The sequence below is a fragment of the Heloderma suspectum genome, chromosome 16, assembly GCF_057233095.1.
Source record: "Heloderma suspectum isolate Gila_16-S chromosome 16, 16-S_ref, whole genome shotgun sequence".
Taxonomy (NCBI): domain Eukaryota; kingdom Metazoa; phylum Chordata; class Lepidosauria; order Squamata; family Helodermatidae; genus Heloderma; species Heloderma suspectum.
Genome location: NC_139473.1, coordinates 5,244,043 through 6,316,880, shown reverse-complemented (window position 1 = coordinate 6,316,880; position 1,072,838 = coordinate 5,244,043). Strand labels below are relative to the sequence as shown.

Below are 1,072,838 nucleotides of genomic sequence, written 5' to 3'. Positions count from 1 at the left end.
AGGCACTCAGCATGAGAGTCCCCCTAGCCACGGCCCCAAGGAGAATCCAAAATGGCAGATGGCTGTGTTGATTCAAGCAGTTTTCATCTCCAGCAGGACGTGATACGCTAATGTATCGCCTGCCATTACAGCTGTAAATGGCGTGTTGTATGCCGTTTGCGGCCGTAAACAGCTACAATTTAGGGCAAAGTCAGTGCTTTACGGCTGGAAATGGCGTACAATTACAGCTCTATTTTCCCCACAATAGGCTAATGGCACCCGCCATTAGCGTATCACATCTTATAGCAGCGGTTCTCAACCTGTGGGTCGCGACCCCTTTGGGGGTTGAACGACCCTTTCACAGGGGTCGCCTAAGACCATCGGAAAACACATATTTCCGATTTTATTTTCAAGTCTGGCAAAGTTCTAATGATGCAGCGCGAGTGGGGTCAGCTGCTGTTGGTGTATGGGCGCCAGTTGCTTAGAAGCTCCAGGTCCTGCTCAGGCATTCCCTCCCTGGCAGGGGGGCTTGGGCGATGAGGTAATAGCCAGAGAAGAGGGGAGGGCCTGCAATTGAGGAACCGAGCCTCTGGCCTACCCAGCCGGCAAAGGAGGCGCTGGTGGCAAGAAAAGCAGCCGGTGGCGGCATCTACCGCGTTAGCCTCTTTCTGGACTGAGTCCAGGCCGAGCGGAGGGAAGAGAAGGGCCGGGGGCGGCGGCATCAGATCTTCTGCCAAGCGCGCGTGCCTATGGGAAACGCCGCGAGGCCCTCGAGTGAAGGACGAGGTGCTTGAAGAGCGCAGCTCTTCCCGCAAGCCTCGGGCGTGGGGTCGCGGCACGTAGCGCCCGCAAGCAACAGCGCCATCCCGCGCGGCCGAGAACGGGAGCTGCTCTCCGCACGAGCCAAGCTTTCTCTTCTCACCCCACGTGCGGAGCCGGCTGCTGGCTGCATGCATGCAGCCCGTGCAGGGCTTCTTGCAGGCGGGGAGGTGCCTTTCCAGCGCCCAGCTGCCGGATCCGCTTTCTCCCTGGGCGCCTCTGGAGAGCAGGTAGAGTCCGGAGCCACTTCGGAAGTATGAAGTAGCAACGAAAATAATTTTGCCGCTATGAAGTAGCAACGAAAATAATTTTATGGTTGGGGGTCACCACAACATGAGGAACTGTCTTAAAGGGTCGCGGCATTAGGAAGGTTGAGAACCACTGTCTTATAGGGAGCCGGAGAGCCGCTCCGCCAACTCCAGCAGTCGTGGCAGGGCTCCAAAGATTCAGCGGGGCCTTGAATGGCCCAAATTGCCCCTCCACGGACCCCCCCTCCGGGACCGGACAGTGGGGGGTTCGTACATTCCTAATTACAACAGGGAACAATATATTGTTGCTGGGAAAATTCGTTTCCCTCCAGGTACTGTGAGGAGTACAGCTCAGCTCAGAGGGGACAGGGAAGCCGGAGCGGGGTGGCACACGACGTCAGCACCCCTGCTAATGAAAAGATTGCCGGCACTGCCCCCCTGTGTGCCCCAACCCCACTGCACCACTGCCCCTTCCTGTTGCTGCTGCATCACCTACCCTCTCCAAACATTCAAGCAGCGACAAGAGAAGAAGGAGCTGACTGCTTGATTTCCCCGTTCCTTCTGGGCCGCCCGTGACACAGCAAAGCATTGTTTGCAGAGGATATTCTGGGAGAAAATCGTCAACGCCAGGCAGAATACTGCCATCATGAAACGAGGCAGCTGGGGCGTGGAGGGAATAGAGAGGCCAGTGGGGGGTTTTAAAAGCCCGTTTTGTCCCATTTTCGCTCCTCTGCCCACCCCCATGTCAAATCCAAGCCAAAAGGTCTCACCAGAGATCTTTTGACTCAGCCCTACTTTATGTATCAATGGGGTAGATACGTGAACAACAGGCATAGTTGCCCCTCCCTCGCATCCAGTTGGGACCCGTAACTGTCGTTGCGAGGGCCCCTGCGTTTCCTCTCCTGTCTGTCAAATAATGGTTTGAACCAGGCAAGGCTCCGGACCTCGTGAGCAAACACAACAACAGGGTTAAGCCCATCCACTCCACTGGAGATTTTTTAACACAAGTTCATGCCCGGGTCAGTTCCAAAAGTTCAATCAAAATCCAGATTAACACACACAGAAGGGATTGTTGAAGGCCCGGTGCTTCCTCACTCCCTTCGCCAATGGGGGCAAAGTTCTCGTTCCAAGGGAGGCAAAACTCCCATCTCTTCAGACAGTTTGTTCACTCCTCTATGAAGGAGAGAGAGAGAGACCCTATATTCTGAGCAGAAGCTTTGAGGGAAATCTCCAGCGGCTGGCAAGCATTAAATCAGAGCATTGCACAGCCATGGGGAAATTCCCGCTTTTTTTACAGTGTCCCTTTGAATCAAGGCTTTTGGTTGTTGTTTAAATTCCAGGCCAGAAGGGAAGCGGGGCAGGGGGTGGGGGGGATTACAGAATATGGCAATACCGGAACCTCTTCCATCTGAGTCATGAAGGAGAAAACAGTGCAATGCGGTGGCTGGGCCACAGAGGTTAGTTGTACGGGACAGGGCCGCGGCTTAGTGGCAGAGCACACACTGTGTGTGCGGAAGGTCCCGGGTTCGATCGCCAGTAGGGGAAAGTTGCCGCCTGATGAAGCAGCAGCAAGCGCCTGCCAGTCAGGGCGGGCAAGTCTGGGAAAGATGGACCAGCAGGTTGACTTGGTAGAGCGGGGGTGTCGGACCTCTTTTAGAGAAGCTCTTGGGGGCCGCATTCCAGTGGCGGGCAGGGCCAAAGGCCAAAGGGGTATGGCCAAAATGCCAGCATATTTTCGCTTGAAGCTCTAACTACCAGTCACTACGCCTTAGGAGAGGCGGTCCAACGTCCTAAAATAGGGGTGGTGTGGGGGAACCCATGTGAAAACTGGGACACCGCCAAACTATCAGCAGTCAGGGGAAAGGGGGTGAGGCAAGGAACCCGAGGCAGCTTACATAGCCCTCCTCCTCTCCATTTTTATCCCCACAACAACCCTGTGAGTTAGGTGAGGCTGAGAGTCAGGGCCTGGCCCAAAGTCACCCGGTGAGCTTCATGACCCAAAGAGCGATTAGAACTCGGGGCTCTCCAGTTCAATACTCTAACCATTACACCACACTGGCTAGGTATGGTGTCAGGGTGAGGGGGCGGGGCCTTCTGGTTCCCTTGGCTCCACCCTCTTTCCCTTGACCACCGGTTGTTTGGTGGTTTCCAGGCTCTTCATGTGGATTTTCTCCCATTCTCAAAGGTCGAAATGCCTCTCCAAAGCTGGAAGGTAAAATATTCATTCATTCGCTCATTACCTTCCTATACCACCCAATAGCCAAAGCGGGGCAGTTTACAGAGATTAAACACCTCAAAAATACAGTATTATGCATAGCATAAAAACAGTTTCGCCACAAACATAAACACAACAGACGCACGTACACATACATACACATACCCCGGTATGGTTGGTATATGCCGGTATTGTTTGGCATTTTGACCCCGCCCCTTTTCGCTTTGGACGCACCCACTTCTGGATGCAGCCCTGAGAGATCCTCCGAAATGCTATTCAGGCCTCAGGCTGAAAGAGGTTCCACACCCAGGCTTAACAGTAGGGCCAGCCATGCCGGGTGTAGGTACTCCGTATAAACTGCCCATATTTACTCTTGGTACATTAAGAACAACAGCCGCATAATGTCACTGCATTTCCATACAAAATGGGGGATCCAGGCATTCAGGGTGGCAGAAATAGACACGCGCTGTTGGGAGAAACCAGCCTCTTGGAAGAAGCCTTTTGGAAGGCCTTCTGTGGACACAGGTTTCAGAAAGCCCTTCCCAGTAGTAGCAACTGGCTGTGTGTTCCCACTCCGCACCCCACCCGACTGAGTTCAAAGAGCAAATTGTCTCATTTAACCTGGTCCTGACTGCAGAGCTTTGGGATAAAGTGGGGGTCTTCTCATAAAGTCAGGCTCAGGTTTCATGAGTGAATGTGAAATATGGCTTTGCTAAGTCTTCCCTGGTTTCTTTAATAAACACACCCATGTATTGCCCTTAAATCATATCAAAAGGCGGAATGGGGGGGGGATGTTGGGAGGGGGAATTCTTCGCTCGCAGATGGAAATGGCAAAGAAAGGTCGCCCAGCAGAGGCAACTCGAAGTTCAGATTTGCAGGATGAGGGGAAGAACTGAGAGAAAGATGATCTGGTCTCTGCGCAATGCAAGCGGAGGTGATTCAACGGACAGTGCCATGCCGGGGCCACATTTTTGAGTGCTCCCCCCGTGTATGAAAGATCCAGTCACATTTCTAGGAAGCCAAAACGGCACAGACGGGGGAACATTATGGATCTCTACTGGCAAAAAGTGGGGTGGGTGGGTTGTCTTTACAAGTTTTCAGAATTCGGGATGGGTAGAATTTTGTTTCAGCTTGTGTTCCTGACGATAGAACAGCATCCTCCTCTGCACCTGGAGGATCCGGTTAGCTTAGGGGATGCAGGGCAAGCGCTCAGCTCTCTCCTCCAGCACTTTGCTGCCGCCTCCCAACATCTGCCGCCTGAGGCGACTGCCTCACTCTGCCCCATGGTAGGGCCGGCCCTGCACCTAGCAAGGGCGCTTCAGAGGGGGAGGGAAGGAGGTCTCCGACCTCGGAAGGGGGACGCTGAACAAACGTATGGTCCCTGCCTGCGATGCTTGGCCAGGCACCGTGGGAAAGCTCCCTCCAAAGGATATGAATGTTCTCCGGCTTTGAATTTGACAACCGTACTCACAATGTTTGCTTTTATCTTGTGTGAGCTCATGATTCTCCTGCCCAGCCCCCTCTACTTATCCTATCCTGCACGCATACATACACTAGGCCTGTCAAAATGCAACCTTCATTAAGCTAGAGGGGAAACAATCAATGATACCGCTGAGTTGAAAGGCACAAATTGCAGCGGAACTACAACACGGCCAAAAGTGGCACAGGTATGTAATGCCACAAGGTTTAACTCAAGGGTGGTGACATGTCCCCCCCCCCAAATGTTGATGGTCTTCAACTCCCAGCAGTCCTAGACAACAATTTAAAAAGAAGTCAGGAATTATTTTTTTTTTAAGCTAAATTAGTAAGGGCGCAATCCGGCTATGTTGGCTAGGGAATGCTGGGAGTTGTAGGACTTCTTTCTGTCTAAATATGCATAGGATTATGCCCTAAACCAATTATATACACGTCAATCATTTATACAGATTGCGGAATTCAGCTGTTCTTGTTGTGGAATTTGGATTACCCTGACACAGAATTTTATTTTGTATTTTTCAATTGCATATAGAGTGCAGAAGTTAGACTGCTCGGGATTGCAGGATCTGTCCAACTCTCATGTAGAGGTCTCTTTTCCTCCTAACCCAGCTCTGAGCTGGAGCAAGAGCCGTCGAGGTCCTACCAAGCCGTTAGCCAAAGCCAAGAGACTCTCTTTCTGCGTTCGCCAAGCTGTTATCTCGGCCGCCTTTCCGCCTTGGGATTGTCTGCACCCAAATGTTTCCTCTTAAAAGACCATCTTCACAGCTGTGAGACATTAGGGTGAGGTGATCCAAGCTTAACGGGCGGAAACGGAACATTTTTGCAATATCTCAGAAGCGCGAAGGGGAAGCCAACAGGAAATGGAAGAAGATGGCCTTTCTTGGGTGTGAACTATCCAAAGCACCCTGATACTCCAAAGCCTTGAGAACAGCCGGGCAGAATCAGCCACTGAGCTTTGGACATGGGAGGGTGAACTGAACTGACCTGGGTCTGATACCAGGAATGCAGGTAGGGGTGTACAGATTTTGTAAAATCCATTCTGTCTGTGTTCTGCAGGTTGTCAGGCACCTTTCATTCTGTTGTCCTCCCACTGACAGAATTGGATTATTTTTAGTTTATGAATTTGTGCAATTTTACATGTGCAAAAATGCACAAATCCCCACAAAATGTACATGTTTACGCTTTAGCCTATGGGGAAAATGTGCGGTTTTGGCCTTTTTTAAAAAATGCATATTTTTCTATGACAAAATTTGCATATAATTCCCAAAGGTTAGAAAACTGGTCTGCAAGTTGGCAGAATCCGCCCAACAAGATCTTAAAACACAATAACACATTTGGAGAAGAAAAATAAACCTGAAAAACTAAAAAGCTTGGGGTAACAAAATGGTATTTTCCTGGAGCCGAAAAGACCACAACACAGGCAGCAGAAAGCCTCCCTGCAGAGGTCATTCAACAACTGGTGAGCCACCACTGAAAAAGCCCTATCCTTAGTAGCAACCTGCCTCAGCTCATTTGGTGGGAGCAGCCAGAGGAAGGCCTCTGGAGATGATCACAGGATCCGGGCAGGTATATCCAGGAGGAGACGATCCTTCGGGTGCCCTGAACCCAAGCCATTTAGGGCATTTTAGGTTAATACCAGCACTTTGAATTGGGCATGAAAACAGACTGGCAGCCTGTGCAAGTCACAAATGATTGATATGATCATATCAACCAGTCACCATATTTATCAGGCATTAGATCCCAAGCAGGAATGCATTGAGCGATGTCCTTTTGTTTGGTTCTTTGGGACTCACTGGAGACTTTTTTAAAAAAATTGATTTGGTTCTCATGGCACATGAGCTGGCAGGGGGAGGGGGTTGCAGAGCAGTGCTGTGCCTTCGCACATAGGGTGGAGAGTTACTGCTTAAAGGTGGCACAGAGCTCCTGAGACATCTGTGCTGACATCTGTTGGGGAAACAGACATGGACTCTATCCAGTGATGTTCCTGGATGGGGCAACCCCCCCCCCCACCAGACCACGCATGCACACACTGTCTCATCAAGGCTCAAGCTCCCTTTAACACCTCCCCTCGGCTAAGACAGGCTTAACGTGTGTGCAATTTCACACTCTGACTAATCTACGCAGCAGGCAAACTAATCCCGTAATAGCCAGCAGATTTAGTTGTAAATCAGGCCATCGACCCAAAAAGTCCCCAAATGGCTCAGTGTCTAAAAATACTTTATTTTATTTTATTTTAAGGAAAAAAGCACATGGCCTGTATGTGCACAAGAGAGATTTTGTTCCACTGCTAGATTTTTAGCCAAAGCTGTTTGCGAAACCTTTGCGAAACCTTACTAATCCTTTTTGTTGTTGTTGTTGTTGTGCAGAAAATCACAGCTTGAAAATTCTGCACAGGACAAAAATACCACCTGGATGCCCCATCGAAGGCAGCTTGTTGTCACAAGCAAGCAGTTTCCTTCCATCCCTATCAGTCTGAGTTGCTGCAGTGGTATGGAATGTTCACAAGCATTACAACTGCTGGAGGAGGAACAGACAGTCACAGAACATTGACAGTAAGTGCATCTGCTATGAAAACGACAGGTGGTGATTGGGTGGGATGGGGAAGCATCATAAAAGGGCAAACAGGAGGAATTCTGAGCTCTCTGTAAGAATGGGAAGCAGAAAAGCAATTGTTCTGAGTAGGCAGGGCATATGAACCATGCCAGGCTATGATGGCTAAGGAAATACTAAACCTGGTGTAGTAAATCACTGGTCTGCTTTTTGGCTCAAGGGTGGATTTAGTGGTGAACCCAAAAAGAGAGAATAATCTCAGGATACTGATAGGGTTTTATCAATAAAAAGCCCGATGCGTTTCAGCCTCTCTTTTTTTGTTAAAAGGCCTTCTTCAAGGGGCTGTAACAACAACAATAATAAAATGAAGTGTGACAATACATAAATAGAATACGTATTTTAAAAAATATATTATTAATAAGGCACATTGCAACAAGTACTGTGCATACACTGAAGTATTATAAAACCTATAAAACATTCCATGTTGCAAGCAAGGATTGTGCATACATACATTATAAAAACGTTTGCAGAGATTTTTATAACAAAAAAGGTCACCTGCTGCAATTCACTGGTGACTGAAACAAGTATACTGGCTGGGGCATGCTGGGAGTTGGAGGCCTTTTTTTCTGTCTAAACACACATAGGATTTCACCCTAAGACTCTGAGAATGTCACTGGGGGGTTGGGGATCATGGTGTGTACGATTGCACCTGATAAGAGATTTGGGGAGGAGAAGGCAATCTGGGTATGACGTGGGTGGCCAAACCAATTTGTTGGCTCTTTCCAGACTTCCAGAACTGGGCAGGCTGTCAACGGTACTTTTTGTACAGAAGTGTTTTAATATTTATGCCAACGGTTCTGTTTTGTTAACAGCAGCAGAAGTGACTATTGCCAAGAACTGGAAAAATACAGAAACCAATCACATGTAAAGAATGGCTTATTAAAATCTGGCAAATTGCACAATTATTGAAAATCAGTGAGGTCGTTAGATTGATAGAGTAGTTAGATTGGTCATTAGATTGGTCGTTAGATTGGTCGTTAGATTGGTAGACGGCTATTGGTTGGTAAACAACTATTGGTAGATGACTATTGGTTGACTATTGGTTGGTAGTTAGATCGGTAGACAAAAAGACTCCCAAATTTATGGAGGAGTGGAAACCTTTTATTGAATTTTGGAAAAATAATCATGGCATAGAAATCTATATATATTGCTGTTTTGCTACTTTTTAAATCATTGGTATTGATTTAAGATTACATATTGGAAGATATGTAAAATTTGTTCTCATGTATTTTTTAATCTATTAATGTATTTGATATTTAATTTATTCTTACACATTTATACATGGGGTTATGAGCTATTCTATTTGATACTCAGATCATTCTTAGATGTGTATATGTGGTGTTATGCTGGGTGTTTTTGTTGAGTAACTAATATAATTGAATATGTATATGTGCTGTATAATGATATGTTGTATATTGTTTTATGAATTAATAAAATAATTTTTAAAAATATTTATGCCGGGGTGGGGCCAAATCAAAAGCAAAGGGAGTGCCCTCCCCCAAATACCAGCAGATTTTACCTTTAAGCTCTTACTGCCCAGAACTAAGCCTTAGGAGAGGCATTTCAAACTTTTAGAATGGGGAAAAAATGCAGAAAAGTCTGGAAACCCCCCAATGATTGATGGTTGGGGAAAAGGGGGTGGGGCCAGGAGGGGGCATGGCCATTAGTGGGAACTTGAAACCCCAAGAAGGCCAGATTTTGCCCCCAAGCCTGAGTTTCCCCAGACCTAATCTAGGCAGTGTTTGGGGATGGATGAAGTTTTCTTTTAAAGATGCACTATGTTTTCCAATACATTTCTATATTGATCAGTGGAGCCTGGTGACTCTGATTTCAGTGGGGATGTGACTCCATTCTGGGTTTCAGTCAGAACTCTAAAGGAGCTATCCAAGGTGCTGATCCCATTTGGGGGATTGGATTCCTCACCTTGGGTAGGTCTTTTAAAGTTTCTGACTGAAACCCAGAATGGATTTACAGCCCCACCAAAATTGGAGCCACCAGCCACCACTGGTATGATTTTTTTCGTTATTAGTAATGATTATATAGTGCTTTGCCACAAGCATCACCAAGGCAGCATGCAAGCATATGACAATTCAAATAAAAACAGTCATGGATAAAAGCAATGCAACCATGTTAAAACAGCACTGGGACGGACCTTAAAAGCCCAATTGTGACTGACGTAATATTGAAATGTTAGCATCATGTCTTGAAATAAATTGCCATTGGTGTATTGCTATGACAACCTTGACCAAACAGATGCCCTCCAGATGTTTGGGACTTCAACTCCCATCACCCCAAGCAAGCATGGCCAGTGGTTATGAAGGGTGGTAGTTTTCACCCAACATCTGGAGAGCACCAATTCTTATGGTTCATTGAGTAGTGGTCAATGTTAGCCCTACATAGAGTAGACCCATTGAAATGAATGGGACTTACATAAGTCATGACTAATGTTTCATTCATTTCGATGGTTCTGCTCTGTGTAGGACTAATATTGGATAGTACCCTTTATCTTTAAACTGGATTTGAACAGGATGGAGCTTCAAATAGAGATTGTCCTCTGTAAAAGAAGACACATGGTCAGCCTATCAGTGCTGTTGATGTGTTTTCCTTTCTTTTCTTTTTTAACAATGCTGTTTTGCTCCTCTTGTTTTTGTCTTCTCATTACGTTCGTTTTTTGACTGTTCTTCGAATTTCTGTTTGCATCAAAGGTATTGAGCTTGATTTGAACAGAAAATGACAGAATATAAATGTCCTAAATATATACATCAGACTCTTACAGCTGCTGTTCTCCCCCAGGCTGAACAAGCCATCAGTGAGGGAAGTCATTAGCCTGCCCATCTGGATGTCCAGATGGATAGATGGACGGTTGTACCTACAAGTGTATGAAAAGGGCCAACCAATCAAGCACATGCTGCCACAGGATCACTTGCTTGCCAGCCCCTGGTCCTGAGCAACCAACCCAGCAGATTAGATGAGGTTTGTGTGAATTCACTTAAGCGATCATCATGATGCCATCCTAAGCATCTTTATTCAGCAGAAAGTCCCACTGACAGAAGCCAGCTTGGCTTGCTTCCGAAGGAGCAAGTTAGGGTCCCTTCCAGGGAAAGATCAAGCCCTCGAAGAGTGATCTCAAGTATGAAGGCTGCTTTGAACCCAATTTCTTGTGTGGGCAGGTAGCATACAAATGTCACTCACACACACATACACACGGGCCTAAAGAAGAATTGCCAAAAAACAGGAAATGCATCACCAGAACAGAGGACAAAAGAAGATACCAATTGGCATAAAATTAGCATCTGCTAATTTATATCTAATTGCAAATGTTGGCATTATTATTTATTTATTATTACATTTATATCCCTGCCTTTTTCCCTCTTATAAGGAACCCGAGGCGGCTCATATGGTCCTCTCCATTTTATCCTCACAACAGCCCTGTGAGGTCCGTTAGGCCGCAAGTCAATGACTGGCCCGAAGTCACCTAGTGAGCTTCGCGGACAAGTGGGGACTAGAACCCAGATCTCCCAAGCCCCAGCCTAACACTCTAACCACTACACCACACTGGCTCTCATTTTCATTATCTCGTTATCATTTTAATAGAAAATCTCTAGTCCGCCCAGAGAACATTGGTGATTGGGTGGATTAAAAATATATTAAATCAATTAATTCAATTAAATCTTACTGTAATGAGGAAGACTGTGACCAGGTGACCTGTGTGTGTGCCGGCCTAGTGAGTCCGCTGCCCAGGTGGTCACAGTTCTTTTGGCTCTTCGACTTTAAACCAGAACTGGTCAGGACAGCCCCTCAAATAGAGGACACCTTTAAAGAGAGAATGGTCCCCTGTAAAAGAGGGCACGCAGCCACCCTACGCTGCCACATCCACCCACAAGTCTCTGCGGCATGTTCAGGCTTGCTGACGGCCCGGCCCTGAAGTCCTCTGTGGGGCTGGCAGGCCGTCACCTTTGAGAACAAAGCTCTCCAACAATGCAAAGATAAGGGACAGCCCTGCAGCCTTTGATGACAACAAAGGGTCCATTGGTGAAGGGCCGTGGAGTGGCCTTATCGGTCCACCCCCCAGCATTGATTCATTGGGTAATAGCATCTATCGGGCCGCTGATTACAAAGGCAGGAGGTCGCCTTTCTCTCCTCGATTAGCCAGCTCTTGGCCTAAAGGTGTGTGATAACCCCAGCTTCTGGCGTTGCTGGAGAGGGTTATCATGGAGACAAAATGCTCATCATATATATATATATGTATGTATGTATGTATGTATGTATATCCAATAGTCAGAGATTTGCAAGGGTCCCTCCCTTGCCTTAAAAATCACAAACGTAACCTGCTTCATTGGAAGAGGTGGAGAGCAGGTCACGGGTTAGGCTCCCAGATTGCCAGCATGCCAGTTAGAGACAGCTCCTGGACGCCAGAGAATAGGACTACAGTGGGAGACCCATGTTAAGTATCACTACGAATATTAGTGGTGCTACTACAAGTAGTAAATGTTGAGCAGTGATTTTAACCATTCTAAATTGATGTGAGGTGGTAAGCATTCTAAATAGAGGTTCTGTTTTTGTTTGTTTTAACCTCCTGGATACTGAGCAGTACTGATTTAAAAAAAAAAATCCTTTTAGGTAAGAATTGGGTGCACAGTAAATGTGAAATATTACTAAGAGGAGTAGTGGTAAGATGTGGTAGTAAATGTTAAATAGGAAATGTTCAATGTTCAGTGTTAACAGTGTTACATTCCTATTGTGGGGAAATCAAGATCAGGGGCATTCCGGTTAGAGAAGGGGAAGTCCCGTGCACCAAAAGGTATATTGTGTAGGAATCTGGCTTAAGGAAAATAAATCTTGCTGCTGCTACTAGAAGTAGTGAATGTGCAATAGAAGATGTTGGTTGTTGTACATTTAAACAGCACTCCTAATGCTGTCAGCGGTGCTTCTAGTCCCTGTCGAGAATCACGAATGAATGTTTTCAGAATGATCGTGTTACCGCTAGTAAGTAATACGCTTTCAGCTAATCAGGTGGTAGAACAGGAGCGCAGAACTTCAGGCCCCAGCCCAGCCCACCGGTGTTGCCCCTTTTCCCTGGCCCTACCTCTTTTCCCTCACCCTGCTTTTGCCCACAGCTTTGCCTGCTTTTGCAGCTTCCCCCCTTCCTAAAAGGTTGAAATGCCTGTCCTAAGGCTGTAATGGTGACTGGCAGTAAGCCCCTGAAGTGAAAATAGGTGAGCGCTTTCAGCCCCGCCCCTTTTTGCCTTTGGCCCTGCCCACCACTGGCATGCGCCCCACGAGAAGTTCTCCAGGTGGAATTTAGCCCTTGGGTTGAACATGTCTGTGCTACAGGAACAAGACAGTTGTGTGTGAGAGAGGAGGGATGGGGGGGAGGAATGAAAAGGGTTAATGGCACCCATCCTGCCTTCAAATTCTTTACAGTATGTTGTTTGTTTACTTGTTTGTTTCCTTGTTCATTTTAACGTTTTCCAAACTACACAGACATGGATCCCAGGAGCAGGACACACACAAAATGACCCTTTCCCAACACAACTCTCCCCTGTCTTTTAGTTGTGTGTTTTTTAAGCCTTTGAGCCAAGGTAACCCAAATATCGCACCAAGAATTGATGAGCCCCAGAAAACAGTGTACCCTGGGTAAATGATGCAAGGAAAACACATTTGCATATATTTGCATGATTCGCATCACTCCTTCCGCTAACCTCAGTCACAGAGAAAGGTGGTCCATCTAAATCTCCTCAAAGGCAAGGAGCCAAAGCCCATAAAGGCCCTTCTTTCTGATGGCAGGAAATCGTATGAGCCCTTCACCACCTTTGGACTTTCTGAAATTGCACCAGACGTTCCCCGCACACTTTCAGCCTGGACTAGGAAGAGCGTGTGTGTGCGTTTTAAGTGGGTTTGGTGGGGGGGGTGTTTTTTCTGCACCACACTCCCAATTCCTGTACTGTGGTGGCACTTGGGTGGGGCTGTGGAGAAACAGCAACCCGGCACATCTTCTCAGCTAGTGCGCTGTTCAAAGCTTTGACTCTTTTTCCACTCAGACCTCACAGCCGCAGAACTCCAGAGTGTTGCAAAGGATTCTGGGGCAGGCTATGGGAGCGGAGAAACGTAACCCCTCCTCCTTCCCTGATCATGCCGGTGCCAACGAAGTTCAGGTGCGGCGGTCAAGCTTTCTTCCCTCACCTGTGCCCCCTCTTGCTTTCCCCGCTGTAAACTAGAGTGGTTTTGTGTCCACTCTAGTGTGGGTCAGTGGGGGTCTCTGTATGTGTCTGTGTGTCTTTTTTTCCTGGAAAACTCGGGAGGCTGTTGACAAAGGAAGACCGAGGCACAGCCTGCTCTGAGATGTGTTTGCTGTTTTCCTTCGTACCGCTGAAGACCTTCCTTTGATCTCGCTGATTCATCTACACATTTGGCCTGGAACCATGGCCCAGATGTTGCGTTCGCTCTTTCTCCAGTCTACTGGTGGGTGGCTTTGGGATTTCTCAGCTATGACACACATGCATGTGGAGAAAGAAGACGAGAGACTAAGGCGGGGTCCCAGGCCCCCTTTCAAACAAAATTTCCCCGTGAGAGGTTTGGACAATCGCCCACAGGCCTCTCTTTTGGATACAGCGGGCCAAGTTTAGAGTTCGATGCCTCAAAACACGAGCCCGAGCGGCTTGTTGCGCCCACCCGGCTTAGCAAAAAAGTTTGGCTGGCGTGTGTCGAGACATCTGTGTGAACAGGGCGCCGATCTTCCCCACTTCACACATTAAAGAGCTGCTAACATGTTGTGGTTTGTCCTGGATGGGGTCCCTTGCACATTTACTTGTGTGGTACATGGCTGGAGCTGCACTGAATCGTCACAATTGTTCACAATTTGGCAAATTTTTGCCTTGCAAATTTTGAATACAATTTCTCCCCCCCCCCAGCCTTGACATCCACATTTGGCTTTTAGGCTCGGTGGCGTCTGTGAGTTGTTTTTATTTGGGCAGGCCTCAAATCGAAAATCTCCTAAGCTCATCCATTGCCAAATGCTGTATTCCCTTGCATGTCATCTATCAGTTACTGCAAAATACTATCTTACATTGCATGTCACCTCTCCAACTTTATCGTATAACAATGGTCTCAAACATAAATAAATATAACAGGATGAAATGAAGCTCAACGCCTTTGCTCTAGACATGAGCTTTTCAGCTGCTAAACTCTGCTGAGAATGTGCCACTTCGCACGGTAGGTGTGGAATCACACGGCTGCCGTTCCGTCTGGCCTCTCTGTTGCGTTGTGTGAGCCATGAACGTCCCTGAAAATGCAACCAACACTCCCCTGCCACTCCACTGTTTATCCTCCATCACTAAACTTCCCATTAAGAAACCCCTACTGAACATCTGAAAACCTCAGGGTTCTCCAGGACACCATTTTTAAAACCCACTGGCAATGGTGCTGTCAAGTCCAGATTTAAGGGCTCCGGTGGGCAGAATGAGCAGGGGGGGGGGGGAATGCGGCAGGACTGAGACGTACTACATATGACCATCTAAAAAGCCCTCTCCACCCCCCGGTAAAACCATTAAGTCCAGCGCCTAACTGTACCACCACCCAGTGGAGAGACTCTTGAAAACGATTGTCCTTTTGCCTGCGCTGGAGATCCGAGTGCGAGGCCCGGCTTTCCCGAATTAGTTTCATCTCTCTGTCTGGCTGCATTCTCTTGATTGTTCAAGATGTTACTTCACCGTGTCAAGCACACCGTTATCATGTTGCTTCCCTCCCTGGCCTTCTTGTGAAGGGCCTCCTTGATACTTGGCCAACCATGTCAGAACACAGACGACAGCCCCGGGACATCTTGGTGGAGTGTGAAATTCACCCCTGGCCAGAATGCCAACGCAAGGCCCAGGCAACACTTACCTCCCACTTCAGCCTCCGAGATAGGGATGAAGTGGCAGGCAGACCTTAGCTTGGCCCTGTGTGCTGGGGTCACTCCTGGAAGGAGCGTGGGGCTTTGAAGCGCCGACAAATATGGGATTCTGACTCTGTCGCTACGACTCACGGAAGCTGGTGCTGGCAATGTAATCCGGGTGTTCCTGTGGGGGCGCTGCTTCCTGGATAGGCGCACCCCACGGGGGCACCGAGAGATGGTGTCAAGTGAAAGACAGTTGCTGCAAGGCTGCCATACCATGTAACGTTTTCTTTCATGGGTGGCACAAATTAAGCACGTTTTCAAGGTGGTAAGCGGGGGAAACCAGGCACCTGCTCACGCCGAGGCTTAGTGGGAACACCTAGCTAGGTGGAATACCGAAGCTGCCTCTGCTCGTTGGCCTTGTGTCGGCAGCCTGACAGAGTAAAGCGCATTCAGGGCATGAAATACTGCTGGGAGGTGTCAGGTGCTCCGGACCAAGGGTGTGTCAAGGGCTCCTTGGAGGGCTCTCAGTCTAATCCAGTAGCCAAGTCCAGACACAAACAAAGGGATTCTTTTCAAAGCTTTATTCTTCTTTTACAACTTAACAACTCTACCGTTAGCAACTAGATCTGAGCAGCAGAGTACCTATGCCCTAAGTTGGAACAGTTGGTCCCTGTTTGAAAGGGAATTACTGGCAGACCCCTGAACTTAAGGACTAGGGAGAGTCCCTCCCCTTTTCCCTTGGAGCCTCTGGGCGCAGCCGTTGTTTGCACGCCAACCGGGCACTCCGCCTCCTTTCCGCGCCCTCCATCTGGCGCCGCTCTCTGCGTCTGCGTCGCGCATCCACCAAGTCTGCTTCCCGCGCTCTGTCACTCCCAGGACTGCTATCTAAGCTAGGAATGCTGGTGGGAGGAATCTCCGTCAGCTGTTGGCCCTGGGAAAGAGGAGCGCACTCCTCTCCCAGGAGCGACTGCTCTTCCTCAGAATCAGAACTACTCTGGGATTCTATGGGCTCAGTGTCCACCCTGACAGGGTGCAAGACAATTATGGGCAGGCAAGGGAGGCAGATGTGGTAGTTTGACCGAGGAGAGGGAGAATGTGGGGGGTCTGCACCAGTCAGTGGGAAAAGATTGGCTCCTTTAATGTCACCTGACTTCCCGGACTAGGGGGAAGTGTAGGATTATGTGATGTGAATGCTCCAGCTTGAATTGGTTCTAATTCCCTCCTCTGACCAGAAGCTCTGTGCCGAAGTCCCACAGACAAGGAGACAATGGACTATGTGAGACTATGCAGCTGATGATTATGATTGGCTACAGCATCCGCCCACCCCAAACTTTTGGGGGTCAGCAGGCACCTTTGGAATTCTGAGAGCTAGTTATGGGCGCTCTCACACAATGGCTGCCATGGTGGGCGTGGTTGAACACAAAGCACTCATTTCCCAGAAGGGAAACTGGTGGGACTGAAAGAAAAGTCACTTGCCCAAGAGCCTAATGATAAGAGAGAGGCGGGGGCTGAGCTCCAACACACAAAAGCCACTCTTTCAGACCGAAGTAAAGATGGTGCCAGAGGGCAACACCTTGCTCTGCAGCATGCTGGGCCCCCAATTTAAAAAATAATCCTTTAAAAAAAAATCTGAAGAAATAAAATGAAAATCAGGAGGGGCAGAGAGTCTGGCAGGTGCCAAGAAAAGTGTCCTTAGGCACATCGGAGCCCAAGGGCATCATGTTGGAGACCTCAGGGCTCTATGGGTAGGTGTTTTGTACATGCGTATGTGCGGGGCCAGCCCTACCATGAGGCAGAGTGAGTCATTTGCCTCAGGCAGCAAATCTGGGGTGTCATAAAAGGGCAGCAAATTGTTAGTTATCTACCTTGTTGCTGTTGTATTTCTACTTCCATGGAGGGGGAGAGGTACTGGTGGGATTTTCTGCCACATGGACCCAAATAATTCTGCTAACTTTGGGTACTACGCACCTTTTGGGTGGGTGGGGGGCACCATTTGCTGCTCTGCCACAGGCAACAAAATGTCTTGGGCTGGCACTGAGTGTGTTAGTGTGCTTCTGAGCAGGAGCAGTCTATCTGAGGAGGGAGACCCCCAATGTTTCAGGTACAAGCTGCACAACCACTCTTGGCTTGCCCCAAAGCTATTTCCCCTCCCTGTTTGGGCAGGTTGTGAAGAAGTCTGAGACCCTTCCTATAACACAGAAATGACAAGTTATGATGCTGGCCAATCTATTTGTTTATTTCAAAGACGTTCCTCCTGCTTTTTCCTGGCAGCCTTAAACTTTTCACAGCAGTGAAAATATATTGTTAAGACACACACAATCACAGATAACATAAATAACATATTTTTAAAGCAGCCGCAAGAAAACGGTTGAACATCCACAGTGTGGAAGGAGAAAGAGCAGGATTTCCCGTAGCCTTGATGAAGGAGTTGATCTGAGAAGCTCTCGAAAAGCTCGGTGAAGGGAGAAGTCTTCCAATCTATTCAGGGAGAAGCTTCCATACTTTTAGAGTCATTACTGAGAAAAATTGGAAGCCTCACTGTAACAATAATAATAACAACATTATTATTATTATTATTATTATTAATAGTAATAATAACAACAATTGCAATAATAATAATAATGGCAATAATAGTAATATTTTACCACAAGTTATATCTGGAAAAAGTTGCAGTATGGTGTGCTCCTGTTCAAGGTACCAGCCAGCCAGACTCTTCTAAGATATTCCATTCCATTCCATTTCCTCTCTCTCTTCTTGAACAGTCAGCATTCGGGGGGGGGGGAGGATTGGCCCCTTAGGTTTTCTAAGGTTTTTTTCTGATTTATTTATGAATTTTTTAAAAGATGTATAACCTGCCTCTTAGGGAAAACCCTTCCAAATACATACAGCATACAACAAAATGTAAAAACCACAAAACAAAATGATATGAACACTTTTTAAAAATGATAAAATCAAATTTAACATTTAAAACTAGGTATGTGCCATATACACAATGGCCCCCAGTAGAATCTTTGGAAACAGGGTCCTTCAAATGTGCTTCAAGGACTGCAAAGTTGGGGCCTGGAGGACATCAATTGGAACAGAGTACCACAAATAGGGGGCTACCACTGAGAAGGCCCTGTTCCTTGTGCCCTCCAGCCTAATTGCTCTTAGAGGTGTGCACACAATCTGGCCCTCTGATGCTGATCTCAGAGTGCAAGCAAGTTGGTATGGGTGAACCTCTGCCAACACTGGGATTCCCCCGAACCTTCTCTTACGCCCCCTCCCGCTTCCCCATGCACAGATGGTGCCATTTTGGCTACGTAAGGAACCAGGCTTGGAGAATTTTTTTATTTATATATTTATTTCATTTCATTTCTATACCACCCAATAGCTGAAGTTCTCTCAGCAGTTCAATGAGTTCACTATTAGCATATACCAGCCTACCCCTGCACTTGGCTGGGAATAATGGGAGTTGTAGTCCAGCCCATCATGAGGGCAGCAAGTTGCAGGGGGAGGCTGGTATATACAGGATCGTTCTCCTCTCCTGTAAAAACAGCCAATGCGGCTTACAAAGTGAAGAAACACTCTCAAATATCAAAATCAAAATACCACTGACAAATCAGAAGAAACCCTAAAATGATAGCAGTACTCGGATCTCAATTCATGAAAGGAGCGAGAGAGGGCCTCCCCTTCTGAGCTCAAGGACTAGGCAGTTTTCCTGTTGGGTCCTGAGCTATTCAATCACATCCCAAGCTGACATAAGGAGGGCACAGGCTACCAAACTGGTCAAGGTGGCTTCAAGGGGCAACTGGGCTAATGTTGTACATGGACCATAGGTCAGTGGTACAGAATCTGCTTTGCATGCTGAAACTCCTAGGATCAATTCCTGTGTCTCCAGTTAAACTAAAGAGAGAGTTACTAAAGGGAAAGCTAAATGAATAGATAGGGTAAAATCCCATCTAAGTCCTACTTAGAATTAGGGATGTCGGAGAAATTTGTAACAGAAACAAATGAGTTTGGATTTCTATGAATCAGGCCGCAGACTGGTTTTTCCCAAGTCACACACACTCCACAGACTTCCAGACTGAGTTTTGTGTTTTTTCCTTTCTGGAATTTTATACAAATTTAGTTGTAGAAAAAATACCTAAAATAATAAACACCAGCCGGAAATGCACATTTCCCCCATAGGCTAAAGCATGAAAATGCGCATTTGGGGGGATTGCAAATTTGCGCAAGTGCGAATTTGTGCAATTTCAGGAAGCTGGGAAAAATCTGATTCCAGCAGACAGAACAAAAGGCACCAGGCAGTCCCCAAAACACAGACGGAACAGATTTTACCAAATCCGTACATCCCTACTTAGGGTAGACCCACTGAAATGAATGGGATGAAAAAGTTGCCAACCCACTTCATTCCGTGTGACACTTGGATTACCAAGGAACTGTGCCTAAGAATTGCAGCTTTACATCAGGAATAAACTCCATTGAACAAGGGCAGTCTTTCCCCTTCCTCCTATCCCCCAGGTGTGTTAGACTGAAGCTGGCTGGGGGATCCTGGGAGTTGTTGTCCAACACGTCTGGAGGACCCCCGGTTGGGGAGACTTAAGGGAGACTTAAGGCACGTGTCTACTCACAAGGAAGCCCCGTGGGACATTTTCCCAGGGAAGTGACTCCCAGGTCTTCAGCTTTCGCTCCAAGTCAACCGGCATGGGATCTGACGTCACTCCGGAGTGACACCTGATTCTCGTTTCCCCTCGTACGGATTCGCATTGGGGCCGGGGGTTGGATCCGGTTCGGGCCATCTGAGGCGACTTCCTCCTCCAGCTTCGCCTCGGATTGGCGTTGTCTTGATTAAACCGAACAGAACAAAGGAAGAAGGGGAAGGTGGCGCTGGGTGTTTAGACTGGAGACCAGAGGCAGCGTTGACCGCCGCCTCCCCCCCCACCCAATACAGGGGTGGGGGGAGTGACCCAGAAGGGGGGGGGGATTATCCGAGGAGAAATCGGGAGGGGGAGGTAGAAGGCTGGCATTCTAAGGGCAGGCTTAACTGGACTATGGCCCGATGCAGCCAAAGCAAAAACCCGATCCTACGCGAGTTTACTCGGAAGTAAGCCTCAGTGGGTTTACTCCAAGGCATCGATTTTGCACCGTCAAGCACGTGGAGGCCCCCGCTGATGTCAATCGCGCTTAACTCTTAAAAAGTGCTTAAATCGGGAGTGGGGAATCTGTGGACTCCAATTCCCATCATCCCTCGCCGTTGGCTGAGGCTGATGAAAGTTGCAGTCCGAGGACGTCGGGGGAAGTCACATATACCTCACTCCTGGCTCAGCTTTTGACTGGATTTGTGTCCTATTCGTTGTTACAGTCCATTTTAGAGTAGACCCACTGAAAGCAATGGGGTTTGAGTTAGTCGTAACTAACTTGCCCCATTGATTTCAACGGGTCTGCTACTCTAAATCACGACTAAAGGCATAATCTGATGCATGTTTAGACAGAAAAAAAGTCCTACAACTCCCAGCATTCCTGGCTGGGGAATGCTGGGCGTTGTGGGGCTTTTTTTCTGTCTAAACGTGCATAGGATTGCCGCCCAAGTCTGCATCAACCCAATACTGTAAACAGAGTAATATGCTTCTATGTGCATGCGTGTGCATATTTCATTATTTATACCCCACCTTTCTGTTACACACATACTTCCAGAAGGGTTTTATATTTGCAGAATAAATATATTATGCATATATAAAACCCTTCGGGAAGTATGGAAATATATAAATAATAAATATATAGTGTACCACTAATACCGAAATGCATTATATCATTTGGAGGTGCGATCCAGCTGGCTCACTCTCTTGGCATCCCGTTCCTGCCCATGGGGGGTTAAGCATAGGCTTAAATCCGCCCTCAGCCCCCGCCAGTTGACGGAAACTACAGCTGCGATCCCGTTCGCATGTGCTTGGGAGTAAGCCCCATTAAATTCAGCGGGACAGACTGCTGAGTAAACCATACATAGGACGGAGCTGTAAAGGCGCTTAACGGCGTGTCCTCTCGCCTCCTCGTCTACTTTTCCTGGTCAGGGATCGCTTGGCCAGAGTGGTCCAGGGCCTGGTAGCCTCAAGACCGGATTACTGCAATGCGCTCTCCGTGGGGCTGCCCTGAAGGCTGCTCCGGAAGCGAGCTGGTGCAGAGCGCAGCAGCTCGGCTCTTGTCGGGAGCTGCCCCTCTCCAGCATGCAGCTCCTTTGCTGGGGGAACTGCACCGGCTGCCGCTGAGCTACCGGCCGGTTTAAGGTTTGGCTGCTAGTGTATAAAGCCCTAAACAACTTGTGACGGGGTACTTGAGAGAGCAGCTTCTCCCTTATCAACCTGCGCCGTCACTGAAGGCATCAGATGGGATGATCCTGGAGGTTCGGCATGGACCTACAGAGTAGAGCCTTCAGTGTGGTGGCTCCCTTTCTGTGGAACTCCCTGCCTCTGGAGGTCAGGCAGGCACCAACATTGTGTTGTTTTTGGCACCTGCTGAAGACATCCTTATTTCAACAAGCCTTCCTTGACTGATCTGCCACAGATGTTTTTGGTTATTCTGTTGTTGTTTAAAACAAAAACCAAAACCTGTTAATATGGTGCTTTATTCCTTTTATCTTTTATTGTTCACTGGTCCTGAATCTGTTTAGATGTGGAGTGGTATATAAATATTGTAAATAAATAATAGATAAATAGATATTATATTTTATTCTTAATAATAATAAATACAATTAACAGTGTAATAATGTTGCTTAATATTTGTATTGTGTCTTATTAATAATAACGATGATGATAAATATAATTAACAGGATAATAAATGTTGCTTAACACTTGAATTGTGTCTTTTTATATTACGATTATTATTTTGTTCATAATAATAAATATGATTAATAGTATAATCTTTCACACACACATACACCCACACACACTGGAAGTGTGGGTCACCAATTCGCAAAAGGGTGGATGATATTTCCACTCATACACACCTCCTTCCCAACCCCCCCCCCTTGGTTTTCTCCTCTTTGCGCATTTAGTTCTCCGCCCCGCGGAAGTAACATACCGGAGCCCCTCGCTAGGACACCGTGCGTGTCTGCAACCATCCCACAACCCAGACGCTGCCTTTCTCTTAAAATTCGGGCACCCGGCTCTTTAGTAAGGAAGGGAGTTTATCTCCAGCTTTCTCAAAGAGGTTTACATACAATTTTCCCTTGACAAACAGTCTGGAAAAATGTGTTTATAAAGTTGTTAAACTCTGGATAAACTTCAGGGGAAGTTTGGGGGGATTCGCCCCTCTCTCTCTCATTGGCGTGTTGTTATTTTCCAGAAAGCTGGATTACTGGAAATATTTTTCTTTGAAAGACGAAAAAAAAGTCTACACAGTCGGGGAGGGGAGGGGGGGAGGGAGGGAGAGCGAGAGAAAAAACTTGGGAAACTGAACGCGGAGGGAAACTGCCAAAAAGGCTGGCTGAAACAGATTTCATCTCATGAAGAAAAGTGAATTTGCGTAGCAACCGATGTGCTGTCAATAAAATTAGCTGATGTCTTCCTTTTGCTCAGCGCAAACATTATTATTACGATTATTATACACTTATAAAGCGCCTAACATTTTCTGAGGTGTCCAGATATTAAAGATGGGACAGTCGGTGCCCGCAGGTTCACAATGTGACAGACATGATACAAAAGGGAAAAGGAACGAGGAGGGAAGAGGAACGCAAACTCTGTGAAGCCGGCTGCCCCTTCTCTGGCCGATGGATGGGGCCAGGCTGGGCTCCCTCTTGCCACGAAGACCTTTCCGGGTGGTAGCGGGAACAGCGGCCGGTGGCCGATGGCAGAGTTCGCCTCCCTTCAGCTCTTCAAAGGGCGTTTAGAGTTTGGACTTAATGGTCTTTAGATGGTAAAGTGTATCATGTCACGGCCTTCAGAATGTGATCCGCCAGCTCTCCTGCCCATCCTGCTGTGCAGAGCCCTGGACTTCTGCCCCAAAGCCCTACCCTAACGAGCCACTGACTGGCAATTGGAGCCGCGTGTTCTTTCTAGCAGGCAGGATTTACCACGAAGTCCCATTGCATACAATGCGGCTTGCTAGCTCACTCTGCACAAGACTGCAGCCTTCATTCTTCGAGCCCTCGCTTCAGTTCTTCAGTATAGTATGTCATCTTTCCTTTCTATTCTCCATCGCCTACTTCCGTGCCCCCCCCCCCGCACTTGATCTTTCTCTCCCCCTCCCTGCTGGATCTGAAATATTTTCCCAGTGTGATAAACATAATTCCTGGAGGTTTGTATATGTAGGAAGGAGGGGGTATGTCTTTCTCCCCCCCCCCAATTACATGTAATTGATGCTTATAATTTTCTGAACGCATATAGGAATGTATCCAGTGTTAGTAACGATTGATTGATTGGTTTTATGGGCCAATTCATTTTTTTTATTTAAAAATACATCTTCATCCGTTGATCCCCAGGGACTTTAGACGTGTCAAAATAATTAAACCGTTGCCAGAAACCCTAATCGTCCATACTGGGGGGGGGGGTGTTTCTAATCATGTTAATGTAACTTCTACATCTATATTTAAGGATGCGGAGCAAAGCTCTTGTGTGCAAGGCAGTCTAGCGGATGTCGGAAGAGAATGTGCTCAAAAAAAGTCCTCTTCTCTGTCAGGGCCTTGGGCAATAATTTTACAGCAGCCTTCCCTGTCCTCTATATCCATGGGACTACAACTCCCATCATCCTGAGGAGAGTTGTAGAATGCTGGGAGTTGTAGTCCCACACATATGGACAGCACCAGGTTGTAGCCCCACATATATGGAGGGCACCAGACAGACAATGAGAAGATCGCCCTGTCCTTATATATGGCAACTATTATTGTGATTATTAATTGTGATTATTAATTAAGTACTATTAAACTGTGATGGACACGTTGTAGAATAAAATAGGGGGGTGTTCCCTGTCTGAGAAGCTTTCCCATGGTGTTTTGACACAGTTGGCTGAGACAGGCTGCGAGACAAGGGCTGCAGCCTCAAGGCCCAGGTTCACACGTGCGAGTGTAACGCCACACGGCTCCTTCCTGGCTGAGTGTGGGATGACTCGATCACGGTATACCTGGCAAGCCGCAGCTCTAGTACCGGCTGCCTTTGGGTATGCGCGGAGTTTTTGAACGGATGTGAAAATCCCAGCTGTGGTGATGGTGGGATCCCAGTTAGAACCCATCCAGAGACATGCGAGTCAATTAGGAACATCGGAAGCTGCTTTATACCAGGTCAGACGATATGTCAGTTGTATTATCAACGCTGACTGGCAGAGAGAGGGGCGGGGGGGGGGTCAGATATGCCTGACCCTTTTATGGACAGGCGGCGCGGACCGAACGTAGGACCTTCCACACGCAAAGTAGGGTCTCTGCCGCTGAATCAAAGTCCCTCCTATTTGATAAGGCGCTAGTCCTCGAATAGTGAATGCGCGCGTGTGAACCAACCCAGTTCAAAGGCAGTACCCCTTTGCACGCTCAGTTGGAACCCAGCAAGGAGAAACTGCGGGGTCCGTGCAGGAGCGAACTTGGCTGGTGTCTTACTAGCTTACAGGCCTCCTGGCAAGGAAGGATTTGAACCCAAGTCTCTCTACTCCAGACCATCAAACCTCCACCACCGTGTTGTCCTGTAGAGCTCTAAGTTGACTGGGAAGTCCCGTTGAAGTCAACGGGGCTTACTCCCAAGTAAATGTGCATTAGGTATTCACACACGACCACGTGATCAAAGGAGTGCTGTCGTGCCACCGGACTCCTAAGGCCGCGATCCTAAGCATGGAAGGAAGCCTCTTCTGCGATCAACAGCGCTTACTTCGGAGTAAGGATGCTTTGGCCCCAGGCGTGGCTTCGGAAGCTGAAGAACCCTTGGCTCCCAAGAACCAGTTTCTGATATCCAAGCCGCAGTCTCAAGAACACTTTACTAAGGAGTAAGTAAGCCTGCCCCTATGAGCTTAATGAGGCTTACTTCTGAGTAAACGCAGGTGCATAGGATTGGGTCCCCGTTGGGTTCCCAGTTTAGTCATACTTAGAGTAGACCCATTGAAATCAATGAAAGTTAAGTTAGGAGGGACTAAATTAAATTCCATTCTTTTCAATGGGCCTACTCTGAAGTATGACTAAATCGGGACCCAACACACCCACGCACACAGTTAGCTGAGGGAGCCAATTGTAATCGATCTGGATTCTAGAAATCCATCAAAAGAGGCGCAAACAGCTATTCCTCCCTTTTAGCAGCCACATGTAAACGGAGTTCCGGGTTTGAACCGGTCTCCCTGTATGGGATTGGAGGTATGTATCCAGCGTCACTCCTGCAAGGGGTAAACGGAAGGGTTTTTCGACTGGACAATTTCTGGTGGGTTATTTAGTCTGTAATCCTATATTTACACTTACCTGAGAGTAAATGCCCTTGATTACCCAGTGGGCGCTTAGTGTCTGAGAAGGCGAGCGTAGGGTTTGGGCTTTAAATCTTGGGTGATCACAAGTATCTATGATAGCTTACTCGGAAGTCAGTCCAATGGGGGAGGGCCTTATTCCCCCAATGAGTGCGTTTTGGATTGGATGTCCTTCGTTTCTGGCTTCTAAAATCATCTGTACCTTTTCCTTTCCTTTTATGAAAGAAATTGTATACTTCTCTCTCTCTCCCTTTCTCTTTTAATAAATCGTTTATCTTTCACAAGTCCCTTCCTTACTTCAAAAATCTACCTTAGCATATATATTTTTTTTTCACTTCTCTCCTGAGGTCTACTTTCAGAGTAAACCTTTAATTCTAAACCTTAACTTTAAACCCCTGATGATTAGCAGCAAAAGCTAGGGACACAAACCAGTCAAAAAGATTCTTTCTCCTTTGCCGTTTTGACTGCAGTTAAATAACTTGATCTTTAAAAAAAAACCACATAATTTTAAATTAACACCCTGTTATACATCTGGACCCAGAAATAATTCCATCTGAGATTAATGGAATCTACTTTCGAGTAAGTGTGTGTCGGATCGCAGCCTTACACCGCAGTTCTAATCGTCCTAAACCTGGAAGTAACGCTGCGATCTTAACGCACTCCCACTTGGGTGTTGGGTCCCGTTGAAGTCGGCGGGTTTTTACTTCCTAGTTGGGGACACCTTTACCTTTACCTTTAATCATACATAGAATCGGCCTTTACGTCTCCGGAAATCGATGGGACTGAACATCTGATCTGAGTACATAGGCTTAATTTTCCGATGTAAAATTAGACACATGAATGTAAAACCCCGACAAAACAAATAAAATTCCAAAACTTTCCAGAAATAGCTCCAACGTGTGATCCTGATTAAGGAAAAACCTTGTCTATTTCTTCCTCTCCCACCTGAGGTGTGTTTGTCAATTTCTCCTTCCTAGTACGGTTATCAATTTCCCCCACCGTGCGCGCCGGAGGGCTAAGAGAAGCCCCCAAACCTGTTGATCCGAGCCCTAACTTCTCTGAAGCCTGTATACTTCTCCTTCGAGCCTCTCCCTTTTATTCTCCGACGATTTCTTCTCCGTCTTTCCGCGGCAAAGAAAATATCCGCGTACTTGTTTCCTTTCTTCTTGGGTTCCTCTTGAGTGAATTTGAATTCGCTTCTCTCCCTCCCCCATTCTCCTAGGATAGCCCCAATTCCACACCAGTGGTGGAGGGCAAAATGCTGGGCGGAGTGCAATGAACTTTGTAGAGACGATTAGAAATAAAGATTCCCCCACCCCCTCACACACACCTGAAAAGTGTAAGTTCCTGGGTCTTGAATTATTACCGATCTTTTAACGCGCAACCCTATACGCGTGGCTGATCAGACGTAATCACCACTGAGTTTAGTGGGGTTCACTCCCAGCTAAGTGTGTATAAGGATTGCAGGCTGATTAATCAAACAGAGTAAGTCTAGTGGTCCATAAGAAAAATGCTAAAAGGTAATATCCTTATTAGGACCAACGACATATGCGCAGAGTCATGAGCAAGTGTTCCAGTCTTCTAGCTTTCTTCTCCATCAGGTTGTTACAAAGAGCCTGTAATTCTAAGCACGCAGGCTTGCTGGAAAGTAAACCCCATTGACTTCGGTGGGGCCTGACAAGTGAGTAAATAGGCTTCGGAACTGCCCTGCAAAAAACAAATACTCATCCCGTCCACCCACCCCCAAAAGCAAGAACTTCGAATTAATTGACCCAGATCCCGCTAATCCGAAGTCTTGGTTGCTGTTAACCTTTCTTTCCTCTTCTGGTTTTTTTTTTGGGGGGGGGTCCCCCTTTGGTGATCAAACCGGTTTCCGATTGTGTGTTTTATGAGGAGCCAAGCATGTCCACCCAGCCTCCTCCCCCAAAACAAAATATATGGAGGCAAATACATCAGGTTTGAGACACCAGTTTTCACATATACACAGCACCTCCATTTTCAAAGCCAAACTAAGGGCGCAATCCTATGCATGTTTAGACAGAGAAAAGGCCCACAACTCCCAGCATGCCCCTGTCTAAACATGCATAGGATTGCGCCCTAATTTTCTTTTCTTTTCTTTTTTTACACTCACCATTGCCCTGGGTGTTTTTGAAGTGGTGAGGGTGGCTTTGAAATGGCCTACCTAATCCCTTGAGGGAGCCTCTCTCCCGAATTTCTAATCACCATTTCTCTCCTGGGTTTTGATCTGTATTGCTCTCTTGGCCACTGCACCCACACAAAGACTCCTGGCCAAGCCGTTTCTTCATTTATTTATTATTACATTTATATTCCGCCTTTCATCCAAGGAACCCAGAGCAGCTTCCTCAGTAGGTTTGGCTACACTGACTAGCCCAAAGTCACCCTGCGAGCTTCATGGCTGAATGGGGACTAGAACCCCAGTCTCAGGAGTCCCAGTCCGACACTCTAACCACTGCACCACACTGGAGAGTTTTCCTAATTTACAAAACTAAAGGGACCATGAAGATCATCAAGTCAATCCCCACCAAGTCAACTGATTAACCCTCAACGCTCCGTTTTTGAAGCTCCTCCCCTCTCTGCATGCTTGCTTCAGTGCTGAAGCCCCAGTGAAGTTGGTCCGACCTACTGGCTGCACGTGAGATACCACTTCACCAGGGCTGGGCAGACATCAGGCTTGTGGGATCTACTTTGATTCCCAAGAAGATCCACCAACTGGAGGCACAAGTGCAAAAGACATACTCTTAGTATTAAGAGGATTCTGTGTAGTAGCCAATGTTAGTCCTACTCAGACTAGACCCATTGAAATGACTGGGACTTAAGTTAGTCAGGACTAACTTATGTCCCTAAGGGAGCAATCCCACACATGTTTAGACAGAAAAACTCCTGCAACTCCCAGCATTCCCCAGCCACTGTGGCTGATTGGGGCATGCTGGGAGTTGTAGGATTGCTTTCTGTCTAAACATGATAAGATTGTGCCTAAGTCATTACTAAATTAAACCCCAGTCATTTCAATGGGTCTACTCCAAGCAAAGGGCTGGATGCACCTGATCTCAGAAGCTAAGCAGGGCCCTGGTTAGTACTTGGATGGGGGGGCCGCCTGAGAATCAGGTTTCCTACATTGAGCAAGGGGTTGGACTCAGTCTTGTAGGCCCCTTCCAACCCTATGGTTCTATGTCTGCAGCTTAAATCAGTGAAAACATTGCTTGATTGATCTAAGTTGTACTCACTTTGGATACTACCCTCTGAGCCCAGGAATTTTGCTTGAAGCACCAGCACAATCCACACCTGGTTACCCCAAGTTTTCTTAATTTCTGCAGTATAATTTAAGGCAGGCAGAGAGTCAATTTCTTGCTGCTGTTGGGAAGAAGAAATCCTTGCCCCTCTATTGCAAATCTACCTGATCTACCTTCTGCCCACCCCTCACTACACTATCAGGGTCTCAGTTTTCCATAACACCTTTCACCACCACCCCCTTCAATTCCTTCCTCAGACTCATTTTTTCCCTTAAAGGGTGGGGGGGATTTGAGAAGGACCAAAGTAGTTAGACTGCATTTGCTCCTATTTAGACCTTGTTACTTTCTTTGGACACCCTCTTTAGACTGTAAGCTTACTGGGGCAGAAAACTCCCTGGTTCTCTTGTTTGCTGTTTCTTCATTTTTATTTTGCTGTATCTTGTAAATGCTCTGATAATAAACATTGAGCTCTTTCCTCGACTCCCCCCTTTTCCAATTCTATATATTATCTTGCAAAGTTTAGAGTCTAGAGTGGCTTGAAAAGTGGGAATAAACCCCCAAAGAATAAACTGAATCTCTCTTGTCCTTTAAATTCTCTCCATGCTATCTTGTCTCTACAGGCCCTTTGATCTGAAGCCAAAAAAGAAACGGGATCACATATACATCCACATATAAACATATCTATCATGCATGCACTAACATTAGTCTGGCTGGCTGTATAATAGCTCAGTATGCTTCTGTGTGCATGTATATGAGATATTTTTATGCATATAATGCTACAATTGTGCTTGATCATCCTGTTCTCTTGAGTAACTGATTTATACATCTGTTTACTGATCAGCCACTGAAATCAACTGGACTTATTCCAGTACATCGTTTTTCAAAACCAGACAGCATCCACGGATCGTTGTTGTTGTTGTTGTTGTTTAACAGGTGGTGCTGTTCAAACTGACTTTCAGATTTGTCAGGTAAAGGGTCCATTTGGGATAGAGAAGGCTGGGGTCCTGCAGGCTGGGCTATTTCTGCAGTGAGGGAGAGAACACTCTGTACATACTCAGAGACACCCATAGATAATCTAGCTTCCTGAATTCCAGGGGCAGAAGCTTGGTGTGAAAAATAGGTTCTGGGGCTGACCAAATGCTGCTTGAAATTACGCCAAGTTAATCTGTTTTATGGACAATATCTTGACAAAAGTGCTACTTCAATATATCTTATTCCTCTCCATCACTCCCTTGAGCCTTGGCAACATGGGGGGGGGGGAAACAGTAGCACTGATAGGGACACCTTCAGGGAGCTCCCCCCATTCAAACTATATGGGGTTCGTTCCTTGGAGTGCCCACTTCTGGTTGTCAGTAGGTATTTAGAACATTTATCCACTCAATGCCCTGAAAATACCCTTTTTGCTGTGTAAAATTTATGAGCAGGCCTTTGAACCCTGCAGTATAGCCTCCCCCTTGGAAAGTCACTCCCTACTAAAAATGTGAAAGGGTGCATTTCCCCAATAAAGGGATGGATTGTATTTTAAGCCATGCCTTCCCCTCTGGACACCCTGTCTGAAATAGGTCTATTCCAGACTATAATCCGTTTAAAAACCCAAAGGGTGTGTGTGTGTTTGTTCTTCTGGGGTGGGGTGGGGTGGGGGTGGAAACACCTCTTTCCGTTCAATATGCTTTCGTGAAATGATTTGAATAACCGCAGGGATCTGGATTGTCTTCCTTTAAAAACCAGGCACTTAAAATGACCCAACTGCGATTCCCTGGATCAATCGATCAATTCATTAATGATAATATTGAGGTTTTGAATTCCTTCCCCCCACCTTGGGTTAGGGGGGGAGGAAGAATTCTTGAGGGCTCAAGCCAAAATGCTTCCAAACAGAGCTGTATAGATTTATATGTGTACAGCCTTGAAATTGGAACAGATCCACCAGATTACCACTTTTGTGAAGGCCTTTCAGTTCGTGTTGTCTTGGGTGGGGTGGGGGGGTCTTATGTAAGTAACTCTTGCACCCTTCAAAACTAGGGGGAAGAGGTGAGGAGGCTGCCAAATTAACTGTGGCACCCCAACTTTAGAAAACTTTATTTGAAGAAATTCTACTAGGATCCAGTACGACTTTAATTTTAGCTACAGTTTTTACATGCCTGCGTGTGTGAAAATGTCAATTCTGCCTGAAAACTGTGAGCTCAGTCCAACCACAGTTGAACACGTGCTTATTATGTCCTTCCCATTGAAATCCATGCAATTTCCTTCCAATCAGATCCATGCCTACTCAGAAGTAAGTTCCACTGAGTGCAATGGGCCTTATTCCCAGGTAAGTAAGGTTAAGAGTGCAACCTGGGGGCCTCACTTACCTAGGAGTTATGCCAGTTACACTCGGTGGGACTTACTCCTGGGTAAGGTTCCTTAAGAGATGGCTGTAAAAGGGATGCAAATGGGGATGGATCGTTCCTTCTATGTTCTGAAGACTGCCCCTTCCCCTATAAAAAGCACGGGAGACTGAAATATATAGCAGATCTCCAATGGCAGAGCAATGATTTACAAGTACTGTGCGCTTTTTCTGCTCTTGAGTGTGCTCAGATGGCGAGATGCCTTGGGGAGGGGCGCTCGGAAATCACGTATAACGTAGTCATAAATATATTATTACTTGTCAATTGTATATTTTATTTGTAAATCAGGAAGGGCTCTTTTCTCTCCGAACAAACCGTGGAGTCTTCCGAAAATGCACACGATCCTCTTGAGAAGGAAGATACGCGCAACGAATCGAACGTTTAGAAATAGAAATGCGCGGCAACTTCGAAGCAGGTAAAGTGGCACGGGAGACACACAGCGCAATTTTACGCATGTCTACTCCAGACATCCGCGTAACTGAGTTCTTAGGGCATTCCCTGAGGAGGGAAACTGGTTTAAGACAGCAGCCTGAATTTTGTTTTAATTTTCTGCGGAGCCCTACTACTGCAAGGGCGAGTTGGTGTATAAAAACAACTGAATAAGTAATCAACATTATTATTATTAATAATAATTTATTTATTTAGCCGAAGGTGATAACAGCATGGCACGTCAATATTATGCAGAAAATTAAACCGTGATAGCTACCATCTTAGGCAGGCTTACCTGGGTGTAAGCCCCACTGAACACAGTGGGAGTAAACCTGCATAAGATTCTCGGATTGGGATCTAAATTCACTTCCTTAAGAGGAAGCTGGTGGAGTTTACTTCTGAGCAAAGGATCGCACGCTGCGTGCAAAGGATCCCGCCTGACCACTGTCCTATTGTGCGCATTTCCTCAGCAATAAGGCAGCGTGCAAAGAATACGGGGGGGGGGGCTGCGTAGGATCCGCTCTTGCGGAACAGAATGTGAAACCGTACCACGGAGTTAAACAGAGCGCAACAACCCAAATGAAGCGGGGAGGCACTGCAAGGCATTGCAAGACAGCAGACACCGGTTATTCCCCCCCCCCTCTAAAGTTTTGCGGTTGATAACTGGGGAGCTCTGGGGCTCCCTGTCTCCCGGCTGGTCTACTCTGGGCACCATTTCCCATTCATTTCCTATGGAGCTTGAACTTGTTTGAGGAGTGGGGCGGGGGGCGGGGAGGAGTGAGGTGGACGGCAGGGACGGGGGGGGGGGTTGGTTCTTGTGAGAAATGTTATTTTCATCAATCACCCGCAATTTGGCTAAGTGGCCCGGACAGAATACCAGCAGCCCCGCTGGCTGAGGTCAGGAAGAGGAGGCAGGCTTGGAGGCGAGCAAATTGTGTGAACGAGCTTAGGAGCGCCCAGTTCCCAAATGGCTGCTGCTGTGTGTGCGTGTGCGTGTGTGTGTGTGTGTAGGCAGAAGGGGAGTAAGGAGGGGTGGGCTGTCCACCATGTGACATGAGGGAAATATGAAGGACTTTGACAGGTCTTAAACGGCCTGGCGCCAAGGCCCGAGTCTGCCGGGCTAAAAATAGACCAGGGACGAAGAGATGGAGATGGGCAGAAATGAAAGGGGGCGCATGGGGGGCGGGGAAGGGGCAGAGGAAAGCAAGCAGGGTGGGACAGGGACCTGCTGCGAGGGCTGGGCAAGGGGCGTGCCCGAAGCAGCTTTTCCCCCCAACGTTCAGACAATTTTCTGCCTGCCCCTTTGCGGGGAGGAAACGAACTCTCCTTGTTACGCATCCACTTACATAAGGTTTTGCGTACCTACTTTCTTTTAATATATATGTATCTTCCTCATCCTTCCACTGTCTTTCTTTTTTTCTTACTTTCAAAACCATACCTTCTCATAGTTTCGCTCCCTCCCTCTCTCTCACACACCCCTTTATATATTTTTTTTCCTTTAAAATTTTAAAATGTTAAACAGGCACCATTCTGTTCTAATTTTCCCACTATAATTTCTCTCTCCCCCAGTTTTTTATATCTCTGATTTTCTTTTTAATGGATACAAGGATTAGAGAGGTGTGATTACAGATTTCTCCAAAGACGCAAAATTTTGCTTTTAAATCCAGACAGGATTTTCTATCCATAATATTTTTCTTCTCATTTTCCTCTTGCGTTTCTCTTCCCTCCCCCTTTTGCAAATTACATGTGTGTGCTGGCGCGTGTATGTGTGTGTACACACACACACACACACACACAGTCTTTATTTTTACCAGGGAGGCTGTATTTTTAATGTCATTACTTTTAACTGTTGGGAGGAACAATTTTCACATTGCTTTCCCTTTTAAAAAAAAATTAAAGCTGGGAAACTCACCCTCCCGATAAGAGGTTATTTTTATTTTTTCCCTTCTCCCTCCTGAAAAATACAGAGGCTAAACTAAGGCATGAGTGAAGCAACTGAAAATAAATCTGTGCCAATTTCTCTCACACTCCCCCCCCCCTTTCAATCTTTACTAGGAAAATTGTTGGGATACGGGGGTGGGGGGAAGGGAAGGCTTGGGGGAGTGATTCTGTAAGGAAATCGCTTCTATTTCGACAAGATAAGTTATTTAAAAGATAACCAGTCCCAGAAGGTTGCAGAAGGGAGGGGGGAGGGGGGAATAGCAAGGAAATTATTAGATCAAAATGCAGTTCGGAAACCGGGAGAGGGGAGGGGGCGGTGAGTGGGATGTTCCAGCTTGTTGGTGGATTAGGGGGAAGCTTAATATAGAAAATGGTTGGAAACCGAACTTTGTGTATGCCATGGGGGGGGGGGGGATATCTTCCCCAGGTCTCAATATCTTCCCCAGGTCTCAATATCTTCCCCATTTATTAAGTTCTATCCTAGTGCCCCGATAACCGTATTCAACTTGAGGCTTAAAACAGCTTTCCCCCCCCCCGCCCCGAGATAAGCCCCCTCCCCTATTTATGTGTTATGTGTATTGTGGCAAGCCTCATCTAACATACTACAGAGAGAGAGAGGAATAAATATAAACTCGTTTACTTTGAATGCTTAATACGGTATTGTTGTTAAAAATGCACCAGGTTAAAAAAAAGTTTGTTTTTTACCCCCCCCAAAAAAAAGTTTATATTTTTTAACCAAAAAACACCCATTAAAAATAGACCAAGACATAATATAATCCTTGACTGGGCCAATTCGACTGGACATCTCAGTTTTTCGTTTATTTATTTCTCTCTCTCTCTCTCTCTCTCTCTCACACACACACACACACACACACACGTGTAACAGGCACACACTTTGAAGGAAAATAGAAAATGGGGGGGCGCAAAGGTTTTTTCCCCAAAAAAACAAAAACGTGGAGCATAACATTGCATTTTTATACCAATCACGGAAGGGTAAAGCAATTTATTAATAAAAACAAAAATCAGGAAAAGGAAATATTAAGAATTATTTACAACAGGGAAGTGAGCTTGGGGCTAATTTATATCTATGGGGCAAATGTAGAGAAAGAGATCAGAAGTCCAGTTTTCGTGTGTGTGTCCCAAGCCCCAACCCAGCGGATGAATTATATAATGAAATTCCTTCCTGATTAACATTGTGAGTCCTAATTTTCCTGTTTGCTTTCAAAACCAGATTTACAGTCCTTTAGTATCTCAGGTTGCCGTTGTTTAATCCTCCAGTTATTATTACTATTATATCCACTGAGGATCTTATCTTTTCCACTGCAGTTACTCCAAAAGAAACAGTTTAGTCTACTTTTATCAGAAAGATAGGGATGGTGGAACTCCCTCCCTAGGGAACTCTGCCATGCCCCCTCTTTAATGAGCTTCCGCCACGCATTAAAAACGTGGTTGTTCAGGCAGGCATTTGGGGTGGGTTAGGGTATTTTTAGAAATATGTTTTTAATGTAGAATTTTATTTTTTTAAACTGTTTCTATTATTGTACATCTCCCAGAGTGGCTAGGTGACCAGCCAGATGGCGATTAATAAATTTAATAAATAAAACTAAATCAATAAAAATGGTATTTCGGGGGGGAGGGGGACACTGTAGTTTTTTACTTCCCTCTGAATAAGTCCCTATGAAAATAGTGGGGCATTCTTCTGAGTAAACGCGTCTACTGGTTTACTCGTAAGTAAGAAGACGATCCAGCCAAACTGAAGCATTAACGTCCATTGATGGGGGGGCTGATTTCGGGGGCGAGGGTAGAGAATAAGCCTGCGTTAAAGTGTTTTCCGATTCAAATCAACAGAGACTTAAGGCCCTTCGCTTTGCTGGATCGGGCCCTAAGCCTACACAGAATATACCGACCCTCTTTTCTACCTTCTCTCCAAGAAACACTTTCCCGATATTTAACAATACAACTGAAATATTAATTTAGCCTGCGATCCTGAGCACAGTAAGACTCACTGAACTCGGTGAGGAAACAAGTCTAGGTCGAGCTCTTTCTTTCTTTCTTTCTTTCTAGTTTAAAAGATCCACACTTACCACCCTAGAGAATTAGGATTAAAATCTAGGACGGGTCATTGTTTGTATGTTGGGCGCGGGGGGGGGGGGGGAGTCTCAGAATCTCAGATCTCCAGGCGCTGACTGACTCTTGCTCGCACCTTTGAGAATTTTTTCCGGTTTCTTTTCTGTTTGATTTTGTTGCGGGGGGGGGGGGAGAGATCAACCCCTCCCAAAGCCTCCCATTTTCCCAACAGCAACATTCACAAATCAAGATGAAAATTGGGGAGGGGAGGGGAGAAGGCCCTCTCCTTTCTCCTCACCCCCCCCCCCCATTTTGTCAGTGGCTAAAAAAAACGTGAGTTTAAATGCCTGGGGGTAATATTGGTAATATTTTTCCAAGAAAGATGCATCTTAAAAACAAAAACAGGTGCCATCGGTATCACTGATAGCCTCTAAAGGTAACCCCCCCCCCCCCACACACACACACACACACACAAACCACTCCCGTTTTCCGTCGGTAATATTTCTTAGTCCGATGTTTTAAGGCTGCACAGCTGGGGTTTACATCTGATCTGAGTAATACAGAATTGCTCTGTATTAGAGTGCAATTATGGGGCCGTTTACCTGGGAGGAAGCCCTGTTGAACATCATGGGTCTTCCTTCCAAGTGATAAACATGCATAGGAATTGAATTGCGCAGTTGAGGGTATATAAGAGGAATGCATTTACTTCGTTTCCGGGGTTAATCGTTGTATTGTGCCAGATTTCCCCCACTTGACACCGTGAAGGGAGCCTTGGAATTTGGCAAGGGTTCTTCTCTTTCCTTACACGAAAGGCTCTCTTCTCCCCCCGCCCCCATTTTAGCATGAGGATCGGAAAGGTGAGGGGAGTGCATCAAAGAAGAACAGAGCAGGACTAGGTAACTGCGCTGGTTCTTGTCGTTTCAACTCGCCTCCCCAAAGCACACTTCTCTGGATATACCTTTCTCCAAACAGAAATATTTGAAAATAGGGCTGCCTGAGAAAGTAACCCCTGTTCCAGTTTCTTTTCTGCCATTGTCTTTGCTAAGGAGGCCTGATTTTCTCTCTCCCCGGCTGCAGCTGCAAAATGGAAATACTACAGTCCTACCTTGCAGGGAGGTTGTTGCTGCTTAGAATCTGCGACAGGATAATACAACGGAGGTGTCAATGAGGAGGGCAGAAAAGTGCGCAAATGCATTTTTGGGATGCCCAACCTGCCCTGTTCCAAATGGGCTGGGAGACACGGCCCATCAACCCCAGCCAGCACGGACTGGGGAAGATGGGAGTTGTAGTCCAACAGCTCTGAGGGCCACCGGGCTAGCAAGGCTGTTATAGCCCGTTTAGGGTGCAATCCCATGCATGTTCAGACAGAAAAAAGTCCTACAATTCCCAGCATGCCCCTGCCACCTGGCTGGGGCATGCTGGGAGTTGTAGGACTTTTTTTTTGTCTGAACATGCATGGGATTGCGCCTTTACCAACTCGGCTCCTCTACTCGGGAAGAGGACGACTTTGTGCGTTTCTCTGTGTTTCTCTGTGTATTTGTGTGCCTTTCGTCTGTGTGCGTTTTTCTCCATCTCAAACACATGCATGAACAGTGACAGAATATCCCTTCCTTTAAAATGTGTGCCTTCTGCTGGAGCCTGTTTTCTCAAATTGAAAATTAAAACACTAGGTACCGGGGTCAAGGAGACTGGCTGGCAGCCACTCCTCTGGCCCGGAGGGCTTGACTTTGAATCCCAGATGGGTACCTGTTTGCAGTGCCACCGTAGCAAACAGCAACAGCTCCTTTACCCTTGTTTGCACATCTCCCGGGGCAGAGATGTAGCGTTTTAAACAGATGCTGGGTCTAAATTGGAGCTCTACTCTGGAGCAATCATGTATATAACTGTAGATCAAGGTGTCTCCCCACTGGGTGGGAGGGAATACATGAAGGGGGCTTGTTATTTCAGGAAGCCTTCCTTGAGTGACGGGTCACGGTTTTATCAGAACTCTGTTTCTTGTTTCTTTCTTTTTAATAGTAATTATTTTAACGTGTGTTTTTCTCTCTCTTTTTATCCTATTTGTATTGTTCACCGCTCCAGAATCTGTCTAGATGTGGAGCAGTATACAAATGTTGTAAATAAATAAATAAAGCAACCCTTTCCTCGGGCTTACTTCCGAGTAGACCTGTGTAGCATTGCACTGCTGGTGTCACTTTGGACATCAGATATTCCAAAGGAATTTCAGTTCCACCACCACGAAAAACTACCCTTTGTGAGTTAAGGAATACAGTGGGGAGTATATTCCGCCTTCCTTCTTGCTTTGATTGCTAGTTCGTACCATTTATGATTGATAGCATCTTTATGATTAACTCCCCCGCCCCTCGAAATGCTAAATGCTTGACTGCAGGCTCCGCGGGGCAAGTGCTTGTCTTTGGCTTCCGTTCCTCTCTGTCTTCATGGTTCTTGCTGTAATTACGAGAGTCCCGGTCCCAATTTGGGGGAGGAGAGAAAAATTGGGGGGAGGGGGATGAATTGCGACCCTCTTCTCTTCAGGCTGCGGAGAAGCCGCAAAGGACTTGGCCGGGCGGCGCCTTGATGATCTTAGAAGCTTATTAGAGGCGGCCATCTAGGGGTCACGAAAGCGCATGAAGCGCCGGTGCGAAAAAAACACAGAGACCCGGTGGTTCCTGTGCTCATCGCGGACTCACAGATCCTGTCCCACTTGAAGTGAGGTTGGGGGGGGGGGAAGAGAGAGAAATTCCCACCGACCCCCGAGATAAGCGCCAGGCAGCCAAATTCACAAGACTTCCCATTTCTTGCTTTCTTGCAAAATTCTTTTTTGAAGAATTTGGGGCGTGGGGGTATAATTAAAAAAAAATCCTCTCTCGCCACTTTTTAACTGTGGACACTTCAAACTCCTGGCGCCAAGGGGCTCTTGACTCAACTCTACTCCCACCCCCCCAATCAGGAGAGATCTGAAAGCACACGCAAAAACATGCAACTTCCTTGTCAGACTTTTGGCTATCTATGGGGTGGGGCGATTTGCTGGGGGAAGGGGTGTGTGGAAGGAGAGAGAGGTGCTTCTCTCTTCTTCCTCCCCGCCTTCCAATAATCTCTCTCCAAACATCTTCCGAAATGATCGCCATCTCGTCTCTCGTGTCTTAAACAAATTATCTTTCCCCAGAAAAGACAAGAAAAGGCGACAACTCTTGGCAAATAGAGCCGATGAGACTTGGGAATTGGGGGGGGGGGGGGGGAGAGATCAAAGAGACCAAGCTTATTTTACTTGTTTAAATGGGGATCCATTTATTTTTCTATCTCTCTCCTCCAAGTCTTTCTTTCCCATTAAAAAAAATACAATTGTTTGGCATAATCAAAATAAAATGTTCCGGCTAGTCAATCTCAACGTTGCCCCGCGTACAAATTCCTGGTGTCACGAGTGGAAATTAGCTCTACTCATGTAATCTAGAAGGTACTGAGGAACTAACTCAGAGGCCACAATCCTATGCACACACTTACTCGGGAGTCAGCCCCATTGAGCACAGTGCGACTTTCTTTCGGGTAAACAGGCGTACCGTAACCGGTTCTATTCCTCAATTCGCTCACACCAGGAGTGAGGCAGTTTCCTTTGAAACTGAGGAGCTTCAATACTTCGCGGGTATGAGGCGAATGGTATTAAGAAGGGTAGATGGGAGCGGATACAGGCACAGCTGGGATGGGGAGAGGACCGCTGGAGTTTTTCCAGGGCCGCGATCCACCAGGCAGTTAAGCCTAGGTACCTGGAGAGTAAAGTCAGTGTTTGAGCAAGAAGAAAGGGGGGGGGGCCTTTAGGGATAATGCAGTTCCGAGTCTTTTGGGTTAGAAATTAAGAGAAAATGTCCTCTCGGTTTGTTTTTTCATCGTTGAAGAGGGAAAAACTTCTCGGTCAAATTCATCGTGTGGATTCTCTGGATTCTGCCCCCGCCACCCAAAATTCAACGTTAAGGCTGCGATCTTGCACAGGCTTGACTTCGGAGTTAAATTCAAGGGGTTTACTCCCCAGGAGAGGGGGTGGGTAACATGCAGAGGACCGGGGCTGCAAAAAACAAAAAAAAACGCACACGTGGTACCCGGTTTAAACCGCGGCTGCGTTCACACGAGCACACCCGGGTAAACGCGCGCCCGAAGCTGGCTTCCCCCTCCCTCAAAAGGACCCTCTCGGTGGCACGGATCGGCCCATCGCGGGAAACCTCCCCCGGGGTAACTTAAGGCGCGCGCGGCTGCTGTTCTCCCACTCACCCGAGGCTGCCTTTTTCGCATCGCGTCTGGTTCTCCCTCCGCGGTGACTTCCCCGCCTAGCTGGTTGAGGCTTCCATCTCTCCAGTGCCAACCGAGGCTGGTCTTAGGGAAAGAACCTCTTAAAGCGGCGATGCCCCCAGCACGCCTCCGTTTTCCAGGCGGCTCCCCCCGCGCACCCCACCCCCCAAATATTGGGAAGTCAGAGATGCAGTCCCTCGTCCAGCGAGTACCCCGCCCCGTCCACCTCCTGGGGGGGGGAGGGGGCGCCTGCTCCTTTCTGTCGTCTCCGGGTGGGCCCTACCTCCATGGGCCAGGAGCATTTGCTTTCTCTGTCTCTCTGTGTGTGTCTCTCTCCTCCCCACTTTTCCCCTTCCTTCCTGAAATTAAGGGAGGGGGGAGAGAGAACATCGCACTCGGGCTTTGGAAGACGGACTGGATGTCATAAGAAACTATAATTTGGGGGCAGGAAAGGAGAGCGGGAGAGAACAGGACGAAACCTTTGATTGGATTCAATGAAATAATTAGATGCGCCCTGTCCCAGTTTTCTGTTCCCCGCCTCTTCAAACTGTTACTCCTCGTACAAGACTGGGACGGCAGTTTTGGCCCCGGATCACTTGTGGGGGTGGGAGATCGCTGAAACAAGCTGGACACCTCATCGGATACCCTGAGGTGAAATGTTCGCAGCATCCTAAGCCTGTTTACTCAGAAGTCAGTCCCATTGTGCTCAGTAGGACTTACTCCCGAGTAAGTGTGGGAGGAGGTTGGGGTTGCCCCGGGCTCACCCCACCCCACTCCCATTGCAGCCTAAGCGACTTTCCTGGCCCTTTGCCTCGGCTTAAATCCACCCCAGATAGCGTTCCCTTGGAAGTAACCCGCAGGGATTGCAATGGACCACTGGTTTGTTACCTGAACGGCTCCCAGCCAGCCAAGCACTGGGCAGCGCGACTGCCAGAAGACGCATTATACACGCGAGGTAGAGTTGCAATGCCCTCTGAATACATGAAACCTTTACAATTTGCACTGCAAGTTCCTCGGGGCAGAGACTTGCCTACAGTTTATGCTTTTCTGCAAAACGCACACACACATCACACCGCACCGATGGTAGTGATTCATGCATTCTGCCTTTGTGGTATTTATGCTGGAAAACATCCCATGAGTATGCCTTGTACACACGCAGAGAGAACGCACGGGCAAAGTAGCAGCGGGACTCTCACGTTCATAAAACTCTCGACTCTGCTTTGACGCAGGCAGAGGGAAGATAATATTGCCTCCTTTGCATCCGTGTGACACCCATCGCTTTTACTTGCAGGTGCTCTAGGCAACCGAGCGCTATAGGTCACCATGTCGGGAGTCTGCCAGCGGCTAATAGGTCTCCTCAGGAGTAGCTGGGAGAAGCGTGCCAAACCTAGACTCCGGTGTAAAGGGACCTCTCCCTAGTCATCTTCCACGGGCAGGAAATGGGGGAAAACACGCGTGGAAAGAGACAGGCCTCGCACAGCTGGGTTCAAAACATGCACAGAGTGGCCTTGTGCATGCGGAGGGCGGGGAGCCCTTCCCCCAAAGGCAGCTCTTCAAGGCCGAAGATTACGCCACAATCGCACGGCTCCCGAAACACGCGAGTGTGGTTCCCCCGCGCCGGTCTCCGGAACAGGACGGGCCTGCCCCCACTCCCAAAGCGCTTCCCCCTGAAAAGGGGACATGTTGGCTTCCGCGGGGCGAGAGGGCTCCGTGGGTGGGCCTAGAGGCCTCCTCGTGGATGGCTAAGGCAGCTCCCCCCTCTTCTAGCGCACGGGGCCTCTCCGTCTCGGATCCAGCACCGCCACCCCCGCCCCAACTCCCCGCCTTTGCCAAGGATCGCGCCGGCTTTCTGCCCCCTTGGGCTGCGCCGTGCGCCTTGGCGCATTCCGGGGGGCTCCCTTTCTCTCTCTCCCTCGCCTGGCCGGGCTCCCTCCGGGCGCCTCTGCCAGCAGCTCCGGCGCTCGGGGGACGCTTCCTCTGCTCCTCAGCCGCCGGGAGCCCGGCCTGGAGAAGGGAGGGCTTCGGAGGCCTTGCCTCTATCATTGGTTAATATTTTATTCTGTTGACATGTTTTTTTACTGGCGATGCTTCCGACACCTTCCCACCCCCCACTCCTGTCTTCCTCTCTCCCTTCTCTTTCTCCTCCTCCTCTCCACCCCCCCCCGCAAACCCCTTTCTATCCCCTCCTTTCTCTCCCCCCGCTTTCTTTCCAGCTCCCTCCCTCACCCCAGATCTTGGCCGGACCTGTCAAAACCACGCCTATGGACATCCACAATTGGTCTGCGCCGCGTAAAATCCACAATCAAGTAGGCTTGGCAAATTAAGGGGAGGGAGAGGTGGAAACCCGCCCGGGGGGGGGGGGTGAGAGAGAGAGAGAGAGAGAGAGAGAGAAGAGGAGGGAGAAAGGAGGAGAGAGAGAGAGGTGGAGGAATCGGAGCGAGCAAAGGCACACGCGAGATAGTCCCGATTTTTTTACAGAGAGATCCAGAAGAAGACCGAAACCAGTCCAGCCCTGCGGTTCGCTTCCTTCGGCGCGATGAAGCACCCGGCTCCCGGCTCGGATTGCGGCGTCGACCCGACTCCGGAGACTCGCGATCCTTGAACCGAAGCAGGCGGTTTGGTTTCGCTTTGGTTTGGGGAAGGCGAACCAAGCTGCCCCTTTTAAAACTGCAAGGAGAGCGAGGGAAGCGAAAGATCCCCCCCTTCCCCCACGACTCTGAGATCAAGCCTGGTGTTATTTTTTTTGCTCCCCCCCTCTCTCTCTGGGGGGGTCAGGAGTTCTTTCAAGACTGCAGGGAGGGGGACGCTGGTCGGCTTTTGACTCCCCCTCCCTCCCCCCCCCAACCCTTAAGATTACAAGATCATCTTGAGTTGCTCTTTTAAAGGACATAATTTTTGAAGGCGTTAAGGATCGCCCTTGTGGGGTGTTGGGTTGTTCTGGGGTTGGTTGGTTTCAGATCTCGAGGACAGGGGCTGTATCCCCGCCGCCGCCGCCGCCGCGCTTCTCTGCTTTTCAACAAATAACAAGGACTTGCCTGCGCCTCGGAGACACCCAGAAAAATTCAGATCGTTAGGTTGTTGTGGTGCGGTGTGGGGTGTGAATGCGTGTCCCCCCCGTTCTCTTTCCTCTTGGGTCCCCCCCTTAATCGTTGCACCCCTTAAGTCACCCGAATCCGCTTTGCCCGAGGCGGGTTGAAATCGACTAAGCAGTACGGTGTCCGAACATCGAGAAGTAAAACGGGTTGAAATTGACTAGCGGCCGCCTGAGTTCGGGGTTGGGGGGGCTGAAATTGACAAGCCAAACAAGTGGCAACCTCCCCCCCCCCTCCTCCTCCCTCGGTGGAGGGATCGCTCTTTTCTCCTGGATTTGTGGATATACTGATGAGAGACCCAGCGCTCCCGGGGACTGCGATGGCTTATCACCCGTTCCACGCGCCCAGGCCGTCCGATTTCCCCATGTCTGCCTTCCTAGCGGCCGCCCAGCCTTCCTTCTTCCCGGCTTTAGCTCTTCCTCCGGCCGCCCTGACGAAACCTCTGCCGGATCCCAGCCTGGCCGGAGCCGCCGAGGCGAGTTTGCACGTCTCGGCTCTGGGGCACCACCACCAAGCGGCCCATCTGCGCTCGCTCAAGAGCTTGGAACCCGAGGAAGAGATCGAAGACGACCCGAAAGTCACCCTGGAAGCCAAAGAGCTCTGGGATCAATTTCACAAACTGGGGACAGAAATGGTGATCACCAAATCTGGAAGGTAAGGAGTGCCTCAGGTACCTACTAAACGACCAGTCCTTGTGCATAATAATAATAATAATGGTTTATAGTTAATAACAATAGTTAATAGTTTATTCAGCCGTGCAACCACTTATATCTGCCCTCGGAGGTAGGAATCAACCCTCCTCCCTCCCCCCACATGGGACATATGACCCCCCCCATTATTTTAATAAGGATGTATATTAAATGTATCCTGCAGTGTCTACCCTCCTCCCTAGGCCTTCAGCCTCACTTTCCAACCAAAACCACTTCAGATGCAATCGTATGCACACTTACCTGGGAGTAAGCCACATTGCACTCCATAGGCTAGAGATATCTAACTCAACTCCAAGGAAAGTTCTACTGAAATCAATGTGGATTTCCTGGACAAACGTTTTTGACTAGGGACTCTAGTGAATTTAAATACTAACAAATGTCTGTTCTTGGGTGTGTGTTTTTTAAAGGCTTATGGGGGGGGGGTGTTATTTGGAAGCTGCATTTTCCAGGCATCTAAAAAAATCCCACACGCACTCGCACACTTTTTTCCACTTCCTGGTTCATAATTTAAACCCCATAATCCCGGATCATATATGGTTATATATGTATTTTACTTTTTTATTTTTAAAACAACCCAATTTAACTTGTTTCTGGGTTAAATGTTTCTGGTCCATATCCTCAAAACACCCCCAGGTCATCGGAACTGGATGATTTACCTAATAATATTTTACTTTTATTTGGTTATTTTTAAGGGAAGTGTATCTTCTTAGTTTAAAAAAGGTACATTTTACCTTAAAATATCTTAAATCAATGCATGGGTGAGGGGTCCAATCCTGGACACACTTGCATGAGAGTAATTCTCACTGAATGTAGTAGAATTATTCCAGAATTAACGTGCATAGGATGAGAACCAGGCCAGAAGGCTGTTAGGATAGCTACGTCCCACTTCAAACCAGAGAGCTTTACTCATGAGTAAACCTAGGGAGGGCGGGGCTGGAAGAATACCTAAAAGTTTGGAAGGTTAGGAAATTGATTCCAGAAGCTCCTCTCTTGCCCTCCACCCAAATTCCTCAAATTAGGTGCTGTGGTTTGGGGCTGTTACATTTCTTTTATTTTCCATCTAATGTTGCCTTCAGGGAGAGCCTGCATTCGCTTCTGCCCCCTCCCCCAGATGTGAAGAGTGGACAAATCTCTCTTGAACTACTTAGAGAGACTTCCTGCAGTCTTTCTTTCTCTCCCCCTCCCACCCTCAATTTTTCCAGCAGTGCCTTCGCTCTCCTAAAGAAGAGTTTTTCCTGGTTAGATCAAGCAAAATTTGGAATTTGTAAAACAGGGTGCCGGCTCGAACTATATATTCAACGACACGACAGGCACAAATAAAACATTTTTTTTTTAAACTGCAGACGCAACTAGGTCCTAGGTCCTCTTGGACCTAACTTCCGGATTTTCAACTCCCTTTTGAACCTGGCTTTATTAATCTCGAACAAGAAATCCTTTTCTTTTTAATCTGTTCCTAAAATAAAAAAAATCTTTTCTGTGCACATTGTCAGTCCCACGCACGCTTACCTGGAAGGACTACGCATTGAAACTGATGGGACCTCGCTTGGGAGGAAACCTGCTTGTAGGATCGGGCGTTTTTAAATGGGAGAGAATGGATAGATTATTTGGCGTGTCCCTTGCCCTAAACTCCGAAGGCTTCACTTTTATAAAGCAAAATCGAAGGACTAACATTATTTCGGGGGGGGGGGTGTCTTTTTTCTTTTTTCCTTTAACGGAACCTTGATCAGTAAACATGATGTGTCCAAGGCCTCCGCCTTTTCTGTAAAGTCTCAGGTGAACAAAACTGGGTTTACTCTCGAGTAAACGCGGTTAGGCCCGGGATATATGAACCCCAGCTCAGGAGGCGGGCCTGAACCAGCGCGATCCTAGGTATGTTTACTCGGAAGTAATTCCCACGGTGTTCACTGGGACACTCTCTCCTAGGAAGTGGGTTTAAGCCTGCGATTCTATGCGCCCTTACATGGAAGCATTCTCCACTACACTCAGTAGAACTTACTCCTGAGTAAAAATGCCTTAAAAAGCGGAGGTCTTTACTCAGAGGTAAATCCCACGAAGAGTGTGCCTTAAACATGGTTTGAACACGTCTTTTTATCTCTCCCTCTCCCCCTTAAAAATAGGGGACTGAATATTGGGGGGGGGAGTAGGGCTGTATATGAACATAATCTAGCAGTTAAAACACTGGGTGGAAAAAATTATACAGAACCATAACATTTAATGGACATAACCGGACTCCTCCATGCTTCTAAGTTAAAGAAACCATTGGGGCACATGTATTTTTATTTTTTATGGTCAGGGTGAAATGATTGTGTGTGTGGCTTTTAAGGAGACGGGGAAATAAGGCTGCCCTTAAGTCACTCTCTTTCTCTGTGTGTGTGTGTGTGTCCTCTCTCTCTCTTTAATTTCCGCGTGCGATTTAGGCGAATGTTCCCCCCTTTCAAAGTGCGGGTCAGCGGCCTGGACAAGAAAGCCAAGTACATTCTGTTAATGGATATTGTGGCGGCCGATGACTGTCGCTATAAGTTTCACAACTCGCGCTGGATGGTGGCCGGAAAAGCGGATCCGGAGATGCCCAAACGCATGTACATCCACCCGGACAGCCCGGCCACGGGGGAACAGTGGATGGCCAAGCCGGTGGCTTTCCACAAACTCAAGCTCACCAACAACATCTCGGATAAGCATGGCTTTGTAAGTAGGTCCCTCTTTTCGCCTTCCCTTCCTTCCTCCGTGCCTCCTGTAGCAGGTCAAACAAAGCGCCGCGGGTCGTGTTTTCCCCCCAGCCATGTCAGATCTGTGCCCTGGGGATCCGAGGCTGCTGTCACACAATCGACACGTGTCTCTATCTTCAGATAATCTCCCCACTGGGAACCCGAGCGCGGGCAGGCAGGCAGGCGCGCAACCACACTCACCCCGGAAAGCTTTTAGAGCAGAAGTCTTGTTACTAGGGAGCTCAAGTCAGTGTCCCCATGAAAGCGGGGAGCCCTTTACTCCTGAGTAAACGCCTGGAAAGATCTGGGGCTGCTGTTCTTCCGAGGAGGACACTTCCCCTGCAGGCCAGTTCTTCTGATCCCTGGAGCCCGATGGGTCTCCAGTTCCGAGTTACGGTGCACAGGCCTGGATCCACGATGCAGATTTTCTCCTGGACCCTGGGTAATTCTGGATAATTCCCTTTTCCGACTCACCTGGTCAAGCCGTCCTTTGGAGCTTAAATGCGCAAGTGTTGTATAAATGGTGTACACTGGGCGTATAATATTTGTTTGTTTGTTTATTTATTTATTTATTTATTAAATTTCTTAATTGCCCATCTGGCCCATCACCCAGCCACTCTGGGCGATGTACAACAGTATAAACAGTTTAAAACAATAAAATTCCACATTAAAACATATATCTAAAAATGCCCTAACCCACCCCAAATACCTGCCTGAACAGCCACGTTTTCAATGCATGGGGAAAGCTCATTAAAGAGGGGGCATGGCGGAGTTCCCTAGGGAAGGAGTTCCACAGAGTGGGGGCCACCACAGAGAAGGCTCTCCCCCTCATCCTATGGCTGCCTTTGTGTGTGTGTGCGTGTACACACACTGCTGTGTGTATGTCTTTACACCTAACATATTGATTCCAACCCTGAAACCTGGTCACCTGGAAAGAGGCAAATTTTAAATGACCTGATCAGGCAGAAATCTCTACGATGCGATTTCCTGATACCAAAAGAGTGTGTGGGGGGCTCTGTTACCACTACCCGATAAATCAGAGTGCCCTTCCCTTTCTTATCAGTAGTTTAAAATCCAGAACAACACCCAGTCTACCTAGGGTCCCATACTCCTGGGGTAAAGTGGGGGAGGGAAAATGGGAAAGATCCTGGCTCTAGGCTGTGTAACCTGCACAATTGTGCATTGCTGACTTGGAAGTAAATCACCATCGATTGCAATGCAACTCTACATCTGTAGGACACAATGCTTTTCAGCCTTCTTCCGAATAGCCTGTTTCAGACAGGAGTATTAACTTGGAAAAGTAAAATCCACTTTTTATTATTATTATTATTACGATTATTATTAAATATTATTTGCCCCATTGGAACCTCTCGATGAAGGCCTCAATCCTATCCACGCTTGTCTAATTAAGATCAAGGGGATTTAATTTAGGGTAAATATGAGTAAAATCGGGAGGAGGGGGGGTTCGCTGGAAACTTGCAGGCCTTCACAACAAAGCAATGGTCCACATTTTTGCTAGGGAAAAAATCTTATGGTGTTCAGTGGCGTTTATCCCCAGGTAAGCGGATGTTTTAAAAAATGCAACCTGAATAAACGATATCTCACATCTAGGGTGAAGGTTAGTGTGGGCAGTATTTTGGATTAGTTGTTCAACGCAAAGAATCGGGTCCGCAGTTCATTCTTTGAGATCCAGAAAGCCATTTTGCAATATCAGCCACAGGGAATTCAGAGGATTTTTTATTAAAAAATCTCACAAAACAATCACCGTCAGTTTTAAGACATTTAGGCGGCAAGAAAAAAAGTCCTACAACTCCCAGCATTCCCCAGCCACCACTGATTGTAGAACTTGTTTCTGTCTCAACATGCATAGGATTGCGACTTTAGGCCCACACACACACACACACACACACACACCTAAGTTGCCTCAGAATTGCAGAAGAGGGTAGACAACCATCCTCTACTTAAAAATCTGCACGCCGAAAAACCGATTCCAGGAGAAGGTTTGCGAAACTGGACTTAAGAGAAACCGGGCTTGATCTTGCATTCTGTGTGGTCTCGAACTGGAGTCCGCATTTCCCTATTCCCGTTGGGTAGATGCAGCATTTCTATCCCCTTTTCCCTGACTTTTAGTCTGTCATTTTACCACACACACACACACACACCCAAAAAAGTGTCTAAAAGAGACCACTTTCTAATTCCCAACTGGATATTTTGTTCTGTCTCCATTTCAAAACTCATTAGGGGCTGCGATTGGCTATGAATAAATAGCCTGGCAAAATGTGTAACTCGTTTTTAGAGAAAACCACAGAAAGGTCTTGTGGCACCTTTAAAAAAGACGTAACAAATTTATTATGGCACAAGCTTTGTCGGACTGGAGTCCACTTAATAAATTTGTCTTTAAGGTGTCACAAGGCTCTTTGTGCTACAGCAACAGACTAACTTGTCTGTCCCTTTGGTCATTTTCAGTTCTTGAAATTGCCCATGTTTAAACCTTTTAGCTTGCAAGTAAATCTGTTTGCATTCCAAGCGGGACTCTTTTCAAAGTGAAATTTGGCGGCGGCGGCGGAGCGGGGGGGCGGTGAGGTTTACAAGAAGTGAGGTAATATTGTATTACTTGCATTAAGGTTGCTTACCTAAAAATAAGTCCCACTCAACTCACAGTGGGACTTACTTTTAAGTAGACGTGGATAGATAGGCTTACCATGGTACATTCCGCAAATCGGTAGGGAGAGCGGAGCTTTGGGATCTTTCGCTTTTACACGTACCCTCTAATCCGGATCGATGTCAGGGTGGAAAGCGGGGGTGGGGGTGGGGGTTTGTTTTCTCAAAGCTGAAAAAGAAAGAGATCGTAGGATTAGATGCACTGGCCCAAACCAGGTCAGGAAGAAGGCAGTGGCGTTGAATGTAATAGATTTTTTTTTAAGCCTTCATTTATTAAGATCGCTTAACTTTTGGGGGTGGAGGCAAGAGGGAAGGAGAAAGGGAGGGCGAAAATATGGGGATTATTTCCATAAATCTTGAGCTCGTTCGCTGGGTGATGAGTGACCTCTCTTTAAACTCAATTTAAGAGGTTACTGAGAGGTGGGGGGGGGGGAGAAACGGGAGGAAAAAAGAAGCGTACTGAACTTTACAGGTGTACCTGGGGCAGAAAAAGCTGGCTTGGAGACTCCAGGAAATTCTGTTACTTACAGTTCAATTCTCTCTCTGCATGTTTACTCGAAAGTAAGTCCCCCTGTGTTCCATGAGGTTTACTCCCAGGTGAGCATAAGTCTAGGTGTCCGTTAAGATATCCTTTCAGGTAGATGAGGGGGAGCTATTCTTCTGGGATACACGTTTTCAAACATAATCTGGAATGAGCAGATTACATATAGTGTGTCTGTGATATTAATACAAGGCAGGTCCACTTAAACCTATGGGAGTCCCCCTCCCCCCCATGGCTTTCCGATAGAATTCAGTGGGGCTTCCTTCTGAGTAAAGATGTATAGGCTTTCACTGTGACTTAGCCTGATATAGTCTACTGGATAGGTAGCCTGTTGTCTGGGCAGAACTGCAGTCGATATAGAAAGATTGCAGCGTCCACGTCCTATGTTGCAGGATACGTTTATATAAATAGCATTATAGGGATTGTAGATCTTATATTTATTTGGCAGCAGTGTGTGTGTGTGTGTGTGTTCCACCACCATCAAACGCCTCTACAGTAGAAGATTTTGGGCATCCTGGTACCTTTCTCTCCGATCTCCCCTCCCCCCAATAATAAATAAATAAATAAATAAAAGCGACCCCTCTTCGGTGGGCATTTCGAAGTCAGTGGTTCGCTTCGCATCGCCTTGCCATCCACACGACCCGAAAGAACTGTGTTCCTTGTTTAAATGTATGCAAAGGAGAAATAGGCGAACCACTGGATCGGGGCCTGTGTGTTAGAGAATCAACAAAATTAAACTCTCTCCCTCCACTCTTTGAACAGGGGCTGAGCAGGCGATAAAGGGAAAGTTCGACCTTTCTTTAAAAATACTAGACTCCACAGAACGTAATGCAGGAATTATTTGTAGAGTTCTTGTCAATTTCACCTTTAAGGCTGCAACCCTGTCCCCGTTTATCTGGGAGTAAGGCCCACTGGACTCAAATGGACTTACTTTTGAGTAGACACGTATAGGATTGGACATTTTGCAGTGTTAAGTCAAGTAAAAGACCTTGAACCCAACACACACACACACAGACCGACCGATAGGAGATCCTCATCCAGCAAAACTGAAACGTTTCTGAAGGTCAGTGGTTAATTTCGTTAGTGGCTGAGTTTAAGTACGTGTTTCAAACTGCTCTTTCATTTTCACCCCTACACACACACACACACACACACGCACACACACTTCTGAAACCAGTGGGATGTGCAGCCGAAGCCTACGAAGGTTTACTCAAAAGTAAAACCGTCGGAGTCCCTTTCCAGGTCAGTGTGTCTAGGAGTATAGCCTTCAATGGGCTTCCCTGGGGCTGGATCGTGTCCCCAAATTATGAAAAGTTGATGGGGGTGGAATAGGTGGGTCTTTAAAAAACAGACAAGAAAACCTCTCAGTTAAAAGGTTCACTGAGAAATTATCCAGCCACCCCCTTACACACTCGCCCAAAGGAGATGAGAGAGGGACAAGGGTACCTTAAATAACCAAGCACAGCGCAAGTATATTTTTGTAATGAGGCTGGACGTAGTACAAGCAGCCGGCATGTCCTTAAGAGGGATATTGTCTGTCTGAAATTGAATAATTTCTAAACAAATCTGCTTTTAGGATTGACGTTTTAGGCATGCAACGCAATCCACAGCGACCGCTAAAAAGTAACGGGAGATTAGTCATTCAATTAAAGAGCATGTAAATTCCACCATTAAAAAAATAATAAAAATTACCAGCCGATTTTCCTTCCTATTTCTTACTCAGATGTGAATCTCATTGCCTCTTGTCGCCCTTACTTTTTAAGGAGTTCCAGGATTTCAGCCCGATCCTCTGTGTGAGTGTGTGTCTGTGTTTATTAGCAAGTCAGCAGTTTAAGGGGGCTTACTCCCGAGTAAGAAGCTGCTGGAACTCGTATGGAGGGTAGGGGCGGTTCCTTGGTGACCATTCCTTGCACGTTTACTCGAAAGTAAGTCCCACTGAACACACTGCGACGTCGCCATCTATATTTTTTTTAACAGATAGCGTGTTGTATCTCGTTTCTGTCCGTATTGACGGGGATGTAATCGTATCCCACCACCTACGATGGAAGGCGATTTACTTCCGAGTAAAGCTACGATCCCACAAGTTCTTGCAGGGTGTGGGGAGAAGATCCTATTGACATCAGATGGGATTCCTAACTAAGCATCGTTATGAATTTTGATTTGGGGTGCGGGTGTGTCGTACTTCTTTCTTCAACGTATGTCTTTTGACTGGGACTTAAACCAGCCTTCTCCATTCCAAGATCTATTGGACTACAACTCCCACCATCCCCTGGGTGATGGGGGTTGTAGTCCAACACGCCTGGAAGGCATCAGGTTCGGGCATGGGCTGCTGTGAAGAGTTTAAATTGGGTTTGTCAGCATTGGCGGAGATGCCCTATCCAGGTTTACTCGGGAGTAAAGGAGTCCCACGGGGATTCAACGCGGCTTCCATCACTCACACTTCAAATGGGTGATTTGGCAGAGCAGCCCCCATACTACTCCTCAGAAGTAAGCCACATTCATTTCAATGAGGCTTCACTCCCAGGTAAGCTTGCAGCTTTAACAAAGAAGGGAGCAAAGCCATCTCAGACTCTGGGACTTACTTCCGAGTAAAACATGCACAGGAGGGGTTTACACGTGCTTTTAACTGAAAGGGGGATTTCACCTTACTTAGAGGAGTCCAGATCTTAAAACTGCGAGGGAGAGAAGATATGTTTTAACTCTTTTTCATAGACATTTCCCTCATAAATTGCCTCTGGGGGTCTGCTAAGGACCCCATCCTACAACCTTTACTGAGAGGGAAAGCCCCCTCGATTTGCATACGAGATATTTCTCGGTAACAACCTGAACCTCTGTTGTACTGGGCGGAGTGCCGACTTCCATTGCGCTCACAGGTGGCTAACTCTGTTTTGCGCTTCAGACTTTAAGTCGCTTCGGCGCCCTTTTTCGGATTCGGCTTAAATCCCACCTCTCCGTCTTTACTAGCTTGTGGATTATCGGACTGTATAGGATGCACCCCCACCCCTCTGACTTCCAAGTGCCCTGATTTACAGGCATGGTCATTCAGACGGGCACCCCTAATTCTTCCGAAGGTTCTTCCACGGATCCCAATGGGATTGAGTCCCGTTCAGCCTGAGCTGGGTCGCAGCTGGGAGTGATACGAGATCAGCTATTTCCCCAGGTAACCGGATCAACAGCGCCTCACCTCCAGCTCTCAGAAGGCCCATTTTATTTTATTTTCTTACGAAAAGGAGTGTGAGTCTTAAAACAAGAGCTGCCTTTTAACAGGCGTGTTTGAAGTATCGGTCCAAGTACTGGTGTACGTGTGAACACGTCGACTCTCTTAAGGAGTAAAGCACACTCGCTATTTAAGGCAAGGTCGAATTCACTGGGATTTTTCTAACCAGTAAGTCGTGTCCTCGTGCATCCTGAGCCTCGGAGAAGTTATATGATATCCATTAAAATGCGAGGTTGCCAGTTAGTTTAATCCGGCATTACCTCGGTTTAAGTGAGTTAGGGAGGTGGCTGCTAGTGAGCGCTTTCCCCCACTTCTAAGGAGAGGGCTGATATGGGTGAATTAATACCTCGCGTAATAGAGGGTACGATCCAGGTAAGGTTGAACGACTCATTCATTTCAAGGGGAGAGACTTGAGCGCTTGTTTCAATCTCTGTTGAACTTGGTGTGAATTTGCCAAATGCTTCAGTGCAATCCTTCTATACATGTGTAGTTGGGGTTTACTTTCGAGTAAACATGGACTGGATCAGACTGCGTCTTCTGGAGGGATTGCTTTAGGCTTGGTTTGGACGCTGCATTCTTAAAGTCCTTTAGTTTTGGAAGAAGTTCCATTCCGGTCAGTTGGGTTTTCTTACGAGTAATTTTGGGGGGTTAGGATCGGGGTGTTTTGACATCAGGCCGGTACAGCGAGATCCTCTGCGTGTTTCCTCAGGCGTAACTCCCACTGAAGTCAATGCAATGCCTATAGGATGAGACAAGCAAGCGCATTATTTGGAAGGAAGTTCCACTGTACATCCATAGGTTTTTACTCCCGATAAAAGAGAGTGAAGGATGAGGCGGAAGTCGTACTAAAACGGGGGGGGGGGGTCCTTACTTCAGAGTAAACTGTACTTGAATTTTGCTTGAAAGTCTCACATTTTCGTAAGTAAACAGTTTCCTAAATAAATTAGGAATACGTTAAAAAATTGAGGTGACTCCAGAGTCGTTCAAAGCAATTGAATATACAACATTTCCCCCCTGAGGTTAAGCCGCCACCCTCCAGTGCCTTTAAATCCAGATTGTTATAGCCATCGAACAGTAATGAGTTAAGACTGGCTTAATTCCCCTAACGACTTTTTTCAATATACAGATGATAAAATATATAGTTTTCTTTTGGCTTTGAAATTCACCTCCACTGTCCAAATATTCTTTGGATGGATAGCCATTTGCAACCAGATACCATGGATGTGGCTATTCGGAAATAAGCCCCAAGTAGCTTAATGGGGGCTTACTCTCAAGTAAGTGTGTATAGTGTATTAAAAGGAGTATTTATTTTATTTTTTAAAAAAGAGTTTAGGGTGTTTAAAAACCAAAGACTGGGTGTTGTAATATCCTACGTGCCTCCCTGTGAGTAAGCCCTTCTGAGATCGGTGTGTAGGGAGGGCTGGATCTTTCCCCTCTGGATCTACAAACGTGACCTTGGGTTTTATTTTCTATTGACTAAAATTCAAGTTATCCACCCCAATCCTAAACCACGTTTAAGTGGAAAGAAAACAAACAAACCCAAACTGGATTCGAGCTGAGAGTCAAATTCTAGGCAGTTTACTCGGAAAGTCAACTCGCATTGAAAGTTCAGGCTTTATTTCCATGTAATCCTACATTTATGATTTGAGTTATTCCAAGACTTATTCCAATTGCTTTCAGTTGTGGAATGGGGGAGGGGGGAAAGGAGGAATCGTTATTTATTTAGTTCTACTTTTTAATCCCCCCAATAACCGAAGTTTTCTGGGTGGTTTACAATACGTAAAAAAAAACAAAAAACAAATATAACAACAAAAACTAAAAACACAACATAATTTTAGAAGTCGTTATTTCCAGAGTAATTTATGTTAAGAGTTTTAGGTCAGTTTCCCCGTGTGTGTGTGTGTGTGTGTGTGTGTGTGTATAGACACACACACACATAGATGCCAATGAAAATAAGATGGGTTTGTTCACTGGGGATAAGTGTCATGCGTTCTGGAGGGGTGAGGGTGGCTTTACTCACCTGAAATTTTTGAGTACGATCCTAAATATGTTTACTCTGAAGTAAGAGTGCCAATGAATTTAATACTACTTACTCCCCATAGAGAAACCGTGGGCTTAGTTAGAGCCTTACTTGGAAGACACTAAGTAAATTGCCTTGTAACTTGTGAGACAAGTCTCCATTCAGCTCTGTGGAACTTACTAGAGTAAACATGTATCCTGACCAGGTTATTAAAGCATTGTGAGGGGGGAGGTCAGATAAAATGGACACTTTTGCTTTTTCAAAACCGAAATCCCACTGAGTTAAATGGGGCCAGTTAAAGTCCCCCATTGAATTAAATGGGATTTTGTGCTAATAAGAATAATAAATTGGCAGAAATGTGTCAAAGGAAATCCAGATTTCTCTTCTATAGTTTCCTTTGTTTTTGTGTGGGCCTGCTCTATATGAGAACAGGCGTTTCTTTTTGGAGGGAGGGTGGACAAAAAGCAAACAAAATTGACACTTTTGCATGGTGTCTAACAGCCTCCTAGCTTAAATAATGTCTCTCCTTCTCCACCAATAGAATAAACGTGTGAGTGAGAGAGAGAGATTATCAAATTTGAAAACTTGTTTTGAAAATAGAATACTGAATTGCAAAAAGAGAGAGAAGTCCTACTGGGTTCATTGGAAGGCACAGAGTAAATTTCCTTGAAAGCTGTGAGACAGTCTCCATTTACCTCTGTGGACAGTCTCCATTTAGCTCTCTCTCCCATGTAAGTGTTTGCAGGCTTGGAATCCTATGCACACTTACCTGGGAGTAAGTCCCTTTAAACTCAGTACTCAGTAGAAGTAACTTCTGAATAAACACCCTGCAAATCTCAGGTGCAAATTTACTCAGGTTGAGTAAACCAGGATGGCTGGTTTACTGAAGGGGCAGACCCATTTCCTTCAGTGTTCCTGCCTTGCATTCCCTGTCACCCAGAGCAATTTCCAAAATGCGCAATACCCATGCAGCTAGGGGTACAAAGCACCACACATAACCAAATTTAAGAAGATTGTGTTTAAAAACATAATGCTGGTTTCTTCTCCTAAGCCTTAGGCGACCTCATCTTAACATCCAGCAACAGCCAAGAGTAGCCCCTCTCTGAACCCATTCTAAAATATTTCTCTGCACTGCCCCCTCCCCCCCCCCAAATCCCAAAAACACAACCTGGCAAAACTCCAGGATAAAATTCTGATTATAATCTAGTTTACCTAATCCATTGTACTTCGTTCAGTGGGATTTGCAGTGGGAGCCTATGAAGTTTTACTCTGAAGCAAGGCTGGAGTTCAACAGGCCTTACTCACCGGTAAGTAAGTGTCATAGGGTCGCAGCCCTTATACTTTGATGTCATTATTATTGAAAACATATATACATTGCCTTTTTGGCAAAACGGATTTGTCACCTCTCCTTCCTCCCATTTTTTATTTCCCAAATAATTAACTATATATATAATATCAACTAGGGGAGGGAGAAAAATGTTGGGTGTGTTTACGAACACCTACGACCATGGATAATTTATTTCTTAAAGAACTAATAGGGGATTTGCAAAATGTCCGGGTTTTCTTTTGATCCCCCCCCCCCGCCCCTTCTGGCTTTTAACCATCTCTCTCTCTCTCTCTTTCTCCCTTTTCTTTCTCTGAAAATAGACCATCCTTAATTCGATGCACAAATACCAACCAAGATTCCACATAGTCCGAGCAAATGATATTCTCAAGTTACCCTACAGCACTTTCCGAACTTACGTCTTCCCCGAAACGGACTTCATAGCAGTAACTGCTTACCAAAACGACAAGGTAAGGAAGGGGGGGGGGGTAGAGGAATTTGGGGTGGGGGTGATAAGGACTGAACTTCCTTTGGTTAATTTTCTGGAAACACCAAGAACTCATCTTCGTTTAGTCGTTTTGGGAGGTTCTGGGGTCTTAAACCCGCTTGTGGCCCCCGAGAGCCTATATTCTTCATCCTCGGATTGTGATAATTTGGCTGGTGATGGGAATTAACTTTGCATGTGGTCAGAAGCACTGTCCTCTGATTTTTTCTTTTCTTTTCCGAGTTTCGGGCCTAAGGTTGCAACCCCATGCGTAGTTACCTGGGCTTACATCGATCATAGTAGGGCTTACTTTTCTAGACATTAATTAAAAATTAATTAATTTTCTAGAAATTAAAATTAATTAATTTTCCCCTCAACTCTTCTCTCCTAAGTGGCAGGTGGCAACACCAAACCTAGAAAGAGCAGCCCTGGGACAGTTCTCTAGGGGGCTCCATTGCACCCCAAATTTTGCTTGGATGCGTTGAGGAAGTCCACAAACCAAGAGATAGACTGCTTTTCCACATGGAGGCTCCACCATGGACTTACCCTCTTTGAATTTGCCTGGCTTCCACTTTTTTTTAAAGGAAGCCAAGCAATTCAAATTAAGTTCATGCCCACCCTAACTTTGCATCCCCCCCCCATTGTAACAGTGTGGCTTAGTGGTTATTCACAAGCCTTGGGTTACAAAGCTGGAGAACAGGGGTCACGTCCCCTCTTATCCATGAAGCTAATGAACTGAGTGAACTTTGGAGCTATAAAGTCTACCTTTCTGGGATGATGTGATGATAAAAGGGGGGATCAATGAATGAATTAATTATGAACAGCATAGTAATCTCTGCCTCCTAGGAGTTTACAGTCAATGTCTGGCCCGTTTCTAACAGTGCAATTCTAGGCGTGTCTACTCAGAAGTAAACCCAATAGAGTTCAGTGCGTTTTACTCCCAGGTAAATGTGTATGGGATTGTAGCCTAAAAGGTCCTTCTGAGAGTTGATAAATTCCAAAAGTTAACTTATTTCTTCTTTGGTGGGTTGGAAATATTGAACTCCACAGCCCCTTTATATTGCTAAGGGCTTTAGATAGAAGATGCGAATCAAAGTAAGGTGTGTATGTTATTTCGAGTTTGGGATACGGTGACCAAGTTTTGGGGAGATGGGGGGTAGATAAAAATTGTGGTCCAAACGAAAGAGCACAGCTGAACTATGTTGAACCACACTCACGCCCCAAATACAAGTTAATAATCCGAATGTTTTATGCACACAAGATAAACTTATTTAAACAGGGTTAACTTCCGAGTAAACATGCATGGGATCGGGCTGCAGAGATCCTATCTGTTTCCTCGGGGGTAAGTCCCGTGGTGTTCAGTAGGGCTTCCTCGCAGGGAATGTGCGTTTAGTCCTCAAATCTAAGCCTTACAGCTTAATCCGGAGGTCGGTCTCTCTCTCTCTCTCAACAGTTTCTTTTGAAACGCCACTTCACTTCCGGAGCCAGTTTATAAACCCTCCGGTTGCAAATCGGATTGAAACTAGATCGGAGCCCAGAGCGAGGGAAGGAGTTCTGGAATTTCTATTTTAACTGGTTTGGGTATCTTTATGCGGGCGGGCGGGCGCTAGTCCCTGGCAGGGAGACACACACACACCTCGTCCCAACTCACCCTCCTGCTACAACTCTTGGCTGCGGGAGGTGGAGACCTGCCTTTGAGTAATCGTTAATCGATTATGAACTTTGCCATAAACTTTACGAGGCAAACAAGCCCACCAGGATGTTCTGGGCGAGCTGTCAATTAGGCCTGGAGGCAAAAGGCCGTGGGTGGAGGCCAGCTGTGTGTGCCTGTATAAAAATATATGTCTTAAAAAGCCGGACATCTCATATTTAGAGATTTACTGCTTCTTCTGGACGTGGAAGCCTCATTTAGCTCTCTTTGCTAATAAACGTTGATTTGACCTAGCCTCCTCCATGTATTTATTTTGTAAAAAGCAATTAATAAATATAAGGAGAGGAAGCAGCGTGGACACACACAAATTTCCCTTACATGTACTAATTTATGCAGGGCAAACCGAGGTCGGACCTGACGCTTAACATTGCTTCTAAACGGGAATCTAAACCCAACATCCGCTAGAAGTTACCTTGGCTTTCCTCCTCCGCATCCTATTTCGCATCTCCGAAGTGCGTCAGATGCCCACCAGGACTTTCCCCAGTTGTGCAAATGCTGGCTTTGCTCAGCAGCACTGAGGAGAATCCGTAATGGTTCTCTTGACCACGAAGTCCTGTCGAGTTGCAGCCCTGGTCCCTCTCAGTAGGGGCGCGAGATGTGCCACGTGAGGACCATACTTCATGCGGGATAGAACGCGCTTTAAAAAAAATAAGCCACACTCCCGGTATGATAGAGCAATCCTATACATGTTTAATCTAAAGAAAATCCCATTGAGTTCGGTGATGCTTCTCTCTCTACACACACACACACACACACACACACACACCAATTAGTGAAGGTAGGATTGCAGCTCTAGAGAACTAACTGCATGTGTGAAAAGGTGACAACCGAAGTGCACATTAGAACTGTCCCATCTCCACAGGCTGTAGTCTTGGGTAAACTCGCCTGGAAGTAAATCCCAGCGAAATTTCGGATCAAGTTGTGTATATTATTTATTATATATTATTACTTATTTCGGATCAAGTTGTGTATAGGGATCTGAACGAAGGCAGAGCTGAAGGGAATTTTGCTCTGTCTGCTACCACCCCGGGCTGCTTACTAATGCCCCAAGTTCTGCTTCTTTAGCCATGAGTTCGAGTCCCCAGCGGGCTCTGCTGCCACCCTTCATTTGCACAGAAATCTGTTCAGAATACTGTGGACTTGCTTGTCCAGTCTCAGAAAGGAGCTGGTGGAACTGGAAAAGTCCAACAACAACAAAAGGGAGGGGGGAATCAAAATTATCAGGGTCCTAGAAGACTTGTCCTATAAGGAAAGGCCAAAGTATTCTGGGTTTTTACTGTTAGTTTAGGGGTGAAAAAGATGTCTAACAATGTAGTCCTAAACATATCTGCTCAAAAGTATATAATATACCTGTGAAGATAGCAGCAACTTAACTGTTTATGGCAGCTTTGCCCCCAGATATGTTAGACTAAACTCCCAGCATCTCAGGGAGTTTAGTCCATCACAACACATCTGGAGGACACCAGAGTCAAGGAAGGCTGGTTTAGGGTTTGGAGAAAGTGGATAGAGTGTCTCTCCCCACCACACTTTCTCTAATAATACTGGTGTGTTTCTGCACGTGTGTGTGAGTCAATTAAATGGATTGGCAGGAGATTGAGGAAGGACAAAGCAGAAGATGTACACCAGTTGCTGGGGAACATGGGTGGGAGGGTGCTGTTGCACTCATGACTTGTGCATGGGTTTCCCATCAACAGCTGGTTGGCCACTGTGTGAACAGAATGCTGGACTAGATGGACCCTTGGTCTGGTCCAGCACGGCTCTTCTGATGTTCCTACATTCTTAAGAGGCAGAACTAGCTGGTGGATTGGGCCCCTGGGAGAGATAGCTTTGAAAAGGAAATTCGTCAAATCCATGAGAGGAGGAGATGGCAGAGATGACCCTGCTAAAGTCATAACTAAATGGAACCTCCGTGTAGAGGCACAGTCTATCTCTGAATTTCAGATAAACCGCAAGAAATCACAGAAGGTGTCCACTTCCTTCATGCCTAGGTTGGCCGCTGAGCTGGGATGCCAAACCCAGAAGTTGGACTATTTTATTTATTTAAAGTATTTTTATGTCGCTCCTCAGCTCTGCAAAAAAGGCGCCCAGAACAGCTTGCAATAAATCAGCAAAAGACCGTCCCTGCCCTGCCTGCAGGTTTACAATCTAAGAAGCCACGACACACAAGAAAAAGGAGGTGGGGAGGGAAAAGGAAAATAAGAGCCACCAAAGCGCCGCTGGGTGGCGCTTTCGTGGTTGGTATCTGGTTTTAGATCCGTTTTCGGATTCGTTTTCTTCTCCTCCCCGTTCCCGGCATGAAATATTCCGGATCTGGCCAGAAAGTGGTCCTTTTGTGGCTACATATATGAAATTGTGGAAGAATTGTAGGGTGCGGGGGCGGGTGGAGAGAGAAAGAAAAGCAAATCGTGCATCCATTTTTAAAGCGCGTTGTCCGTGGGACATATTACTAACCCATGAATAATTGAGGGTTCTCCTGTCGCCAGAGCCCATAAAAATTGGTGTGTGTGCGTGTTTTCCCCAGCTCAGAGATAAGGAGAGCTTTTAAACAACACAGCCGCATTTTTCGTCGCCACCTTCCCTCCAGAGGGCTGTGAGAATTGGTTCTGGGGAGGAGGAGAACCGCCTCTCATTAAACCCCAATAAATAATTCAGCTCAAACCTCAGCATCATTTTTAATAAAGCCTGCGGTGTGTTAAACCGGAGGGGATTCGGAGTGCTTTTTTTTAGCCTCCCCATCTGATACGTTAAAAAAAAAAAAAAAAAAGATGCGTTGCTTTCTCATTGACTTGGAGAAGGGGGGGTCTGGGGAGGGCTAGTTTTGCAGAGAAACTATTATTGGATCTCAGAATTCCTCGTGTGTGTGTGTGTGTGTGTATCCTATAATGACATGGTTATCTTGCAGTAGAAGTGGGGAACCTGGCTCTCTAGATGTTATGGGAGTTCAAGTCCCATCAGCCCCAGCTACTATGGCCAATAGTCAGAGATGACGGGAGTTCCAGTCCCACAAAATTTGGAGGGCCAAAGTTTTTCCTACCACTGCCCTGGGAGATGTGAACTGGAAGTTTTAACACACACACAAGCACGCACAAGCAAGAATTAATCTGTGTTTAGTCATTTAGGGAGGAGGGAGCAAAGAGGTACTGGGGTCTTAAACCCACCTGTCAGCCTCATAAGCCTATATTCTCCATCCTCAGATTGTGGTAATGGAAATTGACTTTGCATGCGGTCAGAGGCACTGTCCTCTTAATTTTTTCCCTGGGTTTCTGGCCTAAGGTTGCAATCCCATGCCTAGTTACCTGAGAGTAATCCCCGCTGAACATAGTGGGGCTTACTTTTGAGTAAACTTGCGCAGGATTGTGCTGTAAAGCTGCGCTTCCAGAGTAACCCTATCCCTGTCAGTAACTCAGACGTTAATCCTAGGTGGGTGTATAAAGGACTGTAGCCTTAACCTGAGAGTAAATCCCATTTAATTCAATGGAGCTTGCTTTCTAGCAAACCATGTGAGCGGCTGGTGAGTTCTGTCACAAAGGATATGGGTGTTCTTTTTAAAAAAAAATTCTGCTCCCTGCAACCAATTTTTGTCATTTAAAACTCACCAATATCTCAAGGAAACATCTGAGTTGTTTTGTTTTTAAAGTCCCAGGGTAGTATCCAACGTTAGTCCTACTTAGAGTAGATCCATTGAAATGAATGGGACTTTAGTTAGTCATGACTAACTTCAAAGTCCCATTCATTTCAATGGGTCTACTCTAAGTAGGACTAACATTAGATACTATCCTCAGTTTCAAAGTTTTCTACCAAACAATGGGAAATATAAAGTGTTCTGGGTTAAGAACCGTACAGTGCTTAGCGCCCAGAATGAAACGATCAGGAACACCAGTTAGAAGCAAATCTAAGAATAAATGATGCTTCCCGAGCTAAACCCACCCTTCTTGAGGCCAAAGGGTAGGACAGCAGTGTCCCTCTAGTACCTTTCTTGAATTAAATTATGCTTTCTGTCTGTTTTTTGTTTGTTTATTTACATTTAGATCACCCAACTGAAAATAGACAACAACCCCTTTGCGAAAGGATTTCGAGATACCGGGAATGGGAGGCGAGAAAAAAGGTATATTAGATAAATAAATGTAAATTGGGCATACCTTTCTTAAAATCTTTCTTCCCAGAGCTCCATCTCACCTTTAGCTTATTCATTTTTCCCTGAACCTGGCGCCCGCACACCCAGGTTGGACACCCAGCTCCCACCATCTGCTGCAGGGGGTTGTAGTCAAACGCATCTGGAGGGCACCAAGTTGGAAAATGCTGGCTTGGGGAGCTTTTTTTTTATATATATATTTTTTTAAGGCTGCAACTGGAAATAGACGTCCATGTTTATCAATGGCTGCTGGTATTACTTCCAGTAAAGGAGGCACTATTCTAGGGAGGGAGGGTGCTGTTCCAGTCGTGTCCTGCTTGTGGGTTTCCCGTGGGCAGCTGGCTGGCCACTGTGTGAACAGAAGGCTGGACGAGATGGACCGTTGCTCTGACCCAGCAGGGCTCTTCTCATGTTCTTATGCTTGCTTACTTACTAGACAGTAGCCCCACTAAACACTGGGGGACTTACTTCCAAGTAAATATGCATAGGAGTGTGCTGCGGGATAATAATAGTTATGAACCTGTAGGTCAGTCCTTTTCATGTTTACCTGCTTACTATTATTATATGTGCCATCAATGTGCCCTGAGCTTTACAGTGCACAAGAGGACAGATCCCTGCCCCAGGAGTTTAACGATCTAAAATTTTACATAGGGAAAAGTGGAGGCAGGGCTAAACAGAGATACACACGTGCGCGCACACACTTGTAGTATCCAGTGTTACTAGAGTCTATGTAGAGTAGACCCATTGAAATAAATGGGACCTATGTTAGTCATGACTAATTTAAATCCCATTCATTTCAATGGGCGTACTCTACATAGGACTAACATTAGATACTACCCATAGTCTGTAAGCCAGCCTAAGCATTATATACATTGGAACCAGGAAGTGGGTCTTTTCTGTGGTGGCCCCCAATTTATGGAATGATCTCCCGCCTGTATCATGCTTTAGGCACCAATTAATGACCTATTTCTTTACCCAAGCTGAATGTGTTGCCCAGTCTATTCATTTGTAATTACGTTGTTATTTTAGACTGATTTTAATTGTTTTTATTCATGTTTTATAGCAATGTTTCTGCCAATTTTACTCATTTGGATTGTGTGTTAATGTATATTTTGTGAACCGCTTAGAGATATTTTATATCTCAGTGGCGTATGAATGTTCAGTAGCGTGTGAATTTATTAAATAAGTAATATATATGCGTGTTTTCGTTACACCTGTTTAGGTTTGGTTGTAGGGCTAGTTGCAGTAACCCCTTGAAGGAAAAGAATCCATAGATGCATATGGAGGCTGCAGGACACTTTGTCCTCTGGGCTCTTCCTTTGAAATTGACAAGCCCGGGAGGGCAAGTGTGGATCTGTTTGTGACCGTCTGTTTAAAAGTAATATAATAAAATCTGCTTTTGTCCCTGGAAAAGGAAACAGCTTACGCTGCCCTCCCTACGGATGTATGAAGACCAATGCAAACCTGACCGAGACGGAGGTGAATCCGACGCGTCTTCATGTGAACCTGCCCCTGTTCGGGATTCACTCCACTCGCCTTTGGGTACAGCCCCCAGTCCGTTGAGGGGCCACCGCAACAGCAGAGGTGAAGTTTCCATGGGACGAAAGAACCGAACTGCAGCGACCTTAAAAGGTGCTCAGGTTGCCATCCTAAACACGTCTACTCAGAAGTAAGACCCATTGAGTACAATGGATCTTACTCCCAGGTAAGTGGGCATATGATTGTAGCCTTTGGCTGCATCCTATACCCAGCTACCTAAGAGTAAGTCTCACTGAAATCAGTGGGACTTACTTCTGAGTAAACATTGATAGGATTGTGCTGTTACTGGAGAAATGAAGTCCTCTTGAATTCAGTGGAATGAATTTTGCTTCTGAGCACCATGCCTGGGTTTGCACTGCGTGGCTAAGAATGAACAAATACATCACTGGATCTCCTTTCCTAAACAGCCAGATAAAATATAAATCCGCATGTGTTGGGTGTGCGATCAGAGTAAAATATTATTTTATTTTTGCCTTTCATAGGGTTTGAGTCAGAACAAAGTGTCTACTTCTAACTAATCCCAAACCCACTTACTTCTGAGTAAATAGGTTTAGGATTGTTATTCACTTTACTCATCCAGCTAATAAAGATAGCAGCTTCAAAGAGCTATCAAAGGGAAGAAAACATCCCTACATTTAAGGGTCTAGCCTGCATACTTTTTAAAATCGGTAAATTCAATTTGCACAATATAGGCCTCTGTAAGACAAAGATAAAGGCTCCCATATTGAAATAAACAGCTTCTGCAAATCACAGGCCTGTGTGGGTTCCTTTGGATTCACTGATTAAATCTTTAGGCTGTGTGTCCAAATTTACAGACTGATGTGATGCATGTCTACTAGGAAGTAAGTCCCAGTGATATATGTACAAGTTTGCAGTCCTACGAATGCAATAATATACATAATACTCTGAAGGAAGTTTCATGGAAATCAATGCACCTTACTCCCGAGTAAACATCGTTAGGCTCAGGCTGTGAGATTAGGTGTAAATCCCACTGAATTTGTTGGGGATTACATCAGAGTAAACACTCATCCGATAGGGTTATTCACATTTTTTAAAAGAAAAAACATGTGTTGGGTGCATTTTTATCTTGAGTCAATTTTCTCTCTGCCCCAGCACCCATTTCTTAGCATCCCCAGTAGCAGATGCAATGCTTCTAACACCTTATTTTTCTTCCAATTAACTGTTTCAACGAGGACAATTTCTCCCATCAAAACAGATGGAATTTCTCCTCCAGTGAGGGGGAAAAACCCACTCCTACATGGTGCTTTGTGTTGCAAAATTATGAATTTTTAAATAAGTAAAATAAGAAACTTCCCTTCGGGATAAATAGATCCACAGGTGTCAACGTGGTTCGAGAGGCCCGTTTTATTGTGCATACACATTGGGGAGGGGGCGAACAGTATTACAGTATTTTTATAACCTCCCTCTATTTTTTCGGTAGCTTTGCTACTGAGAATGGTCAATGTTTGGGGACGAATGACCCTGTTCTCTACCGCCCTCTGGTGTCTGCTCTAAGCACACATCTCTCCTTCTCCAACCCTCTTGTTAATTTCTTTCTGGAGCATGTAAATTTCACCACCCTCTAAGCTTTAATTGTAAGGGTTAATCGACCACAACGTTAGTTGATTTATTTTATTTTACTGCTATGAATGAGCGTGATACTTTACAAAAGTCTCTTAACATAAACTAAAGAACAAAAGTTCAGGGCTCTGCCCTGGAGAACTTACAATTAATTAAATAAGGCCTTCTATCAGTAGTCTGAAGTAAGCTGACAATTAATTGATGGGGGATCCAATCCTATATACACACTTACTTGGGAGTAAGTTAATCAATGAATCCATGGTGAGCAAGCTTCCAAGTTAGTGTGTGTATAGAATTGTAGCCTCCATCATTAATTGCCGCCTTTTGAGTAGGAATGCATAGGAGTGTGCTGTAAATCGAACTTATATTGATGGGAATTTGCAATCCATGAATTCATTGATGAGCTGAAATGTTAGTCCTGCAGAGCTGTAAGTTTCAGCCCTAAACTTTAAGGCTTGTATACCTTTGAGGTGATTTGAATTCTGGGTGCGTTACTATAATAGCACAATGTGTGTCATACTGTACTCAAAAAGGAGATATTAAAGCTGGCCTTTCCTTCTAATGAGGTATGGTCAGTTCCTTGCCCTGAAGAGCTTACGATGTATTGATTGCATTAAGTCAAATTTTAATCCATGGAGATGTAAGTTAAGGGCGTGCGTATCGACTTTTGAGGTCATTTGGGTGCTGGTGTGTTTACTGTAAGGGGTGTCATATCCTGTAATTAAAAGGAAGCTATTGACAATAGCTGTTCCTCCGAACAATCAGTGGTAAGTTTGGCTTTTATTAAATTATCAGCTGTTTCTCACTGCCTTGAATACTGCAAAAACACTGCTTCTCTAGAGGTTTGGGTAAAATAAATCTCTGTGCTCTTTTATTTAACTAGAATTGTTTAAAACACAAAGTGATAAGTCAACTAAAAATAATTATTTAATCCAGCAGTGCGGAACCCGTGGACTTCCAGACTCCAATTCCCATCAGCCCAAGCCAGCAATGCTTGGTTGGGGATGATGGGAGTTGTAGTCCAGCAACATCTGGAGGGCCACAGGCTTCCTAGTCCTGCTGAATTTAATTGATTTATTTTAAAAAATGGCTTCTCTCTCCACGCAGAAGACAAAGGCAGCGATCAAGAGCTGGACAAACTCCCAGAAGGGAAAAGGCCCAGTCCCGATCCGGGAAACTGCAGCCCCCGCAGCAGCAGCAGCCCCCACTTACAAGGGGAAGAGAGGAGTAAAGAGCAAGCTGGCAAAGCCAACGAGAGCTCCAAAGACAGCAGTGAGGGGACCATTTTCAGCCCCCTGGGCTTGGAGAAAGACAAAGTTGAGGGCAGGAGGAAAGACCAGCCGTTGCAACACGAAGGCTCCAAGAAAGAGGCTCCAGGAGATTGTGCCCCTCTGGGGGGCAGCAAGGAGGCCTTTGCCCCGCTGATGGTGCAGACAGAGAGCCCACCACACCTGAGCGCTGGGCACCTGCAGAGTTTGGCTCTTTCGGGCCTCCATGGGCAACAGTTTTTCAACCCCTTAAGTGCCGGGCAGCCCTTTTTCATCCACCCAGGACAGTTTGCCATGGCCCCCGGGGCCTTCTCTGCCATGGGCATGGGACACTTGTTGGCATCCGTGGCAGGCGGCGGGAGCCTGGAAAACGGGGGGCTTTCGGCTGCGCAAGGGACCACTGGCACGGCCACCCCCTTCCCCTTCCACCTCTCCCAGCACATGTTGGCTTCTCAGGTAAGGAGGACAAGGTGACAATGGACCTTGGGAGGGGGCAAAGGAACGGGATTGACTGTCATGTGAATGACACTGCAGCAGAGCAGGGGCCAAGCTGAGGTGAGGGCAGCATTATTCCCAAATAGAGCGCATGCTTTGCGCAGAGAAGCTCACTCCCCCGTCAGTTCCAGTTAAAAGACCGAGGCAGCTGGTGATGAGAAGTCCCTTCCCTGCCTGAGACCCCAGACAGCTACTGCCGGTCAGAGTAGACAATATTGAGGTAGATGGACTGACTTGGTATTAGACAGCATCCCATGTTCCAGTGACGGTTCTATATTTGGGGGTGAAGGGGGGGCAACTCTCTGCCTCTCTGCCCCCCACTTGTGGCAGAGCACCCACACACACACATAACCAGATACATTGGCTCCAATTCATGGCACACAGCTGCCGATTGGCATGTGTGATTTTCTCCTTCCCTCCTCCGACAATGTCATTAGAAGGTTATCTGCCCTGCTCTCTGCCCCACCAGCCCCAAGGATAACCACTCGCTATTTCTAGTCTGGGGCAGTATAGCTAGGGCTGACAGCAGCAGCCCGGGAGGCATTGACTTGAGAGGTTAAGCCCCATGGAACACAGAGGGGTTACTTCTGACTAAACGCACGTAAAGGCAGCCTGGGTGAAACTGAGCTGTGAGCCAGGGAGGTGTCCAGTTGAGAACTCATTCTTGCCAGCCATTCAGACTGGGCCTCAACTCCTCTGTCTGCCATATGGGTACAAATTATAGTGACCTTCCATAGGTGGTTGTAGGAAGGTTTACAGATGGAAGTAAAGTGTCCATAGTTCTGTTCAAGAGGTTATAACTATTGGAGATTGACCTGGGCACTTCAACTGGGGTGTTTCCAACCTTCTACCTCCAAGTTGATAGGTCTCCCAAAGGAACCCTCCACCTGGGAAAATATCCTAACGCGTATATCAGAAAGATGAGGCTGGAACACCAGAAGGAGCGAAGTTGGGACTGCGTCTCGGGCAGGCTGACATGGTGTTTGCTTTTGAGAGTTTATGCACTTTGGTTTAAAATAATAATAACAACAACAACAACAACAATTGGCAGTCATGTGGCCAACATTAGTTGGAAATCATTGACTTTAGCGAACAGTGTTTTATCCATTCAGATTAGATTCCAAAACAGAAGGCCCAGGAGGCAGTTTACTTCTCCCAGGCTGAGTTTTGTGTTTTTTGTTATTGCAATGTAGTGTTTCAACTGGAGGGGGAGGAACAGTGTGGCAGGAAGGGGGTGCCAGTGAGCAGAGAAGTCCCCATCAACAATTTCGGGCTCCTGATCAGCTCAAAATTAGCCCTACTTGATGTCATTTGTGGAAAGTAAAGATTCTCTCTAGGCAAGGTGACTTTTGTGAATGGGAAGAGGGCATGTGTGTGTTTTCTGCCTCGTAACCCATTGATGCAGCTTTCCACAAACTGGTGTCCCCCACATGTATTGGACTGCAATTCCTATCATTCCCATATATGGCACAACATGGCCAATGGTCAGAAATGCTGGGATTTGTCATCCAAAATGTTTGGAAGGCACCAAGTCGGGGAAGGCTGGGCTACAGTGTTGGACTAGGACAGCGCTGAAGAGGCCCCACGTTCAAGTCCCCACTTGGCTGCAAAAGTCATAGGGTGGACTTGAGCCAGTCACCTATCTCACAGGGTTGTTGTGATAAAATAAGGTGGAAATGTACACCCCTGTGAGCTCCTTGGAGGAAAGATAGGGTATAAATGTAATAAAAATATAATAAAAATATTGTATTTATTTATTGCATTTCTATACCGCCCAACAGCCAAAGCTCTCTGGGCAGTTCACAACAATTAAAACCACAACATGCATAATAAAATACAATATAAAATGTAAAAACTTAAAGCTACAATATAAAAGTACAAACCAAGATAAAACCTAGCAGCAAAACAGAGGTTTATAATACTATAATAGATTTACACAGCAGAGCTGAAAGACTAAAATGCCTGGGAAAATAAAAAGTTCTTCACCTGGTGCTGGAAAGAGATGATGACCATCATCGCCTGCCACACACAGCCCATTTAATTATAGATCTGCTTCTCTCATTTCTCCCCTTGCTTTCTCCTGATCTCTTTCCATAATCTCCACCATCTTTCTACATAACCCTCTTTCATTTTCCATCTCACAAACAAAATAATTAAAAAAGAAAATGACAATTGAGCCCTTAGTGCATGTAATTCACCTTCCGTTGCCCCGCCGCCCTGTTTTCAGACCCTACCCACTCATTGAAGACCAATGTTCAGAACATGGGGAATTTTGACAGCAATCCTGAAACAATAATAATGTTTAAAGAGCAACCCTTGAACCCATGTTTCACTTTCAGTCAGAAGCCATTTATTTCAGAGGCATTCACACAGTCTACCATGTGAACGTGAGAAAGCCTGTTCTTGGATCAGACCGAAGGGCAATTTAGTTCTCCATCTAACTAAACCAAACAGACATCTCCCGGAATAAGTTGGCCATTAAATATAAATCACCAACAAAAGAGGAAACGCATCACCAAAGAAGAGGATGAAAGAGGACAGTGCTTATAAACTGTGCCTATGCTAATTTATATGTATTGATGCAAATTTGTAAATGATAATTATAACTTAAATAGAAATACAGATCATCTTACCATAGCATGGAAGCCTGTGACCAGGTGACGTGTGTGTGGGTCTACCTGTTAGGTACTAACTATGGGTGGGCAACAGGTCTTATGGTTTTTCAGCTTTAAACTGGGATTGGACAGCCATTCAAATAGAGGGCACCTATAAATAGAGGGTGGTCCTCTGTTAAAGAGGACACATGGCCACCCTGTAAGGAAACCCATACCCAGAACATGTGGCTGGGCTGGAGAACATGAGTAGAGGATGCTCTTGCGTTCTTGTCCTGCTTGTCATCTTCCCATTGGGTCATCAGATTGGCCACTGTGGGAACAGAATGCTGGATGAGAGAGACCTGGAGTTAGGTTGTTTGGTAGCTTCCTGTGGTTGAGTGCATCATATAAGTACACCAGAATGCCTCTTTTCATCCACATTCTCCCCAACTGTGCATTAAACAGATAATATTATCTCACCATATCATTAAGGATGTGAGGGTCTGTTTGGTGGTGGTTTTCTTTTTTTAACTTTATGGACTCAGAATAAAGATTTAATTTGTATTCCTCCATTCCTCCGCCCCTTCCACGTTATCCTCTGTAGAGCCCTGTGCAGATGTCCTGACTGGCTTGAAGCTTCCCAGTGAGCTGAACAGGGATTTGAACTCAGGTTTCCCCAAAAGTACAGGCTTCTCCACACAAGGCTTTTTATCCCGCAACTTACTGGGGTTTCTGCTTCCAGATTCTTTGCAGGATTAAGATTGGCTCCTTACATGGGCTGACACAGGCTTTTTTCTGGGACTTCCTTTGTCTGCAAGTTCCACATGTTTCATTATACAGCCACTAGATGGTGCTGTGTTATAGGGGAACTGTGCAATTTCACACGGCCATTAAAGCGGATTAATATTTATTAGTGCATTATCCCCAATCTTTTTAAAACTGGGGTAAAGGTAGAAAGCACAGGAGATGCCCTAGAGGTTGATGCCATCGTGTCAAGGACCTGCAAACTTCTGTGAGTGACCAGTCACGAGCATGCAATAAAAGCCTCATGTAGAAATGCTGTATATCAGACACTTTCCCTAGGAGACTGTGCTAGAGAGATGAATTTGTATTTGTCTTTTGTGGGGGTAAGAGGTAGCTTTTGTCTGTGCCATACTCCTTACTACCCTGATTGTGACAAGGAGGACACGTCTGAATGAAATGAAAGACTATGTTTTGACAACAACACCCAGAATTCCTGACCATGTTGGCTGGGAGTTGAAGTGCAAACATCTGGAGGGCAGCAAGTTAGGGAGAGCTGTCTGCATTCCGTTCCACTGATAAACAGTTTTTACTGTTAGAAATGCTCTCCTAACATTTAGCGGAAATCAGCTTCCCTGCAATGTTGACCTGTTCGTTCTAGTCCTGCCCTCTGGAGCAGCAGAGAACAAGACTGCTCTGCCTTTTGTGTGACAGTGTGTGTGTGTTTTTCTGGTGTGGTATCCAGAGTTGCATTGACAGAATTGTTGTTGTTAACAACAACAACAACAACAATAGTATTATTTTGTTTTGCTGGTATGGTATCCAGAGTTGTTACCAGAGGCAAGGGGGGGGGGCAAACTACAAAAGCGTGCAGCTAAAATTACAACAAAAATATACCAGCCTATTGTGCTTAAAGCTCTCCCTGCCAGGAACTAAGCTTCAGGAGAGGCACTTCAACCTTTTAGAATTGAAGGACAGGGGCGACTTCACAAAAGCGGGGAAGCCACCAAAGGACCTGTGGCGGTCGAGGGAAAGGGACCATGGGGAAAGGGGTGTGGCCTTCAGTAGACCCCTAGGGGGATTGGGATGCCAGAAGGGCCAAATACCGGCCCCCCGAGCCCTGAGGTTCCCACGCCTGGCTTAAGGGATAGAAAGATCAGCGCGCATTAGCAGAGTGCAGGCTTTATATGTTCAAGGGTCCCAGGTTCAATTCCCGGTATCTGCAGTTAACAGGGAATGGGGGAAACCTCTGTGTGCATGTCTGAGGACCTGGAAAGTGACCATAGTGAGCTCGCTGGGCGAACAGCCTGACCTGGTATAATGTAGATTTTGGGGATGAGACAGGAGTGGCACGGCACAGGTATTTGGAGGGAGTTCGATCTTGGTTTCTTTAAAGCCACTGGGGTGGCTAGAGAAAGTCAGGATTCTTTTCCCCAGCTCAAGGGCACAACATTTTATTCTGAGGGTTGGGCTGTGCTGTTGGCCAAACCTCAGTTGAGTCTTCACCCATCTGTTTTAACGTTTTCTTGCCACTCTTCACCACCAAAGGCTCTTCACAGAGCCGTGTGCATAAAATGATACAAACAATATAATCAACTAGCGACAATAACATGAGACAGAGACATAAAAGCTATAAAACCAGCAACCATAAACCCAGCAAACCAAAAACATCGATCAATCCATTTAAAATCAATCTAGATTGAATTAAATTTGCAGTTTTCTAAATACTCCTCCAGTGCCCAGGAAACGGGGAACATTTTAATTTGGCACCAAAAAGAATACCAAGTCGGTGCCAATCGGATCTCCCTTGGGACAATACTTGGCTAGATGAACCAATGAGCCGATAGGATAAAGCAGCTTCATAAGGAACACTGGGAGGGGGAAGGGAGCTACCCCCCCCCCCATTCCTTGGGAACTGGAAGACCTATCAGTGAAGGCTGGTGGCTCTAATGTCAGTGGGGTGGTGAATCCGCTCCAGGTTTCAGTCAGAACGCTAAAAGAGCTATGGCTCCTTTAGCGTTCTGACTGGTTCTGAGTGAAACCCGGAGCGAATTCAGAGCCACCAGCTTCCACCAGCCAAAAAGTTTCTAGACCTTATGGATACGAAGAAACCCTTAATGCAGGCTTCTGGCAACCCGGCGCCCTCCAGATCTGTTGGATTACAAACACGATCACCCTCAGCCAGCAGTGTGTGGGGATGATGGGGTTTGTAGTCCAACACATCTGGAGAGACTTCAAACCCTGGGGTTGGGTGAAGGCTGCTCTAGAGTATATGACAAGCAGATGCAGGATGTAAATAGTTCCTCTTTTCCTTGGCCTAGGATTTGCGTGTGTCTGTGTGTTAGTGCAGCAAAAACAGAGCTCGAGATCCAGTATTGTACGTATAGGATAAATGTCTAACTAGCCAAATAATAAGCCCAGCTTGAGTTGGCATCCGTTGATAGGCCATACTATGTGCTTTGATTTCACACCCAATTTTGTCATCGCTTTATTTATTTATTTGTGATATTTATATACAGCTAAATATAATAAAAGCCCTAAGCAGTTCTCATATAAATATTAAAATCACATTTAAAATACAATATTAAAAACAATTCCAATTCCAATGAAAGCAATATGAGGAGCAGTAGGAAGGAGCAGCGTGACGAATTTAATTACAGCCCGGGGAAAGCCTGGGTGAACAAGTGTGTTTTAGGAGGCATTTGAAAGATGTCGCGTCTTCTGCCTCCCGAACTGCACGAGGGAGGGTTTTCTCAAAGCGTGGGTGCCACTGCTGAGAAGGCCTGCCATGCGGGTATCGCATGGCCACATCCCGTTAATTTCAGAATGGTCAGCGAGGCCTCCTCTGACAATCCGAGAGGTCGCCTGGGTATGTCTAAGGGAAGGTGGTCTGCTGGGTATCCTGGTCCCAAGTTGCTCAGGGCTTTGCATGACAATAACATAACCTTATATGTGGCTCGGTCGAATTTTGTGGCAGCAACAGCATAGAAAAAGTTTCTCAGCCACAGGCAGGCACTGCTGTGAATCCCTTGGTACGTAGCATATCCAGTGATCAAAGTGGGTGAAGTTCTTTCTTCATTTTCCTGGAACTCCCATAGTATCCAGCCACAGTTCTATGCAACACAGCCAAAATGCTTTTCCAGGTCAGTTCTCTGTACCTCTGTCCCAGCCTTCTCCAACAACCTGTTGCCCTCCAGGTGTTTTGGTCTACAACTCCAAGCACCATCATCCATTCTGGTGGGGGCTGATGGGAATCGAAGTCCAAAACATCTGGAGGACCCCAGGTTGGGAACGGTTGCTCGAGCCTGCATCTCTGTCTATGCCCACTCTTTTTCATCGCTGGATGGGCCGGCTTGCACAAGCGATGGCACATTGCCAGCTGACAATGACAAACCAATACGGTTCCAGATGCCAAGAGCTGTGGGCAGAATTAAGGGGCCGAGTGTCCTCTTTTGCAGGGAACACTCCTCTATTGCAAGGGATGACCAGAGAATTGCCCTTTATTCAAAGGTATCCTCTATCTGAAGGGCTATCCTGCCCAATTTGATGTAAAGCTAGAGAACCCTAAAAAGTGTTACCCATCCACAGTTAGCACCTGGACAACTGACTTAACTGGCCAGCACAAATATGTTGCCTGGGCTGTGGCTCAGTGGGTAGAGCACCTCCTTGCATGCAGAAGATTCTAGGTTCATTCCTCAGCATCTCCAGGTAGGGCCAGAAGAACTCCTCCTGGAGACCCACTGCTGCCAGTCAGTGTTGACAATACTGGCCTAGATGGGCTGATGGGCTGACTCAGTATAAGGCATCTTCCTATGTTCCAGCTTTCCTATTTACATTATTTTTATTTACTATTTATTATTACATTTATGGGCCGCGGTGGCTTAGTGGTTAAGACGCTGAACTGCAAACTGGAAGGTCAGCAGGTCAACAGTTCGAGACCCAAGTGCCGCGTGACGGAGTGAGCTCCTGTCTTCAGTCCCAGCTCCCGCCAACCTAGCAGTTCGAAAGCAAGAAATTGCAAGTAGATAAATAGGTACCGCCTCGGCGGGAAAGGTAACAGCGTTCCGTGCCGGCCACATGACCACGGAAGCGTCTTCGGACAGCGCTGGCTCTTCGGCTTAGAAATGGGGATGAGCACCGCACCCTAGAGTCGAACACAACTGGTTGGGGACACCTTTTTACCTTTTTATTACATTTATATCCCTGCCTTTCCCCCCTCTCTCGCAAGGAACCCAAAGTGGCTCACATAGCCCTCCTCCTCTCCATATTATCCTCACAACAACTCTGTCAGGTAGGCTGGGCTGAGAGCCAGTGACGGGCCCAAAGTCACCCGGGGAGCTTCATGCCTGAGTGGGGACTAGAACCCAGATCTCTCAAGTCCCAGTCCAACACTCTTAACCACTACACCATGCTGGCTCTCATTGTAATTAAATTATAATAATTATGTATACATATAAATTACCCTATGCACATTTTATGCAAATTGGTTATGCGTTTTTTTGGTTATGCATTTCCTTGTTAGGGGCGATTCGGAAGCACAGTTTCTGTGTGGGTGCAGAAGGGTTATTACACCTGACGTCCAGCCACGTTGCCCCTCTGCAATCCCTTGCGTCCCACGCCCAGTCACTCCACTCGCCTACCGTCGGCTTCTATGTTGGTCCAGCGCCAGTCAAACGCTTTGCTTTTTTTCTTGGTTTGCCCAGACACCCTTGCGTGCAGAGCAAGGCTGCTGAACCTCTTCTAGCCTGGAGGTCACATCTATTTTTTGGAGAAACTCGGGGTGGGGGATGCACACTCCAGTGGTTGGCAGGATGGAAGACAAAAGGGGCGTGAGCCGAAAGCAAAAGGCGGGTTCAAAAATACCAAAACATAACAAAAACACCAGGATAAATTCTTCTTCACACTCCTACTGCCAGGAACTAAGCTTTAGGAGAACCATTTCAAACTTTTATTCTCATTTGTTTTTAATTCTTATATTTATATCCCACCTTTCTTGCATCATGGAACTCAAGGGGGCTACATGGAGTTCCCAGGGGGTCTCCCCTCCAAGCATTGACCAGACGCAGACCTGCTTAGCTTCAGCAAGGTGGCCGCCTCATGTGCCTTCAGACTATGGCCTGAGACATAGAACAAGGGAAAGCTGTGCAAAAGCCGGGAAAACTCCAAGTGATTGCCAGTTGTGGGAGACGGGGGGGGGGGTGGCCAGGGGAAGGAGTGTGGCCACGAGGTTTAGTACCCCGAGGTACAGAGGTGTGAGTTATATTATTGTTATAGATTTAACTGTTCTATCAAATTGTACTCCCGTTTTTCACTACATCCTGTGACTTGAATGTTCTCTGAATTACATAATACTTCTTGTTCTTCCGTTATTTTATGGATGCTGTGTTAGTAGGCCTGTACATGCCTACGAAGAAGTAAGGATCGCACCCTAAGAGTTTTATATTTGAAGGGTGGCATAAACATCTTTCTAAATTAAGACTAGAGCCCTATACACTCTTAACCTGGGAGTAAGACTCAGTGGGTCTTACTTCTGAGTAGGCCCGCATAAGATTGCTCTTTTAAGCAACGTTTGCTATCTAGACAGGAGTTTCTTCTGCCTGGGATGGAAGGGTAGCAGCGTTGTGCCCTTTTATGTTTAGGCAACAGAGGGATGGGAATGCAATTTAGCCACAGCCGTTTCTAGTCCATATGAAGGGGTTGAGGAAAAGTTAGCTGCTCTTTCTGTTGAAAATATATTAGGAAAAGCATATGGCTGTCCTTTATCATATATGTTATTGTATAGAATTTTTCAAAGACAAACCTCCGCAGTGTCAGTGTGTGAAAAGGTTACCTGAAATGGCAGTTTTCATATGCTTGTGAACAAACGTACTGCATGATCCCATTTCATGTCTTTTGCTTAAAAAAAAAAAATAAACAGCTGTCGGGAGTGGGCAAACAGGATCAGGACAATGGCACATGGGGAGGGAGTTTAACCCTCCTCCCCACTGTAATTCCAGTGAAAATCTCCTCTCTCCTCTAAGCTGGTATTTCCCCCCCACCCCGATCTCCACACGCAAAGAAGTTAAGCTGCTATTGGTGCTAATAGTCCCACCCCCAGGGGATTGAAGGAAGACCTCTAAGACAGGGGTGGACAACTTCTGAGGGTTGGGGGCAGATTGATTCCCCCCAGGGCCACACCCCTGTCCCCTGCTGCTGTTCTGCCAAAAATCCAGCTGGAATTTGGTGCCAGAGTGGCAGCAAAAAAATGGGGTCACTTTACTTTTTAGCTGATCTAAGACAACCAATGACCATGTTGGCTGTGAATAATGGGAATCATAGAATAGTAGGGTTGGAAGGGGCCTATAAGACTATCGGGTCCAACCCCCTGCTCAATGCAGGAGTCCAAGTCAGAGCATCCCTGACAAATGGCTGTCCAGCCTCGTCTTGAATGCCTCCAGTGTGGGAGAGCCCACCACCTCCCTAGGTCATGGGTTCCATTGTCATATTGCTCTAACAGTCAGGAAGTTTTTCCTGATGTTCAGCCGGAATCTGGCTTCCCGTCACTTGAGCCCATTATTCCGTGTCCTGCACTCTGGGATGATCAAGAAGAGATCCTGGCCTTCCTCTCTGTGACAACCTTTCAAGTACTTGAAGAGCGCTATCCTGTCTCCCCTCAGTCTTTTCTTCTCAAGGCTAAACATGCCCAGTTCTTTCAGTCTCTCCTCATAGGGCTTTGTTTCCAGTCCCCTGATCATCTTTGTTGCCCTCCTCTGAACTCGCTCCATCTTGTCTGCATCCTTCTTAAAGTGTGGTGCCCGGAACTGGACACAGTACTCCAGATGAGGCCTAACCAATGGGAGTTGTAGTCTAACACATCTCTGTGGAAATCGGTGAGGAGGGGCATTCCATCCCACATGCTGAGCCCATTCAGGGCAACATCAGTTATTTGTCAAGTCAGTTGCAACTGTCTTGTAATTTGTGCTGCCAATGCCTGCCGAGGCCTTTGTGCTCTTCAGGAACTGGCATCTTGTTCCACAGAATGGAATCCTTACCTCCCCTTAATATTCAGTGGGCCGGTTTGCACGATCATGGCAGCCCACCGTGGCTGATTTACAATGACTGCCCACCTGCACCACAACCCACCGTGGCTTAAATAAGCCACGGTAGCTTGCGGCATGTGCAGGTGGTCATTTTGAATATTCAGCCCCTGGTGGCGGGTTGCCGTGGTTTGTCATGTTGTCCAAACCCAGGAGGCAGGGGTTGTTTGACAGTTAAACAACCCTGAAAGAACCCTACAACAGACCATGGGTTAAATAAGCCGCGGTGAGCTTTGGTGATCGTACAAACTGGCCCAGTGTATCTTCTCTGCTTAACGTCGGGAGAAATGGTAACAGGAGGGAATTTTGGATCCAGTTCCTAACCCATTCTCCCCCAACCTGGTGTCCTCCAGATATGTTGGACTGCAACACCCTCGATGCCCAGCCAGCACAGAGCTAAGCTGGTCCTTGATTTGGTCAGTGCCTAGATGGGCAATTTACCTTGACATCCATCATGGCAGAGTGGGCAGATCTGGTTAGCGCCAAGATGGATAGATTTTCTCAGTGCCTGGATGGATAGATGGATTGTGAACTGGTCAGTGCTTAGATGGGTAACCCACCTTGAGACCCGTCATGGCAGAAAGGGTGGTTCTCAATGTGGTGGTGGTCGTGGTGATGATGATAATTCATTAGACGTGTGCCTGCTAGAAAAAGTCAAAACTGGTTAGAAGATGGTCATCCTAGCTTCCTGTAATTCTTTGTTTGGGTCCCTGTTTCTTCTTAATTCCATTGCTGGTGCTTCTGTAGCTGTGGAATCTCAGGTCTTCCTTTGTTGTTCTCGTTTCAGGGAATCCCGGTGCCAGCTTTTGGCGGACTCTTTCCTTACCCGTACACCTACATGGCGGCGGCCGCTGCCGCCGCTTCTGCCATGCCAGCAACTAGTGCCGCCGCCGCCGCCAGCTCGTTATCCCGGAACCCCTTTCTGAGCAACGCCCGTCCTCGCCTGCGGTTCAGCCCTTACCAGATCCCGGTTGCCATCCCGCCCAGCACCAACCTTCTCACCACTGGTTTGACCACCAGCTTGAACGCGGGCTCAGAAGGCTCCAAGCCCAGCAGCAGCCGGGAATCCAGCCCCCTCTCGGATCTCCCTGTTCACAAATCCAGCGGCCAACGGGTGTCTTTGTCCCCCAAGGGCTCCTTAAAGGATTCCATCAATGAACTCCAGAACATCCAAAGACTGGTTAGCGGCTTAGAGAGCCAGCGAGAAGTCTCTCCTGGCCGGGAGTCCCCCAAGTGACTGGGCACGGAGACGGTCCCTAGAAACAGGGCGAGACGATGCCGGGGAGAAGATGTGTACAGCACAGTATAAATATTTATTTTTTAAAGAGGAGTGGGGTTTTAGGAGGGGGCAGGGGAGAGTTAAGGAAAAAGACTACCAGGTCTGAGGCCTACAAGGGTCGCTGGGATGGAACAACAACTGAAGGAGAGCACACTACAGCCCAGCAGTATAACTTGGTGGGGAAAGTATGGGATAACACTGTCGCTAACCCCGGGTTCTGGAGCTCACTCTTTCCCCTGTCCCCAGTTACACACATTTCCTGGCCTTGATTCTAGTGGAATATATAGAGACAGCCCTGAATTCTTCTCGTCCACTTCTTTGGCTTGAACAAGATTGAGGCCCCAACAAGATTCTCTGTAGTATACTAATAAACTTATGGATGGATGATCTAGGCCATCATGGCGGAAGATGATGCTAAAGGCCACCTACGTTTATCTCCATTTGTTTCTAAATCAACACTGTCGGAAAGGCATTTTGCTATTTTTTTTCTTTTCTTTTTTGGCTTATCCGGATGAACTCTCAAAATGTGGACACTGCTTGGGTCCTGTTATCTAAAGCAAGGAGAGTGGGGGAAGACTTTTTTTTTTTTTCCAAACTACAAACTCCAGCAGATTGAACATGGGATGTTCGTTTGAGACAATATATACGAGAAAAGCAAAACTTTTAGAGCCAACGTCCATCTACCCACCACTCTTGGAAGGCCATAAGGAAATGAACCAAACAACCCAAACTTTCAGAATTGGTACAGTCCGTGTGACTTTCTCTCTTTCTTTCTCTTTTGGACTCTCCCTGTGTACCAGGAAAAAAAAAAGGAAAAAGAAACCTAATATTTATGGATTAAATGGTAATTTGTGTAAATAAGCTATACGAATCCCCAAATATGCAAAAATTGGTATTAATTTATTTAGAATTGTACATTGGAGTGTACATAATTAGAGTTTAACTCATCACATTTAATTGTTCTTTTTTCATTTTAAGTGAGCATACATATTGTAAATGAAGTCCTATTTAGCTCTTTGTGAATGGAAGAAAATATTGGTTTTCTTTTGACTTTTTGCGTCTAAACAAAAAACAAAAAAAAATTGTTTATCCCACCTGTTCGAAGACAATCATGTGCCATCAACACCACTTTTAGGACATGAGGAAAAGGAAGCGAAACAACGTTGAATCCTTTTCAAGGGACTTTACAGGGGACACCATCCCTCTTCCCAATATATCATCACTGAAATAGCAATTCAATACTAAGTGAATGAATGAAAGAAAGAAAATCTCTTTTACAGTGTGGGGTATACAAATATATATATATGCAGGAATAAACCTCAGGTTTTTATTTTTCACTCCAGAACAACAAAGGGGAGAACGCCCCACCACAAACATTTAAAACTAAACTAAAATTTAAAATATCACCTGGACAGTGTGCTATATATTGTTTTAATTTTTTTTTTTTAAGAGATGATTAGAAATGTGCTGGTTATTCGGGTATCTATCTGTTCAATTTTTTTGATGAGTCCTCTCACATCTTTCAATAAAAAATATTCAAAGAACACTTTTCTCTGGTTTTCTACTTTTTCTTTGAACATATGAAGCAGACTAATGGAAGCAGTCCAGCCATGGTGGCCAAGTGTCCTCTTTTACAGAGGACAGTCCTCTATCTGAAAGGCTGCCAGAGGACTGGCCTCTATATAAAGCAGGGGGTCAGAACCTCTTTCAGTCCCAGGGTTTAATTTCTTTTTATTTATTCAGTTTGTATGCTGCCCAACAGCTGAAGCTGTTAGGACATGAGGAAAAGGAGGGAAACAATGTCGAATCCTTTTCAAGGGACTCTACAGGGGACACCATTCCCCATCCCAATATATAATCATTCAAATAGCAATTCAATATCAGTGCTGAAATTCTGTTTCAGAGAAGCTCTTGTTTGCTGCATTCTACTGGCCGGGGGGGGGGGGGGCAAAAGCAGGCAGGGCAAATATACCCCAAATCCCAGCGTATTTGGTCTTGAAGCTCTTCCTGCCACTAGTGCAACCTTAGGAGAGGCATTTCAGTGTTTTTAGAATGGGGAATGAACACTCCACAAAAGCCAGGGAACTACCAAACCATCGGTGGCTGGCGAAAAGAGGGCAGGAGCCTTCTGGGAAACTCTGGAGGGCTGGATTGGGAACCCCTCGACAGTCACATTCGAGTCCCAGTCCTGAGGTTCTGAACTCTTGAATTGAAGGCATCCTCTGCTTCAGTGGGGGCTTTGATGTCAGTGGGGTGGCAAATCCGCTCTGGGTTTTGGTCAGATCTCTAAACGAGCTAGCCAAGGCACGGGAGTTCTGATTGAAACGCGGGGCGGATTCACCGCCCCACTGACATCGGAGCCACCAGCCTCCACTGCTTCATTTGAAGCCCTGTTGTCCAATTCCGGCTGAAAGTTAAAGACCCAGAAGAACCATTGCCCGTCCACAATCAGCGCCAGTACCGCAGACTGAACAGGGAAGGGCACACACAGATCACCCACTCACAGTCTTCTGCACTATGGTGAGAGGTACGGCATATTTCTATTTAAATTCGAATACTCCCCCCCCAAATTTGCATCCACGCATATAAATTAGCAGATGTCCATTTTATTTATTTATTTATTTACAATATTTGTATACCACTCCGTATTGAGAACAGATTTCACAGCAGCGAACACAAGAGATGAAACAGGAAAAGGATAAAACGATTAAAACGCCAGATTAAAATTATGCTATAAAACATTTTATAGCATTTTAATTTTATGCAAATCAGTGCCCTCTTTTGACCTCTTTTTTTGGGTGACGCATTTCCTCTTTTTTGCCATTTTGGAAGTCTAGCTTCTTCCCGCAGTGCCAATGCGATGCCTCTGGGAAGCCCACAAGCGGGACATCAGAGCAATTATTTATTTATTTATTTATTTCTATACCGCCCAATAGCTGGAGCTCTCTGGGCAGTTTACAAAGATTAAAAACATCAAAATTACAATATACAGAGATTAAAAACCATTTGCATAAAAAACACATGAACAGACAATATACACAAAAGAAACATATATCTAAAACAACTTGAAACAAACCATCTCAAAAACAACCATAATCATAAGACATTCCAGGATCGATTAAACACTTACCATATACTGTCGGATGCCTGGGAGAAGAGAAAGGTCTTAACCTGGTGCCGAAAAGATAACAATGTTGGCGCCAGACAGGCCTCATCAGGGAGATCATTCCATAATTTGGAATAGCCCCCGCCCCAGCCCCGACATACACGCAGTTGTCTGCCCCAGCATATGTTACTCAATGTACACAGACATACATCCTCATCTAGTATTACTGAAATCAAAAGTTGTCACTCTTGACAACTTCACGCGCCAGGGCCATTTTAGTTGGTACTGGGGCTGTTAAGTCTTACAAACCAAGGCAATCCTCACAGTAGCTGGTGGGGGCCGGGGGATGAATGTTCCCAGCAACAATGGATTGTTCCCTGTTGTAATGCCAAGTATTTGGGGGTGGCTTGGCCTTGAAGACGCTTAACTTTGCAAAACACTTGCTCCTGGTGGACATGAAAATGGCTAGAATTGGATTATTGATATGGGTCAACACAGTTGCCTACATTTTTGGACTCTCCTTGGGGGTGCGGCAATGTGGAATGTCACGATGAGTGTCTGCATCTCAAAATTTACCACTGTACCACTGTTCCTGGATATGTATCCCTTTGCCACTTTCCACGGAAACCATGTGCTGTTTCCTTAGCTTTTCTCAAGCACAATGTTCAGTGGGGCAACAAGGTCATTTTAGACCCTGGACTTAGTGGTTTTGTAGCAGCAAGGGGGAGGCATTTAGATTGTGGATTACTTCAGTTGTGAAGTAGGGATGTCGGAGAAATCCGCAACGGAATCAACTGAGTTTGGATTTCTTTAATCTGACTCACAGATTCCACAGTGGACTGGATTTTCCCGTGTTGCCCAGATTACATCAATTTGCAGACTGTTTTTTGTTTTTTATCTTTCCGGAATTCTACACAAATTTAGGGTGCAATCCTATCGCCTATAGGTGGCTAGATGGCCATAGGATAGGTCGGTTCCTGGGAACTGACCTCCACCCCCTCCCGCTCTGCTTCGTAGGCAGCGTGGAACGGCCCCACACTCTGCGCTCAGAAGAGGGGCACGGAGTGGCAAAAACAGGGTGTTCCTGGGGGCGTGTTGGGGCAGGGAAGTCGGGAATGCCAGTACAACACATCCTACGTGTCGTCTGTCTGCCGCTTCCCACACTCCGTGCTTCTCCTGCCCTGCATTGGATAGGCAGTTGCCTCCAAGTTCGGAGGCGGCCGCCTATCCCAATAGTCTTAGAAAAGCACATTAAAAAAATACCATCTGAAAATGTGCATTTCTCCCATAGGCTAAAGCATGAAAATGTGCAGTTTGGGCCAGGATTTCCACATTTTGGGGGGACTTATGCATTTTGGGGGGATTTCCACATTTTTGCAAGGTGAATTGCGCAAAGGTGAATTTGCGCAAATTTGGGGAACTGGGAAAAATCCGATACTATCAATGAGCGGATGATGGATCGAAAGGCACCTAACAATCCATGAAATGTAGACGGAACGGATTTTACAAAATTCATGCATTCCTTTCGTGACGCACACACCGAACATTTCTCTCCCCCTCCACCCTTCCCATGCCATTCCATGTTTTAAAACTGTTTCCACACTCCTAATACAGTAGAACAACAACAACACTGTTTGCCAACCCAGATCAAAAAAATAAAATAAATACTCTGCGCAGTTTTGCATTTTAAACGCACTTAAATCATGGCACCATCATGACTATAAGAATCAAATGGAGTTTGCTTCTGCACCCGATACTCTCTGGGTAATCATTTGGGTGAGGGCCCTAACGGCACCACTGAAAACTTTCTACCCCAAGACCTTGCTATTCCATTAGCCAGAACGGAAATATGGATTATTGGGACCAAGCTGGGCTCAAAAAAGCTGGTCTCTGCAGGCTTACCTGTTTAGCCTTGCTGGCATCCTGAGTCAACGGAGAGCTCATCCTGGACCACACACCCAAATAAATCTTGCCACCTTTTGAAGATTTTTTTTTTAACTGCCCCTGTTGGTGTGTCCTTAACACTAGCCCAGTACAAGAAAACAAAGCTAGTAACACTTTTTCCTGGCACAGACACACACGGAGGGAGAGCTGGGAAACCTTGAGCTGTGTGGATTTTCCATGCCAGGCTGCTTGTTGAGAAAGCAAGTAGGATTGCAACCTGCTCCTTTGCTCTAAATAGTCTTTTAGCCATTTGTAATCCACTCAGAGGATGTTGCTTATTGCATGGAGTAAAAATACAATACATAAGTTTTTTCCCCATTTTGAGAGGTTGAAATGCCTCTTCTAAATCTTAATTACTGGCACGAAGAAGCTGTCAGCTAAAATAGGCTGGTGTTTTGACCCCGACGCTTTTGCCCTTGGCACCGCCCACCACTGGAAGGCAGCCCCCGAGAGCGTCTTCAAAACGGAATTCGGCCCACGGGCTGAAAGAGGTTCAACACCCCTGTCGTAAGCAGCCCGACCCTGCGTTCACAGGTTCACTTATGAGTTACAGCAATCAAATGTCCTGTCGGGGGCCCGTAACCTGATGGGGAGGCCAGGGGTGATGGTGGCGGGTGGAATCGAGGATCGGTGTAGATAGATGGTGGAGTCTGAATGCAAAGGATGGCACGCCCACCCAGCAAGGCTAATTTGTCACACTTCAATCGGGTGTTTAAGGGAGCATCCCAAAAAGCTCCCTTGGGCGCACTACACTGCCTAAGACAAGCCCGGCTTTGGGTTTGAGGATGCGTGCAGCAAGGGATCTCCTGGTGGGCCCCTCCGGCGCTAGTGCCCCTCCCCTGTGGCGGAATTACCTGGTTGCAGCAGCAGCAGCAGTCAAAAGTAGTCCTCTTATCCACGCTGGGCAGCTGCCATTTTATTTTCCTACAGTGCCCCGACCCAGATCGCTCCAGGGCGTTGTGGGGCGTTTTTAATGGCATCCCCAGATCTCCATTGGCCGCCAGCAATTTTAATTTCCCACAGTTCCCTGGATCGAGGCTACATCCAGACCATTACGGGAAATTAGAATTAGTGCCAAGGGGGAAATGGCAAGCTGGACAGGTGGCACAGCTGGGTCCCTGGTGTCGAGGACACTGGCTGCTGCCGTCTGGGGATGATGGCAGTTGTAGTCTGACACATCCGGAGGGCAGCAGCTTAGGGAGGCTGACTCTGTGACAGCTTTTCTCTGTGAGGAGGCATACAGGCCATGGCCAGGGATGATGGGGTTTGTAGTCCAACACATCCGGAGGGCAGCGGGTTGGGGGGGTGTTGGATACATTGACTCTGTGGCAGCTTTTCTTCGTGAGCAGGCATACAGGGCACCTGGCTACAGCTGGAGCTGGGGATGATGGGATTTGTCATCTGTGTCTGGAGGGGCACAGGTTGCAGAGGGGCTGCTGTGCACCACCCTTTTCCCAATATGTCTCCTTCTGGACGTGTTGGCCTACATCCTTTGCCACTGGTCCTGCTGCCTGGGCATGCATGATGGGAGTTGCAGACCAAGAGATCTGGAGGGCTTGGGATTGGGGAAAGCTGCCAAAGAGACTGCCCCCTTTACTAGAGACAGTGGGGACATGTGCTAAAGATTGTCCACGAACAGATCCCCTCTGGCTGAGTTGCTTGAGCAGGCACAGAACTCCTCCAACCAGAAAGTTTTTTTCTTTACTGGGCACGTGCAGAGTTCTTGGTGTATAAATCCCTCCAGAGGTCACACATTTATTCTGCGAAGTGGGTTGCTGGTCATGCCCTCGGACATCACGCTGAAGTGAGAGTAGGCACTGCAGGGGCAGGAGGAGCGGGCTGCAAGCCAAATGTCGGCTGTGCCATCGTGCCGGAGGCCCCTTGCAAAATGGCGCTGGGCACCCTCGTTAAGGAGCCCATGTCCACGCGGTTCTCTTTTCATTCAGGGATGGCAATTGAAACGCACTCGGTGCGCTTGCATTCGGTACCCAGGAGAATGGCACGCACCCACCTGCAATGCCAGTGCACTTGTGGTCTGAATGCAAAGACATGTGCTATGACATGGGCCCCCAGCCTGACTGTATTTCCCACGGCCCCAGATCTGTTCCCCAAAGACCCAGGTATCCGTTTGTATCATGGGAAGGTTTATTTTCTCAGCTTAACTGCCGTGCAGGGCGCAATCTTCAGGGGGGATTTCAGCTCCAGAGGGAAGGGCAGACCCCACCTTCCCACATGTAGCATCGCCCCCCACACCTCCCCTGCCTGTCAATTAAGCTCAGAAAATATCTATCGGTGCCAATGTGAGATTTTTCCTAAGCCATGAAGTGAGATGGGGTGGATTTCCAGGGAGATCACAGGGGGGAGGGCTAACCTCCCTTCCCTGTGCACTGTGGGAGGCCCATATCCCCCCTCTGTGTGGCAATGGAGCTTAGAAAACAATGCCCCATTTATACCAGGGGAAAGTTTGAGCCCCTGGCTATGGCTGCTTGTGCATTTTCACGAAAAGCAAAAATGGATTTTTCTTTTCCCTGGCAACTGCCTGCTTGTGGACCTCTGGAGCATTGTCAGTGGTGAGGGATGAGGGGAGCTGTAGGCCAAACTATCTGTAGGGCCAAGAGCTGCCCAGTCCCTGACCTCTGGGAAGCTCATGAGCAAGGTATAAGAGCTCTCTCTCTGGACTTTTGTGCAGTGAGCCTGATGCTCTAAAACATGCTGCCTCGCCGCATCGCGGTTCCCTCTTAACTATAAAGGCCTGCAGCTGTTTATAGGTCTGCGAATTTGTATCACTCTTCTTTAAAGCCATCTGAGCTAGTGACAACTCACAAATCTTGTAGCAGTGAGTTCCAAAAGTTAAGCGTGTGCCATGTGAAGGTGGCACGAATAATTTTGCTTTAAATAAACAGAGGTCTTTTCCCTCTTCTCTCAATATCATCGGTACCTAAAAGACACTGCTCTTTCTCTTTTTGTAATTTAGGTTGCAATCCTAAACCCACTTACTTGGGGCTCCCCTCTGTGTAGACATGGATAGGATTGTACTGTTAACCATTCAACAAGGTGGCTTTGATCTTTACTGGAATACACCCACCCTCCAGTAAAATCCCTTTTCCTCCCTCGCCCCACTGAAATTCAAAATGGCATAATTGGTTTCCATTAAAAAAAGAAATGAGAAATGTCTCATTTTTGCCTCTGTTCAAACAGGTCACCGAGGTTTTTGTACTGTTTCAAAAACCTGTATAACCTGTTTGATTCGAAGAGACAATGGGACAAACGAAATACATGTTTCAGAAGCAGGGCCCCTCTCAAACCACTCCCAGCTCTCTTACAGCTCATAGTTTCTTCCTCCCGCAAACGTTTGGCATTGTTTCCGCTTTTTAATTCACAGACTGATTCAGATTCACGTTGGTGGTTCTGGTGCTTTAAAAAAAAAAAAAACCCCAATAAGAAATCATGGGGAATTTATGAATATAAAGAGTTTGCCTCTTTTCTTCCAAACTTGGGAGTCTTTTTTTTTTCTATTGTTGTTTCTTCTCTTGCTTTGGTAAGACTATTCCCCCCCCTTTTTAACAAAAAAATAAAAATAAAAATATGTTTGTTATTATTTTCAATTAGGGGATGTGTAGGAAGTCTGCTATAAATCCCGGTGGGTCTGCATTTCATTTTGATCAGGAAAGATTAAAATGCTTCAATTCACATCGACATCCGCTTTGCATTACAAAGATATAGCGAAAAAGGCGAAAGGGTGGGGAGGGGGGAAATAGATTGATTTAAAGCGACAGCAACAGAAAAGCTCTCCAGCTAGAGGGGGGGCCGGTCGCAGGGGTTTGCTGTATTTAAGCAAAACAACAATAACAACAAACAACTTAAAGCCCTCACAGCCCATAAAATCTTCCATTCCGTTCCTTTTGATTCTCGTTGCCAACATAAACTGTTTCCCTTTGAATATGATCTTTTGCCTTAATTATGTTTGCAAAATATGCTTCCCATCCTTGGAGAAAGGAAGCTTTTTATTGGTTTTTTGGCTTGCTGAACCTTCTGGAGTTTATCTCCCGGTGGCTCCTTGGAACAATGTGTATACATTACATATATATATACACACACACATTTCTCCTTGAAATGTTTGCTGGGATAGGATATCCCATAGGGTGCACACACATACCTGGGAGGAAGTACGAATGAATTCAACGGGGCTTACGTCTGAGCTAACATGGCTAAGATCACACCACGAATTCAGAGCGAGCGGGGCGTTCTCATGAGAGAACATGCCGTTAGGATCGTGCCGCATGAGGGGAAACAGTGTGTCCACCAATCCCTGGTTCAGACTCAGCCTTGAACTCAGTAGTGGCCTCAGTCTTTCCCATCTGCAAAATGGGTATAATAATGCCGTTCGACCTTACACAGCAGTGGTAATGATTACTGATTGAGGATTGACACTGAATTGATTTTTTAAAAAATTTGGAGCAACTTGGGGGTACTCCTTGATCCATCATTGTTGCTGGAGGCCGAAGTGGCCACGGCAGCTCGGAAGGCCTTTTACCAGCTTCAGCTGGATCGCCAACTACGGCCTCTCCTGGTCAGGGATAGCTTGGCCACAGTGGTACAGGCGCTGGTAACCTCTAGACTGGATTACTGCAATGCGCTCTCTGTGGGGCTGCCCTGAAGGCTGCTCTGGAAGCTGGAGCTGGTGCAGAACGCAACAGCTTGGCTCTTGTCGGGAGCTGTCCCTTTCCAGCATGTAACGTCTTTGCTGAGGGAACTGCACCGGCTGCCTATTAACTACCAGTCCGGGTTTAAGGTTTAGTACTAGTGTACAAAGACCTAAACAACTTGGGACCAGGGTACGTGAGGGAGCGCCTTCTCCCTTACCAACCTGCCCTGTCACGAGGTCATCGGAGGACTTGCTCCTGGTGGTTCCACATGGACCTATGGCCCGATGGGAGTCCACCAGGAGAAGTGCCTTCAGCGTGGTGGCCCCCTGTCATTGCAATTCCCTGCCCCTGGAGGTCAGGCAGGCACCAACACCGCGTTGCTTCTGGCACCCCCTGAAAACAGCACTGTTCTAGGAGGCATTCCTTAATTGACCAGTCACGGTTTTCATTGGCGTTGTGTTTTTTTAAGCAAGCATAATTTTAATGTGGTGTTCTAATCTTTTTATTCTTTTACTGTTTTATTTCTTGTGTCCACCACTCCGAAATCTGTTCTAGATACGGAGCGGTACATAAATATTGTAAATAAATAAATAAAGAGTGCTCCTGATTAATCAGAGAGTAAATTTATGTGTGTGTGTGTGTGTGTAGATACATAGATATATTTGTAATGGAAGTACATATCAAGTCATTTATTTATTGTAAAACCATTTCTACTCTGTCTTTTGGGTCACCTTCAAAGGATACCACCTCAGAAAGTATTAGGTATGTATGATTTATTCATTACATGTATCACTCACCCTTGCTCAGATGAGCTCAGGTTGGTATATATGGCTATTTCTCCTCCCATCTTATCCCCACAACCTGGGAAATGTTTGCCACCTTGTTTTAAAACCAGTCCGAAGATGTCTTAATTCTAGCAACAGCGCCAATGACGCATAATGCACAATAAGTGGTTTTAAAACTCTGAAGAACAATGTAAATACCACATGCGCACAACCCGTTTCTGGGCCTTTTATGCCAGTACAGACAGAAATTCAACCGGTAAAGCCTTCTTGGAGTGGGGACAGTTTTCATTTGCTGAATTTCAGCTTTATTTATTTTGTTTTGTTATTTATTACATTTATACCCCCACTTTCTTTCCTCTTGCAAGGAACGCAGGCCGGCAGTAGGTTACCATACTCACATGGTCCTCCTCCAATCCTTTTTATCCTCTCAACACCCCTGTGTTTGGCTGAGAGTCACTGGCCCAAAGGCACCCAGTGAGCTCCATGGCTGGGTGGGGATTTGAACCCGGATCTCTCGAGTGCCAGTCCAACACTCTAACCACTGCACCATGCTGCCTCTCTTCTTAGCTGCTAATGGCACAGGAGCAGAGGCAGTAAAAAAAGATGGCTTATGTACTGGAAATATAAGATTGCTTTTTTGGAGGGGGAACAAATAAAAAATGTGTGTGCACAGAATGCATGTGCACACACACAGATTTTATTTATTTATTTAAAATGATTCTGAGGCTGCCTTAAAATGATTTTTAGTATTCTTTCAGTATTCTTTTTGGTATTATTTTTAGTATTCTTTTAGTATTAGGGTGAGTATTCTTTTAGTATTCTTTTATTCTTTTTAGTATTCTTTAGTATTCTTAGTATTCCGGTATTCTTAGGCTGCCTTAAAATGATTTTTAGGCTGCCTTAAGAGTAGAACCCTCTCAAGGCGGTATACAAGATAAAAATGATACATAAACATGTCAAGAACAAATAGAAAAACAATAAATAAATATTCAATTAAATACTATAAATACACGATAACAAATCACACCATATATATATATATATATATACACACACACACACACACACACATATACATATACACATATATACACACATACACACATACATATATATACACACACACACATATATGAAGTAGGAAGGATAATGGTCACCCAGTTAGGAGATGACCCATTAACTGTACTCTTTATTTAGCTCAGTGGGAAAGCTGTCTCCTTAAGGGGCACTAAAGGCCAGAAGTTGATTCTCCCATAGCGTTTGGTGGCTGGTGGCTACTAGCTATGAACAGGGACCCAATGCTGGTCTTACAAGCCAGCGCTGTTGGTGTATACTCATAAGTAAGCAGAGAATACTGAGATGCTATTAAAGGTGCAATCCTATGCAAGTTTAGACAGAAAATAGCTGAGCGTTGTAGGATTTTTTCTGTGTAAACATGCATAAGATTGTGGCCTAAGGCTGCAATCCTGTGCCCAGTTACTTGGGAGTAAGCCCTGTTGAACTCAATGAGATTTACTTTTGGGTAGAAATGTATAGGATTGCACTATACATTCCTCAGCATTTTTTTTTAACTCACCAGGAAACCAAGCCCCTTGTGAAATGTCCTGCTGTTCAAGAAAGTGGAGCGAATCAATGCTATTTTAAAAAATGAACATGCACATACACAAAGAGACAGGGAAAACTACAACTGGAGTAAACAAGCCATAACATTACACATACACACACACCCAAGACTTTAATTCCACGCAACACAATTCTCTCCTTTCTCTCGCAATGGGTGCAAAGGGTGTCCACAAAGGCTTGGATAACCATCATAGGTCTGTGCATGCAGGGGAGCCATCTAGGAGCCGTGTTCCCAAATTGGGCAGTCACTGAGCGGACGTTAACAAGCTGCTAGCCTATGAATTATCTATCCAATTAGCACATTTTGAAGGGGGGGTGGTCAAAATCGTTCATTAGCATTGGTAATTTATAATTGGTACCATTGGTAATTGGTAAAACTCTTTAATGAGCTTCTGCCACGCACTGAAAACTTGGTTATTCAGGCAGGCATTTGGGGTGGGTTAGGGTACTTTTAAATAATGTTTTAATGTATAATTTTACTGTTCTAAATTGTACCATTGTGCATTGCCCAGAGTGGCCGGGTGACCAGCCAGATGGGCGATTAAGAAATTTAATAAATAAATAAATGAATGAATGAATGATACAGGAGGGGTGGTGGGAATATTTTTAAGAAGCTGTAGGAGGAGAGTTCCTTTCTTCACCCCTCATTAAACTGTGAAATAAAAAGGTTAATGGTATCGTGTCTCCCGCCCCAAGAGGTGCATCCAACACCATCCAGCTGAAAAGATGGGTACTTGGTTTACATAAGCTGAAATCCTATGCATGTTTGGACAGAAAAATGTCCTACAACTCCCAGCATGCCCCAGCCAGCCATGCTGGCTGGGGCATGTTGGGAGCTGTAGGACTTTTTTTTTGTCCAAACTTACATAGGATTACACCCTTTAAGATCCTATGCTCCCAGCAACTCATAACTGCGTGTCTCCTTGAGCATCACTGGAGGTTTTCCTCTGGCTGCTGCACATTAAAGCAACTGTAAAGGCTGCCTTTTTAAAAACCAATCAGGAAGTGAGGCGTGTGGCTACCAGGAAGAGGGTCTTTTCTGCTGTGGCACCCTGGCTGTGGAATGAGCTCCCTAGAGAGGTTCGTCTGGCACCTACATTGTATTCCTTCCGGCACCAGGTGAAGACTTTTTTATTCTCCCAGGCATTTTAGCATCCTGGTCTTTTAGCTTTGATTTTAAATCTGTATTTTAAATCTCTGCATTGCTGCTAGGTTGTCATATTGCGGTTTAAATGCTTTCATATTTTATGTTGTTTTATCCTGCGCTTTTTGGTTTTAATTTTTGTGAACCACCCAGAGAGCTTCGGCAATTGGGCAGTATAGAAATGAAATGAAATACTGTAAATAAATATATATTCAGGCTAAAATCCTATACATGTTTAACCCTCGCTGAATTCCCTGGGTGGGGTATGGATTATTTTAAATCAAAGAGGTATGGAATTGAGGGGAATTTACCCCACACACTCTTGTCAGTTTTTTTCTAAGCCATCTAACTTCCAGTATTGGGGGCGGGGGATGGATTGGGGGCACCCTCCTCCCCACCATGATGGTGGTAAATTTATTATCATCAGTGTTGTTGCTGTTGTTGTCATTAAGAGCCTAAGAAGAGCCCTGCTGGATCAGACCAAGGGTCCACCAGTCCAGCATTTTGTTTGCACAGTGGCCAACCAGCTGCCCATGGGAAGCCCAGAACCAGGACATGAGTGCAACAGCACCTTCCTGCCCATGTTCCCCAGCAACTGGTGTGCATAGACATACAGCCTCTGATCTTGGAGACAGCACATAGCCATCCGGACTATTAGCCATTGACAGCCTGCTCCTCCAAGAATGTGTCCAGTCCACTTTAAAAGGATAAAAAGAGGAAGGGAGGCATGTGTACAGAAAAAACAATGGAGGAAAGACATTGGAGAAATCCCAGGTGCCTGTAGAAAAAGGATTTATTGTAGTTCTTCTGTACTGGCCTGACGCGTTTCGGAAATATTGATTTCCTTCTTCAGGGGTGAATCTTGTAGCCACTGTTCTAAGACAGACAAACCTCATCCATTTGTAATACAATACAAATCTGTCTTAGTACAGTGACTACAAGATACACCCCTGAAGAAGGAAATCAATATTTCCGAAACGCGTCGGGCCAGTATAGAAGAACTACAATAAACCATTCTTCTACAGGCACCTGGGATTTCTCCGATCTCTTTTCTCCATCGTTCTCTCCAGTCCCCCTTTAAAGCCATCCAAATTGGTGGCCATCACTCCACCTTGTGGAAGTGAGTTCCACAGTTTAACTATGCAGTATAAACATCGAGGCTTACTGATGTTTATCACACTACGTGTGTTAATCGGCTCCCCTACAAGCAGGATTTTTCACTGTGCCCTGCAAGCACCCGCTGCTAGTAATGTGATAGTCACTATCGTACTTTCTGCATTTGATTTCCGTCGGACCTCACTGTTTACAATTCTTTCTGCCACCTACATGCGCTATGCGTACTGCACGTAAGTCTGGAACTCTCCCTAGCGTTCGAGATTTAGATGTGTGGGCCCTTGGCCCAACCACCCCAGCCGAGGCCCCTCTTCACCGGTGCAACCTGCTTGCTCACCTGCCTCTCGCTCTGGCCAGGCAACAGTGGAGGTGAGAAGGAGGGGCAGGAGATGCCACGGCCTGGCCTGTTTGCTCCCTGGCTCTCCACCTGCCAAGCAAGGAAGTGGGAGCAATGATGAGGAAGAACAGGGGGAGCAGGAGAAGCTGGTGACAATAGTGGTGAGAGGCTGACTCACTGAGGGAGGCGGCCCATTTAGAGTGTCTTGCCCAATGACCCTCCACACCTGGAGCCGGCCCTGTGGACAAATACTCTCGCCTAGGACAAGCAACTCCTGATGTTCCTAACAGCATATGTTTACTCAGATGTAGGTCCCATTGTGCTGAATGGGGTTTTACTGCCTACTAAATGGGCATAGGATGTGAAACCACCAGAGCTGTTCCTAACATACCTGTTTGCAGTGGCAATTAAATCTCGAATGTTCTATCCAAGAGCAGAATTTCCATCTTTCCTATGTATCTTGTCTCTCTCTCCACACCGCCACCCCAGAATTCATTCTTCTCGTTCCCTCCTCGCTGGTAGCCCCTCCTCCCAAAAAATCTGAAACGGGAAAATTCTTTTTCTTTCTCCTAACAACTGTGCGTTCAAATTGAACTGTCTTTGCAAAGGGTAGGAGGTGGAATCTCTCTCTTTCTCTCTCTCCTTTAAGTTCAGCTACATAGCTTTATGGTAAAGCAATAAAGGATGACATAAACAACCCCTTTTCTTCACCAATTACCCTTTTCTCATTCTCTGGAAGATTTATTAGTCAAATTGTTTGTGTTGGGAAGAACAAGAGGGAAAAATACCCAGCGCCAGCAGTCGGCTCCTTGTGAACAGGGCACCATCTGCTGGCTAACCCTATTAGTGATATAGGTAAGGTTTTATATAAACCCCCACCAAGCTGGAATAGGGGCGGGGGGGGGGATGGGGGGAATACAACAACAACAACAATGGTTTGTACAATCCTCAAAGCGCTCTGCATGTATTATCTAGCTGTCATATGTACAACAACCTTGTAAGGTAGGACTAGATTTTATCCCACATATTTCAGACAGGGGTGCAATGGACTGAGGCTTCGAGGGAGTGGAACATAGGAAGCTGCCTTTTACTGAGTGACACCTCTGGCCCATCTAGCCCAGTATTGTCGGCACTGACTGGCAGCAGCGGCTCTCTGGGGTTTCAGGCAGGATTCTTTCCTAGCCCTACCTGGAGATGCTGGGCATCGAACCCAGGACCTTCTGCATTTAAAGCAGGTGCTCTGCCACTGAGCCACAAGGGTTCCTGCGTGGCTTTTCCTAAAGTCATGGAATGAGTTTGTCGCAGAGGCAAGATTCAAACCAGGGGTTTCCTGATTCATAGCCTGAAAAAACTCAAGCTCAAAACATTCGAAGCTCGTTGGTGGTTTGCTGTGGGGCCGCTGGGCATTTCCCCCCCTTCATGCCTTTAAGAGGGTTGTGTAAACAAGCGGAGCTTTTCCACTCTGAGCATAAATGCGCAGCAATGCTAATAATGCGTATGAGTCGTGTTCAGCTTTTCTTCCTGTCTTTACACTATTATTTTTATCATCACCTGTGATGCTGGCTGCAGCGCAGCGTGTTCCAGCAGCTGTTCCTGGTACCCGCCAACTTATTTTCCCAGGATGCTCCAGCTATTGTATCATTCCAGGGCATTCTGGGAGGAAATGATTACACGAATGCCCTGGAAACATGCGATATGCAGGTCTTTCTGGATAAATAAAACAGCAGTTGCTGGGAATGAGCTCCGTTTCTGCCACCATCAGAGAAGGCCCGCCTCCTGTCTGGCCCCTCAGTGGTATAAATAGGGGTCCTCCATGCGGCTGAGTTGGCAACCTTACCATTGGTCAAGAGTGGTTTAGGGCAGGGGCGAGGGAAGCTGTGCCTCCCCCAGATGCTCTCAGAGTACAACTCCCACCATCCACAACTATTGCCCATGCCGGCTGGGGATAACGGTTCTTCAGCACTGACATAGTGCGAGTCCGTGAAAGGAACTGAAGGCGCCTTTCAGAGTTATGTCCATGAGGGTGGTGTTAGCACCAGTACCTGGCATGTTTGGGCAGCTGCTTGTGCCCCAGCTTGATGCCTGTACTGTATCCCGCTTAAAAAAAAATAGTCGTCCCGGCACTCTGAGAAGCTGGATCTAGCGAGACTTTTCATTTCCACAATGTGCCGTGGGGGGTTGGGAATCAAAAGGATGGCTACACCTGACTCAGCCATCTTCACTACAGCCAGTGAGTCTCCTGGGACCCAATGACAGAGGAGACCCCCTCCCCCATGACAGTTTGACCAGGGCCCTTCTCAAACCTGTAGCTGTCCCTGCATGAGGGGATATTATTTTATTTTAAATTGGGGAAATCATGCACAGGGAAAGGGTTAAACCCACCCCTCACCCCAATGCCACAGTTCCTTTGTACAACCTCAGTGTTGGGTCTGAGCACATCCAGTGAGGCCCTCACACGCTGCAAAAATGTGGCATAGTGGTTAGAGTGTTGGACTGGGACTCAGGAGATCCAGGTTCTAGTCTCTACTCAGCCATGAAGCTCACTGGGCGACTTTGGGCCAGTCCCTGACTCTCAGCCTCACCTACCTCACAGGGTTGTTGTGAGGATAAAATGAAGAAGAGGAGAAGGATTATGTGAGCCGCCTTGGGTCCCTTGCAGGAAAAAAGACAGGATATACATATAATAAACAAACATAAAAAAACAAAAGCAAACCTTTTCCGGAACTGTTGTAAGGATGGAAGCAGCCCTTCGATTTGGGTGTGTTGGGAGACAGAGCCTGGGCAATGCGCCCTCGCGATGTGAATTTTGGGGTGGGGAAATGCTGCGCTAGAAAGATTCTGGAGAAGCTCTGCTAGAAGCCGAGCGTGCAAGCCGGGGCTTAGAGCCGGCCTCCTCTCCCAGAACAGTGTGATCCTGGCTGCTTAACCAACGGGCGTGTGAGGTCTCTCAGCTGTGACAAAGGCTCATCTGCCTCTTGGCCTGCCAAAGGACCCGCTGAGTCGATTTCCCCAATATTTGCACATCCCTTCCCTTGTAGCCTTGAGTACACACCCGCGCTCTGCCCTTCCTTGGCCCGATGTGGCAATTCTCTTGCTGCGCTTTGGACACAAGCTGGGGGGGGGGTGGCCGGGTGGCCTACTTGACAGAGGACAGTCCTCTGTTTGAAGCGTCCTCTATCATCTCCTTCCGTGTATACCTGTCTGCACCCTAAGATCCTCCTCTGAGGCCCTTCTCCAGGTTCACCCGCTGAATGAGGTGAGGCGGGTGGCTACTGAGGAGAGGGCCTTTTCGCTGGTGGCACGCCAGTGGTGACTTTTCAGTGCCTTTTCGGTGGTGGCTCCCCTGGCGCCTACATTGTGGTCCTTTCAGCGCCAGGTAAATACTTTTTGTTTTATTTCCCCAGGCTTTTTAGACCTTTTGTTTAAAAAATTATGTCAGGTTGCAATCCTATGCATGTTCAGACAGAAAAAAAAGTCCTACAACTTCCTGTGGTACAATTCCCCAGCTTTGCTGGCTAGGGAATGCTGGGAGCTATAGCACTTTTTCCTGTCTAAACATGCTTGGGATTGCACCCTTTGTGTGTTTATTAGAACTTTGCTTTGCTGCCGGCTTTGATCTTGGTTATTACTTTGGTTTTATTCTGTTTTACACTTACGGTTTTTATATTATGTTTTACGATGTTATTGTATATTATGATTTTAAGCTTTGTCTTGTAAACTGCCCGGAGAGCTTTGGCTAATGGGTGGCATAGAAACATAATGAATGAATACATCAATAAATCAATAATCTAAAGGGCTGTTTCCTGTCCAAGTCTGGGTTAAAGAACCATAAGAAAGGAAAGCAGCAGCGGGCACTGAAGTTGCCCCTCACCTGTACAGCAGACTGAGTTTTACACAGGTCATCTGCTCAGTCGTACACTCTAAATAGACACGACATGCAAGGAGAAAGAAACAGGGAGGGAAGAGGAGGGAATAATGATTAATAAAGAAGAATAATTAATAAATAAGAATAATTTAATAATAAATAAATAATGTAATGATTGTTGTTGTTGTTCAGTCGTTAAATCGTGTCTGACTCTTCATGACCCCATGGACCAGAGCACGCCAGGCCTTCCTGTCCTCCGCTCTCTCCCAGTGTGCTCAAGTTCATGTTCATTGCATCGGTGATGCTATCCAGCCATCTCATCCTCTGCCGTCCCCTTCTCCTTTTGCCTTCAATCTTTCCCAGCATCAGGGTCTTTCCCAGGGAGTTTTCTCTTCGCATTAGGTGGCCAAAATATTTGAGCTTCAGCTTCAGTATCTGTCCTTCCAGTGAGCACTCAGGGTTGATTTCCTTTAGGATTGACTGATTTGACCTCCTTGCAGTCCAGGGCACTCGTAAGAGTCTTCTCCAGCACCACAGTTCGAAAGCATCAGATCTTCGGCGCTCAGCCTTCCTTATAGTCCAGCTCTCACAGCCATACATTACTACTGGGAAACCATAGCTTTGATTAGATGGACCTTTGTCGGCAAGGTGATGTCTCTGCTATGTAATGATTAATGGTTGATAATTAATAATTTAATTAACAAGTATTAATAAGAATAATAATTCTTTCAGCAGGGCTGGTGGAATCTCCGTCACTACAGCCTGCTGGAATGGCTGCTGGTGACTCTTGAGGGTGGAGAAGCCAACTTGTATTTAAATTGTAGCAGTTATTCCTCAATTTGCACTTAGATGTATAAATTTGCAGATGCAAATTAGATGCAAATCTACGCCCTCTTTTGTCCTCTTTGTTTTGTGGGGGGGAGGGGGTTATGCGTGGGCCTCTTTTTTGGCCATGCACAAGCGGCCGCCCCAGGTTTGATGGCTAAGGTGGACACCAGGGAGCGTGTAACACTCCTAGGGGGTCCATTTACAGGGAACCGAGGAAGGGAAACTTGTTTGTGTGAGGTGTTTGGGCTGAGTGAAGTACAATCTACGGGGCTGATCAGCATACGAGTAACCGTAGAAGTCCTCACGAGCTTACCCCAGGCCTGGCACCACTACTCCGCACCCTCGGGCAGCTCCAAGATCCCCTGTTGGGCCCACTATCTAACAACACCTGCGCTGTCCCCCCATATTTAGTTATTTATTTATTTGTTACATGTCTATGCCCCCTTTTTCTCCAAGGAGCCCAAGGTGGTGTACGTGCTCCCCCTTTTCTCTATTGTCACAACAACCCTGTGAGGTAGGTTAGGCTGAGAGCCAGTGACTGGCCCCAAATTACCCAATGAGCTTCATGGCTGAGTGGGGACTAGAACCCAGTTCTCCCAAGTCCCAGTCCGACACTCTAACCACTACACCACATTGGTCTTTAAAAACTCCCCCCCCCCCATCATTTGACACTGGGCAGCCAAGCAGCAACCATTTTAATTTTAATTTCTCACAATGTCCCTGATGCGGCTTCAATGGGAAATGAATTGTGGGAAATTTTAAAGGTGGACACCTTGTACTGCTGCTCAGAAAAGCAAATCTGTTGAGGGCAGCTGCCAGTGTAGGAGCTGGTACATTGGGCAACTGTGCCAATTATCCCCTCCAGTCTGGGGCAGGCCCTGGCCCACCCCCCAACTTCTCCAGGTACAAATAGAGACACACGCACTTGTAACTTTCCCCTGCTCGTGCTATGGTTCAGTGCACAAGCACACTGATTTAAAAGCCAGGGGGTTAGGTTGTCCTTTGGGTCAAAGATATATGAGTTATAGTCATCCTCCAACAGGTTATCAACAGTTCAGAATACACCCTGGCAGAAGCAGTGTACAAAACAGCACTCTTGCGCACTGCAATGAGCCTTGCCATCCATGCACGGGCGCATATCTGCAGATGCACTAAAGCACCCTTCCCCCCCGACCCAGTGCCCTCCAGATGTGATGGACTACAGCTCCAATCATTCCTTCCATGGGGGTCCCTATCCAGCCCACTAGCTTCTCCCCCCAGACAGGGAAAGTCTCTTATCTCTAGAATTATTGTTTACATTGCAGAGGGAGGCAGATGAAAGGCACGCCAAGGGAGCTTCCATAAGTCCATTCAAAACAGCAAGAACGATGACAGAAGTCATCAAAGATGTTTATGTTGATTTGTTCTGTAGTATTAACTAAATAATTTCCTAGGGCTTCTCAGTCGCCCCCAGTTTGGCCAGAATGCTGCCTTGCCCAATAGTTTTGGGGAAGGGCCGTGACTCAGTGGTAGGGCCCCTGCTTTGTATGCAGATGTTCCCTGGTTCGATCCCTGGCATCCCCAGGCAAAGCTGGAAAAACTCCTGCCTGAAACACTGGAGCACCAGTCAGCATCAACAACGCTGGGCTAGATGGACCAAGGGTCTGACGCGGTACAAGAATGCTTCCTGTGTTCGTGTGTCTCCTGACCCCTTACATGGCTCTGCCCATTCTCCCCTGCTGCCCCTTAGGCCCAGGGCTCCTGGTTGCCGTCACTTCTTTCTCTTCCTCCTTGGACCATTTGGGTTAACTTCCAGCTGAAAGTAGGGATGACAGAGAAATCCCCAACGGATTCAAATGAGTTTGGAATTCTATGAATCTGACCTGCGGATTCCACAGCAAACGGGCTTTTTCTGAGTAGTACGGATGCCGGGTTTGCGAACCGGGTTTGGGTTTTTTTGCTTTTGGCGGGGATTTGCACACTTGCGCTAATGTACACTTGCATAAATGTGCATTAGCATTAATGGGCATTTGGGCAAGTGGAACAGAAAGCTCATGCATCCCTAAAAATATCCAATTCCGTCAGTGAGCAGACAATGGAACAAAAGATGGCTGACAATCGGCAAAACACAGACGGAACGGATTTAACAAAATCTATACATGCCTATCTGAAAGGAAGCCCGTTCAAGGCCAGTGTTTGTGGTTTCCACCACCCATTATCCTCACAGCAACCCTGCGAGATCCTAGCTAAGGCTGAAAGAGAATGACAGGCCCCAAACCACCAGCTAAGTTTTGTGGCTGAGGAGGACGTCAAATCCAGGGGTTGAATCCAAATAGTCCTATGTAGTGCACCCCTGATTTAGATAGTAAGTTCTTTGTTCCTGGGACCTGCCCTTCTTTTGCTTTGGTTGCCCTATAAAACACGATGGATATGGATGGTGCTAGGTAGATAAAGGATAATGGTAAGCAATTCAGGAGTAAGCAGATGAACTTAAATGCCTTTCTGTGGGGAGCATGCATCAAAAATATCTTGGAGGTGAATGTGGTGGGGTGTTTGAATAATAAAGAGTTGTTCCGCTGAAATGACCTTTTATTTATTACATCTATTATTATTATTATTATTATTATTACTATTACATTCCCATTATTCTATTATTACTTTTCTATTTTTCTTGCAAATGTTGTACAATTTTGTTACAACAAATGGTCTAAACCAGCCTTCCCCAAATGGGTGCCCTCCAGATGTGTTGGGCTGCAACTCCCATCAGCCTCAGTCAGCAGGACCGAATGGTCAGGGATGATGGCATATGTAGTCCAAAACATCTGGGGGTGCCCAGTTAGGAAAGGCTGGGCTAGAGTGCCAGTCTTGGACTAAGGTGACCTGGGTTCAAATTCCACTCAGCTATGAAGCTCACAAGAAGACCAGTCACTCTCTCTCATCCTAACCTACCTCGCAGGGTTATTGTGAGGATCAAAGCTGAAGGAGAACAGACAGCACTGCCTGGAGTTCCTTGGAAGAAAATATGGATCTAAACAAAGTAATAAAAAGCAGGGGAAGGTGAAAGCATATTCCTGAAGCCAAGCTGTGCCTGGAAACTATTGAGGGTGGAGATAGCAGTTCCTTCAGAGGCAGTCTGAGAGACCCTCACTTTGCTTTCCTCTCTGCTAAATAGGCTCTGCAGGTTTTTTATATTATATCCCAAAACCTGCCAAACCTATTTGTCCATAGCAAAAGAGGGAACGTGTGCATAGTTAAGAAGCAACACCTCTCTCGGACCAAGTCTGGCCCTCTTCAAAAGCACAGCCTGGATGCATCCTAGTCAAATATTGCAGTCTGTGTGGCCCTGTCCCCATGAGTTGTGAAAGTCCCTGCCCCTCCCAGAAAGGGTTAAGAGTTTTCTGGGATTCAGGGTAGGAAAGGGAAGAGGGGGGAGCTGGACGCCTGGTCTTGGTGGCGGCAGACAGTCCTTTGTCCCAGAGTCGGTGGCTGACGCCTTCTTCTGCACATGAGGTCTCTCCTGGCTCCGGGACAAAGGGAAAGCGGGTTGATCCATCAGGCGCTGCTCCCAATTAGGAGATCCTCGCCTGTGTTTGCCTTAAGTTGTTTTTTTTCTCCCCCCCCGCCACTCCCTATGTTTCTGTCCCTCCACTCCCATCTCCCCATTCATCCCACAGTGCCATTGTCCCTGTCTGTTATCTCCCAATTAACAGCATTGCACACTCAAGAAGAGAAGGCGCTCTTTGTCCGAGGGCATCTCTCTAGGATCAGGGGACAATGTATGCATCTAGATATAGGAGTGTGCGTGTACGTGTGTGCGTGTGTGCGTGCGTGTTATTAACATAAGTGTTGTTATTGTTGTTATTATATTATTAAAATGTAACGAATAAAGATTAATAATAATACTTAATAACATTTACTAATAATACATATTATTAATTATTAATATTAATCTTTATTCATTACATTTTTAAAAATCTTGTCCTTCCTCATTTTATCCTCATAACAACCCTGTGAGGTAGCTCAGATTGAGAGAGGAAGACGAAAAACATTATATATATATATATATATATATATATACACACACACACACACACACATACACACACACACACATACATATATACATATATATATATACACACACACACACTCACACACACACACTCCAGGTCTTCCATGACATCTGGGAAGAAAAGACCAATCCTGGCCAAGTACAAAGGAAGTCCAAACTTGTGTCTGTTCATAATTGTTCATAATATTATCTTTTTCATTCTATTACTTAAAAAAAAATCCTGCCCTCCTTCATTTTACCCTCATAACAACCCTCTGAGGTAGCTTGTTGTTGTTTATTCGGTCAGTCACCTCCAACTCTTCGTGACCTCATGGACCAGCCCACGCCAGAGCTTCCTGTCGGCCGGCGCCACCCGCAGCTCCCCCAAGGTCGAGCCCGTCACCTCAAGAATGTCACCCATCCATCTTGCCCTTGGTCGGCCCCTCTTCTTTTTGTCTTCCACTTTCCCTAGCATCGGCATCTTCTCCAGGGTATCCTGTCTTCTCATGATGTGGCCAAAGTACTTCAGTTTTGCCTTTGCCTAAGCTGAGGTAGCTTAGACGAAGGAAAAGCGGGGAGGCTGGTAGCTCAGTGCTAGAGCCCTTCGTTGTAAGCAGAAGGTCCCAGGTTCGATCCTCAGCATCTCCAGATAGGGCTGGAAAAACCACCTCCTGAAACCCTGGAGAGCCGTTGCTGCCCGTGCTGGGGAACATGGGCAGCACAGCTCTTCTTGTGTTCTTTTTTATTTCTTTGAATAATTGTATTTGCAATTATAACAAACAAAACAAAACAAAAGAGGGGACAAAACTACAAATATTAATACCGAAAGAAGAACAGAAGAAAAGCAAGGATAAAATAATGCCCAGTCGCAGTAACTGTTCACGACACCATTGACTGAGGGAAAAGACAGACAGACAGACAGACAGAGGTTTTGACACTTCAGTTTCAAAACATGTTAAGAACATAAGAACATCAGAAGAGCCCTGCTGGATCAGACCAAAGGTCCATCTAGTCCAGCATCCTGTTCACACAGTGGCCAACCAGATGCCTGTGGGAAACTCACAACCAGGACAGGAGTGCAACAGCGCCCTCCCGCCCATGTTCTATGTTAATAGAAGTGGGCTAAAATGCAAATCCTTCACAATTTGGGGACTTCATTTTGAGGCAGAAGTGTACCCACGTCCCATTCTCAGGCTGCTCCGATTACTAAGGTGCCTCGGACAACGAGTGTACGCAGTGTAAGCCTTCTAGGTCATGTGGAAGTAATCAAACTGTTTTGGTATAGCAAGTGATTCAGGCCACAATCCTAAACACACCTAGTGAATTTCTGTGTACCTGACCTGTGAATTCTGCAATGGATCGGCTTTTTCCGCGTTGCCCAGATTCTGTGGACTTGCAGACTAGTTTTTCACTGGGGGGGGGATTTGTGCTAATTCACATTACACGAATGCACATTATCGAATGTGGATTAGCGCATTTGCGCAAGTGCGCGTTAGCGCTAATGCAAATTAGCTTAAGTAGAATGAAGATCTTGTTTAAAAAAATCTGATTCTATCAGTGAGTGGGCTGGTGGAACAAAAGACACCTGGCAATTCGTGGAACAATGATGGAATGGATTTAACAAAATCCATATGCCCCTAAGTGTAGACAGACACCTGGCAGAGAGACCATTGGCCGCCTGTTTGCTTTCGGGCCCAATTCAAGGTGCATCTTCTTACTTTCAATTCCTACAGCCGCTTTCCTCCAGAGATGTTGGACTACCACTCCCATCATCCCAGCCATGATGGGAGTTGTAGTCCAGCACCTCTGGAGGGAACCAGATTGGGGAAGAGTGCCCTGAACAGCTTGGGACCCTACAACCTGAAGGAGCACTTCTTTCCATACCAGTTTGGTGCCCGAACAACAGAGTACCCTCTCTAAAGAAGTGCATAAATCTGGTGCCGATGTGGTAATCTTCTCATTTTTATTCACCCAAGTATTTTAATTTGCTGTATAATGTAAGCATTAAAAATGATTGTTTGCTGTTTTATGTATTGTGGTCACATTTAGCTGTTTGCCACCCTGAAATCCAAATTAGGCTGATTGGCAGCATAGAAATATTTTAATAAATCAGTAGGTGAATCTCCTTCTCCAAGGGTGGTAGGGAGAGGTGTCCCAACTCAGAGGGAGAGATCCCTCTCCCTGTGCCACCAAAAGGGCCATGGCTTTTGCCTCTGTGATGTCGGAGCTCCGACACTGACAGAGGCAAAAAGGGGGGCATCTTGTGGGCATCTCAGGGATGGATTGGGGGAAAGCTTGGATCTACAGACATGCCCCGACATGCCCCCCCAAATTGGGGGTGAAATCTCTGCCAACCTTGGAGCTGGTGTACGTAATCCTCATCACATTGGGGAGGGAAATCATCAAATCATGAGGAAGAAAAACCAAAAAGAGGATGAGGGGAACATTAGTGCTCAGCCTTCTGATCCACCACCAGCAAAATTGCTTTATAAATCCTATATCCTTACTTCTGAGCCTGCTTAAGATCACAGTGTTAGACAGTGTGGGCCAAACATGGTATATATCTATTGGGGGGGGGGGAGCACATACGTTTTCCTTCTTATCTTCTCCCTTTCGCATCACCTGTCCAATTAAAGCCCTTTTACCGATGCCTTTGAGCTCTTCACAAGTTATTAATAGGGTCAGGAAGGTTAAGACACTGCAAGATCTCTTTTGCCCTCATCTCCTTTAAAAAAGACCACCCCCACCACCCCCGAAGAGATGCTCATTAGGGGATGAAAGAGAGATGGTTCAAGAGTGGCAATCGATTTCACAAGAGCTGATGAAGTGTCACATTCCTTCGAGGTGGCACCTATTTTTTCATCACTCACATTTGGATCATATCCTTTATCCAAGAAGCACAGCGCAGCGTGTGTGGAGATTATCCCACAAACATTCACCATGGTTTGGCAGAAGTACTTGTGAAAAGGAGCTAGCTCTCTTAAGATGAACATGGGCCAACAGTGTGATGCGGCTGCAAAAAAAGCTAATGTGATCATAGGCTGTGTTGTTGCCATTCTTGTTGCCTTATTTAAATTTATTAGATACATTTCTCTCTAAAAAAAAAAGACTTAAGGCATCTTACAGCAGAGGTTAAAACATACAAAAACTTAAAACAATCTGAAATGGCTAAAAAAATTTTTTTAATGCCACTACCCAGCAAAACAACTAAATTACGGGTGCACTCATATGCAGGTTTAGACAGAAAAAGGTCCTACAACTCCCAGCATTCCCCAGCCAGCAGTGCTGGGGAATGCTGGGAGTTTTAGGACTTTTTTCTATCTAAACATGCTTAGGATTGCACCTTAGGAAGAAGCCCCATCATATGCAGTCAAATGCCTGGGAGTAGAGCAAAGTCTTAACCTGGCGCCGAAAACATAACAGTGTTGGGCCAGGCAGGCTTAACTGGAGAGGGCGTTTCACAGTCAGGAGGCCACACCCAAGAAGGCCTTCTCCCTTTTTGCTGTCCTCCAAACCCACTCGGAACATAGTGTCCAGGTCACAGGAAGCAATATTTCCGCTCTATTCTGCACTGGTCAGATTGCCTCTTGTGAACCGCATGTCCCATTGTGGACACCACATTTCAAGAAGGACACTGATAACCTGGAGCGTGGCCAGAGAAGAGCAGCCAGGATGGCAGGGGAAAGGAAGTTCTGTGAGGCACGGTTGAAAGAACTGAGTATGTTGAGCCTGGAGAAGATTATGGGCAGGCAGGCATGATAGCTTTCGGGTTTTAAAAATGGGAAGCGGTTTATAAATATTCTTAAATAAATAAATATTTGAAAGGCTGTCATGTGGAAGACGGCGCAGACTTGTTCCCTGTTGTTCCTGAGGACAGGACTAGAACCAATGCATGGAAATTGCAGGGAAGCAGATTTTGGTGAAACACTGCAAGAACCATCTTAACAGTGAGGGCTGTTCACCAGTGGAATGGACAGCCTCAGGAGGTGATGGGTTCTCCTTCACTGGAGGTATTTAAGCAGAGGTTGAATGGCCATCTGTTAGGGATGTTGTAGCTGCAACCTGCATTGCAGAGCCTGCATAGAGCCAGGGGTGGACTAGATGGTCTCTGAGGTCAATTCGAATTCTGTGATTCTAACACCATTAGGAGGTCAGTTAGGCAGAGGGAAAGTCGGTGGCCAAAGGTCAAACAGAGAGCTTCCCAGCCAGTCCTTCCTCTCCCCGACCCCCAAATCGAAGTCCAGTCTATGACCCCAAGTGGCTTCTGTAATAATTCTTGCCATTTATGTGGCTGTTCTAATCATTACAATAATCCTATAACTAGGGATGTCGGAGAAATCTGCAACAGAATCAAATGAGTTCAGATTTCTATGAATCCAACCCTCAGATTATGCAGCGGACTGGCTTTTCCTGAGTCACATGGGTTCCATGGATTTGCAGATTATTTTTTTTTTACTTTCCAGAACTTTATGCAAAAAATATGTTGTCGAAGAAAATACATAAAATAAAAAACTCTGGCCGAAAATGCACATTTTCCCCATAGGCTAAAATGCACAGGGGGCGGGGTGTCTTGCATGTTTGGGGGATTTGTGCATTTTTGCAAGTACACAAATTCAGGAAATTAGAAAAAATCTGTTTCCATCAATGGCACTAAAATGCACATGGGGAGGGGATTTGCGCATTTTCGCAAGTGCGAATTTGCGCAAATTCGGGAGATTAGAAAAAATCCAATTCCATTAATGAGTGGACAATGGAACAAAAGACACCTGGCAATCCATGAAAAGACAACAGAACAGATTTTAGAAAATCCATACATCCCTGCCTGTAAGGTAGGGAGCATTATTTTTTGCAGCTTGTTTTTGTTGTGATATCCTTGTATGTGTGTGGTTTTTTAAAAATGGTGAGTGCATTTTATTTTAATTTTGTAAACCTTCCCTAGGAATCCCATTTTGATGAAGGCAATCTTAAAAAAAGGAGAAGTTTTAAATAAATCAAATATTCTCCCTGAAGTATAGATGGAGATGAAAGACTGAGGCGGAGAAGGCATTGTTTGCTTCAGGCTGCTAAGATGTTCATGAGTGAGTGAGCTCATTCTCCCAACCACTATACCAGGATTGGAGAACCTCTCCTTAGGTACTGACACAAAGTGCTTGAAGCTACACTATGCTGCTTTGTTTGGGATTTTTGGCCCCGCCTCTTTTGCCTTGGCCCCACCCACCACTGGATGCTTATCCAAAATGGAATTTGGCCCTCAGGCTGAAAGAGGTTCCCCACCCTTGCTCTAGACATGGTGGACCAATATGCAGACATTATGCCAAACCATGGTTTATGTTAACCATGGCTGAGAACCCACCCATAGGTTGAACTTCCAAACACACCAGGAAACCATGGTTTAGAGCTGCTTCTCTGCTTTGGTTTTCCAATCTGCTCAAAACTCCTGTTTCTACGGTGCAGTTTTTCCAGAGATCAAGCAATGGCCAGAACCATGGTTTTCAGTTCGGATGTCGCACCCAGCAATGGCTAAGCTTCCATAACCATGGCTGGCTTTTCCCATCATTCCACCTCCATACTAGAAAAAGAGGCAAAAGGCATAGGAGTCCTGGCAGAGATAAAATGTGACAACCCAGCATACATGGTTTCTGGTTTTCCCACGACCATCTTTGCAAGGGTTCATTGTTATTTTACTGCAGGTTATCCTCTTGCGTCCAAATTCCTGTTTCTTTTCCCATGGCCTTGTCAGGAGAAACAGAACATTGTGAGAGGGAAAAGGTTTTTTTCTTTTTCTTTAAGGAGCTGTTCCATGAAATGTTTCTTCTTGTCAGGAAGATCTGAATATATACATATCTCGGTTGAATCTCTGGAAATGCGGATTTTGTTTCTATCTGTTAGATAAAGCTGTCAGAGACAGTCTAATTTAGAAACTGTTTCTGGGGAGATAGAGAGCTAGTAAACAAATACAATTGTTTGGATCCAGATTTAGTCGTGGTTAGAGTAGATCCATTGAAATCAAAGAGAGAAGGATGTCATAACTAGCTCAAATCCCAGGGTTGAGTCCGGACATAGTCATAGCTGAAGCAGACCCATTGAAATCAATGGGACTTCATTTAGTCATGACTAACTAAGGATGCAATCCTATGCATGTTTAGACAGAAAAGATTCCTACAACTCCCAGTATACCCTAGTCAGCATGGTTGGCTAGGGAATGCTGGGTGTTGTAGGATTGTTTTTTCTGTCTAAGCATGCATAGGATTGTGCCCTAAGTCCCATTGATCTCAGTGGGTCTGATCTAAGCAGACCTAAGTCTGGATTCAACCCCCATTGATTTCAATGGGTTTAAACATGACTAAGCCTAGAGCCAACCCAGTATTGTTTTTGCACTCCACACATCCCTTTGAATTGCAAAGTTCCACATTTTAGTTTTTTTATTGTCTTTTTAAAAACATAGATAATAATACTTTAAAGAAATTTTAATCACTTTTTAAATTTAGTTTACCTTAAACATATGCTGCTTTTGCATCCTGGACCATGTCCAAAGCAGTTTACAATAAGTATTAAATATATATCAAAATAGAATCATAGAATCACGAAATAGTAGGGTTGGAAGCGGCCTAAAAGACCATTGAGTCCAACCCCCTGCTAAATGTGGGAATCCAAGTCAGAGCATCCCTGACAGATGGCTGTCCAGCCTCATCTTGAATGCCTCCAGTGTGAGAGAGCCCACTACTTCCTAGGTAATGGGTTCCATTGTCATCGTGCTGTAACAGACAGGAAGTTTTTCCTGATGTTTAGCCGGAATCTGGCTTCCTGTCACTTGAGCCCATTATTCCGTGTTCTGCACTCTGGGATGATGGAGAAGAGATCTTGGCCTTCGTCTCTGCGACAACCTTTCAAGTACTTGAAGAATGCTATCCTATCTCCCCTCCGTCTTCTCTTCTCAAGGCTAAACATGCCCAGCTCTTTCAGTCTCTCTTCATAGGGCTTTGTTTCCAGTCCCCTGATCATCTTTGTTGCCCTCCTCTGAACCCTCTCCAGCTTGTCTGCATCCTTCTTAAAGTGCAGTGACCAGAACTGGACACAGTACTCCAGATGAGGCCTAACCAGTGCTGAGTAGAGGGGAACTAGTACTTCCCGGGATTTGGAAGCTATGCTTCTATTAATGCATCCCAAAAAAGCATTTGCCTTTTTTGCAGCCACATCACATTGTTAGCTCATATTTACATAAATACAGCATCGTATTTGAACACAGATACAAAAATGTGTATTTTAACATTTTATTTTTACATAGATGATCACAGTTACTTTAGATAGGGCCAGTGGGAAGTACAGCAAAATCTTGCACAATGGAGTTCTGGGATGGAGTTCTGTTCAAGGTTCTCGCTGGCCAGCCATTTCCTCTTCCACGATATTCCATTCCACCCCACCCTGTTTTTTTCCACAGCCACTGACCGCTCTTAGTCCTCACTGGGCTCTTTTGGGTCCCCTTCCCCACTTAGGATTTTATTTTTCCTAAAAAAGCTATTGTCCTTCTGAAAACCTTGGGGTTCCCCCAAGCCTACTGATATTATTTTTATTTATTTTATTTAAAACATGTCTTGGCCGCATTTCAGGGCAGAAGCCTTCCCAAGCTGTCTTACAGCAATAAAATACATAAAAGAGTTAAAATATTAAAAGCGATAAAATCATAAAAACAATATTAATCCCTCTTGTGTGTGGTTGGAGCCTTTTTTGGCTACATAAGAAGCAGCACTCTGAGTCTGAACATCGCAAATAGAGGGAAATTATTGCATATGTCTTTCTCTTACATACAAAGCACCTTTAGCTTGACAGATGGTTTGTTTGTTTATTACACTGCTATCCCACCTTTTCTTCAAGAGGGAGAGAGTGTAGCTCATTGGCTTCACATGCAAAGGTCCCAGGTTCGATCCCCAGCATCTCCAAGTAGGGCTGGAAAAAAAACCCTGCTTGAAACCCTGGAGAGCCATTGCTGCCAGTCAGTGCTGGCAATACTGGGCTAGGTGGACCAAGGGCCTCTCAGTATAAGGCAGCTTCCTAGGTAGTGCACATGGGTCCATCTCTCCCCTATCCGCCCACATTTTATCCTTACAACCAGTGGAGACTGGTGACTCCTATTTCATTGGTGTGGTGAATCCACTCTGGGTTTCAGTCAGAACCCTAAAAGAGCTATCAAAGGTGCTGAACCCTGTCCCCACTCCTTTTGCCTTGAGCCCTGCCCTCTACTGGAATGCAGCTGGTGGACAGCTCAATGAAGATGTCAGTCCAGTGTGCGGCTGCTGGAAAAAGGCAAACCCCATGTGAAGCAAAATTAGAAAAGGGATTGAGAATAAAACTACCAATATCATGCAGCCCCTATACAAATCTATGGTGTGGCCACACTTGTAATAAATTATGGTTATAAACTATAACTTTATGGTTATAGTTGTGGTCACCACACTTCAAAGAAGATATTGTACAGCTGGAAAAAGTACAGAAAAGGGCAACTAAAATGATCAAGGGGCTGGAGCGTCTCCCCTATGAGACAAGGTTACCACAGCTGGGATTGTTTAGCCTGGGAAAAAAGGAGGGTAAGGAGAGACACGATAGAGGTGTACAGATTAATGCCTCGTGTGGAGAATGTGGATAGAGAGACATTTTTCTCCTTCTATCATGATGCTGGAACCCAACGGGGTCCTCCCATGGAGCTGATTGGTGGGAGATTCAGGACAGATAAAAGGAAGGACGTCTTCACACAGCACATAAATTATGGAACTCGCTGCCACAGGATGGAGTGGTGGCCACCAGTTTGGATGGCTTTAAAAGGGGGTTCGACAAATTCCTGGAGGAAAAGGCTATCAGTGGCGACTAATCTTGATGGCTATGTGCCACCTCCAGTACCAGAGGCAGAGAGCCTATGTACACCAGTTGCTGGGGAACATGGGTGGGAGGGTGCTGTTGCACTCATGCCTTGCTTGTGGGTTCCTGGTCGACAGCTGGTTGACCACTGTGTGAACAGAATGCTGGACTGGATGGACCCTTGGTCTGATCCAGCACAGCTCTTCTTATGTTCTTAAGAGGTCCTCTGAAATGGAATTTGGCTCTTGGCCTGAAAGAGGTTTAACACACACACACACCTTTTTTTAAGCAACAGACCTTATATAAACAGAGAGCCCTTTAACTGTTTAGCACAATAGTCACAGAGCTTGTAGCACCAACAAGCAGGCCAGAATGAGAGATACTCATGAGGACTACTCACATGCGATCTGAAATGCAAGGGCTATTCCACTACCTCCTTGAATGGTATTATCCTCTAAATCCACAGGAGATTAGAAGCCACCATTAATCCAAGAGGATTGTGTTTGGCAGAGATGATGTTTTTACAATGGAAGGAACCGGGGTGGGGGGGAGTGGTGTGCTGTTGTTTTGCCTTCTTTCACTTGAGTGATTTGGTGTGTTTGTATGGAGAGAGAGAAATGAGCTTTGAATCTGGGTTTGCTTTTCTGTCTGTCACTCACAAGATTCATGGAAATAGAATGAACATTGAAGAAAACTCTCAACAGACAGTGTAAGAAATGTCTGCATTTTTACAAACGTTTTCCTTTGTATTCCATTTGTGATCAACATATCGACAGGAATGAACTTAATTTAACGATATAGGGTTGAATCCAGATTTAGTCATGTTTAGTGTAAATCTCAGGTCCCAATCCAGCCCCACAGGTTTCCCCGGGTGCTATGCCCCCTTCTCCCAAAAACCAATTCATTGGTGCTTCCCCTGTTTTTCTCTGTTTTTCCCATTTCTAAAATGTTGAAATGCCTCTCCCAAAGCTTGGTTCCTGGGAATAAGAACTTTAAGCTAAAACATGCTGTTATTTTGGATATTTCTTGTCCCGCCCACCACTGGAATGTGGCCCCCCAGAGTTTTTCGGAAATTAAATTAAACCCTCGAATTGGAAGAGGTGTTCCACCCTGGTGTAGGCCCACTGAAATCAATGAGTCTTAAGATATTTATGCATAACTTAAGTCCAATTTATTTCAGTGGGTCTACTCTAAGTATGACCAAGCCTGGATCCAGCCCATAATTTCCTAGGATTTAAGCAACTGTATTTACAGAGAGCTCTTGTAGGTGGACAATATACTGTCTACAATCGTCTGTGAAGCCTACGTAAGGTACGTTTCTAATATTCGGAATAAATGTGAACAATATGTTTCCTGGGTATTAAAGATTTGCAAAGCCTCCTTTTAAAAACAATGTAATAAATGGAGATGGATTCTTTTGTAAAAGAGTCAATGTCCCTCCCCATCTTTCTTCCCGTATTTCTTTTTTTAGAGTTCTATTTTGCCGGAATTAATTCGGATAACCGTCCATCCTTACTCGATCACTTGGCCAGTGGTTGCGCCTTTGAAGTTCAATCCATTTGCACGCTCGCTGGGAAAGTCCTAGTGTGATCAGGGTGATACTCAGTGTGATATTCAGTGTTCCTGAGTAAATACGCCCAGCGCTACAGCAGCCCAAGTTGGAATCTGCGATGTGTAGTATATGACTCAGTCTCCCTTTGATGCCCAGGATTCTGAGGTCCCTCTGCTAGAGTATACCAGTGGGCCCTCTTAATTACAGTTACTGCCAAAGGTCAGCATGGTTGGGCAGCTGCCAAGGGCCCACAACCTAGCAGGGGCCCACCGACAAGAGCCCCCTCGACTTGCTCCTCCTCACCACCATTGCAACCTGTTTGTTCACCTTCCTCTCACTCTGGCCCAGACAGTGGAGACGGAGGAGCATCAAATGCCGCTGCCTACTTGCTCACCGGCTCTCTGCCTGTGAAGCAAGCAAGCGGTAGCCATGATGAGAAAGAGGAGGAGGAGCGATGTGGCCGTCACATTGTGTTGGACCACAACTCCCATGATTCATGGCAGAAGCACTGGGAAGAAGCAAAGCTCCATGTTCAAATGGGATTATGGTTGAAGCTTCCACACTTGCAGCCCGCAAGGGATTGGGGTGGGGGTGGGGGCGGTTAGAAAAACAAATAACAGAATGCTAACATCTTAAAGCAGATAAAAGCTAGGGTGTCCTGATTTTCATATCCATCTTGTTTTGTCAAAAGATTTGATTAAATATTATTTCTCTCTTCTTGACAGAAGAAACAGATAAATATCTACCAGATCCCATTATTCTGATTTTTAATCTTCTGCTTTAGTTTTTTTTTTTTTTTTTTAAGAGCAAGGTTTGCTGGTGATTCATTTGTATATAAAATAAACACCTTGTAACAAAGCCTGTTTGGCGGCCGTCTAAAATTAAATTTAATTTTTGCACTCTACAAAATTGCAAATTTAATTTTTGCACTCTACAAAATTGCAGAAAATGGAAGTTTACAAATGGCATCTAAGAGTGGCGTTCCGATCTGAAAGGTTGAGTTTTTCATATATTTTTTAAAATAAAAGTCTTTTGCGTTGGCATTTTTAAACTCTGCAGTCCTGTTAAAATCAGGATCTCAAGGGAGTGGGGAGGGGGGCGGTGGTAGTCAAGTAATTCTGTATCCTACCACCAGATGTCACCCAATGTCAAACTCCAGGATGGCAAAACATTTTGGGATAGGTTATCTTATTACAACGTAATTGTTATCTTACCACATTTATATAAGATCGTGGGTAAACAATGGTGCTCTTTTAGAATATTCAATACACTTTAACCACCTGCTTGTTCACACAGTTAAGAGTGCATAAAATGAAGCTAGATTGGTGGGTGAAATTATCAGTGGTGTGAAAATGGGTCAAGATGGAAGTTTAATAAAATACGGCAGAATTCTATTTTTATATACAAAACAGGGACATACACTGCACTATTTGTCAAAGCTTTTCCTCAGATTATGGAAAAGAGACAAAGGGTGCTATCCTATGTGTGTTTACACAGAAAAAGGTCCTACAACTCCCAGCATTCCCCAGCCAGAATGCTGGGATTTGCAAGACTTTTTTTTCCTGTCTAAACGTGCATAGGACTGCACCCTAAATATAATTTGTTATGAAGAATCATAAAGAAAACCTTCAAGCAGCCAATGGATCCCATCTATATTTTTGTCTGTAAAGGGAAGAAAAATGAAATAAAGGGAAGAAAACCCTCTCTCAATAACTAGATTTAAATGTAATGTTTTTTTCTTTGTTTGCTTGTTTGTCTTTGTATTAATTTTTTTTAAAGGTGGATTTCTCTCCCTTTCTCTCCCTAACCGTTTCTCCTTTTCTAATACGTATGTATGTATGTATTTATTTATTTATTGCATTTATACCCCGCCTTTCTCCCTCTCGCAAGGAACTCAAGGCGGCTTACATTATCCTCATATTTCATAATATTAGAATTCAATATTACCCAGTGAAGCTGACTGGCAGTAGATACACCTCTATCATGTCCCTCCTTACTCACCTTTTTTATAAGCTAAGAAGTCCCAGATGTTGGAATTTTTCCTCACAGTACAGTTACCCCATCCCCTCCTTTACAGAATGTGTCAATTAGGGTGCAATCCTATGCATGTTTAGACAGAAAAAAAAAGTCCTGCAGTCCTGGCTGGGGCATGCTGGGAGTTGTAGAACTTTTTTCTGTCTAAACATGCATAGGATTGTGCCCTTAATATCTGGAATAACAAGATATGATGGCCTCTAGCTTTGTTGTTGTTGTTGTTGTTGTTCAGTCGTTCAGTCGTGTCCGACTCTTCGTGACCCCATGGACCATAGCACGCCAGGCCTTCCTGTCCTGCGCTCTCTCCCGGAGTGTGCTCAAGTTCATATTCATTGCATCGGTGATGCTATCTAGCCATCTCATCCTCCGCCGTCCCCTTCTCCTTTTGCCTTCAGTCTTTCCCAGCATCAGGGTCTTTTCCAGGGATTTTTCTCTTCGGATTAGGTGGCCAAAATATGTGAGCTTCAGCTTCAGTCTCTGTCCTTCCAATGAGCACTCAGGGTTGATTTCCTTCAGGATGGACTGATTTGACCTCCCTGCAGTCCAGGGGACTCGTAAGAGTCTTCTCCAGCACCACAGTTCAAAAGGCCTCTAGCTTACAGAGCCTTTAAAAAAAGATTAGAAAAATTCATGTAGGGAGATAGTTCTATCTGTGGCTATTAGCCTTGAGAGCGAAATGGAACATTAAATCAAGAGCTTTCATTTCCCTTTATATCCGATGTTCAGGCGGTGAGTGCCTTTGCTTACGTAGCTGAATGGCACCACAGCAGTAGAAGAAAGGAGGTTTCTGCAGGCTTGAGGAAACCCCAGGGTTCGCAAAAGTTTTTTTTTAAATCTTATCATCATCATCTTCATCACTACTACTACTACATTTATATTCTGCCTTTTTTTCCTCTGCAAGGGACTCGAGGAAGCTTACAAGGCCCACCTCCTCTCCATTTTATCCTCACAACAACTCTGTGCGGTAGGTTAGGCTGACAGTCTGTGCCTGGCCCAAAGCTACCTCGTGAGTTTCGTGGCAGAGTGAACCCAGATCTCCCAAGTCCCAGTCCAACACTCTAACCAGTACACCACCCTGGAATCTCCCCACCCAATGAGGGCTGAGCATGCTCAGTTGGCACGGAATGCTGACTGATTCTTGTGAGGGGGGGTGGCACTCCAAACTGCGGCATTTTGTTGCAGTGTCTACTTCTGGAAGATCTGTAAACTGGTTGGAAACTGGTGAAAAAGAAGGTGGGTCACTTGCATTCCCTGCCTGTGAGTGCCCAGAGAGAACTCATTGCCTGCATTGGAAAATGGACCCTGGATAAAACGTAGTTTGCGGCAAACGCTGCAAAGCCAGTCTTTATGTTCTTACATACTGCTTTCCCTGTTAAAATAGGGCATCCCATGAATTAAAAACATGCAGTATCCCAGCCAGCAATCATTTTATTTATTTTATTTTATTTATTTATTTATTCATTTATTTTATTTAAGCTTCTTCGGGTCCACTCCTATGCATGTTTAGGCAGAAAAAAGTCCTACAACTCCCAGCATTCCCCAGCCAGCTCTTTCAACCGCCACTCACAAGACCTGAACATAAGAACGTAAGAAGAGCCCTGCTGGACCAGACCAAGGGTCCATCTAGTCCAGCATTCTGTTCACACAGTGGCCAACCAGCTGCCCACAGGAAACCCACAAGCAGGGCATGAGTGCAATAACACCCCAGCAAATGGTGTACTTGGCATACTGCCTCTGATACTGGAGGTAGCATATAGCTATCAGGACTAGTCGCCATGGATAGCCTTCTTCTCCATAGATTTGTCTAACCCCCTTTTAAAGCCATCCGGGCTTTAAAGCCATTCGTCTTGTGGTAGCGAATTCCATAGTTTGACTCTGCGCAGTGTGAAGACCCTGCTTTCCAGACCCCCCACCATCCGGGTCGATCTCCTCCAGACACAGCCTCTGGTCTGCAGTATTTGCCCACCTGCTTTCGGGAGGCTTCCCGGTTGCATTAAAGTATAAAATATCAATTTAAATAATGCCCACTGGGAATGTGGAGAATCCCACCACAAGGGGGAGTATGCAAGTCTTTTTTCCCCTTTTTAATTTTTTTTAGCATTCTCCTTCATTATTTTTTATTTATTTCATTTCTATACCGCCCAATAGCCGAAGCTCTCTGGGCGGTTCACAAAAACTAAAACCAAACAACACACAATAAAACAATTTAAAATATATAGAACATTAAAACCACAATATAACAATACAACCACAATAAAACCTAGCAGCAGTACAGGAGTTTAAAATACAGATTTAAAACAGCAAAGATAAAAATTTAGAAAGCTAAAATGCCTGGGAAAATAAAAAGGTCTTCACCTGGCGCCGAAAGGAGTACAATGTAGGCGCCAGGCGATCATTCAATCATTCTGTCTTGATTGATTGACTGATTGACCCATTCATCCTATTCTGATTAGTTAACCTCCCATCCCATATTGTCTAGCAAATTAGTCACATGCACATGGAAAGGAAAGGAAAGGAGTATGTTGTTTTGTTGTTTGTTGAATTTCCTGGTTGCCTTTCTTTAAAAAAAAAAAAAGACCCCAGATGACTTACAACAAAATTATTTAAAACATACAACATATATAATAGCTAAAAAGAAAGTCCATTAAAATACCAAAACATACTAAAACATTTACCATCAGGATCGTACTTGGGTCCTAGGAATGTATGAGAAATTGGTTTCAGTTCATTTTTTACCAGAATTTACCCAGGTGGCACCTCGCGGAACTGAACGCAGACCCGAATGCAATCTGTGATCAAAGTCTGTATATTTCTGAGCTTGCTGCAAAACAACAGCAAAACATGTTCAGAAAATGCACACATTTGAAAATGCTCATAAAAAAAATGCCTACTTTTGAAAAAAATGCACACAAACACACTTTAATCAATGGGAGAAAAATGCACACAATTGGTGCGTGCATTTGGGACAATGTGCATGGCTGCTTCTCTCTTTGGGCATGTTTTCATGCAAAATGTAGAAAACAAACCTTGCAATCTGATACAGATGTGAGTTGGAACGAGCTTTGAGGTGGAATTCAGAGAACCTCAAAGAGGGGCTTTGCAGATGCGCACATCTCTAGTCCTGATTGGCTGGGATAATCAGCAGTTGGAAACCCAGCGCACTCCCAATGCCTTGGACTACAACTCCCATCATCCCCAGTCATTAGCAGTGTTGGCTGAGGCTGATGTGAATAGCTGTCCAAAATATTTGGAAGGCATGATAGGTTGCCTTCCCTAAAGCCAGGGTCAAGGCAGGGCAAGAGAGAAGCAGCCTAAGACTTTGTTAGATCTGAGACGCTCAGTCCAAAAAATAATCCCCTTTCCCCATGGGTAGTATGGAGAAGCTTCGGCTATTGGGCAGCATAGAAATTTAATAAATAAATAAAATAGTAAAAATATACTAACAAACTAAGCAAAAGAAAACTTTAACATAAGAACATAAGAAGAGCCCTGCTGGATGAGACAAGGGTCCCATCTAGTCCAGCATTCTGTTCACACAGCGACCAAACCAGCTGTCGACCAGGAACCCACAAGCAGGACATGAGTGCAACAGCACCCTCCCACCCATGTTCCCCAGCAATGGGTGTACATAGGCTCACTTCCTCTGGTACTGGAGGTAGCACATAGCCATCAAGAGCAGTAGCCATTGATAGCTTTTCCTCAAGGAATTTGTCAGACCCCCTTTTAAAGCCATCCAAATTGTTGGCCATCACTACATCCTGTGGTAACAAGTCCCATAGTTTCGCTATGCGCTGTGTGAAGAAGTCCTTCCTTTTATCTGTGCTGGATCTCTCATCAACTTCCTCTCCATTAAGAGTAGCCCCAAAGTCCTTGCGGCTGGCCACATCACCTTGCTTAATATTAAGGACAGCTCTGTAAAAAATTCCCACTTTTAAAAGAAAGATGCAAGTGCAGCCAGACATACATAACTGGAGGAGTGAGTCATGTGCAGAAGATCACTCACTGTGTCTTGGTCAAACACATATTATTCTTATCATCATCACCGTGATCAATATGGCCCTGTTGATCTCCTTGGTGTTTTACACAGTTAATGCAAGCAAAATTGTATAGGTCCTTGAGAAGTTTACAGTGGAACATTGACGGTGGAAGAGACAACAGCAAGAGAGGAAGGACGGAAGAGCTGGGGTTAATGAAGGATGGCATCTGGCCTCATCACTTCCTGGCATATAGAAGGGGAAGAAATGGAAGCAGTGACAGATTGTATTTTCTTGGGCTCCAAGATCACCGCAGACGGTGGCTGTAGCCATGAAATTAAAAGACGCTTGCTCCTTGGGAGGAAAGCTATGGCAAACCTAGAAAGCATAGTAAGAAGCAGAGACATCACCTTGCCGACAAAGTTCCGTCTAATCAAAGCTATGGTTTTCCCAGTAGCAATGGTAACAATGTAACCATTACAATGGCTGTGAGAGCTGGACTATAAGGAAGGCTGAGGCCAAAGAATTGATGCTTCCGAACTGTGGTGCTGGAGAAGACTCTTACGAGTCCCCTGGACTGCAAGGAGGTCAAATCATCCTACAGGAAATCTACCCTGACTGCTCACTGGAAGGACAGATACTGAAGCTGAAGCTCAAATATTTTGGCCACCTAATGCGAAGAGAAAACTCCCTGGAAAAGACCCTGATGCTGGGAAAGATTGAAGGCAAAAGGAGAAGGGGATGGCAGAGGATGAGATGGCTGGATAGCATCACCGATGCAATGAATATGAACTTGCGCACACTCCGGGAGAGAGCGGAGGACAGGAAGGCCTGGCGTGCTCTGGTCTTCTGGTCACGAAGAGTCGGACACGACTGAACGACTGAACAACAACAATTCTCTGGGCAAAAGTGACACCCTTTAGAATTGATTCACAGCAGAGATCCCCCCACTCCCCAAGATCCTCACCTCCATGGATATTAATACATAAAACTGAAGGGGCTTTTTGGGACCTAAGGGCATCTCTACACCAGCCTAAAATCCTGCATTTAAAACGGGGCTTTCTGCTTCTGTTTTCAATGCAGGATCACAAAGACTCCCTTTTCCAAATGCTTCCTTTCCCCCCACCCCTTCTGCCATCCTTCTCCCTGTATCTGAGTCTTCCATTCTCTTTCATTGATCCCGCTCCTCTTCTTGCCGCTTTCCCTCTTTTCACAGAGGAAACTGAAGCGGAACACAATGGGGTAATTTGATAGCTCATTATCTGCAATCTATTTAAAAATGGAACAAAGGGCATTTAATGCAGGAGACGCCTTGAATGACCACGGCATCACGTAAAGGGCCCGCAAACGTCCGTGAAGGAGCAATCTCCATCGCAGGATAAAAGCTCTGTGTGAAAGAGCCCTAACAAGCAGCAGTAGCTGTGGGAAGAAGCAGCCTGTTATAGTCTGCATACAACCTAATGAAGGTTTAATTGCATTGGTCCATATGCAGTGAGGTAGTGGTGCCAGGGTTCACAGGGTTGCAGTACTGACACTGTTTTTATTCATTCATTCATTCATTCTTTCATTTCATTTCATTTCATTTCTATATCGCCCAATAGCCAAAGCACAAAAATTAAAACCAAATGGCACATAATAAAACAATTTAAAATATATAGAACATTAAAAGCACAATATAACAATACAACCACAATAAAACCTAGCAGCAGTGCAGGAATTTAAAATACAGATTTAAAACAGCAAGCTAAAAGTCTAGAAAGCTAAAATGCTAAAATGCCTGGGAAAATAAAAAGGTCTTCACCTGGCACCGAAAGGAATACAATGTAGGTGCCAGGTGAACCTCACTAGGGAGCTCATTCCAGAGCCGGGGTGCCACAGCAGAAAAAGCCCTCCTCCTAGTAGCCACCCGCCTCACTTCCTTTGGCAGGGGCTCATGGAGAAGGGCGGCTGAGGAAGATCTTAAGGGCCGGGCACGGGCAGGCACATATGGGAGGAGGCGATCCTTCCGGTAACCTGGCCCCAAGCTGTTAAGTGCTTTAAATGTTACTACCAGCACTTTGAATCGGGCCCGGAAATGGACTAGCGGCCAGTGCAGCTGAAAAAGTAGTGGCACAATATGAGCTCGCTGGCCAGACCCTGTCTGATTAGAAGATTGTAAAATCTTGCTGCCCTATTTTGGACCAGCTGAAGTTTCTGGACCATTTTCAAAGGCAGCCCCACGTATAACGCATTGCAGTAGTCCAGACGAGAAGTTATCAGAGCATGGATCACTGTAGCTAGGCTATCTCTGTCCGGATAAGGGCGTAGTGGGTATCCAGCCTAAGCTGATAAAAAGTGCTCCGTGCCACTGAGTTCACCTGTGCCTCAAGTGACAGTTCTGGATCCAAGAGCACCCCCAAGCTACTGTTTTATGGGCAGGGAATCTGACATTGTCTTCCACCCTCCTCTGACTTCCCTGTTCCCTCTGAGCTGAGCTGTAATTCTCACAGTAGCTGCGGGGGGGGGGGGGGTGTGTGGATTTTCCCAACAACAATATATTGTTCCCTGTTGTAATGCAAAATATTCCAGGTGGCTGATCTTGAAGGGAAAATTAAAACTCATTAGCTTTACAAAAGACCTGTTTCTGGTGGGGACTAAAATGCCTAGAACTGGTGTTTTGTTTTGTTTTGTTTTGTTTTGAATATGGATCAGCTGCCTGCAGTTTTGGACTCTCCTTGATGAGCAACCTTTTAAGCTTTTTTGACTTGATTTTTAATTTTGCTAACTGGATTGTCTTTTTTTAATGCAACCATGAGACCTTGCTGTTTTGATAGTTTGTTTTATTGGTATTTGTAATTCCAACCATTTTTTTTTAATGATGGAATCTGATGGCATAAAATTCATAAAAAGGCCTCCCGTAAATAAAACGGATGGAAATATCAACGGCCTGGCCAATGTGCAGTGTAGGCAGAAGGGAACGTTCTAGCTTTCAACTTCCCAGAAAAGTTGAAAGGAGAAAGTTGGGGTGGGGGGAGAGAAAGCGTTTTCTCCAAAAATATTCTCTTTTGCCGCCTCTCTCCTTCCCACCATCATCACAGCTGCTACCATCAAATGTCTCCCAGGAGCTTCACTGGAGTCTAGAGGTCCGTCCCTGACTGCGCTATCTGCAAATGGGGGCAGATCAACAGCAGGCCTTTTTGAGATTAGAAGTCTATATTTCTGTCTGTCTTCCCCGATCCCAAATGTGAGCGAGTGAGTTTGGCTCAGGGTCCTCAGCAGACTCCGTGGCACCGCAGTTCTGATTGCTTGGGTAACCTTTTCCCCCTTTTTCTGGGAGCCCGTTGTCAAGGTTTATGTAGTGTTTTTAATGGGGGTGGGTGGGGGAGAAGAACCCATCTCGCCATGGCCAATTAGATCAGGAAGGGAGAAATACAAGCTCACACAAAACCCTGCAGAATACCACTGGGTTGAAATCTGTCCAGTGTATCTGACCCATGTATCCAAAGGTTTCTAACACTGCTGGGTCAAGGGAGCGTTTCCCTGCGTACGTCTCTCTTCTGCATCCTGCTACAGATGGGCGGAGAAATTCATTTGGTGTGCATTCTAATGCAAACATACCTACTTTTGTACGTTCGAATGGATACGCATTATGTCTGCATTAAAATATGAAGCAAACCAATTTATTATTTAGTTCTTACGTTGGTATCTCGACTTTTCCTTCAAGGAGCCCACGGTGGCTTGCATGGTTCTCCTTCTCTCCATTTTATCTTCATAAGAGCCCTGTGAGGAGGTTGGTCTGAGAGTCAGTGACTGGCCCAAAGTCACCCAGTGAACTTCATGCCCAAGTGGTGATTAGAACCTGGATCGCCCAACTCCCAGTCCAGCACTCTAACTACTACATCACACTGGCTCTCCAATTTCTCCCCCATCCCTACCTGCTCCCCCCACACCCCAGATAAAGACTTCTAGAGAGACTTAGATCCATACTTTGGTTCAGGGCATGAACTACAACCAGCCTTCAGCCTTCCTGAACTGGGTTCTGTTGGGTTGGATGCTTTTATTAATTTTATGGTGTGTTTTATTTGTACTTTTAATTTGTTTTTTTATTGTTTCAACTAAGTTTTTGTTTCAATCTGGGTTCTTACTATTGTTCGCTGCCTCAAGTGGCATTTGTCTGGTGGAAAGGAGAGGTATAAATCAAATCAATAAATCAAATAATAAATAAATTGGATCAGCGGGGGACCTGTTCCAACAGTAAGTAGCAAGGGGTTTAAAGAGCAAACTGCGTTGAAAAGGAATGTCATGACAAGAGAGGCAAGCGATCATCTGGAAGTGAGGAACAGCTTATAGACTTCTGTTCGTCCCGTGTGTGCCCATAAGATGCTTCCAAACGGGGTGCTCCTGGCACAACCAATCCAAAGGCTTTCCATCTTTCCCTCCTTAATGGAATTTTCCCTGGTAAGAAAAAACAGAAGTAGCAGTGAGAAAACGTGGGAGAGTTACAAAGGGAAGATGACTGTGATGTCTGGACTGCACGCAAAATCGATGAATGAGGTAAGGCGATGGCACGATTAAAAAACCTCTCCTGGAAGCACCTATAGATGAGAAAATGCTGTAGGAAAAACAGCCTCTGCCTAGAGACACAGCTGAGGGAAAATATTGTCTATTGACATCTTTGTCCCTTGCAAACTCTGTAGCCCACGAAAACGTATGATGGGGGAGGTGACCTGGTTCCTTCCAGATGTGTTGGACTACAACTCCCATCAGCTCCAGCCAGCATAGGCAATAATCAGGCATTGTGGAAGGGCATCAGGCTGCCAACTCTTCTTTAAGGTGCTAGAAGACTCTGCCTTGTTTTTGCTGCAACAAAGAGTGCCTATGTCGCTAGAAATCATTAACAATATTTTGCATGGGGTTTTTTAGTAGAGATGTGAAGGCCTGGAAAAAACCCAGAAAAATATGGGGGAGGAACTGAAAAATCATTTTAAAAAGTTTTCCCCCAGGGATTTTTGGAAAAATGGGATGGTCCCTATTCCCCCCCCCCCATTTTTTTTTACCACATCTCTAATTTTTAGTGATTGGGTTTTGGGTGATTTTGCTGTTGGGGGGGGCGGGGTTCAATTGGGAAGTCAGGCCATGCGTGTTTTAATCAATACATACAAATAATCATGAAAACAGATGTTAAGGGGACATTTCAAAAGCAGGTGGAGGAAGAAACAGACTTCAGTTCTGGCATCTCAGGTGAAAAAACTCCCGCTGACTTTTCTTCGTGGGCCGAAGCATCAGGTAAGCAGGGAAATGTGGTGGGGGAAAGCAGATCTTGAGGATGTAGTTGCCCCAAGAGAGTCAAATTCTTCTGGCAAAGAATCTCAGAAGCAGCTTCCAGGTTGGATAAAGAGGGGGCAGGGGGCAGACCTTATTGTTTTGATCATCTCCTGTTAAATCCCCTTCTGGCTTTTCTCTTCTTCTGAGGGACCAAAGATGGCCCTCCAAATCTGGACCCTCAGGCCCCACAAAATGTGATCTGGAAACCCTATGTCAGTCTTCCAAACCTTCATGAGTTCTTCACTCCCTATCCTCATGGCTGGACCCAAATTATATCCTCTATTCCTTGACGACAGGGCCAGATACTTTGCTGCCTGAGGCATCAAACAATATGCACCCCTTCCAGCTGATAAATAGTCAGCTGGACTGGCAGATGAATCTGCCTTCAATACTTATGAAGAGACAATATTCTCCACTGCAACAGAAGGCAGCAGGCTAATCTTTGGGGTGTAGAGCAGGCCATGTGGGGCACAGCTCTCTCCTCTCACATCTTGCTGCCGCCTCCCAGTATCTGCCCCCTGAGGTGACTGCTTCACTCTCCCTTACAGTAGGGCCGGCCCTCTATGACAGGACCCTTTATCCCTTCCAGCTTCTTATTGCTGGAACTTTTCCCCTCCCCAACATTCATTCGGCTCCTTCCATTAGTATATTTAATTTAGGCACCGATTAACTGCCTAACCAATCACTGTCAGACTGCTCTCCAAGCAAATAGCCAACGGAATCACCCGAATGTGGCAATGCATGCTGAACCCACCACATTTGAAGCAGAAGTGTCAAAACTTTTTTATTTGTGTGCTTGTTTTTTTTAAATCAGGGGTGTCGTGAAGAGTTATTGTGATTGGATATGCTTTTATATTTGTTGTTCTTATGCTCTTGCTATCCATGCTATTGTTTGCAGTCCCCCCTCCTTTTGTTTTGTTATAATTGCAAATAAAATTTAGGAGGAGGAGGAGACTTCAGCAAAATGTTTCTCCCAGCCAACAGATGAAGACAGAAGGACCATCATAGCTCAGTGGTAGAGCCCCTGCTCTGAATGCAGAAGGTTCCAGGTTCAGTCCTCGGCATCTCCATTGAAAAGGTTCAGGTTAGAGATGATGGGAAAGACCGTTCTCTCTGCCTGAGACCCTGGAAGGCTGTTGCTAGGCAGAGTAGACAAAACTGGGCTAAGATGGACAAAGAGTCTGACTTGGAATAAGGTATAGTCTGGCCACATAAATGTGACCATAAAAACATGAGGAAATGCATCACCACCACCACTACCCCGAGCCAATGAACAAGTCAACAGTGGCCTCCTTCCCACTACCACCGTTGTCTGGACCAGAGCGAGAGGCAGGTGAACAAGCAGGTGAAGGGAAGGTGCAATTCCAGGGGGCTCTTGTCAGTGGGCCCAATCATGCCTACCCTTGACGCAGCCCTGCTCTCTAAAGTAGGACACCTGGCCACCACAATTAAGGCAGCTTCCTATGTTCCAAGGTACATCACTCACAGAAGGTCCTGCACTAAAGTCATATGAACAATCCTCCTATAAATATGGGTTCGTTTCCTCCCCGCCCCCTACAGTCAGTGGAATGAGATGTTACCACTGTTACTATCCCTGTTACTTAGCTGCCATTTTGAATCAGCAAACATAACAAGCCTTTGTCTACCTTACCCCCTGCCCCCATCCAGTTATGTAATTTAGTGAATGTGGACTCCACAAAATAGTGGCTGGAAGGGTGGTGGATGAAGCATCTAAAATTGGGGCAGGGGGACGGCAAAGGAGGTAGAGACTCACCCCCCCAGGTGCCTGTTGCAGTTGCTGCCTCCCAATCTAGCCGTTACGATAACTGTGTCTGTCACTGTTTCTTTCTGAAGTTCAGCTATTGGTTGGGGTTGCAGGGTGGAGGGGGGAGACAGAAATGTTCTTGCCAGGACCTGTGTTCTGGATTCTGTGCTCCTCTTCGTCCTGCACCAGTGGGTGCCATCACTCACACCTTTGGCAGAACACAACACCGTGTGTCTCCAACAGCTCGAGGTGTTGATGACCGCATCCCCTGTTCTATGGGAAACAGACCTCCATCCCTTCTTGGCAGGTAACCGGAGGAGAAGGAGGAAATGAGTTTAAAAGATTGTGCATGCTGTCGAATCGCATCTCCGTGTCCCTCGACTGGAAACTCACAAGGTAGGTTTGTGTCGGCGGATCTGCTCTGCTCTTGGGCAGTCCAAAGGATCTGCTCCACTCTCGGAAAGTTCAAGCCTTTGGAAGCTAGTGGATAACCACCACCGTATGCCCCGGTTGACAAGGAATAGGGGTCTTTGAAATGTATGGGGTTCACTTTCAATAGGTTTTATTGATGGAGGGAGAAAAGGCCCACGCACCCCTGCTCTATAAGAGCGCATAAAAGGTAGAGGTAAAGGTGTCCCCAACCAGTCGTGTCTGACTCTAGGGTGTGGTGCTCATCTCCATTTCTAAGCCGAAGAGCCAGCGCTGTCCGAAGACGCTTCCGTGGTCATGTGGCCGGCATGACTGAACACCGAGGTGCACGGAACGCTGTTACCTTTCCTGCCGCCGAAGCGGTACCTATTTATCTACTTGCAATTTCTTGCTTTCGAACTGCTAGGTTGGCAGAAGCTGGGACTGAAGACGGGAGCTCATTCCGTCACGCAGCACTCGGGTCTCGAACTGCTGTCCTGCCGACCTTCCGGTCTGCAGTTCAGCGTCTTAACCACTAAGCCACCGTGGCCCCCATAAGAGCGCATAGGAGTGTGGTATTACAGTTGTTGTTGTTCAGTCGTTCAGTCGTGTCCGACTGTTCGTGACCCCATGGACCATAGCACGCCAGGCCTTCCTGTCCTGCGCTCTCTCCCGGAGCGTGCTCAAGTTCATATTCATTGCATCGGTGATGCTATCTAGCCATCTCATCCTCTGCTGTCCCCTTCGCCTTTTGCCTTCAATCTTTCCCAGCATCAGGGTCTTTTCCAGTGACTTTTCTCTTCGCATTAGGTGTCTACTCAGAGGTACGTTCGGCCCCCAGAAGGCTGAATTTGACCCCAAGGCCTGCAGTCCTACACTCCTGGGTTAGAGGACTGCAGGCGTATGCCCACTTCCCTTGGAGCGAGTCCCATTGAACTCAGTGGGACTTACGTCTGCATAGACATCTGGTGTGGCTTGTCAGTGTGGTTCATTCAAATGGACTCACATCTATGTAAGTGCAATTTCAGGCGGCAGCCTGGTTTGCCTAGGAAGATGGCAAAGATAAAGTCACATCTTCAACTCTACAAACTATTTCAGGCATAAAAGGAAGGGAGGAATAGATCTCTTGACACAGGTCATCCTCCCCCTTATTAACAGATTTTTAAGTGGGCTCTATATTAAAAACAAACGATTTCAACAAACCGCTCTCTGATAAATTCAGCCGGCTTTACAATGTATATCACCGCTATAAACAATCTTCTCCGATGTTTATACAGCCAGAACTAGGTAGAAAGAAAACTCCCTGCCAGGAAAATGAAATATCGATGGCTTTGAGAAGATGGGGACAAGGTGTTTTGTTTGGGTTTCATCCTCTCTTTAAACAAGAAGGAACGCTGGCATAGCAGAGAGAAAATGCGTTCGTTCCTATGGGTCACCACTCTCCTAAGGTTCAAAATAACCTTGGCTAAGCATTTATTAATTTCAGATCTTGGTAGTTGTCCTGCAGAGTCAGCACCCCTTGCCAAATTTGTTCTATGCTTTGAGGAAAAACACTCCCCGGGGCACGAATCAGGGCTGGCGTCAAGGGTAGGCATGGCTGGGCATCTGCTGGGGGCCCACACCCCAGCGGGGGCCCACTGACAAGAGCCCCCTGGAGGTGCTGCTTCTCTTCACCGTTGCACACCTGCCTCTTGTTCTGGCCCAGACAATGGCGGTAGTGAGAAGGAAGAGCAGGAGATGCTACGGCCTGCTTGTGGTTCGCTACCTGTCAAGCAAGCAAGTGATAGCAATTATGATGTTGAGCTATAGGACCTGGTGACAATGGTAGTGAGTAGGGCAGACTCACTGAGGGAGGGGGCCGTTGAGAGTGTCGTGTCCAAGGGGGTGGTTCTGGGTGCCAGGAAGGTGGTGGGACGTGACATACACCACCTATTAAAAGTCCCCTTCCAGTTACCCCTCTCTCAGTCCTAGCAGGCACTGGCTTACCCACTCCCCCTCCATCAGTGCCTAGGTTCTTGCATCGATTGAGAACATCGGTGTCTCTTCCTTTCGTTTATTTTCATATCCCACCATTCCTCGCAAGGAACCCAGGGCGGCTTATTTACTTAGCAGAGATAATGGGATGAATTATTATTAACTCCATTTAATCTCATCAGCCTTCCGGCACCCTGGGGATGATGGGAGTTGTAGCCCAACCAGTGCCAGCTCCAAGTTTTTGCAGGCCCTTGGGCAAGGCACCCTCTCGTCACCCCTCCAGGAACTATTGAAGACATGTAAACAAATATTAATCCAGTTGCCTGCCGGGTTCTCTGAAATTGGAATTTACTGCGGTAATCAAAACGTATGTTTTTGGATCAACATGACAACCTGTCTTCAAATGGGATTTTTTTTCTCTCTCCAACAGGCTGTCTAAAACAGCATCCACAGTCAAATCCATCATATTTACTGCATTTAATCAAAACTTGATTTTAGTTAAATGTATTCCATATGCATTGGGAATTACGTTTTCCCATTTTGTGCCCTGGGCCTGTAAATATGTCTCTGTTAAGTGGGAAGGTTCATATACATGCCTGTTGAATGCTAATAAGATCAGGGTTGTTTATCTTACCAGCCTGGTAAAATGGCTAGAGTGTTAAACCAGGAGCTGGGTTCGTATTCCTGTTCAACCATGAAGCAGAATGGATGACCCTAGACCAGTCACTAACCTACCTTGCAGGGTGGTTGTGAGGATAAAGCAGGATAAGCTGTGTGTGTGTGTGTGTGTGTGTGTGTGTGTGTGTATGATGCCCTCAGCTCCTAAGGGGAGAACAGTGCAATTGTATATACATCTACTCAGAAGTAAGCCTCACTGAGCTCCGTGGGGTGTAGTCTCAGGTAAGTCTGGATAGATTTGCAGCCTGCGTGGGCTACGGATTAATAAATACAAAACTGAACTGTTCTGAGATGGTCATTCTTCATAGAAGTGTAATTTTATACCCTGATACTCTAAAGCAGGGGTGGGCAGAAAGTCGATGTCCAGACGGTGTTGGAATTCAAGGCCCAGCATCCCTGACCATTGGCCATGCTGGCAGAGGCTTCTGGGAGTTGAAGCTTATTTATTATTAAATTTATTAATCGCCCATCTGGCTGGTCACCCAGCCACTCTTGGCGATGTACAACATACAATAAAACAGTTTAAAACAATAAAATTCTACAATAAAAACATTTTCTGAAATACCCTAACCCACCCCAAATGCCTGCCTGAACAACCACGTTTTTAATGCACGACGGAAGCTCATTAAAGAGGGGGCATGACGGAGTTCCCTAGGGAGGGAGTTCCACAGAGTGGGGGCCACCTCTGGTAAGTCTAAGCCATCTGGCAAGCCCACCTCTGCTCTGGAGGCAAATCTACCCTATCGTTATTTTTCGTACGCTTTTTATTGTTTTATTATGTGCTGTGATTGTAAGTTTTGTTGTACACCACCTTGGGAGGGTTCACCTGAACAGGCACCTTAGGGCCCAATCCTACGCACGTTTAGACAGAAAAAAAGGCCTACAACTCCCAGCATGTCCCGGTCAGCCATGCTGGGAGTTGTAGGGCTATTTTCTGTCTAAGCATGCATAGGATTGCACCTTTAGAAATGTTTCAGCAGTGCAATCCTATGCACGTCTACTCAGAAGCAAGTCTAATTCTTTTCAGCAGGGCTTCGCTCCCAAGCAGCTGTGTATACCATTTGCGGCCTAAATACATGAGTAATACATGAACGAAGCGAGGCTTGAATTGAATTCTGGGAGCCGTAGTCAGTGAGGGTCCGGCAGATTCGCTTTGAGCAGCCTTCCCCAACCTGGTGCCCCTCGGATGTTTGGGCCTACAACTCCCATCAGCCAGCATGCCGACGGAAGGGATAAGGAGAGCTGGAGGCCAAAACATTTCGAAGGGCTGCAGGTTGCCCACCCCATCGAAGAACTACAATTCCCAATGTCCCCTGGGGGAAAGGGAGGGGGGAGGCAGGCTGGGTGGTAACCATGGCACCCATTTTTAAGGCTGAGGGTCTGATAGGCCCTGAAGAACGGCCCAGGAGGCAAATGTCTCCAGGTGTGGCTTGTTGGCATTAATGGGCCTGCAGTGGGTGGGAAGCGGTGTCTGAGGCGGTCTTGCCGCTAAACTCAAGTCTTTGTGAGGTGGGCCAGTGAAATGGAGGGACTGAGGCAGGGGCTGGCAGAAGCCTTTTGCGCTGCTTGCCGAAACAGTGTGTGGCCGCTGGATTTTTCTTTTCTTTTTTTTTTGGTGTTGCATCGTTTATTATTTTGCTTGCGAAGCCAGCGGCCCTGCCAGGGCCGGCTCGAGACGTTTTGCCGCCTGAGGCAACGGACAAAATGGCGTCCCTTCCCATCCCTTGTCAACCGGACCGGCAGATGAATCCGCCTTCAATAACGGATGAAAACACGGTGTCCTCGACTGCCACGGAAGGCAGCAGGCTAATCTGTGGGGTGCAGAGCAGGCCATGTGGGGCGCAGCTCTCTCCTCCCACATCTTGCTGCCGTCTCCCAGCTTCTGTCGCCGGAGGCGTTCGCGCTGCCCAATGGTAGGGCCGGCCCTGGGCCCTACAGCTGGAAGAAAGGAACGGCGGGACAGTTTCCACAGACTGCACCGCACAGCCTGGAGCAAGGTAAGCCTCGTTCCTGAATGCTCCCTGCATTTGCTCTCAGGGTCACAGCTACAGATGAGCTGCAAATATGTTTTTATTATTTGTATTTCATCATTTCTTATATTTCTATGCCGCCCCACGGCCGAAGCTCTCTGAGCGGTTCACAAAGATTAGAAACCATTAAAAATACATTATACAAAGTGGAAAAACTTTGACATAAAAACATAAAACAGACAGCGCACACAGAGAAACCATATCTAAAAACAATTATTTTATACCTCTGCCTTCCCCCCACCCCCCGGCCCCTTGCAAGGAACCCGAGGCAGCTTACATAGCCCTCCTCCTCTCCATTTTATCCACACAACCACCCTGTGAGGCAGGTTAGGCTGAGAGTCAAGGACTGGCCCAAAGTCATCCAGTGAGCTTCATGGCCGAGTGTGGATTTGAATCCGGGTTTCCCCGAGTCCCAGTCCAGCACTCTAACCACTACACCACACTGGCTTTCAATATGTCTTCAAACAGCTTTCTCTTTTTTGGCTTTAATTCCCCCAACTCTGGCCCAGCTGTGAGCAAACATGCATTGGGAAAGGAATGCCAGGGGGATTTAGTGGTTAATTAAATTTTAAATTAGTGGTTTAATTAAATGTAGTGGTTTAATTAAAAATTAAAGCAGGGGTACTGAACCTCTTGTCAGCAGGAGGACCACATTCAGTTTCAGAGAAGCTCTTGGGGGTCACATTTCTGTGGTGGATGGGGCCGAAGGGAAAGAGGGTGAGGCCAAAAATAGCAGCATAATTGAGCATAAACCTCTTACTCCCAGTAACTATGTGATTAAAACAGGGCCTTTTCTGTTGTGACACCCCGGTTGTGGAATGAGCTCCCCAGAGAGGTTCCCCTGGCGCCTACAATGTAATCTTTTTGGCACCAGGCGAAGACTTCTTATTATCTCAGTCATTTTATTATTATTTATTTCATTATTAGAGTCATATCCTGCCATTTTTCCTCTTGCAAGGAACCCAAGATGGCTCACATGGCCCTCCTCCTCTCCATTTTATCCTCATAACAACCCTGTGAGGTAGGTTAGGCTGAGAGTCAGTGACTGGCCCAAAGTCACCCAGTGAGCTTCATAGTGAGTGGGGACCAGAACCCTGTTCTCCTGAGCCCCAGTCCAATAGCTGAACCACTATACCACACCGTCTCTCAATTTTAGTCTTTCAGTTTCTGTGATTTTACCACTGTTACTATATTTTAAATATTTGCACTGCTGCTGGGTTTTATTTTGGTTTTTATTTTTATTTTATAATGTAGTTTTAAACTTTAACACTTTTATGTTCTGTTTTAGCATGTTGTGTGTTATGGTTGTAATTGCTGGGAACTGTGCAGAGAGCTTTGGCTATTGAGTGGTATAGAAATGTTATGGATCAATCAATAAAGCCTTGTTAACATTTGGGGAAAATGAGTTGTAACAAGTGGTATCCTTAAGGGTTCCGCTCTCTCTCCCCCGTGTGTCTTGAAGTGAAATGCATCTTATCTCTCTAGTTCACATGCACATAAATAAATGCACATGAGCATTGCGGTCCCATACAGGGTGCAACCTTCCATTTTGCACCCTGCAGGTATAGTTGGAACTGTTGATAACATTGTAGGATACTTACATTTTCTTTCTAATATCCTTGACTGAAAATGGGGGGATGGGGGGGAACCTTCTCTCACAATATATTATTGTGTTGTATGCCTAATGTGACTCTATTTTGTGGGACTTCTCTCTGGGGTCAACACTGGCTGCACACACACAACACGCTAACCCACACTCAGTGGATGAGCGTGGGTTCTTGTTGAACCATAGGTTGTTGTTGAACTGTGGGTTAGCATGTTATCTGAACACAGGACATTTTCTGCAGGGTGGCTTGTTAACTATGCAGCATGGCTTGTTAACCACCCTGAACAACCCAACAACAAACCATGGGTTCTCAAGGTGGCTTGTTTGAGAAGAATAAGCCACACTGTATGGTTAACAAACCACCTTGTGGAAAATGTGCTCGGTTTAGACTACATGCTAACCCACGGTACAACAAACAAGCCACAGCTCAACAACCACTGAGTGTCGGTTAGCATGTCGTGCGAACCCAGCCACTGTCTCTATTTTGGCCTTTTGGGAGAGATACTGGTTTCAGGACAGGTTGTGAGAAAGGGAATAACAAATAGCCTGGATTTGGTTATTTCTAAACCTGCCCTGATTTAATAACACAGTCACACACCCTGATAATGTCTGGGTCAAGGAGCAGATCTCGCACAGTTGGAATCATGTAGGATTTGCTAGCATCGAGGGTAAGGCTTCAGTAAACGTGGATGACAGCTGCAGAGTACATATTTTATTTGGAGGAAGTAGCAATGGTGAAGTAAAACATAGCAATTAATTGAAAGTGTCTTCAGTGGGGCAACAGAGTCTAGAGATTTCTGAGTGAAAGGGAATCCCTCAAAACTGGTTAATCTTACCTCTTGTTTTAAAAACAAGCTAAAGGCCTGCTACTATAGTGGGTGATATATGTAGGAGACGGCCTGTATGTTGTAAGGCAGGAATATGTGTGTTTCTGGCTTATGTGATCTACTTCATTCTTTATTATAATCCTGAACTCTACAGTCAGAACCAGGTGTGGACTAATGGGATGGGGTGGGGCAAGGTTCAAAATGGTGGCTTGGGTGGAGCCAAGATACAAAATGGTGGTTTGGGGGGCATAACCAATTTCCTACTGCAACCTTTGTCCGGGGGCTAGCGCAAAATTGGCAGTTTTGCCATCCTATCCTGGTTGTTCAGATCTGGTGCTACTTCTAATATGTATGGAGGGGCATAGCATCAGCATAAGCCAAGAGGCTGCAGTGTTTTTAAATATAGTTTTAACAGACCAAAGATACTTGCAAATCATGATCCTTGTCTTTGCTCATTCAGCATTGTCCCTATACTGTTATGAGCATACATTTTTGTTTGCGTGCACATTTTCCTTTTATTTGTAAATATAAATGACCTTTTGGCTAATTTAGGTAAACTAGCTATCTAAAATGGTGGTTCAGGGGCAAAACCAATTACTTACAAAAGCTTTCTGTAACAGGGTGCCCTCAAGCAGGTTTGGATTACAACTCCCAACATACCTGCCCATTGGCCATGATAGATGGGGCTGATGGGAGTTGAAGTCCAAAATACCTTGAGGCCACCAGGCTGGGGAAGACTAGTGTAGACAGTTCTCTGTGTTATAGGGAAATAGTGCAATTACACAATTAGGAAAATACCATTTCTTTTGGTTTCAAAAATACCTCATGTTCCCCATTCTTAAAAAAACACACCCAGGGAAGTACTTTAAAAAAACAGAAGTGAAACTGGGGGATCAAGACATCATCTAAAGAACCTGTAAACAACCTTGAGTAAGGAATGACGAGTGCACAATACATGCCTCATGCAGAAAAGCTTCTAGTCCCCACTCAGCTATGAGCTTGCTGGGTGATTCGAGGCCGAGGCATTGGCTGTCAGCCTAACCTACCTTTCAGGGTTGTTGTGAGGATAAAGTAGAAACTAAGATGACCATGTAAGCCACCTTGGGTTCCTTGCAAGAGGAAAAACAGTGGGATATAAATGCAATCAATCCATCAATGCAATAATAAATAAGGCAGGGGTAGGCAACCCAGCAACCTCCAGATGTTTTGGACTGCAACTCCCATAATCCTGGGCTGTTGGCCATGCTGGCTGGGGCTGATGGGAGTTGTGATGCAAAACATCTGTAGGACATCAGGTTGCCCATCTCTCTTTTAAGGCATCGTTTTAGTTGCAGCTGAAAAGGTGAGCTCCCCAGTAGTACACAGGGGGAGGAAATCAGCTGTGATGTATCCCTTTGAGTCTCCAGCTGAAGGAATGTTGTGGATTTCTTTTGCAGTGTCTCCTGGGGGTTCTTCAAGATTAAAAAGTAAGGCACTGTGCATCCGGTTTGGCTACGAGCCTGCAGGGGAAAACATTTGTGCGTTAATTGGAAAAACATAACTCTCTCCTTCTCTTCCACGTGAAGTTTGTATATTATAGCCTTCTGCAATTGGTGTGCCCTCCAGCTGGGTTGGACTACAAACTCCGCCATCCCCAGTCAGGCTGGGGGTGATGGGATTTGTAGTTCAACACAGCTGGAGGGCGCCTTGGTTGGGGCAGGTTGCTATAGAAGAACAATAAAGCTAATTCCATGTAATTACACATATTTTTAAAGCACCAGCAACAGCTCAGTCCTTGTGGCCAGGGTGAACATGCTATGAAGACAAGCGAGGTCACTTGCTTCAGGCGGAGGTTTTGGGGGTCACCACTGAAAGGATGTCGAACTGTTGACTGTTCCGTTTTATACTGTTTACTACCATTTGGATGTATCGTCTTGGGTACCAAAACGTCTTGGGTCACATCGGGCGGCAACCATTCTGAAGGGGACACTGATGTATTCAAAGGGATCCAGCCTCCCTACATCTTAAAACGACACCCGCAACGACTCAAGGACATAAGAAGACTATTTGTTCATCCAGTCCAATGTTGTCTGCTTTGACTGATAGGAGCTCTCCAGGGTTTCAAGCAGCGGTCTTTTCCAGCCCTGCCAGGAGATACCAGGGACTGAGTGTGCTCCCAGATGCGGCTTTTCTTGTGCAGCCACCCTGTTTTTTTGCTGTGATCGTAACTCTGCAATCAGCGGCCTATCTCCTGCCGTGTGTGTGGCTTAAATGTAGCTGGCCGCTTGCTTGACAGGCTGACAGCCAGTGAGCAAGTTAGCAAAGGCATCTCCTGCTCCTCCTCCTCACCACCACGGTTGTCTGGACCAGAGGCAGGAGAACAAGGATGTTGCAATGGGGAAGAGGAGGAGCAAGTCCAGGGGGCTCTTGTTGGAGGGGGCTCTGTTGGGGTACGGGCCCTTGGTAGGTGCCCAACCATGCGTGCCCTTGACACCGGCCTTGTATCCGTGAAAGAAATAAGAGCATAGAAAGAGCAGTTCTGGTGATTGGTCAGGTCTCCATACTCTAGTCTCTGAACCTGAGGGTTCTTTTTTTGTCTAGGGATCCAGGCCATGAACGAACAATGCTGTGGACTCCTAAAGTACATAGGACTGTGGGTGCTCAGGAACAAAAAGACTGGGCTTGTGGAACATTGGTCCCTGTGACTGGCAGGCAGTAAGAAGCCATGGGATTGGCCAAGTTGGAGATAAAGACCTAGGACAGTGGCCTTCTGCCCTTACCCTTACCTGTTCAGCATAGCAATAACATCTGCTCACTGGTCTGTGTTTCATGCTGCTTTTTGTGGCATTTATATATATTATATTTTTATTATATTGTTGTATTTACATAGCTTTATAAACCGACCTGGAAATATAATGGAAGGAAGGTATAAACAATTTCAACTTCAATTCAATTTTATTGCATTGACAACCAGTCATCTGCAAAACAGTGAACCAGGCCGTACAGCTAAAACATATTTAAACATACTTATAATAAAATAAGAACTTGATGGACTTCAAGGGTTCTGGGTTAGAACTCATCTCCTCCCTCCAGGACTGTTCCAGATATTCCTACCTGTGGCCCTGGTCTGGCCATGACTATTTGTGACATGCATTGAGAATGCCACAGAATTGGAATAGAGTTCCTCTGTATTTTCAGTGTGTGCGGTGGGGTCTGGCTCAAGCCAGCAGTGTGTGTGTGTACAAGCGGAGCTGAGGGGAATTAAGCTGAAAAGGTACAAGGCGAGGTGTAGAAATCATGACATGTGAAGTGAAACGGGAAGCCTCGGTCCTGCTAGGGTGTTGCCGCAACTGCTGTAAGGTGTTCCTGAACCTGTCATCAGGCCATCGGCTGACTTTCCGAAGGTAAATAGCCATGTAGTAAGTGGGTAAGGGACACTCATCGGAGGATGCTGGCAGAAGCCAAACGAAAGAGCACACATTGGCTGAAAGAACCAGTATTACTATCATCCAGGGGAGTTGTACACCTATGTGATGTGGCGTGTTTCCTTGAACTACTGTGGATGATCTTGCAGAGAAGGCTTAAATACTGGGTGGTGGGAGGGGAGCTGTTGGAGATCAAGGTTTTGCTGTCTCATTTGCCAAACTGGGAATAAGGAGATGAGAAATGGGGGGTTGGGGGAGAGAAGAGAAAGTAGAACAATCCTTTCCTTGAACAGCAGTGACATGAAAAATTTTGTGCACTACCAGGACCTCGCAGCCTATAAGTCACTGTAGAGACACCTTGCCCCAAAGGTGTCATGGCAAAAACGCTTCTCTGGGTGGTTGGCAGCGAGGGATGGACGAGTCTTCAGTTTCAGTTTCTCTCATTTTTCCAGTCTTTAGTTCAGTTTGTCCTGAACTTTGAGAAATTTTTTAAAGTTAGCATAAAAATTCGTAAGCATTGTTGTGCACATTTCTCCTAATACATGCATTTTTGTGTGCATCTTTGCCCAATATGCACACTTTTTGCAAGCGGTTTTCCTAATATAACTGATTTTTAATATGATTTCTCCTAATATGCACATTTTTGTTCACACTTTCTGATTGGAGAACTCCATTAATAAACTGAGAAGACAATAATAAAACAAATGCATGAAAATGCAATTAAAATCACAGTAACAGAATAAAAGCAGAAATGGACTGATTTACTATTCCTGGTCCCAGTTATCAAAGGTTTGGGAAATACTGATTTAGATTTAAAAAATAAAATGCAGAGCAGTCCAGGAGAGACATTCTGAAGCTTGTAATGGGCTTCTAACTCATCTTTTGGTTGTAGCAAATGAAATTGTTTTCTGTGGGGGTGGGGGTGGGGGTGGAAATCGGATAAAAAGTTTGTTTAGCTTGAATTTCATATTCCTTTTAATTAACTTAATTTCGTCTGATTAGTTGCCAGTGAGCAGTTGCTTAGTTTCCCAAACCTTTATGACAACACTGGCAGGAACGAGTGGGATCAGGTGTTCTGTAATTGGGAACAAGTCTTGCAGAATATCATCCAAACATGCTTGACATTTTCACTGTATTGGGGATCTTGTAAAAGTAAACTCCGGTTTACTTTGTTGGGAGTTCTTGTCTGTTGATTGTTGGGAATTCTTGTCTATTGACAGGGAGGTTACCTGGGAGCCACAGAGAATTTTTAAGGGCAGCCTTCCCCCACTCTGGTGCCCTCCAGATCTGTTGGACTACAAATCCCATCATCCTCCAACCTGTTCCAGCAATACATGTGCGCGTGTGCTGTGCTTTTCTATTTTCTGTGCCGGGGCTGTTCTAATTCCCTCCACCTCAAGGACTTGTTCTCTGTTGTATTGAGCAGAAGGTGAGATTGGATGATCTCTAAGGACCCTTCCCGAGGACTCTTCTATGAAGAGGTTTTGGTTTGGAATAAAGGGATGTAAAGGATAAAATCTGTGAGGCCTATTGGCTCAACCGCAAGCTTTCTCTTACAGCTGCTACCTCACAAGCCCAATTCTTGGTTTTCCCATTACTGATTTTATTGGGTTCTCCATCGGAAAAAGATGTCATCTGACGGTTGTGTCTGAATGTTGATTTAGACCATGCTCTGTACATCTCTTGGTCCTGTGTGGGGAGCCCTATAGTGCTTATAAGCCATGTGGCTGCCTTCCCACGGCAGGGCACTCTCTGTCTTTCAGATATCTTCCCCATGCGCTCCCTTCCATCACCCGAAAAGAGTAGAGGTGTGAGAGGAAGCAAACTCCATTCCACCGACTGCTGCCAAAACATCTCTCTCTCTCTCTTTCTTTTTCTTTTCCTTCTCCCTTTTTTAATTAAAGGAAAATGCTGCATCTGAGTTTTCTTTTTGGGAGGCAGTTTGTCATGATCCTGATCCTTCAAGCACACACACTCTGGCAATTTGACACAGGACACAACAAGGTTATGGATTTGCTGGGTTTTTCTGCCATAAGGAGTTAGTTGTATGACCTGCTCTTTGGGTAGTTTTGTATATGTGATCTGCTTCTGTGAGAAAGTCAAGAATTTTGAACCAATTTTCAATAATAATAATAACTTAATAAAGGATGTGTCTCCATCTGTCTGTCAGTGCCATAGTGCCAAGACTGTGAAAACTAGACACCTCAAACTTGGTATGTATACTAAAGGGTCCCAGGGTGTTTGCACCTTAGGGTTACTTCATTTTAAAATGCATTACTTAATGTTAATTAATTTAAAAGTGTCCATGTAGTTGAAACCTGCGATAACACCTTCTGTCACTAGGGGCAGAGTTCCCTAAGCAGTACATAGCTTTGCACTTCATACAGTTTGAAGCCAGGGGAGATTAATAGGCCGAGAGACAGAGTTATATGGCTTCTCCCTCCCCAATACTGAGGGGCAGCCCCCTCCCAGGGAATGGAGTGGACAGATCCCTCTCTCAGGGGCCCATAGGGGTGCACCATAGCAAGGGTCATGCCTCGGGGTACCAGCAGGCATGGCTTCACTCAGATGGGGCCAGGCACCATGTGTCCAGCTCTGACAGCCGTGTAAGGTGGCGTGAAGGCTTTGCTGTATCAGACTAAGAGCTATTCCAACCCATGCAAAGATGGCTCCATCTGCTAGTTTTAAAACAAAGCAGACCTTCCTTAAAGGGGGAAGAGAATGCTGGAGACTTATGGAGGTTCTGCAAATTGGTTGTTTATGATGCTTTTATTCCATTCTTCCTCATCCAAGGCTTCTGCTTGCTCTTATCCACACAACAACCCTTGGGTGGTAGGTTAGGCTGAAAACAGTGAGTAGTCCCAGATCACCCAGTGAGCTTTACGGCTGGATGGGGATTTGAACCTGGGTCCAAGTTTCTAACTGCTATACCACACAAATGTACACATCAGACAGGGGCAATGGGTAAGCATCATTACTGTTGTTACTGTTATTACTATTACTATTAGTAGTAGTAGTAGTAAGTGCTTGTCTTTAAAGTAGCATCAGTTTCCCCCACCCCAAATCATACAGCTTAGAGCTCCCCATAGCTCCTTCTTTCCAGCCACCTGCAAAACCTGGCCTTCTGTCTCCTTCCCTGGCTAAGGGTGCAATGTGTCCTTCGAACATGGAGGCTGACGGGCACCCTGTGCAGAGTGGGAGGAGAGCGGAGGTGATCTTTGCTTCCACACTCCTCCTGCTCTGCATTTTTGCTAGATGGGCTTTTTCGCCTTTCTAGCTGGGGTTCTGTGGAGCAGGGGGGAAGGAGGCTGGGGAGACCGGGGGATGCTTCGTAAGCCGGCCTCCCCAGTCCTCTCTTCCCTGCCCACAGAACTGCCCCCTTTCCCTCCTCTCTGAGGTCACTTTTGCAGCCTTAGAGAGACAATTGGCAAGGTTATCTCTGCACTGGATGCAAGGGAGAGGGGAGCTCGGACTCCTGGGTCCACCGTTGGAGTGCTATCTCCGACCTCAGATCCAGGAATCAGAGCTATCCTATGCCCCCACCCTAGATGCTGTCTAGGAGCTACAGGATTGCTCCTTAAGTGTCAAAACTTCCTTCAGCCCCCATTACAGCAGGCAGGATGCCCTGTAGCCAATAGCAACTAACCATCAGTGGACATTCAGGAAGCCATCTTTAGGTATTTGCTAAATCTCAAGCCAGAACCTGTGCATGGGGGAAGGGGGTGTTCCATAGCTAGTAACCAGCGTCCCTCAATGCCCGTTAAGGATGCATTATCTTATTCTTTGGACTTTTGTTTAGCCAATAGATAATCTACTTTTAATTAATTAATTTATTCAATTTATACCCTGCCTTTTCACCAAGAAAATGGCACTCAAGGTAGCTGACAATCATAAAAGCATCATTTTAAAAAAGTGGTTGAAAACAATAAAACAAATACATTTAAAAAGACATATATAAACACACACACACACACACACACAATTACAGAATAAAAAGAGCGCACAACCTAACAGACCATTTTACAAGCCGAAGGCCTGCTTGAACAGAAACATCTTTGCCTACTGGCAGAAGGACACCAGAGAGGGAGCCAACCTAGCCTTTCTTTGGCAGGGAGTTCCACAGCTTGGGAGCAGCCACCGAGAAGGCGCTTCGAGGTTGGTGGTACTGAGAGAAGGGCTTCCCCAAAAGATCATACAACCTGGGCAGGCTTGTATGGGAAAAGGTGGTCATACAGGTAGCCCGGTCCCAAGCCGTGTAGTGTTTAATGGTCATAACCAGCACTTGTCAGTAACATCTAGCTATGTACATACCTGTGGTTTTGTGTGCCTCTGTCTGGATTTTTCTGTATCCAAAACTGCATGTGGCTGTATGTACAATCAAAGGCCTTTGCAAGGGATCTTGGGGCACACTCCTTGGATCACATCCCATTCCCCAGGCACTGCAGCCAGCAAAACATCTTGGGCTCATCCAGACATAATCCAGGAGTGGGGCTTTGAGGCACGAACAAGTTTGCAGAGTAAGCCCTGCCTCCATTTGAAGAGGGGATTAGAAAGTGTTAACTTGTGGCTTATGCCATGGAGGCTGGTAGCTCTGATGTCAGTGGGGTGGTGAATCTGCTCCTGGATTCAGTCAGAACCAGTCAGAAACCCGGACTGGATGCACTGCCCTGCTGACATTGGAGCCATCAGCCTCCACTGGGCTTAATGTATTATTATTATTTTAAACTGTGCCTCCGGTGGCTGAAAAGTACTTAACCTCGAGACTTCCCAGGGCTTCCTCGTGCCTTTGTGTCCTTTTTATAGGATGGCTGATGCTGGCATTCTGAGTGATTTCATTGCTGACTCCCCCATTCCCTTCTCTCTCTCTCTCTCTCTCTCTCTCTCTCTTTCTCTCTTTCTTTCTTTACGGCCAACTGTCCCATTTTGCTTTTGCACAGGCTAACCCCTTTACTAAGGTGGCTGAAACTCCTGCCTTAGTATAAAATATATCCCTCAAAAGCTATTGCTCATTTGGAAATCCTCCGTTGGGTCACTTTTTGTCAAACTTCAGTTCTCTCTTTTCCTGGCGTGGCATGGGAGAGGGAGAGCCAAGTCTGTAAGGGCTGACCTACTGACCCATCTTAAGCCCGGGAGGAAATGAGCGGCATTTAAGTAGCGGCAATACAAGAACTTCGCATGACACTTCTGGACGGCAGTTCTGTTTGATGCCACTTGGGCCCTGCAATGAAACGGAATGCTGCTGCGTTGTAGAATCCATTGTGCCAAAGCCACAATTAAACTAGAAAGCTTAAACTAGGTATGTCAGAGACATCCTCAGTGGATTCAAATGAGTTCGGATTTCTATAAATCTGACCTGTAGATTCCAAAATGGACCGGCTTTTTCAAAGTCCTGTGGATTCCGTGGACTTGAGGTCCGGTTTTTCACTTTTGGAGGGATTTGTGCACAGTCTTATCAGCGCAAATGTGCATTAGCGCTAATGTGCACTTGTGATAATGCAAATTAATGCTAATGTGAATTAGTGCAAGTAGAATGAAATTCTGGTTAAACAAAAATCCAATTTCATCAATAAGCAGATGACAGAATGAAAGATGCCGGACAATCCGTAAAATGCAGACAGAACAGATTTAATAAAATCTGTACATTCCTATTTCAAAAGAATCACAGCTACCTGTTCTGTCTAAACCAGGCAAATATGTTTAGCCGCTTCAAAATAAACCAGGATCTGAAGCCAGCTTCAAACCATGGTTTAATATCCTGGCTTGTTCCAACGTTTGTAACTATTGTTCCCCAGTTCAGACAAATCAGGAAACTATGCTTAACTGAAGACTCTCTAGCTCCTTTGTCAGGGACCCAGTTTCGCCAGTTTCCCTTTATCACCTGAGGGCCACCCCCCATCCCTGGTTTACATGACTGTTAAAGGGTAAGACAACTTCGCAGGGGATGATCTATTAATGACTATTAGGCATGAGAGGTAGAGATGGACAAATTGATCAATTTTCGTTTCTCATTTTTCCAGCCTTAAGTTCAATTTTTCCTGAACTTTGAGATTTTTTTTCTAAAGCTCACATGAAAATCCATGTTTTTTTGCATGCATTTCTGCTGTGACATAACCTTGCCCTACAATTTTGCCTAATATAAACATATATACATATATTTGCAAGCAATTTACTTAATATATTTAGTTGTTGTTGTTGTTGTTGTTGTTCAGTCGTTCAGTCGTTCAGTCGTGTACGACTCTTCATGACCCCATGGACCATAGCACGCCAGGCCTTCCTGTCCTGCGCACTCTCCCGGAGTGTGCTCAGGTTCATATTCATTGCATCGGTGATGCTATCTAGCCATCTCATCCTCTGCTGTCCCCTTCTCCTTTTGCCTTCAGTCTTTCCCAGCATCAGGGTCTTTTCCAGAGAGTTTTCTCTTCACGTTAGGTGGACAAAATATTTGAGCTTCAGCTTCAGTATCTGTCCTTCCAATGAGCACTCGGGGTTGATTTCCTTTAGGATTGACCGATTTGACCTCCTTGCAGTCCGGGGGACTCGTAAGAGTCTTCTCCAGCACCACAGTTCGAAAGCATCAATTCTTCGGCACTCAGCCTTTCTTATAGTCCAGCTCTCACAGCCATACATTACTACTGGGAAAACCATAGCTTTGATTAGACGGACCTTTGTCGGCAAGGTGATGTCTCTGCTTCTTACTATGCTGTCTAGGTTTGCCATAGCTTTCCTCCCAAGGAGCAAGCGTCTTTTAATTTCATGGCTACAGTCACCGTCTTCAGTGATCTTGGAGCCCAAGAAAGTAAAATCTGTCACTGCTTCCAATTCTTCCCCTTCTATATGCCAGGAAGTGATGGGGCCAGATGCCATGATCTTAGTTTTTTTAATGTTGAGTTTCAAACCAGCTTTTGCACTCTCCACTTTCACCCTCAACAAGAGGCTCTTTAGATCCTCTTTGCTTTCTGCCATTAGGGTGGTATCGTCTGCATATCGGAGGTTGTTGATAATTCTCCTAGCAATCTTAATTCCGACCTCTGATTCATCCAACCCGGCATTTCTCATGATGTACTCTGCATATAAGTTAAATAAGCAGTTAAATAAATAATATATTTAGGCATTATATTAAATAATTTTATTCAATATAATGCATTCTAACATTCATTTTATTTTTATAGGGAGTTTTAAATGCTCCCAGTTTTTATATTTTTAAAAATGAAAAAAAAAAATTACACACAGGGAGTATTCAGAGGTGATATTCCCCCCCACCTCCTGTAGTCCAAAGAGGTCCAGTTCCATTTTACCTCCTCATTCTGCTGTATGTATAGAACTCATGTTAAACTGAGAACTTGGCCCACCACACACTGTGGTAATCACTTCACATCCACATTAGCATCATCCTATTGCGTTAAATCCTATATCACAGGCCACGTGCCCCCTGTCTGCTTGCTGTACCACCCCTTAAAAGAAATAATTAAAATTTGAAACAAGCTAAATGTAACCATTGTAATGCTATATTTAGGTTGTGGCAAATCGACAATTTTTCTTCCTTTTTCTCAGGGCCCCCTGCAGGATTCTGGCCCATGGGGGGGTGGTCCTGGGGGAAAAAATTACCTCGTGAAGTTTTTCACCCCAGCTGTATAGCTCTTGTTCCCTGAAGCCAGAGGTTGCATTGGGTGTTTTATGCAAGCAGCCATAGAGCAGGTTCCCGTGGCGGGGAGTTCCGCAGGTGGCTTTGGTGCTGCATGAAGAAATAGTCCCCTCTTGTTTTAAACAGCAGAGCCTGTTCAGCTTAACACACATCCTGGAAGTAGATTTGGGCAGGGTCCCAATTTATTGCGCTCACTTATATTTTCTTATGACCACCCCAGCTACTCTTTTTAGATGGCTACAGGGGGCAGAATTTGGCAAAAATTGTGCGGAGTATTCTTTCTCTATGAAAGAGAAGGAGTCTTCTCTTTCATAATTCCGACACTGCTCCCAACATTTCCCCTCCACCACCTGTAATTCAAGCACTGGGTATAGCAGGAGCAGAAGAACAGTGTGTTTCATGTCCAGCTTATCTCTCTGCTGTCCTTTGCCAAATGTATTTCTCTTTTTCACTTACTTTCATCTAAGTTCGGGTGGGTGCTGTGTCTGCTCTCGGCCAAAATAGCTGAGGAATGAAAGAACAAAGAAATATGACCCCAACGGCTGAACGAATGAAGTTTAGGAAGCCCTTCTATGGTATGAGATCACAGCATATTACACAAGCTTATTAGCAACTTGGCCGGGGGTGTGGATGTATGGACTGTGTAAAATCCACTCAGTCTGTGTTTCACGGTTGTCAGGCTCCCTTTTTTCTGTCGTCCACTCACTGTCAGATGCCAAATTTTTTTCATCATGTGGAAAAATATGCAGATACTTACATAAGAACATCAGAAGAGCCCTGCTGGATCAGACCAAGGGTCCATTTAGTCCAGCATTCTGTTCACACAGTGGCCAGCCAGTTGCCCACAAGAAACCCACAAGCAGGGCATGAGCCCAACAGCACCCTCCCGCCCATGCTCCCCAGCAATCGGTGTGCATAGGCATCCTCCCTCTGATCCTGGAGGTAGCACAGAGCCATCAAGGCTTCTTAAAGAGTCATGGTTTTGATGTATCCAGTGTGATACTTCAGGTAGCTGAGCCCTATCTTCACATGGACATGCTTTCAGTATTATCTTTTTTGTCAGTGCCACCTTTAGGAGCATGTTTTATTTTTTAATTAGCATTTTAGTGCCAAATTTAAATACTATCTACCATCTATCATTGATCTACATATCTATAACTTTAGTGCAAATATATAGTATTTTAGTGCAAAATGTATTTGTATGTACATAAATATGTGTATTTTTATTTTTTATATTACCTATATTTAGATATTTTTAATATAGGTATTTCAAAAAAATAAGCAATAGCACTTAAAGGTGTGAGTGCAATTTTTAAAAAACGGATGCAAAAAAAATTAAGCTGCTAAAATGGCATGCTCAAGTGCATTTTCCCTTTGATTTTCCATCCACGCTAACAGGATGTGTATATATCCACGTGTGTGCTCGTCGAGAGTCGGCAGGGTTGGGCAGCTGCCAAGGGCCCACACCCTAGCAGGGGCCCACCGACAAGAGCCCCCTCGACTTGCTCCTCCTCACCACTGCGACCTGTTTGTTCACCTGCCTCTCAGTCTGGCCCAGATGCCACTTGCTCACTGGCTCTCCGTCTGTGAAGCAAGCAAGCGGTAGCCATGATGAGAAAGAGGAGGAGGAGCAGGTGGTGACAATGGGGGTGAGAACGTGGACTCACTGAGGGAGGGGGCCTGTGCCCAAGGGCCCTCAAAAATTTGGAGCCAGCATTGCAGGTGTACAATGTACAATTCCCCCCATACCTGCAAAAGTGTGGGGAACGGGTTATAACCCCACATGCAGAAGGAGCGCTTACAGTAGAGCATTTGGTGTTGCAGCGCTCACTAGAACACTTTACCAATTGATATTAGACAAACCCCCGTAGTTCTGACCTTCAGCTGTCTTCTTAACACTCACACAGGCTTTTCCTGAAGTGTGACCCAGGCAGCTATGGTTTGTAGCGGGTTTTTTTTTGCTGTTTAATTTGTATTGTGTTGTTTTTATTATATTTGTTTTTATGCCACTGTATTTTATGTTCAGCACTTTGATATCTTGTGGAAAGTGGTATATAAATTTGAGTAAAATAAATAAATAGTTGTAGCTCTAAGAAAAGCAGTAAGTGTGCCGATCCTCTAGATGAGGGGCCCACAGCTCCCATCGTTCTTCATCATTGGCTATGTTGGCTAGGGCTGATGGGATTTGCAGTCCGAAACGTCAGGAAGGCTCCAAGTTGCCCATCCCTGCCGTTCCATACCTTGGAACCCTGAGGACGTGTCTGTGAAATGTAACCCACATGAGAAAAGGTTGACCCATTTTCTCGAGCCCCCTTACACTGAGGTGGTTGTGTGCTGTGGAACAGAGGTCTTGACTTGGATCAAAAGTTAGGTTCTGAATCAGTCACTTGCTTGCTTCAGAAAATGATTTCATTTTCATTGAGAGCTTTAAGCTGTGGACGTCTGTGGTTTCTTAATCTGGAAGGTATTTTTATAGCGTTTCTTCAGGACGGGGGGGCGGGGGGGAAGGTAGAAGCATAGGGAAAATTTAGAATGTTCCAACTCTCAGTGGCAGGCATGGGGGAGGGTGTGTGTAGCTAAATGGTCACATCTTGAAAAATATTAAAAACATCATAATCCAATCCTATTGATTTCCCCCCCCACACACACACACTGTCACCTTGAATTGCCCAAGACTAAAGTGCAAATGTAGCTATGACATTGCTTTTCTTTAATTTTGTTTTATATATAAAATTATTAATCATCAGGGTGTAGCTGCCAGGGCAGATGTGTGACAGTGATGAGTGATTGTGACAGGCTGCTCCTGCTAGGGTGACTTCCCCCTTTCGCCTTGCCTGCCACCACCCCGCATTTAACCTTTCTCTATACCCCTTCACTCCTTAGTGATGGGGAATGACTGCAGAAATCTCACCATGAACTCGACATATCTCACAGTTTTATCTAATGAGTGATGACACCCGGGGTGTTTCCAAACCTTGTAATAAATGGCTGGAGACTCTTTAAAAAAAACAGACATGGGGTCCTGCTGAGATTTCAAAGGTGGCGAATTGGTGGAATGTTTAAAGCTTCTTTTCCTCCACCACCTGCTCATAAAGGGTTTTTTTAATTAAGAAAAGGGACAAAATGGGTCACGATTCTTTATGCCAAGGGCTGACCCAGAAATCAGAATGATAAAAAAATACTCCTATTGATGCATTTAACAATAAGTGTATGCTCCTTGGGGTAAAGGCTTGTTCTTTTTTATTTCTTTATGTTACACTGTAAAGGGCCTTACATACCAGTGATGCCCTTACACTAATGACATAAGAACTAGTTGCGAAAAGGAACTAGGTGCCTTGGTTGATCATGTACTGAACATGAGCCAGCAGTGTGATGCAGCTGCTAAAAAAGCTAACTCAGTCTTAGGCTGCATGAACAGAACAATAATGTCCAGTCCATGAGAAGTAGTAGCTCCACTCTACTTCTGCTCTGAGGAGGCTGCTGCTGGAGTATAGTATGTCCAGTTCTGGGCACCACCGTTTATGAATCACAATGATAAACTGGAGAGCATCCAGGGCTGGTGAGGGGTCTATGAGGAATAGTTGAAAGAGCTGGGTATGTTCAGCCTGGAGAAAAGAAGATTAAAGCGAGACATGATAGCAGACTTCCAGGTCCAGCGTCAAGGGTAGGCATGGTCGGGCACCTGCCAGGGGCCCACTGACAAGAGCTCCCTGGAGTTGCTCCTCCTCTTCACCATTGCAGCCTGTTTGTTCATCTGCCTCTCTCTCTGGCCCAGGCAAAGGTGGTGGTGAAAAGGAGGAGCAGGCCCACTTGCTCTGCCAGTCAAGCAAGCAGGTGGTAGCAATGATGGGAAAGAGGAGGCGGAGAGCAGCTGGTGACAATGGTGGATGAGAAGGTGGACTCACTGAGGGAGGGGGCTCCCAAAAACCTACAACCAGCACTGCAGACTTCAAATATCTGTCATGCAGGAGATGGAGAAGACTTGTTCTCTGTTGTTCCAGAAGGTAGGATGAGGACCTGGCAACTGCAGGGAAGCCGTTTTTGGCTAAACATTAGGAGAAACATCCTAATGATAAGAGCTGTTTGACAGTGGAACTGTCTGCCTTGGGAGGTGGTGGATTCCCTCGCTGGGGGGATTTGAGGGGAGGCTGGACAGTCATCTGTCAGGGATGCTGTCGTTGAACGAGTCCTGCCCTGAGCAGGGGTTCGACCGGACGACTGTAACACTGAGCTGCCCTTCAGAGTCTATTTCTTTAGAACGACACACCCCCTTGGCCCAGGTCACTGGCGTCTGTAGCTCACTTGGAATATGCATGTCTTTCTCGGGGCTTGTGGATCCCCCAAACAGGAAGCCTTTTGATATATTCTGTCTGCCAGAGATAGGCAAAGCAAGGCTCCCTTTTTAATGGCCATACTGGCTGGGGAATGATGGGTATTGTAGTCTGACACATCTGGAGAGCATCCTTTTTCTAGCCCCTATCCCACTATGGTGGGATGGTACTATATTTTGATGTAGATTGTAATAATTATTTCTAAATTTGCATCTTTATGTATAAATTAGCATGTGCAGATTTTATGCAAGTTGGCATCATGTTTTGTCCTCTTTCTCAGTGATGCATTTCCATTTTTTGGGCGGGGGGGTGGGCACCCTAACCAGCCACGGAGACTTATTTTCCCACCTGCCTAGTCTCCCACCCTACCTACATTTGACTAAGAGGACACAAGCAAAGCAAGCTAACGTTCCCGTGTATGTGTGCTCTATGCTCTCCCAAGCAAATGATTGTCTTGGATGACCTCCCTCTGTCCTTGCAATGTACAAGCCCTCTAGCCATCATGCAATGACCCATCGCAGTGACAGTGACAAAAAACCCATCGCAGTTTTGCTAGTGCTCGTAACAGCTCAGCACCAGTAAGGAGGAGAGAGTATAGAAAAGGGAAGCCCCTCAAGGAATATGTTATGCCTGGGATTCCTGCCATTGCCCCACGAACAGTTTCTTGCTGTCCTGGAAACACAGAATTTTGCAGCACCTTAAAGACTTAGTGAATTCATTAAGGCATAAATGAGCTTTTGTGGACTACACTCCACTTCATCTCCTGACGTGCTGATAAAGAAAAGGGTGCCACTGAGGCTGCACAAAAGGCCTTTCTGTTACAGCTGTACTGTTGCAATCCAGCTGCTTGGTATTATTTTGGGAGGAGGTCTTCTGAAGAAATATGCCCCAGTAACTCCAGTATTTAGAATTCCAGAACAGCCCTGCACACACTCCACCAGGCTTCCCAACCTGGTGCCTTCTGGATTCATTGGACTACAACTCCCATAATTCTCATTGGCCATGCTAGCTGGGAATCATGGGAGTTGAAGTTCAGTGCATCTGGAGAGCACCAGGCTGGGAACTACGCCTTGTGAACACCCTGTTTAACTCTTTACTTCCCAACCACAAATTGCACAATATCTTCATGTACCTGTATCACATTTGTACATATTTTGTATTAAAAGGATCACCAGAATGGCTTCTAGGGCTGGCGTCAAGGGTGGGCATGGTTGGGCAGCTGCTGGGGCCCCACACCCCAGGAGGGGCCCACTGACAAGAGCCCCCTTGACTTGCTCCTCCTCTTCCCATTGCAGCCTGCTTGTTCACCTGCCTCTCACTCTGACCCAGACTGCGGTGGTGATGAAGAGGAGGAGCGGGAGATGCCATGGCCTGCTTGCTCACCAGCTCTCTGTCTGTCGAGCAAGCATGTGGTAGCACTGATGAGAAAGAGGGTAAAGAACAGCTGGTGACAATTGTGTTGAGAACATAGACTCACTGAGGGAGAGGGACCATTGACAGTGCCTTGCCCCAAAGCCCTGAAAAACCTGGAGCCGGAACGGATGGCTCCCAAACAATCTTTGCTGTGATCGTTATGGTCCAATCCTGTGCATGTTTGTTCCGAACTAAGGATGCAGTCCTATGCCCAACACTTGCCCAAGAGTAAGGCCTATTGAACTCAGTGGGACTGACCTCAGGTAGACATATATACGATTGTGCTGTCATTCCCACTCCGTGTTCAGTGCGGCTTCCTCCCAAGTAAGTGTGCATAGGATTGCAGACTGGGGCTTCCCTTTGGCTGGAAGGGCGGTCTAAGGGATGAGGCCAAACAAGTTGGAGCTGCAAAATAGGTATTAGTAAAAGTGTTGTGCAGGGTTCCCGCCAGCCAGTTAGCCATGCTCCTCTATGATATTCCATTCCATTTCCTCCCCGTCCCATAATTAACACTCAATGTTCCATAGCAACTGAGCATGCTCAGCCTTACTGGGTAGCCTGTCACATTCTTGCATCTTATTTCTGAAATACTTTTTTTGGTACTTCTGTAAACTTTAGGGTTCTTCTGAGCACGCTGACACTCCTCCTTGTTTTTCAGTGGCCCTGTTTTGACTGCATAATTTGACTACTAATCTTTTAATTTATATACTGCCCGATAGCAGAAACTCTGTGGGTGGTTCACACAAATTACAAACCACAAATATGAGACGATAAACATACTATTAAAAAATTTAACAGACAAAATTTAAAACAATTTAAACAGCTAAAAACAAATTCAGTAAGATACTAGATCTGATAAAGACAGCTGACATAAATGCCCCATCAAATGTCATTAAATGCTTGGGAGTAGAGGACAATCTTAACTCGGCACTGAAAAGATGACAGTGTTGGTTCCAGGTGGGCCTCAACTTCCATCAGCTCAAGCCAGCATGGCTAGTGGTCAGAGCTGATGGGAGTTGTTATCTAACAATATTGGGAGGGGCCACCCCCAGGCTACATAAATATTGGTAGTCACCATCTCTCTTTGTTATTAGAGGGAGTGATGGCAAGGTGTTTTTTTTGTTTTTTTTTTAAGAAAGACATCTAACTAAGCTAGTTAACCTTGCTGCTTCTAGAGGTAGTCTGATTTCCAGAAGTTATAAATCATTGCTTATATATATGCATTATTTGTACAAACCGATCATTGTTGCACAGAGCAACATTTTGACATTTGGGTTCACATTTTTTCATAGTGTGTTTGGATCCTAATAAGAGCAAAACACTGGATATTCAATATACCTTTAAAAATCTGTAATTCTGCTTAGCGGAGTATTATGGGGTGACATCTGGTATATTCACATTAGCATTTAGGTTTTGAATTCAGCAAGGGAAGTCTTGCCGCTCTTTCTTCTGGTTTTCACAACATGCTTATCCCCCTTATCCCCCTTCCCTGTGGTTAACTTTTCGCTCCATAACATTTAAAGCGATCTCTTTAAAACTTTGTGTATATTTTTCATCCTGTGCATGGCATGCCAATGAATTAAACATTTTCATTTTGGTAATTTTTGCTCTAAATATTTGTGTGTTGAAAGCTACCTTGTGCCATAAGTACTGGCAATTTGGATTCCACTGTCTTTGCTTTTTTAAGTCTTCGTCCAAAATGAAATGGCTAAAATCCCGTTTTAAGAGCAGAGAAGAGAACTGGTAGAATGTTCTTAAACATAAGATGATAATAATAATAATATGTATGTGTAATGCTTTACTTTCCAGATGTTAAAAATACTTTGCATTACTGAGCAATCTTTACAAGAGCCCTACAAGGTAGGGAAGGAGTGTTTATTCCCATATTCCAGTGGCAGAGACTGAGACAAAGTTTTCAGAAAAAGGGTGTCTCCAGACCAGACTACTTAACAGCACTCCAGTTGTGTCACTCCAGCTGTCTGGAAGGCATGCATGCAAATACAGCCACAGCAGTTAGGTTACAAACCATCCCTGGGATGTGCAACATGGCACCTGGACACATCTCTTAGTGCCTGCCAGGCTCTCCACTTCTCTTGATTTTTATTTTATTTCTTCAGTTTTTTAATTATTGTTTAACTGGGAAGTTGGCATGCTGTAAATTGAAGCACAGCCCTACAGGACCATTTTTATTTGGGTTCAAAAAAGTGTTTTTTTTTTGTGTTTTGGAGCATAGATCCCCACCTCTGCCTTGTACCTAGGTTCTTGGGTTAAGATACTTTTAGGGCTTCTTCACATGGAGCTTTTATCTTGCGATTGAGATTGCTCCTTCACGGAACTTTGCGGGCTCTTTACATGACGCCGTGACCCTCCCAGGTGTCTTCTGCATTAAATGCCCTTTGTTCCGTTTTTAAATAGATTGCAGATAATGAGCTATCAAATTACCCCATTGTGTTCCGCTTCAGTTTCCTCTGTGAAAAGAGTAAAAGCGGCAAGAGGAGGGGCGAGATCAATGAAAGCGAATGGAAGACTCAGATATGGGGAGAAGGAGGGGGGAAGGGGAGGATGGAAAGGAAGCACGTGAAAAAGGAAGTTGTTGTGATCCTGCATTTAAAACAGAAGCAGAAAGCCCCATTTTAAATGCAGGATTTTAGGCTGGTGTAGAGATGCTCTTAGTCTCACCAGCTTGGCTTCTGGGGAATGAATGTTCTGTGACTGGCCAGGCCCACCCTGGCAGCCATTTTATGAATGGGCAAGCCACCCCCATGGCAGCCATTTTGGGAGAGTGCCCATGACACACTCTCAAAATGCCAGAAGTTCCCACTGGCCTGAAAAGCTTAGGGACTCCTGATCTTCCCACATACCCCACTGCCAGTTATTTGGGATATAGCAACACCCTGAAAGGAAAAAACCACCAACTTTTGTTGGATTTGCAGAAGTTTCTTTCTTTGGTTTCCCTGAAGGAAATTCTCAGTCGCCAGAGGTGGCTGGATCTTAAAGACTGGAAGAAGAAGGCTTACTACCATCAGAAAATGCGGTTTTAGTTTGGGTTACATGCCCTCCAACCATTAAGTAATGCTACCTAATTTGGCTTCCATTGACTTTCTACGTAGCACACCTTGTAAAATTGATCTCCAGCTTTGCTAATGTAAGAATTACTCTGTCTCTCTTTACTTCTATTCTTGACCTCAAAAAGCAAATGAACAAGTAGGTTTTGCTTAGGGCTGGAGATGGAGCCAAGTAAATGCTGGCTTTTTTATTTTCAAAAATGGGGGGATTGGCTCTTATTGGTTTCTTCTTCCCAGCAGCACTCCGAAATCTCCATAGCCCCTAGGAGAGGGGCTGGTAGCTCAGTGGTAGTGCACCTGCTTTGCATGCAGAAAGTCCAGGTTCAATCCTCATCATCTGCAGGTAGGGCAGGCAAACTCCAGCCTGAAACCCTGGAGAGCCGTTGCTGCTGGTCAGTGTTGACAATACTGGGCTAGATTCACCAGTGGTCTGACTCAGTATAAGGCAGCTTCTGATGTTCCTATGAGAGCCTAATCCAGTTAAGGCTGCAGTTTTATATGTGCTTACCTGGGTGTAGGTTCTGTTGAACCCGGTGGGACTTAGTTTTGAGTACACATGCATAAGGTTTCATTGCAAGTCTGCAATCTCTCTTCCTGTGCTCCATCTTAAGCCTATGATTAAATGCAAGGGTTATGACTGAAATATCTGCAGCTTTTTCATCCCTTACCCCACCTGGGCTTTGCTTAACATCCAGTCTGATACAGAGTTCTGGAGAACTCGGAAGCTTGCTCGTGACTTTATGACAGTTTGGTTGGTCCTAATGAAGGCATCGCCAGACTGTAGACTTTGGATATTTTTCTACTGGACCAAGACTGCTTCCTTTTGCTTTTGCTTTTTACAGCAGACCAGTAGATGAATGTGTTCTGTTTGAATGTCTAATGGATGCTTTCTGAATAAGTCACTGTCTGAAATCCAGACTGTTTTTAGTCCCTTGTAACCAATGCGCTCTGTCTGGGTTCTCTTTCCCGTTTTGCCTGATGGAAGAACTCTGTATAACTCCAAAGCTTGTGCAGGTTCCTTACGCCAACAGGCGTTGGCTTGATAAGACGTCCTGGGGAAAAATAAAAACCTCCAGATAAGTGTTAGGTGACCTGCTTGTTAGTTCTCCCGCCCTCTTTTCTACAAAATTTCACCTAAAGCAAAATCAGAGGCAAATTTTGACGGTCCTGTGAAAACTTCTGTAGAAGCTTTTAGGGGAAATGTTTTTTTGTGTGTGTTTTAAATCTACTTACTTTGAAGTAAATACAGATAAAATGTCAGTGTGATTAGTGAAATTTCAGGAATGAGCCACAGTTCGCCACGTTCTGCTCCCCACGCACCCCCCTTTTTTCATTTCAGCTGTGTTTCTTACCAATTCTTCATAATTTGAAGCAGTTAAGAATCTTTGATGCTCAATCCCTCATGTCTCCAACTCTGGCTATTCAAGGAAAAGATGGATAGGTGATAATTTCTTAGGCTTGGCCCCAAGTTAACCATGTTGACAGTTGTTTTTTGTATGTATCATAGATATATATATGATTTATTTCTCTCTTTTCCGCTGCCCCTTCCATTCTTCCCAAGGAATCTGAAGAAGAAAGTTCAAAGCACTGCGTTCTGACAGTTTTTTGTACAAACACTCACTTTCTCTGTTTACATAGCAGGCATGGTTTCACTTTAAAAAAATACATTAAAGCATTAGCTTGTGTTTTTTAAAAAAAAGAAACGAAAAAAGAAACCACTATTTAAGTACTGTTACTTAAAAAGAGAGAGAGAGAGAGAAATCAACTCTGTTACAAAAATCAAATCTAAAGTTTGGGGGCATTTTAGTTTAGGGGAGGGGAAAACAACTAAAAAGAGACACATGTTTATAAAATGATGGGTGGAAACTTTGGGCCGTCTAACTAGAACTTCAGGAGTGAGAAACGTAGTGCTTCACACAGTTTAACTTATGGAACCTAATGTTGCAGGATGTAGCTGTGGCCACCACCTTAAATGGCTTTTTAGAATTGTGGAGGAAAACCTGTCAATCGGTAGCTGTTAGCCCTGGCTGGAGGCGGAATACTTCTGAATACCGGACACAGGGACAAATCAGAACAGAAGGCCTTCTTGTGGGCATCCCTGGATGTTAACTGTGGGAGTGCTGGCCTAGGTTGGCCTTGGTCTAATGCTGGAGGCCCCTCCTTTATTATAGAGTTAGGGGGAAGAACCTCTCCGCCCCCCCCCGCCCCCAGCTGAGCACTTGAGGCTACAACCCTATACACATTTATTTGAGATCCCTAATGAACAAAGTGGGATTTACTTCTAAGGAAAATTGCCTAGGGTCAGGTTGTGTATCTCATTAATATATTCCCAACCCAGTGATGGATTCATATGCCATCTTATGCATGTAAGAACATAAGAAGAGCCATGCTGGATCAGATCAAATGCCTATCTAGTCCAGTGTTCTGTTCCCACCGTGGCCAAAGAGCTGCTCCTATGGGAAGCCCACAAGCAGGACATGACTGCATCAGCACCCTCCCACCCATGTTCCCCAGCACCTGGTGTACATAGGCATACTGCCTCTGATCCTGGAGGTAGCATGTAGCTATCAGGACGAGTAGCCATTGGTGGCCTTTTCCTCCAGGAATTTGTCTAACCCCCTTTTAAAGCCATCCACATTGGTGGCCATCACTACGTTTTGTGGAAGTGAATTCCATAGTTTAACTCGGCACTGTGTGAAGATGTCCTTCCTTTTATCTGTCCTGAATCTCCCACCGCTCAGCTTCATGGGACAACCCATTGGGTTCTAGTATTATGAGAGAGGGAGGAAAACTCCCTTTCCACTTTCTCCACACCATGCATAATTTTATACACCTCTATCACATCTCCCCATATTCACCCTTTTTTGCTAAACAGTCTCAGACGTTGTAACTAAGGGATGGGAGAGAAACTGTTTGGTCTGTATTTTAAAGCAAACTTTCCTAATTTCGCACATTCAAGCCAATATACAAACTGACACTCGGTTATCCTCAAAATTCGCATCTCTCTGAATTTTGCAATGGAGACCTCCAATTAAAAATGCATACAAAAATGTGTATATTAGGGAAGTGCACTCAAAAATGTGTATATTACAGGAAATATCATTCAAAAATGTATTATATTAGAATTGCTTGAAGAAAATATGTATATTAGGCAAAATTGCATGCAAAACTGTATGTATTAGGATAAATGTGTACAAAAATGCACATGGAATTTCAGGTGAACTTAAATGACATTCACAGCGTTTGGGATGAATAGAAAGAGTATGTTTGGAAGAGTGAGAAACTGAGAGAAACCAGAACTCATGGATTCTTCCATGCCTAGTTGCAGCCTTTCCTCATAGAGGTGTTATTCCAGCCTCTTGTCTACCCAGAAGTAAATCCCTGTTGGTTTATTGGGACTTGTACTGCAGTCCCATTGACTATATTGGCTGGATCATGGCCTTAATTTGTAATGATCTCCAAGGGCAGGGGATGTTACAGTTTTAATTTACTCTCTCCCCTCACACACACACATCACCACCACCACATACAATTATGTACCTAAAACACACATTGGCACGATGAAATCTTAACATTAAAATGTCTCAGTTGATCCTGTTACTCTTCTCCTGTTCTGCCCACCGGGTCATGATAACTGAATACTAAAATGTAGTACCCAAGTGTTGAGGGATAACTTGATTGGGTAGCTAGAATCAAATTCATAGTTTGAGGGGTGGGGAAAGACTGAACCCAGTCGGCTTTCAAGACACAAACACACACAGGCCAGTCTTCCATTGGAGATTTATTATAAAAGCTTGAATGTATACCTTGCAAAAATTGGTGTACAGCAAGCAAGGTTCAAAGGGTTGGTAATGCTCTCCTAATGCTAAGTGATGTTAATTGCTCCAAGCTGATTGTATATCTTTGGGGGTTGTCATTTGCAGGGGGGGGGGTCACAATTTTCAAAACTTTTTTTGTTTTTAAAACCCCCGTCTTAATATGGTATTTAAAACAAAAAGACAAACTAATAACTTAATATTTTCCTTTGTGCTAATATAAAGAACAAACCCCCCCATGTGTGCTGTTGTCTGGGTTGAGGAAATAAAATAAAAAGTAAAGAACACATTTACACGCACACAAAACACAAAGTCAAAGGCTGCAATCCTAAACACATTTATTAGGGCGTAAGCCCTATTAGACACAATGGCACTTATTTCTGAGTAAACATACCTAGGACTGTGCTGTAAGGTTGCATATTTACCTGGATATTTACCCCTTAATACAGTGGGTCTTAATTCAGAGTAAACACCCAGAGGATCAAATTGCACGGCTGTAGTCCTATGCACATTTGCTGAGGAGTAAGTCAACATTGATCTTGATTAAATTTACTTCTGAGTCTACTTGGGATCAGATTGTAAGGATGTAATACACACAGTTTCTAAGTCATAAGTTCCATTGAGCAAAGTGAGGCTTGCTTCACAGCAAGCAAACATAGGACAGAAGCACAATCTTAAGTGTACTTTACCAGGGAGTAGGTCCCACTGAACTCAGCAGAGCCTGCTTTTGAGTAAACATGCATAGAAGTAGGCTGGAAGGACTATGATGTTTTGGATTTCATCATTCTCCCTGCAAGATTTTTGCCCAGATGAAATTTCCATTGCGAGAAATTGATGAAAGAAAATAATGACCTAATAAATAGTACCTCTGCAATTAGAAATACAAACAGTTATGCTAACTGAAGGATGAAGCAAAGATTGGGAGAGGAGACAGAATCTGTGTGTGCAACCCAGCCAAATTTAAACACTTTTAGGATGCAACGTTGTACGCACTTAATTTGGATGACAGCCCCATTGAACTAAATATGAGGCTAGTTTCTGAGTAGACCTGATACAATTGTTCTGTTAAGGTCCCAGATCAATGGCAAAAGTGAAGCACTTGAAATCAGTGCGATTTTACCATTCTTAACTTGAGCAAAGAGAGCTTTGGAAGAAAGAAAAAAGACCTCGAACCTGAAATTGGTCTGGTTGATGTTTGCAAAATTGATTTTGCAATGTGTGGGAGGGTTTTTACTTCCCTTAACCATGTTTATTTCCAACTCCAAGACCTTCCTCAGAATGGAGAAGTGGAGAAAAGCTCCCTTGTTGTTGCTTGTAATTCCTTTTAAAGACTCTTCCTAGTTTTTGTTTTTGGAAAACAAAAATGTTCACCAGCTCACAACTGGATACATGTGTATGTCTCTCTCTCCTGCTCTCGAGGGCCACTTGAAACAAAACAAATCAAATAATTGCAATAAATCCTTTTCAGATGTTTGGGAATAAATCACTGGAAATTTAATTAATCGTTTCACCTTAACTTTGTCTGGTCATTCCTTGTTTCCGGACATTTTGCCCAGGGTTACTACCAAGATTTGGATCTGCAGGGGGAAGCTGGTTTACTCAGCTCCTAGAGGTGTGAGATCTGGAAAAGTTACACGCATACACACACCTCCAAAAGTCTGTGCGTGCCTGTGCGGGTGTCTCTAGGGATTCTTTCCGAGGGGGGGGGGGAAGCAATAGAGAAGAGGTCACGGAGAGCCTTCTCTCTTTTTCAGAACTTTCCAGATCTTCTTAGTGAGCGTGTGTGGATAAAATACCCCTTTCTCAAATTTTGATCATTTGGTGCGGGGCGAGGGGAAAAAATAACCAGGCTTTTAAAAATGGCCTTTTAAACCATCTTTTGAAGAAGGGTCCTGCGTCACCAGGAAGCTGGCTACGTTTCCCCCATTGGCACAGCTGTAGCAGCCTCAAGTAGACCTACTTGGAAGTAAGTGCCACTAAAATGACATTTGCAGTGATCAAAGAAGCAAATGGGAGTGACGTCCAAGCAATACTGCAACACCTTTGCTCCATTTATGTGGGGCCAAGACCAACTGGCCTGAATAGGACCTCCTCCTGAGTAATCCTGCTGTATGGGGACCTTGATCCAGTGCATGCTGCCTCCCACTTGATAAAATGCACAGGGATCCACAACTCCACATTCTCCAGTAGGCTTCCTAGATATTCTTTCTCTCCAGGAAATCTATTCACTAACTCACTGTCCGAGAGAGAGCGAGCGCGAGAGAGCGCCCAATTGAACAGTGAGCTGGAGAGGGTGCTACAGCACAATCCTGTGCAAGTTTACCCAGAAGTAAGTCCCATTGAGTTCTGCGTGACTTACTTCCAAGAGGTAAGTGTGTGTAGGATCACAGTCTTACCTGGGTGTAATGAATCAGATTGAACAGTGGGACTGGCATCGGATTTGGTTGTAAATGGCCAAAGATAGGGATTTCAACATGTTTTATTTTTTTACGTCAGGAACAACCTCCTTCGATTTCGGAAGGGTTAATCTCCCAGTAAACTGGAATAGATCCCAAATCCTTAGAAGCAAATCCAGAGAGGATTTTCATAGAATCTTCTTTGGGATTGGGGCATAACATCAGAACCATTTTTAAAGTATTCTCTCCCCCCCCCCCCCCCGGCAGTGAGAGTGATGAAGCACTTTGCATGTCACATGGACCTGTCGCCAGAGTTTAATCTGAATCTCTGTGTGTACATGAAAGTAATAACAAGAGTGCCGAGAGCATGTACAGAATATCTACCTGTTGCTGCTGGACAGCGTTGCAGAAGGGCTACAAGTAGGGCTACAAGTAGACCACGAGTGCAGTCCAGCCTAAATCCCAGCACCTCTGTCTTTAGGAATTTAACCACTAGTATTATTGTCTACAAGGCAGGCAAAACCCGGCGATCCTCTGAATCTGTTTAAAAATGAAAGGGTGGTGGTGGGAAGAAAAGCATTTTTTAAAAATTGGGATGGGTGTTTATAATAAGCCTTTTCCTCAGTTTCCCCACAGGCTTCAGGGACAGCCTTACAGAACCGGCTGAGGGATGTACAAACATGACCTGTTGGAGGCGTCTCATTGTTAGACTGTAGGCACCCTGGGGCAGGCGCCTATGTTTTTTGGCTGTGGGTACATACGTTTTCTATACGGCACCCCTGGGCAATTCAATGCAAACTGAACTTCCACATAAAAAAAAGTGTTGAAGAGATCGGGTTGAAGCGTCAAAGATCACCACAGATCTTTTATCAGAGAAGCCACATTCTTCAGAGGCAGGAATGGGAAGACATCAGTTGGAAGTCAATTTAATGCCGCCCCCCCTGCAAAAAAAAAAAAAACCCTGCAAAAGTTTAATTTATAAAAACTCAAGAACTATGGTTGCATCTACAAAATCACCCACTATAAATGTTCTTTTTTGGGGGCGGGGGGGAACTCACCTGAACTTCTCCTGGCCTCAAACACTGCATTATCCAGAAAGGGGTAATTATAGGAATTTTAACATTTCTTTAAAAAGTTTAAAAAAGAAAAGTACAGAACAGAAAAGTGTATGTAAGAGCTTTTCAGACTGAACCCTTAAAAACTGCAGATGGATCATCCAAATATTTAATAACATCATTTGATGATAGGAGACCAGTTTAAAACAGAACAAAGCGCAATAAAACCCAGGCAATAACTCTGCACACTGAAAAGCTCTACTGAATTACAGCACAATATTGTTCCTACACATGGTTACTCTGAAGTAAGCCCCACTGTGTATTCGTTGACGTCTGCTGTCTAATAACAGTGGGATCCTAGACTTATCTACTCAGAAGTAAGCCTCATTGACTGCAATAGGACTTCGTCCCAGATTGGATTGCAACCTAAATTTCTCCCCATGTTTGTTTATTTGTTTTGGACCCCATTTTACATTTGCAAGAATAGCATACCGAGAGAGGAGGAATGTTAGAACACGTGTTTGGTTCTTCCTCACAACCAAATATGCATCGATGGGGGAGGAAGAATTTTCTCTGTTAGACCCAAATGGTCATTCCATAGGCAGCAGACTCCAAACCATCTTTGTGGAATTTCCAGAGTAGAAGCTGACTTAAGGTGCAATCCTATCCATGTTTAGACAGAAAATAAAGTCCTACAACGCCCAGCATTCCCAGCCCGTCTCTCAGCATGGCTGGTTGGGGAATGGTGGGAGCCGTAGGACTTTATTTTCTGTCTGAACATGAATAGGATTGTGCCCTTAGTGTGTTGCAGGACTTTTTTCTTTCTTTCTGAGCATGCATAGGATTGCGCTCTTACTCTGTTGCAGCAAAAACAACTGAGTCTTGTGGTACCTTTAAGATGACAAACTTATTACAGTTTCCTCCATCACCTGTTCTTTAGAGATGTCCCTGTTCTCTTCCCCTCCCTCTGTTAAACCTGCTTCACTTCCACCTCTCTCTTGCTTTCTATAAGGCTAGCAACAGGTAACTAACAATTCATCTTTATTCAAAGGGGTTTGCTCCAAAAGTGCTTTTCCGGGAGTTCTTACCAGCGACAAAAAGATACCTTCTCCCTGGTCCTTCTTCCTCATGGTCCTTTAGGATCAAACTGTAGAAAGCTTTGGATTATGTACATAAACATATTTAAGGTCTGGGGGAAAATGGTTCATTAAGAGGTTGACCCCAGTTTACTTCGCCCCCTCTTTCAGATCTGCTTCTGTTCCCAATTTCTGCACCACGTGACAGTGGGAGTGTGTTTAGGGGTTTAAATTCACTTGGGGGGGGAGGCTTGATTTTTTTAAAAGGGGGGGGAATCCTGTCCCATAAAGAACTGGTAGTGGCTTGCTTTTGTGGGTTAGTAAAAAAAAAAAAAAGGATTGCTTTTGGGGGAAGGTCCACGTGAAATAAGTCCCCCCCCATGTAAGTTTGTTAGTGGGAAGGCATTTCAGATCCTTTGGACTTGATTTAGGACAAGCTAAGGTAAGAGAAAATGTTCTATTTCCTATGTTTATGGAGTAAGAGGGATTGTTTGTTTTTTTAAGATACAAAGAAAGATGAATTAGGAACTGTGTTTACTTTTTATTTTTTGGGAATCTCCAACCCGAATACAAGTGGCTTAATTGTACTTTTCTGAAGAACCAAAATTTGATATCCAGTATGTAGCTTGCTAGAGACTAATAGGCTCACATGCCATTTGTTTTGTTAACTTTGTATTTTATATCTAGAGAGAGTTTTTATATCTATGATGGCTTAGTGGACTACTGTATAAAGATGCGGTACACAATACACAACCCATTCAGGTCAGTGGCAAAAGTCACATGGGGGGGGCGTGAATTGCATCCCTAGGCTCCATCCTTAAGAATCCAGACCCCTTTACACGCCTAAATGAAGCAGGTCCTGTACGTGCTTTTGCACACATGTAAATGTTCTTTGGCTGGTTTCCATTATCCATATGGATAGAATACAAGGTTGGCTTGGGTTAAGCTTTGAAAACTAATCATTGTGAATTTAGCTGAAGAGGTCAGACTTTTAAAAAAATAAATAAATCTCCAGCTGCAGTTTTTTTCTTAAAAAAACACACAACACGTCTGTGGTCAGTAGACAATGTATTGTATTTTAACGATTTTTCTTTCCTCCTTCTCCTGACGTCATCATTTAGGAGACAAGTTTTTAAAAGTTTCCAAAAATTTGCTATCAGGAACTGGTAGAATTTTGACATTACTTTTACTATCTGTTTTTTATTTATTTATTTTCCTTTTTTCTGTCTATTTTTGTGGTGTGTTTTCTCTCTCTCTCTCCCCCCTTCTCCATTTTCCTATCTTTTCTTTTCTCCTCCTTGCTCCTCCTACCTTCTCACCTTTTTGGTTTATTTCTCTCCTTTCCCCAGAATTTTTTTTAACATGCAAACCTTGACAAATGCCATTTTTAGGCCACAATCCAACCAAAAGTAAGTACTGTCAGACAGGTACCCAATGGGAGACAATAAAACACATGCTTAACTCTGTAATCCCATACATGCCTACTCAGAAGTAATTTCCATTGCGTACAATGGAGCTTTCTCCAAGGTAAGTAGGTACAGGATTGCAGCCCAAATCTCTGTCCTTGCGATGTGCATTAGGTTTTAGTTATATGTGCAGTGGGATTCAGAAGTAAACCCCACTGAGTTGAATGGGATTTACTACCTAGTAAGGGTGCTTAGAATTGCACCCTTAAAAGACCTTAACTTTGGTAGGATGGTGTCTTTAAAGTGTTGATCTCTATTATATTTTGAGAATCCAGTTCTCATTCTAGTGAATAATCCAAAGTTTGATTTTAAAAAGTGTTTCCTGCAATCCATGAAATTGTGAATGTATAAGAAGAAACTGAATGGTTTGGACAGAGAAAGTGCTCTGCATTTCAAGGCTGTAATCCTATTCATGTTTGTCTGGTAGTGCGTCCCATTGATTACTGTGGGCTTACTTCCAAGCAGACATCAAGCATGGATTTTTATTATAAGAATAGGATGGGCACTGGGGTATTGTAGGATGGATGGGTCTCACTTATATGCCCCATTCCAAAGAAAGTTGCTAAATAATGGTAGGACAAAGGGTAGACTTTATAGAACTTATTGGTATAAGTTATTCATACACATACCTTATCCCTTCTCATTTCTCCTCGCTTTCTATGAGAAAGCTGGGAACAAGACAGGGCGGGGGGGGGGGGATAAGCAAAACTCCGAAGCAATCCTTTATTTTATTTTAAGCAAAAACATAGTTCAAATGAATAAATCCGAATTCATGGTGACCATAAATGTGTGTGTGTGTGTGTGTGTGTGTGTGTGTTAAAAAAGCAACAACCCTGAAAACAAACACCCAGCCAACCTGGGCTTTCTTTACAAAAGCTGAATCCTCAAAACCTACACTGAGCCCTGGAAAAATTGTGGGAAATAAATTTTGGATGGGGACAAAACAAATGTCTTGCTCAAAACAGAGACAGAGGCGGAGAGGGGTTTAAAACCAGGACCAAGACCACTTGTTTCGAAGGCTTGAGGGAGAGTTAGGAGTCCTGAAAGTCCTCGAGGCTGCAGTCCTAAACACTTCCTCGTATGTTTGAGGGCAGTATGCGATTTTTTTCCAAGTAGACCTGCTCAGGTTTGGAATCAAGGCTTACTTAACAGGCTTCAAAAAGAGAGGGGTCTGTTGGAGCTCAGTGGAATTTCTATTCCCGATTAAGCATGTTGATATAACACTACTGGGCCCTGTTTAGTCCCGATCCTTAGAGACTGCAGACCCCACATCTTAACAGGCATTTACACGGGGATCCGCTTGTGAATGTGGGGTGGTGGTGGTTGTCACCCAGGGAATCTATTTACTCCTGAGTAAAATGTAAAATGCTTGTGTTTAAACAACAACCCGATGTCTACTTACCTAGGAGCAAATCCTCATTGAGCACAGTGGCACTGACTTCTGAGTAAACAACCTGCCAACCTTACACACTTCCTTGGGAGTGAATCCCAGGGAGTGCAGTGGGGCTTACTTCTGAGTAACCAAGCATAAGGCCAGTCTGCCTGAGTCGTACATGGCTCCCCTTTAGAAACGTCCCATTGAGTTAAGGATGCAATTTTACTCGCTTTCTGGCAAGTAAGTCCCATTGAAACTACTTCTGAGTACTCCTGATATGGATAGGGTTGCGTGGAATGATGGAGGAGGTATTGCTAGGAAAATCTTTTTTTGCAACGGAAGAAGGGGCTAATAGTATATCTCAGATACAAGCAGACTTCACTCCGGAGTCAGACCGTTTGGTATTTAATGCCACGTAAGAATTTGGGGAAATGGGGTTTCTGTTCCCTCAAGTAAGTAGTTTGGGAGGACTGGGGTGTGTCGTGATATATTTATATAAAGGGTTGTAAGTACTAATAGTGAGAAAGTTGTGCCAAAGTTTTAGTTGATTTTTGAAAGGGGGAATCTTGATTTCTAGAGGATCCCAACCCTTCCTTGGCTTTTCTGATATTCTGGTTGGTTCCAATAGATTTTGAATTATTTTCCTGGATTTTTTTTTTAGTGCAGGTCTGCTACCAATATATTTTGCACAAACTTACGGTAAACGAAAAAAAAATGTAAATAATCTTAGGGGTCCCATTTTAAAGCCAAGAAGACACTTAATTCAATGCGTGAAAGAGGCGGGCTGTTTATAGAGTACCTATTTATTTAATTTAAAGGTCTTTGGGTTGCAATATGAACCACGTTTATATTTTACTGCGGAGTGAATTTGCAATCCTATACACATTTGACTTGGGAGTGAGTCCAGGGGAACTGACGGTCCGAATCGCAGCCGTAGCCTATCCATGTTTACTCGGAAGTAAGTCTGGTTGCGTTCCATGGGACTTCCTCGCAAGGAAAGGTCTTGAAATTTAGAGCCTTAATTTCCGAATAAACTTGTTCAGGATCGCTCTGCGTGTAATCCCAGATTACCTGCGTGTAATGTCCTTTTAGATCTGGCGCTGTCTTCACGGAAACAGCTCTCCCCGGAGTTGTTGGGTCTGAACGCTGGCCCTAATCCTCTTCGCGCGTGGCTACTCGGAGGTAAACCCGTCGGAGAGGGGCAAACGCCGCGCCGGGTCGCGAGCAGCCTGCAGGTTTACTCGGCATTCAGTCTGGCTGCATTCAGTGGGTGAGCGTGTAGGAAATCGCAGCCTCTGTGTTGCGCGAGTAAGTGGCTCTATCCGTCCATTCCTCCGATGACATTCCGCAGTCTTTTTTCAGGTCCTTTATTAGGAGACTGAAATGCTGGGACCCTCTTATTTAATTATTTACTTCAGGGTGGAGGGAATATCCAACATTTGGCAGTAATGAATACGCTCCGTTGTCTTCTGTTTTATGGCTATTGGTACCAAGGAACAACCCTATTTGTTCAGGCGTTACCTTGGTCTCTGCTTGCATCTTTGGTCCCTCATATTTTCCCAGTTTTTTTAAAAGATAAATACTTTTATTAATTTTTAAAACTTGACATTTCCTTCCTTCCTCCTCCTTCTCTCTCTCTCTCTCTCTCTCTCCCGTCTTTCAGTTTCCTTCCAATCTTGCCCCTCCACCCTATTTATATATTTCCTATCAAAACTTACCCAGATTTTGGAGTGGGAGTCGGGGTAGAAACACTTTCCAGGTTTATCATACAATAGATTCCCCAGCAAATCGGGATGTATTTATGAAGGATCGAGCTCTTTACTCAGAAGTAGATCGTATCCCATTTAAATGCCGCGGCTCTGGACTTCAGTGGGTTTTGAGGTGCGGGACGGGGGGATATCATGGCTTGTACCTACAGGAATAAACCACTTACTTTACTCCGGCGTCGGCTCCATTTAAAAGAAATGGAGTCGTTCCAGAGTAAGTAGGTTCTGGATCCTAAGCCTTTTCATGTTGTTGGAAATGACCCCAGACTGCTGTGAAATGTTGGGCAGGAAATAACCAATGGATTCAATGGATAACCAATGGTACGATATGCCAGTGGATCTATCAAATCTCAACTCCACGATGCTGAAAACGGCTGCATTTCTCCCCTCCCCGCAATTAGTCTTTTCTAAACCCACAAACGAATCGGTTCCTAAACCACCCCATAGTTCCACACGCGCGAGGGGAGGAGTTGCCTCTCCTGCAAAGGTGTTTAGGGGGTTGCTTCATTCGATTGGGGGGGGTCCTTTCTCTCCCCCATCCCTTCCCTAACTTTGGATTTCCCCATTGCTATAGGGTGTGTGGGCGAGTTAGGTTAGGGTGAGAGTGAGGGTTGCCCTCTAAGTATATAGTTAGTTCCACAGGCAAATGGGGAGGAAAGTACAATTTCCTGGGGAGGAAGCGAATCCAAAGGCCCAGTCCACAATATTTTTGCCTTTGTACAATTTAGCCTCTTTATAAATCAAAATAATAAAGCCATCACAAAAGCGAGTTTCGATCTGTTCTCACTTGCTCAAAGAAAATGAGGCCGAAGTCGCATTTATTTCAGAAAATGGTCGTTTATAGGTCAACATGCTACTTCGAATGGGTTGGGAATGTGTGTGTTCCTGTTATATACATATACACCTGTGTGTGTATATGTATATAAATATAAATATGTGCATGTGTATACACACACACATTATTCCAGAGTAGATATATATAAATAAAAACTACCTATATTCTCTTTCTAGTTATTGGAATAATTAATATAGCTATTTTCAAAGCACAGTTCTAATTTCACACACGCGCGCGCGCACACACAAAACCAGCGGAAGAAATAACATTAAAATGCATTTATTTCTTGAGATGGAAGAGAGAGTGACAATTTTAAACGCCAGGGGAATTTCTATATATATCCCCGCCCCAGTCTCCTTTCTGTTTTTGCTTCGCTAATGGACCCTAAGTCTGACCGAAGATTGTAATTATTTCCCTTCTCCCGCCCTCTAATTAAAAATAACACAGTCCTATCCAGACCTACTCAGAAGTAATTTCCATTGAGTTCAACGGGCCTTACTCCAGGGTAAGTGTGTACAGCATCGCAGCCTAAGTCATTGAACCTTTCCTCTGTGTGTGTGTGTGTGTGTGTTTAAAAACCTAACCTAGTTCCGATGAGGGTGGGGAGAAAACCCTAACTCTTAATTTCCTCCGTCGCTTTGAACTCTACCTAACAGATAAATTTAGAGATTGCCTCCACCCCCGCCAAAAGGCAACTCGCTTTTCCTGCCTCCCTCTTGGCCTTAGAAGGCCTTGCCTGTTTCCACACCGAAATTTCTCTGGAGCTGGAGAGAAGCTTGTTCTCGGGAGATCATTCTCCGGCCTCCAAAGCTGGTAAATCGTCTTTTCTTTCTAACACCATTTCTGTGCGCGGCAGAGAGATGCAAGCTTTTGAGTATCACAGAGCGCTTCCTCAGTAGCTGCACTGGTGTTTATTTGTTGGGGGGGGTCCTTTCTGCTCTTCCTTTCAAAAACGTTAAGGGCGGCGGCGGCGGCGTGGGGGGGCTGCTTATTTCCAGGCAGTACCAGGTTGGTGTGGACTCTGGGAGCGGAGAAAGGCAGGAGCTAACGGGTGACAGATTCAGTGGAGACGGATGGTTGTTGTTATTGTTAGGCCATCAACGCGCATGCTCGGCAGAGCCCAAGAAGATGGGTCTCTGCCCCAGCACCATCCAGTCTAAAATTCGACACAGGGAAGCAGCGGAGGGAGGGAGGCGAGGCAGTGGCTAAACAGGGAAGCAATACACCGCAGTTGTCTCAGCTACAGTTCCGTATCGTCCACTCCTCTTCCTGTCTACTCAGCAATAGGACCTATTGAGTTCAATGGACTTACTCCAAAGCAAGTGTGTGTAGGAATGCAGCCCGAAGAGCTGCGCCTGCATATTTTCTGCCCTGTTGGGGTTGTGCCAAAGACTTCCATGGAAAAGGTGGGTGTTAGGGAGGATTTTGAAGGCAGAGCTGTGATTATTATTATTATATTATTATTATATTAATATTATATTATATTAATTATATATTAATAATAATTATTAATAAGATTAATATTAATAATGACGATGAACTACCGCTATCCTGCCAATAGACCCTTGGACTCTACCATGTTTATAAGTTGTCAATTTTTAGGATTGCTTGTGGGAAGAATTCTTAAATTATTACCAGCAGAAATTAGGCCTTGGGCTAGGACAGCCTTTCCCCAACTGGGCATCAGCTGGATGTGCTGGAGTACAGAGGCCGTCATCCTCAGCCAGTCTGATGGGAAATGCAGTACCACCCCTCCAGAGAGAGCTAGGTGGGTTTGGCTATGTCTGCCTCCAAATATCTGGCTGAGCAACTAGGCTGATAGTCCACCAAGCCTTATGCCACAATAAATCTGTTAGGGTAGTATCCCATATTAGTCCTAAATAGAGTAGACCCAGTGAAAAGAATGAGACTTGTTAGTCATGACTAACTGAAGTCCCGTTCATTTAAGAGGGTCTACTCTACATGGGACTAACATTGGATACTACCTTTAGTCTTTAAGTTGCCACAGAACTCAACACTTTATTGCTGGTGGGGTGGGAATTTGGTGCTGCTGGTTTTCCCCCACTGTACCAATATTTGGTGCAATAGAAGGCAAATTTCCCAGCTATTCAGAATCTGTGCAGATCTGAAGAAGTTAATTTCAGCTACAAAATGCAACCAGTGTTGATGTGGCTGTTAACCTTCTGAACCCAAAGTTTATCTCCTCCTAGTTGATACTAGTGTAATGGCATTAAATTCTGAGGGTTGGATCCAGATGTAGCCATACTTAGAGTAGACCCATGGTAATCATGATGAACATTGGTCCCATTGATTGTATGATACATTAGTCATGACTAATGCAAGTCCCATTGATTTCAGTGGGTCTACTCTAAGTTTGGACCAAATCCAATATATCCAGTTCTTATATCACTGTTTGATCATTGGCTGTTTGATTGTGGACACTTGGAAATATTTTGTTTCTTTTAATATTTGGTGTGGTTCTTGGTGCCCACACAGTTGACTCTAAGGGATAGGGGTTGGATCAGAAAAAGGGAAGATAAACTGCAATACATATTTCCCCAGCAGTAAATCCCATGGCACTCAATGAGACTGGCTTCTGAGTAGACATCAATCATATTAAGCTGTTCATATTTTCTGGGTTTCTTCTAATGCATAATTTAAATCATTAGCGAGATGTTGTGAGTATCACTAGTGTAGATGGATATATATATATATAAAAAGGATTATGGAGCAATCCTATACAGGTTTACCCTGAGATAAATCCAGCTCAGTTCAATGGGACTTACCTCCAGGTAAGTGTGTGTGTAAGGGTGCATCTGTAGACAATTTCACAGAGAATGGATCTATCAGTAGCCATTAGTTGTGATAACTAAATAAGAACCTCCATGTTCAGGAGCAAAATACCTCTGACTTTCAGTTGCAAGAGATGGAAATGCAGACTAGGTGGGCCTTTGGTTTGACCCAGTGAGTCATTTCTTATGTTCGGGCGCCCCAAAACAGTCGTGACACTATACGCATTCTTTTATTCAGTCGTTTGTAAATGTGCAAATAATTCTACACCCTTGGGGGGGTGTTCATGTTGATGTTGCTCAGTGTGGTCTGATGGTTAAGAAAGTCGGAGTTGCCTTGGGGAGATGGTTCAAGCCCCACTCTGCCACAGACTCCATTGCATAGTCTTGGGCAAGCCCTTGCCTCCAGGCCTCAGTTTTCCCATCTGCAAAATGGGAACGAACAGCAATCTGCCTCCCAAACAGGAGTTGTGCATGTTTCTCCTCTCTTTGGGAATCTGTTTATGAACTAGTTGTGTGTACATAATATAATTAATATAATATAATATAATATAATATAATATAATATAATAATATGTACATAATGCTGAGGAACAGGCACAGAAAAGTGGGGCAGCTGAAAGACTCAGGTTGGAGGACCTTTCCTATGAAGGAGGACAGGAAGCTAAGGCTTCTTAATTTAGAAAAAGACAAGTGCAATCCTATATGTCTACTCAGAAGTAAGTCCCATTGGGTTCAATAGGCTTACTCCCAGGTAAGTGGGAAGAGGATTGCACCCTAATGGAAGAGGTTATGATAGAATTATATTAAGTATAAACTGGAGAGAGAGAGAATGAGAATCTTTTTCCATGTGCACTCTCGTAATAATACTTGGACTTGGGCTCATAATTAGCAGTTGATTCAGAACTGACAAAAATGAAATATTTCTTCACCCAAATCATAATAATCAACTCATGGGATTCACACTCACAACTTGTGGTGATAGCCACGAGCAGAGAGGGCAATTTTCAGACTTGGATAGACTAATTCATGATGCAGGAAGATTAGTCCATTAGCCATGCTGAATGCACCCTCCATGTTTCAGTGCAGTCTACCTCTGAATACCAGGTGAGGTGGGTGAAGAGGGGGAGGGCATCGCCCTTCCTGCCCCCACTGTGCGACCTTCCTTGAGGCATGTGGCTGGCCATTTTGGAAAAACAGGATGCTGGAGCTCTTAGTGCTATCCAGCCAGTGGTCTCTGTGCCTTTAAACAGATGCATGCCACAGGCAGACATTTGACAGCCAGCAGGGAGGGGAAGTGGCACCTGTTGAATAGCTGCCTACTGTGCTGCCCTTTAAAGGCATGGCACTTGTCGTCTGTGGCAGCAATCAAATCCTAAATGGGGGAATGCCTCTCTCTCTTTCCTGCTTGTGCTTGGGTTGGGGGTTCCTCTCTTGGGGGTCAGGTGGCACACTGCCTGTGACCCGAAAGAAATAAACGGACCCTTGTGTCCACACAGGGCCCGTACTCCAAAGCCTAGGCCTGCGCTATCTCTGCAAGGGTTCAGCCAGGACTATTAGCTGATGCCCTGGGCGTGTTCTTCGCCTGACTGTGCTCTCCAGATGTACTCTAATTTAAACCATGATGTGCCTCCCTGACCCTCCCTCCCTTTCTGAAAGCAGAATCCAAACACTGAGAAAGGGGGAGAAGATATGGTTGTTGTCCTTACTTGGTTCCAGGGTACGCAAAGGGGGAGCCGGTTTGGGGAAAGGGGATTTCAGGTGGAGGGAGAGTGTAGTGGGATAGAGAGAGACAGAGCCGGGCCCAGTTGTTTGGAAGATCCTGTGGCAAGAACCTAGCTGGAGCTCTTCAAGATTGACAGCAGCAACGTCAGCACCAGAGGGGGAGGGAAAGAAGGAGGGCAATCGAGACTGCAAACTGGATCTCTCACTCTCTCCTCTCTCTTTATTTAATGGAACATTTTTAAGAGGAGATCTGAGAGTACATAGCCAAATCTATGGGAATAGAGCAGTCCTAGAAAAATCACTTCTCCAACTCCATCTGGGACCTCCTTCTCGAGTGCCAGCTGGGAGGATCCAGAACCAAAATTGGACTCTATTATTATTATTATTATTTGTATTATTTTATTTTTTAATATATAGCTTGTGTGTGTGTGTGTGTGTGTGTGTACGTGCAAAGGATTTGGGAAAGGAAGTGCGAATTTACAAGGTTGCTGAGCCCCTTGGATGCTTTTGATGAGGCAAGAGCGACGAAGGCACTCCAGACTTCTTCCAACTTCGACCCTCAGGCGGTTACTGTGAGTCAAGAGCTTTCTCTCCCCCAACCCACCCACTGCTTGCAAAGCAAAGACCCCCCCCCCCAGCTAGGCTAAAAGGGGATGGATGGAGAGGGGGCATATCTTAAATAAGTGTTTACCCCCTTCAGTTCTTGCCTGCTAAAACCTCCAGTGCAGTAGTGGGGGGGGGGGAGGACCAAGCTGAAACTACAGGAATTTATGACCCAGGCAGTCGAGAACGAAGGAAGGGGGACCAGGTTATGTCCAGAAAATCAACACTGTGTTGATTTGGGTTGCATTTCAGACTGTGCTGGGTTGTACTTGAGACGATGGTGTGAATGTGTTTCCCTCCACTTGTTTTAAACTTCTGTATCCCTTCCTTCCTTTAAAAAAACATACAATGGTGTCAGCCCCTCCATCTATTGCCTCCTCCCTCACCCACTCCTGGCTGCTCGCAGGGGCCTTATGTTTTGTGTGTACGCGCTGCTGCTGGATGGAAATGTTTCGAGGCTTACTATGTCTTGGGAAATGGAAAGAGCGGGGGGGGGGGAGGAGAGAGACTCCCACGGTTTCTATAAAAACTGATTTTACCCACTTAGGTCAAAGGCCTTAATCGCCTGTGTTTGGGGAAGTGGGGGGGATCCTGGGGCAGGTTGGAGGTGGCACCTGTGTACATTTCTAGGGGAAAGAAAATGGGGGGAGGACCTTTGATTCACACAGAGAAGGGTTTGGTTTAGAACATCCTAGGTTGTTGTAGTGTGGTGGGTGGTTGTTCCCCCTCCCCCCTGTAAAAACTGCCCCTTTTCGGGATTTCGAATGGGCTGGCTGCACATCAAACCTAGGTTGCAGTCCTATAGCCATTTTACTGGGAGTAAGCCTCATTGAACTCAACGTGACTTACTTCCGAGTAGAGATGTATAGGACTGTGCTGTTAATTTCAAAATGCCCCCGCCACATACGCACAGACACAGAATTTATTATCCGCTACAGCAAAATTAGCAGAGGGGAAGGGGGCCAAATTTTCTTCTAAATTATTTTTTCACAGCTTTTTTGACGCCCCCCAAACATAACCAGCTTTTCTTTCTTTTTAATGATCTGTGCCCCTTGACCTGAAATACGCCGTTCAGTTAAATCCGTATGTGTCCTTACTCAGAAGTAAGACCGTTTGAGTTCAGTCAGACTTACGGTGCTATCCCGTACCTATCTACTCAGAAGTAAGCTTGAAGACTAAGTTCAATGAGGTTACTTCCAGGTAAGTGGGTACAAAGAGTTGCAGCCTTATCGACTGACAAGATTTGCAGTGCGGGGTTATCGATAGATCAGACTGTGCGGCTTTGTGCAACAGGAAAAGCAGCACAGAGGATATATCTAATATATCTATTTAAACCGACACTTTGGAAGGCCTTTTTCTAATTAAACAGCCCCAAGATCATTGAAAGAGTTAAGGTTTGCCAACTTACTGCAACAGATGTAGATTTGGAGAGAAAAGAATAAAGACCAACAAAAAGGAAAAAATGTTGAAAATCGTATTTATGATATATTTATGTATTACATTTCTACACCGCCCAATAGCCAAAGATGTGTGTGTGTGTGTGTGTGTGTGTGTGTATACACACACACCCCACTTCGATTTGATAGTAACCGGAAGTTAGAAGTGTCTGTGCTTCAAACCTTTGTGCATCAAAAGTGAAATTGACAAGTATGTTTGCCAATATCACTAATTTGCGTTGGGCAAGTTCCAGATCCCCAGTGGAGGTCCATTTGCAAGAATAACAACATAAAGGGGGTTGGGGGGGGGGAGACCTAGGAACCGTGCGCGTGCGTAGAATCGAGGTCTCCTCCCACGGTCGCCTTTGAACTTCAGACAGCTCCTTTGAACTGCTTTACCTCGGGATGTAAACAAAAGCTCGCGATCGGGAGAAGGGTTTGTTTAAAGTGTTTTTTTTTTTTTTAAACCCAATGTGATCAGGTATATAGGGGGCAGGGGGAGGAGAGAGAGAGAAATGAGGCAAGCAGAAATTTTCCCTGGGAATTTAAAAGTGTGTGTGTGTCGTGGGAATGAGACAGTCCCCAGCCCTAAATTATATTTTACACTTTGAAAACGAGGCCCTTGGATAGCAAGTAAAATGTAGCTGAGAACCGCTACTACACACTGCAAGCCACAAAGTTATTTCTTGTTCCTTGGGCAGACATAGAAGCACAATTGAAGGGAGCGTGTGTGTGTTTAGATTACCAATATCTAGGGAAGTAAAATGATGCCCCAAGTGTTGGGAGTAAGTGGAAGTCTAGAGCCTAAAAATAAAAATTGGGCAGGCCATTTTGGTTAGATTGTGTGTGCGTGCGTGGGGGGAGGGGGAGCCCTTGATGTCCACTGTGTTCAATGGGGCTGAATCCCTGATTCAGTTTGATTTATTAATATGAATAGTTGCAATGTTGATGCGTTGTTATAATCGAAAAGACCATCAGTGGTAATAATATCAATGCCACTCTTATTTATATTAATAATATTTCTAACCTCTCTGGGGGGACCTTTTCTAATTTCTCAAATATTCTCCTTTGCAATTGTTGTGTGCGGAATTCAAGTCACTCCTATTTCACAGACTAGGACACTGAGGCTGAGGAATCAGGGAAAGTCAATGGCATATTATTTTGGAGGTATTTTTAGGGCTGCCATGGTATGTGTACTTACATGGGAGTAAGTCCTCTTCAAATCAGTGGGATTTACAGATTAGCCTTTTATGAAATCTGTAGATTTACTTGAGAGTAAACAGCACACCCGCTGTCATGAATTAGGAAGTTCTGTTCCCCTTTAGTAAGCAGTATTATCAAGAATAATAACAGCAACAATAACGTTTTAATTCTAGGTGACTTTTAAATGGAACATATGAGAAACCATGTTGAATGTTTCCCCCTTAAACTATACTAATATTTTAAATATATATTTCATTTTGCCTTCCCCCTAGAATTAGTTTTTTAAAGTGTGTTTTAACTCCAAAATAAACCCCTCCCCACTTTAAAATGTTTAGTTGGAAATAATTCCTTGACTTCCTGTCTACGGCTGGATCCTATGTACCTACGCTTAGAGATGTCTTGCACTGAACTGAGGACAATAGGACATGTTCCCGAGTAAGTGTGTCTAGAGTTGCAGCTTAATAGCCACTGGTACCTGTGTATAGGATCGCAGCCTCTGCAATCATGTGTGCATCTACTCAGAAATAAGTTCCTTTGGGTTTAATGGGACTTACTCCTTGGTAAGTGTGTACAGGACTGTAGCCTAACTATTTACTTGTAACAGAACTCAGAGGTCGCTTTTACAAGTGGGTTAGTTTTGCCCCCCCCCCAATAAAAACGTTTAAAATGGCTTGGATAAAGTAATCCTTTAATTATAAATAAATAAATACATAAATAAATGCAGAATCGTCCTTTCTTGTGAAAATCTTAGTGCCTGCATTACATAAATCCCTATTAAACATTTTAAAAATTCGGAGGGTAAGCATAGAGTTTGCTGTCTCCTCTGTGTGTCAGAGAGAAGGTTTTCTTTCTTGGTTTTCTTTCTTTTAAGTGGCTTTTTTTTTTTTAAAGAAGGTGAAAAAGAGGATTTCAAAACTGCCGGTCTCTGAAATGATCGACCTGGCTGGCAAACCAAATGCCGTTTTCGTCTTGCGAGATCGACTTCCCGTTGAGATGGCCAATCCAGAACGCCTTTAAATCGAGGCGCGTGGGGTGTTGGAGGCGTCTTGGGCCTGCCAAAAAGTCCCAGGGGCTGGTATCCCGATCCGAAACACGTTTTTTTTAACTCGGGAGTAAACATCCGCTTCCTCTACTTCCTCGACGACAGCAAGCTGATTTTACGTGTCCTCTACATGGGTCCTTGAAGTCAGAATGCTGCGGATGATGGGGAACTGAGTTACTTAGGAATCGGCGCCCTTAAAAATCGGTGGATCTTACTTCCGAGTAGGTAAGCAAACAAGGGGTCGTATTTACAACACAATGTTGTTGACTTGAAAGCAAATTACAGTCGGTTTTAGGCCGGAGAAAGTGGGTGGATAGGATTACATCTTTTACTCCATATTCAGTAAAGTAGGATTACAACGGATGTAAAGTGGAGTGGGCATGATCCTGTCGCAGCTGAGCAGTTTGGACCACCATGCATTTCCATGGGAGAATTAGGCCGCAACTCTAAAGCCGTTTCCATCGAACTCGGTGTGACTTCCTTCTGAGTAGGCATGTAGGATTGTGCCTTCAAACTTGTGCGTAAATGCCTCCAATTGCACTTGACAGGCTTTAGAAATGGTTACGGGTGGTTGGATCGTGCCTTTAATATATATAGTTGTATATTTGACATATAACCTTTGGTGTTCCTAAGAACACACGATTATTATTACTACAGCGCTATAAGGGGGTTTCCGTGGCGCTTTTACACTTTCATTCATAAGCAAATAAAATCCTACAGGGCCCTCCACTGAGGAACGTGCAATGTGATTTTGACTGTGGGAAACAGCGGGTAGCAACTTTTCCCGTTTGCATTTCCAGTGAAGTATGTTGTCCCCCCGCCTTCCCCCAGGACTTACTCCGAAGTAGATATAGGTTTGGATACTACAGTTTTGTCGACAAACTGTCTACACTTTGACATGTAACACAAACTTATGGGTGTTTCCTGGGAAGTGAAGCCCTACTCTGTCCAAAGGAGAACTTACTCCCGAGTAAATGGTGCCTAAGATTTCAGTCTCCTTTAAAAGATTGGAGGGGGGATTTGGGCATTAACATTATTATTAGTGGTAATAATAGCTTGGCTGATGGGTGGTATAGAAATGTGATTTTTTAAATTATTATTGTTATTATTAGTGCTACTATGTTATCCTGTCCTTGTATTGCTGCTGCTTAAGGCGGGATTTAAAAAAATCGCGGCCTCTTAGAACTGGTGAATTGGGTTGACTTTGTTTCATGTCTGCAAATTTGGAAGAGGAAGTAGGGGGTGGGCTTTTTTTTTTTTTTTAAAGTAGACGGACCGTTATTTAGGTGATGGTGAAGTTGTAACGCCAGAAAACAACACCGAGAAGAACAGACGGCTGGCAAAACTGGGATTTATTTCCCAAAAGGGCAAAGCAGAAAGAGTCGGCGCTCTGAGCCACGGAGACGCGCAGGCGTTTGAGATCCTGAGGTGGAGAGCAGAGAATTCCATTCCTTGTGTATTTCCCTGTGCTTTGCGCCCCAGAGCCCCTAACAGCGATTTAGGGCGTGATCCTATGTATGCTTAGGCAGAAAAAGGCCTAGGGCTCTCACCATCTCGTCCCAGCATGGCTGGCTGGGGAATGTTGGGCGTTGCAGGTTTTTTTTTCTGTCTAAGCATATACTGGATTGTTCCCTTTAGCCTCCCAGTGAAACCCAAACCTGGTCCAGTTCCATTCCATTGAGAACCCAATGTGTTTTTTGCAAGAAGTTAAAATGTGGACTGAGGCTAGGAGTCGATTTTCCAGCTGTGTTTGTTTATTTGTAAAGTTTAGGGGAACAGGTCCCCACCCCCCCTCGCCGTCCTGATCCCAAAAACTCAACTAAACTTTCAGTGCGTTTTTCACATGATATAAGTTTGTTCAAGCGGCAGTATCGGGTTCAAATACCTCGCAATTAACATTACAAGGCCAATGCGTGGTTATTTCTGAGATAACCTCACGCGGGATTTGTGCTGTACATCAAACTAGCCTGACTCTAGGTACGTTTACTTCGAAGCAAGCCCTGCGGACTGATATACTTATAGGTAAATAGCGTGCAGTCCTTTTCTCAGGATGACAGAAAACAAGAAAAAACGGGCGGGCAGAGAGGGAGATAACACTTTCCACCCAAACACGGATTTAACTTGGAAGAAAGTCCCCAGGGATGGTTATATTTGCATGTAATTTAAATAGTGTGTGTGTGGAGGGGATATATTTAAATGGTGGTTTGTTTTGATAATGCGGATAGGATTGTAGTTTCGCCTTCTGGGGCTTGAATCGGTTTAAATTCCTAATCCTAATGTTGAACCGAAGTTGGCCAAATGTGTATCTTCTGGTTTGGGCCTGCGTGGGCAGCGTTGACACATGGCAGGGAGAGCGGTTTGAAAGGCCTTTTAAACCCATTTTTGTTTTTAATGGGGTGGGATCGCGGTAATTTACTCTGGAATGAGGACTTCCGTTGCTTCTGTTTACACGGGGGGCGTGAATCACTGGGAAGGCGAAGTCACTTTGGCCAGTTTCCGGATTGTGCCCACTGAGTGACACTTAACAGGCTGCTCAAGGCATCGATTGACTTGGAAGGAACAGCAGTCCCCTTGATTTCGATGCCGCGCGTCCTTGACAGCTACAGGTAATGCACTTCCTCAGGAGTAGGGGCGGTGACTCTGAAGACCTTGAAAGTGAATTAAATTTTAAAATCATTAGGGAGGCCTTTAAAAAGCTTGGGTGGAGGATCCCTGGGGAAAGATCCGTCCCAACTGAATGAACAGCACCAATCCTAGACATGTCCACTCAGAAGTAAGCCCCGTTGAGTTCAATGGATGTGCGCTCAATCAGTGTGTGTGTGTGTAGGATTGCCGTCTAAACCAACAGGATCTCCAACGCGATCTGATGAGACCTTACTCAGCGGGGCTTACTCCCAGGTAAACGGGCCTAAAGAGCTGCAGTCTAAGATAAATACATTAAATTTGGTAGCACCATGTAACGGGTGAATAGGATTGCCCTAGCCTCTGCGTGGTTACTCTGAAGTAAGCCTGCCACTTGGTCAATGGGCTTACTCCCAAGGCAGCCAAGGGTATGTGCAACGCGATCCTGGAGTTGGTTAACAGAGGTACAACCTACTGTGTTCCATGCGGCTTACTCCCAGGAAACGCTGCAGAGGGTTGTAGCGTTAAACTGGAACAGTCAAGTTTCTTCGGATTAATGAAGGTTATTACCGCAGGGTTAAGATCCGATTTAAAAGGACACAAAGGCACGATTTTCCTGGAAAATCAAGTCCCGCTGAAATGGACATGGATTAGTGGAAGGGAAAGTCAGATTTCGCCCTCCCCCAACCGTGGTGCTCTCCAGATGGGCTGAACTACAACTCCCATAATCCCCAGCTAGCTGCCCCACAGCCACGTCACTCGGAAGCGAACCTCATTTGAAGACCCCGGTCTTAAATTTCCAGCCAGTTCAATTGGTCTTGTCTTTACCTGCCTAGTGAAGCGGCGAAAACGAATTTGCTTGGAAGTTAAAATCAACCAAAACTTTGAAATCGATACAAGGATTGTGAGTGAAAGTGTATTTCAGCGGTGCAAGTGTATGTCTGGGGTTGGAGGATCAGTCGGAGGGGCTTTCTGCAAAGTGAGGTAACCCCCCCCCCCATCTCCCTCACTCAATTGCAAGAAGGCAGCTTTACCTGATTGCTAAGTAGTCAGTTTCCAGTCCTATTGGTAGTAAGACCCGTGTGAATCGATTCAACTTCCTTCTGAGTAAACTAGGGATCACCCTCGATGAAAGACAGTAGGACAGACTTCCGAGTAAACATGCATGGGTTACCCAGAGGGGAGGATCGGGGTTCTAAGCATTAATTTATACTTACCCCCTTAGGAGTAAGCCCTATTGCAATCACTTCTGTTTCCTTCTGAGTAAAAGCGTGGAGCCTAATGCTCAAAGAGGTTCAGTGGGGCTTACTCCCTGGTAAATGGTGCCTAAACATCCTAAAGCAGGGTCTGAATATAAGGATAATTATCACAGGGTATTATTTTTATGTTGATTTGTAAGCCGCCTTGAATATTTGTCAGGAAGGCGAAGTATAAAGGTTCAACATCAAATAAAATAATACGAAATTGTGAGTCCCATTGAAACAGCCTCGGAGCTGATTAGGAAGATCGGGTCAGGAAGCCTAGTGAGTTTTTTTTGGGGGGTATGCATTGAACTCAGTGGGGCTTACTTCCGAGTAAAAGCTGCGCAGGATCGGGGCTGCATGGTGTTCAGGGACAGAAGGAACCATTCGTGTGTAACTTTTTGCGTGGGAGTGAAATTGACCAGCCTCTTCTGGCTTGCAGAGCCAGCAGAGTCGTATAGTCAATTTCGTTGTGTTCTGGGGTGTCCTCCCTTTAGTAAAATTCGAAGGAAAGCTGCAGCGGCGTCTGCCTGCCACCCTTTCCCCCCTCCCTTTTTAATCTTTATTGCTTTTTTCCCAGTGTCTGCCCGAGTTAGGAGAAGGCAGATCCTTTTATCTTAACTGAGGCACACCGTTGGGATGTTTACACAAAGCATCTTTCTTTTTGGGGGGTCTGTCTTTTTTAGTATTATTACTAAAGTTAAAAATGTACTCTAGATAAGACGTTTAGGGGAAGAGAGGGTGATATTGTACTGGGGGGGAGGGACTTTAAAGCCCCCTCCATCTTTCTAGGGTCAGGCTGAATCTAATAAAATGATTTAATGAAGGAAGGGGAAAAATATGTGTCACATTCTTTTCTTAAAGGCAAGAGAAAATACCTTCCCCACCCGACGCTTTCCATATCAAATAGGGTTTACTTTCGAGCAAGTGACTTGCGCGGGCCAGATCCTATGCATGTTTACTCGGAAGTACACTGAGTTTACACTGAATTCAAGAGGGCCTGTTTTACAGGTAAACGTGCCTGCGGTTGCAGTTGTAGGGTTTATGCGCCTTGGTATCAGAAAAGGTACTTCGACGGAGCACATTTGGGATCAGAAGTGCGCAAATTTAATTTTTCATGAGAATTAAGTCAGATTTGTAATGGACTCTATTGCTTGAGTATGTGTGTGTGTGTGTGTGGGGGGGAGGTCTAAAGGTTTGTAAACCTAACACAGGCAAACCTGATTTAAAAAATGCATCTGCTGGCAACTCGAAGTGAATGTTCCATGGGGATTCAAACTTCCATTGATCGCAGCCTGGGATTTGGAGTAGGGAGTTAGGAATCCCACCGGATCCTGAACCCGGTTGATGGGAAGTGGAGGGTTGATTTCCACGGACATGCAGCTCTATCCTGCGCATGTTTACTCCGAAGTAAAGGCCCCTGAAATTCCGTGGGACTCCCAAGGAGGCATGCGTAGAATAGTAGCTTTAGTTTTGGGTAAATAGCTTTAGGGTTAGAAGGATGAAATTTACTGGCGAGATTGTGAGAAGATGAGGCATTCTTAAGAATTTGGGACCTGCCTATCCGAGAACAATATATTGATCCCTTATTATGGGAACGTTTCCCCCACAAAATTAGAAGTAGGTAGCCTCTGGATAAGAAAATGCAAAGGAAAACTGAAGATATACATGAGATTGAGATCTCCAAACTGAAATATGTTGATCTTCAATGCCCCTTACTGTATGTATTTTTTAAAAAAGTTTAAACCAAACAAAAATATTTTAGGAATGAGATGGAGAAATATTTTGAAAGAAAGAATAACTGTGTTTTTGTCCTAAGAAGTGGCAGAAACTAATCACATAATTTCATTATCTACAGAATAAAAATGTATGTCATCTCAGCAGCAAAGAGGGGAAGATAGAAAGATTGGTGTGTTCTGTTGGGTGTAGAGAAAATTCCCAGTCATGTCTTTCAAAGCCATTTACTTGGGAGTAAGTTGCATTGGTTTAAATGCATTACTTTTAAGTAAGGCTGCAATCCTATGGACACTTACTTGGGAATCTGCCCCACTGAACCTCCAGCCCAATCCTGTGCGTGTTTACTCAGAAGTAAGGTCAACTGACTTCAATGGGGCAAGCAGGTAAAGTGCTTAGGATTACACTTGTAAGGCAACGACATTGTAAATTTCACCAATTTCTGTGGTGTTTCCTTCTAAATCAATGTGCATAGGTTTGCAGCCTTAATGGGACTGACTTCTGAGTAAAACATTCTTAGGTTCAGGTTCTGAATGTGGTTAGAAAACTAGGGGTAGTATCCAATGTTAGTCCTATGTAGAGTAGACACATTGAAATGAGTGGGACTTAAGTTACTTGTGACTTAATTCTCATTCATGTCAATGTGTCTACTCTATGTAGGACTAACATTGGATACTACCCGAGGGCTGCAATCTCATGCAAAGCTACTAGGGTCTAAGCCCCAAGGAATAGAGAGGACTTACTCCTGAGTAAACATGCATTGGACTGCGCGGTGCTCAAACCTCAATGGGATTTAAAAAAAAATACTTCTAAGTAAACAGGCATAGAGACGCAGCTGCATTCAAAGTACTTAAACCAGAATGTATAACAGACTCTGGTTTGAGATCCTCCACCCCCCCTTAGTGGGAACCGCTGCCGTCCAGTTTAACTAGCCTTTTTGGCTAGCTATGGTTCGTAACTGCCTCTCCTTCCTTCCTCTTTTCTGCACCTCCTAACTTGAATATTGCCCTAGTATGTGAATTCATAGCAAGTCTACTCTGAATGCCTTCTTTTGTGTTCTGTAGGTTCCCCCACCTCTACAGAAATAAAAATGTGTCATTTCTGAATTATGCTCTGTTAGGTTAGAAGACCTTCTGTGTCTGTGACTCAGTTCAGTGGAGATGGGGGATGCCTTTATTTTTTTAAATGCCCTTCAACGCAAAGGAACAATTTGGGGTCCCCCTTGGAAATCAAGTGGAAAGAGGGGGTTAAGGAGGGGAGACTTGTAGTATTACTATTTTATTAAGAATATTTTTTTACCAACCTTCATCTACAGCAGCCTTACCCAACCAGATACCCTCCAGATCTTTTGGACTACAACTCCCAAAATTCCTGACCATTGCATATGCTGGCTGGGGCTGATGGTAGTTGAAATCCAAAACATCTGAGGGCACTAGGTTGGCAAAGCTAGAGAAAGGAGGGCAATATACAATAATATAATAAAAACTGTGTACAATATAATACAGACAGTAAATAAAGGTTAAGGGCAGAAAACAGCTGACATCAACCAACTTAAAATGCCTGTGGAACAAATAGGTTTTGACCTGGTGCCAAAAAGAGTATATTGTTGGTGCCAGCCACACTTCCATGGGGAGGGTGTTTCACAATGGGGGTGCCACCACGGAGAAGTCTCTCTCCCTTGTTGAAAAGAGCCTCCCATGATTAACTTCAGGCACCAGCAGGCTGATACAGGGAGAGGTGCTTGAGAAAATAATTAAAACTGCTGTGTCTTTGGATACTTCCAGATGGAGGGATCCTAAGGCTAACTAGGAGTAGGGGAGAAATTCACTTTAATGTGAACTTACCTAATTTTGCATTTTTGAACCACTATGTGAACTAAAACTCTGTTATCCTTTGAAATCCGCACTTCTCTGCACTTTGCAATGGAGCCCTCCAATCAAAAAATGTATAGAAAAATGTGTCTATTAGGAGAAACAATGTTTAAAAATGCATTATATTAGAAAAATTACTTGCAAAAATGGGCATATTAGGCAAAAAGGCATACCAAAATGCATGTATTACAAGAGATGGACACAGTAATGCTATATTTTTCCTGCAAACTTAACCAAAAATAATTGTCAAAGTTCGAGATGAACTGAACATAAGATTGGAAAAAAGAGGCATTGCGAGAAACCAAACTTGATAGATTTCCATCCCTGTCTTTGTGCAGCTATTCTTTTTTTTCTGCCTTAGATGGAAGAAGTGATAGGAAAATACGGGAGAGTTATGAGTAGATGATGACAATGTCTGGACCCCCCCCCCCTCAATTCCATGAATGAGGCAGGGTGATTGCACATTAAATGCCTCATTTGGAAGCACCATCAAAAATGCAAGACAAAATAAAGAGCATGGCTCCCTTGAGTTGCAGACAGATGACTATATATATTTTTCCTGAAAATTGAAAGGTGGCTTGAATAGGTATGGGTGATTCTGTCAGTTTTACCTCCTCCCATATTCCCTTTTTTAAAATCCTGCATTCTTTTCATCTTCATATGAAGAAATTTGTGAATTTCAGCAAATTCTTATCAAAACGAATGGAAACAAAAATCCTCACCCATCTGCACCAGCCAAATTCTATAGGCACATCTGTTCCCAGCATGGAGAGAGCCACGTTGTACTTTCGTGCCATGTACCTGTTAAAGATGAAGAGCGTGTAAGAAAAAAAGAGGTGGCAACCCCAATTCAGTGCTAACATGGTTCATACACAGGGATCCAAATCCAGACTTTTAAGAGCTGCGCGCTGAAATCCCTGGGGCTGGATGGATGCATTTGTCAGTTTCTGTTTCTTCCACATTCGGTTTCTTAAAATCTCAATGTCTGTTTATGAAGTTCATATTAAAAAATAAACTGAACAAAATCCTAGACATGAAAGGACAATTGCTGTTCCTTGGTTTGTGCATGCACTTTTGCCTCTGGTGACAAAACAGGTCTTGGAGCTTTTATATCATTTCCAAAACCTATTTAACCAGAAGTAATCGTGTGACCAAATGAATGAGCCATAGGCATTGGTACTTTTCTCAAACCTCTTTAAACTCACTTGAAAATGTATTGGCCCTAGTCCAGTGAGACATAATCATAACAAGCATACAAAGAATCATAAGAAGGCATGTTTCTTAATGTTACTTCATTAGGAAATGTTGAAAAGCTGTAGTAGGATAATAGCTTTGATTAAGACCAATCCACCCTGGATGGTGAAGAGCCCTGGAGAAAGTTTGCATGCCATTTTGTGACATTTTCTGGGTTGGCCCTAAAAGATACTATTCTATCGTGGTTTTTGAATTGATAGTAATTTATAAATCATGGCATGACTAACAGTCGGATCCTGTGGACATTTACTCAGAAGTAAATTTCACAGAGTCAGTGGTACTCCTTCTCTAGTCGAATTGCTATCGAACTTTTCCTGGAGTTAGTTTTGACTAAAGTCTGACTGCTTTCTTCAGTGGGATTTAATAATGACCATCAGATTTAACTGGATGGCATTCATTGTCTGTCTCCAGATTTGGGAAGGGGCAAGAGGATTGGTTGAAAAATAGTAGGCTCGGTAAACTGGGGACTGGTTGCCAAATTTTTTATTGGCTCTGACTACTGTGCCATTAAGAGCAGTGTGATCTGAAAACATGAGCAGGTAGTCATGTATAGGTAATCTTTTGTGTGTGTGTGTGTTATCTCCATGCTCTGAAAAGCTTAATCTCGTGGGTCCTGTAGATCAAGTTGCTGCTAAAGGTGTAAGAGCAGGCCAAGCTATTTTTTTCTGGCCAGTTGGCAAATCTGATGCAAGAGAGGTTAAAAAATGGGGAGAACACTATCATCCTCCTCAATAGTTGCTGATATTTGTGATGTAGCTGCCTTAAAGTAATAGCTGAATTTGAAAATTAAAATTCCAGATTCAAAATATACCTTCTTAGGAAATTCAGTAATACAATCTATATAAAGTCTAAAACTCATATAGTGTAATACCTTTACTAGGCCAACTCAAAGACCACAAAAATGTGCAAGGTTTTTATTTGATTTGTACCTCACCTTTCTACCAAAGATGGCACTCAGGGCGGCTTACAATCACTGATAAAAACAACAATAAGCCAATATATTCAGACACAATTAAAAACACAACAGAGTAAAAGCAGCATCCAGCTCAACAGACCTGCTTAAACACCAAAGGCCCGCTTGAATGAAGTGGTTTTTGCCTACTGGCAGAAGGACAGCAGAGAGGGAGTGAACTTAGCCTCCCTTGGCAGGGAGTTCCACAGCCTGGGAGTGGCTACCAAGAAGGCCCTCTTTCGCATTGCCACCCAGTGTGGCTCTGAAGGTGGCCGTCTTGAAAGAAGGGCCTCTCCCAAAGATCTTAAGAACCAGGCAGGCTTTTGAGATCTCCTCCTCATCAGGCAAAATGTTATAAAAAGCCTGCACATTTTTGGTGATCTTTGAGTTGGCTTAATAATAAAGGTATTACACTGTGTGGATTTTGGATTATTTCTGGTGGGAGCCTCTGTTGTTTTTATATAATGTCTGGATTTAAGGGAGAGACAGATATTTCCAAGGGTAGAAGACCAGAGAATCAACACCCATCAAGCCCTCGGCTTTGCAAACTACTGAGCCTTGGTCCCTAACATATAAATATAATGGTTGATGCTTTTTGCTAAGGTTTTGATGGTTTAAGAAGTTGCTTCTCCCCATCCAACATGCATGGATACACAAGAGGGCTCCCAGAATTCTGAAATTGGGACCTGGTGTCTGAGGAGTCAAGGCGCATCTCTGCCACAGAAATGGCTAAAAAGAAAATCCACACAATTGTTTTGTGCTATCTCATATTGATTTTGAGGGAGCATGGTGGGGTTGAAATACACATTTTACCCCTCGATCTCAAGCATTTGTTTGGAAAATCTGAAGCGCACCTATGAAAGAAGCTGCAGGAACTTGGTAAATAGAGAACCAGTGTGGGGTAGTGGTTAGAGTGATGGACTGGGATTTGGGAGATCTGGGTTCTAGTCCCCATGAACCCCATGAACTGTGAACCATGACATGAACAGTCATGAAGCTGACTGGGTGACTTTGGGCCAGTCACTGACTCTCAGCCTCATCTACCTCACAGGATTGTTGCTGTGAGGATAAAATGAAAAGGAGGAGGATCACGTACACCGCCTTGAACTCCTTGCAGGAAAAGGCAGGATATAAATGTATTATTATTATTATTAATAATAAATGTACACACATAAGAACATAAGAGCCATAGTGGATCAGACCAAGGGTCCATTTAGACCAGCATTCTTTTCTTGAATATATATTTTTATTTATTATATCTTTATAAATGAAATATACAATACCAAACATAGACCAGCATTCTGTTCACACAGCGGCCAACCAGCTGTCTGTGGGAAACCCACAAGCAGGACATGAATGCAACAGCACCCTCCCACCCATGTTCCCCAGCAATGTTCCCCTACTGCCTCTGATTCTGGAGGGAGCATATAGGACTAGCAGCCATTGATAGCCTTCTCCAGGAATTTGTCTAACCCCCTTTTAAAGCCATTCAAATTGGTGTCCATCGCTACATCTTGTGAAAGTGAATTCCATAGTTCAACTATTTGCTGTGTGAAGACGTCCTTTTATCTGTCCTGAATCTCCCACCAATCATCTTCACGGGATGACCATGGGTTCTATATGAGAGAGGGAGAAAAATGTATCTCAAACCATGTTTGCTACACCATGCAGACAGACACACAGAGAGAGATAAAAAGCCATGTGTTGGCCCACTCTGGGGCCTATGGTTTATATCCATTAGGGAGTCTAGCCACTTCTGTTCCATGAGATTAGACCAAGCAAGTTCCCAACTGGCTTAGACCCAAAATGAATTTGGATATAATGTGAACCAAACCTGGAGAGTGTGTGTACTGAGTGTTGAGGGTGCGTGGGTGAATGAAGTCATTCTCTTTGGAGGCATGTTCCGGGCTTTAATTCCTTACCCCCATCCCACAAACCAGCTCTCTTTCCTGGTTCCCAGTGTTTACCCTCTGATTCTCTCATAACTCTGCTCCCTATAAGATGGATGCCCTCTTGATTGCAGTGAAATGACTCCTGCACGTGATGTGCCGTATCTCCCCTGCCCATACATGCCTGCAAACTGTTCCTTCGGAAGAACATTGAGGTTCTACATAAACTTGTCAATGGTTTGAAGATCAGACCTGGCCAACACGCTTCCCAGTTTGCCCACTGCAACCAGTCTTCCTTTGTACTGACTAGCCGTAGGGGAGCGCTGGGTGTTTTTTACTGTCAGTTCCATTCATGCAAAGCAACCATGAGGCCCAGCAGGTTTGGCTGGAGCCTCAGGTGAACCTCTGCAGCCTTCCAGATGTTGATGGACTGGAACACCCAGTATCCCAGGCCATTCGTGTCACTGGCTGGCCTGATGAGGCTGTCCAGTAATATCTGTAGGGCTACACTTTCCCCACCCCTACCTTAGATAGGGATGTACTATCTGAGTTTCACGGATTGTTAGGCGTCTTTTGTTCTGTCATCGGCTCGTTGATAAAGAGAATTTAGTTCTCCTTGCACTAATTCGCATCAGCGTTAATGTGCTTTAATTAATTCCATGGACTTGCAGACCGTTTTTTCACTTTGGCGGGGGGGATTTGAGCTAATGCATATTAGCGGTAAAGTGCCGTTGTTCAGTCGTTAAGTTGTTTCTGACTCTTCATGACCCATGGACCATAGCACCCCAAAAGTTAAAAACCAGTCCATAAGTTCTGCAGAATCAGCATCACTCAGAATTTTTTTTTTAATCCAAACTCATTGAATCCAAATTCATTTGAATCCATTGCAGACTTCTCAGTGACCCATAGCTTTAGATATACATGGAAAGCTATTAGCTATGGTAGCAAAATGGAGACTCCACATGCAGCAGCAATATATCTTGGAATACCAGATGTTGAAGACATAAGAGAATGCCTGTCCCATTTGCATCCTGCTTATGAGCTTCTGTGTGTGTGTGTGTGTGTGTGTGTGTGTGAATCTCACTATGTATTATTAGAAACACAACACAGATCTGTGTGGACCATTGCTCTGGAGCATCTTTATTTATTTACATATTTATTTGGTTTGCACCCTGCCTTTCCACCAAGAAAATGGCACTCAAGCTGGCTTTAGGGAAGCAAGTTCCATTAAACCATGTTTAGTTGTCAGTTGGTGTGATGCTGGAAGGAGAGGAGGCATGGCACTCAAATCCATCCAGGTGTGTTTCACAGATTTCCACCTATCACTGAAATCCCTCCACTACTTTGTTTGACCCCAGGAGGTGGGTTCAGCCACCTCTCGAGTAGGAAGGTCTGAGAAGTTCATTTCATTTTTGACTGGAATTTACTCAGTCTGCACCTCCCGAAACTGAATGCAGACCCAAATGAAATCTGCCGTTGAAGTATGTGCATTTCTGAGTTTGCGGTTGGATTTGTGGAACAACAAAAACGTGTCTGGAAAAAAGCATGCGTTTGAAAAAAATGTGCATAAAAATATGCATAAATGTGCTTTAATCAATGGGAGAAAAATGTGTACATTTCAAAAATGTGAACAATTGAGGCACACCTGGGACCTTCCGCATGCAAAGCCAATGCTGAACTATGGCGCTTCGCAATGCAAGTTCATTGTTTCTTGACTTGTAGCATCAAGTGATGAATCCCATGTGTGAATGAACTACCGTGAATGAATTATGACAGGCGGAACTATTGCCTTAACCCTGTTCAACTTCTGCACCACACTTTTCAACCATGGTGGTTGATATGTTTGGCTGAAGTACTTCATGTGAATCTGTGAATGAATGGGGGTGGTTTAATGATATTTATTAATTATTTAATGTATATCCCACTCTTCTGCTCATGCAGCATTCAACAGTGGCTCACATTGATAAAAATACCATACAATAATAATAGAATATGATCTTTTAAAATATGATCTTTTAAAAACAATACCAGCTAGGAAAGGAAGATAAGCAGTCGAGGTTTGCTTTCGATTGGATTAGAACTGGACTTCAAGGGCAAGTGGTTAAAAAGTAGTGCCAGACCTCAAAGTTTCCTGGAAATAATTAGATTTATTTTGTGCATTTTCTAACCCACTGCCAGATGGGATCCCAAAGCTGCCAGCAGTCATGCCCAGGAAGCTACATCCTTTAACACAGGCTGCTATGACTCATAACCCACGAAGCTTGGCACAGCCTAGCAGCCATGTATGGTTGCCCACTATGGGTTTTGTGTTGCTGCCCGCCTGCAACTGTAAAAATCAGATGAGGCTGACAAACACCTGTCGGACCATCAAACATGGTGGACCATATCTAAGTTGATGGTTACAAGTTGTGCAGATGGCATTGTGTGGTGAGTGTGGTGCAGCTGTGAACCTTTGAAAACAAGTTTTCTATTTCTCCCAGCTGAAGCTGAGCTAGTCTGGGTCTGGTCAGTGCTTGGAAGGGAGACCATCTGGGAACCACATGTAGACACCTTGAGTTCCACAATGGAAGGAAGGTGGGATATAAATGTAATAAATAATGTTATAGCACATCTAACGAGTGGCGTAGTGGTACATTTTGCAGAGCAGTTCTCATAGAAGGGTCCCAAATTGCAGGCAGCTGTGTTGATTTATATCAGTGAGCCAGTTCTAGGAGTTTTCATCTGCTAGGAGCAGCTTTTTGTAAAGCTAATGAGACTGAGTTGCCTATTCAAGATCAAGCCACCCCAAAGAACAACGAGCAATATATTGTTGTTGGGAAAATTAATCATCGCCCCCTCCCCACGCAGCTACTGTGAGCATTGCAGCTGGGAACAAGGAATTCTGAGTGACATCCAATGATGTCAGCGTCCCTGCTAATACAAAAGTGCTGGTGCTGTGTTCGTGTGAGGCCTGGTTCTGCTACACTACTGCACCTAACAAACTTTATAAGTAAACTCCTTCAGTGTAACTGTGTTTGAGTTAGCCATTTCTGCCTTAATCTTCATGTTCCCGTTCCACTGTGGGTCTTGAAAGGAAGGTCCTTCTCTGTTGTAAACCCTAGTGGTAAAGAATGTTGATACTTAGATTTAGATATTGGGGCCTGAACTTTAGCCTTTGGAAGCAGGGAAATATTTCCCAACCTCTTTCAATGGTCACCATTCTTTGCACCTGTGTGAAGCTGTTTGCTTTTACTCACACCGTCATCCCTCCACCTGGTTTCCAGTTTAGAGAAAAAAAATCTGGGTCCAATTCAGAAGGAAGGACAGATTAACGAAAATTCTGAGTTACCCTATAGGATAGGGCCCCAGCTGAACCACAGCTGCTTCTGTCGTTTTGCTGTGTAGTGATTTCCCCTTACAAAAAATAATGCTTTCTTATTTGGCTTCCTCCACTGTGTTTGTCCAACAAGGCAGAGTGGCTGACCCTGCAGCGGGGTGGGGGATACATGGCCATTTCCCTCAAGATGGCCATGTATTCCATCTAGAGGAAAATGTGTTGCAGTGCTGGCAAGATTAGCATGGGAATGGAATATTCTCCATACTGCAGAAGATATTAGAGATAGGAGAGAAGAGAAGGCAGGAGCAAAAAGGAGATGATGAACACAGCCGCTGAACAAAAGTCCTATCAGTTTCAAACCACTTGAATTCATCATGGTTTCCATCAAACTATCTTGGGAAATACACTCCGTGGTGGGATGCTGAGGTTTCTTTGTTTGCCTTCATACATGGGAGTCACAACAGTTAAACAGGCTTGAAACTGGCTTGCATTTGTAGGGTAGACACCTGTTCTGATGCACCCATTAATCCGGCCATCCCAGGACATTTTGCTGCCTGAGGCAAAAGACAAGATGGCACCCTCCCCATTCCATGTACAAAAGCCAACTGAATTATCAGTTACTGATGACTGATTGATCATATGCCAGTTAATATAATAAAACCTCTAAGCGGTTTACATATAAATATTAAAATCACTATTTAAAATACACCATTAAAAACAATTTCAACTGCAATAGCAATACAAGGCAATACAAAGATGGAGCAGCGTGTGATTAATTACAGTTAATTACAAGCCAGTGAAAGCCTGCATGAACAAATGGATTTTCAGGAGGCATTTAAAACATACCACTTTTACTGCCCCCTAAACACATGGGGGACGGTGTTCCAGAGGTGGGCATCACCTTTGAGATTTTACATGCCAATATTCTGTTGGTCGCAGAATGACCAGCAATTATCTTAAAGTTCTGTGTAATTATAGGGGAAGACAGTCTGCTAGGTATCTTGGTTCTGAGTTGTTTAGGGCTTTGTATGTCAACAACGTAACCTTGTACATGGCTTGGTATCTAATAGGCAGGCAGTACAGTTCTTTTAACACAGGTGTAATGAGAGTATGGCTGGGTGGGCCACTGAGCATCTTAGTTCCTGTGTTCTGCACTAGCTGCAGCTTCCAAACCAGGTGGAAGGGCAGCCCCACATAGAGTGCATTGCAGTAATCTAGCTACGAGGTTACCAGTGCTTGAACCACCATGGCTAGACTGCCCCTATCCAAGAACAGGCGTAGTTGTCGCACCAGCTGAAGTTGGTAATGGGTGCTCCGAACCACTGAGGCCACCTGGGCCTCTAGTGAGAAAGGTGGATCCAGAGCACCACAAATGAAGGACCTGTTCCTTCAATTCCTGGATCTGGGAACCATCCACCCATAGTGTCTCTGTCTTATCAGGATTCAGTTTCAATGTATTGGCCCTCATCCAGCCTATGAGTGTATTCAGGCACTTGTTCAGAACATGCAGGCCCTCTCCTGACTCAAACGTTACAGAGAAATTGAGCTGGATGTCATTGGCATACTGATGGCACCTTGTAGCAAATCTCCGAGTTATCACTTCCAACAGCTTCATATAGATGAACGCTGGGGATAAAATAGTTGAATCTTACTTCAGCACTGGTGATAGACTATTGTCCTTCATGGCACCTGAAGACAGCAGGCTAGCTTAGGAGGCCCAGAGCAGAAAGCACGGCACACATATCTCTGCTCTCCAGTGCTTCACCACTGCTCCTGCCTCACTACCTAATGGTAGGGCTGGCCATGCCATCTATAAACTTTTGGCATATGAATCCTGATAGATAAGAAAACACTTCATTTCATTTATTACATTTCTATACAGCCCAGTAGCCAAAGCTCTCTGGGTGGTTTGCAAAAATTAAAACCTCAAACGTACAATGTAATAACATAGTTACATACAAAAATATAACTATTTTAAACAGTCAACAAGTAAGGATGGACGGACTCACCCAAGTCTGCTTCGTGCACCACTTGCTGGCCCCCTGCTGGCCGCCAGCCCCTGCTTGCCACATCTGGCAAGCCTCCAGGCAGTCCCTGGGTTCCCCTGCGAATGGCTGCCTGATCCCTCAGCGAGCCGCCATTTTGCATAAAAATGGCAGCTCGTTCTTTCACATAAAGGGCCTTTTATGTAAATGGCAGCTGTAAAGCAGCCATTTACTCAAGATTAAAAACATAAATGATCCATTTACCCCTGTAATCTTGTATAAATGGCTGCTTTACAGCCGCCATTTGCATAAAAGGCCTTTTCCGTAAAAGAATGAGCCACCATTTTATGCAAAATGGTAGCTCAGCGGTCCGCAGACTGGAGTCCCAGAGGCCGAGCAGAGGGGAGTCCAATCCTATCAAAAAGTGCAACAACAATACATTGCATGACCCCTTAGAACCTTGTATATCAAATGCCTGGGAGTAGAGGAAAGTCTTAACCTGGCACCAAAAAGACAACAATGTTGGTGCCAGGCAGGCCTCAGTGAGGAGTGCATTCCATAATCGGGGGCCACCACTGAGAAGGCCCTCTCCCTTGTTGCTATCCTCCAAACGTTCCTTGTAGGAGGCACTCATTGGAAATGCCTCAGAGGATGATCACAGTGTACGGGGTAGATTCATAGCAGGAGAGCACTCCATCATGAATTATATGGATTATAGAGGATTGTCGAGTGTATATGAAGCAAGTGCAATAATTTAACGTGGAAGAGGCTGTCAGATCGGCAAGGCTAAAGCTTTGAGGGATGCATTTTAAAACAAAGAGTCATCCAAACTAAGCAATTCAGGATGCAATGCTATGCATGTTGAGATAGAAAAAAGACCTACAACTCCCAGCATTCTCCAGTCTAAACATGCATAGGATTGCACACTAATTGTGTCAGAACCTTTTGTAGGATGGAGAACCAACTTTGCCCAGCACTGCTGGTGTTGTTGGTTCTAGTTCCTAGATGCTTATGCCACAATAAAGCTTTTATTGATGACATCGCATTTTGTAATCCCTGGATCTGAAATGTGAATTTTGGTGACTTGGAATATGAGATAAGCATTATGACCCCAAGAGTTCTTCTCTGGCTCAGATTTTAATTGGAAGAAACTCAAACTCCTCTCTTCCTGCAGACGTCAATAGTACTAGGAAAACTACGTTTCCCAGGGCACCTGGCTTGGCGGAGTGGGAGACAGAAGCCTCTTTTCCACCATTGCTGATGAAACAGCATTAAGGTGGTGGTGTGTGTCTGTGTGTGGGGTGGAGCGGGGGGAGTCTGGAAAAGCTCAGAGATCAGAGTCTGGTTTGCCTTGTTATTGTGCTCAAAATGAACTGAGCTAATTTTTACTCTGGGGGTGGGATATAGTTCAGTTTTCTGAGGACAATTATGAGAGGTGTTGCCAGACCATTAAAGCCTTTAAGGTAGGATAGGGGAGAATGTGTTTGGTTCACATTTTAATACGAACTCATCTAATTTTCACTTTGAACTCAGTTTTGTACTCAGCTACCCTTCAAAATTTGCCCTTCTCCAAATTTTGCAGTGGAGTTCTCCAATTAAAAATGTGCACGAAAACATGTATATTAGGGGGAAGGGCACATAAAAATGCATATATCTGTGAAAATGTTAAAAATGTATTATATTAAAAAAAATTGCTTGCAAAATTGTATACAAAAATGCATGTATTAAGAGAAATGCACACAAAAGTGTGTGAATTTTCATGCAATTAAAAAAAAAACTTCAAAGTTTCAGACTAACCAAATTTGAGATTGGAAAATTCTCAAAGTTTGAGACAAACTAATGGGGAAAATGAGAAACAGAGAAATCAAAGTGGACATATTTGTCCTTTAAGATTCCACAGGGCTCTCTGTTGTCTTTGCTACAACAAACTGACTTAGCTCCTCTTCCGGAATAGAATTATGTTGGTTTCACAGGTTCTGGGAGACAGGGAAGAGCCAAATTGCTTTGCATCGTTACTTATTTTTGTCCCACTGTCTTCCGTAGGGTAACAAACTGTGCAAACTCTTCTTTGTTTGTGCAGCCTGGAAGGCTGTGCAGTAGGTTGAAACCTCTTTGCTTCTTTAAGGAGATGCTCCAGGAGAAAAGCCTGTCTGAAGCAGAGGACGGGTTTGCAGCCCCTCAGCCCCCTGGCCATGTTGAAACCACGGCCGGCTCCCCAGTTCTCGGTGTCGCAGGAGTCAGCAGCACGCCTCTGAACAGTCCACAGGTTCCAGATCCAGAGCAGGTATGTGTCCTGTTTACACAAGCCCATTCAAGTTGAAGTAATACCCTCTAAGCTGGGCGTGGGGGAGAGGCAGTGTAAGGACCACAGGTCATAATTGCTGAGTGATTTCGTAGCTTGTATGCAGGCTAGTAATTTGGAGGTAAGGGAGGGGGGATTTTCTGGGTAAGGGAGGGGGATTTTCTGGGTAAGGGAGGGGGATTTTGGAGGTAAGGGGGGATTTTGGAGGTAAGGGGGGATTTTCTGGGTAAGGGAGGGGTGATTTTGGAGGTAAGGGGGGATTTTGGAGGTAAGGGAGGGGGGATTTTCTGGGGGAAACGTTTATAGTCAGGTTTGTTGCTTGAGAGAAGGAAGGACTATAGCTCAGTGGTAGAACAGTTAACAGTATAAGGGAGCAGGTGATGGGAAGAACCCTTCCTGGCATGGGACCCTGGCGAACGATGGCCAGCCAGCCAGATAATACTGGCTAGATGGGCAAATAATTTGACCTGGTAAAAAGGCAGCTTCCTATGTACTAGAGACCTCTCTGCAGCCGAAGGTCTGGCTGATCATTTTCAAGCCATTCCATTGCACAAATAAGAATGGAACTTCTTTGGGGTAGCTCAGTGGTAGAGTTCCTGCTCTGAATGCAGGTTCAATCCCTGGTTTCCCCACTTAAAAAAAGATTGTGTAGCAGGTTATGGGAAAACTCCTTCTCTGCGTGAGACCTTGGAGCCCCACTGGTAGTTGGAGCAGATAATTCTGTACTAGCTGGACAAATAGTCTGAGAAGACATAAAGCAGCTTCTTATGTTCCAGAAGCATTTTGTTACCTCCCAGGCCCTAAACCAGAGCTGTGTGTATGATGTACTTAAACATTTCATTTTCATTTATTTCATTTCATTTATACCACCCAATGGCCAAAGATCTATGGGCAGTTTACAGAAATTGCCAAACATGATATAAAAACATTAATGTACATAATTTAAAAATAATTTAAAACAATGAAAATGGGATACTGGTAGCTGATAAACCACGGATACTAAAATCCCATCAAATGCCTGGGAGTAGAGGACAATTTTAACCTGGCGCTGAAAAGTTGGCAATGTTGGCTCCAGGTGGACCTCAGTGGGGAGATTGTTCCACAGTTGGGGGGCTATCACTGAAAAGGCCCTCTCCCTTGTTGCCACATTCTGAGCCTCCTCAGAGGAGGGCCTCAGAGGGTGACCATAGTGGATGGGTAGGTTCGTACCAGAAGATGTGCTCTGTCAGGTATCAAAATTCCGTGCTCTAATTTGCACAAATTGCAGAACCTTCCCCCCAAAATGTGCAGAATTCCCAGGAAATCGGCAAACTGGCTTGACTCACTGCAGATTGAGTTGGGCACCACAGTGGAAACTGAAACGAAGTCTGGGGGCCGAGCCTAGGAAAACTCAGTGAACTCCACCACCTCCCCATGGATTTTTCTGAGATCCTAACTACAACTCCCAGAATCCCTGATCATTGGCCATGCTAGCTGGGGCTTATGGAAGTTGGAGTCCAAAATATCTGGAGAGCATCAGGTTCGGGAAGACAGCTTCACGCTGTCTCCCAGTGTGTAAAAAAAAAATGAAGCATGTCTCTAATTTTAATTCAGAAATTTGGTGAAGATTGGCTTAAGACCTGTGCCATCTTTCTTGTTTTGCTTTGCTTTTTTACACTTGTGGTTTATTCACTAGTCTTGTGAGAGGAACCCAGTTTTGACCACATGGTAGTTTTATGTGACAAATTATTTCAATAGAAATACAATTTTTTTTAAAAGAAAAGAGAGTTATAGATCCTGCCATTTTTATACAATAATTAAGTATAATTATGCACCTTTATGCCAAAACAGGGGGGACGGTTGTAAATTACCTTGCAAATCCACCCTGCCTTCTGATTGGCTAAATCTATTTAGTAAGTGTGTTTTTATAAAGTGCTGACAACTTTCTGGTATCAGAATTATAACCAGTTGTATAATAAGGAAACTGAGATGTGAAACTGGGGTTGGCTGTACTGGCTGGTGAAGCTTTTTTTGTTTTTTTTAACCAGTTCTATTATAAACGCAACATGCATTTAAGTAATAACGGTTACGCCCCAGGCCTTAAAGCTCAATTTTTTCCTCTGTTTGCTACAATGATTGATAGCTGATCAGAGGGAGGAGAGAAGCAAAGACAAATTGCTAGCAGAAAGGGGAGGGGAACATTGTGAAAAATCTAAGAAAATTCATTAAGTGAAATGCAAACCAGCAGCCATTAAACAGGAAAACATAGATTTAAGGGCAATTGATTTAATAACGCTGATTAGATCTGAATAAATCAGACTGCTCAGTGAGCCAGAAACTCTGTGTATGGCCATAGGCAAGCTGCTGTTTACTCATCCTCAGTCTCCCTACCTGCAATATGGGAATAATATTTATTTCTTACTTAAGGTATTTATGTACACCCCTCCCTTTCATAATATTTACGCTCGACTTTAAAAGTACCCTATAGGCCAGGGGGCAGGCAGAAGGTAAATTGGAATCTACTGGTAGATCTCTGGGTGATTTGTAGAGATCAGCAAAGTTCCCAGTTCCCAGCGGTTTAACAAGAGCCTACAAAAGATAACCTTAGTTTCCTCCTAAATTAAGCTGCTGAAATCAAGAAACCTTGGAAGGGAAACAGGAGTAGTAGATTTGTGTGTGAACGGACTTGGGTGCAAGCTCCAGTTCCGTTCTGAACACGGATTCCCGGGCTGAGCGTGTGCTCAGAGGCACCTGGGTCTGCATCCGCCTTCCTGAGCCACTATTTTGCACCTGGCTCTGGTTGGTAGATCCCAGGGGTTCTTAGTGAAAAACCAAGTAGATCCCACAGACCTAAAGTCTGCCCATCCCTGGTGGTACCCATTGCTGAGCTAAAAAGTGAAGGGCTGTGAACATTTGAAATGTGCTTCATGAATGTAAAGCTGATGATGGCAACAGTATTAAGTATACATTTGTACAGTGCAGCATTTCGGCTGCCACTGCAATCAGTGGAGGATGGTGGCTCCGATTTCGGTGGGGCTGTGATTCCATGCTGAGTTTTGGTCAGAACCAGCCAGAACTCTGAAGGAGCTATCTAAGGTGCTGGATCCTATCCCCAAAATGGCTGCAGTACCTTGGATGGCTCCTTTAGAGTTTTGGCTGGTTCTGAGTGAAACCCAGAATGGGATCACAGCCCCGCCGAAATTGGAGCCACCAGCCTCCACAGGCTACAATCTTAAACACCTTTACTAGGGAGTAGGTTCCATTGAGCATAGTTGGACTTAATTTAGAGTAAACATATATAGCAGACTTCCCCAGCCTAGTGTCCTCCAGATATGTTGGACTACAACTCCCATAACCTCTGGCCGTCTTGACTGTGGATGAAGGGCACTGTAATCCACACATCTGGAGGGCGCCAGGTTGGGGAATGGATGTATAGAACTGCACAACACAGGGGTGTCTCCCCCCCTCTGCCCCAGTGAAGGAGTTAATCTTAAGTGTGTGATTTTTTTTAAAGATATTTCAGAACATAGGAACCTGGGACCCTTCTGCATGCAAAGCAGAAAACAAACCCACTACTAAAACAGCACTGAAGTACAGAAGTAACAATAGGCACAGCTGTGAGAGGAGAGAACAAGCAGAAAGGAGAAACACCGATCAATAGGAACTGCAGAGGTGAAATAAAGATTGCATCTTGATGTGACATAAACAGCCAGATCTTCAGGCCGATAGTCTCCAGTGAAACAATTTTGGTTACTTCTCTTTGCTGTTAGCAATGCTGAGTGGCAATTTCAGGGTCCGTTACCCTCTACTAGTTACCCCCTACTAGTTACCCCGTAGCTGTGAGGTTTGCTCGACTTCCTCAGTCTACATTTTTGCAGCCACCTAACGTTTTATTTTTGTTGTTTGGTGACTGGTTGAAGACAATTGAGAACATCAAGGTGTACCTGCACGAGAAAGAGCTATGGAAGAAATTTCACGAAGCTGGCACTGAAATGATCATCACGAAGGCAGGGAGGTATGTTTTAAAATCCTGTTGCGTTCATGCAAACCTTTCAAAAACAATGTTTTAAAAATGTATTTAGAGCTTGTATATCCTGCCTTCCTTCCACTGATGAACTCAAGGTGGCATACATCCGGACTCCAAGTAGGGATAGACAGGTATGGAGGGGGGGTTGAGGTCAAGTTCATTCCATCCCATTCCTGCACTCAGTTGCAATTCTTTAAATAAAAAAATCCATAAGGAAATACATCCATTTTTTGTGCTCATTTTCCCTAACGTCCGCATTAATGTCTGCATTTCCCCAAGTACTTTACACTACTGAAATGCTGTTTTGTGTACACTTTTCTCAAATATGCACATTTTATGTGCGCTTTCCCTCTTATGTGCATTATCCTTGAGCCGGGCTGCATCGGAAAGCATGTAGAAATGCGGATTTCAGAATGCAACTCTGTCTCAGTTTGTGGAAAGCTCAGGAGTTGCGAATTGGGTAACTCCATTTTTAAAAAAACCCACCAGAGCCAATTCCTTGCCCATCCGTAGCCCCGAGCAATCTCCCTTACAGACCAAGTCAAGAACATAGCCAATCAGGGGCAGAGACAGGCGGAATTTAGTGCATCCTGGGGTGGAGCCAGGGCAGAATTGGCTGAGTCAGAAATGGTGGCAGGATGGGAACATGGTGGTTCATGAGCAGAGCCAGGCAGAATCTGGAGTTTTACCGGCTTTTCAGAACTGCAACCCCCCCCCCCCTTCCAGGAACTGGTTTCCTGAAAGACTATGGTTTTACTGTACATACAGAACAATGAAATGTTCCACTGACACACCGAGTCCCAAGTTATGAAGCTTCCCTTGCGTCTGGAGGAGGCAAGGAAGACACAACAGTGACTTCGTGTATGTGTGTGTTTGTGTACGCACAGACACAGTCGCTGCCTTCAGAAATCTTGCAAGCCTGATCAAAACTCTTTCTTCTCCCCTCAAATCCCTCAGATGTTTCAGCTGAGGATGATCCTCTAAATTCTCACCAGCTACATCTCTTGATGAAGCTTAGCATACCATTGTGTATCAGTGTCCTGTAGAAAGCCAGTGTGGGGGAGTGACTGCAGCATGGTACCAGGATTGGGAAGATCCAAGTTCAAATCTGTGCTGCACCACAGAGCTCACAGTCTCTCTCTCTGTCTCTCTGTGTGTGTCTGTCTAACCTACCTCACAGGGTTGTTGTGGGGGGAGTGTATGCTACCTTGAACTCCTTGGAGGAAAGCTGGAACTTTTGACCTTGGTGGACACTCTAGTTCTCTTCTCATTTTGTGTTTGGTGAACTGACAATTTGTGCAAGAGAAGAGCATACTTGGTTGATTTTAAAGATCATGGTGTGATATAAGGAAGGACACGTGCTAGCAAAAATACTGTTCCAGCAGCAACTGGCCAAATAATGATGCCTTTGAAAACACATTATTCTCTCCCTGCCCTCCCACCCCATTTGAACATGGCAGGAGGAGACGAGATCTATAAATTACCAAGAATTTATTGCTACCATCTACTTACTATGTTCATTACTCCCTCTTTGGCCTGATCTGTGGGAGACATTGAAAAAGCAGAGCAAACTCCATTCTGCAACTGACATGCTGTGGTTGCCAGGCGCACGTGATTTATAAAGTGGAAGCATCTTTAAAATGCACTCACTATCTTTCCAACGTTTGGCTTGTTTTTGTTCGGGGGGGGGAAGGGAGAGATTATTTCATATTAAGAGGATCATCAAAAGATAACATTTTTTAAAAGTTTATGTTAACCAAGTTCCCTGAACTTTGCATAAAATGGCTTGACTCCTTCATGGATAAAATATGGTGTGTAGAAGTAAACAAGGATTCAAACATTTCAGGGCATAAATCTGTGTGTTCTTTGGTTCCAGGATTTTATTATGACTTTATTTTGGCATCCAAATATCTTTATTGTTCTTTTTTAATTGTTGGCAAAATATGCATTCAATTTGGCCCCCAAAGCAGGATCCACTCCTCAGCTTCCTGGAGACATCAGTCTAAGGAATGTTGGGAAGAAGATCTGGACTAAATGGACCATTGGTCTGATGCACTGAGATTCTTGAGCAGGCAGGGCAGCGCCCACCTGTGTGTGCCTTCTTATGAAATGTGCCCCAAGTTATTGTACGCTCCCTGCTTAGCTCCAAAACAAGAACGGAGCACATATTATGAAAATCACACAGATACTGCTGGACCCAGCATCCTTATGATGACCAAACCCTGCACTGACTGTGGCATCATGTCATTCTGGCACCTGACATGGAGTTTCCTTTCCAAGCGCTGCCACATCCCAGAAGCAGTTGTCCTGGCTCAGGAACGTTTAATGCCGCATACCTGAATGAACAGATGGCTGGTGCAGGATGTAGGGGTCATCACGCTTCTAGATTGTGATTTCCAGGTGGTGTTTTCTAGTGTGTGTGTTTCGGTTCAAATGATTTTGAGCAGTGGATTGGAGAACCCAAAGTAACCCCTGAAAATTCTGATTTCCAGAGGGGTTAGCTGTGTTAGACCATCGCAGCTAAAACAACAAAGAGTCTCGTTTCACCTTAAAAGCTAACAAATTTATTATGACATGAGCTGTCGTGGACTAGAGCCACTTCATCAGATACATGAAACCAATGGGAGAACATGTCAGCCTCCCAGGACACTGCACTGACCTTAAAAGAGACCATTTTTGAACAAGGGAGACTCCAGTATGAAACCACTGAATTACAATGTCTTTAAAAGTTTTGGAAAATTCCAAATAATCCCTTCTCATGCCTTGGAGTGTTCCAGCTAGGGATGGAATATTTAGTTGATTAATTGGTTAGACTAATCAACTTTTTTAAAAAAAAACACACACCTTTTGATTGACTGAAAGAAGGTTTTTTCCCAGCACCTGCTACCTGATCGTTTTGACTGGGGACTGAACCTGAGACCTTTCACATGCAAAGCAGGGGCTCAGACACTGAGCCATCGGCCCACCCCTGAACCTATAGACTCACAGCTCATTCTCTTAGTGGTACACTAGCTATTTTTGGGGTGGTGAGTCCCCAAAATTGCAGGAGCAAGATCCATGCTGTTTCGGAGGTGCGTGTAAAGAATGACACGAGAGCACGGAGACTGTTATCTGGTGTTTTCGCCCACCTTGCACTGTTGGTGGGCTAAAGTCAGTGGGATTTCTTCCCACAATGGCCGGGTCCTCTCTTACAACATCCGTTAAGACATCTTGCTTTAAGAGACAGTCCCTCAACATCAAGGATAACACTGGTTCTGTCTTTTATGGGAGCAATTAAGATTGGTTATGAAGCAGAGCAGCGTCATAAACCATGATCCCACTTCTGCAATATTTATAGGGCCCTTTTCAAGATTTACCTTTGAATAAATTAGAATCTAATTTTAGCTCTGTTATGGTTTGGGCTGCATAGGAGTGGGGGAAAGAATTTTTTGTGGGGTCATTTTGGATGGTGCATTGGGAGAGCTGAAAATCAGCATGAAAAGCAACCCAGCTCTGCTTCCTACATTAGGGTAACAGAATCAAAATATTTGTTTAAATCTCTCATGCGACAGTATGGCATAACTGTCTTTCCAGTGGGTGTGAGAGATAGTGTTTTAAATAAAAGCTAAATGAGATAGTTAGCCTATACACACGCACGCACGCACACACATACACACACACACATACACACATTCCCAAATATAAAAATCCCCCAAACCATGTAACCTCATGGCTCTGCCACCAGATAAATCTCTTCCATCTGTCCTCAAGGCCATGAGTTCAAGGTTGCTTGTGTCTGGTGAAAGTGGATTTCGGGCTGAAAAATGAACTAGCGATGAGAACTCCGATTGAACCTGTATTGTTTGTTATTCTGGGGTAAAGGATCTGGACCGCGCTAATCCAGCACTTCAAAGGGGGCGGCCCTTGGTTTGTATATAGAACGTCCTGACGGCATGGCGTGGGTGATAAGGGAACTTCGGGATGGAAGAGTCTGGATGCCCTGGGAAAAGGGACCTTGGTGGGAAATGCTTTGATCTCTCCGAAGTATTTTCTGAAGGCCAAATTCTTTTTCTGTTCTTTTTTTAAAGTAATGTTTAAAGGCTGAAGTTTGTACATGATAGGCTGTGTATATTCTGTGCTTTTAAATGGATGGTGGCAGTGGGCAGAGGTAAGGCAGGGCAGCTTAAATTCTCCACCAGGAAAAGCTGAACTCTGGGTTGTACAAATTAAGCCACTTTTAGACAACTTTGCTCATGCTGCATGAGCAAAGCCCTGCCCTGCTGAATAACCTGCTTGGTTTCCCTTCTGGCTTTTGGGATCCCTCCCAGCCTTGTCCATGCTATTTCAAGCCCAGCTTTAAGGACTAGAAGCTTGCTTCTTTTTGAAAATGCAAACTGAGATTCCAGAATGTTGATTTCTGCATACAACATTGCTTTTCTGTCATTGTATTATTTATTTATTCATTCATTTATTTAATCCTGCTCCTAAGCCAGAAGGATTTTTGGAGCGGCTTACAATCAATCAGTGAAACAAGTCTCCGCCCTGCAGGTTTACAATCTAAAAAGACATGATGCACAAAGCAAAAGGGATGGGGAGGGAAGTGGGGTAAAAATTAAGTAGTCTCTCAGTGCGGCTGGTGGGATGGCCCTACTTCCTTGTCATCTCCCCCATATAGAATTGTGCACATTCCCGGATAAATAGCTTATGAAGGGGCAATCTGCATATTATTTGCGGCAGTGGTATAAAGCGCTTGCTCAGTGACTTCAGCACTTTGACTTCGGTGTGGCAAGCTTGTTGTGTGAAAAATGGCTCTTCCGTCCCTTCCCCTCCCCTTTCCCCCATCAAAAACTGCAAAGTGATGATGTCAAAGGAAATGTTAGATTTTGAGAGCATATCCTTCAACGTCTTGTAGCTGACCATAGAGACACTCCTAAGGTGCCACAAGGCTCTATTTCTTTCTCCTTCTTTTTTTCAAAACTTCAGCTCTTCTAATGTGAAACCTAGGAAGATCCATTTGACTAGGTCAGACTATTTGTCCATCTGCCCCAATATTGACTCTGATTGGCAGCAGCTCTCCAGGGTCTTGGGCAAGGAAGTGTCTTTTCCATCCTTTGACACTGGGGATTGAACTTGGGACCTCCCCAAGCAAAGCAGGAGCTCCACCACTGATCAGTTGGTTACACCTCCCTTTCTACCATTACAAATACGTGCTGCGTGTAGGCTTGCCAGCCCTTGGGTTAACCTCTCTTTATCCACCACATGCTGTTCAGCTGCGACTCCCATTTCTCCCCCTACTCCTCTGGAATGGCATCTGACTTGCCATGGAGCACGCTGGCTGGGCATAGCAGCTGCTGTCCAAGACACGTTGGGGAACGCTGCTATGGAGCATAGCAGCTGCACTTGTCTCTCTTGAATTGAGATACACCTTTTAGATCTATGCGCCTCCCTCAGTGAAGGATCTTCTATGGCTTGTAATGCATCAGGTTGTGCTTAACTCTTACTCAACTGGTCTCTGCACCCATCTATGGAGCATCTTTGGACAGTGCTTGTTTTGGGGGCTTCCCACTTGCTGGACAACCTCCTGTCGTGATGGTTATTTGGAGTTCAGAGGCAGTATATCTTTGAATACCAGATGCTGGGGGAGGTCTGTTGCCTTCATGTCCTGCTTGGTGGAGGCCTCTGGTGGCCACTGTGGGAAACCAAATGCTGAACTAGATGGACCTTTAGTCTGATCCAGCATGGCTCTTCTATGGTTCATGAGAGGCTGTTTCAGTTCTTGCTATTCTGACCACATTTCTTTTTGGATCTGGGGTGAGGATTCCATCATCCCCTTGTTTGTTTGTTTGTTTGATTGATTTGTACCCTGCCTTTCTACCAAGAAAAATAGCACTCAAGGCAGCATCCAATCACAAATAAAACTTGATTAAAACAATAATGCAACAAATGCATTAAGACACATTTACAAACACAATGCTAACAGAATAAAAAACAGCACCAAGCCCAACAGACCCGCTTACACAGCAAAGGCCTCCTTGAATAAAAAGGTCTTTGCCTGCTGGCGGAAGGACAGCAGAGAGGGAGCGAAACTGGCCTCCCTTGGGAGGGAGTTCCGCAGCATTGTTGTTGGCATTGCCAATGACTCATAGCTGATAAACTGCCCAAGATGAGCCAGAAGGCCCTCTGGTTAGCCAAAACGGACCGATGCATTCCTTCCTCCTCGTTACTCAGTGATTCAAAAGCCAATCCATCTCTGGATGGACGTTTTGGCTTTGGGAGCTTTGCGTCAATAACCGCTGAACATGGCCAGGAACTGTGAGACTACTACAAGGATATATTTTTTTAGAAAGCCGATTAAATAAATAGAAATCCCCTAAGTGGTTTCTCCTCTAACAGTTCATTTAAAAGCCATTTGTGACTATCCAAATGTGTCCGGGACAAACTGAACTGAGGAGGGATCACTTCATTATTGGAGCAAATAAGTCACTCGCACTTCATCGCTTAGCTATTTTAACCTTGGCCTTTTCTTCTTCCTCTTCTGGCTTTCTTTGTACTTGGCCACCAGCAGAGCTGCGTTTAGCACAGGGTTGCCAAAGTGAACTGATTACATGGAAAGACAGTCCAGAAACATCAGCACCATGTCTAGGACTGGGAACTCTCCTCAAGATCAGTGGCTCTTGCGGAATGAGTCCAGGCCTGTCCTCTAAAGCTGAGACCAGTCTGGCAGTGGTGATTTCCCCATTCCCCTGCCCCCCGCCAACAAATCTCCCTTGATGGAGATCTATAGCTCTTTCCCCCAAACCCGTCTTCCCTGCCCGGTGTCCTCTGGATCTATCTACTACAACTCCTATAATTCACAGCCAGCATGGCCATGCTACGTTGGCTGGGAATTATGGGAGTTGTAGTCCAACACATCTGGAGGGTACCGGGTTGGGGAAGGTTGTCCTACAGTTTAGATGCAGTCCCCCCCACCCCATTCTAATAGATTGAAATGCCTCTCCTAAGACCTAGTTACTGTCAGTAAGAGCTTTAAGCTAAAATATGCCGGTATTTTTGCCCGGCCACTTTTCCCTTTGCCCCACCCCTTTTCCCTTCAGTCCTGCCCACCACTGGAATGTGGTCCCTGAAATGGGATTCGGCCCCCGGGCTGAAAGGAGTTTCCCATCCCTGCCCTAAACAATAGTATGCAGGTTTCCTTAGACAGTTGTGTGAGCATGTGGACTGCAACAACTGGGAGCCTTAAACAGGATTGAAACTTTTGGCTTTGCAATGCAGACGCAGTCCCTATTCAGCTTTTTCATTTCTTTGTGTATCTCTAAAGCCAATTGTGAACCCAGTAAGGTGGCCTTAGGCAAGCAACCATCTTTCGGGCTGCAATCTATTACACTTCCCTGGGAGTAAGTCCCAGTGACTTTGGTGCGGCTTACACATGCCTAGCGTTGCATTGTTGGCTGCGCTTCACCACCACCCACAACTTGCATTACTGACCTATCCCAGAGGGTTGTTGTACAAGTGATAATGTTTAGCTAAGAAAAAAGTGAGTATAGGGAGACAATACAGGTGTGCAAAATTATGCATGATGAGCAGAGAGTGCATAGGAACTTTCTCTCTCTCTCCCATAATACTAAAATCCAGGGTCATACCATGAAGCTGAATGGTGGGAGTTTCAGGACAGATAAAAGGAAGGACTTCTCCACACAGCGCAGAGTTAAACTATAGAATTTGCTACTTCAAGATGAAGTGATGGCTGTCAACTTGTTGTTGTTCAGTCGTTAAATCGTGTCCGACTCTTCGTGACCCCATGGACCATAGCACGCCAGGCCTTCCTGTCCTCTGCTCTCTCCCGGAGTGTGCTCAAGTTCATATTCATTGCATCGGTGATGCTATCTAGCCATCTCATCCGCTGCCATCCCCTTCTCCTTTTGCCTTTAGTCTTTCCCAGCATCAGGGTCTTTTCCAGTGACTTTTCTTTTTGCATTAGGTGGCCAAAATATTTGAGCTTCAGCTTCAGTATCTGTCCTTCCAATGAGCACTCAGGGTTGATTTCCTTTAGGATTGACCGATTTGACCTCCTTGCAGTCCAGGGCACTCGTAAGAGTCTTCTCCAGCACCACAGTTCGAAAGCATCAATTCTTCGGCGCTCAGCCTTCCTTATAGTCCAGCTCTCACAGCCATACATTACTACTGGGAAAACCATAGCTTTGATTATACAAACCTTTGTCAGCATGGTGATGTCTCTGCTTCTTACTATGCTGTCTAGGTTTGCCATAGCTTTCCTCCCAAGGAGCAAGCGTCTTTTAATTTCATGGCTACAGTCACCGTCTCTGGTGATCTTGGAGCCCAAGAAAGTAAAATCTGTCACTACTTCCATTTCTTCCCCTTCTATATGCCAGGAAGTGATGGGGGCAGATGCCATGATCTTCGTTTTTTTAATGTTGAGTTTCAAACCAGCTTTTGCACTCTCCACTTTCACCCTCAACAAGAGGCTCTTTAGATCCTCTTCACTTTCTGCCATTAGGGTGGTATTGTCTGCGTATCTGAGGTTGTTGATAATTCACCCGGCAATCTTAATCCCGACCTGTGATTCATCCAACCCGGCGTGTCTCATGATGTACTCTGCATATACATTAAATAAGCAGGGCAACAATATGCAGCCTTGTCGTACTCCTTTCCCAATTTTGAACCAATCAGTTGTTCCATGTCTGGTTCTTACTGTTGCTTCTTGACCCTCGTACAGGTTTCTCAGGAGACAGGTAAGGTGGTCTGGTACTCCCATCTCTTTTAAGAATTTGCCACAGTTTGTTGTGATCCACACAATCAAAGGCTTTAGCGTAGGATGGCCTTAAAAGGGGAGCAGACAAATCCATGGAGGCGAAGGCTACCAATGGCCACTCATCATGATGGCTTATATGCTTCCTCCAGGATCAGGGGCAGTATGCCTCTGAATACAAGCTGGTGGGAACATGAGCAGAAGGATACTTTGGCACTCATGTCCTGCTTGGGGACTTCCTATTGGGGCATCTGGCTGGCCACTGTGGGAACAGAATGCTGGACTAGATGGACCCTTTTAACAGGCCTGGCATTAATGTTAGGCGTGGTCAGGCACCTTCCAAAGGCCCTCACTCCAGCTGGGCCCCACTGACCAGAGCCCCCTGGACTTCCTCCTCCTCTTCACCATTGCAGCCTGTTTGTTCACCTGCCTCTTGCTCTGACCCAGACAGTGGTGGTGGTGAGCAGGAGATGCCACGGTCTGCTTGCTCACCGGCTCTCTGTCTGTCAAGCAAGCATGTAGTAGCACCGATGAGAAAGAAGAGAAGGAGCAAGAGCAGCTGTTGACCATGGCAGTGAGAAGGCAGACTCACTGAGGGAGGGATCCTTGCCCAAGTCCCCTCAAAAACTGGAGCTGGCACTGCCTTTTTAAAAACATAACACCCCCCACCCCCAGCTCAGTCGGGACTGAACATTTTTGGTATTTACAGAGTGTTGAGTGTCAATCAGAAAAGGAAAACAGCTTGCTTGATCGCCTAACAGTGGTATAGTATCCTGGAGGAGGCCATGACTGGCTGGACCCTGAACAGGAGCAATCCTATTTATAGGGTGATGATGCACTGCAACCTTCTGTTGTTTTGCGAAAGTTCTGGCTTGCCTTGATCTGCTGTTTCATATATCCAAGTCGTTTGTGACATCAGTGGGATTTTGTAAGGGGGGGGGAGCTTTTCTGGGATCAGCCCAAGTCTTTTGTGCCAGTTGTCCAGAACAATCCATCTGTGTGCTGTTACTTAGAAAATGAGGTAAGCCCCTTTTTGTGCAGCTAGCCTCTGGCATTGCCGAATGAATTTAAGAAGGGTTTCTTTCTCTTTCTACTTGTATTCTTAGGATGTTCTCTTAATTTGTTTTCATCTTAATGGTTTTATGTCTCCTTTGCAAGCTGCTTGGAGTTTTTATGAATAATACATAATTAGGTAGGGCTGAGGTGGGCAGAAAGTTGACCTCCAGATGTTTTGGACTTCAACTCCCAGCATTCCTGAGCATTGGCCATGCTGGCAGGGGCTTCTGGGAGTTGAAGCCCAGAACGTCAGGCGTTCTACCTTCTGCCCACCCCTGAGGTCGGGCACCTAATCCTAAGTCTGGCTCAGAATTCAGTATTGGTGTCATGATTTTGTAGCCAAATGCATGAAGGTGACTGGATGGAAATACGTTCCAGAAGTTACCACAGGTTACCAACTTCTGATATGTTTATGTGTGCAAGACATTCTGGCTGAAAAACCAAAACGGCAGTCTGACCAAATGAGACTAAACTTGGCCCATCCCTGCCCTAAAATTTACCCAGAATCCTTTGCAGGCACACAAAGGTTCCACAGTGGTCAAATCTACATGGAAAGGAAGTCGAGATGTTTGCAGTTTTTCTGCATCTACTTCCTCTACCCTTTTTTCTCCCATTTTTCTGGACATGAACAGTTGTGAGTTCAGTGGGGGGAAGGGTCTTTCCTCTTCATCCTCCTTTAGGATGTCAGGGGCCAGCTGGAAAGCTTTGGACATGAGAGTTCTCTCCATGCTGACATTTCAAGGGGTTGCTGTGTAACAGCTGCCCCACTAATGAAGAAAGATTTGGGTCTCTGGGCTACCTCTACAAAGCCCAAATGCCCAGTTCCTAATGTTCAGGGGGGCTGCCTTGGGGGCTGCAAAAGAGACTGTACATGAAGCCTTTGGGGGTGGGTGGGTTTGCATGTTTGTCAACTTCAAAAGAAGATACTTTCTTCTATGATATTTCAGAGTCAGTCAGGGGTTCATTGTGAGGTGCACTCTGCCCTCGTTTCTAAATAGTAGGGATGTATGGATTTTATGAAATCTGCTTTGTCTGCTTTTCTCGGATTGTCATGTGCCTTTCATTCCATCATCTGCTCATTGACAGAATTGGATTTTTCCGTTTTCCGAATTTGCGTAAATGCTAATTTGTGCAAATTTGCGCAATTTAGCACTCACAGAAATCCACAAATCCTCCCAAAATGCACATTTTCCTGCTTTAACTGATGGGGGAAGTGCACATTTTTGGCTGCTGGTTTTTTATTTTACGTATTTTTCTACAACTAAATTTGCATAACACTCTGGAAAGTAAAAAAACCCAGTTCGCAAGTCCACAGAATCCATGCGACTCGAGAAAAGCCAGTCCACTGAGGAATATGTGGGTCAGATTCATAGGAATCCAAACTCATTTGATTCTGTCGCAGATTTCTCCGACATCCCTACTAAATAGAGGTATAGATTAGATGGGTTCATCTGACAAGAGATGAATTGTCCCTCACCCTCACTAGCTTGTCCTCTGTGAAATGAGTATTTTGTTATGCTTCTGTGAAGTCAAATATGTGGACTGGCTTTGGAGTTCAGACCCTTCCTCTTCTTGTACTCAGCAGTTCCTTGGGTGAGTTCCTTGTCCTTTGACTAGCCAGCCTCCCGTGGCAGCCATTATGTGACTAGCCACATCCTCTGTGGGAGATATTTTTGGGTGATGTCCACAGCAGTTTCTCAAATTCCCAAATGTGCCTACGGGTCTAAAAAGGCTGGGGACCCCTGAGTTATGGTATTATTTATTTATTTAGGGCACAATCCTATGCTGTGCTGGCTGGGGAATGCTGGGAGCTGTAGGACGTTTTTCTGTCTAACCATTCATAGGCTTACACCCCAATTAGTTAATTTATATTTTTTAAATTTATTTATTACATTTCTGTACCACCAAACAGCCAAAACTCTCTGGGTGGTCGTCACGTATGCTGCATTTCTGCCAAAAAATGGTGTTCAATACAGCTAATGGTAAAATACAGATTAAAAACAAAATCTTAATGGATTACGTTTTTATCCGTCTTATGGACAGGGCTTTGTGCCTTCTAACAACATTCATCATAGCACAAGTCAACAGGGGAAGCCCCCCTGTCCCCAAGATATCACCACTAGGTTTTTGACTGTTACGTGAGTATTAAAAGGATGGGTTATAAGTAGGTGGGAGAGTCCATATGTTGCATACCAAAGGAGCACCTGATATATGGTAGGCTTTCTTTGAACATGGAGGTTCTGTTCTTAGCTACCATGGCTAATAGTCATTGACTGGCATATTGATTTTTTTTTTAAGCTGTATATAAATTCATGGAAGGTGTGGGTATTAGTCACTGACTGAAATTTGTTTACTTACTTAAGCTACTTGCATACCACTTGATATGCTAAAATCTCTAAGCAGTTTACATTAAAAAATACATAAAAGACAATGTAAAAACCAATGTAAAAACAGGATAACATAATAAATACATTAAAAAGTTACATGAACAGTAAACAGAACAGTGTGATTACAAGTTAGGGAAAGCCTGTGTAAACTAGTTTTGTCTCCAAAAAGTGTTAAAGCTTGACACAGTTTCTGGCTCTCAAACAACATGTGTGTGTGTGGGGTTTGTTTTTTTTTTCCAGAGGATGGGTGCCACTACTGAGAAGGCCTGCATATGTCATTACCTGATGTCCTGCTGTTGGTTGTGGAACAACCAATAAGAGCTCCTCAGAAGATCTCAGGGGTTGATTTGGTGTAAATGATAACTAAGAATGGAGCCATTGTGTTAACTGGCCACTGCCACATCCTGTGGCTTAAGAGTTCCAAAGGTTACTTTTGCATTGTGTGATGTCTTGCTTCCTTTTTGTTCATCCTGAATTTCATTTGATGCTTACGCCACCAAGGGCACAACTACACTATGAATACAGTCTGATTTGAATTCAGTTTAACTCTCACTGCTTTTTCACAGGGAATGCTGGGAATTGCAGTTTAGAGTGGAGAGCTAGGGACTATAGTGAATTTGCCCACTCCCGCAAAGCTACAATTCCCATGCTGTTGTGGGGAAAACCAGGATAAATTTAACTATCTTCGAAGTGGTTTAATGTTTGTACTACAGCAATTCCCCTGAATAAGAGGATAACCATTTCTACAGGCCTGCATTACCTGCTACTCATTTAAGGTAGTTGTATACGGCCTTTCATACAATATATCCCAGGGCAGTTCACAATAAGAAATTATAATAAAATACAATTACACAGTTTAAATACTATCCCAAAATGTCAATTAAAAACTGGTCAGGGAGGATGAGAGAGAGAAACCGGGTTGCCCTCTGCACCACTGACACGTTTCCTGACCAGGTGCAGCTAGGTCATTTTAAACCCTGGATCTGACGGTCTTACACCAGGGAGAGGGATCTGGCTGTACTCCCTTCCCCTTTCCCCCAACCACTGATCGTTTGGTGGTTTCCCAGGTTTTGTATTTTTTCCCCATCCTAAAAGGTATTAAGAGCTTTAAGCTACGATATGCTGGTACTTTTTTGGGCCACTCCCCATATGCCTTTGGCTCCACCTATCTCTGGAATGCAGCCCCCGACAGCTGCTCCAAATGGAATTTGGCCCTCTGGCTGAATGAGGTTCCACACCCGTGTCTTACACCCATTCGCTGCAGAGCTGGTCTAGCATTTGTATTTCTCTCCACCCTGGCCTCCGCCTCCATCCCATGCTTTACAACTGCTTAAACTCACTTAAACCATTGCACCATGATGGCTGCAGGAATAAAATGCTTCTGCTGCTAAAGATGTTGAATTGGGAATAAGCACCATTTTGTGGTGGGAAAGGGTCGTGCATTTAAAAAGTAAAAATAACGTGCGCGTCGGTCACGATGTACAACCCTGCCTGGCCACTCCCTGACTATAAACTGTTTTTAAACATAAGAAGGAAAGGATGTTGTGATGGAAAGGATGAATGTTGTGAAGGAAAGGATGCTGTGAGGAGTGCAACATTTCAACCTTTTAGAATGGAGAGGAAATGGTGCGAAAGCCAGGAAGCTACCAAGTGATAGGTGGTCAGGGGGGAAGTGGGAACCACCTTGTGACATGGGGAAGAAGGTGTGGCCACCTGGAGAACCTTGGAAGGCTGGATTGGGAGGTGATTTGGCCCCCGGGGCCTGTGATTCAACACCCCTGACATAGGTAACGAGGGGTAGGCGATGTGGTGCCATGATATCTTCTTAAGTTAAGATTCCTTGCTTGCTGCCCTTGAATAAGCTTCTACCTAATCATAGTCTCTCAGATCTATCAACCCATTCAGCTGCTCCAAAATGTGTACAAAAGTTTGGCCAGACATGTAAGTGTTGGATGCCGCCAGCCAGAACTCGCTATTGGGATGAACGATTCCCTGGGTACCCCATTCCAGGTGTGTGTGCTTTCCTTGGTACATCTCAAACGATACAATTCCAATCAGGCCAGAGAAACATTCCACAAATTCCATTTCAACCCAGCTTCAATGACTGCATTTGCTTTGGCCATCCTCCTCCTTTTCGGGAGAGTTATTCGTCGCACAATAAGAAACTTGCAATCCATGCTTTCTTTTCTTTCTTTCTTTGCATCGTGTTGCCCCAAGCTTTTCATTGAAAAACCCCACATTGCCAAGAGGTTGAGAAATATGTTTTCATTAAGAAAATTAAATGGATGAGTTGCTGGCATGTTGCTCGTAGATGCCAAAAGGCAGCAGCTAATAACCATGATGAAATGTCAATCTGTAGCCAGAACTTTTTTTTTAACTTCATACCCAGTGCATTTTCCTGGAAAAGGGTGCAGAAAATTGGCAGGATCCAATGGCTCGTTGACCCGTCTTGATTTCTTGTGCCAAACGCTACCAAAGGCGGTTGCGAAGCGGGTCGCAACTTAAGCAACACCTAAGATCAGATGCGAGTTCTAATTTGTTATCCTTAAAAGAATTTTAGCTGTATATATTATGGTAGTGCTTCAGCTCACTCTATTTATTTTAGAAGGCTTTTCTAAAGAACATTATAAACTCTGACTTGTCTACTCTATATGAATTCCATATGCTAAAGCTTAATTTTAAATGCCATTAAAAAGCACTTAACATTTACAGTATATCGGATCTCGGCTCCCTTAGCAGCTTGGATGTGCTATGGTTTGGAAAGCGTTCGGTGAGCAAGAGAGAAAAGAAGCCATTCGAGAACTTGGGCTCATAAATATTCTTGTAGAATCTTCTAGTGCTGTGTTTAAAATTATACTGAACAAACTTCTAATGTACCTTTAAAAAAAAAAAAAAAGCATACCTTTGATTTTGGGTGTAGGTTTCTTTTAAAGACCTAGTTTAAAATAACAAAACAAAAATAAAAGAAACCTTGGCCTTCTAATTGGGTTTCTTCTGTACCAGTTCTCCTTCCTTCTGTCCCTCCAAAAGTTTGAATTAGTCTATACATCTGCAAAACTGTATTTATACAGGTGCTTACCTGTGCCCAAGGTTAAGAGAAGTATACAGCTTATGAATGGAAATCAAAGATGGATATTTTGGTAAACTGCCCCCTTTTGAGTCCAAATTAATTACATGGTAAACACCTGGAATTTATGCAGGGTGTTAAAGAGCCGATTCAAAGGGTTTCTAAAAGGAACCCATTTTGTGGACTCCTGCCCAAGAGGTTACAAAATGGCCACTCAGATGACAACAACTGCTCACTCCACAGACAAGAGACTGTTCTTCCGTCACTGGGACTTGTCTTTCCATCTTATTCATTTATTAATACAAATCTCACTTTATGAGGCAAATGAGAATGCTAGGCCCAACTGGGTTGTCACAGGCACGCCTAATATTCCTTTTTTGAGGTGGAATTTGAGAAGAAGTTGAGGGTGCATGGTTTTTGGTTTTTTTTATTTCTGATGTGGAGAACTAAAGAAAGAGCAATATGTTGAGGAGAAAGTTAACACAGTTTCTGTCCAGTTCCAGTTTTGGGGAAGGTTTGGCAGGAGAGTGAGGGAGAAAAGTGTATTTGAGAACATCGCATTTCTCTACGGCTAGGAATCTCGCAAAGGAACATTTTCAAAACATCTCCGGAGTAGCTCATGGAAAATCATTGAAGAGAAAAATATGACTGGAAGGCTCTAGAAGTGAAGGATGCGAGAAGTTCTGGTCACGGAAAATTCTAATTTAGAGAAGGGTTGACGTAGAGGAATAACACTGGTGTGGGTTAACAGGTTGTGTGGTTCAAAAGTAATCTCAGCCATGAATTTATTCCATAGTGTGAGGGAGGCCATTCTTTTTCCCCAACCTCCCATCTGTAATATGGCAGTAAATAATACTGGCCTACATTATAAGCCTGTTGTAAGGAAAACTTGTTAGCTCCCTTTTTGCTTATGTTCCTCCAGTGGTCAAAGGGTTTTTTTCTTTCTTTCTCAGCAAGAAAGTGAGATGTGAATGTTTAGATGATATAGTTTTATATTACACTTTTCAAGGCTTCAAACTGATTCACAGACATTGGCTGTGTTCAGACAATACAATAACCCACACTCAAGGGTTGAGTATGGGTTGTTGTTGAAACATGGGTTATCGTGTTGTCTGAACCCAGCTGTGATAACAAACCATGGTTTGTTAACCACACACTCACGATTCACAGCCCAATAACAAACCATGTGTTTTATGTTAATCATTTGAATGGGTCTACTCTAAGTGGGACGAACATGACATACAATCCCATGTACCTGAGCCTCTTGGAGGAAAGGCAGGATATAAGCGCAGTACATAAACCAATAACCCTGCACCACTGCTGGGAGCTAGATCTTTATTTCAAACATGCAAAAAGAGGGGAAATAAACTAGCAGTAGAAATATACTACCTGCGCTAAATGTAGGGTTGCCACTGTTTTGTCTATCAGGGCTCCTGTGCCTTTGAAAGCTGCTGGACAGGCACGGATATGGCAAGTGCAGCTTTCCAACGCTGCACTTCATTTCCATGTTGGAATTTGCTTTCACCTGTTGAATTTTCCAAGCACTTGGTGTTCAGAGGCATCCTTCTTCTGTTTAGAGAGAGGTTTTATTCCTCTATTTTGGCTAAGAGCCAGCGACGGGCCTATTCTCTCCTGTAACTTTGTCAAACTCTTTTCAGAATCATCCTATACGTAGTAGTGAACTCATCTTTGAGTGTGGATCCTTCATGTGGCCAAAACTGCACTATCCATGTACAAGAGGGATGTTATCAGACAGCTCAGGGGAACCCCAAAGTTTGCAGAAGTACAAAGAATCTTTAGAAAAACAATTAAAGGGGGATTCAAAACAGCCTAGTGGGTACCAAGCATGCTCAGTGAGCATGGAATACTGACTGACTGTTGAGAGGGACTCCCACTGCCTCCAAAAACTGGGGGATGAGAGGCAATGGAATGGAATAGTCTTGAAAAGGGCATGGCTGGCTGGAACCACACTGTAGCATTCTGCGCTTCCTGTAGGCATCTGGTTGGCCACTGTGGGAACAGAATGTTGGACTACAGAGGGCTTTGATCCACCAGGCTCTTCTTACATTCTTATCTAAACTTGTCACCATGGTCACACCACTTCTGGCAATGAATTCCATAAAACAATTGTGCATCAGTGGCAAGAACAAATTTCCAGATGTCCTGCCCTTCAGCTTCGTTGAGTTACTCCCATGGGGAAACCTATATATCGTTTTATTTTCCCATAACGTCAGAGGTGGGCCTATAGGGGATGTTTTATAATTTATTTCAAATTTGATGGTTTCATGTTTGGTAGTTATATACTGGAGAAACTTGTGAAGAGTCTCCTCAGCCCCCCTCCATAGCATAAAGATGTCGTCCAAATACTTCTCGTAAAGGACAACATGTTGTTTGAAAAGATTGCCTTCTTGCAGTATGTGGGTCTGTTCAGACAAGTCCATATAAATTTTAGCCAATTCTAGGGCAAGACCTTATAGGGGATACCTGTTTGCTTGCAGGTCTGGCTAACGTGCTAATCGTTTGTTTTTGTTTTTGTCTTTGTCTTTCCTGTAAGGAGGATGTTTCCGAGTTACAAAGTGAAAGTCACTGGGATGAATCCCAAGACCAAATACATCTTGTTGATTGATATTGTCCCGGCAGATGATCATCGGTACAAATTCTGTGACAACAAATGGTATGTGATGAATGATGCAGTTGAATTGTTAGCGGAGCTTGCGTTCCAAAAAAAAGCTCAGTGGTGCACTTAGGTAATTTTAATCTCTGGATGTAATGGTCTCCTATTTGGATGATAGTGCATGTTACATCACATACTTCAAAATGTAATGAACCAGCCCTGCAGCACTTTCAGGCCCCCAAAGTCCTGTCCTTACAATACTACTGGTTCACTGTGATCCCAAATGGGTGCTGTACCATACAGTTGAAAGAAAGAAAAATTTATTTGACAAATAAACTTTTATTTTCCCCTCCCACCCCAAACACCTCCACATGCTCATCTTTGGAGTCTTGTAAACCACACAGCCTGTAGCTGTCTTTGTAAACAGGGGTTGGCTTGAAGTGAACTGTCTGTGTATGGTGCAGGTTCTGGAATCATTTTGGAATGAATGAATAACAGCACTGCTTCTGAGCCTCCAAATTATTGTGAATGCATCCTGGACATAAATAATGCAGAGTAATTTCAGTGCTGGGAGCCACCTGAGCATGATTGGTAGGTGCTTGGGTCTTTGAGACCCGATATTGGTCAAATCGTAGAATTGAAAGGGACCTCAAATGTCCTACAGTCAGTTCCCTGCTGATGCAGGAAATCCATTGCTACAGCATCCCTGGCAGGTGACTATCCAGCCTCTGCTTAAAATAAAACCACTACTGAAGGAGAGTCCACCACTTTCCGACACAGTCTCTTCCACCGTCGAACAGCTCATACCATCGGGAAGTTCTTCCAGATGTTTAGTCAAAAAACCCTTTCTTGTAATTTGAACCCATTGGTTCGCATCCTGCCCTCTGGAGCAACAGAGATCAATTTTGCTCCATTCTCTATGTGATGGCCCTTCTTCACATATTTGAAGATGGCTATGATATAATCTCTTAGACATCTCTTCTCCAGCCTAAACATAGCCAACTCTTCAACCTTTCCTAATAGGACGTGGCCCTTTGCCATCTTTGTCATGCTCCTCTGGATATGTTCTGGAGGAATGGAAATCATAGGAATGGAAATTGGTCCAGCCAAATAGGGAAGGGTCAGAGAAGGCTATGGCCAAAAAAGCCTGGAGCCCCACTGGTTCAGACTTGGAGAGGATCAAGAGGGGCTGGAAAAAAGGAAAGGTTCCTCCTGTGCAAGCACCGGGTCATTTCTGACCCCTAGGGGGACGCCACTTGCGCTGGCGTTTTCATGGCAGACTATAGTGGGGTGGTTTGTCATTGCCTTCCCCAGTTGTGACTACCTTTCCCCCAGCAAGCTGGGTAACCTCGGGAGGATGGAAGGCTGAGTCAACCTGAGCCGGCCACCCAAGACCCGGCTTCCGCTGGGATCGCACTCAAGTTGTGGGGAGAGTTTCGGTTGCAATACTGCCGCCTACCACTCTGCACCACACGAGGCTGAGGGAACTGGAAGCTTGCCAGAGGGAAGGGAAGACTGATCGTGAGAGGACTCCCCTCTATTGACTCTATTTATTTTAAGTATTTTTATCTTGCTCCTCACCGAAAAGCCTCCCAGAGCGGTTTACAAATAATCAAACAAGATAGTCCCTGTGCGCAGGCTTTACCATCTAAAAAGACACAACATGCAAGGAAAACAGAATGGGGAGGGAAGAAGAAAAACTTTCATCAGGACTGGTGGAATGGCCTGCTCCCCACTCTCATCTCTCTCAGTTACAGCCAGCTGGACTCCCGAGGAGCAGTACTGTAAAAGGGAGTTCAGGGTGTTGTATTCCGCACATCCTCGCTGAAGGCCCAGTTCTCCAGATGAACAATGCCTGTGAGAGCAGGTGGAGTTTCACAGGTTGTTTTTTTTTTAAAGATACCTTCTTGGCCCAAGGAGCTTACAATCTAAACCAGAGAAGGGGAACCTGCGGGCCCCCAGCTGTTATTTGGACTCCAGCACCCATCAACACCAGCCAATATAGCCAGTGGTCAGGGATGATGGAGTTCTACAACGTTTGGAGGGCTGGAGGTCCCCATGAATGTTGACAGTGAGGAAAGACAACAGAGGGAGAGGAGGGAGACCCAACAACCAATGTGAGGAAATGCAGTCACATCTACTTAACGTTGGGATACGGAGCAGCTCAGTGGTAGATCCCCTCCCTGTTTTGCGTGCAGAAGGTTCCTGGTTCGATCCCTGGTATCTCCAGGTAGGGCCGGGGAAGAATCCTGCCTGAAAACCTGGAGAGCCGCTGCCAGTCAATGTTGACAGTACTGGGCCAGATGGACCAAGGGTGTGACTCAGGATATGGCAGCTATCTGTGTTCCTATGAGTTAGGAGTTAAGCCAAAGGCGTAGCTGCAAAGGTGGGTTTTGAGACAGGGTACGAAGTGGGGGGGATTGTTTCCATCTCCAAGAAGGCTGCTCCAGGCAGCCAAAGAGAAAGAATCTTCTAACTGTGGGAGCGTTGTGCATTTGACGGTCAACATGCAATGCCTCTTCCACACTCCAAGGAACCCACTGGGTGCTCCTGACACACCACGGTGAACAACGGGCTGCTGGTTAACATTCAGGGCACCTCTGGCCAGCTGCTCAAGTGCATTTGCCTTTTCAGTTTGCCCTTGGAACGTTGCTGCTGGCGTTTGTTTTTTCTTTTTGCTATGAATTCCCATTAAGATCCCAGCGACTGGTGTTTTATGGCACAGAAGCAATGCATGGGGACTGTGGCAGCATGGACGTTGCGTGCTGTGTTGCAGCTCTAACACATGCCCAGGAAAACGACTTGGGCTGTGTGTGTGTGTGTGTGTGTGTGTGTGAGAGAGAGAGAGAGAGAGAGAGGGAGAGAGAGAGAGGGAGAGAGAGAGAGGGAGAGAGAGAGAGTTTGGAAGGAATGAGAGGAGACATTCACGCCTCAAGCAAACCCTCCTTTGAAGAAGCCACAGAAGTCCCCTGAAAGTTCTTGGAAGCCCAATTATAGTTATCAGTGTCCTGTCTGGATCTAGCTGCATCTTGCTATTCCTTTCCTGGCTTAATGAGGACACCAGGACAAGGAGGAGGAGCAAAACCCTGCTCGTTGAGATCTGGCAACTTGGGTTGTTCAATTTGTCTGGCATTTCCCTCACCAAATGAAATGGGTGAGCACTACCCCTTTCACCAGACAGCGATGACTGGATTCATACTGCTGAGGAAGCCTGAGGGAGGACAGAAGGAGAGCACAGGAATGGAGGAAGCCACCTTATACTGGGTCAGACCCTGGGTCCATCTAGCCCAGTATTGTCAACACTGACTGGCAGCAATGGCTCTCCAGGGTTTCAGCAGGAGTTTTTCAAGCCCTACCTGGAGATGTCGGGGATTGAACCTGGGACCTCCTGCATCCAAAGCAGGGGCTCTACCCACTGAGCTACAGCAGAACCTGTTCAGGGCTTTGACTGGGGTCCAGTCCTTGAACATCATTTTCAAACTCCAGAAGCTGTCAAGTAATAACGATAAATACCAGTGATCTCCATCAAATTTCATCATATTTCCCACCCATCCCTTGAAAGCAAAATTTATCAAACTGTTAAAAGCAACGGGTTTATAAGTGTTACACGTAAACCACCTTTGGGCTTATAAGCAGGACAACAAATTTAAAGTAAATAAATCAAATTCAGAATATTGGCTGGGTGAAGTAGGAACTGGGGCAGGAAAGAGCAGAGACTTCTGTACTGGTCCCAAGGCTACAGAACAGCCTCTTGATAAGGCTGATTGATGCTGCTCTGTTTGCATTCTTGCAACAACAAAATTAAAAAATGCAAAGCCTACATTTTCTGGCTGTGGACATATTTAGTTTTTTAGGGTACAATCCTATGCATGTTTCGACAGATAAAAATCCAACATGTTGGCTGAGGAATGCTTGGAGTTTTAGGACTTTTTTCTGTCTAAACATGCGTAGGATTGCACCCTTGTGTGGTGTTTTTAATCTACTGGTTTTTTTGCTATTTTTCAGTGGGTTTTCTGTTCCCTGTGTGTGTCTCTGTGTTGGTTAGTGTGTGTTTGTTTAAACAAAACGATTTAGCGCTATGATTTCATAGCCATCTTCGAATGATAGGAGAGGTTGGATAAAAAAAGTTTTACTTAACTTAATATGCCAGTGAACGTCATGAAACTACACTTCCTGTATTTGCTCTGCTTATAGGATGGTGGCGGGAAAGGCTGAGCCTGCAATGCCTGGGCGATTGTATGTCCACCCAGACTCACCGGCCACCGGAGCCCATTGGATGCGCCAGCTGGTTTCATTTCAGAAGCTGAAGCTCACCAACAACCACCTGGATCCCTTCGGACATGTAAGAGAAATGTCTCTGTATTCTTATTGTTTGGACTGTCAAAAGATGCTATCTTCATTAACAGCAGCATTAACCTTTAAAGGACCAGAGCTTGTGACAAGAGTCCCAGCTGTTTAGGAGATGAGCTAATTTGACTTCTGAGGACCTGTTGCAGTAATAGTGTGTACGATACACAGTCCCATTCATGTCAATGAGCCTTGTGCAGAGTGTCTGGTTTCAGATCCCCATATGCCCCCCTGAAGCACAGTCTTACACACTGTGCAATTTGCACCCAGAAACTGCGCAGCCAGTTTGGATGTTCCTGCCAGCCTTTCCTATGAATGTTGTCTTTGACTCGCCCTAGGAGTATATCCAAGCTTGGCCGTGGGCTACTCTCTCAAGCATTTCCAGGCTTTCCATGGGTTGCTGCTTTGGTTGTCTGATCTTACTTGCATATTCCTCTTGGGCTTTGTCTCATTCTGCAGTGGCTTGCCCTGTTTTCCATCAGCTGGGGCCTTGGATCTATAATAGCTTGTCCTATGCTCAGAACCACTTTCCATAAGTATGCGCAATTGCTTTCTGTTAACCTATAAAACTATACAGGGTATTTTTATTTGGAGAATCTGAATGGATGTGTAGTGATGTGTAGAGAGTGGTAAGGATGCAATTACAATGGATTGTATAAGTGTACAGTATATAACGGTGGGCCAATACATTGATCACCTATAGGTATTCTAATACAAAGAGTAGGGCAGGCCATAGTGCTAAAGTGCAAATTGGATCAGAAGTGTAGAAAAGTGATGCATGTGGCTTTTAACAACAGGGTTAACTCAAATGAGTTTTTCCATACACTTTAAAAACTGTTATTTCACTTTGTTCCTCCCCACTATTACCTAGGCTGCTAATATATAATTATTTATGTTGGTTCTATATGTATGTTCACTGTGGTCTTAAACAAGCCGGACATTTTGTGCTGGCATTGAAACTAGGATGGTTTATGCTTCCTGGGTGTTTTTGTTGTTGCATGGGATATAATTTTTCTAATGCTGCATTCAGCATAGAGGTCCCCATCTTCCCATTTTCACATTCGAGAAAAAAGGATTTAAAGTTGGATTTGAGTTGTGTTTCACAAACTGGTCCACCTCTTGCATAGTTCAGGAAAATATCTATGATGGGTATGTGGTGTGAATTTGTTTTTCTTGGAGTGGTCTTGCTTGTAGCTATTGCCTTGGAAATTGATCCATTGGGCATCTGATCAAATTTCAGTGCATGAACATCAGCCAATATAGGGTTCCAGTCCTACCATGAGGTAAACGTGCATAGAGCTGGGCTTTGTACATGAGGTGTAACTGAATATTGTGTGAACCTAGGTCAAACTGCATTATAATCAGGGATGGTGTGAATATCTGTGATTTTCTGTTTTCTGTTTAAAAAGTATATAACAGCTATTGTGGTTTAAGTGTCCCAAACAGGGAGTAGGTCTAAGAATATCATGGGAAAAAATAACTGGAACTGAATGTGCAGGACACTATACAATTAAATCAACAGTGTATGGGATATGTGGGAGATTTGGACCTGCACTGTACTGTGTAGAGAACTTGTACTATTATCCAGGCAATGCAGTGCACAATTCTGGGTGGTAATATGCACACTGAAATATAATGAGTCAGACCTCTGCTGTGAAAATTACATATCTACAGCTTGGAAAAGTGTCTCAGATATGTGATACTAGAGTACATGGAGGCAGTACTAAAGGGGTAGTTCTCATAGATCCCAAATTATAGCAGTATTCTGTGTGATCTGTTGACCTTCTGGTAGTGAAAACGACTTTTCAAGCCCCGTGAGGTCAGTACGGGACTGCACTCTGATCGCACATAGGAATGGGTGAGAAATTGGTTCAGTTTTCATTTTTATGCAAACTTGCCAACTTCACACTACCCGAACCCATATCCATACTTTTCCGAAGTTTGCATTCAAAGTTTGCACATCAAAAAATGCGCACAAAAATGCTTATAGTACCAAAAAGTGTGCACAAGAATGCTTTGCCTTAGGGGGAATTACCTGCAAAAAGGCGCACAAAATGTGTACATTTTGAGAAATGCACATGAGAAGACATACTTTTTTGTGTGTGGAAGCCAATGTGGAAATTTATTTATTTATTTATTTTATTGCATTTATACCCCACTTTTTTTTCCTCTTGCAAGGAACCCAAGGCAGCTTACATTATCCACCTCCTCTCCATTTTATCCTCACAACAACAACCCTGTGAGGTGGGTTGGGCTGAGAGTCTGTGACTGGCCCAAAGTCACCCAGTGAGCTTCCATGGCCGAGAAATGAGATGCAACAAACTTAACTTTGGAAAAATGAGAAAAGAGGTGAAATTGAACTGGATAGATTCATCTGTTCTTAGTTGCAGAAGATGTGTTGACCCAGATACTCTTCTGTTCAACATAACAGGCGGGCTGAAGTCCTGTGCCATTGTTGTGTAGTGGTTAGAGTTTTGGACTAGGATGGGAGAGACCCAGGTTTAAATCCACATTCAGCCATGAAGCTCACTGAGAGGCCTTGGGGCAGTCACTCCCCCCTCCCTCTTTCTCTGAGTCTAACCTATCTCACAGAGGGAGTTGATGAGTTTAGTTTATATGCTTCTTTTCCACAATGAACTGTGTCCAAAGCAGCTCACAATATAAACATCAACTTAGCAAAATGCAGATACTCATCACAATTGAAAATAACAATTTGTTACAAAACATGTCAATGAATTCAGATAAGACAAAATCAGCGCTTCATCAGAGTATAAATTCAATATTGCAGTCAGATAATCTAGAATTAATTCAATGCAAAATCGACATTAGCAGGATGAAACCAAAAGGCGAACCCAACTGTCAGAGCTAGTGCTGTTCTTGTTGCTCTCCAAGGCGCCACAGGAGTTTGACAGCAGTACAGTGCAGAGATCTCGGGAGCAGGGTCTTCGCACCAGGCTAGATGGCCCCTAGCAGGCTCCCTTATCTCTCCCCAAGAGGAGGCTGGAAGAGGGAAACTCTGCAAAGTGGCAATGATGCTAGTAACCCTATGGAAGTTGGTGCGGGGCAATCCATGGTAGAGAAGCCACCACTAACTAAGCTCTGTCAGGCTCGTGTTGGTGGGGAGAGGCTTTTTCCCTTTCCCCTTTTTTCCTGCTGTCTTCTCCTCTTTAAAAATCCCCCCCCCCCATGAGTCTCAGAGGGAGGGAAAATAAGCACACCCTCACATACTTTTCTGTCGTTTTTTTAGACATGTTGAGAAACAAGGAGGCTTTCAATCCAGTGGATTCAAGGCCTTCCAGGAGCCACCCCATCACACCCCTTTGTATTCCTACCGCTGTTGAGAGGGAGGTCCGCAACACCCAGCTGCCCTCCCTGGGAGCTTAGGTTCTCCTTAATCCCCTTCCCCTGCCCCCCAGGTCTTAAAGCACTCCAGTGGGCCACAGCAGCCTGGCTCCAAGATAGTGCTGGATCTTGGGGTAGGGTTCTTTTTTTCTCACCAAGCTAGACGGCTTACAGCTGGCTTCTCTTATGAAGGTAGAAAGTGATGGAATAACCTTGTACCCCACCCCTTGGAGGAATGTTGTTGTTCAGTCGTTAAGTCATGTCTGACTCTTCATGACCCTATGGACCATAGCACGACAGGCCTTCCTGTCCTCTGCTCTCTCCTAGAGTGCGCTCAAGTTCATATTCATTGCATCGGTGATGCTATCTAGTCATCTCATCCTCTGCTGTCCCCTTCTCCTTTTGCCTTCAATCTTTCCCAGCATCAGGGACTTTTCCAGTGACTTTTCTCTTCGCATTAGGTGGCCAAAATATTTCAGCTTCAGTTTCAGTATCTGTCCTTCCAATGAGCACTCAGGGTTGATTTCCTTTAGGATGGACTGATTTGAACTCCTTGCAGTCCAGGGGACTCGTAAGAGTCTTCTCCAGCACCACAGTTCGAAAGCATCAATTCTTCGGCGCTCAGCCTTCCTTATAGTCCAGCTCTCACAGCCATACATTGCTACTGGGAAAACCATATACAAACCTTTGTCGGCAAGGTGATATCTCTGCTTCTCACTATGCTGTCTAGGTTTGCCATAGCTTTCCTCCCAAGAAGCAAGCATCTTTTAATTTCATGGCTACAGTCACCATCTGCAGTGATCTTGGAGCCCAAGAAAATAAAATCTGTCACTGCTTCCATTTCTTCCCCTTCTATATGCCAGGAAGTGATGGGGCCAGATGCCATGATCTTAGTTTTTTTAATGCTGAGTTTCAAACCAGCCTTTGCACTCTCCACTTTCACCCTCAACAAGAGGCTGTTTAGATCCTCTTTGCTTTCTGCCATTAGGATGGTATCGTCTGCGTATCTGAGGTTGTTGATAATTCTCCCGGCAATCTTAATTGGTGGGATATTAATGGAATAAATAAGTGAATAATAATCATTTACCACCATCCGTGGATGACATAATGGTATCTCCCCTGGGTGAGAGGGCTGTGGTCTCTTTTTGCAGATGCAGGCCTTCTGTGCTAGTCCCGACCCTGTTTCTTGGAGCAATTGTGAATTGCAAGAAGTTTAAAATGTTTTGGATTTCTTTACATCCAGTACAGTAGGAGAAGCCAACAGCTCTTCAGTGGCAGATGGTTGAAGAGGCATTTATCAGCCTCTAAATTTTAGACATCCTTTTCAGCCACTTCTGCTTAAAAGCAAAATCCCTCCTCTTAGAGTAAGACATTAATTTATGTATTTCAAAATCTTTACATGCGCGGAGATAATCAGCCTGACAAAAAAACCTGATTTATGTGGGTGTCCTGAGGGTGGTTAGGGATATAACAAGCTTAACTGTTTTGACAGATCTTTGGGCTCTATTTTTTTCTATGTCTGTTTTTTTCTCCTTCCTTTCTTTGGAAGAGGGAAAAGGAAAACCCTTTTTGAAATGTGCACAAGTCAAAAATGCTGACACAGCCAAAATGTACCCATTAATAATGCCAGGTTTATTTAAGCTGCTATGGATCCAACCGCTGTTGAAAAATGAGACTCGATCCTTCAAAATGCCACTGGATGGGAAATTCAATTAATACGATTTCACAAATGCTGCCTGTAAAGAAAGGCCATCTGTAAATATAATGTCTTGCAAAACTTGCAAAATAGTTTGTACTTGCAATAGGCTCAGGGGAAGGCATTCATGATGTAATTTATCAGAAGTGTGATTATTTTCATTATGATAGTCATTCATGAAAGGGATTCCAATGTCAGAAAAGAATTAGAGGAAGTGGTTAGAACTGGAGAGGTTGGGACAGGATTAGCCGAATCAAAAGGCAGGAAGGAGGAGCATGCAGGGCTTCTTCCCTTGCCAAGCTGTGCAGTCCCATGGCCTGCAAGGGGAGGCTGGCTGTAATTCAGATGGGCATTTCTGGAGTACATGATTCCAGATTGCTAAAGCAAGCGGGCCAGGCTGTGTCCTACAGTGGGAGGCATCCCTTATGCCAGGATGGGCAGAATGTGGATCATGATCACCTGGTAAATCACTGGGTGGTTTGCAGTAGATCGGCAAGGGTTTCTGGCTCCCGGTAGTTGCAGAGCAACAACAAAAAGGCTTTCGTAACCCTTAATTGAGCTGTTAGAACAGACTTCCCCAACCTGGCGCCCTCCTGGAGGGCGCCAGGTTGGGGAAGTCTGTTCTAACAGCTCAATTAAGGGTTTGGACTACAACTCCCATACTAGCTGCCTGGGGGATTATGCATATCTGGTCTGCAGTAATGCAGATGTAGATTTTTACTCATATATGCAGGTCCTCCCAGTGTTCAGCTCGTGCGGTGCAGAAGGGCAATTGGCTCCACCCTCCTGAGCCACCATTTTGCTCCTGGCTCCAATTGGTGGGCCTCGGGGTTCTAGTAATAACACACACATACGCACAAAGCAGATCCCATTAGGCTGATGTCCGCCCAGACACCTGCCTTTTGCCCCAGACTCGCCATCCAACGGCATGATTTGTCCCTAGTTGTGGCTAATCCGGATTCCAAGAGGAAGAGGCGCCTCCCACATCATATGCTGTCATGCCTTGGAGAGGCTCAGCATCTCTGTGCAGCACTGGGGCCCTGGGGATCTAGGTAACAGAAAAGCAAGAGAGCCAATCCAAGGTGCATCATTTGAGGGAATGAAAGGGATCTCTGGTGGAGAAGCTAAGCCGTGGTCCATGCCAGGAATGAAATCCAAGCAGACCAGTTTAAGCAGGAAGGAGGAGGTTGCAGAAACAATGGAGCAGGAAGAGATATGGTAGTGCCAGGAAGCGAGGCAAGACCGAGACTGAGCTTGTGAGTATCTCACAGGAAGCGCTTCACTGCATGGACAAAATCCGTCCACAGGAAGAGGAAGTTCAGGTAAGAGCAGGCAAGGGAAGAGACCAATCATGTAGGGAAGGAGTGTAGCAAGATAGCTGGTGAAGGTTCCCAGATTCATTCTTGTTCTCTCTGGTTACGACCCAGAGCTAGCTTTGCCATGTTCCATTGGGTTTTATTTATTTATTTATTTGCAAGATTTATATACCGCTCTACCTCCAATAAAATTCCCAAACAATGAACAAAAAAAAGGAAGAGGAAGAAAAAGAACCTAAATCTTTAAAATCAAAATTTATATATGCCAATAAAACCATGGCTGGTCATTCAGGGAAGGCTTGTTTAAATAAAAATGTCTTCAGCAGGTGCTGGAAACGAAACAATTTGCACAGGAGGGTGACCCAGGAGTGTGTTAGTGTGGAACAGCATGGAATGTGCCATCTTCAGGAGTATACTGTACACACTGAGGACATTTTATCCTCTGGAAAAGAAATCTTCTTGATCAAGGATACGATGGTGTGTATTTTTTCTGGACCACTCAGTCAGAACAGTTGGCTCCTGGATTACCTCCAGTATCAGAGGCGGTATGATTCTGAGTACCTATATAGGAGGCGTATATAGGAGATATATGCTACAAAAAGTAGATGATACTTATGATTTTTATGCTGAAGATGCGTGGTATATGTACAGTACTGAACTTGTTTTAAATGAGACCTTGTGCATTTACTTGTATAAGTAAGTGCAGTTGGGTGTACATAGACCACACGTTCTCCCAAGTCTCATATTTATCTGTCTACAAGGAGTCAGTTCTTCTCCCAGTTAATTTACTTAAAATGCAGTGTGCAGATTTATTTCCTTCCTCTGCCTAAAATGAGGAGACAGAGTAGTTTGAAAAGAAAGTAGAAGAGAGACAGAGAAAGCATGTAAAAGATCAGGATTATACTTCAGTTATATGATTCCCTGGGAGAAGCTATTAAAATTGTGGAACTGGCATGCTGCTATCTGTTGTTTTGTATTAAACGGGTAATTGTCATGGCGACTTTTGTATTGTGGGACACCTGATCTCCTTTGGAGAACCAGGGAGCTCTCTTAAAATAGTTCCCCAGTTTTAAAATTTTACCCGAAAGTCAGTATGTTTTGTGGTAATTTTAGGGGAAGTTGGATTATAGAAAGCAAAATGGCCCTGTCAGACCTTAAGAGCACCTTCCATGCTTGAATGGAAGCGCCTTCACGGATATGTGGGCAGAAATATTGCCGAGAATCAGTCATTCACATCTGCCCGAATGCAGTCACACCTCTTCGAAGTAAAGGAACATTTGTCACTGTTAAGAAAACCAAGGCAACATCATTATTTCTCTTAAAGAATAATTAAGGTGCAATATATATTAGAATGAATCTGAAAACTGGTCCATGTGGACCCATCCACACCCGAGTTCATCTCAGTGCTGGTTGCTTTGCCTCTGTTTTCCACCGTTTTGTTCCCAAAGTATATCCTTTTCGTGGTTGGCGGGCTGCACATGCAAGCACTGCATTTTCTCTCTCCACGCAGTTCTGTAGAATTAACCCCCGAGCACATAAGACCCCCCCGCCCATCCCTCGGCAGCCATGAAATGCCTGTACTGCCGTAGCGAGGGACGGAGCTGCAGGATTCCATAGGCACGCTGGGGCAGCTTAAAGAGTAAATGGAGTTTGCACCCTCCACAAAACTCCCGCCAAGTGGCTCCAACCCAAAACTTCCGAAAGTTTTACAGGTCACAGTTGTACCTTTTGGAGTCTCTGTAAAAAATCTCCTTTGGGACTGGAATATCATCTCTTTCCCTCCATAATGTTGACTTTAGGCAGGCAACCTGGACTGCTGTTTCTCCCCTGCTTGCTTCTAAAAACCCTTATTGTGTTTTCAAAAAAGCACAGTCCAGGGGACAGGCTTCAGTTCCAGTTCTTCAAAGCGGATTAAGGTGCTAAACCCAAACGGGATATGGGCGCCTAAACTCTCCAAGGTTGCTTTGGAACTCCCAGCACTTTACTTCTGTTAGAGACTATTTGCATGTTATGAGAAGCAGGAGAGTGAGTGAGAAGTGAGGTGCAAAATTATAATGTGTTTTTATAGCACATTTGGTGGGGGGAGTGTGGTTTACAACATTTAATCTGTTTTTTTTATTTGTAGTTTGTTTTTAGAAAAGGAATTGAAATTTAGCTGTGAGATCTCGAAGGAACCTCTGTGTTCAAAGGCAAGAATACAGCAATATCAGATGTTGTGGGCAAACCAAAGGTCCTGCTTGGAAGTTTCCTGGAAACAGCCAGTTGGGCACTGTTGGAAACAGAATGCTGTGTTAGATGGACCTTTGGTCTGATCAAGCAAGGCAGTTCTTATTCACCATGATAGTTAGGGATGGAACCTCCAAGTTCAGGGGCAGACTACCTCTAGGTAGGGGTGGGGAAGAAATTAGTTTGGCTTGCATTATATTGAGAACCTACCTAATTTTCACTTCCTGAACTAATATGTGAACTGAAACGCAGTTACGCTTCGACAGTTGCAGATTAGTGAATTTTGTGATGCAGTTCTCCAGTCAAAAAATGTGTACAAAATGTGTATATTATGGAAAAGTGCACACAAAAATGTGTGTCAGTCAGAATAATATAGAGAAATGCATTGTACTAGGGGAAACTGCTTGCAAAAAAGGTGTGTATTAGGAAAAAGTGTGCAAAAATGCATAGATTAGGGAAAATGTGCATGAAAACGTATACACTTTTTAAAAACCACAGTGATGTGGAAATGGGAAGGAATGAACTTAGGGTGGAAAAATAAGAAATAGAGTGAAACCAAAATGGACATATTCATCTCTCCATGCATCAGCTGCAGAGGGTAAAGAGTGGGACAAAAATGCTAGATGACATTAACTTTTGAGTCCGATTCCCCCCAGTGAATCTATAATGGATCTAAGTTCTATATCCTATGTCATACACCTCCTAGGTCACAGTGCCGTTATTGTTTTTTGGTTTCTTTTTACAATATTTATATACCGTCCAATAATAAAACACTCTCTGGGCGGTTTGTAGTCAAAGTGAAAACCGTAAACAAATAAAACATAAAATCTAAAACGGAATAAGAACTGCAGTAGAATAAGACCAACGTAACCACCAGTGAGAGGGGATAACAAGAGTGCAAAAGATCTAAAAAGCACTAGACATTTTTTTTAAGATTGAAAGATATCTCTGGGAGGTGTTTTATCTATCCACAGGGATCCTATTGACTTCCATACCTACAGCAGTTCTATCATTGCCCAAACCTTTAAAGGCTGTTTAAAATGAGTCTTGATTAATTTTACTCTAATTCAATCTTGATTGAAGCAAAACCTATCTGCACTGCAGACTTTATAGTGGGTTCCCCAAAGAATCCTGGGAACTGTAGTTCAGGGAGTGGTTGAGGAGTCTCTGTGGAACACCCCAAGCTTCTTTTCACAGCACTGCAGCCTCAAGGTTCTGTGTTGAGAGGGATTTACTGTTAAACCAGTTTAATTCTGTGGCATAGATAAATCCACAGGGATAGAGCTACATTTGCTCACAGTCATCCCTTTTTATCTTTCCCAGTATTCCCTTCCCTCCTCTCTCTTTGTCTTTTTCCCCCACCGTTAGAATTTAGATTGTAGTTCTAAATTGCAGTTAAGACCTGCTTTCTTTTGGTGCTTAAGTTTCCTCTGAAGAGCATTGTTCACATTGATGGGTGAAATATAAACCATTCCCTCTAATAGCGAACTCAGGTGGTGAGTAACAGCAGAAATGGAGTCAAAATGAGGCCACTGGGGGGGCGGGGGAGGTACTGGCATTCTCAGATACAAAAAATATATTTTTTAAATTCACCCAAAAGGTGAGGACCCTTAGAACTTACTGGGAACCACAAGATACATGCCAATTGGAAAAGGAAACTGAAAAATGCGGGGTGTGTGGGGGGAGTGAAATAGCTCTCATGAGCTCATAAGAACTTACAGTATCTTGGAGAAAAGCATGGCTGGTTGGTCGGAACACTCCTCTTAGAGACGAGGGTATACTGCAACATTTTGTTGTAAGTAAATAAAGCCATCCAACTTGAAAATCTCATTTCATTTTTTAAGAATTCATAAAAACATCAAACTATAATTAACTATCGAATTAATTACACCTATTAATGCTTTCAGAGTCAGTTTTAAAATGGCCAAACCTTTGCCTCTGCATAACTTTTGGAGCTATTTCCATTGGATTGATTCTCCTGACACCAAAGGGCAACCCAAGGGAAGGATGTTTTACTACCAGCCTCAATAATGTTGCCCTTACCCCTTCTCTAGTCAAAGCTCGACAGCCAGACAGCAGCCAAAGAGTTAAAAGAGAGCCTGATGCAAGGCTGATAAAATGCCACAGTTTCTCATTCCTCCTCCCAGAGAAGTGGGGGAGAAGCTGATCTGGAAAATGTCATCAATAAAAACTACATTTAAATGGTATATGTTACAGCTGGGCTACCGTGGGCAGAGTTATATGCAGTCGGATGAAAAGGGCCTTTAAAGCACCGATCCTGCTGTAATGGTGCTGCTTTATCCATTTAGAAAAGAAAGGTCTTCTGACCTGCTCCCAGCCACTGCTCTCCATCAGTATTAAGGGTGTGAGCATGGCTAAACGGAAATGGAGGAGCAGAAGGCTGAAGCCTGGATCAGACTGCAGGATGGTCGCTTCTGTTTGCAGATACCACTAATGTTCAAAGATCCCCCCCCGCACCCACCGAACATTATATCTAGGGGGCTCCTGTGATAAGTATGCACTACAGTAACTTACATAATCTGGTGCTCTCCATACTACAACTCCCATCATCCTCATCATGGCCACTGGCACCAGCTTGGGGAATGCAGGGGTAAGGTAATCAGTCTATTTCCAGTCCATGCCACTTTTGTACATGTCTATCTGTAAGTCCATTCTGTCCCATTTCTAGATTCATCTGTGGTTTTTTTTAAATCCACACAATAATTCCCATGTAAATATGTATTTTCTGCCAAAAAATGTGCAGTTCCCCAATGTAAGTTGATTCAAAGTACACATTTCTAAATATATATTTTGATCCTTTTATTGAGCCGAGAAATGCACTGGAACATTTGGGAAATGCAAAAGCTGATGGACAAAAGTCCCGGTTCGCATATTAGTCCAAGAGCTGTAGATCAGGTCATTCACAAAAGATTGAACTTGGCAAGAATTCCTACACTGAGCCTGCCACAGACCAAATGTCATGGATCAAACTTCTGTACTGTCTCCACAAAAATGCTTTTCCATGGAGATGATGTGCACATTCAGGTGGTAGTTGCTGAGTACTTCAGGGATTTACATGTACATAGGAATAGGGGAGAAATTTGTCCGGTCCACATTTTAATGCAAATTTACCTAATTTCGCACTTTCGAACCAGTATGTGAACTGAAACTCAGCTACCCTTTGGAATTCAGACTTTTCTGAATTTTGGAATGGGGTTCTCCAATCAAAATACGTGTATATTGGTGAAAATAATGGTAAAAATGCATTAGGTTAGGAAAAGTTTTTGCAAAAAATGTGTGCATAAGGCCAAACAAGTGTATGACTCCTTGTTCAGGATGAGCCAAACTTCAGGTTGAAAAACTGAGAGAAATAAACGTTGATGGATCTGTCCATCTTTATTAAGGAACGTGGTTTTTAATGTGTGTGTGTGTCCCCTGCCAGAAGCTGTTTTGGAAGCTTAATCATGCAGGTGTGTCATGCGTAGGGAGCGTGACTGGAGCCGGGGTGGAATATGTAGGTTTTGGAGAAAAAGCATCCTTTGCACTGGCTGGTTAGATGCTAGAAAGATAATCTTGGGAGCAGCAGCCTGGGGTCTCTTTTCTTCTGCTTGACAGCTGTATTTGGTTGGCCTTGGGATGACTGCTTCCTGTGCTTGCTATTATTTGCCTGTTAGGGTTGCATCCCAAAGTCTGACACTCATGGGGTGTGGGCTCATGATAACAGGGGGCTTCCAACTGTTAGAAGGCAAACAAAACAAAACACCTTCTATGTTCTACCAATGACCATGCTGGCTGAGGATTATGGGAGTAGTAGTCCAACACATCTGGAAGGCACCAGATTCGGGAAGGCTGAGATAGAGCAAAAGATGTGAAGCCCTGGGAAAATGGCAAAAAAAAATAGGGAGAGAACTGGTTGATTCTTTTGGCAGGGGAAGGGGAGTTCTCTTGGAAAACATGAGAAATTGGGGGAGAACCTGTTTATGCCAGCCCTCCCCCAACTTGATACCCTCCAGATACTTTGGACTACCAATCCCAATTTTTCTCAGAATGAGTGGCATTTTTTTAAAGTCACGTTTTAAAATAATGTCATTGCAGCCAATTACACTGCTGCAAAATCACTAGACTCAAGATTAAATGGCAGCAACTTGAGACTACTTGATGGGACAAATATTTCAACTTGCTGCCCTGTGAATGCACCTGAAAACCTGAGTCTTGGGGCCAAAGCAGGAAACCTGGCAACCCAATTCCCTTAACTTCCACCCAGGCTATGTCAACAGAATCATGAGTTGGAAGGGGCCATTTAGGCCATCGAGTCCAACCCCCTGCTTCATGCAGGAATCCAGTTTAAAGCATCCCTGCCAGATGGCTGCAAGTCTCTGCTTGGATACCTCCAGCGATGGAAAGCCCACCACCTCCCTAGGTAGTTGATTTCATTGTCTGACTGTTCTGGTCATGAGGAAGCTTTTCCCGATCTTTAATCAAAAACTGCCTTCCTGTAACTTAAGCCTGTTATTATGTGTTCTACAGTCTTGGATGACAGAGGACAGGTTGCAGCCCTCTTCTGTGTGGCAATGCTTTAGGTACTTGAAAAGTGCTAACATATCCCCTTTCAAGTCTTGTCCTCTCAAGGCTAAACATACCCAGTTCCATCCATCTTTCCATGTAGCATTTAGTTTCTAGTCCCCTGATCATTTTTTTTTTTGCCCTTATCTGTACTTGTTCCAATTTATTTGAATCCTTCTTAAAGTGTGGTCACTTCTTTCCTTCCCCCAGATCATTCTTAATTCAATGCACAAATACCAGCCAAGACTACACATCGTTAAAGCGGACGAAAACAATGCATTTGGCTCCAAGAACACGGCTTTCTGCACGCATGTATTTCCAGAAACTTCCTTCATATCTGTGACATCTTATCAGAACCACAAGGTATGTGGCACTGTAGCTCGCCTAAAAAGGCCATTTTGTTTTGTGAATTTGGTGAGGTGTAAAGGGTGTAGCTAAGTCTCTGTAAGATAAACTGTCCATGAAAGAAGTCTACAAAATGTCTTCGATTCAGTCTCCAGTTAAAAGCAGAGATGGTTGACTCCACCTAACTTGAAATATAATTTTAATAGGGTCACAAATAGCGAGTTGCCCAATCCCCCCTTAAAAGCCAATTAAGCTCCGGTGGCCCTCTTCACACCTTGTCGCTATAAAATCCAGAAATATGCAATGGCCAAATAAATATTTTTCTTTTGTTTGTTCTGAAGCTACAGCCGTTCAATCTCACTGGACGACCCATTGTTTTAGTATTATGAGAGATGGAGAAAAATGCGCATCCACTTTCTCCACACAGTGCTTAACTCATGCCCACCTGATAGTCGGTAATTCACTGTTGTGCTTTACTTATAATAATCCCGTACTCCTATTCTTCTGGTGTGCTTTTATAGCCTTATTGCACCCAGGGTCCATTTTTCTCCTCATTTGTGTGTGTGTGTGTCTTCTATCATAAAACCAAGATTATAGGAACCAGAAAATATAATAATTATTTTTGGGAGAGGCGGGGAAGTAAAGAATGTTCCAGTTGCAGTACAAGTTTTTCAGGATTTGAAATTAAGGGTATCGTGAGATTGCTAGTGACATTTGTAAGCCATGGGGAAGAGCATGGGGTCATAGCACTCTTCAAGGGGATGTATGGGGAGACCCATGGCAGCTCCACCGCTCTGACATAAATGGAAGCTATGCCACTGCAAATTGTGCCCCACAGTGTGGGTTCTCTGGAAAGGGTGGTGTTCTGTTAGAGCGGCTAAATCATAGGTAGGCAATGTGATGCTCATGGGCACCAATGCACTCCCCGGACACCTTTCTTGGTGCTCACCAAGGTGCCCTATTCTACCCACTTAAAAAAAAGAAATTCTTATCAACAGCTGAGATTGCTGGGAAATAGGTTTCTCTTGTTGGAGGAAAATTCTGAGAGTGCCTTGGACTGCAAGAAGATCAAACCAGTCCATACTCCAGGAAATCAAGCCAGACTGCTCACTTGCGGGAATGATATGAAAGGCAAAACTGAAGTACTTTGGCCACATCATGAGAAGACAGGACACCCTGGAGAAGATGCTGATGCTGGGGAAAGCGGAAGGCCAAAGGAAGAGGGGCCGACCAAGGGCAAGATGGATGGGTGACATTCTGGAGGTGACGGGCTCGACCTTGGGGGAGCTGGGGGTGGCGACGGCCGACAGGAAGCTCTGGCGTGGGCTGGTCCATGAGGTCACGAAGAGTCGGGAGTGACTGAACGAATAAAAAACAAGGTTTCTCTTGGTGCTGAAAACATTGGGTTCAAAGGAACTGCTTAGCATGTTGGGGCTCAGACCCCACCTCTGCTTTGTAGTCAGTCTTTTGGGCAGGTTACTTGTCCTTTGCCATGCCTCGCATGGCAGCCATTTTGTGGTGGTGCCCACAACAGTTTCTCCAATTGGCAAATATGTCCCTAGTCCAAAAAAAGGTTGTCTACTCCTGGGGTAGATGCTCAGAAATCAAACTATTGCTGCCGAAAAGGCTGAACGCCAACTTCACTAAGTGACCCAGAATTCTGGTATGATGAGAAAAGCTGTACAATACCACAGTCCTAGAATGTGGGGCCAACCCAAGGGAGCTGGCTGACAGTCAGTCAGTTGAGACCAGACGAACTGAAGTACTTCTTCCCACAAATTCCAGAAGGGTGGCCATGCTAGTCTATTGCAGCAAAAACAATGAAGAGTCTGGTGGCACCTTAAAGACTTCACACGTTTATTCTGGCAGAAGCTTTCATGGATACTGTCCACTGCATCAGGTGTTGCCAACTCGAGGCTAACACTCTGTGCAGCTGTCCATGAAAGCATATGTAAGAATAAATGTGTTAGGGCGCCATCCTATCAGGATGCCTGTCAGCCTCCGAACTCAGAGGCGTATGGGCACCCTATGCAGACTGGGAGGAGTGTGGAGGCAACCTTTGCCTCCACGCTTCTCCTGCTCTGCATTTTTGCTAGATGGGGTTTTTCACCCACCTAGCTGGGGCCAGCCTCCCCATTCCCCTCCCCCAGAAACACCCCCTTTCTCTCCTCTCCGAGGTTGCTTTTCAACCCCGGAGAGGCAGCTGACACAGTTATCTCTGCACTGGCTACAAGGGGGAGGGGGATCTTGGACTCCCAGGTCCGAGGTCGCAGCGCTGTCTCCGACCTCAGAGCCAGGAATCTGAAAAATCCTATGCCCCCCCGGACGCTGCCTAGGGGCTATAGGATTGCTCCCTTAGTCTTTAAGGTGCCGCAAGCCTCTTTGTTGTTCCTGTCATGAGCTTAGGGCAGCCTTTCCCACCTGGGTGCCCCCCAAAACTACTGGACTACAACTCCCATAATAGTTGGCTGGGGATTATAGGAGTTGTAGTCCAACACCCCTGGAGGACATCAGGTTGGGAAGGGCTGGCTTATGGAATTTGCTACTGTGTGGTGTGTGGCCATTAAACTAGGTGGCTTAAAAAAAGATTTATTAAATTTATGGAAGAGGATGGGCATATAGAACAGACACAGCTATTGGCTGAATGGAACTCCCATAGGGACAGTGCCTATGCGGACCAGAGGCTGGGGGGCACACCGCAGGGGATGGCTGTTACCTTCACGTGCTCCTTATGAGGTTCCATGGAGCGTTCGGCTGGCTGTGTTTGTTCACTGAAGGCTGGCTGAGATGGCCCTTCATCTGATCTAGAAAGGCAGTGCTTTTGTTCTGAAAGGTTGTGATCTGTTGCAGGGCGGACTATGAATTGAAACACACACACAAACACTCACGCCCTGCTTGGTTTTGCCAAAGCCCAGAGGATGCAGCTCAGGAGAGGAAGGAAAGTGTACTGGGTTTTAGTTTTTTAAAAAAAGCTATCTTGGCAGTCGCGGCAAGCCCAGTAACTAATGAATCAAAGACCATAAACTCTCGGATGTCATTCAAAACAGCAAGCAAACCTAATAATGACTGGTAAAGCCCAGCCATAAATCTACAGTGAAAAGTAATTACGGTATATGTATTTAGGGAGACATACAAGGAATGTTAGTATAAAAGCAGAGCTAAAGGCCTGCCTTGTGGTCAGAACAAGAAGGAAAAGAGGGATTTTTTGGGTGGGCGTGAGAGAATGAATTGGAGGAGTGAAAATACACAAAATGGGTTTCAGCTCTTGTCATTGTGGTGGATTTACATACACTTTGTGGAGGTTTGGTCTGATTGGATGCATGTGACAAATCTTGGGCCTGGAATAAGATCTGTATTGAGAATTTATGGACCAAATCACATTCTCTGAGCGTATGGGGACACTTCACAACATGTAGAGTGGGGATTGCAAGCAGCAAACCTCAGGCTTGCAGGATCTACTGGGGGGGGGGTTGGAACCCCAAGATCAAATGCAAAATATTGGTCAGGGGCATGGCCATACACTTAAGGATTAAGGACCAGGCCTTTGAGCACATCCATAGCATGAGAATTTGTTTTCAGTACCGAAACTGAGCTCTCAGTCCTTTCATTAAAAAAAAAAAAAAATCAATTCCTGGTTTTCCTCCAAGCATTCTTGGTTTCAGCAGCCTAATTTAGGGGGAGGGGTGCCTTTTACTTGCTACTGTTAAACAACTGGGAATCGGAAACCCGTGCCAGTGTACTGCAAATCGCTTGCATCTAACAGGAGATCTTGATCTGTCTCTCGCTTGCCAGCAGTGAAACAAACTGGCACATGGGTTTGTGGCTTGTATCTTGGGGGAAAATGCTAACAGAGCTGCAAGCTGAAACAGCTATTAAATTTACGGAAGCAAATGTGGCAAAGCTTTGTGGCTATTTCCCACAAACTGCTCGTCTCGGCATTAAACCAAAGATGTTTGCCTTCCAAGTTGGCAGGCACAACGACTTCGCGTTGATTTCGTGAAATCCATGTTGGAAGCAGTGCAGGGAGGGCGGGGGACACACACACACATAAAGAGGAAGGAAAACCTGATGGAGAAGTACAAAAAGCAAGGAGCATTGCGGAACACTCGTCCTCGCGTGGTCTTTAACTTGCTTAACCCATGGCAAAGTTGTCAGCTGTAAAGTGAAGCTATCCAGAAGCAGCTTAGTCTTGAGTGGCTTTATGGAGAGAGATCACCTTGAGGTCTCACTTAAAATGTCAGTATTACGGAGAGGGTCATATTTCTACACAAATGACCCACAGACGTACTGGTTTCTCAGCACCCAGCTTCAAAGTTCCCTTCCCCACAACTCAGTTCACAAACTGGGAATGTTTGCTGGCTTTGGTAACTTCAGGGGGCCGAGGAAGACCTTATTCCAACTCATAATTAACTACCATTTTGGTAGCGTGAGCAGCACCAACCAAATGAAATGGGGAAAAGAGCTCGGCAGGATTCTGGATATTTTTCATCATCTATTATTACTACTACTACTACTACTACTACTACTACTACTAGTTTTAAACCACCTGGTCCTGTTGAGGCAATTTACAGTAGTGAGTAAAACAATATTATAAGATTACACAAAAACAACAGCATTCAGATATTGAAATAACAGCAGCACATAGATAAATCAAATAAGCCAACATTAAAATAGCAGCAGCAGAAGATACAGCACCGTAAATCATTCAAAAGCTAGCTGTAATAAGAGTCGGACACGACTGAACGACTGAACAACAACAACAAAAGGCCAACAAGGAGATGGCCAAATGTGTTTCTCTTGGGGATAATCCAGAGATGTGGGGCCCCCACAGAAAAGGCCCTGTTCCTGGTACCCTCCAGCCTAGCCGTAAGTGCTGGTAGTTTGGGCAGTAGAGCTTCAGACACTGATCTTAAGGCTTGGGCAAGTACGTATGACTGACCATGCAGGTTGTCCTCCAGACAGCCTGGTCCCGAACTATTTAGGGCTTTAAAGGTTAACACCAGCACCTTCAAGAGTTATTCCCTTTCCTAAACTGAACAATGAACAGTGCTGGGCAGAAGATGGAGAATGGTGAGTCAAGGGCGATGGTTGAGCTGATAGAGAACAAGGCAACAAACAGTTTATGGGGCAGATACTGGCAACTATTCAGTTCAGTTCTGGAATCTGAGCCTGTTTGGCAGCCAGCCGATATTCTGCCCCATGCGTTCCCATGGGGACTTTATTTCATGTCGTTTCCAATGTTTATGCCCCCTTAAAATATTTTAAGGTCACTTACAAGGAGAAATACTTGATGTAAACCCCACAAGAATTGCTACATGAGGATAGATTTAATGATTCCGGCCAAGAGCCAGACCGGTGTCTCAGCCCACCCGCCCTCAAGAGACAGTCTCTGTTGGCTGTGGTGTATCTTGGCTGCTCTGTTCATTTTGTCCCTGTTCTTTTGGAAACCCCCCTTACCAAAAGGGACACAAGAACTGAGCACAAACACACTGTAGGTGAGGATGGCTCTATCATCTGTGGCAAGTTTAATGGCTTTGTGATTTTCTAAATGCTTTGTTTTTCATTGTTTTGTATTCGCATATATTTCCATGAATATAGGCCACCCTGAGGGCTCTTAAGAGGACCAAAAGGTGGGGTAGAAGTGTAAGTGTGTGTGTGTGTGTGTGTGTGTGTGTGTGTGTGTAATACTGACATGCGTAATACACACTTCCACACCACACATACCCCACACTTTTGGGTGCATCTCTCTCTCTCTCTCTCTCTCTGTCTCTGTCTCTCTCTCTCTCTGTCTCTCTCTCTCTCAACAAGGAGGCTCTCGATCCACTGTGGATGCAGTCGGTCTTAAGGTAAAATGTATAAGAAAGATAGAAGAAAGATAGGCCAGTCCTGATATCCATTTAACAGCACAGCTACTGATGAGGGCGGAAGCCGAAATTTCTACTCTGCCCTTAGCTGGCTTGCAGTAATATCAGACAAGATGTAAGAGGCAGACATAGCAGATAAAAGCACAACCGTCAGATAAATGTAATTGACTTGGCAAGGCAAAAGCCACCTGGAATTTTTTTTATAAAGTCATCACTAATTAGAAGGCAGCCAGGAGCGGGGTCACCTGAGCTTCCTGGGGCAAGACATTCTGTCATATTGGTGCTGCCACTGAGGTATCTCTTGCCCCAACCTATTGTGCTTCCAACATAGGTGGTCCATAGTAGAGGGTCTCTCCACCCCATCTTATGGAGTGGGCTGGTTGATTATGGGAGGAGTTGGCCTCCCAGGAAGCCAGGATACTATCTGATTTATCTTCAACCACCTGAAAAAAAATGGTCACCCTACCTGCCCAATTGCCTAGTTTAGTATGCTATGTTTTGAGAGAATTACTATTCAGCTTTTGCACATGGATAAGCAGAAATTAGATTGGGACCCACCGGTAGATTTGCTTTGCAGTAGACTGGGAAGGGTTTTTGACTCTGAATTGTTTGACAACAAAAAGGCCTCTCCCACCCTTAAACTGAGCTGTTAAAGTTCCTGTTGTTGCTCATAGGTAAAAGTGTACTTGTATATACAGGGTATCCTAGTGCATAACTCATGGGACACAGTAATTGGTTCTGCCTCCCCACCTCCCGAACCACCATTTTGCATCTAGCTCAGCCCCTGAACAACTGTTTTGCACCTGGCTCTGACAGATGAACTTCAGGGTTACAGTAAAAGAAAAAAAAAGATCTCAGGATCTGAAGGTGCTCTAGAGGAAAGCAATGCCCATGAAACTAAAACAGAATTCCCAAACATAATTTGGCCCCGGGCTAAGCTCTCAGTCACGTTTTCAGTATCAGAACATTCTTCAGAACATTCTTCTTCCGCTAAGTGGAGTGGCCATGGTGCCCCACTGTCTCTATACACCCACTCACTTCCCCACTCATTGAGATTGAAGAGGGAAGGTTTAACCCTCCCCTATCTCAGTGAAGACCCCACCTCACCCCACCCCCCAGCACTCTATGAACATTTTGCCTGAGCATAATAGCAGCACGGGATGGGTAGGAGGTCATCAGGATTGCAGAGGGAAGGGAAAGATTAATCCCCCCCCCCCATGCTGCTCAGCTGATTGGGTGGGGAACAGCCGAGCGGTGGAGAAAAGTGGGAGATACTGGCTGCTTTAGACTGTGTAGCAATCCACAAGACAGACTTCATTTTGGTGTGTAGCACTCCCCAAAGCATGGAACCTGCCCAGAGGTATCCACGTATTGAGCTTGCTGTGTCTGTTCACTTGCCCTCGCCAAAAAGGACCATCCAACCAGCCGAGTGTATTATTTTAACATCAAACATGCTGCCATTGCTGAGCCACAAACAAGTGGCTTATAACTAAGGCGTGTTAAAAAAAAACACACCCTGGCTCTGCAGAAAACCAGCCAGAAATACTCGCTGTGAATCTTGGTCACAGAGTTATAGTTGTAAGGATAACATTATAGCCCCAACGTGGTTAACCAAAGAATCTGGCGAGAGCATTGTGAATAGCTACTTGTAATATTTTACCCGTGCCGATTATGTTTGTTGGCCAAAGGGGTCCAGAGTGAGCTCTCCACAAACATTTATCACTGCATTGTATTCACTTTGGGGTGTGGGGTAGCACCTGATAAAAGAACAGCAAGCCTGGGGTTAAGGGAGGGTGAACTGGGAAGCAGACAGTGGTGAAGAGGTGCAGCTATGAGGCAGGGAGGGAATATGACGGGAAAGCAGGAAGCTGCCTTCTGTTGTCACTAGCTCTGCAGGATTTTGGAGGGGAGCCTTTCCCAGTCCTGCCTGGAGAGGCTAGGGACTGGAGCTAGGGCCTTGTGTGCGCAAAGCAGGGGCTCTACTGCCGAATGGTGCCCTCACCCAGACACTGTGGGAGAACTGGCTATCATGACTCACACTGGAAGGGGAGAGTGGCTGTGTGTTGCACAGGGTCAGCCCCAGAAGTGATACCCTGGGCCAAGGCTCAGGCCCGGAAGACGTGAAGTTAGTGATCGAGGCAGTGCCTCTGAGCATACATAGAAGATCCAGATCTGCAGTTAGGGGCAGGGCTTCCAGATGAAGGCTTTGCTTCGACTAGGCCTGAACTCTGACACCCAGTGCTGGCTCCAGGTTTTTGAGGGCCCTTGGACAAGGCACTGGTAATGCGGCCCCGCTCCTCCTCTTTGCTGCCGCTTGCTTGCTTGACAGGCAGACGGCCGATAAGCAGGTAGACAGGGGCATCTCTTGCTCCTCCACCTCCCCACCGCCACTGTCTGGGCCAAAGCTAAAGGCGGGTGAAGAAGCAGGATGCAATCCTGAAGAGGAGGAGCAAGTCCCGGGGGCTCTTGTCAGTGGGCCCCTGCTGGGGTGTGGGCCCTCGGCAGGTGCCCAGTCATGCCTACCCTTGATGCAGGCTTTGCTGACACCTCAGAATCAGCTTTGATCTTCAGTTACCCATTGAAGTCCCAGGCTAAAGGCACCCTAGCTGTCCTCACCCCCCCCCCCCGATTTATTTCATGTCTCTTTTAACAAGAAAATGGGAGGGGAAGGAAAGAGAACACTGTCAACAGAAAACCCTCTGATTTGGGATGCAACCCTCCCTGTGAAGGGCTTGTTTATGTCAGTCAGGGTGTCCTTTTGCCCTGAGTCACCAACTAAATAAGCCAGATTCAGATGTGTGCTGAGCTGCATGTTGGTCTGTGGGTGGAGCATTCAGGCAGCGTTCTGTGGTCTCCAGAAGATTGTTAAGCTGCCACAGGCCCCCCACCATGGCTTAAGAAATCAACCAGAGAAGGCCAACAAGAGATAGTAGTGAGCAAGGGGAGGTGTGTATTCTCTGTACAACGGAGCCGGTGGCATCGCTTTCCAGGCATTATTTACAGCCTGCCTGGAGCTGCTCCCAGCATCGCTGTCCTGAGTAGTGCACAATGCTAGCTCAATCGCATGTCGACACATCCCCTTTTGGATGAGAAATATGCAGGCGGGTATAGGGGGAGTGGCAGATGGGTGGGTTTATAAGGAACGCTAAAAACACAAAAGCCCACTTAGAGCCATGTTCCTGAAAATCCTTTTAAAAAAGGATTTTTTTAGAGGGGAAAAGGAGCAAGGCAGAATAGGCCAAGATGAGTGTGCCAGGAAAACCACAGCTGCTGGAAGGCAAACTGGCTTCATTTTGAAATGTCACTGCCTTATAGGGTGTGGTGTACAGGAAGGGGGGCGTATGGTCCTTGCCTAAGTCCCTGTGTGCACCATTCGTGCTGCAGCCTCCGGGGATGGGGGAGTCTTTTGCTCATGGTGACTGGCCCCTACATTGAGGTTTAGCAGCCTCTTTTCCCCTAAACCAAAGGTCCCAGTGTCAAGGGCCAATTTAGACCAAATTGCAGGGCATATCTACACTGCAAACACATATTGGAGTCATACCAGTTTAACTGCCATGGCTTCTCCTGCACAATCCCTGGAATTGTAGCTTTGCAAGAGTACTAAGGATGCAAGATCTGACTCTCTGTGATTCTTCATTCCAGGATGTGGTAGGATGTTATTCTTACTAGCACTAAGCTGAAATATTTGGCTTCACCCAGACTTTTTCACCTGTTTTGGGGTGGGTGGGTATGAAAATACCTCTTGAAGATTGGAGTAGTCTTCCTGGGTGAGAGTTCTAAGAACTTTTGGGGTAACTGAGGGTTTCTCCTCCCCTGCAGCATTTTTACACAAAAAGAGAGCTTTGCTGTAGCTTTGACTAGCAGCCAGGCCGCCTTCACCAGTGTAGCGGTGTTCCCTTCTAATTTGGGACAAGAGAAACTCTCAGTCACCTTGTCTGTAATGTAACCCCCCCCCAGCGTTCTTAGAATCCCCCCACTCAAAGTCACTGATATCCTCTCCTTCATGGGGGATAAATGATCCCACAAAGTGGGGATATTCAGCACAACCTTAATTTTATTTTTTAGCCCTCTGGGATGCCCCTCCCCCAGAGTCTGGAGGGCCATTCCTGTCACAGCAGGCACTGTCGTCAGGCAGCCGCTGAGGGCCGCCATTCCTCACGCTCCTGTGCTGCACCCCCTTTTCTAGAGTGCCAGTGTCACTGTGGGGCACTGTGAGCAATTACAGTGGTGGCTGCAACGTGCTCATCAGAAGAGTTATGCTGTTGTCTTCATCTTCCATGGGCCATGCTTGAGGGTATGTCAGACTCTAAGGAGGGCTGAGATGGAGCCTGTTTGGCACAAGGGCCGTGGCCCCGTGGCAGAGCACCTGGTTTGCATGCAGAAGGTCCCGGGTTCAATCCCCTGCATCTCCAGGTAGGGCTTGGGAAGACCGTCTGAAACCCTGGACCAACACTCTGACTCAGTACAAGGCAACTTCCTGTTGCTTCACAGCTGTGAGGAATTAAAGGCGCTCCCAAGGGAGGCCTTCAAGCCTTAGGGCACCCCTTGCTAAAGGGAAAGGGAGGGAATACTTGCTGCTGTTGCTGCTGGAGGAAAGCCAGATTCCATGCGTAAAGCCGGAGCCTGAGAGAGCCCTGCTCACTGCTGAGTTGGGCACTCATCCTTCCCTGGATGTTTTATTTAAAACATCTTTACTCTGCTTTTCAATGAAATATTCTTGAGGTGGTTTACAACCGTGTTTAAAAATGATAAGAAAGAGGATGGTGGTGGCACATGTTGTCCATAAATAAATGGGGGATTCCTACAGCTGAGGTGCCACCACCAAGAAGTCCCTATTCCCAGGCCCGAACTGAGCTGGCTACCTGGTAGTTCAGAAGGTGGAGGCACCCAGAATCTAGTCTCTAATAGGCAGGTTCATAAAGGGTAGGCAGTCTTTCAAGTCTCCTGGTCCCAGATGGTATAGGGCTAGGGTATTGCTTCCATTGGAATATGCCTTATGACACTCCAAGAGAAGCGCACCCCAGAGGTCTAAGAACAAGTTTAGGGAGGAGCCATAGCTCAGTGGTGGAGCACATGTTTTGCATGCACAAGGTCCCAGGTTCAATCCCCAGCAACTCCAGGCAGGGCTGGAAAAATTCCTGCCTGAAACCCTGGAGGGCCCTTGCTGCCAGGCAGTGTGGAATACTAGGCCAGATGGACCAAGGGTCTGACTCAGTGTAAGGCAGCTTCCTGTGCTCACAACGACCTCCTGCCTGCTCTTCTCTGGTACAGATGTATAGCCCCCCTTCACAAAGCTAAGAGGGAATGTCTGTCTGCCGTGTGGACACACCTGTACTCTCAATCCAAGACTCACCTGGTTTGTTTCCTTTTCTTCAAAGATAACCCAGCTGAAGATAGAAAACAACCCGTTTGCCAAGGGCTTCAGGGGAAGCGACGACAGTGATCTACGCGTGGCACGATTACAAAGGTAGGGATGGAGAGAACACGACAAACAGATAAACTAAGTGGTTAGAATAAGGGCAAACACCGCTCCCCCTCTGAGCTGCTTCATGGATACTGTTTTCCCTTCCCCAAGATAAAAATCCACGTAGAAGGGAAAGATTGTGTATAGTTGCATAGCGTCTAAAGTGTGGCAAGTTCATTTTATTTTGCCACTGGTTGGGAACTGGCTGGCACGCAGGCCACAATCCAGCCAGTGGTGCTGCAGTTCGTGTCCTCTGATGGGACTGAACTATAGCAGAAGCCTGCTGAGATGTGTCTGTTGCTGGGCCACACCATTTCAGACTACATGTTGAGGAGACCATATTTGAGTGGTTTCCCCCGTATACAATACCTACCTCATGCATAAAAAGCCAGCCTGTAAAGGAAAGGCTAGCCTAGAATTTTCTCCTTGACATGCTAATTTTGGATGTGCAATGAATACTTTATCTAAGGGACCTTGTAGGCCAGGGCTGTTGAACCTCAGGCCTGCGGGCCAAATCTGGCTCGCATGGGATTCCAATCTGGCCCTATGGGGGTTTCCCAAATGGCCACACCCCCTTCTTCTGGCCCCATCCCCTTTCCCCCAACATCAGTAGTTTGGTTCCCCCATTCTAAAAGGCTGAAATGCCTCTCCCAAGGCTTAGTGACTGGCAGGAAGAGCCTTAAGCTAAAACATGCTGGCGTTCTTGGGCCCAATCCTTTGTTTCGGGCCCCGCCCAGCACTGGAATGCAGCCCCCGAGAGCTTCTCTGAAATTGAATTTGGCCCCTAGGCCGGAAGAGGTCCCTCACGCCTGGGTTAGACATTCTATCGCCTAGTGCTAGGCTGAACCTTTGAAAGTCTGTATGTTCAGCCTTAATTTGGGGGCTTCACGGGAAAATATGGCAAAACTGCCTCCCCTCTTTTGCCTTTTTGGGGATGGAGGAACAATTCCAAGTGGCGCTTTTGTGGGCTCCTGCAGCCTCCCTGCTCTTTGTGACCATTTGTCTTCCCAAAATGTCCTGGTATGACACGATGTTATGGCGTAGTGTCCTTCTGGGGAAAACAAATGGCGCAGCAAGGAGATGTGGGAGACTGGCAAAACTTGTCTCCATCACCCAAGAAATAGCCAAGTTGCCTCCCTGATTTCACCACCTGTTCAGGTCCAGTCCTACAATCCCCTTCCTGCAGTCTAAAATGGTACAGCCCAGCCACAGATATATCTCACCGGGCTTCTGTTCGTCTCTTTCAGCTCTTACTTTTGCTGAGTGGTGTCCCCAGAGTTCTGTGCAAGCAGCGGCTGGCCCTGATCTTCCACCAGTGGCGAATGCTTTGCCGTGCACAATGTGCTACTTGGGCAGAAGCCCATGCGTGCTTGGCAGAAGTGGGCTATAAATAAATTAAATGTGTATTACAGATGGGAAACAGACATTGAGTGAGGGTGTTTTGCCCAAGCCCACCTACAGCTCTGTGGCTGAGTCATGTTCTTAAATCCAGATCGCCCAGGTTGAGGAGGAACCATAGCTCAGCGGCAGAGCACAGGGTTTGCATGCAGAAGGTCCCGGGTTCAATCCCTGGCATCCCCAGTTTGAAAAAGGAGCAGGTGCTGGGGAAGAGCATTGTTTTGAGACCCTGGAGAGCTGGTGCCTGTCAGAGTAGGCAAGACACTGCAGGGGTGGGCAACTTGTGGCCCTCCAGATGTTTTGGCCTACAACTGCTATCTACACTAGCCAGAATAGCCAATGGTGAGAGATGATGGAAGTTGTAAGCCAAAACATCTGGAGGGCCACAAGTTGCCCACCCCTGCAACAAATAGTCTGACCTGGTATAAGCCAACTTTCCTTCGTCCTTACGCTCTAGGGCAGTGGGTTTCAAACTTCCTTCCTTTGGGGAACTCCTTCCACATCAGTTTGTGTGCAGAGGATATTCTGTGCACTGCAGGGGATTCTGGGGCGTATAGAAAACGTCACAAATCATGCAGAGTGGTAGCCTGGCCTCTTGGGCTCATTGCTGCCTCATATGTCTGGCGAGTGTGTCCTCCTAAATTGCACCAAACACTCTCCTGCACCTTCACATTCCGGGGGAACATGGGTAATCAGGGCTTGCTCCAGAGGGTGGCATGGTTGGACGCTTGCTAGGGACCTGGAAACCAACAGAGTGCTAGCATTTCCACAAGTATCCAGGAATATCAGATGCAGACAAATAAATTCTCAGTTGGCGTGTCCTATCTCTTCCAGCTTAGCGGGTGTCACTGAAGATGCCATGCCCAAGGGCCCCCCAAATCCTGGAGTGAGCACTGTGGGTAATGGTTGGCATTGGTCAACCTGTTTTTCAGGGAAGCTAGCCTACTGTTCTCAAACCGCTCACTGAAGAAGCCTTGCTAAACGTCCAAGGGCTACAGTTTGGAAACCTCCGCTCTAGGGCCCCACAACTGTGAAGTAACTGTAATGATGGTTTTGTTCTGCTGACTCCCATCCAAATGTGTTGTGATCAGTTCCTTTCCTACTACATCTGCAGCAAAGAGTATCCAGTGATCTCCAAAAGCATTATGAGGCAGAGGCTGGTGTCAACTCACGGTCAGCTCTCTTCTAAATCTGACGTCAGCTCACTCCACGGGAGCCACCAGGGCCTCCAGCACTACCAGTACGAGAACGGTGCTCACATGCAGTTTGCAGCGTCAGATGCGCAAGACCTGCCCCTCAACACCTTCACAGCGCAAAGAGAATCGGGGCTCTTCTATCACTGCCTGAAGCGGCGAGGTAATGGAGGTTTGTAGGCAGGAAAGGGTTAGGCTGGGGAACCTCAGCTAGCAGAGCAGTGGGGGATTGTCTGCTGGCTGTCCAGGGAAGACAATGCCTCACACAATGCAGTTCTGGAATGCTGGACTCATGGCGATCTCAGTTGTGGAGCAGGCTAAGCACAGCTCTCAAGTGTCCCTGATTTGTTGGGAGCTTTCTTGATTTGGATTTAATTTTATGCTGTCCTTCACTATGCTTTCCTCATCACTGGTTTTTGCCATAGCCCTGATCTGAGATGGTTACATGTAACTAGTGGTTTGAGAGCATGGATCAGGATGCACATTCTTATCCATGTTGTGTGAGTGGGGATTTCACGCAACACTTTTGACTAGGTAGCTCAATAAGAACACACCCACCCTATACACAATTTAATTGTGTGTGTGTGAGAGAGTACGTCTAGCTTGTTCTTGGGGACTAAGGCTGCAATCCTAAACATACTTACTAGGGAGTAATCCCTATTGAACTGCCTGGGATTTACTTCTGAGTAAACATGCTTAGGATCGCCCTGCAAGAGACTTGGACACACTTGAATTAAAAGTGAAAAGGAACAGTTGGCAATGAAGCTAGGAAGCAGAAGAGCAAAGCAAGCTGTTAATCAGTCAATTCACTCTGCCTGTTGACTCTTTGGCAGAAATGTATTTATAATTAATATAATTTATATGCTGCCCTTTACTGTAAACATTCTCAGGGCTGCTCACAACATTAAGCAGGGCTTCTCGACCTCAGAATGCTCTTCTACTGCAAACACTCAATCAGGAAAGGAGATCCTTCCCTGAACATGTAGCAAAAACTTTTACCAGTTGCCAGAGCAAGTCCTTCGCTTTATCACACAAGATTTCTGCAGCTTTTTGACACAAAGTCCTGGCAAATGTAGACCCCTTGAGGGAGGGCTGGGGGGAGTGCTCACGATAAGTCATTTAAAGACTCCTTGAACTTGTCAAAAGCAACACTACAAAAGCACTGCAGCCAGCCGGTTACCAAGATAAATGAAAAGTATTAACTGGATGTAAGAAAATAGTACCCATTTAAACTTTCCACTGATAAAACAAAGCTCCTCCAATTAAGATTGATTGGACTAGCTGGACACATTGCAAATGCCCTTTTTACTATTAAATATCTTTCAAAAATAATTATAAATGATGTAATTGGATTAGTTGGAGGCAGCTTCTTCAACTAGTTACTACAGACCAGATCAACAGCATGATCCTATGCAGAGTTAGGTATGCCCAAGCCCACTGAAATCAAGCCGTAGACACACCTAGTTGTGCAAAGATCAAGATGTAAGACACATATGCTGGGTTCATACAACATGCTAACCCGCACTCAATGGTTGAGTGTGAGTTGTTTGTTGAACCATGGGTTGTTTGTTGAACTGTGACTTAGCGTGCTGTCCAAACCCAGGACATTTTCCGCAGGGTGGCTTGTGAACCATGCAGTGTGGTTTGTTAACCACCCTGAACAACACAACAACAAGCCATGGGTTCTCAAGGTGGCCTGTTCGAGGAAATAAGCCACACTGCATGGGTTCACAAGCCACCCTGTGGAAAATTTCCTGGATTCATTCATACAGTTCAACCAACATCCTACACTCAGACCACTGAGTGTGGGTTAGCATGTTCTATGAACCCAGCCATAGTTTTAGGGTTATCTAGGAAGCAAGCTGTATGAAGGAATATTGAAGGAACAGCATATGTTTAGTTTAGAAAAAAGAAGAAAGTGGCGGTATTTCCAGTTTTTAAAATAGTTCAAAGGATCTCAGGAAGGACAAATTTGGGCCATTGTTCATCATAACTGTGGTGAATAACAGACAGAGCAACAGGTTTCACCTAGAGCCATGGCGTTCTAACTTTCTACCTTCAAGGAACCCTTTCTATACTGACCTTCTCATGCGCATTGCAGGAGGAGTCTGGGGTGTATCTTAGTGAGCACTCTCAATCCACTCTGTGCCTGCAAAACCTTTGTGGACATCACTGTCAGTCTGTGTCAGCTTTCCCCTAGCTGGGGCCCTCCAGTTGTGCTGGACTACAATTCCCACAATCTTCAACTCCCACAATCCCCAGCAGGTGGGGGAATGCTGCCCTGCATGAACATTGAGAGTACCCACCCAGATCTAGAACATATCCAACCGCTGCACAATGCAGGGGGAAGGTCAGTAGTGGCAGGCAAGTTTTTTTTTTCACAACAGTGTGTCTTCCCATTTCTGATCTTATTAAGGAACGCCAAGGTTGGAAACCACTGTACTAGAGGACAGTAGACTTCAGTCTTGGAGGCTTTTAAGCTAATACTGGGGATGCATTTTTGGTGATGTTTTAAGATTAGGATATACTTCAGGTCCAGTGGTGGAAAAAAATGACCCACTGTGATGCTTCCAGCCCGGAAAGGCTTTGGACAGTCTATTTTGGATGGGACTGGAAAACATCTTAAGAGTATCCATGGAGGGGAGCATGTTCCATACTTTTGATTCCAACCATGTAGTATTGCTTTTCTTTCTTGACCATTGTGTTTTCAAACTTACTTCTGCATCCACAAGAGCTAGAAACAGAATCGTTTGCTTTGAGAAGAAAATGGGGCATTTCTCAGGATTCCAAGAAATGCCTACAGTGGACCTGAATATTTCCTGTATTTGTGTTAGATGTGATTAAGACACTTGCATTCAAAGAAGTCTTGCAATGCAATGGCTGGTACTGGAATCTTTAACTCCCTAAGTACTTCTTGGTTTTCTTTATCTGCACATAGAGGGTGCCCGGCATTTGGACCTACCCTGCAAACGCTCTTATCTGGAGGCCTCCTCTTCTGTCGGGGAAGAGCACTATTTCCGGTCGCCACCTCCATACGACCAGCAAATGCTGAGTCCCTCCTACTGCGGTGACGTGACACCAAGGGAGGCGTGCATGTACTCTAGTTCAGGTGCGGAAATTGCTGGTGTCTCATCGGTAGAAGATTTGCCTCCTCCTCCCCCTCCTCCTTTGAGCTGCAATATGTGGACTTCGGTTGCACCTTACACCAGCTACAGCGTTCAGACAATGGAGACTGTACCGTACCAGCCGTTCCCTGCTCATTTCACCGCCACCACCATGATGCCACGTCTCCCCACCATCACAAACCAAAGTTCCCAGCCGCCAGGCAACAGCCCCTTCACAGTCTACAATCAACTTTCGCAGTCTCAGGTCCGGGAGAGAGTCCCTGCATCATCCTTCCCGAGGGAAAGGGTGCACCCTTCTGTGTGCGAGAGGAAGGCCCCCTCTCCCCACATAAGCACGGCCAATGAATTTCTGTACTCGCAGACCTTCTCGCTGTCGAGGGAATCCTCTTTACAGTATCATTCAGGCATGGGGACTGTGGACAACTGGACGGATGGATGACTCTGGCTGTGGAGCAATGAACATAGTTACTACGGTTAGACTCACTGCTCTGGGACAATGTTAACTCAGTGTTAATACCTGTGGGTAACTTGCACTTCCTTGACACCTACAGAAACCGGCAATTCCATGGATGTTTGTGTATCTGAAGAGCTTGCTTTCCGTTCAAGATCAGCTCAGTTTGGGGAAGTGGGAGGGACGGGGAAATCCAGTTGTGTACAAAAGAACTTGGCTCACTGGCTTGGATCCACCAGTCGTATTTCTCCAGTCAAATATTTGCCCCCTAAAAGAAACACTCACTCACTGAATGCATTGAATGCTTAAAAAAAACATGCACCAGAATCGTCCACACAGATTGTTCACCAAGCATCCCCCTCACTTTTCTAGCATTTTTAAGACTTTTTACAAATCAGGGTAGAGAGAGAGAATAAACAGAGAATGGAGTGTATGAGCTGCTTAAGCAAATTAAATGCACATATGCAAGGTTAAGCTGGATTATCTGTCAAGGAGGGGGTGGGGATCAGGGGCTTGACACGGGGCTGACATTTTCACTGGCAGCTCCATCGTCCTGGTAACGTGTAGTTCTGTCCTCCAATAGGTATTTCAGTTTTACAAAGGGCTGGGCCAAACTGGTGCAGCTTCAGAGGCAAAAATGGCACTGATATAGAATAAGACGGCGGCGGGGCATGTGTGTATCTAATTCTTTAATTTTTTCACAGTTTAAAATGCACTCTCTCTCTCTCTCTTTCACCATCCCTCCTTTGCAAAGCGAGAGCACGCTCCTTGGTGAGGGCAGCAGCCAGACGCTATTCTTCTTTTCCAAGAAGGTTCTGGGACAGGACTGCATCTTGCATTAAATGTAGCACTGTCCCAGCGCCTTCTCAGAAGGAAAACACCCCAAGGAGGGTCCTTGTGATCTCTGTGGGTGGGGGGAAAGAAAGAAGGTATTAAGAATTAAGTGCCCCTTCCCCCACCCTCAAATGTTTGGGGGTGGTAGCTGTCTCTACCACAAAATAGCCAAAATGTCCATCTCTGTTTCTCTACCCATGAATAAGGGAATGAAATGAGGAGGAACATTTCAGGTTCACTCCTGGCCCAACTGTGTTGAAAATAATGCAAGCGTGTTGGCTAAAGGGCCCTGTGGCTTGCACTCACATGGTCAATCCATGGAATAAAATTAGAATTAAAAATCCCAAGTGTTTTCCTGCAGTTATTAATGAGTGGGGTACAGCGGTATATAACACTGGCCTGATCTGGCCATGGCCAGATGAATCAACTTCAGCTTAATACAGACCGGGAACACAATTCTCTGATTTTCTCTGGCGGAAAGCTCACTGTAATGAACTGGAGTTGTGCCTCTTTGCACAGATCCCATAATTGCAGTGGAGTAGCTGCTGGGGGGAAAAATCCTGCTGGATTGCACCTTATATCTCTTGTTCCCCCATCCTACCCAAAGGACCACACCATAAAGTCACCCTAAATAGCTTTAAATATGGAAGCAGTGAGTTTCATATCTCGTATTCAGAGGATATTATACAACCATAGATTCAGTACAAAATGAGACATTATCAGGTTCTCAGGGTTGCTACTGAAAATGGCGGCTCTGCATCAGCTTCCCTTCCCCCTCTATAATATGTAGCTCATCACTTCATTACCCTGAGCGCTTCCCCACCCAGATAAGTGGTCATCAACCATGTGGGTGGTGTGCAAAAATGCACAGTGTAATGACAGGAGTTAAGCTGGATTATCTGTCAAGGAGGGGGTGGGGATCAGGGGCTTGACACGGGGCTGACATTTTCACTGGCAGCTCCATCGTCCTGGTAACGTGTAGTTCTGTCCTCCAATAGGTATTTCAGTTTTACAAAGCCGTAACATGCTCTTATACCTGTTCTGTTCATCCCGAGGCCTTGCCATGCAGCAGAATGAGGTAAGAATGAAGCGGTGAGTGTTTTGAGGTGGCAGAATAAATTATTCCACTCCTGGTTGTAGGTGGGGAGGACTCTATTTTAAAATGGCTTAAATAAACTCCCCAGAAATAGAAAACTAGCACAGCAGGGAGCAGGTCTAGAAGCTTTCTCCTGATGGGCTAATTTTTCTTGCAGATATTAAAACACACACACCACATAGGAAAGCACGCAATCATAGAGAACGTGGGAAACCGCTTTACACCAAGTCAGACTATTTGTCCATCTAGCTCAGTATGGTCTATTCCAGGGGTGAGCAAAAATCAATCGCCAGATGTTTTGGACTTCAACTCCCAGCATTCCTGACCATTAGCTATGCTGGCGGGAGTATCTGGGAGTTGAAGTCCAAAACTTCTGGAGATCTACCTTCTGCCCACCCCGGTCTACTCTGACCAGCAACGGCTCCCCAGGGTCTCTTCCATCCCCTGCTACCTTATCCTTCTTTTAACTCGAGGTGTCGGAGCTTGAACCTGGGACCTTCTACATGCAAAGCCGGGGTTCTGCCACTGAGCCATGGTCCACTGTAACCCCTCATTCCCCTCCAGTGTAAGAGTAACACTGTAACACTGAATGGGGGCCTACTCCTGGTCTCTAAAAATACTAATAAGAAGGGAAACCCAAACAAAGCCAAAGCAACTCTTCACACATAAACACACTATCACCCAATTCTCTGTTTACCAGACCGGTTCTTGGCACAACACGTCAATGCCAATCTACAGGGACATACCTGGAGTGGTGGTTCCATGCCAATGAGCAGGGTGCGGGGGGGGGGGGGGAAGAGGCATTTTTCATAACATCGAGGCCACTAAAGGGAAGGTTATTTTTCATCCAGTACGATCATACAGTCAATCAGTTAGGCTGTGCGGATGGCTGGAGTGGGCTTTTATAATCAGAATTGGGAAATCACTACAAGTGTTGCATGCTGAATAATTATTTATATATATATATATCTATATATCTATATATATAAAATATATCTCTCTCTCACCAATGCAGGCCCACATGTTCCATTCAGCTTTGCCTTTTTTTTTTTTTTAAAAAAACAATGAAGTACATAATAAAATAATGAATGTTGCAAGGTACTTTTTTTAAAGACAGCTATTTAAGATTTTTTAATTTACACCCTTTTGCGATGTAAAAACTAAGATGTGGTTAGATGAAACATATATGCTACAGATAAATCTCTATTAGGATCCACGTTAGATAAAAGGCAGTGTGGCCTTTTTGTTTTGTTTTTTTAAAGCTTTGTTACAATAGTATGGACATTTTATTTTACATATCAGAACATAAAAAAACATTTTACTACTATCCACTGTCTCTGGCTGGCTTTCAATAACTAGCACACACATTCTCGGATGCCTTGTTCACCATCCTTGTACAGGATTGCAAAAACTGAATTCTTTGCATTGTCAGAGAAATTTTAGGGTCACAGCATTTTCAGCGCTTCCATTAAAAAACAAAAACACTGGCCGGAGGCATTTTGTCGCCATCCCAACGTTTGAACATATGGTTTCAATTATTGTAGGGATACCAGTTCTGTGTAAACATTCATTTTATTTAATAAGGAATGCATTATGGGGAGGGTGCGGGGAGAGATTGGGTCTGTACCTGCTGACTTGGTCTCCAACTGTCACATAGTCAAGCTGTCATCTGTGCAGGCACCTTATATGTGCCCAATTGTTGCACAGTACAGATTGCACACAGGGCAGGTGTGGGCAACTTATGGCCCTCCAGATGTTTTGGCCTTCAGCTCCCATCATACCTGACCATTAGTTGTGCGGGCCAGGGCTGATGGGAGCTGTACGCCAAAACATCTGGAAGGCCATAAGTTGCCTGCGCCTGACATAGGGTGATGTACACAATAGGCTCCTGTTCAAATGACACTGTGAATGAACGGGTGTCAGATGCAAGGCCAGCAGATTAAACACTTCTACTCAGGAATGAATATGTATGTGGCGCCATGAAGGCCTGGTTCACACGAAGATGTGGCATTAGTACGTGGTGTCTTCAAGCAGCCTGTCAGAGCCCCGGAAGAGCACACCTGGTTTCTTCTCTCCAGTCAGCTCCAGATGGCAAGCTGTCATTTAAATTTCCCACAGTGCACCTGATCATTTCTCCAGGGAATTGTGGGAAATTTAAATGGTGGTTTATTGTCTGCTGCTGATTAAAGCAGTGCTGCTGCTCCACAGGGCCCACGGAGGGACCTTGACTGTTCCTGGAAAGTTCCACTTCACACGGCAGGTGAAAGGCACCCCATGAAAAATAAAATTCCCTCACACAGAAAACCAGTATATCTAGGAGAAGGCTATGCTTGTCTTGACCCTCAATGCTAGTTTTCTATGTGGGGGAGATTTTGATATAAGTCAGTCACATGGTTCCCCCCCACCTGTCTGAGGTGGTACAGTCCAGGAACATTTTAACGACCTGGCCTGGGGGAAGCAGAGAACATTCTTGAAATGTACCTACAGAAAGATGGGTGTTTAGGATGACATGAGCCTTCCCCAACCTGGCACCCTCCAGATGTGTGGGACTAGAACTCCCATCATGGCTGAGACCTTCGGGGGAACTGTGTTGGTGAAGGTTTTCACAAGTAAAATAATGCCACAATCTTTGCACTCTGGCCTTAATTTTAAACCTTGAATGTGTGTAGAGTAATATTAAAGAAGCAGTTTATAGTTCATGGAATAAATACAAAGAGCAATCACCTTCACTACTGGCCAACTATAATTAGCCACTATATATCTGAGGTTAGGAATATCTCCCCAGATCAGAAGGGTTATTTTGGCAGGTTGGAGCTCTACTGAAAACTATGCTGCAACACTCCAAGGGCACCTGCTTTTGCACATGTGAAGGGCTTTCCTCTGGAAATGCCCATAGCCTTATCAATGACAGTAATTGCAAATGAAGGGGTAAAAACAGGGTTTAGTATATTCAGCGGCCAAATATAGAAAAGCTCTCTATCTGATTCAGCGTTTTCTATTTCTATTGCGTTCTACGAGGATGGAATCATTTTTTGAAATGTGTATGTAGGACTGCAAGCTTTAATCAATAGAATGACCAACTAAAACATTAACTGATGACTTGAGGAGGGCCAAGTTTAATGGATGGAGATGACAATTTGTGGTATTTTCGTTCTTGTGTATTACTACTGTAGAAAGGAATGAAAGAAGTTAATGTTAAAGGTACAGTGGGTTGGATCCAGAACTAGGCATGGTTAAACGAGACTCATCAAAATCAATGGGAATTAAGTTAGTCATGAGTTACTGGTCCCATTAATTTGAATGGGTCTACTCTAAGCATGACTATCTCGGTATCCAATCCCATGAGTGGAAGCTTTAAATGGTTAAGTTAATTCATACAAGGCAACTATAGTAACATTCTGGAAGTGTGTAAATTTAATTAAATTTCATCTGTTAATTAGTTAAAGGCATTTGGTAAATCAATGGGAGATTCTCTGATCAATGGATAGCCTTATTAGGATATAATGAGTGGCTACCTCCATTATTTAGGAGCTCTTTAAGCGGATTCTACCTTATTTATACATATACATATACACACACACACACACACACACACACACATCTGTTCAAGGCTTCCAGGTGAGTACAAGCTATTTATTTGGGGGAAAAAACCATGGTCTTGTCTTGTGTGGAATTTATATTTTCAACACTGGACATTTTCTCATTGGTATGTTACCCCCATTTGCTCATTTCCTTTGGCCTCAATGGCACTTCTACCAATATTGGATTTGGCCCACTCTCAGTGTAGTACAAATATTATAGCAGATTGCTGAGGACCTATACGTCATGCTAAAATATGCCAGAAATTAAAGAAGCTAAAAATTAATCCACAGGCAAAAAAGGAAGAAAGAAAAAGAGAGAGATGGATTTGCTAACATTGGCAATTCTTGTGTTCGGTACAAGCCAACATCTGGAATAAAAAAATATCCTTGCTTTTTGGCAAGGATATTTTCTTACGAAGGAGGAGGGGGTCTCTACATTCTGGAAAATATGGGCTGCTCCACGTTACTTTTATTATGTCATTAAATAATTCTTATTGCAGCTTGTAGAAAAAGAATGTCTCTTTTGAAGAGGAGAACCTCCCCCAGGACAGCGGGAGGGTGAAACGCTCTGCAAGGCAGAAAAGCCATCACATCTGTCAGCCAATCAAGATCCCTCAGCATTCACTGGGCAGAAAGAGTGAACTGTTACCCAGCCGCATCCTAGGGGCATTTAGAATGGGGCATTTATAATTATTGGGTTAGATCCATTCTTTGTCATACTTAAAGCAGACCCACTGAAATAAATGGGACAAGTTAATCCTGATTAATGTAAGCCCTATTGATCTACTCTAAATCTGCTATTCTACAGACATTTGAATGGAAAATCACTGAATTCAATGAGGCTTCCTTCTGAGTAGACAAACATAGGACTGCACTGTAAGTGTGGATCCAACCTGATATTTATATGGTGAAATCCCAAAAGGTGAAAAAACACCAGAGACAACAACAGACTTAAGTGTTTAGTTTAGATACAGAACTGGAACTGTTCAAGATGTTTATAGTAGAAAAGGATTGAACGCTTAGGATCGTTGGGAATAATCCAAGTACAACTTCATGTAAAAAACTGACACAATATTTATATGAAAAACCCTGGTTGATTTGTTTCCTGCCAAGTAACAATTTGATCAGGGAAGTCTACAGAATACCCTGATTAACAAATTGACCATATTAAGTATGTGGCACCATCAATGTATAAGTTTATATAGTATATTTCACTTATTTTAAGCCCCCCCACAAACTTTGATATAAGATGGCATACAAATGTGGTAATTAATGAATCAATTAAATGAAATATAGTAACATATGCAAAACGAGTAACATACCTACCTCTCTGCAAGGACCGTACCCTAACAACTTCTGGTCCGCCAGATATTGTTGGACTCCCAGCTTCCATCTGCCCCAGGCACCATGGCCAATGATGAGGGATGATGGGAGCTGTAGCTCAACAACATCCAGAGGGCCACAGGTTCCCCACCCCTGCTCTAAACGTTAGATCCTCTCAACCCACCAAGGTTCAGAGCAGGCAACCACCTTTATAAGTGAAGGAGATAATGACACAGAACACAAGAATATTAAGGACACCAGTGGGAGATCCATTAGTATGATGAGCTATGTTTTGTTTCCTTCCTGGACTCCATTAGCATTCATGGGAGGAAGAAATGGAAGGGGAGGAAGTTGAGCTGCGGAGTCTACCTGACTTTAGGTTCAGAAACCCAGGCTTAGCAGGCTTCCCATCTCCAGCCCTATTAACATCCCCAAACAGAAAGTCAATGGGAGCCATTAACTTCTGTGGAAGCAAGAAAGTAGTTGTGACTCATGACCACACATAAAGATATTGTAGAGTTGGAAAAAGTGCAGGAAAGGGCAACTAAAATGATCAAAGGGCTGCAGTATCTCCCCTATGAGAGAAGGTTACAACACTTGGAACTGTTTAGCTTGGAAAAAAGTCAAGTGAGGGGAGGCACAATAGAGGTGTACAAAATGACACCCCTCTCTCATAATACTAGAACCCGACAGGGTCATCCCAGGAAGCTGATTGGTGGGAGATTCAGGACGGAAAAAAATTTATTTATTTTATTTATTAAATTTATTAATCGCCCATCTGACTGGTCACCCAGCCACTCTGGGCGATGTACAACCCACCATAAAACAATTTAAAACAATAAAATTTTACCATAAAATTTTATTTTTAAAATACCCTAACCCACCCCAAATGCCTGCCTGAACAACCACGTTTTTAATGCACGACGGAAGCTCATTAAAGAGGGGGCATGACGGAGTTCCCTAGGGAGGGAGTTCCACAGAGTGGGGGCCACCACAGAGAAGGCCCTCTCCCTCATCCCCACCAGTCTAGCTGTCCTGGCTGATGGGACAGAGAGAAGGCCATCTGAGGCTGATCTTGTTAAGCGGCCTGTCTGGTATGGCTGGAGGCGCTCCTTAAGATAGGCTGGGCCGGAACCATATAGGGTTTTAAAGGTCAAAACCAACACCTTGAATTTGGCCCGGAAAACAACTGGTAACCAGTGCAACTCCTTCAGCACTGGAGTGATGTGATCTCGCCGGCGGCTGCCTTTAATCAGGCGAGCCGCCGCGTTCTGTACCAGCTGCAGCTTCCGAACCGTCTTCAAGGGTAACCCCACGTAGAGCGCATTACAGTAGTCTAAACGAGAGGAGACCAGGGCATGTACTACCGATGGGAGCAGATGGTCGGGAAGGAAGGGGCGCAGCCGCCGTATCAGATGGAGTTGATACAGCGCTGTCCGGCTCACAGCTGACACCTGAGCCTCCATGGACAGCTGGGAGTCCAAAACGACCCCCAGGCTGCGGACCTGGTCTTTCAAGGGTAGCCGTACCCCATTCAACACCAGGTCAACATCCCCCAGCCTCCTCTTGTCTCCCATCAAAAGTACCTCGGTCTTGTCAGGGTTCAGCTTCAGCTTATTCCTCCCCATCCAGCCACTCACTGTCTCTAGACATTTGGACAGGGATTCTACAGCCAACCATGGTGGAGATTTGAATGAGAGGTAGAGCTGCGTGTCATCCGCATATTGATGACACTGCACCCCAAACCTCCTGATGATAGCCCCCAGTGGCTTCACATAGATGTTAAATAGCATCGGGGAGAGGATGGAACCCTGTGGCACCCCACAAATAAGTGGCCATGGGTCCGAAACCTCCTCTCCCAGTGCTACCCTCTGGTACCTGCCGGAGAGGAAGGACTGGAACCACCGCAATACAGTGTCTCCAATGCCCAACCCCTCCAGGCGGTCCAGGAGGATACCGTGGTCAACGGTATCAAAAGCCGCTGAGAGGTCGAGGAGAACAAGGAAGGAGCATTCACCCCTATCCAAAGCCCTCCTCATATCATCCACCAAGGCGACCAAGGCCGTTTCTGTCCCATGCCCAGGCCTGAAGCCCGACTGAAATGGGTCTAGATAATCAGTTTCTTCCAAGTGTGCCTTCAACTGCACTGCCACCACCCGCTCAATCACCTTGCCCAAAAATGGCAGATTTGAGACTGGGCAAAAGTTATTCAGAACTTGAGGATCCAAGGGGGGCTTCTTTAAGAGCGGTCTTATCACTGCCTCCTTGAGGGCTGATGGCATCACTCCCTCCTCAAGGGAGGCGTTCACCACTGCCTTGATCCCCTCACCCAGTCTCTCTCTGCAGCTCATAATGAGCCAAGATGGGCAAGGATCAAGTAAGCAGGTGGTCGGCCTTACAGATGAAAGCACCTTGTCCACTTCATCAGGAGGAAGAAGCTGGAACCGATCCCACAAAACCGGTTTGCCACAGGCCGCCTCTTGCTCACTAACTGTATCCACAGTGTGCAGAGTAACACACCTAATCTGATCAATTTTATCTGCAAAGTGCCTTGCCAAAGCCTCACAGGAGGCCTTAGAATGCTCCAGTGGTTCCGGAGCCACAGGACTGACCAGGCTCCGGACCACTTGGAACAGCCTCCTGGGACAGCACTCTGCAGACGCGATGGAGGCAGCATAATATTCCTTTTTTGCTGCCTTCACCGCCACATGATAGGCTGAAGATACAGCTCTAGCCCGTGTCTGATCGTCTTTTGAATGAGACTTCCGCCACCGGCGCTCTAGCCGTCTCACCTCCTGTTTCAGAGCTCGTAACCGCGGATTGAACCATGGTGCAGTCCGAGCCCTGTTCAGGGGGAGAGGGCGTTTCGGAGCCACCTGATCTAATGCCCCAGTGATTGCGGCATTCCACCCACCCACCAGGGTCTCGACCGAGTGGCCGTTGGCATGCCCCAGAGAATCCCCAAGCACGTTCAGGAATCCATTTGGATCCATAAGACGCCTGGGGCGGACCATTTTAATGGGTCCTCCACCCCTGCGGAGTGGTTGTGGAACCGAGAAGTCCAGCATCACCAGATAGTGATCTGACCATGACCATGGTGGTGGATATATCCCCGACTTCCAGATCACTCCCCGCTTCTCCAGAAACAAACACAAGGTCTAGTGCATGACCGGCTACATGGGTGGGCCCAGTTAGAATATGGTGCAGCTCCCAGGAGGCCATGGTCTCCATGAAGTCCCGAGGTGCTCCTGTGAGGATGGCCTCCGAATGTACGTTGAAGTCCCCCAACACCAGTAAGTTAGGGGACTGTACACGCACATCAGAGACCACCTCAAGCACCTCGGCCAGGGAGTCAGTCGTGCAGCGGGGTGGACGGTACACGAGCAGAATCCCCAGACTGCCCTTCGGGCCCAACCTCCAGTACATGCACTCAGTAACCTTGGTCTCCCGGAGAGGGGGTCTGGTGAAGACCAAGGACTCTTGGTAGATAACAGCCACTCCCCCTCCCCGATCCCCAGCCCTTGGCTGCTGTGCATACGAAAATCCAGCTGGACACATGGCTGCAAGGGTTGGAGCAGCAGCCTCGGCCAGCCAGGTCTCCGTAATACATGCCAGGTCTGCACCCTCATCCAGGATCATGTCATGGATGAGGGAGGTTTTCTGGGTAACAGATCTGGCATTGCAGAGCAGCAAACGAAGGACAGAAGATGGGGTCACGCCTCCCCCAGCCATCCTTTGGCTCTGGACAGGCCCGGAGCAGGGGACAGATACTACACATCTCTCCCTTGTTCCCCTTAGCTGGCATGGCCTGCCCCTAGCGCTCCACCAGCGCCTGCCGCCCAGCCTCGGTATGTTCTGGCCCCCAACACTCCCCCACTGCCTCCATCAGGTGGACACATGCCCCCTCGCTCCCGCCTATCAGGCAGGCTACCCACCCCTAAAAACACAACAAAATCCCCCCCAACAAAATAAAACAAACAAACAAAACAATTAAAATCCCCTTAAAAATGCCAGGCAGGAGTCCACAGGGAAGGACTGGTGGCAGTGGTGGCGGCGGCAGCAGGCCCAGCAGCAGCAAGCACTCCTCTTCCCCAGTGGTGGTGGTGGTGGCTTCTCCTGCAGGCCCTGGCTCTCCCAGGCCACCTCAGCCAGCCAGCTTATGTAGCCCCTCCAGGGAGGGGCAGGTGGAGCAGCACAGCTGGCTCGGTACCTGGGGGCCTGGTCCTGCAGGGACTGGCGGTCTGCCAGGCAGAAGTCCACAGGGAAGGCCTGGTGGTGGCGGCAGCGGCGGCAGCAGCAGGCCCAGTGGCGGCAAGCACGCCTCTTCCCCGGTGGTGGTGGTGGTGGCTTCTCCTGCAGGCCCTGGCTCTCTTCACACAGTGGAAAGGAAGGACTTCTTCACACAGTGCAGAGCTAAACTATGGAATTCGCTATCACAAAACATAGAGATGGCCACCAATTTGGATGGCTTTAAAAGGGGGTTAGACATTCATGGAGGAGAAGGCTGTCAATGGCTACTAGTCCTGATGGCCATATGCTACCTCTAGTATCAGACATTTTTTGCCTGTGTACGTACACCAGCTGCTGGGGAACATGGGCAGGAGGGTGCTATTGCACTCATGTTTTGCTTGTGTGTTTCCCATGGGCTGCTGGTTGGCCAATGTGGGAACAGAATGCTGAGCTAGAGGGACCCTTGGTCTGATCCAGTATGGCTCCTATGTTCTTACATTCTGAGATTCACTACCTCCCTTATCCTTCGAATGTGTGCATGACCCCCTAGAAGAGAGGAAAGTTTGTTGTTGTTTATTTGTTCAGTCACTTCCGACTCTTTGTGACTTCAGGGACCAGCCCACGCCAGAGCTTCCTGTCAGCCGTCGCCACCCCCAGCTCCCCCAAGGTCGAGTCCGTCACCTCCAGAATATCATCCATCCATCTTGCCCTTGGTCGGCCCCTCTTCCTTTGGCTTTCCACTTTCCCTAGCATCAGCATCTTCTCCAGGGTCTCCTGTCTTCTCATGATGTGGCCAAAGTACTTCAGTTTTGCCTTTCATATCATTCCCTCAAGTGAGCAGTCTGGCTTGATTTCCTGGAGGATGGACTGGTTTGATCTTCTTGCAGTCCAAGGCACTCTCAGAATTTTCCTCCAGCACCACAGTACAAAAGCATCTATCTTCCTTCGCTCAGCCTTCCTTATGGTCCAGCTCTCGCAGCCATAGGTTACTATGGGGAATACCATTGCTTTCACTATGTGGACCTTTGTTGTCAGGGTGATGTTTCTGCTCTTAACTATTTTATCAAGATTTGTCGTTGCTGTCCTCCCAAGAAGTAAACGGTTTCTGATTTCCTGGCTGCAGTCAGCGTCTGCAGTAATCTTTGCGCCTAGAAAGACAAAGTCTGTCACTGCCTCCACGTTTTCTCCCTCTGTTTGCCAGTTATCAATCAAGCTGGTTGCCATACTCTTGGTTTGTTTGAAGGTGAACTGCGACCCAGCTTTTGCACTTTCTTCTTTCACCTTCGTCATAAGGTTCCTCAGCTCCTCCTCGCTTTCAGCCATCAAAGCGGTATCATCTGCATATCGGAGATTGTTAATGTTTCTCCCAGCAATTTTAACTCCAGCCTTGGCTTCATCAAGCCCAGCACATTGCATGATGTGTTCTGCATACAGGTTGAATAGGTAGGGTGAGAGTATACAACCCTGCCGTACTCCTTTCCCAATCTTAAACCAGTCCGTTGTTCCATGGTCTGTTCTTACCGTTGCTACTTGGTCGTTATACAGATTCCTCAGGAGGCAGACAAGATGACTTGGTATCCGCATACCACCAAGAACTTGCCACAATTTGTGATGATCCACACAGTCAAAGGCTTTAGAATAGTCAATAAAACAGAAATAGATGTTTTTCTGAAACTCCCTGGCTTTTTCCATTATCCAGCAGATATAGGCAATTTGGTCTCTAGTTCCTCTGCCTTTTCTAAACCCAGCTTGTACATCTGGCAATTCTCGTTCCATGAATTGCTGGAGTCTACCTTGCAAGATCTTGAGCATTACCTCACTGGCATGTGAAATAAGTGCCACTGTTCGATAGTTTGAACATTCTTTGGTGCTTCCCTTTTTTTGGTATGGGGATATAAGTTGTTTTTTTCCAATCTGTTGGCCATTCTTGTGTTTTCCAAATTTGCTGGCATATGGCATGCATCACCTTGACAGCATCATCTTGCAAGATTTTAAACAGTTCAGCTGGGATACCGTCATCTCCTGTTGCCTTGTTATTAGCAATGCTTCTTAAGGCCCATTCAACCTCACTCTTCAGGATGTCTGGCTCTAGCTCACTGACCACACCGTCAAATCTATCCCTGATATTATTATCCTTCCTATACAGATCTTCCGTATATTCTTGCCACCTTTTCTTGATCTCTTCTGCTTCTGTTAGGTCCTTGCCATCTTTGTTTTTGATCATACCCATTTTTGCCTGGAATTTACCTCCGATGTTTCTAATTTTCTGGAAGAGGTCTCTTGTCCTTCCTATTCTATTATCTTCTTCCGCTTCTGCACATTGCTTGTTTAAAAATAATTCCTTATCTCTTCTGGCTAACCTCTGGAATTCTGCATTTAATTGGGCATATCTCCCCCTATCACTGTTGCCTTTTGCTTTCCTTCTTTCTTGGGCTGCTTCCAGTGTCTCAGCAGACAGCCATCTTGCCTTCTTGGTTTTCTTTTTCTTTGGGACGTTTTTTGTTGCCGCCTCCTGAACCATGTTGCGAACTTCTGTCCATAGTTCTTCCGGGACCCTATCTACTAAATCTAGTCCCTTAAATCTATTCTTCACCTCCACTGCATATTCATGAGGAATATTCGTGAGCTCATATCTAACTGATCTGTGGGTCTTCCCTATTCTCTTTAGTCTGATTCTAAATTGTGCAATAAGAAGTCTGTGATCTGAACTACGATCAGCTCCAGGTCTTGTTTTTACCGACTGCATAGATGTCCACCACCTTTGGCTACAAAGGATGTAGTCAATCTGATTTCGGTGTCGACCGTCTAATGAAGTCCATGTATAAAGTCGTCTCTTAGGTTGTTGGAAGAGAGTGTTTGTTATGCACAGTGAGTTGTCTTGGCAAAATTCTATCAGCCTATGTCCCGCTTCATTTTGTTCTCCCAGACCATGCTTGCCTGTAATTCCAGGTGTCGTTTGACTACCCACCTTAGCATTCTAGTCTCCTGTAATGAAAATAACATCTTTTTTTGGCGTACTATCCAGTAGGTGCTGCAGATCCTCATAGAACTGATCTCCTTCTGCTTCTTCAGCATCTGTGGTTGGGGCGTATATTTGGATCACTGTGATGTTAAATGGCTTACCCTGAATTCGAATTGAGATAATTCTCTCACTTTTTGGATTGTATCCAAGCACTGCTTTAGCCACTTTATTATTAATTATGAAGGCTACTCCATTTCTTCTGTGGTCCTCTTGTCCACAGTAGTAGATTTGGTGGTCATTTGATGTGAAATGGCCCATTCCAGACCATTTCAGTTCACTGACACCCAAAATGTCTATATTTATTCTTGACATCTCCCCAGTAACCACATCCAACTTGCCCTGGCTCACAGATCTTACATTCCAGGTTCCTATGGTGTGTTGATCTTTAGAACATCGGATTCGTCGTTCACCACCAGCACCATCGGCTGCTAGCCGTCCTTTCGGCTTTGAGCTAGCTGTGTCATCACATGTGGGGCTAGTTGAACTTATCCTCTGTTCCTCCCCAGTAGCATTTTGACCATCTTCCGACCTGGGAGTCCCATCTTCCAATGGTATACCGACATATCTCTGGTTGTACTGATCCAGTTAGTTTTCATGGCAAGAATACTGGGGTGGGTTGCCGTTTCCTTCCCCAAGGATCGTATTTAGTCTGACCTCTCTGCCATGACCTTCTCATCTTGGGTGTCCCTTCACGGTTTAGCTCATGACGTCATTGAGGTGCTCAAGCTCCAGCACCATGACAAGATAACAATCTCCTTTGCTGGGAAAGCAAAGGAGGAATGGTTGTAGTACTGGGTGACTTTGGCAACTCCCATCTGATGATGGGAGTTGTAGCCCAATGCCTGCTACCTGATCTTTTTTAACTGGAGATGGCGGGGATTGAATCTGGGACCGTCTGCATGCAAAGCAGGTCCTCTACCACTGTGCTATGGCCCCTCACAAAATTAGTCATTAATGGTGTTCAAGATTTTGGAATGAGATGGATCTATTGTCAAATCCTTTGGAAACAGTGACCTCAGTGCTATCCAATCCAATGGATACAAGTGAAAATTGTCCAGCATGGAAAAGTCCAACATGGTTTCATTTAGTTTCAAAAGAGGACACTTCAAAATGAATGAATGAGGGGACCAATTAAAACGAAGTTGAAAGGGAGAGTTTGGTTCGTACAATCTCTTCAGAAAGCTTAGAGGTTATTGAAAATCATTATAACAGAAGGTATTTGACAAAACAGAAAAGGCCCAACTCTGCAGCAAGTTGACATTTTAAAAACAAAATATTACAATCTGCAGTACTCACCTCAATGTGGCCAATGCAAGCTGCCTCCTTCGCTGCATGGCAAAGCTTTCTGTGTGTGCACCATGGAGCTTCCTGGCCAGTATGCAGTTGCAGTATCAAGGCTAACAAAACAATCAACAGACTTAAATTTAATTAATTGTTAATTAAATTGTTATTCCATCCTTTGCCCAAGGCACTCAGGATGGCACATGTGATTCTTCCCCCTACACTTTATCCTCACTACAACCCTGAGAGGTAATGTTAGGCTAAGAAATAGTGACTGGCCCAATGGCCAAGGGCCACCATAATTCAAAGCAATCAGTCTATCCAACACCTTTTCAACAGATAAAAGCAACCAGTGTGAGGTGGAAGACCCAGGTTCAAATCCCCATTCAACTACGAAGCCTGCTGGGTGACTTTGGGCCAGTTGCTATCTTGCAGGCTACCTCACGGGGTTGTTGTGAGGATAAAATGGTGGTGGAGCCATGGAGTAGGGGATTGACTCAGGGCATTTTTAAACATATAAAATAGTGGTGGGAATTCCCCACTGTCCTTCATTAATTTCCCCCCACTTGGGCAAGGGTAAACAACTTCCTAAAGCAGGGGCGGGCAATTTTTGGTCCTCCGGATGTTTTGGCCTACAACTACCATCAGCCCTAGCCAGCATAGCCAAAAGTGAGGGATGATGGGACATCTGGAGGCCACAACTTGCCCATCCCTGTCCTAAAGCAATGTAACATCTGTTATGTACACCAGAGTAAAGCATATTTTTGGTTTTTTAAATGGCTTGTCATAATATTTTAAATGATGAGCTTTGTTTTCATTCTGTTGTTATGGAGAGGAGATTTCCATTTATGAATGCAACAAAACGGCTTGTTTATTTCTCAAGTTTCTATACCACCTTGCTCTTGTTCTCATGACAATACCAAGACAGCAGACGACAGTAAAAAAAAAAAAAAAATCACAACGGCCATATTTATTAATAACAATAGTCTCTAAAATCACAATACTACTAAAAATAACCATGGTAGCTAAAATGTCATTGTTTCAAGCTGGCAAATGAATGGCTTGCTGAAACTGTTTTGCTCTAATTTGGTGTTTAAAGTACATAAAGACACAAACCTTCACCTGGGAGAGAATTCTGAACAGGTGGCACTCCACCACCTGGGCCATTATGGTTTGGACATCCCAAAGGTGAAGTACCAAAAGCAGAGTGTTCCTAGTTATTTGGAGAGTAGGAACGTTCATGTGGAGGCGGCACCTCATAAAGCAGGGGCGGGCAACCTGTGGGCCTCCAGATGCTGTGGGAGTACAACTCCCATCATCCTTTATTGCTGGCCCTGTTAGCTGGTGCTGATTAGAATTGAAGTCCAACAACCACTGGAGGGACACAAATTGCTAGATGGGTGGCTACAAGAGAGAGGGCCTCCTCAGTGGTGGGACCCCACTTATGGAATAAACTCCCCAAAGAGGTTTGCCTGGTGCCTGCGTTGTGATCTCTTTGGCACCAGGCAAAGCCCTTTCTTTTCTCCCAAGCCTTTTAGAGACCTAGTTCTAGATTTTTATGGCTCTTCTATTGATTCCTGTGCTGTTTGTTGTTTTGCATTGCATTTTATATTTTTAACTGTTTTTATAGCATTTTAGTCTTTAACTGTTTGCAATCCACCCAGAGAACATTGGTTGTTGGGTGGATTCAATCAAACATAAGTCATTTATTGTTACGGTCAATGACCAGCATAGCGAATAAAAACAAATAAAACACAAAAAGTAATTGGGTGGATCAGAAATGTAATAAATGAAGAAATACATGCCCACCCCGCTTTATGAAATGCTTGGCCAGGTTTTAGGAAGCCGCAGCAAAGGTGGACTTCCTCGCGTTGCAAACTCGTTTGGTTATAAGCTCATCTGGTGCTGCTGGCAGCAGCAGCAGCTCTCCAGTGGAATCACATCATTGTTGTTGTTGTTGCTGTGTTGCTTCCCACCGCAAAAAGCAGGCTCAAAGTGACTTACACACATGATCCAGAAATCCATCATTAATATAGTGGGAAGGGGCAAAACCCCCAAATCAGTACAAACCATAATCAGCACAATAAAACAAACAAAAATAAATACCATAAAAACATAATCTAAAAACAATACAGTATGAAAAGTGTTCATGCACAAATACACAAAATCTCTTCCCCTCCTCACAGTGTAGAATGAATATCAAAAAGCAGGTTGTGGAACAAACTCCCGAGAGAGGTTTGCCTGGGGCCTACACTGTACTCTTTCTGGATAACTGAAGCTAGGCTATCTCTGTCCAGATAAGGGTGTAGTTGGTATAATAATGGGGCCATAACTAATCTGCTATTGCACTTTAAATATCTGCACTGTTGCTAGGTTTTACTCTGGTTGTATTTTTATTCTGTAGTTTTAATCTATTATATTTTATATTGTATTTTCTGGTGTACATTTGAGGTTTAAGTTTGTGAACCCCCCCGAGAGCTTCGGCTATTGGGCAGCATAAATATGCAATAAACAAACAAACAAATAAAAAGCAGCCCACAACAACTGGGCCATAAGTAACATCCAAATGCCTAGGAAAATAAGTACATCTTTGCCTGGTGCTGAAACGTGGGCAGTGTTGGTGCCAGACAAGCTTCCTTGGGGAGAGCTTTCCATACACACGGGGCTATCACAGAAAAGGATTTAATTTCCCACAATGCCCCAGAGTGACACTATATGTGGTGCATTGTGGGAAATTAAACTCCTAGGATCAGCTGCCTGCCTGACAGTCATCAGATCAGAGCACCTGTTAAAGAGGGAGGGGGAGCAGGGCAAATCTTACAGCTCTAAAATCATAACCAGTGCCTTGAATTTGCTCAGCAGCCTGCGAGCAGCTCTCGAGGTGGAGCCATCGTTGGAGAAGTAATGAATACATTCCTTCAAGAAGTCAAGTGTGGAGCACCCTCAGATCTGAAGTGTGAAGGGGAAGGTCATGATGTCTTTGATGAAGAGCAAAGAGCCCTACCAATATCCAATTAGCTCATTTTCATTGCATCTGACCTGTTGCTGAAGGGGATCATACACACAGCAGAAGTGTTTTACAACATCCCAAGTCCTTTTATAGGAATTGTTAGCACGCCCATTAAAGAAAGTGAACCTAATGCTCAAACATGTTGCCTCGAGTAACACTGCAAACAACAACAGAAACACAACTCCCAGAATGAATTTTTTTAAAAAGCCTGAACAAACTCATCGGTGTTGCTTCATTTCAGCTAGACTAGTAAATGCAAAAGCAGTTCTCTGCAAGCCATAAGGAATCAATCAAGAGGCATCTTGGGAAGGCGATGAACCCGCAACGTGCATCAGAAAATAATGGGAACCAGCATGAGCTGGTTCAGCTGGAGAGAAAGCAAAGGTGAGAGTTACCAAGGGATGGCAGCCAGAACAAAATGGATGCCAGGACAGGTAATCAATTCATTTTGAACAGGTGACTGAAAGCAACCTCAACGATTAAAACATCTTTCTCCAACGCTTCTTCAGAGGAAGCCTCAAAGATCAAGGAAGTTAAGAGAGAAAGTCAAGGAGTCAATAATGCCGTACGTTTAGTGGGAGTTTTCGTTTTGGTACGCACGCACAGTCCCTCTTCCTGCCCTTTTAAGAAAAGCAGCCAATTTGAAGATTAGATAGCTGCCTTTCCTATCCATTTATCATTATGAAGGGGAGAAGACAGCTTGGAAGCTGGAAAAAACTTCCACTGGGATTTCTGTACAGTATCATTCAGACAAGATTTTACAACTGCATGGACTTACTCCCTTCCCCCACCAAAAACTCGTGGCCTGATTGCTAGTTTTCCTACATACATTCCTTCCTTTTCACAGAGTTGGGAAAGGCACAAATACTTTTCAGGGATACTTTTCAGGTTCCGATCCACCTTGAGTACACGCAGCTGGACATGCATTATGATGCTCAGTCACTGGATGCACCCAATGCGAATATGCATCCCCATTCTGGGCCACGAGCCACACACAAGAAAGTGCTGCATCCTGGCCAGAGGTTTAATCCCAGGCATTCTGTATTAATAATCTGTGGCTGGTGATGCTGAATGCTGGTGATATTTTTTCTCCAAGCTACAGATTCTCACAGCTAGAGTCATCTTCTAAGGAACAGCTTGCCTGTCTTGCTTATTCGCTACGATTTCTGGATGTAAAATTCAGATTTCTATTCCAAGTATTGTTTGCGCATTTTGAAACATTTACATATTTGCAGTAATTATGAGGTGCTGAGGCCCAGAGGTAGAGCCCCTGTTTTGCATGCAGAAGGTCCCAGGTTCAGGACCTGGCATCTCCATGTAGGGCTGACCCTTTGTTTGAAACCCTGGAGAGTCACCGTTAGTCAGTGTCAATAATTCTACCTTCCTAGGTGCTGAAAATCTTCACTTAGGTTTTGGTGTGTTTGATGGTTTACTTGGGGTTTTTATAGTGAGAAACTGCAGCCCTAGTTCAGAAGTTAAGACTGTATGTGAGAGCGACAGAGCTAGATGGACCAGGGGGTCTGACTGGATATAGAGCAGCTTCCTATGTTCCAGATGCAACATTGTCAGCCCAGTCCAGCATATACCCCAGCACCAGTGCACATCTGGAACTCCTGCATACTCAAAGAGGTCCCCCATCCCCTTCAGTGGCAGGAGAGAAACATAACAATGTGCACGTCAAGCTGCTTTGCATTGGTATGATTGAAGAAGCCTGTCTACCAAAAGCTGCTTTGGACGTTCTCCGGCAGAACAAAAATCGACAAACAGGTCCTCAAAAATCGACAAACTGTTAAGCAGGAACAGCAAGTCCTGTTCCTGCTTAACAGCATCAGGTTGGAAATACCATTTATGTTCGCTGACTGAAGATCAAACTGACTCTGAAAGCCTGATATTTCGAATTAGAATGCTTAAGTCCACAAAAGCTTCTGATGTCATAAACTGCTTAGTTTCTACAGCGCTGGTGGACCATCCTTTCAGGGCCAGCGTCAAAGGTAGTCATGGCTGGGAACTTGCTGAGGGCACAAACCCCAGCAGAGGCCCACTGGCGAGAGCCGGCACCACCTCCTTCATTTGTTTGCTCTAACAGACGCCTGGGGAAGGGCTGCAGCTTAATGGTGCAGCAGCTGTTTTGCATGGAGAAGGCTCCAGGTTCAGTGCCAGGATCACTAGGTAGGGCTGGGAAACCCTCCCCGGAGAGCCGTTGCCAGTCAGTGTGGACAACATTGAGCTAGATAGACCGATGGTGTGGCTTAGGGTAAGGCAGCTCCCCAGGTTCATATTTAGGGCAACTTCATGTCACCCTACACCCTTCTCTCTACTTCAGAGTTCACAACTGACAAATGCATCACTGTGGCAACACTACATGGCTCTCCAGATTCCTCCTTTGGAGAGCCTTGCATTTTAAAATGCTTCCTAGATTTGTTTTTCTCCCTTCCCACCAACTCACCTTTTTCTTTTTAACCAGAGAATTATGATTGGTGGTTACACGTAAAGAAAAAAATGCAATCGCCCTTTTGATATTCATCGCAACAGAAGAACGCGAAAATGCATTGAGGTTTTGCTAATGAAATTCTAGCCGAATTCCACACCGGCAACCAGATCTCTATAAATTAGCGTCTGATGCTTGGTAGGATTACTGTAAAAGGGGTTCTGTTATCCTGTGACTGCTTTTTGCCCCCAGAAGTCTTAGTACTTATGGGTAATCTGAGGCTCCTTAAAGGATCAGCTGCATAAGCAGAGCGAAATGGAATCCATAAACAGTTGAATCAGTCTGGGTATCATTCCCTTTAATCTTCTGTGGTCAGGGGTGGGGGAATCATTTCTGATGGAGTCCGTTTAGTCTCTTGGGATCTTCCCTGCATGCCCCTTGTGGGAACAAAAGGTTGCATACCCAGCAGGATTCCCATGGCATTGTTAGGACAGCGGAGGCCGGCTGCCAATGATGCAAGGAAAGTGTATCCATGCAGGCATAGGAAGAAAGTTTGAAAAAGAGAGCTGATGCAGTGCATTTGTCTGGCTGAAGCCAGGGAAAAGATTATGGCTGGCTGATTACCATTACAGGCCAGGGGCCACCAGTGCTAGAATCAGGAACTCTCAGGGTTGTGTGCAGGCGCCCCCCGTGCGATGATCCACCAGAACTGCAGAGTGGAGCATCTTCTTGGGCAGTAGAGTACACTCAGGCTCTGGACTGGCACCACCCACCCAGGCTGGTTATTGGGCCCTCCTAGACAGGAAGGGCTATAAAGAGCTTCCTGTCTGGGCTTGGGCTTCACCTGAGCAACTATGGGCTTCCTGGGTCTGGTGTGTTTTGTTGTGTACTCCAGACCCTGGCTTTGTTTCCTGGCAAGGGGCACAGCTCAGTGGCTAGAGCACCTGCTTTGCATGCAGAAGGTCCAGGTTCAATCCCCTGCATCTCCAGGTAGAGCTAGGGAAAAAAATCCTGCCTGAAACACTGGAGAGCCGTTGCTGCCAGTCAGCATCAGCAGTACTGGGCTAGATGGACCGACTCAGTATAAGGCAGCTTCCTATGTTCCTTGGCTCTGACTGCCCCCTAGCACAACTCCTGCCTCTTAGTTGCTGACTCCTCTCTGACCGCTACTAACTACCCAGCGCTCACACTACAACACCTCATGTGATTTGTGTCTGGATTCAGTGGGGATGGTGGGTGGGGATGGGGAAATAAGAAGATCGCTGCAACACTATGTAATCCAAGAATTTGCCCTGAAACAGGCTATCCTTTCTGGGCCAGCCAAATCATGGCTAATGAAGATTTTTGTTTCACTGTTTTTTAGCAGTGGGAGCTGAAGTTCTGTAAGGGAAGCGAGAAACCTCTAAGGATCAACACCCTCACCAAACAATTCCCAGAGTGTTGTGGGTGAAGCTATGGTGGTGTTGCTTTTTAAGTTTCTACTTGCAGATATGCCCAGGAACTTCTCCACTTTTCCTGAATGCTCCAAGAATCCTCTGCTCTTCACCATCTCCTGGCAAAGATAGATGCTGGTGTCGGCAAACATCCAGAAACCGTCATTTTGTTCCAGCTTTTGTAACAAAAGCCAAGTTTTTATTTGAAAATGTCAGTGTTCAGAATTGCACTGGTGGTTAATTGCACAGGGAGGAAATAATAACGACACCACCAACAAAATTATATTGTATACATTTTATGGTTTATTTTTAACATTTTATACATTTTAAATGTTTATTCTTTGTAAATGTATATACCATCCAACTAGCAGATGCCATCAGGCCGATCTACAATCATAATCCCCCAAACAACAATAAATTAACAACCAAAACCATACAACAATGAAAATATAAAAACATTAAAATATTAAAACATTAAGAATATTAAAGAACCAGCAGTAATGTTAATAATCTGATGGTGATGATGGTGAAAATAATAATAAAATGTTCAAAGCTCTGTACAACTAAAATGTGATTTAGGATCATCATCTGCCTTCCTCATCCTCTTCCCGGCATCCTCAGGCTTTCATGAAGTCAATTTCCTGAAAGATTGTGGCCGTCGCATGGAACAATCCAGCCACAGTACCCCTCTTAAGTTGTTGATCCTTTAATTTCCTCCACCCAGTTCCTGCAGGCAAACTAGGCCCACGTTTTATGCTGCTCCTTTGCGCTAATCATTTGTGGCAGACGGAGTGGAAAAAGAAATCATTCTCCACCTTGCTACCAATTTGGCCATAACAGGTACTACTAACAGGAATGAACTGCTAGTCAGCCTTTAAGCACTGATGCGCCAGATCTCTTTGAATCTTTCGTTTTTTAAAAAAAGAAACCTACCTTTCAGCTCACAGAAATGAGCTGCTATGCAAAACAACCACCACTTAGGGATGCAAAGCTGCTCTGTGCCAGGAAAGTCAGGATATGTGCAGCTGTGTGCAGTCCAATGTGTCTGCAGGGCATCAGGTTGGAGAAGGCTGCTGGAAACTGACCCAGCATTTTATGTTTAATTTAAAATTATTTCTCCTAAGGCAGCATACAAGATAAAAACCATACAAAACAGGTACATGCTAAAAGGCTGAAATGCCTCTCCTAATGCTTAGTTGCTAGCAGTAAGAGATTAAAGCTAAAACATGCTGGTGTTTTTGCTCCTGCCACTTTTGCCTGCAGCCCTGCTCACCACTGCAATGTGGCCCCCGAGCGCTTCTCCAAAATGGAATGTGGCTCCAGGCCGAAAGAGGTTCCCCACTCCTGCTCTAGAGCACCCTGAGTGCCTTGCTACAACTCAGCCTGCTTACTGTTCGCATGTGATCCCTAACAATGGGACGGTGACAGGCATGCCATGACAGCTGGGGGGCTCAAAATGGTCGGGTGAGAGAATAAGGCAGCCCATCCTCTGCAGTGTGGTTCGGGGTTGTCTGTCTGTCTGTCTTTAAAAGGTTATTTATGAGTTGTCCTGGGCCCAGAAAGAGCCCCCCAAATGAATTAATGATCTGAAAACAGTATCACAGATAGATTAAAAACAAGAAGAAAAGATGTCTCTGAAAACCTGACCAGCTGAAAATGGTGTCACGTTAGGAACAGAGGAAGATGACTTGTGCAGAATCAGACCATTGGCCCACCGAGATCAGTGTGGCCTACTCTGACTGGCAGCAGCAATGCTGGGTCCTGGACAAACAAGAGTCTTTCCTCCCAACTGCTCCTCGAACCTTTTGCCTGGAGATGCTGTTGACTGAACCGGGGACCTTTCACCTGCAACGCAGATGGCTCTGCCACTGAGCTATGGCTTCTCTGAACACATGCAGCTGCCTTCTCTTGAGTCCACTGGTCCATCTAGCCCAGTACTGTCATCACTGACTGGAAGTGGATCTCCAGGGTTTCAGACAGGAGTCTTCCCCAACCCCACTCGGGGATTGAACCTGAGACCTTTTGCACACATGGTTGGATATGCATGCCTTCTATATTTCTGGATACACAGGAGATCGAGGTTCAGGCCCAAATCTAGGCCTAGATATGAAACTTGCTGTGTGGCTGTAGATAAGCCACTACTTCTCAGCCTAACCTACCTTACAGGTTTCTTGTCAGGATAACTGAGGTAAGTATTATATCTAGATCTATATCAACTAAAACATACAGAAGTTGGAAAACAGACTTGTACTTGCCTCCTTTTTGTTTTGTTCCTTTTCATTTCCCATAGTATTTTCACATTTATCTCTGCACCAATGAGGGTTAGAAACTTACTTTTTGTTTTAAATGAAAGGGAAGATTATCAGGATTCTAACAAGAGTCTACAGATGATGAGAAAATACCTCAAAGAATGGCAAGAAACATGCAAGCAGTATTTTGCCAAACCCCCTTCTAGAATGTCCATTGACTAACAAATCCAACACCACTTGATTTATGTGCTGCTAATTCCTCCCTTAGACGATCAGATTTGGACTGGCCTGATTGTTGTAGGACAATCTCTACATAGAGATCAGCTCTGTATTTGGGCATACGATCCTAATTATTTGAAAGCCATTTGTTTTCATAGCATGCATTTTTTTTTTAAAATGTGTTTGAGTCAATGGCATTTTAATGCCTTATTAAATGGCTCTTTTACAGCAGGCCGTCTGTTTGGTCTTGCTGCCCAGGTCTGCATTTGGGGCTGCAGAATTTTTACTTTTCAGGCTAGCCAAAGAAGATTTCCCAAATGTCTCTATAATGCTTTCCATAATTTCCTTTTAACAAGAAAGTTTTAAACATGCACACTACAAACGAGAGAGACAGGGAGAGAGAGACAGACATATAGTGGAATGTAAGAATTAACCTTGCTAAAATCTATATAGCTCAGCATCCTGTTTACAGCATAGGCAAGGCAATTGCCATTTTGGAAGCTCGAAAGCAGGACATGAAAGCGATGGCGACCTCTGAGGTTTGCCTCTGGCATTCAGGGGCAGACTCCCTTGAGCATGGAGGTACCATTCAACAATCATATAATAACATAAGGACATAAGAAGAGCCCTGCTGGATCAGACCAAGGGTCTATCTGATCTAGCATTCTGTTCACACAGTGGCCAACCAGCGGCCCATGGGAAACCCACAAGCAGGATGTAAGCACAACAGCACCCTCCCGCCCATGTTCCCCAGCAAATGGTGTACACAGGCATACAGGCTCTGATCTTGGAGGTAGCATATAGCCATCAGGACTAGTAGCCCTTGATAGCCTTCTCCTCCATGAATTTCTCTAACCCCCTTTTAAAGCCATCCAAGGGAGTGTCTCCACGGGTGATTTACTGCGTGTTTGCTGACTTTGGAGGCTGTTCAAGGCACATGATGTTGTAGCCATCCTGAAGCCACTCCAGAGTTTTGTGCCGAAAAGGCATTTTTGTCTGAGACTACTTTTAGTTAGATTGTTTTCCTTAATTCGGCTTGTCTGTGCTTCTGTTGCGGTGTGCACCAACCCTCCACATTTACACTGGCATGATAGCCATGCCCAGCGGTGTGTCTTTGCCTGGCTGTGAACTCACTGACCCCGGTCAAGGAGTTTTTCCCTGCCTCTGTTTCCCCGACGTTTCCGCCATGTCATGCATTGAACGGGAGTAGCTATACGCCTAGGTGATGATGTGGATGAGACTCCACTCAGTAGCCACCTAAACAATTGGTGGTAAACTGCTGTGTGACCAACCAAGAGCCCTGGGCTAGCTTTGGGATAATCCAGGCTTTCAAGCCCTGTGTCTCCCCAGATGGAGCAGATTCGACTCCAGTAAAACTGGAGCAACGTGGAGTGCAAACTAAACCCGTCACCATGGAGTTCTCTGCCAAATTGGTGGCCATTGCTACATCATGTCATAGCAAATTCCATAGTTTAACTCTGCGCTGTGTGAAGACTCTTCCTTTTATCTGCCCTGACTTTCCCACCACTCAGTTTCATGAGATGATGCCACTGGGTTCTAGTATTAGAACCCAACCGGGGGGGGGGGGAGAGAGATGTCTCCCTATTCACTTTCTCCACACCAGGCATAATTTGGTACACCTCTATCATGTCGCCCCTTACTTGCCTCTTTGATGATGAATGAATATGGTGAACAAATACGAATATAATATGCTTCTATAAATGCACCAAATCTAACTGACTAAAAGACCTGCATGATGTCAAAGTAATAGGCAAAGCAGGAAAATGCTTTGAAAAATGAATGGCTGAAATTTAAAAGCTTGCACTTCTGACAGTTAAAAGTCCAGTAACTGATTTTGAAAACATATACTTTTTAGAGGGGGGTGGGGTCAGCAGGCCTTTCCAGTTGTGGTAGGGGTCTCCCCAGACATGAAAAGAAAAATTCTACCTGAGATCCTATACAAGGATAAAAGCAACCCATCATTCCTCCATCTGTCTGTCTGGTTGCCATGAATCAAGAAATTCTTTCAAGATACATAGAATCCTAAGCACTGTTCAGAGTCCAGCACTTGGTGGATGCAGAGTAATTCATTAATGACAGAAGAAACCAAACCTATTGGGAGGTGCGGGAAGGAACAGGTAATATAAAAGTAGATCTATTTATTTTATTGATAACAATCTTTATATCACTTTTTCCATGAAACCATGCTTTTAAAGGTTTGCAATAAAATGGCTGTGGAATATCCGTAAGAATACAAATCATCTTGTCTTCATTATCCTAATAACTGTAAGAAGCAGTAGTAGTATTTATTTGAGATTTATATCCCAAGGGAGATAAACTGCGGCTGACAACACTTAATGCAATCAATAATACATTAAAAATAACACCACCAATAAAGCGTCTAATAAAATTCATCAACAAAACCAGCAAAAAATGCAACAACGCCCAAACCAACAGCAACAGAAGTAATAAAATAGCAAAGCCATCGTCATCCCATCTAGCAAAATGAGAGATTCCACAAACGCTCATTGTTATGCAATGGTCTTCCACTTCCTAAAAAAGCAACACAGAGCAGGCCTTTGTGTTCCGTAACATGGGTGCCAACACTGAAACAGCTCTAAACATTGTGCTGGCTAGTGATGGCTGCCAGAGAAAAGCCCAACTTGATAAATATAATGCACAGGGGGGCTCATAAACTCACAGAACACCATGCTTTAAATCAATTTTTAAGAATTTAGCAGGTTGACTTTATAAGTTTTGGCAATGATGTACTGTTGATGAGGAACCCATTGTTAAATCATTCAAAGGCAACCTGTGGGACACAGGAGTATTTACAATTTTTGCCTGAGTCTTGGGGATATGGCAGGATAGAAATCTAAATCAGGCTGGGTAAACTTCAGGCTTGTGGGATCTACTTTGTTTTTTCCTAGAACGTGGATATCTACCAATTGGAGCCTGGTGCGAAAGACCTACACTGAGAATTAAAGAATTCTGCACCTAGGAATTTGCTTTGAATGCCAGAACTGAACACAGCTCACAGTCCTTTCACATTAGAACCCAGTCCTGATTGCTGCAAACTTTCTTCTTTTCAGCAGGATAATTTGGGGTGGGAGGGGTTGCTGCTGCTGTTAAACGACTGAGAATCGGAAATCCTTGCTGAATACTGTAGAGATCATCTGGAGATATACCAGAAGGTCCAGTTCTATCTTCTGCCTACCTCTGATCTAAGTAAATTTAAACAACATAAAAAGCTTCTGTATAATGCAAAACAAACACAGCTTTAGACCCTTGCAATTTCCAGGGAACCAATCTATCACCTATTGTCATGTGTACATAAACTATAAACTTAAACCTGTTTCAAGCTGGTAAAACTGACATGGCTCTCATCCAATTACCCTAGTAACTAAAGGTATGATGAGCAAGACCATTATCAATGACAATTGCTTATCAGGACCTTCACAAAATGACAATTCCTATGAGGAAGCAAAGTTAAACTGGTTTCAGTCTGGTTTAAATGTGTAACCTATAGATGTCCACATTCACAAAAGTATGTTTCATATTCTTTGGGGGATGCCATAATTAAACTGGTTCCAAACCAAAGTCTAGGCCAGTGTATGGAACAACCAGTTGTGCTTGGTTTTAAGAAAATAACCACTACAAGCACAGTGGTGCATTCTGAACAAAATTATTTGCATGCTGCAACAGAGTCCTTTCTTCTACCAAAGCCCTGATGCCACTTACAGATTTAAGAACTTTCAAACAGAAATGAAAAAGAAAAGGAACAAGTGCATTCAAGATGCAGGAATTTCACCGGTGTCTGGATGGATGTTTTGAGTTAACAGAGCTCTAAAAACCAGCGAAAAGTCGGCATGCCAAAAATCAGGCAAGAGGTGTGTTTTTATGGCAGAGTCGTAAACCCACAAAATTAGTGGTTGAGAATGGAAATTCTGACACATTCTTGATATTAATAGCAGGAATAAGCAATGGCTTTTTTGACTGGCTGAGCCAGGCTCCTGTGTCAACTGTGCTACACAGTTGGTTACTGTCCACTGTGAGCACACAGGCCCATGCTCCTTAGCAGGAGTGGTGAGGTTTGGATCTGCATGGGTAGCTTTCCTTGGGAAAGGGTGGCAGGGGTCAGAGGCTCCACCCTTTAATGGGAATGGAGTACAAGGCTCAGGAGTAGGGCAGTGGAGAGGCAGTGGATTAAGTCTTGGACTAGCGAGATCTGGGTTCAAAAGAATCCTGTTTGGCCATGAAACTCACTGAGAAGCCCTAGGCCAACCACTCATTGGGCTGACATGGAATCTCAACTGTCCCCAACCATTGGCCATATGATCTGGGGATAATGGAAGGTGTAGTCCCACACCTGTGGAGTGTACCAGGTTTGGGACGGCTAGGGTAACCCATGTATGCTTTCCTTGGAGGAAGGGAGAGATGGAAATGTTATAGATGGACATTTATTTAGAATATTTATATCCTGCCTTTCAGCCCTATATAGGGCCCGCATAAAGGCAACTCACCACCTAAATGTATGTATTTATTTGTATGTATTATTACATTTTCTCCCCCACCCTTCACTAAAATGCAGTTGACATCCACAATAAAAAAGTAACACAATGGACAATATAGAACAGGGGTGTGGCTCTCCAGATGTTTCTGGCCTACATCTCCCATCATCCCTCACCATTGGCTATGCTGGCTAGTGCTGATGGAGTTGTAGGCCAAAACATCTGGGGGGGCACATGTTGTCCACCCCGATATGTAGCCACCTAAAAATATTTGATTTGCAATCACATCATTCACTTAAAATACAGGTTAAAACAGGGCACCAGAACAAACAAATCAGCGCTGTAGGACTAATGTTGGTTTAAATAAAAGGTTTCTGTCTGCTGGCAGAAGGCCATTGTCAAGTTAAAAGTACCATACAATGAAAGTAATATGATAGGTAATTTGGCAGGGAGAGAGGAGTGGGGGGAAAGGGGCTCCAGTTGTGGAGACAAAGAGGAACAAAGGAGGTGGGACATCATGGGAAAACTGGATTATAAACAAGGGTCTATATTGGCACAGGAAGAACTTGGGGAGGTGGTGGGATAGCCAGAGCTGAAGTTTAATATCCAATGATTTCTGCAGGGAAATCCTGTCTGATCCTCCTCACCCCGCCTTAGGAACACAGGAAGCTGCCTTATACTGAGTCAGACCCTTGGTCCATCTAGCCCAGTACTGCCGACTCTGTGTGGCAGCAGCGGCTCTCCAGGGTTTCAGGTGGAATTCCTCCCTAGCCCTAGCTGGTGAAGGAACGGTCTCTTCCTTCTTCAGCACTCTTCAAAGGACAAGCCGAACCTCTGGGTTGGCGATTGGCAACCCTAAAGAGCCTTCATTAAGGACTGCATGATCAAGCATTTTAAAAGGCTCCGGTATTTTATTTTATAAAGGGAGAATGTACAGCAGCTGCAAAGGTGCTCTTCCTGTGGCAAGGGCACTTTACAGGGCAGATTCTGTTCCAGTTTTCTTTTTAATCACGTCGTTAAGTCCAAGCTTTGTGTATGGTCAGACAAACACTGGTGTGATATGTTGACTTTGCTTGGAAGCCAGACCAAGCACCCAGAATCAGTCAGACGCAGGTAAGTGTGTACCTTCAGCCCTGTCTAGACTATGAAATCAAGGCTTCCATCCCAGAGTGGTCAACTCTGAAAGGGATGTGGCTAGCTGGGATCACTGCATCATGTGTGGTGGAGGTAGCTCAAATTTCAAATTTGCCCTTGGTGGGCGGAAACCAAATCAAAGACATTACTTTTTTCTGAACTTGTGGTAACCCTACTGGGCAGGCAGTGCCAACCTGCCAAGCATTACAAAAACAGCAGTTTTACTCCATGCCAGCTGTGTGGCTGGATGGAGAAACCCCAACTCACTCGGCATAGAATGGGAGACCACAGTGTGAACTGACCCAAATTGTCCCGTAGTGTCTCAAAAAGCCAACCTGACCCACCGACGTATGGGGGGTTCTTTCCTCTCCAAAGTCAGAGAAATGATCCTGATAATAAATAACGGAGAATTTCTGCTCCACCTGCCACTGTTTACACTGAAAGGAAAAACTAAATAAAGCCTCCAGGACCAATCCAGCAGATTAAATGATCCAAACCTCTGCTGACCTGTATTCCAGATTCTTGTATATTTATGACCCATAAACCAAGCATTTCCCTCTGCTATCGAGAGCTGCACCATAAGGAAGGCTGAGCGAAGGAAGATAGATGCTTTTGAACTGTGGTGCTGGAGGAAAATTCTGAGAGTGCCTTGGACTGCAAGAAGATCAAACCAGTCCATCCTCCAGGAAATCAAGCCAGACTGCTCACTTGAGGGAATGATATTAAAGACAAAACTGAAGTACTTTGGCCACATCATGAGAAGACAGGACACCCTGGAGAAGATGCTGATGCTAGGGAAAGTGGAAGGCAAAAGGAGAGGGGCCGACCAAGGGCAAGGTGGATGGATGATATTCTGATGGTGATGGGCTTGACCTTGCAGGAGCTGGGGGTGGCGACGGCCGACAGGAAGCTCTGGCATGGGCTGGTCCATGAAGTCACGAAGAGTCGGAAGCGACTGACCGAATAAACAACAAATCATATACCACCAGAATGTCAGGGTGGACACTGAGCCCATAGAATCCCAAAGTAGTTCTGATGCTGAGGAAGAGCAGTCATTCCTTCGGGAGAGGAGCACGCTCCTTTTTTCCCAGGACCAACAGCTGATGGAGATTCCTCCCACCCACATTCCTAGTTTAGAAAGCAGTCCAGGGAGTGACTCCGCACAGATAGCAGACTGGGGGGAATGCGCGGCGCAGATGCAGAGAGCGGCGCCAAATGGTTCGCGCTCAAAGAACGGTTGCGCCCAGAGGATCCAAGGGAAAAGGGGAGGGATTCTCCCTAGTCCTTATATTCAGAGGTCTGCCAGTAATTGCCCTTCAAACGGGGACCAACTGTTCTAACTTAGGGCATAGGGATGCTGCTGCTCAGATCTAGTTGCTACCCGTAGAGCTGTTAAGTTGTAAAAGAAGAATAAAGCTTTGAAAAGAATCCCTTTGTCTGTGTCTGGACTTAGCTACTGGATTAGACTGAGAGAGCCCTCCAAGGAGCCCTTGACACAGAAGAAGATTTGTACAAGTAAAAGACGACTAAGAGTTAGTTCACACCCCTCTGTTCCCCATGTCATCATATACATGATGAACATGGGGAACAAGGTACAAGGTTAGGAAACATGGGGCGCAAGGTTGGGGAAGGGAGAGCGTGAGCCTGGCTGTATGTGCAGGGAGCCATCTGCAGCCATCTCAGTGCTCACGGCTACACTTTACCCATCATCCATTTATGGCTGGTGCATACATCTCAGTTTACACTGGCCTTTCTCCATGTGGTCGCATGAATATGGGAAGTTGCCTTATACCAGATCAGCCTCTTTTCCCATCGAGCCACTCATGGATGACCCTTGACCAAGAACATAGGAAGCTGTCCTGTACAAGGTTGGACTATTTCCCCATCTAGTTTGCTGTTGCCTATTCCCCATCACCAGCTACCTGATCTTTTTAAGTGGGGTGCTAGGAACTCAGCATGGGGAGTTCTGCATGCAAAGCAGGTACTCTACTGACCTACAGTCTCTCCCAATGGATTTGGCTGCTCCTCCATCTAACAAAATTCCTTCCATCTGGGTTAACATGGCATGGAGAAGTGTTCTAAGTCAAGCTGCCTCCCTGATATGCTAGCTTTTCATGTTCAGAGGATTCCCCCCCCCCTCGTATAGAGAGGAGCGTTACATCCTGTGAGCTCGTACCTGCAGTCTGAAGTGATATGGACCAAACACAGGTTGACCTATGTTTGGCCTAAACTCCAACCTCATCTAAGATGTTCTTGTTTCAAGACCCAGAATCTTTGACAAAGGATAATGCTATATGTTGGATCTCCAACCCAGCATGCCTTTCTTCTCCCCCTTGCTTGCCTTGGCTTTGCCCATGCGGCTTTGTTGCCTGAGAAATTTGCTCTGTTTAATTTTTTAAAGGGATTTACCCAGTTGGTACCTCTAGAACCTTTAATAGAGCTCGTACAGTTTTGTACCGAAATCTACATTTTTTTGGACTTGGTGATGCAGCTCAAAAGTGCACATATTAGGGGAAATGCACACAAACTGCATATATGAACCTATCTGTATACTATGACCATCGTCTCAGGACCTCCTCCAAGGGAGGTGTGAAGGATGGCAGCAAGGGAGAGGGCCTTCTTGGTGGTGGCTCCCCTGATTGTAGAATGCTTTCCCCAGAGATCTGCCTGGCACCAACACTGTCATGTTTTCAGCATTAGGTCAAGACTTTACTCCCAGGCATTTGATAGCATATGCTAAGGTGTGTTTTTTTTAATGGGTCCTGGGATTTTTATTGTTGATTGTTTAAAACCATTTCACATGTTTGTATGAGAATGGTTTTATATTATGTTACTATATTATATTTTATAGTTTTAATCTTTGTAAACCGCCCAGAGAGCTTTGGCTATTGGGCGGTATAGAAATGTAATGAATGAACTGAAGTATAGGAGGGATACATATATCTGTACCCAAAGGGATTTCTTTAAAAAATATCACAAGCTTATGTGGATGGAACAAGCTCGGCCTTAAAATCCAGCCATCTCCGATCTGTCTGTCCTTGGCTGAATACTCCCCAGCAGATGGCAAGTTACACAGCGAGTGGAGCATTAGCACAATAGGAGCCATGTTGAAACCAAACTTGGTTCTTAGTTTGAGCTGTCTCTGGAACATATCATGACTGCCCTGTGCTCTTGACTGTCTCAAGCAGACAAGGCCGCCCCCCTGCCCCAAACAGGAACCAATTCAGTATTCTGTACAGCATCCTGTCAGTGATAAATAAATGTTAAATAACAGCAGCGCCAGAATGAGAAACCAGTATCCAAACCTAGAGCAACACAATATTGGAGGCCATTTGTTTGGCGCACAGATATGTTACTGTCAAAGCCAGGACTACCACTCCCTCCAAAGACGCCTACTTAAAGATAAGGCAAGAAAGATACCTCCCATCTGGAACTAATTTTACTATTTTGGGGGGTAATCCTCACTTCTCCATAGTTTTCAGTGTTCCCCACTTCGCACAGTTTAACTACCGAAACCTCTTGAGATTCCGGGACTTAGAAGCCAGAGCTGGTGTGCTTCACAATGATGCGGCTAATGTGTCAGAACTTGTAAAATAGCTCTTAGTGGTGGACCTCCATTTAGAGTAAGACGGAAACTAGCTTTAAACGGTCACGGCTTTAATATCTAGTCCATTACACTGGAGCAAGGTCTTGTAAAGAGTCAATTATGGGATACTTCTGATTTGATCCACATGCAAGGGAAATCCGCTTCTTCGTCTTTAAACCTCTCTAGTAAGTGTCCTGTTTAAATAATTAGTGACACTTTTTCTTTGATCAAATTGATTTGTTTTGTTATTCTTTTATGTTAATTTGGAACCTAATCCATGTAGAATCCAGGGCAGACTTTAATCTGCCCTTCAGAAAACGCCAAAATAGAATGGTACTAACAAGAGATTTTCCAGGAAACCCTACCACTTTTTTTCCTTTTAAAAATCATCTTTAGGTGGCTTTTCTACATCAGCAGGAATTCTATGAACCCCAAAGCATAAGAATGAAAATCTAGCAAAACATAACATTACAAAGGATGATTTATAGTACAAAATAAGCAATTGGTAACACGTGAATACAGCCAGCAGTTTAATTCAAAAAGGTATGTCTGAGGGCTCAAGTCTGACTGAAGCCAAATGTCCAACTGGAAAAATCCACCCTTGAGGGCCAGTTCATATGTTCAGCCAAATCCGGCAGAAAATATTTTCGCTCCATACTAGAGAATATGTGTGTGCATGTTTGAATGCTCCTTACAAAACGAATCTCTCCCTGCACATGGAAAAATACCCCAGAGAGAAGGCCAGACTCTATATGCCAGACTCTAGATTTCTATAGGCAGGGAGGGTTTTTGACTATGATTCAGTTATAATTTGTTTGCCAGAAGTGCCTTTGCTTCCAGTAACCATAGGGGTCCAGCAGTGGCAGGGGTTGCCCCTTCCCCTCTGATGCCATCTATGCAGAATGAGCATCTATTATGTCTAAATTTTACTTTGTCTCTTGGCATGGCAGAACAGGATACACTGGAATCTCTACCAGCGTGGCTGTCTCCTGTTTCAGTAAATATCACTTAGAGATGAGATTACATTTCCCACTGAAAAACAGGGTGGTCCCAGGTAAAGCTTGAACTTCAGATTCACATTCCCATGCTGGAAACAGAGGTGGCGGCTGGCATGCATGTCAGGTGCTGTGTGGCGGTGTAGTGGAGCCAGGCCTGCAGGGATGCAGCACTGGCACTTTCTTATTAGCAGGGACACTGACGTCATCTGTCATCCCCCTCTAAGTTCCCTGTTCCCTCTGAGCTGCAATCTTCACAGTTGCTGGGGAGTAAAGGAACTTCCCAGCATCAATATATTGCTCCCTGCTGCAATGCAAAGTATATTGTGATGGCTTGGTCTCGAATGGCCAATGAAGACCCATTAGCTTTACAAAAGGCCTGCTCCTAGCAGATGAAAACTCCTAGGCCTGCTTTATTGATACGGATCAAATTTTGGACTCTTCTTGGGAGCGTGCCAATAGGAACTGTCATGATGAGCACCTGCACTTCAAAATCTACCACTACACCACAGGTGCTGTGATCCTACAACAAAGTATTAACAATGGATGCAGCTGTCATGGACAACCTCCAAAGACCATCCTTCAAGTCTTCTGCCCTGGAAGAACGAGCACTGTCAGCCCTTTGGCCCCAAACATGGACTGTTCTTGAGAAGGCGAGTAGAAGACTAAGGAGATAGAGCCTCACCTCCCATGAGAGCTAGCTCTGTGTCCAGGTAGTGCTTCTCCTTTTGTCCTTCCGTAAACAGTGTGAAAGGGGATCATCTAGAGGAACCTGGTGCTAGGTGTAAAGTTTCTCTTGGGTTTCTCCCTCCTAGGGTGGCTCCACTATTCCTCATCTGGAAATAGTTCAACTCATCAATAGTTCTGGGAAGGGAGGGGCCATAAGACAGTGGTAGAGCAGATGCTTTACATGCAGAAGTCTCCAGGTCCAAATCCCTGCCATGCTGTTAGTGGTCCCAACAGTAGGGAGGTATGAGAATTTCATCAATGCGATCCAATAATCCAAAATTGTGATGTTCGCAATCCCGACCACAAGCATGACCAGTAGATTTCTACTGTAGAAAATGTAGAAATGTTCGCGAACTAACGGAAATTGCTATAGCATTCGAAAAATGCTCATTTTTCCGTTTTGGTCGATGGGGGGAAGTGCGCCCTTTTGAAAAACACACACAGATATGCATTTTTCCCATTTGAACTAGCTGAAAAATACATGGAAATGAAAATGGGGACAAGGCGAAACAAGCTTGAAATGGCATTTCAAGGAATTCTGGTGAGCTTGAAAATCACTGGTTTTTCTATCCCTACCCCAATCCTGACCAGGATCTACAGATGTGGTATGAACAGAGGTCACTACTAATCTTAGACTCAGGCCCCACTACTAATCACTATGTGGCAAGCTCAGGCAGTTGCCAGGATCCCAACAGGGCCACTGCTATGGCCTGGCTGCCCTTGTTTCCCCTTTAAATATTTCCCCCCTGGAACTCAGTGCTGGCCAGCCGCCATTTTAAATTTCCACAGTGCTCTTGGGATGGCATTGTTCCACGGGACTGTGGGAAATTAATTTGTGGGAAATTAATTTCACATTAATTAATTCCACATTAATTTGTGGGAAATTAAAATGGTGGCTGCCTGTCACTTATTGGAGTAGTACCGCTCTTTCCACTAGGTAAGCCTGCTGGGTGTGTGTGGCCCCTGGTGGAGGAGCAGGCCTAAGAGAGGACACTATGCCAAAGGCCACCTCAAGGATAAAAATGACCCTGCAAAGTGAGAATGCTGGTGGCACTTAGGCGGCATTTCCTATGGGGCCCTTCCTCTTTCTGCTACCTCTTTTGCACTGCCTGACCCTCATGCTGTGCACAGAATGCAGCCCTCTGAGGAAACCCTTTGACACATCATTGCCAACTTGGACACCCTTCATCTATGCCTTGGGAGGGTGGGGGGACATGTGGCAGGGTTCTGGGTTTGTGCGTGCAATTCAGGATCCAGTGCTAAGCTGCTGGTGTACTGTAGTTATTAGGAGTTAGTTGTTAGGTGTTAAGAGAAGACTGATTGCTGTTTGAAAAGGGAGAACTATAAACTGGGGCATGCTGAAGTCATTTTTTTTTTTTTTTAACCTAGATCAGATTGTTCGAAGTACACAGCAAAATAGTCCCCGGGTAATATCCCCATAAAACATTGCTCACACAGGTATATGCTATGGGGAGACGGGGGGCGGGGCGGGGGGAGAGACCTGTCAATCGGAGACAGTAGATCTGCTCAGTCTGTGCTGAAGAGTTAAGGTCTTGACGACCTCTGCTGTTCAGATAATGTATTGTAGCGAGCATATGCAACGCTAAATCTTTCCTTCCCTGCACTCAAAAGGGGCTGGACACCTTCATCTACTAAGCTATGTGACCATTTAAAAAAAGAGTGAGTTTTTTTATGAAAGAAGTCAGCAAAAGCAACAGCAGAGTTGCCACTTAAGAATAATTTTGTCAGCCAGATGCAAATTATTTATCTCGCTGATCCAATTCATTGGCCCGATAAGCACGTAATGGTGATCCAGAATTGCAGAGAATTGGCTTATAGTTTACAAGCAACATGCTTGTGCATGGTGCCCAAACACAGTGCTGGAGGCAATGGTAGTCACAGTTGGGCCCCTGCTGAGGGCCCACACCCCAGCAGGAGCCACGCGACAAGAGCCCCCTGGACTTGCTCCTCCTCTTCACTGTTGCAACCTGCTTGTCTGCCTGTCTCTCCCTCCGGCCCAAACATCGGTGGTGGTGGTGAGGAGCAGATGTCACTGCCGACTTGCTCCCTGGCTCTCTCTGCTTGTCAAGCAACCAAGTGGTAGCAATGGTGAGAAAGCGGATGAGAAGCAATAGCACCTGGTGACAATGGCCCTGAGAATGTAGATTCACTGAGGGAGGGGGAATGCCTTGACCAAGGGTGCTCAAAAACCTGGAGCCAGCATTGCTCAAATGCTCCCATTTGGTTCCTCATGCCAGTGGGAGTGGCTAAGCAAACAAGGAACTCCATCGCTGGTTTGTTTAGCACTACGTCCACACTGGAATTCCTGGCTTGTTACTCCCAAACAAGCCAGGAATCAGAAGCCAAGAACAAACCTTGGCTTCAGATTCCGGCTTGTTAGGAGAATGACAACCAGGAATCCTGGTTTACATGTAGTGTCAAACAAACCAGTACAGATTAGACGTTCCTGCTGGCAGAAGGAGCCAATTTTGGCTTTTTGGTACATGCAAGCTGGCCCATTGTCTCTTGCCCCAACCCACCCCGAGTCATGCCTAAATATAGTCTTAACACATAAGTCGTTGGGTAGGGAGGCATATCAGAATGCGTATTTCAATCAACAAACCATTATATTCCTATGGTATTATAGTTCTGATGGTATTTATGCAGGAGAAGCTTTTGGTGGATTCTCAGCAAATTTAATCAGCTTGATACTGTCATCTTGGTTGTCAGGCTATCCCATATCTACCCCACACATCCCAGATGATTTTTCCCCTTTCCAGACCAGTCCTAGCCATAGTACTTCGAAGAAAGCAAAATACGCATAGAATTGCACCATCTTGGGTATCCAGTGTATTCTTACTGGCATGGGTGCTGCTGCCTTTGAGGCTGCTCTCACACCAGTATGTGTATGAGTAAGATTTTGTCCATATACTTTCCTTGGTCTGTTGTTGACGTGTATATCAGCACAGCAATTTGATCTTACCCTTGGCTTCAAAATGAGGTGGGAATGAGGTGGCAGAATAGACTTATCATGTTTGACTACTGGAAGAGGCAACACATTTATAAATACTTCCTACTTGTAACACACACGCAGACCTCTCCCCACAAGTGGAAAGCTAGCATAGCAGGGTATTTTTCCCTGATGGGCTACTTTTGTATGTATGTATGTATGTATGTATGTATGTATGTATATATAACTATAACTTACAGGGTGGGTGCCCCCCCCCCATATAGAGCAAACATTCAAAAATGGCATCCAATCATCAATCTGGAATGGTACGGTTCATTTTACTACCTTGGCATCTACCAACACATTCTGCTACATATATAGACTAGCCTAGCATCAAGAGGAAACACACGTGCGGAAGCTTTTACAAATGCCTGGACTGGAATGGGAGCAACTGCAGGGGCAGCTGTACCTGTGTTTGGAAGGAGGACTAACTGCAATAAAAATACATGATCACACACGACTCCACCCACCAGACACCACCCACGGGCACAACAGGCTTAAGACAAACGTGTTTCTAGAGGAAGAGGAAGGAAAGAACCTACTCCAGGAATGACGCCACTTAACCACTAACGCTAATCTAGATACTAAAATAATCCCCCGCCCTTCCCCATCACCATACAGACTCTAAGGTCTCAAAGGACATTGACATATCTCTTTATCTTCGTAACCGTTTGTGCCTGGGACAAAGGCATTATTGCCCTCATTTCACAGCCAGAATAAGCCAAGGAGAGAGAGGGAGAGATATTAAGGACTCAGTGGAGACTGCACAAGCCAAGAGATAGAGCTGAGAAGTTCAAGCTCCTGAAAACCCACAATAGCAATATGATAAAAACAATACAGATGAAAGACAATACAGATGAAAAACAAACAGTAGCAGCGGCAGCAAATACCTATCAAGAACAGAGAACAAATTGCCCCTAAGTGCCTTGCTGAAAAGCATGTTGGAGGAATACTGGGTCGAGCTGGGATCCTGCCAGCCATCCTTTAAAAGGAGCCCAATAAAAACGAGCATCCAGCTCTGGTCTTCACAAGGATACTTGGCTGCTGCACTCACTGATCAGGTAGTACCCATGATTTCAGAGGCCCGGTACAACATGGCTGGGAATATGGCCTTTAGTATCATAGCGCCCACTCTCTGGAACTCCCTACCACTACAGATTAGGCAGGCACCAACTGTTCTGGGTTTCCAGCGCTTCCTAAAAACATACCTTTTCCCACAGGCATTCCCAGGAAGGTCATCTTGTCTCCCTGTATGAAGACCCTCTGTGTGTGCATCGCTTAGAAATTTCTTTACTGTAAGCAGTTCATAAATGTGAATAATAAATAAATAAATAAATAAATAACTCCCGCCTGCTTGGCGGGCTAACCCCGTCCCAGATATCTTGTCCTTGACCAGGGCTTTGAATCCATTCAGAGGCATTAGGCCTTGGCAGCCTCCACCCCATTTCTCACTTAAGCCGCAGTAAGCCCATGTGCAGAAGGGCTGCGTCAACATATTGGCGTGGAGAAGATGTTTGGATTAGCTGAGAAAACCCTCTCCAAATCTCAGATAATAAAACACCCTATATCCTAATTGCAACTTTCATCTCACATCTTAAAGGCATCGCCGCCAGCTGATATGCCGATACCGATCAAGTGTTTAAATTTGATAAATGCAGCTTACTGGGATCTCCCGGCATTACTGGCCGACAGAGTAGCTCAGTAGGATCCAGGCTCCAAAAGGTGATTATCTGCCTAAAGGGGGAAGAAGATGAGACCCAAGGACAACCTTGTTTGTCAGTTTGCACATTAATCGGAACAAAGCTCATAACGCTAAGAGCTTTTCTGTGTTATCGAAAATAAAACAGAAGCCACTTTTAAATACATTATGCTACTGTTTTGCGGGGGAGGGAGACGAGCGGGAGGGAAATCTAGGAAGCGTCACCGCTGAAATAACTTTTGGCTGCTTTTTTGCCCAAAGGTAATTACATTCCAAATGCTGTGAACAGAGGCTCCCTTGGGTTGATGTTGGAACAATGTGGTGTAGTAGTTAGAGCAACCTTTGCCAAGCTGGTGCCCTGAAGATGTGTTGGCCTACCCATGTTGGCTGGGGCATGCTGGGACATGTAGTCCAACACATATGGAGGCCATCTGGTTAACTGAGACCCAGTTTCAAACTCCCACTCAGATGTGAATCTCACTTCTGATCTTTTGTCCACTCGCTGTCTCCCAGGGTATCTTACCTTACAGGTTTTGTTGTGAGGATAAAATGGGGCAGGGGAAGGAACTATGTACACTGATTTGAGCTCCTTAGAGTAAATGTAGGATATCAATGTAACAACAGTAGCCTTGAGAAGAGAAGACTGAGGGGAGATATGATAGCACTCTTCAAGTACTTGAAAGGTTGTCACAGAGGGGAAGACCAGGATCTCTTCTTGATCATCCCAGAGTGCAGGACATGGAATAATGGGCTCAAGTTACAGGAAGCCAGATTCTGGCTGAACATCAGGAGAAACTTCCTGACTGTTACAGCAATACGGCAATAGAACCCATTCCCTAGGGAGGTGGTGGGCTCTCCCACGCTGGAAGGTGTTCAAGACGAGGCTGGACAGCCATCTGTCAGGGATGCTCTGACTTGGATTTCTGCACTGAGCAGGGGGTTGGACTCGATGGCCTTGTAGGCTCCTTCCAACCCTACTATTCTATGATTCTAAAAACAAATAAAAGGGATTTGGGGCTGTTGCATCCTGCCACGTACTGTTACTGTTGCCATTTTGAATGTAATCCTCTGTCTAGGTTAGGTGAAACTGTTAATTTCAGTCTCTCGTTTTTTTCAATCTTAAATTTGGTTCATCCTGAACGTTGAGATTTTTTTTTTAGTTTACATTAAAATTTGTACACATTTTGGTGTGCTTTTACCCTAATACGTGAACTTTTGTATTTTGCTTACATGGCTTGCAAGCAATTTTGCCTAATGGAGTGCATTGTTAACAGTATTTTCACAAAATATGCATTTTTGTGTGCAGATTCCCCTAATATATGTGATGGCTGTGGAAATGGAAGCACAAAGGCAATGGAGGGCAGGAGGGAGGACAGCAGGCCAAACCTAATCCCCGAACTTGATGGTTGAGTAGATCAGAGGGCTCAGATCTGAGGTCAGAACCATTGTTGCATTGGACCTTACTGAGTTTTAAGTGAAGCCGTGAGCTGAGGAGCCCGATTTACCCAGGTGCGTTCAATCAACTTGGCTCCCGACAGTTTCATCAACTAATTAATTAATAAACTAAGACAGGATTAACCTGAAATAATAAATAAATAAATAAATAAAGTAAGTTAGTAAGTAGCACCTCTTTTTAAATACAGCACAGGAAGAGATAGAAGCCCATGGGTAAAAGCTGAAACCTCTCAGTATCAACTGGCACATAATATGGAAACAGGCCTAATGTCTCTTTCTGAAGGCACAAGTCTGTCAGAGCTAAATTACTAATGCCTCTTAACTACATTAAGATAACACCAAGGGTATAGGCTAGTTGCTTTACTTCTGCCTCCACTCTGAACTTTTATAATGTGATTTTAATGCAATGTGACCACTTTATTTTCTCGCATTATAAATTTAAGATAGGAAGCATTCTTTTTACAGAACATCTCGGAGGTTCATCCAATTTTATTCTCCTTTCCACTTTCTATAACAGAAGAAATAATTATTTATTTTCGGAAGGGTGTCTGAAGTCCCAAAGGAGAAAAAACGCAAACAAATTGAAATGCAAGAAAAGATATTGGTTCTTTCCCCACTCCACACTTTTTTTCTTTTTTCCCCCCTTAAGCAAAGAACCATTCTTCCTTCCCAAGTTTTGTTAATAAGCTGTTTATTTCTTAAGAAAAAAAATCAGTAGCCTGTAAAAATTAAAGTTTGCTAAGCTGAGGTGATATTACCATGAAAATCACTTGATTTAATAGTGAACTCAGGTGGTGAGTGCCAACAGGACCAGAGTCACTCAGAAACAAGAGTGAGGTTTAAAGAATTACAAAAAATCTTTTTAAACATGTTGAAAAAGTCTGAGCATGCCCAGTAGCCACAGAATGTTGAGGGTCCGTTGGGAAGAGAACAATGGAAAACAGGGTGGTGGTAGGAAAGAGTATCCTGGAGAATGGCATGGCTGCCCAACTGGGACAGGAGCACTCCTGTTAAAAGATGAGGATACAGTGCAACATTTTGATGCAGGTCCCACTCATAAACTAATGACTCAAGTCTAACCATTGGTGCCAGTATTACCTCCTGTTTTAATATCTTTAAAATGCAAGTGTAAGGACAAGGTTGCTGGCATACCTATCCTAAGGGTTAAGGTGCTTCAAGGATAAAATAATCTCTGTTCATAAAGATCTTAACACTGCTGTTATAACAGGTCCTGGTTTTGGGAATTAGGGAGTTTAACTGTTCTGGATGGGCTTGCACTCCCCTTGAAAGTCTGGGTACACAGTTTGCTCCCAGATTCATCATTGATATTGGAGCTTCAAGTGACCTTTGTGGAACAGAGTGCCTTTTACCAGCTTCAGCTGGTACGTCAATTATGCCTATTCCTGAAAAGGGATAGCTCAACCACTGTGATCCATGTATTGATAACCTTGAGACTGGACTACTGTAATGCTCTCTATGTGGGGATGCCCTTAAGGCTGGTTTGGAAACTGCAGCTAGTGCAAGAATACTGCAGCGAGGCTGTTGAGTGGTGTGCCTTGCCACACACATATAACACCAGAAAGGACTGCACTGACTGCCAGTTTGCTACCTAGCCAGGTTTGTGGCATTATTATTGACATATAAAGCCCTAAACAACTTAGGATCAGGTTACCTGATAGTCTTCCCCTATATAGACTAGGGATGTATGAGAAATTCATTTCAGTTCATTTTGATCAGGATTTGCCAAGTTCACATTTTCCAGTTCAAACAAGGAGTCAAACGCAATCTACAGTCAAAGCCTGTACATTTCCGAGCACGCAATGTCATTCGCAGACCCGCCCAAAATTGCATTTGACAGCATGTGTCCTTTTGAAAAATGCACACAAAGACGCTTTAATCAATGAGAGAAGAATGCATACATTTCAAAGATGTGCACAATTGATATGAAAAATATGCACGAAAATACGCAGATTTTCAGGCGAAGAGGAAAAAATAAAGCTCAGAATCAGATATGGACTTGAGTTGGAATGAGCTTCGAGATGGAATCTGGAGAACTTTGGTGACCTCAAGTTTTGCTGATTCATCCTTCCCTAATATAGACCCATTTGACCACTACAGTCTTCAGGGGGGGAGCCCTTGTTGTCTGTGCCACATTCTGCAGAGTCCTATCTACAGCAACATGGCAGCAGGCCTTCTCTGTGGTGGCACCCCCCCTCTGGATTGACCTCCCCTCTGTGATACAACAGGCACTTGAAATCATGTGTTTTCAATGATTATTAAAAACTGGTTTACCCTGGCTTTTCTCAACCATTAACATGTCTAAATGTAGTTGTGCTTCTATGCATTCTTTTATAATTTACTGTAAACCACTTCAGAATTCTTAAAATGGAAAGTGGCATATAAATATTTTTAAATAAACGAAGTGTAGAACTAGATGTTATGCTGACAAACACATACTAGCTATACATGTTTACTGGAATGCAGGGGAAGTTTGGCAGCTGGTACTTAATTCTTCCAGTGCTTGCCACTTTCCCCCTGCAACTGCCCCCTTCCCTTAAATTTTCCCCACAGTTGGACTTCTTTCTGTCTCAGAGGGTGACTGGGGAACGAATAAACATGGCGGAGGGCTGGATAGTATTTGCAGGGGAGAATCGGTAGATGTGAGAAGGGTTCAGCATCCTATCCTTGAATGTTAATTTTTCCCTGCAAATCCCCCCTTCCACACTAGCGTTACACGAGAAACAAGGGGATTATGAAGACCATCTTTCCTTTGTAATGTGTCATTTCACCCAAAATATTATTTTGATGGCTGTCAACCATCCAGGTAACATCTTTTATAAAAAATTCACAAAAATATAAATAAATACACTATCATCTATTAACATTTCAAAATAGCATTACGTGGGAATTCTGAACAGGATCTGGGATCTTAGAACAAAAGGGAGCCTTTAAACATCCACTGTTCTACGTACTGATATCAGGCAACTACAGTAAGTTCTTTCGGCTGCTAGGAATAATTCTAATGTATTGCATAGCTAAAGCCTTAAAGAAAGAGATTCCACTGCAAGCAAACAATGAGCAAGTATGTCTGTTTAACTACACACAATTTTGCATTTAAAGCACTAGTAAAGATACAGCTTTTACGTTTGTCATGATATTTGTGTCCTACTTTGAGCGTTATCAAACCGTTTGGACTAATCCTTTAGGAAACACCGTAATGAGGCTCATCTCCTTGGCTGGAGCCCGTTAGCAGGGCAAACACAAAGATTTAGCTCCTCAAGTCTGTCTCTAAATCTTCTAAGTGAAAGATGATTTACAGTTAAGCTAACAAAAATGTGACCACGCTGGAGTCTGGAAAGCCTCAATCTGATTTCGGTAATCTTAAATCACGAGAACAGATTTCGTCTCACGAACTTTGGATTCATTTAACAACAAAAAAATTAAAAATCAGAGGCTATTGTGAGACATTCATTAAATTATAAAAAGGTTTATGGCGCTTTCCATCGCAGGAAGGTTGACAGCATTTGCCTGGGAACCAAGGAATTAAGCCCTTTTTGGGGAAGCCAGATAATCACTGTTATTTTTTCACATACACCTCTCCCCCAAAATGGCATAAATTATCCAAACTTTACGAGGAGTGAAAAAGTCAAGCTCAGATATTTTAATTAGGAATATTAAGACGACAGCATCTCAAAGTTCAACCAAACGTATTTGCCATGGGAGATGGTGGCACTTAAAGCATATACAATTGACCTTATCCAAGTTCTATTAATCTAAACAGGGGCTCAGACAAGGTTCCTATGGATTCAGTTTAGCAAGCCAGTAAAATATCTTATTTGCCTGATGCACAACTAAACAACGGACATGGGAGTGCATTGAATCCCAGCTCCTTGACAGGTGCACCTTCATGATACATACGCATCCAAACATGTGTTTGCCACACACAGACTTTACATTTTTAGGCATTCGCCTGGAAAAACTGCATTAGACATAACACACACACAAAGTATTTATTTATTTAAAATATTTCTAGGCCACCTTTCAGGGCAGGGGCCCTCCCAAGGCAGCGTACGATGATAAAATGCATATAATAAAAACTGATGGAGTAATAAAAACAGCAAATGTTCCACAAAACACCAACACCAGCATAAGACAGAACCTACAACACAACTGCAACTACAACCCAGTCTGATAAAACATAATCAGAGTAAACAGGCAAGTCTTCAGGTCCTTCTGAAAAGCCTGCAATGGTGGGGCCTGGCAGACCCGCGATGGCAACTTCTTCCAGAGGTGTGGGGCCACTGCGGAAAAGGTCCTCCCTTACTGCACCCACAGGTGGGCAAGTGAGAAAGGCCTCTCTTGTTGGTCTTAAAATGAGGGCAGGCTTATATGAGTGATAAAACTAATGTGTGAAGAGGCTCCAAGAATCGCTTCACACTTAATACGGCATTATATTCGACTGAGAAAGATGTGCATCTGCAAATGCTTGGGGACACAGAATGGACAGCCACTGAGAATAGCGACTGATGAGCTGAGCAAATGCTGAAGCAACCAACCATTCCTTTTGCTGTCTAGCCAGCTATATGGAGGATTTACATGTCTCTCATCTCACCACATGACACTTGGTGGGAACTGGACGTCTGGTCACCTGGTGTTGTTGTTTCTTATAGCCCTTTGGAACAGGGCTGTAAAGAAAGATTCAGATGTGCTTTACCAGGCATTATTTCTACATCTTGCCCCCAAACTACAGTTGGAGAATGGGAGTTGGTCAACCTGCCCAGCTTCATCTGGTGTTGTTCTCTGAGGACTCTTGTAAAAAATTAAGTATAGGGGCGCAAAACTTTAATCCCATTAACTTTTGATTGTGTATAGAGTTGATCCTTGATATCAAAGGCGTTCAACATTTTACACTCAACACTCCAAATTGGTTATATCCCACAATCTATTAACATCAAGTTAGCCAGAAGAGATAAGGAATTATTTTTAAACAAGCAATGCGTGGAAGCGGAAGAAGGTAATAGAATAGGAAGGACAAGAGACCTCTTCCAGAAAATTAGAAATATCGGAGGTAAATTCCAGGCAAAAATGGGTATGATCAAAAACAAAGATGGCAAGGACCTAACAGAAGCAGAAGAGATCAAGAAAAGGTGGCAAGAATATACGGAAGATCTGTATAGGAAGGATAATAATATCGGGGATAGATTTGACGGTGTGGTCAGTGAGCTAGAGCCAGACATCCTGAAGAGGGAGGTTGAACAGGCCTTAAGAAGCAATGCTAATAATAAGGCAGCAGGAGACGACGGTATCCCAGCTGAACTGTTTAAGATCTTGCAAGATGATGCTGTCAAGGTGATGCATGCCATATGCCAGCAAATTTGGAAAACACAAGAATGGCCAACAGATTGGAAAAAAACAACTTATATCCCCATACCAAAAAAGAGAAGCACCAAAGAATGTTCAAACTATCGAACAATGGCACTTATTTCACATGCCAGTGAGGTAATGCTCAAGATCTTGAATCTCCAGCAATTCATGGAACGAGAACTGCCAGATGTACAAGCTGGGTTTAGAAAAGGCAGAGGAACTAGAGACCAAATTGCCAATATCCGCTGGATAATGGAGAAAGCCAGGGAGTTTCAGAAAAACATCTATTTCTGTTTTATTGACTATTCTAAAGCCTTTGACTGTGTGGATCATCACAAATTGTGGCAAGTTCTTGGTGGTGTGGGGATACCAAGTCATCTTGTCTGCCTCCTTAGGAATCTGTATAACGACCAAGTAGCAACGGTAAGAACAGACCATGGAACAACGGACTGGTTTAAGATTGGGAAAGGAGTACGGCAGGGTTGTATACTCTCATCCTACCTATTCTACCTGTACGCAGAACACATCATGCAATGTGCTGGGCTTGATGAAGCCAAGGCTGGAGTTAAAATTGCTGGGAGAAACATTAACAATCTCCGATATGCAGATGATACCGCTTTGATGGCTGAAAGCGAGGAGGAGCTGAGGAACCTCATGACGAAGGTGAAAGAAGAAAGTGCAAAAGCTGGGTTGCAGTTCAACCTCAAAAAAACCAAGACTATGGCAACCAGCTTGATTGATAACTGGCAAACAGAGGGAGAAAATGTGGAGGCAGTGACAGACTTTGTCTTTCTAGGCGCAAAGATTACTGCAGACGCTGACTGCAGCCAGGAAATCAGAAGACGTTTACTTCTTGGGAGGACAGCAATGACAAAGCTTGATAAAATAGTGAAGAGCAGAGACATCACCCTGACAACAAAGGTCCGCATAGTGAAAGCAGTGGTATTCCCTGTAGTAACCTATGGCTGCGAGAGCTGGACCATAAGGAAGGCTGAGCGAAGGAAGATAGATGCTTTTGTACTGTGGTGCTGGAGGAAAATTCTGAGAGTGCCTTGGACTGCAAGAAGATCAAACCAGTCCATCCTCCAGGAAATCAAGCCAGACTGCTCACTTGAGGGAATGATATGAAAGGCAAAACTGAAGTACTTTGGCCACATCATGAGAAGACAGGATACCCTGGAGAAGATGCTGATGGTAGGGAAAGTGGAAGGCAAAAGGAAGAGGGGCCGACCAAGGGCAAGATGGATGGATGATATTCTGGAGGTGATGGACTCGACCTTGGGGGAGCTGGTGGTGGCGATGGCCGACAGGAAGGTCTGGTGTGGGCTGGTCCATGAAGTCACAATGAGTCGGAAGCGACTGACCGAATAAACAACAATTAACACCAAAGCTGCTCCGTTCCATTTTCTAGGGCTACTCCAAGTAAATGGCCTTAAAAGCTGAAATAAGACATAACGTGAGGAATCCCAAGGCATGAGCTGTACTCCTCCCTATTTCTCTGTTTTTGTCTTGCAACCAGACATCTACTCAAAGGGACCTGCAGACAACTTATTTCAGAAGCTGTCGGCACCCTTTCTTTATCAGCCAAAGGAGTACTTTGCAAAGCACTCCATCTTCCGCCACCGTCTGGGTTGGTTTGTGGCAGATTATTCCCAGGCAGACCAGACTGGTCTAATGCATCAGAGAGTGAGCAACGGCATTCAATCAGTGATGGTATCCTGCATATATGCTGTGGTCATTTCATACCCAGCCAAACAGAATGTAACAGTAGTTAAAGTCTGAAAGAGTATGCAGTCAGAATAAGGTGCAATGGCTGGTTATTTGGATGTGGTCAGGCGTCAGCAGTGATCCAGCTCCAGTCAGTCAGAGTCCAGGGCTGATGTGTGTGTGTTTCGGAGCTGGCTGTCAATCCAGTTGGGTCAGAAACAGCTGCATGGTTAAAGTCAGGCAGGGGTCAAGATCTCAGGCAGCAATCTGGGAAAGGTAGCAGGCACTCAGGCAGTGTCCTCATGTAAGATGCTTGGGTGGAGACCGAAGAGATGTTATAGTGCCTGATGGGCTGGAATTGACCCTTTGGGGACAGCTGACAGAATATTCTGGCAGGCTGTCATGTTCTCCTGGATCAAAGGAGGACTCAAATGGGAGGAGGCTTCATTCAGTAACCCATCAGCTGCTATTCCAGGACCTTCCAGGCTGGCTTTACCAGACTCTTCGGATTTAGACAGCACCCCTCTAATGCAGTCCTCATTGCCTCTACACTGTAGGAGCCAGTAGCTGCAGAACCAGACAATGGCCCTTTAAGAAGTAGACAGCTCTGCAGAACGGGCGGAGTTAACAGCAGGTCCAGACCTGTCAGCCTTCATAAGACCTCTGCATGTTGCTGAGACAACAGCTCTTCCAGAGTGAGCCAGCATGGATCTGTCAAGGGTCTGACAGGCCCTTGCCTTGCCAACCTACATAGCTGGACTTGACTCTGACTCGCCCTTCTAGTTAGTGCAGCTCCTTCAGATTGGCTCCCCTGAGAACCTTGAGCCAAGCTAGACAAGACACAGCGCCACAAAGAGCTGTCCTTTTTTGGCATGTCGAAGGTGACCCAATGGCAGCTTCTCACTGTGCGTACACATGGGCAAAATGGGTTCAAATGCACATCTGAGAGGATAACATACACAGTATACATTGCTATTTCTCCTACGTAATTGCATGGGGAACTGTCATGTGTGAAGTGGTCCTGCTTGGCTTCCAGCTTGGCCTCTTCATTGGTGAGCCTTAGAGTGGAGCTATGCTCAACACAGGGCTACTGTCAAAATGGTACCCCCAGAATGGGTGGGATCACAATGTTTTGACACCATCACATTGTCCCTGCTCCATAGCACTGTTGCTACTGGTGGGGGTCACAGAAACACACTCACCCAGTGCAAGAGAGCCTCTATATTTTAGAGAACTCATTTTGGGAGGCAGCTCCATGTCAAGTGTAACACACAGTTGCTGCCCTTACACAAACATCCTGTGTCTGACCATCAGTTCTGAACATTCCACTGACTACCTAGAGCTCAGAGCCCTCTCGTTAATTGTAAGGCCCTGAAGGGCCCAGTTGTTTTACTCCCTTCACCAATGGGGCAGCTACCAGGGCAATGGGAGTTGCCTGATGTGCACTGAGCTGCAGTGCCACCTGTGAAATAGCCAGAAATGGTACTGCAGCTCACTGTCCCAGCTGGACCAGGTGACTTGAAGAACCAAACAGGCTAATTCTATACGACCGCTTCTCCAGGCTTGGTTGATTCGTCTGGGTAACTCACGCTTGGGAGATGCTGCTGAACAGCCTCACCTTGCCTGCTCCAGAACTTGACCACCTGCCTGAGGCCATGTCATCTGTCTCTGTCTCTTTAGATCCTTGTCCTCCTGCTCCAGAATCTGAACTCTGACCCGTTCTCAACCATGTTGCTTGCCACCGACCCTGCTGGGCCCTGACACCGCATTAGCTCGCTTGCGTCTCACACTGGTTCCCCAAAGAGCCTATTTTCCTTTGCCTGCCTACCCTTCTGCATCTACCGACTCAGCAACAGCACCAGTGTGCTGCTGATAGGAAGAAAACCGCAACACAGTTCAGCCAAAATGCAGCACTTCAACGTCTGGCTGATTTCAATGGCAAGGTTCAGTGAATGCTCAAGTCCCTTCCACTAAAACCAACAGGGCTTTAAAAAGTGCTCACTTTGGCAGGATTGTGCCCAGGGGTTTGGTGGCGTGGGTTTCGTTCTGTGTTTTTCTGGGCTGCATGAAGACGTCCTCATTTCCTGGGTGCCTTGTAGGTCATGCTAGCTTTAAACAAAAGGAAGGTCTAGGGAACAGCATAACAGCTTACAGGCTTAAAGACTTGTGGAGAAAAAGGGGACAGACATCCAAGGCTGTTACAGTGCTGTGTTTTCAAGCAGCGGTTGCTTTCATTGTGTTATTTAAGCATTTGTTCTTTTGTGTGTTGCCAAAAGCACTTTGGTGGGGTGGAGAACACCTTCACAAAGAGGGCTATTATCCCTTCCCTTCTTTAACTTTTATACTCGGGTGGCCAAGAATTACATTCACAGTTCTCCTAGAAACACACTTTCAATGACATATTAAGGACTCGAGAGAAACCCCCACAAATGCAACTCATGAGGCAAAGGTGGCTGCCTCAGGCAGCTAATGCTGGGGGGCAGAGGTACTGGAAGACAGTGCTGTGCATGCCACGCAGCCAGCTCTGGGCCACCTAAGCTAGACTGTGGCCATCAGGTGCCAGTGCTGAAGTAAGGATCAGCTGCCAGTCCAGCTGGCTTCTTTACCTGGAATGGGGGATAGGGGGGGACAATCTTTCTCTCTCTCTCTGGTCTGTGCCCTCTGCTGCGTCAGGACTAGAACGAGGGATCTTTGGTCTACATGCAGCTGCTCCATATGACAAGCTGCAGAACTGTGGGCTAGAGCACCAGTAAAGTACACCTAGGGTGTGGACTGGTTCTTCCCACCCATGCTAGTCACTGAGCCCTCCTGGACAGGAAAGGCTATACAAAGTTTCCCATTTGGGCTGGGTCCTTGCCTAAGCAGTAAGGTGTTCCTGGTTTTGGTGTTCTTCTGCATGTCCCTTTGGTTCTGACTTCTGCTTATGCCTCGGCTCCAATATCTGGCTTGTCCCTTGATCCTCAGTCCTGCTTGTTCCGCAGTCCTGACCTCTGATTCCTCCTCAGCTGATTCCTGCTTGCTCAGTTCTGACTCAACTCCTGGCCCTTAGCTCATGTCAGATAGTCGCCTACAGCTTAGCCCTGACACCCAGCCTCTGTCTGTCTTTCTGGCTTGGTTCTGCGAGAGTGGTGCACCATGGACTCACACAACCTTGCTTGGACCAGGGTTCTCTGTCTGTAGTGTGGACAGGTTATTGGCTCCCTGCATGAACTGTGCTTATTTCCTGATGAAGATTCCCTGCATCCACTGTGGAGGCATCTGCACAGACTATGCATTGGTGCTTTGCAAGGGATTCTTGGCCTGAGCTGGGATTTGAAGCTGTCCAGCTCTCAATATGAGTATGCAGCACATTGGGTCTCTATTTCAGGCTTCAGCCAAATTCAGAGACAGGCCGCAGCTGGGTGCTTGGTTCTGGAGTAGGCTGACAGGGATGCAAAGGGCCTAAGGCAGAAGATGTGGCCTAAGATGGGCTTGATGATCAACTTCCGGATGGCACGGCGAGGTGAGTCAAGTCTGTTCCGCAGGTTCTTGCCATGGTAAGTTGCTCAGACTGAGGACTCAGATGTTAGGGCTTTCTAGGTGCATCTTCACTGGGTTGGAAGGTGGGGAGGGGCTGTAGCTCGGTGTTAGAGCAACTGCATTGCATGAAAAAGGTTCCAGGTTCGAGCCCTGGCATTTCCTGCTAGGACTAGGAAAGAGTCCTGCCTGAAACCCTGGACGGCTGCTGCCGGTCAGTGTTGACGATACTGGGCTAAATGGGCCAATGGTCTGACTCCATATAAAGCAGCGTCCTATGTTCCTAAGCCAGAAGTCAGGACTGTAGAATGACTAAAGGATTCAGGAGCACACCAGAGCTCAGGAAGAACTAGTCACTCGCACAAGGCTCAACTGGAACAGGTAGCTTTCTTATACTATTTCCTGTCTGGGAGGATCCAATAGCCAGCTCAACCAACAGTATTCAGGCAGGTGCTGCAAGCCAGAGGGCGCCCTTGATCCACAGAGCCTGATCCCTGAAGGATCAGAGCGTTGGTGGCACAGGAGAAAAGGCTCTGGGGACTGGCTGCTGGAGACATGGGTTCAATTCCCTCCCCCATCCCCCTGCACTGTACAATATAGAAGCACTCCGTGGAAAAGGAACACATTTGGTGGGGGGGAATGCAAATAGAAGGTAGATGCTCATTTTCTCAAGGCTACAGACTAGCAGAAAGGGTACATTTACCCACTCCCCAGCCAGGTATATGGCAAAGAGAGCAAGCAAGACGCCGGTGAGAGGTTCATCATTTTCAATAGCAATGTTAGCACACCTGCCAAAACATCTCTCCAGTAGTGTTTATATTCTATTCTTTTCTTTGCAGCCACATTATAGAAAATAGTTTACAAAGGATCCTTTTCTCCTTCCCCGCTGATAGCTTTTGAACATCCTGCCTATGTCTATTGTATGGCCGGACACCCATTAAGTCTCTATTATTACACTTTACTGTTCCTGAAAACCTGTGAAAAGTTCAACATAAAAGGTGAGTGGATGAAAGCAGCTCCCAAAACATTACAACTTTTGTGTTGGCCAACAGGCGTCACCCGAAAGATCGGAACCGGTGAATACTCTCTCACGCATTGTGACTTCACCACATTAAAGCCTAAGTCAATACTGAATAGAAATTTTACATCATGTCTGTGTGTGTGTGTGGGGGGGGGGGAAGCACTGTCTTTCATGTGCAAGGTATTTATCAAGCTGGGATCTCTTTTGTTGTTCAGCCAAAGCAGCAACAATGGAAAGACGACACTGGCAAGCAGTGCCAACTGGGCTGTGAAAGACGAGAATTGCTTGGGATCATTCAAAAGAAGAAGTTGAGAAGTTATCTTGGTTGGCTTTGAACTTATATTTCATTACAAACATGGATCGTGTGCAAATCTGGGACCAAAATACATCCCAAAGGGAAAGCAAACTGTAAATTCACTGGATAATGTAAGACTTGCTTTGCCAGGCCAGACCAAGATCTATCTCATCTAGCATCCTATTTCTAACCACGGCCAGCTGGGAGACTCCCAAGCCAGCCATGAAGGGCAATGGCCACCTCCTGCTATTTGCTCCAAGCATCTGGTACTCAAGGATATATTCTTCTTTACACAAACATAGCTATTGATAGACCATAGAAGAGCTCATATCTCAGTGAAACAGAGCATACTTTGTGCATAGAAGGTCTCTGGTAGGGTTGCCAGATTCAGAACCAGAGAGCGTTCATATACTTTTACATCAAGCAGGCAGCCCAGGGGCTAAATTTGCCCTTCCCTGGCCCCATCCCCTTTGCCCTGGCCACTGACTGTTTGGTGGTTTCCCCGTTGTCCTGCAGTTTTTCCTAAAAGGTTGAAATACTTCCTGAGGCTGAGGTACTGGCAGTAAGAGCTTTAAGCTACAGTATGTTGGTATTTTGGGCTCCATCCACCACTGGAATCTGGCTCCTAAGAGCTTCTCTGAAATGGAATTTGGCCCTCGAACTGGAAGAGGTTCAACACCCCTGCTTTGCTTCTTCCAAATAAGACATTGTGGTTTCTCCTGTCCATTCTCTCCCTGGCCATGTAGTCCACCCCTCCTACCCTACTTGCTGTGAAGCATATCTAGAGCCCTGATCAATTACAGCAGGTTGGGGAGGGGGTGACAACAAGTAGAAGAAGCTGCAGTCACCTCATCTTCTGCTGCATGGGGAGATTTAAAAGAATGTTGCATGTTCTCTGGCTCTCAATCTAGCAGCTCTCATCTCAGGTCCAATCCCTAGGATCTACCATTAAAAGTCCAATCCTATGCATGTTTAGACAGAAAAAAGTCCTACAATTCCCAGCATTCCCTAGCCAGCCATGCAGGCTGGGGAGTGCTGGGAGCTGTAGGACTCTTTTCCTGTCTAAACATGCATAGGATTGCTCCCTAAAAGGAGCATAGGTAGCAGGACTGCCTGAGTCCTGAGAGCCAGAACAAGTAAGAGCTGAAAATATTGGGTTAGAGTTGGACCAATAATCTGACTCAATGTAAGGTGGTATATCGCCCATCCACCTACTCCATGAATTTGTCACCTAATCCCTTTTTATAACCATCCCACATCTTGTGGCATCTAATATCACAAGTTAATTATGTGCCGAAGGAAGCAAGACTTCCTTTGGTTTGTCCTAGATCTCCTGCCGGTCAGTTTTCCTGAATGACCCCCCAAGTTTCTTACAATAATCAAACACTTTTGCTCACAATTGCTCAATTTAAGTACAATAAAATAACAACCTGATGAGATAGAACATCAGAGCCTGCAGGTAAACACGTCAAGATAAGAGGCAGCAGGTCAGAGGCCATTCAAAGGCTTTCAGATACCATTAAACGCTGGAAAGAATAGAACACACTTCATTGGGGCCTAAAAGCTAACAATAATGGCACCAGGTGAACTCTCGGGGGGGGGGGGGGACACAGAGTGGGCAGGCTGCTCCAAGAAATGCCATGAAGGGGGGATACATAAAAGGCAGGAACTGGTGTCCAAATGGTACAACAAGATCCTAGCAAGGGTGAGGGCGCAACTGGGATGCCTTGCAGGCAGCAAATGTCTGGAGCTGGCACTGGGGAAGTCTGCGGCCCACTACAGGAAAGTTCTTTCTCCTATAGACACCTGCCCAAGGTCTGAAGGTTAAGAACGTCAGAAGAGCTGTGCTCGATCAGACCAAAGGTCCATCTAGTCCAGCATTCTGTTCACACAGTGGCCAACCAGCTGCCCACGGGAAGCCCAGAAACAGGAGTGCAACAGCACCCTGCTGCCCATGTTCCCCAGCAACTGGTGTACAGAGGCACGCTGCCTCTGATACAGAAGGTAGCATATACCATCAGGACTAGTAGGCATTGATAGCCCATTGAAGGATGGGGTGCCTGGTAGCAGCTCTCCAGGATTTCAGACAGGAATGTTTCCCAGCCCTACCTGAGGATAACAGGGATTGAACCCGGGATCTTCTGCATGCAAAGCAGGTCTGCTGCCACTGAGCTACAGCCCTTCCCCTAGGGACAGAGAAAATGGCCTTATAGTCTGCTGGTTCGCATGATCAAACAGCCCACAGTGACTTATTTGTTTAAGCCATGATGGGCTGTGGTGCGTGTAACCATTTTGAATATTCAAGCCACGAACCTGGAAGGGGTGGGTTGTGTGAGAGTCAAACAACCCTTGTATAACCTATGGCCTGTTTTAGACAACACAACAAGCCACAGTTGCAGCTTGAATATTCAAATGCTGCCCAGCACATGCCAGTACGAACTGCAACCTGCCATGGTTTATTTAAGCCACAGTGATTGTGCGAACCAAGTCAATGAGTCAAACCACTGATCCATCTAGTTCAGTATTGTCTACAGTGACCTTCTGCATGCAAAGCAGGTGCGCTACCACTGGGCTACAGCACTTCCCCTAAGAACAGAAGCAGCAGCCTTATAGTTTGCTGGTTTGCATGATCAAACAGCCCACCATGGCTTATTCAAGCCACGGTGGGCTGTAGCACAGGCAGCCATTTTGAATACTCAAGCTGCAACTGCGGCTTGTCGTGCCATCCAAACTAAGCAGGGGTGGGTTGAGTGAGGGTTAAACAACCCTCACATAACCCATGGCCTGTTTTAGGCATATGTGAGGGTTGTTTAACCTTTACATAACCCCCCCCCCTTCAGGTTTGGCTAACAGGACAAGCCACAGCTTGAATATTCAAAAGCCGCCCAGCACACACCCACATGCACCACAACCCACTGTGGCTTGTTTAAACTACGGTGATCATGCAAGCCAGGTCAGTGAGTCAAACGATTGGTCTAGGTATTGTCTACAATGACAGGCCGCTGTTCTCCAGAGTTTCAGGCAGGGATCTTTCCCAGCTCTACCTGGAAATACCGGGAATTAAACATGGGACCTTCTGCATGCAAAGTGCTCGACCACTGAGCTACTGCCCTTCTCCAAAAGTCTGCTATAGCAACAACTAAACAACGCCCCCAAAAGGAGGGTCTGGTGGAACCTTAAAAGCTGACAGACTTATTGTAGCAGAAGGTTTTGTGGACTCAAGCCTACTTCATCAGATGCATCCTAATTCGTATTGTTTTTAAAACCAGCATGATATTCAGTTAAATGCTCAACAAATATTTGGTTGGGGAAGAGGAAAAAAAAGAACCCTTGGTATTAAGAGTTAATGCTTCCACCCAATATTCAATGAGGAGTTGATTTCAACAGGGCTGGACCTTCAGAGCAGAGGTAGGGATGGGGGAGAATTTCTCCCCAAAACTTCGGGGGGCTGAGTGCCAACGCATTCGGTCCTCCGAAGGTTGTTCGGGGAGAAATTCTCCGCCCCCCCCCCCCCCCGGGATGGGACTTACCTTTCACGAATGTCCCTCCTGGCGGTGGGTCCCGGCGGCGGTTCAGCAGGTCTTCGTCAGGGGCGGGAGCCGGTCTTCTGACCGGCTGCTGCCGCCACCATTACAAGAAAAGTAAAAAACAAACAAACACGCCACTGTGATAGGCTACGTAACGATTAACGTAGCCTATCACGGCTAGATTTGCAAAGTCAGCCGTGATAGGCTACGTTAATCGTCACGTAGCCTATGACGGGTGACTTAAAAAAAAAAAAAAGCGCGTACGGCTAATGGCGGCCCCCATAGGGAGCCGCCATTCGCGTTCCTTATTTGGTCCCTGTAGTCTACGTAAAGATTTACGTAGACTACGGCGAAAATAAGGACAACGCAAATAGCGTTGCACTTATTTTCGCTGTAGTCTACGTAAATCTTTACGTAGACTACAGGGACCAAATAAGGAACGTGAATGGCGGCTCCCTATGGGGGCCGTCATTTGCGTACGCGCTTTTTTTTTTCTCTCAAAGTCACCCGTGATAGGCTACGTGACGATTAACGTAGCCTATCACGGCTGACTTTGCAGATCTAGCCGTGATAGGCTACGTTAATCGTTACGTAGCCTATCACAGGGGCATTTTTTTTTCTTTTGAAGTTCGCGGCCGGGGAGACAGGGCGCTTCTCCCCGGCCTGAATTTCGGCCGGGCGAGGCAGGAAGCCTCCCCCCCGGCCTGAATTTCGGCCGGGCGAGGAGGGAAGCCTCCCCGCCCTGGCCTGAACTTCGGGGGGAGCAGCGAAGCGCCTCCCCCCCCACCGCGAAGCAAGCTGCAAGAGCAGGTGACTTTCGTGCATCCCTAAGCGGAGGAAATAATAAGATTAATGCTTTGCTGCCACCTACAGTTGTGTGAAAAGCCTGCCATTGCTTAATTCATTGTGCTTACCGACAGAGGCCTCACGGCAAGTTGTAAGCAAGAGGAGCACCAACATTCTGCGTCTGTAATGAATCATGTTCTCTGGCAGCTTTCAATTTTCCTGAAATTTCAGGCTGCATGTGAGAGCCAAACTGGACATGATGTTTAATGTGTCTTTAGTGACCACATCACATTAAAAAATATTAATAAGAATTGCTGGCACCAGCTTCCCCCCTCCCTCGCCCCCTGCAATTTTCAGAGGCCGCAGCATGCAGGAATGCTTTTCTCCCTGCTGCAGTCCCGACAAAAATCCCGCCCCCCCTTCGGTTGCTATCAACCCCAGAGGCTGGCTGGAGATGATGAGAGCTGAAGTCCAGCACATTTGGAGGGGACCAGGTTGAGGAAGCCTGTTTTAGAACAATTCACTGGAATCACAGGGAGCTTTGGCAAAGAGAACGACAGCAAGGCTACCCCTCTCCTTGCAGAAACTCTCGGCTATTTCATTCTTTTGTTCATTACATTTCTATACAGCCCAATAGCTGAAGCTCTCTGGGCAGTTTACAAAGATTAAAGCCTAAAAAATACATTATAAAAACCATTTACATATACACATACAAACAGAGAGCACACACATACACATAAACAATTTTAAAGAATCAACAATAAGAAAATCCAGGACTTGATTGAAACTTCATCATATGCTGCCAAATGCCTGAGAGAAGATCTTTACCTGGCACCAAAAAGAAAACAATGTTGGTGCCAGGCAGGCAGTGAGATTGTTCCAGAATTAGGGGGCCACCACTGAGAAGGCCCTCTCCGTTGTTGCCACCTTCCGAGCCTCCCTCAGAGGAGGCACCTGGAGGAGAACCTTAGATGATGAACACAGTGTATCGGTAGGTTTACGCTGGGAGAGGTGCTCCATCAGGTATTGCGATCCTGAGCCATGTAAGGCCTTCTAGGTTATAGCCAGCACCCTGAATCAGGCTCGGAAACATACCGGCAGCCAGCAAAGTGGGCCAGAAAATATGTTCGGACCTTTATGTCCCTATTATCAATCTGGACAGTGCATTTCATTAACATTTTGAGTGTTGTGTGCTCCCCACCTCTCCAGAGCTGGCTACCCCAATTTATTTTTTATGGGATGACCATCATCCCTCCATTCTTGATCTTTGATCAAGGAGACATGAACCGATTGTCTAAGTAAATCTTCACTCCTCTCCAGGCATGTTGGTTTTTTAAATCGCCTTTGTTTTCCAAGTCAAAAGAGGTATTATCTGAAATGACTTGCAAAATGCAAAACAAATATTCACAAGGCGTTAGATGAACTCCTTCCAACCCCTCACTTATCTTTCAGCGTTGCACAAAATGCTCTTATTTTATCCCTGTGCTTTAAAACAAACAGAAACGGTTGCCAATTGAGGCTCCCAAGATGGTAGCACTGAGATTTATAGTGGGGCGGGAGGGGGGGGGAACCCTCCAACAACTGTTAACAGTTTAAGCTGGTGTTGTTCGGTCAAGCAAGTTTGTCTACAGGATGATAGAAAGGGAAGCATGAAATCAAAGGAATACAATCTAAACATTTTACTATTTACATTTAATAAATCCTCATTAAATCTCCACATTTGCCCTCAGGAGGTTGCATGGCAGCAACAGATCAAAATGTGGCACTCACAGCATTAACAAGCAACGTTTGGTGTAAAGTTGTTTTCAGCTAAAATGCAGTCACATCCTCCTTTACCCTGCTCAACAGCCCAACCCTATGCACGTTTACTTGAAAGTAAGTTACAGAGTATTTAGTGGCGTTTACTCCCTGGTGAGTGTATTCCAGATTGCAGCCTCTTGTTCCCAAATATACAGAGAAATTAATTAATGTGTATTATTAACAGGTTTAAAACAAAGCATGGAAGCTATCTGGAAGGATCCTGAAGTGTAAAATTAGATTTTTTTTTTTTTTTTCCAGACCAGGCCTATGTTGTGATTCAGTTAACAATATTCTGCTTTCAGATCTTGCATTTGAAAAACAGGGTATCACTAATCAGAAACACAGAACAGTTTCAGACATGACAAAAAGAGGGTGGGGAGGGACAGTATACCCCAGCCTCCTCGAACCTGCTGTCTGGGTAAGATGGGAGTTGCCGTCCAATGTATCTGGAGGGCGGGAGGCTGGTGTATACTGTTGACTTGATATACTGTGCTTCTTCATCTTGTCTGATAATGATCTTGTGTTTTCCCTCCAGTAATTTTGGATGCAATCAAGAAGAGAGGGGAAAAAGAAGTACAGCACAAGTGTCTACTGTACTTTTAGTTCTTCCTGCTTATTTATTATGGCTCAAATCCTGTTCTATTTTGGGCTCTGAGATTCTAGGCTGGAGCTATTTGGTCCCCCCAAAATAGCAACTCACCTACATATCTCATTCTGTGGGACAAAACTAGCTACAGACCAGCTCATCTAGCAAAATGTGTCACAAGGAAAGCACATATGTTTTTAAATTAACCCTGCAAGAAACTACCCAGACATGTAGTAGTAATAATACGACAGGTGGCAACACCCCGATCCCCATTTGGGCCTCTGAATGTGATTAGGGATTTCTTAAAGCTGCCTCGTTTGAGCGTCCAGCATTACATGCAGGAGCAGTGACCCCAACCATGTTTGCCAGCTCCTTCCCCCGCCTTAAACTCCCCTTCTCAATATGGGATCTGTAAGCCACACCAAAGCTTCCTGTCATCCCTCATCAACTCTACTCCTCTCCGATCTTGTGAAACTGAGTTTCCATCTCAGACCTTCCCCCAAAACCTCCAGACTTACGATCGCTGCAGTTTAATCACATTAAACACACACACACACACACACACACACACATACACACAAAGAAATATGTGTGATGTGATTGCCATGGCCTGGATTTCTGCCGCCAAAGATTTGCATGTCAATCAATAGAACTCCATGTGGCATCTGTTTACAATGACCATAAGTTACTCACCATTAACATCATCATAAATCTTTGACAGAAACTAACCGGAACCCATATCCCGTATTTCTTTTCATATGAATTATGGCGTTCCGTTTTAATGTTGTCGTAAGCTGAAAAGTAAGAGAGGGTGATAGTGTGATGACCCTGCCTGCCAGGGCTAAAACAAAATTGAACTACTCAAAATTGGTCAGAAAGCAACCAGAGAACACCTTTCCCCCTTCTTCTTCTTCCTTCTCTGGCCCTTAACTTTACAGCTGTACATATTGATTTAGCAGCTTCCCACTATCTGAACTCCTGCCTTTTTTCAGGACATGTGTGAATCTCATCAAATGTCGCTGAATTATTAATAGAGGCACATCTCAGATTCCTTCACAGTTCTTTTGATGCATCCTGTTGTCCTCTACCACTTTCCCCATAAAATTTTGCAAATCCTTTAAGAAAAATAAAAGACAACCCCTCCCCCAACACAGCATGTTTTACAATACTAGATGCAGAGAGCTCAAAATGCAGCAGTCTCATATATTTGCAAGGCACATATGCAAGAGCCAGTGTAGAGAATAGAAGCATTGGCCTGAGTTCAAATCCTCATTCAGACATGAAGCTCATTGGATTACCTGGGAACTACTGCAGTTCAGTGCAACTGAGTATGTGGTTTGCATGCAGAAGGTTACAGGTTTAATTCCTGGACCTAAAACAGGGGTGGGAAACTTGTGGCCCTCCAAATGCTTTGGCCTATAACTCCCATCATCCTTCTCCATTGGCTATGGTGGCTAGGCCACATGGGAGTTGAAGGCCAAAACATCTGGAGGGGCCACAACTGGCACACCTATGACCTCAAAGGATCAGGTGGCAGGTTATAGGAAGAGACCCTGGAGCACTGCTGCTAATCAGAGCAGGTGGCACCGAGCTAGATGGACAAATGGTCTGACTTGCTTCATTACATACAGTATATTCTCTTAAGACGACGAGCCCTGCTGGATCAGACCAAGGGTCTATCTAGTCCAGCATTCTGCTTGCACAGTGGCCAACCCAAGGCCCCAAAAGTAGGACAAGAGTGCAACAGTACCGTCCTGCCCATGTTCCCCAGCAACTGCTGTAAATAGGCATACTGCATCTGATACTGGAGATAACATACAGTCATCAGGACTAGAATCCTCCATGAATTTCTCCAATCCCCTTGTAAAGCCATCCAAAGTGGTGGCCATCACTCCATCTTGGCTTAAACCAACTCTTGGGGCTGTTAGGATAAAATGAGATGGCCCTGGATTTCTGAAACATCTCTGAGTCGGATCTTTGCTATGTGTAGGTCAAACAGGTGTGATGAAAGGAAAGGCAGGTTTTTTTTTGGGGGGGGGACTTAGCTAAACTAATAACAGGATAAAATAGCAGACAGGTAGCCCTGTCACTTAGGATGCACTGTATTCAGTGGGGAACCTCTTTGGATTGTCTCCATCAAACACAACCAAATGCCATTTTAACTCCCCCAACCACCACCACCACAAAGATCATAGATAGTATAAAATTACAAACCTGGAAGCAATCATAACTGGCTGTGATGCCTTTCTCCTGTAATGCAACAGAGTGATAAAAAAAGGATTGACCCTTGACACTCATGGAGTAGAGAGCCAGAGAAAGGAGCTATATTATGCATGAGCTATAAAGTTTTGTCCTGCATAAGCAAATCTAATGTACTTAACCCTGCCTGTGTGCTGACAGATCACATCCGAACATTCCTTCGTGCTGACATTCCAACACGGACGGCATCAAACAAGCCTTCCGGAGGGCTCACTCAGTTGTTTTCCACCTCCATTTCGTCACTTCCAACCTCTTCTATGTGGGGGGGCCATAGCTCAGCGGTAGAGCACAGTGGTGCAGCTAAGGCCCCACCGCCCTGGGGGGCCTCTAATAACCACCCAGAGAGCAGCAGGTGATGAGGGCAAGTGGCAAATGGGCCAGCACGGGGGCTGGCAAACTCCATTTTATTCCTGTAGTGCTATGATTTAAGTGAGCTTAAAATGCAAAAAGGCACACGCTCAGGGTATTTTTTTAAAATCAAGGAATGGCAAACAGTTGTAGTTCTGCTCTGACATATCAGGAATGTAGAAGCAGTTGTAAAGCATGGAAAGGCATGGGGAGAGAAGAGAATGATTAACTGTGTGCTTCACAATGGAAGTAATACACATGGCCAACTAAAGGGACCCACTGTAAACCATTAAGCCCAGGGTCTAAAGTTCCCTAGCTGTACCACTGGGTAGAGCACATGGGTTCTGTGCAGAAGGTTCCATGTTCAGTCCCTGGTGTCTCCAGTTAAAAGGATCAAGTTACAAATTATGGGATGGACGTTCTGCTTGAGATCCTGGAGCTAGATGGACAAACAGACTGATTGGCTATCGGACGTTCGCTACGTTCCTATGAGTAGCCAGTTACAGATGTTGACATCCCATCTACAGGTTCAGCTTCAGTTCATGGCCCACTGAAGCGAGGAGCATGGTGCAATACCGCTTTCCCCATCCTGGTGTCCTCCAGATGTGCCAGAGGGCACTAGGCTGGGGAAGGCTGACATAACAGAGCATGCCCAAAGACACATGTGTGTGTGTGTGTGTGTTAGATGTTATATATTTCTTCATGACTTCAATAGATAATGACTCAAAAAACCAAAGTTTTGATTGGAAAATAGAGAATGAAGCATTCAGTGAAGTTCATTTAAGCATCATCAACTCTTCTTTCATTTATTAGGAAACTGGGCAGGGGGGAGTTAAGTGATTTGTGGCCTATGGTGACAACCAGGCCAGAGGAAAAGTTTTTTAATGCACTGACTTCAGCCTGAGGTAAGTGGCTTTGTGCATCAAGGCTGTTGAAGGATTTTGGTGGTTCTTGGGCAAGTTAGGCTAAGGGCGCATTCCTATCAGGATGGCTGTCAGCCTCCGAACTCGATTACTTAAAGTTGTTTTTAGATATATGTTGTCTCTGTGTGTACTGTCTGTGTGTTTTTATGTAAATGGTTTGTAAACTTTGTGTACTATATATTTAATGGCTTTTAATCTTTGTAAACTGCCCAGAGAGCTTCGGCTATTGGAGCGGTATAGAAATGTAATAAATAACAATAACAAACAAATCCACTGGTCATTCAACTCTCATTTACTAGGAAATGGGCTGGGGGGGGGGATGAGGAGTGAAGTGTTTTGGAGCCCATACTGACAACAAGAGCAGGTGAAATGTTAAAAAAAAACACCCATGGTATAAACAGTAGCATGAGCAATGTGTCAAAGAAAATAAAAACTCATCATCTCCCAAGCCCAAAGGCCTGTCTAAGCAAGAAAATTATCACACAGTGCCGAAAAGACATCAATCTATGCAGGGAATATGGTGGCCGCTTCAGAATCGACAAAAAAGAGCTAATGTATTCCCAAAACAGAGGACAAAAGAAGACACAAAACTGCACAAGATTTCCGTATCCCAATTTAGATGCAAATTCAGAAATTCTTAATATAATTTAAATAGAAACACATTACATCTCACCATCATGCGGAAGACTGTGACCAGGTAACTTGTGGACCTGCCTGTTCAGTCCACTGATAGTTCTTTAGCTTTAAACCAGAATTGGACAGGACACCCCTTCAAATAGAGGACTGTCTTCTGTCAAAGAGGGCACATGGCCACCCTAGGGAGAGTATTCTTCCATAACTTGAAGGTGACCATAGAAAAGGCCCTCTCTTCTTCCCATCAAGCACCACTTAAAAAATGGTGGAATATGCAGACAGCCTCTCAGGAAGATCTTAGCAACTGGGCAGGCTCATATGGAAGCAAGTATCCTGGTCCATGCAGGGCTTTAAAGGTTGTAACCAGCACTTTTGAATTGCATTTGTAAATAAATGGCTTGGTCTTTGATACCTACTCTCCGGGATCTAAAAGTCTAGGAAAGCACATGGCTTCAACAAGACACATGGTAGCAGGCACTACCTCCGTCTCCTCTAAGTAATGCACTGAGCTTTCTCTTGTCCTCTTCTTTTGGCTGATTGACTGCTCCGAACACTAATTTTGCAAAGTAATTAGCTCACCATTTCCAAGTTCAACCCCTCGGTGCCTGAACATGCCTTTGCTTTTCAGTCGGCACTGCTTTCTTTTATTGGCTTAAGAGCAACTCAGTGGTGACTCATCTTTGCATGAAAGACAGATGTCATTTTCAGTTTGGTTAAGCATTAACCCTGCTCTTTGGTAGCAGCAAGTCTTCTTTACCCACTCAATGGCTTAAAAAATAATAATAATTCAAACACACCATTCATTATGACCTTACTCAAAGAGGCTGATGAAAGTAAACACCTGGGCTAAGCCATAGCTGGAGAGATATTTGATCTCAAGCTTTGCTCTTCATTTGAACTAGGACGCTCTTTGACAAGGCACCCGGCCTCTCCCAGGGTGGTATATGCACCTCTCCAACTCCTGTTGTTAGCACTAAAATGCTTAAATCTCCTATTGTGAACCCTATCAATAATCACATTTGGGTTTTAAACAAAAATTATCATCATGTACTGTCTTCTGGCCTGTGAGCTCATACCTGCTCTAATCCTCTCAAGACCAAACGACACACAAGTTCTAATGCCGGCAGATCCTGTTACCAAGCGTTACCAGTTTTCTCTTTATTTTCACAGCACTTAAGAACACACTGAGGAGGAGGGGAAATGGGAGAGAGGCTTTTTTTTTTAAAAAAGAAGAGATCAATAACAGTTCAGATCCAATGAAGTTGTATTCAGCTGGATTAAAAGCATTTAGCCATGATCTCTTCCAGTAAGACATGAAGAGTTGCATCAATGAAAATACACAGTAGTCACACCAAACGAAACACACCAAAGGGCAGAGAAAACTATGGAAGGATTACCTTTAAAGAACACATTAAAGCATGTGTACACATACAAAGAAGGGATGTGGGGGGAGGGCTCAGAAAAAGAAGAAAAACCTGAATCATTCCCCCCACCCCAGCACACTCGTATAGAATGATGTATTTCATATCTGAATACTTAGATGAGTTTGTTCGAATTGCCAGCATTACCAAACCGTGCAATGTTTCTGGTTAACTTCAAAAAGACACAGAACAGATTTTGCTGAAATCTTACAACTGTTTAAAACACAAACAGCTCCTTTCCCAAAGTTTTATCTATTTATTTACATAATTTATTTATTGACATCATTTGTATCCTACACCTTCAACATAAATTTGTATTTTCAGAGCAGGCTAGCAAAGTAGTAAGATAAAACGAAAGTGCAATAAAAATGGATGAAGGGAATGTATATAAATTACGACACAACTATGGTTTGATCCTGGCTTATTCTTACTAACTCTGAACAAGCCACTGTCCTGACTTTGGCTCTCACATGGGGAACTGTGGTTAAGTTTAACAGGTGATGAGCTCTTTTCACTACCGTTTTTTTCACTTTTAGGTTTGTTTTTAATTTTTTCTGCAATCTACATTTTAATTTGCAGGATGCCTCAAGTTTGGTTTTATTATAAAAAACTGGATATAAATGTACAAATGAAGTAGAAGCTTTCAATCTCCTCCTCAGAGGCACGAAAAAGGAGTGGGGAGCATGCGGGCTCAAGGCCTGCTCTCAAAGCTCAAGGGTGCAGAACCACCACCCCCGTTTCCCCCAACCACTTGGTAGTTTCCCAGATTTTGAGCACTCTACCCCTCCCCATTCTAAAAGGTTGAAATGCCTCTCCTAAGGCTTAGTTACAGGTGGCAAGAACTTTAAGATAAAATATGTTGGAATTCTGGGGCCCACCCCTTTTGCTTTTGGTCCTGCCTGCCATAGGAATGTGGCCCACAAAAACTACTCCAAAATGGAATCCAGCCCTCAGCGTGAAAGGATGTCTAACACCCCTGTCGGAGTGAGAAGCCATTGTTTCCCATTACATCTGTATCATCCAATCTGTTTAATGAATTGTAAACATGCTCAGGGTGTATCTGAGAAATTCAGATTACTAAGGGGAAAAAAACCAATCTCGTCCGCCAAAATAGGGGTCATTCCAGAGGAGAGCAACTTTACCATAGAGACTCAGTATATTAAACTGCATTCTTCTCCAAAGCACAGGGGGCAAATTAATATCCAATTCATGTTGGGCTACCATGTATAAAACACAGTTAATGGGAATATGTGGTAGAATAAAAAAATAAAACCAGGGAACAGACAACTTTGGTATGCCAACAAAAATTTTACAGTCCATAGTCTAGTTATTATTTTATTGTACCGTTCTGATGGATTTATTTTCTTCCTTCCATATAAATCTCTTACAACCAAGATGGATATTAAAGGGGATATGTGAGAAATAAACTAGCCAGAATATCCTTTTATCAGTACTGGACTTCCCAGGCCAAACCCTCCCAGCCATATGGAATGGAAGCACATGCCGGTAAACTATTAGGAAGAGTTATGCAAAGTACTTCTAAGAGGAGTCTGTAAAGGGTTTGCGGAGCAAAAGGGACATAGCTGAGTGTATACGGCCACTGAAGCAAATAGATAGCTATAGAATCCAGCCTCCCCCAATCTGGTGCCTTCCAGATGTTTTGGACTTCAACTCCCAGCGCTCGTGCCTATTGGCCATACTGGTTGGAACTGATGGGGGCTGAAATCATAGGAAGATATGACGCCTTATCAGACCATTGGTCCACCTAGCCCAGTATTGTCAACACTGACTGGCAGCGGCTCTCCAGGGTTTCAGGCGGTAATTTTTCCAGCCCTACCTGGAGATGCCAGGGATTGAACCTGGGACCTTCTGCATGCAACGCAGGTGCTCCACCACTGAGCCATGGTCCCTCCCCTATCCCACAGTCCCAAACATCTGGAGAGCACCAGGTCAGGGGAAGCTGCTATGGAGGGTGAAGGCTTCAGATGATTGCTGTTGAATCCAAAAAGGAACATTAGTAGTCACAATGAAGCAGTAAAATGGAACCCTATAAAGCAGCTAGGGAAATATGCCTCTTCCCAGTGATGGCTCAGATACTGTTCAACCAGTCTGAACTGGTATATCATCATTCAGAAGCCCTGGGTGCATCTTTATTTGTAATGTATTTTACTTATTTATATTTAAGTATTATATACCACTTTTCAGGTATACAGCCTCTCAAAGTAGTTTACAGTGTATGTACACACATGCACAGTGATGTGGAAATGCAACAACACAAACTTAAGGTTGGAAAACAGAGAAGCTGCATGAAACCAGCATGGACAGATTAATCTCTCCCTACCCTCAACTAGTGTGGAAATAAATGTAGTAGGAGCTACTTCCATTAGCAGTCAATAGAAAATTCACACAAACAGCTGCTCATATTCCTGTAGATGGGAATACAGCAAAAACTTAAAAGTTGAGCAAGTAAAGACATTATCTATAAAAACAAACTTAAACAGGTTTAATATTATTTTCCTCTTCCCTTAGAAACTGGGAACTGTGTTTTTTTATTTATTGGTTTAATGAACTTTTACACCACCTTTCAGGATAAATTATCCCTTTAAGGCAGTTCTCTGAGCAGGAACTAGGATCTCTAACGGAAAATTCTTAGCACCCAAAACTAGAGTCCTACAGGTTCTGTATGCATTGTAGTTCACGTGATATATAGAACTGATATGAGCTTGCAATGTACATACATCCTTATGTGTCACATTCAGAATGCAAATTTCAAAGTTGTTAAGCCACAATGTTTTGGAAATTGATGCACCTTCACCACCTCAGTTCTCCGGGATCATTATACTTGAACATGTATTTTGTGCTATTTAAAATACAAAGTTATTTATGCAGGGAAAACTAAAATGTGTGAAATTGAAAATGCTTCTTCCAATGCGAGGCAGGTGGGGAAGAGACGTGATCTGGGAAAAATAAAAAAATCTTAAGCTTCCATTCAACATGAAATGTATATGCTGTGATTCATTTAAAAAAGAAATACCAGAGGCAGTTGGGGAGAAGTAAATTCCCAACTGGGAGGTCAAGCAGGAGAATAAGAATTATGTTCAGATTTTCAAGGGTGCCTGATTCCTTAAGCTAGCAAGGGTGGTAAAAACCAAACGCTGTTCTTTCCGGTTGGTTTCAGTGATAACGTTCCATACCCTTTTAATATTCATATCTTGAATTACAAGACAGCAGATATATAACAGCATATACAAATCCTGTGGTGAGAGAGAAAGATCTCACTTATTTGTAGGGTACTCAATACCATGACATAATGGCCCTCTCCAAACAAGCAAAAGGAGTAGAAGTTTTTAACTGGGGATTTAGTCACACTTCATCAGGATCGCGTTTACACAGGCCCAGCCAAATGCAAGTGAAAGTTTTACTGTCAGTTCACTTTGCATGTGCTATTACTAATCCACATGAAACCGGCTGGGCTAAACCCCCAAGGTACAATCAGTGTTAAAATGTTGCGAAGAGAGTGTTTAAAGCTGAGGTTAAACGCATTTGCCAAGGTATGGATTTTGTCCAATGACAAGTGGAAAGTGAAACGGGCAGAGATGGGGGACGGGTGGGGGGGAGCTGCTGTTATAACCAGACATGTTCCGTAAACACGACAGGGTTACAATACAAGAATTGCCTCCATACCAGAAATATTGCTGCAGTCATTTTGTGCATATATGTATGCATATGATCCACAACTGTCATCTTACAATCCGGCTGAATCATTGATGCACAAAACTGAGAGGGGAGGGGGACAACATTTATTTATTTATTTATTTATTTATTTATTTATTTATTTATTTATATGCCACCTATCCCTCTTGGTCCCCTATCCAGCCACTAACCAGGCCCGGTCCACTTTAGCTACAGCATCATATACCCACAAACCATACCAGTACTGTAATTATACTGGGGGGAAAACAGGATCAGTTCTAGCCCTGTTAAAGTATGCAAAACGGTTCCTCTGCTTACAGCTCATCCTTAAAAAAAAAAAAAGTACAATAGAACTAACATATGCAGCCTCTGCACCTTCGGTCTGAAGTCTCTGCTTTCATCCCCAACCCCCCCGAAATATTTGGGGAAAGGTCTAGAGCCCCGTGAGCTGTAAGTGCCCAGGGAAACGGCCACTTCAAGAGACCCTGGGGCTGACTGAGAAAATCCTGCACCCCTGGGGAAGCTGGCATAGGGATTCTGGTTCGAAGGTAGATGTTCAGCTACTGCCTAGCTCTTGGAAATATGCAAGCAAAGATGGCAGCCAGGCAAAGAAGTGCCTGCGTGCAAAGGACAAAAAAATCTGAGGAGTTTTTGAGGGGCGCAAAACCAGTCTCAACAACAATTGAAAAAGGCGTAACTCACATGGAGGACTTCTTCCAGAGGACCACTGACAACCTGCAGGTGATGAGCTCAGGGAGCTCAGGCTTAAAAGCTAACGTGCATTTGCACTAATCCGAATTAGTACAGGTCGAACTAAATTCTGTTTAAAAAATCCAGTTCCATCAATGAACGAACACCTGACAATCTGTGAAACACAGACAGACCGGATTTAACAAAATCCGTAAATCCCTACTTCAGACCTGCCTTTGTATTTAAGCTGGCCTCACTACCTTGATCTCTGCTTGGATCCTGCTTGCTCAGACCTGGACTGCCTCCTGACCTCGTCTTGCAGCCTAACATTTCTTGATGGCTTGCTCCTCTGCCTTGGCCCCACTTGAAACAGGACAGGTGTCCCCGAATTTCTTCTAAAGTACCATTTGGAGGCAAATTTGGAGGTTCCAGCACAGGCAAAAAAATCTGAGGAGTTTTTGAGGGGTGCAAAACCAGTCTCAATAACACTTGAAAAAATTCTCTGCGGGTTCTGAACATCATTATGTTTTTAATCTTTGTAAACTGCCCTGAGAGCCTCGGCTATGGGGCAGTATAGAAATGTAATAAATCATAAATAATCACCCAGTTGGACTGTACCACATGATTATTCTCTATGTGTAGGACAGTGCCGGCTCCAGTTGTCCAGGGGTCCTTGGACAAGGCCCCCTCCCTTCTCACTACCATAGTCACCAGCTGCTCTTGCTTCTCACCTTCTTTCTCATAATTGCTAATGCTTGCTTGACAGGCAGAGAACCAGTGAGCCAGTAGGCAGGGACATCTCCTGCTCCACCTTCTCACCACCACCGTTGTCTGGGCCAGAGAGAGAGAGGCAGGTCAACAAGCGGGTTGCAATGGTAAAGAGGAGGCGCAAGTCCAGGGGACTCTTGTCAGTGGGTCCGTGCTGTGGTGTGGGCCCTCGGTAGGTGCCCAAACATACCTATCCTTGATGCTAGCCCTGGTGTAGGATCAGCTCCAAGTCTTCCCTCGTAAAACATATATCCAGGTTTTTCTAAATGTGTTTGCATTTAGGGCTAAATTTATGTAAGTGTAAGTTACATTGTTCAGATATTTAGAGAGCAATCCTATGGTCCCTGGGTGAGCATCCCAGGGACCATAGGACTGCTTGGAAAACCCCTCCAAGGTCGGAGACAGCGCTCTGGGCTCGGAAGGGGGAGTCAGAGATCCAACCCCAGACTGCGCCCCCCCAATTGCAGCCAGTGCAGACAGAACTGCGCTGGCTGCCTCGGTGAGGTCAGAAAAAGCAACCTCAGAGGAGGAGGAAAGGAGGCGTTCCAGCAGGCGGGGAGGGGAGGAGACCGGAGAGCCCAGGATACGAGTTAACCTGAGCCTCCTCCAGCCTCCTTCCCTTCTCCTCTGAAGCACCCTCACTGGATGGGCTGAAAAGTGAAAATTGGTGAAAATTTCTGGTGAAAATTGTCAAACACAGAGGACGGGGAGGCGAAGACCGCCTCCACCACTCCTCCTGTCCTGTCAGCTTCAGCACAGCAAGGCATAGGAATATCAAAAGCCTACGAGTTCAGAGGCTTCCAAGCAGTGAGGGCACATCAACAGGATTGCGCCCTTAATGTCTACTATTTGTTTCTGCAAAAGCAATGCAAGTCTGCCTGATTCATCTTTGGCTCAAGCTAGTTCTATGTTTTCTTGTCTACACCCATGCAGGGGGGCAGCTTTTTCTGAAGATTCACCTTTTCTTCAGGAGCAACCTAGACAAGTACCACAGTAAAGCTTTCAGGAACATTTAAGTACTCTTTAGAGATTGGCAGTTTTGATCAAATCCATGCAGCCACCCATAGAAATTTCACTCAGCAGCCCAGAACTATCAAGCCCATTTCCTTCTGAAAAAATATGATTTGACTGGATTTGGGGTGGGGGGTGGGGTTGAATCCTCACTATGGCAGCATGTGGCCATCCGAACAAGAGAGCCATCTGTTTGTAATTGGGCCAAGCTATTGTGGTCTATTTTTCTGGTAACTGTCTACATGCTAAGCTAAGTATACATTTGGGGAAAAATATAATAACAAATATAATAAAGTAGTAATGTTACTACTGGGCAGAAATGTGATAAATGAATAATGCACATATAGATAACTGGCTGTAAAGCTACTAATGTCAAATTAATCAATTATCAATATAATATCTTCTAGCTCTAAGGTTTACAAAAAACTTCAGCTATGGATTTACTAGGTGGTCTTAAGGCAAGCTACTGTGCCTCCACATCTGCAATGTGAAACTAATGATACTGACAGTCCTTACGGGGTTGATGTAAGGATCGCTAACAGGACCTGCGTCAAGGGTAGGCATGGTTGGGTACCTGCAAGGGCCCACACTCCAGTAGAGGCCCACTGACAAGAGCCTCCCGGAGTTGCTTCTCCTCTACACCACCGCAACCTGCTTGTTCATGTGACTCTTGCTCTGGCCCAGACAGCAACGATGGCAGTCAGGAGAAGCAGCAGATGTCACGGCCTACTTGTTCCCTGGCTCTCTGCCTGTCAAGCAAGCAAGTGGCAGCAGGGCTGAGAAAGAGGAGGAGGAGCAGCTGCCAGTGATGGCGGTGAGGGGGCAGACTCAATGAGGGAGGGGGCCCATTGAGGCTGTCTTGCCCAAGAGCCCTCAGAAACCTGGAGCTAGCACTGATCACTAAGACTGTCACATGAAGCATTCTGAAGACTCTGGAAAGCACTCTATAAACGTGTTATTACTGAAAGGAATGCCAGTGACATGTGGTTCTTAATTATTCTACAGAACCGTCTGAAAATGTCAAATTTTCCCACCAATTAAGGCCCCCATCGATTCCACATTAATATATTGTACAGACAACCTCCACTGTCTAAAAGTACAGTTTTAAATGCATTTATAGACAACTGCTTAGAACTACACAAAGCTCTCTTTTTCTGGATGGAAAAGACATTACATTGGACCCATTCGACAAGCTCCAAGACGAAAGCTCCTCTCACCGGCTCTCGCTAAACAAACAGCTGGGCTGAGAAAATGACTCCATGAACCCAGAGTGCAAGGCTGGGCTCCATTACTATTTATTGGATTAGGGTTGGGTTTTTTTTTAAATCTAGCCCATTGTCTCTTTATTAAAAAAAAAAAAAGACTAGTCCATTTAAATGCTTTCTAAAAGCCTTTTAATGCAACACACTGTCCCATTTTAAATTGCTTCAGGTAACGTTGCCACAAGGGGATCAAATAGCAGAATGAAAAGGAGGGGTAGATAAAAGGGGGCAGGATATTTCCCTCTGAGTCATCACGCAAGCCATGAGCATGTATAGGTTAAGGTATATATGTCTGCACAGGAACTGCTAGCCAAGAGGAACACCAGATGCTTGGAAACGTAATTTACTCTTCAATTATAATTTACTCAGCATCGACTCAAATGAAGCGCCCTGTTAGCAAGGCAGGAAAATCTTTTAAGATTAGTGTCTGATAAAGGAACACATAGGCTACAGAGTAAATCTAAGTATCTATCAGGGAAGAAAAACGGAAGTTATTAAACCTACTGTGCAAGAAATCACATCACCACTGTAACATGATGGAAACTTTCTAAACTAAAACATCTGATCAGTCGGTTCCTTTAGAGACATGGTTGAATGTAAACATGCTCAAATGCTGCAAGCCAGATTTATTAGCCTGTGGATATTCCTCATCATTTGAAATGCATACACACACACACATATAAAAGCTATCAGCAGTACTTCACTTCTAAAAGCCATGACATCTGACCTAGAAGTCTTTCCCTTAATCCAGATGTGTGGAGGCTGGTTCCAGTTGCTGGGTAGTAAACGAAAGGCATTTTGTATATGTTTTAAAACACAACATCATTGTTTCCTTTCTTACTACTTCACATGTGCTGGACCTGGGGCATGTGAAAAAGAGGGTTTGGGTTTAAAAGCCACAGCACACATTAAACTTTAGCTATTAGTACTGCTGTTCAAAACCTTAGGAAAAACATTGGTGTCAAACTAGCCATTACAATGAACAAGTGTCTGTTGTCAAGGTAAGTATGTCAGTTCTATTCCCTCTGTAACATCTAGTACAATTTTACTTGTGTCTCAACACCATGAGTGGTAGCTCACCAATAGTGCACATGCTTTGCCTGCAAAATGTTACAAAGGCCCCAGGTTCAATCCCTGGCATCTCCAGTTAGGTCTATGGAAGACTCTTGCCTGAAACCCTGAAGAGTCGTAGCCGCAATACTGAGGTAAATGGACCAAGGCTTCCTTTAAACTCTGACTCAAAACTCCAAGAGACTTCTGCCTTAGTCTAGATGGCGTGCACAAGGTTCATGATCCCATGTTTATTCTGCAGTGTCTTACCTGTGAAATTTTCAGGGCCTTTCAAAGGCACCTAATAGATTCCTGTGGTCCTGTGAAGCTATCTTACAAAGTCAGATGACTAGTCTGTCTAGCTCAGTATTGTTGAAACTGCCTGGCAGCAGCCATCCAACTTTTGGACAGGAATCTTTTCCAGCCCTACCTGGAGGTACCAGAAATTGAATCCGGGATCTCCTGCATGCAAAACCTGGGCTCATGCAAACCCTGGAGCTACCACCCATCGCCATATTTAGTGCTTCCTCGCCCTGAACACTAGCAGCTGTGTGGAGCAGGGCTGGAAAAACACAGAACATCTTGATGCCAGGACATGGGTAAGTTATACTAGATGCTACAGAAGGGGAAGGGAGGACTAAGCACACAGCTGGTTTTTCTGAGGCAGCAGCCTCATCTATCAGTCATGGGACCAAGGACCACTGGGAGGCTAAACCCGCTGACTCCAAAGAAGAACATCATGGCAAACGGGAGATCAACCTGGCCCCATACATCAGTCAGAGAGGGAGCAGTCGCAGGGAGCTCGCTTCACTCCCTCCCTGCCAGAAGGAACACACAGCTTGAACTGACAGTTCCCTGAGACTGCAGACTCTGGCCTCATCTATTGGCCAGAGAACTCAAGAGCCGCGGGTGGGGGGTGCAGCCCCTGCCCGCCAAGATAAATGGCAAGGGAGACCAATAAGGCCCCGTTCATTGGCCAGAGAAGGAGCAGCTGCATGGACCTTCCTTCCCTCCTCTGTGCCAGAAATAAGAACTTTATAATTAAGAGTTTGCTTTTTTCCTCCTCCATCCCTATCCCTTTTCCTTTTGTGCCATGTTGTTTAGATTGTAAGCCTGAGGGCAGGAACTTCCTTAACATTTAATCTTAGTAAGCCTCCCAAGGGGCCTTTTATGGCTGAAGAGCAGAGTAAAAATGCTTTGGAAGTTTGTTATTTCTTTAAAACATGTTTACTCCACTGCAGAGGGCCATGCGAGGGCGATCACGAAAAATAACAGAAATAAAGAAAAAAACATTAATAAAGACAGAACACAACAATAGTTGGAGAAAAGATAGAATAAAAACCTCAGCTTTTCGATAAGGAACGCTTTGTCACAGGAGAAAACACAGAGCGAGGTTCCCTCGAGGTGCACACAATGGCCGGCGAAAGAATGCTGAGGGGAGAGGTGGGAACCCGCTAGGGATATGCACACTGGACGGTTGGTGAGGGGTTCCCAACAAAAATGCCTCAGCTTTAGACGTTTCCCGATTCGAGCCTCCACACAGGCACAGAACCCATATGTGTGATGCACAGAGACCACAAAGAAGAACCAGTCAGAACTCTAAAGGAGCTATCCAAGGTGCCAAACCTTGGATAGCTCCTTTAGAGTTCTGATTGGTTCTTACTGAAACCTGGAGCGGATGCACTGCCCCACCGACATCAGAGCCACCAGCCTCCACTGAAAAGATCCCCGTTTGACCCCGGGCATCTCAAACAACATCACTCCCCTATCTCAATGCTGCCTGCTGAGTCGCTTTTCAAAGAAAAGTGACTTTCCAAAGCAGTTTTTAAGGGGGCATAGGGGCCTGCTCTTCAGTGGAAGAAAAGGGGGAAATTCCACTGAGTACACCTAATTCAGATCTTTGGATCCCTGCCTACATGTGGAAGCCCATGATGGCTGGTGTGTGTGTGTGCGCGCGCGCGCGTGTGTGCACCACATGTACCAGTGCAGAGGCTGCGCCATTACCGAAAAAGAACTTAAGAACTAGCACGAGAGGTACAAAACAGAAGGCAAAGAAGGGGTGAAGTGGGGAATAAGATTTACGATGCTCAATTATTTCCCTTAAAAAAAAATCCCTCTAGGGTACAAGCACATAATATATTGTACTTTCCATTACCTGGTACAAATATAAAACATATCTGAAAAACACATTTCATCCCTTTAACATATTAAAACAACAAGAAAGAGGCCATGGTGGGGTTTGATAGATTAACTGTCATTCACTGATGTTGTGCCACATTAGTTAACAGCAAATTAATATCATCACACACATTTTATCCCCCTTACATCTTACAAAGAAAAATTAGACCAGAAACCTGCAATTCCAAGACTCCTGTATTAGATTCCTGTAAGCCATAACGACACACAATGGAACAAGAACAAGCTTTGCCGTTTTGGCTACCTCTGGAGATTTCCTTTACGCCACAATAAGCTCTAGCCCAAACCCCAAGAGGCCTCCTCTGCGATCTAGATTCTGCTTGACATGCGTGTATGTTTTATGAACTAGCATATTTTACTGCATGTTGACTCTGCATGTCCTAACTGTGATCTGAGGCCAGAGCTTTTCAGCGGCACCCAATTGTTAAAATAAATTCAAGTAACGCAATAGCTTTGGGGTTACGTCATTTTCAGACGCAGCAGGAGGTTGCCATGTTCTGATATACAAGAATATATACAGATGAAATATATTTCATCTGCTGTGTGTTCATGTTCATATAAGGACCTTAAACATCTATCTATCTATCTATCTATCTATCTATCTATCTATCTATCATTACATTTATATCTCGTCTTTCTTCCTCTTGCAAGGAACCCAAGGCGGCTTACATAGCCCTCCTCCTCTCTGTTTTATCTTCACAACAACCCTGTGAGGTAGGTTAGGCTTGGTTTTGAGGTCCCCTCCCTCTATGAATGGCAGCTACTTCGAAATTCCATGTTCAGAGGCATGAGGGCCACTGCATACCAGTTGCTGGGGAGCAACAGCAGAGGAGGGCTATGTTAGACTAGATCATGGGTACACAACCTTTTTGGCCCCAAGGGCCACATCCAGCGACACCAAGGGGCTGCAGTGTAAGCAAGTGTAAAGTGATGCACATTGGGGCAAAAAATCCCAAATTTGCACATAAGCTGATAGGGTCTGAGCTAGCGGTGACCGACCAGGAAAGAATTCTTGGGGTTGTGGTTTACAGCTTGATGAAAATGCTGACCAAGTGTGTGACTGCTGAAAAAAAGGCAAATACCCGAGAGACCGCCTTCTCCCTTACCAGCCTGCCCAGTCACTGAGGTCATCAGACGCATGCTTCTGGTGGTCCACATGGACCTATGGCCTGTTTGGAGTTCACCTGAAAAACAGCCTTCAGTGTGGTAGACCCCTTTCTATGGGACCCTGGAGGTCAGGCAGGCTCCAACACTGTGTTGTTTCAGCACCTCCTGAAAACAGCTCTATTCCAGGAAGCCTTCCCTGACTGACCGCCACGTTTTTTATTGGCATTCTGTTTTTTTTAAAAAAATATATGGTTTTTTATTCTTTTTATCTTTTTATCAATTTATCTCATATTGTTCACCGCTCCAGATTCTGTTTAGATGTGGAGTGGTATATAAATGTTGTAAATAAATAAATAAAAATCCCATGTTAGGCATAATTAGGAAAGAAATTGAAAATAAAACCACCAAGATCATACTCCCCTTATACAAATCTATGGGGCAACCACACTTAGAATACTTGTGTCCAGCTCTGTTCACCGCACCTAAAAAAGGATATTGTAGAGTTGGAAAAAGTGCAGAAAACAGCAACTAAAATGATCAAGGGGCTGAAGCAACTCCCGAATGCAGAAAGATTACATCATCTGAGATTGTTTAAGTTAGAGAAAAGGCGAGTGAAGGGACGCATGTATACAGATATGTACAAAATTATGCATGGTGTGGAGGAAGTGGATAGGGAGACATTTTTCTCCCTTTCTCATAGTACTAGAACTCGGGGTCAACCCATGAAGCTGACTGATGGGAGATTCGGGACAGATAAAAGGAACGACTTCTCAGCACAGAGCAGAGTTAAACTATGGAATTAGCTACCATGAGATGTAGTGATGGCCACCAACTGGGATGGCTTTAAAAGGGATTGGACAAATTCATGGAGTAGGATATCAGTGGTCTGATGGCTATATACCACCTCCAGTATCAAGGCAGCATGCCTATGTACACCAATTGCTGGGGAACACAAGGGGGAGGGTGCTGTTGCACTCATGTCGTGCTTGTGGAATTTCCCCAGGCAACTGGTTGGCCACTGTGTGAACAGAATGCTGGATAGACCTTTGGTCTGGTCCAGCATGGCTCTGCTTACATATCAACATGCACATAGGCCTGGGAATCCCTGGGGTTTCTCTTACCAGTGCTAGTAAGGAAATCCCTTCCTTACCTCTGATCTCTCCTCAAAGATGGAAGAACAATGTTTGTGAACCGCCCAGAGAGCTTTGGCTATTGGGTGGTATAGAAATGAAATAAATAAATAAAGATAAGAGTTCCCCTCATTAACACTAGCAAGGAAATCCCTTGGGTTTCCCATGCTAGTGCTAGCAAGGGAGTCCCTTCCTTATTTCCAGTCTCCAACACTAGAATCCCAGTGGTCCACCCAAGTGTTATAAATCTACAAAGCAAGAGAGCATCCTCAGATCTCTTAACAGTTAAGACATAGTTAATTGTGCCAAATGGTCCTTAGCAGGCACTCTTATTCCTTTGGGGAGAGACTTTAGCTCAGTGGCAAAACTTTGCATGCAGGAGGCCCCAGATTCAACCCCTGGCATGTCCAGTTAAAAAGATCATGCAGCAGGTGATAGGAAAGGGCCCTCCTTGCCTGAGACCCTGGAGAGCCATTGCTACCAGTCAGCATAGACAATAATGGGCTAGTTCAGCCTTCCCCAACCTGGTGCAACTCTCAGCATTCCTGACCACTGACCATAGTGGCTGAGCCTGACGGGAGTTGAAGTTGAAAACATCTGGAAATCATCAGGTCAGGGAAGACTGGGCTAGATGGATAAACAGTCTGAGCTGGTGTAGCTTCCTCTTTTCCTATAAGACGTGCCTTGCCGGATCAGACAAAGAATTTCAGTAACCAGAAGACACTCAGGGGTCCACCAGAAATTGGCCAGCGGTCCAACAGCAGACTGCCAAATCTTCTATTTTGCCTTTAGGGCAGACTGGAAGCATAAGGCTGCCCTATACTGTGTCAGACAATTGCTCCGCCTAGCCCAGCATTGTCTCCTCTGACTGGGAATGGCTTCCCAGGGTCTCAGGAAAACAGAGGTCTTTCCCTCTCACTGGCCACCTGCCCATTTGACTGGAGATTCCAGGGTCTGCATTTGGGACCTTCTCCATGCAAAGCAGTGGCTCTGAGATTTGGCTCTTTTTTCAAATGATATTTCAGATCATGAAGTACGGAAGGGATCACAGAGATTCTAGTAGGCTTTTGTCTCGATCCCATGCAACTGTGCAGGCGGACCACAATAGGACTCACCTTCAATTCAACAAAGGGAAGTGTTTGGTTCAAAGCCATACATTCTTGTCGCCTTCCAATGTTTAGTAGCGCTTCAAAAGTATGGCAAAAGATTCTTGAATACACACCATACCTACAGATCAGTACCTAGGCCTTTAAAAGGTTGGAACTGTGTGGAAGTGTCCTGGTTGATAAGGGTTTTTTCCTTGGGAGGGAATCAGACAAGGGAAAAGCAGCCAGTGGCAGGTGTGAGGGGAGAGCAGAGGCCAGTGAATACAATCACCAACCAGACATTAGGATTTTTGACAAGTGTCATTAAACCCCGCCAAAATAAAGCTGTTGCCTTAATGCTCCATGTAGGGGAATTCAGAGGAAATGTGGAGTTCATCAGTGCTAAATATTTATATTCTGCAGGAGTACAAGAAAACTGGTTAGGGAAGAGATGAGGAAACATCCTCTCAATGACTTACGGAACATTCTTCCTAAGTAAAGGGGACGTCACACAGCAATTGGTTGATACTCCCACCCCCAGGCCAATGCACAGTATTATTTTTAAAACTTAAGCAGTCCTGACAGTCCCCAGGCAGGCACTCCTGTGGAAAAAAGGGTCATGTGAACCCTGAATATGGACTGGCAGCAATTCCTGTAACCATGGTGGAAGAAAAGGGGCAGAAATTGCTGCTTGCTGTCTCTCTGATGTATTCACATTTCTCTCTTTCACGGTGGATGGCAACAAGTACAGTTTTGGGGAACAGAATACATATGAAGCCATGCTCCTGAAGGGGAAATTAAATTATTTAACTTGATATTCTCTAAGATAGACATGTCAAAGGGAGATTCCAGCATGGAATTGCTGAATTAGAACTCATCAATACGTTTGATTCTATCTGTTTGAATAGAGGGTGCTTTCAGATGAGGCTTTTAATTTGCAATCGCCCTGCTTCAAACATGGAATTTTACAGGAGGTCTAGATAGCATGGTCTTCCATTTGTAACCCCCTGTTCTTCCCATGGCTTCTTCAATCTTTTTGCTTACCACCACAAAATCCGTTAATGAGGAAAAGACGGAATAGTTGCACAATGCCTTTGGATAGGTAGTGCTAGGAGCCATCTAATCTGGAAGCACCAAGAGACAATGGTTTCCTGTCCCCCTTGAAGTGTGAATTAACTGAGCGATGCTAGAATGATTATCACCAATTACTGCTGTTGTGAATTGTCACAGACCACTTTTTGCCTTTTCTTCCTAGGCAGGTCTAGGTCTGGTTAGGACCTGGGTAGGAGACACCTTGAAACCCCTAACAGAAGAAAGGCAGAATATAAATGCACTAATAAATAAATCTGACCCCCACCGTTCATATTTTTTGTCTTTACACATCTGCCAACGGGTATTAATTCATGCATATCATGAAGTGGACTCTAGTCCACGAAAGTGTATGCCATAATAAAACTGTTTATTTATAAAACACACACACCGTTTTCCATAAAGTTTCAAAGTGGTGAACGTACAGTATTGCACCATCAAAACAATAAAATGTAACAAGACAACACAATACTATTATTTATATTATTATGGTGCCACAAGTCTCTGTTGTTTTTAGTTTCATTTGGAGAGGGCTGAGCACAGGCATATCCCTCTCCACTGAAATAAGTGGAATTTAAAATTATTGGGTTGGAGTCAATGGTTCCCTTCCTTCAGCAGAAGGGGCTTCCTCTGATGGAAGAAGACTATCAGCGGAAGAAAGCCTTTGGATCCAACCTGCTGTTATTTATGTATTTATTACATTTATAACCCGCTGTTCTTCCTCCTTAAGGAACTCAAGGCGGCGTACATAATCCCCCCCCTCTCCATTTTATCTTCACAACAACAACCCTGTGAGGTAGGTTAGCCTGAGAGTCAGTGACAGGCTCAAAGCCACCCAGTGAGCTTCCATGGCCAAGTGGGGACTAGAACCCGGATTGCCCAAGACCCAGTCCAACACTCTAACCACTACACCACCAATGTTACTGACAATTTCATTCCAACCTTCCTCAAAGGAGCTCAGGTTGGTGTTAATAGGAAACAAAATCCTAACCAGTGCATGTACCAGGTTATTCTGATTGATACGTGAAATCATTGTATGAGGTAGGTTAGGGTAAGAGATAGTGACTGGCCTAGATCACCCAGCGAACTTCACAGCTGAGTGGGGGATCTGAACACAGGTCTCCTTGGTCTGAGTCCAACACTTTACCCATTACAGCACACAGACTAGAAAAGTTCTTAACCTTGGCTGGATTACATCCGAAGTTCAAAAATTTAAAAAGGAAGGGATCTCCATGCAACCTTTCACTTTCTGCCGATAAAAGAGTCTTGGGACTATGCTAGTTTATTACAGACTGTCTAATGATTTCCAAATGGTCTTGTCTAGATTGCAGGAAGATAGAATTTCTGTTGCAGAAAGGACATCCGACCAAAAAAGAAATTTAATATAAGCTGCGCTTGGCAATGTTTCCCCCTCTGAAGTCTAAAGCGCAAGTTGATGTTTTGGAAGCCACAACAGAAATACTTCATCTCTGTCTACTCTACACATTGGCCTGTTTGTTCAAAATTAAAAACAAGAAGAACAACACAAAATAACATTTCCCATGAGTGTGACCTGAGGTTTACAATTGAGGCCAGCTTAAAGGAACATTTTTCACTAGTACTTAAAACAATAACCAGGGCCAGTTCCAAGTTTGAGGGCCTCTGATGGACCCATAGTTACATCAGTGAGTGTGGCAGGTTTACCTGGTGGCAGTGGCAGCAACAGCAAACCCCTCATGAACGCCCGGCGGCTGGGTCTGGAAGCAACCATTTTAATTGCCCCAAATATAGAATCACTCTGGAATGTTAGGAAATTAAAATGGTGGCTCCCAGTCCCAGCCACTGATTGGGGCAACTGGATTAACAATGGTAGGCCATGGCATGCATCAGTGGTGGGCATAGTAGCTGCCCAAAGGTGCCACGTGTCAATGCAGGACCTGCTGGTGGGCTACCTTTAAAGCCCTAAATAGCATGGGAGGACCTTATCCTTCCCCTGAAAGCCCATTGCCCTGTCAAGAGCAACACTCCAAGCTGCTTCTCAGCCTGTGCGTGTGTGTAGATATGGGTCCTTAAGAACATAGGTTAAAAGTAGTGATGGCCACTGACTTTAACAGTTTTAAAAGGGGATTAGACAAATTAATTCCAAGATATTTATGAATCATTTTCATTAAAGAAATGTCTAAGCGATGTACAAATAGAAGTCTTCCTACAGAAGACAATGACCTTCCTGGGAATGTCTGCTGGAAAAGGGACATTTTCAGTACATGCCACAAACCCAGAAGGGTTGGTGACTGCCTAATTTGTAGTGGTAGGGAGTTCCAGAGAGTCCATGGAGGATAAGGCTATCAATGGCTACTAGTTATGATGGCCATATCCTACCTACAGCGTGTTGCTGGGGAACATGAGAGGGATGGTGCTAAAATCGTGCTCATACCCGGCTTGTGGCCACCCCAGAGACAGCTGATTGGATGAGATAGGCCTTTGGTGCATGGCTCTTCTTACATTCTTAAGTTATTTGTTCATTGAGTGCAGTATTGTCCACTCTGACTGGGAGCAAGGGCTCTCTGGGGTGTCTGGCAGAGAAAGGTCTCTTTCCACCATGTTACTTGATCCTTTCTTAAACTGGAGATGTCGGGGATTGAACCTGGATCTTCTGCATGCAAGGCAGGGGCTCTATCAGTGAAAGACGGCCCCTCCCCTTTCCTTATCCCTCCAGGGAAGAAAAGGAGCTTGGGGTGAGCCATTTTGAGCAGACAACCCAATCACTGTGGGATACATTCCCTATGGAAGCCCACTGAGGCTTATTCCCCACTAATTTTTCAGATGCTGCAGAAAATTTACCTATTATAGCATTTCCTGCCTAAGCTGGGATTGATTGATTTTATTACATTTCTAATCCACCCAATAAGAAATGTTCTCTTGGCGGATAGTTTGAGCCATTCTGTATTTTTTGTTGTTTGCAATGACTGCTTGCTTTTAAAATGTTGGTTGTACTTTTTAGTGTATGCTCAGTGTTTTTTTTTTTTTTAAATGTGTAAGCCGTCTTAAGAAGAACCCTTTGGGGTAACAGGCAGGATAGACAGTTGAAGACCAGAAACTTCAGTTCATTCAGAATACGGCTGCAAGACTGCTAACTGGGACTGGGCAATAGGAGCATTTCATGCCGGTAATTCATCATCTTCACTGGCTCCCAATTTGTTTCCGGGCCCAATTCAAGGGGCTGGTTTTGATCTTTAAGGCCCTTCCTGGCTTATGACCAGGGTACCTGAAAGACCATTTCTCTCCACATCTACTTGCCTGGACTTTGAAATCTTCCTCTGAGGGCCTTCTCTGATTCTCCCATCAAGTGTGGTGCAGCAGTTGGAGATGGGAGAGAGCCACTTCCAATAGTCACACCCCTGGCTAGGTAATGCCCTCCCCAGAGAGAATCACCTGGCACCTATTTTGCTGTTATTTCACTACTAGGTGAAGAGCTTTGTATTTTCCCTGGCCTTTTTATCTTTCTTAGCTGTGAACTATTTTTCCTCCTTATGATTTTTTTCTTAATTTGCTGTATTATATTTTATTGTTTGTATCATTCTGTTTTTAATTGTTTTATGTCCTGTTTTCTGAGCCGCCCTGAGAACTCTACTGTAGGGCGGCCTATAAGTAACATCAGTAAATAAATATAATACAACAGTGAAGGTTACCCCCACACCCACACGAGAATGCCATTGAAATCACACCCACAACAGCCAAGATATTTCCCATCATGATAACAAAGAGGGGTCTGTTAATGCTGCAATCGAGGAGTCAGTGGCAGCTGTGCCCTGGACTGCGTCATAATCAGTATAAAATACCGACTAACAACAATGGCTGCTCATCAGAATATAGAACAATTAGAATGCTGCATTTCTAATCTTGGCATCTGCTACTGAACCCTTTTTAAGCAGAACGTGATAATAAAAAAGAAAGAATCCATCAGAAGCTGTGTTTGCTCTAATTCAAACAATTCACAACTGCACCCAAAGATTACTTTAATTGCAGGGAGGGACAAGTGATTTGTTGAGTTTTGTCAGATGGAAAGAACCATACAATCTGTAAAAAATACATGCACACAAGCTTCTCCCCCATCACAGCACGCTTCATAAGCCATACTGTGTATCAAAAGGCTCAATTAGAAATGAGGAGCTGGAACATCAACAGCCAGCCAGATGCTGCATGAGACTTTGGAAATAAAACATTTTTAATAAAGATGTACAATAGCAGAAGTTTGCTGTTTTAGTGCTGGACATCTTTTTGTTTGCTTGTAGAGGGGGGAGAAATGCGTAAGTAGAATTTGCGGAGAAGCAAAATTTGAAATAAGGTTCGAGAGCTCTCAAGTACAGAGGCATTTATGTTAATGAGGCTTTGTTATTTTGATGTTTATAGTGTCTCCTAGAGATAAAGACATTAAAAATGTTCAGAAAAGGTAGCTGAAGTTTAAAACACATTTGGAGGAGTCCAGCAAAGTCCTAACAACCTAACAATCAACAGTTTTCAGTAAGCATCTATGCACTTGCAAGGGAAAATTTCAATTTAAAAATTAAACATATATGGGATGTAATATTTAGCTGTAAAAGTACAAAGGTCAACATGGTAAAGTGAAGCTGCCTTGTGATATATAGCACTGTGATACATATGTGAGCAAAGAAATTTTAGTTGAGTAATTGCATTACTAAATTAATGGATGGATCTGCCTAGAAAAACAATAGTTCTAAAGAGAAACTATTGTGATACCTGTGTCACATCATTGTAGAAGAGGCATTCTCCATTGTCCCTCTGATGGGATAGAATGCCTCTTCTAAAGTGATGCTTGCCAGTGTAGTTTTGTGTTACAAATAACAAAACTTGGAAGAGCCTGCTGCCTTAGTGATCAAACTGTTTTTCATCAATTAAGGGCACAATCCTATGCATGTTTAAATAGAAAAAAGTCCTACAACTCCCATGCTGGCTGGGAAAATGCTGGGAGTTGAAGACTATTTTCTGTCTAAACATGCATAGGATTGCGCCCTAATTGAACCAGTCAAACCAAATGCTGCAGCTATATATAGCCATACAAATGGAAATGTTGCAGTGTGGAGTGAGTGCTCCTGCTTAGGATGCCAGCCAGCTAACGAGCCGTGTCTTCTTCCAAATTACTCCATTCCATTTCCCCATTTTCCTGTCATTGTCCCCACCCCCCACCCCCCAGACACCATGCTGGGCTGCTTTGGATCCCACCTTATTTTTCTCTAAACTTCTTTTGTGTTTCTGCAAACTTTGTAGGTCCACCCAAACCGCCTGATAACTTTCTCCTGTTCTGCACCCTTGCTTACACCCAGACAAGTGGATTCTGGATTGCAGCCTTCATCTGGTTTACTGGCTGATTGTAATTTTCTGCTTTTTATTATTCCTGCACATGGTTTTTATTTTTCTTCTTCTGTAAGTCACCCTGAATATTCTATCGTAAGATGGGATCTAAGGTTTGAAAATAAATAACGTAAATACATCTTTCCCCCAAAGAAGAAATTAATCATAATTGCTGTGGGAGGAACAAGCATTGCTACTGGTTGATAAGCTAAAGACATATATTTATGGCATGGTGGCATGGCTACATGCTCCTCTTGATGACCAGGAGTAAATGCACACTGGGTCAGGGAGAACAGGGAGATGCCAGTGAGGGGCAGTGGCAGCCCTGGCCTTTGGCTCCAACCCCAGAGAAGATGTCAGTGCTATGGAGTTTGGGCCAATGAAGAACCTATGAGAAATGTAGCAAATGCTGGAGGCTCCGCCATCTGTAATAGGGTAAGGAAGATTTGTAGGACGTAATTTTACCCTGGGCACAGCTACATGATGGAGGACAGCTGGATGATAGACACCAGACAACCTGACCTCTGTGGCCAAGGATGAGGGAACTGCTTCTAACTAGGTAAAGGTTTTGGTGCCTGGGGGCAATTGACAGATCAGAACTGTGCCCTCCAAAATCAAGCAGTGGGTGCGGTAGAGGATGGGACAGACATCACCCTTAAATAAGTGGAGAACAGAGGCATGACCCCAGACATAAGGAGGACTTCCAATTATGCTAAGGCAGCCATCCCCAATCTGTTGCCTTCCAGATGTTTTGGACTACAACTCCCAAAATTCTTGAGAATCAACCATGTTGGTTGGGGCTGATGGGAGTTAAAGTCTGAAAGATCTGGAGGGCACCAGGCCCGGGAAGACTGTGCTAAGGAGATGAGAAGCTATGAAATCTGTCTCTCCCTCTCTCAATAGCTATATATAAAAGAAACAGTGGAGGTCCACAGACATGCTGCTTTGAGCACCATTTTTGGTGGAAAAGCAGGATACAAACAAACAAACAAACAAACAAGCCAGCCAGCCAGCCAGCCATAAATCCAGTGGATGTCTTTTCAATGCCAGGCAAAGACCTTTTCACAGTTTCCCAATCTTTTTCAATTGGAAGAATAAAGTTTTGATGCTGCTTTTAACTTCTGTCTTACCATTTGTGTTGTTTAATATGGATATTTACATTGGATAAAAGGAAGGGCTGTAGCTCAGTGACAGCACACCTGATAGTCCCAGGATCGATCCCCAGCTTTGACAGCTAGGGCCAGAAAAGACTCCTCCCTGAAATTCTGGACAGCTGCTTCCAGACAAGGGGCGGTATCCAATGGTGTCATTCCGCAAACTCAAATAGCGTTAGTGGAGCTCCACTGAATCTTTCTGTTGGGCAAGTGGCTGCTCATTACGCTTGTGCAACCAGCCGTGCAAGCAGTGACACAACCGGTTGCACAAAAGTTACATGCAAATGGTTGCACAAGAGTTGCAAGACATCGTCTTGTGCAACCGACTTAACTATCATTGGATTCTTCTCTTAACACATAGTTCAGAACCTAGTTTCTGCTAGCACATCATCATTTGCGCTAATGGAATGACACAGTTGGATACTGCTCAAGGCTTTACGGACAGAATATACCTCAGTGATAGAGTGCATGTTTTACATGCAGAAGGGCCCAGGTTCAGTCCCAAGCATCTTCAGGTAGGGCTGGGAAAGACCCCTTTCTGAAACCCTAGAGAGCTGCTGACAGGGAGTATAGAAAATACTGAGCTAGACAGACCAATGGTCTGACCCTGTATAAGGCAGCTTCCCATGTTCCTATTATATTGTAAAGCACCACAAAAAATGACATGATATTCAGTTTCCTGGCTCCCCAATGCTACTTCTACATTATATTGCCATCTGCCAGCCTGAAGTAAAGTTGATCTGACTGAATGGAGCTAGATGGGACCAATACCTGGCAGATCTGAATTTATCCTAGAAAAATGGACAATATTGCTTTCAATTGTACGTCTGTGACAGGCATCAAACATTCTAAAGAAGCACACCAACCGATCATTAACTTTGGGTTTGTAACGTCTGGCGGGTTACTTTCACATTTCCCCCTCTGGTCACATGTGGTAGCGGTCTGACTGGGGAGAGACGTGAAAGTTTGCCTTGGGCCAAAGTCATTAGCCATTCTCAGTTGCGATGATCATGGTCAACTTCAGAACTTTTTGTATTCTAATACCAATTCAGGTCCCCTTCATGGATCACTGCCTTGTTGTGGCGAAGGGGCTTGCGTAACTCAGTGAAGCCATAAGCTATGCTGTGCAGGGCCACCCAAGATGACAGGTCATGGCAGAGAGTTCTGACAAAATGTGGTCCACTGGAGAAGGAAATGGCAACCCACTCCAGTATTCTTGCCAAGAAAACCCCATGGAACGTATCACAAGGCTAAAAGAGATGACGCCGGAAGATGAGCCCCTCAGGTCGGAAGGTGTCCAATATGCTACTGGGGAAGAGCAGAGGGTATTTCCAAGTAATGCCAGAAAGAGTGAAGTGGCTGGGCCAAAGCCGAAAGGACACTCAGCTGTGGATGTGTCTGGTGGTGAAAAAAAAAGTCCGATGCTGTGAAGAACAATATTGTTTAGGAACCTGGAATGTCAGATCAATGAATCAAGGTAAGCTGGAGGTGGTCAAACATGAGATGGCAAGATTGAACATCGACATCTTGGGAATCAGCGAACTAAAATGGACAAGCATGGGCGAATTTAATTCAGGTGACCATCATATCTACTACTGTGGGCAAGAATCCCTTAGAAGAAATGGAGTAGCACTCATAGTCAATAAAAGGGTGAGAAAAGCAATACTGGGGTACAGTCTCAAAAACGATAGAATGATCTCAGTACGAATCCAAGGCAAACCATTCAACATCACAGTAATTCAAGTCTATGCCCCAACCACTGAGGCCGAAGAAGCTGAGGTTGATCGGTTCTATGAAGACCTACAACACCTTCTAGAACTAACACCAAAAAAAGATGTCCTCTTCATCATAGGGGATTGGAATGCCAAAGTAGGAAGTCAAGAAATCACTGGGATAACAGGCAGGCATGGCCTTGGTGCACAAAATGAAGCAGGACAAAGGCTAATAGAGTTTTGCCAAGAGAACACGCTGATCATAGCAAACACTCTTTTCCAACAGCACAAGAGGCGACTCTACACATGGACATCACCAGATGGTCAATATCGAAATCAGATGGATTATGTCCTTTGCAGCCAAAGATGGAGAAGCTCTATACAGTCAGTAAAAACAAGACCTGGAGCTGACTGTGGCTCAGATCATGAGCTGCTTCTTGCAAAATTTCAACTTAAATTGAAGAATGTCGGGAAAACCACTAAACCATACAGGTATGACCTAAATCATATCCCTTATGAATACACAGTGGAGGTGAGGAACAGATTTCAGGGATTAGACCTGATAGACAGAGTGCCTGAGGAGCTCTGGACGGAGGTCCGTAACATTGTTCAGGAGGCAGCAACTCAATCCATCCCAAAGAAAAAGAAATGCAAGAAAGCCAAGTGGCTGTCTGATGAGGCTTTACAAGTAGCTGACGAAAGAAGGGAAGCGAAAAGCAAGGGAGAAAGGGGAAGATATATCCAACTGAATGCAGATTTCCAGAGAATAGCAAGGAGAAACAAGGCCTTCTTAAATGTACAATGCAAATCCACACAATCAAAGGCTTTAGTGTAGTCAATGAAGCAGAAATAGACGTTTTTCTGGAATTCTCTTGCTTTCTCCATGATCCTGCGAAAGTTGGCGATTTCATCTCTAGTTCCTCTGCCTCTTCGAAACTCAGCTTGTACTTCTGGTAGTTCTCGGTTCGCATACTGCTGAAGCCTAGCTTGTAGGATTTTGAGCATCACCTTGCTGGCATGTGAAATGAGTGCAATTGTGTGGTAGTTTGAACACTCTTTGGCGTTGCCCTTCTTTGGAATTGGAATGTAAACTGACCTTTTCCAGTCTTGCGGCCACTGTTGAGTGTTCCAAATTTGTTGGCATATTGAGTGCAGCACTTTAACAGCATCATCTTTTAGGATTTTAAATAGCTCAGCTGGAAGACTGTCATCTCCGCTAGCTTTGTTGTTACTAATGCTTCCTAAGGCCCACTTGACTTCACTCTCGAGGATGTCTGGCTCAAGTTCAGAGACCGCACTATCATGGCTATCAGGGACATTCAGATCTTTCCTGTATAGTTCTTCTGTGTATTCTTTCCACCTGTTCTTAATCTCATCTGCTTCTGTTAGGTCCCTGCCTTCTTTGTCCTTTATCATGCCCGTCTTTGCACAAAACGTTCCCTTGAGATCTCCAATTTTCCTGAAGAGATCTCTAGTCTTTCCCATTCTGTTGTTTTACGTTCCATGGGGTTTTCTTGGCAAGAATACTGGAGTGGGTTGCCATTTCCTTCTCCAGTGGACCACATTTTGTCAGAACTCTCTGCCATGACCTGTCCGTCTTGGGTGGCCCTGCACGGCATAGCTTATGGCTTCACTGAGTTACGCAAGCCCCTTCGCCACAACAAGACAGTGACCCATGAAGGGGAACAGCAATATTAGCAGATAGCAAAAAAAGTTTTTAGGAAAAAAAACTAAGGGTGGGGGGAACCCTGAAAACAGACCCTGATCATAATTCAGTGGCACAGAATGTTGACTGAGTGGGATGGTAAGCTGACAACTGGGCAGGAGGAATAAATTGAATCGAGTTGCTGAAAACCTGAACTGGAGCACTCCATACTGCAATACTGTCCCTTCTAACAGAGTCCGAGACTGGTACTAGACATTATAGCCAAGAGTGCTGTAACATCACTGTATCTCATCCTGCTCCTGTAAATCTAAATCTAATACATATAGACTATTTCCATTTGCTTTTGAACAATGCGCATGCGCACACTCATGCATGCACTCATAGAATTCTCTCTCTCTCTGTCTCTCAGATATAAAAAAATAATTTCAGCTTGCAACTCGCCTTATGGGCACCTCTCAAAGGTAAAGTGCAGGAAGACAGAGGAGGGATGGAGATATAGGATGTGCTGTCAACAAGAGTTTAGTTAGAAAATAAAACCCAATCCAACTATTTTCATCACATCTATTCAAAAGGGTTGGTCTCCTCCTTGATTTGTCTACTCACAATTTTCTAAACCAGATAATAAAGCTAAATCCACACAAAACCTTAACGGAGCAGGATTTCATTTCTGATGCTGCAAAAACTTCAGCGGCAGCCAAGTCTTATCAGCTATGCTGGTAGACAGATTACAGAAGATGTGCTCTAGGATAAGTATGAAGCACTACCCAGCTTAAACCAATTACACACTTAGGGGCAAAGTTGTCAAACCGCAGATGATTGCCAAATCCATACATTTAATTTTCTTGGCACATTCATGCTTCACGGGGAATTATACTGCCAGTGCCGGCTTTAGAAGGAACAAAGACAGCTGGTTACAATAACACAAACTTTATTTAAAACCATTATGTGAATAAGTGGGGTGTAAAACAATGAAGCTGAGTTTAACACAACTGAATGCTACAAATATTGGGCTGGGGAGGAAACCCAGCTTCAACTAACTATGAGATTCGATTTCTTACTGGAAAGCAACACTTTACCATTGTGTGTGTTTACTTGTTGATTGATATTTCCATTAATTATCTTGACAACTGATTTTTGTCTCCTTTTAAAAGGGGAAGCTGAGTACGAGCTCATCCATTGTACAATAATCCTGATCTGTCCTAATTATGCTTCATGTAACTGGAGGCTCGAAAAATGGAAGGTGAAAAAGAAGCATGCAAGGATAATTTCATTTCTGGGGCTTGCTTCTGCCCTGTTAGAGCTCTGCGACTTTGGAGTGATGCTCTGCTACGTTCTCAAAACATATGACCAAGACCAAGACCAAGACCAAGACCAAGACCAAGACAAAGAAGACGTGCACTGCACAATTTAACCTACACAATTAGCAATTATTTCCTGCACGCTCTCCAATACAAAATCTGTTACAAACATTAATGAGCTAATTCTGGGCTCCTTGCTCTGTGTAATGTGTTTGCATAATAATGAGGCCCAATCTGCTGGAAAGCACATAAAGGACAAATTAATAAAGTTGCCATTTTTTTTAACCTGACAACACTTAATACAGTTTTCATAAGCTGCTCAAGACAAAAGGCAGTCACACCGACACAGCCGATTATACATTCACGTGGCAGATGAAATCTTTATTGAACAGAATGATGAATCTGATTAATGCGTGATAACAAATATACAGTCTTCAGGGGGAAAATATCCTTCCGCAACCACCCCTCATGTCGACTATTAAGGCTTTATTCAGATTGAGGTCAGACTGGTATTCCCATAAGGTGCATTAAGCTCAAAGTTTGCCAAATGTGGCAACATGATGAACAAAACAATATCCTGTTATATAAAACGCGACTGCCTTGACAGGTGACCGTCTAATCAGGGGTGGTAAGAAGCCCTTAAATAAATTTGAGGAGGGGGGTTACAGAAAATAATCTTTCTTGTAAAAATAAATGCGGCTAGCTGAACACAGGGGAAGTGTTACTGGATAATCGGCAGCAGATCTTGAGAAACAAGAATATAGCTGGCGCCAAGTCCTTGGACACGTCTTTATGTTTTCATGACTTTTTCTACATAGTTAACCGATATCTGACTATGACGTACAGTGTTTCCCCAAATGTCTGTTAGCTGAGGGACACTTTTCTCCTGGAACTGAAGGCAAACTTCACTTTTATACCCCAAAATGTTTACTTTTTAGTCTGTGAAAGAGTGAGAATGATGCACCCTCAAAAGAACATAGGAATGCAGGAAGCTGTTTTAGACAAGGTCAGACTAGTTTCCCATCCAGGCCAGTACCTTCTACTCTGACTGGCAGAGGCACCCTAGAATCTCAGCCAGAGCAAGGTCTTTTCAATCACCACTTACCTGATCCTTTTTAAACTGGACATGCCAGGGATCTTCTAAATAGATTTTACCACTGAACTACAGCCACTCCCTGAAGCTTATCACTTCTTCTGCACTACTCATGCTTCTAAGTGCCTCCTGATTGAAGGAGCAGGGACTCATGCAGAGAACCAGGCAGCCTTCTCTGAGAGCAAGTAATTATGTTGTGGTCTAGATCGCGAGTGATTCAGAGATGAGGCAGAAGCACCCAGACTCCAAGCAGAGAATGACTGAAAGGAGGTGAGGACAGAGCAGTGAATCATGCAGAAACACAGTGGGCAGTTTCCTGCATGGGTGGGAGACTTGGGCTCACAGAAACATTTATCAATATCCAGAGAGGAAGCAGTGTTAGTCTGTTGCAACAAAAAGAGTCTTGTGGCCTCTTAAAGACAAACAACTTTATTAGGGCGTAAGCATCTGTGATCTATAGCATACCTTATCAGATGCTCATACTTCATGCATCTGATGAAGTTGACTGTAGCCCATGGAAGCTTATGCCATAATAAAGTTGTTTGTCTTTATGGGGTCACAGGACTCTTGGTCTTTAATTAATTTATAATAGCAAACTGGTAATTCTTCTGCAAGCACTCAGTCTAGAAATTAACGTACTCAGATCATTTTTGTTTGCTTGTTCTGAAAATGCAGTAAGGGGTGCACAACGCCCCCACCCACCCAGGCCTTGAAACCCCCAAGGGTTCCCTGACCCTCTCTGGCAGTCAGGAAAGAATGATCTGTATCAGGATCACTGGTGTGTGTATGTGCATGTGTGACTCTGTGTGTGCGGCCCCCGACCCGCAAGCCAGCATCACTTGCGGCCATCGAGCTGAAAAGGTTGTCTGCCCCCATCTCAGAGTCTCTACTCAGTTTTTACAAAGCTGTTTTACCAGATGTTTATTCATTCAATCCAGCGGGAGCTTTGGCCTGAATGAGAATTAAATTAACCCCGCAGAATATTCGCAGCATCTGTGGCACCCTTAAAACAAAACCACCATAGGTAGCTCACCAAGCAAAGGAGGAGAATAGTCTATCCCAGCTGGCATGGTCTTTCCAGGACCAAGAACCTTGAAAATCTGCAGTCTTCCAAAAGTATGAACTCTGCACTGAGCTGAGGTCCCTCCCAACCTTGTACCAGGTCAGACTATTTGTCCATCAAGCACAGTATCACCTCCTCTGACTGGCAGCAGCTGGGAAAGGTGAAGGCAGGAGTCAGTGCCTAAATGGTGTAGCAAGACCTTGTCGGTCTAGTCAGGGGACGGGGGCATCGTTTTGGCTCTGCTTGAGGCAGCAAAATGTCTTAGATCGGCACTGTCTCCAAGATCTTTCCTGGCCCTGTGCCCCTTGCCTTTTAACTTGCCATTATGTTGCAAACCAAAGCACCAGTAGCAGTAAGAAAACTGATATTTGTTAACCTCGAAATATTTTTTTTTAAATGAAAGAAAAAAACTCGTGTCAACAATGTCTGAAATTCTTTACTATAGCCTTTCCTGTATCTTTCCCCCCCTCATAAACATACAATACCATAGAATTAAAGCTATCCTTCATGCCAAAAACTAGCTGATTTTATTACATACTATTGCAGACGTCTGTCTAAATGTAGTTTTACAAAGAAGGTCAAGTTTCATGTATGAAAATAACCTTGAGGACACACGTTTTTTTCTGTAATATTTTGTCCCCCAATTGCTCAGGTCTCCCACTATGGGAGATATGCTTAAATGTGTTGTCACTTTCCTGTTCCTCTTTAAATGACGTTTTTTAAAAATCTATTTTATTACAGACAATGTGGAACTTCATATGTTTTCATTCATTAAAACTGCTATGCTTGTAAAAGTATGACAACTACTATATAATATACATTTGAAAACAACAGGGTTGCTAGGTGTCAAATTCTGCCAAAACAAGTAACAATGGAAATAAAGTGAGTTCTAACCTGAGAGGTCACTTAAAATGCAACCTTATACATGTCTACTCAGAAGTAGGTCACATTGAGTTCCATGGGGTTAAGTGGGTATAGAAATGACAGTCTAGCCTCAATGTGCCTAGCAATTATTTTCACAGAATATGAAATGTACTAAATATTATGGCTGACAATAAACTACTTACCTTTTCAGGAATCTTTTTTGGTTTTGACCATATTTTGAGACTCGTTGCAAACATAGTTGTGTTTTTGCAAATGTGTTACCCCTGTGCCATTTTCCTTCTTTACATTCACAGCCTTTGGCCTCATCTGTCCACACTACAGTTTAATCCTATTGGCTGTGGTAACTGATGTGATTTTGTCAATGATGTCTTGACCGGATGATGTCAAGATGTCTTGACTTGATATCACAGATGCCTGTAAACAAAATCACCTCAGCCAATCAGGTACAATAGTAATGTGGGCTGGTACTTTTTCCACTGTTTTATTTTTCTGCAGAGAATTTTTGTTTTCATACATTCATTAATAACTATGAACAGATACCAAGTGCAAATAAATGCAAGCTCGGGAGCTTCGAAGTTGTAGATGAGTGGTTGTCAGCATATCATGCACAGTTCTTTGGGTTATTAAAACTTATGAGTGTATCCACAATTTTCACGACCGTTTTTTCTTCAATGTAAACAATGCAAGAGAAGTACATGCCACAGTATTCCACTAAACATTTCTACATACTATAACATTTAAATCACATTAAGTGTGCTTTAATTATAACGCACTATACTTTTTTTTAGCTTCGCTGTTTATAAAATACAAGTAAAAGAAACATGCTGTAATAGATCACTCTCAAGTGCATCAGAAAAAAATTCCGATGCAAATTAACCTAATTTTCCAATTCAACACTTTCCAGAAAACCGGAAAAGAAGACAACATTGGCACTGGGAAGAATCATCAGACAGGACAACAAAAGCATGCCAGACAGCGAACTCTTGGTGAAATGTTTTTTCAGTTATTTGTTTCACTCAATCAAATGTATTGTTTCCAAAGTAAGTATCAAAATTAGAGATGTTTGATGCAACCCTACTAAAGATATGTCAGGAATCCATTTATGTTTTTATTTATTAAATATATTTATAACCCAACCTTCCATTGCACTTGCAGCGCTCAGAGCAACTTCCACAAGCTTAACAAACAGAAAAATCCAACCGCAATGATACAATCAAGAACAAAATAAACAGCACTAAAACTAGAGGCAGGTGCCACAGATAAAACCAGCAGACAGCCACAACATCCCTCACTCCAGAAGGTCAAATGCTTGCCGGAATAAAAGGTCTTAGGTAGGTGGTGAAGAGCATGGATCAGAAGGAATTCCTCAGGCAGGGATTTACACAGTCTAGGCATGATAACATAGAAGACCCAACCAGCCGTCCCCTTGGCCACCATCAGAACATGTAGAACAGCTTCCCCAGCAGATGTTTTGTAAGAAATGGACAGTCTGATATGGGAAGAGATGGTCTCTCATAAATCTATTCAGAGTTTCAAAGGTAATCAGTCACCAGCACCTTGAAGTATGAAAACAACACTCATGGCTGACTGTACAGATCATGATAGGGAAGGAGAATGCTGAAGTACGTAAGGCCTACATTGTTGACGATGGCTGCTTTTGTTTTACAAACAAAAAAGGCTACTTGTTTCTGGCTTTGAATGCACAACATAAATTTGACTTACCCATGACTGGGCACTGTTGGCAAGATCAGTTATTTCAGCCCCTACTGCAGGATACAAAGAAAATGGCTGTACGACATAGTTTTGGCATTGCACGTAGCTGGTAAGAGGATGTTTGTCCATATTCCAGATAGCATTCAAAGATAAGCTTGCATCTGAGCCTTAAAAAACAACAACCGGGGGTGGGGAGCGCACACCAGATTGTGTTTCACAAAAGCCTACCAGATTGTCTTTCACACAGTAGAACAATTTGAGGAAATTGAAGATAATGGAAAGAACACGGTTCCACAAATTAGAGAACGGTGAAGAGGGCTGCCTGCACAGTCACACTACTGTATGTTCTTAAAAAACAAAACAAAACAAAACACCACCTTGGGCAAGATCCAGGTAAGCAATTTGGAGTCTAGATTTATTTCAATGTGAGTAATTTAAGTTCTAAAGAGCCGGTATGGTATAGTAGTTAGAGTACTGGACAAGGAACAGGAAAACTCAGGTTCAAATCTCCATTCAGCCTTGAAGCACATTGGGTGAACTTGGCTCTGTCAGTCTCTCTCAGTCAAGCCTACCTCACAGGAGACTCATCTACGTGGCCTTGGGCGCCTTAGAAGAAAGACATTATAGAAATGTAAAATAATATAAAGGGTGGGATTGTGCCCTTTATTTATGATTTTTTTCTCTGGAAAATGTTATGTCTCAAGAGGCAACTCACAATATAGCTCTTGTGGTGAGGCATTTACCTATGTAGCATACGGGTCTCCAACCTTTTGAGCTGGTGGGCACATTTGGAATTTTGAGAGTGTCATGGGTGCTTTCACACAATGACTGCCATGGGAAGGATTGTCCCGGCTGCCAGGATGAGCATGAGCAGTCACGAAACACTCATTTCTCAGAAGGCTAACTAGTGAGACTAAAAGAAAAGTAATTTGCCCAAGAACCTAATTACCTAATTAAAGCAGAAGTGGACACTGAACTCCAAAAGACAAAAGCATTCTTTTGAACCCAAATAAAGATGGTACTGGAGGGCAGCACTTTGCAACATACCAGCCTCCCAGTTATAATTAATGAATTAATTAACCCTAATAAAATAAAAATCAGGAGGGGCAGGGAGCCTGGTGGGCCCCAAGATGGGTGCCCATGGGCTCCAAGTTGGAGACCCTAGATCTTCATCTGCAGATAAAGGTAAGATCCAAAGAACCAAACAATTATTTCTATGCACTTTAGGTCTGCATTTCTTGGACAGCATCCCCACCAAGTCCCATGGCAACCACTTGAAAAGAGCTTCAAAAAACGTGTATGAAAATCCCCCAGGGCCTTGGACATGCATAGAGTTTTGGGATCTCAGCCAAGGTTTGTGTTTGGGAAATATCCACAGGGGTTCTTTTACCTTCTGATTTCACTGTTGGCTGATAAACTGTCAAAATTTCCTTTAGATGTGCAAGACATGCCTTATCTGTAATGTTCATCACTCCATCATCATCTTCTGCAAACACAGACAATTCACAGGTGCATCCCTTAAAAGATTCAGCAGGCCCAGTGTCTGCCATTGGGAAGAGCTTCTGTGCAATTTTCATTTCTGCACTACTAGAGGAAGATTTTTCTAATACTTCTGGAATTACAAAGTCAGAATGTATGTAATTAGAATCAAAGGAGTGGGGGGGGGCATTTAGGCCATTGAGCCCAACCCCCTGCTCATTGCAGGAATCCAGTTTAAAGCATCCCTGATTGATGGCTGCCCAGTTTCTGCTTGGATACCTCCAGCTACAGAGAGCCCACTACCTCTCTAGGCAGTTGCTCTAACCATTAGGAAGTTTTTCTTGTTGTTCAACCAAAACCAGCCTTGGTGTAACTTAAGCCCATTATTTCATGTCGTACAGTCTTGGATGACTGAGAACAGGTTGCGGCCTTCTTCTGTGTGACAACCCTTTAAGTACCTGAAAACGACTATCATATCCCACCCTCAGTCTTCTCTTCTCAAGGCTAAACAGTTCCTTTAACCTTTCCTCATAGAACTTAGTTTCTAGTCTCCTGATCAGCTTTGTTGCCCTTCTCTGAACTCGTTACAATTTATCTGAATCCTTCTTGAAGGGTAGTGTCCAGAACAAGACACAGTATTCAAGGGGAGGTCTGCCCAGAGTAGACTAGAGTGGAACTATCACTTTTCATGATTTTGAAACTGTGCTTCTATTGATGCAAGCTAGAACTGCATTTGCCATTTTTTGCAGCCATGTCACACTGCTGATTCATATTCAGCTTGTGACTGATCAATTTGGAAACACTGTATGCATTTTTACAAGATTCAGAGCTGAAACTAAGCATTGGGGCAACCTGGAGGTGTACTTCCCTATGTGAATCTGTGCCACCTCTTCTTTCCTCTTGCCTTCTTAGTACCATTAATCGAATGAACTGCACAACTATTTCTGTGGGTCCAAGTAGGCTTTGGGTTTGAGTTTATTTTTAAACAGCAGCCCTTGATACCTATATGGCTTTTGAAATACTAGGGGGGCAGGGAGGTCTTTGGAAAGCTGTTTGCGATATAGCACATGGTGTGCCCACAAGGTACGTCCAAGCCCTTGGGAGTGCCCATCAAGAGCAGGTAGCGCACTGTGACACACTAAAAGGCGATCATTTGTAAGATCTTCCTGGGTACTTTAGGCAGCATTTCTCAGCTCCGCAGGAAATACAACACAGCACTGCCTTCATCATCATGAAAGAGTAACAGAGATATAAACTAGCATATCAAAGGCTAAAGTGTCTGAACACACTGTAATAATTATTTTAAGAGAGAACCTATTGCTCCCTCATCACTTAATGTGCTAACGACAATCACAGTTTCAAACAAAAATAAATTAGTCATTGTTCCAAAAGCACAAGCCCCATTGGATCAATATTTTATTGCCTGGAAACTTGCATTCAATGGTAATAAAAAATATGTATCATATTAAAATAAATGGCTTGCTTAGCATGCATGCATTATACAGGAGGCACATTATGTGCCCATCCATTCACTGTTTTAATGAGGTTTGATGAGCAGAAGAGATGCAGATCTTGAACTATTAAAATCCATTGGAACTTGGCCTGTTATGATTATCAGAAGCCTGGAGCTAAAGGAATGCTTGGTAATTTCAAAGCAATATGCAGACTTCCCTTTCTTTATCTCTGTAGCTCCTGGTTTCGTATACCGAACGTCCCTTCCCATTCTTTACCTCTGTAACTCCTGATCCCATATACCGATCTTCTCTTCCCATTCTCTTGCCCAGCTTTTCTTAGGAACCTAGGAAGCTGCCTTATACTGAGTCAGAGCTCTGGTCCATCTAGCCAAGCATTGTGGACACTGGCTGGCAGATCTCCAGGAGTTTTTCCAGCCCTACCTGGAGATGCTTGTAACTTTCTACCACTGAGCCATGACCCTGCACAGCCCTCCTTCTCTTAGGCTGAAAATAGATGTTTGACATGCAAGTGGGTGCTGCAAAGAAGGGCTGCCCCTCTCCTCCTTTTTATGAGTCCAAAGTGCTAGTCATTTACTGTTGGTAAGATGAGATATTTGGGGGCCAGCCCACCCATTTACTTAATGGAGCACTGGTTCAATGCGCCAACTCTTTAGGAAATGCTGCTCAGGGCTGGTAACAGCACTTCCAATAAACACAGGAGAAAACCAAATGTATGAATGCAAATATAAAATTCTGCATGTGAAAATAAATTACCACTGCCTCAAATTTCAACTAACAAAAGCCAGGAAAAGCTGGCACCAAGACAGTCTTTTAGCACTGTCAGGAAACGCCCAGGCTGAGTTTATAGGCCACATTTGTATGTAACACTAAGCCATGGTGTGTTTCACCTAATTGTGGCTTGTTTGAAAATCTGAACTTGTCCAGATAAACTAACTATGGTTTATTTTAGCATAACAATCCTCAATTTGATACCATGGTTTGTAACTGGCTTATGTAGTTGGAGCAACGTAATAATGGAAAAGAACACCATGGACTTCCCCCACATGACCTCAGATCTCCAACATCACTATGCAACACAACTGTATTACTATGCAATGCAAATGGAGCTGTTTTCCAGAGGCTTCCATTTTGATCAGGTAACATCAGAAAGGGTCCTAACTTGAAAAGAATTGAAGTCACATTTATATCACTTATTCAGTTCTTTAATGAACACAATGTGAACCGAGCCACAGAACAATACCACACTGCATTATTCCAACAGATAATCAAAACTACCAACGTGATCATAAGCTTACTTAAATCTATGAATTCTTTTCAACTTTACCTGTCACTTGTGTGGCCACCTCCCTTACTAGATGATTTCCTGATTCTTCGTTTATATGTTCGTTGCACTTTCAGCCCTTCAATAAATTCAGGATTTAATTATTATTTTGTAGTCTGTGTGACTGAAAATCAATGAGTTAGGCATTGCCAAGTTTACTCAAATTAACACATTTTTCCACTATTTAGGATAACTTGGTTCTAATTTTTAATAAAACAACATTCAATTCATGTCAAAATATACATTTTACAAGGCAAATGAAAGATAATAAAGCTCATTGGTCAGTATCCAAATTTGCGGGTTGATTTATTTGAACAAGATTCAGACGAGAAGCGCTTAACTAAACCAATAAAGATTTTGTAACCTATCATTGAAAAACCTGATCCAAAGGAAGAAGGCACTGTTAACAGGGTTTGTAAAAATATCAGTGATTTTTTTTACAACTTACTTACTTGCAAATTTATATGTACATATATGCAGCACAGATAATAAACAATTCTAAAATCAGTACATTTAGCTTTACTGCTTCCTATAAAATATCCTTTATGATCTGTTCCATTTAGGAGAAATAGCTTGATGAGATGGAAAAACTGGCAAACTAAAATTGAAATAAAGCTGTTCTGGTGTTGTGCTGGCATATGCCCTATCATATGAGTCATTCTTAGGACCACTTCACCCTACTGCAAAGGAGTGAAAAGACACACATCTTTAAACAACTGTGTCCCTCTGCCTGGGATCCCTGATTTGGCCACAGCTACCTGAGACAGTTAAGGATATGTGAATATCATTCATATTTTACACATTTGTTACAGAATTTGCTTTACAGCTGTTGTGTAAAGAAGCCCTTAGAGCTGAGTCACACAGTACATTTTTCTAACAAAAATGCAAGCATCCTCAAGGCTTCAACTCTGTCTTCCTTGATTGCTAAAAATGTGCATGATTAGTAGGCCCAAGAAGTGATGGAACTGATCTTGCTTCTTTTTGTACCTCCATGCTCTCGTCTGTCTAGCAGATGATGCATGATGGCACTGATAAAACATAAAAAAATGACATTCTTTGCGCATGCTCATACAAAAAAAGCAAGACATTTTGGACCAGTTTTTCCCATCGTGTGGCAACTTCTGAAGTTATCACGCAGTGAGGTCCATATGAAATCAGGTTGCCAAAGAGGTTTCCATACTTTGTCAGAACACCATTTTGACCATCCCCCAAAACCTGGTAGCTGCAAGGAGAGTTGTACACTGGACCTCTTCAAATCTCCCATGGCCTAATGATTCTGGGGAGAACTCTACATCAGGGGTGAGAAACTTTGGCTCTCCAGAGGTTTTGGCCTATAACTTCCATCAGCCTTAGCCAGCACAGCCAGTGGTGAGGGATGATGGGAGCTGTAGGCCAAAAATCTGGCGAGTCACAAGTTGCCCACCCCTGCTCTACACCCATATAAGCTTCCTCTTCACTGCAGGAAGAGAACTAATGAACTGGACTCTATTTCATTTATTTGAAATTAATTATCTTTCCCGACTACTTAATTGAAACCCTGGTTTCTTCTATAGATAGGTCAGTGAAATATTGCAATCAAATAAATGTGAGAGAACAAATAATTTGTTAATTTCCCTTGTGACAGGAGAAGGACGCACACAAGATTTCTCCCCATAGTATAACACCTGGACAAGCCCCCCCCCCTCCCCCAATTGCACCATGTGGGAACCACAGAAGTTGCTGTGAGTCCAGGGTTAGGCTGGAACTGCATGCCATGAGTCTGCTGCCAAAAGCCATGGCCCGGTCTCCCCCTTGCTTTTCTCCAGTGTTTTGTAATGGAAACACATGACATGTTGTCATCAGGTTGGTAACTTCCCTGCTGTTTGGGCTGGGAACCATGCAACATGATGACATGCATGTTGCATTACTAAATATTGCAGAAGAGAGGAGGGCGATGATGAGACAGAGACACGGGGCTGTCTTTTGGCCATGAAGTCCAGCTCCGGCTCTCCTCAGGCAAACATTTTCAGTTGAAATCCGATGATTCCTACTTGGATATTGTTTTAATTGTTTTGGTTTACTGAAACCCTGATTAACTGAATAACTAACAACAGCTAAAAATTATGACTCCATGATTTCTCCTCAAGCCTGACAGAGCGGCGACTGCTTTGTGAGGCTTCACAGATCACTGAGCTGTAAGATGGGACACACCTTTGTTTCGTGATCTGGAAAGTTTGTTGTTCTTTTTCTTAGTTTCCTGCTCAACATCACCTATGCTAGCGCTACGTCCAGCTGCTCTGACTGCACCTTCATTATTCTCACTGCTCTGCACAGTTCCATGCCACCCTGCACTCGCTTCTCCATCCATTTTAATCTCGCCCGCTACATCCATGGGGTTTAGAGCACTGGTTTCATAAAGCTCTTCAGCCATAATGGAGTCTGCAGTTTCAAAGGAAGTCCCAGTGTCACTGCAAGTGTGAGTTAGCAATTCATTTTTCTGTTCCACTGACTCAACATCGTCGTAAAGTTCAGGTGTGAAATAGATACTGTCATCGCCAGCATCTGTTTCTGCAGCTATGACTGATGTTGAAAGTTCCATGTTTCCTTTCACTGGAGAAAACGTCACATTCCTTCTGTCTTCATGAGCACAGAACTGCTGTTCAGTAGGATATTCTTGAATGACTGAGCTGATAGCTTTTCCATGAGAATAGCTAATCGCTTTCCTATGTGGCAGCAGTTCAGTTGGCTTGTCTTCTTCAACCAATGGCATATCCTCCTGGGGTCCATTTGCAACAGGCTGGCTAGTTTTCACCACTGGTTCCTTTGGTTGCCCTTTTGTTTTGAAAGTGTATTTCTTGTTCAGTGTAGGCAGAGATGTTGAAGTCAACGGTTTACTGAAATACCATCTTATACTGCTGGAAGCAAGCCGACTATTTGCTTTTCCCCTCTTGTGTTTAGTGGTGGAGTTTTGGGGTTTGGAAGCTGTAAGATTTTCTTCCTTTTTCGTCTGGTAAGGTGGTTGAAGATCTGTAAGATAACAAGAATATAAACAGAATTAGATAATATAAATTCTTGTCATTATGTCTATGTTAGAATATATTGTCCTGTTTTTAGAGTTATCTAGGTCAAACTTGCTGCCTTTAGGATACCATCTACCACATTAATGTGTCTGCTATGGAATCACTGTACATTTCAAAGAATTTTGGGGCATATAAGGCACAGTCACCTCATGAGAGACCTAGGCTAGCCCTTTTGGAGCTCAGTGTTGCCTCACTTGAATGGAGAGTGAGTCTCTGAAAAGACTCTAACCCTACACTATCCCCATGGCTGCACATTGCAAGGGAAGGCTCTCTTTCAGGGAATCTTGTCTGCCATTACTGATCATCTTTCTTGCTAAGAAATGCTTAGTTAACTTTCCCAAACAATACAAAACAAACAAGGAAATAAAAACTCAGGGTTCCTCAGAACATAATTCACAGGAACATAGGAATCTGCCTTATACTGGGTCAGACCCTTGGTCCATCTATCCCAGTATTGTTGACACTGACTGGTAGCAGCTCTCCAGGGTTTTCGGCAGGATTCTTTCCTAGTCCTACCTGGAGACACCGTGGATTGAACCTGGGAGCTTCTGCATGCAAAGCAGGGGCTCTACCACTAAGCCACGACCACCCCCCAACACACAAGCAGGACACGGATGCAACAGCACCCTCCCGCCCATGTTCCCAAGTAACTGGTGTACATAGGCAGACTGCCTCTGATACTGGAGGTAGCATCTAGCCATCAGGACTAGTAGCTATCAATAGCCTTATTTTCCATGAACTTGTCCTAAAAAAGGTAAAGGTGTCCCCAACCAGTCGTGTCCGACTCTAGGGTGCGGTGCTCATCCCCGTTTCGAAGCCGAACAGCCAGCGCTGTCCAAAGACGCTTCCGTGGTCATGTGGCCGGCATGACTGAACACCGAAGTGCACGGAACGCTGTTACCTTTCCCGCCGAAGCAGTACCTATTTATCTACTTGCAATTTCTTGCTTTCGAACTGCTAGGTTGGCAGAAGCTGGGACTGAAGACGGGAGCTCACTCCGTCACACAGCACTCGGGTCTCGAACCGCTGACCTGCCGACCTTCCAGTCTGCAGTACAGCATCTTAACCACTAAGCCACCGTGGCCCCATGTCCTAGTCCCTTCTAAAATCACCCAAATTGGTGGCCATCGCTACATCTTGTGGAAGTGAACTATGTATTCTGTGAAGAAGCCTGACTTTTATCTGTCCTGAATCTCCCACTAATCAGCTTCATGAGTCTCCCTATCCGCTTTCTCCACACCATGTATAATTTTGTAGACCTCTATTATGTCTCCCCCTTACTCGCATTTTTTCTAAGCTAAACAATCCCAGATGTTGTAACCTTTCCTTGTAGGGGAGTTGCTCCTGCTCCTTGACCATTTTAGTTGCGCTTTTCTACATTTTTTCCAATTCTACAATGTCCTTTTTTAGGTGTGGTGACCAGAACTGTACACAGTATTCTAAGTGTGGTCACACCATAGATTTATACAAGGAGACTATGATCTTAGCAGTTTTATTTTCAATTCCTTTCCTAGTTATGCCTAACATGGAATTTGCCTTTTTCACAGTAGCCGCACGCTGGGTCGACATTTTCAGTGAGCTGTCCACCACAACCCCAAGATCTCTTTCTTGCTCAGTCACTGCTTGCTCAGATCCCATCAGATTATACTTGGAAGTTAGGATTTTTTGCCCCAATGTGCATCACTTACTCAGCTAGGTGGACAAATAGTATGACCTGGAATCACGCAATCTTCTATGTTCTTTGGCTCCCATTATTCTTTTTATTTATTTTTTATTTATTACATTTATATCCCACTTCTTTTCCTTTTGCAAGGAACCTAACATGATCATCCTCGTCCTCTCCATTTTATCCTCACAACAACCTTGTGAGATAGGTTAGGCAGAGAGTAAGTGACTGGCCCAAAGTCACCCAGTGAGCTTCATGACTGAGTGCAGACTAGAACCCACATTTCCCAAGTCCCTGTCCAACACTCTAACCACTACAACACATGGACTCCTATGTTCTTTGGCTCATACGCAAGAAAGATTAAGCCAACATTAACAAGCCCCCTGGAAATATTTCAGAAAACAGCTAAAGAGTTTTAGCTTTTAAAAAGAAAAATCTCAGGAAGACCTACTTTTTGTCTTTGCAAAGATGTTACATAACTGACTGGATGCTGTTGGATTAATTGCGATGACGTCTGTGGCAGAAAGTGTTTCCAGGACCAAATCTTGTGCTCCTCTTTCAACGGTAACACCTGGTGATAGATGAAGAGTTGCCTCCAGGAAAGAACTTGCTGACAGATCCTTTGAACTCGAAGGCATAAGCAGGGATCCCTCATTGCCCTGAGGTGAAAAATCAGCAGGCTTCTGGTTTGTTTTAGCAAATGTATCCAAAGAAGTAAGGGCATGATCAAAGTCTTCGTGGTGCTGGATTTGCTGGCGAATCCATTTCGATAACCCTTGGGAAAGTGCAGATGGGCATTGTGTAGAAGAGTTTTATTATATTGCTACTATATAGAAAGACAGGGAAGTCATATTATTAGGACGTACACTTCCCAACCCTTACAAAAAATGGATCCATCGACTAGATTCATGAATGGAAGCTCACAAGATCTGAATTATATGGCCTAATCTTGCAATGGCAATTAGGATGCCACAACATGATTTACTGAGATTATGCACCATCGCCTGTGATATCTTTGAACAGTCAAAGGCATTTGGCAGCCTGGAGACTCAGTTCAGCTCCCAGAAGTTTCCCTTATGCCCTCAACATAGCCTTTGATCCCAAGGGTCCCTCTCCCATTTATGCACCCCACTACTTTCTCCCACATGAGCCAAGACACTGGCAAAGGGCTCTTTATTTAACTCTCCCTTCTCCAGGGACAACAGAAAGAGAGGCTTTAGAAGGACTCTTCAGCATTATTAAGCTCCTCAGCTCTTCAGTCTGAGACACAAAGGGCTCCTGGGCCTCCTTTCCTGGCGTGAAGAGGTACAGATCCTCTGTGAGGGCGCTGTCTTTGTGCAACTTAGCTGCTCATTCCTGTAAGAGAGGCAGGGCACTGACACACTGGAATAAGTGACTGGGATGCATATAGGAGAAGAGCTCTGCCAAAGCTTCATTTCCATGCAAATAGGGAGAAGGAGCTTAAAGAGCCCTGAACTTGCAACTTGGTTTGCATGGAAGTGGGTGGAGCAAATGCGGATGGCTGTTCAGCACTTGCTCAATTCAAAATATGGCCCCCTGGGGAAAATGAGTTGCTGACCATGGCTTTAGAAGAATACACTTCAAACGAATGACAGTGGCAGTGAAAATGATTAACCATCATTGTTTCTGGTATACAGCGTGCACGTTATTTTTATTTATATATTTAAAAGATTGCTAGGCTGCCCTTCAGAAAAAAAAAAACTATTCAGAAAAATTATCAGGGCAGCAGACAAAAAATTGTGATTATACAATATATAATCACAATTAAAATAAGATGGAGAATGATCAGCAGCACAACAATTCAACTTAAAAATAGAACACAGTAGGGAAACAGCAATTGGCCATCCAATTACATCACAGATGTGGAAGAAAATATTTTTACAAGGCCCAGCATGTTCTCCTGTATTAATATGAAAGAGAATTATAAAATACTATATCAATATTATCTGACCTCTAATCGGTTGAGTCATATTTATGGGAACTGTGAAGACTGATGTTGGTGATGCAGAAATAACAAAGCTAATTTTATGTGTATTTGGTGGGAATGCTCTTTAAGTAATTATTTTTGGGAAAAGGTGTATGTGCAATATCAATAACTACACATGTTTCTGTATCCTGTGACCCTCTAACAGTCTTGCTCAGTTATGTGGATGAACAGATAGATCCCATACATAAAGAGATGGTTCAGAATCTATTGATTGCTGCTAGGATTTTGGTTGCCAGAAAATGTAGGAGCAATGTTATCCCAATGTTGAAAGAATGGTTGTGTAAACTTTGGAAGGTTGCAGAGATGACTAAGCTAACTGAATATGTCTGTTTACGAGATGGTAGACAAAAGACTGCCTGTTTTTCCCATTGGCCTTTTAAGGCTAGATACAACTTGGATATTGACAGATATAAATGTTTTTTCTTGTTACAGTCTGACCAAGAGGTGAAGTTTACCAATTTTGACAAACGGTTTGTTTTGCTTTCTCAGATGTTTTATAACATACTATCAGTTTAGAATGATACCTTGCAATAATGCTAGATAATGTATATGCTTGTCTTTTGTATGAATGTTATATTGTATATAATATGTATTATATTTCCTTATATTATAATACAAATTTATATATAAATATGAAAAAGAATGGTGCATTCTGTGTGCATATATACACGCACACACATTCACATACACACGCTTATAATTCATTGTATTTAAGAGTATTCCTCTTGTCTTTTCTGAAACTATTTAAGAGAATGATGGTGGCTTTATGCTTTGAAGTAAAAAATATTTCTCTATTCCACCTTCTGATTTTTTTAATGATTATTTTAAAAACAGTTTCAGCACATGTGCTGATAAGAAAGGGGTGGGAAACCTGTGGCCCTCCAGATGTGCTTGCATTACAACTCCCATAATCCCTGACCATTGGCCATGCTGGCTGAGGCTGATGGGAGTTGGAGTCCAAAAATATCCAGAGGGCTGCAGGCTCCCCACCCCTGTGATAAAGACTGCACTAGTGTTATCTTTTGAAGTTACTATAACGCTTTTCAGGGTTTCCTTTGGATATAATTAGTTCGTAAACATTTACTGGATTCTCTGACTTCATTTCAACAAGAAAGGTGTTACTAAGAACTGGTACAGCAGGCACCGACATGCTCACCATTCAGTGCTTTAAAATTACTGCGAAAGCCGTGAGGCCATGTCATTTTCCTGTCTTAGTAACACCCCCCCCCCCCCCAAGCACTGTTCAGACAGTAGAATCTGAGCACCACCTACTGACAGGACAAGGGTAGGTCCTGCTTTAGCAGCTTGCTTGGCTGAAATTGCTTCAAAACATGAGAGAATGGGTGCTGTTTCTCCTTCCCTCTCACAGCCTAATTTTTAAAAAGCATTTTCTTCTAATGCCTACTTAACACATGGGTGGACTAACTTATCAACCATTCATTACCAAACACATACAAAGAGGAATACTGCCCGATTAGCAGCCTCAATATCAGAGCTAGGCTGAAGATGCTCACAGCCTTTAAAAGGACATTTTCAGCAGTATTGAGCAATCCTTCCCCATTTTGTCCATTTTTCAATACTCAAGAAAATGTTTTTCAAATCACTTACATTGACCTCAGAGACATCATCACACAACCAAATCTAACTGGCTGCCTGAAGCTGTGACATCATCCCGTTCCCTGTGCAATCCCTGACTAGATGGGGATCATCCATGTGGCTAAACCAGGGAGGAGAGAGAAGCAGCAGCCAAGGGGAAAATGGGGCCCAAGCAACAGCTACATGGGGAAAACAATGGTACCAAATTGTGTGTGCGTTTCTCTTTAAACAGGTGAATATTCATACGATCCAAGTGATTTTTCAAGAGAAATTTCTACCCCACCAAAATGTCTACCTTCAATCCAAAAATTAAAACAGGAGGATATCAAGCACAGCTATTCTACTCTATAAAGCTAAGTAGATTATGAGCTAACCTCAACGGACAAAAACAAGGAGATTAAGGCACACAACTTATTCTGAAACCCATTTGAAATCTTTTTAGCAGCTAATAAAGCAGAGTTATAATGAATATTACAAAGGCAGTGCCCGTGTTTGGCCTTCTCAAAAACTCTCCACAGATTACTAATTCATTCTCAGCAATGGTTTTATGTGGAATGGTTGCTTGCTTGATACAACGTCAGTGCTACTTGTCAGAAGCATTTCATGAAATCTATGTTTTATTTACCTAGTGTTGCATTTTTAACTGCAAGATTTGTATCTGCAGCAGCAAAGCTGCTCTTCCACCCCAAATAACTTAGCCCAGGGATGTTGAACATTTTTGGTCCAAGGGTACATTTGGCATTTTGAAAAAGTGCCCTGGGCTGCTGTGGGACTGGATCACAAAAATGTTAGAGGAGTGCCCCCTTATTTGTGTGCGTGCGCGTGTGTGTACGTACGTACATGAATGTGCACCCTGGGTGTGTGCTACCCACTCTGGTTTCTTTCTCTCTCCCTGGCTCTTTCTCTCTCTCTCTGGTTCCTCTTCCTTCCTGCCATCTTGTCTTCTATCTTTTTCTCTCTCTCCAGTCATCCCATCTGCCCCCCGCCCCCCAGCTTTGCCACCAGCTCTTCTTTCTCTCTCTCTAGTCTCTCTCTCTTTCTCTCTCTCCCTCTCTGTCTTGTCTTTCTTTCCCTATGCAACTGAATGGGGCAATTTTTCCATTCATTTTCATGGGGTGAGGAAAAGCCTCCCTGCCAAACACAGGCTGTAGAAGGGGGCAAAGCTCTCCCTCGCCAAGGACCCCGCTGCCCCAAGGGTCCTTGGTGTGGCGCGAACTCCCCTTCTGCAGCCATTTTTCAGCAGAGCCGATTTTTCGCTCCTATACAACCCTATCAGGAATCACTCCACAGGTGTATAAAGGGAGTGAATATAGCCTGGCTGGTGCTTCAGCCTGGACTTGTAGGTGGTGTCCAAGGGAGCCACACTGGGAACCCCTGACAACCGTTTCAATTAGAAATTCACACAGTAACATGCTGATTAGCATATTGCGATGTGCAGTCAACTAAAACAAGCGTCACCTGCAACAAAATGTTGTGATGTATTGTCACATGTAACAGGTGTGCTCCTGTTCAGGGTTCCAGCCAGCCATGCCCTCTTCCAGGATATTTATTAAAAGCTGTATGGGACAGAAGCAGGCATTCCATCCCTCAGCTCCATCCCCACTGTTCTTCCCCAACTGACATTCACCATTCCATAGTCACTGAACATGCTTAGCACTCATTGCATTGTGGGTGTTTGGGGAGGGTTTGTCCCCTTAGGTTCTTAAACAATGTTGGGGTGCCCCTGAGCACGTTTTGGCTCTCTTTCTGTCAACTCTCACCACCTGAATTCGATCATAGAGAGAGTTATATATTTCCCATTTTTATGGACTATATTTGTGGTTTTAACATTGTCTGTTGCCTCAAGCAGAGACTATGACTCACAGATCATATACAAAAATAATAACAATATTATTTTGTGTGATGCTCAGCTATGAATACTCCTAGATCAGGTATTCAGGTATGAATACTCCTAGATCACCATGTTTCACACTAAAAATGCTCCACTTAGCCTAGAACAGCGGTCTTCACTTTATCAGGAGCTGGAACCCACTTAGAACCTCCACCTAGCAACTTGAGACCTGCTTCCAAAAGCCCATGCGCTGGGAGGGGAAGCCAAGCACTAAGGGGGTAGAGCCTGCCCTAAAAGAATAGGAGACGGCAAGACAGGGCACCAGCAACGAACGATCAAGTTTCAAGCCAGAAGGGGAAGAAAACAAGTTGGCGGTGACAGCACTGAACCCAATATCCTCAATCAGCCAGCATGGTAGCAAAGTGAGCCAAACCAAAGGCCCTGTCAGGCTAGCTTTGGAGCACAAGCCATCCATTGTCAACTGGCTTCCCTGGAGTAATCATGTATCTTACCAGCTATGTATTTATTTGGATTCCTTCTGAAACGGTCATCAACTAAAATAAGTGCTCCCCAATCACTCCTGTGGCGAATACACCTAAAACGGAAGAAAGGACAAGCAAACAAAATTTAATGCTTTTATTGGGTTCCTTAAAATTCTTTGGAAAGGCATCAGGGGTTCCTTAGTATCGGATCAATGTATTGTTTTGGATATCCTACAACATTACACAGCCTTGGCTCAATATTACTGTGTGAAATATCGAATACCTAAACATTTGAGCCCACCAAAACTGGAACTTGCACCCATGTTAGAAAGAATTGTGGTGGGATAACCGGACAGGGCCAAAGCAAAGTCTATACTTCAGCATCAAAATACAGTGATGTATTAAAAGAGAGGCAGATTTTGATTCACCTCTAGTAACCCGTAAGTTGATAACGGATGGGCTTGCATTTCTACCACTGTGCTGCTGAACAATGGGCATGCGGGAGCAATATATCAGAAACGCAATCATGCTATTCAGAGCCCAGAGTTCTCAAAGTACAAAATTTTGCCACCAGGTACATTCCGGCAGGGGTTTTATAGGCATAATTCACTGGCTGCTCTCGTGCAGCCCCCTAGTTCTCTGGTTCTTCTGCTTGCGCAGAAGCAGCTTCCGACAGATTGTATCTTCTTCACTGATACCAGAGCCTGTAACCTGTTCGCTTCCAGAAAATTCTGCAGGTGGCTTTTCAGTGAAGCCTCCATCTCCAGGCCAGTAAGGGAAGTGGCCAGAGAAATGAACACCAAGCACAGGATTCCTTCCACCTTTTTGTTTTTCCACTGCTCTAATAAGGGTGTTGTTAAAATAAACGTACTGGGCCCACTGGAGACCTATCCCACACCTTTCAAGTGAAGCAGCGCTGCACGATTTCATGGCAGAGTTGTCACCTGGCCATGCGCAACATCTGGCATATCACACCACCCCCAGTGATCAAGTTTCACAGACTTATGTTACTTCATATACTACCACAGCAATACAAAAATGCCACATCTGGGACTAAACCCAGCTCACTTTAATCTCCATAGGAGACTTTTATTTCTCAGTTTATATGTTTGAATACAAAATAAAACCTGTGAAATACTCGGTCCTTCCCATGGACAGTTGGTTTGTACTGCAAGCCTTGATTGGGGTTGAGTTTGGCAGCCAGGCTACACCTTCGGGTGGATTTGTAGGATTGGTTATTTACAGAAGGTGATATTTCTGGAGTCACCTTTCCTGTTAGACATAGGGGAATCTAGGCCACAGGTCTACTAAATGTGTGGCATCCTGCAACCCCAGCACATCATGCTCCCTTCCCAAGATCCATCTCCATATGGATTTCCACAGTGAGAGGGACCTTACAGTGAATAATTATCCATGAAACTTGTTTTACGGAGGGGGAAGGAATTTTGCTTGAGCAGCTTTTAGTCTGTGGTAGTAGTGGTTTGCTGAAAAAGTGGAAAACAGACTTGAAAACAGGATCAGAAATATGCTAGCATAAAATACACCACAAGGACTGTAGGGACCTGAGTATTCCACAAAAAAGCACTGTGCTTCCCTGCCTCCCTCCCAGAAATGACAACTGTTGGAGAAAAGCAAAAGGTTGCTGGCCACAGGACTGTGTTCGGACCAGTGTTCAGACTGCAGGGAACACCAATGAAATGGGGGGGCTGAGGCCCCCCCCCATTTTCTTCCACTTTCTCTTCAGTTATGTTTAATCTTGATGGGTTCTTAGCTGCAATATTTTAGTATTCTAAATCTCTGGGTTTATTAATCTTCATTATTTTTGTTGTCCCTATTATTGTAACAAGTTTTAATAGGTATTCCAGCTTGAGGGTCATACTCTTAAGGGAGGCCCAAAACATTTTTAAATAAATGAATAAATAAATTGTATACACACATACAGAGCTGAAGTGCCAGTTAGAGACTTGCCTCTTTGCTCTTGCATTCCAGAACTGAACTCTCTCTCTTCTGGCTTTTCTCTTCTGCTGCTTTTAAAGAGTAGAAGAGAAAAGTGCCCATATAGCCCACTATCTGTATTCTCTGCTTTGACTGGCAGCAGCTCTCTGGCAGAGGGAAGGGTCTTTCACCCTCACGTGCTACCTGACCCTTTTAACAGGAGATGTCGAGAAATGAATTTGGGGCCTTCTGCATGCAAAGCGAGTGCTCTGCCACTGAAAATCCCTTCCCCAAATGGCACACGTCCATCGCTTGTGCACCTAGTCCTTACAGTTGCAAGACCAAGACCCGGGTCTTTCTTTCAATGGATATACAGCACTGCGTAGTGTAGGCAGCCTAGAAATAACGTGACTATTGAAGTATAACCTTCTTGTGGAAAAAGAGCAACGATAGTTGAAAAGAAGCATTTTCTTCGTAAGGCTGGTAGATGTACCAAAGAGCAAGAGGGATGCACTCATCTTGCTTTTTCACTAGAATATTTTGCCAAGCCGTATATTTTGCTTTCAAAAACACCCAGAGGCTTTTTTTATGGATCAGCTAAATATTTATATTCTCTATCCTCTCCCAGATGATTTTAAAATTTAACAAACAAAACACACCAGGCTCCACAAGCCTAATAAATAAGACAATAAAACCATATAGAAAACAAACTTTATAGACCAAGAGGCACGGCACGAAAGTAAGAAAAGGTACAGACTACAGTCAGAAATCTTCAGTGCCGCTCTGCAAAATGCCTTGTTACTCGATTCTGCAAAACATCACTTCAGTTTTAGCTGAACTGGTGTACAAGGCATTTAGTCCACAGAGAATGCAGGTCACAAATGTTTACAAGGTTGCAGATTATAGTTCAGAGTCGTTTATGACAAAGCAAGGGAGCCACTGTATTTGGCACTGTGAAAAACTGACTTTTTGATGTCTTGGTGCACCAGACTGCTTGACACAGCCCTGAAAGACTGTCTAGATTTAGGAAAAAGTCTAACAACTTTAGGGGCAACTCCTTTGACATAACATTTTCTATGGGATTATGTTGTTGGCTCCAAGAGGTAAAACCTAAGTAGCTAGATTGGGGGTCTCCATTCTGGTGCCCATGGGCACCAAAGTGCCCGCAGACTCCTGTCTTGGTGTCTGTCAGGCTCCCTGCCCCCCCCTTTTGATTTTGTTTCCTAAGATATTTTTAATTAAATATTAATTAATATTAATTATTAACCCAGTTTTTTAACTGGGAAGCTGCCATACTCTGAAGCAAAGTGCTGCCCTCCAGCACCATCTTTATTTGGGTTCAAAGGAGTGGGTTGTGTATTGAAGCTCAGACCCCACCTCTCTCTTGTAATTAGGTTCTTGGGCAAATTACTTTTATTTTAGTCTTACCAGTTTTGCCTTCTGGGAAATGAGCATTTTGTTACTGGTCATGTCCATCATAGCAGCCATTTTACAAGTGGGCAAGACCCACCCCATGTCAGCCATTTTGTGAGAGCACCCACAAAGCTCTCTCAAAATTCCAAATGTGCCCACTGACCCGAAAAGGTTGGGGACCCCTGCCACTACATAAATAGCTTCTAGATTTTCTGTACACACCTACCCCATCCTCACTACACCATTATCAAACTCTGTCTATCTTTGTTCTCTTCCTACTTGGCTCGGGAGGGTGCTTCTAGGAGGTGGCTTTTTCTCCAGGTTTCAGCATGCTGAATTACCCACAAGCTGCAGTGGGGAGTTGTACCAAGTCCCACACTAATAACTGCCAGTCCAAACAACAGACTAAGGAGCTAGCAGGAATATCACAGATGGTGCAGTGCAAAATATAACTGCAGTGCAAAACCCAATAGGGGACAGGCCATGGCTCAGTGGTAGAGAAGGTCAGAAGGGGAGGGACAGTGGCATGCAGAAGGTCCCAGGTTCAATCCCTGGCAGCATCTCCAGGTAGGGCTGGAAAAATTCCTGCCTGAAACCATGGAGAGCCATTGCTGCCAGTCAGAGTTGACAATACTGGGCTAGATGGACCAAGGGTCTGACTCAGTATAAGGCAGCTTCCTATGTTCCTAACCCTAGTAGGTCCATCTAATAGTTCCTCGTAGGTACATCTACGTGGTGTACCATCTCTTTCTCTCCCTTAAAATTCCTCCTCAAGCCCCACCTTCTGCATGAAATCACTGGCTTAACCCTGACATAGTTTGTATCCTCAACTGAAATACATCTTCTAAGTGCACAGAGCTGCATTTCCAAATTCAGCCCTTGTGACCCTGGTCTATTTCTCCTCAACCTTAGTTGTCTGCTCACATGGTAGAAATTTAGACTAAGCCCCTTCGGACAGCGACTGCTCTCTTTTTTTCTTTTAGCCTAATGTTACTTGATAAAGCACCATGTATATTCATAGTGCTATAATTCACTCTTTCTTGTGGCACCATTTCCCAACTGTGGTGCTAAATCGGACCCTAGAGTGATTGTCTGTTTATATATCCATATCCATATATATCCATATATAGAGCCATCCATATACCCTCTTGACATATTTGAAGGGGTGTCAAACAGATAATGGTGGGCCACATTTGTTTTCTGTTGCCCCAAAGGGTAGGCCTCAAACTAATGGCTTCAATTTACAAGAAAGAGGATTGCAACTCAACATTGGGAAGAACTTCCTGATGGTATGAGCTACTCAACAGTGGGAAAGACTGCTTCAAAAGCTGGTAGACTCTACTTTGTTAGGGGGTTTTAAGCAAAGGCTGGATGGCCACCAATCAGGGATGCTGTAGCAACGAATTTTCTGCATTGGCAAGGGGTTGGACTAGATAACCTTTGAGGTTCCTTCCAACTCTGTGATTCTAGGTCCCGTGCCAGAGCGCTGTAATGCAACACAGGGGAGATAACTGAGGAAAGGGAAGCAAAATGGAGGCACAGGTACCCAGCTTGGGACATTACCTATTTCCATATCAGCCTGCCCATATGCTAAGCTCATCATTGGGGGCTCTTCACTGCCAACAGTCCTGCCATCTAAGGGGTGGCATGTGGTGACAAGGGAGAAAGCCTTCTTGGCAATGGAGTGCTCTCCCCAGAGATGCTTGCCTGGTGCCTCTAGGGAGAAGGAATCCTCCAGAAAAGTCTCTCAGGGTTTGTAATTCCTTTGATAAGGACCAGTCTCAAAACACATTGGGAATTAAATTGGTGCAGCTTTTCCTTTTCTTTCTTTTTTTTAATTCTAGTGCCTACGTTGCTATCTTCTTTGAACCAGACAAAGCCATTTTTATTTTCCTAGGTTTTAAAAATGTTTAGCCCTGAATTTGCATTGCTTTTATTCTCCATTATCTGCTGTTTTATTTTTTATTGTAGAATTGTTGTAGTTTACATTTTTATCAACTTGTTTTAACTGAATGTTGTGTAAGTCACCCTGAAAAAAATCTACTGGAAGGGCAGAATATGCATTCATGATTAAAATAACAACAACAATAAACAGGGATACCATCTTCACATGGCCTAAAGCTGCTGGGAAGGTACTGTGCTCCCGTCTGCATCCTGTACAGCGTCTAACATGTTTTTGTTCTTAAAGTGTTAATAACAACATTCAAGCTGATACCAGTTTGAGTGCCTCCTTTATAAGAATGATCAGTAAGGATTCAATGGGACTTTATAAATCTATGTATCAAGGAATAATCTAATTCTACTTACCTACCCAGGGCTTGGTTGAGAGCCCTGTAGGCCTGGATTTCATACCACTGGCTACCTGGTAAAAGGCCTCTTGCTTTTGAGTGCTGGTCATTGTATTTCCTCTTCAGCTCAACCTGGAGAAATCACAGAACACTAAAACTCTGGTACAAAAGATAAGAACATAAGAAGAGCCCTGCTGGATCAGACCAAGGATCCATCTAGTCCAGCATTCTGTTCACACAGTGGCAACCAGCTGTCAACCAGAGATGAACCACGATAACGGTAACTGCTTTATCAAGTAAGCATCAAAACAGAAAATGGCTCTTCAGCTACCAAACTGTTTTGTTGTGGTTAAAGTAATCAGTAAAACAAATCCAGGTAAAATGGCAGATACCCAGCCTTCCAAAATTTTAAGTATGAATTTTACACATGTGTGGATAAGCTGATCTGTGCTTATCTTTGTTCACATGCACAAGCCAAGTTATCATTTTGGAGATTGGAAAGCTTGTGTGTCTGTAAAAAAAAAACTTAAATTCTACATTCTACAAAAATTATAATAATATCCAAAAATGCTCCTTATGGTTCTTAAGGAGCTAATATTGTTAATATTCTACAAGTGGATAAAGTGGTTCATGTACCTTTTTTTAAAAACTGATCACATTTTATGTTATTCAGGCTGATGCTTCCCCCACCAGGCTCCTTTCTCTCTGAGAGCTGAAGTTCACTGAACAATGCTTTCACACTCAGTACACAGTGGTCACAGGCTTGCAAAAGATGCCTTAGCACCCTGCTGGCCAAAGATGGATAACTATTTTGATCAGAGCACTGTCTTCATATAAGAACTTGAAAGTGAGAAAGTCAGAAGGATTCCTATGTCACTACACCCCACAAGTTCCTGTTTCACTCCTCACTGCTGGGAGATAAATGCTCCACCTGATAAATCCACTTTTGAGCCAAGTTTGTCAAGCCTATATGAACCTTTAAACATTGAAGGAACCCACCTGTGCGTCTTTCCGTTACTATTGACGCACAACCATGCTGGGTTCAGTCACAGAGCATGTAACCAGCAGGACGAAGCTACTGTTTACCATACAGATTAGTTGTCAACATTGGTTATAAAGCTGATATTGGATGCTAGGCTTTACTAGGCCCTCGACATCCCCAGAATTATAAAACAGCCTTGCCAAAAGAAGAAGCCCAAAAGTTTATTTCTTTCTTTCCTTCCTTTCTGGACTGCCCACAAACAACTCTCTTAAGTCACTGGGGTGAGGGGGGAAGGAATCATCCTCCAATATACAAAACTTTCTTGTTCAATTACCTGGAGGTGACTCATACCACAGGCCACCAGGTGAATGACTACTATTTTATAATACTATTTTATATTAGATTACAATATAATTGAATATTATTATAATATTATAAAGCCCAAACCCCAGGAATAATAAATATACTTCTGTGCATTACAGACCAGGCTGGAAGCTTCAGATTTACTCCAAACCTTAGCACTGTTAGTCATGAAGCTGTACTGGTGATGAGCCTGGATCATGCCTAGCCATCCACCCCACCAATGTGCCTATGTCTCATCTCTGGCTCCACTTTTATTGGCCAATGGAAAACACGTGCATTGACATGTTGCTAGCAGTCAGACAACACTGGGTGGTTTGTGACAACATATGAAGTTTCTTAGGGAAAGAGGGAAACGACCCAACCTGATGCTCTCCAGATATTGTTGGACTACAACTCCCATCAACCCAGCCAGCACAACCAATTATCAGGGATGGTGGGAGTTGCACTCCAACAACTTCTGGAGGGCACTGGGTTGAGGAAGACTGACTTAGCATCTACTGGTTGCTAGGATTTTTTATAAAAAGAATGCCAGATGAGACGGCACTTGCTCTGGTCCAGTCTGGACATTTGGGGACATCTGGAACACAAGTCATATTTCAGAGCCTAAGCTACAGTTAGTGCAAACCATGGTTTGAATACATGCAATTCTATCCAACACGTAGATCTGTGGGAGGCCCAGAAGCAAGACTGGTACATCCCGCAAGTGGGATGCATTGTGCACGGGAAAAGCTGCAGTTAGAGCTCATCCTTCCGTCTCTGCTCAGACACAGTTGGAACCTTTCAGTAAGCGGGCTTTTAAATATCAGCAACAAAACAAGCCTCGTTGCCATTCCATTCCAAAGGCAGGGAAGACGTTTGGGTCAAGATGGAGAAGAGCAAGAGATAGCTTAGAAAAACAGCTCAGGCCTGCTATTTTGTTCTCCAGACCTGTTGTTTTAAAAGGAAGAGGCATAAAGCGACACAAAGGAAGGTTAATTTCACTGCTCTTTTGTTCTGTATTAACCTTTTAAAACTGACAACTGAAAGGACACGCTTCAGGAGAGAAAACAGCAGACTTCTAACCACTTGTGACAGGTAACTTTCAACTTGAGTTTAGGTAAGGATTCTTTTCTTTTTATGTTATTTTATGTGCTTTATGCCCTTTAAAAGCAGCCTGTCAAATTTACAAATTCAAACTTTACAGCTAGAAAATAAATTCAGTTTGATTTCACAGATCTAACATTTGTTTCCGTCACTCAGCATTTATCAATTGGGGGGCCAAAGATTTTTCTACCCCGATTGAAGATTGCTGAAAAAGCTGTATCTAGAACAAGCTCTGAGGGGCTTGCAAAGAGTTTCCAATTCCAGATCCATCATAAAAGTCTGGAATTATTTATTAATTTTGGAATGAAGGATTTCAAGATAAGGTCCAACCATGTTTTTTCCCATTTATGTTATGACCCTTTGTTATAATTTGTTCTCTCCTCCGTCCAATGTCTGGTTGTGAGTTAAAATTATTTATTGCATTGTTGTATTTTTCTTTTTCTTCATTTGTTTATGTGATGTTTATATGCCTTGTTCCATGCAGTTTTTCATGTTTCAAAAATTTAATTAAAATAACAATAAATAAAGTCTGGAATTTCTTTCTGGTTGTCGATATTGCCAATGTTGCAACTATACACCCAGATAGGTGTGAACATAAATACTGTACTGTGCTTGTGGTGGAGAAACCTTTGGCACTGATTGGCTGAGATGGTGACTCGGAACAAACCAGCTGGCAGTCCAACTTCTATGAAGGAAGGGGAAGTCGTCTCTTTGGCTGGGATTAAAACCTCACACAGGGGCAGGCTGGAACATAGGGAAGGGACAAAGGAACCACAGACAAAGAGGGTGCAGAGTTGACAATGGACTGAGAAAATGAACTTCAAGGAATGATAGGTTAAGAATGAGGCTTGTGAAATAGGGCAAGGGAGGTAGGGAACTGGGGTAATCAGAGAGGGGGCTCTGGAGAAACTTAAGGTCAGTGGAATCTGTATGATAAGGAGGCTGGTCAAGAAAGTGGTGAAATGGAGGCAGAATCATGAACAGCAGGAACTGAGAAAACAACGGGAACCGAAGAAAGGACAATGAAGAAGAGCCAAGATTTAAGTAGGGAGGGGGACAATACTGGGAAGTGGGGAATAGGGAAGGAAGTTGGCAGGAAAACATGATATGAAGGGCTGGGGACTGAGGACCAGGGAGCCAAAAGGTCTGGACTCTAGAGAACTTGACATGGCTGGTGCACCTTTAAGAACTGCACAGAAGGGAAAGCCTGCTAGTTGTGGCCTCTCCTCTAACAGCACCATTAGGTCACAGGTTATTGTGAACTGATAACCTTAAGGGGACGATAAAGACCAGAAATCAGTGTGTGGGAGGTGGGGGGAGGCTGAATTCCACATGTTGAGATGAAAACTAGCCAGTCAATTCTTGGCTTCAGGCTTCTGTTAACAACATTATTGGCAGAAAAAAAAGGGGGGGTAGTTTTACTGTTTTAATCATACTTGTATGCCGCAGAGGCAAGGATGAATGGTGGATTAAAAATGATTTCGTGAAATAAATAAGTCTCAGAATGAATGTATTGAAATATTAATCCACAATCCACTTATCCCAGACGAGACCACCAGTAACTTTAACGGAGCCACAGGGGGTGGAGGCGTACACTAGGCATACCTCATCTACAGCCCCGTTGAGCCAGGGTGTGACACGAGTTCAAGCTGATTTAGCCCCATTAGTCACTGGCAAGACCATAATCCTAAAACATTAACTTAAGAGTATCCCCCGCTTGTTTCAATGGAACCTACATCTGAGTAAAACTGCTCAGGATGTCAGGGTAAATTCTAGCGCAACCTTCCCCAACCTGCTGGCCTCCAGATGTTTTGGACTACAACAGCCAGCACTCAGACCATTGGCCATGCTGGCTGGGGCTGATGGGAGTTGAAGTTCAACAAATCTGCAGAGCACCAGGTTGGGGAAGGCTTTTCTAGAGCTTCCAGTGACTGGGGTGAATTGGGCTGGTGGCAGTATGCGTCTGTACATGCTTTCAAAACACAAAACATCTCAAATATGAAATGCCAACTTAAGGCTCAGTTGCTGATCTCAAAGCCCTTTTTTGTTTGCTTTGGGGAAGGGGCAGAGCCACTGCCTTGCAAGCAGAAGGACCCAGGTTCAACCCCCGGCAACTCCACTTAGGACAGGGAAAGACTCCTGTTTGAAATTCTGAGACAATACTGAACTGTATGGACCAATGGTCTGACTCAGTACAAGGCAGCTTGCTATGTAGCTTGTAGTATGCGCACGCACAGTAGCCCCAAGACATTTTGGTGCTTGAAAATCCAAACACCCCTCAACTAATTAATATGCAGCAGAACCCACTGGGATGCTCTCCTCACCCAAACTTACTGAAATCCCAATGGGCCTTGTGCAAAAGACTTGCTCTACCTCATGGGCCAGATCTAGCCTTGCTTTTACCATCATTGTTAACGGCACACAAAGTCAGTTGCCCCATTTCATCCCAGAGCTCTACCCTCCTTGAGCTAGGACACAAATCTGCATAAGTAAATGACAGAACTTGGAAGGCTGCCTCTTGACTAGCAACAAATCGTCCTGTACATTTAGTCTGAGGACAGACTCCTTAGTGGTCTGTTTAAGTCCCATGGCCAAAGCCATCAGTCCCTCCATCTACATTTTTTTGCCTCTGTGCTGACAACTGAGGGAGGGAGGTGATACTTCTTGGGGGCGGGGGGTGGCTTTGTCCCTGGGGCTTCTACTTGCTGACCCTAGGCTATACAAACTGCAAGGATCTTGCAACAATGGTGTGTGTGTGTGTGTGTGTGTGTGTGTGTGTCACTACTTAATGACAGCGACAGAAAATCAATGAAACCCTCGCATTTGCTCATTAAGGGTTAAGGCATTCCTTGTCATGTAACAGGTAAAAGGTCAGCACACGTCACTTTAATGCAATCAGAATCCATTTCACTGTATATGTTTGCATTATCAGGCATCACCGTGACGGCCAGTTCAACATGACATGGTGCATATGTGGAAAAGCCAGCGTCTCCTGCTAGCAAATATCCTAAATGTGCAGTAAACCACAGGCTAGAAGGGATTAGTTAAAATGTCAGAAGACAGCCCTTTACTTCTATCTGCTCATCCTTAAAAATATACTCCTAGCTATCAGGCACGCTTTACAAAAAGCTCCAGCACGCAGCAGCAGCAGCAGGCCTGTGGCAAGCCATGTCATCTTGTAGCTGCCAGAGAGATTAGGCTTTGATCTATCTGGGAGGTCACGGTCGCATTCATATTAGCTGGAGACTAACAGCATTATACCTGTTAACCGCTGTTTCCTTTAATGCTTAATTAGACAGACCTCCCCTGCAACCGAAAGTTAAGAACGTTCAAGCCTCCTCCATTTTATCCCCACACCCCCATTCACCACCTGCCATTCCGCCCCCTAGCCAGGTTTTCAGGGGTGGAGGAGAACAAGCTGTAAACAAACTTTTGCCTTCTGCTGCTTGAGCAAAGATGATGCAGAATGGCTTACCTGGTGACCAAGCCCAGTTTTGTGGTGTTTTCTCCAAGCAGAAGGTTAATTATGCATTATGAAGATGTTCAGCAAAGTGGGGGGGAGACAGGGAGGGAGAAGAGAGATGAGTTCTTTGGGGAATTGAAAGAGAGTGGGAGTGTTTGAAAGAGAGTGCTTCACCCTGTCGCTTCAGGGTAAAATATGATACCAGCAGACAGGCCATGCAACAGCAGGGAGCATCCTTGGGCAAGTGCCAGGGCCCAACCGGGTACCACCAATGCCTGCCCTGACCCAATATCCCTCGCCCCCGCAACTTTTTGCACTGGGTGGTTGAGTTTGGGAGTCACCATTTTAATTTCCCACAATGCCCAGGAACCACACTACATTGGGGGAATTCTGGGAGATTTCCACCGCTGCCTCCAGGTAATCCCTCTTGGGGCCTCTCGCTGACACAGGAGGGGCCCCTCAAGCCTGGAGCCAGCCCCACCAGAGGTACACCCAAAACAGCTGGGGTAATCTGCAGCAGTCGCAGGGTAAGCAAACCCTGTGACCTCTGTAGATTACCTGCAAACCCTGCAACTGTAACAAAGGGAAGGGCAGCCAACAGTTGGGCCTCAACATCTTGTGGAAACCCTCAGAAGTGCCTCTGACCTGTATTTTGTCACTGCCAGAGGGGAAGGGTTGTAGCTCCATGGTAGAGCCCCTGCTTTGATTGCAGAAGATCTCAGGTTCAAACCCTGGCATCTCCAGGTAGGGCTGGGAAAGGCTCCTGTCTGAAACCTTGGAGAGCTACGGCCAGTCAATGAAGACAGTCCTGATCTAGATGGGCCCCATGGTCTGGACTTGCTGGAAAGCAGTTTCCTTTGTTGCTATGCTTCTGGCTAATGGGAAAGTACACTCTGCAATGCCTCAGGCTAGGTGCAAGCGACACCCTCAGAGCAAAGAAACACTTCTCAACGTTTGTTTATAAGTTAGGGAGATGGTAAGCCATCACCAGGGAAGGCACAAGCTTCTCCCAACTCTCCTGCTCCTTCAGCCTTTAGGGGATGAGTGAGGGCTGAAGAGATAGGGGATTGATGTCCAATCCTCTCCAAAAACGGACTGCATGCAACCACGTAGGGCCTCCTCTGCACATTGAAAGTGGTGCCAAGGCCGCAGTTTTTGACAGGTTCCTCGATTCTTTGCCACCCTTCTCCTTCGTCAATTTCCAAGCATGCTCACATTCGTGGGGCCCTCTCTCCTTCTCTTTTCTCTTAGAAAACACCCTACTGAAGAGCTCCTCATACAACACACCTGAGGAAACTTGAAATTCTGCTTCTCTGGGAAGAGCCAGTATGCTCAGCGTCGAGCTTGAGAGCCAGGCTCAAAAGCCCAGCAGCTCAACTCTTTGGGTGGCCTCGGAGAAGCTGCTATCTCTCAGCCCAACCAACCTCATCAGGTCCTCATGAGTGCAAAAGGAGATTCAGAACTACTGCTACTTCACGTGGTGCATAGTTAAACTATAGAATTCACTATCATAAGACGTAGTGATGGCCATCACTTTGGATGACTTTAAAAGGGGGTTAGACAACTTCATGGAGGATAAGGCTATCGATGGCTACTAGTCCTGATGCCTGTATGCTATCTCCAGTATCAGAGGCAGTATGCCTATGTACACCATTTGCTGGGGAACATGGGCAGGAGGATGCTGTTGCACTCATGTCCTGCTTGTGGGTTTCCTGTGGGCAGCTGGTTGGCCACTGTGGGAACAGAATGCTGGACTAGATGGACCCTTGGTCTGATCCCGCAGGGCTCTTCTTATGTCCTTATGTTCAGAACGTGCAAAGTGCTTTTTTCCTTTCCTTTTTTTGCATACTAAGAAGTGCTGGAGAAATTCGGAACCATAACATTAAAAGGGCATTCCAAATGTTCAACGCAGCTCATTGGGTGGGCTTGAGCAATGTGGCTCATTTTAACTTAACCTTGCAAGACTGAAGATAAGAATAGTGCCGCCTTGTAAGACTGGGATGGGGAAATGCCTTATGAAATACCTTAATATCTCATAGTCTGCCTACCTGCCAGCTCCAAGCCAGAGTAAAGATGTCAGGATAGGATCTGGACAAATTCTACTTCAGGGCTCAATTGTTTTTCCTTCTCCTTCTGCACTGAGCGAGGCTCTGCAGAACAATGTTCCATTCTGTCTGACATTTGGATGTTCAGGGCTCTGTCAGATGCTGCCCCCTCCTGCCCCTGGTTACTTCAGCAATTCCCAAACCATGTGCTGCAAAAGGGGTCCACATGTCCTTTCAAAAATCAGGCCGCCATGTTAGATGCATCTACCACTTTACACTGACCAGAGTGAGGAAGCTCTGCACAGCACTGATCCACATGCCTTACCTGCCAGTATCATAAACATTAGACAGCAAGGATGAAAGGAATAGAGCTCATGCTACATTTGACAGAGAAAGGGCAACCCCAGAAGCACTCCTTTAACCCAGGAAGCATGGTACTATCCCTGCGCACTATTAAGCAGGTGGGCTAGTTTGCCTTTGCAAAGCAGGTGCCTGCCCATTATTCTTGGAGCTGATCAATCATCTCCAGTAGATGCTTCATTTTGGGGGGAGGCTATTACACAAATTCATTTGGTACTGGAACAGTTTTTAATGTTCACTGGTGTACACGCTCATTTAAATTATTTACCTGCTTCATAGAAATGAACAAATGGTCAGCGTAAATGAATTCTCCACACCCTCTTGACAGCTAAGAGACTGAAGGATAAATGCTCACCTCCTATAATGCAATGTATTGAAGACCTTATAATGCGTTCAACATTTGAACAGGTGGCATGTAGACACCACCTTCAAATGGATACTTATTTGGATATCTGGTTTGCTTTGGTTGAAGCCTATGTATAATTGCTAGTAAGCTTTATTTTCATACGTATACATTTCATATGTATTAATGGCCATGGATATATATAAATCCATGTAGGTATATTTTAAAAACTAAGAAAGGAAAAAGAAAAAAAAATATTGGAGCTGGCCAAGAATATGTTTGACTGACTGACTGACAGACAGACAGACAGACAGACAGACAGACAGACAGACAGAGGTAGCACTGGCCGTACCATTAGGCAGAGCGAGGTGGCTGCCTCAGGTTTGGACTGTCCCTGGATGTACAAATAGGAAGGATACACACGGATACACACACGCTTCTTTGAATGCAAGAGTGAAGTATGCCTCCAATTTTCACCCAGAAAAAGCACACTCTGCCGCAGGTATCAAAAGCTTGGGAAACGTTAGTTTAGTTCAGCAAGCAGTTTCGACAAAAAGAAAACCCTGCTGAGGTTCCCAGAGCACATGACACTGGAAGCTCTAAGAAGATTACAATACCCTCATATAAACAAAATGTAAGATCAGCATGGCACCATTTTATTCCCCAGCGATAAAGCTTTTTAGGAGCAGGAGTTCAGTCTATTAAATAAATATAAGGGCTAAACCTGTTAAAACATACGGATTCAAACCATTAAGAAAACTTTCCTCCAGTAAAAATAAACACATTGTCTGCCAGACACTCATGCAGGAAGGTTTTATCTTCAGCCAAAGCAGAAACCTTTCGACCCAAAACAGTTTAAAGCAAAACCACACTGAAGCAGGAAGAATGTGGGCAAAATACATTTTCCGTTCAGTATCAGCATACTCTAAACACAATTATCAGGGCAAACTATTGCAGTATAAATTTTACTGACAAGTTACCGCTTTAGGCTTTATACACTGTGTATCCTAAATACAGAAAAAAGACAGTTATTTATTCTTTTTTTAATCTGGCACATTTTCACAATTTTCAAGAGAAGCAACTTCATTTAATCTAATGCAGTGTGATATCTCGCCAAAAATGAAGGCGGGGTGTGTGAGCGGAAACAATCTGTAAAGTAGGCTTTTACTCAAACATTTGAAACTAAATAAACTGGTATTTTAGGACAGCCACAAGAGAAGTAAAACTGAGAAGGAAGAAGCAATGGCATGAGAAGAGGGACATAAAAAAAATCATGTTAGAAACACTGTGTGTGTGTGTGTGTGTGTGTGTGTGTGTGTCTGTGTGGTTTACAAATGGTCCTACCACTAACAGCTGTATAACTAAGTGATGTCCAGTTAAATACAATATAGCTGCCGTTTTCAAACTGGTCAAACTGTTGTGGGAAAACATAGAGTTCTTTGGAGTTTGAAGGCTTAACAATGGTTTCTTGATTTATTATGATTATTATTTACTACTACAACTACTATGACTACTATTTATTTACATCCTTTCTCAAAGAGTTCACAGTCTCCACCTTTTACCCTTACAACAGCCATGTGAGGTACGTTAGAACGTAAGAAGAGTCATACTGGATCAGACCAAGGGTCCATCTTGTTCAGCATTCTGTACACACAGGTTAAGCTGACAGGCAGTGAATAGTCACCCAGGAAGCTTTGTGGCTGAGCAGGGATTTGACCCTATGTCTCCCTAGCAGGAAGTCTAACGCCTTACACTTTGCAATGAAAAGGTAAGTAATGGTTAGGATTGAACTGAACCACAGCCCCTAACTTTGCAACCTCCAACAGTAGCAAAAGAAGCAAATTAAAGGTTGACTTGGGACTTGCTCTTTTTAAGTGGCAACTACCTCCGGATGCCTCCTGTCCCTACCATAGATTTTGTCCTGCTTGTCTTCTTGTTGTTGTTGTTCAGTTGTTAAGTCGTGTCCGACTCTTTGTGACCCCATGGACCAGAGCACGCCAGGCCTTCCTGTCCTCCGCTCTCTCCTCCCGGAGTGTGCTCAAGTTCATATTCATTGCATCGGTGATGCTATCCAGCCATCTCATCCTCTGCCGTCCCCTTCTCCTTTTGCCTTCAATCTTTCCCAGCATCAGGGTCTTTTCCAGGGAGTTTTCTCTTCGCATTAGGTGGCCAAAATATTTGAGCTTCAGCTTCAGTCTCTGTCCTTCCAATGAGCACTCAGGGTTGATTTCCTTTAGGATGGACTGATTTGACCTCCTTGCAGACCAGGGGACTCGTAAGAGTCTTCTCCAGCACCACAGTTCGAAAGCATCAATTCTTCGGCACTCAGCCTTCCTTATAGTCCAGCTCTCACAGCCATACATTACTACTGGGAAAACCATAGCTTTGATTATAGAAACCTTTGTCGGCAAGGTGATGTCTCTGCTTCTTACTATGCTGTCTAGGTTTGCCATAGCTTTCCTCCCAAGAAGCAAGCGTCTTTCAATTTCATGGCTACAGTCACCGTCTGTGGTGACCTTGGAGCCCAAGAAAATAAAATCTGTCACTGCTTCCATTTCTTCCCCTTCTATACGCCAAGAAGTGATGGGGCCAGATGCCATGATCTTCGTTTTTGTAATGTTGAGTTTCAAACCAGCTTTTGCACTCTCCTCTTTCACACTCAACAAGAGGCTCTTTAGATCCTCTTCGCTTTCTGCCATTAGGGTGGTATCACCTGCATATCGGAGGTTGTTGATAATTCTCCTGGCAATCTTAATTCCAACCTCTGATTCATCCAACCCGGCGTTTCTCATGATGTACTCTGCATATAAGTTAAATAAGCAGGGCGACAATATACAGCCTTGTCATACTCCTTTCCCAATTTTGAACCAATCGGTTGTTCCATGTCCGGTTCTTACTGTTGCTTCTTGACCCTCGTATAAGTTTCTCAGGAGACAGGTAAGGTGGTCCAGTACTCCCATCTCTTTCAGAATTTGCCACAGTTTGTTGTGATCCACACAATCAAAGGCTTTAGCGTAGTCAATGAAGCAGAAATAGATGTTTTTCTGGAATTCTCTTGCTTTCTCCATGATCCAGCGAATGTTGGCGATTTGATCTCTAGTTCCTCTGCCTCTTCGAAACTCAGCTTGTACTTCCAGTAGTTCTCGGTTCGCATACTGCTGAAGCCTAGCTTGTAGGATTTTGAGCATCACCTTGCTGGCATGTGAAATGAGTGCAATTGTATGGTAGTTTGAACACTCTCTGGCATTGCCCTTCTTTGGAATTGGAATGCAAACTGGCCTTTTCCAGTCTTGTGGCCACTGTTGAGTGTTCCAAATGTGTTGGCATATTGAGTGCAGCACTTTAACAGCATCATCTTTTAGGATTTTAAATAGCTCAGCTGGAAGACTGTCATCTCCGCTAGCTTTGTTGTTAGTAATGCTTCCTAAGGCCCACTTGACTTCGCTCTCTAGGATGTCTGGCTCAAGTTCAGTGACCGCACTCTCATGGCTACCAGGGACATTCAGATCTTTCCAGTATAGTTGTTCTGTGTATTCTTTCCACCTCTTCTTAATCTCATCTGCTTCTGTGAGGTCCCTGCCTTCTTTGTCCTTTATCATGCCCGTCCTTGCACAAAACGTTCCCTTGAGATCTCCGATTTTCTTGAAAAGATCTCTAGTCTTTCCCATTCTATTCTTTTTTTCAGTTTCTTTGCATTGTTCATTTAAGAAGGCCTTCTTCTTTGCTATTCTCTGGAACTCTGCATTCAGTTGGATATATCTTCCCCTTTCTCCCTTGCTTTTCGCTTCCCTTCTTTCCTCAGCTATTTGTAAAGTCTCCTCAGACAGCCACTTGGCTTTCTTGCATTTCTTTTTCTTTGGGATGGATTGAGTTGCTGCCTCCTGAACAATGTTACGGACCTCCGTCCAGAGCTCCTCAGGCACTCTGTCTATCAGGTCTAATCCCTGAAATCTATTCATCACCTCCACTGTATATTTATAAGGGATATGATTTAGGTCATACCTGAATGGTTTAGTGGTTTTCCCGACATTCTTCAATTTAAGCCGAAATTTTGCAACAAGAAGCTCATGATCTGAGCCACAGTCAGTTCCAGGTCTTGTTTTTACTGGCTGCATAGAGCTTCTCCATCTTTGGCTGCAAAGGACATAATCCATCTGATTTCGATATTGACCATCTGGTGATGTCCATGTGTAGAGTCGCCTCTTGTGCTGTTGGAAAAGAGTGTTTGCTATGATCAGCGTGTTCTCTTGGCAAAACTCTATTAACCTTTGTCCTGCTTCATTTTGTACACTAAGGCCATGCTTGCCTGCTATCCTGGTTATTTCTTGTCTTCCTACATTACCATTCCAATCCCCTATGATGAAAAGGTCATCTTTTTTTGGTGTTAGTTCTAGAAGGTGTTGTAGGTCTTCATAGAACCGATCAACCTCAGGTTCTTCAGCCTCAGTGGTTGGGGCATAGACTTGAATTACTGTGATGTTGAATGGTTTGCCTTGGATTCGTACTGAGATCATTCTATCGTTTTTGAGATTGTACCCCAGTACTGCTTTTCCCACCCTTTTGTTGACTATGAGTGCTACTCCATTTCTTCTAAGGGATTCTTGCCCACAGTAGTAGATATGATGGTCACCTGAATTAAATTCACCCATGCCTGTCCATTTTAGTTCGCTGATTCCCAAGATGTCGACGTTCAGTCTTGCCATCTCATGTTTGACCACCTCCAGCATACCTTGATCTGACATTCCAGGTTCCTAAACAATATTGTTCTTTACAGCATCGGATTTTCTTTTCACCACCAGACACATCCGCAGCTGAGTGTCCTTTCGGCTTTGGCCCAGCCGCTTCACTCTTTCTGGCGCTACTTGGAAATACCCTCTGCTCTTCCCCAGTAGTATATTGGACACCTTCCGACCTGAGGGGCTCATCTTCCGGCGTCATCTCTTTTAGCCTTGTGATACATTCCATGGGGTTTTCTTGGCAAGAATACTAGAGTGGGTTGCCATTTCCTTCTCCAGTGGACCACATTTTGCCAGAACTCTCCGCCATGACCTGTCATCTTGGGTGGTCCTGCACGGCTTAGCTTATGGCTTCACTGAGTTATGCAAGCCCCTTCGCCACAACAAGGCAGTGATCCATGAAGGGGCCTGCTTGTCTTACCTATCGTTAAATGTTACATCTGGTGGTTAACATGGTTCCCATTCAACCAGGGTTTGCTAAACAGTTTTAAACTTTGCTTAAGCAAAGGTATAGATAAAACAACATGGTTGAAAGGGCCCTTATAACCTCTGTTTAGCTTACATTTAATCTCAGAATATAACCTAGGCAGGACCTCAGCTCAACCTTAGTAATGGTGGACAATCTTAGGAACACAGGAAGCTGCCTTATAGCAGGTCAGACTGTGGGTCCACGTAGCCCAGTTTTAACTCCGCTGAAGGGCAGAGAGAGGGGCTCTTTTGCATCATCTGCTATCAGATCCCTTTAACTGGACATGCCAGGGACTGAACTGGCCTGGGACCTTCTGCATGCAAGCCAGGCGCTTTACCATGAAGCTATGGCTCCTCCCCATAAGCTTCCCTGAAATACAGAGTTGCCCACTGCTACCAATCTTTCCCATAGCAGAGTGTTAGGTGTATCCAAGGCATGCTTCTCCTTTCAATACAGAGTGATGGCGAAGCCCAACAGACCAGGCCAATGCCAGCAATGAACTGAATATATAACGCAGATGATGCCCAAGGAGCCTGTGTAATATCCCAGGAGTTCCACTACAGATGTTCTGGGTTTGCTTGGCAGATGAATCCACGTGGAATGCAGAATGTTTGAAAGCCACTGCCAGAACGTCCGCTGCTGTTGAGGAAATGGGATGGATTAAAGGCTGGGGACCCTGTGGCCCTCCAGATGTTGTTGGACTCCAATTCCCAGCAGCCCTAACCAGACTGGCCAATGGTGAGGGATGACTCATTTAGGAGATTTCTTATCTGATTTTCATTATAAAATAATCTCAAAGAGAGGTACAAGCAAAAAACCAGAGTAAAATAATACACTGGCCACACATACCCCAAATCCCCAAAGTCAAATAGTGAGAGATAAATAACAGTTTACCCAATGCAGCAGAAGGGAGGAACATTTAATCAAAAGCCAGGGTGAACAAATAGGTCTTTAGCTGGCGCTGAAAGCTTGTAAGACTTGACACTCCCTGTATGTGAGAGGGGAGGGAGTTCTACAGTCCGGGTGCCTGTATCGAGAACCTGAGAAACCTCTCTTGGGTTGCTGTGTACCAAACTCCAGGCAAATGTGACACCATCAAAATGGCATGATGGGAGTAGTAGTTCAGCAACATCTGGAGGGCCACAGCTTCCCCAGCCCTGGATTAAAGGATCATGTTACCCTTTGACAGCCGTCCCAAACAGAGTCATTTCTCAGCCTCATCCATATTAACAGAGGGGAAGGAAAAGTCCTCTGCCATTGTCATCAGATTGCTTTGGTACTCAGCTAACTTTTTCACATTCTAGTCTTTAGCATCTGACAATGGTGGTGGGACGGGGGACGACCATCCTGTTTCTGTACAAAAATGACACAAGAAATAAATGCTTAAGCTTTCACATGTCAAAACAGCTTTGCTTCTATCTGAAAAAGCAATTACAGTCCTTCACAATGCAGCTTGCCACCTAGCTTCTCCTCTTGGTGACTGACTGCCAAGCTGCTGTAAAAGTCAGCCAGCATAAGAAAGTGAGATATCAAGCCACTGCCTCTTTTTATAAATAAAAATATTTTAACTGGAAGCAGCATTAAACAATGCAGCTTTTAACACACACCCCCCCCCAAAGGAGGGGTAACATCTGTGAGAATTAAGCATGCATAAAGATTTGGGCAGTCACAAGAGCAGACTTCAAAGATCCAAGCTCCTCAGTGGAGCTGCTAAAAGCTAGATCTGAACACACAAGCCTCTATTAGTCTTTTGGGGCTAAAACAATAAGGGGCGGCTGATGTCTTGGAGTTAGCTGGAGAACAGACATAAAAAGGTCCAAACTGTACAAATGCAAGCTAAATGGAAGTTATAAGGGGCCTTTCACACATGTCTTTTTATCTATATCCTTGCTTAGGCAGAGTTTGAAACTGTTTAGCAAACCCTGGTTAAGTGTTTAACCACATTAACCAAGGTTAACAGATGTAACGTTTAATTATAGGCAAGGCAAAAAGGGAGAAATCCACGTTAGAGACAGGCAATGACCAGGCGGGGGATGGACCACATGATTCTGTGGTCTGCTCCTGATCAGTTAACTGCATTTAAGACACACTTCAGAGGTGCTCTTAACTGCCTTCTTGCATATTTATAATTTAAGGATTTTAATTATTTAATTGCATTTTATTCTAATTTCTTGTTGTGAAGCACCCTGGGATACTTTTGTGTGACAGGCAGTATACAAATACCTTAAACAAAAAGCAATAAAACAAATACATAGGAGTCTGCTCATCAATTAAGATCATCTTCAAATTCCCTTCTCCAAGTGTGTCCATGTCAGGTGTTGGTCAAGCTCCAAGATAGGCTGCAAATGGGGGTCTGGTTCTGGCACAGGCACACCAAGGTCTAAAGGGCCTGGGGAAGATAACGTGGTCAAAGACTGGCCAGTTCCCTAGCTCAAGCCCTCTGATACCTTACAAGCTGCTTTTGCAAGCCAAGCAGGTACTTGAGTGAGGGCCTTGTCTGTGGTGGCACCCAATCTCTATAGCTCTCTTCTTAATCTTCATTGCTAAGGGCCAAGCAAAATTTATCCTGTTCCCATGAACTTTTAATGGTGTTTAGGATTGTTCTTATTCTTATATTGGGTTTTTCTGCTATTTTTATCTGGTTGCTCATTTTCTGTAGGTGTATGGGGGGGGGGGCATTATCTGCTGCTTATAATGGGTTGTAACCAATGGTGGCTTTGCCATAGTGAAAAGCACTTCTGTTCAAGCAAGATGAGGGACATGATTTTCACCTTTTATCTATGTAAGCCCCTACCTCCTGAAAAACTGCTTCTAAGGGTCGAGTGACTTTCTGGAATAGTACATGGTATGGCACAGAAGGCAATGGTAGGTAGAGGTCATCGGTGAAAATTGGTTGTGTGAGTGGAAGCACTTTTCACTGGGGATAGAGGGCAATTTCATTCATTTTCCATTTTGATATTAACTTACAAGTTTGCATTTTCTGAATCAATTTGTGTACTGGAATGCAGCTATTCTTTGTTATTTGTACTGCTCAGAATTTTGTGATGCAGTTCTCCAAACAAACACATGCATATATTAGTGAAAAATAACATACAAAAAGTATTATAAAAGGGTGAACTGCGTATATTAGGTAAAGGAACGTGTATATTAGGCAAAAATGTATGTATTAGGAGAAAAGTCCATGAAAATGCATACAAATTTCCATGCAGCTTTAAAAAAAGAAGTCGCAAACTGATATAGAAATGGGACAGAACAAATTAAGGATTGGAAAAACTGAGAGAGAAGCCAACATTCATAAATTCCATTGTACTCTCCAGTAAAGCAAAACTACCACTGGAGACAACCTATGTTTTTATATGGATTGGCTTTTAAGCCACCTTGATGGCACTTATCTAAAGGTGGGGTATACATTCTGCAAATAAGCACAAAGAGTTTGTGCCCCTTTTACAGCTAAATGATCTCAAAGGTTTTAGCTGTGGCAAGCTGAAAAGCCAACAAAGGGCATAATGAGGACTTGTTTACATACAAGAGTGCAACACATACATTCCCCTGACTCTCCAGTCTTTCGTCTATTTAGGGATGAGTCAAAAACGTGAGGGTTTTTGACCACCACCACCTGCAAAAACAAGGGCCTCTCAACACACCCCTATAGGAGACAAGTGACCATGTGGAAGAAGAGCACAGCCATTGGGGCAACCCTGTGAATGACCCAAGAAGTCAGTAAAGAAACATCAGGTGCAGGACACCTTCCCTGAGGAAGCAGTCACTGCGTCCCTGCTTGCGTAAATGTGTCCTCAGGCAATTTCATTAAAAGCAACTAGCCTCACTGCACAAAAGCTCTTTGCTCCACTGCGAGGACCCTGAGGAGGAGCTGTGCTAGAAATGTGAGACGATATAAAGGCAGCTTCAGAATGTTCCTATTTTATATTTATCATGTAAAAAAACAACAACTATGAAGCCCCCTCCCTGAATACCTATGGCAGTCTCCTTGAATCTGGCACCCTCCAGATGTGTTGGACTGCAACTCCCATAATACCATGGCCAATGGTCATCCTGATGTATGGGGTACCACATCTCTCTCTCTCTTTCTCTTTCTGTCTAGTGTACCAGGCACCACTTCTGGATCAGAATTCTTAATTACTCTAACCAGGGGTAGCCAACCTGTGACCCTCCAGATGCTTTGGCCTACAACTCCTAGCCAGCCTGGCCAATAGTGAGGGATGACGGGAGTTGTAGGCCAAAACATCCAGAGGGGCAAAAGTGCCCCACCCCTATGTGTGCATGCTGTGGTTTCTACCTGAATGTCTCCTTTTTCCTTTTTTCCCTGCAGGCACCATTATAGTAGCTCAGGATGGCATGAAACAACCCTGTGAGGTAGGCTAGCCTGAAAGTGACTGGCCTTAGGTCACCCAATGAGCTTCACGGCCTCAATCTTGGAACATCAGAAGATACCTCACACTAAGTGAAACCACTGATCCACCTAGCCCAGTATTGTTGACAATGACCGGCAGCGGCTCTTCAGGCAGGAGTTTTTCCAGCTCTACCTGGAGAAGCCAGGGATTGAACTTTTCTGCATGCAAAGCAGGAGCTTGACCACTGAGCTATGGCCCTTCCTGCATGCTGTGTGGATCTCTCCAGGCTAACACTCTAGCCCAGGGCTGAGAAACCCTTTTCTGTTGATGGCCATGTTCCCTCAGGGGTCAACTGGTGTGTGTGGGGGCAGGGGGACCAGAGCCAAAAGTGGGCAGGACCACCTCTTTATGCTTTCTGCCACTTTTTTTTTTATCCTGTCTGTGTGATCTTTTCTTTCTTTCTTTCTCTCTTCCCTCCATCTTGCTTCCTGCCCAGTGGGCTGCCAGGGATGGGGCAGAACACTCTTGCCAGAGGTCTGAACTGACTGCTTGCAAAGGGCTTTTGAAATTAGGCTGAGGGCTACAGGAGGCCCACCCCTGGTCTAACCGGTACCACACACTAGCTCTCTTTCTTTGTGACCCACAACACAACTTAAGATTCAACTCTTTCCCCTTTGCACCCTTAATCCCAATGACAAGAGAAAAATAAAGAAGGCTTATGGAATGTTGCAACCAGGAAAACACTTTCTAGTGTTGTCAAACTCCAGCATGTGGCCACTCTGAGATCTTGAGGTTCTACGGCTTTGACAAATCATGTAGCACATTCACTCTGGGCCCCATCTACTCATCACAGTCATGCAGGCTTTGAGGGACTGCAAACAAGTGACTTGATTAAAATCTAACGCAACCAAAACTCTCCTCTGAAGAGAAAATCCAATCCATTTCCAGTGAAGCAGAAGTGAAGAAAAAATCAAACAGCTTCCCTTGAGGTACAGCGCAGCTGCATACGCTCAGTGCCACTGCGTCTAAGGTGAAGTGGTAAGTGTCAGTCATCCTTACAAATCCCCACGGTGATAGCTTCACTTTTAAAGCCTTCAACATACTTTGACAGTAAAGTAAAAACTTAAAGGTCAGCGCTACTTGCTAAGGACAAGCTAAACACAAGAAAATCACTTTGGATTTTTTCTCCCTCTTGCATCAGAAAAGTAAACTACTGAAGGTAAAGAAGGTAAAGTTCGTCTCTGCCCTATTCCTTTATCCGCAGGCTTCACTGAAGCCCAGTTTTACGGCAAAGCTTTCTCAAGTGGTGCCAAGATATGGAGATTAAATGTCACACCAGTAGAGGAGATACATCAACCCCGAAACCTGACTCTGAACTTCAGTGTCATGGTACTACTACCATTTAGCAAAGGTATTTTAGAACAGCATGTAAAACCACAGGTAGCCTCCAGCACCCTTAACTGGCAATTTCCTTGAAGTATTTCTGCAGTGTAACTGGGAGTTAGAATGATGTAGTAGTACTGCTGCATAATCAGTATTTTGAGAAGCCAGCATTTCACAACATCGGTAAGGGATGATTATTGTATTAGAGCGGCCTTCCCCAACTTGATGCCCTCCAGATGTTTTGGACTACAACTCCTATAATCCCTGACCATTGGCCATGCTAGCTGAGGCTTGGGAAAGGCTTAATTAGAGCATGAAAGATGCTTGGGTCCCTTTCTGCTATGATAACGACTAGATAAAGAAACTGCACAGGCAGCGATAACGATGTGGTCCCTTTAACGTAGGGTTGGGAAACCTGTAGCCCTCCAGACATTGAGGGACTGCAACACCCATCAGCCCTAGCCAGCATAACCAATGGTAAGGGATGATGGGGACTGCAGTCCAACAACATCTGGAGGACCACAAGTTGGCCACCCCTGCTTTAAAGTATCAGCAGAAGCTAGTTGCCTTATTTGCTCCCTGAAGCACTTGCTCTGGCTGTGCTACTCCTTCAAGCCATTATCTGGAATGTTGTGGGGTACATGTTGCGGTGTTGTGGAGCAGCAGGTTTCAGGTCAGCATGGTGTGCTAGTGGCATAGACAGTAAGATCTTCTGGATAGGCCCTTCTTTCAAGACCGCCACCATCAGTGGTGTGTTTGGTGGTGATCCAAGAGACGGCCTTTTTGGTGGCTGCTCCCAGGCTGTGAGACTTCCTCCCAAGGGAGGCTAGGTTCACCCCCTCTCTGCTATCCTTCTGACAGCAGGCAAAGACCGCTTTATTCAAAAAGGCCTTTGGCCTGTAAACAGGTCTATGGGTTGGGTGCTGTTTTTATTCTGTAATTGTTATGGTTTTTTATTGCATTGTAATGTGTTTTATTGTTTTAATCTATTTTCAATTGTTTTGTAAGCCACCTTTTGACATTTTTTGGTTGAAAGGCCGGGTATAAATAATAATAATTAAAAAAAAAAATAGCCAGGGCCCTAATGCCAGATTCTTCGGTTTGCGCCTGCTAGCAACTTTCAGAGGCAAGCACGGACCTCCTGACAGCCTCCCTAACGTAAAGCCAGGAAGAAATTGTCTTTCTACCACTCATAGTCAACGCATGACTGAGCGGGCATTAGGATGGAGCACAAGTAAGTAATAGCAGCACTGCACCCCACAAAACTTCTGTTTGCACTGCTCCTGCTCTGTTTAGATGCAGTTGAAAGTTGTTGTTTGTCGGCAATAGAAAAATAAACCACGTGATCCAAATGATTCCTCATCAGGGCAGTGAAGAAGCTGGGGTCATGAACTGAAAATATTTTTCATCATTAACACAACCCCAAAGCAGTCTATGTACTCCATCATGGTTCACAAATTATGCTGTTGCATCCTTGGTTCTCTAGCTTAATATTTAATATTTAAGTTAATATTTGAACCACAGTGGATATTGTTTAAAAATTAAAATGGGAAAGAGAGGGAGAGAGTTACTGACATCAGTTATATTTTTGTCAATTAAAAGGAAGCCAAGAATCTCTAAATCCATATATGTAGAAATAATTCTTGATTGTTTATCTCCCTATGCAGTGGTTCTTATGTGCTGTTTCTGCTGCAAGTGCCTCTTACTGAATTATGGTCTCTTAAGCGGCGCCTGGGAAAGGTGGAAGTGAAAAAATCCTCCTTGGGAATGCTAGCTTAAGGCTTGCAGTTCAGAGCTGCCCATTATCAACATTTCACAGCAAGTTTCCTAATTTTCAGGTCCCCAAGGTGAGACTCGAGTCGAGCTCACCAAGCCATGCTTGGCTCCAAAAACCACATTTTCCTACTTCAATGCTGAAGTCCCAGTGGTGGCAGAGGAAACCTGGTCACAGCCAAAGAAGTCGTTTTTTTGGCTCAGAAATGCTTTTTCCTGCTTCTCCAGAGCCAAACCCCTACCACTGAGAGCACCAGAGCTTTGTGCCTGGCTCTTAACAGCCTTCTCTTTATTTGTGTTTTAACAGCCAACCTCTGAAGATTCTGGAGACATTTTTCCATAATACACATGCAAGCACCAAGGCTCCACTTAAGCCTTAATGGACGAATGATTAAGGACTAACAGAGAAGCTTTCAAACTTTGTAATAGAGAGCCACCCTATTTCTAGGGGAGGAAACTTGGTTGACTCTATGCAAACATGCCTGAGATACTAACACAAAAGGTGTCATCTTTATTATAATCAATTCATATATATGTTAATAATAGTGAGGGGAGCTGAAGGTTTAAAAATAATCTCAACAACACCATCTGTGATGCACTCAGCTACTTACATGTGACTCTGCGCAGGCTTTTACAGGAGTATTGGCCGGATTTTAAAATATGTGATTCTTAGGGACTCTGTCTCCCTTCTTTATGGACCCAAAGAAAAACAGAGTCAAGAGGACCTTACTACCTTCTGGTCACAAAGTTCAAATGAAAAAAGCAAATGACGGGGCTGCCCTACAACTCTGCTTCCCATGGAGCTGTCAGAGGCTCCATGGTTTATACTGGAGACTTCATAGCATAAAGCTGGAACCTAGCCTGGTGAAGGCCTATTCCCCTTTCAACACAGAATGGAACAGGCATGGGCAACGTCAACCCCTGCAACTGGCGGACAACATGAAGATTCCGGATTGACTAAGTGTAACATACCAGAAGCCTCACTTTCTGCCTTTTTTTCCCCCTAAAAAGCAAGAGAAAAACCTCTCACTGAGTATGACTAACAAAGGGCCACAAACTTGCTCTCCTGTGTTTATAAGATGTGTCAGTAGAAGCCCAATAGCCCCCTGGTTGCTCTATGCTAGTTTTCCCAGCCACATCTTTTTCAGGAGCACTTATGTCTTCCCATTGCTTCCCTCCTAGTGTCAGGAGAGACTTGAATTAACTGCAGTTACAAGCAGCAGGAATTCAAGAAAAAGACTGGTTTTAGCTCCAAACACAGAAGAGGGTGTTTGCCTACACTGTTACATTGTTACATTGACACGGCACCTTGAAAAGTTATGCTTAACCTGCCTTTGCAACTAAGAGCCAAGCTGACTAGGGTCAAAACGCAGCAGGGAAGGCTAGGGAATATACAGTTGCTGCTCCTCAGGAACATTCCATGGCTAAAGTTAAAAGGGCCTTGGATGACTGTTTCCAGAGACAAAACATCCTAGTTCATAGTGGATTCAGTGAGTTGACACGTTGGAGAGAAGGACCATCATGACACATTCCTCCCGGCACTCAGATCAAGCTGACCTAGGTCTTAAGATGCCTTCCAGAAGATGTCTCAAAGTGCCCCAAGATTGCTCACAATAAATAAATATTTTCATTATTAATTCTATTTAGATGGTTTGGTCAAAACTGAGCCATATTTCCAAATGTCATTGTTCTTTTTGCTACATAGTGCCTTTTTCTAAACTGGATACCTGGGGTAGGATCCAATAGATCCTTTGCACCGGCGGCGCAGGCTTGGCAGCGGCACACACACACAGCCCCTCACACTTGAGGCCGCAATGTAGCACTTCTGGGGGGAAGGGTCGAAACAAAGAGAAATGCTCGTTTCTGGAAGGGGCGTGACCTGCCCCTTCCAGGAACGTCAGTTTCCGAATGTTCGGGGGCTTGCCCCTGGAAGAGTGACATTACTGCCACCAGTGGTAGGGGCCGCATGTGCATTGGGAACCAGCGGTGCTGGCTGACATTGCTGGATCCTACCCATGGCAACGCCTAAAGACCAAGTTGAGCATGGAGTTATACACATATCTCAGGGAAAAAATTACTGAAACTTGACATGTACTTATTGTATTTGTTCAGGAATTTATGTCCCACCCTTCTAGTGCAAATGCACCACTAGCTGATTTTAACAGTGCCAATATCTTACCTGAAGGTCCTTCACATTCGGAAATGGAATGCCTATAGTTATAACTGCGCGGGCATTGTCATCCGAAAAATCCAAGCCTTCACTGACTTTGCCTCTGCAGACAGCAATAAGAAGCGCACCGTCTTAAACAAAAAAAACCAAGCAATTTCACATAAGGATAGAATGGACTGTAATTCTGGTTAAGTTACTAGCTGAAAAGACTGCCACACCCACCTCCTGGTATTTCCTAAAGCTTTCACTATACGCTGTATGCAGGACTGGCATCAAAAGTAGGCATGGTCAGGCACCGGCTAAGGACCCACACCCCAGCAGGGCCCACTGAACTTGCTCCTCCTCTTCACCATCACAACCTGCTTGTTCATGTGCCTCTTGCTCTGGCCCAGAGAACAGTAACAGTGAGAAGAAGGAGCAGCAGATGCCACGGCCTACTTGCTGCCTGCCTGTCAAATAAGCAAGTGGCATCAGTGATGAGAAAGAGGATAAGGAGCAAAAGCAGCTGGTTGCAAGGAGGAAGACTCACTGAGGGAGGGGGGCCACTGAGGGGGTCTTGACCAAGGGCATTCCAAAACCTGGAGCTGGCACTAACTGTATGCTCCTGATGAAGTTAGTTCTTGCAATATGGGGACAATCTTTCTCCCCTCGCAGGTACTGGCCACCCCCACATGAAATAAGAACAGCCTGCATGCTGGGGGCCTACTGAGGAGCTGGCCCACCACATACCTGGATGTGGGCCACATAAGGGCCTCTCATGTTTGGAAATGGACTACTACAGCCATACACAAACAGACCCAGGAGATCAACTATCTTTGTGTGCCCAAAATAAAATAGAGAAGTGGCAAAGAAATTCACCACATTGTGAAGGCAAGTCAGGGGGTACGTTTTACTAGATGCTTCTGAGGTGGTAGACACACCACCTGCACATGGCTGCCTCTTTTGGCAGCAGCTGTACATATATCCTAAAATCTAGCTTGAGCCTCAACAGCCAAGTTTTCAACCTTCCATATTTTTTTTAGTTGGGCCACTTACCTTTTCCGTTTTTACATTTTATGGCATCATAGTAAATTTGCAGCAGCTCATCAAAGTCAGTCTTGTTGCCTCCTTTGGGTTCCACAATGACAGACTTAATCAGCTCTAGCTTTTCCCATAAGCCGGTATGCAGCCAGCGATCTTTCAGTTTATCCAACATCTGAACAGATGAACCAAAAATAAGAAGGGTAAATGTTGATTCTCCTTTTTTTAAAAAAGCCAAACCCAAAGGATACACGCACATGCATACAATAAAATGTACTCCTCCCCACACACAAATTAATTTTAGATCAGCCACATATGAAGTACCTTTCTTTCTTTCTTTCTTTCTTTCTTTCTTAACGTATTTAAATGGCCCACTGGAAAACTGAAACTTTATGCTCTAGGCCCTAAAGTTTAGAGGGTTTGCAGATATCGAAACATCAGAGTTTTCCAAGTACAAAGAATACACACAGACGGTACAATTATCACAGCAAATAAAGTAAATGCATATTGTCTGATTATATAGAAAAATCTGCCTCTAAAATATTTTACATTTTAATTTCCTCTGTGACTTTACCAACATGGACAACAGGGATACAGAACCTTTTCCATTCTGAGGGTTGCATATTATGCTGGCTCAGGGGTTGCATATGCGTATGCATACGTGTACACAACAGATAAACACATGAACACAACCCAGCAATCCTGATATATATCGCTCTTTCCTCTCTGCCAGTAGCAGCAGGGAAAGTGTGATCCTGATCCTGAGAACACCATCACAGCACCTTAAAATGTTTAAAATAATATATAAAAGTGCCATAAAAGGCAGCAGAAAGACTCAACCATTAAAAAAATAGGAACAAATCAGTGGGTGTGCAGTCATGTGGGACTCCACAGAGGCTATGAAGAAGAATATATTTTATTTGGTAGATTTTGAAATCCTCCCTGGGCCCATCGAAAGATCTTAACTATATAAATAATACATGCAATTCTCTTTTCCTATTTTCTCTTGCCTGTAATACACTCATCTACAAAACTGAGAGCCAGCATTCTGTAGTGGTTAGGGTGTTGGGACTGGGACTCGAGAGAGCCAAGTTCTAGTCCCCACTCAGCCAACGAGCTCACTGGGTGACCTTTGGCCAGACCCTGACTTTCAGCTTAACCTACTTCACAGGATTGTTGTGAAGATAAAATGGAGATAAGGAGGACCATGTACGCTGCCTTGAGTTCCTTGCAAGAGGTAAAAAGGAGGGATATAAATGTAATAATAATAAACACATCTGCTTTGCACTTCAAAGTGGCATTTATTTATGGATTTGGAACCCATTTCCCCACTCCAAAATAGACATGGCCAAAGAGGCTAACAAAATACAAAAACAATTGGAAAACAACAACTGACAACTAAGCTAAAAATGGTATGTCACAAAAAATGTGAACGCTGCAATAACATTGGAGAGTTAATAATCAGCAAGGAAGCTGAAGCCTGAAAACAAATTGAGGCAGAAGAAGAGTCAGAAGCTCCTTGGTAAAGATTTAAAATAACAACGGAATACTGGCAAAGTAGGAGATAACTTCCTGAAACAGTTCCACATACTGGATGCCACTGTGGAAAAGGTCCTGCTGCCCGTCACTATCAACATACTTCAGAATGCAGTGAAATATGTAAAGGGGCCCCACAAGATGACCTCAGAGAGCAGGCAGACTCATACAGGTGGCATACAAGCATCATGTCACATTTCATATTGCCAAAAATGTGCTCATGCTGCACAAAACATAGATGAGATATGAGTCCTGTTTTGAGGGCTTACATTATAGATGAGACCGGGAAGGCAGCAAGTGGAGTCAGAGGAAGACGCCAAATGAAGAAATAAAGGAAAGAAAGAAGAGATGACTAGTAGCATGGGAAAAAGATGCAACTAGTGCAGAGAGCCAATATGGAGTAGTAGATAGGATGGGTTCAGGATCTCTACTTAGCCAAGTAGCTCAACTGGGTTTTCTTAGGGTAAGTCACTGTCTCTCAGGCCAATGTCACTCTGAGAATCTTGTGTGAAACGGAGTAGCACTATATATAATTGTTTATTTATTAAACATTTATATCCCTGCGACTTCCCGTTCTAAAACAGAACTCTCAGAGCAATTTACAATCTTCCTAAAACAATGATCAGTAAGTGCATATCTATTCTCCACCATGCATCACATTCAGAAAACCACCCCATTTGTGTAAATCAGCATGCTGCATTACCTGCACTTGCCTCCAAGAAACCACTTCTTTTAGGAGCAGTTACTAACAAAATGTGTTGCGTTAGACAATCAGTAACATGCACTTCCACTAATGTGATTTATTTAACTGAATGTAAAAAAAGTGGCCCCTTCATGGATCACTGCCTTGTTGTGGCAAAGGGGCTTGCGTAACTCAGTGAAGCCATAAGCTATGCCGTGCAGGGCCACCCAAGACGGACAGGTCATGGAGGAGAGTTCTGACAAAATGTGGTCCACTGGAGAAGGAAATGGCAACCCACTCCAGTATTCTTGCCAAGAAAACCCCATGGAATGTATCACAAGGCTAAAAGAGATGACGCCGGAAGATGAGCCCCTCAGGTCGGAAGGTGTCCAATATACTACTGGGGAAGAGCAGAGGGTATTTCCAAGTAGCGCCAGAAAGAGTGAAGCGGCTGGGCCAAAGCCGAAAGGACACTCAGCTGCGGATGTGTCTGGTGGTGAAAAGAAAATCCGATGCTGTAAAGAACAATATTGTTTAGGAACCTGGAATGTCAGATCAAGGTATGCTGGAGGTGGTCAGACATGAGATGGCAAGATTGAACATCGACATCTTGGGAATCAGCGAACTAAAATGGACAGGCATGGGTGAATTTAATTCAGGTGACCATCATATCTACTACTGTGGGCAAGAATCCCTTAGAAGAAATGGAGTAGCACTCATAGTCAACAAAAGGGTGGGAAAAGCAGTACTGGGGTACAATCTCAAAAACGATAGAATGATCTCAGTACGAATCCAAGGCAAACCATTCAACATCACAGTAATTCAAGTCTATGCCCCAACCACTGAGGCCGAAGAAGCTGAGGTTGATCGGTTCTATGAAGACCTACAACACCTTCTGGAACTAACACAAAAAAAGATGTCCTCTTCATCATAGGGGATTGGAATGCTAAAGTAGGAAGTCAAGAAATCACCAGGATAACAGGCAAGCATGGCCTTGGTGTACAAAATGAAGCAGGACAAAAGCTAACAGAGTTTTGCCAAGAGAACATGCTGATCATAGCAAACACTCTTTTCCAACAGCACAAGGGGCGACTCTACACATGGACATCACCAGATGGTCAATATCGAAATCAGATTGATTATGTCCTTTGCAGCCAAAGATGGAGAAGCTCTATACAGTCAGTAAAAACAAGACCTGGAGCTGACTGTGGCTCAGATCATGAGCTTCTTGTTGCAAAATTTCAGCTTAAATTGAAGAACATAGGGAAAACCACTAAACCATTCAGGTATGACCTAAATCATATCCCTTATGAATGTACAGTGGAGGTGATGAATAGATTTCAGGGATTAGACCTGATAGACAGAGTGCCTGAGGAACTATGGACGGAGGTCCGTAACATTGTTCAGGAGGCAGCAACGAAATCCATCCCAAAGAAAAAGAAATGCAAGAAAGCCAAGTGGCTGTCTGAGGAGGCTTTACAAGTAGCTGACGAAAGAAGGGAAGTGAAAAGCAAGGGAGAAAGGGGAAGATATATCCAACTGAATGCAGAGTTCCAGAGAAGAGCAAGGAGAGACAAGAAGGCCTTCTTAAATGAACAATGCAAAGAAATCGAGGAAAACAACAGAATGGGAAAGACTAGAGATCTCTTCAAGAAAATCGGAGATCTCAAGGGAACGTTTTGTGCAAAGACGGGCATGATAAAGGACAAAGAAGGCAGGGACCTAACAGAAGCAGATGAGATTAAGAAGAGGTGGAAAGAATACACAGAAGAACTATACAGGAAAGATCTGAATGTCCCTGATAGCCATGAGAGTGTGCTCACTGAACTTGAGCCGGACATCCTAGAGAGCCAAGTCAAGTGGGCCTTAGGAAGCATTACTAACAACAAAGCTAGCGGAGATGACAGTCTTCCAGCTGAGCTATTTAAAATCCTAAAAGATGATGCTGTTAAAGTGCTGCACTCAATATGCCAACACATTTGGAACACTCAACAGTGGCCACAAGACTGGAAAAGGCCAGTTTGCATTCCAATTCCAAAGAAGGGCAACGCCAAAGAATGTTCAAACTACCATACAATTGCGCTCATTTCACATGCCAGCAAGGTGATGCTCAAAATCCTACAAGCTAGGCTTCAGCAGTATGAGAACCGAGAACTACTGGAAGTACAAGCTGGGTTTCGAAGAGGCCGAGGAACTAGAGATCAAATCGCCAACGTTTGCTGGATCATGGAGAAAGCAAGAGAATTCCAGAAAAACGTCTATTTCTGCTTCATTGACTATGCTAAAGCCTTTGATTGATCACAACAAACCGTGGCAAATTCTTAAAGTGATGGGAATACCAGACCACCTTACCTGTCTCCTGAGAAACCTGTACGAGGGTCAAGAAGCAACAGTAAGAACCGGACATGGAACAACCGATTGGTTCAAAATTGGGAAAGGAGTACGACAAGGCTGCATATTGTCACCCTGCTTATTTAACTTATATGCAGGGTACATCATGAGAAACGCCAGGTTGGATGAATCACAGGTTGGAATTAAGATTGCCGGGAGAATTATCAACAACCTCCGATATGCAGATGATACCACCCTAATGGCAGAAAGCGAAGAGGATCTAAAGAGCCTCTTGTTGAGGGTGAAAGAGAAGAGTGCAAAAGCTGGTTTGAAACTCAACATTACAAAAACGAAGATCATGGCATCTGGCCCCATCACTTCCCGGCGTATAGAAGGGGAAGAAATGGAAGCTGTGACAGATTTTATTTTCTTGGGCTCCAAGATCACCGCAGACGGTGACTGTAGCCATGAAATTAAAAGACGCTTGCTCTTTGGGAGGAAAGCTATGGCAAACCTAGACAGCATAGTAAGAAGCAGAGACATCACCTTGCCGACAAAGGTCCGTCTAATCAAAGCTATGGTTTTCCCAGTAGTAATGTATGGCTGTGAGAGCTGGACTATACGGAAGGCTGAGCGCCGAAGAATTGATGCTTTCGAACTGTGGTGCTGGCTGGAGAAGACTCTTACGAGTCCCCCGGACTGCAAGGAGGTCAAATCAGTCCATCCTAAAGGAAATCAACCCTGAGTGCTCATTGGAAAGACAGAGACTGAAGCTTAAACTCCAATATTTTGGCCACCTAATGCGAAGAGAAAACTCTGGAAAAGACCCTGATGCTGGGAAAGACTGAAGGCAAAAGGCGAAGGGGGTGGCAGAGGATGAGATGGCTAGATAGCATCACCGATGCAATGAATATGAACTTGAGCACGCTCCGGGAGAGAGCGCAGGACAGGAAGACCTGGCGTGCAATGTCCATGGGGTCACGAAGAGTCGGACACGACTGAACGACTGAACAACAACAACAACAACAAAAGTGGATGTCGTATCCAGTATGTAGAAAAAACTACAGTGGACCCAAGAACAAGATTCCCTAACAACAAATCTGCGATTCTTACCAAAGAACTACATCATCCTGTCCCAAGAAATTTTAATTCACTTGCACATAGTCTCTCAGATTTCCAATTGTTTCCAATTGAACAAACAAAGAACTCTGACATGCTTGACAGAAAGGAAAACCTCTTGATGTACAGACTCAGAACTGTTAGTCCATATGGCTTAATCTGGAGGACAATTCATAAACTTTATACAACTCATACCTGTTTTTTTTCTTCCTAAGTATTTTCATTTCCCAGCATTCCAAACTGCCACTCTTGGTATCCATTAACATCATTGCTACTGAAGAGGCCAGAAGCCAAATGTTTAGCTCTAAATATATTTTGAAATTATTCTATTGTTAGTCTGTCTAACTTTCCTATACATTTATTTATTATATAATTAGTAAATGTAACACACAACAGGACTCCAAGGCCAAAAAGACATCAAATAGTAATGATAAAACAGATAAATGTCAACTTATTCAGAGTTCACTATTAAAAAGCAGATCTAAACAGAATGGTTTTTCATGCTAGCTGGACTTCATGTGCCAGGGTGTGCTATAGCGTGAGCACAGATAAAGCCCACCAGGCACAACTCAGATGGTGGGGGACATAGAGTATTCTCTTCTCTTAAGGACCCAATGTTGTCCTGAGCTCCTACTTAGAAGTAAACTAAAGGTGCAATCCTATCCACACACACCTGGGAGGTATGTGTGCATGCCTCCCAGTGGGAGTGATGTCTCAGTAAACCTGCATGAGATTGGGCTGTAAACTAGTTAAGGCCATTACTTGAACTACTTAACTAAGCAAGGTTTGGGAAGACGGCTGGTTGAAGTGGTGGGAGTTTAGAAGGATTCTGAAGAGGAAAGCAGTTTGATTGATACAAGAGTGTAGGATGAGCATAATAATTTTACATAATTGCAAGAAGTCTACCCTCCACTCAGACTTTTGCCTGTTCAATCAGTTGGCTGTTTCTCTCTCTTTCAAAACAAACTAACAAACTACACAAGATTTCTGCTCACTGGGAACAAAACCAGTACTAGATCAGTTGCATTTGGATGCCTTAGGGAACCCTCCCTACTCCAAAACCCAACATTATTTCCAGCTTCATGGATGACAGAAAAGCAATGAGCAAAGAAAAGCAAAGGAAGATATTATGGCACCATGGTTTCCATTTATTTCCTATATTGAAGCTCTTCAAACTTTTAATCAAATTGCGATCAAGTTGTCTATATTTTCTTTGACCAGTACACACCACTCACAAACTAACATACACATGCACATGCTGTTTTTATATGCTGTATAAATTGTATTTTTACTCTTTCGTTAGGTATTGAGCTCGTACTTATTCTTTTTATTTATTTATTATTACATTTATATCCCGTCTTTCTTCCTCTTGCAAGGAACCCAAGGTGGCTTACATAGTCCTCCTCCTCCTCTCTGTTTTATCTTCACAACAACCCTGTGAGCTTCATGGCCAACTGGGGACTAGAACCCAGATCTCCCAAGTCCCAGTCCAACACTCTAACCACTATACCACACTGGCTCTACTTAGGCTGTTTTACTGTTAAATGTTCCATAAGCATATCACTTATAGACTAAGAATTATAATTAGTTAATTCCTTCGTTTCTTAGTGATCTTGATTTAACATTAAGTTTGTTGTTCTTTTTGTTGCCTTTATTGTTAACTTTATTTCAAAATACCTTATTCTGCTAACTTTATTTCAAAATACAATACAATTTCATGGGGAAGAAAGAGAAACAGAACGAGCGTCCTGCACTGCTTTACCCCCTCAAGGCCGACGTTCAAGGCCACTTCTGGCCCTTTGATAGCTTTGGGCTTCTAAGCAACCATCGCCTCTGTATCACAGAGCTTGTGCCTGCTGCACTAACTTACCAATGCAAACTTTTCATGCAACTTAAAATATTCCTCAGCAAGGTTATGGACAATCAACTGACAAGCCAGGAGAAGAAAGCCTCAAGGTGCCCCTTTCCAGTAGTAGTAGCAGCCCACCAGTTATGCTCCCTATCAATCCTGGTCTAGAAGGAGCTGTCTGGGCTCCTGAGATTCACTGGTCCTCCCATGCAGGCCTCAGCCTGCCACAGGACATCCCTGCATGTTTTATGATTGAAAAAAGGGTACTTGTTTCACTTTGATCTCCACTTAACAGTACAGGGGCTTAGAACAAAACAGATGCATATTACAGGCTGACGCCAATAAACCAGCCTTCCCCAACCTGGTGCCTGCTAGATGCATTGGACTACAACTTCCATCATTCCCCAGCCAGCTGGGGAATGATGGAAGTTGTAGTTCAATGCATCTGGAGGGCACCTGGCTGGGGAAGGCTGCAATCAGCAATGTGCACTTTTGGATTTTTGGAGAAGACAAAGATTGAGAAAACAACCACCACCCAGCCTTACACTCTTGTTGCTGTGGCAAATGTAACTGAAATGCCTCAAATAAACAAAACTAAATAAAATATACTGCTGCCCAGTATTACATGGAAAAAGAGAAGGCAAGGAAGTGGGAGAACAGCCATTAGGCTTCTCCTTAATAAAAAGAGAAATGACAGTCATGGCACCATCCTTAGTGCAAAAAGTCAGAGGCACTCAAGGGACTAGCATTGATCTAAAAGCTCCCCCACCCCACCCCTTGCCATCATGTGTTTGCTACCAGATTTTTCTTTTTGAATAAGCACTTGCTTCAAAATCAAAGTGTGTCTCCAGTGGGCTGGAAATGTGTTTGATGGGTCAAATAGAAAATCTACACACAGTCAGCATAAAACTTCAGAAAGGGAATAAAGGAAATGCCAGCCCAGTGACCTGACAAGAGAGCTTCGGAAGATCGGGGGGGGGGGGGGTCCATAAGAAAATAGAGGGGGCAACCACTGTCTTGAGAAGCTTGAGGCTAAAAGCCCTGTGACTCCAGCCCTGCGACTCCAGCTCCCAGATAGCAGCACTATTTTACTAAGTAATTACAGATACTGAAGACACTTTTTTAAAAATGTCATCACCAAAAAAGCTTCATGCAGGTCAGCAATGCCACTTTTGACAGATCCAAAGTAGTTCTTTCTCTCTCTGTCTCCATTCAAACTGGTCACTATCAAAACTATTCTGTAGGCTGAGTCTTGTTTTCCTCTTCCCTCCTGAACCCTTTTTCCTTTTGTGACATACCCATTAGATTGTATGCCTGGAGGCAGGGTTGTCTTGCTTTTTAATCTTTGTAGAGCGCTTACCAACTATTAAGTGCTTTATAAAAAATAATATTTATTTATTTGATTTCTATCCTGCCTTTCTATCAAGGAAATGGTGCTCGAGGTGACTGACAATAATAAAAAATGAAATTTAAAATAGAAACACGGTTAAAACAATAATAAAACAAATACATTAAAGACATAATGAAAAACATGACAATAAAAAATAAAAACACCACCCAAACAGACCAACAGACTTGCTAAAAATCTGCTGGAATAAAAACATCTTTGCCTGCTGGCAGAAGGACAACAAAGAGGGAGCCCACCCAGCCTCCCATGTCAGGGAGTTTCAAAGTCTCGGAGCAGCCAATAATGATAATAATAACTATTATTATTGCAATTATTATTAATGTATCTTAAAAGGGAACCAAGTTTCATGAATTCTGGCTGCATAGTTACTATTTTCAATTAGGTTAAGACAATACTACTTCAGAATAATTAAATGAAGCTTTTTTTGCTGGTGTGTGTGTGGGGGGGGATATTTAATTCCTCAATTGTGGAATGACCTGCCGGTTGAAATGCACCTGCTGATCTCATTGTAGGTTTTTAAGCAGGCATTAAAGATGCTATTATTCCAGCAGGCTTTCCCTTTTTAGAACTCTTGTTCCTTTTCCTGACTTTTGTACAATGTTTTTAAGCTGTGTTGTTTTAAGCTGTTCTTTTTTATTGATGGATTTTTTAAAAATTGTTTTTAATTCAAAGTTGTTTTTAGTTATATGTTTGTATATATTGTCCCTATATTTTTATGTAAATGGTTTTTAACTTTGTATATTGTATTTTAATGTTTTAACTTTTGTAAACCGCCCAGAGAGCTTCGGCTATGGGGCAGTATAGAAATGTTGTTGCAATCATCATCATCATCATCATCCAGTTAAATAACACAGTCCATTAAAATAGTACAATGGTTTTCAAACCACCTCCCTTTAGGAAACCTCTTCCACATCAATCTGTATAACAAAGAAAAGCCTGCTTCAGTTCCAGAAGATTCTGGGGTATGTTCAAAGCTCCTACTGGGTGTCACCTAGGTTTGTTAATCTAAAAGTCACCTTATGCTGGGGTGGGCAACTTATGGCCCTCCAGATGTTTTGGCCTACAACTCCCATCAGCCCCAGCCAGCACAGCCAATGGTGAGGGGTCATGGGAGTTGTAGGCCAAAGTATCTGGAGGAGCATGCTCAACACCCCCATGCGGCTGCAGACTACAGTAGAAGATCAGTCAGGATGGCCACGATTTTGCTCCAAAAGTCAGTTGGTGCACAAAGCATTACCAGATGCCCACTGTGATCAAAACCTTCACAAAACATTCTTTACATGTAAGAAAATGGGGAGGTAAAATCTGGAGTAGCTCTCACAGGCTCAACATGATAGCACTGCTTTAAAAAAAAAAAAAAAAAAGCCACATGCCGCAACTACGTAATTAAACCAGGCCCGGGACATGGTGATAAACTCTGTGTTATAAGCAAGATGATGATCCCTATGCAAACACACCAGCACAATCAACAGTGAATAATTCATAGTCAATTCTGAAGATAGAGTATGCATCACTCAACTTGTGGGGAACGCAAGGGATTTCACCGGTATGATTTTTCTTTAGGGACGATGACAAAGTGCCACTCGCCAGCAGGAAACCAAAGCACTGAACTATGTTCCATGTGCCATAAATCAACACTGCAGCCTACACAATGTCTCTCTGGTACCAACATACCATCAATTTTTCAATAACTCCCTTAAATAATGGAAAATGTGAACAGCGACAACAGTAATGAAAAATGAAATGTTTTGCACACCCAAGACTCCGGAATAACACAGCTAATATGTTGGGTCTGCCAATGAAGCAGCAGCTTATACAAAATGTTGGATATTCCTGAAGTAATTATACCTGTTTGGTGCACAAACATTTTAGGCTACACAACAATTCATTTCAGAATCATCACATGACTATTTCGATTAAATGCTTTGTGGATTTCAAATGTATCAAGCTTTGTATCTTGAGCCTGAATTTGTTTATTTGGAAGTCAGACAAACTGGTTCCCAAGCTTACTTCCATGTAACGGTATTTAGGATCATAGTCCTTATAGCAAAATGCATAGGCAGGTGCAGAATCCTCTGCTAAGAAATCTCATTAGTTGGAGTGAAATTCTTTCAGCTTTCTTTGAAATTGTTCAGATGCAGGGACCTCCACATTAACCTTGAAATTTCGCAAACTTCGGTGGCAACAGGGATGTGTGGAAACCACTGAGAGGTTTCACCCGTCTTTCTGAAACTCTTTTTCACTTGCTACATAACTTCTCACACAACTCCTCAGATGTCCCTTTCGAGCAGAAACTTCAATCTTCATCTCAAATATTTCTTTTACATAAAATCTGGTGGAAACTATATAAATCACCTTAGAATAGCACTGGGCAGACTTCAAGTGCACAGGATTAACTTTGTTTTTTACTAGTATCTTGAGATCCAACAAGTGGAGCTTGGTGCAGAAAACATACACTAAAAATAAATAATTCTGAGCCCAAGAATTGATTTTGAGTACCAGAACTGAACAGAAGTCATCATCCTTCCACACAAGAAATCACTCCTGGTTACTCCCCGCCCCCGCCAGCTTTCTTCATTTCAGCAGTATAATTTAGGGTGGAGGAGAATCATTTTGTTGCTGCTGTTGAGCAGCAGTCAAAAAAGCAGTTTTGACTGCCACTGGCAGTCAAAAATATTTGCTGAGCTACTCCAAATCACCCAGAGATCTACTAGAAGATTCGATTCTACCTTCTGTCCACCCTGCCTTAGAATAGCTATATAACATTAATTTCTAATGAAAAGAAAGTTTTCCATTCAATATAGCAGAGCCCTCTGAACAAAGGAGGAGGGGGAGCTCCTGTTTGGGAGGGCATTTGCTCCCCTTGCAACCTATACTGTCAGATACTCATTACACACCAGGAAAAATATCAGTCCTATTGTTTTCCAACAGCATGTTATCAGCAGCCAACAATGCTGGACCACACATGCTAATGCACACCTCTACACATGGTACAGACTAACACACACACAGAGAATCAGACCTGGTGTGCTTATGTCTGAATCCACTTGTGGAAGGTCACAGAAAACTATCAGTTCTGCTACATACTGTTTTGTGCTGGAAATTTTAGCTGATTTGGTTGACACCTAAATTAATAATAAACCTCAAATACATTTCTTTGGACATAAGTAGTGAGACAACAAGAGAGCTTACTCTACAAGGTGCATACAATGGCAGTCAAAAGAGAACTAAGGGAATAAGCAGGTACCTGCTAAGGATATGCGCACTGGGACAGTGGGGGAGGTGTTCCCACCAAACTTCTTCAGCTATAAAAGCTTCCCAAATTTTACACAGGCGCTGAGCCCATATGTATGATGCACAGAGATCATGGAGAACTATCCATTCTGCAACATAATGTTTCGTGTTGCAAATTTTAGCTGCTTTGGTTGCCACCTAAATTAATAATAAATGTCAAAGACATTTCTTTGGACATAAACATCATAAGATTGTGATCAGATGACTGGGGCACTGGATTCTTTTACATCTCAGTCATATCAGGCAATGAGCCTTTAAGAAATGCCAAAGGGAGTAGGAGCTGTAGGCTGTAACAGTACAGAACAATAGTTAGGTCAAAACAGCCTAGGCAAGCTACATAAAAAGCCACACTACTGCCTGCAATAACATTTCTAGCAATGGAACATTACTTTTCCTGCTTTATTTTCATTTTGTAATCACTACAAAGCATTCAGCAAGAAAGCATAAATGCTTGCTGATAAGACTGTAGCAAATCTCCCTCCAATGCAATTATTGCTTAAATTGAGTGTGCAAGACGGTGTTGAAATCGATAAGCAAACTGTGTTAATCGAAGTGGAAATTGGACCATGTAGTAAAATAACCTACTTCGAACCACTTTACCATAGTGCAATGACAAAAAGGAAACAGAACAAATGGTGAGTTCTTCATTTATTTCCCTGCTGCTACGTGCATGAGATATTTAAACTAAAAGAGCAATTAAATATTAAAGGATGCTGCTATCCAGGGTGTGAAATTCAGAGGGAAAAAGTTCCATCTGGCAGCATGGCATGTAATTTCTTTAGACGTGAGGCCCAATAATCTGCCACCGACTGTCGCTACAGATTCTGCTTTATGTGATGTGAAGCCGTTGTTAGAAAATATCCTCCCACCCAGTAAAAAGCAAGTGCCAGAGGGCACTTCAGAAAGTGGAAGTCCCTACAGGCCCCAGTTGTAATAACCTACCAATTTATCCCCACCTTTGGCTATGGGATGGGAAGTCTCATCCCTTGGACTACCAGCACCAACTTGGCAATGTTCAACTGAAACCTTTTCTTTCTTTGTCCCCAAGAATCCTAGTACCTGGTCCATATTTAAAGCGCCTGGTGTCTCAGTACAGATTACATCAGGCTAATTATCAGCTTTCTCCACCATGCACAACCTTGCTCTCATGTTTAAGTCCCTGGGCATGCTGCCTTTTACAGTTTTCTATCTGTAAGCTGTATTTAAAAAAATACAGAGTTAAAAAAAACAAGTTGCAAAATACCAGAGAAACAACATTTAATTTTTTAATTTTTAAGACTCGCAATACAAGCCCCCTGCCAGGTGTCCGGCTTTGATCAAGACCAGATTTTCCTTTGCCCATGTCAAGATTTCCACAATTTTCTTGTCTAAAGTATGCTATGTTGTGGCTCCTTGTTTATTGATGAAGGCCTCTGCTGACATGATGTCCATCTTTATTAATACATACCCTTATGCCTCCTCAGAAAGCTATAGGCGTCAACCTGATGATCCTAAGTTCCAGCAGGTTGATGCTCTTCTTTGACTCTATTTTTGTCCAGGTTCCCTGGGTCACCTTGGACTCCATGCATGCCACTCATCCGAATAGACTGACAGCAGTTGTAAGAAAATAACACACAGGGTGCATGTGTGTGTTTTAATGACACCAGAAAGGAAGAACTTTCACCATTAAAGGCAGTGACGCATTTAATTTATTAAATAAGGGATTTTGCCTTTAAAACAATTTACGGTAACAGAGGGAAAAAGAAGACCGACATCATGACCTTTGACAGATACATGTGGAGAAAGACACTAAGCCATGCTCCTACAACAACAACAAGTGGCAGACGAAGAGTATAGTTTTCTAGTGATAAGCTGTGTGAGTGTGTGTGAGTGTAATTATGTAGAGCATTCAAGTCCTGCTCTCTAGCCCCTAGAAATCTTATTCAACAACTCCTCTGGCTTCTGAGATTTTACCTGACATTGCTGGCACTTTCAAGCCCATCGGTGTATCAAGCATACCGTAAGGGCTAGAAACTTTATTTTTAAAATGAAAAGAGCGGAGCCTCAGGAACCATATTCAATGATTTCCCTGCACCCCAGCAGAATCATAGCACGCGCATGGGCCTGGGGCCATTCTAAATATACTCACAATGCAGATATAGTGGTCTGTCTCCCTTCCCTCCCCAGAAAACTCTGCCTTACTGGCTTTTCTCCATAGCTGGAACAGCAGCTCTAACGGTAGCAGCTACCTCAGCACAAAGAGCCTAGTGCTTATTTATTTATTTATTTATTTATTTTATTTCTATACCGCCCAATAGCCGAAGCTCTCTGGGCGGTTCACAAAAATTGTCACAGGGCAGTGCATAGGTTCAAGTTGAATCATTCATATATACTAATAGCAAACTCCATTCCAAAAATATGGACCCCTATGTAGCCAAAACAGCACCATCCACACATGAGGGAGATATCAGCAGCCAAGGTTTGCAGAATATGTGTGCACACCCAAAACAAAACAACTTAGGAAAAAAAACCAAACACTGAAAAATGAAGACTGAGTGTGCTCAGTGGCCACAGGGCCATGACTGATTTTGCCGGGGGTGGGTGGGGTGGGGGAACCAGGGAGAGGAAATGGAATGCCGTCTCCTGAATAAGGACATGACTAGCAGGAATCCTGAAAAGGATCACTCCACGTTCTGTTGCAGGTCCCACTTGTCTTGGTCTATTAACATTCACGCTTTTCAGAGGGGAGTTTAATTGGCAAAGGATCCACTCAGAAGTTAATGATCCAACACAGGATTACAGTCACACTTCTGCAACGTTATTGAAAGTACGAAACCTGGACGATCCATACCTGCCCGTATGAACCATTAGCGATAGCCAACCAAGCCAACTTGACAGATTAAAAAATGATGCAAGAGCAAGTGAATAAATACCCAACCACACTTTACACAATAAAGTATCAACTTTAAAAATTTAAGAGCTTTATTTTCTCATGGCTCCATACTTAATAGCATTTCAGCCATCCATTTCGCGTCTTGTCTCACCGCCTTGCTGATGGTAAGGATACGCTGTTGATAAAAGCCATTCTCAGTGGGACAGAAATTGATCTTGGAGTGGGTAGAAACTTTCCGCTCCTTCCTACAACCAAGGCCCATATGGAGGTTTTTAGTGACCTCACAAGCACTGAGGCAGGTGCCTTGGTGCAGGCTGTGTGATGTCAGAGGTTGGCGGAAAGCAATTGTTCTGCTCAGCAAGTTGAATAATACAGCCCACAAGAAAGCGTTTTCTTTCTCTCACCTCCACGGTGGATGTAAAACCACAAACATGTCACACAAACCCATCTGATCCTTTGCTCCTCCAACTCATCCAGCAGATGGACGGCTGACTTAATTTGCCATGCCTGTAGGCCAGTCAGTTAGCGGCCTATTATGAACGGCAGTGAAATGCTTTTAGAATGAAGGTGCAGATAGCTGTTTACCTGTTTATTTCATGATGGTGCTATGTATAAGGAAGGCCAGGAGGGAGGGCTGCTGGCCCCCTAGGCACTTCAGGGCATACCAAGCAGCACAGCACAGGTGTATCTGCAGGAATCTCCAAACAGGAACACGTGCAGTCATAACTGGCCAAGGCCACTGCCCAAGTTAAATCTTCACACAGCCATGATGCCGGGCCAGTCACACACATTCAGCCTAGTCTACCATTCAGGGCTGTTGCACAAATAAAATGGTGGTGGTGGAAGTGGTGGAACTAGGTGCCTCCTTGAAGTAAATCAGCCTTCTCCAACCTGATGCCCTCCAGGTGTCTTGGACTACAACTCCCATCATTCCCAATGGCCCTGCTGGCTGAGCAATGGTGGGCATAAATAGTCTAATACATCTAGAGGGCACCAGATTGGAGAAGGCTGGTGTAAATAATTCGTTACAATTGTTTAAACAGTTAATGCCATTGTTTCACAGCAGCTAATTTTTAAAATATAATTAACTTAAGTAGTAAATCTGATGATGATCTTCATTGTTCTCATATTTATGCTTTAAAAAAAGTTGCCCTTTATAAAATCTGTTATATAGATTTTTCTTTGTGTGTGTTTTTCTTTCTTGTATAAATCTAATCCCTCTATCCATCTATGACAATTATTCAATTGGTTGATTCACCAAATCTGTTTTGACCAGTTCTATTGTTCAAATCCTATGCGCCAGTAAGAAAGACTCAGAAAATATTAACCAAGCTCTTTGTCTGGGGCTCACTTTAAACATTTTCTCAAATGTGTGCAAGGGAGGGAGCTCCTATACACCAGTGCAGGCAAGGCCTCGAGTATAAGATGGTGTGAGGCAGGTGGCAGGTGATGGACAAATGGTCTGAGCTAGTTTAAGGCAGTTTCGTGAGGTCCTAGGGGAGGAAATATCACTCAGTGGTAGAGCATGTGCTTGGCACATAGAAGGTCACAGGTTCAATCCCCAACATCTCCAATTAGAATGATCAGATGATGGGAAAACACCTCTCCCTACCCAGGACCCTGGAAGTTCTTTGCCAGTCAGAATATGCAAGACTCAGCTAGATGGACAAACAGTTTGACCTGGTATAAGGCAGCATCCTATGGGGCAAGAGGAGAGGTGGCAAGGTTTCCTCCCCTTCTCACCTCATCCCATGCTCTCAGAGAGGAGTATTTATTTACCACTCTGTATCTGACCAGATTCCCAAGCGGTGAAAAGTAAAAAGAAAAAAGAATCAAAACACAGAATTAAAATATTTAGAATCAAATTAAGCTAATAAAATTGTGGCTGGTCAGTCAGGGAAGGCTTTTTTAAACAAAAATGTTTTCAGCCGCCGTCGAAAACAAATAAAAAGCTCTCTCTGAGCAGTTTACGGAAACATATTAAAATACATAATTGCAAATACAAAACGTATGAATTAAAATGTTTAAGGGCGCAATCGTATATACGTTTAGACAGTAAAAAGTCCTACAAATGGCTGGCTGGGGCACGCTGGGAGTTGTAGGACTCCTTTCTGTCTAAACGTGCATACAATTGCACCTTAAATTATTTAAAATATTTAAAAACCAACGCTAAAAGCACAATGATTAATAAGCAGACTAACAGGGCAATCATTAAGGGAAGGCTTGGGTAAAGAGATGAGCCTTGAACAATGAAATTATATACAATCATGGACCATAATGGACCAGCAACACCAGACAGGCTGCTCAGCAAGATCAGCCTCGGATGGCCTTCTCTCTGTCCCATCAGCCAGGACAACTAAGCTGGTGAGAATGAGGGAGAGGGCCTTCTCTGTGGTGGCCCCCACTCTGTGGAACTCCCTCCCTAGGGAACTCCACCATGCCCCCTCTTTACTGAGCTTCCGCCACACATTAAAAACGTGGTTGTTCAGGCAGGCATTTGGGGTGGGTTAGGGTATTTTTAGAAATACAATGTTTTAATGTGAAATTGTATTGTTTTAAACTGTTGTATTCTTGTACATCACCCAGAGTGGCCGGGTGACTGGCCAGATGAGCGATTAAGAAATTTAATAAATAATTTAATAAATAAAAATAACTAAGCAGATGTTTGCAGGAAGGAGAGAGAGAAAAAATGGAATATATCTAACTGCTTTCTTCTAGTATCCAGAGAAGAATGAAGAGTCACATGAGCACACCAGCCTAATGCTGCAGTTGCAAGCAGAGACTGGTCTGGGTCGCTGAATCCTAAAGCAATGATTAAGCTATCGAAGCATGGACCTGAAAGGGAGACAAGTGGGAGTTCTTTCAAGGGAGGGTGGGAAGAGGCATAGCTCAGTGACAGAGCATATGCTTTGCATGCAGAGGGTTCCAGTTAACAGAATCAGGTAACAGGAAAGACCGAAACCCTGGAGAGCTGCTGCCAGACAGAGCAGGCAACAGTGAGTTCCATGGAACAATGTTCTGTCTAAGACAGCTTCATGTCCAAGCATAACAACTTAGGGAGCATTCCTATGCATGTTTAGACAGAAAAAAAGTCATACAATTCCCAGCATTCCCCAGCCAATATTTTAAAAGAATTTTAAAAATCAATAAAACATACATGAAGCAGCATGGGGTACTCCTGCTAGGTTTATAGGAGGGTATGAACGGCAATGCGTTTTGTTGTGCATATATTTCATAGTGGGCAGAAGCAGCATGGTGAATGAGATGGGAGAGCCCCTTCTTTAGCAACAACCACATAAACAACCAGCTCAGAAGAAGGAGACAGATATACACTGGGCTAAGGAAGAGTCTTGGGTTCTAGTGTCCTCTTCACTTTAATCCCTGCCAGGGAGAACAGCAGTTGGAGCTTGCTAAGCTTTTATTAAAAACTGCATTCTAACTAAACTCATTAGCACAAGCGTGAAGCGAGTTGAGTGTCTGGCTAGGGAGATCTGGGTTCAAATCCCCACTCAGCCTTGATGCTCACTGGGTGACTATGGGCCAGTCATTCCCTCTTAGAGAGACCTCTCTTAGGTCTACCTCACAGGGCTGTTGTGAGGATAAGAGGGAGGGGAAAACTTGTACACGGCCATGACATCCTTGAGGGAAGGGCAGGATAACAGAGAGAGATGGAGACTTGAGATGAAGTGTGTGTACGGTTGGATCCAGCCTTAGAGAAGACCCACTGAAATAAATAGGACTTAAGTTAATCATGACTTACTTTAGTCCCATTGGTTTCAGTGGGTTTCCTCTAAGCCTGACTAAGGCTGGATCCAACCCATAGAGTCTGAAATAAAAAATTCAAGATTAATTTCAAACTCTACCCATACTTTCCTCTCTCTCTCTCTCACACACACACACACACACTATGGAATGTCTCTCCCTTATCTGGATATTGTCATTTTACTGTCTCAAACTTCTTAAAAACAAGTCATCTCACTAGGGAGGAAATCAGTCAGCATCAGGCCTAGTGGGGAAACTCTGCACTTGCTCAATGTCTGTGGCTTTTACACAGTTCCAGATGTTCCGCACATTAATAATGCACTAACTCAAAACCTCTTTTTGAAACTTTAGAATGTGCAAATTGCATTAAAACCTCTTTGCCCTCATTAATGGTATTGTTACAATCCCAGTACTCTGGAAAATGTTTTTTTGGCATTTGTTTAAACTTTGTGATGTTGCCATTGACTCACTTTAACAGCCAGTGCTCAAATCCTAATGCTTTTAAACAAGCCTGGCTAAACAGACTACCTTCTTTTTGTAAATTTATTGATGTTAATTCATAAAACTCTCCTTTCTCCCCCGCCCCCACTCCTTTCCTGGTCTTGACATCAAAACAAAATATTTGATTGTTTACCCAGGTATTTAGCAAACCCTTAATGTGCATGAGAAAGGTTTTGCAAGGTAAACCCTGAACATATTTAATCTCGACGGGAATTCTGGAAGAGCTGTAATGCTTTCTAAGCAACTTCAAAAAGAAATTAAAAATCAGATTTAATGCCCCGTTCATTGTGTCCACCAATTTACCCCTCCATACTCAAGGCTTGAATGGTCCAATACATTTCTACTGTACTCATACAAAAGCTAGTAAAAGATCTGGTCTCCTTTTGACAAGAGCCAGATATTCAGGAGAGTGAAATCTTATGCTCAGTTCATCCAGTAAGGATGACCCAATTGGAGTAGATTTACTTTTCTGTGCACATTTATTTTATTGCCACCCCACAACAGAAGTTATCTGGGTGACTCACAATCAAATACAGTATAAAAACTATAAAAATCATTAAAATTAAAAACACAGAATTGCACCAGAGAAATTCAGCATTTTCACAATTCAAAGTGAAGTCTCTGCTACTTGACCAAGGTGGCAGATTTAATTTTGAATTTAAAAGTTTCCATGGTCTTTTAAAGTGGCAGTAAAGGATAGTGAATTAAAGGGAATGGAGGGGTCACAAGGACTTTTTTTAATGCAAGGGGGTGAAAATGAGGCTGTTTTTGCTCATAAACTTAGCGATGGATACAAAAAAAAAGTATCTGCAGGAAATGTTTATGCAGAAACCAAGCCGCAGGAAAGTTAATTTTGGCATCTGATAGAAATCTTCGTTTTCATTCTAGTGGAAAATTAATTACCAAACCAACTTTGAAAATGGTCTCTTTCCAAAATTATGATTTCTACAGGCTGGAGAAAGTGGTAGCATAAGGCAAGCAAGCCACGCTAATTTTCAAAGCTGTATCAATTTTCCGGGCCCAGCATACCTAAGAGGCCTCCTCCATTCCCATGTTCTACTGTCATGACCTTTTTCAAGAAGGAATGCTCTTAGGAGCATCAAATGTATCCACTAAATCTGGTGCATGACAGTGCAAAGAGAGGCATTCTCAGTAGCTGGTCCTCAACCTTGGAATTTCTCTCTTCCCCTGGAGGTTGTTCAAAGCCTGAGCATTTGCTGCAAGATGTTTTTATTTGAACCGGTTTTCAGTGGCCAAGGTGGATATGGAAGGATAAGGTAGAAGAACAATTATTATATATTCTTATCCAGCATGAGGTTTGGGGATGGAATAGGCTGTACATCCAATAAATAAAATAAACTTTTTCCCTGTCCTCCTGCCCACATATTTATTTCTCTCCAAAACGGCTGCACATCTAGATTACAAAGTTCCCCCCAATCAGGCTGCAAATGCAAATGTTCCCTGCTCTGAAGGCTCAAGCTTGGTTTAAGGATCAGAGGAGTAAAACAAATCCAATAGCTCAAATATATTAACCCAAAATTCTGGAGAAGGCAGCTCCTGTAATGGCTCAAACCTGGGAGGTGTCTTTCTTGATGGCCAAGAAAGAAAAAGTGTGGGGGAAAGAGAAAAGCAGAATCCAGGATCCAATCAGACAACATATCAATGCCTGAAAATGTTGGATCCAGGCTAAACAGTAACATTAACAATTTGTTAGCAAAATGCCCCACAGCATTGTTTCAGACTTTTGTTCACAAATGGCCAAAAATGGCAACAAAGCCCAAACCACCAAGTTTCTACAAAACATAAAAAAAGTCTTGGCCCATTGACATGAGTCTAATCCCACTCATTCGTCCCCACTTCTATTTCCTGGAACCAGCATAGATCACCTCCCCTGCCCACCTCCCCTCTGATACTTAAGGTGCCAATGGGCCAAGGCAGTCCCTCCCACAAACCTGGAACTTGCACCAAACCCTGCAGAATCACTATCATTTCGCTTGTCTTCTAGTTGATCAGTTCAAGAGTACTAGGAACCCAAGACACCAGTCCACCCCAGCTAAGCACCAGAATATTTCCAGCAGATGTGAGAGCATTCTGATGTACAATAAAGGCTACACACCCGCTGTGCATGCACATCTTGGCATGCCGGGGTGGGGTAGAGACAACCATGCTCCCATTCTTTACTTCTTTGGCCCATTTTCTTCTACATCAATAATAAAAGCCATATTTGGCTTAGTGAGATCAGAACATGACAGTTTAAGAGTATTAACCCTCTTCAGTTATGCAAGGTTTTTTTTTACCTGAAGTGAAATTAAAATATATTTATTTCTGCCCGCTCCTTTTTCTTTACACTCTGTGAAATATACAATTGTATAACATAATTTTGAGATGCACCATTATATACTTTTATGAATCTAAAGAAGTATTGATACTGAAATGAAATTAAAGCAAATTGCGTGAGGAAGCACATATTAAAAAGTCTGTGTCTTTTCTAAATGTTTTGTTCATTTGTTTTAACTTAACGGTCTCAACTGATCACTGCCACCAACCCCTCCTTCACCATCCCACAAAAGCTATTTCAAATGATGTTTTTCTTTTCCTAATTTCCAAGTATTCTCCCATTCCTAAAATGCAAAGAGTCCACCACCATGAGAAAAGACACTCAAGGAACTGAAATAGTTAGAGAGCTACTAAGAAAGCCCTTGAATGCTACATATAAGCAAACAAAATCCATTACAACCTCAGTCAATGGAATAAGTAGCTTTTAAGGAAGTGGGTAGGAAGGAAAGAAAGGAATTTTTGAAACAGGAAAGGGAAGAGTGGCTCAGTGTCACTCTGAGTGCCTCCTCCAACAAAGGCTCGGAAAGTGGAAACAAAGGAGAGGGCCTTCTCAGTGGTGGCCCCTCGACTGTGAAGTCCCCACTGAGGCCCACCTGGCATCAACACTGTCATCTTTTCAGCACCAGGTTAAGACTGCCCTCTGCACACAGGCGTTTAATGGCATATGAGAGGGTACTTACATTGGCTGTCTTGAACAGATCTGTTATTAAAATTGTGAATTGAAATTGTTTTTAGCTATTTAATTGTTTTAAATTTTGTATCTTAAAAAATTTTTAGACTACGTTTTATTATAATGTTGTATTATAATGTTTATAATGTTGCAGGTTTTGTATTTATTTTTATAAATTGTTGTGAACCGCACAGAGCCTCAGCTATTGGGTGGCTGGTTGGTTGGTTGATAAATAAATAAATAGGGTTAATTTATACATTACATATTGAATTTGTGTATGAAAAGTATCTCAGTTTAAATGGCTACAGGATACATGCAGCACTTCTATCTGTGAATGGTGCACATGCATTTGAAAGGCCCAATGATCCTCAAAGAAAAACATAGAAGCACCAATTGGGAAATGATGCCATCCCAATATCCATGTTTAAATTGTTTCTATTTCAACCCATTTGTCAATTTTTTTTCTGACTCTGTACAGTCTAAAAAGGGGGGGGAGGGGGGAACACTAAAGAATGTTCAAACTATCAAACAGTGGCACTTATTTCACATGCCAGTATTTCACAAGATCTTGCAAGGTAGACTCCAGCAATTCATGGAATGAGAATTGCCAGATGCACAAGCTGGGTTTAGAAAAGGCAGAGGAACTTGGCAAAACCAAATTGCGAATATCTGCTGAATAATGGAGAAAGCCAGGGAGTTTCAGAAAAACATCTATTTCTGTTTTATTGACTATTCTAAAGCCTTTGACTGTGTGGATCATCACAAATTGTGGCAAGTTCTTGGTGGGATGGGGATATCAAGTCATCTTGTCTGCCTCCTGAGGAATCTGTATAACAACCAAGTAGCAAGGGTAAGCGCAGACCATGGAACAACAGACTGGTTTAAGATTGGGAAAGGAGTACGGCAGGGTTGTATACTCTCACCCTACCTATTCAACCTGTATGCAGAACACATCATGTGACGTACTGGGCTTGATGAAGCCAAGGCTGGAGTTAAAATTGCTGGAAGAAACATTAACAGTCTCAGATATGCAGATGATATCACTCTGATGGCTGAAAGCGAGGAGGAGCTGAGGAACCTTATGACGAAGGTGAAAGAAGAAAGTGCAAAAGCTGGGTTGCAGTTCAACCTCAAAAAAACCAAGACTATGGCAACCAGCTTGATTGATAACTGGCAAATAGAGGGAGAAAACGTGGAGGCAGTGACAGATTTTGTCTTTCTAGGCGCAAAGATTACTGCAGACACTGACTGCAGCCAGGAAATCAGAAGATGTTTACTTCTTGGGAGGACAGCAATGACAAACCTTGATAAAATAGTGAAGAGCAGAGGCATCACACTGACAACAAAGGTCCGCATAGTTAAAGCAATGGTATTCTCCGTAGTAACCTATGGCTGCAAGAGCTGGACCATAAGGAAGGCTGAGGGAAGGAAGTTAGATGCTTTTGTACTGTGGTGTTGGGGGAAAATTCTGAGAGTGCCTTGGACTGCAAGAAGATCAAACCAGTCCATACTCCAGGAAATAAAGCCATACTGCTCACTTGAGGGAATGATATTAAAGGCAAAACAGAAGAACTTTAGCCACATCATGAGAAGACAGGACACCCTGGAGAAGATGCTGATGTTGGGGAAAGTGGAAGGCCAAAGGAAGAGGGGCTGACCAAGGGCAAAGTGGATGGATGATATTCTGGAGGTGACGGATTCGACCTTGGGGGAGCTGGGGGTAGCAACGGCCGACAGGAAGCTCTGGCGTGGGCTGGTCCATGAAGTCACAAAGAGTCAGAAGTGACTGAACAAATAAACAGCAACACAGTCTAAATGTATGTAAAGCAACCAAGCCATGTGAATCCAGCAACCCAGCCAAGTCACCTATGCAGATTATGCGAAAAACAACCCATAATGTCTGCAGTGTGCATTCTGCATTTCTGCACATATGACGGTGGCCAAATCACATGACTGATGTGCCACTCCTACATTCCAGTTGTGCAGGGGAGGAGGGAGAGTCTGCCAGGATGTAAAAAGCAGCCTCAAAAGCAGTTGCTGTCCTATTCTTTGGTCCCTTGATGCTTGCAGGGGAAGCTAGTAGCAAGATCAAGGCAAGGAGAAAGTAGGACCTTGGACAGCTCCAAGTGAGTCCTGCTGGCTGGAACTCTCACCGTACTAGGACAACAGGAAGTTGTTGTCTCAGCAGGGAGCTAAAACCAACCTTATGTAGGCTGACAGGACCTGTAGTGTGGTCAGCTCTGCCCTGGAGTTGCTGACTGGATTGTTAAAAGCCTGTCACCTGATTTTCTAGCCTGGGGAGATGGAGGTTCCATCAGGACTCGTTCTCTGAGCCAGAGAATTATGGCCATGTTGTGTCCTCTGGTCAGGAGGGCCCTGAATAAAACACTGACTGTCCTAAACCTGAGGGAGCAGCCTTTGCCTTGTCCTCATTAGAATCCTCTGCTGCCTGCACACAAGAAGGCCTAAAGGCTGATGACCAAAGGGTCATGATAGTTGTGTAAGTTTTGCCTTACTCTTTTTCACTAGTGAGACTTTTTAACTCACAAGAAATACTTCTGCTATTAAGCTGAGGCTCAGTTGTGTCTGGCATAGTTACAATGAGAGACAAAAAGACTGGGAAGGATGGTGGCATGGGTGGGGATTGAAATGTGTACAAACATACTGCTGCTAAGCATGTCCTGTCCTCTGTCAACTGCTTTTCCGGGTGACTGCCAAGGACTGGGACACAGTGGGACCACAGAGACCACCTCATTGTGAGTCTTGCAAGCCCTGATCCCTGTTCCTTTGTCTGGCCTACTTCCGCCTGGCCTGGGAAGGCAGGGCCCTGACTGATCAACTGATCAGCTACAGAGGTGGCAGCTGCTGCTGAAGGTGCCTAAAGACCAGCAGAGTGGCATCTTTTTTAGGGTATGTGGCTGGGGCAACATTTAACTTTGGATGAGATACATTATTTTTACTGCTGTTTAGATTACTTTTGTATTTCTCCTTTGCTAGGCCTTACTATGAACCATTAGTGGATTGTTTAATCCTAGGGTATATTTATTATGAGATGTTTAGCTTATCTGTATGACTATTTAAATCTTGCTATGATTTATAATTGTTAGAAAATTATCTGGAAATGTTGCCGTATTTTACTATGTAATTTTTCTGATGTTGCTTTGTGCATGGTTTTACCATGGGAAAACAGCACACAAATAAATGGATGATGAGGGGGAGCAGTGTCTCTGAGATCTGCTCCTAGGACATAAACGCAGGATGGGCCCAGCAGCCCACTAATTAATCTCTATGACACTGCTATCCCTAATTTAAAACACCAAAGTTGTTTTAAAGAACCATTCAATGTTTCATACACATACTGAGGTTTTCCTGAATCTGGTCCCACCACAGCTCCTTGTGCTGCTCGCTCCCCCTCAGCCTCCTCTTGAAAATCAGGGTGGCGATTTGGTGCAGTATCCAATGTGACATGAAGAGCTGCAGCCAAAAGGAAAAGCTGGCAAATACAGACAAGCACACAGGCACACTGATGTACAAAAACATTTTATAAATGTTGTCTACAGGCCGTTTTGGATCGTGCCCAAATCAACATTCGTGAAAGAACTATGTCAACCAAGAGTGGTTTAAATCCTGCACAACAAAAATGAATGATATCTGAAGATTACACCACATTGCAACCAGCCACCAAGGAAAATTCAGATATCAGCATGAAGGATCATGCCTGAAATTTATAAGCATTAGCATTTTTCTCCTTGTTGGTCGCTTTGACTTTGGTATGACACATATTGAATGAATCATTCCAAGATACAGACACCAGGGCAGGATGCATTTAAATGCAGACAGGTCGGCGACAAGCACCCTTAATGACTCTTATCTTGATCTTGTTTAAAAGCACCTTAGATTTCTAAGTAATCTTTTCACTTTCTGATATTCCCCTTTATAGGGTGTGCTTGCCAGAGTAGCTACCGATTTTACTAGAAGTGTTTTTTATTATTAACATCAGTCCCGTCCTCCACTATAATGCACTCGCCCTTCAGAATCTGTCTCTCACCACAAATTTTTAAATAGTAGAAATTAAAGTTCATATCTATACACAGGCAGAAAAAACTATTTTGAGGATGACAGAGCTTTTGATATAAAGTGTTACTAAAGAGCAGCTATTTGCAGAGTTAGTGGTGATATACTTTAAATGGATGAAGCAGTCATTTCTGATCACCCTTTTGGGTGCGAGGGAGAGAAGAAACTTTATACGTATGAAAATGCGAAAGTAGCATTTTAAACACTTTATTACAGTAGCCATCAAGAACGGGGTTTTGTTGTGCTCAGAGCTAGTCAGAGACTGCAGGCCCTTTGGATGCTCTCCAGCGGAATTCTAGGAGTAAGTGAATGCAGCAATCAATATCAACAGATGGCAAGGGAGAACAACAGGGGCTATCAGTTTGTAATAAATAGAAGATGGTTATATAAACTAGCAGTGTGATAGTCCTGGATCTTTTAAAACCCTACTTTTAAAAAACGATTTTAGAACATTCCTTTCTTAACCACTGAGGCTTATCATTTGCTTGCTTAGCCTCTGCCCCCCACACCACCCCTTTCTCTCTCTCCCTTCCTCTCTCTCTTTAAAGATCTACTGCATAAGATCATAAATCACTATCTGCTACCCTTGGGATGCAGCAGCCACAGCACCTCCGACGGCTTGATCACAGAGCCTTCGACTCATGTGGTTAAAATTAAGCCCAAGTTTAAACAAACCAGAGTATGCTGCTACAAACACAGAACTCGTGTTCCTAATATTGAACAGGAAAGCAACACGTCAAGCCATGGCTAGGACAAGGCTGTAGGCGGCCATGGCCAAATCCAGTTCTGGAGGTGCGCGTTCTCCAACCCAGTCCCCGAGACCAGATTGAATTGGAGAAGGAAGTCGAGAGAGACAGAAGGCACAGTTCTTTCACTGCATAAAGATAGAAGGCCAGGGACCAAGTATTTATAGCAGAGGCCTCATACTGCCAGCCAATTCCAGGAGCCCATGCTGTGCAATACCATTCTGTGCCTAAGCAGAGTTCCCAGGCCTAAGCACACACCACCCCTAGTAGCTAAGCCAGGATCTTGAGGTTCTTGGTTCAAGTCCTAAGAGTCCCTGGCCATTAGTTAATAGACACATACGCAGCAGTCCAATCTTTATAATATGCAACGGTATATTTGCCTGCAATGTCAAAATAAGATGTTCACTCAGGTTTGCAAAATAACTCAACAAAAGTTACTTCTCACCCCTGAAAAATCTCTTCCACAGAGACTAATTCCATATGAGCCTGCCTAACAGTTAAGATGAACAACTGAGGTTCCGCTCATGGTCCTGCCCCTGGGTGAGGTCATAAAGGAAGCTACCCATCACATGGGCTTTTTTTTTAGTGGTGGCACTGAGATTGTGAAATATCCTCCCTTTGGAGATCTCCAGGCCCTATCATTTTACGATCCCAATGTTTACTGAAACCCTTTTTGTTTTCTTCAGCGTGCCTTTGGTTTGTGAGTTTTTCTGCCATCATACTGTGCTCAGCTTTAAGAACAAAGAAGAACCATGCTGGATCAGACCGGGGGGCCACCTAGTCCAGCACTGTGCTCACACAGTGCCCAACCAGTTGCCCACAGGAAACCCATAAGCAGGACATGAGTGCAATAGCACCCTCCTGCCCAAGTTTCCCAGCAACTGGTGTACACAGGCAGACTGCCTCTGTCACTGGAGGTAGCATTTGGCCAGTTTTATCTCCTGGGGTTTCTAACTGTTTTGCTTTTATGATGATTTTGTTTTATTTATGGTTCTTATCGTCTTGTTGCTTTAACTCTGTAAGTCGCTATGTATGCCTTAAGGCAGAAAAGCAGAATAAAAATAATAATTCTAATCTAACCTAGCTCATTTGCCCACGCATCGCTCTTACTAGCACTTCAACAGCTGGGAACTATCCCAATTCTGTTCCAATTTTCAACAGCTTCCCAGCCTACTAGGAACTGTCTACCTATTGAGTTGGTTCATGAATCTATGCTAGTGCAGAAATAGAAGTTCAGGGAGGTGTAAATGTTCATTCTTTCTTTTTATCTTCACCACCTCCCTGAAAGATAGGTTAAGGATGACAGTGGCTGGCCCAGTATCACTGGGTGAACTTTGTGGTAGAGCGGAGGTTTGACCCCAGGTCTCAGACAGAGCAGTCCTACGGGGCTGAACAGGGAGAATTCAAGGCAGAGGAATCACCTTTTTCCTATATCCTCCAGGACGGAAAGTGGTTTATTCCACCCCCATCCTGTTTTGGGGAGCTTAAAAACACACAAATTTCCCTCCCAGATGGGAGTGGGGGAAACTACACCAGCTCCAGGAGTAGTTTTTCCTGCTGTTCCAGGGGTATGTTAGGGGAAAAAGGTGGCTTTGGATCCTACAGATCCACAGCCTCTCCCAGCAAACCACTTTTCCCCATTTCCGATATCAGAGCAGCACCGGCTGCCTTTCCACATTCTCACAGAGGAGGCATATGAGGTCAGACCTCCCTCTTCAAGGGTACATTCTTCTCTTTTTGCTCTTATAGAGGGAGATTCTCCCCCCACCCCATCCTTCAACCCCTAGAACATCTTCCCAGGGACTGTAGAACTGCAATCTAACTCTAGCATTCTACCTACTACATTGACTCTTTCTAGACATCTAAACAAACTCAAACTAACACAAGCTTTTGTGGTTAATTCAGATTAGCAGACCAATATCAGCTATCAAACTGCGTGTGCGTGAGAGAGAGAGGACACATACACACTTTTAAGAGAAAGCAGTTGAACTGGTGGCACAGCAAAGCCACTACAATGCTGGCTAGAAATGCAGTTCCCCTTCATGGATCACTGCCTTGTTGTGGCGAAGGGGCTAGCGTAACTCAGTGAAGCCATAAGCTATGCCGTGCAGGGCCACCCAAGACGGACAGGTCATGGCAGAGAGTTCTGACAAAATGTGGTCCACTGGAGAAGGAAATGGCAACCCACTCCAGTATTCTTGCCAAGAAAACCCCATGGAACGTATCACAAGGCTAAAAGAGATGACGCCGGAAGATGAGCCCCTCAGGTCAGAAGGTGTCCAATATACTACTGGGGAAGAGCAAGTAGCGCCAGAAAGAGTGAAGCGGCTGGGCCAAAGCCGAAAGGACACTCAGCTGTGGATGTGTCTGGTGGTGAAAAGAAAATCCGATGCTGTAAAGAACAATATTGTTTAGGAACCTGGAATGTCAGATCAATGAATCAAGGTAAGCTAGAGGTGGTCAAACATGAGATGGCAAGATTGAACATCGACATCTTGGGAATCAGCGAACTAAAATGGACAAGCATGGGTGAATTTAATTCAGGTGACCATCCTATCTACTACTGTGGGCAAGAATCCCTTAGAAGAAATGGAGTAGCACTCATAGTCAACAAAAGGGTGGGAAAAGCAGTACTGGGGTACAATCTCAAAAACGATAGAATGATCTCAGTACGAATCCAAGGCAAACCATTCAACATCACAGTAATTCAGGTCTATGCCCCAACCACTGATGCTGAAGAAGCTGAGGTTGATTGGTTCTATGAAGACCTACAACACCTTCTAGAATTAACACCAAAAAAAGATGTCCTCTTCATCATAGGGGATTGGAATGCCAAAGTAGGAAGTCAAGAAATCACTGGGATAACAGGCAGGCATGGCCTTGGTGCACAAAATGAAGCAGGACAAAAGCTAATAGAGTTTTGCCAAGAGAACACGCTGATCATAGCAAACACTCTTTTCCAACAGCACAAGAGGCGACTCTACACATGGACATCACCAGATGGTCAATATCGAAATCAGATTGATTATGTCCTTTGCAGTCAAAGATGGAGAAGCTCTATACAGTCAGTAAAAACAAGACCTGGAGCTGACTGTGGCTCAGATCATGAGCTGCTTCTTGCAAAATTTCAGCTTAAATTCAAGAACGTAGGGAGAACCACTAAACCATTCAGGTATGACCTAAATCATATCCCTTATGAATATACAGTGGAGGTGATGAATAGATTTCAGGGATTAGACCTGACAGACAGAGTGCCTGAGGAACTATGGACGGAGGTCCGTAACATTGTTCAGGAGGCAGCAACGAAATCCATCCCAAAGAAAAAGAAATGCAAGAAAGCCAAGTGGCTGTCTGAGGAGGCTTTACAAGTAGCTGACGAAAGAAGGGAAGCGAAAAGCAAGGGAGAAAGGGGAAGATATATCCAACTGAATGCAGAGTTCCAGAGAAGAGCAAGGAGAGACAAGAAGGCCTTCTTAAATGAACAATGCAAAGAAATCGAGGAAAACAACAGAATGGGAAAGACTAGAGATCTCTTCAAGAAAATCGGAGATCTCAAGGGAACGTTTTGTGCAAAGACGGGCATGATAAAGGACAAAGAAGGCAGGGACCTAACAGAAGCAGATGAGATTAAGAAGAGGTGGAAAGAATACACAGAAGAACTATACAGGAAAGATCTGAATGTCCCTGATAGCCATGATAGTGCGCTCACTGAACTTGAGCTGGACATCCTAGAGAGCGAAGTCAAGTGGGCCTTAGGAAGCATTAGTAACAACAAAGCTAGCGGAGATGGCAGTCTTCCAGCTGAGCTATTTAAAATCCTAAAAGATGATGCTGTTAAAGTGCTGCATTCAATATGCCAACAAATTTGGAACACTCAGCAATGGCCGCAAGACTGGAAAAAGGTCAGTTTACATTCCAATTCCAAAGAAGGGCAACGCCAAAGAGTGTTCAAACTACCGCACAATTGCGCTCATTTCACATGCCAGCAAGCTTATGCTCAAAATCCTACAAGCTAGGCTTCAGCAGTATGCAAACCAAGAACTACCGGAAGTACAAGCTGGGTTAAGAAGAGGCAGAGGAACTAGAGATCAAATCGCCAACATTCGCTGGATCATGGAGAAAGCAAGAGAATTCCAGAAAAACGTCTATTTCTGCTTCATTGACTACGCTAAAGCCTTTGATTGTGTGGATCACAACAAACTGTGGCAAATTCTTAAAGTGATGGGAGTACCAGACCACCTTACCTGTCTCCTGGGAAAACTGTACGAGGGTCAAGAAGCAACAGTAAGAACCGGACATGGAACAACCGAGTGGTTCAAAATTGGGAAAGGAGTACGACAAGGCTGCATATTGTCACACTGCTTATTTAACTTATATGCAGAGTACATCATGAGAAACGCCGGGTTGGATGAATCACAGGTCGGAATTAAGATTGCCGGGAGAATTATCAACAACCTCCGATATGCAGATGATACCACCCTAATGGCAGAAAGCGAAGAGGATCTAAAGAGCCTCTTGTTGAGGGTGAAAGAGGAGAGTGCAAAAGCTGGTTTGAAACTCAACATTAAAAAAACGAAGATCATGGCAGCTGGCCCCATCACTTATTGGCATATAGAAGGGGAAGAAATGGAAGCTGTGACAGATTTTACGTTCTTGGGCTCCAAGATCACCGCAGATGGTGACTGTAGCCATGAAATTAAAAGACGCTTGCTCCTTGGGAGGAAAGCTATGGCAAACCTAGACAGCATAGTAAGAAGCAGAGACATCACCTTGCTGACAAAGGTCCGTCTAATCAAAGCTATGGTTTTCCCAGTAGTAATGCATGGCTGTGAGAGCTGGACTATAAGGAAGGCTGAGCGCCGAAGAATTGATGCTTTCGAACTGTGGTGCTGGAGAAGACTCTTACGAGTCCCCTGGACTGCAAGGAGGTCAAATCAGTCCATCCTAAAGGAAATCAACCCTGAGTGCTCATTGGAAGGACAGATACTGAAGCTGAAGCTCAAATATTTTGGCTACCTAATGCAAAGAGAAAAGTCACTGGAAAAGACCCTGATGCTGGGAAAGACTGAAGGAAAAAGGAGAAGGGGACGAAAGAGGATGAGATGGCTAGATAGCATCACCGATGCAATGAATATGAACTTGAGCACGCTCCGGGAGAGAGCGCAGGACAGGAAGGCCTGGCGTGCTATAGTCCATGGGGTCACGAAGAGTCGGACACGACTGAATGACTGAACAACAACAAGAAATGCAGTTATTCTCCTTTTGTTTCAAGATGGGCTTTGAGTGAGAGAGTTCAGTACAATTTTCGTCTGGGTTGAGGAGCAAATCCCAGGTGTGCAGGTGTATTGCTTTAGACCTCTCAGCAGCCTTTGATAGCATAGTCCAGAAGGAGCTGCTGATGCACCTGTGGGCCCTAGTTAGAACAAGCAGAAGGAGCACTTGAGTGGCTCCCTTTCCCCTCTTTGCTCTCAGAGGGTGGTGCCAGGCAATTGCTTGTGTACCCAGAGAGGGTCTCCCATGTGCATTAAGGCAGGTTTCTATGCTGCCACTTTCCCCCTTTGTCCTATACCTGCTAAAATTGACCTCAAAAGCAGGCAGGGGAGGGAGAGGAACAACTTGGGGAAATAGCAGGGGAACAAAACGAAGATTTCATTCAAAGCAGAGAAAGAATACATTCGCATTGTAATGCAAGCATACTTGTCTGTGTGGAAATTAACGGCTACTGAGGTCTCCTGAAGCTGGAAGGGGTGAGTAGACACAAAGGAAAACAGGCTGCTTATCTGTGAGTGATGTTCTTTTACCCTACAACATGAGAACATAAGAGCAGCCATGGTAGATCATACCAAAGGCCTCTCAAGTCCAGCATTCTGTTCACACAATGGTTGACCAGATTTCCCAGTGGGAAGCCCACAAGGACACAATAGCACCTTCCTGCTCTTGTCCCCAGGATGTGGTATACAGCCTTCCACAACCTGGTGCCCCATGTTGGACTGCAACTCCTATCATCCTCAACCATGGGCCATGCTAACTGGGGCTGGTGGGAGTTGTAGTCCAAAACATTTGGAGTGCACCAAGTTGGGGAAGTCTGATGTAGACAGTTGCTCAAGACAGCCAAAAGAAAAGTGCTTCTTCACACAATATATCATTCATGCACGGAATTCACTGTCACAATATGTGATGAGGGCTGCTAGCTTAGATGGCTTTAGAAGGGGATTTTAAACTCGAGGAGGAGGAGGAAAGGTCTATCGATGTAGACAGACTGGTCCATCGGGCAGCCATGACACATAGTATGCCACTGAATTCCACGTGCTGAGGATAAGAGTAGCAGAGATCTATGGCCTTTGTAGCCTCCTTTGTGGACTTCCTGGAAGCAGCTGAAAATGGTCACTAAATGGCAGCATAGATACCCATGAATTAAACAAATTATCCAGCTGCCTTCTGCAGGAAACACAATGCTGACCTGGATGGGCACTTGAATCCAGCAAGGCCCTCCTAATGCCTTGTTGTTTCTCATGTTGTTTCACTGAAATCATTACTATTTGTGTTAAAGAATTTAAGAGCCTTCAGCTTTGGTGACCTGGATGGGGAAGGATAAAGGGCAAGGGCCGAATGTCCTTCCAAGTACAGGTTGCTATTAAGCCAGCCTTCCCCACTTGGGTGCCCTCCAGGCTTGTACATCTTAGACAACTCCCACCAGCCCTGAACACTGGCCATGGTATTTAGAAATGATGGGAATTGTAGTCCAATAAATCTGGAGGGCCCCCGATTGGGGGAGGCTGTTATAAGCTTTCAAAGTTTCACCCATTTGAAGTTAAAGGTTATCGATGGGGAGGGGGGATATTAAGATCTAAGAAAAGGTGCTTCATGAGATCCTTCATTGCTCTCCAAGAACTCTTTGAACTGCAAAAGGGGAAGAGCTGTTAAGGGCTTAATACAGGGGATGTTCACTTGCAGCCCTCTGCAAGTGATCAGTTCAGATTTCTGGAAGAACGATCTGTCACTCCCCTGGCAGCCTGCTGGGCAGCAGGGAAGAGAGGTGGGGGAGTGTTGGAAAGTGACAGGGAAAAAGGGGGTAGCCCTGCCCACTTTGGTCTCTGGATGTCAGGGGTGTTTCTGAGCGCAGGGAGTGGGATAGCAGTTCAGATTCTGAAGGCGAACTGCCAGACATGGGGGAAGTGTTTTCCCAGGCTAGTCCAGACATGACTAGGCCAACTTCCCAGGTTACAAACATCCAGCTGGCTGAGTATGAAGGCCCCTCTTCACCCCCTGACCACCGTGAGAGGCAGCGAACAGGAGGCGGCGGGGTCTGGGGAGTATGACCTAATAGGTGCCAGATGCAGGCGCAGAGCAGAGAGAGAGAAGGCAGGGGCGGAACGGTCTACCCGATTGGCCTTGCATGAAAAGCTGTGCTTAGAGGCCTCATGAGAAGAGAGGGGCCTCCCCCCCTTAAGTTAGGCTAGTCAGACCACCTCTCTCTTCAAATGGCGGGCAACTCTCATAACTTCCTTTTGAATGCCCTGAAGGCATTCCTTTGTAGACTGAGAGTCACTGAGAATTTGCATCTGTATGACACTGTGAAGTAATGGATTAAAAGCTGTAGACTGAAGCCTCTGGTCTGTGTATGTTTGGGATTAGAAGTAAAGTGGGGGCTAAAGGAATCCTGACACTGGTTCTGCCCATCACCAGCATGTGGCCCCCAACAGATTATTGCCAAGGCAATGTGGCCCTCAACTGGAAAAGGTTCCCCACCGCGGCTTAAAGTATCCCAGAATGGGGGCATTTGAAAATGAGACTGAAGGATGTATGCCAGGAGGCACACATCCCTTAGCCCCAACTCCTTTCTCTCACTCTCTCTCTACAACTCTCTGATATAACATTCCTCCCTGTATGGTACTCACAGGTTCAGAGCTAGCCAAGTGCCTTCCTGCTCCCCTAGTCCCAAACCCCAGCAGTTGGTGCTACAGAGCAGCTGCCCCATAGCCATTTGTCTGCTACTGGATTGAACTAGGTGGTAATTTGGGGATCAGCTCTAAGTATGAACAAATCACCAATTATTTTATTCAAGTGCATATTAAGCAGGAAAAGTAGCACAATTTTATTAATTATTATTAATTTACTATTCTTATTATTTCTGTTATCATTGTTGTTAACAAAAACAACAATACCAACAGCAATGAAATTTATTCATATAGATAAAATGATATGATTGTGGTAATTGTTGTTACTATTCCAACATAGTCCTTTACATTTAAAGTGACTGGTACAAATGCAAAACATTGAAATAGATCCCAGACTCAAATTCAGAGGCATCATATAAATCCAAGTTATGGTAGGAGGTGCTTTATTCTTGCAGCGCTGGATGCATGGGTTGGGCAAGTTTTAAGGAGGAAGGCAGTGTATTCCTCTTTTTCTAGCAGTTCTCAGTTCTACGGTCCAATGTGGTCACCTAATGGTCACTTTCAGTAACTACAAGTTACTCCTTTGACTATACTGCTCTCCCTAGAGAGAGTAGGTAAAATAAAGCCTCTTGGCAAAAGCAAGAATTACATGTAATAACATCAGAAAACAGGCTGGGCACTTGTTTTCCTTTTTTCTGCCCTTCCATAGGAATGTTTTGCTCCCTTTTCTTTCAAAATTCCTGAAAGTAACAAAAAGATTTTACAGCACTGCATACAGAAGGGACATATAGACACTATACCAGTTTCTTTCAGTTCTGTCACTGACATAACCTGATGTGATGAACCGAAATTAGGTCAGAGGGCTGCGTTCTGGCTGCTCAGATCTGAGTGATTGGTATGTCTTTTGCTATTAACACAGATTTGATGAACAGACCAAAAGGGAATCGGGGATTTACAGTCCTTAAAAACACCAAATCCTTCAAGTTGGAGCTGTGTAATTTCCAAATAATCAAAGAAAGCACCATGCAAGAAGTTCAAAAGGAAATGTGAAATGACACTGTGGAATTAATTCTCACAACATGAGAGAAACATGCAAAGAAAACAAAAAGTGTGCTTCTGGATTTATGTGAAGAACATTTAAATTCTTCCCTCAAAGAAAGCGAAAGGTTTTTTTTAAGGATTCAGGGAGACAGAGGAAAACACTAAAGCTAACATTGTTGGTCATATATCAGATGCCAAATAAAATTATCAGCAAATGAATCACAATTTTCACAGCACCATCATTGTACATAGTGCTTAGTTCCTGATATGTCAGCTTAAGCTAGAGATTCCCACATTTTGTCCTTGACATCTCAAAGAACTGTTTGAGCGTCCCAAAAATTTAACGAAGGCAAAGCAAAGATAGTCAGCTCAGCTGGAAGCACTTGACTGTCCTCCTGTGTCTAGGAACAAGTTGGGATAAGAGACAAGGGATGGAGAACAACCCATCACGTCAGCCCACAGAGTATGAAAAAAGTTTATGATGCAGAAAGTTGAAAAGGTAAATAACCTATTGGCTCCCCAGAACTATCTATCAACACAAGTGGTAGAATCCAAGCCACTGGTCAGGAACAGCTGGATCTGTGTGCAGCTCCCCATATGGTGACTCTTTGAACTGCAAGTGTCAGCCCCAGCAGCACCATCCTCTTGTAAGCCAACCTTCTCCAAACTGGTGCCCTCCAGATGGGTTGGCCCACAGCTCCCATAATTCCCAGCAAGCATGGCCAATGGTATGAAAAACATACTGAGAGAGGGCTTCATAATCTTAGTACAGCTGTCTATACCTCTTATACAGAAGCCCACATCATCTCAGTGATTTTGCCAGCTTCAGTGGCTCCCAAGTCCCTTTTCAGGCTCAGTTCACTGTGCTAATTTTTAAAGCTCTAAAGCCCTGCATGGCTTGGGACAAGGACACCTGAAGGATTGCTCGTCTTTATACGCAGGACCAAGAACTTAAGATCTTCTGCCGAGGCCCTTCTTCAGGTGGTCTTCTTCTGAGCACCTTTCTCGGTTACTCAGCTGCCCAGAGAGGCTTGCCTGATGTCATTTTGATGTTGGGCAAAGACCTTTCTATTTTGTCAGACCTCTTATCTGTTCCTGCTTTAGCTGGGATATATGTGGGCTAAGGATCTTGGGGTGTTTTGCTGTTTCTATATTTTGGATTTTATATTTTTGTACTGTATGTATTTTGATTTGTTTTTATCTCTGTTGTAAGCTGCCCAAGAGAACATAGGGAAGCAGATAACTATTTTAAATAAACAAATACAATTGGAGATCCATTGTTCTTGGCTCACCTTATGATTTCTCATGACCTTTTGGGATTTTCAGTATCTGGGGTTAAAAATGTCAGGGTTTTTTTTTTAGTACACCCAAGTTGGATGGACAGACTCAACTGGAGAGGACAGATCACACTTCCTAACTGTACAAATAAGGGTTTCGCGAATGAAGCCACGGAGAATCCAGCCTACAACATTGCTGAGCATCCTCCATTCATTCTGTGAAGGTCCATTCAAATGGTGAGGCTTTGTGGACTGGCTACAAATCTCACGACTGGTATGATCCTAGGAAAACTGCAACAGACCCGTCTGCTATTTTCTGACATATGTGCTCACAAGCCCAGAATGCAGGTTAAGGTTTCTCCAAACTACACAGTTCAGATAGTATTGTCCAGTTTACATTTTATTTCCAAACACTCAGAAAACCAAGTTGCCCATTTTTTAACCATGGAGGATGAACTATGGAAACGTGGGTGTACATGATCAGTGGTGGAACACATGCTTAGCTGCAGAGGGTTTCAAGTTCGATCCCTGGCATCTGTAGCTAGAAAGACTTTGGGTAGAAATGCTGGGAAAGAACACGCTCTGCCTGAGAGATGTGTCCTGCTATGGCTGAATCAGACTCAGCGTTAGAGAAAATTACAGGGCAATCTTACGGGGCAAATTACGGGGCAAGGCAACAAAGCAGGCAAATGGCCATGCACAAAACTTCCAGTCCAGTCTGGGGTCAGGCAAAGGCAGGAGTGGCCCAGATACAAGCAAAGTGTCAGGGTGGAAACTGAGCCGATACAACCCCAGAGCAGTTCTGATTCTGAGGAGGAACAGCAATCCGTGGGAGAGGAGCACACTCATCTCTCACAGGCACAGCAGCTGGCAGAGATTCCTCCTGCCAGCATTCCTGAGATAGTGACCCTGGCAGCGAGAGAGTGCGGGAGGAGGGCTTGCTGGATGCTCGACGCCGGGAGCGACGACAGCTGGAGGACGCGGAAAGGAGGCGTAGCGCTCGTTTGGCGCGCAAGCAACGGTCATGTCCCGAGGACCCAAGGGAAAGAGGGAGGAACTCTGCCTAGCCCATAAGTTCAGGGTCTTCCCGTGATTCTACTTCAAATGGGGACCAACCGCCTAACCTGGAGTATAGGCTACTCTGCTGTTCCTTGCTTAGTCGCTGGTGATTAGCAACTGAAAGAGTCATTAAGTTGTAAAAGGATTAAAGCCTTGAAAATAATCCTTTTGTCTGTGTCTTGAGTTAGCTATTGGAGTAGACTAAAAGAGGCCGCCAGGGAGCTCCTGACACAAAGGTCAAAACACAGTTAAGCAGTAAGTTATCATATACAGTCCAGAAGCAGAGTCAAATGGGAGTCCAAGGGTCAGTAGCACAGAAAGTCTATCACAAGGTAAGGTCTGGAAAGCACAGTACAAGGCACAGAAGCTGATAAACGATGTTGTTCCAGCACTGCTAGGATAACACAGAAGGCTTATATAGCCAGAGCTTTTTGAGCCCCACCCAGGGCTCAGCTGCAGGGTGTTACAGGCTCTCTGGCAAAAGTCCTACTTCGGAGAAGGATATTGCCCCAGAGCACTCCTCCTTTGTAATCGAGGACTCCTTCTCAGAGGAGCCCTAATGGCCTGCCTCTTGAGGCAGCAACACTCTCGGGGGTCTGGGGGTTGCCCAGTCTCTGCCTCAGAGGTGGAAATCCCCTCCTCCTGCAGGATGGACAAGCAGTGATCTCCTCTGCGGGAGGATCTCCCCCAGATCACCTGGCACTGGGGGCTCCTTGGCATTGTCTGTCTCTGGGACCTCTAGCTCCTCCTCAGATAAAACTGACTAGATGGACCAATGGGCTGGTACAGTATAAGGCAGATTCATGTTTAATTCTTATGACTTGCCTTTATGAAGCTGGTTTCTCAAACTAGAGCTTTGCCACAAATGTTAAGCACACAACCACAACTGAATTGCAGCCACAAACTCATTTTTTTAAACAAAACTATATATATTTTAAGCACTGTTCTCATTTCAATTGGTTTTACCACTATTAGAAACACACACACCCAACCCCAAACAGAACACGGTGGCATGAAAACAGCCCTGCAAATCAATAAGGATCAGCCTACTTTATTGCTTTAGAGTCAAGAAGGCTGCCCCTTATTGATTTGCAGCACTGTTTTCATGCCACCACGTTCTGTTCTGACAAATCTCTGACAAGCTGCCATAGCACCCCTGATGTGCAGAAAGGTGTAAAAGTTTGAGGGAGTGAGGAAGGAAGAATGCTGAATTTAGGCTGCATTCCTATACACACATACTTGGGACTAAGTCCCACTGAATTCAATAGGACATTCTTCTGAGTAGATGCCGTAAAAGATAAATAATCAAACTCTAAATAGCTTGAAAAAAGAGTGAAGATCTTCAGCTGACGTGTTTTTACCTTGTAAGATGGCAAAAAGCACAAAATCCCTTGGCCGATCGTCTGGCAGACTGAAAGCAGGAGCTCCCCCACTTCATCCTGGAATTCAAAGGTTTCCGTGTGCTGGAAAGTAGCACACAATGACCTGCCTTTCGGTCCGGCTCCAACAGTACCAACCCACACCTGTTGGGGAAACATTTTATTGCTGACATACACATCAGTAAAAAAAACATTCCATACTGAAACAGGAAACAAGACAACAAGGAAGTTGTGGATGAGGATTTAAGAGATTAAGACAATGCAAATATGGTCGAGTGGATTATCAGAAATGTTTATTTTAAAAGCCGATGGTGAATTATAGCAAAGTATATACGATGCACAGCAGTCCCGCAGTCAGCTATCTGCATGCTCGCCTAGGGCAAGTAGCAATTCCTTTCACGCATGGCGGTTGTCAAGATTCATTGCTCAAACTACTCTTTCACACACAGGTGCTGGAAAGTGGGCAGACTGGTTGTTTTTTTGGATCGGCTGAAGCACTGATTGACTTAATTATTCACATGAGATTATAAACTTATACTGCAAGTTTGAATTCCACCAATGCATTGGGATTGATAACTCTCATCATTTTTAGCAATGATTATTCCTTTTATTTTCTTGTTACATAAAGACTGCAAATGTTTGAGAGCGAGAAAAGAAGAATGCTGCATTCCAGCTGCATTCCTATACACACTTACCTGGAACTCAGTCCCATTGAACGCAATAGGACTTATTTCTGAGTAGACACTGTAAAAGAACATGAGGGTCTGATCCTGGACCATACTCTCAAGTCCACATTCCCCTACCGATCTGAACGCAAAGGCTCACAAATGCAGTCAAAAAGACACAGAAGCAGGCAATGTTCCCCTCCCCTAGTAATCACACATCTGGGTACAGAACGTACGATTGTGCTGCTCTACACGTGCAGCAGAATAAGCTGATAGAATGGACTGTATCATTTCAGACTCCAGGTGTGTGTTTGGTGCGGGGGGGGGGGATCATGTGAATGAAAAACTCACCTCAAGTGGAAAACAAGCACAGTAAGAAGCAGGCTGGACTACAACCTCTCCACCCTCGTGTGCTGATTATTTACTTGCAGCAGGGAGTGGTGCTTTTTGAAGGGGAGCATCTAAAAATGTGCAATGTGAAGTGGTACTGTCCATTTTCCCACTTCTTTCTGCTGCATTCGTAGACTAAATCTCAGGCTATTTAGAGTTGGCAACAGATCTGCTTTCTCATTTTTAAAAAGGTTTTTAAATGGTTGCAACTTTTAACTTTAAGCCATCTTGTGGGCTCTGTCTGGACAGAAAGGTGACTCATTTTTTAAACTCTTTGACAAACACTGATACTTGGCTATTCCTCAGCCATTCTCTGAATACTAGTAAAATTCACTGAATAGCTATATTTGACATCCGATAAGAATCTATTTTATTACTGCATATTTGACAGTTAATATCTGACAGTGTTTGTTAGTTTGGCAGCTTTTGCTATTTTGTTATTTGACAGTTTATGAGATTTCATTGAGATTATGAAGAAGGAAGTACTTCACACAGTGCATAGTTAAACAATGGAATTCGCTACCACAAGACGTTGTGATGGCCACTGATTTGGATGGCTTTAAAAAGGAGTTAAGACAAATTCCTGGAGGAGAAGGCTGTCAATGGCTACTAGTCCTGATGACTCTATGCTACCTCCAGTATCAGAGGCAGTGTGCCTATGTACACCAGTAGCTGGGGAACATGGGTGGGAGGGTGCTGTTACAAGCACGTCCTGCTGTTGGGTTTCTCATGGGCAGCTGGCTGGCCACTGTGTGAACAGAATGCTGGACTAGATGGACCCTTGGTCTGATCCAGCATGGCTCTTCTTATGTATTTTTTTCAGTTTGGTGCCTCCTAAGAGATAACACCATATCTAAGCACTTAAATTGGGAGGTGAAATTTCACTCTGAACAAGCAACTTTGGATTTCATGTTTGAAATGTCACAGCCCCAATGTAAATGGCAGAATTTTCTCCCCCAAATGTTGAATATTTGTGAATATTCTTTGTGGCTTTAATATTTATGAATTCCCTACAACTGAGAACATTACACTGTTATCACTCTGTTGTTCTAACCAAGCAGACGCTCCCTTCTGAGTGCTGAGGAATAATAGAGACTGCATGGAAACTAGGAGAAATGCACACACCATCTAGAAATACCCCCGGGAAACAATAATACAGCAGAATCCCTGCTCTATAGTTTATGGAGCATATGAGGTAAATCTAGCCCTGAATGCAATGAGTGAGTACCTGTGAGTTTGTAATAACATGGTTTGCTTCAAGCTGAATGGAAAACTTCACACCAAGCTCAGAAGAAAAGGAGTCCATTGGAGAAAGCGTCCCAGAGGTTAAAACAATTGTTCTGACATTGCCACTCAAGTCTGAGAATGCCTGGAGAGAAGAATTATTGAAAACATTCACAATTGTTCTTTTGCTTATGGCTGTCATGTATACTAATAGCTCCAAGTGTCGGGACTTATGTAGCAAAAACAGCATCACCAACGCACAAGAGGGAGGTATCAGCAGACTTGGGGGGACCCAAAAGGCTATGTAAGTATAGAAAATAGTTTACAAAAAAGTCCTAAGGGCGGAAAAAAACATAAAATAGATCAATGAAGACTGACCATGCTCAGTGGCCACAAAATGTTGACTGACAGTGGGGGAGGGGGGAACAGAACAGAGGGTTGGAACCCTGAGCACTTCATACTACAACATTTAGACAGATCGTTTGAGCTGGTATAATGCAGCATCCATATGTTCTTATGTGACATTTAGCCCTAATACAATAGATTTTTTTTTTACCCACAACTGGCTTACCACAGCTGGGTTCAAGCACCAAAAGTTAAGCGTATGTACTGCCATTTTGTGTCGCGATTTTCTTTTGGATCTTGCGAAGAAACCGCTCTTATCTGGAATATCAACTGGATTTTCATTTGTCCAAACATAGGTTTGCTGCAAGGCAACTCTGTAATCATCAGCGAACCTGAAACAAAGAAACAAAAAATGACTTTGTAATAAAGAGCCCAAAATATAGCTGCAGCTTTAATGTGTAAACACACGCATATGAGAGAGAGAGAGAGAGAGAGCGTGTGAGTGAGTGAGTTTGGAAAAAGCATTAGTTGTGCAGCTTCACTGACCTGTGGTTCTCTTTAAAAAGATACAGCAGAACCATGAATAGCCCTTTTAGGATAATCTGAGTTGAAGGGCTTATAATGGGCATGGAAACAAGTTCTTCTCCACCATGGAACAGTGTTATTTTTTCTTCTTTTTCAAGAACAGCAGCAAAATGTTTCTACAGAAGACCAAAAAAAGGTAAACGAACACGTAAAAATGGCCTACAAAATTAAGTGCATGTAGGATGGTATTCTCCATGGTATTTTGCAACAGAATCACGGTAAACTGCAGAATTCTGAGGCTGGCAGAAACCCAACATCTCATGAGTTGGTCAGACTGATGTTCAGCAAAGATGATGATTTTACTGAATTTCAACATCATCCCCTTGCATTATGGAATTGCCTTATTGTACAGCGATATCTGGTATTTAGATATTCTAATCTACTTTTGCAGTTCATTTGTACATTTTCGTTTGTGCAAAAACAAAACCTGAAGCATTCCCCACAACTTAATATTTGAGCAGCATCTGTGGCTGAATGGTAGATTTCTAATGGCAAAAAGTCTACTTTTGAGGAAATAATATCCTGGATATAGCAAGTTGTCTCCTCTTGATAAAATCTGGGAAACATCTATAGAGTGTTCTTCATTATGATTACTGCCTCCTCCCTCCCTGATTACACACTCTAAAGAATTCATGATAATACTGCTTTCATTGATTGACAGGAAACATGCTAAAGTAGTTTTGAATGAATGAATTAGTGGCTATTGTGTAAAATTTGAAGAAAAAAATGTGTAAACTTTAAAAAAGAGTCAATGCAGTATTTTTTATACCAAAGAACACTCATGTATAATGTTCTGCACTATAGTTCCAGCACTGGTACCTTAATATTGATTTTTATGAATCCTTACAAATTCCTACCTGTAAGATTGGAAATGTAGCATTCGTTATTCCCATATTGTGTAAGAAAGCCACCATTTGGCTTCCACTCCAAACTTTACTAGAGGTCTCATAATCTCTCTCCACCAGCTGACCACAGGTTTCCCTTAACCAACTGTAAATAAAGAAATACCACAAGAAGCAGAAAGCAAACACTAGGTAGACGTGCATTTTTATATCAGACCTTTAATTCTTTAGCTGATGGCATTTTATGCACAATAAAAGTAATGGTTATTAAATGCATTGGTGTATGCAGTTTAAAAAAACTATTAATAAAGAGCTTTCCCTGTGGTAGAACCCAGGTTATGCAACTCCATGACCCAGGAGATCTGCTTGGCTCCAACCCTGGCAATCTTTTTAAAATTGCCTTTTTATTTCAGCAGGCCTATCTGGCTGATGTCTTATTTTGCCCCTTTGTTTCTCCTTCTCTTCATTCTGAGATGATTTTTTTTTTAATCTGAAGCATTGCTTATTATTTCTGTTTTTAAATTTATTGTGTTTGATCATTTTTAATGTTTTCGCTGTAAGCTACTTTGGCCAGCTCATATGAGCAGACAAAGCAGGGTATAAACGTTTATAAAAACTAATACTTATTTGCAACATTTTAAGATTACGTGGGACCCAAACCCAGAATCACCTTTTTAAAAACCTTTAAAAACCACTCTGGATAAGGATATCACTTTGCTACACAACTGCTTCGTTAATTGTTCTTAAAACATTAGGCTAACTAAGCAACCAAATGCAAACCCCCTCCCCCGCCCCCAATGTGGGGAGCATTTACCTCCATTCTAATTGCAGATAGATAAGCCTACAAAGACATATACAACAAGAATTCCAGTGAGGGCTAGGATGTAGCTACCTAAATCCATGCACGAAAGGGGGCTTTCGGCTTGAATTTCCCAAACAGCAGCTCCTTGCCAATGCCAAAGCAAAGCAGTTTTGAAACTAATGGGGCTTTCAAAGGCAGTTTATACTATGGAGGGCAGTGTTGCTGCTCAAGGAAAAAGGTTTTAATTATTATTATTATTATTTATTGCATTTATACCCCGCCTTTTTTCCTCTTGCAAGGAACCCAAGGCAGCTTACATTATCCTCCTCCTCCTCTCTGTTTTATCCTCACAACAACAACCCTGTGAGGTGGGTTGGGCTGAGAGTCTATGACTGGCCCAAAGTCACCCAGTGAGCTTCAATGGCCGAGTGGGGACTAGAACCTGGATCTCCCAGCTCCTAGTCCAGCACTCTTACCACTACATCAGACTGGCTCTCAGTTTAAAACACTACTGGGCACACCTAAAGAAACTCTTTAAATCCAGGCCTAGGTTTTGGACATCATGGGGGTTATCAATGTTCTTTGAATTTGGGATGGCAGCGGGGAAGAGACTCAATTCAGGGAGGAGTCCCTGAACAGGAATTAATTTGAATGGCCTAAGTGTGCCCTATGCACAAAGGTTCAAGAAGGAAAAATGTAAAGTAACTAACACAGTATTATTATAAAATGCACCACTTTATTCATCAACATATTTTTAATTGTTGGCAATTTTATGTCGCATCTCTTGCTTTCTGCTTCCTGCTTCCACTACTGTTGGCAGACTTGACAGGAAGATCAACCTGGGTTTTTCTGATAAGGTTAAAAGGCTTGAGGCATTCAAGTCTTCAGCTACAGTCCTTGCATCTGTTGCAAAAGATTTCTTTAATATCTGAAAGACCCACCATGGGAGAATTCACCACCATAGGGAAAAAGAAAAAAAAAAAACCTCTCTTTTTCTGCAGCAGAAAAAAAAAACCATGGACCTTCACATCATGGAAAATATCATGGACACCACATAGCATGAGAAAAATTATCAAAAAATGTGATAGAATCTTGGAGGTTTCCCATCTCATCTGCGATAGTTCCTTAACATCCTGGTTTGTTACGTTTTTGCTGCCATATCTGAAGCCATATCTGAAGTTTGGGGAAGCACTGGTTCCTTGGAAACATAGCAGGGGTTCCTTAATGAGAAGATCAATAATGGCAAGACATGCTTCCCTGAAAGACAGCTTGCTCACTGCAACTGAAGTGCAGGAGTAGGGGAGTGTTGTGTGCATCCTGTGTTCTCAGCTCACCTGGGCCCCCAATGGTGCCAGGTAAAAACTAAGTATCCACCAGAGAACATGCCCCAGAATCCTTGGCAAGGGTTCTGCAGCGTATGCTTGGGGTTTCCTTGTGAAAAGTGTCATCTGAAGGTCAAAAGGGTGAAAAATGTATTAGCAAGTGGGACTGGCAACAAACGATTGCCGTTTGGAGTGCTTCTGTTCAGGATTGCAGACATTCCATTCCATTTCCTCCCTCTCCCCTGGCTTTCCATTTCCCACCCCCAACAGTCAGTCAGCTTTCTATGCCCAATGAGCATTTTCAATCCTTAAGGGGTTTCTTTCCTAAAATATTTTCTACTTCTGAAAACTGTGGGGTTCCCCCGAGGCTTCTATCTCCCTTTTATGCATGAGTGGTGCCATTTTGAACACATAAGGGCCAGCACTCAGAGAATGGAGATCGTTAATAGTTCATATGATTTCAAAACCTAGGCATAAAACACCTGATCTATTTCTTAGCCGTTTCTCCATTGATTTTAAAATGTTTTTTTCTTAAAGGCTTCAGCTCATCTACTTGGAGATGCTTGTTAGATTTTCAATTATTAGACCCGCAATAGAACTAGTGAATAAAATGTATGTTCTGGTCCTATAATGACCACAGAATTTTCAAGAGCTGAACAATGAGCAGACAAATATTTTCAAGATCTTCAAAATTGAAATAAGCCTCTATTTTGTCTGTGTATGAGAGGGGAGGAGAGTCTCTCTCCATGCTATTTCTGAACAATAGATTGTCTTTAATAATTAGCTGGATCTTCTTTGAGGGTAAGATTGATTGACTGATTTACTATTTTTACGCACTAAATTTATATAAAATTGCCCAATAACATTGTTCTCTGTGTTTACATTGGTCCGGCTTACAGTGTAAAATGATAAAATACAATTCAAAACACAGTATCATAAATTAACTATTTGTAGCATAAGCATTTCCAGCATAATAATTACAAATATAACTTTCATCCAAATGGTTGCTAACTCTAACCCTAAAGCTGCCTGGGAAGAAACCGCATTCAATTGTTCTTTGGTCCATAGCCTAATGGTGATCCTTGGGTTTTATTTTATCACTTAATATCTTCTGTTTTATTATTGAATTTTTGTATGCTGGGTTCTGTTTATATAATATTATTTTACTCTAATGGTCTCTGGCTATATACATTAAGGACCCCGCACTCACTGTGCATTCATTCATTCTGAAAACTGACACGGTCAAAAATTGACATTGCTCCAGAAGACCTAAATCCTAAACTCAGAATTAAGCTACATAATCAGCAGACTTGCATGATGTATTCTGATAGTGGACTGTATAACTTCAGGCTGCCACTAGGGCGAGGGGGAGGGACACTCTCCCATATTAAAAACAAACCCAAAATGAGCATGTTAGAGAAAAGAGTTACAAGCTAGATTTCTCCCTGGCATGCAGTTTTGTATGTGCTGGTAGCTTTTCTTTTCTTTCTTTTTTAATAGGGACAAATCTTCAGTCCTCTACCTGCATTCTGAATTAGAACTATCCAGCAGCTGATCTGCTGCTCATGTGGCTCAGTTTTCAATCCTTGGTTAGGTACCTTTTCTCCACCACTGTTAACTCATCTATAAAATAGAGGGAAGGGCCTGTAGCAAAGGAGGAGAGCACATGTTTTCCATGCCTAAGGTCCTTGTTCAGTCCCTGCCATCACCAGGTACAACCAGTGAAGACCCCAGCCTGAAACCCTGGAAAGCTGTGGCCAGAAGGCATGTATGGATTTCATTAAATCCGTTCCGTTTGTGTTTCCAGGATTATCAGGTGTGTTTCATCCCGTCATCTGTCCATTGACAGAATCAGATTTTTTTTTTAAAGGGATGTGTGAGAATTGCGTTCCACTTGTGCAAGTGCGCATCAGCTCAAGTGCAAATTTGCACAAATTCCCCCCAAAGTAAAAAAACCAGTCCACGATTCTGCAGAAAACATGCAACTTGGAAAAAGCTGGTCCACTGCAAAATCCTCAGGTCGGATTCATAGAAATCCAAACTCATTTGAATCTATTGCAGATTTCTCTGACATTTCTAGCTGCCAGTCAGTGTAGACAGTACTGAACTAGGTGGTCCAATGGTCTGATTTGATATAAGGCAGTTTCATATTATGTAAAACTAGAAGACCTAAAAGGACTAAGCAGCTTCTTTTGCTCTTTCCCACGTTCCTTAACCCTGACCTGCCTCTTCTGGCAGCTTTAAATGACCATGATAACAAGAGGATCGTAATCATCATTCATTTTAACTAAATGTCATAGGGATCTCTGCTGAATTAGCTTTCTCTTACTTTGTCAGACTGCAGCATACAGCACGCAAGGGCTCATGGTCGTTCCTCCTAATATTGCTGTTCACCATAGTGTCCAGTTCTTCTTGGGCCAATCTGAGCTGAGCTTCTGTCACAGTGTAACTGGCCGACTCCCGTGCACAGTCCTCAATATTATGAGCTTCATCTAAAATGACCACCTGATTTTTTAAGTTAATCTCCATCTGCAAAAAAAACCCCAAACTTAATAATTAATCAAATCAGCAAGAATAAACATCAAATATCTGGTCAATTTGCATTATTTCTTCTGTTTGCAATGAAACAAAATTAGCTTTGCTAGGGTGTTTTTGTTTTATTTGCAGGAGTCAGTATCTGTAGTGGCTAGCGCAGCCTTTCCCAACATGGCGCCCTCCAGATGTGGTGGACTGCAGCTCCCATAATTCAATGCTGGCTGGGAATTATAGGAGTTGCAGCTGAACACATTTGGAGGGCACCGGGTTGCAGAAGGCTGGGCTAGAGCATTGGGCCAGGGTTCCAATTCCACTCAGCCACAAAGCTTCATGGATAACTTAAGGCCGGTTACTGTCTCTCAGCTTAGCCTATCTCACAGGGTTGCTGTGAGGACAAAGGAGGGCACGGGGAAAGCATGTGAGCCACCGTGAGCTCCTCAAAAGTGGGGAATCCTTTTGCCAGTGGAAGATACCAGGAAACCCAGGTTCTAGTCTCCACTCGACCATGAAGCTCACTGGATGACTCTGGGCCAGTCACCGACTCTCGGCTTAACCTCCCTCACAGGGTTGTTGTGAGGAAAAAAAGGAGAGGAGGAGGATCATGTACACACCATTAACTCCTTGGAGGAAAGGCAGGATATAAATGTAACAAATAAATAAATTGCATTGTAAAAGGCTTGCAAATATACTTACACTCTCTCTTATTTGCAAATCTAAAAGATAGTTGTAGGGACAAAACACAACCTCAGCGTCCTCCATAAGCTCCCGAGCTGCAAAATAGGCACAGGCATGTAGCTTCTTCCCCAGGCTCACCAGGTCTTCTATATCCCAAGCCTGGTATTTCTTATGTGCAGATTGTAAAAAGTGATGTTCACTAAGTTTATGGACTCCATGGTAGTAAGAACAAGTTGTGCCCTAGAAGTAAATGATTAAGAAAATCAAGATTCGAACACACACTACTAAGAACGCACCTCAGCCTATTTACAGCTTTGCAAAAGTACATTTTGGGAGGACAACTAAAATCCGTCATATCGGACTAATTCAGCTGTAATGGTTTCCTGCTATACGTGGAAGCATGAGACTCCCCCCACACGCCCCCATCCCTCTTTGTTGCTGGAAGATCAGAAACATGTGGTTTTGTTTTTCGATAAACCACAGCTCCCAGTTACACCCAAACTTGGGGAACTGTGGCTTGTTTAAACTCTAGTTAGTGAGCACAAGCCAGGATTCAAACCAATTATTTTTAGAGGCTGGCTTGTTTCCTATCTACAGTTGAAAAAGACCACAGGTGAGTTTGGATGTAACAGAAAACTGTAGCTTGTTTAAAAAGGAATGCTTTTGATCTCCTCCTCTAGCACATGCAAGAGAAGCCATTCCATTCCATTTATTTTATTTTCATTTCATTTCTATACTGCCCGATAGCCGAAGCTCTCTGGGCGGTTCACAAAAATTAAAACCAAACCATTCCATCCTTGGGTAGAGCCTAGGAATCTGAAATCATTTGCACACCTGTGAAAAGGGGTGAATTCTGGAGAAAGGCAATTCTCATTAAGTAATTCCCAGAGCATAATTTAGCAAGCTCTCTCTCTCTGATCTGGTGTGCCAGCTTATAACTGTATGTATTTAAAAAATAATGAGCCAATTTGGTACTTCAAATAAAGGCTATTTAAAGTAAAGTAGAGGAAGAAAAGGCAGAACAAGTCCCTGAAATTGTAACCTTTGGAAGTTCTCTCAGGCTTCTCAGACAAACGAAGGGTGATAACAAGACAACAAAACTCATCCATGTTAAGCCTGTAACACAACCCTAAAGGGAGGTTAGCAGCTGAAGTGTTATCACACTTGGGGCCTCTTAGCTCGCAAATTGTCAGTTATCCATTTATCAACTGACTTTTGCAGTATGGTCTTGGAGCAAAACAAGGGCACCTAAAGTGACAGTGTTAATTGGCCCTCGTTACTGCTACACTTCACCCTCAAGGCCTGGGGGCGGGGGGGGGGGGAGGGCATGAAGACTTAACACCTTGCTTAGACTTGTCAAATACCAAAGTCACTTGAAAACAAGAGGAAAAGAAACAGGGGAGGGGAGGTTTGCCAGTAACTGTGTATTCTTCAGAAAGCATTGAAGGCTTATAAAAGAAGCTGCCTATTGGCTTTGGACCATATCACCATGTGGTGTAGTGGACAGAATGTTGGACTAGAACCAAAGAAACCAGGGTTTGAATCCCAGCTCAGCAATAAAGCTCACTGGGTGACCTTGGGCTTGTCAGACATGTTCAGCCGAGCCTAACTCACAGGGTTGTTGTGAAGTTAAACTTAAAATAACGTATATATGGGCTGAACACAATCAAATAAAATAAAAACTTATGCTCATGGGAAGCGCAAATATGTGATATTAAAATGTAACTAGGCCAGGGTGGGGGCACTTTCAAGGATGAAAGTTGTGGTTCAGCACACCTGGAGGGGACCAGGTTGGGGAATGCGGTTTAAAATTGAACAATAGCAGTGGAGGGGTGTGTGTGTGTGTATATATATATATGTTTGGCTGTGGTAATATATAATGTGTGTGCATGCGTGTGTTTGGCCTTCAGTGCTGAAAGCTGCTGTGTGGGGAAATAAAGGCCTAAATAAATAAATCAAAATCCAAGATAGTGGACAGGTCTTTCCTGTGTGCAGAGTCACAGAGCACCTCTGAATTGTGATCACATACTTCTCCAGGAACACAAGTCTCCTTAGATTCAAGAACCTCAGTTTAAACAGATTGTAAATAATCTGAATGTTATTCTTAATACCATAGGGTGGGGTGTTTTTGGTTGTTGTTTTTATTAAGAGGGAGAGATTACCAAGAAAAACCCCATTATTCCTGTAATACATGCAGAAAAAAAACCTGGATATTTCTAATGTTTTAAACCAGCATTCGAATGGCAAGAAAATAAAGCAGTGATTATTAATTTCTTTTTTTAAAAAAAAGAAAGAACTTACATTTTTTGCTTCCAGCAACTCCACACATTTTTCATTCTTGTTTCCGTAGCTAGATATCACTGGATGAACGCAAGTGTGTTCCCTGCTAGAAAGAATGGTCATGCGGACACCTGAATATGCTGTCCTCCGCATCTCTCTAGTAATCTGAGCTATTTGTTTGTGGGTTCGAGTTCCAAAAAATATTTTGGGGATAAATGGCCTCTCTCCATTTTCTTTCTTCTTTGCATCAGAAGCAGCATCTTTGACTTTTTCCTCAGTAGAAGAACAGGAACACTGACTGCAGGGGCTGGAAGGCTGTAACTAAGGTAGAGAAATCTAATTAAGGATGTTAGTACAGCACACATGCACAAATCCTTAAAAGAGAATATTTCCAAATACAAATGTACAATAAGGACTTAAAACTCAAAAACTATTCTCAGAAATAAAGCATTAAAATGTCTGCGAATATCTTCTTTTTTGCTTTAACACCTCTAAAAGAGAACATTGCTATGGAAATAGAATTTAGTCTCTCTTATGCAGAGTTGTCTGTTAAACAGCATTCATCATTGCATTGACTACCTGACAGTTTTAGACACAAAGCTACAAATGAAAATGCACTTTGCACTGACTAGTGTATTTTAAGGAACTTTGGCTGCATATTGAGAATTAGGCTATACTTTTTATATGCATTTTTCGAATCACAGGAAATAAAAGAATGGAAAGCTCAGTAACATAGAAGTAAAAGCAGCTAAAATGCTACATTACTCAGAATATTACAAAGGGATTTCATTATGTTCATACAACTAAGTCACAGTCTAACAACCAGTACCCACTAATGTTCAAGTCTTAATTTCTCAACTAGAAAGCTGACACAGTCTTAAATCTTCACCACTTTTTCCACAAGTAAAACTAATCTAAGAAAGCAGAAGTGTACCAAAGATTACGAACTTTGGGACCTATGGCTGCAATATGGGATATACATTTGCAAATAAACAAATAAAAGATCTTTCATTTAAAAATGCTTCTGGGCACTTAACCCAAAATATCCAAGTGCTGTACAAATCAGTCTAGGGCAGAAATAAATATTGGCATCAGGACTCTTTTTTGGCTGGAGTCCTGACCCCAGTAAGACTGCAATCCTATGCACACTTATTGGGGGGGGGGGGGAGAATTTTGTTTAATTCTTTTGTAAACTACTTTGGGATTTGTTCAAATGAGAACAGGTATATAAATATTGCTGATAAAATAGATAGATAGATAGATAGATAGATAGATAGATAGATAGATAGATAGCTCTAAGAAGTCCAAAGCAGTTAAGTTTATGAACGACACTCTCAGGCAATGCTAACAACACTTTCACCTGTTTAAATTTAAGCATCTGCTCAAGTGTTTTCTTGAATTTTGTCCAGAGATTTCAGTTAACTTTTTAAATTAATTATATACAAAAACAAACCTGGAAAGCCAAGCACATGCACATTTTCATCCCAGATTTCTCTGTCAGTTTCTCTGCACATCGAAGTACACTAATTAAATATATGCCATTAGTGAATGACATGAGTTAATACTGATTCTTGACAGGTAGCCATGTTGGTCTGCCACAGCAAAAAACAACAAGAGTCTGGTGACACCTTAAGACTGGCAGAGCAATCCTATTACTCAGAAGTAAGTCCCATCGAGTTCAGTTGGGATTACTACCAGGTAAGGAGGTATAAGATTGCAGCCTAAGAAAGTGAATACTAGTAAATATTCCCCTCCACCATGATCTGTGCCCCCTCCTGAACTTCTTTTAGGACACCCTTTCTAACAGTGAACTCAGTCATTGAGTGCTGATGGCATCGCCCAAACAGGCCCACTGAGAAACAAGAGGGAGGAACTTGTGGGAACTCCAAGGTTTGCATAAGTACCTTAAAAAAAACAAAATTAATGGGCCAACCCCACCCCCCACCCCACCAATAGCCCGATGAAGACTGAGCATGCTCAGGAGACACAGACTATTGAGCACCTGTTGGAAAAGAAAACCAGGAGAAGGGAGTGACAGTGCTGTGGGGTGGAAAAGTTTTGCAAAATAGAGTTTTCCAAAACTGAAAAATTTCCAGTGCTTAATTTTTCCATGGAAAATTTCTGATTCGTAAGTTTATTAGTAACAATTAACAGATGCCAGATGCAAATACACTATTAGGCAAGCGTGGCAGTTTCAAAGTAGTAATTGATGTTTTTCAGGTGATATCCTTAGCAAGTATGTGAGAAAATACATATATGTTACTGAAATACATACATGTCTCAGTGAGAAACAGAACTAAAACATACCGACAGTTAACACTGGAGGTACTCTAATAACTTTAATGGAAGAGAGCTGAACTCTGTTGAAATAGATGAGTGGTTTTCAGCATATCATGCATAGTTCTTTGGGTTGCTAAAATTAGTGTGTCAACAGCTTTCCGTACCTTTTTTCTTAAATTCGTAAGGGAAGTACATGCTATTGTCTTTACATTTTTACAAGTTTCTTACAAGTAACCCCTCAAATGTTTCAGGGCAAATACTTGTGGTGTATTGGGACAACAAATTAACATAGGGTATTTTTTAAGCTTTGTTGCTTACTAAATATAAGTAAAATAAACATGCTAAATTAGATCACGCTATGAAAATTTTGCACGCAAAAAATTTCCAATGCAAATAACCCTATGGAAATTAGCCTAATCAAGCACTATCAGGAGCGCTCCTGTTCAGGGTTCTAGCCAGCTGGCCACACCCACCATTTATTTGTTCCCCAGTAATGTGGGTTTCTGGAAATTTTCCCTATGCAAATTAGTCACTTGCATAGGGAAAATGTCCAGGAAACCCACATTACTGGGGAACAAATAAAACGGTGGGTGTGGCCAGCTGGCTAGAACCCTGAACAGGAGCGCTCCTGATAGTGCTTGATGATCCACTGCAATGTTTTGTTGCAGCATCCACTTCTATTTAATTGATACACAAACAGTACTGGACAAAGTTGGTTACACTGGTAACAGGATAACTCGGCTTCCTTTGTTCCACTCTAATTACTTTGTCACTAAGGAACTCTCAGCAGTTGCACATTTAGAAGCCTGCTATAAGATTTTAATAAGGAGGAAAGTTGATCTTTAAAAGGGGAAAAGGGGGATCAGAACACTGTAGAAACAGCTTCCTGAATTGGAGGAAAAGGTGGAGGAGAATTATCCAGCTCTAAAGGCAGCCTAGAAATAATTTTAAGATTTAAATGGATACTATTATCATCATCACCACCACATTTATATCCCATCTTTTTTTTCCTCTTGCAAAGAACCCAAGACAGCTTTACATGGTTCTCCTCCTCCTCTCCGTTTTATCCTCACAACAACCCCCATAATCATCATTATTATTTTTAAAACCCAGACATAATCTTCTTGGTGTAAAAAAAATGACATAGTCCTTTTTTGTTTGGGCCCACAGTTTGGACCTAAACATAGTACTCTTGTCAGCTTCACCATTTCTTTTTCCGCCCTCCTCTTAATTGTAATCAGTAAGATTATCCTTCATAAGCAAATGCAAAGTCACTGTGCGCGTTATGCCACAATACCAGGGATCAACTGTCTCTTGGCCTTCGCTCTGTGGAAAAGCGGGTTCGAATTTCCTCTGGTCCCACTCAAGCTTGTCCACCATTAAATATTACAATACACGATAGAATGGAAGTAAATGCAACCCTTCAGGAGCTGTCACTCACTGCGATAAAAGGTCCGCTGACGTGCCAAATAAACAGGCCGTCAAAGCAGATAAAGTTACCAGCCGTGCTAGAATTGTTACATTCCTCTCTCAGGTTGCCAGTAACAGCAGGCTTCATTACGGTGTGCTGCCACATTAAATAGCCAGTTCCAAATATCCTGCCTTCTCTATATTGAATAATTACTTATTCACCAAAAGGATAAAAGGACGCATTATGAATGGGGCTCTTGTCAGCGATAGAGGAGGAAACAGCTGACGGGTGGTGTACATTACATATGCGGCCATGTCGGCCTCCGTGGTATAGTTGCACAGAAAAAATGGAATTCAAATTATAGCGCGTGATATTTCTGCCCATACTCTGGTTTGCTCTTTAGAAAATAAAAAAAAGCACACATCACTCTCTCTCTGTCTCACTGTCTCACTCACATATACACACACACACGGTCACACAATATTTAAGATATTAGCCAGTATGGGTAGCGAATGGACTGTTGGACAGGAGAAGCTGCAGGTTTGATGGAGACTGCAAGAAAGTGCCTTCTGGTGGGCCCCCTCCTACATTAGACAGGCCACAGTTCAGGGGTAGGGCACCTGCTTGGTATGCAGAAGGTCCCAGGTTCAATCCCCAGCTTCTTCAAGTAGGGCTAGGAAAGAACCCCAGAGCGCCATTCCTACCAGTCGATGTTGACAATACCAACGGAGCAATGGACCAATGGACCAATGGTCTGACTCAGTATAAGGTAGCTTCCTATGTTCCATTGTTGGGTCCATTTGGCCTAAGGAGAAATATTAAGAGAAATGTACTACTAGAGCCTGGTCAGCAACTAGTTTATCGAAGGGCCAGTTTGAGGAGAGGATGGAGCATGCTGGACTTGGCCCCATCCCTGAAGTGGAATGCCAGCAAACCTCCCTCCCATAGCCAACATTTCCACCACCCACTCCTTTAGTTTCTGTGCCTGCACCTGGAGTGCTGACTAGAGCGGGAGATTTGGTCTCTAGTTGCTGGTTCCTAAGAACATAACAACCCTGCTGGATCTGACCAAAGGCCTGTCCAATCCTGCATTCTGTTCACACAGTGGCCAAATGGCCAAGAGAAGTCCACAAGTAGGACATGTGCAACAGCGCCCTCCTACTCATGATCCTAGCAACTGGCATACCAAGGTACATGGCCCCTGATATTGGAGGTTGTATATAGCCATCATGACAGGTAGCCATTGATAGCCTTATTCTCCATGAGAAGATTCCTACTCTTGAGAAATGAGTTAAGTATGAACAACAAAGAGTCTTGTGGCACCTTAAAGACAAACACATTTATTATGGCATAAGCTTTTGTGGGCTAGAGTCCACTTCATCAGATCTATGCACCGTTATGCCATAATAAATTTGTTACATCTAAGGTACCATAAGACTCTTTGTTGTTTTTGCTGCAACAGACTAACATGGTCACCCCTCTGGGAGTTAAGTATCCAGTATCCCAGTAAAATGTGCGTTGATGCTATAATGCAAATCAAGATGATCGGAGAATTTAACTGACTTTCAGTAAAAACATGAATGCCTTTTAGGGGCAGGGGATGGATTAAAATGTACTTGGCATTAAAATTTTATTTTAGAAGTACACACACACACATAAAATAAAGACAGCAAAGGCTGTGAGGAGCTGAAAAAATAACATTTATTTTACAGGTGGCCTTAAAAGTTTTTCTTAAAAGGTTTGAAATTGGCATAATACTGCCTTTAATAAGCACTTCACCCTCTACTGCACCTTTAAAATGTTACCTTTTACTTTAAAAAACCAACATCAGGAAAGTAGTAAACTTGGTCTGATTTTATAGTCACCAGTAAAATAGTATAGAACTGCTCTGCAGTAGTCATAACATTTCTCAAAGCCACAGACGCCACCAGCCAAAAAATAAAACGTTTAAGAAGGTGCTTAACAGAGGGGAGAGTTGATTTTTTATATATATATATATATATATATATATATATGGAAAATTTACCATTACAATTTTAGCAACTGAGGCCTTTGTTTTATTTGTGTTACTAAAGAGGAATTTATCTCCTTCTCTCTCTCTTCTTGCAGGATTTTTTTTTTTTTTTAAGGACAATTATTTGGGGATGAAACTATACACTCATTATTTTAAAAAAATTAAAACACTATATCTTTAAAAAGTAACTCAAGTGTAGGGTTGCCACCCATTCATAATTTTTATTGACTATTCTGATTTTGTGAGTTGTTTCCATAAGACATAGCAAGCTGATTATGGTCAATTTGTCCATTTTGGGGTAGTGAGGAGGCAGAATAATATGTTTGGAACTCCAGTTACTGGATGTCCTGTTTAAATGATATGCATTGGTGAAAGAGGTAGTCAGTGAAGAGCAACAGCATTTTTTTTCTCTATTAAGAAAACTAATAAAAATGACTTGGTTTGACAAAATGTAATTATAGTGTTGTACTTCTGTTTGTCATCTCCACTTTCAGTACTGAAATGACTGTGTAGGATAATCAAGTATTAGAAGAGCCCTTCTTGATTTGACCAAAAAGCCCATCTAGAATTAATTCTGTTTCCCACGGTAGCCAACAAGATGCCTTGGGAAGTCCAGAAGCAGGACATGGTGGCAATAGCTCTCTCTTGCTGTTGTTCCCCAGAAACTGGTATTCAGTGGTACACTCATTTTGACCCTGGAGATTGCATCAGGACTTGTACCCAGTGATAAGACTTAGGGCACAATCCTAAGCATGTTTAGGCAGAAAAAGTCCTACAACTCCCAGCATCTCCCAGCCAGCTATCTATGCTAGTGGGCAGCAACCAAATCATGCAGCTGCAAATTCCATAGATGAATTACACACCAGAAAGACCTTCCTTGTGTCTGTTCTGCCAACTGGATGATTTTTGGTGTTATGTCAAGAAAAGCTTCTCTCTATCCACTTTCTCTGCATCATGCATAATTTTATATATCCCCTTATCATGTTGCCCCTTAGCTGCTTTTTTCCTAAATGAAGTAGTCCCAGTTGTTGTAGCCTTTCCCTATAGGAAGCTACAACAGTGCTTCCAACCTTCTGACAGTTGAAGCATGCCTTTTCCTTGAATTAAAAATTGGAAGGACACTTCATTCTTACACTTGAAAAACACTATTTTTAGAGTATAAGAAGGCACCGACCAGCCCCCTCTGAGGGCAGGTAATTCAGCAGCATCAGGAATGACTGAACTGTCTAGTCACACCTGATACAAGCGACAGCAGAATTGCATTGTTTCTTGTGAACCACCAGAGAGCTTTGGCTATTGGGGGGTATAGACATGCACTTAGTTAACTGATTAAAAATGATTATCTTGCCTTTATCCCACCCACAGCATTCATATGGCTTACAAAAATCCATAATTATAAAACAAGATTTCAAAAAATAAGTAACGAAGAAGTAACATAGCTAAACAAACCAGGGACAGACACTAAAAATTCCCAGACTCAAAGAGTACAACCAACTAGAACAAAACAATAACCAGCCAACATAAACAACAAATCATCATTAACCATCCAAAGCCTCGCTGGAAAGGGCAGATTTTGTATGGTGCTAAGTGGACACCCATTGGGAGTGTGTTCCATAATTGGGGCACAACCACAGAAGAGGCCCAATTCTCAGTAGCGAGGAGTGGGGGAGGACACCCAAAAGAAGGCGTCAGATGCTGGGCACTCAATCAGGAGGCAGTAGTCTTTACAGTACCATTTTCAGCAGATGCTGATCAGAAAGATTCTAGTCTAGAGGAGTAAGTTATGCAGAGGCGTTACAGGCAAATTCCTCTTTGGGATTGCACCCACAAGCGCTTTTCATTATTTTATTTATTCATAATGTTACACTAGCAGTTGTTTTGCAGCACACGGTTTGAGCATTACTGGCTGTAATGACTATTAAGCAATAGTGTTTTCAACTCCTGGGTTTAATAATTAAAACAAAACAATGTTACTAGATACAAACAATTATATTTGGTTACATTAAGTCTCTCAGTATTGTTTTCATTTTGACCTATCATTGTGGTGAATGATTGGGACCGCCCACAGTGTGCCTAGTTTAAAAAGTGGCAGCCCCACCCAAGTGCAAAACTGGGAAAAACCTTTGTAGAAGGAAAAAGGCATGCCATGAAAACCTTACCTCAACCCTTTCCTATAATTTGATGCAGGTTAAGTTAAAGAAAACAAAAAATTATTTAAGAATGTAATACTGGAAAGACATTTATTTGCTTTTGAGATTTGCTTTTCTTTATTTTTTAAAAAATCTCAACTTAATTATACACTTTAATTTAATTTAAAAAATTTTACTTCTGTAAGTTAAAAACTGAGGATTCAGATATTAAAGATACCTTATGTATTACTTCACAGCGCCCACTTTTTTAAAAAAAGAAACCAATACAACATTTAAAGTCTAAGATACAACACTTAAAGCCAGCATTTCCAAAATATGTTCACTAGCACAATTTTATGAAGTTGCTAAGCAAACGTAATACAGAATGTGGTTCTACCTTCAGTCTAAGTAATAAAAGCAATAACCTACAAAGTACTTGGCCTATGCGTCCATTTTACTGGTGTAATAAAAGAAATATGTTAGTGCTAGTGGCCAGCAACATACGGAGGACAACAGACAGGGCAGTTTCAGAACCCCCAACCATGTAGCCATTACTGTGCTTCCTCATCCCAGGCCAACGAAATGGCAAGGTCAAAGGAACAGGCCGGATTTATCGTCAGGCAGAGTATGAAGCCCACCTAATGCGTCCAATTCTGTAGTTCCAAGAAAGGGCTTCAATTTGTCATTTTTATTTTTTTACTATTTTACCCACAATCTGGATTTCTGCTTCAGATACCAAATATTTGGGGCTGTCTCTGGCATAACCTGGAAGCTTTTGGAGACATCAGACTTTTATCACGTGACTCACTCTGAACTACCAGTGTTTGGGGGATCTTCCAGGTCTGGCTGGCCTTCCTATAGTCCTTTCCACTGGCCAAGGTTTCAGCTCTGCTTTACATCCCCAGGACCCCACATTCATGGAGCCCAGACACAGGGAAGACTATAGACCCAATATCTCAAGAAAGCAGCAGAGAATGAATGTAGGAACACAGGAAGCAGCTTTGTAACATTTGTCCATTACCCCAGGATTGCCTACTCTTGAGTGATAGTGGCTCTCCAGGGTCTCAGGCAAGGAAGGGTCTCTGCCATCACCTGGTACCTGATCGTTTTAACTGGAGATGCCAGAAGTAGAATCTGAGACCTTCTGCATGCAGGTCATTCGTTCAAACCACTAAGCTATGGTTCCTCCTGCAAAGGCTAGGCCCAAGGAAGCCAGTCTTCTATTTGCCATCATTGGTTCTGGAAATGGAGAACAGCAATTGTCTACAAGTGAGGGAAGGGCCAAAACTAGCAATCCATTTTTACATCAGAGTATTATGATTTTTACATAACTGACCTATGCTTTTTGGAATCATTTCTTTGTTTTTCTGTACCTGCTATGAGCAATTTTGATTTTGTTAGCCTCCTAGAACATACCAATGTTCAAATAAATCAAAATAAATAAATCTGCCAAACATTTAATGATCAATGCTGATTATAAGTTTTAAGCAGAGTCTTTCAGTGTTTCCATTCCATTCTGCAAAGATAAGGGCAAGCTGTAGAAATATCAGTCTGGAAAATTCCTTTGGAAAATTCAAGTCCAGAAAATGCAGCTGCAAAAACTTCTATTTATTTGCAATCTGGCTAGCATATGGTTGAGCCTGGAGTATACAGATGCTGGAAATGCATTAACGTTTTAAAGTGGCTGGACTAGAATCCTCTCCATCATCCTTTACTAAACTCTATTTTTATAAAATGTAATTCCCATGGCCAGTGCCAGAGGGTGGTAAGGTCAGGCAACTGCTAAAAGACTCAACTGGGGGACCACAAATTTTGGATGGCCTTGGTACACCACCAAATATTTGTGGCGGCCATGACCCAGACTCTGCATCATGCCTCAAAATTCAACAGGTCAAGGACAAATCTCTGCTCCCCTTCCCTGCTCCAAGAGTTTGGGGCATCTTGGAAGCACAGCATAAAAATGACAAGCCCTATTGCTTTGCTCGAACTGGGAGCCAGAAAGGCAGGGGGTGGGGGGAAGATCATCCCTGCAGTAACACTTTGCTACTGAGGCTCTTTAAGCATCTCAGAGGAAGTGCAACTGTTGGGGAAGATCACCCCAGCCCCTCTAAAGGAAGGGAAGGAAAAGATCCCAATCTGAAACCCCAGAGAGCCTATACCAGTCCATGTACACCAGAGGTGGGGAGAAGGTAGATCTCCATATGTCTTGGACTTCAACTCCCAGAAGCCCCTGCCTGCATGACCAAAGGTTAGGAATGCTGGGAGTTGAAGTCCAAGAAATTTGGCGATCTACTACCTTCTGCTCACCCCTGGTGAAGACAGTACTGAGCTAGATGGGCCAATGGTCTGACTCAGTATAAGGCAGCATCTTATGTTCTCCAGCTTCAAAGGAGAGACTTGAAGGGGTATACATTTGTTGCACTGCACTTCCGAGGCACTACAAAGCAACACCCCGTCTCCTCCCCAGCTCTACGTTTGGAATGAATGCTGACACTCTTGACATGTCAGCAAGAAAACACCTGAGCAGATAGATTTCATGGCTAACCCAGCATCACATCTCTCCTGTTCCAAAGGACAGCACTGCCTGCGATAAGCCAGCTTAGAAGGTCAATGGTTACAAAGACGAAGAATTGAAACATCACAAATGGAACGCAAAATTGAATGCAAAATTAGGGTAAACAAACAGCAGGGGTTGTGATCTTTGACATGAGAAGCGATAAGAGCTTCCTTGATATCCCCCATCTACATATCACTGGAAACAAAGCCTGCTTGGTGGTGAATGCCCAGTGTGAGAAATCTCGCACAAGTACACCCTACTAAGATAACTGAAATGGCATTATTAAAACTTTTTTCTTTAAAAAAAAAAAAACTGCCTTAAAAGGCATAGTTCAGCTTCTTGATTAAACTGCACAAAGCAGCTGTTTATCCACTCACAGTAACCAGCAGGTGAACCCGATTCAATATTTATCACTGGCTTTCACAGATCACGGCTAACCAAGCAAACGTTTTAATTAAGCTGGAGCTTGCTTCAAAGAGCTCATTCAGGACGTCAATCAGCGGGGGTAAGGGATCGGATACTGTGTCAGGTGAGAGTGTGTAATACAAATCCGCAACTTTCTTCATCCCATGGCGGTAAGCTAGCCCGCTAGAGCCCACACTCTGATTGTAACAGACTGCCAGTCTCCTGGAATACGTAACTGAAGTCACCCAGACACCATTGTGAAGGTTGTAAGCAATATGTTAAAACTGCAATGGGCTAGCACATTAAGACAGATCCTTTTCACAGCTGTTTCTTGATACTCCAAGTGTTTGTTACACTACTCTCCATTTACTGTTTACTTTCTTGCCTAGTGTAAGTGGGGATTCCTCTAACGCAGCTGCCTCAGTTTCTAACAACATTAAAACACATAAAAACAAGCAGAATTAATCAAGAGAGTGCTTCTCCGGCAATGGAACATTTACCATCTGGTGATTGGTACTGGAACTCTGGCTCTGCAATCATAGAATAAATATGAGGACAGAGCCAGAATGTACATACATCCCAACTTTGCCACCCTTGTCTGAAGGCTGTGAAGAGGCTCCATCACTCTCTGCAATTTTTGAGTGGCACTGCAAACAGGGGGAAAGTTTCCAGGGCATAAGGATGGAGATGGCTGATACCAACTGTAAGTCACCCAGGGGTGGTCTCGAATCAGGGCCTCCAGCAACAAGTCTCCAAGGCCTTACCTTCTGCACCAACACCACCACTCCAGATCCCGAAGAGGTCAGGCAAATTAGGCCTCCAGTCTGAAGAAAGTCAGCGAAACTCCCCGCGTGAATCCTGTCAGCTGATGTTACAAGCCAATCAAGACACACCTGTCCCTATAAAGCCCTTGCAGCCAAGACAGCTGATCAGTCCTAGCAACAGGAAACAACAGAGGACTCCAAAGTCTGATTATATTAGAAACTGATTTTCAGCCACATTGTTTAAAATTGCTTTTCGGGACTATTTTTCATATTCATTGCATCGGTGATGCTATCTGGCCATCTCATCCTCTGCCGTCCCTTTCTCCTTTTGCCTTCAGTCTTTCCCAGCATCAGGGTCTTTTCCAGGGAGTTTTCTCTTCGCATTAGGTGGCCAAAATACTGGAGCTTCAGCTTCAGTCTCTGTCCTTCCAATGAGCACTCAGGGTTGATTTCCTTTAGGATGGACTGATTTGACCTCCTTGCAGTCCAGGGGACTCGTAAGAGTCTTCTCCAGCACCACAGTTCGAAAGCATCAATTCTTCGGCGCTCAGCCTTCCTTATAGTCCAGCTCTCACAGCCATACATTACCACTGGGAAAACCATAGCTTTGATTAGACGGACCTTTGTCGGCAAGGTGATGTCTCTGCTTCTTACTATGCTGTCTAGGTTTGCCATAGCTTTCCTCCCAAGGAGCAAGCGTCTTTTAATTTCAGGGCTACAGTCACCGTCTGCGGTGATCTTGGAGCCCAAGAAAGTAAAATCTGTCACTGCTTCCATTTCTTCCCCTTCTATATGCCAGGAAGTGATGGGGCCAGCTGCCATGATCTTCGTTTTTTTAATGTTGAGTGTCAAACCAGCTTTTGCACTCTCCTCTTTCACCCTCAACAAGAGGCTCTTGAGATCCTCTTCGCTTTCTGCCATTAGGGTGGTATCGTCTGCATATCGGAGGTTGTTGACAATTCTCCCAGCAATCTTAATTCCGACCTCTGATTCATCTGAAGCCATCTAAGTCAGACCATTGGTCCATCCAGCTCAGTATTATTTACGCTGACTGGCAGCATTTCTTGGAGATCTTTCACAGCCCTACCCAGATATGCTGAGGGCTGAACATGGGATCTTCTGCATGCAAAGCATGTTCTCAGCCACTCACGGTATGGGTTTGGCAGTAGCTGAAGCTTCCAAATTATCTTCAAGGGCAGCCACACATAAAGTCCATTGCAGTAGTCAAGGTTACAGAAGCATAGATCAGCACTGCAAGGTCCTCACTATCCAGGAAGAGAGAGAACCCTGCACAATAAATGAAGCTGATAAAAAGCATTCCTAATCAACATAGCAACCTACTTATTAAAAGAGCAGGTTTCTAGCTATTAAAAGGTCTCCCCCAGAACAGTTGCAGAGAAATTGTACTGGTTTTGAGACAGGACTTGATGCATTGATGGGGAAATATCTTGTCATTTCTGCTAGTGGTCTATTGTGGCTAGGAAAGGACTGAGGGATTTTATTGTTTTCTCTGTGGTAGCACACACAGCCAATAGCTAAAGACAGGATTTACCGGGGGGGGGGGGGGGGAGCAGGCCATTGCACTCCTAATAAAATTCCCATGGAAAAACATAAAACTGATCCATTTTGCTCATTCAGAGTCTGATCTATCACCATATGCCACAAACAACTAGCACAGGTATATGTGGATAGTGAACTAGTGGGTGGGTGGGTGGGGGCAAATTGTAGGCTAATACTTTTTTTGCATTTATTTGCAGGTCTGCTGCAGTTTAAATATAAAGATGTGTAGATGTGTGTTTACTGAACTACACCAATTCTGTTTGAAGTCTTACTTTTCATAAACTGCCAGTCACCAGTTACATACAAAGTTCTCCCCTTTAAAAAAGCCACCCTTTTAAGATAAAAGGTCAGGCCCAAACAAAAAGCTCAGTGCCCTTTTAACTGTTAATAGAAATGCAATTCTTTTCAAAAAGTCATGGTTCTCTTTTAACTGAACAGATATTCTTTAATTGTTCTACTGGAAATACATGCCCTGTGGGCTTAGGACAAAGTAGGATATCCAAAACCAACACGTATGTATGTTCAAAGGGCTCCATGCATGGCCTTGCTTCTGTAATATTTTGTTAGCATAAGAGAAAGAAAAAAATCTGTTAAAGGGCATATTGTCAACAAACACTGCACAGGCAACAATGCTCACCCACTGTGCATGATCAAAAGGTAGCAAGAGCAAAGAGTTTACCTATGCCTTTATCATGGCTCTCACTTTTGTCTCCTTTTCCAAGCTGCAAAGCATGCTTTATAGTTCTTGCCAGAAGCAGCTCGTTTGAACAGAAAGGGCAGAATGAGGTGAGTGAGTAATGCAGCAAGGATACTGGAGCAAGACATTTTGAGGGGCTGTATCTTGGTGAATACTGTAAGTGATAGAACACATGCTTTGCATGCAGAAGATCCCAGGTTCAATCTCCAGGTAAGGCTGGGTAAAACCTACCAAAGCTTGATAGACCAAGGGAGTGACTCACTACTGTGCAGCTTCCTATGTCTGTATGTTCAAACGAAGCAGCAAAGGAGGAAAAATGAATTCCTTGTTTATTCTTCTAGTCCATTATATTCTTCCATGCCATTTTGTTGTTGTTCAGATGTTAAGTCGTGTCCGACTCTTCGTGACCCCATGGACCATAGCACGCCAGGCCTTCCTGTCCTCTGCTCTTAGGAAGGGTTAAAGTCACTGATAATGAGAGCTTTGGAATGCCTTCAAAGTACCTACATTTTGCATGGGTCAAAGTATTTTCTGCTTAAAAACAAAATGCAACCCGTTGTGGCTAAGGGCAGTTTCACACATTACACGAGGCAAACCCACATCTCTCACTGCTTCAGCCAGTGCTGCCTGCCTGAGAAGGGTACACTTGAATGATACACATGATTGTAAACATGTATCTGATTAATTCTTAGTTTGCATTTTAGGTTACGTCGAAGATAACATCTTAGGGATACCCTTAAAAAGGTAGGGGGCTAATTCAGGCACACTCCATTTTCTTCTCCGCCCTTGTGCTACTCCTCCACTGCCACCCCTTTCTGCCATATTCCAAGGGCTGTGAGCTCACAATATTATAGACAGGACCAACCAGATTGTATCCCTAATGTGCGAAGAGTTTTGTCAAAAGCTGCTGTCCTGAACCTCTCAAGCTCCATTTGAGTCATTTAGAGAAAGGTTGGGTAGACGTCAGGCTTGCCACCTGGTACTTTGTTCTTGACTAGAACCCCAAGGTCCACCATGGCAGAGCTGGCTCCAGAATAGTGGCTGTGGGTGGAGAGGAGCCAGACAGAAAACTGTGGTTTGGAGGGTGGAGAAAGTTACGCGCGTGACCTCTGTATGCAAGTACAAATCTACAATGGAATTACTACAGATTGAGGCATCCTTCTCCAACTTGATGCCCTCCAGATGTGTGTGACTGCAACTCCCATCATTCCCAGCCAGCATGGCCAATGGAGAGCAACAAGTTGGGGAAGGGTAAAGTAAGGATTCCAGCAGCTTAACACATTAGGGTGTGGGGGGACAACTTCTTGTTGTTGCTATTGTTCAATAACTGGGAATCAGAAACATTTGCTGATCTGCTCATCATCCAGCAATCTACTAGTAGATCCTGATCTACTTTCCTGATTTAGAAAAAAGTTGTAAAAAGCTGACAATGCCTTGATTGTACCTTATGAAGAACCAGAATTTTTATTTCAAGAGTCAACTTTTGAGCTTGCAGACACTAAAACTTTGGTGGCTGTTTTTAGGGCCTGCATACCCTAAAAGTTTAACATGATTTGGTGCTGGGTTTCAGCATCAAAAATCCATCCACCTAATTAAGTGCAATCTATTTGCCTCTTCTGTCTCCTGTAGTAACAACCTGAAATAATCAAACCCTTTATCTCAGGAGATGATTAAGAAATGGATTATAATTAACTTTTTCATTAGTTCGAGAGTCACTTTAAACAGATTTTGAAATTTGAGTCTTGTGAACTTTAACATTTTGAGCAGACAATGAGGTTAGTTTGTTGCTGCATATTTTGGTCATATAAGGTTTACAATACCATGGGTTGAATCCAGATTTAGGTGTGTGCAGCTGGACTTCCCAACCCCACCCACTCCATGGTAACCCCTTCAGCTCCCTGAAAATGCTACACAGAGGTTTGGGGTCCCCTGTTGAATAGGGTAAGCTGGGGGGGGGGAATCCCTGAAAACCATGTGGTGGCACCTTCCAAGTGTGGAGCCTGTCTGTCCACAGAAGGTAGATCCTGGATCCAACCCAGTACCTGCAGAGGAGGACACTGAACTCCAGTCTACAGAACTGTGTGAATTATACAGGAAGACACATGTCTTGATCAAACAAGAGTTCATTGTTGGCTTACGAATCCTGGCCTGTTTGGGAGCAACAAAGCAAGAGCCTGGATTCAAGTTTCACAATAAACTAAATGCTTCCTTATTAGCTTTGCCTGCTTTGCAAAGGGGGGGGGGGAGGCTGAGTGAACTAGCACAATACTTCTTTCACAGTAAACCAGGATATGCCTTATCATTATGCATAAACATAGTCTATGTCTCCAGCATTACTCATATCGTAAACACTAAAAATGGAACGTTTGCATTCCAAAACAAGAACGAGATTTGGGTGCAGGCTGCAGAACTCCCCTGAAAGTTCCTATATGAAAAATCATGTTTTCCCAGTATAATGTCTAAATCAGCCCACATAAATCAAACCCCTATGTGATCTGCAGATAGTGCTTTCTTGGCAAAATTAGGATTTTTAAAATTTTCTGGTGCACAGAACATGCAATCCTGCCCCCATTTGACCTTAACTACAAAATCACCTCCTGCATTTCTTAAGCTTATTCTGCTTGCTTTCAGAGCCGGGCTACCAACAGGATTTTCTGGGCCCAGTGCCCAAAAGTGTGTACTCTGTGTTTAGACAAGTGGAATAAAAATATATTAAGACATTGTGAAAGGGATGAGGGAGGAAAGTCATTGGTACTCTCCTCCCTGCTGATGCCACACACATGAACACAGGTTTTCCAAAGCACACACAGGGGTTGCCACAAAGTTTGGCCTTCCTACTGGACTCCATATTTACACCCCTCTCTGTGAGCCAAGTCAAGAGGCTTTGCTTCCTCGCACCAATTTCCAAACTACAATTTCTGAATGATCAGGAAAAGCACAGACAAGTCCACTCCCTCCATAAATTTGCTTATAATTTCAAATGTCAATTTATCTAATAATTCTTACAGTCAGATTCATGAATGGGAACTGCACCAATAAACTACAGCTTGAAAGCAGGAACAGCCTTCTGCCAAAGATGATTTTTTAAATTCATGCTTTATAATCCAGGAACTCATTTAACAGGCTAAAATACTGCATATATAAATATTACAAAGTTGTGGTTGCTAGCTATATAAGCTGTGAGTTTACTCACCAATCATGTTTTTTTTAATAATTCAAGATTGAACTTGAAGGTTTATTGAAGCTATTAAAAAAAAAAAAGGATTAGCATCTGAAAAGCAACAGTACCCCCTGCTGGCCTCCAAAATTCTTTAAAATGAAATTCCAAAGCATGACAGATTTCATATTCTACAAATTCTTTCTCAACACAAATATAATTAATTGACTGTTAAACCAATAGAGATCTTCATCTGCAAAGGAAGTTGTTTTTTTAAAAAAATAAATAGAACCATTAAATATCACCGTTTGGTTCATTAGGAGTTTCAAGATATAAGGCATAAACTAGCAATGAGCACAAAGTACAATTTAAACATGATTTAAATATTGTGTTAAAACATTTGTCTAGTAGGTCCATGATGGATATGGCTGTCTGGAAAAGAAGAGGGTAATGTTTTCATCCATTCATTCCATCTCTATATCGCTCAATAGCCAAAGCTCTCTAGGCAGTTCGCAGCATGATACTCTTTCCTGATACTACCATTTCCCCACAAATGCACTCTCTTTCTTAGCTGTCAAGCAATCTTAGATGAGGGAGCCCTCAAACATGTAGCACAGAGTTTACCAATGAAGGATTCGAGGTTGAACTAAATCTGTGTATGTGGATTTGTTTAGGCCTTTTCTAGAATCCATGTTTAGATTTGCCTGGGAAGGTTTATGCCAGGAATCTCAAGTCCCTTGCCCTGTATTCAGAGCCATGGAGATCGCAACGGGGAAACCAAGTTGTGAGGATCTCAGTCATGGTTGTAGTTATTTGCTTTTGACTGTTCTGGAATTTCATAGGGCTTATAGCAAATGACCATCAGCTATATGATTTCTGAAAAGTGTAACCATTAAACTTTTGCTGTGGGATTTCCTACAATAAAGACATCACACTGATTTGGGTGTTCTGAGTCAGATTGCCAGAGTGTGTGTGCTCGAAGGATTGGGATCACAGAAAGCAATTAACTTTATTCTACAATAAATGTGGAAAGTGTATTACGCTGCAATGAAATACAGGTTGCAAGGCAGTAGGAATCAAGCACTCAAAAACTTTCACCCTTGAAAAGAAGATTCTAACTTCTTTGTATATCTATTTACACAGTGTTTCACTTCCTTTCCATTTTTTTTTGAGTGGTAGAGGATTTCATGGGATAATAGTTAACAAGTATTTCTTGTAGCTGATGCTTAGCGGGTTGTACATCATCTAAGACCAGTCTTCCCCAAACTGATGTCCTCTAGATGTTTTGGACTACAACTCCCATCATCCCTGACCATGGACAGGGCTGACTGGTGCTGATGGGAGTTATAGCCAATACCTCTGGAAGGGTGCCATGTTGGGGCAGGCTGCTTTAGATCATACCTTGAAAGTAATCTTCCTGACAGGGTTAGATTCTGGAGCAAAAGTGGTCACTGTAATAAATTTAAGCCAATGGACAAAACTGTACCGTTCTACATACAAAGCCGGCCTAAACAGCATATCAATTGCAAACAGTCTTCTGACTTATCCTAGTCCAAGAATCACATTGTTATTTTGGGGAGGCGGGGACACAGTTGTCAACCTACAGTGCTTTCCTTTCTTACTGCAAATGTTAAAGCGGTCAGGGAGGAGGAGGAGAAAGGGGGCGAGGAAGAAGCTAGTTTGGGAGACAACCATTCATTTCACATTTGTAGCATTCCCAGAATGCCCTGTATTCCAATCAATATGCCTACACTGTGTTAAACAAAACAGATTTACACAAGTGAGAGTTCAGTAGGTCTGTCATATATTATTAAAAGTTTATACATTGATTTACAGGGCCAGATTTTTCTGCTGACATGCTTTCAGTGAAGAAAGAAAAAAAAATCAATGGTGTTACCTTGGCAGACAATCTGACCCATTTGCATTTAATGGAATTTCAAAATTATTCAGTACTTAAAGAAACAGCTTTCACTTGGAACACTACTTGAGATCTGAGTAATAAATCACTTAAAATTGCTTAAAAGGTTTCCTCCTCCCACCACTCTGGTCTCGACACTCGATTTGGTAATAAAGGGCAGTATATAAATATTTTAAATAAATAAGATTCTAGCAAAATGAGTAAGAATATAATGCAACAATGGGACAAAATAATCCTTACATTGCTTTCCTTTACCATTAAAGGCCACAGGCTGCTTCATCCATGCATGTAGCAACCTACCATCCACTGACTCTAGGACAAGTGTATGTGGTGTTTCCACTGAAAAGTATTTTATTTATTTCATTTATATCCTGCCTTTTTTCCTCTTGCAAGGAACCCAAGGCGGCTTACATTCTCCTCCTCCTCTCCATTTTATCGTCAGAACAACAACCCTCTGAAGTAGGTTGGGCTGAGAGTCTATGACTGGCCCAAAGTCACCCAGTGAGCTTCCATGGCCACGTGGGGGATTAGAACCCAGATCTCCTGGCTCCCAAGTCCAACCCTCTCACCACACTAGGTGATAAGAAAGTTCTATCTGTGCTTTTAGACCTGCAATAGCTCATTCACACAAACAACTCACCACTTGATGCTGCAGTGGATGGCTATGTCCTGACTTCAGATAAATCAGAGTTTTTTGTGCCAGGAATAAGCCTGGCATTCTCCCAGGCTCACATGCTCCCCATCCCCTCCTCTTTCAGTGTGGCCATGAGGAAAGCAGAAGCTTCCACTTGTTTAGACTAACTGCAGCTTGTCATGTTGTCTGAACCTGACAAACTGTGTTTAATCTTAACTACGGTCTATTTGAAATAAGCCAGCTTCAAATTGTGATTTATGAAGCTGGCTTGTTTCAAACAAACCATAGTTAAACAACAACTTAAGGTTCGGACATAATGCTAAACTGTGGTTAATTGAAATCGGAGCAAAAGCCATGAGAGAGGAGAGCAAAGTCCCAGAGAGACACTAGGCTCATTCCGGTCACAATAAACCACAGTTTATCATGATGTCCAGATGCAGCCAATGAGTGATAAACATGCATGAGTGAATCGGCTTTAAGAGTTTCAAGACCAGCTGATTATTTTGGGTTCCACACAGACAGGGAAAGCCTTTTTGAGTATTTGGAACAGTTCCAAACCAGACCTTGAAGAATTTCGTTTCCTAAGAACCTCAACTTTCATAGTATAAAAAGAATTTAACTGCCCTTATGATTATTACATTTCTGAAAAACTGTGTGGCCAGTGCCTACTACAAACCAGTACTCTTAATAGCCAACAAGGTGAGCATTAAATATTTGGCATGGTGTGGTGTTATTTGCCCAAACTTTGGGCTTGCATGCCCCCTCTTCACATGTTCAGACAAACCAGCAAATTATGGTTTGCCTCAGAGAACTGACACGGTACGGGAGGGAGGGAGCACACAACCCCACAGGGTCCAGTCAGGTCTGTTCACACAATGCCAAATGATGGCTTGGTGTTAATGTCTGAACCACCTTTGTTCTGGAAATACAAAACAAAATTCTGGCCAGGAGACACTAAGAAGAGATTTTAATGTAAATGATTTTGTGTTTCACTTCAAAGCTTGGAAGAAAAATTGGGCTGATCTCGAGTCTGAATGGACCGGGTTTACCTGAAGTCACTACTTGTGAATCAATTTGGCTGAAGGAATCCCTATTGATTTCCCATCACTGCAGTAGGAGGACACTAACTATAGAAGCAACTTAATTGTGCAGTCACTGATTTTCAGTTAGACGCAACAGCAAAAAAAACAACAACAATCAATCCAAGTTATCCAACTTATGAAGTCATCATGGCAGCTGAGGTCATTAACTCACACCACAGGAAAAAGTAAAAGCACTCACTCATTTCAGTAATAATCCATGTTCTGGTTAGGTGTTCTTACCACCCCTCCAAGAGAAGAGAAAGGAAGCTTTCCCTCATAAAGAGGGCCAGCCAAAGCAGAGAGGCAAAGTAGGCACCTGCATGGGATGCAGAATTCCAACTATATATTCGTTAGCTGTGCAAAAGTCTTATAGCGTGAGCCACTGCTGCCCATGAGTGAGGAGCTGGAGCAAGGAGCAAAGGCTCTAGGGGAGATATTAACCCATCAAGGCTCTGGGAGTTGACCGAGAGCTTATATATATGCTGTCAGCTACCTTTCTTCCTAGTTTAGCAGCTGCAGCTGGGTCTGCTCCCTCATTGTCTGCACCTGGGATTTTCCCAGTTTCCCCTTTAACAAAAGGATCTTCAGGGTCTTCTAAAAAAATTAAAAATACTAAGCGCCACAATTCAGAAGTACAATAAAATCAAGAACAAAGAACACTGATTATTGAAACTGTTCTGTGATTTTGTTTATTTTTATAACCAACATAACACTAATAGAATATTGTTGCATTTACGTCTCTTGTGAACCCACTTTGAGTGCAGGAATTGCTGAAAATGGGTATGTTAATAAACCTCATGTAGCACAAGCCAAAGAATACACAACCAGTACCATCGTAGACTATCAATATAATTTACAAAAGAAGCATGGGCATACGATAATCAGGCTAGCCAAAAAACTTTGGAAACAAGTGCATTTCAACCAAATGCCTAAAAGCCAACAAAGAACTAAATTAGCAAGGGAACTCTGAAGAATAGTGGCCACTACTGAAAAGCCTCTACTCGTTGTAGAGACCAGCTTAGCCCCTGTGGCACCTCACAAGCAGCCTTGATCACACTGAGTGGTGGGGAGAGAGGCCCTTGCATTTCAAGAGAGTTGGAAGCACGGAGACGTCTCTTTTCATGCCATACCTAATTTCTTTCACAAGTCCCCATGTTTCCTACGGTCAAACAGGTTTTGCAGGTTTTTCAAACAATACCAAAACCAACCAGACCAGTTAACTCCAGCTTAACCCATGGTCATGGGATGGGTGCAAACACAACAGAGCAGCAGTTCATCTCTCAAAACCATCTTCAAATCTCAGACAACAGTTTTTTCACTCATCTGTCATTTCAGACCTCTTGGTTCTTTTGCATAAATGACAGTAACTCCCTCTGAATGTAAAAGATCAAGACCACACACCAAGGGACTAACCTATTCACACTGTACAGCAGCAGAGCATGCCTAGCCCACAAAGGCTTGCCAGGATGTACCTGAGGTAAGAGCATCTTAACAGCACAGCAACAAGTGGATGAAGCCAGAGAGGCCAAGGAGGTATGCAGTTCATACAGCTGAGCTTTCATGCTCAGTTCTTACACAACAACATGATTTCTCTTTACTTTTTGAATCCAGAGCTGCTGTACTTACCATTTTGAGAGAGAATGGGAGAGTTTTTCCAGAGGACACAGTCAATTCCCCATTTTTCCGCTGCTGATAAACCTCCAAAGCATCAACGAACTGCACTCCTTTGGCCAGCCAGTGTCGTTTCCTCGCCTGTAACAAACACCAGTGGCTTTCAAGCTTTCTATGGTGGGGAAAACTCCACATTGAGCTGCCTGCTATGGAACGCCTGCAGCACGTCGCAAAGGAATCTGAGGCATATTGTATGGCAGGAGTGGGCAGAAGGTAGCTCTCCAAATGTTTTGGACTTCAACTCCCAGAAGCCCCTGCCAGCAAGCTTAATGGAGTTGAAGTCCAAAGCATCTGGAGATCTGTTGTAGGAGACACAGAGTTCACGTATGAAATAGGCAAGGTCTATTTGGCCTCAACAGTGTCCTGCCTGAAGAGGTAATGTGTCTGAGAATACATCTGACATTCCGCAGTGGCTGTACAGTACAGGAGAACATCAGAACCTACCTTATATTCAGTCAGATCGTTGGTAATAAGAACATAAGAGCCATTCTGTTTACACAGTGGCCAACTGGCTGCACACAGGAAAGTAGGTCATGAGTGCAACAGCATCCTCCCACCCGTGTTCCCCAGTAAACTATAAACTGGAGTATATAGGCATACTGCCTCTGATCCAGGATGTAGCATATAGCCACCAGGACTGGTAGCCATTGATAGTCTTATCCTCCAGGAATTTGTCCAATCCCCTTTAAAAGCTATCCAAAGTGGTGGCCATTACTACCTCTTGGGGAAGTGAATTCCATAGTTTAACTCTGCACTGTGTGAAAATATCCTTCCTTTTATCTCTCCTGAATCTCCCACCAATCAACTTCATGGGATGACTCCGGGTTCTAGTATTATGAGAGAGGGAGGAAAATGTCCCCTACCCCACTTTCTCCACACCATAATTTTGTATACTTGTATGCTGGTATACCTCTATCCCATCTCCCCTTACTCGCCTTTTTTCTAAGCGAAGCAATCCCAGCTGTTGTAACCTTTCTTTATGCAACCTTTCTCTAGCCCCTTGATCACTTTAGCTGGCCTTTTCTGCACTTTTTTCAACTCTACTATAGATGTGGTGAGCAGAACTGATCAAAACTGTACATAGTATTACAAGTGTGGTCACACCATAGATTTGTATAGATATTCCACAGCTGGAATATCTAGCTCACTTTTGTCTACACCATTGGTCTCCAACTGCTGGGTCAGAACCCCCTAAGGTGGGTTGCAACAGCAGCACTAGCACCACATGAAAGGTGTTTATTTATTTTCAATATTTGTATACCACTCCACACCCAAAGATCTCCCCAAATGCATTTTTTTTTACTAAAGGGGGATTCCATATTTAAAAAGGCTGAAGACTGCTCATCTGCACTGATGCACAGTGGCTCCTCAGGGGTTCAGACAGGAGTCTTTCCCAACCCTACTTGGATTGAACCTGGGACCTTTGGCCTGCAACGCATATGTTCTACCACTGAGCTGTGGGGAAGATCGGTAGCACTGGGCCAGTTGGCTTTTAGGAAAGCTCATCCACCATTACTGATCTTCTCAAGGAAGAATTGACAAGCTTCTGAGAGTTCCCCAGAACACAGGTCAAAAACCACAGTCTTAAGCTAATAAGAAAACTGTGCTATTTCCCGTTCTCTGTACACTTGGGGTAAAAAGGTCACTTGCTGGGAGAAGCAGCAAGAATTTAAAGAGCGATCCACAGTATAATTTAGGTTGTGACTCAACCCAGCTAATCTGATGGACAATGAAATGGCCTCCTTGGATGATTCATAGATTCATTTTACTGGCAGTAAACTTTGCTCACCTGCTCATCCGTTTCTAGTGAACGAATCCTTTTCCTATCTACTTTAAAATCACTGTCTTCACCTTCATGTAAAGATGCCTGCTTCTTTGCAGATAGTTTGGAAGAAAGTGTTTTTTTTGAGATGTCCTCTGCAATAGCAACATATAAAATAGATATTATGGGAGGGATTGTTCTTTTACCCTATAAATACCTTATTCACCACAGTAATATACTGGAAGTTAAGGGAACAGCCACAACAACCTAAGGGGAAATGGAGTTTGGAGGAGAGGATATGCTACCTCGGAGGGGGAAGAAGCAGCTCCAAAGAAACTGTACTTCATTTTTACTGTGAGTTGCTTTGGGGAACTTTCAGGATGGAAATCAATCAAAAAGAAAAAGAAAGACCAATCGTGACATTCACTTGCCCTGATCCAGAAGACCCCTACATGGGTCATGAGTACAACTCATTTCAAGTCAGACAGATCTGTGGGCTCAAATGGAAGTGTATGGAGATCTATTCTCTGTAATGAAAAAAAAGACAGCCCTGTGCACATATCCAAGTTCCTGAACCTATAATGAATCCCCTGATTGGAAGTTCTGAAGTGACATGGGAGGCTACAAGAAATAAGGCTTTTACAGTCCCTTTACTGTGAAATTCACTCCACAAGGCTCTCTGTTTTGTTTTATTTTGTTTTAAAGCTGCTATAGACTGGGCCATTTGCTGCTTAAGATGGTCTGATTCCGATTTGTTTGGGTTAACCAGCAATTTAGTTGACTGAGATGACTGCTCATCTGTGACGCTAATTTTTATTGCATGCTGCTTAATTTATTTTGCAAGACACTTGGACAGTAGATCAGGTTCTAAGGAAGGATGAAAAAAAATCATTAGCAAGTGTTCCGAATCCATGTAACACCATTACTATATTTAAAAAAATGAGTAAGTCTCTGCTACACTGCAGTAAAAATGCAGGGCTATTAGTGACACAAATGCAATGGGAGTAAGTTCACATGTAATGACTTAAATAATACTTGCCTTCCATCATTATAAAAACAATGACAGTTAAGGACACAATCCTATGCACGTTTGGAGTGCATGGGAGTTGTAGGAAAAACGTTTTAGGAAACAAGTCCTACAGCTCCCAGCATTTCCCAGCCAGCCATGGGGCCTAAAAGTGGCGGAGAGGAGTGCATACTGCTGGTATTCTATTGAAAAATGAAAACAAAATCTAATAAATAGTTATTAACAACAAAATTAAAGGACCGTATTCATGTCACACTTAGACTATGACTGTTCATACCACTTTAAAACATGTCATTTCCTATATCCCTCCCTGTAGCATTCAAACTCCTTAATGCAAAACCTCTGATCTTTCCCTCCTCTCCCTTCAGCCTCCGCTGAATGATTGTGCTGCCCAATTAATTAATTCTTGTATTTTTAATTTTGGTTTTACATATTCTAAACATTTTAACCAATGAGCTTTTGTATCCATGATGATGTTTTTTTAAATTCTAAACCACTTAAGAGATATTTTTTAGTTATGGTAAGTGGTGAATGAATGAATGAATAAATAAAAGTAAATCAATCAACTCTTTTAACACTTCCCAGTCTAGTTGCCCGGAGTCTACTCTTTCCACGGATCTTTACCAGTCTGCCCTTAAAGAACATAAATGCTGGATGAACCCTTAAAAGCCACCTCAGAAAGACATCCCCAGGAAGTGATGTAAAAATGACCTTTGTTCCTTGACATGGTTCCACTGTTTGTGGGCGTTGCTGTTCCACTGTTGGTGAAGGAATAAGAAGTGCCTTGGTCCCCCTCTGCACTGTCCTGGCCCGGGGTTGCGGGTTTAGCATGGCACCTACAGCGGCACGGCATTGAGGTCTCCGGCTTCTTGCATTCCTTTGAGCCCGACAAGTCGGCAAGTGGCTTTTCTGAACCGCAAACAAGAGAAATATGTTTATTAAAATGCTACCGACTTGGGGAGGATCATCGCATAGGGATTCTCTGAGCTGTGCGTTTTCTCCTCCCCTCCTGGGCTGAGCAGGTATAGGAACCTAGGACGCTGCCTTACACTGAGTCAGGCCATTGGTCCATCTAGCCCAGTATTGTCAACACTGACTGGCAGCAACATCTCTCCAGGGTTTCAGGCAGGAATTCTTCCAGCCCTACCTGGAGATGCCGGGGATTGAACCTAGGACCTTCTGCATGCAAAGCAGGGGCTCTACCACTAAGCCACAGCCCCTCTTCCTAAAAGAGGCATGCACTTGGGAACATAGGAAGCTGCCAGATACTAAGCCAGACCATGGATCTATCTATCTCAGTATTATCAAGACTGACTGGCAGCAGCTCTCCAGGGTTGCAGGTAGGAATATTTCCAGCCCTACCTGGAGATGCCAGAGATTGAACCTGGGCCCTGCTACATGCAAAGCAGGGGCTCTATCACTGAGCCACAGTCCCTTCCCCAAAGTATAGGCAGCTGTTCCACCAACATAGAAGCAGTGTATCTAACCCCTCCAAGTGTAACTGGAGTATGGTATTGCCCTGCCCAGTGACCAACTCAAACTAATGAACCAACTAAAATGTCTTTAATTAGGTGACAGCCCTAGTTATCAAGTGACTAGAAATCAATGATATACATGCATGGATCAGACCACAGTCCTACACTACTATGAGCTCAGACCATATGTGACCTTCTCATCCTCAACAAAGAGTTCGCTATCATTTGGTCACAATTCCTTTGTGCCCAGGGCCCCATTATCCTTCTGAAATTGTAAGCTAAGCACCACAGCACAACTCAATAATGAATAAATGACAGTCAACAACTATGTGAATAATTTAGAGACCGAGAAAAACAGATATTTTCTGGTTGACTTGACCACATAATTTCAGGCTGCCAATGACATTTCTCCAAACAGGGTGACCAGAGGCAAAAGGAATAGTGGAGGCTGCTTTACTATCAAGTCAGACAAGCCATCTGTCTGCCTCAGTGTTATCTACACTGACTGGCAGCAAGCCTCCATCTACCTGGACATGCTGGGAATTGAAGCTGAGACCTTCTGCTTGTACTCTGCCACTGAGCTATGGCCTTTCCCCTCTAAAGGAGGGTTCCTGTACTTTTAATAGTTGTGTTAAAGAGGAAATTTCAGCATACACAGCTTATCATGCAGGGATAACAAAAACTGCCCCCATCTGAAATTAGCTCTTCTGCTCAACTATTAAATGCTACAGCAGCCCCATTCTCCTTTGCATCTTCCTTTCAAATACTCCTCTGATCAGATGCTGCCACCATCATAAAACGGTCACAGCCTTGCAGGCAAGGTGCAATGATTCACACTGTCTTATTGATCATTCCTTGTTTTGATAATTTATACTCTGCACTTTCCATCTCTGAAGGGACACTCAAGATGGCTTATGTCCTTCAGCAAAACAGTTAACCAGGTAGAAAATAATCTCAAATGATAAAACCCTTAAAATAGCGTTAAAATGGGAAAGAGAGACAGCAGATAGACAGACAGGTAGACAGACAGATAGCTATCCTATATATACCCACTTGACCCTTTAGATCCGAGGAGACCTTACTTGTTGTTACAGGACCAGTGGACTATCGCCAGGTAATGACACAAAAACGGTGGCACCTTTCTTCTCAGTCGTGGCACCTGCCCTTTGAAACACTCTCCCATGTGTTGTCCAAGAGGCAAAAAACAGTGGCAAGTTTTAAACACCACTTGAAGACCTATTTGTTCACACAGGCTTTCCCTAACCTACAAAGGATTATGTTACTGCCCTGTTTTATTGCAGGATTTTTGTAATTTCTTTTTTTTTTAAGGCATTGTCAGGATTCCTTTTGCCCCCACTGAACTTCAAACACCGAATCAAACACAGACAAGAGGCTTCAATCTACAGCTTTTAATCCATTACCACAAAGGGTCATACAGATGCAAATTCTCAGTGACTCTCAAGTCTACGAAGGAATGCCTTCAGGAGGTTCCAGAGGTAGCTACGAAAGTTGCCCACCACCGTTTGAAAGGCGGTCTCACTAGCCTAAGTTAAGGGGTGGGGGGAGGTCTCTCTCTCTCTCTCATTCTCTCTCTCTCTCGTGAGGCTTCTAAGCGCCACTGTTCATGCAGGGGCAATCGGGTAGACTGTCTAAGTTCCGCCCCAGCCTTCTCCCCCTTGGCTCTGCGTCTGGCATCTATTAATTCAGACTTACCAAACCCACCTCCCCCTGTTTGCTGTCTCTAACAGGGGGCGGGGGGTGAAGAGGGACCCTCCTCCTCCAGCTGGACCATTGAAACCTGAGGAGCTTGCCTAGCCATGTCTGGACTAGCCTGGGAACATACCTCCACCGTGTCTGGCAGTTCTTCTTCAGAACTACTCTCCCACTCCCTGCACTCAGAAACACTCCTGACAGGCATAACCACAGGAAGTCTACAGTAGCTTGCTTAGCTGACTCCCAGCCTCAGAACCCTAGGTCCCTCAGGTGCTTCAAGCCCGTTTCTGAGAAGATTCAGTTACAAGAAATGGAATGCTACAAAATGGCCCACCGTAGAGCGCCTGCTGCCACGACAACGCCGAACAGAGCAATGCTAAGCTTTTCCCACTTCCAGTAGGACTCTCCAACAGGCAGTGTTGCTTGGAGTTCAGCCCCCTCACAATCTGTGAATTAACAAACAAATCTAATAAATGAACAAATGAATCTAAAAAATTAACAAACAAATAAATATAAGCACAGGGGTATGTAAACCATACTGAGTGCCTGGCTTTCCGCTATAACAGGGTGGGAGAGAGCCTTTTTTCAGCCTGAAGGTCAAATTGGCAACAGAAAAGAATGCCAGCAGTGGATGGGGTCACAGCTCAAAGTAGGTGGCGGGCATAGGTGGCATCCACCCTACCTGACACACACACACTAAGCCAGCTTCACTCGCCGCTCACCTTCCCATCGGGAAAGGACAGGAGCAAGCAAAGCCCTAGGGAACTACTGTCTGAAGGAGCCCCCAGTGCCATGAAGGAGCAGCTCCCCAGTAAGCCAGGAAGGGAGGGGATTCAAGGTGGAATCTGCAGGCCAGATGGGGAAGCATGGCAGGCCAAATTTTGCCCATGGACTGAAGATTCCCCATCCCTGTGGTGATTTATGTTGGTTAATAGGAACAACTCTGCATACCTCCAGACACTAGGGGGCAATAAAGAATGTCCTGTACCGTGATCAGTTCCCATTTCCTGCTCCCTCCCCTTCCTCTTCTTCTCCTCTTGCTTCTGCAACAAGCGACGTGCAATTCTCTCCAGAGAGGAAACAAAGAACCATATCTCATGCCTTTGCTTACTTACACTCACGCACCCAGCTTTAGGCGGTGCTTGTAGTTAAACAGTGTTAGATAGCCCTCTCTGACAATGCATATAAAAGCAGTAATAAAGTTGATTTGAAATTCTTCTAAACAGAGTCTAGCCTGTGTTTATTGGCTCCAATACTAAATGCTGTGTTGCCACATTTGTTCTCTGTAAGGGAGCTCCATTGTAAGGCACACCAGACTTTTCAACAATTTAGAATTGCAGTTCTCAGTTCTGACATAATGTCAAAACTACAGTTAGTTTAAACCAGGGAGCAAATGCTTCCAATCTTCTCCTTGCAGCTGCACCAAAGGAGGAGAGTGCTCAAGCCCCAGACTCAAGCAGACTCATTCCCATAGTGCTAAACAATGGTTTAGTATGTCCAAAACAGGCTAATGCTTGTAACAGAGATAAGAAATTACTGTAAATTCCATTCTGTTATTTAACTAATTGTTTTGCTTTTATATTTGAAAAACAACAATCAAAAACACAAACCCCCACAAAACAAAAGGAAAAGAAAACTAGTAGGAAAGATGGAGGAATCAGTTTTGTTTGGCCTTAACTTCAGAAGCTCACTGTATCAGTACTGTGAATGAACACTGTTAAATCAATCTGGTTTCTAGGCACAACTTACGGCATTCATCATAGCAAGCTGCGAAGGGTAGGCCTTGCAAGGGAAGATAATTTTCACACCCCCAATGGTGTATTCTGATGCTGCTGAAGCCATAACCGCATTTACTTTTCAAGTTTTACACCTGCGAGGGTAGGGGAAGGGAAGGAAAGCCATTTTAAACCATGCATGATACAGTACAACTACTACAGGAACATGACAAAGAGCACTCAGAATGAGAGAAAACAAGAGAAGAGCTGAAGGGCAGCACATTCTGGCCTCATCCATCAGCCAAGGGCTGCTGGAAGGCTGCCTCCCCTGCCTCCTAGGAAGAACATCATGGCAAGGAGATAAACCTTTACCCCATCCATCAGCCAGAGAAAAGGTAGCTGCAGAGAAAAGGTACCAGAAAGAGCACCTGGTAGAACTGAGACCAACTTGGCCCATCCATTGGCCAGGGAAGGTGCTACCGTTCTAGTGCATGCTTTCCTCTTCCCTCCCAGCACCTTTTTCCTTTTGTATGAAGTCTATTAAATTGTAAGCCTGCATACAGGGACGTTCTTATCTTTCAGTAATGCCTATACTACACCAGCTGTGCTGGTTACCAGCGTGTTTGCAAACGTAATTTAAAATGCTGGTTTTAACCTTTAAAACCTTAAATGGTTTGGGACCGAGTTACTTGAAGGACCGCCTTCACCCATTTCAGCCTGCCCGAACTTTAAGGTCAGAAAAAGAGGCCTTTCTCATTTGCCCACCCATGGGAGGAGTTAGGTGGGTGACCACACGTGAGCAGGCCTTGTCTGCAGTGGCCCCACACCTTTGGAACAAGTTGCCATTGGAGGTCTGCCATGCTCCACCATTGCAGACTTTTAAGAAGACTTGGAAAACATATTATTTTGCCGTGGCCTTCTCTTGATATGACTGTTGTTTCTGTTATTGCTGTTGTTATTGTTGTTGGTTTTATTGTCGGCTTTTATTGTTGCTTTTATTGCTCTTTTATCGCATTTATGTTCTTATCGCTTTTAATGTTTTAACTGTTTTTATGTATTTTATTGCTGTGAGCCGCCTTGGGAGGGCTTCTGCCCTGAAAGGTGGCCAAGATTTTTTAAAAATAAATAAAAATGTGTGTATAGCACCTTGCTGCTCCATGACTGTAATAAAATTGTTTGTGTACAGCACTTAGAAATGTTTAGGTGCCTCACAAAAATGAATGAGTGCCTCCATCACCCTCCTTAAATTAAACGTGTTTTAGTATTCAGGTTTTCACCATTGTTTAAGAGATATGTGAAGAACTATAAGTAGCAAACTTGATTTAAATCAGGGTTTTCTCTAGGTGATTTAAATCAATCCAACCTACAGGCCACCATCCACAACAGCAAATCATTAAAGCTGCAGTTCTACTCTCAAGCAAGTGCTGACAGGATTGCGGCCTACGAGGTGCAAAGTAGCAACGATGAGTACGAACTGTTAAGTTTCTGGTAGAAATCTGACATGAACGGCAAACCTACCATTCACTCAACCTTGCCATCTGCAATATGGCGCTAATAATATTGGTCTGCCTTACAGGGCTGCTGTAAGTATCACAGTTTAGTTTATTTCTTATTTCAGCCCCCTTTTTCTAGGCAAAGCACCCAAAGCTGCTTAGAGAGAAATGGACTATACAAAGCGCTTATAAACTTGCTCTGTTTTTACCTGACGTCCCTGGTGTGTCCTATTGCACTGTTCCATTCCTGCTGTGAGTTTCTCACTGCTGTTTTTAGAATTTGGAGTTCAGCTTGTTTGTGTTAGTGTTGTTAATTATTGTTATTGTTGTTGTTAGGTAAGCCATTCTGAATATGCATTTAGCATAGAAGGGCGGAATATAAATTCCAAAAAATAAACAAACACATACATACACACGCTTATTATAGAACTGGGAAAGACTGAAGGCAAAAGGAGAAGGGGACGGCAGAGGATGAGATGGCTGGATAGCATCACCGATGCAATGAATATGGACTTGAGCACGCTCCGGGAGAGAGCGCAGGACAGGAAGGCCTGGCGTGCTATGGTCCATGGGGTCACGAAGAGTCGGACACGACTGAACGACTGAACAACAACAACAACACAGCTCTCTTGCAGAACTCATAGCAGAAAATACTTTGACCTATGCAAAATGTAGGTTCTTTGAAAGCATTCCAAAGCTCTCGTTATCAGTGACTTTAACCCTTCCTAAGAGCGCAGGACAGGAAGGCCTGGCGTGCCGTGGTCCATGGGGTCATGAAGAGTCGGACGCGACTGAACAGCAACAACAACAGCACATTCACAACATACACAATTTTAATGCCACATATAGGCTGTTGTAGTCGTTCAGATATTTAAACAGATTAGTATCTTTCGTGGGCTGTAACCCACGAAAACCCAAGCTAATTTATCAAAATATCTGAACAACTAAAACAGCCTGTATGCGTACTACGCTTAGCCCTTGAATTTGTAAACAGCAGGCTTTTTATTATGTGCGCGTGTAAGTAAATAAACAATGGGGAAGTTTCACCCATCGCAAACAAATGAATATTCCAGAAGACCTCAACATAATGTTGCCCAGGTGTGACTTTTGAATGGCACATCGTGAGACGTTCACTACCGTTCTCTCCCAACCCACCACCTCAAAGAAATAAAAATGAAACCTTTTGGGAAAGCGAGACCTACTGAGGGAAGTCTCGCTGGTCACCCTCATCCCAAAACTCAGACTTCTTAACATGTTTATACCACCCAACAGCCGAAGCTCTGAGACAGTCTGTGTACGGAGAAAAGGCAGGCCTGTTTTATATTATGTATTAATAATATTAATAAACAATGGGGAAGTTTCACCCATCGCAAACAAATGAATATTCCAGAAGACCTCAACATAATGTTGCCCAGGTGTGACTTTTGAATGGCACATCGTGAGACGTTCACTACCGTTCTCTCCCAACCCACCACCTCAAAGAAATAAAAATGAAACCTTTTGGGAAAGCGAGGCCTACTGAGGGAAGTCTCGCTCGTCACCCTCATCCCAAAGCTCAGACTTCTTAACATGTTTATACCACCCAACAGCCGAAGCTCTGAGGCAGCCTGCGTACGGAGAAAAGGCAGGCCTGTTTTATATTATGTATTAATAATATTAATAAATGCGACACTGCAAAACCTCCCAGTAAAATCAAGGCGAGGTTTATGCGACTTTTCTCTGCTACTCCTCTCAGAAGTGCAGGAATTAATTTCATATCGGGAGTCAAACACACGCTCTTCTTTAAAACACGGGGCTGTGGAATATGAAGCCGATATATTTTAAATACTACTTATTTTACATGCGGTTTGCGGAAAGGAAGAGGCACGCGAGGAGGAAATTTAAGTATGGATGTTGTCCAGGGCAACTTTTCTGTGGAGTTTTGATATTCGCCGCAAAACTGATTTTATTTTTTTATTTTTAAGAAATGGGGCGGGGGAGAAGTCATGGCCGGGCAGGAGCGGCATATTAAATATATATATATATATATATATATATATAACATGAGATGGACAGAGAGATCAGCAAGTTTGTTCCCTCACTATTCAAAAAAATAACGGGCAAAAAGGGAATGTTTTTACTCCCCCCACGCGAAGAGAAATGGGAGCGCTGAAAGCTCCCCCCCCCCCAGAATTGTGAATTGGACTCGTCTACCGCGCGCGAGTCAAGACGCCCGACGGCCCCCCCCCCCCCCGAGAATTACCTCAAGACTCACAGCGCTCGCTCTGTTCAGCTTCGATCCTTTTTTTTTTCCCGCCTGTTTCTCCCCGCCGGTCTCCATCCGGAGGCTCAGCCAATGAGTAGCGAAACGGAAGCTCCTGGTGGCCAATCAGGAGCCACGAGCGACTCAACCCTCCCCCCTCCGGGTTTCTCGTCCAACTCCCGTTTAGCGTTGTTTCCGGGTTCTTGTAGTTGCCTAGGAAACCGGTCACTGAGTGCGGCCTACCTAATTTTTTTGGCGCCTCTGCCTCCTCCTCTTCTCTCCCCCCTCCCCCACGCTCAACTTCCTAAGGCGGCCTTCCCCTAACCTGGCGCCCTCCAGATGTGTTAGACTACAGCTCCCAGCATCCCAGGGATGCTAGGAGTTGTACTCCAACACATCTGGAGGGCGCCAGGTTGGGGAAGGCTGTACTAAGGTGAAGATGTCCTAGACATCTGGCTCGCCTCACTTTAAATGGATGACAAAGCGAAAGCGGGAGATTTCCCCAGTTTTCAATGAAAAGAGAAAGCGGAATATTTCCCCACTTTTCCATGGCTCCCATTAAATTAAATAAGAAATATTTTTTCCCAGCTATCCCACAACAGGTGTTAAACGTCCTAGCATTGATAAGTTGTGTTATGATCAGTTACAGCAACTGAGAATGGGCATATTTGCAATGAATGGAAGCTTAGCTTGCATCTAGTTAAGCTTTAACATAATTAACACAGCATCTGATGAAATGGACTCTAGTACACAAAAGCTTATGCCAGAATAAATTTGATTTTGTTTGAGGCACAAGACTCTTTGATGTTCTTCCTGCAAAAACGTAACACGGCTACCTCTCTGGAAACTGTTTCCTTACCATCAGACCCCAGTATATATTCTCTCTCTCTCTCAAAAGAAATCAGATTAGGTTATTTCCACACTGATAAGTGGAGGCATAGGGCCCTGTTACAGAATGTGTGATGTGGTCATAATTTGAGAGTGGATGGTTAACGTAATTCCCTTAATTTCAATTTCCCTTGAAATTTATGGGGGAAAGTAGCAGCCACTAAAGTTCCAATGAAATGAAAGAACTTGCATGCAGGAAACTTTAGCTGGCTCAGGGCTGTGATGAGAAAAGCACCACTGTACTTACTAAAAAAAAAATTATTACCTGGAAGGTGTCTCTGCTGATGAAATGAAACACAGTTAAGTCTGGCTTAACTGTTCATTTATTCAGTTAAGTCTGTCACTAAAGAGAGAAGCAATGCTTATTTGCATTCTTGAAAGAGCAAACCTGCAGACTTAAAATTGTCATTTTCAGGCATATTGAAATGCAAGAACGGTCTATCCACTTCTGTCTAGGAGTGGACGGCTGACGCGTGGGTGTGTTTATTTCTGGAATCCAGGTCACAACACCTGTTAGTTTAGAGTGGCATCTTGTGGTGGTTATAGGCTTTTGCTTCCTAAACCACTGTGTAGCTTCAGTGATTTATATTTTATTATTCTAATACAGCTGTGTTCTATCGAAATTTATCTTGTTCTGATCAGTTTCGTGTCCACTGCTACAACAGGTTTTGTTTCGGAGTTTAGTACTAAGTTTTAAAATAAATCATTGCTTGCTTACTTTGACAAATAGCACCAGAACTGGGCTGATCTGGTCTTCTACTTGAAAACTAATGGCAGAAATCACTTAACGATAGGGGATTCAGGACAGCTGAAAGGAAATATTTCTCCATACAGGACATAATTAAACTATGGATTTTGTTACCACAAGATGTAGTGATTCCAACCAATTTGGATGGCTTTAAAAGATTAAACAAATTCACACAGGAGAAGGCTACCAATGGCTACTAGTCCTGATGGCTAGGTGCTGCCTCCAGTATCAGAGGCAAGTAAGCCTATGTACACCAGTTGCTGGGGAACATAGGCAGGAGGGTTATGTTGGCACTCATGTCCTGCTTGTGGGTTTCCCGAGGGCAGCAGGTTGGCCACTGTGTGGACAGAATGCTGGACTAGATGGACTGCGGTCTGATCCAGCACAGCTCTTACGTTCTTAAAACACGCAGGAGTTAGGAACACAAGAAGCTCCAGCATTGGAGAGATGCTGCAAGAGAGTAGGCAGAGTCTCAGGCATAGAAAGGTCATTCCTAGGCTCTTATCAGATAACCACAACTGTAGGAGATTGAATCTGGGAGCTTCTGCATGGAAAGACTACTCTACCCACTGAACTACAGTCCCTTCCTTTGTACAACTTACCTCAGGGGATACCGTTCTTGAGAAAGGCCACAGTTTGTATTTGTAGCTGGCTGTAATGTTCTGGAGTTTTATTACACAACCATTCAAGATCATACAGCTGAGCACACCTGTGGTCTTCTGTTGCAGGCTAGAAGGAAACATTATTTTCTTCCTGTGTTTACATCTAGGAAATGCACAGAACATGATTTTGAATCAATATGTGAAGTTCTGCCACATATTCAGCTGAATCCCTTCTCTGCACACAACTCTATGTGAGGTTTCCCTCCTCCTAAGTCAACATCCACTCTCAAACTATGACTGGCCCTTCTCTTTCAGAAGTCAGGATATTCATGACCATTCCATGACATCACACAGCAGATACTATAGAATTTTGTTGTCATCTGGTATGCATACACAAAATTATCAGAGAAATCAAATGGGACATGCAGTGAAATGTTGTAGTGTGGAGTGCTCCTGTCCAAGGTTCCAGCCAGCTGGCCCTGCCCTCTTTCAGGATATTCCATTCCGGTTTCCTCCCACCCCAGTTTCCTATTTCTTCTTCCCAACAGTCAGTTGACATTCTGTGTGCACTGAGTACTCAAGTCCTCATTGATCGGGGGGGTGGGGGTGTCAGAGAGGGGGGTGTTTCCTAGAGATCTTTGCACTTCTGCAAACCTTGGGGTTCCCCAAAGCCTGCTGATGCCTCCAGCTTGTATGGTGATGGTGCCATTTTGGCTACATACAGATTCACGCTTGGATAATGAGTTCACTATTAGTATGTACAATACAAAAAGAAGAGAATTGTTGAAATGGTACAAATGTTTATAAGAAACACATTACTTCCACTGGGTCTCATTGAAATAAAATGCTACAAATGGTATATAAAATTACAGCCTAAGAAAACCAGAAGACATGCAAACATATATACACATTTTATATCAGGATCTGTAAGAAACCAACCCACTACAGTCTGCTAAAATATAAAAACACATTATATAGTAGGTTTTGACAGTACATATGGTAAGAAGGTAATGCTGGCATGTACCACTGTATTGGCAATCTCAGGGCAGAATATGCTAAAACATCTGAAGGCCAAAACAATATGTTTGAAAAATATTATCAGTGGAGGTTTGAGTGTAGAATTAAAATAACAGCTATAAAGAGCCTGAAAAACAACACTATGAAATCTAAACCCTTTAATATTAATGTAGTGGGGAGGCTCTGCTGAAGGAATGCTTAAGTGCAATTCTGCAATCATTAAAACATGCACATATCAATTTTGAAAATCTGCAGACGTGTTTGAAGACTGTGCTTTGAGCAACAGAAGAAAAAAAAGAGTGCTTGTAAATGGTCGGGGAGATGCATTCTCCTGCAAAAATTGTAACTACTAAGCCAGAAATAATAATCCATATATATATGAAGGACTTCATAACCGGACCATGAAGCAGCCAACTGGGGTGTAACTCCTTCCCCTAAATCACATACTATGACTAAAAATCTTATATGTGAGTGTGGGGGGGGGAGGAGGGGGAAGGGGTGGTGCTTATGAAATGATTGGCTTTCAGTCAATGTGACTTGATAAACATTATTTTTAATCCTTAGCTGGAAACAAAAAACCCACAGTGATAGTTTGTTTTGGTACTTCAGGTCTAGTATACGTGTTATATTTTATCTGGCAGGAGTATTAGCTTCCAACATACATGTCAGAACAAAAATCAGACATCCTCACATAAATGCCCAAGTTACTTTTTATGCATCTCTCCTGAGTAACCTGTGCTAGGTGGAGTGGGGGTGTTAAAAACTAACCTGTGAATGTAGCTCTCCATTAGTTGTTGTCAGTCCTACTTTTAAAAAATGATTTTGGGACACAACAGCATTACAGTTATAAAAATGGTGTTTGATAGGAAACTGTGCTTTGGAACTGGACACCCACCCACCCACCCACCCCGGCATCTAACATCTTAAACAATCATTCTTCCCAAACTTACCAGGCGATTTAAAGAAATCTAAGCAACTTTCCAGAAAAAAATAAGTTCTCCACTTACCAAGTTTGGTACTCAAACTGCAGCAAAAATTTGACAGGAAAAAGTTAGTCGCATAGGAGGAGCAGGCAGCTAGAGAGGCCTGTATGCTGAATACAGGCTATGGAAAGTAACCTGTTGGCCAACTTACTTACCTATGCCCCTTCTAATGGCAAAAAGGAACTGCTCAGCTCCAGCCAACCACCTCAGAGCCAGTTTCAGGCGAGGCAAAAAGCCACAAATATGCCACTTGCATTGACCTCAATTTTCCTACAGCAACTTCCCCTGTGGTGCTTTCCAACATCACCTGGCTACAAGCAAGCAAAATGGGAGGAAATACGAAAGCAATTTCCCTCAAATTGGCCCAGTGGGGCCTGCCACAATGTACAGGTTTTTAGCTCAGACAATCAAAACTATCATGTCGTTTGTTTGGGGTTTTGCCAGCCTCTTCCCAAATTCTTCTTGAAGGACTGAATTTGTTTCTTGGGCCAGCGGCCATTTCCAGAGCATTCCATTTGAATTAAAGTTTTCACATACATTTCAGTCTGTGGTTCATCGTTTCAGCTTTGACCCAAGACGCAGCAGGGGTGGGAAAGTATCCAATACACTTTTAAGAAAAAATTACCAAGCCAACAGCCAACATACTGTTTGCAAGTTACTCGCTTCAAAAACCAACCAAATATGGGTTCCTCCAGGAAGGAGCTACGCCAGGGGTGGGTGAAGTGGGCAACAAACGGCCTTGGCAACCCCCTGCAAGAACTTTAGATGCTTTCACTGAAAGCAGTTGTCGCTAATGAAAAATATACTGTTTGTTCCAAGCCAATTAATTCTTCACTTAACTACGGCCAAGCAAATCTTCCCTTTGGCATTTGTCAATCAGAAGTCAGCAAACATCAAAGTACTTGGCAATGGCTCTTCCATTTCTGGCATTCTTAAACTCCACCCACACTCATGTTAATTATTTCGATGAATGTATTTTCAATACAGTGGCAAAGCTGGACATTGGGGTCCATGCTACTAGCATCTCCTGCAACAGTTTTATACGCCGGTTTTTTAGGAAGTCTTGTTCGCTCATACGGCTTCTCCTTCAGCTGCTGGAGACCTAGGCAAAAATGATGGAAGCAACAGTAAAGGGGAAAAATGGAAACTAGGAATGCTTTTGTGCTTTGGAGCAAGGACAGGCAAAAGGTAGATCCCCAGATGCTTTGGACATCAACTCCCAGCATTCCTGACCATCGGTCATGCCGGCTGGGGCTTCTGGGAGTTGAAGTTCAAAACATCTGGAGATCTGCCTTCTGCCTATCCTTGCTGTAGGCAATACTGCGCTTAATGAAGGAATCATCCGACTTGGTATGAAGCCGTGTTCCTAAGAAAGGAGCTTAAAACTGTGATCCTACTGAGCAAGTCACATTTTGCAACTACAAAAAAGCTGAATTATTATTTAGCATTTTGGGGTTGTAATTTTTGTGAACCGCCCAGACAGCTTTGGCTATCAGGTGGTACAGAAATGAAATGAAAACTAAACAAAATGAAATTTCTGTTGTCCTATGTGTATATTATTCAAATCAAGCAGATTTGCATAATTTCTCTTATTCTGAATAAGAGAAGTTGTGGGCAGGGGCAACCCTGCCCCTGACCACGCAAATTTTATTCCACCATTCCTCTGATTGCTGAGATTTTAGGCATATGTTGTCCGTGTATCTTTGCCACCATAAGGGCTAGAAACTTTAATTGCATTTGAAAACAAAAGTGGAGATTCTTAGGAGGCTAGATTCTTTGGCCAATGCCACATTCATTGTTTTTTTTCCAATGCTGCCACAGGCTCGGGACATACATGTCACCGTAAAAATGTTGTATTTAGAGTGTTTCAATGCTTAATGTTGGATTATACTGATTTGTTGCAAACCGCCTCGGGAAGGTATACATGATAGAAGGCAAGGTAGACATCCGTTAACAATAAAGTACCATTGACCTCAGCGAAACGTATTTTTCTTACATTTATGGACAACTCCCTGGGAGAAGCTAGTTCCCCCCACCACCACCACCCCAACTTCACTGTTTCTAACAGTACGATCCTATCTTTCCCTTACATCCATTGGGCATAGATAGGATGACTCATAAATCTCCCTGAATCAGAAGAGCCCAAAGATACACCAGTGTAACAACATCCCTATTGTGGCAAAGGTAGCTGAAGGCAGAACCCCCATGCTGTTGGAATGTTGCCAACACGAGGGGAAGAAAAGTGTGTGAAACAGCAATGTGGCATACAATATAGGAAGCTTCCTATACTCATACGAGCAGTGGTGTTGTCAGGGTAGGACCTTCGGGCAGGGATGCAGGGGCAACTTGGCAGAATGAGCAGGAGGGTCCCCATATGCAACAGAGCTGGCTTACCACATTTTGAAGTTACATGAAATAATATACTTTATTGTCTAAAGAGCTGCTCCCACCCCCATACGATCTTGAAGTCCAGGGTCTAAAATGACCTAGCAGCACTATCATCTCCAAAGATGCCAATAGGTGGCATAAACTCAACACACTCCCACTGAAGTTAATGGAGAGCGCCAGACAACTGTCCCCCAATCTGCCCCCGAAAGGACTGTCCCCCAATCTGCCCTGAAAAGACTGTCTCCCAATCTGCCCCACAAAAGACTGTCCCCCAACCTGCCTCCGCATGCCCATGACAGAGGATGGGATTACAACTAACTCAGAGGACAATCACAGCACATCATACACACCCAGACAATTACTTACGGGTAATGATAGGGTCGAAGTCTCTTGTCTCTGTGGCGACATCGGAGGCGCAAACCTGCCCAATCTGGATGAGCAGGGACATGATATCCTCGTAGAGAGGAGGAAAGGCTTGGCAGAATGAGACCAAGCAGGGCAGGGTGGGCATGAAAAAGGCATAGCGCTTTGCTTCGGTTAAAACTGGTGAGACAACAGAAGCCATTTTAATGGATGGAAGGGCATGTTGAAAGCTGCCATTTTAACTAAAAGCTGTATTTTGTGTTCCCCAGAAAAGAGAAGATTTCCCTACAGGCCTCCAAACACAATGATGCATCAGTAAGATCTGTCTGTGTATTGTTTTAAAAGAGCACATAAAAAAAAAAAACCCCAGAAGGGAATGCACTTTATAGCCATGAAATATATAGCTGCACATTATAATTATTGATATAACACCATCAATGGGGACATTATTCCAGAGGAGTAGCTGCTTTAGTGTGTTGAAGCGGAATCAAGAGTTTTGTGGCACCAGCTTATACCACACTAAGGGCACAATCCTATGCTTGTTTTGGCAGAAAAGCCTTACAGTTCCCAGCATGCCCCAGCCAGCCATGCTGGCTGGGGTATGCTGGGAGTTGTATTGTATTTATTTATGTATTTACAACATTTATATACCGCTCCATATCTAAACAGATTCCAGAGTGGTGAACAATAAGAGAGGTAACAACAAAAAAGAGGGGGAAAACATGAACAACAAGAACAACATTGATTCACAAATCTATGATAATTGCAGATGTCCATGTGCTTTTAAACTATATTCCCATGATGTGGGGATTAACAGATGGACAGAAAAAGTGGCCTTTGAGAGAACCTTGCAGTTGCAAAGAGACTCATATTACAAGCTTGGAAAAATCAAGCACCCACCACCTATCATCCAGTGGTCTGAAGATCGTACCACTCTTGCTGCATCCTACAGGCGTCAATTTATTTATTTATTTATTTATTTATTTATTTTCATTTCTATACCGCCCAATAGCCGAAGCTCTCTGGGCGGTTCACAAAAACTAAAACCAAACAACACACAATAAAACAATTTAAAATATATAGAACATTAAAACCACAATATAACAATACAACCACATTAAAACCTAGCAGCAGTACAGGAGTTTAAAATACAGATTTAAAACAGCAAAGATAAAAATTTAGAAAGCTAAAATGCCTGGGAAAATGAAAAGGTCTTCACCTGGCACCGAAAGGAGTACAGTGTAGGCGCCAGGCGAACCTCACTAGGGAGCTCATTCCAGAGCCGGGGTGCCACAAGAGAAAAAGCCCTCCTCCTAGTAGCCACCCGCCTCACTTCCTTTGGCAGGGGCTCACGGAGAAGGGCCGCTGATGATGATCTTAAGGTCCGGGCAGGCACATATGGGAGGAGGCGATCCAATTTAGTCTGGATGCTTATTGAGATGTATTGACTGCTTATATTAATGTATGTATTTGAAGCAGAAGTGTGAAATCCTTTTTTTCTTCTGTTTTTTTTTAATTACTGTTGCTGCGAAATGTACCAATTTTTACCTAAAAATTTTGCCAGGTGAGCCAGCTAGTGAGGGAGAAGCCAAAAAGCAGTTGTTCCCAGCAAGGCTGAAGGAGAGGACATTGCTGACTCAACCCTCCGTCTGCTACTGCCAGAGGTTTCGTCAAAGGAGTGGGACGTGGGAATTTCCCTTTTGACTACAACCACAAGTCACTCAGACAGAAGGCCTCCCCAGCTCCCACACCCCAAATGCTGGCTCACTGCAGGATCCCACTCTTACCTGTTAGCAGTGTCCCCATGACATTGATAGCCAAACGTGCCACGCTGAGGGATTTCGGTAGAGCATACTGAATACACAAATAAGAAAGCAGCTGGATAGCAAAAATCTGGAATGTGAAGGACAAAATAAGTGGTTTTAGTTTTTGTGAACCGCCCAGAGAGCTTCGGCTATTGGGCGGTATAGAAATAAATAAAATAAATAAAAATAAAAATAAATAAATAAGTGGGAGAAAAGAAAGCCCAGATATAAAATCAGTGCTAGCATTTATTATTATATTTTTGGAAGTAGCTAAGGCTATTCTGTGGCAGTGTTTATTCTGGATTAAAATTGGAGGCATGCTTTTTACTCCTATATTCAAAAATGATACATACAGTCAGGGCCAGAAATATTGGAACAAGGATAACTATTGTGGCAGTTGGCCTCTGTACACCACCACATTGAAGTTGAAAGGAAACACACCCAGATGGGAGCGAAATCAGGACTTCCAGCTGTAATTCAAGGGGTGAGACAAAAGTGGGGCACTAGCCATTCAGGAAGGACAGCCAGTGGCATGCACACACACCCATCGCTGGTGGCTCATAAGTAATGGAACAAACCAACATAATTTCAAACGTAAGCATCGCCTTTAGTGCCTGGATGAAAATCCTTTGCAGTCAATGACTGCCTGAAGTCTGGAACCCATGGACATGACCAAATGCGGAGTTTCCTCCTTCGAGATGCTTTGCCAGGCCTTTACTGCAGCTGCCTTCAGCTGCTGCTTGTCTGTGGCTCTTTCTGCCTTCAGTCTTGTCTTCAGTAAGTGAAAAGCATGCTCTATTGGGTTGAGATCAGGTGACTGACTTGGCCATTGAAGAACATCCCACTTCTTTGCCTTGAGAAACTCTTGGGTAGCTTTTGCTGTATGTTTTGGGTCATGATCCATCTGCAATATGAAGCGGCGTCCTATCAGTTTGGCAGCATTCGGCTGAATATGAGCAGAAAGTACAGCCCTATACACTTCAGAATTCATCCTGCTGCTTTTCTCAGCAGTCAGGTCATCAATAAACACCAATGACCCGGCTCCATTGGCAGCCATACATACCCATGCCATACTGCCTCCACCATGTTTGACAGATGATGTGGTATGCTTTGGATCATGAGCTGTTCCCTTCCTTCTCCATACTTTTCTCTTCCCATCATTCTGGTACAAGTTAATCTTGTTTTCATGGGTCCAAAGAATCTTATTCCAGAACCGGGTAGGCTTTTTTAGGTGTTTGCTGGCAAAGGTTAATCTGGCCTTTCTGTTCTTGAGCATTACCAGTGGTTGGCACCTTGTTGTGAAGCCTCTGTATTTACATTCATAAAGCTGTCTCTTGACTGTAGATGTTGACAATGACATGCCTACCTCCTCAAGAGCATTCTTGACCTGGCTAGATGTTGTGAAAGGGTTCCTCTTCACCATGAGCAGAATTCTGCGGTCATCCACTTTAGTTGTCTTCTGTGGTCTTCCAGGCCTTTTGCTGTTGCTGAGCTTGCTAGTTAATTTCTTCTTTTTCAGGATGTTCCGAACTGTTGTACTGGCCACTCCCACAGTTTTTGCTCTCTCTCTGATGGGTTTATTTTGTTTCCTCAGCCTAATGATGGCCTCCTTCACTCGCATGGACACCTCTTTGGACCTCATGTTGGGAGTTCCAGTGAACAGCTACCAAATGCAAATGTAACACTCAGAACCAGTTCCAGGCCTTTTATCTGCTTGATTGGTCATGGGGCACCCAGGAAACAGGCCACACCTGGCCATGCAGCTGCTTGTCAGCCATTCATTCCATTACTTATGAGCCACCAACGATAGGGGTGTGTGTATGCCCCTGGCTGTACTTCCTGAATGGTTAGTGCCCCACTTTTGTCAAACCCCTTGAATTACAGCTGAAAGTCCTGACTTAGCTCCCATCTGGATGTGTTTCCTTTCAACTTCAATGTGGTGGTGTACAGAGGCCAAAACAGTTATCCTTGTTCCAATATTTCTGGCCCTGACTATACAATTTATTTTACATTCCCCAGGTGTCCCCAACCTGTTTGGGTTGGTGGGCACATTTGGAATTTTGTTGGTGCTCTCAGAAAATGGTTGCTATGGGGGAGGCTTGCCCATTCATAAAATGGCCACCACAGGGGTCATGGCCGGTCACAAAACACCCATTTCTGAGAAGGCAAACTGGTGAGACTAAAAGATGAGCAACTTGCCCAAGAACCTAAGTACAAGGCAGAAAACCTAAGTACAAGCCCACAAACAGGACATGGGTCTAAGCTCCAAAACACAAAACCCCTCTTCTGAATGCTGTGACAGAATGCGCCGGGACCAGCCCCAACCTCCCTGGCAGGGAGGACTGCTCAGGACCCGATCCCGGCTCTCCTTCCAAAAATAGGACTGGCCACACCCGGCCTTCCAGTCCCCCAAAATACCCCGTAGCCATCCTCCTAAGCCAAGAGGCACTGAAATCAGCACTGAGGTTATGCGGAGAAATCACACCAAATAAAGGTTGGGTAAAGGTTTATTAAAATAAAAATAAAGGGGTGGAGGGAAAGGGAACAATGGAAGTAGAAAGCCAAATTACTTAACTATATACAAAGAGCTTTATGAATGCACACCCAAGCAAAATAATACAGCTATCTGGCCTATCCTTACCTACCCAAGTATGGATCTCCCTGGAAAGCAACCAGCTGTCTGCAGGTCCAGGACCACCAGGATGGAGACCTCAGGCCTCTACCTCAGCCCTCTTTTAAAGCCCAACCCTGGCAACCCAGGTCAGATTTTCCTTCAGCCAGCCATTGGCTCAGTCCCTGGGTGGGCCGCCCTGGCCTCCAAGAGGCTGGAACTCCCCCAACGCCAGGGGCTGGCACTTCCCAATTCGCAGGGGCTGCGCCTGGCTTTGAGCAAAGGGCCAAGGAGCCTCTAGAGAACGCACGATCCCAGGTAGTGACATCCGATGTGACCGCCTGGCTCAAACGTATGGTGGAAAACAGGCCGTCATTCTTGACAACAGCAAATAAAAATGGCGCTGGGGCAGCACCTGGCTTTGCAGCATGGCAGCCTCCCAGTTTAAAGAACACCAGCAACGAGGAGCACATTTCCTGCACTGAGCAGGGGGTTGGACTCGATGGCCTTGTAGGCCCCTTCCAACCCTACTATTCTATGATTCTATGATTTAGCTCCTGCCCTTCGGCATCGCCGAGGGCAGCGCTTCACTTTCCCCCATGAGGTGAATAGACACCAATCACTCCTGTGGGAAAATATGGAACACGGCACTCAGGGACACTGTTTTCTGTTTAGCTGAGGTATCCATTTATTACGTTTCAGGCGAACCTCACAAAGCAATTGATGTCAAATTACTACTGCTGCTGCTACTACTCTTCTTACTACTGGTACTATTAATTTCATAACCGGCACAGTGAGGGCACGCATCTCTCCCTGATCCCTGATGCAGGACAGTCTGTCCCTCGCAGACAGACATCTTCAAGGGGGTGCCACGTGCAACTTTAAACAAAGGCCTCCCAGGCAACTCACAACAGACAAGCCCTTCATGCACTTGGGCATTTTGCTAGCGAACTTTAGTCACCATCATCAAACCTAAGCCGAATAAACATCACTGCGGTGTTTGGATGCTCTGTGTGAAGGGAATGGGGCTGTAACAAAGTAGCAGAGCACACACTTTGCATGCACACGGTCCCAGGTTCGATCTCTGGTTTCTGCAGGCAGGGCTGGGAAAAACTCCTGACTGAACCCAGTACAGCTGCTGCCAGCAAGAACAGGATCAGACCGAAGGCCTCTCTAGTCCAGCGTTCTGTTCCCGCCATGGCCAACCAGTTGCCCCAACGGGAAGCCCACAGGCAGGACATGACAGCAATAACACCCCCCCGCCCGTGGTCCCCAGCAAATGGTATTGAGCCGGATACTGTCTCTGATACTGGAGGGAACATATAGCCATTGTGACTAGTAGCCCGTGATAGCTTTAAGAACTAGGTGGACCAATGGCATAAAGGCAGGTTGCTCTGTATATTTTTCAAGAGTTGCCTACTGGATCTGACCTTCAAGTGACTGAGGGAGGGAGAAGGGATGGAGAAGACAACTGCCACACACACCATACCTGTTTCTCCAGTTCAGGTTGGGCAATCAGCTCAGGTATGAAGTCCAGGCAGATGTGCATAGATGGGATGCCAGCTACTGTGAGGGAAAGGAGTTCACATGGATAGCCCTGTTTGAGCAAACAAAAGAGCCGGGGGGGGGGGGGGGAGAAGAAAGAGGCCATGGGTTATTTGGGGGTTGTTTCCCACTCAAACAAGCCATGCCGCCTGGGTTTGGACAACACGACAAGTCCCAGCTGGGCAGGCAATTAGGGTAATGGTGCCTGGCACATGCCGGTGGTATAAATAAGCTACAGGGGCTTGTTTTGATCCTGTGAATGAGAGAAAGAGATCTGGGTTACACCATAGGCCAGACGCTTCAGGTGGATCAAGGAGCTGGAAGGAAACACATCTAGCTCACCTGCAGGGTTCTCTTCATGGATTGTTTGTGGTTAACAAACCATGGTTTGTTGGCATGGCTGGGTTCAGACAACACGATAACCCACATTTTAACAACAACCTGTGGTTCAACGACAACCCATACTCAACCCTTGACCGTGGGTTATCGTGTTGCCCAAACTCAGCCACTGAATGAGCCTATGAAGCAGCAGGAAAATACAGCACACACACACCTGGAAGTGAACCAGCTTAGCGATGTTGGGGTCAGCAATGAACATCTGGTGCAAGAGGCAGCAGATGAGGCACTGCACCTCACGCAAGTTGCAGAGAAGGCTGTCCTCTTCTTTCTCCCCGTCTCCCTGCTCCCCCTCCTCCTCCTCCCGTTTCGGTTGTCTTTTCCGAGGACTGGAGCCTGGGATGCTCTTCAGTGGCCTGCCAGAGGTGCTGCCCAGAAGTTTCTCTTCTTCCATTGGCAAGCAGATCTCCAGCAGGATCTGGACGGCGGCGCTATCCTGGAGGACACCCAAGGATGCACAGAACAACAAGACTTCTTAATTATTTTTGAAAGTCCAAAATGGTTTGGGGACAAATTATCTGAAGGCCTACCCACACCTGTATGAACCCGTATTAAGTTCAGCATCAGGAGCCCTACTCCGGTCCACCAGCACGAGCAGGGCTTTTTTTGTGGTAGCCCCCAAATTATGGAATGCCCTCCCTTGAGAGATCTGGTTAGCGCCTGCTTGGTTAACTTTTCAGCACAAGGCAAAATACTTTTTTATTCTCCCAGGCCTTTTAGAAGTATTTTTAACTGCTTCTTGCTTTTTAAAAAAATATGTTTATGGCTGGCTAGGGAATGCTGGGACCTGTAGAACCTTTTCTGTCTGAACATTCATAGGACTGCACCCTTAATTTGTTAGCCACCTTGAACTTTTAAGGAAAGGCCTGTTCATTTTGGGGGGCAAATACATTTCAAGACAGGTTTGGAGGCTACTGTTCAGGAAAAACGTCCATAGGGTTTTTTTTAAAGGAAGCAAGTAATGCATTATATGCCAGGTGGTGGGAGGCCGCTTTTGAAGGCTACTTCTACTGGCGTAGAATACGCAACTAGCGGTGTGGAAAACATCCCACCAGTTCTAAAATATCTCCACCAGCTTCCAGCTTGAGCTTCCTCTGCCAGCTGTCCCAGGCCTTGTGCCCTCCAGATATGCTGGGACGACAACTCCATCATCCCACAGTCTGCTATAGGAACATAGGAAGCTTATATGATTGGCAATTTGGGGGCTTGTCTATTTTTATATTCAGCCAATTTATCAGAAGCAATAAATGATAGGAAGCATAGGAATAGAAGAGGATAAATGACTGCTCAGGCTAACTGTAAAACAACAGTAGTTTTCAGCGTAAAACCTTTTGTTTCCATTTAGGAATGTAGGAAGCTGCTGTTAAGGAAATATCCAAGGCAGGTTAGGTTGAACAGTCAGAAATGTATTAAAGCACATCACGGCTGTGAGACAGACGAAACTGGGTCTCCCTCAAATAACAGAATCAGGATGCATTTATTCAGACTGAAAGTTGGAGAACAAAGAGAATACACTACGCATGCTCAGAAACCAATTACTACTCAGCAACAGTCTTATCAGCACAGCAGCCTTCTTATCTTTAGGGATGAGTTACTTTGGTGGATAGGAATTTCTTGCTTATGAGCAAGTTACAATTACCTTCTCATGGTCATTCATACGCGCACACACACACACACACACACACACTCAATCCCGTCAGGCACCTCGCCTGAACCAAACTATTTACAAGACCTAGTCAGGCCTACTTTCACACTGCCTTATACTGAGTCAGACCTTTGGCCCATATGACCCAGTATTGCTGATGCTGACTGGCAGCAACTGCTCCCCGGGGTCCCAGGCGGAAATTTTTCCAGCCCTACCTGGAGATGCCAGGAACTGAACCAGGAACCTTCTGCATGTGAAGCCGGGGCTGTGCCACAGACCTACAGTCCCTCCATGCAGCACTGACTGTGGGATTATGGGAGTTGTCTGGAGGGCATCAGATTGCAGGCAGATGTCCCATACAATGCAGGTACTGACCCTCACATACGTCTCCTAGGGCTTGGGACCAGGAACCTAAAAACACACTCCACCCTTTCTTGTATAAACCAGCCCAATCATTAACGTTCTCTCCTGTGGCCTTCCACAGGGTCCTGTCCCATGCCTATCATGAGATGAATCACAGAATCATAGAACAGTAGGGTTGGAAGGGGCCTACAAGACCATCGAGTCCAACCCCCTGCTCAGTGCAGGAGTCCAAGTCAGAGCATGAGCGCTGGTGGAATTACCTGGGCGGCCAGCAGGGCATTCTTCAGCTCCTCCCGTGTGACATCTGCACCCTCCAGGCCCAGCACGTTGTTTTGGGATGGCCGCATGCCTTGGTCCGCCGTTTCTTTGAGATGGGCGCTCAAGTAGGCTTTCGAGGCAAGCAGGTATCCATTCAGCATGTGCAGAGTGATGTCCATCAGAGGAGGACACCTAAGGGGCAGCAGAGAGAAAGAGAAAAGGGTTGCCAGAAAAAGCAAGGTGAACCCCCCACCAAAAAAAATGAAGGAAAGGGGACAGGCAGTGTGGTGCAGTGGTTAGTGTGTTGGACTGGGACTTGGGAGGTCAGGGTTCAAGACCCCACTTGGCCATGAAGCCAAGTGGTGTCTCTGCATCATGCTGCAGTGGAAGACTTGACTGCAACTGCGGGAGAGAATCTGGTGAAATTGTAATGAAGTCTCTTTATACCTCTGATCCCCTCCAAAGGCCCGTCTCTGGGCGCCCCCACCTAACGAGGCGCAACAGGTGGCCCAATAGAGAGAGGGCTTTTTCACTGGTGGCACCCAGGTTGGGGAACCCAGAGACAGTTGCCTGGCACCCCGCTATAGTGTCTTCAGCGCCAGGTGAAGACCTTTTTTTCTTCCAGGCATTGACGAGTTAAGATTAGAATTGAGAGCCGGCCTGGTGCAGTGGTTAGAGCGTTGGGCTGGGACTGGGAAGATCCGGGTTCAAGTCCCCACTTGGCCAGGAAGCTCCCTGGGTGACTCTGGGCCAGTCTCTGACTCTCAGCCTAACCTGCCTCACAGGGTTGTTGTGAGGATTAACTGGAGTGAGGAAGACCACATAAGCCTTGGGTTGCTTGGAGGAAAGGCAGGATAGAAATGTAACAATAAAATAAATAAGAAAAAGCTTCTTAAGCTGTGCTGCAGCAAACGGCCAGGGGTGTGTTGCATTATTATAATTCCGCACCCAGGAAGTCCAGATTCTGAGCCAGGAAGAGCTGAATTTTGAAACTCGCATCAAGCACACAAACTGAGCAAAGGGAGGCCCACTTTCTCATTTCATATCATTTATTCTGCTAGAGTCATGTAACTAACCGACAACCTGTTGGCCACATTAATTCAGCCATCCCGCTGGCTGAGAAAATTTCGGCAAGCATGGTTCACACCTTTGCAAAGTAGATCTCTACATCCATGAGGGCTAGAAACTTGCCATTTAAAAAGAAAAAAGCAGACATTCCAGGCTTATCGCCATCTTCTGCAATTTTTCCCTACGCTCCTGTAGAATTGTGGCATATGCATAGCCCAGATCACGACATAACCTTTGTGAGTGACAGAGGCCAAGACCGGGGGGGGGGGGGGGGAAGAGAAGACTGCTTACCTGTGGACTCTCTGATCACATCTCAACACAATCAGAGGGTCAATCATCAGGTCCTTCTGAGTGTACTTTTGTTGTCTGATCATCTTGACAGACGGCTGCAAGGCGTTCACGGTCATCACCCACAACCTAGAGAAAAGGAGGGCTATGAAGCCAACACTCTGTTCCCCGAGGGCCCCCACACAGATCCTCAGCAAAGGCCATTTTTGTGAACAAGCAAGGCTAGACAAATTCCTGGAGGAGGAGAAGGCTATCAGTGGCTCCTAGTCCAGATGGCTAGATGCTCCCTCCAGGATCAGAGCCTGTATACCTGTGTACACCAGCTGCTGGGGAACACGGGCGGGAGGGTTGTTGCACTTGTGTCCTGCTGGTGGGTTTCCCGTGGGCGGCTGGTTAGCCACTGTGGGAACAGAATGCTGGACCTTTGGTTTCATCCAGGAGGGTTCTTCTTATGATAGTTCAGCTAGATGGTCAGGCAGATCTTGCTGGTGTCTCACTTATCCTACTAGAGTCGCATAACTGGTTGACCACCTGTTTGCCATCACATTAATTCAGCCATTGAACGATCATATATTACACACACACACACACACACACACACCACACCACAACAAAAGCCCTGCTGGATCAGACCAAAAAATCCACCTAATTCAGCACCCATCCCCCGGAGCGGCCAGCCAGATGCCTCCTGGGAAGCCCACAAGCAACCACATGGGGCAGCAACAAATATCCGGCAGCCCCTGACACGGAGCAGGCAGCGGGAGGCCTAGAGCCGCGCAGGGGAAGAGCCACCACCGTACCTTCGAGGCATGACCGTGTTCAAGGCCATCCACAGCCGGCTGACCGTCTGAAGAATCCGGCGAGGGATCCCAGGGCAGAGCAGCTGATGCATGTGGGACGTCAGCGCCTCCGCGTAGGGGATCAGCTCTCCGGCCGAGAGGAGCGTCAAGTGCTCCAGAATCTGCAGGACCTGAGTGTGGCTTCCTTGCAGCGCTGAAAATGCTAAGGGGTTTGTTAAAAATGACAATGAAATAAAAGAGGGTGCTCCAGCTACAACTTTATGCCAGTAAGTACCTTAGAGCAGGAATGAGGAAGTCCTCGCCCGTCATATGTTGTCAGACTACAGCTCCCCTCATCCCCAACTTTCATCACTGATGGGAGCTGGAGTTCAACGACAGGCTCCCCACCCCTGGTTTAGAGGACTAGGAGCTCTAGCTATGACATGGCTGGATACCGGTCTCTTCCCCAAGGACTTTTCCTTGCAGGGGCTGTTTCTCCCGCTTTGGACACCACTTTCTCCCTGCCCCGCCCCCCCCGAAGCGAATTCACCTGATGCCATCTTTACTGTGCAGAAGCCAGGATAAAGCCCTGTCCCTGTTTTCCTTGAGCTTTTAAAAACCATTGAAAACATATTATTGGCAGTGACTGCTTGCTCTTAATTCCTGGTGTTTTATAACAGAGACTAGCGCAGGGGACTTGAACCTCTTTCTAGCACAGGGGTGTTGAACCTCGAGGACCAAATTCCATTTGGGAGCAGCTCTCGGGGGGCCACATTTCAGTGGTGGGCGGGGCTGAAGGCAAAAGGGGTGGGGCTTCATCTTTGGAAGACGCAAGGGAGAGGGAATCCTCCAAAACAATCTCTATGAGTTTTTCCCTTGATGAAGACCAAGTGTCAAAACATGTTGGGAATTCAACTGGTGCAGCTGTTTCTTTTTTGACTTTGGTTTCCAGCCTTACAGCTGTTTTTTCTGGTTCCTATTGGCACTGTGCGGCCAAAATACCAGCAAATGTTTCATTCAAAGCTCTTGCTGGCCGTCACTAAGCTTTAGGAGAGGCATTTCAATTCTCTGAATGGAGGAAAAGCTAAACAAAAGCCAGGAAACCACAAAATGATTGGGGGTGTGGACCTCTGAGGAGCCCCAGAGGGCTGGATTTGGCTCCTGGGCCAGATGTTCTACACCCCTGGTCTAGTGGCTGCCTTGAGACCTTTTAACAGTATTGAGAGAAACAAAAACATTATTGCCACCCACTCCATCCCCACACACACATACCTGCACTGGAGTGTGTTTTTATTTATTATTACATGTATATCCTGCCTTTCATCCTCTTGCAAGGAATCCAAGGCAGCATACATGATCCCCCTCTCCATTTTATCCTCACAACCACCCTGTGAGGTCGGTTAGGCTAAGATTCAGTGACTGGCCCAAGGTCACCCAAGTGAGCTTCACCCAGATCTCCTGTGTCCCCATCCTACACTCTAACCACTACATCACACTGGCTCTCGTGTTCCTTCGTCTTCTCCTTTTCCTGCATCCTCTCTCACGGAGGTTGTGCTGTTTAGTTTCAACTGTGTAGGTAAAAAAAAATGACCAAAGGCCCTTTCCAAGGGGAAAAGCACTCTACCTTCCTGGAGCTGCTTGGGAGAGTGTTTTTTGGCAGCGTTGATCAGGAGCATCCTGCGCAGCAAAGCGTCTGTGCCCGTGATGTGCTCCTCGCAGATCCAGTCATCCACAATGCAAAGGTGAGGGTAATTGGTAGCCAGGAGGCGCAGAAGTGCAGAATGCAAGCCTTCAAGGGTCGAGAGAGATTTTTGTTTATCCATTTATTAACCAAAATTATATTCCGCCCAACAACAGAGGGTCTCGGGACGGTTAACAACAGAACCTTTTAGAGCCATACATTTTTAAAAAAAACACTAGGGGGAGAAAAAACCACAAAATATTTAAAAAACTAAGAAAAATAAAACCAGCAGCAGCAAAAACATTTATACAGCGTATCTAAAAACACTAAATGATCTTGTTGGTTGGTTACATTTATATCCTTCCTTTCCTCTAAGGTGCCCAAGGTGGTGTACTTCATCCTCCTCCTCCTCTCCATTTTATACTCACAACAGCCCTGTGAGGTAGGTTAGGCTGAGGGTCAGAGACTGACCCAGAGTCACCCAGTGAGCTTCATGGCCAAGTGGGGACTAGAACCCAGGTCTCTGCAGTCCCACTCTAACCACTACACCAAGCTGGCTCTCAATTCTAATTTTAACACGTCAGTGCCTGGAAGGAAGAAAGGTCTTCACCTGGCACTGAAGACACTATAGCGGGGTGCCAGGCAACCATCTCTGGGTTCCCCAACCTGGGTGCCACCAGTGAAAAAGCCCTCTCCCTATTGGGCCACCTGTTGCACCTCGTTAGGTGGGCGTGCCCAGAGACAGGCCTTTGGAGAGGATGAGAGGTATAAAGAGACTTTGATCGTTACAATTTCACCAGATTCTCTCCTGCAGTTGCAGTCAAGTCTGTCCACTGCAGGATGATGCAGAGACACCACAGTGCAATGGATGCAAATCAACAGCGAAACTATCCGCCGCGACAAGTGGTTGAAAACACAGTTATTTTATCTTGGCCTTCTCTTGACATGACTGCTATTGTTGCTGTTACTGCTGCTAACATTGTTTACTGGTTTTATTGTTGGCTTTTGTTGTTTTTATCACTTTTAATATTTGTTTTTATGTATTTTACTGCTGTAAGCCACCTTGAGAGGGCTTCTGCCCTGAAAGGCGGCCAAGAAATATTTCAAATAAATGAATGAATGAATGAGTGAGCAAGTCTCCTGCCAGCCCAGTTCTGTGTCCTTTCTCCACTCACAGGGGCGAGAACCCGCGGCATCATACAGAGGGTGGGAGCCTGACCACCCTCTGGCCCGACTCCCTCCCGAAACACAGGAGTCATCGAGGGCTATGCACTTAACAAAAATTAGGAAGTTCTGCTAGGGTACCTGGCATGGTCGGGCATCTGCCAAGGGCCCACACCCCAGCAGGGACCCACTGGTGAGAGCCCCCTGAACTTGCTCCTCCTCTTCACCACTGCAAGCTCCTTCTTCCCCAGCCTCTCGCTCTGGGCCAGACAACGGTGGTGGTGAGAAGGAGCAGCAGGAGATGCCACTGCCTCCTTGCTCACTGGCTCTCTGCCTGTCAAGCAAGCAAGCGGCAGCAATGATGAGGGAGAGGAGCAACAGCAGCTAGTGACAATGGCAGTGAGAAGGTAAGGCTCGCTGAGGGACGGGGCCCATGGAGGGGGTCTTAACCAAGGGTGGCCAAAAGCCTAGAGCTGGCAATGACTTCTGCCCTCTGGATATTTCTGCCCCAGTAAAGCTGAATTCTGCCCATGGCTTTTCAAACTACTGCTTTTTCTCAACATGCCTGAGCCATTCCGATTACAGCTTTGCTTCTTCTTTTCCTTTTTAAATGGAGACACACATTCCCGCTAGACGTACCTCCCAGTTCTTGCTGCAGTCCTTGAGCCTGCCGGATGAGGTACTTGATCGGGATCTGGTCCATCAACGCAGAGGAGTAAGACTTGGGCTTTCTCTGCATGGCAGCTGCACAAGAGGGAAGCAAAGTAATCTGAAAACTGGCCAAGAGCTACCTCCAATCCCATTATAGTTGTATTACACAGAATCTTAGAGCTGGAAGAGTTTAGGCTCGAGTCCAACCCCCCGCTCAGTGTGGGAATCTACTTGAAAGCATCCCTGACAGATGGCTGCCCAGTCTCTGCTGGAATATCTCCAGCGATGGGGAGCCCACCACCCCTCTAGGGAGTTGGCTCCATGGTCTGACTGCTCTGGCCGTCAGGAAGCATTCCCTGATGTTCACCTGAAAGCTGCCTTCCTCTAACTTAAGCCTGTTATTTTGTGTCCTACAGTCTGGGATGACAGAGAGCAGCGTTTAAAAAAATTATCATTCATTATTCCATTTATATTCCGTCTTTTTCCCCACAAGGAGCCTAAGGTGGCATGCAGGATCCTCCTCCTCTCTAGTTTATCCTCACAACAATCCTGTGAGGTAGGTTAGGCCAAGAGTTAGTGACTGACTCCAAGTCACCCAGTGGATTGGAGACCTTAGAACATCTTCAGCATTGGAGCAGGTGATGTATAGATGCCACCTGCAAATGAATGCGTACTTATTTGGGTATTTGGTCTGCTTTTGCTGAAGTTTATGTATAATTCTTAGAAAGCTGCATTTTCTCATATACACATTCATACACGAGAAAGATAGATAAAAAGACTAACAGAGTATTCAAAAATATATTTTAAGCGAAACATTTCAGCACATTTCATATGCATGTGTTGAAACTGAAATATTTAAATTTATGTAGCTATATTTTTTTTCTTTTCCTCTTTTTTTTAGTTTGTATTATTGAAACTTTACAATAAAAGGTTAATTTAAAAAAGTCGCCCAGTGGGCTTCATGGTCAAGTAGGGACTAGAACACAGGTCCCGCGAGTCCCAGACCTACACTCTAACCTCTACACCACACTAGCTGAGGCCTCTTCCCCTTTAGAGGTACTTGAAAAGTGCTATCGTTTCGCCCCTCAGTCTTCTCAAGGCGAAACAAACCCAGTTCCTTCAATCTTTCCCGGTAGGACTTCAATTCCAGTGCGTGTGCGGGGTGCGTGTGCTCTCATGCTCCTGGGCACACTCTTTGCCACCTACAACTTGGTAAAATGCACGCCGTTTTGCTCATGTTACTCCCTGACCCGTACCCAGAGTCTTTGAGCTGGCCAGGATCGCCTCTTCATAAGACAGAACGTAATACAGGACCAGAAGCTGGGCTGTGATTCCGTAATGCTGATTCAGACGGGCGCTCTCCCCACCCTACAAATGAAAAACGCAGAAGACACAGAATACAAGACACCATGAATGCGGGAAGCAGTCTTTATGCCAGGTCAGACGAAGTGTCCATCTAGCCCGGTGCTACCTTCTCTGACTGGCAGCTGCTCTCCACAGCCTCTGGAAGAGAAAAAGGTCACTCTTATCACCGGCTACCCAATCTTTTTTTAAGTGGAGATGCCAGGGATCAAACCTGGAGCCTTCTGCGTCCAAAGCATCTGCTCTGCCACTAAGCTGGCATCCCATACCACAGCAAGCTGGTGTGCCAAATCCTCGTATTCTGTGGAAAGTTGCTCCAAGCCATCCATCCCACTGGCTTTCTATGGACTCAGCCCTAAAATTAGGTGGGTCGCCATTTCAGTTGTTTAGGGTCATTATTAATTTGTTTAAAAGAGGAGGGCCACAGAAAGTAGGATGGAAGGAAGCAAGGAAGAGAGAAAAGGGAGAGTGTGACAGCCAGCGTGGTGTAGTGGCTAGAGCGTAGGACTGGGAATCGGGAGATCCAGGTTCTAGTTCCCACTTGGCCATAAAGCTCACCGGGCGACTTTAGGCCAGTCATGGACTCTCAGCCTAACTTCCTTTACAGGGCTGTTGTGAGAATAAAATGGAGAGGAGGATCACATAAGCTGCCTTGGGCTCCTTGAAGGAAAAGGTGGGATACAAATGCAATAAATCAATTGCATGAAACACAACACAAGGAGAGCAGGCAGGGGCCTTGAAGCTGCAGCAGCAGCATGGCATAGTGGTTAGAGTGGGCTGGGACTCGGGAGACCCGGGTTCTAGGCCCCACTTGGCCATGAAGCTCACTGGGTGACTTTGGGCTGGTCACGGACTCTCAGCCTAGCCTACCTCACAGGGTTGTTGCAAGGATAAAATAGAGAGGAGGAGGAAGTTGGGTTCCTTGCAAGAGGGAATATAAACGTGAAAAAGAAAAAGGACAGAAAAGATGGCATGGGAAAGAGCAGAAAAGACAGAGTGGGAGAGAACTAGATGTTACGTTTCCTCTGAAACTGGCAGGCCTGCATCAGTTTCTCCCCCTGTCTTCCCATAATCTCTAGGACTAACCATATTGTCTTCCTGCCCCAACATTGGTAACACTGGCTAAACAACATAGGGAGAGTTGTGGGAACTTGACATGGTGCTGCTCTTTTCATCAGTGGTTCTGCATCCAGCTTAATGTTTATTTCTGGGCAAACAAAGAGAGATAAGGGAGAAAGAAGGGCAATACACAGCAAGAAACTAGGAGTAAATCCTATGTTGCAAGTTGGGTCTAATGGTGGAAACAAACTACTGATATATCCAAAACCACTGCAGCAGAGGGATGTGCTAAAAACTTGAAAGACAGACCCAACATATATATAGAGGGAGGGAGGGAGGGAGGGGATAAAGCAGCACAACAGCAAAGCAACAAGGAGGCCTTGTTGGATGCAGCCAGTCTTAACATATATAAGAAAAATAGACTAAAACAGAGTAATTTCAAAATATATTTAGAGCTAAACATTTTGGCTTTTGTCTGGGAGACGAAATGTTTAGCTCTAAATATATTTTGAAATCTGTTGTTAGTCTATCTATCATAGGAAAAGCAATAAATATGTACACACACACCCCTGTTAGTCCTTCAAAAACATTCAAGATTTCCTGCTCTGTGATTGGTTGATTTGTGGCTTCTGGGTTGGATTTTGATGCAGGTGTAAGAACAGAGTTGATGTAGACGTCAATGAGTGGGAGTAACTGAGGATGGAGCGGCGTGATGGTTTGACACAGCTGCCTGTAAATCCAGTCCTTTAAATAAAGATGAAAGAAGAGAGTAGCATTAGTCTTCCAAGTCTTAGTTGATGGACCAGGACTATAATTTAGGCAGCCCTGTACCGCTTCCACGAACAGCTAATTTGCCCAGTGACCCCAAGGATCTCCACGCATCAGAGAAGCCAGGAACTGAACCTGTTTCTGCAACTTAGAATCACAGAATCGTAGGGTTGGAAGGGGCCTATAACTTGGAAGGGGCCTACAAGACCATCGAGTCCCTGCTCAGTGCAGGAATCCAAGTCAGAGCATCCCTGACAGATGGCTGTCCAGCTTCAGAGACTCATAGAACAGTAGGGTTGGAAGGGGCCTACAAGACCATCGAGTCCAACCCCCTGTTCAGTGCAGGAGTCCAAGTCACAGCATCCCTGACAATGGCTGTCCAGCCTCCTCTTGAATGCCTCCAGTGTGGGAGAGCCCACTACTCTCCTAGGCCCTAAGTTCAGTCCCTGGCATCCCCAGGTAGGGCTGGAAACCCGCAGTCTGAAACATGGACGGCTGTTGCCAGTCCGCGTCGACAGTGCTGAACTAGATGAGCTGATGGTTTGATTCATTATAAGGCCGTTTACGGTACAATACTGTCATTTAAATCATCCCTCCCTGGTTCGGAATCAGACTCAGACTCCTTGGTGGAAAGTCCTCTGTGATGCCTGGGCCAGCCTTCACGCTGGTTCAGTCCCTGCTAAGGCTGGGGAAGACTCCTGTCTGAATCTCTGGAGAGCCGCTACCAGTCAGGGTGTACAAATTCAGCTGCGCCACCAGGACAGGACTTTGGGGCAGAGGTCGAGGGCTCTGCTCAGCAGAATGGTCAGGCTCCTCGAATGCAGCAGGGCTGGCTTACCCCATTTTGAAGCAGGTGGAGTAATATACGTTGGAGGGACCATCTCAAGATAGCCCTCCGCTCCAGGCGAGAATGAGCGACATGGTCTAACTGTTTAAGGCTGCAGTCCTGCGTATTTATTAGACAGAAAAAGGCCTTACAACTCCCAGCATTCCCCAGCCAGCTGTGCTGGGAGTTGTAGGACTCTTTTCTGTCTAAACAGGCATAGGATTGTGCCCTAACTCTATATAGGGCAGCTTCCTATGTTCCTTGGGGAAGGACTCTAGCTTAACAGTAGAGTGTTTGCTTTTTATGCATGAAGCATCCCAGCCATCTGTCAGGGATGCTTTGACTTGGAGTCCTGCACTGAGCAGAGGGCTGGACTTGATGGTCTTGTAGGCTCCTTCCAATCCATAGAATTCTGTGATTCTATGACCTTTGGCATGCAAATCAGGGGTTCTACCATTAAGCTACAGGCCTGCCTTTCCTTCTGGCATGATGTTTTGCAGTGGCAGACAGAGTGACCCACCTTGATGGAGACTTTGTGCTTGGTGAAAGATCGGCTCCGGAGAAGCTGGTAGATGCAGTGAATGGGCAGAAAGCCGGTGATGTTGGCGCTCAGGTTGCCCGTTACCGCCACACGGACCGCATGAGCTGTGACCACCTAGGACAGAGAGATTCCTTAAGCCCACAACCCATTCATTCATTCATTCATTCATTTCATTGTTTTACTGCCCAATAGCTGAAGCTCTCTGGGCAGTTCACAAAATTAAAACCACAAAAATGTAACAGAAAATACAATATAAAATATGATAGATTAAAGCTACCGAATAACACAACCAGAGTAAAACCTAGCAGCAGTTCAGAGATTTAAAATGCAATAGCAGATTTAAGACAGCAGAGCTAAAAACAACCCAGAACCTCAACAGTGAGTGCAGCCCAGTGCTAAGTGCATGTGGAACTGCACTCCATGCCAATGATCTCTCTTTCCCTATAAATGATGAGGCCACGTTCCTCCTGGCAGCACGGCACACCATCTGAGGCTCTGTTTTGTATTATCTTGTCAACTGAAGGCAGGCAGGCATCTGTAACTAACACAGCCTTTTTGGTTGCGGCACCAACCTTGAGGAATGCCTTTCTAGGGAAAACCCACCTATTCCCCACACCGAGCATGTTCGGGCGCCAAGTTAAGACCGCGCTTTTTAGAGAGACCTTTGGCATGAGCATGCTGCCGGTTCTTTATTACTCCCCCTCCCTCCAACACAAACATACACATCTGCTTTTGTCTGGAGGTTGTTTTCTCCTCCTGTGTTTTGCTCCTGCATTGTTCCTATTGCACAGTGGTTTATTCTGGTGTGTCAGATGCTTTAATTATTCTCTACATTTATAATTTGAGTTTAATCTGGATTACAAACTGCTCTGGTTCCTGTTTCAAGAAAAACAAGGTAGAAATCATTTATGTTAAACATCCACCTGGGCTGTTCTCCCCACCACCACCACCACCACCACCACCACCACCCCACCCCACCCAACAGCTAACCCCTGAATTGTGTCTGGAAGTTGCAACTGGTGCAAAATGCAGAAGACAGACTGCTAGGAGTGCGCGGTAGCAGGACCATATTACACCTTTTCCTGAAAGTCTTGCCAATTGCTTTCTGGGTGGAATTCAAGGTGTTGCTTTTAGCCTCCAGCTTAAAACCTGGCTATCTAAGGGACTACCTGTCTTGCTATGAACCTGCCCAGGTATTAACCTGCCAGAGAGGACCTTTTGAGGGTGCCACTGCTCACAGAGGCCTGTTTGTCAGGCACCCATGAAAGAGCTTTCTCCTGTGTTGCTCCGAAATTACGGAACATGCTCCATTAAGAGCTATGATTCCGCCCCCCAAACACCCAGCTTTTAGAAAGGGTGTGAAGGTGTATCTTTACAATTTAGCCCTTTAAAATGTGTGCTTTTAATGCTGTTACCGGTTTTTAATGTTCTTGTTTTTATTGTTTTAAGGTTTCATTGTTTTAAATGTTGCACACCGCCTTGATAGCTTTTCAATAGATAAGGTAGTATATCGATGTTAACAATAACAAATCGAATCATAAGAGTTGGAAGGGGCCATTTAGGCCATTGAGTCCAACCCCCTGCTCGGTCTGACTGCTCCGGCCATGAGGAGGTTTTTCCTGATCTATAACCAAAATCTGCCTTCCTGTAACTTAAGCCTGTTCTTTCGTGCCCCTTGGATGATACAGAACAGGTTGCAGCCTTCTTCTATGTGCCAACCCTTTACGTACTTGGCAAATGCTATAATATCCCCGCTCAGTCTTCTCTTCTCAAGACTAAACATACCCAGTTCCTTCAATCTTTCCTTGTACGACTTAGTTTTTAGTTCTTGATCAGCTTTGTTGCCCCTCTCTGAATTTGTTCCAATTTATCCAAATCCTTCTTGAAGTCTAGTGTCCAAAACCAGACACAGTATTTGAGGTGAAGTCTGACCAGCACAGAGTAGAGTGGAACTATTACTTTCCATGATTCAGAAACTATACTTCAATTGATGCAACATAAAATATCCTTCCCACACCACATTACAATGCTGATTTCTATACTGGATCAAGCAAAAAATACATTATAGAGCCCTCAAGCAAAGAAGAAATAAGGCAGGAGGAGGATGTACCATGAGGCGGGAAGGTGCCACGTAAAGGCAGGGACAGTTAGTTGGATCAGGACTAAGTCATACCCAGAGTAGACCCATTGAAATCAACAGTACTTAATCATTAGCAACATAAGACCCATTGATTTCAATGGGTCTACTAGAAGTATGGCTAAATCTGGATCCAATCCATTGGGTGGAAGTGGGGGAAAAAGTGAGGAGGGAGAACTCTGGAAGCAGATAACAGGAGAAGGGCAGCTTTCAGAGGAGGCTGTCTGCAATGCAGACAGTAAAACACCCGGATTCATGCCTATAGCACGGACAAAATCTGGACGCTGGCAGTTAATCGAGTGGGAGTCGGGCGGGCTTCCTACAAGTTACCTGTTCGGTGAAAATCTCCTGTGTGAAGATGGTCTTCATGCGGCTCAGAGAACTAGGCTTAATGACAATCTGAAATGAAGGTTTACGTACGCTTAGTGACATTTTTGTTTTTGCTACACAACATCTCGTGGTTTACAGCACATATTCTTAAAAGCCAGGTAAATTTATGGAGCAATCCTATGCATGTTTAGACAGAAAAAAGTCCTATGAGTCCCAGCATTCCCCAGCTGAAATGCTGGGAGTTGTAGGACTTTTTCCTGTCTCAACATGCATAGGATTGCGCTCTTAGCCTCAGGAAATTTTAATCTCGATTCAGAGCCTGTCCATTAACACCCAGTGCTGCAAAATAAATATATATATATATACATGTACATGCATTGATATATATATCTTTTCCAGAAGGTAACTATGTTCGTCTATTGCAGGGGGGGGGAGTGTCTTGTGGCACCTTAAAGACTTAACACATTTATTCTGGCATAAGCTTTTGTGGACTGGAGTCTTTATCAGATGAACGGAGTACTGTGGGAAGTTTCAGATTTTTTACTGTACTGCCTAAAATAACCTGAAACTCTCCATAAGCCAGGCAGAGAGAGGGTTTTTTCCCCATCCCTTGCTACCTGAGCCCTCTGGCTGGAGATGCCAGGGATAGAACCTGCAACCCTCTGCATCCAGAGCAGGGGCACTACCGCCAGAACAACAGTCCCTCCCAGGTTTGTTTCATGCTGCTGCAACTCTTCTGTGGAAATGTGACTTTCAATAGCCTCCCTGAGCATGCTGGAGGACAGGGCAGATATAAATCTGACAAGCCAGGAGTGCACCTTTAAACATTTGGGGGTGGAGGGGAAGCCACTCGGAACAAGGGGTGCACAGATTGTGTGAAGATGTTTCCACCTCTGTTTCACAGATTATCAGCTGTCTTTCCTTCCATTGTCTGCTCATTGACAGAATCAGATTTGTTTCACCAGAATTTAGTTCTCCTTGCTCTACTTTGCATTAGCGCTAATCCCCCCAAAAGCAAAAAAAACGTCAGCGAGTCTGCAGAATCCAGTGACTCGGAAAAGAATGGGCTGCTGCGCCCTCAGGTTGGATTCGTAGAAATCTGAACTCGTTTGAATCCGTGGTAGATTTCTCACACATCCCTACTCACAACAAGGGACAGGAGCATACCTTCATTCCCAGCGTTGAACAGACCAAGTCAATGATAGCACTGAGTTGGTTGCTATGAAAATACATAGCAACCAATAACAGCATCTCTCCAAAGGAAGCGGACACCCCAGAAGTGCTGTCGGAAGAGAAGACAGGAGGATAAAGGAGAGAGTTTAGGAACACAGGAAACTGCCTTCACAATTTAAGCCCTGCTGGATCAGACCAAGGGTCCATCTAGTCCAGAGTTCTGTTCCTACAGCGGCCAACCAGCTGCCCACGGGAAACCCAACAGGACATGAGTGCAACAGCATCCTCCTGCCCACGTTCCCCAGCAGCTGGTGTACACAGGCATACAGGCTCTGATACTGGAGGTAGCACACAGCCATCAGGACTAGTAGCCATCAACAGCCTTCTCCTCCAGGAACTTGTCCAATCCCCTTTTAAAGCCATCCAAAGTAGTGGCCATCACTACATCTTGTGGAAGTGAGTTCCACAGTTTAACTGGGCACAAGTCCTTCCTTACGTCTGTCCTGAAGCTCTCACCCATCAGCTTCATGGGATGACCTCACTGGGTTCTAGTATTACACAGAGTCAGACTCATGGTCCATCTAGCCCAGTACTGTCAGCACCGACTGGCAGCCGCTCTCCGGCATTCAAGGCTGGAGTTTTTCCTACCCTTTCCTGGAGAAGTTGGGGATTGAACCTGGGAACTTCTGCACACAAAGCAGGGGCTTTACCAGTGAGCCACAGCCCCTCCCAATGTGTTTCCGATGAGGAAATTCAAAACGGGGGTGCAGAGAGAATCTAACAGCTGCTGAATTTTTCCAGGGAAAAGAGAAAAAGGGGTATGCACTCCCACCTTTCAAAATAGGCTTCTTCTTTGATCATCCAGCTCAGCCACATCACCATCAGCTGCTCTTGTTCCGGCGTGCTAAAAAGATGCCCATGTTACAGCTGCAGATCAGGAGACTGCACACCACAGCCTCTGGAACCCGCCCACGCCTATGTTATTAAAAAACACAGGATAGGGGAGAAGCCCATGGCAAGAAACAAAGCTTTTGGCCGTGCACGCAGCCCCTTCGCTCCTCCCTTTGCATGGGAGAACTATTTATTTTATTTATTTAAGACATTTGTATCCCGCCCTGTATCATTAAGATCTCAGGGGGGCGTACAGATAAATCAATTTAAACAGTATAAAACAATAAATTTAAACAGCTAAAAACATACTAAACATTAAACAAGCTAATACCAATTCAAATCTAAAACAGTAAAACAGTTAAAACAGTGTGCTACTTTAGGGAATACATTTAGCCCTCAAAGGCTTTGGTGAAAAGCTATGTTTTAACTTGGCGCCAGAATGAAACCAATGTCCGTGCCTATCAGGCCTCCAAGGGAGGGCATTCCACAACCAAGGTGCCACAGCAGAGAAGGCCCTCTCCCATGTCCTACTGTAGTATATGTCTCCCGCTGGTGGGACGCAGAGGAGGGCTCCTCTGGCAGGCATATCCTCGGGCAGGCATATATAGGGGGAGGCATGCCCTCAAATATCGAGGTCCCAAGACGCTAGGAGGTCTTCCAAAAGTAGGAGGTCTACCATTAACTAGTTTCCCATTTCATCGAAACTGAGAAACTATGATTGCCAGTGTGGTGTAAGGGATAGAGTGTTGGACTGGGACTCTGGAACCTCACAGGGTTGTGAGGATAAAAATGAAGAGGAGAAGGACCGTGTCAGCCAACTTGGGTTCCTTGCAGGAGGAAAAAGGGTGGGATATAAATGTAATAATAAATTAACATTTATTACAAGCCAGAACAAGCCAGCATATGAAGCCACAGTTTGAAGTTGACTTAATATCCAGGCTTGTTTCAAAGCTGTTAGCCATAGATTCCCGCTTTGGACAAGGAGTTCTTTGTTTGTTCATTCCCACTGGGAAGGAAGGAGCAAAGAGTCTGTATGTGCACCCACAAAGCTACTTCAATGAATCAGTCGCTGTACTGATCCAGTTAACAGACCTCACAATAAAACTTATGCATCCATTAAAATACAGAAGTAAAATTCAAGCACAAAGATCAGATGCCACTATTTATAAATGGAGAAAAGCAAAACTTACTAAATATTAATTAATAAAAGTTCATAGCTCAGCTTATTAATGCTGAAAATGCTTATTCACGCACAAAATTATTAATGTGACAAGGCCTTAGATCTCACGAGGCAAAGTCCAGCATCTGCTTGCAGGTGGGAATGGCATCGCTTCAAAACAAGGCTGAGCCCATGAATAACATTCCTTTCTTTTCTTTTTTCACAAAAAGGGCCCCTTCTACAGTTAAAAGGGTACCTGACAAGTGTGGAGAAGGCCAGCAGCATGCAGAACGAAAGCGAAACAAAGCGGACGCCAGCTGGCATGGCGGGGGGGCGGCTCGTCATGAGCTGGAGTAACTGCTCAGCCTCCTCATCCGTCGGCCTGGACGCCAAAGACACAAAGAGAGGATCAGCCACCTCATGAGGACAGAGCACTCTTCCCCACAATGGCTGGAAGCACCCGTCCCAAGACACGACTTCCAAGTATAGAGCTTACTCCTCTATTCATCCATTGCCAGGGGCCCACTCACACAAGTGTCAATGTCCTATGCTACAGTCCACACATGCAGAGGACGTAAGAATGCAAAAAACAGCCCTGCTGAATCTGACCAAAGGCCTAGCAGTGCAGCGCTCTGTTCCTGTGGCCAGTCGGATGTCTCCAGGAAACCCACAAGGAGGACGTAGCGCAAAAGCACCCTCCCACGCATGTTCCCCAGAAACTGCTATTCAGGCCACGCCGTTTCTAATACTGGAGGTAACATATCGCCATCATGACTAGGAGCCGTTGGCTGGGTTCACACAACATGCTAACCCACACTCAGTGGTTGAGTGTGGGTTCCTGTTGAACCATGGGTTATCGTGTTGACTGAAAGCAGTGTGTTTTCTGCAGGGTGGCTTGTCAACCATGCAGTGTGGCTTGTTAACCACCCTGAACAACCCAAAAACATACCACGGTTTCTCAAGGTGACTTGTTCGAGAAAAATAAGCCACACTGCATGGTTAACAAGCCACCCTGGAGAAAACAGGCTACATTCAGACAACACGACAGCCCACAGTTCAACAACAACCCACGGTTAAGAACATAAGAAGAGCCCTGCTGTATCAGACCAAGTTCCATCTAGTCCAGCATTCTGTTCACACAGTGGCCAACCAGCTGTCAACTGGGAACCCACAAGCAGGACATGAGTGCATCAGCACCCTCCCGACCATGTTCCCCAGAAACTGGTGTCCAGAGGCTCACTGCCTCTGGTACTGGAGGTAGCACAGAGCCATCAGGACTAGTAGCCATTGGTAGCCTTTTCCTCCAGGAATTTGTCTAACCCCCTTTTAAAGCCATCCAAAGTGGTGGCCATCACTACATCCTGTGGTAGCGAATTCCATTGTTTAACTCTGCACTGTGTGAAAGTTCCTCTGTCCAGAATCTCCCACCAGTCTGCTTCATAGGATGACCCCAAGTTCTAGTATTTTGAGGGAGAGAGAGAAACATGCTTCCCTATCCACATTCTCCACACCATGCATAATTTTGCAGGCCTCCATCCTGTCTCCCCTGACCCTCCTTTTTTCCAGGCTAAACCATCCCAGCCATTCTAACCTTCTCTCATAGGGGAGATGCTCCAGCCTCTGGATCATTTTAGTTGCCCTTTCCTGCACTTTCTCCAGCTCTACACAGTTGAACCCACAGTTCAACCACTGTGTGTAGGTTAGCGTGTGGTGTGAACCCCCTCATTGATAGCCTTACCCTCCAAAAAGTTCCCTGATCCCCTTTTAAGTTGGTGGCCATCACTACATCTTGTGGTAGCGAATTCTACGTGAGCCGCTCCGGGAACCATTTTAGCTAAGGAGAGGCATAAAAATACTTCCAATAAATAACCAAACAGAGGGCTCTGGATTCTAAGATGAGCAGGAGGGCAAAGCACACAGAAGGAGATCAAAAGGCCCTTACTTCAAGCCCGCGATCCCCATCAAAGCACAGTAGAGGCGGAGGAGGGCGCTGGCCTTGACCACGTGCTCCTCTTTCAGCCCCGAATACACTGAGACATTGGGCTCTGTGTCTGCGTCTGCTTCTTCCCGGATGTGCATGCTACGGACGGTGGGCAGGATCACCATCAGTTCCAGGAGAAGCTGCCTTCTCATCTGCCAGAGCACAGAACCCAGGTTCTCCCTCTTCCTCTGTAGGGACGAAAGGAGGAAAGGAACCTAGACGCTTGGTCCCACCCCAAAAAGAAAGAACGGAAGCTTGCAATTCCGGGGCCACTTCTGCTTTGGGGTCCTTTCTTTTCTTTATTTTATAGCACAACTGTATTATAAACATCTGTACAGAAAATGGACATCATCCTCTCTTTTAAGGGTTGCAATGCAAAATATTTATTTTCATTAATGCAACTTAACTCGCTCGTGGCAGCCTTAAGCAGAGGTAATGCTTATTCGCCATGCCTTGTTTTCCCTAACCTATATTTGAAGTTGCAAATCCTATGCATGTTTAGACAGAAAAAAGTCATACAACTCCCAGCATTCCCCAGCCAGCCATGGGAGTTGTACGGGAGTTGTACGGGAGTTGTACACCTTTTCTTGTCTAAACACGCATGGGACTGTGCCCTAAGTAGGTAAACCTTGGTTAAGGGTGGGCTGAAAACCATGGGCCTGCAAACCGTGGTTAAGCATGACATCTGCACCAAGCAAACCATAGCTCAAGTTGTTCACCTGCTTCTCTGCTTGTACGATGAGAAGTAGGTCTTTTGGGTACCTCCCTATCCACAGCAAGCCAAACCACACTTTCGAAGTACGTTTGGGATCTTAGCGAGGTGTTAAAGCAACAAAAACATGGCTAGAGCTAACCATGGTTAAACTTTACACCCACACAGGGCCTGCACAAGTTTTGTAATTTTCAAGATGCGTTCACACATGCCCACAGTCATAACAGAAGAAATTCAGTTTTGTACCATTCATTTCCTACTGAGTGTTATCCTTTTAAAACACCAAGAATATGCTTGCACATATGTACAGACACACATACACGTGTGTTTATGAACCACCCAACACACTGGCCTAGATTCCACATAACAAGGCTGCCTTGGGCGCCATTTTTCTTGGCAGGAAGGTGGGGTACAAATCAAATCAATCAATACGTTTTGCATTATGTGCCTGAGCCTCAAGGTTCATGTACTCCCCCCCAACCTCACACCACTCTCCTCCTCCAGCCAGAGATTGGAAGTTCACTTCCATTTTCAACTCACCACGGTTAATGTGTCACATTGTAACCCTGATAAACTGCGGTTAGTGTTAACTATGCTTTGTGGAAACAAGTTAGCTTCAAAGTGTAGTTCTCAGTTTGGATGAAGCTGCCTTGAGTACCATGTTTTGTGAGAAAGGTGGGGTGCAAATAAAATAAACAAGTAATCACAGTCAGATGAAAATGGACACATGAGCTTCTTATCTCCTCCTCCTGGGCATGCTGGAGATGACCAGCCTTGCTCCTGTAGGGCGAAATGATAGCTTACTGTTCTTGCCTTCTCACCTATTCCCAGACTACATGTCGGGTGCTCTCACCTGTTGACCATTCCGGATAAAAGTCCCAAACCAAGTCCGGACTTTTGCATTGGTCCCGAGCAACAAGCCGCTCACGAAGCACACCAGGTCACTGACGCCATCCTCCGAAGACTCGACCTTCATGTGATCCAAAGTCAAAGCAACCCCAAGCCCTGGTAAATGACACTCTTCCACCTAATACAAGAAGAAAGAAAAGAAAAAGAAAGCCCGGGTGTTCATTTACTTTGGAAGGGGATCCTGCTACCAGAGCACTGTGGAAGTGATACACACCACTGGCCTACACTGGAGCAACTACACACACCCACGCGAAGGCAGCCTCTTTCCATACAAACCTGTTTGGGATCTTTGCTCGATGCCCAAGGCCATAAGAACGTAAGAGTCCTGCTGGATCAGAGAAGAAGTCCATCTAGTCCAGCATTCTGTTTCCCACAGTGGCCAACTAGATGCGTTCAGGAAGGCCACAAGCAGAATATGAAGGCAAATAAACCTCTCTTTCTGTTGTGTCCAGCAACTGGCACACAGAGGCATACTGCTTCTGATACTGGAGGTAATATACAGCCATCATGACTAGGAGCCATTTATACTCTTATCTGCCACGAATTTGTCTGCTCCTCTTTTAAAGCCATCCAAGTTAGTGGCCATCACAGTATCAAATGGGGAGTAGAACTCAGATCTCAGTCCAACACTCTAGCCACTACGCCACACTAGTTCTCAAATTCCCCACCCATGCCAGACCAGACCAGGCCGGCCAATGACAGAAGGGACAGGGATCCGCTCCCAAAGCCCCTCCCCTCCCTGGTCATCCTGCTTTACCTGTTTTTCCTCCCTCTGCTGCTAACAGGAAAGGGAAATGATTTCTGGCCACAGGGACCGCTTACCGTGGGGAGGGATGAAGCAATTTAATAAAACACCACCACGACTGAAAAGTTACTTGGCCTGAAGAAGGCGGCTGGCTTTCCCAAAAGCCCCCCACCCCACCCGGGTTCCCAAAGGGCATGCATTCACCCACCCACTCCCTGTGCAAAAGGCAGATTTGGGGCTCACCACCATGCCACGCACTCTCAGCGCCTGAGAAGGGTTCATCTTGCACAGGTGGCGCAGAGCCTCTGTCCTACGGCGACCTCCGAAGCTTTCCTCGTCTTGCCGCTCACCGTTCTTGATCAAGCCCCTACAGACTGGAATCCAGCCAAAAATCGGGAGAGGGAAAAAGGAGCGGGGGGGGGCATTGATTAAGAATGTTCCGCTCTCAGTATCAGAACTGGATCTTGCTCCTTCACAAACCTACTTGTTTTTAAGGTTTATTACGCCACATCAGAATTTTCCAACCATCTGCTGGGAGAGAAAACTGCTCACGGAACCCAATAAACAAGTACATCTTTAAATGCTCCAGTGAGGCTAAAGTACCCAGCCACAAAACAAGGCTTCCAGCTGTCCCCATCTCCTATTTTTATCGATAAAATCATTTATGAGTTGCCTTTCGAATGCTGTTGAGAGGTCCAGCAGTATCAACAGGAATGCATTCCCCCATCTAGTTCACATAGTCAACCTTATGCAGTTTAGGGCGCAATCCTATGCATGTTTAGACAGAAAATGTTCTACAATTCCCACCACGCCCCAGCCAGCCATGTGGGGAACTGTAGGACTTTTTCTGTCTAAGCATGCATAGGATTGCACCTTTAGTCTTTTAGCTTCTGTTTTAAATCTGTTACTGTGTTTTAAATCTTTCCACTGCTGCTAGGTTTTATTTTGGTTTTTATTTTATACTGTAGTTTTAAACTTCTAAATCTTGACATTATATTTTATTGTCTTGTACTTTAACGTTTCAGTTGTTGTGATCCACCCAGAGAGCTTTGGCTCTTGGGCGGTATAGAATATAATAAATAAAATAATAATAAATTAAGGCTCAGGCAGGCAGATATGGGTGTAGCTGGCCCTCAAGATGTTTTAACCTACAACTCCCATCAGCCCTAGCCAGTACAGCCAATGCTGAGGGATAGTAGGTGCTGTAGGCCAAAACATCTGGAGGGCCTCAAATTGTCCACCCCTGGTATAGATAGTTGTTCAGATAGTCTGGTCCATAACCACAGCAGGTCATCCACAAAGCAAAAGCACAGCTAAGTAGTTTTAGACCACAGTGCAGAAATAATACAAGTACAAATCTGCATCGGGGTTACTACAGATCAGGAATTCTAACATCAAACCCTAAAAATGCACCAGGAGAGCTGCATGAATGCATGAGCCTAGGCAACCAATTAATATGACAATTTTACAGATTTTAATAAGTCCCTCACCCCTGCTTAAATAGAGTCCCACCAAATCCAAACCCTATTTGTCAGTGATCTGGCCATGTACAGAATTCTTCTGAACTCTTCTAGCCACAGATCACTTTCATCCTGGGCTGCTTTAGGGTATTTCCCCACCCCCTTTATTTTTTTTCTGTACTTCGTTTGTACGTCTGCAAACTGTAGTGTGTCCCCCCACCCCTGCAGATTCCTCCCCTCTTGTGCATGTGTGGTTCTGTTTTGGCTGTATCAGGATCCACACTCAGTGAATGGGTTTAATACTAGCGATGGTGCAGGATACCTTCATTGAAGCTGTCGGGAACATTGGCCACTAAGAGACAGAGAAACCACGCCCCGTTCTTCACATGGAGCAACGCTTCAGCCACGTCCACAATAGGCAACAGCGAAGGAAGCTCTGAATGGAAGGAGTTTCAAAACAGTAACAGCGACCAACCACAGCTCTAAGGAGCAATCAAGCTAATATGCTTATTTGGGGAAAATCCCCCATTCAGTGCCAGCTCCAGGTTTTGGAGGGCCCTTGAGCAAGACACCCTCCACGGCCTCCCGCCCAGTGAGTCCACTTTCTCTCTGCCAGCATCACCAGCTGTTCTTGCTCTTTATCCTCTTCCTCATCATTGCTACCACTTACTTGCTTGACAGGTGGAGAGCCAGTGAGCAAGCAGGCCAGGCCATGGCATCTCCTGCTCCTCCTTCTCACCACCACTGTTGTCTGGGCCAGAGCAAGACGCAGGAGAACAAACAGGTTGCAATGGTGAAGAGGAGGAGCAAGTCCTGGGGGCTCTCGTCAATGGGCCCCTGCTGGAGCATAGGAGCTGTCAGACATTTTTCTGTCTAAACATACATAAGATTGCACCCTGAATTACTATAAGACAGGTTCCTAAATCCACACAGATCCAACTGCCTACATTTAACAAGACTGGTTTTACTCTAAAGTAAAAACAAGACTTCATAGCAAATCTTGGGAACAGCAACAGGTCCTTAAGATTCACAGGAACCAAGCTGAATTTTGGACGCAGTGAGATTTGCCCGTGCTTAAGAACATAAGAAGAGCCTGCTGGATCAGACCAAGGGTCCATCCATCTAGATAAGAATTCTGTTCCCACAGTGGCCAACCAGCTGCCTGTGGGAAATCCACAAGCAGGACATGAGTGCAACAGCACCCTCCCACTCGTGTTCCCCAGCAATTGGTGTACACAGGCATACTTCCTCTGATACTGGAGGCAGCACACAGCCATCAGGATTAGTAGCCATTGCTAGACTTCTCCTCCAGGAATTTGTCTAACCCCCTTTTAAAGCCATCCAAATTGGTGGCCATCACTACATCCTGTGGTAGCGCGTTCCATAGTTTAACTCTGCACTGTGTGAAGAAGACCTTCCTTTTATCTGTCCTCAATCTCCCACCAATCAGCTTCATAGGGTGGCCCTGGGTTCTAATATTTTGAGAGAGGGAGAGACATGCCTCCCTATCCACATTCTCCACACCATGCATAATTTTGTAGACCTCCATCACGTCTCCCCTTACACTCCTTTTTTCCAAGCTAAACAATCGCAGCTGTTGTAACCTTCTCTCATAAGGGAGATGCTTCAGCCTCTGGATCATTTTAGTTGCCCTTTTCTGCACTTTTTCCATCTCTACAATATCTTTTTTTAGGTGTGGTGAGATCACACAACCCTGCTACAAGAACAGCTATTTCTTTGGACTTGGGGGGTGTGGGGGTGGCAAGGGGAAGGGAGCAACTTTGGAGAACACATACCTGCTTGCAGGATGCAGAGGACATCGGCAGCTTCATCCAAATAGACAGGGCTCTCAAACAGCTCGGGAGATTTGAAAAAAAACTCACCGTTGGAGTCCGCCACCTACAATGTGTAGTTGAGAGGGGCTTTTCAAAAACTGAATCAGCCTAACCAGCGCTAAAAAAAGGAGAAAGAAGCTCACACACATTCAGACAGCTTTCCACAGCCCTCAAGATGTGTTGGACTGCAACACCCATCACTGGCCATGCTGGCTGGGGAGGATGGAAGTTGCAGTCCAACACCATGTTGAGAAAGCCTGCATTAAGGTTCTTTTTTTTAAGGGGGGGGGGAGGAGGAAATGAGAATGAGAGAGAAAGAAAGATACTCACTTTGTTCATAATTGCCAGCAGTTCGCTAAGCACAAGACGGAGCCGTCGTGGGGAATCGCTGTGTTCAAACTCCAGCGTCAGACCATGTTGCAATTGCGACACCAAGATGCTCTCACTGGTACCTCCACCAATTTTATGCCTATGGAGAGGATGAAAGCAGATTGTAGGTGCACGTCCTGCCACCATACTACCTCGAGTCGCAGGCTAAGGGCGCAATCCTATCGGGATGACTGTACAACTCCACTGCCCTTCCCAACTAGGGTCACAAGCCAAAGTTTGTTCTTGGCATATGACTGGAGTCTCCGATGTGGCACCCGCAGACACCTCTCTTGGTTCCCTTCCTCTCCTGATTTTTATTTAAGATTTTTTTAAATTTAATTTTAAAAAATATTTTCCTGCTGCCTGGGATGATAGGAGCTGTAGTCAGAAGGTACCAGATTGGGAAAGGCTGATCTATAGTGAGTACAAACTGCATCTAGGCAGTATGGAAGATTTTGTAAGTTGAAGATTTTTTTTTCTTATTCAGGATTTTGAATGTTACCCCAAACTACTTCTGTTGACATGCACAGGCAAGGATTTTTTGCAGGGCTGGTATACATAAGCGAGTAATCGCTGTGACTGAACACTGATTACCTAAGCTGTTGCTCTTTGTTGGCATCCTGCTCCAAAGCGTGAAAGTCCACGGAGAGCAAGGCCACAATGGAATTGACAGCTTCTACTCCTGAAAGGAGGCGGAGAATCAGCTTTTTGTCCTGAGCCCAGCTCTGGCTCTGATCTGCTGGCGCGCACAAGGCCATCCGCACCAAGCAAGGCAGCAACAGCCGGAGCTCTGGGTCACTCAGGGCTGCTAAACGCACAACATCCACCTTCTGCATGGCTTCAAAAGCGTAAGGGCTGACAAACTGAAGGGCTGCGCTGTCTGCCATTTTGCAAGGCGCTCCGAAAACTGCAATAACGGAAGTGAAGAGGGCAGATGCTGGGTAGGTTCCGCGCAGGCAGGCAGGCAAAGATCCAAAATTCCAAGGAAGTGACTGTAGTGGTAAATGTGAAGCTAACCATAGGGATTAACGGCTTTGCCGCAGTATGAACTTTCATAGGAAGAAGCCTGACTAAACAAGCATAGAGAAAAGAGAAAGCAACAGGTACATATAAACATAGGCTACAATCCACTGTAGAATAAACCAACTTAAGAAGATAATAAGAATGTAATATACAAAAGTAATATAGGAATGCAGAATACATGAAATACATAATCTACATTGTCTAAGAAATTAATTCTTCAAGCCTTTGGAAGAGTCCTTCTGTAATAATAGTGACAAAGACGGCACACCCAGATCAGTTTGTTAAAGTGTAGTAACTAACCAAGCTGTTGAGCTATACCAGACACTTCCTCCCTGAAGAAGTGTTCTGCAGGACTCAGAAGCCTGCTCCATTACCCCAACACACCTGTTCACGGCACTATTCGTAGGGAGGGTTTTCCCCCTGCCAACTCAGTCTCAGTGCTACGAAACTGGCAATTTTAAACATTTAAGGAATTTCTCCCTCTTGTACACATAGATGTCTATTTCCTATTTCTTCCAAGCTGGAAACCTTTTTACACTTTGGGCCAAAGCAAGCCTTTATAAGCCATCTATTGGATCACCAAAACTACATATTACTACAGAAATTTGCCATGTGGACATTGCTGCCTTACTTCAATATAACATAGACCAACCCCTTCGTCCCCCAAACCTACTCTTAACTTAGCCTAAGAATGCATTCTCTACAATAATTGCAAACCCTTTTCCTGTTCGCCCCTGCCTCTGTTGCCTCTCATGTCATGTGTCTGTTTCTAGACTGTAAGCCCCTTGGGAGAGAGACCTCGCCTCCCATCCTTTGCAGAGCACCATGTGCATGGAAGGAGCCATATAAACAAATAAATGGAAAATAACTTTTTGCAGAATTTCTCCAATGGGTGTGCAAGGAGTTATCCCCCCTCCCACTAAGGGAGGCAGTGTAAGGAGAAGGCCAGAAAAGGAGGCAAAGACTGAGAACCAGTATGGTGTGGTGGTGAAGAGCGTCGGACTAGGAATGGCGACACCCGGGTTCAAATCCCCACCGAGCCATGAAGCCCACTGGGTGACCTTGGCCCAGTCACTCTCTCTCAGCCTGGCCTACCTCACAGGGCCGACGTGAGGATAACATGGGTTGAAGCAGGAGAACCTCATGCGCCTTGAGCTCTTCGGAGAAAAGGCAGGATATAAATGTAATCAATAAATCAGTAATAAAATTGAGGGAAGAAGGAAAAGCAAGAGGCAGAGCGGGGTGGAGAAGAGAAAGGGGCGATCACTCTTAAAGGAACCCAGGCGTCCGAGTTTTACTATCCCCCACTCATATATGGGGAAAGAACTCGATGGCCTTGTAGGCCCCTTCCAACCCTACTATTCTATGAAAGGGGAAGAAAAAAGAGCCCGGAGCCTCCCCAACCCCTACCTGTGAAAAATAAAAGACCCCCACAAGCCCACCCCACGCTAAAGACCGGAATTTCTCATCCACACATATGCACCCTTATGAGGCACTACTTCCGGGGAGGCGTCACTTCCGGCCACCCCACAGCCGGAAGAAGTCGGACAGAGGCAAACTTCCGCCGCGGAATGACGAGAAGCTCCGCCCCTGCATGGGCGGAAGTGGCTTCTTCACGCTCTCTCGGTCCTTTTCCGCCCGGACCTTGACGGCTTCCAAGACGGTGGCGAGCAGGAGCGTCTCCAAAGTCTGATGCTCTTTATCATTATTGTTTTTCGTCATTTTATTCATGCCCTTTATCATTTAGTTCATTTACAGCGCAAAGTACTATGCAGACCTACTCAGAAGCAAGCCCGATTGAATTCAGTGGAACTTGCCCCCTGCTAAGTGTATGTAGGATTGCAGCCTTATTTAACATATTCAGGATTTAATAGTGCAATCTGTATACACAACTTACCTGGGAGTCAATCCCATTGATCTTAATGGCACTTACTTCTGAGTTGACATAGGATTGTGCTGTTAGGCTGCAACCCGTATACACGCTTTCCTGGGAGTAAATCTCCTTGAACTCAGTGGGGCTGACTTCTGAGTAGACTTGTACAGGAATGCACTCCAATCTACTTGAAGCATTTATACAATTACAAGTTTTCCCAAAGCGAATCAAAAGGCACAACAAAAATCAGAAGCAGATAAAAGAGTAGTTTATTATCAGGAATTATAAGCCCTTTTGTTTGTTTATATTACAATTTAAACATATATATTGTGTACATAACGTCAGTGGTGTAGCTCTGTAAGTTTAGACCCTGGACTTCATTGTTCCGGGGGGGCGGGGGCGGTGTGCTTTAAATGGCCACGTGTTATTTGCAAAAAACACAGCTAACGTTTTTTTTCGCCCCCACTCACCCTGCCATGCTTTACAACTGCTTCTACATACCTGTTGCGTTAGAACAGCACCAGCTGAACTGTTTTGCCAACCCTGATAAAACTACTCTGTCCGTACAGTTTTGCATATTAAACTCACTGAAATCATAGCACCATCTCGACTCGAGGAACAAATGGGGCTTGCTTCTGCAGCCCTCATTTGGAAGTCCCCTAGTTGCTGCACTGGTCTAGTCCTAGCTGCACGACAGAAAATGGTAACAGAAGGGCACCAGCCCAGGATAATAAAGCATGCTTGGAAAAGAGCTGCTGTGTCTTTAATAACTCTGCAGGAGAGAGGATTTCAGTAGGTTCAATTTTGTCATTCAGCAGGACAAAAAAGCTGCTCAAGGTTTATTGTGGCAGGGGCATCTGTGAGCAATTCAACTTCCCATTTGGGAGAAGAGCTTTGCACCATACAGTGGTCAAACTCCAAGTGGCAATATACTGCAGGAGCAGAAAATCTCATGCTCAAAGGGTGGTGAGGGGTATAGGTGGGACAGAATCATAATCATTTTAGCCCCAGCCATTAAAATAACGTTCTGTATTCAGTGTATTTTGTAATGGCTGTGCAGATGTGATAGAAAACCCAGCGCTGGAACTGTGTATGTGCTCTTTTTAAAAACACACACATAAACACAGCTTAAAAAATAAAAACTGGATTCTATGCCAAGTGCAACAATGCAATTGCATATCATCTTATATTTGTGAACTTTCTGTGGCATCTGGGTGGATGCTGCCAGCAGGCAAAATACTGCTCTAGAATTAGAGCAGGTGTCTAGCGTATGGGTTAGACTCAGCCTTTCCCAGCCTGGTGTCCTCCAGATAATTTGGACTGCAACTCCCACCATTCCTGATCATTGTCCATGTGGGCTGGGGCTCATGGGAGTTGAACCCCAAAACTTCTGGAGAACACCAGATTCAGGACAGCTGGGTTAGAATGCCAGAGGATGACTGCTGCCTTGAAACTTACTGGGTGTCCTTGGATTAGTCACCCTCTCTCAGCCTAACCTACTTCATAGGGCTGTTGTGTGAAAATGAAATGGGAGGAGTTATGTACAGTGCTAACCTCCTTTGAGGATGAGGAACTAAGGAAAAAGATCAACAAGCAGAGACATTTGTAGATTTCAAGGCCTGTTGGATTGTTGTTGGGGTTTTTTTCCCCCAAAACAAAGAGACTCACAATGAAGGAAGGCTTCATGAATAATTTATTCCATTTGAATTTTTTTTAAAAAGTATAAACCTTTTTTTTTTCATTTCCTCGATCACAATTTGTACAACTCAGTGTTTATGGCATTCTGCAACAATAGTGTTTGTTCCTTATTTTTTTGTCTGTTTATCATGTTAAATAAAGCACACGAGAGAGAATTGGACCATCAAATGTTACTGCTGAATACGAACTTAAGAACTCTCCTCCCACTCTTAAAGTGACCCAGCTTTTTTATTTTTAAGAACATTTATGAAACTGACATGTCCAGTATTTATGCCACAACTTTGCTTTTAAACCCAAGTAAGCTTTTCCACCATGATTCTCAGCTCCAGTTTATTTGGAAAACCGACTACTATACATTAAAACTTTCCTGAAAGCGTGACCCTGAGGATTATTTTTTTCTCAAAAGCGAAATTGTACTCCTTCAAATTTCACTTTTTACTCCATTAGAAACAGGTGCAAACAAAGGTATTTTCTACATGTAATTCAAGGTCCTTGATTTTTGATTGAAATGATTTTCAAGGCATGACATTTTGTCATCTTGAGAAATCATGTCAAGGCAGCTAACAGCAGCATTTGCTTAACTGAGAAACCAAACTGACAGGAAGGAAAAACCAAGCCCAAAGCATTGTAACATGCATGGTTAAATATTAACAGAACTGTGCCAAGGAACTAGTGCACAGCAAGCCGCAGGACACAACAGCATTGAGCAAAGGATGAAATCTGAGCATGTTCAAATAATGCAACATACGATATTTCAATCAGATAAAAGATGCTTCATCAGCAAATTTTCCATAGCAATGCATGACTTTAAAAAAGTTAACAAAAGCAGGAAAATTCTAAAACCAAATAATGTAAAATCATACTTAAGTTAATTGTGCCACACTGACGGACATGCAAGATGAGAGGTTTAAGAAACTTAAATTTAGGAAGGATGTGTGTCCATTGCTGCAAACTGTGGAGACAAGTGATTTGAACCTCATCCTGGTTAAAGAGCTCCAGAAATGCTGCCACCAGATCTACCTTCTGATTATTGCTGTGCAGTAGGCAACCATCCCATGCACTGTTAAATCAGCGCTACAATTTCACAAAGTAGTCAACAAGGCCTAGAAGGCTTTCTTCACTGTGCAAGGGTGTCCACAGAATCTCAAGTTTGGGGGAGGTGGGGAGGATACCTATGACATCCTACTCTGAACAGCTTCCAGGCTAGAGAATGTGATTTGGCATTCTGCTGTTTAGTGTTTTGCAAATAAGAACCAGGGGTGAGACTGTAACAGAGCAACACAGACACTTCAACATCAGACTTTTCAAATGGCTTCACACATAGATTCCCACACAGTTTGAGCCCAGATGGGACAAACAGAAAAAGAAAGGAAGCAGCACAAAGTAGGGAAAAGCAAGAAGACAGGCCTTTCAGTAGGTTTTAGGAAACACCTGTTTGTTATGAATACTACAGCCCAACATGGATCAGGTAAATAACTCTTTTATATGCACAAGATGATGCTGTGTTGGGGTCTGTTTTTTTGCTGTTTTAACCAAGAATGCGCTGAGCATTTCCTTTCAATAAGCTGTTCCCAAAGTTGAGGTCCTTTCCCCTGCCATTTCCTTGAGTCCAGGCCAGCCTGTCAACAACCAACACTAACCCCGATACACTTCAGATGTCCTCATGGGAATGGGTTTACAGCATTTTACTCCCAAGTGCCAGTGTTCCCACCATCATGCAATGATCATTTAAAAAGCCGAGCGGCGGGGTGTCTGGTCAACCTGATCATACAAGGGGGACTTAACACAAACTCTGCTGTCTGAGCAGTAACACATTGAGAATCCTGGATTTTTATGTATTTATTTACTGCTCGTTTTCACTTATTTATTTACTGCTTGTTTTTGCACAAGATTTTGTTCTGGCAGATCCCAATAAGCCATTCTGTAGCAGGACAAAAGTCGGAAGAATCAGCCCAAGAGGGGATATGCAAACAGTTATGTCACACCAGAATGGACAACATTACAATTACCATCTGGCCAAAGTTAAGTCTTTTCAAATCCCATTGATTACAATGGGTGAATTTAAGCATGTGCCTTAGGCTCCCCTATTGAAATCCCAAGGGACTTTAAAGTCTTTAACTTTGGCTGGACATTTAAGCTTGGGAAAATGTCCCTACATTTAAGCTTGGGAAATAGTTCTCGTGCAACTGCTTTGGAAGGGTAAACAGAAACAGAGGCATCTGAAAAGCATCCACCGTTAACAGATACTTGAATCCCCAATGTGGGTGGTCATCACAACAGGACACACCCACGGGAATGCAATGCAATAAACAGCAGAAATGTAAAAAGTAACCCAGGATATTTTAGAATTGTATTTGGCTACGTTGTGCTTATTGAAAAACACATTAATTCCAGATTTAGGGGGCACATACCACCTAGAAAGCCTCACCCCATGTTAAAAAATAAGAAAAAAGATAGGATTATAACTGTACTTTTGACATTGTTTAGCATTCTTAGTCCATCAAAATGTGAATAACTCCCATCTTGTAACAATATCAAAATATGCTGTTTTCTGAATGGCCATCTGCAATCTTGGCCAAGTGTACATTCATTGCACACCAAGAGAATGCACAAGTACTATATTTAGACACAGAAAAGAGTGATACCTTCATGGTTAAATTCTCTGTACTTAACACGATTTCAGAAAGATGCTGAAATTCGGGCCTTGTGAATATTTGCAGGTTTTGTGACTTTGCAAAGAAACGAACTGGGTATTACTATGGGGATTCTGATCAATTGGGGCACAAAACCAAGCAAACGATGCTGCTATACAACCTCCACTCATTAATTATGACTTGCCCAGGGGCCCCAGAGAAAGAGGCTGTAAGCAATTTTTCCCAAGTCTGTGACCTGCGCTATTCACAAGGCTTCCCTCAACAAGGCTGAAAGAGTCTCATAATTACTCAACAAACCTTAAAAGGCTAAGCTCAGCCAAGTACCTGCAGCAAGCTGATGGTAGCAGGAGTAGCTTTTCTACATGGGTACCTGTCACTGCTTCTCTGATTGCTGATAGGAAAAGGCAAGGAAGCCTCTCAGAATAGACATGTCAGCAAGAATGAGGAAAGGAAGAACAGGGCTCGTTGAAAGAAGCAGCAGGGAACAGCTCACCGTTTTTCACATTTGCTCCCTTGGTATTTTACTATTCTGGAGCCTAGATGTTTATTTAAAAGGGAACAAGTTCATATATGGGTGAGCCTGGAACTTCCATTACAAAGTGCCAAACTTACAAGAGATTGAAACAACAGGCTGGGGGAGGGGTGAAGAAGCAAAATAATGTTTTTCTCTCATTAGTGGAATCAGATCTGAACCCCAGAATTGACTGAGAATCTATTTAAACCATATTCCAGTTAATATGCACACCAATCTTTAGAGGTCAAAATCAAGCAGGTTTTCCTTGCATCTATCGTCGTTTTTAGCACTTGTAAAATGGCTAGAGCTGGGTTAAAGTTTCAGCCTCAAAGAGAGGCATTTAGGGTAGCAGTAGGTGTTGCTTCACCATAACATTTGTAATTCACGCATTGAGAAATTCCATCTGGTCTTAGTGATTAACAGAAAAATACTTGAAGATGAAAGTGACACAGTTTATTGAGGGGAAGGGTGTGGTGTGGTGTGTTGTTGTTTTTTTAAAAGTGTCGCGATTTCATCGGGTGACACAGATTCTCTCTTGGCTAAAACGCACATATGGAGGAGCAGAGGTCCTTGCAGTAACCACCTCCTCCTTCCTTGAAAAATGGGAAGAGGCCTGAAAAAGCTAGTCTCGGCCCTCAACAAAAATACCAAAAAAAAAATTTAAAACAATTTATTATTATTATTATTCTTTTTAAAATTCTCACTACAAGTTAAACCACCTAACAATATCACTTTTTAATATATTGCCATTATGTTAACTCTGCAAAGGTGTGATATAAAATTGCTGTAAGACCCGGTACCTTTTTTTTTTCTTCAATTTTATATAAACACAGTGAACTTCGTTACTGTACACGTATAATCTGCAACTACAGCTTAGCTGTAAATCTCCCACACACAATGGCATGGACATTTATATCCCTCCCTCCCCCACCTCCTATATTCCCCATTAAACTGTACATCAAGACCAAATACAAATTTTACTGTCCCTGCCCCCAACCCCCCCTTACAAAAAAATAATACTCTAAAAGCAACCTACCGCAACTTTCAATTAAGACGATTACATATATATTTTTAGACCAATTGCTTTAAAGCAAGAAGGCAGTATAAACCTTCTAGGAAATTTTTTTTTATAAAAGAGGTTAAGAAATATAAGACAATTTATACATTTAAAAACTTACAATAAATAAGAGATGCAGGCATATTTTTTGAATACTAGGTACTATAATCCAATACAAGAACATTGCAGTGTTCCGAAAGCATTCGACAAATGGTTTTTTCTCCCTCATTTGTCTTCTTATTGTCTCCATGCTCTTTTCTTTTTAAAATATTCATTAAACATGGCTGGGGCCTATGGCTCATATACTCTTCACAAATACTGTGGCAGGGTGTGGGGAGGGGGGGGAAGGAGAATGGTTACTTTGCTACTAAGAAGATGCATTATAATACATTTTGACCGACCAATTCACCATCTTAATCAGTCTGGTATAGGCAATGCAACAACAAAAAAATTGGAGGGAGGGGGAACACCAGCAGGGTTATATGCCCCACACCCCACAAAAGTCAAAACCAAATTTTTATTGGAAATGATCCAGAGTGATACCTCTACCCCATCACAAAATGACTCGTACGGAGAAGAATTAACTTAGTCCTGCAGTGAAATCTCCCTTTCCCTTTTGTTGTTGTCGCTGTTGTGTTTTTCTTCTTCTTGCTCGGTTCAGATAAAGATCACAGCATATTCATGATAAAGTTATACAACTGATTCAGCACCACGAAGTGAACTGGGAGACACGACCGCCGGTCCTGAGTCGCAGGATCACAGGTTAGCCAGGAGAGTGCGTTGTACTGTTCCAACACAAACCTGCCACAAAAAGAAAAGAAAAACCACCACCCAGGAATTATTAGAGGAGGACTTTTCATTTTCAGAAGAGGTCATATGAAGCTCTTTGTTTAACACACACTTTTCTGTTAGTGGAGGAGCTTAGCAACAGGAAGGGCCAAAATACTTAACTTCCAGCTGCAAGTCACAGGCAAGCTTTGTATTCAAGGGGGAGTTTGGGAATCAGGCAGGAGAGAGACACTCGCTCAGCTCAGGTGGCGCCACTAAGACTCACTAAGCCAAATGGCCGAGCACCACTGGACGGCCACACCCCCTCCCTCCCTGGAAGAACACCATGGTAAGACTAGCCAGGCCCACCCACTGCCCAGCCGCAGGGAGTTTGCTTTCCCCTCCCCACCTCTACCGGGAAGAATCCTCAGCTCCAAGCACCAGTTGCCCTGGGACTGTGGAACTGAGGGGAAGCACACTCTGGCCCCATCCACCAGCCAGAGGACTAAATGTTGAGCATTTGGGGGTGAGTGTTTGTGAGAGCATGTGCATGGTCACGATCTATGGTAAATTGCCTTGAGGATCATTCGGTCGAAAGGCAGGCTATGCATCTTCTAAATAATTAAATAAAATACCATACCCTATCAGGCTGTTTTCAGGATTACTGAGATAAAAAGTCTAAGTGCTTTGTAAGCTGCCTTGAGAATTTCAATGAAGAAGGATATAAATATAATATTAAAATAAAAGTATACCATAGAGTGCTGTATAAATGCAAAGTAATTCTTATAAGTAAGAGGAAGCCACTGGCAGGTTGACCAGTATTGCGCCTTAAAAATAACAATGAATTCTGCGTTCCTTTCTGTCTCCCCCCCGCCCCCAATGCCCACACACACATATACAGACAATGAGAATACCTGAGGACATCGGAAGTTTGATTTGAGTCAAGAGGGTGGGAGTGTTTACTGTGAAGTAGCTCGTCTGATTGCACTGAAGGCACATGGAGGTGCAAAGAAGCCTTTAAAAGAAATCAAAACACAGTCAGTGTTTGATATGATGCTCATATCATCCCCTCTTTTTTCAGCTCAAAATGAATGCTCTGTGGGGGCCAAAATTCAGAGCATGGAACCAAAAGCAGTCTATACAACTGCACGAGCCCTGGAGATGGCAATGACAAATGCCAGGAATGATAACTTGGGACTAGGAATGCTGGGGATTGGAACTTGGCTTGAACTGGGGGCCCCAGAGGACAGACAGCCATCCAGTCAAGAATTGGCTGATTATCATCGTCATTTGCCAGCAGTGCTATTAAAACTGCCCTACCCATTCCTGGCAGCTGCCTCAATTGCGCAATGCAAACATATAGGCTGCCATCCGCACCACCTGGTACTCTGGGAGCCCCACCTGTACATTTACCCTAGATTCCCAGGTAACAGTTCCTCAGCAGTTGTAATCCTGAATTTATACACACTCACCAGGTTTGCACGATCATGCTGAACCACGGTGCCTTATTTAAGTTTGGTGGTTTGCCAACAACCCATCCTTGCCAGATTCACATGACACAACAACTGGGGGTGGGTGGGTGGGTGATGGGTTACAGAATGGGCATCCACAGACATTCAGTTTGATCATGCGAACCCGGCCACTTTGACCTGGTTTGCACAATCACTGCAGCTTAGACAAGCCACAGTGTCTTGTTTAAGCCACAGCGCATGCTAGCATGTGCTGGGTGCCATTCACCTAATTATCCATCCAAGTGCAGCTTGTCGTGTCGTCTGAACCCAGGGGGCATGGCTTCCTGGAGAGGAAAACAACCCTCAAATAAACCAACAACAGCTCGTGGGTTGTTATTTGAGGGTTGTTGCTCCCCCACCCCCACCCCACAAGCCATGCTGCCCAGATTCAGATGACAAGACAAGCTGCGCCCAAGGCAGGGTAATTAGGCAAATGGTACCCAGCCTGCCCTGCTGCTTGAACAAATGAGAACTGGGCCTCTCTCTAGCTTCTCATGAGTTTCCACCTCATCTTCTCCAATCAGATGCAGAGAAATTGAAAAAAAAATGTTTCAAAATTTGCAAAAAACTTGTATGTAAAGCAATTCATGAAATTAACCATTTTTATACTATCGCTATCCTTTTTTGAAATGAGATTCCTAAGCGCAAACATCCCAATGAGGCCCAAATTGCCAGGGGAGAGAAGAGCAGAACCAAGTACCTGATGAAGGTCATGAACCATTAAAGCCCGACTCTTGCCAGAGAGCGCTGAACATGACTTACCTCCTGCTTCCAGGGAATATCCCAAGGAGCAGAGGGAGAAGTGCAAGTGCTAACCCTCTTATTGCCTATCCTGGGTCAGAAGCCACAAGCCCCTTCCCTTCTGTCCAAGCCCATCCACTAGTCAATTTAGAGCCAGACAACATCCTCCCCACTGCTGAGCTCAGAGCCAGGGATCAGCTGGAAAACTCAGTGGTAGAGCCGCTGCTTTGCATGCAGGAGGTTCCACCTTTGATCCCCGGCCTCTCTACGTAGGGGTGGAAGAACTCCTGCCTGAAACCCTGGAGAGCCACCGCCAGTCCATGCTGACAATACTGGGCTAGATGGACCAAGGGTCTGACTCGGTGTAGGGCAGCTTCCTGTGCTCCTGAGTGAGTTCTGGCTCTGGATCCAGAAGCACAATACTTTGGCTGGAGAGGAGAAGAAAGTACTCTCCTCTTCCTCTGCTTCACCCTTGGTGGGAGGCATCACAGCACAGCACTATCTGTGTCCCGAGAGTTGTTGGGCGTCAGGGTCTCCTGGACCCTGTGCCTGCTGCTTCCTTGAGGGCTCTCCCTCCACTTTGAAAGCAGCCACTAGCTGTTTAATTGCATGCACACTCTTTCCAGTTATCCCTGATCTGATATATTTAACACCAGTTTCCAGTCCCATATTGTCACTACCCACACCCCAAAAGGGAAGTGTCTCAACCAAAAACAACAGCATACTGTCTTCCGAAGCACTCTTTAGTCTCAGTTCCGGCCTGCTGCTCATCTAGTTCCCTCACATTATTGTCTCAGAACACCAATCCTGTCTTCCCAACCCAAGCTAGCCGCCTGGATACATTGCTGGAGGTTCAGTACCTTAAGAAACAGGGGACACTGATTTTGTGCTTGAGGACATGCCGACCAAAACCAGTCAGGCAACGGGCCTGCTTTGGCAGTTGAGACGAAGTAACCCAGGGCCAGCGGTTGCTGCAAGATGTTAGTGACTTCGTCGTGAGACTCTGTCGAGAGCAATCGATCTGTACCTTGACCCTGGTGCAAGAGACAAGGGGAAGATGGCAAAGAATGCAAGAGCTGCTCTGCGGGGTCAAACCCAAGGCCTATCAAGCCTAACACAGCGTTTCCCAGAAGCCTATGGGATGCCCACAACAGGTCACAAGTGCAATAGCACCCTCATGCTCCCCATCAACTGATATTGAGAGACACACTGCCTCTGATCCTGGAGGTAGCATACAGCCATGGCTAGTAGCCACTGATAGTCTTTGAATTTGTCTTTTTAAAAGCCATCTAAGTTGCTGGCCATCATATTCTGTGGTAGAGAACTCTGCTTTTTAATGAAGTGCTGTGTGAAGATATCCTTCCTTTCATCTGTCCTAATTCTCACACCATTCCACTTCAATGGAATGTTATATGAAACTGAGAAAAGTCTCTCTATCCACTTTCTTTACCCCATGCATAATTGTATAAACCTCTAGCATGTCCCCGCTTACTTGCCTTTTTTCTAAGCTAAAAAGCCCCAAGCATTGTAACTTTTCCTCGCAGGAGAGTTGCTCCAGCCCCCTGATCATTTTAGTTTCCCTTTTCTGTACCTTTTCCAGCTTTACAATATCCTTTTTTGACAGGACACAACCAGAAGTGTACACATATTCCAAGTTGTGGCCGCACCATAGATTTCTCTAAAGGCATGACCATATTGGTAAGGAAAGCCCCACCAAGGAAGCACAGGAATCACTCCCACGCTTAAAAAAAAATAAATGGGGGATATATGATCATTGCTGGCATTCAAGAAGTGAGAACAGCACTGTGGCAAAATCAGGGCTATTTAAAAAAAATTGCTGCAGAATATTACCTTGCCCATATCGCTTCCGTGGGGGAAGTGGGAACTTGGTGAATGCACAGGGGACCCCGTTGGGGATGCAGGGAGGATGTTTATAATGTCAGGGTCGAGGTCATCCCCAGTATCTAACAAATCAAAGATTCCCATTCCATCTGCTCCATCTTGGAAAAAAGGACAACAGAAATAAAAGGATCTGTTAACCAAGAGCTGCCATTTCTACACTTTATTAAAAAAAGAAAAAACACAAAATATATGAAGATATCCTTTATCAAGAGCTAGTGTGGTGTAGTGATTAGAGAGTGTTGGACTTGAACCACAGAGGCCTGGGTTCAAATCTCTGTGCAATCATGAAATTCAGCAGGCGACATAGCAAATATAGCTGGTCACCTGTTTGCCATAATTAATCTATGAAATGAGGATAAAATAGATTCGAGTAAGACAGAACTGTTAAGTCGACTTGAGCTTTATCTTTAACAAATCTGTCTTGATCTCATCTATTTTATCCTCATTTCATTTGTTTGCTATGGCTGACAAAGCATATATGTACAAGACACAAAGAATTGGCTACTGCCTGTTTTGCATGTTCCCTGTAATCACTGCTTGAGATCTTACGGACTGTTCAAACATTCTAACTGAGAATGGTTAAGCCATGGAAAAACTGAAACCCTGTGCAACTACTGTGAAGGAAGTATAAGGTCAGCTTAGCTGGAATGAAAGACCTTATCCAGAGTCTAGGAATAGGCAGGGCTGTGTGCTGGGGTGGGGGGAAGAGAAAGGGGTTTGGGAGACTGCGCAACTAAGGAAGACAGGGATGCCAAGAATGGAGAAGTGTGGGGTAGTTTCACACAGGGTCTAGTGACAGGAGAGTTTGTGCGCTGTTGGGGAGGTGGCGGATAGGGTTGAATTCCATATATTGATTTAATATAACAGCCAAACCTTGGGCTACAGATCCCATTTTTCTAACTTTTGAGAGGTTATTTTTATATAAAAGTATCTGAACACACACATGCACACAAACTAACCATTGTTCGTATTAAAAGCCAGTTCCAAACCAGTTTCAGTGGTGTAGGTTGATGATGCTACTTGCACAGACGCGGATGTGGGAAACACGAGTATGTGAGTGCATGACGTATCCTGCGGGGTGTTTAGCTGCGACGTCTGCGTGTTTAGGGTGGTGCTGCGTCCAAACACTGAGCCAGTTGATACAGAATCTTTTTTTTTAAAAGGGGAAGGAACAAGAGAGGGTTCTCCTCAATATCAATATTGCCAATAAATCACCTTCATGGAAGTGATAATGAATGAGAAGCATTTCACTAATACCTGGCATGATGACAAAGGATCCCTGTGGTTCCATCGCCACTAAGCAAGCACTGAGGATGCTGGGAGAATCTGCAGCGGATATGCCACACATTCTACACATGTCTTTCAGCCTCTTACTAAGGGACTGCAGATTTCGGCGACTCAGCAAACAGCTCCAATCTGGAGGAGAAACCATAGAGGTTGGCTACCTAGGAAATTGTTTAAACGTCCGCTAACTAAACAAATGAACCTATACATCACAAGTGGGAGCATTCACTTTTTTATGTGTGTGGGGGGAGGGAGTCTGAGGGCATGGGTAAAGGAGGCTTTCCACCACCCAAACTGCAACCTACTCCAGTATTGGGGGGATTCTGACAGTAACCCCTGTTGTTCATTTTTGCTACAAGTCTGAATGAGAAAAGGTCTGTGAGTAGGTCACTCTCTGAAAGAGAAGGCAAGAAAATTATTTGCAGACAGGTCTGCCTGTTACATACTGAGAATATCTTCTTTACCTTTCCATTCCACCTGGAAAAGAGGTCATAACAGCTCAAGTGTTTACACACACTGGTCCTTTCAATTAACAAAAGAAAACTTAAACATTGAGCAGTATCCAGCACTGCTGTCCGTTTACACTATTGATATACCGCTAGCATTAGTGACCTCTAGCAGCGCACCAATAGCACAAGCTAGAGCAACAAGTTCTCTGGGGAAACCTGTTGCAACAGCTTCCACCGTTGTCGGCCAGCTAGCAGTCACTTACGCTAGCAGTACATTAATAGCATAACTAGACCAGCAGTGTTGGATGACCGCCATAATTGCCATCTAGTGGGATAAACATGCCAAGCACCACTCTATTCTCCAGAAAGCAATCCAGGAGTGGTGTGCTCCAAAATATAGTTTGTGCCATCTAGCAGCAGGGGCTTCATAGTGATACAGTAGGGATCCTTAGGCCCATGTATATGCAACATCCAAAAGAGATGTAACATGAAGAAGCGTGGAATTCTTCCCCATATCAAATTTTTCAACTCATTCGAGGGTGAGGTCCCCCCAAATCACTCCCTTTTCATGGGCTACAAAACAAAGCCACACCTTCCAAGACATGTTTTCATATTACCTTTCAGTTCCCCATGGCCTATTCTTCCAAGGCGTCCTATTACGACTCTCCATGGCAGTGAACTCATCTGCACAAGCCCCAGGCACCACTCCCACAGTTTCTGGAGACCCAGTCTGCGAGCAGACCCCTTTTTCCTACGAGCCCTAATAGGAAACAAAGATTCACCAGTTAATAAACCTGTGCACATACTGTCAGGCTGTTTTAGGCTGCTCCCAACTAATATTTTCGCACTGTTACACTTTGATATATTGGGTAGTATTCTACACTGCCCCACACTTCCGGAACAGACCATTAGTGCAACAGGAACTAGCGGTTCCTGAAACAACCAGAAACAAGTGGCAATGCTCGTTTCCAGAATGGGGCAGGTCAGCAGAGCTCACAGAAGAGAGTTCTACTGACTTGCCCCATTCTGGAAATGAGTTTTTTCATTTGTTTCCAGGGTTACTTCAGAACCACTAGTTCCTGCAGGGTTAGCGGTCTGTTCCACTGGTACAACAGAACTCGTGGAGATGCAGCAGCAGTACAGGATACTGTCCACTGACAGCCAGAGTGTGTGTGTGTGTGTGTGGGGGGGGGGGGGATAGTTTTGTACATATTCAAAGATATAAGATCTACATCATAAATTCATTACATTTTCTCTCTCTCTCTTAATAAACTATATACTGCTTTTTAAAAGAAAATGTTTCCAAATCAGTGAGCAAATCAAGAGTTATGAAAATAAAACAATTAAAAGTAATTCTCATATCAAACACACAGTAAAACTTTTCAGCATAAAAATCCAAGAACCAACATAAACACAGTAGAAGTCATAAGAAGCCTTCCAGAAAAATTTTCAAAGCCTATCTAAAAAAGGGAAGGGGATATATTCCCTAAAAAAGGGAAGCCTTAGTATATTTCCCCGTGGAGAGAATCCACAATTTTTAATGTATTTACTCACAGCATTTGTACCCCACTTTTCAGCCAAAAAGACTCCCAGAGTGGCTTACAAAGATAAAGCAATCCCTGCCCTCTGGCTTACAATCTAAAATACACAACACAAAAGGAAAAAGGGATGAGGAGGGAAGAGCACACTCTTACCTGTTTGGTACATCGATGTTAATGATGCACGTTTCCAATAGTTCTCCATACAGATCTGTGCATGATGCAAGAAGCCACCTTTGATCATGAGACAGACAGTAACCCACGAAAAGCACATTGTACTTCTGTCCGGCTTCACCAAATGTTTCTCCCAGCTCTGTCTGTTTATCTTTGACTGGAGCCAATATGAATGGAGGAGCATATAGCTTAATACACTCCGGTCTCTGCAAAACACACACGTAAAAGACTAAACCTTTGAAACACAGGATAACTTGTCCTGTAGGATCATCGTACAAAAAAAACCATATAATTGGTGCCTCATTCCCCCTGCCCCCCATAGCACTCTGGCTTACTAGCCAAGAAAGGCACAGGGGGCCTGAGGCTAGGTGGGGTAGATAAGGTAGGCATATTGAAGTTTACAGCCCAGCAACAGCTAGACCGTATTGCACCACAAAGGCTTTTGTTTCAGATGCAGGAAGGGCTTGAGTGGAAGGCAGTCTCTCTCTTCAACTGGGTGGGGAAGACTTGGAAAAGGAACAGAAGCCACAGGAGAAATGTATATCGTTTCTTTTCTTCCCCAAACTGCAGCCCAAGCATCAGAGCCTGCTGAGAGTCTTCCTCGCTTGAGGGTAGGGAACACCTGCCTCTGGCAAGCGAACTACGAATACCTGTGTGTGCGCACGCACACAGATGTGCATCTCACTGATCACTCTTGGTAGTATTTCGCAAACGTTACTGGAATTCCACCCACCCAAATCCACCACTCCCCTCAAAATGCTCACCTCGGGACTTCTGAGTGCCATTTCCATTGCTAAGCCTGGGCCGAACCCAGTCAACGTTTTCACATTGGTCGATGTTGGGAGTGGTCTTCGGCACTGCGTAAAGGCCGAAAATGCCAGGGATTTTAGATGCTGGGTGTAGATCTGTCTGTCTTCGTTCCTGACAGGTTGTAACAGATATTGGCAAGGGACAAGCTAAGATGGCCAGGGAGAGAGAGAGAGAAAGGAAAAGACAACTTGCGTTAACTAATGAATATTTCACACTAGGATGCCAATGTGGCTTCAGCGTGTGCATATAAGAAGTATTACACAGGGAGATGCCTGCAAAGGAACCCTCCTACCTAAAAAGAGGCACACAGACCGAGAACATCCTATCACGACTTGAAGGTTCATTTCTCCCCCTTACAAGCACTCCTGTGCCTAAGGGTTGAGGAAGCAGCAGAGAAGAGGCCTCCAATAGCCAAAGGAAAGGGCAACAGTGCTCTCTAACCCTCAGCTACAAGATCTGCCTTCAAGCAACACATTTCTTCTTGTCAAATAAACAAACAAATATCCCTATGTCCTTAAAACATGAAATTTGCAAGCAGGTGGCTTTCACACATGCTTAGGGCACAAATGTTCCCTGTAATTTTATAGGGCAGGAGTGGGCATCATGAGCACCACGGGCCACATGCAACCCCTGCATTGTGGCCCCACTGCCTCCCTGAATTCAGAGGTGGCAGGGGAAAGGAGGATTTATTGCTACAGAGTTTAGCACTCCATGGGGCTAAAAGGGTTTAATTTTGTTTGCAAACTAGCTAAATTTAACCCTTTTAGCTCTCTGTAGTGGTCCGGGGGGGGGGGGGGCGGTTTTGTGGCCCCCAGACATCCTGTAGTTGTATCATGTTATAGGATATAAGCCCATAAAACAAATAAAGTAACTGGAGGGGTGGGGACGATGACAACAACTTTCCACTAATCAGATTGGCTGCTGGCCCGCAAGGTTCTTTGGCCCCTGTAGAATGCTCACTTTAGCTTTTATCATGCTGAAGACCTGCTCCAAACCACACAGCTGTCTGGACACTGTAGGAGCAGTTGTGGGGGACGCAAGCACAGCACCAGAAGGCAGCACTCTCAGACAGTTGCTGAGGGCTCACTGCTACTGACTCTGCCGCCCCGTCTCTGGTGCTCCTTTTGAGTGCCAGGCAACCACCATCGCTGCTGCCCACAACGCACCTCAGCAACACCAGGGGGCCTGGCTCCGATGGAAAGGGCGCCACTGTTGCCCTCCTTTTCCAACGGGAAGCCCACTCACTCGCTGCAATGTCCAGGGAGAAATGAAGGGGGCAAAGCGGACGACTGGGCAATATGGGGGGCCCGCTAGAGAGCCCCATGTCGAGAGGCCCACTCACAGCTGCAGCCGGTCCCATGCAGAGGAGAGTAAACGTTCCTCACAAGGCAGGTAAAAACAGATGCGACTTTTGGAGCTTTCAGTGTGAAAATAAGCAAAATGTCTTCCTACTCTAGCCACAGAAGAGCATTTGGGCAGGATGCCTTAAGACAGGGGTGGAGAACTTGCCACCCTCCAGACATTTCTGGACGACAACTCCCATCACCCAAACCTTGGCCATGCTGTCTGGGGCTGATGGGAGTTGGAGTCAGGTGTCATCTGGAGAGCCACAGGTTCCCCACCATAAAGCATCCAATGCCACCCTAAGGGGTAGTTTGTGACTCCGCTCATAAAAATCAGAAGGCAGAGAGGCTTCAAAGGGCAACAGTGCAAACACCCTGGGAGACCCTGCATTTCAGTGCACCAGCTTACCTGAACAGATACTATGTTTCTGATGCTAGGAGGGAGGTTTTGGATCATTTCCAGAAAGCAGCGGAGAAGGCCGAGAGTCCACACATTAGAGGAGCTGCTCTCCTCTTTCTTCTCGTACGTGAAAGGGTCAACGATGTAGACGACAATGGCAGGTGGGTAGGTGACTGCGTGAGAATCGCCATCCGTGGGGACTCCCACTTTATCACGGTCCATAGTGCTGGAAGCAGATGGCAAACACAACTGCTGTGAGACACAGGAAGTTCCTCTCTTATGTTAAAGAAGCTGTGAGCTCTCAGGTGTTAGACTGACAAGAGGAAGCTGGCAAGTCTAGAGTGTTCTGGGCTCCCAAGTGTCGGTTTTCACCTTTTTCATCTATGCTCTTTTCACCTAGGAGAGATCCTCCCAAATCTCCCTGTTGCAGTTTTTTTGGGAGCAAGCAGCATACTGCACTTTCCCCCTGCTTTGGGGGACCGCCAGCACCTCTGCGACAACAGCAGCTAATAGAGCAATTCCCTGCCCTTATTGCCAACTTACCTGCATGCCTAACAACCAACATCTCTGTCTCACTAAAAAAAAAGGGCCTAAAAGGTATTCAATAGGCTTGGAAGCAAAGGGCCTCAAATTAATGTGGGCATCAAGAAGTGAGCAACTACCAGCACTGCTATTCCAAATGTATCTCCCCAATTTTAGTAGGCATTACTACTAGTTTTAAGAAGAAAACGTGTTAAATATACTTCGGCAGCCAACACTGAACACTTGATATGCAAGTACAGGAATGCTTGATGAGTCTGATCTTTGCAAACTTTCAATAATAATTCATATTTCCATAGTGCCCATTTGTGCACATGGCTCTTTACAGTGTACAAGGAGATGTGTCCCTGCCCTGAAGAGCTTACAATCTAAAATTCCACACAGAGGAAATGGAGGAGGAAGCAGAGGAAAGAAAAATTCAAATGCAAATGAAATCCAGATTGTTATAGTTACGTTATAAAAGTATAGATTAAGCTCCTATACAACTTCTGGTTTAGTACTTGCCACCAAAAGCTAGCGGGCACATACAAAAAAGTCTTGAAATGTCTTCAGAATTAGGCTATGGGCAACTCCACAGCAGTTTTTGGTTGAGCTTGGAGGCTGTCATAACACAGGGATGGGGGAGAAAGGATGGACATGCTTTGGGGTGTTTGAGTCAATCTTAAAATGTGAAACTATTGCAAAAATGCTGCCCTCTATAGTCGAATGTATGGGAAACTCTGAACACCACCTTCATTCAGTTGTGGTTTTAGTGAGAGTGAGAACACCTGTTCTAAGAAACAAGTTTATTGCAAAGGGATGATAAGCTATAAAAATCATTTCTTTCATCCCACTTGGAAGGGAAGTTGTAGGGTCTCCCAAATGCAATATTACTGACTGATAGACAGACGGCTTCCCCTCCCTTCTCAGCTTTCAGGCAGTACCTCTCCCCCTCATGCAAAGGGAAGTGACTCTGGAGGACAAAGTGAACCCACAGAATTGCAGAAGTGTCACACCTCATTATATACCTTTTTTAAAGTCTCTGATTGCCCCAGTTTTAAGGATAGGAGAGCCAGCATGGTGCAATGCTTAGAGTATTAAATTAGAACCACAGAGACCCAGGTTCAAATTCCCACTCACCCATGAAGCTCACTGGGCCAGTCACTTTCTCTCAAACCTGACCTACCTGATAAATTTGTTGTGAGGATAAATTTGGGGGGGGGGGGGCACCATGTATGCCATCTTGAGCTCCTTGAAGGGAAGGTACAATATTAATGGAGTAAAATTCAATCACTTAATAATAAATGCACTATTTAAATAAATCTTTGCCACATTACCTCTCTGAAACTTCCGGATGTGGCTGTGCAGGGAGAGATGTGGCTTCCCCAGGTATCCCAGCTGCTTGCTGTTGCTGCTGTGTCCCTGCCTGCCCATTTTGGACTGTCACAGTCTGTGCGGAGAGGGAGGAGGAAGTAGTGTTGTTCATGCTGCCGAAAGGTGGAAACGAGGACGGTTTGTTCACCGACATCCCGCTGCCCACACTGGAAGAGGAGGACGATGAGGCGGTTGTGGTCAGGGTGGAGTTGGCAGTGGTAGCTGCAGAGGTGATGGCATTGCTCGAGTTCAATGTGACAGCATTACTCGTGGCAGACGAAGGGGTGGACGATGGAGTGGAGTTGCCTGCAACCTGAGGCTGGGTGGATGCAGGATGGCTTGTGGGAGGAACTAGGCTTGATTGGGAGAGCAAAGAATTGTCCAGTGGCTGCGTAGCAAGATAAGGACCTTAAACAAACAAAAAAGCCATTGAAAAATTAATCCTAATGTTTTGTTTCTGTAGACTCAATTTGATGTACTGAATGGGGCATCATTTTTATTCATTCACATTAAGAACCCACTGAACTGGGGTTCTTTGAAACCTTATTGGGCAGGGGGGAGGAAAAATAGCTTCCTCCATGGTGGGCAAGATCCCATGAAAGACAGCTTAATCACCACCACCAATCTGCCCCTAAAATGTGCAGCAGAACGCTGAGTGCTGCATGTTTTCTAGGTTGTATTCTCAGTTCACACTTCATGAGCTGATTGTACATCCTGAAACCTGCTCCAAAATGCTCTGCAAAGGTCTGAGTTTCTGTGGCAGACATCCAGAGGTATGCTTGGTGCAAAAACTAGATGTAGAAAGAGTTCCCTGGTTATACAGAGTTGGAAGCCAAGGAGACTGCTAAAGTTCTTCAGCTACCTATGGTGGACTAAAAGCCCCGACGGCTATTTATATTTCTGTTTGTTTTGTGAAGCTTGGGAATGACAAGATAAAATTGGTTTTCCGACCCTTGGGACTGCACACAAACATGTGGACATGAGGTGGCAATAAGGTTTCCTGTGTCTGATTAGCAGCCTACTGCCGATCTAGCCAGTGCTACTACACAAAACATATGAGAAGAGAAGTCGTGAACAACCTGCCCAGGACTCAGCAAGTGTGGAGATGAGTTTGTGTTTTCATATGACATCACAAAACTGAGAGCCAGGGTGCTATAGTGGTTAGGGTGTTGGAGTGGGACTTAGGAGATCTGGGTTCCAGTCCCCACTCAGCCATGAAGCTTACTGCGTGACTTTGGGCCAGTCACTGACTCTCATCTTAACCTACTTCACAGGGTTGTTGTAAGGATAAAACTGAGAGGAGGGGGGCCATGTAAGCCGCCTTGGGATCCTTGCAAAGGGACAAATAGGCGGGATATACATGTATTAGAAAAAAAATTAAAACCTGTCAACTCTGTTTTAAGCAGGCATGTATTTCATTAGTCCTAGTTAAATATTCTGACAAGTGACAGCCGTAGTGGGAGGGAAGGGGGGGAGTGGGAACGTACCCAAATCATATCTGCAAACTTGAGCATACAGCTTGAGTCTAGAAAATGATTCGTTGTTGGCATGAGCTGCCTGAGAGAACCACTCAGCCACAGACTTCTCAGAAAGTTTGTTTGAAGCAGCAGATCCAACTCTCATGATCCCATCAGGCAAAAGCTTGCAGATGGGTCGATGCTGGCCAAGCCTGCAGGACTGCAAAAGAACAGAAGCAGGAACCAAGCATGTTGAACGTGTAAAGCACAAGCAGCTGACTCTTTCAGCAAGCGCATCACACGACAACTCCAACATAGGAGACAATGCCCTTCTAATGCACTCTACAGAACACGTGAAGCCTAAAGCTCAGTCTTCCCAAATCTGATGTCCTCCAGATGTGTTGGACTACAACCCCCAGCCAACCATGCTGGTTGGGGAATGCTGGGGGTTGTAATCCAACAGAGGAGTGCCAAAAAGCTGGTTTATTGCTAAACAGCAGCAAAGAGGTTAAATTGAATGTAGCAGCTTTTGTTTTGGCCGCTGCTGAATGTCACCAGAACGTTCTAGCTATCCATGCAGCAAAAACTGCAAAGCTGACACCAGAGGCGGTCAAGCATTGTTTTCTGTTGTGGTAGTTTTGTGGAAAGGGGACGGCAGAGGATGAGATGGCTAGATAGCATCACAGATGCAATGAATATGGACTTGAGCACGCTCCGGGAGAGAGCGCAGGACAGGAAGGCCTAGCGTGCTATGGTCCATGGGGTCACGAAGAGTCGGACATGACTGAACAACAACAACAACAAGTTTTGTGGAAATTGTTTTGCAGTTCCATCTTCTATTCTGTACACATTGCGGTTATTGTATTTAAGGTCTTTTACCATCTTGAGTTTTGCTATGGCTCCTGGCCAACACAAATAAATTTGAACCTGAGGAGTATGTGCCACAGCAACCTGTGTTGCAGATTAGCTACCTGTGGTATAATTTCGTTACAAGGCATAAAGCCATGAAGCTTGCCACAAAATGGTGGACACATTGTTCTTCCAGAAAAGAAGCTGTGTTAGGATGTCACAGCAAAAGCAAAACATTTGGCACCTTAAACACTAATGGATTTATTATGGCATGAGCTTTTATGATGGACTTGAGTCCACTTCATCAGATGCAACTGATGGATTCTACTCCACAAAAGTTTATGCTACAATAAATCCATTAGTCCTTAAGGTGCCACCACACTCTGTTTTGAGGTGGTATCCCTCTATTTCACCCCACAGTTGTCTACATAGAGTTTAACCTTCTGATGTTTATTTATACTAGTTGTATAATAATAAAAAGGTAAAGGTAAAGGTGTCCCCAACCAGTCGTGTCCGACTCTAGGGTGCGGTGCTCATCCCCGTTTCTAAGCCGAACAGCCAGCGCTGTCCAAAGACGCTTCCGTGGTCATGTGGCCGGCATGACTGAAAACCGAGGTGCACGGAACGCTGTTACCTTTCCCGCCGAGGCGGTACCTATTTATGTACTTGCAATTTCTTGCTTTCGAACTGCTAGGTTGGCAGAAGCTGGGACTGAAGACGGGAGCTCACTCCGTCACGCGGCACTCGGGTCTCGAACTGCTGACCTGCCAACCTTCCAGTCTGCAGTTCAGCGTCTTAACCACTAAGCCACCGTGGCCCCATAGTTGTATAATAATACCCTAAGTTTAATATCTGAAAACCTTTAAGCAATTCACAATGCATATGCAGTATAGTATAAAACAAAAATAAAAACAGTATACAAGAATATAAAATAGTTAACAACATTACAATACAGACAATAAAAGAGAGTAGTGTCATAATCCATCACAAGCCAGGGAAAGTCTGTGTTAAACAAATATGCCTTCAACAGGCATTCAGAGCTTGCCACAGTTTCTCCCTCCTGAACAACGCATGGGAGGGTATTCCAGAGGATGGATGCCACTACTGAGAAGGCCCTCTTACACACTGTTACCTGGTGACACTCTACTGGCTGTGGAACGACCAATAAGGGCATCCTCAGAAGATCTCAGGGGTCGACTGGGCATATACGGGGAAAGGTGATCAAATAGGTATCCTGGTCCTGAATTGTTTAGGGCTTTGTATGTCAACAACAAAACCTTGAATACAGCTCGAGAGCGGATAAGCAGCCAGTGCAGTTCTTTTAACACAGGTGTAATATGTGTATATCTTGGTGCTCCACTGAGCATCCTAGCTGCTGCGTTCTGCCCTAGCTGCAGTTCTGAACCAGGTGCAAGGGCAGCTCCACACCTTATGCATTTTGGCTGCAATCCTACTCCTAGAAATGTATGCCTATTAACAACAGTTAGGGTAGACCTACAAAAATGAATGCATGGTTTAAGTATAAAATGCACAAGTAGTGTCTTGGCACCTTAAAGACTAGCAATTTTAGAGCCCACTTTATCAAACACATTCAGTGTTTGGCACTTATTAGACAGACAGGAGAGGTGTGGTGAGGGAGTTGTTAGAACGTGAGGTCAAAAAGCCCTTCAATCCAAGAGATAAGTGTGTTCCTTTTGGGCCCTGCACTGCAACGTAAAGCAAGATCAATCATAAACTGGGAGAAACCCTCTCCCCTCCACCCTCCACCCCTGTCCAGAATGCCCCTAGAATGACACTAGATCAAAATCTTTCCAGTGGCATTCTGCCCCCAGGAATCCCTCTGGCTGCTGTGGGGAGCCATGCTGCTGCTTGAAGCATCAGCAAAGCACTTAAAAAAGGGGGAAAAAACCACCGACCTTGTATTTCACACGAGAGCACCCACCCCCACCAAAGACTGATTTGATCTTAAGAAATCCCCCAAAAGCTGGGCCAAACAGTTTATGAATGGTGTATGAAACACTATTTCATACACACACGCAAAGGGGTATAATTACTCTATGAAGTGACCAGGCCATAAAGTCTCTATCAGGCCCATGTCTGATGTTGTCAAAACTGTAAATTAATTCTAATTCAGCAGTTGCATGCTGGAGTCTCCTTTGGAAACCTTTTTTTTTTTTTTGGCTGAAAAGATGGTGTCTGCTACTGAATGTCCAGTGAGATGAAAATACTCAAACCCACTCTGATTGGACCTTTTATTCTTTTTGATGGGTTCTGTTTTCCTTTTTCCTCCACACGGTAACGAGACAGTGCTCTCTCCTGGATTGCTAGGCCTTCTGGCCTCACTTTCTAACACTTTCTGCTGCTGTTCTTTGCATACAACAAGCTCTGTTCTGAGGTGAGAAGGGGCAGGTTATTCTTCCTCCACACAGAAAGGGGCAAACACCCTCTTATCCAAACAGTAAATATAAATATAGCATGGATTCCCTGTTGCATTAAGCAAGGTTTTTCTTCTTTTTCTGATGTTATAAATCCTCAAGCAGAATTTAATTTAAAAGGCTGCTGTAAGTCCAAAACCTTTAAGATACGGAGGGGTCACTGTGCTAAATCCAGCCTTCTGAAAAGTATCAGCTAGCTCCACAGCTGCCAAATCAAGATGAAAGAATAGCATATGGAAGGAAAAAGGGCTGTGACAACAGGACCTGCTAGCAGACTGGTTGAGGTGGGGGAGCTCACAGTGAAGGATTCTAGTTCACCACCCTCTCTTCAGAGCAATCCTACCATAAAATATAGTTGCTGACCAGGGATTAAAAAGATTTTAAGTATATGGGCATCCTCTTTTCAATAAGCCTCTCTTAAATACAGGGAAGATAGCCAGTGACTTGGAATCATGGGCTAAACAGCATCATTCAGGAGAATACAAGTTCAACCACCTAGAATTACAAGGTTTGTGGCCTTACAGAGAGGAGAGCAGTACATAGTTTAACCACTTGATGGCATCTGCCTGATAAGGAAACTGCTACTTAAATGAAATCTTGCTAAAGGGGAGAGGAGCCTTTTATCTCTTTCTACCATCCATTTTAGTTGCTTTGTTGAGATAAGGCCTGCAGGAGTTTTAAGTGTCCACTGGAATGCAAAGTTGATGAATAATCACCATTAAGAAAAGGGGGGGGGAATGCACTCTGGAGCACTTTCACAGCCCTCTCCCCACCCCCCACCCAACACCTTACCTCATATATTGCAGTGAGGTCCCTAAAGAAGGTTTTTGCGCCTTTCAGCAGAGCTTCATTCTCTGGGCAGACCACAACATAAGCAATGTCTCTCTGAGATCCGTAGGGTTCCAACATCAGCCTCTCCCAGTACGGTAAGGCAAAAGGAGACAGCACCAGGAAGTCGTAGTCATATCCCAACAAAAAAGTCGGAATGGGCAGTGGTTCTGGAGACTCGTCAGTTCCTGGACAAGAAAGGGATATTTTTCCATCTATCAGAATGCAATGCAGCACAGCGGTCTCTTCCAGATACAAGGAAGCAACTGCCAGATGGCTTTTACAGTAATGTAATCATCAAAACATTCATGGTACTACCATCAAAAGAATTACCACAAGCAAAATTGCTGGGAGTGCTAGTCTCAACAAAGCATAGCTCCCATCCAGTCCCTGTCCTATCCCATGTTAGCTTTTTACTATGCTATTCCATACAAAAATTGTGAAGCTCTTTGGAGGGTCAAAATAAGTCATGAACATGGAAATCCATAACAGTTAGTCTAAAGCTAAAAGCTGGAAGTCTTAAGTAGCTCTCTGCCAAATATTTCCAAACATTTTAATTGAAGAATTGGCAGCTGGGATGTAAACAGATCAAGTAGCAAGTGTCTTCTAAACTCAGCCTTCCCTCATCTGAGTGAAGCCAAAACACCAGAATGAAGAACAGAAGTTCCCTTCCTGAATCAGAGGGGAACACACTGAGGCCTTGCTAGGAAAAAAAGGATCTAATCAGGGACTCTACAGTCTAAAGTGCAAGAAGCTTCATGTCCAGAAGCGGGACCCTGGGCAGTCAGGGGTAGGCAACCTGTTGCCCTCCAGATGATTTGGGCTACAACTCACATAATACGTGTCCGTTGGCCATGCTGGCTGAGGCTTATGGGAAGTGTAGCCCAAAACATCTGGAGGGCAACAGGTTGCCTAACAATGACTGCCCACTTCTGGACATGAGGCTTCCCACGCTCATTGTTTTTGTTTTGCTTTTTCTTTCCTTATTAGATCCTTAGCTTAAATGGGGATTCAGACTTGGTAGCTCAATTCAGTCATCACTGTCACACCATGGTTTGGCTGTCAAAAACATGCAGCGGGCTCCCTTACTCCCCTTGTACACACCAACTTCCTCCTCCATTTACTGGTAACTACAGTTTGCCACTATATCCTAATCTTGCAAGCTAAGTTTACCACCAACAATACTTTGCCTCCAAATGAGAATCAGAAACCATGGTTTGAAGTGGCTTTCTGATTCTACTTTGGAGGTGAACTATGGCTGGCAGTGACCATGGTTGGCCTGATTCAAATAGCATGGTGAACTATGGCTACCACAAACCAATAAACTGAGGGAAAGAATTGACATGTGTGAAGGAGGAAGGAGCAACAAGCTCACAGCACATTTCTGACAGCCAAACCATAGTTTGGCCGCATCATCCAAACTGATGCACTACGGCTGGTTATATTCCACTGTGAGGAGGGGGCACAATTCTAAAGTCCTCTGGACTTGATTCCTTGAGGTCCAAAATCTTGCTACAGTGCACCAAATGACATTAAACACACTACTAATTCTCCAAAAATTACATTTTCCAGGCACTGAATAATAACTTAACTTTCCCTTTAAGTCAGCCTTCCCCAACCTGTTGCCCTCTAGATCTGTTGGGCTGAGGGATTATGGGAGTTGTAGTCCAATACATCTGGAGGGCACCTGATTGGGGAAGGCAGTGCTCTAAGTAAAATGTTAGGATAGTTTAAAATAGAGCCACTCCCCCAAAGCTCCACCAATTAAAGAGAGAAACTTTCTGGATTTACAGCAGATACAAGTTACTGATCAACAACTACATTTACCGTAAGAGCCTCGGCCAGCCATTTTGTGAAACTGCTGCCACGTGAGAGGGCCCTGCACGCCCCAAGAGCGAACGGTTCGTTTTTTCTGAATTGCATCCTGAAGGACAGGCTGGAGCGAGAGCAGCATGCGAAAGATGTCCTGAGAACACTGCATGCTCACATCTACAACTGCAAAACAACCGAAGTTAGTTGAAAGAAGTTGCAAAGAAGCATCCTAGTCATGGTCCATACCTGACAATTGCATTTTAAATATGTGAAGCATTTATACTCAGAAAACACAACCTGCTGAGTTTCTAAAACTGTCTGCGTATTTTATTTCGACTGTTCAATATCTTATCTTAAACACTGAAACGCTGCGAATCCACCATCAGTTTAGTTCACTGCTTCGAACATGCCATCAGAGACTATTTAAATGTCTACACCAGCCTTTCCTCAAGGTGGTGCTCTTGAGAGACTTTGAACTTCAACTGCCATCAGCCCCTGACAGCATGACCAATGCTCAGGAATGCTGGGAGTTGTAGTTGGCGGAGGGCACCAAGCTGGGGAAGACTAGTGACACAGAAGTATAGATGACCCAGCCTAGCCTAATTAAACCAGTCATACCTTTCCTAGTATCCCAGACATGGTCCTCTTATAGCCCAGGGATAGATCCCCCACTTCCCTCATCAAAAAGGTTTTCCTTAAAAGACAGTAACCCTTCACACTTGTCTTGAGGAGTGCTTAACTGACCTCAGCTGCAAAAGGATACATTCCCAAGCAAGTTATCCATAGCCTAGATCACCAAGGGAATTGTAGGGATGGGGGAGAATTTCTCCCCAAAACTTCGGGGGGCCGAGTGCCAATGCATTCGGTCCTCCGAAGGTTGTTCGGGGAGAAATTCTCCGCCCCCCCACCCCCCGCCCCCCCCCCCGCCCCCGGGATGGGACTTACCTTTCACGAATGTCCCTCCCGGCGGCGAGTCCCGGCGGCGGTTTGGCAGGTCTTTGTCAGGGGCGGGGGCAGCATCTGGTCTTTCGACCGGCTGCCACCGCCGCCATTACAAGAAAAGTAAAAAAAAAACAAAAAACGCCCCTGTGATAGGCTACGTAACGATTAACGTAGCCTATCACGGCTAGATTTGCAAAGTCAGCCGTGATAGGCTACGTTAATCGTCACGTAGCCTATCACGGGTGACTTTAAAAAAAAAAAAAAGCGCGTACGGCTAATGGCGGCCCCCATAGGGAGCCGCCATTCGCGTTCCTTATTTGGTCCCTGTAGTCTACGTAAAGATAGCGTTGCCCTTATTTTCGCCATAGTCTACGTAAATCTTTATGTAGACTACAGGGACCAAATAAGGAACGCGAATGGCGGCTCCCTATGGGGGCCGCCATTTGTGTACGTGTTTTTTTTTTTTCCAAAGTCACCCGTGATAGGCTACGTGACGATTAACGTAGCCTATCACGGCTGACTTTGCAGATCTAGCCGTGATAGACTACGTAACAATTAATGTAGCCTATCACAGGGGCGTTTTTTTTTTTTCTTTTGAAGTTCGCGGCCGGGGAGACGGGGCGCTTCTCCCCGGCCTGAATTTCGGCCAGGCAAGGTGGGAAGCCTCCCCCCCCGGCCTGAACTTCGGGGGGAGCAGCAAAGCGCCTCCCCCCCACCGCGAAGCAAGCTGCGAGACCAGGTAAGTGACTTTCGTACACTCCTAGTTCTGAGTTTCCTACGGGTCCAAAGCTTTCAATCTTCTAAAGAATAATAAATGGGAGTTCTAGATATGTTGGAATTATTAGGATAGCCAGTTTACCCACTCTTTGCAAAATGCGTCAAATAAATGCATCAATTTTAAACGCATATTTTTTTCATGGAGAGAAACATAAAAACATTCTTGCCGAAAACTTCTTGTTTTCTAGCAAACCGCAACACTTACCGTTTCGTTTAGACCAGTGATGCAAGCAAGTACTTTTCACAAGTGCTTCGTCGACTTTCCCTCCTGACATGTTGTCCATAAACTGGCGCCCATGCTCCAAGGCAAGGTAGCAGTCATTGCAACAGTCCCTTTCCTCGGCCCGTTCCAGGTTGCCAATGGCTCCAACTTTAGGCAAGGGGTCTTGATCCGCCGCGCCAAATGGTGAAAACAAGTTGGTGCACTGGTCTTGCAGCAGAAGTATCAGCTCGTCAGGGAGCCTGTCAGCCTCCTTTGGGCCCCCACTGTGCTCCATAGAAGTGGCACGCAGGGTCTCGAAGCGTTTCTCCGCTTCTTTGCCGCATTCTGAGCTGCGGCCTAGGATGTCCAACTCGTCCTCGAGGAACAGTCCAGAGCTGTTGCCGAACTTTCTGTTCATAACCGCACTGAAGCCACACGTACACCTGTACTGGGCTTCCTGTGTTGGATCTGGAATGTAAACTCCAACATCAGCACCTTTGATGTTCATGTTGCAGACACAGATGCAACAGCTGTCAAAGTTACAGTCTTTGAAGAGATTCATCACAGATTCAGAGAGAATGAGGTTTACGTAGAGACTGTGGGCTTCAGGAATAGAAGGAACAGTGGCAGGCTCAACAGAATTCAGTGGTCTGCATGTTGACGGCGTTGAAGCTGGTGAATACAAGTCTGAATTCTCGTACTTGACTGAACCTTGAGCACTGGCCGGTCCACCTGCCCCACGGGGAGTTCGAGGCGTCCTTGGCGTTCGAGGAGTTGGGAAACGAGGGGTGGAAGGTGAAGGGAGGATGCCAGGGCCACTGTTACTGGGTGGGGCACTGCCAGGTGGCATTCCAAAGGGCGTGTGTGTTTGTGGAGTGTAGGCAGGGCCATACTCTTGATCCATCGTACTCCCATCTCTAGAACAAGGAGGAGGAAGATTTTTAGCCAAGCATTTCAGATAGTACACTCTAGGCTACTATATAAAACAACACACACAAAAAACACACACACGACAAAGTGTGCAACCAGACAAGGAGCTGGAAGCAATGGACAAAATGGCCAAGACAAAGGCACATATTAACCCATCACTGAAACGGGGGGGGAGGGGGAGAGTGCACGTGTGTGTGTGTGTAATACTTAAGCTGTGTATCAGAACTCAGAAGTCCTCTTAAATCTGCAGAAGTCTTTCTACAACCAGAACCCATGTACAGAGGCACGTGGATGGATGTATCTGTGCTTTGATCCAGCAACATTAATTCTTATGCTTTTAGAGCTGACAAGAGTAAGGATGATTAAAAAGAGGAGAAAGCAAGATGTCCAACCTACAAGACCAGCAATATCAAATCTTTGTTTTATAATACAACTTCTAAGGCCGAGTCAAAAACAGGAGGGGGTATTTTGCAAACATTCACTCTCCCCACCCCCACCCGCTGCTGTGAAATACATACCCTTTTTCGGTAAAGCTTCATGAGATGCACATGTTGTCATGCCGGGGGGGGGGGGGAGGGGGAGAGATGGGCACCCACCCACCTTACATTCAGGTAATATTCTCCCTTCCCAACCTCACAAATCAGGAGAATTGCTACTTTTAGCTTAAGAACTAAATTGGCTTCATTTGCCCTCAGTGATGTTATCATGGAACCAAATCTTATTGGCTATGTGACAGTATCAGTGTTGCTGGGAAGACCACTTTTTACATTTGTTTTATTTATAGATAGTGCCAAAGTAGCCATCGATTGAGGAAGGAAGCAGTAGTGAGCCAGCACTAGAAAGAAATGAAGAGGAAGATTTCCTGGAGTCTATCAGAGACAGTTTTGGAGCCTCCGAAATCCTCCTTTGCATGCTAAAATTAAATGTTCACTCCCAAACATGCAGTGCAGTCCCAGCAATTTATTAAATATTCTATTTGAAATACGACATTTGTGAGCAATGATTTCTTTTCTGTAAACAAAACAAAGAAAAATTGACACTGATACGCACACGCACCACATACCCAGCGCTATACTGCTGCCAGCAGAATCCCTGGTTTGTATTTACTTTCTAATATTCTTCATGGCTTATTAAAATTGAATTTATACTACTAAGCACCCCCAAGAAACCCGTTATACAAGAGTCAATCAATGAAGTTTACACCTGTTAAACAGCTACTTCGAAAACAGGAAGAGAAATTAAATAATTTTAAGTTACAACTTAACATCAGCACGAATTATGTAGAACCTGCACTTCTTCTTAAGTGTATTGCCATCACTTTTTAGACCATTTTATTTCGAAGGAATGCTTGAGTAACTAAATTTAATGAACTTCTAACAGACCCAGGAGGAACTTTCCCCCACAAGGGCCCCATGGAGCAAAAGCTTAAGCAAAAGCATGGCTATTTTTCTAGTGCACCCTTCCCCAACTTGGCACCCTCCAAATGCGTTGGACTACAACTCCCATAACCTTCAGCCAGCATAACTGGCTGGGGGATTATGGGACTTATAGTCCAACACACCTGGAAAGCACCAGGTTAGAGAAGGCTGCTCTAGTGCCAACACATTTAACAGAGGTTGCATAGGCAATGTTCCCATAAGCTTTATGGGGTAAAGCTAAAAAATAATGCCCTTTACCCTCTCACATGCAAACACATACCCCTCTTTGATGAATGGCATTGTGGGTCCTGGGGGAAGCAGCTCCAACTTGCCAACAGTCCAACTCTGACGGTAAACACACTCCTCTGGCAGTTTGATGGCTGGGAGACACTGGTTTGGGAGAGTCTTCAACGGAGCAAACATAGAGCACCCCACAAAAGCTTGGCTGTTCTCAGGCTTATAAACATAGGAGTAATCCTAGCAAGCAAAAAAGGGTGAGCATAAATGAAAAGCTCCATGTCAACAGAAAAAGAAGTGCAAGTTGAAATTTGGCTGTCTCAACCACTGAAAAGCCCAATTGGCTCCTGGGTTTCCCACTGGGCTCCGGGACAAGAAACTGCAGGAGAGATCGCTTTGAGTGCAAGAGGAGGAAGAGTTGGGCCAAATATGAGCTTAGGCGTCATGTTGAGTCTAGACTTTGGTGGCAAAGAAAAGATTAACCTCACCATGGTGCTACAAGGACAAAATAAAAATTCCATCACACCACCAAAAATAAACAGAATTGAGTATCACAGCGCACCTTCCAGTAGGGTATAGCATTCACAAGACATCAAACCATCACAAAAAAACCGATTAAACTGCCCTCTCTTCACTTTAACACTGTCCTTTAATACCCGATAATTTTATTTATTTATTAATCGCCCATCTGGCTGGTCACCCAGCCACTCTGGGCGATGTACAAGCATACAATAAAACAGTTTAAAACAATACAATTCTACAATAAAAACATTTTCTAAAATACCCTAACCCACCCCAAATGCCTGCCTGAACAACCACGTTTTTAATGCACGATGGAAGCTCATTAAAGAGGGGGCATGGCAGAGTTCCCTAAGGAGGGAGTTCCACAGAGTGGGGGCTACCACAGAAAAGGCACTCTCCCTCATCCTCACCAGTCTAGCTGTCCTGGCTGATGGGACAGAGAGAAGGCCATCCGAGGCTGATCTTGTTAAGTGGCCTGTCTGGTGTTGCTGGAGGCGCTCCTTAAGATAGGCTGGGCTGGAACCATATAGGGTTTTAAAGGTCAAAACCAACACCTTGAATTTGGCCAGAAAACAACTGGTAACCAGTGCAACTCCTTCAGCACTGGAGTGATGTGATCTCGCCGGCGGTTGCCTTTAACCATGCAAGCCACCACATTCTGTACCAGCTGCAGCTTCCGAACCATCTTCAAGGGTAACCCCACGTAGAGCACATTACAGTAGTCTAAACGAGAGGAGACCAGGGCATGTACTACCGATGGGAGCAGATGGTCGGGAAGGAAGGGGCACAGCCGCCATATCAGATGGAGTTGATACAGCGCTGTCCGGCTCACAGCTGACACCTGAGCTTCCATGGACAGCTGGGAGTCCAAAATGACCCCCAGGCTGCGGGCCTGGTCTTTCAAGGGCAGCCCATTCAACACCAGGTCAACATCCCCCAGCCTCTGTACGGCATAACTCTGTACGGCACAACTGGACACAGTGGAATGATAAAAGTAGACAATGAAAATAAAATTCAGGAATGGAATTCATGTACCTTTATTTCTGAAGGTTTTGGACTGCAGAATCCCTCGTCAACCTCAATTCTGAACTGAATGCCAGCAGTAGCACCATTTCCTTCTAGGACAGTTCCTCCAGGTGTGGTGTCCATGCTGCCATATTCCTTACTGTTCATATTCATGGGAGAAAACCCCATAATGTGTTGTTCCAAAGATGGTGGTGTGGGATACATTTTATGAAGATCTGCTGTACCTGTTTTAGATTAAAAAAAAAAAAAAATTCCCCAAGGTGTTTGGCTGTGGGAGCCGCACAATTATTCTCATCTATTGTGAGGCTACTATCATATGTCCCAGCTATCAACATACTTTGTGTGTGTTTGTTTATAGTATATCCTACATGAGTTTAGAGTTTTGGCAGGCAACTTTACCCGACCCAAGAGATAATAAAAACACTTGCTGCTAAAAGCTGATAATTAAAATTGTACAAGTAATACAATGTAGTTGGCTACTTATGCATGACATATGTGTATATATAAATGCCACATATGATGAAAGCAGATAATTAAAGTTGTATATTATGAAGCTGACTTACTTATGCATGACAAGGGGTCCAGGTTTCCTGCTTTTGACTCTTTGCAGTTGGATTTGTCATCTGATCCATTCAACATTCTTTTAGATCCGGGCTGAGGAGGAAAGAGGGGAAAAATGACTCCACAGATGTAATGCATAGCTGAATAAAAATAAGGTTTTTAAGCAGTTTCATTAGTAGCAATACCTTTGTAATCTAAAAAGCCATGCCACTTAGAGGATGACTTTAGAAATGGGTGGGGTCCTGCTCTTCAAAACAGGCAGAAAACCCACTGGGCATGCTCAACCTCTGGGGCACCCCTAAAGTACCTCTTATGATCCCAGCTGTTGTAACACAAATATTTTAGGTCACTTTTCTAGAAAACGTATGCACAAAGCAACTTAAAAATTCAAATTACATCACCACATAAATCTTTTAAAAATATACACATTCTGATAAAATACAAGCGAACAGCTAAGTAAAACAGTCCAGTCCAGCCCAGGATAAGCATTTCAGCTGTTTGTATATATTGTAACAGCAACATTTGAGTCAACATTTCAATGCAACCATTAAACGTTGTACACACATACATACAGAACAGATTGTCAGCCACCAATGAACAAACCGCTCTTATTAAGAGGTGGGGAAGGCTGTTCAGTGTGACTCTCAGCAACCTATCATCCAAGCAACGGATCATCTAAACAAACCATTTCCCTCAGCAGTGTTGACCTCATCGAGAATGCTGATAACGAGTAATGCAAGGGCCAGTTTGCACACTTGCATGTATATCACTCTCAGTGACTCTTGGCTGACACTCATTGTGCAAACTGTCTCCTTTAAAATGGTATCATTTGAGGAGAAGCCCTTTTCTGACATTGACTCTACTTCGCCTATTTCACACATTCAAGTCATCAAGTGACAAAAAATGCAGCTGTGAACTTGCCTTAAAGTTTTCTGGACTGAGAAATGGGAGAAGAGTCCAGGCATAAAGAGATCAACTTGCAATTGAAAAACCTATTCCAAAATGGGGTTTTCCCCCTCCAGATAAACACTCATAGCTGCCGAGTTGGGCAATTGGAAACTGCCCCATTCAACCCCTGCACTGGGGCAAACTTTCTCCAGACCTCACCACATCAGCTGATGATCATCTAGATTACACAATGCCATTAGAGGAGAACAGGAAAGATTATGTTGCACATCAGTAGTAGCAGGGCAAGATTAAAGTTAGTCAAACACACCCAGTTCATTTGGAGAGTTATCTGAAATAGCACAGAAGTTGTAAGCATAAGCTACTTTTCTTACTTTAATTATATACTGCCATCACTGCGTGTGATGTTTCTTGATCACCACCCGCCAATATAAAACTATAAAGCAAGTCTTAGTGAACCACTTACTGTTAGCTCATCTTCATCAGAGTTGAAGAGATTGTCAAGGTCAGTGTAGGAGACAACCAGGTCGTTTTCATGAAACAAACTAGTTGATGCCGTGCGATTGTGAGGAGGAACACGCTGGGCATCTAGTGCTGGAGAGAGAGAGAGAGAGTTCAAAGGCTCAGCACGAGACACTGTTAAAATTACAGCAGTTTAACTACAGATGTAGTTCAATTATTATTGTTGTTGTTATTATTATTTATAACATTTCTATACCACCCCAATAGCCGGAGCTCTTTGGGTGGTTTACAAAGATTAAATTATAGGCACAACAACAAAATAAACTAAAGCATTCTTGTAAATCCATCAGATTTTTCAAATGAACTAACACCATGCTTACAAAAAAAATAAATAAATAACCATTTTACCTTGTTTGACAGAAGGGCTAAAAAGCGACATTGCATCCTCTCCAACATTGGCTGCCCCATCTTCAGTCTGAAGAAGGAAATAAAAATGGAGCAGGCAGCATACATGAATACATGTCTACTTCACATGAATCATTAACACAGAAAGCCGCTTTACACACAGTCAGGCCATTTAGCCCCACACTGGTAGTGGCCTTCCAGGAAGAGGTCCTTCTCAGACCTGCTGCCCAAGATCCTTTTACATGAAAATGCTAAGCCTGAATCTCAGACCTTGTGCATACAAAGCATGTCCTTTCTCCTCTAGCCTACGGCACCTCCAAACTAAAATGGGAGCAGGCAGGGAAAGGCAGAATCAGAGGACAACACAGCTACTCTCTGGATATTCCAAGGACTCTTTGTTCCATATACATTCATAACCTGAATATGAAATGTATTTTATAAACGCTCATTTTCATCTTCTCTCACAAACCAAGATTTCCAGTGATTGGGATTTCAACACCAAGGAATTACTATATTTTGAGTAAACAAAAGCTGCTTTGTTCTCTTCCAACACATTTGTGAAACATAGGGAGCTGTCTTATTCCAGGTTATACTACTTATCCACCATGCCCAGTACTGTATGTTCATCTAACATGCCCAGTACTGTCTGTTTGTCCAACATGCCCAGTACTGTCTAATCTGACTGGCACTGGTGCTCCTGACTCTCAGGTAGAAGCACTCCCCATTACCTGCTACCAGATCCCTTTAACTGGAGAAGCCAGGGACTGAACCTAGGACCTTCTGAATGCAGAGCAAGCTGAGGTTTGGTCTCTCCCCAGCAATGCTTCATGAACAAATCCCATGGATGAATAACCAAGCAGAAAACATTACACTGGAACTGAACACACATGTGAATGCTTCAAGAGAAGGACTTCAAATAGAAATGTTCTTTGTGAGAAATGTGTGTCTTGGCCACAGATTCTTCATTAAAAGTCTGTATGGATTTTTCAGTTCTAAAACTATTATTTTTCCACAGCTGGGATCCAAAGAACTACTGTAGGTATGCCTAAGAGCTTAGGCATACCCTGTAGGATTTCTGACTTCTCTTTGAGCAACAAGCCCCTAAGCCCTTTCACCATCTATTTTCAAAAGCAGGTGACCACATGGCATGGAAGGTACGGCTGCAGTTTGAGAAACAAGAGCCCACAGTCTCCCTGAGTGCATAGAACTTGGTATTTGGTTTTTAAAATCCCAGCCTATGTATATTCACCACCGGAACCATTCCTGAAAATGCTCCTGGTCCATTGCTGTAAATTCGCTTGCTGTGCTGGTTTTCAACTTGACTTTATCACTCACCTTGTGTTTTTTCCCAACTTCTCGCTCACTGTTCTGCCTGTCCTTTTTATCAGGAAAGGGGAATTCTTCATCACCATCGACGAATGCATACGGGTCCATTTCTGGCTCCTGGTCAGCTTCTATTGCTGCTAGATACTGATTCTTGCTTTGATATTGCTGCACCAATTCATCTGAGACCTTTAGAGGTTTCCTGCACTGCACCATTAATCTATAGAGAAGAAAAAGGAAGGGTTACAACGAGTAAAAGTTGGAAATGCAAAACCGTTCTGTGGATAGAATATTTAATTGCTTCTCACGTTTGTATCCCACCCTTCCTCCAATGAGCTCAGGACCCATTTATCACTCTGTGAGACATGGACCACTCAACACATATCACAGTCTAACCTAAGGTGACCCAGTGAGCTTCATGGCTGAACAGGGATTTAAACTCGAGTCTCTCTTGTCCAAGTCCAACGCTTTAAGCACTACACTGGCTCTCCCACAACACCATTCCTGTAGTATCCCCCACACCCCAATATATTCTCAGGAGAGTTCCACAAGAACTCTAGAGAACAGTGAATTTCTTTTCCCTTTACTTTCATACGGGTTAATATCATCTCAGTTAAAAAGAAAATCTTTGTGTCCACATCTAATTAGTACACAGCCAATGTTAGTTCCTTTTTTCCAGCACCATATAATTAGGTGTTGAAAAAGGACACCACTGCTCATGTCTCAGCTTTTGCTTTGTCTTACTTATGTTCACCAACACCAAGCCAATTAGTAGTTCAGTAAGTGTTCAAGAAACATCCAAGATGGACACATAGGCCAAAAGAGCCACTTCAAGCATACACAAGAGCTTAGACATGCCTGGTGGGGCTTTTACCTTATCTTAACAGATAGAACCTCCCCCCCGCATAAAATACTAATTGCTTTTGAAGGGCCTTTCAATGTCAAAAGCAGTTTGCTATGAGGGGGTGGGGTGCTGACGGAGAAACACAAACCCATCATTCCCCTTGGGTACACAGAACTAATTTCCTGGTTCTTTGATACTAGCCACAGTAGCTTTATTACTTTCTGAATGCAACGTAAGGACAGCCCTGCTGGATCAGACCAATGGCCCAACCAGAAGTCTCTGGAAACACCGTAAGCAGGATAAGAAAGGAATAGGCTTCTCCTATTGTTGATCCCCTGCAGCTGGTATTCAGAGGCATGCTACCCCTCTGAAACCAAGGCTGCATATAGCCATCCTGATAAGCTCGTTTCCCAACCTAGCTCCACATACTTTGATAAAATCATTTAATGAATTTATGACAAATGATGAATTTATCCATCGGCCAGAGAACCAAGGGCCACTGGGAGACTGCACCCCCGGCCTCCCAAGAAGATCACAGCAAGGGGGAGACCAACCCAGCCCCATACGTCAGCCGAAGAGGGAGCCGCTGCAGGTCTCTTGCTTCACCCTTTCCTGCCAGAAGGAACATCTATCAGAACTTCAGAACTAAGAACTGGTACCTGAGCTTTGCTTCTTTTTCCCCTCCCTCCTCCATCCCAAACCCTTTTCCTTTGGTGTCATGTCTCATTGTTAATCTTTTTAAGCCACTCCTTTTCTTTCGGCTGAAGAACAGGGTAAAAATGCTATAAATAAATATACAAATAATTTCATTTCACCCAAGAACTACAAAAAGCATTAAAAAGGTAGACAACTTGGGGATCACTCTGCAAACACACCGGCTGCAAGAGTACCGCAACTAATTTGCTGATTTAGCAGATCACAGTGTAATTAGTACAGAGTTTTCATGACTGGGGCACGTGCCCAAGCTACAGACCCAATCTGAGGTGTGTGTAAAATGCAGTCATTCCATAAAGAAAGGAAGTCTTGATGTACGAACTTCAGGAGAAAGGAAAATTTCTGTTGTACAGTACCCTAATCCGTGCAGAGTAATCTTATGTGCGTTTATGTGTTACCACTATCTTGAAGTGGCAACATTTTCTTTAAAATAAAAACAAACTACTTTTCCAACCTGCTACTCAACAAAGAAATCTGTTAAACCAGAAAGTGTATATAATCCTAAACCAATAGCAATTCATCCAGTAACAGATGGAATTGTCCTACTATATTATTCAAAATTCCAGAGTCAGCAGTCTGTTGCCACAAAAACAACAAGACTAACACACTTATTATGGCATAAGCTTTCTTGTACTTCTGTCTACTTTATCATCTAAGGAAGTGGTCTCTAGCCTACAAAAGCTGAAGCCATAACATTATACTACAGGTCACTATTCCCCAAGGGTTAAGAAATATTGCTGCAAAGCCAAGCTTCTTTTTCTGACCAAAGGTTTGATCTCCTAAAATTCATACCATGAATGACAAGTAAGCCACTTTTCTCATGGCACAGAGTTTACATCATTTTCTGCAATGACTGTCTTTTGTGAATCAAGATCACATAAACTGGCTGCCCTGGAACACATACCAGTACAGTAGTAGATGGTGGATAATTGGAACAGGCATGGGCAGAAGACAGACTATGGTCTATTGGGGGAACTCCTGGACAATTTGTAGTAGACCATCAAGTGCCTGCTACTTGCTGAGATTTTGGCAAAAAATGAGGAAGTAGAGGCACCTGATCTAGCAAGTCAGTTTTTATGATTTACTTTAAGTAAGAGAGCAGACTCAAGTCCTCCACTCCTAGTCTAATGTATGGGTCACCACCTAGAAGCCTCTGGCCAAATCTTGTCCTAAGAGCTACCAACCAGGTCCTTCAGATGCCAACTGAGAAGTAAAAGTGAGCCAGTGTGGTGTAGTGGAGAGAGTGTTGGACTGGGAGTTGGGAGATCCAGGTTCTAGTCCCCACTCAGCCATGAAAGCTCACTGGGTGACTTTGGGCCAGTCACAGACTCTCAGCCCAGCCTACCTTACAGGGTTGTTGTTGTGAGGATATAATGGAGAGGAGGAGGATTATGTATGCCGCCTTGGGTTCCTTACAGAGGAAAAAAGGCGGGATAGAAATATCATAAATAAATAAATAAATAAAATAAAAGAGGCTAGGGAGAAATGGCACTTACAGCAACAGACCTAGCTTGTACGCCTGGGAGCGGGGACGGAATCACTGTACTGGCCCACCACCCCTCTCTCCATTTTCAAAGCAGCCCTCCAAGGAAACTAGCTGCTGACCAAGAGCCTAATTAAAGAAGCCAGAGCATTCCCCACAAACTGTAGGCCTATTTCTCACTTCGGTGATAAACCTGTGTCAGAGATACAGTACTTCAGATAGCAGGCGTGGGCTTTCATTACTGAACGCTCTTCTGTACAAAAAAAATCCCCTGCATATGGAAAATAGTATCACAGGGAGCAAGTTCTAGCCTAGCCTTTTCCCTGACGTGCTGGATTTATATGTGCAGGGAATAGATATTGTACTGAACCATGCAGGTCTCCACCCACAATGAGGCATAGGCCACAGACATGTTAAGGAGATAAAACAACCTTGGAGCCAGAAAATGAGAATGAAAACACACTTCTAGATACTCTATACATTGGCGAACCATTAGGGTAGGTGCAAATATAATCACTCAACTCAAGCATGACCACTTGGAATGAGCTCTTTCCAAGCCTCAAGTAATCTGAAAATAATGTTGGATGTTGGATTTTTCAGCCTCCAGGACCTCCGCCTGTTCTCCCTTGGCCATAGAGACATCTTTGTTCAAGTACAGTATTAAATATTTTCTTTGACTGTTCCTCTGACAGGCAACAAACTGGACACAACTGAACACTAGAGACCACTGGCATTTCCACCTGGAAGCAGTTGGAATGTTCTCCTGATTCCTGATCCATCCACACACTGATGATTTTTGAACTTTCTACCTTCCTACATAAAAGTGTTTGCCGAGGAACCTCTGCATGCTTGCCCCAGAACCCCAGTGCAGTGCAGGAGATCTGGAGGAGCCTGTTGAGTGTCACTGCTATTATTCTACATATTAAAAACATTTATGTCCTGCCTTTCTGCCTCAAATAGAGGCAGCCAAGGTGGCTTACATCAAAAACAATAAGAACCATTTAAAACATTAACATTACCAACAGACAGCAGATAAAATAATACAACACAGCAGCAGATAATCAGGCAAAATCACAAATCTAAATCAAATATCCAGCAGGCCAAAGCCTGTTGGAACATGGCAATCTTCACCTTTGAGCATACAGAAGACAGAGAGGGAACAGAATGCATCTCCCAAGTGAGAGCATTCCGAAACCTAAGGACCGCAACAGATTAAGCCTTATCACATGACGCTTCAACCCACCAAGTTTCAGATGGCTGTGGGACATGCAACAAGGATTCCCGAGATGAACTGAGCACACAGGCAGGCCCATGTGGCAGGAGGAAGTCTAGGTATTCTGGTCTTAAGTCACTGCCCTGCATAAACTGAGACGGGGTGGGCAGAAGGTAGATCCCCAAATATTTTGGATTTCAACTCCCAGAAGCTCCTGCCAGCATGGCTAATGGTCAGGAATGCTGGGAGTTGAAGTCCAAAACATATGGAGATCTACTTTCTCCCCACCCCTGCCATAGAACATACTAAAACAGCTGCTCATTGCAGAGGGAAAGGGCAATAGTGGCTGGCCGGCAAACTATTTTTCAGGGGAGTTCGCTCACGGTTACTGATCTCATTCATAAACTGCCACTAAGCTTCCAAGGTACTCCAGCTCCTCAGAACAGTTTGAAAATCATTGTTGTGCATAGCAAGTTTATTTAAAAAAAAAATCTAGCTTATTCAGAAGCAAAACAACTTTATGGAAATGAGACAGCACAAGAGACTTGCTGGCGGTATTGCTTTGTTAACTTAACACCTGCCTTCCAATTAGGCTAGCAAACCAACCCAAAAGAAGAATGAAAAAGAAACACTTGTTTCCTTACACAGGAGCAAGAAGAAAACGACCGCTGAATATTATTCAGCATTTGAAAATGTATCCATCAGCTGAGGTACAAGGATGAGGGACAGTTGTAGGTGGCACCCACAAATTCTATACTTGGCTTTAAAAAAAAATCCCGAAAGTGGAGATAAGTAGATGCTTTGGTTTAGTTTCACTTCCTTGCCACTGCCCTCGCCCACCCAAGGAAATTTACTAGATTTCATGTTACTGATATGGAGGGAAGAGAAACAGTACAATCTGTGTCAGAAGGAATGCTTTTATCCTCAGAATGAAAAAGACGAAGAGTTTAATGAATCCTATTTGAACCCCCTAGTTCAAGGCATAAATGCCCACTTAATTCCAACAATAGCAGGTGGGCTTTACGGTTCTCCCTCACCAACTCGCCCAGGGGCAATTAAGCTTGTGTCCTTTTTGATCTCTTTATTTTCATATCATGCTGTCACAGCAACAGCTGCAAACATCATCTATGACTGAAGTATTCCAAGACAGACACAAGAGTTGCAAGTTCTTTATCCCTGTACTTTCAGGGAAATACAGTTCTTTTGAGATTCAGCAGCAGTCAAAGACAATTAAGTTCATCATTTGTTAGCAAGGGGTGTGGATCACAAAGAGCTTGCTATGAAGTCTGTCAGGTTAATATTTTGCACAATGAAAATACTGGGAAAATATGACCCTACTAGACATGACGAATCCAGAGTACGGATCCTCAGACAGCTCTCTCCCCCTCTCTTATAAATACCATCAATACCCATAAAGTGTTGCTGGGCAGTGTTAGTTTTACATATACAGCTAAGATGTTTTAAGCATAACTTGAAAACGTTAAGCGTGGACAAACGTGACTTGACTCTCGTAAAAATAAACTCATTACTGAGCCAAGTTTCAGCAGGGAGCTACAGCCAGTGTAGGTTCAGCGAAAAAACCAAGGTTTGCTGCGACATAAGGCAGGTTTGCACGACATAAGCCACCCTGTGAATTAGCCACACGGTGTGGGCTGTTTGCAGAACAACCCACACTGTATGCTCGACAGACAACTGAGCTTTCCGCGGCTTGTTTTCCCCCTCCTTCTGCCACAGTCCTCCAGCTTACTCTGGCATGTATCCCAGCTGCCTTTGCATTGGAATCCACATCCCACGATCCCTTGCTCCCTCAGCAGCCTTTTTTCGATTGGCCTGCTGCAAGCTCGGGGTGTGTTCTGCCTTTGCCCGCTCCCGTCAGAATGTTTTCCCATCATTCCCACACACACCCCGGTGCCTGCCTATATTTGTGGGTATTTTTAAGAAAAACTGGAAACCTCTCATGCCCTTCTTTTATTAGTGTGCTGCTTTCTTCCCCCAGCCATGCTGTTCTTTCATTCAATCAGTCTCCCCCATTCCCTCTCCCCTCTCTGAAGTGCTCAGATCTGTTACACCCTCTTCCCCACTGTGCTCTCTGACTCCCCGGGGTAGCAGTTTGTGTTACTGGCACCCACCACCCACCCCAAGCCAGTCGGCGAAGCTGCTTCTTTATGTGCAAAAAAGAAAGGAACCTCAAGTTTGCCGTACTGAGCCATCCAAGAGGAATATATCTCACATAGCTCACCATCTCCCTCTCCGCCTACCCCAGTGCCATGCCTCAAACAAAAAGAGATGCCAAAGTTCACTCTCTAGCTCTTACTTCACTCCTGTCACAGACTACCCTGCTGGCAGCACTGTTCCTTGTAGGGGGATTCAGTCATCCATGGGTGCCCCCGAGAGCCATATGTAGCTGCACAAATTAAGAGGAGCGGAAGGGATACAATGGCACAAAATCACAGAACAGACAAGCCAGCTGTGAGGAGTTCTGACCTTTTAGTACCAGACCATGTCTTTGGGAGGCAGCCCATGTTCAACTGAGACTCTTTGGATTTATAAGGGCAAAGAAAATCTTTCTATACCACTACTCACCCAGTTAGGTGTGTTTATGATAGAGGCAGGCACACGCCAAATGAATGTAAGGGATGAAAAGGAAGGAAACCAAAATAGGTCCAGAGATGGTGGAAAGTGAAGATGCTGTCTTTGTACATACCTCTACTTCCAGGTGGGACAGACAAATGACTACGTAATAGCAACTGCCCTGAGCATGGGGAATGGAAGAAAGGTAGGCAAACAGGCAGAGGCACCATTTGCTGCTGGATCAGGAGAGAAATATCCCTCCTGCCACCTACGACTTGTTCCTCACACATATTTTTTAACATGACCTTTTTTGTAAACCTCCTTGACAGCCAATTCAAGACAAATCTTAAGATTCTGTTTTCCCTCTGTTCCCGCCATCCTACCGCCACTTCCAGGGTCCATTTACATTATCAATTTCTATTACATTAAGGACCCATTTTCTTTCATTTCAAACTCTGTTAGCTGCCCTGAGCACTCAGGATATAGGACAGGATATACATTTCTGCTGATAATTTAAAATCAAAGAGAAGACTCTCATGAGATGCAATATTCACAGGGCAAGAGATGAGTGAGGAAGTTCAAAAAGAAGCGAGCTTAACTTCTGTTGAGCTTAACGTCAAAATCTGGAGACAAGAGTTCCTCCTTTCATTTTACAGCTTCCAACACACTGCATAGTTTGTTATAACCTTAGAAGTTTGAGGAAAACCCCAAAGGGATTTTGCTTTTGACTAAAGTGAAAAGATCTTGAGTGGAAATGATGATAAAATCATATATACAACCGCTCTTCCGGCAGAGCACGCAGAGTGGTGTCAAGTTCACTTTCAGGAATTTGTGACACAATCCCAGTTAGAGAGTCCTCTCAGAAGAAAATTTGTAAGCCTTCAAATCTTAATGCCATCAGTGGAGTTCTTGGACTAAGTTAGCTCTACAGCAGACTTGTAAAAAGCCACTTGTGTAAAAGCCTCAAGAACCTCCTCCAGGCAAGGATACAATGACAGAAATTGAATGAACGTGTTCATTAGTCCATCTAGCCCAGCACTATTTTTTTTTTTTACTAGCAGTAGCTTTGCAAGGTCTCAGGTAGATCTCATTCCTAGCACCTGCTACTCCAAAATCCTTTTAAGTGGAAATGCCAGCGGTTGCATCTAAAACCTCCTGCATTTAAACTTTGCGCTCTGCCAGTAAAATATGCCAATCCCAAGCCCAATATTTTAATGGTACAGTCATCCAATCTCTCTGTGATTTGAATCCAGGACCTCCCAATGCCCTAAATGAGAGGCATAAATATAGGCAGACAAGCCAAAATGAGAGGGTATATGTCTGTGTGTACACAAATGACTAACACAAATTTGTGAGCAGATATTTTTGAGTGCACGCCTTTTGTGGACTTATCTAAGAGATTGGTTTACAGAACCGTTAGCCCAGGAGTGGACAATCTGTGGCCCTCCAGATGTTTTGGCCTACAACTCCCAGCATCCCTCACCACTGGCTAAGGGAGCTGTAGACGAAAACATCTGGAGGGTTGTAAGTTGCCCACCTGTGCTCTAGCTCCTTTACCAAAGTCCTTCAAATAAATCTCAATATAAGAATAGCCAACTGACTTTTTAGCCTATTTTAAAATTATAATAATAAAACTCAGGTCTACCACACAGATGATTGTGTTTTATACATCAAGAGCACTGAAGTCACGGATTATTTTGCAGTCTCCAACTGGCACAAGCAGGCTGCAGAACAGAAGCTAGTAAAGGAAATTTAAAAGGCCAAGTTATGTTGGAGTAGTGCTCGTTCTTACCTCCCTGAATTAGATCAACTTGCAAGATTACTTCAGTGAAACAATGCACACATGCTGACAGACCAAAAATACATAAATTTCGCATGTATATAGGAATAAGTCTGTTGAACTTGAACGCTGACAATTAAAATGACTACAGCAGAAAACCAGGCCCACTCTCTCAGAAGCATTACAGTACACTGAGAAACAAAATAATCTTCTCATCCAACTCAAAACTGCATAATTTTGATTTTAGAACATGGACATTTCCAGGCACTCATCCAGTCATAAAAAAAGCAAATTAGAAACTGACAAGTGTAAAACTCTGAAGCCCTTTGTTTCCTAATGCTGCCCTTCCTGGGGCAAAGGTACTGGGCTAACACCCACATGAAGAGATTTGGTCTCAGGGTGGATTTTGTTTTTAAGAGCTTGAACTTAAGATATGCTTACTCTGTAGCTGATGGTACATTGTCTGGCCCTGCAGATCCCACAGGGTCGTCCCTAAATTTTTCGCTCGGAAGTTGCGGTGGCAAGAAATCCATGTCCTTTTTCTTTGGAACCTTGTAATACTTCCATGTGGAATCCGCATCTTCTTCCTCCAAATTCACTGCTGTACCAACATACATCGTGGGCTCTATAACTTCATGGAACGGAGCTGGGAAAGTCTGGGACAAGCCTTCTGTCCTGTCTTCCATCGCTTTTGAAGGAACTAAAGGATCGGGAGTTGGCATCTGATAGAAATGCTGGCTCTGGGGAGTAGGAGGAGTTTTGGTTGCACCCTCATCAGCAACATCACATGGGTGAGGACTGAGGGGTGGTGGCTGGGGAGAGTTTGCCATTTCTGTGCCATGCATCTGAGGAGTCTTTACTACATCATTAGTTCTGAGATTTGAAAACCTCACTTGGTTGTCTGATGTGGTGATCACAAGCCTCTGATTGGCGGAGTCCGCCTCCATGGCAACGTCATCACTAACAGACACACGATGGTGAAATGGAGTTAAAGGACGCTTCTGGGGCTTATCTCCTTTCTCTTGCTTCTCATTCGCCTTGTGCTTTGGAGCGGCTTGCTGTTGCTGGCCCACAGGAGGCACCGGCCCCTGCTGAATCGCAAGTCTTGGTTTGACATTTTTGTGCCTGAAGTGGGGTGGAAAGAGAATAGGGTATATACCATCTGTCCCAAACTCAATAAGGTAAAGAAACACCACACAGAAGTAAGCACAATCAACTTATGCTGATAAATAGGCAAAAGCAACACATCTCTAGCCGTAACCCTAGTTGAGGTGTCATACAGCAAAGCCACGGTTTAGTTCTGTGTGCTGAGCTCTGCCCTTAGACATATATAGGAAGACACCCATGAAACAGACTAGTCACTTCATCAGCAGAGAAGATGAAGAAGAGGCAAAACTGTATTAGCCATAGGTTTGTTCAGTACACACATACGCTTAACCACAGTTAATGTAAGCCACTGTCATGTAATGTTTGCAAACCCAATTCAAATCACGGATTCATGTCCTGATTTGCACCAGTCCTTAAACATGGTTTAGGCATTCCTTAAACAGGGAGAACATCCTTCTACAACTAAACCATATACAATTGCCAGTAATCAGGCATTTATGACCAAGTACAGAGGGATGGAGGAGAGGAAGAAGAAGAAGAAAATACCGTGAGTCTGCTCCTTCTGGATTATGCCCTGCCCAATTTGCCAGAGCATCTACCACCAATTGCCCTGAAGGCAGGCAAGCAGGCAAAAAAACCCACAATCTGCCTATGCCTGTTAGGGATGTTGGAGATCCATCTAGGGCAGAGCTTTCCAAACTGTGTGCCGCGACACATTAGTGTGTTGGCGGCAGTGTGTAGGTGCGTCGCGCGAAATGCAGAAAATTGTGCCGAAGGGCACTGCAGAGCTCCCTTACTTGCGTTTGCTTCCCTTGCTCCCTCCCCCGGAACTTCCTAAAGCAGCTAATGTTAAAGCAGCTTAGCTGCTAAGGCTTAGCAGCTAAGGCTTAGGTGCTTTAACATTAGCTGCTTTAGGATCATGTGGCGTCTTGACGTAGGACGCATGTGATTGGCGGTGTTGGAGTAGTACGGCGAGGAGTGTGGTAACGCTGGCTGCATGAGGAGTGTGGAGAATTCGAAGTTAGCAATTAGTTGAGCAATTTGCAATCAGCTCGGGCGAGAGGCTTCCCTGCATCCTCAGTGCAGCTGCAGGGCAGCGGGGGAGAACAACGGCCCGCTGGATGCCCCCAGAGCAGGGAGGGCTGCGCCGGGCAGGCGAGGAGCTTCGAGCCTGCGCTCCCCGGAAAGGTAGAGGCACGGGGCAAAGAGAGGGGAAGGGAGGCGCTGCCCTGGGAGCAGAGCTCGGACGACGCCAGTGCGGAGAAATGGCAGCGGCCACCAGCCCTGCGTGGTTTCGGGCGTGCCCTTCGCAGACTTCTGCACCGTGCTGCCGCGCGGCCAGGCCAGAGTAACACGCAGGTGGGAATGCTGCCTGGGACTGGACCGAGCGGGCTGTCCACCATCTTGGCCAGTCGGAACAGAGCTCAGTGGAGGCCAGAAGCCTCAGAATCAGCATGCTCCCAATCACCCGGACGAGCGCAGCTGCAGGCTGTCACCCAGTCAACCCAGCTGCTGCTGGCTGAAGGGAGGCCACCCTCCCAAACCCAATGTAGCAAACAGCAAGCCACCCACCATGTGGCACTTATGATTTGATTTCTGCCATTTATTTTCAACAATGGCAAAGTTAAAGACACTGAAACGTGGAAGCTTAAAAATGCTTGATAACGAAATGTGAGTGTCTTTATCTAATATTCCACCAAATATTGAAAAGCTGTGTTCATCCCATCAACCTCATACATCCCATTAAAATGGTAAGTAGTTATTGGTGTTATTCAACTTTTTTAAATTCTTGCACATATTTACATACCGTTACTGATAAATGACAACAATGTATGTTATTATCTTACAAATCATATATTTTAAAAAATGTAAATGAAAGGTTTTCATGAGATATGTTGTATCCCCATACATTTCATTGTTACAATTTATGTATGTGTCCGTATCTCTTATAACGGGTTAGTTTAACCTCCAGTTTGCTAGTAAAACTGAATTACCGTGTCACAAAATGATGCATGCCTAAAAAGTGTGTCACCAACATGAAAAGTTTGGAAAGCTCTGATCTAGGGGATGAAGTTAGCTGAGCTTTCATTAGCTCAGCCCCCTGAACTTCAGCTCGCTTACCCGTGAGCTGCCCCAATTCGATGCAGATCGTGTCAGGCCAGCTTGCAGATTTTCGGATTCCCCCTCCCTTAAATAGCCATTTGCACAAATTACTGCCGTAATTTGCTTATTTGGGGCAAACTGCAGCTGTAATTTGCAGAAATTGCATCAGCAGTTTGCCCAAATGTCAATTTAAGGAAAAAAAACACACAGTGAAAGACGTTCCGGGTTTCCGGGGAAAGCCCATGGCTGAGCTTGCAAATACAAGCTGAGCCGTGCGGGCAGCAGGGACCGATACAGCCCCAAAAGGGCTGGATTTTGAAACAACAGACATCCCTAATGCCTGTTCTACCTGGGCTGGTTTTGTTTTGGTTTGGCTTTAAGTGTAAGCTTTTAAAGTATTAGTTCCATCTTATTAACACTGCAAGCCACTTTGAGGTCTTCAGTCAAGAAACAGGATGCAAATCCACTAAATAAATAAAATAAAGTTCAGAAGCGATTATGGAGATTATGTACACAGTGTCCCATATCTTACCTTGACAGGTCTTTCTGCCCATTAAATACATAAAATGAAGTAAATACTCTATGGACACCCGACAGTAGCCTCATTTTGCTATTTTTACAAAACCGACCCTAAAAGGTTTCTGCATACTTTGACATATTATGGCCAAGTGTTCTGGAAACTGTACCTTGAGCAAATGCAATTTGTCCTCTGTGTGGCTTCAACAAAGTCCCAAAATGCTATTTTGTCAGCTGTCTCCTCGTCACATAAGCCATTTGACGTAGCAGAATACTTCCTCCTGCATTGCATTTAGGGGAGAAAGTATTATGTTAAGAACACTAAGTTACAAAAGTGGTAAGCTAAAGGAGAACAAGAAGCTGTGAGGGATCCAGGTAGTTCAGGCTTGCAGACAGATACTTGCTTGGTCAACCAGTGGCAAGAAAGAATCACTTTCAGACAAGCTGGTTCTCTCTCTCTCCCACTTTCAGGCTGTTGATGCACCACGCATGACTAAGTGGGCAAGCTATCTTGCAAGATAGCGACTTTTGTGGACTTACTTGCAATGCTATAAATTTACAAATCTACACACAGACTAACACTGCTGTGGTGTCCAGCCTAGCATTTAAAATATTAACAAAATGCAGTATTTAATCTACTAAGATCCACAGATAACTGTGTTTCAGTTTAACGTTGCTGCTAGGCAATTAAAAAAAAGAGTGACTATGAGGGAACTTATAAAGTTGTGAATTCTCCCTTCCATATAGTCAGACACCAGATTAACCAATTAAGTAGATTGGCAGTTGGCTCTGGATTGACAAAAATAAGTTCTTCACACTATGCATGATTACCTTAGGGAATTCACTGCCACAAGATGTAGCAATGCCCACTACCGATGGCTTTGCAAGAACATTAGGCAAGTACACAGAGGACAGATCACAAGCTGTTAGCCCAGCGGTAACAACGTGATGACCCCAGGCATCTTTCTTGGTGCCTGCCGAGGTGCCCTACCCCTCCCACGTTATTAAAACACACACACATTTTCTAACTGGCAGCTGGGATAGCTTCAAAGCAAAGTGAGGGCTTCCAGCCACTGCCATCTTCATTTCCAATGAATTCCTCTGGCCCACACATGGGGCTCTGAGACATTCTTCGGAAATGAAGATGGCAGGTGGTTGCAGACCGATGCTTTTCTCTGCGGTGCTCCCAGCCACCAAGAAACAGAAGGGAAAGAATAAAAGGGACTCCTGTCACTTTTGCCTGGTAAGCTAGGACAGGGGCTAAAGAGATCAGTGCGGGAGAAGGAGACCTAGGAAGGGCAGCGGTAAGCCAGCTGGGTGAGGGTTCCTGTGAAATAGGTTTCCACTGGCGCTAAGAACTGGATTCAAAGAAATTGTTTAGTGTGTTGGGGCACAGGTCCCACCTCTGCATTGTAGTCAGTCGTTTGGGCAAGTACCCTGTTGGTTGTGACTAGGCATGCTGCCCATGGCAGCCATTTTGTGGTGGTGCCCAGGGCAGTTTCTCAAATTGCCAAATGTGTCCATGGGCCCAAAATGATTAGCCCAAGACAGCTAAATGGAACCTCCATGTTGAGAGCTTGCCTACTTCTGACTACCAGATACAGAGGACAGCCATCACCTTCATGCCTTGCCAGCGAGCTCCCCAAGGTATCTGGCTGGCCACAGTTGATAAAAGAATGCTGGCCTGATTGAGCAAGGCAATTGCTGTGTCTGATTAGAAGATCACAATACAAATCCAAACAGCTCCTTCCATAGGCCTCCATGGCCTGTGTGCACACCTGTTGGTGCCCCAATTGTAAAGAGAAACTGACACAAGAGAAAGGGCCTCCACTACACAGATCACTGTCTTCCTGCCTTCCTTTCCAAGGGTTTGTAAGATCCTTTAAAAACAATCCACCTTTCCAAACAAAGTGAACTCTAAGGGTGATTTCATTTACTGCTAAATACAACCTTCTCCAACTGTTTCCTTGCTCCCACATGCTACCCCATCTTTCTAGCCTACAGAACCTCCTCAGCTAGGAAATATAGTCAAATTCCAGTGGGCTAATCCAGCAGCAAGGAGGAAAGCAATAATGGAATATATTATCAAGTCCTGGCAAGTGTAAGAAACCCAGAGAGTTTGCACTGTTGCAAACTCATCCATGACTTGATCAAAGATTAATCTTAAAGTTGCTTGGATAAATTAATTAATCCCGAATATGCCTGCTGCTATTTAGAGAAGGGAATTAAAGAGGAGATAAGCTGGGCAGAGATGGAATCAGGGTAAAGGATTACATGCCTGGATGGAGAAATCCCACACACCTCTTTGCTCAAGGCCCAATAAGTTTCTTGCTGGTGATTAGGAATTTGGCATATTCTTCCATGATAGAAGAATAAGGGAGGCGTCGGTTAGGGAATATATATTAGTTCCCCTGGGATGGGAGCTGACACTTTCCTGGGTAACTGCCAAGGTAGAGAGATATTAAGGAACAGACAATAAATACAGTGTTTTATCCTTCCTAAAGTCTTTCGATTACATTATCTCAAGAACCCTCCAAAAAATGCTTGTAAGGCAGGGTCAATACTATTCCCATATTAAGAGGCAGTGTGGTGTATTGGTTAGTGTTGGCCTGGGACTGGGGAGATCTGGGTTCTAAGTCCCCACTCAGCCATGAAACTCACTGGGAGACTTTGGGGCAGTCACTGACTCTCAGCCTAGCCTACCTCACAGGGCTGTTACAAGGATAAAATGGAGAGGAGGACATAAGCCATTTTGGGTTCCCTGGAAGAAGAATGAAAGCTGGATATATATGTAATAAATAAATAAAATATTGCAGAATGGCAAGTGTAAATTACAAATTTATTTGCCCATACTTGCAAATATGGCAAGTCCATGGAAGGTAAATTTTGAGTGCAGGGCTTTCCTGGTTTCACAGCTTCATCCTAGCCACTATGCTACATCTGCCATTGGTGAGCTTCCAAAGCATAGATACTCAGGTATGGATTGGTTGATGGACGCACCTTGTGTAGCAAGTTGTAACTGATAAATACACCCAGGGAAGGGAAGAAATTCAGTGGAAGATGACAATCCCCATGGCAAAAGTCATACCAAAGACCAGCTCTTTAGTTGTTTCAAAGGCAGGAGGGGGGCAGAGAAAAAGTGGAAGAAATTCCACCACTTTTAGAGAGTCTACAGCAGGACAGCGTATGGATGCAGGCAGCCAGGGAGAAGGTGGGAACACCTGCAGGCTCCCAGGGCAGGGGCTAAAAACTGAGAAGCTTTTTGACTGACAAAAGTGCCAAGAGGCTTGGAAAGGACTGATGCATACTGCCCTCTTTACATGCACTCCCTTCCCCATCTGTCACCTTAACTCTCCTCTGACGTCACTGGACACTACTTAAAAAAAACAACAACCCTAAATTGTAACAACCAATTAAGCAACATTTCCAGCCGCTGCTGAACCCCTTTTAAGGAACTGCATTCCACTTTAAGTTCAGCTCACATAAACTTTATATTACATACTTGGTCAGTGCTCTGTTCATATTGCATTCTTGCCAGACTCTGTCCACCACTTGATTGGCCAGTTTCCGAGGGATTTTGCCACCATGGTGACTGGTGCTGTCAGAGCTGAATACATCCGAAACAGAAGACAGCTTCACCCACTTTTGGGCTGAACGAGCATCAACTGAAGATAAAAAGGGAAGCCGACACAGGAGTTAACAAGACCTTACATCCATCCTATCTGCTAAAACAAAAACCCAAAAGGAAACTTCCACAAGTCTTTATTGGTGAGACAAAATTACACACGCACTTGGAATGGCCATCAAACCAGAAGCACTTGGAGGCAGTGCATACATACAGGCACACCTAGAAGCCTCAACATTCTACACCGTAATCCTCAGTATTAAAGAATTACTCTTGCACGTAGCTGATAAAAAGGCACTGAAAAGGGTCACAAGAAAGGCAATTTCAAATGTATACTAAACTGGGTCTTCTGTATTTTCCACTTAAACCCCTACTTACAAAGCATTATGCAAAATATATTTGTTAAAACAAGAAAAATATTTTCAGACTGATATACACTGCATACACATAATTCTGCAAATACAGAACTATAGGTCAGAAATGAATACCAGTAGTTCTATATGGCCTGCAGCAATGGTGCTTTTCTATAACTTTCTGCATCTTTCCTAGTTGCAGTTTACTAGTTTGTTACTGAAAAACATATTAAGTTGCTAGCCCGCCATGGTTTTCAGTGTAGACAGTGCCTTCTCGAGGCTCTAGAGTTCAGGGGATACAGGTTTCTGGGCCACGCTTTGCTGTACCTCCTTTTCTTGGCATGCCATAGTTATGAAAGAAAAAAAGCGCAACCAAAAGCACAAGAGACTAAAGACATTCTATCAAATTTCTGCAGTATAAAGACTATATGGCATGGGCAGCAGTGGTACCTCCGGACACAGGAGGCTGTGGACCAATTATGATGGGGTTGAGACTACAATCTCAACTGCTTTGCCTACACAATGCTGCTGTTCACTCTCTGGTTCACTATATCAGAGGCAAAACTATTGTTTACATTTTGGCATTTTCTTCTGTAAGCAGCCTTGGAGGCCTTTGTTAGGTCCAAAAGGTGGTATAGAAGTGTTTGTACTGTACATATGTATGTATAAATCAACCAAATCAAGGCACCAGGGCCGGAGGCATACAGTAGCATGCACTTTGGATTTCACTGTGTCACATTTGCCAGAAACCTGTGGCACTAATAATTACTTTATATGTAGCATGGTAGAGGGGCCATTTTTCTTCTTCTTCATAATAGTACAAGTTCCTCTGCTTTGGTGATTTTAAATAAGACAAGGCTAATTTCTGGAATCTGTTCGGGCAGGGGAAGATTTTTTTTAAATATACCTGTTTGAACCTCTTCTGGGGATGTAGGTGGAGTCAGAGTAACCGAAGACATAGCTGGGTCTCTTGTGGAAGCAGGCACTTGATGGACACCCAAGCAGTTATTCGATCCAGCAGCACTAGGAGCAGGAACGTCTGTCTGAGGAACTAGAACAAAACATGCTGGATAGACCATTCGCACACCAGCTTAAAAAAAAATCACAGAAAAACAGGAGAGTTTAATCATTATACAATGCAACCCAGATGCTAACAGCCATTATAAGACAGATCACTTTTTAAGCTTCACTTTTATATCCCACCTTTCCTCTGAGGACATTTATGCTGAGAAGCCTGTCTGGCCCAACATCACCCAGTGAGCTTTATAGTTGAGCAGGGCAAGGAATAATGATGAATTAGCTTTCCTGAAACACAGCTTGCTCACCACTACTAATTTTCCCCTATAATATGTAGCTGCAAGAAAGTGCATCGGGTCGTTCCAGGCCACCACAATCAGCTCCAGAAGAGCAAGACGGAGGCCTAACAAACCTGGCTAGCACCACCTGTGACGCAAGCACGCATTTTAGAATTTGCCCCAGCATTCTCCAGAAGAAGCAATTTCTTAGCAGACATGCAGGGGCACCTTGGTAGAAAAGTCAACGTGGGAAGGATATCCTGGAGACAGAAAGTTTTGGAACCAATATACTTTACCACCCTAGCTCCCTTCAATTTCAGCAAATGCTCAATATTAACATACAATGCAATAAGTGACTGTTTTCTACAGGCTTCAAGACACTGCTTAACATAGTCGGAGTTACCCACTTTCCCTTCCTTCAAGCAGAACTACAGAAGTCCCATTGTGATTTGGAAAATTATGCTCTGTAACACACAAGTTATGGTTCTCTCCAGCTATGAAATCTGAGACTGTTTCCGCTCTCATGTATAAATCCTAGATGGCCCCTATCATTTTGCCCATGCCTCAATTATTCTTCTGCTCAGTGCTAGACTAAAAGCATGTTACTTGTCAGTGATGCAATATAATTTATCTACCTTTTCTGTTCCTCCACTAAAGCAGTAAAACTCCTTGTCATCTTGGTCATAAATCCTAGTCTAGTTTGGCCTGTAATAATGCCACTCTTTTGAGTGAAGATGCTTAACTTTTAGTCCATCTCTCTGCCATTCTTCTTCTCCAAGTTAAATAATGCCACACACCCCAATCTGGCTTATAATTCCTCTGACACTCGGAGAAAAAGAAGGTTGTTTTATCTCCCTATGAGATCAGACTTGTAAATTTTGGTAGCTAGTCGAAGCTAAAAAAAGACATTTCTTATTATTACTTACAATCTTATCCTGCCCTTTCTCCAAGGAGATCTGGGTGGTACAGGTGGTTCTCTCCCCACCTCCCCTGCATTGTTTTATCATTACAACAGCCCTGCAGAGTCAGTTAAGCTGAGAGATATAGTGACTGCTCCAATGTTACCCAGTGACATTCACAGTCAAGTGGAAATCTGAACCTGGGTCTTTTGGGGTCTAGTCTGGCACTAATCACCACACTATACTGGCTCTAATCCTCATAATGACAACTATATATTTTCCCTTTAATCTTTGTGTATGAGAGGCAAGGAAAAAGCTCACAATGACATATACCATGTAGAAAAGGTTTTCCAGAAAATGGTAAAGTGAAAGTGTTTTTGATGTCTTAAGTCAAGTAATTTTTTAATTTCTCTTATTTGTCAGAGCAAAACAAAAACAGACCCTGGGAAAGATGGGTGAGGGGTTCCCCCAAATTTTCTGGGTTTTCTCCCCAGAGTTTCACATTTCTACCTCCAACAGATTTTGCTCAATGCAAATTCTGAAAAATAGAGCCATTTTGATATTACTTCTATCAGGATAGCTGCGCATTCACACTTTACATTTTAGTTATACATGTAAAATGCCTTGGCTGTGCCACAAAAGCAGGGTGGGCAAAAATCAATGATTTTTTAAAAATAAGAATAAATGGATTTTAAATTTAAATTGCATTTTTAAATTGGATACTTTTTTTAAGGCAAATAAAATACTAAATTTCTCTCTCATTTTAAAAATTACATAGTTACAGTTAAGTCTAATCATAAAAAACTGTATATGTCATCATAAACCTATACTTACAGTTTCATAAAAATTATTGGAGCTATCACTCACACACACACACAGGTAGGAAATTCAATCAAACATGGGCATTCATTTTAGTTTTTCATCTCATGAAAATGGTTCTGTCCAGCCTAACTGCTAGCTCTTGCTTCTTGGAAGCTCTGACTTTTGGTTTCTGTTTCCTTGACTAGTCACATGTGCAAAGACACAGGATGATTAGGATTGTTGCTGTTCTGTGTTTATGTGGTACAGGAGCTGAGCCAAGCAAGGCACAGGAGTTAGTTGAGACAGAAAGACAATACAGCATGGTGGGTAGAAATCGATGTGTGTGTGTGTGTGTGTGTGTGTGTGTGTGTGTGTGTGTTTTTAATCAGAAAAATCAGATTTCTAAAATTGGTGTTTTTTTAGTAAATACTACATTTCTCTTAAATAACTAGATTAACATAATCTGGATATAAGCATGTTAGCCATACCGTTAATCTCTAAACTGAATCAGTGACTACTGGATACATTAACCTGGTCATGCTGAGTCATGCAAACCCAGGCAACAGGGGCTGTTTGAAGGTTAGACAACCCTCAAATAATCCATGGCATGTGTTAGGATTATCTGAGGGTTGTCCAACCGTCAAACAATCCCTGCTACCTGGGTTTGCATAACACGACAAGCCACAGCAAACTGGTCACCATGCAAAAATGGCGCCTGCAGGCACCCAACACAACAGCCCCCGCAGGTAAACTGAGCCATGGTGGGTTGTTGAGATGTGTGAACAGGTGTACGGAGTTAAAGGAGACTTTTCTATCCCAAAGAAGAACCAACCTGATCATTTCTCAAATATGAGTATTTATACTCTACCCAAATGCAGGCACTTCATTTTCACCTGATGAAAATAAACTGTTCCAGTCTGCCCAGTAACTATCAAACCTTGCTTCGACCAATTGGTCATGGGCTTTTCATTTTTGTTTCCTACTTAGTTTTTGTGAGGGCAAGGCTGGGCTAAGTTAGAGTGAAGCAGATAGGAGCAACACAGAAAAGAAAAATAAGACAAACCTGTACAGTGTGCATATGTCTGTATTTAGGCTGCAATCTTATAACCACTTGACTAGAAGTAAGCCTCACTGAACTCAGTGGAACTTATTTCTGAGTAGATATGGACAGGATTGCACTGTTTACCTCAAAACGACATGGGTGCTAGTCATAGACATAGGTCTATGAGTGCTTAGTGCTAGTAAGACATGGGTGCTTAGTGCTAGTAAGAAAGACTCTATATGGGAATATTTTAAAGACATTCCCTCTATAGGTAAACAAAGGAAAGCATGCAAAATATACAGAGTGAGACAAAGGGATGCAAAGCCTGCTGGTAAGAATGAAACAGCGTAAATAATATTCTATTATTTAAATATTCTATTTAGTCATAAATTAACATGGTTTAGTGGTCAGCTTTGCACTATTGCTCAGGAAAAATATGAAAAAGTGATTTAAGTCAACCTGTTTCCTTGCTGATTTAAATCAATCCTCTTCCTGAACAAAACATTATGTGTGTGATGTGAAGCAGACCTTAAGTATTTGTTTTCTTCCTGTACTTTAAAGCTGTTCCAAATTTGTCTGCAACTATGCCATCAGGTCATGCTCACAATGAAACCCTAGCTCGGCATGCATCTCTTGAACACCACACAACTGGTTTCCCGAGTTCTGCACCCTACTCTCCTTCCAGTGTGTCACAGGAGAAGAAGGAGTGCCTAAAGGATTTCATTTGATCAGCTGCTGCTATACATCCCTTCTGTCTCCTCAGCCGCTGAGGCATAATTAAACAGAACTGAGGCAGGAGGAAAACCCAATGGGAATGGATTTGCTGGAGCATTCCCAAGTTCCAGTACTGGCTCTTCTCCCCCTTAGAAGGCAGCAATTCACACTGCTAACCCATACACTTCTGCTATAGAAGCCTATCAGGAAGATATGTGTCCCTTCCCTTGGGAGTCACCAACATTTGGGTCCGGTTTTGTGTTCTACCACAGTGGTATCCCCAGATGCAGCCCCCTTTAAACATTCTACTACAGAAAGCACCTGAGGCAATTCACTTATACAGGAAAAAAACCTGAGCCTATCTTACTAATGAGGACATTTCACTAGTTATAAACATCAGCAAGTTCCACCATGTGAGCCGTTATTATGAATCTCATAAAAGCAAAATTGAAATAATGAAGGTGTTAAACACTGCCTCTGATGGTGGAATTCAAGTCCTGCTCTGCAGCGCCAAGTATTGGTAAAGTCCTCTAAACTTTTCTTTTTCTTCCGCTACCTATTTATATTAGCAACCACCAACTTTGATTGTTCAATTTGTCTGATTTGCTTTAATTTAAACATATGACAGAATCAAATCTGCCTGGCACCCTGTGCCCCTGTAGCAATTCTTGTTCTGGGTGGCCGTTTTACACTTGCTTCCTGTTAATTTGCTCTGGCTTACCTTGTCTCTCTGTATTTTATGGCTTGCTCATAGTTTTATTTTTATTTAATTTATTTATTTAATTTCTATACCGCCCAATAGCCAAAGATCTCTTTTAGTGTGCCCTTTTCCAGCAAAGCTTTTCAGTTCTTTTAACCTCACTGTTTCAAATCAACTCTAATTCTAATCAAAATTAAGAACATAGCAGGGTCTCAGAAACAAGGGAATTATTTATTATACACTAACTGTTGCATCTAGCCTCGCCCTTGCTTACAAGGAGAAAGCAGAGACCAGTTTTAACTTTTCATCAGACAATTCACCAGGCTCCTAAACTGGTGGTCTTATGACACCATTCCTGACAAGGATACCTCCACAGCACTATGTATTTCACTAGGACTGCAATGTTTAGGTGACAGATGAGATTGTTTAAAAAACATGTAATTCAAATTGTGTCCCCCACCCCACCTCACCATCTCTTTTAATACCAGTACTTAGAAAAAGAGTGAACAGCAGGCACCACCTTAGAAGAACCATTCCCCTTTTCTCCTACACAGGACAGAATGCCTATTCTACAATGGTGCCTAACATGAGACATACACACATCATTTTAAAGATGGCGAACACAGGGGTTTCTTCCTCTACAGAACTGTTGTTTAGTTATATACTCATTTGTGTTAGTTAAAGTCATGCAGTTAAAAAATTCATTTTACTTTAAATCAGGTGATAGTCCCAAACTTTTACATGGCCAACCCCACATCTCCATCCTGACTTACATACAGCTTATCAATAAGAGTAATTCTGAAACAGAACAGCTACTTCTAAACCACGATGGTGTTTCTGAATACCCGACAAACACCAGCCAAGTTCACTTTCACAAGTCTGAAAGCTACACTAAACACGTCATAAATAATAATTAAATAAAGCAATTTCATTTGCTTGGGGAATCTTAAAAAAAAAGCTTTCATACCAACAAGGACTTCCACAGCAGCAAGAGAGTCATCCTCCCAATCCATCTCTTCTTGTTTTTCCTCCAATCCCTCCTTCAGGCTGGATGTGATAGGATAGAACTGCTTCCATTCGCCAATCAGTTTTTTTGTAGCCGAATCCGACAGCTTGAACGACTGTCCCGTGAGCGTACCATTTAACCCAAATGGGCTGAGAATAACTAGAAGTTACAAAAGGAAAGGAAATGTAACACTCATCCCACATAAAATCCTATAGTATACACTCAAAGAATGTTGGTGTGTCATAAATGACTAAACATTACGCCTGTGTGGGCAGATAGACTAGTAAAAATTGAAAGGCATACTTGTAATACTAGCTAAGTCTATCCAAAAAGGACCTGTAAAGGGCTGTTCCACAACTACAAAGCCCCTTTCGATGGAGGGTTGCCAAAGCCTGGGAATTTCCTCCCCCACCCCAAAAGGGCTGTAAGAGCCTTTTATTTAAGATGGCTTTCTGTGGCTAAATAGACAGCAGAGACTTCAGGGGAAACATTCCAGTTTAGAATATTTACACCAAGTAGTATTACGTAAGCCTGCAAGGTAGGGCAGGATAAAAAAATTCAATAGTCAGTGTAATTAGGTGATGGCACAGGAGACCCTGGGCAACTCCAACCCTCTCTTTGACTAACAATCCAAGGGACATTCCTCCTACTTCCTTTCCTCAAAAACTGAATGCTATTTAGTACTGCAGACATAATACAGAAAGGAGCACAAATTAATCTGGTCTGCCATGCTCCCTCTCTGCTTCACACAGAGATCAGAAGCTTCCAAACTTGGCTTGCAGCAAACCATAGTTTCCCCACAAAACAGGATTGCCCATTGTGTTCAAACCATAGTTTCCTCTCATCATTTGTGGATAAATCATGGGTTGTGGACAAATCATTTTGCAAGGTTCAGACAAAATGGCAAAGAGAGATCAGAAGGTTTCTAAGCCTGGCATGCAAGGGGAGGAGGGAGCACGCAAGCCCAGGACTTGTGCCTGCTCGTTCTTGCAACTCTAAACCATGGTTCAATTTTATGAAAAGCCTCTTAACTCTGACAAAGTTTGAAATGTTGTTTACAAAAGAACATTGTTTAAAGCCTCAGAAATAAATAACTGAATGCCCTGCTTTAATTAGCAGGATAGACTGCACTGTGCTGTGCTGCACTGCAGTAAAGAGCCATTCTCTGCTGGCTATTTCAGGACAAGGACATATCGTCCCTCATTAAAATGTATGTGTACTGAAACAGTGTGAGTTATGCAAAAATCAGTGTTCCATAACAGCAGCTAAAAATTAAAGCAACTGAACATCTGACACAGAAACTCGTCACAAGAGAGCAGCAATAGGAACAATAATCAGGTTTACAGCACAGTAGAACAATTTAAAAATTAAAAAAGAAACGAAAGACCAGTACTGTCTACTGAAACTAATCCTGCAAGCTGCCCCTTTCAGGTCAGAGTGCACTTCTTTAAAAAAATGAAAGCAGGAAAACCTGGCAACAGAAGACAGGTGTTCTCTGAAAGTGCAATAAACTGGTCCCTTCAACAGTTGGCAGCTGTCAAGAGACAGCTGAAAAGTTGCTGAACATATTGCTATTTTTTTAACCTGCACATAGAGGAACCCGTCAAAATAAAAATAAAAAAATAATAATAATATTCAGGGTCATTCTAGGAATAAAACATTTTCCATGTTTTATGCCATGCAGTTCTGGTTTTTAGTACAGCATTTAGTGCCAACATTCAAGATTCCTAACATAAGATTTAAGATTCTTAACATGCAAAGAAATAACTGAAAACAGAGTGGCTGAGGACACGATCTCCAAAGTCAGCCAAAGAAACTTACCTTGAAAAGGGCTGTTCGACTGCTGAGCCAGGGTGAGATGTTCTTCACTAACAAAGTACACAGGTTGGTGCTGGTTGATTTCCACGCTGGTACAAACATTGCTGTCCCCATGCAAGAAGAAGGTGAAGGAGCAGGACAGGTGCTCACTAAGGATGAAGCGGAAGGAAATCATGTTGGTTAGCACATGGAGGCATCCAAAGAACAGTCATGTTCAACATTATTTGAAATGGGAGGAAAGAAGGGATGACTTTTGAACAATTAGATTTCCCTTCTAGCACATAAAGGGGAGAAGATTTTTATTTGTGCCCTGCCCCAGCTGCACAAGTGGCCAGAAATCTTCAGCTGAACCTGCACTATTTGTATCCCACACAAATCATGTGATGAGGGTAACATTACACCTTTTGATACAGAGCAGGTGTAGGTGGAAAGTAGAGAGAGATGTACTGGTAGGTCTCTTGGTGATTTGTAGCAGTTCAGCAGAAGGGTTCCCGCTCCCAGTGGCTTAACAACAGCTACAACAAAAAGCATTTTCTCCCTAAATTAGTCTGCTGAAATCAGGAAGGGGGGGGGGAGAGGAGTACATCTGCGTGTGAAAGGATTTGTGTTGGAACTCCAGTTCTGGTACTGAAAACAAATTCCTGGGCTGAGTTGAATATGTACTCAGAGGCACACATTTTTCCACAGTTCTATGCCCACCTTCCTAAACCACTATTATGCACCTAGTTCAGGTTGGTGGTCCTTGGTGTTTTAGTGAAAAACAACATAGATTCTGCAAACCTAGTCTGCCCACCCCGTTGTAGATACAGCCATTCTCTAGCAGCAAAAATTGAAGTCTCCAGCTCCCTGAATCCCAGTTGGTCCCCAGTTAACAAGTCACATGCAAAAGAAGTATGTGGAAAAGCAGTTTATCAGAGGCTAAGGCAACAGGACTTACTGGGTCCACTTTAGGGGTGGGTGGGTGAGGCAGGACTTAAAACGAGGCTGGTTTCTTAGTCTGGTTCACAAAGAATGATAAGCCAGGTTTCCAGAGATTCCTGGCTTGTCACTTTGCTCCTACTCACTAGTGTGACTGCTAAACAAATCAGGAAGGTTTGTTTAGAGTGTCATCCAAACAAGCATGTTGCTCCCAGACAAACAAGTGTCTTCTTGTAAACCAAGAAGAAGAAACCTGGTTTCCAAATCCTGAAAGGAGCAACAAGCCAGGATCCCCAGTTCAGAAGGTACGCTAAACAAACCTCCCTGATTTCTTTAGCAGTCGCACTAGTGGGGAGGAGCAAAGAGGTGCACTAGCATGCAGTTTGTTCACAATAAGCTAGGCTTATCATTCTGTGCGAATGTGACCCTTATGTCCTTAACCAGCAACATTTCAGATACGTTATCTGCCTGAGGTCTGAATGGTCCACCGTTCCCATTTATGAAAGGAATTCAGCTGTTTAAGGCAGCCAACCGAGTCTTTAGTCTCAAAATATTCAGAGCTAACAAGAAAATTAGTGAAACAGCACTTTAGAAAGCAGAAGAATATAAACTACAACACTTAAGGGAAAGGTATATTTAACCACACTGTTTAAAATTAATCTATTTGTTTACACTCCATTATCTTCAATGACTAATGAGCATTTCAGAAAACAAAAGGTCTTTGCTAAAGATTCAGACAATCTTCCCTTCAATTAAGTTATACAAGACTTAACAATACACATGCTCCAAGGCATTCTGGCAATCGTCAAGCAGAACACAGCAAAGTAACTCATTCTTAGCTGTCCCATATAAATACAAGCCTTGAAAATTCAGCACTTAATCTACTTCCACAGCTTCTTCTCTTCCTCTCTCTCTCTCAAAAATAAAACACACATGCTCTCTCTCTCTCTCTCCACACACACACCAATTTGACTGAAAGGAACTTTTTTAAGAAGTCACTTGTATACGCCCTATTATCTACATAATATGGTTCAATGGACAGAGCAGGGGAAACGTTGATTTACAGGAAACCTCAATTTAAGTACCACCTCAGGACCGTTTCACACATTATAAAGATATTTCTCACAAGAATATACACTCTACAAGGAGCAGCAGCCAATCGCAGCTCCATGACCTGGATACCTATACATTCAAAACATGTCTGAATGAAACATATTCTTTGTTGCATTCACACTTTACATTCTTACATTTACATCTGAGATATTTTAAGTGTACACTTAAAACAAGGTAATGTGTGAAACTGCTCCCAGTCTCAGGCACACCACAATAATGTACAGATGGACTGTTTGCATGGATATATGTGTGTATACACATTCACACACATATATTGAATGAAACATTATTAGTGTTCTTCCAACATAGCTATCATGATTTTCAACAAAGAATCCTGGGGATTGCAGCCTGGTGAAGATGTTAGGAATTCTCTATCAGAAACCCCTAACCCTCCCTTTTACAACTATTGCTATAAGACTTCCGGGGGGAGAGGGAATTATTATTAAACAATGCAATCCTATACATGCTTCCTCAGGCATCAGTTTCACTGAGTTCAAAGTGAAGGGACCATAGCTCAGTAGTAGTGCTTTACATGTTGAAGGTCCCAGGTTCAATCCTCTGTATCTCCAGTTGAAAGAACTAGGTAGCAGGTGATGGGAAAGGCCACTGTCCAAGACCCTGAAGAGCCAATGCCAGTTGCAACAGACAATACCAAGTTATATTGACCAATATAAGGCAGCTTTCTATGTCTGTATAACGGGGCTTTCATCCAAGTAACTCGGTATAGGATTGCAGTCTGTCACATACATGCCCATAGTCTCCATTTTCCCCACCTATAAAATAGGAATAGCAACTTTCCTCGGGGCTTAAATTAGAACTATCGTCAATTGTGGAGTACATTAGGTGCATTTATGTAAAAAGCAAGCACAATAAGGTTTTGTTCTCAAATCTCAAATACAATTCCCTGGACACACATTTGAAAACTAGGGAATAAGTTATAATTTTGAAAATTGAAATCAAAGCATCCTGAGTATTTTTTTAAAAAATGTTTGCAGGATCATCAAGTTGTCTTAAAAGATCTCTAAGGCTTGGTTAGACTTTTTTTTTTAAGCAAAAACGCTATTTTTGGTCCAGATGTTTACTTATTTTCATGGCAACAAAAAAGAAATACAGTAAAAAGTTGTGTGTGTGTGTGTGTGTGTGTGTGTGTGTATGTGCACGTGAGTGTCCGTGCATTTCATTCTAGTGACTGCAACGCAGTCTCTCTTTATATATGTTGAGGGCCCTTCCATGATCTGCAGATACAAGGATAAAGAAAGCAGAACAGCTTTACTTCAGTATCTTGCTGAGGGGGAAAAATACAAACCCCACTACTATAAAGGAAGACTCTCTTAGTTGGTTAAAATTAGTATTCTTAAAAAAGTCAACCATTTTAAAAAATGGCATTTCCATGCCCACTCCACATCTTGGTGAATGGTAGAAATGCTATATTTATAGTGTTAACACACAAAAACATCGAAGAAAAATCAAGGCTTCATGAAAGAGTTGAAATACTTTCAACCCACACAGCTCAGATCCTGGAGGCATTGCTCCAGTTTGTTTATAGTCATCCAAGGGAAGCTTGAAACTGAAGCCTTGATTTCTTCTCTCCAACATACAGCCACTTGTTCATTATCCTAGCACAAGTACATAAACAGACAGCAAAACCACGTATTTTCTTGAAATCACAGCACAATTATATAAGGCACCTAATTTGTGCTTCACTGCAACAATGCCTGTTTGACCTTTTTTTTTTTTAATTATCTCAATTCTCCAAGAAGCCATATATGCGCGCGCACGCGCGCACACACACACACACACACACACAACCAAGGTTATTGCCAACATACAGTGGGCAAGCAGCTATGTGCCCGTCTTGGAAAGAGAGAGGAATAAAGCTACATATCTAGGAATATCTAGGAATTCCTCCAGCTTTTAAAGGCATCAGATTACAAACCTCTGAATTCTACAGGTAGATTAAAGTTATCTCAAGACAGGCATAACATCTTCTGAAATCTAACGTTCTATGTTTTACATTGCCTACTTCCTTTCTGTGCCATCCAAATGCTACAGCTGTTGGTTGCCATTGTCAATATTGGCTTATCTTTCTGCCTTATAGCACCAAACTCCAGGAAATAAAATACCCCATACACTGACAAAAGCAAAGGAAAAAAAAAATCACTCCATGGTAATGATTTTGTCCTTACGTCAGGGGCAGCCTGTGCTGGATCACCCAGCACTGGCTTAGAACATTTTCAGCACTCATTTTCAGCTGGGGATGTGCCAGCTTGCATGCAGCTGCACAACAGCTTGCAGAGTTTAGCTCAGACAAATGAAAATAAAACAGAGCAAGCACATTTAGCATTACTACTAAACCCCTTCTGTGTAAAAACAGCAAACCTGACAGACCTCAAAAGTTACCATTCAAACCATCAACAGTGAAGTTGCTAACCTCTAACCACCTCTATCTCTTATGAAAATCTAAGAGAGAGATGCTAAATGAGAAAGCTGCAACAGTAATTAGAAGTGGGAAGTATAACCCTAGAAGGAATGCACTCTGTGTTACAAGATAGGCATTCATAGGAGATCAGAAACAAAAACCAACAAGAATGGATGTTGGCCATTGCTACTAACAGTATACTGTTATATACTGCTCAAAAAAATCAATTGCATATTTACTAATATCTTCCAGACCTAAAAAGCAAAACACAAAGGATGTTGTGACAAGCAACTTCTTTCATAAGAGGCAAACTATTAGCAGGCTTAGTTTATTCACTGTGGGTATAATCTGGTCAAACTGAACGACTTTCAAATCCCATTAATTTCAATGGGAGAAGGGTGGATCGATTTAAATCAAGTTTCCCACTGATACTATTTCATATAATTAAAAATGGTACAAATCTGACAACTAAATCATATTAATTTACAACTAAATGAGTGTTATTATCACATTGTTTCATCCTTACAACAGGTCTAGCATATCTTTGCTGCACTGAATACATTTTGCAGGTTTTCCCTTTTATACCAACAGAGGAAATTACTTTGAAATATTCCATATAGGATTTTTCTTATGACCAACACCCATGACAGCTTATGAGGTTATGTATGCGAATATAGGAACCTGCACATGGGACAGTTTTGTCTTTTCTTCTTTCCAGTGTTGCTCATTTCTGCTTCACTCTGCCTTGGGCCCAGCCCTACCATCACAAAACACCAAGTAGCAAACAAAAATGAAACACTCATGACAGATAAACTGAAGCATCCACTGATCATTACTGGGAAAACTATCCCATGACTTTATTTTCAGGAGGTGAAAATGAATTATCTATGTTTGGTTGGTAGAATGTAAATATTCATATTTGAGAAATGATCAAATTAGTGCTTCATTACATAGAAAAGCCTCATTTAACGCAATGGCAGCGTTCACATAGAAAAATAAACCAGAGAAGCCTGGCTTACCATTCCCACTTTCCTCCTCCCCATCAGTACAACCACTAAACAAACCAAGTAGGCTTTTCACATTTCTTTGCCAGCACCACTTGGAACAGATTATGGTCTTCAAGAGTTTTTAATCTCCAACTGATATCTGAGAATGAATTTTCACTGTTCTGTCTACAATTTTGAGTTTCCTCACAGGCTCTTTCTCAATTTGTTTGTTTTGTCATTATGCTTAGGGGCGAGACCCAGTGACCGAACTCCAGCTCCTGTAATGGAACGTCTCCTTACCCTCCTCCCCCTGCAGACACCTGCACCCACTCTGCTCCAGAGGGCCCCCAACCCTCTGGAGATTTGGGTGGGGGGCAGGAGGGTTGGCAGGCTGGAGGAGGAATTGCCCCCTCCGCATTCTTCCAACAGAAGCTGTTCTGTCAGTGGAAAGTGCTAATTTGATACAACACCAGGCCTCTAAAATGGGTCGTTGCTAGAACTTTTAGTGGTTGGAAAATCTAAAATATTATTTACTTCAACTTTTCTTTCTGGAATTTATTTTAGTTCAGGTGGAAGTATGGCAAAGGACTGCTAGTGCCAGTTTGAAAGGGTTAAAAATCTCCTGGTGTCAGGCACAATGCAATTTAACAAGTTAGTTTCTAGGTGAGTGTTGCTTTACAATTAGAAAAAACTGAGCTAATTGTTTGTAGATATCTAGCAAAAGAAGTGTGGATCTTTTTTTAATTGATAGCCAGAGTCCTGGTATCTTAGTAGTCCTTCACACTTTATCATAGAATTCATAGATTGCATGAACAACTATTATGCTGCAATTCTGTCATGCCAAGAATTAGACTGAAGAACTCAAAGAGACTGCAGGATTCTAGGAATTCGTTGGTTTTGAATAAGCTTTTGTTTCTTTGGGCTCTTTGGAAGAAAACACCAGGCAGATTAAAGGAAAGACCCCAAGTGCCTTTATATCCTACGGTTAACCTGAAGTGGAAAGGGAATGCTAAGCCTGATTACTGAGAATATTCTCCAAAGGGTTTTTTTTTTTTAAGAACTGTAACTACTGTATCAACATATAGTCTAGTGGCACCTTAAACACTAACAAGTTTATTCTGGCATAAGCTTTTGTGGACTGTAGCCCACTTCATCAGATGCATGTGGGTTATAGTCCATGAAATCTTATGCCAGAATAAATTTGTTCAGGTGCCACAAGAGTCTTGTTATTTTTGCTAGAACAGATGAATTCAGCTACCCTCTTAAAATAGTAACAATAATGAAATCAACCAGGCCATTCCATTTGTTACTCAGGTTGATTGCCACAGAAAAGCAGTAATCATCTCATATGCTCATGCAAATTGAGCACTAGACTGAAAGGATTGAAATTTGGCTGGACCCACCTACATCTATGGGCTTGTCCACTCCTGGTGATTTAATCTTGTTTACTGCAGTTGTTCAACTTGTGCATGATCTCGTCTCTGTTTTTACCTGTGAAAGCTCGTGCCACATTAATATAGTTAGCCTTTAAGATACCAGAAGATCCTCTTCATTTAAGGTTGCCTTGAAGAAGAGAACACCCAGCCTGGCCTTTGTAACCCTACATTCCTAGCCCATTAGCTCCCTTTTGTTATCCAGAGAGTGTACACAAGACAAAGAGCTAAGCCCAGATGTGAAGAAACACCCAGCCAGACTGGGCTGCAGTAGCAGTAAATTCCAAATTGATTCTTTTTGTTATCCACCAAGTCATACGCCTGGAGATGGGCCCAAACTGTTAGCTTTAAAGCCTATTATTGGAAAAAGGACATTCCCAACATCGGAATAGTTAATATGCCAAGGCAGTATCTATGTATTATACACAGGCCTCAAAGAAGGCTTTATTAAGGGACAAAGACTAACTGAATCCTAATTCTGATATAATAGCACACATTAAGAATGATGGAACATAGAATCATAGAGTTGGAAGGGGCCTTGTAGTCCATGATCTAATCCAATCCCTTGCTCGATGCAGGAAATCCAAGAGCTACAGCATACCCAACAGATGGCTGCCCCAGCCACTGCTTGAAGGCAAAGCCCAGCACCCCTCTAACTGGTTCCAAACTGCTCTTGCCATCAAGAAGGTTTTCCTAATGCAAGGGCAGGCAACTTGTGGCCCTCCAGATGTTTTGACCTACAACTCCCATCATCATGCTGGCTAGGACTGATGGGAGTTGTGGCCCTTTAGATATTTTGGCCTAAAAATTGCCTATCTCTGTACTTATGTTTGACCGAAATCTACCCTCCTCTAACTTAAGCCCCTCAGAACCAGTCCTGTGCCCTCTGGGGCAGGAGATAACAAGTCTTTGCCCTCTTCAATGTGACAGCCCTTTTAGATATTTGAAGAAAGCTATCATGTTCCCCCCTCAGTCTTTTCTTCTCCAGGATAAATATACCTGCTCCTTCTATCTTATAGGGCTGGTTTTCTATACCACTGACCATCTTCCTATACTGCTGACCATAACCCACTCCAACAGGCCTACATCCTTCTTCAAGTGGGGAACCTAGAACTAGAGACAGTATGGCAGATGAGGTCTGACTAGTACAAAATTAACTGGAACTATTACTTGCAATTTGGGAACAATAGTTCTATTAACACAGCCTAAAATCTATAAATTTGGATTAGGAAAAACAATATGAAAAATAGTGTTCTCTGATTTATAAGTAACCTAAAGTGAGGAAAATGGTTAATGGGAACTACTCTCAATTTCTTAAAATAAAAAGGTGCCCTTTTTCTCTGACTTTTCTTTGTATACAGACCCATTAGCAGCTATAGACAGGTCTCTAATATTATAGGCATCCACACAGGAGCAACAAGATTGTTTTATATGCTGATAAATGTGAAATAGCTATGAGAAACCCAGCTAGTTTGTTCAGAAACATTCTTTCTTCAATGCATGGTTTGGGGATGGTTTCTAAAGTGAACATGTATGGGACTGTTCACATGTCACAACAGCCCACCATGGCTTCGTTTACCCACAGGGCTCTGCCGCCTGGGTTCACATGACATGACAAGCCACGGCAAGCCAGACACTCATGGGCACCATGCAAAAATGGCGACCGCGGGTGCCCAACATGACAGAACAGTGTCACGGGTAAATTATGCCGTGGTGGGCTATCATGACATGCAAACCAGGTCAATATATTATATTTGGATATTTTAACTTTAAAATGCAACAACAGAAACAGAAAATGAAATAAGAGGTTTTTGTACTATCCCTTGGAAAAGAGCTCCCAGTAAGTATTTGGAATTAAATCACTGGCTTCGGTAGAGAGTCCATTAGGACAACTACATTCCTCTGATTAACTGATTAAAACTGAGTTAGACCAATGGAAAAAGTTAATATTTCGTTTTTGGACTTGCAATTCCTTGTCTGTGAATGTTCTCCCAAAATTATTCCTTCAACGTCCTTTTGACTTTTTGGAACATGGCTGGTGGATAAAAAATTCAATGTGGGGGAAGGGGGAGTCAAGAATTTCACAAAATCTTATAGATAGAAGAAGGAAGTCTGAGCTTATTACAAGCAACAACATTAGTCACATTACTGAGAACTTCTGGGGGACACTGATGAACAATTATTGATCTTTATAGAAGGATCAACACCCTTACCTATTTTGTATCAGATGTGGGAATTTACAAGACATAAAACATAACAGATAAAGAGTAATCCAGTACTAGATGCTTTATTGGAAGGTGTGGGGAGTTTTAATCATGGTATTTTGGACTGCTTTAATTATTGGGGTGAGCCAAGTATAACTTAAATATGTTTAGGTCAATAGATATATATATATTTATCATATATTTAAAGTTAGTAGAAGAAATTAGCTATGCTCCAATATTTCACCAATATTTACAAGTTAGAAACTTTGCAAATACAAGTTAATGTTAACTCTTCTTGTTAGAAAAGGCTCCAAAAGTTTAAAAATAAAGTAAACAAAGGACACTTGGGAGAAATTGAGCATAAACTTCAAACAAGTAATTCTTTTGTTGACTCTATAAAAAGGGAATGTAAACGAGATATGGGTACAACAGAGAAAAGTATGTGACAATACATTATAAAAGTCATGGTACATAATTTATAGCATCAGATATGAAATAAGGTTTGTTGAAGGTATTTTAAATTATACTTAACACACTTAAGGCTGGACAACATTTATAACTTTAATGTGGATTGTCAAAAATATGTTACTATAAATGTTGACTTGCTGGTGGATGTGTTCTAAGGTTAAATCAATTTGGGCAGATGTTATAAAATTAGTAAGGAAATTACAAAACATAATACTTCCGGATCCTTTGGTTTTTATGGTGGGCTATGAGAAAAACCCCATGTACAGAGGGGTCTACAGAATTATTTTTAAACATTGGCTAAAACTGACATTTCAAGAAAATGGAAAAATGATAGACATTCCAACAAAATTAGATCTGGAGCTTCAGAGGATGTCAGACCTAACAAAAGTTAATTAATTTAGTTCCATTAAAGACTGGGGAAAAGGAAAAAAGCTAATTGCTTTGGGAATCAATACAGAGGTCAGCAAAAAACACCTTTGGACTTCTTTGCACCATAACCCTTATTGTGGCATTTTGTTTCTGTTATAATTACATCATCAAATGTGACATAAAAAGATCCAAAACCTGTTCAGAAAGCACCACAGGAAATTTCTGCCACAAAGATGAATGATCTCTTTTATTATCAATTAGCCTTCATGTAACCATGCTACTTCATTACAGAATTTGAACAGATCTACATTCAATATGGTAAATGCACATTTTCTTTAAAAATCCTATTCTGCAAATAGCAAAATTTAGTTCTCTACTTGTACTATTAATTGGGTTATAATATATTCAATTGCTCATTACCCAGCTTGAATAGCTTTAACTAGCTTAGCTTAATTTGACAGTCTACAGTCAACAGTGCCTTCCTCAGATTAAATGCCATCATTTTAAGGATTACCCAAGGCTCTTGAGAAGCATGCTGAAAGTATCATGAATTATCAGTTTATCAGCTACAGAGTAGGAAGAGAAGTGTATTTCAGCACACAGACAAGCTACTTAGCCGTAAGTTGTAACCTGACTTCCCATTTCTATTTGAATATATTCTTGCCAACATCTGCATTTCTCCAAGAATTTGGCTGCTGAGGTATTCCATCCTCACCCACCACTTCAATAACTGTGACACCATCATTATGGTAGGTTCTCATAATAGCTTTTTCTATCGTGTGACACCTGCAGTCACCATGTGGTAGAGATTCATGCAGAATAAACCCTATCTTGTCACACATTCAGCTTTCTTCCACTTCTCTCCCTCCTCACAGAAAGGCAAAGAAATCTGTATTTCCAAGGGCATTGTCTGGGGCGGGGGGACAACAACCACACTGGCCAAGACCAGGTTTCATGTGGTTCTTTACTGCAAGTAGTCATGTTGCAGTTGTGGGATGGGAGGGAGATACTTCATCATTCTGGTGTAAAGAGTTCTAGGGTCACATGCAGGTATTACGATTTCTCACAGAGAGAAAAACAAACAGCAGGTGCCAACATGCTGATCTTACAAGTCCACACTTTCACAGAAAACTCACTAGGAAATCAGGAAGAGGAGATAACTTCATTTTGCACAAGTGTTTCGGCAATGCAGTCATACCAGTCTGCAAAGAGCCTCTTGGATTAAATGCAATCAATCATTTCCTTATACACACAGCCTTTCTTTATCATTCGAAACACTAATCACACATTAGCTAGCAACACCAGAGCTTTACTAATCCACACAAAAACTTTTACACCAGCAGACTGGAGTGATGTTCTCTCACCTCTGTCTATTGACCAGGTGCTGCTAGAAATAATGCATCTTCAAGAACAACTGAAACCGACTACTAAAAATACAAAATGTAAACAAAGAACTTGTTTACAAAGACGGGTATTTGTTATAGGTGCCCTCAGTATCTATGAATTAGAGATACACGACCACTATTGCATTACCTTTATATCGGATAATTTATTTATATTCTCACCACACAAACCAATCAAATAGATGCAGCAAAGTTTAACTACTAAGTCCAGTGTATTAATGCTGGCTCCCTACAAACCATGGTTTGTAAACTAGATGCAATCCTCAGGAAAACACACTTAATTTGCTCCTCCTTCCTTTGTCCACTGTTGCATTATATCATAAACCATGGTTAACACTAACCACTTTCCTTTTTAACCACAGTCTGCAGGTTAAACCAGTCCATGCTGCACTTCAAACCCTGGTTAATATTGGAAGCTTAGAGGTCACCATGATTTGCACTAGTACACAAGTAACACTAAAGCCAACAAGGGAAGGAGAGGACACATATGCTTCTGAGGATGGCTCTCAAAATTGCAAGCCGCAGTTTGCAGAAAACCAACACTGCATCCTCTGCAAGTCAAAACACAAAGTCAAATCACAAGTTGCCCATGCCATCCCCTAATCACCTTGACATACACTCCCATTTTGGATTAGGTGTACATTTTTATTCTACTCAGGGCATTTTGACCAACACCACACCACTCCTGGAAGCACAATACATCCAGAAATAGATATGAACCAGCAAAGCACTACTTACAGATAGCCCAGACTTTCTTATTTAACTGCATCTTTAACCAGCACTCATGTGTTGTCCATAATCAGTGCTCAAGTAGCATAAGCCAATCGCATGTTTGGACAGCAACTCCTTGTCCATCTTTTTCCACCGCATTGACTTCTGAGAACAGTACATGCAGTACAAATACAAAGAGTGGGTAGAATGTGGGTATAGCACCACAGCTCCTCAGCCCAGAAACAATCCAGGCTAAATATTTGCTGGAATACCTGGCTGTAATTTTCACCTTCAACCCACAAGTAGCAAAACTTGTGTACAGCAAATCTGATCAGGCATGAAAAGAATATCATGATTTGTTCCTGTTCAGCTGCAATTTGCATCTTTAAAATAGATCACGCATATCTGTTCTCTACTTCCAGAGTCATTTTACTGAGAAGATGAACACATAGGATTCTCACACATATGATAGATATACACAAAGATAGACATGGGAAATAGGAGACTGCGTGGTAGGGCAGGTTAGATCCTCTAACAGCCGAAAGCCCCAATACTTAACACCCTGTAGAGGCCTTCTGATAAAAATATCAGCAACAGCAGAGCCTGGCTATTCAATACATGCCTTCTGTCTCCCCACACCAGCCCAGCTATTGCATCAGCAAACAATTGGGTTGGGGGAAGGGGGAACACAGGCAGAACCAGGAAGGTGCACCTCTCCAGGAATTGCTACCTCATTAAAGCAGCCTCTTTTGTTATTCATCCCTCACCATCCAAACCTCAAGGTTTGTAGAGACAGTAGATGTATATCCAAGAGTTGCTTCACAGGACTCAGACATGTGCCTCCCCTCTAAGGAAGCACTCCTGGGGCAGCTCATTATTATCCGCTATAGGCAAAGGATGGAAGAAGCCATTTGCTTTGTGTGTCTGTGTTCCCCCCATCCTCAGTCTGGATAGGATCGTCTGTGTTGTGATATGAATTTGGGTTTGGTTCTGACTAGTTATCTTTTTTACCCTGGCCATTGATATATATTAAAATATTTGTTATTTTACTATTAATGTTTTTATTGTTAAATTGTATATCAATTAATGCTTTGCTACTGGGAGGAAAAGCAGGATATAACATGTGATAATACATACAAATGCTTTTTTTAATATGTGGAAGAGTCTTTCACTCAAACCTTCCTCCAAGTAGAAACCCCCGACTAAGTCGATAGCGATTTCAACAAACTAGAAATGAATGTACTTGGCGGGGGGGAGTAAACATCAATGTTGGGGAAGGGGGCAGAGAATGCAGACCACCAAAGCACTTCATGGTTCTCAAGCTTCCCAGGCAAATCCACAACCACTGCACATTCTAATCAGACAGACAAGGAAAAACGTCGTTGTGATGTAAAGTGCTAAATCTGTCTTCGAGTGGTCTCTGTAGCAACCCAATATTCCAAAGAGACAATCATGTGATCAATGCTCTCAGCTCCTGCTGTTTATCCTGCACCGTCCTACTTACAGCAGCTTTCCATTCCAGCTGCCTACAGCAAAAAAGAAAATCATCACCTGGTCTCCTGCTGGTACATGGTGCTACTTCAGATTCATCAGAACTGTTACATATATATATATATATATATATATATATATATATATATATATATGTTTGTGTGTGTGTGTGTGTGTGTGTGTGTGTGTGTATATATATATATATATATATATATGAATGACATTATTGGATTAGAGGGGACAGGGGGAAATAAAAGGGAAGTGCAAAGTTGTTTTTTTTTTTAAGAGTGTGCATGCATGCACCATATGAATTAACTAAAAATACAGACCAAACTGGTTATCAAAATACAACATGAATTATCTTAGCATTAAGTGATCAGCACTCCAATCCTAACACAGTCATTTAGAAGTAAGAACGACAGGAATCAAACTTATTAATAAGCAATACATATTTAGCCTCTAGCTTTTCCCTTACACAAGCAAGACGTTTTGGGCTGCACAATACGTTTTGGAAACACAAAGCCTTATTGTTGTTGATCAGGCGTTCAGTCATGTCCGACTCTTCATGACCCCATGGACCATAGCACGCCAGGCCTTCCTGTCCTCCACTCTCTCCCAGAGTGTGCTCAAGTTCATACAAAGCCTTATACCTTGGCATAAAGTACGTATACCTAAAGTACTTCAGCCGAAATTCAAATAGTCTGGCATGACTATCTGCTATTCCTTCAAGTCGCATTATGGGGGGCGGCTGGAAGCAATTGATCTACGTAGCTTGCACTATCATAGCATACACACGGGTGAGAAACTATCCAAAACCAGAAGCACATACATGACAGTCATCCAAGTTTGAATGTATGCCTCAACAGATGAACAGAATTGCCACTTCTGTGTAAGCCATACTGCATGGAGGCCAAAGATGGAAAAATCTCAAGTAGCTGGTAAACCAGGCTCCTAAAAATGGGAGGCTTCTGCTTAGATTTTTTTTTTCAGCTTAGTGCAGGACTGACTCTTAAATATCTGATGCTGGCTCTTAAGAACTGCAAATATTTTTCTAGTCCCGATACAGCTCTGGTTGCCGAGGGCTCCTTCATACAAAGACAGAGTCTTTCTAAGATTTCTTTTTAATGTGTGAATGAGACAAAAATGTCACTCTAAGTTAGACTCTTATCGGGGGGGGGAGAGTGCTATTAAAACAATATATTGAACTGATAAATCTGCAGTGAGAACCACAAGCACTACGCAGGGTATAAGCAGAGATCCAAGACTCACTGCAACTACCTGTCAAATGTACATTTTGTGTGCCACAGAAGGTATGGAATGGTCACTAGATGTCCTCCTTGATTTAGTAGGCAGAGCCTGTTGTCCTCCAGAACACAAAAGTAGAGATATGATTGCTGGGAGGAGGGGGCGGGGAGGGGAGAGAGAATGGTTGTCTCCTTTCCTCACCAAGGCCTCAAATGCGGAGGGGATATTGGAAATTTGGTGTGCATCTGGGCTGGAGGGGGGGACACTTGAGAAATACTTTATTTTAGGGCACAATCTTATGGCCACTAGACAGCAGCTAGAGAGCCATAGGATTGTCTGGTTTTCGGGAACTGACCTTGGAGTTCCTAGAAACCCACCTCCCTGCCCCCTCCCCCACCACCTCATAGGCGGCACAGATCATCGGAAGAGCAGTGCAGAGCGGGGCAAAAGGGGGTGTTCCCAGGGGCAGGGATTGCAGAAATGCCGGTATGACACTTCCTATGCACTATCCAGCCTCCTGCCTCTCGCCCCCCCACTCCAAAGTCCTGCAGATACACGCTGGAATTAGCCGTCTACCCACGAATGCAGGGCAGCTGGAGCGTGGAGAAGATCTCCTCCACACTCCACCCGTCCTCCATTGGATAGGCAGTTGTCTCAGAGTTCGGAGGTGGCAGCCTATCAGGATAGGACTGCTCCCTCTGAATGAGAAACTATTTCACTTAGTTCAGTGGTAATATTGTTACACAGCCAATTCATGCTGCTGCAAATCTTGATATTTGGCGTAGGAGAGCCATCTGGGAGATAGCCAATAATGTTGCACCTACAAATGGCAGTAAGGCCTTTACAAAGACCCACTTATACAGCCTTATCCTCAAATAAAGGCATTGATACCATGTTGCAGGAGGACTATGGTTGGCCAAATCCCAAATTGTTCTCCTACACCAAAATACCTGAAGATACTCCATCTGGGAGTTTGCCAAGCATATTGCTCCTGACATACAGTGTCAAGGCCTCTATCTGAAGTGGGGGAGAAGTAAGACCTTATTACTGCCATGTTGGAGAAGCAATATTCTGGGCCATTTGTTCTCCTCCATCTTCTTCATCAAGTGAAAGAAACTGATGAATCTTGCATGCGCACGCACACGTGTGAGTATCAATGGAGGAACATATCAGCACATGAAAGAGTTGAGACGCTTGCTTCGATTTGTGCAAACCATGAACATAGCTGCAGCTTTGCTTGCAGGAGAAAAAGGAAGGAGAAAAAGTTGCTAAACATGGTATTACCTTTGGAGGGTTAAGATATACATGCCCCCCAAGCCCAATCAGGGGGCCTAGGGGTCCCTTAACACATTACATTTATTCTTTGAAGCGTGAATATTACAAACCTGCATATTATACAAGTATGTGAGTTGGGATTGGCTGCAACTCTTAGAAACGAATACAAGGAGTGGCAAACCAGACTTTTCTGCCATGCATGAAGCGATCCTAGATTTAGTATAGCTGGTTGGGAGTAAGGCGGTCAGGAAGATTCAAATACATTTGCATCTGGAGCACTTCGTTGAAGGACTATTTGCAACTGAAAAAGTCTTTTCAAGACAGTGAAGTGGTGTCTCTATTAGTGCAAAACATTTTAAAATAGCAACAAGCAATAGGCAGCCCTTAAGGCATGGCTTTAAAACCTACAGGCTTACCTTAACATACAAAGTTCTAGTAAGGAGACTGATTTTTTTTAATTGTTTCTAGACCTCAAGGTTGTAGAAGTCTAGGAATGAGATGCTAAACAGTTGCTAGTATGGATTCACTGACTTTCAAATATCATATAGACTCAGAAATCATATGAATATTTTTTGAAGGATACCAATTTAAGAACCTTATGGTGTAAATGCAAATTTATTGTCATTTTACATTTGTGGGAAAGTAATGTGGATTTTCCATAAAGTTTTCCACTGCCCTAAATTGATGAAGATCCAATTCACTATGTTTGACATATTTAATTATTTTGTTTTATTTACTTTAATTTTGCATGTAACAAACAAAACCTTAAAATTTTATACCTGAAGAGTTTTGCAATAGCCAAAAATAGTTGAACTGAAATATTGGGGGGTGGGGGGGGGAGAAATCATAACGTGTACTCAGACTGCAATCCTAGAGAAGGCTCTGTAGCAGATTTCTCCAACCTAGTGCCCTCCAGATGTTTTGGATTTCAACTCATATCAGTCACAGCTAGCAGGCACAATAGTTTGGAATAAAGAGAGTTGTAGCCCAACACATCTGAAAGGTGTAAAGTTGGTGAAGGCTGCTTATGGAAACAATGGGACTTACTTCTATGTAAACCTGCATAGGACTGCACTCTCGGCGTGGCTTAATTGTTTTATTCAAAGCAATTCAAAGCTTTACTTGGAAATTATTTTTATTGAAATAACTGCAAACATTTTCAGACATGAAAACTGAATAGCATGCATTTCGCTTATGTTATTCAAATTTTAAAGGGGCATAATTTTATCATGCCCAAAGTCCTGCCCATAAATACTGAGCTTCCTAGCAAGTGTCAGCTGAAAAAACTTACAACTTTGATTTTACCTGTCTAATACTGTATCCATTCCAATTGCCCAGTTTGACTTTTGCTGTGTTCATTTATTATGTTATTATTTAATTTTATGAAACAATGCATTTCTAGAAAGTTAAAAAAAATCCAATTAAAATATAGTGCAAAACTTTCTGCATCGTGAAAATGAAGTTACATGGGAAAGGAGAAAGAATTGGAACTATTTGTGGGCCACTCATTCATGAAACATACCCCAATGGCCATGCTGAACATCTGATTTAATGGTGTTTCGTAAATATCCCATGAGCCTCTCATTTTGTAAACTACAAACAAATAATCTCAAGATATCCCTAAATATTCTAGGGTGCATCCTGCTACAACAAATAGTTTGCTGTGGAGAGAAAGAGGGTTAGTTTCCATAGTTCCTAAGTATCCATACCATTGTTTAAGGTTCACTCACTTCCAATTTTAAGTAAATTCAACCTAAGTAGTGCAAGTATTTGGGTGTAGTGTGGTCATCCCCCCAGGTCAATCCATCCAGTACTGCTGCTAAGCAACTACATTAAGTACAATAGGAGCTTGTGTTCAGAGTACCCAGCAAGCCTCACTACCAGGTATTATATTTTATGTTGCCTACCATTTTTTTAATTATCACTAAAACATGATATTTTAAACCATTTTAAATTTTAAAAACACACCATGAAGTTGTAGCTTATTATGGGTTTCACCTGCCATTTAAATTGATTATCACTTAAAGAATAAGTTGCACTCAACTTAATAGCTTTGAGTTATTTTAGTGCTATTTTATTGCATATGCAAGGATAATCTCAAACTGGAGGTGGAGCCCATAAGGTGGCGCATAACAGCTCAGGCATGACAGCTGTAGTTTTCCCTGAGGGTGGGGTGGGTTTAATATCTAATTAAGTACTAAATAAATAGATGAGTCTTGATCTCTCCCCTCTGCAAAATATTCATTTCATAAAACAAGTCTGCACACATTTTCTTTTCTTTTTTTAAGCTTCACATGTCTGTTTTTCTGGGAAACAAAAACCCCCTACCAGGCTTGCCTGCAAGCTGCAGAAGTATTCCTCAACTGGAGCTACTGCCAGAGAAAAGTGGCTGAAATTAAACCACAAGAGAAAGACTTAAGAAAAGCCGTCTGACTCTTGCTATGGAATTTCCTTCAAGAATGTCCTCAGGCCATGTCAGTGGGAAAATGTGAAGGGTGAAGACTAAGTGTAGAGATACTTAAAAGGCTAATTATTTCTGCCCTTTCAGTAATAAGTGAATTAATCATTAAAAGTTTTACCTAATAATAAAAAAAAGTCTTTGCAGCCTTTGAATACATTTATTCAGTTTAGAGGTAAGGTCATCATATTCTATCATTTCACACACAGAGCATATTAACTGTACAATTGTTATTTCTTTTATCAGGTGCTCATCTGAACTGGTGGAATTATAAGTGTCTGACCTTAAGGGGCTGACACATATAAAGCCTCTGTTGTCTTTTACGAAAGACCTATTTTAAAAATTGAAAGTTACGGATGTTAAATCACAACTGAACACACACAAACCTCAAGTACTCTAAAAAGTTATGCACTCATAAAGCCAGCTCCAAAAGCAAAAAGGAGATGCGGCATACTCTAGATCAGCCTTCACCAACCTGGTGCCCTCCAACTGTTTTGGACTTCAACTCCCATCAGCCCCAGCCAGCATGACCAATGGACATGAATCCTGGGAGCTGTAGTCCAAAACATCTAGAAGGCATCAGGTTGGGGAAAGCTGCTCTTGACACAGCATTGCAGGAGCTTTTCAGGCTGGGGTTGGGGAGGAGCAGATTGTTGTATGTTCATACATGCTCAAGACAGTTAGGAGGAAGATCTTGCTGAAAGAAAGCACCACCACATAAATCAGAGCAAAGCAATTCCATTTTAACCAGACTTTCATATTTAGAGACAAAACAAGAGCAGTAAAAAACAATGATAGGTCAGTGGTAGAGCACCTGCTTTGCATGCAAAAACTCCGAGGTTTAAATGCTGGCATCTCCAGTTAGAATGGATCAGGTAGCAGATGATAAGAGAGACCCCTGTCAGAGACCCTGCAGTGCTGCTGTAGAAAATACTGGGCTACATGGACAAGGCACACTTAATGTAAGGCAGCTTTCACTGGCCCTGTTCAGACATAACTTGGGGAAGGGTGGTTAGGCCAACCACAGTACATGGTGGTTACCATTTATCATAATGCATTCTCCTGCCAGATGTGCATGGAACCACAGCCCACAGTGTGGTTAGTCTAATCACTCCCTAACCAGCCCCTGTCCTGCAAAGCCCCGCAGTCCTCTGGCCAGGCCACCACGCATCCCAGCAGAGCAAGAAGCCATCCTGGGGCCGGTGCTACAGCAGCCACCTCCCCACAGCATTGTGGCACATGGGGCCCAGGCACACACCGGGGCTTGGTCTTACTGGCAGTGGGAGCTGAGGTGTCTGCAGCTTTAGCAGGATCTGGTTTGAGGCAGGGATGACACTGCTTGGCCATCGGCTGGCCAGGGATGTTTTTGCTTTCTGCAGCAGCCACAGATGTTTGTAGCTGGGAGTGCAGAATGCTCAAGGTGCTGTGCTGGTAACAGCGGCATGGGATAGGAAACATCTTTATTCCCTACACGCTTCTCCAATTTCATATTGCAGGCGGGGATGAACAGCGAAGATGCTGGCTGTCAGCTGCCGTGTGATGTGTTGCTAGGCAGATTTTGACACTGGCAGGAGCGGTAGGGCCATTTTCGGCTGCTCTTGCCACAGAGCTCTATAGTAGCGCTCAGGGGCCTGACAGACAACATGCTAAGCCACAATAGGGACCTCTAACCGTACTCCAACATGTAGTTAGTGAATGTGGTTACACCGCGGTTACGTAGCCACTGTGGTTACGTAGCCACACACCAAAGACAACGCACTAAGCCATCATAGTTAGCTCAAAACGCTTAACCATCATGGCTTAGTTTGTCTGAACAAGACTTAAGTTTCCCCACACCACACCCCATTTTTTCAAAGCACACTTATGGAGTAGGGGCTATAATGGGTAAAGTGGCGAGATGGTATCATATTACAGTAATCCTAGGGGACCTGCCCTGGTTGCCTATTTACTTCCAGGCCCAATTCAAGGTGCTGGTGCTTACCTATAAAGCCCTGAACAGCTTAGGACATGAATACCTGAAAAAACGCCTCTACCAATACCAGCCTGCCCATCTCTTGAAATCTGCAAAGAAGGAGCTTCTCAAGGTGCCTTTTACTCATCATGTAACAACTAGGGGAAGAGCCTTTTCTGTTATAGTATCTCGTTTGTGGAACACCCTCCCCAGGAAGGTGGAACTGGCTATCATTTTGGCATCAGGGCAAAGCTTGTTTGCCCAGGCATTTTAAACTGGTCAGTCAGTCAGTTGTATTTTTTTTACTGCCTGTTATTGTTCTATTATTGTATTTTATTATATTTATTGTTCATCAACTTAATATCATTTGATGACAAGTAGTTTATAAATATCCTAAATAAGTAAAACAAAAATATATATCCTGAATGGACTGGAAGCAGCATATTTAAACTATCGGGTTATCCCTTAGGAACATGCCCATCCAATGAGATCTCCAGCAGAGGCTCTTCCCAAGATCCCCCTCCCTACAAATTTTTGATAAGTGGCTACCAAAAATAGGGCCTTCTCTGGTGGTGGAACCCCAACTGGGGAATCCCTCCCTAAGCACATTCACCTGGCACCACTTGACAGAAGACTAAGTCTGTGCTATCGCTCAAGCCTCCAACAGCAATTAATATTGATCTGCTCTTAGTTACTGTTTGTTTTTAGGATCTGTACAAGTTGTTGAATTTGTTTTAATACTGGTTTTTATTGTTTTAAATTATGTTTGTAGGCCACCTTGAGTAGCTGAGGGATGAAAAGGAAGGATTATATAAAATATAGGTAGACTAACAGAATAATTTCAAAATATATTTAGTGCTGAACATTTTGGCTTCCATCCTCATCAACAGCTGCAATGTTAAATGGATACCAAGAGTGGTAGTTTGCACTGGGAGGATAGACAGGATAAATGACCTACAGTCAGGGCCAGAAATATTGGAACAAGGATAACTGTTGTGGCAGTTGGCCTCTGTACACCACCACATTGAAGGTGAAAGGAAACACACCCAGATGGGAGCGAAGTCAGGACTTTCAGCTGTAATGCAAGGGGTTTGACAAAAGTGGGGCACTAACCATTCAGGAAATACAGCCAGTGGCATACACACACACCCATGTGGCACACATACTATTCTATTATTCTAACCCACTGTTGCCTCCGCTCAGATCTGGGAGTCCAGCCTGTACATCTGCTGTTTTTTATTACAGACCATTCCATGGCAGGAGCTGAAACTGAACTTATCACTAGGACCGCTTAAGGTGGAATCTGCACTGTCGTTGAAGGAAGTTTCTCCTCACGGTTTTTCCAAATAAAAATCCTCAGCTTTTTGAGAATGTCCTTCTGTGCAGCCTGGTTTTCTGGCTTCATTCTCTTCAGATCTGCAATAAAATTTGTCCTTTCCACTCTCAGCCTTTAGGCTGTATTCAATGTATTTGGTGAGAGCCTGCTTTACCTTTGCACATGTCTCTATGATGTCCAAAAATCTATTAAAAATTATATCCCACCCAATCCTCAATCTCAAGGAGAAATACATCTCCTTGAGGAAGAAATCCTACACAATAAATCCAAAAATAGTTCCTGCTCCATGTTATGATTTCTTCCAGAGATTCATTATCAGCTGAATATTTGAGGTAGAGTTGCTTCAACAATACTCTTAGCAGTCATTTTGCAAAATATTGTCAAGAATACGTTACTACTATTCAGTATTTGCTAACATTCCTGTAGGCTTCCCCACTTGCCTCACATCTGCCTTGCTGTGCCAATATCAATTCCTTTCTCACACACTTCGAAACTACAAATCTTTCAAAGTAATTCTGAAGGTTAACAGGTGTCATCCTTCAAACATTTGCAAGTCTAAAGATGTGTATCAGTATTCAGATGGCAATGTAATTATTTTTAAAGATTGCTTGAATAATACAGAATGCTAGGACTTTAATGTCTGGCCATAGCTTTAAAAACATCTTAAATGTATATCCCACTTCAACTGAAGTACTTAAAACAACTTTACACACTATAAAACACACAAAAAAGCATACATGCTTCAAACAGCCATTTCAAATTTAAAATCAGACAAAGGAATTACTAGAAGTTGTGTGTGCAATCAGCACATGAAACTGCCAAATTAAAGAACACTGAGGAATGTGGTATGAAGACAGATCATTAGATTTCTTTATGAAAGAACTCATCAGTGGTTACTTTCTTTGCCAGACTAAAATCAGCACAAGCTATAGCAGAACTTTCATCACAATGTAATAATTGGTATTATTAACAATATTCAGAGGTGAGAAAAACGGCTTGCAGTCCACATATTTTGAAAGATCATGCAAGCACACAGACATACAGGCAAAAGCCACTCCAACATTTTATATGGCAATCACATTTGCTGCAGCTACAAAAAATGCTTTCCACAGCAAACACATGGTGTGAATGTCAGGCAGTCTTCTTAAAAAACAGCATGCATGTGCTGGGGATTCATGGCCAAGGAGGACTTGCCAGCATGCATTCACTGCATCTTTAGGAGCATTTAGGAACAAAGTGTCTGCCATTCCCACTTCTCAATTTCCTATAGGAAATATGTGGAGTGACCCTCAAAGAGACACTTGAATGGGTTCCACAACGTGCATTCCGAAGGAATGAAAGACACCCACAATTGTGAAAATATGAATTATCTTCTATGCTTTCCAAAACAAAAGAAAATACACTGAAGAGCTATAAGAGGAGTTCTTAAAGCCTGACTTTAGACAGGAGCCATCAAAGGTCACACAGTATACAATGGAAGACAGGAACAAGAGAACTGGGCCCTACATTTTTAAATCCAAAGCAACAGCTATGCATTTACCTTTTATTAGGGTTAAGTAAAAAAAAAAAAAAAAAAACCTTACAGAGTAGTGAAGAAGCTTTCAAGTTCTCCTGAACTCTTGGCTGGGGGTGGGGGACGGGGACAGAAGACATGTTTTAAGGCATGAATACCTAGTTTTTAAAAAGAGTTCTGTGGAACCTGAAAACCTGCTCACTACATTCTTTATGTAGGTGCCCCTTGCTATGAACCTGACTTGTCATTACGATTTGCAAGAAAGGACCTCCTGGAGATACCACTGCCTGCAGAGCCCTGTTTGTCAGGTACGCAGGGCTTACTGCTGTGTCTCCTCAAATTATGGAATGCTCTTCTTCCAGAATTACAGTTGCCCCAACACCCTCTTGGCTTTCAGAGAAGGTATTAAGACACATCTTTTTTACCTAGTCTTTTAAATTATGTTCAGTGTGCTATTATTTTAACATGTTTTGTCTCTGTGCTTTTATTATTTTATTTAGATTTGTTGTACACTGCCTTGGCCGGGTTGCAAAAAGGGTGGAATATTAATAATACTTCTTTTGGAGTTCCAGTTGTTCCTAATGTGTAAGGTTTTACACTACTGTTGCTTTTGGATTTGTTCTTTTAAACGACCAGCACAGACCCATCCCATTACTATTTACATTCCAAAAAAAGTATTATTTTTATTTTTTTACTAAACTCTGAAACGCATCCCTTCTGAAATGCATCCCATTTGCATCCCTTCTCCATGGGATGATACCTTGCACATTTCTATTTTGAGGTGACAGTAGCATAGGCAAGAGACACGTAAAACAATGACTAAAACAATCATGGCTCCACTAACATCAGAACAAGCAAATATAAGAAGGAGCTATTTCAACACAGTAGCTGTAGAGGCAGATTCTCTTTTAGGAAACTGCAAACATATGGAAGTCAATTCAATCAGCACCAGAAATCTGCACTCACATGACAAATCAGTTCAACATTCTCTATTAGTACTACAAAACAAATAACCATTATCCTCAAGCTGCAAGTAAAGAAGATAGGGAGAAGGGAGGAAAAACAAACAAAGTATCCTACCTTTTATTTATAGGTTTTTCATCTTTCTCGTAAGGCTTCACAAACCATTTCCCAATGCGCACGAAGTTCCGGTTCATTAGACATCTTTCCACCAGGTTGTGAATTGCTTTGAAAAGCAGAGTACGACATTCGTAGGAAAGCCCATTGTCCCATACACCATCTTCCTCATCTGCAAGGATGAAAAAAAGCCAAAGTCAGTATCAGGCTTTCATTGGAGGTGCTAGGAATATCAAGAACTGCAGTAAACATTAGTGCTCACTTAACAGCCACTTCATACATTACATTTAGGAGTACACAGAAACATATGAAGCAGCCTTATAGTATAACATTGGTCCATCTAGCCTAGGACTGTCTGTCCAATGATCAGCAACTATCCAAGAGTCTCAGGCAGATGGGTCTTCCACCCCTTAAATGATCAGTCTTTTTAATGGACTGGACCTGGGACTTTCTGTATGCAGGTCATCTGCTCTGTCACTAAGAGAAGAGAGCACTCTCATCTCCCCCATTCCTCACAGTCAAATTTTAGACTGTAAGCCCCTTGGGACAGGAACCCTTTTTTTTTTTGGTTAATGGGCACTAATGAGTTGAAACAGAGTATTTAGGTTTTAACAGATGTACAATAACAATAGGAAACTACAAAGTGTTTATCACTACCTGGTTTGTGCCCAATATAAATAAAAATGGTCCCTGTTATTCTAGAGCAGGGATAGGTTACTTGGTGCCCTCCTGATGCTTTGGACTACAACTCCCACAATCCTTTATGCTCGCTGAAGCTGATGGAAGTTGTAGTCAAAACATCTGGAAGGCACCAGGTTGCCTTACCCCTGCACCAGGTTGCCTTACCTCTGCACCGTATGAGGGACCATAGGTTTTCATACAAAAAGCCCCAAGTTCATCTCCTGGTAGGGCTGCTAAAACTCCTGCCTGAAACCCTGGAGAATCACTGCTGCCAGTCACTGTCAACAATACTGGGCTAGACGGACCAATGATCTGACTCAGAATAAAGCAGCTTCCTATATCCCTATGCACAAGAGCACGTCAATGAAACAGAACAGGAGACATAGCTGAGATGGGACAAAACTTGCCCATTATGCTAATCCAGTGGAAAGTGGCACCCCTAAGTGCACTGCTGTACTTTCATACATAGGAATGAATAGTTGTCATTCACGAGTAAAAGTACTGCACTTGGAGTAGTGCTGGGGTGAGGGCACAACCTGACCCACACTGACACTGGGTGACTTGATCTCCATTGACAGGCAACCTATAGGACAGAGGTGGGCAACTCATAGCCCTCCAGATGTTTTGGCTTACAACTCCCAGCAGCCATAGCCAGCATAGCCAATGATGTGAAATGATGGGAGTTGTAGGCTAAAACACCTGGAGGGTAACAAGTTGCCCATCCCTGCGATATAAGGAGTTGTGTCTCTCACCTTCTAATGTCTGTGCAATACACAGGCTTACCCCCTCCCCCCCCCCCACACAGAGCTAATAATAATAAAACAGTTGCCTATGCAGAGTGTGACTCTGGCCCATTAAGGATGCAGGTCTAAAAGCTGTGGGTATCTAGTCCTATAAAGGGAATGATGCACAAACATCATGAATTTTTGGTTCTGTCAAGGATAAACACAAGATGGTCATCAAAATACTAGAGGGTTGTTTTTTTTATTGTCTCTAACTCATTCCAATACACCCACACAAACTCAAGATATGCCAAGAGTAGGAAGCAACATAGGCTGAAATCTCTGTGACCTTTACAGTTGTCCCCTCAAAAATACAGGAGAAGAGGGTTTATCCTAAGGGTTCCAAGAACCCAAGTAACCGCATCAGGTCCATATTTCAGAGTAAAGGGCAAAGAATTTCTGGATACCCTAGAGAGCTAGAAGTAAAGAAACAGCAAGGTTACAGTGCAAACCATGGAATTTGCTTCATAGAATCATAGAATAGTATCACAGAATAGTAGGGTTGGAAGGGGCCTACAAGACCATCGAGTCCAACCCCCTGCTCAATGCAGGAATCCAAGTCAGACCATCCCTGACAGATGGCTGTCCAGCCTCATCTTGAATGCCTCCAGTGTGGGAGAGCCCACCACCTCCCTAGGTAATTGGTTCCATTGTTGTATTGCTCTAACAGTCAGGAAGTTTTTCCTGACGTTCAGCCGGAATCTGGCTTCTTGTCACTTGCGCTCATTATTCTGTGTCCTGTATTCTGGGATGATGGAGAAGAGATCCTGGCCTTCCTCTCTGTGACAACCTCCCAAGTACTTGAACAGCGCTATCATATCTCCCCTCTGTCTTCTCTTCTCAAGGCTAAACATGCCCAGTTCTTTCAGTCTCTCTTCATAGGGCTTTGTTTCCAGTCCCCTGATCATTTTTGTTGCCCTCCTCTGACCCCTCTCCAGCTTGTCTGCATCCTTCTTAAAGTGTGGTGCCTAGAACTGGACACAGTACTCAAAATGAGGCCTAACCAGTGCTGAGGAGAGGGGAACTAGTACTTCCCAGGATTTGGAAGCTATGCTTCTATTAATCCAGCCCGAAAGATCATTGGCCTTTTTTGCAGCCACATCACATTGTTGGCTCATATTCAGCTTGTTGATCTACAACAATTCCAAGATCCTTCACGCTTGTAGTGTTGTTGAGCCATGTATCCCCCATCTTGTAACTGTGCTTTTGGGTTTTTTCCTAAGTGCAGAAATTGGCATTTATCCCTATTAAATGTCATTCTGTTGTTTTTTGCCCAGAGCTCCAGTCTATCTAGATCACTTTGAATTTTGTTTCTGTCTTCCAAGGTATTAGCTATACCGCCCAATTTTGTGTCATCTGCAAATTTGATCAGCATTCCCTGCACCTCCTCCTCCAAGTCATTAATACAAATGTTGAAGCGCACTGGGCCCAGGACTGAGCCCTGCGGTACCCCGCTCATTACCTCTCCCCAGTTTGAGAAGATCCCATTGATAAGCATTCTTGGAGTCCGATTCTGTAGCCAACTGTGGAGCCACCTGATCATTGTTTCATTTAACCCACTTTGAGCTAGTTTGCTCATCAGGATATCATGGGGCACTTTGTCGAAAGCTTTGCTGAAGTCGAGGTATATTATGTCCACAGCATTCCCACAGTCTACAAGGGAGGTTACTTGATCAAAAAATGAGATCGGATTCATCTAGCAGGATTTATTCTTGACAAATCCATGTTGGCTTTGAGTCATCACTGCATTGTTTTCAAGGTGCTTACAGATTGTTTTATCATCTGCTCCAGAATTTTCCCAGGGATTGATGTCAGACTGACTGGTCTGTAGTTCCCAGGTTCCTCCATTTTACCCTTTTTGAAGTTAGGGACAACGTTAGCCCTCCTCCAGTCATCTGGCACTTCCCCCGTCCTCCATGATTTCTCAAAGAGAACAGACAGCGGTTCTGAGAGTTCTTCTGCCCGTTCCTTTATTACTCTAGGGTGCAGTTCATCTGGCCCTGGAGATTTGAACTCATTCAAAGTAATGAGGTGTTCCTTGACCATATATGCCTGTCGATCTCAAGCTGCAATCCTGCCCCTTCAGCCTGTACTTCGCCTTTGCCAGGGGGGTCATAGACCCTCTTTTGGGAGAAGACTGAGCCAAAGTAGGAATTGAGCACCTCTGCCTTTTCTTTGTCATCTGTTATCGTTTTGCCATCCTTATTTAATAGCTGAACCACCATTGCTTTCCTCTGCCTTTTACTATGCACGTAGCTGAAGAAAGCCTTTTTGTTGTTTTTAACATCTCTTGCTAACCTCAGCTCATTCTCAGCTTTAGCCTTCCTGACGCCATCCCTGCAATTCTGTGCTATCTGCCTGTACTCTTCCTTTGTTACTTGGCCTTCTTTCCACTTCCTATATGTGTCCTTTTTTGTTTTCAGGTCATCTCTTAGCTTTTTGTGAAGCCACATTGGCTTCTTCTGTTGTCTTCCACCTTTTTTTTCTTGTTGGAATTGTTTGTAATTGTGCCTTGAGAATTTCATTTTTTTAAAACACCCACCCATCTTGGACTCCTTTTCTCATAAGAATCGCTTGCCATGGGACCTTATCATTGTTCTAAATTTATTAAAATCAGCTTTCCTAAAATCCAGGGTACGTGTTTGGCTACACTCTGCTTTTGGTTCCTTTAGAACCATGAACTCAAGTATAACTTGGTCGCTTTCCCCCAGAGTTCCTGTAAATGCTACTTTATCCACTAAGTCATCCCTGTTGGTTAGGATCAAGTCAAGGACAGCCGATCTTCTAGTTCCTGCCTCTACTTTCTATAGGAGGAAGTTATCCGCCACGCAAGTCAGGAATTTCCTGGAGGGGCCATGTTTTACAAAATTTGTCTCCCAACAAATGTCGGGGAAATTGAAGCCCCCCATTACTACTATATCATGCTTCCTTGAAACATTCACTATTTGCTTTTCAAAAGTTCCATCCTCGTCTTCTCCTTGATTGGGTGGCCAGTAGTAAACTCCGACCAGGTTCCTTTTATTCTTTGCTCCATTTATTTTAACCCAGGTGCTCTCAATGGGGCTACCAAGCTCATCCTCCTATATTTCTGTGCAGAGATATTTATTTTTCACATACAGTGCAACCCACCTCCCTTTCTGTTCCTCCCGTTCTTTTTGAACAAGTTATATCCTTCAGTTGCTGTATTCCAGTCATGAGAGTCATCCCACCAAGTCTCAGTTACACCTATCAAGTCATAATTTCCCTCCTGTATTAAGTTCGTTCTGTTTGTTTCCCATACTCTGGGCATTAGTATATAGATATCGAAGGCCATGTGCTTCATAGCCTGGCTTTCTTCCTGCATGTGTCTGAAGACTATTATCGGGCGCTATTAGAGCTGTTCTCTCCATTGCGGTACATGAGACTTTGTCCATTGTTAGCCCCAACTTTACATCTCCTTTCCCCGTAGGGTTCAGTTTAAAGCCCTCCTGATAAAGTTCTTCATGATGTGGCCAAACACATTCTCCCCAGCCCTTGTGAGGTGCAACCCGTCCCTTGCCAACAGCCCATCTTCCAGGAAGTATAGCCCGTGGACCCAGAATCCAAATCTCTCTAGTCAGCACCACCTTCGTAGCTAGTCATTCACCTGGAGTATTTTTATTTCCCTTTCTATCCCTCTTCTAACTACTGGAAGAATGGATGCGAAAACCATCTGGGCCCCAAAGTTCTTGAGTTTCCTTCCCAAAGCTTCAAAGTCTGATGTGATTTCTTCATAGCTCCGCTTGGCGGTATCATTTGTTCCCACATGGATGAGAAGAAAGGGACACCTGTCACTGGGCTTTATGAGTGCAGGCAACCCTTCAGTCACATCTCTAATCTGTCGTCCTGGGAGACAGCATACCTGGCGAGTCCATGGGTCTTCACGACTTCCACAAGATGCAATGATAGCCACCATTTTGTATGGCTTTAAAAAGGGATTGGACAAATTCATGGCAGATAAGTCTATCAATGGTTACCAGTTCCAATGGCTATATGCTACCTCCAGTATCAAGACACAGTATGCCTATGTACATCAGTAGCTAGGGAACAGGGTAGGATGTTGCTGTTGCACTCATATCCTGTTTGTGGGTTTCCCATGGGCAGCTGACTGGCCATTGTGTGAACAGAATGTTGGATTAGATGGGATACTTGATCTGATCCAGCATGGGTCTTTTTATATTCTTAAAACCACATTTCCCCAGAATACATAATACTAATTTTGAATCCATTTGATTTATTCCATAGACAAAATGTTTGCTCACCCTGGCAGAAGTTTCCACATTGTGTTTCATCATGTGCATAAGATACTGTGTCCATATTAACACTGCTGAACCCTCTTTCTGGCAACTGTAGCAGAAAAATTAAATGACTTGTTCCTTTTCCCAACTGAGGGAACTTCATAACCATTTTAAAAGGTATCTGGCTTGCATCTGAAGAATGTTGAATTGTCTATCCAGACAGTACTTGCCTTCATCAGTCTCCAAACTCCGCAAAACAGGGGGAAAAGATCTTGCACTTCTTTAGAAAGGATATCGAAGCTTTGGATTTTTCTAGCCAAGCTTGTCAATTCTTGGGTCTGCCAAGCTTGTCAATTCTTGGGTCTGCCAAGCTTGTCAATTCTTGGGTCTGCCAAGGTATCTTAGCAGTGGTTTGATTTGGCAGTACTGACAAATACTATCACTACCCAATGAAGCATGCTATATTTTTATTAGGGTGAGTTTATATAAAAATATCAAGAGAGCACTGATCATCACAAGAACACCAAACATGCAAACTCACACAGATGTCAATCAATTTTCAAAGACTTCTTCTGTATAAAGTTTGAAACGATCAGAGCGGGTCTGAACTGTCAACAAGCTTTAACCAAATCATATCCAGGGTGACACAGATGTGCCAATTCTGCAGGTGCACAAAATGTGGTACTAGAAACAGCATTTATTTTGTTAAAAACTTCAACATTTGACCTGATTCATACGTAATGATAACCCAGAGCAAGACCTGGTTCACACATAATGACAAACCATTTTGTTTGTTAATAACCTTTGTTGAATCGTGGGTTATCATTACATGTGAATCCGGAACAATGGGTTATTAAGCATGAACAACCATGAAGGGAACACCCCTGTGTCATGCAAACTACCCCAGTTCGCATGACATGGCAGCAATCAGGGATGTTGTGAACCTGGCCATCATGAGTTAAACAACCCACACTTAACCCAACTACTAATCGTGGATTAGGTCCATGGGCAATACCTTCTGAAATCTCAGGGACCAGAAAGGGGGAAGATACAATTTCTAGTGATAAAATGGCAGTGCTTGAGTGCTTGACCCCTCCCCATGGTTACCAGAAGCAGGATAAGCTAAACAGCAAAAAAAGAAAAAGAAAAAAGAAAACTAGAATTATGCCCTTGAAAGCTATACAACTTGCATCATTTATATTAGTTGCACCCTCCAGCTTCAGAGGTAGGGTGCCACCAAACACCAGCTTCTGGGAGAGATCTATTGCCTTCATGCCCTGGTAGCAGGTTTCCAGCAGGGGTGTAGAACCTCAAACCTGTGGGCCAAATCCAGCCCCCCATGGTTCCCCAGATGGCCACACCCATTCCCGTGGCCCCAGCCCCTTTTCCCTACCCACCCACTGATTGTTTGGTGGTTTCCCTGCTTTTACATGGCTTCTCCCTTGCCCCATTCTAAAGGGATCAAATGCCTCTTCTAAGGGTTAGTCGCTGGCAGTAAAAGCTTTAAGCTAAAATATGCTGGTACTTTGGCCCCTTCCCCTTTGCCCCTGCCCTATTTTGCCTTCGGCCCTACCCACCACTGGAATACAACCACCAAGAGCTTCTCTGAAATTCAGTTTGGCCCTTGGGCTGGAAGAGGCTCAACACCCCTGCACTACATTAATCAGGATGCTAGACCAAATGAACTGTTGGTCTGATCAAGAAGGGCTCTTCTTAAGCAAGATTTTCTCAGCACAGAATTTTAAGTGCAGAGTGTACAGTTGGGTTAAACCATTCCCCCCCACAACCCTGCACCCAGCATAGAAATACAGCAGGTTGCTGGAGGAAGGGTGGAATACTTTGTCTCTCCTTTGCCAGCCTCCAGCAGGCTAGTAAAAAAAATCTGCAATTAGTAACTTTTGTGGACTTATTTACAAGAGTGGTATCCCAGGATCTTTGCTCTTGCAATTGTCACATTCGCTTCTAATCATTTCAACATGCCTTCAGCCATTTTGTGGCCTCACCTTACTTTTTTTTTTTTTTTAAAAAAACCAAGTCATAAAACATATTAGAAGCAGCTCCAAACTCATTCAAAGGAAGAAGCCTAGGTCAATATTTAAATTTGGAACGTGTCAAGGGTCAGTGTGCTTTACTCCTCCAAGAAGTAGAAAAATACAGTAAGCCATGAGAAAAAACATTTCACATCCCAGTTGGACACAAGAGCAGTGAAATCATTCAAATGAATTACAAATAATTGGTTTTACATATTTGAAGCCAAGTAGATTTCCTTGGGTGGTCAAAAATGAAACAAAAAAGTAAGGGCACTATTTAATATCACCTGTACCTGAAAAACAGACAAAACAGTAACTGAACTGGGCATTTAACTGCACAACAAAGTTTACACAGTTTCACTGGCTAAGAACATCTATTCTTCTACAACAATGGTTTTCAAACTGCTCCAGGGAGCATTGCAGGTCTTCAGTGAAAATATCACTAACAACAGACAAGCTTGCCTGAAAGACACCTTGCCCAGTACTATGATCTTTCTCTGCAATGCACAGACAAGTTTGGGATGCGTAGTTGGGCCTACTCAATTAATTTGGGGTGGCAATGAGGCCCCATAGGCCTGGCCAGTGCTCCATGTAAGCTGCCCTGTGTCCTAGAACTTGCACAGAATACAATACAATGCCCTGAGATTCCTTCACAGAGTGAACAGGAAAATGTTCCCCAAAAACAGAAAATGTGGAAACCACTGTGATAGAACTCTACAAGCAAGTCAGATTACAGAAAAATCTGACAGCTTTAGCTCTGTTCTCTCTACTACAAAAAAAATAATTTCCATTAGGTCAGGGTTGATTATGGGGTAGTAGCGTAAAACCAGGAGACAAAAAACCAGGAATCACAAAACACAATTATAATACAGGCTCCCCATTCCAATGATGCGTATGTGTGTGGGGGGGGGGGAGACTCCATGGAGAAGTTTCTTCAGTCCCAATTCTTCATTTTGCACACCCCTCGCAACGCCCACTTATTATTCTCCACAGTCACTTAGGCAGCCTTATAAATAAACTCACAGAAGTTACTACACAGCAAAAATTAAAAACGTGCTGGGGCCTGGCACAGTAAGGATGAAAAGCAGCATTTCTATACTGGGTGCAGGAGATGGGACTTCCCTCCTCTATCACCCTGCTTGATTTCAGTGCTGGGCACAGAGAAGAAATGATGTACACCATCCCTCCTCTTCCAGCCTGCTCACTCATGGGCATGGAATTCCTGGTCACCTATGGTGACCAGGCTACTGCTTAAATACAAGGCTGACTTAAGAAACCCTTTTTTAATATAACAATAGTGCATTATGCAGACACACCTGTTTTCTTCAAAGCCAGCTGCAAAGGATTATTTTCCCTGTATCTAACAGGCATAAACAATGTGGGTCTCAATAATCTCAAAGATCCACCAGAGGTATTGGAAAGTGGTTGTTTGAAGTAAAACTGGTTTGTGTAAAATACAATAATGGTTATTTAATATATATGACACACAACAATCTGCCTGGGAAGTTTTAAAGCTCTGAGTACCACAACAGAGTTGTAAGACAGTCTAAACCATAGGACCTTGAGGAGTCATTTGATTGTTCAGTATTCAGGGTCAAGGGCACTTGGGCAGATCATCCATTAACTCATGCACAGGGCAAATACCCCTGGTGAGGCAGAATACTCCTGTCCTCCAAGTTCTCTGTGAATTGCAAACAAAGGAGGAGGGACCGGGAGGTCTCATGTCACACTGAGCTTTGTAGCAAGCACAGGTTTCTGCCTGCTGCAAAGCTCGATTTAAGATGAGACCTCCCCTTCCCTTGCCCTGTATAGAAGAGCAGCATGGTGCATTCAATGTTCTGCAGAGCTTTGAAACAGGGTCAAAGCAGCACAAGAGACCTGTACAGCTCCTGCCTGCTCCAAAGCTCAGCATGACATGAGACACACACCCCTCCCCCAAGTGATCTGAGTTGCACAGAGGACTTAAGGCAATGGTCAGTGGAGAACGCAACTGGCAGCTGGCTACTGAACCAAGGCAAAATTTGTGTGTCAAGGGAGATTCTCCATTCAAGTAAAGGTTGAATGTCCTAATTTACATATTCAGTTCTACACTTGGCAAGCAAGTTGTGATCTCAATGAATGCAGAAACATAAACTACCATCCAAGTAGTCTCACAGAAAGGCTGAATATGAACAGCAAAATTCATAATGATCAGAGAAAAAAGGTTGGATTAAGGGTACCAAAAAAATTCCTAAACAGACCTAGCAGTTGACCTCAGTGAGACTTCCTCCCTGGTATTTCATGATTAGAATTGGACAGCAGATTTGAACAACACGAGTTCAATCTCCTATTATGCTACAGTGGGCCTAGGCAAACCACTCCCTGGTGTTAATAGCAACCTACCAAGAAGGGTCATCATGAAGATAAATATGATTGTGACACTCTGCAAGTTAAAATGTGTCAACCTGGAATCATGAAACCATATCCTGGAACACTGAATTGCCAATCCAGCCACCGTCTTTGACCATCATTCACCCTGAAAAGGTTCAGTTTAGTCTTCAAGAGAATGACGTCCTTTATGAGAAAGCAGTGCAGTCAGCCCTACATAAGCTCTTTATTAAAACTCTTGTTTGCCCAAGCTAGATGTCTGTAGGAACATGCATTTCAGGAAACCTCTACAAGACTATAATTATCTGGAGAACACAAGCAAAACTTGATGCTTGCTGTGGGGGTCCATTCAACCTGATGAGCACATGGCTCTCCGTAATAATGGAGAGCAACATACACACAAAGGGAGAGCAGACCCCTCACCGTTAAAGGAATCAGGAGACAGATTCTCAAAACATAACTATATAATAATGATCTGATGCAAGAATTCCCCACCTTGCCAAATAAAAGGCAGAATTATTTCACCTTCAAGGCACAGAATGGACCTAATGAGATTAAGCTGAAATGAACCTTCAGAAGTGCCTTAAGAACTGATTTACTACACAATTATTTGGATGGGGGAGGCAGATAAGTAACATTTTGGAAATAAACTTCTGATCAGTTTTTCCTTGTGGTACGTGTATATGTACCCACATACCATTTTGCAGAATTCGAGTCGTCTAGAAAAAGATTAGAATAGTTAATATTTTTCCAGGCAAGTGATTGCAGAGGTTTTAGCCATGTTCCAGAAGGTATTTTCTCCACTCCTTTATCCAGTCTTCCCCAACCTGGTACCCTCCAGATGGTTTGGACTACAATTCCCAGGATTCCTGACTATTAGCCATGCTGCCTGAGACTGATGGGAGTTAAAGTCCAAAACATCTGGGGCTGCCAAGAGAATGAAATACACAAAATCTCTTTCTCTCTCTCTCTCTCACACACACACACACACACACCTCTGTATTGAGACATTCTAGCATTTACTACTGTCCAGCCTGGTAGAAGGATAAGGGGCAGGCTATAAAATAGTATCTAACAGCATACTCCAAAGCTCTGGATAAAAAAAAGGAGTTCCTAAATGGAAAACAAGTAACAACTTGTTTATAAATATAATTGTTTCAACAGGCAGCAAACTGTAGTCTGTAACTAACAGATGAACTTTTTTCCTAACTAAAAAAAGGACAGCACTACCAATACTGTTACAAACTTTTCTGTAAGTCCAGCAGTTTGGCTTTGAAAGAGGCCAAACTGAAATAGGGGCAACATTTTTTTCACCCCTACGAAATGCATTTTACCCTCTTTGGGGTGATTTCACCACACCAAGTACAACAGAGCAGGAAAGGGAACATTGCCTAACTTGCCAGTCCAACGGGAACGCATTCCCTGCCCTAAAAAAACTATTAGGAACTAGAGCAATGGAGGAGGGCTTAGTGATGTCAACAGCAGTGATGTCGACGTACAATCAAAACTGACTGGCTACATTGCACAGCGTCGTCATGCTCTCAGCTGTCTGGGATCAATCACGCAGGGAAGAAGAAACTCTGCATCTACGACATAGTTCTCAACCTGACTTGGTCAGCCAATAGGCTGCAGCCATAGTGAGGAACAAAGGCAAATTCTTAAAGTGATGGGAGTACCAGACCACCTTACCTGTCTCCTGAGAAACCTGTACGAGGGTCAAGAAGCAACAGTAAGAACCAGACATGGAACAACCGAGTGGTTCAAAATTGGGAAAGGAGTACAACAAGGCTGCATACTGTCACCCTGCTTATTTAACTTATATGCAGAGTACATCATGAGAAATGCCGGGTTGGATGAATCAGAGGTCGGAATTAAGATTGCCGGGTGAATTATCAACAACCTCCGATATGCAGACGATACCACCCTAATGGCAGAAAGCGAAGAGGATCTAAAGAGCCTCTTGTTGAGGGTGAAAGAGGAGAGTGCAAAAGCTGGTTTGAAACTCAACATTCAAAAAACTAAGATCATGGCATCTGGCCCCATCACTTCCTGGAATATAGAAGGGGAAGAAATGGAAGCAGTGACAGATTTTACCTTCTTGGGCTCCAAGATCACTGCAGACGGTGACTGTAGCCATGAAATTAAAAGACGCTTGCTCCTTGGGAGGAAAGCTATGGCCAACCTAGACAGTATAGTAAGAAGCAGAGACATCACCTTGCCGACAAAGGTCCGTCTAATCAAAGCTATGGTTTTCCCAGTAGTAACGTATGGCTGTGAGAGCTGGACTATAAGGAAGGCTGAGCGCTGAAGAATTGATGCTTTCGAACTGTGGTGCTGGAGAAGACTCTTACGAGTCCCCTGGACTGCAAGGAGGTCAAATCAGTCCATCCTAAAGGAAATCAACCCTGAGTGCTCATTGGAAGGACAGATAATGAAGCTGAAGCTCCAGTATTTTGGCCACCTAATGCGAAGAGAAAACTCCCTGGAAAAGACCCTGATGCTGGGAAAGACTGAAGGCAAAAGGAGAAGGGGACGGCAGAGGATGAGATGGCTAGATAGCATCACGGATGCAATGAATATGAACTTGAGCACACTCCGGGAGAGAACGCAGGACAGGAAGGTCTGGCGTGCTATGGTCCATGGGGTCACGAAGAGTCGGACACGACTGAACAACAACAACAAATAGTGAGGAACATGAAGGGATTCTGCCACTTGAGGCATGCCTGAACATCTCTTGGGAGAATGCTGTTACTGAGAACTGCAAGAATAACCTGTGCGAGTAACAAGAACATCGGCTTCCTCAGTGTGTGAAGACTTAGGAGCGGTGTTTGCAGCAATTCCCAGGTATCAAGCTCATCCTTGAGTGTCAGGAATGGTGCAAAGCAAGGGCTTCAGGGTGTATGGAGGACTTGCGTGAGAAGATGAACAAGGTCATTTGCAGCTTTGTGCCCATCCATTTCAACAACCAGGTTTGCACAATCACAGAGGTGGAAATAAGCCATGGTGGCTTATTTCCCCCTCCGTGCATGCCTGTCGCATACCAGGGAGATTAGCATAATTACCCTCAGCAGCATAGCTTGTCATGCAAACCTGGCAAAGGTGGCTTGTTGTTATGGGTAACAAGCCACCCAGAACCCACAGGCTGTTGTAGGGTTCTGGGAACTGGCCCAATATATCACAGCTGCCCAAAACTGTTCAAGCTGAATTTCAGTGATGCTTTGGCATGGGGGGGGACGGGACTATGCCATGATGGCACAGAGGTGGTCTCTTAACAACCCTCCCCCATCAAGGAGTTTGGACAACAACCAATCCATTGGTTGGGAAGGGCTGTAACTCAATGGTAGAGTACATGCTTTGCATGCAGAAAGTCCCAGGTTCAATCCCCATCGTCTCCAGGAAGGATCGGAAAAGCTCCTGCCTAAAACCCTGGAGAGTTACTGCCAATCAATGTCAACCATCAGTGATGAAACCAAATTCTAGGGTGCTTCAGCCCAGGGTACCCCCCCAAATGACCACCCAGAGAGCAGCAGGTGATGAGGACATCAAGGCAGAAGTTGCAAACTCAATTTGATTGCTATAGTTATGATAGCACTATGATTTAAGTGAGCTTAAAATGCACTACTGCAATGCTCAGAGTATTTTTTTTAAATCTGGGTTGGCATTAACAAATACAGAACATAAAAGCAGTTTTAAAGCATGGAATGGTGGAAGGGGGGAAAGAAATGTTGCTGGTGTGCTTCACAACTGAAGTAATACACAAGGCCATCGAAAGGGCCCCCCGATGATTAAATTCAGGGTCTAAAATTACTTAGCTGCACCACTGTCGACAATACTGGGGTAGATGAACCTATCATCTGACTCAGAATAAGGCAACTTCCATTGCTGATATGGGTTGTTAGCTCAGAATACTGGCTATGGAATCAATCCACATAACCCTCAGCAACCACAGGATGGTCTTTCTTCCCAGGGCTACTCAGGAGTTGGGCTGTGCAGTTCAACCTGCCAGCAGCAACTGCCTCATGCATGTCCTCTTTACACCAATGCCTGAAAGCCTTTATTCAATAAAACTGCACCCTGTTTTTTTAATCCAGATCTGTCTCTATCTCCTGTTCTTCTACTCCTTGGGTTATTATTGCAGACACAAATGGTTAAATATCTTGACAAGCTAAAATGTTGTCTTTTCAGACTGGATTTTAAAATTCTAAAATATCACACACACACACACACACACACCTCCAAGCATTTTAGGCTTTTGTTCCCCTAAGATGACCATGTTTTTGCAGTAACTTCCAATGAAAGCCAGGCAGGCAAGCTGTACCAGGAAGTAAGAATCCTTTCCCAGAAGAAATATGCAGAGGAAAAAGTTAAGTAGAGAATTTTGGACGTAGTTCATTAAGATGTCAAAACAGTAAAGAATTATATCCATGGTAGGAATGCTTGAAGAATTCTTTGAGTCCTCCTTTTTAAGAGAACTGATCCGATTTGCACTTTCTGGATTAATACATGAGTTGGAATGCATTTATCCTTTGGTTTCCACATGTTTCTGAACCTTTCTCAGCTCAAAAACCATGTCGAAATGCATATTCTAAGGTAAAATGCCTATATACATGTATATTTTAGGGTAAACTGCATTAAAATGCATATTTTTTGTGAAAAAGTACATTAAATCATACAAATTTTCATGCATTTTTTAATTGCAGATTGATGCAGAAACCGACTTATGAATTACACCTGCAAAACACAGACTGGTCTGTCCATCCCTAACCCAGGCACTGCAGCCTCGCTGTGGGTAAAATAACCCACAGTGGACTGTTGTGTCGTGTGAACAGCCCCATGGAGGACACATATTAATCTATCATAATGTGAGACATTTTACTAATGTCCCAATAGAGAGGGAGGACCAAAAAAAGAGGTGAAACAAACATTTGCTACTAAGCAGAACGGCAGTTGATATTTGCAGCTTTTATTATTTGTTTAGCCTCAGCAAGTATGCCAGGTGCTGCACTGAGCACAGAACCATGACATGGTTCCAATTCAGAGGGCAGGCAATCCAAGCACAGGGTAGGGCAAAGGACAATGTTTGAGGGGGGGGGGTGTAAAAGCAGCCACTTGATGTTTATGATTGCTCACATACAAGGACACACTTTCAGCATGCCAATTCCAATTTCAGTATTCCAGACAATCTGCTGCCAACAATCAAGTTTTTTTCTGCTGGATGTGAAGAAAATTGACTCTACAGGAGAATTTGCAACACTGAAACTCACTACACAGAAGGCTTAATTTTTTTTTTTTAAAGCAATGAACCCACAAAAGGGCGGGGGGGCGGGGCTCATTTTTTCCTGCCTTTTCTAGTACAGCCTCTGCAAATTTTAAATGTAACTCCAATATAGCGGCATGCAGCTATAAGAACCAAGATTTCATTTCAAGTGTTCCAACTGTATCCCATAGTGCTCCAATTGCTATGGAGGCTCTTTGAGCACTTTCTTCACTAGACTGTAAGCAGCTGGTTTGGTGGTGGGGAGTGGGGGCTTACGGAATCTGCAATATCAAGAGCACATGATTTGCAGACAGATGGCTCCAGGTTCAATTCCCCACTCAAAAGGATCTCAGGTAACGAGAACTGAGTACTCTTTGTCTGAATACCTGTGGCTTCCAGTCACAGCAGAGTAGTCTTCTCTGCACTAGTGTAGTAAAGGGGTGTGGTACAGTGCTGAGAGAGTTGGACAGAGAGCTGGGAGATCTGGGTTCTAGTCCCCACTCGGCCATGGAAGCTCACTGGGTGACTTTGGGCCCATCACAGACTCTCAGCCCAGCCTACCTCATAGGGTTGTTGTTGTGAGGATAAAATGGAGAGGAGAAAGATAATGTAAGCTGCCTTGGGTTCCTTGCAAGAGGAAAAAAGGCGGGATATAAATGCAATAAATAAAAATAGATGGACCAATGGTCTGACATGGCATATGACAGTTTCATATGACGTGACTGTTTGGTTTTATTATTAGGGCTGGAAAAATCCCAGCTGCCTTAGGAACTTGATGCGGGCCCTTAGCTGATATTCCCCCCCTTCAGCCCTGATTTCTAGCTCATAGAAATTAAGGGGGGGGGGAGTGTTCCAGCCTTTTACTCTTAAGATCGCCAAAGGAACTACTCAACATCTAGGTACACAGTCTATTTTTCTTCCAATTATAAAGTGTGTCCTGACCTATTAAACAAGGTTATTTTTTGCAGTCTCCTTAACATCAGTCAATATGCATCCTAACAGCAATCTAACTTTGCCATCTTTTTAGTTAAACAGTGAACAATTCTACCTTCAGGGAACGCTTTCCAAATTGATTTGTTAGCAAACTCCCACATGTTGTAAAAGATACTATGACATGTTTTGTAGGGTGAACAGTCAGTGCACTGACCAAGTCTACAGGGCCTGCGTGAATCAAAGGTACACTTGGAATGCAGCCATCATTCACCTGTGGCTGTGCGTTGCAGGAGAAAACTGATCATAGTGGTTTTGCTATTTGTCTGGATAAAGACAAAATTAACATGGTAGAAAAAAGTGAAATTTGCCTTGAAAATTATTGGAATGCTACAGAGTCTGCTTGCTTACAGCACCTTGCTCTGGTTTAAGAGAAAAGCTACATTAAGTATTTTTAAGCTTGTCAGCTACTTGTAATCTTGGTCAAATCCTGGATCCAAACATCTAGCTTGCTTTATAAAAAGGTGACACCATATAACAAAACATTTCCAAAAAACCAATTTCTTCCATTTTCCCTAACCTCAGAAAAGCATCAACCTACCAAGAACTAATAAATCAAGGAAACAATCTGAAAAAGATGAGGACATTATGCTAAACTTTCAGTAGATTTCTGACATTGATTACAAACAGAGTCTAAGTGATCTTAGCAACAGCGAACATGCACATTAGAAGATGGTAAAATCCAAGCTGCACTTTGTACTCTAACTTCCACAAAGTACATTAGCACATAAAGTTCTCTGTAAAGAGATTTATACCCCTCAGCTACTCAGCTGGAAACTCTCATTTGATACTAAATAAAAAATAGGTATAAAATCCAGATTCTTTATTTCAGCACTTTCTTTACCATGATCCTTCTCTTTGGAAGGGCAGATTGATTAGTAATCAGCTGTTACAGTATAATTACTATACATTTGGCAACATCTGTGTATAACCAGACCTGATGCAGACAAATGCTGGCTGATTTCCTTACCATGGTTAGAAAATCAACAACAGCTCAAGGGCTTGAATGTTCCTTTCCCTCCCTTCTTGCGCACAAATATCCCCCTTGCTTTCATTTTCAGAGCCAAACCAGGGTGCATCACATTTGCAATGCCATTCTAACAAACCACAGTTAAAGTTTACAAGCCCACTTCTAACCGTTATGGTCAACCACAGTTGGCAATTAACCATGCTTAACAAATACAACAGAGCAGAAGCAAAGCTGCACCATGGTTGGCTTAAAACAGCCTGCCCATCCCTGGTGCCCTTCACATGTGTTAGACTGCAACTCCCATCACTCTCAGCGAGTGGCTGGCTGGAAATTATGGGAGTTGTAGTCCAATACGTCTGGAGAGCACCAGGCTGGGGAAGTCTGGCTTAAATAAAAATAAAAGGAAGAGGGGAATTCACAAGAGGGGGGGGAAGGAAGGAGCATACAAGCTCTGTACCCTGTCACAGAGGTTTCTATCATTCATACCAAGTGCACCAATTAAAAACCATGTCTTAAAAGGGTCAGATCAATCCATAGTTTACATTAATATGCAGTAATTTTAGGAGACAGATCTGGGTACAAAAACATTGGTAAGTTTTCTGAAGCCAGTAAACCGAACAAAGATTTTGATTAAAGAAATGATACAAGAATGGTATTTGTTTATAGCAAAAAATGGTAATTATTAACCAAGTCACATGTTGTGGGAACATCTGTGCAACCATGAGTCTTGAGCCATAGGAACTGTACTTTGAAATAGTTAACATTTTTGAGAAATATTTTTACAGCATGTGACGAACCAGAGAGGGGTTTAAACTGTCTCCTTGCTGAATATTCAGAGCCTCTACTCCTCCCCAAGCTAAGAATGAGCCTATGTATGAACTGATATTCAAAAAGGAGCCAATTCTAATACTGCAACAACTACCCCTTAAGTTTACAAAGGCAGTTTTGAAAGTGCAAAATACAAAGCTGTTGGAAAGTGACGGAGTTAAAGTTACAGCTGTGTGGAAACAGGCATTAAGAACGCTTCAGTTTAATGACTAAGAAGATCAAGCTTCGCTCATCAAAACCAAATTGGCAACTGGCTTCAACATGGCACAGAACATAATCTTGCAAAAAGAACAGCCAGCAAACTCATCTAGCCTAATAATCCATGATTAGATGACAAACATTAATTATGCACAACACTTGATTTTAGGTAACTTTTGTCAAATTCTATTTTTTGTGACCTAGAATTACAGGTATCACGACACTGAGCGGATCACCTTCTGAGTAGAAAAATATGTCCAAACAGCAATTTATGGAATATAGTTTCTTGGACTTGCTACCTTCCTTGGACATTTAGGATGCAGCAAGATAATGATATTCATTATCTTACTGTACCCCTAACCATCAAAAACACATTTCAATAAAAATGTCCTACACTGCTTCCAGAAGATGCACAGGCTCAAGCTTTGGCAAGTTCTCAGAAGAGAATTCCCAAGGGACTGTCTCTTTGCACATGTCTACATTTCTGAACTGGCTGCACGTGTCATGCAGTGCAGTCCTAAGCATATTTACTCAGGAACAAGTCCTGCTGAACTCAAAGGGTGTTACTCCCCATTAAGGGTGTTTAGGATTGCAACCTAAACATTGTTTGTCCTGCATACTACACACATGCGGGGTCAAATCCCCACAACACATTTTGCTAGAAAAAAGTCCCAACTTACACACAAATCACATACATAAATTACAATGTTCACATGCGCCACTACTCAGAAAAGAGACAACAACAACAACAACAAAAAGCATATCAAGCCAGGCCTACAATGGAAACAAGATTATTGAGCCCAAAGTCCACATTAGCCATCTTGTACTGATTTTCCCTCTTCTGTGGAAATACGAATGACAGACAAGATATTGCTGACATGACAAAGACCTGGAAGGTGATGCTGATGAAACCTTTCCAGCTTTTACGCATATCGCATACCAAGATAAAAACCGCAAATAAAGAAACTCTGCAGGGCGGTTGCGCAAAAGGTACTGAAGCAATGCTTTGAAAAGAACCGTTCTGGTAAACACAACATGTCTCCACATGAGTCTGAAAGATTGCCAAAGAAAATGATACCTTGAAGTTTAAAAAGAAAAATCCAAGAGGCTGAGAAAGGAAGTAGTACTAGCTGACAGATATAGACAGAAATTTGGTTCAGAAAAAATAAATAAAAACTTTCATTGGCATTTGCCCCTGGGAAAAGCAGAGTTCAAAAGAAGCACCCATTAAAGTAAGGAAATAACTAACAAGTGGGTTCAAAGAAACCTGAGAACCATCAACATGAAACAAAATGGACCAACTGCTCCAGTGTTACCTCTTTTGTAATCTGCGGTGGTATAAACAGTTAACATATCAGTGAAACAATTTTCATATCCTCCACATATGAAAAGCTAGTTTATTTTGTCCGGAAAAAGCAAAGAATTGAAATTGTTCAAGGGAGACCAATTCCCAAGAGGGTCTTGTCCTTAAAGGTACCCTAAACCATGGAAGTTTCTCATCTGTTGTTCCAATGTCTATCCCAGGCCAACTTACAGAAATATTTGGAGCTTTTTTAGAAACTACAAAAAGCTGGATAATGCCAGCGGCCTTTAAAGATTAATACATGATCAGACTTCCTTCATTTAGCTTATTTAACATTTGTATAGCATTTGCACAGTGAGAAGCACTTCCCACAATTTCTCTCATTTATCCTCACAGCCATCCTTTGAGGTTGGTTAGGCTGAGAGAGAAGCAGTAGAACAGCCCAATTTATTCACATGATTACTATGAAGTAAGTGGGATTTGTGTGCCTGTGTAACAGATAGCAAGATCTAATATAAGGAGTTATAGCTTGGCCTGCAAAGCATAAATGTGCTCTTCCACTGAGCAATGGCTCTATGTGGCCCTCTCCCCTGCCTCAGGTGGGCTGTCTTCCTGCATATGTACCCTCCTCAGGTGCTACTGGCCAGCCTCCATGTTTTTTTCTCTGCCTTTACTCTTTCCTCACCTTCTATTTCACCCATTGCCTGGAACTGAGTGCCTGAATCATTTCCAAAATCCAGGCTTTCAAGTAAATTATGCAAACATACACAAATTTATTCTATTTGCATAATTTTATCACCAGCGCAGAATACACACAGTCCTGTTTACAAGCCAACAAAGCGTGGGGGAAACAGACATCGCGTGTGACGCAAACAGTGTTGCGCCTATCAGGGCACACTGTTGCTTTCCTAACAAGCTGCAAGCAATGGAGATGTCCTACTTTAAGCCCTGCAGGGGAGGAATTACAATAATCGAGCTTCCATTGTCACTAGGGACATGTGTCACTGTTGTGAGGCTGTCATAAGATAAAAATAATACCACAGCTAGGAGCCAGCTGCACAGCTGAAGAGGTAATTTTCATATTACATCTGGTAAATGGTCGTCTGTGAAAGGAGAGACATCAAGATGCTTCACCCAATACCCTGGCCTTGGAAACAAATCCCTTCAAAACAGTGAAGCAAAGCAAGGGGAAGGCAAAAAAGCAGTAGTTATTCCAGGCTGATGCTGATAGCCAATGCAGCCAGCTGGTAGAGTCATCCAAGCATTCTCTTCCAGGCAAAGACAAGGTCCAAGGTCCATGAAACAAGGAAGCATACAAGCTGCTTGGTATATAACATCACTTATTCTTTACTGTTTGATTTAAAAGATATCTTGTCAACAGAACGATCGCATGATGAGAACTCTTTGTGAGTCTGCAAGGGCGAATAAGTCCAGACCCAAGAAGTATCCTTTAATTCAGTGATTTTTAAAGTATGTCCCATTGAACTCTATTTTTTCAAGAGGTTTCTCAATGAGAAAAATCAGCAACAGTGGGCAAGCTTCCCTGAAAGACAATTTGCCAACTATTATCAATCCTCCTTTGCAATGTATAACCACAACAGACTTCTAGGTGTAATCTAAGCTGAGCTCTCAGCTGCCACAGAACAAGGTCCAGAAGGTCTGGCTACCAGTCCATGCAAACTGACTATGCATGCTAAGGGTTTCCTATGACTAAAAGGTATTCTGTGACAGACAAGCCAGTATGGAAACAATTTCCTGAAGGTAGAAAGCTTGAAAACCACTGCTTTAAATCAATTACTAAAATGATCTGGCCAATAGAGACTTGGACAAAGAGCCATTGCCAAAAATTCTAATGCATCCAAGGATCTGCGGCCACAGAAGCACAGTTTCATGCTCCGAAGCAAAGCCAGAACCCAAGAAATGTCCAAGAAGGTCTGGAAGTATATAATTACTCCTTGTAAGAAGCTTGCCGCCGTCATTCCACAACCTTCTAAGAAAGTTCACTAAGAATCAGTCTCCTCTCTCTCATGATGAGAAGACTTATCACTATATTATACTATCCTCAATTGTTTTCAGCCAGGGAGAAGTAGCACAGGTCTTTAGTAATTCTAGAAACTATATTATATAGATCAGCTTTCCCCAACTTGGTGCCCTTACAGCTATGTTGGACTACAACTCCCAGCATGCCCCAGCTGGCTGAAGCATGCTGGGAGTTGTAGTCCAATACAGCTGGAGGGCACCAGGTTAGGCAAAGCTGATCAGTGTGTGTGTGTGTGTGTGTGTGCACGCGCGCCTCCACCTGCAGCAAAGAAACAAACTAAAAACAAAAAACCTAACAACTCATGAAGCACATTTACCCAGCAGCCAGGTAAATCTTGGGAAGTTCAGCATAATGCACATAAAACAGAAGAAGCTCAAGAAATTAAAAACTGGGCCAGGGAAATATAATGGAATACTGAGCAAACACATTTTAATAAAAATGCACAACATGTAAATGAAAGCTTTTAGCCAGCTAAAATAACCTTTAAAAAAAAGCAAAACTTTTCACACCACCAAAGTGGCACAGGAAAAATATTAGCAAAGAAATTAGCTTCTCCTTTATCACGTGTGCAAAAGCTAAACTATAGTATGCAATTTTGGTCTGTGTATGACGCATAACTTCAGTTAAAATCACATATTAAATGCAAATGCAGCTACAAGACGGGTTGGCAATTTGAGCAATCCCAGCCCAAATTTTCCTTCTACGTTGGCAACTGGGAGCAGCAGGTCTGGGGCTACAAGGTTTTCCAGGAAAAGCCTCGTCTTTCAAACAACCCTTACTCCATTCTCAGAGCCTGCCCCCCCAAAGTAGGAAACTAGAAATTCTGAAACTAGCTTCTCTATCCCACAGATGCAGCCCAGCTCCCTTCCTGGAAAACACTGTTGCATAACTATTACGAATGTGCTAATAACCTAGGAAACTGTGAAGAAACCTATTAAAGCTAACACTGCAGACAACCAACAGCAGCTTTTAACTAGACATAATATTGAATGGGAGGCCAGATATCCCTAACCACCAATGAGGTCAAAAGCCACAAGATTTCATAGTGATGAACTGTGTGGGAAAACCAATATAAGCAGGTGCATTGTACTTCCCTGGAATAGAATACTGTATACACACACTTTTGAAGGCTCATGTACAAGACAACATTGATCCCTACAACAAGAAGATTGGAAAACTATTTTTCCACTTTATCAAGTATCCATACCTCATGGATATACACAGCAGTGGTTCAACTTACAACCTAATTCTCATAGACCAGGAAACCATAGATTTCTGAGCCACTGTAATATTATGAATATGATCCAAAGATCCTATCTACCATGCATCGGGGGTGGGGCGGTCAGTTCATTCCCCTCTTTCAAGAGCTGCATGCACAAAATCCTAGTTTCAATCCCTGGCATCTCCAGTTAGAACAATCAGGTAGCAGTTAACGGGCAAGATCTTTTCTGCCTCAGACCCTGTTGCCAATGAGAGCAAACAATACTGAACTAGACTGACAAACAGTCTGAACTGTTCCTAAATTCCTACAAGTGAAAGCTAAAAAGTTTGTTAATAGGTCATTAACAGTATTTGCATTTCTACACAACCTTGCACACTGCCTCGAGCATGTAGATTTATTGTATATATTATATTAAATCTGATATTTTAGCTGTCTTTCCATTATTCCAGCTGAAGAGTTGCAAGTAAAATAAGAAGTTGCATGTGCCTCTAATCCAAAAAAATAGCCCAGTGAAAGAGTTTTCCCTTACCCATTCTGTACACCTTATTTCTAGCAGACAACACCACAACAGTGCACAAAGCTTAAACAGATACTCCTGCACATCTGTTAGCCTTTGCTCAGAAGCAGCCGAGGACAAAAACAGGTTTATGGTCTAAGTTACAGCTCAGCTTTACAGAAGGTAGTCCATGCAAGTTATAATTGAGGTAACTCACAGGGCAAAATAAGGAAGCTATAGATGTACTGCCAGAATGCTCAACTGTCTGTTCTGTTAAGTGACCTCTTTTTAGCAAGTGCCTCCGTTCTAGGGCTCCTGGCTGTAACCACGTCCTTGTCTCACTAACTCAAGTACTTCAAAAGACATCTGTTATTTTAATAACTGAAGCTTTCACCAGTATATAACATGCTGCCACTATTGCATAGGGCAGGGAAACCTTTCTATAGACTAGCAGTACATATGAACATTCAATAAGATTATGCTAATAGAACTGGTGCAACTGTTTCAAAACAACTGGCACCAGGGCAACAATAACTTCTTCCCCTGTTTATTGTATACACCAAGAGCTAAGGTAGCATCAAGCTAGCAAACTGAGCTGTAGATCAAGAAGTCCACTGTTCAAATCTCACCTCTACCACTAATTCACTAGGCAGCCTTAGGTAAGTCACTTAAGCTTATGGGAAGGGGCGCAGCTCGACAGAACAGCACATGCAGTGCATGCAGAAGATTCCAGGTTCAAACCCCAATAACTTGTTAAAAGGAATGGGTACCAGGTGACAGGGAAGACTTATCTCTGCCCGAGACCTGGAGACCAGCTGCCAGTCAGAGGGCTAGATGGAGAAATAGTCTAACACAGCATAAGCTTCTGATGTTCCTACCCAGTTTCTCAGCCTCAGCCCCAACAGCAATATGGGATAGTACTGGCCTACCTTATAAAGCTGTCGTAAGGATTGCTGAGATGTCTATGAAGTGCTTTGAACACTTCAAAGTGCTATATTAATGCTAGTTATTGTCTCCTGAGATAAAGTTTTACTCTGAATGTGATCCAGCTAAAATCAAGCCCTTTCAAGCCGTGCTGGATTTCAACAAGATAAAGTTTTAAGCACGTGCTTAAACGCTCCACTGAAATCAATGGGACTTAAAACATTTAAAATGTTTGCTAGCTCCTTGCAAAACACCGGAAGTGACAGGCAACAAAACATTTAAGACCAAGAGCAACTTAGAACCAGAAGCAAACAGATGCTGATTTAAAAATAAAATAAAAATCTAGCTCTTACCTACCATGTTTTCATATGTCCTGCTAAACATACGTTTGCATTGTTCTATCATGATTTATACCACAACTTTAGTACCTTATTAGATTTTGCATGCATAATAAAAATTAAAAACAAACTTCTCCTCAGCCACCCACCACAGGCATTAAGAGGCATTCCTGGATAAAAATGGTCGCCCATCTCCCCTGACACACATGAGTAGAAGGACTGAGATGGGCACATTTTTCAGGGCACCAAGTTCCACAATGTAGACACTCCAACCATGAAAACCCCTGTTCCATGCCCTAGTGTCCCAGAAGTGCTCGACTTCTTCTGGATAATGCCTTACTTACAAGCACTCTTAATGTTAACACTACAGTACATAATAAAAAGGAGATCAACAATACAGCTTTGTGATATGTTACCTGAGGCAAGTAACAACAGCTCCCAGGTGAGCTGGTATCCCCACCTCTGCCATAAAGACCACTGGCACATGAAGGCAATCCCATGCATTCAACATTCTTAGCAACACACTGTTTAGTACAGAGCAGCTGCATGCATAAGGTTCTCCCTTCTTCCAAGCTAGTATGAAGAAAGCAAGAACACAGAGCAGCACTACAGAGGCTGGCCATGTGTCTCCATCCCCAATGCCAGTCCTGAGCCAGGACAACAACTGTCAGATATTAATGAATGCAGAGAAAGAGGCATGGTATGGGCAGCTACCTACTACTAAATTATTACCAAAGCTACAACAGTACAACTTCTATGTTTAGTGACCATTTATTTCTTACATTTTTAAACCATCCAATAACCGAAGTTCTCTGGGCAGTGTACAAATTAAAACCATAAAATTAAAGATAAAAAAACAATGACAGTAAACCAGTTCAAGACAAAAGCAAGATAAAACCAGAAGCAGCACATAATAAAGCCAAAAGTAAAACCACCAGTAGGACTAAAACAGTGCAAAGATCTCAAAGCACTAGAAGCACTTCCTAATATGCCTGGGGAAAATAAAAAGGTTTGCATTTGACTTCAAAAGGACCATAACGCTGGCACTAGGCAAGCCTCTCAGGAGAGGATTTCCACAGATAGGGCACCATCACTAAAAAGGCCCTCTCTCTTGTAGCCACCAGCCTCCCTTCATTCAGTGGGAGCACCTGGAGGAGAGCCTCTGATGACGACCTTAGGGACTGCGTAGGTAAGTATTACTGTCACTATAGACAGCTTAAACTTGACCTGCCACCTGATCTCACATATGTCAAGTGCCATGTGCTCTCTTGCAATAATACTTACAAACAGCCCTGCCAGGAAGGGCTGATTTGTTATCCCCATACTGAATTGGCAGGGGACCAATTTTATTTTATGACAATACTTCTATAATGCTTTTGTACTCAATGGTTCTCAAAATTGAGAGGGAGGCTTGTCTAAGGCCGAGTCATGATCTGGAATTTCTGACTCACAGCTCACGCTCTTAGAAACCATGTTACACCACCTCCAAACAACTATGTGATAGAAAGGCTGCCTTATGTACCTGAATTACTATTAAACATTTAGAAAACTTCCATATTTGATATTTCCATTAATCCCTCTTACCTTCCACAGCACTAGGCAAAGACAGGTGTGATGATGGTCTTAAGTCCTACGGACCGAGAACTTGAGGGCTAATTGTGATGCCTGGTCGGGATGCCTGGTGCTTTATTGGACCAATGCTTGTTTTCAACTTTCCTCCTCATTCCTTCTCTTTTTGTATTGTGTCCCTTAGCTTGAGAAGCTGCAGGCAGGACTCTTCAATATAGCATTTTGTAAGTGTATGATGATGAAGCAGCAGCACAGAGAACATGTTAGGTGTACATAACAGCCTAAAGTTTTAAAACATTTAGAGAGCAATCCTATGCACGTTTAGACAAACTAAAGTCCTACAACTCCCAGCTGGCTGGGGAATGCTAGCAGTTGTAAGACTTTTTTCTGTCTAAACATGCATAGGATTGTACCCTTAAAGATTTCAGTGCATCTTCAAATTCACAGAACACGCTGCTGTCAAGGACAAGCTTACACTCCATTTTGCTGCAGGAATGGAGAGAGAAAATAGCCCAAACGTTGGGAATAGTTGTATATGTAGGTGATCCCATGGTAATCAGTAGATACACAAATTCTGTATGTCAGAAATTGTGAAGAGTATTGTTAGACTGCTTTACACTGCTTAAGCACATTGGCTGCTGTTGAGACTAGACCAGTTACAAATTGCTTCCTAGCTTGAGTGTCTAACCCAGCTTTCCCCAAGAGGATGCTTTGCTGACTAGGGGTGATAGGAAGCGTAGTCCAACATATCTGCAGGGTGGTCTAACCCCTTTTCTAGACCACTACAAATTCACCTATTCTTTGCTATTTAACCTCTCCTTTTCCCAAATACTTGCTATTAAACCCTGTTTCTGATATTCCTATTATACTCTCTTTAGTACTCTGATGTTTACGCCAATGAACAGAGATTAACAAACCAATACACAATTTGATTTAAACATAAAGGATTAGTTCTTTATTTCTCTCTCTCAGGCCACCTGGTGTATATGCCGTTACAGTTTTTCCCATGGACAACACTCCTTACAGAGTCATTAGCTACTAAGGTGGGTCAGAACAAAGATAGCTGACACTAGATAATCCAGATCTGCCAAGCCAGCTTCCTCAGCCACTTTGAAACCTTCCTCAGAACTCACTTCTACGAAGTTTTTCTAAAACTCACCTAGCCTTAACTTTTAAAAAACTGTTGTCATTTTAGTCACACATACACGTGCTCTCATACTACTTTATCCAAAAACTTAACCTAGCAAGGAGCTAAAAGGGTAATGTACAAAAAGTCAAAACTCCTAACAGAAAAATGTTAAACAGCAAGCGGTGTACAAGAGTAAATGACAACTATCAACTGGCCCATCTACCACTCACTTCTAAATCCTACCAATCACCAGTTTAATTATACTGACACAGGAAACTGCCTTGTGCCAGGTCAGATTCTTTATCCATCTAGCCCAGTACTGTCTCCTTTGACTAGCACCAGCATTCCAGGGTCCTAGGCAGAGGACTTTCCCATCATCTTCTACTTAATCCTTTGAACTAGACATACTAGGAATGCAGCCTGGGACCTTCCACATGAAAATCACTTTTCATGTGGATAGCTCTACCACTGAGCTATCATTCTTCTACACCTGTATTTCATGGTAGTGGTTTAGCCAAAGTAGCTTCCACAGATTTATCTAATCCAGTTTTCTTTTAAAACACTGCTATGCTATTGGCCCTAGAAACCTCCACCTAATGAAAAGCACAGCTTAAAGAATAATGTTCCTACCTCCAGACATAGCATGTGTCGGAGACACTTCTGACACATGACCTACCAAGCTAAATGACTCCACGCCTGCCTCACTGCCACAGACATATAGATTCAACCCATTTTTCAAATGCATAACGGCTACACAAACTTCAGATAGGGCAATAAAGCCATCCCACAAGATGTCTTGCAAGGTTTCTCCCAGCAAATCACAACCTTCCCAAACACATAAATGCATAGTCTTTGTCACAAACCATCACATCGCCTGATCAGAATAGAAGACCAATTTTCACACTGTACTGAAAACATAGCCATTGCAGTGATTTTTTAATATCACCACAAGTCCATATGACACTTTACAGAGCAACTTTAGCAAGAGAGGTCTCTGCCAGAGGGAGTTTACATTATAAACTATATATATATATATATATATATATATATATATATATATATGAGAGAAGAGAACAGTGTGCACAAATGCAACCATGTGCACTTCATCACCCAGATCTCTTTAAAACCAAGCTTATCAGTGTAGTAAGCTAGCAACAAGTTAGAAAAAAGAAATGCCAACTCTGAAGAATGGTACCACCACACAAGGTGTCTGAGACCTTAATTGTTTGTGCCTTACCTGATAGGTCATGATGGATTAGATCAGCAAAGTTGAGGTCATCACCCCACCAGAATATCCACAGTTCTCTGCGCCCAGGCCTCTGGTCTCGTCGCCATACACTCAAGACGTCGGCCTTCAGGCAACGACTGTAGCTGCTTAGAATGGGGTCTTCTTCCGTCACCGGGAAGAGAATTGGGGCAGATGTTGGACCCTGCCATACGTATCGCTTCCATTTAATCCCCGTTAAATCGGCCTTAAAGAAAAATGCAGCAGAAAATAGCACTAGAAGGAACTGGATGATCTCTCTGTAAATGTCAGTATTCATCAAATCCAGAGATTTTTATTCACTTCAGAGCAAGTTTTTCTCTCATCCCATTGCACACACATACATTTTAGAGACTACAAAGTAATTGTTCTTCTTGTGACAAATGTCTGGCAAAGCCTAACTGCTGTGGCTTCTATCCTTGCTCCATTCAAATCAGTGCATGTTTTGTTATTCAAAGACAGCAGGATTCCACTCCACAACATAAAAATGATGAAGGATCACTGCTTATTTTGAATTATGCTATCCTGTTGAATATCCCAGTGTAAAGAAGCTGTAGCCTGAGTCTGCACTTGTTACAAATGCAAATACATACCTCAGCAATAACCCTCCCCTTAAAGAGGTCACTTAGTACTGGAAACAACACAGCAACAAAACTGAAACTAATGCTTAAAGGCAGAAAAATTCTGCTGAAAGAAATTGACTGTCACTATTTCCACACAGAGAACAATCCAACAAAACAAAACAAAAAACATTTCAGGACAACTTTAACCAATTTTACAACTATTCAAGACTTTAAGCCATTCCTCCTCTCTCCCTCCCTTATTCCAAAGGCAGTGCTTTTAAAAAATCATCAAGTTTCAACAGCAAGACAAAGGGATGGGGGCCACAAATTATATGTGAGGCACCAGAAGTTGCCCAGGGTTCAACTTCGCTATCCAGCTGTTAATAGAGGGCACTCTTTTTGCTCAATCAGAAACTTCCTTTCCTCCCCCAATACGGGCAAACAATAAAGGCTTTTCTGCCTATATAATTCCAATAAGGACGCTTCCACTACCTTTGCAAACTGGCAGAATTTGCAACAGTTGGTGCTCTTGGAAGGGAAGAGGAGGGAGAAAAAGAGGCATGCCTTAAAGACACTGGCAATCCTGAGCGCCAGCCCAGCCAGCAACCTGTGATCCTGCAGATATGCTCAAGACTGCTTGAATTCTTTACACCCAGCGACCAGCAAGTATGGCACTTTGGCTAGAATTTACTTCCAGGGTTAAATAACACCAGCCGGTCAAAATCTGCTACCAATTTGCATTGGAAGAAATCCAGAGAGAGAAAAAGAGGTCAGCAAAAAAAAACACAAAACCCTGGCCAGGAAGTTCAACTGGATCCTAACTCAATTACGATTTAACTGGATTCCATGGCAGTAAAAAAAGACAAGGTTATGAAACATGTGGACTGTTCACCCCTACCCACCCACCCACTTTTTAAAAACAAAGTGTAACCTCCAATCATTTATGCCATTTCCCCCCCAAAAGGGCATTTTTGTCTCCAACTTGAGCAAGGTGTCACTTTTAGGGGAGCAGGGGGGAGGGGAAGAGTCAAGCAAAGTTAGCTTAGGAAGCAGAAAGGGGGTGTGGGTGGGTGCGAAAGCGAAGAGACGCCTGGGGCTAAGCAGAACCGGGATGAAAAATGAACTGGGATAAAATTACAAGAAATCCTGTTACCAACAACAAACAAACAAAAAGAGAGGCTAGAGAGGAAATGTTAAGTTAGGAGAATCAAGAAGAACAAAAGGCGCAAGGGGGAATAACACCACGGAGAAAGGTAAGGCTGGAAAAGATCGACTCGCAAGCAAATCGCCTTGGAGGAAGAAATAGGGGCAAATACAGGAAAGCGCTGGGCGATTCCTGGCAGGGCCTACTCCAGGAGTCCTCCAGCAGAAGCAATGCTAAAAATGGCTGCTTTGCTTCCATTCCTCTCTCTCTCTCTCTCTCTCTTCCTCCCCCCCCCCCTTTCCTCCCCTCTGCTGGCGATCTCGTCTCCCCCCCCCCTTTCCTTCCACGGTTATCTTCGGCGATCTGCCCCCCCCATCTCTCCCCCACCACCACCACCACCAAAAAAAAGTAGCCACTTACCAGGCAGAATAGGTTGGAATGACAATCCTCCAAGCTGGCCCCGTTCGGCACGAAGCAGGAACTCATCCTCACAGCCACAACCCACACGCCATTATTCCACAGCCTCCGACAAGAAAGAAAAGAGACAGACAGAGCGAGAGAGAGACACACACACAGCACACAGACCGAGAGGGGAGGGAGGGAGAGAGAGAGCGAGAGAGAGAGAGACACGCACAACCGAGAGGGGAAAAGGCCTTTTCCCTTCTGGGTTTTGTTTTTTTTAAACGCGCACACACATACACACACTGCAGGGAGAAAAAGAGGAGGTATTAAGGCGGGGGGGGGGTGTACAGCGCACAAATAAGACGAAGGAATAAATAACCCGGCGAGGTTTAAAGGAAGGAAGAGAGCTTGAAAAAGAGAGCGTGAAAGGGGGGGAAAAAAAATCGTCGAGAGAGATCAGTTGCACAGGCAAAAGGGTGTACAGATGAATCCTGGGGGGGGGGAGGAGGAGGAGGAAGGGGGGCGGGAGAAGATTGGGGTACTTAATCCAAAGGGGGCTGCAAAAAATAGAAAGGTTTACGATCCTCAATCAGCAAACGGAGCGGGGGGGGGGGGAGAAAGATGCACACAAATAATCCAGCGATTGGGAGGCGGGTGGGAAATAATCCAGGAATCTTTTTTTGGCTCGCTTTCCTTCCCGTCACGCCGGATTTCAGATTTACGGGACTAAAAATGGTCCCCTCTCCCCCCCCCAAAAAAAATAAGACTGGGGGGAGAGAAGGGACCGTGCGAAGGCTTTCTTCTTAGAGTCTTAGAGGAAGAGATGCAAAAGGTTGTTTTTGCTTCTGTTCTCTTCCCAGAAATTAAAATTTTTGAGCCATTGAGAGCGGAGGGGGGACTTTCTGGTCTCCAGAAGGGGGCTTGTTCCCCCCAAAAGTGTATCCTTGACTGGCTAATCTCCCCTTTCCAAAAAACCCACAATTTTTTGCTCCTTCCTGCGGGAAGGGAAACCGGGGGGGGGGGAGAGAAAAAAAAGAGTTACTTTAATGAGATACAGGAGTCTTCCAAGTTTCCTCAAAAGCTTCAAGGATTTTCCCTTAAAATCTTCAACCCCGAGGTGGAGTGAAATCCAGAGGTGTGTTTCCTCCTGATGGATCTTGAGTAATTTGATTTTTCGTAAGAAGCGGGTGGTGGTTAGAGAAGAAAAAATAACAGAGGGTGGTGATCTCTCTCAAAATAAAAGAGGACAGGGCACACATACACTTTTAAAAAATTCAAGACCCTCACACACAAGACTCCTCTTCCAAGTACTCTTTATATTCTTGCACTGTAGTTGGGGCGGGGTGGGGGGGATGTCTCCAAAAAGGACCCACTTAAAGAGGGCCCTGTTGGGATGGGTGAAGGGGGGGGGGCTTCTTCCAAACTACCACTCAAAATAAAAATCTCATCCAAGCTTTTTCCTCTTCAGGCTACTGGAGGATCTTTTTCTGCTGATGGATACACAAGAAGAGTGGATCAACTCCTTGCTTCTCCCCCCAAAAAAACACAACTTCCAAAACCCAAAATTAATTCCTCGGGTCAGTCTTTCGTGCCAGAAGTATTTGCAGAGATGGTGGGGAGTATGTTTTGATTTGTGTGTTGTTGTTTTAAGGAGCAAATTATCGACTGAATAAAGTTTGTTTTCTCCTTTCCTTCTCCTTGTTCAGGCACTAAAGAGGAAGGAACAGTGGGGCTTCTTCCCCTCTCCCCAAAAAAGTTAACAACAAAGGTGTCTTTGGAGGGCTGGGGAGAAAAAAAACAAAACAAAACCCTAACACCTCCCCTGTCCGAAAACAAAGATTAATTCCTCAGGTCAATCTTCTGTGTCAGGAATGTTTGCAGAGTGGATTTTCTTTTTCCTCTGCGAAGCAAGGAAAGCAGCAACTTTTTCTGTTCTTCTCCTTTGGGCAGAAATACAGATCCTCTACGGTTCCTTCTTCAGACACTGGAAGAGAAGATTGGTTTGGGGTCGAGACGGGAAGAAGAAAAGCACTCTTCGAGGAAATAAATATATAATCGAAAAAGTGTCTGTGGGTTGAGGAGTAGCAAGAGAAAAAGCTCTTTCTCCCCCCCCCTCCTCCTTTCCTTCAGGCAAGAATGAGGAGTTTCTCCTTTTTCTTCTTCTGATACTGGAGGGGTAAAAAATGGGGAGTGGGGGGGGGAGAGAGAGTTCTTTCCCCTCAAATATAACAAAAAGTGCCTGGAGGAGGAGGAGGAGTGGGGAGGAAGAAGGGAAAACAACTTGGATGGAAAAACGCCTTTCGAATATAAATATATTTATATATGGCGCCCCCCAAATTAGGTGGGCGCGGAGAAAGGGAAGCTCTCCTCTCTCGTGGTGGTGATGGGGGGGTTGATGTTGTCGCTGTTATTTTCCCCCGCCTCCCTCAAGAGACGGTGACAGGTGACGACTGAGGCGGTGGGAGGAAGAAGGAGGCGAACGCGGGGCGCGGAGGAGTCGCCCCGGCGACCACCACCGAGCAACTCTCCTTCCTCGGGCTCGTCCGCCTTCCCTCAGCGGTGCTTCTGTCGGCGGCTGCCCAGCCGAGGCATCCTGAGCGCGGGGCGCCCTCAGCCGCCGCCGGTCCCCCTCAGAAGGTCTCCCCCATTCCGTCGCTTCAGCAGCCCGCCCGTCCCCACCCCGCCCGGCTGAATTCCAGCTCCTTTCCCCCGCCGCTTTCTCCCTCCTCAGCGCCCGCGATTTTATTTCTCTCGCTCTCCTCTAATGGCGGCCGCGGCAGAGGCGAAAAAGGCCGCCCCTCCCCCACCCGCCATTGGCCGCCCTCTTTTTTTTTCCTCCTTTTTTTTTCATTCGCCTTTCTCTCCTCCCCACCGCGCTCGAGGTGATTGGCCGCCGGCGCGTCACGTGACGGGGCTCCCCCGCCCGCTGGCTCGGCGAGAAGCGGGGAGGAGAAGGGGGAAGGAAAAAAAAAAAAGAGAGAGAGAGAGAGAGAGAGAGAGGATTTCGGCGGTGAAGGCGACGTCCTGCCGCTAGGGGTGCCGGAGAGCAAATGAGAGCGGCGGAGGGGCGTGCGGGAAGGCGTAGAGGAGGAAAGGGGGGGAGCGAACCAACAAGCTCAAGTGGGAGGTGCCTGTTGAGAGGGCGACATCTAGTGGCCCGGTGGAAAAGATGCAGGGGAAGAAATGAGTAGAGAAATTGTTATTCTTTCATTATAATCACTTTTATTTATTTATTTCGTGATATTTATATACCGCTAAATATAAAATTTCTAAGTGGTTCACATATAAGTCTACACAGTTCACTGTTACTGCTATTATTACTATGGTCATTATTTATACTACTGTTTTGTCACTTATCTTTTTATGTTACTATTATTTTCTCATCATCGCTATTAGTATTCTTCTCAATATAATTTCCTATTACTATTATTGTTTTGCCACCATTATCTTTTGCTATTATGTCATCATCACTATTCCCCTTCATGGATCACTGCCTTGTTGTGGCGAAGGGGCTTGCGTAACTCAGTGAAGCCATAAGCTATGCTGTGCAGGGCCACCCAAGACGGACAGGTCATGGCAGAGAGTTCTGACAAAATGTGGTCCACTGGAGAAGGAAATGGCAACCCACTCCAGTATTCTTGCCAAGAAAACCCCATGGAACGTATCACAAGGCTAAAAGAGTTGACGCCGGAAGATGAGCCCCTCAGGTCGGAAGGTGCCCAATATACTACTGGGGAAGAGCAGAGGGTATTTCCAAGTAGCGCCAGAAAGAGTGAAGCGGCTGGGCCAAAGCCGAAAGGACATTCAGCTGTGGATGTGTCTGGTGGTGAAAAGAAAATCCGATGCTGTAAAGAACAATATTGTTTAGGAATCTGGAATGTCAGATCAAGGTAAGCTGGAGGTGGTCAGACATGAGATGGCAAGACTGAACATCGACATCTTGGGAATCAGCGAACTAAAATGGACAGGCATGGGCGAATTTAATTCAGGTGATCATCGTATCTACTACTGTGGGCAAGAATCCCTTAGAAGAAATGGAGTAGCACTCATAGTCAACAAAAGGGTGGGAAAAGCAGTACTGGGGTACAATCTTAAAAAAGATAGAATGATCTCAGTACGAATCCAAGGCAAACCATTCAACATCACAGTAGTTCAAGTCTATGCCCCAACCACTGAGGCCGAAGAAGCTGAGGTTGATCGGTTCTATGAAGACCTACAACACCTTCTAGAACTAACACCAAAAAAAGATGTCCTTTTCATCATAGGGGATTGGAATGCTAAAGTGGGAAGTCAAGAAATCACCGGGATAACAGGCAGGCATGGCCTTGGTGCACAAAATGAAGCAGGACAAAAGCTAACAGAGTTTTGCCAGGAGAACACGCTGATCATAGCAAACACTCTTTTCCAACAGCGCAAGAGGCGACTCTACGCATGGACATCACCAGATGGTCAATATCGAAATCAGATTATGTCCTTTGCAGTCAAAGATGGAGAAGCTCTATACAGTCAGTGAAAACAAGACCTGGAGCTGACTGTGGCTCAGATCATGAGCTTCTTGTTGCAAAATTTCAGCTTAAATTGAAGAACGTAGGGAAAACCACTAAACCATTCAGGTATGACCTAAATCATATCCCCGATGAATATACAGTGGAGGTGAGGAATAGATTTAGGGGATTAGACCTGATAGACAGAGTGCCTGAGGAACTATGGACGGAGGTCCGTAACACTGTTCAGGAGGCAGCAACGAAATCCATCCCAAAGAAAAAGAAATGCAAGAAAGCCAAGTGGCTGTCTGATGAAGCTTTACAAGTAGCTGAAGAAAGAAGGGAAGCGAAAAGCAAGGGAGAAAGGGGAAGATATATCCAACTGAATGCAGAGTTCCAGAGAATAGCAAGGAGAGACAAGAAGGCCTTCTTAAATGTACAATGCAAAGAAATCGAGGAAAACAACAGAATGGGAAAGACTAGAGATCTCTTCAAAAAAATCGGAGATCTCAAGGGACCGTTTTGTGCAAAGACGGGCATGATAAAGGACAAAGAAGGCAGGGACCTAACAGAAGCAGATGAGATTAAGAAGAGGTGGAAAGAATACACAGAAGAACTATACAGGAAAGATTTGAATGTCCCTGATAGCCATGATAGTGCGGCCACTGAACTTGAGCCGGACATCCTCGAGAGTGAAGTCAAGTGGGCCTTAGGAAGCATTACTAACAACAAAGCTAGCGGAGATGACAGTCTTCCAGCTGAGCTATTTAAAATCCTAAAAGATGATGCTGTTAAAGTGCTGCATTCAATATGCTAACAAATTTGGAACACTCAACAGTGGCCGCAAGACTGGAAAAGGTCAGTTTACATTCCAATTCCAAAGAAGGGCAACGCCAAAGAGTGTTCAAACTACCGCACAATTGCGCTCATTTCACATGCCAGCAAGGTGATGCTCAACATCCTACAAGCTAGGCTTCAGCAGTATGCGAACCGAGAACTACCAGAAGTACAAGCGGGGTTTCGAAGAGGCAGAGGAACTAGAGATCAAATCGCCAACGTTCGCTGGATCATGGAGAAAGCAAGAGAATTCCAGAAAAACGTCTATTTCTGCTTCATTGACTATGCTAAAGCCTTTGATTGTGTGGATCACAACAAACTGTGGCAAATTCTGAAAGTGATGGGAGTACCAGACCACCTTACCTGTCTCCTGAGAAACCTGTACATGGGTCAAGAAGCAACAGTAAGAACCAGACATGGAACAACCGAGTGGTTCAAAATTGGGAAAGGAGTACGACAAGGCTGCATATTGTCACCCTGCTTATTTAACTTATATGCAGAGTACATCATGAGAAACGCCGGGTTGGATGAATCACAGGTCGGAATTAAGATTGCCGGGAGAATTATCAACAACCTCCGATATGCAGACGATACCACCCTAATGGCAGAAAGCGAAGAGGATCTCAAGAGCCTCTTGTTGAGGGTGAAAGTGGAGAGTGCAAAAGCTGGTTTGAAACTCAACATTAAAAAAACGAAGATCATGGCATCCGGCCCCATCACTTCCTGGCATATAGAAGGGGAAGAAATGGAAGCAGTGACAGATTTTACTTTCTTGGGCTCCAAGATCACCGCAGGCGGTGACTGTAGCCATGAAATTAAAAGACGCTTGCTCCTTGGGAGGAAAGCTATGGCAAACCTAGACAGTAAAGTAAGAAGCAGAGACATCACCTTGCCGACAAAGGTCCGTCTAATCAAAGCTATGGTTTTCCCAGTAGTAATGTATGGCTGTGACAGCTGGACTATAAGGAAGGCTGAGCGCCGAAGACTTGATGCTTTCGAACTGTGGTGCTGGAGAAGACTCTTACGAGTCCCCTGGACTGCGAGGAGGTCAAATCAGTCCATCCTAAAGGAAATCAACCCTGAGTGCTCATTGGAAGGACAGATCCTGAAGCTGAAGCTCAAATATTTTGTCCACCTAATGCGAAGAGAAAACTCTCTGGAAAAGACCCTGATGCTGGGAAAGACTGAAGGCAAAAGGAGAAGGGGACGGCAGAGGATGAGATGGCTAGATAGCATCACCGATGCAATGAATATCAACTTGAGCACACTCGGGGAGAGAGCGCAGGACAGGAAGGCCTGGCGTACTATGGTCCATGGGGTCACAAAGAGTCGGACACGACTGAACGACTGAACAACAACAACATCACTATTACTACTTCGCATTCTTGACAAAATGGTAATATAAATTATATTGACATATTTTATGTTATTTTATCATCTTATTACTATTCTTGTCAATAGCATTTTATATTACTATTACTGTTTTGTCATTGTTATCATCGCTAATACTACTATATTATTACTATTCTTGTCAATATTTTATATTATATTGTTTTATCATCTTTATCATTTTATATTATTATTTGTTGGTAGTGTTATATTACTACAAGCTGGCCCCCCAACAAAATGCGTCAATGTGGAGTATTCTGGTTGAGGATGCCGGACAAGCCCTCTTCAAAGATACTCCATTCCATTTCCTCTGCAAAACCACCCTCCCAGGGTTTTTCAAATTATTTTCAAACTAATATTCCTTGGCAACTGAGTATACTCATTCCTCATTGGAGCTTCTCATTAGGGTTCTTTCCCCCAATGATTTTTTTTTACACTTCTGCAAATCTCAGGGTTCCTCCAAATCTGTTCGTGCCCCTTCATGTGTATGGGTGGTGCTCTTTTGGCTACATAAGGATCAGCACTTACTCCTGAACATTATGGGTTCTACCCTTAAAAGTGATGTCACAATCATTTAAATAAAATAAATTGCTAATAGAGGGAATTGCCATTTTGTATTATTACTACTACTACTAAAGCACCTAACGTTTTTCTAACCACTACGCAGATTGTATAAACCACAAATAACAATAAATTATACTATGGTATGATATTATTCTTTATCTATGCATACATCTATTATGTCTATTATTGTGTCTGCTGTCTCTTTCTATGCTTCATATTAAAACTCTTAACTAAATGCAGACTGTGTGACTTCAACACAATCCTGCCTGATGAAGACTTCTGCTCACTATCTTGTGATGTTTGGTTGGTATTGTCCAGCTGCTGATTTTGATATTACTGTAGTTATATAGATTGTAATTCTGATGTTTTTGTGTTGAGCATAAAATCAGTCACTTTGTGCTTCTTTTTGGAAGGAAAAGTGGGGCACAAAATTTAAATGAACTGAGAAAAAGTGGAATGAAAATAATCACTGTTCATTGTTAATTAATCGTTTGTTAAACTTAATGGGGCTTACTTCTGAATAGGCATGCATAGGATTGCAATGTTTGATGCATTTAGATCCAATTAGACTGGAGACTGTGTGCTTCAGTGGATAGAGTTTTGGGCTAGGGCTGGAGAGATCCAGTTTCAGATCCCCACGAAGCACAGCAGGTGACTTTGGGCCAGTCACTATTTCTCAGCCTAACCTACCTCACATGTCTGTTGGTAGGATAAAATACCGGTGTTGGAGAGCCATGCACATAATGCCTTGAACTCCTTGGAAGAGAGATGGCGTAAATATCCAACACCTAAAACGAGCGCAGAACCTCTTTCAGCCCATGAGCTCAATTCCATCTTCGAGAAGTGCCTGGGGGCTGCATTCCAGCGGTGAGCCAGGCTGAAGGCAAAAGCAGCAGGACCAAAAGTACCAGCATATTGTAGCTTTAATCTCTTACTGCCAGTAACTAAGCCTTAGGAGTGGCATTTCAACCTTTTAGAATCGGGGGGGGGGGGGGAACCTGCACAAAAGCCAGGAACAAGCGGTGGCTGGAGGAAAGGGGAAACTTGGAAGGCCAGATTTGGCCTCTGGGGCTCGACGTTCTGCACCCCTGACATAAAAGCATGATGTGTTACCCTGGATTGCCAGAGAGATCCGTTCATAGGTACTGAGAGATAAAAGTAGCGTATATGTTCAGTGTTATAAGGAGACTGGGGAGACCAGGGTCAAACCCCCAAGACACAAAACACGCTGGGCGACTCAGTATAATTACGATCTCCCAGCCTGGGCTACCTCACAGGGCTATTATAAGGATAAAATGGGTGGAAGGGAGAACCATGTCTACTGCCTTGAGTCCTTAGAGGACAGAGTGAATAGAAATGTAACAAAGAAATAAGTATTAATCTCGGGGACAGGCAAGCTTTGAACTGCTTAACAGCTAGCCATTATGCTTCAGGCACTCTTGCCTCATTTTATCCTCAATGCAACCCTGTGAGGTAGGCTAAGAGACTGCAGCAGGTGATTCTCCAATACCTGCACCTGATCATTGGGGGTACAACACCAGACACCCATTCTATGAGTCTACACAAGGCGATAAAGAATATTGAGGACTAGAGTATTGTTTTAGACACGTGGGGCTCCAGTCTTCAACTGAAGGTTCCCAGCACAGAGATTTTATTTTTTTTTAAGTCAGAAATGGACACTGCTCTGGCATAGTTCCCAGTTATTTCAATTTGTGCAGAACAACTTCCTACAGATTGGGCCCCAGCTTCATTTACTAGAGCAGTGGAGGAATGCTACTTGGTTTTTGTGCCTTGGGCATTAAAATGTCATAGCCAACCTGGACACAATTTTAGACTCTTGTGTTGAAGAATTCATGCCAATCTGGATTTTGGTCATTTGTTTTGGCTCTGCCACTTCTCCAAGTGCCATGCCGTGAAAAGACGGAGCATTTCTACATGAGGCTTTTATTGCACGCTCATGATTGGTCACTCATGGAGTTCTGCGGCTCCTTTACACATTGTCATCAACTTCCAGGGGCCCTCCCGTGCTATCTGACCTTTATCCCAGTTTTTAAAAGATTGGGGATAATGCAGTAATAAATATAAATCTGCTTTAATGGCTGTGTGAAATTGCACAGTTCTGCAATAACACAGAGCCATCTGGTGGCTGTATAATGAAAGATGTAGTACTTGCAGACAAAGGAAGTCCTGGAGAAAAAGCCCATGTCAGCCCAAGTAAGGAGCCGATCCTGCAAAGAAACTGGAAGCAGAAGGCCCAGTAAGGGCATCTCTACACCAGCCTAAAATCCTGCATTTAACACAGGGCTTTCTGCTTCTGTTTTAAATGCAGAATCACAATGACTCCCTTTTTCAAATGCTTCCTTCCCCTCCCCTTCCCCCTGGTATCTGAGTCTTCCATTATCTTTCACTGATCACGCTCTTCTTCTTGCCACTTTTCCTCTTTTTATGGCGGGAATGCAAGGGGAACACAATGAGGTAATTTGATAGCTCATTATCTTCAATCTATTTAAAAATGGAACAAAAGGCATTTAGTGCAAGAGACGCTTTTGAGGTTCACGGCATCATGTAAAGAGCCCACAAACTTCTGTGAAGGAGCAATCTCAATCGTAGAATAAAAGCTCCATGTGAAGAAAGCCTAAGTTGTGGAATAAAAAGCCTGGTATGGCGAAGCCCACAGACTCCTTATTTATTTGAAATTATTTTTAGGCCGCTGTTAAGGGTGGAACCTTCTCAAGGCGGTGTACAGGATGAAAACCATAGAAAGAGGATACAATAAAAACAGTAAGTACATATTCAATACAAATCCTTAAAACCAGAGATTACCAATCAAAATCCATACTTTCCCCATTTTGTTTTAATAGGAAATCGCAGGGGCCCTGCCTGCATTACCGCTGAACTCTGCTGCTTCAAGAGATCTCTCTGCAAAAGTGTTGGATTTTTCCTCCAGGACATGGGACTTAATAACACTGCAAACAAGTCTTTATCTCTGTGCAGAGAGATAATTACTCTTAACAACCAACATGCCGCACTGAAACTTTGGGATGGCATTTGTGAGTGTGCGCGTGTGCTGTCAGTTCAGTGGAGTAACTTCTGAGCATCTCCTGCTAGCTGCATGGCCTCGTTTCGGTCACTGTGGAGAAAACCATCTGCTTAGATTTTCTTGGAAAGGTTCTTATGCTCCAAAGGGCCCTCTCTACCACTCCCAATACCCCGTGTTCATCCCCAGCTGCTACACGTCAATGAGCGATGAAGGAATTCATCTCTCAGGTTTAAAAAAAAAAAGCATAACCCAAATTATTTTCTAATTAGGACAAACACACACAAGTATCTTTCCTAGTGCATACATACCTGACTTGAAAAAAGAAAAAAGATGAGAACAAAACACACAACATGTATCCTACCAGCAAATGCAAATGTACTTACTTGCTCATTGAATCGTTTCAAAATTGGTCATTCGACAGCACAAACTGATGTGTATATAGTGGTTAGAGCAGAGTTCCTTGCTCTCTCTAGATGTTTTGGACTACAACTCCCATCAGCACCAACCAGCATGGCCAATGGTCAGGAAGGCTAGGTTACCATTTCAGACTAAGGCAGAGAAGACCTGGATTCAAAAACCCACTCAGCTACAAAGCAAACTGCAACTTTGGACCAGGTGCACACATACACACACAACCACACTCTTTCCTTCTTTCTGTCTAACCTACCTCATGGTTACCTACAGGGTTGTTGTGAGGATGAAATTGGATGAGTAAAAAACTATACAGGCTGCCTTGAGCTACTTGCAGGAAAGGCGGGATATTCAAGCCATAACATTTGTAAAGAATTTAAGTCTTACAGGTTTGCAGCCTTAGACATGCAGAAAAGGCAAGCATCCCCTCTCACGTTCCATGCCATGGCGTTTTAAATTTAGTTTATTTCATTTATATCCTGCCTTCCCTCTAAAAAATAGAGCTCAAGGTGGCTTATGAGAAAATACAGCTAAAATACAAAATTATAATTAAGGGAAAAACCCAATCAATAGAAGAGAAATAAACAGCACCCACCTGTTAAAACCTACGTCAGCACACAAGTCAGGTTAATATTTAAGCTGATGGTTTACCATGAGCATATTACATTTCTGTGGTGCTAAACATCATGATTATTTTTAGAGAAGGCCCTAGGTATGCATGCCAAAAGGGTAAATCCTTATAAAGTGGAAACTATTTGTCCTATGGTGATAACTGTAAATATTACAGAACATATAAACAGAAATTCAACAAACACTCTTGAAATACACTTCTTTCCTACAATGTAATCATGAATAGATCTAGGAGCAGGATGATGAGAAGAGGAAGAGAAGAAGACGACAACAACAACATGGGATATGTGCAAAAGGCAGGATACAAAAGGAACAAGCTACAGGCAAGCGGGGAAGGAGGGAAACCAAGCAAATTCAGGTACAAAGCTTTTCCAGTAATATCATGAGGATAGAATCAGGCAGGGATTGGTGGATAATGGATAACATACGCCGTCTATGCCAACCTAAGATCCGGGGGTGGGGTGGGGATTAAAACATGAAATACAGCAATGATATAGGCAACATCCTAAACCTACTGGCTGTGCCATCACCACATCAGGTAGAAGTGAACCTAACATGGGCACAATGCCCTTTGAAGGTGCACTCCAAATATCCTATGCCCAGCAGAGAAGGGTGATTTTTGCCTCTCCGTCTTCCTTGTATTTTTCTCCCCTCTAGATGGGCTTCTGAGCCCATCTAGAGAGTCACACTGCAGGGGGTGGGTTCAGGGCTGGAGAAGCCACTGAATACTGCAGGTCCTGGCCTCTCCCCTCCTTTCTGACTGGATCACTCCCTTTCCCCTCTCCCCACAATCTCATTAGCAAACTCGGGAAGCAGACAGCACAGTTCTTTCTGCAGTGGCTGCAACGGGGCAGGGATGGCCATCACAGGGAAATCCTGTTCACTTTTGTCTTGACGGATCCCTGCAGCACCCAATTTGGCAAGCATTTGTGAGCTGAGCAGTGGGTCAGTTCCTGAAAGTTGGGAACTCCCCCCCGCTTTAATCTGTGAGCCACGATTCGCGCAAAATTGCTGGTATTAATATTTACAGAAATGATTTGTGCAAAATTGTGACTGTAAATAGATCTATTTGCACAAAATTCAGGCATAAATAACCATTTATGCCTGCAATTTTGCACAAACTGTGCTATTTACAGCCATGATTTTATACCAATCATCACATCTTGTGGCAGTAAATTCCATATGTTAATGACAACTTTGTGAATGAGCACTTTGTCTTATGTGTCCCAAATCTACTGCTAATCAATTTCAGGGTGACCCCACCTTACAGTATAATAAGGAAGAAAAATCTTATTTCTTTCTGCTTTCTCCACACCATGCAGTGACAGCTTCAGGTTTTGGAGGGCCCTTGGAAAAGACACCCTAATTGGGACACCCCGTACAATGAGTCTACCTCCTCTCCGCCATTGTCACCAGCTGCTCTTGCACCTCAACCTCTTTCTCATCATGGCTACTGCTTGCTTGATGGGCAGAGAACCAGTGAGCGAGTAGGCTGTGGCATCTGCTGCTCCTCCTTCTCACCACCACCATTTGACTGGATCAGTGCAAGAGGCAGGTGAACAAGCAGGCTGCAATGGTGAAGCGGAGGAGCAAGTCCAAGGGGCTCTTGTTTGGTGGGTATTGGGTCCTCGGCAAATGGCCGACCATGCCTACCCTTGATGCCGGCCCTGACACAATGCATACATTTTATACTCCTCCAAATTCTCTGTGAAGAAATTAAGCCAGGTTTACTAGCACATTATGGGGTTGCCCTAATCAACACAAAGTTTTCCGAATATTTACTGCAGAACAGGAGTTTATGTGCTTGAGCGCAAGAGGGCAAGGTACAAAAAAGTATTTACATACTGAGTGTTCCTGTGGACACAGATCAAGTAACTTAAATCGTAGCAGGTGTATCTAAGAACTAGTGCAGCATACGCACATAACGGCGAGCAACATAAGTGCATGACCTCCCATGCAGATAAATGACTTTATTCAGAACTGATAAGATCCTTTGACAGGGCTGACTCCTATTTGCATAGGGGTATGCAAGCTTGCAAGTTTCACATGTGCTCCGGTAGCAGGTAGAAAAAGCTATCTGTGTAACTCAAAAGACTGTATTTTAATTACACGACAGGCAACTTTTTTGTTCCGCCTGGTGAAAACCTCTGTCCAACTCAGAAATCAACAAATCTCAGTCCAATAAGATACACATCCACCCAAATTGGGTCAGTGCTGAAAGGTGGAATACTTCTCACAAAGGTTGAAGTGCTACTTAGTGGAAAACAGCGCTGAGTGCAAAGAGTAAGAAGCGTACAGTTACTTCCACATATCACTTTGGAGGAAGGCCTGTGTGTGCGCGCGCGTGTGTGTAGGAACCAAGTCCTTCCCTATGAACAGTTCATTAATGTGGCGACGAACAACAGGGCAAGAGAACACTTTATTCCCGATAGCCTAAAAATTATCTTTGAGCCCATAAATCAGCATGGTTCTTCCTTACCCCACATCAGACAACAAAGCTGATTTATTTTCTGTAATACATAACATATAAAAAACCAAAAAAAAATTAATATTTGAGGTGAGCAGATGGCGCCGTAGGAAGAAAACGCAGACTGGCAGACAATACATTTGATTTCACGAGCCTGGGACATCTCTGGCAAGTCAAATGTTCTAGTAGCGGGAGGAAAAAATAAAGTCAGCATTGGCTTCTCTGATCTGCTATATAAAGACAAATGTTCTTCTTCTCTTCCCCTGCCTCTCTCAGTTTTGGTCCTGAAGAACAATGGCAGGCTCTGGAGAAATCCGTAGAGTTGCTGCAAAAAGGGACAAGTGCGATAAGAACACACGCGGAAGGTCTCTGGTTCTCGTATCTCCAGTCAAAAGGGCCAGGTGATGAGAAAGACCTTTCCCTCTGCTTGAGACCCTTAGAGGGCTTCTGCCAGTCAGAATACATAATATCGGGCTAGATGGACAAATACTGACCCGTTATTTATTGAAAACGTTTCAACCTCAAAGTGGATAGCCTCTCTGTGGGAACCAGACAGGCGGGGGTGGGGGAAGGAGGAGGAGTTTTCAAACCTATTTCTTGGGGATGGAGGCATCTATAGGAAGCAGTCTAGAAACACCTTCCTTAACCTACTGCTGATTTACAGGCTAGAGTCCCCTGTCAGATCATCAGAAGGGCTCTAATAGCCCCCCCTCCTTAAACTGGTACCAAGGTATCAGGGCCTTTGCTGGGAACATTCTTGTATTTACTGCCCGAAATCCATCCTGCTTGGACTTACCGCCATCTGATCCACTCAAAGCACTCTTCACCCAGACTCTCCATCATATCTGGACCCTTCTCTGTTTGAACCTTGTATTGTTAAGAACTTGCCATGAAATATAATGCTGGAAACAACATCTCTAATGCCTTGCCCACTTTCTTGTTCGGACTCAAGCCTTCTTTAAGGTCCAAGATCACCACGAAATCTGGGTTTTTAGCCTGCCTGGAATCTAGTGTAGTAGAGGCCTGAAGGCAGAATATCTCTACTGCTTGGGACTTCCACCTGCCTGCTGTTATCCTGAAACCTGGGGTTAGTCTGCCTGACACCACGGACCAGAGAGGCCCTGAAAGAGAACATCTCTACTGCTCAGTGCTCTTATTCTCTCTAGTTTGGATTTATCATGTCCCTTGATCTTTGATCTGCCTTGACACACATCCCCTGGAAATTACAACGTAGACTCTATTACTGGACTGATTTGTCTCTAGGGACAGACTCTGGCATGAAGCCCCAGAGTTGACATTCATTGTTGGATTCCAACACCTTGGAACTTGGCTTGAACAGATCATCCGAATGGCTTAGTCACTACGGTCTGTAGAGTCCAAGTCTCATCTTGTAGTTCGCTTTCTTTAATATTGTAGCTGCCTCTTCAAACTGAAATGAAATGTTTGCTTTCTACCTGCCTCTACCTGACTTTTCTATCTTATTTCTATCCATTCCTGCATCTGATGAAGTGGGTTTAGCCCACAAAAGCTCATGCCTTAGTAATAAAACACTGTTAGTCTTTAAGATGCCACAGTCCCTTTTTGTTTTCATACCACAGACTAACACAGCTGCCCCATTTGAGTGTGTGTGTGTATTCTAGTGTGTAACTTGCTCTTGAACTACATCTTGGACTGCCTGGAATGTTATCTTGCCTGGATTTATTATGACACTTAACCTTGCCTTGGATTATGAACCGCAGAGATCCTGACTTGGGAAACTATAATGGGACTGATCTCTGGCACGGTTGAAGTAGTTAGGCTTTGGACTGTTTCTTGAACTAAGCCATCGGCCTACAGCCGTTCACTGAGCTATAAGATTTCTGAAGAGTGTAAGCATTAAGCTTTTACTATGCAATTTGCTACAATAAAGAGTCTCACTGATTTGGGTGTCCTGTGTCAGCATGCCAGAGTGTGTGCCAGAGAAAATGGTCCCATGTCTCAAGGTGACTTACAACATGAAAAACAACCAAAGGAATTAAAACAATAAAATAACAAATACAAAGATAACTTAAAGACTAAAAATATATATTCTGGTATAAGCTTTTGTCGACACTGTCTACTTAATCAGATCCCATGAAGTGTTAACCTCAAATTGGCAGATTTATATACACATGCTATAGCAGGGAGGGGGGGAAAGGGGGGGAAAGGGAGAGAGAAGTAAACTGCATTGTCAGAGGGGACTGAAGAGCAAAAAGGGCAGACAGTGATAATTCCCTTAACAGTCGCCATTTGCAAACCATTGCTGGGTGAGAACAAAGACATCATTGCCTTCTAACATATGTAGTGTGTTTATCCTTTTCCAAACCACAGGGAATAGAGGCGAATCTCTTGCGGAATTGATACAATTGATGAATTGATAAAATAGTGAATAAAACAAATACAGGTTAAAACACTATGAAAAAAAAACATGGCAGAGCAAATGCCTGCCAGTAAAAAGGCAAGCATTTCATGCAGCGACAGAAGGCCATCAACCGTTACAAGACAGGCTTCCCTAGGGAAGGCAATCCGTGACCTAAGTGCAACTACAGAGAAGAACCTCTTCCATATTCCAGCTAAACATAGCAACATAGGAAGCTGCCTTATATTTAGACAGACCACTGGTCCATCTAGCCCAGGAGTATTTCCAGCCCTGCCTGGAGATGCCGGGGATCAAACCTGGGACCTTCTGCATGCGAAGCAGGGGCTCTACTACTGAGATACAGCATCTCCCCAGCTCAGATGTTGGCAAGATGTAAGGAGAGCTTCTTTTGAAGACTGGAATGAGCAAAACAGGCATATCTGAGAAAAGATGGTCCTTTAAGTATCCCATAATCCACGGTAATGCACAGACATTCCATGGCAAATACTTAGGGGTGCAATCCTATGCATGTTTAAACAGAAAAAAGTCCTACCACTCCCATGGCTGGCTGGGGAATGTGGGAACTGTAGGACTTTTTTCCATCTGAACATGCATAGGACTGCACCATAGTGATGCTTAGAATAACCACTAGTGTCTAGTGCAGCTGTCCCTCACCCATATTCCAGCTAAGCACAGCAACATAGGAAGCTGCCTTATATTCAGTTAGACCATTGATCCATCTAGCCCAGGAGCATGGCCACTGGGAATGATGGGAGTTGCACCCCAACACATCTGGAGGCACTAGGTTGGGAAAGGCTGGTTTAGCGGGCATCAATGCACTAGTGCTATTCAATTGTATATGGATGAACATCTGGGAGTTGTACGGCTTTTTTCAGTCTAAACATGCATAGGATTGCACCCTTGGGGTTTGAAGGCAGACTAGGAGATGTGGAGAGGGTTCCCAGAAGGTAGAAAGCCATGCTTTAAATTTAACCCGTGGTTAAGTTTGAGGTCAATGGGATTGAAACACCATTTCCCCATGTCCTATTAACAGCAGCTTTGACTATGTTTGCTTAAGAAGTGGTTGACAGTTGGCCTTCCATTATTACAAATGACCTTCTGCAGAGGACTCTAAAAACACCACCTCCACCACCACACAGCAGCTGCAATTCAATCACAGAGGTGGAGAAGGCACAGCACGTCAGAAAATGTTACAGCTGTTTTTATTCCATCAAGGGCACAGCAGGCATCTCAAAACGCCATGGCCAAACTTTTGCTGGGAGTCATAGGATTTTTTTCTGTCTAAACATGCATAGGTTTGTGCCCCCAAACACTAAAGAGAGCAGCAGACAAAACACTTCAAGTCAAGCTATTTTTACCGGAGACCTAACATTCATAAGGTGTCAGGCTCCCACCCAACTCGGACCCTGGGGAGACCTCCTCCAAGGAAGAGGCATCAAATCCCGTGGAGAACTCCAATACCACTGAGAACCTAGAAGAACTCATTATAGTCCCACAGCAACCCAAAGAACCTCATCTCATGGACATCTTGCCTGCCTTCTCCAGTAACCTCTTCAACCACATCACAAGCCCTGCCTCAATCCCTGATTCTCCCCCCTTTGCCCCCCACCCCCAGACCTCAAGAGCAAAGGCAGCAGCAGACCTGGTGGAAAGCCCAGAGTCAGCACAGGAGTGTATTTTGGGTTTCTAGGAAGCTCTATCATAGGGGTGTTGAACCTCTTTCAGGCCAAGGGCCAAATTCCATTTTAGAGACACTCTTGGGGGCCACATTCCAGTGGGGGGTGGGGCTGAAGGCAAAAGGGGTGGAACCAAAAGCAAAAGGGGCTGATCCAGGAATACCAAAAATGCCAGCCTATTGTAGCTTAAAGTTCTTACTGTGTCCTGCTCTAGATCAAGTCTTGGCAGGTTGCAAACACGTACAGGGAGCGAGGCAACAGAGTAGTCAAGCTGGCAAGCAAATGGTCAAGCACACAGGTTTCAGTCCAAGGAGGTCTGGGTTAAGGCAGGAGTGATCAAAATCCAGGCAGAGGTCAGAACGCAGGCAGGCAGGCAGGCAACAAGGATCAGGTAGCAACAGGAGTAGTCAAGATAACACGCAAGAGGTCAAACAGAGTAAATCAGTCAGATACGTTATGTAGCCCAGAAGCAGGGTCGTTGAGCAATCCAAAAGGTCAGGAAACAGAGCATCAGACACAGGGCAGAATTCAGGAGGCAAGGTATATGCCAGAGGCCAGGGGGACCAAATTGGCCCGACACTGGCTAGGTTTCCAGTGAAGGCTTTTAAGCCCAAAGCCAGCCAGAAACCACCCAGAGCTCAGCTGCAGCAATCAGAGCTCCTTTTCCAGAGCCTACTCCTGAGGAGTCCCTTTCTCCTGAGGATACCTTTTTCCAGAGGCGAGCACTCCTGTGCATGGGAGCCCTGCTAGCTTGAGGCGACGACGCTCCCGGGGGTCAGGGGGTGGCTCAGCCTCTACCTCAGAGGCAGAGTCCCTCTCTCCTGACACAGATGGCCCTACAGCCACTTCCCCCAAGGGTTCAGGCTCCTGTGGGTCTGGGTACAGTCCCTGGTCTGGAGTATCCTGGGCTTCTGGGGCCTCTAGCTCCTCCTCTGAGGAGGACCCCTCCAGTCAGGGCATGACATACTGCCAGTAACTAAACCTTAGGAGAGGCATTTCAACTTTTAGAACGGTGAGGGGGGAGGGGGGAATACACAAAAGCCAGGAAACCACAAAAAGATCAGTGGCTGGCGGAGAATTGGAAGGGGGCATGGGAGGAGGGAAAAGTCAGAGGTGATCCTCCAGATGACTAGGAAGAGGAGAAGCTGGTAAGGAGGACATAAGACTCTCAGTCTCCTCTGGACCCTTCCTGGGTTCACAGGTTCCTTAATGAGCTCCTTTGCTTCCAGGCTAGGGCCTGCTGGTCATTGACCTAAGGGTTGGTGCCAGGGCCACAGAGCTAGGGAAGGCATTCTCGAATTGGGGTGCCGCTAATGAAAAGGCCCAACCATGAGTCACCACCCACCTAACCTCAGTACCACAGGGAACAGGAGCAGGTGGTAATGTTAGAGCAGGGGTGCAGAACCTCAAGCCTGGGGGCCAAATCTGGCCCTCCGGGGTTCCCCAGAAGGTCACGCCCCCTCCCCTGGCTCCACCCACTTTCCCCCAATCATTGATCACTGGGTGGTTTCCCAGTTTTTGTGCAGTTTTCCCCCCATTCTAAAAGGTTGAAATGCCTCTCCACAGGCTTCGTTATTGGCAGGAAGAGCTTTAAGCTTAAATATGCTAGTATCTTTGGTATTTTTTGGCCTTGCCCCCTTTTGCCTTTGGTCTTGCCCACCACTGGAATGTGGCCCCCAACAGCTTTTCTGAAATGGAATTTGGCCCTCTGGATGAAAGAGGTTCAACACCCCTGCTTGAGAGTATACAAAGTGCTTTCTATAGTATACATCATCCAGCAAAATAGCAAACCTGTTTTAGGCATCCATACGTATAGATCAGCATCTGATGGGACTAGTAGTCCAACACATCTGGAGGGCACCAGGTTGGGGAAGGGTAATATATATTATCTCAGTCATCCTTACAACAGCCTGTGAAGTATGTCAGCCTCCAGATCCAGGTAAAGCATCTCCTTTCCTCCCTCACATGCTCAGGCCCTGCTCATGGTAGATAGATTAGATCTCTTAGATAAAAATTGCAGATTATTCTTATTTTTCCATCACACCGTCATTATCACACTTTCCTGTGATCTTTTCAGGAGGCGCAGAAGCAGAAATGTAACACAGTCCTTCTTGTCTCAGTAACCTACTTCCCCCAGCAGCCCCCCACCCCACACTCCCTTTAAGATTTCCCAGAGGATAAAAACAACATGGTTACAAGATTAACTTCAATCGATTAAATGAGATAGCGCCCCCTCCACTGAAACCGGAGCCCTCCCCATTTATCATCAGAAACATAACAAAGGAACATTTTGAACCATTAGCAAATGAAGCATGTTTATTTTTAAATGCAGGAGCTAAAGCAGGCGGAGAGGGTTGCTATCAGTGTTGGAGACGTTTACCATGATATTAAGGCTGCAATCCTATATATACTTACCTGGGAGTAAGTCCCATGAAACTCAGTGGGACTTGCTTCTGAACAGGCCAGCATAGGGTTCTGTTACATTTTAATTATAAATACATAATGAAAGTAAGGGAGTGTCGAAATACAGACAGATTTAACTGGTTCACACATAATGCTAACCCATGGTATGGGTTGTTGAATTCTGGGTTGTTGTGGTATAGGAACACAGCTGCATCAACAAACCATGGTTTAACCCCCCCCAAATCCAGAAAGTGAACCCATGTTTTTTTGTTGGGTTGAGAACTCCGGGTTGTTTAAACCATGGGTTGTCATTACATGCAAACCCAGAATCATGGGTTGTTCATGGATTGGTTCACCAGTCTACAGAGGGGGCAGGCAAGAGTGGTCAAAAACCCCAGTCACCCTGCATGCCAATACTACAGTGCAACAAAGGCATTTGGGATACAGGGAGCAAGCAGGAGAAGAAGGAGGGCAACAAACTACCCAGGAATTGAGAAAACGAACTATTGTTCGTTCAATTGTCTGCTAGACAAACCATGGGTAGGGCAACAATCCCTTGGTTAAATAAACCATGGGTTAGCATTATGTGCGAACCAAATCAGTCTGGGTTTCAAATGAATGCCATGAACCAAGGTAACAGTTTTAAGAACACTTAGGCTGCAATCCTACACCCATTTTCCTGGGAGTAAACACACTGAGTTCAATGGGAGTTACTCCTGAGTAGGCATGCCTTGGATTGCACTGTTAGGATGAAATAATTCTAAGAAATGTCGCATGTGTAAAAGAGGGTTTTGATTGTTTATAAAAGAAAAAAGAAAAAACTAGATAGAAATTAAGTGTTGTCTCCCAGATTAAATCAATGGGTTGTTAGGGACTTGAGTCTTTAGATCTAGAAGTTCTAATATCTCTGGCTTTGCAGTGCTGTTATATAGCATTTGGCTGTAATGAGAGTCTAAAAATGCTCATGATACCCAGCAGCCTCCTCTTTCCTTGTGGGCTGTCTTCAAGAAGATCAGTCATAATGGGCCGTATCCTGCATTCAAGAGTGCCATTTCCTGGAAAGTAATGGACATTTCATTTGTTTAGCCAGATGAAATTATAGAATCTAGTCCAACAGATGAGAACTGGATGAACGGTACAAATCAGGGACATAGCACAGCAATATTAGTCAAAGTCTTTCCTCAGATGATGGAAAAGAGACTAAATACAATTTGTTACTATGAAGACCCATAAGGAAAACCTCCAGGTATCCAATGGATTCACCTATATTTTTATCTGTAAAGTAAAAGGTGAAGATGTTAAATGTACTACCCTCTGCCAATAACTAGACTTAAATTAGACAAATTCCAAATCTGTATTTGGAAAATTAATTAACAAAATTTTTAAAAAGAACTGGATGCAATGAAACAATGCACGAAAGATGTATCTACACTACACACTTTTATCAGTTGTATACCAGAATGCTCATAGGTTGCCCTGTTGACACTGCAATGTAGCTTCAACACTTCGTAGTCAGGGCCAGCCCAAGACATTTTGCTGTGTGAGGAGGCCAGCATGGCGCCATCCCCCATTCCATGTACAAAAGCCAACTAGACTCAAGAGTGGGGATGGAAGGGTGTCTTTCACTGCACCGGAAGGCAGCAGGCTAGCTTAGGGGGTGCAGGGCAGATTGCATGTTACAGCTCTGTCCTTCCATCACCTCTCCTTGCTCCCCAAAATCTGCCACCTGAGACAGCTGCCTCACTCTGCCTCATGGTAGGGCGGGCCTTGCTCATAGTCAAACTAAGTAGATCAATTTCCCCCACCCCTGAGGGATTCCCAGGGTTCCTTGGGAGTAAAGGAAGTGCCTCAACAATGCAGAACACAATTGGGAGCAGAGATGTGATAAATAGTACCAAGTGCTGTGGTCTCCAACATGTTACTTTGGGCACCCATGTATCCACAGACATCTCTCTTGGCATCTACCAGGCTCCCCGCTTTGCCCGATTTTTACTGTATTTCTTAGATTTTTAAAATTACATTTAAAAAAAAAACCTGGGAGACTTGCATCTTGCAAAGTGAAGTGCTGCCCTCCAGCGGCATTTTTATTTGGATTCAAAAGAGTGGTTTTGTGTGTTGGAGCTCAGAACTCACTTCTGCCTTGTCCTTAGGTTATTGGGCAAGTTACTTTTCTTCAAGTCTCACCAGTTTGACTTCTGGAAAATGAGTATTTTGTGACCAGCCATGCCCACCGTGGCAGCCATTTTTTGAATGGTCCAGCCACCCCCACAGCAGCCATTTTGTGAGAGCACCCATGTCACCCTCTCAACATTCCAAATGTGCCCACTGTCCCAAAAAGGTTGAGGACCCTTGACAAAGAGACTTCAGAATAAGTACATTTGAGGCATAGGACAAAGCACGATTTAGGGCCAAATCACTGTGACTTTGCATTGAACCTGCAGGTTTTTTAAAAAAGAAGGCAAATAGCATCAACTCCAGAAAAAGGACCTGATAATTAATGGGTTCAGAGAAGGTGTGGAGGGGGAATTTAGCTCTTTCCTCCCCTGCTGGCGTCCTGAAAAAAATCCCTCCTCTGAAGCTGGTATTGGCTTTGCAAGGTAGGGGGGCTGGGGAATCCCCCACTGATGTCAGTGAGGGATTTCCTCCCAATACAGGGCTTTTTGACACAAGGCATTTATCGCACATTCATTATTCTCTACTCACAGTTGTTTCCGGGTTCTTTAGGTTATGCTCCAGTTTCACTTGTGTCTAAACAGCACTTTCAGTGAGTTTTTTTAGCGCAGGAAAAATGGTGAATTGTAAATGTGAAAATTTTAATTGTAAAAGTGAAAGAAAATGCTTTTTTCACTTGTGTATTTGTGTTATTCCACTATACCACAGTGTCACCTAGAGGTTATGTAGCCAAAAAGCAGGAAAATAAATGCTCTTTGTGTAGCACTCGGAACTCAATTCTGCGATAAAAACGAAAGTAGATACAGTGGATTAACAGCTTCATATAGAAAAGCTCACAAAGCTAGAAAAGAGGGCTTTTACAATGAAAACCGTAGGAGCAGAGGAAAGAGTTAATCTCCCCCCTCCATGCCTGCTCTGATTGCACTAATTATTAGCCCCCTAACCCCAGCTGATGCAATTTGCTTTTTAAAAAACCCTGCACATTAGATGCAAAGATGCACTGAACATCTTGTGTAGTTTGACCCTGAAATCTCCAGAGCAGTTGAAATTTCTCTGTCTATTATATATCAAATAAATGTTGAAAGCTTTGCAGTATATTATATGTGCTCACTGTTTCTGCACTTACCACAATATTGTAAAAGGCATTCCCCATTGCTTGCTTGTAAAAATGTTCTTGCTGCTGATATTCAAGGCTGTTGCGACCCAGTTTTCTAATTTTTTTATCCAGTGTTTTCAGAACAAGCTGTGACATGTCCTTGCCCCTCTTGCTTGCTTGGGTTGCCAAAAACTTCCTTTTTTTGTCGATGGTTAGGAGGTCATTTAGAACCTACATTAACATTATTTGAAAAGGTAAACTCTAGGAAGTTAGTACATCATAGTTCTATGTATACACTCTGACATGGATACTTTAAAAAAAATACTACAATTCCCAAACTGTGGCCAGGGCACTGTAGTATGCCATTAGAAAATATGTTAAATAAAAAGCTCATCTGAGACCAAATCACCCACCTACTCTGCATGATTCACTGGCTACATTCACATAAGCCAGGAGTCTGGAGAATTCTTACTTACCATGTATGAGCTGCTATATGCCTGTTTCCTCCTGCTTGGATCCATCCTGCTAGTGTAAGTGGGTAAATACATCAAGAAATGGTTTGTTTAGCCTGTCTGAGGTGGCAATCCTGGCTCCTGGCTCTCTTTCCAAGCCAGAACAGCAAACCAAGGTTTGTTCTTGGTTGATGAATCCTGGCTTGTGAAGGGAACAACAAGCCAGGATTCTGGGTAACACGCTAAACAGATAATTTTTATTTTGTTCACCTACTTGCACTAGTGGGAGGTGCAGTAGCACACAGCTCAATCATGAAAAACCAGGATATTCCAGAATCCAGGCATACCATTCCATGCAAACGTGCCCTCTGGGCTTAGATGTTCTGGCCTTAGAGCTTCTTCCCATCATCAGTAATACATTATATCAATTAAACATTTAAAACTTAAAAATTCAGTATGATTGAGCAAAAAGCAAACAAAGATTCACAACAACAAATAATAGGACTGGTTTCTGACACTTGATCAGTGGAGGCTGGTGGCTCTGATTTCAGTGGGGCTGTGCATCCATTCTGGGTTTCAGTCAGAACCAGCCACAATGCCAAAGGAACCATCCAAGGTGCTAAACCTACTTTGGGGCTAAGGTTCAGCACCTCAAACAGCTCTTCAGAGATTCTGGCTGGTTCTGACTGAAACCCAGAATGAATTCACCACCCCACCGAAATCAGAGCCACCAGCCTCCACTGCACATGGTACTATTAACATTTGATACGAGACATAACATTACAGTAAACACAGCATTTGAGCTTTAACTTCATTATCTTTATATTTGTTGTTCCAATATGGGATTAAAAGATGCCATTCTTTAAAACAAATTTGTTTTTCCAACTCAACTCCATTCCACTGAAGTTAGCTTGGGTTTTATCCAATGTTACCCTACTTAGAGTTGACCCATTGAAATCAATGGGACTTACGTTAATCATAATTAAGTTAGGTACCATTCATGTCAATGAGTCCACTGTAAGTAGGACTAACACTGGCCACAATCCCTTGTCAGTGATCATAACGCCCCATTTTTTTATGCCAATCTCGTAAAGGAGGTATTTCTATGGACCTACCCGTTTAGCTGTTGAACATGGATGAATGCTTTGGTGTTGTCACACACAGTTTTCTCATAATAATTTATGTGGTTTAATTTGAAGGGAAAAAGACAAAAACAAAGATCCTAACAGCCAACCACAAGCCTCTATGGACTGGCAATAAGTTAGGGCCAATGTCTGAGCGTTCGTTGTTAGTGCGGTTAAAAGAACCCTTACAGGATGCCAGAAGCTGCTCATTTTGAGCATCCTTTAAGACCCCCTAAAGTACCATCTACAAAAAGAAATCAAACTCTTACATACTAAGTAGCCTAGTTTTTCGCTAATGCAAAAGGCAGTTTCCTGTACCCTTGAGCCCAATAAGAGTGTCTCTTTTTTTCACTGACTCAACTTCACACTGTTCCCAGCCATGTTCTTATGTAATTAAGCATATTAAAAATAGTCCAGCACCCTCTCTCTGCACCCCAGCTCTGATTTTTGGTCATTAAATTGATGATAAAACAGTTTTATTCATTATTAGAATTACTACTACTAATAGTAATAATAATATCAGGCTAAAACAGAGGGAGAGATGAGAAGCTGGGAAGCAGGATCCTGCTGAAAGACTGGCTCCATCAGGTTCCTCCCTCAACTGTCACCACCAGCAGCCATTCCATCAGGCTGCAGCAGAGGGAGCGGTGGGAAACAGGGACACTCCATCAGCTCTGCTGAAAGACCCACTCCATCCAGCAGCTCCTCTCCCTAAACTGTTTTTATTCCAGATGGTCATTATAAGAACTACTATCTGACTTTAACAACTGGTGCCTGAGGGAAGGGGCTGTAGCTCAGTGGTAGAGCACATGCGTTGCATGCAGAAGATCCCAGGTTCAATTCCCAGCATCAACAGCTTGGGCTTGGAAAGATCTGTGTCTGAAACCCTGGGGAGCCACTGTAAGTCAACATCAACAATACTGGATTAGATGGACTCGGTATAAGGCAGCTTCCCCTGTGTTGCTTTTTTCCTCTTCCCTCTCCTTCCCCTTTTCCTTTTGTGTTGGGTCTTTTAGATTCTAAGCCTGCAGTAAGGGACTGTTTTTTTGCTCTGGGAGCCTTTTTTCAACTGAAGAACAAGGTAAAAATGCTTTAAATAAATAAATATTTATGAATTAATAGTATTATTATGCAGCAGAGTAAAGCCCAAACTGTGTGCCAGTCATGAGAGAGCTGCTATTTGTTGAGAGAAAATAAAGAATTAAAGCTCAGCTCTAGATGTGGTTCCAATACAACTTCCATCATCCCTGACCATTGGCTGTGCTGGCTGGGGCTGATGTGAATTGTAGTGCAGCCACATCTGCAGACCACCAGTCCCCCAACCCTAAATTATTATTATTTATTACATTTATTACATTTCTATACCGCCCCATAGCCGAAGTTCTCTGGGCAATTTACAGAAGTTAAAACATTAAAATACAATATACAAAGTTTAAAAGCCATTTACATAAAAGCACACAGACAATATACACAAACAACTTATAACTAAAAACAACTTTGAACAGTCAGTCATAACTAAAGTCACATCCAGGACCAATTAAAACTCATCATGTGCTGCCAGATGCCTGGGAAAGGAGAGAGGTCTTAACCTGGCGCTGAAAAGATAACCGTGTTGGCGCCAGGTAGACCTCATCGGGAAGATCGTTCCACAGATGGGGGGCCACCACTGAGGAGGACCCTCGTTGCTGCCTTCCGAGCTTCCCTCAGAGGAGGCACCCAAAGAAGGACCTTAGATGCTGAACATAGAATACAGGTAGGTTCATTTCGGGAGAGGCGGGCCATCAGGTATAGCCTTTAAATTAAAGGCTCCTGTGAGGCCCACGTCACCCAACCAGAGGAGGCTGCCCTGGTACAATTCTCTGTATGAGAACCTCAATGGGTGACTTTGAGGCAGTCACTACCTCTCAGCTTAACCTACCTTACAGGGTTGTTGTGAGGACAAAACAGGTGGAAGCGATTGTTTGGCTCTGTTAGCTAGCCCAGCCTTCCCCAGCCTGGTGTCCCCCAGATATGTTGAACTGAAACCCCAACGCATCCAGGGAATGCCAGGTTGGGGACGGCTGAGCTAACTTGAGAGCAACTCATGCTGAAAGATGAGATGCAAACTAAAAAATAAGCGACAAGAAGAAACAGACAGACGCACGCAAGAAGCTGCCCAGCACAGGAATGGCTGCATGAATCTATCATTGCACCAAATGTTAAACTTACAGGCAACTCGTGACGGTCGTCATCAAAATAATGGCCATCCCATAGCTCGATGACAATGCTGCCATACGTCGCTAGAAGCTTCAGCCTCTTGTTCCGCAAACCTTCAGCCATAACCTCTTTCACAGGTCGGGAGCGAATGTTCTGAAGAAACTCCTTGCAAACAGATTGAAAATATTATACCTTTGAGACGGAAGTCCAAAGCACTACGATTAAAACAATATATGTCGGGGTTACCTGAACCAAGGGCCATTGCTTTGATAACCAGGTGCACCCTGAGACCATACTTCCACTGAGAAATGTGCACATCATGGCTACAGTTCTTCTTCACTTTCTCTTGCCATGTAACCTCTCCTCTCCTGTATCCATGGCTTGGGACCCCAATACTTCAAGGACCACCTCTCCCCAAACGAAACCTACGAGGTCAGCTCCAGAGGCTTTCTCTGTGTCCCTTCTCCAAGAGACGTTTAGTGGGTGGCAGTTTGGGAACAGGCCATTTCTTTATGAAACTCTCTTCCCAAGAAAACTCAGGTGGCACCGACAATGTCACCTTTTTCAGTGCCAAGCAAAGGCATACTAATTTCCCCAGGCATTTGGACATTAGTTTTAGCCCAATTACTGTGGGCTACTTTTGTGGTGTTCATTCTAGGCTGGGGAGAGATTTTTGTGTGTTGTGGACCAATACTTTTCATATTGTATCATTTTTAAATTATGTTTTTATGCTGCTTATTTTTATTTGCTGCTTATTTTATTTATTTATACCCTGTCTTTCGATCAAGAAAAATGGCACTCAAAGCGGCTTATAATCATAAACAAAACTTGATTAAAACAGTAATAAATCAAATGCATTAAAACACAGTTAAAGATACAACAATATCAGAATAAAAACAGCATCCAACCCAACAAACCTGCTTACACACCACAGGCCTGCTTGAATTTTTGCCTGCCGGTAGAAGGACTCCACAAAGGGAGCCAACCTAGCCTCTTTCGTCAGTGAGTTCCACAGCCTGGGAGCGGCCACCAAAAAGGCCCTCTTTCACATCGCTGCCAAACGCACCTTTGAAGGCAGCAATCTCAAAAGAAAGGCCTCTCCTGAAGATCTTAAGACCCAGGCAGGCTCATATGGGAGAGGGTGGTCTTTCAGGTAGCCTGGTCCCAAGGTGTTTAGGGCTTTTTAGGTCATAACCAGCACTTAAAATTCTGTCCGGAAACAGACTGGTAGCCAGTGAAGCTGTTGTAACAAGGTTTATGTTGGTTTTGGTTATTTTCTGCTATATTAAGTATGGATGTCTGTATTTGTGTGTGTAAGCTGCAACACTGTTTTGCGGTGGAAAGTGACACATAAATTTAATGAATCATCCTTGCAATTACTTGGACACATCCTTTCCTCCGCACCACACTTTTAACTTTGAACCATTCCTTAAGGCTGGAATTCTACAAGGCAGAATCAGAAGGGGAAGTGGTGAGAGAGGGGACTGTACCATATCGATGATCTGCAGGGGGGATAAGCTATTTTTGAATGCTCCCAGATTCATAAAAAGACGCACATACAACTCTTCTGCTAAGCTAAGTTTCTACTTGCAAGGGGCTAGGGGAACAGGAAGCGGCCTTATACTGAGTCAGACCATGGGTCCTTCTAGCTCAGTATACACCAGCCTTCCCAACCTGGGGCCCTCCAGATGTTTTGGACTACAACTCCCAAGATTCCTGACCATTGACCATGCTGGTTGGGGTTGATGGGAGTTGAAGTCCAAAACATCTGGAGGGCCCCAGATTGGGGAAGGGTGGATTATACTGACTGGCAGCGGCTCTCCAGGGTTTCAGACAGGGGGTCTTTCCCAAACTTTGCTGGAGATGTCAAGTTCTGCACAGCACCTAACACATTCCCAGTGTTAAACAACATGCAGGATGGTGCTGTAGAAGAGTGGTGAAGAGATATGAATAGGAGCTCCCTGCTTACAATTTCCACAGAGCCACCCTCAGGATAATAATATCAGCCTCCCTCATAGGACTGCTGTAAGAATTGCTAAGATAATGTTTGTGAACAATATTTTGATTTTTTCCATTAAGTGCTATATCCTGTAGGTACAATCGAGCAAAAGTTAAGCCCTTTTCTCTCCCATCAGTTTCAGTGCATTTAAGTCATTTGCACTGACATTTATGTATTTATTTGTTACATTTATATCCCCCCTATTCTCCTTCTCCTCCTCTCTATTTTATCCTCTCAGCCTCTATTTTATCCTAGCCCTGTGAGGTAGGTTAGGCTGAGAGTCACTGACTGCCCCAAAGTCACCCAGTTAGCTTCATTAGTGAGCAGGGACTAGAACCCAGGTTTCTCCAGTCCTAATCCAATACTCTAACTACTATACTGCACTGGACAGAAAGAACTTAACTTTGGCTGGATAGTTGCTCTAAATATTTTATGCAGTGCAGTGTAGTGGTTAGAGAGATCAATTTTGCTGGGGCAGGGGGAAAACCTCAGCTCAAATCTACACTTAGGCATTAAGCTTACAGGGTTGTTTAAAAACTTACTGGTTTGCTTACTGGTCTACCTCACAACGTTCTTGTGAGGATAAACGTTAGATAACCTTACATCAGCTACTCCTGGAAGGAAGGGTAGCTTATAAATGTGACAACACAAAAAAAACCTCGGGTTGCATCCATAGCATGAAACACAACACTGTTCACATTGCTGAGGCCGTCAGGTTTTATTTGACACCACAGTAATAAATCTGGGGCAATAAAAAAAAAAGCTTGTTGCAGCAATATCCCATAAACATGATGGTGCTTTGCAGAAGTTTGTCACTCAGTCCAGTGGAAAGAATGCCGTTCCATCTGCCCATGTGATATCAGATACTGTCCTGTACTACAGACAATTAGAATGAATTAGGAACTGATGAGGAATATCTAAAGAAGCCTTTCCAGACCTGGTGCCCTGCAGATGTGCTGGACTACAACTCCCACAATCCTCAGCTAGCATGGCCAATTGTGGGATTTGTAGTCCAACCCACCTGGAAGGCAAGACGTTGGGAAAGCCTAATCTAAAGAGAGCAAATTCACTGATACTGCATAGTTAAAACCACACACACACACGTATCATATGTTAATGTACAATTTCAATACTAATGAGTTATACAGCACCATCAGGGCTCGTGACATTTTATAGAGATTTGCAAGCAAAAAATAGGCACCTTTCTGGCCGCAAGGAGCACACAATTTAAAAACCACAGTGGGGGAGATGGCAAAGCAGGAGCACTTGGCATCCTTGAACAGCAGCCGCCCGCTGTCAGGGCTGTTTCACCTGCCCCCATGCTGCCTGGTACAGGCAGCAAGGGAATACACCACCCTGTCCATAGAACAGGGGCCAGCAGACGTCAGGCTTCTCAGATCTACTTTTTTTACTAGAACCCCCAAGATCCACCAACTAGAGCCAGGTGCAAAAAGAAGAACAGGGTGCCTCTGAGCACAAGTTCTGAGCCCAGGCCGTGCCGGCTCAAGGATTTTGAAGGCCTCGGGCAAGACACCCTCTGTGGGCCCGCTCCCTCGGTGAGTCGACCTCCTTACCATCATTGTCGCCAGCTGCTCTTGCTCCTCCTCCTCTTTCTCATCATCGTTAGCTCGTTTGACAGGAAGGTTGGCAGTGGCATCTCCCGCTCCTCCTCCTCCTCTCCACCACCGTTGCCCATGCTGGAGCGAGAGGCAGGTGCACAAGTTAGCTGTGATGGTGAAGAGGAGGATGACCAGGGAGCTCTTGTCAGTGGGCCCCTGCTGGGGCGTGGGCCCTCGGCAGGTGCCCAACCATGTCAAACCTTGACGCTGGCCCTGAGCTTAGCGATTTGCTTTGAGTACCAGAACTGAACTGAGCTCACAGTCCTTTCTCACAAAAACTCACTCCTGGTTACCCCAAGCTTTGTTCATTTCAGCAGCCTAATTTAGGGGGATGAGATGCTTTCTAACTGTTGCTATCGCTAAGAGTTAGAAAGCTTTGCCGGCTGACCGCAAATCGTGCAGAGATCTACCAGTAGAACCTAATCTACCTTCTGCCCGCCCCTGCCATAGGGCTATTAAGTGCTACTGGGGGAAAGTAAAGTACTGGGTAACATAGTTGTCAATGGCAGAGTCCATGTGAAGGGTGCAATGCATCCATTTTACAGACACCCACAAAAGGATCACTTGCTGAAATGTACAGGCTCTCCCTCCATACACAATCTGTCGGTCATAATGATAAGCATGTTGGTAGCGTTACAATAAAAGATCTCTCTCTCTCTCTCTCTCCGTAGAAATAATAAAAAGGCTAACATGAATCCAGGGACATTTAAAAAAACAAATGAAAACTGCGGTATTGCAGTCACAATAACCCGCTTGTGTCATCGACGGCCAGGAGGTCATGCACAAAAGGCGAGTGAGAAAAACAACCCCAATCATGCAAAGGAGGCATTCCACAACTTGACATATGGATCCTGCAAATGCCAACTGCAGTATTACATCACGGAGAAAAGGACAAAAGAGAATAAAATTAGCGCTGCCAGCTCTTGGAGGAACTCATGCCAAGAAAGGCAGAGAGGATCGTGCACACATGGTGTGATGAGATTTTACGCGAGGGTGTACAGGCAGGGACGCTGGTCCGTCGCCAAGACAGAGAAACTGAACACCCAAATTCTGCATATTCGCCAGAAGCAGCATGAACTCTGCAAGTGCACACGAATCATGTTAAGCTCATCTAGTGACTAGGGCCACAAGATTTAACCGGTTCAATAGCTATAGCCAAAGGTGGGCAACTTGTAATCCTCCAGATGTTTCCACCCACAGCTCCCATCATCCCTCACCATTGGCTATGCTGGCTGGGACTCATGGGAGCTGTCAGCCACAACACCTGGTGGGCATATTACTCACTTCTGGGCAAGATCAATCAACAAAATATTTTGGCCCCGGTGGTTAATCAACTAAAGTGTCACTTGATTAACCTCTGATGCCCAAAGCCTACTTGTCTAGCTCAATATTTACTTTGTTACATTTATATCCTGACAGTAATGGAGAATGCTCAAGCTAGGACTTTGACAAACCTCGCCAAGAGGGTGTCCGCTCCCACCAAGAGAACATTAAAAAAAATGCTGTAATTCAAAAGCTCCCCTCCCTACATCTCGCAGCCTTATGCAAAAAATCACTCCTTGTTTTAGTCAGTACTTACGCCGCTTGGCACACCCTGAAACAACGGTGCGCTATGCACCCCACTTCTCACACAGCTTCTGCAAAACAAAACAAAGTGTGAAATAAGAAATGACTCCAATGTGCAATCTCAATTTCCTGATCTTTTCTTCTGAAGTTTTGCTATTAATACAGCTCCCACCCCCACCCCCCGGCAATAATGCATATGCCGAATTGGAGTTTAATTAGATGGTTACCAGAGGGGCTTTTGTGCTTATGAGGTAATAAATACTCCTTGAGCTAATAAACTCCAAGCCAGTAGGAGTGGTTATTAATCTCCTGAATGTGTGTGCGTGTGTGTGTGTGTGTGTGTGTGTGTGTGATAAAGTTAGCAGAAAGAAACCCCTGAAGTTATTACTATTATCATACTGTTATATTTTTCCTCAAGCCTGCTGAATGGAAAGCATGCAGAGAGTTGGGTTTAGAGGCCACAATGAAGAGAGCTGGGCAATGCCAGAGAGCTGGACAACTAGCCCAAACAGCGTCTTTCTCTCCTCCCCTCCCTAGCCAGTTTCACTCAAATAAAATGGAGGCGGATGGCTTGGATTTTGGTGGGGCCGTGATTCCATTCTGGGAACATTAAAGGAGCTGTCCACACTGCTTCCCAGAATGGGATTACAGCTCTCCAAAACTCAGAGCCATCGGCCTCCACTGCTCAAATCCCACACGGTAAGCCCCCTGTGGCACATGGTAAATTCAGGTGAATTTCATATCAATGTGGTTAACATCTAAAAAAGAAATAATTCTTTTTAAAAAACCACCATAAAATACAACATAAATAAAACATAAAACTCTTACAAGTTTAAAAGAGGATGAAACCAGAGTAAAATCCAGAAGCAATGTAAAGATCTAAAAACACAGTAAAAAAAATAAAAACAAAAAACAAAACAGAAGGGGGAAAAGTAGGGGAAAAGAAAAAGGTCTTGAGTTGGGGCCCAAAAGACCACAATGTCATGCCAGGTGAGCCTCTCTGGCAAGGGCATTCTACAAACAGGGAGCCACCACTGAAACGGCCCTCACCATAGTGGCCACGCACCTCCCCTCATTTGGTGGGGCACCTGGAAGAGGGTCTCTGAAGATGATCATTGAGTCTACACACGTATACATGGAAGTCTGTTCAGCTCCGACTCCTGGTTCTCCCTTGATGGCTGCCCCTGCAGCTCAGCTCTGGCAGAGATTGGGCCAAAGGGGCACCAGCTGGGATTGGAAATTGCGGGGGGCGGTTTGGGTTTAAAAGCTGCTGGCTGCTAACCCTCATGACCGCTACTGCAGCCTCTCTAGGCGGTCCTTCAGAAGTAAGATGCTTGTGAGTCCAAGGCTCACTGAAATGAACAGAAGTTGCACAAGAACACAGACGCTCTCCTTATGCCCTGTGTTAATTGGTGGGGGGCGCACACAATGACCGGGTTCGCACAACCTGCTAACCCACACTCAGTGGGTTGTTGTTGAACTGTGGGTTAGTGTGTTGTCTGAACCCAGGACAATTTCCACAGGGTGGCTTGTTAACCATGCAGTGTGACTTATTTTTCTCGAACAAGCCACCTTGCAACCCTATAGTTTGTTGTTGGGTTGTTCAAGGTGGTTAAAAAACCACCCTACATAGTTAACAAGCCACCCTGCAGAAACTGTCCTGGGTTCAGACAATATGCTAACCCACAACAACAACCCCCAGTTCAACAAACCCACACTCCAGCATGTTGCGTTGATAGCCCCAGCGTCACTGAGAACCCCCACTTCAGGCCTCAAAACATCTCACGCTGATCCTGCTGAGGCACAACTCCATTTCTGCCTAAAACTGCTCCATTGGCACCCCAAAATATTGCTGAGTAAAGGGTTGTTTGTGTTACTGAGACAGCCCCTTCACAGAATTTCCGTCCGTGCAGATCTTTTATTTTTCAAGTGCAGAGTATGCACAGCCTTGGTCCACAATTGATGCTTACATCTGCAACTTTAAATACCATAGCCATGAGCTATAGAGCTAAACCTGCTGCAGAGACCCCATTACACACACACACCCCGCCACCTGGGCTGTCTTAACTGTTCCAAAGGTTCTTTGCCTAGCGTAGCACATCGAGGATTTAGAAACTAACTATTTCTGACTGTCAGGATTTATATCCCGAACAGCTGTGCCAAGAAGCCACGGGAATCAAATGGCCATCCAGGGAGCACCATAATCTATTCACTTCTCCTCGGGTAGTTTTCGATTTCAGCAGCTTTGCAAATGAAGGCATGGCGCACCCTACTCCAGAAGTATCTCTCAGGCTGTGGTATACTCAGCGTCATGTCCAAACTTTGAATTTGTCTCCAAAGTCTTGTTGCTTCCATTGCATTTCCCCTCTTAGGTGTTGTAATGAAGAGGTACTTGCCGACCCAATTCTAAAGCAAGGGTAGGCAATGTGATGCATGCAAGCATCATGAGCTAAGGGCTGGATGTGCCTGATCTCGCCTGATCTTGGAAGCTAAGCAGGGTCAGCCCTGGTTAGTACTTGGATGGGAGACCGCCTGGGAATCAGGCTTCCTGCACTTGAGCAGGGGGTTGGACTCGATGGTCTTGTAGGCCCTTTCTAACGCTATGATTCTATGAAACCAGTGTGCCCCTACATACCTTTCTTAGTGCCTTAACCCTCCCAATTTTGGTGGTGATCCACAGTGAGAGAGAGAAAAAAGAGATGGGGGGAATGAGTTGGCTGGCAGAACGTAGTGGGGACAGAAAAGGTTTGCCTTCTGTGAAACTGGTTTCTGTTGGCCCTGAAAATAAATTTATTTATTTATTTATTTATTTAATTTCTATACTGCCCAATGCTGAAGCTCTCTGGGTGGTTCACAAAAATTAAAAATGGTGTGTTCAAAGGTGTTGCTTCATGTGTTGGGGCTCAGACCCCACCTCTACCTTGTTCACAGGCTTTAGGGCAGGTTACTTTCTTTTGTGATTAGCCACACCTCCTCTGGCAAGCATTTTATGGTGTTGCCCAGGACAGCTTCTCCAATTGTTGAATGTGCCCATGGGGCCAAGAAGGTTGCCTGCCCCTGTTCTAAAGGATTGCCTAGGAATACTGCAGTTAGAGGTCATGACGGTTAGCAACTGGCAGCCTTTAAGCCCAAACTGGCCCCTCAAATTTCCTATTCCAGAGGCAAAAAAAAGAGAAAGAAATGTTGTGGATGAGAAGCATCTGTGCCAAAGGGATTTGGCAGCAGGGATGTTGAGGTGGCATGGAGGAAACTGGAGCCTGGAACCACACACACACACACACACACACACACACACACACACAGCACTTCCTTGTCAAAGTGGCCCTCCAGGAAAAAGAGTTTCTGATATTTATTTCTGATATTTTTTATCTGTCCAATAACAAGGCTTTTCTGGGCGGATTATACAAACGACGAAGGCTCTAGATGTGAGAAGGGCTCTAGAATAATCCTGGCAGTCATTGCCCTGGGGCAAACCATGTAAAAAACTCCAAGCAGATTACTGCTTAAGATGAGACAATGGAAGACCAAAAAGGAGAACACATTAGCTACTGCACGGGCGGGGTGGGGGGTAAACCTATAGTTCCATGGTCAGTCAATCAATCAATCAATCAATCAATCAATCTATTACACAGTCACAGACTCATTCAACTGTGGTAAAACTTATGCTTTGCAAAGGGTTCTAGGTCCACTCACTTGTGTCTCCAGAGATCAGGAACGGACACACTTTCTGCCTGAGACCCTGTAGAATGAGGGTCTCAGGCAGACGAAACAACACTGAGGAAATAATATTGGGCTAGAGGGTTAAAGAACCCGACCTGGAATAATAATACTAATAATACTATTAATACTAATAATACTAATAAAAACTAAACGAAGGTAGCCATGTTGATCCATGAGGGGGGGAAAAACCAAAATCCAGAGTCAAGCAATACCTTTATTATGACCAACCAAAATTCCACAAAATCATGCAATGTGTTGAGTTCCCCAGAACTCTTCATTGGGCAAAAAAGCAAGGGACAGGGGAGGAAACAAAGCCTAAAAAAATTGGCCAGGTGTCATGGCCCTGAGGTCTGCAGTTTAGAGAGATCCAGTCTCAAAACAGAGATTTGCAGTCTGGATGAATTAGGCGTTGCAAGTATCAGATTATACCTAGCAATGCATTTTGGGAAGCAGGAACAATGGCTGATCTCCTTTTCTGAAAACACAAAGGCTGGCTGTACCTCTGATCTGCCTCACGTCCTGCGCAAACACACACAGATTCCCAAGGTGGCATAAAGCAGAAGTGCAGAGAAACATGAGAGTCCTTATATTAACAAAGCTGGAGATTAATTTTAGTGGTGCACTAGGTAAAAAAGTCAACTGAGGCCAAACTGGAGGGGCAGTTTCCTATGTTCCACTGGACAGGATGGTGTTGAAAAATCATGGGAGAACAACACAGAAAAACACTGGGTGGCAAAAAGTAGCCAACATCATCTTATTGATTCTCTATAAAATTAGTGAAGAAAAAGCTGACAATTCCAGAACAAAGGGATAGAAGGAACTGCTGATAAGAATAACTTGTAAAAGTTCTGGCATCTTTTAAAATTCTGAGGCGCATGTATTTCCTCCAAATGAAAATGATCTAACTTCCCAATATTAAATCTCCAGGCAGAATGCTATTCATAGAGTTTATGCAGATGGCTTTGCCCTCCGGATAAAAACAAACTTTTAAGAAAAAGTGGCTGTATCTTGGGGAATGTTTTTAGGTCTAGGGATAACTACATTAGGAGATCTAACACTATTACTTCATATTTGACATTTATTCCTAGTTTGATAATAGGAAAATTACCAAATAAAATTAGCACTTTACTTGGATTTTTTTTCCACAGGCCTCTGCTAATATGGAAGACGGCAGTCGTCAAATTTATTCAAGTTTTTCTTGTCAACAATATCATTAACCAAATCCCTCAATTTCAAAGTTAATAAAAGCATCTGGGTTTTCTAGCACAGCAAGACCGGCTTGCATATTTAAACCGCATCCATAGATGAATTTGCATTGGACCAAATTTGCATATTAATGAAGGACTAATTGCTCTTTGCAGTCAGTTTCATGCATATGAATTTACTACTCTTTGTATGATTCCTCCCCCACCGCCCGCCCCAATGCTTGAAAATATCCAGTAAAAAAGACGAAAACTTAAAAAAAACAAAAAACAAAAAAACACTACAGAAATATTTGAGAAACAGGAAACGAAGGGATGCTCAGATTATTTTGAAAGCTTTAACCAATTCTTCCATTTATGTCTTATCACACATCCTCAAGTAATGCAAACGTAGTTGGATAAATGTGGACTTTTCCTTGCAAGGTATGTAACTTAACACTTCCAGCATTGGAGAGAGCAATCCTATGGTCCCACAGACCATAAGAGTGCATGGAAACTCCTTCCAAAGTCAGAGACAGTTCTCTGACCTCAGAAGGGGGAGTTTGCGATCAGACCCCCCCCCCAACTCCTCGCAGCTGGCATGGAAAGACCAGTACCAGCTGCCCTGTGAGCTAGGAAAAGTGACCTTGGAGGAGGAGGAACGGAAGTGTTCCAGTGGGCGGGGAGCGGAAGACATTAGAGAGGCCAGGGTACAAGATATCCTGAGCCTCTTCCCACCTCCTTTCCTTTGCCTCCAAAGCGCCCTTGCTAGACAGGCTCAGGAGCCCGAATAGCGAAAATCGCCAAAGACGGAGGACGTGGAGGCGAAGATGGCTACCGCCACTCCTCCAGCCCTGCCAGCTTCAGCCCAGCTGGGCATAGGAATCTCAGAAGCCTCCGAGTTCAGCGGCTTCTGAGCAGCAAGGGTGCAATCAAAAGAACTGCTCCCTAAGAGATTTTGATGATGCGTGCTAAAATCTTACCTCTACCTGATTCCATTTATAACTACTTGAATTATCACATGGTGGTCTGCAGCCATAGTAACTTAAAGAGACCCTCCAACCCCCAACTGATCTAGCCCTAAACCATGCTCAGATCTCCACGTTAGCCCTGGAAAGCTCTGAAAGAATTGGTCTGTAGGTTAGACCACTGCTACCTGACGTGACATGCATTTGAGTCAGGAAGATAGTCTCAGATTGGGTGCTTTGGAGAGGCAGGTCTAGGATCCATAAAAGTGCTGTGCAACCCATCAGTCCAGGAGGATGATAGGGAAGCATGACAGTTTATTCCTCTGACAGCTCAATGAAAATGTCAACCCTGTGTGCGGCTGCTGTGCAAAAGGTGAGTTCTGTGTTGGGCGTAATCAGAGAAATAATTGAAAGCAAAACTGCTAATATCATACTGGCTTTATGGTGTGGCAACACCTAGAATACTGTGTAGAGTTCTGATCACCACACCTCAAAAAGAATATTGTAGAGCTGGAAAAGGACAACCAAAGTGATCAATGGGCTGGAGCAACTCCCTTATGAGGAAAGGTTACAACGTTTGGGGCTCTTTACCTTAGAAAAAAACCAGTAAGGGCAGGGGGACTTGATAGAGGAGAAAGCAGATAAGGAGGTTTTCTCCCTCTTCCACAATACTGGAACCCGCTGGGGTCATCCCATGAAACTGAATGGTGGGCGATTCAGGCCACACAAAAGGAAGAGCTTCCACAAAGCGCAGAGTTAAACTATGAAATGTGCTACCACAAGATGTAGCAATGGTCACCAACTTGGATGACTAAATTCATGGTGGACAAAGCTACCAATGGCTACTAGTCATGATGGCTATATACTACCTCCAGTTTCAGAGGCAGTACGCCTCTGTATGCCAGCTGCTGGGGAACAGGGGCAGGAGGGTGCTATTGAGCTCCTGTCCTGCTTGCGGAGTTCCCACTGGGGCACCTGGTTGGCCACTGTGGGAACAGAATGCTGAACTAGAGAGGCCTTTGGTCTGATCCACCAGGGCTCTTATGTACGTTGTCTCATGGCTGTGGTACGAAGAGAACACCCACAGTCCATTCTCCTTGCAAGTATTCTGAAAGAACAGCAGGTAACACCTGATTGCCTTGCCCGCCCAAGGGCAGCTACAACATTTGGCTGCCAGTCCATGTCCAAGCCTGAGTCAAAGTACTGGTATTAACGTTCAAAGCCCTAAATGGCTTCGGGCCAGGCTACCTGAAGAATTGTCTCCTCCCATATAGACCTGCCCAGACTCTAAGATCATCTTCAGGGGTCCTTCTCCTGGAGCCCCTGCCAAAGGAAGTGAGGCAAGTAGCTACCAGGAAGAGGGCCTTTTCTGTTGTGGCACCCCAGCTGTGGAATGAGCTCCCTAGAGAGTTTTGCCTGGCACCTACATTGTACACTTTTCAGTGCCAGGTGAAGACCTTTTTATTTCCCCAGCATTTTAGCACTCTAGTCTTTTAGCTTTGCTGTTTTAAATCTGTATCGTAAATCCCTGCATTGCTGCTATGTTGTACTTTTATACTGTTGTTTTAAGCTTTCATATTCTGTATTGTTTTACATGGTACTTCGTGATGTTAACATTTGTGAACCACCCAGAGACCTTTGGCTATTGGGCAGTATAGAAATAAATTAATAAATTTGTGATTGTCTTCTGTGTTCTCTGTTGAACTTCTCTGTTTCATCTGGGAGGTAATTCTGTCTCTGAGAGGACAGTTATGGGAGCTGTTCCAGAAATAAAGCATTGACGTTTTGTGCTCTGAAAAATGGCACACTGAACAGTAAATATATCTCCTTCTCCCCCTAGATAGCTTAACATTCAAATGGAGATGCAGCGATAACCCATCCAGATATTTGACACTCCAGTGGATTCTTTCCCCCCACTCCTCTTTAAATGGCATTTTGAGCCACTGTAAATTTTACTACTGAAGTTTGGTACCTACAATAGCAACATGGATGGTTTCAGTGCTGCGTCTCATTGATCAGGATTGTTCAAAGTGTTCTGAAGCGGCATTTACATCAGGGATGGCGAATGTGCAGCCCTGTAGAGGCTGTTGGACTACAACCCCCATCAGCCCTAGACAGCACAGCCAATGACGGATGATGGAAGTTGCAGTCCAACAACATCTGGAAGGCCGCACATTCCTTATCTCTGCTTTACAGTGACCACCCCCTTGTCTTGGCACCTGGCAATCACGCACAGACTCCTGGCTGACACTTGGAGGGGTAGACAGAAGGTAGGTCAAAAACTAGTGGCAGATCACCGGATGATTTGCAGGGATTCTGACTCTGCTTTGTTTAACAATAGCAACCAGAGGAGGTTTCTCCCTTCTAAGTTAGGCAGAACCGACCCTGGATGACTCCGCTCCCCCAGAAGCCCCCAGAGCATGAGGAGCCCATCTCACCCATCCACAACCCAGACTCAACCACCCAGACTCAACTGCAGCCTGATTTAAGTCTCAGCTTTATGGAAACCTCAATCAAGAACTTTCTGCTCCTAGAGCAAAATTGGAGCCGGCCCGAGCTCCGCTCAGAGCTGTCCAGGGTTCTGCCTAGACCTGGGCTGCTGTTGGAACCTCTGCTTGCACTTGAACCACCATCTGGTGGTGTGCAATGCCTGGAAGGACTTGCCCATGCCCCTGCAACTGGCTTTGAGAGTGTCTGCCTGGCCCCGCTAGGGCCCTTTCAACTTATGTTTAGCTTAGAAAAAAGGTGAGTAGGGGAAGCCATGATAGAGGTATACAAAATTATGCATAATGTGGAGAAAGTGGATAGGGTGGGAGGCACTGTTCTCCCTCTCTCATAATACTGGAACCCAATGGGGTCATCCCATGAAGCTGAATGGTGGGGGATTTAGGACAGATAAAAATAAGGACTCCTTCACATGGTGTAAAGTTAAACTATGGAATTTGCTCTCACAAGATGTAGGGATGGCCACAAACTTGGATGGGTTTAAAAGTTGATTAGACAAATTCATGGATATCAATGGCTACTAGTCATGATGGCTATATGCTAACTCCAGTGTGCTTCCGTATGCCAGTTGCTGGGGAACACGAGCAGGAGGGTGCTGTTGGACTCATGTCCTACTTTTGGGGTTCCCATCTGGGGCATCTGGTTGGCCACTTCAGGAACAGAATTCTGGACTAGATAGGCCTTTGGTCTGATTCAGCAGGGCTCAGAATAACACATAAGAACCTAAGAAGGGCCATGTTGGATGAGATCAAGGGTCCATCTAGTCCAGCATTCCATTCACACATTGGCCAACCAGCTGCCCACAGGAAACCCACAAGCAGGACAGGAGTGCAACTGCACCTTCACGCCTATGTTCCCCGGTAACTGGTGTACACAGACGTGCTGCCTCTGATATTGGCCAGTTGCTGGATAAGTTCCCCAGCAACTGGTGTACATAGGCATAAAACACAGTAACACCGCATGGCTCAAGAGTAACACGTAAAACGCAAGTTTTCATGTGTTACTCTTTTAACAGCTAAGGCTGCAATCCCATGGTCACCTACTAGATCATAAGCCGTATTGAAAACAATGGGACATAGTTCTCACTAAACATGGATAGTCTAGAAAGTCTAAAAAACCAAACACAGTGAGGTTTATTTTCTTGACCTCACCTGTCAAAGAGTGGAAGAGCTGACCACCCCAACTGTGAGTGTGCATTAAGCTCGAGGGCCTGACCAAAACGTGGAGCTATTTCGCCCGGCCTCTGTCCACTTGGATCTGGGATATAAATAGCATCCAACCCATATACTTGGACTAGCAGAACACTGTGATCGTCGAGATAAGGATGTAAAACCTACAACAAGGCACAGGCATTTAGACACATGCAAAGCAAAGAACAGGTGTACCAAACCCAAGGAATATTTTAAAAGGTTCAATACAATGACATGGGAATGAGGGAAGCCAAGAGGTGTTTCGGAAATGCAACATTCCAAGCTTCCAATTCTACTTTTTCCCCCTTCTGCAAAGATGTGGGGGGAAATTAATTGGGGAAAATATTTACCTCAAAGGGTGAAAAAGGACACAAGCATTTAAGCAATGTTCACAACAGACTCTTCACCCATGGAATAATCCTGGATTGCAGCTCCCTTTGCGAGCAAACATACAATCAAGGCGAATGCTAGAGCAGCTGCTAACATTGCTTTCCTCTCCACTTCAGGCAGGCAGTCTCTTTTAAACATTTTTAATGACAGGTGTGCATTTATGTGTTTATAAATCTATCCTTTCTTTTCTGCATTTTAAAAATAAGCCTCTTGAGCCATAATGACAATAATAACAATAACAATAACAACACCCTGCATGCATTTCAAAAACAGTGACAAAACAGGAATTTGCAGGGTGTATGACTGTACAGTGGTGACATTATAGGCACTAGCCAATCAGTAATCCCCACAGCCGGGACTAACCAACCAGCAAACCCATAGCTGTCAATAGCCAATCAGTACCCTCCACAAGTGATTTCCAAACTCGCAGAACTAGTTTTTCAGAACTGACCCCTGGAGAGGAATAGGTACATTTGGACTGAACAAGATGATGGTGCTTCCAAACCAGCCCCATTGCTCTAAGAATATTATGCCTGTCTTCACCCTTATTCTGAACTCCATCTTTGGCTGTTAAGGCATGTCTTATATAGGGAAAATAAATCCCAGGACAATAAATAACAATAACAATTTAAAAAAGTAAACAGAAAGTCTTCTTAGTCACGGGGAAATTATAACACGTAAGAAGACTAGCATGGAGTAATCTTGGATAACCACATAGCATGGATAACCACATGGATATCTATTGAAAATTATGGCCAGGTTATGGTGTGGTGATGATGAAGAAGATGATGATGAAGATGATGAATTTAAGGAGAGAAGATAGGAGAGGAGAACCTTGACTGGTAACAGCATACTCCAGAATAGCTAAATCAGGGATGTTTAACATCAGTCTCATGGGCCAAACTCAGTCTGCCTGTGGTCCTAATCCGGCCCTCTGTGGTTCCCCTGAGGGCCACACCCCTTTCAACTGGTGCCACCCCCTTTCTCCTGATTGTTTGGTGGTTTCCTGACTTTTGTGCAGTTTTTCCCCATTCTGAAAGGTTGAGATGCCTCTCCTAAGGCTTTAGTTACTGGCAGTCAGAGTGTTAAGCTAAAATATGCTGCTATTTTTGGCATTTTGCCCCCATCTCCTTTGCCCTTGGCCCCACCCACCACTGAAATGCGGCCCCAAAGAGCTTCTCCAAAACTGAATTCTGCCCTCAGGCTGAAAGAGGTTCAACACCCCTGAACTAAATGCACGATGAAATTCTATCAAACCACCTCTTGAAATCATCAGTCCTGAGCTTTAATCTTGTGCAGGAAATCCAATGAGCAATCTGGCTCTCCTTTGTTGCAGGGAACAGTTCTCCGCAGTTAAGAGTCCTGCACACAACAGACGTTTGGATGTTTCAGGAGCGTCATAAACAGCAGGAACCGTGCGGTACATTTCAGAAAGCTGACCTGTTAACTGCTCATTTTGCGAATAAGGGTGTTTTGGTTTGGGGGCTGGAGCAAGCTTCTTTGTCATGCATTCACATAAAAAGCTAGGCCTCTAAAGCTGGCAAGGCTATAGGGCTATCCAATGGGCCAGGCTGAGAAAAACAGGGGGCCATGGAAGCTTTGGGGGTACAATGGACCAAACAGAGGGCAATCCAGCTGGGTAGCACAAAGGAGAGAGTGAGCGAGCGAGCGAGCAAACAACCCAGCAAGCATCCAGACTCCGCCTGGCCCTAAGGAGATCTCATCCAAGGAGTGGGCACAGGACCCTGTGGAAAACCCTAGCACAGTGGCCCATTTTGGAGAGTTACCCTGTCCAAAGGGAAAATTGCTAGGGGGCCCTGAAACCCCTCCCTAAACCCAGCCTCAACCCATGATTCCTCCCCTCCATGTCACACACACCCAGCCTCAACCCACGATTCGCCCCAGGGTTGCCGGAGCTGAGACAGCAGTGGACCCGGTGGGAAATCCAGAGGAGGTTTCCTCTGCCGCCAGGAGGTTCCCCCGTCAGAGGTCTCCCCGGTGAGAGGGTATGCTCAAGAGGAGGGAGAAGCCAAGAGGGACCAGGTAATCTAGCAGATAACCAGGAAGAGGAGGAGCTGGCTGTAGAGGTATACGTCTTTCACTCCCCCCCGCCCCCGGCAATATTCAGAGAAGGTTTACTTTTAAAAGCTTCATTTTGTACATATGCTCCAGTTTTATGCAGACTGAAGGGAAAGTGCTGCTTACACAAAGGGATCCTTAATTCCAACCTCTGAACCAGTTAACATAGTCCAGCAGATATAAATCTCTCGCTCTCTTGTAGACTTATGCTGGGATAACAGTTCCTGTTTAGGTTTCCTTTGGGAAGCCTTTAGTTCCAGCTCTTGTGACCCTATGTCTTAGTTCTAGCTTCACATCCAGCTCCAGTTCTCACTTTTGAGCGCTCTCCTTTGGCTCTAGCAACCCTTCCAGTACTAGGTTCCCTGTACTGCACATCCTGTTTCCATACCAGAATTCATTGCTTGAATCCTAGGTACAAAGAACTGAGCCCGGATAGCAAGGTGAGGTTAATGGAGCCAGGTTCAATGAAAAGGTGCTTGGGAAATCAATAAGGGCACATTTCCCAGAAGATTAGCCAGGTTTTGCATCAACAACGTCTGGTGGCAGCTGAAAGACTCATAGGTTGACTTTTTGCAGACTAGAGTCCACAAAAGCTTAAGCTACAATAAATCTGCCAGCCTTATAAGACTCTTTATTGTTCTAGGGTCACAACGTTTGGGACGGAGGAAGTGAAAATGTAGATGGCATGGGAAGGAACAGTGTTTGCAAGGCAGGAGCAGAAGGAAATTTTGGACTATTCCACAATTCTTTCCCCAGCCAGTAAGAAATTCTATTGCAAGATCAGGGGTTGGACTCGATGGTCTTATAGGTCTTATTATGGTCTTATTATACTATTCTATGATTCTATGATCGACATCTGTTGAAGTCTTGTCGGTTGTTTGTTTTTAAAAATAACAACATCCATTAGTTGGGAAAAGAAAGGCAACCAAAACAGGCAGTAATAATTGCACACACAGAATCAGTACAGAACCCAAACCTCAAAAAGTCTAGACTGCACTAGATACCTTTTGCAAAGCCTTTCCACTCCTGAATCTACTCATTCTTCCTGCCCAGGACATACTTGATGCCCCCTTGGTGTGATTTTTTAGAAGGAAAAAAATCTATATCCATTCCATGAGACTGGCCCATTTGAAGGGCTTCTTCCTGCAGTAAAATGGACACTTACGCTGTAACCCTATGGGGATAGGCAGCTGCCTCCAAACTCGGAGGCGACCGCCTATCCAATGCAGGGCAGGAGAAACACGGAGGGGATCGTTCCCTCTGCGCTTCTCCTGCCCTGCATTTGGAGCTAGACAGCCGAAATCGGCTGTCTAGCCACGGGAAGGCAGAGTGGGGGAGGAGGCTGCCAGATGACACATAGGATGTGTCGTACTGGAATTTTCACCTACCCCGCCCTGGAACGCCCCCCAGGAACACCCTGTTTTGGCCGCTCCACACTCCTCTTCCAAGCGCGAAGCACAGGGCCATTCCACACTGCCTGTGAGGCAGTGTGGGAGGGGGGAAAGTCGGTTCTCCGGGAACCAACCTCAGAGCGCAGGCTCCAAGTTCAGTTCCCGGAAAACCACATATCCTATGGCCATCTAGCCATTGACTAGCTGCCATAGGATTGCTCCCTCCATCCAACTGAATTAATTAGCGTGTCCCCCCTTGGAAGACCCTCATGGCATGGGCAAAAACTTCCCAAGCAATGGCAGGCGTAGCTATTTCCTTTCATGTGAACAGCTGAATCAATTGCTACCTGTTCCTGCAGGCTGTTCTAACCATTTACAGGACAAATGTCTGTCTCTCCCAACCCCACCCAGGAATCACAGCTATTGCATACCACAGACAGGTCAGTCCACCGTGGCGATCTCTGTAGGCTTGCGAAGTCAAGTTGCCTCATCAAGAATTTTTCTTCTCCTCCCCAGCGTTGTGGTAGCTCAGGCAAGTGCATGCTTGCAGCCCCCTTAAAGATTCTGGCCAGTGCATTCACATAATAACCATCAGCTTTTGGAGGGGAAAAAACGGTGTGTTAACCCCAGTATTCAAAGGTTCACACACAGGAAAAAACCAGAAAAGCTTAATTTCAGCTATACTTCCTCTACGGACGCTTCCCCAATCTTGTGCCCTCCAGAAGTTTTGGACTACAATTCCTAGCGCATAGTTAAACTATGGACTTTACTTCTATAAGATGTCATGATGGCTACCAATTTGGATGGCTTTAAAAGGGGACTGGACAAATTCATGGAGGAGAAGGCTATCTGTGGCTATGAGTCCTGCTGGCTCTATGCTACCTCCAGGATTAGAGGCAGTATGCCTAAGTATACTAGTTGCTGGGGAACATGGGCGGGAGGATGCTGCTGCATTTGTGTCCTGCTTGTGGGCTTCCCATAGGCAGCTGGCTGGCCACTGTGTGAACAGAATGCTGGACTAGATAGACCCTTGGTCTGATCCAGCAGGGCTCTTCTTGTTTATGTATGTTCCCAGCATTTCTGATCATTGGCCATGCTGGCTGAGGCTGATGGGAGCTGAAGTCCAAAATATCTGGAGGGAACCAAGTTGGAGAACACTGAAGGAATGGCTGAACTAATAAACCTTCTAATTCCACCAGTCCAAGAGATTATAGAAAGCAATCATTCTCTCTATTTCTGAAGTTCAGGTGCGAGTGCCCATTGCTTAGGCAGCCAAAACGAGACCACTCACGCACAGAGGGAGGTATTGGCAGGATTGGGAGAACCCCAATGTTTGCAGAAGTACAAACAGGCTTTAGGTGGAAAAAAAACATAAGAACTCTGAAAACAGTACAATGAGGACTGAGAATGCTCAGCGGGTATGGAATGCTGGCTGACTATTTGGGGATGGGGGGAACCAAGTGCGAGGGGGAATGGGAAGGAATATTGTGGAAGAGGGCATGGCTAACTTACTGGGACAGTGAACAGGTGTACACCATGCTGCAACATTTTGTCACAGACCCCACTTGTATTTATTTGATAAATGGTTACATTTGTATCTCGCCTTTCTTCCATGGAATTCAACTGTTTCATGGGGGTTCCTGGACAGTCTCCTCTCCAGGTACTGACCAGACCCAGATCTGTTGAGCTTCAATATAGTTACTACATTGTGTGCTTTGAAACGTAGCCTGAATATTGCTTCGTATATTTTAAGGGGGAAACCCCCCACCAATCTTGTTCTTTCAGCCTCTGCACCTACCTTTAAGCCCAAACGCTTGCTTGATATGGATGCAGAGGCCAGCTTCCTGCCGATAGCGGACTGCACGATGTATGTCGATGCACTTTAGAAGATGCTGTGGTGACAAATCTCCCCCCTCGTCTAACTTCTTTATGCACCAGGCTTCCAGCTGATCGAGCGGAACTGCATGAAACAACGAATTAAAAAATGTGAAGTAATAGTAGTAGTAGTGGGACAAGAACCACTTAAGGTGCAATCCTATGCATGTTTAGATGGGAAAAGATCCTACAACTTCCAGCGTTCCCCAGCCTGCATGCTGGCTGGGGAGTGCTGGGAATTGTAGGATTTTTTTCCATCTAAACATGCATAGGATTGCGCTCTTAGTGATGCTCTGACTAACCACTAGAGTCTGCTGCATCTGTCCCTCACCTGGTGTCCTCCAGGTGTGTTGGACTGCAACTCCCATCATTCCCAGCTAGCATGGCCATTGGGAATGAAGGGAGTTGCAGTCCAACACATCTGGACGCATTAGGCTGGGGAAGTCTGGTTTCATGTGCATCAATGACCTAGTGCTATTCAATTACAGATGAACAATAACAAAAATATTTAGCGCGCACACGCGCGCGCGCACACACACACAGCTACTGAATGTTCAAAAGTACACTATATATATTATTGCAACTGTGGTTAATTTCAGTTCACTAGGGATGCATGAGTATTTCATTTTTGCTGGTAAAACATGCAAGCATGCCATGTTCAAAGTCCCGACTGCGAGCACGTGTCCTCTGAAAATGTTCGTAAATTGTCGGACACGTGTTCGTGTTCGATTTGTGCCACTTTCCCGGTTCGGTTTTGTGCTGCTTCCTTATTTGCGCAAATTTCCCTGCAGACTGAATCAGGCCCACTTTGGTCTATGGAGGAAAGTTGTGCAGATTAGGAAAGTTGCACAAATTTGGAGAAATTTGCACAAATTTGAAGAAATTTGCACAAATCTCATGTTTGAGCACTGTTTGCGCAATTTTCCCTTTTGCACAGAGCGAGCAATGATTGCGAACAGGAATTGGTTACGATTTGAGCAGTAAGATGACATTTGGAGAATCCTAGCAATTTCGAACATTGCTCGTTTGCCCAGCCCTACAACTGGCTTGTAAGGTCAGTTCCTGTCACCTCTTACTTTCCCCTTAGTGCATTCACACACAGCAGGAATTTAGTAGAGCTCAGTGGTACAGCGCCTGCTTCGCATGCAGAAGGTTGCAGGTTCAATCCCTGCCACCCCCAGATGATGGGAAAGACCTCCCAGACTGCCTACTGCCAGTCAGAGTTGACAGCACTGGGCTAAATGGACCAAAAAAATCTGATCTCGTATAAAGTGGCTTTCTGTGTATTTGCAGAGGCAACCACATGTCTCTCTCTAATGTACTTCAAGATGATTCCTAAGCCTTAATTAAATGCCCTACTGCAGCCATCCTTAACCTTGTGCCCTGGGGAAGTCTGGGAATTGTTGTTTGGGGAGGTGTTGAGAGTTGTGTTGGATATTCCAAGCTCTGCCTCACAAACCCCAGAGCTCCCAAGGAAGAGGAAGTTGGTATTAAAGCAGTTTATGTCTGCGGTGTAGATCTGCTCCATCTCTGGTTTTTCTCTCAGTTCTGTTAGCAGTCAAAGGGTCTTTGCGAACTGGGCTCACCCGCCTTCATACCTCTGTTTTGCTCCTTTTGAGTTAACTGCACGGCCATATCCAGCACACGTTTTGGGAAGCTGTTGTCCTTCCGAAAGCTGGCAATGATCCCCAGCTCCGAATTATTGGGTTTCGCTGCATCAGTGAAATAGTATCCCGTCAAGTAGCTTGGGGGAGGCACTGGAATCTAGAGGAGAGGAACAGAAGAGCCCAACACAGTCAAGCAGTAGAGCAGAGATGGGGATCGTGTGCCCCCACCCCCCAGGTGATGTTGGACCGCAACTCCTATCATCCCTCACTAATGGCTACGCTGACTAAGGCTGATGGGAGCTGCAGTCCGACAATATCTGGAGGGCTGCATGTCCCTCACTCCCTTCAGTAGAGGATCCCAACCTGAAACACTTGGGGATGACTTAGTGAAAATGGAAAGTGGTCATCCAGTTAATATAACTGATAGGATAATTAGGGTAATTGAAGAGTACTTTTACCAGCAAAAGTACACCAAAAATGAAGAGTGTGCAGATGAGAGCTGATCTGTCTTCTTCTTGCTTTTGGCTACTACCTATGATCATTTAAATTTGCTTCTTTTCTACATTTGCACCCAAGTGATGGCATCAGCTCCACTGAACATAAGACGCTTCCCTGTATTAGGTCAGACTATCCAGCCACCTAACCCAGTGCTGACTGCTCTGACTGGCAGCGGTTCTCCAGTACCTTGGTTAGACAGGGATCTTTCTCATCACTTGCTACCTGATCCTATACGTGGAGAAGCCAGGGATTGACCCTGGGACCTTCTCCATGCAGAGCACGTGCTCTACCCCTGAGCTACAGCCCCTCCCCAGAAGGGAGCGTGTTCCCTGCCACACCAAAAAAAAAAAAGCAAAAGAAATTCAGGGGCCACGTTTGGAATTTTGTGAGAGAGTCATGGGTGCTCTCACAAAATGACTGCCATGGGGGCACTTTCTCTGTTCATAAAATGGCTGTCATGGCAGGCATGGCTGGTCACAAAACAGTAATTTCCTCGAAGGTGTAAGCTGGTGAGACTAACAGAAATGTAACTTGCCCGAGAAAAAAGGGAAAAGGTGAGGCCTGAGCTCCAGAACACAAACCCATGGGTTGTAATTCTTGTGAACCGCCCAGAGAGCTTTGGCTATCGGGCAGGATAGAAATGAAATAAATGAATGAAACAGCCCAATGAGGAACACAGGAAACTGCCTTATACTGAGCCAGTCCCTTGGTCCACCTAGCCCAGTATTACCAACACTGACTGGCAGCCACTCTCCAGGGTTTCAGGGAGGGCTCCTTCCCAGCCTACCTGGATGCCAGGGATTAACATGGGACCTTTTGCAGGCAAAGCAGGAGCTCTACCACTGAGCTGTGGCCCCTCCCAAAGGGTACTGAGCATGCCCAATCACCATGAAACACTGACTGACTGTTAGGGGGGAAGCGGAAAACCAGGGGAGGAGCGGGGGAATGGAATGGAGTGGCTGGAAACCAGAACAGTGGCACTCTACGCTGCAACTTTTCGTTGCAGTTTGCACTTGTCAACAAACAGACTTGCCTGAGTTGGTGGTAAGAGTCGAATAAGTAGCGTACAGCCAGAAATGACCGGATGGCAATTCAGCAAAGATGGGGTAAGAGACGAGGGTCTGTCCTCCAGGAAGCCGGCTCTTAGTTTTAGCTGAAACCCACCCACATTGAGTTCTCCTTGGGCATTAAAGACGCGGATCACACAGCTTCCTGCAGCCGTCAACAAAGGGGAGACGATTATTTGTTTGGTTATGTCAAATATCCAAACAGGCATTCAGCTCCTGGAAATCAATAGGTCTACTTGTGTGCGGAAAGGTGTGCAGACTACTGTTCTGGTTATTTTGTGCTTTGTTATTTCTTTTTAAAAACAAACCTGCTGCTGTATCCTAGACTGATGGTTTCAATTATTTCTTTGCACACGACGGCCTTGAAAAATGCTTCTTTTCTTGATCAGTAAACTAGATGATGACTCCCCTCTATCACATATTCCCTAGTCGGGTGTCTTGTTTATGTGTCTGAGTTAAAAACTGCATTTGCCATCTGCCATCCCAAATTGCCTAAAACGATCCAACTAGTTCAGCATCCAACAGCAAAGTAAAATGTAGGACCACAGATCTGCACCGTTTTTCACATTCACATCTCTCTCTCTCTCTGCATGTTGGTGCCCAGGACTGACTGGGCTGTGTCTGCTTCAGACGCATCACTAAAACCAATCCTTGGTGAAATATTTCCCCTTGCTTGAGGGGATGAAGATTCAAGACAATGCTGGAGATGGAGCTTAAGAGATGCTGGCAGCGGTGGTGGTGGTGGGAATTCACCCTCTTCTGTATTATTATTATATTATTATTATTATTATTATTATTATTATTATATTTATATCCTGCCTTTTTCCCAATACTGGGACACCAATACTGTACTGCCACCCAGCTCTAGGCATCATGCTTAGACTACTGCAATGCACTCTATCTGGGGCTACCCTTGATGTGTGTCCGGAAGCTTCTATTGATGCAAAAATGCAGCAGCTATGCTGCTAACCATTGCATGGTATCAGGACCATATTCCACCTGCCTTGAAAGACCTGCACTAGTTGCCAATTGCTTTCTGGGTTCAATTCAAAATATTGATTTTAACCTTTAAAGCCCTAAACAGTTTAGGACCTGGCCATCTAAGGGACCGCCTGACTCATTATGAACCTGTCTTGTTGCTGAGATCTGCAGGAGAAGGCCTCTTGATGACACCATTACCTGCAGAGGCCATTTGCTGGGCATATGTGAAAGGGCTTTCTCCTGTGTTGTTCCCAAATTGTGGAATGCGCTCCCCTAAGAACTATGATCGGCCCTCACTCTCTTGGCTTCTGGAAAGGGTGCGAAGACTCATCACTTTAATTTAGCCTTTTAAATTATACAGTTTTAATGTTCTACTTTTTTAATGTTCTTTTAAAAAAATTGTTTTAAGGTGTTGCTGTTTTCAACGGTTGTACACCGCCTTGATGTCTTTTTTTTTTTTTTTTTTTTGCAAATAAGGCATTAAAGGTAAAGGTAAAGGTGTCCCCAACCAGTCGTGTCCGACTCTAGGGTGCGGTGCTCATCCCCGTTTCTAAGCCGAAGAGCCAGCGCTGTCCGAAGACGCTTCCGTGGTCATGTGGCCAGCATGACTGAACACCCAGGTGCACGGAACGCTGTTACCTTTCCCACCAAAGCGGTACCTATTTATCTACTTGCAATTTCTTGCTTTCGAACTGCTAGGTTGGCAGAAGCTGGGAATGAAGACGGGAGCTCACTCCGTCACGCAGCACTCAGGTCTCGAACTGCTGACCTGCCGACCTTCCAGTCTGCAGTTCAGCGTCTTAACCACTAAGCCACCGCGGACCCGGTGGCTTATATATAATATATGGCTTATATATAATATAATATTATATTATATATAATATTATATACATAAGGCATTATATAAATGTTAATAATAAATAAAATAAATACAAGGATGGAACCACAGGGAGATCAGCTGGACCAATAGGAAAGCCTCTTAGCAGCAATAGGCTAACACAAGTCATATGACTCCCTTGTCTCTATAAAAGCCAGCTTACTCACTGGTAGAAGAGCGCCTATGATTCTGTGAGTCTTCCAGGGGAGGCTGGTGTTTCCAGTGTCAGTGGGGCGGTGGGGCAGCTTTCAGTCTGCTTTGTGCCTTGGATAGCTCCTTTAGAATTCTGACTGGTTCTGACTGAAAGACGGAGCCCCACTGACATCGAAGCCACCAGCCTCCACTGGCTTCTTCGGCTCCTCATGCTGGATCTCAGCTGTGTTCCCTTCTGCCTGCCCCTCCCCAACACCTGACATGAGCTTGATCTTAAGGGAATTGACTCAGCAGCAGAGGTCCACCCCCCTCAACCAAATACCACAGGATACTCAGGAGGAAATGCAAGGGTAATATAATGATGGTGGGGGGAGAGGAAGGAAGCAGGGAGATGGGACACAATGACTTCTAGGTCCCGTTACCTAGTAGAACCAGGTCTCCGCAATCCGCATCCACTGTCTGGACTTCAAACAGAAGCCAAGTGTTCATGTCTATTCCACCTGGAACGCCTCCGCTTACTGGGGCTCGGTACTGGAATTCTGGATTTCGAAATGAGCTCTCAAGAACAGGAAAGGCTACAATATGGTGCAAACTGCTTGAGCCAGAATTCCTGAAATGACCTGTAACCTAATGGGGGGACAGCAGGGAAGAGAGAAAGGATTTATGTATAGATTATTAGAGGGGTAGCCGATCTGGTGCCCTCCAGATTCTTTGGACTAAAACTCCCATAACCCACTGCCAACATGGCCAATGGAGAGGGGTTGTGGGAGCTGTAGTCCAAAGTACACAGAAACAAACACAAACACACTTTCAGAGAGGTATACATCTACATTTTTAATTTTAAATCCCTGTCCTGAGTTCTTGGGGCAAGCAGCAATATTAACTTGTCCTAGTCCTTCATTTCTCCTTCTGTCCTACTGCAGAGGGGAGTAGTCCTATACCTCTACAAGCAGAGAAGGCAGAATTTTAATTGGCATGTATTTCCCAAGAAGTCACGCCTGGCAGAATTTCCTGTTCAAATATTTGCATGACGTTTCAAAACAAGGACCACAGATGCACACACAGCTTGGCAGAATTTCCCCTTCTATGCAGGATCAGGAAAGGGTGGCTAGACCGAGAAGCCCATCGGGAACCCTTCAATGGTCTGATCCCATTTGCAAGGGGCATCAAAGTTCCGGTAGAACAAGCAGCAGCTCATACCGGAAGCCATTCTTCCCTGTGCACCAGGCCACTGCAATAATCGGAGAACCACCCGGGAGCTACACAGTGTGGAATGCTAATAAGAGTTATATCGACTGAACTGGGAAGCCCCAGAAATATTCCCAAGCTCACCTTTGTGATCGTTGCATTATCAGGTATATAACGAAGTGCATCTATATACAGATCAAAAGGCTGGTTTACCCTCGGAGGATCTGGTAATACGACACTGGGATCGTGTGGGACCCAAGGGGCACAGAGAAAAGAGGGTTCTTGAAGCCTGGTCAATATAAACAAGCAGAGGAATAAATAAAATGATACATTAAGGTACAATCCTATGCGTGTTTAGACAGAAAACCCCCCAGTGCAGGCTGGTGGCTCCTGTGTCAGTGGAGAGGTAAATCCAGTCCAGGTTTCAGTCAAAAATCTAAAGGAGCTATCTAAGATGCTGGACCCATTATGGAGATAGGGTTCAGAACCTTTGATAGTTCCTTTAGAGTACCGACTTGTTCTGACTGAAAGCTGGAGTGGATTCACTGCCCCACCAACACAGGAGCCACCAGCCTCCACTGCCTATAACTCCCAGCATTCTCCAGCCAGCTTGGCTGGTTGGGGCATGCTGGGAGTTGTAGGACCTTCTTCTGTCTAAGCATGCATAAGATTGAGCCCTTACTTGTTTTAAATAGAGATACCTGGAGTTGGCTCCAGTTGTAGTTATTTATTTATTTATTTATTTATTTATTACATTTTTATAGCACCCCATAGCTGAAGCTCTCTGGGAGACTCACAACAATTAAAACCATAAAACAGAACATGATAAAATAAAATACGAACGTCTCAAAGTTTAAAACCACAGTATAAAATAAAAAGAAAACCCAAAATAAAACCTAGCAGCCACGCAAAAGATTTAAAATATAGTTACAGATTTAAAAAACAACAGAAACGGAGGGATCTTGGACAAGACACCCTCAGTCGGCCTTCTCACCACCCTTGTCACCAGCTGCCACTGTTCCTCATCCCCTTTCTCATCACTGCTACCACTTGCTTGCTTGACAGGCACAGACCCGGTGAACAAGTAGGCTCTGGCAGCTCCTGCTCCTCCTCCTCACTGCCACCGTTGTCTGGGCCAGAGCGAGAGGCAGGTGAACAAGCTGGCTGCAGTGGAGAAGGGGAGGGGCAATTCCAAGGGGCCCATGTCAGTGGCCCCCTGCTGGAGTGTGGGCCCTTGGCAGGCAACCAACCATACCAACTCTTGACGCCAGTTCTGCCAATACCTAGGGCTGGTGTCAGCACCTGGCATCTTTGGGCAGCTGCCCACTGCTGATGTCTATTCTGGACACCCCATTACTACTACTACTACTACTACTACTACTATTATTATTATTATTATTATTATTATTATTATTATGGCCTGGAATGGAGAAGTGGTGAGCCTGGAAAGGGTTAGACCTCCCCTACCACATCCGCTTGAAGTTAACATTTTTAAGGAACCCCCTATATACTGGCCACGTTTGGATGGTCATATCTCAGCTTCTTAAGATGAGATATGAACAAGCTTTTACTCGTAATCACAGCCCTTTGCTCCTTCCTTTGCAGCGTAGGCAAAAAAAGGAAGTCTTCAGTTAACCATAGTTTTATGTTTCATCCAAACTAGGAAACTATAGTTACCAGCCTCAGAAGAAGCCAGAATATTAACCACGGTTTGAAGTTGGTTTAATATCCTGGTTTGTTTTGAAGCCGGTAAACCTAGTTTCCTAGTCTGAGCAAAATAGGAAACTATGATTAACTGAAGACTTCCTGGACTAATTGTAGCTAGGGAGGAGCCCAGGGGCTGCATATTGCAGGGATGGAGCGGGGGTTCATTCATATACCGGCTAATTAAGTCAATATATGATCATTTGAGCTGACTCGACCTTCAGTCTGCCTCTGTAGTTTTCAACTCTTTTCTGGTTGAGACATATTATGCTTGTAACATATTATGATCCTGCAGAATCCCAACCCCCTCTCCCTGCATCCCCCCACAAAGCAAAAGAAAAGAAAGTAAAAACTGGCAAGAAATAATTTACTTAACAATTACAAAATTCAAAAGCAAACAGTTGTACTAATTTATAATGGCAACTTGGCATATAATTCAAAATCATTAGACAACTGGGAAAGTAGAAAGTGCCTGAGATGGGAAGCTGTAACATTTTATAAGCATCCTCTAGGGATGCTCATGGGAGCCATGGCTTCCTCAACCTGGTACCTTCTGGATGTTTTGGATTAATACTTCCACGAGCCCCAGACTTCATGGCCAATGGGCAGGAATGATGGGAGTTGTAGCCCAAAAGGTCTGGAGGACACCAGGTTGGGGGAGACTCTGCTTTCATTGGCAGCAGCTCTAAGAGTGCAATCCTATGCATGTTTAGACAGAAAAACTCCTACAATCCTATGCATGTTTGGACAGAAAAAAGTCCTACATCCCCCAGCACCCCTCAGCCAGCATAGTCGGCTGGGAAATGCTGGGAGATGTGCATAGGATTGCACCCTAAAAGGCTTTTCCTAGCCCTGTCACTGGAGTGCCTTAAAGAGAAAAAGAGACCGGGGGGTGGAGGGGGGAGAATGAGTTGGCTGGCAGAGGGGTGGAAAAGAGAAAAATAGTTTCCCTAGGCTTCTGTTGGCGCTGAGAACTGTGAGTTCTAAGGAGTTGTTCAGTAGGTTGGGGCTCAGCCCCCACCTCTGCCTTGTACTGAGTCAAGTTACTTTGCCACACCTCCCATGGCAGCCATTTTGTGGTGGTGCCCAGGAGAGCTTCTCATATTGACGAAAGTGTCCACGGGCCCCAGAAGATGCTTGCTTTAACTGGAGGTGCTGGAGCTCAAACCTGGGACCCTCTGCATGAAAGGATTGTGTGCTACCAGTGAGCTACATATAGCCCCTTGCCTGGTGTGTAGGTTTAGTTTCGAGTTAGGACTCAAGAGGTAGAATCTTGCTAATTTCCCCCTTGTTAAAACTTCACCAACGTATCCATTTATAGCATGCAGTACTGCAGCGACAGTTTCCTCCTGCCAATCTGTTTTGCTCGCAGACGCCAGGCTGACACCAAAAGGGAAAAAAATTATCGTACAGCTGCCGACTTAACGTTCGAAACTCCCAAGCTGAACGGTTCCCCCATATGCTACGTAAAAGCCCAACTTGGCTTCCCATTCCAAAGCTGCTGCGTTTTAAGAAACAAACTATCTTTCCGCCTCCCCTCGCTTTGTATTTTCATTTATATACACAACACACACACTTTCAACACAGGCCGCTCTGCCAGACACAATGTAAAGGCAAAATAATTTACAGCAAAATCATCACAGATTTTATACGGGGTATTGATTTTGGTGTTAATTTTCAAACCTGTGAAAGTCAGGGAGGGCTGTAAATCTGCAAATAAATTGGCCAAATGAAACACATAAATGACAGAAGAGAAATTGGTCACAGGAGAGGTGCATTGTCGGCTGTGTGCTGTTTAGCTAGTTAGATGAGTAATATATCAAGAGAGGCCTTGTAAATTCTAAGATGAGCCATAAATATAACAATACATGGCAATAGATGGTTTTAGTATAGCAATGGGGAGAGAACAAGGATCTTAGTTGGAGGCAAAAATTGCTGCTTGCTTTTTGCCTTTTAAACAGATGACGGTGGGTTGAAGGAGGGATTGCAGCTGACGGCACATGAGCTTGTTCTTTTTTCCATCTCTAGTAAACAAGTTTTTGGTTTTGTTCCAAAACCTTGGTGGAGGAGATCCAGTTGTGGGTCTCCCTGATGCCTCCCAGGTACTCCACCCACAGCAGCTCCCTCGCCTCTGATCAGCATTGCAACCTCGAGAGGAGAGGATATGGATGTAGTTGGGGTGGGCCGGTGGGCCGTGAGGAGAGAGACTGTGGATCTGCCAGATCCAAAGGCCTCTCAGCTCCAGCCCCCGCCCCAGTAAGGTGAGGTAAGACAGGCTCAGAGGCCCATCTAACATAAAATGTATTTTCAGAGTTCAGAAGGGCTAAAAAGGTCCCAGCTGTTCCTCCTGCTGTGCCGGGCTCATGACAGCAGGGCTTAGGTAGGATGGAGGGCTCCATGATCCCATAGGATTGCACCCTAGGGGAGCAATCCTATGTCCCCTAGACAGAGTCTTAGGGGCCATAGGATATTTTGAATTCGAAGTCGGAGACAGCGCTCTGACCTCGGACCCACGAGTCCGAGATCCCCACCCCCTCCCCCTCACAGCCATCACAGACAGAACTGCTCCGGATGTCTCTCCAAGATCGCAAAAGCGACCTCGGAGGGAAGGGAAAGGGGGAGGTTCTGTGGGCGGGAAGGCAAGGAGACATGGGAGGCCAGCTTACAGTGTATCCTTCAGCAGCCCCAGCCTCGTTCCCTCCTGCTCTGCAGAGCCCCAGCTAGATGGGTCAAATTGCCCGTCTAGTGAAAATGCAGAGCAGGACCAGCATGGAGGCAAAGACCAGCTCCGTGCTGCTCCTGCTTTGCATAGGATTCCCGTCAGCCTCTGAGTTTGGATGTTTATGGGAATCCCACTAGTATTGTGGCATAAAGAAATTAAATAAAAGCAGCAGCAAAAAAGAAAAAATAAGGACCTAAGGCTGACCTGGGAGTAAGGCACACCAAATTCAACAGGACTTACTTCCAAGTAGACATGCATACATAAGATTGTGCTACAAGTATCTACAACTGGTATAAATGCATATTCTTTTCCTGTTCACCCCTGTCCCCCAACTCTCTGCCCTTCCTCAGTTGCCTCCCCTTTGTCAAATTAATTTATGTATGTATGTATGTATGTATGTATTTATTTCTATTATCTCTGGGCAGTTCACAATTAAAACCATAAAATATAACATAACATACAATATAAAAATTGAAAACTACAGGATAAAATAAAAATAAAGCCTAAAATAAAACGTAGCAGCAATGCAGATATTTAAAATACAGTAACAGATTTAAAACAGAAAATGGCAGACTAAAATGCCTGGGCAAACAAAAAGATCTTCACCTGGTGCTGGAAAGAGCACAATGTAGACGCCTGGCGAGCCTCTCTGAGAAGCTCGTTCCACAACCAGGTTGCCACAACAGAAAAGGCCCTCTTCTTAGCAGCCACCCACCTCACTTCCTTTAGTGGGGGCTCCCAGAGAAGGACTGCTGAGGATGATCTTAGGGTCTGGGAACGTATAGATGGAAGGAGACAATCTTTCAAATTTTAGATTGTAAGCTCTTTGGGGAAGGGGTCCTCTTGTATTTCAGAAAGCTCCAGGCTAATAATAATAATAATAATAATAATAATAATATCTAGCCAATATTTTCATACCCAAGCAACATTTCCCCAAATTTCAGTGTTTACCTTTCCCTCCTAAGTCGGCTGCTTTGCAGTCTCAGCCTTTGCTTGGCAACATCGTACACTGTCAGCTGGAGAGTTGAATGACCCTCGGCAAAGTCTGAAAATGTATGTGATTTACTGCGGTGCATCTGTACTTTCTAGTATGGTTAAACACACACACACACACACACACACACACACACACACACTGTATACTTCACACAGAGAAGAATTATTGTCAGAAGGTTAAGTCCAGCTCAGCTACAGTATCACTCAGGCAAATTCAAAGAGCAGGCAGCAGCAAAAGATCAATTAAGGAAATTAAATGAAAAGCCTACTCTTCTCTAAGTGAGGAAACGGAGACCACTTCCACGGCCCCTTTGTTAGCCGCCCCAAAGGAATTCTCACCAGTTCTCTGGCGAGAAAGCCAATGGGGCGTTTGTTGGCTGAGATGCTGGGGGCCAAAGTGTGTGGCCATCATGTAGATAATCATACAGTCTGCCAGGGATTCTGAACCTGGGAACATGATGGCCTAAGACTGAGAACATAAGAATGTAAGAAGAGCCATGCTGGACCAGACCAAGGGTCCATCCAGTCCAGCATTCTGTTCACACAGTAGCCAACTAGCTGCCCACAGGAAACCCACAAGCAGGACACGGGTGCAACAACACCCCAGCAACTAGTGTACTTGGCATACTGCCTCTGATACTGGAGGTAGTGTAGAGCCATCAGGACTAGTAGCCATTGATGGCCTTCTCCTCCAGGAATTTGTCTAACCCCTTTTAAAGCCATCCAAATTGGTGGCCATCACTACGTCTTATGATACCAAATTCCACAGTTTATGCGCTGTGTGAAGAAGTCCTTCCTTTTATCTGCCCTGAATCTCCCACAAATCAGATCCATGGGATGACCACATTGGGTTCTAGTACGTACGTATGTATGTATTTATTTACGTATTTATTAACAGCGTGCCGTGCACCTCGGTGTTCAGTCATGCCGGCCACATGACCACGGAAGTGTCTTCGGACAGCGCTGGCTCTTCGGCTTAGAAACAGGGATGAGCACCGCACCCTAGAGTCGGACACGACTGGTTGGGGACACCTTTACCTTTATGTATGTATTTATTTATTACATTTGTATCCTGCCCTATATCATTAAGATCTCATTAAGATTAGTTAATGTCATTATCTTATTAAGATAGTATTATGAGAGAGGGAGAAAAATGTCTCCCTATCCACGTTCTCCACACCATGCATCATTTTGTACACCTCTGTCTCCCCTTACTCGCCCTTTTTCCAAGCTAAACAATCCATATGTTGTAACTTTTCCTCATAGGGGAGTTGCTCCAGCCCCTTGATCATTTTAGAGACCCAACCTAGTGTGCTACTTGGGTTTGTGCAGGCTCATCCTCCCCATTTCCAGCAGGGGAAACTCCCTGCCAAAGATGTCCTGCATGGGCCTTCAGTGGCTGATCACTATATGCAATGGTGCAGTGGGAAATTGTGAAATTCAGACACTCATTATGACAGTCCTCATAGCCACGCCCCCAAGGAAAGTCCAAAAATGCAGATCAACAAAGCAGTTCTAGCAGGGTTCATCTCCATCAGAAGCAAGTGTTTGGTTGCCCTTGGTTGCCCTTTCAAGACCAAGCCACCCCGAAATACTCTGCATTACAACAGGGAAAGCTCACAACAATACATTTTTGCTGGGAAAATCCATTTCCCTCCGATGACTATGACAACTGCAGCTAAGCTGAGAGGGAACAGGGAAGTCGAAGGGGGGTTGGGGTGGCAGATGACATAATCGTCCCTGCTAACCAAAACGTCCTGGGACTTCAACCCTCTGAGTTCTGGCTCCAGGACACCACTATGCTCCACTCACCTTGCTTGTATTTTATAGCTTGGGGCCTTGTGTCAAGGTGCTGCTATGTCGTGGCAAGGAGAAGGGAAAGAAAAGATGCAAACGTATCAGAGGCAATCAAGCACTCTCAGGGCTATTTTCCTGGCAAGATATAACTTCACTTAGCTGGGGTGTGGTTGCCAATCCTTTGTGAAGAAAGGGAGACAGGATCACATCTGAAGGTACAAGGAAAAGTCGAACCTTCGTAGAAATGTGTCTGTGCTGTGGCAGGACCCACTGGTCATGCCAATCAAACTAGCGTGCAGCAACCCTCCTACCATCTTTTTATTCATTTCCACAATCCCACACTTTTGCCCAGACCAATCATGGCTAGAGGCAGAGCTACAACTACTGGGTCTTCTCCCAGATCGGTCTGTTCTTGCTGGGGGAATCCCAGCACACCCTCAGCTCTGACGCCAAGGTGATGCCATCGCCCCTACAAGGAGATGGACGAGGAGTGATAGCAAGCAGAGTCCCCTGGTACCACGTCTGGATGTTTTGGGTGCATGGCTACAACTCCCAGCACCAACACACTGGCTTTCTCTCATTACCTGTGGGAAGACTCCTGAAAAGACACTCTGTAATATTATCAGGTACTTCTCCGTGGTTCAGGGGTACAAGCATAGAGCGTTCTCTAGGGGTCCAGATAATTCCAACACTTGTAGTTTCTTGCTGAAATGCATCCACCTTTTGCCATCCCAGAGTCAGCAAATCTGAAAAGCCGGAAATTTGGTCGTTCTTAGTACCTGGGAATTTGGGTGCTTGCAGACATGGCTTTTATTATGCAATCACACTGACATTTTAGAGGGGGTCCAGATGACGTCGCCTTCCATTTCTAGCCCTCCCGTGTTTTCCCACTCCTTCTTCCCTTTTTTTTTTTCCTTACCAGAAAAAAATCTGTTGAGGCAGGGATGTTGAGCCTCTTTCAGCCAAGGGCTGAATTCCATTTTGGAGAAGCTCTTGGGGCTGCATCCCAGAGGTGGGCGGGGCCAAAGGCAAACAGGGTGGGGCCCAAAATACCAGCATATTGTAGTTTATGGCTCTTACAGCCAGTAACCATGCCATAGGAGAGGGATCTCAACCTTTTGGGATGGAGGGGAAAACTGTGCAAAAGCCGGGAAACCACCAAATAATAGGTAGCAGGGAGAACAGAGTGAGCCCAGCGGAAGTGGTCTGTGGTATCCGGATTTGGCCCACAGGCCTGAGGTTCAACAACCCTGAACTTGCACCTGCAAGTCTGAAATCTGCTCTTCCTGGCCTCCACAGGCCAAATTAGCACATTACTTAGGGAAGGGGAAGGGAAGGGAAGTGTCAGAAATGAATCTGAGCGTGTGGAGATGTCTGGCAGCTCAGATTCAGATTCAGAATGGGAACAACCAGAACAGAGGGAGGCACCCTCCCTAATGAGCCCAGATATGGTGAGACTTTCTTCCCAAGACCTTGACACACAGATGGCCCAGACTGAACAGCTGCCCCATTCCTCCACCATGAGAACTCAGGTTTCGGAGGGAGAGGAGGAGGAGGGCAAGGGGTGTGACCCTGAAAGGGATGCTACGGTCCTTCGCAGAGCAAAGCGAGAAATGTTAGGGGCAGGGCTCAGCTGCTCCACCAGGTTGGCCACTCATGGAAGCCAACGTAGGAGGGAGCCACCTTTAACGAGAGGCGGCCCTGCGAAGTTCTTGCCCAGACTGCTGGCAACTTCTCTACCTTCCGCTTCCTATCCTCTATTGATATTTGTAGATGTGGGGATTAGCTGGTTCTATGCTGCCTGAGAGTTTCCTAGAATCTGCATTTGTAAAGAAGCTTTACTAATAAAGTAGTGTTGGCCTGAAGCTTTGTTTCCTGGAGTGTGTTGATTGCAAAGGAAGAGGTGGAAGGAAATGACAATATGCCTATATCCCAGAATGCTCTCTTCTTCCAGAATGGTCCAGCTAGAAAAAGTAATCTCCATAACAATGAAAGGCCACCTGGCTAGAGCCTTCAAGGCAATCTCCAGTGATCCTACTGGTTTCATTCACACTCTCCTGACCAAACACCAGTCTTACCACCAAGACTCACAGGGCTGCAAGGGATCCTTCAGAGGGCACCCAGATTAGCCCCGCAAACCTCCGACAATATGAGCCACCACCAACTATGACATACCTTTTCCTTTAGGGCCATAAACAGTCTTCAACAAAAGATAAGGTTTAGAGTCGAGCGCATCTACGAATGCTGTTGGATCCAGGGAGTCAAACATAAACGATTCTTGACAATGACAAGAACAAAAGACAGGCAGTAATTGCTTGCAACTCTGTTAATTCCATTTCAGAAATGATTTTGTGAAGCCTGTACCACATAAGTAGAATTTGGCTTTTCCAATCCTGGGAGTTTAGTGGTTGACTTTTTATTTTATTTATTTATTACATTTCTATCCTGCCCATCAGCCAAAGCTCTCTGGGCAGTTCACAAAACAGAACTTAAAACCATAAAATACAATATCATAGTAAAACATACTGTAAGTTTAAGACAGAATAAAATGAAGCCAGCAGCAGTGAAAAGATCTAGAAACCCACTGCTGCAATTTTTAAAACTTACAGTCTAAAAAGCCTGGGGAAATAAAAAAATCTTCACCTGGTGCCAAAAAGACCACAATGTTAGCACCAGGTGAGCCTCTCTGGGGAGGTCATTCTACAACTGGGATGCCACTGCTGAAAAAGCCCTCTTCTTAGTAGCCATACACCTCACCTTATTCAGCGGGGGCACTCAGAGAATGGCCATGGATGATCCTAGGATCTGGATTTTCCAAGTGAAGGAATACTACTAGGATCAGGGCACCCTGAGCAGTCACCATTGGAGGAGGAACTAAAGCTTGGTAGTAAAGAAGATGCCACAAACACAATCACCAGCTCGCCACTGGTAACTGCATGGAATCAGGAAGGGCCCCCACCCTTCTTCCATGCCTGGAGAAGTGTGTGGACTGTCTCCCTGAGGCCATGATGACTCCAGAAGGATGGGAAAATAGCAAGGACCTTCCCTGATGCTACATGGAGCTTTGGAGACACTTGGAAGGCCAAGATGCTACTGGCTGCTTTCTGATTGCTTGAAGCTTGGCAGAAAAATGAGAACCAGTGTGGCGTAGTGGTTAAGAGTGTTGGACTGGGACTCAGGAGACCCGGGTTCTAGTCCCCACTTGGCCATGAAGCTCATTGGACAACTTTGGGCCAGTCACTGACTCTCAGCCTAACCCACCACACAGGGTTGTTGTGAGGATAAAATGGAGAGGAGGAGGGCCATGTAAGCTACCTTGGGTTCTGTGCCAGAAGTAAAAAGGTGGGATGTAAATGTAATAATAAATAATATTGGGATAAGCTTCCACCCCTCTCCTCAGCTGTCCCCTCTCTTCGGGGGGTGGGGGCAGGCTCATGAAAAGAACAGATTTTGGCTGGCAACCAAAGCCAACTAGAATTTGTTTACCTGTGATGGTAGAGTGTATGCCTGGCATCGCCAACGTGTTGTCTGTCGGCACCAATAGGCCTGTGGACTCCTCTCTTTGTGGCTGCCAGGCCCACTACCTCTCCTGATCTTTATTTTATTTTTAAAAGATTTTTTAAAAATAGCTGGGAGGTTGCCACGCTGCAAAGCGAAGGGCTGCCCTCCAGCACCATCTTTATTTGGATTCAAAAGAGTGTTTTTGTGTTTCAGAGCTCAGATCCTACTCCTTCCTTGTGCTTCAGGCCTTGTGCTTTGCTTTCTTTTAGTCTTCATTTGCCTTCTTGGAAATGAGAGTTTTGTGACCAGTCGGGCAGCCATTTTCTGAAGGCCAAGCTTTCCCATGGCATCCATTTTGTAAGAGCACCCACAACACTCTCCCCAAATCCCTGCCAACCACAAAAGGTTGGAGAACGCTTTATGCTTTTTATGCGGGCTGCCCCAGTTCTAGTGAGAAAGATCAGGTAGCGGGTAACGGCAAAGCCCTTTTTGGCCTGACACCCTGGAGATTCACTGCCAGGCAGAGAAACGATACCTGCACTAGGGGGACCAGTGGTCCAACCTGAGATAGTGTGGCTATTTGTGAACCACCCAAAGAGCCTCAGCTATGGGGTGGTAGAGAAATACAATAAATGAAATGAAATGGCTTCCTGTGTTCTGGACTGGCCTGGTATAACTATTACGAGCCTGGCCTTCTGCCCTTGCTTAGTCAACAGAGCAGTTCTTTCTGTCTGCTGCACTTCAGGGGCCCAAGCCCCCGACACCTGGGATGTGAAGGTCTGGAAAAAAAAAACAGAAAAAATGGGGTTGCAGGAGACCACTTTTTTTTTTTTTTAAAGTGAGCTGGTTTTCCCCATTTTTTTCCAGGGACGTTTAAAAAAAATTGAGTTGGAGACTTTTTTTTCTGGATTTTTCTGGTTTTCCCATTTTTTCCTGTTTTCTTCTCCATCTCTACCCAGACCAGAAACTGACATCCCATTATGGCTCAGCTCTAACAACAGTCTTTCACATTAAGTTCAGACCCTCTTTTAATCAGCTTCTCACCCTAAATATATCCCACTGATGAAAACTGCGAGCAGTAAAAGATTTCCAGTCACTCAGTAGGACCGGGATGGGAAAAGGAGAAGAAAAAAGATATTTTATGTACTGCCTAGTTGTATAACAGCAGTACTCTCTATTGATTTGCAGTATTCTCACAATAAATAGCTTTTGAGCTTTAATTAAACCTCTCAATTTGTTTCCAGCCATTAGTCAATCTCAGCAGCAACTTATTGTTCTGCACAGTATATTATAAAAGCACAGAGAAATTAGCTCATAATTTATTTAGTGGATGGATTTTTCATGGGATAATTTATTTACTTGGGGCGGAACTATGGTTTAGAAAGGGGCTGACACTGAAAATGGGAGGCTGGAACACTGAGCTCAACTTATCCTGTGCTTCTGATTTATTGATTTATCACATTACACTGCCTTTCTCCAAGAAACCTAAAGGTGGTGTAGATGATCCTCCTCCTTTCCATTTTATCCTCACAACAACCCTGTGAGGTAGGTTAGGCTGAGAGTTAGTCATTGGCCCAAAGTCACCCAGTGAGCTTCATGGCCGAGCGGGGACTAGAACCCGGATGTCCTGAGCTCCAGTCCAACACTGTAATACTAATTCATTGCAACGTGAATTTCCCCACCCTCATTCCACACCATAGGCTGCTGTTGGCAGGTGCAGGAAAACACCAAGAACTGAAACTCCACCCGCACTGTAATTCCATCTAATTCAATTTACCCCATGTCCTGATTTCATGGACATGGGGTAAGCTGGACAAAACATTAGAGATAGAGTAGGGGTTTACAACCTTTTTGGGTCAGTGGGCACATTTGGAATTTTGACAGGAAATGGCTGCCATGGAGAAACCTGTCCATTAACAAAATGGCTGTAACGGTGGGAGTGGCTGGTCACAAAACACCCATTTCCCAGAAGGCAAACTAGTGAAACTAAAAGAAATGTGACTGGCCCAAGAACCTAAATACAAGGCAGAGACAGGGGTCTGAGCTCCAAAATGCAAAACCACTCTTTTTAACCCCCCACCACCTGTTTTCTGCTCCAACATCCATTTCACAGGAGGTAAGCAGATGAGGCTCTAAGTTAAGTAACTTGATTGAGGAACTGTACACAAGGCAGAGGTGGAGGGCTGATCCCCAAATGACAAATCAGGTATTTGCTCCCCAGATATTTGGGGTGGGAGAACTCCAAATGGGGTTGCCATTTTGCCCATGGTCTTTGTGATGTGTAGTCATTCCCCACCCACCCAAGTTAAGATATTATTGGATTCCAAGGTCTCCTTTCCTGCTATGCCAGGGTAATGTGGAGCCTCAGGATGAGGAGATAGGGCAGAACCGTCTTGTAGGATCAGGTCTGCATATGTACCAATAATTTAATCCCCTTTGAACATCACAATGGTGTGAATAGCATTTGGGGAAGATCATAGCTTGAGTTAAATGGTTACATCTATCTCATCTCTTACCTTCAAGTACTATCATAACAACAACAATTTTAAACATTGCTGGTAACTCCTTTTCCTGTCGTTAATTTTGGTTCAATTCAGGCATCACACCAACCCGTGGTGTCTGAATTGACAAACTATACTTTGTCAATTCAGAATGCAAACCAGAATGAGAAGCCATGGTTTGTAGCTGGTTTGTAGGGTATGGTTTGTGCTACCTATTAATTAGGCATGTCAGAATTGATAAAACATGATGGTTTGCCATTTGGTGGTAAACCAGAATTAGAAACCATGGTTTGATGGTTCATAAACCATGACTTGATGTGGTAGCTGAACTGACAAATTGTGGTGGCTGAATTAACAAACCATGGTTATAGCTATCACTCCATCTCTAGAGGACTGCTGCACTGTGGAGGCAGGAGTGACTTAGGAAGGTGAATGCTAAGCGGATAAAAAATGAAAGCAGACAAGGAGCTCTAAACCAGGGTTGTCCCATTGTACATTTGGAAGCTCAAATCATGGTTTAGGTTCTCAACCATGGCTGGTGCAACACAATGTCTGAATTGAGCTGTTGTGTGTTGTTACCTTCAATCAATAAAAGTCAGCAATAAACTAGTTCATTTTCATACCACTGAAATGAAAAGTAAATTCTGTTTCACGCAAAGGGGCTGTTTTCTCTTGGGTTTTCCGCAGATGGGAGGAGTTCAAAGAGCTCATCTTAGAACGCAGCTTTTGGGAGCCACAACACACCGAAACTGTTAACCTCACAGCAGAAGGGTCAAAATTTTGTAAGAAGGCCTCCTTTAGGAAGGGGGGGGGGATTAAAAAAGGAACAAAATACATTATTCTGCATTAGGGTGAACTAGTCACTCCGCAGATCAATTTAATTAATCATGAAAAAAAAACATTTTCCAGAATCTACCTGTGATTGTATTACCAAAAGGACATATCTGCATTTCATCCTGCTAGAATGTAACATGTAATCACCAAACTAAGGATAAATTGTTATATATACACAAATACTAGAAAGAAACTGGTAGGTTTCAAACCACGTTTTGGGGGTTCCTAGGGTCCTTTTAGAAGCTTACCAAGTCTACTTCAATTTCAAATGAAACTAAAATGACATTTTAAAATCACAGAGTCGGAGGAGCTTTATAGCCCAACCCTTTCCTCAATGCAGGAAATCAAAGAGCTACAGCATCCCCAACAGATGGCTGTCCAACCCATTTATTTTATTTATTTATTAAATTTATTAATCACCCATCTGGCTGGTCACCCAGCCACTCTGGGCAATGTACAAGCATATAATAAAACAGTTTAAAACAATAAAATTCTACAATAAAAACATTTTCTTAAAATACCCTAACCCACCCCAAATGCCTGCCTGAACAACCATGGTTTTAATGCATGGCAGAAGCTCATTAAAGAGGGGGCATGGTGGAGTTCCCTAGGGAGGGAGTTCCACAGAGTGGGGGCTACCACAGAAAAGGCACTCTCCCTCGTCCTCACCAGCCTAGCTGTCCTGGCTGATGGGACAGAGAGAAGGCCATCCGAGGCTGATCTTGTTGAGCGGCCTGTCTGGTGTTGCTGGAGGCGCTCCTTAAGATAGGCTGGGCCGGAACCATATAGGGATTTAAAGGTAAAAACCAACACCTTGAATTTGGCCTGGAAAACAACTGGTAACCAATGCAACTCCTTCAGCACTTGAGTGATGTGATCTCGCCAGAGGCTGCCTTTAATCAGGCGAGCCGCCGCATTCTGTACCAGCTGCAGCTTCCGAACCGTCTTCAAGGGTAACCCCACGTAGAGCGCATTACAGCAGTCTAAACAAGAGGAGACCAGGGCATGTACTACCGATGGGAGCAGATGGTCGGGAAGGAAGGGGTGCAGCTGCCGTATCAGATGGAATTGATGCAGCGCTGTCCGGCTCACAGCTGACACCTGAGCCTCCATGGACAGCTGAGAGTCCAAAATGACCCCCAGGCTGCAGACCCGGTCTTTCAAGGGTAGCTGTACCTCATTCAACACCAGGTCGACATCCCCCAGCCTCCTCTTGTCTCCCACCAAAAGTACCTCAGTCTTGTCAGAGTTCAGCTTCAGCTTCAGCTTATTCCTCCCCATCCAGCCACTCACCGTCTCCAGACATTTGGACAGGGATTCTACGGCCAACCTTGGTGAAGATTTGAATGAGAGGTAGAGCTGCGTGTCATCCGCATATTGATGACACCTCCTGATGATAGCCCCCAGCAGCTTCACATAGATGTTAAATAGCATCGGAGAAAGGATGGAACCCTGTGGCACCCCCAAGTGAGTGGCCACGGGTCTGAAACCTCTTCTCCCAGTGCTACCCTCTGGCACCTGCCAGAGAGGAAGGACCGGAACCACCGCAATATGGTGTCCCCAATGCCCAACTCTCCAGGCGGTCCAGGAGGATACCACGGTCAACGCTATCAAAAGCCGCTGAGAGGTCGAGGAGAACAAGGAAGGAGCATTCACCCCTATCCAGAGCCCTCCTCATATCATCCACCAAGGTGACCAAGGCTGTTTCATACCCAAGCCTGAAGCCTGACTGAAATGGGTCTAGATAATCGGTTTCTTCCAAGTGTGCCTTCAACTGCATCGCCACCACCCACTCAATCACCATGCCCAAAAATGGCAGATTCGAGACTGGGCGAAAGTTGTTCAGAACTTGAGGATCCAAGGAGGGCTTCTTTAAGAGCGGTCTTATCACTGTCTCCTTGAGGGCTGATGGCATCACTCCCTCCTCAAGGGAGGCATTCACCACCGCCCTGATCCCCTCACCCAGTCTCTATCTGCAGCCCATAATGAGCTAAGATGGGCAAGGATCAAGTAAGCAGGTGGACAGCTTTACAGATGAAAGCACCTTGTCCACTTCATCAGAAGGAAGAAGCTGGAACCGATCCCACAAAACCGGTTTGCCACAGGCCGCCTCTTGCTCACTAACTGTATCCAGAGTGCACAGAGTAACACTCCTAATCCGATCAATTTTATCTGCAAAGTGCCTTGCCAAAGCCTCACAGGAGGCCTTAGAATGCTCCAGCGGTTCCGGAGCAACTGGACCAACCAGGCTCCGGACCACTTGGAACAGCCTCCTGGGACAGCGCTCTGCAGACACGATAAGAGGCAGCATAATATTCCCTTTTTGCTGCCTATGCTTGAAAATCCCCACCACCTCAGCTGGTCACTGGTTTCATTGCCAAACTACTCTTACAGTAAAGACGGTTCTCCTAATGTTCAACCAAAATCTACCCTCCCTGTAACTTAAGGTTTATGTTTGGTGGCTTCCCGATTAGGTTTGGTGGCTTATTTCCCACTTAAGGTTACGTTTGGTGGCTTATTTCCCACTTAGCCACCCATCCCATTTCTAAAAGGTAGAAATGCCTCTCCTAAGGCTTAGTTAATGGCAGTAAGAGCGTTAAAATATCCCGGTATTTTTTGGTATTTTTGGCCGCACGCCTTTTGACTTTGGGCCAGCCTCCTTTGCTTTGGCCCCACCTATCACTGGAATCCCCTGCCCCTAGCCTCTCCAAAACTGAATTTGGTCCTCAGGCTGAAAGAGATTCGCCACCCCAGACTTAAGCACATTAGATCTAATTCTGCCATTTGTAAATGCAGTATCATTTTTAAACCCCAAAACACCCATACTACACCACAGATACCGAGTCCAAAAAGCCATCTAAAGGACAATGCGTTTTTAGGCAGTCACCTGCTAAATGCCTACGTGTTAAAGAGGTGCCGCAAGAGGTAAGTAAGAAAGGAGATGGTTTCTCTAGAGCAGGGGTGGGAAGAAAGTAGTTCTCCAGATGTTTTGGACCTCAAATCCCAGAAGCCCCCGCCAGCATAGCCAATGGTCAGGAATGCTGAGAGTGGAAGTACAAAAAGTCCGGAGATCTACTTTCTATCTGCCCCTGCTCTGAAGCACAGCTGAAGGGGGCAGGTAGATCTTCATTCCCAGGTCCCAAGAGTATTTTAACATGTTAAATTATCTTCTAAAGAATTAAGCAAAAAATCTACATATGACACATCTTTGTTCAGTCAAACATCGTCTCAAAACACATGGCCATTAAATAAAAATAAAATGAACTAAAATATTAAGCTTAAATATAACATTACAAGCAATGGCTGTGCAGAGCTTTGCTCAAAGCAGATTATTTCTCTCAAGTCTTCTCATCACCCAACCTTTTCCATTTGCAAATTAAAGGTTATTACCTTGCCCATATAATTAATGTACTACTTACAGCGTGGGGTGTCTCAGCTTGAGGAATTGGTAAAACGATCGTCAATAAAATATCCTTCACTCCAGTTGGTGAGATTTCCCTAAAGCCGAAATGCATTTTTCCAGCTGTCAAAATGAGATGTCAAAAATTACCATTAGCCAATGCAAGCACGGCCAGGGTCAAGAGTAGGCATGGTCAGGCACTTGCCAAGGGCCCCTGTATCAGACCAACTCAATGGTCTTCAAAATAATGAAGAAGCTTTCAGGTTCTTCAGAACTCTTCCTCAGTCAAGATGGTAAATAACACAACAATGGGGGGAGGGAGAGGAAAAAAGCGGCTGATGTAAAAGTAATGAAGTCTGCATTTGGTTATAGTCTTAGCCATCTTGCCTGATGAAGAATTTCGAAGAGCTCAAAGGCATGGACAGTATTTAGTAGACTTTGAGTTGCAACCTTTACTTTGTGAACCACACAGAGAGCTTTGGCTGGCAGGCGGTAAAGAAATGCAACAAGTTTTAAAAATAAGTAAGTAAATAAGTAAGTAAGTAAGTAAAGTGTTAATATGGATTTGAGCATTTTTCTTTTGGAATGTTTCTCTTGGTCAACCCAGCTATCTTTGCTTTTCATTGTTTAATAATACATAATAATAGAAGCAGCAGCAATATTTATATACTGCTTTTCATTGAACAAATTGCAAAGCAGTTTATATATTCTTAAGGAAACAACAGCAACAGGTAAAATACAGATATCCTACTCGTATATACTAAACATATTCCTCAAGTCCATATGCAGTCAAGACATCCTCCTCCATGCACAAGAGGGAGGTATTGGCAGGCCTGGGGGCATGCAAAGGTTTGCAGATTAAAAAAAAAAAATAGGGAAAAAACTCTAGGGGCCAGGGGACAGAGGAAGGTCCTCAAAAACAGTTCAGTAAGGACTGAGAATATTCAGTGGCCATAGAATACTGACTGTCCTGTTGGGGTGGGCGGGGGGTGGGAAGAGAACAGGAGGGGGGCAAGAATGCAATGGGATATCCAGAAAAAGAGCACTGCTGCTGGCTAGAATCCTGAATAGCTTCCCCTTGTATACTGAAAGTTATTGAGAGTTTGCTGCAGGTTCCACTTGTACATTTAAACGTATTTAACTTGGGTTGCTAGGTTGAAGCCGGAGAGCATCCATACACTTTTAAATCTCCCGATGTGGCAGGAGATAACGGCAGCTGCAGCTTCTCTTGCCTGTCCCTCATCAGCCCTGCTGTCCTCCCCCTGCCCCACCACCCCCATTCACCAACCTGCTGTAATGGATCAGGGCTCCAGGTAAGCCACACAACAAGAGGGGGATAAGTGGATGACAGGTCCGGGGAGGGAATGGGCAGGTGAAGCCATGCCTGCTTTTATCTCCTGCCACATTTGGAGACTTAGAGGTATATCAATGTTCTCCAGCTTTGAATCTAGCAATCCTATTGCATTAAATATAACAAATAAGGTTTAAAAATTGATCATCCCATTTAACCAGCGGAGGCCGGTAGCTCTGATTTCGGTGGGGCTGTGAATCTATTCTGGGTTTCAGTCAGAACCAGCCAGAAGGAGTTATCCAAGGTGTGAAACCGTATCCCTCTCTCACCTATTCCATGCACAAAAGCAAACTGGACTGGCAGTTGAATTTTACTTCAACACTGGAGATGGTGCTAGAAAGTCTGATGCGACTTACAGCAGAGTTGCTTTATATAGAAAAAGCGCAGCAACACAGTATTTCGTATTGGAGGCAATAAACGCAGGCTAGAGCCAATTTAGAAGAAGTTAAAATCAATTTACTTTATTAGTGCTTTTATACACATTGTCAGAGAAGGCAATCTAAGACTGTTTAACTACAAGCACCCCTAATGCTGGGTGCATGAGAGTAAGTAAGTGAAGGCATGAGATACAGTTACTTGCTTCCCCTCTGGAGAGGCCACATGTTGCTTGCTGCAGAGGCAGAGAGAGGAGGAGGAAGACAGAAGAGGAAGGGGAGGGAGCAGGAAAAAGGAACTGATTAAGCTACAGAACTCAAAGGGGGATGAACAAGAGAAGCGGATGTTGATGCAGCACACATTCTCTATTGCCCCTTAGTGTCTGGAAGCATGCGGAGTGGTTCCTATTATTCAACAGATGGGACAATGTTCTCTACTGCAGGAGTTGGCAAAAAGTAGGTCTCCAGATGTTTTTAATTTCAACTCCCAGCATTCCTGACCACTGGCGATGCTGGCAGGGGCTTCTGGGACTAGACATCCAAAACATCTACCCACCTGAGGGTAGTAGGCTAGCTGCAGAACAGGTGCAGGACAGGTCGTGTAGCACAAACAGCTCTACACTCCAACAGAGGGGTGTGTCTGGGAGGGCCAGGGGCCTGCTGGCTCCCAGCATATGCCGGCTGAGGCAATTGCCTCACTCTGCCTAATGGTAGGGCTGACCCTGGAGCCACTTTGCTTCTTAGTGAACAATTGGGCAGAGTATAGCCTGAAAGCTTTTTCTATCTACAGGAAGCAAAGGAGCTACAGATGTATATATTTTTTAAAATCTGAAAATACAGGGAAGGGATGTGGTAGAACATTCCTAAGGCAGCACCCCAAAGTTTCCACAAGTAAACAAACAAACAAACCTAACCTGGCAAGAAACAGACTAGTAAGGACTGAGCATGCTCAGTAACCACAGAATGTGAAGTGTCAGCTGGAAAAGATGGGGAGTGGGGGGAGAAAATGGAATGGTTCGCTGGAAGAGGGCATGGCTGGCTGGCACCATACACAGGAGCACACCTGTTAGGAAGTGAGAATATGCTGCAAGAATTTGTCGCAGGTCCCACCTGTAATAACCTAATTAGAAGAAGTCTCATAGTTTCCCACTAACATCTGGTCCAGCAGTTCCAGGATATCATGCTAGAGAGGACGAGAACAGGAAGGCACGGTTTTACAACATTTCTAGGACACCACATATCATGAGGTTTTCTGACGGAGTCCAAAATCTTTATTAGGAGGAAATCTTCTAATAAAGATCTTTGCACTCCTACAAACTGCCTCGGGATCTGGTAGAATAAGCCGTGCTTTTCATAGTATTTGAAATCTCTTTTAAGATATGCTGGTTACTGTGATCCACAGGGATGTCTAACCTTCTACACGCTCTTCTTGACGCTTTTCAATATTAGCATCAACCTAGAATAAACAGAAGTTACGTACCTTCCGCTGAGCCATGCCTCAGAGGAGACGGACCCACAAGCAGCCTGCACATGCAAATAATGCTAATTAGTGGGTTTTCATAATTTAGTTCCTCCTTTCTCAGTGCACGGAGGGAGGGGGGCAGCAGGCAACAATCAGAGCTAAATTCTTATTTTAATTACTTTTGCTCATTAAAGTTATCTTGCAGCCTGGTAAGGGGGGGGGGAACCACCCCAAAAAACAAAAGCAAAAACAACATAGTCAGGCAGTTCTATTTTAAAAATAAATAAAAATATACACCGCAAAACAGTTTCTGCACACAGCACAGAAAGGCACGCATAATTTCTCAGTATAAAATATTCATTACAGCTGAAGGATTTAGAATTGCTCTCCTTAATTTATAAGTTAAATGTGAGGTGGTTGTGCAAGGCATTTTCTCAGCATGATGAGGAAGGTCTAATCCAGGGATGAGGAAGGTCTAATCCAGGGATGAGGAACCTCCAGTCCGGAGCCAAATTTCCCCAGCTGGCCACACCCCTTCCCCTGGTCCCTTCCGCTTTCACGCAACTACTGATGGTTTGGTGGTTTCCCGGCTTTTATGCATTTTTTCCCCGTCCTAAAGATTTGAAATGCCTCCCCTAAGGCTTAGTTACTGCCAGTAGGAGCTTTAAACTTAAATATGCTGGTACTTCGGGGGCCAGCCCCTTTTTGCCTTCAGCCCTGCCCATCATTGGAATGCAGTCCCAGAGAGCTTCTCTGAAATGGAATTCAGCCCATGGGCTGAAAGACGTTCAACACCACTGACTCTAATCAGTGATACAGTTAGGTAATTTTAGACTCTGGGCTTACCATAGAATAGTAGAATCATAGAATAGTAGGGTTGGAAGGGGCCTACAAGGCCATCGAGTCCAACCTCCTTAAGGCTTAAAGGTCTTATGGGCAAGGACAGCTCTTCAGATGGTCATATCTATGATTTGTACTGACAGGTCCCTCCAAATGCTATGATCCCTTCTATTGGCCCTTCCAGTTCTGTAGTAGAATGTGGTAAGCCAGCCTGGCTGCTTTTAGTGAGAGGGGCCCCGGACATGTGCTCCAAGGTCCTTCCCTGCTGGCACCACTGGATCTGGTGGGCAAAAAGATGGTGTGGACCAGGAGAGCTGTGGTTGGCACGAGGGCCTTCATTCAGAATCCCAAAATAGAACTGTAAGGTATCTAAGACTGGGTGACTCTGGGGGTGTCTTAGTCAACCCAGCATCCTTTAATGCAGGACACACCACTCCTGTCTACAACATGATATTGGTCTCTTGAAAGATTAAGAAAACAGAAGCAGGTGAGCATCCAAGATAGATCACAAAGAAGAGAAACAAGTTCGCAGGATGCAAGATTGAATTTATTGTGAGAAACCCAATGCGTTTCAGCCTTTTTTCCCTTATTTTAGGCTTTCTTCAGGGAGCTGTAACATAAATGATGATAAAATTTACAAATAGGACAACACCTAACTAAAACAGTACTGTAATACAAATTGCCACAGGGTCTAATACATACATAATATTAGCAATTTGTATTACAGTACTGTTTTAATTATGTGTTGCCCTACTTGTAAATTTTATCATCACTTAGGTTACAGCCCCCAGAAGAAGGCCTAAAATAAGAAAAAAAGGCCGAAACGCATTGGGCTTCTCACAATAAATTCAATCTTGCATCTTCAGAACTTGTTTCTCTTCTTTGTGATCTCCTGAAAGACTGACCTCCATCATCTGGATGCCCTGGTGGAGAGTGGGCCTGATCAAGATGAACCATGCCCACTGCAGTGTCTGAGTGTTTTTTCTGAGATTTTGAGAGTGCAAGAAGATCCCTGTTGAATCAGGCCCAAAGTCTTGTGTACTCGAGCATCCAGCTTGCCACAGCAGCCAACCAGGTGCCCCTGGGAAGCTTCCAAGCATGGGGAGAGGATGACAATAGTCTTTCCCTGCTGTCTCTCCCAAGAAACTGGTATTTGGAGGTACTTTTACATTCCATATAGCCAGCTTTCCTCTACCTGGTGCCTTCCAGATGTACTGGACTACAGCTCCCATCATTGGCCATGCTGGCTGGGAATGATGGGATTTGCAGTCCCACACATCTGGAGGACACCAGGTTGGGGAAAGTTGCATATTGCCATCATGACTAATAGTAATTGTCCTCCTCTTCTGCGAATGGTCCAATCTAGGACAGTTTCGGTTTCTCATTTTTCCAATCATAAGATTCAGTTTGTCTTGAACTTTGAGAATTTCTCCAGTCTTAAGTTTGCTTCATTCTAAACACTGAGGTTATTTTGTTTTTAAAGTTTGCATGGAAATTTATAACCACTGTTGTGCACATACATGCATTTTTGTATGCATTTTTGCCTAATATATACATTTTTTGCACGCAGTTTTCCTAATATAATGCGTATCTGCACATTGTTTTCTCTAAACAATGCTAGAGAATGCTAGCATTTTTGGATTGGAGAAGTCCCTTTCAGAAGAGTGCGAATTTTGAAGGATAGCTGACGTCTGGTTCACGGAGTGGGTCGAAAGTATGAAATTAGGAATCTTCACATCAAAATATGGACTGAACAAATGTCTCCCCCATCCCTAGTCCTATCCACTTTTAAAGCCATCTATCCAAGGTAGTGGCCATCAGTGCATCTTCTGGTAACAAATTCCACACATTAGTTAAGTGCTGTGATAACACTCTGTTTTGTCCCTCCTGAATCTACTGCCAACCAATTTCATCACATTAACTCCACTTTTTTAGTGTTATTAGATAGGGCGGTTGGCAGGGAGGGGAGTTTTCTCCATCCACTTTCTCCATATCATGCACAATTTGATAAACCCCAACCACGTCCCTCCTATAAGCTTAATTATCCATAAAGGATAGCCACCACGTTGAAGGGTGTTTTGTTTCTGTGTTGCCCCCTCGACACCTTGGAACAGAGGAAGCTGCTGTATACTGAGTCAGACCATTGGACCATCTAGCCCAATACTGTTGACACTGACTGGCAGCAGCTGTCCAGGGTTTCAAGCAGGAATTTTTCCAGCACTACTTGGAGATACCGGGGATTGAACCTGGAACCTTCTGCATGCAAAGCAGGTGCGCTACCACTGAGTCACAGCCCTTTCTCTTGCCATCTCCAATGGCGCATACTAGCCTTCCCCAACCTGGTGCCTTCCTGATATGTTCAGCTACAACTCCCATCATCCCCAACCAGAAGGGTCATTGGCCACTCTGGCTGGGAATGGTGGAAGCTGTACTTCGACACATCTGGTGGGTGCAAGGTTGGAGCAGGGCTGGCATATAATCTGGCCGCCTGGTCTCATTTGTATCTTTTAACAAGGGAGCCCTCTACCTTTGATTCAGCCTGTTAAGTCCCGCAATGTCAGCAGGCAAACCCCCTTGCTGCAAGTGAATCCAGGCCCTCTGAATATCGGCTGTGAGAAGATGAGAAGCACAAGACAGAAAGACCTGCAAGGGAGTGGGGAGAGAGAGGGTGTGTGTGATTTAAAGATTCTGCATGATTCAAATCAGATATTAAAATTTCATAGAATGCAAGGCCACTTTGTGGCTTGAAACAAAAGCTTTCATTCCTGTGGCTGTTGCTACATACCTACCTTGTCAATGCAGCTGACTTTTATTTTGGTTTTTACCTTGGTTTTATTCTGTATTTAAACTTTTAAAGCTTTTATGGGTGCAATCCTATTGATTGTGCCCTCGCTGCTCAGAGGTTGCTGGGCTCGGAAGCTTCCAAGATTCCTATGCTCTGCTGGGCTGAAGCTGGTAGGGTGGGAGGAGCGGCAAAGTCAATCTTTGCTTCCCTGCCCTCGGTTCTTTGATTTTTCGCTAGACAGGCTGGCTCAGGATAAATTGTATCCTGGCCTCTCCAGTCTCCTCCCCTCCCGCATTTTCCCCCTCTCCGACATTGAGTTTCTGACCTCGGAGAGGCAGAGAGCGTGGTTCTGTCTGCACCGGCTGTGATGAGGTGGGGGATTGGATCTCTGACTCTCCCTTCCAAGGCCAGAGCATTGTCCAGAGCATCTCCGGAGCACTGTCTCTGACCTTAGAGGCCTGATTCTAAAGTATCCTATGGTGCCTGGGATGCTCGCCCAGTGACCATAGGACTGCTCTCTCCATGATGTTTTATCATGTTGTATTTTAGGTTTTTAATTTTTGTGAACTGCCCAGAGAACTTTGGCTAATGGGTGATATAGAACTGTAATAAATAAAATAACAATAATGAACAAGCAACACACCTCTCGAATTGCTCCGTAGTCATCAGCTGCCATGAATGAATCCTTTAACAACAGAAGGATGGAGGCACAGAAATCCTGCATCACTCCTGGGTCCCAGTCTTGCATGAATAACTGATCCCAGATCAACAGCACAGCTGGCAAGTTCAGCACACCAACAAAGCCCTGTGCAAAACAGCAGGGATGAACTATATGGGAGCCAGCATTCCCCAACATCTCATGGTGGAGGCACCTTTTCTTCCTGAATTCACACTGGAGGCAGGAGTTACTTCAACATCCAGAAAAGGCTTGCTATTTAAATCAAGGGTGCAGAACCTCTTTCACTCCGAGAGCTGAATTCCATTTCTGAGAAGCCCTCAGAAGTCTCATTCCAGTGGTGGGTGGGGCCAAAGGCAAATGGAAGGGGGCAAAAATACCATCACATTTTAGCTTAAGGGCGCAATCCTATGCAAGTTTAGACAGAAAGAAGTCCTACAACTCCCAGCAATCCCCAGCCAGCTGTAGGACTTCTGTCTAAACCTGCACAGGATTGCACCCGAAAGCTTTTGCTGCCAGTGACAAATCCTTAAGAGAGGCATTTCAGTCTTTTAGGATGGGGAAAAAACAGCACACAAGCTGGGAAACCATCAAGCGATTGGTGGGTGGGGGAAATGGGAAGGGGGCATGGCCATCTGAGGAACATCCAGCGAGCCAGATTGGGACCCCCAGGCCTCAGGGTCTGCACCCCTGTTTTAGAGTTTGCGAGCACAAGAATGACCGGCCCAAAGAGACAGCCCCACTTCTGTGTTTCAGTATGAGTCACTGTTCTGGACACATTTCCTCTGAAGGCAAGTAACTCTGAGTCTCTGCTTGTGGAAGCAAGACAGACTCAAATGCTCCAACATCAAGGCAAGACGGAATCGCATCATCTCAGAGGAAGCTAATTGGAAGGGGTAAAGCCAAAGTGGTAAATCATGCAGACACACACCAAGCAGCCTCTTCTGAGGGCAGGTAGTTCTGCTGCAACTCTGCCTCATTGTCCAATCGCATATGATGCAGAGTCATGGGTAGAATTCCCTGCACCAAGCACCAAGGATGGAAGCGAGGTCAGAGGAAGGAATCATGCAGAGTCGTAGCAGGCAGCCTCCTTCTTACATGGATTATTCTGCTGTGCCTATGCACGGGTAGCAGCTGGCTGGATCCAACTGTGCACCCAATGCTGGGACGCAGCACAATCAGTTGTCCCCTAGCAGAGTGGAATGAGGCAAGGGCAGGGTGTCAAATCACAAGCAGAGACACAGCGAGCAACTTCACTCTGTGGGCAGCACTGTAAGGATCGCAGCAGCCTTTCATTATTTGATCCAGTCATTTCTCGTGGCACACATCAGCAGCTCTCTCATGGCACCCTGGGAACTGCTGCCTTAGAATGTGCCCTCCAAATCCTCTACAACAAACAGGGGCTTCTCAACAGGCTAGTCAATGAGGGAAGAGAGTTGGCGGGGCGGGGGGGACGGGACGTTTCTCCCTGTTCTGTATCACTAGATGATGGAAGGGAGTTTAAAATCCACTAAACTAGACCTCACGTTCGGGTTAGTCATGTGTCGATGGGAGTGCCCCCTTGTGGCTCAAAGCTGCTACAGCAGATGCACTTCAGAGTGCTAGAGGAACATCGCCATGCGAAGTATTTTGGGAGGAATTTCTCCATAAGGACTAAAGCTCCCCTTCCTCAACCTCCTGCCCTCCAGATGTGTTGGACTACTGTTCCTATCATCCCCAACCAGCATGGACATTCTGAAACATATCTGGACCACCCGGAAATGTTTTCAGCTGCAAAGGGCGGCCCAATGAACACATTATATTTAGTATGTCTTCACTGAAACCAAAAGAGATTACTGCATCTTTATTTCTTTACCTCCCCCATCCACTTCCTGAGGAAAATGACTGGGCTGGCCAACAGCTCCTTGGTTATGTTCAGCCTTGGCTGGAATTCGTTTTCAAATGTGCAAGTTCCTTGAGCGCCGCCTTTTTCTTGAAGTATCAGCTCCACCAAGAAATCCTAAAGAAGAAAAGAAGGACAGATTTTGTGGCAGAATATACAGGCCATAAGATAGAAGAGAGGGTATATTAGGAAAAATGTGGACAAAAGTATGTACAAATGTTTGTGCGGACGCTTTGGGGGAAAATGGCAAACTAATGAGGAAATGGGACAGAATGAACTTTATGTTGGAAAAATGAGAACATAAGAAGAGCCCTGCTGGATCAGACCAAGGGTCCATCTAGTCCAGCATTCTGTTCACACAGTGGCCAACCAGCTGCCCACAGGAAACTCGCAAGCAGAACATGAGTGCAACGGCACCCTCCCGCCCATGTTCCCCAGCAACTGGTGTGCAGAGGCTTACTGCCTCTGATACTGGAAGGAGCATATAGCCATCAGGACTAGTAGCCATCAATAGCCTTCTCCTCCATGAATTTGTCCAATCCACTTTTAAAGCCGTCCAAAGTGATGACCACCACTACATCTTGTGGAAGTGTTGAATTCCACAGCTGAACTCTGTGCTGTGTGAAGACGTCCTTCCTTTTCTTTGTCCTGAAACAGTCCCAGATGCTGTAACCTTTCCTCATAGAGGAGCTGCTCCAGTCCCTTGATCACTTTAGAAACTGAGCAGAATCGAACCCAACACATTCGCCCATCCCTTTTAGGGAGTAAGTAGTCCCATGCCCTTCTGTAACTAAGCACGTGCAACTGGAAATAACCACGTATTGCTTCCCTATTTACCCCCTGCCCCCACTTTCCTCCCTATGAGCTCCCCCCACCCCACTGCTCAGCTGATTGGGTTGGTGTATGCTGTGTGTGCACATATGGTCTGTGTTCCGTGGGTGGGTGTATAGATGGGTGTTAGAGTGTGAATAGATGAATGGATGGATTAGGTGTATGAGAGAAAGAAGGGAAGTTTGTGTGTGAATGGGAGGGAAGTGTGTTTGGTAGATGGATGTGAATGGGGGAAGTATGTTTAATCAAGCTGCTCGCAATACCTCTTCCTGGCTAAGGGGACACACAGAGAGCACTCAGGAACCCATAATCCTGGTCACACATACCCCCCCCCAAGCCCAAATAGAACACAAAGCTTACTCTCCACAAGGGATCTCTATCAAGCAGGAACGTACTTTAGGGTCAACGGTGATATTCTTTTTGAAAGCCTGTTGAAGATGAGCAAAGAATTCCATGTCTTCTCTCTTCAGAAGGCTCATCACTGATTCAGCCATGGCAAAGATCTTTGCCCAGGTTGGAAACAGCTTCCCTTGTAAGGAATGCAGGTACATGGCTAATTCATAGGGGTGTTCTGCTAAAATTAAAATTAAACTATCACGCTAACATTTCTGAAAGGTGCTGTGCTTTCTGCATGTTAACCCGTTAAAAATCACCAACGTGAGTGGAACCTAATACATCATTTCGCCAGCTTCTGTATTCGTGCCTTATCTAGCCATCATCTAGCCGCTCCAAACACAGTGTATGCTATGAATAGACAGATCAGTCTGTTTGTGGTCTGTTTCAGTTTCCTGTGCTGTGTCCCTAAGACAATACTGGGATAGATGTGCCAATGATCAAATTTACAAGGCAGCGGTTTTGCCTGAAATCATATAGCTAGAACAGGAATGGGGAACCTGTATGGGAGTGTTGCTGGCTACAAATTCCATCATCCCTGACCATTAGCCATGTTGGCCAGGGATTATGGAAGCAGGAATCCTGCAGTAGAGGAGGGGAACTCTGCACGCTGCCTGAACCTCACTGGAGGAATGGCGGGGTATAAACATAACAAATAAAAACACATGCAGAACCCAAAGAGAGATGAAATGTTAAAAGTGTGGACTCTTTCCTCCTCTCTGATTTGCATGCACACAACACATTTAAAGAACTGCTTTAAGGACTACAGCAGATAAGGACTAATTCAAACTTATGTCCCTGACTACCTCTCCCATTCCCAGAGCGGGGGAAAAGGATACAAGACAAAGGTTATCAGGCCCTTAGAGGAAGCAACGGAAAGTCTGCAATCGTTTTTAGCTGTAAATGATTTACCTCTTGGTGTTACTGGCTTAAATGCCATTTGCAGAGGAAAGAGCCGGTAGATAAGGTAGGGTTCGTAAGTACCATTGAAAACATAAAGGATGTTTAAGCTCTTGCTGGACTCTAAGATCATCTGCTCATTTGCAGCGAAGGGACACATGCAGGGAACATTTCCATATATCTGTCAGAAGGAGAGGAGAAATTATGGCGATAATATGTTTTATATTGCATTTATTTCAGATTTTAATCTTTGAAAACCACCCAGAGAGCTTTGGCTATTGGGCAGTATAGAAATGTAATAAATGAATAAAAATGAATGAACGAATGACTGAGGAGAAGAAAGAAAGGCATGTGGTGGTGAGAACAGTATGGGAGTGAAAATGGAGAAGAGGATGACCACATAAGCCGCCTTGAGTTCCTTGCAAGAGCAAAAAAGGCAGGATACAAATGTAATTAATTAATGCAATAATATCTGGTAATTATCAGGCGCTGCTGGCATCAGAACCAGGAACCTTTGGCTCAGTGTACGGCTTGCCCCTTGTGATGAGCCAGTGCAGCTCTAGTTTCGAGCATCTACTTGTACAGTGAAGTATTCTACGGCTCTGGGCTGGCCCCATCTACCCAAGGTGGCCACTGGACCATACTTAGACAGGAAGGGCTGCAAAGGACTTCCTGTTTGGTCTTGGTCTTTGCTTGAGCAGCAAGAGGCTTCATGACTCTGACATGTTTCAATGTGGTTTCTGGATCAGATTCCAATTTTTGTCCCTCTGCACCGATTTCTGGCTGACTTGGGCCCTGGCACAAATCCTGACTCCTGGTCCCCAGCTCCTCTCAAATGCCTTTGTGGACTGCCTTGATCCCTGACAGCAACAGCCATATCTTAACACTTCCGCCAGGGTCCTTCAACTCACCTCCACCACTGCGTTTTCAATCAGCCCTGAAAGCGGCGAGCGAGTGGCACTTCTGAGCTTCAGCTCGTCCGCCTGCCGTGCTACGCTGTGTCCAAATTTCTCTCTGGCTTCTCTCTCGACAGGTCTGAGACAAAAGATTATACAATCGTTTATAGGTCTCAGAAATCTTTGGTTCTGAAAGTCACAGGATGTACTGAGATGAGCCTGAGTAGAGTGATTCAGTGAAAATGGCTAGAAGTAGAAGAAATGACTGAAACTTTGAGACATAGGAAGCTGACCCTTGTTCCATCTAACTCAGTATTGTCTACTCCAGGTATGCCAAGCCTCATTCAACCGGAGGACCAAATTCTATTCTGGAGAAGTGGGAGTCGCTTCCTAGTGGTGGGCAGGGCCAAAGGCAAAAGTGGAAGGGACTAAAATACCAACGTATTTTTGCTAAAAGCACTTACTGTTTCACCCCAGCCTGGTGCCCTCCAGATGTAGTCCAACACATCTGGAGGGCACGAGGTTGGGGAAGACTGCATCACACCCTGACCTGCTGGCTTGCAAATGTGCAAATTTGAATTGAGATTAGACCACCGAAGTAACACTGGCTCCCTCTCCCCTGCTGCTGGGGGGAGAAATCTGACTTCCTCTTCCTCCTCCTGCCTGTCCCATCTGCCCAATCATGGAGTCCACCTCAGCTGCCTCTTGCCAGCCTTCCAATGCCTCCTCGACAGGCGTAGCAGGAAATTCTTTCTGTCCCTCTCCCTTGTAAGACATCCCGGCTCTGGCTAACAGGGGGACAAGTTGCCACTGCGCCTCCCTTCCTGGTTCATGTCCATGTTGACCCCAAGCCCAAGGTTCTGCACCCCTACGGTAGATACTTACATTAGTCCTTGAGTCATGTAGTTTTCAGAGCCTGACCTCAGGAGCTTATCAATCCAAATGAACTGCCGAAGAGTCTTTGGAAGCAATTTCCCACTGAGCCTTTCACACACTGTTGACATATTCTCAGAACCTTGCGAGATTATAACACAGAGCAAGTCCCCTAATAAGTCACTCTCTGGGCAGCTGAGAAGAGGGGGATGTAGCTCAGGTCTGATATACCACTGGAAGTCTGTAAGAAATTGGAATAATTAAAAAGTGACTCCCAAGAAGTCAAGGAAAGGGTAGTTATTGCTACCTTGCTCCCAGCTTTTAAAAGCAAACAAGCTGAACAGGCATTGATTTGGGACTTACTGTTCGAAACAAAATTATAAATGGACTCATATGCCATTTATGTAGTTATTAGTTAAGGACTTGTGAACCTTACTGGACTCTTTAGGTTTATCGAGATCACTTAAAAAACAAATATTATACAAAATAATCACTTAATCATTTTATTTGCAAAAACTGAAATGGCAGCCCAACAGAAAGCTAAAGGTCTGGCATGGAAATCTCGAGAAGAACTGGGGAATCTGAGCATTTTCCAGGGAGGCAAAGAGATCTATCCTCGTCAACTGAACCAGAGCACCAGTTCCTGGAATACCTGTGGATTCAGAGTCCACTCAGATTCTCTGAGCGCTTGACAGCTCAGCAGTTAAGATTTTGTCACCTGGCAAGGTGTTCTGCCACTATGGATTGGATGTGACCCTCTGCCCAGAATAGCACGTCCTTGGCCAGCTTGCAGAGAGATGTAGATTTGGTTTCCCCTTCTTTGTTCATATACACCTTGGTCATGGTATTGTCTGATCTGTCACATGACAACACTCCAGGTGAGAATGGAAGGCCTGAATGCCCAGGCAGACTGCTTTCAGCTCCAGCCAATTTATGCTGTGATGCCTCTCTGATTCTGCCCAGGTCCCCTGAGCTAGCTGTTTCCCCAGGTGGACACCCCACCTGAAGAGGCTGGCATTCGTGTTGAGTGTCCTCTTGGAGGGCACCTCCAGAGTGTCAAGCTTCCAGTCATCCAATTTCCATCCACCAGAGCAGTTCCTGTTTCAACTTGGAAGGAATTATCACCGACAGATGTGATTGTTGCAATACCTGTTCCTGAAAGGGCAGGTTTCAGGAGCGCCCTAAGCAGCTTCTTTCAGTACACTCCAATGGCCAACTCAAGACACAGACGAAAGGATTCTTTCCAAGGCTTTGTTTTACAACTTAATGACTCTTTCAGATGCTAATCACCAGCGACTAAGCAATGAACAACAGAGTAGCCTATGCTCCGGGTAGGCAGTTGGTCCCCGTTTGAAGGAGAATTACTTGAAGACCCTGAACTTATGGGCTAGGGAGAGATCCTCCCTCTTTCCCTTGGGTCCACAGGATGCAGCCGTTGCTTGCGCGCCAAACGGGCGTTATGCCTCCTTTCCGCGCCCTCCATCGCTCGTCGCTCCCTGCATCTGTGTTGAGCGTCTAGCAAGCCCCCCTCCTGCACTCTCTCACTGCCAGGGTCACTATCTATCCCAGGAATGCCGGCAGGAGGAATCTCTGCCAGCTGCTGTGCCTGTGAGGGATGAGCTGGCTCCTCTCCCATGGATTGCTGATCCCCCTCAGAATCAGAAATGCTCTGGGGTTCTATTGGCTCAGTTTCCACCCTGACAGTAGGAGATGGTGTTGCAGTGGTCTGGTGTAAAGGTGTCCCCAGGGTACCAGGTCCTGATGGGACACCAAGATGGCCAGGAGATGAGCCAATTCCATGAGATCCATCTATTTTGACATCAGAGATTTGGAGAGCAGAGTTGATGCTTACGTGATGTTCTTCAGCGAGGAACATCCTGTATTCTACTGTGTCCAAAATAATGCCCAGGTGGATGATCCTCTATGTAGGAACTAGATGAATTTTTTTCCATGTTTACTACAAACCCATGGGTTTGCAAACAGGATAGTGTGGTCTGGATGTCCTGGAAGTTCTTGTGAAGTGATGGCATCTGGATCGAAATGTCATCCAGGTATGGGTGCAGCAGTACCTCTGCTGTCTGGGGCACACCGCAAGAACCACTCGGATCTCGGTGAACACTCGAGGGGGTGAGAAGAGGTCAAAAGGAAGTACTGAAAGTGTCTGTTGTCATAACAGAACTGTAGGTACCGGCTGAGGGGGACATGGAAATAGGCCTCCAAAAAGTCTAATGGACACCAGAAGCTCTGCTTTAGAGATGGCTTCCACTGTTGATGCTAGAGTCTCCATTTTGAAATGTTTCTTGGACATTCGTTTGTTGAGCCCCTTCAGATCTGGAATGGCTCAAATGTCCCCATTTTTATTGGGGGGGAAATTGAATAAACCCCATGTATGCCCCGGCCGTAGGCTTCCAAGATTTAGAGGTGCCAAGAAAGTGATAAGACAGATCCAGGTTTGCTTACAAGGAGACTTTATTGAGTACTTACAGCTCACAGGCGTACTCAATCGTTGGATCAGAGAAAGGCTCTGAACCCAGAGCTGTGGGGCAAGATGGGTTTTATACCATACATGTTATTCAGGCATAGCAGTGAGGCAGTATAACAGGCGCAGGCGTTAATTAGAGTGCATCTACAACTTTCCCAGCATAGCCTAGCAGTGCCTGGTAACATATTTGGCAGAAGCAAGACTATCAGAATATTCCCAGCACAGACACCTGTAGCTTTAAGATAAACATAGCTCCAGAGGCACATCCAAGCCTCTGATAAGATAAACGGTACCAGAGCTCGTCAGCGTGGAATGTGCTGAGGCAGCCATATTGACCTTTGACTCATCTTACAAGCCAGGAGTCCCACCTGCAAGGAAAATGCAACTAATAATGAACCAAAGCAGAGAGCATTATGGATCTCTAAGCCTCCCTAAACTACTATTAGCTTGCTTACAGGCCTGGGGCCTTACACGCCAGAGCTGGTGTCTGTCACTGGTACTGTCTCTATTGCCCTAATGTTTAAGAGTTGATCAGGAAGTTTCTGTGTTTCTGGGGATTCTTGGATAGGCTATAAATTTGTCCCTGGGGGAAGTCACCAATTCCGGGGTAAACACCTTGGAAACAGTTTCCCTTACACAGAGGTCTGACATGGCTGAGAATCATCTCTCTGAGAAGTGCATTAGCTGCCCCCCCCCCTTTGATGATGAGTGGGGGTGCCCTTGGCTTCAGGTTAACTGATGTTTCTTCCTTTCCTTGCTGTTTGAGGCGGAGGAGTAACTGGAGGGGTGACTGGTGCTCTATCCGATGGAGAAGAGGGAGATCGGAGCTATGAGCACGGTGTGGCCTGCCCCTGCCAATTGCTGTGAATACTGCCCACCCAGATCCTGAGTAGAAGGGCTAAATGTGGTAGTCATTTGCTACACAGTTCACAGCCAAGCAGCTTTGGGTGCCCCCCCATGGGGGTGATGATAGATGCTCAACCCCTTTCCGGGGACTCTAAGTGGCTGGAGACCCCAGTTCCTGTCTAGGATAATCAGTGGGGAAGGGGGGGAAAGTATAGAGAGAGAAAAAGGAGAGAAAGAAAGGGGAAAAAGGAAATTATAAATTATTTAAGACACCAGCTTTTAAGACACCAGCTCACCTGACCTCGTGGCTTGCTAGGCAGACCTGGTCTGGAAGGTCAGGGTGGTTCCTCCCCACAAGAAGCAACAGTTTGGCCCTGCCTATGTGGTCCAGAGGGAGACACCATTCCTGAGGTGAAGGTATGCCCTCCATGAGTCTCTGGAGAACAAGCTAATTTTGACCCTTTGGGCACTCCGTAGCAGCTCCAGATGCCATTTCATTTGCAAAAAAGTTTTTTTTTTAATTGGGTCCCCCCAAATTCCAGGGAGTGGCGAGGACTGCACTGGTGAGCTGTGGAGGCTGCATGGGTGTCTTAGACACACCAAAAGTGGCACTCTGAATTGTAGGTATTGTTTATGGTTTTCTTTCATTAGGATGTTGAGATTTTTCCCATGCAACAACCTTTGGATATCTTCCACCTGGCCCTTGTGTTTTGTAGGTGCTTATTTGGTACCTGTTCTCTCTGTTTTTTCTTTCCCCAATTTTTGCACAATCTGTGTTTACTCCAGAATTGAACTCCTTGGTTTCTGATTCATAATATTTAAAACACCCCAGAGCTGCACAGCTAAGAAGGCTCATGAGAAAGCACTCAGAAGAAGCTGGCAGAGCAGAATTATTTTGGAAAATGATGCATATGCCACAGTAAATTAAGCCTCGCTTACAACACACTGGGGTGGGTACATTAGCTGGCTAGTCTTGTATGCGGAACTCCCTTTAGCCTGAATGGAAAACACTCCACATCAGCTGGGGTGGGGGTGCGGGAATAACTTCTATCAGCTCTCAGCACTGGGAAAGTAAACACTTACGAATGACTTTGAAGTGGAGGGCCTTTTATTTTTCTGTAAAGGAGGAAAACAAACCCTTCAAAGATGGCCTGGCACTTTTGCCTGGAAGGGAAGACCAAGAAAACAAAACAAGCACACACAAACACACACACACAATGAAAAAAGCACAGCAGTTGTAGCGCTGGCTCATCAGCATTCTCCAATTTAGGGCTAATTCACATTTACTGTTTCTAGGTGAACGTCTCAGACTTATGAAGTGCACATCTAAAGCTACTGTCCCATACTCCAGGGGTGAAAGACTTGTGATCCTCCAGATGTTTTTGCCTACAATATCAGCCCTCACCACTGGCTATGCTGGCTAGGGCTGATGAGAGGCTATCAGTGGTTACTAGTTCTGATGGCTACATGCTATCTCTACTATCGGGGCAATACGCCTCTGTACACCAGTTGCTGGGGAACATGGGCGGGAGGATGCTGCTGCACTCATGTCCTGCTTGTGGGCTTCTCGTTGGAGCAACTGATTGGCCACTGTGTGAATGGAACACTGGACTAGATAGGCCTTGAGTTTGATCCAGGATGCCTCATATTCTTAGGAGTAGGCAATCTCCTGCCCTCTGGATGTTTTAGACTACCAATCTGGGCCACCAGTTTGGATGGCTTTAGAAGGGGGTTAAACAACTCCATGGAGGATAAGGCTATCAATGGCTACTAGTCCTAATGGCTATATGCCACCTCCAGTATCAGACGCAGTAAGCCTCTGCACACCAACTGCTGGAGAACATGGGTGGGAGGGTGCTGTTGCACTTATGTCCTGCTTGTGGGCTTCCAATTGGGCTATCTGGTTTAGCCACTGTGTGAACAGAATGCTGGACTGGATGGACCCTCAGTCTGATCCAGCGTGGCTCTTCTTATGTAGAGATGTAAGCCAAAACGTCTGGAGGGCCACAAGTTGCCCACCCCCCCGCCATACACGCTTACCCAAAATTACACCCCGCTAAAGTTAGTGGGACACTTCCAAACAGACATGAGAACGAGGGCCAAACAGGACAATATGACAGAGGTCTGGGATTTAGTCTCCCCTCTTTATTTTTTTGCAAAAAAAAGCAGTCACCAGGAGCAGGGAAGACTAGGATGGGACCGCAGCACCAGTGGGTTAACCCCTTGTCCCCCGTGCTATTATTACAATGAAAATTACCCCATCTCCAGCACCATGGTCCTGATCCAAATCGAAGGGGAGGGCACTGATATTTTTGCAAAAACATAAAGAAACGCAACAGCTGCTTGTAGATCTCCATCATCTCCTCCAGTGTGGTCGTCATGCTCACGTTATCTCTTCCAGGATACACTTCAAAGCTCTTAGATATATACCTAAAACCTGGAAATGTGTGGATCACCCTGAAATTAAAGAACAGATCCCAGGGATCAGGAAGAGCAGCATGGAAAGCTGAGAGCTCATCCAAAGAAAATGTTACAAACTGCAAGCAAGAGGCCCTTAGGTGTATATCGGTTTACAGGAGAAAAGAAGGGCAGGCACCAATGCAGAAATGAGAATGAATAAATAAATTGCACTGGATTATAATTTATTCAATTAAAATCTTTCAATTAAAATCTTCAGGGGCACTGTACCGCAAAAATAAAAACAGCAAAAACACACACTTTGTATTCTTTTTATGGAGAATAAAAATTATATAGAGAATGACTGTGGCACAGTAGCAGAGACCTGATTTTCATGCAAAAGATCCTAGGTTTAATCCCTAACATTTCCAGATAGGTCTGGGGAAGAGACCTGTCTGAGACCCTGGAGAACCACTTGCCAGTACTAAGACAATTCTAAGCTAGACAATACTGAGCAAAATGGACCGAAGGACTGACTCATCTTCCAAAGTTTTTAAGCAAAATAGGTTGGGCTGAAGAAATTATAAGTCGGGACCCTTAGATACACTCTCATCTCATTCATACACAGGTTTACGCCTGACATGGTAGAATTATGAAGAAACCATCAGTACCTTTTTCCTTTCCACTGACGTGAGAAGTTGGTCTTTGGGGTAAGGTTAGGCTGATGTCTTTACTCTCAATGGATTTGGGCCTCTGCACCACAGTGGGAGTTTGCTTAGGCTGTCTCGATAGTGACAGTTGGGGCACTTTGCAGAACACTTCACTCTCTTGTGGGCCTTTCCCCTATGAAGGCAGAAGTTACTATAGATTCATGTTTGCCGGCAGCAAATGTAATTTGGTGAGTGTCAAGAACTGCATTTTCCTTTTGTGCTCTGACTGCGTGACTATTCCATCTAGCCAGGCTGAAGTGGCACGTAGCTGTGTGTCTGTTATCTCTAGATGCCTCTGGCCATCAAGGCCACAAGTTACTCACCCCTGACATAATGCATCTCCCCTAAGAAAGGCGCTCAGAGAAGTCCTCTGTAGAAGTCGCAGCCAGGCTGGTACAGGAAAAAGTGCTCCTTCGGGTATTTGGGTCTCAAGCGATTTAGGGCTTTAAAAGTAAGTACCAGCACCTTGAATTGGGCCAGGAAACAAATAAGCAACTAGCACAGTTCTTTCAAATGTGTGTGATATGAACAAACCTGGCTATACCAGTTAGAATTCTCGTAGCCTGTATTCTGTGCTAGTTGATGTGTGAGCTTATGTATGGAGGAGAAAACAAGTCCTCAATGGCAGGGGCTGCCAAAGGCAATCCAACAGAGTCTCCGAATGACCTTTTCACTGTGTTCCACAGAAGTGAAAGGCTGCAGCACTTGGAGCAACAGTGCAGTGGGGGGCAAACCTACCCCCACTCCTGAAACTGGGTGACCCAGCTCTCACTGACAAGGATTTGTGGTTTCTGTCATCAGCCAGGGAGCCTGGGCCACTGGGAGGCTGCGACACCTGCTTTGCAGGAATGACATCAAGCCAAGGGCGACACCAGCCTGTCCCATCTGTCGGTCGGAGAAGGGGCAGCTGAAGGGAGCTCACTTCCTGCTCTTTGCCAGAAAGAATACTCGGCTCCTCCAACTTCCTGTAGCCCTGGGACTGCAGAAGGAATGGGGAAGAATACTCTGGATCCATCTACTGGGCAACAGAACATGAGCCACCCATTGCTATTCAGGCAAGAACCACCAGCAAGTGAAGATCAGCCTGGCCCAAAGTGCATTTAAATGCCCACTTTTAGCTTGCCGCCTTATTCTGGCCTTGAAAACCTGATCTCTTTCCTCTACCTTTTTCCTCTACCTTTTCCCTCCACTCCCCCTTCTGTTGCGTGGCTTGTCTTTTTAGTTTGTGAGCCATCTGATGGCAAGGTTGTCTCTCTTTTTGACTGATGTGAGCTGCTTTGGGGGATGATAATGGTCTGAAAACCAGGATAAAAATATAAAAATAAAAATCAACCCATGGGGGTAACAGGGGATATAGTCCATTTCTTGTGATATACAAGCCCTGCCTCCATACATTTCCCACTTATTGTAACAATGGGATTTTGGTAGTACGTAATAAATATTAAAAGACATGTTATCGGCAAAATGGAAAAGAAGATCGGCTACCTTGCGCCTGGCTTCGCAGCTGGCCAACAGCAATTTCATCTCTGCTGTTACAATGTTATAGGTGTCATCAAGAAAACGAACCATTTCGGGAGCCAGTTCGGCTGCATCAGTATCTGCTTCAAAGAAAGTTATGTTTCTGTTCATTTTTGTAACAGAGGATGCTACTGCATTGTCCATCTTCTATAAAGCTTGATTGGTTGCTCTAGAAAGAACTGAAGATACCTGCCTAATTGCCTTTAATGGCTGGTGGCTACTAGCTACAGAGATTTCTGACAGGGGCACACATCAGCTGCTTGGGTGGGGTGTTTGAGAGAAACAGTCTGGGCAATTTGAATGCAGCCAGTGAAGAAAGCAGAGGTCTGAGTTTTGCAGGTGGCTGAGAATGAGAAGCCAGTAAAGGGGTGCTCTGAGAGCAAACTTCTTGTTTTCACCTCTTTCCCCAGTTCAACTATAATAATAAAAGAGGATGGGTTTCTGTCTGTCTGTCTATCCATCAGCATCATAGCGCCAAGACTGTAAAACCTAGACATCTGAAACTTGGCATGCATACTAAGGGGATGCTAGGGGTGTGCACTTCAGGGTTAGTTTGCTTTTTAGAACACATTAATTAATTTTTATCTGATTTTAATGTGTCCATGTGGTTGAAGCCTGCAGTAGCATCGTCAGTCACTAGGAGGCAGGCTTCCCTAAACAGCACGCAGCTTTGGAGTCTGTACATTTTGAAGTTAGGGGGGATTAGTAGGCCGAAGGACAGAGTTACATGGCTTCTCCCTCCCCTCTACTGTGGGGCAGCCCCCTTCAGGGGAATGGAGTCGGGAGACCCCTCCCTCAGGGGGCTGTAGCCTAGGGGTACATGGCAGGGGCCGTGCCTAGGGGTGCATGGCTTCATTCAGATGGTGAGGGCACAATATATTCAACTCCGACAGCTAAATAACTTTGCTTGAAAGCTTCGCTGTATCAAACTAAGGGCTATTCCCACTCATGCAAAGCCAGGCCCATTCACTAGTTTGTAAATAAACACACATTTCAAAACGGCAAGTCTCCTATACTGTCTCCTTCCAAAGAAATCAATCCCTAAACTTCCCATAGCACAGAAAACTGAGAAGTGCAACAATAAAAAAGTACAATATCGCTAATGACCTCCCCCACTCCCCGCCCGCCCTGTCGATACCCACCGCCCACTTCAAACCTCCTCTTCAAACTCTTAGTAAGGAAAATGGGGAGTTTTTGGAATGGCAAGAATATAGAATCGATCTTCCTTTAACTTTTGTTTTGTTTTGTTAAAGTGTTCTTCCCCAACCTCCTTCAAAACAGTGATATTATTAACATGAAAGAAAACAGATGTCTTTTTCACATGCAAACTAATCTGCTGGGGGGAATAAAACTAAAAAAAACAAAAACGACAGGCTGCAATCACCTAATTTATTTTTTTTTTGCTCTCTGGCAGAGCTACACGAAACAATATTTTTCAGGTTTCCCACAATGCAGAGTCAATTTGAAAACAGCATGACCTTCCCTGATACAAACTTTAATTACCTCAAAGCTCACACAGCAAGTATATTGCAAGTCAAATAGATTTCTCTCCATCCATTTTTTTTTATTCATTTGCCCATTTGTTTAAATTTAAAAAAATGATAAAATCATTAAGAGGGAAAAGAATCAACAGGAAGAGAGCAATCCTCACAAACCAAAATCCCTACTCAGCAAAGATATTAGCTTGATGGTTCTGTGCAAGATGCAAACTAAAAAAGAAGAAGCATATTTATATCTCAGTCTGAGCCTTAGTGATAGAGGGGGAAATAATATATCTATATCCACACAGGCATATCCATGTACAAGTGCCTGATGCTACGGCTCCAATCCTATACCCACTTAGATGAGAGTAAGGCCCACTGAACTCAATTACTTCTGAGCAGATATGTAGTAGTAATGTTATGGTTTAGCTATAAAGCCATAACAAAAACAAAAGGAATATTCAGAATCGAGCAACAAATTTAGCTCTCAGTTTCCTGGCGGCCGGCACAACTGGGTAATGTACCTTGCACATACAAGGTAATGTAATTAGCACAACTGTTTAGGATTGCGCTGTAAAGCTTCCACTCACATCTGCCTAGCTGGATAAGGAACTGCATGCAAAACCTTGGACAGATAATCAGCAATCACGCCAATCAGTCATTTGGGAAGGGAACAAGGGGCTCGGTTTGGTTCCCTTCTATTGGATAATAGGAACAACTCCGCATGCTTCCAGACACTAGGGGGTGATAGAGACTGTCCTGTAGCTTGATCAGTTCCTATTGCCTGCTTCCTCCCCTTCCACTTCTTTTTTCTTTCTCTGCCTCTGCAACACATAACCATGAAGCCTCTGCCATGAAATGAAGCAAGAAGTAACCATATCTCATGCCTTTGCTTACTTACTGTCAGGTTTCCTGATCCCCCCAGCACACATGCTCAGGCAATCTGACACTGGGCACCCAAATCAGTGAGATTTCTTTATTGCAGGAAATCCCATGGCAAAAGCTTAATGGTTACATTCTTCAGAAATCATATAGCTGATGTTCAGTAGCTATAGGCTCTATGTAATTCCAGAACAGTGCAAAGCTAAACACTACTACCGTGACTGAGATCCTCATCAACATGCTTTCCCCGTTGTCATTCTCCACAGTTCTGAACACAAGGGAAGGGACTCTGGATTCCTGGATACCTAACCCAGGCAATCCTTTCACGGGGTTCCAACCCCGGACATGGAAAGGGAATGATTCCTGGAATGAACCCATCAGGCAATCAAGGGATAACTTCTTGAAGGGCCTAAACAAACCACACCCATAAAAAGTCTAACTTTGAATCTTTTGTTGATAACTCCAGGCTACATGGTCAAGGCCTATCAAGATCAAAGGAAGGGTAAACCCAGAAACGCAGGGAGTTCCTTGCCACCGCTTTCACATTGGTAACTCCACACTGCATGCAGCCAGGCAGAGGAAAGTCCAGAAGTCGTAGATCAAACCCAGCCTGCCAATACACTGAGCTGACAACAAACAGACACACAAAATCCACAGCAACGAGAGTTCAAGTCTATGAAAAGCCTCACAGTAATTTTCATGGCAAGTCCTTAACAATCCAAAGTTCCAGTCCATGTGCACAGAGCCTCCAAAAGCCCAGACGATGATGGATCCAAACAGAGAAGACCTCAGGCAATGAAGACGAGATGTTCATACAAAGGCTCTTTGCCTTTGCATCAGCTTAAAAGGGAAGGCATGACTGTGGGGCATCCCCTCCAGATCCCTTGACAGTCAAGGGCCTTTAGCCTTTCAGCAAGGCCCCTGTCTAAATAGGGTGGTACTCCTCAGCCCTCCAGCAGTGACGCTTCAACCTGGGCGACCCTTTTGCAAACCCCGCCCCACCTCTGTCACCTCTGCCTGCCAAGGCCAGACCAGCAGGTGGACAGAGCGTTGGGTGACTCCCCCTGGCTCTGTTCTGGGAACACTGACAGAGATAAGCTCACACAGATTCTGACATTCCAGAGGCTGAATAGGCCCCAGCCCTTCCAAGCAACTTCTAATCAAATCCTGGCTATAACCTACAAGGCCCTGACATTTACACTCACACACCCAGCTTTAGGAGTGCTTGTAGTTAAACAGTGTTAGATAAGATGGCCTTCTCTGACAAAGTGTATAAAAGCATTAATAAAGTAAAGTGATTTGAGCTTCTTTTAAACTGGTTCTAGCCTGTGTTTATTGCCTCCAACACTAAATGCTGTGTTGTCATTCTTTCTCTATATAAAGCAACTCTGCTGGAAGTCACATCAGTCTTTCCAGCACCTTCATCTCCCCCACCTCACCCCTGTCAAACTACTGATTAGCACTACTGCAAATTTTCTGATTGGGATATATGCAGCCCTGCTGCTGGACATATGAGTAGGTGAATCGAAGCCAGAGTCTCCACAAAGTGACATCCCTGAATATAGTTGAAACTTTACCATCTCACTAAGGGCTGTTTCACACATTATACAAAGGAAACATCCCTTTGGGGAAGGGCCATAGGTCAGTGGTAGAGTACCTGCTTTGCATGCAGAAGGTCACAGGTTCAATCCCCAGCGTCTCTAGGTACGGCTGGGAAAGATTCCTGTCTGAAACCCTGGAGAGACACTGCCAGTCCATGGAGACGAGTGGTGCAGGACCTCAGGCTTAGGTTCCCAATCCAGCGCTCCTGGGGTCTTGATCTGGCCCCACAAGGTTCCCCTGGCCCCGCCCCCTTTCTCCTGACCACTGATCGTTTGGTGGTTTCTCAGATTTTGCGCTGTTTTCTCTCCATTATAACAGGCTGACATGCCTCTTCTAAGGCTTAGTGACTGGCCCTGCTCACCACTGGAATGCAGCCCCTGAGAGCTTCTCCAAAAATGGAATTTGGCCCTCAGGCTGAAAGAGCTTCAACACCCCTGATGCAGACAGTGCTGAACTCGAAGGACCAAGGGACTGACTCAGCATGAGGCAGCTTCCTAGGTTTCTAAAATACAACGAGAAATGTCAGTGAGGCAGAACAGCTAACTTGGAGCTCCCTGTGGCACAGATCTGTAATGAACACATATTCCAAACCAAGCAGTTTGGAACAACAATGGTTATGTTTGTGCCATGTACAATACTGGTATACATGAAATATAACCTCTGAAAAGCTCCTGGGATTCTATTGGGCATAAGATGGTACATGGCAGGGTAGCTTCCCCAAAGAACCTTGGGAAATGCAGTTTTGTGGCATATGCGAAGAATTCTCTATTAGAGCTTCCTAGCCCCTTAGAGGAAATATAATGTGTGTGTCTTCAAGTAGGAAGCTGGACCAGTTTTTAATGGAGATGTGACCTTTATGGAAAATCATTGCTTATAGCTGGAAATAAGGAACAGCAACAAGGGATTTCTTGGCAAGAAAGGAAGGGCAGATTTTTGCCTACAAGCAAACAATATTTAAGGTCGCTTGCTTTACATGTTGAGAGACAAACATATTTTAATTTAGCCTTTTAAATTATGTAGGTGTTTTAATGCTATAATGTTTTACAGTTTCTAATGTTCTTGTTTTTTAATTGTTTTAAGGTTTAATTGTTTTACATTGCTGTGCAATTTAAATTGCCTTGACGGCTTTTCAGCAAATAAGGTGGTGTATAAATGACAATGATAATGATAATGATAATAATAATAATAATAATGTGGAAAAGGCTGAGTTTTAGCTAGTCTATTGGTGATCATTTCTACCCCCTTAATTTGCATATGTGCTCATATGCAGTGCCAGCTCCACGTTTTCGGGGGCCCTAGGGCAAGACATCCTCAGTGGGTCCCCTCCCTCCCTTCTCACCAGCTGCTATTGCTCCTCATCCACTTCCTCATCATTGCTACCACTTGACAGGCAGAGAGCAAGCAGGCCGTGGCAACTCCTCCTCCTCACCATCACTGTTGTCTGGGCCAGAGCGAGAAGCAGGTGAACAAGCAGGTTGCAATGGTGAAGAGGTACTACTGCTTATCAGTGGACCCCTGCTGGGGTGTGGGCCCTCAGCAGGTGCCCAACCATGCTGCCTACCCTTGACGCCAGCACCAATCATATGAGACACCGTGACTCACCAAAATGGAACTGACAGTGAATATTTTCCGCTGCTTTAAAGCACTGATTCTGTAGCCAGGCTCTTGTAGTTTCTTCCAGATTCACACTGTTGAACACGCTCATGTCAGAGAACTAGGTGCAGAAAGTTATTTTTTATTATTATATTTCTGTTTTATATATATAAACAGTATTGTGGGGGTGGGGGAATTAATTACCCATAGGTACTTCCCAGAAAAAATCCGAAATTGAGATTTTCAGCACAGTTGCAGTAAATATTTGAATTTTCTCAGTAATAAAACTGCTGTTCTTTCTAGATCAAGCGTATGCAAATTCCTATAACACACTTACGAGTGAATTAGGCTGAATAGGATAATCGTTGAAATATCTTTTAACAAAGCCCTGTCCAAGGAGATGGAAAATCATTTCTCTTTGCTTTGAATCTCTTATCTGGTGCTTCACGTCATCAGCAAGGGCAGCTTCCAGTCCCTCTAAAACCTGGAGAATTAATCAATTATGATATAATTATGGTCTTATATAAACATACCAAGAGCCGCGCTGGATCAGATCAAAGGTCTATCCAGTCCAGCATTCTGTTTGCGCAGTGGTCAACCGGACACCTATGGTATGAATGCAATAGCACCCTCCCTCTCATGTCCTCCAGAAACCGATATACAAAGTTATAAGTGCCGGCACCAGGTTTCTGAGGGCCCTTGGGCAAGAGACCCTCAATGGGCCCCTCTCTCAATTAGTCTAATCACCCCCCCCACCATTGTCACTAGCTGCTGTTGCTCCTCTCCCTCATCATTGCTACCACTTGCTTGCTTGACAGGCAGAGAGCCAGTGAGCAAGGAGGCAGTGGCATCCCCTGCTCCTCCTTCTCACCACCACTGTTGTCTAGGCCAGAGCAAGAGGCAGGTGAACAGATTGCAATGCTGAAAAGGAGGAGAAACTCCAGGAGGTTCTTGGCAATGGGCCCCTGCTGGAGTGTGGGCCCTCGGCAGCTGCCCGACCATGCCTTCCCTTGACACCACCCGTGCACATTGTCTATGATACTGGAGGCCATATACAGGCATCATTAGCTATTGCCACTGATAGCCTTATTCTTTGGGAGGACACAGCCAATGAAGGCACAGGAGCAGTGAAGGGGAGGTCTTTACGCTGCTCCTGTGTCCTCATTGCCTGTGTCCCCGTAAAGAAAGTATTGCATTGGTTCAGCTCACTGCTACTCAGGAGTTAAAGCGGGGGGAAACACTTTCACTTAAAATGGCACACTGTGGCGCCGCAGCCTTGTCCAGCTGGCTGCCTCAGCACTTCCTTTTGCCAGCTTTTGCAAGAGGATCTGCTGCTGCCACCTGTCAGGGGGTTGTTTTGTGGCCTTCCCAGACTGCGGGACCCCAGATCCAGCAGTGCCAGTGGTTAGGCTAAGAGATGGTGATTGCTGCAAGGTCACCCAGTGAGCTAGATGGCTGCGTCAGAATTTGAATGTGGGACTTACCAGTCTTAAAATAATAACGGAAATAATATTTAACACATTTTGACCATCCTACGCATCATATAAATGCTAAATAGTATTATTATTAAGACAATGTGTGTGTGGGGGGGGAGGAATAAAGGACTGAGTGAGGGAAGAAAAAAAAGAAGAGGATAAAGTAGTGTAGGCAACCTTTCTGAGCCCATGGGCACATCTGGCAGTTTGAAAAACTGCCCCAGGCAGCGCCAGAAAATGGGCATGCCTCTGATGAAACTATTGGCCTGCAGCCACATGCTATCTTTGTTTCCTTTCATAGGACTGTCTCTGAGCCCCACATGTGGCCTAGAGGCATTCATGGGGAAAGAAGATGGGAGCAGGTAGAGGCCCTCATTTTGCTCTGAAGCAGTCCCAGCTGTGGGCACTACATTGCCTACCCCTGGGATAAAAACTTAACAGTTAGTCCCTGTACCTGATGCCATGGCTTTCCAGGTAATAACGTCTCCTGTAGGCAGGTATTGAACCAAGAGACACTCAAAGTCTGGTCATTGTTATATGATCTTGTTCTTGGGGGTCTGGATATTTCTTCAGCTTCTTTCTCGATCTGACGTGGCATTTTCCAAAAAGGTAAACAATCCCTTCTAAATTTCTTGTCCGAATGTCTTCAAGACACGATTCTGAGGTTAAAGCTATGACACAAATGAAACAGCTGAGGTACAAATTACTGCTAGCACAGCCACAAGCTCTGGATGAGATTATTATTATAATTATAATTATTATTATTTTCTGTGAAACAAGGTCTAGAGTGCAATTAATACAGCCTTGTATATGTATAAGCTGACAAAAGTTATTAGCTTTTCTGTGCTGTTCTGTACTCTGCAGCCAGCACAGAAATGCAGAATACTAGCCTCTAAGCAGGGTAGGGTTTTTTAAAATGCTTTTTATTGTGCAGACTAGCAGAGGAGGGACAGAGCGATCCTATGGCTACCTGGTGAATTGATGCAGCCATGGATTGCGCTTGTTAGAGAGCAGCATAAAGATTTCTGTTCAGGATTATCTCACTCACCTCCCACCAATCTGCTTTTTGTAACATCATGCCTGATGAAGAGATCTCCAGATTTCAAAAACGTGCACATTTTTGTGATCTTTGAGTTGGCCTAATAAAGGTATTACACCATAGGGGTTGAGGTGATGGGCACCAATCCAACTAATGTGATCCATGTGCATAAGATGACTCGTGTATATCACTAGCCAGGCCAAGAACCACCAGCATAAATCAGATGGCCCATAAATCTAGTTAATACATGTAGGATTGGGCTGTAAAATACATAGATGCACACACATACTCAATCATTGGGGGCCACGGTGGCTTAGTGGTAAGATGCTGAACTGCAGACTGGAAGGTCGGCAGGTCAGCAGTTCGAGACCTGAGACCCGAGTGCTGTGTGACGGAGTGAGCTCCCGTCTTCAGTCCCAGCTTCTGCCAACCTAGCAGTTCGAAAGCAAGAAATTGCAAGTAGATAAATAGGTACCGCCTTGGCGGGAAAGGTAGCAGCGTTCCGTGCACCTCGGTGTTCAGTCATGCCGGCCACATGACCACAGAAGCGTCGGGGATGAGCACCGCACCCTAGAGTCGGACATGACTGGTTGGGGACACCTTTACCTTTTTTTACTCAATCATTATAATTATTATTATTTATTAAATGAATTTGTATACCACCCTTCTATAAGTATTTCCAAGGAGGCTCAAATAAAATATTAATAATAGTAAATAGCCTACTGTAAATAAGGCTGCAGTCCTAAACCCAGTTTCCTGGGAACTCAGCGGGACTTTCTTTTGAGTTGACATGTAATAGGATTACGCTCCAAAGCTGCAATGCTAAATATACTTACAACAGAGTAAGACCCATTGACAACAGTGAGACTTACTTCTGAGTAAACATGCATAAGATTGTGCTGCCAACCTGTGTATGTGTAAATGAAATAGTTGCATGTTCTTTCCTTGCCCTCATTTCCTTCCCCTTCCGCTGATGTCTCCCCTATGTCATTGTAAGCCCTTTGGGGCTGGGGCTGTCTTCTCATTTTTTGTAAAACACCACGTACATGGACAGAACTATAACAGTATTTAATACATTTGTATACCGCCTTTTAATGAGTATTTCCAGGATGTTTCAATACTACTGCTGCTGATGCTACTACTATTTAATGCATCTGTAGACCACCCTTTAAAACATATTTCCAATAATAAAACAAAATAATATCTATATCAATAACACTATTTAATACATTTCTATACCACCTTTTAGTAAGTAGTTGCAGCTTGGCCCAATAACAACAGTTAATGCATTTGTGTACCGCCCCCTTCAATCACAAGTATTTCCAAGCCAGTTAAATCATCATCATCATAGAGAGCCAATGTAGCGAAACGGTTAGAATGTTCAATTGATACCCGGGAGATCCGGGTTCAAATCCCCACTCAGCCATGAAGGTCACTGGGTGACTTTGGGCCAGTCCCTGTCTCTCAGCCTCACCTACCTCGCAGGGTTGTTGTGGGGACAAAAATGGGGAGGAGGCAGCGGCCATGAAGCTCTCTGGGTGGCTTTGGGCCAGTCCCTGTCTCTCAGCCTCACCTAACTCACAAGGTTGCTGTGAGGATAAAAACAGAGGACTGTGTAAGCCGCCTTGGGTTCCTTGCAAGAGGTGGGCTATAAATGCAATAATAATAAAATACATTAATATTAATTAATTGATTGATTGTGCAACCAGGGCTGGAGCATCGCCTGACATGCCCCCCCCCCTTCCTCTTCCTCACAGGGTTGCTGTGGGGATAAAAATGGAGAGGAGGCGGCGGCCATGACGCTCTCTGGGTGGCTTGGGCCAGTCCCCGTCTCTCAGCCTCGCCTACCTCGCGGGGTTGTTGTGGGGATAAAAATGGGGAGGAGGCGGCGGCCAGGACGCTCTCTGGGTGGCTTTGGGCCAGTCCCCGTCTCGCAGCCTCGCCTACCTCGCGGGGCTGCTGTGGGGATAAAAACAGAGAAGAGGACTACGTAAGCCGCCTTGGGTTCCTCGCAAGAGGCGGGCTATAAATGCAATAACAATAACATGCATTAATAATAATAATTAATTAATTAATTAATCGCGCGACCAGGACTGGGGCCTCGCCTGACATGCCCCCCCCTTCCTCTTCCTCACAGGCCCGAGGCCGCAGGGCCCGTCTCCGCCGTTGCCAGGGCGACGACGCACTCGCGGCCTGCTCTCCTCCCTCGGTCCCTCCTTCAGCCGCTCCTTTTCCTCCCCGGCGCCGGTAGTAGGAGGCCGCCCGGCAGGCAGGCAGCTCGGCCGCCCTCCCTCCCTCCCTCCCTCCCTCCCTCGCCCAGAACCTGCTTGCTTACCCGCCGGCTGGGATGGAGGTTGCGGGGAGGCCTCGGCCCGAAGAGCGGGGCTCGCCATGAAGCTCCGGCCGCGCTGTGAGAGGTGGGTGGTGCGGGGGGAGAGGAAGGGACACCCCCTGTGAATAAGTGCGGGGACGTAACAGCCATATTCGTATTAAATTTATATGTGCAACTTCCCCTCCCGCCTATCAGGAGGAGAAGCAGAAACAGGTTTCGTTTCCTCTTTCCTCCCCGCAGTAGGTGCCGGGGCTCAAGCGTTGCTGCAAGCCCCTTCACCCTACTTGCAGCTTGGGGTGGGGGAGGCGGATGGTTGTGAGGCCTGCGTGAGGACCCAGGTGCTCTCTGCACCTGCTCAGAGGCACTGCGTGCTTTCCTCACGGACCCTGGCGGCGTTCAGAACCGGTTTGGGAGCTGAGCCCCGGCGCCCCAGGATCCTTTTGTTGTTGCCCTGTTGGTGAGGATGGGGACGATACTTGGGGAGTTGTAGGACTTTTTTTTCCTGTCCAAGCATGCATAGGCTTGCTCCTTTAGGGCGCAATCCTATGCGTGTTTAGACAGAGAAAAGGCCCACAACTCCCAGCATACCCCAGCCAGCAATACTGGCTAGGGCATGCTGGGAGTTGTAGGCCTTTTCTCTGTCTAAACACGCATAGGATTGCGCCCTTACTGTATTTTTAAGGGCAGTTGGTTTACTCGGAAGTAAATCCCACTGTATTGAACGGAGCTGACTCCCCGAGGGATTGCAGCCTTAGTACTTAATCCCTTATGAAAAGAGGTGCTTGAGCAGAAGGGGCTGGTTGTGGTTGCCCCATGAAGGCTCCCAATGCTCCCTGTTCAAAGATCTTGATGTTTAACATGGGTCCTGGGGCCCAGCCCTGGCCCCGTGGGATAACATGCATTCTGGTGCGGCTGCTCAGTGCGGATCTGAATGCGCTCTGTACCTGCTTAGAGGCACTGCTGGCCTAATGGTTGTTTCACTGATCCTGGCATTCAGAAGGGGGATGAGCCCTGGTAATGATTTGTGTTCTGTTGATGAGCCTAGGATGATGGGAGCGGTGCTTGGTTTATTTATGTGTTTTATTTATTATTGCATTTCTATCCCATCTTTTTTCCTCTTCCAAGGAACCCACGGCAGCACACATGGTTCTCCTCCTCTCCATTTTACAGGCAGAGGGGTGGGAGTTGGCATAATTTGTCCCTCTTACTGTGCATTCCTGTACATGCTTACTCGGAAATAAATCCCACTGCATTAAATGGAGCTGACTCCCAGGTGAGAGTGTATCAGATTGCAGCCAGATTCTCACAAGAAGAGGTGCCTCATCACCCTAATTGCAGAAAAGGGTCTGGTTGCAATTGTGGTTGCCCTTTGGGGATACACATGCGCTCTGTATGTGCTCAGAGGTACTCTTCCCATTGATTGCTTCTCAGATCCTGGGACTGAGGTTCTGGCATTCCAAACAGATCCTGCTCTTCCAATATAATTTGTGTTCTAGTGGTGAGGTAACACAGTGGTTACATTTTTTGTTTGACTTATTTTTTTAAAACAAAAAGGTTTTGGAGCCCTCAGGAGAGGCTTGTTAGGATCATGTCTGTGAAATTTACCAAAAATCAAAACAGAGGAGATTCCTGAAGAGCGCATATGCAGCAGGGATGGGGAAACCTATGACCCTCCAGAGGTTATTGGACTATAACTCTCACAATCCCTCTCCATTGGCTATGCTGGCTAGGGATGATGGGAGTTTGTTTGTTATGTTTCTGTACCTGCCAATAGCCAAAGTTCTACATGTTTCCCACCGCTGATATACAAGGTCTGTTGCCATATAACACCATGGGCCGATTCACACAATCGCACAGCCCACTGAGGTGGACTGCAGCGCATGCGTGTGGCCATTTTGAATACTCAACACCCAGCTGTGGCTTGTTGTGTTGTGTGAATCTAGGGGCTATGGGTTATGCGAGGGTTGAACAACCCATGATCTGTTGTTGGGTTGTGCACTACACGATCATCTGTGGTAGGAGCTGAATATGCAAATCCCGCCCGGCACACGCCACAGCCCATGATAGCTTAAACAACCCACGGTGGGCTGTTTTGATCATGCAAACCAGATCTATATGACCAACTTGTTATTTATGAGGGTGGTATCAGAATGATAAAAGAGTCGGTCTCTCCCATCCTTAGATGTGAAATAGAAATTCTTTTTAATGGGGCTGTTCATACAACTTGTTAACCCACGCTCAGTGGTTGAGTGTGGGTTGTTGTTGAACTGTGGGTTGTTTGTTGAACCGTGGGTGAGTCTGTTGAATGAACCCAGGACATTTTCTATAGGGTGTCTTGTTAACCATGTAGTGTGGTTTGTTAACTACCCTGAACAACCCAACAACAAGCCATGGGTTCTCAAGGTGGCTTGTTCGAGAAAAATAAGCCACACTGCATGGTTAACAAGCCACCCTGCGGAAAATGTCCTGGGTTCAGACAACACGCTAACCACGGTTCAACAACCCATAGTTCTACAACAACTCACACTCAACCATTGAGTGTGGGTTAGAGTATTGTGCAAACCCAGTCAATGTATGATCCTGCCCGCCTGGACAAGCTGGGTCCTCTTAACAGTCATCACTCCCATCTGGTAACAAGATGCTTTCATGCTACATACTGTGTTGTCTAAAGTGCCGAAAGTTCATAGGAAGTTGCTTTAGACCAGGGGTGTTGAACTACAGGTCTGTGGCCCAAATCTAGCACACATGGGCTCTCAAACCAGCCTGTGAGATAGGTTAGGCTGACAAGTAGTGACTGGCCAAAGATCAACCAGTGAGCTTGATGGTGGAGTGGGAATTTGAACCTGGATCACCCCAATCCTGTCCACACTCTAACCACCACATTATACTGGTTTAGAACCTGTTCTGTCTGTGAAAGAGAAGGTCCCCATCAAATCTAGGATAAGTGACTAGAAACGCAATATGATTTAATTGGGATTGTAAGACTTGGGTTGGTTTCTAGAATTTTATCTACAAATTAATAGTTAAGATTCAAACATTGTAACGGGTGATCCCTTGTGAGAACTTGAATTAGAGAATTAGTAGAATTCTCTTGATAACAGACTTGCCATCTGCCACTTCCTGTACGTTTTGTAGGGTGATTTTAATAATAGATATTTGCTGCTCTTGTGCTGGGAACTTTAATATTAATCAACAGCTCTCTGTACAAGCATACTTGAATAAGTGTGATATATTAACCACCTCCATGGAGTTACTTCTGTTTGCGAAACCTACATCTGTCTTCTAAACCTTTGAAGGCTGAACCTTCCAGTGATGGATTAGGTGAATACATCTGTGTCTGGGAGCCATGACTGTGTGCATCCAGGGCCAGCCTCTGGCTGCATGGGGTCCTAAATGAGTCCTGGAATGGCCCCAGCCCAAATGCATTAGGTGCATCCCTTCTCTTACTGTAGTAATCGGTATTGGCAGTTAAATGGTTTGGGACCATGTTATCTGAAGGCCACCAATTTGGATAGCTTTTAAAGGGGGTTAGACAAATTCATTGAGGAGAAGGCTGTTGATGGCTACATGCTACTTCCAGTATCACAGGCAGTATGCCTATGTACACCAGTTGCTGGGGAACATGGGCAGGAGGATGCTGTGGCACTCATGTCCTGATTGTGGGTTTCTCTTGGCAGCTGGTTCTCCACTGTGTGAACAGAGTGCTGGACTAGATGGACCCTTGGTCTGACCCAGCATGGTTCTTCTTGTGTTCTTAACTTCCTCCCCAGGTATAGCCTCATCACTGCTGGCTTTTAAAAAAAACAACCCTGAAGACTCATTTGTTCCAGTCTCATTTCGTGCTTAAAAATTATCTGCTGCTGCTACTGATGCATATCTCTTTAATTGTAATGGTATGCTGATGGTTTTGTAGTATTGTGAGCCGCCTTGTGAGGGCAGTGCACCCAGAAAGTTGGTTTTTTAAAAAAAATCTCTTAAATGAATAATAGGATCTCAGGAAGGTTGGAAAGACCTCTGCCAGGGACCCTGGTGAGCTACTGCTGATCAGGGTGGGCAATACTGAGCCAAAATGGACCAGTGGCCAGATTTGGTTTAAGACAGCCCTTTAAGACTGTCTTTCAGGAGGTAATTGGCAAGAGGGGCACTCCAGTATCCCACAGTAGCACAGAGATATTGCCAAGCACATGGTATGCTTCCAAGGTGTTAGAATAAATACCTTTCATGCCCTACCCACACTGATACTCTCCTTTTAAAATTTGTTCCTTCTTTTTAGGGATCATCACGCCAAAATCCAGGAATTTGGAACAGATCGCTTTCAACTCAATGCCATGCAGCCTAACTCCAATAATCGCCACAGTGCGCCAGGAAACAGCAATGGCACCTCCTCCCGGTGCGCTCATGCAGCAAGGTTGCCTGGGGAAGGATCTTGCCAACACGGAGGGGATGTTTGCATCCAGCTAAGCTCTGCTCTGGGAGAGACTGGGGAAAATCCTGAGTCCAGGCAGCAGCTGCCACGGCCGGGAACTCAGGGTCGCTCACACACCCACTCCCACAGCGAAGCAAGAGGGCCCCAGGATGGTGGCTCAGATCTGGAGGAACAAAGCAGCAGCTCTCTCTCGGAGCTCCGATATCTCCTCCAGTGGCTGCACAAGAGTCTCCCTTACATCCTGATTCTGTCCATCAAACTTCTCATGCAGCACGTAACTGGTAGAGTACACAATATTGTGGGCTCTGGAAACTATTTATTGTGATTAAAGAGAAGCAACAGGTCAGATCTATTTCAGCTCTGGACCGCAAGGCCAGGGATTTGAAAAATACCAAAAACAAACAAAATCTGGTGTGAAACTAAGCTAAATTATATGACCTGTATAAATTATGCAAATATAATGGATTTGCATCTTGTTTTACTAGATTACATAATTCTGGTTCCTCAAGGTGTGGTACGGGGTATACTTCACTTTTGCTCCCTGTCACTCGAAACCTTCTTTCTGGCGTCTGAGATTTCACCGGGCATTGCCCGTGTGCTTTCAAATGTATCTCAGCAATCATAAGTACTAGAAACTTACCTTAAAAATAAAATAAAAGCTGAAATTTTCATGTGGCTGATGGTTGACCACAGTGCCACGTTCATGTGCTCCATGGAACTGAGACATAAATGCAAGCCTGAAGTAAAACCTGTTGCTTCTTGTTCTATCCACAGTAAGTGAGATGAGCAATTATTTTCCCCTCTCCTTTGTGGTGGGTTTTAAAATGAAAATTGGCAGCTTATTCTTCCATATCCTTTTTACTGGGCTAAACAAATACGTTCCTTTAGAGTGCCCGCTTAAGATTTGCCTTGTTAGACCCTCTATCCTCATCGTTCTCCTCTGAATAATTTCCAGCTTCTGACATCTTTCTTTAACTGTGGTACCTAGACTTGAGAACAGAACAAAACCATTGCTTCCAAATCTTGGAAATTATGGTTAGTACGGTCCCAAATGAAGCTGCCCCCCCGTTTTTTTTTTTGCCAAAGCATTCCACCATCAAGTCTCATTAACCCTCACCCAAGACTGTCAAATTTAGTTTCCTTCCAGCTCTGTCTGCGTTGAAATTACAAAGCCCAAAACTGGTGGGGAGGCAGAGCCTCAAAATGGTGCTGGAAACTGAAAAGTTCATTGAAAGTCACAATTGCCCAATCTGTTTTGTTGTGCTGCTGACTTTAGGGATGCTGAAAAAAAGATAACAAGACTATACATATCTTAATATCAATTTCTGGATAGCATCCATAATTGGAAAACCATCAAACAAACCACACACACAAATGAACTTGTTATATAGAGAATTCAAACCAGAAGAACCTCAGTGAAACAATTTCATGCTAAAACTGCAGATATAAATCCTAAAAATATATTGTCAAATACTTGTTCAATTGACAACATATACAAAGATACCTACTGGTGTGATGCTGTCTTAATATGAGTGACCATTGTGCGTCAGGCTACTTGGTCGCAATGAAGGCAGCACTGGTTACTCTGAGCTTGTACCTCTCACTACTATGTGGTCTTAACAACTGATATATTTGTCTATGAAGTTTTGTTTTAAGATCATATGCAAGCTTCCACATTTCTAACCAAACAAGCAAGAGGAGGGGCTTGCCAACTACATTTCTTGGCTTGGCTATCAAGGTCAGCCAAAAATTGTCAACCTTTGATCATATTTATTTATTTTTATGTAATCGTTAGATTTATATCACTCCTTTCTTCCAAGGAGCCCAAGGCGGCATACATGACTGTCGTCCTTCTCTTCATTTTATCCTCACAACAACCCTCTGAGGTAGGCTAGGCTGAGAGTCACTGACTGGCCCAAAGTTACCCAGTGAGCTTCATGGCTGAGTGAGGACTAGAACCCGGATCTCCCGACTCCCAGTCCAGCACTCTAACCACTACGCTGCACTGGCTCTCACATTAACAAGGTTAAATGTGACACAGTAGTGATTGTTAAAAGGCCGATGACGGAGGAAAATTCCCCAGTCCCAGTCCAACACTAACCATTACACCATACTAGCTCTCCATATGCTTGTGTTCATAGTTGTAGGTATCTTTGTATGTTTTGCTTTTCTGTCCCCAGCATCATCTTGAGGCCTTGTCTCCCTGCTTTTTTTTGGTTTCCAGTTCCCTTGGTGCCATCCCTTCTCTTTCCCCTGCTCTGCTTAAATTCCTCCACTGGCGAAAATGCTAACACACACCTTAGCATTTTCAGTTTGTTCTTTTGTTATCACATACACAGGGACCTTGGCCTACTGCAAAACAATTTTTAAAAAAACTTGCAATGTCAAAATCTGCAAATTCCCTTCAAGTAGGATAATTTTTTAATTTAATTTAATTTTTTATTTTATTCACCCCTTCGTCCTCCAGGACTGATCACACAGGATTAAAGGCTTAGTAAATATGCAGCAACAAAACAGTTAAAAGTGCAGTGTTAATTGCTTGTGGCATATAGGATGCCATCCTAGATCGTTGGACGTAGTGGGACTTTTTTTTCTAAATAAACATGCATAGCATTGTGCTGTTAGACCACCTAAGGGTGCAATAGTATGCATGCTTAGACAGAAAAAAAGTCTTACAAATCCCAGCATTCCCCAGTCAGCATGGATTGTGCCCTAAGACAGAAATTAGAGAACTGACTCTCTTGAATTGACACAGTCTTCCTGCCTGTTCATCTGGTCATTTTTATTCACTATAGGCAGCCAGAGGAGCAACTGTTTAGAAGCCTGATACCAATGGATATGACAGATCTGGAGGTCAAATTATGAGACTGCAGAACTAATCCTGCTGGGTTACCAAATTTTAAACAATTATAAAAGTGATGTTAGTTTGATCTAATCATTCCAGCTTGATTTATTTTAGACACAAACTCTCCCCAACACATTAAATGGTCTGTTTCAACTTCTGCCACCCATCCAGCATTTTGTACTGTGTCCTAATTGCATAGTAGTGCAACAGCAGGGGGAAAAATAAGATGGAATATTTGTGGGCAGGAAATAGGGGAGACAAGACACTAAGGATGGAGAGAACAATGCTGCAAACATCCCAAATCTCAGTCTTTAGCAGATACTACCTTAACATGTTTAAACCTCCCCCTTCACCAATGAGAGCTAGAAACATGCTCTTTATTATTTAAATATTAATTGGGATTCTCACTAATCTGATTATTTGTGTAGGGTATAGTCACAATGATGCTGTAAAATAGCACCCCTGAGTATATAGTGGCTGGTTACTTTTGTTCCATTGTCTAAACAATTACAAGACACATTATTAGTATTACTGCATGTAATCCCCTTTTGATTTGCCACTTTTAAAAAACCTCAGTTCAATGCATTTTTTGTTCTTTTTTCTTTTTTGCTTTTATAATTGACCCTTTTTTCCTAATAGGCATTTCTCTGGGAATTGGGCTGCTAACAACTTTTATGTATGCAAACAAAAGCATTGTAAATCAGGTTTTCCTAAGAGTAAGTATTGACCTCTCCAGCGAGGTTGTAAGTATTTTTAAAGCTTAATTTCACCCAGGAGATCAATACATTCTTGACAGAAATGTGGAGCACGGTGTTAGTTTTTGTTATACTAGGAGATGTGGCACAGGATTTTTTTAAAAAACATGTGTCTCTGCTAAAATACAACCACCACCACTCCCACCCCCCGTTAATTTTCTAAATATTGACATGGGACTTCCTAGATTAACATTTTGCAAGGTTTAAAAGTAAACACAGACTGACCACCGTTTTATTTTAAACTAATGTTCACGGCTTCACAAATGTTGGTTCAGTAGCCAAATGATTATTTGTGGTTGTCACAGACCCCTATGCTCTATGGCCAGTGAGCATGTTCAGTCCTCACTGAGTTAGTTTTGAGGCTCTTCCCCCCACCACCACCTTTTTTTTTGTTTTTTTCCTAAAGATTGTTTTCCACTTCTTCAGACCTTGGGGCTTCCCCAAGCCTGCCAACACCTCCCTCTTGTGGTTTTGGCAACATTAGGACTCATGCCAGATTAGGATTTTGGCTACATTAGGACCCACACTCGGAGAACGGCTGCATTTGGCCATCGCGGTAAGCCAGAATTCTTCAGTAAGAATCCAGTCGATAAGCTGCCCTCTCATTCCCGCTTGGCTCCTCCTGCCATCAGGAGTGGCTAAGCATGCCAGGGGCTCAATGCTGATGGTTTGTTTATTGTGACATCTGAAGGAGGATCTTGGGCTTGTTCCTCTCCTAACAACCAGTGCACAGGATCAGGCCCATATTACACCTGTCCTTCAAGACTGCACTGGTGGCCAGTTGCTTTCCAGGCTCAATTTGAGGTGTTGGTTTTAACCTTTAAAGCCCTAAATGGCGTAGGACCCGGCTTTCTAAGAGACCGCCTTTCTTATTATGAACCTGCCTAGTTATTAAGATCTGCAAGAAAGAGGCCTTTGGAGGGCACCCTGACCCGCAGAGGCCCATTTGTTCGGCATGCACAACAGGGCTTTCTCCAGCATTGCTCCCAAACTGTGGAAAGTGGTCATTCGAGAACTACAGTTAGCCCTGCTCTCTTGGCCTTTACAAAGGGCATGAAGACACAACATTTTTTTTACTTTAACCTTTTAAATTATGTAGTTTTAATGTTTTACTGTTTTTAATTGTTTAAATTGTATTCGGGTTTTACTGTTTTAGCTTGTTGTAGTCCGCCTTGAGGACTTTTTAGCAAATAAGGTGGTATATAAATGTTAATAAATAAATAAGCCGGAGTCTTATGCTAGGGTTTCTTCTTAGCCTAAGATTCTGGCTTGCTGGGAAAGCAACAAGCCAGAGAACCTGATTTGGATGTCATGCTAAACAAACCATGAACAGAGAATCCCTTGGCTTGTTCAGCGAGCCTCGCTGGCAGGAGGAGCGAAGCTGGAGTGATCAAGCAGTGTGCATGAGCATTCTTTAAAATTCTGGCTTATTGTGACGTCTGAACATGTCCAATGAGTTTGCTACTAGTATATAGGATTTCCCTCTTGCCCTGCTGCTATTTGTATCTTATGTGGCTTTATTTTTCTCCCCTTATGTTTTATTGCCATTGTTTTCATAGGGTTATAAGCCATACCTGTTACAACTTAGTAGAAAGGGAACATATAAATAATGTGCAATCTATATATAATGTGTCCTAATAACCCATAAAATTGTTATTGAAAGTTTATTCCTTGATTACAGTGATGGGGGGTGGGGTGGTTTGAATATAAGGAAAACCACATCTTTAGAGGTGTTCTTAAGGATCAAAGTTCCTCAATGTTTCCTCTTAAACTTCGCTTGTAACTTACCTCAGGGTGATTTGGGGGTGAGCTGCTCTCCACACAGTGGTCCCCGGGCTGGGCAAGGTGGGGGTTAGTCAGCTCCATAATAAAGTTGTGGCCAATTAGCACTCAGGGTTTCATAGTTAACGCAGCTCATATGCTCAGGCATAGCATTTATGTTCAGATATGTATGTTTCCATATCATGCATGAAATCCCAAAGACAACTGTAACAGTAAAGTGTGGGATCTCTTCTCTCTTTTCTTGCAACCTGTTAAAAAAAATTGGTAGGACCATATCCTGACCATAATGTGTCAGTTGTTTGTTTCTAAGTTAGGGTGCAATCCTGCGAAAAAGTCCTACAACTCCCAGCATGTCCCAGCTACTGCTGGCTAGGACATGCTGTGAGTTGGAGTTTTTTCTGTCTAAACATGCATAGGATTGCACCCTTAGATAAAGACTGCATTCTAACTAATTATGGTGGTGAGGGGAGGGGAGGGAGTTTTACCCTCTAAAAACTCACTTAGAAGTCCAAGGACTTCTGTTTGAGCTCAACAGTCCATTTAAGTAGTTCATTTTCCAAAATTAAGAGCAAAATAGTAGTAATCTTGCATCTTGTCTTTGTAACTGGAAAACCAAGCAACGTTACGCTACCAAGTTAACACTGCCTTCTTAAATTCTTTTTTCTTGCAGGAACGATATTCCAAATTGCAGTGTGCTTGGTTACTGGTTTTCCTAACGGGGTCATCTCTCCTCCTATATTATACCTTCTACTCTCAGTCGCTTCACTACAGGTAATTTTTTAGTGCAGGTTCGTTACCAATATGGATAGAACTCCATTCTTTAGTTGGAGGCTTTTTAGATTTAGAAAAGAAACCCTCACAACTATGGGACAACACAATCAAATGTTTAGAAGAGTATAGATGGAGCAGAGAAAGTGGAAAGCAGCAATTATTCTTCCTCAGTCCTAGGACTCAAGATCATCCAGTGAAATTGACTAGCAGGAAATTCAGGATGAAGAATATATTTCTTAACGCATGATACACTTCTAGAATTCATTTCCCAAAGATGTGCGGATAGCCCCCAGCGGGCTTTAAAAGGGAGCTAGAGAAATTTGTGGGGGAAGGATAGGTTTGTCAAAGGTTGCTAGTTATGATAGCTAAGTAGAACCTGTTACTGAGGGATCAAGCAAAAGGGGGAGGATGTCCTATTTAGGGCACAATCCTGTCCTGATAGTTGGCAGCCTCCAAAGTCAGAGGCTGCTGAGTATAACACTAGGGGGCCGGAGCATAGAGGTGATCCTTGCCTCCGTGCTCCAGCCGCCCTGCATTTTCCCTAGATGGGCAATTTCACTGGTCTAGGTGCGGCTTCAGGAACGGGGAGGTATGTGCATGGGAAGCTGTGTAAAGCAGCTTCTGCAGTCCCCTCCCCACCCGTGGGAATGCCCTCTTTTTGTCATCTCTGCATTCCATTCCTGAGCGTGGAGACGTAGCCATTGCGGAGAGAACTGCACTGGTTATAGAGGGAGTGGCAGGGAACGTGGTTTCTGAGCTCTGAGGTCAGAGCCCTGATTCCGACCACAGAAGCCAGAAACCAAAATATCCTATGTCCCCCAGATGCTGTCTAGGGGACATAGGATTGCACCCTTATTTATTTATTGCTTTTCTGTACTGCCCAATAGCCAAAGCTCTCTGTGTGGTTCACAAACAGACATAAAACCATAAAATACAACATAATAAAACATAAGCACATTAACACGCTTAAAACAGAATAAAATTGGAATGAAAACCAAAGTAAAAGCCAGCAGCAGTGCAAAGATCTTAAAAAAAACACTAACGCTTTTTAAAAAAATACCTGGAGGATTAAAAAGCTTGGGAGAATAGAGAAGTCTTCACCTGGCGCAGAAAAGATCACAACATAGGCACCAGGCCTGGGCTTCCTCGGGGCATCTCAGTGTCCACGTTTGGAAGCAGGACACTGGACCAGATGGTCCATTCCAGGAGGGCTCTTTTTATGTTCGTTAACTTCCTTGGGCAAAATGAATATTTAATTAGCCCGGCCTTGAAAGGCCATGTTGAAGAACTAGTCAAGCAAGAGTTAAAAGCACACTCTGCTTGTTTTTTCTCTTGCTACTCTGAACTCCCACAAGAAAATCTGACCGAGACAATTCCTTGAGAACATGGGAGGGTAGTTGCAAGAGCAGATTAAGGGTGCTAGGGGCAGTAATAATTTCTTAGGCCATTGAATGATGGCAGTTACCCCCTGCCCTCACCTATTGTAGGCCAGATAAATTTTAGTGCATCTACTCTGAATAATAATGCATACTAAGGCCAAACAGAGGAGAAAAAAATGTCTAAACAGCAGCAAAAATAACAGCAGAGGCAGCAACCTTTTTAATTGAAATCAGTCAGTGAAGTAGGACCCTCACCTTATCAGGCCAGATGGAATGAGCCAGAGAAGCAGGGATCGGGTCTTTTAGGACTCACAGATAGATGACAAATACAGGAAATGAGTGAAACTGTGGAAGAAGGGTTTCATGGCAGAACTTATAGATTCAGAAGTTTTAATGCACAAGGAATTCTTCTATTTGATGGAATACCTCTACCTGCTAATGGAGAGAATAAAACAGTGATAGGCTTTTGTGTTCTGCTTGAAATGTGCCACTAAAATATTCTGCTGTAACTATTTTAAATGAAACAAGAAGGGCACTGCATCCAGATGTTGCAGTACAGAGTGCTTCTGTTCAGGATTGCCACCAACGTTTTTTTTTCTCCATTTGGGGTTTTTTTCTGGGTGGAGTGGACATGTTTTTGCCCAATCCCCACTGCATTAAAATAGCTGGGGACAGTTTGAAATAGTTTCTCAATGTAAACTGAATGTGACCTATCCAGACAATGAGATGGTTCTGTCTAACCTTATTTCCGTGTCTCTTCCTCTCTCCTCCTCGACCACTCACCCAGTTATCAATTTTTTCCGCCTTCCAGTCTGTCAACATTTCATGCCATTGAATTATCTTTTAGCTGTTTGGGGCTTTTCCCCCACCATAGGGTTTTATTCATACCGCTGCAAACCTGCCGATACTTTCCTCTTGTGTATGGGTGCTGTGGTTTACCCTACATTTGTATGAGCACGGGAAAACCTGAATCAGTATTACAAGGAATAGTGATAGCGTGGTAATCTTCAAAATGGAAAAACACCATCTTAAACTTCTGATGTGTTTTGTTGTTTTAAGCCTGATCCTCTTAAGTCCTTCCATGGATTTTATGAACTTCTGGGAGGTACTTTGGATCGTGGGAATCACAGACTTCATTCTGAAGTTCCTCTTCATGAGCTTCAAATGCATCATTCTCCTCCTGCCTTCTTTTATCATGTCTTTAAAGTCCAAGGTAAGAGAATTCGTTCTTAAATATTTTAATATTTAATATGAGTTAGAAGCAGGCAGTTGTTACACAACAATGTACTTAATTGCAAATTGTGGTGCTGCTTTGTCAAATGGGGGAGAGAAGCTCTTATCTCTGGCAATTCAGAGATAACTCAGTGTTATTTCTGAGTTACCATCGAGCAACAATTGCTCGTTGTTTTTAGATATATGTTGTCTTCATGTATACTGTTTATTTGTGCGTTTTATGTAAATGGTTTTAAACTCTTACACTGAATTTTATTATTTTTAATCTTTGTAAACTGCTGGGAGAGCCTTGGCTATCGGGTGGTATAGAAATGTAATAAATAATAATAATTCCTGGGAAAGGGTTCGTTCTCATCAGACGAACATGAGTGTCAGTAATCAGTAGGGGTGAGCTGAAAGGGAGGGCATTTGTCAGTTTCAGAAAAATGTCGCCCTTCCCCCTGCAACTTTTCAGGGGTTGATGCTAAAGTTTGACTGTTTGTCAGTGATCTTTGATTGCCAAGGATTGCCCATGTGACCAGTGTAGGAAGCTTTACACTTACTCTCAATAAGATCCATCATTACACAGCCAAAACTGATTGGCTATGTAGTGTCATCACATCTAGTGTGTGATCCCTGATTGGCCAGGATCATTCAAGTAGTAATGAAAAGGGGCCACAGCAGCGGTAGGGAAATGGTGGCTATGAACAGTCACATAGAAGCCTAGGATTAAGATGGTTTGGCTTCGTCCTAGTTAAGAATTTAAGAAGAACCCTGCTGGATCAGGCCAGCATCCCACTTCCCACAGTGGCCAGCGAGAAGCCCACAAGCAGGACATGAGGCGATAGTCCTCTCCCACTTCCCCCCCTCCCCAGAGGTGCCACTGATCTTGGTGGTATAGTATATAGCCATTATGACTAGTAGCCATTGATAGCCTTCTCCTTCATGAATTTGACTATTCTCATTTAAGCCCATCTAAGTTAGTGGCCATCATGACATCTTGCGGTAGCAAATTCCACAGTTTAGCTATGTGGTGTGGGAAGAAGTCCTTCCTTTTGTCTGTCTTGAATCTCCCAGCACTCAGCTTCACAGGATGACCCCACTGGGTTCTAGAATTATAAGAGGCAGAAAAACTTCTCTATATCCACTTTCTCTACATCATGCATAATTGGATAGACATGTCATGTTCCCCCTTTGCTTGCCTGTTTTTGTAGCATGAGAATAAGAGCACTGAAGTGAGAGAGGCAAATACCTTTCTTCATAATTAATGGCAACTTGCATTGGCTGAAGTGTTCTTAAACTGCCACAGACCAAAAGCTATGTTTTATGCTTTAGAAATAAATATGCACTGTTAAATGCCTTTAGTAATTAGCAGTGGAAGATATCTGATAATGTAATGACAATTCAACATTAATGCTGACTCCTCATAACACTTTGAAGTATGACTGAAGAACGGCAAGTATTTCATCTGGCTTAAACAATTTAGGCGAGAGGAGAAGGTTTTAATGACTGCATAAAATCTGCTTTGCTTTCAGACAGGGGCAGCTGAACAAAAATAAATCATTAAGTGTTATCTTTTTAGAGGTGAATAAATGAAAATCCTGCCAGATCAGCAGAGATCCGAATTATTGATCTAGTGAAAAAGTGTCTGAAAGCTTTGCCAGGTAGAGATTCTTGGCATTGCTTCTGTATTAGAGAGAGACAGAGACTTGAAAAGCAAACCCATAAGACCTGTTCATATACATGTGAAGAAATTATTTTGAATTGCAAAAAATTGGGTCTACCTCTTCATTGGCTTCGATAGCTGTAAAACTCATAGCTCTAGCCAGCGTTATATCTAACAAAATGTGAGCTATAAAAAAAACCCTTCATATACTGCACAATTTTGTTGCTCCTACAAACAAAGTTGGACAACGGAAGAGGCCAATGTCCACTAGTGTTTCCTATGCATACCCCATTGACAGGAATGGGCCTTCTCTGGAACAATTCCCATTTGCTGAGATTGTATCCCGGATGAGCGCTATATGTTCAGAAATTGCATCATACAGTCATGACTGGATTATACCAGTTCAGATTATAGATGGAAGATCAGCTTTGAACAGTCCTATGTCTCCAAAAAAAAACGCTTCTGCTTATGTTAGGCAGAAGGTCTCTAGCTTAGCCATTTCACTTACACGGTGCCTTTCTGGTTACAGGGGACATAATTTGTTTTTACTATGGGGGAACATTCACACATGTGACTTCCCCCACCCCCCACATTCTAAAAAGATACAGTCCAAGAAGGATTGGATCCTATATTGTTTCTGAACTTGAATTTTGGATCTTGGATAAGTTTAGACATCTACTGAAATGTATGAACATTCCCCCAAATTCCGTTCTTTTTTTGTCTTCCGCAGGGTTACTGGTATATGCTGTTAGAAGAACTCTGCCAGTATTACCGTAAGGTTGTCCCTGTACCCGTTTGGTTCCGATACTTTGTTGGCTTGAGGGAGCGGGACAGTATGCTAGGATGGAGTCTTGGAATATTGCTGGCTTTGCTCTACCTTATCCTAAAGGTAAGCACCGATTTCCTTCCGAACCTATTGTACTGAAAGCTGTGTGGTAACAGAAGAGGCATAGACTGAAACACAACAACACCCCATAGCCCTCGTGTGTGTGTGTGTGTGTGTGTGTGCACGCATGCGCACGCCTCATCTTTTCAGAATCCTCTCTGTTTCAGGCCTCTCTGCTCCTTCCTTCTTCTTGAGTAACTAGAGACATGCATTGGGATTGGCAAGACATCTGCTTAACTTCCCTAATTTTAATTGCATAGGCATAAGAACCTTACATTCTTTATCATTCTTTCTAACAGTGAACTCAGATGGTGAGTGGCAACAGAAATGGAGCTACAAGGATCTCCAGCTTTACTTATATAAAGACTGTAATGTTTTATCTTTATTCCTGCCCTCTGCCTGCTCAGGGACCTGTGTGTCTCAGCCAGGGCAAGAGGTAGAACTTTGTTTTCAGAAATGGGGCTCAGCCACTTGCCCCAGAATGCTAGGTGTTATCTGATACCTGCAATACCTACTGGTGACTCATTCCATCTGCAGTCACTGTTTTATTACTATTTTGTAACTGAGCCTATCTGGCAGATCTCATGACCACAAGAAGTGGCCTAACCTTTTAAACTCTTCTGTATCTTCCTCCATCTCCTTTCTCTTATGCCACTTAGCTTGGTGAAGAGTTCTGAAGAACTCGAAAGAGCACACAACTTTTTGTGGCATTTTTGTTGGTCTTGATAAAGGGTCTACCCAACTGTGGATTTTGGATTTCCCTCCTCTAGATTTTGGATGTTTTACTCATGGAGCAGTGTCACTAACCTTGTTTTTTATTTGCCTAAGAACTTTAGACATCTTTAAAAGTGCCTTTACTGTTAAATGCTAAGGTTACTTTTGGAAATAAAAAAAATTACACTGTTATTTCCCCTCATCTTCGGCTATTGGGCAGTATAGAAATAAATAAATAAATAAACAAATCTTTGTTTTTCAGCTTTTGAGCTTTTTTGGACATCTGAAAAACTTCAGACAGGTCTTGCGGGTATTTTATACACGACCAGTGAGTATTCTTATCTTCTTATAAACAGAAATGACACAGTGAACTAGACATGTTTTCCCCCTGAATGGATGAAAACTGCCTGAAACTGCCATAGTCTTCGTGTGAATTTGCAACTTCAGAAAGTAATCCAGTTTACGCCAAGCAGAATACCCAGAAGAGCTGTTGATGACTTGATGTTGATATGAGCCAATTTGTACCCAGTAGCTCTGTGCTACAGCCACTCAGAGATTATGGGATTCGCTGTATTCCTTGGCAAACAGTGCTGTTACTCGTATAGTAGCCTTCTGATCCCGTGAAGTACTCACACAGCAGGGTGTATGTATTCCTCAGCTATGAGCTCATGATCTTGTACTGAATGGAGAGGTGGGTTGCCTCAGATCCCCAGCTTTTCAGAAATCGAATGAATCCAGTCCTCACAGTTGCAGAGGAAAGCCTAGAAATGTGCTGGCAAATTGCCCGGTGTGCCTTCAGGTGCATACTAGGAGCTTTGTGCCCACAGAGACTGTTCCATTCATTTTGGTGGAGGCTGCAAAGCAATGAAAAAAGGATCCCAGGTAGCAGGCGAAGGGAAAGACCTGACTCTCTGCCAGAGACACTCTGGAAAGCTGCTGCCGCCCATCAGAGGAGGCAATACTAGGCTGTGGACAGTCTCACCTGGTATAAGGCAGTTCCCAACGTCTCGCGCTGATCTGAATGGGGGACTCCTTGCAGTAAACAAAGTACTTGCAATAAGGAAAGGTGAGATGGGAAGTGCAGCAGCTACATCCACTCAGTGCCTCAGAGCTTCTGAAGCACTGGGGTCAAGCTGCTTTCAGCCCAAGGGCCAAAGTCAATTTTGGAAAAGCTTGGGCGGGGGGCACATTCCAGTGGCGAGCACAGCCAAAGGCAAAAGTGGGAGTGACAAAATACTAGGCTATTTTAGCTTCAAGCTCGTACTGCATTACTAAACCTCAGGAGAGGCATTTCAACCTTTTAGAATTGGGAAAAGACCACACAAAAGCCAGTGAAGGCACAATCCTATGCAAGTTTAGACAGAAAAAAGTCCTGCATTCGCCAGCCAGCCATGCTGGCTGGGGAATGCTGGGACTTGTAGGACATTTCTGTCTACACATGCATAGGCTGGCCCCTGAATCTCCAAACGATTGGCAGTGGCCTGAGGAAGGGGGTGAGGCCACCTTGGGACCTTTGCTGGGCCAGATTTAGCTTGTGTAGGCCTGAGGCTCAACACCTATTTTAAAGGGATAGGTGTCATCACTTGGGCGAAGACCAGGCAGCCCTGTTCCTCCTCCCAATTAGAAAATTGATCTGTAATTTGAGTGCTGCTGTAGCATAATGGCTAAGGGACTTAGTGCAAGCTGTGAACTAGGAAATCTGTGGGTCAAACCTCACCTCTGTCCCAAGCCAGACGGCCTTAGTCAAGCCGCTATATTTGCAATATTATGATAACACAACAGCCCTCTTAGGGCAGTAAGGATTGAATATGTATCCTCCCAGGATCCACTGATATCCTGTGCCACCCCTCCCTTGGAATTCTTACGTTTCCAAAAGCCTAAACTTTGCCATAACTGAACTGCATCATTCTCTCTACAGCTACTCAGCCTCTCCCTTACCTTTCTTTCCCTCCTGCCACTTTGCAGAACTATGGAGTGACGGCCAACAAGAGGCAGTGTTCTGAAGTGGATGACATTTGCTCCATCTGCCAAGCCGAATTCCAGAAGCCCGTTCTTCTCATCTGCCAGGTAACTCTCCGTCATCTTCCACCAGCTCAGAAAGACATTTGGCGTTTGAAAGCTGCGCGTAGGGCAGTTGTGCTACCGCCATTGAGTAACAAATGGACATATGAAGTTAGAGTGCTTCGTGTTTTGTGTGCAGGCATTCATCATAGGGCATTTTATTTTAATGGCACTTCTAAAGCAAGTGAAACAACTTCAACATCTCTGCATCTCCAGTCTCTTAATGAGACTCAGAGATACTCTAATCCTGACTTTCAGCAGTCACAGCACTCTTAGTAGTGCCCAAGCCTTGGGGAGCCTGCATTTTAAAAGTCATCCTGTTTGAGAGGGGAAGGAATTGCATCCCTTGATTGGCATAACCCTGTATTAACAACATTCTCAATTTATCTTCCTCCGTTTCAGCGGTCTGTAAATGCAGAGCCGTAGAAGGGGAGACATGATAGAGGCATACAAAATTATGCATGGTGTGGAGAATGTGGAGAGGGAGACACAGAGAAAAGGAAGGACACAGCACATTGCTAAACTACAGAATTCACTTCCACAAGATGTAGCGATGGCCACCCATTTGGATGGCTTTAAAAGGGGACTGGATAAATTCATGGAGAAGGCTATTCATGGCTACTTGTCCTGATGGCTCTATGCTACCTCCAGTATCAGAGGCAGTAGGCCTATGTATCCCAGTTGCTGGGGAACATGGGCGGGAGGATGCTGTTGCACTCATGCTCTCGTGGGCAGCTGGCTGGCCACTGTGTGAACAGAATGCTGGACTAGGTGGACCCTGGTCTGATCCAGCAGGGCTCTTCTCGTTTTATTAAGCAAGGGTGGTCACATAGTAAACAAGGATCTACTGGTTGATCTGTGAGATTTGTAGATCAGCAGTCATTTTAGCAGCAGTGTAAAATTGCAGCATTTGGCGTTTTCTTTAAAAGACTCTCTGCTGCGGTGGGCCTTGTGCTAAATCGCTTTTCCCAGCCACGGTGTTCTTCACATGTGACAGAGGAGTATTAACTAGTGGTTTTTGTACTGCGTCGCCAGCCAGTTTTAGAGTTTTGTATTAGAATCCTTGATTTGCAGATCAGTTTTCCCCATCCTGTGTTGGAACTACAACTCCCATAATTCCCAGCCAACATCTAGAGGGCGCAAAGTTTGGGAAGGCTGATCTGCAGTAACTTCAGCGTACACTTGCACATGCAGGTTGGCCCTGTCTGTGGCTCCTTGGTGCAGCAAGTGACTCTGCCCTTTGAGCCACCAGTTTGTGTGTGGCTGTTGTTGGCAGACTCTGGGATTCCAGGACACAAAGATCCCACAAGCCTGAGGTTTGCCCACTCGTGGTCTAGAGATTGCAAGGGGGAGGCACCGATGGCCATATAGTCCACTTATTTGTAAGCACCCCGTCACTATGATTTGAATTTTGCTTTTTAGTGTGATTAACATAAGTAGGAGGTCTGATTTATCAGTGGCCAGAATCTAAAGAATGACATAATTATTTGCACACCTTCAAAGGGGGTAGGGGCAACAACACTGAATGGCCTTCCCCAGCCTGGTCCCCTCTGCCTGCTCTGGACTTCAGTCCCCTTCAGCCCCAGCCAATGGTCAGGAAAGCTGGGAGTTGTCTTCCAAAACATGTGGCAGGCATCACGGTGGGGAAGGCTTGCTTTAAAGGTGCCCTAAGAAGCTCTTTGGATCCAATTAGCATAGCGGAGTTGAGAAACCAGATCGCACGGAATTGGACTAGGTCCCAAGCACCTTCCAAATTTAGGTATGCTGCCTCCTTCCCTCTGAGACTTCAAGGATTTCTGGAAACAAGCACAGTTGCTCCCCTTGTCCTGTGCTGGTTTTCCAGTGAAGGTCTGAAGTGGACCTGTTGCGTATTTATTTCCTTGTACAATTCTACTCCTACGCCAAGGGTGCTGAACCTCTTTCAGCCCATGGGCTGAATTCAATTTCAGAGAAGCTCTTGGGGGCCATGTTCCACTGATGGGTGGGGCCAAAAATACAACAAATGCAAGCGAGACTTGCCTACTTTCGCTTCAAGCTCTTCCTGCCAATAACTGAGCCTTGAGAGAGGCGTTTTGGTCTTTTAGAATGGAAGAAAACCTGCACAAAAGCTGGGAAGCCACCAAATGATTAGTGTTTGTGAGGAAGGAGATGAGGCCATCTGGAGAATGGCGGAGGGCTGGATTGGGACCTCAGGTTTGAGGTTCCTTACACCTGTCCTACACCCATGATTTTTTCAGACGTTTGAGAATTTGGGGGTTCCTGGGAAGCTTTACTCAAGAGTTCTTGAGTGAGAAGACCAGTAATGGCAGACAAGATTGTTTGAAAAACCATATGCCAATATCCACCACTGCTGCTTTTTGTTCACAGTGCACCATCCCATGAGGGCATGTTAGGCTGCCCTGTTTTGTGTGAGGTAGTGGCAAACCCAGACAGATCTGGCTGGTTTACGCCAGAATCCTCTGCAACACCCAGGTTTCTAGGCCGATAGATCTGTGGAAAAGGCTCCTTAAAGGCAGGGAGCTTGCAAACCACTGTCTTACGCCAGTTATCAGTAAAGAGATTTAAGCTGCTCAACACAAGTTTGTGCACTCTTGTAACCAGTACAGTCCTTCTTGTTGCAGCACATATTTTGTGAAGAGTGCATAGCCCTGTGGTTCAACAGAGAGAAAACGTGTCCACTCTGCAGAACGATCATCACCGACCACATCAACAAGTGGAAAGACGGGGCAACTTCTGCCCAACTACAGGTCTATTAAAACCCTGTCGACAACGTGCTTCACAGTGTAACCTCATTTGAATGGTGGGCCTACAGTTTAAGGGAGTAAGATTGTAGGGTGGGAATGGGTGGGGGAACAGAAGGGATATCCACTCAGGGCTTTAAGTCTACACCATTCTTTCAATTGCTACAACACTTGAGTCCATTCAGACACAAAACAGCAGTTAAACTTTTCCATAGCAAGCTTTTGGTCAGTTTCCATATGGAATTCACCCTTCGGATGCTGGTTGGGTATAAATAATCTAGAGAAATTATCGTTTGACGGTGATGCACATCCAGTAGCAACAGCCTCCATTCAGTATTTCACACAAGGCTCAGGCCTGTTACCAAGCTACCTTGAGTATCGCAGCTGAAATGCTGAAGTGCAAACTTTAGATTCTGAACCAGCTGCTTACCTTGCAGGGTTTGGCCATTTAAGGGAGAAGCTGCTTCCTGGATGCCATTGCATTAATTAGACTTCATACAGCAAAAAATATAGAATGATTTTGGCTCTCAAGTTCCACAAATCTGTACTTCAATTATGTGAACACAGATTTTTTTTCTACTTTTGTAAGCCTGGATTTTTAAAAAGCAAAGTATTGAGTACTATATTTTGTCATAAGCAGCTAGATTTTACTAAAGGGGGAGAGATCTATTTTAGTGATACTAAGGGGGAAAAAAAACTGTAGTATATACCATACAGATGGTGAAAATAAATACTGTTTGAATCTATTGGTCTGGAATATCTGATTACCCTTTCTGTATTTATACATTTTTGAACATAGCAACGGTGAAATTGCCTATAGCATGAACTTAGTTCTCAACATAGTCAAGGGTGGTAATGTCTTATGGCACCTTTCCCCAATCTGGGGCCCTCCAGATGTTCCAAACTTCCATCAGCCCAAGCCAGCAATGGGCAGGAATCCTGAGATGTAGTCCAAAACATCTGGAGGACACCAGGTTGATAAAGGGTGGTGTAAAGCAAGCATATTTTTGAATTCCACATTTAAGTCTACTTTTGTAAGTTTTGTAAGATCAGTTAAGTACTTCAAAAAGGACGGCAAGTTGAGTTTCAAGGATGAGCAACAAACAGAATCACTATTCATACATTTGTTCAAAGTTGCATTTAATTGCTATTTACATCCATTTGTTTTGAAATCAAGTATATTTCATTACAGTAAGTAGTACAGAACGAAATGCAGGAAGGGTGTTTACCCTAATACCATTCCTAGTAAGGCAGCTGTAGAGTCTGATTCTTTACAGATGGTTACACAGCCAGCTAAAGTCTGGCAGAAAGAACGCTTTCGTAAAACATATAGATGAAAGCCACCACACACACCCTGTATCCAGCTCTCTTCCACCCAGTTTCCTTCCTCAAAGAATCAGACAGACTGGTGCAGAAATCTTAATTTCTCAAGCTACTTGCACTGTTCAAAACAGATATAATGAAACCTGCATTCCTCTTTTGCCCCTCTTCCAAAAGCTTAGGAGTAGCTGCTCACACCCCATGATGTATGCTAAATAGAACATGTACTGTGCTGGCTTTGAGATTACCAATGACCACTCCCACCCTGCTACAGCCCTCCAGCCTCCATTCATATCGACAGGGCTTTGAGAGGATTGCCCTTAGTAAGTGGATGCTTGCAGATGAATGGTGTTTGATGGACTTGTACTCTATTGCCATAGAGGACAGGATAATAATGTGGCAGCTGATGGGTTTTTCCAAGTGTAAAACAGTTGTTTCACCTTCTGATATTCCTATATTGCAGTCTTGGATTATCTGGAATAAGGAACTCACAAACCTGGACAAGGATCCTTCCCTCTCTCACCCCCAGTGACATACAGGTGCAACACATAAATTGGGCCTAGAGGCCAGAGCACCCATGGGGTCTTATACATGATGGGGGCAGGGATACACCATGCAAGCCCAGTTCAGCATGCATTGTGGATTATTGGCCAAGTGAGGGCACGAACACAGCCTTAGTGTAATTACCCACTCTAGCATTAAAAGAATAATAATCCCTGTTCCTCACTACATGCCATATAAATCCTCGCCTACTGCCACTAGCTATACTTCTATGAAATTGAAGATGCTCAGAACTGCAAAAACAAGACAAAAAACAAGAGCACTAGCCGGATGCAGGTGAGTCTCTCATGAGCCTGGCACAGAACTGGCGCACGAGACAACACTGTAGACATGGACTTCCTCACCCATCAGCTGTGTTAGAACACAGGGGGGATTAATGGGCCTTAACAATCCAATGCAATCTAAGGTCAGCTGGCACCTGAAGCCAGAGAAGGATCCCACCACAAATTCCCACAGCTTACTAAAATGTATCACAGTGAGAGCAAGTACATCACATATTCTACAAGGAATGGTAATATTCCTAATTTTAACATCTCTCCCCTTGCCTCCCCCCATGTATCTCACAGGCAGGGAGGGCTCTTCACCCAGCTGACCTATTCATTTCCTTATATTTCAATGTGAACTGCAGCATACAATTAGCACTGCTTTCAATACCATGGATCTAGTGGAAATAAAACATGGTTCAAGTTATCAAGATTTAATACTTAAAACATGTAGTTAGCCTCAGCAGGTATCAATCCCAGTTATTATTTTTAATATAATGGTACAAAAATCTATAAAAATCAAATTATAGCAAAATCCCAAGATAATTAAAAAAGCACAGCTTATACAAAATAAATCTTAATTAGTATACCCTAATGAAAATTTAAGACATTTTTTTAAAGAAAGCACTTAAGTTCTCCGATAGCCACTGCATTTCATATGCTACCATTCTTTCTGAAGTTGTACATTCCCTATTAGTTAACACTAACAGCTATATACAAGTTGGGGAGAATCAAGGTTTGGATATTTATTTTTATACAAATAAATACAGGGTAAACCATATTGCATAGTGTGTGCTTGCTTCTTAAGTCACAATTCCAAAAAAGTTTTCACAGTTAAAAGATGGAAATGACACACGAAGTTTACTTCTAGTGAAATGATCAAAGTGGACGAAGCAGATGCAAAATCCCCATCAGAGAGTTCAGCCTGTATCCCCTTTTAGGGAAGGGGGGGAATCAAACAGGACTCCCCAACAAGTCTCACTGAAAAGTTTGGACTCTTGTATGACACCTAATCCAATTTCAGTGGGGCTAGGATATTACCCATCTCAAGGGAATTGTGCCTGAATGATTTCTCACTTTTGCAGTCAGAAGAAAACTCCAGTCAGTACCACACCTCAGAATGAGACTACCTCTAGACAGACTGAGCAAACAACAGCTTCAGTTTCATTGCATATCATGATACCAGGGCAGGCGGATATTCTGCTGAGTCTCCTGTCTTGAGCGGCCTTCTCCAATCTGGTGCCTTTCCAGGTGTGATGGACAACAACCACCAGCATCCACCCTGCTGGCTGGGAATTATGGAAGTCGTTGTCCAACACAACTGGACAGCACCAGGTTGGGGGAGGCTGCTCTAGAGACAGAATGGTTTCAAGTGAACTCAACAAGGTTTTCGCTGTAAAAAACAGTGGAAAAAGTCAGCCCCAAGGAGTTCTCCACAGCCAGTACCACATACGGGGCACAATCTAACCACTGCCAGGTGGCACATTACCCAGGAGGCAATAGTCATCGCATGGTGCCAGCAGAACAGCCAAGCACCCCAATTTACATCCACACACAATGAATGATGCTCCGCATTTAATCTGCCCCAACCTTGTGCACATATTCCCCCTCAAAAGAGCGTGTGCGCGCGCGCATGTGGAGGAATCGCGACAAGGCTTTCGTTTATGGGCTCCCACACCACACATTACACTGTGCACACATGTCCGCACTTCCGCTACATAAAAAACGCTGAATCTCAGGCCTGGTTCGACCTTGCTTTGGAGCACAGTGCCGACTGTTCCCACAGCGAGATCCTACACTGATCCAGTTATATTGCTATATCTGTGTCACATGGGTAATATCACACTGGGAAAGAGGGGAAGAGAAGGGGCTCATTTTGGGTAGGTGGTACAGATATGGTTCACCTCTCCCAGATGATTCAGACATACATTACTGGAATGGCATGACTGGCACACAAGAAAGCAAATCCAATGTGCCCCCTCACACCCAAAGCCCCACTAAAATCAATGCGACTTTTCAAAATTGCCATCCAGTCCCACTCTTTTTGCTGGACTATCCCACTGAAACTTGTGACTTCAAAAAATGGGAGTTGGGAGAGAAACAGGGGAAGCTACATGTAGGCAATTCTATGGGTTAAATTCAGGCAACTGTAGATGGTGTTCCACTCCTAGTTCCCACCTCATCTCATTGCAGCCTCCTTTCTACCAGAAAACAACACCGCTGGGGATAGGATAACCCCTCTGGAACAGCACAGGATGTGGTGAAGGCGGTGCAATTGGAGGCTAGGTGGAAACCACAGATACCAGGGATCTAAAACAGCATCCAACCCACTGAGCTTATCAGAAATATTTCACTCAATGCTACCTTGTGGAAGGTGGAGCCTCTGACTGGATTCAAATAAAAGAACAATGTAAGAGTTATGGCTTGGATCCTATGGCTCGAGAATCAAAATCAAGAAGCAACAAAAGTTCACTCCTAAGGAGCAGAGTTTGCACAGACAGAAGTACGCCACGTGTAACAAGCAGGAAGACTTGTACACCATGGCACAATCGTGCAAATGCCCACACACACTCTCGCTCACGCACACACTATACCAGCATAAAGCTCTGCAGACCGTCATTAACCCTTTCACCAGCTATGTCCATGGAAATGCTTTCTTTAAGGCAGGAAGGATTTTAAGTTAAGGTAAAGATACCTTTATTTAATTCTTTGTACCTGTAAAGTCATTTGTACAGATTTTTTGTTTCTTCAATAACAATCGCAGAAAACATAAATAGTAAACCCTTTTGAACGTTTCCTAAAATTAAGTTGCAAAAGTTCTCTGGAAGACATTCATTGAAGGCCATCTTAATACTTTGTTTTGTGTTTTGTTTTCAATACAATCAGCAGATGGATTGCTCCAGCACAGGAAAAGACAGTTACTGTTATTCATCAAGGAAACGAGTAATAGAGCAAAGATGGAATAAAACCATCTCTTCCAAGCATTACCACTTAGCTGCAAGACCAGCATAATTTTAAATTAAAAAATAAAAATTGATAACAGTCTGCTGTAGCAATCTGATCGCTACACCTGGTTGCGACCCTTTTGATACGTTTATTGTTACCCCTTTTTTTGATGGCTTAACAATCTGAACATGTTCCGGTGTCTTGAGAGAAATTATAGAACGCTTTTACCAGCAGGTTTCTGCTGAGAATGATGAAAATGCAGGACAGCACTATAAGCCCATGGCAACAACCAAGGCTCCAGAGGACTCTGATGCATTCATATAGCTCTGTACTAGCAGGAAGAGACTCTGCTTGCATGGAACTCCATGTGAACATCAGAGGCGCTGGATGGGAGCACATGGCTCCCACATCAGCCAAGGTTTTAGCACAGACAACCTCTCGATCTGATCCACTTCTTATAGCAAGAGGTGTTGAAACAGATAGGCAGGGTGAACTGTCACCCACCCCAATCCCAGTAACATAATTAACAGTGATTTATTTATTTTTTTACAAAAACATTATTTCACTAGGAGGACAAACAAATTTGAGTCTTTTTTTCTTTTCTTTTTTTGCTGCATCAAACCAATAATTCTATATTTTCCAAGTCTGGGATACGTTCCATTATGAGCCAACTTGAAAAAAGGAAGAAAAAAAAACCTATTTGAAAAATATATATATTTATATTTTCTTTAAAAAAAGAATCATTTAGTTTTTGCACGTGGAACACCAATGGTTGGAGCTTGTCTTCGACCTCCAATGTTGCACCACCGCAGGAAGCCATCCGAATAAGTTTGCATGCGAATTAATCCTCAGGTGCAACAGCCAGAGGGCTAACCCTTCGACAGAATGGTGAGGAAGCAACATCCTACCCTCAATACTGTCAGCTTCAAGCGACTGCCCTGAAAAATCTTGGATAGAGCAGAAAGGACGCTGCACTGCGCTTTAGGAGCTATACAATACCATTTGCTCAGGTCCTCGCTTTATGCACCATTGATTCCAAGGAGAGAGGAGGGGATGGGGGGGGGGATCCGTGGTTTTTGCTCTTCTTTTCCAGTCCATTATTCTGTGCAGTGACCGACTTTGATACCGTCACTGAGAAAAAAAAGCCTCGAGAGCCCTCATATTTCGGCGTGATGGGAGGGAGCTGCCCCCGCGGAGGGCCATCCTTGCGTTCTGTTTGCCGCCCAAGTAGTTTTTGTGGGAAATGACTGCCATTGATTTTGTCATAGATTCATGCGCAAGTGCTCCGGCCGCTTGGAAATCATGGGGAAGGCTTGCTTTTTGTATGGCCCGGTGTTTGGCTGCCGGATCGGAAGCGGAGCCGAGGCTTCTCCGCAGACCGACACGTCCATATGTTCTATCCCGCCCATCTCCATTGGGTACTCCACGGGCGCCTGAGCGTTTGCCACGCCGGAGGAGCTACCTCGTCCCCAGAAGTCCCCAGGAGAGAACTTTACAGGGCTTTAAAAGACAAGAAGTGCCCATTAAACAGGTTTTGGATAAAAGCACAGAGCCGCCACCTTCTGAACTGAAAAAAGTAGAAGCATCTCATTTGACAGGTTTAATTTCTGGTACCTGATTCTGCCTTTTGAACTAACTCCTATCAACAGAAGCCCACAGTATATTCAATCAGTGGGGTATAGTGAATAGAGCACTGGGACTTGAACAAGGTCAAACTCTGGTCAACCACAAGCTCCTTGAGTGGCCTCAGGTAAGTCACTTCCAGCCTCAGTTTCCCATTAGTAAACTCAGGTTAACCATCCCTCACAGGAGTAACGCATGAGATAGTGGCCCGGTTTCAAAATATTGAGAACTTGTGCGTTCCCATTCCATGAATGAACTGTGGCAAGCCTTGGGGTCGTATACCACCCCTTCCTCCTCTTTTGCACAGCAGAGGAGAGAGAGCGCGCGCGCATCCATTTCTGGTTTTAAACATACCTCAGTTCTTGCAATTTCCACATTCAGGGAACTGTAGTTTGTTTAAACTAGAGGTTTTAGATCCTGGCTTGTTCTCGCTAACCATAGTTTAAAGAAACCATAGTTCTCCGAGTTCAGACGCCACAGGGAACTGTGGCTTGCTTTAAATTGGAAGCAAATTTCCTCCTCACAGCCATGAAAGAGGGGAGGGGTGAATGCGTGAATTTGAGGCTTGCCACAGCTCATTCACATGGCGGAAAACCATAATTTGCTGTTACCTCTGAACTGGGCCTGTACGTGAAACAATTTTCGGGAAATCACACCACCTGGAGTTTACAAAGTGCTTTAGAATGTTGAAAACACCTTCTTCAGTTCTGGTCTACACCTGCAGCAGAATGAAGTGGTAGAATTTCAAGGTGACAGAATGGGACTATACCACTACAGCCTGTGTGTGGGGAAAGAGTGCGTTTCTGAATGATCCCCTATGTTAAAAAAAGAAAGAAAAGCTCCTTCCAAGGAGAAAGCCAGCCCGCAGGAAGCAAGCTGGGCTAGAACCTTGGACTCTTCAAGAACAGCACCCAACCCCTCATCTGAAGTCTGCAGTGGTATAGTCCATTCCGTTACTCTGCACACGCTGCATTCTGCTGTATATGCAAGAGAAGGCCTCTGTAATCCTTAAAATAACCCTGTACGATAGGTCAGGACGCCATGGCCTGGACTTACATTGGTTGATCAACTAGGGAACTGGAGGGTGGACCTTGTTGCCTTTGAGCAGGAGGCTGGACTACCTGAATTTTGCTCCCTTTCCAACTCTACAAGGAAGGAAAGAAACATGCCTTCATTTTGAAACAGCTAATGTGTAAGGGCAAGGGTAGCCTGGCAATACAGCTTCTGTCTCTGGTAACGCTAGAGCTCACAGGCAGCTGTTTCGGAAAGCTCCCGTGTTGGGGGAGGCAAGCAAGCACTCCACTGGACGTGCCAAAAGTGCCAGCCAGAGTTCCAGCTGCACACACTTCCTTCTCCATGAGTAGTGAAGCAGAGGAAGCAGCCTGAGGTGTCAAGTCAAAGCGCTGGTCCATCTAGCTCAGAACTGTCTGTCGCGATTCACAGAGTTGGGGCTGGCAAACTATCTGTGCCAACCCCTACCTGGAGATTGCTAGGGTTCGAACCCGGGATCTTCTGCACCAAAAGCAGGTGCTCTGCTGTTGGGCGGCTGTCATTTCCCAGTGAGACATTAAAAGTAATCATCCCATTAACTCACACTCCTCAACCTTTTCGATGAACAATTTAGACATTGTTCTAACCAGGCTCTCAGCATCTACGAAAAATAAACCCCTTACTGCTACTCGCCAAAACTGGGGGGAGGGGGAGAAGGAGCAGGGGAATAAATACCTGACTGGTGTCCTTGGGCTGCCAATGAATCTGCGAGGTGATCGGATTTTTGGTTCAAAGGAAAACTTCTCTTTTACGCTTTCAAGTACGGATGGAGCCACGTATGTAAAACCCTAGACGACGGGAAAGCACCCCACACACAAAGAACTGGAATGAATGCTGTGCATTATGACGGAAGCAAAACTGGAATGCCCAGACCCAACTCTGCCTCTCCAACCCAACCACACTCAGAATGACAACTCCATCAACTTACCCACAGGAACTGATGTAAACCAGGAGGCAGGCAAATATCAGGTTTATGGGGTCTACTTGGTTTTTCATTACAACCCGGAGGTCCACCTACCAAAATGAGCATCTGAGAGGGGGAGACCATATGGCTGTAGCCCAAAACCAGGAATTTTCATTGGGAAGGAGTCCCCTGTAAGCACACTTCAGATTGCAGCCTTGGAAGTCAAGAACAAGGGTACTACTGAGGCTTGCTCGTCAAATCACCTGTTTAAATACTGAAACTGGGCTTGCAGTGCTCTCAAAAATCCAAGCCTAGTTTTGTCTTGAAGCTTCCTTTGTTTTGGCAGTCCAGTTTCTTTTTTGGGGTGGTGGGAAGCCTTTTAGTTGCTTCTGTTGTTAAACTGGGACTAGCAATCTTTGTAGATCACCTGCAAACCACCCAGAGAACCCAAACGACCTTCTGCCCACCCCTGATGTACACATATGAGCACCAAAGCTACCTTATGCAGAGTCAGTCTGTTTGGTCCCTCTCGGCCAGGACTGCCCACTCTGGCTGCCAGCATCTCTCAGGGAGAGGGTTCCACATCAGCTGCCATGCAGAGATGCCCAGGACTGAACCTGGAACCCTCCGCACGCAAGGTGTATGCCCTAACACTGAGCTATGGCTCATCCCCATAATATGTGAAAGAAGATTTTTTAAACTGTCTTGTTAGGCACCAGCCAAGTTGCTGAACTCTAGTAAGGGCGACTTAACTGAACTTCTGCCCTTTTGCTGAGGGCAGAAGAGTATGGGCTCTGCTCAGTGCGTCTAGTAAATGTACTGAGAAGAGCTCATACTCTTGTGCCCTCATCAGGGGTGCACAACCTATGGTCTGAGGCTGGTCCCCAAAACCCACTGTACACCCTCCACAAGCCCTCCAGCCATCACCGCCCCCAAAACTGTGGTGGTGCTGTTGCCACTGAGACCACTGCTTTACCATTGCTAATGACAGCTTCCTCCTCTCCCTCCTAGTGACCCCATCAGCAGTGCTGGCTCCTCGGGGGGGGGGGGGGGGGGCTTGAGCAAGACACCCTCCATGGGCGCCCTCCCTGAGTGAATCTACCTTCTCAGCGGCTGCTACTGCTCTTCACCACCACCACCGTCACAAGCTGCTCTTCCTCCTCCTCCTCCTCCTCTTTCTCATCATGGCTACCACTTGCTTGCTTGAAAGGCAGAGCACCGGTGAGCAAGTCAGCAGTGGCATCTATGACTCCTCCTTCTCACCACCATTGCTGCTTGGGTCACAGCAAGAGGCAGATGAACAAGCACGCTGTGATGCTAAAGAGGAGCAAGTCCTGGGGGCTCGTCAGCGGGCCCCTGCTGGGATGTGGGCCCCCGGAAAGTGCCCAACCACGCCGATCCTTGACACCGGGGCCCTGCCCATCAGCTTGGCTGCTTTTCGGTGCAAAAGCATTGATGTGGACTGCCTCAAGACTCATGGAGGGGGGTGGAATTAGCCATATGTATGTCTCCCCCTGTGCGTGTGCATGTGCACATGTCCATATGCAACCCCTAGGTCTCCCCATCAATACCAGATGTGGCCTCTGGGCCAAAAGTTTGTGCACTCCAGCCTACACCCTTCTATAAAATCAGTAGCAGACCAGGAGTAGAAGACACAGGGAGCAATATGGGCAGGGAAACAGAGTAGAAGGGAGGGCAAGGAACCTGTGGTGAGTTTAACACTGCCAAATAGTCGAGAGATTGAGAGAGAGTCTGAGCTTCTGAAAGGAGACCTGGCAAAGTCAGAGAATCTCTCTCTCTCTCTTTCTGGGTAATTTGAGTTTGCCCCATTCAACAGGCCTTCTGACACCTACTGCGGTCTGCAGGCCAGGACTGTGTTGGCTTCCAACAATCCTGCACAAAGTCTCATGCTTACTTACCAGGAAGACCTGGTTGGCACTTTCGCTGAGAGTCGAGTCGTCGGGGCTATCGACAGGAGTCTGACGTGTAAACTTTGCATCAAACTGGCTCACATCTTCTTCGGATTGCTTTGCAAAACAAACAAAACACAAAAACAGATGAAGTTGTGTATAGGTTAACAGATGATGAAGCGGAACTGCTTTAGCTGATGACAAAGAAAGAAGCTTCCAGATAGTGAAGTGTTCTGCAAATGTAAAAACGTTGGAGTCCAGCTACCGCCAGCAGACAGTCCCTGTGGACAACTGGATGGAGAAATTAAGGCAAGAGGGAGGGAAGAAGTCACGGATCAAAGAAAAAGGGCACAAGGTTTAAGAAGAGGTGGCTTACAGGTCAAGACACAAAAGAGACACTTCCCCTGTCCCAAACACCAGGTACGCTCATGAAGTGTAGTTTACATTCTCATGTAAAAGAAATGCACACTGAATACTGCAGATTTTGTATCAAGGGCGGATGCATCTCTGAGCTCCCCAGGCATCAACAGAAATGGCCTGATAACTGGGAATGTTTATAAGACGCCCACCCCACCCCACCCCACCCCACCCCTCTCTCTCTCTCTCTCACACACACACACACACACACACACACACGCACGCATGCATATGCTGAGGTTTCTGGAAGCTGCCCAACAGTCCTTTTGCCTTCCTCAGAGGTGGAACGTTCAGCTTAACCCATTGCTCATTGCATTTAAACGTTAATTTCAAGTACAGGGATTGTCTGGAGGAAAGCTGTCTTGTGACAAAGTAATTATTCAGGCCAGGAAAGCTACCCACATTTGGATTGACATACCATGATGCAGATGCTAAGATTATAAAACAAATGATGATTCAAAACCACAGGAAAGTATTCCTGATACATACCAATAATGGTTTAAATGGAGGCTCCACCTTCCGAGCGAGCAGTTCTTCCCAGTTAATGTGTCTGAAGAAAGGATGAGCCTAAGAAAAGGTACATCGGTCAGTACCCAACCCAGGGAGGCAAAAAAATTCAAAATGGAAGCTTTTTCTATGGAAACATTTTTAAGCCACTCTTCATCCTAGCAGATAGCATGGCACTGTACAAGGATATGATTAAAATTATCATACAGAATACAAGACAAATCCTAAAACAGCAACATCGTAATAATACAAGGCTTGGCTGGTGCCTGGTGCCAACACTGACCACTTTGCATGACGTGCCAGGTTCAAAGTGGGTTATTTAACTCGCCACGAGCCGCAGCGTGTGCCAGCTGCCATTTTGGATATGCAACCCCCGATGGGTTGTGGCGTGTCGTCCAAACCCAGCCGAGGTTATGTGAGGATGACACATAGCCGGCGAACCAGACCACTGTCATCTTTTCGGCACCAGGTTCAGATTTTCCTCTATTCCCAGATATTTGATGGCATATGACGGGGCTTTTAATGCCAGCTGTTTTATTGGTCCTAGTATTATACTGCTAACTGTTTCTAGCTGTTTTTAATTGTTTTAATTTTATTTTTGACACGTTAAAGCCTTTATACTCATTTTTATTATGTTGTATGTAGGCTTTTGATTTCTGTGAACCAGCCAGCCAGCTTTGGCTATTGGGCGGCGTAGAAATGAAATGAATGAATAGAAAGGTGGAAAAATACAATGGAACAAAAGGGTCATCTCAAAATGCCTGGGCAAACACAAGGTTTTGAGCTGGCACTGAAACATTTGCCACGTTGGTGCCAGGCACACCTCCATTGGGAGGGTATTCCATAATCAGGGTGCCACAACCAAGAAAGCTCTCCCCCTTGTTTCCACGAAACGTACATGAGGTACTTTGAGAAGAGCCTCCCTTGACTATCTTAGGTCATGGGCAGGCTGCATGACAAGAGATCTGCTTGACTCTTTTTGACCACACACATAACCCAGTTACTAAAACACAAACTAAAGCAAATGTGCCTGCTGTGCTAAATAGAAGAGGAAGTGGAATAGAGAAGTTAACACAAACAGCAAGATGGCAAACATCTGTGAATATAACAGACACATCTGTTTTTGCCTTCAGTTTGGTTCAAGGCATGCTTGCTTGAAAGCTAGTTCCAGTAAAATCAAGAGGACTCCCTTTCAACTAAACTCCATTTAGGAGTGGGGCTATAGTACAAACATAAAACAAGTTCAGTTTCTATCCCCTCTTTTCCCAAGTTCCTTGGTGGAAACCAGGACAGCAAACTGGTTCAAAATGAGTTCAGCTTGTAATAAAAAAACATAGATATGTTCAACATTTCCCTCAAATTGTGTCTAAACACCTGTCTACATCCAACTCCCCCCACATCATGACATGACCTGCCTTCCTAAAAATGTTTTTTTAAAGGCGGGGGGGGTTGGGAAAGCCTATCATTACATTACATTACAACAAAATTGTTAAGCAAAACATACCTGAACTTCTCCAGCATCTCCAGGACCAGCTCCTAGACGTGAGGCAGCGTTTCTCTTTAGCAGCTTGGGGGAAAAGGAAATATATTTGAGAGAAAAAATTGAGGATCCAGATTAAGTTGCATCATATACTGAAGTAAGACCACTGGTCTACCTGGGAAAGATGTTTCCTGGCCCTGTTACCAGTGATCTTGAAAGCAGAGATGCCAAGCATTCCACATGGTACCTTCCAGGCACTGGTAGAGTTAGGTCATGTCAGGCTCCTGACTTGATAGTTTTATGGGGAGCCCTCCATCGTTGGTCTACTTTACTTCAAACTGCGGCAAGCCAGCTGCATCCTGTCTGGGGGCCTTCCTTCGCCTTCTGCAGAGTGGGGCCCAGGGCTCCCGCTCCAAAGTCCTGCCCTGATGACACTGCAGCTCTGGGCAAACTCATCCACTACACTCCACCCCAGGGATCAAGAACAAGACTTGGGTATGAGCTGAATGACCCCAGCCCACCCGGCATTCCACAGGCCTGATGCCGTCAGTGGGTATGGCCATCTTGGGGGGGGGCCGCCTTGCACCCTGGCTTTCTTTCCCTGGCCCAGGGACCCATGCAACACAGTCGTCGTGGCTGAAGGACTGGCTGGAGGAGCGCTCCTCCACCCCACAACTTGCTTGGAGCAGTTTTGCCTGCCCTGCACCTTTACCCATCGGTGAGGGTGCAGGGCAGACAAGGCACGTAGGAACGTATGAAGCTGCCTTATGCCGAGTCTGACCCTTGGTCCACCTAGCCCAGTATTGTCAACACAGACCGGCAGCGGCTCTCCAGGGTTTCAGGCAAAATTCCTTCCCAGCCCTACCTGAAGACGCCGGGGATTGAACCTGGGACCTTCTGCTGCATGCAAAGCGGGGGCTCTGCCACTGAGCCACGGCCCCAACTGGGAGGGTGAGTGGTGTGTTAAGTAAGAGGAGTGCCCCCAGTAAGGGGATTCCTCTCCCTGCCTCCTCCCCAACCCCTTGGTAGCCTCCAGGGAACAGGGCCTCAGCTGAAGCCACACAGGCTGTATGGGCCGGCCTGGAGGGCCAAATTGGCCAGGAGGCCAGGGGTTCCCCAACCCTGCTCCAGCCCCTTATTGAAGTACTTCCATAGAGTGACAACATTCAATATATTTTTTGCTCGTTCTGCGTATCTTAAGGCAGAGCAATTTGGGCTAGGGGTGTTGTGTTATAAAGCCAGAATTAACAACCAATCAATGTGGATTAAGATCGAAAAGTGATGAATTCAAGTTGGTGTCAATCTTTCCGCGTTCCTACCTTTTTAAGCAGATCTCTGGCTTCTTGTGTGAGGTAGGGAGGCAAATTGAGTTTACACTTGAGAATCTTGTCAATAGTTTTCTTTCGGTTCTCCCCAGTAAATGGGGGCTGGAGAACACCATTGTATGTGGGAGATGGACAGAAAGAGAGAGAGGGAAGGGAAGAGAGCAGTAAGGAACTGTGCACAATAAAGTAAAATTTCCACATAAAAATAAACTCTCTCCTTCCCTATCTTGCCTAAAAATAAAAAGCAGTCTTGTTCAAACAATTTCCAAACAAAGCCATGATGAAAAGAGAGCCCAAATGCACAGCTTTGGAAGTAGTTAGTGCAGGCAAGGAGTTAGTTCAATTCCTGGACTGCCACACAATGGAAAAAGCAGTGGCGGTTTTTTAAAATTAACGTAACAGATTCAAGTCTGAATGCCCTTCCAGGCTGAAAGCTCACATGGTAGCTTTGGGCAGGTCATTTGCTTGCCACTCAAAGTCAGTTCAGCCAATGAAGGAGAACTGGGAGTGATGACATCACTCGCTCTTCTACAACAGGAAGGGAGGCAGAGAAGCTGGTTTTGCAGCCACAGCCATACAGTGAAGTCCTGCCCTTCCTCGCGAGCCTAAAGAAGCACTTTGCATAACAAACTACAAATGACACTAATCTGCCACAACAAAGCCAGCACCAGGATTATGAGCCAGTAGCTAAGAGGCCGGCAGACCAGCTCTCTCTCCTCCCAGTCGTGCCTCCCTCCAAACAAGAACGTTCTGCTCCATCACCGTTGCGCGTGCCCCTCCGGGACAAAATGAAGGACTAAATTCGACTTCCCCAACCTGTTGCCTTTCCAGACATTTTGGACTACATCATCCCTGACCACGGGCCATGCCAACAAGAGCTGGCGGGACTTGAAGCCCAAACCGTCTTGAGGGCACCACACCAGGGGAGGCTGGACAAAATCACTGTCCTGCTCAGCAAAGGCCCCGCAAAGTCTGTGGCTCAGCAGGGTTTTCAAAACGTGCAGAGGCAGCACTGTAGGTGCCTGGACCTCGCCGGGTGCTGGCCACACATTCCTAGCCATAGGTACATGAAGTGCCATGCAGGTAGTAGGGTAGCCTTGCCCAACTTGGTGGCCTCCAGATGTGTTTGACTGCAACTCCCATAATTCCCGGGTTGGGGAGGGCAGCAACACAGGCTTTGAGACAATGTTTCCCTTGTGGCACAGAAGGTTTTTAAAATGCATGCAGTTCATAAGTGTGCACCTACTGCTCCAGTCAGCATGTCATACATTAATGCCCCCAAACTCCACCAGTCCACAGCACGGTTGTGCCCACTCCTCATCAAGATTTCAGGGGCCCTAGAAGGACAAAAGAAACCAAGCACACACAAAGAGCAACATTTTACACAACAGGTAACAGACAGCATGAAGAAGCATAATGATCATGCAGTGTTCTGCAGGAAAAGCTGAAATATATTGGTGTACCTTTTTTTCACTCTCAGACAGGCTTGTCAACAGCCACTCACCCATGGTGAGTAAAAGTTGCCACCAGGTGACTCGACAATAGCGCTTGTAAACTGACAGCGCTGTATACAAGAATCCAGGTTTAATATCAGCTTCCCCTACAACATAAAGTTGACCTGTTGCCAACATGACCTTCGTTTAATGTAACCTGCAGCTGACTTCAGGTCAGTGAAAACCAAATACTTGACAGGAATGTAGAAATTCCAAAATTAGGAATTTGGAGTCACTGGGTCTTGCATGGACAGTTGTAAGGTTGCACCAGATAAACAGGTGTCACTTTATGCTCTGTGGATCAAGAGACAGCTGTTACACTTTTTATGAGCCATAAAGCAAAACTGTTTTTCAACAGAGCTGTGTGGGATTATGGGATATGTATGCTTAGTGATATCACAAAATCAGACCAAGTCAGATTTTCAGGTTACTCCACAGTTTGCTTTGTGGGTCATAAAACACCTGATCACTGCCTCTAGATCCACGGGGCATAAGGTGCAACGACTGTTGACCTGGTGCAGCCTTAGAATTCTTCAAGCATACCCAGTTACTCCAAATTCCTAAATTCAGGATTCCTAAATCCCTAACAGGTAGCTGATTTTTGCTGAGCTGAAGTCAGCTGCACGATATCAGACCACCAAGCAGCATAAATGACTAACAGGAATCTGCAGGAAGGGAACCTAGTAACTATCTTTAAGGGCAACTTAAATAGAATGTATAGATCAATTTACAAAGGCTGGTCTAAGAGGGATTTCTCCAACCCTCCTTTCATATATAAACAACTTAGTTCAAATCCTATGGAGTCCCCAACCTTTCTGGAATTTTGAGAATTTTGGAATTTTGAGAGTGCTGTAAGCTCTCTCCAAAAACAGCTGCAAAGGCGGGGGGGGGGGGGGGGGCCCTCCCTATTCACAAGATGGCTACCAGGGTAGGTCTGGCCAGTAACAAAATACTCTGATAAGGCAAACTGATAAGACTAAAAGAAAGGTAACTTGCCCAAGAACCTGAGTACACAGCAGAGGTGGGCAGCTGAGCGCCAAAACACAGAACCACACTTTGGAAAACAAATAAAGATGGCACTGGAGGGCAGCACTTCGCTTTGCAGCATGCCAGCCTCCCAGTTAAAAACAAAACAAAATTAAGTAACAAAAAAATCTTAAGGGGCAGCAGGAAACCTGGAGGAACAGTGAGCCTGGTGGCAACCAAGAGAGGAGGCCGCAGGCACGTTGATGCTCATGGGCACCATGCTGGAGATCCCAACCCTATGGGGTCAGCATCCTCCTCTGAGGGTAAAACTGTAAACATTCATGTAACTTGCTCAGAGCACTATGGACAGGCTAGGCCAAAAAACAACAACACCCAAATATTGAGCTAAGTTTTAAAAAGGTAAAGTTTAGCCATTACCCCCAGACCAGAGTAATACTTTTCTGTTTCATCATGCGGGCTCACATGTATTCTATTGTCCCACAGAACGTATGCGTGACAGTTCCATCATGAATGGATTCTTTACACAGTCCAAAATCAGTAAGCTTAACGTGACCTAAAAAGGAAACAAAAACAAAAAAAAGAGGCGGGGGGAGAACAGCTTGTTGTTATAACAAGTAGCATTTGAGAGTGAAGCAACATATCAAACACAATAATTTACATACTTCATTTATAACCTGCCTTTCAGCTCAAATACTCCAAGGCAGGTAATATAACACAACCTACCCCAACCTCCCACGGCTCCTAAATGCGTGGTGGCCTATAAATATGTTAGCTTGCTTTCTAAAGGTTGAAAGAGATGCAGGCAAGCTGCTGAAGGAGGGACACAGGGGCTACAGCAGAAAAGGCCCTGCTCCTAACAGAAGATAATCTAGATTTCACAAATGACAATTCCAGTAACAGACATTAGAGGCCTCAACCACATGAGGTGGGAGAGCTCATAAAGATGACAATGCTCTCTAAGATAACCTTGACCCAAGCTGCATAGAGTTTCAAAGTTTAACATGAGCACATTGAACCAAGCCTGGAATCTAACTAGAAGCTCCTTCGAAACTAATAATGGTTTATAACAATAAGCAATTCCCTCACGTAGCTCACACAACAATGTTTTTTGTCCTAGCATCTCACACCAGAGTTCTGTTAAACCAACATGGAAGCAGCACTATAAGACTTGCCGCCGAGAAAGCTCACTGCTGCGTTTCTAACCTTGATGGTTGAGCATGATGTTTTCTGGCTTTAGGTCTCGGTAGATGATGCCCTTCTGATGCAAATGCCCCAAAGCCATCGAGATTTCAGCCAAGTAGAAGCTGCAAGGGAAAGTTTTCTTAGGAGATAAAGTGCAGAGAACTATACGTTGCATCTCAGTGCAACAACTCTATGTGGCTCAATATTCAGACATCACACTGAAACATGGTCTGCACAAAGTATAGTATAGAACAGGGGTCCCCAAACATTTTGGGCTGGTGGACATTTGGAAATTGGAGGGAGTGTCGTCGGTGTTCTCACAAAATGGCTGTCATGAGAGACAGCTTAGCCATTCATAAAATGGCTGCCATAGTGGGCACAGCTAATCACAAAACATTCATTTCCCAGAAAATGAATTGGTGAGCCTAAAAGAAAAGTAACTTGGCCAAGAACCTAAGTACAAGGCAGAGGTGGGGTCTGAGCTCCAAAATACAAAACCAGGTTTCTGAACCCAAATAAAGATGGTGCCGGAGGGCAGCTCTTTATTTTCAACAAGTTAGCCTCCCGTTTATTTATTTTTAATTTTAAAATCTTAAGAAAATAAACATCAGAAGGAATACAATGTTGGAGTCCCCAGCTTTAGATTCTGAGTCACAGTTTGTGCTTCCAGAATGATCTAACAAATCAAGGGTTAGGGTGTTTGTTGTTTATGTAAAAAAAAATTATATATTTTTTCCATCTGCTCACTACTCCAGGCTTTAGGTGCAGCAGCCACTGGAGGGAAAGCACCCAGCCATCACGATGGTTTGCCAATTCAGACATTGCAGAAAATTAGATTTAGCACAAACCATGGTCTGCAAAACCAAAAACTACTGTTTGTGAAATGCACCAGGTGAAGGAAGGCTGTGTTCGACTCCCATCATTCCTAGGCAGAAGGCTGCACTAAGGGATACGCAGGAGCATAGGCTCAAGTAGAAGGGCCAAAACTGCTTGCTTCTTTGTCCAAAAGGGGAAACCAAAGAAGAGGAATCTCCCCCGCCCCGAACCCCATGCAATCACTACCAGCACCTCCTTTGATTCATCTCCACCCACTCCCAAAAAATCAAGGCAGGCAACAGCAGCAAACAAAGAGAGCTTTTGGTCCACAAGGTTCAAAATCTGTGGGAGGGAGGATCCACAAAGAGAACTTGTCCACTACTGAAACCTCTCTGATGATAACTACCTCGCTGGGTCTCTCCCAAAGAACAAGGGCCAAGATCCACAGACAGTGGGCTTCAGACATGTTTCTTAAACAGCAGCTTCCCCACCACCACCTTCTGAGATCTAGAGGGCTTTCAAAAGCAGTTTGGGGTATGTAAGGGAGGTCTGTGGTAGAAAGAAAGAAACCCAAAACATACCACTAAGCATGGGGGGGGGGGGGAGACATGTCGACGTGCTCTGTGCCCAATTGGCACTCTGACAGTTGGAAGGAGGGGCATGGAGGCTTGCTCTCATCTTGGAACTCCACCAGCTCCAAGCTAGACAGATTTTCCCCTGAACTCATGCTGTGTTTCACAGATCACAGCACAAGGTCAGGGACAAGGCCCTGCTCCTTGGCCGGAGGGAGATGCTGGCAATAACAAAATTCTTGTGGCCAGTCAAGCAAGCCAGAGTGCCAGGAAATGACCTAATGCCATTCACCTCATCTACCAGCAGGAGAGGATGCCCAGAAAAGACACGATTCTATGCTACTAACTTGAGAAATCTTTCAATAGAACCCTCTTTCTTAGCCTAGTCTTATAAATTCTGGAAGGACCCTTGTTTCACTTACCAAGCTGTGTCTTCCATAAATATCCCCTCTCTCTCCAACTGCATGAACAGTTCTCCTCCTTCAACAAAGAGGGGGATGGGGACAAAAGGAGAGAAAGACAAATAAGAAATAAATCATCTTTCTGCCACACTGCTAGTAAATTAATATAAGATAGAAGTCATAAGACTCAGGGATGTGAATGGTTAGATTCTGGAGGAAGATTATAAACTAACTATCCCAGAAGCATGTTGACTCAATGGGTACATTCAGAATAGTCTGTCCTGTTAATTTTAGGAGGGGACCATGATTGTTTTACACTCATGGACTATTTTGAAAAAAGTAGCCATTGGAAGCTGATTCTGCCGGCTACAATGATATAGCTATTCTGAAAAAATTTCTCCGGTTGTTATCAATTGTGTTTCTACTTCGCATGTTTGACTTATATTTAGTAAACAAAAGTGTAAAAGTAAAGCATGTTACTTTTACAGACTATCTAAACATCTAAAACATAGTTGTTTTTTAAAAGATAAAATCAGTTGGAACTATTTGATTAGAGAGAAAAACCAATAAAGTGTATTTAGTGTGGCTTAAACATTATACGCAAATTCAAAACTTTACTTATACTTGTATCTATTTTAAGACATGGTAACTCAAAAGCATACATGTCCCTCCCATTATATAGATTTTAAGAAAGAAGTTAAGGCACTGAAAACTAATTACAGCATGCTGGAAGAGCTGTGGGTGTAAATACATAGGGTAGTATCCAAAGTTAATCCAACATAGAGTAAACCCATTGAAAAGAATGAGACTTGAATCACTCACAACTAATTTAAGTCCTGATTCATTTCAATGGGCCTACTCTGTGTAGGACTAACACTGGACACTACTCATATTTTTCAGTATAGTCACACGAAAAAATATTTACAGCTTTTATTTTGCATCCATTCTAATTGCCCAATCTGATCTGCATCATGCTCATCCATTACGTTACTAATTCATTTTATGGAACAATGAATTTCTAAAAACTAGAAATTTTTCCATGGACAAATACAGCAGTGGAAAATTTTCTGCGGAAAAGATTCCACCCCACCTTGTAGGCTGACTACAACAGCAGAATCCACATTGTGATTCTCAGCTGAATCCTTACCACTGAGATACTCAAGGATGAGGTAGAGTTTTCCACCAGTCTGAAAGGCATAAATCAAGTCAACGATGAATGGATGCTTGACTTCCTCCAAGATGTTCCGCTCTGCTTTTGTATGAGCTGTGTCTTTTGCATTTCTAACAATCATTGCCTAAAGAGCAGAGACATCAAGAATAAAGGCCATGTTCTAAAAACTGCACCGTTATGAAATTATAGAAGTCTGCAACATAAACTCTCCAAAGCAGAGCATTAACAGTTGCAGGTATCAACTGAAGTTGACAGACCCAATGGATCAATTCACATGTAACCCAACCATAGTTTAGGGGGCCATCTTGGGCTTGCTCGCTCCCTCCTCTTCCTCCCCCATCCCTGGTTTACAGAAAGCTGAAGCTTGACATAACATAGTCTGCCTGGTTTAGATGTAAAGAGCAAAAAACAGTTTGCCGGCAAACCAGAACTGCAAACCATGATTTGATGTTCATTTTCAGTTCTTGGTTATGCAAGCCATGATTTGTCCAGTTTGGAAGTAATGGTAAATTATTGTTTGATGTGAACCACGAAGAGCATCTAAGTATGTGGAGAGAGAAAGATAAGGAAGTGCAGGATCCTGAGGCATGGCTTGGGTATTACATGTGAACCAAGTCTATGCAGTAAAAGAATACACGTTCTAGGCTGATGCTTGCTACTGGCAAGCAAACTCTGAAGACAGACAACATTCCCTTGTTTGCTCTCAATCTAAAATTTGAAAGTCTTCTCACCAGTATGTGGCAACACACCATCTGGAAAGCTCCTATTGCTCCTCCAATTCTTCTCTCATTTACCTAGACTCCAATGAAGATTCTCACTTCTTCCACTATAAGTTCTTTTTTCTATTTCTTACCCTTTTCCTCCTTTTGCACTTCTCTTTTGCATTCCTTGTTAGAAGGCAGTCAATGACAAAGGGAATGATCCAGCACATGGTTAAATGTGTGCTTAAATCTCTTCTATCTCAAATTAATGGGATTAAGTGGTTCACCTTTGCTGGATCGTGCCCAGAGAAATTTGTTTCAACAGATTGATATGCGCTGGACAACACTTAAAAATACAAGTCAAAGGTTCTGCAATTTACAGAGTTTGCTATTCTACTGTATTATGGCATCCAATAAGTAAGAATGCTTGTCAGAATAACTAACTGATCCTCCCGCACGTAACCATGTATGTGCAAACAAATGATGAATTTTGCAAGAACTTGAGAAACAGACAATACATTGACAGCTACTGGAGACTTCTAAAATGAAGGCTAAATCTACAGAGTTTCGATTATACAAAGCCGTCTTTTTCCATATCAGACTAGGTGCTGATATATAGCCCAATATTGTCTCCTCCAGCATCCCCCAACCTGGTGCCCTCCAGATGTAGTCCAACACATCTGGAGAGCACCAGGTTGGGGAAGGTTTGTCTATGCTGACTGGCAGTGGTTCTACAAGCCAGAGAAACATCTTTCCCAATACCCACTCCCTGGTCCTCTTTTTAAACTGGAGATTGTTGTTGTTGTTCAGTTGTTAAGTTGTGTCTGACTCTTCGTGACCCCATGGACTATAGCACACCAGGCCTTCCTGTCCTCTGCTCTCTCCCGGAGTGTGCTCAAATTCATATTCATTGCATCGGTGATGCTATCCAGCCATCTCATCCTCTGCCGTCCCCTTCTCCTTTTGCCTTCAATCTTTCCCAGCATCAGGGTCTTTTCCAGGGAGTTTTCTTTTCGCATTAGGTGGCCAGAATATTTGAGCTTCAGCTTCAGTATCTGTCCTTCCAATGAGCACTCAGGGTTGATTTCCTTTAGGATGGACTGATTTGACCTCTTTGCAGTCCAGGGGACTCATAAGAGTCTTCTCCAGCACCACAGTTCGAAGGCAACAATTCTTTGGCGCTCAGCCTTCGTTATAGTCCAGCTCTCACAGCCATACGTTGCTACTGGGAAAACCATAGCTTTGATTATACGAATCTTTGTCGGCAAGGTGATGTCTCTGCTTCTTACTGTGCTGTCTGGGTTTGCCACAGCTTTCCTCCCAAGGAGCAAGCGTCTTTTAATTTCATGGCTACAGTCACCATCTGCGGTGATCTTGGAGCCCAAGAAAATAAAATTTGTCACTGCTTCCATTTCTTCCCCTTCTATATGCCAGGAAGTGATGGGGCCAGATGCCATGATCTTAGTTTCTTTAATGTTGAGTTTCAAACCAGCTTTTGCACTCTCCACTTTCACCATCAACAAGAGGCTCTTGAGATCCTGTTCACTTTCTGCCATTAGGCTGGTATCGTCTGCGTATCTGAGGTTGTTGATAATTCTCCCAGCAATCTTAATTCCGAGCTGTGATTCATCCAACCCAGCGTTTCTCATGATGTACTCTGCATATAAATTAAATAAGCAGGGTGACAATATACAGCCTTGTCGTACTCCTTTCCCAATTTTGAACCAATCGGTTGTTCCATGTCCGGTTCTTACTGTTGCTTCTTGACCCTCGTACAGGTTTCTCAGGAGACAGGTAAGGTGGTCTGGTACTCCCATCTCTTGAAGAATTTGCCAGAGTTTGTTGTGATCCACACAATCAAAGGCTTTAGCGTAGTCAATGAAGCAGAAATAGATGCTTTTCTGGAATTCTCTTGCTTTCTCCATGATCCAGCGAACATTGGCGATTTGATCTCTAGTTCCTCTGCCTGTTCGAAACCCAGCTTGTACTTCTGGTAGTTCTCGGTTCACATGCTGCTGAAGCCTACCTAGCTTGTAGGATTTTGAGCATAACCTTGCTGGCATATGAAATGAGCGCAATTGTACAGTAGTTTAAACACTCTTTGACATTGCCCTTCTTTGGAATTGGAATGTAAACTGACCTTTTCCAGTCTTGTGGTCACTGTTGAGTGTTCCAAATTTGTTGGCATATTGAGTGCAGCACTTTAACAGCATCATCTTTTAGGATTTTAAATACCTCAGCTGGAATACTGTCATCTCCACTAGCTTTGTTGTTACTAATGCTTCCTAAGGCCCACTTGATTTCACTCTCTAGGATGTCCGGCTCAAGTTCAGTGACTACACTATCATGGCTATCAGGGACATTCAGATCTTTCCTGTATAGTTCTTCTGTGTATTCTTTCCACCTCTTCTTAATCTCATCTGCTTCTGTTAGGTCCCTGCCTTCGTTGTCTTTTATCATGCCCGACTTTGCACAAAACATTCCCTTGAGATCTCCAATTTTCTTGAAGAGATCTCTAGTCTTTCCCATTCTGTTGTTTTCCTCGATTTCTTTGCATTGTTCATTTAAGAAGGCCTTCTTGTCTCTCCTTGCTATTCTCTGGAACTCTGCATTCAGTTGGGCATATCTTCCCCTTTCACCCTTGCTTTTCTCTTCCCTTCTTTCCTCAGCTACTTGTAAAGCCTCCTCAGACAGCCACTTGGCTTTCTTGCATTTCTTTTTCTTTGGGATGGATTGAGTTCCTTCCTCCTGAACAATGTTACCGACCTCCGTCCGTAGTTCCTCAGGCACTCTGTCTATCAGGTCTAGTCCCTTAAATCTATTCCTCACTTCCACTGTATATTCATAAGGGATTTAGAGCATACCTGAATGGTTTAGCGGTTTTCCCGACGTTCTTCAATTTAAGCCGAAATTTTGCAAGAAGCAGCTCATGATCTGAGCCACAGTCAGCTCCAGGTCTTGTTTTTACTGACTGTAAGGAGCTTCTCCATCTTTGGCTGCAAAGGACATCATCCATCTGATTTCGATATTGACCATCTGGTGATGTCCATGTGTAGAGTCGCCTCTTGTGATATTGGAAAAGAGTGTTTGCTATGATTAGCGTGTTCTCTTGGCAAAACTGTATTAGCCTTTGTCCTGCTTCGTTTTGTACACCAAGGCCATGCTTGCCTGTTATCCCGGTGATTTCTTGACTTCCTACTTTAGCATTCCAATCCCCTATGATGAAGAAGACATCTTCTTTGGGTGTTAGTTCTAGAAGGTGTTGTAGGTCTTCATAGAACCAATCAACCTCAGCTTCTTCGGCCTCAGTGGTTGGGGCATAGACTTGAACTACTGTGATGTTGAATGGTTTGCCTTGGATTCGTACTGAGATCATTATGTCATTTTTGAGATTATACCCCAGTACTGCTTTTCCCACCCTTTTGTTGACTATGAGTGCTACTCCATTTTTCCTAAGGGATTCTTGCCCACAGTAGTAGATATGATGGTCACCTGAATTAAATTTGCCCATGCTTGTCCATTTTAGTTTGCTGATTTCCAAGATGTCGATGTTCAGTCTTGCCATCTCATGTTTGACCACCTCCAGCTTACCTTGATTCATTGATCTTACATTCCAGGTTCCTCAACAATATTGTTCTTTACAGCATCGAATTTTCTTTTCACCACCAGACACATCCACAGCTGAGTGTCCTTTCGGCTTTGGCCCAGCCGCTTCACTCTTTCTGGCGCTACTTGCTCTTCCCCAGTAGTATGTTGGACACCTTCTGACCTGAGGGTCTCATCTTCCGGCGTCATCTCTTTTAGCCTTGTGATACGTTCCATGGGGTTTTCTTGGCAAGAATACTGGAGTGGGTTGCCATTTCCTTCTCCAGTGGACCACATTTTGTCAGAACTCTCCGCCATGACCTGTCCATCTTGGGTGGCCCTGCACAGCATAGCTTATGGCTTCACTGAGTTACGCAAGCCCCTTCGCCACAACAAGGCAGTGATCCATGGATTAAAGCTGTGACTTTCCACATGCAAAGCAGGGGCCTTACCACTGTGCTCCCTCAAAGGCGGTTCCTCCTCTTTTACAGCTGAAGCCAACTCACCTTTTTAAGCACCTTCATGGCAAAAATCTTCCCAGTGTTTGCTCCCGTTACTTTTCGAACTTGAAAAACCTGCCCAAAACATTTTTCAAAGGAGAAGAATTAAATGCAGTTTTTAAAAGGTTAGCAGTCACTGTAATGGTCAAGCGTTTAAAATGCTTCCATTGCCAGTGAGCAACAAAAACGAGTTCTTGGATTTGAAGTCACTCCTGAAATACCAACAGTCACAGACACTGCCAACATGGTCTCCTACAGCCCTGGGCTCATGTCACTTAGCAAGCTGCTACTGTACTGTCTTCACTCTTTAAGTAATAAATACATTTAAGGCGCAACCCTATGTATGTTTAGACAGAAAAAAGTCCTACAAATGCTGGCCAGGGAAAGCTGGGAGTTATCGGGCTTTTTTCTGTCTAAACATGCATAAGGTTGTGACCTTACTCATAAACCGCCCATCAGGAAGTGAACTCTCATGATGTCTTCTAAATTGACTATTAAGCTGGCTGGGAGATTCTGGGAGTTGTAGTCCAACCCATCTGGAGGGCATCAGGATGGGAAAGGAGGATGTAGGTGGACAGCATCATGGAACTACCCACTGGCCATGCAGGACCACACACGAAACTGACCACCCGAGGGTCAGTCTCTGGAACAGTTTCACATCTGACTCCTGGCATATTATTTCTTATATTTCATGCATTTATTAACATTTAAACATTGCCTTATTTGCTAGAAAGACATCAAGATGGTGCATGACAATGTAAAAGAATAAAACCTTAAAACAATTTTTAAAAAAGGGTTGGATCCCGATCTACGTTGGATCAACGGCACTAGCAGTTGTGGACTTCCCCACCTCCTCCATCCCAGGGTAGCCCCTCCAAGCCTCTGAAAATGCTACACAGAGTCTGGAAACCTTGCTGAATGGGATGAGCTGCAGTGTGTTTGCGGGGGGTGGGGGGGAATAGTCTGAAAGCTGAGCCCTTCCTCTCATGGAAAGCAGATCTTGGATCCAATTCAAAAAACATTTAAAAAGGAAGAACGTTAAAGCATTAAAACTATGTAACTTACAAGGCTGAATTAAAAAGAAGCATCATGTGCTTTCTAAAGGCCAAGAGAGCGAGGGTCAACCATAGTTCTACTATTTCAGAACGGCACAGGAGAAAACCCTTTATCTTGTAAGCTGCCCAAAGAACTTGTTATATGGCAGCCTATATAGTATGCATAAATGACTGGTAATAGGCAGAGGAAGAACGCTCATAAGATGGTTACACAGGAAGGTAACGCAGGAAGCTGCCTTAAACTGAGTTGGATGAGCAGTCCACCCAACTCAATACTGTCTACACCAGTGGTAGGCAACCTGGTGTTCTCTGGATGTTCTGGATCAGCAAAATCCCTTCCCATTTGCCATGCTAGCTGAGGCTGATGGGAGTTATAGTCCAAAACATCTGGAAGACACTACCTACCCCTGGTCTACACTGACTGGATGCAGATCTTCTGGGATCTGCCTTTCCTAGGCCTACTTGGAGATGGAAGCTGGGACCCTTGGCATGCAAACCATGTGCTCTACCACTGAGCTGTTCCCACTGGCCAGCAGCCACAAGAAAAAATTTGAGGAATGCTCCATCACAAAACTCTCTCAAGAACATGCACCACGTTGCCTCCAACACCAGAGGCTCCTGAGTCAAGGCTTCTTACCTTTCCATAGCCACCTTTCCCAAGAACACGTAGCAGCTCAAAGCACTCTGGGCGTATCTTTTCGGGACCTCTGTTAACACTTGTTTCTGAAATCTCAAATTTTTCACAATGCTCCATGCCACTAACAACAACAAAAAAAAGGACACAAAATTAGCGTGTCCCTTAAAACAATACAAGGGTAGTATCCAATAGTGCTGCAGTGCTCGCTCTCAATCTGCTATGCAAACAGGATCTACTGCTCGGGCAATGGGGAGCTAGCGGTTCAGGAAGCCACCCTAGGAACAAATGGAAGCACTTGTTTCGGAATTGGGACAGGTCAGCAGAGCTTCCTTTTGTAAGCTCTGCTGACCTGCCCCACTCCAGAAACAAGCACTTCCACTGGTTTCTGGTTGTTGTTAGAACTGCTAGGTCCCCATTGGATCCTGTTAGCACGCAGGCAGTGCTGGATACTGCCTTAAGAGCATTAACTACTCAATTATATATATAGACTGCCAATTATATAGTCTCCCCGTAAGATGACCTGTAGAAACATGAAGCAATTTCTAGAAAAATGAACACAAGTTTATACCAATCAGATCTGCAGAATATAATGAATTCCCCATTATGTTTCTAACTCCACAGTGTAAACAAAACGTTTATATACTGCCCTTGAAACCAGGACATAATTTCAAAGTACATTTCTTTTGTATGAGTTCTAAATAATTTGAAATATTCCAGGTTACAAAACATGTTTAAAAAAGTGAGGTGGAGAAGGTTTGGAAAGCCATATAAATAACTTTAAAAATCAGGCAGCTGAGAGAATTTTGCACACACTTGTGCCAATCCTGACTTCTCCATATGCTCAAATGGGCACACACACACACACAGACAGCTGAACGTCCTATCAGCACTCTAATAATGGGGGGGGGGGGAGAGACACAGATGTGAGTACTGCTGGAGAACAATGCCATCTGAAGAGAGGGCAAATCTTTGCACAAAGGGGAAAGAGATGTCTGCCTTGAGGCCCAAATGCCAAAGATTCCTTCCCCACTAGAATAAAGCATTTTGGGCAACTGGGATAACAATCCATGAAGCCCATTCTCATGTATGAAATGCCCCCTGCTGGATTAGGACAATAAGTTTAGCTCATGGTATTTGTCTGCTTGTCTAGCTTACTCTATGGCTAGGTTCACAGAACACAACCCACACTCAAGGTTGAGTATGGGTTGAGTGTGGGTTGTTGTTGAACCATGTGTTGTGTTGGGTGAACCCAGCTGCATTAACAAACCATGGTTTGTTAATTACGAACAACCCATGAAGAGAACCCATGGTTTGTTGACAGGTGGTGAACTGTAGGTTGTTTATAGTTAGGAAACCATGGTTTGTAGTGCAGCTGGGTTCACACAACACAACAACCCACAATTCAATCCATACTCACCCTTGAGTGTGGATTGTCATGTTGTGTGAACCCAGTCCATGTGTAAGTACTCATGCTGAATTACAATATTCGGCAACTGTTGGACTCTACGGTCATATGTGGCCTCCTGAATAGCATTGTCTTGCCAACTGAAAGACAAGGGAGAAATGGCTGTTCCTTACAACTAGCATGGCAGGTGCCCTGCACAAAGAAGCCCTTCCACAGAAGTAGTTGCTGAGTGGGATCTGGACCCATCAGGACAGAACACAGAAAAAAAGTTAACCTGACTACTTGAAACTAAAAGCTTCAAAGGCGCCCACATGGTTGCATAGTTCAATTATTATGCTGCTCCGTTAACAGCTCATGCCAGCTGCAGTCCACCCGGAGAACAGCCTTCAGTGTGGTGGCTCCCTTTATATGGAACTCCCTGCCTCTAGAGGTCAGGCAGGCACCAACATTGTGCTGTTTTCGGCACCTCCTGAAAACATATTTATTTCAAGAAGCCTTCCTCGGTTGACCAGCCAGTTTTAAAAACTTTTAATATGGTGTTTTTATTATTTTTTAAAATCTTTTTAACTATTATTGTTCATTGCTCCAGAATCTGTTTAAATGTGAGGCAGTATACAAATGTAATGAATGTATGGTATGGTATGGTATGGTATGGTATGGTATGGTATGGTATGGTATAGCTGGAAGGCACTTTTGAGGTCATCTAATCCAGCCCTCCTGCACAATGCAGGAGACTAATACAGCATCCCTGACAAGAGGGCCAGCCAGAGAGCCTCCTGCCTCTCGAGGCAGTCTGTTCCATTGTCGAACAGCTCTTCTTACCATAAATATGTTTACCATAATGAAGTTTATGACCAGTGCTACCTGGCCTCATGCATCAACTTAGAAGAACTGTTTTGTGTTTTCTCTTCCAACTGTACCCAGCACACGGACTGGTTTCCAGTTTATGAACTTACAGCTCGTATGCGCCGACTCCACCATGGTCCATGCTTTCACTTAAGTGACCCTAAAAACAAAACATAAGAAAAAAGTGCACGACTGTAAACAAGAATGGTTTAGAAAGCGCAACAAGTTTTTGTTAAACATTAACCCGAGTTTTTAAGACTGACAGCACTGCAAGGCTGCATACAGATCTTACATAAGCACTGTCAGCAGCAAGGTATGGTAATTCCTATGCTGGGTTTTTGTGAAACATCCACAGCATTCTACGGGAGAGTTGCCAGAACCTCCAAATAGCAGCACAGGGACTCGGCCCTCTTTAGCCAACTGCACTGTTACCCAATTCCATATGATACCTGCAGTCACAGATTTAACTCCAATAATGAACCTTTTCTAAACTTTACAGAGAAACGTTTTAACATTTTTATTTCAAGATAAATGAACATCTGTTTTACTGTAAAATTTATACAATGCCCACCATGTTCACACAGGGCTGGTGTTGCACTGTGAGTTGTGCAAAACAGCTGTTTCCTGCCCTTCCCTCTGCACTGAAGCCCTCTGAGGGTCAGGGTATCTTCAGGAAACGCCTAGGTTGTGGCACAAGGAGTTGCAGTATGAGTGGAGAAATCACTGAAAGTCAGCTGAAGACAAACCGTCTCTTAAGTTGTCTCCAAAGCCTGGTTTAAAGCCAACGATGGTCAGAATTAACTTCAGTAACATACATAATGCTACACCACAGTTAATTCTGAGAAGGGACAGCTGAGTCTTCAGGGGGCACCTGGTATCTCAACCACAGGTAAGAAATGAGAAAACTTGTTTGCACCAGACCACATAATAAAAACATAGGCATCACCTATGAATTCTTCCATGTTTCTACTTGTTTAGTTCCCCTAATGTTTGTTGAAATGTATCATGTCTATAGGGTTGTTGTCTTTTTATTGTATACAGCAGCATTCACTTGCAGGCTGAAATGGTACAGCCCCCTAAATGACCTTCTTTTCTGTTGCTTGTGAAAACTAGCCTTACTATATCACACATGAACAGGAGACTACAGTAAAAAGAAGGGTTAAACCCACTAATATTCTTTGGCCCTTCATTTGTGGACTATGGACTTTGGATCCATAGTCCATCACAAGCCGTGCTTGGTGTAGCTCATGCACAATGAAAGATCAAGTTAGGGAGCAATCCTATGGCTACTAAACACAGTCTAGAGGACCAAAGGATTTTTCGGTTTCTGGGAACTGAGGTTGGAGCCAGGGCTCCGAATACAGTTCTCAGAAACCACGCTCCCTGCCCTCTCCCCCTCATAGCCAACACAGTTCTCTCCATACCGGCTACGTCTCCATGCTTGGAAATGGAGCGCAGAGATGGGGGAAAGGGGGCGGTCCCAGGGGAGGGGAGGAAACCACAGGAACTGCTTTACACAGCTTCCAATGCGCCACATGGCCTCCTTCCCTTCCCCTCCCTCAAGCCGCAGCTAGACAGCTGAAATTGGCCCTCTAGCCAAAAATGCAGGGCGGCTGGAGCACGGAGGTGAGGATCACCTCCAAGCTACAGCTGCCCTGCACTGGATACTCCGCGGCCTCCAACTTTGGAGGCTGCAGCATATCTCAATTGTGCCCTTAGGCATTTTCTGCATTACAGATGCAGAATGAGGCATTACATATGCAGGTATACATGCCCCTCCTCCCACACACCCCTCCTCTCCCACACTATCCGTAACGCGATGGTGTTTAGGTCTCCCTAAATATCAAGAGACTCTGTATGTACAATTCTATTGCCTTGCCACCAGCACTGCAACACTCCCCCATGCAACACAGTTACAACTATTATCAGGAGTGCAAGACTTCAAGCGCTCGAAAAAAATAAAAATACATCAAGCCTGCTGACTGGTATCTGGGTTAAGGCAGAGGTCAGGAAGCAGGTTTCTGCCCTACCTTAGGAAAGCCTTGCCAGTTCTGGAGTTTTGCAAAAACATTTGCACCTGACTTCTGCTAACAACTAGGGTAGTGCTTGATCATATATTCAAGCCACACTGGAACTACACACGCATACATCACTGGTGAGATAACTGTCTGACCAACAAATTAAATGTAATAAAAAAATAAATAGGCCACATATGTGAGAACCTAGAGGCTGAAAGCCTATTTAATCCTGACATGGGCAAGGCACAATATGACCAAGTTTGAAAAGCTCTGCTACAATGCACAGACAGAACAGATTATTCTACAACTCCGCACGCACAAGCACACATACACACTGAGGGGCTGATGATCGTAAAACAACCTGTTATGCAACACTAGAGTAACCTCATGAACAAGGATCTTGATCTACAAAACCAAATCAGGCCTTAAAGAGTCTGTAGTTGTACAATTAAATAATAGCAGATATTTTACCTTTGCAGGTAAAGCATCGATTCAGAACTCTAAACGAGCATGTGTCTTTAAAAAAAAACTTTATATAAGATGTGTTATATCACAAGTTTGCCTGTTATAAGAACCTCTGCATCTGACATAGTTGCGGGCCTGTGGTGCCACAGTATATAAATACTTGAAAAACAGCCTGTTCTATTGCAGGTACACACTCCTCCAGAATAATCCTAGGAACCTGCAGTATTTCTTGGGTTGCAACAAGGAACTGAAGAGCCCTCATTATGGAAACTACATTAAACTACAGTTGGTATCTGCACACTTGGAGAACCAACAAGGCCCCTACACCAGGGTTGGGCAGAAAGAAGATCTCCAGATGTTTTAGACGTCAACGACCAGCATTCCTGACTATTAGCCATGCTGGCAGGGGCTTTGGGGAGTTGAAGTTCAAAACATCTGGACATCTACCTGCTGCCCACCCCTGTGCTAAACTACCCTACCATGTGACCAGCAAAAGAAGCAGAGAGACTACCCTAGAGGGTCTGACAATCTTGCAGCCAGACCCTATGCATGCTTACTCAAAACTAGGTCCAAGGAAACTTACTGCCAGGCTAGGTGTATATAGGATTACAGTCTCAAGCACTCAAAGTGGGGCACGGTAACACTCTTTGCACTGCCAGGAATAAACTTGTCACACAGCATATGAAGTTCACTGACGCACCAGCACCCCTGCTTACCAAGACCAAAAGCAGCAGCTCCACCACAGAAAAGAGGTCCTCTAACCTGAAAGAACTCCATCCATTTCCCAATACCCCAGAAGGCCATTTCCCCATGTTTAAGAGCCTGTTGAAATGCACATTTTTTTATATAAAATCACCAGACAATCTCTTAAGAGAGCAATCCTATGGCCCTCTAGACAGTGTCTAGAGGGGCAAAGGATTTTTCAGTTTGCGGGACCTGATCTCAGAGCCAGCTCTGTTCCCAGAAACCACACTCCCCTCCCCCTCATAGCCGGTGCAGTTCTTTCCATGCCAGCTACTTCACCGCATTTGGGAACAGAGCGCAGAAAGGGTGAAAAGGGGGCGGTCCCAGGGGTGGGGAGCAGACTGCGGAAGCCTCTTTACAAGGCTTCCTGTGAGCTGCGCAGCCTTCCCCCCTCTCACTCCAATGTGCCTGGCTAGATGCATGAAATCACACATCTAGCCAAAAATGCAGGGCAGCCGGAGCATGGAGGAGAGGATTCCCTCCATGCTCCAACCACCCTGCATTGGATAGGCATCAGCCTCCGAGCTCAGAGGCTGATGTCTGTCTCCATAGGACTGAGCCCTTACTCTCTCTTAATATGAATTGTCAAAATACAGCAGCTATGCAAAAAGAGTCCATTGAAAGTTACTAGCTCACAGCTTCTTTAGCATTAGCTTTGCTTACACATATCCATACTTATAATTTCTGAGAGACATTAGTAGCATCAAAGGAAAAATAAAACCTTTCCATTTGCAAAAACTTCCCATCCTCATCTAGAAGAAATTATTACTCACTACAGGTGAGTGGGGGTGGGGGTGTTAATTTTTTTTTTTAACTATCTTGATATACAATCCTACAGAGCAACATCTGCACAGACCCTACACGCCAATGGTATTCATGTATATGCGCACATCCCCATAGTGGTATTGCTATAAATTGCATGTGAACATGTTATGAAGTCCTTTTATGGCGAAATAGTAATACAGCATTCAGATTAAATGTTTTCCCAGTTCTTATTCCTAGGCAGTAGCATGAAAAATATAGGCACCTGATATTCCTAGCTTAGATTCCTTTCCTGCTCCCTTAGGCTAGGCTTCTAAGGGTGCAATTCTATTCATATTAAAATAGAAAAAAAAGTATATAGTTCTACTTATAGTTTTTTTTGTAGAAAAAAAGTTCTACAAGTCCTAGCATTCCCCAGCCAGCACTGCTGGCTGAGGAATGCTGGGAGTCGTAGGACATTTTTTCTGTCTAAATTTGTGCCTTGTTGTTCAGTCATTAAGTCGTGTCCGACTCTTCGTGACCCCATGGACCACAGCACGCCAGGCCTTCCTGTCCTCCGCTGTCTCCCGGAGTGTGCTCAAGTTCATATTCATTGCATCCGTGATGCTATCTAGCCATGTCAACCTCTGCCATCCCCTTCTCCTTTTGCCTTTAATCTTTCCCAGCATCAGGGTCTGGAAGAATTTGTGCCTTAGTAGCCCTATATTAAGTATACTTCCTTCAAAATGTTTAGATTGTAAGCTCCTTGGGGCAGCAACCAATCTTTTTAGTTTCATTTTTATTACTCTGTCAGTGTTGAAGTGCTTTCAATTAAGCATGCTTCAGCCTCTCCTTCCATTCCAACACTCTTCAAATTCCCTCTCTTTCTCTTCCTCATATCCTACCATACAGATCCTATTCAATGCAAGTTTCTCAAATGCATCCATAGTGTCATGTTGGTATCCTTAATTCTATAAGAAACACAGACAAGACATGCCATGTTCAACACATACAAGACTAAATTGAGAGTGAGTGGCATAAAAGTTCTTCTGCCACAAACAAAATGCCATGTTTGCTCAGAAGTAAACTCCACTGTGTTCAATAGGGCTGTTACAGACTAACCCAGCTGCCTCCGCTGGAATAAATTCCTAAAGGCAACAGTTTGTTTACACAAGCACCTCCTCATGTGACCCACGAAGCACGCTGTAAACAGAACATTTGGACACTCCCACTACTAAAAATGCATTAAAGCTAACTGGGCATTAATAAGGGCACCACTGGATCACTTATTAAAGCATTTTATTGTTAGTAATAAATTCCAGAAGGGAGCTGTGTTGCAACAAAAACAGAGAGTCTTGTGGCACTTTCAAGACTATAGTGTGTATAGGATTTCAGTCTACTGGGAGTAAGCCACACTGCACTCATTGAGACTTGCATCTGAGGAGACCTGCATAACATTGCACTGCTCCAGATTTACTGCAGCATCAGCTTCCATGGACAAGAGCCCACTCGATCTCATCAGGCATATCAAGCAGGAGATAAGATTCCATGCAATCATTATCTGAACAAGTGGACTCCAGCCCCACCAAAGCGGATGTTGCAATACATCTATCGTCTTTCTCATAATTACATTTTATTTAAGCCATTGCATGCTTTTTGTAAAAAGACACAGCATTCGTGCCCTTTTGCATGCCATTAGCTTATACAGCTTTAAAAGGGGGGCTAGATAAATTCATGGAGCAGGATAAATCTATCACAGTGAAACAGGCTACTAATCATGATGACAACATGCATCCCCCAGGTTCAAAGGCTGGATACCTCTGATATCCTGCCGGCATCTCCTTGGCCACTGCAGAAAGCAATATATGGACCTCTGGTCTGATCCAGCAGGGCTTTTATGTTATGTTCAATGAATTACCATTACGAATTACAAGTAGTAGTAACTGTTATTATTATTTTGTTGTAATAGTAATACAATACTGCAATAACTACAAAGCATGAAACTAGTAGTCGTAATAAGTAATGGTGCCACAAGAACAATGCAAGAATCTGACGATGATGATAACAGCAGTGTATTAAAAAGTTAATACTTTTATTAATACAAATGAATAAAGCATCTATTAACCATCAAATATGACTCAAGATGTTATGTTGCAATGCTAGACTATTATCAATAAAGAGCCAGTGCGATGTAGTAGTTAGAGCATTAAACTGGGACTCGGAAGACCCGAGTTCAAGTTCCCACTCAGCCATGAAGCTCACTGGATTACTTTGGGCCAGTCCCTGACTCTCAGCATAACCTACCTCACAGGGTGGTTGTGAGGATAAAATGGAGAGGAGGAGGAGACCATGGGAGCCGCCTTGGGCTCCTTGCAAGAGGAAAAAAAAGTGGGATATAAACGTAGTAATAAATAAATCATCCGTAATGGTGCAATAAGCTTACTTCTGGGTCTAACAGCAACACTGCACTACAAAGCAGGAAACTGGTAGCAGTAATAAGCAGTGTCACTATAATAGCGCAGGGCTCTATTATCACGCATTATTAATATTATTGTTAATCAGCAATGGTGCACCACGCTCAATTCGGGGTCTAACAGCATCACAGCAACAACTACGAAGCAGGAAGTCAGTAGCGGTAGCAGTAACACTAACGTAATAATGGCGCCACACGAATACCGCAGGCGCCTGATCGCCAGGGCCCCCTGCAGCGGCGCAACAAGCCCGGTTCGGGGGCGAAGAGCGCCAGCATTAATGACAGCCGTTGCTAAACCGCGGCGCGCCAAGGGTCAGGAGCAAGAGCAGGCGCGGGGCCGGCGCAACAGGCCCAATCCGGGGGTCGAGCCGCTGCCGGCCTCCCCTTCGCCTCGGCAGGCCGGCCCGCCCGGGGGGCGACGCGCGTCCCGCGGCGCGGCCGGGCCGGGCCGGGCCGCCCTCCTCTCGCGCCCCGCCTCAGGCCGCCACCCAGCCAGCGCCGCGCCCCCCCCTCAGGCCGCCCTCCTGTCGGCCGGGCCGCTTCCTCTCACCCCCTCCTCCAGCTCCTCGTCCGAGGCCGCCTCTTCGGGCTGGTCCAGGTCGATGTCGAAGACGCCCGCCATGGCCCGGGTGAGGGCGAGAGCTGCCGGGTGCCGAGCGCGCGCGGGCGAGGGCCGCAGGGCCGCCTCATGGGCCCGCAGCGCCAGCCCCGAGCGCCGCCATGACGGCCGCCATCGCCCGGGCTAGCCCAGGCCCTCCCCCTCGGCGGCGCCGCCGCCGCGCAGGCGCAGGCGCGCGCCGCGCACGCGCCGGAACGCGCCACGCCGATGCTTCCTCCGGGAGGCCGCCCGCGCACCGTGGCCAGCGCGCAAGCGCGGGTGAGACAGCGCCCCCTATTCGCTCAGCGCGGGAACGTCCCTCCCTCTTTCTCCCGTCCGCGGACCGGCGGCTGCGATTTCGCGGGCGGCGCTATAGATCCATTCCGCGTTTGTCAGGACCAGCCGGAACTCTAGAGGAGCTATCCGAGGTGCTGAGCCCCACCCCACCCCAAAATAGGTTCGGCGCCCTGAATAGCTCACTTGGGAGTTCTGGATGGTTCTGACTGAAAGGCGGAATGGATTTAGAGCCCCGCCGAAATCGGAGCCGCCAGCCTCCTCTGCAAGGGTATCAGTCTATGTCCCCGGCCCTGCGCCGCTGTTTTTTTTTTTCTCCCTACTGAGCAAGCGCAGAACGCGTGGTGGCCCGGCGCGCGGATGCCGCGCATGCGCACAGCTAACGACTGACGCAGCGACCTTGCCCTTCGTTGTCTCTCCCGCCAATTTTCCCGCCTGAGACAGCGGCGAAAGGAGAGCATGCGCAGAGAGGCTTGAAGTCAGGGTTTTGAAGGTACGGCGGCCGTTGGTAAGGGGGTCAGTAAACGAGGAACGGGCGGAGGAAGGTGAGGGGTTGCGCATGCGCCTTGAGGGACAGACGGCTCTTGAAGGGGAGGGGGGAATTGTGTGGGGGGTGAGGGGGCCGGAGAAGTAAAAATGAATAAAAATAAAATTGCACACGCTTATGAGCATGCGATGTTCCACTAATAATAGGGAGTGTAGGGCTACAAGATATCTATTCACTTAAATTATTATTATTATTAATAATTATTAATAATTATTATTAAATTATTATTAATTATTGGCTTCATTATTTGGTTTATTATCAGACACTTTATTTCTGTTATTTATTATTACGTTTATATGCCGCCTTTTCCCCTCTTGCAAGGAACTCAAGGTGGCTTACAGGGTCCTCCTCTCCATTTTCATCCTCACAACAACCCTGTGAGGTAGGCGAGGCCGACAGGGACTGGCCCAAAGTCACTCAGCCACGAAGGTCACTGGGTGGGGATTCAAACTTGGATCTCCTGAGCCCCAGTCCAACACTCTAACTACTACACCATACTCTTTATTGATTATTGATATTCGTCTTAACATAATGACCTAACATCTTGGGTTATATTTGGCCATTAATAGATGCTTTATTAGTTCATATTAATGAAAGTACTGTATAACTTTTAATATCTGTTTCAATATGAGACCCTTAAATATTAATAGGCTAAAATATTGGAATGCTATATTTATTACTGTTAGTTATAACTTTTGGTCAATATTTGAACCCTAAGTATTGATAATGGGCTAATGATTTAGAATGCTAGCTTTACTACTGTTATTAGTGATAATATTTGGTCAATATTAGACACTTCATTGGTTCATATTACTAAAGTTATGTTTTAGCTGATATTTTAGCTTATTAATGTTATTAGTTTTCTTATTTAGTCTATATGAGACACGGTGCAATCCTATGCATGCTTACTCAGAAGTAACTCCCATTGAGGTCAATGATGCTTCTGCCCTAGTAAGTGTATTTAGGACTGAAGCCTTATTGATGATAGGCAAAAATATTAGGATATTATCGTTATAACTTTGGTAAACTTATGGCAAGGCTTTTCAAGCCTACTTGGGTTCCATAGTATTTACACACAAGAAAGTGTACATTGGATGGCAACCTAAGAATGCAGTCTGATACATGTCTACTCAACAGTAAGCCCCTTGAGTTGAATGGGGCTTCCTCCCAGACAAGTGAGTTTAAGATTGCAGTTTAAGGGTGCAATCCTATGCATGCTGGCTGGGGAATGCTGGGAGTTGTAGGACCTTTTTCTGTCTAAACATGTATAGGATTGCGCCCTAAATAGTCATTTGTCATCATTTGTGTTTGGGCTTCAGATTAAAGCAGATGAGAATGTCTATCGTCACAATACAACTCGGTCAGTGCGGTAACCAGATTGGTCGCGAAGTATTTAATGCCATCTGCACGGATCTCCACAGCGCACCCGGATTGTGTTCCAAAAAGGAAAACGATTCTTACCAGGCCGCCAGCAAAGAACGGTTCTTCAGTGAGGAGAAACCCGGAGGTATGATGTTGAGGGATGTAAATATTTCTCACCATCTCCCCTGCCACTCAAATCAAGACAGCAAATCAACAACCAGAGATGTTCACTTTTAGTGTATGGAAGTTTACACGTAATTGGATTTCACAAAATGGCAAGGTGTTGGTCCAGGTCAACAGTTATCTTTGTTGGCATTCATCGCTTTTTATTTTTGAAAGTCTAGAAGAGCAGTTCTGATCTAAAGTGGAACACTGAGGGAAACTAGCCTCTAAAGCTGGAGTGGGCAACCTTTTTCCTCTGAAGGCTGTCGGAGGTTGCATGATAGTAGAGCCACGGGTGGCATGCACCCCCCCCCCCATAGTTCTCTCTCACACACATACACACATGCTTTGCATGTCTCCAGTTTGATTCCTGGCATCTGCAGGTATTGCTGGGGAAACCCTTGTCCGAACCCCTGGACAACCATTGCCCGTCAGTTTAGGCCACACTGAGGTAGTTGAACAAATGGTCTGCCTCAGTACAAGGCAGCTTCCTGTGTTCCTTAATCCTGGGGCTGTGTGCAACAAATTGGTAAGAACTGCACATTTTTTTATGCTGACAACTGATTGTCTCGCAAAGGTGCATAGAAAAGAGATACAAGATTCCCAATAAAAAGCAAAGGTAGCTGTGTTGTCTGTAAGAAAAACTCCAAAAATGATATTTATTAAGCCAAACAAAACATCACAAAAATGTGCATGCTTTCAAGATCTCCAGATCTCCTCATCTTGCCTGATGAAGCAATCTGGAGATCTTAGAAGCTTGCACATTTTGCACGTGTGTGATCTTTTGGTTGGCCTAAGAGACGTATGACACTCGTGCGGGTTTTGGACGAGTCCCAATAATTTGAACCCATGGCCACAAGGGTATCTAAGATCTGTGGCATCCCCAAAAGACAACCACATAACTAACAGCAATCCTAGACATGCCTACTGAGAAGGAAGTTCCACTGAGTTGAATGGAGCTTACTCCCAAGTAACTGGGTATAGTGTTACAGCCCAAGCAGCTTATCCTGCTTAAGATATTCTGAGAAAATGGTTCCTCCAGTTCCTACAGCATATCAGTCTCACCCTTATTATAATATTTGAGGGGAGAATACATGCATGTAACATGGGAAATACACACCTAGGAAAACTGGCCAGTTGTGGCTCCAGGGCGCAGTAAATAAAAAAGGCATTCATCAGCACTGGTTTTAAGAAAAGGCCTTTGACATTTTTGTCTGTTTTCATCAGGAAAGCACATTGGCAGATTTTGACATCTTTTGTCCTCATCCTTCTTGTTCTCTTTTTAAGATCTTAATACAAGGTTTGGCTTTTATTTTCTTCCTCTTCAGTTCCAGCTGCTCGGGCTGTTCTTGTCGACATGGAACCTAAAGTGATTGGCCAGAGTTTATCCATGGCCTCAAGGTCTGGCGGCTGGAAATATGACCATAAGTCCCACTTCTGTCAAAAGCAAGGGTCAGGAAACAACTGGGCCAACGGGTACGCATGCTTTTTTTTTAATCAATGCAAGCAAAGAAATTACTATTTTTATTTCTGAGATTCATAGCCCACCAGTCAGCTACAAAGGACTTCAAGGAGTTTTAGAATTAGAAGTTTATTTTATACGTGCCACATTATGGTTTGCGGTAACCAGAGTTTAGAATCCAAGCCGTGGTTTCAGTGTTCCAATATATCAGTAGACCAGGAGTTTGTCTGGTTTATTTTCGCATCTTCTCTGCACTCCAGGCACTAGGTGCAGCAGCCTGTGGAAGCAGAACAGCTGCAAAAGTATGGTTTGACATCGTGCCAAATCACAGTTAACACAAACAGTGGTCCGAAAACGCACTTCAAACTGTGTTTCCTAATTCTGGTTTGCCAACTGATCAGAGATTATGGTTTGTCAATTCAGACATCACACTAAAGTCGCAATCCTATGCACGCTTACTTGAGTAAGGCCCAGTGAACTGTTTGGTTTTTTTAAGCCTGTCCTGAAGTCTCAGCCCCACAGATTAAAATTTGCCTCAGTGATTAAGGGCACAATCCTACCCCTGTTTAGACAGAAAAAAGTCCTACAGTTCCCAGCATTCCCCAGCCAGCATGGTTAAGATCAGATCTTGACTAGTTAAGACCGGATCTTGACTAAAATTCGGTAGAGGTGCATGGTTGGCTGGGGAATGCTGGGAGTTGTAGGACTTTTCTTCTGTCTAAACAGGCATAGGACTAGGCTTTTAGTAACACTTTAGGTTAATTTATGGAGGTACTAAAGGAAAGTCATAGCTTCTTCCTAAGTGTGAGGTTACTTACAATTTCATAAACCATCAGCACCTGCTCTTTGTTAGAAGGAATAAGGCATTCTTTAATATTTTCTTTATTGTCCACTTGGGAATCTGCAGCCTGACTATTGCAGTAACACATGAGGGGTTATACTTACAGACATAGCCATACTTAGAGCAGACCCATTGAAATCCATGGGACTTGTTCATCATGATTAACTTGCATCCCATTGATTTAAATGGGTTCATATGCTAAGCCTACTAGCCAAAACAGCTTTTCTAAAAAAAATAAACATTCAAATCCTATCCATTGCTTTGCCCTGAAAGGTGGCCTGTCTACACTAGCTTATGTAACCTGGCAGATCACCTCTTGGCTTCTGGTGCATTGTAACTGATTCGCTTCTTCACATTTCTCCCACCCCCGATTTGTTCCACAGTTACTGCGTTCACGGGCCCAAGCACAAGGAAGCAATCATGGACCTGGTCCAGAAGGAAGCCGAGAAATGTGACCGATTGAGTGGGTTTCTGATGGTCATGAGCATGGCCGGCGGGACAGGGTCAGGCCTGGGGGCGTTTGTGACGGCGGGCCTGAGAGACGCCTATCCAACCTCATTCCTGCTAAACCATGTGATCTGGCCCTACGGAACTGGGGAGGTGAATGTCGCAGCTTTGTGATGGTGGGGATTGAACCTGGTACTTTTCTCATGCAAAGCACATTGTCTTACATTGAATTCTAGATGGAGAAGCTCAGAGGACCACCTATTCATGAATAGGAATGCAGAGTGAAGGCATCCAAGCTGTACTGGCCCATCACAGTCTCCAGGGACCTTTCGCATGCAAATCATGTAGCCTTACATTGAGCTATAGTTGGGAGAAGCTCAGGGGACCACTTATGGGTGAATAGGAATGTAGCGTGAAGGCATCCATACTGCGCCAGCCCATTGCACCCTTCTAGGACCTTCTGTAAGCAAAGCATGCACTCTACCACTAGCACTGGCCCCTCCCCAAAGACAGTGTATCCCCTCCATTGATTACCTTTATGAAGAAAACGTAATGCAATCGCCTTTTGAAAACAGCCAGTCCTCGAATGTTTCCCCTTTCCAGGTAATCGTCCAAAACTACAACTCAGTCCTGACCCTCTCGCACCTGTACCAGTCCTCTGATGCCCTCCTGGTTCACGAGAACGATGCCATCCACAAGATCTGTGCGCAGCTCATGAACATCAAGCAGATCTCTTTCCAGGATGTAAATCGAGTCATCGCACATCAGCTGGGCAGCATCTTCCAGCCAGCTTACTCCTCTGAAGGGGCCACTCGGTATAGCAGAAGTCCCCTAGGTATCTGGTGTTAACTCCAGTACTTTGCTGCTGTTCTCCTCTTGATATCTCCAGTAACTTAAAGCAGCCTTGCAAAGTAGTTTAGTTACTAGTCCACAAACTTTCTCATCAGTCTACTTGCCGATAGAAACGTATGTTTCCGGCCTAGGAAAAACACACATATAAGATTTCATTCCCATTTTGTTTCTCTTTCGCAGGGGATCTAATGGAAGCTTTAGTCCCTCACCCCGAGTTCAAGATGTTGGGTCTCCGGAACATTCCTCAAATGTCCGAAAATTCCCTTGCCTACAGCACCTTTGTGTGGCCCGGGCTCCTGAAACACCTGAGGCAGATGCTCATTGCAAATGCTAAAATGGAGGAAGGTACGGACTGCAGGTGAATCAGAGGTGTATCTGTGAACAGAGTGTACACTGGGGGCACACATAGAAGAGGACGGCGGTGGTTAAGACCAGATCTTAATTAGAATTCAGTAGGGGTGCCAGGGGCTAAATAAACCTGAATTGGGGGTGGAGTGGGGTAGATCCGGCCAGAAAGCCAACAATGGGCCATCCTTGCCATGGGCCATCTCACCAACAGGCTTGTGTAACCCAACAGCAGAAGCCATTCCTACAGCCTTAGAACTTTTATGGCAGGGGTGCAGAACCTCTTGCAGCCCGAGGGCCAAATTCTCTTTTGGAGAAACTTTCGCGGGCCACATTCCAGTGCTGGGCAGGGCCAAGATACCAAAAATGCCAGCCAGTTTTAACTGAGCACTCTTACTGCCAGTAAGTAAGCCTTAGGAAGGGGTTTTCAATCTTTTAGAATGGGGAAAAACTGGGCCAGGGAAAGGGAGTGTTACAGAAGTGAGCCCCACAGGTGCGGCCCACGACAGCTGGACTCCAAGTCTTTGAACGTTCCTGTCCACATTTTCCATTTACAGGTATCGACTGGCAAGTCCGGCCTCCAGCACCTGGGCTCTCAGCACTTCAGAAACAGTTTCCAAAGAGGACAGCTCATTTTAATGCCTCCATTGCCAACTTGGTTACCCTGCGAGGGAAAGATGTACACAGCGCAGATCTAGGTGAGAAATTTGGGGGTTGCAGATGTGATAGAGGCTTCCTCTTTTCTGTAACCACCACCTTCTTTGTCATGCTTTTCCAAAGTTAACTAAAGCAGATATAAAAAACAACTGCTCTAGTCCAGTGTTCTCCACGTGAGCATTTTCCAGTGTCCAAGGCTAAGATGCACAATTGCCACAGGCCACTGAATTGACGCATACCTGTATCACGGCGGCGTTTCTTAAATAAGAGAGGAGGGAAAACTGCTGGAGGCCACTGTCAAGTTTTACTGCCAGCTAGTGTCAAAATGGCAGCAGTGCTGGCACTGCTCCTGCCACTGAAAAGTTTAAAAATGTAAGAAAAACAGCACATCACAGATTAAAACCTAGCTGGAATAACAGAAGTCTAAAGACAGAAAAAGAAGGAGCATGGCAAATCTTCAACAAAAGGGAGTTTCACAATTGGGGCACCACCTCTGAGAAGGCCCTTTCTCTCGTATATAGCAAGATAAGGCAGGTACATTACCTTGAGCACCTTGAAAGGGGCAAGACAGAAATGTAATGGATAAGATTCAATGATTGCATTTTGTTTTGTTTTAAACACCCCACTGCTAATTGTAGGAGGTTTCCAAGAGCCTGCCCTGTACACTTCTTGGATAAATGCACAGGACGCCTTGACTGTCTGGAAAACCCCGAGAGCCTTTAATAAGTATGAGAAGTCTGCATCTTTGGTTAGCAACAGCCAGTGTTTGCTGAAGCCCCTAGACGCCGTAGTGGGGAAGGCTTGGAAAATGTTTGCTTCCAAGTAAGTGGGAGAAAGAAGAGCGGGTTTTTTGTTGCCAATGTACTATCATCACAGACTTTACAGTAAGCACGGAGAGCAGAAGAAGTGCAAAGATACCAGCCAGTCTGAACCAATGGGTGGGAGGGATGCCTGTAAACAGGACTGTACCAGGGGTCCAGAACCTCAGGACCTTCTGGGGTCCCAATCCAGCCCTCTGGAGTTCCCCAGAAGGCCCCTTCCCCCAACTAACAATCAATTGCTGATTTCTCAGCTTTTGTGGAGTCTTCCCCCTATTCTAAAGGGTTGAATGCTTCTCCTAGCTTAGTTAGTGACAAGAGCTTTAAGCTAAAATATGCTGGTATTTTTGGCCCCACCCCTTTTGCCTTCGGCCCCGCCCACCACCGGAATGTGGCCCCCAAGAACTTTTTCATAATGATATTTGGCCCTCAGGCTGAAAGAGGTTCTGCACCCCTGTCCTGCACCTTAAGAAATTCAAAATAATTTGCATTCTGCAACATCAACAAGCTGTAATCTGCACCCTATATAAATCATACAAATTTTTATTTTATTTATTTTAAATTATTTTTAGGTTGCCTTTAAGGGTAGAACCCTCTCAAGACAGCATACAGGATTAAAAAAAACATACAAAAGTATACAAATAGGTAATGAGTAAATATACAGTAAAATACTATAAAACACTATAAAACATATCACACCAATAACATCTGCAACCTACATGTTATGAGAAGGCCAGCAAAAATAGGTGGGAGTTCAGAGCCTTCCTGACAATCTGCAAAGAAGGGGCCTGACAAGTCCCTAATGAAAGCTGATTCCAGAGGTGGGGCGGCCACCACTGAAAAAGCCCTGCTCCTCCTATTATGCATAGTCCAGTCTCCTTTTTGTCCACCTTCTTTCCACTTCCACGCAGCTCCTCTGTTTGCTGTGTGGCATACGTGGAGCCCTGGTCAATTAAAATGGTTTTAGGAAGCCAGGTGGGTGACAAGAATGGGGAAGGAAGGGGCAGGAGATGGCACCGCTACCGTATCTCCAGCGGAACTGGGTAACACAAAGCTATATGGTGTTCTCCAGCTTTGAATCTGGCAACCAACCGTAATTGAAAGTGACGGGACAAAGTTAGTTATGACTGTCTGAAGTCTCGTTACTTTCACTGCGGTTTAGCCACAGCTCATTTTGGCTGGATCAGAGCCTCTTCCTCTAGAAAACCTCTCTTGTTCATTCCATGCAGGGCTTACGTTCACCAGTACACGAACTTTGGGATTGAAGATGACGACTTCCTGGACTGTTTCATGACATTGGAACAAGTTATTGCTAGCTACGCCAGCCTCTGATTTCAAATTCAGCATGGGACAGCAGATCCGAAATTCTGGAGATGGGGTGGAGGGGTCTTAAAATCCATGGTGGGGTGTGTGAGCATCTTATGGAGACAATAGGGGGCAAGTTGTAGGGCCCCAAAATCTGGAGGGCCGCAACTCCCATCAGTCCTAGCTAGCACAGGCAGCAGTGAAGGATAATGGGAGTGCAGGCCAAAACATCTGGAGGACCACAAGTTGCCCAGCTATAGGGTGTGGATCCAGATAAAACCATTAATCATGGTTTTAGTAGACCCACTGAAATCAATGGGACTTAAGTTAATCATGACCTACTTGTCCCATTGATTTCAGTCTGCTCTAAACATGATCAAGTCTGGATCCAACCCTAGGTATTTCAAAACTGATCAAGGAATGCAGTGCCTTAAAACAGTGTAGCAAGAAGAGTCTTGAATAGGCAGCCCATCCCAGACAAGCACTCTTACGAATGTGGGAGGCTCTGCATGCACAGAGCTTCCTACCAGCATTGGGGGGAGCTCCACATTTCAAGAGAGGAAGCCGATTCAAACGCGCATTTGTGCAAATCTGCTCGCTATGTTGAAACGAACATAGCATTCCCCACAAACTGTAGAATGTGAGGCACTCTAGACTGGGACAAAAGTCTTCAGGCACTGGTCTATGGGTTGGATCCAGAGTTAGGCCTGTGCAACTGGGCTGGTGGAAGTGGGCTTCCCTGCTGCCTCCTTCCTACAGCGGCCTCTCCAGCCACCTGAAAATGATCCATAGAGGCCCAGAGGGACCCTGTTGAACAGGGTGAGCTGTTGTGCACTGAGGAGTGGGGGGGAAACTTGAAAATCAGGCAGGGACACCTTCCATGAGGATACCCCTTCCATCCCCAGAAGGCAGGTGCTGGATCCAATCCAGTAAAACTAAACTGCACAGGGATTGCAGCTATCTACACTTGCATTCTCCAGTGTGTCTATTTTGTAGAGTTTCAGTTGTATATATTTTGGATATAAAATATGTTTATTTTCTCCCGATGTTGTCTGCACTTGTTTGAAGAGCAATGTTAGGAGCGCCCTAGCTGCCTCTTACAGTCTAGTCTAATAGCCAACTCAAGACACAGACAAAAGGATTCTTTTCAAGGCTTTAATCCTTTTACAACTTAATGGCTCTTTCAGATGCTAATCACCAGCGATTAAGCAAGGAACAGCACTGGGGAAAGATAGCAGAGTAGCCTATGCTCCAGGTTAGGCAGTTGGTCCCCGTTTGAAGGAGAATCACGGGAAGACCCTGAACTTATGGGCTAGGGAGAGATCCTCCCTCTTTCCCTTGGGTCCTTGGGACGCAACCGTTGCTTGCGTGCCAAACAAGCGCTATGCCTCCTTTCCGCGCCTTCCATCTGTCGTCGCTCCCTGCATCGGCGTCGAGCGTCCAGCAAGCCCCCCTCCCGCACTCTCTCGCTGCCGGGGTCACTATCTATCCCAGGAATGCTGGCAGGAGGAATCTCTGCCAGCTGCTGTGCCTGTGAGAAATGGGCGAGCTCCTCTCCCACGGATTGCTGTTCCTCCTCAGAATCAGAACTGCTCTGGGGTTCTATCGGCTCAGTTTCCACCCTGACAAGCAATTCTTACCTACATTTGTTCCTCACTATACCTCCAGGGAGCTCAGGGGCATTCTGCTATTTTATCCCCACAGCAACCACATGGAGCAAGTTAGGTCGGGGGGGGGGGGGCTTGCCCAAGATCATTTGGGCCTCCCCGATACAGGCCCAGCACCCTCTCCACTTCACCCTACCAGCTTCTCAAGAAGCATCCGGGCAGGTTTGCTTTGGATTTGCTTTTTGTACAAGCCAGTGGCTGATAGAGCAGTCCTGGGCCAACGGAGCTCCTGTTGGCTGCTGTTTTCAAGGAAGCTCCCTCTACCGCTGTGGATGATCCTTCACAGAGCTACATCATCACTAGAGCATTAACAAGCATCCTAGGAACACAGGAAGCTGCCTTATACAGAACCAGACCCTTGGTCCATGTAAGCCAGTATTGTCAACACTGACTGGTAGCAGTTCTCCAGGGTTTCAGGCTGGAACTTTTCCAGCTCTACCTGGAGATGCTGAGGCTTGAACCACTGAGCTACAGCCCTTCCCTGAGCCGGCAGGGGTGAGATCTGTACACTGGATCAGGTCCTCTTGGCACACCTCCCCAAACAGATCATCGACTGCAACCAATTTGGTAGTGGCAGACTGTAGCAATATTTTGGCAGTCTTGGGCTATCCTCACAGCTGTTTCCCTGCTCTCACTATCTTGTCATCTGTCTGTCCCTGATAGACTTCCCCCGTGCCCAGTGGTATAATACTGATCCCGATCATTTATGACATATATTTTCTAATACTTATATTTTTTAGCCCACCGTTTTTCCAAGGAGTTCAAAGCAGCATACATGGTCTCTCTTTTGCCCAATATTATCTTCACAAGAACCCCGCGAGGTAGTTTAGGCTAAAAGAGCATGACAGGCTTAAGGTCACTCAGTGAGCTGAGCAGGCAGTTAAACAGACTTCTCCCTGGTCTTCAGTCTGATGCTGTAGCCCAGGAACGGGCAGCATAAGCCAAAACATCTGGAGAGCCAAACAGCTCCCATGATCCCTCACCGTTGGCTCTGCTGACTTGGGTAGATGGGAGTTGAAGGCCAAGAATATCTGGAGAGCCAGAAGCTGCCCACCCCAGCTGTAGCCCATGTGTGAGTGATGGCATGCAACTTTCAGCAGCCTCCAATGCAGTGTGCAGGGCATTTCTCCACTGCCAATTTTTTCCGTCACCGAATTTTCCTGCATTTTATGCTCCCCCAACACCACCACTCAGCAGGAGTGTGATTCGCCCAGGACAGTGCATGGGGAGTTGTTAACCCTGCATGTCACTCTTCCCCATGTGTGTGCACGAGAGGTGAGGGGAAGCTGAGCCCTGAATCTTCCCAGTCTAAGCACAGGGGCGTACATCCTTCCAAACTGGTGCAAAAGTCCCAGTGCCAAGATCACACTCATGGCCATTCACAACAACCTTGCTGAGTTGCTCTAGGAATGTTGATCATACTTGACCTTGCTCATGAGGAACCTGCACAGATTTGGAAGCTTGTTGGTGGCTTTAGCAAGATGTCCTGCGTTTGCGAACACTGGTAGCTTTCTACGATTGCCAGGTGATCTAGATGGAAATCTACCACAAATGGGATATGTTGTTCTTAGTTGACTGATTCCTCCCTTTTCGTGGAGAAGAGTTCCTCTAGATAAGATTTGCCCAGAGCACACTGGTTATTGGGCGGATTGAAAACAGAATAAATAGGTAAATAAGATGGGTTCCCATCAGATGTTGCAATAGGCGGCTATCCTGTGTGCAAGTGGTGTTATTTAAGTTCATTGGTTCTTCTTTGGTCGTTTTCTTTGTTGTCGCAGATGTGCTTGATCCTGAAATCCAAGCTGGGGCCCTCCAGTTGGGCTGAACTTCACAACTCCAATCATCCCCAGCCAGCAGTGCCATCTGGAGGGCATCAGGTTGGGGAAGACAGCTGCAGATGTCCCTCCAGCGTTTCGGATTTAGGGAGGTGTGGGGATTATATATAACCACAAGATGGCAGGGTTGTGCAGCCCTATGCTGACAGCCGCCTGCAACTTAGGCATGAGAATTTCATTTCAGTTTACAAGAATTTCAGTTCAGTCTACAAATCATCTGAACTTGTCCTGTTGGAACCTGAATGCAAACAGAAGCATATTTTCATGAAAAATGTTTGCACATTCCCAAACTTTTGATTGCATTAGGAAAAAGCACTTTTTTAAAAAATTGCAGTTTGAATGCACATTTTTCAAGAAACGTAGTCAATGGGGGAAAGTGCGGACTTTTTAAAAATGTGCACAGAAATGCACTTTCCCCCTTCAAAATGTGCACATTTCCCCTCCTACTGAACCAAAAAACAGGTTGCCAATGGAAATGAAACAAGCTGAACTGAGCTACGAAGTGAAGTTTGGAGAATTTTGGCAAGCTGAAACATCCCTGGTTCTCCCATTCCTACAGAGAGCTCTCACATCTGCCTGGAAATTGTCACAGGAAACGAGCCACTGTGATCTCAGCATAAGAGATTCCTCAATGCTCCTCCTCAGATCTGGCCTGATGCTCCATTGGGTGCCTCATAAACACTTGTACAGCACTTCTGGCAGGCACGGCACTTTACAGAGCAATATCGAGTAAAAAGGTCCTTGCCCCGAGCCGCTTCCAAATGGGGCAATGCAGGTGGGCACTAAGAAGAGGGCCTTTTCAATGGTGGTTGTAGAACACCCGCACCGGAGAGGCTCACTTAGCACCTACATTGTGGTCTTTTTGGCGCCTGATGAATTTTCCCAAGCGTTTCAGTCCTTCTCTTTTGCTTTTCAATATGTTGAGTTTTTAGATCTTTAGATCCATTGCTGCTGGGTTTTACCCTGGGTTGGTTTTTTTTTTTTTTTTTTCACTTATCCTGTTTTAAACGTTTAAAAGTTTTATAATTTAGCATGTTCTATTTTGGGGGGTTAACTTTCACGAACCGCCCAGAGAACTAGTGGGCAGTAGAGAAATGTAGGAAGTAAATAAACAGTTTCCTTCTTCCGTCTAGGATAAGAGTAACTAATTGGCTAATCAACATCTGAGGACTGATAAAAGGTTCTAGGAACAGGTAGTGCGTGTTAGAGGACGTGGCCGAAAGTTGTAAGATTTTTTAAAAATCAGCAAAAAGTTGATTAATTAAGCAAAAACCTTCTCCAGAAAGAAGTGCAGTGCAGCTTTGCATTGTGTTTCTGCCTTCACATTCATCTTTTTTTTTTTCTTTTTCTAGAGTTTGTCAAACAGGAAATCAGAGGGCTCACTTTGCTGTTACAAGAGACGGAAGTGAATAATCGACATTGGCATATTTGGAACTCATGGACATTGTTATGCAAACAATGGCTTATAAGACAAATCTGTAGGAGGACAGGCTAGGTCTATCAGAGATTATTGGTCATGATAAGTAAATGTGCCTCCATGTTTAGAGGTACTTTGAATCTCCAGGTGCGCTGGGGTCAAACAAAAGGCATTTGTGTGGCCACTGTTGGAAACAGGATACTGGGGTGATCCAGCAAGGCAGTTCTTATGTTCTTTCTTATTGTTTACATAGTTGTGAATGAGACATCACTGTTCTTGAAGGCAGTCTGATGAATGCCAGGGACAAACAACTGGGGGGGGCCATCGTTCTTTGCTTGCTTGCTGTCCTCTGTCAGAAACAGAATGCTGGACTGAAAGGAGCATTGCTAATTCAGTTCAAAAGCAAGAGGGCTCTTCTTGTTTGGGCCAGTGCTGTCTAGGATGAAATTTTGTCTGGCCTCAGTAGGCCCATGGGTTCAAAGTCGCCCAGTGAGGTTTGTGGCTGAGTCGCCCAGTGAGGTTTGCGGCTGAGAGGTATCAAGAGCCTCGTGTGGCACAGAGTGGTAGGCGGCAGTATTGCAGCCGAAACTCTCCCCACGACCTGAGTTCGATCCCAGCAGAAGCTGGGTCTCGGGTAGCCGGCGCAGGTCGACTCAGCCTTCCATCCTTCCGAGGTCGGTAAAATGAGTACCCAGCTTGCTGGGGGAAAGGTAGTCACGACTGGGGAAGGCAATGGCAAACCACCCCGCCGTAGTCTGCCATGAAAACGCCAGCGCAGGCGGCGTCCCTCTAGGGGTCAGTAATGACCCGGTGCTTGCACAGAGATATCAAACTACATCCCCACTCTAAGGGCACAATCCTAATGCATGTTTGGACAGAAAAACTCCTGCAAACCTATATGTGTTTGGATAGAAAGAAGTCCTACAACTCCCAGTGTTCCCCAGCCAGCATGTAAGGCTTTTTTCTGTCTAAAGGCGCATAGGATTGTGCCCTAACACAGGCTTCCCCCAACCCAGTGCTCTCCATATTTAACTTTAACTCCCATCATCCACAGCCAGCAGGCCCAACGACTAGTGACGACAGGGGAAGGAGTCACAGGTTCCCCATCCCACGCTACATGACAAGATAAGGCAGAATAGATCATTTTAAAATAAATCTCTACGAATAAAAGAGGATGGGTGTCTGTCTGCCCACCCGCCAGCAACATAGCGCTGAGGCCGTGAAACTTAGTCACCGGAAATGTGGCATGCACACTAAGGGGACCCCAGGGGTATGCGCCTCGGGGTTATGTTGTGCGTTTTGAATGCATGAATTCATTTCAATGTGTGCATGTGGTTGAAGCCTACTGTAGCACCCCCAGCCACTAGATGGCAAGTTTTTCCTGGCCAGCACATAGCTTTGCAATCCACGAAGCCAGGGAAGCTTCTTAGGCCGAGAGACTGTTATATGGCTTCTCCCCACATCAGGGAAAGGGAGTGGGGAGGCCCTCCCTCAGGGGGCTACAGGGGGTCACTGGGGCAGGAACCACGCCTGGCGGCGCCAGCAGGCATGCCTTGTCTCAGACAGGGCAGACCCAACGTGTCCACCTCTGACAGCTGCGTGACTTGGCTTGACGGCTTTGCCGTATCAAACTAAGGGCTATTCCACCCGATGCAAAGCCGAGTTCTGGCACAAAATAAAAAACTGCCCAGGTTGTCAGCCCCCGGGCTGTTTCTTGCTCTGGCTCGCTTTTGCACGTGAGGTCTTCCCCCCCTCATTGGAGGCAAGTCACCCATCCTCCAAGGTAAATGGGTCAGGTATTCCTGGGCACAGCCGCCGAGGGGCAAAGCGTGAGCTCAGGAGGCCTGGGGGCCGGCGGGGCCTGGTTTCTCCACAGCTGCCATTTTTGCTCTCTTTGGAACACCCTGCCACTGCGGCCGACGAAACCGCACCCTGGGAGCCGTTGTTTTCCCTTCTGGGAAAAAGGTTACCTGGTTTCTGCTGAGTCACAGATCTGAATGACTAACTTATTATGCTGCAAGGGAAGTGACCGGAGGGAGGGAGACTGGATAAGAAAGCCGTGCCTGGGTAGAAAGCAAATAAAACACATTATGGGGAAGGGTGAAGCTGGAGGAAAGATAATGCAATCTTTTGTGGAACTTTGAAGAAGCACCCCCAGGGGGATATATAAATAGACACGCATACGTACAGGCATCTCTTGGAATAATTTCTCCCTTCAGCAATGCTCTGTACAGCAGGTTTTCATAATCCTTTCGGGTGTGATCTGCCTGTGTGAGATCTCCATAAACCCTTGCCTTTAAGGCATCTTCCCCAGCCCCGTCCCCTCAAGATGTTTTGGACTACAACTCCCATCCTCTTTGACCATCAGCCATGCCGGCTGAGGCCAATGGGAGTTCTTGTCTACAACAGGGCTGGGCAAAAAGATCTCCAGATATTTGGGGCTCCCTGCGTTCCTGTGTTCATTCTGGAAGAGGCTTCTGGGAGTTGATGTCCAAAATGTCTGGACACCTACCTTCTGCCCACCCTGGCCTACAACAGCTGACTGGAGAAGGCTGCTTAAGGTCTGCCATCGTTATGCTCACCAGCTCCATAAATCTATACAACATCCCTTTAAGTCCGGCCATTGTTATGTACTGGGTCAGCAAATCTTTGCAACCACCCTGTTTCCGTCCCAGAAACCCCCATTGGAGCAATGCTGTGTCATCACATTAGTATTGTTCCCAGGGGCATGGGGGATAATTTTTTTTAAGTGGAGACAACCAGAAGGTGCTCTGGAAGCAGGTGGTGAGCTTTTGCCTGTCCCCCTCACTGAATTTTGTCTTCCACCCCCGGAAAATTTGCCAAAGTGGCCCCCTCGGTGGGGGAAGATTTTGGCTCGGTCCTAGAACCGCCGGCCCTCGAGAGGAGGACAGATGAAGAACAGTAAACCACACAGGGGGAAATAATTGCGCAGGGGTGTTAGTCTATTGAAGGAACAACGACAAAGAGGTCTGGTTCGCATATAACAACAACCCAGAGTATGGATTGGTTAGGGTATGGGTTGTAATTGAATCATGGGTTGTTGATGAATCCTGGGTTATCATTACATGCAAACCCTATGCTATGGTTTAACTATGAGTTGTTAACCATGAACAACCCTGGAACAACCCATGGTTTGTTGCTGGGTTGTGAACTCTGGTCTGTTTGTGGTTAACAACCTGTAGTTAAACCATAGCACAGGGTTCACACATAATGACAGCCCATATTCAACCCGTACTCTGGGTTGCCGTTACGTGTGAACCAGATCATAGTCTTGTGGCACTTTTAAAGACCAACAAACTTATTTTGGCCTAAGCTTTCAGGAATACTGTCCACTTCATCAGATACCATGAGGCGTTAACCTTAAATTGGCAGATTTATATACCTATGCTGGGGACGTGGGCATAAACTGTGTTGTCAGTGGAAATTAAAATGCAAAAAGTACAGTGATGATTCCCTTGCTTATGTCAGGGAGCAGATACCTGGGAGACAGGCAGATAAGAGAATGAGGTTAGGGAACAGTGGGATAGATGCCTCAGGCCATTGTAGTGAGTTTTTGGCAAAGAACAAAGAGGCTTCCTCACTCGCTGCTCCTTCTCTTAACCACAACGCCAGTGCAAGTCTGGCAAAAGCTACACCAGTTGAGTGCCCACCTGTCCTGCAGCTGCCCAAAGGCACGGGAACCGTGCACAAAAAAAAGGTGGCAGTTGTAACTCCCACATAATACTCCCACGGCCTTCTCTATAGAGGCCTATTTATTAAAAAAACGCCTGCAGGTTGTCGTTACTATTTCAATGGGCACCTGTTACTAAAAAAGAAAAAAGGGGAAAAACAGCCTCGCCTCAGATAACGCTGTCCTGGGCTTTTGCTGCTTTTTTTATTATTGCTCAGAACTTTGCATAAAAACCGGCCTCTGGGTTTTTCTTTCTCTCCTCTGTGTGCATTTTCTCTTCCTGTTACTCATTCCCCACCTAGAGTGCCTTATGCAAGGCACCCTCCTTTCTTTCCACATGCAAGCAGTAAAGAAATGCTGCCAAGCAGAGGCTCTCTCAGGCCCTGGGTGAGGAAGTGGGAAGCAAAAGAGAAAAAGCCTGATCTTGTGCAAACAACCAAGGCCTCCAAAGCGGAATGGAGTCCTGTGAGCGGGGCGGGGGCCCAGCCAAAGAAGCATTGGGCGTACCGATCTAATGGCTAAGACTCCGCTGTGAGCTGGTTCAAATCTCGCCTCTGCCACAAACTCTGCAGTGGGGCACAGGCAAGCTGCCTGAGTTGTCTTTCGATTTCAAAGCCAGGGCTGGTGTCAAGGGTCGGCGGGTTGGGCCCACACCCAGCAGGGGCCCCACACCCAGCAGGGGCCCACTGACAGGAGCCCCCTGCAGTTGCTCCTCCTCTTCACCTTTGCAACCAGCTTGTTCCCCTGCCACTTGCTCTGGCCCAGACAACGGCGGTGGACAGGAGGAAGAGCAGGAGATGCCACAGCAGACTTGCTCACCGGCTCTCTGCCTGCCAAGTAAGCAAGAAATCACCCAGCAATTGGCTGCTGGGGGAAAGCAGGCGTGGCCATCTGTGGTAGGAGGAGCCCAGAAACCCTGAGCATCTTCTTCCCACCAGGGCCAAGCAGAAGGCTCTGGGGAGCCCACAAGCAGGCTAGGAAGGGAAGAACCCTTTCCTGTCTAAACATGGATGCTCCATTCACAGCTGCTGGTGGACTTCTCTTCCATTAATTTGTCAGACCCTCTGTTAATTCACTTTGTCTCCTCTCCCATTAGTTTTGCCTTATCCTCTTTCAGAGCCAGTTGAGCAGGCGAAAGGTGGCAAATTAAACTAGTGAAATAGTGAGATAGTTAAACTATGGAATTCACTTCCACAGGATGGATTGATAGCCACTACTTTGGATGGCTTTAAAAGGGGGTTAGACAAATTCCTAGAGGAGAAGGCTATCAATGGCTACTAGTCCTGATGGCTACCACAAGTATCAGAGGCAATATGCCTATGTACAGCAGTTACTGGGGAACATGGGCGGGAGGGCACTGTTCCACTCATGTCCTGCTTGTGGGTTTCCCGTGGGCAGCTGGTTGGCCGCTGTGTGAACAGGATGCTGGACCAGATGGACCCTTCGTCTGATCCAGCAGGGCTCTTCTCATGTTCTTAAATTCCATGCACTGGCAGGCAGAAGCTGCTATAGCCACAGAGATGCAGTGGATAGGCTTTGAGGCTCAGACGCAGTGGCAGAGTGGTAAATCTGGAAGTATATATATTAAGACATATGTTGTCTGGCTGTGTGCTGTCTGTTTATATATTTTTATGTAAATGGTTTTGCCTTTTGTATAATGTATTTTTAAATTTTTTTATTATTTTTTTTATGAACCACCCAGAGAGCTTTAACTATGGGGCAGTATATTAATATAATAAATGAAATTAAAATGAAATCCCCACCCCACCCACCGCTGTTGTGAGGACTGCAGCTAATCTCTGAGGGAACAGGGAAATCGGGGTGGTTGGGGTGGTGGCACAGGACGTCAGAGTCCCTACTAATTAAAAAGTGTTGGTGCTTCATCTCTGACTCCACTACACCGCTGTTAAGAGGGAAGAATTCTCCCGGAGGCTGATTCACAGTTCGCCCCAGTTCAAATGTCAACACAATGCATGGATTTTTGTAATCGGTGCATGGGTGTGTAACTGGCAACAGTCCCTGTAAGACACACAGGGTAGATGGTCTGTCCTGATCACTGTTTTCTCCTTGCCGATTTCCACGTTGGCCCCGCATCAGGAGGGAACACCTTGGAACCACACGTAACAAAACAGGGAACGATTATGCCCGCATGTTCTCAACAGCGCCCTTTATACGTGCTGTGATCCTGTACAGCGCTAGTGCAGTTAGGTAATTTTAGACTCTGGACATGGGGGTGGGGTGTCTTTAGATGGTAATCATGTATTATTTCAAAATGTGGCAAGCCACCTGCTGTGCTGAAGTGGCCCTCTTGCTCAGCGGGGCACTGGATGTCTGCCCCGTCTTACCCAAATGGCGCCACTGCTGTACAGGAGTGCAGAAAGTGGTGGTGGATGCAAATTCTCACTGTTTGTACATTGTGTTCAGTGAGGAAAGAAAAATGAGCAATTTCCTAGCCCTCACTGCCTGTGAAGTGCTAATAAATAAATAAATAAATAAGCCATAACTGCTGTCTCATAAGCCAGAAAAGTGGCTAAACCAGATTTTTAGTGGTTAAGTATAATGGGGCTTCCATAAATACAATTGTCCCTTCCAGGACTCTCTCCCCCAAGAATAGCAAAACCAGAATGCTGTACAAAATTATGCCCAGCGTGGAGAATGTTGACAGGGCGACATTTTTCTTCCTTTCTCATAATACTAGAACCCAACAGGGTCATCCCATGAAGCTGATGGGTGGGAGATTCAGGGCAGATAAAAGGAAGGACTTCTCCACACAGCGCGGAGTTCAACTATGGAATTCACTACTGTAAGATGTAGTGATGACCACCAATTTGGATGGTTTAAAAGGGGGTTAGACACATTCCTGGAGGAGAAGGCTATCAATGGCTACTAGTTCCGATCGCTATATGCTTCCTCGAGGATCAGAGGCAGTCTGCCCATGGACACCAGTAGCTGGGAAACATGGGCGGGAGGGTGCTGTTGCACTCATGCCCTGCTTGTGGGTTCCCAGTCGACAGCTGGCTGGCCACTGTGTGTACAGAATGCTGGACTAGATGGACCCTTGGCCTGATCCAGCAGGGCTCTTCTTAGGTTCTTATGAATAAATGGATGAGATTTTTATTTTTAAGCAGAACGCTTGGAAAATCAGAGAAACTACGCACATTTGCCTAACTTACACAGGTCACACGCTCCAACTTTTCACAGAACAGAGCTTGGAGTGCCCGGGGCGGTGTCTTGCATAGAGGCCTGGCACTAGATACTGCGCAAAAAAGTTGGTCTTCTGGCATTGCCCTGGGAGTCATCCAGAATTCCTTCCAACCTGACAATCCCACAATTCTGAGGTGTGTCTCCCTGAAGAGCAGACTATAAAAACATTGCCAAGGGCACACGTGAAAAAAAAATTGCCTCTTCTTTTATCCACAAAGAAGCAAGGGGGACAAACATTCTTGATTATCAGCCTAGAGCCACTGTATTGCTGGGAGGGAGAAAAAGACATTTATATTACTCACAAGAGGATGTGCAGGGAGTTGGGGAGGAGGATGAAGCAAGCGAATGCCGTTCTCCCAACTGCACGAAGAGAGCATTCACATGCCGGTTCTTTCATCAGGGAATAGGCTCTTAAAATCTAAACAGGGCAAAACAGTGGCTTGTTCAGAAAGCTGCGGCCTTTGGGTCAGTGCTCACGTAACTCCAGGCACTCCCGAGGCCTCATGAGACAGCCAATCTCGCAGGGAAAAGGGCGCCAGTTCCATGGAAGACAAGTTGACATACGACCTGGCCAACCATTTGTCAATTCGATTCCTACAAATCTGTTTATACTATTAGACTTCTCTCTCTCTCTCTTTCTTTCTTTGAGCATTTAAGTGCTCGGGAGTGGTGCCATCTTTTATGCGTTTGGCAGTCCGGAGATTCAGAAACGCCGGCCAAATTGGATTCCTCAGCTGCGAAGAACTGCTGGATTGAAAGCAATCAACTCAAAAATCAACACTCCATGTAGTAGTTCTAGTTGCTGTTGTTGTCCTTCTCCTCCTCCTTCATCTCCTTCTCTTTCCTGTAGGCACCAGGAATGTCAGAACGGCTTGGGGCCAGGATATCTGAAGGATCGCCTCCTCCCATATCTGCCTGGACCCTAAGATCATCCTCAGCGGTCCTCCTCCGTGAGCCCCTGTCAAAGGAAGTGAGGTGGGTGGCTACCAGGAGGAGGGCCTTTTCTTCTGTGGCACCCCGGCTATGGAATGAGCTCTGTAGAGAGGTTCACCTGGCACCTACAGTGTATTCCTTCCGGCACCAGGTGAAGACCTTTTTATTCTCCCAGGCATTTTAGCATCCTAGTCTTTTAGCTTTTTTTGTGAACCACCCAGAGCGCTTTGGCTATTAGGCAGTATAGAAATAAATAAATAAATAAATTAGCTTTGGTGTTTTAAATCTGTATTTTAAATCTCTGCATTGCTGCTAGCTTTTATTCTGGTTGCATTGTTATATTGTGGTTTTAATGCTTTTATATTTTATGTTGTTTTATCCTGTGCTTTTTGGTTTTAATTTTTGTGAACTGCCCAGAGAGCTTCAGCTATTGGGCAGTATAGAAATGAAATACATACATACATACAATAAAAGATTGTTTGCCTCATTTGAAAGTTGTCATTCAAATGCGGCATGAGTAAATAAAGCGAAAACATCCTTCGAAACCGAAGGGCAGCAGATTTAAGAGGCACGTCCTTAGGCATAAGCATCCTGTGGAACAAGTTGCCATTGTTTTTAAAAAATGCCTACAAACAATGCCAGATACAGATGATATCATGATGATACAGATGAGACTTGGCGCCTCCAAGAATAATACAGGATCAGAGAATACACCTTGCCCCTAAAAGAAGGGATTGAAATTAAGGGGTAAAACTAGAGCGGGGCAGGGGAGTTGAGGACAAATGAGAACGGGAAGAGGATTGCCTTCTCGTACTCAGCCCACTAGGTTGCCCTATTTTCAGGCCTTCTTCTATTTCACAGCACTCAGGTCTTCTTACCTAGGCCCTGTATGAGATTATTCTCATTTTCCAGAAGCCAAACTTGTGAGATTAAGAGAAAAGTTGCCCAAGAACCTGAGTACACGGCAGAGGTGGGGGTCTGAGCTCCAAAATACAAAACCCTTCTTTTAAACCCCAATAGAGATGGCGCTGGAGGACAGCGCTACACTTTGCAGCCTCCCAGTTAATGATAATTTTAAAAAAATCTTAAGAAATAAAATAAAAATCAAGAAGGGCGGGGAGATGAGTGAGCAGGCACATTGATTCCTATAGGCACCATGCTGGAGACCCCAGGAGTAACTTCTGGTGAAGTAAAGGGTCTCCCTTTGAGGACAAGATTCAGGGGTTAGTGGTAAGTAAACTCTCTTTCAGGTAAGTTCCTCCGCCATTACTGATCTTCCCAACCCCCAATAACCTTCCCCAGTTGCCCACTTCAGGAAAACCATTGCTGTGGTATCACATTACCATCACATTACCATCAGTTTCACCATGCAGGGTCCCCCCCCCCCCAAACAGCCACCGCCACAATCCAGACCTGCAAAAACAGAGATGGGAAAAGCAAGCAAAAACCACACAAATAGAAAATTATCGAGGCATGAGAAGCATTGACATCAGCATTGACTATTGTGGTTGTTTTATTTTATTTATTTATTTATTTATTTCTATACCACCCAATAGCCGAAGCTCCCTGGGCGGTTCACAAAAACTAAAACCAAACAACACACAATAAAACAATTTAAAATATATAGAACATTAAAACCACAATATAACAATACAACCACAATAAAACCTAGCAGCAGTACAGGGGTTTAAAATACAGATTTAAAACAGCAAAGATAAAAATTTAGAAAGCTAAAATGCCTGGGAAAATAAAAAGGTCTTCACCTGGCGCCGAAAGGAGTACAATGTAGGCGCCAGGCGAACCTCACTAGGGAGCTCATTCCAGAGCCGGGGTGCCACAACAGAAAAAGCCCTCCTCCTAGTAGCCACCCGCCTCACTTCCTTTGGCAGGGGCTCACGGAGAAGGGCCGCTGATGATGATCTTAAGGTTGTTCTGTATTTTTAAAGGGCAGTGTTGCAAAGACCGCTTTGAGAGGTCTTTTTAGATACAGCCAAATGGTTCATAAGCTGATCAACTAAACAATGAATACAAGAATTCATTCAGATGTGGCTGAGCCACAAACTCATTCAGATGTGGCTGAGCCACAAACTCATTTGTAGATGGTGGGAAATTTCATCAGGAAATGAAGAGGGAAATTTCCGAGATAGCTGTTTTTGCTAGTTTCAAGACAGCTGTGTTTCCGACTCCTGTATCTATGGTAGTTTCAAAATATATTGATTAAAAAAAAAAAAAAGCCTTTCCCCTTTTAGACCCCTCCACAAATCCCACATTTTCCATTAAGCTTTCAGCGTAACCTTTTAATTTTCAACCCCAACTGCAACCAGATCTAAGCAGGTATAACTGCTTTTGTTTTCTTCTGCTGTAACCCAATCACACTCAAGATTTAGACTGTAAGCCCCTTGCTGGCAGAGACCTGTTTGCTTTGCTTATGGAATTCTATAATGTATCATGTTCAAAATACGCAAGATTACTCCCCAGTTACAATGAATTATAATCACTGGCGCAGTGGTAAACTCTGAAGTGCTTATTGTGACAGTCTGCAAGGAGAGTCCTCAAATGCAGGCAGTTGTGTTGATCCATACCAAAAAACAAAACCAGTTCTAGCAGTTTTCAGCTCCACCAGGAGCAGGTCTTTTGTAACGCTAATAAGTCTCAATTGCCCATTCAAGACCAAGTCAGTCCCAAATACTCTGCATTGCAGCAGGGATCGCTCACAACAATATATGGTTGGGAAAATCCACTTCCCCTCAGCTCCTGAGAGGGTTGCAGCTAGAGGGTTGCAGCTACTCTTCGAGGCCCCATGCAAGTCTTTGGGGATGATGACAGATGGCCCTGCTAATCGAAAAGTCCTGGCGCTTACGCCACCGTATTATTTTCCTTCTCTCTCTTTTACACCAAACACACACGTGGCCAGATAACCTTAATCTGTGCCCGGGAAGGAAATGTTGCTTCAGAAACAGAAATTCTCACGCATGGAGAGAAGGAAACGTGATAAAGAAAAGCTTCGAAACAAAAACGGGCCAAAGATCAGCTACTGCCTGCAGAAATGCTGTGGGATGGGCCACGGGAAGCTGCGGGAAAAGTCTTACATATGGGACTGTCCCTACTTTTCACCCCGATTGCCAGATCGCTTCTACTGTCCTGACATCCCTCATTTGATCTCGCCAGTGAGCCATTGGGGTGCTGTGGCCTGCCTCAACGGAAGCTCCGAGTGCTGTGCTTGGTTTTAAGAAAAGGAAATGCAGGGCCTTATCTGTCTGGAAGCAAAGGAAAGGCACTCTTTGCATGCCCAGGGGCCCGTCCACTTTTTTGTTTTCTTTATAGTGCTCCAGGACTAAGCTTTGCCAGTGTTGAGCAGCGGTGCAATTCAGGCCCTGAGCAAACGATGGTTGCTAAAAGCTAACTCAGCTGGACAAGCCATCTATGTCTCATCAGAAGGGACCCCTGCTTGCAACTTGTTTTCAAGTAAATTCAAGTTGCTGCTGATAGTCTTTAAGCAATCGGGGCCCAGCATAGCTAAAAGAGGGCTTTCTATCCTCTATGATACATCATGACCAGGAAGTCTCCCAAGCACTCCGCAGAAAATCAGTTCCTCAACTATATGCAGAAAAGAGCTTACACAACTTTGGAATTCTTTCCCCCTGGAGACTCACCAAAATTTGAACCTATTTCTCTTCCAAAAGTGGTGTAAGGTGTTTTTATTCCCTAACCAGGGATAAATTGGGACAGAATACAATAATCTGCATATTGTTATCCAGGTTGGGCTCTTAGGATGGGGCAGCTGCAAGTCCAATAAATACAGATTTGGGTAGCAGCCTGAATGATTAAACTGAAGACAGATACATAAGGATACTCAATACGCAGAGTTAGAATCTGAATGCACTTGAAATGAATCAGTCTTGGCACAAAAATTCAATTTATTTGCTTTTTTATTTGACCAACCGGAAAGGCATTTATTTGCATTTTTTGTTAGTTTCTCATACTTTTTACATTTTTACTTGGTTGTAAAGTAACACTTCTTCATTCCTGCATTTGATCGGAAAGTGTTACATAAACCAGATTCAAAGAATTAGCATCAAATAAAAGCTAATACTTATCAGGGGCAGGCAGGCGGAGATCTAGCAGAATAATCTTGATATATACACACACACACACACACGCAAAAGTACCTATACAGAAGACTGATAGGTTATTCTGTAAGAGCTGAACTCTAAAGGCTTTGGATTTTAAGAAGGCTGTAGACGTATTTGTCAAGATGCTTACTAAATGATGTGCTGTAAAGGGTGGGGACAGAAGAAAGTTGTCCTCACGCATTTATGGCTAACAGTAAACTGGAAGCCTTCGCATTCTGAAGATTTAATTGTATTGCAATGTGCTTATAACCGCCTCTTCCTGTTCTATCCCATCAAGCACTGTTTCATGGGACTAGGGTCCAATGTTCTGTTACACTACCTTCAGTGAAAAACCTGCAAATGGTTTCCCACTTTAAAAAAGAAGCTGGGTTCCTAGCAAACCTGAGAATGGAACATGGGGGAAATTCAGGTCAGTGTGTGCGCGCGCGCACACATTAACCAAGTAAAAGCAGCTCAACATACTGTGGTTTCCTGACTGAGGCCAGAATGACAACTTATGCCTGTAGAACATGGCTTTCCCACAACCCCGTGTTTGCTGAATAAAGTGAATGTGCCATTAGGGGATGGGATGGGGTGGGGGGAGAACAGGAAGGCTCATGTTTAATTCTTCTGCCCTTGGCCATTTTCCCCCCACAAACCCTATTCCTCAGGCCTCCCTGCTCTCTTAGGCAGGCTACTTTCCAGGTACGGAGCCCTGTTGGGGGTTATGGGGGAAAGGGTTAATTGCCCCCTCCCACCTCCTGCTTTCCCTCTGCAAATGCTCCCCCAGTTTCCTGTTATTTGGCAAAGATGAGGTTGAGAATCTGCATTTTTTGGCATAAGGGGTAGTTCTGGCTTCAAAGGTACCTTGAAACAAAAAGCTTTGGATGTTATTGTGCATCCCTTTGTTGTTAACTGGGGGGAAAAAATGAATGTCTGCTTTCAATTCATTGAAAGTCAATGCATGAAATGGACAAATCAACACAAATCAAGATTTTTTTTAATAATAAAAAAGATAGGCACGGTTTAAAAATATGGCTGCACGGTTTTAACTGTGACTACCATACACTGAGTGTAGGCAAAGAGTGCAAATGCCGTCTTCTTAAGAAAACGGATGGGTGGATTTGAGCTGGATTTCTTGGTATGGGGGCAGATTGGGTGGCAGCTTGTCAAAGGTCTCCAAACAAGTCAACATCTGGCAGTTTGGGACTGCCTGTTGAGCAGAAGGCTAGCAAGGTTCAATGAAAGCCAGATGGAAGCCTCAGTGGAGGAGACCATCCATGGGATCTAATGGGATCAACTAGTGTGTAGAAGGGGTTGCACAGGGGGCATACCCATGAAGGAGAGACAATTATTTCCTCCTATAAATGAAAGCCAATGGCTTGGACCCAAAGGTCGTGGCGTGCTTCTGCTTCTGCAAGAGGAAGGGGGATTTCAAGGATTTCTGGTGACGCCACCCACCCTTCCTGTTGCAGTCTCCCCCACAATAACATGTCATTCTATTCTGGAGGGATCCCCAAACCTCCAGAGCAGATTTTCTATGAGTGCGCTGAGGCTGCAGAGGGAAGGGAGATGTGGGAAAATCCCATTCCATGAACGGAACTCCATTCTGTTCATGGGACTGATGTAGAGGATCCAAGCCACAGGAAGCTTTGTGGTTGATTGAGTTGAACTGGAACTTCTCCCACGCCTTTGAAATGTGGAAGGGTTTGTTTCCATCACTAAAAAGCCTTTGAGAAATCCCACCACATCAGACCAGTTTTTTTGGACATGCTGAAAAACATACCTGCAAAAAAACCAGCCTTATAAACGTTACCTTGAAAGAAATCCTACAGCACCCACCACATCAACCCAGTTTTTTTTTACTTTCTGAAAACATACCAGCAGAAACAGCCTTAAAACCATTACCCCAAGCATGTCCCAGGATACCGATGACTACCAAGGAGGGGAAAGGTTATTATTATTTACATTATTAGGTATCCCATTATCTGAGAGACATTGGCGGATGTTTGACAAAGAGCTTGAAGATGGATGAACAAAAACAGTCAAGATGAAAGATACCAAAATGTCAGACAGCCTACCGACTGTTGTTGCCATGACATCCAACAGTCAACATCAGTCTGATAAGCTATCCAACAGAAAGGTACAAGCCATGGAGGTGTCACAACGGTAGGCAGGTGGGCAACACGAGCAGGAGTGAAGACAACACACACGAAGTACAACTCGCTTGACAAAAACAGTTACAAAATGCAAACCTGCAAGAAAACCAGCTGGTATCCAAAGGTGATTCCGTGGGCAGGGCATTCAAAATAAAGCGTTAAGAAATGTCCCGGGCCTTTGTCTAAAAGCTGAGCTGTCAGAGAAAAAACAGTCACTGAACTCCACTCACTCTGAAACCTACTGATGACACCCACAAAATGGAAGAAAACAAACAACCCAGGTTTTTCCTGACACGGTCTGAGAAGCTTCTGTATTTGCCGGGGCCCCAAGTTTTAGGAATTGTTAAGGCAAATCAGAAGTTGGACAGACTATTCTCACTCTTGTTCTACAGCCTGGAAAAGGGAAAGCAACGAAGAGTGTGTGTGATTTAAGGGCACTGCGGAAGAATGAAAGCCAATGAAATAGAAGGCACATCAAAGAAGCGGAGGCATACCTCTGCATTACAGTGCCAGGAGGGTGTGTGCGTGTGCAGGATTATCTCTACATATAATCAGTGCACAGAAGGAGATTCCTCTTTACAGGGCCCCTACGGACACTATGGGAAATGGTCAGTGTTTCCTTCTTTATATGGACCATGGGAACCTACCGTATACCAAGTTAGTCCCTTGGTCCAACTAACTCAGTAATATCTACACTAGCCTTCTCCAACCTGGTGCCCTCCAGATGGCTTAGACTTCAACTCCCATCAGCCCCAGCCAGCACAACCAATGGTCAGGAATGCTGGGAGTTGTAGTCCAAAATATCTGGAGGGCTGCCAGGTTAGGAAACACTCTGGTCTACATTGACTTTGCAAGGTTTCAGGCAGGATTCTTTCTTTCCTTCATTCTGAGCCCTACCTGGAGGTGCGGGAGATTAAGCCCAGGACCTTTTGCATGCACAGTAAGTGCAGAAGATGATAAATGATAAACCACTCAGCTATGGCTTCTACTCATGGAGGGGAATGGAGTTGGGGTGGCCGGGGGGAGGGGGAGTGTTGAATTTATTTCAAGCATTAAAACAAAATTCAGAAACACACTGTTTTGTAAGCTTTGTTTGTTTTTTAAAAAGGCATCTTAAAGATATATTTGACTGTTGTTTATTCCAGTTACCTTTCCTGCACCTTAGAAAACATCTTCTTGTGCATTTCCTAACGATGCTAAGCAAACATCGCAAGAGTTAACAGTTAAAAAACAACAACAAGAAAAAATCCTACATATCAGATTACATCAGTGAAATAAATAAAATTAACTGAACCATGTCAAGGGATACATGCTTTCTATTTCTTTCAGCCGAGTAAGACTTTCTTGAGAAAATCCAAGAACAAAAGGTCTCAAAGCATCATAGTAAGCATCTGACAACAAGATGGGATAAACTTTGCAACGAAACTGGAAAAAAAAACCAACCAACACAGAAGGGGAAGGAGGAGGAATTGGGACAGCTTTAAAAGACCAAGACAAGGAGGTCTGGAATGATTCAAGGTGATTTTATATATATTTATCGTCTTAACGTCATTCTAAACGTACAGAATTGTTAAAAAAGAAAAGAAAAAGAAAACAACTCTGGCAGTTAGACGGCGCCCATCTCTCTGCTCACAAACGTTATGAAGTTTAAAATATCTGTATCCACCCACCCACTGGCTGCACACCTGAGAATGGGGCATAAGGAAATGGAGAAATTTCAAGAACTCAGATGTCAGCACGAGAATCATGCATGTCTGTCAGCCAACCTAAGACTATTCAGGTGAAAGACTGAGGTGAACCTGGCGACTGAAGGGGAAGACACCGCTGCCAACCTTGGAGGTTAAACTTGGTAGCAAGCAGGGCTGTAAGTTTTTCAGGAAAGTTTGGAGTTGCGCTGCTTGTTTAAAAAAGAACAAACAACAGTGATTTGTGAAGTCACTTCCATGGAAAGCACCTATGTTAAAACAAAGAGTTTAATGTCCCCCTGTTACGTCCAAACCGGATGAAATTCAAACAAGAGCGCGCACATTACCTTTAATGTACAAACGGCGGTTGGTGAGAATCACTTACTAATGGCAGAGTTACTCTAATGGCAGAGTTATTTTGGAAAACAATAATAGCGATCCCACCCAAAAGCCCAACCCACCCTCTCCCACACTCCCTTCTTCAAATAATGCCATTTTTTTTAATGCGAGGCTGGTCGTCCCAGTTAAACATGGGGTCCCTCTTTCCCTCCGTGGCTCATTTTGTTTTCTCCTCCGAGGACATCTGCTGCTGGAGGCGTTTGGCGTAACTCTGAGCCATGGAGTTAATAATGGACAAGATGAAATAGCACACCATGACAATCACCAGCTTTTCAAATGTCCATGACAGCCAGTTTTCACCCTGCAGAAAACAGAAAAGCAAAAGAAAAGAGAGAAAGAAAGAGAGAGAGAGAGATCAAGGTTAGTTAGAACACGCTGTTTAAAACATTTGCTCAGACTGATAGGGAAGGGCTAGAACTCCCCACCCCCCCGCCCCAATTTCAGCATTTAATCTAGCTTTCTTTAGTGGACTCTCAGTACGAGTCAGAACTCTAAAGAAGCTATCCAAGAAGCACCTTGGAGAGCCCCTTTAGAGTTCTGATTGGTTCTGGCTGAAACCTGGAGCAGATTCACTGCCCCACTGACATCAGCACCATCAGCCTCCACTGGACTCATCTGCCCCAGAGTCCTTGAACATTGCCGGAATTCTGGGAACTGCTGTAGCTCGCGCTCCTGGTTCGCGTGGGGCGCTGGGCTACGTTGCTGGACCGCCTCGCTGCCCCATGGGAACCGAGTGTGGCACGTGCTTTTGGCATGCAGACCATCCCAGCATCGTTGGTGAAAAAGACCGGGTGGCGGGTGACGGGAGAGGCCCTCGCAGCCTGAGTTGCTGCCGGTCAGAGTAGACCAAACTGGTCTGGATGCATAAATGGCCCAACCTGGTCTAAAGGCACCTCCCTCTGTGACCTAAGAGATGAACCCTCCTCTGCAGGAGAAGAGCAGTCACCGCCAGTAGGCTTGACCCTTCAGAGAAGCTCGTCCGAAATGGCTCGTTTTCTCATCGAGGAATAAGCTGACAAACTGCCAAGGCCCGTGGCTGACGGAAGGCAGGAAACCACTGTATTCCGGGTCAGACTATTTGTCTCGGATTGTCTGTTCTGGCTGCGGTTTCCTGGATCTCAGGCAAACAGGGGTCTTTCCCATTGCCGGCAACTCGATTGGTTGAGATGGAGATGCCGGGGATCGAACCCCCGACCTGCTGTGGACAAAGCAGGGGCCCTGCCGCAAAGGTACGAACATGTGCATTTTCTGAAATGCCCATGTTCGCAGAGCCTGAGAGCGAAGACGTGCATTTCAGAAAAATGCACTTGTGCACACGCTGGATCCCAGGAGCCGGTGCAAGACTGATCTCTCTCTCTCTCTCTCTCTCTCCTGGCCTTTGAGAGCTGGAATTTGGGAAAACAATATCTCCAGACTATTAGTCCATGAGGGGTTAATTAAAAGTGCATTGACATTCTGCCCCTAATTTACCCTACCGCTGGACTCTGGCATCGATTCAAAGAGTTCATACGAAAACAAAACAAAAACACCCCAACATGCACAATACTTTGGCTGGCAATGGGGTTTTGCGAAAGAACAACCCTCTTTGGGACGTTCCGTTGGCTTCTGTTCTGGCTGGCATCGTGGTTGTGCAACCAGCAATTGACGCAGTAGGCAAAAAAAAAAAGTCTGCTGAAACTTTTGCTGGGAGCAGCTGCTTGAGAGGAGTGCTGCAGATTTGGGAGATCCCCCTTTGGGTCAACCGAGGGCAGCAGCGAGCAGCAGGAGAGATTTCACACTTTCCCTTCCTTCTCTAAGACCCACTTTCCGTTTCCTTGTCCCCCTCGGCTGCCCACCTTTCCCAGATGAATTAAGGCGGGCCAGGGAAGAGGGGAAAAGTTTCAGGACAGCAAACGAGCCCAAGGCCCAGTTTATGGCCAATGGGGCTTTTGCAGAGATCAGACAAATCATTAGGATATTCTGGTTGGAGGTTCCTGGATTTTATTCTGATCAAATTAGCAACATTTTCACTTTTACAAGATTTATTTCCTCTTTTGCTTAGACAGCTGATCGGGAAGGACACAAATTTGAGGCTTCAGGACCATTAAATTCTGCCCCCTGCATCTTCTAGCAATCCAAGGTAGCAGTTTGGAACTGTCCTTTTACCTAGCTTTTGAGGGGGTGACATTTAAATGCCAATTCTCATTCAGGTGAATAAAAGCAAGGCCTTTCCCTGTTCATGTGAAAGGCTCCAAAGTCTCATCTGCGATTCAGAGAGTTTGCAGGTTTCTTTAATTCAAACTGGGAAGCCTGATCCTGGAAAATGGGTTTGATAAGAGGGTGGCAGGGGGAGGCAAACATGAGGACATTTGGGTTGAAGGGAAGAGGCTGAGATTTCTTACCTGGGGTGCTCCGTCGGCTCTGTGGTGGAGTTTCATCCGCTGAGCTTCCAAATATTCTCGAAAGGGCTTTTGAAGGGACGGACCTACGCTTGGGACAGCACTAGGTTGGGTCCCAAGGATCAAGAGAGGCGGAATGTTTGGAAAGGGGGAAAGGGTTGGGGGGATGCATGGAGAGGCGGAAAGAAGACAAGAAAAAATGATTTAGGGAGGAAGAGAGAAAAACTTACCGCCAAAATTCAAATCACAGCTAAAGGGAGAAAAATCAACCCCAACTGAGGCATGTGGAAGAATGGCAGAGGGGGGAAATAACAGCACGTGGTGCGGGTTTTCTTGCCGGTTTGGAAGCACTGAGGGCTCCCTCCAAAAACAGAGACAGAGAAAGGAAGGAAGGAAGACAAAAAGACAGACAGAAAAGAAAGAGAAAAGAGGAATGGAGGGGGGGGAGAAGAAAGGAAAGAAAAAAAGGAGAGAGGAAGAAAAGCCGAAAAACAAAAGCTTTCCGGCAGCCAAGCGCCTCTGGGCAAGACGAGAGGCGGCGGCAGCGCGGGGAGCGAGCGGGCTGGGGTTGCGTGCGCGCTGCGCTTCCGGCAAGCCGAGACCCAGCCGGGCTGGGCGAGCTCTGCGCACCAGGGCAGCGCCGGGCGTTCAGCGGAATGACTTCTGAGAAGTCCCAGCAATTTATCACCAAGGGTTCCTGTAAGAACTGGTTTGAACCGATCAGCAAGGAAATGACTTGGGCTTGTGTCATTCGCCCCAGTTTAAAAAAGACGCTGCCCCCGCCCCGCCGGCCCCCACGTGACGGCCCCCCGCCGTCTCGCAGGGAGGCGGCCCCTGGCTCAAGCCAAGTCCTTATTAGGACAATTCCTGCGTCATCCTCTCCACCCCCCCCCCACGCCACCTTGTCCAAAAAGGAATGCAGTAGCCAATTCCAGAAAGGCGCCTCCCATCAAAGAGGCAGGCAATAAAAAGGGGAGAGGAAGACAGGAAGGAAGGAAGGAAGGAAGGAGAAAACCAAGAGAAAGAAAAAGAGAGGGTGATTAACAAGGAACAGAGGAGGAGCTGTGAGCCTTTGCTTTTGAATCATGTCGCGCTTTCTGGCCAAGGGCCACGCAGGGAAACCACAGTTACGGGACACACCTTGCTCCAAAGGAGGACGAAGGAACGCTGATAACACTTTCAGGGCCAGAGCGAGCGCTCCGGTTTCCCAGCCCTGTGCGTGCGCACGTAGGGTGGACTGGAGAGCAGCCCTGGTCTCGATGCAAAATGGCTATTTTGCCTCTGGAAAGTGGCAGGCAAAGTCTGATCAATGCAATACCTTCACAGGGAAGTGTGTGTATGAGAGAGGGGATATGAGAGGGAGAGGGAGTTCCTCCATGATCAAAGGTTCATCCCTGCACCCTCTGGCACCAGCCCAAACTCACATACCATCTGTATACCTGCGGCCACATATGAAGCTCCCCCCCCCCCCCGTCTCTAAAGGACTGAAACTTTGCCATTTCAGATGCTGTAGAAATAACCCCCAACCCGGGACATATGCAAGAGGAAAAATGGGGGGGGGGGCCCACAGGGAGACAGAAGTCAGCCATGGTTAGTTCAATGGGAAACAAGGCTCAAAGGGCAGATGGTGGCAACTTCTGTACAGTTCTGCTCTGATCCCTATTTATGCTCCACCAAAATCAAAGGGATTTGTATATGTCATTTCGGGTGTGCTAAGCTCCAGTTGAGAGCCAGTGTGCCTGTAATGGTTAGAACGTTGGAGTTGGATTAGGAAGTCTCGGGTTCAGCATTTGAATCACTTGTGAAGCTCACTAAGTGACTTTCCCTAACCTGGTACCCTCCAGATATGTTGGATGGAAACTCCCATAATTCCCAGCCAGCATGTTGTGGGAATTATGGGAGTTGCCGCCCAACACATCTGGAAGACATGAGGTTGAGGAAGGCTGGAATAGGGCACTGATCTCTCCAACTAACCCAAGGGTGGGCAGAAAGTCGATCTCCAGAGGTTTGGGCCTTCAGCTCTCAGAAGTACTGGCCACCATGGTCAAGAATGCTGGGAGTTGAAGTCTGAAATTACTGGAGGTCTGTGCTTCCCACCCCTGTCCTAGCCTACCTCGCAGGGGTGTTACAAGGATAAAATAGGGATTGCGGAGAGGGAAGAAAGCCTTGAGCTTTCCTGGAAGAAGGCAGAACGTAAAAAATAGAATTAGTAAATAAAACAAGACATTCAGTCACTTTCCCGTGACTGTAAAAAAACATTTCAGGGTCTTTTAAAAAACAAACCAAGCAAAGGGCTGGATGCGCCCAATCTCGTCTGATCTCGGAAGCGAAGCAGGGTCAGCCCTGGTTAGTACTTGGATGGGAAACCACCTGGGAATCAGGGTTCCTGCATTGAGCAGGGGGTTGGACTCGATGGTCTTGTAGGCCCCTTCCAACCCCATGATTCTATGACTCTATGACATTATGAATGAGCAAATCAAGAGAATATCACCAATATGTCTTTTTCTTCAAGGTAAAAAGTGATGGATAGAACCAAGAATAGCTTCACAATATGGTTGACAGATTGTGTTCCAAATTTTGGATGTATCCGCTTTTCCTTTTGGAGGGGCAGGGAAGGTTTTTTTTAAAAAATGCCCACCACTAAATTTTAAATATGTTATCGTTGCTCTTTTGATAATATACATATATAATTTTAAAGTACAACCCCGCCTTCTCATAAAGTCATTTTGGCCCCACTAATCTGGGAAGTTAAAGACAACCAACTCTTATCTTAATGTATGTACATGTACTTTCCTTTGGGAAAAAAGGGCATTTTAAAGAAAAACGATCAACCCCAAAGCTAGTCTCCAATTTGTACATTATCCTTCATCAGTCCTTGAAAGATATAATATATATTTTTTTAAAATTTAAAATACCATAAAGTAATTTTTTAAAAACATCTTCAAGAACTGGATGATGAACATAATTCAAATTGGAGGACCAGGTTTAGAACTGGCAAATTTTCCTTTAAAAAAAAGGGAAAATTTCTTTCAAGGTAATGTAATTAAGATAAATGTTATTATGCCATGCTTAGGAAAGTCTGTAACCTTTAGACAGAAACCAAACCAAGACTCATCGTTTTCTCATAGCACTTCTCCAGAATGACTCGCCCAGCAAAACGAGTCACCGTTTTGAAAAACACTGAACTCTAGATTTCAGATGACACAGAAGCCGAAGGAGAGAAAGGAGCTTTCGAAAGGTAACCATTTGTAGATAAGAAATGCCTAGGCAGTGAAAGCTGGATGACTGTCAGGAATTATTCATCTCTTTTTAATTGCAAGGTCTAAAGCCATTAGCCATCAAAAGTCAACTGCTGAACGAAGTTCACGGCTTTCAGGACTGGGTAGGTTTCTTATTGATGCATCAAGAATTCACTTTTATTCTCTCTTCTTCTTAGATATTCTTTTTCCCATAATAGAAAACAGCTCAGGGCAACAACCCTTGTAAATCTGTTGCACAGTGTAAATTTTAATAAGTTATTTTGCAGTCTTCAGGGGGCTATTTATGAAATTACTCATCTTTTGAAAACTTATAGCTTGTCCAGGGAATGTATTTTATACACTTCTAATACTGAGGGGAAAACCCCACTTTAAAAAAAGTTCTAAAAAGTTGTGTGCTTCTGTTCACACAACGTACTTATTTTAAACTCCTATGTCTGGCATTACGTTTGGATTATTTAATAGCAGTTTAAATTTTGGATACCTGTTCATCATTTATATCATAATGCCACAGGGAAAAATAATTAAGCAGTTGAAATAGATTCCCATTATCTAGTTGAAGGAAAACAAAAAACACATAGATGAACTTGAGTAAGAAGTTTCCAGATTTTTTAAAGTATGTTTCAAAAAACCAGTCAATAGAAGACCTCAAAGCTGGTTCCGTCCCAACAATGAAAGTATAACTCCAGAGTGAAGCTGCTGTTGTTGTTGTTGATATTGATGATAATAATAATAATAATATAGCACCATCAGTGTATATGGTGATTTACAGAGGGCAAGAGGACGAGTCTCCTCCATGTCTAGCCATGATGAAGCAGCTACTGCAGCTACAATTTCAAGAAATCTGCCTTTTGCCGTGCGCAGCTAGGACCGTAACATCATCATCTTACATCACCAACCTGCGCATTTCAAGGATAAGCACAGCACAAGTTGTGGAGCGGCACAGTTCCGGCTTTCTTAGACGCAAAAAAACGGGGCTTGCTAAGCAACCAGCTGAACCAAGTATACAGATGGGAGATACAGTTTCTGTTCTCTACCTGGGGCTATCAGCCCTCCAGTTCAAAAAATTCCCAACTTTTACCAATAAGCTAATTGTTTCCCTCTTTAAAGGAAAGAAAAAGAAACAACAATTTATGCATAGAATAAGTTATTACGAGTCAGGTGACCTTAATTTTGAGAATCCAGCAAACTCTGTTATTACTCGAGGTTGTGGATATCATCAGTTGTTAAAAGCAGAAATGTGCCAAAAAGAGAAAAATTCTCTGCATCTTCTTGAAATTATTTAACATTCCTAGAAATCCCAACAGATTACTTACTTCTTTATCATGGGATTTATCCCCCACCTTTCTGCAGAGAGGCACCCAGGGCAGTATAACAATAAATGCATGCATATATCTCAAAATAACAGCATAAAAACCTAAGTAAAATTGATGTATTTATTAGCAATATTTATATAGTGCTTTTCATAAATGTATGTCATTACTTGTACAGGGTGCTCCAAATTTGCCTCAAATTTCATTTTAGAAGAAACTCAGTGCAACATAATTATAATTGTGGAAAATATTCCTATGGTGTTTTTATTATTAATATTATTTTTAAAAAACATGTGCCTGCAAGTATCATCTTCCTGGGTCAATACTAGAAATCACTTTTGGACTGAGACAAACTAGAAGAACAGTGGTGTAACATGGCCCCAAAAAGGTATTTTGACCAATTTTATTGTCTTACTGTGCAGTCCTATACATGTCTATTCAGAAGTAAATTCCATTGAGTTCAATGGGACTTACTCTCAGGAAAGTGCAGATGGGACTGCAGTCTTAATGTTATTGTCCTCAGAAAACCAAAGCCATCCAATTACTAAGCACTTCTATTCCCACTGAGTTTGGTGGGAGACCTTTACAGTGCAATTCTATTCATGCCTACCGAGAAGTCAGTCCCATTCAGTTCAATGCGACTTACACTCAGGTAATTGTGAATAGCACTGCAGTCTTAACCTTGTGTTCAACTCTGCTACTCAAACTGATGGAATGTACACATGCTTAAACTTCAATTTGATTGTGCCACAGATCGTTTATTATGTATTAATTAGTTAGATATTTTAAATCCATGTAATGAGTGTTTCTGGGCAGATTACAAACTGTTAAAAGAATACAATACCATACAAATAGTTACAAGGATAAAATAATATTCTGATATATGAATGGGGCTTAATTCTCTCTTGTTTTACCCCTGAAGTACAACCTGTGGCCACAATCCAGGAGGGAGTTAAAAGTGCTGAAGCCACTGCAAGCAAGTCGTGTTTAAATGTGTTGGATTGTGGCCACTGTTTGCTAAAACACTTAATAAAAATACATTTTAAAAACCCTTTTGATATGACCCTGATTTTAAGACAACGGATGGGGGTATAAATAAAAATAAAATACAATTTGAACTCAAATTTCTTAATACTTATAGCTATATATTTGTTTCAGGTCTAATAAAATTCCATTTACAGGGTAAAATCCAACATAAGTCCTACTTAGAGTAGAGCCATTGAAATGAAGTCCGATACATTTCAATGGGTCTACTTTGAGTAGGACTTATGTTGGCTTTTACCCACAAAATCTAGCAATAAATGTGCATTTTGCTCAAATTGTATTATTAGATTTTATGAAACGTTTCAGTTTTAAGTATATACATATATTTTAGTTAGAATCTGCTTTTTAGTTGACAGATACCTGAACAGATTTATTTTCAAGAAGACAAATCGCTTTCGGAAGTCTGAAAAATTTCGACTTTTCCTGTAAAATCTGCTTCATCCTTTTCTTCTGCCAGAAAGTTCTGTTACCTCAATTATATGTAGAACACAACACATCTCACTCTGTGCTGCTTACATTGTCCTTTGGTATTAGCCTCCAATTTTACACGCAATTAAAACAGATTATAAAGTGTCGGACCTAAATTAAAAGTTATTTACAGTGCTTAATATTGCCCTTTATGGATCTCAGTGTTAAATACCAACATTAATCAAAGTGTGCTTAAGTCTCACTGATAAATCTCAGTGTGATAGTTAAGCATATGCTTCAATCCCTCCTATTAAAAGCAGCAAAGGACTTGAAAGTCCAAATTTTGGCAGGATGGGGCCCTAAACAAAACGTATTTGTTACATTTCTATCCTGCCCTTCCTCCAAGGAGCTCAAAGCAACATGCATGGGGCTCCTTGCTAATTTTATTCTCACAACAAACCGGGAAGATAGGTTAGGCGGGGAGAGACCAGCACAGTAGAGCTTAATGGCTGAGCAGTCCAAGTCCACGTTTCACAAAAATACATTTAATGCATTTTTCGTTTTTTGGTCCTGCTGTCAACAAATAACGCACAATGCACATGGTCTGGGATCTTTCTTCAAGCCTCCCCCACACACACACACACTCACACGGCACACTCACACGGCACACCACTCTGTGATTCCTTTACTCTGCAATTCCTTTACGCGAGCTGGTTTCTTTGCTTGCTGGGGAGCTATTGCAACAGATATTTCCTCTTCCCTCCCAATCCCTTTTCCTCTTGTGTTGTGTCTTTTAGACTGTCGGCCTGATGGTAGGGACTGTCTTATGTTCATCACTCCAGGAGTCTTAAAAAAAAAAAAAATTCGGAAGAGCAGGGCAAAAATGCTGTAAATAAAATAAATGCACATTTTGAGAAAGCCCCAAGAAAATCCATTTTGACCATTTCCCTCTGCACGTGTGTACTCAAATGGCAGCTCCATCAAAGGCCTTGTACCCTGAGAGTCAAAATGTGTAGAGTCATGTGCCACGCAGAAAAAAAAGGCAGAAGCACCCTCAAGATGTCAACTTCAGAAGTGCCCCAGATAAGGGGACGCACACACAAAATTTCACGTGTAGTACAGCTTTCTACTATTTCTCGGCAGCACCACTAAATGCTTCACTGTTAGGAATTTGGAGCCGGTCACTGTCTTTGTGGCTACAGATTGGGCACAACTCTTTATTTTAACAGCCAAATGGGTCAGTGATCTTACTTTGCCCAGAGTCCCTCTTCTTAGTGAACAACAGACAGCAACCGGTTCCAAATTGGTTTAATAGCACAGGCTATTAAATTCAAAGTACCGTTAAGCTTGTCGGCTCTTTCTTCACAAGCCAGATGGTCTACCATGCTGGGAATTTGCTATAGTCTGGAGATTCTTGCCAGTTTTCAGTGGCACCGACAGACACATTTTACTTAAAGACGTTAACAACCTTCACAACCACGATCGTGCCACAGTTTGTGGAATCTGGCTTCACCCACATTTCTGAGGGCTGCAGCTTCTTTTAAAAGAGAATGTTACTAGCCCTCATGAGGGAGGAAAGCTTAAGGAGATGGTGATTCGTGTCTGCTCAACACTCAAAGTGAAAATGATGGTGGTTGCCCGATTTGCACTCATTGAAACTACTAGGTGGGACTTCGCTCTAGTCCCCAACCCTGCTCCTTTTAGTATATTGGCTGAAACCCGTTGACTCATGGCCTAAAGCTGGTGGTTGTCAATCTTTCCAGACTTTGGACCAATTTTTAAATCCATCCTGCAATCTGGGATCCATTCTCTTCCTTGCTCTCTCCATCTTCCCCACGACCCCACAGACCCATACATTTTCTCTATCTTTTTGCCTTCCTTCTCAGTCTTTCTCCTTTGCTGTCTCTCTTGTTTTCTTGTCCTCCCTCTGTCCATGTTCCATTTCACTCTCAGTGCATATTTCTTTTACTATCTGCCTCACTTCCTAGTCCTCTCTGCCCATCCTTCATCATCCCCTCTTTCTCTACCTCTGTCCATCTTTTCTGTTCATCTTTCTTCTCTCTTTCTCTGTCCCATCTTTCTCCTTCACCAGTGGCTTAGAATCTCATTTTAAGGACACTTTAGCTAGCATTCCTGATGGCTCCAGGCCCCACAATAGATATTCTTGAGTTTGCATGGCAACACCCATTAGGAAAGGGGTGCCCTCCAACCAGAGAATAAAGATTTGTAAATGATTTGTAAGGGCAGAATTGTCTCCATCACCATAGGCAGGGGGTAGAGATGATGAACCAGAGATGATGTCACTATGGAGAATGGGTAAGCGCATGGGAACCAGATTGTTATCTGGACTTTTTTACTTGCCTCCTAATGGAACCACATAAAGAAACAACCTTACATTGAATCAGAGCACTGGTCTACTGTGGCTGGCAGCAGCTTTTCAGGGTCCAAGGGATTTTCCCTCGGACTGCAGACTCTGGCCTCATTGGCCAGAGAACCAAGGGCCATTGGGAGGCGGCAGCCCGCTGCCTCCCAGGAAGAAGATTGGCAAGGGAGAGACCAACCGGGCCCCATATATTGGCCAGAGAAGGAACAGCTGCAGGGAGCTTGTTTTACCATTCCCAGCCAGAAAGGAAACCTTGAAGAAACTCAGAACTTAGTTTGAAACTGAGAACCGGTGCCTGGATTTTGCTTTTTTTCCTCCTCCCTCCCAGTCCCTTTTCCTTTTGTGTCGTGCCTTCTGGACTTTAAGCCTGCAGGCAGCGACTATCTCACTATTAATCTTTGTAAGCCACTCTGGGAACCTTTTTCTGGCTGAAGAGCTGGGTAAAAGCATTGTGTGCGTGCGTGCGTGTGTGGGCGCGTGCGTGGCAGGAATCCTTCCAAAGTCCCTGACCCAAAGATACTTCAGCCCCCAAAGGCAAGGACCGAGCCTGCACTACAAAGATGGTGAATGGTGTGGACAAAAGACTGTAATGCTCTTCTCTTTTAATCCTGTAAGACGGGGTCACCCAATTCAAATGATTAGAAGTAGGTCCACAGTGAACAAAAGGAAGCTTTCCTTCCTTCTTCCCTCCCCTCCCTTTGGTATGCACTTTACAAGTTACTCGAATCATGCTAATAAAGCTATACTGGCAATGGCCTCATTGTGATGGATTATATGAAACACCAGCATCACAGTGTGTAGCATTTCATGGAGGATAAGGCTAGGCATGGCTACTTGTCATGATGGCCACATATTATCTCCAGTATCAGAGGTGGTATACCTCTGTAGACCTCTTCTAAAAGTATTAGAAAAAAGCATGGAGGTGAAGCCTTGCTGGGGCTTAGCCATTACAGGCAAGATGGAACCTCCAAGTTCTGGAACAGTATACCAGAGATAGGGACAAGCAATAAGGGGGAACCAGCACCATCCTGTCGTGCTTGGGACAAATTTTTGGAAGGCAGCTAAGCTAAAGGAGCCTTTGACCTGATTCAGCAAGGCAGTTTTGATGCCTGAGTTTATTCTTAGCACATACTTCACACCCAGCTCTATCTCTCCCTCCCCACTTCTTTTTGCCAGCATTTTCCAACTCAAATCTGAAAGCCATGACGGTTAGCAACTGACCAAGTGCAGGCGGGCCACAGAAAACATGTATGATGTTGCCCACCCCTGGGCCTGGTAATTTGTTGTAGTTGTTGCCACGATGGGCCTGGGGAATTTGAACTCACAGCCCCAAGACTCCCTTTTGTGGGGGCGGGGTTGGATGGGGGACGACTCCCATTCTGGGAGTCCAGTGATAACTGAATGAGTCAGGGCTGGGGTCCTCAGATGTGGCTAGCGAAGGAATGCTGTTCCTTTGGAAACTGCATCGCAGAAGCAGTTTGTTGAAAGCAGGTTGCCTTGAAGGAAGGAAGGACAGATGAAGGGAAGAACCTGGCTCAGCTGTAATCCCGAGGACGTTATGCAAACTATACAATCAAGGTTTCCAAAGAGGCATGTATTTATGGGTGATTTAAGACTGAGTCACACAGTCAGCTTTTCTCTCTCTCTGAATATGCTCTTGTAATCCCACATCCTTGCTGTACGAAAGAAAGACTGTGCAAACAAGAAAGGGAGCTTGTGCAGGCTGTTAGAAGCTACAGCCCTGCCCTTGGTGCGGGAGGATGCTGTGCAGAGAATGGCACACGGCTGTTTCTGGCTGGAAACAAGAGCCTTGCTTTGCACATGGAAGGGCCCAGGATCAATCCCTGAGATTTCCAGGTGGGGCCGGGAAAGGGCCCTGCCAGAAACCCTGGAGAACCACTGCCAATAGTTGGATTCGGTATAAGACATCTTCCCCTACGTCCTCTCTCTGTCTCCTAACACCTAGGGCAGGGGTGAGCAACTCGTGGCCCATGGGTCAAAAGGAGCCCTGCCCCCACTGCTGAATTTGCTGTGGCAAAAAAGCAGCAATTTTGCAAGGGAACAAGGCACACGGGAAGGGCACACTCGGTTTGCAAAAAGAATGGCATTTCTGGAAACAGTGTGCCTTGCTTCTTTGCAAAACCCGTTTTTTTGCTGCTGCAGCTAGAAATTTGGTGGACATGGGGTGTGCCCCCCCTCTCCCATGGTGTGTTCTGGGGAAGGCAGTGTGCTCCCTCAAGCCCTAGACTTTGCCTCCCCCCGACCTAGCGGGGTGGAGGATTGCACAGCTGTACAGCACCTGCTTTGCAAGCAGAGGGTCCCAGGTTCAATCCTGGGCATCTCCAGTTTAAAAACTAAGCAGGTAGCTGGTGATGAGAAAAACCTGCTGCCAGTCAGACTACACAATACAGGGCTGGATGGACAATTCAGGCAGCTTCCTATGTTACTCTGTGGTGTGTCATGCTAAGTATTTCTAGACATAATGGGTGATGTTGGAAGATTTGGGCAGCAAATTCACGCCTGCCGTAACATCTGTCTCCAACCTGTTCCATGGCTATTGCCTCATCATAAAACAGATCCTTACATTAAATTGAATTGTCCAGGGTCTCTCTCTCCATATGGGGCCAAAGGTATTCCAATGATGGTATAGGACCTTTGTAATCACTCCACACCAGACCCTATAAAAGAGCCCAGAATCACTGAACAACATCTCCTTGTGGTTTTTTTTAGAGGTTGTGGGGGGGGGAGCGGTGGGTGGTGTCTTTTAGTTTTTAGTTTTACAGATAAGCCTGTTGAGGTGTGTTGGATTAGAGAGACTTAGATTCAAATCCTGGCCCAGTCCTGATCTGGTTCACAGATCAGCCAAGCTGATCCCAAAACACTGTTGTTTGCTCACACATGCTGTTCTTTTTCAGAGCTTCACAACAATCCTATGAGGTAGATTAGGCTGAGAAAGAGTGACGTCCCCAAGATCACCTAGCAAGATCTGAGGATGCAGTGGAAAATCCAACACTTCACCCACCTGCCCCAATACCATGAATATCTATCTATCTATCTATCTATCTATCTATCTATCCATGTATAACTCCTTTCTCTACTCTACACTCCCATAAAGGAACCTCAGAATTTCTCCCTGCCCTTTTTGCCTGCACATGACAAAGTTACCAGCTTGGGTGGGGCATGCAGCTCTCTACAACAAGAAAAATGAGGCAAGATCACAGCCTCCTCGACAAGAGAACGCACCCGCACCCGTGTATCCCAGATGTGCGAAAAAAAGGCATTCAAGGGACCAAACAGAATGGAATAATGAAGGGGTTTTAGCGTAACCACACCCTTGGGAATGCCTGTACTTAACCCAGAAATGTGCAAACTATCCCACGCTAGGAAAAACACTTGCCAGTCCCGAGCACAACACTAAGACATTTCACGAATAGGTAATCCCCATAAATCCCTGTAAAATAGGTTCATTGCAAGAGAGGGAAAAAACTCAACTGAACTGGGAACCTGAGTAGTGTGTTGATTTCCGTAATATCTCAAAAATCCACCTCCCCGACTCCTTCCACCTGGGTTATGAACCTCGAAAAGGTTCATTTTCCTACCCCACCCCGCCAGACGGTGATGCAAACAGCTTTAATGGTCAGTATTTATTTATTTTTATGCGCTGTCATTTCCTGCAGTGATAAAAGATTCTCGCTGCATTTAAAAAAAACATCTGTTTCCCCGGTGCTCAACCGATACCAGGGCAGACAGAGTGTACGGTGATTCAGAATGAATTCAGAGTTCCACGGAGTTTGAATCAGGTGATTCAGAATGAATTCAGAGTTCCACGGAGTTTGAATCAGTCGTAATAGACTACGCTGCAGCAGAAATCCTGGAATGGCTCCAGAAGGAAGCTTTGCTTCTCTGCCTACCAAGGTCACTTGCAACAACACCAGCACCATCGCAGGATTCACTCTCTGAAATTGTAGATTATCTTTCCATTCCAGCATTTAAAAGCATATAGAATTGCTGGTTTTAAAAATAACTTTTACCTGATACACCGAGAGGGCAGGTTGGTTTTAAATTGTTAAGGGCTACAATCCTATGCAGGCTTACGTGGGAGTAAATCCTACTGATCACAGTGGGACTTACTGCTGAGGAAGATGTGCACAGGATTGCACTCGAAGTTTTGTCAAGTGTTTTACAGAGCTGTTTTTAGAGGTTTTTTAGGGCTCAAGTCAACTCTTCCCCTCAGCTGATCATGAAATAAAATATTTATTATTGTTTATTAAGGATGCTTGTATACTGCTTGATACAACAAAAAATCTAAGAGGTTTACATGCCGAAGTATTAAAAAAACACCCTCTTAAGTGGGTTTCTCCCCCCAATAGCTCCACGTTTCAATATATGAGAACCCAAATTTGACCTCTTGCAAATACTTTTTGTAGTATTACATCCCTCCCTTCCTTGACCCTTCAAAACCCTCTTCAAAATCTAACTTTTCTTCTGGTTAAACCCCTTAGGCCTCAGCAGTACAGCTCCAATTGTTCATCTTTCTTATGTCCCATAAGACTGTAATCTCCATGGAGCAGGGACTTATTGTTTGCTTATGTTACTCCATAAATTACTACCAGCAGTGTGTAGTTACTTACACACTATATAAGTAAGTAAGTAAGTGTGTGTGTGTGTGTGTGTGTGTTTTGAGCACTTATTTTGATTAGTTGATGGAAATTACCGATTCCCCCTCTTCACACACACACACACAAAAGTCAAACGTAATTCAGGCAGCTATCATGCCTGCTAAACCACACACCTTTCACCATTCACTGGCTAATGTGGGGTTAAATCCTTGCAGGTCTTCCCGCCCCCACAACCCCACTATTACCATGCTGTTATGATCCATTTAAAACGGTTTAAAGGCATACACTTCTAGAATTTCCTTCACATCTGTGCCTCCTTTTCAGAAAACATTGTGTGTGTGTGTTTTTTAAATAAACTGTCTCCCTCCCCTTCTGTCAGAGTTGCTGTATTGTCTATGGGGCCGTATTAGGAACATGTAATTCCATCGGTTTCGGATATACTTTGTGGGAGGAGATGGTTTACTTCGCTGAGAAAGATGCCAGCTCTATTACGGCAAGAGTTCTGGAACCATTTACACCTTGGGAGACTTTTAAAGCCATTCCTTCATTTTGGGGTCTTGTTCTAACCAAGCATTAAGACAAACCAAGTTAACATTGTTCCAGTTTAAATCTTTCTACTTCTTTGCTTCAAAGAGCTTCCAAGCCCTCATGAGTTACTATTAGCCTGTGCAGCTACCTTAGTTTCTTGCCAGAGCGGGCAACCTGGTTCCCTCCAGATGTTTTGGCCTAGAACTTCCATAAGCCCCAGCCAGCATGGACAATAAATAGTAAGGGATGATGGGAGTTGGGTTGTTTTTAATGGAGTATTGGACTAGGACTAAGACCCCATTGCAAATCCCAATTCAGCCATGAAACTGACCAGGTGATGATCTTGGCCAAGTCACCTTCTCTTAACCTGTCCCACCTTGAAAGGCTGTTGTGAGGATAAAACGGGGAGAGGGAAAAAGGAAGAACTGTGTATGTCTCCCTGAATGCCTTGGGGGGATAAATGAGCAATAACACCAATAAATAAAAATAGAAGCCAGTTCTTTTCTAAGGAAGAAGCTGGTTTGGCTGATGAGAGCCCTTGTTGCCCATCCCAAATTGGCAAATGTGGGAGGTCACAGAGCCATCGTGATTAAAAGGCCACCCCACATCTGCACAGCCCTGAATCCATTTTCGGTTAATGACATGCCAAGTATCTGAGGTGATATAAACATTTCTTGCCTGCAGAAAACAAGCACACAGCACTGCTCTTTCCCCCAATCTGCTAGTTTACTATATGCAGGGAGATTATTATTATTTGTTTAAATGCAGGGGAGCACTCTAAATTTGGCTCTTGCCCATAGACCTGGACAGTGCCTGTGCAATCGCCTCAGTCTGACAGCTCATGCTATCCACCTTGCAGGAGGAGAGCTCTAATACTTAGCATTTATAAAAGTCTTTTTTTAGTGTTCCAAACATTTTGCTTAGCTTCCCTGCCCCCACCCCCGAATGCTTACCACACCCCTGTAAGAGAGGAGGGCTTCCTTACAGCCACCTAGCAATGGCATGGCTGTGGCACGATTTGAACTCGGGGCTGGCTGCTCCCACACTTAGCCCTTGCACTAAAACACACCTCGGCCAGGGTGCTTTGATGAAACCTAGGGCTCTGCCATGCATGTTGGCCACCGAAAGAGAAACATGCACGTGTGAACAGGTCTCCGTACATGCGGTGTATGCTTCTACGCAGATTTGCGCACAGAGACTCCAATGGAAGAACACAGGCCGTTGCTCTACAAGTTAACAGGTTTGTGGCATGCGAATATCACCCTGCGCATGCTTACCTAGATGTCTGCGTGGTTGCAGAACTGAGGAAATAGTCACCTCTCCTGCTACAGTAGGGGAACAGAACCTCCAGGGTTCCCCAGATGATCCCACCCCCTTCCCCTGGCCCCACCAATCATTTGGTAGTTTCCAGGCTTTTGTGCAGTTTCCACCTCCCCTTTCTAAAAAGTTAAAATGTGTCCCCTAAGGCACAGTTACTGGCTGGGCTGTAAGAGCTTTAAGCTACAATAGGCTGGTATTTTGGCCCCGCCCCTTTTGCCTTTGGACATGCCCACCCCTGGAATGCGGCCCCTGAGAGCTTCTCCGAAATGGAATTCGGCCTTCGGGCAGAAAAAGGTTCTGCACCCCTGGGCTACAGGAACATAGAAAGCTGTTTTATATCAGCTCAGGCCACTGGTCTCTGCAGCCCAGTGTGGTCTGCTGTGAGTGGCAGTGGCTCTCCAGGGTTCATCACAGATTGATTTTTTGCTTTAGCACTGAACTCTGGGCAGTGCCTTGAGGAGCGTCCAACCCGCCCTCGATGCCGTTGGGGCCCCTCAGCAGCAAAAGCGTCAGCCCCATGGCTAAGCGGCCCATGCCCACCCAAATCCATGTTAAATGCACCAAAAAAAAAAAAAAATGCATCCCAGAGTATTTTATTAAACCGCTTTACAGTCTACTCGGCATGGAGCTCCTTTTCGTGGTGCCACTTCTCTTCTGCCTAACGTCATGTAACACGTAATGAAAGTTAGGAACAGCTGGATGCGTTCTCCAGTGGAAATCTAAAATGGTTGTAAAGGGAATATTCTCTCTCTCTCTTGATAACAGAGCACTAGATATTCATTAATCGCAGGACAACACAGAGAGAAAGAGATGGGGAGATTTAATTTGACAGGGGTACAGTTTGCCAAACCTGAGTGCATGTTCGGCTTTTTAAAAAAGATTACTAGGAATCCCTCGACCCACTCTGAACAAACATCGCTTTCCAAGCCAAATATTAAAAGCTAATACCTTTCATGATTTCATACAGTCATGTAGCTGACTTCTAAAACAAAACAAAGAGATAAAGGAAACGCTCTAAAAAAATTACACACAAGTATTTATTAATTAAATCTGCTTGGATTAAAAAAAAACATAGAACAAAAAGGATGCCATTCATCATAATCTTGTGACAGAATTCTCCTGACTCCAGCTAGAGGGTGGGGCGTGAAAGGTAGACAGAGAGCAACAAAGGTTGTAACGCTTAATTTTGAGTGTCTAGAAATAAATGCACATATTTTCATGTTGGATTTTGCAAATAAAGGTTGCCACTAGCACGGCATCTTGGAAACAAAGTGGGAACCGCTACACAAGACTGGAACTCGGTAAAAAAGATATTACGGATATATTAATAGGGCTGGGTACAATATTACCAAGAGAGGCCAGGATCCCAAAGGGCCTTGTATGGGAACTTAAATTAATCCCATATACGCACAAGAGTTTCCCTGATCTCTGTCTTCCGTTACAGCACCTCATGCTGCATGAGGCACCCTTCTAGAAGATTTCTCCCAGGTTCAATCCCCAGCATCTCCAGATTGGGCTAGGAAGGAATCCTGCCTGAAACCCTGGAGAGCTGCTGCTGCCAACCCGTGTCAACAATACTGAGTCAGACGGACCAATCGTCTGATACTATATAAGGCAGCTTCCTGTGTTCCTGTTTAAGTCAGCCTTTTATTCAGAATCATGAGGACTGGAATCTTACTTAATTTTTAAGAGCTCAGTGCTAACAGAGCACATGCTTTGCATGGAAAAGGTCCCAGATTTAATCTCCAAGTAGGGCTGGTGAAGAACCCTGTCTGAAACTCTGGGGAGCAAATCAGTATAGACAATACTGTCCTAGGCAGAGAAATGATTCGGTGTACAGCAGCTTCCTATGTACGTCAGGAGGACAGACAATTCCAGTATTTGCACCAGGGCCTTTTGGATTAAAAAAACGTTTTAAAAAATATCTGCATCAGAAACACTTTAACCCATCTGTAAATTGGTAGATTAATCAATTAAAATATCTTTATTCAGAATGTATTCCCAAAAGGAATGAAAGTTGAACAAAGAAGCACTGCTGTAGATGATCTGCATTACACTGGAACCTGCTTTTGGTTCCTTGACGTTAAGCTTACTTTCCAGTTTTAGCCTCTCTCTAAAAAGTCTCTAAAAATCTCTCTAATGAGACTATTTGATTTAAGCCTTCTTCTTTTTTTTTAAGACCACATTTCCACAGGGGCGAGTGAGGAACAGAACACAAGCTTGCACACAGACCACAAAAGTTTAACTATCTGCATGATTTCAGTGGGGCTTAAAAGTGCTTAAATTTGGATAAAACAATGCCCAGGCAGTCTTAAATTTAAACTGAAAAGGAAGCGGCTACCAGGTAAATGTTAGCGTGCTGCAAAAAAGACAGTTATGTTCTGCATTGAACAATGACGAAGATACTCTGATTCTAGTAGTGTTTACATGTGTTTTTATATGCTACTCTGGAGAGAAACTGATGAGGTAATGTTAGAGACAGCACTTCGAGAGGGGGGGGGGAATTAAAAGTCAAAAGATACAAAGACATTCCAAAAATCTTCCCATCTCTAAGGAACATTTTTGAAGTCTGACATCAACCATCTTATAAAGTCCTGAATCCGGCTGAGGTTTCGTAAAGACACTAAGCAACATAAAGGGTTGTCAAAATGACTCTCTCAAAAGCTGATGAGTAATTCTGAGGGAAAATGCTACTACTTTTGGTCCGTGTTTGAGAATGTACCTCACTCAGCAGAACGTTAGCTCTGTCTGATGGCAGCAAGCAGACTATCGAGAATGGTCATTAATAAATATGCACTAATTGACTTTTTCTTTTGTGTTTTGAAGCAACAACAAGAGATTCATTTTGAAGCTCCGGAAGTTATAAAAACCAGATTTGTTCCAGCGCTGAAGCATTCAAGAATGTTACTTCAGACGCTCCGACTTCTTTGTATCATGCTACCCATGTCAAGTTTACATAGTTCCAGAAGCAATTATTTCCAGACATTCCAGTCCCAAAAAGTATCCTCAAGACAAGACGTTTTCCCCCCACTTGAGAAAATACCAAGAGTGTAAATCATGGATATTTGCTCTATCAAACTATACATTGAGCAAAAAACACATGACACTGTTTAGAGCACTGTTTAGAACTTCAGGCCCATGGGTCAAATCTGGCCCTCTGTGAGCAGTGATGACAACAACAGAACCTAAGAAGAGCCATGCTGGATCAGACCAAGGTTCCATCTAGTCCAGTATTCTGTTTACACATTGGTCAACCATGCCTGTGTGAAGCCCACAAGCAGGACATCAATGCAACAGCACCCTCTCACCCATTTTCCCCAGCAACCAGTGGACATAGGCAGACTGCCTCTGATCCTGGAGATAGCATACAGCCATCAGGACTAGTAGCCTTTGATGGTCTTCTCTTCCATGAATTTATCCAGACCCCTTTTAAAGCCATCCAAATTGGTGGCCATCACTCCATCTTATGCAAGTGAGTTCCATAGTTTAATTCTGTGCTGTGTGAAGACATCCTTCCTTCTTTCTGTCCTGAATCTCACACCAATCAGCTTCATGGGATGATCCCATTGGGTTCTAGTATTATGAGCGAGGGAGAAAAATGTCTCCCTGTCCACTTCCTCCACACCATGCATAATTGTACACCTCTATCATGCCTCCGCTTACTTGCCTTTTTCCTAAACCCATGCAATCCCAACAAGATGGAAAAAAGGCCTCTAGTCACCTTGTCCTCTCCTTCTGGGTATGTGTGGATCGGGCCCAGCGTGAAAGGGTACACAGTGACTGTGGTGAGGTGGTGAGCCCTCTCACCGAGGGGTGCCCACAGAAAGCATCTTGCCCAAGGGCCACCAAAACACCAGAGCCAACACTGTCTCTCTTAACAGTATCTAAAATATATTCTCCTGCAGAACTACACTGAAGCCCGTCTGTGGATTTCAGCAAAACACAGAATCCAACTTGATTGTGTCAGAAAGGTCAGGATGCAGCCTGATCTTGTGGGACCTGGTTCCCAATTTAGGAGTCCCCCGCCCCCCTTGAAGAAATAGGTTCCAAAGCAATAGCTGAGTGCTACCGTTGCTACCTGCAGATAAAACTGCATGCCCAGAAACAATGGGGAATTCAGATGGAATCCTCATTGTTTTTGAAATGTCAGACAGCATGTGCTGTATAATTTTTCAATTAAAAAACCCAAAGGGCTTTATGGCTTCACGCAAGGTCACACCCAGTTGCTCTCCAGTCAACACATTTGCAAAGTGGACATTCCATTGCAATTTGGGGGCGTGTGTGTGGGGGGATGCTATTGTCTCTTTTGAGATGGGGACGATACACACGGCCCAGAGATTATTTTAAAACAACAATAATTACAGGCTCGTTATCTACAGCCTTGCTCTATTTCCTGCCCATAAGAGTCAATAAATCCTTAGTTTTAAAACAAGTCTGAATCACTTCCTAACACAGATGGACACGGGGCGGGGGGTCGGCGTGCGGACGGGAATAGTAAAAGTTTATCCATGAAAAGGGAGCACGTTTCTCTAATGAAATGACATGCTGCTAATACATCCCACTCCCATTTTGCTGATGGAGGCTCCTTTGACATTTTCTAACACTTTCCAAATTCTAGCGCTGGGTCGCTTCTGAACACAGATTTTGTATTTCAGCCCTTTCTGGATACTGTATAGGTCTAAACATCCAAATATTAATTTGTTTGGCTACATAAGGCTTAAGTAGAGAAATTAATTAAGAGTTGGATGTTAAATCTTAAGCCAATAAACCACACTGTCAAGTGTTTGGTTAGCTGCGACCACAGTCCACAATAGACATCTTCTTGAACTGGACAAGGAGACACCAAAGTGCAGCTACAATCTTACGCACACTTACTTGGAAGTAAATCCAAGTAAATCTTTCCACCTCTTTTAACTGATTGGTTTGTTTAAATCAGGGGTATAAAATCTCAGGTCTGTGGGCTAGATGCAGCCCTCTGAGAGACCTAGTTCAGGTATCCCCAAAAGGCCATCTCCCCTTTCTTCTGTTCCCACCCCCTTTCCTCCAAGTACCAATCATTTGAGGGTTTCCTGGCTTTTGTGCACTCCCCCCCCAATTCCCCCCCAAAGTTGAAATGCCTCTCCTAAGCCAGTAAGAGATTTCGGGCGCAATCCTATGGCCGCCAGACGGCCATAGGATAGGTCGGTTTCTGGGAACTGACCTCAGTGCCTGTGCTCCAAGGTCGGTTCCTGGATAACCACCTCCCCACCACCTCATAAGCAGCACGGATCATCCCCAGGCTCCACGCTCGGAAAAGCAGTGCGGAGCAGAGCAAAAGGGGCATTCCTGGGGGCAGAGAGTGCGGACGTGCCGGTGCAACACTTTCTATGCATCGTCCAGCCTCCCCCCTCCGACATCCTGCAGCTAGAAAACAGAAATTGATCATCCAGCCGCAAATGCAGGGAGGCTGGAGCGTGGAGGAGATGATCCCTTCCGCGCTCCTCCCGCTGTGCATTGGATAGGCAGTTGCCTCCGAGTTCGGAGGCAGCCGCCTATCCGCATAGGACTACTCCCTTAAACTAAAATATGCTGGTATTGTGGAGTGTTTTTGCCCTGCCCCTTCTGCCTTTGGCCCCGCCCACCACTGGAATGAGCCCCCCCCAACATTTTCAAAATGAAATTCGGTCATCAGGCTGAAAGAAGTTGTGCACCCCAATCTAAAATTTAGACTGTATTCCTTTATGGATGTTTTATCGGGGGTTTTTTAAAGGTGTGAACCGCTTTTGAAGTTAAGATGAAAAAGCAGAATATAGATGTTTTGGTTTTTTAAAACAAATACGTACAGCAATCACAATCAAGAGTGATTCCCTTCTCCCCACCACCCTTTGTTTCTGAGGCAGCAAAGCTCTCTGGGCAAGGATGGAGGGTCACTTGGCATCGGGTGCTCAGCACTGTACACTGCTGGCATTCAATGAGGTTTGAACAGTAGTGTGCTTCTCGGCAACCTGAGACATAAGGGAAAGCTATAAAGTTACTCACCCAATTAAGGACACCATCTGTTCCACTATGTGTTTGCTGAATGTAATAATCACAAAAAGTTTCTGTAGGAAGAAAAACATTAGTCACGAGAGATATTCATCCAAAGCGGAAACGAAAACAATACAAGGATTAGTCTGTGATCCAGTGCAAATAATCACCCTGTCCCAGTTCTTTTGCTGCCCCTTTGCCATTACATTTCTCCCAGTGTTTGGGCCGATCCAGACGTTACACTAAACACGCAACTGCTGCTGAAAAAGGCAGCCATGTATCTAGCTTCTCCCACTGCTCCCGTTCTGTAATATCTGACCTGTGTCTAGATGTCTTGGTCCATTCCATTACACCTTGCCTTTACATTTCTCCCTAGTGTTTGAGCCAATGTAGACATTATGCTAAATACGCAACTGCTGCTGAAAAAGGCAGCCAAGTGTCTAACTTCTCCCTTGCTCCTGTTCTGTAATGTGTCATGGTCCATTCCATCAGGCTGAGGCAGAGGGAGGAAAAGCAAAGAAGGGCTATTCCATCAGCTCTGCTGACAGCCCAGTTGCCTTTGGCTCTCCCTCAACTGTCAGTGAGCAACCGCCATTCCATTAGGCTACCTGAACTGTTTCTCACTGGAGCTGGTCACTACAAGCACTGTAACTTTAAGAACTGGTAGCGGAGTTTGCTTTTTTCTCCTCCCTCCTCATCCCTTCTTCCTTCTGTGTTGTGTGTGTTTTAGAATGTAAGCCTGAGGGAAGAGCCTGACATGTGGGTTTTGTTTTTAAAACAGATGTATAAGACACTTTGGGAGCCTTTTTGGCTGAAGAGTTATGTAAAAATAAATAAATGCTTTTAAAATAAATAAATACATAAATAAATACGGTATTCAAAAACATCAACAACTGCTTTAAAGAGTGGGGAGAAGTAATACTTTTATTATATATTGGGAGACTAACAAATGTACAATACCCCTTCTCCAGGGATCCCCAACCTTTCTGAGTCGTCAGGGACATCTGGAATTTTGAGTGTATGTTGTGGGCGCTCTCAAAAAATGACTGTCAGGGGGGTTTGCCCATTCATAAAATGACTGCCATGTTGCTTATGGCCCGTCACACAATACTCATTTCCCAGAAGCCAACTGAGGAGACTAAGAGTAACTTGCCCAGGAACCTAAGTACAAGACAGAGGTAGGGTCTGAGCTCCTAAATGCAATGCCAGTCTTTTGAACCCAGTAAAGATGGCATGATGGGCATGCCAGTCTCCCACTTAAAATAATAACAACAACAATACGAATACTTTTTAAAATCTTGAAAATAAAAATAAGAATCAGGAGAGGCAGGGAGTCTGGCAGGCATCAAGAAATATGTTTGCAGATACACGGGCACTACATTGGAGACCCCTATCTTACACACTTACACACACACATGGTGGTTCTGCATGGATCTGTGGAGTCCATGTGGACTGGAGTCCATCCTGAAAAGAGCCTTCAATGTGGTGGCCCCCTTTCTATGGAACTCCTGCCTCTGGAGGTCAGGCCAACACTGTGTTGTTTCCGGCACCTCCTGAAAACATCTTTATTCCAGGAAGCCTTTCCTGACTGACCAGCCATGGTTTTATTTTAATATGGTGTTTTATTTCTTTATCTTTTTATCATTTTATATTTTACTGTTCACCGCTCCAGAATCCATTTAGAAGTAGAGCAGTATATAAATGCTGTGTGTATACACACACACACACACACACACACGAATGAAGAAACAAGATTCAAGTCTCTGGAAATGAAGTCTTTAAAACTTCCATCCTCAAGGAAACAAAAGACTCAAAAGAGTTTACTGCATGGTAAAACTATGGTTGGACTGTACCACTTCAGAGGGCATGAAAAAGATCCCTACACATTAAACAAAAGTGAAACAAAAAACCTAGTACAACAATGAGGAGGCTAAAATCTCTTCCCCACCATCTAATTTTGCATTTTTTAAGTACAGGATACTTTTTAATACAGGGAAAGCATTCAAATATATGAATGTCACTTCCAGTCTGAAATGCTACAGTCCAGGAGAAGCTTTACCTCCTGATGAGGTGTCTGTCCAAACAGCCTCTCAACTTAGATAGCTAGGTTTTTTGTTTTAAATGCTTTGTTTCTTTCTTGCTCGAGGAATTAAGAGAAAAACAAGTTTTAAAAAATGGGAAAATAATGTTTCAGTGACAGATGAAACCACAAAAAGATCAGACCCCATAAATCAAGGGTGAGCAATGCATTCCGTGGTTTGGGCCATCTCCTGGTCTGTTCCCCCCCCCCAACACCCAGCTTCATTACATCGGGGGCAAATGGCTACATGGAGTGTAACTTAGTTGTAAGCACTGTAAGCAGTTTGTAAGGCCAGCATCAGTTTGGATCACAAATTGGGGGCTTTTGAAGCAAAGTGGCACACTAAAGTAAGTTTCTGTGCCTGCGTGTGCATGTTTTCTATGGAGGGAAGGAATTGGAAGATTGTGTAGAGTGGGACCTGTGAGAAAATACTGCAAAGAACTGCTCCTATTCAGGGTTCCTGGCAGTCCTGCTATGCCCATTTCCAGAATATTCCATTCCAACCCCTCTAAATTCCTATTCGCTGAACCCCCTCAACAGCCAGCACTCTGCTGTCACTGAGCATGCTCAGTCTTCAATGGGCAGTTTTTGTTGTGCCCCCCGCCCCCCACCCCCGGTAAAGTTTTCCAAACAATTGTTTTTGGTACTTCTGCACACCTTGGGGTTCCACCCAAGCCTGCTGACACCTCCCTTTTGCACGCACAAAAAGGATCAGAGAACGCGTTTGCCATTAGTATCTAGGACTTGATGCTGCGGTGCAGATTAAAAGGCCAATTAAATGCAACAGTAAAACGGACTTCTGGGATGGCCCTAGAGGCTTCCTGCTTGGCATGGGGGGTAGGGGATATCACTGTAAATCTTCTATGACTATATTTCCTATAGCTGTTCTCAGCTATGTTAAGAAACAAACTCACACACAGAGTAAAAGTTTAGGATGCTGTCTTACAGTGTGGTTGAACAGATACAAAAGACTGGTCTGAACTGGCTGGGGGATGGGGGGGGCACATCCACTTTTATGACAAATGTAGGATTTACCCAATGTTGAATAGTCACCAAACCACATGTGGGTGTAGATCATTATAAATAACATGCTAACACAACAACTACAGAACAGCACGTCCTCCAAAGTTTATCTCACCAGAGCTCTGATTTTTCAGCCTGCTTATCCTCAGGGACACCTACATGGATTGGGTTATCCTATATATATTAAAAGAGAACTCATCCTCTGAATGTGGATCCTGATGTAGCAAAAACAAAACCACCCACCCACAAAAGGCAGGTTTTGTAGAACTAGAACCCCAAAGAGTGCAGAAGTAGGAAAATCCATTCACTCGTTCATTCATTACATTTCTATACTGCCCAATATCCAAAGCTCTATGGGCACTATACAAAGATTAAAGCCATAAAAGTATAATATCGGAACGTGATATAAAACTATTCACATTCAAACACATAAAACAATTTTACACAATCAACAATAAAAATCCCAGAACTCGTTAAAAACAAAACAAAAAACCCCTTATCACATGCTGTCAAATGCATGGGATTAGAGACAAGTCTTGACCTGGTGCCGGAAAGAGGGCAATGTTGGTGTCAGGTGGACCTTAGTGGGGAGAGCACGGTGGGGGGCCACCACCAAGAAGTCCCTCTCTGTTGGTTTTTTTTGAGGGCGGAATCCTAAGGATTTACCTCCACTGTTGGATGTGTTTAAAGCAGAGGCGGGAGATTGCCAGCTATCAGAGATGAGTTAGCAGTGGATTTCCTGCCATTAGCAGGGGGTTGGATTATATGATCTTTGAGTTACCTTCCCACTCTGATTCCATGAATGCAGCTTTAATCAGGCAAGAGCCTTATTATTTAATAATATTTAATAATATCACAAATATTAATACTAATATTATAATAATATTTTAATAATAAAATTCATAATAATGGTGATGCAGGGGAGGGGCCAGAAAAATGCTTCTGTTCTTCTTATATGTGCCCAGGGGTTGTATTGTAAATAGTAAAAAAAAAAAAGAAAAAGAAAAAGCCTACAACAACCCAAAAATAGTCTTGTGGTACCTTAAAGGCTAACAGGTTTAGAGCACAATCCTATGCATGTTTAGACAGAAAAGAAAGTCCTACAACTCCCAGCATTCCACAGCCAGCATGGATAGGTGGGGAATCCTGGGTGTTGTTGGCCTTTTTCTCTCTCTAAACATGCATAGGACTGTGCCATTACTGTGGCAAAAGGTATTGTGGACTCGGGTCACCTTCATCAAACCAGCATGAGAGCCAGTATGGTGTAGTGGTTAGGGTGTTGGACTGGGGGGATCCGGGTTCTAGTCCTCTCTCGGCCATGAAGCCCACTGGATGACTTTGAGCAGTCATAGACTCTCAGCCTCATCTACCTCACAGGGTTGTTGTGAGGATAAAATGGAGAGGAGGAGGATGTATGCCGCCTTGGGCTCCTTGGAGGAAAGAAGTCGTGAAAGAAATCTAATAATCAATTAATTAATCAAATAGCACTTGAATCGGAAGAAGTGGGTTCATGAAACTTTAAGCTACAATAAGCCTCTTAGTCTTTAAGGTGGTGCAAGATTCTTTACTGTTTTTCATGCAACATGTTAATGTGGCTACCCCTCTGGAACTGATAATAGCATTTTTTCTTCTTCAGTTAAAAGAAAACATATTTAGGACACAATCCTATGCATGTTTAGACAGAAAGAAGTCCTGCAACTCTCAGCATTCTCCAGCCAGCCATGCTGGCTGGGGTATGCTGGGAGATGTAGGACTTTTTTTCTGTCTAAACATGCATAGGATTGCGCCCTTATTTCATTTAAGAGATTGTTGTATCACCCTCCATTAACTGATTCAAAGTCAGCAAACAATAATTAGAATAAAATATAAAAACTAAAAAAAGAAAGAAAACACGTGTATTAACATATGTGTTATGCAATCACATTTACAGAGAAGGCAAAATACATAAATATAATAAACCAATCTCAGGAAAAAATAATGATTTGCACAGTAGCATGCCTGCCACCCTTTTATGGTAGATAAAGGCTACCTTCAGAATAGTACAAAGAGTATACAAATATGCTAACAAAATGTAGATTCATTATGACTGTACAGGCAATTTTTCCGTTTGGGTAAAGTGGAGGGAAATATTTAAGTTGTTTGTAAGCAGAAGTTATCAGATAGTCTCAGTCTGAACTCAATTTCAACTAGTCTTCTTACAACTTTATTGGGGGTGTTGTCTTTGGACTGTGCTTTTGTAAAACCAGGACACAAACATGACCGCCATTGTCTTTGACATGATGATGTATACCTCTGGATGTAAAGCAAGAGCTAGGAAGCTTAAAAATTTTTTTTGATAGTCCTAGGCTTGCCTTTTTAATTTTAGATGCACACACTCAGAAAAGAAAATCATAGCCACCCTTCCCACCCACACACTGCACTTTCAGGGTCTGTTCAGGCCTCATCCATGCGAATATAACACATTTATTGATTACATCAGCCTTCCTCAACCTGGTGCCCTCCCAAAATTTTAGACTACAACTACCAGGATTCCTGGCCACTGGCCATGCTGGCTGGGGCTGATGGGAGTTGAAGTAAAAAAAAACCTTTGGAAAGGATCGGGTTGGGCAAGGCACCCACCAGATGCTTTGGACTACAGCTCCCACCTGCCCCAGCCAGCATGGGCAATGGTTAGGGATTATGGGAGTTGTGATCCCAAACATCTGGACGGTGCTAGGTTGAAGAAGGCCAAATTATATTTTCACCCTTCTCTTCCCTTCCAGGGGCTTAGGTGTTATGCATGGGTCTCCCCACTCCCACCCATGTTATCTTCACAGCAAACCTGTGAGGTAGGTTAGGCTGATAGGTGGTGACTCGGGATGTCCATCACTTGGAAATCTGGCCTGTTGGGGTGTGACAGCCTTCTGCTGCCTGCCTGACTCGGCTTGCATTTGCGAACCGAGCCGTGAATTTCCCCTGAACTTCAGGAACCCTTTCCATAGAGATTTACGCAAACAGCAGATTAAATTTGCGTAACTTGTGCAAACTGCAGTCGCGCTTTATGCAATTTATACAAATTCATGCAATTAAATTCATGCAACTTTGTGCAAATTGTGGCTGTAATTTGTGCAATTTAAAAAAGACCAAAAATCCACAAACTGGCCTGACTTGCTGCAGTCCGACTCAGGTCAGTTAGCAGAAAAAGGACAAAAGTCCAGGGGGCCAAGCCAACGAAAGCTTGTCGAGCTCCACCCCACAAACGGATTCCTCCGACATCCCTAGTGATAACCGACTCAAGGTCAGCCAGTAAGCTTTATGGCTGAGCCAGGATTTGAACCTGGGTCTCCCCAGTGTGAATCCTGCAGACTAACCTGTCATGCCCTAATCAGAAGACTCCTCTGAGGAGGAAGAGTCAGAAGCCCCAATGGAGGATGATGCCCAGGCCTTGACAGGGCCCATGCTGCAAGAGGGTTCTGAACCCGTGGAGGGGCTCTCTGAGGTCCTTGCCCCTCGGAAAGAGGAGGACTCTGCCTCAGAGGAGTGCCTCCCAAGTCCCAGGGTGTGATGGACCAGAGGAGGCAGGCCCAACTCAGAGAACCTCAATGAAGTGCCAGGCTGTAGGAAAGGGGCTCCTCATGAAGAGGACTCTCTGTAAGCAAAGTGAATGAATGCAGCTGGGGCTTGGGTGGGGCTCTGTCAGCTCCAGGACAAAAAGCCCAGTAGAAACCTACAGAAGCTGCTGGAAACAACATTTATGTTCAACTCTGGCTCCAGTCTTCTGCTTGGATCCTGCTCTGTAAATGACCTTGGCATGGACTTGACTACTCTCTCTGCCTAACCCCTTTTGTCTATGCTGCCTGGCTTTGCTATTTGCTACTTCAGATCTGACTAGGACTGTCTGTGTGCTCAGCTTGCCCTTCTGCTGTACCTTCAGCTATTGATTCACCAGACCCCAGCCCAGCCTGAACACCCAGAGGGGAGACAGGACATAACCACTACACTGCGCTGCATCCCTTTCTCAGAAATGCACCAGCGATGTGATAATCTGTGCAATCAGATATTAGCATGTATGAAGTTCATTTCAAGCCTCCAAAATGCTTTCCATACATTTATCACAGTAACTCTTACAACAGCCCTCTAATGTAATCCAAATTTTTATTCCCCATATTGCAGATGGAGAAGTGGGGTGCGGAGATGGTGGTATGACATGAAGGGCACAATCCTATGCATGTTTAGACAGAAAAAAGTCCTACAATTCCCAGCGTGCCCCAGCCAGTATGGTTGGCTGGAGGGATCCTGGGAGCTGTAGGACTTGTTTCTGTCTAAACATGCATAGGATTGCACCCTACACCACATAAATGATTTCACAGCAGGGAACATTTTGTACCTTTAGCCATTATGCTACCTCTTGAACAGGTGTGTGTGGGGAGAAATTTTGTGCCTGGTAGGTGATGTCACAGGCACATTCCAATCAGTGCCCAATTTTAACACAACCACTGCCATCCAACCGAAAGTTCTGTGTGATGTTCATGCTTGCCAGGGCAAGAATTGCTCTCTCCCAGGAATGGCAAAGATTGCCAGGAAACAGTGATTCATGGACAGTAAGAGCCCTGGATTGGACCACTTCAGCTGAACGAATTTGTGCTAGAGAAGGAAAAGCCTGTGGGGAAACCTGCCCCATGGAGACACATGGCATTTTGGGAAGAGAGGCAAGCGAGAGTTACCTGTATGTGCATCTTGATTATTGCTTTTCCGATGAGGGTGGCGCCGAAGAAAGTCCAAAAGGGAACGAGGAAGTGGCCGCATGTTATTCCCGCCAGGTCGAAGAGAGGGTTTGGAATCTGGGAAGTTAAAGAGGGGGGGGGAAGAAGGAAAAAAGAAAAGAAACGATGAGATGCAAAGCTCCCACAATTCGGTTAAGTAAAAACAGCCACTGGGGATTAGACGAGTTCATAGAGGAAGTTAGGTCTGTCAACAGTGGTGATCCATGAGCTATCTTGGCTGGGGGATTATGGGAGTTGTAGTCCAACACATCTGGAGGGCACCAGGTTGAGGAAGGCTGATCTAGACGAACCTTTGGTGTGATCTAGCAAGGGTCTTTTTAGGGTCTTTACCCTTTGGGCTGGAAAAAATTATGAGCTCTCCTTTCTTATAATTTTTAAAGTCTTGTGCCCAAGAATGTTGGTATTACAGCACATAAATTTTAAAAAAATCAGGGAGACCTCAGCTAGACAATGTCCCAGACAAACAACAGATCTTGCCCTATTCCCTCTTCTTATCCCCAGATTAGAAACAGCTAACAGACGTCTCCTATAAGAAATGCACACAAACCACAGTCAGCCATTTTAGAGCAATCTATCAAATCGTCTTCCCCAGCAAGTGCTTTGGCTCAGGGTGAGTCAGTCTCCAAGACTGATCCTTTGTGAATTGTGTCTGAAACAAAAGGGGGGGGGGATGATAAACCTGGTATTTATTGCGTTGTGTGTGTGCTGCCTGGAGAGGAAAAAAAAGCAGCAAAAATGTTTTGTTGTACCTTCGAAGAACACAGATAGCTGGTTGAAAATTAAAGACTTTCATTGTTAACCTCTTTGCTGGATTTGGACTTGGTTTGTACAGATACATGAACATGTTATCAACAATAAAGATAAGCAACTAGGGACGGCAAGAACAAACATGACCGCAAGGGAGAGTAATTTGACCCATGGTTCTCAGCTTGGAGGCTACCAGTGACTGTGGCCATGGGACGTAACAGTGAACCTCTTTGGGGGCTGGCCTAGTAGTACCCTTCATCATTTCTTTAAAGTGGACCTCCAAGAAGAACTAGCTGCTATTCAGGAATTCAGGAAAACCACCACATAAGTGTGTGGGATCACAGTATTTCAGTTACAGCGCAGTATGCACAGAATCCCCTTGGATTTTTCTACATCTACATTTTAGGGCATGTGTGTGTCATCGTTTTGAAAGTTTCTAGACCTCATTGTTGCAGAAAGGGAACCAGATCCAAATTGGTTCTGGCACATCAAAGGGGTTGTGTACACCCAAGTCGGATTTTGGACCTCCAGCCAGACATTTCGGTAAAGCTAGTCTGGTTAACATATCACGGTAAATCAGATTTTAAAACATCTGTCTTACCACGAGCAAATCAGCACTATTACTGCACAAAAAGTGATCATCCCCGCTTGGTGCCTCCATTCCTGGCTTAGTGGGACATCTGAACCAGGAACTGGTAAGCCAAGCAGGAATGATCAAGCCACATGTAACAATTTCTGGCTTACTGCTATCAACCACAGCCTATAAATGCCATAACAAAACCTGCTTTTGAAATTTGCTTCCATACCTAAAGTGGGCTTGCTGGGTTGGCCTGGGGGATGAGGGAGGTGGGACTACAACTCCCATTGGTGATCTCTCAGTATGGAGGTGACAGTAATGGGCCAGCCTTACAGGTTCTTGTGAGAACTTCTGAGAGGAGGGCCATGAAGGCTTTGAACCCTCTAAAATGCTATATATAAATGATAGGCATTGACACAGGGCAGCAACTTTGTCAGCCTTAGCTGAACGCCCCATAAATAAAATACGACCTGCCACATAGATGCACAAGAGTGCTCAAATGCATTATTGCAGCACATTTAAAATGAAACTCTTTATCCCTAGTCTAGACAAGGTATGTAAGAGAAACACAACAGCCCAGACTTGGTCCAGATTAACAGACATTATCCACAAAATAGATAAATCCATCCAGAGTTACACCTGTACCCATCGAAGCTAAGGTTTTTTCCCCTTTTCCCATTAGAAGAGAGGGGTATGAATAAGCACACAAGCCGAGTCTAGTGTGTTTATACACCCCTCTCTTGCAATTACTGCACTCAAAGTGGAATCACGGCATATATATTCAGCAATGTTGTGTTTTAAAAAAAGAGAATCATCAAAATTGAACCAAAGCAATGAGCAAAGATTTTCAGTGCTCAATTCTCAGTGTCTAACCATTCATTTTACTCAGGGTGGGCAACTTCTGTCTCCTCAGATGTTTTGACCTACAACTCCTATTATCCCTCACCATTGGCTATGCTGTCTAGGGCTGATGGGAGTTGTTGTAGGCCAAAACATCTGGAGGGCTACAAGTTGCCCGGATGCCTGATTTTACTAGAAGCTTCCTGCTCTCTTGAAATGCAATCCTATCCAAGTCTATTTAGAAGGATATCCCACTGAGTTCACTGGAGCTTGCTTCCAGGGAGACTCGGAAGGAGGCAACAAGGGAAAGAGTCTTTCTCAGTGGTGGCCCCCCAATTATGGAATGATTTCCCTGACGAGGCCTGCCTGGTGCCAACATTGTTATCTTCTCGGCGCCAAGGTTAAGACCGTTCTCTTTTCTCAGGCATTTGGCAGCATATGATGAGCTTTAATCAAGTCATGGATTTGCCTTATGGTTACAGTTGATTGCTAAAAGTTGTTTTTAGATATATGTTGTCTCTGCGTGTACTGTCTGTTTGTGTGTTTTTATGTAAAGGGTTTTTAAACTTTGTGTGCTGTATTTTTAATGGTTTTTAATCTTTGTAAACTGCCCAGAGAGCTTCAGCTATGGGGTGGTATAGCAATGTAATAAATAATAATATAGCAGCCTTCCCCAACCTGGAGCCGTCCAGATGTTTTGAACTTCAAATCCCATCAGCCCCAGACAGCATGGCCAATGGTCAGGAATGCTGGGAATTGGAAACCAAAACATCTGGAAGGTACCAGGTTGAGGAAAGCTGGTGTATAGGATTGCATTTTTAAGCAAGCAGGGAGTTTGCTGGGCTGGTTGCATTAGTTAACGAACGCGGAGTCGGTAAGCCTGTAAGATAGCATTACAAAGTAAACCAACCTAAAACCCTCCAGACACTCTTGAGATTGGGAAGAGATTGCTCTCCTGGTGCTTCCAGAAGACTTTATATAGCTGATTCCCTTTTTATTTATTTGTGTGATTGAACAGCCCTGATGCTGCGGAGGGCACACTAAAAGATAGTGTAGGATTCACCACAGCTGAAAGCAAAACCCAGAGAGAGGGGTGTGTGTTTATTCGCATCAGGCAGAAGGAGCACAAAATGTTCTAGAGATTAAACTTCGGATGTCGCAATGTACAGGGGAGGGAGAGAAGACCGGGGCATGTTCAAAACCAAAATGGCTTTTTTCAAATTAAAACACAGACACACCAGCATTGCACAACCGGCAGAGCAAAAGCTTCGTCACGTTCCCCAGAAGTGAAATAAATGACGCGTATTCTTCTTCAGATAAATCTTAGGTCGCCTCCCTTTCATTGTGGCTTGCTGTGCAGGGCACACACTTTGAACGCAAAAACCTCAGCCTACAGGATGGGGTTGGACCCATCCAGCGTCCTCAGCCAAACTTGAGCGAGACGGTGCAGCGAGCATTTCGCCTGCAGCTTCACTTGCAGTTCATTGTAGGAGGCTTAAATTCCACTGCACGAGGAACACATCCAAGGTGGCTATGGGTGGGTGGGGCAGTTCCGGGGGCAAAGGGGCCATTTCGGGCTGAGCTCGGATGCCAAGCTACCTGGGCCAGCTCGTGAGCTACGGTGGCCACTTACGCACTGCCAAAAAAGAGGAAATACGTCTCCAGAGGAAGAGGCCAAGGGACAATGCACATCTGCACGTGCTAGGTTATATGCACAGATGCAAGTTTATTTTATTTATTTTATGTATTACTACATTTCTATCCTGCCCATTTTCCTCTTGTAAGGAAGCCAAGGTGGCTCACCTGGTCCTCCTCCTCTCCATTTTCTCCTCACAACGCCCCTGTGAGGTAGGTTAGGGCTGAGAGTCAGCGACTGGTCCAAAGTAACCCAGGGAGCTTCGTGGTCGAGTGGAGAGTAGAACCCAGGTTCCCAAGTCCCGGTCCAACCCTCTAACCACTACACCACACTGCCTCTCAAGTCTAGGAACCATTACTATAATTTAAATAGGAATACAATACGCCTTACTACAGTGGGGAAGACGGTAGTCAGGTGACCCGTGCTCCTGCTCAGTCCGCGTTCGGCCTCTGCTGCTCTCCTTTCTGAGGGTTCTTTATCTTTAAACCAGACTTGGGCTGGACAGCCCTTCCAACAGAGGGTGCCTTCAAATATTGTCCTCCAACAGCCCTTCAAATACAGGACAGTGGCTGTATTGTAGGGCAAGGGGCTACCATATCAAGAGCCAGAAGCTCTGTAGCGCTCTAAGAATTCTTTCAGGACTGATCAAAACAGGCGAGGTCCAGGAGGAGCCAGAATGGACAGCATTTTAAACTTTGTGTACTGCATTTTTAATGGTTTTTAAACTTTGTAAACCAGAGAGCTTTGGCTATGCGGTGGTATAGAAATGTAATAAATAATAAAATAATAATAATAATATAGCAGCCTTCCCCAACCTGGTGCCCTCCAGATGTTTGGAACCTCAACTCCTATCAGCCCCAGCCAGCATGGCCTATGGTCAGGAATACTGGGAAGTGTAAACTAAAACATCTGGGAGGTACCAGGTCGGGGAAAGCTGGTGTACAGGATTGCCTCTTTAAGCAAGCAGGAATTTTGGGCAGGCAGAATGGACAGCATTGCTTCAGACCGTGTGTGCGCGCATGCAGAGGGGAAAGCATCATATGTTTCGACTGACCTACCACTGTTTTAATTTTGTGTTGTCATCCTCATTTTGTTTTTGGTGTTTGCTTGGTTTGATGTAAGGTTGTTGAACCTCTTTCAGCCCATGGGCCAAATTCAGTTTTGTAAAAGCTCTCAGGAGCTGCATTCCAGTGGTGGCTGGGCCTGAAGCTAGAAGGGGGTCAGATCATTTTTGCTTAATGGTACAATCCTATACATGTTTAGATGGAAAGAAGTCCTACAACTCCCACCATTCCCCAGCCAGCGTAAGACTCCCAAGTCTTAGTAGAGGCATCTCAGCCTCTTAGAACAGGGTGGGATGCGGAACCACAGAAAAGCTGAGAAGCCACCAAATGTGGTGGTCAAGGGAAAGGGGCAGAACCACCTGGAGAACCCAAGAAGACCAGAATGGGAACTCAGGCAGGCCAGATTTGGCCTGCAGGCCTGAAGTTCTGCACCCCTAAATTTAATGGGCATAGCCTGACAGCCTCAAAAAAGAAAAGAAATTGGATGCTTCTTAATGCCCAAATTTAAGCAAATGGCTGTCCTATGCAGCAGGATGCAAGGGATGGTATGTCTCTTTTTTTGGGGGGGGGGGGAATGAATCAAAGCAAGCATTGACTAAGGCGATTATTTGAACAGTAATAAGCAAAGAGGGAGAAAGGGAAAAGGAGACGCAGACAGACAGATTTACATCTCTCTCATTGCCCTGTGATTTCCAGTTATCCTGCACTTCACTTCGGCTCAAGTCAGCTTATTCAGAGATGGCTCATAAGAGGGTGACTGCGATGCAGTGACTCAGATGCAGCAACAAAAATGCCATGAAGGTTTAGTTAAATTGACCGACTCAAAAGGAGCTAGACAATGCAGATATGTGCTTCGAGCAGGGATTGAAAAAAAGAAGAAAAGTAAAGAGAAGTGGCAGCAGAAGGAACAAAAGAAGAGATTTCCAAAGTACCATTTTTGGACGTTTCAATTTATGTTTTTAATCTGCTCTGCTGCGTGTTGAAATTGCATAAGTTTGCCCTGAGAATCGGATGAAAGGGCAAGGGGTATAAATCCCTAAGAGAAAAATAACAAAAATAGAAAGAAAGATGAGCGTTTCACCAGCTAGAGGACTGAGAGAAGGTCAGCAGAATTCATCTTTGCTGTCGACCCTAACCCTGTACAGCACGGGCAGAGAACCTTTGGGGCTCCAGTTGTTGGACTCCAACTCCTATCTTCCCCTGCCAGCATGGGCAATGGTCTGGGTTGATGGGAGTTGTAGTCCAACATCATCAGTAAGGCCAAAGGTTCTCTATCCCTGCCGATAAAGTATGTATTTTATCATTGCTGTCTTTAAAAAAAACACCCACCTCTATGCTAATAAAGAAATTAGGCTACTACTAATTACGCTATTAATTAAGGACACAAAGGGATAATACTATGCATATTTAGACAGAAAAAAAATTCTACAACTCCCAGCATTCCCTAGCCAACATTGTAAAGCACAGGTGCTTTGTCAAGAAGATTCTGGATTCAAGCCTTGGCCTGAGTCTTTATAGAGCTACTGTCAACTGGAGTAAACATAGGCAGCTGCCGTGTATCGGCAGACCACTAGGTCCATCTAGCTCAGTACTGTTGACATTGACTGGCAGCAGCCCTCCAGGATTTCTGGCAGGGGTCTTTCCCAGCACTACCTGGAGACACCAGGAACTGAACCTGGGACTTCCTGCATACAAAACAGATATTCTACCACTGAGCTACAGTCCTTCCCTGCAAAATAAATGCAAGACTCCAGTCCTCAGGGTTCTGAATAAAGGTCTAGTTTAAATAGGAACCAAGGAAGCTGCCTTATACCGAGTCACACCATTGGTCCATCTAGCTCAGTGTTAACTGTATCAGGAGTGGGCAGAAGGTAGATCTCCAGATGTTTCAGATGTCAATTCTCAAAAGCCCAGCCTGCATGACCAGTGGTCAGGAATGCTGTGAGCTGAAGTCCAAAACATCTGGAGATCTACTTTCTGCCAATCTCTGGTTTACACTGACTGCCAGTGGCTTTCCAGAGTTTCAGACAGGGCTTTTTCCAGCCCTACCTGGAGATGCTGGGAACTGATCCAGGGATTTTCCGCATGCAAAACAAGGGATCTGTCACTGAATTATGGTCTCTCCCTCAACATTGGTAGTAGCCCCTTCAATTAAGTAAATGGGGAAGTCTGCAGCATACACAAAGAACTGTGGCGAGGTCACCAGAGGCAGAGACTGGGGAGAAATAAAGGTTTTGGCAGGAGGGAGCATTGCTCGGTGGTACAACGCATGCCTTGCATACAGAAAGTCCCAGGTTCAGCCCTCAAGATGTTTCAGACTTCAACTCCCATTGGCCCCAAACAACACAGTCAAGAGTCAGGAACGGTGAGCATTCTCCAAACATCAGGAGGAAGTCTGGGGTAAAGCACGACCAGTGTAAAAGGCCAGAGATTCAAGATTTTAATGGAAACAAATCAATTAGTTTATCCTTATTTTTGTCCCCCCTCCCCTCATCTCTTTTAATTGGCATGAGCCATTTGGGGAGAGAATATCTGTCTGAGAAGTGGGATAGACAAATGTAATGAAATAAATCGTAAATAAATCAAAAGCTCCTATGCCTCACTGCTCCTGAAGAGGAAAGGTGGGCTATATATAAACAGCACCATTCAATCCATTTGTTTATTGGAGAGAACTTACTGAAGCACATGACAGGATGCCAAAAAACCCAACTTTTTGCACAAGGTTCTGGACCGCCAGCTTAGCACGAGAGGCGAAATCCTGTGAACAAAGAAAAACAGCAAATTAAGTAACTAAAGGGGTGGGGGAAGACACACACACACACACACACACACACACAGCCACCACGACTGGAAGTTATTTGCCAATTTCACAGAGTTACATTTTCTCACACCTCTCTCCCCACCCTGTATTGTGCAAGTGAGATTAATTAGAAAGCTTTCACTGAGGCGCGGGGGGGGGGGCGGGGGGAGGAATATAAAACTGTCACATTTGGTGAACCAGGCATCCGGCATGCTGAATCAAACCGAAATCCTGAATGGTCCCAGATGCACATTTTCAGCCTTTCCTGATAGCATCACCTGCCCAAAGTGTCGTGACACAGATCATGCTCATCGCTCAAGGACACACAAAAAATTACACCCCTCCTGGCATTGTCCCCTTGGCACCACTGAATTAAGTCTTTAGAGAGTCATAAAAAGCCAATTAACTCCATTTAGCGATTGTGTTGTTTGGAAGGGAAGGAATCCAGAGCCAGAATTTGTCCACCAAGCAGCCTGTAGTTCCACCAAATCACAGCTGACGTCATCCATGACCTCTACACAAAATACAGATTGACCTGGTACAACACAGTGATCCAGCAAAAGTGCTGTGGTTCAGTGGTAGAGCGCATGCTTGGCACACAAAAGGTACCAGACTTCCGTCTCCAGGATCTCCAGTTAAGGTAACAAGTTCAGCGAAGATGAGGCCTCCCCAAACACTCAGCGAACCATCGCCAGACAGAGTCGAAGGCTATGTGCTGATTTTCTAAGCTTTCTACCCACAACGGGGGTGCTGAACCTGTTTCAGTTCGAGGGCGGAATTCCACTCCGATGAAACTCTTGGGGACTCTTACATTCCAACTCTTGCATTCCACTAGTGGGAGGTGCTGAAGGCAAAAGGGGCAGGGCCAAAAATACCAGCCTATTTTAGCTGAACGCTCTTCCTGCCATTAATTAGTTCTTAGGAGAGGCATTTCAACCGTTTAGAATGGGGAAAAAACTGCACAAAAGCCAGGAAATCATCAAGTGATCAGCAGTTGAGGGGGAAGGGTATGGCCAGGGGAAGGGGGCATGGCCATCTGAGGAACCTTGGAGGGCCAGATTTGGCCCCCAGGCCTAAGGTTCTGCACCCCTGAGCTACAAGGCAGCCTTTTCACATAAACGTTTGCAGCGGAACTGTGTTGACAGAGGAGTCCTCTGGGGGTATGTTGCGGGGCACATATTTGATTCGTGGAAGGTAGTGGCTGATCCTACTAAATCTCACCACCACCACCCCCCCCGTGTGAACCAGGAACGCACTAAGCAATCTTTTTGCGGTTGCACATTTCATGAAAGATTAGCGGTGATGGGTGAGCTGGCCTTCAGGGAAGATCACCTACCATTATCGATCCAGCCAGAAAAAGCCCCCGAAAGTGGCTTCCAAAAGACAATGCAATCAATCCCACAAAACACCCACATAACTAAAAGTCAATCAGTAAAAAGAGAAACGCAACATCAAAAACAGCACTCCACTCAAACAATACCTGAAAGGCCTGCCAAAAAAAGGGCAGCCTTGATTAAAAAATGGAAAGGGAAGGAGGCCAGATGGGCTTCCTGGGGGAGAGAGTCCCAGAAGTTAAGTGCCACCACGGAGAAGGCCACGTAACCTCAGATGGGGGTGGGATACAAAGTAGTGCCTCCCTTGACCATCTCAAAAGGGCGGGCAGAAGGATGTGGGAGCAAACAATTCCTAAATTAGATTGTAACTGCTGCGCTACCATTTTGTTTTCAGGAGAAGAAAGCGAAAAGGCGGCTGTGAAGGTGAGGAGAAAGGTAGACATGCAGGCTGCATTCAGATGTCAGCTAAACCATAGGTTAGTGTGATGTGCACGAGCCGCAGGAAGCCTTGGACTCCCATCTCACATGGACAAGGGGACAACTTCAGAAGCATTTACTTCCAGTTTTAGTTAACTGTGGTTTCAGCTGTCGCCTGGTGTGATGAATTGTGGCTGACACAAACTTAATTGCAAAGAAGCTTGGCTTCAAACCATGGGTTGAAACCCAGGATAAGAACTTTAAGAGCAGCATTCTGCTCTATCTAGTGCAACACTCTGTTCCCACAGTGGCCAACCAGATGCCCAAAGGGGAAGCCCACAAGTAGGACATGAGTGCAACAACACACTCGTGATCATGCTGGGAGGAATGCTGGGAGGAATGCTGGGAGTTGTAGTCCAAAACATCTGCAGGGCACCAGGTTGGGAAGGCTCTGTGTTCCACAACAATGGTAAATTGAGATTTCTGGGCTCACAGGCACCCATCTATACCAAATTCATTGAGCATGTCAGAATGGTGGAAGTACCTTAAAATTAATTTATTAAATTCTAGATTTATAGCCCGCCTGATCCAAAAAGGGCTCAAGGTCTGGTGGTGATGTTTATAAGACACAGTATTGCTACAAAGGATGTTACGATAAAAAGCTTCATGACAAAGATATAGCTTACATAATACAAAATAAATGTGTCACACACACATTTTTTTTTAAAGTATGCAAAGGGAACTCTTATTAATCCCAAACAGAACATTTTTACATCGCCTCTGAAGATGTTCAGACTTATTTACTTGAGCTTCCACCATGCATTAAAAACATGGTTGTTCAGGCAGGCATTTGGGGTGGGCTAGGGTAATTTTAGAAATGTGATGTTTTTAATGTTGAATTTTATTGTATAAACTGTTTTTATTGTTGTATATCGCCCAGAGTGGCTGGGTGATGGCCAGATGGGTGATTAATAAAATTAATTAATTTATATATATATATATATATATATATACACACACACACACACACACACACACATACATATATACACACACACACATACACACACACACATACATACATACACACACACACACACATATACATACACATACATATATACAAACACACATACATACATACACACACACACATACACACACACACACACACACACACTCACACATATATATGCATGCCAGCGCATGACCCAATGGGCCTCTGCAGGGCGGATTACAAGAGCACAAAAAGAACAAGATAATTAAGAGCATCGATTTCAATAAAGCCACAACACAATTAAACTTTGAGTCAAATCCACTTAAAACTCCAACCCACCAGCAGCACAGCAGTGGAAAAACAGCTACCGAATCAGTTAAAAAACTCCAACCTGTCTTGGACGCCTGGTGAAATAACTATTTTAACTATTTTTTCAAGCCGTGAAGACAAAGCTAGTCTGACAGGCTTTCTGGGGAGGAAACTGTCAAAAACAGAGGGGCCACCACCAAGAAAGCCATGCAACTTGTCCCTATCGATATCTAACCTTCAACAAAGAAAAGATTTTTAGCAAATCTTCTCTTGCAGATATCTGTATGAGGAGGCTGATAAGGGTGAAGCTGTTCCCATAGATAAGTTGGGCCCCATTGAAAACAGCGCTTTGAATAGTTCTCAGAAACTAACCAAACCAATGAAGTTGTTTTAGCACTGGAGTAACGTGCTCTCTTTTGCTCATGTTTTGAGCTAACTGAAGATTCTGGACAGACTTCAAAAGCCAACCCCAGATAGAGAACATTACAGTAGACAAGCCTGAACTTTAATAATGCATGTGTTAATAAGGCATCTTTGATTGTGTGGATCACAACAAACTGTGGCAAATTCTTAAAGTGATGGGAGTACCAGACCACCTTACCCGTCTCCTGAGAAACCTGTACGAGGGTCAAGAAGCAACAGTAAGAACCGGACATGGAACAACCGATTGGTTCAAAATTGGGAAAGGAGTACGACAAGGCTGCATATTGTCACCCTGCTTATTTAACTTATATGCAGAGTACATCATGAGAAATGCTGGGTTGGATGAATCACAGCTCGGAATTAAGATTGCCGGGAGAATTATCAACAACCTCCGATATGCAGACGATACCACCCTAATGGCAGAAAGCGAAGAGGATCTAAAGAGCCTCTTGTTGAGGGTGAAAGAGGAGAGTGCAAAAGCTGGTTTGAAACTCAACATTAAAAAAACGAAGATCATGGCATCTGGCCCCATCACTTCCTGGCATATAGAAGGGGAAGAAATGGAAGCAGTGACAGATTTTACTTTCTTGGGCTCCAAGATCACCGCAGACGGTGACTGTAGCCATGAAATTAAAAGACGCTTGCTCCTTGGGAGGAAAGCTATGGCACACCTAGACAGCATAGTAAGAAGCAGAGACATCACCTTGCCGACAAAGGTCCGTCTAATCAAAGCTATGGTTTTCCCAGTAGTAATGTATGGCTGTGAGAGCTGGACTATAAGGAAGGCTGAGCGCCGAAGAATTGATGCTTTCGAACTGTGGTGCTGGAGAAGACTCTTACGAGTGCCCTGGACTGCAAGGAGGTCAAATCAGTCCATCCTAAAGGAAATCAACCCTGAGTGCTCATTGGAAGGACAGATAATGAAGCTGAAGCTCCAATATTTTGGCCACCTAATGCGAAGAGAAAACTCCCTGGAAAAGACCCTGATGCTGGGAAAGACTGAAGGCAAAAGGAGAAGGGGACGGCAGAGGATGAGATGGCTAGATAGCATCACGGATGCAATGAATATGAACTTGAGCATGCTCCGGGAGAGAGCGCAGGACAGGAAGGCCTGGCGTGCTATGGTCCATGGGGTCACGAAGAGTCGGACACGACTGAACGACTGAACAACAACAACAATCAGAATAACTGGGGCATAATTTTCTAGGAGCAGCCACCAACCTGAGCTAGTAAAAGCCCCTTTTTGGAGTCACAGCATCCCGAACCATGCTGTGCCCAACAGTCCTCTCCAACCCTTGATCCAATGAGTTTGATACTTCATCAGGAGCGCGAAGCTCAAAAGGCGGAGAGCTCCAGAGCAGAAAAGCCACCAACACGACCCTTGGTTTTCTAAGGTGGAACACCAATGGCATATGTAGAAGGATATTCTCCACTGAGCTCGGAGGTGGTGTTGAGATGTCCACAAGATGTAGTGATGGCCACCAACTGGATGGCTTAAAAGGGCACTGGACAAATTCACCACGGATAAGGCTATAAATGGCTACTAGTCCTGATTGCTATACACACACACACACACCTTGAATTTGATTAAAATGACTATATTTTCCATTAATGGCTGTATAATCAAAGACATTTCCAATTTGTTATTTTAGTGACATGCAATATAAAAAGAAAAATACTAGGGCAGAGGCAGTGTCCAATTTGATGCTAGCGCTAAAGTAAATGACATTACGCTAGTGTAAGTGATCTCTAGGGCAATGCTCAGTTTCCCCGGAAAACCCGTCACACCACCAAACGCTATTGGCGTTGTCCTAGAGGTTGCTTACGCTAGTACAACGTAATTTACATTAGCACTAGTACTGAATTAGATACTGCCCCAAGTTATTAAACTGAACAGTTGTGTAAATAATCACTTCAAACTCAACATAAAAAATGTATTCATGTACATAATTAATTTTTTATGATCCCCTTTATATGGGTTTGTGATTAACATTCTCTCCTCTTGCTGTGATACAGATGTATTGCTTGTGAAGACAAAAATTAGAGGATACTGATAAATGTGGGGTTCATATCTAACACTGAAGAATCAATAGCCAATTTCTCCAAAGTTTTCTCTGTACCACAAGGTCATTTTAGATGTAAGCAAACTGATAGAAAGTTTTGACTTAAATGGTTTAAATTTAAACTGATGGTAAAAGGTTTTCTCATGTTAATTTCAACAAAAATTATTTTGAAAAGTCCCAATCTTTACAGTTCTTAATGGGAAAGGTGCTGTCTTTAAGAGATATTCACCCATATTGTCTACTTTGGTTTTATACCGTAGTTTTAAACTTTTATATTATGTTTTATCATGTTCTTGTATTTCATGGTTTTAACTGCTGCAAACTGCTCAGAGCACTTCGGCTTTTGGGTGGAATAAAAACATAATCAATAAAATAAAGTATCTAGATTGTTGTTGTTTTAAAAAGAACCAACATCACCTCTAAGTTATAAATAATTCAACATGAATGCTTTAAGTTTTAACACAAATAGAAAAGCAGAAATAGATCTTTTTTTAAAATAAAAGTGAGGCTTTTCACATGAAGCTCAAAAATTTCTGCCTGATCAAAGCTTACTTATAGTGCTCTAGAAGGGAATGTGTTGTATGCATATTGTTCCATTTCTATCAATAAAATGAGATTAAAGATAACCACAAAAGATATAGGCTTGATAAGTGAACGTAAGTCTATATATGTAAATTTTGCCAACATGTTGTCTAGCCTTGGTTCATGTTGGTGTGTTATACTTGCGCACGCGCACACACACACATATAAAGCTTTCTTATTAGATTTGCAAAAGCAAAACACCCTACTGTTTCATAAACTGAATCCCATTCTTCTTAAAAGAGCTGCAACAGTTTTGAAAATTAACAGTTTTATCACACATGCATTATTATTATTATTATTTTACAGAAGAGACATGGGTGCTGATGAATTTTGGTGTCACCCAGGGAGCCATTTCTTATCTAAAGATACTAGAATGTCATAGTATTTCACTTTCACAATCTGGGGACAAAAGCTTTCATCATTTTGTATACGTATGAGAGGTGCATAATCATCTCCAAGTTCTTCACTGATTCATATTGATGACTTTTAACTGCTAGTTTTTGCTGACAAGGGTGGGAGAAGTTTTGTTCATTTCATAACAAACTTCTGAAAATATGCTAAGAAGAATTTAATGGCATGTCTTACAGAATTAACTATTGCTGACATATATTTTAAAGTGAGGAATTTAGTTTAAGCCGAACTACATAAGAAAAAGGTTGCTGCATGATCAGTCCCTCTGGCTAAAAGTTTTTAGATGTGCTTATGTTTGTATGTATCTATATATACTGGCAGTATCCTGTTTGTCACTATCACTAATATAAATTACATCACACTAGCGTAGCTGCAACACAACGCCAATAGTGTTTGCTGGTGTCACGGGTTTTCTGGGGAAACCAGTTGTGCCAGCAAGCACTATTTTTACATTAGTTCTAGTGCCAAATAGGATACTGCCCCATGTATGTATGTATGAAAATAAAGCTTAACTGATAACTTATGGCAGAGGCTTAATTAGAATACACACTTCCCTTTTACCAAAGTCAGTGATGTTTAGAAGTGATCAGCAAGGTCATCTTTGAAATCATGCAGCCATTATTGGGAGTTATTACACTGATAATATAAATTAGCAGAGACAGCCAGTTCTAATGTACTGATAAATGCCAGTTAGAAACAAACAGAGTCCATAATCCAATGGAAGATACTACTTGCCCCTGAAAGAATATGGTTTGAGACATACAACTGGGCTTCCCCTAACCAAAATTTAACACACAGCTCTTGAAAACCAGGTTGAATACTGTTGAGAGGTACAATTTGGTGCTCTCTACACAAAATGTAACATGGGCACATAGGAGCATGTACGGAGCTTTCAAAAATGGGAATGGGGAAAGAATGCCTATAGACGCCCCCTTCCTAATGAGACACAGGGAGAAGAGGGACGGAAGGTTTCAGGACTCAACAGCAGACATGAAGCCTTTGGGACCACAGTTTAGGCACAACTGGGCATGGGGAGACTGTATGCATATTGCACCCCTTCCTGGATTGAAACAAATGTGTTTAAAAAGGAAAGGGAGGGGGGAACAGAGCAAGAGAAATAAAGGAGAAGTGAACAAAAATATTTCCTTCTGTAGAAGGATTTCATAAGAAATTTCCCTCTGTTGTTTGCACTACAATGCTAGATTTTAGCATTACATTTTCAGTTCCTATTTTGCCAAAACGATTTCACAAGGCACATGGGTTATTGTAACATTTGCAATTTTATAAACCTATGCTTATAATAGGTTTACAAATTTCTAAATTTTATAAACCTTCTTGGTTTGGCTGTAAAAACCTGCTTACAGAGTACACTTAAATGCCAGGTTTACAGGATTTAAAAACTAAACAGGTATGAACTACAGTACCCTAAAAACAGACTGGATTTTCTTTGGACTGTTACACACTTTAAATCACTCTTAGTATAACCTCCTTGGCAAGCGAGATGAATGCAGGTAACATGTTAATAAAGAGATTTGAAGAACTACCTTGTTAAAAGTCGTGAAAAAAGCTGAGGACATGGTAATCCTAAAACATAAATGATTACAACATTTAAGTTTTCAACATTTTGAGAAAAGCTCCTATTTCTAGATACTTCAAATAAATAAATACTTTAGTCCTTTATCATGGATTTCAAGGAGAATTTAGTGCCATGGGGACAAGATCAATGGTCAAATATCTAGGATTTCTGGAATAAAAAGTAACTTATAAAAGGGATCAAAATGCTAAATTGAGAGAGAAAGAGAGAGAGAGAGAGAGAGAGAGAGAGAGAGAGAAGTTTACTGTTTGTCCTAATAAATACAAACACCAGTTCTTAGCAAATTCTCACTTTGAGTGCAACTTTTCTGTTTCTCTATCTCCACCCCTCTTTAATTAATATTTTTTAAGGCTTCAAAAATTCTAGGAGCTGTAAATTTTCTATACTAAATTCTAACAGTCATGAATTATGATTATATATCAAAAAAAATTGTAATGTCAAATAATCTCTGTAAGGTCTCTTTCATTCATCCTGCATTTTTCTCCGGACTTTCTAAAAACATTTAGGAAAGGAATATTGGAATAGCAAAAATAAACAATAAGTGCTGATATGTTAAGGTCTGAAGACAAAGAGGTTGTAACAATTAGAAGGATAAAAAAGACAAAGTGAATAAAGAGAATTATAAAGATCAATTCAAATGATTTGGCTCTCTGTTTATTTGGATTTCTAGTTTCAAATTCTTGCCCCACCTTTTCAAAAACACAACCATCACCCAGCTCTGATTTTATTGTCTTTATGAGAATTTCCTTGCTTTAATAAAACAAGCCTAAATCCATCTGCAGCAAAATCAAAAAGACCTTTCACAGTTTCAGTATCCAGATGCTTTTTCAAGGTCAGTTTCACAACTTTTTATCCTATTTAAAAATGCAAAGAGGTTTAAAAAAGGATTTCACTTTGAGAAATGGCTTCTTCAAACTCTTTACACTCCAAAAATAGCACAAAGTCCAGTGACCCTGATTTTTTTTAATTAAAAGAAACATATATATGAGACTTGAAAGTTACTTACAGGCAAAACATTATTTTCCCCAAATTAAAGAATTTAGACTTTCTTCTCCTCTCTTCCTGGCTACTGTGATTCATTTTCTCTATTGTAAAGTGTATTATTCTTATTCTTATTTTGCTCAACACTGTTCCTATCAAAAGCATGACTGTTGCGGGCCTGGAAAAGGGTTTCCTGCCACTAATGCTGTACCGGCCGGGAATAGTTAAATGATTAGTTATTACTTCACTGGATTAATCATCGGATCACAATAACAGTGCTGGGAATTAGGCATCTTCAAAAAATGAAAAGGATGTTAAAATAAAGACCAGTTCACAAGCTCGCATTTACAATGCATAAAAGCTTTATTTCCTAGCAATAGTTTAGCTGCCCCTGGTAAAGTGGGACCAAAACTAGCTGAAAAATAACATGAAAAAGAGGGGGGTGGGGGACAGAAGCTAATCACATGTAAACTTATTTCATGCAATGTCATTTCTAAATCTATTTCCTGTTGAGGTGAGAAAGGAGCCTTTGGTAGGGAGGAGGACATGAGTTTGGTTATTGGGGAGGGAGGCTGCTAAAAGCGTGGAGGGTATCTCTTGGTACACTCATCTTTTGACTAATGGGTCAGGGTCCCCCAACTGAGTTATCAGTCAACCTAAGCAGGGAACACCAGAAACATGACCACCATTTTTTGGATTGAATCATAATAATGATATCCTGACTCAGTACAGGTATTAACTTAGTAATGCTAGGATGATTGTGTTATCACCAATTACTGCTGTTGTGAATGTCCATTAAGCCTTACACAGAATTGTTGTAGACGGTACTTTTTGCACGGCCCTGGCGTTTCATCTCACTGTTAACATTTTTTTTCTATATCCACATATGATATATGTACACGCGTGTACGTGTGTGCGTAAAGAAATACACACGCTGATGATGAAGTGGACACTAGTCCTTGAAAGCTTATGCCATAATACATTTCTTAGCCTTTAAGATGGCAAAATGCTCTGGGAAGTATCCAATACTGTCTGTACGGTGGCGGGACCTACTATTCTAGGTGCAGTAAATGCTGCACTGGAGCTGATGGGAGTTTTAGTCCAAAACATCTGGAGGGCAACAGTTGGGGAAAGCTGATGTAATCAAGCAATCAAGCAATCAAGCAATCTGTTGTATTCCCATGGGTGAGGTCTGAACAGATCCTGAGAAACCGAATGTATATGTGTGGCAAAATGTATATTGCCTCCCCATGTGTGTGAATCTAAAATTAACAAGGCAACCCCATGGCTACTCCCCCAAAAAGAGTTCTTATCCCTTACATCCAGAGACACACATCATCATGTCAAAGAAAATGGCATCGTGGGTGTAATGTCCAGATAATTTGTCCACAGTGCAAAGACCACACCCCAAATAAAGTTGTAAGAAGAGTAGGGCAGCCTTATCAAGGGCTCCTCAAGAAGATCAGTAACAGCAGGCAAACTGGAACATATGAAGGTGCTTTATACCAGGTCAAACCATGGGTCAATCCAGCATGGTTTACTCCAACCAGCACTGGCTCTTCAGAGTCCTGGGCAGGGAAGGGCTGTTCCCATTACCTGTTACCTGATCCTTCTAACTGAAGATGCCAAAGGTTGAACCTGGGACCTCCTACATGCAAAGCAGGTGCTCTACTAATGAGCTATGGCCCCAGCTTGCCTGGAAGACAACTTTGCCCAACGATGACTCATTTTTCCTTGCAAGCTGAAGCTGCAGGGGAGTTTGGGGGGGGCATGCTGGGGCACATGGTTCATTCTGAGCAAAGCCCAGAAGGCCAAGCCAGCTCCCCTACCCTGTGAACTGGCTGCGCACCCTTAAACATACCCCAGAACCCTCTGCTAGGTACAGAGATCCCACAGCAGGCAAGCCAAGGCTTCAACCCAGGGCCCTCTGCACAAAAAGTCATGTGCGCCCTGCAGACGTCCAGATTTTCAGCTGCCATTTTAAAACTGCATTTCTGACTTCCCGTCTGTCTTATGTGGCCTCGAGCTATCACCTGCACCGGGTGCAAATATGCCTGCTGATCCAAGGCAAGCCTGTTCCTGTGAGCACAGATTGGGAAGCTAAGACAACAGCTGGCAAACGTTTTATCCACATATTTAACATACTGAACCCAACTTCATGAATAGGGCATGTCACTTTATTAAAAAAAGAAAAAAAATCATGATAAAAACAACAATTTCTACTAATTACTATTAATAATAGCTGATCCAGCACACTCAAAAACATCTCCTGGCTTTACCCACAAATATCTGAACTGCTTAACTCTAAGACGGGGCAATGTGAAGCAATATCCTGACTTGTGGCACACCATAATCTGTTTTATGGGATTGCATTTTAGGATGACTGCATGTGCTGCATCCCTTATGGCCCAATCCTATGCGTGTCTACTGCAGAAGCAAGTCCTACTGATTTCAGTGGGGCTTACTCCCAAGTAAGTGTGTGTAGGATTGCAGCCTCATTGGGTAAAATCCAATGTGAGCTCTACTTAGAGTAAACCCATTAAAATGGATAGAACTTAAGCTAGTTATGACTAACTGGACTCCCATTCATTTCAATGGGTTTACTTTAAGTAGGGGCTTATGTGGGATTTTAGCCATTCGCCTTGACTTTGCTCTGGTGCTCAAGAGCACAGTTCCAGCATGCTGGTTATAAAGCCCAACACAAGTTGGAACCAGGCAATTTGAAAGACTGCATTCTCTTTTAGGAGCCTGCCTGGGTCCTTCTCTCCGTCAGAGGCGCATTTAGCAGAAATGCAACTGAGGGCCTTCTCGGTGGCTGCTCCCCGACCCCGGAACTCCATGCCCAGGGAGGCTAGGTTGGCTCCCTCTCTGCTGTACTTCCACTGGCAGGCAAATACATTTTTATTCAGGCTGCCTTTGGTTGTTAAGTGGTCTTATTGGTGAAATTCCGTTTTTAACTGGTGGGTGCTCTTTGTCTCTTACTCCCTTTAACTGATGTGTTTTTAACGTGATTTTAACCCATGTGTTTTTAATGTAGTGTGTTTTAATTGTGCAACATTTTATCTGTATCATATTACTGTGTGCTCTATTCTTAGGGGAAAGGCGGGATATAAACCAATTAAGAAAATAAATAAAAATAAGAGCCTGGCCCAGAAATGGTGCCATCTGTTCTGGGACATAGGAAACTCCTGTGTAATTTCTTGTCTCTTTTTCACCTCCCTCCCTTGTCGGCCACCTTTGAGAACCCATATTCCATGGCACCATTCCCCAACCTGGTGCCCTCCAGAGTCTTTGGACTACGATTCCCATGTTGTGGGTCAGACCTTGGTCCAACAAAGAGAAAGCATCCACACAGGGTCATTGTACATCAGGGATGGAGAACTGGCGGCCTTCCAGGTGTGGTTGGACTGCAACTGCCATAACCACTGGCTATGCTGGCTGAGACTGATGGGAGTTGCAGACCAACAACCTTGGGAGGGCTGCACGGCCCCAATCCCTGTTGTACACGATGAGCAGAAATCAAGGGGCAAAGTTTTTCTTGGATCGTAGAGGTGGGAAGTGGCATGTTGGAGCAACATCACCACAAAGAAAAAAAGGTCCCTGCACACAGAAGACTAGGATGCCAGGGAGAAGATACCTAGAGGGCTGTCACAGAGAGGAGGGAAAAGATTTGTTCTCTGCTGCCCCAGAAGGCACAGAACTAGATCTAATGGGCCCCAGTTACAGGAAGGCAAATTCTGGTTGCACATTAGGAGAAACATCTTGAAGGTAAGAGCAGTTCGACAACAGAGCCAATGAACAGGGATGCAGAACCTTTTTCAGCCCAAGAGCCAAATTCCATTTGGGAACAGTTCTTGGGGGCTGCATCCCAGTGGTGGGTGCGGCTGAAGGCAAAAGGGGGAAAGCCAAATATACCAGCACATTTTAGCTTAAAGCCCTTACTGCCAGTACCTAAGCCTCAGGAGACGCATTTCAACCTTTTCGAATGGAGAGAAAACTTCACAAAAGCAAGGAAACCTCCCAAGTGGTGGAGGGAGATAATGTGAGGCCAGGAGAAGGAGGTGGGGACATCAGAGAAATCTCAGAGGGTCAAATTTGGCCCCCAAGTGAGCTGGATTTGATCTCCAAGCCTGAGCTGCTACACCCCTGCACTAAATGGTGCTGTAGGTTTTTTGCTCAACACATAGCTCAACAAAGGAAATATCCATGATTTACACTCTTGGTATTTTCTCAAATGGGGGGGAAACGTTTTGTCTCGAGGATACTTCTCAGGATTGGAATGTCTGGAAATAATTGCTTCTGGAAGTATGTTGACTAGAGGGGTGGGTGGGCTCTCCTTCACTGGGGGTCTTCAAACGGAGGATGGACAAGCCATCTGTTGGGGAAGCTCTAGCTGTTGGATTTCATGCATTGAGAGCACATTGGACTAAATGACCTACTAATACCCCCTTCCAATTTATGATTCTATTTCAGCCTATTTCAGGCATTTATTTTCATGGACATTTGTGGACAAGCAACCTCCCCACAAAGTGGCACAGGATGGGAAAAGCACAACCACTCAATCATCCCGATCTTATAAACTAGCCCTTATGTTACAACAAGGAATATATCAATGGGAAATCACCCCAGAAATGTCGACTCCCGAACCACAAAGAAGACAGTGTAATAAAAGTGGATTTAAAATTTGTCATTGTGTGTGTGTTTTTTCTCCTTTCCTTCCCTTTCTGGAACCAAAGACGGATGCAAGAATAGAAAGGGGGAGAAATACGGAAAAGGTGCTGGAAGATTATTTCAGCTGCACACACTGGGGATTTCACAGAAGCAATGGAGACAGACAAAGACAGCTGATGGGGTTGTGTGTTACACTAAAGGAGAACAAAGAAGTGACGGATGAGGCAGGAGGAATGAAACTCTATAAGAAACAAGGAATGGAGCAGCAGAAGTTGGTTGGGAGTGGAGGGGACGCAGCAGCAGAATGCACACTTCGGATGCCAGGTTTGATCCCCGGCAGTCCAGTTAAAGGGATCAGGTAACAGATGATGGGAGGAGACCTCTACGGTTGGAGACCCACACTGCAGACAATATTGGGTTAGATGAACAGAGAGCCCGAATGCCCAATGTGGCTAAGGCAGAGGTGCAGAAACTCAGCCCCTGCGGGGGGCCAAATGAATGAACTTGGGAGATTTCCATAATTCTTCGAACTTGGTATCCCTATCGATCCTGGGAGAGCGAGCCCGCTTTGAAAAGGTTTCAAAATCTCCCCAAGGTGAGGGGAGATCACTGGAGCATCCACATTCCTCCACACCAGCCCACACCGCCGGCTTATGATTTCTCGGGGAGGATGGAGAGAAAAGTAATATCATTAAGAACGAGACCAAAGTGGAAGAGTTGTCTGCATGTTCCAAGGACTTAAAAAAAGGGGGGGGGGAGAAATACACATGGAAATTAAAATGAAGACATCCCATAGTGCATTTGGGGAGGATTTACAAGCCACTCAAATCAGTGTAACAAAGGAAACCTAACACCACCCACTGATTTTCTATTTTGTTTTTTCCCTTCTTTCTTTAATACTGGCCAACAGGTGTGCGAGAGAGTTAACGGAACATGACTGGCTCAGGAACACTGTGTTCTCTTGCAATAGCCAAAGAAGTCCAGGAAGGAGGGGCAGGGGGGAAAAAAGGTTTACACACTCATTACTCAGCACTTCTGCCGACAACCGTCTCGCCTGTTAACTCATCACTTGCCTGTTTCACTTGGGAAAACAAACAGATGCCAGGCTCAAAATGTGACTCATCAAAAAAAGAAAACCCCACCGCAACAACTACAGGGGGTTTATTCCTTGCACATCCTAAAATGGCCCCTTGAAGGAGCGAAGAGTTGACTGGGATCCTGCGCTTAAAAGAGACAGCATGGAAAATCTAAACCCTGTGCTTAGATCACGGAAAGGCCCGTGCATTTAAATGGACCTACCTCCTTCACAGTATGGCATTCGTAAAACTGGATTGCATTTTTAAAAAATGAAATACTAGTTATGAGTATTAATATTAACATCCAGCTTTTCTCCAAAAAGCTCATAAGAACATAAGGGTGTTGGGTGCCGAGACTGGCCTTGTTTTAAGCTGGTCACTCTCGACTCTTTCCATCACTGATATGAGGGAAAAGACCAACATACTTTACAAGATTGTCATCTGGATTATCGACAGAATATATGTGAAATGCTTCTATTTTCAAAACCTTTATATCAGGGGTGCAGAACCTCTTCCAACCTGAGGGCCAAATCTCATTTCAGAGAAGCTCTTGGAGGCCGAATTCCAGTGGTGGGCGAGGCTAAAGGGCGGGGCCCAAAAATAACAGCATACTTTAGCTTCAAGCTTTTCCTGCCTGTAGCTGAACCTCAGGAGAGGCATTTCAATCTTTTAGAATGGGGAAGAAGTGGCACAAAAGCTGGGAAACTACCAAAAGATTGGTGGCTGAGGGAAAGGGGGCATGGCCTGCTTCAGTGCCTGAGGTATGGCACCCCTGCTTTATGAAATGCAGAGTGTTATTAAGCAAGACTGCCCAGCCATCTCCTGGAAATCCATGTCAGTCGTGTGCTTAGTTTCCTTTTAACCAGGCAACTTCTGCCACCCCCTGCAAGCCTCATTCCTCCAGAGAAGCCACCAGTTTTAATATTAGCTCCCGCATACCTCAGTTTTAGGATGGCCACGGGCCTTGAGACCGAGAGGGGGCCGGGTTCGGGAGCTAAGGGGTGGGGACTCTTGAGGTCAAGGGGTGGGGCCTGGAAGGACATGGATGGAGCCTATTGGTGCCCAGTGAGGGCAGAGGGCGGAGCACTGGAACATAGGAAGTGGCCTTGTACTGAGTAAGACCACTGGAAGGGCTGCAGCTCAGTGGTACAGCACATGCTTGGCATGCAGAAACGTGGAAAACAGGGCCACTCCAGGAAAGCTGCGCATCTCTCAGAGCAGGAGTACAGAACCTCAGGCATGGTTCTGCAAATCTCTTGGGGTCCCAATCCAGCCATCCGGGTTTCCCCAGAAAGCCATGTCCCCTTTCCCTGGCTATACCTCCTTTTCCCCAACCACCAACTGTTCAGTGGTTTCACGACCTTCGTAGAGTTTCCCACCACACTCTAAAAGGCTGAAATGCTTCTCCTAAGGTGTCAGGGTGGAAACTGAGTTGATAGAACCCCAGAGCAGTTCTGATTCTGAGGAGGATCAGCAATCCGTGGGAGAGGAGCCAGCTCATCCCTCACAGGCACAGCAGCTGGCAGAGATTCCTCCTGCCAGCATTCCTGAGATAGTGACCCGGGCAGTGAGAGAGTGAGGGAGGGGGGCTTGCTAGACGCTCGACGCAGACGCAGGGAGCAACGAGCGATGGAGGGCGCAGAAAGGAGGCGTAAAGCCCGTTTGGCACACAAGCAACGGCTGTGTCCCGTGGACCCAAGGGAAAGAGGGAGGATCTCTCCCTAGCCCATAAGTTCAGGGACTTCAAGTGATTCTCCTTCAAACGGGGACCAACTGCCTACCCGGAGCATAGGCTACTCCGCTGTTCATTGCTTAGTCGCTGGTGATAGCATCTGAAAGAGTCATTAAGTTCTAAAAAGATTAAAGCCTTAAAAAGAATCCTTTCATCTGTGTCTTGAGTTGGCTATTGGAGTGTACTGAAAGAGGCCACTAGGGCGCTCCTGACATAAGGCTTCGTTACGGGCTGGAAGCACTTTAAGATACAATATACAAGTATTTTTGGTATTTTGGCCCACCCCCTTTGCCTCTGGCTCCACCCAGCCCTGGCATGCTCCCCCGAGCACTTCTCCAAAATGTCTAGCCCTCTGGCTGAAAGAGGTTCAACACCCTCGTTTTAGAGGCAAGTTGGTTTCAAACAGGGGAAGAAGCAAGAATGAGGCAAGCTGATCTCATACAGAGCTTTGCCCCAAGGGGTGAAAGAGTTAAGGCAGACCCACCCATGCATGCATTAGCAAAATGAATGCTTCAAGGTCCTGGAATGTACGACATGCAGTCCTGTCTCCCGGTGGCCACCCATTGAGGCAATACAGGCTGGATGCAGAGAACAATTAATAAAAGAAGGGAAACTGATGGAGGAGGAGGAGGAGGAGGAGGAGGAGGAGGACAGGAAAGGGGTGATGGGAAAACTCCAAGGGGCAGCCGACGCTTGGCATTTAGAATTGGACCCAAATCAATGCCTTCTGAGTGGTGGTGGGGTGGGAAGGGGGGGGGGTTCTTCTGTCTCAAACATGGCACCCTCCCATCAACTTGCCCACTCCCTCCTTTGTGAAACCAACCCAAACACTATTTTAAGCCTGCCTCTTTGCTGGCTTGCGATGAAGAAGTCACAGCAACAAGATCACCCTGTCTGGCAACCAAAAGGAGCCTTTTTATAAATCAAGTGCGGAGAGAATTCAGGAGCCAACTGGAGCAGATCTGCATGCTGACCAAGAAACAGAAGCTTGGCGACGGGAGGAATTACGTACAGCAAGAGAAATGCCCAGCAGAGAAGGGGAAAAAAAAAGGTCAAGCTGGGATCCAAAGAATCGTGTAACTAGTTCCGTGTGTCCAACAGGGCTTGGAACTGTGTTTTGCTGAGTAGTGTGGACACAGAAAGATGCACAGTAGATCAGCTTTTCCTGATCTGGTGCCTCCCAGAAGTATTGGACTACAACTTTCAGCATCCCCCAGCCATGGCTGGCATGGGGATGCTGTGAGTTGTAGTCCAAAACATCTGAAGGGAACCAGTTTGGGGAACGTGGCAGTAAATCCTTTTGGAAATTTGGGGGAGTTTCCGTAGGATAGGAGCCTAGCTGCTTGGAGGTTTTAAATATTATGTGGTATAAAAACATTATTAATAAATAATAATAAATAAATAAATAAATGAACTCTCCAAAAGGAAAAAGGAATTGAAAGTGCCACTGAGCATACACAAAAGCCTTTGAGGGCTCTTTGAGAAGCTCTTTGAATCCTGGTCTTGGAGGAATATAGTGCCTTCTTGGGACATCTTAAAACACTGATGGAAAAAAGAACATTTTAAGACTTAGCTTTCTTCCCATTCCAACAATTCTCACTTGTCATCCTTCCCTTCTGTTTCAGAATCTCTGTTTTTTTTCTCTTGATTTCCAAATACCACCTTACCGGACATACATGCAAAGATCAAAAGAATCAACTATCTGAACAGCACTGTCCCTTCTGGATAACAAATGTCTCTTCCTACTGGCTTCTTTTTAAATACTTACAACTGGCTTCCTTCCCTCAGACAGGAGGTTTTCCTTTACTTTTTTTTTTGATCTGGTTCGCATGTAACAAACCATGGTTTGTTGAATCATGGATTGTTGTTACATGCAAACCTGGAACTGTGGGTTAATTATGGATTGTTAACCACGAACAACCCATGAAGATAACCCATGGTTTATTGTTGGGTTGTGAACTGTGGGTTGTTTAACCCATAGCTTGTCATTACATGCGAACACAGAATCGTGGATTGTTTCGTCAGGCTACAGAGGCAGTGGACAAGAGTAGTAAAAAAAACAAACCAGCCTCTTTATGCCAGTACTGCAGTTGTGCAAAGGCATTTGGGATACAGAGAGGGAGGGAGGCAGCGGACGAAGGAGGAGGGTAACAAACAACCCAGCGACTAAGAAAACAAACTGGTTTGTTTTATCGTCTGCCAGACAAACCTTGGGTAGGGCAACAAATCATGGTTTAAATAAACCATGGGTTAGCACTGAGAGCCAGTGTGCTGTAGTAGCTAGAGTGTTGGACTGGGAGTCGGGAGATCTGGGTTCTAGTCCCCACTTGGCCATGGAAGCTCACTGGGTGACTTTGGGCTAATCACAGACTCTCAGCCCAACCTCACAGGGTTGTTGTTGTGAGGATAAAATGGAGAGGAGGAGGATTATGTACTCCACCTTGGGATTCTTAATGTGGAAAAAAGGCAGGATATAAATGTAATAAATAAATAAAAACAAATAAACCATTCTATTGTCTTTTAGAATTTTGCAGGTGTAGCAATCCCTTCCCTTCTGAATTCTGGAAAACTGGAAACTTCCTAGCAGATTTGTAATCAGCAGCATCAAACTACATGTTATATGAAACAAATAAAAAACAATCCATCACCAACACCAGATAGGCTGCTCAACAAGATCAGTCTCAGATGGCTTTCTCTCTGTCCCATCAGCCAGGACAGCTAGCCTGGTGAGGACCTTCTCTGTGGTGGCCCCCACTCTGTGGAACTCCCTCCTTAGGGAACTCCGCCATGCCCCTTCTTTAATGAGCTTCCGCCATGCATTAAAAACATGGTTATTCAGGCAGGCATTTGGGGTGGGCTAGGGTAATTTTAGAAATGTGATGTTTTTAATGTTGAATTTTATTGTATAAACTGTTTTTATTGTTGTACATCGCCCAGAGTGGCTGGGTGACCGGCCAGATGGGAGATTAATAAATTTAATAAATAAAAATAAATAAAAATCACAAAGCACCACCACAAACTATGTTAAATTGTGGACATCGAAAAAATTATCCCAGGTTAATCTGCACTGAAAATTCATGCATAGCAGGCCGGCCTGCACAGAGATGGGTGCTTGGCCTGCCAAGTTGTTGATTTTAATCTGCTGTTAAAATAAATAAATAAATGCCATGCCATGCCAATCACATGTAAATCGTGGTTTGGCTGTGGCAAAGCATGCACGCTTCCTCCTCCACTTGCGTGTGCTAAACCACAACTGGAAGTAGTGTCTTCAGATTCTGGGTTGGAGGTGAAGCTCACGCCTTGCCAATTCTGCCAGAAAGTTGGGAGGGAGGGAGGAAGGGAAGGAGGGAGGGAGGAGGGAGTGTGCTGATGGCCACTCCGTGGTTTAACATTTGCTATGGTTCAGCCTGACCAGGTCAACCAGGGAGACCTCATCCAAGGAGCTGAAACCCTAGCACAGTGTGCAATTCTGAAGAGCCCACTGAGCTATTCACTCTCAAAGACATCTTGCCTCCGGGCCCTGACAACTCCCACACCCTGCCTTGATCCTCGATTTCCCACCCATGCCCTTCATCCCCATAGCCCAGGAGATGAGAAGGTGGAAGGCCTCGTGGGAGATCCAGAGACAACAGAGGAGGGTGCGCCTAGTTTCTGGGAGGCTTCCCCATCAGAGGCCTACTCAGGAGAAGGTAGAAACCAGAGAGGGACCATGTGTACCTTACAAGTCTGCAGATAACAGGTCTAATTGGTCTCTTCGAGACCTCTGCAGAGATTTACAGCTCCCTACAGGTCTCCTTCAGGCAGTTCTCGTACTCGTAAAACTTTGTCTCAGCTCCAGTTTCCAAGCCTGTTTCAGTTCCTGTGGTTGACCTGTCTCCCTTGGCTTTAGTGCCCTTCCATCATCAGCACACCCTTGCTGCAGATCCTGCTTCTGTACAGGCAACCCCCTGGGCTCCTGCTTGAGCCCTGCTCGTGTGGACCCTGGGGACTAGGAAAGGACCTCGGACAGCGCTGCATGTGAATTGCCCCGTATGATGTTTGGTGGAAATCTGTTGAACAACAGCCTGATACAGAGGCAGGGCTGTTTGTCACTGACCATTTAGAGAGGGTGTTTCAGACCACATGCAGTTACTCTCCAGTAGCAGCAACCTGAACAAATCCTTGAGAAAAAACACACAGGCTTTTGGGGCCATTCCCAGGTCCAACAGTAGGCCCTTCTCTTGTTGTGAAACTCCTCCCCAGCCTGTAATGGCACCCGCCGTTTCCAAATTCCCCCCAGTACTAAATGTTGATGATCTACAAATATGTGGTTTCATTTTGCTAGCTTGGATAGAAGATTGTTTATATCAGGCGTATCAGCATATACAAGTCACAGCAGAAGCAGCTATTAATATAAATCCAATTTTAAAAAACAAGTTGAACAATTTATTTTAGTAAATTCATAAACCTTCCAGAAGTTGGTAAAGACCTGCCTTTTTTATGAAGGCTTTTGGTTTGTAATCTGCGGTTTGTAATCTGTCTCCGGTTTTTGAAGCTTTAAAATATTTTGCTTGATGCTCCGTTTTTAATTCTCTGCTGCTTTTTTTGTTTTAAGTGGTAAAAGGATACTTTTAATTGTCAATTTATGGGTTTGGGGGTTTTTTTGTTACTCGCTGCCTTGAACTCTTAGGAGGAAAGAAAGGATAGATAATGTTTAAAATAAAATAAAAAGACGATTGAACCAGAAACCTAATGCCGCTTCAGCTTACAAAACGGGTTTGGACTTACACCTGCTAATGGGCAACCGTTAAATCTTCACGACCGTTCACCTACTGCACTTCAAATTCTTAAAAGGGAAGGCAATAGGTAGGGTGTGTCTCAAGTACTTTGTACTCTCTGTTACAGGAAACAAACCACACACAAAAAGAGAGAAGAGAAACTCCACTTTGAAAAGGTGGAAAATGAACAGGTTCCCACAAAAGCTCGGAGAAATGCTTCGAGAGATTTCTCCATGGTGGCCACATTCTCCAGAGTTCATGGTAGTTTAACTCCTTACAGAACACATTCAAGCTCATTTCACTCTCCTGGGCAGGAAGTCGTCCCCTTGGAGCCCATGACGCAACGTTAACCCCAAAGAGATACAAGTTTAAGTTGGATCTCTCTCTCTGTCTCTCTCTCTCACACACACACACACACACACTCACTCACACGCTTTCTCTCTCTCATATACACACACACCCTCCCCACTCTGGAGTCCACGTTGACAAATTCTCTAACAAGTCCTGTGGTTACAGGGAAGCTGGTTTCATTCTGAGTCATCCCTGTTCAAACAATTTACTGGAAATGGGGAGGAGGGGGAATTTTCAGAGAAATCATGTGATGGCCAGACAAACCACAACCAGCAGAAGGTTCAGAAGAGTCAAAGAAAGAAGGAGAAGGAGAAGAAAAAAGACCCCAAACCCCCTCAAACTCTGGGCCCTAGCAACGACTGACACTTGATCATTCCTAGCCAGCCTTTGCTCAATTTTTCCGAACTTTTGGCTGCCTTGACCCCCTTGTATCTCTTTAAAGGAAGAGTCGAGAGGGAATTGGGAAGAGAGTAAACAAAACAGCAGGCCGCCGATAGTAACACGGGGCAACTGCCCAATATTTTTATTTATTTTTTGGCCAGGGCGCCGGACAGCACGTGAGCAGAGCTGGAACGCTGAATGCGTAAGTCGTGAGCCCTGGAGAGGACGAGACGCTTTAGGGTGGCTCCTCCTGCTACACTTTGCTGCCTTGAGGTGATCCCTGCTAGCTGCTGCTGCTTCTTTTTTAACCAGGGCATTATCTGCAAAGGCTTCTTCAAGTAAATGAATGATTTAACGCACGTGGCTGGCTGGCTGCCTAAGAGACCTGTGAAGCGCAGCCGGATGCCAGCATCTTCATGTTTGCATCTCCCCAAGGCTGCTGGGCTGGTCCAACGTTCCTTGGAGGTGGCAAAGTACTAACCTTAGTGAAAGGATGGGCAATGTGTGGTCCTCCAGATGGGTTTGGCCTACAACTCCCATCATCCTTCATCATATTGGCCAGGGCTGATGGGAGTTGTAGGCCACCAACGTCTGGACAGCCACAAGTTGCCCATTCCTGCCTTGAGAAGATTTGTGGTAAAATCTAATGCAAATCCTACTTTGACTAGACCCATTGCAATGAATGGGACTACTCAAAGTAGGACTGCTGTTGGATTTTACCCTTGGAGCCCAGAGGACACAACTCTGCATAAAATGTGCACATGCTCATTTATATGTAGATGTGCAAATTTAGAAATAATTGCGAGGGTTTTTTTTAATTTAACCGAATTTTTTTTAATTTAACCGAAGGCAAAGCCAGCCAATTGATCCAAATAATCTCAGATACATTCTTCAGTCGATGTGTAGCCACTTCAGATCGTCTCAAATCAGTAGTTTCTCTTCAACTTTTTCCTAAACTTAACAGCCATGCAGGGGGTTGCAGCTTGTGGAGAAGTGGGGATCAAGCTTTCTCTTGCCTTGCTGTAATCCCCCTCGAAAGTGGCCTCCTGTATGGCAATTAAGCTAGAAAAAACACCTCTTCCATTAGCACCAATGGATATTCAGGGCTCTGGGAAATAGATGACCTTCCTCAGCCTCTCCTAGCGCTGCCCCATAATGCCTTGTTCCTCTCCCACTTCCTTCCTCTCCACCGCTACAGTTCCTACAAAGGAACTTCTAAAAATCAAAGGCAGGGATGAAATGTTCACATTTTGCTGTGACTTGGGCAAAAAAGGACATTGGCCTAATTGAATCCCATCGTAAAAAAAAAGATTGTCTTGCAAACACTGAATTCTGGGTGAGCAATCTAAACCAGTGTGGGTAGACTTTTAAAGGCTTGCAGAATCTACTTTGTTTTTCACTAGAACTGTGAAGCACACCAGCCGGAGCCAGGTGCGAAACAGCAGTTTGGGAAGGTGGACCTAGGACTGCAGAAGAAGGTTGCCTCTGAGCAAATGCTCAGCCCAGGAATTTGTTTTCAGTCCCAGAACTAGATCTCACACAAATGCTTTCACACACATAGTTACTCCGCCACCCCCCAAATCGTTCTTGATTTCAGAGGTTTAATTTGGAAGGGGCTGGGGGGGAAAGGCTGTTTGTGGTTGCTATTGGTAAATCATTAGGAGTCAGAAACCCTTGCTGCAAATCACCCAGAGATCGCCCAAGAGATCTAGATGCCCACCCTGAGCTAGACAAGGAAATTAAATTACCTCCCACTCACCTCAGCCTTTCCTCTTTAATCACCATCACCATCACCACCACCACCACCTCCTCCTCCTCCTCCTCCATTCCCCAACGTCTTTGTGCCATAGTTCCATTTCCTAACTTCGGGGTGGGTGGGGTTGGGGGGTTAGATTGTAAGACTGCATGCATGGCTTGTTTTTATGTAAAGTGCTCCATTTTTAACAGTAGTAATAGTAATGCTAGTAGTAAAAGCAGTAATACCACTATTAGCAATAATAGTAATAGTAGCAACAGTAGTTGTAGTAAAAGTAGTAGCAAGAGCAGCAGTAGTAATGCTAGTAGTACTACCACTACTAGCAATAATAGTAGTAATAGTAACAATAGTAACAGTGGGTGTAGTAAAAGTAGTAGCAATAGCAGCAGCAGTAATGCTAGTAGTACTACCACTACTAGCAATAATAGTAATAATAGAAACTGTAGTAACAATAGTTGTAGTAAAAGTAGTAGCAATAGCAGCAGTAGTAATGCTAGTAGTACTACCACTAATAGCGACAATAGTAGTAATAGTAACAGTAGTAACAGTGGGTGTAGTAAAAGTAGTAGCAATAGCAGCAGCAGTAATGCTAGTAGTACTACCACTGCTAGCAATAATAGTAGTAATAGTAACAGTAGTAACAGTGGGTGTAGTAAAAGCAGTAATGCTAATGGTAGTACCAGTACTAGCAATAATAGTAATAATAGAAACTGTAGTAACAGTAGTGTAGTAAAAGTAGTAGCAATAGCAGCAGCAGTAATGCTAGGAGTACTACCACTAATAGCAATAATAGAAACTGTAGTAACAGTAGTGTAGTAAAAGTAGTAGCAATAGCAGCAGCAGTAATGCTAGTAGTACTACCACTAATAGTAATAATAGAAACAGTAGTAACAGGAGTTGTAGTAAAAGTAGTGGCAATAGCAGCAGTAGCAATGCTAGTAGTAATGCTAGTACGACTACTACTACTACTAGCAATAATAATAATATAGCAATAACAATAATAACAACAACAGTAGTAAAGGTAGTAATAGGTAGCATTAACCCTATCCTAAGTGTAACAGGCTGATCTCCAGTAGGGCAACTGCCTGAAGCAGGCAAACAGACACTGCTGGCTGCAAGATTTTGCTCTCAGGGTGCCCTTACCTGGGCAGCCTCTGCGTGTTCCAGCATCTCCTCAAACTCCTGATACTCCTCATCGTCAGGCTCTGCTCCGGAGAGACGGGCAGCTCTGGCCATGAAGTATGGAGGCAGCTCCCCAATGGCTGTACCGGCACCCTAGATGGGGAGGGAAAAAGCACAACCACAAAGAAGAAAATCAGCATTTTCTAGGCGCACCCCGGCCCCCCCCTTCGGAATCTTACTTTTTTGTTAGTAACGGCTCCAGATGAGTTTAAATATCCAACTATTTGTTTCACTACCTTCTTCGATCAGCAGGATGTGCTAAAACTACCCAACCGTACCACTGCTTGATTTCCATGAGGAAGTTAAGCATAAGTTTGAGACTGCAATCCTAAACACACTTCAAAGAAAGAAAGTCCAATTGAACGGGAAAAAACATGCTTAGGATCATACTGCACGTCTCTCCCACTGAATCAACAGGAGCAGAAATGTGTCACTTTGATGGGATCATGCCTAGACTTCTAATAATTCTATTTTTAATTTACTGCAAAGGTTGTAACGTAGGTAGCAGCCCAGACCTTTGAAAAAGTAAGATATAAATAAAGCAGGTAACATGCATTTACCATATTTACGCCCTGCCCTTTCTCTACCGAGCTCGGTGTGGGGGCATGGAGCCATTAGCCCATTTTACTCCTACAACAAGCCCATAAATTAACCTGGAAGGTGGCACCTTGCACAATACCATCAAGAAAGCTTTGCTGGATTGCAACCTTAGATCTTCCTATGAAGGTGGCAGCTATATTGCTTCTCCAGCATAGTTAGAGATAGACTAAATGCCTCCAAACATGAAGGTTGCATTAAGCTATCAGGCTGAATACGCACAGACAGATCCATCTTCTACGAATTTGTCTAAAGTCCTTTGAAAACAATCTTGGCGAGCTGTGGGGGGGTATGACTGTGATGGGGAGGGTGGCATATGGGAACAGAAGGCTTAAGCCTTCCCTCCTTGTACACCAGCATTCCCCATGAGTGTGTGTGTGTGTGTGTGCGCGCACACACATGTGTAACAGAAAAAATGTAATACAGACAAATGCAACATTCTATATTTAGGAAAAAAGAAACCAAATGAACAGGTATAAGATGGCGGGTGGTGGCGGCGGATACCTGGCTTGACAAAGAAATGTGTGAAAAAAGATCCTGGAGCTGTAGTCGGTCACAAGCTGAATATGAGTCAGCAGCATGATGTGGCAGCAAAAAAGGCAAATACAATCTGAGGTTGCATCAAGAGAAGTTGTAGTCTCAAAATCTCAGGAAGGGATTTAAGAAGGTTTTGGATAAATTGCAACCTGTTCAAAGAAGGGCAACAAAGACGGTCATGGGGCTAGAAACCAAGTTCTACTGGATATGTTTAGCCTTGAGAAGACTGAGGGGGGTATGAGAGCACTTTTCAAGTACCTAAAGGGTTGTCACACAGAATGAGGGCTGCAACCTGTTCTCTATCATCCAAGACTGAAGGACACGAAATAACAGGCTTAAGTTGCAGGAAGGCAGATTTGGCTGGAACACCAGGAAAAACTTCCTCACGGTCAGACCATGGAACCAACTGCCCAGGGAGGTGGGGGGCTCTCCTTGCTGGAGGTATCCAAGCAGGGGCTGGGCAGCCATCGGTCAGGATGCTTTAAACTAGATTCCTGCACGGGGGGGGGGGGGGCGCCTAAATGGCCGCTTCCGATTCTAGGATATTATACATGCACGCATACAAGGAGGACGCTGCCCCCGGCCATATTCACTGCCAACCTGAGCCCTGCCCGCTGGCATTTGACCCCCAACCACCTGCTGCTGCATGCAGCCCTCCATGCCAAAAAGGTTGCTCACCCCTGTCCCACATCAACCCACCCTCCCCCTGGAAAACAAGCTCCACACAAAATTTATTAACTTTGGTTTAAGCGAGGTTAGCAAGTCCCAGCATTCGCTCGATCAGCAGAGAGATCGGTGACATCAGGAGCAGTGAGAAATCACCGCAGCTGAGCTCAAGCCGCGTTCCCGCTGCAAGGGAGATGTGGGGGTTTGTTCCCTCGGGACAAAGAACCCAGGATTGTTTCTCCCAGGTGGACGAAAGCACACCTCTCGGGCGTTTACACCCACAGAGCGAGCTACAGTGGCCATCTGGCTAATCGAAGGTTAACGGAATAGGAAGTTTGGATCGGATTCAAGCGGTGACTTAAAAACGCAGGAAAGGTACAGTGGACAACAATCAGACAGCTGGCGGGAGGAGGGACGCCCGCCGGCCGCCGGCAGATGTCTTTGCTCGGAGCCGCTGCCGAGTGACAAATTGCTTTTATCGAGCCCCCTTTTCAAGCAGCTCTACAACTGTTTGGTTTTCTTTGTTCGCCTGCCGCAGGCAGCTGCCAGGATGAACTGCAGCTGCCTTGTGAACTTGAGCAAAATCATCAGGTTGGTTTTAAACCTTAAATTTAATTTTTCAAAAAGAAACGTTTGGCTAATTGTCGAAGCCTGTGTCGTGTTAAGGAAGACAAACACATAAACATACGCCACACGCAACACCCCATGTAGTTCGCATTCCCATTATTATCCAGATGTGGATAATCTGCATCGAGGAAGGGAGTCATGTGTACAGCTGTCCCGCATTCAAATGTGTCCCTGGAACTGGCTTGAAAAGTGGGTGTTTGAGCTGGGTTTAGAAACAAGACATGCCAAGGGCTGGTTCCACATTCACTAGCTGAGGATTCTGTGTTTTGGGACTACAACTTCCACCAACCCTGACCATTGGCTAGGGCAGATGGGAGTTGTAATCCAAAACATGCTGGGGGCACCAGGTTGGGGAAGGTTGCTCTAAGGTATATGGGAACGTACAGCTGCCTAACCAATGGAGAGCAATGACCCCACAAGTAGGACAGGAGTCAAAATTCAGATTGCAAAGAGTTTGATTTAGCTACTAAGAAGATGAAATACGATGGTGACACTATGAACTTCCCAGATCCATCCTGCAATATAGATCCCCTGTTCATTCCTCCATCTCATGAATTATTTTTACTTGCATGCTGGGACGTGTACTCCAAGACGTCTGGAGGGCACCAAGTTGAGGAAGGCGGCAGAAGGGGTTTACGGGGAGGGGGAAGCAGGGAAGGACAGGTGGACACCCATCAAAAACATGCCCACCTTATGTGATCTGTGTGTGAGTGAGCGCTCTGGACTCATAGCATCCTGTCTCCATTCATGTGAAGGGGGACAGGTAGCCCAAACTGGTTGTGTGCTTAGATCGGCCCTCCCTACCTGGTGCCCTCCAGATGTGTCAGAATTAAGCGAGTTGCAGTCAGTGCAGCAGCTACGGCTGGACCTTGGGGTGGATATCCAGGGCCCCCAACAGCCCTGGGGACCCCCCCCAAAAAAATGGCCACCCAGAGAGCAGCAGGTGATGGTGACAGCAGCAAACAGGTGCTACGTCAGCACCCGGGACCACCAAGCCTGATGCTGTTTGCTGCAGCAGCAATTTTACTTCCTATTTTTAAATCGTATTAGAGTTAGGGGGCAGCCACCTGGGCACATACCTAGTTACAGACATTCATTTTATTATTATTTTTACTGGTTAAACACATTATCCCTTCCGACCACAAAATGACACTTACTCCCAAGTAAGCAGCATACCAGTAGCAAACTCTGTTTTATTCCTCGAGTTGCGACAGGGCTGTGAATTTAGTGACTTTGAAATGCAAAACTGCACACGCTCAGAGTAAAATGCAAAACTGCACGTGCCACCTGGCGCCCATACTGTCATCTTTTCGGAGTGCCCTCTATTCCCAGGCATTTAATGGCATATGATGGGGCAGTTACGCCAGAGGTCTTGAACAGGTCTGTTATTGAAATTGTTTACTGAAATAGTTTTTAGCTATTTAAATGGTTTTAAACTGTGCATGTTAAAATCTTTTAGACTAGGTTTTATTATAATGCTGTATTGTGGAACGTTGTATAATGTTGATAATTTTGCAGTTTTTTTGTTTGTTTTGTTTTGTGAGTTGTTGTGAACTGCCCAGAGAGCTTCAGCTGTTAGGCAGTTCAGAAATGGAATAAATAATAATAATCTGATATAAATCTAGCTTTTCTTTTTCCTGAATCGGGGCTCCCCAAGAGTTTTAGGTCGCTTCTTTGCTCTAACATATCAGCAATGTAGAAGAGGTTGTGAAGCACGGAATGGCAGGGAGAGGAGAAATGAAATGTTACCTGTGTGCTTCACAACTGAAGAAATCATAGAATCATAGAATAGTAGGGTTGGAAAGGGCCTACAAGGCCACAGAGTCTAACCCCCTGGCTCAATGCAGGAATATGCATGGCCATCTAAAATGGGCCCCCAATTAAACCACCCTCTCCTACCTAGCCACAGCACTGGTTGCAGTCTATCCATCTAGAGGTCACCAGGCTCAGGAAAGCTGGCTTAGATCACATTAGCTCATTCATGCATCTGAAAGCTGCCCTCTTGTTTCTGCACCCACTGGGGCAGTGTATGAACCAGCCTCAATGTTATTGGGATTTCTAAACAGATCCCACACAAGAAGTTCTTGGGGGTAGAGTAGAGGTTTCAAGTTGTGTCCCTGATTTGCAAGAATAAAAGAGAGCAATGAAGGAACAAAAAAAACAGCACCTGTCCAAAAGTCACCGCTATCACCTCAGGCAGAGCTTGACAGATATGGCCACAGAACCCACAAATGAGGGGCAGATGCACCGCAGGAAGGTCTCCTTTAGGAGGAAGTGGCTCCCGCTGAGTCAAAGCAAGCCAGCCAGGCTACACACCACTGGAGATGACCAAACTTAGAAGTGAAAAAGAACATCCTGCCAGGTACCACCCACCAGTTTTACACAGGAGAAAAAATTTCCCCCGAATAGGTCTCATCGGTTCGAAGCTGAAAACGGGTGGAAGCACGTCCACCGAGAAGCCAGTGAAGACTCTGGTTCAGAGGACAACCCTGGTTTATTTACTGTGCAGCATTTCATAGCCCTCCTTTCAGTCCCCGACATGGCTTACCATAAAGTCCTAAAAAGACATTTAGAATCGTTACAAAAATGCTCAGCCAGTAGCAGCGTAAAAAGCAAACTAACACAGGACAAGGAACTGAATCCACATCTATATCTATGAAAGGTAGAAAGACTAACAGAACATTTTAAATAAATATATATATATAAAGAGAGAGAGAGAGAGAGAGAGAGAGAGAGAGAGAGAGAAAGAGAGAAATGTTTCAGCTTCCGCCACCTTTAGTAACTTCAAATATATTTTTTAAAATAATCTGTTGTAGTCTTTCTATCTTTCTTATATATTTTACCTTAAGACTGACTGCATCCGTAGTGAATCCAGAACCTCCTCGTTACTTTGCTGTTGTGCCTTTAGACCTGCCTCCATCATCCATCATCCAATCTATCTAGACCGACCAACCGACCAGAAATCATTTTCCCCAAAGGCTTTCATAAATACCCACATTTTCATGGCTTAACAAAAGGCAAGCAGCATTTTTTAATAATTTTTATTTATTTATAATTACATCCATATCTTGCTTTTTTCTCTTTCAAGGAGCCCAAGGTGATTTACATAGTCTTTCCCCTCTCCATGCTATCCTCACAACCACCCTGTGAGATAGGTTAGGCTGAGAGTCAGTGACAGACCCAAAGTCACCCAGTGAGCTTCATTCCATGGCCAGGTTTGGATTAAAACCTGCTCTCCTGAGTCCCAGTACACCACTACATCACACTGCCTCTTGTTGAGCCAGGTGTGCCTCCCTTGGGAAATTGTGGGGCCACGACTAAAAAGGCCCTATCCATCTGCCACACCTATAAAGACAACAGAAACAAGGAGAAGGGCCTCAGACATTTAGCTATGTGCAGGGGCAAGCACATATGGGACGAGGCAATCCTTCAGATATCCTACTCCCTGATGGTCTGTGACTTTAAAACAGGGGTGCCAAATGGCAGGACCCCGGACCAAATCCAGCCCCCCAGGTTCCCCAAATGGCCACGCCCCCTTTCCCCACCTGCCAATCACTGGGTCTTCCCTGGCTTTTGTGCAGTTCCCCACCCCCCTTCTAGAAGGTTGATGTCAAGGGCTCTTTGGAGGGCTCTCTCAGTCTAATCCAGTAGCCAAGTCCAGATGCAGACAAAGGGATTCTTTTCAAAGCTTTATTTTTCTTTTATAACTTACAACTCTACAGGTAGCAACTAGATCTGAGCAGCAGCATCCCTATGCCCTAAGTTAGAACAGTTGGTCCCCGTTTGAAAGGCAGACTAATGTACTGGCAGACCCCTGAATATAAGGACTAGGGAGAATCCCTCCCCTTTTCCCTTGGATCCTCTGGGCGCAACCGTTCTTTGAGCGCCAACCGGGCGCTACGCCTCCTTTCCGCGCTCTCCATTTGGCGCCGCTCTCTGCGTCTGCGCCGCGCATCCAACCAGTCTGCTATCGGTGCTGGGTCACTCCCTGGACTGCTTTCTAATCTAGGAATGTTGGTGGGAGGAATCTCTGTCAGCTGCGGGCCCTGGAAAAAAGGGGCGCGCTCCTCTCCCAGGAGCGACTGCTCTTCCTCCGAATCAGAACTACTCTGGGATTCTGTGGGCTCAGTGTCCACCCTGACATCTGAAATGCCTCTCCTAAGGCTTAGCCACCGGCAGAAAGAGCTTTAAGTGAAAACAGGCTGGTGTTTTTTGCATTTTGGCTCTAACTCTTTTGCCTTTAGCCCACCCACCACTGGAATGCAGCCTCCAGAAGCTTCTCTCATATGGAATTTGGCCCTTGGCTGAAAGAGTTCAACACTCCAGATTTAACATAGATAAAGACAGCTTCCTGTGTACCTAAGTCAGTGACCAATGCAGATCAGGCCGAATAATGATCGGAATTATACACTCTGGGCAGCGACCACCAGGTGGAAAAGTCCGGGTGCTCAGCACAGATGCACACGCTAATGGTACTGAACAAAAACGCCTTCGTCTCCGCCTTAATTTAATCCTTCTCTTAGGGCAGAGCTGGACAGCACAGTTGATACAGGGTTACTGCCAAAAACAGCAGCCCCGCACCATGTCCTCCCTCATCTTCCTGAAACGTCGATCCACGTCAAGACATCACATTATATCGTGGGTCCCCCACCCCGCAGAATGGGTGGAAGAACTGCCTGAGGAAGTGCACCTAGGGGGAAAGGCGGAAGTAGCCCCGTATTGAGGGTAACTTCTAATTCCACCCTCAGAGGGAACGCAAGGAGTTTAAGCAGGGTTAATGTGCCCAGAGCTGTCATCTTCCAGTTTTGTTGCTGATGATTCAAACAAGCGGGAGCTATTTTCTTTTCCCCCTCCAAGCCATTAATTTGGAACAAGTTAACTTCTCGCAGTGATGATGCAAAAGCAAAACATAAAACATGAAAAACGGTGTTGTTCCACTGTTAAAATGCCACTTTGTTTTGGCTTCATGTTGCTAACCAAGGGGGGGGGGGGATAAAAGGTTGCCCTGCATGTACTGGAAGTGAACTTTCCCTGAATTGGCTGGATCACGTGCAGAGGGTTGCAAAACAGCTCAGAATTGCAGGGAGATCATATGATCCCATGAAACAGACCCCCACACTATGCTCTCTCAACATTCATGTTGCTGAGGCTACTAGAACTAAATTTCGATGCTCTTTTCACTCTTACACCCCAAAAGGGTTACTTTTAGAGCAACTTGCTAGAAATGTAATTTAAAATAATCGTGGTTCTCCAGATGGTGAGGGATTACGGGAGTTGTCGGACAAAGCATCCGGAGGGCCACAAGTTGCCTATCCCTGCTTTAGAGAGTGAATAACCACCACCTTCCCTCAGAGGAGCCCACCCACGTGTTTCTGTATGAGTTACTGTCTGGCTCTTGGAGGAGAGCTCGGCACCTCTGCACCAGCTGAGATTGGATCATTCAGTCACTCCCAATGCAGAAGACACAGCAGAATGATGCCCAGGGCAGGGACTCACCTAGAGATGCGACGGGCAGCCTCCTGCAAAGCCCCATGTGCTTTGTGCATCAGTAGGGGCTGAATGATCCAACCTCACCCTGTGCAAAGATAACAGCAAAAATATCCACTTGACTAGAAGAAAGCAGGGCCAGAGCAGTGAATCGTGAAGAGAAACAGCGTGGCATCCTCCTCTTTGTGCCCACATCCACCTTTGATTAATTTGTTCCTCAGGGCACACCAGAGGTTCTCTTGCAGCTGCAACATAACTTGGGAACTACTGACTCAATTCTTGATCATTTAAAAAATATATATATCCATCTCTTCCCCCAGACCAGCTTCTCTGTTTTCCCCTCATGGACTAACAGCCTGAACTTACTTGGGAATGATACCCGGTCTACACAAGGGAGAAGAGAGGCAGAAGCAGGGCCATTCCACCAGCCCTGATGAAGACCACACTCATGACGGCTCCTCCTCCCTCAGCTGCCACCTGCCGAAAGACAGCTTATTCCCCCCCCCCCCTTTTCCCTCCTTCTTTGTGCGTCGTGGCCTTTTAGAAAGCAAGCCTGTGGGATAGGAACTGTCTCGTTTTGCTGACTGGATGTAAGCCGCTCGCTCCGGGTGCCTTTTTGGCTGAGGAGTGGAACAAAAATACTATAAGTAAATAAATAAAAGCACAATGAGGTGGTTGAATGGGACTCTGCCGCTTCAATTTCTAGGCAGGGGACTTTGTTTTAATTGCTCCCCAAAGTCAGGAACTCTCTAGCTAAAAAGAAAAGCAGCCCTGCAAGCGAAGAGCTAGGCCGGGACTGCCTGCTTATTACAGGCAGTTTTCTAGTTTTCTGTTTCCAGAAGGATTTTAAAACTTATCTGAACACAGGCAAGCATTCAACACTGGTATCTGCCACCTATATTCCCTAGTGGCACACCCTGCTCTGCCACCTCTGCCCTTCTACTGCCCTGCCACCACCTTTTCCGGCTCTGTTAGTAAACCAGGCCACAATCCCACCCCTTCCAAATGAACTCACTTTCTAAAGAAAATAGCTGTAGCCCCAAAATGGTGAGTCACACAACTACAATTACAGTTGACCCCTCAGGAGGAAATGTTATCAATGGCTACTCCCGCCCCACCAAAAAATCCCCCCAAACTTATGGAACTCCCTTCCACTACAGCCTTGCCAGTGTTGTACGATGTAATTGTACAGGATGGGTTGAATCAGAAACAGGGTGGGGACATTGCAGTGAATTCGCTGGAGGACGCCAACTCTGCTATTCTGGTGAAGGGAGGGGATGCTGCATTTGTTCATCTGCCCTGACTCTCTGGGAATCATCCACTTCCCTGGAATCATCCAAAGAAACTGAGCGACAGGAGAGATTCAGGACAGACCAAACAAAGAGCTCTCCTTCACGGTAAGGTGCACGTTAACCTACGGTACTTCCTGCCACAAGACCTTGGCAGTGGCATTAGAAGAGGAATTAGACAAATGCATGGAGGAGGAGGACGACGACAACGACAATCGACTGCCAACAGTCACGATGGGATGTTCACACAACACGCTAACCCACACTCAGTGGTTGAGTGTGGGTTGTAGTTGAACTGTGTGTTGTTTGTTGAACTGTGGGTTGGTATTTGTCTGAACCCAGGACATTTTCTGCAGGGTGGCTTGTTAACCCTGCAGTGTGGCTTGTTAACCACCCTGAACAACCCAACAGCATACCATGTGTTCTCAAGGTGGCTTGTTCAAGAAAACCACACTGCATGGTTAACAAGCCACCCTGGGGAAAATTTCCTGGGCTCAGACAGCACACTCACCTATGGTTCAACAAACAACTCACAGTTTAACAACCTACACTCAACCACTGAGTGTGGATTAGCGTGTTATGCGGACCGAGTCGATGGCTGTGTAGAAACTCCATGTTCAGCGGCAGTCTACCTGTGAATGTCAGCTGGTGGCGAACCACAACAGAGACGACCACTGCCTCTGTGCTCTGCTTGTGGGCTTCCTGGAAGCACATGGTTGGCACCTTCCACTGGCCTCACCCTGTTTCCCCTGTCAATGGGTTGGTGGTTTCCTGGCATTTGTGCCATTTTTCCCCATTCAAAAAGGTTGAAATGCTTCTCCTAAAGCTTAGTGACTGGCGGTTAAGAACATTATGCTAAAATGTGCTAAAGGAAAAAGGGGCAGAGCCAAAAACACCAGCCTATTTTAGCTGAAAGCTCTTACTGCCAGTAGCAAAGCTGTAGGAGAGGCATTTCAACCTTTTCGAATGGAGAGAAACAGCACAAATGCCAGGAAACCACCAAACCATCAGCAGTCTAGGGAAAGGGGATGGGGCCATGGAAAGCAGGCGTGGCCATCTGGGAGATCCCAGAGGGCCAGATTTTGCCCCCAGCCCTGAAGCCCTGTACCCTGACATACGGCTACTGGCTGTCTGCATGATGGAAGAAAGGTTTCGTGGCAACGGGGGCCTTTTCTAATCCATTCTCAGTCTGTTTCCTTCTTTGTGAAAAGTGTTTCCCGGCAAGTGGGTACAATCCTGCACAGTGGCAGGAGAGAAATGCAAGCCAGAGCATTGTCTCTGTGTGTATGCGCACACACACACACAGCCAGCTTCTCCAGTCCTAGGTCCAAATAGGACAAAGGGGGGAAAACATCCAGAGATCCATCTGCCAGCATCGTTGAGCTTACAGGAAATTAGCACGCAGTGTTTGTGAGCTCACGTAAACAAGGCCAAGAAAGAAACATGTTGTGACATCAGATAACGCAGAAGTTCCCCATGGGAAGGACAAGTCATCTGATACTCTCCACTTCTGTAGCGTCTTTTTCTTGTGGGCATCCTGCACCCATTGGTGCAGGATGCTCCCAGAACAGAGAGCATGCAAACGTCTTTCGGCTGCTACTGAAATTACGCCTGTTTCTGCAGCCAGCTCATTCATCTCTCAGCTGCAGTTCAGCGAGAGCCAGAGGTAACATCTGCACTGGCTCCCTATTAAGTTAATAAATTTTAAAATGGACAGAGTGCAGCCCAGCATGAGGTCAGCACAACTGCAAGAAACACAAGAAGGCAGAGTTCTCAGTTGACTGACTAAAATTTTTGTTCATCTATGAAATCTGCATACATTTGCCTATGAAATCAAACTGAGCTCTTCAAGGCAAGAAGCCCTCGGAGCTTTCTGACGTACAAATTTCTCAGCGAGCGCCCCTCAGAAGAGGCATCTAGTCTTGTGGCATCTTCTTGAATGGTGCATGCCGATGCTTTTGTAAGCACTGGTATAATTTTTTTTACTATTATTATTACATTTATATACCACCATTTTTTCCTCTTGCAAAGAACCCAAGGTGGCTGACATGGTCCTTCTGCTCTCCATTTTATCCTCACAGCAACCCTGTGAGGTAGATTAGGCTGAGAGTCAGTGACTGGCCCAAAGTCACCCAGTGAGCTTCATGGCAGAGTGGGGATTAGAACCCGGATCTCTCAAGTCCCAGTCCAGCACTCTAACCACTACACCACACTGGGTAATCATTCTTGCTTCAATGCCAAGATGACAACTTAAGAGATTCGCCCTGCCCACCCACCCCCACCCTCCAATGAATATTTCAGTAGCAACACCATCACACAGGTGCATTTTACACACATGTCAATGTAAGAAGTAGGATCACTGGTGCGAGTTTTAACTGTTTGCTTTTATTGCTCTTGGTTTAGGTATTTTGTATGTGATACTGCTTTCCTCTGCTGATACTGTATTTCTCAGCTGCTGCAGTAATGTTTTTAGATGTGTTAGCACACATCTATGATTTAATGTTATGATTTAATGATTAGTAATATGTTATATGTTTGTGTGAGCTGCCTTGAAAGGGCAGGGGAGAGCTGAAACGCATCTTATCAACAACCAACCAAACAAACAATAAATCAGAAATTACTTTTCTGGTAACCAATGCATTCGAAACCAGAAAAATATCCATTCGGCAGAATGGGCATCAGCTACATAAGTTGCATTCTCAGCTGAAAGTCTTACTTTCCCCCGCTCTTCCCTCTCTATTCCTTTTTCCTTGTATGTTGGGTTTTTAGATTGTAAGCCTGTGGGCAGTGACCATCTTTTATTGATTCTATGTAAGCCACTCTGGGAGTCTTTTTGGCTGAGGAGCATGATAAAAATACTCAATAATAATAACAACAACAAATATGTTGATTAAATTTTCATGCCTCTGCGTATGGGTAAAAATATTTCTTTAGCAAGACACGCACACTGTTTTTAGATGATGAAGGCCCATGTTGTGGCAGGTACCCTCTTAGAGGAAGCAATCCCTTCCTGTGGTGAGAGAAAAAGGATAATGCCTCTCTTTTTAAGGGAATACTTGCCATCTTCAGTTACTATAAGCATTTGTATTAAAATATATGCATTTCTGACAAAATCTACTGCCCAAATACATCAGGGAAATATTTTTAGTCACTTAATGGTGTTTCTAAACTGATTACTCTACCCAATTAACTGATTAAATGTTGCAACCCTAGCAATAAGCAATTTTTATTCCTCCTTTGCAGTTTTGCACACTCACATTCTCCTGTCTGCAAACTTGAATCCTATTATCTCTCCACTCCCCTTCACATTCTAATTCAGGTGTGAATATTCTACAAAACCACTTGCCTACTCACCTATGGCGAGTCAGTCTCATCCCCAAGGGACCAAGCAAAGAGCTGAACTTTCTTTGTGTCCCAAATCTCTCAAACATAGGTATCTGTGGGCTAGGTGCACGAGTAAAAGCTTGTGGACTAGTAACTTCCATGAGTGTCTTGGTAAGGCTGCTCTGTCTTATAAACCATAGCAAATAAATGTAAAATGTTCATTGTTTTCTTACCCACATGCATGCCTCCAGCCTGACTTTCGAGATGATGGTCCATAAAGAAATTGATCCTTCGACTCCCTCTACGTCAGGGCAGATAATTTGGTCAGGGTATGGCGGTTCAGGGAAATCCACAGAGTTACATTCGTAAGCAGCTAGCGTCACTGATGCTATGTGTGGACCCTGCAGATGGAAAAGGAGGGCGTATGGAATATAAGCATTGCAGTGAACATCTTCAACCCACAGATTATGACGGCTCAACAAACAGCTACTAATTTAACAGTTGTGGACATATTTTACAAAGGTGGTTAAGGCTAACAGTTACATTTCGACTCCCTAAGGTATTTTGACACAGGCACTATATAAGCCCCCGTTGACAAAGTGTCTCAGCTCCCGTGACAAGGCATCAGGGCAAAAACAGTGAAGCAGACAGGCAAGTGAAGCTCCTGTGTTGGGGAAAAGCTAGCCAATAGTAGAGAAGTGAGGCAAGCCTGCAAGGGAGGCCAGCTCTATGAGAACATAAGGACATAACAAGAGCACCACTGGATCAGACCAAGTTCACACAGTGGCCAACCAACTGCCCATAGGGAAACCCACAAGCAGGACACGAATGCAACATCACCTACCCACCCATGTTCCCCAGCAACTGGTGTACACAGATATGTCACCTCTGACACTGGTAGTAGCATATACCATCAGGACTAGCAGCTATTGATAGCCTTCACCTCCGTGAATTAGTTCAATCCCCTTTTAAAGCCATCCAAATTGGTGGCCAACCGTACATCTTGTGGAAGTGAATTTTGTAGTTTAACCATGTGCTGTGTGAAGAAGTCCTTCCTTTTATCTGTCCCGAGTCTTCCACAAATCAGCCTCATGGGATGACCCCTTTGGGTTCGAGTACTATGAGAGAGGGAGAAAAATATCTCCCTATCCACTTTCTCCACACCATGCATAATTTTCTACATCTCTATCATGTCTCCCCTTAGCCTCCTTTTTCCCAGCTAAACAATCCCTGCTGTCATAACCTTCCCTCATAGGGCAGATGCTCCAGCCCCGGGATCATTTTAGTTGACCTTTTCTGCACTTTTCCCAACTCTACAATGTCCTTTTGTTAGGTGTGGTGACCAGAACTGTGCACAGTATTCCAAGTGTGGTCGCACACTATAGATTTGCGTAAGGGCAGGATGACCTTGGCAGTGCTTGAGCACAAGAAGCCCCACTTGACAAAGCATCAATTTCAGTTTCCTCATATTATTATTTATTACGTTTCTATACCGCCCCATAGCTGAATCTCTCTGGGCGATTTACAGATCCACCAGGATACAAAGAGGAATCAGATCACTGGCCTGTCCGGCCGAGAACTGTTGGGCAACCCTTCCCCAACCTGGTACTCTCCAGGTGTGCTGGACTTCAACTCCCATCAGTCAAAGCCAGCAGGCCAGGAATGCTGGGAGCTGTCATCCAGGACATCTGGCAGGCACCAGGTTGAGAAAGGCTGGTCTATTCTAAGTGGTGGTGGCTCTCCAGGGCTTCAGGAGAGCCAGCATGGTGTAGTGGAGAGAGTGTTGGACTGGGAGCCGGGAGATCCGGGTTCTAGTCCCCACTCGGCCATGACTTTGCTCACTGGGTGACTTTGGGCCAGTCACAGACTCTCAGCCTCACCTACCTCACAGGGTTGTTGATGTGAGGATAAAATGGAGAGGAACAGGACAATGTAAGCCACCTTGGGTTCCTTGCAAGAGGAAAAAAGGCAGGATATAAATGCAGTAAATACATTAAGGTTGAGATCTACCCTAACTCTGGCCAGCAGTAGGGTTAACAAGATGCCGTAGATTGAACCTGCAACCGTACACATGCCAAGGGTTTGCGAATGAAAGACCCCCAGTGCACAGGTTGCTTTTAAAAGTCTCTTCAATTTCAAAAGCAGTTTGCCATATGAATTGTGCAGAACATGTGGGGGGGGGGGGGGCAGGGGAGACGTAAATGAGAAACAGAAGCCCCAAGCAAGAGCAGAGTTCATTAGGTCTTCTTGCTGACTGTTAAAATTGTTTGGATTTACATGCGTATGTGTGCGTGTGTGCTGTCTGTTTATACGCTTGTATGTAAACGGCTTTTATGTTATGTGCAATATTGCCTTGTTAAGGTTTTTAATCTTTGTAAATATGTGTGTGTTCGTGTGTGTGTGTGTGTACGTGCGCTGTCTGATTATATGCTTGTATGTAAACAGTTTTTTACTTGTATGTAAACAGTTTTACAGATTATATGCTTGTATGTAAACAGTTTTGCCGGGTTGGATGAATCAGAGGTCGGAATTAAGATTGCCGGGAGAATTATCAACAACCTCCGATATGCAGACGATACCACCCTAATGGCAGAAAGCGAAGAGGATCTCAAGAGCCTCTTGTTGAGGGTGAAAGAGGAGAGTGCAAAAGCTGGTTTGAAACTCAACATTAAAAAAACGAAGATCATGGCATCTGGCCCCATCACTTCCTGGCATATAGGAGGGGAAGAAATGGAAGCAGTGACAGATTTTACTTTCTTGGGCTCCAAGATCACCGCAGACGGTGACTGTAGCCATGAAATTAAAAGACGCTTGCTCCTTGGGAGGAAAGCTATGGCCAACCTAGACAGCATAGTAAGAAGCAGAGACATCACCTTGCCAACAAAGGTCCGTCTAATCAAAGCTATGGTTTTCCCAGTAGTAATGTATGGCTGTGAGAGCTGGACTATAAGGAAGGCTGAGCGCCGAAGAATTGATGCTTTCGAACTGTGGTGCTGGAGAAGACTCTTACGAGTCCCCTGGACTGCAAGGAGGTCAAATCAGTCCATCCTAAAGGAAATCAACCCTGAGTGCTCATTGGAAGGACAGATAATGAAGCTGAAGCTCCAATATTTTGGCCACCTAATGCGAAGAGAAAACTCCCTGGAAAAGACCCTGATGCTGGGAAAGACTGAAGGCAAAAGGAGAAGGGGACGACAGAGGATGAGATGGCTAGATAGCATCACGGATGCAATGAATATGAACTTGAGCACGCTCCGGGAGAGAGCGCAGGACAGGAAGGCCTGGCGTGCTATGGTCCATGGGGTCACGAAGAGTCGGACACGACTGAACGACTGAACAACAAACAGTTTTTATATAACATACAATATTGCATTTTTAAGGTTTTTAACCTTTGTAAACCGCCCAGAGAGCTTTGGCTATTGGGGGCGGTTTAGAAATGTAGGAAATGACATGAAATGAAAAAATGGGTCCCAGCCAAGGTACAAAAGGAAGACAGGGTCAGGGTAAGCTCCCAAAGCTACCTCCCTTCCTACAGAGAAAGGACTGGAGGATAAAGGAGGAGGGATGGAGCAAGCAAGCAAGCGAGCGGTGCCTCGCACCTCCAGCCCTACCTTGAATGATAACTTCATAGCCACTGATATGATTTCATCCTACAATGACGATTCCCAAATGTAGGAACAAGCGTCACCCATGAGGTCGCAACAGCTTTCTGGCTAAGGTAAGCACACCGACTGACAGTGGCTTTCAAGGCTCTGGAGCAGGAAAGGCCGATGTGTGCGCACACGTGTGTGTGTGTGCCGGGTTGGCCTTGCTCGGCCAGGGTTCTCCAGGCACCGTGGTTGTGCCACCACCAACCCATAGCCTTGCTCCAGACTTTGGAGATGGAAAAGCTGGCTGGCCACTCACCACAGCGAGCAAAGCGTGTGCAACCATCAAGGGCTGTTACCGTATACGGAAGTGCTTGTTTGCATTAGAAGTGTCAATTACGCGACATGATTGCATCATCACTGATGCAGCACCACCCAGAGAGGTGGGCCCTAGCAGAACATCGTAAGTGAGGGATACAGGTTTCCGCCCTGAGGGGCTTACAACCTAAAGTCAGATGGGGAAAGGAAAGAAGAGCCCATCGTAAACTAGGGATGAACCCCAGCAAATGAAGTTACACACACTTAGACTTTCATGTCAGTTCCCTTGTGGAACAGAGGGCAAGCTTCATGGAAGAGGTGGGCTTTGAGTTAGAGTTTGAAGGAGAGAGAAAGAGGGAGAGAATGAGAGAGAGAGAGGTTGCATTATGGTCAGGAAGGCATTAGGGGCAGCAAAGGAGAAAAGCAGAGAATTTAGAAAGGAGGAGTCCATTGTGGGTGGGACATTAGAGCAAAGATGCTCGTAAACTAACCTCTCCCAACCTGGCACTTTCCAGATGTGCTGGTCTACAACTCCCAACAGATGTAGGAGGCACCAGACTGGAGAAAACTGCTATAAATGGAGGTGTGTCTAAAGCAGGGATGATGAACCTCTTTCAGCCCTTGGGCTGAATTAAATTCTGGGGAATTGCTCAAGGGCCATATTTCAGTGATGGGTGGGCTGAAAGGAAAATGGAAAAGGGGCCGAAAGATCAAAAATACCACTATATTTTAGCATTAAGCTCTTACTTTCAGTAACTAAACCTTCGGAGAGGTTTGTTTGTTTGTTTGTTTATTTATTTATTTCTATACCGCCCAATAGCTGAAGCATTTCAACCTTTTATAATTCGGGGTGGGCAGATATGCAAAAGCTGGGAGACCACCAAATGATCAGCCCTTGGGGGAAAGGGGGTGGGGCCAAGAGAAGTGGGGCGGAGCCATCTAGGGATCCCCGGAGAGCCGAATGGCCCACAGGGCCAACATCCAACACCCCAGGTCTAAAGTATTTGAAAATATGCCATGGAAGAATTCATATGCATCTCTTTGACAACCCATCTAGTACACACACACACAATACACTATTGTAAGACACAAATGAGAAGAACTACCCAATTGGCTTTGGACCCAAGTAGTTCATAACCTTGATGGCTGGTTTTAGGAGACTTTAAACAAGCAATGTGTGAATCAGCACAACCAGAGGGTGCCAAAATTCTCCGAATTCCATCTCAAAACTGTTCCAACTCGAGTCCGTATCAGATTGCGAGCTTTGTTTTTTCCTTTTCGCATGAAAACCCATGCGTATTTTCATGCATATTTTTCCAAATGTACACATCAATTGTGCACATCTTTGAAATGGATGCCTTCTTCTTTCATTGATTAAAGTGTACCTGTGTGCATTTTTCAAATGTGCACATGCTGTCAAATGCATTTTGGGGGATCACATTGCAAGCTCGGAAATGTACGGACTTTGAGCATGGATTGCATCCAAGTCCATGTTCAGTCCGGAAGATGAGAACTGGGTAAATCCAGATCAAAAATGAACCAAAACAAATGTCTCATACATCCCTCCTTAACACACTTAAGTGGCAAATCAAAGTATTGGGGTTTCTCCCCCCCATCCCCCAACCCCACGCTTTTGTATCTCCACCATGGTGCTCAAGAGCTTCAACTAAAAAAGTTGGCAAAAAGAAGAAGTCAATGCAGGGCCAGGGGAAAAACTGCATTTCAGAAAGTAGTTGTAAATATCTGCCAAGGCACCCGAAGACTGGATCTATTTAGTACTGTCCTTCCACAGAAATACGAGCAATTCTATAATGCAGGAAGAGAGAGGAAAGGCTTGAGTTCTGGAGCCCACAAAAACCACCCTGCAACAGGATTAAAACATAAGATGTAAAAGAGTCATTTATAAGGATGGGAGAGTGTGGAGTGCCCAGATCCACAGAGGCGAGGAATCCGGTGTCAGTACTCTTTGCTCTTGCAGCTCCAGTTCTCCCAGTCTCAGTGGGAGCACGCATCACGGTTTGGCACATGCCTACAGGATTCCACCCATCTGTTTTGCTGCTAGCTCAAACTTAAGAGGCCTCCATTATGTACAAGATATAATGAAGGAGTGAGGGCTGTTTTCATAGTCTTGGTTACCAAGTTGAGTAGACAGTTGCCCCATTTTATATTCTAATAGTCAAGAAATGTAGAAATGCTTTCGGTTCAAAAGCCCATTTGAAGTGGGTTGAAGATCCTGGCTTTCTCGGAAGCTCTTAACCTTCTTTTCCTGGTTTGGACTTACTGGGAAACTATGGTTAATGGAAAACTCCTGAATTTCATTGAAACACAGGGTGAAGGCAGGAGAAACGGGGCTACACGCACAAGCAAAAGGCTCGTCCATACCGCGGCTTATTAAGCCAAGATGTGATGCTACAAATCAGGGCTGGTGTCAAGGGTAGGCATGGCTGGGCATGGTTGGGCACTTGCCAAGGGCCACACCCAAGCCGGGCCCCACAGACAAGAGCCCCCTAGAGTTGCTTCTCCTCCTCACCATTGCAACCTGCCTGTTCACTTGCCTCCCCTCTGGCCCAGACAACGGAGGTGGTGAGAAGGAGAAGAAGGAGATGCCACGGCCTACTTGCTTGGCGGCTCTCTGCTTGGCAAGCAAGTGCTAGCAATGATAAGACAGATGAGGAGGAGCAAACGCAGCTGTTGACAATGGTGGTGAGAAGGGAGACTCACCAAGGGAGGGGGCCCGGGGAGGGTGTCTTGTCCCTCCAAAACCTGGAGCCGGCACTGCTCTGAATGCAAAGCAGAAACCTGCAACCTGTGTAAACCATGCCAAAGCAAGCAAGCCAGCCTGCAGCCTGGTTCGAAATAACAAACCAGGAGGACGGAGAACACCTTCGACACTGAAGCCCTGCATTTTGACAACTAGAAGTCTTGCTCAGCCTAGCGCACTATCAACCCCGCCTTCACAGTAATTATGAATTGTAACATACAATCATGGTTGGTGATATTTAGCTGCCCTGCGAATTCGTTGCAGAGCCGAGTAATAAACACCAAAGATATATAAATGCATTTATGGCCATAAGGACTAGGAACTTGTGTTGTTTTGAAATTTTTTAAAAAAGGAAAGTACAGATTTGGGATGACGTTCGGCATTTGGGGGATACATACACACACCTCTCTCCTTCTGACCAAGGACAGAATAGCACAGGGAGGTTTGTAAAGGAGCTGGAGATAAGCAAGCACCTAATCATAAATTTCACCACCAATTTTCTGTGCGTTATTAACTGCAAAGGGCAGGTGCTGACAAGAGAGGGTGAGGGTAGAGTAAACCCACTGGGAATGTTAGAAAATTCTTTGATGACTTGGGTGCAAAACATTTCGTTGCCACACAGTTGTCAGAAGGCCCTTGGGAGCCTGTGGTCAGACTGAAATCCGAGTTGTTGGGAATCTGAGGAGGTGAATGATAAATCAACATGACACAAGGGTAATCGAGAGATGACGTTTCTCTTCTTTTAACCCCCACCCACCCACCCACCCACCCACAATTTTTGGAGCCAAATTTTTTAGGTGTAAAAGGGGTCCATTTTTCTACAGAGGACTGTAGAAGAACTGTGTGTAAACTTACAGGTACTTTTTTTAAAGTTTCTAAGCTGTGATGGTTAAAGTTTTAGGAGGTTAATGCTAAGGTTTTTGATGAGGTATTTAATTTCAGAAAGATGGCAGCAGGGGAGGAAGGGGCCAATGACAAACTAAAACTCTAGTCAAAGATTTTGAGTCCGCATTGCTCAAAGAAATTTTGCCCCAAGTTAGCAGTAGTGTCCTCTCAGAAATGATGACTAACAGGGGAAAGGAAAAGAAATACTTTAAAACAGTTACCTATGAGACCAAGAGAAACAGCAAAGACTGAAATAGTCTCTCTACCGCCACAAGGTTTAAACAGTTAGGCTGTACCCAATGTTAGAGTAGACTCATGGAAATGGGCAGGATACAAACTTAGACTGGTAAATTAATCTGTTCAAGGATTAGTTGGTTCAATAGACGGACGCCAATGTTGACCAGGCTGTTGTCAACTCAGGGTATATTTCGCTGCTGTGGAGGCTATTTTTATTCTGATGTGTTAGCGAAACAGGAAATCACACACACCCCAAATTAAGGATGGCTTCTGATCTCCTCACTGCTGCACCAAAGGAAGAGGGGTTGAGCGCACATGCCCAAGACTCACCCACAGGAGAATAAACCACAGCTTAGCATTGCATCCAAATACAATCGCAAAGCCTTTATGTCTGCTGATATCCTTCGTTCCCTCACTTCAGTTAATTCAAACAGAAGCATTCCAACCATTCAAACTGGGGTAGTTTGGGGCAGGGGGGGCAACCTGGCCTCACAGAAATTTCCAGAATTACCCTTTTCATCTTATACTTAAGATGACCGAACACAATACCTTTGCTTATTTAAAAGCGCCAAAAATCATTCCAAATACCAAGAGATGGCAGTCTGCAATGGTTATCTCGGCTTGCTGTTAAATGATCTTAAAACACTGGGTTTCTCTTTCAAGATGTGTGATTTTTAAGCCTTCAATAGAAGTCTCAACGTATGTGTCTGTGTCACTCCATGTCTGATGGAGAGAAACAAGAGCCATTTTCTCATGGGAAAAACTGGCCTACTCGCCTCACCACAATGGGCGACTCATCCCCCCACACTCATGGCCCCTCCTCAAAATCTACCCGAGCCTGAGTGATACAACATGGTGTTTTTAGGATGGGCAAGGAGCCGACACAAAGCCAACTGTCGAGTCAAAATCGGGAACAGGGCAGGTCAAAATTCCGTCACTGATTCCTCCCTATCACTTATTCCTTCTCTCTCTTTCTCACATCCCCAGAAGCTGTCCTAAGCACCATTACTCAGAGGCAGGCCCCAATGAAATCACTAACTACCAAATAAGCTGTCAGGCTGCTGACAGATACATCCTCCTCCATGAATTGGTCCAATTCCCTCTTAAAGCAACCTCAGCTAGGCATCACCAAAAAGTTAACTATGTGCTGAGTAAAGGAGGACGTCTCTTCATCTGTCCTGAATCTCTGGTCGATGAGTTTCAATGGGTTCTAGTGTTATGATGGAGGAAAAACACCCCACAACATCGCCCTATGCAGTTTCTTCAACACCCCACAACATCGCCCTACGCAGTGGCTTCCAACAACCTAGGGTCCTCCAGATGTGTCAGATGACAACTCCCAGCACCACCTGCTCAGGGTGCTGGGAGTTGTTGTCCAACACATCTGGAGGCACCAGGCTGGGGAAGGCTGGAAGATTTCAAACTGATCTTGAATGACAAGTCCAGAGGGGAACAGTTGGGAGAGATCATTGGAGTGGGTGCCACTTGGTTGGCGCTGTCGCAAATGACGGGAAAATGACTAGAATCGACTCACTTTGTGAAAGCTGTAGAGAACCAGGAGTTATTTCACATTATCAAGGAATCGAGCCACAGATCACAGGCTGAAACGCAAAGACTCCCACTTCCAGGAGTTATTGGCTGTACACACAGGGAGCAAGACTGCCAAGAACAGCCAGTCTCCTTTGGGCTCTGCAACCAGCTTGATCTGTGGTTTTTCAAGCTGTGGGGTTCCTAGGAATCCCGGGGACCTCAGACATTTCTGGGGGTCCTCCATAAAACCAATAGCATCAGACAAACTGCCCGCCTTCAGGGCCTTTCCCCTGCAGAAGGGCATGAGGTGCATTCAAGGCCAAACACCGAGTTTGCATAAAGGGAGATCTGGGAGCAATTACGGTGTAGAATTAGTCATCCTTAAAGTCTCCCTCTTTTTATTAATAATAATAATAATAATCAGGCTTCTAGACCTCATGACAACCAAGAGAAGCTTGAAAATGTGCACAGGAGGCTCAGTGAAATTTCCGAAGCTGAGCAGGGCCTCCAGTCATAATGGGTGGCATTGCCTGTCTTCCACACGGCCAAAATGTAAGACTGTAAGCACCTTGGGTAAGGGACCATGGAAGCAATAGTATTCTAAAAGCAACTTCCACTCTGAACAGTAAAAAGGTATGCCAGGTATCTCAAGGAGCACCTTCTTGCATATCAACAAGATTAGGCCGTTAGGTCATCTGCCAAGGCCATTCTCTGAGTGGAAGCCCTGTCTGACAAGGAGTGGAGTGCAAAAAGGGCAGGGCCTTAACAGCTGTGGCCGCCCCCATGAGATTGGTCTAGCCTCAATGGGACTTGTTTTTACATGCCACCAGGCAATATATATTTTCCAGTGGAGGCTGGTGGCTCTGATGTCAGTGGGGCAGTGTATCCACTCCGGGTTTCAATCAGAACTCTAAAGGAGGTATCCACGGTGCTTCCACACCTTGGATAACTCCTTTAGAGTTCTGATTGAAACCCGGAGTGGATTCACTGCCCCACTGACATCAGAGCCAGTAATCTCCACTGACATTTTCATCATTAGGGCTTTTAAAGTTCTCTGATGTGTTCTTTTATTGGCCAGTTTATTTAAATGCCTTTTGCTTGCTTTATATATTCTGCCTTTTAAGTTCGTCAGCCATGATGGAATCAATTTTGAAGAAAGCCGGTATAAAATGTTTTAAATAAGTGTCAACATTATTGTGTGTTCAGGGCTATCAATGTACGAAGTGGACTGTCTTTTATAAAATAATAATAAATAGTAATAATAAATCACAATAAAATAAAATAGAAATAAACAAATAAAACAAAACATAAATAAAATAGTAATAAATATATCACCATCCTTCTGCTAACAGAAGTAGAATTACTTTGCCCCTCCCCCCAACAAGATGCAAATGTAGTTGCTGTTTGTGCTTAATTTATTCCAACTTTTAAAAAAGGGCTGGCCGAACTTTGGTGTGAGCCGTACGTCTCTCTGGAGTACAGTTTCCAGAGTCCAAAGTGTCACCTCAGCACTGCCAGCAGCTCCGGGAAAAGAGCCTCAAGCCCCCCTTCTCCTGCCCCAGGCACTAGGTCACTATCACAGACTGGGACGGAAGCGATTTCTGAATGCTTCATGCTAGGGTTAAGAGTTCCAGGAACCGCCGGCCCATTGTGAACAGAACGGTGACCAGAGAGAGGAAGCGGCTGAAAAAAATCTCGAAGGAAGCCCGCGAGACAGATGGAAGTCGCAAAACAATTCTCATACAAAAAAAGCGGGGGGGGGGGGGAGAAGGAGGAGGGGAAAACCAGGCTCAGTTTCAAGACTTTTAAATCATGTTCCGGATCCTCTCTCTAAACCCAAGGCATTATTTCCAGCTTTCTCTCTCTCGCCAGTAACCTGACCTCAGTTCAACACAGTGGCAGCAACGCCAGAGTTGAGATATGCAGTGGGAAGGAAAGTTGTGCTGAAGAACGTGTTTATTTTTTATTTTTTTTAAAGTAAGACACAAAGAAAGAAAGACATGGCCCTAAAACTTGAGAAGGGTATACGCAAGAGAAGACAGAGCCAGGGAGCGGGTGATGTGAGAGAGAGGCTGAGTGAGTGTGAGTGGGTGCGCGCACAGCTCAATGAAAGAACGCATGCTTAGAGAGCCTCATATATCTCCAGTTAAAAAGAACTTGGGTAGCATGGCTGGGAAAGCCCATGCCAAGCTCCTGCCACCCAGAGACAGGCAGCTCAGGGCTAAATGGACCAGTGGTCTCCAACTTGGCATAAAGCACTCTCTTATCTGTAAAGACCATATCACGGCCTGGCTGGATTGGGCAGGAAGCAGCAACTCCTCCAGCCAAGGGTGAACACAGCCTTCTACCTTAATGCTCGAAAATATGTCCCTGCCGCGTAACAGTAAAGGGGTTTTTTTTAGGGGTAAGAAAATGAGGGAGACAGGAACAGGCAAAGGGAATAGGGCCTGCTCCATTGGGACCCTCTCCCACCCCCGCACTGGGAGATGAGAGGGGAAGGTAGGGCCATTTCACCAGCCCTGCTGAAAGTCTTTTTTCCCCCTCTTCCTTCCCCATTCCTTTTTCCTTGTGTGTCATGTCTTTTTTAGATTTTAAGCCTGAGGGCAGGGACTGTCTTCTTTTGCTGATTGATTGTAAGTAGCTCTGGGAGCCTTTTTGGGCTGAGGCATGGGATAAAAAATATTTTAAATAAAGCATTAGGGAGGGTTATCAATTTACACAATAGAAGTTTGACAGGATGCCATGAAGAACTTAGTAAGTACTGCTAGGTATTTCAAAAGCTGCCTTCAAAGAGCTTTCTTGCTGGGGGCACCTCACTTGTGGAAATTTCTCCCGAGGAAGGTTCACCTGGCTGGTGCCCAACTCTGATGGCTTTTCAGCTCTAGGCTCTTTAAAAAAATGTTTCAAAGCCTTTTTATTTGATGCTGCTTTTATCTCCTGTTCTTTTGATTCTATTGCTTGTATGCATTGACTTATTTTAATGTGTAAGCCACCCTAGAATATATATTGAAGGGTGGCCTATAAATTTCATAAAAACAAACCAAAAGCGCCTCACTAAGGTTACTAAAAACGTTGTGCCCCGTGCCACAAATGATTCCTTCACTTTTTCACTTGCTGGGAGCTTATCTCTGCAATGAGGACTAGAAGCCTAGGCTAAAACCCACACAAAGCTAAGCAACTTCAGTCACTGTGGTTTCACTGGGAATCAAACACATGTTATAACTCTCATTGAGGTCAATGGGACATAAAGGTCCTTAATTTTGGTTGGGTGGTAGCTTAAAAAAGCAACAACAACACTCCCCTGCCTGGATTCTTTAGAAGTTTAATTTTGAAAGCAAGCTTCTAGTTAACTGAGATGATTTTAAAAGAGGTCCAAACAGTGTCCATGACATACGCATCGATGTCGAGACCCAACACAGATAAAAATCTGCAGCACAACCACACTCGCACTACTGCACACAGTTCTGGTTGCCAACCCTCAGAAACGATTTTGTAGAGCTAGAAAACATGCGGAAAAGGACAACCGAGACGATCAAGGGTCTGGAGCAACTCCCCTATGAGAAAAGGTCGCAGTGTTTGGGGCTTTTCTGCTTAGAAAAAGTGTGAGTACAGGGAGACATGACAGAGATGTATAAACTGACACATGGAACAGTTTTGGCAAGAGCTGCCTATCATTTCAGAAATCTAAGAACAGTGTCCCCGTCTACAACCTGCAGTGGTCAAGATGCCCTTCACTGCCCTCTGCAGTTCCTTATTGCTGCGCTTCTGAAGAATTAAAAAAGCAAAGCTAATTTCTGAGAAAGAGAGAAAGGAAAGCCCACAAACAGTTGTGCAATGAGTTCGAAACAAGCCAAAGCATAAATGCACACTCTCTCTCACATGCACGCACACACAACCCCAAAGGTGTTAAGTCAGTGGAGAGTGAACCTTTTATCTGTCAAGGGCTACATTTTGGGAGGCCCTCTGTTAGGGACCAGATGCTGATGTTGGGCTGGACCTCCCTCCCTCTACCCCTTCTCTCCCTGTGCCACCCCTCTCTCTATCCCCTGCTCTCTCCCTGCCCACTGGGCTGCTAGGGGAAGGGCTGATCCCTCTTGCCAGTGGGATGAATTGATGGTTGGCAGAGGGCTTTTGAAATTAGGCAGAGGGACACACACATCTCTAGGGCCACAGGCCAGCCACCCCTGGTGTAAGCAGATGCACAGATGGCAGCAAATCCATTTGCCAGCCTGCCACAGGCAAGCGCCCACTACCCTTTGTTCAGCATGACATGGGAACGTACGAGCTGGGCGGGGGGGTCTTTCAGGTCACCTACAAGACCGACTGCTCAGTGCATGAAATCCAGAGTTAAATCATCCCCAACAGATGGCTCTCTAGCCCCTGGTCGAAGACCTCCAGCCAGGGAGAGCTCACCATCCTCTAGGTCATGGGTTTCATGAGAAATTCTTCTCCTCTAACTCTGGGAGAGTGAAGGGGATTCTCCTCTCATGCTGAGCTTTGGAGCCAAGATCCACATAAGAAATAACAGCCCCTCAGCCGGAGTTCACTGGTGCAGACAAGAGACTTGGCAAAAGGAAAGAGGCCGATAGTTGGCTAGTAAGCCAGGCCAAAAATCTGTACAGCCCCCGTGTTGATTGATTTAAAGTATCTCAGGCCGCCTTTCAGTAAAGTGGTGCTATAAAAGAAAGTAGTAAAAACCATCGCTACAAAATGGCAATAAAAATAAAGCACACGAAACAGAACAGGAAAAGGGGGAAATGAGCAAAAATATCTGACGCAGATCAAATTTGGAAACAAACTAATCTCAAAATAAATTTGAGAAGTATTTTGGTTTTAGTGCTGTTCTAGAAGCCAATCACACGCGCCCGCTGCGCATCAGGTGGTCCGGCAATTACATTTATTTATGTCCTGTACTTTCAAGCCACCCAATAATTGAAGTTCTCTGGGTGGCGTACAAGACAGTAAACCCACACAGAACAATTTTTCTTAAAAAGTGCGACAGAATAAAACCAAGATAAAACCAGCAGCAAAGAATAAAATAATCACGACATCATAGAACCAGATTAAAAGTTGCTCTTCCAGTGCCTGGGAGAATAAAAAAAGCCTTCACCTGGTGCCGAAAGACCATAACGTAGGTGCCAGGCGAGCCTCTCCGGGGAGAGTATTCCACAAACAGGGTGCCATGAGGCAGGTTGTAGCCACCTGCCTGGGCTCATTTTGCAGGGGCAACCTGGAGGAGGGACTCTGCCAATTATCTCAATGTCCATTTACACCAAATGGTACAATACTGTGAAAACAGCACTGGGTTCCTAGACTTTCAAGGCTCTCTTCTCCTTTACTACACAACAGCTTTCCCTAACTACTGCCCTCCAGATGTGTTAGACTACATTACCCACCACTGCCAACCAGCATGACTGACTATGCTGGCTGGAGATGATAGGAACTATAGTTCTGGGGGGGGGGCGGGTTCCGTGTCGAGGAAAGCGTTTACACAAGGAGGACTCTGACAAGGAAAACTGCATAAGTTCAGAGACACCTTCTTCACAGCAATTTTTTTTAAGCCATTTGTTCCAAGAAGGGAAAAGCACTTTGCACATGCTCAAATGCATTTTGCTCCAGGTCAATTTTTAAGTCACGAGCAGCCCCTCGAATTGCTCTGTAGAGGCTCAGGGGGACTTGGAGTCTGAGGAGCCAGAAACTCTGTAACCAAGACCGTGGCAACCACGCTATTACCTTGGCATGGCTTCCGGATTTTTCTGTGGTAAACTACATGTACATTTGCTCTAGTCGGAACTCGTCCCTGGCGACTATTCCCCACCCTCTACTTTTTGCATGATCACACCCGCCCTGCCTGGATCACTCCAGCTTAAGTGGCGTGGCAAGCATCTGGGTACCACAAGGAGGCTTTGTGGTCACGTCAGGTGTGGATTACCGCCGGCTCCGAAACAAGGTTCCCTCATCCAATACCACAAGTCAAAAAGCAAGAATACCAGAAGACCAGGCTCTAGGTAATGCTGTAACACGGAACAGCTTTGCTCAGCCCGCCGTGCTGGTCCTGAACCATCACAACGCCAGCAGACGCTCTCTGGAACAGCTTTGGGGCAAGTTGTGAAGCCAAGCAACGGAGCTGGCACCAGCTAGTCAAGGACAGCATCCTCTCGCCACACTTGAAGGGGCCATGGAAGTCGTGAATGATGCCGATGCGAGATTCAACTCAGCCGGGCTGCAGCTGCCGAGACGTGCAACAACATGGGGATTTCCAAAACAGCATGAGTGAAAGCGCCGTCTGTACTGTTACCGGCCATGGCTGTTGCATCCACTTTTATGCAGGCATCTTAATCCGCGCCGGAACCCAAGCCCAGCTTGCAAAATGAGGAGGGCTCCTCAACGTTACTGGCCGAGTCCACAGCACCGAAGGAGCCCGTTCATGCAAGTTTGCAAAGGCACCCTGACAGGCAGCTGGAACGCTCTCGCGTTTGTCACCACTTTGGCTCCTATAGGCGGCTTCTGAAGCCAAAGACCAGCTCGCCTCATCAGTGGCAAGACATGCAGCAGCGATGATTATTTATCATAACACATAGGATGCAGTTAGTGTTTTGTTTGTTCGTTCGTTTATTATTTCATTTCATTTCTATACCACCCAATAGCCGAAGTGTTTGAGGGTACGAAGGGTTCCTCACACTCTCAGTAAACCCTATAAACAGTCCTACCAGGTAGGTCAGCATTAACAACCCGGTATTTGAGGGTGACAACGTTCTGTGAAAGCGGCTTCTCTAAGCCCACCTAATCCAGCCATACGGAGGGCTGGAGCTGGAGGCACCAGGATGGGCAAGGTTGACATACAACAGAGGTGGGCACACTCCAGGCTTGCAGGACCTACTTTGGTGTTGTTGTTGTCTTTCTAGAACCCTGAGATCCAAAACTGCGAAAGCCATACACTTTGAATCAAGGGATTCTAAGCCCAGGAGGTTGTTTTGAATTCCAGAACTGAACACTGCTGACCATCCTTCCACATAAAAATCTACACCTGGTTACCCCAGGTTTTCTTAATTTCAGCAGTATCATTTGGTGGGGGGCAGCAGGGAAATAATGTTGTTGCTATAGTTAAACAATCGAGCGTCAGAAAGCCTTGATGATCTACAGCAAACCGTTCTGAGATCTACCGAGAGATCCAGATTTAGCTTCTGCCCATCCCTGCCCTAGAATTCGTGGCAAAAGAAGAAATGAAAATGCCCCTGAACAGCTGCGGAGCGCATCTCCAGGTGAGATGCCAATGTCGCCAGACAGACTTGGATCCCAGCCTTTCTTTTTCTGCAGAAGTAAGTACTGTCTTTCTACATAGCACGTTTCAGAGAGAGTTTAGTTCTCTATGCCTCGTGTTCCACCTCCTTTTGCAGAGTCTACAAGGAGAAGCAAAACAAAACTGAAACTATAAAAGGAGGGGTTTTGTCACCACTGACCAGGGCAACGGCTCCATCTAGCGCCTGTGATGAGCAACACTGAGAACAACGTTTTGTTAGAAAGCTGTGCAGCGTCATCTGAGGGAATTTTAAACCATGACCCTTCAAGTCCTGGTGTGTTCACAGAGACACCAAGTGGTGAATTTAGGCAGTATTCCTCCCTCCAGAACTGAAACCCATAAAAGCACCTCAAGGCAGAGGGGTGCATTTTACTGAAACAACATCTGCTGAAGAAACAGCCGGCCCGCTTTTATGCAATATGGAAGTCTGTGTTCAACTGAAATCACATTCTAAGCTGGAAACATAGTTTTGAAGACATCCGTGAATTGAAAGGGGAAGGAAACCAACTCTATGGGCTAGTTCGCACAAGCAAAATAAGCCACCATGGCTTATTATGGAAATCACACCTTGCACGTGCCATGATTTAAATAAGCCACTGTAGCTTATTTAAATCATGGCACATGCAGGGCGCAATCTCCATAATCACTGCCTGGCCGTGGCTTGTTGTGTTGTCCAAACCTGGGTGGCATGGCTTGTTGGAGGGGGAAACAACCCTCCAAAAACCCAAGGGCTGTTGTAGGATTATTGGAGGGCCATGCCCCCCTCCAACAAGCCATGCCACCTGGGTTCAGACAACACAACAAGCTGCACCCAGCTGGCTATTATGGAAATTGCGCCTGGCACACACACCACAAGTTAAATAAGCCATGGTGGCTTATTCTGATGGTGCGAACCAGCCCATGGAGTTGGTTTCCTGCTCCTTTCAGTTCACAGATGTCTCCAAAATTATTTTTCCACAGTGGCCTATTTTGATCCTATGAACTAGTTCTAGGAGTAGAAAAACAGAAATTTAACATGACATGGACCTTTCGAGGGGAGACAGCAGGCTGGTGGCCTGTAAAGAAACATTTTTTGGCTCCTGTTGAATCTACCAAGTTTAATTCTTGTAAACTTGTCTCCCACAGTTTGGGGAAAGGGCTAGAGCCCCTGCTCTGCATGGTCCCAGGTTCAGTCACCAGCATCTCCAGGTAGGGCTGGGAAAGGCCCCTTGTCCGAAACCCGACACAGCTGCTGCCAGTCCGTGTCGACACTACTGAGCTAAATGGACCGATGGTCTGACTTGGTGTAAGGCAGCGTCCTGCGTCATTATGTTGACTGGAACATCTCGTAAAGATCATGTAACACCCGTTTTAAAGGAATTGCACTGGCTGCCAATATGCTTCCAGTCGGAATACAAGGTGCTGGTGATAACATTTAAAGCCCTCAGTGGCTTGGGGCCTCAATATCTGAGGGAGGGCCTCTCCCTCTATATGCCTGCCTGAGGACTGAGATCTGTTGGAAGGGCCCCCCTCTGCATCCCACCAGTGTGAGACATACACTACAGTGGGATGTGGGAGAGGGCCTTCTCTGCTGTGGCACCCTGGTTGTGGAATGCCCTCCCCTTTGAGGCCCAACTGGCGCATACATTGATTTCATTTCAGTGCCAAGTAAAAACATGGCTTTTCACCAAAGCCTTTGAGGGCTAATTGAATTCTCTGAAGTTGCACACTGTTTTATTGTTTTAGATTTTTTAATTGGTATTAACTTGTTTAATGGTATAATGTGCTTTTAGCAGCTTAAATTATTTATTGTTTTATACTATTTAAATTTATTTTATCTGTACACCGCCCTGAGATCTTAATATAGGGCAGGATACAAATGTTTTAAATAAAGAGAGAGAGAGAGAGAGAGAGAGAGAGATCTTGAAACACCACCACTTTCTTGCCAATCACAAGAAGATAAAACATGCACGTTTGTTCATCCACAGGACACAGAATTGTCACGTGTGTGGCAGGAGTTGGATGACTTTGGCAAAGACTTCTAAGACAATAAGAACAGGAGGACACAGAGCTGTGGTGTTACGTATAGACCAGCCTTTGCCAACCTGGCATCCTCCAGATGTGTCGTACTACAACTTCCATAATTCCCAGTCAGCATGGCTGAGTGATGGGAGTTGCAGTCAGACACATTTGGAGGGCACCAGGTTTGCGAAAACTGTTATAGACAGTAAGGCACACAGCACCAACACACACAGTACCAACACTTTTGCTTACCAAGTAGAGCAGAAAGGTATGAAGACCCGTTCCAAGTCCGACAGAGGACAGGATCCCTAAGCCTACCCAGTAGGCACACCATAAGAGCTTTTTCTCCATATAAAGCACATACTGGGGAGAAAAGAAAACAAGGATGTTGACATTTTCCACAAGAAAGCCCCGCGATACAGACACACAGGTCAAAAGAAGCATAAGTGGGATTCTAGGCCGCTCAGAGGAAAAGAGGTTTAAAACCAGCACTGCGTATCTTTTGCACAACTCTGCGGCTAGTGCAGCGTTTGGACACTGGGCAAAGAAATGTGCAGGCCTGAGAGCACCAGACACAGGGGATGCCCTGAGGCGTGAGGTCAGCATCGTTTGTTCCTGGAAGGCCAGCCTGTGAATGGAGCCAGGGGCAAGAGAGGGAGGTGAACTTCAAAAAGGTGCCAGGAACAAAGTCGTCTTTATTTACTTACTCTAAGCACTTGAAATTACGCCACAGATTTCAGCTGGAGCATGTATGTCATGAGAGGCAACCATCACTTGCCTCCTGAAGAAGCTCGCTCCATAGGAAAAGCAAGTCCTTATTCGGAGGATAGTAAGTGACAGTCGCCTCTAAAGATGCCCACTGCCAAATTTTAATTTTGAACTTGTTTTCGGACGCTTAACTGATGCTTCCTGAGGTTACAAAATGCAATTAAACCCTTGATGGGGACAATAAAGGGTCAGGTCAGGAAAGAACACGCAGCAATGTTAACGGGGGCTTATACAGTTCTGGCAAAGGCATAGAAATCACCAATTATACCAAGTCTGGGTCAACGGAGAAGGGAGATTTGGAACATGATGCTGATGAACAAGATCACAGCTTATAAACAACCTTGCGAAAGAAGAAACGTTTCAGTTGAACCTTTCCAGAGTAATTGAGACTTTATTTATCCAATTTTGAATATAGTCTGAATGGTTGGTCATTAATGGATATTTTGACTATGGGCTAAGACCAATGTTGGATGGGAATGCAAATGTTTGATTCTATTGAACATAAAAGAAATAAAATAGGAAAAAACTCACTCAGAAGGAAAAGTTATTCCTTATTTGGAAGACAGTAAGTGACGATTGCCTCTAGGGATATCCATTGTCAAATTTTAGTTTTTATCCTGAATGTTTGCTGATGTTTTTCTAATGGTTAATTATAAGAACATAAGAGCTGCCCTGCTGGGGCAGACCAAGGGCCCATCTAGTCCAGCATTCCGTTCACACAGTGGCCAACCAGCTGCTCACGGGAAACCCACAACCAGGACATGAGTAAAACAGCACCCTCCCACCCATGTTCCCCCATAACTAGGGTACATAAGCATACTGCCTCTGAGACCAGAGGCAGCATATGGCCATCAGGACTAGTAGCCATTGATAGCCTTCTCCACCATGAATTTGTCTAACCCCCTTTTAAAGCCATCCAAATTGGTGGCCGTCACTATGTCTTGTCGTAGCGAATTCCATAGTTTAACCATGCCTTGTGTGAAGAAGTCCTTCCTTTCATCAACAAAACAATAGGCAGATACTACTAGTAGTACCAATAGTGTTACTAAAAGTACTAAGACTGCTACTAATAGTACTAATACTAATATATTATCAGGGGCCCACACATTTTGGCCAGCCTTGGCTCATTACCATCCCTCCCCTTCACCTGAGGGGTAAGGGCTGGGTCTTTACTACAACGTCAGGATCCGATTTGGACTGGCCCCCTGACCACCTCTGAGGCCCAGTATGACTGCAGGCCAATCCCCCTCTTCCCCAGCACCAAGCTGGATTGGGAAAGAGGAGGCTTGCCCCTGCTGCCTTGAATCTTATAGCAGCTCAAGAAAACACCGAGACATTTTGCTTCTTTCTGATCCTCTCCGAGGCTTGGGGCAGGGTGTGTGTGTGTCAGGGAAATCCCGAACTGTTCTCCAGGCTTGGGGAAAGGACAGAGGATCTAGCCAGAACTTTTTTTAAAAAACTTGCTAGCAGAAAGCTGTTGAGCATATATGTGTGGACCCATGGTTGATTTAAGGATTAGAAGAAGTGTGGTGTAGTGGTTACAATGCCAGATGAGGACCAGGGAGACCCGGGTTCAAATCTCCACTCAGCCACGTCTCACCCTCCGCTACCTCACAGGGCTGGGGGAGAACCTTTGGATTGTCAGCCACCCTGAAAGTAACATGCTGAATGGTGCTTGGATACAAGAAACGTAAACCAGACAACATACACACAAGCAAAAAAAGTACGACAGGGTCAAAGCGTCATTACCTGTTGATGTGCTCCCTCGATATAATACGCAGACGTAAGGACTGCAAGCAGCAGTAAGAGAGACACCACGATACTTCGCCGATGCCACAACCTTGGGAGGGGGAGGAGGGAAATAAAAGTCTACGTCAGAATCGCAGGGCTGGAAAAGGGCCACACTGTCATCGAGCCCCAAATTCCACTCCGAGGTGATACTTGACACATTTATGCCTCTCTGCCTCTCATATTACCCATTGCAATGCAAACTACAGCAGCATTTACCAACTGGGTTGGGGGACTCTAGGAGATGAAGTCCAACACATCTGGAGGGCACCAGGTTGGGGAAAGCTAGACTACAGTATGGTGAAGTCCCACAACTGGATATGGCCAAAGGATTACTTAGCCCACCGTTTCCTTCCCAACCACAAACAGATGAGAGAAGCATACAAGAGAGCCAGCGTGGTGCAGTGGTTTGGATGCTGGACTCGGGACACCCAGGTTCTAGTCCCCACTGGGCCATGAAGCTCACTGGGTGACCTTGGGCCAGTTACCGACTGTCTGACAACCAAATGTTGGGTGGGAATAAGAGAAATTGAACCACTGATGTTGGTCCAGCGCTGTGATTTTGTAAGACTGACAGGAACGGTCTATCTCCCTCTCTCTCTCTCTCTCTCTCTTTTTTTTTTTTACTGATATGAGCCATTTTGGGAGACAGTGGGACTGTTCACACAGCATGCTAACCCACACTCAGTGGTTGAGAGTGGGTTGTTGTTGAACAGTGGTTTGTTTGTTGAACCGTGGGTTAGCATGTTCTCTAAGCCCAGGACATTTTCTGCAGGATGGCTTGTTAACCATGCAGTGGGGCTTCTTAACCACCCTGAACAACCCCAACAACAAACCACAGGTTCTCAAGGTGGCTTGTTCAAGAAAAATAAGTCACGCTGCATGGTTAACTAGCCATCCTACAGAAAATGTCCTGTGTTTGGACAACATGTTAACCCATGGTTCAACAAACAAACTACTGTTCAACTACCCACACTCATCCACTGAGTGTGCGTTAGCATGTTGTGCGAACCCAGTTAATAATTGTCAGAAAAGAGGGATAAAAATGCAGTAAATAAATTTTAAGAGCCTTATGTCTTTTTCCTTATTCCCTGGATCTGCCAGCCAGTTTGTGGCTAAATCCCAAATCTTTCGAGTCCAGTTCAGTCCAAACAGGGCAAGGATTAGGATGTCAATTGTCTGCCACAGTAGGGAACAGGTAGCTTAGAAGCAAAGTCCTCACGACCACTTTGAGCACGAGTTCCACATAATCCCAAACTTTGCCCTGCTAGGATGTTCATGGAAACCACTTCAGTTGTAAATGCTGTTTTCGCAAAACTCAGACCTCCTACCTAGCTGGGCCCTTAACACCAGCCTGGCCTCCTCCAGCTTAGGGAAGGCTGATTACTGCCAGCTCACTTCCCCCATCCCAAAGTCTTTAAGACAGCAATCCTATGGTCCCTGGGAGAGCACCCCAGGGACCATAGGATGGCTTGTAAAGCCAACCCCAGTCCACTCCCAATTGCGGTTGGTGTGGACAGAACCACAGCACCCACCTCTCCGAGGTCAGAGATGCAACCTCAGAGCCTCAAGAAAGGAGGTGTTCCAGTGGGCAGAGAGGGGAGGAGACCGGAGAGGCCAGGAGACCAGTTAACCTAACTCTCCTCCAGCCTCCTTCACTCCGCCTCCCAAGCGTCCTCGCTACACGAGCTGAAGAGCTCATCTAGTGAAAATACAGAAGATCAGAGGACAGTCTGAGCCCCCACACATTAAAAAAACTCCTTTGAAACCTGTTTCCCTGCAACCCCAGCTGGGAGTAAGAAAATGGGTTTTGTTTTTTTTAAGTGGGAGGGGTAGGGGACCTTGCCAGGCACTACGAAAGGTATCTGGAGCTATATTGGTGCCCACCGCATCAATCCTTTGGCTGGGTTTGCACAACACACTAACCCACACTCAGTGGTTGAATGTGGGTAGCTGCTGAAACATGGATTGTTTGTTGAACTGTGGGTTAGCATGTTCTCTGAACCCAGGTCACTTTCCGCAGGGTGGCTTGTTAACCACCCTGAACAACCCAACAACAACCCATGGGTTCTCAAGGCGGCTCATTCGAGAAAAATAAATCACACTGCATGGTTAACAAGCCACCCTGAAGAAAATGTCCTGGTTTCAGACTACGTGCTAACCCACAGTTCAATACAACCCACACTCAACAGCTGAGTGTGGGTTAGTGTGTTGAGCGAACAGTCCCATCCCAATGAGTTCCACAGGCCACTGATGGGGAACATGCAGCCTCCTCCAGGAGATATGAGACTGCAACTCCCATCATGCCTCACCACTGGCTATGCTAGCTAGGGCTGATGGGAGTTGTAGTCCAGCACATCTGGGGGGGAGACATGTTTCCCCCCACCCCTGCTGTAGACTAACTCCAAGTTGCATGAAGGAGCATGTCCTTCTGATCAGAACCGACTGCTCACGCTAGGTGCCCTAAGTTCTGGTGTTACAAGAAGGGAGAAATATTTTCCCCACCTCTTAGACTAATCGAGACACAGAAAAACGGGACTTTGATTATGGAGGGTGGGGTGGGGTGGGGGGAGAGAGACAAGAGGGCTAGCTTATGCCTTTCACTGCAACTGACTGAAGAAGTTAAAATTCAGGAGAAGTACTGTTTACTTTATGGTCCATTCTTTCAAGTTTATTAACGTTTCCAGGAAAAAATACTGCAAGGTAACGACTGGCTTCCTCCAGAGCAGGATACCCTGACGGTCGTCTCGCTCTTTCCGCTTCTGTTCGCTCAGGGAAGAGGGCTCTGCAGATAGGAAGGGAGAAAAAATGGGAGAATGACCAGAGAAAAGTTATGGGAAATGATAGCATCCACCGGCCCCACAAAAGCCTCTTCCCTCTGGGTGAAATTATCACCCTTTTCCCCTCTTGGGAGATTTGCCTCTGAGGCCTTACACCTTCGAAGCCACAGCCTGCCCCAAGATTTTGTCACTCATGGGAATATTTGCTTGTTCTAAACCTGGGGTCTCCAACATGGTGCCCACAGGCTTCAATGTGCACACAGACACCTCTCCTGGCGCCTGCCAGGCTCCCTCGCTCTCCTGATTCCTATTTTATTTCTTCAGTTTTTTAAAAAATCAACTGCTGGAAAATGAAGGGCTGCCTTCCAGCATCATCTTTACTTGGGTCCAAGAGTCCAAGTTTAAAGTGCTGGTTTTGACCTTTAAAGGCTTAAACAGTTTGGGACCAAGTTACTTGAAGGACCGCCCCACCCGTATCGGCCTACCTGCACTTTAAGATCAGCAAGTGAAGCCCTCCTCACCTGCCCACCCATGAGAGCAGATAGGTGGGTGACCACAAGGGAGAGGGCCTTCTCTGCAGTGGCCCCACACCTTTGGAACAAGTTGCTATAGGGGGTCCACCATGCAGGTTTTTAAGAAGGCCTTGAAAACATATTATTTTACCTTGGTCTTCTCTTGATATGACTGCTGTTATTGCTATTGCTGGTTTCATGGTCAGCTTTTATTTTTGTATTGTTATTTCCTTGTGTTTATGTTTTTATCACTTTTAATATTTTAATTGTTTTAATGTATTTTACTGCTGTGAGCCGCCTTGGGAGGGCTTCGGTCCAGAAAAGTAGCCAAGAAATGTTTAAAATAGAATAAATAAAGGTGTGGTTTTGTGTTTTGGAGTTCAGATGCTTACCTCTCTGTCACAGTTAAGTTCTTGGGCAGGCTACTTTCCCTTTAGCCTCACCAGTTTGCCTTCTAGGAAAAGAGCATTTTGTGACCGGCCACACTCACCATGGCAGCTATTTTATGAATGGGTAAGCCCTCTTGACAGCCATTTTTTGAGAGCACCCACAACACGCTTTCAAAATTCCAAATATGCCGACTGACACAAAACCATTAGCGAGCCCCCTGTAAACTATGGAAGGGCCACTGGAACGCAGCCCCCAAGCGCTCCTTCAAAGTGGAATTTGGCCCTAGGGCTGAAAGAGTTTTAACACTCCTGCCTTAAGGCCTCTTCCCTCTTAACACGTGCATTTTTAAATAGACTTGTAGCTTGATTTCCATTTTATTGCATTATTGCTGAGAAAGCCCCTGGGAAAGAACTTCAACTCAGGAGCCCCTGGTTTGCATACAGAAGGGTCCAGGTTTGGTCATCTCCAGTTAAAAGGATCAAGTGGCAGGGAATGGAAATGCTCTCTCGCTACCTGGGAATATGGAGATCCACTACCAGTTAGAGGAGACACTCCTCTGCTCAATGGACAGACCAATCTTAGTATAAGCTTCCTATGTGCCCCTTCAGTGTCATCGTAGGGCAAATCATTATATAATTTTATAGCACTGGATAGAGCTAGATTGTCACAGGCCAGGAGTCAGCGTATGCAAACCCAGCTGCATTTTATTTTGAACTTTCTGAAGAGCAGCCCCACCGTCTCAGTCTATTTCTGGATTTTCCTCATCAAACCAGGTCAAGTTGCGAACACTCTTCCCATTCCAGCTTGGTTGGCGGGCTGCTGAACCAGGAAAGAAGCGCCTATCATTCCCGGCTGGATTTTACTGCTCTAGCCACCCAACATCCCACGACGGGCTGTTCAAGTCCAACCCTGGTGAGAGGATGCCTTCCAAAGGGCATCCTGAATCAGTTTTACAGATTATAAAGGCACAATCCTATACGTGTTTAGACAGAAAGAAGCAATGCTGGCTGGGGAATGCCGGGAGTTGTAGGACTTCTTTCTGTCTAAACACGCATAGGATTGCACCTTAAATCTTTTAATTTTTATAGAGACCTTAAATCTAAAACAGGCTTCCTGGTGTTTATTAGTTCTCTGATCTTCACACCAGGCAAAGACAGTTCCCTTCCCCCATGGATTATAGATTTTAAAAGTCAAATTTAATAGTTGCTCCTATCGATTTTGCTTCCTGTGGTATTTATTGTTGTTTATTTTCTGTACCATGTTTTCATTCTTTTAGCTTTGTAATCCACCCAGAAAACTTTTGTTATTGGGCAGGGTGAATGAGTACAGACATAAATCACTGCTTTTGCATTTTTACTGATAATATATTTCTATTTTTACTTTGAGGATTTTTGGTCAGTTTTAAACTGCCTTTAGACATTTCATTAGCTATTTTGGGCATCTCCATTTTGGAGGAGGAAAGAGGGATACAGATCCATAAAGACAAACAAGTACATTTGAACAAGAGATCAGTCTGAAGTAATTCATCTATGAGCTCAATTTAGTGTTCTGATCCTCTTGACTTACAGATAAGAAGAGCCTCCTACATACATGCTAACCCAAGTTAAGAGCCACCACCAGGCAACTGAGAAGACAAGGCTTCCCGCCCCCCCCCCCTTCCTTTCAGGTTGTAGATATGCCCCAAATTATTAACAAAAGTACACAGGGGAAGGGAGGCTAGTAATGTTTATTGGAGAATTTGCAAGATCAGAATACACGCAGCATGAGAACATACGTATGCAGCAATTTTGCTGTCTATGCTGTAATCATTTTAGAATTTGGGGACATAGCTGCAGGAAATTGGTGCCAGATGTGGTGCAGGGTGCAAATTTGATGTATGCATAGATTTAGGGCGCAATCCTATTTGGATGCCTGTCAGCCCCCCAACTTGGGAGGGTAACAAGTAATCTCTGCAGAGTTGGAGAAGCGTGGAGGCGATTGTCGCCTTCACATTTCTCCCACTCTGCATTTTTGCTAGATAGCCGTTTTTGCCCATCCAGCTAGGGCTTTGTGGAAGGGGAGGGAAGGAGGCTGGGGACAGCTCGTATTCCCACTTCCCCGGTCCCCTCCCCTCCCACAGAACTGCCCTCTTTCCCTCCTCTCTGAGGTCCCTTTGGAAAGCTCTGAGAGGCAGCCAGTGTGGTTCTCTCCACCCCAGCTCTGAACAGGGTGGGAGGAGTTTGGGCTCCTGGTTCCAAGCCAACAATCCAAACTATCTTATTGCTCCCGAGATGCTGCCTAGGGGAAACAGGATTGCTCTCCCCAAGACCTATTTCTAGGTTATTACGGCTGTTTATCGATTCCCGTGCTGTTTATTGTTCTGCATTACACTGTATCTTATTCTTTTAAATATTTGCACTGTATTTTACATTGTTAACTGTGTTTTAAAATCACATTTTAGTTTTTTAACTGATTGTAATCAACGTAGAGAACATCAGTTATTTGGCAGATTAGAAATGTGCTAAATAAATAAATAAATAAATAAACAAACAAACAATTTATTCAAACGCATCTCAAGAGCCTCACCTTTCCCCCCTCCCTGCTTTTCTCTGCGACGACAAGCACCCCGGCCTCTGCCGCCATGTTTCTCCTCATACTTGTTTACAGGAAGGGGCTCGGTGGGTCCCCCATTTGTGCAATCTCATATGGAAACAATGCCCAGAACTGCGAGAGGGGCTGCTACACGGAGCAACCAATATTGGTGACAGAGGACAGGGATGCCAAGTCAGGGAGTAGAACAACAGATTCAAAGCACTGAAAGTGGCCTTGAAAGTCACCTACCCCAGCCCCCCTGCTCAATACAGGATGCAGCCACAGCAGCATTCCCCAACTCAAAGCATCTGGACAACGCCAGGTTGGGAAAGGCAGAGCCATAGCATCCCTGACAGGTAGCTGTCCAGCCTCTGCTGAGATACCTCCAAGCGAAGGCACGTTCTCTGTTCCACGAGTCAAACTGCTCTGTCCCTTAGGGAGCTCCTCCTAATGTTTAGCCAAAATCTACTTCCCTGCAATTTCCACCCACTGGTTCTAGTCCTGCCATCTGGAGCAACAGAAAAAAGCCTGCTCCATCTTCTTCATGACAGCCCTTTGGAAACTTAAAGACAGCAATCGTGTCTCCCCTTAATATCTTTTCTTCTGTAGGCTAAAGATAGCCCTCTCTGGGCATCGTTCCAGTTTGTGCAGTCTCTAGCACTCTAGCATCAGTAAATATGAAGCAGCTGAAGGAACTGCCAGCATTTTATCATACATAGAAGGGTTCTGATCATACACAGAAGGGTCATACCTGTGAAGTTTCCATTGTGCTGTTCTTTGCTCATTCCTATGCGCCTCTGGTCACAATCTGTTCCATTCTCTGCCATTTCATAGATCAATCACTTACGGGGGACCTAACGCCAAAGACACACACAAACAAAGGTGTTAACTAGAGATGTGCTCAACAGCAAAAGATCTACGCAAGATGGTTCAGCAGGGGTCCACCTTTCCACTTCATTGCCTTCTGGAGGGGGCGACAAGACAAGCCTACCCATTCCCCTCTAGCTTAGAGTTGGGAAGCCCGGGGGGCAGGAGAGATCATCCCCACAGTAGTTGCACTAACCTTTCAAGGTCTCAAGTGCAAGAAACTCCAAGCTTCTTTTTTTTTTTGTGAACCGCCCAGAGAGCTTCCGCTATTGGGCGGTATAGAAATGAAATAAATAAATAAAATAAATAAAATAATCTAGAGCAGAAGGTTGGGGCCAGTGATATTGGCTGAGACACTCCAAGGGCCTCCGCCAGCAAGTAACAAACCAAAGTTTGGAGCTAGAGAAAGGAGGAAGGTCAGCATAAAGTCAGGGATTAAAGGTGCAATCCTCTTGTGCACACATAGGAACCCAGGAAGCTGCCTTATACTGAGTCCGTCTAGCCCAGTATTGTCGACACTGACTGGCAGCGACAGTTCTCCAGGATTTCAAGCAGGCTTTTTTCTTGTCTATCTAGAGATGCCATCAGCTCTACACAGGGTATCCACCACATTAATTAAAATGACAGCCAAACTGCACACAACTCTTTTCCAGCAGAACTGTTCACCCATACAAACAGGGCATCATACACAAATACAAGACAAAGTATCTGAAGAAAGAATCTTCCCCATTGTTTCATCTCAGAGTGTCTGGCACCGTTTACATGAGATGGACACAGACCTCTGCCCACAAGGGAGTTCTTTGTTGCCTGTCCGTCAATTTCCACAATGCTCTATTCAGCCTTGACACATCTCGTAACATTATTTCTTTGGGAAGACAGTGAGCGCTAATTGAAAAATTGTGTTCTTTGCAACACCAGCAAAGACAGACCAAGCAAACTGGGGCCGTCACTTCGCAGTGGAATCGCACGTCAAAGCATGGCTGGCCAGCCTTGATGTCTAAAGTGTTTGTTGCGTTTTTAAGCCTGCCCCTCCTTCAAGGAGCTCAAGATGGCATACAACCCGGTAAGGTAAGTTAGGCTGAGAGTCGGTGACTGGCTCAAAGTCACCCAGTGAGCTTCATGGCCAGGTGGGGAATAGAACTCAAATATCCCCAGCCCTAGTCCAACACTCTAACCACTACACCACATTGACTACGAACTTCCTCTTGTACCTGGGTGGTGCTGTTTTGGCTACACAAGGATCCACATTCAAAGAATCAGATCACTGTTAGGATATAGGATAGCAAACCCCACCCCTAGTTCTGTAGCTTTACTTATTAGTTTTATTAATTTATTTATTACTAAAAATAACAGACGCTTAAGATGACAAAAGGGCCATGGTGGCTTAGTGGTTAAGACGCTGAACTGCAGACCGGAAGTTCGGCAGGTCAGCAGTTCGAGACCCGAGTGCCGCGTGACGGAGTGAGCTCCCGTCTTCAGTCCCAGCTCCTGCCAACCTAGCAGTTTGAAAGCAAGAAATTGCAAGTAGATAAATAGGTACCGCCTCGGCGGGAAAGGTAACAGCGTTCCGTGCACCTCGGTGTTCAGTCAAGCTGGCCACATGACCACGGAAGCATCTTCGGACAGCGCTGGCTCTTCGGCTTAGAAACGGGGATGAGCACCGCACCCTAGAGTCAGACACGACTGGTTGGGGACACCTTTACCTTTTAAGATGATAAAATCCCTACGCCGATTGTCTTTCCATTCAGGGACAACTGGATTATTAAACAGCCAACACCTTATGGACAGGAATTTTTGGGTGAATGTTACAATCATTTGTGATAATGATAACTGTCTCAATGGCACAGCTTGTTTAATCACTATTATTGATTTGGAATATGTTTCAGCTGGATGTTTCTTTTCTCTCTTTTTCATTTCACAATTCAAGCCTCCGGTGTTGTGCTTTGCTTTGTTTCTAAATGCAAAAATAATATGAATCGTTTAAAACACTGGCTTCTCTAAACTTGGGTGCTACTGTGTTGCAAAGCAGAGAGGTTTGAAGAGTGACAAACAAACCTTGCAACAAGACAACATGTGGGCCAGGAACCTGGCACATACCAGACATCGCGCCTGTACTAAGAGCCAGAATGGCTGCAGCGTGGTTTTGCTTTCTGTGAAACCTTACGGTGAGCCAACAACGAGGCATCTTCAGATCGAACCATGAACATCTTACTCAAACGGTTAGCTTAAGAAATTCTAAATCAGCACTCCAGATGTACTAGACTATAACTCCCATCATCCACAGCCAATGTGGCCAATGGTCAGGGATGATGGGTATTGTGATCCAAAACATCTGGAGGGCACCAGCTTAGGAAAGACTGGTATAGCCCCACAGCCTACATCCCACATCTTTGAGGACATTATCTTGCATGCCTTTCTCACACACACACACACACACACACACACACTCTCTCACACACCTCAGATAGACTATTTAACTTGTATTTTCATTCTTTCATTAGACAGTAAGCTTCTACTTAGTCTATCACTGATACGCTTGTGGAACAGCCTAAGAATTATAATCAGTGACCTTGCTATATTATGTTATTTTTTGGTGCCTTTAATTTTTTTAATTGTATTTCAAAATGTTATACAAATAAAATTGCATGGGGAGAAAAAGAAAACAACCTGTTCCAACATCTATCAGACAGCCCTTGAAATATTTGAACATTTCTATCCTGTCATCGCTTAATGGCTTCTTCAGGCTAAGCCAATCCAATAATTTTCGTTAATCTTAAACTGCAACACTGGATCTGTTGCAACGTCCTCTTTAAAAGGAAAGATGGGACTTCTAGGCCCTCCGCCAGCAGCAAGTCCAATGTTCTAGGGCAAACACAGGTCACATGGTTCTTTGCACAGTCCTGTTAAACCTGTTCACCCAATGTGGACCAACAGCATGCAGGAGTAAGCAGAAGGTAGATTGTGATCTACTAGTAAATTTCTAAGTGATTTGCACTAGACTGCAAGTATCTGCCTGAACATAAGCGCCATGCTGGATCAGATCAAGGGTCCATCTCATCCAGCATTTTGTTCACACAGTGGCCAGCCAGCTGTCTGTGGGAAGCCCACAAGTAGGACACGTGGGCAATAGCACCCTCCTACTCATGTTCCCCAGCAACTGGTGTACTTAGGCATACTGCCTCTGATACTGGAGGTAGCATATAGCCATCAGGACTAGCGGCCACTGATGGCCTTCTCCTCCAGGAAACTGTCTAACCCTCTTTTAAAGCCATCCAAAATGGTGGCCACCACTCCTTCCCAAATCCCACAGTTTCACTCTGCACTGTGTGAAAAAGTCCTTCCTTTTATCTGTCCTGAATCTCCCACCAACCAGCTTCATGGGATGACCCTGAGTTCTAGTATTATGAGAGAGGCTCTTTTCTCAGTGCCTCCACCTACAAGGGTGTGACAGATTGCTACTAGGAAACAGCCTTCTCTGTAGTGGCTCCCCATTGTGGAATGCCCTTTCCAGGGAGATCTGCCTTGCATCTTTACATTGTAAATTTAGATGTCATGTTAAGATCTTCCTCTTCCAGATGGTAAAGAATCTTTAATGTGCTGCGATTAACTTTACTGCTGGCACTTTAATATTTTTAATATTTTCATTAATTACATCCATTGTTCTGGTTGTTATTTTATTGTTGGGGGTTGTTTTATAGCTGTAAACCCAAGGGCGTTTGCCAGTTGGATGGCATATAAATCTAATAAAAATAGATTACCAAGGATTTCTGTCTCCCAGTTATTTAACAATAGCAACAAAAAAAGGTGACATACACACCCAAATTATACCGGTGAAATGAGAGTTTGCAGTAACTGGGAGTACGAGTCTTTTTTATGGAAGGACTGTGAGCTCCTTTCAGTTCTGGCGCACAAAACAAATTCCCAGGCTCTGAATTCTTTAATTCTAAGTGTACGTCTTTTGCACCAGGCGGTGGTTGGTGGATCTTGGGAGTTCTAATAAAAAAAACAAAGTAGATGCCGCCAGCCAGAAATCTGCCCACTCTTATTCTAGGGAAAATACTTTACTAATGTTCTCTATTGCAGGGGGAGACCAATGGTGGTAGGCAAATTATCATCCATGAAATCTTCTAATCGAGTAGCTCTCGATAAGCTTACCAGAACACAGCTTAAAAACAGTGTGTTTATAGTAACAAGGATTTCTTTGAAAACAGAACCGTTATCGCCAAAGCCACATTTAAGAACAAGCTGAAATGCTACATTCATTATCGGATATAGCAAAACGAGAAAGAACCACCACTCTATAACTACATAGTGGGTTCTCTCCTCTTTCGCTGCTCCCTGCCCCCAAGGCTGGAAATTTTTTTCAACATTTCAGGTGGACCTGAGCAGACCTGGAAGAAACACACATTTAAACGTTCCTAGACATCACAGTTGCATTTTTAGGAGCTTGGGTGAGCAGGCACTCAGGATTTTCCTGCCCTGACCCCAGAGTTGACAAACAGACTTTCTAACATATAATCACTACATACTACGTACAAGTTGACTGGTTAAAATAAGCCCAAAATGACTGAGTAAGTCTAGTTTCCAAGTGGAGTGATAATATACCTCTTCGGTGCCTTCGTCCCAGAGGTTTGAAACCAAACAGATGGCTGTCTAAAAAGTGCAGATAGAAAGTTAACTGCCCTCTGCGAGATCCAGAAAGAGAAATGAGAACCAACCAAGGATGCAGATGGACACTATTCAGTTCTACAAGGTTAAGACAAGACATTTCTTAATGAGCTATTTAAATTTTAAAAACTTGGATATTTTTAGCACAGTGAAAACCCGAAAGGAAAAAAGAATTCAATTAGACCAAAAACTGGAACAAGAATCAGGACATCTCTGAAAGGCTTCCTAAAGTGGCACAGAATGGCCCAAGAGCAAGATACTTCGGTAGCAAAGGGATTACAAGTTCTAAATCAGGATACTGTTCCACTTAGAACTGCTCATCCTGTAAAGAAAAGAACAACGTAGACGCTTGCAAATGTCTATTTCGTTCAGGGGCAAACTTAGAAATGGGTAGGGAAGTTTTGTTTTGCTCTCTCTGTGTGTGTTTTCTTTCAGGCATATATGGGGTAAATCCGGGGTAGGCAGCTAGTGATCTCCATATGTTTTGGGCTACAACTCCCCAAAGCCCGAGTCAGCAAAGCCAAAGGTCAGAGTTTAGAGCAGTTGCAGTCTGGAGGGGGCAAAGTCTAATGTGAACTTGCAGGTAAAACTTGACAAAAGTGGAATACTGCTAAGTGTATTTTACAAGCTAATCGTCCCAAAGATCTCCTTTGTGATCCTTTGTGACCTAAAAAGTGGGGAAGCCCTAACATTGGGGGGAAAAAAACTTTTGAAGATGCCCTGTTCTTCTTTGTCAGTGGTATTCAGGTGATTATTTTACAAGCAAAGTGTATCATGCAAAATTATGCATGGTATGGAGAATGTAGATGGGGAGACATTTTTCTTCCTCTCTCAAAATACTAGAACCCGGGGTCATCCTATGAAGTTGATTGGTGGGAGATTCAGGACAGATAAAAGGAAGGACTGCTTTACACAGCGCAGATTTAAACTATGGAACACGCTACCACAGGATGTAGTGATGGCCGCCAATTTGGATGGCTTTAAAAGGGGGCTGGACAAACTCCTGGAGGAGAAGGCCATCAGTGGCTACTAGACTTGATGGCTATGTGCTCCCTCCACTACCAGAGGCAGTGAGCCTATATACACCAGTTGCTGGGGAACATGGGCGGGAGGGTGCTGTTGCGCTCATGCCCTGCTTGTGGGTTCCTGGTCGACAGCTGGTTGGCCACTGTGTGAACAGAATGCTGGACTAGATGGACCCTTGAGTCTGATCCAGCAGGGCTGTTCTTATGTTCTTATGCGAAGCAGTCCTCAAAACACTGGGTTGATTTCCCACACCCACCCAAAGAAAGCTCCTTGTATTTATTTCATGCATATATACCTACAAGCCTTCAACCAAACATTTCCCAGGGTGGCTCAGTCATAACCTGTATCTATTTGGACACACTTTCAGACCCTCCAACTACAGTGCTATAGGACTGAAGGAATTCTTACACTAAAACAAACAAACCACGCACTCCTGCAAACCAGAGCTCTCATGAGTTGTTGCAAACAGTAATGGAGCCACTCTGCTTGAAGAACATCAAATTCAATTCCCAATAGTCAAGTAACCCTCTGAAAAGGGTGTTGGAGACGTTATACGTCCTTAAGTGACCTCTTGGGACAACAGGTGGTGGTTTCATCCCAAGATCAACTATCAGAAAGGTTTAGCTATCCAGACAAACAACACACAGCAAAGCACTCAATTTCTTTTTTGGTATTTTCCCCAAATCTTCGTCATGCCATAAAATTGCCAAGTGATGTCCCAACACAGTGTAAACATGGCATAAAATTAGCTGTTAGAAGGCAGAGTGGGGGACCAATAATCCCTAGCATATTGCATAAGAACATCATGTTTTCCTTCTCAGGTTTCCCATTCATTGCTCTACTTGCTGATGTTGCAACAGCTTCCTCATGAAACTGGAAGAGGCACCAACATTTGGAGAAGGGGGGGAAATTATATTTTCGACTGTGCAATGGGACACGTTCCCTTGGCACCACCTAATAATCTGGGCCAAGCCATACGTCCTACTTTTTACGTGGCTGAGGTTGGCAGTTCAACAGATGGGGCCAAGAAAACATATCTGCTATGCCCATAGATTAGGGGTGTTGAACCTCTTTCAGCAGAGGGCCAAATCCCCTTTTGGAGAGGTTCCCGGGTGTTGCATTCCAGTAGTGGGTGGCGCCAAAGACAAAGGGGTTGGGATCAAAATACCAGCATATTGTAGCTTAAGGCTCTTAGTAACTAAGCCTAAGGAGAGGAATCTCAACTTTTGGAATGGAGGGGATATGTGGATCCGGGCAGGTTCATACAGGTGTAGCTGGCTCTTCAGCAGCCTGCCCCCAGAAACTGTATGCAGAGGTATTCTGCTTCTGAATGTGGATATTCCATTTAGCTATCAGGGAAAAACAGCTATTGACAGACACATCCTCCTCCAAAAACTCTGTTCAATCTCTTTTTAAAGCCACCTAGGACAGTGTCTACCAGCTTGTCTTTTGGCACTGCCATGAAATTCATCCATTTATTTTGACCCAATTAGCCCAGTACCCTTGGCTGGTGGTGATTCTCCAAGCTCTTAAGTGGAGATCTTTTCTAGCTCTATTTTCTTGATCACCTTTTAACTGGAGATGCCAGGGATATTCTACATGCACAGGATGTACTCTGCCACTGAAGTGTGATGCAACCTGCACATGTGGGCTGAACAGCCCATTGACAAACCTCCTATGACTTAGCAGGGGAGGGTCAACTACCAGCCCCCAACACACAGATAGGCCTCTGCTGGGCTCGGAAGACTGCCAAGCAGTTCCACCATTCCTCCCAACCAGCCTTTCACCTTTGGGAAATCCCACTCTGGAACTAGCCACTGTCAACAGATAGAATATTAAACCAGAGAGGCTGTTGGCCTGGCTCAAAAAGGGTGTCCTGACTTGAGTGAACAAGAATCAAGTAAGACGCTCCCAGGAGAACATGCCCTGCTGTGCCATCAGTAGCTGCTCTGGCGGGTGGCCCAAAACACAATCACCCCCATGGCATAAATCGGTCCCTTTCCCCCTGCAAATTATTTTTTTTAATTATTATTATTATTATTAAATTTATTAATCGCCCATCTGGCTGGTCACCCAGCCACTCTGGGCGATGTACAGCATACAATAAAACAGTTTAAAACAATAAAATTCTACAATAAAAACATTTTCTAAAATACCCTAACCCACTCCAAATGCCTGACTGAACAACCACGTTTTTAATGCACGACGGAAGCTCATTAAAGAGGGGGCATGGTGGAGTTCCCTAGGGAGGGAGTTCCACAGAGTGGGGGCCACCACAGAAAAGGCCCTCTCCCTTGTCCCCACCAGTCTAGCTGTCCTGGCTGATGGGACAGAGAGGAGGCCATCCGAGGCTGATCTTGTTAAGCGGCCTGCCTGGTGCTGCTGGAGGCGCTCCTTAAGATAGGCTGGGCCGGAACCATATAGGGTTTTAAAGGTCAAAACCAACACCTTGAATTTGGCCCGGAAAACAACTGGTAACCAGTGCAACTCCTTCAGCACTGGAGTGATGTGATCTCGCCGGCGGCTGCCTTTAATCAGGCGAGCTGCCGCGTTCTGTACCAGCTGCAGCTTCCGAACCGTCTTCAAGGGTAACCCCACATAGAGCGCATTACAGTAGTCTAAACGAGAGGAGACCAGGGCATGTACTACCGATGGGAGCAGATGGTCAGGAAGGAAGGGGCGCAGCTGCCGTATCAGATGGAGTTGATACAGCGCTGTCCGGCTCACAGCTGACACCTGAGCCTCCATGGACAGCTGGGAGTCCAAAATGACCCCCAGGCTGCGGACCTGGTCTTTCAAGGGTAGCCGTACCCCATTCAACACCAGGTCAACATCCCCCAGCCTCCTCTTGTCTCCCACCAAAAGTACCTCGGTCTTGTCAGGGTTCAGCTTCAGCTTATTCCTCCCCATCCAGCCACTCACCGTCTCCAGACATTTGGACAGGGATTCTACGGACAACCTTGGTGAAGATTTGAACGAGAGGTAGAGCTGCGTGTCATCCGCATATTGATGACACCGCACCCCAAACCTCCTGATGATAGCCCCCAGCGGCTTCACATAGATGTTAAATAGCATTGGGGAGAGGATGGAACCCTGTGGCACCCAACAAGTGAGTGGCCACAGGTCCGAAACCTCCTCTCCCAGTGCTACCCTCTGGTACCTGCCGGAGTATTAGTATTAAATGGCAACAAGCGATATCAGAAGACTGCATAGCACATAATCCGTGGGATAAGGCAACATCCCCTGTTCCAAGCCAGACCATTAGATCCATCTAGCTCAGTACTGTCAACACTAACTGGCAGCAGCTCTCTATGGTTACAGAGAGAAGCCTATTCCAGCCCTACGCAGAGATGCTGGGGATTGAACCTGGGACCTCCTACAGGCAGAGCAGGGTCTCTACCACTCACCTATGGCCCTTCCCCCTGCACTAGCCTCAGTGCTGTCTTACATCTGTCCTGCTTCATCCGCATACCTAAAAAATCCATCTGATGGCCCTATATTCCAGATCACTCGTTCTGAGCATTCAGCCTCCACAGGGGTGAGTGGCTAATTCTGACCCATCTCTGCTTCAGCTGTGAATCAATTGCTTCCAATACAGAAATACAGCAGAACTGCTGGCCCTGAAGAGGGTGCCCATTGGATCCCTGATGAATCACTGCTTTGGGCTTGCTTCCTTCCAATCAGGAGGCTAAACATATCCCCCCATTTTAATTGTGGGGGGGGGGGCCACAGGGCTCTGCAATTAGGAGTCTGAGAAATACTGCTTCATAAAGGTACAGCTTTTTTTCCTCTCTTCATCCCTAACCATCCCTTAGTGAACAGGGGCTATATTTAGCTCAGTTCCTCACAAGTCAGACCCAGCAGTCTCATAAAACACTGCACTCTTCCCTTAACCCCCAGAAATCTTTTTTCTATCCTGCAGTAATGAAAAATCACCCAAAGAACAAATGCAGTACAACAGCAGAGAGATGACCCAACTCAGATATAGCAAACACAAGACCGGCATACTCTTAGGGCAAAATCCTATATATGTTTAGACAGAAAAAAGCCCTACAATTCCCAGTTGTAGGACTTTTTTCTGTCTAACGTGTCTAGGATTGCACCCTTAGTTTCTGGGTACGTTTTCACATCTGATACTGGGATATTAAAGTGATAGGATCTTCCTCAACTAACTGATATGTAAACTGTCTCTCCTATACTTTAATCCCCCACCACCCTATTCCCTTATTAGGCTCTTATCATGTTTGTATTGTTAAAAAACTACAGTTCAACAGAATACAAATGACAAAAACCTGACTACAGCAATGCTGAAAAATAATAAAGGGGGGGGGGAGAGATCATCTGAGATGCATGTAAGGAAAGCCAAGAGATTGTGGGGAGAAACGAAAAGATTCTCAGCAAGGTTTAAAAGACTCATTCTTGGATATATTAAGAGATTAACGGTGCAATCCTAGACATGTTAATTCTGAAGTCAGTCCCACTTTGTTCAATGGGGCTTTCTCCTTGACAAGTGGGTTTCAGTTGACAGCCTAAATGATGGAAAAAAGGAAAGTAGTAAGAGACTTGTCATTACGTTTTAAATATATCTTCATAATAACTAGACCAGAGTTATCAAGAGGTCGAACTGTGACACACGCAGGAGGTGAGGTGAGCACATGACTACTCCACCACCAAAGATAATATTTAGGATTTATAAAGCACATTTGACATGCTCAAAGAACTTCACATATGCTCTCGGTAACTTTTAGGAACCGCTAGTCTTAGCATTTTTAAGACTTAGAGCAGTTTTGAAATTTCACTGTCTATTTGAATGGCCCATTGCCATTTTAGTCTGTTGTGTTAATTTGTATGCCTTATTTTTTTTTATATCGACTGTACTTTTCTTGTACCTTAAACTACTTCATTACTCACCCTGGGAAGATACATTTATGTCGAAAGTGCAGGACAGAACTGAATAAATATTCCCAATAGCGCCGATAGGGCCAAGTGCTAAGGGGGACAGGGGCTTGCCTAAAGACACTCAGTGAGTTCATGCCCAAGGCTCAGTGGCAGGGCACCTGCTTTGCATGCAGAAAGTCCCAAGTTCAATCCCCGGCATCTCCAGGTAGGGCTAGGAAGGAATTTCGCCTGAAACCCTGGAGAGCTGCTGCCAGTCAGCTTCAACAATACTGGGCTAGATAGACCCACGGTCTGACTCAGCATAAGGAAGCTTCTGCTGTTCCTAAACCGAGATTTGAACTGGCTTGTAGCTCACGTTCTTCACTACTATTCAGCATGCTGCACATAGACTCTCAAAGAAACAGGAAGGGAAGAGAAAAGACAGGCAGTGAAACAGTTTGACCCTCTAGATGATATTGGACTCCAGTTCCCATAAGCCCCAGCCAGTCTGACCAATGATAGGGATGATAGGAGGAGGAGTTTGTCAACATCTGGAAGGCTATAGGTTCTCTGCTCCTGTTAAAAGAGGTCCTTCGGCTATTGGGTGAAACAGAAATGGAATTAAAAAATAAATAGATACATACATAGCATCCAACTGGCAGAGCAAAGCAAGCTCATGAATTGCACAGTTTGGATCCAGCCGTCAATTCCTTTGCATCTGCCATTAACATAGCTGCTACTGTGTGTGTTTTTCTGACTATGCACTGGAATTCATTATGGAGAAGATGACTATAGTTATTTTGCCACTCGCCAAATCCTGTCCTGTTCAAGTAATTTCCCCATGGATTTTGCGAGTTTTGCCTAGAAAATCACCTTCGATCAGGGATGTAGAACCTCAGCGGGCAAGAAAACAATGACAACATCAGAACAGCATTCAAATCAGCAGGCAGGAAGCAGATAAACCATCACCTATTCTGAATTAAAAGATCAGGGCAAATAAAAAATCGTTTTATTTAGGCTTTCCATTGTGTCCACAATGGAACCAATTACCTAGGGAGGTGGCGGGCTCTCCCACATTCAGGATGAGGCTGGACAGCCATCTGCCACAGATGCACTGACTTGGATTCCTGCATTGAGCGGGGGGTTGGACTCGATGGTCTTGTAGGCCCCTTCCAACCCTACTATTCTATGAATACTCTGAGACAGAAGTGGCGAACCTCTTTCAGCCCAAGGGCTGAATTCACTTTTGGAGGCGCTCTTGGGGGCCACGTTCCAGTGGTGGGTGGGGCCGAAGGCCAAAAATACCAGCATCTTTTAGCTGCCAGTAACGTAGCATTTCCACCTTTTAGAATGGGGAAAAAGCCGAGAAACTAGCAAATGGTTGGTGGTCAGGGAAAGGATGTGTGTGGCCCCCTTGGGAGCCCCGGAAGGCTGGATCAGGACCTCATTGGGACCCTAGCTCTAAGAGAGCCCCATTTCATGTGAAAATACACACACAAAGAGTGTATTAGCCTTTTGGACTCTTGAGGGAGCCTTTGTACCATTTGAGCAATTACGTCTTAAAAACTATTCATTTCCATAAGCCGCCGTGTACTTCCGACACACAAAGAAGAGCTATCATCAAGCAATGCATTGAGATCAAAATTTTCTGCAGTGTGTACAGAAGAGATGACAGCCTCAAACATTTAGAAATACTTTCAAAAACTTAACAGTTGCTTAGACTGTATTTCTCTCCTTTCCATACCATCTCCTAGCAAAGCTCTGGAACCGGGTTTACACTTATGAACCTGCACAGTCAAAGAACTCTAATGTGCAAAGCAGTAACGGATCACCCCCTGTGGGGGCAAATCCATGTACCCCCGTGAAAAGCAGATTTCAGAAAGCAAAAACCTGCCCACGGCTGAAATCCCAGAGTTGACAGCTGGTGCAATATAGTGGTTAATGGTGCAATCCTTTACATGTTTGCATCCTAAGATTATTAGCTGGGAAGTGCCCTATTCAAATCGTGCCTACACCAGGAGACTCAACAGCCTTTGGCGTGCCAGTCTCAGCCTCAACACTTATCTATAATCTGGGAAGGATACCACTGACTTAACCTGGCAGGGCGGTTGTGAAGTGCACTGAGAGAACACAAACAAAACTTTGTGGCAAACACTCAAACAGCACTAGCCTAATGTCGAGTCTTTGAACTACCCTTGCCACCACTTCGTATGTTCTTCATCTGCATGCCAGCAACTCCTACCTTTGCAATACCCTTAAAAATAGAATACACAAATCGGCATTACAGCCCAATCCTGAATGTTTCTGTTCTATTTGCAAATATCACAGATGTTTAACAGGGGAGCTTTCTTAGAAAGCAGCAGTCAGGGCTTGGCTTAGTGGGAATGATACTAGATTCATACACTAGAGGGAGCAAACGGAAGGGGGAAAGGAGACTGTTCAGGTGTGAAGGTCCTGAAGAGGAGATATATTCTACCTGAAGCCAACCTTTTGAGAAGACTGCTATGGCTGTCAGTCATTAGAGCCTTACTTGGGGAGGGGGGGGGATTCCCAGCATCATAGTGTCCCCCCTTTAAAGTTTCACTGTTCGTTTGCTACTAAAATAAAGGAGGGGGATCCAGAAGGAAAGGTGATGTCCTTCATTAGGATCACCAGAAATGTAGTTTAATTGACACCTTAGTGGAGGTGGGGAAATCAGGCACAGCAGTATTTTCGCAGATCTCAATAAAGGACACAACTACTGGCATCTTGGCAATGGATGTGTGTGTGAGGAGGGCACACCCAGAGACAGGCTAAATCAGCCTCTCAAGTCATTTCAGGTGACCCCAAAGTGGGAATTTTGGCAGGTGCATGTTCTCTAATCCACACAGCACTGTGTTATGACAAGCTGTGACAGCAAACAAATTTATCTTTCAAGATGCTGTCTCCCAATGCTGTGTGACCTACGATCTACGGATTTTTTCAATGTGATTGTAAGAGAGATTAGGCCAAGACTCCCTGCCCCACAAGCATGGCACACTCAATTTCAGTATGAAATTGGGCATGGCCTTTTTCTCCTCCTCATTTACAACCACAATTAGAGTCTTCCCCAGCCTAGTGCCCCACTCCAGATATTTGGCACTACAATTCCCATCACCCGAAACTATTACTCACTCTAACCATGGGTGATGAGAGTTGAAGCCCAACCAAGTTGGGGAAGGCTGCACTATCACATAAGTTGCACCTGTGGAAATCTCCTCTTTCCAGCCATTAGGAGGCCAAGCCCTGCCTGCAACTGGGTCTGACAATTGCCCTACCAGCACACAAGTAAGGACAGTCACTCCTGCTAAATAATCAATCATCATAAGAATATATGAGGATAAGAGGTGATCCCCTCCCACACACACATCTTCACAGCGAACTGAGACGAGAAACCTCAGGAACACATACATCTAGAACTTCAGCCGCTGCTATTGCTTTTCTTGCTTGCCTCCCCCACACTGTCAGTGTCTAGACTGTAAACTCCTCAGGAGCAAAGACCTGCTCCTTTTATTTATTTAAACGATACGCACGTTTAACGAAGGCAAAGAAAAAAAGGATCACAGGATGGTTTCCAAGAAAGTAAAACAATAAGATACAACCGGTACAGAAGTGACACCAGTAGCCGGTTCCAGCACTCTACAAAGCACCTGCAGACACTGGTGGTGCTACATGTAGAAGACAGAGCGGGGAGCGGGAGCGAAAACATAACCCCCGTTTGAGAGATGAGCGAATGGAGTGAGGCTGAGGGGGGCTTTTTGCAGGAGGGGCAGCTTGTGGGTGTTTCAAGGCGGGATCTGAACTCAGATCTGGCACTCTCTCTCACTCAGGCCCATCCACTGCCCTCCACAGCGGGGCCACATGATTCAGACACTGCCTCGACTGATGGAGGAGGAGGAGGAGGAAACCCCAACCCACCGCCTCCCCAAGCACAAGGCGCCCCCCTTCTTCGGGTGGACCCCTAATTCTGAAGAGGAGGGAGCCATTTCGGGGGGAACATCCCCACTCCTTTCCTGACAGGGAACACACAGTAAATTGGGGGGAGGGGAGCTCTTGAAGGGGGCTCCGCGTTCGCTTCCCTGCCCCGTGTCCCTCATGGGGTCCCGTAGGCAGCTGGCACAGCCGCCTCAGGCCCTCTCACTTACCTCACTCTCGCTGACTGGCCCACACGCGGCAGCCCCGGGACCTCCACACGGCGGCTCCGCTCGGCTCTTCACCGCCGCCGGCAACTGCTGCTGCTCCTCCTCCTGTTCTTGCCTCCTGGTTTCGGGCCAATCCGGAAGTCGGGGAGGGCTCTCCGCTCGGCTCCGCCCACCGAGCGGAACTTGCTTTTTCGTCATTTCCGGCCACTGCTGCGCTGTCGTCATTTCCTGTAGCTCCCCCCCCCCGGTATTTTTGCCATAGAGAAAGAAGGAAAAGGTGAGGTAGAAAAAATGAAAGGGATTGGGGACGTTCAAGCCCCGCCCCTTTATCGCCCTCATCTTTACGACGCTTCTCCATTGGCCGTCGCGTTTGTGGCGTCACGTAAAGACCGCCCGCCGTCCTTGCGAGAGGGTGAGACGATTGGCCGACGCGTTTGAGACGTCACTCACAGGCCGTTGCGGGGTGACGCGACGCTCGAGGGCGGCACGCGCTTCGCTGTGATTGGCCGGGAGCGTTTGTGACGTCAGGGGCCGGCTTCCGTCGCGGTTCCTGCCCTGAGGCGGTCCGAGGGGACGAGGAGGCGGCGACCAGGGGCCGGTGAGGAGAACCGCCGGCGGGCCCCGCGCGTGGTGGGGGAGACGAAGGCGGACTCAAGGACCCCGCAAGAGGGTGGGTGGGTCGTGAGGAGGATGCCTGTGAATCAGGTTAAGATATGTAAATTTATGCAGATTTATGTAAAAACTATGTAAAATTGGGAAAGGCCTTGGAAAGGGGGACATGGCCAGAGAAGAGAGCGTTTGTGAGGGAATCCCCACCCCCTTCCATCTTTTTTTAAATGCCCATATTTACATAGGCTGATTCAGTTTGGTGCTGTCCAAGAAGAATGGGATCTTTAAATGAAGCCCAGAGCATGTCTAGACAGAAAAAAGCCCTAGAATTCCCAGCATGCCCCAGCCATCTAGAAGAAGAGTTCTAGAATTCCCAGCATGCCCCAGCAAGCCAGAAAAAAAGTCCTAGAATTCCCAGAATGCCCCAGATACCTTATTTCTTGTTAAATACAAAGTCATTCATGGTGGTTGACAGCACAATACTAAAAAAAGACAAAATACATACATATATATATTTAAAACAGGTAAGCGCATCAAACAAGAAACAATTAAAAAGAAGATAAATAGTAAATAGAAACATTACAGCAATCCCAGGAAATGGTAAAAACAATTAATCTTGTAGCACCTTAACGACAACCCAGTTCAAATTCCGGTACAGCATGCTGGCTTTATGATTGTGAAGGCTGAAACATCTTCTAAGCAAATGCTCCTAACATTTCTTTTGTCCTTGGTCTCCAGATGTGCTATGGATTATCTTTCTAAACCTGGTCTGTTCAGCATAATTGCTGGAGTTGCCTGCGGGGTATGCCTTGGCTGGGGCATTCGTGCCCGCTTCATCCGGCCATCCAAAGCCAGAATGGCCCTGGTTGCCAATGAACTGGGCAACGAAGCCAGCGTCATGGGCGAGTCTGGAGAATTCAAGATGGTGATTGTTGTCCGGAATGACCTGAAGATGGGCAAAGGCAAAGTGGCTGCCCAGTGCTCCCATGCAGCGGTTTCAGCCTACAAACAAGTTCAGCGCCGAAACCCTGAACTTCTCAAGCAGTGGGAGTATTGCGGGCAGCCCAAGGTGGTTCTCAAGGCTCCTGATGAGGAAACACTTGTTCAGCTCCTCAGTGAGGCTCAAGAGCTCGGCCTGACAGTGAGCTTAATCCAAGATGCGGGCCGCACTCAGATAGCCCCAGGCTCCCGGACTGTCCTGGGCATCGGACCAGGACTGGCTGAGATTGTGGACAAAGTTTCTGGCCATTTAAAACTCTACTGAGTCTGGCGTGTCTGGCACAAATATAAGGAAATCAACAATATGAATTTAAAACCCCCAAAAAGCATACAAACACCTAAAACAATGACAATCAATTTCAATCATGTTTCTGTCCCTGTTTGTCCTCTTTTGGTATTTGGCATACATAAAACACACCCCACATATCTACCCAGGCTGTACTCTTTTGTTTTAAGCCAGTTGATGAGCTTTTTCCTTTTATTTCAAGTTGTTAGTACATCTTTTTTTTGTTAAGGGGTTTGTCTATTTGCATGGCTGTAAGTACAGTGTGGAATCTGGTTTTCTGGGGGCAATCTTGCCTTTTTTCCCCAGAAACTTGAGAATCGGGTCTTTGAAATCTTCAGTCTGAACGGGGACAACCTTAGCAGTACAGGAGTTATTCCTATTAAACGTTCAGATTGGAAGGGGTGGGGTGGGGTGGGGTGGGGAGGGCTACACCATCTATTATTAAGTTGTCTTCTGTATATACCTAAAATATAATCTGAAAAGGTATGGCCTCCACCACAATGCCTGATATAAACATCATTGGTTATGAAGCATTTTTTGGATCACACGCACCTGCAGCTGTACAGCAGCACCGTTTTGATATTCAAGAAGTTTCTGTCTTGCAGCAGCAGGTGACAAAACAAAATGGGTCCATTAAGTAGCTTACAGTGGCTCCTGCCCAACCCATTCTGGAGAAATCCCAGGGCCACAGCGCAAGAGGCTGCTGTGGTTTGACCCAGGACCATGTCTCCAAAATGTCTTATAGGTGTGTTATAGCTCTTCTCTGGGTTTAAACTGAAGGTACATTCAGCAGTTTAAAAAAAAAAATGCACTTTTTTTTCTTGATCACCTCCCAGAACCAATGGGGCAGGTATTCTTGCATAGTCACAGAGCAATCCTATGTACGTTTACTTGGCAGAAAGTTCCACTGTGCCTCCTTGGGCTTATTCCCTACTCACAGCGCAATCCTATGCCTTGTGTCCACTTGAAAGTAAGTCCAACTGTTTTCAATGAGATTTACTTGCAAGTGAAGACAGTATAGCAGAGATGTGCAACCTTTTTGGCCTCAAGGGCTATGCCAGGGGGCTACACAGGTGCATGCTCGCACATAAACACATGCACAAAGCTGAAGAATCCCTTCCTAAAGGTAGTAGGAGAATCCCTTATCTCTGATCTCTCATCGGAGGTAAGGAAGGGATAGGCAGTACTGGAGCAGATTCAGGGAAGTCTGACCAGAAATGGCTTGGCGGGCCGCAGTTTTTGCACCCCTGGAGCATAGGATTGCAACCTTAAAATTGCCTTCGGGAAATGGGGCCAGGTGATGGGGTCATGGATGTTAGGATTCCCTCCATGCTTGCCTGCTCTTATCATTGATTAATTCAGGGTATCCTGTCTGTCATCTCTTGTGTCGTGTCACTGCCTGTATATTTGCAGTGATAAGGTTCAGTACTGCATGGGGTCGTGCTGCTTTGTGGGGCATGGAGTGCTGGATGCATCCAGCATGGTGGCTTAAGGTTTCAAGGCCTGTCTCAGTTCCTTTTGGCACAGTGTGGAAATCAATAACCCTGTGGTATAGATGAGAGCGTGATGGTGAGCAGTTCAAAAAAAAGCTGGGAGACTGGCCTTGTAATGCCTGTAATGGGAACTGGCCATTCCAAAACTTCCTGTTCTTTTGCAGTGGGGGCGGGGGGTACTGTTTTCAAGACTTCACCTGTACTACAGTACTGCTGGTTTCATATATTTCTCTAGCATATTTATACCCCTGCCTGCCCCTCTCTGCATGCTTTCTTAGAAAGGAGTCTCAATTTGCAAAGTCAGACAAGCACACACAGCATCTTTGTGCAAAGATGGTGGATTTACACCTGGAGATTTACTCCCCTTGCTGCCTCTGTACTTGTGTAGCTCTGCAGTACTTGAACTAGAAATGCTTTGGATGCTTTTGGCAAGGAAATAGGCAAATTAGTTCCCAGATTTACAGTAGTGTTGAAGATTGCAACAACTTGGTTGCGGATGAGTATCCTACAGCTGCTATTTTGAAAAAGGTCAGTCACTCACTGGTACCATGATTGTGTATAGCCAAGTATATCTTGGTTACCTCCAGGTAAGGAAGATAGGAGGTTATCTCATAGCAGGGGTGGGCGATATGGGGACTGCATCTGGCCCTTGAGAGCCATTTGTACACCTCTCCTTTGCTGCAGATGCCACCAAAATCCTGACAATGCTGCAGAGAAACAGCACACAATGGGAGCCCTCCTCACATTCCCTGTGTCTGCAGAATTGGGCTCTTGACAGCTGTTTGGTGGGCTGTTGGGAGCAGGCTTCTGCTGGGACACTGACATAATTGCTGGGATTTTGACAGTGGGGGAAGGGTGCTGCCCCCAAAGGGTTCTGTGGGGGCCAATGCGGTCCCCCAACAAGTTACCCAGCCCTTCCTTCTACCAAATTGGTCCATTGGCCCATCTAGCTCAGTATTGCATATATTAACTGGTAGCAACACTCTAGGGTTTCAGGCAAGAGTCTTTCCTAGCTCCACCTGGAGATGCTGGGGATTGAACTTGGGACCTTCTGATTGCCAAGTAAGTGCTCTACTGCTGAGCTATGGCTCTTCCCATACAGCTTTTTCCCCCAGTGGCAGCCAGTAAGGCAACCGCTTTGAATCACATGAGTGTGCTTCCATTTGTCCCCAGCACTGCATACTTTGCTGTGAAGTTGGAGCTTGTATTTAACTACCACAATGTGACTTTAAAAAAACCAAGCCTCGTAAGATTGTGGCTATCCACCACGAATAATTCATTGAATGCATACTGCTGTTTTGCCAGTCCCTCAAACTTTCCATGGTTGACTTGATTTTGTATCAAGGTGGAAAATTCTGTCCATCCTCTATTCATAGTTTTATAAGCCTCTGTTGCAGACTTATGCAACCTGGTGCCCTGCAGATGTGTTAGACTACAACCTCCATCAGCCCTAGCTAGCATGGTCAACAGTCAGGAATGCTGGGAAGTGTCGTCCAAAACATTTGGAGGGCACCAGGTTGTGCAAAGTTGCTCTGCTGCATCTATCCCCAACTGTTCTTTTTTCCTTTCTCGAAATTGAAAACTGCCAATTGTTTTAAGCTCCCTGAGACAAAAAAGGAAGATGTGGAAAGACTTCACTGAAGGATGTGTGTGTATACACCTGGTGCCTTCCAAATATGTTAGCCTACAACTCCCATCATGGTGGTCTTAACACATCTGGAGGGCAGCAGGTTTGGGAAAGCTGGTCTGGTATCAGTGGTGGTGTTTTGTTGTAGCTTTCTCCATACCGCTTAAAAAGACTTAACAGCAGGAAATAGAGCTGCTGTTAAGTCCAGAAGGATGCCATGAGGATGTCACTTGTCAGGTGTGCATGGGGGAATACGAGCAGACCAACTTCAAAAACAAGAGTTGCTGTTCTGTTAGCAACTGCCTCGATTTGAAATATTTATGCAAGAAAGCAAGTGATGCAACAGCCTGAAACAAACGTGGCATGTTGTGTTTGCAGCTTGGCAGCCTGTGATCAAGCCCTGCCGTTCAATTAAAAGTGTGGAAATTGAAAGTCGGCTGCCCTCTGGTGGCTTTTTCGCCCAGTAGCCCATTGTGGTTGTATTTTTGTCTTCAACCCTTTAAACTGCCCCGAGAATTTCGATTATAGGGCAGTTTGTAAATAATGTAAATGAAAGGTTTAACAAGCTCACAAGATGGAAAAAGTGCACAGTTCCTTCCACATAGCTGAGGGCAGAGTACAAAGCTGGTTTCTCAATTTTTTACAACATTGTGACACGAGTAAGGATGACATGGTGACTTTACACACTCCATACTGCAGGAGGAATTTGAACCCAACTCTCCCATATCAAAGTCACTGTACTCAGCTGTTTTTATAGGAGGTGGTCATGAACAGTGCCACTTGGCAGAAAACTGCTTTGTTTTTCCCCACATTAAAACATCAAAGAAGTAGTCCTGGCTCAAGCAACCAGGTCCATCTACACCAGTATCCTTTCTAGCCATAGCTAAACAGATATCTCCAGGAAGGCTGTTCTCTACTGTTGCCCTCCAGCAACTGGAACCTGGTGACAGACTGGCTACGCTCACGCATGCAGATTCTTGGCTTACCATGAAGAGCAGCAGGCTGGTGTATGCAGCCCCTTAACTCCCACTGTCACCTTTTGGCACCAGGCCAAAAGTAGTAGTGCTGAGACTTATTTTCTCAGCTGTTTGGATATTAGTCTGAAGCAGCCCAATGGTTGTGGGCTGCTTTTGTGGTGTTCATTCTAGGCTTTGAGGGTGGGGGGGAGATATTGACCCAGTTCACACGTAATGACAATTCCTGGGTTTTTTTTAACCCAGGAATAATCGGGGCCAAGCAGCAAGCGAGCACACTGCCTTCTGTGCACTTGTGGCTTCCACTTCTAATCAACAACCCAGGAACAATGCATTACAGTGGTTCCTGGATTCTTGTCATGACATCTGAACCTGGAACGCTGGGTTGTTTAACCCCTAAACAATCCAGAGTTTAGGTTCAGACATGATAACAACCCAAGAATGGGGCAATCATAGGTTGTTAACTGAAAGCAGAAGCGTTAAACAATACAGGAACTGTTGTTATGTGCGAACAGGTAACTGTGTTATGGATGAGTAGTTTTCATATTGTATTGTTTTTATGGTGTTTATTTCTATTGTACTGATAATGGTTTATATTGATTTTGTTTTTTTCTGTTCTATTAATTATGAATGAATTTATCACACTCACAGACTGCTCTATTATGGATTTCTGTATTTATGTTTGTAACTTACCTCGAGATTGCTTTTTACGCTGGGAAGTGACACATCATGGGGCGGCGGGGGAGAGAGAGAGATACAAATACTTTAGTAAGCAATAAAATTAACCAGGATGGGATAGCTTACTATGATGCCTGAATGCAGGATCCTAGGAACTTTGGAAGCTGCCTTATACTGAGTCAGAGCAATGGTATTGCTGTTGTTAACACTGGCTGGCAGTAGCTCTCTAGGGTTTCAGGCAGGAATTTTTCCAGCCCTACCTGGAGATGCTGCTGGGGATTGAACCTGAAACCTTCTGTATGCAAAGCAGGTGCTTTACCACTGAGCCAGGGCACGTAAGCCAACAAAAGCAAGCCTGGGTTGTTGCTGGGTTGTTTGGGAGCAACAAACCAGGATCCCAGGTTCAGATGTCACACCAAGCTATCCCCGTTTGGTTTTACCCACTCATGTGATGGGGGGCGCAGATGGCCCATATGTACTAGCATGCTGTTTGTTCACAGTGGCTTATTCTTAACACAATGTTCACAATGCAGCCATTTTGTTCCTTTACTTGAATATTCCTTATATTCATCGTGACTGATACCCATGGATACTTACCCTCCATTTATTTGCTTAATTCCCTTTCAAACCTCTATGATCTAGTGGTCAGCAGTTTATCTTGTGGCAGGTAATTCCCTTAGGGCACAATCCTATGGCTGCTAGTCAGTGGCTAGATGGCCATAGGATAGGTCGGTTCCCCAAGAACCAACCTCCACCCCGTCCCACGCTGCCTCATAGGCAGCGCGGAACGGCCCTGCACGCCGCACTCAGAAGAGGAGTGCGGAGTGGCGAAAATGGGGCGGGGAGAGTGGAAGTGCCATTCTGATGCTTCCTATACTTTGGCCAGTGTTCGCCCCTCCCTGCTCCGCCTTGCTGCAGCTTGACAGCCGAAATCGGCTGTCTAGCCAAAAATGCAGGGCAACTGAAGCATGGAGGGGATTGTCCCCTCCATGCTTCTCCTGCCCTGCATTGGATAGGCGGGCGCCTCCGAGTTCGGAGGCAGCCGCCTATCCTGATAGGATTGCACTCTCAGTCATGTTGCGTGTATGAAGTAGTGCTTGTTTTAAAGATAGCTTGTCCTGCATCAAGTGCCGCTTAGCATCATTCGGTAAGTTTCATTATTATGAGAAAAGCTCTGTACTGGCCTTTTCCCCAACCTGATGGTCTCCAGATGATTTGGACCAACTCCCATCAGCCCCAGCCAGCATGGCCAATGGGCAGGAATCCTGAAAGTTGTAGTCCAAAACATCTGGAGGGCACTGGGGTGGGGAAGGCTGCTCTACAGCACAATTCCATGCAAGTCTCTCTCCCCAGCAGACAGAACCTGGTATGTAGTGACCCAAACAAGATCACCCCAAGGCTCTTTCTCCCTCCCAAAGAATCCCAAACCAAGAAACTTCTGGAACGTTTTGAACGTCCACACCAAAGATCTCGTGCATCACTTTGTTGGATCAGAATCAATGATTCAAGACCAGCATAATCGCCCAAGCCAAACACCTCAGCAAAGCACATGCCCACGGCAGCCCTCTCATTCATCCCCCACCGTATTCGCAGCAGCCTTGTGTAGGCGCAGGTGGATGGAAACCAATTTTAGAGAGCAGCGCGGGGGCAGCTTGCCTGAATATCCAAATCAGACAAGTGTTAAGGGCAAGGATATGCTTGAGGGAGGAAGTGAAGGCCATTTCCATCGAGCTTGGAGGGTTGCTCATTGCTGCCCTAAAGGATGCTTTGCTAGGGCAATGCTGAGCTTTCTGTTCAGCTAAAAGGGCATTTTAAAAACCATTTAAAGGAACGGCTCATCATCTTTCCAGGCCACCATGTTGCAGCAACCCCCTTTGCATCATGGCTTAAAGGCTTCTTAATCTTTTAAGTCAGCCAGCAATCCTTTTAATTCAAGTTAGTTTGCAGAGAAATATGACAGCTCTTAAAGCTCAATATAGTTCTATCCACCTCACAGGGACTGGTTTAATAATCATCCCATCTTCCTGGGGAACTCTGTAGGGAAAGTGTACTGTTGTCAAAAGTGTTATGTATGGTTGTCAACTGCAGCTTTCCTCAACCTGGTGCCCTCCAGGTTTGTTGGGACTGCAACTACAATCACCCCTGACTACTGGCTATGGCTGATGGGAGTTCAGGTTCAACCCATTGCCTTCCAGCTATGCTGGAGAAAGCCAATCTAATAGTTCAGCCTCAGCATACACCTCTTTCCTCCATACCCTGGTTCTTTTGGGTAAGCCATGCTAGCAAGCAATGAAAAACACCCTTTGTATAATGTAGAATGGGTGCATACTAACAAAGTTTTTAGAGAGATCTATTTTAATGAGAAGGTGTCAGGTCAGCCCATCTGACCCTGGAATGGATAACCAGCACATAGCAGGCCGACAGTTCCTGCTCCTTCCACTCCACACCCCCTCTTGTCTCAAAGTTAGGCAGCCAGTTACGTATGACAGGGCCTTAGAACTGATATAGCCCATGTGGTGTAGTGGTTAGAGTGGGACTCGGGAGATCCAGGTTCTAGTCCCCACTCAACCATGAAGCTCACTGGGTGACTTTGGGCCAGTCACTGACTCTCAGCCCTTAACTTACCAGAGAGGGTTGTTGTGAGGATAACAATTGAGAGGATGGCCATGCATGGGTTCCTTGCAAGAGGAAAAAAATATAGATGTAATAAGTAGTGCTTCTAAGGACTGCATGCAGAGTTAGTAATCCTTACAACGAAAGGGGCAGGCAGGAGGGGATGAGGCAGAGTGATACTGGCTTTAAGGTTACCTGATACATTTGTGATAGGAGACAGATTTGAACCAGGGACCTTCTGGCTCCTTGTAACAGATACTGCATTGCGCCCAGAACTCTAGAGTTTACAACTGGCTGTCATTTGCCTATTGCGTTTGAATTACAATAGATAGCTGTATGGCTATTTACTGTAATAAACCAGACCCATGTTGGCTTGATGTCTGCCTCCAGCTCTTGAAGTGGGTCTGATCCATTAATGATACAGCTCTGCAAGTTCAGAGGCCGTTTGGTCACACACTATTCCTACTTAACGATGTGCTACAGAAACTGGGCTCTTTCCCCACACAAGCCTGTTGAGCCTGCATGTCATTATCTGGACTTCTTGCTCCAGCGGTTGGGTCTCATTTGCACGTACAAACATGACAGCAACTCAAACAGCATTGAACATTTAAGTCAATTTTATTTTGAAGCTAAATATATTAAGGCAACTTAACATACCTATAACATGATCTTTTGTCAGGTTTTAAAACTGGAAACACTCAAAACTACAACCCTACAGAGGTTATTTTTTTCTTCGTCGCCTGGTAGAAGATGCTGTCATTGGCCCAGCTGTAGCCAACTGCTGAAAAGTGCCATCACCTCTTGCTCCTATCCAGTATATAGTTCCAAGTATTTATCACACACAACTCAAGTAATCTCTTCAGTGCAAGTCACCTGCCAATATAGTTTCCATAGTAACAATTTGGTATTTTGCTAAGTTGCTGGTCCCTCCCCCTTGACCTGAAGAGCACCGTCCAACCTTTGTTGCTGTTTTGAGGCTGAGCACGTACATGGTAAAGGAGTTCGGAGAGAGAGAGATACTGGAAAACTAGTACAGAGTATGTCCACAGTCCAGTAATTTATTTTCCCCCCAATTTGAGTCATTTTAAATCGCACAAACGAAATTGAACAGCAACTGGGTCCCCCCCCACACACACCCGTTTGAATTTGCTCTCTCTTCTGTACACTCAGAAAAAAAGTGATCTTGAACACCACAATACCCAACATACACAAACCTCAGGGCAGGGTTAGTCAAATACACGCAAGATTGGATTCATGTTGCTCCCTCTAGTTCCTCAATGGAAAATAAAAATGGTCCCCACAAGAAAGCACAGGGCACAGTAGCACAACAGAAGGGTCATCTGTTTACATATGGAGTGAGCAAACGCTAGCGTTTTCTCTATAACTAACTGGAAACCTGCATAGGTTAAGAGGGAAAACTCTACTAGGTTTGTTGTTTTCAAAATTCAGGAAGGGTTGTCTGTATGCATCTTCTTAAGATCTTTCTTTTCTTTTTAAGAGCTAAGCAATCCAACTGGGGTAGGATATGTCGATTAGTGTTTCAACTCCAAATACAAATTCTCTCTTTCTGTTTTTAGCTTTTCCACCCCCTTCAGAATATACAATGAGACTTTTAAATGCATTTTAGATAAGACGGTACATATCTGTAAGCTGCTCACATACACTGAACGTAAAAGAGATTCGATAAGAGTTAAACGTTACAGAGTGCAAATCGGAATAGTCACAAAAGACTGGGTTTAATGTCAAGATGCAGTCTTGCCGAAAAAAGGGGTGGGAAAAGAAAGCCCACTTGAACATTTAAAACTATTCCCATTTGAGAAGGAAAAAAAAAGTTCTACATCACATGGAATGTGAAAAAAAGGATTATGCAGAAGTGGGATTCAAAGGGCTTACGCTGGGGGAGGGGGGGGGAACAAACAAAAACACAGTCCTTCATAAAGTAAAGGTTACAAGGACACGGAGGCTTTTCCCTGTTGAGTTGAAGTGGGAGGGACGGTGGCGTTTCAACAAAATGATGCTTGCTCCAGACTTGCTTCTTTACATGGTGTATGCAAAGCCAGGCTGAGGTTGCCCATAAGGAGGTGCGGTGTAGCCATAGCCAAAAGGTGCTTGCGGGGGGACTGCCACGCTGGGACCTGCCGTCAACATGAGCTGGGGCTGACCTGGGGGGGGGAAAAGGAAACCGGGCCGAACAGTCAGTGCCAGAGTTGCCGCCTAATTAAATAGTTTTTTAAAAAATCAACTCCTACAATTCAGCCTGCATAGGAGCATACACAGGGCTCTGAAGAACAAAAAAAAACTTACTTTGTTTTTAGGCAATGCATGCAATATGCCACCTCCCCCAAACTGCCGCCTCTCCCCAAACTGCGCCGATTCCCCTTCTCTTTCAAGTATTTCTTTAATAGCCACATTGTTGTTTTTAAAGTTGGCTGATCAGGGCTGAATTCCATTCTGGAGAAGTTCTCAGGCTCCGCATTCGGGCGGGGGGGGGGGGGGAGGCCAAAACCTCAAAAATACCGGCATATTTTAGCGTAAAGCTCTTACTGCCAGTAATGAAGCTTTAGGAGAGGCATTTCACACATTTAGAAGGGAGGGGAACCACGTAAAGGCCAGTAAATTGCCAATCGGTGGCTGGGGGAAGGGGGCATAGCCTTCTGTGCGACCGCAGAGGGCTAAACTTGACCCCTCAGCCTGAAGTTCTGCACCCCTGGTTTACACAGTTTTGTCTCCCAAGTTGAGGAATTGTTCTTCTCAAGGAGCCAGATACAGCTTAAGTTGCTGTTCTTCATTACGCCCCCTCCCCTTTAAACACCCCCTGCAAAACCCTGCAAGTGGACCCATTTGGTATCTAACTGCAACATCAGTCGGGCCGTTACCATAGACGATGGGCTGTGTCTCTGTAGCCTGCTCTTCCTCTTTCCTCAGTGATTCTGAGGCATCCAGCTTGTCCACCTACAGAAGACAGAAGAACCCCAATCATCAGGCAAAGCCGCATCGCAACACTTCCAAGTCCTATGTTTTCTGGCAGAGAAGTGGAAAAGCCTTCCGTGGGCATGGAACGCAGTCCAAGAGAGGAGACCACTGACAAAATGAGAGCCAGGGTGGGGTAGGGGTTAACCGGCGGGACTGCTAAAGATACTGCCTAAAACGTGCCACCATGTTTGGAGAAAGACATCCGAGAGGTTTTTCTGCTGATCAACCGCCCTCATGGGAAGGGAAGCTTGGCATTCACCACTGAGTGGTTTTGGTAGGTTATCTGCTGTGTTGACCTTTCAGGTTAAACATCTTCAGCAGCCTTCTCAACCTGGCCCTCTCCAGATGTGTTGGATGACAACGGCAACCATTTGTAGTCCAATATATCTGGAGAGCCCCAAGTTGGGGGAGGCAAGGGGACCACACATGGAACCTACGCACATGACAGAATGGCCACACCCGACAGTGTTTCTGGTTAATTTGTCATGGCCATCCAATCACTTCGCCACAGCCCCAGCATGCAACTTAACCCATGCTACCTGTGGCACAGTTCACATGGGTCTGATGGAGAGTTGCAGGCTGGGTGTACAGAAAAGCACAGCCAAATCTGAATGCGTGAGTTGGACCACACAGAGATCCCAGATTTAAAGCACTTATCTGTTTAAAACAAACAAACCCCTTCTGGTTTGCAGTTTTTTTAAAAAAACCTGAGTCAGCAGGACTGACTTTAATTGTGCCAAAGAGTATGTCAGTGATTTGCACCTTATGTGTCATACTAAATTATCTATCTATGTAAAACTTAAATGTAGTTATGTGGATGAACACTAAGCCAGGCGATCTATTCGGCATCCAAGGACCACAGCAAATAATCTCTGCTGAACTGGTGTGCTATCGATTAGGGCGTCTCAATCTCCCGTGAACTCGGCCACTACCATACTACGGTTTGGAGACATGTGCTGCCTTTCAGGATACACCTGTTCTGAAAGTTACTCAGCTATTCAGAGCATAGGAAGATGCCTTATTATACCAGACCAGATCATTACTTCTCTAAGCCTTCTCCAACCTGGTGCCCTCCAGGTGTTTTTGACTTCAACTTCCACCATCCCCAGCCAGCCCAACATCTGTGCTGGCTGGGGCATGCTAGGAGTGGCAGTCCAACACATTCTGGAGGGCGCTTGGTTGGGGAAGGCCCGTGTGCTCTGACTGGCAGTGGCTTTTCTCCCGTTATCTGCTACTTGATCCTTTAAAGATTTTGGGGATTGAATCTGGAACCTTCTGCATGCCAAGCAAGTGCCCTACCGCCAAGCCAAGGCCACTCCCCAGTATTAAACGCATTAGGACTCCAACACACTTTGTGTCTGGGCTTTTTCCTTCTGTGATTTTACATTTTGGAATTCCCCACCTAGGGAGATGTTTGCTACATTTGTGCTGTAAAATCTACAGCTATAAGCATTAGAGGGACTGCGATCCTTTGAGGATGATGGCTCCTGAGATCACACGGAATCGCTGTGTCTGCTTTTCCAGCAGGCTGCACAGCGGGCGCTGAGTGGGGAATCAGGGCCATTGCACCAGCCCTGCTGAAGGACTACATCTTCTCCCTGCTCTTCCCTCCCCATCCTTTCTCCCTTGTGAGCTGTGCCTTTTTTAGACTGCAGGCAGGGACAACTTTATTTAACAGATGGTTATCTAAGTTGCTACAGAAGACTTTTTGGCTGAGGAGCAGGATAAAGATACTTCAAATAATGAAATAAGTACTTCCATCTCAAAATGGACTTAAGGGCCCAGAAGGCCCTTTGCAAAACGCTCAAGGTTCCAACCCCTTTCCTGGATCTTTGGTGGGGAAGCCAAGTCGATGACATTGTATGTGGCCGCTACCGTAATGTCGACGTCCAAACGAGAAGCGCAGGCAACACAAGTGGGAAACTGAGCAAGTTTGAAACGCTCCTCTAAGCAACAGGAAGGCTATGGCCCAAGAACAGGCCAGCCAACCCGGCCGGCCTCTTTGGCTTAGTAAACCGGCAGCAGCTGCCAGTTCAAGGTACGGCTGGGGAGATGTATTGCAGAGCACGCCAGATTAGCCAAAGTATGAGCGCGCCACCCATCAAGTCCAAAGTCAACAAGGGTATGAACGCCAACTCAAGCATTTTGGGCTGTGTCACTTTTGACCCAGTTGGATGCCCATCAATTGTCACTTATATTTTACTCCTGACACACTAAATTTTGCATCTTGGGAACAAAACCCACACATTGTTCGAGGAGGGACTAGCAGGAGATCTTAGAAGACTTTTAATAGCATCTAAAGAAACCTCCAAAGTTCTAGGTTTGCTTAACTCAGGAGTGCGCAGCTTGTGGCCTTCCAGATGTTGGGCCTACAACTCCCATGATCCCTCACCACTGGCTGTGCTGGTTGGGCTGATGGGAGTTGTAGGCCAAAACGTCTAGAGGGCCATGAGCTGCCCACCCCTTTGGCCTCTCCAAAAAGGAGAAGGGAAAGGAGTGACAGGTCATTTCCTTGGAACTGAGGTTCGGTTGGGCCTGATGCCACTTGAGGTCATCTGTTTTCCTAGCTGGCTCCCTGAGTGCTTTTTGGAGGGCCAAACCACTCACTGGGTACATGAGCTGCATACAAGTTCACACAAGGGAGGGACACTGCTGTTGTCTGGAATCTGCCCTCTGGAGCGTGAGCGAGAGAGTCAGGAACACAGTTCCCTCGATACCACCACAGCCCCTGCTCAGCTGGCTCAAGGTCATTTCCAGCCAAGACTTCCAAATGAAACACACAGTGCGCGCGCGCGTGCGCACACACACACACACACACACACACACACAGGGCAGTATCCAGTCAACCCTTTGCACGCTTCACAGTCTGTCCTCTGGGCAATCCTCCATTTTCTATGCAATTCAGGGCTTGTGTCGGAAAGCATGTTACGATGAGGAAGAACCAGAACAGATGGGAGCATTTGAGGTGCTGAAGCATAGATCCAGACAGAGGAATGCAAGCTAAGCAAAAGAGAGGAAGTTTCCACAGGGCTGGCCAGCTTTCAGTTCAGGCCATTTTAAAAACCCGCCAATTTTTTTTTTTTTTACTCTGTTCAGATGGTTCTTGAGAAACACATACTCCACTAACAAACACAAGCTTGTTTTTTAAAAAAAAAACTGTTGAAGGGGACCAAAAGAAGCTGATCTTTACACACTGATGCCCTACTGACAGGTTTATTAAGAGCATAAAATTGCATTTAAAAAGGCTTTTCCACGGAGACTGCGATAAGCTGCAAAGGAGGGGGAAAGTAAAAAAAAAAGAGAATCACATGCGGTCAATGTTATATATATAGATATATATTTTGGTGCTAGATGTGCATGGAAAAAAGGCAAAAGAACTGAAGCAAGGAGTGAGGCTGGAAGATGGTGGCCATACAGGCTCCCTCCCCATTTTCCCCACCCTGAAAGAGTTCACAGCACGCAGCCCCCCCTCCCCACAGCAAGGCTCTGCAGCTTCAAGGAAAGTGAGATGGACATCACAATGGCGGTCGAACATGCTCAGTTCAAGAAAGCAAACACTGCAGTTCGTTTACCTTTTTTCACATCACACTTTGTCTTACTAGCTGCTGAAGGACTTTTAGGTAAGGCATGGTTGACACAGGTTCACCGCTGGTTCCAGTGGCTACCTAGGAAAGTGGGCCAATTCCTCAAACTGAGAGGCTGTTTGGCAGACTTTTGGAAGATGGTCTTTTAAATCCCTAAGAACCCTAGCCTCCAGAAGAAGAGTTTAAACATTGGGAGTGGAGGTCTTTGTGCATTTAACTAGTTGAAGTGAAATGCCCAGAAATGTATGGTTGAAAGGTAAGGATTAACCAGAGGAACGAGGCCTAAAAAACTGGCCTCAGCCAGGAAAATTGGGGGTGGGTGGGGAGAAACCAGCTGGAACCATGAGAACCAGGTGCCTGGTTAAACACGTGGAAACAGTCTCTAAGCAGCTAGCGTTTTCAGTTTCACCTACTGTCAGCGAGACACATTAGTAAGACTCAAGAGATCAGAAGTTGGATCGCAGTCTTCTCCAGGGAGTCCACCCCCACCCCCACCCCCCCATACACACACCCGTAAGTGAAACATCAAATTGCCACCCTGGTACACTTCAGGGGGGTACCATTAAATGGCTGCAGTAGTCTGCAATGCCATTTCTTTTGCAAATTTCCAGGGGACAGGGTTAAAATGCCTTGCGATCTCTGCTCAAACTGTGATCCAACCAATCACTTCCAACCTTCCTGGAGAGAGTCTAGTAGCCAATTAGTGTCTACTGTTTTGTCCTACAGCTATGACTATGTTTTTAACTTGCAGAGGCTTTAGTGAGATTTTTGTTCAAGGGCGGGCGGGCAAGAAAGCAGTAGCAGCAGTGTAGTAAAGGTAGGAAGGAGAAAAAACTCATGCAGATTTCTTTAGACTTAGGCCTCCAGACTTAAAGATGGAAAAGAATCAACTTTCACCTTTTCCTTTATTGTATCAACCTGCAAAGGAATTCAGAAGGTGTAGCTTAGAGAAAAAAAAACAAACACCAAACTCCATTATTGAGCATTTTAGAATCAGCAAAGAGCAAGAGAGCAAAAAAATTAACAATTTTAAACCCAGGGCAGCATCTCAGAAGTTACCAGCTGCAAAAAGTCAAATCAGACTTCATATTCCAAGGTTAACCGATGCTACCCACGTTACAGAGTACAGCATCCAGTAAGCATGGACCTCGCTTGTGTGCTAAAAAAAAGGACCCCAAATTGTTACGCTGCAATGGCTTTTAAGCCAAGAATCCCCCAGTAGTGACAAGTCATCAAGGTAGTGGTTACTACTGCAGAGAGTATTTCTTCCTGAAAATCACACTCAAGGGGTGAAAGTCCTCTTACAATGCGTAACCCTGCAATTCTGAAATGACAGAGCCTAGGGTGTTTCTCCATCCCACTCCCCGCCCCGGATATCCAATCTAAACAGTTCACACACCACCTTAGAACCCCCTGATCTCAGCCTTTGTCACCTAGCGGTAAAAAGTGTGACCGATCACCCCTTCCTCCTACTTCATTTTAATGATTTTATAATATAGTAAGTTAATTTATAATAAATTACATTCATGTGTATTTATTGAGCAGCTAAAGTACTGGAAGCAGGAACTGTATAGTCACTGCAGTGACCACAAGCTTCTATAAGCCTGCAAAGAGCAAATTGGGGAGTCGATAAAAAGTAATGCTGCTTGCTGGACCAATTGCTATTCGCGTAGGGCATCGCAAAACTTCAGTAGAAGTCCACGTTCAGTAGAAAGCAGTTTCTAACAGCCTGGCACACACTTCTGCACCAAGACGCTGGCTCACACAAGGAGGATTCTTTAACTGTAACTGCTTAGACCACAGCAATTGCTAACAGAAGAGGTGGCGGGAAGGAGAGAGCGATTTCTCAGGGATCTAATCTCATCAACGAGCCCCGCTGATTGGCTCCAACCTGCTCTTCAGACTAAGACTTCCTACATGTGACAACTGGGCTCCAACGCTATACTCATTCTCCCGAACTTGGCAGCGCAGGACATAACCCCGTTTACGGCACAGGAAGACGAGGTACCAAGAAGCCAGACACCACACTGTCCATCAGGACATGACTATTCATGTCGGTTCCAATGACAGCCTGATCTGAAAGCATCCTCAAGGAAGAACAAGGAGCACAGAGAGAGAGAGAGACATTCCACAAAGCCAACGTGGGCGTTGGCAGCACGTACGCCAGTGCTGTGGCTCGAGGAAGAACGGCACACTGAGCAGCCAGCAAGAAGGCCTCGAATTATTCTGGGGAGGGAAGAGACTCTAGCTCTTACCTTGCTCAAGTATTCCTTCATGACCTGAATGAAGTAGGGCATGGCGAAGTCCATGATGTTGTGCCTCCAGGCGGTTTCCAAGACGACGTCCGGCCGGAGAAGATCGTAGCATGTGAAGAGGCAGGCACCAAAACACTCCCTCTTGCCCTCCAGCAGGAACCACTGCAACAGCTCCTCGGCCAGCTCCGTGTCTTTCGACTCCGAAGCATACTGCATCGCGTCCTGGAAGGGGGGGAGAAGGGGGTGTCAGTGAAGATGTGTGTGTCGCTATCCTACTGCTCTAGGGCAGGCCTGGTGCAGGGTGAGGAAGGCAGACTAAATATACTAATCCGTCCTCCCCAACCTGAAGCCTCCAGTTGTGTCGGATTACAACTCCCATAATCCCCCAGCCAGCTATGCTAGGAAGTGTAATCCAACACATCTGGAGGGCCCCAGGTTGGGGAAAACTGCTAAAATCAAGAACTCTGCAAACAAAGGTTGGAGGGGTCACTTAGACCCCATTACTACCCTGCCAAGCTCCCACTGGCCTTGACAGGACAGCCCTTTCATCCTGCCCGATGGGCAGGCCATGCCAAGCCCCTCGGCTCCGTTACCTTGTACAGCCGGTCTTTCTTGCAGAGCTCCACACTCTGCTTCCAGCGGTTGTTGCCCTTGAAAAGGTATGCAGCGATTCTCCGGAACTCAATCAGCTCATGTTTCTCCAGGCGTTGAGCAAGGGAGATGTTGTCAAAGTTGTCATAGGCGTCTATCGATGTCCTGAGAGCCTGGACAGGGGGAATACAGGTCGACCCTTTTAAATGGTGCCTCAGTACCGAGGAATCAACAGGAATCTCCAAGGGCCAGAATTTGGGGGACGTTGCCTCCCCCAATGGCCAACTGGGGATGCAGTTTCAAGCCAAGCCTGCACAGAGGGGCGTAGATGCAGACAGATGCAGGATCCAGGGTGAGTTGTGGCATCCTGAGAGAAACCCCTTCGGTCGTGAAACAATTTCTACCTGGTAGTCTTCTTCTGTAATGAAGAGATTGTTCAGCGATTCGTTCACTGACTTGTTATTGTGGTTCTGAACAGAGCGCAAGTAGGGTTTCACCAGTGGAAGCTGTTTAACCTATTGACACAGAGAGAATGTTTATTGCATGACCCATCAAAAGTACTGAGGGGTAATTATGCTGGGGTGGGGTAAAGGGGATCGCTGGAAGAGTATTCGGCCTTGTTGCCATCTCATTTGAACAAATATCATTGATTTATTCAAAACAACACTAACTACAGGCCTCCGGTGTGGAAGTAAACCACGGTAGCAGAGAAGGCTACGTTAGCAAGTGGGTGGGAAATGGGGACACAGCGAGTCTCACACACTGCCCTTTCCCTGTTTATCCACGGCTTTGACCCCCAATCCACTGCAAGTTCACCACAGTTTGGGAAAGTGCTCGTGCGTCTCTGCAACCCATAAGACCTGGGATGAAAAGCCCACACACCAAGACATGGCTAGTTCCATGGCCCCAGAGTGGCACTGGACTCGAGTTGTTCACCCAGAAGCCCTCCCTGCCACGTGGCATCCCACTGTTCAAGTTTTGGAAGTCTAAAACTCCCACAGAGCATGGGTAAGCCCAGGGACAGGGACAGGGACAGGGGCCTGAAGTAGCTCTTTGGATCTCTATACCAACACAATCCAGGCAATTCCATGCTGCAGCAAGGAGCATACACAAGATGTAGGGGTTTTCCTTACAGCAAAGTGAGAACGTCCCCCTTAGCCCTCCACAGGAGCCCCTACCTTGCTGAAGAAATTGACGGCGCGGGTGTGGTCGAGCCGGGGAGACAGCACCATTAGCAAGTCATTGAGCAGCAGAGGCTTAAACTCCAAGTAAAACTGGATTGCTTTGTAATACAGCTCCACATTGGCCACCTGTGGGAAGGTCAGACCGGTTAGCCGCTCCCCGCTCTTGGGCACATTTGCAGAGATGGCCACAAACCAAGAGTCAAGGTAAGGCAGTCGAGATGAGTTCGGGCCCAATGCACCCCATGACCAAAACAGCTCTTACCACAAAACCGTTTCATTGCCCTTGGGTGGCTCCTGCGCCATGTTAGCAGTGCGTGGAAACTGCAAACAGGCCGGGGCGGATGGGCGGGTAGTCACTGATGGGCAGAGTGCCCTGTTGCCCTGCCCCAATGAGCATAACACACGCTTCCGATGAGCGCACGCCACCCTGGTCAAAGTCACAGCACGAAAAAAGTAACCGACCAATCGAACTGGGGCAGATACACCCAGGCAAGGAACGCCTTCACGTGCCACAAAAAGGCGGGGGCGGGGGGGGCAGGATACAAAGCTAGCTCCAGCACAAGGCCTGTTGGTTAATCAGCATCTCTTTTTATTATCTGTCATTTATCATTACATTTACGGCCCGCTGTTTTTCCCCCAAGAACCCCAAAGCCACTTACACGGTCGTCCTTCCCCCCATTTTATCCTCACAACAACCCTGTGAGATAGGTTAGGCTGACAGTCAGTGACTAGCCCAAAGTTGCCGAGTGGGGACTAGAACCTAGGTCTCCGGAGTCCCAGTCGAACACTCTAGCCGCTACACCACACTGGCTCTCAGGAGACCTTCTTGCTACTCCATCCCCAGCCAAGAGCATCCTCCACAGATCCAAGTGTCTCCTCCTGGCCAGAGCTTCCATTTTTAAGCCAAGAGGCTGTGGTTCAAGATTGCCTGAAAGCCGTCGACCCTTGCCCAAGAAAATGCTGCCCCCACAATGCTTTGTCGTGGACTACAAATGTCACTCTCCACATGCACAGAGGTCCTCCTTTATCAGCTCAGACATACCGCTGCAGAGCGCTACACTAACCACTAAAGCTTCATTGGGACTGGAGGGACCAATAGCCCAGATACTGACAGTATGGGCTCAAAATTAAGCAACTGAAGCTTCCAGCACAATTCCTTCTAGAATCCAGACCGTGTAAACCCAAGAAGGAAGATCCATCATCACAACCTTCCCCAACCACACACCCTCCAGATGTGCTGGACTGCAACTCCCATCATTCCCAGCCAGCATGGCCAATGAAGGCTGCATTATCACATCCCACAGACAAGGACTGTATATCGAGGGTCCCTGTAGAGTAGGAACAGCATTGCCTGGAACAGTTGACTGCAAACTTCCCTCCTCCTGTCTTTCACGGCCCAGGCTGTTGTAATGTGAGCTGGAAAACACCGATTCCAGAGCCAAGCAGTAGCTCAAATGCAAGCCCAGTCCTTGGCACGTCCCTTTTGTATGATTAATTCTAGACTTCTAAGCCAAGCTCATCAATCCTTTTACAGTCAAGTTACAGTAAAATTCAATAAAATCCACAGCAAGCGAGCCACTGATTAAAAAATCCATAAAAGCCATTCCCACTTGGAAAAAAGCAATCTACAGCACCTCTAGATCTAGTTAGCTTCTGCAAGGCCAAATATCCTCCATGGGAAGAAAACAGCACAGTCCTCACTAGCCTGCAAGAATATATAGAGCTGTCTAGGTGAGGAGTTCTGCTGCTGTACCTCTGAGGGCAGAAGCACCCTTAACAAGGCTGCCTCAGATGTCTCAAGGCAGGGGAAGGGGATACCCGGAATTCCGTGCCCTCTGGAGAACTTGGGTTCCCCTTCCAAGCAGAAAACACAAGGAAAGAAACCTGCAGGAGTTGTCAGGAAGCAGGCAGTACCTTTGTGATGATGTCTTTGAACTGCCCTTCCTTCCAGGCGTCTGTTGGGTGGTTCATCATGGTGATGATAGCATTATCATATTCTTCGTATTTGTCATACAGGAAGACCAGCTCTCCCCAAAGATGTGCTTGTTCAGCTGCCCTTAACACCTACGAGGAGCAAGAAAAGGTTTTGCATCTTCAGAGCTCAGGAACAGACGGACTGCCTTCCTAGCTCAGACCAAGGCCCATCTAATCCAGCACCAGTTTCCAACCACCCAGTGACCAACCTCACCAAGCATTGTGCTAAGATTCCTACCCACCAATCTCAATTCTTTCGTGCATTAGAGGGGTGCTAACTCACACAAGCCCCCAAGTGCAGAACCCTGAAAGCATCCATGTCTCCAACAATCCTGGGTCACGGCTCTTTGAACACTTTACACTTTACTCCTTGAAGGAGCTCCAAGCAACATACAGAGGGGGTTTTGTCCTATTTTATCCTAACCACCCAGTGGGATACGGTTAGGCCAGCCAATGGACCTATAGGGTCACCCAGTGAGTTTCATGGCCGAGTGGAGAATAGGAAGCTGCATTGCAAGACGCTTTGACCAGCAGTGGCTCTCCAAGGCCTCAAAGCAAGGTTCCATCTCATCACCTGCTACCTGGAGATATCTGGGTTTGAACCTGGGGCCTTCTGTGTGGGGAGCAGGGGGTCTACCACCAAGCTATGGTCCCTCCCCAAATCTGAACCAGTGTCTCCCATTCCTGGTTCAAGCACTGGAATCACTACACCTCATAAGAATTCCTGGCCTCTATCAAGAGATAAGCATCTGAATATGCATTTCTTCAGCAGCTCTTACTACTGCCCTGATCTTCCCTCTTGTGCGACCAGCATCTCCGTTCCTCCCCGTACACCATCAGTTTATCAGAAAAAGAGAGGTACCTTGGGAATGTTGACCCGTGACCAAAACAGCTCCAAGTGCTCCCTCATCTTCTGTGGCTTGAATTTTGAGTAGAGGATGGCCAGTTCCGTGAACATCCCCATATGGGCACGCTCCAGCCCCAGCGCAGCTTCCAACATGGTTATCAACTCTTCGAAGTAGCCACGGTCCTTGGAAGAAAAAAAGAAGAGGAGCACAATTTAAGACTCAGCAACAGCCATTTCCTGCAGCATGCGCCCCTTCATGAAGGTGAGCTTTGCAGTTTGCTCAGTGTGCGAGGGCACGCTTTCTCCCATTACCTGATAGTAATTGATGAGCTCCTCCAGTTCATCTGCGTGCACGACAATGTGAAGGCCACACATCTGGGCTAGGCGGAACTCTTTCCCATCCACGCATGCGAAGCAAACCTGAAACGTTCAAGACCAATCTTAGCACTCAGAGGAGTGGGAAAAGCAGGGGTCTGCCCCACCCTCAGTCCAGTTTTAATGTCAAGCTCGTAACACAAAAGCCAACCCATTAGGATCGGAGAAACCCACTTCTATTACTCTTAGGACTTGAAGGAATCTAGAAGCATGCCACCAAGATCCAAGGAAGCAACTCCCAAGAGTTCACTGAGTTTTAAAGTTTATTTCATTTGATTTTTATCCCACCCTTTCTCTGACGATGGTGGGATGGCTTACAAAGGTTCTCTCCCCACCAATTTCATCATTACAATTACAACCAACCTGCAAGATAGGCTAGGTTGAGAGAGAGGGACAGGTCCTTCAGTAAGATATATAGCTGAGTAGGGATCCGAATCCAGATTTCCCTGGTATTGGGCTGGCATTAGAACAGCTGCCTCTGGATTCTCACGAGCAGGACAATGGCCAGCCCATCTGACCCAAGTATCTGTATTTGTGTTCTAGTAACTATCACTTTTAACCAGATCATTCCTCCTCCGTGTGTGTGTGTGTGTTGCTTCAAGACATATTTAATACATAATTCCCTTTTAAAACCACCTAAGCCGATGGCCATCACCACCCCTTGAGCCGAGCAAACTCTGGAGGTTAATTACACATTGCGGGAAGCAAAAGGCTCACCTCCTTCCAAGTTCGAGTGCTGTTGGCTTTCCGAGCCCCATCAACAGCCGCCTGGTATTCACCGAGGTGAACTAAGGTGGAAGCCAAACGGCCAAAGTTGGACACATTGTTGTAGAGGAGTTTGGCTGCGTCATACATCTTCTCATCATAGCAACGATCACCAACCTATGGAGGCAAACATTTGATGGGTTTATTCCCCATTTCATCTGTTCAGCCACTGAGATCATTCGCGCCATCCCATACCAGAAAAGACTTACATGGCGTGATCCAGTTTTCCCCAACCTAGTGCCCTCCAAATTTGTTGGACTACAACTCCCAGCATCCTCCAGCCAACCATGCTGGGGAAAACTGACGTAGACTTTTAATGCACTATGGACAAAGAAGTTTTATAACAAATGACAGTTTGCTTGCTTCTCGTAACGATTTCCCTCTTAATTTCAGGAATTCATTTGTTCCGTTTTTATCCCTCCCTTCCTCAGAGCAGCTAGATAGTTCTCACCCCTTTAACAACAGCCCTGTGAGGTAGGATACACTGAGAGGGAGTGACTGGCCCAAGGTCATGGAATCAGCTTCACAGCTGAGTGGACAGCTTAAACTTGGTCCTTCCCAGCTTTAGTCCATCCACTCTAACCACTACACTACATACTGGCTCCCAGATTCAATATAAAATCGTTCTGATGGTGGAGAAATCGTTCTCCCCATTCCCTCAATCTCTGCATCTAAAGCAGGGGGAGAAATGGGGTGGGAGGATGTCTAGTAAAAAGGAATTATCAACTACCCATTCGAACCCTGCAGATATAGGAACAGAACAATTCCAAGGGCTAATGAAGCCCTGGGCAGTCACATTAAGAACCCAAGAGGAACACTCACTTGCTGAATATGAGCGTTGTTAGGTCCGTTGATGAATTCCTCCAGCTCGGCCAAACGGTTCGTTTTAGCAAGTGCAAAAATGAGTTCCGTCTCCACGTAGGATTCCCGGGCCTTCCTGCGGGCCATCTGTAAGTACTTCACCAGCTCTTCCCAGTTTCCTAGGTGGTGGGGGGTGGGGGGAGGTGGAAGAAGAAAACAAAGAAGCAGCTCAAGGTCACATTATGTTAACAATCCATGGATCAACTTGTTAATCTGCTGCCAAGCGGAGAACTCTTTTGCTTTACAGACATTACTTGAAAGCCAGACTCGACCAAGTCTGGCTTCCCCCATGACAAATGCCCCTTTAAAAAAAGGGGGGGTCAACATGGCAGCATGTGCGATGCTGGCCAAAGGCAAAGGGATGAGCCACCAGCGTACTGATTAATTTCTAGTTAGACTGTGTACAGAGTTTTGTTAGAGCCAAAACAGTCGCTCATTCTTGCTGAATGGAACGCAAGCTTCCCGAAAGTGGGGGGGGGGGGGAATTGGGTCAGCAAAACAATCCGCTCCTTTGTCGTCCACCCCTTACACTGAGCAAGTCTGTTCACACATCTGGTGTAGGACAAACGCACTCCGCGTGCACTCGGGGGTCCCTTGCTGGTGGGGAGGGGAGCAGCTCCTCCTCTTGCCCACCGCTACCACTGCTGCTGTGGGTTGCAAAGTGGAACCCTGATGAAGAAAAAAAGACCCTCCTCCCACAGTTAGGTTAACTTGGGGAGGGGGTTAAATGACAGACAAGCAAAAGCAAGTCCCCCTGGTTGCCCGAACACAGTTGAGGGGGCTCTTGTGCTCCTGAATCTTTCAGGTCAACCTGGAGGAAGCAGAGGAGGAAAAAATGGGGCGGCGGGGAGGGGTAGTAAAAAGAATATTTTGCAAAGAAAAAAAGATTGATGTTGCCCCTGTGCTCCAGGGAGCACTCCCGATCCCTGCTCTCTGCTCTAAGGCAGTGGGTGATATAGGGAATGCCTCTTCATGTGCAACAGGTTGCAATAAAATCCCCACTTGGCAAGAGTATTTCACCGGGGTGGGGAAGGAAAGGTAGGGAAAAAAACCCTTTCGAGAGCAGAGTGCAAAGCGCAGGAGATTTGGAGGTGCTGGAGGAGGGGGAAGAACGGCCACTCGGTCAAGACCCTGGTGGGTGGCTGGAATGCTGCAATCACTGGGGCATTAGATCAGGTGGCTCCGAAACACCCTCTCCCCCTGAACAGGGCTCAGACTGCACCATGGTTCAGTCCGCGGTTACGAGCTCTGAAACAGGAGGTGAGACGGCTACAGCGCCGGTGGCGGAGGTCGCTCCAAAGGTGATCAGACACGGGCTAGAGCTGTATCTTCAGCCTATCACGTGGCGGTGAAGGCAGCAAAAAAGGAATATTATGCTGCCTCTATCGCGTCTGCAGAGTGCTGTCCCAGGAGGCTGTTCCAAGTGGTCCGGAGCCTGGTCGGTCCTGTGGCTCCGGAACCACTGGAGCATTCTAAGGCCTCCTGTGAGGCCTCAGTAAGGCACTTTGCAGATAAAATTGATCAGATTAGGTGTGTTACTCTGCACGCTGTGAATACAGTTAGTGAGCAAGAGGCGGCCTGTGGCAAACCAGTTTTGTGGGATCGGTTCCAGCTTCTTCCTCCTGATGAAGTGGACAAGGTGCTTTCATCTCTAAGGCCAACCACCTGCTTACTTGATCCTTGCCCATCTTAGCTCATTATGGGCTGCAGAGAGAGACTGGGTGAGGGGATCAAGGTGGTGGTGAATGCCTCCCTTGAGGAGGGAGTGATGCCATCAGCCCTCAAGGAGGCAGTGATAAGACCACTCTTAAAGAAGCCCTCCTTGGATCCTCAAGTTCTGAACAACTTTCACCCAGTCTCAAATCTGCCATTTTTGGGCAAGGTGATTGAGCGAGTGGTGGCGATGCAGTTGAAGGCACACTTGGAAGAAACTGATTATCTAGACCCATTTCAGTCGGGCTTCAGGCTTGGGCATGGGACAGAAACGGCCTTGGTCGCCTTGGTAGATGATATGAGGAGGGCTCTGGACAGGGGTGAATGCTCCTTCCTTGTTCTCCTCGACCTCTCAGCGGCTTTCGATACCATTGACCATGGTATCCTCCTGGACCGCCTGGAGGGGCTGGGCATTGGAGACACCGTATTGCAGTGGTTCCGGTCCTTCCTCTCCAGCAGGTACCAGAGGGTAGCACTGGGAGAGGAGGTTTCGGACCTGTGGCCACTCACTTGTGGGGTGCCACAGGGTTCCATCCTCTCCCCAATGCTATTTAACATCTATGTGAAGCCGCTGGGGGCTATCATCAGGAGGTTTGGGGTGCGGTGTCATCAATATGCGGATGACACGCAGCTCTACCTCTCATTCAAATCTTCACCAAGGTTGGCCATAGAATCCCTGTCCAAATGTCTGGAGATGGTGAGTGGCTGGATGGGGAGGAATAAGCTGAAGCTGAACCCTGACAAGACCGAGGTACTTTTGGTGGGAGACAAGAGGAGGCTGGGGGATGTTGACCTGGTGTTGAATGGGGTACGGCTACCCTTGAAAGACCAGGTCCGCAGCCTGGGGGTCATTTTGGACTCCCAGCTGTCCATGGAGGCTCAGGTGTCAGCTGTGAGCCGGACAGCGCTGTATCAACTCCATCTGATACGGCGGCTGCGCCCCTTCCTTCCCGACCATCTGCTCCCATCGGTAGTACATGCCCTGGTCTCCTCTCGTTTAGACTACTGTAATGCGCTCTACGTGGGGTTACCCTTGAAGACAGTTCAGAAGCTGCGGCTGGTACAGAACGCGGCGGCTCGCCTGATTAAAGGCAGCCGCCGGCGAGATCACATCACTCCAGGGTTGAAGGAGTTACACTGGTTACCAGTTGTTTTCCGGGCCAAATTCAAGGTGTTGGTTTTGACCTTTAAAACCCTATATGGTTCCAGCCCAGCCTATCTTAAGGAGCGCCTCCAGCAACACCAGACAGGCCGCTCAACAAGATCAGCCTCGGATGGCCTTCTCTCTGTCCCATCAGCCAGGACAGCTAGACTGGTGGGGACAAGGGAGAGGGCCTTTTCTGTGGTGGCCCCCACTCTGGGGAACTCCCTCCCTAGGGAACTCCACCATGCCCCCTCTTTAATGAGCTTCCATTGTGCATTAAAAACGTGGTTGTTCAGTCAGGCATTTGGGGTGGGTTAGGGTATTTTAGAAAATGTTTTTACTGTAGAATTTTATTGTTTTAAACTGTTTTATTGTATGCTGTACATCGCCCAGAGTGGCCGGGTGACCAGCCAGATGGGCGATTAATAAATTTAATAAATAAATAAATAAATAAATGGCTGAAATCCCCTGCCCACAAATTTTTACTGAATGTTCTGGCAATCGCTATAGTAGCTTCCCCCAACCTGGAGTCCTCCATCTTTTTTCGGACTTGTCAGACTACAACCCCCATCATCCCTGATTGTCCATGCTGGCTGGGGCTGATGGAGGCTGTAGTCCAAAGCCCCAGCTCGGGAAAGGCTGAGCTACAGAATGCTCTTCAGATCCTTCCTTCAGCATGAAGGGTCCTGGAGGCTCACTCACTACTATCCTTAGCAAGGTGTTGATTTTTTCCCTCAAGTTATTATAACTGCACTTATCGTGGACCATATCAAGAGCAATGGCGGACTGAGAATGCAGGATAGAAGCAGAAGTATGAATTAGTTCATGTAGAACAGAAGTCCGTGAGCAATGAAGGCGGCAATCCTATGCATTCTTAGACCAAAAAAAAAGTCATATAACACCCAGCATGGCTGGCTGGGAATTGTAGGACTCTGTCTAAACATGCATAGGATTGGTCCCTAGAGCATATAAAAATTAGAATATGTGTTAAGGACAGCTCCAAGTGAAGATTAAAACAAAAAAACATTTTTTCTCCTCTTCCCTCCCCATCCCTTTTTCCTTGTGTATCATGTCTTTTTAGATTGGGATGCAGACACTCCGGGAGCCTTTGTAGCTGAGAATAAAAACTACAAGACAGACAGACAGACAGACAGTCCTATATGGAAGTGCTAGGTTAAGATAATCCCACCTGGATGTCACATGTGTTTACAAGCTTCCAGAAGACAGTTAAAAAGTGGGGGGAGGAATAGTTCTGAGCCCCTACCGCTGGCATTGGCAGCCTGAACGACTTCCATGTATGACGAAGGATCATCGGCTTTGATGTAGGAGTCAATCGCTTCCTTAACCATCCCTTTCTGAAGCTGAGCTTTGGCAAGCTGGCTCCACACGGCAGGCTCATTGCAGCGCTCGGCAAACTCATAGGCACGGTCCAAGTTTCCGATGTGCTCAATCAAAACCTAAGGAGAGAGAAAGCAATGGTTGTCATTAAGGCTTTGCGGCAGTGGGCTTAAGGCAGGAGTTTTATCCATTATGCACCCAGGAAGATCTCCAATGGTGCAAGGAGGAAGTCAATGTCCGTAGCTGGAATTAAGCCCATTAGGAAGCCTGGCATATGCCTAATAAAAGCAACTTGGGATGCAGAAGTTACAGGCACTGTCCTTCGGCAAGGCATCCCAAGTGGGTCCACTTTAACATGGGAAAGGTGGGGCAGGCAGACAATTCTCAATCCGCCCCCGATCTTCTCAGGTTCCCTGCTCAGCAGGTATGCCAGTGTTGGCATAGAGGTCCCTTACTCTTTTCAGCCCAAAGGCCAAATTCAATATTGAAGAAGCTCTCGGGAGCCACATTCCAGTGGTGGGCAGGGATGAAGGCAAAGGAGGTGGGGCTGAAGGCAAAGTGGGGGGCCCCAGAAGTACAAAAAATACCAGCCTACTGTAGCTTAATGCTCTTTTACTGCTAGTAACTAAGCCTTAGGAGAGGAATTTTAACCTTTTAGAACTGGAGAAAAACGTACTGAAGCCATGAAGCCACCAAACCATTGGTGGTTGGGGGAAAGGGGGCGTGGCCCTCTGGGGATCCCCAGAAAACTAAACTGGAACCCCTGAAGTTCTGGATTTGGCCCCTGCCCTGAGGTTCAACACCCCTGCTCTGGAACAAGCCCAGCTTATGTTCCAACGAATATGGGTGGGGCAGACCAAAGACAGTAGGCTGATCTTATGGTGGAAGCATGAAGCAGTCCAGAAGGGCACGGAGCATTTTGGACAGACTGGTTAAGAGATTTAGATCCAGTCCCATTAGAGAGTTTGGTGACTGGGACAGTATAGAAATGTAATTTAATGTATTAAGGGAAAGAGTATTACCACCCATGCCAGTTTGGACTTAGTGGACTTAGGCCAGTCTCCCCCAACTTGGCACCCTCTAGATGTGTTGGAGTACAACTCCCATCATCTCTAGCCTGAATCCTAGGAAGAGAATGGTCCAAAGAACGTGAACATTCTACTGCTGGAACTAGGCAGGCCTGGTAAGCTACCCAGGAATTACATACAAACCCCTCTAAGCTCTATGCAGAGGAAGGATGGGGTAACAAAATACAGGGACAGCTGCTAACATTATAAAAGGCTGGATCAGGGGTCCCTAACCTTTTGATGTCAGTGAGCACCTTTGGAATTTCAAGGGAGTGTTGTGATCACTCTCACAAGGTGGCTGCTACGGGCAGGCTCGCTCATTTTGAAAACGGCTGCCATGCTGGGCACGGCTGGGCACAAAACACCCCATTTCCCAGAAGCCAAACTGGTGAGATTAAAGTAAAAGTAACTTGCCCAAGATCTTAAGCACAAGGCAGAGGTGGGGGGGCGCGCGTCCTAAGCTCCCAAACACAAAACCACTCTTTCAAACCCAAATAAAAATGGCTCTGGAGAGCAGCACCCTGCTTTGCAACTTCCCAGTTAATTTTTTTTTTTTTAATCTTAAGGGGCTGGAAGTAATACCTTTGACAAAAGGACACAAAACCACGCTCAGCCCTCTTTGCTGTGTGAAGAGCCGCTCCCCAAACTTCAGACACACAGAATGCCGTTACCTGTACTGCAGATGTGTTGACATCAAACTTCCTGAAGATGGCAAAAGCCTCTTCAAAAAGTTCATTGCTGATAGCAATGTTGGCAATATCTGGGGCATCATAGTTGTCCAGGCGATTGATATATTCCATGACGCGGGTACGGTCTGCCTTGATTGCCGTCAGAATGAGAAGGTTCTGCAGATTCCTAAGAAAAAGTCAGAAAGAGCAAGCCATCGTTTAAAAAATCCAAATACTTAAAAGGAGGTCCCAGGTTCAACCCCCAATCTCTCTAGTTCAAAGGATTTCTGGTGGCAGGAATAGGAAAAGTATTCTGCCTGGGACCTCGCTGATTGCTGCCACCCTCTAGTCAGCACTTGGGGGCTGGATAAGCCAATAGTCCAAATCACAATATAAAGCAGCTTCACGTGTTCAATGGCTCACCAAAGGATGCTGAGCTTTCAGAATGACAGTGTGGAACTGGGTTGTGTGGAGGCTTATCATCTTGTGATCAAGTAAGCCTCTGTGAATCTACCCTTAGAAGCAGGGGTAAGCAACCTTTTTTCTGTTGAGGGCTGCATGTTGGCAGTGAGTAGGGCCAAAGCCAGCAATGGGCAGGGCCAGAACTAAACATGGGTGGGTAACCCCTTTTCTCTCTCAGCCCCCCCCCCCCCTTTCATGCAGCAGGCTTCCAGGGAAGAAGCAGATCTCTCTTGCCAGAAGTCTGAACTGACTGCACGCAGAAATTAGGGTGAGGGTGGCAGGTTGCCTGTCCCTGCCTTAAAGACTGTCGATTTCTGTGCTTTGAAAAAAAATTCTGTTCCAAGGCAATGCCAATTCTGCAATGGGAGCAAAGTTCTGCTTCGCGTGTTACGCAAGTTAAGCCAATGTGCAAGATAATGTGGTGCAGTTTTAGTGACTTGCCTAATTTACGTTGCTTCTACAGTCATGGGGAGGGGGCAGGACTGAAGTCCTAGTCTCATACCACTGGAAACCTTATTCAGCAAGTAGCCTGGCTTTTGAGGCTTCCCCAGGCACTGCCCACAAACTTCCAAGCCTCTCTCTTCAGGCATCACGGGATGTGGGGGAGGACACAGAATGCGCAGTACCAACCTGTGTTCACTGAACACAGAATTATCAAGAACTATTTTCTCCAGCAGCTCAATGAGTTCATTAGGAAGGTCGGCTGTCATGAAAGCCTTGACGGTAACAGATACTTCTTCTGGGTCCTGAGTCTCCGAAAGAGCAGTCTGCACAACCTACCAAGACACGAGGAAGTCGGACAGTGGGCAAATGCAGTTGGCCACTCGCATACCCCTTGCTTTCAAAGCCACAAAGCAAGCACAGGGATTCCAAGGGAAGTACCTGATCGATCAGAGGCCTTCGGTAAGGGTTGCTCTCCAGCAGCACACTGGCCCACAGCTCAGGGTCCTTGCGACGCACCAGGTAACGCGAGAGGCTCTTGAAGAGGGAATTCTCATTGCATACCTGGAGTGCAAACGGGGAGATATTCAGGTGGGGAGTTTAATCCTTTGGGGCGGGCAGAGAGGGAGTGTCACACAGTTCCAAGGTTGGTGGGAGCTAGCCAGCATACAGCATTTGGTCTTGAGGAGTGTTTTGCTAGAACCTGGGAGGACTGGACTCCCGTACCAGATCAGCAATGTCTTTACTGCATGGCTTTGGGCCAGCCCACGTCCTGGTCTCCATTCTCAAACTGTATGAAGAAAGGCGGTGGCTTACCATCGCCAAGGAGAGCAGTCGACCTTAGCACTACACGGGACTGCAGAGCACCTATTAGAAGTGCTTCACAGTGGCTATCGATGCGTAATCATGTTTACATCCATAAAATCCAAGATCCCCACCCCAAGTAACTTGTGCTTTCTGTTAAACAATTCCAGCACCAGCATTCCAGGAAAGCAGTCACAGAAACAACGCCCGAGCCATATTACACCACATGTTAAGTCGGTGTTGACGTTCAGCAGGCTGCGCTGTTACACAGCACCTCAGATGCGCTGGCTCTCTCTGCATACTGCATGGTGCTCTATGTATCTCGCACCTTGGCTCAAACATCCCTTTGGGTTCCAGAAGCAGCAGCAGCAGCAGCACAGGAAGCGGCCCACATTGGTAAGGCTCTGGAAGGCCACCAAGAGCCAGGAGCCAGAGTGTGCATGCATTTCCTCCACTGAGTACGTCAGAGGGAGGTGTTCCCAGCAGCTACTTCATCAGCCCATAAAAGAGATAACGCCACTCTCCAGACCCAGAAAAACGTGGCAGGATCCCCGAGATTGGGATCAGCTTTAAGCCCCCCTCCATCTCAATCATGCCCCACGTAGATACACACATTAATAAGTTCCTGGTCGCACTGGCCACGCTCGTAAGCCACGCAGGCCAGATGCGGGTCCCTCTTCTCACAGTACTTTCCCACCACACGGCTGTCATAGTAGGGGTTCTCGCGCAGAAATCTTTCGGGATTATTGTTGCTGTCGATGTAGATTTTAGCCAGGGCATTGTGTGTAGCCGGCTCTTCACAACCCTCATGAATTCTGGCTTCCAGCCATGGCAGGAGGAGTTTTAACCTAAAATAATAATAAGAAGTAAGTCATTTGGTTAGGGCAGGTCCTGAAGGCTTGCTTGAACAAAAAAGAAATCCTCCCATGACTTTACACATTGTTGTCCTCTGGACAGCAGCATTCAAGTACTGCAGGAAGTAGCCAGCTTATTCAACAAGTGAAGCTGGAGCTAAACTGGCCACGGTGTGAACAGAACGCTGGACTAGATGGACCTCTGGTCTGATCCAGCAGGGCTCTTCTTATGTTCCTAAATAAGAACGTAATTATGCTTTTCATGATTTGACTCAGTTTCCCCTTCAGTAAATAACAGCTAGAACTAACTAACGAAAGGATATTGCACCTGCTCTGGAAAGCGACAAGACGAAGAGGGCAGGGAAAATGCATACTGAGCATTTAATGCCGGAGTGATCTTATCCACTATAGGGGACAGACATCAGGTTGTGAAGTCCCTACTTCAAATCTCACCACAGCCACAAACTCCTTAGGCAGCGTTAGGCAAGACTTTCGCTCACCTCAGCTTTTCCTCCCGCCCCTCACTTGTAATGAAGGAAAAATATTGGCTTTGCAGAGCGGTTGCAACCCGAACACGTAGCATTTAGCTGTACTGCCCCTTGCTGCTTCCTTCTCAAAGAAGCCATTTTGAGAGCTACCTAATGCGGTTTCCATTATCCCTGGCTAGCAGTGCCCAAGCGTGTTAGCTTGCATGAAAATAAACGCGCTTGCCTTTAAGGTGCCGCAGACATCTCGGCCGCTGACACAAAGGCAGCGTTCTCTGTCTGGGAGGCATGAAGAGACTAACGCCACCGGCCACACGAGGTTACCTGTTTCGTTTTTCCACTTCAGCAACAAGTTCATCGGTGGAGAACTGGCCCCTCACCACCAGGATCAGGCTCTTTATGACGTCTTCGGAGCAGTCCACGTCGAGCAAGCCCCCAATGACCACAGGCAGGCGGCTTGGGTTCACCTACAACAAGGTGGGGTCCAAGGAAGAGGCCACAATAAACCGTGCGAGGGGCTGGGCCTCCCAATTCCGCGACTGCGTGTTGCCTACCCATTAAACCAGCTTCATCTAAACACGGGGAACAGCAACAAGAGGCTGCAACGATGGAGGCCATTAAGCAGCCATCCTCAAGCTGCTTACTACACAGAAGACAGGCCAGCTGCTCCAGGAGAGATCTCTCAGCTGGGCAAATGGGGAGAGGGGAATCAAGAGGGGACTAGCAGGCGTTTTGGTAATTTGGAAGTGTCCCTGTTGAACAAGGTCTGTATGCCCACCAAGGGCTACCGGGAAAGGGGGTGGGGGGAATGTGTCTAGTAATGCTGTAGTAGTGGAAGACTTAAAGCAGCAAGAGCCAGTTATGGGCCATGCAACCTTTCTGGTGCACTGTATCCCCCTGTCCTGCAGAGGGCACTCATGCTAAAGGGTTCATGGGTGTTCAGAATGGCAGGCAGCAAGTTTTCGCTACGGTGAGGGTCTCGCCTCTTGCTCACCTCCTACTCATCGTACTGGCAGACATTAAGGCTAATTTAGAGGGAGGCTTTACGAACCGTCTTCATGGAGTGCTCAGTCACGTCAAGGACAGCAGTGCAACAGTTTCCCCAACAGCAATCCCCATAGCAGCATCTTGTCCCGTCAGCTCCCACCAGAATGTGCCCCTTTTATCTGGGTTGTGCTGGTCCCATCACCACAGCAAGCCAAGAATTTGGGTCACTTTATTTGGGATCTGAAGCCAGTAACTGCCCAAGTTCATTAGACTGTGCCAGACTGGACATCAGAGGCAGCAGCCCAAGGACGACATTAAATCAAGAGTGCCGTTTAGCCTGGGTCTTAAGATCAGGGCCGGAGTCAAGGGTAGGCCTGGTCGGGCACCTGCCTAGGGCCCACTCCCCGGCAGGGCTCCACTGCCCAGCACCCCCTGCACTTGCTCCTCCTCCTCACCCTTGCAACCTGTTTATTCCCTCTCGCTCTGGCCCACATGACAGAGGTGGTGAGGAGGAGGAGGCACAGTAGATGCCACTGCCTACTTGCTCATGGGTCTGTCAAGCACGCAAGCGGGAGCAATGATGAAAAAAGGAGAAGCAATGGCAGTGAGCAGGTAGACTCACTGAGGGAGGGGGCACAGTGAGGGTGTCTTGCCCAAGGGCCCTGAAAACCTTGGCGCCGGCTCTGCTTACACCTTGAAGTGAGCACCACTGTTCCCTGGCTGTACCAATCCTTGAAAAGCAGCAGCCATAATCAAGGCGGCCTACCAAGAAAGGGCAGAAGGTTTCCTCTTCCAGAAGTAGCCAACTTATTCTTACCTTTTGCACATAGATCTCAATGTATTTCTGGAGGTTGTTCCTGTACAAGTACAGCACCAGGTCATGGACAAAGTCGAAGCGATCACAAACGATGATTAGTGGGAGCTGATCCGTCAGTTTTGCTTCCTGCAAAAGTGAGAAAACTGCATTTTGATAAACTTAAGAGCTGAGCCGTGCTGTGAAGAGCAGGATGGCGAGCTGAAGCAGCTTTACACTCTGGAAACAGACAGGCTTCCATTCAAATTTCACCTACACAGCTTATTTATAAAGGCTTCGAACTTCTTTCTGACCATGCATGTTCCAAGGTCTCCTTCTGCTCCAAGCGCCTATATTTTAAATAGAAAAGCCATCAAGAATCCAGTCATGGCTTCTTGGCACGCTCACATTTACAGAGACAGTTTTACAAAAAGCACAGGACAAAGGATTACAAGCCTACGCTAGGCTCCAGCATTTGTCAGCTGCAATGGTTATTTGGTGTGCAGGATCAACTCTGGGATTGCCATAGCTAAAATAGTCTTTAAGACTAGTACCAGTACTGAAGGGTGGCATGTTTTGTGGTGCTTTGCCATCTTGTTCATCCCAATTATGCTTGCCTGATTACCTGTGGTGAATAAATAATTCCTAAGTGACCAAATGGGGAAGCTTTTGTAAAGTGGAAGAGAGTTTTATCCCCTTCTGGGCCAGCATTATGTGTGCATAGGCCAACTAAACTTGGGGCATTGTATTCAAGACTGCCTTACTCTGAGCTTAAGATCCTCAGCCAGTTCTTAAAATAGGCTCTGCTTATAGACCAAACATTCAAAATGGAGTGATGAAATCTCTCTCAGTCTGGGGCCACATCCCCAGTTTTAAAGACGTGACCAACTCAAGCAAACATGTCCCCTACTTCCTCCTCCTTGCTTCCTCTTTCCAGTGAACCTCCTGGATAACCTCTTGAGCTAAACCCTTTATGGGGATCTTCACAACTCCACCCTGGCTGACATGGCCTGCCGTTTCTGGCCTGAGAAACAACCAAATATACAACGGAAGCAAACAGAAGCCAGTGGGAAGTTACAAATGGAGAAGCTTTATAAAAGAGGAAATCCTATGCAATTACTGCACTTAATTCAGTCTGACTTGGAGGGATGCAAGGAACCGCTTTGCAAGCGTGATCCAGGTGCCTTGGAAGAAAGGATGCCAAGGTTACAAGAACAAGGATCATGTTCCAAGGGGAACATTTAAGCCACCCACAAGCACCACTATCATGACTGCCAATCCCAGGATATAATCCTATACACGTAGTGGACAGTGAAGGAGTTAACAGATCAGGGAGACCTATACTGGAAGGTTTACCTGGTACATGTCCTGAACATTCCATAGACACACGGAACAGCACAAAAGACAACAGACTGGTCAGGAAACGGTTGACACACAGATTTACTGTTCACAGGCTATCCTTAAAGACAGCTGCTGAGAATACCCTAAAAGGCTCCCAACATTCTTCTTCCCTCCCCCTGCTGATGTTACCCAGATCCATTCCTTGGTAACTATTTCCAGAGGAACAAACAGACACATAGGACAGATAAAATTACAGGTTGCAAGCCACAGCATGGCTTAGCGTTATGTGTGAACCAGGCGAACATGTTCTGATTAGGAGACCTCTGTGTCATTCAACAGCATCTTGATGCCCCTTGTTTTCAGACCATGGGTTGTGTGTGTTAGTTGAGACACAGAAGTACTTGATGGCCTAAATTCCTTCCAACTCTTATGATTCTATGGTTTGGGCCTTGAGGTTAGAGTCATGTTCTTTCATTCCACTTTGGGGCAGCCCATGACATGGCTTGGAACTGAGGACAATGATTCCCAGACTACATGCAAGAGCAAACTGTGCCATGAGAAAGCTGCTAATGTACCCCAAGAAATAAAGAGATTCCTAAAAGTACAGAGCATCCACCCATAGAAGCTATCGCCCACCTTTACTGGAAGGTGGCATCATTAGAGCAATCAGTTTCTACAGGGCCTGGGTAATTCTGTTGCATCTCTGTGCCAGGTGCAAATCATTCCCACTGCAGAGATACAGCAGAATTATGTGCCCTCAGAGGGAGTTGCCTGTTGCATCTCTGCACAAGTCACTGGACATCTAGGCTTGCCTCCTTTCAGTCAGGAGACCCATGTACATACATCCGCAATTCATGCAGAAACAGTGGATCGACTGGACAAAAAGTAAGTCCTGTTTGCTCCCATTTTATTTCAGTGCACCACAGCTGTCAGAAGTTTGGGTAACACTGATACAGGGCTTTTCTTTGGCAATCTGAGAAAGTTTTACTTCAGTATGCCTTTGGGGGGTTGTTTTTACAAAATGCTTCTGCTCTTTCAGGAAAGCAATTCATTCCTGTTCCCAGAATAGAGCTAATAATGACCTGAACTGTGTATTTCAAGTGACCTCCATCACCAACAGATTAGGGAGCTATAAACATGGACCAGCGATAAGGAGGGCATATTTGTGACAGGGGGGGTTAACTTATCTTTTTACCTTGAGGAAGTTCTTCACCCGCTCCGGGTCATAGCAGTTGCTTTCTCTGCAAATTCTTTCCACCTCTTTGATCTGGCCTGTCTTACAAGCAGCTTGGATGTATTTGAAGTGCACGTCTGCATCCTGGCTGAAGTTGACAATGGAGCCCAGGAAATAGAAGAGACCTGAAAGGGAGGCAGGTGAGAGGCTCAACGCATGGGTGTCGAACCTCTTTCAGCCCAAGGGCCGAATGCCATTTCGAAGAAGCTCTCAGGGGCCGCATTCCAGTGCCTGAGCAGGGCCGAAGGCAAAAGGAGCAGGGCCAAAATGCCTATTCTAACTTCAAGCTCTTACTATGAGTAATTAAGCCTTACTATGAGGAACTCAACCTTTTAGAATTGGGGGGCAGGGGCAGCACAAAAGCCAGGAAAACACCGAAATGATTGGCAGCTGGGTGAAAGGGGTGGGACCAAGGGAAAGGGTATGGCCATATGGGGAATCCCCAGACTGCCAAATTGTGACCCCAGGCGGTCTGGATTTGGCCCACAGGGTTAAGGTTTGACACCCCTGGGTTAAAAGAATGGCAGTACATAACAGCTTAACTTGATTACCAAGGTGACCATGGGACCAGTGAAGAGCTCCCATTAGTTCAGATCCTTTGCTTGTAACATTTCAGGTTTCACATCTAGCATACTAAAACCCAGCCATTAATTTCAGGGGCCGATTAAGCACTTAAACCGCCCCGCTGATCTTGAAGTTCTTACAGCCTTCCATGTAAGAAAAGGCAACAGGATATAGCCGAAAGAGAGCAACAGTTGCGGAGCTACAGAGATTTAGAGGCAAGCCCTTGCAATCCATTCACATTTGATGGAAGGTTTTGGATACAGGATTTGACATTTTACTTCTGTTTTACTGTGCCGAGTTGTTTCTGTATGCATTTGTGATGGCCTTTGGCGTGAACAATAACATTTATTGTGGAAGTAGTAGTAGTCATAAACTGTAGTATAAACATATTTACTGCTCTTAAGCGCCCATTGTTTCTTTGCCAGCAGTGAATGTCTTAAGTTCTAAAACGGTTAAGCGTTTTAAATGGTACAGAAAGAGTGCAGAGGAGATGTGCCACACCAGTCTCCAGCATCCATAATTTCACCCACCAGAAGACCAAGGGCAGCTGGGAAGCTGCACCCCACTGTGTCCCAGGAAGAACATCATGGTAAGGGGGAGACCAATCTGGCCCCATTCATTGGCCAGAGAAGGAACAGCTGCAGGGAGCTTGTTTCACTCTTCCCTGCCAGAAAGAGCACCTTTAAGAACTTTGAAACTAAGAACTGGTGCCTGAGTTTTGCTTTTTTCCTCCTCCCTCCAAATCCCTTTGCTTTTTGTGTCATGTCTTTTAGATTGTAAGCCTGAGAGCAGGGACTGTCTCATTATTAATCTTCGTAAGCCATTCTGGGAGCCTTTTTGGCTGAAGGGCGGAGTAAAAAATGCTGTAAATGAATGCATAAATCAAACATTAAAAGATATTTCCTAGCACTTTTATGGCAACATTAGTAAAAAAAAAAAAAAACACACCCACTCAGTTGGATATATGGCTGCCTGCCTGTGCTATCAAGAACAGCGTCTTGCTCTGTGCTCTCGGCAACCAATGCATTTCAGCCAAGTGAGGAGAGCAACTGCTGCCAAACCAGTGCTGAACTATGGCCTTGTGCAACTGCCATGCCAGATAAGCATCCTGCAAGCTCTCGAGGAAAGCAGAACAGAAATAAGGAGGCAGGGGTCTAGAGTGTAACAGCTGCCTTGGAACAGATATATGGAAAGGTTGTGGAAGATGGCAGCAAAATGGAGGGCCTGGGCAGAACTAGTGTGTTGGCCACTGGGACTAAAAATAGTTACATTTAAGGGAGAGCCCTGCTTAAGGCTCTTACTGCACGTAACTAAGCTTTAGGAGAGCCATATCAACCTTTCAAAATGGGGAAAAAACTGCACAAGAGACAGGAAACCAGCTAATCATCAGTGGTTGGAGGAAAGGGGGTAGGGTCAGGCGAATGGAGTGTGGCCTTCTGGAGGGCCGGATTTGGCCCTCGAGCCCAAGGTTCTACATCCTTGCTTGAAAGCATGCAGTAGGCCAAGCTGCTCCAAGAACAGTACTCATCCTAACACAACTGAAGACCAACCAGACTGTAAGATATAACCAAGGATGCGTCCGGGGTGTGGGTTCAGTTTTGAAGTAGCCCCAAGGTGCCCTGCGGCCTTACCTTCAAAACTCTTGAACGATTCGAAGAGCTCAATCAGAGACTGTGTCGAAAGTTGCTCGTGGTACTTGGAAGCAACTTGGACACATATCTGCAAGTTCTGGCGGATGTTTGCGGACAGCATGGCACGCAGGCATTCCAGGGAGTCTTCCACAGAGAGGGAGCCAAAATAGTTCACCAGCCACTGCAAGTTGAACACATAATTAGAACAAGACCGCAGCTTAGATTTTCCAAGTTCACCTTTAACCAAAAGACGCGCCCAAGGCACTGCACAGGAATTGGAGGAATCGGCAATGCTCCAAATGTACTGCTGTGGAAGTCACTGTCCCCAAATATTGCTGAAGCTTGCTAGATTTGGGGCACCGTACCTCAGGGTTGAGAAGGTGAGTGTGAACAACGGCACGCTTGATGTCATACAGGTCAGTGAAGTGTTCCAGGGCTCTCTGGAGGAGACCAGCTTTCTCGCACAGCTGGGCGATGTGCGCCCGGTCATAGTGCGTGAACATTTGGTTTCCCAAGATGGCATCAGCAACCTGGAACAAGAGATTTGGCAATCAATGCCTCTTTCAAGAGGTTTAGACCTTCCCCTTCCCCACCCCCAGAGGTATAAACTTAAACAGGCTATACAGGAAGCAAGTAACCTGATTCTGGGTCTCCCATCCCTTCCTCCCATGCACTCAGCACACTCCAGCCTTCAGAGACAAGGCAGCCAATTTCAAATAGGAGGGATCTTTCAGCCCCCCCTATGTGGTGTCCACTCTGAATTTTCTTTTTTACCTAGGAACTTTTGCCATTTCAGAGGACTTTGGCTTGTTTGTGCCTGCTTAATGCTTAATCTGCTTAATGCTGCTGTATCTGCTGTGTTTTTTAATGTTTTGTTTGCAAGTTAGAGGGCTTGGATTTAACTGTTACGAGTTTTTATTGCAAAGCAACAATAATGTAGGACCAGAATGGCAGGATATACTTGCCAGAGGGTAGGGGGACTACTTGGGCACGGCTGCAGAAATATCACCTCCACGTGAAAATTAAATTTCCAAGTTCAGGGAAGTACAGCATCTAGTTGTGGTTGTTTTTCAAAAAACTGTGCCACCACCGACTACTATGTGAGGAAGAAATTAAATCCCTTGTTCCTGCAGCATCTCTGAATCCAAGTGGCATTTAAAGTCTCTCAAAGAGGGAACGCTGGGAAGTGCGACCACAGAATCAAAGGACCTAGCATCAGAGCTATGGAGTTTTAGTTCCCAATACCAGTCCGGTTCCCCATTTTTGTAGCAGGTACAGGGCCTACCTGAGGAGCATGCATGAGGTTCATTTCAAGCAAGCGGGTTTGCAGAGGCCCCTCAGAGGGGCGGTTGTTTTTCAGGGCATCCAAAAGAAAGGCTGTACACTGCTGGATCAGGTTGTATTCCATGAACACATCCACTATCTGAAAGAGGGGAAAGAATTTGCTTCAGACACCTTCCTACTTCACCTGCCCTGAGGCAGGGGAAGAAAGCTTGTAAAAAAGATCAGATTATGAAGTCTTGAGTCAAGACCTCAAATGCATATGTAGTCAAGGACCAAACTGGTAAGAGCGATCATATCTGTTCTGAGAGATTACAATACTTCCTTGGGTTATGCACCTCTTTTCTTTCTCCTATTTTATTAAGGTTGTACAGCATAACAAAGTTAACAGTCAAACATTATTAGCATGCATCATTCTAGTGTTTTTAAAGTTCTAGATGTCAGCCAAATTATCTACTACAACATTTCTCAGACAAGCCAACTATACAAAAACAATTAGGGGGCCAGCCGGGGGCGGGGGGGGGGGGGAGAGAAAAGGTTTTTAGATTGCAAAAACATTTTAAGAAAAAGAGGCCATATTCCAAAATTTTTTCCTTTCACATGTAAAGACTACCTTTTCTTAAGATACACTATTACTGCAGACAGTCCTGGAGAACTACTGAGTTTCCATTGTTGGTTTTTAATGTTACCTGTGGCATCTAAGTCACAGGCTTGCTGCAACTACAATTTAGAATTATGATAGTCAAGGGGGGGGGAGTTGGCCACTGAACTTCTTTTGATGCTGAGACGTCTCAAGCGTTCATGAGAAATCAAATATCTATCAAGGGATACAAGACAGCCTTTTAGAATATAGTCAGTCTTTCAAGACTGCTAATTCTATATTCAAGCTTTACTTACTTGGGTGATATCAGCAAGAGGTTCTTCATCTTGAACCAGCATTTGGGCAAACTGCTGTCCTTGGTCTGGGCTGATTCGCATTACATTCCTCAGAAGAAAGATCCAGTCAGGAGTGTAGCCAACCTAGGAGGAGTGTACACACGTACACAAGAGGGATTTTTATTTATTTAAAATATTTTAACCCACTTTTCAGGGTGCGCTGGCCTTACAAGGTAACTTACAATATTACAAAAACAGGAACATACAAATTACAACACACACACACACACACACACACACACAGTGCCCAGGGACAGCTAATGATTTTTAAGCACCAAATACAGACTAGAATAAATGTGTCTTCAGGTTGTTGTTGTTGTTGTTGTTGTGTTTGGCCTCATTACTGCTGGCTTAAAAACACACATCTCCCTGGGGAGCAAGTTCTAAAGGTGTGGGGTCACCACTGAGAAAGCCCTGTTTCATGAGCTTTGGAAAAGGCTTGATCGCCCAGACTGAAGACAGCCCTGAGGTTTTCCAGCCTAAGAGGTCATATTCTCGGCTGTACACTTGAAAAGCTACCCCAATTAATCTTTTAGAAGAGGCTCGTCACAGAGAAGTTTCTCTCAGGACCAGCCTTCAAGATTCTGGATGTACTACTGCTTTTTTGTATTTGCTTTTTTGTATTTGCCAAGTACAGTTCCTGCCTTACTGGTTTTTATATCCGTTTTATTGATCCTGTTTAATTTTTTAAGGCCTTATTGTTCCAACTGCTGTTTGTGTATTGTTTTGTTCCTTTGCAAGACATGTTTTGTATATTGTTTCCAAGAGGAAAAGTGGCCTAGACATTTTAAATATAGATATGAGAAAGTAAGCAGTTGTGGATATTGCGGACTTCAGCTCCCACCAGCCCCAGGCAGCATGGCCAATGGTCAGGAGTGCTGGGAGTTGTAGTCACAAACATCTTGAGGGCACCTGGCTGGGTAGGGCTGGCCTTGAGGGGCACTGCCACCAAAGCAGCCCTATCCAAGGTGAGCGTTCACCTCAGCTCTGGTGGGAATGGGAGAAAGACCTCCAGAGGCCATTGTCACACTCAAGGACACTTGGGAAACTTCTCTAGTTATCTCCCCCAACTCCCACCTACCCTGCAGCATCAGGTAAGCCCTATCCGCTCAACCACCGAGGGAGCAAGGTCAAGGTGATGGGAAGGCTGTGGCCCCATGATTCCTGCAATAAACCCACCCTTCTCAATACTCAACAGCTATGCCACATACAGTGAAGCTGGCTACTGACAGGGCAATGTTATTAGTGAGTTGGGAGAGGCCGTGGCTCAGTTGGAGAGGCCCTGCTTTGCATGCAGATGGTCCAAGGTTCAATCCCCAGCATCTCCGGGTAGGGCTGGAAAAGATTCCTGCCTGAAACCCTGGAGAGCCGTTGCTCTCAGTCAGAGTCTGAGTCTAGCCCAAAAATACTAGGCTAGAAGGACCCATGGTCTGACTCTAAAGCAAGCTTCCTATGTTCCCTGTGAGTTTTGTAGAGGATGCACATTAAAATTAATCGTGTAAGCTGTAGTTCAAGGTAGGGACTCTGTCCACTGAGCAAACAAAACAGCCATTTGCCCAGAGCCTTAAATAATGCTCCCGACCTACTTGGATGAGCAACATTAGCCCCAACAACTCAGGTTTCGGAGCAACCAGTCACCTTCTTTGCATACAGCACGATCTTCTGAACTTGTCCTGTTTCAGCGAAGCACTGGATGACTTTGTTGGGAACGTTCGCCCTCAGATAGACACTCAGAGCCAGTGTTGGGTCCACAGATTTCACTAGGTCTCCCAGTTCTTCAGAGCATTCCAACTGTTTTAACACAAACATTTAAGAAATCATTAAAAAAAGCACTTGATAAGCAAAATGACCCAGGCTACTAAATATGCAAGACGGTGCAGTTGGAGAAAGAAAACATCAACTCTTTTCCACATACACACACTCCTGCCAGCCAGTTTAGGTGCTGCCTGTGAAACATCCCACTTTGGAATTATTTTATAATGAAACGCTGGTAATAAATTTCATACATAATAAAAGAAAGAAGGAAGGAAACAAAGATGGAAACAAAGAAGGAAGCTTCCACAGTGTAGCATCAGATGTGGTATGTGGCATTTTGTGTGTGTCCTACCCTCTCTGCTATGGAACCCCTACCCATTCAAAGTATTTTGAGACATATTCTTAAATGTGTACATTACACTGACATTGAGGAAGGACCAGGCCAAGGGCACAGCCTAGCACACATCCCCAAACCCTCCCGTAGCTTCACCTCACAGTGGAAGATAGTGAGTAGAGGGCAAGCTGCCTTTCAGAAAAGCTTGCCTGGCATTACTGTTGTTCTCCAAGGAATCCATGATAAGCCCCCATCCCCCCGCCAAAAAAAGCTTCCTGGGAAAAGCCTGAAAACCACTGTTTTAAGACATAGGCTACAGCATTCACTAGGGAGGGAGAAACTTTGCCCACATTCAAGGTGCAAATGAGGTATTTACAACCAGGGCAGTAGGCATACAGGATGTAAGGATGTTCACCCTACATCCTTAAACCCATGAAGGTGGCCTAAAAAGGTTAAATAAAATTTAAATTAGCAACCAAATTCAACTTCCTTAGTATCTCAGTTTGCTTTTTAAAAAAAAGCCTTAAAAGTTCTTAGCTCTCAGATGTACAGATGCTTGGGAATGTGTAGGCAATGCCTGAAGGGATTTCAGAAGCCAAACGAGCTGATGAATAGTGATTTTTAGGGATCAGAGGATAGGTCTTCAGTGCCATGCATAGTTTCTTTGCCCTTTCCTAGTACCAAGCTAGGCAGAAGCAATCAATTTGCACAATTTCTTTCTGCACAGATCTTTGCTATGCTTAACTTCCACAATTCATGAGATGATACAGAATTCTTGGCATTTTTTAAAAGCACAATACATATTTCAGCTTGCGCCAGAGACAGAAGCACTGGCAGCTAAGTGGGGTGGAGTGGGGGAGAGAACAGTTCTGACAAACGATCCAGAAGATACTGGTGAGAAAGAGATGGAAACAACTCCAGTATGCTGCACTGGCCCAAGTATGCCTACAATGAGAACAGCACCTTCTATAGTCAATGAACTGCAGCCAAGACGTTGCCTTATGGGAGGTGGCACCTTTAATTTCACATTTGCCATGGCATAGATCAGAGTAGCTCAGTTCCAAAGCAACAACCACCTAAGAGGGCCAACTGAAACACCCACATTTGCTGAGACACAGACTGTGGCTATTTGGACGCGATGCGCAGAATGGACCAACTTTTGCTACTGGTAACCACTAAGTCATACCCTTTCAAAGGAGCCCAGCTAGCCATGCACACACACCCCTTTTTAAACAAACAAACATGCTTTACCTTGTCTTCCTTTAACCATTTCTCCAGGAGCTGCTTGCGTCCTTGCTGGAGCACTGGCCGGCACAGTTCTAAAGATTCGTACTTGTTCAGCTGACCTTGGTCTAGCAGGATGCCGAAATACTGCAGCAAGGGAGAGGTCTGACCTGGCTGCGCTGGGACACTCTGGAAGCGACGGATGGTGTCTGGGGTGCGCAATATTCCCTTTGAGGAGGAGAGAGGGATAAAATACATCACCTGTCCTTTGGGGCTCAAGCCAAAGGAGTCAGCTCACCAAGAGCCTGGTGACTCACTGCTTCCAAACTGATTAGGTCAGGGGTAGGCAAATTTTTTTGGACCCATTTGGCAATTTCAGAAACTGTCCTGGTCACCACCACAAAATGGCTGCCTTGGGAGGTGTGGCAAAGAACAAGTAACCTGCCCAAAAGACTGAGTATAAGGCAGAGGTGGGGCCTGAGCCCCAACACACTAAATTCCTTTGAACCCAGTATTTTCAGCAGAAACAGAAACTTTATTTCACAGCAATCCCAACTGCCAGTAAGAAAATGTGCTTGTTTGTTTTAGTGGGCACCTTGACAGGCACCAAGAAAAGTGCCCTGGGGTGCACTGGTGCCCACAAGCCCCACTGGTGTGAGGAGTCATTCATAAGATCATTTATGGAATTTCTGTTGTAGCTGGTGCCTTTTTAAAAAATTGTAAAAATGGGAAATGTTCTGCCATGATACTTACTGAATATAAAAATGAGCACATACTCTAGAAATCGTGAGCTGCTACAGAACACATAGGATTCATGTTACCTAGCAGCTGCAGCTCCCCAACAGGGCATTCAGTTTTGTACTACAAAACGAGAGGACCAGCTCTCAACAGACTACAGTTCCATAATGATTGCCCACCCAATTAGATAAAGATCAAGTATTAATTTTTGGAATGCCATTTGTGCACATGGGGCTTTGCGCAGTACAAGAGGGCAGGTGAGCAGCCCAAGGAGAAACAGGGAGGAAATTATGCGGCTGTTTCAGCTACAAATGGTTAGGCTTTGCAACAGGCTCAGTTACAGACAGGCACAGAGATTAATGGATCGTACCAAAGGCTTTACAGAAAAGGTGGCTTTGGGGAATGGATTTGAAAGAAGGGCAAGATGGCATCCTACTGTGTTTTGTTTTGTTTTTAAATCAGAAGTAGTTCCAAGCATATGGGGCCGCAAGAGAGATTGCACAGAATCTTTTGAGGAAACAGAAGGCCTTTGAACACTGGAGGATAGAGTAGGAGGAGCAAAAAATCACGGGCGGGGATATATCATGATATAAGAGAGGAGAGCACTTTGACGGTAAGAACAAAGCTTACACTGGATCCGGGAGCAAACAGAAAACCAGTGGAGTAATTTGAAGGACATCACATGACAGGAGAGATTATTTTGGCAACAGGGTGCTAGATAGACATGAGGGCACTGGGGGTGCTTCCAGACAGAAAAGGACTGGGGGTTCTTTTATCACACCATCACCAGCCTAGCTTAATCTTTAAAAAAAAAAATCTAGTGGATGAAGGACAGCACCCCAGTATTTGGACCACAAGAACATGACAAGAAGGGGGAAAAGGGACCCTTTTGCAGCTTCATTCAATTGCACACATTTAGCCACAAGAGCAAGAAGAATGGGTGCAACTGCTAATCACTGGTGCCTAACCAAGCGATTAGTCTATCACCCTCGGTCCAAATTATCTAGGGCTTCCAAGTGACAGCCCAGAGTAAACCTGTGTTGCTACCTAATGCAGCAGCGCTGGGAAAACAAGTCAGACAGAAACGAGCACGCTGTGAGCAGAAACAGCAGCAGCATCACACCCCAGGGAGGGAATCTGCACTCAAGACACAGCAGAGTTTGGATCACTTTGCTGTTTCCCATACCTTTGGGGCATTTGCTGCCACTTTCGCCGCATCAGAGTAGCTGCCTTGGGCAAAAAGCGCATTGAATTTCCGGGCAAAGAGCTCTTCGGCGCCAGCAAGGTTGTTACGAACAGCCATTCGCAGTGCCAAGTCAGGGTTCTGCAGCACATTGGTGATGTAAGGAATGATGTTCTCTTCCTCGACACACACTGACAGTACCTGAGTTGGGAGAGGAGGCAAGATAACAGTGTTCTGTGGAGAGGTGACATATGGAAGCTGAGAACTATCCACTATGATGCCTTGTGAAGAAAGCAACAACAAAGCTTTAGAACTATTCTAAAAGATACACAAAGTAAGGTGGGTAGAGGGAAATGGCAAATTCCTCAAGACTCAGACTGAGGGACAGGCCGTAGCTCGATAGTTGAGCACGTGCTTTGTTTGCGTGCAGAAAGTCCCAGGTTCAATCTCCAGGTTCTCCAGGTAGGGCTGGAAAAGCTCCTGCCTGAAACCATGGAAAGCCACTGCTGCCAGTCAGTGTCAGCAATACTGGACTTGCTGGCCCAAGGGTCTGACCCAGTATATGTTTCTTGAGCTATAGCACTCTGGAGTCAAGGCGGGAAATTGCCAACCCCTGCTCAAATAAAATCTTCCCGGTTTGCGCACTCGGTTTGTGCACTCGGTTTGGGCGTGCTTTTACTCTGCTTACCAAGGGGCATTTGCATCCCAGATGGATGCCCTGCACATTCAGGTCAGATGTGCATATTACTCAAGAGTCTCGAAAACATGCAAGTAGCGTGCTCTGTGGGCTAGAGTGTTCGCAGAGCCATGGTGTTCACCATGCTGCCCCTGGAAAGAGACTGTAATTGACCCCCACTGACCCAGTCCCAGAAGGGGATACACATTCACAGAGCCTCTAAAGCACATTTCGTAAATATTCTGCCATCTGGTGAGGCACTTGCCATAAGCCTTAAGTGTGAATCTTAGAAAAATTCAAATGGAGAGCTTTTTTTAGCCTTCATGGCAGCAGAACAAGGAGACAGGTTTGAGAGGGAAGAGTCCCGCCCTCCCCAAGGTGGTGCCCTCCAGAAGTGTTGGACACTAGGTCCCAGCATTCCCACACAACAACTCAACTCCACAAGTGCTGGAGTTGCCGTCCAACACATCTGGAGGGCACCACCTTGGGGAAGGTTGACCTGGGGCTTTGCTTCACATCCTCTTTGACAGAACTTGAGAGAAGTGGAGGTAGATCAGGGCCTCTTCAGTGATGGCATTTCCCTTGTGGAACGAAGCCTGTTCTCAGATCCTTCTGCCATAAAAAAAGGAGCTCAGGATCTATTTTTACCAAGGTACAGTTTGGACAGGCCCTTAATACCAGGGCTCAGACACACTTCAGTAGATGACTGAACAGCAGAACCCTATTGAACAGCTTTGGAAGAGTCTCCTGCGCATTGAAGTCCCCCCCCCACCGCCCATAACATAGGAAACAGATGCTATATGTTCTGAGCTACATGCACAGGATTGTGCCTTAAGAGACTAATGATTTCCCACACCCAACTCTACTGGGGCCATAGCTCAGTGGTAGGGAGCCTGCTTTGCACGCAAGAGGTTCCCGGCTCAATCCCTGGCATGCCCAGTTAAATATCATCAGTTAGCAGACGATGGGAAAGATCTTTCTCTCTGCCTGAGAGCCCGGAGAGTTGCTGCCAGCCCCGGTGAGCAATGTTGGGCTAGAAAGACAGCGGCCTGAGCTACTCTAAGGCAGCTTCCTACGTAGCTCAGGTTTTCATACCCAAAGGATGTCACAAAGCTAACGTGTCCTAGACTGTGCAACCAGCTGCCAGGAGAGGCTTTTTTGTAGCCATGGCAGCTTAGCAGCAGATTAACACAATCTGAGGGGAGGGATGTTAGCTATTTGAGAGAGGATCAGTTTAATCTGGGAGGAATTTCAGCAGTAACAGCAAAGCAGCACAAGGAGAGCTTGCTGTTGGACCCATACCCAAGATCACTTAACAGGCTACCCCTTACTCTTGTGTCAGGCTGCACTCATTCAGGACCAATTATGTGTTAACCACATGCACAATACTGACGAAAGTGCCAATTATATATGGTGATTAATAAGTACACACACACACACACACACACACCCAAGCCAGAACTGGACACAAAGAGCACCATATTCCTACGGTCCAGATGTTTCGGACTTCAACTCCCATGTGCCCCAGCCAGTTTGTCCAATGCTCAGGGAAGCCAAGAGTTGCCACCCAAAACATCTGAGAGCATCAGATTGGGGGAAGATTGGTCTAGATCCATGATACTCTCTGTGTCAAGCTCCAAGCCCCAGTGAATAACAGACTTGGAAGCTCAAATTCCTGGCTAAAACGTGGCATTCCACACTTCACATCATGTAATGAACCCAAAGCAAATACCACCTGTTTTGGAAAGATCTTCCAAGGTCAGCAGCGTTAAACATTGCCAAGAGAAGGCTCAGACAGCTTTAGCTGAACTTCACCTACTAGTCCTCGCACGAAACGCTTCTGACCTGCTTTACGGACGGGGCAGCAAGCCGAGTTTTGAATGCAGAATCACATTCAGAGAACTCTACATGAGAACGAGACACTCGAGAAAATTCAGTTTCCAGAGGGTAGTTGTGTTAAGTCCGTTGCAGCAAAAACAAACCCCTAGTGGCACACTGAAGGCTAACAAATTTATTCTGGTCTAAGCTTTATGCTGGAATAAATACGTCTTTAAGGTGCCACAAGACTCTTCGCTATTTTAAAGAAATTTCAAGAATGTGATCTGGTTCACATGTCACAACAACTCATGGGATGTTTAACTCGTTCATGACTACCCAGGGTTTAAACAAGCCCTGGGTAGTCATGACATGCACAACCCCATAGTAATCCCAGAATTAAAGCTCATATGGCAACTTAAGCCCCTCCACCCCAAAAGAATAAGATCTCATTACTTGTCCTTTTCTGTTCACTCCGATGATTCCTGCCGTGGCTTCATGGGGCGCTGTGACAAAGATGGTCTCCCCGCTGATTCTGTTCATGTAGATACAAGTGCCCGTTTCGAGGTCATATAGATGAATGTAACCGTATTTCGTGATCAAGAAGACCACATCATGCTTTTCACTGATCTGTAGGAGAAAGAGTGGAAACGGAACTCAGGCCATCCTTCAGATCTCCGCAGTTATGTTTTGAGCAGCTGTACCAACTACGCCCAGGCAACAAGGTTTTAGTTGTAGCACAGTCTAAAAGTATGTGCCAAGGAAAGTTGGATATTGCATGTATATATAATACAAGCCGAACAAGTTAGCGTGACATCCTGTTTTGCATAAAACTTAAGTCTCCTGCTACTCACAGAGAGCCAAGGAGCTACTGCACTATACCTAACTACTAGAAATTGTATTCAACCACCTTGTGGTTCCTGGGGTTTTAGCAGGCACTGTCCACATACAGTTTTCAGCCTCCTACAACCTGGTGCCCTCCAGATGTATTGGACTGCAACTCCCATCATTCCCAGCCAGCAATGATATCTGGAGGGCATCAGGTTGCGGGAGGCTGGTGTAAGTGCTTCTTTGCAGCCATATGGGCTAGAAATATATTTTTTTTAAATGAAAGCCAAGGTTCTCAGTATATCAAACTCTGTTCCTCTGTTCTGCCACATAGCACTCCCACCAAATCACAGCACATGCACAGCCCTAGTGGATCAGAAATACAGTTTTTTTAAATTTATTTTTAAAACACAGCTTGAGTTGGAATTGCCCAAGAGCCGAAATGCAGGGCAAGCTTTGCTAAATAACCAGCTGCTGCCTTCCATGTACTTCTACAAACCAAAAGTACCTGAACTTTTGCTCTATAAAAGGGAAGGCTAAGCAGCAATTAAATGCAGCTTACAACATTAAACCAAAGACTTGAAAGTGGTCAATATTAAGCTTGGTCATTCTTTAGCATTTTGAAATGATTGATTTAAACCCTCCTGAATTCAAAGTGTTTCCACAACCACCACCATGCAAAGATACTAAGAGTAAGACTTGATAAACATGCTATACCTGCATTGCTACCGGGAAATCATTCTGTGCTTCAGGTGGGAAGAAGACATCTACGGCTTTCTTGGGGAATGGCTGGTTTCCTGTGGGTGGTGTGCCAACTTCAATGATATGCAACTGTATAGGAAGAGACAAGATTGGATTAAATCTTTAGCTTCCTCAGGAAGGAATGCACTCACCTCCATTCAAGCTGAACTTACAAGATAGCAGCCAAGGTGGGCATAAATACTCATTAGCATACAGCTGTGCAAGGTTGTTGCTTAATCAAATTAAGAGACACCACCCACTACTTGAAAAGGACCAGGCTATAGTACTGCTTACACTGGACTGGCCACTGCATCATGCAAAGTCAGGCAAGGAAAGGTGATGTTACAGCAGGCCACCAGGACATGGTCTCCTCTGAAAGCCTACCTGCTCCAGACATGTTCTGCTGAATCACTACAGCCTCCCCTTTCCCTGACCTACGAAAAAGGATTCTTCCCTTTGAACATTTTTATTGATTTTTAAAATAAAATTTTCCAAGGGAAAAGAGAGATCTTCAACAAACATACTAAACAGGCAACTTACACCAACGTTCTCCCTTCCTTATACCAACAAAAATGGCTTACCGATCATTATGTGTTGACTGTTCCAGAATTGTTTCAACCACTTCCATTGTTGTGCTATGTTTGAGCAAGACCTCCCTGCCTGCCTAACTCTAATAATCCAAGTTAAACTTGTGGGGTTTTGCAGTTCTAAATACATTTCCATACCACAGTCTAGTTTAGGAGTGGGCACTCCAACCCACCCCCTTTGCCAGACCACACTCCTCCTGCCGCTCTGGATCCTTAAAAAGGACAAATGTAGCTTAAAAACAAGCTAAATTTGTCCTCAAGGCTCTGTAGCCATTTGGCACAAATTGTGGTGGCCACAGGAGACAGGGGACCACGTGGGGCCTGTGTGCAGCCCCCTCTGCTCTAACTTTTGCCACTTCCAAGCAGGCTTCTTATATCCCAGCCTCAGCACCCCATATCTCCACTCCGTCTCTTAATCAAAAGCCCTCTGGACAGCAAGTTCCTCATTCATACAGTACACATGAGGTATTCAGTGGAGTGTCACAGCAGTTTATAATGGCTGCAGAAGTGGAGAAAGGATAGCAAGTTGACTCTGAAGTTTTCAAGTGCCACAACTAAATCTGTACAGAAGAAAGCCCCGGGGCAAAGGTCCTCCCCTCCCCTGTGCAAGATGGGATGAGAGGTACAGGCTTACCTTGCCTCCAGCTTGTCCTCTCACTGCAAAACAGAAGAGAGTAGATTCTTCCACATTGCCTTCCATCTTGAACTGCGCAAAGCTAGCAGCATGGCCCTCGATGGGCTGGGACACTTTCCTATCAACCGAATAAAGTTGCATGGCTCCTACTACACGGTTTTGCTTTGTAAGGAAAAGAAAAAAGAACAGAGCTCGTCAACTGTTTTACAACAACCACAAACTTCATTTAATGGGCTTCAACATGCAAGCAGGCCATTTATGCAAGCTTAGGCAAAGACTTTAAACAGGCAGTTTTGAGTTGTTCGTTTGCAAAGGGCTAGCCCAGCCTTCCCCAGTCTGGTGCCCTCCAGATGTGTTGGACTACAACTCCCAGCATCCCCCAGCAAGCAAGTTGCAACCCAACACAAAGTATTTATTTAAAATAGTTTTATGCCACACCCCACCCACCCACACCCCCAAAAGCTCTCAGAGCAGCTTCCAATCAATCAGTAAACAAGAAAGTCCCTGCCCGCAGCCTTGCAATTTAAAAAAGACATGACACACAGGGAAAAGAAGATGGGGACAGAAACGGAAAAAAATCATGTGGATTTTCAGCAGGGCTGGTGGAATGACCCTGCTTTGCCTCTAGTTTCCGAGGGGGGGTGTACCTGATGTTCCCTCGGCATGCTCCTGGAGGGCATCGCGTTAGATAAAACTGGGCTAGAGCCCAGTCCAAATGCCCAGTGGGATGACCTTTTGCTGAATACACCTCTTTACTTTGCAACAGGTTGCCTGTCATCTTACTTAACGTTAAGTCTCCCTAGCCCACTCTTGACAAGAGACTGTGAAGCTGCTGGTCTAGATGAGAAAAGCTGCCATTGGCTCCATCCCACTCAGAATGGTCTCCTGCAGTGACCACACTACTTGGTCATTACTTAACAGTAGGAGAAGAGCTGGTTGCTTGCTTTGCTTTGTTTTCTCTTCCCCTTTTATTTTTGTGTCTTGAGTGTTAAATGTAAGCCATTCTTTTAAACTGTCAATTGCCCTGGGAGCTTTGGCAGAAAGGGTGTATTTAGAAAAGGTGTTACTTAAAACGTAATAAATAAATGGAGTCTGGCATTTTAGCTCTGCCAGTTTCTGTGCCTGTGCCACAATTCTTGTGCACCTCCCCCTACATACACACTCCATGTGCAACAATCCTGCAAGAGTCTCTCTCTCCAAAAATCCCCTTTCTTCAGGCCTTGAAGCAAAGTCTTAAGAAAAAGGAAAAGGCTCAGTGTTGCTTTATTCACAGAGTGCTAGATTTCAGCTGAGCAGCACTAAAATATATTATGATTTAATCGATGGCACATGAGGCAATGTTTCAAGGCAACGGCAAAAAGCCTTTGAACCAGAACACACCTGTGCAGGTATGCTCCTGTCTCACTGGCTCCAGTGAAATGCTGCTCGTGGTAGAAATTTTGTTATTTTTGCTGGAAAGCCTTTGGAGTGAAGTTTAGTAGTGTTAGTCTTGTTAGACATTAAATTCTGAGTCTTGGCTAGCATAGTGCCAAGAGAGCAAGTTTATGCGTGTCGTGGCCAAAACATGCCACTGTTCCACAGAATATACTGGCCTCAAACGTAAGATTCCTAGTTTTGCCACAATACTCAATAGTTCTTTTACCTATCAGTGTCCAATTCTATTCCCAAATAGTAAGTTGGGGAGAATGACAGCCTATTCCTGCCAGGGTAGAGGTCAATGGGAAACTAACAGTTTTATTCATGCCACTTACCACAGAAGCTAGTTTTAAGTAAATTACTGTTCAGATTTATCTGGAGCCATCAGCTTACAACAAAGCATTACCTGCGCAGATATACCAGTCAAAAGCAGCCATTTCTGCTTGGCATCTGTACGATAGTTGATGATCTGGCAGCCTGCAAGACTAGAATGGCGATCAAACATCTTGACTGGTTGAGACTCTCCTTCCATGCTCCAGTGGTACACAGCATTGTCTGTGACAAGCGCAACCGTGTTCAGAGAAATCCACTTCCAAAAGGTGACATCATCTGTCATTGTATGGGCCTTCATTTTGCTCTTCATTTCGATATTAAAGATCTGAAGGGTCTTCCCAGCTGAAGGTATGATTACAGATCAATTAGCCACAGTGATTAGTAAAGCACAGTTATCTGAAAGGCTATGATTGCTTAAAATGTCTGCACATACCACCTAACCCCAAGGAAAAGTTGTCATGCATTGTATTTGGATGTAAAAATTTCCAGTGGCCAACAGGCTTTTTAAACCAGACACCAATACATTTCTAAAACCACATCTACTACTCAATGCAAGTTCTACCAATTGTTAAATTGGTTATGGCTTGACAGCCAGGTATTGCAGACATAGTTTTTGTTCATGACGAAGTTGAGATGTTCGACACTCATGCTCGGTTACTCATCCTCAACCCAAGCAGCCGATTTTACTTCTCACATGGGAAGAAGTACACCAAGGCATACAATGGCAGTGCTACACACACGTTTATGTCCGCATCTAGTACTAGTACAGGAGAAACACAAGACAGTTTCCACAAGAGAATAGGAAACAGTAAGTCACAAAGCGGACACTTTGTTAGGTCAGTCGGTAGCATGGTTTCAAACAAACCAGAACCCTTAACAAAGTTTAGCTGTTGCATACTGCAGACTCAACGTGCACTATACACAGTGGGTGAGGAGAGGAGACAATGACAACCAGGCAGGCTTGGGGCAGGGGGGAGGGGAGAGGAGTGCTTCAGGTCACAGGAGGAAAAAGAGTGAATATTCACATATCCAAGTGGAGCATGCCACGACCTCTGATATCCTTACCACAAGGAAATCAGTGTGGTGCATCTGATGCGTGTTGGGACCTGGATTGGGGTGATCTGGGTTTGGATCCCTGCTAGGCCATTAAGCTCACTGGATGGGTTTAGCATGATACCTCCTCTCTGCCTAAGAGAGCTACTTCAAGAATAAAATGAGAACCCCATGTAACTGCCCTGAGCTCCTTGGAGGAAACGCAGGATACAGATGTGATCAAGTGCTAATAAGCAGTACACTATGGAATTTCTTCCTTACGGTTCTCATCCCAGCTTTGGAAAAATGTTTCAATGCCAAGGATATAGTCCAAGCCTACCCAAGGTTTAAGATGGAAATCATGGCAGGCAGGTTGCCTGATCCCAGTTGTTCTGAGCCGGGCATGGATGGCAACAAGAGAGAAGAAACAGGGCCACACAGCAAGCCACGGAATGTAAGGAAAGACCACTGATCCATTTCCCTCTAGTGCTAACCCCTGGAAGGAGCATATCAGTTGGACGACAACTCCCACAATCCCCCATAGCTGGCTGGGGATTATGGGAGTTGTAGTCCAACACATCTGGAAGATGCCAGGTTGCAGAAGGCTGTCCAACAGCCTACTATCCAGCGTTGACCAAAAAAAGAGGCTGACTTGGCGTTTTAGTCCCTGGTTCAGTCATGACAAATACCAGGAAGAGACCTCCCAGCAACTGTTCCATGCTTCTCAAGACGGCCTACCTCCCATTTCTCAGAACAACTAGTGGAAGAGAGGCAAGGGTGTAGGCATAAGGAGATTAGAAGCAAACATATCAGAAAAAAAAATTCTGGTTAAGAAGCTGGGGGGAGACAAAAGCTACAAGTACTTCCAAGGACATTACTAGCCCAACATGTTTGCACAATCTTTACTCCAAAGGGAACACAAAGCACAGAAGCTATGCAGGTCAGACTTCCAAAGCTATTAGGAACTAAGTTTCGGGGTTAAAGGCTAAGCTATCATCAGCCCCACCAATGGTCAGTAGCCTCTGCTATTCTGATGGTCACTTTCCAGTAACAAGTTAGACCTGCTCTCAAAAGGGAGAGGGGCAGGGATGAAGGAAAAACCCAAGACTACTTCAGCTGCTATTCCTTTCAGTATGTACCCTTGGATTTCGAGGTGGTAGTAATCCAAGGCACATTTTCTACTTGAAAGCCAGACTCTGGCATCATTTCTGCCCCACACTATTTACAGAGGACATGAAAAGCAGAAAATACAGCCAGATATGAAATTGTAAGAGTCTCAATCCTGTTTATAAAAAGCTTGATGCATATCCAAGCAGGTCCTAGCAATCAAGACCAGTCTTTTGCCTCTCTCTTTTTAAGAGGAGCTTTGAGAATGAGGCTCCATGGCCGCAGCATAATATAGGTCCTGGTCTACTCCTCCACCTTAATTATTCAGCGATGTGCCCCATTAAGCCTTTAAGCTGGTAAGTCTTTCGCATTCTCTTTTAATAAAACAGGACAAACACAAATACAATCTGAAATGGAGGTAACTCACCATCTGCATACACAAGAAAGCATTAGAAAGTGTGACAAAATAGTGATACAACATTAAAGCCATCAGAAAGAAAGAAAGAAAAAAGAGGAAGCTATTGTAACAAGACAGTTGAGAACTTAAGTTTCTCCACCAAGAAGGAAACGTAGCAACGTCTTGGCTTTAGTAAAGGCAGATGAGCAATGCTTTGAAGAAAAAAACCAGTTTGAACATTTGGGCAAAGGTGACTAGACAGTTTGCATCCGTTACAGAGAAAGACTCAAGTTGGGACTTGTGCTGTGACTTACAGGCCAATCTGCTGCATAATAGGCATACAATGTTCTGCCATATCCTTACAGAGCTGTGCGTATCAGGAGAGATGGGGCACAGAACAAGGGTGGGAAATTCCTGCACCCCATTGGAAGTTAAGTGCTAAAAGGCCATAACTAATTTGCACAAAAGATCAAGGCAGCTGGTGTGTCACTGTTTTGCAGAAAGTGTTACGTGTGTTTGTTCTGAACATTTCAAAGGAGATAGCATAGTTGCATTTAAAAAAGGAATAGGACATGATCCACACATTAATGGCCACTTGCAACTCATTTTTTTAAGGTGCACATTTAAGGTAAAGCTAAAAATGTAGAGTTTGAATGCAAGTGTGTGTACACTTGTCTGGGATATTTGGCTAAACCAATACACATTTGTCTCCACGGGATGCATGAAATGACCCCGCTGCACAACGGACCTGGGCTCCTACTTGTCTCTCAACTGCACTCCTGTAGCATTTTTGCCAGCTCATGTTCAAGCATCTTTGGCAGCCAATGGTGGGTCAGCCGGCCAGCCAGCATGAGAACAGATGCCTCCCTTTACAATGTAAGCTGGGACACTGAGGATTTTAACATCCCATGGGCTGTGTGTTCCCAACCCCTGTGATAGAGATATCTGAAGGACAAATTGACTGTTTCAGAAAGCTACTTTATTACAGGCAGTGAGAGAACTAAACCAGCATGATTACACTCTACAAAACAATGAACGGATTGATGGAATGAGCACCCACAGAGCCATTTTGGTTCCTTCGGGTAGGTGCTATCTTAAAATATGTTCACCTCCTTTTCCCTGATCTCCATTTGCTTATTCTTCTAGCTCTCCTAAAGTCTTCTTCAACTGCTTTAGACACAAACACAAGCTCTGTTGACATTAAAACAGCTTTTGCTGGTGTCCTAGAAGCCATACTATAAGGCAGAGGTGGGCATCTTTGGGCGGTACTGGGGCCAGTTTTCTACCCATGGGCCGTACTCTTGCTGCCATGCCAATGAAATTTGGCAGTGGCAAAACATTTAAAAACTCAGCGGTTTGCCATCAAAATTCAGCAATAAAGTGCTACAGAGGCTTTCAAAAAACACAAGTTCTCTTTAGGAAGCCTCTGTAGCAGTCATTTCAGAGTCAACCTGCAATTTTTCTTTTTTGTGTGGATTGTGGGGGACAAAGGGGGTGGCAAGGGCTGCATGTTGCTCGCTCCTGTTAAAAGGCAAGCTTGTGTTAACAAAAGTCATCAAGGATGTTACTAACTAATCAGCCCTATTAATTTGCAAGCAATTATCATTGCATATTCTGGACAAGCCATAGTTTTTTATAGTCATATGGGGTGGGGTGGATGAGTAATGACAATTGTTGCTGTAGCAGCTGTAGGCAGTTTTGGAGAGAAAGAAGGAGGGTGAATCGGCACACTTTTAAAACCACAAATGCACCCTAAAAAACTAAACTTTGATCCAGAAATATTTGAGATGCACTGAAAGAGATGTTCCATACCTTTTAGGGCAATGACCTTGCTGGCAGGGTTCATGATAGCGCTGTCAGCTGAAATTGGACGGCGAATGGGGTTGCTGGGGTCATTCATGTCGATAATGACCACCTGGGCCTGCTCCCCAACCTTCTCCCGTATGCAAATGAATTTGTCAGACTCCATGGTCAGAGTGCTGAAGCCAATGTTGGCCGGGTTAATGCCCAGGTTCTGGAGCTGGAAGACACACGAGTTCAAAGTCATTCAACGGTTCATGTCCCTCTTATGATGGTTGAGTCACATCATCAGCTACTATCAACAAGGCTTTGGAATTAAGAGATTCACAAGCAACTTCATCTTGTATTCCCTTCTTGTTCTTGCAAGCACTTTAGGGCACAATGCTATGCATGTTTAGACAGAAAAAAGTCCTACAACTCCCAGCATTCCCCAGGCAGCCACGTTGGCCAGGGAACACTGGGAGTTGTAAGAATTTTTCTGTCTAAACATGCATAGAATTTGCCTTTTAGCCAACATTCAGAATCTCTCTCTCTCTCTCTCTCTCTCTCTCTCTCTCTCTCACACACACACACACACACACACACACACGACACCCATGACAACCAATTGTCCATGTCATTATGCAAATCTTCCACTGGTTCTTTCAAAGTGTCTTCCATCACTACCTCAATTGCTGACTATGCAGGTATGCCAGCAATACAATTTCTTCAACACCACAAACCTTCCCCAATGTAGCGCCCTCCAGATAATTTTGACTGAAACTACCATCACCTGACCATCAGGGCCTAAAATATCAAGGAAACTCACAATGTACTATTAAAGCATATGGTACTATTTCCTAACCCCTTTGTATACAAAATCCTACACACATCCAAAAATGACAGTCTGGTGATGAGACTTCCAAACCGAAAAGCCACTAAAGAAGGCGAGTGCAACATTAATCAACAGGTGCTTGCCCAATACTAGTGTGGTGAGAACAAGTGTAGTTTAATGGCAGGTGTCAGACTAGGCCAGAAATGTGGAATCTCTTTCAAGTCAAGGATTTAATTCTGCTTCAGAGAAGCTTGTGAGGGCCACATTCCAGAAGGCAAAAGAGGCAGGGCCAAAAATACAAAAACTATATCAGCCTATTTTAGCTTAAAGCTCATACTGCCTTAGGAGAGGCATTTCAACCTTTCAGAATGGGGGGAAAAGCTGCACAAAACCGGGGAAACCACCAAACGAGAGGTGGTCAGGGGAAAAGGGGTGAAGCCATCCAGGGATGCCCGGAGGGCTGGACTGGAACCCCAGGTGGGCCAGATTTCACCCCCATGCCTGAGATTCTACACCTCTGGACTAGGCCTAGAGAAACTAGACCACAAATCATTCAGCCATGAAGCTCACTGGGTAACCTTGGGCCCATCATATTCTCAGCTGAACCTATCTCACAGGGCTTTTGCAAGGATAAAAGTAGAGGTGGGGGGAGAACCTCATGTACTAGCCCATGTTCCTTGGAGGAAGGGCGGGATCTATGATGTGGGGTAGAAAATGTTCCATTTAGAAATGCATTGTTTCATAAACATTAGTAACATTATGAGCAAACACAATACAAGTCAAAATGGGCAACTGGGATGGGCATAACACTATTCAAATCTAAAACCAAAGTTGTAACTTTTTTTTAGCCAACTATCCCTACAAAGTACATTTATTTATGCTGAAATTAGTATGTTAACTTCTCAGCACCTTCATTTGTTTAAAGATCTAAATAATTCAAGGAAGTATAAGCTATTGTCATATCTTAAATATTCATAAACTAATAATTTCCAAATAATCTTTTGAATCTGTCCGAACATTTAAAGTGCACTTTTTTGTTCTGTTTTATTTACTCCCAAGTCAATCATGCTAAATAATTATTACTTGGCAGTTATAAAGCACATAAAATTTAAGTGCTGTACAGATACCAAAAGTTAAAATAGTCCCTACCTGCAGGCTCACAAACTAATAGACACGTTACAAAAGGAAAAGGGAGGGAAGAGGAAAGCAAGCACTGAAGCAATGGATGGGGCCAAGTTGGTCTAAGTTCTAACAGGTATCCTTTCCAGCAGGAAAGGGAGAAACAAGATCCATGCAGCAGCTCCTTCTCTGGCTGACGGCTGGGGCCAGATTAGTCTCCCCACCGCCATGTTCTTCCTAGGAGGCAGGGGGTAGCCTCTCAGTGGCCCTTGGTCCTCTGGCCAATGGATGAGGCCAGAATGTGCTACCCTTCAGCTCTCCAATCCCAGAGCAACAGATCTCTAAATCAGATCTCTTCAGGGCAGCATTCTCCTCCCAAACACACACACACACACACACACACACTCACACACAATTAATTGGTTGGGACAGAAATCTAGTACTGATCTCCCCTTGCAATGGGAAGCCCTTAAGAGAGGATTTGGTGCACCCTAGGGCAGATTCCCAGTCCACACAGGGAGAGACAATGACCTGGTTTGCATGTAATGGTGGCAAATCATGGGTTAATTAACCCACAATTTGCTGCTGTTGCGTCCAAATTGGGCCAATGAAGACCAACAGGTCTGGCCAGCACCCCACTAATGTCTGCAGATAAGGCTGCAATCCAATGCATAATTAGCAGGAGGAGGAAGAGTCCTGAAAGAATACACTGGTGGGTTACTTTTAAGTAAAGACGCACTGGACTGGGTTAAGAGATTTTTATAGTGCAAGGGCATCATTTTAACCACTTCTCAGGGCTACACTATCACAAAGCAGTGTACAGAGAGTAGGGCCAGATAGAAGACATAACAGCCACAGTAGAAAGCATTCAAAAATCTTTGCAAAGCTTGTTTCAACATACAAGCCAATTACAAATTCAACTGAAGGCAGCTTTAAATTGAAAGATTTTTATGGCTAGCCAAAACACCTGTGCAGAAGAGGCTAGCTGGACATCAACAGGAAGGCAGTTCTGCAGCATTGGGGCCACCGCCAAAAAGGCTCTGTCTCTTGTGGATGCCAACCTAACATATAAAAGGGAAAAGAGGCTATGGAAGGACAAGACTCTCCAGTGGTGGTGACCTGCAAGGTGTGTGCAATGTTTGTTTTCTTGCCTGAGAACAACATGGCCTACACCTGCAACAAGTGCAAGTTGATCACGCTGCTGGAGGAAAAAGTAAGTGGACTGGAGCGGCGACTGTCGACCCTCCGGGGAATAAGAGAACACGAAGAGTTCTTGGACAGAATGGGGGAACTACAGCAGCAAAGGGCAGACCAGAAGCTTGAAGAGCAACAGCAAGATGAGGCAGTGGGAAATGCTGAGGTGAAGAAAAATGGAATAGAAGATACTCCTTGGAAAAGGGTGACAGTTAGGAGAAGAAGAACTAGACGCCACTCTGCACCAGTGGAAGCAGTGGAGCTGTGGAACTGATTCCAGGTACTTGCGGATGAGACTGGAGGACAGCCTGCAGAGGAAGAATCACAGGGGAACCTGCATGAGAGTGAGCAAGAGGCTGAAGGTCAGTCAAACAGAGGCGATGAAACCCAGGCCTACAAGAAGAAGAGAAGAGTGGTAGTAGCGGGAGACTCCTTGCTGCGTGGGATCGAGACCCAAGTATGTCGTGAAGACCCATGGACTCGCCAGGTATGTTGTCTCCCGGGAGGACAGATTAGAGACGTGACTGAAAGGTTGCCTGCACTCATAAAGCCCACTGACAGGCATCCCTTTCTTCTCATCCATGTGGGAACAAATGATACCACCAAGCGCAGCTACGAAGAGATCACGTCAGACTTTGAAGCTTTGGGAAGGAAACTCAAGAACTTTGGGCCCAGATAGTTTTCTCATCCATCCTTCCAGTAGTTAGAAGAGGGATAGAAAGGGAACGAAAAATACTCCGGGTGAATGACTGGCTACGAAGGTGGTGCCGACGAGAGAGATTTGGATTCTGGGACCACGGGCTATACTTCCTGGAAGATGGGCTGTTGGCTAGGGGGGTTGCACCTCACAAAGGATGGGAAGAATGTGTTTGGCCACAGCATGAAGAACTTCATCAGGAGGGCTTTAAACTGAATCCTACGGGGAAGGGAGATGTAATGTTGGGGGTAACAATGGACGTAGGCGCATGCACAGCAGTGGAGAGAACAGCTCTGATAGCGCCCAATAATAGTCTTCAGACACATGTAGGAAGAAAGCCAGACTATGAAGCACATGGTCTTCGATGTCTATATACTAATGCCCAGAGTATGGGAAACAAACAGAACGAACTTGAACTCTTAATACAAGAGGGAAATTATGACTTGATAGGTATAACTGAGACTTGGTGGGATGACTCTCATGACTGGAATACAGCAATTGAAGGCTATAACTTGTTCAAAAAGAACAGGAGGAACAGAAAGGGAGGTGGGGTTGCACTGTATGTGAAAAATACATATCTCTGCACAGAAATACAGGAGGAGGAGCTTGGTAGCCCCATCGAGAGCATCTGGGTTGAAATAAATGGAGCAAAGAATAAAAGGAACCTGGTGATCGGAGTCTACTACCGGCCACCCAATCAAGGAGAAGACAAGGATGAAACTTTTGAAAAGCAAATAGCCAATGTTTTAAGGAAGCATGATGTAGTAGTAATGGGGGACTTCAATTTCCCCGATATTTGTTGGGAGACAAATTCTGCAAAACATGGCCCCTCCAGGAAATTCCTGACTTGTGTGGCGGATCACTTCCTCCTACAGAAAGTAGAGGAAGGAACTAGAGGATCGGCTATCATTGACTTGATCCTAACCAACAGAGATGACTTAGTGGATAAAGTAGCAGTTACAGGAACTCTGGGGGAAAGCGACCACGTTGCACTTGAGTTCTTGGTTCTAAGAGAAGCAAAAGCCGAGTGTAGTCAAACGCGTACCCTGGATTTTAGGAAAGCTGATTTTAATAAACTAGAACAATGATCAGTAAGGTCCCATGGCAAGCGATGCTAGCGAGAAAAGGAGTCCAAGATGGGTGGGAGCTTTTAAAAAAGGAAATTCTCAAGGCACAATCACAAGCAATTCCAACAAGAAGAAAAGGTGGAAGACAACAGAAGAAGCCAATGTGGCGTCACAAAATGCTTAGGGATGACCTGAAAACAAAAAAGGACACATATAGGAAGTGGAAAGAAGGCCAAGTAACAAAGGAAGAGTACAGGCAGATAGCACAGAATTGCAGGGATGGCGTCAGGAAGGCTAAAGCTGAGAATGAGCTGAGGTTAGCAAGGGATGCGAAAAACAACAAAAAGGCTTTCTTCAGCTACGTGCATAGTAAAAGGCAGAGGAAAGAAATGGTGGTTCAGCTATTAAATAAGGATGGCAAAACGATAACAGATGACAAAGACAAGGCAGAGGTGCTCAATTCCTACTTTGGCTCAGTTTTCTCCCAAAAGAGGGTCTATGACCCCCCTGGCAAAGGCGAAGTACAGGCTGAAGGGGCAGGACTGCAGCTTGAGATTGACAGGCATATGGTCAAGGAACACCTCATTACTTTGAATGAGTTCAAATCTCCAGGGCCAGATGAACTGCATCCTAGAGTCATAAAGGAACTGGCAGAAGAACTCTCAGAACTGCTGTCTATTCTCTTTGAGAAATCATGGAGGACCGGGGAAGTGCCAGATGACTGCAGGAGGGCTAACGTTGTCCCTATCTTCAAAAAGGGTAAAAAGGAGGAACCTGGGAACTACAGACCAGTCAGTCTGACATCAATCCCTGGGAAAATTCTGGAGCAGATCATAAAGCAATCCATCTGGAAGCACCTTGACAACAATGCCGGGATTACTCGAAGCCAACATGGATTTGTCAAAAACAAGTCCTGCCAGACAAATCTGATCTCATTTTTTGATCAAGTAACCTCCCTTGTAGACCGTGGGAATGCTGTAGACATCATATACCTCGACTTCAGCAAAGCTTTCGACAAAGTGCCCCATGATATCCTGATGAGCAAACTAGCTCGAAGTGGGCTAGATGAAACAACGATCCGGTGGATCCACAGTTGGCTACAGAATCGGACTCAAAGAGTGCTTATCAATGGGACCTTCTCAAACTGGGGAGAGGTAACGAGTGGGGTACCGCAGGGCTCAGTCCTGGACCCAGTGCTCTTCAACATTTTTATGAATGACTTGGAGGAGGAGGTGCAGGGAATGCTGATCAAATTTGCAGATGACACAAAATTGGGAGGGATAGCTAATACTTTGGAAGACAGAAACAAAATTCAAAGTGATCTGGATAGACTGGAGCGCTGGGCAGAAAACAACAGAATGACATTTAATAGGGATCAATGCCAAGTTCTGCACCTAGGAAAAAGGAACCAAATGCACAGTTACAAGATGGGGGATACGTGGCTCAACCACACTACAAGCGAGAAGGATCTTGGAATTGTTGTCGATCACAAGCTGAAGATGAGCCAACAATGTGATGTGGCTGCAAAAAAGGCAAATGCTATTTTGGGCTGCATTCATAGAAGCATAACTTCCAAATCCCGGGAAGTACTAGTTCCCCTCTACTCAGCACTGGTTAGGCCTCATCTGGAGTACTGTGTCCAGTTCTGGGCACTGCACTTTAGGAAGGATGCAGACAAACTGGAGAGGGTTCAGAGGAGGGCAACAAAGGGGACTGGAAACAAAGCCCTATGAAGAGAGACGGAAAGAACTGGGCATGTTTAGCCTTGAGAAGAGAAGACTGAGGGGAGATATGATAGCACTCTTCAAGTCCTTGAAAGGTTGTCACAGAGAAGAAGGCCAGGATCTCTTCTTGATCATCCCAGAGCGCAGGACACGGAATAATGGGCTCAAGTTACAGGTAGCCAGATTCCGGCTGAACATCAGGAAAAACTTCCTGACTGTAAGAGCAATACGACAATGGAACATATTACCTGGGGAGGTGGTGGGCTCTCCCACACTGGAGGCCTTCAAGACGAGCCTGGACAGCCATTTGTCAGGGATGCTCTGACTTGGATTCCTGCAGTGAGCAGGGGGTTGGACTCGATGGCCTTGTAGGCCCCTTCCAGCCCTACTATTCTATGATTCTATATCTTAATGGTGGGCTCTCAAGCAGAACTCCCAGCATAGATATTAGTGTACGGGTAGGATTATATGAGTGAAGGCAGTCCTACAAATCACCTGGTCCCAACCTGCTTGGGGCTTTTAAGGGTAAGACCAGCACTTTGAACTGGGACCAGAAGTTTACAGCACCCAGTGCGGTCGGCACAAAGTCAGAGGTATGTTTTCCAACTTCTTGACACCCCTATTGCCCCAATGCCATACACTAGATGAGGGGTAGAAAATCCCTCCAGATGTTTTGATTGTAACCCCAGCTGCCAGTTCATCAACTCATAAATTCTGCCAGGTGCCAGTTCCCAAGGTTGTAAGAGGACAGATGGCCTTTTCCCCCCTACAAAAAAATATGACCAAAACATGCAAACAAGAGCTAGGCCCCCATGGTGCCAACACGGATGGGTTTCAAGGAAAGTTTGGCTGTAAAAGTGGGCATGTGATCAACACATTGGTCAGGAGTAAAGATGTAAAACTCCCAGAAATTTTGAGGCTGTGTCAAAAAACCAGTTTTTTCGGGGGGCGGGGTTAAAAATTGAAATTTGGGGGAAATCTGAAAAATAAGTATTTTTTTTAGCACTCTCCACAAATCTAAAGTCAGTTTGTTGCTTTAAGACAGCTTTCTCCAACCTGGTGCCCTCCAGATATTTTGGAAGCATTTGTTGTTGTTGTTCAGTCGTGTCCGACTCTTCGTGACCCCGTGGACCAGAGCACGCCAGGCCTTCCTGTCCTGCGCTCTCTCCCGGAGCGTGCTCAAGTCCATATTCATTGCATCAGTGATGCTATCTAGCCATGTCATCCTCTGCCGTCCCCTTCTTCTTTTGCCTTCAGTCTTTCCCAGCAGTGTAACAAGCCACAATATGATTGTGGGCACTATTCACATGGTGTAATAGACCACAGAAGCTGGGAGAGTACATGGCAAGTTCCAGGAGGCCTCCTGATCCAGGCAGGGTGGCATTACTGAACCGATGTTATTTCAATGACAGAATTAAGTCTCCTCTGTAACAGCTGGAACTTAAGTGTAAAGACAGGAACTGAACAATGGACAGAATAGGTTTTCCCGTCATATGAACCAACAGTACACCCTAAACTCAGGATGGGGAACCTCACGCCTGGAGGGGGAACCTGGCCCTCCTGGGGTTTCCCAGACGGCCACACCCCCTTCCCCTGGTCCCACCCCCTTCCCCCCAACCAATCATTTGGTGGTTTCCTGGGTTTTGTGCACTTTTTTCTCCCTTTTAAAAGGTTGAAATGCCTCTCCTTGGGCTTAGTTACTGGCAGTAAGAGCTTTAAACTAAAATATACTTTTATTTCTCAAATTTTTTGGCCCCACCCCTTTTGTATTCAGCCCTGCCTCTTCCTCTTCAGCCCCACCCACCAATAAAATGTGGGCCAAAATGGAATTCGGCCCTCGGGCTGAAAGAGGTTCCAACACCCCTGTCCTAAACACAGTCACAGAATCCTCTGCAATGTGCAACAGTTCGCCAGCAAACAAGATGATGTGGAAACTGTTCCCTGAAGGTAGAACGCTTGAAAACCACTGCCCCAAAACCACTACACAAGCAGCAACAGTGCTATGTAAGCAAGCCAGTGTGGTTGTTGTAGCCCTTTCAATCTCGATGGAGAAGAGACCAAGTTAATACAACCAGCCATTCTTAACGTAGAGGTGGAAATCAAGCAAAACCATTGAAGCAGCAATTACTAAGCAAACCACATTTTCCTGTTTTGATTTGACTTCTGTGATTGCTGCAGGAAACTTTAAGAAGGCTCAAGTGGCATGGGCCACACACACAGTCACATTTCATTTGAAAATGCTATGTTTAAGTCACAACATTGCAGTTTATAATGGAGAGACTTGGATTTGAATTGCTGCTCAGCTGTGAAGCTCACTGGGTGACCCTAAGCTCAGGGTCGTTGTGAGGATACAGGCAAATAAAAATATTTAACATTAATACAGCGCTTTCGGTTGTTCATGTGCACAATCCTTACAACAATAACATAAGGCATTTCACAATTTTTATCCCCCGAATATAGAGGAAGGGAGGGGAGACTGAGCCCAAGAGAGTACACTTCGCCAAAGCCACATGGCGAGTTCATGGTGGAGTTTAGATCCAAATCAAGGACTTCCCCATTCGTAGCTCAGCCTCAGCCACCACACCAGCTCTTAGCAGGGATGGGGAACCTGTGGCTCTCCAGATGTTGTTAGATGCCCAACTCCCATCAGGCCCAGCCAGCATGGCCAATGGCCAGGGATGATGGAAGCCGAAGTCCAACTTCATCTGGAGGGCCACAGGATGTCCAGTCCTGTAGGTCATCATGACCGCCTCGGAGAAGGAAGAACAGGCTACAAGAGTGATAGAGGCTGTAGCACAGCCTGCCCCAAGTTGGCACCCTCCAGTGGTGTCAGACTACAAGACCCATCATCCTTCAGCCAGCCAGGCCACTGAGCCTACTGGCTGGGGCAGATGGGAGTTGTAATCCAACACATCTGGAGGGTGCCAGGTTGGGGAAGGGGGCTGTAGTGTTTAGCCAGCACAAGAGCCTCCAACCACAACTCCTGTTTGAAGGAACTCTTTTTCTGCTGAGCTCTTCCTGACTTCCATGCACTTTCAATTCCTCATTTGTGTAATAGGGTAGTACGCCAACTACCAAGGAAGAATGATTCATTCATGACGACCAGATAAGGGGGCAAAGACTGGAAGCTAATGTTTTACAGGAGCCAGTCATTTCTCCTCAGAAGTGAAAGTTTTTCTATTCCACCCGTAAGCTTCAGTCTTGAAAAGAGAAGACTGAAGAACCGCTTCTGTGGAAGACACATGGAACATCAGAGGGTGTGAATCCATTGTGCGCCCTACCTTATTATCAGTGGCATTTCATGTGCCTTGTTAAAGGGCTCCACCTTCCCAATTCTGTTGTGTCCTTCCTTGTACCCTCTGATAAAGACAGGGTGTGCCACACTGCATTTCTCTTCCTTAACTGCTGCAGAGTTATGTCATGCAGCTATGATAAAAGCATGAAAGGATATACACCACAGAAGAATCCTCAAAAGGCTACCTGAAGCATAATTATATGTTCAAAAGGCTACTGTATTTAGAAGTCAACCTTACTATTATCTTGATGGATCCCCAGCCTGCTGCCCTCCAGACGGGTTGGACCACAACTCCCAGCACCCCAAAAAATATGTGCTGTAGTCCAACACATCGGGAGGGCACCAGGCTGGGGAAGGTTGCCTTAAAGCCTCTATTTCAGATCTTGAGGTAGCCATTTGTAAAGCATTTTTAATTAGCCTCATTGTGGCCCTCTGTGCTGAAGCTGGACAGGCTCGAAGCCCAGCTATGAAATCAGAATGGCTTTGGACAAGCGAATCCACCCTCAAGTCATCCCCTGGTGGTCTTCCCTCAAGTCTTTCCCTATCTCATAATACCAGAACCCATGGTCATCCTATGAAGCCAATTGGTGGCAGATTCAGGACAGAGAAATAGCGCAGAGTTAAACTATAGAATTTGCTATCACAAGTGATGGCCATCAATTTGGATGGCTTTAAAAGGGAGTTAGACAAATTCTTGGAGGAGAAGGCTATCAATGGCTACTAGCCCTGTTGGCTATATGCTACCTCCAGTATCAGAGGCAGTACACCTATGTATACCAGTTGCTGGGGAACATGAGTAGGAGGGTGCTGTTCCACTCGTGTCCTGCTTGTGTGTTTCCCAATGGTTGGCCATTGTGTGAACAGAATGCTGGGCTAGATGGACCCTTGGTTTGATCCAGCATGGCTCTTATGCTCTTATGAACACTGAAATATTAGTGACTGACAGTTACAACACGACTGATACACAGACCGTTATGGTCTAGGTTCATACTAGGTAACCTTTTCATACTAGGTAAGGCTTCTAAACTAGGAAACTGAGCACCCGTTTCATACTAGGTTCCCAAACACACAACCCTGCCTCGTTCGTGCCGTAATAGGGAAAAACTGTACCATATATATTCAGAGAGTTTTTCAACAGGGCACAACAATCCAGTCCTGTACACTATGGAGGCTTTCTACCACAGCATTAGGGAGATAATGCATTCAAACAGAACATGGTGTGTAGCTCAGTTCACTAAATTACTTTTTCCCTACAACAAAGGTACACATGCCCTGTTCTAGATATGAAGTGGTATATAAATATTGTAAATAAATAAAATAAATGCCCAGGCCTTACTGAGTTGAAAAGTCTCCCCAGAAAGAAGTGGATAGGCCCTAGGAGTGTTCTGTAGCAGAGAAGCAAGTGCTAATTATTTCTCCTAATAAAACTGGTCCATTCAGAAATAACAAGAAAAAAATATGATAATTTTATTGCAGTTTAAGTAGCTGAGAATTATATTGGTCCTACAAACGAGGGGAGAAATTCAAGAACATTTGTAGCCTCCACAGTGGAAGTATAGTTTCATACAGGGCTCCTGCAGGCTAGTATATGGTAACACTAAGACAAGTATATTTTTAAGTCCAGATCACAGGGATGATTGTGTATTGCTTTAAGGATACCAAGCACTTCAAATAGGAGCTTTTTATAATGTATACATAGAAACCATGTCTCTGAAGCAAGTTACCTACAACATGGGAAGACTCCAAAAGCCGCATCAGAAAGTCATTACTAACTGCTAATTACTAATTTCCACACAGTGAATATGACTTATGTCACTTGCATCTGCTGCAGCTTTGGATGTGCAAGATTGATGAAAGATGTAATAAATCTGCCCTTTATAGGTAGACATCTATATCCTGCACTTCCTCCAAAGAACTTAAGGAAATGTACATGGTTCATCCCCTGCCATTTTATCCTCACAACAACCTTGAGAGATAGGTGTGGTTGAGAGGCAGTGACTGGCCCAAGGTCACCTTCGTGGCTGATTGAGGGTTTAAACCAAGGCCTTCCTGGCCGTAACTTAACACTTCGCCAGTGGGCTCCTTCCACCATCTTATTCTCAATTCAAACTCTCATTCTATTCTCATTTTGAATGGCCCGCAAATTAAAGTAAGTTTAATATGGTCCGTCTCATTCAGCTTGCTTGTTTCAAACTGCCACATTCCCAAGCCATGAGGGCTTACAATTACATCTCATATTCCACCACGAAACAGTTTTAGCCTAGCTACTTGGGAGATACGCAAGTCACTATAATACATCACATCAGTGAGCTTCATAGCCGAGCACAGATTTGAACGTGCACTGCTCACATACATTCATGGAGCTGATATTCTTAACTACCACACTAAATGAAAACTGGGGGGGGGGGGTTCCCCAGCAGGCAAGCCTTTCAAGAATCCTAAAAGAAGCCAGAAGAACAGGTAAGTACACCTCCAGAAGCGTCCCTCTGGTAGCCTGCAATGGCCACTCTGGTATAACATGAACAAAAGGTTAAGTAATTCATGGACTGCTATCTATGCCTTAAGCTTCCATTTCAGCTCCCCATAGGAGTCTGTAACTGTGCTGTCAAGTTCTGTATTCTTGAGCCACACCTTTGCGAGGAACCATTCACAAGCTATTAGTAATGCACCACTCCCTTTACTACAGCTACCATGCCAACTCAGCATTGCTATTCCATCTTAAAAGGGAAAATAAACAGATCATCTTTGACACTTAACACTCCAATGTAACTGTCTTCAGCTTCCCCATATCGCAGTCAGGGGAGTTTCAACATGTAAGCCACTAACTCCCATCTAAGCCAGTTAGCCTAGTATTTGCAGTGTGAACCATTCCTAACATTTGTTAGGATACCTGCCAGGAATGCTTCCTTCACTATGTAGGGGGGATCGAGAGAGTGTGTGTAGGTGCGCATATGCGTGTGCGTGCATGCACGCGCACACACAGTTCTTTAGGTTGAATGATCCCCCGAAAGGAAAGTGGGGAAGGCACTGATTCTTGTCAAATAAGAACCCCAAGGAACACAGTTAATACCCATCAGCTTCTCACAAGTCTCGTTATATGAGGCTTGGTGCAACTGTGGAGTACAGTTCTTGTTACTAAAAGAGCGCTCCAGTTTCAAGCAACATACTTGCATAAGAAATGGCAGAAACTTGGAAGAAGTGCATTTCTGTTGTGGTCTCCTTTCTCCTGCCTCTTCTTGTGCTAGACCTGCTCCAACCACACAGCACAAGAACCATTGCTTTAGGTCTTGCCACAGAAAAGCTGGCAAAGTGACAGGAGCTGGGTATTTTTCCTGGTCGCCTGAACTTGCAGCCCCTGGGCCAGTGTAGATATAACACTTGGGATCTCTTAGGTACAGCTGAGTCAGTAGTCCAAATTGTCTGGATCCTCCATTCTCTGGGAGAATGGACCCTTTGTTGACATAAGGATAAAAATGCAATAAATATTAGTCTCTTTATCACAATTAAGCATTTACGAGGTTATGCTTAAAGCAGGTAGGTGGGTGGAAGGTTATGCTTAAAGCAAGTAGGTGGGTGGGAGGCAGAATTTGCTCCAGAAAGGCAGAAGCATGCAACCCTGGAACTCACTCCCAAAATCTTATTACCATTTTTGAGATCCTCATTGGTGAATCAGCACCAATCCCTATTCGCTTTTCAACTTTACTCCTTTTTTTAAAAAAAAGAAGTCTGCACTAACCTTACCAGTTGACTAAAATTTATGACAAGCCATTTTTTCCTTCATGACACTGGCTACTTTTAAAGGCCAAAGTGTGGCAGATGGTTATAGTTATCCGAGCAAAGATCAAGCTTAGCCACAGCATTTAAGCTACACCCCCCCAACACAGATTTACCTTAATTAACACTGTCAAATTTTGTAGAACCTTTGCCAGAGGACTGTCTATATAATCGATGTGGTAGTATCAAACAACCGCAGATCATGGCTGCAAGCTGTCAAAAAGTTCCATCAACATACACATGCAACCACTTTAACAAGGAAAAAACAAAGAATATGCAGGATTCTACCAAGCCCCCATAAGCTCATTATACACACCTTAAGGCCTATGGTATCCATGCCAATATTATAATTGTTGCAGAGTAGGGCCTAAGAGATCAAACTATAAATCACAGATATCTGCTTCAAATCTCACCTCTGCCAAGAACTCACTAGGTGGCGTTTAGGCGAGCCACTCCTACTCTCAGTTCCCCTATCTGCAATTTGGGGAAAGCAACAATGACTTTGCATACAGGGTTGTTGTGAAGATGAGAGCTAGATAATGCATGTGAAGGGCTTAGAACATGTGAAAGCAATATACAAATGCTTTAAGTTATTATGAGAGCAATCCTATGGCTCCTAGACAGAATTGGGGGGGAGGGGACTTTAGATTCCTGGATCCGAGGTCAGAGCCAGCACCCTGACCTCAGACACAGGAGTCTGACCTCCCCGCCCTTTGCAGTTGGCATGGAGAGAACCGCACCAACTGCCTCTCCGAGGTCATAAAGGCAACCTCCAAGAGAAGAAAAAGGGAGCGTGCTGGTGGGTGGGCAGGGGACAGCTTATGCCATATCTCCAGGCTTCCCCAGCCTCCTTCGCTCCCGCTCCCTAATGCCTCAGCTAGCCAGAAAAAGCTAGCAACACCCATCTAGCTAAATTGCAAAGCAGGAAACGCAGCAGAGCCAAGACTGTCTCTGCCACACCTCCCGCTCTGCACTGGATACTTGGAAGCCTCTGAGTTCGTAGACTTATGCGTATCGAGGGTGCATCCAATAGGATTGCGCCCTACATTAAACATCAAGACATGCATTCCTGCATATCACAAATCTGGAACATAATTTGCTAGATGCAGAAGGAGGACTGGACCACCATTTTGATACAGCCTTGGACAGCAGAAGGAATTTCTCCCCTCCATCCCCTAAAGTAAAGTTGCTCAGTAGCTTTAGAATTCAGGCTCATATGAGTCACCTTTGAGTGAAACCCCTCCTGTGCAAGAGAGCCAGTCATGGGTCTGAGTTTTGTGAGGGCCTTGGGCAAGATATCCTCAGTGGGTCCATCCTCCTCCCCCTCCTCCTCACCACTGTCATCACTGCCATTTCGCTTGCTCTCTCCATATGGGCCTAATCCACACCACTGCCCAGAAAGCGAGAGCGAGACAAGTAGAGGATGTTGCTCCTTCTTCTTGCCATTGTCATTGCTCACAAGCAGCAAACAGGCAGAGGCAATGAGATGGAAGGTGGGGTTGGCAGTTGGACCCCTCAGCAGGTGCCCAACAAAGCCAAACTCTGATGCCAGCCCTGCACAAAGACCTCAATCCTTCTGAAGCATCAACTGACCTCAAAGTTGACTCGTTCTCAAACTACTCCTTCAAAAAAAGATATGCCAACAAAAATGCAACTGAGCTGGAAAAGTGCAAATATGATGCCAACCAAGCGACATCAATGCCTGAAGTCGGAGCACAGCATAATTTACAGCCAGTTCCTTTAACCGGGTTAGCCAAAGAAACACTAAGCAACAGAACTAAACTCAGAACAGAAGCATTTCATAGGTAGGTGAACTGGAGGCTTTTAAGTTGCAGCAACACCTCAGCCACACAGCACCAAAGCAAAGATCAGAGACATAAATGGACTCAAGAACAGTAGCGCTGCTGGGAAAAGCAATATGGTAATATCCTGTATCCACGATGCAGGTTAAGTGGCAGCCAGCCAACTGCTTTAAAAAACCCCTGAAGATGGTGTGCAGATGAACATCTTGGCTAAGATGTGTAGCCAGATCCATAGGTTGCATAGCAGGTGGTCAGAACTGTGGGAGGAAGGAAAAACGTGACTGGCAGCAAAAAAAAGATCGGTGGATACTCATGCAAAATATGCTTCATTATCAGCATAATATTGCAAGGGTTCTCATCAGCAAACACTAAGTTTGTGGAGGCACCACTTCCAGGCTAGTTTTGAGTGTTTCCTGCTTGTGAATCTGAAGTAATGCATTTAACCAACAATATAATTGTGTTAATGCCAGGTTGGGAAAGGCTGTTTAAAGCTAAAAGGAGGGGGGGTTTGCTTTCCTTATAAACCCTTCACTAATAATGGCTGCTTTCAAGAGCAAGGTAAAGACGAGATCCCTGCATGTTTAACAACAGGCTGCCATCCAGGCAGCCTTTGATCCCACATGTGCAGGAAACCAACCGCCTTGGGAATCAGGCCTCTCCGATAGGGAGAAAAACATAAAGCTATGTGTGAGTTGAACTTTGAGACCATCCAGAACTTGCAACACACTCCGCAAATCAGAATTAATTAGGACTAGGAACTTGCAGAAAGCTCTGCAGTAATGAGTCATAAGAGAACTTCCTTGCAACAGAGTGATCCAGATGAATGAAATCTGTTCCAACACTGTCTTGTGACTTTGATATTTCACTGCCGAATACCCTGGCCTAAACTTGTACTTATAACAGCAACCTGGGATACTAACACAATAATAATAAAATCATCATCATCCAACACCACCAGATCAACGTAAGTTATGAGCTGTACTTACAGCTATAGATACATGAACACACACAGAGAGGTCTTGCATGCTATGAGCAGCAGTTAAGACATCCTTAATCTCCCAGGAAGTAATTTTGTACCAACTCTGCCATTTGTATAATCATACCCTATTTCATCAAGTTTACTCCTGAGCAATGCCTTGCCTAACAACACTACTATATGCCACTAGTGCATGCCTTGAGAATTCAGCTAAATTATAGCACGTAAAAAATCCTGTCCAGGACCATTCCCAAAGAGCACTGATTAAAGCGCTAAGAATAACTTAAAGACTGATGTGTACAGAAGGTATTTTGGATTTCCCATCAGTGAACCCCAACAACTGACATACAATTAAGGTGTGGGGGGGGGGAGATGCTGACAGAGGCAAACCTGCTGACCTCTTCCTACAGAGAAGTCAGCATGTTTCGCTGGAAGAAGAGCAGTCTGAGTTGCCACCTTCCAAAAGGAAGTGCAAAAATGCTGAGAATGCAGCATCTGCTTGTTTCGATAACACACCCGGATGCAAGCCATTGTTCTGTTGCTGGACAGAAAACTGGGCCCTGTCCCCAAACATATTTATCTTCACAAGACTGCCAACTTGACAATGTTTGCATGCTGCAATCTTCCTAGCGTAGTGTTTCCTATGCTTTTGATACCTGGAGCACTTTCTTCCTGGATCAGACCAGGGAGTTACACTTATTTCACTCTTAACACTCAGATAATGTTTATCAGTTCTCGCAACAAGCAGAATGACTCCTTCCAACTGAAGGACAGCCCAGTTAATGCTCCACCCTTTCCTTTGCCTGTGTCAAACCTCAGGTAGGTCGAATAAGGATTTTGTGATGCAGTGGTATCTATTATTTAATATTTATTGAATAGCTTTATATACCACTTATATCTAAAAAATGTCCCCAATCTTGGCCGTGCTGTGTAATTATTTCTAGTTTTCCTGTGCCTATAGACTGATGCAGAGGCTACATCAACTGCACCCTTAATCCCTCCTAGACAAGGATAGCACTGCTGATGTAGTAGCTGGGAGATGAACCAACGAAACATGGGGTACCCTGCTCCAAACACATAAAGGGATACATACCTATAATATGGCGGCTTAGTTTTTTCAAGGCACCCACATCTGTAAATCTTCCATTTCTCAGCACACTCCGCAGGACTGCAGATCATTCCACTGCTCCAACATGCTTAGTGGGGGCTTATAATTATTAAGTTTGTCACCCTCATTCCCCACAACTGTGTTCCAATATGTGTAAAGATTGTGCACTAAACTAGGCAGACCTAGCCTCTAATTATTCATGCACCACTGACAAGTCAAACTAGACTACTATAAATGCATTCTACATGGGGCTGCCATTAAAGACTGCTTGGCAACTTCAACTGATGCAAAACACAGCTGACCACAGCTGTTGGGGGGGTGAGACAGCTGGAGCATGCAACACCAATATTATACCAGCTGCACTGGTTGCTATGCTTCTGGACCCAATTTAAAGTGCCAGTATTGATCTTCAAAGCCCTAAATGATTCAGGGTCAGGTTAATTGAAGCACCACCTTCACCTGGATGTCCTTTAAGATCAGCTTCTGTGGTCCTGCTCATGGGCTCAGTGACATCAAGCAGATTGGCAAGCACAAGAGACAGGGCCTTTTTAAGGATGGTCCTTTGATTGTGTAACACCCGCCTAATTGATGGGCATCATATGACTCCATTAATCTAGGCCTTTAAAGGGGGTTTATAGCCACATATATTTAAAATGGCCTTTTATCTAGAGGTGTCATTGTGGCAGTGCTGCTGCTTTGATGCTGTTTCAGATCAGCATCAGATGTTCTTGCTGATTTTAATGGCATACCGCCACCCTGGGTTTGGATTATACTGTTTTCATTTGCTTTATGGAACTTACAATATTGTATTTTATGATTGTGCATACTGTACTTTTATGCTATGTAAGTCACTGTGTGAGGGTTTTTACCCTAAAAGGGAGCCTAAATTTAAACAATCATATGCAAGCCTTTGACTCTATTGTTGCTTAATTTTAATTACTGTTAGTTTTGGCTCTGTTTCTTTTTGCTACTGCTTTTAGCTTGCTATGAATATGATTGTTTCTATTCCTTTATAATTTGTAAACCCCTTTGAGCGACTCGTTTTTGGAGGGCAAAAGAAAGGCTTATGTTTTTTAATTAAATAAATGTGCATCTGATGAACTCTGGTCTATGAAAGCTTACACCATATGGTCCATGGGGTCACGAAGAGTCGGACACGACTGAACAACAACAATTATTATTATTATTAAATTTATTAATCGCCCATCTGGCTGGTTACCCAGCCACTCTGGGCAATGTACAGCATACAATAAAAACAGTTTAAAACAATAAAATTCTACAATAAAAACATTTTCTAAAATACCCTAACCCACCCCAAATGCCTGCCTGAACAACCACGTTTTTAATGCACGACGGAAGCTCATTAAAGAGGGGGCATGACGGAGTTCCCTAGGGAGGGAGTTCCACAGAGACAAGTCCAACAAGTCTTCAAGGTGTTACAGTCCTGTACTTAAAGCTGGGAAGTAATGCAGGATTTCCCAGAAAGTGTTCAGACTTGATCCCCAGAAGGAAGGAAAAAAAGACTGAGCATGCCTGCTATGGGCTCCATTGTACAACACATGGGTGGGATAATATCACAAGAACAGCCAGCCAATCTTGGATGGAAGGCAACTTGCTGCTAGTAACATTTTACTTCCCATCATTCCACAGCTCTCTTCTTAAAAGCACATTTCAGTATAAGTACAGCAAAGAATAAGACAAGTCACTGCGAATTATCCAGTGGATTGTCTAGCACATGCAGTCATCAAGAGGAATTACATACTGAAGGAACAATACGAACAGGAAGGGGAACATGTAAATAAATGTGAAAACTCTATCATGTGACAGCATTTAATAATTTGCTGCTGTAGTGCCAAGGAGGGCCTTCTTAAGGTAAAACCAACTAGCCACCTTCCAAATCATGAAGTCTGCAACCCACAAATGCTTTGACCACCCCATCCCACCCTCAGCAGTTGTTCCATAGGCTAGACTTCCACATTTTAAAGAAATCGCTCCAGAACAAGTACGGTGTTCAAAGACGGGCGGGGGGAATGGGTTTTTTTTCCCCTCCCAGAGCTGAACGGAAAAATTAGAAGTGTTTGGAAAACACAGAACAACCTCACGGGGATATGTTGCTTCAGAATGATGAACCTTTTGAAAATAGTGTTTTAAAATATTATAGCCAATTCACATGATTACTGCAGAACTAAGATACTTCTGTATCTTAGAAGGTAAGCAATGGAAAACTTTATTTCCAAAACTGGGTATATTTGTAACTGTTTGAACATAATTAAGGCATGTACATTTATAAAAATTTAAGAGTATAAGAACATAAGAGATATGATGAAACCAGTATTCTGTTCCCACAGTGGCCAACCAGGTGCCTATGGGAAACCCACACGTAGGAAATGAGTCCAATAGAACACTCATGTTTATGTTCCCCAGCAACTGCTAATGAAAGGCATACTGCCTCTGACATTGGAGGTAATATATATATAGCCATCATGACTAGAGGCCATTCACAGCCTCATCCTCCATGACAATGGAGGATTACCAAACAATAAGCTACAAGTTCCATGTTCTTAAAGCAGGAATAACATGTAAGGTGCCCTAGGAATTTATTAAGGGCAGTGTAAAAACATAGAACATATTAAGAACTTAAGAGCACCACAGTTTAAGTTTGACAGTTACCACAGACATTTTCACTTTCCCCCGCCAGTTTCCAGGGCCTCAAAATTTCTAGATGTCTTATATTTTTCAAGGGCCATTAATAACCCTCCAATATGCACATAAGAAAGCATCCTATTGCATAGGCTGACACCATAAAGGTTAGTTTCAGTCACCTACCAAGCCAATGAATTCTTGCTAGCTTGCCTGACACCACAAGTCAGTGTCAAGCATTTGTGGCACACACAGAGAACCAAACCCCTCTTCCCATTATCAAAAGCTTTACAGCTTGACGGCTACATGTGGGAGAAGCTGCATAATGGATGGGGCTAAAATACGAGTACTAGACTGAGACTTGAATGGAACGTTATAATGCAGACTTCAGTCTGGCAAGGTCTACTTTTGTTTTTTACCAGAACCCAGAGAAACACCAACAAGACCATGGTGCAAAAGACATATACTTCAGATTAAAGAATTCTGAATCCAGGAATTTGTTTTGAGTTCTAGTACTTAAGAGGGTTCACAGTCCTTCCACACAAAACTCCACTCCTGATTATCTCCTACTTTATTTCAGCAGCATAATTTGGCGGGGGAGAGTAATTTTGTTGCTGCTATTGTTACACAATTGGGAGTCAGAAATCCTTCCGGATCTGCTTCAAATCACCCAGATATCTACCAGTAGTTCCAGATCTATCATCTGCTCTCCACCTGCTCTACAACCATTTGAGAGGGACCCTGGAACATGAACAAGGTGTTCCTCATATGAGCAAAAAAAGACAGATGTTCAGGAAGGTACTCAAATACGCATGCAGTCGAAGTTTTTCACAGCCAGTATGCTATGGAAAGGAGGCCAGCTTTCTTTACATGGAACGCTTCATTGCCAGAGCAACTGACAGAGACCAAAGACGAGTGCCCGAGCTGAAAGTGAGCAGGGATGCAGGTTTCATCTGTCACTTCGAGAGCTGACAGTGGCCGATACGTACAGCCTGCATGTTGAATAATGTATCCCCAGTCAGCTTAGAGGCCAAACTATCTGGCACACAAAGGAGACCTTGGTCACAGCACTTGAAAATACCTTTCTTGAAATAATCCAGATACCAAAAGCATTTAAACCAAATCAGTAGAGGGGGAAATTATATATAAGATGGGTGCTTATGACCTGGTTTCTCTATCCCTTCAGAGAGAATGGGTTTTTTTACTGTGTTCCAGGGAACTCTGAAGTTCCAGGGAAGCTTATCAGGGGTTCTTCAGAGAAGAGATAGCAACAACAGACAGAACCACAAAACAGTGTTCTTCTGCAGTTCGTAGACACAGGGAGTGTCAGGTATGTTCTGGGGTGCTCTCATCAACCCATACGGAGAGACAGTGCAGCCCAGTGGGCCTGGCCAAGACTCCCTGTGCACCGAATGTGTGGTCTAGAATACAGCTTGACTGTAATGTATGGGGGTTCCCACAGGTGACATGCAAGGGATTCTCAGTAAACAAGCTGATACCTGAAGATTTCCGACAAGGTTAGAAGTTCAAGAACCACCACCCCAAGAGGATTGCATCACGTGCCCCCCAGAAAGAACATCATGCCAAGGGCAAGAACCTGGCCTTATCCAAAAGCGAGAGAAGGAACAGCTGCAGGCAGCTTGCTTTGCCCTCCCTCCCTGAAAGAACACTCAGCTCCAACTGACATTGTCCCTGGAGAAGCAGAAGCTGCCTTGAGAATCATTTATTTATTATTTATTTTATTATTGCATTTATATCCCGCCTTTTTTCCTCTTGCAAGGAACCCAAGGTGGCTTACATTATCCTCCTCCTCTCTGTTGTATCCTCACAACAACAACCCTATGAGGTAGGTTGGGCTGAGAGTCTGTGACTGGCCCAAAGTCACCCAGTGAGCTTCCATGGCCAAGTGGGGACTAGAACCCAGATCTCCCGGCTCCCAGTTCGTTACTCTCACCACTACACTACACTGGCTCAAAGGCAAGGTATAAATCTTTGACTGAAAGGCGAGGTATAAATCTTCAAAATAAATTTTTAAAAGCTAAACTTATGAGGACTTGCACCAACCACCAATCAGGGCACCGCTGAACAGTGATTTGGGGCAGAAACTGCTCCATCCTATATTTTTCCATGAAAATGTTTTATTTCCAAAAATGCATTGTTTCGTAAAATTAGTAACATGATGAATACAATACCTAACTGGCTAATTTTAAAGTTGTTTTCCAGGTGACTATACCTATGAAAAGACCATCTCTAACACACAGATCTTTGGGAATGCATAAGGGCGCTATCCTATGCATGTTTCGAAAGAAAAACAGTCCTACAACTCTCAGCATTCTCCAGCCAGCCATGCTGGCTGGAGAACACTGGGAGTTTAGGTCTTTTCTGTCTAAACATGCATAGGATTGTGCCTTAAATTGCAGTACAATCCTATGTATGTCTAGTCAGAAGTAAACCCCATTTACTTCAGTAGTACTTATTCCCAGGTAAGCATATATAGGACTGCAGGTAGAGGTTTGTATCCAATGGTGTCTGCCCATCAACAGAATGGTATCTGTCAGAGGAACAGAGTCCCCTTGCCCCCACCCAAAATCTGCTCTGGAGAGTTAGGTGACAAGTTTTCAGTGCCTTCATTGTTTTTCTACAACTTCAGCCAATGAACGTGTGCTAGGAAGAGTAATGTCTTAAAATATTTAGAAGTATTTCAACAAACACAATTTCCAAGTTCAGAATATAACATCTAAACCATATTAAGCATGTTTTGTTGAACTTCTCTTATCAAGTACTTCAAATACTTTTGGTCATTGGAAAGATGCAAGTTGTCTACATAGCTCATAAAACTAACATGGTATATTTCTATTTGATGAACTAAACTAAAGAAGTTAAATGTGTACCCTAAATTAGATCCCAATTTAGGGCATCAGAAAATCTCCAGGAAAAAAAATCTAATTCAAAGTTTTCCAGAAAGAGTACATTACTGCTACTGAAGACCACTTTTATAATGAGGTTAACCTACTAGGCAACAAGTCTTTTTGCTTGTGTTTACTAACAAACATTTTCTATTCAGCCTAGTATTGTTCTTTTACCAATGTGAACAGTAGTGGGCCACCATATCCCTATGAGGATCAGTGGAGAAATACTCTTGGGTAGTAAATAGCTTTGCCACTACCTACAATTCGCTATGTTGTAGACTGTGTTGGATCTCTGTGTAAGCTATAACTTGGCAGTTTTCTTTAAAACAATATGTTTCTCATTTATTTAAAGTGTAATTGCATTCTTTCTATGACCTGGCAACATCAAGTTTCTGATTATATAAGAGACTATATTGTTAGGGCAAGTTCCCTCCACTCGCATACAGTTGTCTTGACTCTAATACTTCCACTCCTCCCCTACACATCATCCTTCCAAGTTTCTAGTTGCAATAATCCTTCCTCTTTTATTAAGAAAATTACAAAGCAAGCCTCAATTATGCCATAAAATTTTATCCTTGAACATTTGAAGCAGAAACAATGCTTTTCAAGAGTCCAAAAAGCACCACCAAAACCCTGAATCCTATATTTTTTCATGTTTGTTCACAAGTGTTTGCAGGCCCTGTTTTCCCCTCTTTGCTGCTAATTCAGTGTCATTTTTTATTTCAGCCCTCCTTGAGTGATCCCAGCCAATCAGGGATAACACTGCAGAACTGACATCACAGTACCACATGCCAATTGCTTTGTCCTCGCTCTAAAGAGGCAGGGGAGAGAAAAGCATCCTCATTGCAAGGGCCTGATCTAAAGGCAGATGAAGTGGAAACCTTGGTTTAGCTAAGTAGGCTGTGTCTGGTCAGTGCCTGGGAAGAAGAACCCCATGTAACCTGCCTTGAATTCCATGGAATAAATGCAGGATATAATAGTAGTAAAAAAACCATGCCAATGCTCCATTACCAGCAATTTCTGCACAGCAAAAAATGCTCAACTCTTGTGCCTCAGCAATGGGATGGCCCCTGTAACATTCTAGCACCTTCCCCCCACACACAAAATCACAGAAGTGCTTGTGAAAATTAGCCCTCTTTTTTCTACTCAACGCAAAACAAATACAGCTATAATCATTTAAAGTCAGCTGCTCCAGAACAAGAGATGCAATACCAAGCTTCCTCCTTAGTTATCTTTTCAGTGCACAAAGGATTAAAGGGATTTTTGTCTAATTTCAGAGAAATCCAAATGAAGGGAATCCCCTATTTCAGAAGACATAAGTAATGAAACAAGTGTGATAATGTGAGCAGCAAAACAGCATTGCCTCTCACCAACACTGTCTTCTATGTACACATTTTGCTTTATCACTCTATACTGTTCTCTGGGCAAGATCTTTGGCACAAGACACAACAGCATTTTCCAGAAACAGTGACTTGCATACATTAGCCATGATTTACCAAGTTCAAAAGAAACAATTCTGGAAAGAAAACAGTGCTTCCCCCAACATTACATCAACTTCATGATGAAGTACAGCAGCTTAAAATCCACCAGCTCTTAAGCGCAGTTTGAAGAGTCCTGGCTCAGAAAAAAACACATCTGCAGGAATTCCAAATCAAGTCAGAAGAGTTTTAATAAGACCACCAGCGTTCATCTGGGGACTGGGACAGTCCAGTTCTTAAGACTAGCAAGGTGTCTGCTATTATAAGAGGTAGGGTATGTCTAAGTATATGACAAGGACTTTTGTAAGGGCTCAGCTCCCAGCAGGATTCCTCTTAGTAAAGACCAAGCCACTCTACATTAGTGCTAGAAGGAAGGGTTTGCCCTCAGCGCTGTTATCCTTAAATGCAGTGTCATTCTTTTTCCCCAGAGTAGAGAATGGTAAACATTCACTTGTGAAAGAACTGTAAAGAGGTGCAAGGGGTGGGGACTAAAACCCATCCCTAGTCAAACACTCATGAAGGGGGCAATCCTATGCATGTAGGACTTTTTTCTGCCTACACAACTTCCAGCATCCCCATGCTGGCTGAGGGATGCTGGGAGTTGTAGGACTTTTTTCTGTCTAAGCATGCATGGGATTCTGCCCTAAGAATCAAGAATCTGCTGCAAGCCATTCTTGGGTCATGCTTCATGATCACAGTAGGACAGAACACTGGGAACTTGCTGAGAAAAATGGAAATGCACAAAATGAATATTCTTGGGAGAAAAACCCAAAGTCTATTCTACAGAATACTGCAGGTCCTGAACTGAAAAAGCAACACATTTCAATCAAACCATCCATTACTACAATGAAAGCGAGTGTTTCTGAAATCTGCAGGGAATGTGGCAAAACTGTTTAACACTACCCTATACTGAGGAGGAGCAGCGCACTGGATCTCTCTCCAAGGCTGCACTGCCAACTTCTATGCAGCAGGGAAGTCTGCTGCAGCTCAGCTAGTCATTCCTACCTGCACAGGTTTTCCTGACACAGGAGGTTCGGAGCCAACACTCAACAGGAAACCAGATTCTTTTTTTTTATTTTTACACTACAACCATTAACCCTGGAGAACTGTTCTTGCTACCGCTGCTGTACAGAGACATGCCCATGATTTACTTATAGCGGAATGTCAATTACCCAGCAAGTACTAGGTGTAATGCTTTTGGTCCATGTCTGAAGGGAGCACAGGCTTCAAGGAGAAGCTCAGCAGTCTGATTTTGTTAAAAGCTGCAGGCAGATCTGGAAAGGAGCAAAGCAGAGAAGCCTTCCTCTTGCACACCCCTCCTACAACACCACACCTCGCAGCAGGCGCTACAGGAGGCAGAGATCCAGTCTTGCCCACGCAGTAAGTTCTAAATATTCTCATGAAGTGGCAACAGCAGGAATTACAGTACATGAAGCAATTAGCGAAGATTCCCTCCCCCTGCCCCACACACAGAGATGTTAAGCACATGTTGAAGCTTAGGTCAGGCCGACGTCTGAAGGGGCGGGTACAAGGGCACAGGGAAGCCAGCCCAACCAAGCAATACAGTGAATACAGAAGTTCTGGTTCTGAAACAATGAGCATTCACCACAGCTTGGAGGGAGGCAGGCTGTCAAGGTGCACACAGAAGTTCACCACCCCTGAGACATCTTCACACATGCCTGCATGTGTGGGAGTGGAAGCAGCTGCTTCATTTGGGAAAGATAATGCCCCAACCCCGCCGCCGCCACCCCAGCTTCAGAAACCAAAGCAGCAGCAACAGCTTCTGGAGAAAAGCTGCCCTTGGCAGCGAACACCGGGGGCGTTGCTGCAGGGTCAGGCCAGCACTCTAACAGGGGCTGACAGTTTGGCAGCGAGAACGCTATGCCTCCAGAGCACCCATCCCCAATCTGGTGCTGGACCACAATGCCCGCCGTTCCCAGCCAGCATGCCATGGGAGTTCCAGTCCAACACACCTGGAGAGCACCATGATGGGGAAGGCTGCTCCAGAAAGCGGCAGCATGTTCGCTCCTCCCCCTTCAGTAACCTGTAGAACTTTTCTGGGAGGGGGGGGAGGTATCTGCCTATAAGGCAGGTACCTGCACTGCCTGCCCTCCTAAGACTTCACCCTCAAGCCTTCTGTATTGCACCAACAAAAACACGGCCTCTTCCTCAGCATTCAAAACACACCACATAAGAGGAATCCTCAAATACATCTGACACCCTTCAAAACCTTATTCAACACCTGTCATCTGAATTCTGTTCCTGCACTCCCCTGTCCTTTGTAACTGCTGCTACAAGCAGCTACAGACCCATATTTTCTTCAGCTTTACACAAGCCTCAGTGTGACCAGATACCGCTCCCCTGGTCACATTATGCTCTCTGAACCTGGATTACTCTTATCACACTATATCCCACAGTTCGTTTAGCTCAAGATCCCATTGCCATAAAGTTTAGCCTAATGCCCACCTCCTGAAGTCCATCAAACCCAATTGCCCTTCTAGATGTTTAACCTGCCCCCTGCACCTCTCCAATTCCACTCTCCTGTCCTACCTTAATCCCCTTTCTCCTTTCCATCAGCTGGGGCCAGATCAGCCTTAAATGGCCAAGAAGGCCAAAATACAGGCTAGAAATTGAAAAAAAAAAATAGGCATGCATGCCAACTGAACTCCCAACTCACTCATTTTGACTGCTCATGCATACCCCAAGTTAGTTTGGGGCTTCCCTTTTGAATTTTCCATTTTCTGCAACCGTCACCAAGCCTAACCCACTATCAAGGTGTAACTCTCCCTGAATCCCCCCCACCAGCAACCCACACCCTCTCCCTCAGTTCTAGTGACCTAATTCTTCCAGCCCAACTCAGCTGACTGCACCCCCAGGTTACCTTGCTACCCCGTGTCCCTGCACATCAGCCTAATAAATATTCCAGTGTGAAAGCAGATAACCCTTCCCAATTCAGTTCCAGAATACCTGTCCTTGGTTTCTCTTCCCCAACCTGCCAAACCACCACAGATCCATCCCATGGAGAAATGGGGAAGTCACATCCCAGTCACCTCCCTCTCGCACAGGTGCTTCTCTTCCCCTTCCAAATTAGCACCAGACTATTTCCACCCACCCACACTATATACACAAACATGAATGCCAAACACTTTGAAGCACCTCCCTACATTCCAGCCACCCCACCCTCTCTGTTTCCATATAGGGCTCCCCCCCCCACCCCACTTTATACCCTAACGCCTTCACATCACTTCTCCATCCCTTAACACCTAAAATTCCAGCAGCTCTCCCTGAAAGATAGTAGAGACCCCCTTTCATGCCAGATACACATCTGTTTCCCCTCCCTTTCAAAATTACCCCCAGAATCTTCTTTCTTTCCTCCACCTTAAGTAGAAACAGTGAGTTCTCTCTTACTCACTTCCAAATGCTTTGAGCCTGTCCCACCCCACAAATGCCCAATAGACACCCCTTATATCCCATTCACCCTCACCCCTCCACTGCTCTCTCCCTTACCATGCCTAGAGTGTCACCAGTATCTCCCCCACCCCACTCCCCAAGTTACAAGACTCTTTCCTAACTTCCCCACACCAGACCTACATCTGACTTCAACCCACACTCAAGGCCACCCCTGAACTCTTCTTTTTCCTTATTTAACCCAAACCACTTTCATTTCACTTCTGTTCCTTAACCCTTTAATAATTCAGCACCACCCTCAAAGCTCACCCTTCTGTCTACACTAGGGTCCCTCACCCTACAGCTTGCACAGCAAGTTTCCTCTCCCCACCTCCTGTCCTTTAATGCCAATCAACTTCAACTCACACTTTCTTCCTCAGTTCCTAACGCTAACCCTCCCGCACCCAGGCTGTCACACAGATGGCCTCCCACTTCCCTCCCTCTAGGCAACCACAGAACCTCCTTTATTTTCCCCTTGCCCATTATATACAGACCCTGAATGCCATTCAAGGCCTCCCCCCGCCCCATTTAATCTCAGTCCCCTTCACTTCCCAATGCTTTACTCCCAGCCAACACCTCCCACAACAAGCCTAAACCATTACAAAGATGGCTTCCCCACCTAAATCACCCCAGGACCTTCTCACTCTACACACACACACACACACACACACACCTCTTGCTACATGCATGCATATACACATCCCTCTCCTCCAAACACCCCCTTCAATCCCAGTCACTTCCCCCTTTGCAGTTCCCCAGTCCCAGGAACCTTACCTAAGATGTCATACAAATGATTCTCCTTCCCTGACACCATTTCCCAGAACCCAAAACCTTCCTTTGGAAAAGTGGATAAGATTAAACAGGGTATTTGGAGGACCCGAAACAGCAAGCAGTATAGGTGTATGTATATGAGTACAGTCTTTTGAGAGAGAGAGAGAGAGAGAGAGAGAGAGAGAGAGAGACTATGCACATATACATACATACCACTCCTCTTGTTTCCCCTACCCCACTACTCCAAAGGCCCCACTTTAATCCCTGTCACACTTCCCCCAGCCCAGTCCCGGCAGACCTATGCAAACTATCATGCAGAAGCAAGCCCCCTTTCTAGATTAAGCACAACACTCTGCAATCACACACGCGCACACACACACTATGGAATAGGGGGGAACAGGGGTGAAAGGAACAGGACGAATTGGGGGGGTACCTGGAGGAGCGAGATATAGATACATGCACAGTTATACATACACACAAGCTCTCAACTCCAATTTCCAGATACCCCCTTTTCAGTCCCAGCCACCTTCAGTCTCCCCACTCCCCAATTCCTCACTTGCTAGCAGCCCCCCCCCCCACATACATATATACACACAACGCCCTTGGAACCCTAATCTGTCACACAGAGCCATTACTTCTCTCTCTCCACCCCAAGGCCTTTTCCTAAGTCCCCTCAGCCATTTACCACAGACAAGACCCCCCTCGCCCACCTGCCAACCCCCTCGCCCCACCTTCGCCCCCTCGCCCACCTGCCAGGGCGCCCCCCACCTTCGCCCCCTCGCCCACCTGCCAGGGCGCCCCCCACCTTCGCCCCCTCGCCCACCTGCCAGGGCGCCCCCCACCTTCGCCCCCTCGCCCACCTGCCAGGGCGCCCCCCACCTTCGCCCCCTCGCCCACCTGCCAGGGCGCCCCCCACCTTCGCCCCCTCGCCCACCTGCCAGGGCGCCCCCCACCTTCGCCCCCTCGCCCACCTGCCAGGGCGCCCCCCACCTTCGCCCCCTCGCCCACCTGCCAGGGCGCCCCCCACCTTCGCCCCCTCGCCCACCTGGAGATGCTCCTGGAAGCGGATGGGCAGGATTTGAGCCATGGCGGCGGAAGCGTTGTTGGGGTTTGAGGGCTCCAGCCCGACGTCGGGGCGGGGGAGCTGGTCTCTCCTCCGGGGTGAAGAAAGGGAAGGAGCAGGGGGCGGCCGGCGCGGAGGGCGGCGGAGAGGGGGAAGGGCGGCTCTTAATGGCGGGGAAGGCAGAGACGGAGGGAGGCCGCTGCGGGCGATCCGGAAACAGCCCTCGCTCGCTCGGCGGAAGAATACGCCGCTTTCTCCTCAGGAAAAGGGGGCGCAGCGACAGAGGCGGCTCCCTCCGCCTGGCCCTCTTCTCCTCCCTCCTCACCTGCCGCCGATTAAGCGCAGCGGCGGAAGGATCCCATGTCGAAAACGGGCGGCCGCCCACGTATGGAATCAATGGGAGTAGGCGGAAGGATCCTTGAAACCGGAAGGGACTTTTTCTCGGGGTTTTTCTGAGGGGAGAAGCCCCGCCTCCACTCGCGCTAGTTCTCGTCTTTTTTTTTTTGCCACATCATGCGACCTGGGCGGAGGGTGACGTCACTTCCGTTCCTAACGCCCCACCTGGGCGTCAGTCCCCTGATCACATGATAGGGGAGGGGGGGTTACTTTAAAAAAAAAACGGACGCGCAAGGTGGACGTTCTAGGCGGGAATTCACCTTGCTCCCCTCCCTCGCTGGTACTATAGGAGTCTCTCGTGAGAAAAGGCGTTCCGCCGACCGACAAATGGTGTGGGGGGTTAATGCGACTGCGCGTCAAAAGAAGCGGTTCCCTTGGCGTAGGTTCGAATCCCACACTGCATACAGGGAGAGGTGACCTTGGACACAATAACCTTGTTCCACAGGTGGATGAAAAGGGATGAATGGAGTAAACAAATAATTCTTGGGAGGTGGGTTTCTGTAAGGGTAGCTCCCCAGCTGCATGCCCAAAAGACAATTTATTTAAAAGTGTGTTTTTTTTAATCTTGCTCCTCAGCTAAAACAACTCCCAGTGCAGTTTACATACAATCAGTAAAATGCTACAATCCCTGCCTGCGGGCTTACCATCTGAAAAGATACGACGCACAAGGAAAAGGAGATGGGGAGGGGAGAGGAAAAAACCAAGCGGTCTTTCAGCAGGGCTGAAATTCCTTTTATAACCTGCTCTGTAACAGTAGTTCGCTGGGTGGTGCACAAAGAGGTAAAACAGTAACATTAAGAAAGCACAGCTGCATAAAATACCATTTCAATGCCTAAGAATTAGCAGAGGCTCATCTACTTCTAGCATATGGTATTCAGAGGTATACAAACTCTGAACATGGATGTTTCATTCTTAATCATCACAGCCAACATGTGGGACCCACAGCAAAGCATTACAGTATGGTGTGCTCCTGTCTAGGGTTCAAGCCAGCTGTGTCTTCTTGCAGTATATTCCATTCCATCTCCCCGGTCAGCATGAGACCGTTTGGGGTTCCCACTCTCAGGGTTTATTTTTTTCCCCTAAAGATGTTTGGTTTTTGCAAACCTTGGGGTTTCCCCAAGCCTGCTGATACGTCTTTCGTGTGTGTGGGTAGTGCTATTTTGAGTACATAAGAATCAGCACTCACCCCTGAACATCGATAATAGGAGGGAATGATAAGAACTGGATTAGACAACTAAAGGTCATGGTTTACCACCATGGCCAGTTGGATGCCTCTGGAAAGCACACACAGCCATCATTTTTGTTTGCCCACTGCATCTAATATTCAGTCTGCCTAATGGCAGGGCTGGCCCTGTGTGATTCTCTTATCACTATACCTGTTAAATTATCATCATTGGAGAGACTGCAGAAGCCATATGGAATATACTTCAGGTTTGCCTTTGGCTGGGTCCACAGCTCTGCAAGCTCCCCTGCCTCTGGTGGTATGCCACCTCTGCAGCAAAGACCACAAAAGTAACAACCTCAAACTTTTTAATGAACTGGCTTACATCTCTGCTAGTTGTTTGTAGGTCAAAAACAAATGTTGTGTTCGCTGCCTGGCCAGGTGGAGGAAATTTTCACTCACCCCAGGCAATCAGGGAATGGCTATTGGCATGTCTGGGTTATGCCCTGCAGTGGAGAGTGAGGAGCGCCACACCTTTTTGAGGCCTGACGTTGCCTTCAAAGGCATTACAAGCAGTTTGAGGGAGAGCTGTTTCTTACATAAGACTTTCACGATAGCCTTATCTATTCTAATCCCAAAAGACAGGCAATGTAAAAATAGAGAACCATGGATTAAAATAGATGATGGGGCTTGGGGTTGGGGGAAACTCTGTACAGCCCAAGGAAAGTTCATGGATCGCCCTGAACTGTAAGAGAACCTCCAATCACCCTAAGGTTTGTGGGCGGGGGGGAAAACATGGATACTTTTAAGGAGTGTGACTTTTAAGCTGCAAATGCTAAGCATTGAAAGTAGGAGCTACAACAAGACATTACAATGTGGAATACTCTTGTTCAAGAATTTTTGTTCTTCTGCCCTGAGGAGAACATTACATGGCATCAGAAAAACAGCAGCAGCAGCGAAGACTACTGTGGCACCTTAAAGGCAACTACATTTCAGGAGGCAGAAGCTTTTGTTGACTAAGAAGCCCACTTCATCACAGAACAAATAGATTTGTTAGCCTTTAAGGCAGTGTTCCAGAGGTGTCGGACTACGACTTCCACCCTCCCCCAACCAGCCTGGCTGTTGGCTGGGGATCATGGGAGTTGTGGTCTCAAAGGGTGCCAGGTTGAGGGAAAGCTGCCTTAAGGTGCCACAAGTCTCTTTGCCACATTGAATGCAACAAAGGAACACAGCAACCCCCTTTAGAAATAACGTGGGATGCTGCCACGGGTTCATGGTGGCCGCATAAAGTGCACTTAAGAGCATGCAGTGAGAACTTGGAAAGAAAATGAACCCACCACAGCCATGCCAAGGAACTTTACTGACAATCCACACTGGTGGGCTGAACAACGCTCTGCTGTCCTTACAGGGAACCTTGCAGAAGAAGCTAGAACAGTGCTTTCAACTTGATAAAAAGGTATATTGTCATCCTGAAGGGAATATTGCAGTCAGCCATGATTAATATAAACTCTGAACAGAAATCTTAAATATACACACAGTGTGTAGAGCAAGGAGCTCAATTTGAGCTGTCAGACCTTTATAGCAAATGTACAACAAATATTTCCTTTTTTTCTTTTAACAAAAGGGGGGGTGTTTTACAATCAGAGCAGTTGCTGCAGAAAAATGCAGCAGTATATATAATAGCACAGTGAAATGAAAATGGGAAAAAAGACAAAGGTTGTAAACTGGTCTCTTAAACACTTCATTCTTTAAAAAGATCACATCATCGTATGCCAATTTCAAAGTGCACAATCTGGGGAAATATCAATAGATGCACAGCTCAGAAAGAACCACACGTAAGAGCCCTAAATATTTAAATACATTCATTTTAAAAGGCCTTGTTTCAGGTTTTGTTTGTGAGGTTGTTGTCGTTTTTTGCTCAAGGAAGAAAAAGTGTTAGGGTTCATTTAAACTGCCCTCTTTTCCAATCACAGAACAAGCCTGTCAATTTGGCTACCAATTTCAACATGACAACTGTAAACTGGCTTTGAAAAAGTACCCTGGCTTCCTCCCCGGCCTGGTGCCCTCCAATTGCGTCAGGATACAATTCCCATCATCCACAGCCAGCATGGCCAATGGCAAGAGGCTGGTGAAGCCTGCCCCAGCCTTTACATCTGGGCTGCAGAAGCTGGAATGGCTAGAGGGCTGAATTGTCTGATACTGGAGATATGAACGGCCCCACCCCTGAAGGAACCCAAGAAAGCTCTGGGGACCAGTTGTGGAACTTCCATGGGCTGGAAGTTCCCCATCCCTGCTGTACATTCATTTCTATTTCCCAGGAAACTGTTCTCCCATAATTAAAATTCCGGAGTTCAACATGGGGTACATGGGTACGTGGGGGGGTTTGGGGTGGGGGAGAAATGGCCTGTTAAACCTGTTTACATTTGTTATATGGCCATGACTTCCAAGATGGGGTCATTTGCAGAGGAGGCTGGTGGCTCTGATGTCAGTGGGAGGGTGAATCTGCTCGGGGTTTCAGTCTGAACCAGCCAGAACCCTAAAGGAGGTAACCAAGGCTGGACAGGTCCTTTAGAATCTGACTGAGACTCGGAGCGGATTCACCGCCCCACTGACATCGGAGCCACCACTGGTAGTTTGCCTTAATGTCCTCAGGGCACCAGCATCTTAGCAATATCTACAACAAGAGCACAGGGCCCAGGGAACTAATCCGGCCCGCCAGGCTACACAGTCCAGCTCACAGAGCCTCTCGGGTACCTCCAGGAGGTGGAGCTCCATCTCCACACCCCGTCCCCTGGAGGAATCCCACTGCTCTCTGATCGGAGAGTTCGGATGCAGTTGGCGGACTCAGCTGGCACTGCGAAGTGCGACCGCTCTTCCTGGCACCGGCTGAGTCACTTGGCGCAGCAGCCCTATGGGTCTTCTCCCAGCACGGAGAATGGTTCAGAAGGGCAGGGCAGTGAAGTCAGTGGTGTGGCCACATCCACCAACATTTTCCGGCCTGCGGAGGGCCTGCTTGGGGGCAGTCTGGCCCCCCGCCTAAATACAGTTCTGCACCCCTGCTCTACCACTTCCGGGCATATGGTCTGCGAGGTCTACTGCCGCGCTTAATCTGTTCCACAAAGGCCGAAGAGAAATCGCCTCAGGTAGAAGGAACAGAGACGTTTTCCACCACCAACTCCCAAGCTGGTAGCCACAACCTGCCGGGCTCTTCACTGAAGCTTTCCCTTGGCAGAATGTCCTTATATACGGTGCTGTAGCTCCGCCCCCGCAAGGGATCAGGTGACAACTCAGGCTCTCCTGGGTCCTAGCACCCCCAGCTCCAGCAGCATAGACTCCAGTCAAACAAGTCAACATCTCGTGGTATGCGGTGGGAACTGTATGGTGCAAATGTCAGGCTGCAGATGCCGGGTCAGCTTGCTTCCTTCGAAAGGGTATTTGATCCCGGCAGTCTCTGCTGCTTCCTCTCCAAGTACCGTGTGCGAGCATCCCTTATGGATCGGTCGTCGTTCCTCTTTTCCATCCTCTTGGCAGGCTCGTCGGATGTTTTTTCTAAAGACAAAGGGACCCGCCACCCCCCCCCCCAAGTCAACACTGCAAAATGAGGGAATTGTATTAGATGGGCAGCTTGTAGCCCTCCGGATGTATTGGCCTACAACTCCCATGATCCCTCACCATTGACTATGCTGGCTATGGCTGTTGGGAGTTGTAGGCCAAAACATCTGGAAGCCCACACACGTCATATGTAGCCAATCTCTGCCTGGCACTTCACCACCACCCTGCCTTATGATATAGATCAGTCTTCCCCAACCTGGTGCCCTCCAGGGGTGCTGGACTACAACTCCCAGCACGCCCCAGAAGAAAACAAGGCCGGACCGTTATGTCATGCAGAGGCACAGCCTTCTCTGCAAATGGGTACTTTGGGCTCATGGGAGGGCACTTGCTTATTCATTTCCTGTGCCACACCAGCAGTTCACTCATGGCATGGCAGCGTGCCCCTGCACACAGCTGCGGAACCGCTGATCTACAGGCAGTGCAGGCTCCAGGTTTGGAGGGCCCTTGAGCCAGACACCCTCAGTAGGCTCCTCTCCCTCAGTGAGTCTCCCTGCCCAACGGCACTGCTGTCAGCTGGTGCTCCTCCTCTTCCTCATTATGGGCACCACCTGCTCGCTTGCCAGGCAGAGAGCCAGGGAGCAAGCAAGCCGTGGCATCTTCTCCTGCTCCTTCTCACCACCACCACTGTCTGGGCCACAGCAAGAGGCAAGTGAACAAGCAGGTTGCAGGGACTCTCGTCGGTGGGCCCCCTGCTATGGTGTGGGCCCTTGGTAGGTACCCAATTATGCTGACCCTTGGAGCTGGCCCTGCCTGTGGACGTCCTGGCGCTTTCAGCTCACCGTTCCGCCTCTTGAGGTCCTCCTTATCCCTCCACTTGGCCATCTCCTCCTCCGTCACCTCCTCCCGGGCCATACTGCTCAGCTCGTAAGCATCGATCCGGTGCAGCCGGGGCAGCAGGTCCTGGACCCACTCGTAGCGGACTGGGCACACCGTCCTCAAGTAAACCTTGGAGGTCACCAGGATGTCGTGGAAGAGGATCCACTCCAGCTCAGCTTCCTGGTCACGGAGCTGGAAGAAAGCAAATGCGCTTACAGGTTATCAGGACACCAACCTGGTCAAAAGAGCCATGTCTCAGAGACAGAATTGAGGGTTTGGATGCAGAAGGTCCCTGGTTCAATGCCCGGCATCTCCAGGTAGGTCTGAAACCCCGGAGGGCTGCCACCAGTCAGCATAGACCTTCCCCAACCTGGGGCCCTCCAGTTGTGTTGGACTACAGCTTCCATCATCCCCAGCCCGCATGCTGTCCAACACATCTGAAGGCCACGAGGCTGGGGAATCCTGAACGGAAGCATTCCTGTTACAGCAGGAGGTGATGAACCAATCTGGCCCCCCTAGATTTCCCAGATGAACACTCCCTGAACCTTTCCCCGGCCACACCTCTTTCCCCTGACCACCAGTTTTGTGGCTCCCAGCATTTGCTCAGTTTTTCCCTGTTCTAAAAAGTCTAAAATGCCTCTCCTAAGGTTCATTTGAGGAAATTGCCTCTTTTGTGGAGGAGGTCATTATATGGATAAACCTTGTATTGGAATGCTCTTTAATATTTACTGATATATGCGTGCTCTTAAATTATCTACCTGCTTCCTGGACGTTAACACACAGTCAACGCAAATGGATTCTCCGCACCCCTTTGACAGCTAAAAGACAGATATTACAATGCTGGAAGGATAAATGCTCATCTCCTCTAATGCAGTGGATTGAGGACTTTACAGCATTTTCAATATTTGAATGGGTGGGAATACAGACACCACTTGCGAATGGATACTTATATGGATATTTGGTCTGTTTCTGTTGAAGCTTATGTATAATTCTTAGAAAGCCGTATTTTCTCTCTCATATACACACCCACACCTACCCACACCTCTCTCTCTCTCTCTCTCTCTCACACACACACACACACACACACACACTTCATATGCATGAATTGAAATTGATATATTCAAATTATGAAACTACAATTCTTTTTCTTTCCCTCTTTTTTGTTTCATTTGGTTGAAATTTTACAATAAAAATTAATGTAAAAAAAGAGTAAGAGCTTTATGGTAAAATACGCTGGTATTTATGGCAGTTTGACCCTGCCCCTTTTGTCTTTGGCCCTGCCCACCACTTCTCCGCAATTGAATTTGGTCCTTGGGCTGATAGAGGTTTTGGTACTAGCGTACAACGCCCTGAACAACCTGGGACCAGGATACCTGAGAGAACGCCTTCTCCCATATCAACCTGCCCAGTCACTGAGGTCATCAGAGGGCTTGCTCCTGGTGGTTCCACATGGACTATGGCCCAACTGGAGACCACCTGGGAGAACAGCCTTCCATGTGGTGTCCCCCTTTCTATGGAACTCCCCTCCTCTGGAGCCCAGGCAGGCACCAACACTGTGTTGTTTCTGGCAGCTCCTGAAAACATCTTTATTTTAGGAAGCTTTCCTTGACTGACCAGCCATGGTTTTTATCAGAATTGGTTTTTATAATAATAATAATAATTTTTAACATGGAGTTTTATTCTTTTATCTTATCTTTGTATCTTTTATTGTTCACCACTCCGGAATCTGTCTAGATGTGGAGTGGTATATAAATACTGGAAATAAATAACACCCTATTGGGGCATTTTGCTGCGGGTCCCAATTTTCCGCACTGCCACTAAACTATAGCCTGTTCTCTAAATTCTGTATGCCACACCCAGTATGGTCAGAAATGCAAAGAATCTGCTCAATGCGCAATTTTCTCCCCCTGCCCCCACCCCTGTCTTTACCTAAAAGGCCCAGCTATTCAACTCCAAAGAATAATTAACAGAATGAGGGATCTTACAGCTGACGAAGGGTGGATGTAGACGACGCTGCCATGGCCGTCCATGGTGCAAAACGACTTGCCTATGGATCTAAATGTCAACACAAAAAAGAGGAGGTTGCTGCAGAGCTGTGGGACTTCCTTAACCCTACTGGCATCTCACTCCAGAAAGCGCAACCACACCATCTGTCAGCTGCACGCTTTGGGCTCAGCTGTGCCATTGTCCTCCCCAGACACTCCTCACCTCTTTGCAACATTGGCAAAATAGCCTGCACACAGGCATCTTCGCAGTATTTCATTCCTGGAGCCCTCGAAACGCTCTCTCGGAAAGTCAGGCAGCTAGAGAGGGAAACACACAGAAAAAAATACATCCTTCATTAAGGAGGAAGCTCAGATGAGAGAGACAGAGAGAGAGACCATGGCCCTTTCCACGTTGTTTTAAATGTTTTAATATCGTTTTATTGCTTTTATGCATTATTGTTTTGATTTGAACTTGTTTATTCTGGGGAAAGGCCGTAGCTCATGCTTTGCATGCAGACGTTCGCTGGTTCGATTCCTGGCATCTCCAGGGAGGGCTGGAAAAATTCCTGCCTGAAAAAGTCAAGAGCAGCTGCCAGTCAGTGCTGACAATACTGGGCTAGGCGGACCCACAGTCTGTCTCTATCTGCGGCAGCTTCCTGCATTCCTGCTCACCTGCTTAAGCTTGCTGGTGATCTCGCGAAGCTGCCCTTCCACGCTAAACGCCAGTTTCAGAGCTCTCCAATGGACCCAGTTTTCCTGGCACCAGACTGAAGGGGACTTGCTGGACAAAAGCAGAGGGGGAGCAAGCAAGATTACAAAACCTTTTCTTTAATTATTTTTAAAACGTGAACGCTGCATGGTGCCTCTTGCTGTACAAAGGTGCCAAAAAGGGCCACCTTGACCCTTATGAACCAGCCTGTCTTAGGATGCCATCAGTGCCGGCTCCTGGTTTCGGAGGGCCCTTGGGAAAGACACCCGCAATGGGCCCCCTCCTTCAGTGCGTCGACCTTCTCTCTGCCACTGTCGCCAGCTGCTCCTCTTCCTCATCGTTGCCGCCACTTGCTTGCTGGACAGGCAGAGAGACGGGGAGCAAGGAGGCCGCGGCATCTCCTGCTCCTCCTTCTCACCACCTCTGTTGTCTGGGGCAGGGGAACAAGCAGGCTGCAGCGGTGAAGAGGAGGAGCCACTCCAGGGGGTTCTTATCAGTGGGCCCCTGCTGGGGTGTGGGCCCTTGGCAGCTGCCCAACCATGCCGACCCCTGACGCAGGCCCTGGATCCTGTATTACAAGGGTGGGCGACTTGTGACCCTCCAGATGTCTTGGCCTACAACTCCCATCAGCCCTAGCCAGCACAGCCAATGGTGAGGGGTGAGGGAACTTGTAAGCCATAAGTTCTAGAGACCATGTGCGTGCCAGCTATGCTATATCAGGATACTCTTCCTGCTTGAAAATAAGACGGTATCAGTGGCTCTCACCACATCCAGGGCCCCCTCAACCCAGCTACCAGCACTGTGAACGTGGTCATCACCACTTCTTAGAAACAGCATAGCAACATAGGCGGCCATCTAGCCCAGTACTGTTGAAACTGACTGGAAGCAACTCTTCAGGGTTTGAGGCAGGATTCTCTCCTAGTCCACGCAGGGGATGCCAGGAATTGAACCTAGGACCTTGGACATGTAAAGCCAGTGCTGTGTCACTGAGCTATGATCCTATCCCGAAAAACAGTCTGTTCCCTCCTCCCTACTGTGGGGCAGCCCCCTCCCCTCAGGGAAATGGAGTGGACAGACTCCTCCCTCAGGGGGCTATAGGGGTGCCCCCCAGTAGGGGCCGGGGGCATGGCTTCACTCAGATGGGGCGGGCACAGCACGTCCAACTCTGACCACTGCGTAACTTTGCTTGAAGGCTTTGTTGTGTCGAATGAAGGGCTATTCCAACCCGTGCTAGTTGGTAAATAAGAACGACAGGTAGCAAGCAACCAGAGGGAGGCCCCGACCCTCTAAAATGTGCCTCCCACCTGCCCAAGACAAAAAAAGGAAGGTGGTTTTACCCTTCTTTTGCTATCAAACCTTGCTCTCCATTCAGCTAAAAGTTATTTAGAGAACATTTGGCCCAGCGCTAAGAACAGCCCTCTAGACCAGGGCCGGCCTAAGATATTTTGCTGCCTGAGGTGAAGGACAAGATGGTGCCCCCACCCCATTCCATGTACAGAAATCGACCAGACTGGCAGTTGAATCTTACTTCAATGCTGGCTGCCTCTACTGCCCCTGAGGGCAGCAGGGCAGCTTAGTGGGCGCAGGGCAGGTTGTGTGATACACTGGCAGTTTTGTCCTCCAACACCTTGCCACCCATCCCAGAAACTGTCACCTGAGGCAGCTGCCTCACTCTGCCTAATGGCAGGGCCAGCCCTGCTCTAGACATTTGCAATGGTGGTGGCCAAAGAGCAGCTGCCCACTTTTGAAAACTACCGTCACAGCCCAAAGAAAGGCACTTGGGCCCCATTGCTAGAGTCCCCAGTGAACCCCACCCCCACCCCAAGTCTTAACAGGGCTAAGCATTCCAGCTTGCCGAGTTTCGATGCCACCAATTCTGCAGCCAGCTCCGTCTGGGTACCTCGATTTGCACTGCTGAAAGACATTCAGGAGAGTTGCAAAGTCGTTACATCCTCCCATTTGCGAAGAGATCTCCTGGTGCCGGAGCTCCGCTTCCTTTTGTCTCTCGGGATCTCCTAAACAAATACGAAGTTGGGAATACATTCCTTTATTGACGTAGCCTAAAAATGCCTGCACTGCTGTTGCTGTCAAAACTCTCAGAGCTGCATAGGATTAAAGATAAATAAATAAGAAAATATCTAAACAAACACACATACACACACACACACACAGTATATATATATGTATGTTGTTCTGCTGCGATGTTCTTCTATGAATTTGTGTGGCTTTAATAGTGTTTTTTATATATGTTTAATTCTATGGTTTTAAGTATTGTTGCAAGCCGTCCTGGGCTTTCGTCAGGAAGAGGGAATGTAAGAACAGTAAATAAATATCCCATCACAGTTTGTTAAGCCAAAGGATGTACTGGGATGTGTACATCAGTCGAAACCTGACTGCAGAACCTTTTGCATGAATTCGCCATCACAAAGCTGGTACCTCTGTGAACAGGCAGAGTAACTTTCCACTCACTGTACAACCCAGAGTGGGCTTAGAGTAAAGTGAGAGAGTATACTGAACGTGCTTGTCACCACTGTTGTTGTTTTTTAAAGGAAACTAAGCAGGAATTGATGAATGATTAAATAATTCCCCCTCTTCAATGGCTCACTCTCAAAGCACCACAGTAACGTACCGCCTTTTGCTGCTCAGCCAAAAAAGTCCAAAGTTAATGAATTACAGAGGTAACCAGACCTTTGTCCTTTGACAACCATCATTCCTGTTCAAGTATCTCTCCTTTGCCCCAGCATTTTTTTTTTTTTTTTTTTTGGGGGGGGGGGATCCCACAGCCATTACAAGCCTGGGCTGCAGCACACAAACAGCCATTTCCCTTGTCGTCTATGGCAAGTACGAATTAACTCCAAGTGAGCAAGGAGAGATGTTTTTGAAAATTAGGAAAACCTATTCCCTTTTCTTCCTTGTAGGTTACTGATATGTTTATGCAGCCCAACAGTGGTAGAAGAGCTGTGTCAAGTTAGTATGCCAACTCTGGGCTTCAGCATTTAGCCTCAGTTTTCTAATCTCTTAAATGGGAGAAAACAGGTATTGGCCTGATACTGAAAAGACATCAGGCAAGCCATTCTGGGGAACGCATTCCAGATTCCCATGGTGGGATATCACAACAGCAGAAGACCATCTCCCTGATTGCCACCTAGATGACGTGGTTTATTTTTATCCCACTGTTCAGCTGAAGAAACAACCAGAGCGGTTTATGTGACATCAATAACAAACAAGACAGTCCCTGCCTTCAGGCTTACAAATCTAAAAAGGCACAACACACAAGGAAAAAGGGATGAGGAGGGAAGAGGAATACAAGCAAATTCAGGCACCAGTTCTTGGGGGAACCGAAAGAGCATAAGATGACAACCTGAGCAGTGCACATTCTTGCCCTGTTTATCTCTTTCTCCAGTTCCCTCCCCTTCCTCTGTCATGTCCTGTGTTAAATTTTAGACGGTAAGCTCCTTGGTGCAGGGGCCTGTCCTTGTGTTCTTCGTAAAGCGCCATGCACATTGATGGCGTCATATAAGTAAGTCGGTCCTGCAACAAAATGTTGCAGCGTATCCTCACTTCCTAACAGGAGTGCTTCTGCTCAGGGTTCCAGCTGTGCCCTCCTCCAGGATACTATAAATTGTTATGGGCTGAAGAAGGGCATTCCACTCTCCCTACCCTCATTTTCCTTTTCCAATTGACACTCAACATTCTACGGCTACTGAACGTGTTCAGTCCTCCCTGGACTAGTTGTGGGGGGGAAGTTGGTTCCTTGGATTTCTTTCCTTTTCTTTTTCCTTTTGTACTTTTGCAAACCTTGGGGATCCCCCAAGCATGTGAATACTTCCCTGTTGTTCCTAAGCGGCCCCATTTTGGCTGTTGGCACGCACCACTGAAGTTCACAATTAGAGGGAGCGATTTTTTTTAAACCAATTAATGCAGGGCTATAGAACTCGGCTTTTCTTGATGCAGAATGTGGATTGCCTTGGTGCAGTATTTTATTTTTTCACAGTCCAGACCAAAGCTTTCTCACAGAACAACTCACTGCTGCTCCACAGAAGATTTGCGTCTTGCAGCTGCTAACATCAGCCCTCTACCTCCCTACCTCCCTCCTCCCGCCCATTACCTGGTCGAATGAAGACTTTTTCCACGGACAACATGGCTGCAATCGGGAGCAGCAAGTCTTCACAGCCTAGAGAGGCGGCCTTTATGACAGCACAAGTCAGGTTTGGCGGGAGGGGAAACCTCACCATGAACTCACCCATTTTGGTCACGTGACCTCTCCTACGGGGAGAGAAGATGAGGAAGGGGGAAATTACACTTACTGATGTTTCCGTCGGTGGTGAACATGGGAGCCTGGGTGTCCTTCCACCCTCGTGCAGGAGTTCCTTCGTCATGTGACCCACTCCATAAAGTACCACCATGACATCATAGCAGTCAGAACTCCGCCCAGTTTTTTTTTTTAAAGTGACAGAGCACCAAGTCAAGGAATCTCCAAGTCACTACATAAAATGCTGCCTTCTTTCAGTACTGGATGTATCTAGTCCTCCAACCAGGTGCCCTCTGGATGTGCTGAACTTCAACTCCCATCAGCCCCAGCTAGCATAGCCGATGCTCAGGAATGCTGGGCATTTGAGCCCAAAACATCTGGAAGGCACATAGTGCTACACAGAAATGAATGAGACTTAAGTCTCATTCTACCCACTGAAATGAATGAGACTTAAGTCAGTCATAATCAGCTTCACTCCCATTCATCTCAATGGGTCTACTCCATGTAGTAACACAGGATACTATCCCATGTTGGGAAAGGTTGTAGCATTGGACTAGGAGTCAAGAGGTTTGGGTTCTAGTCCCCACTCGACAAAACACAAAGGTAAATACAAAAATATAAACAATTAAAATGATTTCATGTTTAAAAGTGCCAACATTAAAAACATTGTATCCAAAACATGTGTCACAATATATAAAATAGAAACAGAATTATAGAACCAAAATACTGTGATTTTAAAATGTAATGGTAATAGAAAAACACACATATGACAATACGTAAAAATATATTTAACAAAAACCTTGAAAAACTATAAATGGGCCCAACACGTTTCAACTTTTCGTCTTTGTCAGTGGCCAATGCAAAGCTACCAAGTAAAAACGTAACTAGTCCACAATTGCACTGACAAAGCAATCATATCAGCATAACATTTTAAAATCAGCGTGTTCGTGGGCCCCGGAGTGGCTTACCGCGCCGTCTGACAGGCTCCCCAGTGGGTTAAACGGGCTCTAGAGGACTTCAAGGCTGCAACCATAGAGTCCGCTGCCACTGCGGGTGACGCTCTAAGCACCGCAGCTTTCTCTGTGATCGCGTGGCCATTTCAGACATCAGAGTGGCTGCCAAGAGCCCATTCGCGCCGCGGAGGATGACGGGATGCTTAGTGACCATGCCGGGGGGTGGTTAGTGGGACCACGCCGGGGGGTGGTTAGTGGGACCACGCGGCAGTGGCGCTAACGCCCCCTCCATAGTTGCCCTAACCATGCTCCCCCCACGCATGTCTGAACAGGCCCGCTGTCTTCCCACAAGGGCCCAGGAACCCGATTTCTCTCGACACAGGCTGCTCTTTCCAAGACGTTTAGCTCAGGGAGCTCTGGTCGTCCCCCGATGAGGATTCTTCCAGAGGGAGGCATGAGGGATGGAGGAAGAACTCTGAAGCCCAGAAGCAGCCTCACACAACCACACGCAGGTCTATTAGCCTACCTGTCAAGGGCGTTGCACTGATAAAGCTGTTTCAGGGCCTCCAGAATCCGCCTCTCTTCTGGGCAGTCCAAATACGGAAACCTACACAGAAAAAAACCAAACAATCCAGTCACCTTGGGTTGCATGATACCCCGTTGCAAGAATAGCACCTAACGGGAACCTACAGATAACTGGAGGTTACAGGTAGTGCCGGGGGAAGGAGGACAATGGATGCTGCGCTGGGGAATTGTCAGACATTTTGGCTAGTCTCCCTGAATTGGATTGACCGTATGATGGAGCTGGAATATGGCAGCTATGCTACGGTGACATATATCATTGATGACACTCGATTTACTTTCCTATTTGTATTACACTAGCCTTCCCCCAACCCAGTGCTCTCCAGAGGTGTTGGACTACAGCTCCCATGCTGGCTGGGTCTTATGGGAGCTGTAGTTCAACACTTTAGGTATACAATATTTAATGCCTACAACCTCCACTAGATATGTTCTTTTTAAAGACTTAAGTCATTTATCCTCATTTTTTGATGGATTCTATTTATTGAACTCATCATAAAATACATTTCTCTAGGTGTTGTTACAAAAACAGAAAAACACAAATGGGCCAGTCCCTGACCCTTGGCCTAACCTACCCCACAGGGTTGTTGTGAGGATGAAATTGGAGAGGAGGAGGGGGATCATATATGCCGCCTTGGACTCCTTGGAGGAAAGGCCCCAAGGTCTCCTAGGATACCTGAAAGAGTGCCGTCTCCCTTATCAACCTGCCTAGTCACTGAGGTCATCCACAGGCATGCTCCTCATGGTTCCGCATGGACCTATGGCCCGGTTGGCCACACAGAGAAGAGCCTTCACTGTGGTGGCCCCCTTTCTGTGCAACTCCCTGCCTCTGGAGGTCAGTCAGGCACCAACACTGTGTTATTTCTGGCTCCTCCAGGAAACGTCTTTATTCCAGGAAGCCTTCTTTGACTGAGTAGCCACGGTTTTTATCGGTACACTGTTTTTTAAAAACAATTTTTAATTTAGTGTTTTATTTCTTTTATCTTTTTTATTCTTTTATCTTTTATTATTCGCCACTCTGGAAACTGTTTAAATGTGGAGTGGGATATAAACGCTGTAAATAATAAATAAATAAGGTGGGATAGAAATGTAACAACCAAAAGACTTAAATACTAAGGTTCGAATAATCCTTCCCCCTACTCCCAGTTCGGCCCACTGACAAGAGGCGTTACCTGATGACGTCATGTATGCCAAGGCACTTCAGAGTCAGGATCACGGACGTCAAGCTGGTTCGCCTGATCTCCGGGACCATGTGGTCGGGCATACACTGCTCCCAGAATCCTTTGCTGTACACCCGATAGCATTTTCCAGATGCCGTTCTGCCAGCTCGGCCGGCCCGCTGCAAGGCTTCACTTCTGAAGAGAGCAAAATATGTATTTTTAAAAATGTATGTAGTTATGTATTTAACCACATTTCTATACCACTTCCCATATGAAAAATCCCAAAGCAGTTCACAACGTATTACCAAACGATACATCGTTAAAAGCATAACACCATTTAGAGAAGTTAACGGTTGGGGGAAAGCCACAGGAAACAAGTAGGTTTTTAGTAACTGTCGAAAGCACTTGATTGTTGGTGCCTGACGTATCATGGAGGGGAGGTCATTCCAGAGGGAGGGGGCCACCACAGAGAAGGCCCCGTGCTGTGTTGCTGCCAGATGAGATTCCACAGGATGTAGCACAGCCAACAAGGCCTCCCCTGGATATTGTCATGGTCTAATGGGCCTAAACAGGGAGAGACAGTCTTTCAGGCAACCTAGTCCCAAGTTACTTAGGGCTTTTTATGTTAATAATAATACCCTGAACCTGGTATTTTCAATACCAATTAATGTCAATGAATTAATACCAATTCAGCAAGTTATTAGCATAAATTTCCAAATTAATTTTGTGTGGCTATAAGGGGGAGAGGGGGTCTCGAACCAGGGTCTCGAGAGGCCAGTTTTCAGAACCTAGCCCCCTGCGCCACCAGCACTCTGCCATCCCTCTAAAAAAGTGGGGGTTGGGTGTTCTTTAATTGAATGTCTCAAAGTAACAATGAAGAGTAACAAATCTAAATACACCACACGTGAGTCCATTTCTTTACAGTCTTTCTAACCGCTCAGGATCTCTATTTGGTACAAGCAAGATGATCTGAGAAAGGTATCACACATCATCCTAATAAATCACGCCACAGCATTCCATGTGTCTTAGGAGATGTTGTGTATGCCTCTCCAGGTTAGCAAATTCAATCAATGGATACCATATTCCATAAAAAGTGCCTGTTTATACTTGGCCTCTTTGCACCTGAAGATGTTTAGTGAAGTTCTCCATCAGTGCAAGCCGAGTCAGGGGCGTTGCAGGAATCCGTCGGGCCTAAAAAGGGCTGGATTTCCCCGTGACAGACATCCCTAGCTTAAGCGCAGCCGCCTGTGACCACATTGCAGGTTCCTAGGAAACACAATTCTTTCCCTAAGCAGAGGATAACCCAACATGACCTCAAACTTACTTGGATATAGGGACCACCTCTAACATGTCTAAGCCCACTCTCGGGTTGTGGTTTAACTGCTTCACAAATCCACTGTCCACCACGTACCTTAAGAGGGAGACAAAAACGACTCATGCAATCAAAAGGTCAAGGGTGCAGCTACCTTCACAAGAAAACAGCAGGCTCCTAAGTAGGAAAAAAAACTGGGATAGGTTGTCATCTCTTCATCTCTGCCTCCTCCAAGCCCAGAGGTTTTGGACTACAACTCCCAGAATTCCAGACCTTTGGCCATGCTTGCTGGGGCTGATGGATGTTGAAGTCCAAAACATCTGGAGGCCACCAGCTTGGAGAAGGTTGTTCAGCTGCCTTATTGGTCCCTGTTTGGGGATGGAAAGACAAGGTGTACGTAGACAGACAGAGAAAGGCAGATGATTGATAGATAGAGAGATAGAGAGATAGAGAGGTGCCCCCTTTGGATGGACATTATTAAAGGAGATGGATTGTAAGGAAGGCCCAAACAACAGTGTGAAGCTGACTGATGTCATTAGGGGAGGGCAGTAGCTCAATGGTAGAACCCCTGCTTTGCATACAGAAAGGTTCCAGGTTCAATCCCTGGCATTTCCAGGTAGGGTTAGGAATTAATCCTGCCTGAAATCCTGAAAAGCCATTGCTGCCAGTCAGTGTCAATAATACTGGGCTAGATGGACCAAGGTTCTGACTCAATAAAAGGCAGCTTCCTATGTTCCTAGTTCTACCTATAAGCAAATCTGCGCCTACAAGCTGCCCGGATGGGAGGACCCCTAGGAGCCATTTGCAACCTGGCTTCCTGTGTCAACGCTCAATTCTCAGGCCTCCCAATCGAAAAAAAAAAGAAGGGCTAACCTGATTCCGTCAATGGTCAGAGACGTCGCTGCGATATTTGTGGACACCACACATTTCCTGATGCCTGGAGGAGGAGGGAGAAATATCCTTCTCTGCTGATCTAAATGCAGAACCAAGAAATGAGAGGGAAATCAAGAAAAGAGAGCAGGTGAGCACAACAGGAAAAGAGAGGGGCTAAGGATAAGAAGCCTTTATGTCAAGGTTTGCTGTAGTTGAACAGAAAAAATAGACAATATTTATTTTTATTTTTTATTACATTTCTAATCCGCCCAATAACTAATGTTCTCTGGGTGGATTACACACAGTTAAAAAACTAAAATGCCATAGAACAGTCAAAAATATAAAATACAATACAAGTACATTTCAAAGAACAAAATACAAGATAGGACAAAACTATAAACGGCATAGGAAGTGATAAAACAGCGGTAATAACCTAGAAGTAGGTCTGGAAAATGCTTGGGAGAAAAGAAAGGTCTTTGCCTGGTGCCAACAAGATAACAGCGTAGGTGCCAGCGAACCACTTCAGAGAATTTATTCTCTAAGCGCAAGAGCCAATGTGCCAAGCAGGGTAGCTGTTTGAAGTGCATCTTTTTAAATGGAATGATAAAAACCGCCACCGGTTACTCAGTACTGTAAAATGCGGGGGGAGAAAGGGTCGGATACAAATGAGATCAACCGTTCCCCCGCCCCCAGGAGTGTTGGACTACATGCCAGCTGGGGCTGATGGGAAGTGTAGTCCAACACCCCGGGAGGGCAACAGCTTGGGGAAGGCGGAGATGGGTCGAGAAAACAAAAGGCAAGACACTACAGTTAACAGGAGGAGACTCACCGCTTGGCATGGAGCCATATAAAGGCAAAATGAGCAGGCCTTCGACAGAGCCGTCTCTCACGTCGAAGCGGTAATCAATAGACTCAGCCTTCTGGAAAAGCAGCTGGCAAGTCCTTTCGATCTCGGACTGACCTAAGAACGGACGCGCGAGTGGTTTTTATTTGGGAGGGGAGTACTCCAAAATCACCCCTTAAAAGCGCTTAACTATGGCTGGATCATGCTCAGCACCAAAAAAGAAGAATGGCAAACTTACAGCTGTGCCCCTAAGCAATCCAAACTCCGCAGCCTTGCTCTTGTTAACAGATTTACAGATTTCTCTCATGCTGCTTACATTTTTATTTTATACTGTAGTTTTAAACATCTGTATTGTATTTTACCGTGTTTTATTTTATGGTTTCAGTTGTTGCCAACCACCAAGAGATGCTTCGGCTATTGGGTGCTATACAAATGTGACAAATAAAAATAAATAAATCAGCCATCTAGAAGCCCATGAGAAGCCCAGCCCTGATCTAAAGGGGAGAGGCAGGCAGAAGGCCCTTTGGAGTAAGCAAAATCACACACACTGCCATCTGACGAGAGACTCCCAGAAGACCATTAACTCCAGAGTCTAAAATTACCTAAATGGCCCACTGGGCTGTACTAGGATGATGACGATTTGTTACATTAATGTCACCATCGAAAGCTTTTATTCCGCACAAGGTGGTGTCAGACATTTGGGAGGAGGAGGAGGAGATGCTCACCAGTCAGAAAAACCAGGATGTCTCCGGCTGAACCCTTCAAGTGCACGTCCAAGGTCACTTTGACCGTCTGAAACAAGCAACGTTAATGGGATTAGGAAGCGCTCAAAGGAGATCCTCTTGCATGCCGAACACCGGCACCAATATCCCTCCCTACCCTCACGCCTGCACAAGCGCACTCCCAGCCTTTCTTCGGTGCACAAACAACGATGCAGGAAAAGCCGCGCTCTGCGGCCCAAGGTCTAGGCTTCTGCAGCCTATGCTACCTCCACCAGGTAAAACTGATATACGGCCGCCCGGAGGCCTCACTGATGCAGTTGTCGTCCGGCAGTGGCATTGAGCCAGGGGTGTTGAACTTTATGTCCATGGGCCAAATCCCAAGATGGCCCTGCCCCCTTTCCCCAGGCCCTGCCCCCTTTCCCCAGGCCCTGCCCCCTTTCCTGACAGCCGATCACTTGATGGCTTTTGTGAAGGCCTTCCCCGTTCTAAAAGGCTGAAATGCCTCTCCTAAGGCTTAATTAGCGGCAGGAAGAGCTTCAAGCTAAGAGATGCAGGTAGTTTTTGTATTTCTGAAAGCCGTTTGATGCCCCTGCCTTACATCATCCCTGGTACAAGCTAACTGAGCACCCACAAGCCTTTTGCACCTCTGTCTTCAGGCTCTGTGAAGGATGCCCCACGTCCCATCCATATACTCATAGCAAAATGAACATTGTGAGTATATGGTGGGCAAGAAGTTTTGCATGACTTTCAGCCCACCATAGGACTACTCAAACTACACTGTGGTCAGACAGACGGTCTTTTGTGCTGGGAAGGCTCAAGGGAGGGGGCACAATTTGGCTAAACATGGAAGAAGACAGGGAGAGGGTTTGTGAATTCATTAAGAGCCCTGTGCCCCTTCCTTTCTCCCCAAATCATCTGAGCAACGTGGCCATCTTTCATTTGTAAGGGAGAAAAGAAAGGCATGTGGTCAGACACCGTTGGAGTTACCACCTAAACCAGCCGCCCGCAATCTGGTTTTCTCCAGATGTTTTAGACTACAGCTCCCATCACCTGAGCCAGCATGGCCCATGGTCAAGAATGCTGGGAGTCAGGAGTAGAAAACATCTGCAAGGCCGAAACCCATCCCCAGGATTCCCTGATGCCCCTTCCATAAAAGTCTTGCAGCTCAGGGGGGTGGACAGAAGGAAGATCTGACAGCTTGGGACAGGTCTCGCCTTTTCTCAGTGACCAGTTAAGAGGATGATAAATAGGAATTTTTAAAAAAAAACCTCTTGCATTCCTCAAGTTTCTCCCATCCTTACATCCCAGATGAGGCCACAGACAAGGGAGAGAAGTTGGGAAGAGGTAAGGATCGTAGGTGGAAAGGCACAGAAACTCTCAGCATGTGAGGCGGCCTCCATTTGGCCCACCAAGAAGACGAGGGGGAGTTCCGCCCCCCTCGCCACTTTCTGAAATCAAAGCAACAAGCAGGCACCTCGGTAACATACGCAGAGTTGTTGGCATCCTTTGGGCCTAGGAGACCACAGAATCTCTCCTTGACCGGATAGTTCCTTCCTGGAATATCCACCACCAGGCAGCCGTCGAAGAATTCAGAGAACTTGTCGGTGTCCAGGGTGGCTGACATCACCACCACCTTCAGGGGTTTCTTTCTCTCCAACGGCCTTTTCTCATGGAACATCTGCTTCAGCAAACCAAACAGGATATCCTGAGAAAGGAGGAGGAGTCAAAGTTCAGTGGTCGAGTCATCACAGAATTCCACAGAGGTGTTCAAGGCTGTCCCTGATACAAGCCTTCCACCCATACCCTCATGCGCGGGTCAACCCTGCCCAATTCAGACCACACAAACAAGGATCCACTGGGGGAAACCACATGTCCAAACGCTAGCAGACCCGGAAGGGTTCAAGACTAACTTTCTGCCTTGCAGTTTCGCTTTATGTGAGCAGTGATTAAAAAAAAAAAAATAGTATCCAGGAGCATCCAAACATACAGTCTTCCACCCACTCTCTCTCAAATGTCGCAAAGTTACTAGTCCATAATAATTGATACTAGCCTCCCTACTCTCTCATGTCACTCATTGCTGAGATCTAAATGGAAAAACAGGGATGGAGGAGCTGAAGGCAGCACATGCAGGCCTCATCCATCAGCCAGAGAACCAAGGACTGCAGGGAGGCTGAAGCCACCCTCCACCTCCCAGGAAGGACATCACGGCAAAGGAGAGACCAATATGACCCCATACTTTCTGGTAGGGAAGCATGAAGGCAAGAACCACACAGGAACAGCTGCTGGGAACTTGATTCACCCTTCGCTGCCAGAAAGTACACCCATAAGAACTTTGTAACTAAGATCTATTCCTCGGAGTTGCTGTTTTTTCCTCTCCCTCCCAATCCCAATCCCAATCCCTTTTCCTTTTGTATTGTGTTCTTTAGATGGCAAGCCTGAGGACAGGGACTGTCTTATTTTTTGTAAGCTGCTCTTTTTGTAAGCTTTTTTTGGCTGAAGAGCAAGTCTTAAAAAAATGCTTTATTTATTTATGTATTTCATTCTATACCGAAGAAATGAAATACATAAATTGAAATGAAATACATAAATATATTTCAATAGCCAAAGCTCTCTGGGCAGTTCACAAAAATTAAAACCAAAAAGCACAGGATAAAATATAAAAACACTAAAACCACAATATAACAGTACAACCAGAATAAAACCTAGCAACAATGCAGAGGTTTAAAATACAGATTTAAAACACCAAAGCTAAAAGGCCAGGAAGCTAAAATACTGGGAGAATAAAAAGGGTTTCACCTGGCACCGGAAGAAATATAACATAGGCGCCAGGCGAACCTCTCTGGGGAGCTCATTCCACAGCTGGGGTGCCACAGCACAAAAGCCCCTCTTCCTGGTAGCCACCCACCTTTTAACTAATTAATTAAATTTAAATTAATGAGTTCAAGAAGAACGTCCAGCACACATAGAACGTCCCTGCCTGGTCGCCTGAAGGCAATTTCCACTCGCTCCGGGCAAATGGCTCTTCACAGGCCTCCTTTTCCTCCACCTACCGTGCTCAGGCTTCGCTCGTGAGCTTCGTCAAGGATAATGACGCTGTATTTGGAAAGATGCGGGTCTGCCAACATCTGCCTCAGCAAGCAGCCATCCGTCATATAATTGATTGAAGTTTCCTGTGCAGTTTTTAAATCAGGCGTTCGGTTAGAGGCGCAAGCTTGGATATAGCAATTAGAATAACATTTTGGATAACTGGGACCCAGGTATGTGTGTGTACATGTTTTTTTCTGGATTAAAAATGGGAAGCATGTGTCACCGTTGAAGAGAGACCTCGATATGCTCTTCTAGAACAACTCATAATTGAAAAGTTTAATTCGGACGCTCTTCTCTAAAAGGCAAAGAAACAGGGGGATCGCGGGGGAGGTTATGAATAAGAACATCGGAATCTGCCTTATACCAGGTCAGAGTATTTGTGCCTGTCGCCCACCATTATCTGCTCTGACAGGCAACAGGACTCCAGGGCCACAGGCAGAGAAGGGTCTTTCTGCCATCTGATCCTTTTAACTCGGCACAACTGTAGTTCTAGCAAGGAAACCCTTCCTTTATCTCCGATTTCTCATCAGAGATAAGGGTTTCCCTGGCCAGACTAGCCTTAGCCAGGGAAAGCCGGGGGCATCTTTTGCCAGCACTAGCAGGGAAATCCCTTTCTTTCCGATCTCACCGGGAGAACATAACACTCCGCGAGGCCGATTCAGAGTCCTACCTCAGAGACGCACTCATCAAAGCGAACCTGGTACCCCACCACGCTGCCCAAGGGGCAGCCCATCTCCTCCGCCACCCGCTGCGCCACACACGTGGCAGCCATCCGCCGTGGCTGCGTCACGCCGATTGCACCATGCTTGGCAAAACCTACAAAAAAGGAACAGGATGAGTCCAGCAAGATCCGCAGGAAGAGGCGGGAACCCGAGTAGAGACTTCTAAAAAAATAGTCAGAAAAAAATGGGGAACCACAACAAGAAGTTGCAGCGTGGAGTGAGGGTACTTAGGGTTCTACCTGCTCCATCCCCACCCCCTTTTCCATTCCCCCCACGCAACATCCAGTCAACAGTCCATGGCTTGTGGGTTCTTTCCCCTATTTTTTTTTTGTGCTTCTGCAAAACGTAGGGATTCTCCAAGCCTGCTTACTAGTCATTATAGTTAGTATGGCTCTGAACGGGTTGTGTAATGGAGTCAGGGCTCGTAGGGTCAAAGAACTGGGACTTTTTTTTATCAGCACGGACACTGATGTCATCTTCCACCCCCGTCAGACCTCCCCGTTCCCTCTTAGCTTAGCTGCAATCCTCACAGTAACTGGGGGTGGGGGAAGGATTTGTATGGATGCTTTATTATGAGAGAGGGAGAAAACTCTCCCCCTCTCATAATACTAGAACCCAATGTCGTGATTCCATGAAGCTGATTGGTGGGAGCTTCAGGACAAATAAAAGGGAGGACATCTTCACACAGCGCAGAGTTAAACTGCAGAACTCACTGCCACAAGATGGAGTGATGGCCATCCCTTCAGATAGCTTTATAAGGGGGTTAGACAAAGTCCTGGAGAAGAGGGCTATCAGTGGCTACTAGTCCTGATGGCTATGTGCTACCTCCAGTGTCAGAGAAAGCATGCTTCTGTACACCAGTTGCTGGGGGACATGGGTAGGAGGGTGCTATTGCACTCATGTCCTGCTTGTGGGTTTCCTGACTGGCCACTGTGTGAACAGAATTCTGGACTAGATGAACCCTTGGTCTGATAAAGCAGAGCTCTTCTTATGTTCCCTCTCCGCTTTCTCCACACCATGCATAATTTTGTATACCTCTATCATGTCTCCCCTCACTTGCCTTTTTTCTAAGCAGGTTTCCAAGATTTTTCAAATCTTTTTTTTTGTTATGGTACAAACACACACAGATAAATATGGATCAACACAGTTGCCTGCGTTTTTGGACTCTCCTTGGAGGTTTGGCTTTGTTGACTGTCATGATGACAGCCTGCACTTCAAAATTTGCCACTGCCCCCCTGCTCTGAATACCAGCACCTGGGATACATCAGTGGGAGAGAGCTGTTGCCCTTCTTTCAGGCTTGGTGGGATTCCCCGAGTTTAGCTCTGTACATCTGTATTAAGGCACTCTGTATCTTGTTGACTCATTGAAGCGTATCCATTTCTTTCTTGAATATGTCCCCTCGGCATCGTCATTAATTTGATATCCCCTGTAAACAAGACTTTGACCATATTGCAACCTCCACTCTTAGTTATTGTTTTCCATCATTTTGGGTCATTCCATTTGAAACCAAAAATAAAAGAAAAACCAAACTAAGATCAAAGTAATAACAAAATGGTTCAGGGTGGCAGCCAGCCAGTCAGCGAGGCCCTTTTCCAAAATACTCCATTCCATCTCTCCCTTTTCCATTCCCCCACCTTTCAGTCAGTCTAACCATGCTCAACTCTTCAGCTCTTTTGGCTTCTCCCTTTTAAGAGTTTTTTCCTCCCCTAATTATTTTTTGTACTTCGGCAATCCTTGCGGTTTCCCCCAAGTCTGTTGATACTTCTCCTTGTGTACGGATGGTGCTGTTTGGGCTATGTAAGGATCCACACTGGGAGAATGAGTTCACTATTAGTATATTGGACAGGCTGGGCAACTTCTGGTCCTAGAGATGTTTTGGCCTAAAACTCCCATAATCCCTCACCATTGACTATGCTGGCAACGGCTGATGGGAGTTGTAGGCCAAACCATCTGGAAGGCCACAAGCTGCCCTCCCCTGATATAAGATAACGATAATAATAAATTATATGATCTCTGCTTTAACTAATGGTTGTCCTCCCAATCATAAGGGGAATGGGGATACCGTTACCTTCTTCGAATAAGTATTTTGGAAGCTGGGTGGTTTTACCGCTCCCTGTTTCGCCTATTACCACAAGAAATGAATTGTCTCGAACGGCCTCAACTAATTTCCTCCGGAATCTGCAAATCGGCAGAGGTGCGAAACCCAGGTCTTCTCTCCTTTCTCCTTGTGACAATTTGGATTTTTGCTCCATGTGTACAAAAAGCCAGGCCTATGACAAGAAGTATAAACCACAATCAACCAAACAAATCCTAACACACATATTTCTAACTTTAAGGCTGCAACCCTGGAGGACACGTCAGCCCTATTCAAACTTACTTCTGAGTAAGCATGCATAAGCTTGCACTAAAAGAATTGGTGCCTGATTTGATTGCTTTCCTTTTCCCTCCACATCTCTTCTTCCTTTAGTGACATGCCCTTCAGCTTGTAAAGGAACCTGGATTGTAAAATGTGTGTGCATATTTATGCCTTTTAGGGTGCAATCATATGCATGTTTAGACAGAAAAAGGTCCTATGACTCTTTGGCAAACATGGCTGGCTCAGGAATGCTGGGAGTTGTAGGTCGTTTTTCTGTCTAAACTTGCATAGTATTTCAGCCTTAACCTTCTTATATACCTTTTTACCTGCTAAACCATTTTTATTTACTAGACCAGCGACGAAAACCTTACATCAAAACAAGTTTGGTTTTGCTTGGTACTGGCTACTCCTCGTATTGTTGGATACTACAGCACAACAATACTGTATTTTACTCTATAGTCTTTTAGTGCACGTTTTGAGGCTCCATAGATAGAGTAACACGATCAGATATTTCTGTATATATATTTTTTACCTTCACCAGTTTGCCCGTCTCAAATGTTTTACCACCAGGGGTTTTTCCAACCCTACCTGGAGATGCCAGGAATCAAACCTGCGTGAAAAGCAGGGCCTCCTGCTGCGGAGGTAACAGCCCTTCCACTATTTGTGCATGAAGACCAGCACTGGTCCACAAAGACCAGCCTCTGCCAACCCGGCACCCTCCTGATCTGTTGGACTACAACTTCCATCATTCCCAGGCAGCATGCTGATACATTCAGCTGGAGAGATGTTGAGAGGGGGGATTTGAACCCAGGACCTTCCACATGCAAAGCAGGGGCTCTACTCACTGAGCTATGCCCCCTCTCCCAGACTAAAGGGGGAGACTACAGACAGCCCCACCCAACCTGCAGCCCTTTCCCTTATAGCAGGCACACACCTTTCCACAGGTAGCAACCAACCACGTGACTCCCACTGGACCAGCTGGAGTCTCCTCTTTCCTCTCCAACCCAGAAAGCAGGCATGCGAGCGAGCGGCACACTCCGATGACGTCACCGCCCCAAGCCACGCCCTCTCGTTATGGCTGGCTGGGGAATGCTGGGAGTTGTAGGACTTTTTTCCCTGTCTAAACCAATGGAGGGCAGAAGGCAGCTCTCCAGATGTTTAGGTCTTCATCTCCCAGAAGCCCCTGCCAACATGGACAGTGGTCATGAATGCTGGGAGTTGAAGTCCAAAACGTTTAGGGAGTCCTACTTTCTGCCCACCCCTGGTCTAAATAAGTGTAGGATTTCACCCTTAGCTGTTTTACACTGTGTACCTTTTAATTTTGTTGTAAATCGCCTTGAGCCTCGTTTGAGAACGGCATCTAAAGGTGCAATCCTATGCATGTTTAGACAGAAAAAAGTCTTACAATCCATGCTGGCTGGGGAATACTGGGAATTGTGGGACTTTTCCCTGTCTAAACATGCATAGGATTGTGCCCTAAGAAATCTAATAATAATAATAATATTAATCATCATCCTATGCCTTGGCTCAGATTAAGGCTACACTCCTATACTCGCTTCTCTGGCAACAAGCACCACTGAATCCAGTGTAGGACTGCACTGTAAACCCCGCATTTCTTCTTTTTTCTTTGCACCCCACTATCAGTGCAACCCTATACATGTTTACTGAGAAGCCCATTAGGTTCAATGGAACTTACTCCCAAGTAAATGAGTATAGGATTCCAGCATTAAATATCTCCCCTTTTTGCTGCGCCTTGGATCATATTTGGATTTTCAACTGTGATCCTCCTTGTCATAGAATCATAGGATCATAGAATAGTAGGGTTGGAAGGGGCCTGCAAGGCCATCGAGTCCAACCCCCTGCTCAATGCAGGAGTCCAAGTCAGAGCGTCCCTGTCAACTGGCTGTCCAGCCTTGTCTTGAAGGCCTCCAGTGTGGGAGAGCCCACCACCTCCCCAGGTAATTGGTTCCATTGTGGTATTGCTCTTACAGTCAGGAAGTTTTTCCTGATGTTCAGCCGGAATCTGGCTTCCTGTCACTTGAGCCCATTATTCCGTGTCCTGCGCTCTGGGATGATCAAGAAGAGATCATTGTCGTATTGCTCATTGACTTCTTTAATCTCCCTTCCTAAGGGCTGTGTTGCCGCCAGCAAAGAAGAACCAGCAACAGTAGGGTGCCTTACATCATGTGTGTGTTTTTAATGGAAATGGTTGCAAATTACGTTAAATATAGCACTTCAAAGCAGATTAAAGAAAGAAAGATGAGGGAATTAGAAGTACTTAAAATGAGTACACACACATACGCACAATGCCAAAAAAAAAAAACAGGGAAAGAGGGAAAAGATCTTCAGTTTAAAATTAATTCAAACTCCTATCATCAGAAACACATATGAAGTAAATAAATCTGATCCCTATTAATTCCTGTATTTTCTGTTTTTTATTTCTACCCCTGCACCACCACTGTATGGGGTCACGAAGAGCCGGACACGTCACGAAGAGTCGGACACGATTTAACGACTGAACAACAACCACCGCTGTAGCCACTGCTGTATAATTTCAGCAATTGCCTGAAGATGGCAGACTAACTATATATATATATATATATATGAAAACAACCAAGACTTTTACACTCACTCGCAGAAACAAAGAACATGAAATAAACAGCACCATCCTAGTCATCTCTTCTAAGACGTCTTACTCTCAGGTACATACATAGAATTGCAACCAAAGTTTGTTTGTTTGTTTGTTTTTTGCTGTTGTTATCTTTATTTATACCCCGCCTTTTTCCCAGTACCGGGACACAAGGCGGCTTACAAACATTAAAACATATACAACTAAAACATATGAAAATATACAAAAGTTAAAATATGATTAAACAACAATACAATAAAAATATATTAAAACATTAAAACAGCATTTTAGCAGCTTACCCCCCAGGTTCCAACTATGTCCCAAAGGCCTGCTGGAACAGGAATGTTTTAGCCTGCCTCCGGAAACACATCAAGGAGGGAGCCATCCTAGCCTCCTTGGGAAGGGTGTTCCACAACTGTGGGGCAGCCACTGAGAAGGCCCTCTCCCAGGTTCCCACCAAAATTGCCTGTGACAATGGTGGGACTGAGAGAAGGACCTCCCCAGAAGATCTCAGGACACGGGCAGGTTCATAAGGGAGGATACAGTCTTTCAGATAACCTGGACTGGAGCCGTATAGGGCTTTATAGGTCATAGCCAGCACTTTGAATTGTGCCCGGAAACAGACTGGAAGCCAGTGAAGCTGTTTTAACAAGGGAGTTGTATGCTCCCTGTAGCCAGCCCCAGTCAACAGTCTGGCAGCAGCTCTTTGGACCAACTGCAGTTTCCAAACACTCTTCATACGCAGCCCCACATAGAGCGCATTGCAGTAATCCAAACGGGATGTAACTAAGGCATGTGTCACCGTGGCCAGATCAGACATCTCCAGGAATGGGTGCAGTTGGTGCACTAGTTTTAACTGTGCAAAAACACCCCTGGCCACCGCTGAAACCTGAGCATCTAGGCTTAGGGCTGAATCCAGGAATTATTCCCACCTTTTTTTCTTCTTGCAAGAACCCAAGGCGGGTTGCATGGACTCCCTCCTCTCCATTTTATCCTCACAACAACTCTGTGAGGTAGGTTAGGTGGCGAGTCAGGGACTGGCCCAAAGTCACCCAGTGAGCTTCATGGCCAAATGGGGACTTGAACCCGGGTCTCCCAAGTCTCAATCCAGCACTCTAACCACTACGCCACACTGGCTCTCCAAGTGCAACTCTATGAAGCCTATTGGAAGCAAAAAAGCATTTTACAAAAAAGACAGAAGGCAGCTGACATAGCATCGGTTCATCAGCAAAACCAACAGATTCCGCTTTTCGAGTTCCATTGTTCAGCCACGATCCATCACAAAAGATGTGGCCTTGAATCCCGTTGATTTTAACAAGATAAAAGCACACATAAATATGCTCAATTGCAGCTATGATTCATATATTTCACAAAACAATCTGTGGAGTAGCTCATCCTATGAGTTTATTTCCATGTGATAATCAAGCTCCCTCAGCAGATGCTCCTGTTTGAGTTTGAGTTGAGAAAATAAAAGGTTATTTTCCCATTATGTTCATGCCACCTTAAAATACGCATAACTTGATGAATCTGGGCATTAAACAATTTTCTAATTAATGCAAGAATCGGCCACGCAGCTGTTCCCTAGGCCCCATGTGCAAAAGGAAGCAGGTGCAAAGCTGTGAAGGAAAAGGTCGCTGGGTAGCAGCGATGTGGACTCCATTTTCCCCGGCTCCGTCTGTGTCTCGCCGCTCTGCTAAAGCTGCAGAAATCTAGTCAGAAGTTCAGGTGATTAGATGCAGGTGATTAAACACGCACGCATACACCGATGCTCTTACAAAGCCAGATGTCACAGAGGTAGTGCTTAAACGCTTGCAGTGCAATGTAAGTATGTGTCAGATGCCATGCAAACATTGCGACCTGTTTTGTTTGTATTGGCTGCGCTCTGCTCTCATGCTGCCTTGTAACGACACCGTGTCGGGACTTCGACATTTCACAGACAATGCTTTTGTCTTTTAGGGAGATAAAGTGTCTTGTGTATAGCTGGGACAGGTGAAGAAAAGGTTGACCAAAATGATCAGAGCTGAAGCAATTCTCCTACAAGGAAAGGTTACAATGAGTGACGGGCAAACTTACCCCGTATGAATTCATTCTTTCGTTGGAAAGTAACAAATTCACCTATAGGAGCTTGGACAAGCGTTCTCTTTTTAAAATAGGGAAGTTGAAGGAATCTGTCTGGGGGGTGGAGTTCACCAAGCTTGCATCAGCTTGGTCCCACGGACTTCGGTTCGTTTCCCCTCGTGGATTTCTCTGGGGTTTTAAATTTGGATAAATAGAAATGTGTGCGAATTACAGGGCACCATTTGCATGATTTACACAAATTTCAGCCATAATTTGTGTAATTTGTTTCTATTACACAATAGAAAAAAAAATTGAGAAAGCTCCCAGATTTCGGGAAAAGCCCCACAGCATGGCCTGCAAATGCAAGCCAAATCATGTGCTTGCCGGGAGTCCATCAAGCACAAAGACGGCTGAATTCCACAGCGATGGACATCCCTAGTTAATAGGATCTCTTCTCCCATGTGAACCAGTTTTTGTGCATGCGCAAGATCAAAGTGCATCTTGGGAGCTGCACTTTGGAAATGCGCAGAGCAGCACGATGTCATATATGATCACATAATGTGCCCCCTTTTCACATGGCCTGCAGGTGTGACGTAATGTTAACCTGCTGTCGCCAGTCACAGGTATATGGAGGAGAGAAGGAGATGGGCCCGCTCACAGAGCCAGAGCTGTGGCGGCAATGAGGGAAACAGTGGTGGGCACACCAGATCATTTCAAGGATTAAACCAAACGGCTTAGTGCATGCACAGAAATGGCATTGTTTAGATGCAGACAGCGCATGCTCTGCTCATAATCAGTTCCGAACTTAATAGCGAATTCGTAATGTATCAATCTAGGCTTGCCACAAAGATGAGCATTACAACTGGACAAATTTCAGCCAAAGAGCCAACTAATTACAACTAAAGCCCCCAAACCCATTATCCCAATCTGGCTTGCGGAGGGAGGGGGGGGCCAGCAATTTATGTTTTAAAAAATAATGCTCTTTAATTTGTCCTCATTTATCCTGCTTTGAAAAATACTTTTTAACCTATTTTCCCACTGTCTTTTAAAAAAATATTGTGAACTCCTTCAGGCAGAGACCTGTTTTGTTTACTTTATTTGCTTCCGTCCCTCTGTACAAGGTCACATTCACCGATGGAGTTATAAACAAAGACTTATCTTTAATGACATCGCGAGAGCACCAGTTTCTAAGCAGACCTGACAGCTCAAATTCCGGTGATGTTCAAGAGCCCTGGGTAGACTTCAGGCTTACGTGCTTCAGGCTTTGTGGATTGTGGTTAAGACAGAAGCCTTCCCTGTCCTTCAGGCTATCTCAAAATAGCGCAGCATCCAAGAGAGCCAATGACTTGTTAAGCAAAGAGCTGCTGTCCTCTCAGGGTTTTATTATGTTTGGTTTTTGGTTTGTTCTGTCATAGCTGACCCCTTCGATTCAGGCTTCCAGGATATACAAAAAAAAAAAACAGACCTTTCTTTAAGGGAAGCCTTCCCTGATCCTGTGCCCTCTAAATGCATGAGACTACAGTTCCCATCAATCCCAGCTGATACTCCCATTGTGCCTGCAAATGGCCAACATGGGTAGGTGTGCGTGGGCTAGCCAGTCGCAAATTGATGTCTTGGTTTCTCCTGCAGATTTACTTGCAAGGCTATATGAACAGATACCAAACATAGGCAAACTGGATGGCTCAGGGGCTGAATTCCAGTTTGGATGAGCTTTCCGGGGCTGCATCCCAGTGGTGGGTAAGGCCCAAATACCAGCACATTTTAGCTTCAAGCTTTTCCTGCCAGTACCTGAGCCTTAGGAGAGGCATTTCAACCTTTTAGCATGGGGGAAAAAACTGCACAAGAGCCGGGAAATAACTAAACAATTGGTGGTAAGTAGGAATGTCCATCTGGGGAACTCTGGAGGGCTGGATTGGTACCCAGAAGCAGGGCCAGCAACAAGCGTAGGCATGGTTGAGCACCCGTGCTCCTCCATATCCACCTTGATGATTAAACCATCTCATTTTTATTTTATTTGATGGTGTTTGCTGACAAAAGCAATTACTAGTCATTCTAAATATTTTAGTGCTTTCAACATTTCTTCTGTATACGTTGATATTAGTAAACTTTTTTTCTATTTCCTTAGCTATTTCCTTTACCTGATTTTAATGTAAGCTAACGTATTTGCCACAATCTTTATATACAGACTATTTATTTTTGCTTTTCACACTATTTATTATATCCCGCCCACCCCCACTTGCACCACATTCACGCAAAACATTTTTAACACTCTGTCTCTGTTGCTTCTTCTGCCGCTGTGACCCGTAGTCTTTCAGCATGTGGCACCTTTTTTATTTTATTGTTGCCATGCGCTGGTTGCTATCTTGATCCAGACACAAAGCACACTGTGGAAAATCTGGATACACCGATGGGCGCGTAAGGCCAAGTTCAACTGAGTTGACACAGTTTTGATGTTCCAGTGCTACAAATACAACAATATGGCTGGCAAACTTATAAAATAAATTACATCTTCCTTCGTTACAGTTCTGGTGTCTTATGTAGTGGTCTCAGCTTTGGCAGGTGTCACAAATTGTTGATGTGGGAGCTGCTGTTGTCTCTGTGCAATTGACGTGCCATTCTGCAGGGGACTGGGTCTCACACCATGGTTCTGGAATGTTTCGACGAGTCCACTCGCACCTGTTCAACCGCTGGAAAGTATATTGTTGATGAGCTCCCCTTTGTAGGGAAATTAATTTATGGATAATAAATCTAATTAAGCAGGCTCCTACTTCCTGTCTATATTTGGGTCCAGAGAGATGTGGTTTTGCTGATGCTGAGAAGGACTCAGGCAATTTATACGCAACACAGACTCTTTATAAATAGATGCGCATAGACTATGTTTCAAACATTTAGGGAGCAATCCTATGTGGCTCGACGGTCGCCTCCTACCCCGGGGGCCCCCACCTATCCAATGCAGGGCAGGAGGAGCAGATCTATCTCCTCCTCAGTCCCCCTGCTCTGCTTTCACAGTGGTAGAAGTGGTAGCCGGACGACACATAGGATGTGTCGTACCAGCATTTCTGATCTCCCTGTCCTGGCCCGCCCCCAGGAACGCCCCATTTTCACCGCTCCACACTGCTTTTAAGAGCATGGGGCCAATCCACACTGTCCACAAGGTGGTGCGGGAGGTGGGGGGGGTTCTCTGGGAACCGAGAGAACTATCCTATGGCCATCTAGCTGCTGACTAGCGGCCATAGCATTGCGCCCTTAGTAACACCAAGCAAGTGTATTTAAGACAGTCATAGAACGAAACTGATACCATGGTATTTGTGGACAAAGGTTTGTTGTTGTTGTTTATTCGCTCAGTCGCTCCCAACTCTTCATGACCTCATGGGCCAGCCCACGCCAGAGCTTCCTGTCGGCCGTCGCCACCCCCAGCTCCCCCAAGGTCGAGTCCGTCACCTCCAGAATGTCACCCATCCATCTTGCCCTTGGTCGGCCCCTCTTCCTTTGGCCTCCCACTTTCTCCAGCATCAGCATCTTCTCCAGGGTGTCCTGTCTTCTCATGATGTGGCCAAAGTACTTCAGTTTTGCCCTTAAGATCATTCCCTCAAGTGAGCAGTCTGCCTTTATTTCCTGGAGTATGGACTGGTTTGATCTTCTTGCAGTCCAAGGCACCCTCAGAATGTTCCTCCAGCGCCACAGTTCAAAAGCATCTATCTTCCTTCGCTCAGCCTTCCTTATGGTCCAGCTCTCGCAGCCATAGGTTACTACGGGGAATACCATTGCTTCAACTATGCGGACCTTTGTTGTCAGTGTGATGTCTCTGCTCTTAACTATTTTATCAAGATTTGTCATTGCTGTCCTCCCAAGAAGTAAACGTCTTCTGATTTCCTGGCTGCAGTCAGTGTCTGCAGTAATCTTTGCGCCTAGAAAGACAAAGTCTGTCACTGCCTCCACATTTTCTCCCTCTGTTTGCCAGTTATCAATCAAGCTGGTTGCCATAATCTTGGTTTTTTTGAGGTTGAACTGCAACCCAGTTACAACAGGAAAAAAAACAAGACAATGCACGGTGCATACATTACCAGTAAGATTTCTGCCAGTGGAAATTACTCCCTGCCGGGAGCAACCCCACCCAGTATCTTTCCTATACTTTTATAGATTTATACTTGAACATAGTATGTGATGATTGCTTACCGTGATCTGATTGGCTACTGTTATTTTTAAAATTCCACTCTTCATAAATATTCATCTTTGCATGACATCATATTTTTACTTGTACAGTTCTATAGAAATTTCCCAACTTGTTCTCTGTGGTTTTGTCCTGTCTAGGGCATGAACCTTAGTGAGCAAGAATGTTTTTCATAATGTTCTCTTTCCCCCAGGTTAAGCTTCCTGCCAGCAATAGGTCAAAAGCAAACTTTGGTTCAGACAGCCATTTTAATTATGCCTCTTTGATATGCCTGATATGACCATTGACTTAAATTCCTGACAGAATCACTGAGAGAGGGGGCCCATGAAGGGTGTCTTTCCCAAGGGCCCTCCAAAACTTGGAGCCAGCACTGCCCAGGTGGGCCAAATTTGGCCCCTGGCCTGATGTTCCACACCCCTGGGTTAAAGTTACAGGAGGGTAGGTTTTGGTTGAACATTAGGGTCAAAGTATTGACTGTAAGAGCAGTTCAGCACTTGAATCAACTATCAAGAGGCTCTCGAGCAGACATAACTTGGGGATATCTAGCTCTGGATTTCCTGCATCAACCAGCAGGTTGGTCTGGGTGGCCTCCAAGACCCCCCCCCCCCGCAACTCTGTGCTTTTATTCCTGCGGAGCCCCCCAGACTCACCGGTGGATCCAGACCCTCCCTACTATGTGTGCCGTCCAGTTAAGGTTCTCCAAATTACTTTTCGTAACTACCGTAACATGCTCTGTGTGGGGCTGCCTTTGGAAAATGTTCAGAAACTTCACCTGCGGTCAGACAGTTGTCCAAGGCTGGTTACAAGGAACATTTGACCCCCTTGTTACAGCAGCTTCACCGGCTACCATTCTGTTTCCAGGCTGAATTAAAAGTGCTGGTTCTGACCTACCTATAAAACCCTATATGGCTTGGACCAGACTACTTGAAAGGGCGCCTTTGAGCCTGGCCAGTCCTTAAGACCTTCCAAAAAGGCCCTTCTTTAGAGACTGCCACCTTCAAAGGCGCATTTGGTGGTGACCTGAGACAGGGCCTTTTCGGTGGCTGCTCCCAGGCTGTGGAACTCCCTTCAAAGGGAGGCTAGATTCACTCCCTCTCTGCTTTCCTTCCAACAGCAGGCAAAGACCACTTTATTCAAGAAGCC

At 44.9% G+C, this 1,072,838-nt stretch overlaps 13 protein-coding genes and 2 long non-coding RNA genes across 47 annotated transcripts; 7 read left to right on the top strand and 8 right to left on the bottom strand.

Annotated features, from left to right (window-relative positions):
• Positions 1-42,337: 42,337 nt before the first annotated feature.
• Positions 42,338-80,692, top strand: TBX2 (T-box transcription factor 2). The gene is made up of 7 exons (XM_084823317.1): positions 42,338-43,720; positions 46,194-46,461; positions 56,568-56,714; positions 62,468-62,544; positions 63,986-64,155; positions 66,799-67,415; positions 78,653-80,692. The coding sequence occupies exons 1-7, from the start codon at positions 43,356-43,358 to the stop codon at positions 79,100-79,102; spliced, it is 2,094 nt and encodes a 697-aa protein (XP_084679443.1). The 5' UTR covers positions 42,338-43,355; the 3' UTR covers positions 79,103-80,692.
• A 49,788-nt stretch (positions 80,693-130,480) lies between these two features.
• On the top strand, positions 130,481-253,546 carry TBX4 (T-box transcription factor 4). The gene is made up of 9 exons (XM_084823018.1): positions 130,481-131,101; positions 194,994-195,152; positions 199,070-199,164; positions 216,987-217,106; positions 221,241-221,388; positions 234,747-234,899; positions 246,124-246,212; positions 248,722-248,963; positions 251,739-253,546. Exons 1-9 carry the CDS (start codon positions 130,937-130,939, stop codon positions 252,362-252,364), a joined length of 1,797 nt encoding a protein of 598 aa, XP_084679144.1. The 5' UTR covers positions 130,481-130,936; the 3' UTR covers positions 252,365-253,546.
• Positions 249,597-479,781, bottom strand: BRIP1 (BRCA1 interacting DNA helicase 1). Of its 2 annotated transcripts, XM_084823016.1 has the most exons (23): positions 479,703-479,781; positions 476,002-476,122; positions 474,587-474,698; positions 471,776-471,973; positions 470,065-470,192; positions 468,231-468,356; positions 446,018-446,317; positions 443,735-443,956; positions 442,836-443,035; positions 438,398-438,530; positions 437,502-437,656; positions 437,182-437,347; positions 436,615-436,755; positions 434,314-434,475; positions 394,512-394,671; positions 393,486-393,607; positions 369,974-370,086; positions 364,349-364,431; positions 358,853-359,176; positions 355,867-356,682; positions 353,680-353,755; positions 267,759-267,859; positions 249,597-252,370 (listed from the first exon to the last, which is right to left on the bottom strand). In XM_084823016.1, exons 2-22 carry the CDS (start codon positions 476,092-476,094, stop codon positions 267,760-267,762), a joined length of 3,930 nt encoding a protein of 1,309 aa, XP_084679142.1. In that variant the 5' UTR covers positions 476,095-476,122; positions 479,703-479,781; the 3' UTR covers positions 249,597-252,370; position 267,759. The 2 variants fall into 2 exon arrangements, with proteins under 2 accessions (XP_084679142.1, XP_084679143.1); XM_084823017.1 differs by lacking the exons at positions 249,597-252,370; positions 267,759-267,859 and adding an exon at positions 348,806-351,013.
• A 2,939-nt stretch (positions 479,782-482,720) lies between these two features.
• On the bottom strand, positions 482,721-521,746 carry INTS2 (integrator complex subunit 2). Of its 9 annotated transcripts, none has more exons than XM_084823330.1 (26): positions 521,709-521,732; positions 521,321-521,382; positions 519,797-520,109; positions 519,164-519,302; positions 518,795-518,897; positions 517,321-517,434; positions 515,782-515,912; positions 514,738-514,911; positions 513,134-513,360; positions 511,448-511,573; positions 509,974-510,045; positions 509,136-509,250; positions 507,969-508,037; positions 505,481-505,615; positions 503,934-504,110; positions 502,202-502,313; positions 500,934-501,038; positions 499,074-499,238; positions 497,471-497,672; positions 496,674-496,799; positions 495,317-495,506; positions 493,206-493,484; positions 492,597-492,704; positions 488,479-488,584; positions 486,695-486,871; positions 482,721-485,042 (listed from the first exon to the last, which is right to left on the bottom strand). In XM_084823330.1, the coding sequence occupies exons 3-26, from the start codon at positions 520,087-520,089 to the stop codon at positions 484,873-484,875; spliced, it is 3,615 nt and encodes a 1,204-aa protein (XP_084679456.1). In that variant the 5' UTR covers positions 520,090-520,109; positions 521,321-521,382; positions 521,709-521,732; the 3' UTR covers positions 482,721-484,872. The 9 variants fall into 9 exon arrangements, with proteins under 9 accessions (XP_084679456.1, XP_084679452.1, XP_084679455.1 ...); XM_084823326.1 differs by having other exon boundaries at positions 519,797-520,272; positions 521,709-521,728; XM_084823329.1 differs by having other exon boundaries at positions 521,636-521,712.
• Positions 521,747-527,745: 5,999 nt separating this feature from the next.
• Positions 527,746-637,807, bottom strand: MED13 (mediator complex subunit 13). The gene is made up of 30 exons (XM_084823319.1): positions 637,653-637,807; positions 635,499-635,733; positions 606,884-607,052; positions 582,514-582,659; positions 580,654-580,851; positions 575,143-575,325; positions 573,760-573,922; positions 570,428-570,538; positions 566,973-567,656; positions 557,939-558,146; positions 556,607-556,673; positions 556,203-556,330; positions 554,833-554,923; positions 554,279-554,493; positions 552,765-552,961; positions 550,140-551,053; positions 548,231-548,398; positions 546,368-546,591; positions 542,322-542,511; positions 540,798-541,242; positions 538,951-539,167; positions 537,153-537,344; positions 536,371-536,594; positions 535,294-535,436; positions 534,201-534,359; positions 533,903-534,091; positions 532,893-533,041; positions 531,902-532,075; positions 529,704-529,804; positions 527,746-528,822 (listed from the first exon to the last, which is right to left on the bottom strand). The coding sequence occupies exons 1-30, from the start codon at positions 637,716-637,718 to the stop codon at positions 528,690-528,692; spliced, it is 6,483 nt and encodes a 2,160-aa protein (XP_084679445.1). The 5' UTR covers positions 637,719-637,807; the 3' UTR covers positions 527,746-528,689.
• A 9,803-nt stretch (positions 637,808-647,610) lies between these two features.
• Positions 647,611-648,232, top strand: LOC146334901 (uncharacterized). Its single transcript, XR_014786195.1, has 2 exons — positions 647,611-647,689; positions 647,770-648,232. It is a non-coding gene; the product is annotated as an uncharacterized LOC146334901 (long non-coding RNA).
• Positions 648,233-657,242: 9,010 nt separating this feature from the next.
• LOC146334899 (uncharacterized) lies at positions 657,243-769,958 on the bottom strand. The gene is made up of 32 exons (XM_084823321.1): positions 769,910-769,958; positions 752,542-759,477; positions 737,986-738,202; positions 736,394-736,540; positions 736,066-736,177; positions 730,466-730,581; positions 728,942-729,113; positions 722,558-722,786; positions 721,688-721,811; positions 720,789-720,957; positions 719,879-720,057; positions 718,626-718,769; positions 716,738-716,899; positions 715,837-715,952; positions 712,488-712,531; positions 709,302-709,405; positions 705,672-705,843; positions 701,222-701,323; positions 699,631-699,792; positions 697,205-697,298; positions 691,972-692,116; positions 691,062-691,266; positions 688,595-688,773; positions 687,055-687,220; positions 685,380-685,541; positions 684,013-684,176; positions 679,683-679,864; positions 670,171-670,228; positions 664,986-665,138; positions 661,232-661,432; positions 658,905-658,988; positions 657,243-657,506 (listed from the first exon to the last, which is right to left on the bottom strand). The coding sequence occupies exons 3-31, from the start codon at positions 738,127-738,129 to the stop codon at positions 658,950-658,952; spliced, it is 4,146 nt and encodes a 1,381-aa protein (XP_084679447.1). The 5' UTR covers positions 738,130-738,202; positions 752,542-759,477; positions 769,910-769,958; the 3' UTR covers positions 657,243-657,506; positions 658,905-658,949.
• On the top strand, positions 740,811-766,350 carry RNFT1 (ring finger protein, transmembrane 1). 6 transcript variants are annotated; one of them, XM_084823348.1, is made up of 10 exons: positions 740,811-740,987; positions 742,028-742,175; positions 745,176-745,609; positions 748,813-748,889; positions 751,381-751,481; positions 753,920-754,073; positions 756,469-756,627; positions 757,601-757,666; positions 759,304-759,405; positions 762,021-766,350. In XM_084823348.1, exons 2-10 carry the CDS (start codon positions 742,159-742,161, stop codon positions 762,153-762,155), a joined length of 1,245 nt encoding a protein of 414 aa, XP_084679474.1. In that variant the 5' UTR covers positions 740,811-740,987; positions 742,028-742,158; the 3' UTR covers positions 762,156-766,350. The 6 variants fall into 6 exon arrangements, with proteins under 6 accessions (XP_084679474.1, XP_084679473.1, XP_084679471.1 ...); XM_084823347.1 differs by lacking the exon at positions 742,028-742,175; XM_084823345.1 differs by lacking the exon at positions 762,021-766,350 and having other exon boundaries at positions 759,304-762,014.
• RPS6KB1 (ribosomal protein S6 kinase B1) lies at positions 763,264-798,982 on the bottom strand. 4 transcript variants are annotated; one of them, XM_084823342.1, is made up of 15 exons: positions 798,789-798,982; positions 791,908-791,957; positions 789,547-789,667; positions 787,861-787,929; positions 783,045-783,192; positions 781,919-781,976; positions 780,130-780,230; positions 779,389-779,479; positions 777,693-777,783; positions 776,441-776,548; positions 775,146-775,208; positions 773,624-773,701; positions 772,727-772,834; positions 770,579-770,691; positions 763,264-769,998 (listed from the first exon to the last, which is right to left on the bottom strand). In XM_084823342.1, the coding sequence occupies exons 1-15, from the start codon at positions 798,858-798,860 to the stop codon at positions 769,971-769,973; spliced, it is 1,299 nt and encodes a 432-aa protein (XP_084679468.1). In that variant the 5' UTR covers positions 798,861-798,982; the 3' UTR covers positions 763,264-769,970. The 4 variants fall into 4 exon arrangements, with proteins under 4 accessions (XP_084679468.1, XP_084679467.1, XP_084679465.1 ...); XM_084823341.1 differs by having other exon boundaries at positions 763,264-768,797; XM_084823339.1 differs by having other exon boundaries at positions 763,264-768,730.
• A 47-nt stretch (positions 798,983-799,029) lies between these two features.
• Positions 799,030-809,142, top strand: TUBD1 (tubulin delta 1). Of its 7 annotated transcripts, none has more exons than XM_084823350.1 (9): positions 799,030-799,623; positions 800,997-801,184; positions 802,530-802,677; positions 803,888-804,104; positions 804,555-804,786; positions 804,984-805,148; positions 805,706-805,846; positions 806,444-806,627; positions 807,853-809,142. In XM_084823350.1, the coding sequence occupies exons 2-9, from the start codon at positions 801,007-801,009 to the stop codon at positions 807,953-807,955; spliced, it is 1,368 nt and encodes a 455-aa protein (XP_084679476.1). In that variant the 5' UTR covers positions 799,030-799,623; positions 800,997-801,006; the 3' UTR covers positions 807,956-809,142. The 7 variants fall into 7 exon arrangements, with proteins under 7 accessions (XP_084679476.1, XP_084679480.1, XP_084679477.1 ...); XM_084823351.1 differs by having other exon boundaries at positions 799,033-799,115; XM_084823353.1 differs by having other exon boundaries at positions 799,497-799,638.
• A 12,893-nt stretch (positions 809,143-822,035) lies between these two features.
• On the bottom strand, positions 822,036-948,513 carry VMP1 (vacuole membrane protein 1). 4 transcript variants are annotated; one of them, XR_014786193.1, is made up of 13 exons: positions 948,391-948,513; positions 933,540-933,642; positions 929,185-929,320; positions 926,497-926,587; positions 924,232-924,342; positions 905,594-905,761; positions 892,795-892,926; positions 867,694-867,774; positions 860,093-860,209; positions 852,299-852,360; positions 831,412-831,511; positions 829,059-829,331; positions 822,036-828,545 (listed from the first exon to the last, which is right to left on the bottom strand). XR_014786193.1 is itself a non-coding variant. In XM_084823358.1 (12 exons), exons 2-12 carry the CDS (start codon positions 933,613-933,615, stop codon positions 829,188-829,190), a joined length of 1,218 nt encoding a protein of 405 aa, XP_084679484.1. In that variant the 5' UTR covers positions 933,616-933,642; positions 948,391-948,513; the 3' UTR covers positions 822,038-829,187. The 4 variants fall into 4 exon arrangements, 3 of the variants coding, with proteins under 3 accessions (XP_084679484.1, XP_084679485.1, XP_084679486.1); XM_084823358.1 differs by having other exon boundaries at positions 822,038-829,331; XM_084823359.1 differs by lacking the exon at positions 948,391-948,513 and adding an exon at positions 935,196-941,758 and having other exon boundaries at positions 822,038-829,331.
• LOC146334896 (uncharacterized) lies at positions 832,383-836,351 on the top strand. The gene is made up of 3 exons (XR_014786194.1): positions 832,383-832,472; positions 834,537-834,646; positions 835,438-836,351. It is a non-coding gene; the product is annotated as an uncharacterized LOC146334896 (long non-coding RNA).
• Positions 948,514-948,944: 431 nt separating the features above from the next.
• Positions 948,945-955,990, top strand: PTRH2 (peptidyl-tRNA hydrolase 2). 3 transcript variants are annotated; one of them, XM_084823362.1, is made up of 2 exons: positions 948,945-948,985; positions 949,735-955,990. In XM_084823362.1, exon 2 carries the CDS (start codon positions 949,742-949,744, stop codon positions 950,258-950,260), a length of 519 nt encoding a protein of 172 aa, XP_084679488.1. In that variant the 5' UTR covers positions 948,945-948,985; positions 949,735-949,741; the 3' UTR covers positions 950,261-955,990. The 3 variants fall into 3 exon arrangements, with proteins under 3 accessions (XP_084679488.1, XP_084679487.1, XP_084679489.1); XM_084823361.1 differs by having other exon boundaries at positions 948,945-949,057; XM_084823363.1 differs by having other exon boundaries at positions 948,945-949,092.
• A 2,275-nt stretch (positions 955,991-958,265) lies between these two features.
• On the bottom strand, positions 958,266-1,037,780 carry CLTC (clathrin heavy chain). Its single transcript, XM_084823320.1, has 32 exons — positions 1,037,279-1,037,780; positions 1,007,431-1,007,638; positions 1,003,156-1,003,424; positions 1,001,334-1,001,495; positions 1,000,089-1,000,202; positions 999,000-999,173; positions 996,056-996,253; positions 994,159-994,359; positions 992,457-992,609; positions 990,780-990,902; positions 989,887-990,024; positions 988,967-989,131; positions 988,602-988,782; positions 986,368-986,531; positions 983,856-983,981; positions 982,376-982,518; positions 981,326-981,560; positions 980,350-980,472; positions 980,098-980,243; positions 979,009-979,192; positions 977,197-977,389; positions 973,037-973,194; positions 972,167-972,331; positions 971,387-971,494; positions 971,090-971,257; positions 970,168-970,317; positions 968,248-968,379; positions 967,474-967,584; positions 967,072-967,242; positions 966,479-966,700; positions 960,543-960,618; positions 958,266-959,828 (listed from the first exon to the last, which is right to left on the bottom strand). The coding sequence occupies exons 1-32, from the start codon at positions 1,037,318-1,037,320 to the stop codon at positions 959,704-959,706; spliced, it is 5,028 nt and encodes a 1,675-aa protein (XP_084679446.1). The 5' UTR covers positions 1,037,321-1,037,780; the 3' UTR covers positions 958,266-959,703.
• A 2,416-nt stretch (positions 1,037,781-1,040,196) lies between these two features.
• Positions 1,040,197-1,063,881, bottom strand: DHX40 (DEAH-box helicase 40). 5 transcript variants are annotated; one of them, XM_084823231.1, is made up of 18 exons: positions 1,063,772-1,063,881; positions 1,062,550-1,062,751; positions 1,060,429-1,060,574; positions 1,059,722-1,059,841; positions 1,058,146-1,058,376; positions 1,056,675-1,056,741; positions 1,055,935-1,056,066; positions 1,055,106-1,055,205; positions 1,054,245-1,054,331; positions 1,052,933-1,053,115; positions 1,051,708-1,051,788; positions 1,050,085-1,050,242; positions 1,047,877-1,047,991; positions 1,045,940-1,046,048; positions 1,045,491-1,045,585; positions 1,045,268-1,045,337; positions 1,043,246-1,043,474; positions 1,040,197-1,042,403 (listed from the first exon to the last, which is right to left on the bottom strand). In XM_084823231.1, the coding sequence occupies exons 2-18, from the start codon at positions 1,062,731-1,062,733 to the stop codon at positions 1,042,264-1,042,266; spliced, it is 2,247 nt and encodes a 748-aa protein (XP_084679357.1). In that variant the 5' UTR covers positions 1,062,734-1,062,751; positions 1,063,772-1,063,881; the 3' UTR covers positions 1,040,197-1,042,263. The 5 variants fall into 5 exon arrangements, with proteins under 5 accessions (XP_084679357.1, XP_084679356.1, XP_084679359.1 ...); XM_084823230.1 differs by having other exon boundaries at positions 1,040,197-1,043,474; XM_084823233.1 differs by having other exon boundaries at positions 1,040,197-1,043,474; positions 1,050,220-1,050,242.
• Between the last annotated feature and the right edge of the window lie 8,957 nt (positions 1,063,882-1,072,838).

Bases quoted from the DNA above. Each gene is read 5' to 3' on its own strand.
- DHX40 (XM_084823230.1), bottom strand. From the start codon at position 1,062,733: ATGGAGCAAAAATCCAAATTGTCACAAGGAGAAAGGAGAGAAGACCTG. The intron at 1,050,243-1,051,707 runs GTAGGCTAATAG...CTCTCCCCGTAG, and splicing joins CAGTGCAACGCCCTTGACAG to GAGAGGTCACGTGACCAAAA. The intron at 1,045,586-1,045,939 runs GTGAGCAGGAAT...TTCCCTCTCTAG, and splicing joins TCACCAGCAAGCTTAAGCAG to CTGCCTGACTTTCCGAGAGA.
- PTRH2 (XM_084823362.1), top strand. From the start codon at position 949,742: ATGGATTATCTTTCTAAACCTGGTCTGTTCAGCATAATTGCTGGAGTT.
- TBX4 (XM_084823018.1), top strand. From the start codon at position 130,937: ATGTGGGGCGCAGCTCTCTCCTCCCACATCTTGCTGCCGTCTCCCAGC. The intron at 199,165-216,986 runs GTATGTTTTAAA...CTTTCCTGTAAG, and splicing joins ATCATCACGAAGGCAGGGAG to GAGGATGTTTCCGAGTTACA. The intron at 217,107-221,240 runs GTATGTGATGAA...CTCTGCTTATAG, and splicing joins AAATTCTGTGACAACAAATG to GATGGTGGCGGGAAAGGCTG.
- CLTC (XM_084823320.1), bottom strand. From the start codon at position 1,037,320: ATGGCTCAAATCCTGCCCATCCGCTTCCAGGAGCATCTCCAG. The intron at 996,254-998,999 runs GTAATGAGATCT...CTCCCAACTCAG, and splicing joins GAGTGAACAGAAAAGGACAA to GTACTGTCAGTGTGTGTCGA. The intron at 980,244-980,349 runs GTACTTCCCTTG...GTGTCTTGGTAG, and splicing joins GAAGGCCTCTGATCGATCAG to GTTGTGCAGACTGCTCTTTC.
- MED13 (XM_084823319.1), bottom strand. From the start codon at position 637,718: ATGAGTTCCTGCTTCGTGCCGAACGGGGCCAGCTTGGAGGATTGTCAT. The intron at 573,923-575,142 runs GTATATTTAAAA...TTTTATCTTCAG, and splicing joins CCCAGAAGAGGTTCAAACAG to TTGATGCTCGTTCAGCCCAA. The intron at 554,494-554,832 runs GTAAGTCAGCTT...AATCTAAAACAG, and splicing joins GGACCCCTTGTCATGCATAA to GTACAGCAGATCTTCATAAA.
- TUBD1 (XM_084823350.1), top strand. From the start codon at position 801,007: ATGAGAATGTCTATCGTCACAATACAACTCGGTCAGTGCGGTAACCAG. The intron at 804,105-804,554 runs GTGAATGTCGCA...TCCCCTTTCCAG, and splicing joins GGCCCTACGGAACTGGGGAG to GTAATCGTCCAAAACTACAA. The intron at 805,847-806,443 runs GTGAGAAATTTG...TGCTAATTGTAG, and splicing joins TGTACACAGCGCAGATCTAG to GAGGTTTCCAAGAGCCTGCC.
- RPS6KB1 (XM_084823339.1), bottom strand. From the start codon at position 798,860: ATGGCGGGCGTCTTCGACATCGACCTGGACCAGCCCGAAGAGGCGGCC. The intron at 775,209-776,440 runs GTAGGAACGCGG...TTTTCCCCCAAG, and splicing joins CCAGAGATCTGCTTAAAAAG to CTGCTAAAGAGAAACGCTGC. The intron at 772,835-773,623 runs GTATGTATCAGG...TGTTTTGCAAAG, and splicing joins CTCCATTTAAACCATTATTG to CAATCCGAAGAAGATGTGAG.
- INTS2 (XM_084823331.1), bottom strand. From the start codon at position 520,089: ATGGCAGACAGCGCAGCCCTTCAGTTTGTCAGCCCTTACGCTTTTGAA. The intron at 513,361-514,737 runs GTGAGAGCACCC...TCGTCCCTACAG, and splicing joins TTATCCGGAATGGTCAACAG to AGGAAGAGGGAGAACCTGGG. The intron at 502,314-503,933 runs GTGTGTGTGTAC...TTTCATTTGTAG, and splicing joins TTTTTGAAGGACTAACAGGG to GGTGGGGAGAGCGCCCGTCT.
- RNFT1 (XM_084823343.1), top strand. From the start codon at position 740,962: ATGAAGCTCCGGCCGCGCTGTGAGAG. The intron at 748,890-751,380 runs GTAAGTATTGAC...TTTTTCTTGCAG, and splicing joins TAAATCAGGTTTTCCTAAGA to GAACGATATTCCAAATTGCA. The intron at 751,482-753,919 runs GTAATTTTTTAG...TGTTGTTTTAAG, and splicing joins TCTCAGTCGCTTCACTACAG to CCTGATCCTCTTAAGTCCTT.
- BRIP1 (XM_084823016.1), bottom strand. From the start codon at position 476,094: ATGGCTTCAGCAGCATCAGAATACACCATTGGGGGTGTGAAAATTATC. The intron at 446,318-468,230 runs GTAAGTACAGCA...TCTCTACCTTAG, and splicing joins TCCCATTCTCTCTCAAAATG to TTACAGCCTTCCAGCCCCTG. The intron at 370,087-393,485 runs GTAAGATATTGG...TGATTTCTCCAG, and splicing joins CGAATGTGAAGGACCTTCAG to GTTGAGCTGAAGAGGAAATA.
- LOC146334899 (XM_084823321.1), bottom strand. From the start codon at position 738,129: ATGCCACGTCAGATCGAGAAAGAAGCTGAAGAAATATCCAGACCCCCA. The intron at 721,812-722,557 runs GTAAGTATCTAC...CTTTTGTCTCAG, and splicing joins TACATGACTCAAGGACTAAT to ACCTGTCGAGAGAGAAGCCA. The intron at 709,406-712,487 runs GTACGTAACTTC...TCATTTTGACAG, and splicing joins GAGGCATGGCTCAGCGGAAG to CTGGAAAAATGCATTTCGGC.
- TBX2 (XM_084823317.1), top strand. From the start codon at position 43,356: ATGAGAGACCCAGCGCTCCCGGGGACTGCGATGGCTTATCACCCGTTC. The intron at 62,545-63,985 runs GTATATTAGATA...TCCCTGGAAAAG, and splicing joins AATGGGAGGCGAGAAAAAAG to GAAACAGCTTACGCTGCCCT. The intron at 64,156-66,798 runs GTGAAGTTTCCA...CTCTCCACGCAG, and splicing joins GGGCCACCGCAACAGCAGAG to AAGACAAAGGCAGCGATCAA.
- VMP1 (XM_084823358.1), bottom strand. From the start codon at position 933,615: ATGGCAGAGAATGGAACAGATTGTGACCAGAGGCGCATAGGAATGAGC. The intron at 926,588-929,184 runs GTAAACAGTACT...CCCCCTCCCAAG, and splicing joins TTGAAAGAATGGACCATAAA to GTTGTGGCATCGGCGAAGTA. The intron at 924,343-926,496 runs GTAATGACGCTT...TTTTCTCCCCAG, and splicing joins TCGAGGGAGCACATCAACAG to TATGTGCTTTATATGGAGAA.